Source organism: Rhyacophila brunnea, unplaced genomic scaffold, assembly GCF_057557595.1.
Source record: "Rhyacophila brunnea isolate RB1 unplaced genomic scaffold, BYU_Rbru_1.0 scaffold_7, whole genome shotgun sequence".
NCBI lineage: Eukaryota > Metazoa > Arthropoda > Insecta > Trichoptera > Rhyacophilidae > Rhyacophila > Rhyacophila brunnea.
In genome coordinates this window covers 31257404-32393841 of record NW_028233339.1, presented here as the reverse complement: position 1 = coordinate 32393841, position 1136438 = coordinate 31257404, and the positions used below count along the sequence as shown (strand labels likewise).

Sequence of the window (1136438 nt, the reverse complement as noted above, 5' to 3'; positions counted from 1 at the left end):
AATAAATGACCAAAAATGAGTTATCGTCATTAATAATAATCTAATATTTTTACTACGTTCCACATATTAAATCACACAGGCCTCCTTTATGCAAAAAAAATGTACAAATCTTAAAGACAATTTCAATGATCGGTTAAGGGGGATGCTTATACTATCAGAGGCGAAAAGAGGCACCTAACGGAAAAATACGAAGCTTGCAATTTGAGATTTTTTTTGATAATTTACAATTTCAACTGTAGTAATTAATAAATATGTATCTGAAAACACTAAAAAGATTTTTTATTTTTTTTTTAAATTTAAAGATAAACTGGCAATTGTAATAAAATGTTATAAAATGTGAATTCGTTGAATGATCCCATCTTATTACCTATTACATCTTATTTTATATTTATCATTCAAATTTAGTTTATTAAGTTTTTTCTTATGCACAAATGTTGTTGAATAATTCATAGTATTAATGTGTTTTATATATTTTATTTTAAAGAAAGCATCGATGTTTTCTAAAAAATTAAAATGCGTAAGTTTAACTTCAATTCAAAAAAATAAAACTTTTCAATATTTTTAAATATATCGGCGTCAATTAATTAAAACACTTTAAAATATAAATTATCAATAAATTGCGAACTTCAAATTTTTCACACTGCCGTTAACCTTAGTTTTAGATAGGGGGGCCCGCCAACGATCTTGGCCTGGGGGCCCCGCTCTAGGATGTGGGGGCCATGATCTCATCCGTTAAAAATTATGTAATATTTTAGCAAGTGGAGTATTTTTTACGTAATAAAGTAAGTAGGTACATCAAAACATATTATATTTTATTAAAAAAAATGCCTGGCCACTATCTGTAGAATACAAACTCTATAATTTTCAATGAACAAGCGGTTTTTAAAATCTCTTTAGAATATTATTTACTGGTGGTTTTAAAACAAAGTTTTTGGTTAATTCTATATTGATATATCGATATTGAGTTATTTCAGGCACGCACACAAGGGGGGTTCGGGTCGGGAGTGTCTGGGTATGTAGAATATACCATGAAAATCGCGGTGGTGTCAGGGATTGGTGACGAAAAGCTAAAAGGTAAGTGGAGTAAATGTGGAAATCATATTTTTTTCGATTCCATACCATTTTTCTGTGGTTTATGAACTCACTTTCAAAACGACACTAAGATAACTAGTAATTATCGAGTTCTACCACGTAAACGCCAATTCAATTATTGATAAGCTATAAGGTAAATGTACCGGTAGTTGACCTTTTATCAATAAAATTCCCAAAATAAGAAACATAGACGCGGGATTGCTCTAAATTGTAAAGTTCAGACAAGTGAAGCCATCTGTGGTCGGATTGAGGAACTAACACATCACCATATGTCATAGGAGCGTCATAGCAGCTATTTGAAAACAACACATCACGCCCTAAGCATTTTATTTTTAATTTCTTAATTAAATTGTTAAGGATATCAGTGGATGTAAGCCTATGGCAATTTATTGACTTCATAATATCAAGTTAATGCATTACGGGCAGTCATAATATTGAAGTATCGAGATCATTTGTAATTTTTAAGTTATATTTTCAAGGAAGCAAGTTTGTGGGGGGTCAACTACTCAAACTTTTTTAAATATTTTTTCAGTAGTTGACCAGGGTGGTCAACTACTAGATAAATTAAATAAAATTATATCACTTAGTTTTGAACAATTTTTACATTCATTAGTATGGAACGATGATTATTTATTAATTATAAGTGTCTAGGGTGGTTCTATCCAGTAGATGACCTAAGGGTCAACTATTTTTTTTGTATATTTTCAGCAACGGGTTTATGTTTTTTTTCTTCGAAAAACAAAACTTTCTTGAATTATAGCCCTGAATATATAGCAACTGAATTAAGCAGGCCAACAATAGCCGACAACTTACAGGGCATCACGGAGGATTTACTTTGGTCATTATACTCTTTTGTTATTTTGTATGTATGGTTTGGTCATTTGGCCGCCCCTAGGGAAGCAGGGTCTTAGCCAAAAAAGGAAACAAGACAGTGTACCAGCAGGTAAATGCTGACGATAAAGAATGCATAACCGTCATAGTAACAGGGAGTGTCAGTGGGGCTGTCACACCAACGACAGTCCTCTACAAGTACAAAAGAATTCCTCAAGAAATTTCCGAAAATGTGGACTTTGTCCATGGAGCCCTCAAGCTGTAACAGTACCAGAAGAATCTGAAAGTGTGCCTTCAATGGTTATATCAGAGGAACGCAAGCGGTATTTAGAGAGAGAATTGCAGTTCCTCAGTAAAAACATTAATGAGGAAAATCTTGAATCATTCCGCAAAAACAACGAACCTGATCAAGATGACAAGTCACTGTTAGCACTGTTTCCACTGTGGCGAGAAGTAAAAAATGAGTTGGAAAATATCATTCCACCTGAGCCGGTCAGACTCATCGATGAGGCATTGCAAGAAGAGGAATCCGGTGATATGATGTCTTTGGCCGCCTGGAATATTATGAATTATTATGATGTTTCATCTCCAATCGCTAGGGCACCTGTGGCTGGTCTAACGACTTGTTATGGTGATTCGTCTCCAATCGCCAGTGCACCTGAGGCTGGTATAAGGATTTGTAATGATACTTCGTCTCCAATCGCCAGTCAACCCGTGGCTGGTCCATCAAATGTTCGTAGTCCATTCAAGAGAGATTTTTTTCTTCCCCGGTGAAGGGGAAGAAAAATTCAAGAAGAAAGCAAAAAGAGAAAAAACCCCCACCAGTGTTTCCGGTAAACTGTGCCAGGAGTATTTCCTAAACAAAGAGAGGAAGAAAGAAGAAATGGAACGGTTGAAAAAAGAACGAGCTGCAGAGAGGCAAAGAAAGAAAGAACTGAATGAGCAAGCAAAGGAAGAAAAAAAAATGGGGAAATTGAAAGCAGTCAAGAAGAAAATGCGTTTTTCTTCTGAGTCTTCTAACCCAAGTGTTGACATTTCAGACTCAGCGGAGAGTGAATGGCATGAGTCTAGTGATGAAAGCTTTAAGCCTAAAACTCGATGGCTGCCCGTTATAAAAGTCATTAATGAACATTATAATAATACTTCCCGAGGAAAATCGTCCATATTTCTAAAGTAAAAGCTACTATTTTCATCGATGCAAAAGTGCGGGAGACTATGGAAATGGCCAGAGCGACCCGATGTACTTAGCTATGAATGGAAGGCGGTAGTATCCCACATAAATGACCCGACACAAGTAAGCAAAACTCGTAATTTATAACAGACCCTTTCTTAATTTTTGTCTTGTCATATTAATTAACACATTTGAAACATTATGAGTAGACTTGCTTTGCCATCATTCGGTCTAATGCTAAACGTTAATCGTTATTTTTGTTGAATTTTTTTCTTAAATGGTCAACTACTGGTACGTTTACCTTAATGATTTTCTCCTGATGTTGAAGACTGATGAGCGCTAATAAAAATGATTTCACACTTTTAAAACCCATCTATTTAAATTGCCTAACTTTTTAAAGTTGTTTGTACTTGGTTCGTACAAGTTATGCTACCGATCTGTCATTCTTCTTACGAATAGTTACTAATACGTGAAACACATTGATTATAAATATTATATAGCAAATATTATCAGGTGGCAGTACCACCTGTTAAAAGTTCAAAAGTGTGCTCCCTGTTTCTTTCTCTCTCATACGTTTACGTGTGTTCTGTCTTACTATCTTCGTTCTAGTGTTTCAGACTAATTATTTGTCTGTGAGCTGCTGCATCAGCCTGGGTGAGTCTTTGTAGCTTGCTGATTTTGCAGAGTACGCCATCGCTGGCCTCGTTCATTTGTCAAGCAGCGACACTTCGCTGATGGTTCTTCCTCAACCATAATGTTTCTACTCTGCGATTGATTGTGTATGTTGACTAAGGTTACAGTAGGTTACAGCACCATAGGGTATTATAATTATTATATATCTATCAAACTATTATGGTAGTATCATTCGTTTTCGAAATAAACGATTCCTCTGATTTTTCAAATTTATAATTTGCGTGCGTGTATGTTTAATATGCCTTCTTCCCTGTCTACTCTTCGCATGTTTTCTCTCATGCGTTACAGGTAGGTAATTCAAGACAATTAATATATAAGGTGATTATATAAAATGGTCACAGGGTGAAACCACCACTTGGATTAGTAGTTAGCGATTCGTTGAATAGCTATTTTAAAAGATGAAGAGGAAAAAGATACGATTAAAGCATATTATATTTTTTCCATTAAACACGTAGGTACATGTTGATTGAAAAAAATAACAAATTGAAAATCCCCACTTTGATGGTGTAACGTGCTACGGTGGGCGGCTGTGTAGGTACATGGGTACTTTATTTTGGGGTCAGGCAAATAATTTGTTAGTCACCATTCAAGTAAAATTCTTGCATTTACGAACAGTTAATAAGATATTCATATGACAAATAAATGGGTTGGTAACTTACTCGTAATTTACCGTATTTTGTTTGATTTAAAATGTGCGTTTGCAAATTTAGCGTGAGCTGTCTTGGGCCCCTCTCTCATGTTAAATAATAACAATACGCATGATGCGGATTAGTTTGATATTAATAAAATCGGTTAAGTTTCAATAAATAAAACCATTAGTATGTAAATCGGTATTTTCTAGATGTTTTGAACCAAGGATTGAACGAATAGCAAAAATATTCGTTCAGATGTCAGAGATAGTTAATTTTGAACTATGCTCCGTTTTTAGAGTCTTGGCAATGGAAAGCATCATTACAGTTATTCATTTTATTGGTACTACAACTCCTGGTGGATTTTGGTCTCCTCAAAAAAACCTTTCTCCGTACCGGTTTTTTAACCGAACGGACCAACAGAAGTTATCTTATAGCTACCATCATTTAAATTTTGCAGAAAGGTTGCATACTTCGACCATATTCTCCCCCAGTGACGTCCCTAGACAAAATGCCGCCCTTGGACAGCGCCAAAATGCCGCCCCATTTTTGAATACAGTATTTTTTATCATTCGTGCATGTGTCGTTTCATATGAATATAATATGTCGGTCACCAAGGACGTCGAAGGGAAACGGAAGTAAACTAGACATCGCGAACTCGACAAAAAATTAGAGTCCTGTTAAACCTTTTATGTCAATTAATACACTTTGTTTCCAACCAGTGAGCTGAATTTTTTTTAATGGAAAGATATTTTCGTTATTAATAAGTTTAGTTGCTATTTCTATATTATATACCAAACAATTCTCATCGATTTGCCACCCTTCGAGTAACTGCCGCTCCAAGCGACGCTCAATCTGCCTACCCCCACGGGACGTCACTGTTCTCCCCTATGATAAGTATGATTTACTCCAGCTCATAATGCAAGGAAATTTAGAGGGCAGCGCAGCAGTAGACACTCAGCTAAGAATGTAGCATCAAAATAAGAAGGCTTTGGATCTTGGGGGCATCAGCCGTGTGGTTAAATTTTCTCAGCCCAGTTAGCACTAATGGACCTGGTAATCTACGGGTTATTCACAGGGAACTCAGAAATAATGGGAACTGAAATACCCAACCGGTAAGGTTATGCAGGCAACCGATCTCGAGTACTATAATATACCGATGTAATTGAATTATTATCTGAATTATAAACATTCATTTGAAATTGTATGCAACGATACATTTTATTTTGATAACATTAAATTATTGCATTTTCAGCACCTAGTGTTTATACAATTTATAGAAAACAATAATAATTGCACAATATCTTAGGTATACATAATATCGATTTAAATTTAAAAAGTAGGTGAAGTCATAAAAATGTTTTATAGTTCTAGTTTAGTATAATTGGATCTTACAATACAACTACAATAACAAATAATTATTGTTATCGACATAACATGGTCCACCATTGTCGTTTTGTTTGTAATAGTAATCTTCTGTGGATGGATCCATGTGTAATTTTTGGGGAAGCATTTTTACTGTTTCATCGAAACTTACGACGCCTGCACCGCGATTTCCTAACTATCGACTCGTGTGTCACCAGACGACATGACGTAATTGTGACGTCAGCCAATACACGCTCGAGGCATGCCGCCCAGCGTACAGTGCTCACCATAGATATTATTATGATGAAACACCTATATGTGTATGGTGACAATGAATAACGCCGCTGTCTGACCAGCGTTATTTTCTCGAATGCTATTATGAGGTTGTTCCTACACGCAAACACTTTTCCAAATGCACATCAGTGATTCGTGTTCTCACTCGGGATTTGATATGCTTCATCCGACTAAAAAGCTGTTCACCCGTGAGTGTTTCCAAATAGCGAAGTCGTCATTAGAGCATATTATTTGTAAAATGCAGGAAATTTCTCCTTGTCCAAATATGTTTTGTAAAACTCTTCCAAACCAACCTGATGGAATTTCTCCTTTAACTGTTCATCGCAACATATTTCACAATATTCCATTTGTAAATTTCCCGGTAATAAATTCACGTCTACGGAGAATAGCGTTTCAAATGCAGCAAAAAGCACACGGAGCTTTTTAAAACTTTGAGCCAATATCGAATCTCAATTTGCGTAATTAGCACATCTAGCATCAGCATTGGATATTATTTTCATTTTCTCACTGCTCCACGGGCCACAAGTTGACACCCGGTGGGCCGCATGCGGCCCGCGGGTTGGCCACCCACGATGTAGACCGTACAATGTATCTACGTTAAATTTGATAGCAATGTTTGCAGACGTGGAAAATTGGAACAGATGTTTAGAGACATTTGTATAATCTGTTTACGGACAGCTATATTTGGGTCTGAACTAGGCTTAAAATGCCATCTATTTCAGTGTTTCGAAACCTTGTTTGTGTGGAGAAACCCTCGAAATATTTTGTAAAAAAATCTTATCGATACATCGTCAACCCATTGTATCTTGCTGTAAGTACATATATGAAAATAGATGTTCTTTAATATGTGTTGATTATCTCTTTTTTCAGTAGACTTCGCTACAATCACATTGACTATCCTTCCTACCCGGAATTCTACTCTTCCAATAACAACAAAATCGAACATTTAGCTACATTTGTATTCAATCTTGAAACTCGACTAATACTCAAAAGTAATAAATCATCATTTACAATAATATATACTATAACGACAGGTTTGTTGGGGATCGAAAAACTAACATTTTCATTAATAACGATCACCCAAAAATCTGCCTGTGCTACGAGCTTTCAGAACCAACGGTTGGGACTCGCTTATCTACAATATGGTACCTAGTTCAGGATTCTAAATGGGCCGGAGCGCCGTTCCGGTTCATAACACACTTATTTCTATAACATACCCATAAAATTAGATAAATAAATTAATATTTTCGTAAAATTACCGAGCGCTCCGGTTCGTAAAATTTTCCATTTCAAGCACTGCTAGTTGTTTGGTAGTAGTAGGGATATAAATGATATAATTATAATTTACATAATGTATGCATACATGTAGGTACATATACTAAAATAATGTCGTTAGTATCATAGAATATACGATTTTACACGTCATAGTGTTAAAATGTATGTATTATCACTACTAACGTATGATATCTATCTACTGCCAATTCTGTATAAGGTTTTCACGAAAATACTCTCAAACCGTCTCGAAACAGTTCTAGAGGAGAACCAACCAAGAGAGCAAGCCGGATTCAGAAGAGGCTACAGTACTATGGATCATATACAGGTCGTCAGGGAAATCATAGAGCGCTACCAGGAATACAAATATCTTGGTTTTATAGACTAAGAAAAGGCGTTTGATTCCATCAAAAAATTCTCAATTATAGACGCCCTTAGCAACCAAGGAATTTCCAGACGCTACAAAAACATATTGAACAGTATATACAGTGATGCCACAGCATGCGTGAAACTCCACAAACGGTCGTGTAAATTCCCCATTAACAAAGGTGTCCGGCAAGGTGATACTATTTCACCTAAACTATTCACCGCTACTCTTGAGGACTTATTTAGGAAACTTGATTAGGAGGAAAAAGGTGTTCCAATTAATGGAGAGCACCTCAGTCACCTGCGCTTTGCAGATGATATTGTTATACTCTCACAAGACCCGAAAGACCTCCAAGGTAGAATGCAAGAACTCGCGGATGTCAGTCAAACGGTCGGTCTAAAGATAAATGTCTCAAAGACAAAAGTGATGAGGAACTGTTTTTCGGACCCTGCGATTATCTGTATTTCTGGCACCCAACTCGAGCAAGTCAGCAGCTACGTCTATCTCGGACAGCAGGTGTCCATAGACGGAAGCATGCACGATGAAATTGCTCGAAGAACAAAGCTGGGATGGAGTGCTTTCGGACGTCTGAATAGTATCTTCAAGAGTGACCTACCATTATGTCTTAAGCGTAGGGTGTTCAACCAATGTGTGCTACCCGTGCTCACATATGGCTGCGAGACGTGGACCTCAACACGAGAGATGTCCAAAGGCTAAGAGTCACACAGCGAGGCATGGAGAGGTGCATGTTGGGCATCACGCGAAAGGACCGTAAGAGAAACGAATGGGTTAGGAAGCAGACAAGAGTACGCGATGTAATAGACGTTGCCAAACAGCTGAAATGGAGATGGGCGGGGCACATTGCTCGCCGAAAGGACGGCCGCTGGACAAATGCCGTCATCCAATGGTACCCAAGGGGTACGAAACGGCCACAGGGTCGCCCTAAAAGCCGCTGGATTGACGAACTGGTAAAGTTCGGCGGAAATACGTGGCAGCGAACGACACAGGACCGAGAGAGTTGGAGAAAGCTTGGGGAGGCCTTCATCCAGCAGTGGATTGACCCCGGCTGATGATGACTAACGTATGTTCGTAGGTAATTTAATAAACCGGTAGTGACGAACTGGTAAAGTTCGGCGGAAATACGTGGCAGCGAACGACACAGGACCGAGAGAGTTGGAGAAAGCTTGGGGAGGCCTTCATCCAGCAGTGGATTGACCCCGGCTGATGATGACTAACGTATGTTCGTAGGTAATTTAATAAACCGGAAGCAAAAACAATACTTCGGTACAAATTAGAGGTGGGGAAACTGGCCGATTTTGAACATGGTTACTACCCTCCCAATTGGCATATCTAATGGCAGGTTAGTTCTGCACCGTGGGAGAACAAACAACGGATACCCTCGATTCCTAAGGTAATTATCAGAGACACACAAGCCAATACCACCAAGAATGGTAGAGTTCACATTTACGCCGCGTATAAGTCTGAAAAAATATGTAGCTAAATAAAGATCCCTTCTAAATTTTAAGCTACAGTATGTAAGCATCCCTAAGAGAAAATCAGTCGGATAGAGCCACGGATAATATCTATACAGCCGAAAGTAAAGGAGTCTTAAAAATTTCTTTTGGACTCTCTCCACCATAAGGCCGTACTTCAACTAATGCGGGGCACAAACGAAATATCAATAAGTCTCAAAACTTGTTTCAAAATACTTACTAGTATTTGGAATACTATATAGAGCGTTTGGCGTGCATATGCGACATAAGTCTCATACTCAACTGGAACTAAAACTTAACTCCATATTAGTATTTGAAGTATCGGCTTCAATAGAATCGCTAAAAATCCACCGCAATTTCGCAATGTCCTATGTACGAGGGTGGGTCAATAAGTCCTTAGAAAAGCCGACAGGTGGCGCGACTAGTACTGTAAGCGATTTGTTTTCATGCAGCGGCACTACCGATTCAGTATGCTGCGAAGTTTCAATCAGATTGGTCGGGTTGTTGTGTGTTTCTCGTACATTTAAAAAGCTTGTGGAAAACGGAAAAATGGAGAAAATTGAGTTTAGAGCTGTTATTAAACATTTTAATATAAAAGGGTTAACAGCAAAGGAAATAAAAAATGAGTTGGATTTAGTTCACGGCATATCTGCTCCTTCACTTGCAACTATTTATAACTGGTTAAATGAATTTAAACGTGGTCGTACATCAACAAAGGATGAACCACGCTCAGGACGTCCTGTAGAGGTGACTACACCAGAAATGATCAATAAAATCCACGATATGGTGTTAAGTGACCGAAGATTAAAGTTGAGTGAGATAATTGAGGTTACAGGGATCTCAAAAGGTAGCGTCATTTCTATTTTACATGACAAATTGGGCATGAAAAATATTTCTGCAAGATGGGTGCCGCGTTTGCTCACAGTCGACAATAAACGCAGTAGGGTGGTGGCCTCTAAAGCCCTGTTGTCGCTCATGCAACGCAATCCGGATGAATTCTTTCGTCGCTTTGTGACTGTAGATGAAACATGGATACACCCTTAGACAATAGATACAGATAGACGCTTCACATTGCCTTGGTACGTGAAGCTGCGTGCCGTGTGTTTGGTTGTGTGAGTGAGTGGACATATGCGTATACAAACGTTCGAGACCATAGGCGTGCGGGAGAAACGGAATATTATTAATATTCATTGATGTTCATTGGTGGATATCTTCAATATAATAAATACAGAAACTTCAAAATGTATTATTATTTAATTATCATAATAATATGGTACCTACATTAAAATTAACAAAGTAAATAACTAAGTAGGTACATGAGTATAATCAATATTAAATTGACAAATTATCATATTAATTTACAAGTATCAATAATTCAAAGGTATGAAATCACATCATCTAAAAATATATACCTACAGAGTATATAAATAGACATGCACAATAGCGAATCGAATACAAAATATGGATCAAAGAAAATCACTTTGAAAAATTCAGATTATTAAAACACAAGTTGAAGGACGTGCAAAAAAAACCTATACAAATTATAATATTTGGATTATATAGAACAGGTCTGGGCAAGCGGCCCGCCAAGTTTTTCTGCGGGACCCGCGAGTTTTAATCGTATTTTTGAAAAAAAATACTTTTTTCTACATTTAACGCTTCGTTAAAAATAAAATTTTATAAATACATAAATTGCACCGTCAAGAAGATATCTGCATATCTGCTCCTTCACTTGCAACTATTTATAACTGGTTAAATGAATTTAAACGTGGTCGTACATCAACAAAGGATGAACCACGCTCAGGACGTCCTGTAGAGGTGACTACACCAGAAATGATCAATAAAATCCACGATATGGTGTTAAGTGACCGAAGATTAAAGTTGAGTGAGATAATTGAGGTTACAGGGATCTCAAAAGGTAGCGTCATTTCTATTTTACATGACAAATTGGGCATGAAAAATATTTCTGCAAGATGGGTGCCGCGTTTGCTCACAGTCGACAATAAACGCAATAGGGTGGTGGCCTCTAAAGCCCTGTTGTCGCTCATGCAACGCAATCCGGATGAATTTTTTCGTCGCTTTGTGACTGTAGATGAAACATGGATACACCACTATACTCCCGAGACGAAAGAACAGTCAAAGCAGTGGATTGCGAAGGCAAACCATGTCCAAAGAAGGCGAAAACCGTAAAATCAGCTGGTAAGGTTATGGCTACTGTATTTTGGGATGCACGTGGAATTATTTTCGTTGACTATTTGGAAAAAGGAAAAACAATAACAGGGGATTATTATGCATCTTTATTGGACCAGCTAAAAAACAAAATTGAAGAAAAACGGCCTCATTTAAACAGGAAAAAAATCCTCTTTCATCAGGACAATGCCCGTGTTCACACATGTTTACGATCAATGGCTAAAATTGAAGAATTGAAGTTCGAATTGGTCGACCACCCACCGTATTCGCCAGATTTAGCCCCCAGTGACTTTTTCCTTTTCCCAAACTTAAAAAAATGGCTAAGTGGACAACGTTTTTTTTCAAATGAACAAGTCATCGATCGGACAAATGCTTATTTTGAGGACCTTCCGAAAACTTATTTTTCTGACGGTTTAAAAAAAATTGAGAAACGTCTAACCAAGTGTATTGAGCTCCAAGGAGATTATGTTGAGAAATAAAAAAAAAATACAAAAATAAAAACTGTTTTAATGCTTTTTTCTAAGGAATTATTGACCCACCCTCGTATTATAAAATTTTAAACACATTTTAAATTTATGAGTTGTTTTTATGTAATGTTATAATATTCTTGTTAAGATAAAATGAATAACAATGATTTTTTTATTTTATACTGCAGTCAACTCACCACATTTCCGAGGGAATATGCTGCTACAGAAAATTTATGACCTATTGTTCATACATAAGATGATGTCACTCACATGCATAGACTAATAAATTAAAATATAATTGTATTCAAGTGCTATCTCGCTCGCGCGCATTTAATGTCAATAGTATTAAAAGTCTACCAACTAGCCAGCGACTCGCGTTGTAGGTTTTTTGGAACAAGTTTATTGGGCCACACGTACTGAGTATGGGTAGTTTCATCCGAGTACACAAACTGGTGACAGTATTTCCGACTTACCTCTAGTACAAATGTATTTTTAATAATGTATATTCTCGCTCTAAAATCTTGTTTACATTAGATTTCACTTCACTCAGTTTGAATAATATTATAATATGTATTTCATTTTGATTATAATGTCATCTTTCCCTATTAAGTACCCCGCATACTACTTACTGCGCTTCGTCGCTTTTTAGTGTGGATACACAGTACAATGACTGATTTTGAGGGCTCCCGATAAAAAATAAATTTTTATTTTAACAATTATTATTATTGAGGATGAAAGTAACGCCACATCAGCGGTTTATATCTTATAAACGGATATATTATGTACGAGTACGACATAGATCTTTGTCACTAATAAATATGATTATTGTGTTATCGAAACCGGGGCCAACTCAAAACATGCATGTTTGAGGGGTTATGTGAAGGGCCACTTTGAAACTAACAAGTTTTAGGGATTTTGTTATGCTTTGGGTAATATTAAAAAAAATTATATAGGTACTTACCTATATATTTATAGGTAAGATTTCGGTATGTTAATTTTAATGATTGCGTGCATATGTTAAATAAAGAACGGTGACTGAATTTGAACTGTTTTGAGGCGCCCTTTAAATTATTTTGACGGATCGATTGCATCACATGCGTCAAAGAAAATCGCCATTGGGCGCGAAATCGCGGTAGGTAGTTTTCCAGTCATAATTATTTGTGATGTGTTATCACTACTTCTATGTTGAATAGGTTACTCACCCTAATTAAATAATAACTTACCCTAATAAACGTTAATCCACATAAATAAAATTGCAGGTGCAGCATTCAAATTGATTTAAGTCGAAATCATGTATGGCCAAAATCCCGAAAGCTGATATCTCGAGTCATAAACAAATTTTTTTTTTTCAGAATATCGGTATTCAGGATTTCATCTGGCACCGCATTCAAATAGCTAGACAGGTAGGTATTCAATGTTGGTACATAGATTACCTAGGTACCTATAAACGGCTAAAAATCATACATCTATAATAACAATGCATACCTAGATAGTACCTACGTAAGACGAGGCTGTATAAAATAATTTACCTGTCTACTTTACTTTATTTTCAGCACGCAGTTTCTTACGTAGGCGAAGTCGATGCAAACGCGGTTCGAAGCGATATTAAAGTGATGCGAAGCGGCTACGTTGTCCTGCGTGGCCAGTCACCAGACAGCAGAGTCATTCATCGCACATTCATCATGGACGGATGCAAGGGCTTTTTTTTTTTTTTTTGAAAACTCAATTTTTAATATGAAATTTTACAGAATTATCTACCCCAAAGAAGTCAAACTAATATTATATATTTAGAAAGGCACGTTCATGGAGAATTTCATAATTTATATATGAAGATATTCAACGAGTATTCGCAGCTCGCCGCGTTCATTCGCGCAAAAATATCAAACCAACTGATCGCATCGCTGAAGCCACGCGCCGCTTCGCATCACTCGCCGAGTATTATCTGCATGTAGGCCACTCCATGTTTTTGATATTCCTGTGCCGCGCCGCATCGACTTCGCCCACGTAAGACGCCACCTAAAGGATTTCGACACTTACGTGAGAGCCAACATTGAGATCAGTGACCTACAACCAAACACAGTAGGGACAATAGTTGTTCTTGTACTAATTCAATGGCGCGTACAGTTTTCGACCAAGGGCCATGGGTAAATAAATACCTAAAGCGTAATTTATTAATGTTAGATATTTTTTTAGTAAAAAAATCCAAAAAGATCGAAAACAAATAAAATATTTTTACTACTGCGGAAATTATTGAGTAGTAGTATAAAAATATTACTGAACTAGAAATACAAATTATTTCAATAAAACATGTCATTATTTTTAGGTTTTAAATTAGTAGCAAGAATGGGCACGCACATAGCTCACGATTCAGCGAACCCCCCCCTCACCCCCTGTGTGAGCACCTGAACAAAAAAAGATTTTTAAAATTATTGATCTTTGGTTATTTTTTTAATAATTGTCATCGATGAGAAAGCTTGTTCACATTAATTAATTATATAGTGAAGTAGATACTTCCAGAACGGTAAAGATATAGTTATGAAAAATTACTTGGGGATACCTTTCAATTAGAAAGATTTTCCAGAACCGGATAGGTAAGTCCATATTATTATCTTGTTCACAAAGCAGCGTTGAAAAAATATTCATCACCGAGAGACATTAAATTTTAAAACAAAGGTTTCTATTTGTAAGTCTACATGGATTACCAAAGAGTGATACATTATTTCAATAAAATGAGACTCAAATGATTTTTTTAGTTTTTTTATATCGCACCCCTAGTCAGATACTGCTGTAACGCTGTAAGTCTGAAATGGTCGTTTTATAGTTATGGATATTGTTGGATTCGTTTTTTTTTGGTTTGTTAATAAAATACTGTTATCTCAAACTCAAGAGAAAAAGCATTTAATATAGTAGTATCTATATTACCTTCCGAAAACTGTTAATAAAATAGTGTTGTAACTGGTAACTTAAGTTATGACAGTATTTTACAAGAAGCTATCTAAAAAACTAAAACAATGTTTCAAAAAAAAAAAATACTGTTGTAACTCTGGAAAAATGGTAAATCCGTGGACCATTGGATAAGTTCTTCTTGATTGACACCAGACAGCTTTAAAAACTGCTTAAAACATTCCACATGGTAACTTTTTTGATGTGGCATAAGCATTCGTGTGGATCTATTCTATACTAATCGACCGCTAAAGTGATAAATATTATCAAACTTAGGGTTTAACACTTATTGTAACAATTACAAAAGATGTTTGTAATTGTTGCAATAAATTGATGACACATTGTATTTGCACAGATTTTAATTTGAAAGAATTGTATCTGAAATTTGGTAGGCACATCTATATGATCGGAAACGAAATTAATGAAAATCAAATTTTTTATTTTAAATTTTTATATTTTTCCTCCATACATTTCATATTTCGTAATCCGATTTTCGGTCACATGGAATTTGTATTAACGAGGTTTTACTGTAGTATATACATTTCATATTTCGTAATCCGATTTTCGGTCACATGGAATTTGTATTAACGAGGTTTTACTGTAGTATAGACACTCTTGTCTCAGGACCTTAGGTGAACCAAAAAAAGTCCTAATGGACAAATTATTCAGATAGTTTTCAATGACATCCCAAGGTGATGTTCATTGCATTGTTACACTATTGGCATAAATCCATAAACTATGGAGGATGCCAATTCCACATTATAGATAAGTATAAAAGCCTGCCTGCCGTGTATGTTTGCTTGTTGCGGAAGCCTCAATTTGGACCAAGGAGATTTAAAAGGATAATAAAAAACTGATTTATTTTCTACACATTTTATTTTGCAACTACTATAATTAATTTTTTTTTCCACACTATAAATTAATTATAAACCATTCTTTATAATGTAAGAGGTTTTTAAAAACAATCATTTATAGAAATAAAGAAAACCTACCATCGATAGCTGTAATAAATTAAAAGCATGTGATATTATTGTCTTCATAAAATCATCTATGAAAAAGAAGGAAGATGGAATGAGATTTATACCAATACGTTAATTGTTCATAACAGCTTAAATATGGCATATAGCTGTTGCTGTTAATGATTATCAGTTAAACGCCAACTTCATTTACCAGCTGAGAGCAATTGGTAAACAATGAATTTAAAAAAATATACTTATATATATTTGGTTAATCAAATAAAATTGATAATGTATAGGATTACAAAGCCAACAGTATTTTTTGATCACCCCACTGTGAGCAGGTGTCAGAATGTTTTACATGTAATAAAAAATATATTCGCGCATATTACAGTATGTGTAAACCATGTCCAATGCAATGGTCATATATAATGTCAAATGAAATCTTCAGAGAAGTACCATTTTTAGCAGGAGTGTTATTTGATAGTCAAGTGTTTTTTTCCCCCTATGTTATATAATTTATGTAACTTTGTAAGCAATCAATTAGTACGAAATAAAATATTAAGAAAACAAACCAAGTAAATAAAATTTCAAGAGCAGAAAACATAATATAATTGGGGATGCCCAAAAATATATTTAAATTATACAAGATTTTAAAGATCTCAACAAAAAAAAACTTATCTAACCTGATAAAAGATAAGGAATATTTTAGAATAATAATGTTGTGCAAATAATAGATGAAAATAAAGACTACAAACATGATTATAAATAAATATTCATTTTGCTAATGAAAATACTATTAGTCAGTTTTAGTGCGATGTTGAATTCCAGTGGTGAAGAGAACTTTGGGTTTTTGCTTCTTCTTCTTTTTGCCTGCCTTGCCGTTGGTGTGCGGTTCTTCCAACGCGTTAAAGTTATTGAGCATGGCCATGTCGATGGCTTGACTGAGGCTGACGTTGTAGGAGGGCGGGGCGCCCTCATTGCTGTCGCTGCTCTCGGATTCATTCCGAGTTCTGGTGGGGGATGTACTCGTAACAGGATTTCTTTTGCTGGGTGTCGGTCTCGCGCCCCAATTTCCGCTGCCTGATGCCATCTAAATACAGTGAAACCTCATTAGTAAGAACACTGATAATTCGAAATTCGCCGTAATTCAAAATTTTCTGACAGTACGTATTATTGTGGCCATAACAAGAAAATATACGTGTTAACATGTGTTTAATTATCCTGCAGTTCCAGGATCGCATGCATGAATCAAAAAAGTTTGGAAGCTTCTAAATTTTCATGTGACAGTTGAGAATTTTTCGATCTACTTCTGCGCAGTAGAACGATAGTGGCGAACCTGCAGGTAAAAAAATTAACTACGAACGAATTTTGAAGTTAACCGATTTTCACTACTTGTCCAATAGTACCATAAAATGACAATATCGCATCTCGCTCACTCTTGAAGAATGAGATTGAAGACACTCAGGACTTTTACGTGTAAACAGTTGTCACGATAGTTTAAAATTCACACTATTGCTGCCAGTAAATCTATGCACGTGTACAGGCACTATAAGCACCATAAGTACTTAATTATTATATGTTTGTGAGAATGTATGTTCCCTATCGAAAATTAATATGAAACCTTTCAACGAATTGTTTACCTTAGCAAAAGACAATCCGGAAGATTGTTCTCCAAAAGATGAAGATCCAGGTGTAGAGTTGTTGTCATCGTATCTTTCATCCCAATGCCAGTCGTTGGAAGGCGGCGATGCTTCGGTTTGGGGCTGATAAGCGGGGAAGTGTTCTTCAGAATGGATGTTGAGTTTGAGGGAGGGCAGGTGCCCCATCAGAAGTTGTTCTTGCTGAGAGATGACTCGCTCGCGGCGCTTTTCATCGCGGGCCCGCCGCTGTCGCTCGCGTTTGCGTTCTTCCAAAGCGCCTACATAAAATTACATGCCATGAATTAAACACGAGGAGTTAAAGGTGTAATTTTAATGTGAGAATAAAGCTTCATTACTATGTAAGTTTTCTATTGAAATACTGGAAAAAAAATAGTGCCACCGTCAACAATCTTGTCGGTGCGCTTAATAATACTATTTTTTGATATCATAAGTAATATTCATAGCTAAAGAGAAAGTGTCGATTTGAATATCAATATAGATGGGTTGATATCTATTTCAGTAAAGCCAATGTTTTTTACGTAAGCCATGTGAGCGAAATACATTTACATATGTGGCTAAGAGACTAAGTGCAGCACACATGAGAGGTGCAATGTGGGTGTTCTCTTTATGTGATCATACAACAAACACATAAACTGTTTCACATGTAAATTTATGTGGGTCAGGAGAGACAGCGTATGAGTTACAGAGACAGATAAATCAAGACAAATATATAATGTAATATTCATTGCGGTCGATGAAGGCTTCTTTTAACTCCTTCGACTCTTTCTCAGTCCTTCATACGCAAAATATTCTTTTGGAGAGGAAAGCTTTATTTGGGATCGAAGATCACTCATCTGCAATTGATCAAATGACTAAGATACAATTGGAGTGTATGGTATATCTCACTATGGCACTGTTTTCTGGAAGGGATGTTGAAATTTTGGCAATCATAACATTTTCTGAATATGAAAAAATTTACATTCTTGTGGGGAGGGGTAAATTACAGTTCTGCAATTGATGTCACGTTCAAGAAGACGGTAGTAGTACAATGACCAAACGTGAGTGACATTGAGTATACTTGTACATACTGATGGACTGAAATGTATCCTGGCATCGGATGAGGACAGAAGAGCTCGGCAGAATTGCAAAGTTCTTCAACATAGGGCTTGAACAATATATCCACTTAGAGGAGAAAAGGCAATATGACAGCAAAACACAGTGGCCTCAGTATATAAAAAAAAAAATCTGCTTAAACATCTTTGAATATACAGCCGTGTAAATATCCAATAAAAGTGTGGGTGACAATGATAGAGCATATTCGCGAACAAAAAGTATCATTTTTCTTTGGTAATACTTTTTTCTTCTTTAGACTCATCCGTCGCATCTCTTCCTATATGATATATTATATGTTCTGCATTTTCAAATAAACAACATGACCTTTCAGTAATGTTTAATTGAGTAGTGAAGTAAAAAATATTCAATTAATGGTAATTTACCCCTAAACATTCTCAATGCTTCAGCGGTGACATAGGGTGGTTCAAGCTGTATCTCGACGAGATCATAGGGGCAGTGGATAGGGAGGTGCTGAAGGCAGCGCAGCCGTTTACGGGAATCCATCCCCACAGAGCCTGAAGCCCGCTTTAGCACCAGGCCGCGCAACTCTCGCGGAGCACTGCTGATTGATCCCCACGATGACTCCAAGATGTGAACGTCCAACGCATGGAGGAATGTTGTTTGTCCGTCGGCAGCTGAAAGAGGTATTTTATTAATACAAAATAGTAAAACACAAAATTGTATTTTTTGGGAAATATTATTTACTAATATGTTCATCTCACTTGTATATAAATGAAACATGTAATTATAATTTTGATTAATCAGCAGCATGATATTTTATAGTTTACCTTGATAAAAGTAGAAAAACTTGGAGAGATCATCGTCAAAGTTCTTAGCAGTGGATGTCTTTTCAGTTGTGACATCTGAAGAACTGCAGCCTTCCATATCAAATATAGGCGCATCCGGATTTAGAACGCCCTCTGCTGGTCGGTCTGTTTCATCCGGCTGGTCTTTTAGCGTCAGAAACTCAAAGTCGTCCAAGAATGAAAGGCCTCCGGAGCCGTGGCTGGTGGTCAAATCGACCAGAGGCTCTGTCTTATTGGCATCGTCAGGGGACAATGACGATTGGAAAGGGAGGATCAAACTTTCCCGCTGTTGGAGTAAATTGAGGGCTTGATTGATGAAGCAGTACTCCGGATTGTCAGATTCGACCGCGAGAAGCTTGGAAAGCTCGTCACGTTCCCTTCCGATGATTTGCATTATCTGAAAAGAATATCCAAATTTAAAACATCTGACGCAATATGCTATTAGAAATATGTATTATTAAAAATTGGTCACAGCATAGATTAACCAGGACCTCAATGCAGTTTCAAACGACATCAATCAAACCAAGGAAGCCATGTGAATGCATTCGAAATGACATGATAGATAGGTCTTAAATACATATTATGTTCAGAGTTTTTCTGTCTGCTTGTTCAAGGGGGAGTGTAGTGCTACTTGGAACATCTAGTTACTGACGGAATTGTGGTAAATTTAACTGTAATGATTGTAGTATGAAAATAATTGTTGTTAAGACTGCAAACGAAATTACTTCATTGGGAGATGCCGTCAAGAGCTTCGAAAATAGAGTCGAGTGATGTTTCTCGGAGACAGAGAGCAGCTGCCGCTTTGAAGAGTCGGCAGGGGAGGAAGAGAGGGGGATGAGCGGAGGAGCGGGCTCTACTAGAGTTCCGCCTCGCACTCGCCTCATCAACTTCATTCGGATGACGCCGCCCACGGGAAACCAATCCTGCCATACACCCTGCACACTGCAATTCACATATCACCATTTAGATTATTTAGTTGAATTAGGCAGACACAAATTCTTTATGAAATTAACACATTCGCAGACACAATAAATGTTAGTTATATGACACATATTAAAATTTTCAATTTAGATAGTACAGGAGGACCTCGACTTTCGCACATAATTGGTTCCTGAAAAGGTGTGCGAATGTTGAATGTTCGAAAGTAGAGGGAAGTAAAAAAAATTAAACTGTGTGTATTTTGAAATATATATTTATCAAGTAAATATAAGATGTTTAAGAGACATGTTTAAGTGGGGTTTGCGGGTGTTTCCCTTAAAAAGTTATCAAGAGTTAACTGTTTGCCACTCTTCTTTTTCTTATTTTAAATGGTAAATCTACAATATTGCTTAACTGCTGGCACGAAATGTAAAGTGAACCAATCTTTTAATATTAACGCAGTAAACCCAGGCTTTTTTATTTGATTACTGGAAGCAATTCTTTATCCTTCTTTTTCAATGCTCTGGGATTTTCTGGTTGGTAAATTAACATTTGCATCAATTTTAAATCACCAGCCAAGTTTCCACCAAGAAGCAATGTCAATCGGTTTTTAGAAGGTTTAGCCCAGGGGCAAGTGATTCTTCCTTAGATAAGAATGTACGACTAGACATTTTTTCCAAAATAAACATGTGTCATCTACATTAAATATTTGGCTAGAGGAATATTCTCCATCTTCAATAATTTTGGATAATGAGAAAATAAATTCTTTTGCAGCATATTTATCCGCATCAACCGATTCTCCAGTGAATTTAATATAAACCAACCGTTACTTGCTTGAAAAATCGTGTTAGAATCTTCTTTTTCTAGCCTTCCAATCTTTGTACAAACTAAGAGCCTTCGCTTGAATAATTGAAATATCAGAGGGACATCTTTTTGATGTTGGTCGTCGATCCATGATGACAAAATATTTTTCCATTTCATCCATAACTATGCCGTGTCTTTTGGAAACAACCTTTAAAGATAATGTATTTCCACAATTTTGAACGTATTCCTTAATTTTATTTTTCAAAATTGAACATATCGTAGCAGACCTGTTTGTATCATACGAACGTCCGATTGAAGCAAAAGATTCACCGCAATTAGAACGTCATGTGAAGTTTATAAGTCCTTGATTTCTTTTTGTTCGTATCAACACTGCAGTTTTTCCGTTTCTAACTCATGTTTATAAATTTTTAGGGTGAAATATTTCAAATGAAGAAAATTATCAAAACGCACAACATGATACGCCCGCACGCGCTCCTGCGCAAGACTATATCAGCTATCCTAGCTAGCTCACAAGCAAAGTGACGGGTGCGAGCAGGATGCAAGTGACGCAATAAATGCACTTGCTTGTGAGCGAGCGAGAAGGGGATATCTTAACCCCGCGGCCAGCGCGACGTTTTAAAAAAACGATTTTTTTTGAAATGTGCGAAATAGCGAATTGTGCGAAAGTCGAACGTTCGTAAGTCGAGGTCCGCCTGTATATTGAAATGAGTTAAGTCTTAAGATACGACACTATATCTATTGCAGCGATTTCCAAACTGGGAGGCGCGAAAAGTTTAACACAAATGTAGTCACAGGTTTGCAGTTTGCAAATGCATAGTTTATAAAGAGCCTGGGGCCCGGGCATAACAGACATCACAAATTTAATCTAATAGTTTTAAAAAATTTGCCTGCAGCGCTACTTTGTTTCAAGACTATTAAATATTTTAAATATGTAGGTGTGCATTGCAATTTGATGTGATACTTATATGATGATTGCTATAGGTACTTAAATGATAACCCCCGTGTATAATTTAGGAAACACTACTTTAGAGCACCACACTGCCCTTAACCTCAGCGATAGGTAGGTGGGCTTTTGATTTCGCTTCAGGATGTGGGTCCCATGATAGAATCCATTTGTTAATGAACGATGATGAATTTGGATTGACTACTATTGAAAAGGAAAACAATTATAGAATTATCATGCGATAATTCATTGAAACAAAAACCCTAGTTCAATTTTGATTGAATCGAAGTGAAGAAATAATATAATACTTTGTGAAGAAAGCAATGCAAGTTGTAAGTAAAGTGGGTACTGCTATATCATTCGTAACATCATATTTTTATGCGAAACGGGATTTTCTGCATTAGCTGCAATGAAATCCAAATATCGACCCCGTTTAGTAGAAAAAGAGCACTTTGTGCTAAGAAACAAGCACATCCATCGCATGAAAAACAAATTAATTTAAAAATGAATATAATAAAAGTATCTTCTGAGTAAAATCTTGTTTATTTTTATGATTAATCAAGTTTATCTTCTTTGTTGTATTAAGTAGTACATTTTTGGCTATTTAAAAAGGTGTCTGTATTATTTAATGAAATAAAGGGGGGGAGGCGCCAAGATTAGATTTTTTAAAAGGGAGGCGTAGTAACATGAAGTTTGGAAACCACTGATCTAATGGAAATTTGTGTGCACCGTGACACAAGTAGCAGGGAACATATTGTTTTAATCCAAAATACGACTTCTATAAATGTCGTGTCGTATTCCGTTCCACAGTACAGGACGTCAATGGACGCCCTGTCATGTCCGCGAATGTGTACTTAATTCACACAGCCAAGAATAAACTGAAGGGACTGTAGTTTCCTCATTAAGAAATGAACGGAATGAATTATTTTATTTAGGTGTGGAACAATTATGCTAGCATTCAATGTTATTTCAAATTTCAATGAACGCATCATGCATACCGAATTCCATTTAAAACAAAAATCTTGTAGAAATGAGAGTGAAGATCAATTTTCTCAGTGTAGTATTTGTATCATATAAGGGGTTCATGATGGACCCTAAGAGCAGAATATTACTGTTATAGAATTGATGGATAAGCTTCAAAGACAAACCTTTTGAGGTGCCTCTTGTCAATAGGCTGAAAGCATATGGGACACGGCCTATTGGAGTCCTCAGAGAGAGCGAAATAATGCAACAGGCACGGCCAGCAGTAGGTGTGACCACATGGCGTTATCTTCCCGGCTACCGCCTCTCCCAAACATATTGGGCAACTCAACGGCTCATTCACGCGCACATTCTGAAATTTAATACACAATTCATTATTGTAATGACTAACAAATACTGATATATCCATAAATCAATATTTGTGGTAAACAATGTTTTTACAATATTCCAGGCATAAACGAGCGGTTGTTATACACCAATCGACAATAAAATTACAATAAACAGAAGTAAAATAAAATTGGATAATTTGGCTTTTGCCATTAATTCATCCATTTCAGTGAGGTATTAAATTTGTAAACAGTTTTCTTCACATGCATTTGACAGAATGTCCAATTGCTGTGAGAAACTACATAATAATATATTTTATGATTTTATGTACGTATGTACAACATATTTTTTGTTGAATTTTGATCATTATGTCGAGTTACTGGTTATTGGAAATAGTTAAGTGTCATATTCTTACGTACTATCATTGTCCTTAACCCTTTTACTCCCAGCTGATTTAGCCTAGCATATGTGAAAACTCCTAAGCGTTTTTTGCCAAAAAATCGTCGATTTAGTTTTTTTTAAATAAATAATTCTACACATGTTTTAAAAATTTGAAACTTTATTGTGTATAAAGCAATAATAAGTAATAATATTGATAGTTTACATCAATAAAACAAAAGAAAAAAATAATGTATCAATATTTATTTAGAAATGAACGGATAAAACTATGTTTGAATGTTTTATTTATAATTGATATATCAAATTTTATAATATAATCTATTCTTATCTAGTAACAGAAAAAAAAAAAAAAAATTATTTCTCTATGAAATAGAATTTTTATAAAGTAACAAAAAAAAAATCGTATAGTGTCAAGGTATTCAAGAATATTATTCAATTCACGAAATCGCAAGAGAATATGATACAGTATGGAGGACTAATTGATATGAAAATGAAGTAATTTCAAAAAATAAGTTTCAAAGCACTAAATTGACTAAATCATTTATAATAATATTTATTCATGTATTTTTTCACCATCTACCAAAAGAACAGTGGGCATCCATTGTTTGTTTGGTCAGTTCATAAAAATTACAAAATTCATTTTGTAATGTGATATATGAATCATAAAACGACTAAAAGAAATATCAGAATTTAAAATGTGTCATAAAAATAATGTTTTATTTTTTTGACCCTCTTTGGTCTTGAGTTCCACAGCAAGAGCAATTATGACTTGTGAGTTATTAGGGTATGACATAATTATAAACAAGTGCTACACTAAAATAAATATGAGGCGCCGAGTGCCAAAGGAGCTCAAGCGCCAACTTTACGATTTTTGACATTTGAATGTAGGTATTTTCTATAAATCGATATGTATCATGCCACAAAGTCTTATCGCTCAAATAATTATAGATATTTTACAAAAGAGATTTATTTTCTGTGGCATAATTGTTTTGGTCGTTATGTCGGCACGCCACAGAAGCTTATCCGCCATTATACTATGGAGAGCGCGAGACCAATACAGCTGTCAGATTTGTCTTATTGAATATACATTCTCAACAGTGAAAAAAACTAAAAATGAGGTCAAGAAGGATTAGAAAAATAGTTTCGATGTGTGTTAAACCTGTAAACGAGGAAAATCGCGGTAAGTTTAACAAGTTTTATCCGTTTTACTTTCACATATGTTGTTGTTTAAAATATTTTAGATTACTTTTGAAATATGGTTATTAACGTCATTTTAGTAATTTTGTCCACTAAACTTTTACTTCCATGAAGAAAATAACTTCTATTTCCAATTTTCATCTTGTTTTATATCCAATTACGATTGATATACACTAAAAAAAGTATTTAAAAAATCACCCGAATCCTTGAGTAAAAAATGATGGTGTTAAATTTGAATAATGATTTTCTTATTTTGGTCAGTTTGGAGTAACGATTTGATTTAGTATTATTAATAATATTGGGTATATAGGTTATTACAAAAAAAACAATCCAAAGGCTTTGAAATCATTGCCGTAATGGCAAAAACGTATTTAATATTATAAGGCAAATTTTATGCCAAACAAACTCATGTAACAATCATAACAAATTTGACCATTTTTTCAGTGTTTAATTGGCATATTTTTTTTTTTATATCAACATGTTTTTTTATTGCTATCCAAACCCTTACATTAAAACATTTTTTTAAATAATTGATTTTTTTAAATTAATGCCATTATTTGAGTTTGAAAATGTTAATGCCACAGAAGCTTATGCAACAAAAAAAAGTATCAAGTGCCACCTTTTTTCATTTTTCTATATGCCAAAGAGGCTCAAACACCATTTTTTTTGAAATCCAATAGATATTTTTCATTAAATATTATTGCAAATAAAACTTTGATTTTTTTAAATTTGCTTTGCTTAGAAAATAATTGTCCATTTCAACATTCAAGTTTAAAATTAAAAAAATAAATTCACTGAAAACTTGTCGGCCATTTTGTAGCACTTTTGTTAAATGGTGCTTGAGCTCCTTTGGCGCTCGGCGCCTCATATTAGTCACACCCAACACAGAGTGAATATAGTGCTTTGTCTACACCAGACGAAATATGACGGGAAAAAATTTGGAATAAATCTTAAATTTGGTTCCAAACTTTCGGCCGATGGATCGGCTCAGATAGAGTTTTCGCATAGGTATGGTGGGCCGAAATATCGGCTGAATGGGAGTAAAAGGGTTAAGACTGTCCCCTAATAAAAGATTTATAATATCCTGCCGATGCAATTCTAAGGAATTAGTGTTAAATATACCACATAAGGGGCTGTCCACATATGACATCACACGATTTTGCTATTTTTTAACCCCCCCCCTATCATCACTTTCACCCCCCCCATGTCTATAATAAACCCCTAAATGTTAAACAGAAAAAATTGTTTTTTTTTCTTTTTTTAATATTTATCCTTAACTATTTCGCGCGGAGCATTTAATTACCACATTTAAATAACATGCTAATTATATCTATTGGCCCCCTAATGAAGGCACAACAGCTGTGCCGTCGGATGTCAATGAGTTCCCCGATCCCAATATCGTGTTTTCAGATCCTTTTTATTATTGTTTACATCGTGATGTCACATTTTCTCTCGACCCCCTACACCCATTGTCAAAAAACATCACATTATATCGGACCCCCCCTAGAACGTCATATATGAACAGCTCCAAAGCACCAGGTTCAATAATTTTGGCACGAACCAAGACACAGTGATAGGGGTCCTATATTGAGACATACAAGTCATCTGGTTATTTCTGGAACTACATCCGTTGCAATACTGCCAGCATGCAAAAAGTGCGTGGCGTAATACTGTGATCACATACAGCGCCATGACGTAGATGTCAATATATAGAAGGTGCACAGTAGTTATATTACAAATGGAAATGTGATTTAATGGTAAAAATGATGTTAATTGATTTTTTGTTTCAGAAATGTATTTTTTTTAATAACACCAACTTGATGATTGGTGACGTAACAAATAAGTACATGTGATTATAATATTATCTTGACTTCCTGATAAGACACTTTCATTAAATTAATTAGATAAGAAAAACAAGTGGATTGAATAATGATATTATAATATAATGATTGAATATACTGTTCAACTCACAATCTGCTCAATAAGATCCCAGTTGACAGGAATATCAGGGTCCACCAAATAGGGTGAATAATCACCGCTGTCATTCACCACAAATTGGCAGCTAAAAACAAAAATGAAACAAATCAATGATCAAAATATCATTTTCGTTGTATTGGCATGCCACTACAATTCGGATGCCGTGATATCACCTATATAAGCCTCATGGGGATAAGGAAGGATGATCAAATTCAAAGGGCTTTATCTTCATGTCATGTGGGTCTAATAATGTTGTTTAAACCTTTGGAAAATTTGTCTTCACGGATGGGCCTTTGTGCGTCGATCCTATTTCTGCTTAGTATGGTTGACCGAGTGCAAGTTCAATTTTGCGACTACTTTTAAAGGTTGTTTGACTGTGAAAGATACTTACTTGGACTGCAGAAAGAGTTCCTTGCTATGCTTGTGCGTATTGGTATATACCAGACCGTGAGGTTTTCTATTCGAAGCTCCCGGGTAGCCTCCTTCACGCGGCGCATAGTTGAAATTCAGCAAATGGTTCAAATTTTGCTTTTTGCTGCCAGGCAGAAATACTGATCCAACTTCTGGTTCACCATCTTCTAGCCTGAAGAGAGCAAAACTATTGAGCTCAGTGCGTAATGTATCATTAAGTTTATTCTACGGCATGGCGCAATCACCAAAGCGACCACCTCAAACCTTTACTATTTCTACTGAAAATGTTGAAAAAATTCTTATGCGGTTTTCATGCAAACATTGTTGCAGGAAATTTTAGTTCGTCATAAGTGCCATATTTCTATGTCACACATTTAGGCTTTATCTATATAAAATTTATCGTTTGCAACCTTTGACATCAATGTACCTAGGTAAGTACTCAAATCAATGAATTTGGACTAGGACTAGAGGGAGTCAAGTAAACTTCTATTACAACAATTTGATAACTATTATTTTTAGTGTGTTCAATGGGTATAATAGAATTAATATTCTTTATGCATTGAAAAATTGAAGTAGAAAATCAATAATTGGTTCCTTTGACATATTTTTTTTGAACACTATCTCCCCCAAAAATTGTGATCCCCGATTTGGACTAATCTTACCATTGTTCCTTTAAATTTAAACCTTTTAATTAAGAATGGCTCAGTGATATTTGATGTGTTACGTTACATTTGTAATAAGTATATGAATGTTTTAGTTCCAGTACAAGCAAAACATGTTTCGTATTCCAAATAGGTAGGTAGTCAATGCACATTACAGTATTAATAAGAAAATACGAATCATTCACAACAAATTTAAGGTTTATTTTGGCAATATCTGTATTTTCATTTTTAGTATATTCTTCTTTTCGATCCATGTCCACCCCTTGGTTAGAGCATAATTTGCACACCACACAGTACCATCAAGAATTCCTGTCATTTGCCAGTCATCCTTTGTCTCCCCGGCATCCCATAGCTTCAAAGTACACTTCCAGTTAATTTAGTACTCGTTTTTGATATTTATTAATTATCGACATTACACATATCGCAATCGGGGCTATTCATTTATCGGCCTATTAGTATGAGACGGTGTAAGCCTATGAGATTTGATATGACTATTGTACAACAAAATTCAAATTGGCTTCTTCATCAACAGTAGTGTCCCAATTCTAAACCATCTAAGTTGGAAGTATAGATCGATTGAAAATGAGATAACTTTTGGTAAGTATGCCATTTGTACTAACTGGCACAGCCGTATGGCAAATCGTCTGATGAAAAAGTAAAATAGGTAGTAAAAGCATGTGCGGAATGTCAAAAATAATAATTAAGTTGACTGAATCTGAGATTGTCAATAATATCCATGCTACTCTACAATGCTTGCTTGTCTATGTTATGATCGGCTGTTATAAAACAGGGAACCAATGTGGAGGAGTACCAGCAATGCAGTCGGACAGGAAAAGTGTGCCTACCTAGTAATTCATAAATTTAAGAATCATTACTAAATATCGTTTTTGATAGTCAATTATACCATATTAAGATACGAAACAATAAACCATCTCATTCACTGTTCACACGATCGATGAGGCAAACTGGGAATGTCTGATTTGAATGATTATCAGTTTTATTTATTGAATGTTTAAAAAGTGGGGCAAGGTTATGATAGGTCTTCAAAATGAGCTTGTTTACTTTTGTCACGAAGAAAGACGCTCACCTGGACTCCGGCTTTCCACCCAACACGCCTCCGTGACAGGACCCTCGAGGTTTTGGTCTTTTGTCAAATGATTTTCCCTTTTGGGAAATTGGTTTACGGCTGACATCGGTCTTGGTCGCTCCCGAACCTGGAGACTCGCGTTTCTTGTTAGAGCGAGGCCAGATTTTACTCCCGGATGCATCTGTGTATACAAACAATAGTGCGGTTCTATTATTATCACTCCAATTTGTTTATACACAGCACGTAACATACGCAATAGGGCGGCCATTACCTTGTTGTTTTTTGGAGTCAATATTTTGAGACTTGGTCTGAACCTGAGACGAACGCGTATTTTGTTTCTTTTCCATTATAATCCTTATCTACGAATACGATACCAACAGTGGAGAAAGCCCCTCCGGACGGAGACACCGATTTCACCTTCAGACCCGACATTTTAGCAAGCCATGTTTATAAAAAATGTAAATGGAAAAAATATCAGCTTCCTGATAATGTCGCAAATTATGCAAATATATAAAAGGTAGCTAAACGAAATAAACCGATGGTCTCGGGGAGCAGGAAACTCCCAATCGTCGATAACGACGAGTTTGCAGAAAAACACCCAGAATCGTATCGCCCCAACTATGGCGACAAAAAGATTGTTCGATGGCCGCGAGGCGCGAGGCTGTGTTGCCATATTTTCAAAGTGGAATTATAGTACAGAGCCTCCAAAATTATAGTATTTCGGTAAAAAGTATAGTACGCTTTGAATGACGAATACTTTTCTGTATTTTCGAAAAATTATGCGTAAAGTAATTGACGTCTCGTTTATTTTAGACAAAAGTTTAAACGTAAGGTGATTAATGTATCGTTTTTTTAGACAAAAATTCAGTTGTAAGGTAATTACTAACGTCTCGTTTTTTTAGACAAATATTCAAATGTTGGGTAGGTAATTGACGTCACATTTTTTTAGGAAATAATTCTAATGGAAAGTGATTAACGGGTCGTTTTTTTAGAGAAAAATTCAAAAGTTAGGTATTTTCGTACTCCCGAACAGCTTTAGCGCTATTTTTTTTATCTATTGCCAACTTTTTTCCGGATTTTCAAAATTATAGTATTTTGGGCGTACTATACTTGTTTTATATCGTACATAGCACGCAGACAAAAAATATAGTACAAATACTATAATTATAGTACGGTTGGCAACACTGTCGCGAGGGCAGCGCAGCGCTATTCTTGTGCGCACTTCCGTGTGAATGTTCAATAATGCGATGCTTATTGCTTTTTAAAATATACGTATTCTGCTTTACAAGGCGTTGATAAGGGTAAAAATATAAATACATCATAATATTTCAATAATTAGCTTCTTTTGTGTAGAAGTTGCGATATTGAGTGATTTTATTGAATTTATAATATAATATTTTAGTCTTCATTGATTTATTGGAATAATTTTCAAGTATCTCTTGCAACATTATAATAATGCGCGAAATTTGAAAGTAATCTGTGGGTTTCGTAGCGATTTAATTTTAATAATACAATACCTCCTTTAGTTTGTGTATTATGTATCCTCGGTAAAATAATAAGAAGTTGTAATGATATTTTAAATAATTGAATAATTAGTATTGTGGAAAAGTGACATGTAATAACGTAAACTAGACTATATAAATCTAATTTTTTGTTGAACGTTTTCCTACAATGAGTAATATTAAAAAATAATAAACGATCTTTTTTACATACCTTAATATTTCAAATTAAAAAGTTAGTTAAATTATTATAGTGTATCAAATTATTGTTGGCTAGAATGAATCATTTAATTGATTATGAAAAACCCGCTTATAAGTTTATAAGTTGCCCTGAATATCAACTTATATGCAGTATAAAAAGATTGGCTTTAGTTATATATAGGTAAAAGCAGACATCCTACATTACAAGTTTCTTTTACCGTATGAATTAATTATTGACTATGCATTTTCTCGAGATCTCGCTGACAATTTGTAACGCGGCATCAGTCGCTCGCCTCATCTCTTCTTGTACAGACCTCCGAAGCGAACAAAATACCAACATATTATTAAAATGAAATTCTTTTACGTATTTCCGTTAATATTGAGTTGCGCATTATCGCTTCCCGTCAGATACGATCAAAGGCAAGACGGTGAAGTAAACGTCAGAGCTGACTTGCAGAATTTCGTGATAGTCGCTTTGGTGCCAAAGTTTGATACGGCGAGCACGATCTTATTGGACGCTTTGTCCAAGACCCTCCCGTCGCGGAAGGGATTGAAAAATTTCAACAGACGAAGGCCTGCCACCGAACCTGAAGAAATAATCGAAATCGACCAGGATGAGCCGACCGCAAGAGTGGGTGATGCATTTTTGGAACCGAAATCAAGATACCAAGTGGATATCAGTCACGCTAAGTCAAATTTAGCCAAATTGTATCCTGCAGAAAAAAGATCCGACGTCATATCAGAAACTACATCGCCCGAAGATAAATTTAGTGCGCCTTCTTTATCAGCGGACCTAAAATTGGTCAAAACGACGGAATCCAACGGCGAAAGTTCAGTACCAAATGTTGTACCAGTAAAAAACAACAGATATATTTTAACGGCAGCCGATAGGAACGGGAAAATTATTGAAGTCATAAATGCCAGTGGCAACGAAAGTGTGTCGGAGATTATTGACGAGGTGGACGCGGCTAAAATAGATAATGTTGATAAATCAGCTGTGAAGAGTCAGGGGCCAGTCGACAGCGGCCTGACATTGCTAGGGGCAAGGGAGCAGTGTGCCCCTGATCAATATAGAAACGCAGAAGGAATTTGTACATTGATCAAATAATTAGTAACGACGAATCATTAAATATTTATTTATGACAAAACTGTAAGTTTAGTCCGACTACGTATTTATTGTTTCCTAATCTTATAATATTATTTATATTATGTGTAATCAATTAATAATTTAATGACTGTATAATCTAATAAACTATTTAATTTCGACTGAACGCTAAGAATTTCATTAAATTTATGTAACCCCTTTTCTTTGAATTCAATAACATTTTTATTGACCTTTGGGTGGGTATTGATTACGCCGTGAATCATGACAAGAAATTTATCAGATTATTTAATTGAATACAGACGCAATAATAACTGTACCATGCAATGTAAACAATTTTGCAATATTTAATAATTATTGTTATTGAAAATATAAGAAATTTTCTGTGGTCTTTTGTCATTTTACGAGAAAGTGAAAAACTGATTTTTTATTAGGCGATTTAGGTGTATTTATTGATCAGAAAGTATGTATCCCTGTAAACAGAGAAAAGAAACTGTAACACTTCATTTTATATACTTAAAAGTAGTACCCATGAAATAATATCATTACTTCAATAGTTTGAATTGACCAAACGAAAGAGCTCATAAAACTTAGTAAAACTATAATTTATATAAATTATTAATTATCAATTTTGTACTCGTAATACATTGAGACAAAGGCCATATAATATGAATGTAATAAATTGTATCGACCTATTTTTTGTGAGATTTAAATAAACATCACTCGTGTCAGTGAAGACCTCAAATCAACATTTTATATTCAAAACTGTATGTCGAAAAATGTGTGATAGTACAGGAAAGCTTTGAATATTGAAAATTATCTCTCATTTAAATGCAATAGTAATATTATTGCCTAAATATAACTATTATTCAGTATAGTAATAGGTACGGCAGACAAGTAACAAAGTAGACGAAAAGTATAATCATTATTTATAATAGGTATGTTAAATATAATATAGATATACGTGCCAAGACTGTACAGTTAACCACACAGTGTGAACCCACATCGACTGGATGTAATGTAACGAGTGTCTGTTGTCAGACATTCGTCCAACCCCTGTTGAAATTACAATACATTTGTTCAAAGGATTTTCTGTCAATACCCGTCAAGCGGTGTATCTGTGCTACTATTAATATCACCTATTTATAAATGGGAATGGTTAATTATAATTTGCTTTTTGATACAATATTGCAGAGTAGGTATTGATGTTTTCATTTGTACTAAGTACCTATAAGACTGTACGGATTTAAGTAAGGATCGTGTTTATTCTTATTCAATGAGAAATCAATAATAACTTAGGGATATGTACCCACCAGGTATAAGCAGAAGCTGTAAAGTTAGAATATTATTTAATCGTCATTATACATAAGTTATTGTGATTATATACACCAGCATTCTTTAGATTCAATAGAATATCTAAGGAAGAATTTATTCACGGAGAAACCAACAGTAGGTACCTACATATTGAAATAAATTAAAATGATTGTATCGATATATACTATATAGGTACATATATATCTATATCTATACGTTAATATATATTATTACATTACTTGCTTCACAGTGTAATTTTTACTTGGTAAATATAAATTAATTATTTAGGTGTGTAGGTGTACAAAGGAATTTAGCAGATCACATAAAAAAACTACGACAAAAGTTAGGTTAGGTTAAGTCTTTTGTTTATTGACTGAATAGTTACATGATAAATAAATAAATAACATTAATTTAAATAATTTTAACCATCACAAGGGCGAGAGATACATGGGCAGTGTAGTTTTTTTTGTTTACTATTTAATAGTAGATATAAATTGTCACATTAATGGTGGCGATTTTTCCTCAACATTGGAAGGAGGAAATTCGCTAATCTCATTTGTAATCTGAAACAGAAAGAAATGTTTTAATATTAATATCATGTTTTATTAAAATAACACATTAGTTCACTGTCACTAGGCATCTATTTAATTTGGTTTTGGTCATGAAAAGATTTTTTTAACAATTTATTATATTAATTTTATTATATACCTAACTGGGTGTATATTATTATATGTGTAGGTAGAAAATAACTAATCATCTATAAACTATTCATTGTGGTCACATACATTGTTTGGGCAATAATTGGGAAAAATAAAGGGCTGCTAATTTTACAGATCTTGTACAAAGTTGTATATTTATAGTTTTTTTCTTTTATTTTGTTAACTGTCAATTCATGGTGGAACAGCATTGTATTGTTGTTTAATTTAATAGAACGCAATTTTTTTGTAGTATTTACAGCGCTCGAAATGGAAAATTTTACGAACCGGAGCGCTCGATGATTTTACGAAAATATTAACATAGTTATCTAAATTTATGAATAATTTATGAAAATAAGTGTTAGGTTTTTTTGTTTTATGATCGATCTAGTTCAGACAGTCAAATTATTTTCCTACGAGATTTTATTAATCGGAACGGCGCCCCGGTGCGTTCCGGTCCATTTCGAGCCCTGAGTATTTATTCCACTTTCCTTTAAGTTGAAAATGCCCCTCTGATGCGGACGAAACCGGTCCTAATTTATTGATTAAAAGTGGAATACTACAAAAAATGCGTTTTTATATTTATCTTATAGGTTGGGATGGAAAACTACGTACCCCTTTTTCTTTATAGGCTTTTCCACGCTCGGTTTAGTGTCATTGGAGACTGGAATAGCCGGCACCGAGAGGTTCTGCGTAGATATTCCCGGCTTGCTTCCCAGCTGAGAGAGAAACTCGTTTTCGGTGTAGTCCCCGAGTTCCAGCAGCTCCTCAAGATCGACAGCAGACACGGCCGCCAAGAGTGCTTCAGCAGGCGCGATCGCCAACATTACTCCATCGACGTTTATCCTGTAGTTTTCGGTTCCATTCTGTCTCTGGTCATATACAGTTTCAGATAAATCTTCTTCGGGAGTTTCTTTAATAGACGCTGCGTTTACACAAAGCAGTGTCGTTAAGAAAATAACAGCTGACATTTGAGTCTTCATTTTGGCGCCAATGAGTTTGATATTATAAATCGATGCGGACGGAGTGTAAGCGGCCGATCAGCGTGCCAAATTCAATAACACTGATCTGAGTTCATCAGGCTACCAGAATGAACCATCAGATAACGAGCGAGTAACAGAATTGCACAGTATTAAAACCGGACGAGCAGGGATCGTTAACCTTCGCGAGAGATTTCTTGTTTTCTTTACTTCGTATTTTTGTTGCCAGTTTGAGATGAACGGTACTTCCACCGATGCTATCGGTTTATGGGTCAGTTATCGCAAGAAACGACAGGCTAACTGTTTTGCATAATAAGCATCAGCGTTTTCAAGCTGCACAAAAAGCGGGCGTCCGCGCCAAAAGCCTGTTTCAACTATTAATTTGCAGATCGACCATTAATTATTAAATTATACTACCTATGTAGTAGCTCTGAAGTCTGAATCTGGGGCAAATGAGTTTTTAATTTATTAATTATTCAAGATAATGACCAGGAAATGAAAAGTTGTTCAAACTGATTCAAATATACACACTTACCCAGGGCTTTTTTTTGAAAAAAAAGGTGCCGGAACTCACTTCTTGCCAAACAATTTACCTATTGTAAAAACGTCATATATTTGAATAAAATTATAATTAGTGATTTCCATGGTACCCACATTGTGAAGCGGGCCCCCTACATATCACTAAGGTTAAAGGCAGTGTGATGCTCTATACTCTATAGTATGTAGCGTTTTTCAAATGGTATTCGAGGTAAAATTAAAGGTATTCAGTGTATCAAACCAAAAAATGCAATTACACAAACACATAATATGTTAATGTGCCCGAATGAAATTAGCGCCACAGGCGATTTTTTTTGCGATTACAGCAAATTTGTGATGTGCGTTATTTCAATTATCTGGTCGATCCCCCAGGCTAAAACCCTGTCAACCTTGTGGGGGCCATGGTGATTTCCAAAGTTCAGTCCAATTTTCATCTGACAAATCGTCTCGATTCCTTTTCTTATAGTTAGAGTTTATGGCCGAATGTCTTCTTCCACTGAGTCACCACCGATCAATGTATTTTGAATGACCGAAAAGTGTCAAATGTGGTCCGACGAGTTTGATGACCAAAAGTGCCGGAACTGTTTTGGTCCTTCAACGAAGCTCTTATTAGGGTAATAATTAAATTCATTTGCGAAAATGGTAATAGAATTCAATGCACATATCGAACGCGATAGTTTTTCATGTCTTTTCATATGAGATAATTCAGGAAAATTAACTTGTACTATGTAATCGCGAACAATGTTTCATCTAATTGCTTTTGACACATTAAAATACCGTGAAAAAAGGTGCCGGAACGTCGTTCCACCGCGTTACATTACAAAAAAAGCCCTGTAGGTACTTACCTATTTTGTAGGTATGTACTTATTTTTTTGGATCCTTTATTTTATACAGTGGCGTTACTACCGTTCTGCAATCTCGCGATGTGAGGGTATATTATGGGCATCCTGAAAGCATCGTGCTCCATTATGTTTATTTATACAAATCTATACATAATCACGTACCATTATTATTATTATTATTATTATTATTATAAACATACCATATTTTCGTGAAGTTCGATGGTTTTGACAGAACACCAGACAATATAACCGTAGGGGCGCTGATAGAAAGCGATATAATATTGTTGATGTGAATACAGTCTATGATGTCAACCGTATTAAAAAATCACATTTGCCATGGCTAATTAAAAGTAAACGTTTTAACATGAACATTATTAGATGCCAGAAGTAAACACCTGCTATTGATGATGCCAATTGGGACTTATTGTTCAACAAAATTGACTCGGATGTCAATATAAGTAGTTTTCATTTGTAGTACCTAACTATATTTCTCGCTGTATTATTTATTTTATACTATTATAGCACCAACTGACACCCACGGTGGCTGCGCGGCTTAAGCGTTGGACTATCACGCCGTGGGTCTCAGGTTAGAATACTCGGTCTGGCAAGTACACATATTGTTTTCAATTTGTGTGTGAGTCAGGGTATGGACCTAATAGGTTGAGCAAGTGGCTGACATCCATTTCTCGTAAAAAAACAAAAATCTGTTAATACAAACCTCTACTCTGTGGAGGCCCATATGATCCTATTAGGATCGGACATGGTAAGAAAAAATTATAGCAGTTTGACATATTAGATTCATCGAGATTTTATAAATTTGCGATTCTTGTCTGCCTCCGTATCCATGTTTCTTTTATAGTCTTTTCGCGTTATATTTAGCATGCATCTTTCCATATCACGATGCGCCACTCTTACATTGAGGATCCATATTTCACATTCATAATTGAGCACACATCGGTTGAACACTTAAAACTTTATGCACAATGTGAGGTCAGTTTTGAAGATGGCCTCGGCAAGTGGAAAACCGCTGGAAAATGCAGAGTACCTACTCAAGGGGCATTAAACGACCAGAGGGACGACCTAAACCTCGCTGGATCGACAAACCCATTGTGTTCGGAGGATATACCTACGTAGCAGAGAAAAACGACGGACTGAGAAAATTGGAAGGAGCTGGAGAGGCCTTCATCCAGTAGTGGATCGACCCCGGATAATGATAGCAGTCTGACAGAGAACGCAAATGAGATATTCAATGGCAGGACTATTGAAAAAAATCTCTATCTTTCATTTTGATTTATTCTTCAAACGAAGAAAACTGTCATGTTATATATAGTTCGGTTATCATAGTTATGTATTGAGTTATTATAATTGTTACAATAAGTTAGCAATCTATACTGTCAAAACTGTCTATATGGCTCTAAAAGTTAACAGAGCTAAGAGAGGTGCTGTTAAAACATAGCAGTTTTTAACAGTTCAGATGGTTGACTTATTCTTATACCTAGTAACAATTAACCTCCTCAATACATAAATATGATAAACTACCCTCAATAGCCACCGATAGCAGCCTTGTGTAAAGAATACATGCGCCGAAGACTAATAATTAATTATTGTCCCGTCATAAAATAAGATTTTTTTGGAAAGAAAAACGGCTAGGTAGGTACTCTAATAAAAACTAACATAAATCCTAGTGGGTACCTATATATCGTCGGTGTTTTGTAAAAAGGGCGAATTAACCAAAATTTTATTTTACAGGAGGAGGATTTTTAACTTTTGACATTTATTTGTTTATGACCTGTGGATGATTATAAATATATAACAAGTTTATAATAAAGCTTAGAAAGAATACTGTCATTATAAATAGGCATTATTATATAATATTTTAAAAGGCCTAATATGTCACATTTGCTTTTTATTCGTAATTTTAGTCGATTATCGTTTTTAAGTACTTTCTTGTGGAGATACAAATTCGCCGTTTTTACACAACAAAGCTAGTGGGGTACACATTGTATTTTCATTAAACTTTCGATTTCGCCAAAATGGTTGATTCGCCCTTTTTACAAAACACCGACGATATATTATAGTGTTCTACAAAGTAATATTGTTGTTTCAAACCTCGTCACCATTTCTAACTTCTAACTACACATTTATATTTTTATAAAAATCGACGTTTTTTAAAATGAATATAAAAATATTAAAACTATGAATTAGTCAAATATCTCTATCACAAAAAATAGAAAACTTAATAAACTAAATTTAATAATAAACATGACTATAAAATAATATGTAATAATAACGTGGGACCCTGCACCAAATTCACATTTTATAATATTTTTCTTAAATTGTAGGTTTATCTTTGACTTTAAATAAAAAATATTTATTAATTAGTACTTACAGTTTAAATTGTAAATTATCAAAAAAATGTCTCAAATTGCAAGCTTTTTCCGCTAAGTGCCTCTTACTTGTAGAAAGGCTGAGTAAAGGCTTCACCTTATACTAGAACTAGAACCATCATATTATTTATATATTATAATGTATGCAGTTGTTATGAACTAAAGCGGGGGTCGGGGCATACATTTATACCTGAAAGACAGTGACGTCCCGTGGGGGTAGTCGCTTGGGGAAGGCAGTTACTCGAAGGGCGGCAAATCGAGGAGAATCATTAGGTACATATAGAAATAAATACCTACCTAAGCTTAGTAATTACGGAAATATCTTTCCTTTAAAAAAATCAGCTCACTGATTGGAAACAAAATGTATTAATTAACATGACGTTTAACAGGACTGTATTTTTTTCGAGTTCACGATGTCTAGTTTATTTCTGTTGTCCTTGGACGTCACGGCCTTGATGACCAGCAATGGCATGTCGTCGCTATAGGATTGGTTTGCCGAATATCCATTTTTGTCGAAATCGACCTCTTAATGCAGAATGTTTTTTTGTATCTAATTGGACGAGAACCATCCCTTTCTTTAAATTACTTTGTAATGGTAATGAATACATCATTCATATGCTGTAAAAATAACAATTTAAATATCTCCATGTATTTAACTATAGGATTATGAAATTTGTTTTGCGTCTCCTGAACATTTGGTCTATTCGGGAAACCAATCCTACAGCGACGATGTGTAGATTTGCGAATTATATGTAGGTACAATCTTACCTAATTAATTTATACACATATTTTTGCCAGTCACTCGCGAGTTTTGAAAGGTGTCAGGTGTATATTTAAATGTAAGTATCTGAAACCGTGGACTCGCAATATTGTCTATTGAAGTAGAGATGGCATTTAAATTAGATGTAGTGGTATATATATTTTGTTAGTAATGTATCCATAGAACACATTTCTTAGATATTGGAGCTATGAAAGGATGATAAAAAATGCGGCGGCATTTTGGCGCTGCTGCCTAGGGGCGGCATTTTGTCTTGGGACGTCACTGTTGAAAGAACAGGGGAGTCTGTAGTTCCCCAGATCACCGTTATGATGTCCGTAGCCAAGATATAATGTTAAAGCTATAATATGATATCATGTTGCCGTTGCATTCTTTAATTAATGGATATATTTTGCCTGCAGCACTGTTGTAGTTTCACTCGTAAGTATAATTTTATATTAAACGATCATAATTGAAGCTGTGAGTTTTGATTAAAACTAAGCAAGTATAATAATATTAATAATTAAATAATATTAATTATTAAATAATATGCTGATACTCTGTAAGTAAATTTCCAAACCCTTTTTGAGACATCGATTTTACCGGCTTACTTATCTAACTTGTCATAAGAATATTTTGTAAAAAAATGTCTGTTCAAAACATTCAATCTCACATGTACCAGTGCAAATATCAATATAATACATTGATATAATATTTTAAATAAAAAGCTACATACCGGAAAACTCTATTGAGCTTTCTATTATGCGGGATAACAATGCATTTTTACAGTGAGAAAGAGGTGTAAAGTGGTCCACATCTAAAGAATATCACATCAACTCTTAAAAGCCAAAAATAGACATAATAATTAAAAGATACTAACTAATAAGGGTGTTCCTGTCTTGCAAAAAAATTAATTCAATTAATAACACATCGATTCAACAAATTTTTTTTCAAATCAATATAGTTATACCTAACAACACTGTAATATAATAATAAATTATATTTTATAGTAGGTACAGGTGTTACGTGAAGTTGAGTATCCAAAATATGAGGGACGTAGTTTCTTTTGTGATTCGTCTACCTTAGACGATAGTATACACGAAAAGTCACAGTGCCAACCCAGGGAGTTGTTGTGGATCCCAGTCCTCACTCTGTATTTGAATGACACTGTGTACGCACCTGTGTATAAGTAAATCAGTATACAGTGGGCATGGTAAAAGCAGCTTGCAGTTGTATTGTAGCATTGAAACAAATATTGTACCAAATATTTCCAATACACCCAAAAATCGCTTATGGTGTTATTGTAGAATGATTTACCTACACCTATTGTTTGTTAGTATCATTCTTCTTCGTCTTTTACATCGGGATTTCACGACTGAGGGTAATGACCTGGATAATTTAGCCATCGGGTAGTAGCCTTTTGTGATTTCCTTATAAATATCGTTGAAGGCAATTTCAGTTTGACGTAAGTGCCACTTATTAGTGTACTTATTATATGTTTAGGCTTCATCTCTATACAATAAGGTTTTCTTTAATATGTTCGTTTCCAACACAATTAAACTTTGTTCTGACTTTGACGTTGGTATGTGCTTATTTAATGCAAACCGGGTTCGCTTATCTTGTTTCGTTCACGATCGAATGGTAGGTTGTAAAAAACAGACAGGTATCAAAAAATTATTCATTTATTATCAGACTTACAGATTATTCCATACAATATGTATAAAATGAGAATAACATACATTTTTGATATGAAAAAAATTACAAAGATGGTTTAAGGTTAGGTAAGTAGACGTATAAAATATACTTAATCTCTTACATCTATTATTAATTTTTAATATCATAATCATTGCTTACAAATAAATTAAATTAAATGTGTATAAAAAATCCGGTCAGTTGGAACCAAACTATGGAACCTGAGCATAATACATTATAAGTATTACATTGAAATATCAAACTATTTCAAATTATTACTTATTATATACCTATGTAACCTGTGAAATTATTTGTACCTAACTGAGTTTGAGAATTTTATATTTTGAGTTGATTTTAAATAATGGAATTTATCTTCTTTTTTTGCCTCTGGAACATATCCCCTGTGCAAAAAGGGAATCGAGTGTATCTTTCTTATAATTTCAGGAAAAAGATTTTTTAAATTATGTTCCACTAAAATGTTACTAACAATATATTATTATAACATTTGATAATACTTTTTTTTTTACATATAAAATAGAAGTAAGACACTTTTATTGACTTACCGACATTTTTCAAAAATGGAAACTGCCGTTTTTGTTTCTAGATCCCTCATATGCTCCACATGGTAAGGAAATGTTCTTGATAAAATAGTGTAGAAACCTATTTTTTAAGTGTTGACATTAAAATAATAATTATATCCAGGTAAGTAAGTATAAGTAGAATAGTCGCGAACAAGACATCTGTAGACATTGTATTTTGTGAGATGTGACATAACAGGACGTCCATAGACGTCCTGTACTGTGGAACGGAATACGACGCACATCTTATAGAAGTCGTATTTTGGATTAAGGGCCCACATGCCCAACGAAGGTCAAAATGGAGATTTTATGGTATTTACAAAGCATTAGCCTGAACATTCCTTAAAGTTGTAGACAATCTATTTATATAATTTTGAAGCCTTATTATCCTTTATATTTATTTTAAGCATTTGATGAATGCATAAAGTATTTTTATTACATAAAATAGTGTTCTTTTAAACCTCTCGATCTAGTGTTTTAGAATATAGTCATATTTCCATCCATGTGCAGTGTTAAGATTTTTTAGATTTATTAATTTTTAAACGCATTTATACAACCATTAGTAAAATTTATGTTGACATTCTTATAGTGAAATATTTATCATAAAAAATTATATTTATAATCTCTGTGATTCCAAATTTGACAAGAATTAGGCATTTTATTATTCAAAAAATGGGTAAGATTACCACATTTCAAGATAATTCTAAAGCTACTGATTATAAGCTATGTCTTAGACCATTCAAATGTGATAAACATCCTACGAATAATGATTATTTTATAATAATTATTGACCTAAGAATATGGTAGTATTTTTTTTGAAATACGCCATTTCTATTTGCATTTCCCAGTGATTAAGCTACAACATATGGCCGTAGCCATAAATTGACAAACGATAAATGAAGTAGGGAGTAAGATCATGGTAACGCGCGTCTTAAATTAATAAATCTTAACACCACTGCACATGGATGTACTGATATGACTATATTCTAAAACATTAGATCGAGAGGTTTAAAAGAGTACTATTTTAAGTAATAAAAATACTTTATACAGTCTCCAAATGTTTAAAATAAATATAAAGGATAATAAGGCTTCAAAATTATATAAATAGATTATCTACAACGTTTAAGGATTGTTCATGTTTATGCTTTGAAAATACCACAAATCTCCATTTTGACCTAAGTTGGGCATGTGGGTCATTAAGATATTATATTATTTATCAACATTAGAGGTTTTTACATTTACATTAGTAATGTTTATAAATTTTGTATTCTAGTTTTACACTATATCATCGCACCAAAAGCGAAACGGCACTTGTGATATTTTGACGGTTTTGAGTTATGAATGTAGTTTTCTTCGTAATTTTTTCTCTACATTATAGGCAAAATGACATTTGTGGAGCTAAATCCATGAAATCACAATTTACAGAAGAAAGAAGGGCACTTATCCTTATGCTTTTGGGGCGACGATATGAAGCTCACAGGTTATTTTTACAAAATGGTGATTTTCTTTTTCAAAACTTTTTTTAAAAAAACAACTTTTTTTTGAAGTGTCTTGTTTTAAGATTTCAAATTACTAATTTATTTATAAAAACAGTAATGCTGTTTATTTATACAGACTAAGAAAATACATTTTGTTTATATTTCTGAAGACAGCAGATATTGGAAATTTCCCATTAATTTTAAATATAAAATTTCAAATAAAACATCAGATCCGATTTAAGTAATTGGTGACTCCATATCTAGCACACAAAAATTGGAAGCACTTACGACAGGAAAATTAAAAATCAATAGCAACTTTTTTCTATAAATTTAAGTAAGATAAAATCTACACAAAAATGTTGCAGGAACTTTTCATATTGCCGGATTAATATAATATATTGCAATATTTTTATAAAAAAATAACCACAATTTCTCTTAGATTGCTCAATGATGAATAATAACAGTAAAATATACCAAAAACTATATAATTAACTTTGAGAAGCTTAAATCTACTATTGTATGTATGCAACTATATACCTATGTATAATAAAATATCATAAGACATAATAATATTGAAACTGATGTTATACATTGCAATATGTGTAGTCTATTTGGAATTTTTATTATAATAGTGATATTGTTTATTTCAAGGCATTCATTCATTAACTTCGTATACATATTACATACAATTCTTTCCAAATCCAATAGATACAAAATAATATAAATTAAAGAAAAAAATGAAATGAGAATTTTTATTTAGTCAACTGTAAAAAATGTGAAGCAGTAGCGGAGAATGCCTACGCCTAATGATGGGTAACCAAAAATATACTGCAAACTTGGACTGTCACATGCGCTGTACTAGTAGATATCAATGACAGCGGCGGCTTCTCCAACACCATGCATGTGCACTGCACTCCTTTTTTCTAGACATCACTCAATGTGCAAAAGTGCTATTCATAAGTCATGACTCGTTTATCGCAATTTAATCCATGTAAATTTGTACGAAAAGCATGTACACAATTGAACAGTCATCGAAAACGGGCGCTGTGGTGAGAGCCCTAATATCGATCTTAGTTCGCCATTCATACTGCATTGTGTAATAACAGTTCAACCCGACACGTGAAACCCATAAACAAGTCATAAACACATAAAATTTTATGGCCTTTTGGGAGCCGTTCACAAAATTCGATACAGAAAAAAAAAACAGTATACGCGGAAAAATGTAGTAACTGAAATTTAACAGGATTGATAAAAAATAGATTTTTTTTATTTAAATCTAATATAAATTCATTGAAAATAGGCTCATATTGAATACAAATTGATTATCAACATAAATATAATGGATACGATCCTCAAATCGTTCTATATTTGCAAATATTTGAATATAATTTATAAAAAATTAATATCTTAGTTGCCATGTTCTTTTACCAAGTGAGTGAATTATTTCAAAACAATCGATAGTTATACATTTTTTTTTAAAAAATATTTTCTTGAAATATTATTTAGTTATAATACAATTCAGTATGGTTTCTATCGTTGCGATCTATAGTCGGCTTTTTTAGGTGTTTTGTCACGTTATTTCGATAATTTTGTTCATAAAAATAAATTTTGAATAAAAGATTCAAAATAATACATATAATTATTGTTTAATCAGTGAAGTGTATGTGTTTTAAAATGATGTCGGTAAACGTAGACTTTATCAATAACAATTCCTTCGAAGAAAGAGTTAGAATAAAAAAAGGATGGTCCGATGATATCTGTGGAAAGTGAAAGGTGTTTTTCAACCATTAACAGTTCCAGACTTTAATGAGAAGTGATTGAGGTGTTCGCTAAACAGAAACAACACTGAATTGATATTCTTTTTGAATAAGACAAGAAATTTTTTAGTGCATCCCCAATGAAAGAAATTTTGAAAACCACCGGCCTCCTCTGATCAATGACAACTACATACAAAATCGATAAAATTTCAACGCCTCACTGACAATACACAATAATTGACAGTTGAATTCCTTTTTGAAAATTTAAATTAATTAATTACAAAATATTGAATAGTACACATTTTTGTTTTATAAGTAGTGATTTATAGAAGTCATATTATATAAAACAAATTATTGTTTCCCATACTACATGTTGTGGAATCATCGATTATTTTGTTTTTGCAATGACATAGGTACTGCTTTGATAATTAAGTGATAGATGGTGTCATAGTTTTTCTACAAAAAAATTAAGCCGAAAGCTAAAATTATTAAACATGGATACATGCTTTGCCTACCGATTCTCTGAATACTGGTTGTGGCCGCGATACTTTTGTGACTTTATTTTTCGTTACGCCTGTGCGATTTTTCATAACGAATCCGCCCGGGAGGTCAAGACAAAAGCATGTGTCCATGCTAAAATTAGAAGTTATTCACAACCCGATAATTTGGTGTAATTTACAGAATAAACACATGTTCAATAATTATTAGTGACATCTTTATTACAGTCGCTAGTTATCGTGGCGATTAAAATAGAAATGATTCTTATAATAAATGACACTTGGATATTACATTAAATGTTATTAAAAACTATTTTAAAGGTAAATAAGCATTTAGTAATGAATCTTTGCAATTGCTACAGTTAATTTTAAGTGGAAATTCAAAAATATAAAAAATCCGTGTAAATATTATTGGAATTGAAAAAATCTTAATATCCACAATTATTTTAGATGTACACAATAATTGTGTTCCTACTAAGTTTACTTTGTGTATGTAAATATGACAAATTATTGTTATTGGCTAGGAGACATAAAGAAACACTTTGTGCTTTAGTTTTGGCAATCAATCATGGTGCACACATTACCTCCCACAAATTTGAAGAAATACCTGTTATTGAACACCACTATAGATATTACTTATATTATAAAATATATATGCATATAAAATGTGTAAAATTAATAATATTCAATAGGTATAAATATTTTTCTTATTCTTTTAAGACAAAAATATTTTCTAAAGGCACTTGGCAGCAATAATACTGTGAGATTTTCACACTGATGTAAGTCCTTGATGTGTAGTTGACAAACCACACGTTATCTGTAACATACAAACACTAAAAAATTAAGTAGTACTTAAAGTCTAAATACAAGTATTCTCGGGTACATTGCTCGAGTAGGTCTTCAGGATGCAGACCGAGGGTAACACCAGTGGTGAGGGGTGGAGGTAGGCTGTTAAGATTCGACATAAATAATGCACACTAAACTTTGTCAGTCTTAGTTTTCATTGAAGTTGAATTGAATTTCAAAAACTAACAAACACTATCTACAGACACAATGTAGTCTTAGTCCAATGAAAACAAATACATTTGACTGACAAAGTTTAGTGTGCACTATTTAAGTCGGATCTTAAAAGCCTACCTCCACCCTTCGCCACTGGGTGACACTACAATCAGTAATGACACAACTTGGTGGAATTTGACTCTCTTTCATCCGTCACAACGTGGCTAGAATTGGATCCAGATTGTATGGTTGAGGAGCAGGATGTGACACTAAGGGCCAAATGCATATTCATACTTAAGTGCTCAAGTCACTTAGTGGAAGCAAGTGACATGTTATTATTATGTATTAGAATGTCTTGGTTAAGGCTAACTTAACATTTACATAAAATTATTTGTTAAAAATAAAACATAAATAGTTGTGAGTCAAAGCCATATCAATTAAAGTAAATTTATTATTACAAATGTACCTACCTAGCTGAAATGATTTGTTTTTAATTCGCATAAACAATAAATTTTATCAAATATAACAGTCTAATAGAAGTAATATCTTTTATCAAATATAAGCTAGTTGATATGGTATAAAAATAAAAAAAACTATTGACTTAACTTTAAACCAATAATTATTTAGTAAAATTATAATTAAGGGTAGTTGATTATATAACATTTGTTGTAATAGTCATTCGGTGGGTCAATGGTTTTAGAAGTATATACATAATTAAAAAATAGGTTGTGAACTTGTCTTACACGGTCACTACCATACTACATGATTTTGTCACAGCGCCATCACAGTTACCATGACAAATAATCAGTAACCTGAACACAATACATAATATATTACCGAGATTCTTAGCCCTTATACATAATATTCAGTTACGTATTTTATGTACCTATCTGAGATAATATTAAAATATCTATTTATAGAAAAAACATTTTACTCATTGTTTCATTTTATATTTTCTTATCAATATTAAAATATATTTAATAGATGGAATTTAAAAACAAATATTGCGGATATGTTCTACCAGAAAATAGTTGGATCTGTGCAAACATTTATAACAGTGAGTATCATATGGAAAAAAAAACATAAAACTACATATTTAAGATATTAGTATTTAACAACACAATAAAACAGTTGAAAACTCAAATATAGGCACTTACTTTTAAGGCTACCACCAGCCAACCATAAACAATGTATTTTTACAACAAAATGTTTCAGATCTCATAATAAAACTTAAAATGCAATATTAATAAGTAATATGAGATATGGATAAAAACTCTGGTAAAGTGAATACTAATATATTTAAAACAATGTTCATAGCAGTTAATGTCACTGTAACATCTCTATATATATAAAAATCTCGTGTCACGATGTTTGTGGTCGAACTCCTTCTTTTTGTTTTTTTTTTATTATTTTGCATCAAAAAATACCTATAACCACAAATTTTCACCCTCCTACCCCCACCCTACCATTTTTTAATCGCGATTTTATTATTTTTGTATGAACAAATTTAACCGTCGTTCGTATTTCAAACAGAACGAAATTATTTATGTTGTTGAATGACAGAAGGCGCTACGTCCGAGAAGAATTCTAGAGAAGCGTCGCGTCATTTTGACATTTCATTCGGCATATCACAACGCAGTGCGTGCAAAATTTTGTACGATTTATTTTAATTTATCTATTTTTATGTGCGTGTATTAGAGTGCACAATGCCATCAAGACGCAAGGGGGTCAATTTGGGCCGTCGAACGAATAAATCAACAGACATGCAAAATAGTAGAGCAGAAAGAACAGACGAACAAATCCAACAAGATAACAAAAACGTGCGTGTAAGCATGTCGCAATTGCGTGCATCCCAATCACAAGAGGCACGAGCTGAACGAAATCAACAACGACAATTGGAACGGAGCCAAGCGCGCCGGTTCGTAGTTAACACACGCAGAGCAAATGACCGACAACGCCAACAAGTACATTGAACATTTACATCCGCTTCGTTCCTTCGTCTCGCATTCGAGTACGAGCCAGATATTAAATATTCCATTAGAAAAATAATGTCCCCATTGTCATGCGCTCAAATTCAAACATGAGTCAGCCGGGATGTGTTGCGCATCAGGAAAAGTGCAACTACCAGAAATTGAGATACCACCAGAACCATTGAACGGCTTGCTCATTGGCACGGTTCCAGATTCAAACCTGTTCCTGAAGTCCATTCGCACATTCAATTCATGCTTCCAAAAGACTTCGTTCGGAGCAACAGAAATAGTTCACAATACTGCGGCAAATGGTCAACAATTCCATTCTACGTTCAAAATCAAAGGCCAAGTATACCACAAAGTAGGCTCATTGCTGCCAATGCCAAAGGAACCACATAAATTTTTACAAATCTACTTCATGGGCGGGAGGACATCAATCATGTGGATGCACGTTGCGGCTACAATAGCCTCAATTCGCCTAATGCCAGGCGCATCGTCGGCGAACTGGACGCCCTGTTGAATGAGCACAATGAATTATTGAAATTCTTCAAAGCACACATGCACGAATTGCAAAGTGACAATCACGCTATTGTCATCAATCCTGATAAAACACCAGCTGGAGAGCACGTGCTTAGATTCAATGCGCCTGTTGTTGACGACATTGCTGGAATCATGGTTGGCGACCGCACATCGACGCGAGAAATCGTGATTCGAAGAAGAAATAATAATCTGGAGTTCATCGCTGACACACCATTCATACGACGCTCTCCAATATCCGCTAATTTTCTGGAAGGGACAAGACGGATATTGCATAAACATTAAACAACGAGATTCTGTCACAGGTAATTCATTTATTATGAACATCATTACTCATTTTGAATTGAGAAAATGAATGGTTGATGTTTTTTCGTTTTTATCGGCGGTCATCGTCTACAGCGCTCTATTCCTCTTTCTGTCATATATCCCATCCCCACACACTTATGATACATTCGTTATTTTTTATTTAACAACCAAAATATTCACTAGAAATAATTTATATGGCAGAACAACGTTTGCCGGGTCAGCTTGTTATATAATATTATTCTTAATTTATTGTGACTGTTTGTAATCTGAAAAGTCCTCACATTGTATGAAATTATTAAAAAAATTTGATTACATTTCTTTACAATTGCTTTTTTACCATATTTCATTCATATTGGAGTATAATATGTCCCGAGTATAATATGTCCCTCCACAGAGTGCAGATTGTATTAACAGACTTTTTTTTGCAGAGAATAGTAAGCAGATTCGCCAAACTCGTTGGATCGATGCGCTGAATCAAATACATTTTGAAAAATCAACAAACAGATTTTGACCACAGTATTCCAATGTAGAAGAATATTAATTATCTGAATTAATTAGGTAAAAATATGGGGTCTCTTATACGTGCCAGTCTGGCAAAAAGAATACATAAGGGGAAGATGCGGTAAAGCGGACCACAAGTCGAGGGAAACATGGTGCGCCACACTACACATTCGCCATATACATCCCTCTCACCCACAGAGAGAATATCGCATTGATTCTTATATCAGAGTGTATCTGTAATGAATAACCGTCACGCAACCTGTAGTTGTCGCATGCGCAAAGCAGTGGTAGGAAAAAGAATGTCTGGATAAGTGATAAAACAGGATAACCAAAAATAATATAAAACATAATTTACTTGATGTAAGTCCAGAGAATTGAGGTGCAAAGTTGATGCAATGACATTAGCTAAAAAAAAGAATTTTTTGACTTTGAGCATTCTAGTTGGATAATTTATCAACCTAGCATAAGGTGATAGAAATACAGCTTGTCAAATCGACGGTCTATTTGTAACTGAGAAACTGGATTTTCTAGGTTTCGAACTGCCCTTCGATCTGAAGACGTTGGAATCCTGCTCAGCAATGAGTCGGACAACAGACTGAAATATGTCTAAAGAGTCAGTCTGGCGTCTCCATGCAGCACAATTCAGGTAAGTCTGCATCTTATTCTTCGGCAGATCCTGCGCCGCTTCGCACAGTTTGATGGCAGGCATCCATATACCATTCGTCACTATAAAAATATAATTCACCGTTCTCAAAATGAAATATATATACAAGATAGTTAGTTCACCATTGAAAACAAATTGATATATAAACCTTAGGCTCCGTCCAGGGTAGACGCGTTCAGTGGAGCGTTGAGTGGCGCGCGCAACTCGTATAACAGTATAAACGTATAACCAAAAAAGACTTTGTCTACGAACATTTTCACACAGTTATACATTTGAGTTGCACGCACCGATGAACGTTCTGCCGAACACGTCCACCCTGTACAGGGCCTTGCAGCTAGGGTCGTCATATCATACCTGGGGATCTATTCTGTACACAAGGCGGCTATCAACAGTAGTTTATCATTTTTATTAATTTAGACAGTTAATTGTTAAAATAAGTTAACCGACTAAACCGTCAAAAAGTGCTGTTTTAACAGCCCCTCTTAGTTGTATTGACTTTTAAAGCGAGATAGACAGTTTTGATGGCTAACTTATTGTAACAATTATAATACCTCAATACATAGATATGATAAACTACCATCGATGGCCATTAGATTAATTAAATTATTTTTATTCAATACTACACACAAGACTATGAGCGGAATGCAGAAACATTTGTCATAACTAAAATTTCCTTAGCAGAAAACACTATGCAGAAACACTGTCCTTAGTTAAGATCATTTTTATTGAAAATAATACCATATTTAAAAATTCTCGTTAGGTAAATTAGGTAAATTATTTTATAATTGTTAAACGATGACAAAAATATGACAACTGCATTTTATAAATGCAATAACTATAAATACATATTAATATTTAATTATAATACTCTTATGTTTCCGTTATGTCATTATACGTGATTCCACAGGCACCACAAGATTTTTTTTTTAACATGGTAACACTAGCATCAAGTGTCATTCTTCATCTGGTATTTTGTATTTCTGCGGGCTGGCGTATAAAAATAAAATAATATTCTGCAAGTACATGCCAAACGAATTAACACTATCAATATCCATATTGAATACATTGTTAAATGAATTTGACTGTATGGACTGTGTTATAGACATGCAAATTTATTTTGACAGCAGCTGTCAGTGGTAAATGGTAATACAGAAGGGGGTGTGTTCATAACAAAAGTAGTCTATGGTTAAGGATTCCTTAACTCTATACTCAGGATTGTCTATAGTTAAGTCATGCTTTTCGGCGACTTATCCTTAGGAACGAAATCTTAGATTGTGCATTCCGCTCTATGGTTATAATACAAAGCCATGTTAACAATATCATTTGATTTAAATAACAATGATGGTAGCCTTTTCCTGAGAGAATTTAAAACCGCCTAGATAGCATAGTTTTAGCAATTAGTTAAATGAATCAGATAGACCACCAGCATAATGGATCACTTATCTGGACAGTGAAAGATGGAAGTTTGAATCCTACTCAGCTATGTGACTGAGGTTTTTCAAAATTCTGTATTTTCAAAGGATATTGAAGAATTATTTTTTGAGAAAAAATTTCAATTATTCCATTTCATTCCTACAGAAAATTTTTATATCATATCACTTGACGAAACGAATGTTGTATTTCTCGTTCACAATGAGAGCATCTATAAATAATAGAACACTATAGGTGCTTTTAAATAATAATATACAGTATGAAATCTTTACGGTGATACGGCTTGGAAAACTACAACCCCTCCTCTCGTTTTTCAGTATTTACAATACTTGAAAATCGAAAACCATAGACGAGATATAAAACGAGCACCGCCGCCAGGTCTCACGTTAAAGATTTCGCAGTCTAGTATCATAATTTTGTACCGCGGAGGGAAGCGACAATGACATTTATTTTCGCCAGATGACAAGCTATGTTGCGGGTACTATAACATGACGATCGTTCATCGGACAGCCTTCTAATTGAAGTCAACAGCATTTTTTGAATTAACATAAATTAATTTTGGCTCCTGACTGTGGGGTGGGTATCTCAATAAAAATATTGAAATTGAATAGAGCCAATCTTAACGTGGGGTTTCTGACTCAGTAGTGCGGCATGCGTACTTCTCATACACATCGCCCTCCGTGGTATGCGGATGACACATAAGGCATGTCCAACTCATGGCGCTCGCTATCCGAGCATTTCGTAATGATATATATATATATATATGAGGTTAAGGATTGACACTTGGTTTATCACCATAATATGCATATTATTTGTATAGAAATTCTAGTTATTACTTACTGAAAGACTGCATGTCGTTATTAGAGTGGAGAGTAAGATTAGCAGCACTAGTGACACCCGTAAACAATTCACTTTCCCGACAATGCTCTAAGACCTTTTCAAGATGCGTGCCGCCGCCTATCGAGCAATATCCTCCGGGTAGGACCATTTTCTCCAACACGCTTAATGTTTCTTCGTATAGATTCGCCTGAGGAGAAAATAAGATTTTCATATGAATATAATGCACAGATTTGTGTGAAGTTCGTATGAAGATAATGCAAAGAGATTTTCTCTTAACCCATTGCAGACAGATTTAATTTTTCAGGTTCACTTAAAAAGACACACTGATTACTAAAATTGATATAAATTATGTATTATTCATTCAATTCAAATAAATCTTTTAAATATTTATAGGTATGGAATTTTTCTATTAAGTATTTACATTTTAACCGGATAAGTGCCGCCAGCGTGCTAGCACGCTTTTCTATTGTGAGAACAGAGGGCCAGCCATGCAAAATGCGCGTGCAAAAACGCTCCACTTGAAACGCAATATATCGGCCGAGGTCAATGTTTTGAATAATTCAATCGCATTGCCCACACAGCGACATCTCTTAGGATCATGGTGTAATACTTACATTTGTAGTTTTCTATATTATCATCAACGAAACGTCAATTTTAAACAAACCTTTCTTGGGTTACCGAAACGCGTCGCTAGTAGGGTTGTGCCACGGATCCGATATTTATCAAATCACACGCCGGGATTCCCGTTTACTTATAGTAGATGCAATCGAAATTATGGTTCGCTTCTGCATATGAGAAACGGGGAATACTGTGATTCCTGAATATACACAACTACACAATAGGAGTGACACATCTTGGAATATATGCCAGTTGAATATTCGAAGGTGTATTTGACGTAACTAATTCGGTTTCGCGGCTGAAATATTTTCACTTTATAATTGTAATTGTTTATTTTATAAGATACTAGCTGACCCGGCGAACTCGTACCGCCTCAGAATCAATAATCTTGTGTTAAGGGGGGACATGCTCAGCGTAGGTCATAATGCAGCTTTTATTGTATTTTCAAAGCATGATCCTGGACATTCCTTAAACATTGTAGATAATCTATTTATATAATTTTGACGCCTTATTATCCTTTATATTTATTTTCAGCATTTGATGACTGCGTAAAGTATTTTGATTACATAAAATAGTATTCTTTTGAACCTCTCGCTCTAATGTTTTAGAATATAGTCATATTTCAGTACATCCGTGTGCAGTGGTGTTAAGATTTTTTACATTCATTAATTTTTAAACGCGTTTATAAAATCATTAGTAAAATATATGTCGACATTATTATAATGAAATATATGATAAAAAATTATATTGATACATGCTACGTACAATTCACCGTGAGAGAAACATTTATTTTATAGATTCAGGCCACAAACACTCAAGGATTGGCCTTGTAATTTGTTGATCGTCATGCCGAATGCAAGACGAATTGGAAATTGAATTCGTTTAAACTCGAATGGCATATCGGTTGGGATCATCGAAATTCTCGGAATGAGAACTTCCTAACCTTTGAACATTCCTTTGATTATCGTCGCGTGAATCACATTGCTCTATGAGTTTTCTCACCACCAAACGCGTTCCGTTACATAGTTTTGGTTGGTTCAGATTTCAAAGCATGATGACTATCGAGCCAACCTTCAGTTGTAAATTGTGCGGTGGCAAGCCAGGCAGATCCAATGAGTTTAAAAATTCAGTTGGATAGTTGGTTGCTTCGTCTTCGTTTGTTACACAGTCGATAGATTTGAAAGAATGCAGTGGACCAACGATTTGATTTTGAATTGTGAAGTTTAAGTGATCCACATCTTTGTTCTTTGCCGCAAGAATTGCTCGTTCACTCAACCAATTGTGATTTTTGTGATTAGCTATGATGTTCGGTAACACTTTGTTGATGAGTTCATCCTTAGTTGAGACGAAATTGCAAAAATTCAGCGGAAACAAAATCAGAAACAGGAACACGGCCGTTACTGATAGTCAGCAATTGCTTGGAGAAATCTTCGGCAGATGGATCGTTTAGCAATGCAATTTGCATGTTTGTCGTCAGCTGAAGTTTCTTTACAAAGCGCCACAGAGTCGATGTTTTGAGGCAAGCATTTATTTCATCGTCAGCGGCCGATCTTGGAATGACTGGTAGTGTTTGGCTGAAATCGCCAGATAGTAGAATCATTGCGCCTCCAAAACTTCTTGAGTCATTACGCAGATCTTTCATAGTTCGATTGAGTGCTTTCAATGCGCGTTTGTGCGCCATTGTGCATTTATCCCAGGTGATGATTTTACTTGCTAACAAAACTTTGGCCATTACTGAGAAAATTGGTTTTTCAGTCGTTTGCAGGTATAAGGGCAATTTCAACTTTAAATGAGGCGTTCGGCATCCTTCTAGCAACATGGCCGCTATCCCAGAAGAAGCATTTGCTACAGCATTTTCAGAACTCGCACTAACAGTAGCCAAAATCAATGACATGAGGAATGTCTTCCCAATTCCACCGAGCGTATCGAGGAAAAATAAGCCTCCATTTCCATCATCAATTGCCTTCATTAATGTGTCGTACACTTTCTGTTGGGGGTTCAACAGTGGTACATTCCTTTGAACTGATTGGTTCAATGCATCTCAATCATAATATTCACATTCACGTTCCAATTCTCGATTGAAAGCGTCGTACATTCCACGATGTGGTGTTGGTATTCCTAACTAACAAATTGCTGCACGTGAGGTAACACATGTCTTCGATCAAAAGCAAAGCCTGCTTATGTATCTCCTCATTCACCTCGAGATCGGGATTCCCTGAACTGACACGAATTCGATGTAAAATGTCTTCTAACATGTCATCCTTGTACTTGTTCCACAGTTCAGGTGGATTCGATGGGAAGCATGTCGAAATAATGATAGCAAATAATGTGCGTATCTAATTTGGAGATGCAGAAACAATTGCTTCAGCGATCGTCATATCCCAATGAGTATCGTTTTCCAGCAAATTGAGCTGTTGACATGAAGCACGAAATGTTGGGCACACTACACCATTGACAGTTAGACATTTCGTGATTTCGACTATCATTCTTTCTTTTGTTTGTTTGTTTGTTTCTTGTTTATTGTTTCTGTCATGTATCAGAGAGTGCGTTGTATACGGATTAAAATTTTTTGTGATTTTCTTTTATTTTCGAATGCGCGAGGTTCATTGTTCAAAATGTCAAAATGTATGAGAAAATGATTTTTCTTCTGTTTTAAAAGCTATTCTGCTATTCGGGGAAGAGACAAATCCAACAAAGCAAAGATTATAAAAATCGGTCCAGCCGTTCTTGAGTTATAAATGGTGTAACTAACCCGACTTTGTTTTATATATCGTCACCGTTCAGGCAAAAGTCACCAACCCTGAAAATGGCAGTTTTGAGTTGAGTATGTCACCCGAAGCGTAAAATTATGTTCTTTAAGATGCAAAACTCACCTCGGTGCATTAGTTAGTAAAATTTTGCTTAAATCCGAATTATTTGTTTTTCACTAAATGACTTTCGATAAAATCTTAACAAGCAAAAGTCATTATAGGTGGATAGACATTATTGACTCTATAAAAAAAAAATCCTTCGTTATAAATATACAAGCAAAAGTCACTATACTATGGATGGTGAGTTTTACTGATGCTTCTTTTGGCTAACATTGTTCAGATTATTAACAAGCAAAAGTCACCAATCCATAATTTGAGCTACCTTGCCTCCTTTAAAACCTTCCAGATGTTTTAATTAGCATCAAAAAGTAAAAGTACCTTAAAGAAATTATTAAGAAGACATGGGAAAATAATTTAATGTAGATAAAACCTTAAAAACATTAAAATCTGATTTTTCCTGCATTTTCAAACTTTCAAATTGCGATATCTCAAAACTATGTTTTTAGGGTTGGTGACTTTTGCCTGAACGGTGACGATATATAGATTAGTGTCGGGACTTATTTTATTCGCATAGTGTTTAACTTATTTGACTTTTTGTATTATATCTTTTTATAATAAGTCAAGTTTCTGGGATACTTGAACTTTTTTACATATAAACCTTTTGATCTTCTTCCTAATCAAAATGGAAAGAACACAAAGTACATCAGAAAATGCCGAACAGGTCGAAGATTTGATGTACAGGGTTGGCCTAACTGCTGAATCGGATGATAGTGATTTTGATGAAGAGGAACAAGATGATTTGATTCCCAGTGCATATGAAGCTGCACAAATTGATGAATCTGTACCGGCTGATGAATCTGTTCCAGTTTTCGAATGGGAAACCGATGATTTTGTCCCCAAAATAAATTCATTTGATAGCTCGAGGTCAGGAGCGGACATAGAAAATGTTGATAACAGAGAATCGGAGTTTTTCAAGCTGTTTATAACCAGCACGCTCATGGATTTCGTTGCCATTGAAACCAATAAACAATACCAATACGTCAAAAATCACTTCAATGAGTTGAGTTGGAGATTGAAACAATGGGTAGACGTAACAGTAGGAGAATTGTACCTCTTTTTGGCAATGTCTTTTGATGGCCTGTAATTCGAGAAATAAAATACAAGATCACTGGTCTACAGATATTTTACTATTTTCTCCGATTTACTCAGATACGATGCCCCGCAATAGATTTCAAATCATTCTTCGCATGCTCCAGTTTTGTGACAACACGCAACAAATAAGTGGGGACAAGATTTTCAAAATTAGATTCCTAGTGGACTATTTCAAAAAAAAGTTTGCGGAGTGTACTGAATTGTATTGTGTACACTGGAAAAACCACCGAATATGTAACACACATGCACATGGGTATTTCAGGAAGTGTAGTCTTGACTCTCATGGAACCATATTTGGACAGGGGACATACCCTGTACGTAGACAATTGGTATACTAGCCCAATTTTGTTCCAAAAACTACATGACCGGAAAACGAATGCTTGCGGCACTGTAAGGAGAAACCGTAAGGGATTGCCAAAGCATACGGAGAAATTGAAAAAAGGAGAAATGAAAGCGTACCACACAGACACTATTTCGGCACAAATCTGGAAAGATAAAAGGGAAGTGTCCATGCTGATGACTCTTCATTCTGCCCAGCTCACCGACACAGGCAAACGAACGTATCGGAATGAACCGATAATAAAACCGGAATGTGTCCAAGATTACAATAAAAATATGGGTGCAGTTGACAAATCAGACATGGTTTTGTCAAGTGTACACTCGACACGCAAAACAATGAGGTGGTACAAAAAAATGTTCTTCCATCTAATCGACCTCTCACTGTTGAACAGCCACATACTGTTTTGCCAAAAAACTGAAAAACGTGTACCGTTGGCACAATTTCAATTAGAGGTCATTCGACAATTAATTAATGAATACAAACGTGTTGTGCCTTCCAAATCTTCAAGACATTCAGAATTGCCATCGCGTCTTACAGAGAGGCATTTTATGGCAAAATCACCTCCAAGTGCTAAAAAAGTCAAAACAATGGCAAGATGTGTGGTGTGTTTATCCAGGAAACTTCGAAGAGAATCAAGGTATGAGTGCAAACAGTGCAAAGTGGCTCTCTGCGTTGAACCTTGTTTTGAGACATACCACACGGTAGAAGACTATTAATTTTTTTTTGAATTCGTTATATTTTATATGGTTTTAAGATTAAAGTAGCACATTGTAGAATTACTTCTCATACATTATCACGTTCTCATATTTACTGTGTAAGTGTTGTGACAACCCTGACGTTTTGTGAAACATTAATTTTGATTTATTTGGATAAATGACAGCGTAAATGGACACATCCTGTATTAATTTGGTAAGTCTAATGATATAGTATTAATATAAAGCCAAAAAAAGTATGTTTACTAAGGTTTATTTTTTCAAAGAAAATCGCGGCCCTCCGTATATGGCCATACAAATACCTCTTGGCATAAAACAGGTTAAGTAAACTTTGTGAATAAGTGGAATGAAAAAAACATGTCAAATATAGTTTTTTGGGTTTTTTTAGCCTTTTTTTATACAAAATGTCATAGATATAAAGTCCATGATAGAAGTAAATAATAAAAGGAAGATATACTAAAACTGGAGCTAAATATAATACTCTTCAAGATATTTAGAAGATGGAGGGCCATTTCATGTTTATTACTATCTCAAACACCTCATACCTAGCGAACTGATCATTATTTTGACAAATTTAAATAAAAATAGATTTTATAAATGAAATATTTCTTAAAAAATATATGAGACTGTATATAACTAATATCATAAAATGATAGTTACATCTATTATTAAGTAATTTCAACTTTTAAAAAAATCAAAATATGATTAAAAAATTTTGATTTTCATCGTGTCCTCCATCCTGTAACCGCCGATAGGGTGGGATGGGTTAATTCTACTTCAATAATTATTTTTAGTATTTTTTTAAATTTATCGGTGACCTACCTATACATCTTTTAATATAACTGAATTGATATCAGAATAATTACATGCCGTAATACCACAATAAGGATAACCGTACCTTTTTTAGATTTGTATTGTTATTTTCAGTCTGTAAAACTATAAATCCCGTTATCACATGTAGCCAATACTGAGTAGGAATTTGCTGAAAATAAAATAAATTATTTATATTATTTTGAATAATAAACAACTATAATAAAAAGGTACTCTAAATAAGTAAGTCTTATTGAATGACTAAATAAATTAATAAAAGCCATCACACCGAAGATTTAAGAAAGATTTATAAATCGGGATACAACTTATCATCAGTATTCTGAAAGATGTAACTAACTGTAAATTAATATTTCCAGTTATTGACTTTTATTTTTAACATTCACAAATCATTACTATATTATGTATTTTTCATAACAGTTGAACAAATGATTTCCAATAAATATGTACAATTGAATTATAACTACCACGCTCTCGTGCTAAACTAAGGCAGGATTATTACATATTTATACAATAATCTTAGAGCTTGTGATTTCTCGACTTTTTGCATTTCTCGAATTCAAGAATATTTGACTTTGATATTGGTTTATTAATTTATCGAGAAAATAACAAGTTAATGAATAAGAGGTCTTGCTCTTGAAGAAATTTAAGCTCTTTCGGCCAAAAACAAATTTTACAGGGAAGTTTAAGAAATTTTATTCAAACTTAAAATCAAAGGCTATTTTCAGCTTTTATGCCTTAATTTTTTTATAACAGCTCAATCTTTGTCCTTCTTGCCTAGTAAGATTTCTAAAATCCTTGAAAATGTCATTAATGATTTCCTGGGAAATGAGAAAATTCATTTCTCGAGAATTCTCGATTACAACCTCTAAATACCCTACAAGTTGGTGTTATAGTAAATCACCAGCAATTTAGTGAAAAATTGACTATAGGAGAGTTAATTTACATAATATGTACCTTTGTATCGGCTAGACAGAGGATCTTATAGTGGGTCTTGGGGCTAGAATCATTCTTGGAGCTATCCGGATAAAACTCCCCGACCATTTCAGGATAGAGCTCCACCATTAAAACTCTACCGGGACCTCCCATCTGCGGAGGTACGTGGCCTCTTACGACATTTTCTACTTTGTCATAAATACTACTGACAATAGCGCTTTTGATTCCTGAAAACATATTAGACGAAGTAAGTATAATGTAGAGAATTATGATTTTCAATAAAGCATACTTTTTATTAATCTATCATACTTGAATAATGTCAAGAAATGCTTGTGGAACCGGGAACCTCGCGTAGTTATTCTGAAACTCATCTGGAACCATTGTTGCGGGTCTAGAAGCCCTCAAAATTAGCTGCATTTTGAAGGTGTCACATGATTCATGATAATCAATTAAAAATATTACTTTTATAGGCGGCTCTCGTGGTGCAGTTGGTAAGGCGCTCGCCTTCCACCCGAGAGTTCCTGGGTTCGATTCCCGGTCATGACAAAAACATTTATGTGTTTTTCTCAAAGCCTGGGTGTTTGTGATTGCTCAAAAATTACTAACAACCACCTTGTACGAAAAAGCAAGGACATGGTTATTAATAATTCAAAAAAAAAAAAAAAAATGGTTAATTATTATTTATATAAAATCATTGCGATTTTGCTGTATTGACTGTCAACCATTGAAGTCTTGAAAAATCTAATTCCTCTTGCCTTATATCGGCTCCAGGGGATATTTTTATGAATGTTTTGCATGTCAGTTATTTGCTCAAGCCTTTCGGGTATGGTAAGTTGTGGGCAGAAGTGAAAAAAAGTTACAAGTATTCTGAAAAATAAATTAGAAAAGAATCCGTGTTGAATTGCTTCAGATATAATAAATTTGATTAGATTTTTTTTTCCGGAGTTTTGTGGTTTAATTTGACAAAACTGATCACTTTTGACTTTTTGAACTGGGATTGAACATGGAGCCGAGCCATTCAAACATAGGGGGGTTCTGCTCGGGTTTGAACAAATTTATATTAATTAACAAAACAGTTACATATTGTAAGTCATCACAATATTCACTGAGCTCGAGTCGGCTTCATAAAACTTCACAAAATTGAATAAAATCAATCTGTGAACCAGTTGTTTACCCGTCTGGTCTCTAGGTGGTACAATTTGTGAATTACAAGATATAAGGACCTGGCCTGACAATAAATATAGTTTGCAGTTGTTACAATTGACTTTACAGGTTTGTGATCCATGTATATTGGAAACTTTCAGTGATGGTGACTGAAATGAAACTACAGGAAAAAAGAGATCACCATTGTATTCCCCTAAAAGCTGGCCGAGATCTTCGAACTCAGTGATAATAGCACTTTTATTCATTACAACAATTATTTAAATACCTTATGAAATTGCCAAGTCCAAATGAAAGCCTGTTAGTAATAATAATAATAAATAAGTATTAGTAAAGTATTGTTCCGGTTCCAAGCGGTGTATTAATTTGTATGAATACTTATTAGCCTGCTGTGTTATAATATGCAGAAAATACCCACAATATATTTATCAAGATTCCTCTTTTCAGATGGATATTCATGAATCTTTGCATCTCTTGGAACCGGCATAGAAGTATGTAACATACTTTGAAAAAAAAAACATTTGCTAAAAGTTAAATCACAGTATTAACAGCTTCACAGAGTATATGGATATTTACAATGTGAAGTATGTTAACATACTTTTAAGGATTGGTTATTATCCAAACACACACATATTGTATAGGCACGAGATTTGATCCCATGACCCACAGAGTTGAAACTGAAATTGATGGGAAATACTCCAGAGTAGCCGGATAACATTACGAATGTCGGAGAATATAAATTAATATTAAACTGGGTGATTGTATATATTGATCATCAATAAGCTTTACAAAATACGATAATAATATGTAAATAATGGAAAAAGATGACGTCATATTCGTTAAGAAAGTAGATACCGAAGCAGGATATTTTACTCAAAAAAGGGGGACATGTCTAGTGGAGGACATTTGGGATCCCGACTTGAATTTATCGGTTGAAACATTATTTTCTTTTTCAACATTCAAAACTAATGGTTTTGAACAAACATATTGAATTTATTTCCAGATGGAGCCTTCAATTTCTCTTAAAAAATTGATAAAGCAAGTTTCAGTTTAAAGTGCCATTCATTGTATGTAAAAAAAAATATAAACCCTTTTTAGTTTATCATACTCACATGTTTTGGCTCCATCTCCAGTAGGTTTTCTATAACATCTTTGATTTTGGACTATGTATTAATTTTCTTAATAAACGGTACAGTACACAGTAAGATTATCAAAAATTAAATATTTTAATATCCCTCGTTTTTTTCGATTGGCTGCATAGACGGCCGTAAATAATTTAAACTAAAAAGGTATCAAATTAGCTTAAACATACAAACCTAGGGCAGTAGCTGCATTGTTGAAATCCATGTCCTGACACCAAGCAAGAATAATTTTGAATGACATAGAAAGAGAACAGTAAACATTTTTGAAGAAGGAATTCTCGCGAATGTGCGTTTTTTGTTTACATTTGTTGCAGTTCCATTGGAATTTGTCAACAACTCTTGTTGGAGTCCAAATCATTCCACACCCTGGCAGCTCTTTGGAGCATTTAGCAGTCGGCGGAATAAGATTGAACTCCTTCATCCAATCAAGCAGCTCGCTCTCATGACCAGGCAATAACATGGGTCTGATGACATTGTGAAAGAATCCATGGTTCCTGCAATAAAATAAATGCAAGATTCATTACATACTCTGAATCATAACTATATCAACCAAATTTAAATATGTTGTATGTATGCTTTGTTTCATTGGATTCACAGATTATGTGATGACAGATTTCAACAGGTAGGAACAGTAATTATACGAGAACATACTTTGACAGTTCATCTATCAACGATGATTCCCTGTCAATATCGCACGGCTCGTAAACGTCAAACGAATCATTTTCAATTGTTGTAGAGTCAGCTTCCATAATCGTAGGATCTGTTCTCATTTTTTACAACATAGTTATCAAACAAACATTTTCCGAAAATAACTTAGATAAAAATATTATTATCGCAAAATGTATACAAAATTGCCACCATAGACTAATGTAATATGCCATAATATGCCATAGACCATAAACAAACTATTCAATCTTTAATCTATTATCATAGACAAATTATCTTATGCTGCCACCTTTTAGAAGTGAGTATCAAAAACAATCATAATATGATTTATTATAGGGTGTGAATGCACACCAAAAGACTTTGGAGAATTGCCAGCGCTCCATTAGCACGCAAGTCAGACGATTTACAGTCTTCGGACTTTTTTTTCGCGTGGAGCACCCCAGATCTGTGGACTTTTTAATCCGCAGACAGGCTCGTTGGATTTCAAACATGTTTGATATTTTACTCTCCGAGTTGACAGACTTCGTCCGTTGATCACTATGCAAATTCGATTTGACATTATTACGCAATCATTCGGACCGAAAAAAATCTGTAAGTAATTGTTTTAAATATTTTCATTGATTAATTTGTTAATTTACACTTTAGAAAATGAGAGATTTATTAATTATTTTTTTATTTGTATTTATGAAATTCATAAAAGAAAACGTAAAACTTGTATTGTATTCACTGCTATATTATTTTATGCAAGTTTACATACAAATATCATAAAATATAGGATTATTGGAAGACATTACGATAATCGCAACTTTTGACTTTTGACAGCTCGACTTTTTTATTCGTTCGTTGATCAGTAGCAGAGCAAAGACAAATTGGACGATTTATTGTCCTCGGACTTTTGGCTCGCCAATGGAGCGCTGGCATTAAATTTCTAAAAAAGTATAGGTACCTAGGTATGAATAGGTATGAGAACATGCCATCATTTACATAAGAATAAATACGACACCCTTTTTTTTAGTACTCATTCCACTTTTAATAAATAAGTCTTGACCGGTTTCGGCCGCCTCAGACGGACATTTTCACCTGAATAATCTTTACAAAACAGGTACCTATTAATCAAAACCAATTCAAAATGCGACAGAAATAATCTACCAATGCATTGAATTATCCGTCCAATATTGGTGGACGAAATCGGTTCAGATTTATTTATTAATAGTGGAATAAGTACAAAAAAATTGTGTTTTATTAAATTGTAAATCAATAAATTTACTGAGAATTTCCACGAAACCTACTCTCAAACAGTGGTGGTTTTGTGTACGTAGATGTCTGTGGCACTGGCAAGTTTGGAAGCACTCTAGTAAAAAATTCTTTGTGATAAACCGTCATAAAAATATGTATTACAATAAGACAATACCTACTTATGTTGTCAGGATTTTTAATGCTTTGAGTATTTAAACCAATAATATGTCGATACTTTCTAATGAAGCGATCGCATCGTCTGCTTTATGGAAAAGCGCCACTATTCTCAAAAGTTGTATTCGTGCCCCCATTCGCCCCACCCCTATGAAACGCATGACCTGTATACCCCTACGGGACGACACTGCAAGTCAATGTATCTATCTAGTTTTATCTGTCTCTGATTTCGAAACATTATGGTCAGCGTTTTGTCTATTCACATGATAAGTACCTAGCATAACATAATATCTGTACTTATTATTATGATGACGTAATCAATGCTTTCATTAAATTTAATAGCCCATTAATTTATGTGATATTAAAACAAAAAGTATTTCCACTATACTAATTTTATTTTTCAGTACTAAATTAAATAGTAAGTAGTTACCACTCACATTTGATTCGATAGCGGATAGAGCAACGCTCCGCAACCGGTGTGCCGCGAGACGATGCTAGGTGTGCCGCGGTGCATTGCTAAAAAACACACACAAATAATTTTGTATATTATACAATATTTACGTAATAGCCAGATTTGCGTACATGGCTGATAATATATTTGAGCACCTGCATAAATTTAATAAAACAATTCAAGGTCAAAATGAAAAAATATTAACGTGCTCTGATAAATTAGAAGGACTCAAAAATAAACTCGAACTTTGGCAGAAGGCGTTAAGACAAGGATCTCTACAAATGTACCAAAGGACCTACCAGACCACCATTGAAAACAAGCAATTAATTTTGGATCCGTCTCAAAAACATTTAACTTTGATGCAAAAGAAATTTCATCATTACTTTCATACAATCAATACGACTGGATTCGAAACCCTTTTGCAACCAATGTAGAAAATTCTATATAAGCGCTTTACCTATAAATTCGAGAGGAATTTGTTGAATTGAGAAACGACGGGACGTTAAAACTGAACTTCGCCTTCGATGTTCCATTGGCTATTTTTTGGATTTCGATTAATAAAGAATATCCGTGGATTTCCGACAAGGCTATCGCAGTTCAGCTCCAATTTTCTATGACATATCTAGGTGAACAAAGTTGTTCATCTTATATTATAATTAAAAATAATAAGCAGTCTTTCAGCTCTTTCAAACATCAAGTCAAAATATATAAAACTTTTCGTTCATTGAAAGCTCAGGTATCACATTAATAAATTAGTTATTACTTATATTGATAATACAAAAACATGGAAATATGTACATTTAGTTCTTCCTCGTGTGTTATGTATATTTAATTATTTAACAAATAAAAAACATAAATCAATGTAATTTTGGTGCATGGACCCCACAAGGGGGGGGTCTGACAGGTCTCTGGCTTGGGGGGGGGGGGGGAGCAGGCTCAGGGAGGGGCCGGCGTGGCAGGTCAACCAGATAAGTGCGATAAACACATATTCCAAATTTGCTTAATAGTAAAAAAAGTCTTAATATTTTAACGCTAGTACTATTATTTTAAAACATGCGAATGTAGGATACAATTTATTATTATTGTGTCCAAACTTGACCAATAATTATTCTTAACCCAACAACTAACCATAATTCATGTGGATGTATTAATTAAGAAATACAAAAAATCCCTAAACATACAATCAATATCATTAATTTTACCTCGAACACCATTTGAAAAACGCTATTTTAGAGTATCACACTCTATTTAATCTTAGCTATAGGTAGGGGACCCCGCTAAAGATCCTGGCCTAGGGATGTGGGGTCCATGTTTTGGTGTATAAATTGTTTTACGTGTGGTGTGCCGCGGAAAGCTAGGAAAACCTTTGGTGTACCGTGGGTAATAAACGGTTGCGGAGCACTGCGATAGAGAGCAGTAGCTACAGTCGTATACCTACAGGTATAATGACGTGAAATGACAAAAATGTGATAGCTTTTCCTGAAACTGTGACTATCGGAATACCGGCACAACATTGATCTGTCATGCGCATGTACTTTTATATTGTTAAGTAATAATGTAGATACCTCGCTAACTGGTGTTCCACCACCAGAAGAGTTATTATTATAAATTTAATTTCATCAGAATGAAGTGAGCGTGGCCGCACACGAAGCTCGATTATAATTTTGGTAAAACCGCTAAGCACGCAAAACCAGAGAGTTATTTCCGTGGGCCAAAGCACCGAATTGCGGTTTTCAGTTAATATTATTATAATAAACCTAATTTGTTTTAATGAGATGCGTCGCTACGTTCAATGAAAACTTTGTAGAACCAAATATTCCAAACTGTGGTTAATGGTTTTCTATAAAATGGTCTGTAGGTACCTACTCTAGCCAAAGTTACCGACGTATGAATCTTAATTAGCAGTCTGCAAAGGTGTGGTACTGTAAAATGTTTTAATGAGGTATATTCAGATTGCTGAAATTAGACCAATACCTGTTATCCTGTGAACCCATGTCATGAATCTACAAAACTTGGCCGCGATAAAGTTATTCCTACGCAATACTTTCAAAATTTGACTCAAGTGAAAAAATTTACCGTGTATTTGTTTAAAATTGAGCCATACATCTTCTTCTTTGGTTTTTTTTTTCAATAAGTACATAGGGTAAGAGGTACAATCGTGGGCCACCCTCCAGTGATGGGCCACTCAGCAGTAAAACACAAAAAATAGGTATTTAAAAACCTAAGTTATGGGTATTTGTTCCCATATGTGACTCACAACATCATATACTTCGGTTCTAGCACATTATTTCCTGTATAGGTAGCAGGACTGACCCTATAAGTGACCATTTTGTATACCAAGTCACACGTTTTGCATTTTGTCTGACAATTGCTTAACTTTTTGTTAAGGAAATAACATACTTTGGAAGGTAAGATCTCTTTAACTATATTACTGATTATACTTTTTATTTAATAATCGTTATGCTGGATATTCAAACATATAATTATGTTAAGTCTACGACTATTTTAAATTAAAATGACACATCAAGCTGGGTGGCCATTTACTGCACTAAATATATGTAGCAGTTGTATGATGGGCCGGGCTGGCCCATGACTGAAAAAATGTCTTTTTACTTTTAGTTAACTTTTTAATGCTAAATACAATATGTATAATGCACTATGGTACTTGCCGTTTTTATTTTTATATTATTTTAATTTTAGACAGTCGTTGGCCACGTGGCCGATCACTGAATTTGTACTGGCCGATCACTGTATTTAGAAACATTTAACTTCCCATTTCTTTCAGAATATCAAAATACTGAATAATTTAAGTTTAAATATGATGTTAAACTATAGATGATGCTGTTGCATACTTTTATAACAATGGGGGATCACTATATGTGAAGTTGCAAAAAAAAAAATCGGAGTGCCACCATACACAATACATTTGAAATATTTTCTATCCGAATCTGGTTACTCTGTGAATAGAGTTTCCTATATTATTTATCGAAAGGCATAAGTCACATCTTATCTACCAAGTTAGTGAGCTTTGTCTAGAATTTTATTTGAAATACATCTTATAGCACTATAATCCTAATGCATCTAGGATTCTTCAGCCTATAGATATAACTGTTTTCCCTCCAGTTAAAGCTGCAAAATATCGCAAAATGCTGTTTTCATCTTTAAAGATTTAACGAATGTAGTGGGCAATTAAACAGAAGAAAAGCTTAAAAATATTCAAAATACTAGCTGAGGTAAACAGATAAAACATTTTTATACCATACCTACCGATTGCGGAAAAACTTAATCAAATTAAGTTATTATCTGACAACAGCAAGAGCATAGAAAATATAGCCCAATTAAATGTATCTAACGTGTCAGTGCCGTCAGAGAATGCAACATGGAAATAGATACTGAACGCATGGAAGAAATAAATGAACATATGGTTAATATATCTACAGTTCTAATTCAAACATTATCATGGCCTCAGATACCAAAAATAAACGATAAACATGTTTTACAAAGAGTTCCATTCGCCATCACTTCGCAAAAATATAGGGATATTTAAGATCAAAAAATGGAAAACAAGAAAAGTGCAGAGGAAGATAAAAAGAATAAAGGCAAAAACCACACATTTTAATGAGGCAATTGAAAGTAGAGGCAATCAAAAATAATAAAGTTTAAAAAATGGCGGCCAAAATCGTTGTGCGATTTGTGAAATAATAATAAAACATCTTATTAAATTAGAATGTTCAGTATATAAAGATAGCTTCCATTCAAATTGCGTTCCAAAATCTCAGCAGGTCCATGTCCCAATTGAGATTGATGTTTTATTTAGTGACTCAGGTGATGAAGTATTCAGCAGATAGGTCGATAAATTTCTAAGACCTTAGAATACGCTCTCTGTCACTCAATCCTCTTTTATTACATCAACGGTGAGATAAAAGAGTATGTTTGTTGATAATATCATAAGATTAGACACGTTGATTCATTATTTTATTGAAAAGTAAGCCTTAGTTGTTTAATTTATGCAGAAAAAGACGGGTGGCCCATCACTGTCTGGAAAGTGGCCGATCACTATCTGAGAGTGGCCCATCACTGTACTTTTTGCGATTTTTTTTTCATTTATATTTTTTGTAATAACCATGTTTGGTATTATAAAATATGTACACATATATATCAATATACATGCTTTGTAAACACAAAAAAAAATGCATTTCAATAAAACCGCATTAATAAGCTTGTTCTGACCGATCAAAGCAAGCCATTCGCTTAACTGGCCCATCATTGTACCTCTTACCCTATACTTGTCAGTTGTTTCCAATATAATTATTCTAATAATAATAATAGTTACAGTTTGTCTATGCAAAAATACACTAGAGATAAATAAAATTGTCTTGTAGTCCAGCACATCTATTCTATACACAAGACTGCTATCGGCAGCTATCGAGGGTAGTTTTTCATATGTTTGTATCGAAGTATTATAATTATTACTACAATATGTTAGCCGTCTAAACAGTCAAAGCTGTCTATCTCGCTTTAAAATTTAGCACACTCAAGAAAGGTGCTGTTAAAACATAGCACTTATTGTAACAATTACAACAAACTTATTGTAATTGTTACAATAAGTGCTAATACTTACTTCGATACAAATATATGAAATCCTACCCTCGATAGCTGTCGATAGCGGCCGATAGCAGTCTTGTGTATAGAATGGATGCGCTGGTGGGGAGAGGGATTGAGTACCTATACACTATACATAATTAAGGCACACAGTTTCTTTTGTGATTCGTATACCTAAGACGATAGTATACATGAAAAAAGTCATAATGCTAGCCTCGGAAGTGATCGGGGCTCTCACGCCTCTATATTTTACCTATATATTTTAAAAGATATTATTTTACAAAAAGTTTTACAAATACCTAAATATATAGGAATTATATAATATTAAAAATGCGTATTTTCTTCGGTTTTTAATAATATTTTTACCAATAATATTTATCAATCGATGCGCAAACGGAAACGACGAAAATCATGCATAAATGACAGATCGCATTGTATAAAAAATAACAGGCAGCTGATAACTCTTGAAGAATAAGGATTATAATTAATTTAAATTGCATAGATGGGTCCTTAGGTTTTATGCGTCACACATAAAATTATAGCACTGACCTCATCAGGCGGCGGGGTAAGCCGTGTCGCGAATCTCTGATTTTGATCAATTTACAATCATTGTACAATGCTTGAGGCCACTGTAGCGAGTGGATGCGTCATCTGATCCGAGAAATTTTGGTGCCAATTTGCGTGCGCAATTATGGTAATAATACTCAACAACTATTGCTTAGAATTGCTTATAATTTTTGAACTTTTTTAATAGAATTCTAAAAACTATTTTTTCATTTTTTTCCTGCTCTAAGCTCGGCACGTCGGGCAGTTAAAAAATAATATTTGGGAAATTTTGGCACGTGTACGTAAAAAAGTTCGCTATCCCTGCTCTAGGACCTAGAGCTAGATCCATTCCCACCATTTATTTATTCATAGACTTCAAGGCAGAGTATGATAGCGTAAATAGACGGGCACTGCGAAATGTAATGGAAACATTTAGATTCTCTTGATAGCTTGTAAGAGTAGCTAGACTAACTAGATCATCATTAGATGCATCTTGTACAGAACACAATTGACTAGATATCATGTGTGGCTCGGAAACCTGGTGCGTGACCAGCGTTGAAATGGAAAATTTTACTAACTGGAGCGCTAAATAATTTTCCGAAAATATTGTTATCTACTTTTATGTATCTAATATATAAAAATTAATATTTGTGTGTTTGTTTGTTCGTATTTAATGCGCAGCCATACCGTTCATCCGATTGCGATAAAACTTTGTCAACTTATTGCTTGCACTTGCGCGAAGAGTATAGGCTATACAAATATATAAAAATGAATGTCTGTCTGTCTGTCCCGTATGCGTTCCTATACCATTCATCCGATTGCGATGAAATTTTGGTAAGTGGTTGCATGCACACCCATGAAGGTTTCTGAATTAGAAAAACCATCAGCTTCTTCTTCTTCTTCATTCTATTTTCTTTTATTCGTATGGTTCCTATACCATTCATCCGATTGCAATGAAATTTTGGTAACTGGTTGTATGCACACCCATAAAGATTTCTGAATTAGAAAAAAAATTATTTTCTTCTTCTTCTTCATTCTATCTTCTTTTATTCGTATGGTCCTTATACCATTCATCCGATTGCGATGAAACCTTCGTCAGTTGTTGTGGTAACACCCGCAAAGGTTTTTGAATTAGTACAACCATTTTCTTCTTCTTCTTCTTCTATTCTATATTCTTCTATTCGTATGCGTTCCTATTCCATTCATCCGATTGCAATAAAATTTTCGTCAGTAATTGTGCCAACACCCGCGAAGGTTTCTGAATTAGTACAACCATCTTCTTCTTCTATTCAATCTTCTTCTATTTCTATGCGTTCCTATACCATTCATCCGATTGCAATGAAATTTTGATCAAGTGTTGTGCTCACGCCGCAAAGGTTTCTGAATTGACACAACTATTTTCTTTTTCTTCTATTCTATCTTCTTCTATTTGTATGCGTTCTTATACCATTCATCCGATCGCGATGAAATTTTGACCAGTTGTTGTGAGCACGCCCGCAAAGGGTTCTGAATTAGTACAACCATCTTCTTCTCCTTCTATTCGTATGCGTTCCTATACCATTTATCCGATTGCAATGAAAATTTGATCAAGTGTTGTGTTCACGCCCGCAAAGGTTTCTGAATTGATACAACCATTTCCTTCTTCTTTTTTCTTCTATTATATCTTCTTCTATTCGTATGCGTTCTTATACCATTCATCCAATTGTGATGAAATTTTGACCAGTTGTTGTGCGCAAACCCGCGAAGGTTTCTGAATTAGTACAACCATATTTTTCTTCTTCTATTCGTATGCGTTCCTATACCATTCATCCGATTGCAATGAAACTATGGTGAGTTGTCGTGCGCACGCCTGCAAAGGTTTCTGAATTAGTACAACCATCATCTTCTTCTTCTATTTGAATGCGTACCTACACCATTCATCCGATTGCAATGAAACTTTAGTGAGTTGTCGTGCGCATGCCCACAAAGATTTCTGAATTAGAAAATCATCTTCTTCTTCTATTCGTATGCGTTTCTATACCATTCATCCGATTGCAATGAAATTTTGATCAAGTGTTGTGCCCTTGCCCGCAAAGGTTTCTGAATTAGTACAATCATCTTTTTCTTCTTCTATTTGTATGCGTTCTTATGCCATTCATCCGATTGTGATGACATTTTGATCAGTTGTTGTGCGCACGCCCGCGAAGGTTTTTGAATTAGTACAACCATCTTTTTCTTCTTCTATTTGTATGCGTTCTTATACCATTCATCCGATTGCGATGAAATTTTGACCAGTTGTTGTGCGCACGCCCGCAAAGGTTTCTAAATTAGTATTATATAAAATACAACGTTTATTGTTTGTTTGTTCAATGCAATTTTGATTTTTTTTACTACATATTAATAACGTTAATAACGTTTGCATATTTTGGATTCGATTTTAATTTAGTGGTCTTTTGTTTGACATTTACTCCTATTAGAATTATTTTCATATTGCCATATTATATAACACAGATATTTTAATATCAAAAAAACAATTACCTCTTATTATTTTTTAAATATCTAAGATAAATATACCCACGAAGCGACCCTGTGCGAAGCCGGGTACTTCAGCTAGTATTTTATAAAAATAAGTAGGTATTAATTTTTTTGTTCAGATGGTCAAATTATTACCGTGAACCATTTCGAGCCTTGCGTAGTGTTGAACACGGGGCGTTGGAGATAACTGTCCCACAGTGTATGGTGGTGGGTATCGATGTCAAATCCATGGTATTACTTTAGGGTTTGTCGTATGCTACAAAATCGGTCAGTTTTCGATCGTGATTTTCAGAGCCTTCACTGATATTCTCATTTTAGTATTGCTTTTGTTGACAATGTTCGTTTAAAGCAGGGGTAGTCAACCTGGTAACACCCACTAGTGGGCGTTCCAGCTTTCGTGGTGGGCGGTAGGGGTTTCAAAAAAAATCTGATAAATAAGGCTGATACAACTTGCCAAAAAGAACTGTTATAAATTACATATGATAAAGAAAGTAAACATAAATTCGACAGTGGTGGATATGAAAACCTATGGCAAAATAAAAAAAAATTCCTGTCTTATGTGTGGAAACTATATGTGGAAAATGATAGTTTTCAGTTTATTGATACCTTTCCCTATCTCATATCTTGTGGAATCAGGCTTTAGTGCTGTTAATCATATTATGACCAAAGAAAGAAACCGCCTGAATATTTCCGAAAGAGGAGACCTTCGTTTGTTCCTCACAAAAATTGAGCCAGATATCCAGTATTTAGTTTCACATCAGCCTCAGGGATCTCAATAATAATTTAGTTAATTGAATGTAATTTCATCTTATATTAGACCTGTATTTGGTAAGTGATTATTAGCAGTGCTCGAAATGGAAAATTTCACGAACAGGAACGCTCTATAATTTTCCGAAAAAACGGTATGCTTATTTTTTTCTTTACATACGTACGTACGTTGGATGTATAAATGCAACAATAAACTTTGAACTTCTTACGTGGATGTATATTGAGCAAGTGGGCAAGGATTGTCAGCGCCGCAGGCGAAAGAACCTCGTCTCAACAAAGTATACCGTCAAGAATTGTATTATTCTTTACTCTTACTTTATCTACCACCCACAATCAGCAGGCATGTTACTTCTACCACCACTCGTCACTGCTTATAACTTATATTACTGTCTCATTTGGGATAGTTCAGTTTGTTAATTAATTAAACTTAAAAAACAACATATTCACATACCTACCATAAAGATTCAAATTAAAAATTAGTTTACATATAACAAATTTTACAGATTATAGATTCAAGACGAGCACAGAATATTTGAAAAAATCAAAGAAATAGTATTAAAATAGTGTTTAAAAATAAAGAAATAGATGCAGCAACTATTAGAAAAAATAGTAAGTACCTATACAGAGACGAGTAAATACAAAATTTATACAGTACATATCTGTACACCGATAGAGCTAACTACACCATTTAATTATTTAAGAAGTTATAAAACAAAGAATTATAATTATTATAATTATAATAAATCGTTCACATAAACTCGTTCTCACGCAGGAGGAATATACCAATATCCGAAGAAATTTGGTTGAACACAGTGTGTAAGCGTTCTTAAGATAAATCAATCGGATAAAGCCATGGATGGCATCCACACAGCTTCAAACAAAGGATCCTCAAAGATTTCTTTTGAACCTTCTCCACCATAAGGACCATTAGGCCATACCTACTTCTAAGATAAGCTTCAAGCCATCATCACCAAACTACGTAATTATAGCATTTTAAATTACCAATGGTGTATCATTAATTATCGGCTTTTGAGCTTTGAGAATCGATGTCTCCGCCGAATCTTAGGGGTACATTGGTACGACCGCGTTACAAATACCCGAGTTCGTGAGCACAGGAGCCTTCGGTGATTAAAGTTATCATGAAGAGACGATTTACGTGGCTGGGACACGTATTCCGGATGCCGCCAAAGAGTGCGGCACTTCGTACCCTTGTGGCACAGCCTCAAGGGTTCCATCGCCGTGGCCGCCTCTCCCTCACCCTGCAGCGGTGCTACAAAAGCGACCTATTTGCTGCAGGTCTGACATGGCGGGAGGCGCATGGCGATGGACCGAGGGAAGTGGCGCCAATGCTTGCCCTATGCCCCAATATTAGGACATGACAGGGTAGAAGAAGAAGTATCATTAATTATATAAGATAAAACATGACGGAAGGTGCAACTCCAGTTGCTAAACACGAATCCTATAGAATAATATAAAATTGTCATTAAACAGTAGGTGTAGGTACCTACCTATATTCAACATTATAAGGACTAATATTGTAGTGTATGTATATACCTATACCATAGGCCCCACATCGTGAAGCTGGCCCCCAGGCTAGGATCTTTGGTGGGGCCCCCTTCTTATCGCTAAGAATAAAGGCAGTATGTACGGGGTAACAATAATCTGTATATTTAGTGTTTTATTGTATATTTTAAAACATTCATACGAATTATGGAGATGTCCAGTATTGATAAACAATTAAGAATTGTTTCGTATAACCACATAACTATAAATAATAGTATTGTAAGAAAATTCTTTTTTTTACTATTAAAGCAAATTTGTGATGTGTGTTTATCTCACTTATCTGGTCGATTCGCCTCGCCGGGCTCCTCCTGAGCACGGGCTCCCAGGCTAGAGCCCTCTCAGCCCCTCGTTGTGGAGACCATGACCTATATGTTACAATGATGATGCTTTGGTTACCATTATTGTAATATACGTACACTTACCACCTCAGATTAAAGAACTTACCACCGTATTTATTTAATCTATGACTACCATCTAAAATTATTTGTTGTCCGCACTGAACACGTACCTACCTAATTTGTGAGTGTATTTTAAACTAAACGATTCAATTTGTGATGTTTGTCCTTACCTAGTCTCATTATAGTCATTATTATTGCCACGGTGATGAATAATGATAATACAGAACAATAATTTATTATTATGATAGTAATAAAATTTTATTGGAGGATATTCCTTTTTTTTTAAAAACAAATTTACAACAAAAATTAACTAAAAGTTCTCTACATAGTAGGTATCTATTATTTCTATTATTTTTAAAGTAGCAAGTTACAACGTATGTAATTATAACACAATAGAAACGTCCCTTAAGGGGGGACATGCTCGTCGAAGGTCAAAATTTAGTTTTTATTGTATATTCAAACCATGATCCAGTTATTTTAAACATTTGATAACTGCATGAAGTATTTTTGTTACATAAAATAGTATTCTTTTAAACCTCTCGCTCTAATGTTTTAGAATATAGTCATATTTCGGTACATAACTGTGCAGTGGTGTTAAGATTTTTTACATTTATTAATTTTTAAACGCATTTATAAAACCATTAGCATAATTTATTACGAGATAATTTTTGTAAAATATTCACGATAAAAAATTATATTGATAATCTCTGTGATCCCAAATTTGACAAGAATTAGGCATTGTATTATTCAAAAAATCGGCAAGATTAACACATTTCAAGATAATTCTAAAGATATTTATTATAAGCTATGTCTTTGACCATTCAAGTGTGATAAACATCTTATGAATAATGATTGCTTTATAATAATTATTGACCTAAGAATAAGGTAGTGTTTTTTTGAAATACGCCATTTCTTTTGTCATTCCCTAGTAGTTTAGCTACAACATACGGCCGTAGCCATAAATTGACAAACTATAATTAAAGTAGGGAGTAAAATGATATTAACGCGCGTGTTTGAACATGTACCGTTTAAAAAAAAATAAAAAAAAATTCGGTTAGGTACATGTTCAAACACGCGCGTTAACATAATTTTACTCCCTACTTTAATTATAGTTTGTCATTTTATGGCTACGGCCGTATGTTGTAGCTTAACCACTAGGGAATGACAAAAGAAATGGCGTATTTCAAAAAAACACTACCTTCTTCTTAGGTCAATAATTATTATAAAGCAATCATTATTCATAAGATTTTTATCACACTTGAATGGTCAAAGACATAACTTATAATAAATATCTTTAGAATCATCTTCAAATGTGTTAATCTTACCGATTTTTTGAATAATAAAATGCCTAATTCTTGTCAAATTTGGGATCACAGAGATTATCAAAATATTTTTTTATCGTGAATATTTTACAAAAATTATCTCATAATAAATTATACTAATGGTTTTATAAATGCGTTTAAAAATTAATAAATGTAAAAAATGTTAACACCACTGCACAGTTCTGTACCGAAATATGACTATATTCTAAAACATTAGAGCGAGAGGTTTAAAAGAATACTACTTGTATTTTATGTAACAAAAATACTTCATGCAGTCATCAAATGTTTAAAATAACTATAAAGAATAATAAGGCTTCAAAATTATATAAATAGATTATCTACAGCGTTTAAGGAGTGTCCAGGATCATGGTTTGAAAATACAATAAAAACTCAATTTTGACCTTCGACGAGCATGTCCCCCCTTAAAAATAAACTAATTACGGTAGGCTATTCAATAGTTTCATACCAAAAACATTTTTGTAGGAAAATGGCATAATGGTGCATTTATTTATTATTCACTGTAAAAATAAGGGTTTACGACACGTCATAAATATTTTTTAACACGTCGAGTCAATTGTCGAAATGACATTGAATCAGAAAACCCTGTTTCAACTGTATTGTCGATCTTAAATGCTTATCGGAGTGAATTCTTAATGTTTTAGCAGATTTACACGAAGTACCTACTACTTAATTAAACCTTCATAAAATTTATAAATATCCACTCATATTTATCATTTTCAAAACGAAAAAATTCTGCTTGTGGCCACTGGTCAACAGCATTATATGTTAAATCAGTTTGGATACCAACGACAAAAAATATACTTATATGTAATATATAGAAAGGTAGCGCCTGCTGAGATGTTTAACCAAATTTTAAGAGAACAAAATTAAATAATACAAAATGTTTTAAAAAACAAGCGATTATCACTAATAAGTAGATTTTATCGGAATTGTACGATTTAAATTACCAAACTTTATCATATTAATTTTACCACCGAAAATTTTGCCCGCAAAAATAGACGTGGGTATAAAATTAACACGGCGATTAGATGGCGACGAAAATAAATAAGTTTTATCACTCACAATAAAATATAAGTAATAAATTAGTAGGTAAGTAAAATCGCAATGCATACCAGTCAAAGGTAAAAGCGAGACTGTACTGAGATGTTTCATACTTTAGAAATTATTATACAAATATGTAGGTGCCAACTTTATTTTTTATTGAATTTAAGTTATTTAAGTACAAAAGGTTTTCAAACAATGTCAGCAAAGGCACAATTCTTTTGTAACTTGCAGCTGTAGTTAATTTTTTAATGTAAGTATGCAATTATTTGGAGTGCTTAGACAATGCATTTAGACACGGATGTATCGACACAAAAAAGAAAATTGAAAGAAATTTAGGGATGTCATAAATTTTATTTTTAACCCTTGCACGCCCGGCATGACATAACTTCGTTAATTTTTAATTTTGAGAAAAACTTTAAAAGATACATTCACACATAAATATCTCAATCTAACGAACCGCAACGCAATTTTAAATGAATCCACGAGCCGGAACGGTATATTTTGGAATTCCACGAACCACAACGGCGCTCCGGTGCGTTCCTGTCCATTTCGAGCGCTGATTATTAGGTATTATATGTTTTAACTTGATGTAACTCTGCTTTATAAGTTTTATAAAGTAAAGTTACTTCCCTACTTTAAAATCACCATTATTGTGGAACCGATTGGCGGTTAGAAAATTTTACTACTAACAGAGATCCAAAACTGGGCGATAGGTATAAAAAGGTTGACTACCCCTGGTTTAAATGTTCAAAATGTGCTACGGGATTAGAGCATCAGTCTGATAACATTTTAAATACCAAGAAAAACGATATTACACACTTTTCCCCATAGCTGCCGCTACTGGGCTTACTGTGGCAGATAACGTGATGATAATGTTTTTGACGCATGACACTTTCACTAACATTTTACTTTTACTCTTATCTTTTATCGATTATATTGACAAAGGACGTATCCAATGTAAATTCGGACATTTTAGCACAATAATATTAGAAATATTTTTTTTGGTAAAGCGAAATACTTTTACCTAAAATGCAGTTTTTGAAAATAAGTTATGTTGAGAAATCACAGAACAATCTTAGACTGGGAGGGATTCGAACAAAATCGAAAGAAAATATTGATGCTTGACGGCCCTAGTAATAACTAAAAATTTTATACCACAGATACAAATCGTATTATGAAGCATTGGAATGTATGGTGGTTATTACAAAATGTATTTACAATAAACAAAGTAACGCAAATTAAAAGGTGTAAACTTTCATTTTAAAGTATGTTGAGGCGTGCATTTTATTATAGTCGACCACGTTAATAATTAACATATACTACAAAAGTTACATCGAATTAACAAAGTTCAAAATTGTAAAGCAACGAACGAGGCATAGGTAGGTAGGTACCTACGCTTTCATAATTTGTACAGATATAGCTCTCTGTGGATGTTTATAACACTAGGCTTAGAATTCTTATAGGATATTTTTTTTGAGAGGCCCCACAACCAAATATCAAAATATATATATATCTGTTTCAGACAATTTTGAAACATTAAAGCCCTATTTGTTAGCACCTATTTTTAAATATTTTTGGATAATTACATATTTTCACACAAACACAAAATTTCAATGTTCCTGTACCAATTAAATAGGTAGTGTTTTGAATAAAAATACTTGACTTCAAACGCTGCAGAATATTAAAGCTGTTTTGGAAAATCCATCAGATTTCTCAGATGTTTTAATTTTTTCTACTAAGAAATAGTTTCATTTACATACGCAATAATAACATCTATAGAAGTGGAAAGAAGTTTTTCCATGTAAGTATAAAAAATTCCTAAGATCAAATCGTCAAAGATTCACTTTCGTAAATTTGAAGCATTATTTTATTATTTATTGTAATAAAGCATTTTCTGTTTGTGAATAAATAATACATTAAACTGTTGAAATATATATGATTTATTGTAATAGGTACTTTTGGCACCACTTTTTGTTTTTAGCACATATTTATGAAATTTTAATAACATATTTTCCAATTATATCTACATATTTTAGGTACCTATTATTCATTTTTTAGCACCTAAAAATATTAAGCCTATTTATAACAATGGGACACCTATATATATATAAAGGGGATTTTTTTGTTTTTATACGTGGGGTTAGTGTCCGGGGTGGTTTTGGTCGCGGGATAATAAATTTTCCTGGAACCAGTGTGGATGGTCAAATTTAAGTACCTATTTTATAATGATTATTTTTGCGGTTATTTATTTTATAATCGATTTATGTAATACTACATATTATGTACAGTGTGTAAATAACAAACAATTTAATAATATCCTTTTTCCATCTGCAGCTGTAGATAAATGGGCGACGCCAAAAGCAAATGCGAAAATGCAGAGGTGGAAAAGTAATATTTCATGCACCAGATAAGCACGGTTAATGAACCATGGGGTTTTATTTTTCATAGTTATTTTCAATAACTTACACAACACTTAATATTGTATTATATTATAAACTAAAACAATGATAGTTTTCACCGTTGTTATCTAGGATGAGTAATGACGATTCATCATCCTAGTCGTAATGCGTTATAAGTGCAAATTATTTATTTAAAACTGTACAACAGGACCAATTAAAGAAAGTAGTGAAACATCATAAACTCAGGCTTTTAAGAATCACATATTATATATTATAATGACTTCACTAAGAATAGTATTCGTAACCGCCATTATGAGAAGTCGGTGGCTAACGCATTGGAAAGAATGGGGCGCCATTAATAATTTTATTTCTACTGATACTACTTCACCCTTTCACGCCCCAGCGTTGAGACACAGGGCACGCACAAGTTCGCGCAACTTCCCTCGGTCCAACGCCAGCTCCCTCCATTAATAATTAGTCGAGTTTTAATATTGAATTCAAATGTATGCGATGTCGGTAGGTTATATACGACAGACTAGAATTCCGGTAGCATAATATACTTAACTCGTTTGATAAAAAAATATAGTAATGCCCGATGAAGAGAGTCCAAAACTACTCGTATTTGTGAAAAGTGATGGAAAGTCTAAAAAGTTTTCATAAATATATGTTGAGACCTCATGTGCAAACTGCGTAGAACTCGTAGCATCCTATATAGACTTCAGGCTTACTCTAAGCAGTCTGTCAGGAATGCCTGATATCCAACGAATGCCTTGGTGTGTATCATGATTTATGACTATAGATTATCTGACAAAATTAATGCTTTATTTAATATTGTTTGATATTGTAACCATCATAGTTTTTTCTCATATTAATGACGTAGATATCCATATAGGTACGTATAGTATGATGCTATGTTTCCCCACTCACGTGCCTAGACAAAATACCGCCCCATTTTATATACTTACAGTATTTTTTATCATCCTTTCATGACTACAATATCTAAGAAATGTGTTGTATGGATTACATTACTAACAAAAAATATACCACTAAATATACAAAATTAAATTTAGATATAAAAAGCGAATAAATATGATAATTATGTTAGACATTTACCAAAATCACCAGAAGTCTGAAGTTTTATTTGGTGGTTATTTCTGACACATTTGGTTTATGCCTTTTCGCAATACACATATTTATCATTTTCACACCATTTGTACTATGCTATTATTCTACCTACAACATATAAACAAAATAATTTTAGCTATTTCTATAAGTATAATATACCAAATGATTCTCCTTGATTTGCCGCCTTTCGAGTAACTGCCGCCCCCAAGCGAGGCTCAATCTGCCTACTCCCACAGGACGTCAATGTGTTTCTCAGTCCTCTTGTATGGTGTAGTGTAGAAGCATGAACTATAATAATCGAGACATCATTTACAAGGCTTCAGACTTTTGAGTTTTGAGTGAACCTCTGTGAACGTTTAAAATGTCATAATTTTTTTTAATGAAACAACGTTGTATTACCGACAATGAAAAACAGTTACAGCAGATAGAACCAGAAAAAGTATTTTGCTAAAGTATAATATGTACCGTATTATACAAATTATTATACATGACAGAACTCTTGAAAGATAGATCCAGACAGAAGATAAAGATACACACTGGAATTCAGATGGTTTCACAAGAACACGTATTTTTTCCGGGCAACAGTCTCAAAGATGTAGATCGTTTTAATGATTGTCAACCTTCGAAGAGGAGACGGCACTTGAACAAGAATCATTGATGTTCTGTCATTACATGGTACGTGCATGGACTTTAATGACAAGTATCTTGGCTTTAGGCTTCGACGAATAGGGTTCGAAATAGCGTAGGTAATATGTCAGAACAGAATACGATATGGCTATTTCAGATATGCTTATATTGATGCCTAAAAGTTTTTGAAAAAAGTTCCCAGTTGCTGGTGAGGTAAGATTCAGACCACTGAGGATAGTCATGTAGCTTGTTGTATGGTTTTACTGGAGAAATTTCAACCATGCACTAAGCAAGCCGGACCGGAGGTTGTCGTGTGTCGATGACTTGCCGGTTCCATGATGACTGGTTCTGTATTTTGTTTTTGGTTTTCTTTTTTTTACCCAACATTTTGCCTTGCTATCGCCATATATTATTGTAATTAAATTATATGATTATAATATTGCATTAGCGGGGTGGTCATCTTATAAGCACATAATAAAATACTGCTACTTTGAAAAGGTTTCCAATTTCTTAGTCACCTCTGAAGGTAGTGTGAAACACCTATTTATTTTTACATCTACTGTGTGAATACTCGGTTCCTGAACTAACGTGAACGTAGTCGTAAATTACATGCAAGTGACGGCCATTTTATTAAAAGTGTCTAAATTCAGATTGCTGTTTTACTTACCTACATGTGTATTTTCATCCACCGTTGTATTTTATGTGACGTTTATTAGAGATTTATACGAAATTTGCTCTCGGTGGAATAGTGAAATAGAAAAAAAGGGCAGATAATAATAAAGCGTTGTGAAGGCAGTCAGGGGAGGGGGAGAGGGAGGAGTATCATGGGTGCAACCCCCAGTGCCTGGCTATACTTTTAAAATACTTTTTTAGTAAATCAAACCAAATATTCGGTTATAGGGTATGTTGATAGGGTCGTCAAAAATTGAAGCCTCCCCCTCAAGAATGATCTATGTTACATTTTGGCAGTTCGGAATTAAATATGCAACAATGATCTAAATCACATTGCCTCTGTTTGGGCATATTTATTTTTTTGATCTAGCAACATTATGTCACTTGTTTTTGATCCATTATGTTGGCCTCCCTACAATAATGATATATGTATGCATTTGTCAAATTGGAGGATGACACGAGAGTTATTGTTAACCATGCAGATGCGAAAAGACTTCACAGAGAAAAATTCACCTGGAAAATTGAAAGAGGGATAAAAATGAGTGATTAAGGAATTCAGGAAGAGCCTTTTAATTATAAATAATTTCTTCTCAACAAAATAGTTTTATATGATTACCTATCTCAAAATGCCCAAATGTAAGATAGATCATTATTGAAGGGGAGGCTTCAATTATCGATACGTTCTTTCGATGTCGATAATGATTTTGCGATTTTTTTAGAAATAAACCCTTGCGGACAAGCATTTTGATATCGTTACTTATGAGCATGGCCCCCACATCTTGAAGCGGGCCCCCTACCCATCGGTAGGGTTAAAGGCAGTGGGACTTTTTACAGAATCGTTTTCTAAATGTTGTTACTGGTAAAATTACGGGTATTCGGTGTATTTTAAGCGTGTTTTTTGTGTTATTGAATAAATCCATTTGAATTATGGAGTTGTCGAATATCGACACACAGTAATCAAATGTTGCATCATACAACCAGAAATATCAGACTCTACAAATAAAATAGCGCCGCAGGTGACTATTTTCCCCATTAGGGAAAATTCGTGATGTGTGTTTATCTCACTTATCAGGTCGACCCGCCACGCCAGGCCCCCCCAGAGCCCGGGCCCCCAGGCTAGAGCCCTGTCAGCCAACCCCTTGTGGGGGCCATGCTTATGAGTATTGAAACTGTTTCTTTGATATGATGACCCTACATTTAAGTAATCTTGACGTGCAGTGGCTCACTGACGAACAATGAAATATTGTTAAACTTCAATCACGTTCAAAGGATCCTTAACATGCTTTATCTTTAAATGAAAATGGTGATTTGCCTCTTTTTTATTTTATATAATGCCTGTGTCAATGTTAACACAATTATCACCTATATTTGTACAAAAATTAAATAGTATGAAGCCTATAAATTCGTCTTGAAATCCCACTATAGTATATCCAGGGTAGCCAATATTTTGTTGTTGTTCTAATCGACTTTTTGCATAAAGATAAAATCGCGAAATACCTACCGATTCCGCCTAGTAAATAAGCAAATAACTTATTGATAAACTTTATCATCAGTAGATAGGTATGTGTCATTGTATCGAGTTGCGAGAATTTAATTGATATGGTGATCGCAGTGATATGGGTTTTCAGTATATTTCAGTAAATGGAAAAGTTTTGACGGTCAGATTGAAATCTGTTTTAAAGAGGAAATTGTACATTACATTGCATTCCATTACAATGTTTGATGTCTTTTTTATTCATCACAGTTTTATATTCAACATGCTGAATTTATGTAAAATATAATTATTAATCTCTTAAAATTTCGAATATATTCGTGATCGATAAAAAAATGCTTTGCCAAGGTTACATGTAAGTTGTACCTATGCAGTTCATCGTGAGACACTTATTCGTGCGCCGCAGTACGTGAAACATGAGTTCGTATAACATTTTATCAAATGACGAGTTCTTCGTTGAACATTTCACCGTGGAATACATTTGTATGTATCTTACAAAATGCGGCGATAGTTTGCAAATAGTACTGTTCCAATTAGATTAACCCTAACCTAACCTAACCTAGTAAAGACATCTCGACATGTTGTAGCATACGTACAAATATAATCCACGGTGAAATGTTCAACGAAGAACTCGTCATTTGATTAAATGTTACACGAACTCATGTTTCACGTACTGCGGCGCATGAATAAGTGTCCTGCGGTGAACTGTTTACGTACAAATTTCCGGATACGGTTGGCCAAATATACAAATACTGGTATAATATAAATAGGTTTCTCTCGATCTCCTATGACTTCGTGTCTTCGTATACGCTTAAAAATAATGTTATTGAAATATTATTGAATAAATATTATTTCATTTTAGGGGAGAAAGAAATCCTTCACATTTTTACGTTAACCGAATCTGAAGGAAGCAGGTAAATATTTATTTATTTATTAAACAAAAATATATTGAGTACATAACAAATAAGTAATTTAAGATATACACAGCATGACATTTATAATGAAAATAACACGTAAGTCGAGTTAGTAGGGAGAAAAAAACAAGCTAAAAAATAGTTTTATAACAAAAGATATAATTAAAAAACAGTAATTAAATAAAATCGGGATTGAAAATATACTACTTGAGAGCAGGGAAATTTGCTTTAAGAGAAGAAAACGTCACCCACGAGCTTCAAGAATGAAAGGCGAGCATACCTTTAAGAAAGATAGTAAAATAAATCAAAAGTAAAATATTTATATTTTTTTTTTTATTTTTTTTTTCGACCATGTCCGATCCTGATAGGATCATATGGGCCTCCACAGAGTGGAGGTTTGTATTGACAGATTTTGTTTTTTACGAGAAATGGATGTCAGCCACTTGCTCAACATATTAGGTCCATACCCTGACAGACACAAATTGAAAAATCAATATGTGTACTTGCCAGACCCAGGATTCGAACCTGGACCCACGGCGTTATACGCTTATAGGCTAAATATATTATGAAATAGATTTTTTTTTATTTCCACCCGCCCGTGTCCATAAAATGATGTGCGATATTTGTCATAACACTCATATTAGTGAAGCATCAATTAAATGAGATGTTTTACTTATACGCTCTAAAACAAGCTTATAAGAAACCTCACAAGGACTCCAGATAATGGACCCCAAATTCAAGAATTCAATTCTAGAAAGATTTTTGATTGGCTTGGCTTGTCTCGTGACGAATCCTAGAAGCTTACTTGCCCACAGAGGTGTAGAAGTGATGTGTACGTGAAAAGATTATCGTGAGTCAAACAACATGCCAAGATCTCCAATTAATGCTTCAGTACAGATATATATCATTGGAGATCTTGTCTTTGAAAAGCTAATACAGACACAATTGTTAGTTTTAAATCGAAGTTTATTTTTTATACAATATTTCAATTAAATTATGACTATTTTGCAATATGTGATAATCCAGCGCGCTGTGTTATTTCGCTATTTATCGCATATAAGACGATAGTTTTTAATATTTTGATATGAAAGAGAGGATGCAAACAAATTTTTGTTTTGCTCTCAGAAATGTATGCATCCATACTTATTGGATGTCTCACAGTCCCATGAGGCAACCGTGCAAAAACGTCCCCCATAAAGCTTCGACCATTCGAAGTAATTGCGAAATAAAAATGAATTCCACATATTATCGTAAAATAATTAGGATTTCTGTTAAGTAATTAACGGTAATTCGGTGATTTTGAAAAAATCAAACTTTGTTGTATTTCTGGAATTACTGCTTTCTACTCCAAGGGTTGTCTTCAAATTCATTATTCATATGATATTTCCGACAAGAGTTTTACCAGAACCATCGTGGAAATGATGAAAGATAGTGATACCTACCTCTGTAGTACTTGTAGTTGAGTAAATCTCTTTCTATTGTAGGGTTGCCATGGCACCATCTCTCCAGTGTTTGAGGCAATTCTCCTCTCCCACAACTCACTTACCTAGGTGGTGAGAAGAGTGGCAATTTGGTGTTACATACCTATTACATATTTATATTATATTATACGTAGTCTTGAAAAAAACTAATAAAACAATATAGTTTTGTTACAGACTCGATAGTTTGATAAAATGGAATACCTATGTAGAAACTATCCTGACAAAGATATTTGTGAATATTGCAAAATCTTATGATAAACTGATAAAAAATGCTATATTACCCGTTTATAATTATGTTCACTAAATGACGTTAATATTTTCGATCAACTTCAAACCGATGTTAATAGATTTTTCCCAATTTGTATAGACGAAATAACTGCCATTAAGTATATTCCGTATATTCAAAGACTAGATACAGATTAAATGATGAAGATTCGGCAGAATATAAAAATTACCCTGCAATTAATAACATACCAGCCCGGCATAGAAAATCTTGCAAGTATCATAAAGAAAAATTTCGAACAAGAAATAAAACTAGTTTTTTTGTACAATTTCTTTATGTTAAATAAATATTATTACAAATAAATTGTCGTTGTTATTATACATAGTGTTTGTTTGTTTATATTCAGCTAATGAGTTATATTATAATATATCCTGTAACGACATATTATTATACTGGCACGGGGTAAACTGCGTTCATTTTACTCCTTTTTCGGCACATCATCAGATTATTCAGATTATCAAATCCTATTTGGAATCGGTGTCATACACAATACAGAGTAAATATTTTAGCAGCGCTCGAAATGGAAAATTTTGCTAACCGGAACGCTAAATTATTCTCAGAAATATTAACATAGTTATCTTATTTTATGTAAGTACTTATATTTATTTTATAGCATAATGATTTTCATAATTATTTGATGACGTTACATATTTAGTGGAACCAATTATTGGCATTTGTCATTTCAGCATTTTTGCGTTGGTATTTTTTTTTTAATTGCTTTACTTACGTTAATAATTAATATATATTTCAACCAGGCTGGAAATGAAACTGAGAACTTTATAATATACAATATTTTGATAATGTGTTTTATTAAATATACCTACCTTACATTAAGAAATCATGAACTAAATAGTATAATATCAGCCCAAATTTTACTAAGACCAGTCTCGTGGTGCAGTGCGTAAGGCGCTGGCCTTCCACCCGGGAGTTCTGGGTTCGATTCCCGATGAGGCCACAATATTTATGTGATTTTATCAAAGCCTGGGTGTTTGTGATTGTTCAAAATTACTAACAACCACCTTCTACGAAAAAGCAAGGACATGGTTATTAATAATTCTAAAAAAAGGCATGTCGCTCCTTTCCGGGTGAACTTTAAACCGGGGAAAGCTTTGCTTTACTGTGTGAATATTTTGAGTTGTAACTTGCAACAAAGCTACCGCGACTCCAGTCAGTTGTTGGTGCTATTTTCCTTTATCAAAAGTTGGGTTGAGTTGCTTTCTGCTCTGAAGTTAAGAGCGTACATAAGTGAAACGGCAAATAATTTTCAACACTATGTGGGACGTAATTTCGGCCGCGTTGCCGTTCGGAGAGCGATCGTCGACTTGTGAGCACGTCAATTTGTTTTGTGATGGCGTCGGAGAAATATATTCTTAAATCGTGTAAAGATGACTAAAAAACGTTCCGCATGTACTTAAAAAAGTAAACATGTCAATGAATATATTATTATTATTAGTAATATAACAATAAACATAACATTAAATGGACGCATGTTGGATTTTTATAACAAATTATTATATTTCGTTCGGCTCGCGTTATTTGCACAATCCGCGAATCGCCTAGTCACGATCTTTTTAGACCATGCCTCAGCTGAGGTATAATATATAGCCCTAACAAAAAATATTGTTCCTAACATTTTTTGTCGTCGTCTAGCAAAAATGTTGTACCGTCAAAGCTTTGAACAAAAATGATTTTCAAGACTTAAAAGTCTATTTATATTTAGCCTTGTAGGCACTTTCTAACATTGCATAATATTTGCCGTATTATCTATCATTGACATAATATTTTATTTTACCCTTTAGGTAGACAATTAGATACTCGTACCTAAATTCTATGCATATTATGCCCATGTTTTCTATAAGATATGTGTAAATATATTTTTAATGTCAATCATAATTCATAACAATCGTAAGAGTACCTAATACTGCGGTAGATATTAGATTATCTTAATAAATAATTAGATTAGATAATTATGTAATAGTACAGCGATAAAAATATAACAATGCTATTTCATTTAGTTTATTTTTTTCAACTTTAACTTTTTTTAAACACCGAATTACTGAATTACAAAATCGGTGACAGTAAAGTGACAGTCAATGGATCATACCAACCTTTCAGAATATGATTAAATTTAGTGTGCGTTTGTGTAATGTGGCGTGTGCTTAGGTATTTCAATAGTCGTACTACAATACGTTCGTAAGTCTTAAAATTCAAGGTAAACACTAGTGTTCAAAACCAATATGAAAGTGTTTAACACACTTAAGCTTACTACAGTATACAGTGATTATATCCTGTGGATTGAGAATGTGCTGGCTCTATCAAGGTCATGAAATTTGAAAAATTAAGAATACGGGCTATCTTTGCAAGCATAATATTATCCAACTGTTATAAAATACAGATATAATGGTAAAAACAGAATTAACGCAAAATGTTACAATTTCTCCAAAATAACCAGCCAATTGTATAAATAAGCTTCATTGAAAAGTTTACTGAATATATTTTATTTTATAATTAAAATTGAAGATAATATTAATCCATGCGCTGACAAAATAATAATGTTAAAACGTGGTAGGTATAACTACGTACTTCTGATGCACCAAATATGGTTTTATTTTCACATGACGACATTTTACAATAATACTCTTTTATGTTATTAATATTATATTATTTTTATGTGGCCATTAAAAACGTTAATTTCTAAAATGAAAAAGGATAAGGTAATATAATGACTGCATACCAATAGTTAATTAAAAATAATATATCTATATATTTACATACACATATATATATATATATATATATATATATAATACTCTTTGGCACTACAACATGCCATGAGACCTAATGAGAGTAGTGTAGTGAAACAGTAGTGTAGTAGTGGTGAAGAGTGGATGCTTTGGAGATCCGACATAAATAGTGCACAATAAACTTTGTCAATCATAGTTGTTTGTTTTCATTGAACTAAGAATACAAATTGCAGATGGTGTTGCTTTGTTTTTAAAATTTAATTAAACCCTGCCTAAGCCAAAATAGTGGAGGTAGGCTGTGGAGATCTGATAAAAATAGTGCACACACTTTTTTCACAATTAAACCCTGCCTAAACCATACCATATTAGATAAAAATATTCTTCTATCTATAACATATATAAAATTATGTACGAGTTAATGGCATAATTTTATCATTTTATCTTTTATCTATGGTTTAGTTTAGGCAGTGTTTTATTAAATTTTAAAAACTTACCAATACCACTTTTTACTAGACGAAGTGTAGTAATAATATAAATGAAACAGTCACAACTACCCAGGCTTTGAAAAAAATCACATACATATATTGTGACCTCACCGGGATCGAACCCGGAGCCCCCGGATGGGTTAGAATAAGGTTTTATTCAACATCTTTGGTTTATCAGTTATATGCCAATACAAATCGTTATATCTCCCGTTTAATTGGTAAATTATCGTAGTGATTATTTTTTTTCATTTTTTGGTTTATAAAGTACAGCATCTAAATATCGTATACAAGGTTCTGAGTTTCATTTCCAGTCGGGTTGAAATATATATAGGTACATACTATATTTTTCAATTTAAATATATATTTTCAAATATCAAATACCTACGTAGATATAGTATTAAATTAAAAAAAAAAAAAAAACATAAACGCATAAATGCTGAAATGACAAATGTTAATAATTGGTTCCACTAAATATGTAACTTCATCAAATAATTATGAAAACATTATGATATATTATTATATGTGCTGTTTCATTTAATTATTATAGTTCTGTAGAAATTATTTTTCGCCGCACTGGCATACATATCGGATCAGTATCTATGTAGATTGTTATGAGTCATATTTCCAAATTAATTAAAAGTTTTTAAATTCTCAAAGCCATTTTAGCAAATCAAATATAAAAACCAATATTTAGTTATGGGTATTATTAAGATATATTTCCAAAACATGCGTCTTTGTTCACAGTCATAAAAGGCAGTATTTTTATTGATATTTTTCAGAGGTGTAATTGAAAAACTGTGTTTTTTTAATTAATTGAAATATTTTATATTTATTGTACCTACTATATTAATTATTCTGTATTGTGTATGTATAATATCGATGGCAAATAGGATTTAATTAATGTGCCAAAATAGGAGAAAAATGAATGCAATTTTCCCCGTGCCGCATATAAATCTCGTTACAGGATTATATAGATAACCCATTAGTTAAATATAAACATACAAACACAATGTATTATAATATCAAGGACAATTTGTAATAATATTAATTTAACTTAAATAAATTGTACAAAAAATAATGATACAAAAATATAGAAAGATTTTTTTTTATGGCGGGTTGCAATGTTGTTAATTGCAGGGTAATACGTATTATTCTACTGAATCTTCCTCAGCTAAACTGTTTCAAGTATTTGAATATACGGATAGGATAGCATGTGAGTTTTTTCGTTTAAACAAATTGGGGAAAATCACAACTATTAACATCGGTGTCAAGTTAATCGCAAATGTTAACGTTCATTTTTATATTACATATTGTAAAATTATGTGATTCTTGTTTATATTAATACTTATAAACTGTACAAAATGTTATAGGTACTAACGCGAATGCGCCATTCATAATTTATAAAAAGAATATTTCCCGGTAATGTCATTCAATCTTATCATTTTAGTAAACATGATTATATGAGGAACGTAGAATTTTTATCAGTTTATCATAATATTTCTCAATACTCACATATCTCTCTGTAAAGATATCGATGAAATCGTTTATATGTAGGTACCTAACTAATTTTACCAAACTATCAAGTCTGTAAGAAAACCATATTTTTGTATGATTTTTTTTCAATACCTATACAATATATTTTTATGCATATAAATAATATGTAATAAATATGTGGCACCGAATCGCCACTCTTTCCACTGTCTAGGTAAGTGAGTTGTAGGAGAGGGAGCATTGCCTCAGACGCTGGAGAAATTGTGCCATGTCAACACTTCACAAGAAAAAGATCTATTCGACTGCAATGTCTACAGAGGTTGGTATCACTCTCTTTCATCATTTTCAGTATGGTTCTGGTAAAATTCGTATTGAAAAAAATATCTGACTTTTTGATGTTTAAAATTTGATGACAACCCTTGCAGTGAAAGGCAGTAATTCCAGAAATACAGTTTGATTTTTCAAAATCACCGAATTACCGTTAACGGCCCACGTGCCCCACGTAGGTCAAAATGGAGATTTTTTGGTATTTTTAGAAGATAATCCTGGACATTCCTTAAACGTTGTAGATAATCTATTTATAAAATTTTGAAGCCTTATTATTCTTTATATTTATTTTAAACATTATTTGATGACTGGATAAAGTATTTTTATTACATAAAATAGTATTCTTTCAAACCTCTCGATCTAAAGTTTTAGAATATAGTCATATTTCAGTACATCTATGTGCAGTGGTGTTTAGATTTTTTAGGTTTATTAATTTTTAAACAAATTTTTCAAACCATTAGTAAAATTAATGTTAACATTATTTATAGTGAAATATTTACGATAAAAAGTAATATTTGATAACCTCTAGGATCCCAAATTTCAGAAGAATTAGGTATTTTATTATTCAAAAAAATAGGCACGATTAATACATTTGAAGATAATTCTAAAGATACTGATTATAAGCTATGTCTTTGACCACTGAAATGTGATAAAACATTTTACGAATAATGATTGTTTTATAATTATTATTGACCTAAGAATAAGGTAGTATTTTTTTGAAATACGCCATTTCTATTGGCATTTCCCAGTGGTTAAGCTACAACATACGATCGTAGTCATAAATTGACAAACGATAAATTAAGTAGGGAGTTAGATCATGTTAACACGCGTGTTTGCACATGTACCAAATGTAATAAAAATACTTTATGCAGTCATCAATAATGTTTAAAATAAATATAAAGGATAATTATTAGGCTTCAAAATTATATAAATAGATTATCTACAGCGTTTACGGAATGTCCAGGATTATGCTCTGCAAATACCATAAAACCTCCATTTTGATCTACGTGGGGCACGTGGGCCGTTAACGGTAATTCGGTGATTTTCAAAAATCAAACTTTTTTTGTAATAATAAAAAAAACCTCGTCATAAATTCGACTTTGTAAAAAAATGGTACTTGGCCGATATGAAATCAAGTTCATATGGATTTGTTTTATCTATGAAACAATGAATTACCGAGATTAATACTACGACTAAATGAAAGCTTTCTTTGTTCCAGTGATTACTTACGTATCTGTTGATTTTTTGTTTTTGTACTAGGAGCTTATCTAGTATTTTCGCAATATACAATTCTTGATAAACCTGATAGGTACTGATAAACCGCGGAACAGATACATAAAACCTACTTTGCAAAATGTGTGACACAAATTCCATATTTATTGATCACAGCAAGATAAAGCTGATAAAAATGAATTAATAAATAAAATGGATTGATAAAAAATATAAAAAAATCAGGAAATATCGACAAAGAAAAAAAAACCTAGGTATTGCTGTAATATTTTTTTAAATCAATAAATAATATTCATTTTTAGTGGATAAAAAATACGTAAGTATATCTACATCGCCGTTTCCTAAATGAACTGAGACTGAACAGACAACTAAACTGATCGTCTAAATATACCGCCTTTTCAAATCTGAACGGACCAAAACGGAAACCTCGACTGAACGGACAACAAATTGTTGACGAAAAGCCATAGCACAGATTAAAAATATTATTAGGGCAGGAAAATGGTATTCACAGATATAGATTTATTTAAGAAAAGACATTATGGATATAACAAATCAAAACTGAAGACGCTCACAACATGAGATTTACATTATAACAAATATCACGCTCATAAGAGAAAAGAAGAGAAAATAAAAAAAACATATAAATACAATTATAAATTTTATACAGTAAAATAAAATTTCACTGAAAATGTCTATGTATTTGGGGAGCACATTGACTAGTCTTGCGTCCCTTGCTAATGGTGCCTGATAAGCTTAACATGGGGAAACAGTTCCGATCAAGAATACCACGTAATGATTATTGTAATTTACAGGCGTACGGAAATTCAAATTCCAGGATTGGAAACCATCCCTCGCGATAACAGGCAAAAAATTCTCAACAGCAGAAATGACCTACGAGATAAAAGAGAGTGAAAAGTAAACATGCCTTTTAGAAAAACGGTCGGAAAATAATCATTTGACGAATATTGAAAGGAAAGTAGTCATATGATACCTATGTCTTAAAAATTTAATATACCTAGACATCGAAGAAATTTCTTCTGGATGCGGTAAGCTTGTCGAGAACCTCAAGGACACCAGATAATATATCCATATTCAAGAATACAAGAGGGTTGTAGTGCCTTAAATGATTCAAGAATACTACACACTAACGCGATGTAGAGTGTACGTATGACATTTGGATTCTTGAATGGTTTGGCTTGTCGCATAATGAATCCTACAAGCTTTATTGCATGTAGAGCTGTATACGTTATTTGCGAGTGAAAAGATAATGAAGAGTCAAACATTATCCCAAGATCTTTCACTTCAAATTGACGCTTTAATGAATTTTTTGACATTATATAGGTAATTAAATTTAATCGGGGTTCTTGAACCTTGAACAAGTAATACAGAAACACTTGTCAGTATTAAATTCTAGTTAATTTTTTATCGACCAACTTTCAAGTGACAGAGATTTCGTTGTAATAAGTAACAGTCCAGGTCATTGCGAATTGGCGCATATAATTTTAAACATCTACAAAAAGTAAAAATTCAATAAGTCGGGCATAAATATGACTGAAAAAATACTTTCCATGAGAATATTACGCATATCAACTCACCTCGTCCTGAGACCACGAACGTTTTGATAATAAACATCAATGACTTAAGTTACCGTCACGAGGTTTTACTTGTAGTATGGTGTGAAGCTGGCTTATTCCAATGCCATTAATTAACAATCGAGTTAACCGGCCAAATGTCAGGAACAGGAAAGTGACCAATATAAGATTTCAGAACGACTATTCGGAATGAGGAAATTTTTTGTGTTGAGATTAATTATCTCAAATTTCACATCTCCTGCACTCTCCTTCGTAATAGTTAGGCCGTTTACAGTAGTGTCTGGTTGTAGTGGCCAAATGTGCAGACTTCTGCGCTTTTCAATTGCAGAACATGGTTTGGAACCACATATATTTTTTAAAGTAGAATTTTGTCGGCTAGGTCACTTTGATTCATTTCCGGCAGATAAATTATGTCGACTCATTGGATTCTTCTTTTTTACAGTTGACCATTCACCAACGCTTGTTGAAGGTGATCAATAAAATCATCCGTGCGTTAAATCCTGGTAAGGCACCAGGTCCGTATAGACAATATCCTTGTCAAGTGGACATGTACTCTCACTGCGCCAGAGATTACGAATATTTTTTGTGACTGCATAAAGAGCGGCACGTTCTCCGATTGCTGGAAGTAGGGCTGACTTAAGGTAATTTCTAAAGCTGGCAGTCAAGTCCCATCGGACCAGAAAGCCTATCACCCTTTAACGCTATTGTCGGCCCTCAGCAAGGTATTTGAGAAACTTTTGTGCGCCAGGATTGAGACCCACCTGGCAGAAACGGCACCACTTTTAGACAATCAATTTGGACTCAGAAGAGGCAAGTCAACTGAAGACGCTATAAGAATAGTGCTTGCGATCGCTGAAAATTCCGACCATAAGTACGTCCTGGGAGTATTCTTGGAATTTTCTGGTGAATTTGACAGTGTATTCTGATCTCTTATTATTCAAAACCTACGGCTAAAGAGACTACCACGAAATTTGTTCGCATCAATTCAGAGTTATTTTCACAACAGATTGATTCAATTTCCAGTAGGATCCTGTACAGTAATGAGGTGCATCAGCATGGGATGCCTCCAGGGCTCTGTTCTCGGGCCTTTTATCTGGAACATCCTCTTCAATGATCTGCTTAAAATCGCACTTCCAACCGACTGCAGTATCTTCGCCTATGGAGATGATGCGCTGCTGCTGGTCGAAGCCAAAAGCAGGGCAAATATTGAGACTGCTGCCGGCGAAGCCTTAGCATGTATTTTGACTAGGGGGAAATCAACTAAACTGACATTCGCACCAAATAAAACTGAAGTCATTGTCCTGAAAGACCAGGGATACTAATGAAGCGGACACCCACATTCCTTATGGGATATATCAGCATTAAGGTGATACCTCCACGTTTATACGTGAATGGAGGACCCCTTAATGGTAAAGTACGAGCAAAGATATGGATGCCACATTCATGTTTCCTATATACCGCCAAGCCAAAGTCCTTTTATCGCCGCTGTATGAATACAATGCTCTTTATGAATTAACTATAAATGTTGTTTCTTTTGGTTTCAATTCTTCGAAATCGCTGTAACTTTCATCTACCTGCCAAAAAGATGACTTGGACGACCCTTTAGGTAAAACCCAAGTAAAGACCCAAGCGTTCTGCTGCGGGCAAGAATGATAGAGAGGGGTGGACGTTCAGGGGTAGATTTAAAGGGACAGCGATAAAGCCAAAAAAGGAGACCTGGCCGCGGCACGCGGTAGGTTTCCAGGCTGGCGAGGCAGTTAGCCGGAGTCTCCGAAACACGACGGACTGTGTGTCCCGTTGAACCTTAGATTTTAATTGACAGCCTACGGCGCCCATCTTTAATAAATTTAGGGCTGTTCAAAATTTATAAACCGCGTAAAACTTCATAATTGTGTTAATGTGTATTGATATTGTGTGGTGTATGTTTTTTTTCGTAAAATATAAAACTCTGTGCTACGAACCACGTGTGTTTCATTGGGAAGATCCAACATAATCAACTGTCAATCCTGCATCTTTACCTAACCTAACCCAACCTTACACTGAACGTGCTCTACCGAAACACCGAAACCCAGCTTCAATTGACCACCCTAAACAATTTCGATCACTGAGCTAGTCGAAGGGTGGAAGTTGGTCGTGTGACCTACTCGTACCGACCGACAGCACGCTAACCAGAGCATAATTGACGCCCGGTCGACTGGAGAGTCGAGCGCGGAGATCGGATTGGGTTGTGTGGCCCCGACTTCCCTCCCTACCCGGACTTCCGGGGTGTCAAAGGTATCCAATATCGTCACATATCTTGGTGTTGAACTAGATAATATGTTAAAATTCGATCGTCATGTCAAAACCGCGGTCCACAAGGCCGGGGCGGCCTTCCAAAGAGCCGGTCGTATGACTGGCGACGGATGGGGTCTAAGAATACCGGCACTTAAAATTGCCTATGACGCCATTTTCATGGGGATCGCTGCCTACGCTGCAAGCGTATGGTATAAACGTATCCAAAAAATTATGCAGCGGGAAGAGAGAAACGGAGTAGTGTTATCTCACAATTAGTAGGTTACGTAAAAGCGGTGACATTTCGGAAGAGCTAAGAGCGAAACCACACGGGCGCCGCGTACGCGCTGTGTCGCGAGACCGCTGTATTCCGACTGCGAGTGGGAGTGAGTACGCAACAGCGGTGCGTTCTCACTTCCGCTCGCAGTCGGAATACAGCGGTCTCGCGACACAGCGCCGTGTGGCTTCGCTCTAAGATATTGGTATGAAAATTTACCATCTATTATTGATTGCGGCACATTACGCACCCAGAGCCAGACGTTTTGGAAGACATTGTTGCGGAATAAAAAATATTATTTTAATGCTGTCTATTTTATCTCAATTTATTATAATTATTGTTTTCTCCTTATTATCATCTCGAGTGTATTATTATTGTGAAATAAGTATTAATAACCCCTAGTGTAATGTTTAATTGTTTTCAGTTTTAATTGCTCCTAATTCCTATGTTGGTTAAAATTAAACTTCATTTAAATCTTTTTAATAATTATTAAATTTAATAAGTACTCAAAAAGAATCTAAAACAATAAAAAAATATTGCCGAAATCCTTGCCAAACCCTGGGCAGTATTGAAATACTATCACTTTACTAACAAACATGTGTTATGTTCAAAATGAACATAACCAACATTCATACTCTGGCAACCCCGACGAATATTTATGGTCACGTCATGGAGAGTACGCCATTGCACAGATGTCGCTGTTAGAATTTCCGGCCGCAACGGACGTCGCGAGGTGCGAAAGAAGCAACAGGGCTTTTTGATTCTGGCTGTCATCCAGTATAGTCGTGCTCTGCTTTGGTTTTACCCAACCTTTATAATGGACGTCACTTAAAACAGCACGATTGCAGCCGCAGTGTTTTAGGCCTCTGTGTCGTTCCAAGTTTGGTATTTTAAAACTATTATTATTTGATTCACTTATCTTCCAATGTTTCTTTTAAAACTTAGCTGCTTGCCTTTATTATAGTATTTCCTTAATAACATTTTAATGTAATATTCTTGTTTTTGATATATTATAGTTTCGGTCAAGTACATAAATTACTCTTTCATTTATTATTCCCCCTTTCTTCCACACTGTTAATAATTGAAGATCTTGGCATAAAAACAGCAAATGTCACAAAACACTTTTTTTTCAGGAGAGGGTAAAAACATAATATCTTGGTTGTCAAAAAAAAATTTATTAATCTGACAATGAGAAATTATAGAAAAACCGTATATGCACTATATGAATGTAAAAAAAATATTAAATTTATTTCGGTTAAATAGATATTTAAAAAAGAATGAGTGTGACATTTGCTGTTTTTACACAATTTTTGGACATTTGTTGTTTTTATTGCAAAATTGAAATGATCGAAATGTAAATAGTATGACTAAAACTATAATTTTATTAAATAAAATAAAAAATATATATTTCTGTTAATTTTTAATCATAATACAACTTTTAATAAGGTTTGGACATATTATTTACCAATTAACAAACGACTTCAATGTTTCTAAAAAATCAAGAATTAAATATTTGAAAAAATGTTTTAATCATGTGCGGGTTTATACTGATTAGCTTCATATTATTATTGTTGATTTAATTTAATAAAACACATTTTTTAGTATCTACTTATTCCACTTTTATTAAATAAATCTGGACCGGTTTCGTCCGCCTCTGTTTTTCTGCCAACTGTTTTCAACAGTTGAAAATGTCCCTCTAAGGCGGACGAAACCTATTCAGATTTATTTATTAAAAGTAGAATAAGTACTAAAATAATGTGTTTTTTTAAATTAAATCATTAACACAATGGATTTCCACCATGAATTGATAGTTAACACGAAAAAAGAAAACCGATTAGCCTCGTCTGACACCATCACTATCAGCAAGTTAAACGATACATTTATTGGGTTTTGTAAATATTTAACTACGAGTAATTTAAAAATTTTTTTTTATTTAGCTCCTTTCAATGGAACTAATCCACTATATGTTGTTTTAAATGCAATCGTGACTTGCATTTGATTTTTATTCACTACATTGAATCTATCCCACAGCCTAGAGAGAAACTGAAATGTTCGCAAAGCACTTCTCCCTTACTAGCCTGGTCTAGTTTGTACATTATAACTAGCCTACAAATTTTTACCGAAAAATGCCAAAGTTTTAACCTATATTTCATATTAAAAAAATCTTTTTCTCCGGTCTCTAGATTTTATAATGAAGGGCCCAGAATTTTCCTTATTGCATCCAACTGAACAATAATGAAAGTCACCGTTATTTGGTAAAAACGTTGCATGGTTTTGTTATTTTTTCTCTTTCGAGACGTTTCAGATATCTATGCTAGTAATATCTATGATAAAATATAAAAACAATCATTAGAAAACGTTATAAAAAGCAATGATTAAACGAATCAAGGATTATTTGACAGCTCAGACACTAAATTGTATGGAATGTATACTAACATTACTAACGCCGCCTGGTGATAAAAGTGTAGAACTACTGGACCTTTGCTGTTTTTACACAAAAATGCCTGGACTATTGCGGTTTTTAGAAAAGTGGCATATTTTTGAGAGCAGATTTGAGGGACTTATGATTTTTTTTTTAAATATATCTTTGCACAGTTGTATGTAATCATACACAGGGAATATAGAAATGCAATAAAATGAAAATGGAAAAAAGTGGACATTTGATGTTTTTATGCCAAGATCTTCAATTATAATCTTACACGGTATTAATATCGTGTGGCGCCCAGGTACATCTTTTAACCATAGATTTCACGTGCCTTCAGCCGTGCAATTCCTTTTTGTATTCTAATTTAATTTTCACAGTTGTCAGTTGCGAGGTTACGGAAGTAATTATTGTTCAACTTGAAAAGGATGCACGTAACCCATGGCTCTTGCTTATGTCTCATGCTCTCTTTAACTCCACTTTATATTCCATCCTATCTAGAGAGACCATTTTCTCCTTTTATTTTGTAGTTGTGACGATAAGGATCACAACTACAAAATACTAATATATCACATGTGCGTGAAAAAACTCATTATGTACAAAAACTTATTTTTTTAATATTCCTAATATTTTTACAGAATCTGTATCAATGTATATTCTCTGATTTTTTGTACATTTTATACATATGGAAGAAAAAGTGTTAATTTGAAAATGGATATGTTCAAACCTCATTATCTCAGAACATCAAAATGTCCCATAATGAGTTTTACCTGCAAACCAGCGAATATACCTTTAATGAAACTGGTTTATTTCTTTTTTTTGTTTCACAGATGAGAATATATTTTCCATGACTCATTTATGTAATAATTCAACACCAGAGGCGCATTTGTCTTACTGTTCGTCCTGAAAATATAACGTGGAAAACTCACCACTACTCAGTATTTTCCATCATAGCTCAGGTGCGGTGTTGAAAATCTACCCCTTCTCAGCAATAATATAATATATTCTATTATTTCCAGACCATTTCGTCCCACATGTTTCTCACATTCTTTTACGAAATATAGTTTTATCTTTTCTGTTGAGTATGCAACACTGGCGCATGCTGGAAGGATCATAGAATCGAAGAATAAAACTGTAATAGTATCCAGTCTTAATTTATTAGTCTTATGTTTACTTTAAACCGGTTTATTGCTACTGGCAAAGTCTGATTACATTTTAATTTTCTGTTTACTTTTGACAAATTTTAAAATTAAGTGTGATTGTCAGATTTGTAAAAATAGGTAATACGAGGGACTTAAAACTTACTAGGGACATCGAGCGTCCTATTACGAAACATGCAATTAAATAAAATTGTATTGTTGATTTATATTATTTTAAACTGTTTTAGTTAATCAATACGTATATTATAGTCTTGGCATAGTTGCAATATTGAAGCTTGATTCGATATAAATAAAAATGTTTTCAAATTATTTTAGGATTTTTACCTTTCTGATTTCTTATAAAATGTTGGTTTCAAAAAAAAAATATCGGCATATCACAAAGTATAAACTGTCTACTTCTACTACAAAACAATCAAAGCCCTTATTCAATATTATATGTCATTCACGAAACGGTTTAAAAATATGGTTATAATTTACAGTTCATCTATTTAATTTTACAGATAATTTGCATGTTTTTAGATTAGAAATATGTTGAAGAATAATAGTCAATTTTGCTGGAGTTTTCAATTGAGTGTAATGGAATTGCAAAGGAAAACGACCACTCAGAGCTTTATAAATTAATGTGATTGATATACAGATGGTTTGAAAAGCAAATGTTTTTTAGTTATTCTAGATACATGATTGTTATTTTTTTCATCACTTGAGGAGTTTTAATCGGTGTGCCTGCTTTTGAAATTTATTTGGTGTTAGTAAGCTTTTGTGATTTTGTAATTTTTGTCCGCTAATGTTTATCCGCTAATAAAATGTTGTATATATATATATAGTATAGTTTGTCTCATTTTGTTTACATTTTATACAAAAATACATAATTTTGTAGGTTTCGTATGTGAAATTTAGTGTACACATACACAAATCAATAAGTACCTGTTTTTCTGATGGTTTGAAAATTTACAAGTAATTTATTTTGAGATGTTTAGTATTTTAAGAAAATTTTGTCTATGCGTGAAGACTATACGCGGGGCAATAATTGTGGGTCGACATCGTAGAGCTAGTTCTAGCTATGGACTTTCCGAACTGCGTAGCGTAAGGTGGCCGATACTCCACGGATATAATCAATACGTTAGCCCCTCTTTATATGTCGGCATATCTATATAGATAAAAAAAATTGAATTCAGTGGCGGTTTAAGGCACGTGCAGGCTTGATGTGCTGATAGATTCGGAGGTCACTCGTGAAAAATTTTCCATACCTCCATTTGGTGTTAAAACAATGACGTATTTTTATTATTTGATTGATTTTTACATTCAGGTTTTAAAAAAAAACTCATTTTTATGATTTGAATACTTTCTGATTTCAAACTTAAATGTATTTATTTTATATTATTATAATGAATATACATACGTAAAGCGTTGACGACATGACATAAAATGCAAAGAAAAAAAAAGATTTTCAAAAACAATATTTAAATAAAAATATAAGTACTGTAATATTAGTAAAAAAAATACATGTAAGTAAGTATATTTTATGTCAAAAACTTATAAAATAACATTCGCCTAAGTCCTAAACTCATTCTCACGTAAGTTGAATATATCAATATCTGAAGCTATTTGATAAAACACAGTTATTGCCCTCCCAATTAGGATTACCAGTGGCAGGTTAGTTTTATACTTTGGGAAAATAAACAAAAGTGGTATCGATTTCTAAGACCAAGGACACCACAGGTCAACATTACAAAGGATGGTAGAGTTTTCATTTACACGGTCTATAATAAGTCGGAAAAAATATGTAGCTAAATATAAATTTACAAACCAAGGGCCCGGACCATACAGTCGACCCACTCTCATGCCTGCTTCTACTAATAACTAAGGAATTATAAAGAATTTTTAATATGGCAACGTTTGAAAAGACCCTGAAAGTACGCAAGTCCAACATATTATATAGTGAGTTGTAAGCCATCTTAAAATTTAACATCTGCTGATATTTTTTATTATCATAGACTTTTATTCAATTTCATTGGGATATAATATATTTTGTTTGCAATATGTTTGGCTTTTTAATTCGTCTCTCATTTCTCTTGCGGTCATCACAATGCGACCAAATTGTTTTCTCATAAACATATTTTTACCCCAAAATGTGCGCCAAATCCCCAAGTAAAAAAAATACAACGATTGGGAAGAAAATTACTATGTTATCCAAACTAAGGAGAAACGTTTTTACTTAATATGTAACGGTGTTATGTCAGTGACAAAGAAACATAACTTTTAAATACTATCAAGACCATCCCAGCAATCGTTTTTTATTAACCGTGTAAAAAATGCCACCATTGCTTTCTTTTTATCTTTGTTGGTAAAAAAAACCATTTTTAGACAGAGAATTAATTAAGGAAGCATTTTTCACTGGAGCCAATTTGTTGTTTGAAGGATTTTTTAATAAGCGAGAAATAATTTCGGCAATACAGGATGAAAAAGCTATCCAACGACAGGACTACAAAGAGAATCCAGGTGATTTCAACCGATTCACAAAGTCAGTTAAAAATGTGAAATCTCACCACAATTAGATGAGTCAGAATATCGAATCAGATACAGAGCAATCGACGCTAATTATAATATTAGTATTCAGTAATTGTAGTATAGAATAAGAACTATTAAAGTTACTACCAATGCAAGAGCGAATAATGGGTGATGATATTTTAATATCTTCGCCCCTTGTTTATATTATCAAAGTAAAATGATCATATTATTGTGATTTATTCAGTAGTATATTCATTACAACATTACTGATTTTCAAATGACTTGACTTTTATTATAAGTACCTATATAATATTATTTTTATAGCAATAATCTAAAATGTTCGAAAAACAAAACTATCGTTATACCAATTAAATCATGTAAAACTTACATTTTCGCGAATATCTATGCCAATGGAAACGCTAATTACCTTCAATAGAACATGATTATGTACTCCAAGAAATGGCTTTCATGATTAATAGATTTATTAAATTCCACCACTATGTGACGCCAAGCTACCTGTAATATATATCAAGATAGCTGGCTTTCCCAAGCTTTTAAAAATTTTAATTTGGAAGGAACAAATAAAAAAATATCCACATTTGTATTTTATATAATACTAGCACAAGTACCCGGCTTCGGACACGGTCGCTTCATTGGTTGATATATATTTATCGTAGGTACCTACCTACTTAACAAAACAATATTATTAAAATTCTTCAATATTAAAACATCTGTGTCGAGGCATATAACATGATATCATGAAAATAATTCGAACAGCCAAGTCAAACACATGAAATAAAATCGAATCCAAAATACAATTAGGAAAGGTAATTTGAACAGACTTAGTATTTTTGTATGTAGATGTCAGTTGGGGTCAGGTAGGAAAACATTTTGAATTTTACGTATATAGATCGAGCGGCATAAGCGTCGGCTTATAATGTCGTGGCTCCCAGGTTCGAATCCTGTGTCTGGCGCAAATACACAGTATGTGTTTCGACATTATGGACCTAATAGGTTGAGCATGTGGCTAACCCATTATGGGCCCATTATGATCTTATTAGGATCGGACATGGTTTAAAGAAAAGAAGAAAAAAAGATGGGTTTTACTTTTTGTGGCTAAAATAATCTCTGAGCAGTGCCTGTAAATATTATTTTTATTATCTTGATAGCAGTAACGTAGTCGGTCTGTCTGTCTTTTCGAACTAGTAACGATATGTCTATGATTACCAGTGAACGTACGCAAATAAATAATAATATTAATAATAGCAGTAGTAGAGGTGAGTCATTTTACATGTTTATTCATAAAGCTACTGAAATATTATCAGCAGATTATAATATTGTTCCTATTTCATTTATTATTATTACATACTTATATATAATATATATTATATATATAAAAAAAATCAGGTACTTACCTATTAGACAATCTATCATTCATGATAATAATCAATAAATAAGTCAATAATGAAAAATGGTTCCTAATTATTATTGTATAGTGGTTGTTTCTTTATAAGGTAGGTAGAGTTGCTTCATAACTTTGCTCTCCGGCTCTAGGGTGAGATTTATGTAATATATTCTAAAACTATATTTTTTACTTTATTTATTATTACGTATATTAATACAAGTGAATATTATTTGATTTAATTTTTTGTGAGGTAATCAGGCTGAGGCATTTCAGTTTAGTAAAAAGTGCAAAGTCATAAAAAGGATAGGTACTCTAAGTAGCTATCTATTATTTGGTTTGCTTCTCTCAATTTTCAAATTTACTTCTTATTAACGCTTTGATTCATATAAAATGTAATTAAAGATCGATTGACCAACACATTTCACGCAATAATATTTTATAAAAAACTGAGTAGGTAGGTATCTGTCAAGCAAGTAAGTAGTTCATCAATCAAGCTACATTACAAGCTACACCGAAACATTAATAGTAGATTACCTACTTATATTGTTTGTAATTTCATAATATATTAAAATACTTATTTATGTACCTATACTATACAGTATACACGTTATCGACCGAAGGTACCTACTTGATGGAATTTAAATTTAAATTCTAATTGATTTAAGTTTTGTACTATTCCATTTGAGTCGTTTTTTGCGACCCGGGTTTCGCCTTTCGGCATCTTAAGGCACTTTGTATACTCACCAAAGACAAACACACACTGACAATGAACACTCTTAACTCTAACTTATATAATAAAGTAGGTAAAAACTTCATTAGGTACCTACCTAGCAAGTCAAAAGTCACAATAAAAAAGAAATTATGAACAGTTGAATTGTTATGAGAAGGATACATCAACATTTGCGAACTATTTATTAAATGAAAAACATATGTTTGATATTATCGAAAAAGATGCAAAATTGCGAGATTCACTTGTAGCTAACTTAATCAGTAGACCAGAAGTCAATTTTGTTGATTCAATTTTCTACATTTAGGTTCCATCTATATCGAGTATAGAAGAATGTTTTTTTCAACATCAACAACATCTTTGTACCAACAACATATTATGTTTCGATCTTTCACAGGGGTTGAAATAATGTTGCCAGTATCTTAGGATATTCGACAAACATAAAGAACCATATAATATTATTAACATTTCAATGATTGTTTTAAAAAAAACAGTCTCACCGTACAAAGGAGATTGCGATACTGGAGATATTGGGAATATATTAATATTACTGATACTACAACGGACTACCTACTATTGATGATACCGATGTCAGACGATACGACCAATGTAAGTAACATTATTATGAAGTACGAATAAAGTTAATGTTTTTATTACCGTTCTGAAAGGAAAAATATATTTTAAAATAAAACCATGTTATATAGCAAATATTTTTAATTTTTATTTTATTTATTAAGAAACAAACAGTTAGTATATATTGATTACAACAATTTTAAATATAATAATGAAAAGTTATTGAAACCAGAAAAGTTTCCATGTATACATTATAATATAGTTAAGCCTAACAAGATAGAGAGTAAGAATAACATAAATATAAAGAAATTGGATAAGAAAATTACATGAGAAAAATGAGGAAGGATAATGAATAATTAAATTATACACCAAAAAAGAACATTAAAAATATATTTATATATAAGTATGTATATCTATTTATACAAAATTTTGGCGTTTAAATGAAAAAGATGAATTATTAAAAGGATCAATGGTGGAGAAATACATATTATAATTTAAACAAGAGCGTCGAATAAAAGAGTTTTGTGCATAATTAGAATTGCTACGACTGACATGGTACAATATTTGGTTTCGCGTAAATATTGATTGACAGTGGAAACCCACTCTTTCGAGTAGGTTTGGCAAGTCAACAAAACCATTGATAATTTTAAAAAGAAAATATTGATCAGATATAGAATGTCGACTTTCCAAAGATGGTACCATAAAAGTTGCAGTGGTTGAAATAGAATTAGATAAATCATAACAGTAAGCTTTAAAATTGACATCAGAACATCAGGTGACCTGAATGGTTTAGAGAACCGATGAATAAAACCTAATAAGTTTAATGCTTTATTGATAGTTTCATTGACATGTGCGTTAAAATTCATCTTATTATCCATTATGACACCCAGGTCACGTATTTTTGAGCTGCGTTTCAAGGGTTCGACTCCTAGTTTATATTCTGTGTTGATGGGGTTCACACTTCTGGAGAATGTTATTGACTAGCATTTGTTGACATTTAGATAAAGATGATTCAATTGACAGTCCAGTCAAATTAGACCGAAAAATACGTTATGGTTGCAAAAGGTCGGGTAGAAGATTTTTTTTCTATTTGTATATATGGTAATGAGTGACAAGAAAATGAGTTTTGCCAATTCGGATGACTTCGGCACAACTTTTGGTTTTGGTGTTTTTTTGGTTTTTCGATTATATCTCAAAAACGGTTGGTCGTAGCAAAAATATTGTTATATACAACATTGAAGCTTATTAGTTTTCCTAAAATGTTTATATAACATGTTTTTTTCTATCTTCAACCGTTTATGAGATATTTGCTGTTGAAAACACGCGTTTTAGTAAAAATCAAACTTTAATGAGAAGAAATACTAATCTAAACTTAAGATCTCTTACCGTTTATGAGATACTTGCTGTTGAAAACAGTATATCTTCGCTCTAGGATTATATTGTCCAAAGCGACAATATGTGAAATGTTCAGGAGACGAAAAACAAACTTTATTACCTTATATTTCAATTTTATTTTTACATTTAATAAATAGATTAGGTAGGCAATGGTGGGTTTATTACATTCATGGAATTTAAGCTACAGATAATGGAGTGACTAGTTAGATAAAGTCCATTAATTTCGCTGGGTTTTTTCAGTTAATATGCTATTGATATTAAATATTTTGTTATTGTTATTTGAAATTATCCTTAATCTATCTTTAATTATCTTTTATCTTTAATTGCAACAGCTTGCGATCGATTTGAGATGTATGAAGAAATCCAACGAAATAAATCACCGTGAATCCCCAGGGCCCAGAGTTTTTCAAGAAAAATGCAGTTTATCGAAAGCTTTAGAAAAGTCCGTGTATATAGCGTCCACTTGTGTTTTACTGCGCATAGAATTAAAGATGAAATCAGTGAACTCAAAAAGGTTTGTTTCTACGGAGCGTCTACTGAAAAAACGACGTTGATTTGGTGTGATTAAGTTACGCAGAGCTGCGAAAATATGGTCGGAGATGATCTTTTCTAAGAGTTTCCCAAAAATAGGAAGTTTGGATATAGGCCTGTAATTAGTATTAACACTTTTGTCACCACTATTGAATATTGGAGTAATTAATGGTTTCTTCCATATATTAGGAAAACATCCGCTTTTAACAGAAATGTTAAATAAAATTGATAATGGGGAGGCCAATTCTTCTCCACAAGAAGCAATCAAAATGGGAGAAATAGGATCAGAACCTGCGCCTTTATTTATGTCTATGTGTTTAATGTATGAAATAACTCTGATGACGGAGTGAATATTATTGAACTAATTATCACAAAACAGGTCTTTGTAAGGTTGACGAAATAAATACAGATTGAAAATAGTCATTGAATAAATTACATATAGATTTGCCATCAGAAACAATTTTTTCATCAAGGAGCATTTCACCGGGAATATTGGACTCATTGGATTTTGATTTAACGAATGACCAAAAACATTTTGAGTTTCGCTTAATGGATTTTTCTGCCCGTAAAATGAAGTCTTCATAACATTTTTTAGCAAGGCGTTTTTGCCTTTTTCTTAAAATGGCAAATGTATCATAGTCTATGGGGGGCTACTGTACTTATTCCATTTTTTATGATACTTTAATTTTTCATTTATAACTTTCATTAAGGGCTTAGAAAACCAGGGAGGATAACGATGATTTGGAGTTTTGCATTTTTTTGGTACGTTAGTATCAATTCACTCCCAAAGTTTGGCATGTCGTCGCCATAGGATTTGTTTCCCGAATATCCATTTTTGTCGAAATCGACATTTAAATGCAGTTCAATTTCTTTTATCGAACTCTACCGCAATCATTTATAAAAACAATATATTTTTATCAAGGAACAGAGATATTTTTTTAAAAAACCCGAATACGCCATGTTAAGTTACAATTACTCCGTGGTGTTCTCCCGAATGTCCAACTATTCGTACCTGAATATCCAAGTTAATTTCGGTCGAAATATATCTCTGGCTGAGTGTTTATTTCCCGAATATGACTTTAGCCAATCAAACCGCGCTCACGCCGTGCATCTCGCTCCCACATTCACGCTGTCTAGCTCTAAAAAAATCACGCCCACTCTCATATTTTTCGGCCGTCGGGAGACTACTTTCAAATTTCGTCTTATTGATATTGTTTTTAACGTTACTATTGTTTTAATAGTGAATTCATCAAATTTGAAGAGATCATTCATAGCTGATACATCACCAGTTCGCCCTGAACTTACAGTAGAGTTGTGGAAGTGAGTATTTTAACCTAAATAACTGCATTTTGTTTTGATAAATGACACAAAATCCCAACGGTTATATGAATTCTACAGTATGACCCGGCAACTACTATGACGTAAAAAATAATTATTATTTCAAATTATTATTAATCAAACATTGTTTGTCTTTATTTTACTTTTAATCGAGGTATTTCTATGAAAATAAAGGCGATGCTATTATTTATTTTTGAATGCGCTGATAGTTAATTTAATTTAATATGTATGTTAGTAACTATTTATTTGGTGGATATTATATACGTAGGATATTGGTACCTACCTAATATTAGCAGCCAATGGTAATTAATGTATACATGCTATTATTTTGTGTTGTTATTCCTTACAATAGTATAATAATATAAATATATAGATATAATAATATAATAATATACAGATATATATAAATAGATTTTTTTTTCTGGAAAAAGTATTAATATAAAATTGTTAGCAAGTACGAGTAAGTACCATCATAAAATATTGGAGAAATGACCGTGACGTCGGTTAGTAATTGAAGTAGTAGATACCTTATAATATATTTTCTCAGAAGTGATTTAAAAAAAATATGTAAGTATGTTTAATTATTAGAATTGTACATTCTTAAATCTTGTGAATTATTCGTTCAATAAAAAAATAGTTAATTACTTAAAAACTATTTTATTACTTAATCCGAAAAAACCGAAAAAGCGATTGCCGCATGTTATTATTACATACGAACTTGGGTAATTACGATCATTAAGTATTTAAATAGTAGAGGTAATTATTAACAATTATCGTGTAAATAAATATAACATTTGAGGCACATACTTTTTGACCAGTCAGTAATCTGTGGGCCGTGCAGCAATACGCTACGGTCTTAAATCCCGAACGTCCATGTTTTGTCCCGAATATCCATTATTCTGAGAGAGCGCTAAAAATTTCCCGAAAATCCACAGTGAGTACTTGTAAATAAAACGCATTTTCTGTGCATTTAATGATTTATACCAGTATATTATTCTTGGAATCTATTCATAGATAATGTTGCAATCATACAGTATAGAAAGAATGATTGATACATCTACTGATATTAAAATATACGACAGTGAAATTTGTTTTTCGTCTCCTGTAAAATTGACATTTGGTCTATTCGGGAAACAAATCCTATAGCGACGATGTGGCATCTTCCATATTCATGTTTGGTAACATAATAGTTTTCCAGGATACTGGATCCTCTTTGAGTTCGGTATAATCGCAATTTTTAAATAAATATGTCCCACGAACACCCGCTTGTAACGTTTTCTTTTTGGTTATACTAAAACTAATAATAACGGATTTATGATGTGCATCTTCTGGAGTAAGGGGTGTAATACACGAGGTAACCACGCAGTTACTAATGTCGGAAATTACAAGACCAAGAATACGATTATTAATATTAAATTTAGAGTTAAATTGATGCATGCTGGAGTGGAGGAAGAACAAACATTCAATCGCTTGGTCTAAATGCGGCTTTATATATTCTTCTTTCACTTTGTAAGCATTGACGATAGGTATTTATCTGATTGTTTTGAAGATATTTCGAGATTTATGAAATTTTAAGAAAACTTTGTCCAAGTTCAACACTTTGTCACTGTTAGTATTATCTTTTATAGTACTTGTCAAGAATAATTTTGAGACGCGTCGAACAGGTAATTATTATCCGCGTCAAATTGGTGACCATATTGTGGCAGAGTGAGAGGTCACCCGCCAAAGTTGAATATCATTCTCTTTCTAATTGTATAATAGTTATATGAATATGTATTATTGTTTTAAAGCTATTAAGATTTGTGTGGTATACACGAAATCGTAACATCGACTTTCGCAAAGTTTCGCCCCATATCGGACCCGCAGCTGATGTTTTTCGTAAAAAACACAAGATTGGTTTGCTATGATGTGTGGTAAACGTAGTCAAAGGAAAACTATAATAATATCTTGTCAGAATTCAAAGTGTCGTATCGTACATATTATCAAATTTTATTGTTGCTAAACGATATTTATTTATTGAGTCAAAAACTAGCAAATTTTATCTTCATTATTTTTATAAACAATATTTTTAGTGCTTCTACATTACCTACTGGTGTTACTGGCTTCAATAATACTACATAAATTTTAGAAAACGTTTGTGTGAGACCATCATGGTTTTGGGTGGTTTGAATGGTAACGGCTATGATGATTTAAGATAACGCACTTGATCAACCTGTCATTGCCGATGGGTTGAGAATTAATTCCGACACCTGGAGTGCTCTGGCTCACATCAAGAAGTGATGTTTTTCCAAGTTTTTCCGGCTCTCACATGTCAACTCGCCTTGTCTGCAACGTATCGAATATATCGATGTGACGTCATCGTTATTCACAAAACACACGTTGCCACATGGAGCTCAGCAGATCGGTCGAATGCGACTTTTAGTTTGACAAAAACATCTAGTGTTGCTTTCAACAAATCGCATACTCCTCGGGCTGCGAGTTGACGATGCCAGATTTAATACAAACACCTACAAATTGGTCATTCCTATATCGTCTCGCCGATCGTCGCATCCAAATATCTATACGTTTCGTAGGTATCGTTAGGTAGGTGTGCGCGGCCTTCATATGCAACACCGGATCGACGTTTCTATAAGGTTTGATTTATGGCTGTGTGGCAGAAGAGATGAGTTTATATGTGAGAGCCGGCTTAATTTCGTGTGTGTCTCCATATTCATTGGTGACAGTTTAAAATGTCATGGTTGCGAAAACATTGTGAATTTCAGGTGGTTGGTATTAGGTGTGAGAGTGAAAGTCGGAACTGGCATCTACTTCTAAATATATAATACATACGCCTAGAATACCATGTGGAGCGTAGGTACATAAAGAAGCCAATTTATAAAACCATCAACCACCCATAAATCTCAATTTATTAGAGTGGTGGTTTTAGACATGTCGAGGCCTAAGAGCGGAATGCAGAAACATTTGTCATAACTAAAATTTCCTTAGCAGAAAACACTATGCAGAAACATTGTCCTTAGTTAAGATCATGTTGTCTATGGTTCACCTCGTCTTAAAGATTCGTTCGTTTTTTTCTATTGAAATTAATACCATATTCAAAAATTCTCTTTCCTATAGTTTAGGTAAATTATTTTATAATTGTTAAACGATGATAAAAATATGACAACTGCACTTTATAAATGCAATAACTATAAATACATATTGATATTTAATTATAATACTCTTATGTTTCCGTTATCAGGCATTATACGAGATTCCACGGGCACCGCAAAATATTTTTTTAACATGGTAACACTCGCATCAAGTGTCATTTTATCTGGAATTTTGTATTTCTGCGGGCTGGCGTATAAAAAGTAATATAATATTTTGCAAGTACATGCCAAACAAATTAACACTATCAATATCCATTTTGAGATAAATTTTTAAATGAATTTGAGTGTATGGACTGTTTTATAAACACGCGAATTTATTTTGACAGCATCTGTCAGTGGTAAATGGTAATACGGAAGGGGGCGTGTTCATTACAAAAGTAGTCTATGGTTATGGATTCCTTAACTCTATACTCAGTATAGTCTATAGTTAAGTCATGCTTTTCGGCAACTTATCCTTAAGATCGAAATCTTGGATTCTGCATGGGGCTCTAAGTGTCCAAAGTAGCGATAGGTTTGGAGGCACCTTGAAAAAAATTGTAAAAAATACTCATTTAAAATTTTTTATATTTTCTGGCGGAGCTAGAGCCTCGTCTGTTTTATGGATTAATTATTATACATAATATATGTACGTATATACTTCATATTTCTTTCAGATTCCACGAAACACAAATGTGCTGGCTAGTGTGGCGATTTCTTCATGTGATTTTTTTCACTGAAACTTTTTTAATAGTTGTTGGATATCAAGATACGCAATGTCCAATAGGATTTATGATGGTTACAATATCGGATAAAAGAGATGTATGTGTGAACCAAAAAACCGGACTAGAAACTTTCTTTGACAAGTACAATGATTGTGCTGGAAACATTGTCCCTTTGAATTTTTATGAAAATTCTGAAGTGTTTGCCCGGATGAATAATTCAATTGAAATTTATTGGACTGATTTTACAAGAAATTACAAAAATGGTGCTTTTTTAAATTGGAATATTGGAAGTAAAGATATCGGAAAACCTTTGGATTTGAAAAAATATCCGATTTTCGGTTCAGAAATGTGCGCAGTCGTTAATATCACTTCTGGTGAGCTATATTCTGTTGGATGTTTCGAAAAATTTTCAAGACTCTGTATTGTTGAGACATATTCTAATATGCAACAGCCGGATTTATTTTGCCCGGATAGCTACACCGCCATTGGAGCCCCATTGCCTGCGTGTATGAAAAATAATTTTAGTGAATCAAACTTGAAATTATTTCAACTAGATTGGTTAAAAATAAGCACAATATGTGACCTAGACGTAAAAAATATTCAAAGACAGGGAGATATTTATTTAAATTATCCAAAATTAAAGGGATATAATATTCAGGCTCACGAAAAATACAAATTGGGTGTCCAATGTGAATTAATAGCCACTGGTTCACAGCTTCAGAAAATTGTTAAAGAAAGTAATATTGCACAGGTAAAAAAAAAACTTAATTTATAATCTAATTCTAAAACCAAAATTAATCATGTTGCATGTTTGAAGATAGTTTTTTTGTCTCTATAAATTTCTCTGTAAGTACATATATTTTTTAAATGAAATAACATTAATAGTCAACCATTTCCAATGGATTATTTTATGAGCTATTATAGATTTATATATAGATTTAAAAATATAACATTGTTTTATTGAACATACATAATTTAAAAACACTTATGAAAAATATTAAAATATATAACCATTCAACACCCAGCAGGATTCGCACCCATGTGCACTGACCACTATGCTGTACGTGTCTTATCTAATTCCGATAAAGCAAACTAATGGTTTTTACAATACCTAATGGCATTCGGCGTTTATATTTTAGATCAATTACTTTAATTACTAACCGATGTCACAAATTTTTGTTATAACGTAGGTACTTGTTCTTGCTAACAATTTATTAATTTATTCAGATAATTAAATTATTAGCAAATGCAGGTACGTAATAATATTTTTTAGTGATCCTGACATCGGTTAGAAATTAAAGTAATTCAATACTTTGATTTAAAATACAATAATCAAATCATTCAAAAACTTACTTCAAATCAATTCAGGAATCTATTCTCTCGTTTAAAATCATTAAGAATAATATAATGTTTTATTAAATATTTTTCAGGTTTCAAGAGATATGTGGAATTATTTCTGTGGCATACAATTTTCATTATATGAGCATAATACAAAAGCAGAGAAAATTTTGAACTCAAGTCAATTAAATAACCACTTATATTCAAATAATACTTGCAAACATTTTCCAAAACTTCGCTCTGTCACTATGAAGATATACGTAAAAAAAATACGTAAGTATTTTTATATAAATCTAATACGAATACTAATAATAAATTATTTCCAGCGGTGGGTTTGAGATTTGGAAGCTTGAGGCATCGACTGATGAACTGAACATGATAAAAAAAATAATAACCATAAATTCAAATTACTAATATACTACATAGTAAAAACATCAATGTATCTCTTTCCTAGATCACATTCTGTAAGTAAAGACAGTCTTTATTGAAGATGATAGTGATGACATATAATAATATTATTGTTTATTTTTTTATATTGTATAATATGTATAATACCCACCTTTTTAAGGTTTTGTTATTGACTGGTTTGAAGCTCCTTTTTCAATCTTCTGACAAATTGATTGCGCTATCTACGTCAAAGAAAAGTCGCTGGATATTTCCCATGGAAACAATTATTCTAATTATTATGTTTGCAGTTACTAAGACGCAGAACGGTTCTCATCGGACACATACTATTAAGGAAGGTTAATTACTCAGAGTTCTATTATTATTCAGTGTGTTATTATTTCACTCTTATTATTTATTAAATTTGTGAAAGCCATCTTCAACTACTGCTCTGTTGAATGCTTAGCAATACTAAGAATTGACCTAACTAGAAATGTTGGTGCTTAATAAAAAGGAATGCAGTACATACTGGAGTACTAGCAAAGTAATAGGAAATTGTTCGATGATCGAATAAATCATGGTTTAAGTCGATATGTATAATTAATCTGACTCTGATTTCGATGGAGAATTGATCATATATTGACTCTATCATCTTAAATTCGTTTAAAACGGAAAATACGGAAATACGGAAATAAAAAATGATAAATATATACAACGAACAAATTGCCTAAAATCTCGAACTTTGCTGGTACGTCACGTGTCATGTGAAGATAAACGCATGTAAAAGTGCTGATATAATCTTCACACCTCTGCTGATTGGGGCGCTTACATAGTATGCATGACATTAACATCCTTTGGACAAATAAGATCAAATATCTTGATCTTACCGTAGACACCTCACTCACATTTGCTTCACACATTAGAATTTAAAAAAACGCAACCCGAGGTAGCCAGATTCATGATGGGCAGATCGAGTAAATTTGTAAATTCGTAGCAAATTTCCACCCGCCCCTTACTATGAAATAGGAAATAAAATATGCCTAATTTGGCCTAACTCCAATACTTCTCACAAAAACTACAGACTATATAAAACATGACACACTAGAAATAGACTGAATCTATCTACGACCACGTCTGAAAGGTGGCTTAGTTCATAGAACTTATAATTTTCCATTAGGTACTGGTCATGTAAACGCGACTATTTATATTACATTGAGTAAACTATAGCAATCCAGGCTACGTCTATAGGCGTATATAGTTATAAGTTTATATACGTTTGTTTCGTGACCAATCATCGCCAAAGTGCGGTATCAGTGTTCGACCTACCCTCGAGGCTAAAATAAATAATAAAAGATTTTGGCCAGTCTCCCGCTCGATGCAAGTGCGAGAGGGAGGACCCAAACACACACCGGTATAAAAAATATAATACCAAAATATAGACAACAAAATATACAACAAGTATAAAAGATCAAATACTTCTCGAGGGTATTGTATCGTTCTGCTGGTGATAATCAGATACCTTCATCTGACTGCGCATCTTGTACAGGGCAGTTCGAGTCTGGACTGCCCTAGTCTTCTTCCTGAGGAAAATGTTTTGATAAATATAATGAATACGTTTTATTTATATTTTATATATTATTATGTTTTTATCTTTTAATAAATGTCACTAACTTTATCACCAAACACCCTTAATATAATGGAGATGGTGCGTAATTCTAGGCTCACGATAATTGCTATTTTGCGTAGCTGACGCACTATCCCGCTGTTGGGCATCTTCACAATTTTATAGTTAAATACGCTGTATTGTACGTAATTTTGGAAATATACGCCATTGTCTGTCATTACCTGGACTTATTGTACTCGAAACCGCCCGATTTTGCCTATTTTAACACAATTTAAAAGTATAGTGACGCATTCGGATAGTTTGGCTGATGCATCTTGGAAATATCTCATTTTCTTTCCAACTCAACCCTGATATGTCAAAGAGAATGATGTCTCACAGTGTCAGAGGAATAACCACTGCCGCTCACAATGGATCCATCACCGACCTTTGGCTTGCCGGTATATGACCCGGGGAAAAAATGCACGACTGCTGAAGTCACCCATGATGCTGGTAGCTTAGCCAACCATGTCCACCAACGGAAGTGCCGGGATTCCGAAGCCGAAACCTCTTGATGCCTGTTTCATGTACAGCTACATCATGATTCAATCTTGGTCACAGGTGGAACATCGGGAAGAATCCTGTACTGCATCAAGGAGTGATAATATTACGAGGCGCAAAGGTGCAAAGCTCTTGATACTCCAAGACACGCTAGTTTTTGTGTTTTGAAAAAAAATGGTTAGCATCAGCTTTTTTGTGCTGGTATGTGTCAAAATGTGCGACGAATGAGTGAACGAATACGGTTGACATGTCACTGAAATATTCGTCGACACGTCGTGCCATCCGAAATCTGATGTCGGTGCTCTTGGGACTTGCCCGGGCGTGATGTCCCGCACTTTTTTTGAGTACCTGAAGGTGGGCCTGTAGAGGAGACTATGGAATAGCTCACACACCGATGGCGACTAGCTTTAAACTTGTATTCCGTGTCGAAGTTACAAATCTTATTACGAGTTAAATAATTAGTAAGTACCCTTATTTTGTCGATTACAGAAATTTTAATTGGATATTTAGGTATTTATTACGTTGATTGGTATCAGTATTCACTGTTCAGTTGTATCACCTGTGTATGGGAGGTCTAGACTCTAGCTAGAGGACGCCATACATCGATTCCCACTACATCGTAACAAGGGACCTATCCCTTGTTATGATGTAGTGGGAATCGGCCTACCCAGTGGCGGCTCAACGACTTTCTAGGTGGTGGGGTTAAGCCATTAATTATCAAATATACATACTTACATACTTTCTCATATTATGCATTATGCACCAAGCCACTTATGATAATATTATTTTGATGACGAGACGAGGCGAGTTTAGATGTGAGATCCGGCTTAAGGCAGAGCCGCCCCTGGATAGGCCTCACAACTACAGTTTGTTGGTAGCTTAATCGTTATGAAATTCCGCCTTCTTTAGCAATGTAGTATAGCTACGTGCTAGTATTTATGACAGTTCTTTAGTTGTCTTCTCGTCTTCAGCTTTTGACTTGGCTTTCCACTCCGATATATCAGTACTTACAGAGGTTAGTTTTGATTTTTTTTGAACATCGGATCCAGTACGATTAATTAATGGCCATATGATCAAAATATAAATATTACAAAAAATTTAAAAAAAAATGGAACATACGACAGCACAAGATTATAAATGTGTTCCGGTTCTGGTTCAACGTTCTCAGGATTTAATATCAAGCTTCTCAAATTTCCGGTATTCCGCATCTCAAATAAATTCTATGGTTCGGTGACAATTCCGATTCTGGTGCTTCGGTATGCAAAATGTACCTATACCCTGTCGCAGTCGACGATTATTGTGTTTCATGAGGCCGTCTATTGAAGGTTATTTTTTCCTATTATTTGGTAGCACTATTAAGATTGATATAGTTTTTGTAAATTATTGTTTTTCTGGAACTATGAAATATGTTAGGATTATAATTTTAATGGTAATGATTTGTTGTTTATTTGTCTCCATTGGCATCTATTTTTCCGTACAAATGTCTTTTCTTTATTATGTTACTATTTTATTACTTACTCCATCAAGCATGTATTTTCTACGATATGTTTTAAAATATTTTTAATCCGTATTAAATTTTATGTTTTATTCTTTACATTATTGGTTTATACAACAATGTTATTAATTCATCATAGTATCCCTATATTAATTGCAGTTGAAAACAGTGAAATGCTGACAATAGAAGTGGATGGATATTATGATGTTGCAGCATCTGATATAATGTGTTTCACCGATTCAGTAACATTCTACCCAACAGTAGTGCAAATCTATCCAACTGATGAAACAAACCAATTTGAAATAGACGGGAAATACAATGGTTATTACTGGTGCTATATTAACAATACCCTGGACTATGTGATACCAGTTAAATCAAATAGAACTTTGTACACGCCGAAGCCTTTTTATTATGATGTCAAAAGTTTTCTTTTACAATATCAAGATGACAAAATTGTCAATGAAACCAAACTGAGAGAGTTAGGTATAAAAATTAAAAGAAAATACAACAACAATACAATTCTCGTACACGCTATAATATGGAAATCTTCAATAAAGCCAGCGTTTGATGGTTACACCAAAATATTATGGGAGGCAAATGTATCACACTGTGATGGCTTTGAAGACATCCCTAAAACGTCAATAGGTAAGATTTTTTTCATTCAAGGTAAATACTTACTCTGCTTACTGTTGTTTGATAACAAGAAATCATCGATTGTCGCTGTAGTCGCATGTAAAAGTCTTCTCAGTGTCACAGTGACGTACCTGTCATGGCAGCAACGCGGGATTGAGGCGTGTTTAAATAATCTATCAGCTCTCTTTTTCTTATTCACAATAAGCCAAAATTTTATTATTAATAATTATAGCATCATCCCTGATCGTTTTTAACATATTTTTTTATTATAAACAACTTCAAATTACGAAAATTCACAGATCCGTACACCATGGGAGCGTAAATTGAAATGATAAATTTGAGGGCATGTGTGATTAGTTGCACTGGAGGGGATTGTTAGTTCTTGAATAAGTTATTTTTTGACAGTAGTGGCAGAATACGAAACTTGTAATTTAATGCAAATAATTGATAATTTACATTTCAAATTATTATATCAAAAATAATGTTTATAACAATACTTTAATACTTATCAGACGAATCAAAAACCATAATAAAAATTAAAATTTTCCGCCATCTTGGTATCGAATGAGATTCTTATTGCAAAATAACCATATATGCACTATAAAAGTATCCCTTCACTAAAAGTCAGTTGAATCAAACGGTATGTATAATTATAGAAAAATTAAATTTGGCCGCCAGTTTGAAAAGGGGGACATGCTCGGCGTAGGTCAAAATGGAGCTTTTATTGCATTTTCAAACCATGATCCTGGACATTCCTTAAACGTTGTAGATAATCTATTTATATAATTTTGAAGCCTTATTATCCTTTATATTTATTATAACATTTGATGACTGCATAAACTATTTTTATTACATAAAATAGTATTCTTTTAAACCTCTCGCTCTAATATTTTAGTTAAGATTTTTTACATTTATTAATTTTTAAACGCATTTATAAAACAATTAGTATAATTTATGATGAGATAATTTTAGTAAAATATTCACGATAAAAAATTATATTGATAATCTCTGTGATCCCAAATTTGACAAGAATTAGGCATTTTATTATTCAAAAAATCGGCAAGATTAACACATTTGAAGATGATTCTAAAGATACTTATTATAAGCTATGTCTTTGAACATTCAAGTGTGATAAACATCTTACGAATAATGATTGCTTTGTAATAATTATTGACCCAAGAATAAGGTAGTGGTTTTTTAAAATACGCCATTTTTTTTGTCATTCCCCAGTGGTTAAGCTACAACATACGGCCGTAGCCATATATTGACAGACTATAATTAAAGTAGGGAGTAAAATTATGTTAACGCGCATATTTAAACATGTACCTAAGTTTTTTTTTAAACGGTACATGTTCAAACACGCGCGTCAATATCATTTTACTTAATAACATAATAAACGTAAATATTTTTTTCTAAAATTATCTCGTCATAAATTATACTAATGGTTTTATAAATGCGATTAAAAATTAATAAATGTAAAAAATCTTAACACCACTGCACATTCATGTACTGAAATATGACTATATTTTAAAACATTAGAGCGAGAGGTTTAAAAGAATACTATGTTATGTAATAAAAACACTTTATGCAGTCATCAAATGTTTAAAATAAATATAAAAGATAATAAGGCTTCAAAATTATATAAATAGATTATCTACAACATTTAAGGAATGTCCAGGATCATGATTTGAAAATACAATAAAAATTCAATTTTGACCTACGCTGAGCATGTGGGTCGTTAAAGGTAAATTTTAAAGCAGCTATATGACAAAGTTCAAGTTTTTCTACGAAAGTGGACACTTTGTCAGATATTCCGAGTTATGCTGTCAGATTATAAAGGATCACGTTTTGAGGATGATACGTTATATATAAAATATTGAAAACAGTCGTGTAGATTTTTCAATAGCATATTATTATGTAACTGTGAAGGTGAAGGTGAAGGTATCGGCGAACTTATGTATTAGTTCAACTCTTAGTAGGTACCTCAATTATTGTAAACTTGGATTTTTTTTGTTAATATTTCTTATTTCGAATTGCTGACTTAACTTATATAACTAATATCTACTAATCAACTCTCAATCAATCTAATCAACTAATAAGGTAACTTATATCATATCCTTTCAATACGATTTTGATTTCCAATACCTAGGTACATGGCCGCCACATCCTGAAGCGGCCCCCTAGGCTAGGATCTTTGGCGGGCCTCCCTACCTATCGCTAGGGATAAAGGCAGTCTGATGCTCTATAGTAGCGTTTTTCAAATGTTGTACGCGGTAAAATTAATATAAAAATTGCATCGTTCAACCACATAATTTTAAATAATAACATTATTGAAGGAAAATAGCGCGCAGGCGACTTTTTTTTTAAAACTATTAGAGCAAATTTGTGATGTGTGTTTATCTCACTTATTTGGTCGACTTGCCACGCCGGGCCCCTCCTGAGCCCGGGCCCCAGGCTAGAGCCCTGTCAGCCCCCCCCTCGTGGGGGCCATGCCTAGGTAATATGGTAATAAATGGATACGATATTTTGTTAAAATGTTTTTATTTTCGATATTTACAGGTGGTTGGGTTTTAGATAAAACAGAATTGACAAACTATACCTGTGGGGGTGACTTTAATTTTGGAACGTTTTGGAAAAAAACTGAAATAAGAAAAAAATCTGCCGTATGTATTGAACATAATAATATGTACCTACCTAATAATAGTGAACGATTTTATTTTATATTGTAAACAGGCTTCCAAACATCGTCGGGATATGGGTACTGAGGTGATTGAGAGTCTTGTAGGGTCCAGAAGTGATTAGGCGTAATTAAATATATTGTGTCTTATAGGCCTGGCCCGGTCTTTAGACGATTGGACCGATTGGGTAATTGGGCCTCGAGCTCTGGGAGAGTCTTGCGCCTTAACTCATTTAGTGCTGACAACGCGACTGGCGCGTTTGCAGTACCTGGCCATTGGACATAATTAACATGATATTTAAATGTGATAATTAAATATTAATTAACAGGTGTTGTGATTCCATGTCTTCCAAAAAAAATAAACGAATACTTACAAGATAAAAAGAACTTTTTATATACAACGTTTTTAAATTTTCTGTTGAATTATTATGCTCGATATGTTCAAACTTGTACTTGATATGAAGTAAATAAAAAACAAACAAATATAGAATACTGAAATGTCATTTTAGTTTTTCAGTTTGATTTCCATAGTAACGCACATATATATTAATAATTTAGTTGCTATGACCACCCCCTTAGCAACCAATAAAAGTCTTTTACTTTTTACGGATTTTTCTGAAATAACTTTTCATACAAAACAGAATTAACTGAAAATGAATTCAATTCTTCTTAAACATGGCTAAAAGTTTTAAGTGAATGCATTGGCATCGTGTTCTGATATATTCTAAAAGTTTGAAATATCTACCTAGCCGGGAAGTTAGTTAAAAATCGATTGCAAGATTTGTACTGGACAAACAACCACCGGATAAACAAGACTACGAGCTAATAAAAACGTTGTAAAAATAAATAAAACGAATGAAGTTGGTTTTTAATAAAGTTATTTAGGAAATAAATTAATACTGAAAAAACTTTCTTAAAACACGAACACAATTATCTCATCAAACATCAGATGCAATACAAAAACATCCACCAGCATTATGCTGTTTTTCAATTTTTGTGTTACTGAAAAGGCTAGGAGTTTAAATTTTGAATAATTTTGACTAATTTGCCGACATAGGCAAGAAATAGTAGAAATAATAGTAAGAAGTAATTCTGTCAAATATGTATTATTGTGAAATCATTTTTTAAATTATTATGTCATCGGTAATTTGTTGATGAATATTGAAAAAATAGGGTTTTCAAGTAAACTATTAACACTGATAGTAACCTGTGGTGGGAGACGGGGAGAGCAACCATTATGGAGTGAAAAATAATAATCGTGGCCTCGCACTTAGTAGGACCGGCCCAGCAGGTCCGCTTAGTTTAGCGAAACGAGAAAACCTTTTGTCATTACGGCTAGTGGTGCTGCACTAACTGGTGCTCTGTCTAAAAAAAATGAGACAACAAAATCATTAGTTGTAAAAAAGTTTTTAATACAAAACACATATTTACGTCGTTATGAATTAAAAGTGGTTTGTGTAACTGATCACAATGAGGGGGTTCATGCCCCCAACGATGGGGGGCTGACAAGGCTCTAGCCTAGGAGCCCGGCGTGGCGGGTCAACCAGATAAATGAGATAAACACACATCTTAAATTTACTCTAATGATAGAAAAATTCGCCTGTGGAACTATTATATGTCAGGTTTATTCCCATTGAAAAAATATACCTACGGTTGTGAGACGCAACATTTGATTGTTGTGTGTTGATACTCGACAACTCTATAATTCGATGTATTAATCAATTGCTAAAATTGCAGTGAATTTTATTTGACTTCGAAAACCATTTGTAAAACGTCGTTATAGTGTCAGACTGTCTTTAATCTTAGCGATAGGTCACCAAAGATCTTGGCCTGGGGGCCCACTTTAGGATGTGGGTGCCACGTTGGGTTGGATGTTTTTAAAACATCGATTTAAAACAACTACTTTAAAATTATTAACTTCGAAACATTGTAGGTATTTGTGGAGCTTATATATTGTTTCCGTTATTATTATATATATTTTGGCGAACAACAAATAAAATACTTTCTATTTCACTTAAAAATGGCTAAAACTTTGCAAACATTTAAATGCATTATCATCGTCAATCAGCATTTAAATATTCCAACTATGGAAAAGTATCAAATGACTCGATATTTATAAAACTCGGCGCTTTGTGCCTCGCTTCGGCTTCGGCCCCCTGGCCCCCCCAGATTATTGCGTCTCACGGGGGGGGGGGGGGGCTTCGCAACCTGCCCCCCTCAGATTATAATTACTTACCCTTACTATAATTATTACCCTTGCAGCTTGATACAAAGAGAAAGATTTAAAATAATATTTTTACATTATAGGAGACAGTCGAAAGGATACAGCATGTACAAACAATTCTTCGTGAAATGTTGGAAAATCCTGTGAAACCAACTGCTCTAAAAATAGCTATAAGAGCCGTGAGCGGCATCCTGAATAATAAGAAAAATCTGGTTCCGCAAGATATTATTGGAAATCTAAGCAAGTTAATCAATACTGTCGAGATTCCTGAGAATGAAACTTCCTTGAATATAGTTGAGGAAAATGTTTCTGTGTTAGTTTCTAAAAGGACAGGGTCTTATGCGATTACTGGCATTAAGGTTCAACGCATAAACAGTACTATTATGCATCCACTTACTGAAGGTATGCATATTTTTAATTAATACCAGCTGCCCTGAACAATTATCTAGTGGATAAAACGTAGATTGTATGCAAGTGACAGAAGACCTTCTTTTGTTTTTTTAAAGCTTATATACGCTTTAAAATTTTCGGAATAAGTCGTTCGATATATCGGAAATACACCCAGTAATTTTAATATAGTATTGTTATGAAATATAAGATAATTAACCGTTGCCACTATCGCCAGCCCGATGGGGTTGGTTGCAAGTAAATTTATTGTAGCGAACTGCGTACATAACGCAGTTCGCTACAATATCACAATTCACTGTGAGCTGTAATTTCAGGAAATATAAGCATTGAGATAAAAAAATTACGCTTGGTTCATGTAGAATTTTACAGTAAATTAAGTAGTACGTATGTAACAAAAGTATTAAAATGCGACGCTTGTTCAGTTGACAGTAATGTTCAAATATTATTAGAATCAATAAAAACAATAATCTGATATTGAAAAGGAACTATATAATATGAGAACATTATATAAACTCAAACATAAGTTTCGGTACTTAATAAACCTTACCACATTTTATATGGTGATGGATTCATTTAATAGCTGAAGATGATTTTTTGATAATTAAAATAATATATTTTTGTTTATTTTTTCAGAGGAGTTGACCTCGGAGTTTTATGATTGTACGAATGATATCGTCGTCAATGTTTCGCCAAACCTCTGCAAAAATAGTTCGTCTCCATTGTCGTTTGTATTATATAAAGATGATACTGCATTTGTTAATAAAGATAGTCATCTATTGAGGGTGAATAGTCGAATCCTTGCTATCTCCATGGGTGACAAAAACTGCTTCAAGAAAAATGAATATATCGATATACACTTTAAGCCCTATAAAAATTACCAGGATGATAAAAATAAGGCTTGTGCTTATTGGGATTTTCAGAATCACAAATGGTCTACTAAAGGATGTCAGCTAGTATCGTCGGAAAATCTACAAGAATTAGATATTTGCAGATGTTATCACTTGACGCATTTCGCTCAAATAATCAGGTACGGCAATGTAGACAATGAATCAAAACATTATAACATATTGTCTTATATAACATATATAAACTGTTGCTTTTCTTTATTTGGAATAATTATAATTATTCTGACGGGTGTTATTTCAAAGAGATGGCGATCAGAGTTTTCCAACAAAGTATGGTTGAATCTGTCAGCATCAATAGCATTATTAATATTGTCGTTTTTTACAGTATCAATAGTAGAATTTTCTGGATGCAATCCTATAATATGCATTACCAGTGGAGTTGTACTGCATTATTCGGTTTTGTCATCGTTCTCATGGATGTTTCTGTCAGCGTTCTTGTCATATAGAAAGTTGAAACAAGTGTTCATAAAGGAAATGCCCCATAGGTTGCTAAAAGCATGTGTCGTTGGATGGCTAGTGCCAACTATACCGATCATTATTTTACTACTAATTGATCCTAATTCATATTATGTTTCACGTTTTAAAAAGGCAGATTTCTCAAAAGATTTTTGTTACCCCAGTGGTTTGGGATTTTGGATTACAGTTTTTTCTCCCGTTGCTAGTGTGGTTATTGTTAATATGATTTTGTTTTGTCTCATTCTAAATATTATATTCAGTAAATCATTTCTTGGGAGCCACGGTAGTCGTACTAATTTTTTGAAAAAGATTTCTATTAGTTTTTTAATTTTCTTTCTTTACGGGATATCTTGGTTATTTGGTTTGTTGTCTAATAATATATATAGTGCCTACGTATTTTGTTCTACAGCAACGGCACAGGGCTTTGTTTTATTTATATATTTTATTGTTGTGAATAAAAAATCAAGAGAAATTTGGCGTAATGTTTTCTGGTTAAACAAACAGAAAAAAATTGAAATTAGCAAGCGAGATAATAATGACAAGCTTTCTTATGGAAGCCAAGATAGTGCCAAATTAATAAACTTTAGTAAAAACACATGGTAACAGTAATTATGGAACTCGTTTCGGTCAAAATTTGAAAACATCAAAATGGGAGTAACAAGGTTAACGATTGGTGAAAGTTTTAACTACTTATATTTTATTTCACCAGAATGATGTTTAACCGATTAAATTCTCAGCCTCCCCGTGGCACTCCTGGCAACACTAATAGAGAATTTTCAAAAACTTAGCATTATTTTCCCCCCTTTTGATTAGGTTATTTCTAAATCTTCATTTAAAAATTGAGCTTTGATTACAGTTGTATTTTTTTTAAATAGTTAAATGTTCATGACACCCTCCCCATACGCTGTTTATTACCTGAACGTCCATTACAATATTTAGCTGATGACTGAAACTCGTGACTTCATTTAGATGTAAAATAACTTTAAAATTACATATTATTTCTGGTTCTCCCGAAAATCTTACAGAATTGAATTTAAAAACATCGTAACAATAATAATTAGGTTATTTTACATGTGTGAAAAAGGAAAAATTAGGATAATGGTTTTGACAAAACGTTATTTTTATTAATTCTACTTTAATTGAGTCATTTCATTTACAAACGTAAATGATACAATAACAAAAATAACTTTGTTCCAAAACCATTATAACAGAATTCTATTTTCAATACAATGTCAATTCAACTACTTAATAAGAAAATTGTCTCTGTAATAGTTAAGTAATACATTTAAGCATTTGATTTTTGTGTGATGTAGTCAACTTATATTTTGATATTTATTTTATTTTATTATCATATTTCGGTTTTTTATAACTTCTTAGTTTTCTTACAATTTTAGTTATTACTTATATATTGCTATGTACCATTGTTTTTTTAAATTGTAATATGTTGTTAGATTCTTTTTTACCTTTTCAATACATAATTTATTACCTATGTAAATTGTAATTGTTTTAGATTTTCACGGTTGTTTGTTATCGTAATATATTTTTTTGGTTGTCATCGCCTGTTCTTCTTTATTATTTTTCCTCGATGTTTCGTAGAGGTAATATTTTGAGAATGGCTCTGCAATAAGCTGAAAATATCGAGGAGAGTAGGAGGAAAAATACGCGATGACGTTTGTCATTATGAGTTTGTACTGTCACGCCCCCGATTATCCTCATTGGGGATGTTTCTGAGGGTCTAGAGAAGCCGGAATCGTAATTAAGCTGACGCATAGTGAGTGTTGATTGCAGAAAAAAAATAGTAGTAAATATTAATAAAGCCGGGAATGCTGTAAATCGCGGCCGTTTGAAAAAATCTGCAACGTCGCCATTGTAGACCGCTTTCAGCGGAAGAGGTCGCTGAAAGCGCTGTCGAAAACGGCGCTGACAGCGAAATGGAAAATGGCGGGCAGACGCTATTAGACAACCAAATGTAAACATATAGGTACATTTCGTCCTCAGTAAAAATTATTTTAAATTATATAACATGTAGTAGCCAATGTATTAACGTAAAAATAAATCTCGCCGTTTCTGACTACAATTCCGGTGTTTTATTTGTTCACTCCGAAGTCCTAATGACAGACGAAACACCACCATGGTGAGCGAGGAGATGAATGCCTCTTCTCGCTCACGACTTGGACGGAGATGCCAGTACATAATATTAACGAATTATGCATACTATGCATAATACGTTATTCTCATTCTAATATAATACTGTGAAGTTATATTCTATTGTATTTATATTAAAATCCCTAATATATTTAATAAATAAATAATAATATATATATTTATTTACAAAATATGTGCATACCTATATCGGTGGTTCTCATGGCGCAGTGCGTAGGCGCTGGCTTTCATTCTGGAGCCGCGGGTTCGAATCCCAGTGAGGTCACATTATATTTATGTGATTTTCTCAAAGCCTGGGTGTATATAGGTATATATATATATGTAACATAAATATTTTATATGTATACTTAGATAAACTTTTATTATAATGAGCATCTGGTTATAAAAAGTATATATAGATAATTAAATTAATTAATTACGCGTCGGATTATAATGTTTCGGGTCTCGGGTTTGAATCCTGGGTCTGGCAAATACGAATATTGTTTGTCAATCTGTGTTTGTTGTCAGAGTACGGACCTAATGGGTTAAGCGAATTGGCTAATATCCATTTCTCGTATTCATTTCTTACAACAAAAATCTGTTAATACAAACCTCCACTCTGTGGAGCCCCATATGATCCTATTAGGATCGGACATAGTCAAAAGAAAAAATAGAATGAAGAAATTTAGACTTAATTTTGAATGTAACATTTAATGTATTAATTTATTGTTATAAGATTTTTGTTTGCAACGCAGCGGGAGGCACACACATGCCCACACACATACCATATATTATTATCTGAATTGAACACGCTGAACGCATCGACAAGCATGTTGACAGGTGGCACTGCTACCTCGCTATTTTTCTATAAAGATATAAAGTACATAAGAAAAGCATGGTGGTTTTAAAGAAAATCTGGTGTAATATTCTAGCTTTATTATGAGAAGTTTTAAGTTCTTTGCGGTGTCGAAAAATGATTGATTTACCACCATGGGTATTTTGCAAGCTAGATGCCTATTCAAAAATGTTAGATCTGGTAAGAAAAATACTAAGCTGGCAACGCTGCAGGAACTGTTTCCAGGGGTTCTTCCATACACAAGATGTGTTATTCTCGATTTAAAAATAAATAATTGTATCAGTCAGTTAATACGCAGAATGACTGATGAAATTATATCTTGAATCGTACAAAATACTAAAGATAAATCGATATCTCAGTAAATACACTTTGATTTACGGCAATATTAAAAATACAAAATAATCGCTCATAGCGTGTAGTATATCCACAATCATTGTTATCCGTTGGAAAACAAGATAAGAGTTGAAAAATGATAGAATTTTGTGCCAATAAAACAAAATTTAGTTAACGGGAAGTGATTCACGATTTTGAAGTTTGTAATGTTTTTATACAATATTAAAATAGGCTGACCGCACATATTATTGTAAACGGAACGTTTGCATTTTAAGAGAAAAATTTTTTATGATTAAAGAAGAAATGATATCGTGATAGGTATTTTACGATTATTAATTTGATGATTTTTGTTATAAATACAATTTTGTATTTTCACAATTTAAGGGGAGAGGCATGTCAGCAGAGAACCTAGCGGAAAAATACAAAGCTTGCAATTTCAAATCTCAATCTCAAATTCAATCTCAAATTGCAAGCTTCGTATTTTTCCGCTAGGTTCTCTGGTGGTATGCCTCTCCCCCTTAAACTGGTATCTTAAACATGGTACTTACACAGTTTAAACAAATACTATGTAATGTCGTTCATTATACGTATTTTTTCTCTAACTTTTGTATGTCAAAGATAAAGCTTAAATTTCAATATATTTTTTATTAATTCTAGTGTTTACGGATAATAACATTTTTTTCACGTATAATGTTATAATAATGAATGATATTAATTATAATTTAAATAAATACCATCATTATTTATCAGAGCCTACCAATTAATTGTCCTGGGACTAGGGGTTGAAAACTTAACTACTTAATGTACTGCCGCATATAAATAGCACCGGTAGAACATTTTTGGTAGAAAAAACATCCGCTCGTCGCCTAGACATGGGGCGCGGGTATAATAGCAAAATGTCGCATCAGCGCATGTACAGAAGCCGCTTTTTAACTTATTTTGGCTAGTCGCATGATGTCTCGACATGGTCTCACCATAGGGCGTGGAAGAGAGTTGCAACATTTCCAGCGGTTTTGTTTTATTACCATGTCGAGACGATTTTCAATGTGCGGCCGAGCTTAGAATTACGTGTAAACAAATATTGATTTTTTTCAATCCCGGTATTGAAAAATACTACTCCTGTATCTTATTTTCCTTCTTTCTTCTTCGGCCATGTCTGCCCCTTAGCTGGAGCATATGGACATCACACGGCGCCTCCAAAAATGTCTGTCTCTCCTCAGCCTTCTTGCGTCATTCCAGGTCATACCCGCATCCCGTAGCACACTCTATAGATAATATTTTAGCGGTCTCCCAGGAAAACGGAATTTGGTTGGCTTGAAAAATATGCAAGCCAGGCTGAGGTTCTTTTCTGGCATCCGTAGCACGTGGCTGACCCAGATACAACGTCGCCTCTTCAGTCTCTGCGTCAGAGCTTGATTCGTTCTGTTTATCTCCTCGTTACTCCTAAAGTTATACCACCGACCCAGTATCCGTCGCAAACATGTTATGTTCTCGAAGCTCAGTATACGGTTGCTTTCACCATCGTAAGACGCCACGATTCACTACCGTACAACTGCACCGTCAGAATGCAAGCATTGGATAGGCAAAATAAAGTCCCAGGCATTCATTCCTGTATCCTGGGACTAAATTTACTAATTTTGATGGGTGAGATTATTTGAATGTTAAATTTGTATATATCACCACCATTGATTACATTTCACTCCGCCATGTGCATTGCATCGCCACCTACTTTTGCAGAACATATTTCATTGAAACAGTGGATGACTACATCCAGTAAGTATCCCATTTTAGAGGTACGCGTTCATCTCATTTCCTTTCGATATTTTTAGCAAACTCTATACATAACTAACCTAACCTACATATTTAATCACATAATTTTCAAACTTAAATATTTATGGTTTGTTAAAAATACAAATTAATACAAAATTGGAAAAGGGGTCTCTTTTCAATAATATATAAGTTACCATTATATCTAAAGATATATTTATAAGTAAAACACCCTTTTTACAATATTTAAATATATTTTTATAGTAAAAAAAGTTACCCATTTGTAATGATAATAATATATGCTCATGTCAGAATATGACCATTCAAGGCAAATAAGGGTGATGGAAAAGAGTTAAATGGGTAAAATATTAACCCGAAATGCACGACTGTCCCGTTTTAGTCTCTGGGAAATACGGTATTCCGAATTATAAGTGATTATTATCTTTGTTTGTATTTGTTGTGTCATATAATATTATGTGTTACAGTGAAAGACGAAGGCTCAGTTTTTTCTAGGATGACGCGGACGTACATATTGCAATTTGCCGTTTACAAATGGTGAAAAATGAAAGTACAGTAAGTTGCCATTTTTGATCTGGAGATAAGGTTATTTCAGTATGACATTATTATCATCTAAGGCCGCTCACGAGAATACTCAAAAAAGACGAGACTGAAACCAAAATTGCAGCCAGAATCTAGCTGATGTATTTTAAATGGCGGTAAGACCGAAGTTCGCGACAGAAATCGAAGACACGCGACATGCTAGTCTCTCAGTCTCTCAGTTTCCAGTCACCAATAAAACAGTGGTACCAATATCAGTAGACTCAATGAAAAATCATATTTTCTTACTAAATAGCACTGAACTGAACTGAACAAGCAATAACAAGTCAAGACGTCAAAACTTAAAGATGGGCGAACCGATTTTTAATTTAAAATATGTGGCAGATGTTGAGAAATACTCATGCCTATATAATAGCAGGTAGCCAGAATATTCCCATAAAGATATTACGGAAAAAGCTTTTAATGAAATAGGAAAGACAATGGTTTTGACAGTTTGAGGTTATGAGATTTGGTTGCGCCAAATTGTAGTGGCCGTAATCCTTACTTCCCACCTCCCTCAAATCCCAGTATTATTGTGACAAGACCAGACGATTAGCAATTTCGGGTCATAAGAAGACTGTAACTGCGAACAAAATTTAGTTACTCCAAGACCGCTGTCGCGCGTGAGTCAGCTCAACGATATGATCGGTTGCATGTTGCCACACCGCGTAAAATACAGACTGCTTCAGAAGTAGTTCGAGGATTCCGGCCGGGTCAGCTTGATATAGTGTGACCATCGTTCAAGCGATACTTTTGAATACCTGCCAAGCCGTGATACCGGCTCTTATCATTCATATAACCAATCGTCATCATTCATCAATCTCATTATCATCCATAAACAGTGTACCGTCACATGCCGCGCACCAGGTAACCCAAACAAACAATACCGCGCGAGTGACTGTGCAACCAGATCACGGAGCCACCATCAACATCATAAAAGGTCAGTGTCTGGCATTCTGTAAAATCGCCCCTACCCCTAGATCAGGAAACCACATAATCTTTAAAATTACAGTCCACTTGTGAAAAGCGCCACAAGATGATTATTTAAACCAGTTTGACGGATTGTAGATTCTCCATGAGCGAAGGGCCTTATAGCTAAATAGATTTGTACAGGAACACAAAATATAACTAAATCTTAATATTAATACATATTAAATGAAGTCAGTTACAGCCTAATCCCTTAAGGTGACGCATCAGTGAAACGCCAAATAATTTTCAACTGTAGGCGCGACGAAATTTTGTACTCGCTTCGCATTCATTGAGAGAACGTCGAGCCAGAGACACGTCACTTTGCTGCGTGATGGCGACGGGCCAATTAATTCTAAAATCGTGTAAAGATGACTAAAAAAGTTACCCATTTACTTTAAAAAGAAGACATGTCAATGAACATATTATTATTGTTACTAATAGAACAATAAACAGAACATAAAATGGACGTATGTTGGATTTATATGACAAATAATATTTCGTTTGACAGGCGTCATTTGCACCCGCGACCCGCAATCCGCGCATCGCCTAGCAACGATCATTTTAGACCGTGCCTCAACTAATGCACGGCCTTAAGAGAAGTCAATATAGTGGATATTAATTACTTCATGGTGGAAATAAACTATCCAGACGGAGTCACTGAAGTGACTACATTCGTTAGTATTGACGATTTGTAATATTTTCATTTAACTAACTTTTTAAAACGAAATACAAGATTATCACTGTTTATCTGTATCTGTCCAGTAGGAAGGTTGAAGTACTCAAACTGAAAAAAACGTTGCACACATATAAACAAATAAGACTTAGACTATTTCTTATCTTGGCTCTTTAATCGGACCTAAATCTTAGCCGCTTATTGTATAAATTTCTTAACATACTTACTGATGAATACTAATATTAGGTATATAAATCTTGAGTATACGGTCATCCCATTGAGTCCATGATCTGAAACCAAAATTGGATTATAAAAAGAAGATGTGCAGTATTTTGCAATAGCACTTGGATTCGGACTCATGATCAACGGATGAAGACCTGTTACCTCTTACATATTAATTTTCATAAATTTATATGAGACATCTCTATAACTAAAATGATGATACTATATAAGAAATGAATAGAATAATTCAATGCAGAATAAGAAAACACCGGGTCCAGAGATAAAGGAAATAAAATTTATGATCAAATAATTTAAAGCAGTTAGTTGCCCGATAACGTCGCTCTTCAAGGACTGGAGATGGTTGATGATTTTACTTATATTAACCCTTGCATTACAATTATTACTGTAGGTTGCGAAAAGGAGATGAATCATAGAATCGAAAAGAGAGCAATGGCAGGCTTGAACAAAATATGAACAAATAATGCCATATCAAAATATACAAACATTGCCTGAAAAAATTCTGATCTTCTCATATCTTATTGTAAAAGAAATATGCAAGACTGGTGTCATTAAGATATAGTATTGGAGACGTATGGTAAGATTCCATGGGCGGCAAATATGACGAATATCTTTGTACTGAAAAACCGGATCTCTTAAACATATGTATAAAGAGTTGCATTTGCAGAGAGTGCATTTCTTTGGCTACATAGGCAGAAGGGATACCCATAATTTGGGAAGGCATCGTCGAGGGTTGATGTAGAAGGGAGAGGTTTTCCACACCAATAACAGGACACTACAGGTCTCTCACTACCTATAAATATGTAGGGGAGAGTATGCATGAATTGCTAGAGAGTTATAGCTAGAAAATTTGAAAGAGTCACGATACAAAAACGAAAAAACCGTTTACTAGAGACTGAAGAGTATCTTTTTTATATTCAATAAATGGCAGAATTCTAGAATATCGACTGTTAGTGGGTTTTGGATTTATGTTTGGTGGTAGACTGACCTTTGTGATCATGTGGTTACTATTTGTAAGAAGGCACCATGACTGCTTAATCTGCAAACCAGCTAACTGCATTTGGGCAAATTGTTCAGGAAATAGAAAAAAACTTTTTAGCAGATTTTAATTATCGAGTGGAATATAACAATTCGTAAAATACAATTGGTAACGTTTTTTATTTACAAATAAGCTGCATTATGAATTATTAATAATCAATTTTAGCTTCCCTTTTATATTATAATATAAAGAAAAAATATACGAAGAGTTGAGTTATTCCATTTACGAGATTGTAAATTTAGCAGTTGCAGTTGTCTGTTTTGTATGAAGAACGATAACGCATCTATTTATAGGTTTAGGAGTTTGAAATTTTGTGTGAGCATAGAAAACTGTTTTATAACATAATGCCATCGTAATCTCATTTTGATCAAAATTGGAGTTAGTTGGTTTGCAGATTAAGCAGTCGACTACAAATGTTACCCAGGATGGCCGCGCGGTTTAAGCGTCGGCCTATAACGCCGTGGGTCCCAGGTTCGAATCCTGGGTCTGGTAAGTGCACATATTATTTTTCAATTTGTGTATCAGTCAGAGTATGGACCTAATAGGTTGAGCAAGTGGCTGACATCCATTTCTCGTAAAAACAAAATCTGGTAATACAAACCGCCACCCCGTGGAGGCCCATATGATCTTACTAGGATCGGACATGGTCGAAAAAAAATGTTGAGGTTTGTCATTTCGAATATTGCAGTATTAACATTTTTTTTATAAATCATTAGTTCGAAGCAGGCTTGAGAGTGGGTCGATTGTTCAGCATACATTTTTAGTTATTAAAGTACACTCAGTTGCTGGAGGAATCCAGGAGAAAACTTTTATACTTCTTCATAAAAGACTGTATGGATACTATCAGCGACATTAAACAACTGGCTATTTCTTGGGCATATTTTTATAAAGTAGTTGAAAATTAGTATACGTGGTGTATATGAGAACTTTGAAATTCTTGCTGGTATTAATTATTTATGTATCTCAAATTCTCAAGAAAGCGGAAGTAAAGTGTAGAACTAACCTGTAATCGGTATTGCCAATAGGAAAAACAATAGGTGTGTTCAAGACAATTGGATCGGGCATAGATTTATTTCATTTTCACGGGGTGAATTTAGATTCACGTTGTTTTATAATTTCAAATCGATATAAAAACGGGTCTGGTTATAATACAGTAACCGAATTTAGGACATTTACAGTAACATTGTGTAGTGGGCAAAGATAACCAATTTAAATACTTCTATATAATATGTAATAGCATTTTGCTATCACTTTTTTGCGGTAAACGCGATATGTATGACACATTGTGAAATTACACTTAGTGACAACTAATTAGTAACATGTCGCTGTCTCGATAATGTAGACTGACACATCTAAAATATTTGTTAATAGTAATATATGTGATGATATTGTTAAATATTTGTGAAACATTGTTTAGTTTTATTAATGTGAACTTTTCCACTAATAATATACCTACAGGTATTTTCAATACATGTATTGGACAACGTTATAGTACTCTGTTATAATAACGGGGAGATTCGGAAAAAAAACTAAAAAAGTACGAATAGGTAATATTTTTAATATTTCTTGTAAGTAATTAAAACATTTGTATACTTACCATATCTGTGTGTATGTGTAGCGTTCATCTCTATTCAGACGCAAGGTAGATCTAAAGTTCACTGTAATCTGGCCGTTCATGCTTTGTGAGGTGGGACCTTCTGTTTGTTTACTCTGTCTCTTTATGTTGACTTTATCAAGGTCCTGAAATAATGCTTACGCACTATTATGTTTGGAAGTTTAATCACTTTTGAATTTAATGACTATATTTGGTTAGTTTATTACTTTATTACCACCGAATACATTTTTTTATATTAGAATTCTGTGGCTTCGGGTTAAAAGTGCTAAAGTCAGTTTGGTTGCAACTGAGATAATCGGTTTTTAAATAATTCACAGTTATTGGTGTATCTTCAGTAAGTTTACATTATTTATGTATAATTAAGTTTATGATATTGTGTTATATTAAAATTTAATGTTTTCAATAAGTAATTTTACTTGAGCGTTCAAAATGATTTTCTCAATTTAATATGTCTGTACAAATTAAAATATCTATTTATTTTGCTTACACGTGACAAAATCTATGATACAGAAAAAGAGCACAATTATTTACAATTAGGCATTAAAAACACGACTTAAGAACGTTTACTTTACAATCATATAATTGTTCGGTTTCCTGGTAATGAACAACCGCAAAGCCATTTTTATAGATTTCTGATAACTTTAATAATTACCCGGTAGATGTTCGATAAATAATTTTACACTGTTCGTGGATTTTCATACATTGTTATCAATTTTTAAGGATTATTATCAAATACTATTAATTGAATTATCTTTATATACAAATTGTTTTCCACTATTATTTATTGTGTGTTTAGTAGTATTGTCATGTTATTATACGTTATGTCAAAAATCGTAGCATTTTATTCATCAGCAACTATAGTTTTATGATTTTTATACCAACAAAAAAAAATCGCGGACCTTGAATTCTTTGTTTAGTTTTCGGGGACCGTACATTTTTGTTATTGGTTATTCAATCCGTATTATTTAAACCAGTTACTACGTAATATGTACATAGCTACAAATTTTGTATTAGATAAGGGGTGCATTTTTTGTTACTGCCCAGGGCGCTAAATCATATTGTTTAGTGGGTTTAGCCCCTGATTATGTCTGCGAGCTATATGTCTGGTCAATCTCAATTGAAAGGTTTTTGAATACTTAATTACATCGCTTACTCTCGTTTGTTTTTTAATCCATCATATACCTTTTCTGACTTTCCGCGTGATGTCCAGCATACATCTCTTCACGACACGTCGTACAACTTTTAATTTCTCTATTCGTAGAAAACCAAATTTCACATACATGCGTGAGGACAGGAAGCACACATTGATTAAACACCACGCGCTTGAGAGATAATAAGAAATCGCTCTTGAAAATTACATTCAGGCATCAGAATTCACTCCACGTTAACTTTCTTTTCCGAACAATTTCCACCAAAGAAAAGACCACGATATAACTTCTACATTATTCGAAACCACCACGAGGAAATAGATAAAGGAATTGTTGGCTTATGATTATAGGTATATCAGGTCATTCTTTTATATATTTTAGCATATTGGTGTCAATCTACTCCATTGAGTCCAGGAAACCGACCGTTTTGTCATCCATTTGGCATAATGTAGTTTCATTAAAAGTAGCAAAATAAGAATATCTTTGAATCCTTTTAACGTAGACATGAATGGCTTACCGAATTAGTTATCGAGGTATATATTTTTGGTAATTCCGTCATACCTAATACATTTACGAATAATAAAATTCTACCATGAGCTTTGCAGAGAACCAATTTTCTTCTCGACTGACTGAAGAATATATCCATGTTTTAAATAGATTGCATCTCAAACTCAGTATGTAGGGTTAATTTAGCAAAGAAAAACCAACTATAAAAATCATATTTGACAGTAGATAAACTATGAAGTATGTTTTTTTTTATTACACGTAGTTTTGTAAATCATATGTGTTTCATTGTATTTCTGTATTCTTTAAGATTGAAATGATAAAAGTTGATGCCCTTTCCGTATGTTTACACTCCCTATCATCTCTTACGTCATGTGATCTACTTATTAAAGCAGGAATTTTAATAAGGCCCGACAGTTTGATAAGGTTGCCAAGTCCCTTTTTAGAATAAACATTTAATAATATCTTTTATTTTGTTAACTGTCAATTCATGGTGGAACTGCATTGTATTGTTGTTTTTATTTAATAAAACGCATTTTTTATGTAGTACTTATTCCACTTTTAATCAAGAGATTATGACCGGTTTCGTCCGCCTCAGAGGGACATTTTCAACTCAAAGTTGACGAAACCGGTCCTAATCTCTTGATTAAAAGTGGAATAAGTACTATATAAAAATTGCGTTTTATTAAATAAAACAACAATTTAATAATATGTACCTGCTATATTATTACTTACAGTTCTGTTTTTTAATCTTACTAAATTTTTATTATTGCACGTGTAAATATATTCATATTCTTTGTTGGTATATATTTAATTTCTTAGTCTCATCTAACATTTTCATAGTTTCGAGGAAAACGTTTTGATAAATACATGTGTTTTAAAATTACTGAAAACCTGTCAAGTTGGGAATTTAAAATATCAAAATAAATTGATAGTTGATATTATTATAATTTGAAACTAACTGCTGCAATGTAACATAATATAAATATACTGAGAAAACGCAGTTCACATGATAAATGATATCATTTATTGTCATTATAATTGGTTGGAGTTGAGTTGACGCATTCTATCAGGCTGCGGGAAAAAATGTAGTAACAATTATTGCTTAAACTTAGAATGCAATATGATAAATCCTTGTAGAAAATAATGGTTGTTGTACAATTATTATCATGAATGAAATAAGTAATCGTAAATCTTAATTTACTGCCAAGCTTTAATACGTCATGGAAATAACTAGCAGTACTTGGACTACTATCGGAATTCGCAATTTTGCGTCGTGTCTTGACTATTATAGATGGCCTTGTCTTAAGTCTCAAACTCGTAGATGAAGTTAGCAATGTTTGAATATTACTCTTATTTTCCCAATTATTTTCAAGACAAATGTTTAATAGACAATTTTATACGTCTTGAGCTTTGAAAGCTATATAGACTGGCATTACTAATTCAATTCATGCCAAAAATAGAGTTATCATTTTTTGAAATTATACGATTTATATTTGCGATTTTTTTTAAGGTCTATGTGTAATTATTGTTGTTGAACTTTATGTTACAGACGAAGACCCAGTGCCCGAAATAGAACAAACGAAATGAAAATTAAAAAAAATATAGAGTTGGAAAATGGCTCTTCATAATATCGCCACTACGTGTTTGACAATAATAGGGTTGTCTAGAATTATATTACTTGGAGTGCTGTTTAATTTATACACTACGTGTTACTGTCAAGAAACATTTAATTGCCCAACTAATTTTTCACGATACACTTCACAAACAATCGAATTGTCTTGTAAACAAGAGCAGGGTCCAGGGACATATTTTGATAGAAGAAATACGTGCACTGGAAACATTTTACCACTGGATTTTTATAAATATGACACCATAGCATGGCGAGACGAATTATATTGGACTGATTATGTAAGAGCCTATGAAGATGGACCGTTTATAAGCTGGCATATTCGAGAGCCGCGCACTGGCGAGGAAATGCCCGTTCTGGAGAAAGAACCTATCAATGGGTCTGAAATGTGTGCTGTTGCTAATATAACGACTGGCAATCTTCATGCTGTGGGGTGTAATGAATCGCATCACAGTATCTGTATGATAGAGCCGTTTCAGACAAGTGCATCATCTAAGATGTGTCCTTCACAAGCCATACTTTTTGAATCTCCAATAACATTATGCCTAAAAGATATAACGCCTAAATATAGAATAGATGGAAAGAATTCATCTGAAATCAGCTCTATTTGCACGGATGATTCGGGGTATCTTCTGCAGCAAGGATATATTTATTCGGCTATTTTTAACTCCGAAGATCTTGAAGAGTTATTTCCTGATTATCCAGTTGGTATTAAAAGTGGCGAAAATGGGGTCATTTGGCAGTTTATGCCATATAGTAATTATAGCAAGGTTAGTAAATTCTTCTTCATTCTTTCACCCTATCACAACCCAGCATTGGGACATAGGACAAGCACAAGTTCACGTTAAATTACGTATAGATAATCAACTGATACATTTTGTTATAGCTACGATTTACAAATTTATATATTTTTAAGTCACTCAAATGCCTCGGATTTAAACCCTTATTCTACTTTTTTGACCATATCATATCCGCTTCTCAAATTGAGCATACGTACATCACATGGTGCTTCCAAGAATCCGTGTTGCTCGTCAGTCTTCTTCAGATCATACCAGCATCCCACAACTCTGTCAAATAACATCCACAGAACGTGTTGGTTGTCTGGAAGAATAGGAAAGTCAGATTGAAATTATTTTGAGGCGTTCGCAGCACGTAGCCGAGCCAGGTCGAACGTCGCCTCTTCACTCTAGTCCAGTGGTTCTCACGTAAAATTTAACTGTGGCCGCACAATTGACATTGACAGTTCTATGGAAACGCCTGGTGGCCGCACCAAATTTCACTTTTGTTGTGATTGAAAATATTTAAGCTAAATTTTATTTACTTAAAATATGGATCAATTTATTTATAGACAAGTCCATTTAATAAAAGACATTTTAACATTTTAGTACACATCTATTTATTAAAAAATAATGCAAATGGAAATTCCTCAATACGTACTCCTTTTTTCCAATGCGAGCCGCATGGCTGCTTCTAAGTTTGCATCTGTCAATTGGCTTCGATATTTGTTTTTTATAAAGTACATTACACTCAATGATCTTTCACAGTATAAAGTAGTAGGAAAAATCGACAATATTAATAACGCAATTATTGCCAATTTTTTGAATTGACCAAAAATTTTCAACCGTAGTATTATTAAAATGGTTTTTACGTAGGTACTTGGTCATGACTCATTTCTAATAACGTATATTTAACGTTAGCTCACTTGATTAAATAAAATACTGAACACGATATTAATCTCGTTTGTAGTTCTATGAAATTTTCTAAGAAATGGACTATTTCACACATGATTTCATCACAAGAACACAATATTATGGATCATTTGAGCGTTTAAAGAAATTTAAGATGAGTCATGTGTATTTAACCAATTGTGTAATTTTATTAGTAAATAAATTTTTGAAATATAATTCTGTATAGCGCTGGTGGCCGCAGCAAAATCCTCTAGTGGCCGCACATGAGAACCCCTGCTGTAGTCGCTAGCGTGAGGCTGCTTGTTCCGCTCTATTATCCCATCGATATTAAAGTTATACCATCGCACATCCAGTATATGCTCGAAGCTCAATATATGTTATCAATCGTATTGGTATCTAGTGGTTTCTATTATATTGAAATTTGTACACTGTCAATCTTAGGTAGGTGATTTCCATAACAAAACCATAGTAATTATGATTTATCCATTTTTAGGTTCCAGAATTCAATTGGAAAGACGTACACGAGTTTTCTAGCATAAGTTTCCAAGTGGAAACTTTCAATGTATGGGAAGCAGACCATAAGTTTAAAAAATTCATTTGTGAATATACTCCAGAATTGCCTATTATAACAATGCATCTTTCCATAGAAAATGTACTTGATTTCAGCCAAATAGGTAAGTAAGTGTGTACATTTATTACTCCATATTATAAATTAATGTAGTAAGTATTTATTTGCTGAACCATTAAAAACACGTTTGATTATATTGTAATGGAGCCTTTGATTATTTTATGTAAATACTAACATATTAATTATCTAATAATATGTCGATTTTATAAAAATAAATATCTTAGTTTTTTTTTTATATGACTAACTATCTCAGACGGTCAACAGAGAAACCAAAATTGATGTCAAGTTAACTAATCCCAATGACAGTAGTGTAGTGAAAGAGTAGTGTAATAGTAATATAAGTGAATCAATCACAGACACCCAAGTTTTGAGAAAATCACATACTTAAATATATTGCGACCTCACCGATTATCGAACCCGGAGCCGCCGAATGACAGGCTAACGCCTTAAGCACTGGATTACGAAGGACTACTTATGTTAAAGTGTATAAAATATGTATATACGCGTAGCAGTTGCAGCAAATTAATTTATATTTTAACTAGTGTGTCCGAAGTGTGGGAAATAAATGTTTTAAAAATATATTTTTTTTTTTGCAAAACTAGCTTAATAAATCATTATTTAACTATCCTCAGTGAAGTCTATTTAGAGGAAGCACATTATTAGGGGGCGGACAATTAATGAAGGAATACGAAAACTATAATTTTTATGAGTACGATTATTCTGAAGATGTGAAATAGTTATTTTAATGAATTCGTTTTGATGTACCCGTTGCAGAAATAATAAAATACAGAATTTAAAAAAAATTACATACATAGTAAGAAGTGGCAATTTGAATTTGATGATAAGCAGCAATTTGCTTAGGTATGTCACTGCTTAGTATAATGTTTATATTAATATGAATCATCCAGATAGGGAAATACTACAAGGGCTAGACAAACAGATTAAAATCACAAAATTAGAGCTATTAAGACTATTTGCTGGGTCGTTTATATAGTATTTTCAAAAAAAGATAAATGTTATATGAATACAATTTTAATTTGTCTATGTTTTTATTTTTAGCTGGTTATAAGGAAACATTGATTTTAGAAATTAAAGGAGATCTTGATGCAAAAGAATCAGATATTAGTTGTTTCACCGATTCAGAAACATATCATCCAACACGTGTACCAATAAATATGCTACTACATTTGTCCCAGACAAATACCTCGTCAAAATATATGGTCGACGCGAGAGAAAATGGATATTATTGGTGTTTAAAATTGAACAGTATTTCCCAGAAAATACCAGAATCAAATAAAGTATTATTTATCCCAAATCGTAATTCACCAAATAATAAAGCATATATGTTGGATTTTCACGGGCAAACATTAAGCTCATATTTTCCGTCAGCGAAATATAAGAGAATTTATAAAAATAATTCAATACTGATACATTCAAGTCCTCCGGTTTCGACCTTACACGAAGAGTTCGTCATTTTATATGAACGAAATCTTACACACTGCGACGAATTCACAATTGATAAAGGTAAGTGTATTATGATTAATTATACCCTCATCAGTCTGGATTAATCAAATACTGGATAAAATCCTCTCGAAGCTGATGATCTCGGTGTTATGTATTATATTTAGGGAATGCAATACCGGTATCCCAGTATTTTTCGATACCGAAATACCGGTTTTAAATATGGACAATACCGACATATTCGGTAGGTTACAAAATGAAAACAAAATATATTAGTTAACATAAAAATGTTTAGTATGACTGTATTTTTTGTCGAGTTACGCGATGTCTGGTTTACTTTCGTTGCTCTTCGACACCCTTGGAGACCAGCAATGAATGGCACGTGCTATAAATTATTAATATTTTAAAGATTTTATGCATAATATATATATTTATTAGTAGATACTTCTGTTTTTTTCCATATATTTCAAGAATACCGGTATTAATAGTGGTTTTCAATAGGAAATACCGAAATACCGGAAACAATATTTTCATTCGGTATTGCAATCCCTAATTATATTGACACACTTCCGAAGAATTAAAGTATCTCTAGTCAAGGTTTAGGTCTAAATTTCAAACATTTAATACCTCTTGAGCACCTCCAGCAATCGTCTCTTCTTCAAGCCATATTTTGTCCTTCCTATTTCCATTTAAAGTTTTAATCAAACCTTCTTAGACCACGCACCTTTTATTTATTTCATTATAAAACTATTTCGTATTTTTTCACCTATTAATTCCATGATACGAGTATAAAACATAATTTTAAATTTCTTCTTTTTGAGTTTAGACGAACCATTCTGGATTTGGACCTACCTACGTGTTTTAAAAAACTGCTGATAATTTTTCCTTCGAAAAATGTGTTCGGCCATGTTTTCATAAATTGTTTAAGATAACAAATTAGCAGTAGTTGTTCGTTGCGTAATTACCTGATATTATGACAGGCTGACGTATACTTCAGTGATTTTCCAAAGATATAGTTGGCCTATGGATATATTTGGAAGAAACCCTTTAACCATTTGCAAATTTAAAATCAAATAATACTGGTGAACATTGAATCAAATGCCATATTATGTGTTTATACACAAAAAGAATATTATTTATATATTATAATATTATCTAAGCAGAAGATTTACCCATTTAAATGGTGAAAACATTTAAATGCGATGGTTGTTTATATGCCTACAAGCTTAAGTTTGGTCATTACAAAAATCCGTTTAAGTGGAATATTTGTACGCTTATTAGTATAACACTATAAAATATGACCACACGAAAAGTATTTACTAGTGAAAATAATTTGAATCAGATGCTTGCTCATAGTAATATTAGAATGACAGCCAACTAACGTATAATGTAAAGTGTGATGAAATCTAACAAAGATATTTTTTTCTAAAAATATATATATAATAATATGCATTATACAATTGAGTTCATCTACATTTCTTTCACGTGTCGTAGTTTTAACATCGCTAACTTATATAATCTTTTCAAGACATTCGATTCTTACTTGGTAGCGATTCATGATATTTATAATATGGATTATCACTAGGTATTCACCACATATAGATATTGTGTCTATGAGACGTGTTTCGCTCAGTTGGTAAGCTTTTTCAAATATGGGCACAGAAAATTATATTTAAATTTGTGTATGATTATAATAATAATTATTGTTAATATTGGGCAGTAGCGAAGGGTGGAGGCAGACTGTCAAGATCCGCTATAAACAGTGCACATAAAACTTTGTTAGCCATACGTAATTGTTTTTATTGAACTAAGACTGCAGTTTATAGATGTTGTTGGTTAGTTTTAAAAATCAAATAAACCCTGCCGCAACCAAACCACAATAAGTTTGGTTTATTTTGGGTGATATGACAAAATTGTGTACACTTTCATTCATATTTATTTGTTTTTGTTGGATTAATAATACATATTATACATATTGATGGTTCATTTTTTTAAAATTAATTTAACCATGGCTATAATAGATAAAAATATTAATCTATCTATAAAATATCCAATATTATGTATGTGTAGTGGCCGAATAATAACTATCAAATTCATCTATTGTTTATAAAAATATCAAGTTACTTTGCAGCGATACATTCCCACTGAATGTATTTTCTAGTAAACAACATACAGATCGTCAGCGAAATTAGAGACGGTGTAGTATTACATATAACAATACTTAATTAGTATTACGGCATATTGAGCTGAGTAAACGTTTCCCATAGTATTTGCTTACAACTATAATAACATAATATCATAGCGCATTATAACATTACTATATTAGTTGAATAATCAGTTTTCTCGTAGTGTCATATTTTATAACAAATAATATTTCATTTCACTATTCGATTTAAAACGCTGATGCTTATACTTAGTCTAATGTAATTGTATACCTATTATATTTTATATTGTGTAAATTTTGTGTTGACGTGTTACTTTGGTATTGTATAAATAAGGGAAAACAATTCAACACAATGTCACTCAAATCAAGTCACTCGACTCAGAGTAATTAGCAAGTAACTATCATTGTATAAATACGCTGCTAAATAAATCTCACCATACGACATCGAAGACTTCGTCATTACTATCATCCTCTACCTACGCATCGAACACCACACACGAGTGACCTCAACAGTGGCGACCAACAGCCGACAGTGGTGAACCCGACGTTCCACGCAACCGCAAATTCAACACATTTAAGAAAATGCCGAGAGGATATGACGACACCTACAGCCCCGCCGCAACCAGTAACAGCAAATATATGGAAGAACTGATCGAAACCAGGATGCGGAAACTCACATTGTCATTGCACGAGCAAATGACAAGCATCCGGAACGAGATTGCCAGCATCCATAGCCGTGACTCACGCCCACGAGCAAAGAACTACGACCGTCGATTCAATAACCGCTCACGAAGCCGTACACGTTCATCCAGTCGCAACAGAAAAGATACCCAAGGCAAATGTTGGTACCATCATAGGTTCGGAGCAGCTGCACAGAAGTGCAGACAACCCTGCAGCCATCAAGAGGGAAACGCCCCGGGCAATCACTGATAGCGGCCAGCGAATACAGCCCGATGTCAAGCCGCTTATTTGTCACCGACCGCAACATGAAAACGCAATTTCTAGCAGACACAGGTGCCGATCTCTGTGTGTACCCACGTTCTAAGGTTCCAGGACGTCCAACAAAAACGACATACGAACTGTCAGCGGCAAACGGAACAGTAATCGCTACATACGGAAACCTTCCGCTGACATTAAACTTGGGCCTAAGACGAGACTTTACATGGAGGTTCGTCATTGCCGATGTTAGTAAGCCCATCATTGGAATTGACTTTTTAATCCATTTTGGATTATTAGTCGACGCCAAGAATAGACGTCTGTTGGACCAAACCACTCATCTCACCACTTCCGGAAACCGCAGTACGGGAGAGGTTCTGTCAATCAAAACCGTTTCAGGCAGGTCTGCATATCACGACCTGTTGCAACAGTTTCCAGACCTCACACGTCCTGATGGCACAGTCAAAACGCCGCATCACACAACGAAACACCATATCGAAAAAACACCGGGACCACCAGTAGCTGCTCGCCCAAGACGACTCGCCCCAGATAAATTACAGATTGCGAAGAGGGAGTTTCTGAATATGATGAGACTTGGAATCGCTCGACCATCAAGTAGCAGTTGGGCATCACCGTTACACCTGGTCGCCAAATCGAACGAACAATGGCGTCCATGTGGTGACTACCGAAGTCTGAACGCCAGAACCATACCAGATCGGTATCCGGTACCTCACATCCAAGATTTTGCCCAAGCTCTCCGCGGGAGGAAAATATTTTCCACCATCGACATAGTCCGAGCATACAATCAAATCCCAGTCGCCGAAGAAGACATACCGAAGACTGCCATTACGACACCCTTTGGCCTCTTCGAGTTCCCATATATGTCGTTTGGCCTCCAAAACGCAGCGCAAACTTTTCAAAGATTCATCGACGAAGTACTACAAGGCATGGACTTTTGCTATGCCTACATTGACGACATCTTGATCGCTTCAAGCTCAGAAGAGGAACACCTCCAACACCTGAAAACGCTCTTTACACGTTTGCAGGAGTACGGAGTTGTGGTAAACTCAAGGAAATGTGACTTTGGTAACTCCACGGCCAAGTTCCTCGGATATCTCGTATCTGCGGATGGCATCTGTCCACTACCCGACAAGGTGGAAGCCATTCGGGAGTACAGCCGCCCAGAGAATGCCAAGAGCCTACGCCGATTTTTGGGTATTTTGAACTTCTATAGAAGGTTCATACCCAATGCTGCAGGTACTCAAGCACCTCTGCACACACTTCTCCAGGGTAAGGTAAAAGGCAAGCAGCCTATTCCATGGACTCCCGAGACTATCAAAGCATTTGAAGCATGCAAGAAAAGTTTAGCTGATGCAACACTACTAGCTCATCCGAAAAATGACGCACCTCTAGCTATCATCAGTGACGCCTCAGACACAAGTGTTGGCGCAGCACTCCACCAATTGATCGATGATCAATGGGAACCACTCGCGTTTTTCTCCAAGAAACTCAGCCCAGCCGAGCAGAAGTATGGAGCTTACGACCGTGAACTACTAGCGATCTACATGGCAGTCAAGTATTTCCGACACATGGTAGAAGCCCGATCATTCGTCATATACACGGACCACAAGCCCATCACTTTTGCTTTCAAGCAGAAAGCCGAGAAATGTACTCCACGACAGTTTCGGCATTTAGACTTCATCGGACAATTTTCAACCGACATCCGTCACATCTCTGGCAAGGACAACGTCGTTGCCGACGCTCTTTCCAGAGTAGAAGCGATTACCGAAAATCCACTCGATTATGCAAGCCTGGCAGCTGATCAACAAAAAGATGAAGAGCTAAAGATATTCCTACGCGACGGATCCGCCTTACAACTGAAACAGGTGCAGATTCCGGACGCTAACGTAGCTATCTTTTGCGACGTGTCTACTGCATATGCAAGACCTTTCATCACCAAGCCGTTCCGTGAAGCTGCATTCAATACAATACACCGACTTTCACACCCTGGCATTACCGCAACCACGAAACTCGCAACACAGCGTTTTGTGTGGCCTTCTATCGAAAAGGACTGCAAGCAATGGGCTCGCAGTTGCATTCAATGCCAGAAGAATAAAGTTACACGCCATGTCTCAGCACCATTAGGCACGTTTGTGCCACCGTCAACTAGATTTGAGCACGTCCACATCGACATCGTCATCCTACCACCGTCGGAGGGATATCGATACTGTTTAACATGTGTAGACCGCTTTACTAGATGGCCAGAAGCCTTCCCGTTGAAAGACCAAGAAGCAGAGACAGTAGCACGAGCATTTTACTCCGGATGGATCACGCGATTTGGAACTCCAGTACGAATCACCACGGACCAAGGAAGACAGTTTGAGTCACAGCTGTTCAGACAACTAAATCGTCTGGCAGGTACAACTCACATTCACACCACCGCATACCATCCCGCAGCAAATGGCATGGTCGAGAGATTACATCGACAAATGAAAGCAGCCATCAAATGCCATCAAAACACGCGTTGGACAGAGACACTGCCCACAGTCTTGATGGGAATCAGGGCAGCTTGGCGAGAAGATCTCAAAACTACCTCAGCCGAGCTGGTCTATGGCAAACCTCTACGGTTACCTGGCGAATTCTTAGGTTCAAAGCAACCCAACGACTGTGAACCAGCTAATTTTGTCAGATATCTCCGACAACATTTTTATGAATTGCAACCCGCCAAAACAACGCACCACGGCAAGAAACACTCATTTATGTTCAAAGATTTGGATAAAACCACGCATGTGCTACTCCGAGATGATACTGTCAAAAGACCTTTACAGTCGCCATACACTGGCCCACACGAAGTCATCAGCAGGAATACTCGAACCTACGTCATTCGCGTTCAAGGCAAGGACATCACAGTCACTGTAGACCGCCTTAAACCTGCATACATAATAGCAGAAGAGGACGACAACTCATCAAAAGAGAAACCAGCATTGAACGATCCAGCACCAGAAGACATCAGACAGCATGGCTACGTCACGCGTAAAGGCAGACGTGTACACTTTCTTGATCGTCTAGGCTACTGAAAAACATCCCAAAAGTGCATATTCCATAGTGCTACGGAACATATATCGTTATATCGTTTATACATTAGTAAATCGTTTAGGTTAACACGTAATTAAATTGCACTGTTATATCCATTTTTTTTTCAACAACAAAAACCCACTCAATTATATCATATAGTATCGAAATTAGTAAATTTCTGGAAAGGGGGTATGTAGTGGCCGAATAATAACTATCAAATTCATCTATTGTTTATAAAAATATCAAGTTACTTTGCAGCGATACATTCCCACTGAATGTATTTTCTAGTAAACAACATACAGATCGTCAGCGAAATTAGAGACGGTGTAGTATTACATATAACAATACTTAATTAGTATTACGGCATATTGAGCTGAGTAAACGTTTCCCATAGTATTTGCTTACAACTATAATAACATAATATCATAGCGCATTATAACATTACTATATTAGTTGAATAATCAGTTTTCTCGTAGTGTCATATTTTATAACAAATAATATTTCATTTCACTATTCGATTTAAAACGCTGATGCTTATACTTAGTCTAATGTAATTGTATACCTATTATATTTTATATTGTGTAAATTTTGTGTTGACGTGTTACTTTGGTATTGTATAAATAAGGGAAAACAATTCAACACAATGTCACTCAAATCAAGTCACTCGACTCAGAGTAATTAGCAAGTAACTATCATTGTATAAATACGCTGCTAAATAAATCTCACCATACGACATCGAAGACTTCGTCATTACTATCATCCTCTACCTACGCATCGAACACCACACACGAGTGACCTCAACAGTGGCGACCAACAGCCGACTGCACAATTTTAGATATTTTATAGAATATAGACGAGTATTTTTTTTACTATAATTTATTATGGCTTGGTTTCGCAGGGTTTAATTGAATTTTAAAAACTAACAACACCATCTATAAAATGTAATATTATTTCAATGAAAACAAATACGCATAACTGACAAAGTATAGTGTGCACTATTTATGTTGGATCTTAACATCCTACCTCAACCTATCGCTACTGATATTGGGCAATGGGAGACGAAAGATTGTAATGTGTTGGAGGATAGGAATAGTTAGTATAATTATTCCAGGTCAATATTGAGTGGAGGAGGTGGCATTTTTCAATGGAAAAACTGTAAACTTACTGCTACATTATGTTTGAGGCTTTCACGGTTGTTTTTTTTTATCGTAGTAGATTTTTGGGTTTCCACCGTGGGTCCTTCTTCCTTCTTTACTCGATGTTTCGGGCTCGTTGCAGAGGCCATTATCAAGAGAAGATATTATGTGTTATTTATATATCTTTGTGACCCCTAGAACCTATTCCAATTGTCAGAATGCGTTCCGCATATTATGTATACGAAAAGTCTATGGGATCCTGCACCCTCCTTTACCAATTGTGCGAAATATCCTTTATTCCGACCCAATATCTTGGTTTCAAAGTCAAATTTGTGTCCTGTATCCATCGTCGAAATGTTGACCCGCCAGTATTGTAGGACATTCAAAGAACAGAGATTGCGACAGGATATTTTTAATAATTCAATGTTTGTTTTAGAAATAGCAGCCTCGTCATATTATCATAGGCATGTAGAACCATGTAAAGGAGATTATAATACCGGAAGGTTTTGGGAAAGTAACACATTTGAAACATTTACAACGGACGACTATTATACTGATTTTAGTAGTACTGCGATTGCTGTAAGTACGAATAATGTTAATATTTTGAGTATATTCCCTTTTTTAGCATTTTCGATCCAAATAAGATCATAATTATGGGTCTCCAGAGAGTGGAGGTTTGTGTATATAGATTTTTTTTTGTTTTTGCGAGAAACGAATATTAGCCATTTGCTCAACCTATTAGGTCCATACTCTGACTTCAAACACAAATTGAAAATCAATAATATGTGTATTTTCCAGACCCAGGATTCGAATCTGGAACCCACGACATTATAAACCGACGCGTAAGTCGCTCGGCCACCGTGGGAAACTTTACCATTTGGAATATATATTAAAAAAATATATATTTTGGTTTTTGGTTTTCCAAAGCCGTTAGCTTACATATTATACGAGTTCGACTAGATATTTATTTGCCTTTTGGCTTCCTGTTCCTCTCATATTTCTCTCTCTTTTCATCAAGATCTGCAATTTCTCTGACAGCATTTTGTCAATGTGGTCCGCAAATGCTAATACTTCACACAATTGTATATTATAATATATTGGTTTATTGACATTAATGTTGGTTACTTTTAAATTGGCCTGTTGATCTCCTTGTCTGAGGTCTGCCGCTATTACTATGTTCAACGAAATTGCTTCGGGTGTTGATATATTTCACCTACGTGAGATGAGTATAGGTGGACGTTGTTTTATAAATTCTTAAAATAGGGTCTGCTTAACTCATCCGATGTACTTCCTTGTACCTATCTAATTAATATTTTTGTATGTACATATTTCCACTGTTTAATAACATATTATCTATCTCTTTTTTTATGTTATACTTACTGTTTTATATTTCTTTGTTTCTAAATGTCATGTTGTGAACGTCTTAAACTTAAAATTTGTAATGTCCACAATATGTTAAAAATAAATAAATTTAAAATAAAATTGAAATTGAAATATCGGACCCGGAAATTTCCGTTTTTTATTTTTATTATTTCACATATAGTGGAAGTCACATTTTTAACGCGAACCTAAGGTAAATCAGTTAATCTCACATTCCACAGTGTATATCTGTTTGGTCTTTAATACACTGCCTTGAAGTATATGAATTTGTGGTGGATATCAATGTCAAACAAATGGCATTTCTCTAGACCAGTGGTCTTCAAACTTTGTCGACTCACGGAATCCTTAGAATTATAAGTTTTTTTCGGGGAACCCCATCCCATCCTTAGAAAAATGTATCTTAAAATAATATTCGAAGTAGATCAATATGTTATAGTTACATACTTTATGCAAAGACAATAATTAAAGAAAATTATGTTTTTTTAATTTTTTTTTTAACATAAAATTAATGTAATTCACTCACTAGTAGCATCAACCTGTTCCACAGCTGTCTTCTACCCTTGTATTATATTTGGTTGGGGGTATGGTTGCATTTTTTACACAAATTGTCGAAGTCTAGCTCTTTATTTTGACTCGCGGAACACAATTTGAAGACCACTGCTCTAGACTATGTGTGCTACAAAATTGGTCACTTCTTTATCGTTTGTTTCGGAACCCACACTGATATTCTCCTATATTGTTTTCTGTATACCTATAGAGAAGATTAGTAAATGCTTTGTTATTTTAATATTATACATACCATGTTGCTAATTGAATAATAAATATTTCCGCGTCCAGTAAATGAAATTAAAAATGTATTGATGACTACTTAATATTACTATGGTCTTCAAAAACATTTTAATCGAAAGAAATTCAAAATGTCGGTTATATAAAACTCTGATTAGACCGATTCTAGCGGACAATTATTGAAGTCCAAAATTGATTTTGAATTGGATTGGATCCAGTCCCTAGGGTAAAAATACTTTATATAAAAAAACAGGATTCTAATTAAACTATAAATATAAAACTTAATTAGTTATAATTTACTGAAGAAAAAAAAATCTATATGGTGATTTGAAGTGCGGAAATAATTTTTATATTATGTAAACTTTTATATCATAATTTATTATGTGATTTTTACATTTCAGATTTCAGACGAGGTTCAAAATCTAATAAATAGTTTTAATAACTTTCTTGAATCGCCAGTATTGCCGAATATCTTAGAAACAGCGGTCGCAGATATGAACAGTGTCTTGCTACTCAAAGAAATCGAGCTTCCCCAAACTGTAGCCAGAACATTTGATGAAGTGTTGAATGCTGTCGAAATCCCGCAAGACGAGGCGTACATAAAAATAGTTCAATCAAACATAGCGGTTTTAGTAGCCAAGAGAAAAGGACCAGCTCCCGTCATTGGGATAAAAGTTAAAAGGATTGGCGAAGAAGGCATGAACGACGACACGATGCAGCCACTCACAGAAGGTTGTACATATCATTTCTTAATAGTTGTTACTATGTTACGGGGCAATCATATGCACTTACTGTGAATACAGTATTTGATAAACTAGAAATGCCAATTATTCGGTTGGAATTGTCCCGAAAAAGAAGTCTGCGTCCTGGGAGCTCAGTTAAAACTCCACTAATGGTACGTTTACATCTGACACTTATACCGTTATACTTGTCTTATTTTATGTGTCGGACATAAAATTTCATTTACTGTTTACACCTGCATGGATCTGACATAAAATTCTGGTATACTTCTCGTTGAAATAAAGTCTCGACACTTTATTCAATGGCAACATTGGAATAAATATATGCGGTGTTTACATATGATATTGTATACACTTATTTTGTATACTTCTCAAAAACGTTACCTATGTCAGTTGTCAATATGGGAATGTTAAAAAAGAAAGCAGCGAGTGTTATTATTTTAAGTCTTTTGGCAACAGAAGGAGGAAGAAATGGTCTAGATGGGTGCGGGAATGGATTCAGCGACGAGAAGAACTAGGTGCCTTCCGTTTAATGTGGATTAACTCAATTTGTGAACTTTAGTTTGCAAGATTAGACCTTTTGCCAAAAAACAAGACACACAATTATTCAGAAATGCGTAGAAGAACGATTAACAGTAACATTGCGATATCTAGCACTTGATCGTCATTGCATATTCAATATAATATTATCGTACCTAATACGAGTGCAGGTGTGGGCCAAAATGAATTAGGTAATACCATTTGAAGCGCATTTTTTCTTCACAGAGTGCATCAGAATTAATCGTATGTGCCGAGAACAAGCGATATTTTATTTTCGAACAAAATCCATAGAACACGGCACATCCGATTTATTTCTCATTGTCTATGATTTTTGACAGATCGCTACAGTACATTTATTAACGTAAACGTTGGGCATACATTCATGGTGTACCTATGATTATTGATTGTCCGTTGTTTTAGAAATATACATATGCAATTCACTAGGTACCTGTCAAACTACGAATATTGTGTCAGGTACTTGACATAAAAGTAGACGGTGGTCCAACTTCGGTGATATATCGCTCCAAGTTCGAACTTGTCGAATACGCGGTGTTTACATTTGCGTATATAAGTAGATTGAATAAGTGGTAGGTGAGAGTCGACACACGCAAAATAAGTGGCAGATACAAATATACTTACTGTTTACACTTAAGTGAATATGGTGTCATACATAAATATGACGATATTAGTGTCAAATGTAAACGTACCATGAGACCCAAAATGTCTCGGAGTATTAGAAGCAGCGCTCGAAATGGTAAAATTTACGAACCGGAGCGCTCAACAGTTTTCTGAAGATTTTTACATAGTAGTTATCAAAGTTTATGTGTTTTTTTTCATAAAAATAAGTGTGTTAGATTTTATATTATATGGCCTATCCAGCTCAGACGGTCAAATTATTTATTCCACAAGACGGAGCGATAATTTTACCGATTTCACGAACAGGAACGGCGCTCCGGTGCGTTCCGGTCCATTTCGAGCCCTGATTAGAAGCCACCGACCAATACTACACACAACACTTTGAACACGTGTACAGTATCAGATTTACCTTGGTTATACAGCTCGGAACGAGTTATAAACTGTAGGGAATTATTAATTGGTGAACAAGTCATATTGTGTCTTAATTTTGTAGAAAAATTATATTTAGGAATAAAGGCCGCACATTATAATATGATTTGATATATTATATTATTACAGTTAGCACTTGGTATTTGTATGGCCCATACCTATCAGAAACGTAACGACATTACCTATATTATTGACATCTTTCCCCTCTCACCAGTTAATAATGTCCTATTGAAGCGAACGAAATCGGTCCTGGTTATGTGAAATAAGTAATTGACAAAATATTTGGCTACGTTATGCGTCGATGACATTGAGCTATTTTACAAGCTGCTTGTCGGCGAGTTTAAAAGCGGGCGAGTCAGCTAGTGCGATTGTAATGATGACACACAAAACTTTCTACTCGCTCAGAAACCGACAAACTAGCGAGTTTAAACCGTCATTTGGTATTACATTTGGCACTTTTGACAGGACCTAGTTCATTTTTTTACCGGGAGGTCGTCACTATCGCTCTACTGCGCAGACGCAGATTGGCTCACACGCCAGCGTGTAGCGTGTAAAGTAGCTAGGCTTTCAACTTTTGTTTACAATCTGCTTGTTAGCTTGTTCGATGATGACACTGGGCGAGTTTACAAGCAGATTGTAAATTCGCCGACAAGCAGCTTGTAAAGTAGCTCAATGTCATCGAGCTTTAACAAGAGCTATTTTTTTGAGCATTCTGTACTATTTAATTCTTACTTTTCATCTTTTCGTGTCTTTAATTTGTAGTTGGTGCGTAGTATTCTGAAATATGGGTCTATTATCTGGAGTCCTTATGAAATTTTCTAAAACTTATTATACAGCGCACCCAAAAGAAATTTATTTTAAGACATACATATAAGTATTTTCCTTACGATAATTCTTCAAACGATTATTTTCCCATTGATTTTCTACAAGGTACGCTCGCTTTTAACTGTCTTGACTCTCGTATGTCACTTTTGCTCTTGATATATTTTTTCCTGCTATTACGAGGGATGGTTTCTAATCCTGATTTCCTAAATAATTTGAATTTATATGCACCTGTCAATTATTTTACTTACGTGGTCTTTATGACCTATTCTGTGTCAGAACCGTTTTCTCGTGTCAAGCTTCTCAGGCACCATTATCGAAGTGTGTAAAGTTGTGATTATAATATTATGCTGCACGTCGCGTACTATCACTTGACGTCACAGTAAGCTGCCGCTACGGGAAAAAGGTGTGTAATGTCGCTTTTCTTGATGTTTAAAATGTTATCAGACTGATGCTCCCATCCCGTAGCACATTTTAAACCTTTAAACGTTTAAAAGAACATTTTTAGTTAGCAAAATCTGCCGATATCACCAAACAACTGCAATGCATCGACACCTGCGTGACTCAATGAACGTTTTTTTTATCATTTTATGCGTTCCTACACATTTTCGACTCATGTCAAAATCGCGTGTTTTATGTTTTTAGCGATTGGCACTATGTATTTTCTATAAGAATGTTGTATATTATCTATGGTCTGCAAGTTGGGTTCTGTTCAAAATATTATCTATGGATGTAATATCGCAAGTAATTTTAACGCACACGTAGAAACTGATAAAATTAATTGAAATTAGCATGAATAATGAATAATAATTCAAAATACTAATACAGTAAGTTGTAGTAATAAGTTGGCACTCTCCATCATAAAATTTACAGAGATGGCGATCGTTAAAAATATTCTGCAAAATGACGAAACCATATACTAAATTTGTTGCCGTGACAGCGTGACAGTACGCGAGGTGCATCTCAATATAATCACAACTTAAGACTAGTCAACGCGCTCCCCGAAAACCTAGACATTTTCAGTGATGTGCTGTGTGTTTTGTTTTTGAAATTTTATTTTATTGTATAACAATATTTATGTTTTTTTTTCTCGTGATGGTAATATTTGGTATAGGTATATTCGACAAGAATATATTTTTATTTAACTTGTTTGATTAGAACCAGATTTTTTTCAATTTAAATCTCATGTTGTGAACATCCTGAATTTTGATTGGTTATGTCGACAATGTTTCGTTTTTTGAAATGAATAAATACCATTTTAATCAGTTTATACCTTATGGATCGTAATTGCATTCTAATGGACATGCTTTACGTGAAAATAAGTGTTCCATGATTTTTGAATTTCTCTACACTTACAACCTTAGTCATCAGAAAACCTCCCCATTTCAACACATTGTGCGCTCTACCATGGTTCACTTATTTTTGAAATACTTATATATATTTTTTTGTTAATTTGTATTTTATATGATTGATTTTAGAACGATATAATAATATAACTCTGTATTTCATTACATCTATTTTATTTTCAGAAGACTTATTGGATCCAGATTTATACGACTCCAATAATGATATAATCGTTAAGGTACCTTCAAATATATGCCATGGCGCAAGTAATCAGTTGTCTTTTGGAGTGTATAAAGACGATGCAGCATTCCCAAAGGAAAATAACAACGACTGGCAGGTGAACACTCGAGTGCTAAGCATATCACTTGACAACAAAAATTGTTTTAAAAAAATGGATTATGTCGATATTCACTTCCGTCCTTTCGACAGTCGACAATCGAATAAGAAGAAAGCTTGTGCTTATTGGGACTTTGATAACGGCAATTGGTCGACAAATGTGTGCATTTTGTTACCATCGGAAAAATTAAGACCCACAGACATTTGCAGATGCTATCATCTAACTAACTTTGCCCAAATAATCAGATATGATAATATTGACATCGAAAAAACTCATAATATAGTGTTGTCTAGTATAACATATGTTGGTTGCACCCTTTCATTGATTGGGCTTATCATAATATGCCTCACAGGTTTGATTTCACATACATGGAGAGCAGAATTTTCTAACAAAGTATGGTTAAATCTATCTATATCTATTGCTTTGCTTATTATAACATTTTTGGTTATATCCATGTTAGATTTTGCTAAATTCGACCCATTAGTTTGTATTAGCACCGGCGTTATTTTGCATTATGGATTATTGTCCTCATTCTCGTGGATGTTTTTATCGGCGTTCATGTCTTACAAAAAGATTAAAAGAGTTTTTGCAAGCGAAGCACCTTACAGACTTTTGAAAGTCTGCATAATTGGATGGATTGTCCCCGTTTTACCAATCGCCGTATTATTAGCCACCGATTTGGATACGTATCTATTACATTTTAAACAGGGAAATACACAAATGGAATTTTGTTACCCGACTGGTTTAGGATATTGGTTGACAGTTTTTCTTCCCGTAGCAACCGTTGTTTTTGCAAACACCATACTATTCTTTTTGATTATTTATAACATTTTCAAAAGATCAGACATTACAAGTCACGGAGATAATAAACAAATTTTCCGAAAGGTGTCGATTAGTTTTCTAATGTTTTTCCTTTACGGGCTGACATGGATGTTTGGTCTCTTTTCTAATAATATTTTTATTGCTTATATATTCTGTTTCACAGCCACGGCACAGGGATTTATTTTATTTGTATTTTTTATAATTATTAATAAGAAAACTAGGAAAATATGGTACAGATGTTTAGGGGGTAAAGATGAAACTTTACCTGCGAGTAGTAAACCATTGAAAACGAAAACAAGCGTTGAATACGAAAATCACGAAATTGTTAATTTGAATGAATATCATATATCAGCATTCGATTAGAATGACTTTGCAATAAGTCATTATGTATATATTCACACGATCACTATTAATAATTTTAAAGCGGTGAATAAAAATAAATACGTTTAGATATATTTACATTATTAAATTGACTAAGGAGTTGTTTAAGATTCATTTTTTTTTTTAAATCAATGTTAAAATATTTATTTCGTAAAACTAAATATTCTCACACAATATTATTTTAATATTTTCGTTTCGTCAATGGGATCGGCACAATTAAGCTGAAAGGAAAAATAAAAAAAAAATCTTAATGCACCTTTTCTTTCTTCAGTTGTATTTTATTAAAAAAAAACATAAGTCATTATAACAAAGTGTATCATTGGCTATTTTTAAATGATTCGACTTATAATAATTACTCAGTTATCAAGATGATTATCATTTGAAAGTGTTCGATGTTTTGATTTATTAGATTTCATTTGAGAATTCCTACAAATATGTACTTCTAAAACATAACTGTCTTTTAAATACGGATATTTTTCTGGACTGCATAGCTTGAATACTATTGATAATTTTTGCTTTTTATTGTCAAATAAAGCATTACAAGCTTCTAAAAGTCTCTCTTTTGTGTTTTGCCAAATTTGAGTCATACGTAATAATACATACTGTTGCGGATGTGGAATTGTTAAGTAGGTACATACTTCTAAAAAAATGATTGTTGGTATCAATTTATGTGGTACCAAGTACTGGTCAATTTATGTACTTCTTGGTCTGTCCATATTATTGAATTTGGAGGATTCTCACTGACACTGCATGGATAACACTAACATGACGATCAAGAATGCCTCTTTTCAGTAGAGTAGCTGTTACATTGCATATTATTAATCATAAATACTTAATTATTGACATGTATATCTTACTGCTGGCCGTGATATTAAAATTGAGTGCACAAAATTCAGCGTTACGCAGAATGTTACCAGCCGAGTGGTCGAATGCTCTCTTCCGATCACCGAAGTTAAGCTACATCAGGCGCGGATAGTACTTGGATGGGTGCCGCTTTTTTTTCACACGTAAAAATAACGCACTCGAGTGGATTCGAACCACCGGATTTTTCGGTTAACGGTTAAGATTAAGCATTTTATTATTAAAAAATAGGCAAGATTAATACATTTGAAGATAATTCTAAAGATAATTATTATAAGCTATGTCTTTGACCATTCAAGTGTAATAAACATCCTACGAATAATGATTGCTTTATAATAGTTATTGATCTAAGAATAAGGTAGTGTTTTTTTGAAATACGCCATTTTTTTTGGCATTCCCCAGTGCATAAGCTGCAACATACGCCCGTAGCCATAAAATGATAACGCAAGTGTTTTAACATGTGCCGTTTAAAAAAAAAAGATTTTTTCTTCGGTTAGGTACATTTTTAAACACGCGCGTTAACGTGTTCTTACCCCCTACTTCAGTTTTAGTTTGTCAATTTATGGCTACGGCCGTAGATAAAGGCCGACTATAGTCGCCTTGAATATGGATACATAAAATTATAATCGGGTAGGTACCTTCTATTGACCCTGAGGCTTTCAATGTTTGTAAAAATGTTTACAGAAACCATCAAATTTACTGTTGGGCTTATTATGAACAAACACAATTTTAGTTAGGTAATTTTAACGTAGGCTATGTTATTTGGCAGGATTTAACGCGAAAGAGGTCAAGATATTCAAAATTTGCTAGATTAGAGTGTTAGGTGAAGTATGTGATATACAGATATACCTACAAGAAAATAGCAACAAAAATTAATGTTGCAACCAGGGAACACAAAATTGATGGGAACTGGCTTACCCTACCGGGTGTGGTATAACAGACTTCCAGATCTCGAGTGTGGAGAAATATGGGATAAACTTAAATTGGTACATGTTAAAGAATATACTATTTTCAATAATTACGTCATAATATGCATTAAATCAAATGCAAACATGCAAATAGAATCAATTTATGAGCACTATCGGCTTTGCTTTGTATTCTTTAAATTGGGTCATAACATAATAAAAATAGCCCAGCTTCAAAACCTTGGTCCAGAGGAATAGGCTTTTAGATTTTGATATAATTAATCTGTTCTGCGACCACAACCTATTTTTTTTTTTTTTTAATTTTTTAAATTTTTCAATTTTAAAGAATCTATATCGGTTGCATCAGTTGATATTTTTTTACCATTATTGGTACCAATTAAATAATGATATGGCATATTGTATTTAGTAAGATAGGCACATAATGAGTAGAAGGGTGGATTAGTGCCTGCGACCGGCCCGGAAATTTTTCTAGTCAATCGACCTTAAATTAAATTATAACCACATATAAAATTGACACACTGTGAATATAGGGAACTTCCAGAAGTTTTTTTCCTATCATATTGAAAGCTTTTATCAGAAGGAGATTATAATATTGAGTACTAACAGAATTATCATAATACACATATTAGTGAGGTACTTAAATTAGTTGATTCTTAATTTTTTTAACATCAATATTATATAATATCAGTGACCATAATGTATATATGATTTGGTTACTTTTTATGTTAAGGTTGCATGTATATTATAAATGAAAAGCATATCCACTGACACCATCCCAATAAGGTGATATGAATGAGCCTGAAGATTCCTTTACATTAATAATTAAAATAAGCAAGGGTTGGTAAGGGCAAATGTTGTAATATGACGTATTAGAAATGCAATTTTTGATCATAGAACATCTAATTAGTGGGAAGTGCGTTACCTTCCAAGTGTAGTGTACGAATATTGATTTTGTGTTCGGTGTGAATACAAGATCACATTTTAAGACAATATTGGGAATGGATTAAAAATCTAATCAATTACAATGGTGCTAGTTTATGATAATAATTTGTAAATAGATCGATAACAATAATTTCAATATATTAAGTATTATTAATTTTCTTTTCAATTTTACCATTGTCTATCCTAAACTTGGGAAACGATTATAACAAACTTGACGGTCTAATACAAGACAACGAAGTAGAGTTTCCTTTTATAATTATAATAAAACTGTTGTATTTCTTAAAGCGTGTTGTCGATTTTAAAAATAAAATTGATATGTATCATTGCGATTTCTAATTATTTTCCTTTTGATCAGCGTTTTGAATATTTCAATACCTGAACACAATTTGTTTGTTTCATTATAACTCAAGTTATATTGTCGATATATTGGATACATAAATAAAATTATATTCTATACGAATCAATTTATTTCTTTATCGATTAATATGAGATTAAATTATTTGTGAGTAAATAGGTATTAAATAGTGTGTAAAAGTGCAAATATTAATATAGAAATGATTAATTTGATAGAATAAACATAAAATTAACATCAAATGCGGATCTTTATCTGCTTATGACAGTCAGAAACTCAGATGAGACGTACACTTTTCCATATCCGTTAACTGTTCTGCAGGTATGACAAATCAAAATAATATGTATATGATGACTACTTCATTATTTACAGTGGAAATAAGTTCTCGTTATACTTTTATTATGAAAATAGTATTGAAAGTTTGTATTTTTAAATATTAATAATAAATTATTGAATTGATTTATATAAATATATTATTGCCGATGACTAGGTGATTAGTATTGTGATAATGTTACAATTAATAATTTGAATTATTTATTTGTATTTTTGTAACCATAATATTATATTTTTAGGGATTACGGAAAATATTATTTAATTCATTTTTTTATATTTTTTTTTATAAAGCATATTTAAAATGATGAATAAAAATAAAATATTAAAAACATTAGAAATTTAAGTAAAATTCATGCTATCGCTGTAATTTTGTATTATTCGATAAATTTATACCGTGTAATATATATTTAAATTCGTAAATAGTGTATATTTTATAAATAATAAATATTAACTATAACATACCTACATATTCATCACTTTTACTCGTCGATAATATTTTAAACAATCTATTTTTAGTGAATTAATTATTATCCTCACTTGTTATAATATTATGATAATACAGAGTCTGTATGCAATTCGTCCATAATATTTCTTTCTCTCAATTTGCAAAAAATCACAGAATCGTCCTAAAACTTCAATATATTATAATACCCCACCCCAAGTTGTCATTTTCTCAGTTCAATTTCCTTGTTTTTTATATATATTCTGATCCACAACATGGACCGCTTGTCATAATAAAAGACTATTAATATACTCGTACTTCGGCAGCAGGAAATATTAGCCCCATGGAGAGTCGAGGCTTTCATAATGTGGCTGTGAGTTAAGTCTTTAGGTATCATCATCAAATTTTCTTGAAGTGACAAGATGACAAATGTGCTGACTACAATAATAAATATATCGACGTATTATTGATACCATTTATTTAGCAGGTCTTTATTATTGAAGTTTCTTGATTATTTATATTTTCTTGATAATTAAAATTGTCTACGTTATGAAGTATTTCATTATTGTAAACAAACAGCTTCATTATATTTCCCTGAGAATTATACAGAGAATTATTAAATTATATAGAATATCGAGAAACAATAATAATAATAAAAAATTAAAACAAAATAAGTTACAAAACGTGTAAAATTAAACGATATGAGTACATTTTAATAAAACAATGATTATAAAACTATCGATATTCTAGGTTTCTCCGAGTATATTATAAAATACATCCCCCAGTTTCCTGGATATCTCAAGACCACCTAAAACAGCGACTGTATTACCTCTTTGAATTTCTATGCTTATTCGCTGTCTCAGGTAGGTACTCAGTTTACCGGCAATCATCTGTTTTATCAGTGAAGCGATGACTGATCTCAACTTCCGTCTTCAAAGCAAACGGTGTCTTGTTTTGTGAGAGGGTTTATAGAGGGCGCCACCACTCTTTTAACGATGTTATTATTTACCACGTACTCCCCCACCGAGAGCAGTCTCTATCATTGTAATATATTAAATTTGTTGTATAATTATATAAAAAAAACACTACTATGTGGTTAGGATATCAGGATGTACCTTTTTATAGATACAAAATAAATGTTCATGTAATATCGAATCCTATCAGTTGGACTGCAAGATAACAGATTAAAAATTGATATCCTGTTATTTATCCTGATATTATCCTGTTATTTATCATTCAATTTAATCGATATTTAGTCCACGGGAAGTGGAATTATATTATATCACGAATTTATAATAATATGCAATCACGATTAGGTTGTGCATACGTTTTATTTAAATCGGGGCAGGCGTATTTTAAGATTACGTCGCACTATCGCCAATCCAGTGGCATTTAATACACTAATCCGTTATTAGTATAATATAGCATATTTTATTTTGTAGTACATTATTAGGTACGTATCATTAAAAACACAATAAAATTAAATTTGTAATAATATATATAGGGAAAAAATATTATTTTTATCCTCACATTGAATTATGTTAAAATTAAGTCCTATGAGAATAACCATAGGAAAAATATAATTTAATTAATTTCAAATATATATATTAAGTGTAGGTAGGTATACGAATTGGCAAAAGAATTTAAAAAAAAACATTTTTGCGCGATATTCTCTGAAACGCTTACTGTGTACTTACTGTCTTTATGCATCTTCAAATAACTGTCATATATAAATATTGAAGAAAGCAAATAAATCTTTGATATGCAGCAATATTTTGATGCCGACCACCCAACATAATATTATTATAATACCATGTAGGTATATAACTGTAAATATTTTCTTTATTTTTATGACGGGTTTATGTGAAAGGGTTTGTTCAGACTTTAATTGAAACCACGGATTCAGAATAATTGAATAATGTGTATATTTTTCTATTCATGCTAGATATAAGACGGAAGTAACAGAAAAAGTATGTGGAAGTTTATGTAACAATTGTCCAAATATCACGGGGACTTAATAATTATTAGTGATGCAACACTGTTTTATTTTTGGTTTCAACACAAGTTTACATTAATTATGGACTTTAGGTTTGAATTACAAATTATTATTAAAACTAGGCTGGTAGGTACGCGTAATTTTTGTAAAACAAAGGTACTTTGTTCACTATGCGAATATTTGTAGAACTCTTTGTTCTGTTGTCGTGCACCCCCGTAAAGCATTTCTCGATCATTTTATTTAAATGTTACAAATATTATTACGTGTTTGAATATTTTATTCCTGTAACTATGTAAATAAAAAAATGAGGAATGCTAGATTGGGATGCACAACGAAACAAAGTGAGAAAGAGGAATAGAAATAGTAAAAACAAGTAGCGTTGCTTGACTGGAAAGATATAGGGTAGGTAGTTGGGAAGTATCCCTTGAAAACGCCTAACCTAATTCGCCAACCTTTTTTCCTGCTCCAAAGTTATGTTACTTCAATCATTATCTTATGGTTTACATCTTGTATAAAAGCCAAATATACTTAATATTTAATTTCCCCGAATCCGTAGTTTTAATTAAAGTGAAAATAAACCCTTCCATACCAATAGGTATGCGCTTATATATTATAAATTTAAGGGCTATAAGACTACAAGACGCTTTGAAGACACTATAAGACACTTTCAAGATAAAGTCGCCGGATGCGGATCACATATCCAATATTAATTAGAGGGCACAGAAATCTTATAACAATCACCTCAAAGTAAATGCCTGACCCACTTTAGCCCCATATAAATATGGTCAACCTAATTTATATAAGTGCATGTAGGTATATTGGTAAGCATGGTTTATACACTGTAGAATATGTTACTGTAAATGGCGAAATCTTGGACATTAATTTTACATTGTTTTATTAACCAATCAACGAATTATTATAAATTCACGAGTTCACATCATGACAATTATTAATATTATTAACAAGAAGGAACTAAGTTGTACCCATTTTATAAAATTATATAAAAACGTTCACCAAAATCAGCTCACGTAAGTGGAATACATAAATATCTGAAGCGATTTGGTTGAACACATGTATCACCCTCTGGCATTACCAATGTCAGGTCAGTTCTGCACTGAGAACAAACAACTGTTGTTCCCAATTTCTAAGTTAATTATCAGGGAAATATACTCGGTAAATACTTAAAAAAAATAGCAGAGTTCTTATTTATATCGTGTGTTGGAAACGGTAGAAGCCAAATAAAGACCACTTCTGACAAAATGATAACATAAATAATTAAATTATATTCTACAGCTTAGTTTATTTGGTTGATAGCTAATAGGGCTATCACACCATTATCAAGAATACACAGATAACAATAACGTTAACAATTATTGCTTAATAAATAGCATTTTTGGAGACATGTACTTATTTTAAAACAGGCTTTTAAATATTGTATGATTTGCGTGAAATGGCAAGGCACCATGCTTTTAGATATTTTCACTATCGTATATAACAGTGCTCCGCAACCGGTGTGCCGCAAGACGTATGTGTGCCGCAGAGCATTGCTTCCAAAAAAAAAACACAAATAATTTTGTATATTATACAATACATACTTAATAGCCAAATTTGCGTACATGGCTGGTAATATATTTGAGCACCTGCATGAACTTAATAAAACAATGCAAGGTCAGAATGAAAATATATTGACGTGATCTGATAGATTAGAAAGATTTAAAACAAGGATCTCTACAAATGTACCAAAGGACCTACCAGACCATCAATGAAAACAAGCAATTAATTTTGGTACCGTCTCATAACTTTGCTTCAAAAGAAATTTCATCATTACTCTCATACAATCAATACGACTGGATTCGAAACCCTTTTGCAACCAATACCAAAAGTTCTATAGAACCTCTTATGGTATTTTCTGGATTTCGGTTATTAAAGAATATCCTCTTATTTCTGATAAGGCTACCAAACTAACTAAGTAAGGCTAAAAAGTTGTTCGATCATTGAAACAAGCTATTTATTGATAATACCAATACATGGGAATAATAATGTATATTTGGTTATTCGTCGTGTGTTATGTTTATTTAATTATTTATCAAATAAGTAGGTATGTAATGTAATTTGGTGCCCTGGGGGCCCAAGCTCAGGGGGGATGGCGTGGCAGGTCAAGCAGATAAATGAGATAAACACAAATTACAAATTTGCTCTAATTGCAAAAAAAATCTGTTTGGTTAGGTTGTTTTACTTCGCTACCATTAATATTTTAACACATACGATTGTGGGATACAATTTATTATTATTGTGTCAATACTCGACAAATAATTATTGTTCACCGACAACTAACCGTAGTTCCAGTGGATGAATTAATAAATACAAAAAATCGCTAAACAGAGAATCAATACGATTTATTTTACTTCGAACATCATTTGAAAAACGCTATTTTAAAGTATCACACTGTCTTTAACCATAGCGATATGTAGGGGGGCGCCAAAGATTCTGGCCTGGGGTCCATGTTTTGGTGTATAAATTGTTTTACGTGTGGTGTGCCGCGGAATTTTGGGAAGACCTTTTGTGTGCCGTGTGTGAGAAAAGGTTGCGGAGCACTGGTATATAATATTGTAGTTTGAAAACATTCTCATTAATAATGCTACTATCATTGTTGTTTATTGGTTTATTAATTGCAAGCTACCGTTCATGCATTTTGGCGATGGATTAGCCGCCATGTTGTGTGAATTTGCAAGAGATGTTTCGGAAACTGAGAATCGATTTATTTGTTTTTTACAACGTTCTTAGTTCGTATTCTTATTCGTCCGGTACAAATCTTGCAATCGATTTTTAGCTAACTTCTCGACTAGCTAGACATTTGAAACTTTTAGAATATATCAGAACACGATGCCAATGCATTTTTTTTTAAATACTTTTAGCCATCGTTAAGTAGAATTGAATTCGTTTTCAGTTAATTCTGTTTTGTATGAAAAGTTATTTCGACACCGTTATTGTTTGCTAAGGGTCTGGGGTTCTAGCAACTAAATTATTAATATATTATATACATGCGTTACTATAAAAATCAATATGACATGTCAAAGTGACATTTCAGTATTATTTCTATTAAGTACAATTTTTTTTGATCGTTTAAGCTAGTCAAGTCAAGTTTATATGATTCAACAGAAAATTTAAAAACGTTGTAAGTATATAAAAAGTTCTTTTTATCTTGTAATTATTAAATATTTAATTTATATCTCAAATGTGGTTTTCCTGGACCTTCTATCCTATATCGACGATGGAAATGTCCCACTAGTAAATTTATAGCTTCCGCTTTTATTAAATTCGTTGACTTTGTTTTTAAAAGTTTAATAATTTTAATTAAATATATAACGAGATGAGGTTCATATATTCGTTTGTGTCATACAAATCGAAATTCAAATTTTGGGGCACGGTCTTCGCTATATAATACAATGAGTAATTATTACAAATATTTCCTATATCTTCTGACCCCTCTGCGGTAGGGACACTTTCCCCTCGGGCGAAGACATCTTAAGAGTCCTGAAGAAGCTGAATCGACGAAGACGGTCCAAGGAAATAGCATCAACCCCACATAAATTTCTCAGACCACGGTGATCGCGAAGCCTCCATTATCGGAATTAGAATCGCCAACTTCCCTTAGAGATTAACACCAGATATGAAGAGAATAAAGACCATGCGCCTAGGTGCTTTGTATGAAGAAGTCATACCCCATGTAGTTGTTCGGGACTCGATATCCGGGTGGCGAAGGCGTCTGTCTGCCTGCTGGAGCTTTTGGGACAGGGGTCGAAATGGAACGGAACGCACCGGAGCGCCGTTCCGGCTCGTGAAATTTGTAAAATTATCGCTCCGTCTCGTGAAAAAAATATGTTGACCGTGTGAGCTAGATAGGCCATAGAATAGAAAATCTGACACACTTATTTTTATAAAATACACATACGATTTGATGACTATGTAAATATCTTCAGAAAATTTGTCGAGCGCTCCGGTTCGTAAACTTTTCCATTTCGAGCGCTGTTTTGGGATGATTATCGATTTGTGATTGTGAGTTCATTATTGCCGCTATAGTAGGCATGCAGCATTCCCTCCACCTTTGCGTTGCTGTGTTGGGTTAAGGCTCCCCCGATGACGCCGTTCCCTTAACAGTTACAGGCCAAAATCCTGATAAAATTCTCACTACGCAAACTGAAAGTCTTCGCGGGCGAATTTTAGTATATTTTCCTGAAATAAGAGCGTAGAAGTAAGGAAGGAAATAGGTAGGTACTTACTTGTTAGGAATAAAAAAAAAGAATCTAACATTCCTTGTTAATAATAATAATAATAACAGTGTTATTGTAATTTACAGCCTAAATTTAGAATTTATGTGAACATTTCAAATTTAAAAAATCAAACGAATTTTCCTATAACATGAAGTATCACGTCATAATTTGGCCATTTAATATAAAATGAATATCGCTATGAAAACTATTAGATATACCTGAATAGCCCCATTTGACGGTAACGTAATGTTTTATGTCAACAAAAATAACAAGATTAATATTTTCTGATGATTCAGTTACTTTTTGATGTAATCGTGACATCCGTGATATACCTACTCATTAGTTACTTACAACTGACCCAATAATACGGTCATAAAAGTCTGAATTTATAAAATAACAATAGTGTAACTGTAGATATTTGTGAAATGTTCTTCAATTTTATTATTTATTTAAGCTGTATATATCCTTAAATATAGAAAATTATTCAAACGTCATGGGCGTTGTAGGTATTGTGAGTGAATATTTAAAATCAGACGATTTAGTTTGCTGTTCGTTCGTAGTTATAATATTATTATGAATATTATATTTTTCTTGAATAATTCATAATATGACTACCTTGAAATTAAACTGTGGGTATGTATTAACCTTCTTTAGCATTCATCATTATCTAGATATGTCTAAAACCATATCTATTCAAATTTAGACTCCAAAAATCTTTAGCATTTAATCAAAAAATCTGTATGTTGAGCTTCAGGAATAAAATTGTTACGGCGGACTTTTTGTGGAGGGTTTTCCTAGGAATTTGAAATAATGAAATACGAGAGCGGACTATGCAAACTCTCGTGACATCTACTAAGACTAGTCACACATAGAAAATCGTCTCGACTGTGATATTGGAATAAAACAAAATAGCCGAAAATTGTAACCTTCTTTCTCGCTCACAGACGAGATTATGCCGGGACAGCAACATCACGCGGCTAAGGAAACGAATGAGAAAGAAGTTTCTGTACATGCTTCATTTTGCTATTATACATTCACCCTACCTCGAGAGTTATTTGTTATAATATGCGACAAGCAGATGTTTTTTTTCTATCAAAAATGTCGCACGATGCGATGTGTGGCAGTATATTATTAAATCTTGTGTGTTTTGTGAAAGACAGCAAAATCACATCGAAAAATTCGGCGTGTTGCAGCAAGGTGAGTTTCGATGTGCTACAAGGCTAAGGTGAAGATGCGACTTTGTATCTTTAATACTCTATATATGGCATACTTTCTTCCAAGCTAGTCGGATTTTGGTGGTACCGGTCAATACCATCCTCAGCTGATCTACGCACATATATGGCTGAGCTGTGAATGGGAGTAATACTGGCATGACCTATTATGAATATATTCAACATTTACTTCATGTCGTTCAAGATACTTGTATCAAATCTACCTTCACTTATTATTCACCACATTTGTTTATTTATTTCTTAAATTATTATGGTATTACTGTTTTGATCAATTTACTGTAATATGCAAAAAAAAATACAATGTAAGTAGAATAATAAAAAAAATAATGCAAATCTAAGCAACCAGAAAGGAAATAAAACATACTAAAAAATCCAATAGGTGACGTTGGTATTAACTTAATACTTACTGGAAATGATGTATCTAACATCAATGCTTTTTAATTCAATTCAATTTCAATTCAATTTATTTGTATATCAGGATTAAAGCTCCGGTGACAGAAAGTTGGTAAGGGTAATTATAAGACTTTCATAGACCCTAGGCATATTTATTTCTAGAGGTCTCGGTCTGATTTTTTTTTAGTTATTTTGTAATGCTAATTTTAACGTATTTGAACTTTATTTTACAGACAAAGATCCAGTGCTCGATTCCAATCAAACTCAATAAAATAAAAATACAGATAGTAAAAAGCTCTTCAGAATTATTTCACGATGTATCTGAAAATACGCTTTTCTAGAATTATAATCCTGACAGTGCTATGTAATTTATATGATTCGTGTAATAGTCAAAAAATATATGATTGCCCAAGTAATTTTGAAAAAAAACAATCTTTTACAAGAGCCGATTTCTACTGTGAACAAGTACAGGGTCCAGGAACGTTTTTTGATAAAGATGATTGGTGTGCTGGAAACATGTTACCGCTGGAGTTTTATAAATATATTAAAATGCCATTCACAGACCAATTATATTGGACTGATTACATAAGACCTTATGAAGATGGACCATTTATAAACTGGAACATTAGAGATAAAAACGTTGGAGAGCCTGTGAGTGTTGTGAAAAATGAGCCCTTAAGTGGATCAAAAATGTGTGCCGTTGCAAATTTAACGTCTGGTGTCGTCCATGCTGTGGGATGTCATGAAAAATTCTATGGAATCTGTTATATTGACCTACCATTAGATGAAAGTAAGACTTCTAAGAGTTGCCCTTCTAAATCTTTACTTTTTAAAACTCCAATTATATCGTGTCTAAAAGACATGACAATTGATTACCTAAGGAGAATCTTCCATGATTTTGTAATCGGAAGTGAAAGAAGTAATAGTATGACATCATCTGAAGCCAGCGCTATGTGCAAGAAGGATTCGGGATATCTCCTACAGCAAGGATATATTTACTCGTACAGTTTTTTTGACGATGAAGATGACGGAGAATCATTTCCTGATTATCCAGTTGGAATCAAAGTTGGCAAAGATGGTGGCCATTGGCAGTTTATTCCACATAATAATTATAGCAAGGTAAGTCAACTACTGCAAGTTACATATTATTATTATATATGTATTATTTTATAACCATGATCCATAATAATATATCTTATTATTATTTTTTAAGTCAAAGAGCTTGAAGTATAAACTCAAATAATCAAACCAACCAGTTCTTGATAAATACAATTCAAACTTTGCTACATTATTATATTTTTTGATACCTACCGCCACGTATTTTCTTCCATTTCGAGTGATTAAATCACACACACACACACAAATTTTGTGGTTTAATAAGACTGTCAGTGACGAAATTATCAACGACACAGATCTAATGAATAAGAATATATTTTTTATATAAAATATTTTAATTATAGTCTATCTGCTATAAGACGCCTGTTTGATAAATCGCACATACTATAATATGTACATATCTTTTGACGTAGTACGTAACATTGCATATACGTATATTTGACTATAATATAATATCCATAAATCAGTCAAATTATATTTAAATTTCGAGTTCTTCTTCGAGCTCTAGAAGTTTGGCGTTGCTGGATAATGTTCTTGCGTTATAGGTGGCAATGGTCATCGGTAGGCAGCCGTTACCGTCTTTCCGGGGATTCTTAGCACCCTCTGCCTTCCTTGCTGATTGCTGCCGTGATCAGTGTCAGGTTGGCCTCCGGAGAATAAGGGCCGAGATTTTTGTTCTTGTTCCATGGGGGTATTTGGACATAACACACCACGCTGTCCAAACGGGTTGGTGTGTGGTTTTCTGTCTGGGTTTTCCTTCCCGTAGCCAAGGGGTCTCTCGTTTTAAGGCGCCAGAGTTTCGCCTTTCACCCTTCTCTATTAGCTACAGATGAGTTATACTGTCACAAGACACACCACATTTGCATTGCCCAGGGGACGCCGCGTGGAGGCTAGAGATAGGATTTGTTGGCCATCTGTAGAGTAGCGTCTCAACACTTTATAGAAATGTACCTATTGGCATTAGTGCATTTCATTGAGGCCCTAGCCAACCAGCTCGGTAAGACGACAAGGAGACGATATCGTCAATCTCCACAGCGGACATGTACTCTGTTATAATGGGACTAAGACCGGACGCACAAGCGGTGTCGGATTTTTAATCCACAGACTCTGGAAAGATCGCATGGTTGAATTTGATTTCTCCTCAGATAGAGTAGCAAGTTTAACACTTCAGCTCAGCAAAAGATACCAGATTCTGCTTTTGCAAGTTTATGCGCCTACTCAAAACTCACCTGATGAAGAAGTGGAGGATGTATATGAAGAAATCAGTACGTTGAAAAATAAACAGAAATGTCACTTCACTATCATCATGGGGGACTTTAATGCACGAATCGGATCTCAACACCAGGATGATGTAGCGGTCGGGCACTTCGGACATGGCTCCAGGGATGGCCGAGGAGACATGTTAGTAGAGTTTGCGGAAAACCACAATCTCTACATCATGAACTCATTCTTCAAAAAGAAGCCTTCCCGAAAATGGACATGGCGAAGCCCAGCAAAACGAACCAGCGAAATCGACTACATCCTCACCGACAAGAAGGATATTTTTCTAGACTGCACAGTCATTAACAGATTTAATACTGGCAGCGACCACCGAATGGTAAGGTGTAAAGTACGATTTAACATCAAACGTGAGAGATCCAAACTGATGCAGAAGCCCAGAGTCCGCAGAGGCTTGAGAAGCAGAGTCAAATTCCAACAAGAGCTGGAGAACAGGTTAGCGGCTTTCCAGGCTGAAAATGACCCCATCTCCCTACAAAACACCGAGGCAATAACAAAAATCATTAAAGATTCTTCGGAAGAGACAGTTGCTGCTGTGGTTGAACGAGTAAGCAAACTTTCAAAGGAAACGTTGGATCTTATGAAGCTGCGTAGGAGTACAAAAAGCGAGCAACAAGTAGAAAATGATCTCGAGTACTCCACGCTGTGCAAAACTATACGTAAAAACATACGAGAAGATCTTCGTAAGTTCAATATGAACCTTGTTGAATCAATTGTTGCGTCAGGAAGGAGCTTACATAAGAACAAGCAGCATCTGTCAATAGGGAGACGGCAGATCACGACACTAAAAGCGCAAGATGGAAGTATCGTGCGTAACTGGGATCATCTACTGGACACTGTTGTAGAGTTTTACAGCGATCTATACAAAGATGACACTGACATCAATTCAGATCTTCCGGTGAACGGAGAATATGGAGATCCTCTTCCCGAGGTAACTACCACAGAGGTGGAATATGCTATAATGTGCATGAAGAGTGGGAAAGCCCCGGGAGAAGATGGGCTGACTATCGATGTTCTCAAACGGGCCGGGAGGACGGTGAGCGAAGTGCTCGCACGTCTGTTCACGTCTTGTCTGCACGAAGAGAACATCCCAGAGTCATGGAAAAATGCCTCCATTATTATTCTCCATAAGAAAGGAGACACTGAAGATCTGAAAAACTATCGACCAATTAGTCTACTGCCAATTCTGTATAAGGTTTTCACGAAAATACTCTCAAACCGTCTCGAAACAGTTCTAGACGAGAACCAACCAAGAGAGCAAGCCGGATTCAGAAGAGGCTACAGTACTATGGATCATATACAGGTCGTCAGGGAAATCATAGAGTGCTACCAGGAATACAAACTGCCATTATATCTTGGTTTTATAGACTATGAAAAGACGTTTGATTCCATCAAAAAATTCTCAATTATAGACGCCCTTAGCAACCAAGGAATTTCCAGACGCTACATAAACATATTGAACAGTATATACAGTGATGCCACAGCATGCGTGAAACTCCACAAACGGTCGTGTAAATTCCCCATTAACAAAGGTGTCCGGCAAGGTGATACCATTTCACCTAAACTATTTACCGCTACTCTTGAGGACTTATTTAGGAGACTTGATTGGGAGGAAAAAGGTGTTCCAATTAATGGAGGGCACCTCAGTCACCTGCGCTTTGCAGATGATATTGTTGTACTCTCACAGGACCCGAAAGACTTCCAAGTTAGAATGCAAGAACTCGCGGATGTCAGTCAAACGGTCGGTCTAAAGATAAATGTCTCAAAGACAAAAGTGATGAGTAACTGTTTTTCGGACCCTGCGATTATCTGTATTTCTGGCACCCAACTCGAGCAAGTCAGCAGCTACGTCTATCTCGGACAGCAGGTGTCCATAGACGGAAGCATGCACGATGAAATTGCTCGAAGAACAAAGCTGGGATGGAGTGCTTTCGGACGTCTGAATAGTGTCTTCAAGAGTGACCTACCATTATGTCTTAAGCGTAGGGTGTTCAACCAATGTGTGCTACCCGTGCTCACATACGGCTGCGAGACGTGGACCCTCAACACGAGAGATGTCCAAAGGCTAAGAGTCACACAGCGAGGCACGGAGAGGTGCATGTTGGGCATCACGCGAAAGGACCGCAAGAGAAACGAATGGGTTAGGAAGCAGACAAGAGTACGCGATGTAATAGACGTTGCCAAACAGCTGAAATGGAGATGGGCGGGGCACATTGCTCACCGAAAGGACGGCCGCTGGACAAATGCCGTCATCCAATGGTACCCAAGGGGTACGAAACGGCCACAGGGTCGCCCTAAAAGCCGCTGGGTTGATGAACTGGTAAAGTTCGGCGGAAATACGTGGCAGCGAACGACACAGGACCGAGAGAGTTGGAGAAAGCTTGGGGAGGCCTTCATCCAGCAGTGGATTGACCCCGGCTGATGATGAATGAATATTTAAATTGAAGAATTATTTATTTGAAAAACACCAGCTATGTTCGCTAATCTGCTGTCTCTGGTATGGGAATGTGACGATTTGGCGCCGCGAACTGGCCGCGGGTGATTGGCCACCGCTAATTGGCCGCCGGTACAATTCGACGCCAGCCCAATTGGCCGCCGCGATGATTGGACGCCGCACGGTTGAATTAAATGCGCAAAGGAATAGACGTACGTAACGATTTGGTGGAGTAAGTTGGCAAGTCAGTTTAATATGCTTCTATCTATTCAGTAGTTGTACCTTATACATTTCGCGTTTGACACATTTTTAATCCGGATTGAGAATAATTATTATGCCTTAAGCCTCAATTACATTGAGCTTCTTTACGAGCTGTTTGTTGGCGAATTTTTAATCTGCCTGTAAAGTCGCCTAGTGTAATCATCGAACATGTTAGCTTGTTCGATGATTACACTGGGCGACTTTACAGGCAGATTATAAATTCGCCAACACACAGCTCGTAAAGAAGCTCAATGTAATTGAGGCTTAATGATGTTTATAAAAAGAAAATAATTCTTCCCTCGTTAGAACTTAAAAATGTGCATACGTAATTCATTTATTCGGTGTACATGGGTACTTATTTATATTTACAACAAATATTAAAAATAATGTTTGATATTAGAATGAAAATAACATTATATTTCAGCGTTTTCTCGACTTAATATTAGAACAAAGTTAAAACGTGTATAGTATTATGCAAACATACATATTTTAAGATATTATGAAATTAAAAACAAAAAATATTAAGTAAGTTATCTGCTAAGTATGAATGTTTCAGTAGCTTGATTGCAAACTACTTGCTTACTTGAAAGGACCTACCTACTAAATTTTTATAATATTGATTTAGACTGAGAATTATTATGCCTTACGATGTTTATTAAAATAAAGGATGGTTTTCGTCGTTAGAATTAAATCAATCAATATTTGCGTGATTTTATATTAAATTTACAACAAATATTAGATTCTTTCAGCGTCGTCTGGCTTTAAAACAGTACAACTTAAACGTATGTATTAACACAAATAAAAATTATCTTCAATATAATATTTATTAAATTTATTTAAGAAAACAGAACATTGTGGACATAACAAATCTAAATTCAAGAAGTTCACAACATGAGATTTACATTATAACAAATATTACCCTCACAAGAGAGAAGAAGAGAATATACTCGTAATATATAATAATAATAACCAGAAGTACAGTTTTATAGAGAAAAATAAAACTAAATATTATTATATTATAGTGCAGGATCCCATAGACTTCTCGTATACATAATATGCGGAACGCATTCGGACAATTGGAATAGGTTTTAGGGGTCACCAAGATATATAATGTTGATGTTGCCAGGCGATATTAGTGGTAAATTTTTTTTTTATTGAGGTTTTAATTTTATTTCTTATAACTCACCAAAAATTGTTGTGAGTTATTCAATAAAACCAAGATCGAATCAGGGATTTATTGAAAATGCAATAATTATACTATGCCATCGGCATGGTTGTAAAACGGATCGTCCCATTTGAAAAAATAAAAATAGCGGGTAGTGCAATGTGTTCAAAATTATCGATTCGTAGGATCCTCCTTGGTTTAAATTATTTTATTTAGTAGCATTTTTGTATAAAATCACCCAGATTGGTTTCTTTACTATATCTATGCATATGACATAAGTTTTAGTATTATGGTTAATCCAGAAACAGTGTAGGTTGCATATATAGGTAGGTGAATAAATTAAATAACGATAACCACTAATCACACTAAGTACACATTTTTATTAAAAAAAAAAAAAGCAACAAGTCAAGTTTAGTGTTCAAACTGCTTTAAGTAAAGTATCATGATCACAGTTTTTACAAACACTACTTACACATTTGCACAATGATATACATGTCAAAGCCAATTTCTTAGAACTACATGATAATGTACGGCAATTACAATTACATATGCATGGTTTAACCTTGCGTTAAGCCTTGGAGATAGTCCCTTATTTGTGGTGGATTAATTGCAAAGATTTTTTTGTGAGCCCTCAAAATAAATTACAGCTTTTTAAATTTATTTGCAAAAATGCCTCACATTTGCAAAAATCAACGAAAAAAGTGAGCTGTACATTTACGGTGGATTTGACGACCACACACTATGGTTTAAATTGAAGGGATCAATTTTCACTGACGCCATTGATTTAAAATCAAAATCATTTAGAAGCAGACTCTAGAATGTTCTGTCATATATTTCATGCTGTAAGAATGCAAAATTTGGAGATTATTACAGTCCTGATACAGATGTTTTAATCTTAGGCATTTATTTCTCGAATAAACTTGCAACGATTGGTTGCCGTGGATTATGGTTTGAGGGATCTCAAAAGAAATCCCGTATTTTAAGATGCCATTTGGCAGCTGAATCTCTTGGCGAAAATATTTGTAATATTTTGCCAGCATTTCATTATTTAACCGGCTGCGACACCACTAGTCGAATATGTACAAAAAAACAAGTTGTAACCATCTCGTTAATGAGTTTTGTTCAAGATGCACTTTCAGCTTTATGAAATGGATTGTTGGAGACCACAACAGTTTAAAGACCTGGAAAAAGTTTGCACTTACTTATTTATAAACAAAAAACAACAGCGGATGAACTTCGATATAAATTTATTTCCCAAAATATTGGATTTAGTTTAAATTTGTCAAGAGTGATATTCACATATGATTCATTGTATTTACAATGTTTAAAGGCTTCAGCGCAAGTTTATTTATGGAAAAGCTCACCTGATCCACTATTTAAGCCTATTGATTCCTACAACTTGGCTATGAGTTACGAGAAAATAATTTGTATCCAAGACAATTAATCACGAATGGACCTCTTAACAAATTATTTAGTGAAACCATGCAAATGTAATTCTAACTGCCGTACATTATCATGTAGTTATAAGAAATCGGCTTTGACATGTATATCATTGTGCAAATGTGTAAGTAGTGTTTGTAAAAACTGTGATCATGATACTTTACTTAAAGCAGTTTGAACACTTGACTCGCTGTTTCTTTTTTTTAATAAATGTGTAGTTAGTGTGGTTAGTGGTTATCGTTATTTTATTTATTCACCTACCTCTATATGCCACCTACACTGTTTCTGGATTAATCATAATACTAAAACTAATGTCATATGCATAGATATAGTAAAGAAACCAATCTGGGTGATTCTATACAAACATGCTACTAAATAAAATAATTTAAGCCATGGAGGATCCTATGAATCGATAATTTTGATCATATTGCACTACCCGCTATTTTTATTTTTTCAAATGGGACGAACCGTTCTACGACCATACCGATGGCATGGTACAATTATTGCATTTTCAATCAATTCCTGATTCGGTCTTGGTTTTATTGAAGAATTCAGAACAATTTTTGGTGGGTTATAAGAAAAAAAATTATAACATCAATAGAAAAAATTGACCACTAATATCGCCTGGCAACATCAACATTATATATATCGGTGACCCCTAAAACCCATTCCAATTGTCAGAATGCGTTCCGCATATTATGTATACGAAAAGTCTATGGGATCCTGCACTATTAAGAATAGTAAGTATATTGTACCTACTTGCAATGCATCAGTGTCTTGATTAATATTTATTAACATGTAAATATAATTTATTTAATATGTAAGGTAGGTATGTAGGTATAATTTTATAATAATATCGTCATATTAATTTTTTTATTGGTGATAACAATGTTAAATATCAATTTATGATGGAATGACATTGTTTTAAATTCAATAAAACTCATTAGGTATGTAGTACTTACGTCAAAATATTGAATAATTTCTGTGAGAATATTTTGTCAGATTTTAATGTTTTGTTATTGTTACAATAAGTGTTAATACTTCGATACAAAAAATGAAAAACTACCCTCAATGTTTACGTCACACAGGAGACGTTAACATCCTGTCCGCAGTCGCTGACGAAAGGTCGCCTGCATTAATTGTATGCAGTTGAAATAAAACCATTTTGAGTGAATTTCGTGTCCAAAGCAACTTTTGTTGGCCGAATTTGAAGTTTGATTGTTACCAAACTATAAGAGGTAAGTTTTTTTAAAGTATGCTATTAAAAATCTATATATTTATGCTCGTACTTTGTATATTTACCGAAGTAAATATAATTCCCGTGTTAATATTAAAACAATTTCAATTTTCTTTGGGTCAAAGGGGCTAGTTGTTACAGTGAGGTGGGGGCAGGTTGTTACTGTATGAATTAACTCCACTCACTACCACTTTACTACAAATTGTTTGTTATCTTCTTTATTTGCAATAGGTAGGTACTTATACCATCTATTTTTATCCTTCCAGATTACAATCTTACAATGGTGAGGACAAAAAAAAAACAAAACCGATAGAGGTAAAATTTCCCAGGAAACCGACAACAGAGCGGCTAAAGAAATAATTGAAAACAGCATATCTCTTAGAAAAAAGCTGCCCAAGCATACAAAGTAAACTATATGACCTTAAAATGTTATATTGAACATAAAAAAAACCGTCAGACCACTTCCAAGTTAGTGGGGTTACGCAAAACCTTACTAGATATTTTCTGTCGATCAAGAAAACGAGCTTGCAACATACATAAGAAAATGTAGCCACATATTTCATGGCCCAAGGAACTAAGAAACTGAAAAAGAAAGTGGTGTTATCTTCTTCGGACGGAGAGAATGAAGAATGCTTCTGTTTGGAGAATTATACTTTCTTTAAACCTGGGCAAGAGTGAAACCAATGCACAACATGCAAAAATTGGGCTCACATTTCCTGTATTCGTGGGGATAAAGTTAATTTCATGTGTCAGAATTATGATTTTAGTGACTAAATATAAATGCAAAGAAAATCACAAGCAAAAAACTTACTTTTACATAAATTTTTAATTATTGTTTTAGTTGGTAACAACGTGCTCCTACCCTGTAACAACTTGCCCCCGGCTGGGGCACATTGTTACACTTTTCATTTTTTGTTTTTAGTGCTATTGTAATTTTTGTAAGGTATGTATGGATACAAATAAACAGTATTGTAATAGCTAAATGTATGAAGAATTAGTAATAATTAATATGATGTGTCTTAAGATAAACGGATTTCAGATATTTAACTTTTTCTTTTTTTGTAACAACTAGCCCCGCCTCCCCCTAGGTCCTTTCAAGTAAGCAAGTAGTTTGTCAATCAAGCTACTGAAACATTCATACTTAGCAGATAACTTACTTAATATTTTTTGTTTGTAATTTCATAATATCTTAAAATACGTATGTATGCATAATAAAATACACGTTTAAACTTTATTGTAATATTAAGTCGAGAAAACGCTGAAATATAATGATATTTTCATTGTAGCATCTAAAATTATTTTTAATATTTGCTGTAAATATAAATAAGTACCCATGTATACCCAATAAATGAATTAATTATGCATATCTTTAAGTTCTTACGAGGGAAGAATTATTTTCTTTTTATAAATATCATAAGGCATAATAATTATTCTCAATCCGTATTAAAAATGTGTCAAGCGCGAAATGTATAAGGTACAACTACTGAGTAGATAGAAGCATATTAAACTGACTTACCTACTTACTTCACCAAATCGTTGCGTACGCTATTCCTTTGCGCATCTAATTCAACAGTGCGGCGTCCAATCTCCCGGCGGCCAATTAGCGGTGCGCAATCACCCGCGGCCAGTTCGCGGCGCCAAATCGTCCCATTCCCACACCAAAGCCAGCAGATTAGTGAACATAACCTTCTCTTCTTCACTTAGTTTTGTATATCCGTATTGTTTTTGTATACTTTCTTAATATTTATTAACTAGAATCATGTTTTTTGTTAGTTAGCTCCTCTCTCACATGGCACCGTTATTAGAAAGTATCTGTATGTCCGTATTGCTTTAGTTTTGTCTACTTAATATTATTTATTAACAAGAATCATGTTTTTTGTTAATTCACTGTGAACATGTTCATATTTATTAGAAAGTCTCTGTAAAATCAGTCAAACCAAACTTGAGTGCGTAGCGATCTCAGTCTTGGGTATCTGCTCCCGAGACATTCCCAGTCATAAAAAAATGCTGATGCTTCCCATACAAATGTTAAACCTCTTGATACGCTCGACTAAGACCGAGTGTGATGCGGGATGGGTTGGTTTGGAAGGGGTCTATGTTTGTGTTGTTTATAATTTTTGTTTTGGTGCTATACCTACTTCTCATTGTGCAAAATATAGCAAAAGAATACAGCCATTTTGCACTTAATAGTCTTTATAAGCTCTTTTGGTTCATTCTGTAGATCGGTCCGGGTATAATATTATAGCACATGATCGCCTTTCATCTAGTTCCAAGACTTATGCCTCGAGTGCAAAAGAGATTTTTTTTCAGTCATGGTTCTTACTATCTTAACACTGAATGTGAGGTATGGCAAGGGTACATGTTTTCTTGTAGATGGCACTCAATGTATTACACAATATAGTCCACCCTCTTTACCGGCCTGCTCTCAATGTACAGGCGGAGATTATTTATTTATTAATTTATTTTATACATTAAAATAATCAATATTATAGCGTGTGACTGAACTGAATCTGACGTGGACATTCCAGATGTGTTTTTTACTTATTATGATGTATACGTGGGGCTTGAAAGTGTCCGTACTTTGAGAATATGGTGAGAGTTCGTCGAATTGTGCACAATTTTGAAACCGCAGGTTCCATAATGAATCATCCATCTCCTGTCCGTCACAGTATTATGTATCCATAACTTCCCTCTCTATGATATTTCCCCAATGACAACAAATTGTCTTTTATTTAATTCATCGACGCCCTAAGTTACTAATTATGTACTTATTGTTAAGAATATTCGATTGGTATGATTTCATCTATTGCACTGTAGCTACTCAATATTGTATTATTAATCAACCCAAACTTATCCACACTATCTAGCTATGTTATAACACCTATATAAACCCTAATACATGAACTAATCGTCAAAAATATTACGTACTTACTTTTTTATGCTCATAACATTGTAAATAAAGATTCCAATACCATCCAACTCAGACCATTCTACTTGTACAAACTTAACTCGGTTCTGCTCTCCGAGTTGTTTTGCTGCTGATCGAATTCTCTTGAGTTATTTCCCTTTTATGTATAGCATGTACCTATACTTTGAGATTAATTGACGAATAAACAACACTGAAGATTAAAATCCACGGAGTCTTATTATTACCAACATACACATTCCACAGGACCACGTGAAGGATCGTGGCCCATTGGTAAGGATTTAGTTCCGGAGCACATAACAACCGCAATGTTAAAAATTTGCACAACTTAATTTTACAAATAGACATACCTACTATTTTGGAAAGTTATAGACGTACCTACCAGTGGCGAAGGGTGACTTTTGGAAAGAGGTAGGCTGTGGTGATCTGATAAAAAGAACACCCTTGTCAGGTATACTTACGAGAAATAAGAAGATAATACGATATTACTACTAATGAATAGGTACTCAGTAATGACAACGACACACTAATTTAATGAAACTTCAAAAACTCACTGACGACATAAAATTAAGCGATCAGTTTAAATTACGTATTTTTTTAAAACATTTATACACATCAAAAATCATTGGAATTTTGACATAAAAAGTTCTTTTATTTTTAAAAACAGTCTATATTTATTATTATTCGATTAAACACCAACACCAACAATTTTTTAAATTATCTAAATATTATTTATTTAGTTTCAGGCTATGCAACCTGAGCTTACCTTAATTCATACAATTTGATAGACTGGGCGGGGCTACGTGACGTTAAGTCAATATGAAAAAAATTGAGAATTATTTGAAACATAATCCGACCTTTATTTACGTCAAGACAGATGGTGCTCTGTAGTATATTTTTTAAAATCTTTACAGATTTTTTAATTATCTGTGCAATACATTCCTACATATACGGCATATCTCGTTGGCAAAATAAATTATTTTATAGAATATATAAAAAAGTGATTATATAAATAAGACGAAATGCAATTAAAAATATTTTTCTTAAGAAAGTAGGCTTCAAATAATCGCCTATTATGGAGTCTTCGCCACTGGTTCTACCTAAACGTTTCTTAAATTGAGAAATTTGTTACAACTTACGTGATTTCTCTGAAAAATGAGTGATTTATAGTGAATATTATTTAACCATTTTTCAGGTTCCAGAACTTAATTGGAAAGATATAAATGAATTGTCCAGCATAAGTTTCCAAGAGAAAACTTTCCACATATGGAGGAGTGACCATAAGTTTACAAAATACATTTGTGAATATTCTCCAGAACTGCCAAATATAACAATGCGTCTTTCGGTTGGAACGAAGAAATATTACAATACTAGGTACGTAGGTAGGTATTTATTAAATTACTAGCATGCTTCTGAAATTCGTACTATTACTTATAATCATCATCTTTACTTTATACAATACACAAAGTTTATCCGGAATTTAAAAGCTCCGAAACGGCAGAATCGAGAGCGCTGAAATTTTTAATGAAAATTCCAATCAACAGATGTATTTTTAGTTTTTTGCGTGGTTCAATTTATAACATATTGTCACCGGATATATTTCGCGCTGATACGGATACGCTATAGCCGTGACACTGACAAGGCCAAGAAGGTGGGGTGGAACAGAAACACATGGTAACAGAGGCACAGTATTTATTTTTATGATAATCGTACAATAAAATACAATAAAGAACGCAAGAGTATACACACATGAACAGGCACGGGTCTAGGACAATTTGGCGCCGCGAACTGGCCGTGAGAGATTGGCCCCCGCTATTGGCCGCCGGTACAATTGGACGCTGGGATTGTTGGGTGCCGGGGCGATTGGACGCCGCACGGTTAAATTAAATGCGCAAAGGAATATACGTACCTTCATAACGATTTAGTAGAGAACCAGACAAGTCAGTTTAATATGCTTCTATCTACTTAGTTGTTGTCACTTATACATTTCGCGCTAAACACATTTTTAATACGGATTGAGAATTATTATGCCTTATGATGTTCATAAAAAGAAAAGAATTCTTCCCTTGTTAGAACTTAAAGAATGCATAATTAATTAATTTATTGTGTATACTTGGGTACCTACTTATTTATATTTACAACAAATAATAAAAATAATATTAGATGTTAGAATGAAAATAACATTATAATTCAGCCTTTTCTCGACTTAATATTATAATAATGTTTAAACGTGTATATTATTATGCATACATACGTATTTTAAGATTTACCTATGAAATTACAAAAAAAATAAGTAAGTTGTCTGCTAAGTATAAATGTTTCAGTAGCTAGATTGATAAACTACTTACTTACTTGACAGAGAGAATTATTATGCCTTACGATGTTTACTAAAATAAAGGAAGTTTTTCGTCGTTAAAATTAAATATATTTTACAAATCTATCAATATTTGCGTGAATTTATATACAAATATTTGGTTCTTTCAGGGTATTCTCGGTTTAAAACAGTACAATTTAAACGTGTGTATTAATTAACATAATTAAAAATGAATTGCTTGCAAGGCCATATTATCCTCCTTTGTTATTTATCCAAGAATTAGTCATTGATACCGCTTTAAATAAAAACTCGGCGCTTTGCGCCTTGCGGGGGGCTCTGCCCCTGGGCCCTTCAGATGATGATTAATTAAACCCGACGGCTAAAATTATTAAACATGGAACATACTTTAGTGTGTTGGCTGCCGAATTTATGATTAAAATTTATTAATTCATATATTCTTGATCTATTGATCTTCTTGCATCCGTCAAATTTCAAATCAAATCAAATTTACTTATTTTAAATATAATGAACAAAACAAATTATAAATTCAAAGCGTTCACGACATGACATAAAATAAGTGTTAATATTTTTTTTAAATAAAAATACAGAGAAGTGTAAGTTAATAATACAATAAGAAGTAATAAAATAAGAATTAAAACAAGAAAAGAAATAAGTAGATGGAAGCACAAATAGTGAACTTTCATAGACCCTATCTTAAAAACTTATAGAACAACGTCCACCTAAATTTACCCTCACGTAAGTAGAATATATCAATATCCGAAGCGATTTCATTAAACATGGTTATTTTCCTCCCAATTGGCATTACTAATGGCAGGCTAGTTCTGCACCGTGGGAGAACAAACAACGGATGCCCTAAATTCCTAAGGTTTAATTATCAGAGACACACAAGCCAACACCACCAAGAATGGCAGAGTTCACATTTACGCCGCGTACAAGTCAGAAAAAATATGTAGCTAAATAAAGATCACTTCTAAATTTTAAGCTACAGTATGTAAGCATCTCTAAGAGAAAATCAGTCGGATAGAGCCACGGATAATATCCATACAGCCGAAAGTAAAGGAATCTTAAACATTTCTTTTGGACTCTCTCCACCATAAGGCCGTACTTCAACTGATGCGGGGCCCAAACGATAGACCTACTCTCAAGTCTGCTTCTAACTAAGGAGTTATAGAGAATTTTTAGTACCGTAACATCCGAAAAGACCCGGGAAGTACGAAAGACAAAGGCTCAACATCTTTAGCGCCTTTTTACAAATGGTAACTATATGACCATTAAACGTCAGTTTACTGTCAACAGTTATTCCAAGATCTCTTACAGATGATATTCGCGAGAGAACTCTGCCATGCATCGAATACTGGAAAAACAATACTCGTGAGGCTTTAGTAAACGATAAAACATTGCATTTATAAATATTGAAGTCCAGTTTGTTACGCCTGCCCCAATCTAATATATTATCTATATAAAGTTGGAGTTGACGACAATCGTCCAAGGTGATAACTTCCATGAAGAGTTTCAAGTCGTCAGCAAACAACAAAAACATGGCATTTTTAATTACCAATGCTTTGTCATTTATAAAAATCGTGAACAGCAATGGCCCCAAGTTTGAGCCCTGAGGCACACCAGAAAATGTTTCAAATGTCTATGACTGATAAAGGCTTTACGATACGTATTGTTGACGATTCTTAAAATAACTCCCGAATAACCTGAGAAATCGATCAGATATTCCAATTAGTTGGAGTTTTTCCATTAGAATATCGTGATCGTCTCTGTCAAATGCCTTTGAGAAATCATTGTAAGAATAATCAACCTGGCTGCCTCTATCTAGGACTGACGACACATAATTGAGTCGCTTAGAATCATAACTCACATATTCCAAAAATCAAGTTTTGAGATAATCGCTAAAAACCAACAGAGCGCTATTTTTTGTAATTAGAAGAACAGTATTGAACTCCCTAGAATATTAATGAGTGAGAGAGTCGAATAACTTTTTTTTTTTTTTTAAATATATATACCTAATACTCCTAACGTTGCAGACATACAGCATACTATGAGAAATAGAGCTCCCCGATTGGTTAGGAAGGCGTTGGTGACAAAACTCTATTCTTTGAAATATACGACATATTACACCAACAATGAACTTTGTCAACGATTTTCACATGGTTTAAATTGACTTTTAATACTCAACTATTTTTCGGTATATAGATTAATTCATTTAGAATCACTTGGCATATTTAACTAAAAAACGACAAAATTGCAATATGTGAGTTATGATTCTAAGCGACTCAATTAGTGAATACCATTAGGTTAGTTTTCGTTGATACGGCCTGCTCTAAATCCAAGCTGTTCATTCATTATAAATGACTCAATTTTTGGAGAAAACATACTGTGCATGATCATCTCCAGAGCTTTTGCTGGTGCAGAGAGAACAGCTACCGGCCTGTAGTTTTCCACTGATGACTCTGTACCATGCTTATGAATAGGAGTCACCTTCGACATCTTCCATATTTCCGGAAAGATACCTGTCTCCATTGTAAGATTATATATATATGCAAGTGGGTCTTTGACAAAATCAACACACCCCTTTTAAAAAAATGTAGGGACGATATCCGGTCCCAAAGAGCGCGTATTCTTAAGTTTTTTTTAATAAATCTAAACACGTCACCCTCATAAATTGGGAAGATGTCAACGGATTGGAACCTTGAGGCGACATCCAGATTCGGAATACTACTTGCGTAGACCGACCTGAAATGACCAGCAAATGCTTCTGCCATTCTATGTCCAGTCACTTCTTTGCCCTTCTAAGTCATCGAATTGGCAAATCCACGATCCTTTCTTAATTATTTTATATAATCCCAAAACGATTTAGGATTTTCGCGAATGCAATCCTTTACCGATTCCATATATGTTCGATAGGCCAGCCGAACAGCTTGTCTCACTCTCATACGATAAAGGCCAAGCATTTCATAGTCATGCTAACCATACTTAGCCTTCCAGGCTGTATGATAGTAGTGTTTGACTCTAATGTATCTAATAATCTCCCGAGAAAACCACTTCGGATATCGTCTTCCACCTCGACATAGTAGTTTCATTGCAATCGTATGAATAGTATAGGAACCATACGAATAAAATAAGATAGAATGAAGAAGAAGAAGATGGTTTTTCTAATTCAGAAACCTTTGCGGGTGTGCACACAACAACCCATAAAAGTTTCAACGGAATCGGATGAATGGTATAGGAACCATACGAATCAAAGAAGATAGAATGAAGAAGGAGAAGAAGCGGGATGAATCTGAAATTCAAAACTACGCACTCCAGCTCGCTGGCCTCCGCCTACCCTCCAAATTTTGTCGAAATCCGACTGCTCGTGTGGATTTGTATAAAGAAAAACCAACGCGACGGTACATACAAACATCCAAATATATTTTTGAAATTATAGTATAGATAGATCAGCGCTGTCCAACTTCTTTCAGGCCGCGGGCCATTTTTTCTTTTGCAAACATTTCGGGGCCAAAGAGGATAGGTAAATGAAAAGTCAGTTAATGTCAATTCAAAAGATATTTATTGTACAAAAAAAAAATCTAAAATAACACACATTATTAAATATATAATGAACTATAAATTATAAAAACAATAATATTATTAAGTTATTTAATTTTCTTTGGTAAAAAATATTATTTATCATAAATTAAATACGTTTACAAAACAGAGATTATACTAATTATACTTACTTCTAAGTTATTTAATGGGAGCATTGTGGCCTTAGTTGTTGAGCAACAATTTCTTTTATGTCAATATCAACATTTGTTGTGGCTAGTCTAATTGTATTTTTAATCGTTTCCTTCAAGCTGTTTCTATATTTTAATTTTATGTATTTCATGTCAGAGAAGGCACGCTTGTAGATATATGTACTTCCGAACATAGAAATGATTTGAAGTCTAAAATCTCCCGTTTTTTTGGGTATTTTTCTATATGCAAAAGTTTGAACATATAATGCTCACAGTCACACGTCAAATGAATTTATAATCCGTTCGCGAAAGAAAACAATTGACAATCCTAGTTTTAGTTTGACAGAAGAAAAAGTTTGTTAGATTATATTTTCGAAGTGATTGATTAGACAGGAAAATGCATTTATTTCTTGTTAAAACTTCTATGTACACCAATGTGGCGATTGCAGATTTAAATCGTTTTGTAGAATAATAATTGTGATTTGTGATGTATCGATTATATAGAAAGTATAAGGCGACATTATAATTATTTTATGGTGGATGGACGGCAAAATATGAAGAAGTATGGTGACGGATAGAAAACGCGTTTTTAAAAGTGATATTATCTGTGATTATGTCGAGTTTTATAAGATTGTGCTGGATTGAAATTAAAGTATGTTCGGGGCTCTAAAATTCAAAGTGAAAGTGCTAAAAAAATAACAAAATATCCATTAAAAAAGAAATTGGAGCGTTTTTCAAAATGTCTTGGGATAATAATAAAAGGGGACTAGAAGAGCCAGCTGCCTCGCTAGGTCTTGTACAGCTTTGCATCTTAACGACATGGTAGTGGATTTTAATAATATAATTGTGAAGTTAATCTAAAAAGTACCTATATATACGTTGATGGCGCGGTAGTTTTCACTTTGGAATTAATTGACTTTCGCTCACCTCAAATAGTTTGACATTTCGCTGATTAGTCACTTTAACGATTTGCATGTCGTTACTGCCAATGTAAATTTTGGGTCGTATGTGCAGTCATTTAGCTATTCGGGAATTCTGCCAAATGGTATTTTGGCCTTGAGGATGTCGTTCAACAGCACTATAGGCTGCTGGGGCTAGTAGAATTGATGGTTATCACCTATTGCTACCACGAAATTTTTGATACAATCAATTTGTAGGTGTATACCTCTTTCGTTAAAGCACGTGCATTTAAATATGATAAACTATACATCTCAATCATTCAATTATAATGCCATACCTAAATGTGATTATCATCTATTTCTATCAAATATATTGTAAATTAATCTCTCGCGTGTTCCATTTCGATAAAAAAAGAAGATTAGCCGTGTATAAGACAAATTTAAATATTGTATTATTTCATTGTTTATAACAAAAACAACTGCTTGAAGATAGAAAATAATATTCAAAAATAAAATTTTAACTAAAATTTAGTCTTTGATCACATCATTATCGTAAAAACAATAAACGTTACCGGGTGCGGGACGTTGATATTGAAATAAATGTTGATAAAGCAATTCATATGACCGGCAGAAATACAATCAACTCAGAGAGGACGTCATCCAGCAGTGGATGGATTGACGCTCTTGATGACAATGGCATTATAAATATATAGATATATTATAATATCACCAATTTTGATAAATATAGCAATTTATATAACATAAATGAGTATAATCTGATTGGGGAAGCCTTTATCCAGCAGTGGATTGGTCTAGCTAGGTCGATGATGATAAGGACGATTAAAATAGGTAAATATTATATAATATCACAATTTCGTATAACCAATAGTAGTAGAATCCGGTAATGGAGCCCTTCATCCCGTAGTGGATTGATAAATATGTAAATATTAAAATATTATTATAATATCACCCGTTGAAAAATGATGTATTTTATTGATATATAATTTAAATCATAAATAATACTTACTTACATATACCTATATAGCCTTAAATCTTGATACACAATCTTTACAATGAAAAATAAATAAACACTCCAATATAAATAAAGTTTTATGAATATAAATTAACAGTGTAGAATGTTAGTCTGAATGACATAATATTGGTTATATTTACAACACGTGCTCTTTACTTGGTTGTATTTAACGACTAACTAAATGACACTATGCGCATGTACCCTTAAAACCGAAATGAACATAATCATAATAATAAATTATGTATTACTTGTGTGTAACTTCGTCACACGCCAAAAATACACTCTGATTTGTTTTCCCACACGCGCCAAAATAAGTATAACTTAAATAAAATGAGTTTGCAACACATGGGAAATAATTCAAACTTCAATCAAACTCAATTTATTAATAATGTAAGTAGATATATGTTATTAAAAGTATTTTTTTTCTGTTATATTTTCGTTTTTATTTTATTTTCCATAAAAATTGATAAAAATATCAATCCCGAAAATTTCGGAATTATGTTTACCAATCCCGGGATTCAAGTATCGAAAATAGTTCGGGATCCCGGGATTGGAATCCTAAGTCACAACCAAATATGAAATATTACACCACTACACATTTGCTCCCATCGGAAGTATTTACGGGTAACTAATAATTATTATATTATTAAAACAATGTTCAAATTACTATTTACAGAGCATTTTACACACATGCATCTAATACTGCTGTTAGAACTCGAAGGAGATACAGAAGATACTGAAATTAAGTGTTTTACTGATTCACAAACTTATTACCCAAAAAGTGTACGAATAAGACGTCATATCTCAGAAGAAGAATCAAGTACGCTCAAAGCATACGCTGTCGCTGCGAAAGACGATGGATATTATTGGTGTCTGAAAATTAATAGCGTTTCATATAAAACACTGGCATCAAATACAATATTATTCCGTCGAAATGAATATGCGACGGAAAACGTTAACATTAAAGCGTATTTGTTGCAATTTCCCAAAAACGAAGACAATTATTGGAAAGTCATAGAAACATATTTTCCATCAGCAAAATATAAGAGATTGTATCAAAATAATTCAATTGTAATACATTCACGTCCTCCGGCTTCGATCATTCATGATCAGTATTTCGTTTTATATGAACGACACATTGGAGAGTGTAAGAAGGCGTTTCAAATAAATCGTAAGTACAAAAATGGTAAGTATATTATAATTAGGTACCTATATAAAATTTCCTCTTTATCTCGTCATATGGACTTCCAACAAAGTTTTGCAGCATTTTTTTTAAATTCATCTTTGCCAAAATCGTATAATTTAACATCTAGTTTACACATAATATTAAATAAATATATTTTTACCTCGAAGAAATACTTAATAAGCCTTACAGGTCTCCGCAAAATGAACCTTAAAATGCCTATAGATCAGGCAGCCTGGTCGTTAAAAAAGCACGCCACCCATTATTTTTCAAAAATATTTTTTTAGTTTTTTAACCTAACCATGAAACTGGCAGCCACCTTAACCTCGAATATTTAAAAATCTTGTAATTCTACGTTTTAAATGTTTTTATTTAGAACCCCAGTACGTCAAAAAAATCTTTTTTTTTTAAATCGAGGATCCCCTGAAAACGTACCATGGAATATCACTGCACTACAGTTATCTAAAATGACAATATTAAAAAATGCTTTCATGTGGAGCAAAAGCTATGGATAAAAGACAAACTCTTAACAGTCAGTGCGAGAGTATGAACTCATCAGTAATTTCGATATTATTGAAAAAGCCAAGTGGCAATGTGCGAGTGATACCCTAGCCCTCGAACATCCTGAGAACATAGATCATTGAAGTAAATTAATATTTTAATTTTTGTTTTAGAAAACGCAGTCTCACCTTACTATACTTGCAAAGGAGATTACAATACTGGTATACATTGGGAATACAATAATACATTGAGTACTACAACGGACAACTACTATTCTACTGATTTTACTACATACAATACGACCCGTGTGAGTAAAGAATGTAGACGATATTTTTAATAAGTATTTATTATTCTTCTTTGATGCCAACCTTCTATCAAAGATTGGCGACCAAATTGCAGTAGGTACATCTCCCTATCCTGTGCCAGTCGTATCTGATCACCAACGTCTTAGACATTGAGCCACATAGGGAGGTTGCTTAGCCAATAAAATTTCCTTCCACCTACGCTTGTTCTGTTTTCTACCTTTCTCTGCATTATATGTATGCTGAGTATGATGCTTTTTCGTACTTAATGGTAGTTATAGATTATCTTGCCTTATTAATTTATATTAATTTCACCTCATTAACAGACAAATGACCTTCAATTTAAACATACTTCCTCATAACTTATGCAAAAAAAAAACTAAACGAAGACACAATAGAGCTATGGAACAAAGAACCGCAACATCCACCATAAGATCAATAACGCGGAAATTAAGTCCAAACATAATCTTTGTCATCACTATGATATTATAATGTTTGAGACTTTCACGGTTGTTTTTTTATCGAAATAGATGGGTTTCCTTTCTTGGGTTTCTACCGCGTGTACTTCTTCCTTCTTTCCTCGACGTTTTGGGCTCGTCGCATAGGCCATCATCAAGAGATATAGGTCATCACTCTTCCCAAAAACATAAAAACATCAAACGAACTCATACCTATACTGGCCACAGAGCACTGAGAGCATATATGAACAAATTTAGATTGTCCATGTGACGTCTACACATCTCAAACTGTGTGGCATATCATCAACGACTGCCTAATATGAGAAAATGAGCGACTCTCGAAACTTTGTGTAGACAACATAATAAAAAAATACCTACTCAAAATATTTAATTCTGGCCATAAAGAAAATTAGAGATATACATGGAGGAATATGGTTAACTGCACACTTCATCTGAAAACTGGAATATAGCAAATTATTCAATATCACTATAGATGTGGAATATTGTAAATGATTCGATGTAATTAACCCTTTCAACCACCGTGTTCGAAAAAGCAAGGGCATGGTTATTAAAACTGACGTATTTTAAATGATTCACCTTAATTATTTACAGGCTAACTGTAGTTGTACAGTCGGACATTTTGCTTGTAGACGACCAGAAATACGGTTTTTTACATATTCATACTGATACCCATAATATGTCCTTCTTGTTGTGTTTAATTTGGTCAGTAAAGCTTGAACACGGTGAATACTGTGTCATCGGCATAACAAAAATTACAATGGATCAGAAATTACATGATCCATTTACCATGAATATGTGGATGTCAATGATTTTATTGTCTCTTTAAAAATTAGCTCCAGCTGTGGATTAAATAGTAACGGTGATAGAATAGAACCCTATCGCACACCTATTAAATTGTACACCCCTCCGACACCAAGAATCTCATTTTGACCCGTGCCGTTTGGGTCCAGTACAAATTTTATAAATGCCGTATGTCTTTTATGTCAAATCCATTTTTTTCAAACAATTTCTCATGTTGAATATTTACAAATTCTTTTTTATGAAAAATATTATAACACAACCACAAATATTCTTAATGTTGGTCTAGATCAGTGATGGCAAACCTATGGTACGCGTGCCACTAGTGGCATGCGTTTTATTGTGTAGAGAAAACAATTAGATCGAGAAAGCTAGATTCTAGAGAAATAAATGCTTATTTCTAAATTAACAATTACTCGAATTCCTGAAATCGAAAAAAGTTGAGTAATCACAATATATAGCTGCATCACCTCTTTGGGTTCAGCTGAATGACTAGAATGAACTTTTTTCAACTAACCGACTTCCAATTACCTATTGTATTCAATGAGTAGGATCTACTCGGTCTCTAGGGGCAGAAAATATAAAACACCTGAAAAACAAAAAAAATGTTTGTACACAAATTACAAATTTTATAAAATTTACACAGGAAAACATCCAGAGAAGGGTTCAACTAAAAACAACGTAACAACTTGAAATGTGAAGACCACTTGATAATTTCATGAATAATCTCTTCTTTTATAATAACTTCCGACGTTTTCCAATAATCCAACAATTGATTTTATTCAAACTATAAATCTAAGTTCACATGAAAAACATCCGCAGAAAAGCAACTGAAAAATAACGCGCTTGAAATGCGGCGATTACTTACGTGATATTCTGTAAATAAACTTTGGAATAATTATTTTTATTTTTCAGATATTTTCCGACGTGGTTCAAAATTTTATAAATAGTTTACACGTTATGCTCCAATCACCGGTACTACCTGGTGTCTTAGAAACGGCTGTCGATGGCATGAACCGTGTCCTGCTACTTAAAGATATCCAACTTCCTCAAACTGTGGTCCAAACCTTTGATGATGTAGTGGATGCAGTAGAGATTCCCCAGGAGCAGACGAACATCAAAATAGTTCAACAAAACATTGCTGTGCTGATCTCTAAGCGAAAGGGGCGTGGTGCCATCATTGGGATAAAAGTTAAAAGGATTGGACAAGAAGGCATCAACAACGATACCATTCAACTACTAAGAGAAGGTTATACAAATATTTTAGTTATATTCATTTATGAAATAAAATCACACTGTCTGTACTACGGCACTATCTAAAATGCATAATTTCAATTTATTGTAAGATATAGCATGCACAATGCACGGCTGAAGTCAAAACAATAATTTTATTAGTACACAGATTGACAGAAAGACCACTAATGACCTCACCAGGTACCAGCAAAAGTAGTAAAAAAATAGCTATTGGTGGCTATTCTAATCAGCCTAATGCTACTAACGGTACCTAGCGATAAAGTAATATAAAGCATGTAATTTAAAAACACTGTTAAAAATACATTTTGCCGTATTTTAATTACCTCATTGGCCATTGCGTACACTCTTATCGGTCGTTCCCCTTATCTGAGGTCATTACCTCTTTGAAATACTGCCAGCTTATGCGCGACCATTACTCTCTACCCCTAATGGTCTCCTGCTTCTCACAGGGCAGAGTGTAGGTTTCTCCCTGTAAGCTCATTCACTTGATGATTGACTGGTTCATTGTTGTTTGCTCTGTACAAGAAATAAGAAGCGTTCGGTACCAACACCGCGTTTTAAAGGCATCAATAATTGTATATGAATATTTAGAGGTTTACCCAACTCTACAATCGACGTATTATTGTCTATGTTCATTTGCATAGTATAGAGTAGTATAGACAATAATACTAATCGGAAATGATAATCAAAAACTACTTGCAATTTCGGCCTTGAACTGTACAGTCAAAATACACGCGCAACCAACTCCGTCTAATATCCAATACAAATAAAATCATAATGTAAATCTAAAAGTGGGGCCACACCGGCAACAAGTCGCGCGACAACTCGTTAAATTTTACGATAATTATCATGCTTATCGTAAAATTTAACGAGTTGTTGCGCGACTTGTTTTCGGTGTGGCCCCGCTTTTAAGGCTCGTCCTGACCAGAAACTTTTGTTCGCAACCTCATAAAATTTAACGATAATTATCGTATTTTATTGGACCATAAATTACATTAATCGTTTGTTGCACTAAGTTGAGAAATGTTGGAATTGCCAAATCCGTCCACACTGAGATAGACAAGTGGCGACACGTTAAAAAGAGGTCACTCATCATAAAAATAGTCGCTCAATTTCCAGAGTTTTAATTACTTTTATCGTTTTCGGAATCGTATTTCACTTACATGTTGATGTCGAGCAACTCACTTAATGGTTCATTTATAATAAAATTATTGTTAATAAAATTCACATACCAGTTGATTTTAATACGAAGTGCTACGTAGGTAGGTAGGTACTGGAATTTAGTGATATCGACTATGTGTTTTTTACTCTTTATTCCCCCGTGTAGGTAGCCATTGCCCATCAATGGGAGCATAGCAATTATTTTGAATACTTATTTATTACGTATTTTGCTACATTGTTTACAGAATCAAAATAATAATACTTTACTATAATCATAAATAATACGCGACGCAGTAATAAGTCGCACATGGAAAAGCATGCCTGATATTTTTATATTTATTAAAAAACTAGAAATCTCGTTCTTGACCATTTTTTCCACGTACTTGTGTGAAAGTATTTTTTCTATATTGCATCACGTACATTCAAAGACTAGCTATATGTTGACAAAGGAAGACTCAAAAATAACACGAAACAAAAAACTTGAAAAAATTAGTGTAAACATACGTAATTTTGAAAACGTTTAAGAAAAATCGTAAGTATAATAACCAATAGAAAAAATAATATTGAAAAAAGTAAGACACCCCGCAGGATCGAACCTCGGGTATCGCGTCCGCCGGGCATAGGTAGTGGTCGGAAAAAAATCTACTTATTGGTTAAATACATTTTTTCAGAAGCGTAAGCAAAAAGTAGTAAGCAGAAGCAAATTATGTATCTTCAATACTTAGAATATTACATTCTTAAACCTTGTGAATTATTCGTTGAATAAAAAAAATGTTTATTAAAGATTAAGTACTAAGTACGTACTAAATGTTTTTATATTTCCTTATTTTCTTTCATTTTTGTGTATAATTTTTTATATATTCAATAAACGATATAGTTACCAATTTACCTAATTGTTTTTTTTTTATATTCAGTAGATACGATTTAGAATATTTAGATTATTTATCATGTGTACATCTAAAAACGTGGCTCGCGCCACGAATTTAAAAAAATCGGCTTATTTTGGCGCGATCCTTGGACCTTTATTAAATATGTAGAAAATTGTTTTAAATGAACATGCATTTATTATGCTGTACAATAATTTTTCTTTAATTAAAGGGGTACATTTTTAAATCGAGAGGCCTACTGCATGCTGTACCTACCGAGTTACCCACTTACCTACTTGTGCATATCCAACTATTACCTATGTAGGTGGTAACTTTTTATATATTTTTTAAATTTTATAATTTGATAATTATTGTACTGATAATTATTAGTATGCCCTTTAACCGTATGAGGTAATAGGTACCTAGCTAGATAATGTTATTATCTAGATTATTAATATTATTATCTAGATAGCTAGATTAGTTAGTGGTATATAACTGTAACTTCTTTCTATTGTAACTTTGGGCTTGTTCAGATGGCGCGATTTGACTCGCGCGTAAAAACTCATGCGCATTCCAGCTACAAGTAAATTGAGTCGATGGCTGGAACTAGGAATTACTAGTTTTGAGTAATGGCTGATCACAGTTTTGACTCCTCTAAAAGTGACAAAAACATGGACCCTTCGATGACATCTTGTAATTTTTTTGAGTTGTAATTTTGTGGAACAGAAGAGGAGCGATATACCACTATAATGGCCAGCATAGCTCAAAACTTGAAATTTTTGACTTATCTATGGAACTGAGCCATCGATGTACTCGCCGTGTGTCACTTTTCGTGCGCGGTCGTGGTACAGGTAACTCATTGATTGATTTTTGAAACCGGTATTTCGGTATCGATAAATAATTGAATACCGGTTTTGAAATATGTACCGGTATTGAAACCCCTAATTGCATCATTATTATAACACGCGAGCAATAAAAAAATATAACCATAATTCTCTGATAGTTAAGAATGATTACCTACATGTAGGTGTTTACATGTACCTACCTACATCTGCGTCGAGGTTTGATTTAAAATAATATGCCATAGATGAAGACAATGGATATTGATTATTATCGTATTGGTATGGTATATCTTTTTATTAAGAATTTATAGTAAAGTAAAATAATAATTTGGGTGTCTTTTTTCTCTAAGTTTAATATCGACCAAATTGAAGTAGGTACCTACTTACCTACATCTACCAATATAAAAATAAGTACCTATAATATTTTCCACTGTAATAGGTACCTACATTAAAAAGTGCATGAGTCCCAGCCGCAAATATGGAGCGCCTTTTGATAGGTAGGTATAGCAGGTGTCCCGACTCATGACAAATGCGAATAAATAATAATAATCAGGCGAACGTTCCGTGGTTTACAAGAAAAAATGACCGTTGCCGCAACACGTTGCTTCTGTGTGGACAATTGAGCAACGTCAACAGTAGCAACACCTTCAATTTTATTACCCTATTCCGATACATAATCGTTAAATTTTATGAGGTTGATGACAAAAGTTTCTGGTCTCGACTAGATTTTACGTAACAAACTTCATTATTAATGTGACAGTTTCCTTTAATGCCGTGTATAATTTAAAATGTAGATTGTAGTGATACAATGTAGACCCAATCCGAAAATACTCACTGACTCACTGTGTCTTATTTCAACTGTGTCCCGAAGAATCATATCACGCACACAACGCAACTTTATGCATAATATAATAGATGTTGTATCCTCACAACCAACGACATAAACAACAAAAGATCATACATATTATATAAATATACATTAATGATTGCACAAGGAGTATTTTCGTGGAAATTTAAATTCCTAGATCCTTTCATATTATGGTGGTTGGTCGTGTCATCGCAATTTATGGTAACTGTCTAGATTCTAGAATCAAGAATACATGCAAAAGTGGTACTAATTCGTGCCGTGGCACCAGCGGTACTGGTGAGGGTATTGGAATGTGGCCCTTTCTACCACTCCCACTACCCCTCCCTCCACCCCCACGCACTATCTGGAACATTGAGCTCATTGACCATAAAGTCTAGTTTGTAACCCCAACCTGTTTATTTGTAAGATCTTAAGTTTAAAATGGTATTTCTTCTAATTAAAGTTTGATTTTTACTAATACGCGTGTTTTCGGGTACGTATATACTGTTTGTAACAGCAAATATCTCATAAACAGTCAGAGATAGAAAAAAATGTATTACATCAAAATATATGAAATTTAATAAGCTTTAAAATTGTATCTAAAAACATTTTTGCTACGACCGACCATTTTTGAGATATAAGCGAAAAACTAAAAAAAATCCCAAAATTTTGCGGTTTTTTGCCCGCCAAAAGTTGTGCCGAAGTCATCCAAATTGGCAAACTCGTTTTTTTCTTACTCATTATTATTATATACAAGTAAGAAAGAAAAAATCTTCTACCCCACCTTTTGCAACCAAAAGGTACCGATTGACTGGACTAGTATGCATCTTAATAAAATATCGTATTTTATGAATAGTTTATCATAACGTTTTTTTTATCGTTTTAATATATTTATTTTTATTTTCTATCTTCTATCTATATCTTCATAAAAATGATTGTTTGTTTGTTTGTCCTATATGCGTTCCTAAACCATTCATCCGATTGCGATGAAACTTTGGTGAAGTATTGTGTGCACACCCGCGAAGGTTTCTGAATTATTACAAACCGTCATCTTCTTCTTATTCTATCTTCTTCTATTCGTATGCGTTCCTATACTATTCATCCGATTGCAATGTAACTTTGGTGAGTTGTTTTTTCTGAATTAGTACAAACATCTTTTTCTTTTTATTCACTTCTATTCGTATTCGGCGTTCTTATACCTTTCATTCGATTGCAATGAAACTTTGGTGAGTTGTTGTGCGCACGCCCACAAAGGTTTCTGAATTAGTACAATTATATTCTTCTTCAGTATTCGTATGCGTTCCTATACCATTCATCCGATTGCGATGAAACTTTGATCAGTTGTTGTACGCATACCCGCGAAGGTTTCTGAATTAGTGGGTACAACCATATTTTTCTTCTTCTATTATATCTTCCTATTCATATGCGTTCCTATGCCATTCATATGATTGCAATGAAACTTTGGTGAGTTGTTGTGCGCACGCCTGCGTAGGTTTCTTAATTAATATAACCATCTTATTCTATTCGTATACGTTCCTATACCATTCATCCGATTGTAATGAAACTTTGGTCAATTGTTGTACGTACGCCCGCAAAAGTTTTTAAATTAGTACAACTATCTTCTTCTTCTATTTGTATGCGTTCCTATACAAAATTTGGAAAATCCATGCTTCTCACATGGACAGCTGTATGCGGCCTGCTCACGCGTTGGAAAACCTTCTGATTTATTTGTGTATGCACCAGACGGAAAAAACAAAATATTGTGTATCCATAAGCACTTCAATAAACAGAATTAAAACACAAACACTTTATTTCTTTGAGTGGCATTGCAACGCATGCCGGGTACTCGCTAGTATTTAATATAAGATATATATTTTTATAAAAAATGAAAGTGTGTATATTTTGAAATGTTTTTAAATTTATCGCATCACAATCTTCGGTATTGTGATTAGTGGTGACTACTCTAACAAAGTAAAAGTGCACAGCACTCCCTGCATTTTTTAAGTATCTGATACATCATGACCAACTAGTCATCGGAAACGCGCGCAACCAATGTCGTACGACTATGTTTTTACTTATTCTAAGATAAACCAAACATTATAATACATGTGGATTCGTGGTCGTAATATTTCTATAGTAAATTTTATGTAACTACAAGAATTAGAACACACAAATATAAAATGTACCCTGCGCCACAATATACAAGTAGTAGCACTGTAGCTGAATGATCTAAAAAAATATTCATTAGAAATAAACATGATATTGAATAAAAGTTTATTTACAATTTAAATATTATATACACAATCCTTAGAATTATCGTATATTTGTCTATATTTAGTATAAGTTTAGTAATGCATATTTTTTATTTTGCTTGACTCTGGGTGGAGCGATTTATATCTAGACATAATTGTATTTTTTTTTACTAGAAACAAACAAGATGAATGTATAAATCGAAAACAATCAGGTCTCTTGTTGTTTAAAATAATAAACTACGTAAGTGTTAACATATTTCAATATTCAATGCAGATCTGTTTTAAAATATTTCACTTTCGGCTTAATTTCTAACCTTATGTTAAAGTTAAATTCTAATTTTAATAAAGCACATGAAAAACAAAAAAAAATGTTTTTAAACAAATTACAAATTTTAGCTGGCTCTTCACAATACTAGAATAAAATATTAATAATTGGTAAATTTAGTGTATTTTTAAATAACTTCGATAAATGTACACTTTATAAAAATAGGTTTCTCCGGATTACACTAAAAAGGGGAGAGTTATTTCATTTGAGAGAAAAATGTCGCTTCAGATTTTTTTTAATACTACGAGTATCTTAAAATCGTGTGCGGCATACGATTAGCTAATAATTGTAGAACTGATTCGATTTTTATTATGTCTTTATTTACACAGCGTACTAAATGGCTCAAAATATTTCGAACAATTCCGAAGACATTAGTAGACATTGAAAGATATTTTTTGATTTGGAAAATAATACACTCGCTATTAAAGAGCACAAGGAACTAATAGAGACTTAATTATTTATCTCTGTTCAATAACGAAAAATAACTTATACAGAGACTTCCAGACATTTGAGAAAGTTGTAGAGGTGTTCCCAAAGCAGAAAAAATGCTAGATATATCTTCTTTATAATGTAGTGGACCTGTGCACCCCGAAAGCACTGATTGTGATGTTCATAGCAAAGTTCAATTCGTTCAATGTTCAGTCAAATTATAAATGAATGGAGACTATTTTCCAAAGTAGGTACTTATTAAATTATATTTTAATGGTAAAAATAACCATAAATAACGGAGTATTAAGAAAATCACGCATTCTTAACTATCAATAAATGCTATGTTTTAACAGCCCCTTTCTTGGCTGGTTGACTTATTATAACAATTAGTTCGCATCAATACCTAAATATGATAAACTACCGTCTTTAGCCGCGGATAGCCGCCTTGTGTATAGAATAGACCCACTGATCCAGAATGTGGCAATAATTTCCTACTTCGCGTTTTATAAATTTTATTCCTATATCTTATTTTCAGATGACCTGCGGAATCCAGATTTATACGAGTCCAACGATGATATAATTGTAACGGTACCTTCGAATATATGCCATAATACCAGTGAACATGTATCTTTTGTAGTCCACAAAGACGATGCAGCGTTTCCAAAGAAAACTAACAATACCTGGAAAGTGAACAGTCGAGTACTGAGTATATCACTCAACAATAAAACTTGTTTCGAAAAGTCAGACTTTATCGATATACATTTCCACCCTCTCGATAGTCGACAACCGAACAACAAGAAAGCTTGTGCTTACTGGGACTTGGACAATTGGACAATAAATAAACATTGCATTTTGTTACCACCGGACAAATTAAGACCCACAGATATTTGCAGATGCAACCATCTGACCAACTTTGCTCAATTAATCAGATATGGTGACACCGACATCGAAAAAAAACACCACACAGCTTTGTCTATTATAAGATATGTTAACTGTACCCTGTCATGTTACATTTCACGTAACATGGCTACATTTCAAACGCAGATATTAAAATAAATAATGTTAATTAAATAACAAAATTTGGCACAACCTTGTTAAAAAGTGTGTGTCAACCCTTGTTTCCAAGACAATGACGGTTAAAAATAGGCCAATCGGGTTTCTTCCCGCCTTTTTGAAAGCGTCTTGTTTACAAATAAATTATTTCCGCCCGCAAGATCCTCACTCCGAGATTAGATTCAGTACCGATCGGACGTGCTTGTTTAAACAATTAGATACAGTTTCAACGCCATTTGTAGTTACTTCCTTTCGGACAGGGAGAAGGATTCGCAGTTCATAATTCCAGCCAAGATGAAGTTCCAGCCATCACAATTTAAACATAAAGTTAAGTAATAATTACCATCTTCCAACAAATGCTCTATGTCCATACCAAGTAAACGCTTCTCAAAGTTGTATTAAAAATCTGTATTTGTTTTAGTATGTTTTTAAATTTCAATGGTTTGTGTAATTAAATAACACTTTTCACGATTAGCTGTGTTCTTATTTTTATACTGTTATATTTAATTTGTAATTACACATCTTTCAAGGCGCCCAAAAATTATAATTTAATATTTCAACGAGTTTACAAATGACATTTTATTTGAGGTAGATAAATGATTTATAAGGCATTCTTTACACAGGGTTAAGTTGGCAGAAAGCCGAATCTTATAAGCTGTGAGATTAAATATTTCATGTTTTATTGATTGAATTAGTTGGCACTCTTATGTTTAATAATTGTGCATTACAATTATTAAACTTCTTTTACGATAATACATTTTACACACATTTCCATTTTCTATTATGACAATTGACGCTACCAATGCGTGGTGCGATTTTTTTAGTTTACGATGTAATAAAAAGAACTAAGAATTATTGTGTTTTTGTTGACTTGATCTTGTATAGGGAGAGTTTTTTTTTCATTTCATAAAATGTCACTGTAAATTTTGTTTCGACTTTTAAACTTTGAGATGTGTTACTTGGTACAATACTTTTGAATTAATTATTACCTATTATATTGTATTATATTTTATATTATATTCCATGCTATATTTCATTTATGTTGACAATCTGCTTATTATTGTATATTACCTATTGCATGAATTTTATGTGATTCGTATTTCTTTTACGTTTTTTGACATTCAATGCATACCTACCTACTTATAAAAACTTATTATAAAGTTTGTTTTGCTACATACTTTTCATTAAAACATGAAAAGTATGAAGTAAATTGATTTAAATGTTAGCTGGTTGTTAAATTAATTCAAATTTGTCAAATTCGATAAGAATTAGTTAATTTTCAACTATTTTAGTATTATTATTAAATATGATATAATTACTAAATTTATGGTAATGTTCATAGCTGCCATTAAAATTTTAAAGCTATTTCCGTTAATAAGGAGGTAGCCATTTTCTGAACTAAAATTACTATGATTAGTAATATTATAATTATAAAAGCATACGCCATTTTGGTTATGAATCCAGTTCAGTTTGTGCCTTCTTACAAAACACTACAATTTGCATAGTCAATCTTGTTGTTTTATTCAAGAAATTTCACGGTGAGTACTATAATTAAAAAAAAATCTAAGTATATTATATTTCATAATATTCAATAATATTATAGACTATAGTACTTTCTGTTCATTCTTATTATTACCTAGTCATTCTTTCTCACGCGATAAAAACGCCGAGACTTGAACGTAATAAATTTTTTGTTGACGACTTCGTTAATATTTACGCATTTTTTTGTCTTGTGAAATACGACGCGCCACACAATAAAACGTTGTATTTCAAATTGTTTCAAACCAAAGAAGATTGATCTTTGTTTCAAAACGTATTTTGTTTTGTTGTTTTCAATACCCATGTCGAAATAATGCATTGATTCTAAATCACGCATGTGTATATTTCTTGTAAACAAAATTATATTATGTAAAGATATTCTTGAGATAATTGTAGAAGCATTTATATACCTACTTACATGAATTCCCGCTTGTTTTTTAGTTTTTGTTGTTAGTTGTACCTACTCGATTTGTCTTCCAAGTATTTTTTGTTTGGAAAAAGATATAAATGAAGAAAAACCATTAAATCTTATCTTTGTGTTTTGGGGAAATGATCAAGCAGATATAATTTCATCGTAATCCGGTTAAATAAAGTCATATTTTTTTCAATTTCAAATCAGTCGATATATAAAAAATTCATTATTAATTTTATTAAATTATTTTCAGAAAAGAGAAATTAACTCCGCCATTTGCAAAACCTAAAATTTGTTAAAATGCCATTATTTCAATGGAAAATTACCAATTTACAATGTTGCCAAATTTGTTCCATAGTATATACCTACATAAATTTTTACATAAATTATAAAATACTTTAGAAAGAGAAAAACAGTATTTTTTTGTCTCCTTCTAAATTATCCTATGATAATTAAATTCGAAATTAGAATCTTGCAATTTGTACGTACTTATTCTCTGTATGCTATGTGGTTAGTGAGCTAGTATATAATAAATAGTAAATAATAAACCCGGCCGAATCCGACAAGTACATAGAATGTCTTGTTGCTATCCCAAACACACAAATAAGTGAGTGTTTGAGAAATAATATTTTTTATTTTTGTGGATTGATTTCTTTTCATATCATAAATGTTTGGTTATTTTTTTCGGGATATGGGAATGATTTATAATCTTGTTTCAAGATAATGGAGTATTTATATGTTTTTTTAAAGCAAAGAATGCCTATCTAAACAAATTCAAATTATTTAAAGTTAACTTCTTAATAATTTTTTTTTGTAAATTTATATTGTTTTAGTGTTTTTGAAATTAATGATTTAAAACTCGTTATTTTTTACAAATCACTGAAAAACGCTATGCCAAATACTGTTTTCAGATTTTTTCAACTGTCCGTATTGTGATTGATGAGACAACGAGATCATCGACATCAATAATACAACTACTTCTTTACTTCACTTCACTTTTACATTTCTCTGCACTGATTGGATCTTCGATCTTGAAGAGAAAATCTACATTTCTCAGCACAACTGGATGAAAAATAACTGAAAAAGCTAAGTAAATTGAAATATAGAATTGATTGGAATTGTTTTTATTGAACTTTTAGTAATGCTATAATAATTTTTTTTTTTTTTCTCTTCTTCTCAACATTAAAAGTACTTACTCATTTTTAAAATAAATTAATAAAATTACCAAGCAAAATAATATTTGTTTGTTTAATTATTGATAGTTTTACAATCTATCTCTTTTTATGATTCACATTTGAAATTTTCAAGCGTTGTGATTTTAATTCTATATTGAAATTCATTTAACGTCCATTGGTCATTTAAACAATTTCAACAAATTTTATTAATGTAGTATAAATAAAATTGTAATTTTCAGCTTATATACCTACTTAATAATTGACAACCAGCGAAATATTTTAATTTTTTGTGTACGAACCAATTTTATTCAATATTTTTGAATAGGTTTGTCCAAGCTGTTGTGAAACGAAGAGTTTCACAGCTATATTTTATAATATTGTACATATATTCAGTACAATAAATGATTTGGTTTTACTTTAGAGTGTATACTAAATTAACGAATTCTGGTTTAACAATTAATTTTAAGAAATCCGAATTTTGTAAATCAGAATTAAAATTTTTGGGTTATATTGTAAATGAAAAAGGTTTGCAGTGCGATCCTATTAAATTAGATTGTGTTAAGAATTTTCCAATACCCAAGTCTTCGAAAGATATTAAATCATTTGTTGGTTTATGTAGTTATTATCGAAGATTTATAAATAATTTTTCTACTATTTCTGCACCTTTAACTAAATTAACTGGTATAAAAGGTGGTATTTCTAATTTTAAATGGTCACCAGATGCACAATTAGCATTTGAGTCACTAAAACAGGCACTTATAACAGCACCTGTTCTTGCTTGTCCAAATTTTGAATTGGAGTTTTCTTTACATACTGATGCAAGTAATTACGGACCTGTGTGTTATTGTCACCAAAAGGCAATACACATGGAAGACTTGCAATTAAAATTATCAAAATATCATAATATTAACATTATATAAACGGACCTGTGCGTTATTGTCATCAAAAGACAATACACATGGAAGACATGCAATCAAAATTATCCAAATACCTATCGTATTAATATTATATAAACCCGGACCTGTGCGTTTTTGTCACCACAAGACAATACACATGGAAGACTTGCAATTAAAATTATCCAAATATCTATTAATATTATATAATATATCCTTATCTACTAATAATATATCTATCTATATATTAATATTATTATTTTATAATCTGATTTGTAAACTTTCTGTTTGCAAATATTTTCTATAGATTTAATTGGACCTTTTCCAAAAACAATTATTTAAATAATTTCAATAACGATGCAAAACGTTAAAATTTAAAAAAAAGAAATCTATTCAATAATACTGGTGACATTGTTTACCGTTGAAACGCTATAAATTTCTTTTGCTGAGATATAATACTTAAAAAGATTTCACCTGTAATGTATATTCTGGGAGATATGAATTTAAAACCACTTGGAAAATTCCACATAAAAGATATTAAAAAAAGTATTTAATTGTTAATTTAACTCTAAAGAATTAATGATTGAATACATTAATTAATGATTTAAACTATTTAAATTAAATGAACTTACTATATTTTTTAATAAGAAAGTTATTTATTCATTTCTATTCAACAAAAGGGGTAACTCTATACTTTGTATAGACACTTATTTTTAGATTCATTGTTAATACAAGTAATTTTGTATTACTAACAATTCTTTATGTATGTATTGATGTCAAAGACTAAAAGTCTGTCTATTAAACAAAACTATCATTCTTGTTGTAATAATCGTTGCGCTTTGCAACAATTACCTTATCATTTCTCCGTTATTCAATATATTATAGAAACTTCTTAATATTGTTTAACTCTAATTAAATAAATCTTCTATGTAAATTGTTTAAACTGTTTTAAACTACATATTTTTGTTTTTTTATTCAAGGTTGATAATGTCGATCCTGAAGTACTATGAATGAAGTACAGTCTACTTGTGGAATTCAAGGCAGCAGCTTTCCGGCGCTTCGACTATGGAATTGCAACCTGATACAAATTGTTGTCCTAAAAAATGGTATACTTTGCTTAATGAATGTATAAAAAACACTTATAAAATAATGTATTTCAGTATATTGACAGGTATCGGTTTTAATTGCTTGGTTGTGGTTGTTGAGAGGTTTTCTGCGTGGATTCTGACAGGTACGATTGTCAATTTTTTGTTTTGTATTAACAATACTGTTATAATCCTAATATTGTTTGGATTATTTCTATAACTTACATTATATTCTGAGAGAAAGGTTTAATTTTGCTTATGGGTTAATTTTCTTTATATTTTTTAATACTGCTAAAAGTTTTTTTTTTAGAGTAGAGAGCTTGATGAAGTTATCTAGATTCATGGGTAATTTTTTTTCTCTTTTTTCTCGTTCATGGTGATAATTTCTAGTTATTTAACCTTATTGAACGAGGTTATACAATTTCTCTTCTGTAGCTCGGCATGTCGGATAGACTGGTGTAACTTATGTTGGCCAGCGCCTTCGTGTATTTTCTATGGATTGTTTGTTAACTTTTAAAGTCGCGAAATTTTATTTAGTTGCAACGATTCTATTTTTTACCATTGAGTTGCGAACATAGAGAGGGGATTCTTTACTCAATGGGGCATATATTACGTGATCTCACGGTATGCTATTTTTTCGAGCTCAGAATAGGAAACAAGCCTGGGAATTGGTCACTAAATTAAGTTCTTACTCGAAATGTTTTTATTGTAAAAAGGCATGGTAGAGGCTCGAATGCTTCTTATTTTGTGTCACTAAATTCGTTCTTTGCAAAGAGGTAACAACATGACAAAGTGTTTGTTGCTTCGAATTTCGCTGGTGGAGTTCAAAAACTTAATTACAAATTAACTTCGGACGTTTAATGTAATGTTTTTGATTATTTTTGTGGGTTCAGATGATATTTTCATAGCTTTCTTTTTTTGTTGTTTCCTTGTTAATTATACCTTCTGATTGATTCAACAATTAGGTTAAGATTCATTAGTAATAGGCAGTTGAATCAGGAAGAAGAATATGAAAGACTTTGAGATCTCTCTTTGTTTCGATTGATCTTGGCACGGCTAGTGACCGGTGGAGAAAAATTGATGACGAATGAAAGCAGCGGTTTGCTGATGGTATGAGGAATTAGTGTAATTTTGAAGCACGAGCCGTAATTATTAGTTGTGTCCGAGTCAATTAGAGCAAATGATGACATTAATATTGATTAATTTTTGTATGTATAATAACCTCGGTGAAGGTTTTGTTTTGTTTATCATGCGAATATCATGATAGTTTTATTAGTCGTAGTATGTCTAATCGTTTAGGAAATGTTGTTCGATGCTATTGAGAGTAACTGAACCATTCATTGCGTTAATCCCGGTAAATGACACAAAAGACCACAAACTCATCTAAATATTTTATTGCTATGTTAACTATTAATTATAAATGTACGGACTGCTTGCTAAATGGTAAGTTAGTATATACCGTCGAGTTGAAAACCCTAAGTCGAGTTATTCCTATCACTAAATATATGGGCGTTCTTTTTTTTCATATTTTTGAATATATTTTTTCTCTTTAAATATTTTACAAGTGTAAATGTTTATAAATTACAAGTTAGTACTGGATTGTGTTCTTTTTGTAGCCTGTAATTGCCTTCTGGGACCTGGAGCGAAGGGAATATCAGTTTAGTACTTGCTTAATCTTCTCAGACCCCCATATGTTTGGTACCTTTCTCAGAATTTCTATTGAATTAACCCTGTTGAATTTTATCGTGCTTTTTTTCTCTAACAAATGTATATTCATAATGAATAGTCATATTTTACACGTTGATTCGCAGTTGTTTTTCAAATAAATACTTTATCAATATGAATATAAACATATTGATTTCTCTTAATTGTGCATAATAATTAATTATTGTATAATTTTTCTTCTTATAAATTGTAATTTGATGATATTTAACCTGTAAATTAATATGGTTAAAAGTAAAAATTATTTCTTATTAAATTAAATGAATTATCAATGCAACAAGAATGATTGTAAAACTTAAATGTCTCTTTAAAAATAATTTATAGTATAATTCTATAAATTAAAATTTTCTTTTCGTCCAATATAACTTGGATTGTTTAAAGTTATTGTAATTTTTTGTTCTTATTGTCAATAATAAATATTATAATGGTATAGCATGGAAGCAACTTAATCTCTAAATCTTTTATCTTTATTTCCATTATTTGAATGATATCTAAATGGAAGCAACTTAATCTCTAAATCTTTTAACTTTATTTCCATTATTATGATGATATAGTATGGAAATATCTCTTAATTTTGTTACCATTATTTGAATGATATTTAAATGGAAGCAACTATTGTCTATTGAATTTTATTACCAGTATTTAAATGATGATATTTAAATGGTATTAAATAGTATTTCTATATTTTATTACCAATGTTCAAATAGTATTAAATAACTATTATTTCTTGATTTTATTACCGATATTTAAATGGAATATCGTGGTAATTATAATTATAACTCAAAAAGGTATTGTTTGATAGGATTGTGGCGCTTTTTTTCAATTTTTAGGCGTTCTTTTCATTAGAACTACCGTAAATCGCCACAATTTTGTTATAACAACCAAATATTACTAATGTTAATGGAATTCTAACTATCCAAAAAATGTTATCACTATTTATATAAAATAAATTTCTGTAATTTAAGTAAAAGATTGTGGATTTCTTGTTCAAATTTGTTGGCGTACTTTCCAAAAGTACTACCGTAACTTTCCACAATTCTTTATTATAATGTAATACTATGTTTACTATGATATGTTATCACCTAAAATGACTGATTAACAATAAGTATTTCGCTTTTGTTATAAAAGAAAAATGTTTAAGATTGTTTCTTTTTCAAATTTTTGCATAATTAACTATATTTACAATTTTCTCTAAATTTTACCCTATTTTAAAAAATTTTATGTGTACTTGCATGTACATTTTTATTACCTGATTTATATGTGATTATTAATTATAATTGTATATCTGTTTTCTTCGATTGGTATGGTACATAGAGTATAATATATAATTTTTAAACAACTTATTCGACGACGAGAAGAATAAAAATAATTTCAAGTTCAGTGCAAGTGTAGATAGTTCCTATTGAAGGAAAGAAAGTGAAACCTTAGCTAGTTCTTAACAAGAATGAAAAGCGAAGACCTGAAGGATGACACGATCTTCTCCGATGTACGACACAATCTTCTCCGATGTACAAAATGATCTTCTTTTGAAGGACAACACTACCTTCCTTTGATGGACAAAACTATGCTGAGTCACTACATTTTCTAACAATCTGTTGGATACTGCTTCCACATGAGGTGCCTGCGACTACTGTCGACTGACATTGGACACCCTGGGGAGGAGTTCCAGATTTTTTCATCTATTGCGGAACGAGGGTATTGTCATGTTACATTTCACGTAACATGGCTACATTTCAAACGCAGATATTAAAATAAATAATGTTAATTAAATAACAAAATTTGGCACAACCTTGTTAAAAAGTGTGTGTCAACCCTTGTTTCCAAGACAATGACGGTTAAAAATAGGCCAATCGGGTTTCTTCCCGCCTTTTTGAAAGCGTCTTGTTTACAAATAAATTATTTCCGCCCGCAAGATCCTCACTCCGAGATTAGATTCAGTACCGATCGGACGTGCTTGTTTAAACAATTAGATACAGTTTCAACGCCATTTGTAGTTACTTCCTTTCGGACAGGGAGAAGGATTCGCAGTTCATAATTCCAGCCAAGATGAAGTTCCAGCCATCACAATTTAAACATAAAGTTAAGTAATAATTACCATCTTCCAACAAATGCTCTATGTCCATACCAAGTAAACGCTTCTCAAAGTTGTATTAAAAATCTGTATTTGTTTTAGTATGTTTTTAAATTTCAATGGTTTGTGTAATTAAATAACACTTTTCACGATTAGCTGTGTTCTTATTTTTATACTGTTATATTTAATTTGTAATTACACATCTTTCAAGGCGCCCAAAAATTATAATTTAATATTTCAACGAGTTTACAAATGACATTTTATTTGAGGTAGATAAATGATTTATAAGGCATTCTTTACACAGGGTTAAGTTGGCAGAAAGCCGAATCTTATAAGCTGTGAGATTAAATATTTCATGTTTTATTGATTGAATTAGTTGGCACTCTTATGTTTAATAATTGTGCATTACAATTATTAAACTTCTTTTACGATAATACATTTTACACACATTTCCATTTTCTATTATGACAACCCTTTCATTAATTGGGATTATCATAATATGTCTCACTGGTGTAATTTCACATACATGGAGAGCAGAGTTATCTAATAAAGTGTGGCTGAATTTATCTTTGTCTATAGCTTTGCTGATTATATCATTTTTGATTATACCCATGTTAGATTTTGCTAAATTCAGTTTAGTTTGCATTAGTACTGGCGTTGTTTTGCATTATGGATTGTTGTCCTCATTCTCGTGGATGTTTTTATGTGCATTCATGTCTTATAAAAAGATTAAAAGAGTTTTCGTAAGAGAATCAACATATAAACTATTGAAAGTTTGTATAATTGGATGGATTGTTCCCGTTTTGCCAATCGCCATATTATTAGCCATTGATTTCGATACGTATCTTTTACATTTCAAAAAGGGAAATACACAAATGGATTTTTGTTACCCGACTGGGTTGGGATATTGGCTGACAGTTTTTCTTCCCTTAGTATCCATTGTTATTGCAAACACAATATTATTTTGTTTGATTATTCAAAATATTTTCAGTCGATCACGTCATGTTACATGCTACGGAGATAAAAACTTTTTATTTACAAACGTCTCCGCTAGCTTTCTAATGTTTTTCTTTTACGGACTGACTTGGATTTTTGGTTTCCTTTCTAATAATATATTTTTTGCTTATATATTTTGCTTTACCGCCACGGCACAAGGATTTGTATTATTTGTGTTTTTTATAATTGTCAACAAGAATACTAGAGACATTTGGAAGAGATATTTTGGGACAAAAGGTAAATATTCGTTTAAGCGTAACAGAGTAGCCAAACCGAAAAATAACTCAGATAATGGGAACCAAGATATCCTACATTTAAAGGAATATCATACACCCACAGTTGATTAAAATGATTGGCCCATACTTATTTGCTGTTAGATACTCACATGTGGGACAATAAAATTGAGAGAGACGATATAATATTTTTTCATTAAACATTTATTATTTTTTAGTGATTTAAAATTAAATTTAAGGTAGAAACCTCCTTTTTCTAATATATTGTATGTTTTGTGTTCTGTCTAGATTTAAAATATCTTCTTAATGCCCAAAATAGGTTTTTGATAGTTAATCTCCACAACATTTTATTAATTCTTTGTTATTAGAGACATTATTAGATAGGTATATATTGCTCGTTTTCATATTGTAGAGTAGTGTTCCGCAACCTTTTCGGTATCATGGACCCCTTACAATGTGTTTGAAGTTTTGCGGACCCCCAGTGTTAAACTAAAGGGATGTAAACATATAAAATATTGAACATACTCAATTTTTTTGTTCGTTTGATGTTGTTAATTGTCTTTCAAAATAATCAGTAGTTTTTTTTGTAATGGTTAGATGCTTTGATTCTAAATGATGAATTCATTTTGCAGGCTTTAATGAATGATTCGCCAAAACTTCAACACAAATTACACATTGTGGTCTTTGAATATCATCGATTGTAACACAAGAAAACCCGTATTGATTTTAATTTGAATCATATTTTTGCACTTTATTTTTAGACACATTTATAATATTGCAGTCTCTATTGCAGCACAAGGCTAAAATTACAATAGGTATTCATTTGAGCTCTCTGGAGTGGAATTGGAATTCTTAAAGGACGATTAAATCAAAAATTATTTTCCGTTTACTCATCGTTTTATGAGCTGTGTAATTATTAAAAAAATAGTTGGAAAATATTACTGAATTTTCGAATTTCTGATGGATTTGACAACCAAAAATCACTGTAAAAATTAAAAATCGAAATTTATAAAAGATACATTATAACGCGAATAATTTGTAATTTCCCACCACTAATACAACGATCAATAAAAAATATTATAATGAAAAATGATGTAACAAACTAATAACTTTTCAAATCTCGTGAAATGATATTATATATCGAAAATGTTTAGCTCCAATAACATATTATCTTCTGCCACAAAATGTACGCGCATACTGGAAAACATCTTTTTTTTTAGTTTTACGTATATAAAAAATTCAGTGTTACAGACTGTCGGTCGCACAATGAGTACAGAACAACACGCTTTTTTAAAACGTTTTTTTACTTTCTAGTCCCGTCCGCATTGAAATAAATAATTGATTTGAATGGTAAACATCCACCTTTTAAAAAAGATTCTATGTAAATATATATATATATATTATATTGATTGCAATTTGAAACCAATTTCTTTGTTACATACATATTATTTATTTTAACTAATTTCTCTACATTTATATAATTTGACTAGGTGACTCGCTGACCCCTAGGCCTGTAGTACACAACCCATTTAGAAGAAGGGCCAATGTATCCATTTCCTAATTTTTCACGGGTCGCAGTGGGTAAAAGTAATGATATATTATACTAGACGAGACATACATTTTATTATTTTAAATTGAATAGTTACATAATATTGTTATTTTGGGCCGCGGTTTGTGCATCACTGCCCTCGGGATGAAAGCACGACAAATTAATGTTTTCCATAGTGCAGCGTTTCTTAACCGGTGCACCGCTAGGTTGTTGCAAGTGCACCGCGAAAAAAATGATAAAAGCAGAAAAAATCCGTGAAATAGTGAAAACTGAAAAAGTCCTCTGCGAAATTATGAAAGCCGACGAAAGATCTAATGTGATTTCGATTTTCCGGAAAAAATTGCCAAGGGAACCGCTATAACAGAACAATTAACTTTATTGAAAGAAAAGATTGCATTTTACTTTCCTTCCTTAAATTTTGAAAATTATGACTGGATTTGACCAACTCTATTTGCTATAATTGATACACTGAGTTGTAAAATTTTGTAACAAAAAGAAGAAGAATTGGTCGCGTTGTCAACGGATCGTACTCTAAAAATTAAAGTTTCTGAAATAACTATGGAGATATTTTGGATTTCAATCTGTCCAAGACAAATATCCAGCTCTCTACATGAGGGTACTGAAGATATTGGTAAATTTTCAACATCATATTTATGTGAGCTCAGTTTCTCAACAATAACTAATATACAAACTAAAAAACGAGAAAGACTTACGAATTTAGACGAAGAATTATTGAGGGTAGCTATGTCAAATATTCGACCCAATATTTCTGAAATCTGCAAAATCCGACAAGCTCGGGTATCACATTAATTTTATTGATTTTCACATCAAACATTTTGTTAAGGATAATTTTAGTTACAGTGTTTTCATATACGTATATCCATATCACTTTTATTTAATATTTTTTCTTTGACTGTTATGTAAAAGTTATGTCCGCATATTTTTCTTTGTTTTCTGACCGTTTGATTTTGGTGCACCGCGATTTTTCCTTATAATCAAAAGTGCACCGTGACTTCTAAAAGTTTAAGAACCACTGCCATAGTGAATACTATTTTTATCAAAATTTAGACTTACTATAGCTCTCGCATTTACAATTTTAATACAAAATATTAATAATTTTTAAAATAATATTTCGGAACGTTATTTTAATCATTTTTACACATACATCATGATATAGCGATCCATCACACAGTTAAATAATATTAATAGACACGTCTAAAGAACTTTCTTTTAATATTTTACCGTAAATAACTTTGATCGATTAAAATATATTCTTTGAAGAATTTATATATTTTGATTCACTTTTTGATCGTTGTGTTTGACGTTAATATATACAGCTTCGATCACATACAAGAACCCTTGGACTAGCTATGCGATTACTTATTTCGCTATGCTGGCCACAAACTGTGACTAGGTACTTATATATTCGTCCATTTTTCTCTTTTTGCACGTGATGCCCAACATTACCTTTTTATGCCACGTTGTATAATTATCTATATCTGATTTTCTTTACTCCACGACTACGTTGTTTTCTGGAAAGTTTCTTCATGTATCTAAATGTAGATAAGTACTTATAATTCGCAAAATATAGTCGTGCACATCTATTGGCTAAAAAAAACTTTTATTTATGATTTTTTCTGAGTAGAACTGTAGTAGTAGTACTGCTGAGTAGATAATTACTTTTAAATTATCACATTTAAAATAGATGCTAATTACATCGTTCGGCCGCCTGATCGTTACGCACCAGGTGCGTCTTTAGCGTCCAATGACTTAATTGCGGAATAATTGTAATCCGCCGATCTGCACCTGTTAGAAGGCTCGACTGTTACTCTATGTCTTTGCGTTATGGCCTCGAATCTTCATTGTATTTCATAATATTTTTTTTTCAATTGGTATGACGTGTGGATAGATCCAGCGCAGGACATTAATGGAATTGAGCAAATGGCCAACAACCAGTCATTGCAAAAGATAATTAGATCTATTCACATTGTAAAAATTTGTATACTTTGTATTAACTAAAGAGCGAAAATGGTGCCGTATTTTTGTTTTTAAATTTCAGAATTTAATAACCACAGCTAAGCATAATATAATCATTTTTTATCAATAAATTGGATAATAAAATATTAAAAGTTGGTTTATTATAAATGTAGATTCGAAGAAAAGCTTTTATTTTATGGTAATAATACACAATAGTGTCTTCTAAATAATATTAGTAATATGCTTATAAACTATGCCTAAATCACTAAATATTATGATTATACTGTAAATTTTTGTATAAGTGTTTGATATAAGGGACGGACATCCTCGAATAAGAAAAAGATGAAGTACTTATTTGATTCGGTGATTATTCTTCACACAGAAAATATAGAAAATTCTACACACAAACTATATTCAGATATTTTCAAATGTTAAAACATTACATTTTTCAATGTTGAAGGGATAAATAATAAATGAAATTATTGGTTGTATACAATAATTAAAAGTAATTATTGTAGTAAAGTTTTTTTAGTTTTGTAATTTTATTTATAAATGTATTTGTTAGTGACGGTTTGCAAATTGCTTAATTAGATAGGTACGCATGATTAGGGACGACGGAAGAAAGAGTACTGACACCATACTAAACCAAAAAACATACTAAAAATAGTTATAAAATAAAATTACACACTTGTTCTGTCATTTAATTATATCAATCATCATATTACTTCAAATTTTATTGTACAACCACGGGTTATGAATGATATAATTCTTGAAGCAAAATAGCGCTTTTTTATCTTCAAAAAAACTTGTGATGTGTGTTTATCTTACTTGTCTGGTCGATTTGTGACGCCATCCTCCCTCCTTCACTCGTAAGCCAGGGCCTTCAGGCTAGAGCCCTGTCATCCGCAATGCCAATATCATTGTGGAATCATTACACAGCAGCGTCAAACAATCGTTGCAAACAAAGACTGCATGACACAGATTTCACTGATGATTACAGAAGATAACATAAAATACTGTAATTTGGAATGTTTACTTATACTTACTTAGCTTTGTTTTATATACTTAGGTTTGATTTAATTATAAAGCCAAAATTTTATTTAAATTCTATAAATATTTTTTAAGTTTAGTCTATTATTTTTAGTATATTGCAGTTTCAATGCATTTGAAAAAAAAATACTGTATAATTAATTTCGGTTAGGTGCAATATTGAATACTAATAATATGTTATTTATGAATAGAAATTATAATTTTATGTAACTATAATTGTTAATTATTATTTCATAAATGATTGAGTAAAATAATAAAATTGTGTAAAAAATATTGTGTATGTGATTTTTTAAATACATCTATAACATACTTTAATATTTCCTTAATACTTTGGACGCTAAAGACGCACCTGGCGCGTAATGACCAGGTGGCCGATCGATGTAATTAACGTGCATTTTAAAGGTGGTAATCAAAAAATCATTATCTAGTCAGCAGCGTAGTTGACAATGTTTTCATTTTATTTGCGTTAGAAATTGAAAATACCGTACTACAAAAAAAATAAAAATGAGGTTAGTGCTAATAACGATCTTTTTTTGTAAGTTCTATAAAAAAAAATTAAAGTTAAACATTAAAAAAATCTAATGATATGTTTGTGTGCGAAATCTTATCCCATGTCCACATTGGCAATGAGTTTCTGGCAACCTTAAGAAATTATGATAATTATCGTAAAATTTATTATTATATACGGCATTACGTTCACCATTATTTTTGTTTGATTTACATTATTTTCTTCGCAGTAGCGTATACGTACTTTACATAATATAATCATATTATTAGCAAAGTTGAAATATCAAGGTATTTTTTAATCGTAAAATAACGACATCATAATTAATTTCATTCCACCTATTACCACCGTCGCCGCCTGAGGACTCCTTCACTATTAATAATTATAACATACATTTAGGGAGACAGTTCATGCGCATGTTTTATTTTACCATAAAAATAAGCGAAACAAGTAGGTATATCAAACACGCATTGATTTAAGTATACATTTGAGAAATTATTATTTGGACTTTAAGTGAGTAGGGTAGTCACTGTTACATTTGGACACATTATTCACTATATTACACTTCAATCGTATGTATTAGGTATTTATCAACTCTATTCTAATATTTTATATATAAATTTCTTATCTAAACGCCACTTTATGACTTTCACTTCGATGTATCATTCCAGAAATGTCTTCAAATTGAATGAACCAATTTTACAAGAATTTTGGTAACTCCGGACATGTCATTAAAAAAATGTATTTTCTCTCTGACACCATACTTCTTTACACTCTCCCGTCAACTTGTTACAGATTAATACTGTAATGCTGTTAGTACTTTCTATATAATAATATGTATTCGATATAGTATGCCACGTATTCTCCTAAGCAGTTTAAATAATAAAACGGCGCACGCATTTATATCTACTACTACTAAATATGTATGCCAATTAATATTACCACTCTACCAGGGTTGCATTAATTATTACACAACAATTTTATTATTGATTATATTAAAAAATCAGTATGAAAAAAGACCATACAATACAATGTGATTAATAAACATATTTTAGCGGCAGCAATAGCCTTGAGATATTTTGCATTAACACCAAGAAAATGATCATGCGGGGCCCATTCATCATTCATGATTTCATCCCTCCAGACGATGTATTTGTATATATCTATACTATAACCCGTTGCACCCCAGGGACAGTTTTACGGTTTTTGCGGAAACTATCGTCGCGTATAGGGCAAATGGCAAAGTTAGTTGCAAATAATTGTGTTATTAGAATCGCTAATCGGCAAGGAGCCAACCGAGCCAGCGCGGCGCGGGTGGCGCAGTGCTGCTACATTAGATCGGAATGCTTCAGTCACGGACAATTGTATGTAGCGGCATCAAAAGTGGAAAGTAGTAAAAATCTATATATTTTGGCACCACATGGAAAAGCCACAAATATTGTATATCGTAAAGCCCTGGAATGATGGATTAGATATTTTTTATTATGGATGGATATTTATTTATATAGAAAAGCCTTAAAATAATAAATTGAATATGTACTACTTTTTAAGATGTACTACTTTGCACTCTACGTATTAAATTTAGAATTTTTATTTTCAAATATTAAACCATTCCTCTCCTGGGCAACGCCGGGTGATACTGCTTGTTACAAACAATTCACACTCTCAAGAGACCACATAATGTCCCTAAATTTTGAAAGGAGTATATTAACTTAGTACAAATATGTCAACTCTCATATAATATATTTAATCTTACATTGGAGACGGGTGTCTTTCCGGAGAGTGAAAGATGTCAAAAGTTACTCCAATTTATAAGAGTGGTAAGTACCTACTGAGTCATCAGTGAAGAACTGCGGGCCGACAGCAGTTATCACTGTACTAGCAAGAGTTCTTGACATGATTATGCACAGCCTGATTTCTCCCAAACGTGAGTTATTTACAACAATTTCAGCACGATTTTAGAGCAGGTCGATCAACAGAAGTTTACCTGCCAGTGTCTATTGAGAATGTGTTTGTTTCTATAATACCGCTGATATACAGCGAATTGCAAATAGCTTCAAGCGGCTTGAGTTCTCGATCTTTAATCGATAACAATAATTAGTAATAAGATCAATCTTTCAATGCGTTAAGAAATAATTTACGTGATGAATGTTTCTTCCGTGGTACATTTTACAGTGCAATGTAATGAACAGATAGTCCAAAAACCTACGGGCAGATGACAATAATTTCAAATGAAGATTGTTTATGACAAAGGCTGAAGTATTCATAAACACCAAAGAAAGCCCTAGGGAAAACCTATGTACAAACACTAGTATTAAAATATGGATGACAGAATATTTATAAATACAACATAAACGTTAATATAATTATGTATTTATATCGAATCTTATCAGTTTGAATGTTAGCTAATAGATTAAATATTGATGCGTTGTTATTTATCCTTCTTGTTAATCGATAGCCAGTTTACGGAAGTGATTCGCGAATGTATCTTTATGACAAAGTTGTCCAAACGCCTCATTTCAATAGGGGTAGTCACTTTTTAAGGCAGCGGCGATGGGACTGTATAGTGAGATTACACGACGTGCAAAAAATTAATCAAAGATTTCATCTTCGACGCATGTTTCTTCAAATAGAATTTTGTATTAATTATCCAGTAGTCTTCGAAAATTGTTCCTGTAATATTTTGTCGAAAAATTTGTTTTACGATTAATAAGGGTGCTAAAATGTACAGCTTTAACCTGAAATGAAAATTCATGTACCAAGATTACACTTTTTGTTTACAATATTTGGTTTGTTCGTATTCTATTCAATATATTCCGCATAGGTGTGACCAGGTGCTTTTATTTGTTAATAGTAAGTGGACAAGCGTGGTCATTTATATTGGTCGCTGAATTCTACGGACTCTGCGGCAACAATGTTTCTTTAATGAAGAAACCGTAAAATAAAAACAAAGGCCGTAACTGGAATTCACAAAAAGTGTATATTTTAGATTTTATAATATGTACATACTTGTAGCTAATGTGGTTGGATAATAGTTCAAAGGGAATAGAAAACTGGTAAAAATCATCCCGAAAAAAATGCCTGGCCCACTTAGTCGCAAGAAAAATCTGGTCAGTGAATTCATATGCGTAAGTATGCTTGATAATATAATGTTATATTATTATGTTACTGTAAATGGCAGTAATTTGTTAATATCATACGTAACTCGTTTTGCCAATCAATTAACGAAATATAAATTCAAGACGTTAACAACATGTCATGAAAAAACAAAGAAAATATGTTTCAAATTATATTAAAAACATATGGGTTTTCTTCTTCCTTCGCCCAACTAAAGCCTCGGCCTCGTATTGCCTTCGCCTTATATTGTATTAATTATTTTTTTGTGATCGTGCCTTCTTAACGATATATACATGTTTCCCACACAGTCTACAGAATATTTAGAGTTAGCTCCCAAATATACCCCAAATTCTTTATTTACGGTTTAATATCAACGTGATCAACCAAGGATTGGATTGTATAACTCGTTAAAGATACAAGGTATGAAGAAATACCTAATAACATTTTAATACTAAAATCTTATTAATGTCTGGAGCTGCCGCCATCTTCGATTCAAGAATTTACATGATTTCAAGCAAAACATCCGGTCAGTCATGATTGTAGAGTATACTATTTAGGATTGTGTTTCAGGTAGCCATTTAATATCTTCATTCAAAATCCCACGGACTAAAAAATATTAAGATCAATTCGTACTGTTAAGATTCGTATACTTTGTAAGAGAGCAAAAATGCTGACGTAGTTGTGTTTTTAAATTGCGGAATTTAATAACCATGGCTAAACATATTAAAATAAAGAAACATAGTAAAAGTCGCCATTTGTCATCAACCATTTGGATATATGAAAACCAGGATTATTGGAAATGCAAATTTGAAGAAAAGCTTTTACTGTATTGTAATAATACATGATAGTGTCTCCTAAATATTATTAATAAGCTTATAAACTATGCCTAAAACACTAAACATTAAGATTATACAGTATTTTGATATAAGGGACGGACATCGCCGAAGAAGAGAAAGACGAAGTATTATTGATTAGATGATTATTCCTCACACAGAAAATACAGAACATTTCACACACAAACTAGGTAAGTATATTCTTATTTATATATTATGTTATATGTATATTTTTTTTAAATGTTAAAATATTACATTTTCAATATTGATATTAATACTATTGACCGAAGGTACTTAATGGAATTTGAATTTAAAATCGAAGTAGCATGTATGAATATTATTGAATATTTATTTAACTATGTAATAACTTTTGAAAGACCAATATTATTGATATATCTCATTAGTTAACTCCATTAAATTCCTAATACATTGCCATTGTTCCCAGTATTGAGGATTTTACACCTCTTGAATGTAGTATTTGTATTGATTATAATTAGCAATGATCTATTATTATCATTTGACGATTTATACGCTTGTCGAGTGTATTATTACTGATAAGTTAGGGGTTTTTTACAAACACTTCAACTATTCATAATTTGTTTGTTACATTTTTATTATTATACTTGATTTAATAGGTAGGTGATAATGTTTTTACCTAATTTATTGCATTAATTTATTACTTATATAAGTTAGAAGTAATTGTATTCATTGTCAATGTGTATTTACCTTTTGGCGAGTGCACATAGTGCCTGAAGATGCCAAAAGACGAAACCTGGGTCGCCACCAGTCACCAATGGCAAGGGTTGTGCGGCTGGTCAATGCACTCCCTAGAGATGTAGACATTTTTAGCGATTCATTATGTATTTTAAAATCCTATTTTATTATTTAAATTGTACCTTTCTTGAAATATTGCTGTTTTTTTATTTATTTTTTTTTGTTATGAAATTATTTTATGCTTTTTTTTTCCTTTACTAAGTTGATTTACCTGTTTTGTGTTATGTTAATAATTTTATAATATTTTGTTTAGTTTCCTTAACCTATTATATTAGCAAGAAATATAAATATCCGATCTCCTTCATTTTAATTTAACTCTTAGTGACAAAGTACTATTGGGCGGATAATTCTATGTATTGCAGTGGTTTCCAAATTTCATGTTACTACGCCTCCCTTTAAAAAAAATCTAATCTTGGCGCCTCCCCCCCTACTTTATTTCATTGAATAATATATACACCTTTTTAAATAGTCAACAATGTACTAATACCAAAATGAAGAAGAAAAAATTATAAAAATAAACATGGTTTTACTAGGTACATTTATATTGTTTTCATTTTTAAATTAACTTGTTTTTCATGTGATGAATGTGTTTGGCTAGCACAACCAATTTCAATAGTAGGCAATCCAAATTCATCATCGTTCATTGACAAATGGATTCTATCATGGGCCCCACATCCTGAAGCGGGCCTCAGGCCAGGATCTTTGGCGGGCCCATATACCTATCGTTGAGGCTAATGTAGTGTTTCCTAAATTAAACACGGGAGTTATCATTTAAGTATATGAATCATCATATAGGTATCACATCAAATTGTAACGTAAAACCACACATTTAAAATATTTAATAGCCCTGAAACAAAGCTGCGCCGCAGACGACTTTTTTTACTATTAATAAAATAATGTGAAAAGTGCATTAGCAAACTAACCAAGAACTCAGTAAATAGATTTTTGTTTGTTTCAATATATCTGGTGCAGAAATCATTTAAAAGTGGAGACATAGCGAACATTTTTTTTTGTAATTTTGATTTCCAAAGCTCCAATTTTTTATGAAAGCCTTCACTTTGTCTTTTTAAATCAGCGAATGCATTAGTTGTCTTTACATTGATTTATTCACTCATTTTTTTTTTAAATATCAACCAAATATACAAGATTAATAACAAAATTATCGTTCCTAAACAAATTTGCCTCAAATTTCAACATTATGATTTGACCGTTATTTCATTTTTTCACGAGATAGCCAGCGCGCTTCACAATAGTAGCGAAGTGAGGTTTTGTAAAAATAGTCTCCATATTATATATAGACAGGTTTGCAAACAACTTTTTATAGGACTGTTATTTTGTGTAGTTTATAACTAAAGGCCGTTTTATAAACTATGCATTGGCAAACTGCAACCTGTTGCTACATTAATTGTGGTAAACTTTTCGCGCCTCCCAGTTTAGAAATCGCTGATGTATTGGAAGATTATTTGCAATTTTTATGATTTTGTTTTGGTAAATACCCGTTTTATGAATATAATTCAGTTGAAAATGTTCCTTTGAGGCGGACGAAACCGGCCCAAATTTATTAAATAATAAAAGTGGAATAAGTACTAAAAAAATTTCGTTTTATTAAATTAATCAATGATTTACCTTTACTTTTTATTCTAAATATCATGTTCTGAATGTCTTGAATTAATAATTTGCTATGTGCTCAATCTATCTTTTTTAAATAAATAAATAAAGTACAAAACTTAAATCCATTAGAAATTAAATTTTTGAATGTTAAGGGGTTAAATAATTAATGAAATTATTGTTTGTATACAACTGAAAACATTTATCATAGTTTTTTTAGTTTTGTTATTTTACTAATAAATATATTTTGTCGGTGCAGGTTTGCAAATTATTTAATTAGATATACATGATTAGGGGCGTCGAAAGAATGAGTATCGACACCATACTAAACCAAGAAACATACTAAAAATAGTTATAAAATAAAATTACAAAGTTGTACTGTCATTTAATTATATCAATCATCATCATAATATTATTGTATCGCACAACGACGACAAGTTATGAATGGTATTATTCTTGAAGCAAAATACGGCTATTTTACCTGCATAGAAATTTTGTAATATGTGCTTATCTCATTTAATTGGCCACCCTCCTTCCTTCACCCGTAAGCCAGGGCCTTCAGGCTAGAGCCCTGTCGTCCCCCTTTGTGGGAGGGGGGGGGGGCATGTCATTAGCATTGTGGAATCATTATACAGCAGCGTTAAAAATCGTAAATACGTATGTGTGTGTTTGCCTTTGGTGAGTGTACACGACGCCTGAAGATGCCGAAAGGCGAAACCCGGGTCGCGAGAAACGACTTAAATGGAATAGTAGAGAGCTTGAATCCATTAGAATTTAAATTCAAATTCCATCAAGTACCTTCGGTCGAAAGTATTAATATTAATTAAAATCATTTTTTTAATGAATTAATTAATATCCTCACTTTTTATGATTATAGAGAGTCCGTATGCAATTCGTCCATGATATTTCGCTCTCTCAATTAACAAAAAATCGCAGAATCGTCCTAAAACCGATAATGTCCAAAGTTTTCGTATTTTCTTAGTTCAATTTAACTACTTGTTTTTATATGTATTTGGATCCACAGCGTGGACCACTTGCCATAATAAAAGTCTGTAATAAACGGCAACGGCAGGAAATATTAGCCCCATGGAGAGTTGAGGCTTTCAATATGTGGCTGTGAGCTAAGTCTTTACGTCTCCTCAAAATTTCATGAACTGACACAATGACAAAATGTGCTGACTATAATAATAAATATATCGACTCATTATTGATACTCGTACCTTTTATTTAGCATGTCTTTATTATTTAAGATTCTTGATTATTTATATTTTATTGATGATTAAAATTGTATACGTTATGAAGTATTTTATTATTGCAAACAAACAGTTACAATATAATATATCCCTGAGAATTATACAGAGAAATAATAAATTATATAGAGAAACAATAATAATAATAAAAGTCTAAAAGTAAATAAGTGTCAAAACGTGTAACTAACTAAAACTATTGATATACTAGGTTTCCCCAAGTACCTATATAAAATATCTCCTCCAGTTCCCTGGGTATCTCAAGAGAACCTAAAACAGCGACTGCATTACCTCTTTGAATTTCTATGGTTATTCGCTGTCTTAGTTTAACAGCACTCATCTGTTATATCAGTGAAGCGATGACTGATCTCAACCTCCGTCTTCAAAGCAGACTATGTCTTGTTTTGTGAGAGCGTTTATAGAGGGAGCCACCACTCTTTCAACGATGTTGTTATTTACCACGTACTCACCCACCGAGCTCAGTCTCTATCATTGTAATATATTAAATTTATTGTATAATTATAAGAAAATTCGCCATTATATGGTTAGGATATCAAGCTGTGTTTTTTTATAAATACAAAATAAATGTTCATATACTATCGAATCCTATCAGTTCGACTGCAAGATAACAGATTAAAAATTAATATCCTGTTATTTATCCTAATATTATCCTGTTATTTATTCTTCAATTTAATAGATATTTAGTCGACGGGAAGTGATTCACGAATTTATAATAATATGCAACCACGATTAGGTTGTTCATACGTTTTATTTAAATCGGGGCAGGCGTATTTTAAGATTACGTCGCACTATCGCCAATCCAGTGGAATTTAATACACTAATCCGTTATTAGTATAATATAGCATATTTTATTTTGTAGTTAGTACATTATTAGGTACGTATCATTAAAAACACAATACAATTTGTCATAATATATAAGGTGAGTCGGGGTAAGTGTCACTTTGGGGTAAGTGTAGCTACTAAGATATCTCAGTATCTACTACAAATTTGATGATGCCATTTGTGGAAAGGTGATAGCAAAGTCACCGATTTATAAAAATAATCAGAAATGGTGTCGATACCATGTTTTTTGAGGTGACTACATGGAATATTCTTCACATGACATTTTGAAGTCGACAAGTGAGAGTTTTTCTTGAGAGTTCTGCACATTATGGTTGTAAAATTTGGTGAGTATATGTGTTTTGATACCTTGCTTCACGTGTTGTTATTGTTTTACTTATTGATAAGCATTTTAAAACTTTAATCTAGTAGACACACTTTCCCTACGAAAGTAAACGCGTGGGGTAAGTGTGACTTTGTTTTGTGTCACACTTCCCTCATATATTTTCTATGAATTCGCATAGCCATTATTTTAACTAGTGATGGGACACGACGCATTATTTATTTATTATTTGTTCACAATTGAAAAAAATGTTTATAATTTTATTGTTATAGTTTATGTTAGCTAAGTAGGTAGGTACTCAGAAGAGTGCATGTGTTTTAATTTAATACACAAGTTTTTAAAATAAGTGCTTATCTAATATTGTGATAATAATTAATGTGCATTTTTTCACATGTAAATATAAACGAAAGACAGATAAAGGAGCTTACGACCAAGGAAAATTACAAAAAACAGTTGAATATGTAAAAAAATCAGGATATGTCATATGGATATGTCTAATCACGTTTACAAAAGAAGAGAAGACAGTTTTAGCAGAAGTACAATATTACCCAAAGAGATTGAAACATCCTTTGCAGAAAATTTGCATACGTTAATTGGACAGTATATTAAAGAAAATAATATTAACACACAGTTGAAAAACGGAGTACCCGGACACAATTGGTTTATAGGTTTTAATAAAAGAAATAAGTTATTATTTAAAGATGACGGTTACTTACCTAACCTTAACGGCTAAAATTATTAAACATGGAACATGCTTTGCCCATTGATTCTCTGAATGATGGTTCTTCAAATTCGAAGGAAAATAAAATAAATTGCGAGGCGCGGGTCACACGTTATTCAGCGCCGTTCGCGGCCGACTGAAGCCACTCCAGCCCGCGCCGCGCTACTTTCGTGAATTTATTTTTTTGTTTTCGTTACCGTTGCCTGTGCCATGTTTTCGTAACGAATCCGGCTGGGTGGTCAAGACAAAAGCATGTTTCATGCTAAAACCGCAAGCCGTAAAATATGTTTGAAAAAAAGTTAACGATCCTTTTGTAATCAATTGGTACTATAACTTTTTTTATTAAACAGTACAATCATCAACCTGAATTTAAAGGATTGTCCACAATGAATATACAATGTTGACTGTCAACTTGACATAACAAGTTTTTCCCATGATCCTTTAAAAAGTATACTCGTTAGTGTCATCGGATTTCCGTCAACTACCTACGTTAATTAATAAAAAAATACGTCGTTTTTCTTTCGGGACATCACTAGCGCTTCATACATTAGTATGACACACTTACCCCAAAACAAATGTGTTAGTCCATTTTGTTGAAATTCTATACTGTAGTTTTAACTCAAGACTCAATATCCATTAAATGAAATATTATCTTTCTATGCATATAATACATTATGGTTTTGAAGTACTTTTTGAATAAAGATGAATTTAGTTACACTTACCCCAATATTGAGGTAAGTGTAACAAACTGACTAGTGATCAAAAAATATTAAAATATCGTATTATAGTAAGATATACAGTGGGTTCCTTCTTTACATATTAATTGTAATGCTTTTGTAGATCCTACGGTAAAGTTTTCAACTGTTTAAAACACACCTATTCATCATGAACCACGTTGAAATTCATCTCATTGAATTATATGTCACACTTACCCTGACACACCTTATAGGATAAAAATATATTTAAAAAAATAAGTTGAGCAGGAAAGATTGATAAAAAACTACATAATAATTAAAAAATATTATTTTTATCCTCACATTGAATTATGTTTAAATTAAGTCCTATGAGAATAGCCATAGGAAAAATATAATTTAATTAGTTTCAATTATATAACATATATTAAGTGTAGGTAGGTATACAAATTGGCAAAAGGATAAAAAAAAAGTTATTTTTGCGCGATATTCTGTGAAACGCTTACTGTGTACTGTCTTTATGCCTCTTCAAATAACTCTGTCATATAGAAAGATTGAAGAAGGCAAATAAATCTTTAATATGCAGCAATATTTTGATGACGACCACCCAACATAATATTATTAGAATGCCATCTATATAACTGTAAATATTTTCTTTATTTTTATGAAGGGTTTATGTGAAATGGTTTATTTAGACTTAAATTAAAACCACGGATTCAGGGCAATTGAATAATGTGTATATTTTCCTATTCACGCTAGATATAAGACGGAAGTAACAAAAAAAGTGTGTGGAAGTTTATGTAATAATTGTCCAAATATCACGGAGACTGTAATTATTAGTGATGCAACACTGTTTTATTTTTGGTTTCAACACTCGTTTACATTAATTAAGGAGGTAGGTACGCGTAATTTGTGTAAAACAGCGGTACTTTCTTCACTATGCGAATATTCGTGAAATTCTTTGTTCTGTTGTCGTGCACCCCCGTTGAGCATTAATTTTTTAATTATAAATGTTACAAATATTATTACTGGTTGAATATTTTATTCTTGTAACTATGTAAATAAAAAAAATGAGGGATGCTTGAGATTGGGATGCACAACGAAATAAAGTGAGAAAGTGAAATAGAAATAGTGAAAAAAAGTCCATTGCTTGACTGGAAAGACAATAATAGGGTAGGTAGTTGGGAAGTATGCTTTGAAAATTAAATTCGCCAACCTTTTTTCTGCGCCAAAGTTATGTTACTTTAATCAATATTTATGTTTTATATCTCGTATGAAAAGACAAATATACTTAATATTTAACTTCCCCGAATCCGTAGTTTTAATTAAAGTGAAAATAAACCGTCCGACATAAACCCTTCCATATCAAAAGATATGCGCTTATATAATAGACACTTTGAAGATAAAGGGGCCGCTGAAGAGCTCGACATTCAAATATAATTCAGTATGAAAAGGACCTCGGCGTCGTAACTACGTTAATTTAAATCGATCTTTTCGCAAAAATCACTAATCATCGGAGATTTTATTTCAAGAAACATTATTATTATTACTGATATTGTCTGCCTCGGGGAGCATTATTATTATTTTATGAACACCTGCGAGATGAAGCCGATCAGAAAACAGGGCTGTCAAAATAATATTAAGCATTAATATTTTTAAAATGTTAATTTCATCATAGTTTTTAATCAAACCTGTGCAAGTACGTACTGATAACTTGGGTGGATTTTGTAACAAACATACTATTGATATATATACGGGTATATTAGTATTATAACCCAATTCAAATTGAACATAGGTTGATACTCAAATACTATTATAGTATGTTTATGATTTCGAGAAAATAATACGGTGGTATAATTAATCCATATCAATTATTTGAAAACATTACATTCGCACTTTGCAAAGATAACATCAAAATGTGTATTTACTTATCTAAATGACGAATGACATGCATGAGTGAGCACGGCTGAAAGCTTGGAAATGTGTTTTTTTCTATTTCAAAATCTTTTAATTGTGTATTATTTTATAACAAATTCAATGCCAACTTCATATAACTAATAAAAAATACTGTTTGTTTCTACGAATAAAAAAAGACAGGAAGGAAGATGTGTACAAATCACGGCAATCAGAAAGGCCGGCAAATATGGCCGACAATGCGTGATACACAAACATAAAATACACAAAATTACAAACACATTCGAAGTTTGCCGCACACGTACAGACCACGTGATATTTGTTTACGCAAAATCGTCGCTTTTCAAAATGGCGAATTTGATTGCCAGATTTTACTGCGATGAATCAGTATGTTCCTTTTTGTCTTTTTTTATTCGTAGGTTTGTTTACTATGTACACCGAGAAATTTCCATTTATAAAATCGGAAACGAATTTTAAAGAAGAGTTTTGGAATAAGTATAATGCAACCAAAACTGGAAAAAAATCTATCATGGGTGTTAACTTCCTGAATTAGTTAACCCCAGGTTCATGCCACTACGTGAACCACAGTGGATATTAAGCCATTTCCACACTGGCAACCTCATTAAATTTTACGATACTTACCATAATTGCTTAAGAAATTTTACGATAATCATCATAATTATCGTAAAATCTAACGAGGTTGCCAGCAACTTAACTTGTTGCCAGTGTGGACCCGGCATTAGATGCACAAAACTTAAATAATACATATTATAAATAAAATTTTTAAATTATAATTATTTATGATTTATGTCTTCGACAGCCCTGATGAAATAAATGTGAAATATGAGTCTGATCAGTCATAGAGCAAATTTATTGACACAAACAACTTTCACACAACCTTTTTATATTAACTAGTAGACCAGATATTATGGACCACATGTTAAAAAATCATATTTTCAATTCTCAAGGCCAATTCTGTAGAACGTCCTCTAAAGTCGCCCGATGCGGATCATATATCCAATATTAATTAGAGGCCACAGAAATCTTATAAAAATCACCTCAAAGTAAATGCCTGACCCACTTAAGTCCCAGAGAAATATGGTCAACCTAATTTTTATAAGTACATGTATATGGGTTTATACATTGTAGAATATGTTACTGTAAATGGCGAAATCTTGGACATTCGTTTTACATGATTTATAATTTTTATATTTTTAATTATTATGATTTACATATTATTATTAGTATTAACAATATTTATGAAGAAGGAACTGAGTTGCCCCTATTTTATAAAATAAGAACGTTCACCCATATCAGCTCACGTAAGTGGAATACATAAATATCTAAAGCGATTTGGTTTAACACATGTAGGTATTACCTTCTGGCATTACCAACGTCAGAGCAAACAACTGTTGTTTCCAATTTCTAAGTTAATTATCAGGGAGACATACTCGGTAAATACTTAAAAAATAGCAGAGCTCTCATTTATATCGTGTATAAGGTTGAAAACGGTAAAAGCCAAATAAAGATCACTTCTGACAAAATGATAATATAAATAATTAAATTAAATTCTACAGCTTAGTTTATTTGGTTGATAGCTAATACGGCTATCACACGATTATCAAGAATACACAGATACCAATAACGTTAACAACAAAAATAGTAATAAGTTAATAAATAGTATTTTTGGAGACTGTTTAACATCATTAACACTATGTACTTATTTTAAAACAGGCGTTTAAATATTGTATGATTTGCGTGAAATGACTAGGCAGCACGCTTTTAGATGTTAACATTAGTAGGTAAATATCATTATAGATTTATTCAAACCCATATTAGATAGGACACAATTATCAAAATGGACCCACCTGACAATAAAGTTTTCACTATAAATCTTAAAATTGTAGTTTGAAAAGATTCTCATTAATGCTACTATCATTGTTGTATATTGGTTTATTAATTGCAAGCTACCGTCAGTGACGTCCCGTGGGGGTAGGCAAATTGAGCGTCGCTTGGGGGCGGCAGTTACTCGAAGGGCGGCAAATCGAGGAGAATCATTTGGTATATATTGTAGAAATAGCTACTTAAACTGAGAACCTACTTAATAACGAAAATATCTTTCCTTTAAAAAAAATAGCTCACGGGTTGGAAACAAAATGTATTAATTAACATAAAAAGTTTAACAGGGCTGTATATTTTTTGTCGGGTTCGCGATGTCTAGTTTATTCCCGTGGCTTTTTGATGTTCTTGGTGACCAGAAACGCCACGAGCACGGGTGATATAAAATATATAAAAAAAAAAAATAGGGCGGCATTATAGAACTGCCCAGGGGTGGCATTTTGTCTAGGGACGTTACTGGCTACCGTTGATGCATTTTGGCGATGGATTAGCCGCCATGTTGTATGAATTTGCAAGAGATGTTTAGCAAACTGAGAATCGATTTATTCATTTATTAAATATTTAATTTATATCTCAAATTCGGTTTTCCTGGACCTGCTATCCTATATCGACGATGGATATGTCCCGCTAGTAAATTTATAACTTCCGCTTTTATCTAATTCGTTGACTTTGTTTTTAATAGTTTAATAATTTTAATTAAATATATAACGAGATGAGATTCATATTGTCGTTTGTGTCATACAAAACGAAATTCAAATTTTGGGGCACAGTCTCCGCTATATAATACAATAATACAAACATTTCCTATATCTTCTGACCCCTCCACGGTAGGCACACTATCCCCTCGGGTGAAGACATCTTAAGAGTGCTGAAGAAGTTGAATCGACGAAGACTGTCCAAGGAAATAGCATCAATCCTACATAACTTTCTCAGACCACGGTGATCGCGAAGCCTCCATGGTTTGAATTAGAATCGTCAACTTACCTTAGAGAATTAATACCAAATATGAAGAGAATAAAGGCCAAGCATCTAGGTGCTTCGTATATACCCCAAGCAAAGGCGGGACCGTCTGTCTGCCTGCCGGAGCTTTTGGGATGATTGTCAATTTCCGTAATGCCGTAAAATTAAATATCTAATTAGATTACGTATTATAACTGATACTAAAATAACTCTCCATTAAGCAGTACAAATCCGTGTGATTGTGAGTTCATTATTGCCGCTATAGTTGGCATGAAGCATTCCCTCCACCTTTGCGTTGCTGTGTTGGGTTAAGGCTCCCCGATGACGCCTTTCCCTTAACAGTTACAGGCCAAAATGCTGATACAATTCCCACTATTCAAACTGAAAGTCTTCGCGGGCGAATTTTAGTATATTTTCCTGAAATGAGAGCATAGGAGTAAGGAAGGAAGTAGGTACTTACTTGTTCGGAATATAAAAAAATCTAACATTCCAATTGCTCTTACAGAAATAATTCACACTTCGCTGCAATACGAAGCTACTGTGTTATTTTAATTTACAACCTAAATTTAGTATTTATGTTAACATTTCAAATTTTGAAAATCAAACGAATTTTCCTATAACATGAAGTATCACGTCATAACTTGGCCATTTAATATAAAATAAATTTAGCTAGGGAAACTATTATACCTGAATAGCCCCATTTGACGGTAACGTAATGTTTTATGTCAACAAAAATAACTAGATTAATATTTTCTGATGATTCAATTACTTGTTGATGTAATCGCGATGTCCGTGATATAACTATTCATTATAGGTACTACTGACCCGATAATACGGACATAAAATGTCAAAATATTTTAAATAATAATGGTGTAAGTGTAGATATTTGTGAAATGTTCTTAGATTTTTTGTTTATTTAAGTTTTATAGTATTCTTAAATATAGAAAAGTGCTTCTGCCATCACGTGAAGGTTATAATAAGTTAAATAATTACTATGTTATGTTTTAAAAACATACACGTAGTGGGCGTTGTAGGTATTGTGAGTGACTATTTTAAATTTTATTAGACGGCTTAGTTCGCGGGTCGTTCGTAGTTACATCATTATGTATAAATTATATTTTTCTTGAATAATACATAATATGACTACCATGCGATTAAATTGTGTGTATGTATTAGCCTTTTTTTAGCATTCATCGTTATCCAGGTATGTCTAAAACCATATCTATTCAAATTTAGACTCAAAACTCTTTAGCACATCAAAGAAACTGTATGCTGAGCTTGAGGAATAAATACTTACAGGGGATTTTTTTGTGGTGGTTTTTCTTTAAGACTTTTTAGGAAAAAATGGAATATGAGAGCGGACTATGCAAACCTCTCGTGACAGCAAAAAATCGTCGCGACTGGGATATTGTAATAAAACAAAATAGCCGAAAATGTTGCAACTCTCTTCCGCGCCCACAGGCGAGATTATGCCGGGACCACAACGTCACGCGGCTAGCCGAAACGAGTGCAATAGCAGTTTCTGCACATGCGCCGATGCGACACTTTGATATTAGGTATACATGCGCCACATCTCGAGTGACATTTGTTATATGCGACAAGCAAATTTTTTTCTATCCGAAATGTCGCACGACGCAATTTGTGGCAGTATATTATTAAATCTTGTGTGTTTTGTGAATGACAGCAAAATCACATCGATAAATTTGGCGTGTTGCAGTTGAGGCAAGTTTCTTTGTGCGTCAGGGCTAAGATGAAATGCGACTTTGTATCTGTATATATGCCTCATGATAACCTTCTTCCAAGCTAGCCGGATTTCGGTGATACCGGTCAATACCATCCACAGCTGATCTACGCACATGTATGGCTGAGCTGTGAATGGGAGGGATACTGGCATGACCTATTATGAATATATTCAACATTTACTTTATTTCACCTAAATCCAAACAAATCTTCCTTCACTTATTATTCACCACATTTGTTTATTTATTTCTTAAATTATCATGGCACCTATCACGGTTTTGATAAATTCGCTATAATATGAAAAAAATATAATGTAAGTAGACAATATAACAGTAATACAAAAATAATGTTGGTATATATAAGCAACCAGAGAGGAAATAGAATATACCTAAAAAATCGAATAGTCACCGTTGGTGGTACGAGGTGGGTCAATATTTCCTTAGAAAAAAGCATTAAAACAGTTTTTTTTTTTTTTTTTTTCTCAACATAATCTCCTTGGAGCTCAATACACTTGGTTAGACGTTTCTCATTTTTTTTAAACCGTCAGAAAAATAAGTTTTCGGAAGGTCCTCAAAATAAGCATTTGTCCGATCGATGACTTCTTCATTTGAAAAAAAACGTTGTCCACTTAGCCATTTTTTTAAGTTTGGGAAAAGGAAAAAGTCACTGGGGGCTAAATCTGGCGAATACGGTGGGTGGTCGACCAATTCGAACTTCAATTCTTCAATTTTAGCCATTGATCGTAAACATGTGTGAACACGGGCATTGTCCTGATGAAAGAGGATTTTTTTCCTGTTTAAATGAGGCCGTTTTTCTTCAATTTTGTTTTTTAGCTGGTCCAATAAAGGTGCATAATAATCCCCTGTTATTGTTTTTCCTTTTTCCAAATAGTCAACGAAAATAATTCCACGTGCATCCCAAAATACAGTAGCCATAACCTTACCAGCTGATTTTACGGTTTTCGCCTTCTTTGGACATGGTTCGCCTTTCGCAATCCACTGCTTTGACTGTTCTTTCGTCTCGGGAGTATAGTGGTGTATCCATGTTTCATCTACAGTCACAAAGCGACGAAAAAATTCATCCGGATTGCGTTGCATGAGCGACAACAAGGCTTTAGAGGCCACCACCCTATTGCGTTTATTGTCGACTGTGAGCAAACGCGGCACCCATCTTGCAGAAATTTTTTTCATGCCCAATTTGTCATGTAAAATAGAAATGACGCTACCTTTTGAGATCCCTGTAACCTCAATTATCTCACTCAACTTTAATCTTCGGTCACTTAACACCATATCGTGGATTTTATTGATCATTTCTGGTGTAGTCACCTCTACAGGACGTCCTGAGCGTGGTTCATCCTTTGTTGATGTACGACCACTTTTAAATTCATTTAACCAGTTATAAATAGTTGCAAGTGAAGGAGCAGATGTGCCGTGAACTAAATCCAACTCATTTTTTATTTCCTTTGCTGTTAACCCTTTTATATTAAAATGTTTAATAACAGCTCTAAACTCAATTTTCTCCATTTTTTGTAAACAAGCAAATTTTTTTTTTAAATGTACGAGAAACACACAACAACCCGACCAATCTGATTGAAACTTCGCAGCATACTGAATCGGTAGTGCCGCTGCATGAAAACAAACCGCTTACAGTACTAGTCGCGCCACCTGTCGGCTTTTCTAAGGACTTATTGACCCACCCTCGTAACATAATGCTTACTAGCAATGATGTATCTAACATCAATGCTTTTATATCAGAGCGTTGAAGCGGAGCTGGGAGCAGGAGCACGGAGCACTGGAGCCATGGGATTTTACCCGGAGCAGGAGCGGATCCGAAGTACCGAAAATTTTTAGTGCTCCACTGCTCCGGATGTTTTTTTTATTATGAAGTTTTTAGTCATAAAATTCAATGAAAATAGTATATTTTGACAGTTTGCAACACTGGAATTAATTGAAAAATGGCAATACTACCGAGTGATAAATAACTTAATTTTTTGACGAAAGAGGCAAATAATGAGAGACGATTTGCTGCTGATATTTTGTTTAATAGTATTAATAATGAAAATGACGATTATTTCAAAACTATTTTATATTATATTTTTTTACTTTTTTATTCTTTTAAACATTTGAATTCATATAATATGTCTATCTGTATAATATATCATATAATTCATATAACTTTTTGAGTGGAGCGGACCAACTCAAAAAAGGGTCCGCTCCAACGCTCTATTTTATATATTACATCAGATCGATGGTTGGTAAGGGTCATTTTAAGACTTTCATATGCCCTAGGCATATTTATTTCTAAAGGCCTCGGTCTGACTTTTTTTATTATTTTTTAATGCTAATTTTAAGGTCTTTGAACTTTATTTTACAGACAAAGAACCAGTGCTCGAATTCGATCAAACGCAATAAAATTAAAATATAGATAGTAAAAAGCTCTCCAGAATATTTTCAGGATGTATCTGAAAATAAGCTTGTTTAGAATTATAATCCTGGCGGTGCTATGTAGTTTATATGATTCGTGTAATAGTCAAAAAATATATGATTGCCCAAGTAATTTTGAAAAAAAACAATCTTTTACAAGAGCCGATTTCTACTGTGAACAAGTACAGGGTCCAGGAACGTTTTTTGATAAAGATGATTGGTGTGCTGGAAACATGTTACCACTGGAGTTTTATAACTATATTTCCATGCCATTCACAGACCAATTATATTGGACTGATTACATAAGACCTTATGAAGATGGACCATTTATAAACTGGAACATTAGAGACAAAGACGTTGGAAAGCCAGTGAGTGTTGTGAAAAATGAGCCCTTAAGTGGATCAAAAATGTGTGCTATTGCAAATTTAACGTCTGGTCTCATCCATACTGTGGCTTGTCATGACAAATTTTATAGGATCTGTTATATTGACTTACCGTTCGATGAAAGTAAGACTTCTAAAAGTTGCCCATCTCAATCTTTGCTTTTTAAAACTCCAATTATATCGTGTCTAAAAGATATGAAAATTGACCTAATCACACGCGATTTTGTATTCGAACATGAGAAACATAATATGACATCAACTGAAGTCAGCGCTATGTGCAAGGAGGATTCGGGATATCTCCTACAGCAAGGATATATTTACTCGTACTGCTTTTTCGACGATGAAGATGACGGAGAATCATTTCCTGATTATCCAGTTGGAATCAAAGGTAGCAAAGATGGTGCCCATTGGCAGTTTGTTCCACATGATATTTATAGCAAGGTAAGTCAACTACTGAAAGTCAACATAATTACTTATTCTGTTACAATCTTGAACCATACGCTATATGGTGGAAAATCGGTTAAATAGCTTATAAAGAATTTGATAATCTCATACATCTCTTGACCAATACACTAGTCAATTTTTGACTGGACACGGTAGGTTTTCTGCCAAGCTTTTTGAACTTAGACTTGTTTTCTGACAACATGTCCATGTCGTGGAGAGCTACAGGATGCAAAATACATCCTCTGGGAATATCCGAGAATTTGCTCCGCTTTCGGAAGAGATGCTCAAGCCGGTCCAGCCAGCTGGTGGGACCATCGGGCCGTCCGACCTGGTTACCACAAAGGCCAATTTTGTTGCGTTAAAAAAAATGCGGTATCATATTACGGACGTGAACATCTCTTCACTTAGTTTTGTATGTCCTTATTGTTTTAGTTTTGCTTTTGTATACTTATTCTTTATCAATTAGAATCATGTTTTTTGTTAGTTAACCATGCACACGGGCAATTTTATTAGTGTCTGTCAAATCGGTCAAAGCACACTTGAGTACGTGGCCAAGACTCGGATATCGAATACTGAGACAGAAAAAACAGCTGCTGCTTCACCTCCAAATGTACGTCTTCATGGTACGCTCGATTAAGACCGAGTGTGGTGCGAGCCGGGTTGGTTTGGAGGGGTTTATGTTGTTTATATTTTCTTGTTTTGAATACAGCTCTTTTGCGCTTAATAGCCTCTATAAGGTGTTTTCTTTCATTCTGTAGACCAGTCCGGGTGTAATATACCACGTTATTGCCCTTCATCTAGTGCCCAGACTTATGTCTCGAGTTAACTCGAGTACAAAAAAGATATTTAATTTTTTCAAGTGTGGTTCTTACTATCTCAATACTGATTGTGATAACGCGGTCTGGGTCCATTTTTTCTTGTAGATGGCAACCAATATAATATATTATACTTAGTGCATCCTCTTTACCGGTCTTCTTTCAATTACAGGCGGACATTATCCATATTATTATTTATTCATTTATTTTATATCTTAATTATAACACTCAATCTTATAGCGTGTGTATGAACCGAATCCGGTGTGTGTATTCCAGATGTGTTTCGTGCTTATTCTGATATTGTATATTAAATATGAAACCGCAGGTTTTGTAATGGATCACCTATCTCATGTGCATCACCGTTACGTTAGACATTCAGAGAATATTCAATTTATCGCTCACTATGGCATTCTCAGGAAGTGGGCATTTCACTGACTTCAACTTGGCGAATCATCTGAAAAAACGTGGGTCCGTACCCTTATAAAATTCAGTTGATTCGGGAACTGACGGCCATTGATCATTCCTGGTGTTGGAAATTTACTAATTGGGATCTGGAGCACTTATTTTTAATTTTAATTATTTGAACAGTTATTTTTAATTATCATATAAATTTGTAACATGTGAAAATGAGTGATTTATAGAGAATAATGTTTAACTCTTTTTTAGGTTCCAGAATTTAGTTGGAAAGATATAAATGAATTTTCCAGTATAAGTTTCCAACAGAAAACTTTCAATATATGGGAAAGAGACCATAGTTTCACAAAATTTATTTGTGAATATTCTCCAAAACTGCCGAATATAACAATGCTTCTATTATTTAAATTTAGACCCCATTACAAAAACGCTAACCGTAAGTATTTATTAAATTATACTACCATGCTTCTGAAATTCGTACTATAACTAATGATTATTTATGAATTTACTATAAAACACAAAGTGTATGTTGAATTTAACGGCTCAAAAATGATAGGAACTAGTGCGCTGAAATTTGAATTGAAGATTACAATCAACGCACGTATTTGAAGCCTTTCGTGTTCACGAGATATGAATATTTCAAGTTTCTCATATATTGATAAAATTTGAATTTATCGACTTCATTTTATATTGCTGAAATAATATCAAATATTTCAAGTTGCATTTAGATTTCCCCGATAGTATCAAATAATGATGGAGGACGATATTCTCGAAATTGCAAGAATCTGTGTCATTAAATTTGAAGAACAAAATAACTAGAAAGGCTTCGGCGATTTTCTGGTGTGATATACCAATGAACCAATGAATTACCGTAAACATGGATTAGTACTCTGAATTGCTAACATTATGAGCTCTAGGGCTCTGCCGTAACTCTCAATAGTTGGTGTATTGTCTCATGATAAGTCATTATCATCACCCCTTTTCAGTGATCGCTCATTAAGTCTATTTGTGAAGCTTCGTGAGATGACATGAATAGGACCAATTTAACTCGCGAATGACGAGTCGGCAACGTCGCCAGAATAATAATTGCCAACTGAAAAGGACAAATATGACAAAGTCGATGTCTATGGTACTAAAGACTTACATTGTCTTTCAATTAAACGTTAAATTAAATCAAGTAAACAAAACGTATTGTTATGTTGTTTTTTTTTTCTCTATAGTCAATTGATTTCATATAATCTATTACTATTATAAATTATCCTACGGCTTTTTCCGTTTTGACGAGTGATTTTGTGCCTGAAGTTCTGGTCAAATTGAGGTGCAAGTCGCTTAATATCACATGATGTCACAGTAAGCTGCCGCTATGGGAAACAGTGTGTAATGTCGTTTTTCTTGGTGTTTAAAATGTTATCAGACTGCTGCTCCCATCCCGTAGCTCATATTGAACATTTTTAAAGTAACATTGTCAGTTGGCAAAATCTGCCGAAATCACCAAAACAACAATGAACAATCACGCTGAACCGCACTGCATCGACACCTGCATGACGTTTTGAACGTTTTTATCATTTTCTACGTGTCTTCACATTTTCGAATCATGAAAAAATCACGTATTTTGTTTTTAGTGGTTGATTATAGATTTTGATATTGAATTGGAGACATTTTTATGGGGAAGAGTATATTATTTGGTATTAATCTAATATATAAAAAATAATATTTGTGTGTTTGTGTGTTTGTTTGTTCGTATTTAATGCGCAGCCATACCGTTCATCCGATTGCGATAAAACTTTGTAAACTTATTGCTTGCACTTGCGGGAAGAGTATAGGTTATACTAATATATAAAAATTAATGTCTGTCTGTCTGTATGTCTGTCTGTCTGTGTGTCTGTCGCGTGTGCGTTCCTATACCATTCATCCGATTGCAATGAAATTTTGGTAATTGGTTGCATGCACACCCATGAAGGTTTCTGAATTAGAAAAATCATCATCTTCTTCTTCTTCTTCATTATATTTTCTTTTATTCGTATGGTTCCTATACCATTCATCCGATTGCAATGAAATTTTGGTAAGTGGTTGTATGCACACCCATAAAGGTTTCTGAATTAGAAAAATCATCATCTTCTTCTTCATTCTATCTTCTTTTATTCGTATGGTCCCTATACCATTCATCCGATTGCAATGAAACCTTCGTCAGTTGTTGTGGTAACACCCGCAATGGTTTTTGAATTAGTACAACTATCTTCTTCTTCTATTCGTATGCGTTTCTATTCCATTCATCCGATTGCAATGACATTTTGATCAAGTGTTGTGCCCTTGCCCGCAAAGGTTTCTGAATTAGTACAACCATCATCTTCTTCTTCTATTCGAATGCCTACCTACACCATTCATCCGATTGCGATGAAACTTTTGTCAGTTGTGTGCGCACACCTAGGAAGGTTTCTAAATTATTATTATATAACATACAAAGTTTGTTGTTTGTTTGTTCCATCCAATTTAGATTTTTTTTTACTACATATTAATAACATTAATAACGTTTTAATATTTTGGATTCGATTTTAATTTAGTGTTATTATGTTTGACCTTTACTCCTATTAGAATTATTTTCATATTGCCATATTGTATTACACAGATATTTTAATATTAAAAAAATAATTACCTCTTATTATTTTTCAAATATCTAAGATAAATATAACCACGAAACGATCCTGTGCGAAGCCGGGTACTTCAGCTAGTATATTATATATTTAATAACTTTAAAAAATGAGTGATTTATTTTTATATTTAATTAACCCACAAATAATAATTTGTGGGTTAATTCAAATGTATAAGCAAAATTAAAAACAGATGCCCAACCGGCTATATAAAAATAATTTTAATTGCCTAATATAATTTGTTATTCGGTAACCAAGACGATCACTTTATTTACTTTTTCTGTCAAATAAATTCTAAAAACATTAGATATATAATATAAGTAATCAGCGCTGGCTTGTTTTTCTAACGACGTGGCCTGCCCATCTCTACTTCGAGGCCTTTTAATTACGCGTTGCATTATGTAAAAAAAATGTTTGTATTATTAGCCATTCATTTATTTAATTTGGATCAATGCGCTTTTACGCCTAGCGTGCATTTATCAATACGGTATTGTATCCATTTTCATTTTTAACCCCCTACTACCAGCTTATTAGTTGGCTGATGTCTTGTATCCCGAGTCTGGCAAACAATCACAATGTATGGTTGGCCCTAGATTTTCTAATAGGTTGAGTAATTGCCCAACACCCATTTTTTGTAAAAACAATAATCTTCAAATTCAACATTCACTCTGTGGAAGCCAATAATAATTATTAAGTATACTTATGTTCCAATATGGTAAAAAAACGGGCTTCATTTTTTAAACTTATTTGTTCTCATAATGTATTATTGGTCTGCATAATTTAATATATCGTTGTGCGTATTTAAAAATTAAATATATAAATTTATGCATTTTTGCCATGTTTGTGGAGTGTTTTTTTATATTATAAATAAAATAACACGGTAGTTCAATTCTTCTACATGGGTTTATATCCATAAGACCAAGCAAGATTGACTGATAATATTTATTTTAGTATTGACAAAAAATAGCTATTATAGTTGCCAGTAGAATGACGCTATCAGACCAACAGCTCAGACGTAGTCAGGATATCTCAAGTATCGAGGAAAACTGATTTAAAGAAATTCAATTACATCGACGTGCTCCAATCTGTCTGCAGTCATAATATTTATGCTATTATTGAAGTTCATCAGCTTGATTGCCATTAGTATATATATATATATATATTTTTAATAAATTCTGTCGTCTTGTGATACATTTTCATTCAGTTTTTTTCTAAGCATAAATCTAAGAATTACTTATCTAACAAAATTGAATGTGGAGTGGACAAGCTAAACGTTATTATCTTATTCAGATTGATGACCACGCCATATTTGCTTATATTTATATACTCGTAGTAGTTACTAAGTAATTATAATAAAATACTATTAAAATTATTATTTTTCTTTTTATTAGGCGTTGATCGAGTATTGGAGTTAGAACTCAGAGGAGATACAGAAGATTCTGTTATTACGTGTTTTACTGATTCACAAACATATTACCCAACACGTGTACGAATCAGACTGATCGCAGAAGTAATAACAAGTTCGCTCAAGATATACGATGTCACTGCGAAATATGATGGATATTATTGGTGTCTGAAAATGAATAGCCTTTCATACACAACACTGACATCAAATACAATATTATTTCGTCGAAATGAAGATACGACTGATAACATTAACATTAAAGCGTATTTGCTGCATTTTCCTAAATACGAAGACAATTGGGAAGTCATAAAAACATATTTTCCATCAGCAAAATATAAGAGAGTATATCAAAATAATTCAATCGTAATACATTCACGTCCTCCGGCTTCGCTCATTCACGATCAGTATATCGTTTTATATGAACGAGTCATTGGAGAGTGTGAGAAGGCGTTCCAAAAAAATCTTACAACGAACAATGGTAAGTGTATTATAATTAAGTACTTATGTGACATTTCGTCTTTACGACCTCCACATTATTTCAAACACATTATGACATTTTGTTGTTATTTGCTATTTTGGTCACCATGGCAGTGTTGCCATCTTTTTCTATACTGATTATAGTACAAAGGCATAAATATTACAGTATTTCTAAAAAATATATAGTACAGGAACATTTTTCGTCGTTATTTCTTTGAAATTATAGTAATTTGGAATGTTTGGCGTAAAATTATAGTATTTAAAATTTTTCGCGGTATTAAAATTATAGTATTGTACTATAATTATAGTACGGTTGGCATCACCGTCACCATGCTAGATTATCTCATCTTAAGGGCCCGTAAACGAGCATCAAAAATTGCAGATTGCCGATAAACTTGCCAAAAAAATAGTGCAATTATTGCCCAGTTTTTGATTCTTTTTTTTTTAGATAATGACATGCTCATGGACTTCCCGTCTTAAATCGGGAGCCGAAATAAAGTTTAGTAAACCTAAAAGTGCAGCTTGGCCACTTAGTCAATTAACAAAATAGGAAAGACTTATGACGTATCACTTGGCTATCTAGATAAAAAGAAAGTGTTAGATTTCGAATACTAATAATTATAATATGTACCTAGATGTAAAATTTCAAGCCAATAGCTTTAAGTATAATATTGTTCTATATCTATAGCATTAAAATTGTAAATAATTTTGTAATAGTAATAACTTGTAAGATGATGTAGGATTTTTTAATGAGTATGAAAGAGATGGATGTAAAAGATGTATCACGCAAGGAAGAGAGATAACATGAGATTTTTTGTGCGAAACTGTAGACTCCGAATTATGCGGCCGTTCTCAAACATTTAAAATTTAAAGTCAGTCGAAAAAAATACATATTCGTGGGTGGACGCGGAATTGAGTCCGCGACCTCGCGCGCCAAAAAAAACTTAACAATAAAACGAATTCAGACAATTTAATAATTATAATATAAGCGATGTTAAGATATAATTAACCTCAGAACGTAAAAATATAAGAATAATTTGGACACTGCTTAACATAAGTTACATTATTTGTTAAAATAACATTTGAAAATACAAAGCCACGTGCTCACAAAAAAAAGAAAGACTTTTCATTTATTATTTATTTTTTTGTGAATCTCGGGTTCTAATACATCGTGAGCTAGCCGCAGAACTCGGGATATCTTAATGCGTTTATCGATACCTCGCATTTACTATCAAGGTTTCTTTCAGGACTTTGGCACGCAAACTATTCTACTTGATGCTGGTCAAATGAAAATTGTGCTGGCTGAGAAATATGCCTTATTACAAACTATGCAGCATTTTGTAATATTCATCTTTGTCAAAATCATATAATTTGACCTCTAGATTACAAATAATATTAAATTTATATATTATTTACGGCGGAAAACATGGCCGCTTTGTTTTTCTAGTGATCAAATTCAGGTGGGTACTTTTCATAAATTTCGCCACTGGGTATAGACACGATGGATACTTGGCAAAATTCTAAAATAAATCTAAATCTGACGATGAGAGAAATTATATTTCTGGAGGAAAAACCTCACGGACGTTAAAAAAGGTCCTGATATGGATTTCAGACGGTATACTGAAAATCTCATTTTCACATCACAAAAAGCCCTCGACGGCAGGCCACCTATTATTTCAAAAATATATTTTTTTTGTTTTTTAGCCCCTAACCATAAAACTATCAGCCATCTTAACCTAGAACATTTAAAAATCTTGGAATTCTACGTTTTAAATGTTTTTTCTTTAGAACCCCAGTACGTAAAAAATCTATTTTTAAAACCGAGGATCCCCTGAAAACGTACCATGGAATATTATTGCACTACACTCTACAGTAATCTAAAATGACAATAAAATGCTTTCCTGTGGAACAAAAGCTATGGCTATATAAAGATAAATTCTTAACAGTGAGGGTGAGATAAATTCTTCAGTAATTTCGATAGTATTGATAAAGACAAGTGGCAGTATGCGAGTGATACCCTAGCTAGCCCTAGGAAATCTTGAGAACATAGATCATTGAAGTAAATTAATATTTTAATTTTTGTTTTAGAAGAAACAGTCTCACGATACTATACTTGCAGAGGAGATTATAATACCGGAATATATTGGGAATACAATAGTACATTGAGTACCACAACGGACAACCACTATTCTACTGATTTTACTACATACAATACGACCCGTGTGAGTAAAAAATTTGAACGATATTTTTAATAGGTATTCTTCTTCTTCGATACCATCTTCTATCAAAGATCAGCGACCAAATTGCAGTAGGTACATCTCCCTATCCTGTGCCAGTCGTATCTGATCACCAACATCTTAGACATTGAGCCACATAGGGAGGTTGATTAGCCAAGAAAATTTCTTTCTACCTACGCTTGTTCTGTTTTCTACCTTTCTCTGCATTATATGTATGCTGCTTTTTCGTTCTTAATGGTAGTTATAGATTATCTAGCCTTATTAATTTATCTTAATTCCTCCTCATTAACAGACATATGACCTTCAATTTAAACATACTTCCCCATACGTTACGCAAAAAAACTAAACAACGACACAATAGAGCTATGGAACAAAGATCTGCAACATCCGCCATAAGATCAATAACGCGGAAATTTATTCCAAACATAATATTTGCCATCACCCATGCCAGGAACATAAAAACATCACACGAACTCACACATATACCAACATGCCACAGAGCACTGAGATCCTATGAAGAGTACATGGCACAAACAGGCTCTTCGACAAAATGATAATTGTGCAGGAGAGCAAAAAGTAGAATAAAATCGTTATTGGTTGGAAAATCGGTTTAATATTAAGTAAAAGAATTTATAGAACCTCTCTCTGCATTATGTGTATGCTGACTAGGTATGTTAATATGTTGTCCTTGATCTGTAGTTATAGATTATCTTGCCTTATTAATTAATCATAATACATCCTCAATAGCAGACAAAAGCCCTTCAATTTACACAGACTTCCCCCTAAGTTACGCAAAACTTAAAACAATAGTTTAAAAAAAAAACTAAACCATACCTTAATAGAACTATGTAACAACAGATACGCAACATCCGCCAGATCAATAACGCGAAAATTAAGTCCAAACATAATCTCTGTCATCACTATATTGATATTATAATGTTTGAGACTTTCACGGTTGTTTTTTTATCGAAATAGATGGGTTTCCTTTCTTGGGTTTCTACCGCGTGTACTTCTTTCCTCGACGTTTCGGGCTCGTGGCATAGGCCATTATCAAGAGATATGCCAGAAACATAAAAACATCAAACGAACTCACACCTGTACTAACAGGCCACGGAGCACTGAGAGCATATATGAACAAATTTAGATTGTCCATGTGACGTCTACACATCTCAAACTGTGTGGCATGTCATCAACGACTGCCCAATATGATAAAATGAGCGATAGACTCTTGAAACTTTATGTAGACAACATAATAAAAAAAAAAACTCAAAATATTTAATTCTGGCCATAAAGAAAATTAGAGATATACATGGAGTAATATGGTTAACTGCACACTTCATCTGAAAACTGGAATATAGCAAATTATTCAATATCACTATAGATTTACATTTAATGTGAATGATTCAATGTAATTAACTCTCTCAACCACCGTGTACGAAAAAGCAAGGGCATGGTTATAAAAACTGACGCATTTTAAATGCTTCACCTTATTTACAGGCTAACTGTAGTTGTACAGTCAGACATTTCGACATTTTGTTTGCAGACGACCAGAAATACGGTTTTTTACATATTCATATTGATGCCCATAATATGTCCTTCTTGTTGTGTTTACTTTGGTCAGTAAAGCTTGATCAGCTTGGACACTGTATCATCGGCATAACGAAAATTAAAATGAATCAGAAATTACAAGATCCATTTACCATGAATTTTTATACCTTGTGGATGTCAATAATTTTATTGTATCTTTAAAAATGAACTCCAGCTGTGGATTAAATAGTAACGGTGATAGAATACAACCCTATCGTACACATATTAAATTGTACACTCTCCAACACCAAGAATCCCATTTTGACCCGTGCCGTTTGGGTTCAGTACAAATGTTGTAAAAGCCGTATGTCTTTTATGTCAAATCCATTTTTTAAAACAATTTCTCATGTTTAATATTTACAAATTCTTTTTCATGAAAAATATTATAATAATAATACACAACCACAAATATTCTTTTTGTTGGTCTAGATCAGTGATGGCAAACCTATCGTACGCGTGCCACTAGTGGCATGCGTTTCATTTTGTAGAGAAAACCATTAGATCGTGTAATCAAGATTCCAGAGAATTAAATGCTTATTTCTGAACTAACAATTACTCGAATTTCTGAAATCGAAAAAAGTTGAGTAATCACAATATATAGCTGCATCACCTCTTTGGGTTCAGCTGAATGACTAGAATGACCTTTTTTCAACTAACTATTGTTCCAATTACCTATTGTATTCAATGAGTAGGGTCTACTCGGTCCCTAGGGGCAGAAAATATAAAACATCTGAAAAACAAAAAAAGTGTTTTTATACAAATTACAAATTTTAGAGAATTTACCCAGGAAAACATCCAGAGAAGGTTTCAACTAAAAACAACCTAACAACTTGAAATGTGAAGACCACTTGATAATTTCATGAATAATCTCTTCTTTTAAAATATCTTCGGACGTGGTCCAATAACCCAACAGTTAATTTTATTCAAACTGTAAATCTAAGTTCATATGAAAAACATCCGCAGAAAAGCAACTGGAAAATAATGCGCTTGAAATGCGGCGATTACTTACGTGATATTCTGTAAATAAACTTTGGAATAACTATTTTTATTTTTCAGATATTTTCCGACGTGGTTCAAAATTTTATAAATAGTTTACACGTTATGCTCCAATCACCGGTACTACCTGGTGTCTTAGAAACGGCTGTCGATGGCATGAACCGTGTCCTGCTACTTAAAGATATCCAACTTCCTCAAACTGTGGTCCAAACCTTTGATGATGTAGTGGATGCAGTAGAGATTCCCCAGGAGCAGACGAACATCAAAATAGTTCAACAAAACATTGCTGTGCTGATCTTTAAACGAAAGGGGCGTGGTGCCATCGTTGGGATAAAAGTTAAAAGGATTGGACAAGAAGGCATCAACAAAGATACCATTCAACTACTAAGAGAAGGTTGTAAAAATCTTTTCGTTATTATCATTTATGAAAAAAAATCACACTGTCTGCACTACGGCACTATTGCAAAATTTCAATTTGTTGTAAGATATAGAATGCACCACTAAAGCCAAAATAATAATTTTATTAGATGCACAATTACACAGATTGACAGAAAGACCACCAATGACCTCATCAGGTACCGGTCCATACCATACGTTTACCATAAGTGGTAAAAAAATAGGTGTTGGCGGCTATTTCAATCACCCTAATGCTTCTTACGGTACCTAGCGATAAAATATTATGAAGCTTGTACATAATTCAATAACATTAAATTTAATTAAAAAATAAATTTTGCCGTATAAATCTATTACCTCATTGGCCATTGCGTAGACTCTTATCGGTCGTTTCCCCTATCTGAGGTCATTACCTCCTTGAAATACTCCCAGCTTATGTGCGACAAATACTCTCTACCCCTAATGGTCTCCTGCTTCTCACAGGGCAGAGTGAAGGTTGCTCACAGTAAGCTCATTCACACGATGATTAACTGGTTCATTGTTTGCTCTATACAAGAAATACGAAGCGTTCTGTACCAACACCGTTTTTTGACGGCATCAATTTTAAAAGAATTTAAAATACATTAATAATTGCACAACGAGTATTTTCGTGGAAATGTGAATTCCTTGATCCATTATTATATGATTATTACAGTGGTTGGACGTGTCATCGCAATTTATGGTAACTATCTACATTCTAGATTCTAGAATCTAGAATACAAAGTATGCATCTTAATAAAACATAGTATATTATGAATATTTTATCATTACGTTTTTTTATCGTTTTAATTTATTTATATTTAATATACGACACTTTTTTTTATAAAACATGAAAATGTCTATAAATTGAAATCTTTTTAATTATATCGAATTAATCTTCGGTAATGTGACCAGTGGTGGCTATTCTAACAAAGTACAAGTGCACAGCACTCCCTGCATTTTTTTTTTAATATCATGCAATGTGTGTAATATTTATTTATAAGTTATTATTCATTTTAGGATAAATACTAAGTATCTGATACATCATCATTAACTAGTCATCGGAAACGGGCGCAACCCAATGTCGTACGGCCATGATTTTTTATTATCGTAATATTCGTATATTATAATACATATGGATTCGTGGTCGTAATATTTCTGTAGTGAATTTTATCTAACTACAAGAATAAGAATACAATAATATAAAATGTACGCTGCGCCACAATATACAAGGAGTAGCTGAGTAGCACTTGACTGTAGCTGAATGAACTAAAAAAAACTTTAAATCTCACATAGGTTCATTAGAAATGAACGTTATATTGAATAAAAGTTTATTTACAATTTAAATATTATGCACACAATCCTTAAAATTGTCGTATATTTGTATATACAATTAATATCTTTTATATTGCTCGACTCTGGGTGGAACGATTCATATCTAGACAAAATTGTATTTTTTATTAGAGCTTTGGTTTTTGGGAGTCTTTAGAAATATACAAGATGAATGTATAAATCGAAAACAATCAAGTTTTTGTTGTTTAAATTGATAAACTACGTAAGTATTATCATACAAATTGTAAGATATTTTTTTTATTTTGAAAATAAACACTCGTTATTAAAAACTAATTGAGACTTAATTCGTTATCTCTATTACGTAAAGAAAAATAACTTATACAGAGACTTCCAAATATTTGAGAAAGTTGTAGAGGTATTCCCAAAGCAGAAACAATGCTAGATAGATCTTTTTTATAAGATATTGGACCTGTGCACCCCGAAAGCAATATTCGAAACCACTGGATACCAATCCCCGAATGAAGCACTATGACCGGTTGCGCAACGGAAGCGCAAGCCTACTTCAGCGAAGTATATTAAAAGTCAATCGGTAGTGTCGACTGCAGTATGGAATTGAAGTATACATGCTTTGGCGGTAGAGGCGCTAGCAACTCTCCGTTTGACATATTATTAAACATCAGAAATTCGTACGTAGTATTGAAGAGGCTGTTAATCTATTTTTTTCTAACTTTTACATAACTATTACCGCTGAAAGTATTATTTTGTGTTTAAATTTTCATTTAAATATTTATTGTGATTTTGTATTACAGAAACACACCTGTTTGCTTGTAAAATACAACGGAAATTCCGTGTTGTAATATTGTTATATTGGAGACGTAACTAGCTTGTTTAAAGATTAATTGGCTACGTACTTCAACAATGAATGATTTAATCATGCAACGTTAACGGTAAGTACTGATTAAATATGAAGTCATTACCAAAATGGATAAAAATGTTATTTAATTTCCATGAAATTCACAAGTGTTCCGTCATGACATGTTTACTTTCTATCTTACTCTAACGCATGGACATGAGGTATAAGCATGCTGAATGCTTTCTCACTCGCACTAATATTTCGCGTATCCATTTCGTTCGAAGCTCTATACACACAATATCTCCTGTAAAACTAAAAAAATTACGTGCTTCAGTTAAAGTGGTTCGGTGACGTGTTTTGCAGTGCTTCATTCGGGGATTGGCCTCCTGGCCGTCACTGAGTGTGCTGTTCATAGCAAAGTTCAATCAAAAAATGAATGAATTGCGACTATTTTCGAAAGTGGGTAGGTATTTATTAAATTATCTTTCAATTGTAAAAATAATCATAAATAACGAAGTGTTAATAAATTCGGGCGTTCTAAGCTGTCAATAAGTGCTATGTTTTAACAGCCACTCTCTTGACTGTGTTAACATTTAGACGGTTAACTTATTGTAACAATTAGTTTTCCTAATACATAAATATGTTAAACTGTCGTCGATAGCCGCATTGTGTATAGAATAGACAATAGACCCACTGATCCAGAATGTGGCAATAATTTCCTACTTCAACATTTTATAAATTTTATACCAATGTCTTATTTTCAGATGACCTGCGGGATCCGGATTTATACGAGTCCAATGATGATATAATTGTAACGGTACCTTCGAATATATGCCATAATACCAGTGAATATGTATCTTTTGTAGTCTACAAAGACGATGCAGCGTTTCCAAAGAAAAATAACAATACATGGCAAGTGAACAGTCGAGTACTGAGTTTATCACTCAACAATAAAACTTGTTTCGAAAAGTCAGACTTTATCGATATACATTTCCACCCTCTCGATAGTCGACAACCGAACAACAAGAAAGCTTGTGCTTACTGGGACTTGGACAATTGGACAATAAATAAACATTGCATTTTGTTACCACCGGACAAATTAAGACCCACAGATATTTGCAGATGCAACCATCTGACTAACTTTGCTCAATTAATCAGATATGGTGACACCGACATCGAAAAAAAGCACCACACAGCAATGTCTATTATAACATATGTCAACTGTACCCTTTCATTAATTGGGATTATCATAATATGTCTCACAGGTGTAATTTCATATACATGGAGAGCAGAGTTTTCTAACAAAGTGTGGCTGAATTTATCTTTGTCTATAGCTTTGCTGATTATATCATTTTTGATTATACCCATGTTAGATTTTGCTAAATTCAGTTTAGTTTGCATTAGCACTGGCGTTGTTTTGCATTATGGATTGTTGTCCTCATTCTCGTGGATGTTTTTATGTGCATTCATGTCTTATAAAAAGATTAAAAGAGTTTTCGTAAAAGAATCAACATATAAACTTTTGAAAGTTTGTATAATTGGATGGATTGTTCCCGTTTTACCAATCGCCATATTATTAGCCACTGATTTCGATACGTATCTTTTACATTTCAAAAAGGGAAATACACAAATGGATTTTTGTTACCCGACTGGGTTGGGATATTGGCTGACAGTTTTTCTTCCCTTAGTATCCATTGTTATTGCAAACACAATATTATTTTGTTTGATTATTCAAAATATTTTCAGTCGATCACATGTTACATGCCATGGAGATAAAAACTCTTTATTTACAAACGTCTCCGTTAGCTTTCTAATGTTTTTCCTTTACGGACTGACTTGGATGTTTGGTTTCCTTTCTAATAATATATTTTTTGCTTACATATTTTGCTTTACCGCCACGGCACAAGGATTTGTATTGTTTGTGTTTTTTATAATAGTCAACAAGAATACTAGAGACATATGGAAGAGATATTTTGGGACAAAGGGTAAATATTCGTTTAAACGTAACAGAGTGGCCAAACCTCAAAATAACTTAGATTATGAAAACCAAGATATCCTACATTTGACAGATTATCATACACCAACAGTTGATTAAAATGATTGGCACATAATTATTTGCTGTAGTGATAGATCCTCATACCATATGGCATAGGTAATATGTATGGTAAAAATGGTAAATGGGGTCCCGACAAAACCGCCCAGGTATGGGTCTAGGACGATTTGGCACCGCGAACTGGCCTCCGCCGATTGGCCTCCGGTTATTGGCCGCCGGTACAATCGGACACCGACCCAATTGGCCTCCGGGACGATCGGACGCCGGTACAATCGGGCGCCGTCCCAATTTGACACCGGCCCAACTGGCCGCCGGGAGATTGGACGCCGCACCGCTGAATAAAATGCGCAAAGGAAAAGACCTACGTAACGACTTCGTAGAGAAAGTAGACACGACTCTTTAATAAATTCTTCTATCTACTTAGTGGTTGTACCTAATACATTTTGCGCTTAATATATTTTTATTATGATAGATAATAATTATTATTCATGCTTTATGCTGTTTATAAAAGAAAAGAATTCTTTTCTCGCCAGAACTTGAAGATGTGCATAATTAAGTAATTTGTGTGTATACCTACCTATTCATATTAAAAACATCAAATATTAATAATGAATTAATTAGTTAAAATATTGTCTTTCGGCGTTTTCTCGATTTCATGTTATTATTATTGAACTTTATATGTGTACCTATATCACCCGTAAATAATTATTTTGAAGATTATGAAATTACAAACAATATAAGTAGGTAAACTACTTGAAAGGTATATACATATTACATTAGATATTATGTTGACAAAGCTAATTTGTAACTTTATTGGAAGTTTTAGTCATTTTTATTTAAGTATAGTATATATATGATGTTTATAAAAATAATGAAATTCTTTCCTCGTCTTTTAAAGATGTGCACAATTAAATTTACGTATTTTTATTTATATTTACAAATCTGTAGGTGTCCCTATAAAGGGGATAATTAAGTATATGTTATGCGAAACTCAAAGCGAGGAAAAACACCAAATAAAAACAGTAACCAAAATATATGTATTCGTATATGGTATTTTTTTTTAGTTTATTAAATGTATATGATTTAAAATACAATCATAAAACACTAAAGCTATTGTTATTTATTTCGTCGTGTGTTTTTTTTATTTTTTTGCCTGTTTCTAGTTTATTAGTTAAATTGAGCCAGTTTGAATGAAAATAATATTCTTTCAGACTTTTCTTAAATTAAAACAATACATTTTAAAGTGTGCTTTAGGGTAAATAAAAATATCTTTAAATATTTAAGAAAATAATCTGCTGTAAATATTTCAGTAGGTTGATGGATAAATATGTAAAGTAACCTTATAGTAATTAATAATATTCACTATTTGCTAAGTCATATTTTTATAATAATACTTACATATGAATTTCTATAACGGTATTAACTCACAGTAAAGCCTTGATGAAAAGACAGTACCTATATTAAATATTAAAATAAAATAAAACACAATATTATGCAGTGCTAAGCAAAATTGATAAATAAAACGACAATATATTAATACATTTATTTTCAATGACAACCTATTTTAGACAATACATTTTAATAATATAAAAACAAATTCATATTCATCTCAAAAAACCTCATAACAAAATAACATACGAAAACTACACAAAATATTTATTACTTTCCATAAAAATAAAGGAATAAATGGAGGAACCTAATAATACAATATTAGGTACCTTCCTACCTATCTACCTAAAACTTGTAATGTAAATACACTTTTAATATATTCTACCTAACCGAATATTTTACTACTTTTCTTAATAACCTCTCAAAAATTCAACATACCTATATATTTGAATGTAAGTAAACTAAACGAATAAATTTTAATGGATTGAAGTTTTGTACTTTTCCATTTGAGTCGTTTTTTGCGACCCGAGTTTCGCCTTTCGGCACCTTCGGGCACTATGTGCATTTACCAAAAGGTAAATACACACTGTCGATGAATACAGTTAATAATTCTAACTTATATAATAAAGTAATACAATAAATTAGGTGAAACTTTATCACCTACCATTAAGTTCACAATAAAAATATAACAAACAAATTATGAATAGTTGAGGTGTTTGTAAAAAAAACCCTACCTTCTCACTAATAAATAATACATTCGATATGAGTATTAATCGTCAAAACATAATAATAGATCATTGGTAAATGTAATCAATAAAAATACTTACTACACTCAAGAGGTGTAAAATTGACAATTCTGGGAACATAGCAACGTATTGGGAATTTAACGGAGGTTACTAATGAGATACCTATATCAATGATATCAATCTTGTGAAACAAATATTCGATATTATTCTTACATGCTACTTTTTCCCACTTCACTTCAAATACTTCAACTAATCATAATTTATTTGTTAATTTTTTATTATTATTTATTGCTATATTTTTTATTGTGATCATTGACTTAATAGGTAGGTGATAAAGGTTTTACCTACTTTATTGTATGAATTTGTTATATAAGTTAAAATTGACTGCATTCGTTGTCAGTGTGTGTGTCACACTCTAACTTTCCATGCCCGCGTTCGCTCATAATCTGCCCTTCCATTGCGAATATGGTATTTGTCACTAACTATTGTCACTTGAGTTTATTTTGAAATTTTGGCCCACGTACGTAAAAAGGTTTGCCAACCCTGATCGAAATAATACTATTAAACCTATTTTTTCTCAAAAAAAGGGGTTTTCAAACTGTGTTCACTCGTATAATTCTGTTTAATATAATATTTCTTTTATTAATTATGTTAACTGTAAATTCATGGTGGAAATGAATTCTATTATTGATTTAATTTAATAAAACGCAATTTTTATCGTACTGACTAGACTAGCCTCTGGGTGGACGAAACCGGTTGCAGTTAAAAAACGTTCATGTGATTGGGTGATCGATATATTTAATAATATGTTTACTGTTCAATTCTACTTATTAAGTCATAATTTGTGTTATACTAATTATTTAATTTATAAATACGTACTGCAATATAATCAGTCAATGTCGATTTAGTGATTTATTTTCTTCCAAACTCAATAATTACCCAGTATTATTAAATTTAACCTAACTAAAAAAATACGACATCCAACAGGATTCGCGCCCAGATGCGTGCTCTGGCCACTAAGCTAAACGAGTCCTATCTACTTGTATCGAAGTGAGCTAATGCTTTTATAATTCTCTCTGAAGCACTTTCTAAATTGCGTTACTTATTGGCAATCGGCTTTTGTATTTTAAATCAAAGTAGGTATTGAATTATCGATTTCAGGATCACTCCAATGTTTTATATTATATTTTGCTGATATTTTTGGACGAATTCACTGGACAGCCGGCTCTTAGACTGTTAGCCGATGAGTTAGACATTTTTCGAAATTCTTGTCCTATTAAAAATATTTTTAACGCCATTATAATATTTTGTATAATTCTCATGACAAAGGCCAATCATTTTTTAACCCCTGATCGAGCTAATGAGGTAGTTAGATCAGATTATTTTTAAATATCTGGGGCTTTCCCACGTACCCAGGTATTTCCACAGATAAATTAAAAATAATCCCCTATTAATGTCATTGCCTATTACAAACATCGGCTTCCTAGTGATTAATATAATAGGTATTATATATTTCGACGTAGTTACACAAAACAATACAACTCATAAAATATAAATCCATGCTTGGTGAAATGTTTCACCAGTCAATATAATTTTTTTTCCTAGATTATTTATTTTCTTATTATCTTCCCAAGTCATGTCACCATTCTGTATCCACCATATATATAATGTGTGGATGGTTTTTAGTAGCCTTGGTCAGGTGACAGGTGGTGGTATTGACTTTTGTTGTCAAAGAGGATATATAATTATTAAGTTTACACTGCTACTTATTACTATTTTGTTTTACTCTTTTTGTTATATTATACGTATTCATATTCCAACAGTGAATTTTCCATTTGTGAGATTTTCTTCAGAAATAAATATTTATCTTCTTCTTCTTATTGTGCCATCCCCTAGTGGAGGTCGGACACCATCAAGGCAATATTAGCTTTGTCGTCTGCTACCTGGAATAGTTCAGTGGAGATGCACTCGTACTAATCACGGAGGTTTTTAAGCCACGATATGCGGCGCCGTCCTCTGCTACGCTTACCTTTGATCTTTTCTTGAATGATAAGTTGGGGAATACTGTACTTTTGTCCTCTCATAATGTAGCCGAGGTACTGTAGTTTCCTGGTTTTAATACTACGTAGAACTTCTTGGTCCTTTCCCATTCGATTGAGAATTTCAACATTTGTCACTCTGTCAGTTCAAGAAATTTTGAGGATGCATCTATACAGCCACATCTCGAAAGCTTCAAGTCTCCGTAACATCTCTTGGTTTAGCGTCCATAATAATGTTTATAATAATGTATTAATGTTAGCCATACTATTTATCTTTCAACAAAAATATGTGTACACATTTTAAATTAAAGTTGAAATTTTTAACATATGAACATTTCGACTTTTAAATTAATATCTAGTACACTCTACTCCAGTTATTTTAAAAATAATGTAAAAAAATATACCACACTATGAAAAAATATTCATTTACCTATGCACCGTGCTGAATTTTTTGAGTCAACTTTTCTTGAAATTTATCTAATGTGAGTTAGCGCGTTTTTTATAAAATACGTTTAGTAATAAAAATAGAATAAGCAATTTTAAGCCGAAGATACCTAACACCTATTTCAAACGATAGTCTATTGACAATAATATGCACCTACATACAAATTCGCTTTGTCAACATAATATATAATAATGTAGGTACAGAATACATGTAGGTACTGAATACGGTATAGTTTGTTAATTATTATAGACTTATTTTATTTATTACGTAAACGCCTTGATTAATATAAATTGTACCTAATTATTAAAGATTGATTGACCAACAAATTTCAAACAATAATATAATATATAATGTAATATGTAGGTACCTTTCAAGTAATTTACCTACTTATATTGTTTGTTATTTCATAAACTTCAAAATACTTATTTACGGATGATGAATAAATACAAAGTTCAATTATAATAACATGAAATCGAGAAAACGCCGAAAAATATTATTTTCACTAACCAATTCATTATTAATATATATATTTTTTTAATATGAATAGGTAGGTATACACAATAAATTACTTACTTAATTATGCACATCTTCAAGTTCTGACGAGGAAAGAATTCTTCTCTTTTTATAAACAGCATAAAGCATAAGTAATAATTATTATCAATCATAAGCGAAAAATGTATAAGGTACAATAACTAAGTAGATAGAAGCATATTAAAGTGTCGTGTCTACTTTCTCTACCAAGTCGTTACGTAGGTCTTTTCCTTTGCGCGTTTAATTCAGCCGTGCGGCGTCCAATCTCCTGGCGGCCAGTTGGGCCGGTGTCCAATTGGGTCGGCGCCCGATTGTACCGGCGTCCGATCGTCCCGGAGGCCAATTGGGTCGGTGTCCGATTGTACCGGCGGCCAATAACCGGAGGCCAATCGGCGGAGGCCAGTTCGCGGTGTCAAATCGTCCCATTCTCCCCAGGTATTGCCGCCCCGACATTGCCGCCAAATAATTTAGGTATGAGACAATTTTCATTTTTACATAATATTATATTTTAGTTACACAAATACAAAAAAAAACATACGAATTAACTATTAAGTTATATATAAATTAAGATAATATCTATAATTATATTAGATTATATTAGATTATATTATAATCTTTTTTTAATTATTTAAAATTAAATTTAAATATTGTGTGCTAACCTTCTTAAATATTCTAAATTAGAAATACTATCATACAAAGGCATTAATTAACTCTTGCAGCCTTTCGTTTAATTGGATATATTTACACGTTGACGCATTTGGTCTTTTGAAACCTAATCTGTTATATTTACAGCTGCAACGGATTAAATCTTAAATTACACTGTTTATCGTAAGTATCTAAATTTCTATCGATACGCAATTCGAAAAAATAAAAAAACACTAGTTTAATATATTTTTGTATTTTTGCGGACGGTTTTGTCTAGTCGGATTTATCCGGGCGGTATTGACAAGCACTGGTACGGGCGGATTTGGTCTGGCGGCAATATCTGGGTGGCAATTATCGGGCGGTTTTGTCGGGGTGCCATGTTAGCTACTTTTTCAACCTATTGGTCAATACTATGAACCAGACCCGGGATTCGAATCCGAGACCCTTGACATTAAGTCGATGCGGTAACTGCTCGACTATCGTGATAATAAAAGATTAAAAACGTTTATTTGTCGATATGATGAAAAACAATCGGTGTGTGTACTTATGTACGCGCGTTAGAAGTTATACTTCGTTGGCGTAACAAAACAAAAACAAAACGTGTGATAACCTAGATTCTTCGACTAGCTCTGCGGGTCTATTCTATACTTATCCACCGCTAAAGTGATAAATATTATCATTTTATCATATTTAGATATTGAGGTATTATAATTGTTACAATAAGTTAGCCGTCTAAACGGTCAAAACTCTCTATCTCGCTCTAAAGTTAACACAGCCAAGAGAAGTGCTATTAAAACATGTAAAAATTACAACTATTTTATTGTAATTGTTACAATAAGTGCTAATATTTTGATACAAACCTACCCTAGATAGTTGCCGTAGAGGCCAAAAAGCAGTCTTGTGTATAGAATAGATGCGCTGGTGTGGTTATTTAGAATCAGGTTCACAAAATAAAAAAAACGAACATCATCGAACTATCCAAATTATTTGTTTTTCTTATTGGTAGGAAGTTGAAATGGAGTGCCACTGGTTTAAAATTATCTTGTTGCTTCATTACGTCTTTATTAATATTATTTACTATTACTATTTTAATTATCTTTTTAAATTACACCTTAGAATAAGGGCCGTTTATTGGAGCTCCACTGGTTTAAAATTATTTTATTGCTTCATTCCGTAATTATTAATAATAATTAATATTACTTTTTTAATTATCTCGTAAAATTACACACTCAGAAAAATGGCCGCTTATTGGAGCGCCGCTGGTTTAAAATTATTTTATTGCTTCATTCCGTAATTATACTATACTATATTATTATTAAAAATATTAAGATCAATCCACTTGGTAGATTCATATACTTTATCTTAGAGAACGAAAATGGTGACGTAGCGTTTTTAAATTGAGGAATTTTATAACCATGGCTAAGCAAGCATATTAAATAAATAATATCATATGTGTGCGTAAAAGTCGCCATTTTTTTTTTCAATAAATTGAGTGTATGAAAAGTGAGTTTATTAATGCAGATTTAAAGAAAAGCTTTTACTTTATTGTAATAAAATACGACAGTGCCTTCTAAATATTATTAATAAATGTTTATAACTACTGTACGACAACATTATTTAGGCAACAACAGGAAGTCGCTCTTATCGCGTATAGAATATTTCACAGTGTTGTCATTTTTTGAGAAAACATATCCCGCGAAATTAGGTTTTAAGTTTATATCAATTCTGTTCTCAGTAAGTTTATAAGTACATTAATTTATAAGTCTAATTATTGTTCAATAAATATCAATAGAATTTTTTTTTTCAAATAATTTCACCTCTTAATTATTACTATTATATTAGGTTAATTAATACAGCGTAATTATTGAATTTGGAAGGAAATGTATCATTGAACCCACATTAACTGATAATTTGCTGCAGGTATTTATTAATTAAATAACTAGAACACAAATTATGAGTAAAAAAGTAGAAGTGAAAGATATAACATATTCAATATTATATTGATGACCCAATCACATGTTTTATAATTTACAAATGATGTCTTTATATCGTATTTTTAGTAAAATTGTTGTAGAAACACATACTGTGAAAATAATTTTCTATAAATTAAATTATATCCACCTTACATAAATTTTAAAACAATATGTACCTACTTATCGGTTTAAAAATTAGGAAAAAATAGGACAATTCATTAACTAACTAATGATCATTTATACTTAATTATTATACGTCTAAAAATATTAATAAAATAGATTACGATACACATAACTTTATAATATACAAACATAATTTCCAGTATTTGGGGAAATATTTCTAGTATTACAACACTGAATTTTGACATACCTGACATGACAGAAACCCGTAAAATGGGCTTGTTGAAAGTATTGTATAGGCTCGCCTTTTAAATACGACTCTTTTTCTTCTTCGCAATAAATCAAAAGTTTACTGATAATAATTCGAACATCATTTCGTATTGTGTTAGACATCTTTTGAATATAAAAAGCTTCAAATTACGTAAATTGATAGATGCGTCCAATACGAAGTGTCAAAAATGCAATGAAAAATTTGGGGGCGTTCCTAATTTGAAACCGGAAGTTCGATTAGCTGTACGTAGTTCACAGATTTGCCACGTAGCCAAGATGAAGTTGCCGGACAATAAGGCTACACATAAATCACAAAATATTAAGATTGTACTGTATTTTTGATATAAGGGGCGGACATCGCCAAGAAAAAGACGAAGTATTTGTTTCAGTGAATATTCCTCATAAAAAAAATACAGAAAATTCCACCCACACCTAAATTCAGAATATTAAAAATGTTAAAACATTGGATTTTTGAATGTTTAGAGGGTGAGGGGAAGGATACTTTCTTTCGATGGTGATTTGCGAATTTTTTCAGAAATAAATCCCGCGGAAGAAATCATTAAAAATTTGATACCGATACTTTATAAATGTCGATAGACGAGTATCGACACTTTTTTTCTTTCGATACCAGGTATTAATAATTTTATTTTGAAATGACGCACCTACTATTTACCTATCGCTAAGGTTGAGGGCAGTGTGATGCTCTACAAAAGTGTTTCCTAAGTTGTATTCTGTGGAGCTCCAGGGTTCCGCGAGGTATATTTGAGATGTTTCGTGTATTTTTAACGATTATTTAGATAGTTTTAAATAAATCCACTTAAATTAATGGGTTGTTGGCACTTGGCATCATGGGAAGCACTAATCGCGATCCCTGTTCGTGGTAAGCCAAGTATAATGCGACTCCTCGCCATATTGGATAGATTTCTATGTTTATTAAATTTAAGAAACATACTAAAAATAGTTAAACAATACAATTTGACATGTGAATAATTATCATTTAATATCAATCATCATATCACATCAAATTGTATCGCACAACCACACATTCAGAATGATAATATTATTCTTGAAGCAAAATAGCGCCCTTTTACCATCAGAGAAAAATTGTGATGTGTGATCTCACTTGACTGGTCGACCTACCACGCCCCACCCCCTCACACCTAAGCCTAGGCCATGCAAATATCATTGTGAAATAATTATACGGCAGCGCTAAATTCGTAAATTCGAAAGACTGCATGTCACAGTTTTCACTGATGTACGGGAAGATGATTGCATAAGATAACGTAAAATGCTTGTTGAATTGATTTAGTTCTTTAATGTGCGAATTTGGTATGTTTACTCATACTTCCTTACTTTAATTTTATATACTTAGGTAACATTATTTTTTAGTTGTTTTATGAAATATTGTTTAATTTAATTGTAATGCCAAATTAATATTTAAATTCTACAACTTTTATATTTTGTCAAAATACGTCTCTTATTTTTAGTATATTATTGCAGTTTCAATAGGTATATTTGAATAAAAATACTATATAATGTATTTCTGTTAGGTGTAATATTGAATAATAATATATTACTTATACTTTTTAGCGTTATTTTTATCTAACTATAATTGTTAATTGCTTCATAAATGATTGAGTAAACTAATAAAATTATGTAAAAAATACAGCGTACCTATGATTTTTTAAATACATCCATAAACCAAGGCCTGGACAAAAACGAACTATAAGTGCAAGTGAGAAAGCATTCGGCTCGCTTATATCTCCGCAATATACTTTAGAGGAAGATAAAATTTCTACGGCTGAATTAAAAAAAAATTGTACACGTCACCGGTAGATATTGATTTGGATGACTACAGTTATTTAAAAACTGCGAACACGTGTTGCTGAAATGTATTGGTTTTATGTTAAATATAAAGTTAGTGGTAATTATTTTTAACTAATTTAGTAGAAAATAATGTTATTATATTACGTTAAATTTGGTAACCGTACCGAGAAGCAACATGATGGTATAACGTGTCCATAGTTAAGTTAATAATGATAAAATTGAGGTTCCGCTGTGCGTTATATGCAAGAAACACGGCTTCATTTTACCGAACAATACCCACGCTTTTTATATTATTACTCCATAACATAGTTACCTTAATATGTCCTTAATATACTTTACAATGTTTTCTTGTAATTTGCGTTTTAAATTGAAAATACTGTACTACAAAAAATTATAAAATAAGATTAGTGCTTATAATGATCTTTTTTTGCAAGTTCCATAATAAAAAATAACAATTAAACATTTAAAAAAATCTAATGAAATGGTTGTGTGTGAAATCTTACGTTCACCACTGTTTTTGTTTGTTTTATTTCACAGTAGTGTATAGGTACAGTACTTTACATATACATAATCAGAGCGAAATGCAGAATCCAATATTTCGATCTTAAGGGGAATGCTTATACTATCAGAGGCGACAAAGGCACCTAACGGAAAAATACGAAGCTTGCAATTTGAGATTTTTTTTTGATAATTTACAATTTCAACTGTGGTAATTAATAAATATGTACCTGAAAATATTAAAAAGATTTTTTAAACTTAAAGATAAACTGGCAATTGTAAAAAAATGTAATAAAATGTGAATTCGTTGCAGGGTCAAATCTTATTATTACACTTTATTTTATGGCCATATTTATTATTTAAATTTAGTTTATTAAGTTTTAGATTTTTTGTCGTTTAGATTTTTGACTAATTCATCGTTTTCATATTTTTTATATATATTTTAAAAAACATCGATTTTTCTAAAAATATAAATGTGTATAACTTGAAATCCTTTTTATTTATATCAAATTTTATTTTAGGCATGGTCACAATATTGAAGCTCGAGTTGATATAAATAAAAAGGATTTCAAGTTATACACATTTATAATTTTATAAAAATCGATGTTTTTAAAAATAAATATAAAAAATATTAAGACGATGCATTAGTCAAAAATCTAAACGACAGAAAATCTAAAACTTAATAAACTAAATTTTAATGATAATTATGACTATAAAATATAATGCAATAATAAGATTTGACCCTGCAACGAATTCACATTTTATTACATTTTTTACAATTGTAAGTTTATCTTTAAGTTTAAAAAAAAATAAAAAATCTTTTTAATGTTTTAGGATACATATTTATTAATTCATACAGTTGAAATTGTAAATTATCAAAAAAAAATCTCAAATTGCAAGCTTCGTATATTTCCGCTAGGTTATCTGCTGGCATGCGTCTCCCCCTTAAGGAAAAGTTGCCGAAAAGGATGACTATACCGACTATAGAGTTAAGGAATCCTTAACCATAGACTACTTCTGTTACGGACACGCCCCCTTCTGTATTACCATTTACCACTGACAGCTGCTGTCAAAATAAATTAGCGTGTCTATAAAACAGTCCATACACTCAAATTCATTTAACAATTTATCTCAATATGGATATAGATAGTGTTAAATCGTTTGGAATGTACTTGCAGGATATTATTTTACTTTTTATACGCCAGCCCGCAGAAATACAAGATGCCAGACAAAGTGAAACTTAACGCTAGTGTGACCATGTTAAAAAAATTATCTTGCGGTGCCTGTGGAATTACGTATAATGACTGATAACGGAAACGTAAGAGTATTATAATTAAATATTAATTATGTATTTATAGTTAGTGCAGTTGTCATATTTTGTCATAGTTTAACAATTACAAAATAATTTACCTAAGCTATAGGAAAGAGAATTTTTAAATATGGTATTATTTTCAATAGAAAAAAACGAACGAAGCTTTAAGAGTTTTAAGACGAAGTGAACCATAGACAACATGATCTTTACTAAGGACAATGTTTCTGCATAGTGTTTTCTGCTAAGGAAATTTTAGTTATGACAAACGTTTCTGCATTCCGCTCTCATAATTAGCAACGTTGAAATATCAAGATATTATTTTAATCGTAAAATAACAACATTATATATTTCATTCCACCTATTACCACCGTCACCGCCTGAGGATTTTTTCACTATAATATAATTTTAGGGAAAGAATCCACGCGCACGTTTTATTTTATCACAAAAATATGCGAAACAAGTAAATGTAACAAAAATTTATTTAAGTATACATTTGAGAAATTATTATTTGGGTTTTAAGTTAGTGGGGTAGTCACTGTTACATTAATTTGGTCACATTATTCACTATTACACTTCAATATTTTGTATTAGGTACCACTTTGTTAATTTTTTACCACTTTCACCTCTATGTATCATTTCTAGAAATGTCTTCAAATTGAATGAACCAAATTTTACAATAATTTTGGTTATTCCGGACATACGTCATTCAGTAAAATGTATTTTCTCTCCGACATCATAGTTCTTTACACTTTCCCGTCTTCTGTCACCTGTCACATATTAATAGTAATGTCGTTTAATACTTTCTATATAATGTGTACCTACTCGATATATCATACTTATTCTCGTATTTCAAGCTTATAAAATGCATATTTTCATACTACTACTTATGTATGCATTGATTATTACAAAGACAATTTTATTATTGATACTATTAAAAAATCAGTATGGAAAAAATGACCATCCAATACATCAAATACTTAGCATAAGCATGTAAATTGAAAAGTAATATGTTTAATAAACAAATTATAGCGGCAGCAATAGGTTTGAGATATTATGTTGCATTAACACCAAGAAAATCATCATACGTGGCCCATTCATCATTCATCATTTCATCTCTCCAATTGGTGATGACGATGGATTTGCATGTAGGTATTACAAATAATTCTCACTCTCAAGAGACCGCATAATGTCCCTAAATTTTGAAAAGAGTATATTATTAACTTGGTAGAAATATGTTGACTCTCGTATAAAATATTTAATCTTACAGTGGAGATGGTATATTTTCGGAGAGTGGAAGATGTCAAAAGTTACTGCAATTCGTAAGCGTGATAAGTACCTACAGCTACAGAGTCATCAGTGAAGAACTGTGGGCCGATAGCAGTTATCACTGTACTGGCAGAAGTTCTTGACATGATTATGAACAGCCCGATTTCTCCCAAACTTCAGTTATTTACAACGATTGAACAGCACGATTTTAGAGCAGGTCTATCAACAGAAGCTTAACTGAGTATCTATTGAAGATTTGTGTTGGTTCCTACAATCCCGTTGATACAAACCGAGCTTCAAGCGGCTTCAATAATTCTCGATTTGCTTTGCCTTCGCCATTACAATAAGTAATAATGTCAATCGTTCAATGCGTTAAGAAATAATTTACGTGATGAATGTTTCTTCCGTGGTTCATTTTACAGCGCAATGTAATGAGCAGATAGTCCAAAAACCAACTGGCAGATAAGAATAATTTCAAAAGAAGATTGTTTATGTTATGCCAAAGGCGTCTTTCATTATTTAAAAAAATATATTTTAGGAACAGTAAAAATACATAAATACCAAGAAATTCCCTAGGGCAGCGATGGAAAATACGTGGTACGTGTGCCTAACTTGACTTGCCAAAAAAATAATTCCTTCTATTTTTTTAATATTCAAAACATTGTCATGTTATAACATGACACACCTCTATAAGTCAACAATATTCACGACGCTAGCAATTTTAAACTCGACGGCGGAATGAGGACGGATGCGCGCGTCGATATACTTACAAAAAGGTTCGTCGAAATATTTCCGGCGCCAAGCGGACACTTTTTAACGTGAAGCAGGAGCCCGGATCGCTCTCTCAGTTTCTAGCCTCCGGCCGATCAACATGGCTCTCAGTGTCGGGCCGCCGGCCGATCAACATAGCTCTCAGTCTCTGGTCCCCGGCTGATCAACATCGCTCTCAGTCTCCGGCCTCCGACCGAAGTACCTCTCCGGCGGACCCTGTTGCCCCGCCGAGGAACATTGGCTCTAAACCCTGACGTCCCGAAATGAAGATCACACTTCGATTCTGCTTTGGACGGAAGAATTGTCCAAAGCGGTGGATTTCGTCTATCCAGTCAGCATCTCCGTCGAGGGCTTCGGAACTAAGAGTATTTTAATCTGGTATTTATTTAAATTATTTACGTAACGGTCCACCGAACTAGGCCATTTAATCTGTGATATCATTAACTAAATTATTCTATGCAGGCGCTCGTCAACACTTAATTAATCATACACCTGTTTTATACTTACATTCTCGCCTGCTTGTTATATTTCTTTATTTCAATTATACATTTGTTAAAATTTAATACCCGCGTTTTTATTTAATAACCTTTTTATTGTTTCTATGCAATTCATAGGGTGGCGTCCAAATCTATTCATCATTGTATTTTAATTATTATTACAGCAGTAACGAAATGGGTAACGCATACCGACAGGTAACTTAGGCTTGTGAGGTATGTCAAGGTTCCACAACACTGTTCCGCGTCTCATGCTCTGCCGCATTCCTATCCCATCTATTTCCTCACCTACATCCACGCTCCCTATACCCAGGCGCACCTTCCTTCCTTCATAATTCCCATCCTATCCATATCATAAATCCTACCCACATCCACTTTTTCTATACGTTACAACCTTTATGCCAAAAAAATTAATTCCTTTTATTTTCTAATAATCAAAACGTTTATTGCGGAAAAATATAAAATCAAAGCGAAATTATGTTGATGTATATGTATATTATTAAGGTAACACTGGATAGTTGATGTTACAGTAGGCCACCAGTGTGTCACACACGATTTCTGTGGAAGTACCTTTTTCACAGTCAATCCTGTTGATAATACCGGCATGCGATCAATGACGAGTGTTCGTCGTATTTAAATTATAAGTCATCTTAATTACTTTAAATAAAACAGCGTATTAATTTTAATATCAAAATCAATTTTGATTGCAGAAAATTGAAGTTCCTATTGTTGCCCCATCAAAATGTTACAGGACAAAAGACTAACTAACTACTAGAATTATGATTTTTTTTACCATCTTGCACCATAGGTTATGGTTTTATTAAACATGGAGATAAAAGTCGCACACTGAAAAGCATGCCAGATACTTTTATATCTGTTAAAAAACTAGCAATCTCGTTGTTGACCTTTTTTCTTACACGTACTCATGTGAAAGCAGTGGCGACCGGTGAGTTATTTTACTGGGAGTTCACTTTTTTCACCTTTTGACTGCCGTAAAAAGGCATTTGCCTTCATCAAAACTTCACCAAAAAATCAAAAAAAAAAACTATTGGTTTTTTTAATTTAGTACATTTAAAAGAAATAATAAATAACTCATTATTTATTATTTGTTGTACCTCTAAAAACAGTTTTTCTTGAAAAAAAAATGGATTTTAAACTTTAACACAAACTATTTTGTTTTGACCGAATTATTAGTAGTACCGAAATATCTCGTATCTGGCAGTGACCGGGATTTATTGTTCATTTGTATGAGAAATCCATTCTTCTGTTTTTCATCGACACAAATTTTTCAATTACGCGTTTGTTGAAGTCAGGAATCTCTTGTATCATTCTTTTTTCGATACTGAGCATACATAATGCGTTCAATCTTGATTGCGCGATGGTGTTTCTACTAAAACACTTGATCCGTTTGAGTGTGAAAAAACATCTTTCGCTTTCCACTGATGTCATCGGAATAGTAAAAATTAAATTTAATAGTAAAACCGTTTCCGTAAATGTGTCAATGAGATTTTTTTCGATTAAAATGTTTTATAATGCTGAGGCGCCATCAGCATTATAAAAATTATCCAAGCTGTAAATAACAGACAATTCATTTTTGAGTTTATTTTTATCTCAAAAGTCAGACGTATTACAGAGCTAGTTTGAAGAGATATCATAATTGATAAACATTGTGAATTTAGTTATCAAACTGAAAAAAAAACTTGAAGTTTATTTTTAAATTGTACTTCGCCTAAATTTGAGAAATGTTGTCAACATGTGCAGAAATTTAAATGCGTACTGTGAAAAGAATTTATTTTTATAATAATATTGAATAAAAATTGTCATACAATAATTGTACGTCTGATACGGGCTGTATTGTTTTAAAACCGATGAATCTGCGTTCGGGCCGAGAGCGACTTGAACTGTCGCTCCCGAGCACGTAGAAAAAATATTTACGTATTGCTGTTCCACGCGCCAGACGACGCTCTTTCTCATTGCAAAGAAATCGAAATTAGATTACTGGGCGCTTTGGTCGAGCGATGGCGAATATCGCTCACATCAACATATAATATTATTATTTAAAATAGCCGGTTAAAAACACATATTAGAATTTGTTTTTGTATATGAATTAATGACTACGGTAATAGATCAGAACACTTTTAATTAATCAAATATAAATTAAATACTCATTTAAAAAAAGTCTTTTCGCATAAATTGAGTGGGTGGGTGTGCACCGCTCCAACGCTCTCAAGGGAGAATCGCCACTGTGTGAAAGTACTTGTTTATATATTGAATCATGTACATTCAAAGACTAAAAATAGGTTGACAAACGAAGATTCAGCAGCATGTATTAATTTGTCATCAACGATAATGTATCAGCCTGATATAAAAAGTCTCGCAAATAATATGAAACAAAAAACCTCAAACAAAAAATAGTGTTTTACTCGTAGTTTTTTTTTTTTTTTTTTTAAATAGAAACAATTCCAGTTTAGTATTTATTCAGATTTCACAGCGGAGAATGCTTCAAACGGTACACGACAACAGATTAACAAGATAAGATGATGTAACGCGATGAACTCGTCACCTAAAGAAACCATAAATATACTTTCTTAACTGGCAACACCAAACTCATGCTGGCTGCAAATAATCAACGGCCGGAGCAGACAAGGTGGGGGGGACGGGCGGCGGGGGCGAGAACACGAGTGCGTGGGAGGCAACTTGCTTCTTCTGGTTCGAAACGTTCTACGGGGCGGACGCGCTCGTGCCGCGCAACGCGGTCGTGTTAGGAGCACACGCTTCAACAATGGATGGCATATTTCCATACCCGTGTCGAAGGGTAAAGTGCTAGTGTCATCTTCACCCGGGAATACACCCCTTGGACTTGGAAATGGAAGGACGTTGAGGAGGGCTCGATGCATGTAAATATGTAATTATAAATTGTGTCTAGGTTAGTGCAATTTGCTGGTGACGGAGACGCTCCTGTGAGAACCTCCGTCCCACTTCTTTTATATATAATCTTTTTCAACCCTGTTGGACGGGGGTACCTCAAAGGTTGAAGGAAACGTGCAAGCCTAACTCCAGACTCCTGGTGAGTCTGGGAATCCACGCCAAGGGAGTTGCTTCCCGGCGTGAGTTTAAGCTGTTCCAAATTGAATCCGCCTCATACTTTATTTCTTTTGATAACAAATTAGTCATTTTTTCCTTTTTGTTACATTTGCGCCTCCAACGCGATTTGGACGGTGAAGTTGGTTTCATGTTTCCTGTGCCTTGCGAGAGTTTTTGTCACCAGCATTCAATCATATTATATGTTATATTTGTATGTATTTCTTCCGTAGTGCATTTTGTCTAGTTAGCCGAGCGATTCTGGAATGTTCTATAATTACGGAACATTTGTGGTTGGGTATACCAGAAGTGAGCGACTGCGCGCATTCTTAAAAAAAAATGCGGGCGACTTCTAGTTGAACATTCACAATAGCAAGACGCACATTACTTGCGCTCTGCCATAGTAACTTAGTTAACTTTACTCAGTTTTAGTATTGATAATAGTAACATTAGTGTGGTTTTGAAAATGTTTCTGCATTGTGGAAATTAATTTTTATTTATTTGACACGATCAAATAAGTGACGACACGTGATTTTGTGAACGAGTGTGAAGTTTTTGAGGGAGCATTTCCGCTTTCTACGCGCAAGGATGGTTGGTTAGAATCCAACATCCGAATTACATCCACGTTTATCTGTGCAATCCATGCACACTTATAACTTTTGCGTTAATCATTTAACGCGCTTTTGTATAATTAACATGTTGTGCCTTCCAATATACTGTTATAGAATTTATTGAAAAGCACATGTTCGTGGATATCAATCATCATAATCAAGTCAGGAAACTTGAGACTAATGGTGAAAGACGACGGAGAGGACGTTTTTATTTTCATTCCCTGCCATACACCCAGGAGGCACTCTAGGATTTTTCACGTTGGAGGAACGTGAAGTCGCTTCTGAAGGATGTTGGATAAGACGTAGAAGTCACGTGGCCTTCCAGTTCACGACGATGTTCGACGTTCTCAATCAAAGCTAAGTCTTCCTGCAATTACTTAAATGAATTCTCGTCTATAAAAAGATTAGCTTGAATGAAAACTTACAAGATAGTCAGACTATTGTTTCCATTTGGTCACATAGCATATCTTGTGCGTCCTCAGATTAATGGTAAAATTTATTTTTTGGTTCGATCCAAATAACAATTTCAGTGGAGATCGTAATTTCGTAACAACTTTTTGTTACAAAATTCACGAGCGCTCACCTCTTGCCAGAAAAGGGCAGAAGTCACACCGACTCGCGTAGGATTTTTTCCTTTGCGCCGTGCCGTAATTAATTTCGAGTGTTTTAATATTTGTAGTGCGCGTCATTCCAGAATATTCGGTTAAGAATTGTGTGATGTCATTGTAGTTACGTCATGCTATGTTTAGTCATAGGTAGGATTAGAATAATTTTACAATGAAATTATTTCAGGATAATTATTATTGTATTTCTCTGTAAGTTGTGTGAAGTTTTTTTTCCTTTTCACAAAACTTCACAGTGCCGTACCGTGTTTTGTTATAATGCAAAATCATTCCGGAACATTCCGTTAAGAATATAGTGATCCAATTGTACTTACGTCTTAGTATAATTAAAATAATTTTAAAGTGAGATTATTTTAGGATATTCATTGTCGTATTTCTCTGTAAATTGTGTGCCAGTTTGTTTACTCAGTTTCGATCAGTGTATAGGTCGGTGGTTGTTCGTTGTGGCTTGGTGCATTTACGTTTTAGTATAGCAACAAATAATACTCATATTCCGTAAAAAGATATGTGATAGCTAGTACACAGCTAGCAATTAATTTATGGTGTGGATGTAGACATCCGCATCATTTTCCATTTAGTATATAAGACTTGGCTAGTTTTATGTTACTTTCTCGAAATGGTATGGTCAAACGTTAACGACGTCAAAAATTTTGTGGTTCCACGCGGAGGTTTGTTTGAGCTTCTCAAGGTGCCTTTTGGTACCTAAAACTTGAGCGCGGAGTTACAAAGATTGTCTGACAGTTTGTTCGGCCCGGAATTCGAGGCCAAGGTTTTCTGTTATATTGACGACGTGATAGTGGTATCTGAAGACTTTGATAGCCACATGAAGTTACTAGATCGCGTTTTTGAAAAGTTTAAACAATCAGGCATGACTATAAATTTCTCTAAATCAGAATTTTGCAGAAAAGAACTAAAATACCTAGGTTATGTAGTAAATGAGGAGGGATTACACTGTGATCCAGTGAAACTTGACAGCGTCAGGAACTTTCCCGTTCCCAAGAATTCTCGGGACGTGAAATCGTTTTTAGGACTGTGTTCATATTACAGGAGGTTTATAGACAACTTTGCCAAGGTAGCGAGTCCTTTGACAGGCTTGACAAGTGTGCGCAAGGGAGCTTCCGCGTTCACTTGGTCATATGAGGCTCAGGCGTCGTTTGAGGCACTCAAACTCGCACTGACCTCAGCCCCAGTCTTGGCATGTCCTGATTTCGCTAGTCCGTTCACTTTACATTGTGATGCTTCTAACCTAGGGCTAGGATCGGTCCTCACGCAGGAATTTTCTGATGGCGAGCACCCGATTGCATTTTACTCTCGCACCTTAACAAAGCCTCAACGCAACTACACGACCACTGAACTAGAACTACTAGCTATTTTAGACAGTATATTTCATTTTAGGAGATACCTAGAGGGAAATAAGTTTACGGTAATCACTGATCACGCCAGCTTAAAATGGTTAACGACGCTTGAAAGCCCACAGGGTAGGCTCGCTCGCTGGGCAGCGAGACTTTCACAATATGACTTCTCAATAAAACATCGTCCAGGAAGGCTTAACACCGTCCCTGATGTATTATCAAGAAATCCAGTCGTGATTTCATCTGTTAGTGCTAGCAACACTGCAGACCCACCGGACCTTTGGTTCGAGAACTTAGTCAATAACGTGAAGTCTCACCCAGAAAAATTCCCGAGATTCAAATTTGAGGGAGATAAATTACTCAGGTTCGAGGCAGGAGATCTGCCCCTTGATGACTCTAATTGGAAAGAGTGCGTCAAGGGCGCGGATAGAACAAAACTGATCTCAGAGTTTCATAGTGGAAACGCTTCTGTGCATTTTGGCACATTCAAAACTTTCAAGCGCATTTCCTCACTGTTCTATTGGCCAGGGATTTACAGAGATGTGAAGTTATTCATTAAGGGTTGTGCTATATGCAAAGCATATAAACACACAACTAATGCACCGGCGGGACTTATGTCGAATCCGAAGGAAGTCGACCGCCCGATGCAATCATTGTCGATTGACTTGATAGGGCCTCTACCAAAATCGAAGGAGGGATACATGCATATTCTCTCAGTTGTCGACGTCTTTTCTAAATATGTGTGGTTACACCCACTTAGAAAAGCTACAGCAACACCTATCATAAAATTCATTGAACAGGAGATCTTTCTTAAACATGGAGTACCCAACAGTATTCTAACGGACAATGGTCGTCAATTCATATCTAAAGAATTCAAGGCGTTCATTAAGAAGTATTCTATCCCCAAATTGTTCCTTAATGCGGTGTACTCTCCGCAAAGCAACACAGTTGAGAGATATAACCAGACAGTGGGTACCTCACTGGCAATCCTAGTAGGAAAGGATCAGAGACTCTGGTCGCAATATCTTCAAAGCGTGCAGACTGCGATAAACGCATCTGTAAACTTAGCAACCAAGTACTCCCCCTTTTTCCTCATGCATGGTCGAGAGATAATCTTGGATGGTCGTTTTCATCTTCCAAAAGACTATCTCAAGGCCAAAGACTCAGTTCTCCCCGCGGCAGCAGACTGTGCGCAGTATGCTGATCGCATACAGAACTTGCCGTTCGTCTTTGAAATCGTCCAAGCTCAGCTTTTGGAAAATTTTCAATCGAACGCTAAAAGGTATAATCTCCGAAGGAAAGATGCTGAACTTGTCATAGGCCAGAGGGTCTGGCGTAAGAACTTTAGAATCTCAGATGCGGCAAATTATTTCAGTACCAAGCTCGCGCAACGGTACGTGGAAAATATAGTTTTAACTAAGATCTCTCCGTTGGTTTATGAATTAGGTGATCTGAATGGTAAGCCGTTAGGTCGATTTCATATAAAGGACATCGCCAAATATTAGTTAATAATTGTCTCGTCCAACATCATCGTTAGATGTATTACTTCATATTGTGCCTTGTCATATACATAAGTCTAGTATAATTTGACATAAGTCTTTCAACATAAGACTTTGTCGTTAAGTTAAGTACAGTGAAACCTTGGTCCAACTACATTGACCATTGCGTTCACAGGGAGAATCAAAGTAGTGGTTGTTTGTGTTGGAAGGAATTAGATAGGTGAGCAAATTTTCGCTCAAGTGAGGGTGCGGAATTGTGTGAGATTTCGATGAAAACGGAAATCTCACTAAATGCAGTTTTCATTTTTCATCTTTTGCTCCATGGTCACTATCACATTCCAAGGGAAGTAATGTGTTGAAGGGGTGTATTACTGCTCTCTGTTTGCTGCAGAGGACCAGTCTCATATATACAACTTGTGGTTTCGACTTGCGTCACTTTGTGCCTGCCTACGGTGTGCGCGAACATCACCAAAGTCACAGTGCGCAATTCAATCTCTTTCTTCTTACTTACGTAACTCGGGTCAATTCACCATGGATCGATTTAACATTTATGGTAATTGACAATGCGAGTCCCAAGTCCAATACTTCTCATTCAAGTTGACACTCGTCGCGAAACACAATGTTCAGGATGTGCAATTAATGATTACACATTCCCGTTAACTTGTCGCTGACTTTCTCCACTCGTCTTCTCGAGCCAGTCAAGTGTGCTAAAAGCAGACAGCCAGCAGCACAACTGGTGAGACCTTACATAAACAAGCATCGATTTGATCTTCATTGTTTCAAAAAGACTTGTCTATTCCTCATTTCTAGCGTAACACAGATTTCACATGCAGGAAGCATGAAAATCTAGTAGTGTTACTAGGTACATCACTACTAACCACTAACAAATGCAAACTTGCACGTCGTTTCAGTGCAAGTAGTCCTTAATAATATTTCCAAGCGCACATCAAATGTTGCTAGGATATTATTCCACCTACTGAGAGAATCTTCTTGATGTCTCAAAGTCTGAATTAATTTTACTTACATGTTTATTTACTTAAGTTTTTGTGTGTGTTGTCCCATAGGCATAAACATCCATAAATTAAGTAAAGTGCGTTTTGATCGCACCATTGTAAGTAACATACTAACGGAACCGTTATCGTGTCATAACACATAAGGTCTCCATGTTAGCCGTCTGTGCATTTTCACGGGCACTTCACATGGTAGGTGGATGTGAACCCCTTTTCTACAGTCTATCTTCTTCCCTGATATGTCATATGTGTCTAGTTTGACCACCCCGTTCCTTGCAGAGTTCTGTGGTTGCACTCCCAACTGCCTCGGATCACCTATGATTCCCAGACAACGGACGTCGCTCTGCGTCTAATCCTGGAAAATTGCATTTGTTCAAGTAGCCTTGTAAGCTCCAAGCAATGTATATCCGTGCCCACGAATTCCAAGGGAGGACATTCATGCTCTTCTTCGTCATTTGGCGAAAGGGGTGATGGTCATACCACAGATTCCTCTGTGTTTGACACATGCTAGATGTACACATCTAGCGGTCTTTGTTTACATACTCTATTGTCACTTCAATATAAGTATAGTGAACGAAGTACTCGTACGATCATATTGTACAGCGATAGCATATAACCTATCCTTCGCACTAAGTACACATGTCTGTACCGAATTCGAACAACAGTTTCCTCTGCGTTCGACACAAGCTGGATGGTAACATCAAGCGCCTTCTATGTACTGTGTTGTCATTTCGATAATAAGTATAGTTAAATAAGTGTTCAAACTTTCATGTTTTACATGATAGCACCAAAGCTGTCTCGTCTCTTGGAACATCAGTAAATGAATGACACGAATGGTTGTCTTGCAACTTACAAAGTTATGTACCCCTCCAAGGTACACGGCATTCATTATGTTTCACTGAGAGACACCCGCAATATGGCGTTCTGCATCGTATCGATGAAGGATCTACCTTACCGGGATTTAGTTATTATTAAATAGGGTAACATGTGCCGTCCCCTTAGTATTTAACAATATAATTTAAATTTACTATAATTTAGCATTTAACAATGTAGTTAAAATGCAACTGCGAACGTACCATCATCACCTGGTCATGGTACTTACAAAAATAATGTAGCGGTCTGTGCCACACAAACTATGGTTAAAATCCATATTTATGTCTTAACAAGTACACTCGAATCACAAAATGATCATACTTGCTAGTAATTTATAAGCAAAATGTAAATTCTTTCAATATGGAAAGAGCACAAATATGTCTGTTCAAAGACATCCATACCTGATGGGAATACCATGGAAAAACTGTACTCACTATGTGAAAATTATTGTGCGGTATGCACGATGAAAATGTATAAGATTCTATTTTTTACAAAAAATGAATTCTCGTATTATTGTTAAGAAATACTATAGTTGCGTTTCTACGTAACAAGATAAGCCTAACTAATGTAAGAAATGTTGTTTGTTTTGCATACAAAAGTTTGTTATCAATTTCAGAATTGCGGTATTCAACATAATGTTACATCTGGACGATGATTTCGTGTGCTAGCAGTAACGTAGAGATCCACAGGGGATAGACAGCAAGTAATGAGCACCATTGCGGCCATGAAATACGCTTGAACTCCTGCTGGTCTGAGACGTGCTGCGTCACAGCCTGTGCTGTGAATACCAGATGAAAGTTAAGTTGACCTCTTTGTAATGTTTCCCAACTATTGTAAACGTAGAGCTTGCATGTAAGTCATGCATATGGAATTTACGACACAACTCCGTAGAAAGAGTGTGTCTCTTCCAACAATGTAACCTTGATGTTGCGAACACGCAACGAGATCTGTACCAGAGATGTACACCCGATCTCACGATACAGATGAAATCGCTATGAAGGACACTAAGATGTTGTAAACTTGTACATATAGCTTAATTAAAGCATTTAGTATAAGAGATTGGCAGCTGTGAGAAAAACAACTGCGAGGTCTAGTCTCACTTGCTCTGTTTGTTTGGTCAATTCTCTAATTACACACCGGACTCTGTGTTGTGAGTCGTGTAATTGGGAGAGGGTCAATCCAGCTGGGAAAAGCAGTGTGTCCTGGCGCTGTGATATGACTGTTGATAGGAAGGTACTGGAAAAGTCCGTTCTATCAAATTTTTAGGGTGCGCGACCAAGCAAACTCAAGTGGGGACCTCAAGAACCAACTCTTACTAGCTTAGTAATTCATATTGTCCAATACATATGAACGCTTGTGGTTACTTATTCCGCATAAGCTGGAAGCATTTAGAATTAATAATTTTCGGAAATAACGACTCGGCATAAAGACCGGTCAACAAGATGTGTGACTCAACACGTCACAAAATTTAACATTAGAGGCAATGCAAGTTTGGAGGTGAGCGGTGATGTGGTGCATCGGGCTGATCCCTGGGTAAATTCCTTGCAGCATCAGATCGCTCTAGTGCGTCGCAACCCTGCCGCATCAAGTATGCAAGTTAGTTTTTAAGCAGCGTCAGGGAAGCGACTGCTACGAAGGCACAAGAGGAACTGGCAGAGTTGCTCGGTGGACGTCTACCCTAATGAAGTAGGAGTAGTTAGCAGCCTAGGATATAAGTATGATTAAGGTCGTCCTCGGGAGATCCATGTGTGCTGCGCAGCTCCGCAGTTGCGAAACCAAAGGGTTTGAGCGTCGGCGTATGAACCTCCCGATGACATACAGATGACGGTGGTTATTGTATAAATTAACGTAGTCTCGAAGTCAGAGCCTTCGGCGGGATGGACCCGTCCGCCGGTCAACCCTGAACAAAGTTAGTAGGTTATAGATTCATGATAAATATAAACTTCTGCGCGCCCAAACAGAAATTTATTATTTTAATGGTAGTTCAATAAGCCAACGTGGCAATGAATGGTATTTTCTTGTATAATAAATTCATTTTCAGAGAGAGGTCCGGGCCCGCTTCACGCGGTTCCCCTTCAAGCTGCATCACTTGTGCATATGTCTTTCAGAATACCACACTTATCGTCACCGCTTAATTGCCACGATAAGCATCCGATGGTCTAGTAAACCATCCATTTTCAGATTCAGATAGTAAACAAGATGAGCTTGGAGAAGCTCGCGTCACGACATCGTACGTTGGTCACTCCAGAAGCAATTTAGACGTCAACATGAGGGAGCCCGAAATGGCATACCTCAGACGCGGAAGGAGCGCTGAGAATTAGGTTCTCAAGCGCTGAGAATAAGTTGCATTAGCAATCGGTTTGCTTTGAGCTGTGGGAGGAAGCAGCGGCAAACTCAAAAAGTACCAGTTCAAGAAGGATAGACTCCTTTTAGAATGGGAAACTGAAGCTACATCTAGGTCTGGCATCGGTCAGGATACCATAGAAGTGGAGGTGGTCTGAAGAGCCCCACCACACTAGATAGTCGTAAGCGTGCCTAGACAGCACCGATAAACCTATCATTCCTGCCCTTGCGACATGCTTACATGCAAGGCCCGCGTGGGGAGACAGAGGTCCAACTGTCTGTCAATTAGGAAACAACTTCTCAATGGAGAAGATTGTAAGAAATGTAATCAGCCAAGTAGCCGACGGCCTCATCAAGGATGAGTTCCGTCAAAAACTGTAATTTGATTACCGAACAATAGTCATATTGTTGACAGATACTTTAATTTGTAGAATTTGTACTGTGCAAAACTATATTTCTTAAAAAGGCCTCTATGTGATGCAAGGTAACCCCCCCAGAAGGATGGATGAAGGGAGCAAGGAGCGACCAGGAGACGTTGGCGCGCACTTCACCCGCACACAAGAGGGTCTGCGCTGGATCGCCGTCAGCAGCTCCGCCGTCAGCAGTTTCGTCACCTGCCCCGACCGTCCCACCTGACTGCACCAACTTCTCATCACCAAGAAGCGGAGAACGCCCCTGGCAGGAAATTGACACCCATGACTCAATTTCTTCCTGACCAAGCGGGTGATGTAACGCGATGAACTCGTCACCTAAAGAAACCATAAATATACTTTCTTAACTGGCAACACCAAACTCATGCTGGCTGCAAATAATCAACGGCCGGAGCAGACAAGGTGGGGGGGACGGGCGGCGGGGGCGAGAACACGAGTGCGTGGGAGGCAACTTGCTTCTTCTGGTTCGAAACGTTCTACGGGGCGGACGCGCTCGTGCCGCGCAACGCGGTCGTGTTAGGAGCACACGCTTCAACAATGGATGGCATATTTCCATACCCGTGTCGAAGGGTAAAGTGCTAGTGTCATCTTCACCCGGGAATACACCCCTTGGACTTGGAAATGGAAGGACGTTGAGGAGGGCTCGATGCATGTAAATATGTAATTATAAATTGTGTCTAGGTTAGTGCCATTTGCTGGTGACGGAGACGCTCCTGCGAGAACCTCCGTCCCACTTCTTTTATATATAATCTTTTGTAAACCTTCGCTGAAATAATCTCTCATTAAATGTAACCGCATTTCAGCGATATACTTTGAAACCTCTTTCACTTATCAACCTAGAGTCCCAGTAAACACATGGTCTTTTGCAGCTGTTTCCCTCCCAAAGAAAAGCTAGCTGGCGTCCAACCCTGTTGGACGGGGGCACCTCAAAGGTTGAAGGAAACGTGCAAGCCTAACTCCAGACTCCTGGTGAGTCTGGGAATCCACGCCAAGGGAGTTGCTTCCCGGCGTGGGTTTAGCTGCTCCAAATAGCGGTCGGATCCACTCCTTTTGATAAGAAATTCTCATGTTCTACACCAGAAGGTGGCAAAGTTAGGTGGACGAGAGAGCGAGGTCGGAACGAGCGGCTTCAGAAGTATAAGTCTGATGTAGGTAAAGCTCATGTTACATTCATGTGACAAATCTTTCCTACCTTATGTAAGTATCAGATAGCTATGTAGTCGTTGCATTGTTAAATAACATTAGAAGAACTTTCAGTCTTTTTTGTTACAATGACTCGTTCGACCAAACAACCAGATGAACTTGCCAAAGGATTAGTTCAGTTCAGGTAGGTATCACGTTTGACAACCAGAAACCACACTTGTCACTAGAAACAAATCTCGATATTGTAAGATGCTTAGTTTTAAAATAAAGAACCTGTATGATCAAAAAGGTCAGAGCTAATCAGACTAAGCTGACTGGCTGTAAGACTGTGAGAGATATAAATTATGGAGTTAACATAGAGGTAAATCTTAATCCGTCTGCATAGCGCTTACGGCGTCGTCAATGAACCGCGCCATCTATGGGTCTCTTTTCGAAATCACGCCGCTACAGTGTGTTATTAAATAATATTTTTAAATTTCGTTATTTTTATGAATTTAATGTGCATCATTTTTTTTATATATTCAATACATATGATTTAAATTATATGAATACGTGTATTAATTAAAGCGCTAAGTACCAAAATAATAAAAACTGACATTTTTATAGAAAAATGTTCTACATACCAACGCCAATAACTTCAACTATAGTCTAAGTGCCTCAAGCAAGTCAAAAAAATACAGAAAAATAATTAAACCTGCCGACGTTGTAAGTCCGTTGGCGTGTTTTATTTATAATCGTGTAAGTAGCACTGCAGTGGTCAACAGCATTCAATATAAAATAGCTGACGATGGTGTGTTGACACTTGCGAGTTCTTAATACCTAAAATTATAGAAGCTGCCGTGATTGCTTCACACTGTAAACTACATTTTTCAAAAGGTCTGCTTCATGAAATTTTACTGCAATGACTCGGTATTTTGTAAATACAGGCAATACTACTTTTTGGTACTTAGAGCCTTATTTAATACACGTATTCATATGTGTACATCTAAAAAGGTAAGGAACCCGCCTCTAATTAAAAAAAATCGGCTTATTTTGGCACGCCGATCAAATTCTATTTGCCATCCCTGCCCTAGGGAAAACCTGTAGGTGTACAAACGCTAGTTTTAAAATAAGGAAAACCAAATTATAAATGAAAAATAAACGTTAATATAATATGTATTTATATCGAATCTTATAAGTTTAAATGGTAGATAAGCGATTAAAATAAATATTGATGCGTTGTTTTTATCTTTCTTGTTAATCGATAGCTGATTCACAGGAAGTGATTTATGATTCACGAATGTATGTTTATGACAAGGTTGTTCAAAGGGTAGTCACATTTTAAGGTAGCGATGGGCCTGTAGTGAGATTACATAATGTGCAAAAAAATAATTAAAGATTTTATCTTCGACGCATGTTACTTCAAATAGTATTTTGTATTAATTATTATCCAGTAGTCATCAAAAATTGTTTCTGTAATATTTTATCGAATAAAGATGTTTCACCGTTAATAGGGGTGTTATAATGTACAGCCTTAATCTGAAAACAAAATTCATGTACCATGATTATAGTTTTGTCTATTATTTGGTTTGTTTGTATTCTATTCAATAGATTCCACATAATATGTAGGTGTGACCAGGAGTTTTTATTTGTTATTAATAAGTGGACAAGCATGGTCGTTTCAACAACAACCAATTCGGAGGATGGAGATTTGAAGGCGGAAACTTCAAGTTACTTTACTCATTGATGAGTGAAGTGGACTGGAGTGAGTTGCTCGAGATTTGTGATGTGAATGAGGCGGTACAATGTTTTTAAAATATTGTATATAATATTTTTGATCAATGTTTTTCGAGGAAGTCGCCATATCGTGGTGGAAGGCGATACCCGAGGTGGTTTTCTCGGGAGATTATTGGGGACATTAAGGTCAAGCATAACTATCATACAGCATGGAAGGCTGGGTATGATCAGACTGACTATATCATATTTAGCATCTATCGTTCGAAAGTGAGACAAGCTGTTCGACGGGCCTATCGAACATATATTATGGAAATGGTAGGAGATTGCATTCGCGAAAATCCTAAATTGTTTTGGAATTACGTAAAATCATTGAAAAGAGATGGTGGGTTTACCAATAGGATGAGTTGGAAGGGCGAAGAGGTGACCGGACATGGAGTGGTGGAAGCATTTGCTGGTCATTTCAAGTCTGTCTACGCAAGTATTATTCCAAATCTGGATGTTGCCTCAACGTCAGGAAAACCGTCATGTGGTGCCCAATCCGTCGATATTCTTTCAATTAATGATGGCGATGTAATTAGATTTATTAAAAACTAAAAAATACTTGCTCTTTGGGACCTGATTATGTCCCTACATTTTTTTTAAAGGGTTGTATTGACTTTGTCAAAGGCTCGCTTTCATATATATTTAATCTCGCAATGGAGACAGGTATCTTTCCGGAAACGTTGAAGATGTTGAAGGTTACTCCAATTCATAAGATTGGTACAGAGTTATCAGTGGAGAATTACAGGCCGGTAGATGTTCTCTCTGCAAAAGCAAAATTTCTTGAGATGATCATGCACAACACGATTTCTCCAAAAATTGAGTCATTTATAATAAATGAACAGCATGGATTTAGAGCAGGCCGATCAACGGAAACTAACTTGATGGTATTTACCGATTATGTGTCATCAGCACTAGATAGAGGCCACCAGGTTGACTGTTCTTACAATGACTTCTTGAAAGCATTTGACAAAGTCGATCATGACATCCTGATGGAAAAACTCCAACTTATTGGATTGTCGGATCGATTTTTGAAGCTATTCGGGAGTTATTTTAGAAACCGTAAACAATACGTATCGTACGGCCTTTATCAGTCACAGACCTTTTACACATTTTCTGGTGTCCTCCAGGGCTCAAACTTAGGGCCATTGCTGTTCACGATTTTTATAAATGACATAGCGCTAATAAAAAATGCTATGTTTTTGTTGTTCGCTGATGACTTGAAACTCTTTTTGGAAGTTGTCACCTTGGACGATTGTCGTCAGCTCCAACTTTGATATAGATAATATATTAAATTGGGGCAGGTGTAACAAACTAGAATTCAATATTGATAAATATAATCTTTTACCAGAGCCTCAAAAGTGTTGTTTTTCCAATACTCGATGCATGGCAGAGCTTTGTCACGAATATCATCTGTAAGGGATCTTGGCATTACGTTTGAGACTAAACTGACATTTATTAGCCATATAGTTACCATTTGTAACAAGGCGCTTAAAATGTTGGGCTTCGTCATGCGTACTTCCCGGGTCTTTTCAGATGTTACGGTATTAAAACTTTTATTTAATTATTTAGTTCGAAACAGACTTGAGAGTGGGTCTATTGTTTGGGCACCACATCAGTTGAAGTATGGCCTTATGGTGGAGAGGGTACAGAAGAAATTCTTGAGACTCCTCTACTTGAGGTTGTATGGATACTATCCGTGGCTTTATCCAACTGACTTTCTCTTAGGCATGCTTACATACTGCAGTCTGCAATTTATTTAGCTACGTATTTTTTACGACTTATACGAGGTATAAATGAGAACTCTGCCATTCTGGGCAGTGTTGACCTGTATGTCCCTGATAACTATCTTAGAGATAGAGATAGAGACCATCAGTTGTTTATTCTCCCAAGGTGCAGAACCAACCTGCCACTGGTAATGCCAATTGGGAGGGCGATAACTATGTTCAACAAAATTGCTTCGGGTGTTGATATATTCCACCTACGTGAGAATGAGTTTAGGTGGAGGTTGTTTTATAAATCCTTAAAATAGGGTCTGCTTAACTCATCCGGTGTACTTCCTTGTACTACTAATTAATTTATCTACTGATCTATTTCTTTTTTATGTAATACTGTTTTATATATCTTTGTTTCTAAATGTCATGTTGTGAACGTCTTAAACTTATAATTTGTAATGTCCACAATATGTTAAAAAATAAACAAATTGAAATTGAAATTGAATTTATTTTGATCATTGAATTCTGCGGACGGCAAAAATGGTACTTTAATGAAGAAACCGTCAAATAAAAACAAAGGCCGTTACTGGAATTAACAAAAAGTCTATATTTTAGATTATATAATATGTACCTAGTTGAAGCTAATGTGGCTGGATAATATGGCAAATAATAGATGAAAGGGAATAGAACTGGTAAAAATCATCCCAAAGAAAATGACTGACCCACTTAGTCGCAAGAAAAATCTGGTCAGTGTATTTATATGCGTAAGCGTGCTTGATAATATAATGTTATATTATGATGTTAATGTAAACGGTAGTAATTGGTTAATTTGTTAATATCATCCGTAACTAGTTTTGTCAATCAATTAACGAAATATAAATTCAAGACATTGACAACATGTCATGAAAAAAATAGAATATAATGTATCTAATTATATTAACAAATACATGGTTTTTCTTCTTCCTTCGCCCAACTAGTCTTGGCCTCGTATTGTCTTCGCCTTATACTGTATTAATTTATTTTATGTGATCGTGCAATGTTGATTTCTAAGTTGAAAAAAGGTATATGCCATCTTAACGGTATATACATGTTTCCTACACAGTCTACAGATTATTTAGAGTTAGCTCCCAAATATACCCCAAATTCTTTATTTTAGACCAGGAGCTTAAGGAACGGTAGAATATCCACGTGATCAACCATGGGTTGGATTGTTATAACTCGTTAATGATAAAAGGTATGAAGAAATACCTAATAACATTTTAATACTAAACCAAAAAAGTGCAGTATAAAATTGACATAGAATACTTGTGAAAGGGGGTTATGATTGATTTATCTTATCAATGTCTGGAGCTGCCGCCATCTTCGATTCAAGACTTTACACGATTTCAAGCAAAACATCCGGTCAGACATGATTGTAGAGTACATTAGGATTGTGTTTCAGGTAGCCATTTAATATCTTCATTCAAAATCCCACGGACTGTTATTTCATTAAAAATGCCCCTGAAAAACAGTCTTGAACGCCATGCAGTTCCAACGCATCTCAATTTACTGCATTGATCCAGTCCAGGGGACCCGGGATCTACCCGTCTTGGGTGGTGATTATTTTTGGAACACGTGTATTTATGTAAGACCTACCCGATGCATTGTAGATTATATGGTGCAGTACTGCATTATGACTCATTCACCAGGCTCCGTCTTCTTGCTTGGGTCCAAAAGTCTTTTGTCACTAGTTTTACTTCAAAGGTATCCGATATTTATGGCCCTATCTTATAATTATTGTACACTATTTGAAATCATTGTATTATCGTCTATAATAGTTTTAATTTGGTATTTCTGCGGACATACGACTTGCATGGAAAACATTCACAAAAGTCAAATGCATTTGTCAATAGCACCAAGTACCTACCACATAAATACTTGCAACTGACCATTGAGTGTCATGCTTTGATAAAACAAAAAGTATTTATTTTGCCCACTATTGACTATACTGACTATAGTACAAAAACTGTGGATACAAAATAAATAGTTTAATGTTCACTAGGTAACCCTGAATAGTAAACATATCCCCGTTTGATGGTAACATAGTGTTTTGTGTTACATAATCAAAATAAATATTATAATATTTTATTCAATAACTTTTGCGGTAAATGCGACGTGCAAAACACAATAAAATTATAATGCCTTGTTGACACTAAGGTGCTAATAATTAGTACTCATTATTCGCACTAATACCGTCATGTATAAACAGGCTGAATTAGTAATTTGTATTAGTTAAAAAGCAAATGAGAGTGAATAGAAACCAGTCGTATTTAGAGTATACGTTTTATAACTTTGCACTTTTTTGCACTTTTTACTACATGATACGCCTCTTTGCCTGATTACCTCGCATAAAATCAAATCAAATGATAAGTATTCACTTGTATTAATATAAGTAGTAATAAATAAATAAATAGATAATATAAAAAAAATATTTTTAGAATATATTACATCATTTTCATCATATAACCGGAGAGCTAAGTTATGAAGCATCTACTCTGGCGAGGGTACGTTGGTACGTACCCTCGCCATTACTCCACTCGCAATCGCAACTGTTTAGTGACAAACAAGAATACAAGTTGAGGTCATTGTTTTTTTCTTGTATTTGCTGTGCTACTACTAATACACTTTATTTGTCGAGTCGTGTGAAATTTTCTCAGCGTTCCAAGTAGGTTAGTGGCTGGTGCGAGTACGAATGATTAGTACCTAATAAGCCCGTGTAAACTAGCATTTAGTGATAATTATTACTCATTAGTATATATAACTGACGCGATAATACGGACTGACACTAAATCTGTTGATTCATAGTGGTGTATATGTAGATATCTGTGAAAATTTAATAAATTTTATTATGTTATTTGTTTAACATTCTTAATAATATGGAATCGTGTGATGTGGGTAATTTGAATGAATATATTTGAGAAATTTTACTTGGCACTTCGTTTGTAGTTATATTATGTATACATACCTATTCTTTCTCGTACCGCCTGCGTAGGTGTTGGGCTCCTCTATCATTAATTTGTATCCAGGTATATATAAAACTACATATTTATATATAATGTTATACGTTAGCAAGTCATGCTATCTTGTTCAGTGACGCCCCTAATTAAAGTGCCGCCCCTAGGCAGACTTGCCACCCCCTTTCATTTTTACTCTCAAATTGTATGCAGATTTGTTATATATGTACCTTCATAACTATTTTGGGATCAACTTTCGACTTTCTTAAATAAAAAAATGCAACAAAAAAAAATCTAAAATTAATGACATACTTACACGATTTTGTCAACTACTAGAGTAGAGCATTTCCGCAAAACATATTTTCAAACAGCGGTGATTTAGGTACGTGGAGGTCTGAAGTAGAAGACAAAAACAAGATATTATGCTAGGATTTTTATGCTTATTTGTTCAACTATGATGTCGGTACTTTCTAATGAAGCGACCTCAGTCTGATTTATTAAATACCGCCACTGCTCTCAAAAGTTGTAATATTTGTATTCGTTCCATTATTCGCTACCCCATAAATTCTGCCACCCCTATGCATCGCATGGACAGTTTACCCTTACGGGGACAAAACAGAACATGAAGAAACAGAACACTGACAAAACAGCCAGTGGAAAAATAAAACATTCATTTTTTTTCATATAAGTATATTTATTAACTAGATAAGTGCTTAATAAGTATATAATATAAATATTAAATATATATAATAAATGCATGTTGGCCTTCCGGGGTAAAAAAAACCTCAATTTATCTGCTTGATTTTGATAATCATACACAACTCCACAGAATTATTTAACTCATTATTACGTTATACTCGTACCTAGTCACCTAAGCATTTTGAACAGAATTTGAAGATTGATTAAGACGAGATACCTATACTTAGCTGACCGGAAACAGCGATTTTGAAAATCGGAGTTTATTTTACATGGCATATTGAAAACCCGTCTTATTAAAGATCTATACAACATAATGGAGATACGTCAATTTTATTATTAAATTTTATATTTTTCCTGAAAAAACGTCATAGTTCTGTTTATAGGTGTTCTGTTTTGTCACCGTTGTAGGTACTGTGAAAAGGTTACCGAATTGCATTAAAAACAACCATATACCACCATAACTCGAAATTTAGTGCCCGGTTTGTCTATAGTCAGCCCTGAAAGATACCATAAAAAACTCCATCTCGAACAATATTTCACATTTTTGTTCATAATCCGTATGTCGATAAATACAAAAGTCAATGATTTTCTTTGTGGAATTGATCCAGCTTTATTTTATGCAAGCCAAAATACCTGCTCGCATAAATACATACATTATCAACGCAATATTCGACCAACTTCGGATGATTTGAAAGCCCTCCTTACAAAATCAAGCATTTCGCTAGCTGTAGTAGTGTAGTAACTCTGTTACTGTATATGGAAATAATACAGAGTATATTAGAAGAGTGAATTAGTATTTAAGATTTATATGGGAGTTTTTAATAAAATTGTGAAGTTATGAATCTACCTGTTATTGTCTAATAAAGAGTGTTTTTTTGCTTAGATAGAACTTACGAAAAATTTAACTATCACTGTGATACTACGCTCACTTTTTGACATTTATGATCAGTATAGCTGAAAAATCATCATGAATAGATTTACACTTGATTAATGCTAATATGGGTCTTATTTGGCTTAACAAGTTTGTAAATACGCAAAATTGCCACATATGGAGTGATAATATCAATCTAGAAGAGACCCTATAGACCTTTAGACCTATTACATCCAAAACAATGCACTGTTTGGTGTGGTCTACACGCTGGTGGCATCACGGACCTTATTTCTTCAAAAATGAGGCCGTAGCTCGCGTTACGGTCAATGCAAATCTGGATAATATCGATTCGGCCGAGGTGTAGTTTTAACAGAATGGCACTACAATATTACGTCGTACGGCGATCGCAACCATCGTCTTATTGAAATCAAAATTTGGTGATAAGTTGATTTCGAGATATGGACCTGTCAATTATTGGTCTCCAAGGTCGTGTGATGTAAAACCTCTAAATTATTTCCTGTGGGACTACGTAAAGATACTGATTTGTGCTAATAAACTAGTAATAATTTACGCATTGGAAGCCAATATTATTTCGTGAAAAGGTGGCCCAAAAGTGGATGTCGAAAATACGCTTCGTCAAAAAAACTGCTGCAATGGCCATATGCCCGAAATCATTTTTAAATTTGAAGCGCCTAGTTTCAAAAGCCCCTAAAACAGTTTTCATAAAATTTTGAGTTAGATATATATTTAGAGCTATGTTTTTGTCCACTATATGCTGGACAAAGTTATACTTTCAAAAAAGGTCTAAAACCCTCAATATTTATTATCAACAATTAGGCTTAATTTCAAAACCCCCAAAAACAGTTTTCGTGTGAATTTCAAATCCCCCTAAAATGAATAAGCCGCTGCGGCTGCTCTGATGGTCATGTGATACGGATTTCAATATGTCTGCCTGAACAAAATTAAAGTGACTTCGTGTTGATCGCTCTGTAGGTTAATAGTATTTTTCTATATGTATAATGAATGTTGAACTGATTAATGTATTGAAACGTAAGCCCAATGAGTCAAGGAGGCGTTTAGAAAGAAAATAAATATGGGAAGTCAATATCGAACGCCAAAAACGGCAAGTGAATATTGACTATTTATGCGTGTTATTTGTCCAATAATACAGTGGTGTCTCGTCATACTGTCCCTATTGTTGATTATAAAATTACTTAATTTAAAATAATTACAGTTAACCATTGAAAACGTTAAATATGTACCTATTGATTAAATAGTTTTTTCACATATTTTATTAATTATCAGGACCAGTTTTACCAACTTATTATTTTCTATACAAATATTTAAAAATGCATAATAACAAAATATAAAGTAGGGACAGCCACTAACTAGAATATAAATAATTATATGTACACTATACCTATACCATTCATCCGATTACGATAAAACTTTGGTGAGTTATTGTGTGCACATCTTCTAAGGTTTCTAAATTAGAAAAATCATCTTCTTCTTCTTCTTCATTCTATTTTCATTGTATGATTCCTATACCATTTATCCGATTGCAATGAAACTTTCGTCGGTTATTGTGCACATACCCGCAAAGATTTATGAATTAGTACAACCATCTTCTTCTTCTTCTTCTATTCTATCTTCTTCTATTCGTATGCATTGCTATACCATTCATCCGATTGCGATGAAACTTTTGTCAGTTGCTGTGCTCACACCCGCAAAGGTTTCTGAATGATGGTTGTACTAATTCAGAAACCTTTGCAGGCGTCCGCACAACAAGTCACCAAAGTTTCACTGAAATCGGATGAATGGCATAAGAACGCATTCAAATAGAAGATAGAATAAAAGAAGAAGAAGAAAAAGAAGATAGTTGTACTAATTCAGAAACCTTTGCGGGTGTGCGCACAGCAACTGACGAAAGTTTCATGGCAATCGGATGAATGGTATAGGAACGCACACGCATACAAGAAGATAGAATAGAAAAAGAAGAAGATGGTTGTAATAATTCAGAAACCTTCACGGGTGTGCGCACAACAACTGAAGAAAGTTTCATCGCAATCGGATGAATGGTATAGGAACGCATGCGGGACAAACAAACGTTCATTGTTATATATAAGTATAGACTACTGTTCTATTTCATTATTATTTGAAATATTTTTAATTATATAATATGTAGGTATGTATGCAATAGTAAATTCTATGTCGTTAACATAATTTATATTGTTAATTTTAGTTACCTACTTCGAATAAATATTTTTTTAATTTGTACAAAACATATTTATTTTTTCTCCAAGAAATATAACCACAGGACGCCTTTTGCAATTTCCTCATACGCCCCTCCATGCATTAACCCCTAAGGTCATACATGTTAATTTCAAAAGCCCCTAAAACGGTAGTTGAGTTTCAAAGTCCCCTACAATGAAAATCATTTGATTTTTAATATATTCTCTCAGTAAAATATGCAAAAAGTGAGTAAGGGATACTAAATATTAGACTCTTTATAGTGTATAAATCAAATAATAAAAACATAAAGTTCACGCATTAAATAGATATGCCTTTTTCTCATTTTTCTCAGAACTGTCAAAAGTAGTTTTAGGGGCTTTTGAAAATAGACGCTTCATTTAATGTTAATGCTGATCTTAAAAAAAATGATTAAAAGTTATTTTTTGTTTTATTTTTTACAATATGTATAAAGTTCTATCTGTCTTAAAAAAACACTCATAATTGAATACACACAATTTAATCAATAATGTAATATGTGAATAATTATACATTTCTCAGTGAATTTAATATTTTAGCTTTTTGAACATCATCAACAGACGAAGAACAGCAGTCGCAGTCGATTGAATACAATGAGATAAATAATAGATTCGGTAAATAGTTATTCAATATTCAGAACATTTTCACGATGTCTCTAAAAAATATAAGCTTGGCTAAAATTATACTAATTGTGGCGACGTTGTGTAATTTATATGATTCATGTAATAGTCAAAAAATATATAGATGTCCAACTAATTTTGAAAAAAAGAATTCTTTCAATATCACCAACTTCTATTGTGAACAAGTACAGGGTCCAGAAACATTTTTCGATAAAGACTATGGGTGTGCTGGAAACATTTTACCGCCGGAATTTTATAAACTTCACATGCAATTGAAAGACCAATTATATTGGACTGATTACATAAGAGCTTATGAAGATGGACCATTTATAAACTGGAATGTCAGAGACCCAGGCATTGGAAAACCTGTGAATGATTTAAAGATAGAATCCATAAATGGTTCAAAAATGTGTACCGTTGCTAATATAACGTCAGGTCTTCTCCATGCTGTAAGTTGTACAGAAATATACCACAGAATCTGTATTATTGAGCTTCCAATCGATACAAGTAAGACTTCCATGAGTTGCCCTTCTGAATCTTTGCTGTTTAATTCTCCAGTTACAACTTGTCTAAAAGATATGACAATCAAATTTGATATTGATGGAAAGACAGCATCTGAAGCCAGCTCTATATGCAGGGAGGATTCGGGGTATCTTCTACAGCAAGGATATATTTATTTGAATCGTTTTAACTTTGAAAGAATATTTCCTGATTATCCAATCGGTATCAAAAGTGGAAAATATCAAGGGCATTGGCAGTTTCTTCCACATGATAATTACTACAAGGTTAGTGAAATACTGATAATCATATTATGTTATATTCATGATCCATTGATCCAGAAATTTATGTACTTAAATATAATATTTTTTAAATAATTTAAACCAAACAACCAATACCAACCATTTATTAATTGATAAATGATGTTAAAACGTCGCTATATTATTGCAGTAAAATACTTTTTGACATAATGTACATTATAGCATAAGAAAGGTTGATTCCTTTTTTTAGAATTGATTATCAAAACAACACAATTAACACTGATTTTTCAGTAAAAATCTGCAATATAAATCGAGTAGTGATGCTGTGGCATCAGTTATTTGCATATTAGTTCAAAATAACTCCTTACCTAGAAACAATTCCACTACACGGGAGACACGAGTTGTAGGTAATTTACGTTGTTTTTCTTGGTATTTTTTTGTTATTATGAAAATTAACGTCTCATGATTTTTACAATAAATGGTTTAGCCGTTTAGTCCGTAAGTGGAAGCTTTCCATATGCGTAGTATTAGTTTCTAGTAAACCGACTTCTTTGAAAATAGCCGGCGATTGAAAATATACAACCCTTAATTGTTGTTGTTATTATAGTCGTGAGATATAACAAGTTCTGTGTTAGCTCAGGGAATTGGTTGATCTAAGGATTCACAAAAATAAATTAAATAAAAGTCTTTGTCTTTTGGTAAGCACGTGGCTTTGTATTTTCAATGATTTTTTATTTTTTTTTACAAGCAAGAAACTTATGTTAAACAGTGACATAGATATTTATTATTATCATTTCTATAGCTCCTTAAACTTAGTTCCTTAATTAACTATATCTTAATATCACTTATATTATAATTATTAATGGTCGACACTCGTTTTATTTTTGGCGCGAGAGTTCGCGAACTCATTTCCGCGTACGCTCGTGACTACGTATTTTTTCGACTGCCTAAGGAGGGATATGCTCAGCGTACGTCAAAATGGAGCTTTTATGCTATTTTCAAAGCATGATCCTAGACATTGTTTAAACGTTGTAGATAATCTATTGACATAACATTTTTTAAACGGTACATTTACATGTACCGTTTAAAAAAAATCGGTTAGGTACATGTTCAACATGCGCGTTAACATGATCTTACTCCTTACTTCATTTATCGTTTGTCAATTTATGGCTACGGCTGTATGTTGTAGCTTAGCCACTGGGAAATGCCAATAGAAATGGCGTATTTCAAAAAAATACTACCTTATTCTTAGGTCAATAATAATTATAAAGCAAACATTATTCGTAGAATGTTTATCAAATTTGAATGGTCAAAAACATAGCTTATAATCAGTGTCTTTAAAATTATCTTTAAATGTGTAAGTCTTGCCCATTTTTTGAATAATAAAATGTCTAATTCTTGTCAAATTGGGATCACAGAGATTAACAATATAATTTTTATTGTAAATATTTCACTATAATAATGTCGACATAAAAATTAAAAATTAATAAATATAAAAAATCTTAACACCACTTCACATGGACGTACTGAAATATGACTATATTCTAAAACATTAGAGCGAGAGGTTTAAAAGAATACTATTTTATGTAATAAAAATACTTTATGCAGTCATCGAATGTTTAAAATAAATATAAAGGATAATAAGGCTTCAAAATTATGTAAATAGATTATCCACAACGTTTAAGGAATATCCAGGATCATGCTTTGAAAATAGCATAAAAGCTCCATTTTGACGTACGCTCAGCATGTGGGCCGTTAAATGTTTTAAAACGGCCGCCTGAAAATTGTACAGTTATCACAAAATAAACCTCATGCTAGCTCTCTTCCACTCTTGCATCTTTTACATATTATATCTCTTCTAAACTCAAAAAAAAAATTACATAGATTTACTAGCTATTCCTATTACAAAATTAATTACAATTTTTATGCTATGAATCTAAAAATAATACTTAAAACTATTGGTTTGAGATTTTATATCTAGGTACATATTATTATAATTAGTATTCTAAATTTTCCTTTTTATCCAGATAGCCAAGTGATACGTCATAAGTCTTTCCTATTCTGTTAATTGACTATGTGGCCAAGCTGCACTTTTAGGCCTACAAAACTTTATTCCGGCTCCCCATTGAAGACGGATAGTCCAGGAGTATGTCAGTAGATTATAAGATGGACATTTCAATTATGAAATGGCACACTATTTTGGAAAGTTAAACTGTGAAAAAATCCTGACCTGTCCACTGTACGTGGTTTATATAAAAATAGATCGAGTATTGATTTGCTTATTTTTCAGGTTCCAAAATTAAGTTGGAATGATAAAAATGAATTGTCCAGCATAGGTGTTGATGGGAGAAATTTCAACGTATGGAAGAGAGACCATAGGTTTAAAAAAATCATGTGTGAATATTATCCAGAATTGCCTAATATAACAATGCGTCTTTCTGTTAAAAACGTAACAAGCATTCCTGGTAAGCGTATTCATTTTTTTTATTAACCATACCCTTGTTTTTTCATACAAGGTGGTTGTTAATAATCTGAATAATCACAAACACCCAAGCTTTTAAAAAATCACATAAATATATTATTGTGTCGTCACCGGATCGACCCGGAGCTTCCGGATGGAACTCCAGCGCCGTATTCATTGAATTACCAGCATGGTTTTCTGTAAGTCGTATGCTCAAGTATACTTACTCGAAGTATATAAACAATTAATTAACTCGCGATGAAGTAAATTTTCCATAGTCTGCATACTCCCACGGGACGCTACAAATTTGTAATTACAAACAAATTTAATATGTACGATTGTTTCATTGGTTCATTTCGTAATAATAACATAATGTACTCATATAGTATCAAACTTCTAGAAAGGTAACTCTATTCACTATAGTTTGTATACATGTATAAATACAAATAGTTGTAGTTGCCAGTTCCCAAAATAATGAATAATAAATAATATAAAAATTCCGTCAATAAATTCAAAAAATATATTTTTTTCGCAAGCTCATATTACTTGTGTTGACTTAGAAATCGCTCAAAAAATTTTCAGTTCAAATTTAAATCCGTTAAGGCCCACCCACATTGAGGTGCATGTCGCGGACTATCACGTGAACTCACGGTAGTAAAAATGTTTATGGTTTCGTCATTTTGCAGAATATTTTGAACTGGATAATGTAAATTTGAATAACACTGATGAAGAGTGCCTACTATAATGTATTAGTAATTTGAATCATTATTAATTATTCATGGTAATTTCAATTATTTTAACAGTCTCTACATGTGCGTACGTTAAAATACATGCGGCATGACATTCATAGATAATAGAACATAGCCTGCAGACCGTAGATAATAGACAACATTCTCATAGAAAATACACAGTGCTAGCTGCTAAAAACAAAAAAGAACGTCAGTTTAACGTGACAAACGAAAAGTGTTGGCATGTGGAATATGATAAAAATATTCAATTGTCGTTCATTGAAACATGCAGGTGCCGATGCAGTGAAGTTCAACATGAAGTGCGCTCATTCTTGTTTTAATGATTACGGCAGATTTTTCCAACTGACAATGTTCGTTTAAAGGTTCAAAATGTGCTACGGGATGGGAACATCAGTCTTATAAGATTTTAAACACCAATAACAACGATATTACACATTTTTTTTTATCGTAGCGGGAGCCCGTGACAGCAGGCGACAAGCACCGTGACATGCACCTCAATGTGGGTGGGCCTTTAGAGTCTTTGTGGTCTGGACAAATAAAATGCCATCCATTTAGACTTGCGGTATAGATGTTGAGATAAAAAATATTTATTATCATGTTCAGGAACAGTTGAGTTGTTCAATAATTCAATATTGAATAACTATAATTTCAATCGAAGAAAGAAGTGTACACTTACTGTAATAATCGTTGTGTTGACGATTGAATGAGAAATTCTTCTTGGTCGTACCCTTGTGGCTGAGGATCGAGACCACGTTTAAATTTTGCTATCTTTTGAGCGACCAAGATTTTCCATCTCTTTCGATCTTCCGCTGCTCTCAGGGCAGAATGGAAGGTGCCCCCAGTCAGCTCCTTTACTTCGTCGGTCCAGCGCGCCGACGCTCATCCTTTGCTTTGCCTTCCCTGGAGGCCACCCAAAACCACCAGTCTCACCAGGTTGTCCGGTCCGCGCCGGACAAAATGTCCAAAAAACTGCAGAATGCGTCTCAGACATATTATGGAGAGCCGTTCCTTTATCTGCAATCTCTGATTGATTGACTGGTGTGATTCGGTGCCAACACCACATATAGAAGGCATCAATTGCTTTTCGCTCAACGAGAACAACTGACATGTAAATAGAGAATAATCACCATAACCTATTTATACATAAAACAGGACTTAAAAATTTACCTGTTTAGATGAAAATTTATAAGCATTTTATTCCTAAAATTGAATTATATCCCAGTAGGTAGAAAATGGTTTTATTATTTTCATAGTATCGTCCATAATTTTAATATTATAGCATAATTTGTCATTTTTGAAATACTTGAAACAATAATAAATAAACTTTTTCAAAGAAGGCTTTAATTATTATCTGAAAATATTTTTTTTCTTATAGCGAGCAATAACGACACACTGCTTTTAGAACTTGAAGGAGGCGTTAATAATTCTGAAATTAAGTGTTTTACTGATTCAGAAACGTATTACCCAACACGTGTACCAATAAAGTACTGGGAAGCAGACCTTCTTCAGGAAAATCCGTTGACTACATACTATCTCACTGAAATAGATAATGGCTATTATTGGTGTTTGCAAATTAGCAATATTTCCTCCAAGACAATGGCATCAAACAAAATATTATTTCTTCCAAATCGCCAATTGCCGGATGATCTTAAAGAATACTTAGTGCAATTTTCCAAAGACGAAGATAAATGGAAAGCCATAAAAACATATTTTCCTTCAGTAAAATATAAGAAAGTGTATCAAAATAATTCAATCCTGATACATTCACGTCCTCCAACTGCGATCATTCACGATCGGTACGTCGTTCTATATGAACGAAACCTTCAAGATTACAAGGAATTGGCAAATAATCTTGAAATAAGCAATAGTAGGTATATTATTAATAATTATAATCACCAGTTTTTTTATATCAGATAATATGGATCTCCATATTTATCATCTTAAAAGATTTTTTATGAGAATTGGTTAGTTGTTTGCTCAGCACTGGATTGAAATTTAGACTAACTGAAAAAACACATCATGTAAATTTATCTCCGCTGCAAGATTCAAGTCCACTAACGATGGGTCAATTGATAAGCATTCTACTATTTAGATATAATTTAGTATATCTAGGGTGATGATTTGTAAAAATAATTTAGTAAAACAGTAATTTTCCTGAAGTTCTATATATGTCAGAGTAAATGCGTTTGTCCACTCTTCTGTCCCTTTTAATGTCATTCACGTTACATGCCCACTATTAATTTATGCAATGGATCATTTATTATTACTAAAGTCTTACTAAGAATAATTGTGAAGAATAATAAAAAAGAACATTCGAGACCATTACTATCAGCTCCAGCACCAAGCTTTGCCACTGGCATTCTCACACTTCCGTATTCAAGAGGCACGTTTTATTCTCTACATCAACAGACGGAGAGGAAAGTTCGCTGACATCGAAATCAATGGTCATTTCAACGATTGTCACTACATCATCTCCTGAGGTGAAAATAACCGGTGGAATAAATATAAACAACTGTGGGTAATATCGTACATACACGGACTAATGCGGATTCAAAATGCCTTTTGACTTCCCCGACATGAAGGAAACCGGTTTGAGATCCAAGATTGCAGAGCGCAAACACCCCCACGTTATTATATTTAAAATGGCAGCGGAGACTATCGAATATAAACTTCAAATGGTAGTCTACAAATCGGGGTTCACTGAGGCTGACTGCTTTAAAACGATTAGTACAAAGCGGGACCGAAATGAACATGCAAATGCCACTTTGTTATTTCATACACTAAAAATAATATTTCTATGGAACTCATACACAATAAAATCTTCTTTTTTTAATAAAATAACGTTAAGCAACACCTGAATGTACATCATGGAACTCCGAGAACCCTCAGTTTGAACACCACTACACTACAATAATCTTAATAGATTTAGAGATAACTTTGAAAACTTAAAAACTAAACACAATTATCTGTCTGATATGAATTCTTCAGTAATTTGTATAATATTGAGAAAGTTAAGGGCAGTTTAAAGAGCTCAGTCACAAATATACTGGTCTTCAACAATTTACAACTCAACATGAATTATTAATACTTTGGACGCTGAAGACGCACATGCGCGAAATGACACGCGGCCGATCGATGTAATTAACGTGCATTTTAAAGGTACTAATTAAAAAATCATTACATAGTCAGCAGGGAATGAGTTAATATTATGTCAATATTTGTTTTAGAAGACGCAGTCTCTCCGTATTATGTAGGAGATTACAATACTGGAGTATTTTTTGGAGAATATACTAATACCAAAACTGACTACTATTCTACTGATTTTTCAACAGAAAATACGACTCCTGTAAGATAAAATATAATATACTTATTAATGATATTAACATATGTTATGTATTTATAGAACTTAATTAATGAATAATATTTCTGTGAAAAATAATTCTTTATAGGTAAATTTATTACCTGCACTTAATATTATTATATACAAATAATTTTTATTCACCCATAGTAAATTTAAAAAATACACCCCTAATTATCCCTCAATAGGTAAAAAACCAAATCCATTGTTGTATTATTGTACCCAGGACAATGGCTGCATTTTGCAGGATATGATTGAGAATTCTCGAAAACTTGTGAAAAATCTTGATTCACATTTTTCGACAATGTTTTTTTATTAGTCTCTAAAATTCAGGTATCGTTCAAAATAATATGTTTATTATAAGTTCACTGAGTACCTAGGTATAATTATTAAATATTGTTGATAAGCATCAATGATTGATGGTTTTAATCGAATAAATTTTACAATATTCATATTTTCTAGCTTTCGAGTCTAACTTCTTTGATTTCATTATGGGAGCCATATATATTATAAACATAAGATAATGTATAGGAAATTAAAATTTTTAGATTTTCTCCAGACGACCTTAAAGTAATTACATAAGTATATTATTTCACCTGAAAGACGTAAAAATGTTTCACGTTCTTTTTTACTCTAGAGGATTTTTACGATTTCTCCTGGATCTAAAAAAGAGCTCTCACATTTTTTCGTCAGAAGAAACTCAGGGAACCTATCTCTAATTCTTGAGAATCAAATATTCTGATTTCTCAAATTCTCAAATCCCTAGAAATCATAACTTCTAGCTGCATTACCTTTTTAGATTTCTCTGAATATCCGCTATCACGAGATTCACGAACGAAGTTTTTTCAATATGTACCATTTTCTGAGAGGAGAGCCTCCATGGTTTCCAGGGGTAAAAAATATATACATCAAAATAATCCAACAATTGGTTTTTTTCAAACTATAAATCTAAATTCCCAAGAAAAACATCCGCAGAAAAGAGACTGAAAACTAACGCGATAACTTGAAATGCGACGACTACTTAAATGATATTTCATAAATAAACTTTGGAATAATTATTTTTATTTTTCAGATATTTTTCAACGTGGTTCAAAATTTTATAAATCGCTTACACGACATGCTCAAATCACCGGTACTACCCAGTGTCTTAGAAAAAGCTGTCGATGAGATGAACAGTGTCCTGCTACTTAAAGACATCCAACTTCCTGTGGTCCAAGCCTTTGATAATGTACTGGATGCAGTAGAGATTCCTCAGGACCAGACGTTTATCAAAATAGTAAAACAAAACATTGCTGTGGTGACCTCTAAACGAAAGGGGCGTGGTGCCATCGTTGGGATAAAAGTTAAAAGGATTGGACAAGAAGACATGAACGAAGATACCATTCAACTACTAATAGAAGGTTGTAATAATCATTTCGTTATTTATCGTTATTTCGTTATGTACAAACTGTATTCGATAGATTCAGCGTATACTTAGTGATAATTCATGATTATTAATAAAAATGAGTTTTTCACTTTGTATTCACTACGTATGCCTATTTAAAATTACTTTATGACAGTGGTACACAATATATTTGAAAGAGGGGCCAATTTATCCAATATTTAATTTTTTACGGGCCGCAGTGGGTAAAAGTGTTGAAACATAATGATATATTATACTAGACCACAGGTTCTCAAATTTATTTCGACCATCGCCCACTTTAAGATTTAAAAAAAATCTAGTGTTCCCCATGTTTTTTAACTTTTCTTTTTACAGCAACATTTGTTGCGTATCTTAATTAAAAACAGTTATTGAAAATATAATTTTTAAACATGTATTATTATATGGATAGGATAGTGATAGGGTGTGACCCATATCCTATTTCTGAGATCAAAGAAAGTTTCAATGAGAGAAAATAAAACTCATACTTAATAACATTTAAAGAAGGCTTTGAATTTAAAACTTATCTAATGTGAAGGATGAATCTGATGCATTTCGACGAGTTTGTTATATCAGGCTCGAATTTACTTAAAAACCGCCGTAAGGACCCGATAGGGATGGGATCGCCGCGATCGACCGCAAATTTTTGTATGAAAAAAAATATCGGAAATCAGACAATTTTCTTTAATTAGTTGACTTAACACATTGACTGCTGACCAGATAATTTCTAATTAATTACCACGTTTACATATCATGTTAATTATATCTAATGGGCAACTAATGCAAACGCGCCAGTCGCGTTGTCAGCACTAAAGAGTTATCCTTGGACTACGTACATAAAATATAAAGCTGCATCCATATTATTACATGCGTAAGCGATTTTAATTTAACCGTTTATACGGGACTCCACGCATTCAAGTAGTAAATCGCATCTCAAGTGGTGTCGTGTCTAGATTCCGTCGGATTTTTTTAGATAGAATTTGTCTGCCGTCGCACCTCTAGATTTCCTTAATACCCCCTAATTTTCTTCTACCGCCTTCTAAAGCCATCTACTGCCCCCCTGAAAGCCGCCAGCGCCCACAAGGAGGCGTTATCTCCCACTTTGAGAAAGACTGTAATATATATTTAATTATTTTTAATTTAACTGTTACACTCAGCTACTCGAATCACTATCCACTCTGCATTACGTACCTAAATATTATGTATTTTCACGATAGAACTTAGTATAGATTAGGGTTTTGTCGTCTTCAATGAACAATTTGCCGATAAAGTAGCTACGTGTTATTTTGGGCCGCGGTTTATGAATCACTGCTTTACGACACGTGTTTTGATCACATGGTGAGTTTAAGTAATTACCGGTACTGAAATTTACTTTTGAGTTTTTGTACTTAATAAATTGCATAATTATTTTCAATTTTGTGTAGTGGGCACAAAAAAGAAGCTATGTAATAATGGAAAGAGATAGTTGGTAAAATTCCAAGCGATAGTTGTGTGGAGGGGGTGGAAACTTTCAATGGAAAAATCGCGCGGAATGTGGAGCGGTCTAAAATGTTGTTAATAATTATATTTATGTTATTGCTGTAATTGATTATGTTATTTTTTTAAACTTACACTATTCGTGCCATAAAGCTTGGCACGTTATGGGTTTTCAATTAAAATTCATTGTTTCAACGCCGACGAACTTTTTGGCATTCCACTTAAATATTTATGTATTACATAATATATAAATACAATAAATATTATTCACAAACTTCATAATTTTGTATTTAATTATATTGTATCCTATTTCCAGATGACTTTTTTATTTTTATATTTGTTGGTTTACCGTGCTTCTATCTCGCATTGTCACATTTTATTAAAGCAGTCAATTAAAAGTCAGTCAATGCAAACTTTGCTGGATGATGATTTCAGTATTGGGTAACTGCTCCTGAAACATTAATAGTTATAAAAAACTGTTAATATTTCCCATCCCATGTCCCCCATATCCTGAAGTGGGCCTCCAGGTTAAGATGTTTGGCGGCACTGTCAATTGTCGGCACTCGGCATCATATTATGAAGCACTTATCGCAACCCCCTTTTGTGATAACCAAGTAACACGCAACCCTTCGCCGTATTGGATACCTACCTAGTCATTTTTATTAGTCAGGGAATTTGCTAAAAATAATAATAAAATTAAAACCCAGTCGTGAAATAGCGCCTTTTTACTATTAGAGAAAATTTGTGGTGTGTGTTTATCTCACTTAACTGGTTGACCTACCACACTGGGTCCCGCTTAAGCCTGGGCCCCAGGCTAGAGCCCTGTCAGCTCCCCCCTCTTGTGGGGGTCATGTCCCATCCATACGTAGGTGCTCGTGATACGCTATAGAAGACCGAGTGTGGAGCGGGGCGTATGGATACTTTCTGTACGAAGAGCGACATTTTATTACAATATTTTGATATTAAACCATTCTATTTAAAATGATTTAAATGTTATATTACATTTTGCTTTTAACTAAAATCCACAGAAAAGTAGTACCGATACCAAACTGAGAATGTGTCAATAATATTTTATTTCATACTTCAGCATTTCATAAATTTGTTTAATCTATCTTATTTTCAGATGACCTGCGGGATCCAGATTTATACGAGTCCAATGATGATATAATTGTAACGGTACCTTCGAACATATGCTATGGTGAACAATTATCTTATGTAGTCAACAAAAACGATGCAGCGTTTCCGAAGAAAAATAACAATACCTGGCAAGTGAACAGTCGAGTACTGGGTATATCATTCAACAATAAAACTTGTTTCGAAAAGTCAGACTTTATCGATATACATTTCCACCCTCTCGATAATCGACAACCGAACAACAAGAAAGCTTGTGCTTACTGGGACGTTAAGAATGAAAATTGGACAATAAATAAAAAACATTGCAATTTGTTACCACCGGACAAATTAAGACCCACAGATATTTGCAGATGCAACCAACTGACTAACTTTGCACAATTAATCACATATTATGATATCACTGACACCGTCCAAAATATTGTACTGTCTAGTATAACATATGTTGGCTGCATCCTTTCATTGATTGGGATTATGATAATATGCCTCACTGGCGTGATTTCACATACATGGAGAGCAGAATTTTCTAACAAAGTATGGTTGAATTTATCTATATCTGTAGCTTTGTTCGTTGTAATATTTTTGATTATATCCATCTTAGATTTTGCTGAATTCGACACATTAGTTTGCATTAGCACCGGCGTTCTTTTGCATTATGGATTGTTGTCTTCATTCTCGTGGATGTTTTTGTCGGCGTTCATGTCTTACAAAAAGATTAAAAGAGTTTTTGCAAGTGAAGCACCTTACAGGCTTTTGAAAGTCTGCATAATTGGTTGGATTGCTCCCATTTTTCCAATTTTCATTTTATTAGTGACAGATTCGAATACATACCTTCTACATTTTAGGCAGGGGGATACTCAAACGGATTTTTGTTATCCGACTGGGTTGGGATATTGGTTAACAGTTTTTCTTCCCGTAGCATCTGTTGTTTTTGCAAACACAATGCTGTTCTTTTTGATTATTTATAATATTTTTAAACAATCAGACATTACAAGCCACGGAGATAATAAACAAATTTTCCGAAAGGTGTCAACTAGCTTTCTAATGTTCTTCCTTTACGGGCTGACTTGGATTTTTGGTCTCTTTTCTAATAATATTTTTTTTGCTTATATATTTTGTTTTACAGCAACGGCACAAGGATTTGTATTATTTGTATTTTTTATAATTATTAATAAGAAGACTAGAAATATATGGAAGAGATATCTCGGAATAAAAGATAATTCTATAAATAGTAGTAAAGCAGTCAATACGAAAAATAGCTCAGACTATGAAAATAAAGATATCGTAAAATTGAAAGAATATCATCCATCAGCTTTTAATTAAAATAATTGATAATCTATTTCTTCCACAAGATCATGACTTATTATTATCAAGAATATTACAAATTTATTTTAAATAAAATTAATACATTTAAGAGTGAGGCAACCCAATTGTTTAAATTACAAAAAAAATAATCGCCTCAAAGAAAGCATTCGGCACGCGTATAATCTCCGCAATATCCGTTGGAGTAAGATAGAAGAAATTTAATATGAATAAGCCACATTAGTGAAGCTAGACATGAAACCGGTAAATATTTGTTTGACTGATGTACTTAGAGCAAAACTGGTGGTAATTGTTTGTGAAATATATAGTTTTTTTGTGCGAAATATAGAGATAACGATCAATATTTTTTGTTAATTTTGTAAAATAGATATTTATCTGTACTATGGTTGCCATACTGAGAAGTAAGTTTATGTTATAACATTTCATAGATAAGTAAATAAAAATAAAATTGATGCTCTATTGCACTAAGAAAATGGCTTCGTTATAGCCAGAGATGCTCTCTCTTTTTAGTATTATTACTCTAAGAATCACCTTATTTTTAATCAATTTCACTAAAACTGTTCTATGAAAGGCAATTCTATGAAATGAGCCGAGTTTTTAGATTTCTTCCATCAATTAGTCTGGATACCCTTATGAATTGTGGTAATTTACGTATTTCTGTTTCTCTCCGGCTTATGTATTGTAAATTTAATAATCATGGAAGACCGGTTTATCATATGGGTCATCGATAAGGATTGAGCGTCCAGAAGAGTGCCATATGGTTATACCTTTGAGTTGGACACGCCGCTGCCTGCCCGTCCACTGTGGCCTAGCACAAATAACGTGCCCGGGGTTAATCATCGTCCCTTTTTGAATAACTCCCTAATATCAAACGCTTCTTAGAACTAAAGATTTTAACTATAATAATCAGAGTTTATCTCATATGTTTAATTGTGTATTTCAAATAAATAAACGAGTCTGCGCAGACCAATTCTTGTCTTGTCACCCTAATTAAGTACTGTTTTTTTAATATTATACTATATGCTGACATATTATAATACGATATCAATTCACATATTATGTCCTCTCTCACACAAACCAAAACTAAAACGATGGCACTATAGTACCAGATCCTCAGATTCTTATTATTCCACCCCCCCCCCCGTTGTTAAATATATATCTATTGTTTGCACGATAGCCGAACGGTAATGAGTCGGCTTAAAAAGTCGTGGATCTCGGGCTCAAAAATGTTGGGTCAGGCAAAATCACATGTTGTTTTTCAATCTGTATTTGGGCCCAGATACGGACTTAATATGTTGAGTAAGTGATTACCTACCATTTGTTACAAACCCTTTTTGTGAAGAGGCCATTGTCCACATCGGGTTGGAGAGTCAATTTAAAAAAAAAAGTATATAATATAATACACGCTTTGCAGTACACACTGGGTGTTCGGGGTAACCATTCAATACATTTTAATTTGATATAAATAGATAATTAGGAAAGTTGAAATATTTACAACTAGTAACCTATTTTTGAACTGTTTGTTTAACATAAAATAATAATAAAAAATATATTTGATATCTTTGAATTAGTATGTAACCTACGTATTCTTTAGGAATCTAAGTAAAATATTCATGCTCAAAATTGTTATCTACGATAAAAAAATATAAGATAAGTTAAAGTGTAGTAAGATAAATATATGAATAAATACTATTGATATGTATACCTACTGTAGAATATGATGACTTATAAAAAATATGTGTAATATAGAAATATTTATTAAATTATTAAAGGTACTCAAGTGTGCTTTATTCACAACATTCTAATGTGGATATCCAGGAAATGTCTTCACTCCCTAGATCCACTGAAAGATCCTTTCCCTGCATCAGTTGAGGAGTACCGCGTCTCTTTCTGCACAATCCAACTAGGTACCTGAGTCTAATAGCGCCTGTACACATGCTTGGATTAATTGCACCAACAGTGTATATTTTAAACTATCGCGATAATAACCGTTCACACGTAAAAGTGCTGACTGTCTTGCCAATCTCATTCTTTACGAGTTTGTGAGAAACTTTATTGTCATTTTATGGTACTATTTGACATGTCGTGAAAATTGGTTAACCTAAAAATGAGTCTCTGCACGGTGCAGTTTGTTTTTTCAGAAGTTTAATTCAGAAGCTACTGAAGTTTTTTTGATTTACGCATGCAATCTTGCAACTTAACGTTTATACGTGCATTTTCGTGTTATGGCCGCGATAATACGTACTGGCAGTAGTAAATCTAATTATTATTATTATTAAAATATTATTAATACTATTTTCTATATTCTTTTCCTCTCTTTTTTGAGGGTAATATTTGTTATAATGTAAATTTAATCTCATGTTGTGTACGCCTTGAATTTAGATTTGTTATGTCCGCAATATTTTGTTTTCTTAAATACCTAAATAAATAAATCCGTGCTCGTGTTAGGGGTGTAATCCATGGAGTATAAGTCTCACTACCCTGCTTTTCCCTTCTGGCATATTGATATGGTGCCTCTTGAGTGTCTTCTAAGTATCCCTCTCACCGGATTCGCCCCACTTCCATATTATCTGAGATGTCAGGAGGATCACTGTACAACACATACAGGTCCAAAGGAGTTTCTGTATATCTATTGCAATATCAAAAACCCCCTATATTTTTTGTAAAGCCACTCAGTATTTAGGTATTTTCATATATATTGAGTTTTAGGTTTTAGGAAAGGTTAGTTCTAGGAAAAGCACCCAAACCGGTTTATACTGCAAATGGTTACCCGAGTAACCACGCGTTTCAAAAGTAACCAAGAACTGGCTAATTTTACACGGTTAACCAAAAAAATTCTTAGTAGGTACTTGTAGGAACAAAAAATAGAATTTTGTAAAAAGAAAATACTGATAATTATAACGCCTGTACACGTGCATGGATTTACTGTCGGTAATAGTGCTTATATTAAGCCATCGTGACAATAACTGTTTACACGTAAAAGTGCTGACTGTCTCTCCAATCTCATTCTTCAAGAGTAATTGAGACGCGATGTTGTCATTTTATAGTATCTACTATTTCGACAGGACGTATTGAAAATCGGTTAACTTCAAAATGAGTAGTTAGTTTTTTACCGGCAGGTTCGCCATTATCGATCGACTGCGCAGGCGCAGATTTTACTTGTGCATAAAAAATCAGAACAATTCAAAAGCTTCCAAACTTGTTTGATTCATGCACGCAATCTTGCCAACTGCAGGATAATACATGTTTCCCCATACATTTTCTTACTGTGCACAGTAAATCTATGCACGTGTAAACGGGGTATTTTTATTGTTGAGAGATAGTTCAGCACAGTGGCCGCTATAAAAACCTTTTTGTAATGCAAATGGAATTTGCCAAAGTCTCACCCAATCATGCAAAGTTGTTGGTTCATATCCCATGTGTACGTCTTGTTTACTCAAAAAACTCACCATTCCCAGTCAAAAATTGATTGGTGTAGTGGTCAGGAGTCAAATCGGTTATCTCTAATTGTCATTGAATATTAGGGAAAACAAAATAAATATTATGTGTGCCAGTCAAAAAATTTCAAATATAAATATATATTTTTTCTGTTGACATTTGAAATCATTTACAATTTTATCATGAAGCATTGTTATGTTCGTAAACTCAACAAGTGGATTGCTCAGTTGTCATTCCGATTATATTACATTTGCATTGGCAGCCATTTTTTATGTTAATTGTGATTATTTAATCAAATATAGTTAAAAATTGTTTTACACAAATTTTACATGATTTTTCAACTAAATAACAATGCCGAAGTGTAGTATTATTGGCTATTTATCTATTTACCCATCGTGATGGATTTTATTTTTATACGACCTTCAAATTGGCAAATAAATGTCATAGCAATAGCATGAAGTTCTCTGCAATATAAAGTCACTTGTAGCTAATTTCATATTTGGACCAATAGTACATTTTTTTGTAAATTTCATACACCTAGTTCCATCTTTATAGAAGAAGGTTTTTAAGATCTTTGGTGCCAGCCCTTATTTGATGCAACCCATTTTCAGTGCTTTATTTTCGACCACGTATCCAGCATCATAAGATGATTTATCTGCTTCCTCAAGAATAGTTTTTCACCATCAACGCTTGGAGGTGGCACAAGGTGATAACAATGCGCAGAGCATGGACTAACTATAGTTTAAAACCGTCCTGTTCCGTTGTGAAAAGTCTGTTAAAAAACCTCAACTGGTGGCAGCCAAGATCCACGTCTGATTATAAAACCATAATAAAAAATAGTGTATTTATTTATTGATATGAAATCATATAAATAAAATATAAAATACTTAAACCTGCTTGCTTGATAGATAACAGATAAAAAACGTGATTATCTTCTCATTTTAAAAGGTTCTAGTGAAATACTGCTTGATATTTTGTATCGATATACCTATTATTATTCAAAATGTGGTTTGAGTGTCATGTTCACGCATATCACAAGTAATTTTGCATTAACTGGAGTATAGCGAAATATTTTATTTATATTTGAGGTGAATGCTTATTTTAGTAGAGAAAGATCCCATAAATGGTTCTGAAATGTGTGCAGTAGTCAACGTAATATCAGGCCGCCTTCATGCTGTAGGATGTGACGAAAATTTACTTGTAGTATTTGTATTACTTCAGGGTCAATTACTAAAAGTGAACCGTCTCACATATGCCCTTCTGCGTCTTTGCTATTTGAATCACCAATTATAGCATGATTAAAAGATGTCACGTAAGATAATACAGCTAGTGATTTGAAGACGTCATCAGAAGTCAGTTCTTTATGCAGAGAAGATTCAGGATATCTTCTACAACACGGATATATTTACTCGCATTACCCTGATTTTAAAAATGATGGAACGAACTTTCCCGAGTATCCGATTGGCATCAAAGGTGGCAAAGATGGACCCCACTGGCAACTTATTCCATATGGTAATTATAGTAAGGTAAATAAACAATAAACTTTTTGATACTTATTAAACAACATAATATATCGATGGTGGAAAATTGACTACTCGTAACCCTGTTTCGCGTTAAAGTTGACCGTAACCCTCGTAACCGATTTTTTGGCCAAAATAGGCTATGAATGCCAACTTGCTCAGATTTTCAATACCTACCTATCTGTTAACTCAAGGTTACAAGAAACGTCATAAAACTGATCACAATAACAAAGGTAGTTACCTCGTAACCATAATGTATAGGTGTTAATGTAAAAAGTTTAAGTTACGAGGAATCAACGTTACGGCTTACGAGGTGTCAACATTAAATATCTTAATTGCATTGTAGAATGACGCATTTTAAAAGTTGGTAGCTTGTATGTGACACGTTTAGCAATTTTTTCAAAATTTCAAGATTTGCAGGAATTAAAAAATGTAATACCTGTAGAATGCGACGCATTCTCATTACTATAAATCAAACTGATTGAGATGGGGTTGAGAGGTTCCATTTAGGAATTGTTTCCTCGTATCATAGAATTAAGCTTTTTTTGTCGTATATTGTAACCTCGTAACATATATTTTCGTCAATAACTCATAAAATTGTTAACATTATCTGATAAATAAAAACATTTTTACACTATTTATACAAAGCGTATTTTTGGTTTGGCTTTATTTTCAATACTTTTCGTTTTATTCAGTTTTGATGCTCCCCAGTAGTGAAAATGGTTGTTGCGAATGGTCAACTTTAACGCGAAACTGGGTTACGAGTAGTCAATTTCTCGCCATTGATATACGATGCTGATATACGGCAGAAAAAAACTCCCGGAAACTATTCCAATTATTCTATTATTAATTCATGTATGTAATATAGTTTTATGTGATGATTTGTGTATATTTTTAGGTTTCAGATGGTAATTGGGAGGATCTGAATGAATTATCCAGCGTGAGTTCTCAGAAAAATTTGTTCACGGTCGGAGAATCATATTATAAGTTTAGAAATTTTCTTTGCGAATACTCTCCAAATTTACCGAATGTTAAAATGCATCTTTATGGACAATATGCACTTGGCTACGATAAACAAGGTTAGTGAAATAAAATCATATATTATTTATATATAATTTTACATTTCTCTAATCCCCATATTAATGTAATGTCAAGTTAAAACAAAATATCGTCAATATTACAATATGCATAAACCAAAGTACATCGCGTATCGTTTTGTAGTCATTTTTAAATTTTGATTTCCGATAATTAATTTTAAGCTTTTTAAATTATTTAGAATGGTAAAATATGCAAACGGTACAATACAAATTATAATGCACGCACGGTAAATATTTATTTTGTGTTCAAATGGCAACAGAGTTTCAGTGCTCACTTCATTGGTATTATTTTAGTATATACTCTAAGTATTGTTCTATGCAGATGATCTACTCACAATTATTGTGAAAAGGATCTAATGATTTTTGTGTTTCATTATTTATCCTAGTCAGCCTTTAAAATCTTATTGGCGCACTAGTGAGTTATTTCCAGTGTGTTTAACACTATCGAATATCCTTTACAGTTGACTCTCTAATAAAATAAATGTAGGTAATATTTTCCAATGTGGCGTAGGTACATGAATGCGGAATGCTTCCAGTGGCAACATATATTATCGCTATATGCATAATTTTCCGCAAATTAGTCCTAATCATAGGATTTATTAGATTTTTTATTATAGTATGGATCCTGTATATTTGTGATGTAACTAGAAAAAAGAAAACCACCAAGATTCTGCCATGTACTCGCATTACGGCTGTCACTTGATAACAATCTGCCATGTTGTAGTTCTGTGGTCCGGTTTTTATTAGCAAGTGACGTCAATACACAGTTTTTTTTTATTTAGGTACCCGTTTGGTGGCTAAATATCTAATAAGGATTTGTGAAATTTCAGAATGCGCATACATTTTCTGTATAGTGTAAATTATTGAATTTTTATTTTGAAATCAATGGTATAATTATGAATAAAATAGTAAAAATAGCATTGCAACAATTCACATTATAGCGACTGTACACGTGCATGGATTTACTGGCGGAAATAGTGCTTATTTTAAACTATCATGACAATAACTGTTTACACGTAAAAGTGCTGACTGTGTCTCCAATTCATTCATTAAGAGAGAGCGAGACGCAATGTTCTCATTTAATGGTACATGTCGTACTATTTGACAGCTAGTGAAAATCGGTGAACCTAAAAATTTGTTTTTTTATTGACAGGTTCATCACTATCGTTCTACTGCGCAGGCGCAGATTGAAAAAATCTTACTGTCACGTGAAAATTCCAAACTTGTTTGTTTCAAGTATGCAATCTTCCCAACTACATGATAATATATGTTTACCCACGCATTTTCTTACGGTCAACAGTAAATCAATGCACGTGTAAACGGGGTATTACGCACTATAGGCGCATTTATTTTGTTTTGGATGTTTTTAAATTTACAAAAGGGTTAACAATCAAATCGACCTATGATACTGCGCTCATTTTTTGATATTTATGATCAGTATAATCTGGCAAATCATCATCAAAGCAAATTATCATGAGTGACGCTTGAATAACGCAACCAATATATCCAAATAATATACAGTCATCGATTCACGTAACTTATAGGCGTTGTTTTATCGAAAAATGGCATTCAGCGATGAGGCTCATTTACGGCTTATCGGGTTTCTTAATAATTAATATATTACAATACCTATTAAAACTTTTTACCCGGAGCGGAGTAGACCCCGGAGCGGAGCTAGAGCAAGTATTAGGATTAGTCCAGATTAATTTATTAAAAGTGGAATAAGTACTAAAAAAATGCGTTTTATTAAATTAAATTAATAATAGAATCTTAATGTATGAAATCGAAGCAAATAAAGAACCAACGGTCCACATATGAAATTAGCTTCAAGTGACCTTGCAAGTTCATTTTCAGAAAATTTCACACTACTGCTATGATAATTATTAATTATCTGCAGGGCGTATGAATAGACAATCCGTAACGATGAGTAGAAAACTAGACAATAATACTACACTTCAGCATTATTTTCTAGTTGAAAAATCATGTAAAATTTGTGTAAAACCATTAATAACTGCACTCAAGGACGTAATCAAAACGAACATAAAAAATGGCCGCCGTTCTGTATGTAAGAAAATTGGAATGGCGACTCTTTCATGCGCTTGTAAAATAATTTCAAATGTCATAATATAAATAACGTATTATAAGACTTTCTATTAATTTTTAGTCCAAATTATTTGGTTCAACATCTTTATAGGATATTTTTAATTTTATTCAACTTGTATTTGAATAGTTTTATGTAATTTTGACGCCCACGGTGGCCGCGCGGCATAAGCGTTGGACTACAAAGCCGTGGGTCCCGGGTTCGAATCCTGGGTCTGGCAAGTACAAAAATTGTTTTTCAATTTGTGTGTGTCAGGGTATGGACCTAATAGGTTGAGCAAGTGGCTGACATCCATTTCTCGTGAAAAACAAAATCTGTCAATACAAACCTCCACTCTGTGGAGGCCCATATGATCCTATCAGGATCGGACATGGTCGAAAAAAAAATGTAATTTACCTCAATCTAATTAGATATGGTTAAAAAAATTATCCTTTGCCATTTTCCATTGTGGTGACCGCGGTACAGCACGTACGAGTATTGTTTTAAAAATATATTTTAAAGTATTGTTATGAGCTAACTTTTACATTGGAAGATGATTTAAAATGGTCTTAGACTCATAATAATCCAATATTTCACTGTATTTCTCTTATTTTCAGGTGATTTTTGAATCCAGATATATACGAATCTAATAATGATATAATTGTAAAGGTGCATTCGAATATATGCCATGGTGTTGACGGAAAATTATCTCTTCAAGTTTATAAAGAGTGTGCAGCTTTTCCAAAGAAAACTGGATGATGAACAGTCTAGTGCTAAGTATATCACTCGGCAACAACAATTGTTTTAAAAATATGGGCTATGCCGACATACATTTCCGTCCTTTCGACAGATATCAATCAAACAAGGAGAAAGCATATGCTTATTGGGATTTTGACCAAGGTAATTTGGTCAACGAATGTATGCATTTTATTACCACCGGAAAAATTACGAATCACGGAAATTTGCAGATGCTACCATCTGATGAACTTTACTGAAATAATCAAATGTGATAACATTGAAATCAAAGGATATCGCGTCTCACATTTACGCCTGATAATCCTATTATTCTCAATCATTCAAATCATTATATATACTATAGTGAAAGAAAATATCTATGCAAATAGTCTTTTGGCTGTCATGGTTTTATATAAAGTTTTCTATTTTACGTCATTTAGTGAGGTTACTTAACAAAGATGAAGTAATTATGAACGGTATTTTTCTTGTAATATTTTTTTTCTCTGTGTTGATGAGAAGTAAGAATGTTATTGTTTTTATAAAAGTAGATATTTTTAGATATTTAAAAGATTATGTAATTGGATTGTTTTATTGTCTTTAATTCCGTACATTTTTTATCGGATGGATAATTTCACATATTTTACAGAGAACTGTAACTGGAAAACTTGGTGATTATTTTTTCTACCCTCAGTATCAAATGCCTTTTCAGACATTTGCAATATTTTGCATAACATTTTCAAACAATCAGACATTTCAAGCTGTATAGATAATAAAAAAATGATCAAAAACGGCTCCAGGGATTTTATTCGTCATGGACTGCTTTGATTTTTTAGTTGTGGAATTATGTATACGTTGATTATCCACGCAAATGATTCATACTATTTATTGTAATTATTGTTAATTATATGACTTGGAAGAACATGTGGTACATGTATTTAGAAGCCACATATACCTAGAACTTTGTTGACAAATGGCAAGTTGACTAACTATTCCTAAAGAACCTTACAACTTCAACTTGTAACTGGTTATTTGACTTTTCATACATTTTATATTATATCATTTCATATTATATTTGTCATATTTTTACAGGAAATTAAAAAAATATATTAGTAAGGTACATTCTGCGGCTTGATTATTTTTAAGATATGCTCAAATATGGATGGTCAATTAACATTTTTTTGGTTATATCATTTTGAATTCTTAATAAATAATTTTAGTGATTTTTTTCTATATAAGCGCATCTATTCTATATACAAGAGTGCTTTTGGCCGCTATCTAGGGTAGGAAAGTATCCAAGTGTTAGCACTTATTATAATAATTACAATAAGTTAGTTGTACTTGTTACTATAAGTGCTATGTTTTAACAGTACCTATCTTGACAGTAATAAATTTTAGAGTGAGATAGACAGTTTTGACAGCTCAGACGGCTAACCTATTGTAATTGTTACAATAAGTGTTAATATTTCGATACTTACCTACCCTGGTTAGCTGCCATAAAACCCGAAAGCAGTCTTGTGTGAATGTGAACTTCAAGTAGGCTTTGATACCAAAATTTTGACATCAAAATTGGTAGTGATTTATCACACTCCACCATTGTCGTATTTCAACTTGAACAAACCGATTATATTTGGCTTAGAATGAACTTAAGGAAGCGTTATATATTTACACGACAATATTTTTGTTTCACCATCACAGAGACGTACTTAATTTAGCATTCGTCGTAAAAAAATTAAGTTTTGGTATTCTTTTGGGGAAAGAGTCCCCAATTTTCGAGAGTAGTGAAATTCATACCTCAGAGCACATCGTGGAGTCGTGCAATATCACCATGATATTATGTTGTAGGGAGGCAGATGCATGGTATGGTATGCTACTTTGGTTAATTCACTTCCGGCATTTCACCCGAGTTATACATTCTGTTTTGACAGAAAGCAAAAAGTTTTGAAAAAAATACGAGTGTTAACGTCTATTTATATTTTCTGCGCATTGTGGTGCAAAACGTTTGGACCATGAGAACCTTCCGTGGGGAAATTGGGCGTCATTTCTGCAAAAAAAAAAAAAAACAAAAAAAAAACTGATGAGTGCCGTTCGGGTGAGTATCTGTGAAAGGGGATGAGTATTGAAATTCAAATAAGAAATGCATGTAAGATATCTATCATACACTAGTCAGCGATGCCCAACCTTTAGTCTATCTCGAGCAAATTAAGAATTTAAAAATTTTGGGCGAGCTACACATAGGCGATGACCTTTTTTTCTCTGTAATTTAATATTTTCCGACATTGCTTCTATTCTACGAGTGGCAATATTGTGCATTTGAGACTAGGTACATATAGCTGCGAATCGTTCTTTTCAAAATTAAATGTAGTAAAAACGAAGTGTCGCAGCAGGTTGCTCGATGAAAACATGACCAATCAACTGCGATGCGCGTCGGCTAAATTACCAATCGATATGAAAAAGATATCAAACAATATACAAATCTCACATTAATTATAAGGTAATAAAATATTTTGAATAAGTTCTTTGTTTTATTTTTTTATTGTGTGGTTTAAGGTTCAGTAATATTTTTTTGGCCCACCAAACGATTTGGGTTGGGCACTTATGCACTAGATACTAGAAGGGGGTTGGTGAGGTATTCTACCTGTTTATGCTATACGTTGTAATAAATTAAAGGTGTGTCAAAATATTTACTTATTTTTATAATATTACTATGAAAAATGTCTTGTTTTACTTACCATTACACTAAACATGTTTATAATTATAGTATTTTGTAATTATTATTAAAAATTTTGTGAAAATAAACACGTTACCGTTAAATTTGTTGTATTCTAGGTAAACTCTTTTTTTTGGGGGGTTCCTTAGCAACCAGCAGTAGTCAATTGCTTCAATGGTTTTATACTTTCATAATTTGTTTTTTATTTGGACATACGAAATATTATATCCATTGATTATGAAATAAATAGGCTATATACCCTAAGACCTAAGAGATAACGACGTAGATTATACACTATATTATATCTTTATATGAGATATAAAATAATCTAAACTATTTTTAATAATGAATTTCCTGTCGTATTTGCATATAGGTACTTACATTATTTCGTAAGAAAACCATACATCGTCGGTTTTTTCTTATATTGATTACTTTGATGTATAAGAAATCCTGCACAATGAATTACATTTGCCAAGAATAGTGAAACTTGTTAAACACTACTCAATATGAATAAAAACAGTGTAGGTTCAGGACCCTATTTATAAGTCGTATGTACGCTTTTTTGACGTATCCTTGTATCTATATTTGAAAATTGTTGAATATTTGAATTGAAAGTAATATTATTGAGATATCATTTAGTAGTGTCTTTTATATAGTGTCGAATTAGTGAAAGCGGTGCATACATACAAAATATGATAAAATAATTAAAACTGGTATTTCGTAAAAATAGTTTTTTTGAAAAATTTGTACTAGAAAATTCCAGTTTTATTTATAATTAAAATCAAGTATTTACTACATTATACATATTTATAAACTAAGTTTATTTACTAAATATAGTTAATCGCTTGACACAACCAGTACCTAGTTGTTCAGTGAGGCAGATATTCTTGAATGGCTTTGGATTCCTGGCTTTCCCTATGACTAAAAGCTTCATTTTGTGTGTTGCATTGGAGCACGGCATAAATTGTGATGCGTTCCTTGGGCACTTTCCTCATTGGTACATTACTTTCTTTGCGATGAACGTACGTTTTACGAAGGAGAAGTTTCCTAAATAAACCCCTCTCATCTGCGTTGTACACTTGTACGTCGTGGACTACTGAATTTGACAATCGAATACCGGCGAATAAAATTATAGAGCGTGATTTTGTGCTTTCAACTAGTAAAATAAGCGCGGATTATAGTTAGTAGCTGTCGGATAATCGAGCGGCGTATTACTGAGAGTGTACTATATTCATAATATAAAATCATACAAGTCAAATTTCCTTCTTATCTTGTTTGTTTCATCTTCTCGTATTCTGAGAATGTGTGCATAGTCCGAAACAGCTGCCAACGTAAATATTGTAGACTTAACAAAAACTTTGTTTCCAATACATGAGTCAGCTACAAGAAAAAATATTAAAACATGAAAGGAAATGTGATTCTTGCTAATTCAAATGCAAATATAATCAGAGTGTAAGTGTTTTATCTTATAATTATTTTTAATTTGTTTTCTCACTGTCTTAAAAATGATTTTTATGCTAATGTGACGAGGGTCGCAGGTTTCTTGGTTACTACAAAAAGGGGTCGCGACATGAAAAATGTTGTGAACGAGTGATATAATCAATCAGAACGAGACAATTAACATTATCTAATTGAACTATTATTTACGCGAGGTCTTTTAATGTTGATATTTAAATGAATAATTTCTCATGACAACTAGATACGAGGGTGGGTCAATAATTCCTTAGAAAAAAACATTAAAACAGTTTTTAATTTTGTATTTTTTTTTTATTTCTCAACATAATCTCCTTGGAGCTCAATACACTTGGTTAGACGTTTCTCAATATTTTTTAAACCGTCAGAAAAATAAGTTTTCGGAAGGTCCTCAAAATAAGCATTTGTCCGATCGATGACTTCTTTATTTGAAAAAAAACGTTGTCCACTTAGCCATTTTTTTAAGTTTGGGAAAAGGAAAAAGTCTCTGGGGGCTAAATCTGGCGAATACGGTGGGTGGTCGACCAATTCGAACTTCAATTCTTCAATTTTAGCCATTGATCGTAAACATGTGTGAACACGGGCATTGTCCTGATGAAAGAGGATTTTTTTCCTGTTTAATTGAGGCCGTTTTTCTTCAATTTTGTTTTTTAGATGGTCCAATAAAGATGCATAATAATCCCCTGTTATTTTTTTTCCTTTTTCCAAATAGTCAACGAAAATAATTTCACGTGCATCCCAAAATACAGTAGCCATAACCTTACCAGCTGATTTTACGGTTTTCGCCTTCTTTGGACATGGTTTGCCTTCGCAATCCACTGCTTTGACTGTTCTTTCGTCTCGGGAGTATAGTGGTGTATCCATGTTTCATCTACAGTCACAAAGCGACGAAAAAATGCATCCGGATTGCGTTGCATGAGCGACAACAGGGCTTTAGATGCCACCACCCTATTGCGTTTATTGTCGACTGTGAGCAAACGCGGCACCCATCTTGCAGAAATATTTTTCATGCCCAATTTGTCATGTAAAATAGAAATGACGCTACCTTTTGAGATCCCTGTAACTTCAATTATCTCACTCAACTTTAATCTTCGGTCACTTAACACCATATCGTGGATTTTATTGATCGTTTCTGGTGTAGTCACCTCTACAGGACGTCCTGAGCGTGGTTCATCCTTTGTTGATGTACGACCACGTTTAAATTCATTTAACCAGTTATAAATAGTTGCAAGTGAAGGAGCAGATATGCCGTGAACTAAATCCAACTCATTTTTTATTTCCTTTGCTGTTAACCCTTTTATATTAAAATGTTTAATAACAGCTCTAACCTCAATTTTCTCCATTTTCCATTTTCCACAAGCAATTTTTTTTTTTAAATGTACGAGAAACACACAACAACCCGACCGATCTGATTGAAACTTCGCAGCATACTGAATCGGTAGTACCGCTGCATGAAAACAAACCGCTTACAGTCTAGTCACGCCACCTGTCGGCTTTTCTAAGGACTTATTGACCCACCCTCGTACCAGAATAACTCAGCGGGATTCTAAGCTCATTTGTATGTAAGTGTCACTAATATTATATGGATTATTATATTCTTCTATTTTTAATATTTCTTCTATTGTAATGAGTACAATAAAATTAAAATCTTTTTATTGGATATGTATAAATAGTAGGATGAACCAATAATCGAGTTTTTGCGTATCTTGATATCTTGTACTGTATTATCTTGATATGACAAATCCTCTGTATTATCCGTTGGCCATTAATAGCTGCTCTTGATATCAGGGTGTATCAATATTTTTTACTGTGAAAGTCGGTTGGTTATCATTGAATGTATATACGTAAATAAAGTATATTATTAGCTTTTAGATCGCCAGTTTAACCTTCATTTTTAATGCGCCAATAATCCTGGCTTGGGGGCCCGTTTCATGATGTGGATGCCATGCCCAAGAGGTACATAGAGGCTGCTGGTTCTCTGGAAGCACGGCATTTATCCAGCATTAGATTGATCCAAGCTGTTGATTCTGTTAAAATATGATATTGTTAATATTATAAAAGATGATATTCTTAATATAAAAAATATTAATATTTAATTATAGGTAGGTACACTATTTGGAAGTTGCTAATTGGGTTAAATTATGTATAATTTAATTTTTAGCTTTCCAAAAAATGTAATGTTGCCAATCCATGCCAATAAAACCGAGTGTGGTTAGGACCGTGGTTAGTTTGGATGGGTCTATGTTTGTGTTGTTGTTTGTTAACTAAATAGTGCTGGTATATGTATACACATTGTTTGGATGAATAATAACAAAATTTCGTTAAATGGCTCACCATGCTGATAACGTGGCGGTCATGTGCCACGTCCGGCCTAGAGCAGAAAAGCTAAAAATGCTGAATGAAATTTTATATTACAAAAATAGCTAATTTTTTATTTATAAATTGCATCCGCTTGACACCTTGCGCCTAGTGAAATCATTTAGAATTGCACGTAGTTGTAAGAAACAAGTCGAGTCATAACGGCAAATGGGTGCTACTTTGGTCTATAAAATCAACTTAAGGGGGGACATGCTCGTCGAAGGTCAAAATTGAGTTTTTATTGTATTTTCAAACCATGATCCTGGACACTCCTTAAACGTTGTAGATAATCTATTTATATAATTTTGAAGCCTTGTTATCTTTTATAGTTATTTTAAATATTTGGTGACTGCATAAAGTATTTTTGTTACATAAAATAGTATTCTTTTAAACCTCTCGCTCTAATGTTTTAGAATATAGTCATATTTCAGTACATAACTGTGCAGTGGTGTTAAGATTTTTTACATTTATTAATTTTTAAACGCATTTATAAAACCATTAGTATAATTTATTACGAGATAATTTTTGTAAAATATTCACGATAAAAAATTATATTGATAATCTCTGTGATCCCAAATTTGACAAGAATTAGGCATTTTATTATTCAAAAAATCGGCAAGATTAACACATTTGAAGATGATTCTAAAGATACTTATTATAAGCTATGTCTTTGACCATTTAAGTGTGATAAACATTTTATGAATAATGATTGCTTTATATTAATTATTGACCTAAGAATAAGGTAGTGTTTTTTTGAAATACGCCATTTTTTTTGTCATTCCCTAGTGGTTAAGCTACAACATACAGCCGTAGCTATACATTGACAAACTATAATTAAAGTAGGAAGTAAAATTATGTTAACGCGCGTGTTTGAACATGTACTTAACCGAATTTTTTTTTATTTTTTTTTAAACGGTACATGTTCAAACACGCGCGTCAATATAATTTTACTCCCTACGTCAATTATAGTTTGTCAATTTATGACTACGGCCGTATGTTGTAGCTTAACTACTGGGGAATGACAAAAGAAATGGCGTATTTCAAAAAAACACTACCTTATTCTTAGGGCAATAATTATTATAAAACAATCATTATTCATAAAATGTTTATCACACTTGAATGGTCAAAGACATAGCTTATAATAAGTATCTTTAGAATCATCTTCAAATGTGTTAATCTTGCCGATTTTTTGAATAATAAAATGCCTAATTCTTGTCAAATTTGGGATCACAGAGATTATCAATATAATTTTTTATCGTGAATATTTTACAAAAATTATCTCGTAATAAATTATGCTAATGGTTTTATAAATGCGTTTAAAAATTAATAAATGTAAAAAATCTTAACACCACTGCACAGTTATGTACCGAAATATGACTTTATTCTAAAACATTAGAGCGAGAGGTTTAAAAGAATACTATTTTATGTAACAAAAATACTTTATGCAGTCACCAAATATTTAAAATAACTATAAAGGATAACAAGGCTTCAAAATTATATAAGTAGATTATCTACAACGTTTAAGGAGTGTCCAGGATCATGGTTTGAAAATACAATAAAAACTCAATTTTGACCTTCGACGAGCATGTCCCCCCTTAAGTCTAGTAACGTTTCCCGTCGTTCCAAAAATCTTATGTTCAACACGATCAATGCACCTGAGAGAAAGGTGTTGTGTAGAACATATGGGCCGAATTTGGAAGTAAATATTCTGGAGTTTTGCAACCTCTCCTAAAAATAATTCATCTCCGCATTCGTTAGGCTTGGGAGACTTCAATGGGTTGGTCAACTAGACAGCGTCCATCTGCCGAGGTACATCTTGGATACTAGATCAGATGGTGGTTCGACGGTGTCAATAAGTATGTTAGAAAGGTCGGCGCAGACACCTTAAGGACACTGGCTTATGATAGGAAGAGATGGAGTTAATTTAGTTAAACCACAACATATTACTTTACTATCAATAAAGGTGATCGATCAAACTGTTGATCGTTGATGTTGCATTAAGTACCTAAACTTTTATTTTTGCTCTCCGTCCATACCTAGTGAACAAGTCTCAAGAACATCGCATTGCTTGCCAGTCGCCTTGTTTTTTCTAGGTCATATCAGCACCACGTAACTCCGCCATATTCACCTATGGGTGGTACGAGGGTTGTCCAGGAAAGTAAAGTCCAGTAAAGATGTTTATTATTTTAAAAATCAGGAAAATTTTATTTTTATAAAAAAGCATACGAAATGTAAGTAGGTACATATCCGTACTATTTTTCGACGTAGTCCCCGTAAGGATCAATGCACTTGGTGAGCCGTGGCACTAGGTCCTTGATTCCCTTATAGAACTCCGCCCCCTCCGTCCTCAAAAATGTTCTCATCTCTTCCTCCACCTGCTCGTCGGTCTCGAAGCGTTTTCCGGCAAAATGTTGTTTCAGGTGAAGAAAAAGATGGAAATAACTCGGAGTCAGGTCGGGGTTATGAGCAGGATGACGGAGGTCATCCCATTTGAATGAGTCCAAAAGGTTCAAAAACACCTAAGCGCTTTTCACACGATTTTGATTGTGAGCTTCCGTCAGCATTTTGGGCACCCAATGAGCACACCTTTGCATACCATAATTTTCCCCTCAAAATCATTTATATGGTAGACTTACTGACGTCTGGGATCAAAATTACGAGCTCACGGACTGTCAGAGAGCGATCTTCACGAACTTTTATCATTGATTTTCTTCAATAAAATGTCAATAATTGAGGACCTCCTTCCTCTCCACTCCTTATCATGAACAATCGTTCTACCACTCAGAAACCACTCTAAAACTCAGTACACCACTTCTTGACATCCCGCTGGTTCATTAAATTACCATAATTGGATAAGATTGCATTTCAACAGGGTGGACTCCCTCCTGGTTGTGAAACCGAATGATTGAAAGCACCTCGCAGGCGGCGGGATTTGACATCGTAGCGTCTATCTCAAACGGACGCAAAGGTCATACTGAAGCAGCTACCGAGCCGGCTCACCACTCGTTCTGGAGAGGGAAGTCTATGGTACACGTCATTGCTGCCATCTTTTGAGAAATAACCTCCGCGTCGCCAAAAATGAATTAAGGTCTTTAATTCTTCGACAACCCTCGTATTTAGCAATCTTTCAGGATGCAGAAATTTGATCGGCTTTAATAAAGGCTAGGCAGGTTAGGGCTTTCTTACGGCATCCATAGCGCGCAACTGTTCCAAGTCCAATGTCGCATCTTTCCCTTAGTGATACATATTATGTCAATACACTGCATGATCATTTCTGATAAATTCGTTGTACTGCATACTTAATTTCAGCGCAAGCATCTGCTTTCGTATCGTGTCATGACACCGTAAATTAGTAAAGTGGTACCGTGACATTGCAAGCGTTGCTGGTGGTAGTCTCCAAGAAGCATCACATCGACAGTCGGAAATAGAATATAATAATTTCAGTTGTAATGGTTATGAACCCTACAGTTTCAGTACCTCTCAACGCAGATTAGTTTGCGAACCATTCATAGGTCTCGTCGGAAGAGATACAACTAGATATTATTTCCGGTGAGTAAGCCACGATCGCTTTAAATGTCAGCGCTTCTATATGTGTGGGCACTGATAAATAAAGATTACGCAGTACAGTTTGAATGATAGTAAAATTAGACGATATTGAGTGTAAAGAATTTGCTTTGTAATCAGTTTAAAAGTGGATTCACATGGAGTCCAGTGCACAACTGCATCCACGACTTGCTACTTGACCGTATTTACTTGACCCTAATATTACACTACATGCGAGAGCTCTAAAGTTAGCGGTTGGTTTTGTCCCTATCAAAAAATTGAAGACAATAAAATTGGCGCTGTAATGGGTCAATGATAAAAATACGATTATTTATTATTATATTTCAGAAATGTTGTAACCTAAAATTGGACAATAGAAGAAAAAGTTATCATTTTTCTATGTCACTGATATAAACGCATTATGATGTACTTAAGACAATATCAACTTGCGCATAGTGTTATAGCGTTTATTGATACAGCTTAAAAATTTTCATAATTAAGTTAGAATATTATACCAGATGTATTTTTAAGAATCATCAACATGCTGGATATATTTTTTGAAATGATAGTTTCTAGACACTTTTTCAAATTAAAAAAAATGTAGCATTATTTTCTGCAATCCATGATATTTTTTGTCCTATTTGACATATTTTTGTGAATGACAAACATTCGTAATCCTGGGGCCTTATGTTAGAACTTGCGAGTTGAAGTCGCCCGGTCGACATGACGTCATATGACATCATTGTGACGTACTACCGGAGTGATAATAGCATTCGAGAAAATAACGCTACAAAAATAATGGCGTTATCCATTGTCCCCATACACAAATAGGTGTTTCAACATAATAATATCTATGGTGAGCAGTGTGCGTTGGGCGGCTTCCCTCGAGCGTGTATTGGCTTACGTCACAATTACGTCATGTCGTCGGGTGACTTCATATCACCAGTTATTACATAGGCCTGCTGATCGTGATGGTATAATATTATTAATGCTATGATATGAAGTTATGTTTTTGCTATTATATTAGTAACGTCATAATACGAAGGCATTCCATTTTTTAATATGATTAGGTATTCTGGTTCCAGCTTGATTATATTAATAAATGCAATCTGTAAATGCTTATCAGTTACTACAACAATGACTTGTTTTCTTACCTTACGTTGTTTTCTTTTGATATGGTCTCAGCATTCACGACATACATCTCCACCCACTTAAGATAATATGTCCAATATTTCACGAGCTATTTTTTAAGCTCAGCCACTGAAGTAACCTTCAGTTGTCTGTCTTAGTCAGCTGAAGTCAGCTGAACCTTTTACACATTTCTTCGGATATTGTTTCCACGGGTCGCAACAGTGTGAAGCAAGTCTTTTATAAATCTCCACTCTTATTATTATACTGCTTGCTTCAAAATTTTATTTTACAGTTTGAAAGCGAATATTCTTTCATAACAAATTAGAAAGAATGACTTTTAAGATTATAAATAATATACTAAACGGTTATCTTATCATAACAAATACAGAAAAATTACGAATCAATTGAAAACTACAATTAATAGAAAGACTACCGAATATATTTTTCTGTATAATGTTATACTTATATCATTAAAGACACGTATACTGCATGTATTGGCGAGATAATATTAACAAAAAAAGATGTTATAACTACGGACATATTCTGATGATTCAACGTATTGCCTAATTCCCAATTTCAAACGATGGAGATGCCCACCAAAATACCCTTTTTATGAAATTTTAATTTCTATAATATATAAAGGCCCAATAATAACATATTATTAAGCTTTTCTGAAAAGTCCACAGATTGCTCAGATAAAAAATATACCGTATTCTTAATATTAAAGCTTTACAGGGCGTGTGGGGCCTTTATCGAATTTCCGACAGTCACAGTAACGTAGGTAATAGGTATACATGGATCAAAAAAATATATACTTACCTAAATCAACATAATGTTTTCATATGATTCAGTCACTTTTTTTGATAAACTCGATATATTAAGCATGATGACACATAAAGTGATAACTACTCATTAGTAGGGACGTCATATCGAAAGAAAGTATCGATGTCAAAGTATCGATACTAGAATGCTTCAATTACATTATGATCACAGCACGTGTTGTCACATGCTGGTACGGTGACAAATTTACTATATTGTGGTTTCATCATTCCGCAGAATATTTTCAATGATCACTATCTCTATAAATTAAAATATGGAAAGTGCCAACACTAATTTATTAGTATATTGAATTATTATTCATTATTCATGGTGATTTCAATTAATTCTAATTTCTACCTGTGCGTACGTTAAAATTACTTACGATATTGCATCCATAGATAATATTTTGAACAGAACTCAACCTGCAGACCGTAGATAATAGACGTAAATACCAGACATAGATAATAATTTACTAGCAAATCCATAGAAAGAAAAAAAAATTAAAGAGCCTGCGTTTTGGCGTTAGACGAAAATGTGTAGGCATTCAGAACATAATAAAAAAACGTCCATTAAGTCATGCGATTGCCGATGTAGTACGCTACGCGTGAGGTGACCTCATTATTGTTCTGACAATTTCGGCAGATTTTTCTAACTGGCAATGTTCGTTTAAAGGTTCAAAATGTGCTACGGGGTGGAAGTATCAGTCTGATAACATTTTAAATACCTAACAAAAAAACGACATTACACACTTTTTTTCCTATAGCGGCAGTTTACTGTGATAGCTAACGATCGCAATACCGGTATTTAAAAACCGGTATCCCAGTATTTTTCGATACCGCAATACCGGTTTTAAAGATCAGGTAATACCGATATATATTCGATATTAAAAGTGGAATCAAAACGTATTAATTGAAACGCAATTTTTTTATAGTACTTATTCCACTTTAATTAATATATTAGGACCGGTTTCGTCCCGCCTCAGTGGGACATTTTCAACTGAATACATTTTTTTAAAACAATATTTATCCAACAAAATTCAAAGCGATAGAAATAATATAACAATAGGTACATAATAATTATCCGTCCAATAATACCTTCCCAATAACAGACTAATTTAAAACTAATGAGGTTGGACATTAATATTTCATACTACGTCAGGGGCATTAAACAAATTATTTAAAATATTAACAAACCACAAAATATGAAACAATCTACACTTACAATAACATTAATATCAACAAATAATTATGATTAGTCAAAATTTACAATAAAATTTTTATAAAAAATAGAATAAAACAATATTATCAATTGAAGTGAGATCGAATAAAAAAACACAAATACAACCAAAATATGAGTCAAAATTAAATAAAAATTAAAATAATAAATAATGTACAATATATAAAGTTATGTTATGACAATCCCAAATATTAAATAGGGTATAATAATGGAGAAGACACAAAATATAATTGATCATTTAACAAATTGGAATTGGACAAAAATTTATACCTATCAATTTTTAGGATTTCCTGTTTATCCAATTTTATAGATTTCTCATTCAAATGCAGGATTTTAAAATTTTTACTGATATTAAAAGAGTGATTATTTAAACTTAAATGATTTCCAAAAGCTGAAGATTCATTACCATTTTTGGCACAGGCTAAATGTTCTTTGATCCTAGTATTAAAAGAACGTCCCGTTTGTCCAACATATTTAGCATCACAAGAGTCACAACTTAATAGATAAATTCCACTTTGGTTAAGTTTATCTATCTATCTTTAGTATTCACCAGTATTGAATTCAAATTTTGTGTGTTGTAAAATGTTACATTGAAAAGTTTTTTATCTATTTTTCTTGAAATATTCTCAGACTTCTCCATTATTATACCCTATTTAATATTTGGGATTGTCATAACATAACTTTATATATTGTACATTATTTATTATTTTAATTTTTATTTAATTTTGACTCATATTTTGGTTGTATTTGTGTTTTTTTATTCGATCTCACTTCAATTGATAATATTGTTTTATTTTATTTTTTATAAAATTTTTATTGAAAATTTTGACTAATCATAATTATTTGTTGATATTAATGTTATTGTAAGTGTAGATTGTTTCATATTTTGTGGTTTGTTAATATTTTAAATAATTTGTTTAATGCCCCTGACGAAATATTAATGTCCATCCTCATTAGTTTTAAATTAGTCTGTTATTGGGAAGGTATTATTGGACGGATAATTATTATGTACCTATTGTTATATTATTTCTATCGCTTTGAATTTTGTTTGATTAATTTTGTTTTAAAAAAATGTATTCAGTTGAAAATGTCCTACTGAGGCGGGACGAAACCGGTCCTAATATATTAATTAAAGTGGAATAAGTACATACTATAAAAAATTGCGTTTTATTAAATAAAAACAACAATACAATGCAGTTCCACCATGAATTGACAGTTAACAAAATAAAAGAAAATATTAATTGAAGGTTTAAGATGATTGTATTTTTTGTCGGGTTACGCCATGTCTAGTTTACTTCTGTTGCCCTTTAACGTCTTTGGAGACTATCAATGGCACGTGTTATACAATAATAATGGTCTAAAGAGAATTATATATAATAAGTATTGGTGGAAACTTCTTTTTTTATATATATTTCACGAATACCGGTATTAATATCGGTATTCAATAGGAAATACCAGTATTACTATTTTCATTCTGTATTGCAATCCCTAGTGACAGCAGATAACGTGATGGTAATGTATTTGACGCATTAGTATCGGTGTCAAATGATGAATGTCTGCGAAGGATTTTTTTCCCGAAAGAAAAGTATCGAAGTAACGGTCAAAAAGTATCAAAACATTTTTGACGGCCCTACTCATTAGTGTTATATCTATTACTGGCCCGTGATATGCACTCACATACATCAGTAGGTTGCGGAAGCGTACATATTTATGACAATAATGTGTACTTTGATTATGTGAACTTTTCCTCCTACTTAATATCATATAAATTGAATAGTGCTCGCTAATAAATTAATAGTATGTAAAAAAAACTACAGTTGAATGGCTTAATAGATTTTTTTACGATGTGTTTGAAAATAATCTTGGCTAGGATTATAATAATTTTTGTTTTATCTAATTTATACTCGACGTGTAAAAGTCATGGTATGAAGTGCCCCAGTGGATTTTTCGAATATTCTTCAAATACAAGCGAGTTGTCATGTATACAAGTTCAGGGACCGGGAACATTTTTCGATAAATTCAATGCGTGCGCTGGAAACTTGTTACCATTGTATTTTTATAAAGGCAATTTGTCAGTGAAAAACCAATTATATTGGACCGACAACATAAGATCTTATGAAGATGGACCGTTTATCAACTGGCATATTGTAAGGACTGATAATATGGAAGATGAAGTGCAAAGTATTGGACAACCGGTGGATGTTTTGGAGAAAGATCCCATGAATGGTACTGAAATGTGTGCTGTGGTTAATTTGACATCTGGTGTCCTCCATGCAGTAAGTTGCCGTGAAAAATATCATAGTATTTGCATGACTATGTCATCATTATATAAAAGCGAGCCATCAAAGATTTGCTCTTCTCAGTCGTTGCTATTTAAATCTCCAAGTATAGTGTGTCTGAAAGATATTTTATGGGGATACGAAATGGAAGGAAAGACATCTCCTGAAGCCAGTTCTATCTGCAGAAAGGATTCGGGGTATCTTCTACAACAAGGATATATTTACGCGCATTATCCTGATTTTAGAAACGTTGAAGTCTCATATCCTGAGTATCCAGTTGGCATTAACGGTGATAAAAACGGAGTCCATTGGCAGTATATCCCATACGATAACTATAGCAAGGTTAGTTAATTACTAATAATCAACTGATATATTCTGTTACTGGTGCTGAAATGTATATCATTTAAATCACTCAAGCGCCGGCTAGACGCTCATGCTTTACCACAAGCTTACCTGCACAAACCGGATTGTATCAGGAAGCCCGTGTATATGAACGGGAAAACTGTAGCTCGCACAAACCGAAAAGCGCTGTAAAAGTGTTCCGTATTTTTTGCACAAACTATACCGCGCAAGCAAGTCACTGGCATCTAGCTGGCGCATAAGGGATCGGATTTTAATCGGTATAATCGAAATGTGTATTAATATAATTCTTGATAAATTCATTTCACGCGTTTCGATAATATTGATTATAATCTCGCATAATATAAATATTATATGATATAGCATTCAGATTTCCACAACTATTATTATGTATTACAGCTCTTTTAGACCATTTTTACCATATTAGAAAACAAATGACAGTTTGCCGATTGTTTGAAAAAAATATTAATCGAAATTAGTGCATAAAGTACATTTTATAATTTTAGTAATTACATTAAGATTTATTATTTCTACATTGAATATAAAATAAGAAAAGAGCGTTCCGCTAAATCCACCCTTATAATATTAGTTGATTTACATAATTCGTCTTATTAATAACAATGTAGATGCACTTTCGGTTCTCGGATGTTAAAGACAATCATAATATGAAATTCTCTTTTTTCAAGCAAATTTTGTGAAATGAAATGACATTTTCGCAAATAATTATATTAAGAACGTACCCACCTTACAATGCAATAAGTATTTTAATGGCGTAATAAATGTTCGTCTTTATATACATAATATAATCAAGTTACTACCAATTTTCTGTATGCGGAGAGTTGAAAACATTTGTGCAGACAATGTGTGCAAGGAACGTTGGACGCAATGGAGACAATAGTATGTTTAACTCAATGAGATCTCTTTTGTTTAACTTAAATTAAGAATTGCTATTATGAAGCGTTATCAATAGTGTTTCCTATTTTTTTTTTAATTCCTATCCTTTTCACATTACGTGGTTACTATAATAATTTGTGTCCAGTATACATATTAATAATATTATATATATATTTTTTAGGTTCCAGAATTTAATTGGAACGAGACCATTGCAACGTCCAGTATAAGTGTCAAGCAAAGCACTTTAAATTTACGGAAAAAAGACCATCTATTTAGGAATTTCTTGTGTGAATATTATCCAGTATTGCCTAATATAACAATGCGTCTTACTGTTGAGAGAGAACTTGGTAAGCGTATTTTTTAAATTATTATTTTAATATATTGTCTCACAATCCTATACATTTTATGTATTTAGGCAGGTCGAACGTGTTTAGAATAGTATAGATGAGGGGACCGCACTTTGGTTACCGCGTCGCACTATTTTAAAATGTGATCTTTATAACACGGATATGACAAGCTGTTTAACTGCAACACACGTATTTTATTTTGACTGTCGACGACGCACGAGCTTTTTATCTTTGGAAAAGATGTTGGAAAAGCTTTTACGCCTCTTTAATTGACGTGCGGTAAAAAACCGCCTATTTCTTTAACTTCCTTCTTTATAAACGGTGCATACTTACACTTACAACAGAGCCCACATACGTAACAATAATACTATAATAATATTACAGTCAGTCAGGTAATGTAATATAAATACCTACATGATAAAGTACATAGTATCATTAAGTTACAAATAAAAGAATAAAAAGTAAAATAAAATCGGCATAAAATACTATGAAAAATAACTATCGTACCTCACAATAGCATCAACAGTTCATTGTAATTGTGGTGGTTGAATGCTTGAAGGGAGGTATTGAAGATGTAAATGAAAAGATAATGAGTCCTTCACATTGAAGAAAGAACAGACCATTTGGATTTAAAAAAAAATACTGTGAAAAGGGTCGTAATTTAGGTGGCATGAAACTAGGTTATGCTTAATGATTCGGGACAGTCGAAGATTGAATTAAAATTTTGCTTAAAAGTTTGTTTAAAATGCAGGTTATACCCTCCTTTTACGATTAATTCGTTCCTGGCAAAACCAAATATTTCAGTTATGAAAATTGTACATGAATTTCTCCAAAAATGTAACGCAAATGTCTAGTGTATATTGTAACAAAAATGTAATTCTGTATCATTAATAATGTAACTATTTATTCCTGTCGTTAAAAAAATGTATGTATACTTTTGTAAACCATTGTAAAGCAGAATAGCCTTCCATTCAGAGAAGAGCTCAATTGCTTCCAAATAAAGAAAAAAAGTTTTAAACATAACCAAAAAGTCAACAGTTTGTCGCCTTCAGTTTAACATGGATCAGTGCTCGAAATGGAAAAGTTTACGAACCAGAGCGCTCCACAATTTTCTGAAGATGTTTACATAGTTATCAAATTTTATGCGGAATTTATAAAAATAGGTGTGATAGATTTTCTATCATATGGCATATCTAGCTGAGGAGTTCAAAATTTTTTTTTCCACGAGACGGAGCGACAATTTTACCGATTGCACGAACCGGATCGGCGCTCAGGTGCACTCTCCTCCATTTCAAGCCCTGACATGGACAGACTAGATATCTCTAACAAATTACTGTTCACAATAATTATATTCCCATGGATACCAAGCTTAAAGTTAATAAAACGTACAAATTTATGTTGACATCTTTCAATGTGAGCTTTATAAATAATAACTTACGACATTATTGTAACATAATCTAGCTGTCATTTCAACATTACTGTAGGATTTTTTAATAAAGGGACGCTATCTTTGATAGTCAATTAAGGTTTTGTATCAAAAACTGTTGGCGTTATTTTCTGACAATTAATTGTATTCGTATTAACCATATGTTAATATGGCGCAGTACATTATTCAACAACTGCCCTTATATTTCTAAATATATCGGGGGTAGCCAATTTACCTTTTCTTTCAAGCGATTGACTTTTTTCATTAAAATAGTACTACGACGATGAAGATCACAAACCGCCTTAGTCAAAAATATGATTTTACAGGAGAAGATAAAAACTTGGGTTTATACCGCCGAATATAGTGAATACAACGTAGGAGTCCGAGTATGCGCCTTACTTGTTTCCAAATGCATTCGATTAGAATCGAGTAAGATGTGGTAACTGTATTCTTCAACGACATTTGACAGCTCGCGGTTAACGCTACCATGGACGGCCGTGTTAAAAAATATCACAGTTAACTTCCCGTAATAATTAACTGCGTGAATACGACATATCATATTTATCACCTTTATTAATTTTTATTAATTTTGGAGTTAAATTATATGCCAGAATGCTCTTCTGACCATTTGAAAGATAGTCAACATATAGAGCTGTTAGAGTAAACGTTACATTTTAAAATATGTAACCGCCTCGATTCTTTCTTTATCAGGGCGGAGGCAGATATTATGTTGTACTTTCTCTCAAGTCTCAACCTCATTCCGATACATTAAAAAATACATTGTAATTACGAATCTTTAAATGAAATGACGTCTCGTGGGGGTAGGCAGGTCATGCGTTTCTTAGGGGTGGTATATGCGGCAAACGAAGGAGCGAATATGATCATAACATATTTAGGAAACAGTGACGGTTTTCCATGAAACGGACGATACGGTCGCGCCGTTACAAACTACCGACATCTTAGTTTCAAAACGTAGCATGGGGACTTCCACACTGGTCACGCACTACTATTTGGGAGTATGTTTCGACGAGTCCTACATAGATTATATTGTGTATTTTTTTTTTCAAGATTTTTGTTGCTTTCGCTGCTTAGTTTAAGATATTACATATGCAGGGCAGTTATGCACCTAACAATTGTGCATAAAATTTGAGACCAAAAATGAAAAAGGATTTTATTGCAAGTCGGGCAAAGGATAGCACTTTGCCTAGGGACGCCGCTGTTTAAATGAGTATAAAAATAATATATGTATTTGGTGGGATTCTAACTGTAAATGAAATAGGTACACTTACCTGTTATCAATTGCCACATTACTCCCAGAGATGAACTCCCGACTTGGCCTTCTGTCGTCAATGTAAAGTGCTTAACCTAATGCCAAACGGTTACAATTCAAATTTTATTTATTTTTACGTATAGTGAACGTTGCAAATTAATAATTCAAGACGTTCACAATATGACATTTAGAAACAAAGAAATAGTATTATATAAAAGTTTTTTAAACAGTAGAAAAGTGTAAATACAAATATATATATATGTAAATTAGAAAGTATTGACTTAAAGCATCTGAACATTGTGTATATTTTTTTTCCATATTGAATGACACACACTAGTGACAAACCATATCAATGGGATATTCGCTCTTGCTTACTCATTTAATAAAATGCTTTCATGTAGAGAATCTTAAAACATGTAAATTAAATTCATATTTTATAGGGTTACATGTAAATTGTACGTAAAACATTTCACCGTGGCACACTTCGTTGTATGTGTACATCCACCGATTTTTTTGAGCTCGTCTATCCAGCGGGATAGTCCGTGTGGCGTTCAGTTACCCTTGGGTACCACTGTATGACGGCACTTGTCTAGCGGTTATCTATTCGCCGAGCAACTTGCAAGCGCATTGCCATTTTAATCTACTTAGCGACCTCATCACATCGCATACAATACATATATATATATATACAATTAGATACTTAAATATATTGATATTTTCTTAAAATAATCGAGCGCTCCGGTTTGTACAATTTTCCGTTTCGAGCACTGATTTGATGTCCATTTACTCAATTTAGTCATTGGTGCACTTGTAATCCTGAGCACAGCAATTATAATTTTATGAAGATGCATACATTCAAATGTTATAAATATTTTTTTTTCTTTTCAGGCGGTGAAAAGGAATCACTGGTATTAGCAGTTGAAGGAGATCATGGCGTAAATGAATCTGATATTAAGTGTTTTACTGATTCTCAAACTTATTATCCAACAACTGTATCAATACATATCATACCATATCATTATCGGATGAATACGTCATCAAAATACTTTGTCGATGGGAAAGACAATGGATATTATTGGTGCTTGAGAATGAACAGCATTTCATACAGAACACCCGAATCTAACAAAGTTATATTTCTCCCAGATCGCAAATCGTCAGATGATGCCAAAGCTTTTTTGTTGCAATTTCCCAAAGACAAAAAAATAAAAACCATTCGTGAAGTTATAGAAACAAACTTTCGATTAGCGAAATATAAGAGACTATATCAAAATAATTCAATCTTGATACATTCCCGTCCTTCGACTTCAACCATCCATAATGAGTATATCATATTATATGAACGAAACATTCAATACTTCGAAAAATCACCAAATATTTTTACAATAGATGAAGGTAAATATTCATATTATAATATATAACACAATTTTATTTTTATGACAAAGTATCTTTATATGGATCTCCATACAAGATGTTTGTGATTATTTGTCGTTATTAATTTTTGTTCTGTCAATGGTGTAATACAGTGATCGCCAAACGGTAGCTCGTGGCGGCATTTTCGGTAGCTCACGTAGGATAGTTTATCATATTTATAAATTGCGGTTTAGTGACTTTAAAATAGCTGCTTGGACAATTTGTTTCACCTCCTTTTATTAATTTAGAATTATTGCGCTCAAAATGAAGGCATTGTTTTGTTCTACCTACTTATGTGAATCAAAATTTTCCACTATGAAGGTGGTTAAAAGTAAATATATAGAAACAAACTCATAGATGTACATCTTGATAATTGCATTCAAATGGGAGTGACAAGATACTCACCGAGAATTGAAAAAAATATGGAGGAAAGTGAATGCCATTCTTTTCACTAATTAATAATTATTTTTACTTTTACTCACACTTATTTTAAGTAACGCATTTTATGTTTTATTATAAGTCCGATGTCCTAATTTATTGAAAGTAATATAATAATGTTATGTATGACACGATAAAGGACGATAAAAAAAAATATGAAGAAGGAATATATATAAGTAGCTCACCAGAAAATTTCAATTTCTGAAAGTAGCTCACATCCTTATTGAGTTTGGAGACCACTGGTGTAATACATCTTGGATTCAGGCACACGTGAAAGGAAAACACGAAAAATTATCAATTTGTCATGGATAAATGGGCGAAAATTCTTTGACATACTCAACGGTAGACACTCACTTACTTACTCACTGTCTTACAAGTGAGATCACTTATAATAAAATATTATATAGTAAGCGTGGTGATTCCTCTTCTATCTTCCAGGATAGCAGACTCAGTGCATTTTATCCGCTCTACACAACTGTCACTCGTTCAAGCTAATACACATACATAATATTTAGAAAAAAATTGAGTATCAGACGAGATTCAGCATTTTTAGACTCAATTTCGATTGGGTGGGAAAAAATCGAACGATGGTGTCAAAAATCTCCACCCTTTTTCATAACTTGGCTTTATTTTATTATATTATATCCACTTACACGTGCAGTGTATTGATATATTTTGTTGTGTACTTTTATATTTAAAAAATTAATATGAACATAAGATGTTAATCTACTTTTTATTTTAGCCTCAAAAATGTATTATTGCAATTATGTGTGCCGGACAGATGCATAATACGATGAAAAAAATCACTGTATTTAAATGTTTTTTTTTCTGTATAAATGATAGTTTTAGAGAAAACTGATGAAACACATTTCCTGGAAAATTTTATCTATGGCAGCCAGAGAAATAGAATGCCATGACTAAATAAATCTAGTTTCGGTAATCTCCGGTATATGCCCAAGAGGGTATCGATATGGTCGGATGATGAAAGGAAAACATGTGGTATAATTATTAATATAGCATATTATTATCTCGACGATTTTGGTACATATAATTCAGGATGACTATAATTATGATAAAGCTTGTAAGTACTCATCATCTTGGGGATTACTTTGTCGCTGAGGATCGTGTCCAACTTGAAATACTGTCATCTTTTGAACGACCAAGACTTCCTACCCCTGTCGATCCTCTGCTTCTCTCAGGGTAGAGTAAGGCTGCCACGAGTAAGCTCATTCACTTGGTTACCCCAGCACGCCGACTCTCTTCCTCTGCTTCGCTTTCCTTGATCTCGAACATATTGTCGATAACCATTTCTTTATCAGCTGTAGTTTTTGGATGATTGATTGGTTCGTTTTGTACTCCGTCCAAGATATAAAAAGTATTCAACGCTCACATCGCATTTTGAAGGCATCAATAATTGCCTTCCGCTCCCTTGCACTCAGATTTCATGACTCGACACCGTACAAAAATATCGAGAATGCTAATGTTTCCATAAGTATCATTTTCGTGGAAATTAAAATTCTCCGATCCTTGCATATTATAGTGATAAGACATGAAATTGCATTTTTCACAATCTGTATGCGCCTTGCTAACTCTGTTTCTCCACTTTCAATTTTTCAGTAATAGTGTACCCCAGATACACAAACTCGTCCACTTTTTGAAGGTTTTCGAGTAGACTTGTTGGTAGAAGGTTAGCCCGATCGATAACCATTAACTTGGTTGTATTCGTATTAATAAGGAGGCCGTGTTTGCGACCCTGTTACTTTACCCGGTATAGCAACTCTATGAGCATCATAATGATATCATCAGCAGCTATTAGCGTGGTTCTATTGAGCAGTTGAGTTCATACAAAAGTTTATAGTGAATTTCCAATGAATTTTTCATTCACCTAATATTTGTATGAAACTTAGTATAATGGACTAAATATTGCTATATTATATCATGTTGTCTGTTCATTTTAATTCACCAACAGATTGGTAACTTTGGCTAGCTAATAACAAAGGAAAATTTTATCGATAAAGATTATTATTAATATGCCAAAAGTTCATTTATACAAAGCCATGCCATCTTATCATACTGTCAAATGAGATTATCTCCAGTCCATTTGAGAATATATCAATATACATAATAATTATGTACTACAACGAATTTTATCCTACTTATTCTTATTCTAATACCAATGATATTTCAACAGAAGTCTATTTTACGGATTCAAGTACAACTAGGGAATCCAATCCCGAGCCAAAATTCTGATCCCGGGATTTCGGGATTACAATTTGACAATCTCGGGATTGGCATTTTTTTCCATTGTTAATATAATTTTTTTATATTTACAAATAACATTGATAAAATCGATCAAAAATAAATCTAGTATAATTTATTATATTTAAGACATTTATATTGTATACGTTCAATCTTGGAAATACACAAGTTTAATGGAGTAAATAATATTGTAATATAAATAATAATGTGAATTTGATTTGAAGATTGCTGTTTCTGATAGTAAAGACATAATGAATGGATTAGCGAGATTTAAAATAGTAAAACAAATAATCATGGCATACTTATGGCCTTTCGGCTTCATAAATCTAATTAGTCAGCCAAATATGAAACTGCCGTAAAACGTATGATATCATGGTGGAATATTACTTTGTTAAAAGTGCGAAGCTTTGTTTTTTTCCAATCTTTCTCATTTTTAATAACCTATGTGAAAAAATAAAATGAATCGGCTACCTACACATGGGTATAAATCAAACTTCATTCAAACTCAGTTTATTTCTAATGTAGTTATTTTTTTATTAAAAGTATTTTTTCTGTTATATTTTCGCTTTTAGTTTATTTTCCATAAAAATTGATAAAAAAATCAATCCCGAAATCCCGGGATTATGTTTATCAATCCCGGGATTCATAGGTATCGAAAATAGCTCGGGATCCCGGGATTGGAATCCCTAAGTACAACTGACACTACACCGGAATACTATTCTACGGATTCAAGTAAAACTGACACTACACCGGAATACTATTCTACGGATTCAAGTACAACTGACACTACACCGGAATACTATTCTACGGATTCAAGTAAAACTGACACTACATCGGAATACCATTCTACGGATTCAAGTACAACTGACACTACACCGGAATACCATTCTACGGATTCAAGTACAACTGACACTACACCGGAATACTATTCTACGGATTCAAGTAAAACTGACACTACACCGGAATACTATTCTACGGATTCAAGTAAAACTGAGACTACACCGGAATACTATTCAACGGGTTCAAGTACAACCGACACTATATCGGAATACTATTCAATGTTTTTAGGTACAACTAACACCCCACCAGATTACTATTCTGTTGATTCAAGTACAACCGAATCTACCCCGGAATATTATTTAACGGATTCAACAACATTAGATGATTCCACAGGAAACTTCTCCACCGATTCCACTACATCCGACACTACAACGGAATACTATTCTACTTATTTTACGACAGACAATTTGACCCCCGTAAGTAATCCCTACATGAAATACGAATTTTGTTACGAATGCTATTAATATGTGAATTGCCTTTTTTGTTCTAAATGAATCATTAAAGGTTATATTAACAGATTTTATATAAGGAACCATTGTAAGCCACTTCCAGTACCTATGTCCATTATGTCTAATTTATATTCAATGGTAAATTTATGACGTTAATAATATATATCGCACCCCCAGTAAAATACTGTAGTAATCCAAAAATTGGCATATTGCAGGAGAGCCATTTGAAGTTTCAAATATTCTTTGAAAATACAGGAAAAGTCTGAATGTAAAAATTATTACTCATTTTTATGGAAAAACATGATCTATTTTCAACTGTATTCATCATTTTTCTCTAAAACATGTACAAATTGAGTTATTTTAATATTTCTGAGTTACGACTGTATTTTATTAGGACATTTGAAAATTTCATGGTAAAATTTGAATCAACTCAATACTTTCTATGTAAAATTCCCTACCACCAATAAAATAATTTTAGCTAATTTCTTGGGCACTGTAAAGGAAGGTTTTCAAAATATTAAGTTATGGTACAATCTTTAAAGATTTATTGAAAAAAACAATAAAAATACAATTATTAGTTCAAAACAAAAAAAATTACTTAATTATTTTATTTAATGGGCAAATAAAATTGTCAGGTATAATTTTTAATTTGTAATCATCACTTGGAAGAGAAGCAAAAAAATCATAATAAAATTCATGATGTTTAACAGTGCAGAGAGAAAGCAAATCCTCATTTTTAATTGTCGTTATTTTTGGTCGTTCTTGATATGCTTTGGATAAATTGAGACCATCCATTGGTAACGGTTTACCTATTTGCCGTTGACGAACATTCAATTTCCTACATTCTTCATGATAACTGATTTAAAAAAAATAATGTATGGATAGTCTCTGTCTATTCTTATAACTTTAATCTTCTACCACAAATATTTTTTCTCCATTTTCATCCTTGTTGTAATTTCTACCGATTTCATCTGCTAGTTTTTTCATGTTGTGAAAATTATTGTCGTCATAGGTTTAACTATGTATGGTTGTCCTCTTTTCTTACTTGTTTGTACAATGGTAATCATTTGGCTGGTCACAAATATCAGTCCACTTTAGCCCTAGTCTTCTGCTGCTCAATTGTAGAATGGACACTATTGCCTTCATTTTGGGTATGCCCGGTGATCAAAAACTTAAAGGAGATCGTTTTGATCTGCTGTGAATTCTTGATGGCATATAAATACATTGCAGCAATGTATTTATTTTTATTCTGCCCGGCACAAAATGTCGCTGTAAAAAATAAAATGCTCAATGTGGTGATATTTTTGACATGCAATGTAATCGAGTACACAACTACCAATTTCATTGGATCCTCGTGCAGCTTGATTCTTGTCCCACATGTAGCAGTTTGCAATATTTTCAGTGATATTATAGACTGTAAGATTGTACATTGCCAACTTTCGTTTATAATAGAATGTTGACAGATTTCCGCAAGGAAGCAGTAAAACAGCCTGGCAATCATATACAGCTATATTAATGACACTATTTTGGCCATTAGTTCGGGACTCTGCTATGTCTTTGGTCTTTTCATCCCTTACCTCTTTTTTCCATGTTGATGTGCCTCATACTTTTCTTGAAGTTTTTCTTCTGGTGAAGAATTATTGTATAGGTTGCATTGAACGCACAAATCTTTTTTAGGTTTAAAGAAGCCAATAATAAATTCGTTATTAAATATGAATGCGTATAAGAGTTCTTTTCCAAATGGCATATTGTTGTCAGCTTGTTGTTTTTTGTGTAACAGATACATTTCAGCAATTGTTAATTTACCATCTAAATACAATCTAGGCGTCTGTGCACGCAAATAATGTGATTCGATCACTGGGGAAAATTAATAATGTGAGCTCTTAAATATTTTTTTAAAACATCATCAATCTTTTTGTGATTGCCATAGTGACCTCTTTGTTCTGGAATTGGCGTTCCGAAAAGGAGATCTCGTGTTTTCTACGCAGTGGAGCAGTACCTTTCACTCACCCCAAATGTTTTGATAAAGTATTTTTTGCATACTTGTATTTTACTTCCATTCAATTGAAGTTAATAACAAAAATTGTTGCCTCTGCTGCTTCCAGTTTTTTTGTTTTAATATTTTGGAACAATAATATCCATGCAACTAGTGAGAAAATTATGCTGTATATTAACATTTTCCTATAGTAACAGAGTTACAACAGTATTTTTTTGAGAAATATTGTTTTAGTTTTTTAGGAAGCTTCTTGTAAAATACTGTCGTAACTTAGTTACAACACTATTTTATTATCGATTTAATAGTTTTCGGAAAGTAATGTACTGTATTAAGTGCTTTCTCTCTGACACTATTTGAGTTTGAGATACGACAGTATTTTATTAAAATAGCAAAAAAAAAACGAATCCAACCACATCCATAACTCGAAAACGCCCATTTCAGACTTACAACAGTATCTTACTGGGGGTGCGAATAAAATAATTTATTATCCTAAAAAAGTCGTCAAAATATGTATAAAAATTGGATGAACCCTTTAAGTACTCTCTGATAGGTGGAAGATATGGTCCAATGTCCAAAGGACAGTGGCTTATCTCTTTACATTTACATAGTGATCTGCTACTCCAGATACCATCCCAGTGATATTGGGCAGTTTTTAAGCAACTGACTTCCAATTCCGAGCGACTCCATGGTTCAAATATATCCAGAATCCCAGAAAATACAATAGATTTATAAATAAAAATACAGATTATTAAATGAGATTTTTTTAATTTGCCCAAAAAATTATCTCTAAAATTAGGAGTAATTAAAAACAAGGTCGGTTTTTTTGTCTTTCAGATGTTTTCCAAAGAGGTTCAAAACGTTATAAATGGATTCAATGATATGATTAACTCACCGGTGGTACCCGATGTTTTAAAAATGGCTGTTAAAAATATGAACAGCGTCCTGCTACTTAAGGAAACCCGACTTCCTCAGGATGTAGCCCAGAGTTTTGATAATGTATTAAATGCAGTTGAGATTCCCCAGAACGAGAAGTATCTTAGAGAAGTACAACCAAACATTGCAGTATTAGTTGCGAAAAGAAAAGGACCAGCTCCCATTATTGGCATACGAGTTAAAAGGATTGCAGAAGAAGGCATCAAACAAGATACAATGGAACCACTAACAGAAGGTTTTAATTAAATATATATATATATATTTATTTTATTATTATTTTCTGAAATCAATTTATTGGGCGTAATGAGGCGCTCTTCAAAATATTGAATATTGTTTGAGCATAGAAGAGGGTATTTCAAATGCATTTACAGATGAAAGTCAAAACTACTTTATTAGCCTAATCATGTATACGGTGATTGATAAAACAATCACATGTAGATGTTATGTTAATTATTAAGATGATTTTTATATTAGTGTAGTATCATCTCCGAAAGGGGGGGAGCATTTAGCATCGAAGGTCGAAAGTTTGGAAATATGTGATGGTAAAACACACCTCTAAAGCTCATCTATATCTGTGACTTGAGGATTAAGGTGAAAATATATAGAGATTTATTTATAAAGATCATTATTTAGTGCTTATATGATTTTATCTATCTTATTTTCAGATGACATGCTAGATTCAGATTTATACAGCTCCAATAATGACATAGTAGTTAATGTACCTTCGCATATATGCAATGGTACTAGTGAACAGTTATCTTTTGGACTCTACAAAGACGATGCAGCTTTTCAGAAGAAAACTAACACTGTCTGGCAAGTAAACAGTCGAATACTGAGTATATCACTCGGCAACAAAACTTGTTTCAAAAAGTCCAACTATATCGACATTCACTTCCGTTCTTTTGACTGTCACCAATCTAACAAGAAGAAAGGTTGTGCTTATTGCAACTTTAACACCACAAATTGGTCAACGAATGGATGCGTTTTATTACCACCGGATAAATTAGGATCCATAGACGTTTGCAGATGTTACCATCTGACTCACTTTGCTCAAATAATTCGATATGGTAACACAAGAATTGAAGAAACCCACAATATAGTATTATCTAGTATTACATATGTTAGTTGCACCCTTTCATTAATTGGGCTTATGATAATATGCCTCACTGGCATGATTTCTCATACATGGAGAGCAGAATTTTCTAACAAAGTATGGTTGAATTTGTCCATATCTATTGCTTTGCTTATTGTAACATTTTTGGTTATTTCTATATTAGATTTTTCTAAATTCAACCCATTTGTTTGCATTGGCACCGGCATTATTTTGCATTATGGAGTATTGTCCTCACTCTCGTGGATGTTTTTATCAGCGTTCATGTCTTACAAAAAAATTAAAAAAGTTTTTGCAAGTGAAGCACCGTATAGACTTTTGAAAGTCTGCATAACTGGCTGGATTATCCCCGTTTTACCAATTGCCATATTAATATTTATTGATTCCGATTCATATCTTTTACACTATAAACAGGGAAATTCTCAAATGGATTTTTGTTATCCGTCTGGATTAGGACACTGGTTGACAGTTTTTTTTCCTGTAGCATCTGTTGTTTTTGCAAATACAATACTATTCTTTTTGATTATTTATGACATTTTTAAACAATCAGACATTACAAGCCACGGAGATGACAAACAATTTTTTAGACAGGTTTCTATTAGCTTCTTAATGTTTTTCCTTTATGGTCTGACTTGGATGTTTGGCCTCTTTTCAAATAATATTTATTTTGCTTACATATTCTGTTTTACAGCCACGGCTCAAGGATTTATATTATTTGTATTTTTTATAATTCTCAATAAAAAAACAAGAAAAATATGGTATATCTATTTAGGAGGTAAAGACAAAGTTTTGCCTGCGAGTAGCAAACTATTCAAAGCTAAAGTCTCTTCAGATTTTGAATATCATGAAACTGTTCATTTGAAAGAATATCATCCATCAGCATTTGATTAAAATGATTGGCGCACTACTATTGTTTGATATATATATACCTACCTATATATTTTTTTTATTTCCTATACTAAAAAAAATATTTAATTTTAACCTTAACCAGTGACTGTCCTAGACTTCTTCCGTGTGAAGTATGGAAAAAAATAGAGAGATACACTATGAAAAATAGACTAATTTAATTTTAACATAATTTATTCGGCACCTCATCTCACCACTCCACCGCTACAGTCTAACTCTCTACACTCTACCCACTTACAATAAATAAATGCAAGTGCGTTATTTTCGAAAAAATGTGTCTTAAATGTTATGATCATTTTGAGTTATCGTCATACAACTTTAATTAACAAGTTCAGCTGTACGAGTTACATCAATCATCTAGTAACTTTTGAGTTATAACGGAACAAACTGATAAGATTTTAAAAAAATAGATATAATTTGTGCCAAGATATCACTGAAATAGTCAAAACGCCGATTAATTGGTAAATATTTAAAAATCAGAGACTGATACCTACTATAATTGTATTATTAGTATAGATAGATTGAAAATATCAATATTTTATTTTAAATAATTTTGATGGTTTTTTATGTTTAAATAACTAATATATTTTATAAAGACTTTTATTGAAACATACATTGACATATTGTTTTCTATTTAATTTCCCCTATAACAGTGGTTCTTAACCTTTTCGAAGTCACTGTGCACTTTTGATCATAAGAAAAAATTGCGATGCATCAAAAAGAAATCAAAGAAAAATATGCGGACATATCTTTTATTACAAATAAAACAGATTGTATATTTGATATAGCTACCCTCAATTCTTCGTCTAAATTTGTAAGTTTTTCTCGCTTTTTAGTTTTTTATTAGTTACTATTGAGAAACCGAGCCCACACAAATACGATGTTAAAAACTGTAACAAGATTTTCAGTGGCCGCATGTAGAGAGCTGGATACCTATTCGTCTCGGACAGAAATCTATAATTCCACCATAGTTATTTCAGAAAGTTTAATTTCAAGAATACAATCCGTTGACAAGGTGACCAATTATTCTTCTTCTTTGTACGAAAATACACAACTCGATGCATCAATCGTAGCAAATGGATTTCGTATCCGGTCACAATTTTCTATCTTTTCTTCCAATAAAGTTAAATGTTCTGTTATAGCGGAAATAATTCCTTCGGCAAAGTCGATTAAGCAAAATCGAAATCGCATTAGATCTTCTATCGGCTTTCATAATTTCGCGAAGGACTTTTTCGGTTTTCACTATTTCACGGATTTTTCTGCTTTTATCATTTTTTTCGTGGTGCACTTGCAACAAGCTAGCCACCAGTGCTCTGTGGTACACCGGTTAAGAACCACTGCCCTAGAAGGTTGTATTCGAAGTTTTCCTTTACATACTTTGACTGATTACGATGATCTTTTCAAAGAAAATATATAATTAAATATACACATATTTAATGTGTTAATAAGTACGTTGTCACATTAACCGCGATATACAATTAGGGCCATAAATACGAGTATGTTAGTCAAATTACCATTAAGTATTTGATATTATTAATTTTATGGACATTAATTCACGAATTAATTCAAAAACACTGCACACACATCTTATACGTTATTATTTAAAAATAAAAAAACCAACCCGACCTCAACCTCTAAGTAATTAATAATATTATACACCCATATGACTTTGATCGCTTACCGAGGGTTGACAAAGGCTTACTGTACAAAATAACAAGTAGGAACCTATTTTAAGATTTAGTTCGTATTAGAAACAACAAACACTTAATTATTTTACTTACTTCACCCTGTTACGCCCCAGTGTTGGGGTATAGAGCAAAGACAAGATTGCGCCGCTTCCTTTGGTCCATCGCCACATCTCGCGCCTCCTTGCAGCGCGTCGATTGCTTTTGTAGCACTGCTGCAAGGTAAGGGAGGGTCGGCCACGGTGACAGAACCTATGAGGTTGTGCCACGAGGGTATGGATATCGCACTCTCTGGCGGTAACTGGAACACAATATGTTCCAACAACGTAAAGCGTCTTTCCGTGATTACTTCAATCACCGAGGCCTGCCATGTCCGCAATGCTAGATATATAATGTTTTTATTTTATGTACTATCAATACTATTACAAGACTGCTTTCTTCCTTAGGAATATCTCATTCTCACACGTTATTTAATTGTTGTTTATTTCCAAATTTGTGCTTATTTTAGGGCGTGTCCAGAAGAAATTTCTTCGATGTCTTTATTTTAGGATATATTATATAACTATTTTTCTTTCGATGCCTTATCATAATAAAGGCATGTAAGTGCATGATCGCTTTTCACTTCTGCTCTTGAGACATTTTTTCCTACTATCACGAGAGATGGCTTCCAATCCTAGCATGCCAAATAATTTGAACTTCTACGCACCCGTCAATTACCTACGTGGTAGGTAGCCATGATATATTCTGAGTGAGAACCGTTTTCTCGTGTCAACCATATCAGGCACCATCATCGAGGGGTGCAAAACTAGTAAATGCGCTCCTCAAAGACATAGACATTTTCAGTGATGTGCTGTGTAATTTATTTTATTGTATCATGGCTTATAATACTATTTTTATTCTCTCTTGTGAGGGTAATATTTGCTATACATTAGAACAAGTATGTATTTTTATTTAATTTATTTGATTAGAACCAGGGTTTTCAATTTAAATCTCATGTTGTGAACGTCCTGAATTCTGATTTGTTATGTCCACAATGTTTTTTTTAATAAAATGAACCCATAAATAACCGTAGCATATCATGCAACTAGCATTCATTTAATGTTGTGCCTAATGCCGGGTCCACACTGGCAACATGTCGCCGGCAACCTCGTTAAATTTTACGATAAGTATGATAATTATCGTAAAATTTAACGAGGTTGCCGGCGACATGTTGCCAATGTGGACCCGGCATAATGTGTTCAGGCGTAACATTGGCAACATTGGTACGTCGCGTAGCCTTAAAAATATAAAATATCATATTTTAAAAACACAGTAAAAAAATTGTCATGTTATAATATGTAAACATGTATATGTTTCATCATATATACCTAGGTACTAACTATACTACGCACCCCGCGTGGCGTTTTCATGAGTTGGTCGATATTGCAATGAAAGTCGTTAAATAATAGGTCATCCAACCAAATAGGTTGTCGAATGCTGTTTATTTCTATGTGACTATGTCATAAACTCGTCTTAGTAAAATGACAGTCAACAAGCGCCGAGAAATAAGCAAAGTTTTATATTATTATGATATTTGTTTATTTACTATTTAAGCTATATAATAAAATCCGTTTGTGATATTTCTTTTAAAAGACAATAAATGGTTTCTATTACTACGATGATTATTAATGCTTTGTTTTTATGTTTCTTTATATTGCCCCAGTCCTTTTCGACTCCACATATAATAATTAAAGGTATGCCCTATGAGGGTCCCACACAAACGGTTGAGATCTACTGTTATAAATCAGTCATATGGCAACAAAATTCAACGTCGCTAGTTATAGTAATTAGAGAATTAGACTGTCTATTAGTCATGTAATTCCCCGACGACGCAAAAATACATGACTTCATAATAATTTCTGAAATATTGTTAATTTTAAACTTTTTATGATTTTCGATCGTTGTTTACATGCTGTGCTAAGATATTTATTGTATTTTTTTTAGTGCAGTCATGAAGTCGTATTATAGTAATTTTGGTATTATAATTATAGCACTCGTAGTCCAGTGCTTTTCACCCGGAGACTCAGGGCTCGATTCCCGGTGAGGTTACAATATATTTATGTGATTTTCTCAAAGCCTGGATGTTTGTGACTATTTTATTTATATTACTAACTACACTACTATCAGCGCTCGGAATGGACAGGAACGCACCGGAGCGCCGTTGTGGTTCGTGGAATTCCAAAATATACCGTTCCGGCTCGTGAATTCATTTAAAATTGCGTTGCGGTTCGTTAGATTGAGATAATTATATATGAATGTATCTTTTAAAGTTTTTCTCAAAATTAAAAATTAACGAAGTTATGTTATGCCGGGCGTGCAAGGGTTAAAAATAAAAATTATGACATCCCTAAATTTCTTTCAACCTTCTTATTTTGTGTCGATATGTCCATGCCTAAATGCATTGTCTAAATAACAAGAAACAACCAGCTGCAAGCGTAAATTACTTTATTACCCAAAAAAATGTGCCTTGCTGACACTATTTGAAAACTCTTAAAAAATAAAGTATACATTGTTTAATAATTTCTAAAGGATGAAACATTTCAAATCTCAATACAATCTTGCCTTTGACTTACGCATTGTTAATTTACTTACCTACTAATTTATTATATTATTTTATTCGGAGTGACAAAAATTATTACTTCGCCATTTATATTCGGGTGAATGAATTGTGTTTTCGATGGTTAAATTAATACAAAAAAGTTTGATAATTTGACTCGTGCAATCCGCTATAATATTCCTATTAGTTGCCTTTTAAAATATTTTGTATTATTTAAGATATAAATACGTTTCTAAACAAAATTGTTTATATTATTAGTTTGGTGTTTTTTTGCTACATTCTAGTAAGTTTTGTGTTTTAATTTTAACTGTGTGTTTAACTTGATTTTTTAATAAAAAATTGTTCTCCTAAAACAGGGGAGGGCAAACTTTTTGCATGGAGGGCCAAATTCAAGAATTCAAAATGACCGGCGGGCCGCAAGTAAAATACCATTTTTAGATATACACTATTTATTATCACGAAAACTAAACATTTCAAAAAAAAAAAAAAATGAGAAGAATGAGACTGTTGTTTATTTTTTTAAATTAAGGTGTTAATTTTGTAGTTGATATTCTTAAAACTGCTTTTAAATGGGCATCGGCGATATTTGATCGTATAGAATTTTTATTGAGGCTCATGATCGAAAATATTTGTTCACATATATAAATTGATCCAAAAATAACGAACATTTTTCTTGCATAATCTTTAAGTTGGTCGAATTTGTCTGAATTAAGGGCATTGTAAAATTTGGAGATTTCTTCACGACGATGCAATTCTCTTAAATCAGTGTCACACTGCAGATCAATAATCTCAAGTTATAGCTTTGTCGGTACACTATCAATATCTATTGAAATCGATGTTCAACGTAGAAAATAGTGGTTACATAATGTGAGACGAGACGCAAGGAAGACGTACTGAGATAATACATTTACGAAATAACAAATTTTTCATCTATTGTCAATATTTTTAAAAAATATATAAAAAAAGTTATTCGTAATCAGAAGTACAATTAATGATGGCGGGCCGCAAAAAAAATACCCGGCGGGCCGCAGTTTGCCCTCCCCTGTCCTAAAAGTTGGTCAAAAATGTCATCAGGCGAAACGTGTTAACCGAAACTATTGAAAAATATTTTGTCGCAGGTAACGTAACGCTGGCCACATACCTACACAATTTGATCATTTAAAAAATGATATTGAGTGGTTATTTATAAAAATAATGAATGAAGGTATAATAAAGTAGTAGGTAATTCGTGTAAATCTGCTAAAACCACATTACATTACATTAGGAATTCACTCCAATAACCATTTAAGTGGCAACAGATGGTATTCATCTCAACAATTGACTTTTGTTGAAAAAAGCTTATGACGTGTCGTAAACCCCTATTTTTACGATGTTTACAATTGTTTTGTAATTTACATTATTGTTGAATTGCGACTATAGTACAATAAATATTGTGATATAACTACTACATTCATTCATTTATTTGCCATAGGTCATGATGAGTAGGTATACTTTTTTGTAAGTGAATTTTGTTGCTTCTGGTAAGTTTTGTGTTTTAATTTTAACTTTGTGTTGAACATATTTTTTAATAACAATTTGTTCTCTTAAAAGTTAGTTAAAATTCTCAGCAGGCGATACGAATACCTTTATATCATCGGTGTATTGTAAAAACGGCGAATTAACCAAAATACTATTTTACAGGAGGTGAATTTTTAACCTTTGACATTTATTTATTAATTACCTGTGGATGAATACTGTCCTTATAATAGGCTTTATAATATAATATTTTAAAAAGTCTATTATGTTAAATTCGCTTTTTATTTGTAACACTAAGTGGATAATCACCCTTACAATTATCGTTTTTAATAAGTACTTTCCTGTGGGATACAAATTCACCATTTTTACATAATTATATTATTACATATATACCTATATACTATTGTCGCTGGTATCCAAACTGATTTAAGATAATTCTGGCCACACGCACAATTAATTTGACGCACGATTTGGTCTGCTTAACTCATCCGGTGTACTTCCTTGTACCTATCTAATTCATCTACTGATATATCTCTTTTTTTATGTAATACTGTTATATTTATATATCTTTGTTTCTAAGTGTCATGTTGTGAACGTCTTAAACTTATAATTTGTAATGTCCACAATATGTTAAAAAAATAAATGAATTGAATAAATGAATTGAATAATTTTGTGGATATTTATAAAAATAATGAAGGCTTAATTACGTAGTAAGTACTTCGTGTAAATCTGCTAAAACATTAGGAATTCTTTCCGGTGGACAATACAGTGGCAACATCTGTTCTGTGATTCAATAATTAGGTATTATCATCTCAACAACTTGACTCGTGTTAAAAAAATATTTATGAGAAGTCGTAAACCCCAATTTTTACAATGAATAATGAATGATTTTTTCTACGAAAATGTGTTTTTGGGCCATTGATGGTTTGGGCAGAAAATATTGAATAGCCTTCTGCAGAGTTTATTTATTTGGGACGTTCCTATTGTATTACAATTATTATTACATGCATTGTAGCTTGTGACTTTAAAAATAATAGAAATAATACGTAGGTAGTGTGGAGAGAACTTTTACTTAATTTTTGTTAGTAAATTTGTTTAAAAAAAATATAGGAATATCCTTCAATAAAAATGTACGACTATCATAATATCTGTATTGTATGTAGGTACCTATTATCATTTCCATGGCAATAATAATGTGAGTAGGGAAGGACAAACAACATAGATTGAATCGTTTAGAATAAGTAGGTACTAACAAATTAGGTACCTGTGTGTCCAGTGCGGACATCTAATTATCTTAGATGGTGTTAGTCATAGATTATTAAATAAATACGGTGGTAGATGTATATTACAATAATCGTAACCAAAGCATCACCATTGTAACATAACATGCATACAATACAATATTAGTCCTTATAATGTTGAATATAGTAGGTACTAACTAATGACAATTTTATATTATTCTATAAGAATCGCGCTTAGCAACCTGAGTTTCACCTTCCGACATGTTTTATCTTATATAAATGAAAATGACACACCATTGGTAATTTTATTACAAATAATGCTATGTTTACGTTGTTTGGATGACTTGAAACTTTTATTAGATGTAGGTACGGCCTTATGCCCCTTATAGTGGAGAAGGTTCAAAATAAATCTTTGAGAATCCTTTAAAGCTGTGTGGATAGTGGATACTATCCATGGTTTTATCCGATTGATTTCTCAAGACGTATGCTTACATACTGTATTCTGAAAGTTAAAAAGAGAACTAAGTAGGTATTTAGGCTACGTACTTTTTCCAACTTATATCTACCCAGTACAAATGAGAACTCTGCCATTATTGGTACTTAGTATTGATTTTATTTTATATTATTTTATAACTTTCTTGATAATCTAAGTTGTTTGTTCTGCCAAGGTGCAATAATTGCTAATGCTAATTGGGCAGGAAATAACTATGTTCAACCAAATCGCTTCGGATAATCGTATATTCCACCTGCGTGAGAACGAGTTTATGTGAATGTTATTTTATAAATTCTTGGTATAGGTAGGCACTTACTGTTTTTTCTAATACTATTTCTTTATTTTTTAAACACTATTTTAATACTATTTCTTGATGTTTGATATTCTGTGCTCGTATTTAAATGGAATTTGTAAAATTTTCTATAAGTACGTAAATAATTTTTTAATTTGAATCTATAAGGTACTTATGTGGATATGTTGTTTGTTATGACTAATTAATTACAAACTTATCTATCTCAAATGAGACAGTAATATAAGTTATAATCAGTGACGAGTGGTGGTAGAGGTATCATGCACTGGTTATAGTGGTAGATAAAGTAATAATAAAGAATAATACAATTTTTGACGGTATACTTTGTTAAAACAAGATTATTTCGCCTGCGGCGCTGACAATCCTTACCAACCTGCCCAATATAGACCCACGTAAGAAGTTTAAAGTTTATTGTTGCATTTTTATATCAAAAGTACGTACGTACGTAAAGAAAGGATTAGCATAAGTACTTAGTTTCGGAAAATTATACAGCGTTCCTGTTCGTGAAATTTTCCATTTCGAGCACTGACTACTATCATTGGGCCTGATGGCCTCGTGTAGGTAGATACTGTTACAAGAATAGTAGTATATTATTTGTGATACGGAGTTAACGTAAGGTCGCTACAGTGACCTCCCGTGTGGGGAGGCAGGCCATGCGCTGCATAGGAGTGGCACATTATAAACATTATAAAGTGGCACATTAAAAATATGGCGAACGAATGAAAGAATTATAGAAAAATCTTTTTTAAAAATAGTCGAAGCATTAAAATTCCTGACAACATAACTATTATTGTATTGTTAAACATTTTATTAAGGCAGTTTATCACACAAGCAAAATTTTCCCGAGGGTGCCTCAAAACCTACCAAAGCTGTTTTTCACGTATCTAAAAGCACCATTGTTTGGGAGTAGGTTACGTGGAAATGGTTCAATTTTCAGTATATGTGTATATCAATTTAAGATTGTTGGTGTACTTGTTTTATTAAGGTAAGTATAATTGAAATAAATAATGTCATGGGTAGGTTAATCGGTACCTCACAATATTGCAGAAACTAAGAACACAAGGGGATGGCATTCTCAGTTTGCGGGGGGACATGCTCGTCGTAGGTCAAAATTGAGTTTTTATTGTATTTTCAAACCATGATCCTGGACACTCCTTAAACGTTGTAGATAATCTATTTATATAATTTTGAAGCCTTATTATCCCTTATATTTATTTTAAACATTTGATGACTGCATAAAGTATTTTTGTTACATAAAATAGTATTCTTTTAAACCTCTCGCTCTAATGTTTTAGAATATAGTCATATTTCGGTACATAACTGTGCAGTGGTGTTAAGATTTTTTACGTTTATTATTTTTTAACGCATTTATAAAACGATTAGTATAATTTATTACGAGATAATTTTTGTAAAATATTCACGATAAAAAATTATATTGATAATCTCTGTGATCCCAAATTTGACAAGAATTAGGCATCTATCTATTATCTAATCTAATCTATATATTATCTCGTAATAAATTATACTAATGGTTTTATAAATGCGTTTAAAAATTAATAAACGTAAAAAATCTTAACACTACTGCACAGTTATGTACCGAAATATGACTATATTCTAAAACATTAGAGCGAGAGGTTTAAAAGAATACTATTTTATGTAACAAAAATACTTTATGCAGTCATCAAATGTTTAAAATAAATATAAGGGATAATAAGGCTTCAAAATTGTATAAATAGATTATCTACAACGTTTAAGGAGTGTCCAGGATCATGGTTTGAAAATACAATAAAAACTCAATTTTGACCTACGACGAGCATGTGGGCCGTTAAGGGCGGAACTTTGCCTAGGGGTGTCATCGAGTTGATATGCTGGATATATCAAAGTACCGATATTTTTGACGGCCCTATGTACGAGATCATTGATGAATATGACGGCTTAAGATTTACCAACAGTCAACTTCTAAGATGGCCCGGCCACATAGTGCCTCATGTTCAACAGTCTAGAAAGAAAAGAAAATGGAGTATGGGAAGACCATGTCTTCGGTGTCTTGATGGCCCGTAAAGAAATTTCCGAGTCGTCTACTGGAGAAAGAGAGCCAAGGACCGGGTAGATTGGATGGGTCTTCTTAAGGCGGCCAAGATCCACCTCGGGATAAAGTGCTAAAGAAGAAATAAATCAAATCCAATAAAGAAAAAAAAACAATAAATATAAAATAAATATTTATTACCCGCCCAGTTACCGAAATTCTGTACTGCATTACCTATAACTAAGTATAAACGATTTAGTAATGTTTTCTATAAAACTTTGTGTTAGTCAATTACTGTGTATACTGTATAACAATATTACTTATACGTTATTATACATTACCGAACTTAAAATTAAGATCCAAATTGGATTTTAGGGCCGAGAATTAAGTATGTATATTTATATAATAATGTCGATATTTGAGCAAAATTTATTTGTTTCGGTATTTAAGCAAATCAAAAAATGCTAGCAGATGATAACGTGATAATTTTTACGCATAAGGGAAGTGAATCATTCATATAAATCAGTGATTCACAACTTTTTTTTTATTTTCAAGAATCTTGGAAATATCCTTATCCGAAGTATTCTTTCCAGGGTAAAACATTCTAAATTTTCACATTTTAAATTAGTGATAAAGTAGGATTTAGTGTAGGTGCATCAAGGATGGACATAAATATCTGCGTTCGTATATTCTCTCATATTATGACCCATATATTGATTCCCAAAATAAGTGAATTAAAATGTTTCTTTCCTAGGTATATCACTACTAATATTTATAAATTAATAATAATAATTTCATTGCAGAATAAATTCAGTAGCACATTTTAAAATTATTTTTGAACAAAAATGTATGGTATTTGTTTTGAATATTATTTAATAACTGTTGACTACAATGTTATCATTTCGAAATAATGAAATCTATACGATTCGATGCCAGTCTACCCTTACCGAGTCGCACATCTAAACTCCGACTGCAACACGTCAAATATGTCGGTGTAATTTTGTTCGTATTAAAAAAAAGACGTTTAATTTAATGTACTTCCACAAACGGCTGTTCGAACGCGACATTTTATTTTGAAAAAACAATTCGTGTCGGAAACAACAAATTTCACCCGACATGGGGCGCAGTATAATACCTAAATATCGAACCAACACATGTGAAGAAGTTGCTTTTTCATTCATGTATGACATGACTTGCCATTCGAATATTCCGACTAGCTTCACGTTATTTTTAAAAGTAGGTAGCAAGTTATATCTACTTCTTGCGAAACCCTGGTTGCGAATCACTGTTGGAAATATTATTAACATTATTATTATTTACGAATGTACAGTAAGTATACACAACCAACACAATTAATTATCCTTATACAGTCAACAGTCAACAGTCATTTTTGCGGTAATCGGAATGCATACCATTAAATATAATGTAATAATATGTTATATTATAAGTTATGACGTTATGAGTGTTGTTATGACTTATAAATTAGTTGTATGTTATTTTTAGTGAAGACTTGTCTCGTTATCGCCTAAATTTAATTTTACGATTAAATTAATGACAATGGAAGTGATTTTTGATCGAGTTACAATTGGTGATATAAAAAAAATATACATAATCCAACAACTTGTGGGCCGGAATGCTGTATAAAGGTCGAATTTGGCGTATCTTTGCGAGCTTAGCCTAGATAATTTCAATTCAATTTTCATAATATTTAATACATTATAGACAAATAAATTATGTACTGTAGTTTGTAATCGACTAGTAATTCTTGGGAAAATTACAACATTTTTTATTCCGTATTTGACGTCTTGATAATATAATAATTATGTAAATATTCATATTTTGTAAATTTTATATTTCAGGTGCAATGTGAAATGAAATATAAGAAATCTAGACCTATTTTCATGCCACTTCAAAAACAATTGTATCATGCATTTTTTAATAAGATTGTATTTGACTTTACTAGTTCTCTATAGTTTGAATGATAGTTGCGAAGGTCAAAACGATGCTAAATATTATAAATGCCCTTTTAAATTTGATAAATATAATCGAGATTCACATTCTTGTATAAAAATAAAAGGTCCGTCGACATTTTTTGATAAACACAATGAGTGCGCAGGAAACCGCTGGAAACCTTTGTACACTTCCTTATCACTGGGATATTTTCATGTTGATAAAAATGTATTATATTGGACTGACTATATAAGACTTTATGAAAACGGTCCATTTATTAACTGGTATATCGGAGACACAAATATTGGGCAACCAGTAGAAGTTTTGGAGACAGATCCTATTAATGGGTCTAACATGTGTGCTGTTGTCAACATAACATCAGGCCGCTTCCATGCTGCAGGATGTAACGAGAAATATAGTAGTGTGTGTATTACTTCAGGATCAATCGATAAAAGTGGACCATCTCATATATGTCCTTCTGCATCTCTGTTATTTAAATCACCAATGATAGCATGCTTAAAAGATATTACAAAAAATAATATAGAAAGTGGTTCAAAGACTTCAAAAAAAGTTAACTCTTTATGCACTGAGGAATCGGGATATCTTCTGCAACATGGATATATTTACTCGCAATACCCAGATTTAAAAAATGGCCGAACGAGCTTCATTGAGTATCCAATTGGCATCAAAGGTGGCACAGATGGACCCCGCTGGCAGCTTATCCCGTATGGTAATTACAGCAAGGTAAATTAACATTTTCAAAACCCTCGCTCACTAAATTATAATATGATAAGTCACACATCTAAACTCCTCTCAACTACAACACATTAAATATGTCGAGACGTTTTAATAAATTTTATTAAGGCTTCTTATCGAAAATACACAATTTTGAAATACCTCGGAAAACACACATATTTGAAAAAAAACCTAGATTAAAAAATAGGTCAAGTGAGAAACGAACCGAAAATCTTTTCATTGTTCGGGTGACTACTCTATCCCCTTAGGCCTAAGGGTCGTATGCATGAGATTCCCAAATACTATATAGGCTATATTATAGATACTGTTCATTTGTATGCATGTGAGTGCAAATGTAATCTGTTGGTTAGCGACGTCACGATGTGGCGTCATAATGTGCCATGGCGTCCAAATAATTGAAAACTTACAAAATTTCATTCCCCGACCATTAATTTAAAATTTTGAAATTGTTAAAGTGTCTGAAAGTGTGCGAACGGTACCATATAAATTTATTAATTATACTAGAATAATTATTATGAACTTTAAATAATTTATCAGTTATTTTATCACATTTATTTTATAATAATTCTACTGTACGAAATGATAAAGTATTGTCAGTAAACATTTCCATTTGGTTGCAATACATACATATTATGATTAACTTCACTTCAATCACTTCTATTAAGAGATGTCAAAACAGAATAAGAATAAATGACAGAAATGAAAATGGATTAAGATAATAATATGTAATGATCTCTGTATAATATTATCATTTATACCAATCACCGTATGACACAATTTATATTACCAGTATATTTGAGATTTGTTCCTTGTTTATTACACTTATCTTACAATAATTAACTAGGTAGGTAGGTACCATAATATTTTGAAGAATGCAGAATGCTTCCGATTGCATATTTTAATGTCAGATACAGCAGTAGGTACCTATCTTTGGGGTCGTTTAGCGGAGGAATTTTATCGTAATCTTACGTAAATCCATCTTATCTCTCCATGATAAATACTGCATTTTGTAAGCGAAATACGAGGCATTGTATCAGTTACCTATTATCTAGATTATAGTCTATGGATCAAAATTATACGTATTTTGTAAACAGCATGACTAGGAACTATTTTTAAAGTTCGAAAATGTTTTACAGAGTCTACAAAATGAACGGGGGCCTCAAGCAAAAGTTTGTTGTAATTAATGCATTATTAAAATTACATTTAAAAGTGACATGAAGCAGCCATTTTGATTGACGTGTGACGTCAGATTGCTTACGTCACAAACAGTGCTATACGCTATATGGTGGAACATCGGTTAAATAGCTTATAAAGAATCTCATATATACGGCCCTAAGCCTACTGACCTGACCATTATTCATGCGAATTAAATATCATATACGCGCTTTGAGATTATACATGATACAAATTTTGCCAACTTGGCAATACGCTAGCGGTACATAAACCTGCGTCCATCGCATACCGGACAATGTGCTTGACCAATTAAAAAAACTCCTACAACTACAATACTAATTAAGCTGAAGTGTTATCTCAAATTCTGGTATTATTTGTGAACACATTATTATTTTGAAATTATAATTCAGGTTTATACCTAAAGATAAAGGTTGGAATACCCCGAGCCTTAAATACAAAAGTTAATTTGCATGAGTCATCAGTAAACTGATATGTCAAGTGATAAAGATAGATTTTATAAAAATATTTTCAAAAAATATTTTTATTATATGAAAAACAATAACAACAAACCTGCGAAATGACAGAATTAGGATGAAAAATGTTTAGAATGTAATAATATTTGCCTTTGAAACGAGACAATCGTTAGAACGCTTAATAAGTAGGTAGATCTTTGCCTGAGAAGAAAATAAATAATTTTACGAAATTAAGCTTAGCGGAAAAATACTGTTATTCCACGCCTGTGTGACTTAAAGAGAAAGGTCGTGGCCGACGAACCCTTATTCGCCGGCGAGGCGAGTCTCGATAACTGAGAAACCAAAGTGCACGTACCCACCAATATTTTAATATTAATTCATAACCTTGGTCTATAAACTAAGTGACATCATCCCTAATGATAGAAAATGTACCTGTAACATTCTGATGATTCATTATAAGATAAACTTTAATTATGTATCTGTTACTTCCATAAATGTCTTTATATGGATTGTGTAAAAAAAAATAAGTACCTAATATTCAATATTCTGTAGTTTTAATGAAAGTAAAAATAAACCTCTTGATATGTACCCCTTCATATCATTTTATTATAAAAATTGATTTTGAGGTATAATTATTTTTAGATTCCAAACGGCAACTGGAATGATCTCAATGAATTTTCCAGCGTGAGTATCAACGGACTCGCGTTCACGGTGGGCGAAGCTTTATATAAGTTTACACATTTCCTCTGCGAATACACTCCAGAGTTTCCGAATATAACAATGCGCCTTCATGTGGAAAACGGGTTTAGCTACGGCAAAGGTGCGTGAAAACATTTCTAAATAAATTCTATTAGTGTATATATTTCATCATGTATTTTTCATTAACCACCCTAGCAAAAAACAAGTTGTAACTTTGTCACAGAATAACTCTTACTCACCCACTTTTAGAATGCTAAACATAACATTTTAAACGACGGCTTCCCAATCTGATGCCCGCACCCCTGATGGTCCAAGATAGCATTTTAGGAGGTATGACATCTTCTGGGGTATGAATATATCAATAATAATACCTCGTAGTCCAGTGTGTATGGCGCAGGCCTTTCATCCGGGAGCTCCGGGCTCGATTCCCGCTGAAGTCACAATATATTTTTGCGATGTTCTCAAATCCTGGGTGTTTGGGATTGTTTGACTTATATTACTAACTACGGCACTGTTTCATTACACTACTGTTATTGGGTCACATGGAGTGTTCTAGGGTTAAACAGGATATACATATTGTATAATACCTATATATATGTATTTTTTTGTGTAGACAATGATTCCGTGTCCTCATTCCATTTGTAACGACATAGTTATGTGAATCTGGATTTTTCTTTTGTTAATTATAACAAAATCACAAATTCTTGAATCAAAATCTAGCAAGATTGTTTCACGTTTTGTTATATTATATTCATGAATAAGAAGCGGGAATACAAAGAAGTCATTTCGTTTTAGAATTACAATTGGGATCGATTTTAATGTTTAATCTTTTTCTATTTGCTCAGTTGATATTCGCATTTTATGCACTGAAAACCCTTTTTTTTTAGTAAAATGTGTTTACCCATAGTACTGTAGGTATATAGAATAATATATGGTTAAAAATAATATAATATTTATGATTAGTATTCGATAGCTACTTTTGTGAGAGGATGAGAACATTGATCGAACAATTCTGAGTGGTGCAGGTCATTCGGGAACCATTTTTGAAAATCTCTTCACATGTAGTTATATATGTCTGTTAAAAATAATATAGTCATTACACCTGTGTATTGTTTAATTTGACCAATGAATAATGTATAAATCGTAATCTCTGGTCATTTTTCAATCACAAGCATTCGGATTTGGTATTTTTCCTTTATTATTATAATTATATGTAGTATTGTAATTGAAAAAAAAAATATAAGTATCGATGTCAATATTTATCGTATGGTTCCCTATTTAATTATGATTTTGTACTAAATTTACAGACTAATATACAGATAAAACATGCTGGGACTGTACATTACGAATATAATATATGTTTTAAATATCTACATAATATTATCAAATATTTTTTTTAGCTAACCATAAAAAAGTCCTGATATTAAAACTAGAAGAGAAATATAGTTCAAAGGAATCTGAAATAGCATGCTTTACAGATTCAAAAACATATTACCCAACTACAGTTACCACAAAAATGGTGGAAACCACTCAAGATGGAAATCAATTGTTTGTAGAGGGGACAGACAATGGATATTATTGGTGTCTGAGACTCAACAGTGTTTCCTACAAAGCTCCCGAGTCAAATAAAATTTTATTTTTACCAAATGAAAATCAACTGGACGGTGATAAAGCATATTTGCTGCAATTTTCCAAAGAAGTGGGAAAAGAAAAAATTCAACACGTTATAAAAAAACATTTTCCATCTGCAAGATATAAGAGAATGTATTTAAACAATTCGGTCCTGATACATTCAAGTCCTCCAACATCAACTATTCCAGATGAGTACTCCATCATATACGAACGAAACCTTCAGTACTGCGAATCATTGAACGGTATTCCACAAACAGATATAGGTGAGTGTTTTATGTTTAAGTATTAAATTAATTTAAATTTTTCACTTACGAGTAAAAAAACAAAAAATTGATTTAGCGGCCATAACATAACTTGCTGAACTCCAAAAAAATAACTAAAAATATTCGTAAAACAGTTACTTATTTAAAAATGTGTCATCTGAAACACAACTGTTTCAAGTCACGTACAGCAAATGTCTCAACTCTTCTCTACCTGCCGCAAACTTCCTATGCTTCTTTCGTTTACCTATCTATACAAAGCCTAACCATGTCAGTTTAGGCATCGATTCTAGAGTTATCGGGCGTCTTACAATCTTGAAGCTATGCCTGTCAAGTAGAGTCACCCCACCTTCCTGTGTGAGGTTCTTAGCTAAAACGGTTTTAGTAACGTTATGGTTAAAATGAGTTATATAATATTATTGTATAAGATTATTTAGAATATTCTGAAAGTACGCTAATTAAAACTTCTCAACTCCCTAACCTCATTAAAATATTAAATATATGGTTTTAAATATTTTTGTTATTTTTATATAGGAAAATCTTTTTCGGCAGCAACATGTGATGGAGATTATAATGTTGGAGCATTTTGGAAAAATATTCAGCATATTACTACACCAGAATACTACTCTACTACCACTGATGAGGGTAAATTATATCATTCAATACCTGCAGTAAGTACCTACTTAACTATTGCAATTGTAATGATTATGAAAATATTATCATGTTTTCCATTAGGTACCAAATTAACCATATTTACTGTCCGGGGGGTATCTCGCTTTTAGGAAATATCAAAGATAAACAAGCAGACGTAACATTGCATTAACACATCAATGGAATGTGAGTGTACTGTCTTTTTGCTTATTATGTCTGCATTGAAATTAGTGTTTTCAATTGCCGACAGATCACGCTTTTCAAATCAAATTATCTGATAATTCACATTTTAAAATAAAAAATATTTTGATCTGACATTATTTTAGCATTATTTGTTAAATAGAAAAAATGGAGCTCTTTTAAAGACTATTATTGCTGGTATCAAATTAATAAATATTTAATGATTTGTTCTCTTTACCCCGACCCGATTAAAATAAACAATTCATTGTCAGTTTTTTTTTCAAATTTAGAATTGTCGTTTACGTATCATAATCTCATTCTTTCTAACACATTTTGATATGTTTTATCTCATGCGTTACAGATAAATCGAGACAAATGTATAAGATATTATGAAATTGTAGAAAAATAGATCATTAATGAAGGAAATAGCGAATCCATTATTAAGTTGAATAATTGATTTCTATTTCAGATTCTTCCACAGGTACAGACAATTATAGACAGGATGAATACAACTTTAAAATCACCAGTAGGATTTGAAGCTTTAAGTTCATCTGCTGACGACTTTAATAGTATTCTGAGTCTTAAGCAGGGATACATTCCACAGAATGCAGCAAAAACTTTTGATCATCTATTGGATTCGTATAAGATGCCTGAAAATGATACATTCTTAAAAATAATAAATTCGAACATAGTTGTATTGGTTGCCAATAGGAGAGCGCCACGTCCTGTAATTGGGATACGAGTTAAAGAGATTGGAGAAGGAGGCTTCGATAATGATACCATACAACCAATAACAGAAGGTAGTATGTGTCGATTTATTATGATTTTTCTTATTCGTGACTGTGTTTAATGTACTTTTTGACAAATGACCATATATCGTGGGTTAGTGTCAAAAGACGGTAAGTCGAAATTTTAGGTATTTTGGGATTAATGATCAATAATATGTAAATATCTATGTCTAAGTGAGAAGTTACTTTTTAAAGTACCTGGCCATATTATTGATAAAAATTTGTAACTGCTGATTATTCAATATAATATGGTCAGGGAAAATTTTGTTAGTCGATGATTACCGATATCTTTGGGTTCAATTTTTGAACCTTTAACGAATATCTGCACAGTAAATGTCTTGTAAGACCAATACGGTATTCTTATATAAAAACCGGTAACAAAATATAGCGTTCAGATTCAAAAGATATTAAGTATACCAAAATTTCGTAACTAGGGATCTGTACTCACAAATTAGGGTTTTAATGAAATAACTACTAATTTTCAACGCATTTCTCCATCTCTGGAAGACACACATAATAATTGTGAGTTTCATTATAGTAGATAAATTGAATCATTATACGATGCATGATCTAACTTTTACGGAAATAACTGAAATAAACCACAGCGATATATGACTTTCGATGATTTGATTCCAATATGAATGCGCAGTGAATTATCAATATTTGTAAAATCCTTGACTCTCAAAGGTTGAAAAGAATGACCGTCTATCAATAAATAGTTATTTGATAAGGTGGACTATTATTATCATGAAATAATAGAATATACTGACCAATCAATTAACGAAGTCTAAATTTATTAGGTTTAGATAAAATAAATATTGATTTTGGAGATGACACACTTTAAAATGGCTTTAACATGTTTTTGGGATTTACAAACTTTTGGCAGTAACACTACAATATTTGGATCGAACTTTTCTCTTCAATATCAACTTTCTGAACACAGGTGTATTGGACGATATTGATTAATTGGGTGTAATATTTTCCTCAAAACTAGCCTTTTTAAGTCAGCGACAATGACATATTATGACAGCGACACACGATACTGCTACTATTGAGTGTAGTTAGTGCCGTCTAAAAGTATACTTAGATACTTTTCATTCGATACTGACTTTCTTTCTGTGTCGATACCGATATTTTGCTATTATTTTCGGAAAAAATCATTTGATTCTGATACTTTCTTGTCGAACTATATTTTGATACTCCTCTTCCAATATGATGGCCCTAGGTGCAGTGCCGTGCTCCACTGTGATGTGCTTACCGAATCTACAACAGAGCAGTTGTGTCGCGTGTCGATGTTGTATTATTATCAGAGATCGTTAAACATGAAAATGTGATCTTTAAACTTAACTGTGGAATATGTATCATATTGTCAAATTTTATAATACTCTACAATATTTAATGGACTTAAATGGAATAGTACAGAGCTTGAATCCATTAGAATTTAAATTCAAATTCCATCAAGTACCTTCGGTCGAAAGTATTAATATTTAATATGCTATTGTGTTTGATTTTTTCTCAGGTGACACATTTGACGACTCTAGGGATGCAATAACTGCTACGGTATCTTCGAATCTATGCCACGGCACCAGTGATAAGTTATCTTTTGGAGTCTACAAAGATGATTCAGCATTCCCAAAAGAAAATAACAATGACTGGCAGGTGAACAGTCTAGTGCTAAGCATACTACTTGACAACAAAACTTGTTTCACAAAGATGGACTATGTCGACATACATTTTCGCCCTTTCGACAGTCAACAATCGAACAAAAAGAAAGCTTGTGCTTATTGGGATTTTGACCACGGGAATTGGTCAACAAATATGTGCATCCTATTACTTCCAGACAAATTAAAACCCACAGACACTTGCAGATGCTACCACCTGAGTAACTTTGCACAAATAATTATTTACACTGATACGGAAATTGAAAAATACCATAAAACTGCTTTGTCTAGTATATCATATGTAGGTTGTATTCTTTCATTGATTGGCCTCATTATAATATGCCTCACTGGCGTGATATCACATACATGGCGAGCAGAATTTTCTAACAAAGTATGGCTAAATTTATCAATATCAATAGCATTGCTTATTATAACGTTTTTGGTTGTATCCATAATAGATTTTTCCAAATTTAATCCATCAGTTTGCATTAGCACTGGCGTTATTTTGCATTATGCATTATTATCATCATTCTCGTGGATGTTTTTATCGGCCTTCATGTCTTACAAAAAGATTAAAAGAGTATTTGCAAGTCACGTCCCATATAGGCTTTTGAAAGTCTGCATAATTGGATGGCTTGTCCCTGTTTTACCGATTGCTCTTCTATTATTCATAGACTCGGACACGTACCTCTTACAATTTAAACAGGGGAATACACAAATGGAGTTTTGTTACCCGAGTAATATGGGTTATTGGTGGACAGTTTTTCTTCCCGTAGCAACTGTTGTCATGGCAAACACAATTTTATTTAGTTTGATAATGTATAACATTTTCAAAAAATCTGAGATTACAATTCACAGAGATAATAAATATTTTTTCAAAAAGGTCTCAGTTAGTTTTTTAATGTTTTTTCTTTATGGGGTAACGTGGTTGTTTGGTCTCTTCTCTAACAATATTTTCTTTGCATATGTATTCTGCTTTACAGCGACGGCGCAAGGATTGATACTGTTCGTTTTCTTCATAATTATTAACAAAAACACTAGAAACATATGGTATACATATTTAGGGGGCAAATATAGAAATTTGGTAACGAGCTATGAGGGGACTAATACAAAAAGCAGCTCACTGGAAGGCCAAGATACTATTAATATGACGGATAATTTTACAAGCCATATGTAATTTAATTGTTTTTTAAGCGAGTTTATAATCATTCATTTAAAATTTAAATATTAGTGTAGTGACCTGCACATTCATTCATAATAATTCAGTGTCGATTTATATATTACAAACTAAGTCAAAATATATTTATAGTGTTATTCTAGCGGTTCCCAAACGGTAAGTTGTGATATATTGATTTGGCATGCGATTTTTGCATATACCCAATTGTATACAACGGTTAGTTATCCCTGATCTATATATATATAATGTTCATTATATTGCTCATTAATAAAAGTATTTAACATGCATACATATATGTCATATTATTACCCTATATTTTTGTGTTATACAAATAAAATACAAATTAAATTAAAAATATGTTGTAAAGTTTTAATAGTTATAAAAGAAACCTAATCTCTTACTTTATTTCCACAGATATTTTAGAAAGTTTAATAGTAAACTATAATATGCATACACTTATTAATTGCTGAACATTGAAATATAATAATATGTACACATCACTACCTACTTTACTTTATTTATTTATTTAGAAAACAAAACATTGTGAACATATTCAAAATTCAGTACATTCACAACTAACATGAAATTTACAATATAACAAATATTACTCTCACAAGAGAGAAGAAGAGAGAATAAAAACATAAACAATTTTATAAAGAAAAATAAAGTTTCAAAAACAAAATACACAGCACATCACTGAAAATACCTATGTCAATATATTATGTTTATAAATGTGTAGGTCTTATTAGGTATATGGGACATAGCCAGTTTTGATTGTTAACTACTGATATATTAAAAGCCCAAAAAAGATGTGCGGCAACAGCAAAATATATATCAATCCTATTTTAACTTAAATTTTCACATGCCAAAATTATCAAATACCCATTACACATTATAATTGCTCCGTAAAATTAAGGAAAACAAAAATGCTTCTTTAACAATAAATCTTCCATTCCCCTATAATATAATATGTAGATGTATATGTTACGCCGAATGTGCGAAATTGACTATTACATGAAATGGGCAAAATTTTGCCTAAATCATGAAAAATGCAACCCCGTTGCCTTATTCATGAATTACACAAAATATCTGCCGAGTGCGTGAATTTGGCAGTAATTTTTCTGCCTAGTTCATGCATTGGATAAATTAGATAGTAGCGCTACGGTGGTGTTTTTTGCAACTAAACTAAATGTGTCAAATAATGCTCATGCATTGGTCAAAATTTACGTATATTATCTATGGTCAAAATAGATGGTCGCGCTCCGGTGGTATTTTTTGCAATTAATCAAACTAACCAAATGTGTCAAACGTCATTGATTATAATATAAAAATATACCAATCAATAACTACAATGACGTTCATATCCATTTACTATGTGCAAAAAAATCAAGAACTTAATATGATAACGGATGAATTTTATTAAAAGGTATTTTCGCGATTTGATTCGTGTTTGGGTATCAATCGTGCAATGGTCGATTGTATGTTTGTGATAGTTTGTTGACACTTGTTAGCTAACCTCAAAATGGACATTCAGTTGAATTCTGAATTACAAAACCTAACCTAACCTAACCTAATAATAATAATATTATATTATGTCCAATTATAACTAATAAAAACATCCGTATTAAATTGACTTTTTCTGTTGACAGTTTAAGAATTCCATACCATGGCGAATTCACATACTCGGCAGATAATTTACCTAATTCATGAATAAGGCAACGGGCTTGACTATTACACGAATTAGCCAAAATTTTTCCCATTTCATGTAATAGTCAATTTCGCACATTCGGCGAAACATATACATTATTATACACAGGTATTAGGTATATGTATACAAATTTTTACTAAAATAAAATAATGAGTTTTAAAAAAAGGTTTATTATTCGTCATTTTCATTATTAAAATGAGGCTATTTATCCATCAGCAGTGTTGCCGTATTTCAAATAATTCGAGTGTTGCAAAGTGTTGCATAGGATTTTAGGACGAAAATTTAATAATAATAAAAAAAACATCCGTAGTAGTGGAGCACTACAAATTTTCGGTGCTCCGGATAAAACCCCATTGCTCCACTGCTCCGTATTTCTGCTCCAACGCTCTGCTTCTATCTACTGTGAGATTTATGTGACAATTTTCAGGGCGTATAAAAAGACAATCTGTCAGGATGAGTAGATAAGTAGGCAATAATACAAAACTGAGGCATAATTATTTAGTTGAATAATCCTGTAAAAAATATTTACCTGATTAAATACACGCGAGTAAGTAAACAGCGTAAACACAATGGGTGTCAAAAAGTGGCAGCCATTGTTTGAGTTAGGAAATCTGAGCTGCTGAATCCGTGCATTCGGCGGATGCTTTAAGGCTATACCTCAGTTGAGGCATGGTCTAAAAAGATCGTGGCTAGGCGATGCGTGGATTGCGGGTCGCGGGTGCAAATTTGTCATATAAATCCAACATGTGCCCATTTAATGTTCTGTTTATTGTTCTAATAATTACAATAATAATATATTCATTGACATGTTTTCTTTTTAAAGTAAATGGGTAATGTTTTAGTCATCTTTACACGATTTAAGAATTAATAGCCCGGTCGCCATCACGAAACGAAATAAATTGACGTATTCACACCTTGACGTTCGGTCTCCGAGTGCTAGCGAGTCCAAAAATTCGTCGCGCCTATAGTTGAAAATTATTTTCCGTTTCACTGAAGTATCGCCTTAACATACGAAAAATGTATATTTTTCTATTCAGCTCAAACTGTTTGAGGAAAACTCTTTTTCGAACCAAGATCATATACTATTTTTAGTCTCTCCTGAAAAAAATAAGGGGACACAAAATTATGACGTGACGTAGTTTTCATTTTAAAGGCCTTTAATTATTTAAATATTTCGACATATTACGTAGAACTTTGATTCGCAAATAAAATCTCACGTAAAAAAAAAATATTGCTGGATATCACCAAAATAGCCGTGTTTGTATTATTTGTTTAAAGTTTCACCAAATAAAAATCATATGATTTCTATGCAAATAAAACATGAATGGAATAATAAGTAAAATACAAATAAATCAATGAATATTACAGTTATCTTAACAATATTTTGCCATGAATACATTTTAAAACCAGTTTTCATTAAATAAACATATTATGAAGGCGTAGAATTTATGTATTGCTTGAAAATGTGATTGGACAGGGGTTGCAAACACAAAGAAAATATATAGTTAAAATCAAGCACTACACAGCTAGGTTAGAAATAATGCATTATTTTTATTATTAAAATGATCACTCTGGAGCATTGTCGAGATCAGCAGTGAACAAAGAAAGGTTGATGATGATAATGACAGCGAATAACAAATATTTCATAAATTTTAAGAAAAGAATACTAAATACACTAATCTTTATATCAGCGATATCCAACTAGTAGCAACTTGAAGACAAAAATAGAATAACTCATGTTTTCTCATAAACTTAACTTTCTAATCAAACAACTTTGGTTACGATTAACATAATATAATCGAAATTCTAATTTATTTTCATGTCGGCACAGTGTCTGAAGAGGCAGAAAGGGGGAACCCTTGTAGCAAAAAAACTACTCAAATGTAATAGCAGAAAACTTAAATCAAGTGTAATTTCAATTAAAATTCCGTCAAGTACGGTTGATAGCATTAATTTTCATAACTTAATGGTTTATTAATCCATTTTTTTAATTTTTTTTACATAAAAAAAAGTTAGACACCACTGCTTTATATTATCATATTGCTGATAGATTATTAAATAATTAAAATCATTCTTTATGTAGATACGCCTGTATTTGTGAATTACGTTTTCATGTTGACTGAATAAATACCATTCTCCGTTTACTATTTTCTAGATCCATTTGTGACTTAGTGTATATTAATTAGTACCTACATACTAGTGCGAATTTTTACATAAGACTGTTTTAACTTTATAATAATTAGCTGTCATAGGTCACCACTATTAATTGCTATCATAAAGTAAGAATGTGGCTGTTTTATTCGCATCTGATTGTATATAACTTAAACAAAATTTAAAAATGTTGTTTTACCCTAGCTCTCGAATAATGAAATATTTTTTTTTTCAGGCATAATGTGTAATATATAGTAATAATCATAGTGGAATTAATAGCAATGCCCCATATAGACTTTTGAAAATCTGTATAATTGGATGGATTGTTCCTGCTTTACCGATTGTGATTCTAATAATCTTTAATTCGGATACGGATTTTTTACATTTTAAGCAGGGGAACACACAAATGGGTTTTGTTACCCGAGTGGGCTGGGATATTAGTGGATAGTTTTTCTTCATGTAGCAACAGTTGTATTAGCAAACACAATATTATTTGGTTTAATAATGCGTAGTATTTTCAAAGAATCAAATAATATTAGAAGCCACGGAGATAATAATCATTTTTTTAAAAAGGTTTCCGTAAACTTTCTAATGTTTTTCCTTTATGGGTTGACTTGATTGCTTGGTCTCTTCTCTAACAATTTTTTTTTGCTTACTTATTTTGCTTTACAGCGACGACACAGGGATTCATATTATTTGTATTTTTCATAATTGTTAACACAAAAACTAAAAACATATGGTATACATATTTAGGTGTGAAAGATAGAACTTTACAAACAAGTAGCAAGCTAACTAATACAAAAACCAATTCACTTCAAGACGGCGAAAATGTTCATTTGACAGATAATCCTACACAATAAATGTGCGGAATTGTCATTCTAATTGTTGATGTATTATTTTAAATTTTAAATTTTCTTTTAAATACATTATATATATATTTTGGAATTCTTCGTGAATTTGTTGACATAATATATTAGTAAGGACATTAAAAAAAATGATAATCCTATTATATTAAAAAAAAAAATCTATTCTATTTTAATAATAGTGACATGTTTTAACACAACAATATGACTAATATAATTGAAAATTTGTATGCATCCACGGAGTATTTTAAATTATATCAGGTTTTCTAACGGTATGGTTACTATTAACCTTAATTTTCATTTTTCCACCACCTTAATTCTGCTTACTTAAAAATATATATTTAATGTATTTAAATAATTTAATGTTTGTGGAAGTGATGAGTTAATTAGTCTTTTTGTAATTAAGGTAGAACCTCGATTATCCGTACTGATTGGGAATGAAGATAGTCCGGGTAACGATAAAACCTTCTTTTATTATTTACATTTATTATGAAAATTATACTTTTCTCATAACTCATTTTTAAAAATCATCCATCATAATACCTATATACATTCGAATATTCAAGGTTCTAGTGTATCAAGAAATGTTCATTTCTGTTTATAAAATAATATAGATTTCACTCATCAGTAATTTGTATATTCTCTGTTTACTTTCAATATATATACAGATTAAATAAACTGTTTTTTTTACATCACGTTGGACTTCGTCATCCTTTTTATAATATTTTAGTGTATTGCTCATTTTGAAATTCCAGAATATTTAGCTGTCATAATAATACGAAGGATAATTATTTAGGTACATACAATTAAATACCGTTTTCAATTTTATGAGTTTATGACTTTAGATAAATATGGAATAAACATGGTAAGATATTGCGCATGTAGTATGCTATCCTTTCCTAAAATATTGTCTGTGTACAAATTTACATAGTAAAGTTATCAACCGTGAAACATAGACATATGATTATTAAACTAAAAAATTAAATCAAAATCTATAAATATTATTATCATATGGCAATAGGAACAAAATCGTCGAATGGAATATATTGCATGCATGAATCAAAAAAGTTTGAATCTAAATTTTCAACAGTTAGGATTTGTTCGATACCTGCGCCTGCGCAATATGACGATTGTGGCGAAACTGCCGGAAAAAAACGAACTATATCGTACAGAGACTCATTTTAAGGTTAACCGGTTTTCACGACAGTCAAATTGTAGGTAGGTACCATAAAATGACAGCATCGTGTCTCGCTTACTCTTGAAAAATGAGATTGGCGAGACTGTCAGCACTTTTACGTGTAAACAGTTATTATCGCGACAGTTAAAATACACACTATTGGTGCAAGTAAATCTATGCACGCGCAGAGGCGCCATAAATACATAAGCAAAGTATGTTTTATTAAATAATGTATTATATCAGGGTTTCCACGTGACGTAGTGTGCAGTATATGCCAAAAATTAAACACGGAATGTCTTAACAAATTTATTCTCTATACCTAGCTTATGACTTAATTTTTAATGAGTTTTGAAAACTGATATCGTGATTTATATATATTTATAGCTAGATATAATAAGTTACACCTGCAGTGGCCGCGTGGTGGGCCGTGAGTCTCAGGTTCGAATCCTGGGTCTGGCAAGTACACATATTGTTTTTCAATTTATGTGTGAGTCAGAGTATGGACCTAATAGGTTGAGCAAGTGGCTGACATCCATTTCTCGTAAAAAAACGAAATCTTTTAATACAAACCTCTACTCTGTGTAGGCCCATATGATCCTATTAGGATCAGACATAGTCGGAAAAAAAAATAATAAGTTACTACTAAACAATGAATTCGTAGATTTATATTACTATATTACAGAGATACAAAAGATCTAATAAAGAGATAGGGTAAGAGGTACAATCATGGGCCACCCTCCAGTGATGGGCCACTCAGCAGTAAAACACAAAAAATAGGTATCTAAAAACCTAAGTTATGGGTATTTGTTCTACAACTACGACTAACAACATCATATACTTCGGTTCTAGCACATTATTTCCTGTATAGGTAGCAGGACTGACCCTATAAGTGACCATTTTGTATACCAAGTCACACGTTTTGCATTTTGTCTGACAATTGCTTAACTTTTTGTTAAGGAAATAACATTCTTTGGAAGGTAAGATCTCTTTAACTATATTACTAATTATACTTTTTATTTAATAATTGTTATGCTGGATATTCAAACATATAATTATGTTAAGTCTACAACTATTTTAAATTAAAATGACACATCTAGCTGGGTGGCCATTTACTGCACTAAATATATATAGCAGTTGTATGATGGGCTGGTCTGGCCCATGACTGAAAAAATGGTTTTTTACTTTTAGTTAACTTTTTTATGCTAAATACAATATTTATAATGCACTATGGTACCTGCCGTTTTTATTTTTATGTTATTTTAATTTTAGACAGTCGTTGGCCACGTGGCCGATCACTGAATTTGTACTGGCCGATCACTGTATTTAGAAACATTTAACTTCCCATTTCTTTCAGAATATCAAAATACTGAATAATTTAAGTTTAAATATGATGTTAAAACTATAGATGATGCTGTTGCATACTTTTATAAATATGGGGGATCACTATGTAAAGTTGCAAAAAAAAATCGGAGTGCCACAATACAATACATTGGAAATATTTTATATCCGAATCTGGTTACTCTGTGAATAGAGTTTCCTATATTATTTATCGAAAGGCATAAGTCACATCTTATCTACCAAGTTAGTGAGCTTTGTCTAAAATTTTATTTGAAATACATCTTATAGCACTATAATCCTAATGCATCTAGGATTCTTCAGCCTATAGATATAACTGTTTTCCCTCCAGTTAAAGCTGCAAAATATCGCAAAATGCTGTTTTCATCCTTCTCTTTCATTTAACGAATGTAGTGGGCAATTAAACAAAAGAAAAGCTTAAAAATATGCAAAGTACTAGCTGAGGTAAACAGATAAAACATTTTTATACCATACCTACCGATTGCGGAAAAACTTAATCAAATTAAGTCATTATCTGACAACAGCAAGAGCATAGAAAATATAACCCAATTAAATGTATCTAACGTGTCAGTGCCGTCAGAGAATGCAACATGGAAATAGATATTGAATGCATGGAAGAAATAAATGAACATATGGTTAATATATCTACAGTTCTAATTCAAACATTATCATGGCCTCAGATACCAAAAATAAACGATAAACATGTTTTACAAAGAGTTCCATTCGCCATCACTTCGCAAAAATATAGAGATATTTAAGATCAAAAAATGGAAAACAAGAAAAGTGCAGAGGAAGATAAAAATAATAAAGGCAAAAACCACACATTTTAATGAGGCAATTGAAAGTAGAGGCAATCAAAAATAATAAAGTTTAAAAAACGGCGGCCAAAATCGTTGTGCGATTTGTGAAATAATAATAAAACATCTTATTAAATTAGAATGTTCAGTGTATAAAGATAGCTTCCATTCAAATTGCGTTCCAAAATCTCAGCTGGTCCATGTCCCAATTGAGATTGATGTTTTATTTAGTGACTCAGGTGATGAAGTATTCAACAGATAGGTCGATAATTTTCTAAGACCTTAGAATACACTCTCTGTCACTCTATCCTCTTTTATTACATCAACGGTGAGATAAAGGAGTATGTTTGTTGATTATATCATAAGATTAGACACGTTGATTCATTATTTTATTGAAAAGTAAGCCTTAGTTGTTTAATTTATGCAGAAAAAGACGGGTGGCCCATCACTGTCTGGAAAGTGGCCGATCACTATCTGAGCGTGGCCCATCACTGTACTTTTTGCGATTTTTTTTTCATTTATATTTTTTGTAATAACCATGTTTGGTATTATAAAATATGTACACATATATATCAATATACATGCTTTGTAAACACGGAAAAAAATGCATTTCAATAAAACCGCATTAATAAGCTTGTTCTGACCGATCAAAGCAAGCCATTCGCTTAACTGGCCCATCATTGTACCTCTTACTCTATCGCTACTTTATCACGAGCCGTAAAGGAGGAATTATTATCTCTTTCATACTATCAGACATTTTTGTTGTATCAAACTTCTGTTTCAGTCAAAATTCCTTCTTGGTTATTCTCAAAATAATATTAATGAGTGTATCATGTCACAATGAACAACATATCGAAATATGTTAATAAATTGTCAAACAAACCAAAAATAAGCGCCCCTCTCCTTTATAAATTAAATAAATCAAACGTCATAGTTTTATGTTATGAAATATTTTTTGATTACAAATCAATTCTATCAAAATTTAAAAAATTGTGTAATAATAATATTCAGTAGTCTAGATAAAATTCTACCCCAGTCGAGTTTTTCAGAGCGTTGGAGCGGTGCTCGGAGCAGGAGCATGGAGCAGTGGAGCAATAGGGTTTTATCCGGAGCAGAAGCGGAGTCGGAATACCGAAAATTTGTAGTGCTCCACTGCTCCGGATGTTTTTTTTATTAATATTCAATTTTCGTCATAAAATCCAATGAAAATGTTATATTTGTGTCACGAAAACGAATTAAAGTGGCATGTCAAGTCGTATCCAGTATGCCCACTACGAACGAGTCAAGAAGATATTTTCAGCAAGAGGCAGATAATGAAAGACGATTTGCTTAATAGACTTAATCATGAATAATTACAAGATAAAAAGAACTTTTTATATACTTACTTACAATGTTTTTAAATTTTCTGTTGAATCATATAAACTTGACTTGACTAGCTTAAACGATCAAAAAAAATTGTACTTGATAGAAATACTGAATAATGAAATGTCATTCCATATTGATTTACATAGTAACGCACATATATATTTAATAATAATTTAGTCGCTTGGACCCCCCTAGCAACCAATAATGGTATCGAAATAACTTTTCATACAAAACAGAATTAACTAAAAATAAATTCAATTATACTTAAAGATGGCTATTAAAAAAAAAAGTATTAGTAAAAGTAAAGTATTAAAAAAATGCATTGGCATCGTGTTCTGATATATTCTAAAAGTTTCAATAGTCGGAAAGTTAGTTAAAAATATATTGCAGGATTTTGTACCGGACAAATAAGAATACGACCTAAGAAAGACGTTGTAAAATGACGAATAATAAACCTTATTTAAAACTACTTATTTTTCATTTATCAACATTAAATTTGTATATTATAATACCTATTAAAACTTTTTACTCGGAACGGAGCAGACCCTGGAGCGGAGCTGGAGCATGTATTAGGTACCGGAGCGGAGCAACTCAAAAAAGGGTCCGCTCGAACCCTTTGGATCTTTTGCTTTTTACCGGTAAAAGGAAGAAATTTATAAGAAAGGGGTGTAAAATATTTTTTATCAGAATTCGAAGATGTATGGAGTGTGTAAAATGAAAAAATATTTAGAAGGTCCAAGATAATGGTGGAAACTTTTATTTAAATACATAGGCATGAATCTTTTGAATTTGCTCTTCAAACGTGCTATCTTTGAAGCGAAGGCTGTTCATCATATCTTGTGATAATTGCATACAATATATTATAATAATATGTAAGCAGGCATTGATGAAACATACATATCAATACACATTTGCTGAAGTCAAATTTGGCAATTTATTACATCCGATAAAGATACAATGAATTATGCGAAAGTTAATATTAAAATAAATATCTACAATAATGACTTTTATTTCTTCGATTCGACATCAACCAAAACCATTTCTTTGTAACGTAAGGTAATTTGCATATCACCTAAATAAAAACATATTACGTATTAAAATAATTCATAATTATTATATTATTATGTACACTATGTATTCACTCAAGAAATGGTATTAATTGGCGAGTGAATACAGAAACGCTACATTCTCGATGAGTATGATTTGAGTTGCCCCATCTCCACCTGCCATGTATATGCAGCCGCGGTTTGTGCACGGACGCCTTTCATAACGCTATAAACGTGTCAGAATGAAGAGATTTTAGTGTCACACTTCCTTGGCTCGAAGCGATGATATACGGGACTGATGTAACAATCATGCACCTTAGTGCTTAAAGAAAGAGTTTTAGAAAATAAAAAGAATCTTGACTTGCTCTGCCGTCATTTATCTTTAATGACATGAACTGTTCTCTGTACCCGTGTACTAAAACTCTGCCAAAACAGAGGAGTCAGGAGTTGAGAAGTGATGAATCTAAGGAGGGATCGGAATTATTCCATCCTCCATACGACGCAGCAAATTTTTCATATGGATGAGTAGCGGTTTTTTGAAGTGCTAGAATTTGGTGTGTATTTATACGCTTCATAGAAATTTAACGTTAGGAAAAAAAATCTGCCGCAACGCAATACGAATAAAACAACAATAAGGATGCAGGAACACAATAACCGTATATCCGTATATCGTGGGTCCAAATCCAGCGGTTGTAACTACTTCGCTAATATCCATCCCTAATATAAATATCTAATCCATCATTCCAGGGCTTTTCGATATACAATATTTGTGTCTTTTCCATTTGGTGCAAACATATATAGATTTTTACTTCTCCCTAATCTTGATGCCGCTACATATAATTTTCTGTGAGTGAAGCATTCCGATCTTATGTGGCAGCACTGCGTCGCCCGCGCCGCGCTGGCTCGGTAGGCTCCCTGCCGATTAGCGATTTTAATAACACAATTATTTGCATCTAACTTTGCCATTTGATATCCAATCGAGCTGAAATAAACGCCAATATTTTTTGAATATACACATTCTTGCGACATCTTCAATAAAAAAACTGGGGATTGCAACATTAACTTCCACGTTTCAAGGTCCTTTTCCGCAAAAACCGTAACACTGTCCCCGGGGTGCAACAAGTTAAATCTAAAATTCGAAACTGCAACCACAGACTCCGGCTCGTTGGCCTCCGTCTTCTGTCGAAATTTTGTCGAAATCCGACTGCGCGTGTGGATTTTTATGATGAAAAACCAACGCGACGGTTTATAGCCACATCCAAATATATTCTTCAAATTATAGTATAGATATATAATAATTTTTGACGATATTTGTGCAAAATTTATTTAGATTAGTATTTAAGCAATTCAAAACATGCTAGCAGACGATAACGTGATAATTTTTACGCATAAGGGAAGTGAATCATCCATTTATAGATCAGTGATTCCTAATTTTTTTTTATTTTTCAAGAATCTTGGAAATATCCTTATCCGAAGTATCTTTCCAGGGTAAAACATTGAAAGTTCGGCAGAGATAAATTAGTGACAAGGTAGGATTTAGTGTAGGCATATAATGCACCAAGGATGAACATAAATACCTGCGTTCGCATATTCTCTCATATGAGCCATTTATTGATTCACAAAATAAGTGAAAAAAAATCTTTCTTTCCTAGGAATATCACTACTAATATTTATAAATTAATAATAACAATTCCATTGCATTGTATTATTAATTTAAATAAAACGAAATTTTATATTACCAATTCTGCTTTTATTAAAATAATAACTAAACCGTTTTCGTCCACCTCTGAGGGACATTATCAACAAGTAAAGAATTGACAAAAAACAGACATTTTTATACTAATCAATTTAAAGACAAAAACATTCACAACTAAAACAAATACCTACGTTTTACTAATTTATCAGACACTATTATTACAATCACATTTAGGTAATTAAAATGAATAAATTGAATATTTCATAATAAAGCGTTTATAAGAATCTTAATCTAAAAATTCTAATTGTTAACTTAAAATAAAAATAAATCAAGAACATTAAAATGATTGGTTACAAAATATAAGTGAATAAAAAGATATTACACTTTTCAAAACTTGGCATAAGAATATTCCTACTAGCTTCACGTTATTTTTAAAAGTATGTAGCAATTTATATCCACTTCTTGCGAAACCCTGGTTGCGAATCACCGTCGGAAATATTATTAACATTAATATTTACTAATGTATACATACAGTAAGATTAAAATATACACTACCGACACAATTAAGTCCCCTTTCAGACGGGACACCAGTGTCCAGCCACCGAAAAATCCAGCCACTCTACACTGCAGTGGCTATAGCAGCCACTGAATTGAGTTGCCGGTGCAAAACTTGCTATCTACTAATTTTTCGATTTTGGATTCTACTTGTCTCAGGCTACACGGCAATAAATGAAATAGGCTGCAAACCCATGTATAAACTTTGTAAAATTATGTTTGAAAAATCCAGTCGGTTGCAAAACTATATTTATGATATAGAAATCAAAACTATATTAGTTACTGCTATATTTCTGATGATCTCGGTTGCAAAACGTGACATATTTTGTTCATTTGCAAAACAAAGTTAAATAAGCTAAAATCAGGGACGTGAAAAACCTTCTCAGGTTACATTTTCGCGTAGAGTGGGCCAAGAATCAAGGTGTTGATTTTTATAAGAAGGTTTTAATAAAACAATCATTTTCTACATGTGTATAATCCTAACTGGAAAGATACCTAGTTTTGCAACCGAACATATTTGCAAGAAGACCTGTCATGTCATGTCTGCAGTTAGGGTGCAAAACCTGTAATCTTCAGATTTTCAACCATATCTATTTATTTTATAGCCTGATTACAAAATGCTTTTGTGTACCAACGAAATATTTTTTTTTAATTTTCTAAATAAAAACATAATGATATCTTGCCTAGAAGTGTCAAAAACAGTTTTTATCATTGTGCCAAAAATCTGTTCAGTCACAGGCATCCGGACGCCTCATGTCATACACGCCGGACTTGAACCCATAAAAACATATTAGTGAGCGGCATATTTCAAAAAATAAAATTCAATTTTGCAAGTCTCGTAGGTACCTATAAATAATATAGACACTGTGAAGAGGGTGGTGAGAAATCAACCGCTCGGTTTGTTCGTCGCTATGGGCATTTATTGCAAAAACAAGGTGACAGAAATACAGGTGAAAATTTCAGATTTAAAGGAAGTAATAAGTCAGGTATAACATAATGAATAAAATTCATTTTTGCAAGTCTCAGTTAAATAGTCAGTCCAATAAAATTTATTTATTGGACTTTTTATTATTGGATTAATTTGATTATTTTATTAGAGGTAAACCATATTATATAGAATGCGTTTAGAATACGTTTTTTAATAATTATATATCTAATAGCGTTTGCGTAGGTACCTATAAGTAATTTAAATACATACAAAGACCAATTAACATATACCCAAAGATATTTAAAGTTTTTGTCCGTTTTTTGAAATTACTTGTATTTAGTATATTGAGTATATATAGTAATTAGTATATTGAGAGAAAAATCTTATATTTATTTCTTTACATATTTAAGATCCTTGTGTAAAAGGAAGCTGAAAGTGTAAAGAACTATTCATGACATACCTAGCTATATATTTCATTCAAAAAACACTTTGAAGGTTTATAATTTTTTGTACTTTTTCCACATTTATTTCATATTTTTTATATCTATATTTTATCCAAATGGACATTTTAAATTGAATCTTCTTCTTATTGTGCCATCCCTTAGAGGAGGTCGGCCACCATCAAGGCGATCTTATCTTTGTCGTCTGCTACAGTTCAGTGGAGCTGCACTCGTACCAATCACGGAGGTTCTTAAGCCACGAAATGCGGCGCCGTCCTCTGCTACGCTTTCCATTGATCTATCATTGAATGACAAGTTAGGGGATGCTGTATTTTTGTCCTCTCATAATGTGTGCCTGAGGTACTGTAGTTTCCTGGTTTTGATACTACGTAGAACTTCTCGGTCCTTTCCCATTCGATTGAGAAACATTAAATTATTTTTAATTAAAATTTAATTATATTAAATTGAATAACCCATTAAATTGAATAACAGTAAAAAAAATATAGTTACATATTATTCCATAAAAAACCAAATATAGAGAACGTGGGTTACAATTGTTTGCACTAACTTGTTGGTGACATTTGTACTTATTTATTAAATGAATGATTTATATTATACATTATGAAATAGCGTACCTTTCCACAGAAAAATTTGCAGTGTTTAAAATTCCCTTACCGTAGGTATTAAAAAAAGGTTCTCTAAAAATAGATTCCGCATTTACACATAACTAAATGGGAGCGTTGAGGCGGAAGACACTCGTGATTACGAGTATGGTACACTATTCCTTTGCACGCCACAATGTCAAGCCGCTGGAACACATTTTTATTGGCGCAGCGAGGTTTTAATAACCTATTGTCCATTCATTCAACTTGGTCGCAACTGGCGCGATTATAAGAATAATTAATACAATGGCCGCTTTGATGCGAAGCGATTGCTATTATTTATTTGTAAATTTTAATTTTTCATTTACGCATCATTAATATTAATAGGCATGTTTTATAGCCAAATATGAATTTTATTAAGATAAAATTCATAAATGACAACATTATTTTGTACTGATCAAGATTATGAAAAAAAATATAATTTTAACACTCGGTTATTGTTTGCATTTTTGTTTATTGTTAAATCGTATGTAATATTATTATTCTGTTTTCAATAAAAAGACTTCAATTTACAGATGGTGTTGGTTAGTTTTTAAAATTCTATGAAACCCTGCGAAACCAAGCCACAATAAATTATAGTCAAAATATACTCGTCTATCTAAAAATATCTAAAATTATTCGATTAACGCCACTGGTACTTGAAGAGAAAATTTCTTACGATCGATTTGATGAAATTCATGAATAACAATAGTTTATATTCAAATAGATCAGTTTGGCCCGAGCATCTTCAAAATACCTACTTAAGTAAGTATGTAAAGAAATAAATACTTACAAGATTTTTCTCTCAATATGTTTGCGATACTGTGTCGTTGCCGCATGTAATTATTTTTATTACTGCAACGAGGTTCTAATTACCTATTTTCCATTCATTTAACTCGGTCACTCTGGGGCAATCATAATACTTATTAAAAGCTGCTTTCTTTAAGGGTGATTGCTATTATTTATTTGTAAATTTGAATATATCATGACGCATTAATATTAATAGGCATGTTAATTGGCTAAATATGAATTTCATCAAAATAAAATTCATATATGAAAATATTTTTTTGTACTGATGAAGATTATGAAAAAAAAAATATAATTTTTACACTCGGTTATTGTACATTTTTGTATTTATCAAGCGATGAAAACCAAAACATAGAAATTTTGTCATTGATAAGGAACATTTTTTTAATACTTACGGTTGGTGAATTTTAAACACTGCAAATTTTTCTGTGGTAAAGTTACGCTATTTCATAATGTATAATATGAATCATTTATTTAATAAATAAGCACAAAAATGTCACCAACAAGTTAGTTCAAGTAAACAATTGAAACCCACGTTCTCTATATTTGGTTTTTTACGGAAAAATATGTATCTATATTTTTTTAATGTTATTTATATTAAAATGTCCGTTTGGATAAAATCGGTTGTGCATAAAAAAAATATGAAATAAATGTGGAAATGGTACAAAAAAATACAAACCTTTAAAGTATTTTTTGAATGAAATATGTAGCTAGGTATATCATTAAAAGTTCTTTACACTTTCAGCTTCCTTTTATACGAGCATATTCTTAAATATATAAAGAAATAAATATAATATTTTTCTCTCAATAAACTAATTACTATATAATATATACTCAATATACTAAATACTAGTAATTTCAAAAAGGGGCCAAGGACAAAATCTTTAAATATATTTATAGTGTAGGATCCCATAGACTTTTCGTATACATAATACGCGGAACGCATTCTGACAATTGGAATAGGTTCTAGGGGTCACAAAGATATATAATGTTGATGTTTCCAGGCGATATTAGTGGTAAATTTTTTTTTATTGGGGTTTTAATCTTTTTTCTTATAACCCACCAAAAATTGTTCTGAGTTCTTCAATAAAACCGAGACCGAATCAGGGATTGATTAAAAATGCAATAATTGTACAAAGCCATCGGCATGGTCGTAGAACGGTTCGTCCCATTTGAAAAAATCAAAATAGCGGGTAGTGCAATGTGTTCAAAATTATCGATTCGTAGGATCCTCCTTGGCTTAAATTATTTTTTTTAGTAGCATTTTTGTATAGAATCACTCAGATTGGTTTCTTTACTATATTTATGCATATGACATTAGTTTTAGTATTATGGCTAATCCAGAAACAGTGTAGGTTGCATAAATAGGTAGGTGAATAAATGAAATAATGATAACCACTAACCACACTAAGTATACATTTATTAAAAAAAAAAAAAAAAAAAAACAAGTTAAGTGTTCAAACTGCTTTAAGTATCATGATCACAGTTTTTACAAACACTACTTATACATTTGCACAATGATATACATGTCAAAGCCGATTTCGTCATTAATTTGTCTTGGATACAAACGATTTTCTCATAACTCATAGCCAAGTTGTAGGAAATCAATAGGCTCAAATAGTGGATCAGATGAGCTTTTCCATAAATAAACTTGTGCTGAAGGCCTTAAACAGTATAAATACTTATAATATGTAAGCCTTGGAGATTGTCCCTTAGATGTGGTGGATTAATTGCAAAGATTTTTTGTGAGCCCTCAAAATAAATTACAGCTTGTTAAATTTATTTGCAAAAATGCTCCCACATTTGCAAAAATTGACGAAGAAAGTGAGCTGTACATTTGTGGTGGATTTGACAATGGTTTAAATTGCAGGGAACAATTTTCACTGACGCCATTGATTTTAAATCAAAATCATTTAGAAGCAGGCTAGAATGTACTGTCATATATTTCATGCTTAAAATGAAAAATTTGGAGATTATCACAGGCCCGATACAGTTGTTTTAATCTTAGGCATTAATTTCTGGAATAAACTTGCAACGATTGGTTGCCGTGGATTATGGTTTGAGGGATCTCAAAAGAAATCCCGTGATTTAGGATGTCATCTGGCAGCTGAATCTCTTGGCGAAAATACTTGTAATATTTTACCAGCATTACATTCTTTAACAGGCTGCGACACCACTAGTCGCATAGGTACAAAAAACAAGCTTTAACCACCTCGTCAGGGAGTTTTGTTCAGGATGCACTTTCAGCTTTATTGTTGGAGACCACAGCAGTTTCAAAACCTGGAAAAAGTTTGCAATTACTTATAATATAAACAAAAAACAACAGCGGATAAACTTCGATTTAAATTCATTTCCCAAAATATTGGATTTAGTTTAAATTTGTCAAGAGTGTTTGTGCATATCATGATTCAATATATTTACACTATTTAAAGGCTTCAGCACAAGTTTATTTATGGAAAAGCTCATCTGATCCACTATTTGAGCCTATTGATTTCCTACAACATGGCTATGAGTTACAAGAAAATAATTTGTATCCAAGACAAATGTGTCGCTACATTTCAAAATCAGCCAAGTCCACCTTTAGGTATTTTTCACTTTTTTTGTGAATTGCAGAAGAACTACTGCTTTCTAACATTTCTGCATTATCAAAATGTGGAATATATTGACTTTAAATATTCTATACTCCAAATAATATAAACTTTCACCCTTGTGACTGTGTATTTGAGAAAACAAAAAGCTGTTTTTCTCCTATTCATCTATCATGGACTTGGCTGATTTTGAAATCTAGCGACACAAATGACGAATGAACTTCTACAAAATTATTTAGTAAAACATACATACCATACAAATATAATTTTAACTGCCGTATATTATCATGTAGTTATAAGAAATTGGCTTTGACATGTATATCATTGTGCAAATGTGTAAGTAGTGTTTGTAAAAACTGTGATCTTGATATTGAAAGTAGTTTGAAACTTGATTTGTTGTTTCTTTTTTTTAATAAATGTGTACTTAGTGTGGTTAGTGGTTATCGTTATTTCATTTATTCTCCTACCTAAATATGCAACCTACACTTTTTCTGGATTAACCATAATACTAAAACTAATGTCATATGCATAGATATAGTAAAGGAACCAATGTGGGTTATTCTATACAAAAATAGAATTTTTCAAATAGGACGAACCGTTCTACGACCATGCCGATGGCATGGTACAATTATTGCATTTTCAATCAATCCCTGATTAGGTCTTGGTTTTATTGAAGAACTCAGAACAATTTTTGGTGGGCTATAAGAGAAAAACTTAAAACCTCAATAAAAAAAAAATTACCACTAATATCGCCTGAAAACATCGACATTATATAATTATCTTTGTGACCCCTAGAATCTATTCCAATTGTTAGAATACGTTCCGCATATTATGTATACGAAAAGTCTATGGGATCCTGCACTATTAGGTATATGTTAATTGGTATTTGTATGTATCTATATTATTTATAGGTACCTACGCAAAAGCTTTTAGATATATAATTATTAAAAAACGTATTCTAAACGCATTGTATATATTATGGTTTACTATTGCTGCTTACCTCCAATAAAATAAGCAAAATAATCCAATAAATAAATTTTATTATTATTTAATTGAGACTTGCAAAAATGATTTTTATTCTTTGACATATGCCGCTCACTTATGTGTTTTCTATGGGTTGAGTAAGGGTTGAGTCCAGCGTGTATGACATGAGGCGTCCGGATGCAAAACTTGCTAACTGTGATTGAACAGATTTTTGGCAAAATGATAAAAACTGTTTTTGACACTTCTAGGTAAGATATCATTATGTTTTTATTTAGAAAATAAAAAAAGTATTTGTTGGTAGATAAAAGCATTTTGTAATCAGGCTCTAAAATAAATAGATATTATGGTTGAAAATCTGAAGATTACAGGTTTTGCTCCCTAACTGCAAACATGACAGGTCTTCTTGCAAATATGTTCGGTTGCAAAACTAGGTATCTTTCCAGTTAGGATGCAAATCCTACCATATTCTGCCTTTTTATACAAAATAATATCTTTTTTACTAAATGTCTAATAATGTTATCGTTGTGTTAATATTAACAAGCATTGATAAATGATATAATAAAATTAATATACACATGTAGAAAATGATTGTTTTATTACAAAATATTAATAGCAATAAAACAATAATAATTCAAATTAAAAACACCATAGGTTCATTAAAAATCTTAAAGACACGTAGTTATCATACTAAAAAGAATAAATTTAAAAGTTTATTGAAGAGTTAGTAAGAGAGTTTGATTAAATAATATTTTTAAAAACATAATATTATAGGGGTGGTTCATCTTCATCATCCATAAGTTCTAAATGAGGTGGTTCGTTAGATTCTTTACAACTCATTGCTTCTGTTCTTTGAACACTTTCTTATAAAAATCAAGACTTTGATTCTTAGCCCACTCTACGCGAAAATATAACCTGAGAAGGTTTTTCACGTCCCTGATTTTAGCTTATTTAACTTTGTTTTGCAAATGAAAAAATATGTCACGTTTTGCAACCGAGATCATCAGAAATATAGCAGTACCTAATATAGTTTTGATTTCTATTTCAGAAATATAGTTTTGCATCCGACTGGATTTTTCAAACATAATTTTATAAGGTTTATACATGGGTTTGCAGCCCATTTCATATATTGACGTGTAGCCTAAGACAAGTAGAATCCAAGGGAAGCAAAACCTCAAAATCGAAAAAATTGGGAATAGCAAGTTTTGCACCGGGCTGAATCAGCGGCGGCTCCTCTAATACCATGCAAGTGCTACGCACTGCCTGCAATTTTGAAGACATCGCTCAACTTTTCATTGTTATTCATAATATTATGTGTATCACTCACTTCGCGAAGTAGAACATGTAGCAGTATTATGAACATTACACTGTTCATGAGCGCAAAGCGATTGCGATCCAAATAGATTTTCAGTTTGCACAGGATTACAATGAGGTCATTGTATACTTCTTAAACCGTGGTCCAATGTTCCTGTAGTAGCGTTTTGTGTAGCATTTTTTACACACTTTATGACCGGCGCACGAAATTAGGACTCTAAAAACGAAAACGCCAGTTTCTGTTTTATAACAATGTTGACGAGTTAATTTATAACATTTTTACATTTAAGGTTTAATAAATAGCCAACATTTTACGAAAATACGAACCGCCGCATTCATTTCTAAACCACTCAAATACATTCAATATAATTTAAAAAAAACACAACAGCACATGAGTAGTAGGTCGTAGCTGAATATAAAATAATATCGATAATATAAGAGAAACATACTTTTAATGCCATATAAATACATCAGAAATAAAACTGATTTCGAATGAACGTTGATTTGTAATATAAATATTACCCACGTAATGTTAGTTCATTTTATAATTTCACATAAATTAATAATAATGTGAGATTTAAAAAATAAACATACTGCTATGCACTTTTCACAAAGTGAATTACCCAGACGTTTGGCTGACGCATTGTTCGGTGACATTTATATTTCTTTATTAATATTAAATCACTCTAAGTGTTCAAAAACTTTTTTTAAGAAATAGAATAAATAAACAAAGACATATTTAATTTACCTTCTGAGAAGTTAGACGTTTCAGTCATTTAACACTAAGATAATATTATCTTAGCTTAAGGCCTTCGATGATTAAGGTAATCATGAAGAGACGCTTTACGACCTTTACGTGGCTAGGACACGTGTTTCTGATGCCGCCAAAGAGTGTGACACTTCGTACCCTTATGGCACAGCCTCAAGGGTTCCGTTGCCATGGCCGCCCCACTCTCACCCTGCAGCGGTGCCAGAAAAATGACCTACGTGCTGCAGGTCTTACATGGCGGGAGGCGCAAGAGTTGGCGATGGACCGAGGGAAATGGCGCGAACTTGTGCTTGCCCTATGCTCCAATGCTGGGTTGTGACAGGGTGAAAGAAGAAGATCTTCTCTTTGTAGATACTACCCCAATAATACCGAGTTCTATGTGCACTTTACAAAATATCTGTGGTAGTACAGAGTTCTATCATAATCTAAAAAGATCTGTCGTTCTACAAAGTTCTATGTGCTTTGACATTTCGTATTTGTGAATACATTTAAAGTTGTTAAAATGGTTTTAATTGCAATATGAAGAGTAAAATCTTGTTGTTTTGTATTTTAAATTTATTATTAAGACTTCATGCAGTATATTTAACTAGAAACCTCGAGTATTTACATAAACTACTATAACTTCGAGATACATAACCTCAAAAAAATGTTTCGTGATATTTGATATCAACAGTAAATTGTGAACTCACTAATAGATGAATTATAATATTATGAAACGTAAGTAAGATTTAATTATATTATCGTTATTTTTTTAAATTTCGTTACAAACGATGTTACAGTTACATATTCACAAACCGTTAATTACAATACCTACATACATGAATATTTTTATAATGTGAATGTCGAACGAACATTGTACATTTTATTCGTTGACCTTTTGTTAATAAGGATATCTAAATATTGAGAGAATTGTAAGGCTATTTCATTCATTCATATTCATTGATTTAATGTTTTAGGTTTAAAAGTCTTCCTGGAAGTGATATAAATGTTGGAGATGTGTTAAGTCTTAGTAGATGAGGTGAAAAAATGGTTATGTTGTATTCTAAAATCCCTATTCCTAAGAATTCCCACATTATAGAGATTGAGTATATTAATTATACAATATATTATACAATAATACAATCTGAAAGATATGCCTCTTGCTGGCTTAAAGATTATTCTAAAACTGAGGCGAATAATTACACAACATTCCACAATACTAAATTTATGATATATAAAATTAACTAATAAAAACTACTTTTAACGTAATTTTATTGATAGTTACACCATAGCAGTACCTACCATTATTGATATATTCTATCAAAAAAATAATTGAAAACATTCACAATTAATAAAATACAAGCGTTCAAAACTTCAACAGCCCATAACTTTTTTTGCTGCAGTTGTCCACTTAGAACCCTGTAGTTCTCGGGTCGCGATGTGTAAATGCGGAATCGAGCCACGCCGGTGGCTGGACACCGGTATCCCGTCTGAAAGCCCGCTAATTATCTTTATACAGTCGACAGTCATTTTTGCGGTAATCGGAATGCACCCCACTAAAATTGTATTTAACATTCTGTAATATATTATTATGTATGTTATGACTTATAAATTAGTTGTATGTTTATTTTAGCGAAGACTTGTTGTCTCGTTATCGCCTAAAACTTAATTTTACAATTAAATTAATGACAATGGAAGTGATTATTAATTGAGTTACAATACTTGGTGATACAAATATAAATAATCCAACAACTTGTGGGCCGGAATGCTGTATAAAGGTCGAATTTTGTGTATCTTTGCGAGCTTAGCCTAGATAATTTGTAGACTTTGTAGGAAAAACGTATATATCATTATGGTACCTTCTCTTTTCTCATTTTAGAAATTAGTCAGTGGTCGCAATGCCAGAAGAATTTACTATAATTCTATATTAAATGTCCGTGGTTATAGGATTTTTTCAAATTAATATTTTGTCAACATACGCATTATATCTTCAATTTTCATAAAAATTAATAGAGTATAGACAAATAAATTATTTACTGTAGTTTGTAATCAACTAGTAATTCTTGGAGAAATTACAACATGTTTTATTCCGTATTTGACGTCTTGATATAATATGTAAATATTCATATTTTGTAAATTTTATATTTCAGGTGCAATGTGAAATGAAATATAAAAAATATAGACCTATTTTATGCCAATTCAAAAACAATTGTATCATGCATTTTTTAATAAGATTGTATTTGACTTTACTAGTTCTCTATAGTTTGAATGATAGTTGCGAAGGTCAAAGCGATGCTAAATATTATGATTGCCCTTTTAAATTTCATAAATATAATCAAGATTCACATTCTTGTATAAAAATAAAAGGTCCGTCGACATTTTTTGATAAAAATAATGAGTGCGCTGGAAACCGCTGGAAACCTTTGTACACTCCCTTATCACTGAGATATTTTGATTTTGACAAAAATGCATTATATTGGACTGACTATGTAAGACTTTATGAAAACGGTCCATTTATTAACTGGTATATCGGAGACACAAATATTGGGCAACCAATAGAAGATTTGGAGACAGGTCCTATTAATGGGTCTCACATGTGTGCTGTTGTCAACATAACATCAGGCCGCTTCCATGCTGCAGGATGTAATGAGAAATATAGTAGTGTGTGTATTACTTCAGGATCAATTGATAAAAGAGGACCATCTCATATATGCCCTTCTGAATCTCTGTTATTTAAATCACCAATCATAGCATGCTTAAAAGATATTACAAAAAATAATATAGAAAGTGGTACAAAGACTTCTAAAAAGGCTAACTCTTTATGCAGTAAGGATTCGGGATATCTTCTGCAACATGGATATATTTACTCGCATTACTCAGATTTTAAAAATGGCGGAATAAGCTTCCCTGCATATCCAATTGGCATCAAAGGTGGCAAAGATGGACCCCGCTGGCAGCTTATCCCGTATGGTAATTACGGCAAGGTAAATTAACATTTTCAAAACCCTCGCTCACTAAATTATAATATGATAAGTCACACATCTAAACTCCTCTCAACTACAACACATTAAATATGTCGAGACGTTTTAAGAAAGTTTATTAGGTCTTGAGATGGTTATTCCCTGGATGGTTATAAAGACAAAGCTTGGAATACCCGAGCCTTTAAATATAAAAGTTAATTTGCATGAGTCATAAGTAAACTTATATTATGTCAAGGGACAGAGAAAGATTTTATTAAAATATTTTTATATTAAAAAAATATCAAAAATCCTGCGAAATGACAGAATTAGGATGAAAAATGTTTAGAATGTAATAATATTTATATCTTTGGAACGAGACAATCGATAGAAAGTTTGATAAGTAGGTAGATCTTTGCCTGAGAAAAAATTAATAATTTTACAAAATTAAACATAGCGGGAAAAATACTGTTATTCCACCCCTGTGTGACTTAAAGAGAAAGGTCGTGGTCGACGAACCCTTATTCGCCGGCGAGGCGAGTCTCGATAACTGAGACCCCACCTTTCGTACCAAAGTGCACCTACTCGCCAATATTTTAATAATAATTCGTAACCTTGATCCTTAAACTAAGAGATTAACAAAATTAATAGTGTTTCATCCTTAATGATAAAACAAAGTGCCTGTAACATCTTGATTATTCATTATAAGATAAACTTTAATTATGTATCTGTTACTTCCATAAATGTCTTTATATGGATTGTGTAAGAAAATATACCCAATATTCAATATTCCGTAGTTTCATATAATTTTATTATAAAATATTAATTTGTAGGTATAATTATTTTTAGATTCCAAACGGCAACTGGAGTGATCTCAATGAATTTTCCAGCGTGAGTATCAAGGGACTAGCGTTCACGGTGGGCGAAGCTTTATATGAGTTTTCACATTTCCTTTGCGAATACACTCCAAATTTTCCGAATATATCACTGCGCCTTCATGTGAAAAAGGTGCGTATCAACGGTAAAGGTACGTAAAAACATTTCTAAATAAATTCTATTAATGTATATATTATTTCATCGTGTATTTTTCAACACCCACGGTGGCCGCGCCGCTTAAGCGTTGGACTATAAAGCCGTGGGTCCCAGGTTCGAATCCTGGGTCTGGCAAGTACACATATTGTTTTTCAATTTGTGTGTGTCAGGGTATGGACCTAATAGGTTGAGCAAGTGGCTGACATCCATTTCTCATAAAGCTTTGTCACAGAATAACTCGTACTCACGCACTTTTATAATGCAAACAATTACATTTTAAACGACGGCTTCCCTATCTGATGCCCGCACCCCTAATGGCCCAACGACAGTATTTCTGGAGGTGTGACAACTTTTCCACACACAAGAGTAAGCATATGAATCATCACTGACAGTCCCAAGTAGTCCAGTGTGTAAAGCACAGGCCTTTCATCCGGGAGCTCCGGGTTTGATGCCGTTGATGTCACATATATTTATGTGATTTTCTCAAATCCTTGGTGTTTGTGATTGTTTCACTTCTATTACTAACTTTGGCACTGTTTCACTAAACTACTTCAAATGGAGTGTTGTAGGGTTAACAGAATATACAATATGTATAATACCCATATATTTATGTCAGACGGTGAAATGATCCGAGAAATCGGGGTCTTAAAATCTCGCAAGTTGAAAACAGGGCTTTCAATAAGTTTTGGTGTTCAGCACTAGATATGTTCCAAGACGTATGGACAAGGATACGCATTCCGTGTCCTCGATCAATTTGTAACGACATAGTTATGTGAATCTGGATTTTTCTTTTGTTAATCATTGCCAGAATCAAAAAATTTTGCATCAAAATCTAGCAAGATAGTTTCACGTTTTGTTATAATCTATGAAGCGGGAATATAAAGAAGTCATTTAGTTTTAGAATGAATATTAGGATCGATTTTGATGTTTAATTTCTTTCTATTTGCTCAGTTGATATTCGCATTTCATGCAATGAAAACTTTTTAGTAAAATTTGTTTACTCATAGTACTGTAGGCATGTAAAATAATATATAGTTAAAAATATTATAATAATATCTTATACGCGTTAGATAGATACTTTTATAGAGGGTGAGAACATTGATCAAACAATTCCAAGCGGTGCAGTTCATTTAAATCTTGGGAACCATTTTTAAAAATGTCATCAACGCCCTTTTGGCACTTTCGATATCTGTTAAAATAATATTGTCACTACACCTGTATATTATTATATAATTTAACCAATTAAAAATGTATAAATAAATTGCAATCGCTGATCATTTTTCAATTCCAGGCATTCGGATTTGGTATTTTTCCTATATTTTTTATATGTAAATATTTACCGTATGGTTCCATATTTAATTATTGTTTTGTACTAAAGTTACAGACTAATATACAGATAAAACATCCTGGGACTGTACATTACGAACATAATATCGTTATATATGTTTTAAATATCTACATAATATTATTAAATTTTTTTTTAGCCAACCATAGAAAAGTCCTGATATTAAAACTAGAAGAGAAATATAGTTTAAAGGAGTCTGAAATAGCGAACTTTACAGATTCAAAAACATATTACCCAACTACAGTAACCACAACAACGCAAGGTGGAAATCTTTTTTTTGTAAAGGCGACAGACAATGGATATTATTGGTGTTTGAGACTCAACAGTGTTTCCTACAAAGCTCCCATGTCAAAAAGAATTTTATTTTTACCAAATGAAAATCAACTGGATGGTGTTAAAGCATATTTGCTGCAATTTTCCAAAGAACTCGGAAAAGAAAACATTCACCAAGTTATAAAAAATCATTTTCCATCTGCAATATATAATAGAATGTATTTAAACAATTCGGTCCTGATACATTCAAGTCCTCCAACATCAACTATTCCAGATGAGTACTCCATCATATACGAACGAAACCTTCAGTACTGCGAATCATCGGACGGTATTCCACAAACAGAGATAGGTAAGAGTTTTGTGTTTAAGAATTAAACTAATTTTAATTTTTCACATACGAGTAAAAAAACAAAAAATTGATTTAGCGGCTATTACATAACTCGTTGAACTCCAAAAAATGAACTCAAAATATTCGTAAAACAGCTATTTAAAAATTTGTCATCTGAAACACGACCCTTTCGAGTCACGTACAGCAAATGTCTCAACTCTCCTCTACCTGCCACAAGCTTACTACGCTTCTTTCGTTTACCTATCTATACAAAGCCTAACCATATCAGTTTAGGCATCGATTTTTTGGTCTATTGAAGAGTAGCATCTAGAGTTATCGGACATCTTCCAACCTTGAAACTATGCCTGTCCAGTAGAGTCAGCCTCACCTTCATGTGTGAGGTTCTTAGCTAAAACGGTTTTAGTAACGTTATGGTTAAAGTGAATTATATAATATTCTTGTATAAGATTATATAGAATGTCCTGAAAAGACGCTATTTAAAAATTTTCTCAACACCCCAACCTCATTAAAATATTAAATACATGGTTTTAAATATTTTTGCTATTTTTATATAGGAAAATCTTTTTCGGCAGCAACATGTGATGGAGATTATAATGTTGGAGCATTTTGGAAAAGTATTCAGCATATTACTACACCAGAATACTACTCTACTACCACTGATGAGGGTAAATTATATCATTCAATACCTGCAGTAAGTACCTACTTAACTATTGAAATTGAAATGATTATGAACATATTATCATGTTTTCCATTGGGTACCAAATTAACCATATTTACTGTTCTTGGGTATCTCGCTTTTAGGAAATATCAAAGATAAACAAGCAGACGTAACATTGCATACACACATCAATTGAATGTTTGAATGTGTACTGTCTTTATGCTTATTATGTCTGCTTTGAAATTAGTGTTTTCAATTGCCGACAGATCACGCTTTTCAAATCAAATTATCTGATGATTCACAATTTAAATAAAAAAATATTTTGACCTGATATTATTTTAGCATTTGTTAAATAGTAAAAAATTGAGGTTGAGGTAATAATATTACTTAAACAATTTTATCTTTTAAAGACTATTATTGCTGGTATCACATTAATAAATATTATATGATTTGTTCTCTTTACCCCGACCCGATTAAAATAAACAATTCATTGTCAGTTTTTTTTCAAATTTAGAATTGACGTTTACGTATGTTTATTACGTATCATAATCTCGTTCTCTCTAATACATTTTAATATGTTTTATCTCATGCGTTACAGATAAATCGAGACAAATATATAAGATATTTTGAAATTGTAGAAAAATAGATCATGAATGAAGGAAATTGCGAATCCATTATTAAGTTGAATAATTGATTTCTATTTCAGATTTCTCCACAGGTACAGACAATTATAGACAAGATGACTACAACTTTAAAATCACCAGTAGGATTTGAAGCTTTAAATTCATCTGCTGACGACTTTAATAGTATTCTGAGTCTTAAGGAGGAATACATTCCACAGAATGCAACAAAAACTTTTGATCATATATTGGATTCGTATAAGATGCCTAAAAATGGCACATTCTTTAAAATAATAAAGTCGAACATATGTGTATTGGTTGCCAACAGGAAAGCGTCATCTCCCGTAATTGGGATACGAGTTAAAGAGATTGGAGAAGGAGGCTTCGATTATGATACCATACAACCAATAACAGAAGGTAGTATAAGTCGATTTATCATGATTTTTCTTATGCGTGACTGTATTTAATGTACTTTTTGATAACTGGCCATATATCGTGGGTTAGTGTCAAAAGATGATAAGTCGACATTTCAGGTATTTTGAGGAAGGGAGATCCTTATGCCAAAAGAGAACCTAGCGGAAAAATGCGAAGCTTGAAATTTGAGATTTATTTTTGATAATTTACAATTTCAACTGTATTAATTAATACAAATGGATCTGAAAACATTAAGTCAAAATAAACTTACAATTGTAAAAAAAAATGTGAATTTGTTACATATTTGTGGCAAAGGTTACGTTATTTTTGTGGTTATATTTATTATTAAAATTTAGTTTATTAAGTTTTCAATTTTTTACAGTGTTTGGTTTTTGACTATTCCATAGTTTTAATATTTTTTATATTTATTTTAAGAAACATCGATTTTTATAAAAAATATAAATGTGTATAACTTGAAATCCCTTTTAAATAAGTATATCAAATCGAGCTTAAATATTGGGACCATACCTAAATAAGATTTCATGTCGATGTCGTATTATTATCAGAGATCGTTAAACATGAAAATGTTACCTTAAAACTTAACTTAGGAATATGAATCATATTATTGTCAAATTTTATAATACTCTTCAATATTTAATATGCATTTATGCTTGATTTTTTTTTTCAGGTGACCCGTTTGACATAAATTCACACGACTCGAGGGATGCAATAACTGTTACGGTATCTTCGAATCTATGCCACGGCACTAGTGCTAAGTTATCTTTTGGAGTCTACAAAGATGATTCAGCATTCCCAAAAGAAAATAACAATAACTGGCAGGTGAACAGTATGGTACTAAGCATACTACTTGACAACAAAACTTGTTTCACAAAGACGGACTATGTCGACATACATTTTCGCCCTATCAACAGTCAACAATCGAACAAGAAGAAAGCTTGTGCTTATTGGGATTTTGACCACGGGAATTGGTCAACAAATATGTGCACCCTATTATCTCCAGACAAATTAAAACTCACAGACACTTGCCGATGCCAGCACCTGAGTAACTTTGCTCAAATAATTATTTACGCTGATACGGAAATTGAAAAATACCATAAAACTGCTTTGTCCAGTATATCATATGTAGGTTGTATTCTTTCATTGATTGGCCTCATTATAATATGCCTCACTGGCGTGATTTCACATACATGGCGAGAAGAATTTTCTAACAAAGTATGGCTAAATTTATCAATATCAATAGCATTGCTTATCATAACGTTTTTGGTTGTATCCATGATAGATTTTTCCAAATTTAATCCATCAGTTTGCATTAGCACTGGCATTATTTTGCATTATGCATTATTATCATCATTCTCGTGGATGTTGTTATCGGCCTTCATGTCGTACAAAAAGATTAAAAGAGTATTTGCAAGTCACGTCCCATATAGGCTTTTGAAAGTCTGCATAATTGGATGGCTTGTCCCTGTTTTACCGATTGCTCTTCTATTAATCATATACTCGGATACATACCTCTTACATTTTAAACAAGGGAATACACGAATTGAGTTTTGTTACCCGACTAATATGGGTTATTGGTGGACAGTCTTTTTTCCCGTAGCATCCGTTGTCTTAACAAACACAATTTTATTTATTTTGATATTGTATAACATTTTCAAACAACCTGAGATTGCAATTCACGTAGATAATAAACATTTTTTCAGAAAGGTCTCAGTTAGTTTTTTAATGTTTTTCCTTTATGGGCTCACTTGGATGTTTGGTTTCTTCTCTAACAATATTTTCTTTGCATATGTATTCTGCTTTACAGCAACAGCACAAGGATTTGTATTATTTATATTTTTTATAATTATTAATAAGAATACTAAAAATATATGGAAGAGATATCTCGGGATGAAAGATAATTCTAATACGAAAAATAGCTCAGATTATAAAAATAAAGATATCTTTAAATTGAAAAACTATGATTCATCAGCTTTTGATTAAAATAATTGATAATCTATTTCTTCCATAAAATTATGATTTATTCATACTGTTCGTTTTCTTCGTAATTATTAACAAAAACACTAGAAAAATTTAGAATACATATTTAGAGGGCAAATATAGAAATTTAGTAACGAGCTATAAGGGAACGAACACAAAAAGCAGGTCACTTGAAGGCCAAGATAATATTAATAAGTCGGATAATTTTACAAGCCGTATGTAATTTAATTGTATTTTAATACGAGTTTATAATCATTCATTTATATATTAGTATAGTGATTTGCACAATTATTCATAATTCAGTGTCGATTTATATACTCCCAAACGGTAAGTTGTGATATATTGATTTGGCACATGATTTTTGCATATAATCTAACACATTAAATTTGTAGACAACGGTTCGTTATCCCTGATCTATGTATAGAATGCTCATTATATTCCTCAATAATAAAATTATTTAACATGCATACATATGTCATATCATTATCCTATATTTATGTGTTATACGAATAAAATACAAATTAAATTAAAAATATGTTGTAAAGTTTTATTTGTTATAAAAGACACATAATCTCCTACTTTATTTCCTCAGATATATCATTATAAGGTAAATCTATATATTATATAAAACAAAGTCGGGTTAGTTACACCATTAATTTATAACTCAAGAACGGCTAGACCGATTTTTATGATCTTTAATTTGATGAATTCATCTCCTCCCCGAATGGCAGAATAACTATTAAAACATTGGATAAATCACGGAAAAAAATATTTATGAAGAAAATTCATTTTCTCATACATTTTGTATGGAACGGCTTTTGACTGATATCGATGAATTTGAACGATGAACCTCACGCATTCGAAAAGTAAAAAAATCAAAAAAAAATTAAATCCGTTAACAACGCCATCTCTGATACATGACAGAAACAATAAATAAGAAACAGACAAACAAAAGAAAGAATGATAGTCGAAATGTCTAACTGTCAATGGTGTAGTGTGCCCAACATTTCATGCTTCATGTCAACAGCTCAATTTGCTTGAAAACGATACTCATTGGGATATGACAATCGCTGAAGCAATTGTTTCTGCATCTCCAAGTCAGATACGCATATTATTTGCTATAATTATTTCGACATGCTTCCCATCGAATCTACCTGAACTGTGGAACAAGTACAAGGATGACATGTCAGAAGACATTTTACACCGAATTCGTGTCACTTCAGGGAATCCCGATCTCAAAGTGAATGAGGAGATATATAACCAGGCTTTGCTTTTGATCGAATAAATGTGTTACCTCATGTGCGGCAGTTTGTTAGTCAAGTTAGGAATACCAACGCCACATCGTGGAATAAACGACGTTTTCAATCGTGAATTGGAACGTGAACGTGAATATGATCGAGATGCATTGAATCAATCAGTTCGAACGAATGTACCACTGTTGAACCCCCAACAGAAAGAAGTGTACGATAAGTTAATGAAGGCAATTGATGATGGAAATGTTGGCTTATTTTTCCTCGATGCGCCCGGTGGAACTAGGAAGACATTTCTCATGTTATTGATTTTGGCTACTGTTCATGCGAGATCCAAAATTGTTGTAGCAGTTGCTTTTTCTGGGATTGCGGCCACGTTGCTAGAAGGATGCCGAACGTCTCATTGAACGTTGAAATTGGCCTTAAACCTTCAAATGACTGAAAAACCGATATGCAACATTGCGAAACACTCAGTAATGGCCAAAGTTTTGGTAGCAAGTAAAATCATCACCTGGGATGAATGCACAATGGCGCACAAACGCGCATTGAAAGCACTCAATCGAACTATGAAAGATCTGCGCAACGACTCAAGAAGTTTTGGAGGCGCAATGATTCTACTATCGTGCGATTTCCGCCAAACACTACCAGTCATTCCAAGATCGATCGCTGCCGATGAAATAAATGCTTGCCTCAAATCATCGACTCTGTGGCGCTATGTGAAGAAACTTCATCTGACGACAAATATGCGAGTTGCATTGCTAAACGATCTATCTGCCGAAGATTTTTCCAAGCAATTGCTGACTATCGGTAACGGCCGTGTTCCTGTCGATGAATCGAACGGATTGATTTCGTTTCCGCTGAATTTTTGCAATTTCGTCTTAACTAAGGACGAACTTATCAACAAAATGTTCCTGAACATCATTGTTAACCACAAAAATCACAATTGGTTGAGTGAACGAGCATTCTTGAGGCAAATAATAAAGATGTGGATCACTTAAACTTCATAATTCAAAATCAAATCGTTGGTCCACTGCATTCCTTTAAATCTATCAACTGTGTAACAAACGAAGACAAAGCAACCAACTATCCAACTGAATTTTTAAACTCATTGGATCTGCCTGGCTTGCCACCGCACAATTTACAACTGAAGGTTGGCTCGGTAGTCATCTTGCTTTGAAATCTGAACCAACCAAAACTATGTAACGGAGCACGTTTAGTGTTGAGAAAACTTATGGGCAATGTGATTCACGTGAGGATAATCAAATGAATTTTCAAAGGTGAGGAAGTTCTCATTCCGAGAATTTCGATGATCCCAACCGATATGCCATTCGAGTTTAAACGAATTCAATTTCCAACTCGTCTTGCATTCGGCATGACGATCAACAAATTACAAGGCCAATCCTTGAGTGTTTGTGGCCTGAATCTATAAATTGAATGTTTCTCTCGTGGTCAGTTGTACGTAGTATGTTCATGTGTCGGCAAACCATCTGCTTTGTTCGTTTTCGCACCTGAAAACAAAACGAAAAATGTCGTATATCACAAGGTGCTTCAATGAAGGGAATCGACTCGAGTGCAACCCACCCAGCAAATAGTTTAACAGAAAGTAGTGCAAAAATGCTACGCGAATCATTTCGATTCGCTTCAATAAAGCAAATTGCCTTTCTGCCACGTGAATTACAGTCTTTTTTTTCTTTTGACCATGTCCGATCCGACCGAATAGGATCATATGGGCTTCCACAAAGTGGGATTTGTATTAACAGATGTTATTTTGACGAGAAATGGATATCAGCCACTTGCTCAACCTATTAGGACCATACTCTGACTCATGCACAAATTGAAAAACAATATTATGTGAACTTGCCAGACCCAGGATTCGAACCTGGGATCCTCGACACTATAGACCGGTGCTTAATCCACGCGGTCATCGTGGGTCTACAGTGTGTACAGTTCAATGTAATTAAAATACTTTTCATATTCATTCATTCATTTTGATTTTTGCACATTTATTGAACTTATTCATTTTGAGTATTCATTTTAACTTAATAAAAAACTGAATTTAATTCAGCTAATAAGTTAACACAAGATTATTGATTCTGAGGCGGTATGAAGTTCGCCGGGTCAGCTAGTAATATATATATTAGAAAGATTAATAATAAACTATAATATGCATACACGTATTAATTGCTGAACATTGGAATGTAATATGTACACAGCACTACGTTACTGTATTTATTTATTTATTTATTTATAAGACAAAACATTGTGGACATAATCAAAATTCAGTACGTTCACAACATGAGATTTACATTATAACAAATATTACTCTGACAAGAGAGAAGAAGAAAGAATAAAAACATAAACAATTTTATAAAGTAAAATAAAATTTCAAAAACAAAATACACAGCACATCACTGAAAATGCCTTTGTCAATATATTTTTATAATGTGTAGATCATTAATATTAACGTGAACATCTTATCGAACGTCTTGAATTTTGATTTTTGATGTCCACAATGTGTTGTTTTCTTAAATAAATAAATACCATTATTTAAATACATACATGCGATGGCTGTACGCTAACTTAATTGGCAGGAATGGACATGTGTCATTGTGAATTTCACTAACGTTGGAAATGTCCCGATTTGAAAATCACCCCATTTTAAAGCCTGTTTCCAATACGAAATTGACATTTTTCAGCTATTATTGAAATTTAACTAGATGTGTGTGTATTTACAGAATCCGCTAGAAAATAATTTTCTGTATAGGTAGGTATATGGACATATCCAGTTTTGACTGTTAACTACTGATATATTAAAAGCTAAAAAAGATGTGTGGAAACAGCAAAATATATCTCAATCTCTATTTAAACTTAAATTTTCACATGCGAAAATTATCAAATAGGTACCCATTACACACCATAATTGCTCCGTAAATTAAGGGGGGGCATGCTCAGCGTAGGTCAAAATGGGGCTTTTATTGCATTTTCAAAGCATGATCCTGGACATTTAAACGTTGTAGATAATCTATTTATATAAATTTGAAGCCTTATTATCCTTTATATTTATTTTAAACATTTGATGACTGCATAAAGTTTTTTTATTACATAAAATTGTATTCTTTTAAACCTCTCGCTCTAATGTTTTAGAATATAGTCATATTTCAGTACATGCATGTGCAGTGGTGTTAAGATTTTTTACATTAAATGTAATATTATAAAATATAAAATGAGCCTGTAAATTTTACAGGCCTTCAATTATTTCAATATTTCGACATACGTAGAACTTTGATTCGAAAATAAAATCTTACGCAAAAAAAAATATTGCTGGATATCACCAAAATAGCCGTGTTTGTATTATTTGTTTAAAGTTTCACCAAACATAAATCATATGATTTCTAAACAAATAAAACATGAATAGAATAATAAGTAAAATACAAATAAATTAATGAATATTACAGTTATCTTAACAATATTCTGCCATGAATACATTTTAAAACCAGTTTTCATTAAATACACATAGGAAGGCGTAGAATTTATGTATTGCTTTAATATGCGATTTGGCAGGGGTTGTAAACACAAAGAAAATATACTGTTAAAATCAAGGCCTAAACAAAAATAAACCATAAGTGCGAGTGAGTAAGCATTCAGCACCCTTATATATCCGTACTGTGCGTTAGAGTAAGATAGAATTTCTACGGCTGAATTATATATTTTTTTAAGCGTCGCCGGTAAAATAGAATTTGACTGATTACATTCATTTGAAAACTGCGAGCACATGTTGGTGAAATTTATTATTTTTGTGTTAAATATAAAGTTAGTAAAGTTAGTTAACTATAAATTTACTCTAATAGTAAAAAAAAATTACTACTTTGCTACTTTGTTTCACGACTATTCAAGATTTTAAATATGAGGTTGTGCGTTGTAATTTTATGTGATACCTATATGAGAATTGCTATTATAGGTACATAAATGATAACTCCCGTGTATAATTTAGGAAACACTAATTTAGAGCACCACACTGCCCTTAACCTCAGCGATAGGTAGATGGGCCCGCTTGAGGATGTGGAGCCCATGATAGAATCCATTTGTCAATGAACGATGATGAATTTTAATTGACTACTATTGAAAAGGAAAAAAAATAATAGAATTATCATGCGATAATTCATTGAAAGAAAAACCCGAGTTCAATTTTGATTGAATCGAAGTGAAGAATAATATAATACTTTGTCAAGAAAAGCAATGCAAGTTGTAACTAAAGTACTGCTACCATTTGTAACATCATATATATGCAAAACCGGATTTTCTGCATTAGCTGCAATAAAATCCAAATATCGACCCCGTTTAGTTGAAAAATAACGATTTGTGCTAATAAACAAGCACATCCATCGCATGAAAAAAAATATATAAAAATGATATATACAATAGATATATATAGTAAAATCTTGTTTATTTTTATAACTACGTTTTTTTCATTGTTGTATTAAGTACCTAGAACATTTTTGGCTATTTAAAAAGGTGTATTATTTAATGAAATAAAGGGTGGAGAGGCGCCAAGATTAGATTTTTTTAAAAGGGAGGCGTAGTAACATAAAGTTTGCAAACCACTGGATTAACCTGATATAATCAAAATTCTAATGTATTTTCATATCGGCATAGTGTCTGAAGATGCCGAAAGGCGGAACCCGGGTTGCAAAAAACGACTCAAATGTAATAGCAGAAAACTTAAATCAAGTACGGTTGATAGTATTAATTTTCATAACTTAATAGTTTAATAATCCATTTTTTTTATTTTCTTTACTTAAACAAAAAATGTATACACCACTGCTTTATATCATATTGCTGATAGATAAATTAAAATCATTCTTTATTTAGATACGCCTGTATTTTTTGTGAATTACGTTTTCACGTTGACTGAATAAATACCGTCCACCCCTTAACCATTTTCTGGGTCCGTTTGTGAACTAATAACTAATGTGTATCATTGATGAACTAATGTGTGTGATGCGTATTAATACCTACGTACTAGTGCGAATTTTTATATAAGGCTGTCTGAACTTTATTGAAGTTAGCTGTCATAGGTTGCCACTATTTTTATCATAACGTAAAAATGTGGTTGTTTTATTCGGATCTGTTAAAACATGTTGTTTTACCCTAGCTCTCGGATAATCAAATATTTTATTTCAGACATAATATATTGGCTATTAATTGTAATATATTTAATAACATTGTAATTTATTGCAGGGTTAAATAATATATAACAAGAAAAATGTGAAACCAATAAGTAGGTACCTATTCTATTTTGTGTACGTGAACTCAGTTGATGCTTAAAAAAAAACGCAACTACAAAAATATACTTGGCCTCTCTAGTGTGTTGATATTCTGTTGTGTTTGGTAGGCAGGTAATGTTTCCAGCATTTATTCGGCTATGACCATCAAAATGATGAACAAAAAAAACAGTTTATAAAGTATTGTATCTCAACGGAAAATAATTATCAATGTAAATTATAATAATAATCAGTTATAGATTCTATACCTATCTGTACAAACATGTTTTTTTATTAATTATTATATAATATTAATATAATCAACGTTACAATATATTTATGGTGTTCAATAAAGTGAATGAGCATTATTAAAATATCAATTCTTGCCATTTCACTTAATTAAGTATTTATATTTATTATATAATTTATACCTCACATTTATGCAATGAATTAGTTTTTTGTTTAACTTTTATCAAATAAATTCTGATTCATTTAAAAGATCATTATAAATCATCACCTTTTCTCTTATTCCGCGTGTATTTCAAAACTAGTGTTTTATTAAATTTAATCAAACGACTTTCAAAATATCAAATTGTATTATGTCGAAGAGAACAAAATAATAGTTTTATTATATTTAGAAAAGTACCTACACTTATTTGATTAAATTTTGAACAAAAGTGTATCTATAAAATAATAGATTTCTGCAGCAGCTCATATATTATAATGACACTAAACACTAATGTCGTTTTTGAGTAGTTAGTAGATACGCTATAATAATAAAATTATGGTTCTACGCGCCACTTGCGGACAGCGATGTGCGCACGCGCGTGTCCGAAAACTTACGTATGCAGTTCGCCGTATTCCACTTCACCGTGAAATGTTGTATCAGAAATATATGGCCGTATATTAAAGACCGTCCAACCTCTTTGGGTCGTATTGTACTGACATAAAATGCATGTCTAAATAAAACACGGTTCTTGTCGTTTTACACACTTTACAGGAAGCCAGCAGCAAACAAATTTTGAAAATAGCCAATATATTGGATTATCTCTTAGTTTAGGTTAGGTTAGGTCAGGGGTCGGTAAACCGCGGCTCGCGAGCCACATGCGGCTCTTTGGGTATTGGCGTGCGGCTCTTTGCCAAATTCTTACAATTTTTACAAAAATTTTTGCAAAATTCACAATTTTAATTTTTTATCATGGTTTTGTACACTTATTATATTATTTATAATGAAATTATCGCGAGACTAATTTTTCTTCCATGATGGTTGATGCAAAAAGGTATGATTGTTGTTGTTTTAAATCCGCCCATTGTAAAAGCGACAAATAAAATTTTTCTCCATTTGCTCCACTTTGAAATACAATTTTATTGGTGGATTTAACAAGCAAGGGGTTATGGAGCTCCAAGTTTGTATGTCTTGCCACCAAAATTGAGAATTTGGAGATATAAAAATGCAATATAATTTTACAACACAAGTGGAGCGCTCTAAAAGATCGACATAAGGCAGATACTACGATTTTTAATACGTGAAATAGCTTTCCTCACTCATATTCGAGTCTACATAATATGTATGTGAACAATCATTTTTAAACATGAACAATATAAATAGCATTTATAGAAGCCAAATAACCGATGAGAATTTAGAGTCGCGCCTGAAATTAAAAACTACAAGTTACTTACCAAACAAACAGAAACATTCCAAAGAAATGCAAGGAAGGTAGGTCAGGAATGCGTAAAAATCGCACATCAAACTAAATTCACATCAACAAAAATTCTAATGGATTCAAGCTCTATACTATTCCATTTAAGTCGTTTTTGCGACCCGGGTTTCGCCTTTCGGCATCTTCAGGCGCCGTGTACACTCACCAAAGGTAAACACACACTGACAACGAACACTTTTTACTCTAGCTTATATAATAAATCAATAAAATAAAGTAGGTAAAAACTTCATTACATACTTATCAAGTCAAAGGTCACAAAAAATACAATAAACAAATTATGAATAGTTGAAGTGTCAGTAAAAAACCTAACCCTAAAACTAAAACCCTATCTTAATAATAACAATACACTCGATAGCATATTATAATAAATCGTCAAAACCTAATAATAGATCATTATTCTTTATAAACAATACAAATACTACACTCAAACTCACTTAATAGCAATTTGTTTAGTCGTTATAAGTTCGTTTTGAAGATTTTTTTCACTTAAGGGCACAGTTACAAGTCAATGTAATTACTATATCCGAATGAAATGCGACTTTTTTATATGCAGGTGGATGATTCGAAGATGCAATCCGAATTTGTCGGTTTTCTATAAATGTTAAATTTTACTCATGTTTGTTCTTTTCTATGTTAATATTTAGATCTAGAAAATTAATTTTCTTAAAACCAACTTCTAATGTAAATTTAATATTATCAAGCTATTAGCTTTCCTAGTAGCCCTTTGTTATATCCTATATGATGTTTTACATATGAGACTATATTATGGTCAATGTTATTGATACAAAATTTATATTATGTATGTGAAGATAAGGGAGTGTGATGGATGGGTAGGTATGTACCAATGAGTAGAAGGATTTATTGCGTGATAAAGTAGCCCAATTTATTTATCCCTTAACCAACAAGATACAATCGTAATTACAGTTCGTACAATGTGAATTTTACAATAATAATTATGGAGAATTCTGTTTGCGATAAAAATTACTAACGTTGAAGCGAGATGCGTGTAGTTAGATGGAACGATTTTAAGATAAGAGCTACTGATGTATTGCCACATTCATTTTTATAGTAAAATAAGACAAAGGAAATACAGAATCGGCGTGGTTGACTGACCGCCGTAGGTTCACACCCTGTGGATCATTTCTTAGAAATTTGTCTGTGAAATTTGACTATGACAAAAACGTTATCAATTAAATAATGCATTTCTTGCTACAATGTTGCAGAAATGCATTATTTACTCGTTGATTCTTGCAATTCAATGGGTGAAATTTGACGCGTAGACATTCAATTTTATTTTTACGAACGGCGGGAAATGTAAATGCGTCGATTCACACAATCGAGTTCACTGACCGTAAAAAATATATTGCTGGCAATTATTGGTTTGAGATACATTTAAGATTAGTTTTATAATGTACATATTTTTAGGCTTTTAACTATGACTTAAAATGCTATCTAACACCGTGAACTTTTTTTGAGGAACTTGTTCTGCCCACAGTATTCCCTTTCCAGCGATATGCGGTACGCAGATCGCGATGAAAGTAGGTAGAAGTGGTCGCTTGAAGGTCCTATTACATCTGTCTTGGTGGATGCTGTGGTGGTCTGCATCCAGGGACGTCTGTTCTGATGTCTTTGATGATCCTCTTGGCGATGTGCTTTTTGCATATCGTCCATAACAAATAGCTGGTAACTGCGGCGATGATGATGATGAAAGTTGGCCTGTTGACGTGTCGTTGACCATCGCGCCCCCAGACGCAGCTTTTGAGACAATGATTTCTTCTTTCGTCTGTTGTGCACCCATTTTTGTATGCTGGTTTCTTCTTGAGTGCTGTGGATCGTAATATACTGAATTTATCAAGTTGTGTTTCTCAGTATTTATTAAATTCGAATTGTTTATGCCTGCGTTTTTCCTGTGTAGCATTCGCACACAGACCTACATTTTCGGTCGCTGTATGCACTTCGTAATCGTCGCGTTGCTGTGTTGAAATTGGATATTCAGCACATGTTGTTGTTTTGCAATACGACACTCGTTGCGTTGCTCGGCGCGGATTTGGTGTCATTGCCCTAGTCGGACTGGGAAGTGTACATACCTACCGGCTCGTGTAACACAATTTCTCACGGTGTCAGGATTTTTCTCATGCTTATCCATTGTTTTATTTTCCTTGAGTAAATAAAACGGTTGTTGTGACACCCCCGTATGGTCCCTATTTGGGGATGTCTTTGTGTATCTGAAGAGGCCCGAATCGGTATCGAAGGCAGCAAATAATAAAGCGCTGATTACGAAAATAAATAATAATAACAGAGCCGAGCCGGCAACATTGTCTTTGACCGTTGGAGATATGCAACGTCGCCCAAGAAAAAAAACCGTTGGGAAGGATTTTTCAAGATGGCGCGCAGATCGCGACAAGCAGCAAAATCGCAAACGCGTACATTTCGCCCTCCGTAGAATAAAATTATAAAAAAATGTAACCATATAGTATAATAAACGTAAATAAACCTCGCCGTTTCTGATAACAATTCCGGTGTCATAATTATCCACCTTCATCCCAAATACAGACGATAAAAAAGAAAACAAAACACAAAGTGACAGTTGAGAAAATCTCTTACAAAAATGGAGGGGAGTGATATTGTCTTGAAGAGTGGTCTTGGTTTGAAACGTGAAACTTGCTTCGGTTCGCTTTAGATTTTCCTTGTTTGCGTTTTGTGTAAATACTGCATGAACATGTATGTGGCATTTTAATGAATTGGGACAGATGAATGTAGGTGTGTACATTGCTGGTAGAATCAATGTTGAGACTTGTATTTGATATGGATCCGGGTAAACTTGAGGAGTCAATGAAAATATTTTGCGTTTGCGTTTTCCAACTTGCGATGTCCGCAGAAGTGAGGAAAAGAGCATCTTAGCTGTGAATGAGTTTCACAGGGACAAGAAGGCTGCTCTGTTAGAACATATCTTCTGTATGTGCGTAACCGGATGCAGTGGGGGTAGTTCAAGAAAGAACAAAAATTGAACTACTGAGAGGTTTGCAAAAATGTTTGATTGAATGAGAAGTCTAGGGTTGTGGAAATATCAAAAGTCGCCTAAGCCAATTACTCATCATCAGAAAACTATCTATTGTTTAGAATAGTTTCTTCGAGTAAAATTGCCTAAGGGATGAAATTAGGGTTGGATTCTATGTTTGCCAATGAATTTAAATGCGTGGGTTTGTACTATGTTAATTGCGTATGTACGTGTGTAAAAAAAAACTTTAAGCTTGCCTGGGCGAGTTAGCACCTCGTCTGCGTACACCAACTGGCGGAGGACGATGGCCAAAGCAGACTGCCTTGGGCTCTCCGTCGTCCGGCGACCAGTCGTTCCATCCTGGCGAGCATCACCTGGTTGAAGTTGACAGCTCCTGATGACGACCAGGTTGGGATGTCGGAGTCATCTGCCGAGCTGGGTCTGATGAAGCTGCCGTCAGGACTCTCCGGGGCTCCAAATCTGATGGGGCCGCTGTCGGAACTGTCCTGTGATGTTGATGAGCAGCTGTCATCGAGCCAAGGTGATGAACTTCGTGATGTGACTGGTGAGTCTTGGTGCGCTGTCGTCGTCGATGTTTGGTATCCAGATGCGTCGTCCTCCTCCATGGTGCGGGATGTGGTTGCGGCTGCCCTGGTACTGTACATCGCGACGTTGACCAGTTCACGGAGTGATGTGAAGATCGAACTCGGTGACTGAACGCAAAGACGGCGTTGTGGTTGAACGCGGCGGGCTCTACGCTCCAACGATCAGCAATTCCATCGCAAACACAGTAAAATATTTACTAATAAAAAATGTAACGAAGTCTGTAAAATGAAAATGATTGATTGAATTGAATTTTACTTTTTGGGGTCACCACTATTGTAAAGGGGTGATGAGAATGTATGGATGAAAATTTAGGTATAGGTATATTTAGTATAGGTGTATATTAGGCGAGTTTATATGTATTTTTTTTAAATAATGTTATAAAAAAGTAGGTACCATGTAAGAGTATTATTAAAGACTAATATCTCATTAGTTAACCCCATTAGTTATTTTTCTTAGAATTGACGATTTACACCTCTTGAGTGTAGTATTTGTATTGTTTATAAAGAATATTGGTATATTATTAGGTTTTGACGATTTATTATAATATGCTATCGAGTGTATTGTTATTATTAAGATAGTGTTTTAGTTTTAATTTAAATTAAAATTCCATCAAGTACCTTCAGTCGATAGTATTAATATCAACAAAAAATATTCAAAAATTTAGAAAATAGTTTTCACATAAACTAAATAACACCAAACAAAGGCAACGTAAAACATTTAAAAAATATAAGTTAACTTAGTTCTGATAACTAGTTACATAGAGAAAGGAGAAAATTTACCAAGCAAAATAATCCTTACTTGTGGCCAATGTCACAATTTTATTGTCGCATATGGCCACGTCATTGCGCAAGACGTTATAATTATTTAAAACTGTACTTATGATTTTTTTTTAGGCATTTTAGGCATTTTTTTTTTTAATTTCGATAAAGTTTGATATTTGTATGTCTGATTTGAACTGTTTCGAGACCCCTTTTTAAATTTTCCGATGAATCGATTGCGTCCTCTATATCAAATTATATCGCCGCTGGAGTTCACATATTAATAATTGTTATGTTATAGCAATATTAGCTATTGTTACAAAATACAAGTAGGCATACAAGTTTTTTTTAGTGATTTCTCAATATCATATTATCTGATTATTAAAATTGATAATATTTTATTTTAATTTTGATCAAATTTTACTGTAAGGACTTCAAAATTCAATTTCAAAATCATACTAAGTATAAACAACTATTACAATACCCGTTGTTAAACTACTTACATGCAATTTGTGTATTTCTTTATCAACATTAATATAAATATCATGTTATCAAAATGTTATAAAATAAAATACGTTAAATAAAATATAAACAATAAGTTTAGTATAATAATACAAAAAAGTTATCGAAATGTTAGTAGGTAGCTACTTTTTTCGATACCTACTTCGTCACTTTTGTATCGAATTCACTTCGTTTATAATACTTACGAATATACGTCTAATCTTTTTTTGTATTATGTCGATATTTTAATTCGATACAATATCGATTTTGGTATTTTCTTTCGAAAACAAAAATATTGTTATGTATCTCTATAAGATGACATTCCCAAGAACAAGGTTAAATAAATAATGATTAGCTTGATTTGCCGGACTATTGCGTACTATGTTAATGCTTAGTCATTGTAGGGAGATTATTAATCGTTTGCTGTTAAAAATATGCGTGTTGTTATATTTCAATGATCGGTGCGATATATTTACAAAAAAAAAATAATAGACATTTGCAATAATATTATCGCGGTTATTTTTAACAATATTTATGTAGGTACAATAAAATTGAAACACATTGTGTGGTATGGATAAAACTATTGTTACCGTCAATGTAATGAATAATAGGCATAAATTTGTTGCAAATTTAAATTTTATTCCATATATTTTTTGTATAATACGGATTTTCATTGTAGTAGAATAAATTTCGTCAGCCATTTTGTTTGCAAGACGTGTATTAATTGGCTTTTTAGTCAAGTTTTTATAATTTTACTATTATACGTATTATTCCTCACTAACGTCACCTAGAGCGGAATGCAGAAACATTTGTCATAACTAAAATTTCCTTAGCAGAAAACACTATGCAGAAACACTGTCCTTAAGATCATTTTTATTGAAAATAATACCATATTTAAAAATTCTCGATAGGTAAATTAGGTAAATTATTTTATAATCGTTAAACGATGACAAAAATATGACAACTGCATTTTATAAATGCAATAACTATAAATACATATTAATATTTAATTATAATACTCTTATGTTTCCGTTATAAGTCATTATACGTGATTCCACAGGCACCACAAGTTTTTTTTTTAACATGGTAACACTAGCATCAAGTGTCATTCTTCATCTGGTATTTTGTATTTCTGCGGGCTGGCGTATAAAAATTAAATAATATTCTGCAAGTACATGCCAAACGAATTAACACTATCAATATCCATATTGAGATACATTGTCAAATGAATTTGAGTGTATGGACTGTGTTATAGACATGCGAATTTATTTTGACAGCAGCTGTCAGTGGTAAATGGTAATACAGAAGGGGGCGTGTTCATAACAAAAGTAGTCTATGGTTAAGGATTCCTTAACTCTATACTCAGGATTGTCTATAGTTAAGTCATCCTTTTCGGCGACTTATCCTTAGGAACGGAATCTTAGATTGTGCATTCCGCTCTTAGATAATAAATTTAATAAATCAATTAATTCTTTCACGGTGTGCTCTACGGATTGAAAAATTGTCCCGCCAGATTGCTAATAGATAATAATACAGATCTCATTTAGAAGTCAATACAAAAATGAAGTACGATAGTTGAATACTATAAAGGCCCCCATACATGGAAAGGCTAAACTGAACCGGCAAAACTGCTTCAGTTTGGCCTGAACGGATGCGTGGACATTCACGATGCAATCGTGTCAGTTCAGATTGATCTATCGCAAGGAGTGAACGCGCATATGGCTGATATTGAACTAATGCGTTACACCGCCTTAGTACTGATACAGGGGGGGAACAAAAAGAGAAAAATATCTATGCTCGAAGTTGAGTCCAGGGACTCCACTTGGTCTTTAAGAAATATGAGTTCATTATAATACCATAGTTTATATTTATGAACTTAAATAGCAGGCGCACCCATTGCCATAGACGCTTGAAATTTTTAAAATTCTTTTCTGAACAAACTACGTACGTAAATTGTTTATATTTTTTGTGATTGTACTACGATTAGTTGTCAGTTCAATCGTCAAACCTTTATTCAAAAGCAAATCATAACAATCGTTACGCTTTCCTTTATTTTAGTAGTCTTTTGATTTTATGAACCACAATGGTTCTAATGTTTTAAATAACTCAATGAATTGTAATAAAAAGTTTTTGGACTACGACGCCATTTCGTTTAACACAGACAACGCGGTCGATAGTATTACAGACAAGTCCCACACGGCTGCTGTTCAAGCAGTAACTGAAGGGATTGGCCACACACGATCCACAGACGAAACTGAAGGTAAAACTGATCATGTATGCGGCCCTTTAGGTACGATATATTTTTTAATTAACACATTAACACTGTCTTCATTTATTCAACATTTTGACCCATTTTACTTAGACCAATTCAAGGAAATACGAATAGCTATGTACATTTTTCAAAAGGATAATATTTTTAGTCATTATACATTTACTACAGAAAACATGTTCCCGAATGATTGCGATTTAATTAAAATTTCTATTATTTTTTGTTTTGACATCACTTTAATACCGTGTCAAGATGCTGTTACTATCCGGAATCAAAAATAAATATGGGAAATATAAATTTAGTTTGCTTGTTATTAACAGAGAAGTTCACAAACAATCCATCTTCTATAAAAAAAGATGCATGGTGGACATTGCCTATGGATGATACATGAAATAATACCGTAAGATAACGAACAAAGCTAAACGATGTAATAGAGTTTACTAACACTATTTATTTTTATTTATCAAATAATTATTCATAAATTTTTTAAATGTAACACTCCTTATTGAACGAACATTATTTAAAAATACCTCAGAAACAAAATACTGTCCGGCACTATAATATGGTTGACAGTTTTTTTTCTATGTATGTATTTCTATGTTTCTGAGATATTTACAAATAATGTAGGTACCCATGTCAAATCCGTTAATGTAAATGGGCAGGATATAGCTGGATAAACCTGGTTATCCGGAGATACCCAAAAGATACAAAACTTACAGAAGGTAAACGTCGCTGGATCGATGATATCGATAAGTTCTGTACATGTACGTAGCCACACAACGATTAGAGATGCATCAGCCTGGAGACGCTTTCATAATGCAATGGATTGATCCAGGATGATTTTTTTTCTTCTTTTTAACACTACACAAGTCATGGGGTTCTATGACATTTCTGTAGTAGTACTACCTACGTTCCCACTACCACCCGTCATGTATGTACAGCCGCGGATATGCACGGCCACCTTTCATGACGCCAGTGACGTCCCGTGGGGGTAGGTAGATTGAGCGTCGCTTGGAGGCGGCAGTTGCTGCCTAAAGTTAGTAATAACTAATTAAAAAAATCATCTCACTGGTTGGAAACAAAATATATCTATTAATTAGATAAGTACTATACAATTTTCAATAGGACTTTATATTTTTGTTAGGTTCGCGATATCTAGTTTACTTCCGTCGTCCTTGGACATCACGTTCTTCACAGTCACTCGCGAGATATGGAAGTTGTCAGGTGTATTTTTAAATGTATCTTTCTGAAACCGTAGACTCGCAATATTGTCTATTGAAGCAGAAATGGCATTAAAGTTAGATTTAGTAGTATAGGTACCTATATCTTGTTAGTAATGCATCCATACAACGCAATTATTACATATTGGAGTCATTAAAAGATGATAAAAAAGTACTGTATAAAAAAATGTGGCGGCATTTTTTCTAGAGACGTCACTGCATGACGCTATAAACGAGTCTGAAAGAAGTGATTTTAAGTGCTCATTCCATCCCGAGACGGAGCTTCACGGGACTGATGCTGCGACCATGCACCGTAATGCTTATAGAAGGAAGTTAAAAAAGAAGAAGAAAAAATATGGGGTGATTAGCCAGTACCTTACGCATTGGACTACGAGTGCCGCCGATGAATGATGATGATAATATTATGAGATCTGCCATCTATCATCTTAGTATGTATAATATGAATAATTATATAATATAATATACGCCAATCAGATAATTGTCTAAACAAGTTTGATGTTGTAAAAAATATCAGGCATCGATCTGATCCAGTTGTGTCCAACACTCTTAAAATACAATATAATGAATAATATAGAAACGAAAATGAAAAAAACCGAAGATGTCATTATAAATTTCAGTGGCGACGAGTGACTTTTGCAAATGGGTAGGCTATGGGGAACATAGTGCTTTAGTACCTACATCTTGTCAATCATGTTGACGAAACTTTAGAATATGTATAATAATAATAATATGACATTACTATTGTATATATTACATTTTGCCGTATGACAGTTCCCCGTGAGTATAGTTGATTCAATAAAACCATTAATTTGATATTGATTGGTATTAATACTTGATACTTACCTGCTAACCTATTTTTGAATCATTCATAAGTTTGTATAAATATAATATATTGTATGATATGATTGTATTTCTAATTGACTTACATAACTATTTTCTTCTGTATTTCCTTTGTATTGCGTATTTTGATATGTACGTATTGCGTTAGTGTTGTATTTATTCATGAATTTGATAATAATGCTATACTTACGGCTATCGGTTTCCAATACAACATATTTCTTAATAAACTGTTATAACGGCTAACTATAAATAGTATTTCAATATTTCACGTTAAAGGTGTTAACTCTCAGTTCTGGGATCAGAGGAATTCTCTTAGATGATTTTAATAAAACATACATAATTGAGATGCTGAGGAATAAAGGAGTACAATTTATTGTATGGCGATGAACGAGTCCCATGAGAATAAGCAGTGTCATCAAAATATGGACACTTACAAATTCCCGAACACGTTAAACACTAGTATAATGATAAAATTTCCCGGTAGATAATATATTTACGTACGGATTATTACAGCATTTAAACACCTCCATCTTAATCGCTTAGTTATGAGTATCCTCTTACAACCTTACCCAGAACATAACGTCCTTTCCATTATGTTTATGTTGCCAGAGTATTATGTACACCTTACAAGGTTTAAAATTGATAAACTTTCCTTATTGAATCCATAGGTATGTACGAGTATGTACCCTACGACCACGTAAAGATTAAGATATATCTTAAGTTTAGTCATACACGGGTACTGTCAAGGTCCATTATGGTCAGGCCGTTAAATGAAACTGCAAATGTTGGTCGTAGTGCTAGTTATTGCTCATACTTCATGTGAAATATGGTAAAGTGTTCGTGGGAAATGCTGATTGTTTCATATAGAAATACATGGTAATAATACGTTAATTGATTTGAACCAAATATAATATCGATATTATTCATTTACTGTTAATATGTCATTGTTTACTGCATAGCCGCATTGCATTCGAAGTTAAGCAATAACTAGCACTACCAACGAAATTTAGTACCCGGCCTGTCTATGGTTGGCCTTGGGGTGTTGTGTATCGTGTCCGGAAACTTGTACGTATGCAGTTCACCGTATCACACTTCACTGTGAAATGTTGCATCGGAAATATATGGCCGTATATTAAAGACCGTCCAACCTCTTTGTGTCGTATAGTGCTGACATAGAATTAAACACGATTCTGTCGGTAGACAGGAAGCCAGCAGAAAACATATTTTTAAAATAGCCGATATACTGGAATATTTGTTTGTTTAGGTTAGGTTTTCATTCTTGAATTCATGAATTTTGCCAAAATCAGCTATGAAAATTGAATTAATGTTCATATTGAATCTAATAAAATTGGAGACCGTATAGTATACTGTGATCTCTTTCGGATAAGAAAGCTCACGGCAAATTGTGCCACGGTGAAATGTTTACGTACAATTTACATTTAACCGTTGTGTATATGCACAACCCATACACCCACGATGGCCGCGTGGCTTAAGGGCCGGTCTATAGTGTCGAGGGTCCTAGGTTCGAATCCTGGGTCTGGCAAGTACACAAATTGTTTTTCAATTTGTGTATGAGTCAGAGTACGGACCTAATAGGTTGAGCAAGTGGCTGACATCCATTTCTCGTAAAAATAAAAATCTGTTAATACAAACCTCCACTCTGTGGAGGCCCATATGATCCTATTAGGATCGGACATGGTCAAAAGAAAGAAGAATATGCACAACGCGTCAGTAGCGACAAAATATAACAAAAGATTATGATATTTTTGTTTTCCTCGATATTCTCAAATATGTATTACATCCTTCAGCCATCGATACTAAAACAACTTAATCAATATAAAATAACTACACCATAATAATATTATAAAAATGTGTTGTAATATCAGTGCATAGTTTAACTCTTCTGTTCAAATCCTTCGAGGTCAACCGGTGTGAGTAGATGAACAATCAACAAGATCGTCTCTGGGAGGCAATAAATAGCAGGTCTACACCAGGTTTAGTTTGGTCTCTCTGCTGCTTTGTCCTGCTGCAGTAGTGTCTCTAATAAGAAGAACAGAAACCTCCATCATGAATAAATTGGTTACTTTCCTTTTCGTCATTTGCGTCAGTATTGTTAGAGCGGTAAGTACCTACCATATTTGTTTAATGGTCAGATAACTATTTTTTAAGACAATATAAATTAGACATTTTCTTTGTAGTGGTTTAGATAATCGGTATTATTATTTTTAATGTGACTTTTCAAGACAATGTATGCCAACGTATTGTACACAAAGTTAAAATAATATAAGTACTTAATAATTCTATATTATCGAAATATCCCATTTTTTTGTAAATGGTTGATAGATTATCAATGTTATATTTTTTCACATGATAATAACAAAAATAATTTAAAAAAAAACACATAGTGAGATATTTAAATGATCCAACTAATCAATTAAAATATAACACAATATTTAGTATAATATAGTACATATACGTTCGACATTACTACACAATAATTATCAGAACAGGTTTCGTCCACATCAATGGGAAATTATCAACTGATATGAACTATAAATACCTACAATCTTACTTCAATGTATACTAACAAAATGTATTATAAAGAAAATTATTCATTGAACATATTATTAATATGGACAATAATTAAATGCAAAAATCCAATAACTTCATTGTTCAAAACTAAATCAATTTAGAATTACAAAATTTACCTCGCCTTTCAGAAAACATTAATTTAATTACTATCCATATCATCAATTTATTTGTACGAGTACGTATAGTATTTTGTATCAGTTGATAAAAACTCATTGCATTGAAGCGAAACCGGTCATAATAATTATTAAAGTAAGTACCTATATGTAATAAGTACTAATTATTGTATTTTATTTTAATTAATATAATATTTGCATAAAAAATTGACAATTAATACAATTAAAGAAAAAACACAACATTAAATAGAGATGACGAAGTAGGTACCTACTAACAATTAAAAATATTAATTAAAATTCAATTTCATTTTAAGTCAATTTAATTTAAATGTTGACATCGTAATATATATTTTTAATAGCGATTTTATCAGAAAATATATTGTTTTCCGCAAAAAACAACAAACTGGAAAGGAATGCTTGTGTTTTTTTTAATCCATTGGTATTTCATTCATACAAAAATGAGATTTATTTCAGCAAACCACTTAATACGACCCAGTTTTGGTATTTTAAAAAGAAAAATAATTCTACACAAATGTATAATTGAAGGTATCAATTTCAAATTCGGTAACCCCCACATATATTTTAGTCATATTTTTTAAGAATGGTGTTCTTTTCATACCTATGTATTTTTTATTACTAGTAAACTTGGGTTAAAATCGTACAATGTGTACAAAGTTGGTAACATCCAGCAGCCATATTTTATGTCATACATCATTTTTTTATATAATAACAACATATAGAATAACATCAAATTTGGGATCATCGTATTTTACCATTCGTAGGTATTTATTATTTATTAATAGTAATACGTTTATGTACCTATCAAATTTAATAAACTATTCTAGTTATTATTATACGACAAGAGGATCTTCGAGCGAATATCCTTGTATAGGTTATAGAGATAATAGACTTTGCAACTAGTACCCTAAATTATTTTTACAAAAAAAAGTTGTCTTCTTATGTCACTAGAATTTGATAATTAGAATAACACAAAATGTGGCAAAAGTTGAATTGCTAAGCGGTTGTATTAGGTAGGTACCTATTTTCAATGAGTTTTGGATTAATTATAAATTGGATAACAATAACCACATATTATTATTTAGCTAATTTATTTGATGCAGTCTGGCAAAACGTGACTTATTTTATAAAATCATATCGTAATAGCAATAATATTTATGTTAGTCTTTTACGTGGGTCATTTTGTCATTGAGGAATCCCTCTCTAAATGAGTAATTTTGAATTTTTATCAACGTGTAATATTTATTTATTAAAAAATAAATATTTTGCAATACCCACACAAATTCCAGAGTACAATAATTAACCGCAGTTACGCGGCGTGTGTGACCGGCTGATTGATATCCGTGCAAACAATAGACGACACAATCGAAAGTTTTTTTTTAAATTCTTATTGTAAAAATTATTTTATGTTTGTTCTTTGTTCACAGAATGTGGCTTCCGGAAAGGCAACCACAGTCAAGCTAAACGACGGCAAGGATTTTCCAGTCCTGGGCTTGGGAACATGGCTGGTAAATTACATTATTCTATTACTTTAATTATCTTCATTTTTTAATTAACACTGAATATAATATGATTTAATTTATAATATACGGTTTATTGAACATATATATTTCTAAAAAAAACTCAGAAACATACCTATGCAGTATACACTAACAAACCATGTAGGATTTGAAAAAAGTATTTCACTGTCCGGATGAGTGCATTCATCTATTAAACTGTCGATCAATATCTCATTATTGCGAATAATTACTAATTCCAACAAAAAATTCAACTTAGAGAATATAAAATTCTCAAATCAAAATTGAGAAATAATAATTACAGAAGTATATTTCCAATCATAATATTATGCACACCCTATGCACATTAATTAAGCCATAATAATTGTATGTATGTATAGTATAGGTCCCTAAATACACATCTAGTTTTATAAATTGCCACCTATAGGTCTACCATCGTAAATTGGCAGCCGGTCGAATTTGAAACTAAAACTGTCTATCGAGGATAAATTTGTCACAAATGCCATTTAATTTTACAACATGTTTCTCGAATTATGGATTGCGCTTGCTATTATTTAGCTCTCATGGCGTCAAAATATCAAAATCACATTATATTTAGTGTTGATAAATAAAATATACCTACCTAATAAAAAAAAGAGATCAACAAGTGAAAAAAGCTTTTTCCTTAAATAAGGAATGTACCTAATACATAATTTTATATTTGATATAGTATTTTATAATCGAATGAGTGTTTGTTGCTAATTTAGGTAGGTACGCTATTTTTCTTGTTCGCAAGATTTTTATTGTTTGTACATTTGAAAACATAAAGAGCATTTTAGATTATTAATAAACGAATGTGACCTTTTAATATTTGACATTATTCGATAGCTACTTAGCACCAATTATTTGGTAAGTATTTAAAGTAAGCTATATTTTAATATAATCAACAACGAATTATGTCTCCACGAAGAAATTAATGTAGACATCCGAAAATAACTCCGGGCGATTGGGCGTTATGACAAATTTATTCCAGACTGAGTCAAATGTTTACATTTTGAAACGTCAGTGTGCAGGATTCGGGGTAAGTATATATTTTGTTTTTGAAAATACAGAAGAAATAAGTATAGTGCATAATGGCAAGTAGTTCTAAAACAGCTCGTGGAAATGTCATAGACATCATTCTAAAAGTATGGCAATTCTGCGATGACGAAAAGGACAAAACGAAATGATTATTTATATCGATAATGGAATACAACGGCAAGTCGCCATGACAGTTGTTCAGTGTTACCAAGTTGCATTTATATTACAACGCAAGTAATTTCTTATTTTTGTTAGTTTTGTTCAAAGTTATGATATAAATAAAAATTAATGTCGGATAGCAATATAAATGAATACTTACTTATTATTTGTGTATGTAAACGGATTTATGAAGAAATTTAGTGTATTAATTAAACTGACATTTACAAGTTTGAATTCCATAATATGACCTCGACTGGTTTTATTTTTACTGTAAATGGTCCTAAGAGTGACACAGAATCGGATGATAGTCTATCTGGAATTGAACCATTATAGTAGTTATATAATTTCTACATTGTTTGTGTAATTTATAGTTATCGGGTTTCATTTAAAATTCCATTTATGTTGATACTATTTTACTGTCTTTAGAGTTAATTTAATTTACTTTCGCTTTTTTATTATATTTTTTTCCATGACTAAAATATACACAATACTACTTTATATTTTCCAATTTCTGATTTTTCCAACTATGCATTTCTTCCTCATGGTTATAAAAGAAGTAACACGTTTTTATTTTGATTGTGTTAATTTTTTATTTTAATAATATTTGTACCTATATCTACTACCAATAAAAAATTATAAATTACCATTTTTTGTTAGTTATGGCAACATTCTCAATGTCATACTAGCGCCCTCGCTGAAATGCCAATTTATGATGGTAGATCTATAATATAGACATTATCTAATAAGTTAGTTGTTTATAATTTAATTTTAAATTGCAGACCAAAAAAAAAGCTATAGGTATCAATTGAAATTAAATTTTAAATAAAATAATTATAGTTTGTCAATTTATGGCTACGGCCGTATGTTGTAGCTTAACCACTAGGGAATGACAAAAGAAATGGCGTATTTCAAAAAAACACTACCTTATTCTTAGGTCAATAATTATTATAAAGCAATCATTATTCATAAGATGTTTATCACACTTGAATGGTCAAAGACATAGCTTATAATAAGTATCTTTAGAATCATCTTCAAATGTGTTAATCTTGCCGATTTTTTAAATAATAAAATGCCTAATTCTTGTCAAATTTGGGATCACAGAGATTATCAATATAATTTTTTATCGTAAATATTTAACTATAATAATGTCGACATAAATTATACTGATGGTTTTATAAATGCGTTTAAAAATTAATAAATGTAAAAAATCTTAACACCACTGCACATTTATGTACTGAAATATGACTATATTCTAAAACATTAGAGCGAGAGGTTTAAAAGAATACTATTTTATATAATAAAAATACTTTATGCAGTCATCAAATGTTTAAAATAAATATTAAGGATAATGAGGCTTCAAAATTATATAAATAGATTATCTACAACGTTTAAGGAGTGTCCAGGATCATGGTTTGAAAATACAATAAAAACTCAATTTTGACCTTCGACGAGCATGTCCCCCCTTTTGTTAACATGTATACCTTTGTAATATAAAGACGTTATAAATAAATTTGGCTCACTATCTAACTCCGTCTATAAGTTTCGTTGGTAATATATACCTAATTACCTACCTTGATTTAATTACAAAGGCAACCACTCTACCTTGGCGAAGGTTCGAATACCCCAAAAGCACGTTTATATTAGGTTTGATTCGCATGAACCATAACGCTCTGGGGAGCTAGAGCATTCGCCGGACAGTTAAAATATATAATGTTTGAGTCCCACATGTCCTAACTTTTTTTTCTATGATTTTTTTCTAATACGTATGTTTCCTAAAGTATTTCACAATGACATAGGTATTTTTTAATTTAGAAATAAAATATATAACTAGGTACAAAGATAATAATATCAGTTATAAAGTTGAACTCAAATTAAGTAGGTATCAACGCTTATCGCTATGCGGTTGTTTGTGCAACTCTTACTCTTTTATTAAACTTAACGTAAATCTTGATGTGTGAGAACATCCGATTATAAAGGTGAATGACCAATAGATTATTATTATTAACCAATACTTTTCCTTGGCGTTTTGATTATTTACGGGTCTAAAAAACCAGTTTAGTTTGAATTTACATAGGTAATAAAAAAAATATCGCAACATTATTTTAGTATATTTTTTTCATTCGATCTTGTTATTCGGTTGCGTAACCAAGAGAACCTTTGCTTATCCAGCGGCGGTTTTACTAGTACTTTGAGTGCGCACATGAGTAGGTCCCGCGCTGACAAGGGCCCCCATATTAAAAAATATATAAATACCTACTAAAATAACGGTCGTTCCAAAACATGTTATTTCTCTGAAACAGTAAAAACCGTAATATGTCGACAAGAATTAATACATCAATCTATATCTTCTTTTAGAGACATGTAGTTAGAACTCCGGCATACTGCTAATTTCCATATTTGACAATAGATGACTTAAATGAACACATGATAGAATATGGCTAATGGAACCTTTTCCTACCAGAAAGTCATTTTAGGCCAAAATGTCAGTTAGAACCTTTTCAAAGTAAGGTAACGAAATTGACGAAAATATTTGGATAACATTTAAAATTAGGGAAGAAGGTAGGTATAATATAAATATATTTCGCAAATCTGCATGTGTCTTTACTGGTTACCAAAGTCGAAGGTCAACGGAAATACTGTTAAACCTTTATACATTTTATATCCACGTTCAATAACGAATATATCGATATTGTCTGATTTTCAAAACCGATATTTCAGTAATGAAAAATACTGGGATACCGGTATTGCAATGCCTAACTGTAATGTCTCGTTTCTTTGCCGTTCAGATTTAGATTCCGTGACAGCCCTCGAAATAGAAGATTATACCAATCGGAGCGTTGGCTGATCTTACAAAAACCTTTTCAAACTTATATAATAACTATATTATGCATACCTATTATATAGAATAATGTACCTGCCAAGCTCAGACATTCAAGTGGAATAACTGTCTTTAAACTAGTGATGTGCAAGAATAGGACATACTGTCGGTACAGCAGACAAAAAATGAGGTTAACATCACGTTCTAAATACCTAATCTAAATAATATTATTTTTTACTATGATTCCGACAAGTTTCATATATCTTATTGTTATAAATGCCATTTAATTTTACAACATGTTTCTCGAATTATGGATTGCATAATATTTGTACAGATATCTACTACCAATAATAAATTATAAATTACTATTTTTTTGTTAGTTATGGTAAAATTCTCAATGTCATACTAGCGCCCTCGCTGAAACGCCAATTTATGATGGTAGATCTATAGCAGTGTAAACCATCCATTTTATCGGCTTGGCCTCAGTATTTCGTTTTAGTATATCGATTGTATAACTTATGTCGCTATGATATAAATATTGAGATTTAAATAAAACAGTGTTTTCTGTGGAGAAAACGTAGCGTCACGCCGGCGAGTCTATAGCTTAGCGGTGTGTCACGTTGCGACCCGCCGGCGAGTCCGTAGCATGGAAGTGGTATAATGTCTTCAACGAATGCACACTTTACAAAAGTTTTTTTTAATTGTCAGATCGTATTTGAAATATATAAAAAAATCTTTTTAGTGATTCAGACAAGTATTGTTTAATTTAAAACACCTTTTTTATAAACAAAAACGTATTTAGGTATACACACGTTACACACATTTTTAGGTTATGTATTGTATTATAGTAAAGGCCATAGACAAGATGTAATATTAATTAAAATAACTATTAAATCCAGAATCTGGATTATAATACAATTAGGTACATTAATATAATTATTGTTACCAAGTCTATGGTCAGTATCATAAACTAATGTCAGTATTTTAATAATAATATGACAAAATATGAAGAGTCTGATTAAAAGAAAATGCAATATATTATATAAATGTATCTATTGTTTAAAAATAATAACTATAATAAAATTATAACACCGGTTTTTAGAATTTGGTTAATATAATTACAATAAAGGTGATAATGCTATAAATTCCCGATGCTTTTAGTCGGGTCTGCCGAACGGTTCGGTTCGAACGGATTCGGTTAAATGTTAAATGAACATTGACATTGGAAACACTATTCTAACGCCATTACAATAAAGGTGATATTGCTATAAATTCCCGATGCATGATATCGCATAATGGAAATGGCGCGACATCTACCTATACATGTGCGAATGTCGCTGTGCATGAACCACATTCTATTACATTCGCTTTGCAATTCGGATAATAGATGTCTCTATGAAATCACATTTTTTGATGTGATCCCCCTTAAAATGTATATTGCATTTACGTTATATTCTGTCGCCAGATGCCCCTGGTATCATTAATCCCCATTGTCTTCATAACATTACTTATAATAATAAATATAAGTAACATAAAATAGTGTGTGTGTTTGTTTGTTCCTTCCAATTTTGAATTTTTACTATATATTATTAAGGTACAGTTAGCATTATTTAAGGCTATACCTCTGTTGAGGCATGGTCTAAAAAGATCGTGGCTAGGCGATGCGCGGATTGCGGGTCGCGAGTGCAAATGACGCATGCCGAACGAAATATAATTTGTCATATTATGTATCCAACATGCGTCCATTTAATGTTCTGTTTATTGTTCTATTAGTAACAATAATAATATATTCATTGACATGTTTTCTTTTTCAAGTAAATGGGTAACGTTTTTATTCATCTTTGCACGATTTAAGAATTAATACCCCTGTCGCCATCACGAAACAAATTGACGTATTGACACCTCGACGTACGCTCTCCGAATGCCAGCGAGTCAAAAATTTCATCGCACCTATAGTTGAAAATTATTTGCCGTTTCACTGATGTATCGTTTTAAGATTAATTTTACTGTTGTTGGAATAATAATTATTAGGTTCATTTGGGATATTGTATACCTACTTGAAAAATCGAATGGTCTGGGTACGTTATTATTGCTATGTAAGATAAATTTAATATTATATTATTATATTGATCTCCAAAGCGTCCTCGGTGTGGCTGGATACTTCACAAATAACCAACACTGGCGATTTATTCCAACCAGTGTTGCCATATTTTAAAAGTGGAATTATAGTACAGAGCCTCCAAAATTATAGTATTTGGAGATAAAATATAGTACGCGTTGTCATCTGTTGAAAATGAAAATTTTCCCTATTTTTCATAGTCGGCTCGTTTTTATTAGGAAAAATATTTCGTCGCGGGCCGCAGGTTCCCAAATTTTCATGGTCGGCTTGTTTTTTTTTAGAAAAAATATTTCGTCGCGGGCCGCAGGTACCCGATTTTTTATAGTCGGCTTGTTTTTTTTAGGAAAAAAATTTCGTCGCGGGCCGCAAGTTCCCGATTTTTCGTGGTCGGCTTGTTTTTTTTGGGAAAAATTTCGCCGCGGGCCGCAGATTTCCAAATTTTCGAAGACCACTCGATTGCGAAATGGCAAATGCAGAATTATAGTACTTTTATATAAAATTATAGTACGATTTTCAAAATTATAGTATTTTGGGCATACTATACCTATTTTATATCGTACATAGTACGCGGACCAAAATTATAGTACAAATACTATAATTATAGTACGGTTGGCAACACTGATTCCAACACTATATTGTAATAATCAGTAGACATACTTCCCCGCCTGGCGCTGCTTGACATTAGAGCATTTTTATTTTCCGTAGCTGCAATATAAAAAAAATGTAATTAACTTTTGTTTCTTCAATAAAATGCTACTGAAATGATACTTCATGATTTTAACATTATAATAACTGTAGCCAATACTCTGCAATATGCTCAGAATTCAGGTAATAATAATGTGAAATCCCAATTTCAAGCAATGTAGAGCGCCTCTTAAGCAGTAAACAGTTTCTAATATTAACGAGAGATGGCAGTATTACTCATTTTATAAAGTAAATTGTAAAATTATTATAATATTGAAACCAAATAATTATTGTAGGTATTATACCAAACAATTTAATTCGAACGACGTTGCTATCCGTAATAAAAATGAACTTAATAAATACAAATACTATAATAATGTTAGACACAGTAAGAATAGTAAGACACAACATAATTACAATAATTTATTATTGGTATACAAGTAGGTACCTACATACTATTACGCAGTGGCGCACTCAGGATTTAATATTGGGGGGCCCAAAGAGGAGAAAGTAAATTAGTCCCAAAGGCTCTTTTTCTTCTTCATATAATTATTTTTACATATTTTCACAATACACGGCTGCACATTTGTACAGTTTCTCCTAGTTTTTACTAAATTGGAGGCATAGTGGCAGTAACCGTTGAACGTGTCATCAGCGATAGGCGGATTGGAAGTGACTAACAGCGACCATGCTGGACATGTGCGCCTAGTATGCTAAAACATTACTCAAATAATATCGGCTGTGCTACCCGCTTGGTCTAGAGAGCTACAATATTTATGCTGAATACCACTGAAAAAAATGTTTTTGATTTACACCACCACCGACTATAGTGGGTGTAGTCGTTCTTTTCGCCGAATGTTTATCGTCAATTTATGGTTTATTAATATTCAGGTTTCAAATTTTAATTGAAAATGGTCAAAAAAAAGTATTATTGCATTTAATTTATACACAAACCAAAACCTACAATACAGCCAAATTTCTCGTTTATCGGTATTTTGTCTATTGCACTCGGTATACCTACACCATGGCCCCGCCCCACAAACCCCTTAAACGGGCCCTCAGGCTAGGATATTTGACTGGCCCCCTACCTACCGCCAAGATTAAAGGCAGTGTGAAACACTACATTAACGTTTTTCAAATTGTGTTTTAGTTACAATTAAGGGTACTTATACGGTGAATTATTATCGATTTTTAATACATCTAATTTAATAATGGAGCTGTCAAGTATCGACACATAATAATCAGAAAATATATTGCACAATTATATAATTTAAAATATTCATGGTCATGAAGTATAATAGCGCCGCAGCCGACTTTTTTTTTACTATTAAAGCTAATTTATGATGTGTGTTTATCTCATTTATCTGATCAACCCGACACGCCGGGCCCCCCACAGCCCGGGGCCCCAGGCTAGAGCCCTGTCAGGCCTCCCCAGCCATGACCTACACCACTCCGGAATTCGGATGGACACTGAAAATTTTTAGACAGTTCCATTAGGGATTGGGTTTCTAAAAAAAACCCGATATAAGTGTTTCGAATTTTTTTTGTTAGAAATTAAAATCTAAGAAATTTTTCTAAAATGGGTACTGGGGAATTATAAATCATTTTTTTTGCCGTGCTTTTATTTGTCTAAGCCTAAGGTATAGTTTATTGGCTTTCAATTCCAATGCATAAAATCATTCTGATAATTTGCATGTTTGGGGGGTATTGCTATTACGCCATTGCAGTGTGAATTTTTTCAAGTACCTATTACGTAAACCACCCGTGGCAGTTTAGTGTCATTTCAAAGGGAATAAAATATTTGCATAATATTATGGAGTAGGTAGCTACTCGTAGTAACGAACTTATTTATTAAATCCAACCTGGCCATGATCCTCAAGATCCTGATGATTCTTTTTCATTATGAAAATTAGTGCCCAGTTATCCGCGGAGGGATTTAAATCCCTTATTTATCCTAAGGGCCAAGACAATTCTAGGCATGAAAAGTGCGGAGATTCGTCTTATTGTAATGTATTGATATCTTTCCAGGGGAATGCGCATACATTTTTGGATACCTCATAAATACTTAATTAATACAATGTATTTCCATCAAGAATTGAACCATTAAAAAATAATTAATGCAGTACGGCAAACCTTACTGTCTCGTACAAAAAATAAAAAAGATTAGCGTTACAGAACATTTGGTCAACCTTTTAAAATTTGCTTAAAATAATAAAGCGTCAATTAAATTGAGCTACTTTACGAGCTGTTTGTTGGCGAATTTACAATCTGCCTGTAAAGTCGCCCAGTGTAATCATCGAACAAGCTAACAAGCAGATTGTAAACACTCTACCGAGAAAAGTTGAAACCCGGTCAACTTTACACGCTACACGCCGGCGTGTGGGCTTACTGCGTCTGCGCAGTAGAGCGCAGTAGCAACCTCCCGGTAAAAAAACGAACTACGTTCTGTCAAAATAGTCGCTGGCTTGTGGCATTTCAGCGAATGGAAAGTTTTGTGTGTCATCATCATAATCGCAGTAGCTGAATCGCCCGCTATTAAATTCGCCAACAAACAACTCGTAAAGTAGCTCAATGTAATTGACGCATAACTGTATTATTGACAATATCCCTTTGAATCGGGTGAAACCGATCATGATTATTAATTACACCTTATGTTTATACTAGAACTAGATAATACTAAGTACTTGAACATATTTTGAACAAATGTTTGTTTCAATGTTAAAATTCTCCAAATATTAATTGTTTATAATATGTTGAGTGATCAATTAACCTTTGCAATGTTGGGCTTATGCAGTACCGTGTTAAGTACACTCTTTTAATGTGTTCATTTCATTTTAATATGATATTGTAGAATGGAATTCTAAAAGGTAAATGCTATATCAATCCACTGTATTGTTATTGGTGGATCTCTACCAACATAGTACACACTTTATCATGAATGTGTTTGGTCTTGTTTACAGAATGGTAGCAGTGCTGATGATAGTCAAAAAGCTGTGGAAGCAGCTCTGGCTGCAGGATATCGTCACATTGACACAGCTTCCATCTACGGCACTGAGAAACAAGTCGGCAGTGGACTTAAAGCCAAGATTGATGATGGAACTGTTAAAAGAGAAGACGTCTTTATCACCACTAAGGTAAAAGTTGAATAGTGATGTCAATTAATATTCTCTTCCCATTGGGTATATTATTCATTATTTTATAATATACTACCTGAAGTACCCGGCTTCGCACAGGGTCGCTTCGTGGGTATATTTATCTTAGATATTTAAAAAATAATAAGAGGTAATTGTTTTTAAATATTAAAATATCTGTGTTATACAATATGGCAATATGAAAATAATTCTAATAGGAGTAAATGTCAAACAAAAGACCACTAAATTAAAATCGAATCCAAAATATGCAAACGTTATTAATGTTATTAATATGTAGTAAAAAAAATCAAAACTGCATGGAACGAACAAACAATAAACGTTGTATTTTATATACTTAATATTAAGTTACCTCTATTTTTCAATACAGACAGTGGTACATTCAGTAACGTGGAGACTCAACGCAAAAAAATGACCTATCAAGCTTAAATTTTCCAAATAAATCCATGCATTCGACCAAATTATTGTTTTTATATCATTTTTTTATAAATAAGACACAAATGGTTTGATTGCACTTGTACCTATACATTTATTCAAGTAAGTAAGTAGACTCCTTTTTTACAGATCACAATAAACACAATTTTTCACACTACCAATTCAGTATTTAGCAAATAGGTAGCTTTCGTGACTTTATATTCATTGCATATGTTATACCAACTATTCCGACCATGTCCGATCCTAATAGGATCATATGGGCCTCCACAGAGTCGAGGTTTGTATTAACAGATTTTGTTTTTTACGAGAAATGGATGTCAGCCACTTGCTCAACCTATTAGGTCCATACCCTGACTCACACACAAATTTAATTGAAAAATAATATGTGTAGGTACTTGCCAGACCCAGGATTAGAACTTGGGACCCACGGCGTTATAGTCCAACGCTTAAGCCGCGCGACCACGGTGGGCGATATTGTGACTAATTATATTGTAATAAATACCTACGAATATATTTTTAATATTTTCTTATAATTTAATAACTGTTCTAATGGTTTGAAAAATTCGGAGGCCCCCTTTCAATTTTTCTGACGAATCGGTCGCGTCTTTTGCGTCGAAGAAAATCTCCGCTGAAAATAGAATTTATAGTATTGTACAAGTGAAGATTATTGACGTAAACTAGGACATTAGGATTTTTAGGAATAAAGTATCGATTCAGTTATGTTATTTTTGTATATTAATAAGTTATCTAATTAAATTTCAGCTGTGGAACGATAAACACGCCCAAGACCAAGTAATTCCAGCCCTCAAACAATCCCTCAAGAATCTTGGATTGGACTATGTAGACCTTTACCTCATCCATTGGCCAATTAGCTTTTATGTAAGTATTTTCTAGTATTATCTAACAATAGACCATGCACCAGTAATAGTAGTTACTGTAAGTGAGAACAGCATACCCAGTCCCGCCTTTTTTTAATACCGCGTTTTGGGAGTTAGCATTTTTATAAATCTGTAATACCATAATTGGAACAATAGAGAAAGATACTTACATTTTGTTACCTATCGAAATATATATCTGTTTTTAAAACTAAAGAAATTGATTTATATTGAAATAAAAAAAATTGACAATCTCGTTATCCCGAGTAGATAAAACTGCATCCCAGAATATATCGAATAAGTAATTAAAATGACTTCAATTGTTAAACATCCCTCTATCCGATATAATGGATCAGAAATATATATTTGTTTTTACAACAAAAGAAATAGTTTTACATTGAGATAAAAAAAGTTGCCAATCTCGTCATACCGAGGAGATATAACTGCATTCCAGAATATATCGAATTAGTAATAATGACTTCACTTGTTAAACATCCTTCTTTCTGATATAATGGATCTTGAAAGGAAAAAAATATAAATTATTTAAGTTAAATGGAATATTGTTACTAAATTCGGTGATATTTTAATATGTTCAAGCGCCATGTTTAAAGACAGGCCAGCACTGCGCGGACGATACAAATATCCATTGTCCAAGCGCACACAATAACCTCTCGTGGGTCGCAATTACTCGTAGTCATAGGTACGAGTACCTCGCAAGTGGATTTTTCTGCAGGTTAAGTATCCATCTCTCGAATCGAAGCGAAGGGGTCGAGAATGTCTTCGACTAGCTATGGAATTTTCTAACATCATTACGGCAAATCAAACTAAAATTTCAGGTTGATATTTTTCCTGAATTCGACCCCCTCGCCCTGAACCATTATTATGTATAACAATGAAACAATATAAATAATATTGACTGACTTTTGTAAAATTATTAATATTAATTGTATGTAGGTAATCATCATCAGTCGGGGTCAATCCACTGCTGGATGAAAGCCTCCCCAAGCTTCTTCCAACTCTCTCGGTCTTGTGTCGTTCGCTGCCACGTATTTCCGCCGAACTTTATATGTATGTAGGTAACATGTTCTATTATTATCATTACAGGAAAATGGAACATTCAATAGTCTGGATTATGTAGATACATGGAAGGGCATGGAAGAGGCACAGGTGCAGGGTCTTGCCAAGTCAATCGGTGTCTCTAACTTCAATCAGAAGCAGCTAGAGAGGCTTCTTCAGTCCGCGAAGGTCAAGCCAGCAGTCAACCAAGTCGAAGTAAGCAAAATATTTTTGATGGATGGTTAATGTAAATTCTTGCTCTATCAGCTCTCTCTGAAACACTACGGTGGAGCTTTACTCGTACAAATTACAAAGGTTCAAAAACCATGAAATTTTAAATTGGCCATTGCTACTACGGTCAGCGACTATTAGTATACCTCGTTGGACAACATTTTGGGGAATAGGTACTTTCCTATCATAATGGGGCCAAGGAGCTGTAGTTTTCTGGTTTTGATACTAATAATGTACCATCATAAATTGATAAATTGTCAGGTGTTCGAATTTAGAAATAAGCACATCACAATATAAAAAGTATTGAATGATATGTCAAACGCTGGCATGTGGCGCCCTCACTCAGCGAACAACATATATATTGGTGGATCTATACCCAGAACTTCTCGGTCCGTTTCCATTCATTTGATAACGTCAACATTTGTCACCTGGTCCCTCAAGGAGTTTTAAATATGCAATCGTAATTATTTTTATCGAAATAAGTATGGAAAATCAAAAAGGTCTCGCAATCGTTGTTTTGAGTTTGTTTGAGGTTTCCAGCGTGTTTTATATAATGATAGACTCTTTCACTGTTATTAATATATACAAAAAAATAATTTAAATAATGTTTATAAACTTGGTTTACTGGTATTCTTTCCTGGAAGGTCATACTAATAGGTCAATTATTAGCACAGTGGTTATATAAAACATCGCGCGAGTTTGTGTGTGTTATGTATTTATACAGCTCACGGGAAAATATGGAATGTTTTCTTTTTATAATAGGTACAATAAAATGTTGGTCAAATAGATCAGTTATATTTTTGGTATTTCATCACATTTTTCTACGATGACTGAAGTAATAAAAAAGCTAATATTTTGTAAGTATTACTATAATTTAGATACTGTGCTAGTAGAATAACAATTATTATTAACCAGTTTTAAATTTGCAAATTATTTAATAAGATATATTATATAATTATATGTTTTACAATACGGCATTGAATATTTACAATTTATTTCGGAACGATAGTATATATGTGTAAGTATATAAACATAAACCATCATTAATGCGAAACTCATAAATATAACGAAGACGCTTTCAGCAGCTTATGAAAATAGCACTGTAAGCTTTTAGTGCATAATTTCTCTTACCGTAGCGCAGGACTTACCTTCTACAACTTCGATAGTAATATCTACATTTAAAATAGAGCTTTAAAAGTTCACTTTAACTTTTACATTTCGGTATAGAAAGCTTACATATTCAACTACCGGTTAACTACTTACTAGGCTGGCGATATTAACTTCCTTTTCCCGTTTATCTATAGTAACTTAATACATCGGTATATTATTAATCTCAAAATAATTTTCTATACACTTACTCGTTTTTCTAACGTTTGTAAACTGTATAGTTTATTATTTAGTTTTAGTCGGTAAGTTAAATAAAACCTTCCTTTACAAATAAAATACTAATTGTATAAAGTATATACCAAAGTAGCAACTTATTAAATTAACGTCACGTTACAAATAAAGTAAAATCATTAAATTATGTAGATATATAGAGCGAGTACCTAATTTAATCAAAACAGAATATTCAAATATATCAATAAATTAATAAAAAAAATCGGTATGTAGGTAAGTATAAATTTTGATTAAAAAAATGGTCTCCACGTCAATTAGATATAGATACATCCCATACACAGTATTATGCAGTTTTTATGTCATGTTTTTTTTTTTTTTTTTAAATAGATATGTAATTTTCTAGAAATCTAGATCAAGTAAATTTATATAAAATAAGGTATAGGTATACTTAATTTATTTCAATAAGTTCATAGAAAATCAAATACAGTTTTTTTGCAATTTTCTCCATTATAATAGAAATCGACAATCTGTTTGTGTGTATGTATACAAATATTAATAATTGCCATCTCTAAGATAGATACACGGATCTATATCAATTTTAGACTGCAATTGTTTTATGCGCAACATCTCAAACAAATATATTTATTAATTAATAGTGAAGGAAAACTTCATCCAATATCTTTATATTATTATTATTATATAGATTTTAGTTCTAATCTGAAGAGATAAATTGAATTTATATTAAAAAGAATTTGAAACGTGAAAATAGTCGTATCGTGTTCGCAAAAAACAGTATTGCCCTAATATTATTTAATCTTTTTTTATATCCAGGTTAACCCCAACTTGACCCAGAAGAAACTGATTGCATACTGCAAGGATAAGGGAATCCAGGTGGTAGCTTATTCTCCATTGGGATCCATGCCTGAATCAAGGTCCAAGGACCAAACTACGCCTGCTCCTCATTTGGACGATCCAATTCTTAAAGCTATGGGAGACAAGTATAAGAAGAGCACTGTTCAAATTGTCATCAGATACTTGGTAAGACTATTTTTATACATTTACATCATTAACGTTGGATTTTTTGAAAAGTCTATTATAACAACTGTGGTAATTAATTTTATATAGAGAGGTAAAAAGAGTGTGTTCCTTTATACATTATAAAATTGATTAAAGACCAAGCAAGAGTGTAGAAACCAAAGCCAAAGAAGACACAGTTTAGTTATCTCTGTGGTACCTACGATTTAGAAAACTTGCGAAGGGTAAAGGTACTTGACAATGCAATCGGTACGGTGTACTAAGATGAATTGCATCAGTTTAAAGGGGCGTTCATCCAGCATTGGATTTATCCAGAGTGATACAGATGATAAAAGTTCCATAACTAAATAAAACGGGGAGCATAAATTATATTAAGTACATTCATTAAGATTGTGTACCTACTTTAATTAAATACTAATTTTCAGATGCCCAATGGATATCCATAATATACCATCCTCACACGGGACCAATCGGTAAAATTAAGGGACTGTAATACTGGTATTACAAAACCAGGATTCCAGTATTTATTGATATCGAAATACCAGGGTTAAAAAAAATCTTGTACTTTCGGAATTAGATAAAACAGAAACGAAATGTATTTGAATAATATAAAAAAATAACAATTGGGTACGATGAAATGATTTTATGATGGTTAGATTTCGTTATCTTTAGTGACTAGTAGGCAGCATGTATCAATGATTAGCGATTTGCGAAACAAAATTGCCTAGTGGGTAATTTACCCAAATGCTTTCAGTCGTCGATTTTAGAAGTTGACAAGCGTACTTTTAGGTTTATCTGAATAACCGTTGGAAGAAGTCTGCTACCGGACTTGTTTACACGATGATAAAATCAAAAGACGAACACTCTACTCTTGATAAATTAAATTTTGTGAGGACATAGTTTAGTTGTACCTAATCACAATGAAATTGAAGATATTTGCAAGTCAGCATTAATAAGTGGATCAAATAGACGGTTAATAATATTATGCCATATTTACAGATCGACAGCGGCGTGGTTCCCATTCCAAAATCAGTCACACCTCACCGCATCCAACAAAACATTGACGTCTTCGACTTCAAGCTGACTCCAGAAGAGGTGAAGAAGATTGACGAATTCAACCTTGACAAGCGAGTCGTTGCGGTAGCAGTCTGGAAAGATAGCCCATACTTTCCCTTCGAATGAATCAACGTAACTCTTGTTCAAGCAACGAAAATGTTTTTATTACTGTTTAATAGTAGAGCACCGCATTTTGTAAAATTTGACTGATGTACTTTCTTTAAACGTATTTCGTTGTATGAATGAAATATTCCATCACGAAAATAAAGCATTACGTACCTACCTATTTTGATTTCCGATACTCGTTTCCATACATTATAATATATACGAGATAAGCCATGTTTTAAATAAGTAAAATTCCACATACTTATCATATTACTTTACTTTGGATTACTGTTGGACTATTTTGGATACTTACTGGATGGACCTAGCAGAAAAATTATAAGCTTGCAAGTTTATTTGAAGCAATCAATATGGCTGTGGCGCCTCTGTGTATTGGTCGCAGTGCACAATTTTAATACCACTGAACAATATAATATACCATTATATCCACCCTGGATAGTGGGTAAGTATTTACAGGTTTGATCGCAGAGTTTCAGGTTAGTATACTGCGATGTATGTTTGGGTGCAGGGCATGCGACATTTTAATGTCTCTACAACTTAGCGTACATACCTACTTTGGTTGTTTAAAATCTATTATAATATTATGTACCTATGTTTAAATCATCATGATAACAGTGTCATCGATAATTATATCCAAACATCAATATAATAATTTGCTACCTGTATGCAATGTTTAAGAATGAATGAATACCTATATATTATTTTATTGACAGTGCCATATACCGGATAATTATCAAACTAGTGAGCAGATAAAAATAAATATTATAATACGATCATGTCATTCGATAAAGATTTTATGTTTATACCCTTGAGAAAGATGCTGTTCAATTTACCTACTAATAGGTAAACGAATAATGATTATATACAAAATCAAAGGGTTTACAACATTTAATTAAAGATTTTTTTTTTTAAATATATTTTTTTAAAACTTATAAAAGTTATAAAACACCTAAACTCGTCCACACTATCAGAATCAGAATGGATTTGATTGGACACAGTCATTATAGATCCATCAGTATAAGTTGTCCGCTGAGTGATGGTGCCACAATATATTATGATACCTAAAATTTGACATAATATCATTCAATACTTTTTATACTGAGTTGATCATAGTTCTAAATTCGAACACCGGACTATTTATGATAGTATTGGTATCTATAATAATATATACCTTCTCAATTGGCAGATCAGTTCCGCACGTTCGGAGAACAAACCACCGATGCTTCCGAATTCTAGTTATCCGGGCACACAAGTTAATACTACCAAAAATGGCAGGATTTCCATTTATACCGCGAAAGTCAGAGATAAATTTATTATAACTAGCTAAAATACCGTGGTAAAATACCCACGGTGGCCGCGCGGCTTAAGCGTTGGACTATAACGCCGTGGGTCCCAGGTTCGAATCCTGGGTCTGGCAAGTACACATATTGTTTTTCAATTTGTGTGTGTTAGGGTATGGACCTAATAGGTTGAGCAAGTGGCTGACATCCATTTCTCGTAAAAAACAAAAAAATCTGTCAATACAAACCTCTACTCTGTGGAAGCCCATATGATCCTATTAGGATCGGACATGGTCGAAAGAAAAGAAAAGAAAATATGGATATCATCTAAATTTAAACTACAGTATATACCTAAGCATAGTACTAAAAAAACAGCCACGGATAGTATTTATACAACCTCAAATAAAGTCTCAAAATTTCTTCTGAACACTCCCCAGCATAAGACCGTACTTCAACCGATGCGAGGTCCAGACAATAGTCCCATTCTCAAAACTGTTACGAACTGGTGAAGTGTATAGCTCATTTTATACCGTAATACCCGAAACGATACGGTAGGTAAGTATAGATGTGTTAACAAGAGTTGAGGCGAAGCAATACTCACACAGACGCATTGTTTACAAATAGTCCAGTCAAATTAGACCGAAAAATACGTTATGGTTGCAAAAGGTCGGGTAGAAGATTTTTTTTTCTATTTGTATATATGGTAATAAGTGACAAGAAAATGAGTTTTGCCAATTCGGATGACTTCGGCACAACTTTTGGCGGGCAAAAACCGCAAAATTTTGGGTGTTTCTTTGGTTTTCGGTTATATCTCAAAAACGGTTGGTCGTAGCAAAAATATTGCTATATACAAAATTAAAGCTTATTAGATTTTCTAAAATGTTTATATAATACTATTTTTCTATCTTTGACCGTTTATGAGATACTTGCTGTTAAAAACAGTATATCGTCGCTCTAGGATTATATTGTCCAAAGCGACAATATATGAAATGTTCAGGAGACAAAAAACAAAGTTTATTACCTTATATTTCAATATTATTATTTTATTTTTACATTTAAAAGATAGGTTGGGTAGGTAATGGTGGGTTTATCACATTCATGGAATTTGGGCCACATGTAATGGAGTGACTAGTTAGATAAAGTCTATTGATTTCGCTGGGTTTTTCAGTTAATCTGCTATTGATATTAAATATTTTGTTATTGTTATTTGAAATTATCCTATAAATTACCTTTTATTGGTTAAAGAATATCTTTCTGATTCAAAATATTATGGCAAGTAATATTAAAATTATTAAGAATTTAAATTATTAGGGTACCTACTTATATAATAATAAAAGATTAGTTACCTATTCAAAAAAATATTTGGGGTTTATTAATTAGTTAATTAGTTTGGGTTTACAAACTAGACTTTATTGTAAATGGGCGCAATGTTCCAGATGGTGCGTGGGGGTGAGGGGAGGGTTAGTGGGAGTGGTAGAAAGAGCCACATTCTAATTTCTACTTTCACCAGTATTGAGACTCACAGCACCAACATTAACAATCAGTTTATTGTGGTTGACGTAGGACATCTCCTACATAAAGTAGTTTGGCCCCGAAATTCATGCCTTGATGACATTGCGAAGATGTATTCGGATTATTTGACAAAACATTATAAGTTACAAATTGAAATTGTATTTGATGGATATCCATCCAATGCTGCATCCAGTGGGACAAAGTTTGTAGAAAGATTACGCCGTATAAATTTAAAACCATGCCCTAAAATTATGTTTCAAGGAAACACTGTCAATCAGGTGGACCAGGAACTTTTTTTGAGCAACGGAAGTAATAAAAATCGCTTGATAACACTACTTAAAACACATTTCTCACGGGTTGGCATAAAAGTGAACCAGGCAGAAGAGGATGCCGATGTTTTAATTGTAACTACTGCCATTTCAAAAGCAAATGAATTTAAAAGCGTAGTAATAATAGGTGAAGATATTGACCTTCTTGTACTGATGTCGGCAAGAGGACAATTCTTGGACAACTTATTCTTTTGAAAACCTGGAAAGGGAAGTAAACCAGATGTGTTGTTCTCGACAAAATCGTTTAAATATGACGCACGTACCATTCTTTTCACACACGCGTTCAGTGGGTGTGATAACATCCTCTCTATTTGGACATGGAAAGATTAAATTGTGTGGTATTTTGAAGAAGAATATTCAGTTGAAGGAAGTGGTCACAGTATTCAACAATCCAGAGCCAGCACTGATGAAATAGCTGTAGTAGGAGAACAGGTGCTTATGAGGTTGTATAGTGATGCCTGTAGACCTGAGGAAACACTGGACACTGCGTTATAGGCTATTCATGAAATCGGCAAACAGATTGAATTTAATCTATCAAGACTACCACCAACTCGAGACGCAACGCGACACCATTCGCTGAGATCCTACTACCAAATACAAACTTGGCTTGGCAATGTTAAAAAACCAGAAGATTGAGGGTGGCAGCGAACCAGCAGTGGCCTAATACCCGTGGAGATCATTAAAGTTCCAGCGCCTGAAAAAACACTGAAAGTACTTTCTTGTGCATGCAAGAAGGGGTGCAGTAAAGCATGTACCTGTCGAAAATCAGGGATGAACTCAATTTGCAAGAACTGCAGTGGAGTAAATTGTGAAAATGTAGCAGATCTGGATTGGAGGAAGAGGACGCTGAAGAAGGTGACTTTTATACTCAAGCAGAACTTCCCAGTAATGAACAGGTAATGGATGATATGAAATCAATCTCTATATATATAAAAATCTCGTGTCACGATGTTTGTGGTCGAACTCCTCCGAAATGGCTCGACCGATTTTTATGATTTTTTTATGTATATTTGTTAGGTATGAGAATAGGTCAACAAGTATATTTCATACCGCTAGAAGATTAGGGTATTTCTATCCAGAAAAATTTTCTTTTATTTTTTTGACATTTTTTTTTTTGTATTTTTTTTATTATTTGGCATAAAAAAATACCTATAAGCCCAAATTTTTACCCTCCTACTCCCACCCTCCCATTTTTTAATTGCGATTTTATTATTTTTGTATGAACAAATTTAACCGTCGTTCGTATTTCAAACAGAACGAAATTATTTATGTTGTTGATTAACAGATGGCGCTACGTCTAAGAAGAATTTAAGAGAAGCATCGCGTCATTTTGACATTTCATTCGGCATATCACAACGCAGTGCGTGCAAAATTTTGTACGATTTATTTTAATTTATCTATTTTTATGTGCGTGTATTACAGTGCACAATGCCAGCAAGACGCAAGGGGGGCCATTTGGGCCGTCGAACGAATAAAGCAACAAACATGCAAAATAGTAGACCAGAAAAAACAGACGAACAAATCCAACAAGATAACAAAAACGTGCGTGTAAGCATGTCGCAATTGCGTGCATCCCAATCACAAGAGGAGAAGAGGTTGAAGAAATCAACAACGACAATTGGAACGGAGCCAAGCGCGCCGGTTCGTAGTTAACACACGCAGAGCAAATGGCCAACAACGCCAACAAGTACATAGAACATTTACATCCGCTTCGTTCCTTCGTCTCGCATTCGAGTACGAGCCAGATATTGAATATTCCGCTCATCTGAAAGTGCTGATTGGTGCTATGGACAAAGAATGTCTCCATTGTCATGCGCTCAAATTCAAACATGAGTCAGCCGGGATGTGTTGCGCATCAGGAAAAGTGCAACTAGCAGAAATAGAGATACCACCAGAACCATTGAACGGCTTGCTCATCGGCACGGTCCCAGATTCAAACCTGTTCCTGAAGTCCATTCGCACATTCAATTCATGCTTCCAAATGACTTCGTTCGGAGCAACAGAAATAGTTCACAATACTGCGGCAAATGGTCAACAATTCCATTCTACGTTCAAAATCAAAGGCCAAGTATACCACAAAGTAGGATAATTGCTGCCAATGTCAAACAAACCACATACATTTTTACAAATCTACTTCATGGGCGGTGAGGACATCAATCATGTGGATGCACGTTGCGGCTACAATAGCCTCAATTCGCCTAATGCCAGGCGCATCGTCGGCGAACTGGACGCCCTGTTGAATGAGCACAATGAATTATTGAAATTCTTCAAAGCACACATGCACGAATTGCAAAGTGACAATCACGCTATTGTCATCAATCTTGATGAAACACCAGCTGGAGAGCACGTGCGTCGATTCAATGCGCCTGTTGTTGACGACATTGCTGGAATCATGGTTGGCGACCGCACATCGACGCGAGAAATCGTGATTCGAAGAAGAAACAATAATCTGGAATTCATCGCTGACACACACCGTTCATACGACGCTCTCCAATATCCGCTAATTTTCTGGAAGGGACAAGACGGATATTGCATAAACATTAAACAACGAGATCCTGTCACAGGTAATTCATTCATTATGGACATCATTACTCATTTTGAATTGAGAAAATGAATGGTTGATGTTTTTTTTGTTGTTGGTGGTCATCGTCTACAGCGCTCTATTCCTCTTTCTGTCATATATCCCATCCCCACACACTTACGACACATTCGTTATTTTTTATTTAACAACCAAAATATTCACTAGAAATAATTTATATGGCAGAACAACGTTTGCCGGGTCAGCTAGTATATATATATATATATAATAGCTCTCCATTCTTTTCAAATTAATGGAATATATATATATATATATATAGTTTTGTAGGATAATGATCCTGACGTGGGAGCTGCATTGCAAGACTTTGACGATGTACAACCTGTTATGGGTTGGAATTATTAAAAGATATTATTATTGTATTTAATGTAATCCTTTTATTTCCGCTTTATAACACAAAATCACATAACATATTTTTACTGGTATACTAATGTAAGGTTGAATATTACTAGGTACACACTGTGTGTTTCTTGTGAGAAGTCCGGCTCAAGAGTGTTTTATATACTGGAATACTACAAAAAAGGAACAATAAAGATAATGCAACGAACTTAAGAAATGAACAAGATTTAACATGTAAAAATAATAATGAACTCATTTCAGCCGGTCGAATCCACTGGCTAACTCACTAACAGTTACAGAATTTGAATGGCACATAACATCTCCCTTCAAAAGAATAAACTTATGGTACACAATTTTTACCATGAGTTTGGTTAAAAGAAATTATAATCATATAAGTACATTGGTTTTCGAAATTTAACAATAGATTGTGATGTGTGACAAATAGATTTAGAACAACTGAAGTCATATTACATATTATATATATATATATATTTTTAGATTTAGAAAAACAATAAAATTCTTAATATTAGTACATAATATAATAATGTAAATAATAACATAAACATTTGAATGAGATTATTGTGAAGGATCTAAATTAGCTTGCTTAATTCTATTTGTGTGAACCTTAACTAACTTATTCTGAACCTTAATTGTAACATTTAACGGACTGTTAACCTTGACAATTTCGTAAGGTCCTCGGAAATTGAGAGATAATTTTTGTGATTTATTTATTTTAGAGGCGTTATTGGTTAAATATATTTTATCACCGATTTTAACTGTTCTTGAAGTCTGTTTAAGGTTCTGTCGAGAGATTTTATTTTTCTGACAAGATTCACATTGTTTAATGTAATCTTTGATGTTTTTTTTTCATATTCGTCCATTTGTATTTTAGACGTACGCGATTTAAGGTTCTGTGATATCCGGAATGTTCGTTTATGGGAGACTCATGATATTCTTTAAGTATTTGTGGAATTTCATTGTGATAAGGGTTAATTATCGTACTTATTTCTGAAGCTATTTCCTTGGACATTGATTTATCATTAGAATTGCATTGTGCAATAGATTGTTTTTGACTTGGAAGGGATTCGTCGGTTACATTCAAGTTGACATTGAAATTTTCATTTTGTTTCTCGATGAAGTCATTGTATGAATATGAAGGATTACACGCTGAAGAATTATTTATGAGAACATTACTTTGATTGTCAATTTGAAACAAGGCGTTAGTATTTGAGTTTGTAAAATCAACGAAACGTTCGTGTTTATTCAATGGTTCGAGAGTTATTTTATTTGATAAGATATTGACTGACTTTATACTGCTGTTGACGATTGTAGCATATACTTTATTTCCTGGAAGTACCTTTGCAAGAGTACGTGATAAGTATACGTCTGGAAGTATTTGGATATTTGGTATTACACCTTCGTTAATTTCAGGATTTTGAACAACTAATTCTATAAGGGTTTTAGATCTAGGCTTTAAAGTATAGATAGGATTGATTTTAGTGAATATAGGAATAATTTCATCATATATATGTAATGTATTTGTTTCGTAGTCAATCTTTGCATTATTATTGACGAAAAAGTCATGACCTAGTAATCCGTCGAAAAGAATATTAGTGACATGGTTTGAAATGACGTGGATAGTATGATGAAGTTGCATACATTTTAAAGGAAATGTTAAATTAACTGTTCCGATAGTTTTTACTGGATTCGGAGAGTTATCGATACCTTTGAGCATGACAAGTTCAGTTTCATTAACAAGTTCGTTTCCATCTAGGGAACTTATTTTTACTAATGAAATGTCGGCGCCCGTATCAATCAACAATTTTAGATTTTTTTTCTGTATATGGAAATTCAACATACGCTGTACTTGGTTCTAATGAAAATATTCTGCCTGAATGCTTTGCACGTACCGGGAGGAGACAGGTCTCCTGGAGTGGTGGGAGTTGATAATTTTGAGAATTTTGCGAGTTTTGAGAATTTTGTGAATTTTGCGAATTTTGCGGAAATTGATGGAAAGAAACATTTGGATTTGTTTGATTAGTTTGAAGCTGAGAAGGATTTGAATTATTTTTAAAATAATTATTGTACTGTCGTTTTCTGCACTCTTCGATTAAGTGTCCTGATTTTTTGCAATATCTGCACACTTTATTTACTGAAGTTTTGAACTGATTTATATTTTGATTATTGTAATTGAAATGATGTGACTGATCATGATAATTATTTTTAGAGTTTATGTGCATACCTTTGAAATCGTTTAAAATCTTATCCTCGTCTATAGCCACATTTGCTGCTTCTGTTAATGTTGTTGGTTTAGACAATCGAACTACCATAGACGTTTGAGGATGGATTCCTAGCATGAAGGTATTTAGAGCGCTATCCTCGATTTGTTTTATGCGACCAATTAACTCGTCGTCATCCTTATGTATAAGTCTAATTGCGTTGATGAGGTTATTTCTGCAATTCTCTACACGCTGAATAAATTTGATAATAGGTTCTTTATAATTCTGTTTGCAATTTCTGAGTTCTAATTCTAATTGAGATGTATGTTTATTTTCACCGTAAGTAGTGTTTAGGAAAGATTTGAAATTTTCATAAGATTCAAATTTATAATTTGAAATTGTATATTTGGCGTTACCTACTACGCAGTGAATCATGTATTTTAACAGGATGGGTTTTAATTCATTCGGATATATCTCAAAAGCCGTATCACAGTCATCAAGAAATGGGTAAAGATTTTTCTTTTCTCCATCGAAGGTTGAAATAAATTTAATCAGGGTATCTAAACTTAGTGACGACATAGTATTATTGTAGTGATTGATAATTTTCATATAAATGAAGAAAAATTAATTTACTGTTCTGTTGTGGAGAATAAATACCTACACTTTACACTGTCACTGGCACTTGACACTCGGAGGTTATGTTTTGAAGATTTTGAAGATTTGAAGACTTGGAGACTTGTAGATCTGATGGACGCTTGAAGAATATGAAGCTGTAGCTTGAAGCATTTGAAGCTGGAGCTTGAAGAATTGGAGTTGGAACTTGAAGAATTCGAGATTGGAGTTCGAAGAATTGAAGATTTGAGTTTTTAGAATTGGAGTTGGAGCTTGAAGAATTCGAGATTTGAGTTTGACGCATTCGAGATTGGAGTTTGAAGAATTCAAGTTTTGATTTTGAAGAATTGAAGATTATTCGTCGAATTTAGGAATTTGAAGATATTTGAAGACTCTTGGAGACAGGAGTTTGTTGGACTTCTCTTGTAGATTTGAAGATATAAAAGATTCTTGATTTAATGATTTTGAAGATTTAGGAGAATATACAACTTTATATTATTAATTAGATTTTTAATTTCCGTTCGTTTTTCACAACGATGTACTTAAAAAAAAACAATTAGTTTATACGAACCTAATATTATTATGTGTTTTATTTCTAGGATTCTTGCTATTTTTAAAGAATTTGAATTCACCGTTAATTTATTTCACGTTATTTAGCTTTATCCACACTTCTTGACACCAATTTTATGTTATGGGTTGGAATTATTAAAAGATATTATTATTGTATTTAATGTAATCCTTTTATTTCCGCTTTATAACACAAAATCACATAACATATTTTTACTGGTATACTAATGTAAGGTTGAATATTACTAGGTACACAATGTGTGTTTCTTGTGAGAAGTCCGGCTGAAGAGTGTTTTATATACTGGATAGTGTTGCCATATTTTTATATGCTGATTATAGTACAAAGGCGTAAAAATTATAGTATTTCTAAAAAATATATAGTACAGGAACATTTTTCGTCTTGAATCCTTTAAAATTATAGTATTTTGGTATATTTGGCGTAAAATTATAGTATTTTACATTTTTCGCAAAATTAAAATTATAGTATTGTACTATAATTATAGTATTGTACTATAATTATAGTACGGTTGGCATCACTGATACTGGAATACTACAAAAAAGGAACAATAAAGATGATGCAACGAACTTAAGAAATGAACAAGATTTAACATGTAAAAATAATAATGAACTCATTTCAGCCGGTCGAATCCACTGGCTGACTCACTAACAGTTACAGAATTTGAATGGCACATAACAAACCTTTGCCTACTCCACCTCACCAAAGCAGCAGAAACGGTTAAAAAATTAAGATGTTTGGTGAATATTATTATTCTGTACATATTAACATTTGTTTTGCAATCATTACTAAAATTATGAATATACTTTATTTGTAAGATCTTAAGTTTAGATTAGTATTTCTTCTGATTAATGTTTGATTTTTACTAAAACATGTGCTTTCAACAGCAAATATCTCATAAACGGTTATAGATAGAAAAAAACGTGTTATTTAAATATTTTTATGAAATTTAATAAGCTTTAATTCTGCGAAAAACAATATTTTCCTATGACCAACTGTTTTTGAGATATAAGCGAAAAACCAAAAAAACACCCAAAATTTTGCGATTTTTTGCCCGGCAAAAGTTGTGCCGTAGTCATCCGAATTGGCAAAATTCGTTTTCTTGTCACTCATTACCATATATACAAAAAAAAAATCTTCTACCCAACCTTTTGCAACCATAAAGTACAGATTGACTGGACTAAAAAGGATGTTACAATTTTTTAAATCGACATCAACGTATACAATCTGCACACAATCTTTCGTATCTGTGTTCGCACCAACTCTGGCTGAGAGACCTATACGCAAAAAATCCAACATCTGTAGCGCCTTGTTATAAATTAATATAAATGGTAACCGTAATTTAATAATATCATCTAAGTATTAATTATAACGAAATAACTAGCTACCTATACCTACCAAGATACCTACCTAACAAATATATCGTGGGTGACATCCCGGAGTTGGTCAAAAAATACAGTATACAAAGGGACAAATATATAATAATAATAAGTATTATTATTAAATAATACACAATATCTACCTATCGAATAGTGAAAAATAATTGTTGCTATAAACTGTGGAAACGTTACACATAGATTAATAATTATATATTGTTCGTAATTTAATTATATATTTATGTAAAAGATGCTATTTTATGTATTTGAATACTGTCGTTTAAATTTTATTGTATGAAGCCGAGAAATCACCGAAAGATTATAATTCTCATTAAAACTCATTCATTAAAAAAACTCTAAATTAAAATACACACAGCAAATAATTGAATCGTGCGTAACATATTTGAATTATTAAAAGGAGGAAAAGGTTTTTTTTATTTTTATAAACAGCGACAAGCATAGTAGGACTTATTATATAATATGTACCTTCAGTAATAAAAAAATATGTGAAGCGCATAGTCTATTATAATAACTGGGTAAGTAGATATACTCTTTTTAAAATTCCAATATCTACTTTATATATCAAATCGTAATCTACTCCTATACGCATTTTATTCATCTGTGCGACACCCAATTGTCTCGGTGCCTAGTCCACAGCATTCTCTATACCAGGGTTGGCGAACCTTTTTACGTATGCGTGCCAAAATTTCCCAAATATTATTGCTCGACTGTCGTGCCGAGCAGTTTTTGTTTCTTATTTGTTACAGCCATTTTTGTGGGTAGACATGATTTTTTTCGTTACTGTATTACTTATGTTTGGCTATTTACGCACACATTGACATCAGAATTGCTCCGATTAGATGAGGCATTGTCTCGCTACAGTGGTCTCATATATTGTAAATCGATCAAATCAGAGGTTCGCTGCGCGGCTTCCCCCGCGGCCTGGTGAGGTTAGTTTGATAATATAATACGTGACGCATAATGCCTAAAGACCGACCTATGCAATTATGTATTTACATTAAACGTAACGGTAACGCTTACTCTTGAAGAGTATTTGTCTGCTATTTTTTACAGAATGCGATCTGTCGTTTATTATTATTATAGGTATTTTTTTTCACTTAAAAATAAAATATTCGCGTGCCATAGGTTCGCCACCACTGCCCTAGGCGGTGTCGAATCGTCCTAACTCCCTAATGAATACTAGAAGCTTAATTTACTTGAGAGTGAAATAGCTCAGTTGCAATAATATAATATTATGTAAGAAAAAATATGTTTGCAGATTTTCATAACACGGTCGCCTATGCCCTATCTATATAGGTACAGAGGCTAATTATTGAGAATCTCTTTATGAATGAAATATTTATAAAATTATTTAATAACTCTTTCATTCACAGATAGGGCGGAACAAGATAACACAACGCAATTATTCCGCTCAGTTAAGAAATTATTTATGCAGTAGTCTTATCGTTTTTACAACTGAGATCACCTCGAATTTCTCTTGTGACGCCTTTCTTCAGCCGAACCGCATTTGAATTATTCATGAAGCTTTTTATGGCCGTGTTATTTGTAAACGAAATAAGTTAACGGACTCTGATAAAAGCTTCCTCCATACACAGGTTGGGAACTTTGGCACTTTTAAGGGCTTATGTCAGTGTTTCATAAAATTTTGGAAGCGCCGGACGCATTATTCCTCTCAGTGTATCCGCCTTAGACTATAGATACATCTAGACGCCACCCGTTGCATTGCTAAATGAAGCCGCGTGCCTTGCGTTTGGTTTGTGGGCGAGTGAACGCATTCGTCTACAAATGTTCGAGACCATAGACCATTTCGCTAGTGCTCGGCCAAAGTGCTCGCACTATACGCTCAGAATTAAAATATAATTTTCTATTTTTTTACGTTATATAGTATTTTTAAGCGGTCAACATGCAACCATTAGATAAAGATATCCATAATTTAAGTTATTTTAAAGAAACACTAGGTCACTGATATTAAAATATATAATAATATACAAATAAATTATCACGAACATCTATCAACTTACCTATGAAACGTAATACCATCTTCTTGCTTATCAGTACGGCTACTACAAGACAACACACAGAACCATCTTTTCTACTTAATTAACTAAAAATATTTACCACTGACTTTATGTTTAACACAAAAAATAGCAATTTTAGTAACACGAGCTCTCAGGTTATCGACGCTATGTGAAGCGTTTCGCCCCGATTTGCCGGCGATACTTTTGGAAACTAGCTCACACATATGTAGACCTTTTATCTTCCTCTAACGCGTGTCGCAGAGATTGTAAGGGTGCCGAATACTTTCTCACTCGCACTCATGCATCATTTTTGTTCAGGCCTTGGTATCCGCGATTTGGTCACTCAATACACATGATTCTGCGTGACATCGATTTAAGTACGACGACAGTAAATATGTAAAGGCTGTATAGTTAAACAACTTAAAAATTGGATTCGATATAGAAAGATCTTTCTTTTATAATTCAATAAATAAGCAAATAAAAAAAAAACAATATGTCGAAAGGGATTAATCTATCCATGCTCTCGATGATATCCTCAGCAATCTTCGCTCACCAAAAAAAATATTTATCTACAATTATTCTTCCCAAGGAAAATTCTTAATTAACCGTGTGTCATTTGTGCCGATTTCGTGTGTTGGTATGTCAACTTATTAGATTTAAAAAATTGTTAGATAAACTACGCTTAAGGCGATACCTTTACCTAGCAGAGATACCTAGCGGAAAAATACGAAGTTAAGAAATTAAAAGAAAAGTGACCCGAGTCTACGCTCTCCCGTGCAGAGATTCGTCCTATTGTAATGTATTGTTCTCTCTGCACGGGAATGCGTACACATTTTTTTAATTATTTTATATACTTCCAATTTTAGACATTTTTTTTTGATAATTTACAATTTATAGTGTAATAATTAATAAATATGTATCTGAAAACATTAAAAAGAAAATATTTTTTTTTATTTCAAGTCAAAGGACCGACCCCATCTTATTGTTGCGTATTATTTTATGGTCATATTCATTATTAAAATTTAGTTTATTAAGTTTTCTATGTTTTATCTAAGAGATTTTTGACAAATGCATTGTTTTAATGTTTTTTCCGCTGGGTGCCTTTGGTAGGTAGATGTTTCGCCTTAACCTTGTTTCGCTTTGTAGATAACAGTGTTGCCAACTGTCATTCACAAAAATATGCCAGATAGGATAAGAAAACAAGCTATATTATGGCAAAATAAAATGCTAAATTTTTTTCAACACTGAAGAAGTTTCTAGAAACTGGAATTTCAAAAAAATGTGTCACAATAATTATAAACATCCTTTTTACAAGAACAAAGATCGAAAAATAGTTTAGTATTAATTTTACAACTAATTGAATAGGTCATAAATTTTTAAATTAAAACAGATAAGAAATTTAGTCATAATTTTGATTTAAGTAATATAATTATGTATTATCTGCCTGTGTATTGAACACATTGAATCCATTAAGCTCATCGACAATCATGTTGACAGGTGGCACTGCCACCGGGTACTTTTTCCTGGTAAGATAATATAAGGTAAGTAGGTCCAGCATGTTGTTTTCAAGCAAATCTGAAGTAATATGCCAGTTTTATTATGAGAAGTTTTAAGCTGTTTGCGGTGTCGAAAAACGATAGATTTAACGCCATAAGCCGGACGGAAATTTTGCAAGCTTGATGCCTATTCAAAAATGCTAGATCTGGGAAGAAAAACGCAGTTGGCAACCATGGTATGTAACTATGTAATAATATTATGATTTGTTGGAAAGAGGTTAAGTGATTCGAAAGTGCATACTCTTCAACTTGTAAATGGATTTAACTAAATCGTCAGGTAATTACATTATTGGTTCTAATATTACCCAATTAATATTTTTCCTACAAGTAAAAGTTCAGCGTAATACATTAATATCAATTTAATAACTTTTCTTTGTTTTCTTACACCAAAACGATCGTGCAAACCTTTTTTATAAATTTAAATGTAAATAGAGAAGTGTGAATTATTTAACACATTATTTATCAAATATGTATTATTTATTATTATTTACGGTGAAGAATTCTGGGGTACAAGTTTTGGTGATGGAGAATAATTTTATTATGACTGGGAATAGACATAGTCGAAGAATTGTGGGCAATGGATGTTCATAGATCCGCCCTGTAAATAATATGTACATATTGATTTATGTTGATTGCATTATGAATTTTACCCGGTTTGCGAGATTGGATTGTTAGTCATCTGAGTTACCTCCTGGGATTTGTGGTCATGGGCTCATGGCCAACCCTCCTTCACTTTACAAAGCGCAGTAAGTAAAAGGGAGGATGGATGGGTTGATTAGAACTAGTCGGATTCTATCGCTGTCAATGTCGATCATTAAAGATCCTTATTGCTCGCAGTGGAGTTATAAAAAGTGGACACAGTTTGATGATATAAGTCCACGAAGAACCATTCGTCAAGAGCGATAATTATAATTGAAATACCTTAGCGACTTAACATATTAGTGAGCTTTCACTTTTTACAGCCGCTCTACCCGAAAAGAATGATAGTCAGTCATCTACAAGTTTTACTTCTTGATATTATCTCAGATTTCAGTAATTTTGCATAAAACATGAAGCTATTGCTTCTAATAAATAGCCATTTAATCATTTTTTATCATGACTGTATTTTTACATAGCTACCACGTTAATGCCGTTAAGCAAAAACACAGGAGTGTACAGATGCTGTAGAGCAGGAGTATTCCCAGAAACATTGGATAGATAATTACTATGTAAAAAATATGATTATTAGGTAGCCAATTTTATGGTAAATTTTACGCAACTATAATACTACTTCATTGGTCACCCGCCAAGATACAAATTTAGGAAGGTAGTATCTAGCAATTAATAGTAGGTAGTTGCAAAATAATATGCTTTCAACAGAATCCCTACAACCAATAGTCACCGCATGCCACTGGTACCTACCTGGCAATACTATGTTGGTAACTTTAACAATCTGCATACTACTGTCCCATATCGTTTTCTATTTATTAAAATGGTTACATATCATTCAATCTTGTATGTTTCCATTTTTTACAGGACATAGTTAACAATTTTGAAGTGTATCACTATTTTAACATGTTTGTGTTCCAAAACTTCATTCTTCGATGTTTCTATTAATGATGTAAATGGTTAATAATGATTTATTTCAAAAAAATCGGTGTTTGTACTTATGTACAAGCGTTACAAGTTATACATCTTTGGCGTAACAAAACAAAATATTATTGCAGAATGTACCTACTCTGGGAAAAAAAATATCTCCAAAACCTGTGTTTAAAAAAATTAGCAAACCGCTATTTCGACCATCTTTGCTTACACATATGACTGTACAACTGTTTTCGTAAAAAATAATAATTTATTACAAATCAAAAGTAAACCATAGCCTATTTAATTTTTTAACTGAAACGAAAAGCCACAGCTGAAAATTACAAACCTCCAACATTTAGAACACCTGAACGTTGCCGCGCAAAATAAATTATGTCGCATCAGCGGGCAAAAATTCCGTCCCATGCCAAATTAATGCGTTACATTTGCGCGCGCAACTTTGTCACACGCCAAAAATACACTCTTATCTGTTTTCCCAAACGCGCCGGAAGAAGTATAACTTCAAAAAAAGACGAAGTGGGTCAAATTTACACTGCTTGACAAGCTGCTACTATATTTAACGTAATGGACTTTATTAGTAGGTAGTAAATTAAATACGTTTGAGAATCACTGGTAAATATACTGTTTTCTTATCGAATATGGGAGACATGGGGCAACAGACCCGTGAGAAATTTATTGGATCATCAAAATAATGTGAAGAAGACGAACGATGGATAAAAATAGCAGCAGATGCACTTGATTATGTAATGTACGTATTGTGGGTAGAATACTGAATAAGTTATCCGTATCACACATTGTTGAAGATGGAGTAAATATATGACAGCTACGGAAGGTGGCTTGATGGGACTGAAAACATTAACTGGCCAAATATCAAAAAAAATATCTGTGTGACATGTATGCATAATGTGACAAGACGTCCCGTTTTCACCGGGACAGTCCCATTTTCAGGCGGCGTGTCCCGGTGTCCCCGAACACAGCTTCGGGACGCCAAAATGTCCCGTTTTCGAAAAGAAAAAAAACTTGTGGCGAAGATACAGAAATATTCGATTTGAGAATTTACTTTTTTCTAATTAAATTACACCGCAAAGTGTCTGAATGGAACACTGGGAATGTTTCAACCGAAAGTCGTTGGGTGGAGTTGTACACTTTCACGTTTTTTAAATCAACACCAAATGTACTAAATTTGTTCTTCGGAAAAATATAACATCAGATAAATTTTCATGTAATCATACAATACCTGTGTGTACTCTTCATTAATAAATAAAATAATATCTACTATTAAAAAATATGTAGGAACTTTAGCGTTGTATGCGCCTACTCAAACATACCTACCGTTAATCTTTAAATAAATTAATAAAATATATAACCTAATATGACATGAATAAACATTACTATCTTGTCAATTGTATTGTATGAAAGTGCCTAAATTGGATAAGTACCTAGCTTTTTTAGGTGTCCCGGTTTGGGGGAAAAAATAAATGGTCACGTTATGTATGCAGTACTTTACAAGTACTTACTAAATTACACGTGGTTATTACGTAAACTTACATACACTTAGATAAGTGGCATTAAAAGTGTCCGTGGTCACAATTAATTATTATCATATTCGTATGCTTCGGTGGCTGTTTCCTTCGGACTATAATAATGTAAATTACTCTTTCTTTATCACCGATGACAAATTTTATAGTTAAGTTAGGAAATTAAAATATTACTAGAAATAACAACGGTTTAAATCATATGAAATGAATAATCATAAAATATTCCTTCGACTGAGACGAGAAATGAGAATTTGTCTATTCGTGCTAGTGTTGTTCTGCGTGACCTTGATAATCATCTAGAAATTGGGAGCATTAGATGTATGTTTGTTTGTTTGTTCATCTAATGTGTAGAGTACCTATATACTTTTGAACTAACCTCTTTCTCCCGAATTTTTCACCTTACATCTTGAAAAATCAATGGCGAGAATTGTTTTTAGGTTTCCTTCTATTTTTTTCCGATTTCTGTGTGATTCATTTTTATTCTATATTATTACACAATATGACTGAGATTTAGGGTCCCTTTGCCGGCATGGCACCAATACTTTACATATGTACTCTTGTCTATTAATAACTGGGTAAGTACCTACCTATATTCAAAATTTTGATAAGGTTGACGCCAGTTAACCATTTTCTCGTCAGGATAATAAATGTTGCAAGTAATTAATTATCTACGTAATGAAAAGAAAATGTTTTTGTGAAATTGTTGTGTTTACCGTCTATTGGAAAATTATAAATCTCTTTGTCGATAGTGGAGGTTTTCATCAGGGTTACATGTACATTGTATGTAAAACGTTTCACCGTGGCACAATTCGTCATGAGTGTTCTTATCGGAAAGAGATGACCGTATACTATACGGTCTCCAATTTTTTAGATTCAATATGAACATTAATTAAATAATTTTCATAGCTTTTACAAAATTCATGAATTCAAGAATGAAAACCAAACCTAACCTAACAAATAATTCAGTATAGGTATCGGCTATTTTCAAAATATATTTGCTGCTGGCTTCCTGTTAAGTGTAAACCGACAAGAACCGTGTTTTATTTAGAAATGCATTTTAAGTCATTAAGTACTATAGGTACGACACAAAGAAGTTGGACGGTCTTTGATATACGGCCATATATTTTCGATACATTATTTCACGGTGAAGTGTGATACGGCGAACTGCATACGTACAACGTACGTACGGGTTCGACTACCGGTGAGGTCACAATATATAAATTTATGTGGTTTTCTCAAAGCCTGAGTATTTATTTGATCGTTTCGCTTCTACTACTGCACTACTGTTTCACTACCCTACTGTCATTGGGCCACATGGCTTCATTGTGTTAAAATAATATATATTATGTACTTATATTACTTACATATATATATATTATACATTTTGATAAAAGAAATATGAGAATGTAATTAGGTATATTTAATGATTAACGGCTACGCCTGACCACCAAAAAAATCATAGAACCGCCACTGATTCGATAGTACAATAAATACATAGAACATTATTATTATGTATTATCAGGGCTTTTTTTTTAAAAAAAAAGGTGCCGGAACTCACTTCATGTCAAGCTTTTTACTAAATAAAATTATATTCAAATGTCACTTAAATGAAATTTAAAGGAGCTATGCCACGAAGCGAACAAAAAAAGGTTGATTTTTACGATAATTTTTTATTTTAGTCAAAACAAAGCTACAGAAACAATAAAATACATACATTATATTTGAAATATATTGTACAAATAAGACTAAATAAGACTAACTTTAAAATATAATTGTAAATACATATGTAATGTATTTATTTATGAACTTGAATAAAAGTTTAGAGTGATTTCCAAAGTTTTTTCCAATTCTCGTCTGATACATCATCTCGATTCCTTTTCTTAGTGTTAGAGTCTTCCTTTAAGTAACCACCTATCAACATATTTTGAAGGATCGAAAAGTGTCAAGGGTGGTCCCACGAGTTTGATGAACAAGAGTGCCGAAACTGTTTTAGTGTTTAACGAAGCTCTTGTTGGGGTAATAATAAGATTCATTTGCGAAAACCCCCGTTCACATTCACTTGAAGAAATGGGAATAGAATTCAGAGCATATACCAAACGCAAGAGTTTTTCAGAATATGTCTTTTCGAGAATGTATTCGCGAAATCCACGAATCATTTCTCGTTCATCTAGTTGTAGCCTGATCGAAATGTTTCTAATTTCCATCTCTCCAAATGTCAACCGATTATCAATGTCTTCAGGCCAATATTTTTGGTCAAGTACGCGAGCCCAAAGTGCAAACTCAACATCTTTATTATCTAGCAGCCTTTTTTCAATTGACGTTTTCAACGTGGAATAAAATATTTTCGGATCAATAGGAGGATCATTTTTAGAAACTTTTTCGTGAAGTAAAACTCCACGAAAATGCAGATTGCTTATAGCAGCTGCAGCACATTTATAATAGGGTCCAAAATTCTGTTTTCTTTCTTCAAAAACTTGAACGAGTTCATTTATTTTTCGATTTGCAATGTAAAGGTTCACATTGCGATTTTGTAGGTCCAAACTAAGTTCCGACAATTCTTGGAGAGCGTCGCACATCAATGCTAGATCCAATAAAAATGCTGTTGATGTTATTTTGTTCTTTAAGCCACTGTAAGTACACTTGTCATTTTTATCTCTTGTAGGGTCATTCATCGCTTCTTCAAAATGACGCACAAGGGATTCATAATTATTCCACACAGCCGAAACTGAACGAAAACTAGATGCCACCCATCGGGTACTTAAAACTCTTCCGATTTTCAGTACCTCAACGCCTAGTGATTCTGCACATAAATGCAACTCTCTATTATTTTTCGGCGACGCGTGGTATAAAACATAAAGTTTATCAATAAATGATTTGAATCTATTGATCCCTGAAATTTTTTTTACAACATCACTTACTGATAATTCTAATCTGTGATTAGTACAATGCCAAACTATAATTGAAGGAAATTTTTCTGTCAGCAATTTTTTCACTCCATTTTTAGAACCTAACATCACAGCAGCGCCGTCGCATGCAACCGAAACTAAATATTTTTTTAAATATTCTTCTGTCATCCCATATAAATCAAGAGATTGGAGTAATGATTCAAATATTCCTTTTGCCGTTACGTCTTTAAGTTCAATCAAATCCAAAAACAAATTAATTGGTGAATTCATTCCAACACTTTCGACACAGCATCGAACATACACAATGAGGGTGGTTTTTTGGCTTATGGTGGTAGACTCATCAATTATCAAAGAAATTATATTTTTCGATTGAACAATTTCTTTGAAAACATTTTTTCTCATTTCATCACATATATGATTTACAATGTTAACACATGCGTTAGTGGAATGGAGAATATGACCCATTTCGATCCCATTTAGTTCTTGGAGATTTATTTCACTTTCAAACATATTGAATGATTGATTTTCCTTAGCTACTTTATATGCAGTTCGAAAAATGTTTGCTGTTATTACTTTTTCGCGAGATAACGATTTTAAAAAAGTATTTTCAATCTGCTTTTTTTTGGCTTCAGAAATGATTTTTAACGCTGCTTTGTGTGCAATAGATCCTCTGTGATCGAAAAATTTTTTTCGAAGTGACCCCAATTGTAGCTTCCTCTCTTTCCCAGAATACGTGATTTCATTATTGGCCCATTCTTTGGATATTTTCATTCCCATTGTCGTTTCAGTTCCAAGAGTTCCAACGTTTCTGCAAATTGTGCAGCCAAGTTTCATTTTGTGTACGTTCAACCATTCGTTTTTTGAGCAAAAATCGTTTTTTTGATCTAATGACCAGCAGTCTGGCCAATCGTTTTGAGTTCGACCTTGATCCCCGAGATCAGCTAGAGATGATTCAGGAACATCTACATGTACCGATATTTCCATATCTTCTGTCATCGTTTCTGTTTTGAGCTTTTTATTTGCGGAATCGGCGCCGCTGCCGGTGGTTGAGAAGTAACAGGAAATTTTTTTCATATTTAAACTTGGGGTTGCACTAAATAATATATAAAATAGTTGCACAACACGTAATCGTAACACAAACTGACTAAACAAACGTAAATAACAATATACGCAGATGCTGCCATGCGATAAACGTCAAACTGTCAAAATCATAATACGCAGCATACGTATGAAGCTAGTTACATACGCATGTTTGCTATTTAAACTATACGGTTACTTCACTAACACTAACACGCCAACATTCAAAATGGCTTCCACCTGTACCTTATTTTATCATTTTAACGAATTATTATTGTAATTACTTAAGCGCAAATATTTTTTCGTTTAATTGATTTTGAAATAAAACCGTGAAAAAAGGTGCCGGAACGCCGTTCCACCGCGTTAAATGGAAAAAAAAGCCCTGTAAGTATTATAATACAGTAACTTTATAACTGATTATTTCTGAGAATGATGCCCATCTACAGGGTATATTCTTAAACATTGTTTCTACTATTATTCCTAGCGAATTTAGAATTGATTTTATGTAAGTACCTATGTATTATTTATAAAGTTTCATGAAGTTGAAAATACAAATAAATTGAAATCGGAATGTTGATGTATTATTATTATTATTATTGTGGAAATAGCAGGTAAGTATCTTATATGCGGTATTTGAAAGTACGCCATATTAAATAAACATTAATCTTTCACTAATTATCTGCAAACTAGGAGTTGACAATGGGTAAAATTATATTTTTTACCAATAATTTATTATTTTCATGGTACAGAAAACGAAATTTTGAAGCACGTACAAAATTGCGCGCGCACGCACAAGTTGCGGCGTTGGCCGACAGAGCGCGTTTGCTTTACTCCGCGGCCAGTCAATTGTCGGCTACGTTTGACAGTTGCCGTACTGTCTGACTGGCACATAACCTGCAATCGTAAATAGTGTTATCGGTTGTTATTGTGAATATGTTGATATGAATTTGTGGATTATTTCGCATCAGCTGATCAACCGCCAAGCTTGAATTCGTACAATTTCATCAGGTAAGCTTATATTTATTCAAAGCCCGATAAATTGTTTGATTTTAACCGACTCCACGCCAGAACTATGTCATTAACATTTTTGTAACAGTAAAATTACAAGATGATTACGTTCGAATATTATTGCTGGGATTTATGTCATTTGTTGACATTGGCATATCATCCTTATTTGATACGTTTCATAACTTGAAGTATTATCCTGTATTCATATCATGTCATGATTTCCGTTAACATCTTGTTTACACTTCATATTCTGACCTATAAAATGTGTTCTTTTTATCAATCGCTGTCAGTGATTTCAGAACGAAGTTTTTTTATTGATATTTTTAAGAATGATTTTATTATTAAAATGGAATATCTGACCTTTAGAATAGGTCGAACTTATTTCAAGCTCCATAGAAAAAAAATGTTCAAAAAGACGTGAATGAAGAATTTGCTACCTATAATTTAAAATAAAGTATGTTTGAAGAATGTGCAATTTTGCAATTACTTAATTTTATTAATTGATTGATACATACTAAGTATATCATAAATATTATTCAATACGATTTATTAAATAAATAATATTCATCATAACTTATTTTTAAACATTTAAAAACTGATTTAACCTATGAATGTCTTACTTCCTACCTGTTGACATTGAAAAAAAATAGAATTTTTATAATACATAATTAGTGTCGTTCTTATAATATTGCTGTCAATATTATTATGAGTTTATTTGATAGCTAAGTAATTAAATTTAAAACATAAAGCTGTTCGTAATTTTACATAATATCTTTGGCCTTTACCGTCAGCGAGAAGACAGTTTACATAATTATTTCCACTGCACTTTTTTGGCATAAACTTGAACTGAAATTAATTAGTTATATTGAAGCGTTTTCAAAGACTAGTTTATAATAAAAGTAAAAGTGAGACTAGTTTATACATTTTTGTATTGAGGTAAAAAGGTTAAATTTCCATTTCGCGCCTAAGCTGCGCTACGTTACGGTTCGGAGGCTATATTATCAAAGTATGTAGGTACTTACTTTTTACGAAGAAATGGTTGTTAGCCATTTTTGTTCATTGGCTCTAAAATCTGATGTGGATCTTGGCCGCTTCATGAACAGAGATTTTTGTTTAACCACATGAACTACACATTAGATCTAAATACGTCAACAATTTTAATTCCCCCTCATTCGTTAAAAGCAAGTTAGACGTCACATTTTCTACAACCCTATCCCTTTCGTCACAAACTATATTACTTATAGACGACCACTAATTCACTAGATGGACAGTTGAATATCGTCAATTGGCTAAACTGTATTAGGGACATTAATTATACTTGATAATGTTATAATAAGCAAGTGTTATTTTATTAATATTATTCGTACTAATAGATTATTAAAATTTATGTAGTCGTAAGTACTGTCACGATCTGTGGTAGTGTTTAATTATTTAATAATATATAGTTATTTAATTGCCAGTTTACCTGCGGTGAATATTTTCCATTTGTACAATAAATAGATTTATTTTGCATACAATTATTACCAAAGTTATTCCTGTGGAAACACTTTTTGTCAGCCAATTTTTGGAGTAATATGACCTAGGATTAACCTTTGAATGGAATGAATATTAAATTGATACAGTGTTTAGTCGAATATGTGGCCAAAATAACAACTTCCAGTAATAATTGTAGTTGCAGTAAGTTTCAACTGAAATTGTGCACCTTTTAGTCTTCTTATAGTGAATCTTATGATTTAGCCATCTTTTTTTCACTTAATTTATTGTACTTACATTAATTTGACAAAAGTGGTCAAATGATTCAGTATGGTATTTATTTCTGCAAAAAATATTATATGCGGCAAATTTTTAAGATCTTCTATAATGATGAACCCCTTTTTAACTTCTGAGAGGACAATAATTGACAATTTTCTTTTCGAAACCAGGTTCGATAACATTACTTTGAAACCATTTCCATTTTCCATTTACAACTTCATTCGAGAGACGTTTTTAGCTTTACCGAGTGCGAATAGAAAATTTTGCTTTGAGAGTCGCATTTCACAGCTTTTTATTCGAATTCCACAATTGCAGTATTTTGGCGTAGGTACTATACTTATAATTTTTTATCGTACATGATACGGGAAGATCAAAATTATAAAAAAAATTACAAGAACTTAAAAGAATTAAAAAGAACTTTTTATATCTTACAACGTTTTTAAATTCTGTTGAACCATATAAACTTGACTTGACTAGCTTAAACGATCGAAAAAAATTGTACTTGACATGTCATAGATTTCCATTGTAACGCACGTATATATTAATAATTTAGTTGCTAGGACCCCAGACCCTAGCAACCAATAATGGTGTCGAAATAACTTTTCACACAAAACAGAAATAACTGAATATGAATTCAATTCCACTTAAAGATGGCTGAAAGTATTTTAAAAAAATGCATTGGCATGTGTTATGATATATTCTAAAAGTTTCAAATGTCTAGCTAGTCGGGAAGTTAGTTAAAAATCGATTGCAAGATTTGTACCGGACAAATAAGAATACGAGCTAAGAAAAACGTTGTAAAATACTTATACTAAAGTTGGCAACACTGTCCCATGAACATGCGAAACAAATGATAAATGGACATTTTGATCGATTTATCTAATTACAACAGTTTGCTTTTAGGCATACGGTAAAGTCATTACCAGCAACTGTGCCTGGTTATGTTTGTAGGTCCTTTACGACAGTTTTCAGTAAATTCGTTGATGTTAAGTCACAATAATGTATTAATAAAATCTAATATTATTAATATTATTCCGAGTTATAATATTCCGAGAAGTATGTACCGAGAGCTACCACTTAATGCGGTGACTTGCGTTGATCTTTCATTCGATATCATTGATGTATTGAGACCAAATCAGCTGGGGAATGCCATATCTTTGCCAATCATGTTGCCGAGGTATTTTAGTTTTAAAGTTTTGATTCTGCTCAGAACTGCTCTAGACCTTTCTCATTTATTTGATGACATCAGCTTTGTCATCCTGTCAGTCCAAGGACATTTAAGGATACATTTATACACCCTTATTTCCGCTTCAACCGTTTTAAGCTTCCGACATATTTTATTGTTTAGAGACCATAGAAAAGAGTACAAGTATATATTCTAAACTAAATGTAGGTACCTATGCATTTAAATTAAAAATGTCATAACAGTCTTCTTTCGACATTTCTTTTATAATATAACGTTATTTGTCTAGGTACCTACTGTAGCAGAATACTATCTTTTTTAATTTTATTGCATAGATTTGTTTGCTCTAGGACTGTTTATAATTTATATTATCAGCGGTTAAGATAATGCTCAACTAACAGCTGCTGCATAATGCAAATGTGATAAACATGATAGGTCAATGTTAATATAAAATTATAACATTGTACGAAATCATAAATTTATAACAGGGCTATCCAAAGTTTTTGAGCGGAAGATCACATTAGGATATTGAAAATTCTACCAAGAAAGAGTCGAAAAGATACATAGCATAATTATTTTATTTAGCGGCGATATTTTGATTCGTGTAATTAAAAAAAATATTTTGTTTTCTTGGGCAGGGTTTAATTGAATTTTAAAATCCTACTCCATTTTACGACTTTAGAATACTACTTGATCCCTCACTGCTCCCACCTTGTCATTCATCAACAGCAGCTATCTAGTCTCTCTCTCCGTATTGTCTCCATAGGGAAGTCTCGTTCTTCTCACCGGTCTCTTCCTCCTTGGACATCCATTGAGTGTCTTCCTTGTGTTTCGGGAGTCGTTCGTCCGTTGCAGGTACCTATATCGTTCATATCAGTCGGAGCTGTTTTATGTTCACGGAGAGTCAAGTATCCTTGTATAGAGCATTTGATCCGTTTTTACACCGATCTGTTCACACTTCTCCGTTAACACGCCTCAGAATCTTCCTTTGGAACCCAACTAGTAACGCTTGCAGTCGCCACATATATACTCAAGGATTCACCTCTATATTATACCATTTTTTCTATAATCTAAGATTATACCACTGTGGACATGTTAAGGCTACGATGTCATATCAATTTTTGTTACATGTTTTGGACGAAGTCGATCTATATACAATAGGTATTATTAATAACAAAAATATATCCTATCTTGTATTTTTCAAACCATAAATGAATTTAATGTTACCGACTGAAGTTACTTTATGGAAATTGAATTTAAATTATAATTGATGATTGTTTTGTAGTACCCGTAGTTGCAATAGGGGCCTGATTTAACGACCCAATAAGTTTATACTAGCAAACTGTTTTAGATTGACGCATGCGTACAAAAAATGTCAAAATGGTTCAAGTCAGTTTTTGGTTTCCAATTGAAACAAAATAGTTCCGGAGAGAGTCAAATATTTATTAATAATACGACAGTATCATATCATCGTCGGGGTCAATTCACTGCTGAATATTCAAAGTTCCTCACACATTTTTTGGTCACAAGTTCTTGCTGTAACGTACTTCCGCCGAATTTGATGTAGGTATTCGTTTAGCGATTTAGCGGCTGCAATCGTATGACTTCATTCATTCAGCGGTTATCTCCTGAGCGAAATATTCGGACCATTGACATTTCAATAACTTGGTGATGTCTATCACGTCGCGTACACATTTTTCACATTAAAGCGCGAATCAAATTGAGATGCATGTCGCCTACTGTCGCGGCGACAAATTTAGCCTATGGTTTCGTCATTTTGGAGAATATTTTGAACGATCACCATCTCTGTAAATTCACTGAAGAATAACACTGATGAAGAGTGCCAACTATAATGTATTAGTAATTTGAATTATTATTAATTATTCATGCTATTTTCAATTAATTTTAACAAATTATACGTGTGCGTGCGTTCAAATTACTTGCGACATGCCATCCATAGATAATATTTTGAACAGAACCCAACCTGCAGACCATAGATAATAGACAATATTCTTATAGAAATTACATAGTGCCAACCGCTAAAAACAAAAAACGTGATTTTGACATGACAGTCGAAAAGTGTAGGTAGGTAGGCATGTGGAAGTTGATAAAAACGTTCATTGAGTCATGACTCATGCAGGTGTCGATGCAGTGCAGTTCAACGTCAGGTGACCTCATTGCTGTTCTGGTGATTTCGGCAGATTTTGCCAACTGACAATGTTAGTTTTAAGGTTCAAAATGTGAAATTCTGTTAACATTTTAAACATCAAGAAAAACGACATTACACACTTTTTTCCCGTAGCGGCAGGTTACTGTGACGACACGTGATAGTCAGCGACATGCACCATAATACAATTCGTGCTTAAGGGTTAAATTTTCAGATTCATTGGCCAGCACTTGCTAGAACAGATACTTAATATTATATAATAAATGTTATGATTACTTCAAAAATCTAAACAGTTTTTTCATGCATACATTTAGTTATTTTGTCTCAAAGTTTATTTTAGATTTTGCGCAATCGCACGAGGTTATCAAAGTCATTCAAAGTTATCTCACGGACTAATAAACATTGTAAGATCCCACTGTTTTATAGAAATGTTTTTGTATAAATTTGTATAGCAAATAGAATTAATTATTTAACTGGTAGTATTATTCACGTTTTCAATACAACACAAACATACTTACTCACTTAAGCTGGCGCTATAGATTGACGTTATCTGCCCATATTTTCCAGGGGCGGACCAATGGGTGAGTTCCTACAAGGGTTTCTTCATAAACTTTATGGAGAGCTCTGTATTCATTGCATCCACAAAACAGAATTTTGTGTTCCCTGATCCCATATAACAACGTAACCAGCCCACCTGAGTCTTCGCCCTCAAGTCATTTACTATATTGGGCTTAAATTGTTCGCAGAGCTCAGCATTCGCACGGAGGCGCCACATTTGGTTTTGTTCGACCGGTCCACGTATTCTTTGGAGAATTAATTGTTTGTATGGTTTTAGAATGATTGGGTAGCCTTCATTTGTTTCTCCATTAGACTCCAGATATCACACCCATACAGAGAGATTGGTTCACGGTTATATTGTATACCCGGGACGACAATATCTTGGACCTGAATAAACTCTTCAGTGCGAAGAATGCTGCATTTTCACTCTTCAGTCTAATGGCAAGTCATATGAAAATGCAGAGGCTACGCTGGATCGGCCACGTGCATAGAATGCCGGAGGATATACCGGCGAGGCGAGCTATGTACGCAACTTCTAATGGCAAGAGAAGACCTGGATTGCCAAAACTGAGATGGCTGTACTGTGCCACGGGGGATTTAAAAATGCTCGGTCAATGCAATTAAATAGTGTCGGTGCTGGATCGTCCAGGATGGAGGAAGATTTTGAAGGAGGCCATGACCTACCAAAGGTTGTAGTGCTATAAATGTTGATGATGAGTCTAATGGCAAGGTTCGAGGTTCATCTCGTTGTTTATGGAGATGTTGGTTCCCAAGTACTTAAACACTCGAATGTCGAGTATCCACAAAAAAGTTTCCCGAGTTTCTATCCTTTTTTGACACTCTTAATGACTTGACCTTCTCAGTGTTAACTTTTAAATTTATTCGTTTTGCCGCATCCTCCAGAGGAGTAAAAATGTTCTTTTTTTCCCCCGAGCACCCCCAGATCATCGGCATAGCCTAATACTTTTTGGTGTCAATTTAGGACGGCTCAGCCTTCTTCTTTGAGTGCTTCTCATATAGCTTTTTCTAGGACAAGATTAAAAAAAAACAAGGAGTCGTCCTGCTTCAGTCCAGCTGTCACCTTCAAAGATTCCGATAAATTTCCCTATAGGTATATGTATCCTGCTTCTGAATCCCTCTGTGCACACCTTCACCATATCGAACAGTTTCCTTTGAATTTGGAATTCCTTTAGTGTGTTCTAAAGAGCTTCTCTATTCACGGAGTCATATTATTACAGTTTTAAAGTCTACGAGGAGACAGCGAACATCTTGTTTCTATTCCAACTTCTTTTCCAGTATTTGTTGTAGCGTGAAAATCTGATGCTATGTATTTTAAATTTACACCGATAGTCCCCAAAAATATTTTCTGCATAAGGCTATAACCGTTCTAAAATAATGTTTGAGAACATTTTATATCTAGTTGGCAGAAGAGATATGCCACAGTAGTTTGCGCAATTAAGTTTGTTTCTTGTCCTGAAGAGTGTGCAAAATAGTGACTTCTTCCATCCATCTGGTATCCATTCCTCTTCCCAAATTTGCTGAACCAACTTTAGCAGGGTAGGGTATTGAGGAGAGCCTCACTTCCGCGCTTGAGTAGTTCTGTGGGAATACAGTTGCTGCATGGTGCTTTGTTATTCTTCATATAATTTTAGGCTCCTAGTAATTTTGCCTTGCTAGGCAGTGGAATTGACGATTCAAATCTAGCGACTTTTAGAATTTCTTGGAGTGTATCTGGCACTGAACACCTCTGCATCATCTTTTTAGTATTCTCCATAACTTCATTATTAAGAAATCTCTGTTGCCGTTTTTATCGTCTTATCTATGCGAATTAGGTTCCTCAGCACTCGAGGAAATAAAATATGAACGGGAACAATAATTATAGATGGTAAATGAGGAGTTACCTACGTATGTGTTTATCTAATTTAGAGTAATGTTTTGACATAATTAATTCTTTGTTAAAATCAATTGCACACTTCTCGCTCATAAAAATAATTTCTATATTACGTAGGCAGGAACCTGTGTATGTATACATATTAATGAAACAGTATTATTTTATTGTTATCGACATCAAGATATTTTTTATTCATATCAATAGAGTAGGTAGGTATTTTTATATTTATTTTTTGGGGGATTTTTATTCGGTGTGCCACGAAACCATTCCCCTTCCGCAGTGTGTGTGCCGTCAGGTGAAAAAGAAAAAGACACTCTGGTAGATAATGTTATGATTTAGGTCGTTTAATTATTGCCAATCTTAGTCACTCTTAATATAGGTACATCTTACAAAAAACATGAGTTTCAAATAGTAATATTAAGTATGCTAATCAAATATGATGCATACAGAATCAGTGACCGGAAACCGACAATGGAGTTACGTAGTTGGAACGTAATGTTACTTGCACGAGAATGGTTTTAATTAATCACTAAAATATATATATGACGTATAAAAACATAATATTAAATTCCTTCATAATAATTATGCTCAAGACTTTCATGAGTGTTGTTTTACTGTAGTCTTTATTGTGATGCATTTATCTCACAAAAGCGCGTCTCCACTTCAGCGATCGCGTGCGAATACTTATTGCCGTCAAAAAAGTTTCGATACTTTGGAATCGATACTTTATTTCTATGTGGATACCTCGCCGATACGGATATTTTGCGATTTATTCGGAAAAATTCCTTCGCAAACAAGCATCATTTGATAGGTACTGACTACTGATTACTTGCAAGTATTGATAATTTTTGAACGATATGACGTCCGTACGCATGATTGTTTCTCAATTTATGTCTTCTACTGCGAATCCTACTTAGCTGTGTGGGGATGAACGGTGAACACTACAATTGCGTCACCGTCGTCGACTTTAGATAACATGTCGACTTGATATTTTTATTCAATATTGTGGCACATTGGCAATAACGTTTTTTTTTTTTTTTTTGCTCACTGTTGTTCACCAATCCACAGAGTAATAAAAATAGTTACAATGTTTACTCCTAAAACGGAGCATGTTGTCCTCCACAAACTGAAGGTTATAATATTAACTAGATTGGATGGTTGCTCTGCATCAAACACACATTGGGAAAAAAATCAATAAACCAATAAAATGATTTTTGCCAGATGCATGGATCGAACCCGCACGCACTGTTTCAGAGACGGGCACTCTAGGACTACTCTACTTCAAGGTTACATCTTTTTTTGGTGTAATATATAACATATAACTGATATAACTATTTCTAATTTATGAATTATATTTATAATTTATGAATTTTATTTATAATTTATGAAAATAAATATTTCCACGTATAATGATGATGTGTGTATTATGATAATATTATTTTAAATTATAAAAAAGGGAAAACATAGTGACAGAAAAAATCGATTATAATTTGTAAGTTACAACGATGTTTTGTATGTGAGTACTTACTGCTTATTGTCATCAATCATCATCATTAAATATATGAGGTATTGATATATCATTTTGTCCTCGCGTGCTGTCATTTTTATTTGTAAAATACTAATAATTGAATTTATTTCGACCATACCTAATAATTGATCACTTACAATATTTTTTTACGTTATTTCTAAAAAATATAATTATAAAGTAAAATCACAGTGGTTATTTATAATACAAAACGCCGCTGCAGTGAAATTAATGGGATTTTAATTTTATATTGGTACAAATTATGCAATTATCACTTCCATCCTTTATCAATTTTCGTTGTAATCATTTACCTAATTATTTGAATGGGATTACTGAAGTAATTTTTCAATATTTTTTTAAACATTATGTTGCCCTACTTATGGTTAAAAAATATATAAATAAATGTGTACACAAATTATGTTGATTATTTTTTCTTTAATAATTGTTCATTAGACGAGTTGGTAGGTATGTGTAAATAATACCCATCAAGGTCATGCATTTTTTAATACAATATATTATTATATACGTATTTGTTTGTGCTTGCATTGTAATATATTTTATACTTACGTTTTTTGATTTGAATGATAACTGAGGCTTATTTTTTAGACACTTTGTTTTTTTAGCTTGAATTATCCTCAGAAGATTATGGAACTTCCCATATATTTCTGGTGCTTACACTATCTAGAGTTAGATAGTTGACGATCTGAAAGTAGTGATCGCTGAACGTTTTCGTCTTTTAGAACGGTTTCGATTTTGTCGGTTTATTCGCCCCGCTCGTCTTGTAATGGTTACCGCGTAGATCGATCTTGTAACACCGTCGCTGGGTGAGGTACATTTATGAGAGGTTTCCGGAAGAATCGCTCGAGCCTCGTGGGGCGCCATTAGTGGCGAATATTATTGCACAAAGGCGTGTGCATATATCTATCTATCTGTCTTTATGTATCTATATTTCTACCAACGGAATATTTAAAAGAAAGTCGTTGTTTTAAATGAGATGCAATGACATAGAGAAAATTAAGATAACGTAACATAGTTAGGAAAAAAAATACAAATAATTATAATGAGAAGCATGTACCTGGCTCACTGCTACCAATATTTTATTAAGACGGTACTTCAGTGGAACGCCAAATAATTTGCAACTATAGGTGCGACGAAATTTCGGACTGGCTGCCAATCGGAGAGCGAAAGTCGAGCTGTGAGCACTTCAATTTGTTTTGCGATGGCGTCGGGAAAATTAATTCTTAAATCGTGTAAAGAAGACTTAAAAACGTTACCCATTTACTTGAAAAAGAAAACATGTCAATGAATATATTATTATTATTACAAATAGAACAATAAACATAACACCATATGGACGCATTTTGAATGTTTATGACAAATTATGTTTTGTTCTGCACGCGTCGTTTGCACATTCTTCGCGTCGCGCAGTCACGATCGTTTTAGACAGTGCCCCACCTGAAGTATATCCTTAAGACTCGACTTTCGCTCTCCGATTGGCAGCCAGTCCGAAATTTCGTCGCACCTATAGTTGAAAAATATTTGCCGTTTCACTTATGTACGCTTTTAATGTTCGGCTCTATTTTTGTCAGCGACATACTTAAATCATCGCGATTAGTTAGTTTGTCCTAAATAATTTGTGGACATTTTTTGAATTGGAAAGAATGGACCTGCATATAATTATTATCGATAAGATTCTTGTAAAATATATAAGTATAGATATCAAGGAAAATACGGAACGCACAATATTGCAATTTGTCCAAAATTACGAGTCGATTACAAACTCAATTGAATAATTTTCCTAATATACTTATTTGTTTTTAATTTGTTGAAATTGAAAAAATTGAAAATATATGCATCTGTTGAGAAAATAATAATTTGAAAAAGTGCTATAACCACGGACATCTTACTTACCGAATATGGCATTATTCTTAATTTTAACATAGCGACGTTGACAACAAGCTCTTGTATGGTATTCATATTATATTGTATGTGGTCATTTAATTTAATAGAAGATAATAGAAGAAAAATTATCATATACGTTTTTCCTCCAAAGTCTACAGATTTTGTAGGCTAAATTCACAGATACCCCAAATTCTCCTTTTCGACCATTACACAGCACTCCGGGTCTTAAGAGCTTCTTTTACAATTTTCTCTAATGCAAGATTAAACAGTATTATTATGTTACTATTAATCATATGTCAGAAAGATAAATATTTTATGAAGATATCGATGTTTATTTACCTATCCATGTTTTTGATTTTTTTCTTTGTGTTACAAAAATATAATGTTTTGAAATTTTACTATATGTATTTAACTCTGTGTAGTCACTTCTACAAGTCGATCACGTCTGTGTTTTCCTTATCGAAATAAAATCTTTGGGAAGAATGGGTTTTCTCGGTGGGCTTTTTTCAGTAGAATCGTCACTCCTCTTCGCCTGTTCGTCGTATATACCAATTCGCTTGTCTGGCAGGAAGCCACATAGATAAACAATATCTTTAAGAAGCCCTCCCCCGTTTCCCGTGTATGGAAATTCTTCACTCCGCAAAGTGGTTTATTGGATTTTTTTGGTCCTTGCTAACTAAATAATGTCACCATAACTCACGCTCAACCCTCGATTCCATTCGTATCATCATTTTGATTAATCTATAATTGAATAAGTACTGGAAATTGTATTGTGGCTAGTTTAGCTCTGTCTAACACTAATATAATATGTTAGTAATAAATGCCGTTCACTGGAAATGTATTTTATATTAAACAAAATTAATGTTTTTTTTAATTTCCGTACTGTTCATGTAAACCTACGTAACTTGAACTAGCAACTTCATATAAGACTGCAATCGCAAATGCATTTAACTGTACCTACATAAAACTAAATTAAATAGGTACATGCAAATAACCGTTTTCTCCACTTGTTATTACATTAGAATGTGTAAACAATATAAAGTTAAATTATGATCAAAGTGAAATCAGTTTTATTTTACTGATGCAGTTTTGCACATCGAATTTTTAACAGCTTGATTTTTTTTTTGCTTACGTACCTACTGTTTGTACTAATTTACACTTTAAATATGTATGTCATATGTTAGAGTAGTTAGAGCCATTTTTTGCGCAATTATGAGGTTGGGAATAAGCCGACACTGATAACATCGCACATATAAAAATCATCATCTACGACGATGACGTATTTGTCTACAATTACTGTATTTTTATTTTTTATAAACATATTTTCGTATTTCATTGAGCAATCAAAAACTTTATGTTGAGCATTTTTCTTTATTCTGACAATTTATTATTACTTTATAATGTACGTATTTTAAAAACTTTGTATCCCATTCAAGTTACCTCTGATCCACCAGAGTGGTGGTAATTTTATAGTAGTTATTAGTGTGAATGGTGTTATCCCGTTTTCATGTAAACTGTAAAAGAAAGTGAACATTTTATTCCCATCCCATGTAACAATTTGATATATTATGGTTGAAGGTTTAACATTTTCCCGACTTTTGATATGTGTATATGTTTCAACGGTAGAATATTGTGTAGGTATCTACGTATAATGCCGAGACTGCGTATGAATTTCGTACATATGTGCACAAACATACTATTATTATGTGATGTATTTGTGTGTATATTTTTAAATAAAATGCTTTTCCCCGAGAACAATGGCAGCGGGGAGTATCGCACTTTTTTACTTTTAAATATTCAATTCCGTTGGAGAGTACTAGTTTAAGTTTGGCGCGCAAAAGAAATAAATTCGTGGCTGTCACTGAACTTTTATAACTTATACGAATGGCATCAATATCCGGGCGCGGGAAACTTTTAAACTTCATATGTGTAGGTACTCACACGTTTATAGGTGAATCCCGAATTCAGTTCAAGTCCGCGTATGTACAATCCTTTACTTCTCAATCGTCGAAGTGCAACCGCCGGCAACGGATATCCACGTTATCAATTATACCTGCAATGGAAGTACCTTAATATTAATTGGAAACTCAGTTAGGTACGTCAACATAATTTTGGTCTCAAAGAATTTTGCGATGATAATGTTGTCTTAGTTAATAACTAGTAAAATTGTAAAACCATCGCAAAATCCAGCGACGGGTATATTATTTGATAGTAATGCGAATGCCAGGCATCATAGACCAATAGTTTAAATGCAGTTTTGTTTTTTGAATTAATAATGGTCAGGTCATTAAATGTCAGAAAATACAGAGCCTCCGAAATGTCATCATTAAATGCGCGCTTCGTTTAACTTTATTGCATATTATTATACAAACATAAATATTGAAAATAACATATTCTTTAATATGAGTTTCAGTTTATCATACATTCTTACGGCCGTACCGAGAAAAAAATGTTTTATAATTATTAGAATAAGTAATATGACTTTATTAAAAAAAAAATCGGTGTGTGTACTTATGTACGTGCGTTAGAAGTTATACTTCTTTGGCGTAACAAAATAAAATAATCGCACACCGCGTTAGTCAAAATTCACACCAACCAAAAATATTCAAACAGAAAATATTTTTCACATAAACTAAATATGTAATACCAAACAAAAGTAACGTACCTATCACACTTTAAAATATTAAGCTTAGTTTTAACAGCTAATTACATATAAAAAGGAGTAGGTACAATTCACAACGCGAAAGAATATTTTTCACCAAGCAAAATAATCCATACTCCTTATTCTATGGTCACTGGTCGGCTATGATCACATCATTGCGCGAGACGTCATGCTTCAGATCTGTCAGATAATAAAGTATGATATAAGATAGAATTGACGTTTTAATAGCCTCATATCAATAAAAACTAGAATAAAGGAGGGCCGCTTATTGGAGTGCCGCTGGTTTATTTCTAGACACTTTAACTTATATCACTAAATAAATTATTTAATTATTTCTCGTTGTTTTTATGTTATTTTGGCCAACAATAATAAATTTGTTTCCTAGGCAACGGAACAATTCTTCGTACATAATATAATAATAAATTCGCTGCCTAGGCAACGGAACAATTCTAAATTATACTATTATACTGTATAACCGTCGCGATTTCATTATCATACTGTGACGTAAAGGTGGTGCGTTCGGCTGATAACCGAACAATCGTGGTTCGAATCGAATCGAGTGCGATTTTTTTCGTGTCAAAAAATAAATTATGTGTTACATGTCACACGCCAAAAATACACTGATCTGATTTACCAAACGCGGCTAAAGAAGTATAACTTCAAAAATATGGTTTAGAATCCTGGACAATACGAGCTACGGAAAAGAAAATGCTTGACGTATTCGAGATGTGGCTCTAGCGACAAATAATAAGGATGTCTTGGACGGAATTCTGAACCAACACCAACTGCAAGAGGTGCGTACTAGATTGGTAGATACTTATCTCTGTACCTATACCACCGTTGTATTGTGTGATTCTTCGTACTCGTTGTTCACCATAGTCCAGAAAGCCTCGAAAGCTTTATTGTTTTGACCAGTATGACCGGTACTAGATGCCGAGAGCGAACACCGAGGAGGTAATTCATTAGAAATCCGATAGCATCCACCACAAGGCTTGCAGAATATAGGCAAAGTTGGATAAAGCTGGTCCAGAATTTTGCAGTACTAACAAACTACCCTTTTGACTCCGGACGAATTACGGGGAGGATCACAGGAGAGAAGTGTGAAAAGTGGAATGCATGTCCGATCCTAAGAAGATGATAACATGGTCATACATAGAATGTGGGATGTATTAACAGATTTTTGTTTTTACGAAAACTGAACGTTAGCTACTTACTGAACCTATTAGGTCCATTCAAAAATACACTGAAAAGCGACAAGTGAATTTTTCACACCCGGGACGCAAAACATAATATTGACAATCATTCTACATAATTTAATAACCGTCAATACCGGTTTGTATCAGTTGAGAATGTGTGATTAAGGGGGTACATGCTCGTCGAAGGTCAAAATTGAGTTTTTATTGTATTTTCAAACCATGATTCTGGACACTCCTTAAACGTTGTAGATAATCTATTTATATAATTTTGAAGCCTTACTATCCTTTATAGTTATTTTAAACATTTGATGACTGCATAAAGTATTTTTGTTACATAACATAGTATTCTTTTAAACCTCTCGCTCTAATGTTTTAGAATATAGTCATATTTCGGTACATAACTGTGCAGTGGTGTTAAGATTTTTTACGTTTATTAATTTTGAAACGCATTTATAAAACTATTAGTATAATTTATTACGAGATAATTTTTGTAAAATATTCACGATAAAAAATTATATTGATAATCTCTGTGATCCCAAATTTGACAAGAATTAGGCATTTTATTATTCAAAAAATCGGCAAGATTAACACATTTGAAGATGATTCTAAAGATACTTATTATAAGCTATGTTTTTGACCATTCAAGTGTGATAAACATCTTATGTATAATGATTGCTTTATAATAATTATTGACCTAAGAATAAGGTAGTGTTTTTTTGAAATACGCCATTTCTTTTGGCATTCCCCAGTGGTTAAGCTACAACATACGGCCGTAGCCATAAATTGTCAAACTATAATTAAAATAGGGAATAAAATTATGTTAACGAGCGTGTTTGAACATGTACCTAACCGAATTTTTTTTTATTTTTTTTAAACGGTACATGTTCAAACACGCGCGTCAATATCATTTTACTCCCTATTTCAATTATAGTTTGTCAATTTATGGCTACTGCCGTATGTTGTAGCTTAACCACTGGGGAATGACAAAAGAAATGGCGTATTTCAAAAAAACACTACCTTATTCTTAGGTCAATAATTATTATAAAGCAATCATTATTCATAAGATCTTTATCGCACTTGAATGGTCAAAAACATAGCTTATAATAAGTATCTTTAGAATCATCTTAAAATGTGTTAATCTTGCCGATTTTTTGAATAATAAAATGCCTAATTCTTGTCAAATTTGGGATCACAGAGGTTATCAACATAATTTTTTATCGTGAATATTTTACAAAAATTATCTCGTAATAAATTATACTAATGGTTTTATAAATGCGTTTAAAAATTAATAAATGTAAAAAATCTTAACACCACTGCACAGTTATGTACCGAAATATGACTATATTCTAAAAAAATAGGGCGAGAGGTTTAAAAGAATACTATTTTATGTAACAAAAATACTTTATGCAGTCATCAAATGTTTAAAATAACTATAAAGGATAATAAGGCTTCAAAATTATATAAATAGATTATCTAGAACGTTCAAGGAGTGTCCAGGATCATGGTTTGAAAATACAATAAAAACTCAATTTTGACCTACGACGAGCACGTGGGCCGTTAAAGCAGACGAAAGCGGTATATAAGACGTGTTACGTATGTATTCTGTTTTATTTTAACTAGGAAAATATATATCCATCGAGAATTATTGATAGTTTACACTAGTAAAGTGATCAATGTGTTAACCATTATAATTTATTATTATGTGTATTTGTATCTCTAAAAATGGCATAGATTATTGCAAACGTACTCGATCACTGACCGTCTGTTACTTCAGTACTTACATCGACCATTTTGTTTTGCAGAGAAAAGTTTTTGTAAAAGAACAACGGCTTCAATTCATTATTTAGAGAAGTATCTTTGTGTAGAAAACTGTTCAATCTGAAATTCATAGTGCATGTTTTACGTTCGGAATAAATCAGCTATTTTATGTGTTACTTTATTCTAACACTAGTTGTAAAATAAAATCCAAGCATGTTCCACTGAGTATGAAAACAGCTGATCGAAAAATCTTTCTACTGAAAAAACATGGGACTATGTGTTTTGAAAGTTCAATGAATATTATTATGTTCTTTTCGAACTGGTTTTTTTTTTATTAAATACGTACTTATTCAATATAGTGTGATGATAAAAATAAGTCTATTTTATAACCTTGATATTATTACTTATTGAAAATACGGCATACGCTAGCTTGAATCGCCAAAAATCGCGACCTTTCAAGACATTTCTCTATAAAGTAAACGCCCACTGAATAAAAAATATTATAATTAATATTTTTAATGTTGAACTTCGATTTGGTTATCAAATTTTTATACGTTTTGAAAATGTTACGTCAAACGAAATATATATAAATAATATATATATCTATTATTGGAGCTTGAGACCGAATAAACAAGCTGTGGAGCAGGCGTAGTCAACCTTTTTACACCTACCGCCCGTATCTATGTTAGTAGTAGAAATTTTTAACTGCCCACCGGTTCCACAGTAATGGTGATTTATAAAGTAGGGAAGTAACTTTACTTTATAAAATTTATAAAGCAGAGTTACAGCAAGTTAAAGCATAGTATGATAATAATTACTTAATTTCAGACTTTCGCTAAGTTTGGCAGAATAAATCTTTATAAAACAACTTACCTATAGTACTATAGTTAAATCTATCATTTTATTTATACTTTGCATTAGAAGCATGACGTTTGATGAAATTACATTTAATTAATTAAATTATTAATGAGATCCCTGAAGCTGATGCTGTGAAACTAGATACTGGATATCTGGCGAAATTTAAATTGTCACGGGGAATTTTATGAAAACATAATGAAAATGTTTTTAAAACCCCTACCGCCCACCATGAAAGTTGGAACGCCGACTAGTGGGCGGTAGGGACCATGTTGACTACCTCTGCGTAGAAGTAGCTGTTGCACCTTTAAACAATCGTTATGTATTTTCCTTGAACAACATTTTTTTATTTACTTGATAATCTGATAAATTATTAACATTGATAGAATATAATAATCTGATAAATTATTAACATCTATACTTAATCTGTAAAGCGCGCCTTACCTACATGAGAGGAGATTTCTTCGTTAAACGCCATAATTCTTAATATAATTACTTTAATATTTTTAATGTACAGTTTTTATTTCATTTTCAAAAATTTCCACGCCCCACCTGTATATAACCTTAGAAAACGTTCTTCATGTAATTCAATATTCAATGTAATGAATTGAAATATGGGAATATAAATAACAATTATTGTTAATTTCGTACAATTGAATTATTTTTATACATCTTTTTGCTTTGATTTCTTGTTTATACCTAGCTGTTTTTTGCGCCTCGATTTTACAATATCCATATTAGGTTTAGTTGGCAGTTAGATTTTAATATAAAAAGTTTTTGACATGAAAATGCGGAGGCTATAATCGAATTAAGACCTACTCTGTACCTATATAGCAGAGTTGTTCTGCACATAGTTTGCGGATCAAAGGATTTTTTGTAGTCATTTAATAAGTAATAATAATATAGAGTAAATATAAAGTAATTTTTAGTCTACACTTGAGCTCTGGCAATTTCACGAACTCTGGAATATCAAATAATTAGGTAGGTACATGTAGTATTTCGTTACACCGGCCGACTACCAGCACTAGAGGTGAGTTGGAAATACTGTCACAAGTTTGTGTACTTAAGTTTCGGATGAAACTACCCATACTAAGTATTTGTTGCCCAATAAACTTGTTTCAAGAAACTTGAAACGTATTAGATGTTCGAATTCGAACGCATTCGATAATATCTGCGCCGTGACTCGCTATTCAGCGCTATTGATATTAAATGCGCGCGAGCGAGATATCATGATACACGTATGTCTAGCCGTGATATTATACTCAACTGTCATTGTTCTCCCTTTCTCCTCTGTTGTAAAGTTGGTATGGTGAAGGACAGAAATGGTCACGTGATCGTTTTATAGGATACTTTTGAGTTCGCCTTAGGGTTTTAGTTTTAAGAGTTTTTGGTTTCAGTTGAGTATGAAACTTTATCGAGTCCAGGAGTTCGACGCATGGTATGAGATCTCGCCGTCCGCTAGCTAGTTCGTAGTCTTGCTACGTATGAAATCATCGCCTCGGCGTCGCGACTCGCGTATGTTTAGTATGCGACGGGTTTTAATTTTAGTTTCAGTTGAGTAAGACATTTACATCGAATTGACGTCAGTCGCAAGCCGGAATAACGGAGTTCTGATAACGCTAACTGACTACGCGTTTATCTGGTTTCGTCACGTCAAGTTTCTCGATTTTTTAGTGTTATAATTGTAATTTGTAAACATAAACTGAATTCAAATTATATGCGTGATTGTATACATGGATAACTACTGAAACATGAGTGACTAGCGCCACAGTTCCAGCGGTACCTGTCTCGAAAATGGGACATTTCAAAAAGCCGACGTATTTTTAACGATTCTATTAAAGCTGATATTTCAAATACTAGTAAGTATTTTGGAACAAGTTTAGATACCAAGTATTTTTTTATACTGGTAGTAAGTATAGTTAGTCTTCAAAATCGACCAGTTTTCCCACCTCTAACCAGCACAACACTCGATCACTTTAAATGCTTGTCTCTCTAATCAGTCTGGTTCTGGATCCATGTATTTCACACGAGATTTTAATGAATTACATTGGATTCTCTATTGTTTAGCTTTATTTAAATTTTGACATATGTACCATATTATACGATATTTAATAACTCTCTACTCTTACTAATAGGTTTGTATTAATTACTTTATTATATTATATAATTCACCAACCATTCAATATTTTTATATTCGTAGTACGTTTAATAGAAGCTTCCACCTCCGGATATTCTGTTACATTGCACAATTTCCTTTTCTCACAATAAATTATATTGTGCCAGTCTCACGCCAATGTCCAGTAGGTGCTAGAAGTCTTGAGAAAAATAAGGAAGGTTAAATGCGCCTCAATGTCAGTGTTTCTAAAACTTTGCGCACTTATAATTCTCGCTATATAGTTTGTGCAGATTAAAATAATTAATAAGAATATTGTACACATAAATGTTAATTACAATTATTTATTTGGATTCAATTGCAAATATTTCCAATTTTTCTATAACTATTGATCCAACTTTGATAGTACATCCAACAAACGTAGAATTTCAGATTTTTCTGTACGCGGACTTTGGGAGTATTTGTAAAAATTAGCAGTTCTAAAATATTATGATCGATACACATTTACAAAAGTCAACATAATAAATATATTTATGTACTTTAGGTTGCTATAAAATAGTGTTTCAAATAGATTTTAATAGTTATGTTTATTGATAGGTACCCACTTATTTTTTATATAGATACGAATACAACTGCTATTAATACCGGTATTGTTATATTCATTCGGTATTGCAATCCCTACTACTATACCATTTTAACATCGTACGTAGTACGCGGACCAAAATTATTGTAGGTAGATATACTACATGGTCTTGTGATTGGTGGTAGTCTTTTCCCTCCAGACCATCCACAAATATACATGGACATCGCCAGACGGTAATACAAGAAACCAGATCGACCACATTTTGGTCAAAGCGAAATACCGGCATGAACTGCTAGACGTGCGGACATATAGAGGTGCAGACATCCACAGTGACCACGAACTCTTGGTCGGGAAATCCCGTATAGACCTCAAACGAGTCCCAACACCCAATAGTACGGTCAGACTCGATGTGGAAAAACTGAAAGGTACCCATGTGCGTACAACCTATGAGCTGGAGCTGCGGAAGCGCTTATATGGTGCTCGAACTCTTTCTGGTACGTCTTCCATCGACTCTGATCCCTTGGAAGGAAAATGGATATTATTCCGGGATGCTATAATGAGCTCCGCAACTACTGCCTTAGGAGAGCGGTACACGCACAGGCCGGACTGGATGTCACCTCGTACATGGGAGATGATTGAGAAGAGGAAGCTCCTGAAAGAATTGCGGGACAATGGTACATACGACCCACAGCGCAGCGCGGAATACTAGACAATGGGCCGTGTGGTAAAGCGTTCTGCCCGCCGCGATAAGCGCCGACGCCTGTATGACCTCATTCGGGATGCAGAATCTGCTGCCTGTAAGAATAATCCAAGTGCTCTCTTCCGCATCACTAGAGCAATTTGCGGTAGGAAACGTCCAGTGGTCACTGCATTACGCAACTCTGATGGAGTGACAGTCACTGAACCTGCAAAGGTCCAGAAGCTATGGCGCCAACGTTTCAGTGATGTCCTGAATCGCCCACCTCCATTGCATCCCTTCGATATTCCGTCGGAGATCAACGCCCTCGGAATCACTACTGCATTGGGATTCTGCGAAGATCCTCCGACAACTGCTGAAGTTAAAGAGGCAGTCAAAAGACTGAAGCGCAGGAAAGCTCCTGGAGATGATGGCATCCATGCAGAATTTCTGCTCTGCGAACTGAGCGCTGTATTGCTTTCCTTGTGTGACCTTCTGCACGAGGTGTGGGAAAGGGAGCAGTGCCCCAAAGCCTGGAGGGATGGTACCATTGTTACTCTGCACAAAAAGTGTAACCCACAAGACTGTAATAATTACAGAGGAATCACTCTCCTCAGCGTTCCCGGAAAGGTGTTGGCGCAGAATCTCCTGTACAGGATTATAAGTCCCATGCTGGAGGTTTTGCGTGCGCAGCAGAGTGCATTTGTCCTGGGGAAGTCCTGCTCGGAGCATATTTCAACTCTCCGATGCCTCCTGCAACAGTACCAATAGATGAATATACCTGTCGCCTGCTGCTTCGTGGACTATAAAAAGGCATTTAACAGTCCTCATCGTGCATCTCTGTGGAAATTCTGCTAGGCTATGGTGTCCCATGAAAACTGGTCGCCGTGATAAGTGCTCTCTACACCAATGCAGAGTGTCGCGTGAGAGCAGCCGGGACATCCTCTGACCTCTTTGAAATCACGACAGGAGTCAAGCAAGGATGTGGATTATGATGGATTTCATAATGCGTAAGACGGTTTGCCCCGACAGTGGGATACGTCTACATCATGGTGACACAACCGATATATGCGAAGAAAGACCGTGCGACTTGGAGTATGCAGACGACGCAGTCATGTTTGACTCGACGATCGAAAGGTTGGAGGTGACCGTGAACAGGCTCGCCGCGAACTCGGAACAAGTGGGTCTTCATCTGAATGCGGTTAAGACCAAATCCATTTGCAGTGCTGCATGCATCGACGCCGACACTCCTCTCCGGGTTTCCGGTCTGCCCGCCGAGCTGGTGTCCAGATTCAAATACTTGGGTGCCACGGTTGCCGATGATGGTGGTATTTCTTTGGAATCCGCATGGGTGTGGCGGGTTCTGCGGTCAACCAGCTCGGAGTCGCATGGAGGTCAAGGCTGTATTCTGTGAGGACCAAATGTCGTTTGTTTAACGCGTGCGTACTACCTGTGCTCCTTTATGGCTGTGAGACATGGCATCTTACTAAGCTTCAAGAGTTTCGGCTTTTGAGCTTTGAGAATCGATGTCTCCGCCGAATCTTAGGGGTACATTGGTACGACCGCGTTACAAACACCCGAGTTCGTGAGCAGACACAACAGCCTTCGGTGATTGAAGTTATCACGAAGAGACGATTTACGTGGCTGGGACACGTATTCCGGATGCCGCCAAAAAGTGCGGCACTTCGTACCCTTGTGGCACAGCCTCAGGGGTTTCGTCGCCGTGGCTGGCCCTCCCTCACCCTGCAGCGGTGCTACAAAAGCGACCTACGTGCTGCAGGTCTGACATGGCGGGAGGCGCAGGAGTTGGCGATGGAACGAGGGAAGTGGCGTCAACTTGTGCTTACCCTATGCCCCAATGTTGGGACGTGACAGGGTGAAATAAGAAGAAGAAGAAGAAGAAGATATACTATAATTTCTTATAGTACGGTTGGCAGCATTACTATAAACGAATAGTTTACATATAAATGTGTAATTTATAATTTTACCATCAAAATAGATAGGTACTGTTTATGCCAATGATTCCAGTACCTACATAAATAAGATACACATCGATTTGTTTTAAGCTAATTACTTGTGTTAATAATTGATTGAAAAAATATAAATGTAGCACCTAATTTTTGTTAAAATTTATAGACCGCCCTCGCAATCACTAAACACTTCATTAAACTGAATTTACCTAATGATAATTAAATCCATTAATCTATGTGTGAACGCGAAATAACATAACTGCACGATTTGCGAGAGCCATGAATAGGTACTTTTTATTAATGGTACCTATTACTTGCGAACTGCCTACTTCTATGCAGCTAAGTTATAAACGAGGCGAAAGGCGGCCGAGGTCAGACGACGGCCGAATCTCGCGACCTTTCACTCTTCAAGAAACCAGAGCGCGGAGTACTTCCATCTCATCATCACGGCACAAAGAAACTGCTGTCTAATAATAATATGACCGCATCTGACGATAATCTGACCGTGCCTAATACAGGCGGAAACTGGGAGAATTTAAATTAGCATGCAATAGAAACTACACGATTAATCATATACCTATTTGTATTTATTTTATATATATTAACTTCTCTTGGACAAAAAGATGAGGAAATTTTTGTGTCTCCTAAATAATAATATGATATAAAATTGTGGCATTTTTGATAAATTCAGAATTAAATCAAACTGCCATAACTTATAACTTATAACTAACATATTATTATTTAGTTGTCATTGGTGTGATTTGCAAATAAAATTCTCATCTATGACGATGACGTATTTACTATCTGTGTACTTATTATTTTAAATTTAAAAATTGTGTTCATCCTGATTTAACTTATTCTAATATTGTAATCGTATCTATCGATTCAATAAAAAAAGAAACACAAAGTATCATGGAAACTAGTATCTTTCGGATTTCTTTTTTTTTGTCTTTAATTTTTCAGCGTTGATACTTTTTCTATGTCTACCGATAAAAACAAATAGTTTTTTTTGGGAGATTATTACAATTTAATTAAAAAATACAATTATTATAGTTTTTGTTAAATTATGATTTCACCGCGTACAGTTAATTATTTTTACAGTGGATATAAAAGAATTTATTTTAGTTAAATATTATCTGTGTTAGGTACATACGGCAACGATAATTATATATTTTTTTATTTTTACTAAATATTATTCATCAATAATCCAAACATTAAATATATGAGTCACCACTGAGTTGGTTGTAATATTATGTACATTTTTACAAGGGATGGTTAAGATCTTGCGTTTGACGTCAAAAAAGTATCAATATTCTATAACTGATATTTCGATACTTTGGTATCGATATTTTTCTTTCGATTTGTCGTCTCTAAACTCACATTTAAAAAAAAATCAGATACAGGCGCTCTATCGACTACACCGCCGGAACATCAGAGCGTAAATATACGCAGACATTATTTCAAAACAACAATATCTGTAAAGAGGTAATGGATGAGTAGATCGATTAGAACGCAAATACAATACAATGTTCTCAATTTATCAAAGAGAATTCTGTTTGTTACCATTCTTACTTCATAGAAAAGTGAGAGTGCCGAAATCATAATAGATAACATACCGGAACTAAAATATTCATATCTAACTGACAGCAATACTTTTATTCAATGTATAATATACGCCTGACCATTATTTTTTGGATAAGTGAGTAAGAATTTTCTATTCCATTGGTCTACAATTTAATTGTACGTATCTGGGTTATGAAGAGTACACAAATTACGTGTTGATATGAAACTGAATTAGTCCTATTGTCGAATATTGATTGGCTTGGAAAGCAATACAAATGTAATGAACACACACGCCAGCGACTATTCCGTATGATGTCATTCTGCCGTTTCAAATTTATGTGATATTATAATTGGATTCTATACAAATATACATATCCGTATTTTGTAATTTGCAATAAAAATAATTAGCAAAAATTGTGCATTTTGCACTCGATTTCTTTCGGTATTATCACCCGCAAATCCGCCTCGGCATCTATCAATATGCCGAAATTAATTCTTTACTCTTTTAATTGAAATGAACACTAATATCAAATTATAATATACTTACTTGTATAATAAATAGATACCTCTACCGTTCAGCGGCTCTTGTGGGGCAGTGCGTAAAGTGCTGACATTTCATCGGGAGCTCCGGGTGTGATCCCGGTCAGGACACATTATATTTATGTCATTTTCTTAATGCCTGTATGTTTATGATTGTTTCAATTCTATTACTAAATATACTATTGTTAAACTACACTACTATCATTGGACCTCTAAGCCTGTTGTAGTGTTAAAAAGAAGAAGAACATAAGTTTTTTTTAAATGTTCGGTGATTACGTTTTGATGGTTTATAATTATTATAAAAATATTTATGAAGTATTAAACAGAAGATATATCCGATATCGCAATTGCGGTATGAAATTCTAGGCTACTGAATCCCGAGATACCGCACAATTTCTTGATCTAGAGATGGGAATTCCGGGATTGATTTTTATTTGATTTATTATACAAAGGCTATACCTACACCTAAGTGTAGTTTTAAAAGAGTGGCTAGTTTATACATACAAAATAAATACACTTTGGAAGTATACCATTTTCACGGGATTACAAGATCAGATCCGTTTAATCTACAGTTGTCAATGAAGAGAGTGCTACGAGATGTCAAATTTCTTCTTTTTTTAACAGTTTATCTTCATCGGTATTCGTCAGTACCGTACACTGTTATTACCACGTTTTTCTTAGCTCGTATTCTTGTTTGTCCGGTGGTTGTTTATCCAGTACAAATCTTGCAATCGATGTTTAACTAACTTCCCGACTAGCTAGACAATTAAAACTTTTAGAATATATCAGAACACGATGTCAATGCGTTCTTTTAATACTTTTAGCCATCTTTAAGTAGAATTGAATTCATTTTCAGTTAATTCTGTTTTTTATGAAAAGTTATTTTGGAAGAAATCCGTAATCCAATCCACTATTATTAGTTGCTAAGGGGGTGGTCCTAGCAACTAAATTATTAATATATACGTGAATTACTATGGAAATCAAAATGACATTTCAGTATTCTATATTTGTTTGTTTGATGCAAAGTAGCAAAAAATGAATTGTTGACAATTGCCTTATTTGTCCTAAATTATTAATTCATAGAATTGTCAAGTTTATATGATTCAACAGAATAATCTAAAAACGTGGTAGGTATATAAAAGTTATTTTTATCTTGTAATTATTTTTTATCACAAATTAAGTTTTTTTAGTGTACGAATGTACTATGATTCAATACAAATATTACATAGATTGCAGATGATTATTTTAATAGTCGACCTGATAACGTACTAAGTAGAATACGGTGACCATATTTTCTTTGAAAACATAAGACAATTCTGAAAAAGTTTACAAGAAAAAATAAATTGTACCTACCTACTTATTTATTATTTTTAATCTATTTAAACATCTACAAGCAGATATTTAGATTTGACCGTTTGCCAATACCGATTAAAAATGTGATAGGTATTTGTTCATATACAATCAGAATGATTGACAACCTTAAAACCAATGACATTAATATGGACGAAGCGTCTGGAAAAAAAATGACACTCACTTTTATTGTTGGGTCTGCCGAATGGCATAATCTGTTCTAACGCCATTACAATAAAGGTGATATTGCTATAAATTCCCGATGCGTGATATCGCATAATGGAAATTGCGTGACGTTTACCTATATATGTGCGAATGTCGCTATTACTTGCTAGCCACTGTATTGAGTGCGTTGTCCATTAATAATGTCATTGCTTAAAACACATAAAATGAGATCTCAATGACATGTTAATTATACAAAAGTAAACCATATCCAGACTTAAAATTTAAAACATATGCATTCAGGTAAAAATATGTGGATTTGGTTTGTAAATAAGTGTACCTATCACATACGTTGCTATAATATGCTTTTATCTCCTCTGTAAACGACGAGCGAAGTATTTCGCACTGGCTATTTTTAATATTACGAAAGACCGAAATAAAGGAAAAACTGTGAGTTTTTGAAAACAAAATAAATCTGAAGGACGTATGGTTACTGTATCTATTGGTAATAATTATCTCTATTTATCTAACAAGGCGGAAGTTACGCAATTCACAGCTCTACATAGTTGTAGTAAAAAATGTTAATCGCCGTTAAACGACTTCAATCTATATCAAAAGTTTAGTTATGCAATATCTAAAATAACTCCCATTAAAAAAATCCACGGCATTTTATATCCGGTCATTTAAGGTGATAAATTAATGCACTATGCTGTATCTTTAAAATGTATCACTGTTATCTATCATGAATAACCAACTAATAAAATACTTCCACAAACCAAATTTTTACAGTACCGCCGGGGTCAATTTTTTGTAGAAATACAGTCTGTAATAGATTTTCAAATGGAAATGTATTTATTTCACATATTATGATTTTTTTTTCGACCATGTCCGATTCTAATAGGATCATATGGGCCTCCACAGAGTAGAGGTTTGTATTAACAGATTTTGTTTTTTACGAGAAATGGATGTCAGCCACTTGCTCAACCTATTAGATCCATACCCTGACTCACACACAAATTGAAAAACAATGTGTACTTGCCAGACCCAGGATTCGAACCTGGGACCCACGGCGTGATAGTCCAACGCTTAAGCCAACGCTTAAGCCGCGCGGCCACCGTGGGTGTTTGATCATGATGATGGTATGAAATTTACTAATTCCAAATTCAAGCCGTTCATAACATGACATGAAAATAAAATAAATAAATAAGTAACAGTATTAGAAAAACCACTTTCACTTAAACTCACCTCACGTAAGTGGAATATATCAATGCCCGAAACGATTGGTTGAACACGATTATCGCCCCCCCCCCCCCAATTGACATTGTTAATCGGGACTATGGAGTTGGTAAACGCCACAAAGCGGAAGCGGCCGCATACTGACTGCAAAGCGTTGTCGGTTTGTGTACTGCGGTCAACTGTTTTGTAGGGTTACCTACCCTCAAATTTATTCGACTAGGTATATTAAATGACCTCAAAAATTCATATTAAGTACCTACTATTTGATTATCTACATTATTAAGTCTGATTAGATATACTGTCATTCATCATCATCACCATCAACTACTAAATGTAGTAGGCCTGTCGAAGCTGATTCACTTCCTTTCAGTCGAGTGCGTTGCATTACCACGTATTTCCTCAAAACTTAACTATCCTGTCGATAGGTCTACCCAGGCGCGTATACAGAAAAATAGTTTGGGGGCGGTCCATTATATTATGTTTTTAATTGATCGTTAAGGCGTCAGGAGGGTGTGGGGTTACGAAAATCTATCAGGTGCCACTGACTTCCACATTTACTCTGTATATTACTTATGGGATCTTGTCGCATCAAATGTGAAATACCACACTTTCCCAGGTACATTCTCCATTCCCAAATACTCCGCACTATCTAGCAATAAACGCCTGGTATGCAGGAATAACAAAGGGTGTTCACCTACGAGATATTGCGAGATGTCGCATCCATAAGTCTTCGAATGCCATAATTATTAGGATCGTTTGTGTCCGTTTGTATCGTCCGTGTTGTCTTGTTTTTTAGAAATTTCGCATTGTAATATTAAAGTAAACGTTAGATGTCCCAGATAGTTGTATTAATTTATGAGTGCCATTGGTATTCCAATGACCACTGGCCTTGCGTGTCGTAGAATGGCAAGAGGAGTGGGGCTAACCCCTTCAGAATGAGTTCGACAGTAAAATCATCCGGGTCACGATCCTCAGCCATGCGGTCCTGGCGAATAATAAGAAGACATAATATTCCATTTCCTTGAATAACTTTTGAAGGTGGGTCCGAACCCGAAACCTAATCAACTTCCCTTGTGTGCGCGCCTGGGTCTACCCATAGGACGTTTACTACCTCTTGTTTAACACTGTTATTATTTCTATCTTGTGTTGAATTAAATTTATAGATCACAGTACCTACCTACTACATATCTGACGTTTATGTATAACAAAAATATAATATATAGGTACCTACTTATGTATACTAAACTTATAGTAAGATCTCATATTATATGATAATATGTCCGTCCGTTTGTCCGTCTAGTTATAACTTTAAAACTACAGGACCAATATTGATGAAACTTGCACAATGCACAGCTTATCGAAAACATTGTTAGTAGGTACCTACAAATGTAGTAGAATTTCACATCGATTTTCGACACGTCAAAAGAAACTTTTCGAAAATAACGCACTTGCAACAATATGAGGTGAGGCAGGGGTTGAGAAGCGCGTGCCTAAAAATCGAATAAGGTATGTGTTGAAGTTTTCAATAACGTTAATGTGCCTAGACATAGAACAATTAATACTACGATTTCTTCAATGTGTAGAATCTGTCGAAGAAGCTTGGGCGATCGATCGCAAGTGTAAAATAATATAAAAAAATATCCATATATTTATATCAGAATCATTCCGGTAGTCACTACATCGTACTACCAAAAATATATGCGTGTATAATATTAAGATCAGATTCATCTATTATTTGTGAGATATTTTGTATTCTATTGTTATTATAACTAAACCAAATAATATCTCGGTACTCATTTATGCAATGCCTACTAGGTCATCATTCTATCTGTGAAATCTACTGATATACATTAGACTCATTACAGTGTTTTCAGTGGCGTGGAAATTATTTTACCATACCTATTCAAAAAATTTGTTTCCACCTTTACATTAGCTACATTAATGGTGAAATGGCACACTACATAAGTAATTGAAACTAACAAAAAATAAAGTCGTCATGCATATTTTGTAAACGATTTAATTCTAACTAGTGCAGTCACTGTCGATCTTAGAGAAGGAATACATAGAATATTAAGTTTATAGGCCATCTATGGATTGAAACCGTATGCGGTTTCGAACCGTGTGCCATACTAAGCTTATCTTTTCTGTTCAAACAAAAAATCATAAGTTTAGTATGCCACACGGATCTAAACCGCATACAGTTTCAGTCCATGGATGGCCTCTTAGTTTGCTATTTAGGTACGTACCTTTTTTGGCTTTTTCGATCCGTGTATAATCCCCATCAGTGTTTCCCATTCATACAATATGGTATGGATGTTGACAGAAACTTTCTTCTATGAAAGTAATAGCAAAAAGGATCACTGGGAATACTCTACTATTTTTTATACAAACTCAGGATTAGCTTGCTTATTATTTCTTTATTCTATATTAATATGGCACTTACGTCAAACTGAAATTAATGAACCTGGAAGAATATTCAACGTATTTGGTGGAACCCTACTTATTTTTACTTACGATTATTAACGCGTACCACTTAAAGTCTTTCACATACTATAAACATACCACCACATACCATACATAAGCGGGAAGCTATATAGTTTTGACAGAACATATGACATAGTTAGAGCGTGGCTGAGCGAGAGAAAACGATGCAATAGGTTTCATGTAGTCGGAAATAATAACGGTAAGAATAATTAAATTTACTTTACGTAATTCTGCGCAATTTCATGGTTTAGTTGTATGCGTGCTATAGTTTGGGAAACATTGCAATAAGCATGCCAGACATATTCTCTGCGCAGTCTTTTTGTGGGTAGAGACTAAGATTATCATTGCAGAATAACGGTCTCATTTTGGTGAAGGCAGCTTAAGCTATTTCAATCATGTGTTTACCTCTTTATCACGATTCAGATCATTGGTAATAAAAATAATTAATTGATTCATAAAAATAAATCGATTAATCAGTTTGACCGTGATTGCATCTTATAACTACAGCAATTAGTTTTTTTTTTAATTACAAGTCTGCTAGCTGTTCCGATAACTTGACATCTTTTTTTTTAACAGTCAATGAACTTTTTGATATTTCGATGGGCAATGAAAATTAAACATTCGGAAACTCAAAGCTAAAAAACTAAAACAATTTCTAAATGTTCACAGTTTTACATTTTTTAAGGTTTGTTCATTGCAACCACCTTAAATCAAAACAATTAATCAATGTTAAAACAAACTCTGTATCCACTATTTTATATGATTGCTGTTAGATTCTTGTATACTTGGACTTTAACATCAGATTCCAGTTAGTAATAGAAATACGTTTGACTTATATTATTTTACGACTTAATATTATACTTACTCTTTATTATCGTAACTGCATTATCTTGTATGACGAACATTACCGTATTTTCATATTATACGACTTATTTACATTTGTACTAAAATACTGTATGTAATTGATTTATTTGACACCATACCCTCTTATCTTTACCCACCACTGGAAATAGCAAAATATTATATGGGGCAATTCATTTACTCCTAATAATTTTATTATTACGAGACCGTTTATTGGTCTCGATACGATTGGTCCAAGAATGTATGGTGATGATAATAATATGATCATTGAAATATATACATACTGAGACATCAGCTAGTTTGATAAATTATTGTTAATTTGATGACTCGGAATGAGCCATAGCTATTATGGTTTTATGGGTTATTGCACTATACTATAATTTATCTGTCAAATATATGAATGTAGGAATCTTTCCTAGTTCGTATTCATGGCAACGTGGTATGGAGAGGTGCATGCTGGGCATGACGCGAAAGGACAAAAAATGGAATGAGTGGATAAGTAAGCAGACAAGGGTTTGCGATGTAATAGAGTTCATTAAAAGCCTCAAATGAAGATGGGCTGGACACAGCTCGAAGAAATGACAATAGTTGGACAAATTTAGTCATCCAGTGGTATCCAAGACGTACAAAACGTCCGCAAGGTAAACCTAGAGGCCGCTGGATCGATGAAATGATAAAGTTCTGCGGAAGTACGTGGCAACGCAACGCAACGCACTGGACCGAGAGAAGTGGAAGCAGCTTGAAGATGCCTTCATCCAGCAGTGGATGGATTCAGGCAGGTGATGATGATGATGAATCATGGCAAAGAACGTGGACTCTCAATAGGAGCAGTGTTGCCAACTAGCATCTACAAAAATATGCCAGATACGGTACGAAAATAAGCTAGATGGCAGAAAAAAAATGCTAGATATTTTCAAAATTCAAAAGGTGTCTAGAAACTAGCATTTGAAATCAATATGTCATAATTATTAACAAGAAAATAGATCGAAGAAGAAAATCGTGTTTTACAACTAATAAATAATATGTAAATATCATAAAGTAAGAAATTTAGTCGTTTGTATGTAACATTTATTACCACGTTTTTAGCACGTTTTTATTAGCTCGTATTCTTGTTTGTCCAGTACAAATTTTTCTTGTTTGTCCAAATCTTGCAATCGATTTTTAACTAACGTCCCGACTACATAGACATTTGAAACTTTTAGAATATATCAGAACACGATGCCAATGCATTATTTTAATACTTTTAGCCATCTTTAAGCAGAATTGAATACATTTTCAGTTAATTTTGTTTTGTTTGGAAAGTTATTTAGGAAAAAAATCGCAAAAAGTAAAACACTATTATTGGCTGCTAAGGGAGTCCTAGCAACTAAATTATTAATATATACGTGCGTTACTATGGAAATCAATATGAAATGTCAAAATAATGTCAAGTACAAAAAAAAGTATTTATTAATACATAGAATTGTCAAGTTTATATGATTCAACAAAAAATTTTAAAACATGGTATATAAAAAGTTATTTTTGTTTTATAATTATTTTATTTGTAAGATATAAGGTACCTATAAACAATCATCCTATTCATTTTACAGCAAATCTGGTATAATATTCTAGCTTTAAGTAAGTTTTAAGCTATTTGCGGTGCCGAAAAGCCCTAGATTTAACCCCATACGTCAGATACGAATTTTGGAAGCTAGATGCCTATTTAAAAATGGTAGATCTGGCAAAAAAAACGCTAACGCTGAATAGGATTCTTGTACGCATTCCTGTATTTGTATTGGTAACAAGCTCGTTATTTTTATTCTTCTGTTGCGGTGCTACCGAAAACAAACTGGCAGTTTACGTTTTGGTTTGAGGGTTGTTGCTTTTTGTATCAATCAATGTATTACTCATGGCTGGGTTTCACGGCTAGCTAAATTTCATATTCAAATGTCTGCTTTGATACGTCGATATGTAAGATGCGTGAAATATTAAATTCAGGTCGAATTTAATATTATAATACATTAAATCAATCCTACGAAATCAAGTGTTCAAAGCTTCATTTGATAATATCCGCACATACTCCTATAATCATATATGTAACTAGCCATTTGGGTCTGAAATAATAGTCGAATTTCATAGCAGAATTGTAAAGTTTTCTTCAAATGAATCTGGAATGAAATTTAGCTAACTTAATCAGTAGATCTTATTTCTATATTATACACATATAATACGAAACATACTATAAGAATGTACGAAACTTTACAAAATCATACAACATAGTTATATAATATTATATTAATCGAATTTGAACAGCAAAGCGTCATAAATACTCATCTGCCTTATAAATAATTTATGTGTGTATTTTTTATACAAATCTTCGTACATGGAAGAAATTATTTAAAAACAATTAATTGACAATTACTATTGCATCGGATGAACCCGTTGCTCATCATTATTGAATTATGTGGAATATGTAGCTACTTACTTGTGTTTTATTTTAATTAAAATTTTATTGAATTGATGACATATTACGTAAATCAGTGGGTCTATTCTATACTTATCGAACACTAAATTGATAAATAGTATCAAACTTAGGGTAGGTTTGTATCAAAATATTAGCACTTATTGTAACAATTACAGGAAGCCGGTTTTTATTGTTGCAATAAGTGCGATATTTTAACAGCAGCAAGATAGGTGCTGTTAAAATATAGCACTTATTGCAACAATAAAAACCGGCTTCGTGTAATTGTTACAATAAGTGATAATATTTTGATACAAACCTACCCTAAGTGTGATAATATTTTTCACTTTATCACTTTAGCGGTCGATAAGCATAGAATAGACCCACAGGTCTGGGAAAACTACAAGTATTTATATGGGGCCCGTGAGCTTTAATCGTAATTCTGAAAAAAGTTTACTTTCTTCTATATTACATTTTTAAAAATAAAATTTTAATATACACGAGAAGAAATCTGCAAATTTTACAACACTCATAATTTGTATAAATTCTAAGAACTTAAAGATTCTGCTCGAAAAATGTTGGTTATTTTTGATCTAGCCACATAAATGCGAATGAACATTTTCAATTATGAATATCAATAAAAACTACTTACGATCAAGCATCACCGATGAACATTTATCTACAAGCAGTTTCTCATTTATCGCGGAACATTTAATTAGTTACTATTTAATTACCACATTTAAATAACATGCTAATTATATATACTGCCGATAAAACAGCTGTGCTGTCAGTGCTGTATGAGTTAAGAATCCCAATTACTAAAAAACAGTTTCATTCTTCTTATTAAATTGTTGACTATTAAATGAGTATCATTTATTTTTTATGTTTAAATTCCTTCTTCATGATAATAAATAATGTATGTATGTCTAAAAATAGTATTTTACTTGCGGCTCGCCGTTCATTTAATATTTGAAGCGCCTAGTTTCAAAGGCCCCTAAAACGATTTTAGGTAGTTCTGAGAAAAATGAGAAAAACTATTTTAGGTAGTTTTGAAAAAAAATGAGATAAAATCATATCTATTAAATCTGTGAACTTTATGTATTTATTTTTTAATTCGTTACATTCTAAGGAGTATTTTGGCTTTCCATTTTAGGGGTATTTGAAAAGCACACCCAACCATTTTAGCACGTTTTGAAATTTACCCTAATTTTTGATCACACGTATTGACGGTTTTTGACGATTTTTAAAGTTCAATCTTTGGCCATCATATAGGTAACAAAAATATCCATTTAAATACATATCTAACTCAAAAATGTTCAAAAACCGTTTTATTGGCTTTTGAAACTAGGCGCTTCATTTCTAATGTGGCCTTCATCCAAAAAGTTTTCCCCAGGCCTTATGTAATATTCTAATGTCATTGACTTTTCACAAAAGGTTTTACTATATAATACAAGTATTGTGTGATTGTATATGAAAAACTTGAATTTATATTTTATATTAAGTGTATGCTAAGAAACCCCTTCGGGAGGCGGCAGTGCCGCCAAGACCACATTGTATTTTAGAGCCCATAATGATAATGATGATTACAGGTGGAAAATAGTACCGTTTAATTTAGTAAATATTTTTTGCGGTTGCAATAATAATTCATTGTCGTCACGTTTTGTGATTATAATAGTAAGTATGCAAGTTCAAGTGTATTATAATACAATATGCCTTATTTAATTCAGTTCATTATAATTAACTTCATTGCATGATTTCCCACAAATTGAGTGCACATTTTTAACAACAAAAAACTTTATTACTCATTATTTTAAAACAATCACTGCATTGTTCAGTGATTGTTATGAATTATGACATTGTTTTTTTTTTTGAAAAACAAGTAAATTAATATTGTAATAGGTATATTAAATTTAATACTTACCCATTATTTTATTACTAAATGTATACTTATTTGCTGACATTTTCATTATCACATGAATAATCGTGTCCGGAAACTTGTACGTATGCAGTTTGCCGTATCACACTTCACCGTGAAATGTTGTATCGGAAATATACGGCTGTATATTAAAGACCGTCCAACCTCTTTGGGTCGTATAGTATTGACACCATGGCCCCCACAAAGGGGGGGCTGACAAGGCTCTATCCTGGGTGCCTGGCGAGGCGAGTCGACCAGATATGTGAGAAAAACACACATCACAAATATGCTTGAATAGTAAAAAAAAAAGTCGGCTGTGGCGCTATTTTCCTCCAATAATATATATTTTTTAAATTATGTAGCTGTAAGATACAATTTTCATATTGTGTATCAAACTCGACAACTCCTTTATTCAAATGGATGTATTAAAATATACATAAAATCACTAAATATACACATTAATTTTACCGCGTACACCATTTGGAAAACGCTACTGTAGAGCGTCACACTGCCTTTATCCTTAGCGATAGGTAGGGGGGCCCGCTAAAGATCCTAATCTGGGAGGAGGATTTTAATCCTAATTTAGGATGTGGAGGCCATGAGTGACATACAATTCATGTCTAAATAAAACACGGTTCTTGTCGGTTTACCCTTTACAGGAAGCCGGCAACAAACACATTTTGAAAATAGCCGATATACTAGATTATTTGTTAGGTTAGGTTAGGTTAGATTTTAATTCTTGAATCCATGAATTTTCCCAAAATCACCTACGAAAATTGAATTAATGTTCATATTGAATCTAATAAAATTGGAGACCGTATAGTATACGGTGATCTCTTTAGTATAAGAAGGAAATCAGTAGATATTTTTATTTTAACTTCTTATTGATTATGTGTTAAAAATTTTAATCCTTAAAATGTACACACTTTTTTGTCGTGTACGTTCGAGAGATGCGCCTAGGCTTTTCCCAACCACGCCTTGGTTACCACGATGGCCGCGTTATTGGCTTTAAACATATTATTATCATTGATGGTGCTGCTGGATGCAACGAACGGGCAGACCATCACATGTCATGTTTCCTCGGCGCCACATTCCCAGTTTGTAGATCATTGCAGTATCGGGCTGATGGTAAGAGCCTGCACGTGGCACCCTTGCTCAGTGATCTGCTGATTAATCTTAAAGGTAAATTTCACTGGCGGGTTCTCAATGCCATTTTCATGGCCAATGTAGAGTTATTTTAATTTTTAGCCAATGACTCAATTTAAGAGCGGTGACAGCTAGATTTTGTGACCTTAACATGCCCCGCTAAATTTTATAAATTTCAAATTTCCCGCCATTTGCATATAGTAAACAAAACTTCAAAAATACTGACAGTGGCGTCCGATAAGCGTTGGTCGGCCTCGGTTTACCTGGTCGAGTCTCTGGTGTGTGGGTTGGCGTTTACCACGCTCTGAGATAATTATTGTTTTAAAATGTTAGGCCGCGCAAATTTTTGTATTCTTGGCTGTAATTTCAATATTTGTTTATTTATAATAAAGCATCTAATGTGAAAATCGCACTGTACATTGTTTTAATAATATAATAGCCAAGCGTCGTGGCTTGGTCTTGTACTCTGCTAGAAAAATACGTGCCACATTGCACCTGTACTATATTCCCAGACCAAAGTAAAGGTAAACTTCTCACGGAAAATCTTCGGCTGGAATTTCTAATAACGTCAAACTTTTTGCCCCCGACTATCATACGCCGCGAGTCCAATGGACTTTATCTAGTGATGTTTCGATACTTTGACGATAATAATATCTAAGAATCGATACTTCGGCAACGATACTTACTTTCAATAAATTTAATCAGTTATATTTAAGTAATATTAATCAATGAGCTCGAAACTCCATTTTGTTATTAGGAGGATATTATATTATTACTAGCGACAAATTCAAGTGTTCCGCGCGGATGGATTTTATTTTCATGCTCACAATACGAATGCAGCCGCAAAAATATCGATTGTGACGTGGCTAGACGCAAAAATATTTGGCGTATATTCCTGGCACCGTCTACAATTATTAGCCTATATATATTAGGGTTTTACCTGGAAATAATTCCGTTAAAGGGGAGACATTGTATATTATGTATAATGCTAGTGTCCAGTAATAACACACCAAATATCAAAAATCCCACATGCTACGTAATGGCCGACATCTTGGAAAATGGCGAATAATTTGCAGTTTTTCAGCTATATCTTATTAACGGTTGTAAATATAATACAAGTCGAAGAAAATTAAAAAATTCACATTGCTAAGAATATTTTTTTTCGTATATGCAACGGTTACCGAGCTGTAAGGTAGTACATGCAAAAAACAGATTTTGAATTTGAATTAAAATTTATTTATGGAACGATTATGTTGAGACACTTTTTAATTGAACGTTTAAAATCAGTCCCTGTTCCCCAAGATGGCGGTAGTAGCACTGATTGGTAGTCCTACTACCGGTAAACATTTATTGTAAAAACCAACATTTCATAATACGATAATTTTCATAAAAATAAAAGAATACATACCAAGAAATACAACTCAAACGAAAAGAAAAGGTTTCGGGTATCATATCGAAAGAATCTGCTCTCAAACTCTGTTTATCCGCCAAAATAGTCGTGCTTGTTTCAGTTCTCCCTTAAAAAAAACTGAAGAAAATATCGATACCAAAGTATTGAATAAAAAGTATTGATACTTTTTTGACATCACTAGACGTAGCTTTTGCCTTAATACCTGCAATCGTTGTGTATATAGGTGGCATAAATATTTTTGTAGGAAGATATTTCCAATATCGTTTCATTTTTTGTTTTCTTCCGTTAACTTCTTCCATATTTAGACGCCTTACATCCGATCGGAAGAGAGTATGGCTCCGTGTGTTGTTGATTGATGGTCTCTCCGGTTATTATCTGCTGCAGTATTCTGCTCTCCTGGTGTATGATATTTCATTATGTCAATAATTAATCATTTCAGTTTCCTTTTGTTTCACCTTTGTGATATCGTTTATTATTTTTGTTTCAGTACAGCAGCGTTAATTTTCCGATAAATAGTAACAATAAAAATAAATATGATACATGATAAAACGTCATACGTGTGTAAGGGGAAAATATAAATTTAAAGCAATACAACCTCTCTTTCTACCATGTCTTGGAGTCGCAAAATTAGTTATCTCATGATCGTCGTGAAGAAGGGTTTATAACCCGAAAACTCTAATATCGTATAAAATACTTTTCTTTTATAAACCATTTTAATATAGAGTTCTAACACGCAACTGCCAATTAAATTAAACGTAATATCATTCTTAAATAATCAGATTTCATCTTATTTGTCCAAAGTTAGAATTAGACAAAAATAACTGAAAGTTTACCCGAGTGGTAAGATAGATGCATTTATATATTTCCAAATATACTATACTTACTACAGTATACTATACTCTTGATTTTATTTATCTGAGATTTTATAATTATGCATGTTAATATGTCTGTGGTATTTGTATGAGATTTCAATATTTGTGATTTATAAATCAACAACTGCTTTCTTCAAATTACATTTCTTTCGTGACATGTCTTCATTGTCAAAAGTTATATAAAAAGTAATCCCGAAATGGCATTTCAACATTTTCAATCTTGGGATTTGGGCATTAAGAAAGCGGCCGGGTTTTCGGGATTGTAAACATACATAAAATAATAACATTGCTTATACATAATTCAATTCTTAACATTGGGTACCTAGTGAGTCAGCTGTTTGAATGACTGAACAAGTACATCATTATGATTAGCATGCATTACGGAGTTCCGGTAAACCGGTTTACCGTTTACATAAAAGAAAATTTCATTTAGATTTTATTTTAGTTATCGTTATTTCGGTAAATTAAACAAATGTCACGAAATTATTCGTAGCTACAGCGACAAGTTCGGAGGGTATTTCCTAAGCATATATTTTTTTTAGAAATCTTCTTTTTCTCTTATTACGAAAAAAATTATATAAATACGTACTTATTTACTATGTAGGTATGGAATTGTATATAATATTCTTATCATTAAAATCACCTTGTTAAAATCTGTATTTTAGCCAAAGTGGTAATAATCACCTCTGAATCCTAAATAATTACCGGTGTTAAAATTTATGAATCGGTGTTAACTTAATATGTTTTAACGATTTACCGGTCTTCTCACTTTACGGTTATTTTGCATACGCTAATTATCACCGCATCATTAGAACCAGAATAAACGCGAAACTATTTCAGCATTTGTTTCTTTAATAAATCTAAGTGGATTTAGTCAATTTTCGAATTCAAATATCTACATCTAGATATTCTATTGAATGCTAACGACTTTTATTTTTATTTGCATTTTGTTGATGTCAAAATTAATGACTCCATTTCGCTCTCGGAAGTCGGATGCTATAATTATTTGGGACAAAGTTTTAACTGCCAAAAAACGCCCGGAGTCCTTCATTGTTTCGTTCGCGTTTATTTTGAACTTGTTGATCGTGATAAGCGGCGATGAAATGATGATGGATAGTACATGTTGAGTTTTTACAATAGTTAAATTAAAAATGTGCCACACAACGTGTAATAAATATAAAAGTAAATTTGTATTGAAAGATTTATGAATAGCTTTTTTTTAAGTATCATTTTTCATTTCGTAGATTTTTTCTACTCTACTTCACCCTTGTTGATCTTCATATTTTCCCGTCACCTGATAGTACATGTTGAGTTTTTACAATAGTTAAATCAAAAATGTGCCACACAACGTGTAATAAATATAAAAGTAAATTTGTATTGAAAGATTTATGAATAGCTTTTTTCATTTCGTAGATTTTTTCTACTCTACTTCACCCTTGTTGATCTTCATATTTTCCCGTCACCTTGTTACGACGATAAGACATCCCTAAAAGAAAACCTACCCTAAATATCCAGTGTACTGTGTTGCGACAAGATATTACCACGAAGGTCCCATGGATTGATTTTCGATAATATGCTACGAGGAAGTTTTTGTTTTTGAGTTTGTGCTCAAGTGTCTCTCTTACGTGGATAAAACTGATATAGATAATATTTATCATCATAAAGTAGATAATATACATATTGTTTTAATACATTAAAACCAGCTGTATATATTTATTATAGGTAGGTAGGTACAGTTCATTATGGACCTGGGCTACTTAGTTTTTTAATACATATTACTATTACATATTATTTTTTTGTATTTTCTATATACTGTTTTTATGGTTGTCATGCAATTTATAATTTGCTATGTTCACTATAATAATATGTAAAATAAATAATTAATTTGAATAATTCAATTTATCGGTTTTTTTACGAGAAATTGTTGTTATCCATTCGCTCAAATTGTATATGACCCTTCCTCGGAATCTTCACATATTATATTATATGAAATAAACAAAATGTAAATTAGTTTTACATATGGACCGCATTCGAACATGGGTTTACAATCTTGATCGATTTTTTGATCCCAGAATTGAAGGTGTTGGTATCTCGGGATCGTTTTTGTAAAAATGGAAAACTTATACTTAAAAGTATATATTAATTCCCTAAATTTCACGGAATTGGTAAAATATACAAACACTTATTAAATTTAGACTCAGAGGCAGATCTAGGTAAACCTAGAGGCCGCTGGATCGATGGAAATGCATGCCGACTCAAGAGATAACTGCAATCAGCTTCGGGAGGCCTTCGTCCAGAATTCGATAGATTTATTATGATGACCTGACAGTTAAGCAAGTTTTTTGGGAAACATGTTATTGGTATGGTGTAATACCGGTGTACTAAGATTGTAATATACTAATCTCGGTTTTGAAAATTCGGTCTAAGATTGCAATCCATAATAAAATTTATACCATCTACACGTGCCTTCAGAAGACGACAGTCTGCCAATCGTCGCAGAAACTTCAAATGCATCGCGAATCAGCTATATCACCGAAGGAGTAGCTTGAAATGCATCCAGAGGAGAGGGGCTCCGTCATAAAAAATGTGATGTCAGTATAGTATAAGTAGGTATAGTTTTTATCGAATTTTGATTCCTACGTAGTGATACTGAATATATTCTGAATATGGGCTGAATATACTTTACAACTTTCATATTCCTACTATGAATAATACCTATTATTAGTACTATTAGTATGAGTATACCTACTGATTAAATATTATCTGATAGTTTATGATTTTTTCTTTACAAGTTTTGTTTATCTTTAACCATTAATACTAGCTATCAAAGTAACAATGGCGATAACTTCCGAACTAAGCGGTCTAAACAAATTTATTACACGCGATAACTGTTCTTAACGACTATATCTCATTGGAAACAATACATGAAGCTGATAAAGCGACTAGATTATTTCCTGTAAGGTCAATTTTTTGTGCATTCTATCTTTACCATAGAAACAATATTCGCATTATTATTGCTACAATGTTTTGTTATAGTAATAATGTGAATAAATGTTCTAGTAGATAACTGAAGCACATTTTTACTGTTATAATCACTATTTTTTAAGGTTTAGTTTCGGTTCTTAAAAGCATCATTCAATATACTTATCGGTTTTTTGATTTTCTCGAAAATTTTCTTACACAAAATGCTTATCAAATTGCGTTTAACTATTAGTTAAATTCGTCGTAATTATGTAGAATGCCCGTAGCTTGGTTGGTTACAGGTTCAAGTCCCGCCAATTTTTTCTAGTATGTATATTATTATATTCAATATAAAAGAATGTTATATTCTCAAATCTTGTGAGTTCTTCGTTGAATAAAAGAAAAGTGTTTAATACAGTGTAGTTTGGTAAGCTCTTTATAAGGTGAACAAAGATTTTTGAAAAATTCATAGTTATTATATATTATATTAATTACTATTATAATTAACTAAAAAGTGCTTATTTCTTTGTTTTTATTCCGTGTGGGCGTACTTTTTCTTCACAATTACGCTCGTTTATGGTGTTATTAATTATTATTATTATAGTACGCTTGGAAACACTGCTAGTATGTAAAAAAATGCCTACTTTGTATTATGTACCTACTTACAGTTAGTATTTTCTCATCGCGTAGTCGCAGCCTCAGATCTTTCGTGCGGCATTAATATTCGGCTCAGCGTGCTTTCCCATTTTTCGATACGAGTCTCAAAATGCATTATTGCACCGATTTAATGCATTTGAATGCACGCTCGAGTAGCCGCTCCTCGCGCCGCTGCACATTTCGCTCCAGAGCACGTTTTTCCACTTTTAATAACTTTTATACTCGCTAATGACTGCAGTGGATGTGCCAAATGTTGTTTTTTTTATTTTCACGAATCACTTCATCATATTTTTTCAGCCGTCTGAAAACGGCATTTGTTTCGACTGTGATAATGACATTCGGGCAGTTTTTTGTTTTTGTTTCATAATTGCTGTTCGGGCCGAGTCGTCTTGTTTGTAAAGTGGACACAGTTTTCATCATTATCATTTTATAATAGTCCCGGCGTCTTATATCTATAGACTATTTATGTTGTCTCTTCAAACTTGTTGACATCGTTTTGAAACTTTCTTTTGTTTGACTTTTGACATTTTCTTTTTCAGTTATTCTTACAGGCAGCTTAGTATTTTAAGCACCTGTTTAACCAATAAAAGAGTCTCCCCCTATTTTATTCAGACGCTTATTTTATATTCGACATTATTATAATATATTATTTGTGACAATTTATTAACATCACAGAACAGATAAATAAGATATAAGTGTAAAAGCCTTTGCCGTGTAAATCAAGGTTTTGAAGCAGGGTACTTTATGACGGTCAGATCATAAAACCCAAGGGAAAAAAAGCGCACCGACTGTCCTCAAATATTGAATGCGCGATATATTAACGTGGGATGCATATTATTATGATGCAGACGTAACTATTGGAAATGTTATATTATGTAACACGTTTATCCCATATTTTTCCTCACTCGAAATCCTTAGCTTATTATTTTACACCCAGTAGGGTAAACTAAGGCAAGGTAATTTTATGTTCCCTGATTAAAATAATTTTGCGAAGAATAGTTGATAACAATTTGTTTTGGGTTGAAAATACACACCGAGTAACTTTAACTACATAATATGTGAATTTACTCCAGCAGTGGTATTCGAACCTGTGATCCACGGCTATTACAGATGAAAGCATATTGGCGATTACTCCAGCGGCGGCAAATATAGCTGCCGTGTTTATACCTATGCTTACAATAACTTTTTCTATTACATACCATAAGATAGCGGTTCTCAACCTTTTCATAAATACCTACCACCTAAACCAAAGTTCATTTTTTTTGTAAGTAGATATTTATATTAAAAATCCATATAATTAAACAAAAAAGTACAATTATTAAATCGTTTACTGTACAAATTATAGGTACCTACGCCTATTATTATATACATATCATCGGTTATCTCTTGATTCACGTCATGTACGTAGGTAGACGATCACAATCAATTCACAAGCATTTTTAAGTCTAAGTTGTCGTCCTCGTATATTTTAAATAACCGACTTATAAATTAATTTTAAAATATCGATGTAATTTTCCAAATAATTATGATAAAACTGATTTAAAATAATTAACATTAGAAATTTCGTACATCTCCATAATATGAGAAACCAACCATCTTCTTCTTCTGTCGTATCCATGCGAATGATGTGCCTAGAGTCTAGAAAAGGCCTGAGCATCCTTTTTGGATGAATTAAAGTGAACGGCTGGATACAAGTAAAATACTATTTTTAGACATACATTATTTATTATCATGAAAAAGAAATTTTAACACAAAAAATAAATGATTATAATAGCCGACAATTGAATGATAAGAATGAAACTGTTTTACATTTTCAACATTTTTTAAATTTCAGGTGTCAATTTTGTAGTTGAGATCCTTAAAATTGCTTGTAAGCTTCGTGTTAGCTTGTTCATCAGTCATGCTTGATGCTTGATCGTAAAGAGTTTTTTTTATTTTTATAAATATTCATAATTGAAAATATTTGTTCACATAATATTATGTAGGTTGATCCGAAAGAAGTTGTTTCTCGGCGGTGCAAATCATATATGTATATAAAGATTTTATTTTTAAAAAGGCGTTAAAATGTAGAAACAAGTAAAATTTTTCAGAAATACCATTTAAAGTTCGCGGGCCCCACAGAAATATTGTGCGGGCCGTAGTTTGCGCAGGGCTGGTCTAGACCCTTCCCAGCCATGCATTGGCCACCGTGATGGCCGCGTCATTGGCTTTAAACATACCATCGATGGTGCAGCTGGTTGGGACGAGCCTGCAGACCATCACATGTTCCGCAGTTTCAATGCTCATTGGAGTATCTCCACTTCATCATATTGTCCTGGATCCCAGCCATTACACTTCGTAAGTTCACAAACATTGATAATACCGGGATTCCAACATTATCAATGCCAGAATATCGGGATTAATAAATCGAGTATGATTCCAGGATTGCAATGTCGTTTTGTTAGATACCTATTTATACCGCTTGTCAGGACTAACCAAATGCAAATAATATATCGTTGCTTTTAATTTGAAGACTCACCCACATTCTGGCTGGTAATTACATAACTAGTCTATTTGAGATAGCTCAATGTTTACCTACATACTCAACTTATAAATTAACCAGACGCGTATAAATTGCGAGGTTAGTACCCTCCCGAATCTGCCATATAATAACATTGCCCACCCGGTGGGCGGCCGTTATATTTAATAACATAGTATGTTAACAATCCAAAGCTGGCAGATTTCGGTCTGCTAAATTGTACATACGTCCCTCTTAATTTCACGTCCCACTTCATTTTTGATAACATCAGAAATGAAAAAAAATCCTACAATCTATTGACGAAGACTCCATACTAAGCGATTATTGAAAGCCAATCTTCTTCAGAAAAAATAATAACATTTTTAAATAATAATTTCATTATTTTATATTCTACAAAAACGATATTATTTGCCAACGACATCTCTCTGTCTCTCCGTCTGCAAAATGTACTAGACGAGAACCAACCGAGAGAACAAGCCGGATTTAGAGGAGGATACAGCACTATGGACCATATCCAAGTCGTCAGAGAAATCATAGAGCGGTACCAGGAATACAAACTGCCACTATGCATGGGTTTTATAGACTATGAGAAGGCGTTTGATTCGATAAAGAAATGTTCAATACTCGACGCACTCAGAAAACAAGGAATCCCTGGACGCTATATAAATATTTTCAATAATATATACAGTAGCGCAACAGCATCTGTAAATCTCCATAAACCATCGCGCAGATTTCCTACCAGCAAAGGAGTCCGACAAGGTGATACAATCTCACCTAAACTATTTACAGCTACCCTTGAAGACTTATTCAGGCAACTTGACTGGAATGACAAAGGGATCCCCATAAATGGAGAATACCTGAGTCATCTGCGCTTTGCCGATGACATAGTAATTTTCTCGCAAGACTCAGAAGACCTCCAAAGCAGAATGCAGGAACTCGCTGAAGTAAGCAACAAAGTAGGTTTGAAAATAAATGTAACAAAGACGAAAGTCATGTTCAACTGCTTTGCAGGCCAAAAAGAGATCCTCATCAATGGCACTCAGCTCGAACAGGTGAAAAGCTACATCTATCTGGGACAACAAGTATCTATAGATGGGTGTATATTTGATGAAATTGTTCGCAGAGTAAAGCTAGGCTGGAGTGCTTTTGGCCGCCTGAATAATGTCTTCAAAAGTGACCTTCCACTGTGCCTAAAGCGCAAAGTGTTCAACCAGTGTGTGCTTCCCGTGATGACATATGCGTGTGAAACATGGACCCTAAGTAAAAGAGAGATCCAGAAACTTAGAGTAGCACAACGTGGTATGGAGAGGTGCATGCTGGGCATAACGCGAAAGGACAAAAAGAGGAATGAGTGGATAAGGAAGCAGACAAGGGTTTGCGATGTAATAGAGTTTATTAAAAGCCTTAAATGGAGATGGGCTGGACACATAGCTCGAAGAAGAGACAATCGTTGGACAAATCTAGTCATCCAGTGGTATCCAAGAAGTACAAAACGTCCACAAGGTAGACCTAGAGGCCGCTGGATCGATGAAATGATAAAGTTCTGCGGATGTACGTGGCAACGCAATGCACAGGACCGAGAGAAGTGGAAGCAACTTGAAGAGGCCTTCATCCAGCAGTGGATAGATTCAGGCTGATGATGATGATCTCTCTGTAGGTATGTGTTATAAATTGACTGCCGGCTTGCTTAACTAGATGGACATGTAACTATTGGCATTAGTACATAAGCGGCTATTACACCACGTCACAGAGGCTTCAACTAATTTGGTACATTTTGCGCATACAACACATGCATATGATTACACACGTAATATAAAAGTACACACATATACACAATTTAAAAACCAATGCCATACTATCAGGTGATCTGAGGCTTATTTAAGTCTACCCTTTCAGAGAAGTATTTTTTTAACATTCATGTCAGCGTGCCGTACCCGATATGACTAAACGTCCGACTACCGTGATAGTTCAATTTAATAGCTCGAGATCGAATCACGGTTGTGTATTACTTTTCTTTAATACCTATCTAGTTCAGTGATTGTTGTTTTTTTCCATGTACCGTCTATTGCAGTGGCGAAGGGTGGATCTAGGCTGTTCCAAGATCTAACATAAATAGTGCATACTAAACTTTGTCAGTCAAACGTATTTATTTTCATCTCGACCCCGCGATATTGGTCTATTATATATCGACTGTGTTTAGGAAAAAGGGCGTAACCCACACAGAACAAATTTTACAGGAGAGGCAAAAAACGTTTTTTGAATGATTTTGGTTCAATATTAATAAAAAAAAATAGTCACAGACATTGGGTGCATGATGATTGATGATTTGGTGTAATATCTTTTCGATCTACTAATAATTAAATAAGTAATAACAAAAAAATCATTGAAATTGAGGGTAAATGCTTTTTTCCTTAAATTAAAACTTAATTAAAACTCAATTAAAACCTGAATTTAGATAATAGATCGGCATTTGCGGCTTACTTTCTTTTTACAGAACGTGTATTTAGTTGTATACATTGTTAATATCTAATAAAAGCATTTTTTGAAAAATCGAGGGTTACGCCCTTTTTCCTAAACACAGTCGATATTATTATAAGGGTATTTTTTTGTTCAGCAAAATACTGCTGTCCTATGACTTTTTTTCAGTTCACAGCCTACCTGCCTTCAACAGGCACACATCGCCACTACTATAACCTCAGGTTAAGGCAAATAACTCTTTTTTTATTCGCTATCTTGACACATACGTGTATCTTCCAGTTACGGGTAAGAATTGACACCTTTTAGTCACATTATATTTGTGAGACCTTCCACTATTTTACGATTATTTTTAACACACAAAATTTAATAACTCCTGTAACTTTTCCAAATACACGACAAATAATTACAGTTGTTTTCTAAAAGTAAAGGCAGTGTTACCAAATGGTATACGCGGTAAAATTAAGGTGTATTTTTCGCGTGTTTTTGTATGTATGTCCATTTGAATTATGGGGTTGTCGAGTGTCGGTACACAGTTAAAAATCTAAAAATCACATCGTAAAACCAAACGTTTACAATTATTAATATCATTGAACATTAACCTAAGTAAGAACATTGAGGCGCGCAGGCGATTTTTTTTACTATTAGAGCCAATTTGTGATCTGTGTTCATCTCACTTATCTAGTCGACTCGCCACGCCGGGTCTTTCCTGAGCCCGGGCCCCCGGCTAGAGCCCTGTCAGCACCCCCCTTGTGGGAGCCATGGTAATGAGAGAATGTAACAATAATATAATGGTACATGTACTAATACATGTCATAATAGGACAAAGTTTTATTAAGAAGTATCTATTTACTAACATTTTAAAAATGAAAATTATCGATATATTATCATAACTAAAATATGACACGTAGGTCATCGATTGTAATTATTTTTAATATTTAGCAAATATTGCCTCAATAGTAGCCCACCTCATTCGAACCGAAACAAACAACTGATAAATCATTTATTCACAAGGATACAGATATTAGCTATTTAGTCGACTGATACTGTGTTTTTAATTTTGTTTCGTGAGTGTGTTTTTAATTTTGTTTCGATATCCATTGAATTAACCTACAACCGTATCTACAGTAAACAGTTTCACTTAAAAAGACAGCAACCCCTGACAATATTGGCAAAGATACAAGGTTTAATGCATTAATATTAAATCTTAGAGTACTTTGGGTTAATCGAGCGAGCTTTCAATGGCACAAGCGCTTATATATGTCATTCCGAAAAAATTTACCATTTTTCAATTAATTAAAAAGGCATTGTCATAGACCGAACTTTCCGTTTTTACCCCCATCCCAAAATTAATATAATTTTTAAAAATTTAAATAATATCCAAACTTTACCATACATTTTAGTTTGTATGCTGTATGGCGAGCCGATGATATACTGTTATGGGCAATGGCGGGCCAAGTCTCGAATATATAGATATTACTGCGTATTTCCTAAAACAGTCCCCGTATATATTTTACATTTTACACGGGACATTTATGAGTTTGACTAATGGAAAACATGTGCCCGCCCTGAGACTGCCTACTTTGCGTGTATTTTATTAGAGAATAATCATTTTTATTCTAGAACAGTGATCGGCAATCGATGGCCCACGACCCGGGGGCCCATGCGTGTATATTTTTAGACTTGTATAATTATGATTTTTAAGTATGCTGTAGTTTAGTTTAAATTAAAATTGATGAAATAATACCTTATTAACAATTATTAGACACTTGTTTAAATATTTATTTTAAAACATGAATTTTATAAATACGACTATTTTTGAACATTTTTAATATTAATATTTATGACATTTCAAACCAACTACAGAATGCAAATTGTAGAATTCACTGTCAATATGCAAAAATTTGATAGATACTTACAAAAACAAAATTATTTTATTGGGAAGACGTTACTCGCATTTAGAAGCACATATATTTGCGAATATGCGTTTGTCAGTCAAGTTTTAGAAATAATAAATTTTCTTCTCGACTGACTGCGTGCTTCAATCCGTATTTGTAACTAAAGTATATACCTACCTACAGATAATTTAGCCAAGAAAAAACAGTCACAAAAGTCACAAATAAGGAAACAGGCAGTGGTGCATAAATGATTACGTTACTTATTTTTGTACATATATTTTTAAAGGTTAAAACAATAAAAATCTATAAGTACCTACCGATGTTTTTTTACAGTTCCTACAGTCTCCTAAATACCTGCGGTTATATTATTAACATTTCATGTTGAGTGTGGCTAGAGTTGGGTATTTCCCGAGAAATTCTCAATCTCGAGATTCGGGATTTCCAGAAAATAATTCTAGAGATATTGAGAAGATTAAAAAAAACCCGTAAAATCCTAAAATCAGTGTAATAACAGACAAATTCCAAAAAAATATCATTTTTTTATTTAAGTAAGAAGACAAACAAAATAGTAATAAGGAAAAAAGGTAATTAAAAACATTAAGTACTAAAAAATAGAATTTCAAAAATCACAGACTGTAAAAATGGCTGCGTCTGATAATCGCGTACGCTTTTGAGACACAAAATTCCCAGATGTTGAAAATATGCGCTCATTTTGAGTCGACGTTGGCTTAATTGTGTTAAATGCCCCGATCAGTCTTTGAACGTTTGTATTTTCTGTCCACTTTTTTCATATATAAAAATCGTTTTTTCTATTAACATTTTATAATAAAGAAATCCCGAATCCCAAGAAAAGATTCTCGAGATCCGGAATTTCCCGAAATGTTAATAATTTCAATTCTCGAGAGTCGGGATGGAGAATCTCGAAAATTTCTCGAGAATTCCCGTCGGGAAATTCCCGAAACCCATCTCTAAGTGTGGCCCGTAAGTCTGAAAAAGTTGTCGACCTCTGTTCTAAAACAATAATTTATCTTTCCAGGTATGAACATAGATATTTATCATATCTCGCTTGCCTGTTCAATTTATTGGTTTCATAGCAAAGTAATATATATTTTTATAGTATATACTATAATATAGGCACTCAGTCTTCGTGATAATAATATGGCGTATTCCTTGGTAAAGTAATGTTCTGTGAGTTATATTGTATAAGTAATGACTATAGGGACTGTGATACGGAAGATTTATACCTAGTTAGATTTATTTGATGAGATATTCTGGGCTGACACAAATTACATATAAAAATATTTCGGTATAGCATATGTAATAACTTGATTTGAAAAGAAAAAATATAAGTAGCAATCATCATTATAATAAAAATATGTGGTTTTATTTATTTATTCCTATATAATTTTAAGCTCATATATTATGTCCAGATGATTCATCCAACCAGTTCTAAACAGCATGGACAATACAAATTAGATACCAAATTGAAGAATAAGACGTGAGACTTTATTACTTCAACTTTATTCATTGTCATAAATAATAATAATTACGTCACTGTTGTGTGCAGTAAAGCAGATAGATTTAACACAATGCACTCTCCCTTTCTGGTATGACATGGAATCGCAAAAATTCAGATAGATTTTTTTAAATTGTTGTATGATCGTCCTAAAGATGGGCCTATAGCCTGAAACAGCTGTAAATATAAATATCTAAAATACTTTAGAACGAAGTTTAATTTTAATATGCAGTTATGTATTTCTATCTTGAAACTATATGGAAGAGAAACAATTATGGCCAATTTAACCGATGGCCTCCTAGAAGAGGGACATTGTCAAACAATTTTAAATATTACACAGGTAATTAAAAAAAAACTATTATTTTGCAATTGCGATGTTTTTTTATCTACGGAATTTATATATTTTTTAATAATATATACTTAGTTGGTTTTGAAGATATAGTAACACTGTACATATTATTATTGGCAGTGGCTAATAAAACAATTAAATGTATTAATACGAGGGTGGGTCAATAATTCCTTAGAAAAAAGCATTAAAACAGTTTTTATTTTTGTATTTTTTTTTTATTTCTCAACATAATCTCCTTGGAGCTCAATACACTTGGTTAGACGTTTCTCAATTTTTTTTAAACCGTCAGAAAAATAAGTTTTCGGAAGGTCCTCAAAATAAGCATTTGTCCGATCGATGACTTCTTCATTTGAAAAAAAACGTTGTCCACTTAGCCATTTTTTTAAGTTTGGGAAAAGGAAAAAGTCACTGGGGGCTAAATCTGGCAAATACGGTGGGTGGTCGACCAATTCGAACTTCAATTCTTCAATTTTAGCCATTGATCGTAAACATGTGTGAACACGGGCATTGTCCTGATGAAAGAGGATTTTTTTCCTGTTTAAATTAGGCCGTTTTTCTTCAATTTTGTTTTTTAGCTGGTCCAATAAAGATGCATAATAATCCCCTGTTATTGTTTTTCCTTTTTCCAAATAGTCAACGAAAATAATTCCACGTGCATCCCAAAATAAAGTAGCCATAACCTTACCAGCTGATTTTACGGTTTTCGCCTTCTTTGGACATGGTTCGCCTTTCGCAATCCACTGCTTTGACTGTTCTTTCGTCTCGGGAGTATAGTGGTGTATCCATGTTTCATCTACAGTCACAAAGCGACGAAAAAATTCATCCGGATTGCGTTGCATGAGCGACAACAGGGCTTTAGAGGCCACCACCCTATTGCGTTTATTGTCGACTGTGAGCAAACGCGGCACCCATCTTGCAGAAATTTTTTTCATGCCCAATTTGTCATGTAAAATAGAAATGACGCTACCTTTTGAGATCCCTGTAACCTCAATTATCTCACTCAACTTTAATCTTCGGTCACTTAACACCATATCGTGGATTTTATTGATCATTTCTGGTGTAGTCACCTCTACAGGACGTCCTGAGCGTGGTTCATCCTTTGTTGATGTACGACCACGTTTAAATTCATTTAACCAGTTATAAATAGTTGCAAGTGAAGGAGCAGATATGCCGTGAACTAAATCCAACTCATTTTTTATTTCCTTTGCTGTTAACCCTTTTATATTAAAATGTTTAATAACAGCTCTAAACTCAATTTTCTCCATTTTCCATTTTTCCATTTTCCACAAGCAAATTTTTTTTTTAAATGTACGAGAAACACACAACAACCCGACCAATCTGATTGAAACTTCGCAGCATACTGAATCGGTAGTGCCGCTGCATGAAAACAAACCGCTTACAGTACTAGTCGCGCCACCTGTCGGCTTTTCTAAGGACTTATTGACCCACCCTCGTACATTTGACATAAGTGTATTCGTGTAAATTGTATGATCATGTTCACAACATTTAGTTTTAACATAATCTCTACCAACCAAACTCAGGTGATAGTAACTAGATATCTAATTATAATAGTATATTCCCTTATCTACTTTTTAATTCATCTTGTATATTTAAAAAGGAATTATAGTATTATTACAAAATGTTTTTTTTCGGTATTACTGGATTTAGCTATTAGAGATATCGGCCGTTACAATTTTTAGCAGTCGGGATTTATGCATCCAACTCCAAACGCCAAAATTTAATATGAAATTCACTTTATCAGGAATTGTACTGATAATTCTGTAATATCCAAAATACACTTCCAAATGATCAAATGATGTTACTTACTAGATTTAAAATATCGGATTACATTTTTGAAGTAGATATTTGAATAAGAATGTCGTTTGCGTTCACAAAATATGCTTTAGTAATTTTAATGACGGCAACCCATCTCACATTTTTTTCATCGAATTACATCCTATTCACCCTTTTCCCGAAAGCGCCAGATAAAAGTCACTTTTCAATCAAAGTCGAGAGGGAACTGCGAATCTTTCCCATCGCGAATGGCTCCACGTTCGTGACGAAGGAGGCCGGAGTTTTTGCCGTGAGGGGGTCTGACATGGCCGCGACATCGTGTCGGATCGTCGGGCCGGGTCATGGGGTGGGAAAGGATTACATCTTTTCAGAGAGAATTCCTCTTAATATTACAACCGGAAAAGTTTGAAGCTTTTCTCGTAGAACAGACAACTGCTGAATGGAGTGCCCAGTTTTATACTACAAGGGGATACACTTTTACAATCCCCCATTATCTTATTATAACAGGGTATAGAATATAGAATAAATATTACAATAGTATGTATTTGTATTTGTTTATTTATTGATTTATTTATTCATAAAACGGTAGTATGACGTTACAGTGAATGGCCAATGCACGATAATACATAGAAAATACAATTGTAATAACAGCGCAATTTAAAAGTTAGCATGCAACAATGACTATGATCGGTGGATGAAGACGCTGGCCTTTCATCCGGGAACTCCGGGTTCGATGAGTTCACAATATATCTATGTGATTTTCTCAAAACCTGGGTGTTTAATAATTACTTGTCTTCTATTACTAACTACACTACTGTTTCATTACACCGCTGTCATTGGGCCACATGGCATCTTGTAGTGTTAAATAATATATGTGTAGGTATATACCTACTGGTTGATTTATAAGTTACTATGTATCTGCACCGACATGAAGCACCGAACGCAGCTTCTGACCCACTGATCGCCTGCTGACCCTTCCGCCGTAGGAAATATAAAAACTAGTCGGCACGGTATGCCTCCGCGGAGGCGCAACCACCAGACGGCGTAATGGGTGGGTAGCCTATTCATCCCATTGTTATTTTGGTTCCGTATTCCATATAAGTTTGTCGACCAAATTTCAGTAATCTCCCTATCGTGGGCTAGTCATATCAGACCAGCAGCTAACAGTGAGCCGCTTACGGAGGTTGCGTAGCCAAGAGAATCTTATTCTGCCCACCCCTTTACCCTTACCTGCGCTATGCATTGGAGTCAATCATACTTCTCATTCCAAAAACTATAGCCAAAGAATGCAGCATTTCTGCACTTGATAATAATTATAACTTCCTTTGGCTTACTTTAAAACCTTTTCATATGTAATGTGATCAGCTCCGAAAATCCTCATCGTATTCCAATATAGTCACATCTAGAAACCATCAAGTCTTTGATGATCCATTCCTTACAGTTATAAAATATTCCTCTTTTATAAATAAATTTAACAGGCCATCTTTTTGAGATAGAACGCCATTGCAGAAAAATGAAATGGTTTTGAAATATCTTACGCCCCAGTGATGTCAATCCGTTTGCATTTCCTTTCAGAAGTTTCCCGTCAGTAACAAAAAGCCTGTAACCGCTCGGAAAATTTAATAAATGCGAATATTAAGTTTGGACTTTCGACTTTTTTTACTTTCTCTGTCTACACGAGTGACACGTGACGTGTGTAGAAACCTTATATTGGGTTTAAAAATACTAACATAAAAAATATCTATATCAAGAGAAATATTTACTTATTGACTCAGTAGATATTATTATAATCCCATATTGAATTAAATGTTAAAAAACGTCATTTTATTTTTATAATGATAATGAATTCATCTTATATAAACAATTGTTATTGTGGATAAAAATTGTTTTGTTTTTTTACAACGTTTTTCTTAGGTCGTATTCTTATTTGTCCAGTGGTTGTTTGTCCGGTACAAATCTTGCAATCGATTTTTAACTAACTTCCCGACTAGCTAGACATTTGAAACTTTTAGAATATATCAGAACACGATGCCAATGCATTTTTTTAACACTTTTAGCAATCTGTAAGTAAAACTGAATTCATTTTCAGTTAATTCTGTTTTGTATGAAAAGTTATTTCGACACCATTATTGGTTGTTAGGGGGTCTGGGGTCCTAGCAACAAAATTATTAATATATATACGTGCGTTACTATGGAAATCAATATGACATTTCAAAAAGACATTTTAGTATTATTTCTATCAAGTACTTTTTTTTCGATCGTTTAAGCTAGTCAAGTCAAGTTATATGATTCAACAGAAAATTTAAAAACGTTGTTATATAAAAAGTTCTTTTTATCTTGTAATTATTTCCAATAATTTTGTGCAGTTGGGTATTCATATTCATTTAATTACACATATGAACGATCATTACAACGTTCTCCACTTAAGTCGTTGGTTATTTTATTGTCCACTTAGCTTTTTAACCTGTTTACGTATGCATGGATTTACTGTTGACAGTATGTATTATCGTGGCCATAACAAGAAAATTTATGGGTAAACATGTATTATCCTGCAGTTGCAAGCTTGCATGCATGAAAAAAGTTTGGAAGCTTCTGAATTTTCTTGCGACAGTAGGGATTTTTTCGATCTGCGCCTGCGCAGTAGAACGATAGTGGCGAACCTGCCGGCATTATACTCATTTTGAGCTTAACCGATTTTAACTACCTGTCAAATAGTACCATAAAATGACGCTATTTATAATACTAATTAATTGTAAAAAATAAAATGACCATATTATTATGTATGATAAAAATATATGCAAAACGGTAAATGTAAGTACAAGAAAAGAAACCGAGTGAGTTATATGCGGATGTATAAACCACCTTTTACTTAATCTTACTGACGCAGGTGCAATATGGACGTTTGAACCATTTTATTTGATTACAGCTATTGCCTTCCTAATTGGCATCATCAATGGTAGGTTAGTTAAGCAACCTAGTACCAACCTATAACCTTGGGAGTTATATTACAAGCGATTAGCTGGTGCTCCTCAATTACTAGAAAGTTATCAACAAAAATGTTGAATTATAGAACGTATTATTAGATGTTTCTCCCAATTATATTGATAAAACAGTCAATTGTAACGCGTCGTCAGCCATGGATATAAATGACAGTACCTACTGCTTAAGTTTAAAATCTCATAAAAATAAAATAATAAGGTTCTGATTTTTCCCTGTGTAATAACGGGCTGAACGTGGAGAGTATACGTCTGCTTTAAATACCTAGGGTGCACATCACGGGAGATGACACTTTGCAAAGAGAGAGCAACATTCAACTCGATGCGGAGACTCTGGAACTCGTTTAAAACCAAATGCGATACTTAGCGAGCCATATCATCTTACGAACGCTCAGAGCAACCGTATACTAAGATTCGAGATGTTTTTGGCGAATACTGGGTGTGCGGTGGGTATAACTTTAGTAGTAACAAGGAGATAAGAGAGCGGACTCTGTAGCCTCTCATCACATCACGCTAAGTCAAGGGGAGATGATGGAATTGACTCGGTCCCGTGCTGCGGATGCCCTGAGGGAATTTCAACCTGGCTTGCCTGTTCTTTACGCCAACCGGATTCCTTAATACTATCTACAGACTGGTGGAGCTAATGGATGCTGGCATGACCTGGGTAGACGCAAGAAGACTAGCGAGTGTCAGCGATTCTTAGAGGCGCCGTGTGGTATCCGTATGCTCCAACTAAGGGGTAGATATGGTCAATGGTGAAGATGAAGAACTACCATGTAATTAATTATTTAATCATCACAAACATATTTTCATATTCGGAATTATTTTATATATTATCGTGAATATATTTTATAAGGTTCACTCCGTACTGCTGCACTGTGCGTGATATGTGTGAATGATGACAAATAATATTTTAATATACTGACACATATCTGTCAGTCAGTCTTTTTGAAGGATTTCTAATACACGTGTAATTTTAGTGTACATATTCCATTGCTTTATAACCACCTAATTATTACCGTTTGAAGCATTACTTTTAGCATTGTATATAACATGTTACACTATTTTAGAAAATCATTTCCCTGTGGGCGCATAACCCACACTCCTTTTAAGAAATGAAAGGCTTTAATCATTCTTGCGGATAAAACGGAAAATTCACCTGAAGTCTCTTTCGTTGAATAAGAAAGCAACCCCTAGGGAAATTTGATGTACATTTATTTCTCTTGGTTACAGAACACTGTCAAATATTATTAATAATTAGTGCTATTATACATAGGTACATGATTTTATACAACTACTACTCTACGATGGAATTTTATATACCCCCATTAATTTTATAGGTAGGTACGAAAAGAATGTTAAACTACCTCCCCTTTCCTTATGGATAGCTGTAGGTACCATTGTGCCATTACATGTACCTTTCTTTTGTTTCTGCATTGTGCTTAGTTAGAGCTTTGATTTATCGACCTTTTCCGTTTCTCGAATTGAAATTTTTTTTTCCCGAGAATTCGAGATTGGTTTTTTGAGTTTTCGAGATGCAATAAGTACATTTCCTTAAAGACTTTATCCACAATTTCTTATTTTCATCTCAGTCGGCCTACATTTTTTCCGTAAAATTTGATTAGGTTAGTATTAAAATTTTTTTTTTAATAATTTCTTACCCATTTTTTTCGGTAAATTTAATAAAAAACTCAAGAGTACCCAAATTCAAGAGTAATTATGAATGAAATGGGAATCTCGAGATTTCTGAAAATTGATTTCTCGAGAATCGAGATTTATGTTATCTTATTACTTCTCGAGGATTCTCGAGACTAGAGATCTCGGACACAACCTTTAAACGTGTCTTTATTGATATGTTAGATTTTGGTGACATACCTACGTACATGTACGGTCTCCTTAGCAAACTCAGTGTACTTCTTTGAACTTCTATAGATGTATAATTGTATTTTAACTGCTTTTGTATGTTTATAGGTATTATGTTCTCTTTTTATATTTTCATTATTATCGTTTTTATTACTTTTCTTCTTTATAATAATGTTTCATGTCATGTTGTGAACGCCTTAAATTTATAATTTGTAATGTAAAAAAAATAATTAAAATTTGAAATTGAAACCTACTAGACATATAATGAAGCGTGACTAGTATTTATATATTAGGAGCTGTGGTTGTATACTGTCTCCTACCAATGTTTAATTCGGCACATTTATTGTTCACTTATGATATGTGTTTTATGGTTTGAGATGTGTGCCGTCACGTGGACATGCATTGTTAAGGCCGTTATATTGAAAAAAAAATCGATATTTAATAATTAAAAAAATGCAATATTTTGAAAAACAACAATCATGGTATAGTTTATTTAAGTATTGCAATATCTGTCAAAATTTGCGGCAACAAAACAATAGTTAGTAACAACATTGGTCCAATCTCGCCCCATTCTACGGTACATATTATTTACTGCATTTTGCATTAAAAATTAGCTCATGCTTCTTTCATGGTGTTTTAACACACTGACTCAAAACAGTGTAGGAACTATTGATCGATTTATTATTTACATTATTATATTATATAAAATACTTCTATTCATACTGAAAATATTGGTTAAAATATTGCAAATATTTTAATGCATTGTCATGGTAAATTAGCAATTAAATATTCTAACAGTTGAAAAAGTATCGATCATCAGCATTGTCTTCCTCAGGTTGGACATCTTCTGGTAAAACCTTCCCGACTTATTTGGAAAACAAATATTAATAGCATACATATTCACGAATTCGACAGCCGCATATAATTCCTCATAATACTGCGTTTCATTACGTGTACTTTCTTTTTTCTTCTGCTTCTGCTTTTTCTCGTGATTCGCATTTCTGTCGGTCCCTATTTTTATGCAAATTTGTATTGTGGTACCGCTGGTCCAATGCTGCTCAAACAGTTGTAAATGGAGTGTTTCCGATAAACATTATATGTGACAGATAACAAAAGTTATCTATCACATATAATTTACACTTTTTCTTCGACGGCACTGTTTAAATTATAACCTTTGCCTCCCCCATCGCTTACCTCCAAACATTCCAGTCATTTGCGGTCGTTTTAAAGCTCACTGAGCAGAATCCTCGCAACTTTCTTCATACTGACTTCTCAGTATATTCTTGGATCCCTGACGGTTTATCTAAAATAATATGTGGGAGAAGAAACGTCTTGTTATATGCAGGTATATAATGTAAAAGAATTAAAGATATGCTGAATGATTAAATTAGCTACAAATAATTTCGTATAGCAAATTCATTTGTAACAGGTTTTTAATTTATTGCTATAATTTGCTTTACCTGTATTTGTAATAATTAGTAATGTATATTATAATAAATTATTATTTTTTTATTCAATACTATTTTGTAGTTTAAACATGATTATTTGAAAATATTCAATTCTTTATTATTGAAAATATCATTTTGAAAAACCTCGATAACATACCGACTAGAAAAAAATAAACAAAAAAGGTTGAACCGTGTGGGACTCAAACTCCCATCTTTTTCTGTCTGTGTGAATACTCTTATCCATTGAGTTTTCGATCCGTCTATGATTCATGAGAATTCTACTTACATATTTAGAAGGGATCTTTATTTAGCTACATATTTTTTCCGACATACGCTGCGTAAATGGAAACTCTGCCATTCTTGGTGGTGCTAGCTTGGTGTGTCTCTGATAATTATCTTAGGAATCGAGGACATCCATTGTTTGTTCGCCCAAGGTGCAGAACTAAACTGTCATTAGTGATGCCAATTGGGAGGGCAATAACTATGTTTAATCAAATCGCTTCGGATATTGATATACTCCACGCGAGGGTGAGTTTAGGTGTACGCTGTTATAAGTTAAGATAGGGTCTATCAACCTAGTTCACTCTGTGTGCTTCCATGTACTTTTAATTTTTATTATTTTATTTATTTTATATTATATTAACACTTATTTTATGTCATATCGTGAACGCGTTGAATTTATATTATGTTCATTATATTATGTAAAATAAATTTGAATTTGGATTTGAAAATATGTCTACTGCTTCTTCGCCAGTATATACCTAATCGTATTGTTCTTTATATGGCACATATTATTCTCAAGTAGAGATTCTTTAAAAGTATTATTAATAATCATGTCCTTGCTTTTTCGTACAAGGTGCTTGCTAGTAATTTAGAACAATCACAAACACCCAGACTACGAGAAAATCACATAAATATATTGCGTCCTCACCTTGCATCGAACCCAGAGTTCCCGGATGGAAGGCTAACACCTTACGCACTGCACCACGAGAACCGCCTCTCGAGTAGAGATTGTGACTGCTTAACCTTTTTCAATTATCGAGGCATCCCCCGACCATGTCCGATCCTGATGACCTCCATAGAGTGGCGGTTTGTATTAACAGATTTTGTTTTTACGAGACATGGATGTCAGCCACTTGCTAAACCTATTGGGCCCATACCCTGACTCATTCGCAAATTGAAAAACATTATGTATACTTGCCAGACCCAGAATTCGAACCTCGGACTCACGACGCCATAGGCCGTCGATTAAGCCGCGCGACCATAACGCACGTTTAATTCTCGAGAATTTCCCTAAAGTTCTTTTTGACGGTCGTACAGAAGGTATATTTTTGTTATGGAATTATTATGCGGTACTGTCGGAGGTATTGTGATCGGTTGCCGTATTTATGTATGTATTATTATAATAATTCATTTCATACATTGAATACGGCGTAGAGTGGGAGCAGTGTTGAGGGTCTCATTTATAATGAGAAAGTGTCGGGACGAATGAGGAATAGAAAACAGCCACTGAACTCAATCTAAATGTAAAAAGTCAAGTACTTGGGGCACTTAATGAGAAACGAGAAATTCGATATTATTATTCAAGGAGATTTTTGTGGGAGTAGAAGCGCTATGGGAAGATGTATACCGTCTGATGCAAATTAATTAAAAACTTGGTAGTTAATAATTTTGATTTTAAAACATTTTTACCACCACCGTTGACAGGGTGAAGCGCTCCAACAAGGGTTATAATTTGGTAGAAAGAGAGGTGTAATGGTGACGAAGAATTTATTAAAAGCTTTTGAATATCACGTCAGTGAAATCCAATATGGCGGACCTTGGCGTGGTTACGGCAGTCGAATATATTCGTTTTCCTATTTGCTTGCCATACAATAAGCACTGGTAATGAATTGTAATTCATACAATAATATAAATTATTATTAGTCCAACGCGAATGTATCAAACCATGTCGCCATTTTTGTTACGTTACCAACTTCGGTTTGTACCTATATTAACACTTAAAAGTGGTGCCTTAAACATTGAAGATTCATTTATTGCGTTGTGTTGTGCCAGCTATTAATTTTAGTATTTATAATTTTATACTATTCGGTGAATGCGTGTGCTTTACCATAAATTCTCATACATTTTGCAAGTATCTACAATTAAGCAAGTGTATTATTTCGCAGGGATTTACGGGTTTAACCAATCATAGACACCTGTGCCAAAATAGGCTTATTGTACACATTCACTGCGTTGAATTTATTAACTACCTCTGCACTATTATTTCAGCGAAGCGTTTTCATAGAGAACCCAAGTGCCAGGAATAATATAAACAGTACAATAGAGCTGGATGTACTGTACTTCTATTTAAAAATCGTGATCTCTCCATATCAGTGCCGTTAAATAATGTTAATGAGGTAATTTGTAATCAAATTAATGATATCGTACAGTCACGTCTGAAACAATGCTAGTGAACCCATGACCTACTCAACACGTCTACATTGTCTTTTTAAGTACATATGAGGTAATTATATATTCACGTGTCATCTTTTACCCAAATGTCACAGTATCTTGTTTAAACGCTTTATTTATTCAACGAATTAACATTTCATTACAGTTATTAACCAATACGCCATTCTATGGCCCGTTTCAGACGGGACACCGGTGTCGCGCTCGATATAATATAGAAGGCCTTTGTATTCGAATAAAGGTGCCTTTGTATTATGTTTATTAACGCCCCAAAGCTAATGAGTCAACGCATAATTTCGCGTCATAAATTAAAACATAAAACAGGCTGCGGTAATAAAAACAAGTGTATCGGCGGCTTGAGAATGTAGCGGCTGACGGAAAAGTGTACCGGACACGCGTTGACTCATTAGCTCTAGGGCGTTCATAAACATAATACAAAGACCCCTTTATTCTAATACAAGGGCCTCCTTATTATATACAAGTGCGACATCGGTGTCCCGTCTGAAACGGGCGTAAGTCCACAGCATGATATTCGCGGTCATTCTGGCATTGTATATCTATAAAATTTACAACTTTATAAGAGCACCTACTGTACAACTGATTTTATCTTTCATTTTATATGTAGCCAAAAGGTGCACATAGATAAATATTTTCATAAATTAAGATTAATTTATTTTTTCTAATGGAGAAAGCATCTGCATTTTAGAACACACGCCAAAAACAGTAATACAATATTCGCGGTCATTCTGGCATTCTATATAGATACCTATGCAAAATTGTTAACTTTACAACATAGCCGAACAACTGATCTTATTACCTATTTTATTTTATATGAAGTTAAAACATGGAGATAGGCAAATATAAACAATAATAATTTGATAGTGACGATGTAAGTAGAGTTGGGTATTTCCCGAGGAAATCTCAATCTCGAGATTCGGGAGTTCTCGAGTAATCGGGATATTTCAAAAAAACATTTAAACATATTAAAATCAGTGTAAAAACAGACAAATTCAAAAAAAATATGATTTTTTATTTATGTAAGAAGACAAACAAAATAGAAGTAGGAAAACAAACAGACTGTCAATCGCTGTGCTTGACAATCGCGTACGCTTTTGAGATACAAAATTCCCTGATGTTGCGAGAGAGTCGAGGTTGGCTTAATTGTGTTTAATGCCCCGATCAGTCCTTGAATTTAGTGTTTTCTGTCCACATATAGAAAATCGTTTTATCAATTAATATTTGATAATCCCGAATCCCGAGAAAAGATTCTCGAGATCTGGGATTTCCCGAAATGTTAAAAATTTCAATTCTCAAGATTCGGGATGAAGAATCTTTAAAATTTCTCGAGAATTCCCGTCGGAAAATTCCCGAAACCCAACTCTAGATGTAAGACACATATTTTGAAAAGCCTCAGAAACATACCTCTCTTTTACTCTCTAAAATGACCGAGTGGGACTCGCATCTTAAAATTTTAGGGTGAGTGCTTTATACCAATTTAACTACTGAACTGTATTATTCTTGCTAATAATTCCTACTAGGAATTTCCTAGTGTATATACCCTATATGAGGTGTTTCGAATTTCACCAATAAATGGTTAGAATATTTTTAATACTTTTATAAATAACGTTACCAATTTGATTTCTTGTCGGCGTCTGTCAAAACTCTGTCATGTTTTACGTGTATGGCACTGAAATCATTGCTCAACTATCGTGGAGTCTCTTTGGGAATCATTTGAGCTGTGCCCTCTATAAAACAAGTCAGGGTGTATTATTCGCATCACGCGTAATCAGGCGGCGGCGTGTTGTTAATTACCCGCCTGCCAAGCAGAGGGTTCGCCGAAATATCTGGCAACCCCTATCACCGCGCCATGGCTGGAAACTCGAACAAAAACAAACCCGCCGTGCGTACTAACATCTCTCGTTTCATTGCAATGGGCTTTGTTGTGTGTGATAATTATGTCGTTATCACTACGATTAATTCCAATTAATTGTTATATAAGACATAAGCCTGTTGAGTTACATTGTTTTTATTCAATTAGTAAACTTGTATAACATAATCCTTAGAGGTAAAATGATCCCAGCCAAGTCTGATGATACTAGCAACATATATATAGCCAAAACCTCAATGGTCTCTTTGCTTTCGTTCGACAGTATATTAGTTAATTATAATATGGACTTGTGATATTTTAGTATGGATAATTCTAAATTGCCTGTCCCTATTGAGGGAAAGATAATAATGTTTTTAATAAACAAAAATTGTTATTTTAATACACCAGGAATTATTTTGTACAGCTACGTTTCCAAAGTTAATACTATGTATTACTATTACGTATTACAGTTATAATGTAGGTACACAAAGTCATAGTTCAAAATACAAAGATGTCGATGATATGTAACTAATTGATATGTATCATATTCATATGTGTAGTTAACGGTTAAGCAATTGAGGAATTATTATCCCGACAACTTCGCTTTTGGCGATCGAAAGTGCTGCCATTTTATAAATTGCGATTATTTCAAAAATATTTTTTAATTGGCATACAATGAAAAAATTATAAAAATACCACAATATAAATAATTAATTATTAGAAACTTTAAATAATTTAATGGTTGCGTCATCAGTGGTTCACTTGAATAAATCCTCACTCCGCAAATACATTGTCCCTATAATTTGTACAATACCAATAATTAAACTTCAAGTATTGAAACACTACACTATTTGACGCATTCATACATAAAACTGGTTTCAATTAATTGAATAATATAATCAGATATTTTTAATATGCTGCTTCTTTCGTATTTGCGTAGATAATTGATATCCAATTCGTTACGACACAATAATGTACTTATTATAACTCTGGTTGTTTATATATTAATTATATGATGCTAGGTGCTTTACTCTGTAGTTAATAATTTATTAACGTGGACTTGTAAAAAAATAAAGTGATCCTGTGTGGTTTGAGTAGCGGTCAGACGGACGCCGGAGCTCTAGGCGTCGTCGGTGTCGTCTGCAGCCTTCTGAAAAATGTCGCTATTTTTTCCGGAAAACTTTTATAAAGAGGATTAACTTATAATGAAAGATGCCTTCGCGGTAGAGGAGTTTTAATTAAACCGTTTTTTACCTTGGTTTCTTAAACACATTTTTTTTTCTTATGTGGTACCTACATACTTACTAAATAATTTCTCCCTCAAGTATCTCAGTAGTATAAATGTGTTATTGATATAATATAATATGTATGTGATGAAAAATTATGAATGGATATATTACAATAATATTCGGTGCTTATTCGACACAGTTAAATTTAATTATCAGAATTAGTTCTGTCCGCTTCAATAGGGCACTGTCAACTGATACAAAATACACAATCTTACAATTATTTATACTAACAAATTTTTAATACAAAATTGTTTATTGAAACGATGGACAATACATTGTATTCACTTGACACCAACGGACCCATCCCTGATGATTATAAAACCATGCGAAATAAGTTCTCAATATTGTGTTTTATTTAAATTAATAATTAGTTAAATAGTAGAACGGAATATCCAACCATTAAAAAAAAACAAAACACAATATATAAAAACGTATTGATAGAATATAATTAACAGTCAACAACTTGATATTAGATTTATATACAACTTTTTTTCAATTACAAAGTCCTTGAATTCTGGGACAGGTACATATTATTTTTATAGAAAAATTGAAACGGAATTGAATGATCATAATAATTTATTTTTAACTCTAGGTGTAAAAATATATTTTAATAATTTTAGACGTAGTATTAATAAAATATGTAATTTTTTCTACTTATAATAAATCATTACAATTCTGGGGATATTCTGTCTACTGCATTCCTGCATTTAATGTTAAAAGTTTTCAAATTAGAATTTACTGTCTGACTTGTTGGATCTTTCCAACATTTTGGCATTCTTTGCCCAACTGTTGGGGACTGCAATAATTTCAAAATTCTAATATTTTTCTTCTCCCGGAGACAAAGCGTTTTTCTTTTTAAATTATCAAATTTTCGAAATTAAATTTATTACCTACTGAAATGAGTCTCTGATAGGTACTTTAATTATTTGAACATTTTTTAATATTATTTTTATCAAGTTATAGAATTATTAAAAGTTTAGTTTAGACCAGTTCTCCGCAACCTTTTCTCACCCACGGCACACCAAAGGTTTCCCAGAATTCCACGGTACACCACAAGTAAAAAATATACACGACAATTACGTTAATTTGGGGCTATTTTTTTATTATTTGATAAATCATTAAATATACCTACATATCATATGAGGAAGAACCAAATGTGCACATGTCGCATGTATTTATATTACCAATATAATACATTTATTTACTTGTTTAATCAATATAACATAATTATTATACAATAATAACAATTAATCTGATATCTTCATATCAACGAACGTAAAAGTTTTATATTTGGCTTGATATTTGAAAGGGTAAACGAAGTTCTTGGTTAAGACCCGCACGACTGGTTATCATTTTTAATTAGAACTCGAGTTGAAAACTTTACTCACATATTATTATGTCGTAGAAAATCGGAGCAGAACTGCGAGCCTTGTCGAAAATTCCGAGGATATTCTTTATTAACCAAAATCTACCAAACATTTAATGAAACGTCAGTTGAACAGACAGAAAGTTCAGTTTTAGAGCCTGTCCACATGGCGCGTTTTTACGCGCGAGTGACAAATCGCGCGTTCTCCAGGTACATATGACCCAATTCAGCTGTCCACAAGCACTCGCGCGTGACGACTCTCGCGCAACGATCGCCTGCAAACGCCAGTATTTGGACGATCGCAGCGTTTACAGCCATTACAAAATGAAATACGACCGCTTGGCGTGCCTAGTGCCGATAATAGGTATTGGAAGTAATCGCGAAATACAAAATCTCATAGAAACCGACTATCGCCATCGATTTGTTGTGCTTTTTCTACACTCGCGTTTGATTTTGTATGCCAATTCAAAAATGAATTACGTCACTTAATTGTTTCAAACGCGCAATGTACGCCGCATCTGGACGGAAGACATTTCTTGTTCTCGAGCGTAAATCGCGATGGGAATCGCGCCATGTGTCGCGCCTCTTAGCGTCCTGTTGTTCCTCAATTCAACGAATTCCTCTCGAATTTGTAGGAAAAGCGCTTCTATAGAATTTTTGGCATTGGTTGCAAAAGGATTTCGAATCCATTCATATTGATTGTATGAAAATTATGATTAAATTTCTTTTGTAGCTAAGTTAAAATGTTTTTTAGCCAGATCCAAAATTAATTGATCGTGGTCTGGTAAGTCCTTTTGTAGATTTGTAGAGATCCTTGACTCCTGACAAAAAGTCCAGTGTTGACTTTTTTGCATTGTTAGCTATTCTTTATCTATATTCTACGTGTAGCAATCATACCACTCAGCATTAAATGAGTGACACACTTTAATATGTAGGTTTTCTTGTTATAACAAAACAATATAGCAATAATAATTATCAGCGTTTCCTCAATTGATTGGTAATTACGACAATATCTCTTATAATATATGTAGGTACTGCATTTGTATAAATAAGAAGGACAATCTATGAATCCTCACTCAATTCATCGAGTCCGTCACGAGACGTACTACTATTGCCACAAGTCCTGCATTCGACATAGTATATCCGTTATTCCACTCGAATTAAACTTTTCAGTTCATGAATAGAATTAATCTCTTGATCATCTCGATCTCACCAGTACATCATTGTCCGCGATTATAATCTAAAATTATCATCTTTATTACTGTATTCAGTGTATTCTTGTATCAACGAAGAAACTCTCATCTCAACAACCAAGCAACAACGACCTTCTATCTCCTCCACCTTCATCTACACCCAAATACGTAATAATGGAACATCAATAATTTAAATTGAAAAGATTTTCTTGATAATAACTGTAATAATGTTTAATCTATGAAGTTGACTAATATTCTGCCCTTCTTAGGAAGAATGCAGTAACTGACTCTCACACACTTTCGAGATAAATGACATAATGTGTTTTTTCTCAAACTTTAGTACCTACTGTGAACTAATAAAAAACGGTTATAATTTTTATTAGTAGGAAGTTTAAATACAAACAAATTAAGAATAAACCAGCAGTAACTGCAATGAATATGTGCAATTACTGCCTTTTTGCTAAAAAAAATGTATTATTTTAGAAGATGTCTCTTTTTTCACTAAGGATTTTAACGGTATTTTAGTGATAATACTGATTTTAAAGTGAACAGAATATATAGCTTTCAAAATTATCTAACGGATGGTATTCATAACTCAATTTCACAAATTTTGCGAGTTACTGCCTTCTTCCTAAGAAGGGCAGTATTGTGTGTCTACCATTGTGTCGAATTCTTGCAGTTTTTTACAGATGCAAGCGATGATTGTGTGAAGTTTACTACACGTTGATCTGCAATGTGAAATGATTAACCAAATAAATGCAACTAAATTACTCATTAACCTTGTAATAACTGGTTATGTAATAATATGATAGGCGGCACTCGGAGTCCAGTGCGTAAGGCGCTAGTCTTTCATCCAGGGGCTCCAGGTCCGACACGATGAGGTCACAAAATACTTATGTGATTTTCTCAAAGTCTTGGTGTTTGTTTTTGTTTCACTTATATTACTAACTACCTATACAAAATTTCACCACTCTTCTGTCATTTGGCCTCATGGCCTTTAGTAGTGTTATAATGTTATAATGTATACCTATATGTATGAATATGAATATATTCACTATGTGTATAGTTTGTTCCAATGACCACAGTTTACCTCCAATACTTGCTTGGGTAAACACAAACACACACACAAAGTGAATATTTGCTTTTTAATTATTCAGTAAGTTCTTACATCATACGATTTCAATAATACAATTATTTACTTAAACGTAAATAGATAATTGCCAGCATTTTTATCTCTCATAACGCATTTCCATATCCATATCCCAGTCGCCAAACAATTAAATAATTGGATATTTATTTAAGTTTTGTCATTTTTTTAGATAGCGGGTTTGTTTTAGATAATGGGCATCACAGCTTTTGTCAGAAAATGGTCTTTTTTCTATATTGTGTAAAGTTTATTCATATACCGACTCCTCGGAGCTATTCAGTGAAAGACTTTTTATTAAGTAAATCTTTCTGTTCTTTTAGCTTCAAAGGACTGAAAATTTTGAATTGCAAATGCCGGCGCCATCTCAGTTTCCCGTTTTATTCAAAATGTTGAAAAGTTTTCTTTTTATTTTGCATCATGGAGCCTCGGACATTTTAGGTGTTATATAAAGAATTATACGTTAACTTTTCCTTCCATTGAAGACTGATGTATTGCTACAAATATAACAACATCCAAATGAATCTATAATACAACAGTTTTTAAATATATGAGAGTACTTATACTATTATGCATACTTTAATCATTGATTGATTAGTATATCAATGTAATTGATATATGGACTGCATTTTATTGTAACGTATATCAACAGAAAATATAACTAACCGTCTCAGACGATAATTAAACACTCGAACTGATCGTAATATTATATTATTCGATTATAATAGTCAATCGATATCGAAATTTTGAATCAAGCATTTCAAAATTAACCTCTCAATTAAATAGTTGTTCCACGCATATTGTAGTTGTCCTAATATGACATAAAACTATTAGATACTGAATTAATATTATTTAAATATATACATCCTCAAAATGTAATATAGTGTACAAGTGCATACAACAAATAACCATTCTAAACAGTTCTGTCTATCAATTAATTATGCATACACATTTTAAACTTAGTAGTTGAACAACTATAAATAGTAACCCAATAATGAATCAACTACTAAAATTCAAACACAGATAATATGTATTGATAAAAAAATGTGAACGCGTCCCAAATTCAGAAATAATATCAATGTAAAAATATTATAGGTAGGTACATACTTTTAATAGTATTTTTACATTTAACATAATAATAATCATTTTCATTATGTTCTGGTCTTCATTCGAAGAAGTATATGGTCTCGCGCAGGGATCTCGGAAATAATGGGAACTGAAATACCTAAAGGATTTGGAGTAACAGGCAACCAATCTCAAGTGTGGAAGTATATGGGATAAAATTAAACACGTGTCAAGAATACGCTTGTCCTTCGTTCTGACAACTGCTCTCAGTTTATGCATTGACGCTCATTAAATATTGGTATTTGAAGGTTGCTATACAATGTGTGGTTAATTTTCGTAAGACACTCACACGTTCAAAACCCTGCATCAAATTGTTGTGTATTGGGGTATAGCCTATCGGTATTCTATTTATTAGGTAAATACTCTGTTCTGTTGTCTCGCGCCACATAACAGATTTCTGTGTCCCCTGTCTCGCACTCACCCTGGTCTTTCTACTCCTGCGCTGCTATCATCGACTGAGTTCAATGCTAATTATTGGTGGAATCGATTGATTTTTAATAAAATAATACCAAAAATATATACTTATTACAAAACCTATATAATTTTTTAATAATCCAGACCGGAGTTGTCCGCTTAAAACATTATAAATCATTCGTTATTCAATTATGAGGATTAAGCACTTATTCTAAAATAAACGTTAAAGCGCGACGCACATTGAGGTGCATGTCGCGGACTATCACGTGAATTCACGGCGATAAAAATGTCTGTGGTTTCGTCATTTTGCAGAATATTTTGAACGTGCACCATCCCGTAAATTAACTGAATAATGACACTGATGAAACAATTTCTACGTGTGCGTACGTTAAAAAACATGCGGCATGACATTCATAGATAATAAAACACAACCTGCAGACAACATTCTCATAGAAAATACATAGTGCCAACTGCTAAAAACAAAAAAGAACGTCGGTTTGACAGTTTGACATGACAGACGAAAAGTGTTGGCATTTGGAATATGATAAAAACGTTCAATTGTCGTTCATTGAATCATGCAGGTGCCGATGCAGTGCAGTTCAACGTGAAGTTCGCTCATTCTTGTTTTAATGATTACGACAGATTTTCCCAACTGACAATTGGGCGTTTAAAGGTTCAAAATGTGTTACGGGATGGGAGCATCAGTCTGATAACATTTAAAACACCAAGAACAACGACATTACACACTTTTTTCCCGTAGCGGCAGCCAGTGACAGCAGGCGACAAGCACCGTAACATGCATCTCAATGTGGGTGTCCCTTAAGTCGATTGTTTTATTGTATTCTTAACTCTTTTAAATCTTATGTTTTGTTGTCATCTCAATAATAATATTATGTGGTTTCCAAAACTATCAATAATAAATACGTATTTGGTTGAAAAATATTGTTTAAATAACATTTTTTATAGTTATTTTTGATCTTGCAATACTTTTTACTGTAGACGTAAAATAGTAATCTACCTATTCTTTGTCATTATTTCCCAGCAATCTAACAGAAAGTCGACTCTGTTAGTGGTTTAATAATTAAAGCTTTTCATTAGAGAAACTTGCAGTTGGTTTTATTCTTATTCTGATGTGATCTTTCGAAACCGAGATATCTATCGTCTTAGTAAATTACTGGTTAAGTGAGACGTATCAAATATTATACAAAATGAGTCTTTATTTTACAATATTAGCAAAAAGGTAAGCAACTACTTAGTGTAACAGATTAATTAATTGCTACTATCGTCTTTAAAATACTCCCCTTGTATCTTGTGATCCTAGTGTTGAGTTTTACCGATTATTCAACTGATTCAATACACACTATTTACCTTTATGTAGGTATATAAATGTTTAATGAATTGATTGTATATTAATTTAAAATTATTGACGCCCGGAGACATAATTTGTATCTGGATCGATTCTGTTTGATAAGAAATTAGTTTGTTGGTGTGTTCAACAATTTTATTCCGGCTTTTATTTCTCAGAAATATTCTGTTGCTGTTTGAAAATTTGATGGAGTGATCTTATGATTAGATTTAATATGAAACGAACGTACCTTATTCATAATTTTCCTTCTAGTACCAGATACCTAGGTGCTTAAGTACCTTCATTTATTTTTGTATACCTACTTGAGTATTTCATCTCAATATAAATTCTTTTTTTAAATCATAATTTACATTCTATATTATTATGTAATGACTTTTATCCGTTTGATTTTAAAAAATCTGAAAAAAGTAACATTTAGGTAGGTAATACCTACTAAAACATGCGGCATTAGGTAAATATGTAAAGGCTTATTATTTTCTTTTTGGTCGTACACTCATGGCTGAGGATCGTGACCACTTTTTAATTTTGCCATCCTTTGAGCGACCAAGACTTTCCATCCTTCTCGATCTTCTTTTGTTTTAATGATATAATCTGTAATCCGAATTGATAATGAACATTTTTATAATAAACAAAATCGTATAGCATCATTATAATCACGGTTATCAACTGAGGTAGACCAACTGCCGGATGAAATCTTCTCCTAGCTCCTACTATTCATCTTGGGATAGGTTTTAGCTCTTTTTTTTACGCCAACGTGGTCATGTAATTGTATTGTATATTACCGAACGTTTACCAAACGACATGGCCAGCCTATTTCAGCATTTTAGCCACATCAATCAAATTTAATATTCTGATATAACTAACATTAATAAATTCTTTTCTCACTATTATGAAAATTAACTATGCTAATGCTAGTTAAAACAATGACATATCATAAATATAACGTTTTATGTGTCAATGTAAATTAAGCTCATCTAAGCTAATGGATTAAAAAATATTGATATCAAAGAATTAACACAATGCTTACGGGCCCTTTTAATTAATTTTGTAATTAACGTGTTAATTTGCATTTGAAAAGTAATTAGCAAAAACACATTAATAGTAGTTATTATGTTTATTTTAAGTACCTATGTATTATTTCTAGAAATTATTATTATCACCCCAAGATCGAGATCGACTAATAATAGTATCGTAAGATGAAACCAGTCTTGGTGTGTTATTATAATATAAAGTAGATACCGTAAAACGGGGTGAATAGGAATAACGTGGATAATAGGAATGGTGTGGTGAATACGAACAGTTCCCGGTAAAAAGATTCAGAGTGGTACAATTGCCAAAATGCTATCGTTTGCATTCCAATATTTTCATTCCGTTTGCAATATGTTATTTGACAGATAATTTATTTTCCTGCCTTTTGAAAACTCCGATAGGACTGGAAACTTGACCGTTTGTTATTCATCAGACGTGAAAAAGGTTGTTGCGATTCGCATATTTTGCATGTCTGATAAAAGTTTGTCTAACATGTCTAGGCCAAGAATGAACTCAACGCAATTAAATATACCTATTTTAGTTCCAGCTAATCCACTGATTAAAGAAATAGTAGTTTCTGTTTTCTAAAAAAAATTTTTTTTTTAATCATGTGTTTTATTCAAATTTGCGGTTTTCCCTACCCGTTACTATTGGCCACGTTTTGCTGGTAATTATGAAAATACCATAATTTTTGTAAAATATTGATGGTGAGTGAATAATGAGCATTCCCATTCAGTAAATCATACTGCTGAATTGCAAACACAACTTTTGGCAAGTAAATTTAACTTTTCTGTCACCCAGCATAGGGTTTTAATTGAATATAAAATGTGAAAACGTTCCTATTCACCCCATTTTACCGTACATAAAATATATAGTTACTAAAGAGAACTTACAACATTAGTATATTTTATTTTATTTATTATCATATTGTCTTGGACATAATAAAAGATACAGTAAAAACAATATGACGATTTTGATCTGAGCAGGGTTGAAGCACCCAAAAAATTTTGCATTATTTTCTCAATGAGTGATCGTCACTTTATATTTTTTTAATCCTTAATAACCATGTCCTTGCTGTTTCGTACAAGGTAGCTTTTAGTAATTTTTAAGAAATCACAAACACCCAGGCTTTAAGAAAAACATTTAAATATACTGTGTCCTCACCGGAAATCGAACCTAGAGCTCTCGGACGGAAGACCAGCACCTTACGCACTGCACCACGAAAGCCGCCCGTATATTTATATTGTCTAGATAATAACATAGTTTGTTAGCTAATTAGTAAGTAAACTATCAGGGTTCGCTTATTTTCAGCGAGACCTAATAAAATATTGTAATTTTCATTTGTGACATAATGGAACTTGAATTTTGGTCGAAGCCTACGGCTTGCTTTCCGCTCCAAAAACAAGATACCTAGCGTAAGGGTAAATGCGAAAGAGATTATAGAATTTAGCAATGGATAGAGAGTAAAAACCTTTCATGTTATAGGCACGTAATTCAGTATACCTTGTACGACTTTCCCACATATCCTTACACGAACTTTTTTCGAGTATCGTAATTTAGGTTATAGCTGAACTTCAAATGGTTTATCGCTAAATCCAATACCAGCATATTTTATTACCCCTCTCTTCTGAGTTTGATCCTATTAGTGTAGCCCACTCACTAGGGATTGCAATACCGGCGTTCAATTATTTATCGACACCGAAATACCGGTTTCAAAAATCCAAAATACCGGTATTTTCCGTGGTTAGAAAGCATACACTTTATATTTTTCGAAAATGCATTTAATGTTATTTTTTAATTACATACTACTATATTGTACATATGTAGGTATATCAAATTTAGAGTATAAGTTTTATGCTGCCAAAATGCAAATATATTGACATAAACCATCAAAAGTGAAATAATATTAAAACAAAATCCCTCAAATATACTTTCACAACGAATTAACATATTTCGAAAAAGAAAACATTCCTGGCAAATATTTCCAATTATTTTATAACTACACATTTATCCAACGTTGGTAGTACATCCAACAAACATTGAATTTGAGAGATTTTCCTGTACCCAGACTTATATTATTTGTAAAAATTAGCAGTTCTATAATATTATGATCTACTATGACAATAAATGTAGGTAGTTACTTTATTTAGGTTGCTATGAAATAGTGTTGGAAATAGATTTTAATAGTTATATTTATTGATAGGTATTTACTTATTTTTTCTATATGTTTTGACGAATACCGGTATTCAATAAGAGATACTGAAATACCGGTATTGATATATTCATTCGGTATTGCAATCCCTACCACTCACTATAAATTGTGTAATGAGTAATGATGACATTTAATACAGCAACTATTTTTCTTCTTATTTCAGGTGAGAAAAACATGATTACCAAGACGACACACCACGGTGACAACTCCTTGATAAGGCGTAATTTGCAGATGTTCCGACATAGACTTCGGCAAGTTTAACGTGAAGCGTGGCCGTTTCGAGAACTACAATACTGACAATCCTTTCATAATATATCGCAGCGCCACGACGGTGGCCATGACACTTCAACTTATAATTTTCGCACTCTACATACAGTGGAACCCCGATGTCACGTACCTACCTACTCGGAATTTACATTTTACAGCTATGCATTTGCGTATAGTTTCTGCTGACCCGTTTAATTTTAGTACATTTATTTCCCCGCAATTTACGTTTGAACTATTAAAATTTTAATTAAAATACGTAAGTACCTATTTAAATTAACAATTCATTTTATTTCAACACATTTAATTCAATGCAAGTCAATCGTTGTAATGAATTCCATTCGCATGCGCGCGTTTCTATTCACGGGCACGTCTGAGTTAAGACCGATGTATAAGTTTTGTGTTTTTTTCTTATTTAACCCGTTCAAATAAAGTTAGCAATGAAAAACTTTGTCAGTTGAACAGAGTAGTTCCTGTACGTATATCTCATAATATATAATACTTACTTAGTAATATCTGAAATCTAGCGAAAGTCTGTGTAAAGTAACTGCATGATTCGAGACAAATAGTTTCATTAATGCATAGTTATGACTAAAGTAAGCAATTAATAAACGAAGCCGGCAGTATATTAGTATGTAAGCTTTAGCCACACAAGCTAAATTAGAATTTAATCCACGTTATATAATAACAATCAGACCTGGTTTCCTTTGACATAAATACTATTTTTGATTTATAATAGTCGTTCATGTAGAATTGATTAGAATTTAATTAATATATAGGTACATTATCCACATAATGAATGATAGGTAACTGCAAATTTTCTATTTAAAGATGATTCACCCCTTATTCTTAAGTGAGAGAGTTAACGTAGATAAGACGGCAAAAAATATACAGTAAAGAGAATGTGGCAAAATATGTATCCTTTAGTTCAATGATATTCAACCTTTTTTTTCTTCGGCCAAATACATATATTTGTAAAGTAACGCGGGCCGCATCACTACTGGTGTGACGAAAAAAAATCATGAAACCCCCCTTTTTTACAAAACATTTTTGAGATTTTAAAAATTATGCGTGTTTTTTTAAATTAATCGTGTGCAATAGTAACACTCTTATACCAGATCTGATGTGGACCATAATGACAATCCTCTTCGGGTGTCACTATCTGTGCGTCAAAGTCGAAACGAATCTCAATATATACGAAATTCCTGATAATAAATGTATTTCGGGCCGCTAATAAAAGCTTAAAGGACCGCTGCTTTAGTTTAACAAATGCATATATATTTTTTTTATAAAGTTAATCACGTATTTTTTTTATTGTAATTACTAGCTGAAGTGCCCGGCATCACACGCGGTCGTTTCGTTGATCGACATACATTTATCTTACTTAACAAAACAATAATAGTTACAATTTTCAATATCAAAATAACTGTATGTAGGCATTTTACAATATTTGAAAATGAAAATAATTCTGAGAACAGTAAAAATCACGAACACTAAAACTAAAATCCACTCTAAAATATGCAAACTACCTGTTGTACTATTTAATATTGGGATGAACAATTACACATTAAATTAATAATGTTGTTATTCTCGTACATTGTATTAATAAATAAACATTTAATGGCTACACCTGTATTAAATGACCCACATGTAGGCCGTTTGTATTGTCAGGTTGTAGTAGATGCCAATTATATTATCAAAAATATGCCAAAAGTTCATTGAAACCACAACCACAATGATAGTATTTCCATTGATAAAATGTGATTTTTTAACATAATGTGATTTACAATATTGTTAGCACAATCGCGTAATCACATCCTATTATTATATTTATATTCAATTTGACGATTGTATGCTGATTGTAAACGTAATAATTAAATAAAAATAAATAAATACCTCGTTTAAAAAAAATGATACCATTATATTATTTAGAATACGAGAAATACACAATAATCTCTTTATCTCTACTAGATCTGATTTCGTTCTGCATTCCCTGCAATTAAGGTAAATATATATTATTTGTTTATAATTAATTTTATATCTTTATTTACATTATAGCATACGCCAAGACGACATACCTACATTTTCACCAACCTTATATAATATATACATTCATATTATATTATATTCATTCACTCGTATGGCGACAGGTTATAGGTATTATTTTACTAACTCCACCGTAACCGTGGAATATCACTATCTTTAGTTCCATTTTGGTGGCAATTTGAGTATCACTGGATAATTAAAATATTTATTCTGACGCCGCTCATCAAATCTTTTCGAAGGACCGTCGCGCTGTACAACAATACGCAGTAGGTCAGTGGTTTCCAAACTTTATGTTACTACGCCTCCCTTTTAAAAAAATCTAATTTTGGCGCCATTTGGCGCGACACATTTTTAAATAGTCAACAATGTAATCATACAAAAATGAAAAAAAAAATATGAAAACAAACAAGGTTCTCCTACTACTTATATTTTATATTATTAGGTATATTCATTTTTAAATTAATTTGTTTTTCACGCGACGAATATGCTTGTTTATTAGCACAATCAATGTCAATAGTAGTCAATCCAAATTCATCATCGTTCATTGACAAAAATGGATTCTATCATGGGTCCCACATCCTGAAGCGGCCCCCAGACCAGGATCTTAGGCGGGCCCACCTACTTATCGCTGAGGTTAAGGGCAGTGTGGTGATCTAATCTAGTGTTCCCTAAATTATACACGGGAGTTATCATTTAAGTATATCAATAATAATATAGGTATCACATCAAATTGCAACGCACAACCACAAATTGAAAATATTTAATAGCCTTGCAACAAAGCAGCGCGCAGGTGACTTTTTTACTATTAATAAAATAATGTGATAAGTGCATTAGCAAACTAACCACGAACTCAGTAAATAGATTTTTGTTTGCTTCAATATATCTGGCGTAGAAATCATTTAAAAGTGGAAACATGGCGAACTTATTTTTTTGTAATTTTTATTTCCAAAGCTCCAATTTTTATGAATGCCTTCACTTTGTCTTTTCAAATCAGTAAATGCATTAGTGGTCCTTGCATTGATTAATTCACTCATTTTTTTTTAATTTCAACCAAATAGACAAGTTTAACAATAAAATTATCGTTCCTAAACAAATTTGCCACAAATTTAAACATTATGATTTGACTCTTTTATTTCGTTTTATCACGAGATAGCCAGCGCGCTATTAGTCTCCATATTTTCAGACATGTTTGCAAACAACCTTTTATATGACTGTTTTTTGTGTAGTTTATAACTAGCAGCCGTTTTATAAACAATGCATTTGCAAACTGCAAACTCCAAACCCGTGGCTTTAATCTAAGGTGGCTACATTAATTGTGTTAAACTTTTCGCGCCTCCTTTTGCAACACTCCGCGTCTCTCAGTTAGGAAATCGTTGCAGTAGGTACTGCGTAATAAACGACTATTCTGTTCGACAATAAAACGGATATACATATTCTATTATATACTCATACAAAAACAATTAAAAGGTATAATTTTATCATTATTCATTACTATTCGTTACTATAAACACACACGTGTACGACACACTCAAAAGAAGAATATCGTTATTAAAATTAACAACAAACATTTAAACTATAATAATTAAGATCATATTCATTACCATGTTTGATCCAAATTTATAACCACATGAACCTCCCCAAAGTGGAGGTTCTATTACCAGTTTTTGTTTTTGTTTTTTACGAGAGATGGATGTTAGCTACTTGTTAAACCTATTAGGGCCCATATTCTGACTCCAAACACACACTGAACAATAACGTGTGAATTTGCCAGACCTGGGATTCTAACCCGGAACCCACAACATTATAAGCCGACACGTTGCCGCTCGCTCTTCGTGGTTGTGGTGATATATATTATTATGTTAATACCTAATTAATAATAATTTCCTTCAATGTCCGAATACAGTCATATATTTACACAAAAATATATATTAATACTGCAAAAATAAGCGTAACGTAAAATGTGATCTTATTCTCAAATGATCCAATATAGGTACCTACTTCTAATTATATGAAAAATATTAATATCTATTTATTTTTATTCATGTCTTCAGTGTTTTGAAGGGCAAGTTAAGTATACGGTTAAATTATATCCCACTGTAGGTATAATATTATTCTAGCCCAATGGTAGAAGATGTTTATATATTTTAATACAAAACAGTTAAATAGCATAAATATAAATGTGGTATTGATGTGAAAACTGCTATCAACTATTTTTTTTAATACATCACTACTTATAGTTGTTTAATCCTCGGTATCTCAATTACCAATTCTACTTCCGATATTGCTAGAGATCGACTGCCGTTGTGATCCTCTGCAGACGTGCCGGGCCATATTGACATTAAAATAGTCTCTTAGATAAAAAGTAATAACTTTACATGTATATTTGCTGTACACCTTTATATTTATTTAACTGTTTCCATGCATGAACTCATTTTGTAGTGAATTGCCACAGGTGAGTTGTTACTAAACTCGTGATTCTGCCACAGTTGAATGTATTAAATTAAAACTTGGTATCCCATGAGAATTGGCAAAACTTATTCGGGTAACTTTGTTAGAGAAATTGTCTTGTTCGCTTTTTTGATACAAGAATCTTACAGACTTTTCTTATTTATAGAATAACATCTTCGCCTTTTGAATAAGGGGAACTTTTCTTGTGTATGAAGTCTTGTGTGTTTTTCATACATCTTCTGACGTTCAATGTAAGAGAAAATAAAATACTTTCGAAAATCTCCCTCGAAAGCCCCTCGTACGAAGATAAACTTTATGCATTACTTTTGTGGACACATTAATTTTACACGAGTTGAAGTTAACTAACCGACATCATAAGTCCTGGATACCTTAACATTCGTTTGAACACATGAGACCTTTTTTTCCATGAACGTGTAACACTTAATTGGATTTTTTTTTTAAATTTGATCTATTTCCAGTAATATTTTCGTTACCCGTTGTAGTGTTGGTGGCATTATGTACCATACACGTGTAGGCCTCCGACTTCCTGACTAGCTCAGGCACTTGGAAGTGGAGGTTCATTAATGTGGAGGAACAGGCAGGAACCTCATGGACGTGGAGTAACCAAGAAGTCACGGGGCACAAAGTCAATTAAATACCAGATGAAATCTTCAGAACTCGTATTTTATTGTTATTAGAATATGTTTGGCCTTATGGCATTCCTTCATCAAGGATTATAGTCCAAAGGCATCATTCACATTGGTATCGAAAGTCCCAAAGGTTATAGAATTAAAAGAAACTCGATTTATTGTTATTATCCATACACCACAATTAGTAAAAAAAAAAGAAAAAGTCAAATCAATTAATATTCGAAGTTCACAGTTCGAAGTCTCAATAAACAAGAGTCAACTAATATCCGAAGTCACAAAAATAACCACATTTATTACTGATTAATTAAAAATTAATTCGAATATTATTATTTAATTATTTTAAAATTAACTTGATTATTATTAACTAATTATTTAACATTAACTTAATTATTTCTAATTAGTTATGCAGACGAGATCGTGAGGGTCCCGAGGCAACAAAGCGTCGCCGAAGCGACCCCCGAAAATCCACAAAACAGACTGATCTTGGATTTAATAATCTTGCCCTTTTTATCCGTTAGGGGTGGGTGGTCGTATTTCTTACCAATTCACATCGATCACTGATACCGCCATATGCTACACATTTATATAAGGTTGACGGACGTCAGTCTATCAACCAAACATATAGCGATATCGATGTACATAATATGATTAATATTAATATTACTTTAATTACATTAATTCCTTAATTACTATATACCACTAACGCCCATCCATATGTCCTACTTTATTATTTCTCTAACCCATTGCCTATTACATTTTATTAACCATTATATTACAATTATACATTACCAATTATCTTACATCCAAATCATATTTTATATTTAATTTAATTACCCTTTACCTAAGCATATTATATTTGATCAAAATTTTAATCATATTACCTTATTACCTATATGTACATGGTCTGCGACCGACTTATCTCCTCCACAGCTCACCTTGCGGAGTGGCAACACTCGACAAGGCAAACTGTGGGATTTCTACATATGTTAATTTTGTTCAGCTTTGTCGAGGGTCGTAATCATTCCACCGGTGGCACATTGACTACTAGGGTCAGACCGAGCGGTTGGGAGGCACTAGTCCTTATGGGAGCGCGACACACGCCTAAATTCGAATCCCCCCAGCTGAGTGAAATTTGTATTTAGTTTTTTTTTCCAATTAATAATCTCTTTAAAAAAAATATGTGCATATGAAACCTGGTCTCCCAGAGAATCAGATTGGAAATTCACTGTCAGGTAGACAATGTCTTTATGCTGAAAGACCTTGGCATGACATCCAAGAACGTCTCGACCAACTCTAAAAGATGCGTATTCAATTATTTTGTCATTAGTAAGAAGAAATCCGAGCTGCCCGGTATGAAAAGTGATCAGTGGTGGCGTCGAAATAAGACCAATTATCATGTATGGCTCGGAGACATGGTGCATGACTAAAAGCATGGAATGTTGGGTTCATTTGAACGTGTTGCGTCGTATCCCATGAATGACACACGGTTGCGGTGGAGCCGAAGATACATTTACGAGCTGTACGCTTTGTATGGGGGCCCGCACATTGTGCAGTCCATCAAATTGGTCCGCCTTAAATAGCTGGTCCATGTACACAGAATATAAGAGTCGCGCATGATAAAGAAACTGACATTCGGGATGCCGCAAGATAAACAAAGACCCGATCAACCTCGCACGGGATTGAGCGAGAGTGTCGACTCGGATTTTAAAGACCTTGGGGTCTTTGAAAAGAAAGAAACGGCTTGGATACACCTGGATGGAGGTAGATGCTGGAAGAGCTCAAGATCAACATAGGGTTGTTGCGCCAGGATTAAAATGTGCTGTCGAAAGTAAGAGGTCACAAAGGTATGCGCCTTTGAGATCAAATCAGGATTGCAACAAATGGAAGGAGACTTTGAAACGCCTATAATGTATGTGATCGCCATCCTCAGTAATGTGGAAAAGGATATTAATAGACATATTATTATAATATATTAATAGAACATTCTGCAGACTCCATATTCTTTCCTTCGTGTAAACTCGCGCGAGAAAGGATGACAAACTAATATTTTTTATTAAACGTATATAACATAATTTTGGTAGCATTCCTTACAAAAGCATTCATACAATCATAAGCTCGGACATAAAGTTTATCATAAATAAACTTTTACATGGATCGGTTGTCGGCGTACGGTAAACTAGTAGGGAACTGAGAGAAAATGATTTCATAGTATCTAATGATAACCATGCTGTCTAAAAATTGTCAGGATGCCACCAATTAAGACTTAGTGTTTCATAATTTCATCGTAATATAAAATATAATTTTATCGATAAATTTGACCTCGCTGTGGCGACGCCCACGAAGCTCTGAGCAGGCAGCGTCGCGGCGCCTCCGGTAAGCTTGTATCTAAGACGAATCAATGGAGGCTTTTGGCAAATCTGTAATTAAATCTAAGCGATTTCTATGCTTTTGAATGAAAGCTCTCTCGGTGACAGAATTACGCGATTACGACACAATCTTTAAAGGGCTGGAATCCTAGAGAATATTAATTAGTCTGTAATCTATCCCGTATTATATTTTATATTAAATAAATAATTATAAGTCTTCGAATGAAACACAATGATAATGTTTTACAAAGTTAGCGAAAGCAGTGTAGAATTATAAGAAATTTTAAGTATTTTTTTAAATTTTGAAATTGTAAATTATCAGACGAATGTGTCAAATTGCAAGCTTCGTATTTTTCCGCTAGGTGCCTCTGGTAGGTAGAAGCATCACCCTTAAGCAAAAAAAAAATAGTTTATTTTTAGTTTATCTGACTTTATGTTTGTTTCGTTATGAGTAAAAAATACTAGTAGATCAATATCGATGAAGCTCGCATCATCGACTGCATTATTGACACCAATTTGTATTAAAACTTAAAACGTTCCGAAGTTGGATATTTTTTTCAAAAATAACGTATTACCATCACGAGTAAGTAAAATGGTCAGATTACAACGGCGGAATGATGAGGTTAGGTGTGGGTGAGGTGAAGAAGTAGGGGGTGCTTAGATCCAACTATCAGTCTATTCATTTTATTATGTTTAACTGTCGCCATATTTCGTGCGAACGAAGTCGCGGGCTATCATAGATAGGTATTATAATATTAAATTCCAAAAACTTAATTAATGTAGATTCATTATACTTACTATATTATTTCTTTCAAGGTTATGTGTTTGGAATACCTATAATATATTTTTTAAATATACATATGCAAAAGTTTTTTTTATCAAGAAATAACGGTTAACAACAATTGATTCCGTGATTAGTAATCCTCGGACCTCATTCGGCCCATGTGATGATTTTATACTGCCCAACCAAGATTTTTTTTAAATTATAATATGTGGACGAATAAATGATATTTAATTGTTAATCCGTTTGAATAATTGTGCTGAAAACAATATATATATATGTATATTATGTATGTATATAAATATGACCGCCAAAAAGTTTTTGGTATTAAGTATCCTCTTATTTGATGTTAAAGTTTAGTGTATGCGGTATTAATTAAAGCCAACTTATGATTTTACCTTCCTCAATTTAAAATAGCACTTGCATTCAACCATGGCAGCCAGTCGGCAGTCAAGAATTGCGGTGAATGTTAACTAATTGGATTTAAACTGAGAGCACGAGTTTGGTTAGCGCTGAGTTTAGTAAAAGCGCGAATACAGTCATTAAGCAGGTAGGTTGTGCCTTCGCTTTTTAACTTAAAGCTATACCTCAGCTGAGGCATGGTCTAAAAAGATCGTGACTAGGCGATGCGCGGATTGTGCAAATGACGCGAGCCGAACGAAATATAATTTGTCAAAAAAAAATCAACATGCGTCCTGTTTATTATTATATTCATAATAATAATAGTATATTCGTTGACATGTTTTCTTTTTCAAGTACATGCGGAACGTTTTTTAGTCATCTGTACACGATTTAAGAATATATTCCTCCGACGCCATCACAAAACGGTAATCGGTAACCGGACAAAACAGAACATGACAAAATAGAACAGTGACAAAACAGAACAGCCAGGGGAAAATGTAATATTAATTTGTGTGGAATCTATTTAGATTACATTAGGTTAGCTTAAGTCATTATTTCGTTGTACCTAGTCACCTAATCATTTTAAACATATTATATTGATTAAGATGAGATATCCTAAGCTTGGCGGCAATTAGGATTAGCGATTAGGAATGCAGAAATTAGGTACGTCTCACATACTGTTGAAAATTATTTGCCGTTTCACTTATGTACGCTCTTAATGTTTTATAGGAGGAAATATTTTTACCTGTACCCCTTTTGAATACCTATTTAGTACATATTGTCTACCTCCAACAAATATGCCGTATGCACACCCTTTCGGGAGACATATTCCGTGGCGTAACGAATGATAATAGTCCTTGAAAGTTATGCTGGGACTGTCTTAAAAATAACTTACCAATACCCTTGTTACCTAGATCATGCAAAGTTTATCCTCATCCTAATATTTATCGAAGAGACTTTTTTCTAAATGTATTACGCCACAGGTTCATTGCCCTAACTGAAGATAGGGTAGACTTGAGTACCTATCTCTTCCATTACAACCGACATGGGAATATTCATAGAGGATGTGGTTGGCAGTCTGCGATTCGCTACATAATCATGGATCAGTTCTATTACACCACACTGACAGAACTTGACGGTAAAACTACAGTGTTCGGTACAATCAGTAGTTAAATTGACTTGGCTTTTATAACAAAGAGTCGCGACTCGAAAAATTTAGAGAACCCGTGATATATATTTTTATTATTATTTTTATATATTTATCTAATATATTTATCACACTGATAAAACTTATAGAGATATATGTCGGAAACGTGTGTCACAGATGTTCATAAAATATACCTACTTAATATGGGATAAATCAAACAGTATTTTCTTTCAATTATATTTGAGAGGAAATTAACCTCTCGAAGTTATAACGCGTTTTCTAATGTGCAATTACTATGTTGTGAGAAGAACATTAGTAATAGGTTTAAGGGTTGACTTTGTGGGAAAATTCTCTGTAATTTGTCCGTATATATATTTCAGATTCAGCCATCTTTGTGTCGGATTATAGAATTGCTTGGTAAATAATCCGACGTAACGTGATATATGAAACACTTCCACGAAAGCCTTCTTGGCATTAAGTATCCCTCCCTCACTATTGAGCCTTAACGAGTTTCACAGGATTATGGAGATAGGCTTTAATTATATTGATGAACACGTCTATAGGGAAAGCCCTGACTTAGCTGATTAATTGACTTGATTGATTATTTAACGGCCCCGTAATAAAATTTACGTGCAATAAAACAAAATCGGGTGAGTCACTTGTTTTTCGTTTAACTGATTAGAAAATTAAATCATATATTTTTAATAAAAAAATGCATTCTTCATTGATAAAACATAATTTACGATGTCGTCTAAGAACCAAACTTAATATTTAGATTTAAAATTACAAGATTCTCCCCAATTTTAATGACATTTTAAATAATACCTGAAATGCGTAGTTACTAAGAATTTTTTGTGTGATCAATAATTAATATATCGGTAGCTTCAACAAAGAAATACAAGCAATGAACTAAAATTTTTTAATAGGGTTGTTTCTGAGGTTATTCCACATTATGTATATATTATATAGGCACATTGCTCGCCGAAAGGACGGCCGCTGGACAAATGCCGTCATCCAATGGTACCCAAGGGGTACGAAACGGCCACAGGGTCGCCCTAAAAGCCGCTGGATTGACGAACTGGTAAAGTTCGGCGGAAATACGTGGCAGCGAACGACACAGGACCGAGAGAGTTGGAGAAAGCTTGGGGAGGCCTTCATCCAGCAGTGGATTGACCCCGGCTGATGATGATGATGTATATTTACAATGGTAATTGACGTTATTGTAGTAGATAAACCGTTTTTCTGAAGTTCCTAACAGATAATCACTTAATCTTCAACGTGAGTATTGAAGAAACACGATTTTGAAAGTTACAAATCTCCGGAATTGATAAATTGCTGTAAAATTAGGTCGATTCAAATTGAAGACATTTCTAGATTTTTGTACCATCAGATTATTACTTCATCTTCACGTTGGTATTGGTTTAAGTTATTTTTTTTATTTAATTTTCGTTTATTTATGTACCTCATAATACCTAATATAAAAATAAAGTATTTGGATCTCGTAATTTATAATGAGGGCTCAAGGGCTATTACAGGTTTATTTCTGCAATGTTCAGATACGGAAAATGGGAATTTCGCAGTCGATGGGGAGTGTTTTTGTTGTTTTTAGTACATCAAAAAATCATTTTCGTCATATAGGTCGGATACGGGGTATTGACATTAGACCATCGATATGGTAAAATAAGATATATTTCTTATAGATATGGTACAAGATTGTCATCTTTTTCTTTGTGTATAAATAAGTTTAGTAAAACAGACCCAAGATGGCCGAGCGGGAACGTGTTCACTTAGAATTTTGTGGGTCCTGAGTACGAATCCCGGGTCTGGCAAATTTACATTTTGTTTTTCAATGTGGGTTTGGACCCAGATTATGAACTTGATAAGTTGAGCAAGTGGCTAACATCCATGTCTCATAAAAACAACAATCCGTTAATATAATATCTTTTCTGAAGAGGCCCATATAATCCTCTTAAGATCGTGCATGATGAGGTCGGTGTGTATATTACTGTATTGTTATTTACTTTATTATTTTTTTTCTAAATTGAAACAGTTGAGAAACAATAATATATTAAATTAAAATTATCTATGTAAATACAAAAAGATTATAACAATTTATAAGGTCCATAATGCTTAAGTAAAACAGTGTCAAGTTAATACTTCATTTATAATGGAATCAAGTCGCTTTCATCGTTATATTCTTATCAGTTTTGTAGCAATAATATTATTATTATGTGGTGGCAGTATTGTAGTAAAGATATCGCATTGTCGTAAGTAGGTAGATACCTACAGCTCAGGGTTGTCAGTTTTTGCCACAATATATAATTTTTGTCCATATTGCTTGTATTCTTCTTTATTCGTTATACTTTATTTACAATACCTCTTAATTTCGAGGTAATGAGACTAGGTTCCTAATAATTTGTCAGTATTGCGGGAAATGAATATATCACAATCGATTCTAAAGGGTAGAGTTAGGTACAGTAGAAAAAGAAACCTTTACTAGATTGACATAATACTCGTATTAGGTCAAATAGGAAAAAAGGAATATAAAAATAAATTTAAATAATTTCACCTATTAAGTATTATTATTATGATTGTTAGGTTAATTAATACCGGGTAATTATTGAGTTTGAAAGGAAATAAATCAATAAACCGATATTAACTGATTATATTTCTGCATGTATTTATTAATTAAATAATTAGGAGAACACAGATTATGACTTAATAAATAGAAATGAACAGTATACATATTACATACATATATTGATGACCGAATCAATTTTTTTATGATTTACAAATAATGTCTTTTAATTGGTATTTTTAATATATTTTTTTATAAAAACATATACTGTGAAAATCTTTTTCTATACAGGTATATTATATCTACCTGTCATTATAATTATCGTACTGTTTTGTCATCACTTTTAAATATTAGGTCACATTAAAAACAATAATTTCTCATACTTGTATTAATTGTAAAGGTTTTTGTAATACCCCGATCGAGATTATGCTTCTGCTTAGCTAGTTGGTTACAGTATCTGAAACAATCACAGTTACGACTCGCTAATGAGTATCCGGCTTTACATATATCTTACATATAACTGTAATAAATTCACTTTGCATTTGTATTGATAGATTATAGAAAATGTCGATTAATTGTTGTTTAAAAATGAAGAATTTAACAACAATGTCTACATTTGCCCCCGTTTACACTTTATAAGATTTACTATACTAAGGTGAATGACTTAATTAACTGCAAATCATGTAAGCCACAAATACACCATACCATCATTATTTTGAAAATTTAGATAAACAACCACAAAAATTGCGTATGTATAAGTACGTCGTACCGATGCGTCAAAGAAAGTGGTGATAAATAATAGTGTATTGCCGCCATTTTTCAATGCGCCAACGTAGTATAGGTATATTAATGTTTATACGGCTATATTAAATATTATAATTAAATCATTCTATAAAAGTTGCGGAATCACCATCAAGTAGAAAAGGTAAAAATTAAAATAATTTTAAAATATTTATGAAATCAGTTGTACATTACAAAAAAATATTGTAAAGGTCTTAAACATTACCACTATAAATATTCGGTGTGTATCAATTATTATATTATGAAAGTCAGGTAAATTATCACGGCATGGAAGAGTTAGCAACCCTGTTGGCGCAGCGTCGCGACGCCTTATACTTGTTGCTGCTGAATGAGCGTCGGCATGTCCGCCGACTTTGAAACGTAATTACAATTTTGCTAACTTATCTTCGGAGAGGCGCCTTTCATGTTTTATGTCGCGGAAAACGATGCAAGCATCCAAATGGTTAATTATATTTCACCTAGCTTATCTGTGACTTCTTTACTTATACATATTATATTTTGTGCCAGAATACTAATAACTTAATAAGAGTAGCAAATTTACAAAAAAAATACACTGCTTTAATTATAATATTGATAATATTTACTATTATTATAATATTTAAGCTCGATTCGATATAAATAAAAAGGATATCAAGTAAACACATCTTAATAAACTATTTATTTTATTCAACGAATAATTCACAAGAAGAATGCGACATTCTTTATATTGAACATACATAATTTGAAAACATCTTAGATATACCTATCAGAAAAAGTCTTTTTTCAAAAAATACAACGCCCAACGGGACTTGTACCTGTAGCCACTGGATTTGCGGAAATGTTAATTATCTTAATTTAAAAACTTAAAACCGATCGCCAAAATTAACGCAATTTAAAAGCATTTCATGTAAAAAAGACTACTTAATTTCAACGTATCTAATTAGATAGGATTGGTAAACCACATCCAGTGGTTACAGGTTGAAGTCCTATCGGGCGTCGTATTTTTTGAACAACGATTTTTTCTAGTATGTTATATCTGAAGTGCTTTCAAATTATGTATGCTAAACACATTTTGGTTTTAAAGATAAATAAATGTTTTTCAAAATTAAATAAAGCATAAATTGATGCTATAAATTATTTTAAAATGTCTTCTACGACGTCGTGAGAATATATCAAACTAAACCTTAATAATAATATTTATATGTATTGTATCTAATAATAGGTACAGTGTAAGTTTTAATTACAAAGTTAAATATTTTACGAATTGATTGTTTTATTCATCAATGACAATTTAATCGAAACTTCTTTGCAAATATTAGCATTTATTTACATTTTGCATACTGCTGTTTTGCTACCTACTAACTACATCTTATAAATGGTTTTAGAGTTAATTTTCAGTACATTTTTATTAAATTATATGTTTCGCAATTCTCTCACTGTATGTCTATTCTTCTTTCGACCATATCCGATCCTAATAGCATCATATGGACCTCCACAGAGTGGAGGTTTGTATTAACAGATTTTGTTTTTACGAGAAATGGATGTTGGCCACTTGCTGAACTTATTAGGCCCATACTTTGACTTCAAACACAAATTGACAAACAATGTGTAAATTTGCCAGACCCAGGATTAGAACCTGGGACCCACGACATTAGGGGACAAATGTCTATTACTACACTCTAAAAATATATACAAAACCTTGAAATAACAGCATTCCTAATTACGATTTTCGGGATTCCGGGGTTGCAAACCCTAACATAATTTGCACAAAATAATATAAGTAGATACCATATTAACGTTAAAAATTATATTATTTAGCCTGAAAAATTATTTGCGTAGAACACATACTTATCCTTAATCTTGCATCAATAAATTATTCATGTTATTAATTTATTCCGTTGTGTCACTCTAATGTTGACTCTATAAATATTATTCAACCTTGCATTGTTTAAGATATTACATATAAGTATATTTGATGATACCTGTTATATTTATTATTTGTTAATAATATTATGTTATTGTAAAATACGTTTACTAGTAGAATCTACATAGAAAAATCGTAACTCGACGGCATCAAATGGATGGGTCATGTTTTTGGACAAGTTTTAGACAAATAATGTCACAAAAAGTACAATTTCTTCGCTGGATCTGGGACTCTGCGATTTGACTACCGGCATAGTCAAGCTGGGTGAGAGAAAGAAGTCTTTATACTAGCCCGGAGGTGAACTTAAATATGTGTAATAAAAAAGAATTAAGTAGGTACTTATTTACCTATTTTGTTTTAGGTATAAGTATATATTTTTTTAACATTTTAATGTCATAATAAATATGTTTCATTATAAATATTACAGCTGTTTAAAAAATACTTGAATGTTTCTTTCATTTTATTATTATTTTATTGTTAAAAAGAAAAAAACGTATTCTACGTATGATGTCTTCGTGAAAACTGTATATTTTTTATTTATTGTTATTTTGCTTCAGTAGTAATAATAATGGTTATATTTCAAAATTTTCGTTATTATCTAAAAATAATATAGGTACTCACTGTTGCCACCTTAACAGTCATAATAATAATAATGAGAGACTTGCTTATTTTATCATTTCACATCGCCACATTATTTTTTTTATCACGCCGCAAAACCGCAAGAAGTTGACTAGGAATTATATTATGACATTTAATTATTATAAATACGTCACAAATTTGCATGCATTTTCTTTAAACGTGAACCTGTTTAACTGATTCATAATGTCTACATATAGGACGTTACGTACATGCAGAGCGTGACATTGTTGAACAGTGTGTGGACAAAGTTGCGTTAGTGCACACTAATAATATGAGTGTTATCCGGATTAAACTTCAATATTATATGTACATTTTTTTGGCACAATTAAAATTTATGTTCAAATCTTCTAGTATATTCTGCATAGCTACGTGATGATTTTTTAGTGACTTCTTTACTTTATGCAATATGAGTATTATCACAATCGTGGTTTCATCCAACTGACCTACGAATTATTCCAGGTCTGAATCAGAATTGCCATTGTTGCTGCTGTTAATGAGTCCCTGATAACTATTTAAGATATCGGGATCATTCGTTGTTCTCATAGTACTCCCACGGTGCAGAACTAGCCTGTTTTGGATAATAACTTTCTTTCATAATATTGAGGTTATATATTCATATTTATAACTATTGTCTTACTCTTTTCACCGTAGATGAAATCAAGCGTGGTATCCATTTGTTCTGATCGAAAAGGGGATCAGGGATGAAATCGTTTTTATGTTGAGTTTTAAACGTACTGATCTTATAAATGTTCACTCTTGTAAGTTAGAAGTTGAAAAAAATACACGGTCCATATAATATGTTGCAAAAGTTTCGTGCCCTACCTGTATGTCAAGGTAATTTCAAATACAAGGAAGAGCAAATTACACCTGTGGTTTTGCGATAATATTTAAGTGGGCGCTTGCTTCCTCCGATAGTGGATATGAACTTTCATTACATGTGCAATAAAAGTCATCAAACACAATATAATTAATATATCATCAACTTGGAGCCACTGTGGTATGGATTGGAAAGTTATTAATTAAAATCGCCCAAATGGCGGTCAAAGTCAACCTTTCAATATGTCAATAATATAAGGTTAATGTAATAATGTAAAGACTTTTTCAATTTTATTTGAATATCAAAATGGCTTTAGGAGCTACGTATATGAGCTGTTTAAAAGTGAAGTATAACCTTCGTAAATTATTTAATAGAAAACTCATTATACTATAGTACCTATGTACTTATTCCACATAATTATCACTACAGGTTTCATCTGCTTCAATGAGACATTGTCAACTGAAACAAAAACAAAGTTATTTATTGAATATTTGGACAATAAGTTGAATACGCAATTAAATTTGACAATATTTTCAAAAATATTAGTATAATCATAGTTAGTTACTTAAAATACTTAAAGCTGAACAATATGATTATTAATAATTTAATATAACGTAAGTTATGAGGAATGTATTTAAGCAACATTAATTCGAAGCCAATATCAATTAATAGTAATTAACAAAATAAATCCATCATTTAACAATGTCCCATTGGAACAGACGAAAATGATCCTGATGATTACCCATTCGCTGCGTCCAACGCAACTGGTGCTTTGCCCATCAGGTGGCCATTCGATATAATTAGCATGTTATTAAAATGTGGTAATTAAATATTAATTAAAAGGTCTGCAGCGAATGGGCTAAAATATTACCTATATGGAACAAGTACTTACCACACAGTCGCGTGCGGTCAATAGATGCTGCAGATGAGAAGCATCCCCAGCTATAATCGATGTAATAATAATTTTGAAAATTTTACATAACTGCACTGCTAATATTATTTATATTATGTACGAAAATATTATTTAGGATATCGCTAAGCTACGAGCTGCAATACCACATACCATATTTACTATTTCACTGGCTGATTGCCAAGATTCAGTTAGTTCAAAAACCTCGAGTAAATAATATATATCACATAGTTGTATATATTTAAGTATATTTATCAATAGAATCCCTATAAGCAAAAATCACCCCACACTATTGCTACTACACATTGTGCTAATTTAATATATATACTGTGTTCCTGAAAGTATTAAAAATAAAACAAAACTATAGCTTTTTTCCCCATAAAGTATATATACTCCCATACCATATCAAACTAAACAACAGCTCGTCAGCTGAAATTTTCCAACATTTGCGGACAATCTGTTCTTTTTTAACACTTGATTTTTGTTATTTTATCACGTATAAAGTAAAAAGAGTACCTACACAATAATTAAAAACATGCTAAGTTTACATGATCGATGTAGTACAAACCTACTTGTACATGGCCATGAGGTTCAATCAAATTAGATAGAGAAACACACAGGCTTGTTAAAATTAAATAGACGTATTGTGACCTCACCAGGAATCGAATCCGAAACCCCCGGTCTGACATCCCAGTGCCTTGCGCATTGTACCTACTACGAAGATTGTCATGTACAATGTTTTTCCACCAAGAATTATTGACAGTTTACATTTCTCTAACATAATAATTTATGTTCAAATATGGATTAAAGGCATTTTATGAATAGAGCCCGCATTACTCTCATCTTTAAATTAATAATATTATCTCGCTTCGTGTGTGGAATCTAATTTTACCCCGACGGAGTGGTCCAGGGGCCAATTATAATCCCCTCATATTAAAATGACCCATCCTGTGATTTTCATACACCCCCTCTTCTCTTTGTTCCTCTTTGATAATTTATTTTTATGCATACTAGGCACCGAAATTCAATTTCAGACTGCCGAGTTCCTAGTGCTTCTTCAGATAATAATTATTATTTTTCACGAGATATCTTGAAGGGGTATTTTAATTTTCCTCCTCCTGGGTAGGTAGATTTGTATTTCATGAGTATTAAAATTTTTCATGATGAAATTTACGAAAATATTACGTATTTTTAAATCTTAAACTTAATTATCGTATTGCGTAACATTTAATATTTTAGAAACTTCGTCAATTATTGCAACAACAATTCAGGACTTGGACAGAAGAGAGACGTGAGACGCGAATGTTAAAATATAATTTAGTTTAGTTTTACGTCGAAAGATTTAAATTAATATAAAAAGACTCATCAGCACCTGTAGTCGTCAGATATATTTGAATTTCGGTGAGAATTTAAAAAAGGAATCAAGAATTCTTAAAACACACTGACAGCAGACGTCCCATTTATGTATTTAATTATTATTTGTTTGAAATATATATTTATGATTTGTTGATTAATCATTGAATTTGTGTTTACTTAGTAGAACTCCATTAAAATATATTATTTTAAAACGATTTTTTTTTATTAATTTTATAGTGTTTTGAGTTATTATATTGATAACTGTTTCGGGCAATTAACTCATCTTCAAAACGTTATCTTAGAGTCATTCTGAAGATCTGTTCATCGCCCGTAGCAACTGTCAATATGAATATCGTAGAATTACAAAACACGTTTTTGACCCAATACGTATTTGCATTATTATTTTTTATTTCAGTATCTAATATTCCAGCATAATAATTTTTAACGCATGCATCTTTATGCGCAATTGTTTAATTTAAATAAATAAAATTAATAATACTATAAATACGAATAGGTGAATATGTTATAATAAATAACACAACCGTCTGGAGGTCAGTGAAATCCAAAAATAAATACATCCATATTAATAATAATATATAAATATGTCGTATGCAAAATGCATAAATTATTGCTTTGTTACGCTTTATATGACACAATTTGAGAATGTTTACTTACCTATGTTTTATTATGTTATCATATTTTTTTGTTTGAATTAAACATGTTAATCAAATTTAATAACAGTCTGTCAATAAAAAATGTCACTAAGTACCCAACCATATTTATTAGGTAACTACGTTAAATTGAATGATCTAATAAGTATTTTTTTAATTTTTTCAACTAAGTAATTTGACTGTGTTTTTTTATAATAGTGCTTATTAGTTATTATAGTCACAATTAATGATTACTTTTTATTTATTACATAAGTATGTATTTACCTTTGACGTTATGCTCGTTAACGCCGACAATCATAGACTATTAAGTCTAATACATAATATTGCCATATCATTAACCTTCCCTTTATGGTGCTGATAAATTCCGTCCGTTCTTGTGATGTTACCGTACGAGATTGACAACATTACAATAGGTAAAAAGGAAGCCTACTTATTTTGGCAACATAAATAAGTTTAGGTAATAAGGTTTCATTCATCATCATTATTGCTATTTGTTTTATCTATAAAATGATCATCAAGGCATCAAAATTTAATTATAATCATACATTCTTACAGTCTACAAGTCATAATTCTATCTTGATCTTACCCCTTATTTTCAAATTTCTTTTTCACAATTGAGTGTGTCTCTCTTTGTCGCATAATATGCTTTTAGATCTATCCCTTTTGTTCGTAATGGAATGCGGCGCTCTGTATGCAATGTGCATTTATAATTTATGAAAGGTAAATGAAATCTTACGGATATCTGTCGATTATATGTATTTACTGGATAACACTATTTATTTTGAAAATTATAACATTTTGATTAAAATTCTAATGGATTTAAGATTCAATTTCATCAAGTAGGTACCTTCGGTCGATAGTATTAAAACTACATGTTAATTAGATGTTATAGTGCTAATTCTAGGAATATCCCAAATATAAATATGATGGCGTGCATATTAACTAAAATATTGAAAGTTTAATGGGCTGGGTAACCTAATGTGATATTACAGTAACGGGGTGATTACGACATGAATTTGATCACCCACTATAGCGATTTTAAAGAGTAAGGGTGCGTTGTTTTCGTATTGTCATCGCCACCGTGTTCCCATCGAAGTTTGAAAGCGTGAAAAGCAACTGTTACTATCCAGTATGGCCCGAGGTGTACCGCGTCCGCCTACCGTAGAGTGCTTTGCGGTCTAAATGGATTTCAAATAGTTCCAGAACATGTCGCTTACGTTTGAATTTCGAATAAAACTGAATCGTGCGACAACAGCGCTATTATTACGTGTACATCCTGCTGTGGTGGTTAAATTAGCTCAGATTATATAGGGTTTAGTCTCTGTATTTCATATACCTACTGTTTTTTTCAAGTTGTCCTATAATTATATTAGTATCCAGTGTTTTTTCTTCTCTCTTCAGTCTACCCCCTTTACCTTAGTGATTGTCAATCTTTTTTGGTTGGCGGAACCCTTGTAGCACTTTGTAAAATCTCGGGGAACCCCTACCAGGATGATGCCTGCTAAGATGCAGATAGGTAAATTACAAAAGTGACGTGAAAATCAGTGAGCAGTGATACAGCTAAATAAATTGACGACCATAAGCAGACTCAAATTTCCGCCTCTTAAAACCTGCAGGCTCAATATTTTATTATTTATATTAAATCAGGGAGGGCAAACTGCGGCCCGCCGGGTATTTTTTTGCGGCCCGCCATCATTAATTGTACTTCTGATTAAGAAAAACTTTTTTTATAATTTTTAAAAAAATATTGACAATAGATTAAAATTTGAAGAATTTGTTGTTTCGTAAATGTATTATCTCAGTACGTCTTCCTTGCGTCTCGTCTCACACTATGTAACCACTATTTTCTACGTTGAACATCAATTTCAATAGATATTGATAGTGTACCGACAGAGCTACAACTTGAGATTATTGATCTGCAGTGTGACACTGATTTAAGAGAATTGCATCGTCGTGAAGGAATCTCCAAATTTTACAATGCCCTTAATTCAGACAAATTCGACCAACTTAAAGATTATGCAAGAAAAATGTTCGTTATTTTTGGATCAATTTATATATGTGAACAAACATTTTCGATCATGAACCTCAATAAAAATTCTTTACGATCAAATATCTCCAATGCCCATTTACAAGCAGTTTTGAGAATATCAACTACAAAATTAACACCTGTATTTAAAAAAATGTACAAGAGTTTCATTCTTCTCATTATTTTTTTGAAATGTTTATTTTTCGTGATAATAAATAGTGTATATCTAAAAATGGTATTTTACTTGCGGCCCGCCGCTCATTTTGAATTCTTGAATTTGGCCCTCCATCCAAAAAGCTTGCCCCCCCTGTCTTAAATAGATACATAATATGTACAAAAAAAAATATTAAAGTTCTTATATACACAAAAATTAAACGAAATTTAACGCCGCATGTGAAAAATCTGTAGTCTCCACGGAATCTATCTTCAGAAATTATATCGTTCACATTCCTTCCTTAATTTACCGTCGCCTTATAATGTGCCGCTCCTAAATAAAGCATATATTACCTACCTTTACTGCACTTCTATAATAGTAGTCCGTAAATTATAATTAACTAATACTTCTCGACACTCATTACCGACCACTTAATTCCTCAAAATGTATTCCTTCATCCATTTTTGCCACATAATTTCGTCTCCTAACTATAACTTTCACTAGCGAGGTAGGTGTTAAACTTACTGTACTTCACTGTATACAAATATGTAATGTATAACTTTCATTATCCCTCCCACTACTCACGGATCCCTAGGGTTCCGCGGAACTCCGCTTGGGAATCACTAGTACACCAGGTCCTATCTACTGAATATAAATTGACCAAATGTCCTAATAAGTACATTGATACCTTGCACGTCTGAAGGGCAGGATCGGGTGTTATAGTGAGCAAATATCATAACCTTGTATTATCCCACCGCTGGATGAATACTTCTATTAGCTTATTCCATTCCGTTACGTGGCCGTAGCCATGTAGAATGGCTACATTTAGTCGTGACGTTTGCGAGGTCGTTTCAGCGGGTGGGTAGGTATGAGCCGTGGGGAAATTACTCAAATCATAATATTATGTTTGCATCGCATCTTGCAAACGCTAAGACTAAATATATTATTATCTTTATCATCGTAGAACTTAGTCATGTCGTCGATTCAGCCTACCTTTGAGTATCACTTTTTGACCATATTTGCATTAATAAATAAATTATGATAAAAAATAGATTTTTAAGTCATAAGTCATAACTCCCTCCTTTACAAGTTCTATTACAATAATATGTAGATACTTATACTTATTAAAAAATCAATTTGGTTTCCTCTTTAAATTAATACTTCCTTAAATGCCAGCATCCCCCTTGATTTATATTTATATGGCTTCTGAATTTTTCCACCTCTTTCATCCGCAGAAATAAAACACCAAATTATTTTTTTATTAATTACCTACGTACCCTTAGTGAATTAAAGCTTGCAGGGGAGGTAGGTGTTGAAGGAAAATGTTTAATTATTCAGCAGACGTCCACCTTTAGCAACAATATTATTATCTAGTAATTAGCGAAAGGTGAGTAATAACATTAAAATATAAATTAAAACATATTTTACAAAACAAGTAAAGTTTGTTTAATCAATACCTTGGTTCCAAAGTATAACCAGTCAAAAATGTGCAGTTTTCAGTAAGTATTAGGAAATGCTTAGAATACCGATATCTACCAGTTCCAAAATGTAACAAGTGATAACCTATGATTATTTTTGAATGATAGTGGTTATTATTTTTTAGAAATATACGTTAATCCTGTGAAAACCTCTAAAAACTCTAATTAAAATCTACAAAAATTAGTATTATGTAAGATTAAACCTGCCCAAACTCTTGTTTCCTAATTATCTCAAAACCAGGTTTTTTGAGTTGTTACACTTTGGAACCGAGGAATCGAATTCTAAAATACAATACGCCTATAATATTATGATTCCAGTGTGTATCAACGAATATGTTTCCAGAACAATTAATTTTTAACGAAAAGTCAGAATGTTTATAAATTTTACATACTCTGATTGAATTCAATACCTACATAGTAACAACATAACTTCTTGAAGTTTCCTTTACTATATTTTATCAATAACCCATATTGGCTTAGTTTGTAAAATGGCCCTCTTTGTATAATTAATTACGTTACGCAAGGATCCAATCGGTTGGGCGGATGGCCAAAGTATGCTAATACAGCCGACACCCTTTACATTACTTTTTTTTTACTATGCCCAACCGGTTTCTATATTATCCAGCCAATACAAATTGAGACCCCAAAAATCTTTTGATATGCATTTTCACATGCACTTCTATCAAGGATATTTTGACATATTTGATTTAGATGGATTTATTATTATCCATCGCTCTATTCTTATGAATGAACTGAAAGAGGAAAAAAATAAGAAAGAGACAGCGACACAACTATCTATGACTTTAATTGAAATCATCATTCTTGGTTGTAGTATTTATACATAAGTCTTGGTGGGCCTTGGGCCTTGGTCTCCTCCAATAAGGTTACCAGCACCCAGCACCGCTGCATACCAATTATTTTAGTTGGAAAATTTTTAAATCCCTTGTGCCTTACAGTATTGGCCGTTCAGGTATCAGACTCATCTTCCTGGTCTTGCTGGTGAGTTCTCCGGTATTCTATTGGAGTAACCGACCCAGCGCAATCTTTTCATTTTTTTTTTTATACAAGTGATTGTTTCAATTTATTTCCTTAGAAAAATTGAATTTTATGCATATTTTATTTCGTATCAGCACAAATAGCTAAATTAACATGCATGCAATTGATATTAATTATTTTAGATTCATATAAAATAGACGAACACATCAGTTTTTAACTCGCTTGTAATGGTAATTTTGTAGGTGTTGTGCCAGATTGCCCGCGATATGGATTTTATTGTGAACATAAAATCCACTAGGCAGAGTTCGGCGATTTCAAAAAAGGACTTTTTGTTTATGAATCAACCGTCACGAATCGTATGTATTTCGACTTTCTACGTTTCCTATATACCTTTATGTATTTATTTATTTGGAACTCACACCGGCATTAAGTGGAATTAATTAGCAGTTACGAAAGTTAAAGTTTTCTTCCTATTGGTCAATGCTTTCCAAATGTTTTTGTTTTTGTTTTCTCTCTCCCTAATTTATTGACGAGATCTATTTCAATAATTGCCTTTCATTGAAAATGTTACGAATTTCAAGTAGTCGTGTACGATAGGTCAAATAGATTTACCTTCCGCATATAATCAATGATTGTTGTTGCGAACATGCTTTTAACAAATTCAATCAAAGATCCCCGCCAGTAACTATTTAAAACATTGTTTTATAATAAGTAGGTATCAATTCTATCGTCTTATTCCTCTCATCACGCTGAAAATGAAGAGGCGACATTGGACCTGGCTCGGCCACGTGTTGCGGATGCCAGAAGAGAACTTTAACCTGGCTTGCCTGTTCTTCAAGCCGACCGGATTCCGGCGACCTGGAAGGCCGCTAAATACAATCTACAGAGTGTATACGGCGGAGCTACAGGTACTGGTTTGACCTGGAACGAAGCAAGAAGACTGGCGAGCGACAGGGATTCTTGGAGGCGCCGCATGGTGTCCATATGCTCCAGCTAAGGGGCGGATATGGCCGAAGAAGAAGAATTCTTTCATATAACTGCTTCTCTTGAAAACGATGTGGCAGTAAGGACATCTAGTGATGGGATACGAAACATGAATCTCTGAATAAATATAATAGAATTCAATAAAAAAGGCTCGACCGAGTGTGGTTCGTACTCACATCGTTCACTGCGCGGATGAGTGCTCTTATTCGTTTAGCTGTTACTCGTTCATCCGAATTAATTCTTATAACTACGATAGTCTGGTTGTTTCAAATTATGAAAAAAAAATCAGCCAGCTGTGTAATTAAATCAATGTAATGATATTACTAATATAATCAAAATCTATTAAGTAGGTACTATAAATTGGTTAAAATTAATAAAAAAAAACCTTTTAATTATATAATTAATTCATATTATTTTACTGAAAAAAGTACTTACTTCAGTTGAGTTACTGTTTTGAGAAACAGTTAATTGCGAAATCTTGCGGGAACGAAAATATCTGCTGTATCGCCTAGCAGTTGTTTTTTAATACTGCCCCGTTATATTAATGAAGTGAAATGGTGGGCACATTTTGGAAATATTTAACAGTCATTTTGTTTTTTAATCGCCTTAATTTGTTTTTTATCGTCTTGAGGAACAATTTAGTCTTAATTAAATTGTCCAATTGCTTAAACTTTCGACATAAATAAAATGTGCTGTTTCTCCCCAAGGTTTGACTTTAAAATATATCAGCAAACTAATCGAAAAAATAAACGGATGCTGGATGTTTTGATATTTTTGAAGTTTTAATATAAATATTATGTATTTTAAAAATACCTACATGTTCAAAGTTGTATAGGTACTACAAATTTAGGACTACTTTATATATTGATAGTAATATATTATGGAGTTCGATATGTAGGTACATATATTTCTCACTTCATGAACATAATATAGGCGAGTCCTTAAAGAATATAGCCCAAATATAAAAACATAAAATATTTCTTATTTACTTTGGCGTGTCATGCTCCAGCATCGAAGCATAGGTAAAGCAGTATCGCGCGATTTGTTTAGCGCCACGTCCCGCGCAATATGAGACATGCAGCCCGTAGATCGTGTTTGTAGCATCGCTGGAGGATGAGGTTGCCATGCTATTTAGTAAGGCCGACGTATCGAACGAAAAAATATCACGACAATACATTTCAAGATTTATTTTAATATTTCAAGTTATAAATAAAATGTATATCGTCATGCGGTATGGTACATATTAAATACAATAAAAGTTAGGAAATAATTTTAGTTGGATCACATCCAATTTCACGTTGAGTAGTGACTCAGGATAACGAAACAGCCATTGTCAATAGAAATATTAATATATCTGAAACGCATTCTGCTGTTTTCTACTTCAAAATCGATATTAGGGGAAGGTTGCGATCATTGGACCAGTGCTTTCATTGGACCACGTACGTATATCAGAAATAAAAGTCGTTAGAAACCATCAGTGACCTCATAAAGCAAGCTTTCCATGCCTCTTCCGCGCCTCTCTTGTTTCAGTCTCGTCTTGGACATAGTAAATGAGTTACGTTCCTTGATGTGTTCATCGTGCTTAAAATATAGCAATCAAGTAAAACTAAAACGAATGTAAGTATGATTCCATTAACTATATTTGGTTGTACTTACATCAATTATATTAGGTAATTTATTACTATTTGCAACTATGATAATGGTTGTTACGCTAATACTTTGGTTTTTTTGTGAAACTTGTTTTTGTGACAGCACCCGTAGTTGCTATCATTGGACCATGGGTAACCTCTACCATTGGACCAGTTCAATCATGGGAACGATTTTATAACATTTTTCACATTATATTCTTTTTGCATTCCAGAATGTCATTGGCATTACAGGCATTAAGGAAAATAGAAGTAGGTTTGAACGAGGCAAGTCGAATGTTTGGAGTTCCTAAAGCGACACTGAAATGAAGACTAGATGGAAGCAATCAAAAAGCCAAAGAAGAAAAAGGTCTCTCCCTCGTGCAGAGAAAACTTAGAATTTTTTTGGCATTGAAGGGTAAACACCAAGTTGGAGCAATTACTAGTGGAGAACGTGGCACAACGACCACAGCTGTATGTTGTGCCAATGCTGCTGGCCTATTCGTTCCCCCGCTTATCATATTTAAACGGAAGAGAGCAAAAGATGAATTGAAAGATGGAGCACCATCTGGTTCAATATTGCACATAGATCCCACAAACTACAGCCACTTGAAACGGCACATATTCTGCAGTACACAATAATATTAATTCAACAGAAATAGTTGCTATGTTGGACCCAGTTGTGGTGTCTAGTAAAGATCCAACTAATATATGTTCACCAGAACCAACTCCAGGCACCAATGTTGAGTTTCACATAGGTGATATATCTCCAGGCGCTAAAAAGATTGCACAAAAATTACGAGAAAGAAGTCATAAAACACAACGCACAACAGAATTGACATCGTCACCGCATAAAAGGACTTTGGAGCAAGCAAGTGCCAAGACGCCGAAACAAAAGGCGAAAGTCAAAAAAGACTTCAAATCAAAAATGTAATAAAGATATTGAGAAATGGTTTTGCAAAATCTGCTTCCAGTGTTCCGTAGAAGATATGATACAATGCCTAATGTGTTAAGCCTGGATCCACGAAGTCTGCGCTTGCGTTAGTAAAGGTGTAAAAAAATATATTTGTCCTTTATGCAAAACATAAATAATAATTATCTACATATATTATAATATACGATACCTACTATTATTAAAATGTTCTTTTGTTTCATTTTTATAAAATATTATTATAAAGCACCTTGATTGGACCACGTATGTAAATTATTATTATTTTTTCAAAGTCCAATGATGGAAACCTAGTGGTCCAATCAAGGAGTATGAGGTCCAAAGACGGCAACAAACAAAATTTTGGTTTTCCTGTTAAATCTCGAAAATGGTTAATTTTATTGGACTGATGCTAAGTGTATACATAATAAAGTAAATAATACATTGAAATCAACAATTTATTTTATTTTATCAATAATATTTGATGAGTTACACCATCACAAAGTTAAGTGGTCCAATCATAGCAACCGTACCCTATATATATAGCAATAGGGGCTACACAGCCACGAAAAGCCTCCCTTAGTACTCATGCTTGATTTTTTATATAATTCACGGCGTATTGTGATATTCATTAATCATACTATTTACCTACATATTATTTCGTAAACATTATCAAGTATTCATACCAAACTTTATTTAAATGACTAAATGTTATATATGTTATTATTAGTCAGTTAATGTATCATTAATACCTGTCGTTTCAAAACTAATTAAGTACTTATTGTGCTAAATCCGTATGTATTTACGTTTACGTTTTTAGCATAGTTATAGTTTAGAAGAGGAAATCAAAACATGTTCTCATGCACTCATTAACTTGTGAATGCTGACGGTGAATTAAAAATAGATTTTAAATAAATGAAAGTGATGTTAAATCCATTCATAACATGCATAATAATCACAGATTGAAACATGTTACAATGATTATCATAATGATGTTGTAAATATGCTATAATAGGAATCTCTAAATTACTATATTATTATCGTCAGTTGTAATCGGTTAAACAGGGAAATAATGTAAAAATTACTATTTAATTTAGATTTTTTGTTATTAATATTACCGTAATATCATGCAATTGGCATTAATAATAATAATTGCTGTATAACACTGTTGGCTCGTAAATGCCTGCGTGTGCCCATTTAACTGAGGAAATGATAATGTTACAACCGTTTTGTAGTACCTAAACAATTCTCACGTTTTCTCGTAAATTTCTTTTGAATGAAATATAATCATTCATAATCACTTAATGTTGGTGTATATTGACCTGAGAAACTTTGTATTACTCCGCTCAATAGTTCTCAAAAGTAAAACTATGTAGGTAATAATAAATTCGACAAGTATAATTGTATTGTATGTAGCTATACCTACAACTGGAAATATTTTAGTTTCACGTAATTATTCTAATTCTAATGTTTTAATTACAATCAAAAATGTATTACGCCCCGCTCTAAAACCATGTAGGTACTAGATAGTTATATATTTTTCATCGGCAGTAATGTTATCAGTATTCTTTATTAATTAGCCACCCCAGTTTCCTTCAAATAAAAAAAGGTTGTAGGCGTATCTTTAGTAAATTACAATTACCTTTACCATCATTCCATCATATCACCACGCACATTGACCGCAATGATATAGGCATCTTATCTAGTTGCGACAAATTTTAACTATTGGCTCTTACAATACTCTCTGAAGCGTTTTCTAAATCGAGTTACTATAATAGTCAGTAGCCAATAATTGGCAATCGGCTTTTGTATTTTAAATCAAAGTAGGTAAAAATTACCTTAATTACTAACCCACGTCACAAATCACTCCAAGGTTTTTTGTTTTTTTTTTCTATTGGTTATAGATATATTTTCTCAGAAGTGTTTTCAAATTATGTATGTTCAATAAAAATAATGTTACATTCTTAAATCTTGTGAATTATTCGTTGAATAAAAAAATAATTCATTTATATAGTAATTATTAAAGTTAATAATTATGTAATTTACACTTCGTTTTCGTGTATCTCACAGTTAAAAATCGTGATTCGTTTTAAATGTCCTAGTACAGTGCTTCCCAACCGACGGTTCACAATTTTTTCCTCCCGGTCCAAAAATAGTTGTCGCCAATTTTAAAAAGTAGAAGAATATCCATTGCTAAGCAACAGAGCCATTAAATAATTATTGTTCGCGTTTACGACTACCTACTATTTATGTGAGAAGACTTTCGGCTATGTTAGAAATAAAAACAACACCGAAGTCACGGTTATCAATTATTTTAGCAGCAGATTTAGCACTATTTTTTTTTAAACCAAATATTGCTTTCTCAAAACTTCACAAGTTTTATTATTAACAATATTTGTTTACTAATCGTTTTCTGATTGTTTTTATTACTTAATATTATTTTTGTGGTAAATATTTTTTGTATTCACAATCAGATTTTTATAATGTCTATCAGTGTTATATTATAAGATTTAAAGACTAATAAACAAAATACTATATAAATAATAGTTTTTATTTTGCGTTCAGCGGGGTCCGCATGTAACAAACCGTTGGTTAACACTATCCTATTGCATCTCTCGCTGAACAAATACCGTTAGTCGTACCCATAGAGGTATTAAATAAGTCGTACCCGAGGTGCACTAAATGACTAAACGATCACAGGATCACTCTAAAATACGCTGTATCGACGAACTTATAAATTTCGGTGTATATACATGGCAACGAAGATCTAGAAACCGATATGAGTGCAATGATCTATGGTAGGCCTTCATCCAACAGTGAGTCGTCCTCAGTAATCCTTGTATTCCGTAGCAGCGTAGCTCGATGGTTCTGGTGATAAATAAACTTTTTTGAAATTATTCATTTTGGCTAAGTGCCCAAAAACTGCTGCACTTTCTGGATACATATTTTAAAGATCTAATCATTTAGGTTTATTTTTTCAAAACGGAGATTTTCGTCATCTTTGTCGTCCATTCCACCAACTCTTCTTCTGACGATTATCAGTACCTACTGGTAATATATCTAAATACAGACTTGGGTTTATGTAAGATGTCCAATGCTTAAAATACGGTTCATTTCGTGTTATTTATGTAAAATGTACATTGAAAAAAATATATAGAAAACCTTTTTTCCTGTATCTCTTTCATAATTTCCAGCGAAGCGCATGCAATTTGGTCCAGGCGCAGTTTCGCGATATTGAAAGCTTTCGCGGGGCCCATTTTCAGTTTTAACAAAACGATTCGTCGCCGACTGCGCGCACAATGGCGCCGCTAGCTCGTAAATCTCTCAACACCAAATGTGTGTCCGCTGCAGCGAGGGTCAATCTTTGAAGGCTGTACTAAACAAGAAACTGTGTCATTTTTTATTTCATGAATATAATAATATCCTTATCTTATTTTGATAATGCTGATAGTGATAAGTTTAGCTCTTCGCACAAACCTTTGAAATTATTTCATAACCGGTCCGAGATTTAAGGCCGTTGTTCACTAATTGCAAAATGATCCATAATACGCCGCCGATGCAAATGCATTTTTTTTTCAAATAATCGTTTTTTGTGTCCTACTTATATATAAACCTCCTTCTTTATCGCCACTTTCCTGTAGTAGTGTAGGCAACTATTGATTGAGTGCAAGGATAATTACTTTTATTTTTATATTTTTCCTTAAATCTTTAAGGCTATAATTTCAGCTGGGGTACGGTCTAAAAACTCTAAAACGATCGTGACTACGCGACGCGAAGATTGTGCAAACGACGCGTGCAGAACAAAACATAATTTGTCATAAAAATTCAACATGCGTCCACTTAATGTTATGTTTCTTGTTCTATTAGTAATAGTACTCGTAATAAATAGCCGCCTGATTAGCTCGATATTAAAAAAATATATCAATAATGAATCTCTCACAATATTTACTAGGATACCTCATAGCCTCGTGCAGAGTCCCGTAACGCGATTACCTAACAAAGACGCCTTCACTACAGATATAGCATTAAGCGACAGCATGAAAATACGCCTTTACTACAGCATACGCATGACATGCCCGTTTGATGATTTGTATTTTTTTCACGCGATTGCGGCGAAGTTCACATACTCCGACCTAACCGCGCATGAAAGATTTTCATATTTTTTTTCTGAAATTACCACGATTCGGTTTAGTGAGGCATCGTAGGGGAGGGGAAGGTATGAGCTTAGATGTTTACTCATCAAACACGTATTTTTGCCGGACGTGATATTAGAGCCGGCGTCCACGGTTTCAGAGACAGGGACTGTGTCGCCAATCTATCCTATGAACACTTTCCTAATACAATATTATTGTTCCAGAAACTGTTTTTTAAATGATCATATTTATAATAAAATAGACAGCTATTTAAAATAACAATATTGTGTTTGACTTTTTTTGTCGTCGGTTCTCGCTCTCTGGTTCATTGTATCGCAGCTCCCTACACCCGGCTATACCTACATCGCCTTCTGCAAATGACTGTGGCTATTTTTCACGAGAAATACGACCATTTATACTTGCCCACTCATCATATTCCGAAACATTTTTACATGAAAAGGGGTATATTTTTTTTTTCAAAATATCGCCTATTTTCTCAGAAAATAAAAAGTCGCCAAGAATATAAATTGTCGTTTCGTATTTTTTATCCGCCGTTTTTTTCATACTTACGAGCCTCACGACATAATTTGTAGGTAACAGTAAACCCACTTTTTGTCGGAAAATTTTAATATACTAGAATACTTATTTTCTCTTCATCTTTTCGTGTCATATCTGTTACTAGACGTCAGAGATAATTTTGGTTATATTTCCAGTATCCAGAAAATTATACGTATGCCGTTCGCCGTATCACAGTTCACCGCCGAAGTTCACCAAAGCTGTTGTATCTGAAGTAGGTGTCCGTAAAGCAGATCAAAAAATGACGCGTTGTTCTTGAAGCATTTCACATTGCAGTAAGTTGTACGTATGTTACAAAACTATTTAGATGCGACGGTTGTTTGGAAACCGTAATGTTCCAATTTTATTAGATTCAATAAGAACATTCAATTGATATTGATTGGTATCAAATATCTGTTAATAACTTGAAAAATGACTGAATTGAATGAATTTCTTTGATTACTTTTTCTATGGCACATTTCATCCTCGACATCTCGACGTTCGTATATTTGTCGCTACGATGAATGCGTCTGTACACTTACATTTTAAAGCAGCACCTTTTTAGTGTTGTGGCTGTAAGGGTAGGCGTCTCCACTCCGTAGTCTGTACACTTACATTTTAAAGCAGCACCGTTTTAGTGTTGTGGCTGTAAGGGTAGGCGTCTCCACTCCGTAGTCTGTACACTTACATTTTAAAGCAGCACCTTTTTAGTGTTGTGGCTGTAAGGGTAGGCGTCTCCACTCCGTAATCTGTACACTTACATTTTAAAGCAGCACCTTTTTAGTGTTGTGGCTATAAGGGTAGGCGTCTCCACTCCGTAGTCTGTACACTTACATTTTAAAGCAGCACCGTTTTAGTGTTGTGGCTGTAAGGGTAGGCGTCTCCACTCCGTACAGGAGAACCAAAATTATATAATATCCAACCATGCTCGTTCATATTCATGAGAGTCAGAAGATATTTACCAGTCGTAATTTTGCAGTACCAGAGTATTAAAATATGTACATAATAATATGCTTACAAATGAGTAATACCGTTACCGGAGGGTGCTGTTTCAAAATTTAGTGTACCTTCAAATGTATACCCCATTGATTAAGTCAGATACGACTTGCATTTTCAATTCGGTGTCTTTTAACCTATCGTACTAAACAAGAGGCTATACGCTATTTATTAAAAATGTTGTTGAATGAAAACCACAGTAAACACATGACTGGCTGACACAAATGACAGTTGACATCACTGACTGGAAGAGCTTAAAATGAATCGTTGCTTAACCGACGAACAAAATGTAATAAGTGACGAGTTATTAAATATTCTGCAAGCAGGTGATTGTTAACTCCAGAGTTCATGACTCCTAGTGTACACTAATTATATTTTAACATGTTTGCCTGGTTCACGGTTCGGTTCTTGTCTAATATGCCAATATTGGCTCTCTCTTGACTCTCTGGTTTGAAAACATAGTTTATATAATAAAATTTAAATAAATATAATTATTATGTAAATGTTATTTACTTTAATCCAAATGTGTTAAAAGTGGGCGCTTCGGCGATGAATTTCCGGGAGATCTTAATTATTCAATGTGTTGATCCATCGCCACGATGAAGGTAGTTCATATTAATAATGAAATATAAATATTTTTCCCGAATTTAGTTCGTCCGTAAACAATGCCGAAAAATAGTTATAATGCGAGCCCGATTAAAACGAACAGTAGGTACCTATAATGTATTTATTTTACACTTTATTTTTTAATGGTACACTTCTACGCTTATTTTTACCATTTATAATTTATTACACATGAAACCTTTTCATATATACGTTAAACCGTTATAAATGTTTACATATTTGGCCACAATTTCTCATACGTCAAAAATATTTTAGGACTAGATACTAATTTTAGGGATACGGGTGGAATGAATAAAATATTAGTAATACATCGATTCACTAAAGAATAGTATAAGTGTTTTGCTAAAATTATTAATTATCCCTTTAATCGTGCACGATTTCGACAACAAACGTGAACAATCCCTTTAATTAAAATAATAGATAAACTATCCTCTTTTTAGACTGTTCACTGCCGCGGCATCCAATACAAACTATGCACAGTTTCCTTTCTATCTTTAATCAACCTTTCCTCTTATTTCTTTGTGAGGTATAAATGGACTAAACATGAAAGGTTAGAAGAGAAAAAATACCCATTTATACAAAACACAAACAAGTCGTGCATAGAAATCGCCCTCATTGTGTCTCCTTCGAAGTGTTCAATAACAAAATGGCCAGCCACTTCTCTCTTGAAACCTCCCCCACCATTGTCCCAGTCTTGTTCACTTCTCACAATACAAACAGATAAGTCTGGAAACTCCTCCATAGTAATGGTCCTCTATCACGTGCCGCAAAACTTTATATTCTGCGTTAGTTCTTCAGATAGCGGAAAAATACTTTACATAAAATGCGTGTGGAAATCTAAAAGATTTTTGTTCGCCAAAAAAATAAGATATGCTTTTTAATATCAACTAGACGTTTTTTATCGCATACTGTTTTCAAACTATGTATTATAAAAGTTTATTTTCCCAAGTATATTAGTCGTCTACATAATAATGTACTTTTTGTCAATTTTATTAGCCTCGGCTTTCGCGTGGTTGACGCTACGCTAGTATCTCTGCTCACTACACTATAACTATTTTCCCTTCTTACATTCGCTACATCCGTATACAGAGGACAACGCGCGTTAGGTGACCTTTAAAGTACTGTCAGGACTAACCAAGGATCTTGGTCGTATAGTTTGTGATTTATATTCATTTATTATGTGTTATGCTCAAGCTTTGATTATAACTAAACTAGCTTTAACTTATATTCCAGAGGTTTAGTAGTGTCACCGCATCGAAACCCGATTCGATACAAATAACAAAATCAAGTTTTTATAGAAAATCTATATATTAATTAACGTAAAAAATAGGTTAAAAATATATACTTTTATTTAAATCGCACTCTAAAGAAAGTGTCGAACCATATTTTAATAATAAAAATATTCATAAAACACGGTGCACGTAGTAATAAAAATCGGACTACAAAGAGATGCACATTTTATTTTGTTTATATTAAAAAAAAAATGTTTTTAGGTAGGTAGGTACGTATTGATTATTTTAAATGAAAATTATGAATAAATTGTTTTGAAAGCAGTTTTTGTTAAAAATGCTATTTTCACACTAATAGCATTACGCTTTAGGTAGGTACTTACTTGTTTTGTCTCATTCCGAAAAAAAAACTACTGGTGTAATAGCACCAATGATAAAGAATTTTTTTTCAAAATTGCAATAGCATAGTCCACGTCAGCTTTACATTTTAGTTAGTTGGTCATTGTCAACATGTTTATTAATAAGTGTCTGCCTATATGAAGCATTTTCTTTCATTAAACGTTCTTAATAGTCAATTAGTATTTAAAACGCATTTTTTTCCTACACCGAGTACCCACTACTACATAGCAGTGTTATCGAAGCCACGAGCCACTCTCAACCCTCTTTCACATTCAAATGGGATTTATTTTAATCCCCGGCCACTTTGGTTTTTATTCTGACTTACTGGCCGGCCGAAACGGTTCATTAAATTACTTGCGAGCTTTTTGTTCCTTTGTGCTACGGCGCAGTAGCTACGCGAACTGTGTAATCATCGCTCTACGCCTGGGGTGCCCAATCTGTGTAATGCGGAATAATTTTCAGGGGCCGCTGAGGTAACTCTCAGACCAACATAAACACACCCTCACTTTCTACAGTAAACAAAATATTGTTGTCGGGAGATAGGTTTTAATTACGTGTTCAATTAATAACACCACAATTTCGAGTTGGGAATATTGACAGCTGCTACTATGGTCCACCATTTAGTAAAGCTATTAACAACATTCTGATACTCGTTTCATATTATGTAGCTTACAAGACCCCCAAATCATAATTATCGTCTAATTAACTAATTAAGTAATCCATGTTTTCATTAATATCCCCGAGGTAAGCAGAAATGGAGCTTTTTATTCTACCCATACGAGGGTCACGATCTCTCTATAATTCTACTTCATAAATTTAGGAGATCATAAAAAACAATTATTGGTTTCAAATAATATCCTAATCAACACACAGATTTATTACTTTAATTTTTCAAATTCTCGACCAACATTTTATTTCAAATGACACAATATACTATTAATAATTTTACTGATGTCTGTGAATAATTAGACTTCACTTTCAATTTGCTAAGTCACTATGTGAAACTTTATGTATATTCTTCCTATGAAATTATGTATAATTTATTTTTGTGGCCAATGGTTTAAAAGGACTGAGCTCACTTCTAGATCAGTATCTAAAAACAACACTTTCTCGAGATGTTCCCATATGAACGTGATTTTAATCGATAAATCGTAATTAATTTCATCCTGGGTAAAAAAAAATTGCATTGAGCACACCAGCTACATGTGTAATGAGTATTCCCAGCTGGCACATCTTTTAACCAGTGGGTTTCCCGACTAAACCAATAACTACCATTCATAAAAATATTAATGGGATGAAATGCTGTATGTAGCAATCACATAGAATGTAGAAGAATGTGAAGGTACTACCGAAAGACAGATAGGTCTGAAAGCAATGTATGGTGGCCATATACGGCAATGAAGCACAATTGCATGATAAGTGTTAACATGTCTTTTATAATCTTACACCTTGATTATTCACGTTACAATATAAATAATACACATAAAAACTATCTATATCTAGACAATTATGAAATAATTAAATTTATCAATTTTCAGCTTTTATACTTAATGTTAGATTGTAATTATACCTTAAAAATATATTACAAATTAATCTTAATGCATTTTTCCAAAATGTATCCTACAAGTCACTTATTGTGACGATATCCCCAATGTAAGAATACTTCGCCTTGCTCACTCGCTTAGTGTTTAGGTTTTTTTGGGATAAATTTAATTAAATAATTAATAAATTTGATTAAATAATCCTTTCATTCAATCCAATCCATAAAATACCTAAATAGTTTTAGTAATTTTCTCATAATTTCGATAATTGTAATAGGAACTGAATTATTATTAATATTAAAAATATAGATATACTCTTTTTTAACAGTACATACGCCTTAAGTCCCAATGACAGTAGTGTAGTAATAGTGAAAATGGTGAAAATTATGTATACCAAGCATGTCCAACTTCAAATAAATTGTGATCCAGTAGTTATCAAAACTCGCAGTGATCTACTACACTTTTCCATTCTTCAACTTAAACAATCATTTATTATTATACTTAACTGAGGATACCGAGGCGTTACAAATTAAACAATACTTTTGTCTTTCATAATAAAAAAAAATAATATTCAATTTCACATTCGTCCGTAAACCAGTGACAATTATTGATTTTTTTTCGGGCGTTCAAATGATCGTCAAACCATTCTCCTACCATGCAAATACGGTAAGGAGAACACACGCCTTAGTGTAAAACGCGGGATTTACATCTTCTCTTTCCACCACTCTTGTAGCAGCCAGTGAATGATGTAATACAAACCAAGTGATACGACGAGGTCCTACGGGCTTTCTCATGATTCATCTGAAAACGATTTACACGTAAACTGATTAACACGAAATAAAAATAGAAATGGTTAATGCTTATATTTAAAAATATAAATTAATATTAATAATAAATAAATCGAGCCAGTGAAAAGTAGTAGTGCCACAGCCCACAACCTACAAAGGTTAAGCACCCCTGTTCGCTGGGGCTCCAATCGTTTTCTGTGCCTCTAATATCCTTTATGCAACTGGATCTCTTCCTCTTGAAAAGTCAATGAGTCGTCGGCTTCAATGAACCCGTGGATTTAAAATAACGTTAGCGTTGGATCGCTCTTATACATTCGCCTAGATTTATTCCGGTTTGCAGATGTGCATTTATTTTTTATCTTCATATTTGAAAAGATTCCATAAAATATCTCACAATAAAACAATGTATGTAGGTACCTACTAATAATATGGTGTTCCCTAAATATATGAAAAATTAAGAATTGTACGTATAGTAGGGCCAGAATAATACGTAAACTTTGTAGGATAGATATTTGCATCATTATGGTGGTCTATATTTTTGTTACCATTATAATGAACAATAATTGCTGTAAACCTCTTTATTTTAGAAGGAATTTGATGTAGGTACTTAAGTTTAAAGTAAATATAAGAAATAATTCTCATGAATCATATACGGAAAGCTTAGAAGCGAAAATACTCACTCGGAAAGTGAAAGACTTGAGTTGTAGTCCCATTCAGTCAAACCTGTTTTCTAGATTAATATGACGTATGTTTCTGAGGTTTTTCAAAATTGTGTTAAATCATCTAATATATAGCATTATTAAAAGAGTAATCTAGCATTACCAGTAAAAAAAAATGAGTTGACCGCTAAAAAATGAACTCATTAAAATGATCATATTTCTGAATATTGTAGATGTGGAGTAGGTCTATTTACCGACAAGGCGATGAAATGCTTAAATAATAATAAAACTACCAATTTTATATTATATTCAAATATGGTTGCATATAAATGCTATACTTATATTACTATATATTATAATAAATTAATGCTCCTGTAAAATATTATGAAAGATACACAATTTACTCGTAAAGAAAACGTTTCAAAATCAGATAATATGTAAAATACTTAATTACGTTGTTAATAAGCTAAGTTCTTAGGTCTTAGTTGAACAACGATCATTAATTATGTATACGTTCATAAGCAAAGTCTTCTCAGCTCGATATTAAAATTTCGTTTTAACCCATTATCGGGTAATTCTAAACTCTGAAATTTTCCCGGCAAAAGTTTTCGCAATTTCCAGCGTCTTAGCCTCCTCGGCGCTCGCGGGAAGTTTCACAATCCAACTTTGGATCGAAGCTTCCTCGCCTCAACTCTGGCTATCGGTCTGTTAACGGAGATCGCCTATCTCGGTCCGCAAGTTGGCCGGTTCGGTTGTGTTCTGTTACCTTTTCTCGCAAACCTTATGAAAGTTATTATTAATTAAAATCGTTTCAATACTGTTTTAACGGCCAGGGTGTTATCTTGCCGGCACACCAAAAAGATATCAACTTCGCAAATGTCTTCAGAATCCAAATAAAATACACTCAATAGTCTACAATAAGTATACAAAGAAGAAGAAAAATTAGATGATACTTATCATTATATCATTCAAAATCTGGCAATAAAAGTTAGACTCTTAACCATCGGCCTGACTCACAGACTATTGGACCCGATGAAAGATGAACTATTATATTAATTCGTCATAAACTATTTTATTTTATTCAACGAATAATTCATAAGATTTGAGAATGTAACATTATTTATTAAAAATGCATACTTTGAAATCACCTCAAATACCTACTAGGTGAAAAAATACGACACCCAGCGGGACTCAAACCCACATCTACTGGATTCGCGTCAATGTGCTTTACCAATTGAACCATGAGAGCGAAAACGGCCAAGTGGCGGACAACGCAATTGCCTTTGCATTTTTTTTACCTGATTAGAGATAAATAATTGTTCGTTGATTGTATTAGCAAGCATTCGATTCAAAACGTAACTTTCCCAGGATTGGTTTTGTGGCTAGAGAACATGTTGTAACCTAGACCCCCTGTCAATAACTATAAGTTAATTCCATAATCATGTATAACTATCATATAAAAATGTCATTTGTCAAATCTTAAAAATCTACAAGAAATGAAAATATAATTAATATTAAATTCTACAGGTTTTTTAAAAAAGGATTGTCGATAGCTATTTCGGTTGTAACACCATTATCAAGACTATATCTATACAGATAGATCAAGACTATATATAGTCTTGATAATGGTGTTACAACCGAAATAGCTATCGACAAACCTTTTTTAAAAAACCTGTAGAATTTAATATTAATTATATTTTCATTTCTTGTAAAATGGAATTCTACCAAGTAAATGCTAACTCAATTAACTTAAAAATCTATATAAAAAAATACCTCGTTAGGATCCGACAGTCAATTAAATATCTATCATCAATTAACTACCACCCTCCTTGAAACGAAAGCATGACGAATACCGTTCACCGTAAAGTAGGTACTCTATGTCAAAAGCTACCGGCATGATACTCAGACGTTGAATCCATGTGAACCTCACCATATTATCTTTTTGAAAATATTTTTGAAATCAGATGCTTACCTGAGATGGACGCTGTACAAAAGATTTTTTTCTTAAATCGAGCGAGTAAACATTAAAGATCATAAATTGGTGCAACCATGGGATCTATAATTGTGAATGTACATATCGAATTGAATGTTAATTACCGGGAATTATTAAAAAAAATATATAACCTATTCCTTTCGTATTATAATATTATACTGACTTCAATAAGAGTAATAATATGCCGATGTATTTTTTACCAACACTCACTCTGTAGTCCGCACGATTATATCACACGGGAATAGTTTGAGGAACTTTATAAAATTGAAAATAAACCTTACATTTATGATTGCTTTTGAAAAGTCCCGTTTGATAAGTATATCTTGCTTGTAAATTATTCAAATAATACAAAGAAAACGTCTCCCAAAAATAGCATAGGCGTTTGGTGCCTACTTTAAAAAATATAATATTCACATTTGTATTTTTTCTCTGTTTGCTTTTAAAGCGCGAACGCGGCGAGGGGGTAGACAGAATTTTGTTATTTAAATAATGTGTTATTATTATTTTGCGACAACCTTGAAACTTTTCATGCCGATAGATTCTGATATGAATGACAAGCAAATATTCAAATACATAATTTAGAAAAACTTCATAGGTACATGAAAAAACCCTCGACAAAAATTGAACCGATTGGGATTCGACATATTTCACTGTCCGGATGAGTGTTCTTATCCATTATCAATTTATTGTAGATGCATCTGTCAATCTTACGAATAATTTAAAACTCTACCAAGAAATGGTTACCAAATTGGTAATTTAAATCAAGGTTTTATAAAATCAAAAATATTACTAACATGTTACTTTATAGTTAGCGTCAAGAGTAAGTTATCCAAATTTCTAACTTATGTCGTCCTTGCACCAAAAAATCCTAAATATTAAACCTTGTGTATATTCGATAGATATTTAGTAAACAACAATTTATTAAAAAATATGTCACGATATTGTATTGCTAAAAGCATTTTAACGATCGTCTATTTTTGAGACACAATTATTCAGGATTGGAATGCACAAAATTATTTCAGTACTATTTTTCTCTGCTGCTCCAAGCTGTTTTGCTGGAAAAGTATAGTTTTTAGTTTCTATCATATAAATATACAGATAATACACAAAAAATAAACTTTTATTAATTTAAATATAATATGCTTTGTTCAATTTACACCGCATGTAGTTTGTATTAAATATAAAGTCAATTACAGTATTTGTGGCGATACATAATATTTTGATAATGTTTAAGACGGAAACACACGCTTAAATTATAGGTACATATTTTTTTATAACACATCAAGTAGGTACATGCCTGTAATTAAAATGATGTTATATGCTGAATGGGAGATGAACCCACATCTATCGCATTATGGGATCCGTGCTTTACCGTTTACGCTACTGATGTATTCATTAATCATGACGAAATATACAACTGATGTGTCAATGTGTTAAATTAAAACGATCGACCATGAAAGATCAAAAAGATCATGAATTTAAAATAAATAAACACCGAAGCCATTATATTAATATTATTCAGTTCATTTAATTTAATGGACTCAGTGTGTTTTCGATTACGTAGTAAACTAATATTATATCGTTTATAATAATTTTATTTTGTATTTGACTCGCATAGAATCGAAAGTAGAACTCTCTATAATACAATATAATATAAAGCTATAGCTATCAATGAAAAACATTTTGTAACTATCTTTATAGTTAAGAACGTATCAATTATTATTATTACGATATTAGTATATTTAATGTACCTATTACTACAAGACGACTTTCATCATCGAGTCATAAATAATATCGAATTACTTTTAGCTTTACATTGTTTGAGTGGTAAATATTAAATAGGAATATTTTAATATGTTATTTTTATTAAATATGCAGAAGTTTAATGTACTGAACTAATCAATCCGAAAGAACCATCTTGATCTTCGGTCTCTAGTGAATAATGAAACGATTATTTTCATGGACATTAAAATAAATAAATAATACAATATTTATAATATATACCTATATTTTTTTACTGTAAAATATAAGTAGGTACAGAACGAACACGGAGTCTTCATCTCATAAACATTTTCCCATATACGCCCACAGCTTAATTTTTCTCTCCGGAAATGGACTGTCAGAAACAACCTTTCAAGGATTTTTTTTTATCACAGTGCGAAAAATTTCTTCGCGAATATCTTTTCAGAACAGATGATGCGTACATTTTTTTTGATTTAATAATAAAGTTTGCCATCTCGTAAACTCTTGTTTTTTTGAAATCGATGTGGATTATTGACGAGAGATTTTTTTTTATATAATTTTATTTTTTGTTCATAAAATATTAGATATTTTATGTTTATCTTGTTTTGAAAACATGACGTATCTTATTTGATATATTACTTACGATGTATCAATATATCTTTTTTAAAAGTCTTTTTTCCTAAATTATACCGTGTATTATTATTTTGTTTACAAACAGAGACAATACGTTTTTACGAGACCAATAAACTGAAAATAGAATGATGTTTTCTCTATGTCTCTCTGTAAAATGAACATTTATTTTGATTCTTAAAATAAGAACACGCATTCGTTAATATCGGTGATACGGTCGACATCTGGAATTTATAATTAATAATATATCATGTAGTATGTACTATAAACATTAAACACTAATAATAATAGAGACAGGAAATATTATTTTCTGGAAAAATAAATTGGGGAATACATACTTACATTTAACAAAAAAAAAAAATGTTTTATACCCATTTTATGTATTTGGTACTAAATAAATTAGGCAGAAAGGCCTTTCATTAGTTTTGTTTATAAAGGGGTTTTACCTGAATTTTCAATTAAGTAATGGTTTTTATTTTCAATGTACGCTTTACATAATTTCACACAACCTTACTACCCAAAAACCCCAAATAAAAATTCGATATGTTCACCATTTCGAAGACTAAGCACGACTCTATAATGATACAGAAAATTATATACATCATCATCATCAACCTGGATCTCTCCAAGTTAATTCCACTCCTCTGGGACATGCGTGTTGCGTTATCACGTGGTTCCGTAAAACGATACTATTATCCTCTACATCCACGAGTCTCGAGCCTTAACTTCTGGACGTTCTTACCTCTTGGATACTGCTGTATAACTAGATTTGTCCAGCATTTGTCTCTTCCTCGACCTATGTGGCTAATACGTTTCTATTTGTGGTTTTCATTACACCCTATTAAGTACCGGATATCCCATTCTGTTCTCTTATACAATCAATCTATCCTTGACTTTTTGCGTCATATCCAGCATGCACTTATCCTAAACACGTTGTACTACTCGAAGATTCTTGATCACGATTTTGATTAAGGCATGCACACACTGGTCCTACAACAAAACGCCTGTGTATAGATGTATATTGGATGAAATTATTTGCAGAACAAATCTGGGACTTTGGTCACCTGACTAGTGTCTTCATAGAAAAGTAACCTATTATTATGCCTAAAATGCACTTATAATAAATTATACGTGTACTTACGTTTGTAGGTATGTGGCACAGGGATCTTTAATGTAATACAAATCCAAAAACGTGTAATGTAAAGGTGTATACTGGGCATTGTCTTCAAAAGTAACCTCTTAGTGTACCTAAAATGCAATGTATTATACTTGTACTCACGTATGTATGTGGTACAGGGATTTTTAGTGTAATACAAATACAAAAACTATGAGTAATGCAACGTGGAATGGAAAGGTGCATATTGTACATAACGCGAAAAAATCACAAAAGAAACGAATCGATAATGAGGCGCCGGCAAAGAGTACGCGATGTGGTGGAAGTTGCCAAAATGATGAATGCCAGTTTGGTTCTTCCAGTAATCTTATTATATCATACAGCATCGTCAATAGAAATAGGAATTTCTAAAGCTTAATAATTATACTTTAAATGATGGGATATCGTAATTATAAATGTTTATTATCATAATATAAAAACTTCTTAGAAGGAATGAGGTGATTAATTATACCAAATTTACGCCCTCTAAAATGTAAATGTATATTTTGTTGTTTATTATCTGTGTTGAATGGCTATTTATAATTACCTATTATTATTATTATTATTAAAATAATGTTTATTAAACGTAAAACACGGCGGTCTTTAATAAACTTTTTGTATTATCGTCATAATGCTGTACCCACGATGCTTTCCCCGTATTCTTTTATCTGAAATGTAACAATGAGTCCATCATTAAAGTCGCTCAATGTAAAAGCTCAGAAATTTCCTTTTGTTATATAACCTGTCGTTGTGCGAAGGTGCTGAAAAATATCGCCATATCAACAGGAAAAAGGCGGTTGTGTTTTGTGCTCACGTTTTCTACTTCGCTTCAGGCGACACCGATAAAAATGGCATTGAATTGGTTTGCCTATTAATTCACTAAACAAATAATAACAGTAGTTTAGAATGTTTATGTTGAAGCGATTTATTTGCGGAATTGGGGCGATTGGTTTTTAAATTTTGTTTTAGGTTAAGAGTTGCGAGTTGCCACGTTCGCATCGCGTTGGAGCGGATAGTACGTCGGTTTGGTTTTGCCAGATGTGCATTGCATTGTCTATGTATAGACTGGCCTAGTATCCGCGTCAACGCGGCATGAGCAAGGCAACTTGTAGCGCTGTTTCTTTTAGCCCTTATGTGTACGATGTAAACTAGTATATTATTGTGTTAGGTTTAAAATAAGGTTTTTTGTCAATTTCACGATATTTAAGTAATTTATCATTCTGAGAGCTGTTTCAGGGTATCAATCTCATTTAACTATAAGTAATAATATTAATAAAATAATTTAATTAATGAGACTACCCCATTGTTGTGCGACAGAATGAACATAATATATTATGTAGATTAACATACTGCATCCTTTCTTTCTGATTGAGTATTTTAGTTTTAAACTTTGAAAATGAACCTTAAATAACTCAAATATTATAACATTAACACAAATAATAGTTGTACATAATAATTCTGTATACCAGAGCTAAACTACGGTAAATCCAAAATGACAACTTCACAGGAGAGACGAATTTGTGATTTTTGGAACTTTCAACTTGTGGCATTCGTGAATGGAAAAATATAAAATTTATCTATTTATCAAAACCTTTTTGTTTGTTTACCGCTGTAGTTCGATTATAAGTTTCATCAAAAGAATTGTATGTTTTCTTACTGTTGTTTACCTCTAATAGTTATGGAGTTACAGAGACATTTTTAACTTTTATAATAAGAGTAATATGAGTTACAGCTGTTTACCACGTATGCAGGATAAGTAATGAAGTAACAATATAACAATAACTTCATTTCACGATTTTTGGAGTAACAATAGTTTACCTCTGGTATACAGAATTGTTGTATTACTATTATAATCGAGTTCTATCATGTAATTGCCAATTCAAGTAATTTAAAAATATCTACGTTTCATTTAAAAATAATCGTATTTCTCAGGTTATATTACGTGTTAAAGTGTAGTACATATTTGGCCGATTCCAAATATGTACTACAATTTAACACGTAATATCTCTATCATGCGAGTATCCAGTTCAATCCTGATCAACCGGTGATCACTTATGGAAGCATCCTCATGGACCCTCCAGCCGCTGACCCGTATCGCGATGGACTCAGTAGCCGGGATGATATTGTCATTGTAGGTCGTTTTTGGATGTAGTATATACTTATGCGTCGATACGTTGCTCGAGTGTACGATGGCGATCAGGTTGTACTGGTGCATCAACTCCTCGATTGTGTCCGCGTCGCTGGTGTAATGGTGATCAGAGTGATGATTGTACATTGGCAGTCGCCCAGAACCGTACCGTTCGTACTTGTACCGGTGTATGGAGGACTTTTTGTACTGAGAAAGCTTTTAGACAAAGTAATAAACCGAGAAAATATGTATTAAGGAACGTGTTGTTTCACATTTTAAATGAAAATATTAATAAAATATTTTAAAATGCAATAAAAATGTTTTCAAATGCAGTTTTAAAATTCGCTCGCAGAGGCGTTACAATCGCCATTAAAAACTTTGCCCCTCCCGATCTTTAATGTTTCCTGTTCAAACTATCGAACCTTACGGTAATGCAAACGTGTTTATTATATCCATGTAGGTATTATAAATAAAATATATTATTTTCTAAGCATACATTTAGGTACAACGTCACCTATATAATATTTTTTTAGTGGTATCAAAATATAAATATAAAATTGTTCCATCATTCAGGATTTTAAGAAATTGGGTTTTATTGAGAAACTCGCCGAATTGCATGAGTAAACACCCTTTTCGTAAGGTGTTACTGTACTTCACCTACCTATCCAATATCGTTACTTTTACAGTCTTTTAAAATTGAGAGCCATTTCCGAGGAAAGCGCCCAAGTGAAACCCATTCGTTATGCAGGGATACTGTACATTTTTAGAGCTATAACTCGGACAACGTCAACCATTAACAATGCCCCTGTGAGTGAATTTGAAAATTTTAATGCAATACTTGACCAGTTTCATTTTAAAAAACCATTAGCATTATATGAATCATTAAAAAGATTTTTTATTGTTTAAATTGAAGAATACACTTAACCCTAAATTTGCCTTTTTGTAAGTCTCATTAGTAGGTGCATCGTATATTCGTTAGAAGGTGACCAAATGATTTTTGAAAAAAATAAAATTTTATCTTAAGTATGTACCTATCGTGTTTCTAACTAAAATAAATACTTAACGATTTTTCTACAAAAAATGAATGAATGTAACTTGAAATCCTTTTACTTATATCGATTCGTGCTTTGGTAGTATTACCGCATCAAAGCTCGGTTCGATGCGAAACAATCAGTTTAAGTAGAGGAAGGACAGATTCTTCTGGCATTGCGACCACGACGAAATCACTTTAGAACGGTGTGAGCGTCATTTAAAAGTAACAATACCAACACCTAAATAAGTCGCCTGCACACTGCTATAAGAAACTGACACCATTCTACCATATAATTTTTTTTTTGTAAAATCGATATTTTTTAATAAGAAAAAGAATAAGTACGCAAAACTACTAATGTTTGAAAAACCGTTTTATTACATGTTAAGACGGTACTTCAGTGAAACGGAAAATAATTTTCAACTATAGGTGCGATGAAATTTTGAACTCGCTGGCAATCAGAGAGCGAACGTCGAGCTGTGAACATGTCAATTTGTTTCGTGATGGCGACGGGGGTATTAATTCTTAAATCGTGTAAAGATGACTAAAAAACGTTACCCATATACTTGAAAAAGAAAACATGTCAATGAATATATTATTATTGTTACTAATAGAACAATGAACATAACATTAAATGGACGCATATTGGATTTATATGACAAATTATATTTCGTTCGGCACGCGTCATTTGCACAATTCGCGCATCACCTATCCACGATCTTTTTAGACCATGCCTCAACTCAGGTATAGCTTTAAAGAACTTATCGAACAGCACCAGTATCGTTAAAATATTCACAAAATACGATTTAGGTACCTAATTTAGATTAGTATATACGATTTAGGTACAAATAGGTACCTACCTATTTGAAAATGACAAGAGGCAATGAACCCTCTGGAAACATTGGAAAAAGAAACTCCTCGTTCGAGAGAACCTCTCTCTTCAAGTACTTGGGCTCCAACATTACCTCTAAAAATGAAATGTCCCTAGAGCTCGCTGACCGACTGAAAAGTGGAAATGCAGCGTACTTCGCGCTGAGTCGTCTGTTCAGGTCCAAAATACTGTCCATCAAAACGAAATTCCGGGTGTATAACGTAGTCGTCAAACCGATCGTCATGTATGGATGTGAAACGTGGGGTTTAACGGAAAAAACAAGAAAAGGCGCTCCAAGTGTTTGAAAACAGAATCCTCCGGAGAATACTTGGACCCGTCAATGAGAACCACCGGTGGCGCACCCGCACAAACGCTGAGCTCTTCGACCGATACCAGCCTAGAATCACTAATATTCTGAGGTCAAGAAGGCTCAGATGGGCGGGCCACGTTGTACGATCTGAAAGATCTAAAACTCTCTATAGGATTTACAAAGGCACACCAGCTGGCACTCGACCTCTTGGCCGCCCTGGACGGAGATGGGCGGACAACATTCAAAGGGATGCGGAAAGGCTGGGGATAGTCAACTGGGAAGAGACAGAGATGCCTGAAGAAACGTTGTGCAGTGGCCCCTAGCGCCAGTTTAATAATAATAATAACTTGTATAAATCAGACTTTCAGAAACGAACATTTTATAGTATATTATGTAGTTTCATTCATTCAAACTCTCCTCGACTGCAAATAATTGTTCGGTATGATTTTGGTGTCATTCACAAAACATAATGTAACTTAATATACTACCGCACATAGCGTCGGTATGGCATTTTTTCACTTGTAACAAATTTCACTTGGTATGGACCGCAGGTAGAATAGCAAAATGTTATATAGGCGCATGTGCATTTTCATTCGTTTCGACTTTCGCCTGTGCGCTCAAAAGAGAGTTGCAGCATTGTTTGCGTTTTGATTTATGACCATGTTCCATCGTGTCGATTTTTATGTGCGACCGGGCTCACATTTAAAACAAAAATCGATTCAGGAGTGTCACGGTATTATAAAATGGTTGAGAACCGCTGCTCTAGTCTGAGACCGCAAGATGATTTCTCTTCGAGTCTGGCGCAAAAGAAGTTTACAAATCTATTTTTATGGCATTGGCTGGCTTTTAATGCCTCTCCGATCGCCGCGGGTAAATGGTAGGCGATCACTGCTTATAGGCCCATAAATAACAGCCGACCCGAATCCGGCTTAAGACGTTTCTATCGCCCCATAATTGATTATCCATTCTAATGGTAATGATATTTTTTACGTCCCCCACCCCCCATCCTGCTACCCTAAAAAAGAAAAGACGTCTATGCCGTGCTGTATGCATGATCTATGTAATACGGCTTGACATTGTGTACCTAAGACTAGCGGTTTTCTATAAATCACCCGAAATCTTTTTAAAAGCGTTGGTTAAAAATAGCTAAATTTATTCATACTCGTTCTCACCATTACGATATTTATGTGTTAATAAAACATGCTTTTTCATGCTTTAAAGAAATTTCCTTTCCGCGGATTAAATTATTTTAATATATTCACAAAATATAGCATAAAAAATATAATGTATTTATTTTTTCTCGTCCCATCCCCTATCGGAGGTCAGCCACCATGTCAAGGACATCGTTGTTCTATTGTCAACTACCCAGAATACGTCGGTAGAGATGCATTCATAATATACATACATAAGTACCTTCTCAAGTCACGAAATGCTGCGTCTTCCTTTGCTACGTTTAATGTTGATCTTTCCGTGTATGAATTCGGTAATACCATCATATTGTGGCTTATATACTCTACATCGTTATGTAGTATCAGACATTAATTATTGTAGTGTCCAGAACTTATTATTTTATTCATTTAATGACGTCAACATATTTTGTCACCTTGTCCATCCAAGGAATTTTTAGGAATATGCTATGATCGTTTCGAAGGCCTCAACTCTCCGTGATATTGTCCAATAATGCAAAAATATCTTTTAAATTATTCCTACTTATTATAATAGTGATTGCAAGAAAGAACGTAATGTCCCTCTTTTTCTCGTGCCATCCTCATGTCGGAGGAAGGCCACCGTCAATGCGATCCTTGCTCAAAAGTTCGGTGGAGCTGCAGTCGTATCAGGCTATGATGGTTTCAAGCCACAAAATGCCACGTGAACACTGAATTGGGAATATTGTAGTATTAAATATTTGTAGTTTGCAGAACTTCTCGGTCTTTCTCATTCGTCTAATTTGTCACCCCGCTAGTCTGATTTCAAATTTTGAGAATACGTCTATAAAAGATTATATTATTTTTTAAATTAGAATTTGAGGGAAAGGGTTAAATTTTAAAAAGAGTGGTTTGAATAACACGTTTTAATCTTTTGGGGCTTCGCGAAACTTGATACACATTGTAAGGGGTCCATGATACCGAAAAGGTTGCGGAACACTGCTATGATTGTATAGCAAAGCACATCTCAATGGCCTTAATTTTCCGTGATAGTGTCTGCGTGATGCGAAAAATATCTTCCTACCTCCTACGTACGTTCGTATTAATTAGGCAAATTAATCCCATTTTGATTAACTACCCTACGTATATGACAGTTGTAACATTTGATAAGCATTATTATTAAATAAGAGTAGTGCTTCCCAAACTTACAAAATGCTATAAGTTTAATAGTTTTTACACTATAATTTTAATACACATTTTTACGACGTGCTCCACCATGGTTTTAGCATAAATCATCACCGCTCGGGGGTGCTGAATAGCGTATTACGATGGTAGTGGTCAATGATTCATTGGTAGTGGTGTATATTTCAGTTTTTTTTATGCTAACGTCGAATACAACCCAGAATACGGTTCGCTGTCAATGACAATTTTCAATTATTATTTGCGTTCTTATTAAAGTATTAGCAAGCGTTTTTTTTTCATAAAGAAATAAATATCTTTCATTGTAAATAATTAGTACCCAATGCTGTGTGTTTTATGCACCGGAAGATAAATCGGCGAAATTTATTTAGGTCGTCTAAGTTTCCAATCGACAATTTGACTTTCAAATTCAAATGTGGATTTTTTATCATGTCACTAAAGTTTGCAAATGTTTGTCACTGAGAGCACGTTTCGGACAGATAAAATAAATATCTTTACGAAAAAAGAGTTCCACCGTGTAGCACTTCAGATTTGATTTTGAATTTGAATATTCTCAGTTGAAAAACCCTGATAGGTTAGTTAGACCATGATTAATATTAAAAACTTAATTGCCTAAATTATGAATAAGTAGGTTATCTCTTCTCAACATCGGTTACCCATCGGTTGCCCATCTATTTTTTACCTGTATTTTCGGATACTTTTCTTCAAAATAATTTCATTGTTCTATTATCATAAATTCTTACAATTTTGAATAATATTATTTTATACCTACGTTTGTTTTATTGTTTGAACGGACTAAAATCCCAGCATTTTTAATACACCTATTCAATATTCTCGTTTTTAATGAGAGATTAGCACATTTTTTTTATACAATCGTCAATCATTTATTGCGTAATTGTATAATGAGGCCACGCGAAGAGCGATCCTCTATTATGCATTTGCATTGAAACACTATTGAAAATCGTATACCTACACAGAACGTAGTATTTAAATAACAATGTGCAGTACGTGGTTGCTCTGAATGCTTGTGCGCTAATAAATAATTATGGAGTAGGTATGCTATTAATTACACATGCACCATTCATGTCGTAGAGTGTGCCAATTATATTTATCATCAGTCATCAGCATCACTGATACATCGTTGAAGAGTATTATGTCAGTTTGACACTTTCGTTCTTATTTGTATACCAATATTAATTATTGATTTAATTGACCTAGATGCTGGTAATGCCAATATAATTTAGATGCTGTACCACACCGCGTTACATAAATAAACTGAGGAATACAGCGGCAAACACATTTTGAAAATAGCCGATATACTGGATTATTTGTTAGGTTAACCTAACCTAACCTAACCTAACCTAAACTAACAAATAATCCAGTATATCGGATATTTTCAAAATGTGTTTTCCTCTGTATTTCTCATAACCGAATTGTACCGAATTATTTTTAAACTATAAATACTACTTATAAGTTTATTCATTTTAATATTATAACAAAATATAACTATAATAACGGTGAAACTTTCTATTGCAGTTTTCAATTGAACATTTTCTTATAATTGCCTACGTCAATTCTTTGCCAAGCAACAAATATTAAATATTATTATTTACTCCTTACCACTATCATATAAAATTCTACCACTCTAGGCTGCATCTAATATTCATACTCACCTAACTTTGCGGGAATATGTGCTAATGGTACATTTATATTATAGTTGCTAGAGTTTGTTTTGCAAATTTTCCACTTTTGCTCGTACTAAGCGTAGGCTTAACTGACCCATTGGATTAGATTAGACTGATTAGAGACATGAATGCAACCCAAGTAATTTTTCACAGAACTTACACGAATACGAATCTACACCCACGACTTCAGAGACGGACTCTTTACCAACTACTACATCGTCTAAACTTTATATTAAGTAACATTAATATATATTTCAATTATATATCATTTCATATAGGTACCTATTTTTAAAAAAATATAATATTTTTTTCATTGAGACATCAGGAATTCATTTAATGAACATGTGAATTTCAATTTTAATCTCTCTTTATATGGCAAACACTGAACAGCTGATGTTCAGTTTACCTGTGTCGAAATAAATGAGAATTTCGAATTGTAATATTCATATTGGAGATAATCTCAGTGTGTAAACATCGAAATATAACATGAATGTGTCGTTGTCAGTTTTTTTTTTAAATATTGTACCCCTATGAAATTGTAATAAAAATATAAATACATTGTTCGTTATGGCTTTTTTAACAGTCATACAGAAAATGTAAACTAGCACAAAAAAAATAAACAAGTTGGCATTTCGTACGATTTCTACATTTTCGTTATTTGTTTGGAATCGTTTATCCATCTAAATAATAGAAATCTGGAAGTAGTCAGTGGTATTAAGTTAGATATCCGGGATCCCGCCCGATTTCTTTATCCCGAGATCTCGGGATTGAAAATCCTGGAATCCTGAGATTTCGGGATTAGCTTTAATATGATGTTTGTCAAAAGTAACGTATTTTCACCGCCCAATAAGATATAATTCAAAGGTGGGTAGTTAAGAAATACAAAAAATATATAATAGCAATATTGCGAATTATTTTCATTCATTTCATAACAATTTTTATACATACAATTTCTTAGACGTTTTTACTTTCTATCTGTCACAATAATAAAATATAACTTTTGAAATCATTCATTTTGACACATTATAATTTATTGAGTAGTTCAATTCGTTCATTAAATTTAGATTTTTACATTAGATAAAAAGTAACATACTAAGTACTTACAAGAGATAGAAGATATAATCAGGGCTTCCAACCGTTATTGTTTTTCGTTTCGGGTTTCCTTACGTTTCAAATAAATAATATATACATCGGTTTTCGGTTCAATTCCAGTTCGAAGCCCTGGATACAATATAAATATTTTTTTATTAATTCTTATTTGTAGCACGAAACACCAGAAATGGCCGAATATTCGTTTCACGTTAATCACGAGTGTACAAAATGAAAAATAGTTGAATACATTTGAATGATTTACATATTCCCATTATTTCGTGCTTAGTACACGCATGTTTCAAACTATCAATAATAATTATCCTATTAATTTATGGAGGGTTTTCCAAAAGTCATTTGAATAAACTTACAAAAAAAATGTTGGCTCTATTTTTAATAATATATATGAACAACCGCATATATCTTAGATTGTACATCGCAGACATTGTCATAAATTAAAACATTTTTTTTTTAATCTGCATTGCGCACAAAACTGTTGGTAGTTAAGTAGTAAAGAATTGACAATTATTATGAAAGTAATAAAGGATATTATAAAGCAAACCATTCGTATATAGGTACATATATCAGTGACGAATGGTGGAGGTAGGTAACATCCGAGAGAAATAATGCAAAGTAAAGTTTATCAGTCATACGTATTTGTTTTCATTGAACTAAGACTAAAAATTGCAGATAGTATCGGTTATTTTTTTTAAATTCAATTAAACCATGTAAAACTAAACCATGATAGATAATAGTCAAAAAATCTTCTATAAAATATCTTAAATTATGCCATTAAATCATACATAATTTTGGATATATTATTAGTATAGATAGAATAATATTATATGATTTGGTTCAGACAGGGCTTAATGGATTAAAAAAAACTAAGCAACACAATGTGTAGGTAGGTACCTACTATGTATTGTTAATTTAACGAAATGTGCACTATTTTGTCGGATCATCCATAGCATACCAAAACTATTGTAGGCAGGGTTTAACTACTTGTAAAGACTAACCAACACCATCTTTAAATTGTAGTCTTAGTTCAATAAAAACAAATACATATGACTGATAAAGTTTAGCGTGCACTATGTATGTCGGATACTAACAACCTACCTCCACCTTCGCCACTGATACATATATATATATATATACATATATAGCTTGGTCCCACCATGCAGTACTTGGCCATTCAGCTCATAATTTTCTAGTAGAATATGCATTTATAGTTATATAATATGTACTATGTACCTATGTTTCAAAAAATATGTAACGATTCATTGCCGTCTCTCTATATATTATTATTATTAAACTGGCGCTAGGGGCCGTTCAGGTCCATGGCCGACTGCACAACGTTTCTCCAGGCATCTCTGTCCATCGCTCTCTCTTCCCAGTTGACTATCCCCAGCTTTTCCGCATCCCTTTGAATGTTGTCCGCCCATCTCCGTCGAGGGCGGCCAAGAGGTCGAGTGCCAGCTGGTGTGCCTTTGTAAATCCTATAGAGAGTTCTAGATCTTTCAGATCGTACAACGTGGCCCGCCCATCTGAGCCTTCTTGACCTCAGAATATTAGTAATTCTAGGTTGGTATCGGTCGAAGAGCTCAGCGTTTGTACGGATGCGCCACCGGTGGTTCTCATTGACGGGTCCAAGTATTCTCCGGAGGATTCTGTTTTCAAACACTTGGAGCGCCTTTTCTTGTTTTTCAGTTAAACCCCACGTTTCACATCCATACATGACGATTAATTTGATGACCACGTTATACACCCGGAATTTCGTTTTGATGGACAGCATTTTGGACCTGAACAGACGACTCAGCGCGAAGTACGCTGCATTTCCACTTCTCAGTCGGTCAGCGAGCTCTAGGGACATTTCATTTTTAGAGGTAATGTTGGAGCCCAAGTACTTGAAGAGAGAGGTTCTCTCGAACGAGGAGTTTCTTATTCCAATGTTTCCAGAGGGTTCAATGCCTCTTGTCATTTTCAAATACTTGGTCTTTCCCACATTTACTCGTAGGTTCAACCTTTTCGCTGTGTCCTCCAGAGGAGTGAAAATATCTCTGACTTCTTCTTCAGATTCTCCGAGCACCACCAAATCATCTGCGTAGCCCAATATTTTATGGCAATCTATATAGCAAAATAATATATTATTACCATTTTGTAAAGCGTTTGCCAAACATCGTAGGGAAGTGAACCGTGACGTGAAAATTGCCGTTTCGGTCGATGTAATGGTTCCCGTCCTGGACGTTGGACGGGCTCCAATCATCTTTTCCCAGAACCGTTCGCTTTAATCACTTCTCTGCGATAAACATGCCCCCCACAAATCAAATTTCTAGGATAAGAAACATGTAAAGCTTTAAAGTTTCAACGTGGTCTCCGTTATTTTTATATAATATATTTTATACGCCTGTAGTAGACCAATGAACACTAAAATTTATAATTTTTTTTTTATTAAATTAACAGTCAATTCACGTCGGAAATGATTATATTATTAGTTTTAATAAAACGCAAATTTGTAATAGTTTTTTTTAAATTTTTAAATGAGTAATTGAGTAATACTAATTATTAAAGAAAAACAGTGTTGCCGTGATCTTTCCTATCGTCATCTAAATTCTAAACTAAACATAGGCTGTTACATGTGTGTGTATTTTTATTTACCTAACTAAAATACTATTTTCCATATCTTTTACCTTTCATAGCGAATTATTGGGTCTCACTAAAATGTACACTACATATTTGAAATCGTTTTGCTATGTGGCTAAATACGGAAATGCTATATCATAAACCCGCGATATATTTTGATTAAAACGGCCTACATAAATAAAATAATAAATATAAATTGTATAATTAAATATCAATAATCGTTGGTTTTCAGGAATTAAGAAGAATAACAATTCGGACAAAAGTCTGGACAAAATGGTACCTGGGTATATACTGACAGAGTAGGGTGATATAAAGTTCCGCAGATCGCCGCTAAAACGGCCGCAGCCATGATATAATGGAATATAAATGATCATTTTTGAAGTCATACTTCTTTTGGCGCGTTTGGGAAAACAGATCAAGAGTGTATTTGTGGCGTGTGACGAAGTTGCGCGCGCCGATGGAACACGTTTGGCGTGTGACGGAAGTTGCGCGCGCCGATACAACACATAATTTATTATTATGATTATACTCATTTCGATCTCATTTGTACATATACATGCCCATAGTGTCATTTAATTTGTCGTTCAATACAACCAAGTAAACAGCACGTGTTGTAAACATAACCAATATTGTGTTATAATAAATATATATGTTTATCAACAAATTTCTGGAGACTAACAACTTTCTACACTGTTAATTTATATTCATAAAACTTTATTTATATTGGAGTGTATATTTATTTTTCATTGTAAAGATTGTGTATCAAGATTTGAGATGAGACGTTTATGTAAGTATTGATTGTATTGATTTTTTATTAATTCATCATGGGCACTTCTGAATCGATTATAACCGCTGTATGGCAAAGATGAGTTTTGGTCCAATACAAATACTAAATTACAATGATTATGTGCTACATAAGACACAGATGAATCGCGTACGTTTTCATCAACCTAATCCACTGTAATATTAATAGACTCAGGTAACGGCTTGTTTTGTTTTGTTACGCCAAAGAAGTATAACTTCTAACGCACGTACATAAGTATACACACAGATTTTTTTGTGAAATGGCAGTAAGAGCCAAAGATTTGCGTAATATAGTCCGCAGAATCCAAACCGACATTGAAACACATTTGAATTTGTCAGATACGGTATCCTTAACTCAATAATTAAGAGGTAGGTATGCGTTTTGACGCTATTAACAATGCGGATGGTATTGTTACTTTTTATTTAAATCTAAGACAAACAAATACTTCAATGATGTGAAATAACAAGAATGTTATACCATTGTTGTGATTTGCGTCATATGGGACTTTATTAATGTAGGTACCTACGCAATAATCAACTGTAGTATCACGATTTTTGTTACCTTTTCAAAAATTATAAATAATAAAATTTTACTAGGGTCTAGCCGTATTAAACGTTATTGGCAAATGAATACATTCTCATAAAATTTGCCATAATATTGGGATATTTTAATATCTTTCCCTGCCGGTATAATGATTCCAATACCCCGAAATCTCAATTTGCAAACGTTTTTAGTCCACCGGGATGAATAAAGCTATATTCAAGTGAAAATACGAAAATTCGCTTCCCGACTTTTGGTTCGAGCGATCCCACCGAGGTATTTCGCTTTTCTCCTGGGAAAAGACTGGAAAAGGTGCAAAAGGTTACGACGGAAGGTTGTTCATTTGTATACATGAATCAATAGGAACAACTTATTTTTTTTTAAATATATTTAGATCCACGAAATAATGCATAATTCGTTTATACCTATTGTGACCTCTTCTGTTCGAGTTACCTTACAGTACAACGGTGTTAGAGCCCAGGTGATTTAAACTTAAGTTGTTCGTGTATTCATTGATGACAAAAACTTTCACGCGAACGGCTTATTCAGTTAAAGAGTACATACAATTTAACAGTTAATAAAACACAAATATTCAAAGCATTCAATTCCAGAACCCTATGAAAAAACTGTGGCTAAATTTATTAATTGACTAATTTATTAATTTACATTAAATTATTAGATTTACACATTGTTACGGACTACAAAATACGATGCTCAGCGGGACTCGCACCCGCATCCACTGTATTCGCGTCAATGTGCTTTACCAATTGAGCCATGTGCGTCTTATCTAATTATGAAGAAAATTACTAGTAGTATATATATCTTGAAGCACCCAACAAATTGCGTTAATTTTAATATCGGCTTTTGTGGCTTAAATCAAGATATTAATTACGAGCCGGATGATCTCTTCAAAATTTTAGTAATAACGTACTTGCACTTGCTAGTAATTTACTAAACTATTGTTTTTATTCAACGAATAATTCTTAAGATTTGAGAATGTATCTTTCTTTATTGAGCGTTCATAATTTAAAAACACCTCAGATGTATTATAGTTACCTCCTAGAAAAGTCTCTTCACCTCAATAGAAACAATCTAATAAATTGTGCAAAATAGGCTATAATAGGTATACTTAATTTATTAGAAGACATTTTTGTATTCTATAGCTATCCAAGCATGTAGTTGTAAAGGTTACCTATGATTCTCGTAAATTGTCAACGTGTTTTTCAAATGCGCGTTATTTTCTCACCCTCAAGTGCCTTACATTTTATTCTCTGTAGGTAGAGTTGGGTTTCGGGAATTTACCGACGGGAATTCTCGAGAAATTTTCGTGATTTTCCATCCCGAATCTCGAGAATGGAAATTTTAAACATTTCGGGAAATCCCGGATCTCGAGAATCTTTTCTTGGGATTCGGGATTTCTTTATTATCAAATATTAATTGAAAAAACGATTTTCTATATGGAAAAGGTGAACAGAAAACACAAAATTCAAGGACTGATCGGGGCATTTAACACAATTAAGCCAACGTCGAATCAAAATGAGCGCAATCTTTGCAACATCAGGGAATTTTGTGTCTCAAAAGCGTACGCGATTGTCAGACGCAGCGATTGACAGTTTTTTGAAATTCTATTTTAATATGTAATGTTTTAAATTATTTTTGTTTTCCTACTTCTATTTTGCTTGTCTTTTTACATAAATAAAAAAAAATCATTTGCTGCAAAAATCAAAAGTTTTTTTGAAATTTCCCGATTCCTCGAGAATTCTTTTCTGGAAATCCCGAATCTCGAGAATTTCAAATTTCATCATTTCGGGAAATCCCGAATCTCGAGATTGAGATTTTCTCGGGAAATACCCAACTCTATCTGTAGGTATATTGCGATATTTTTGTTGTGTTTTGATTGTTTTTCTTTTTTAAACTGATTGGTTCGAATTTAATGGCCTTTAAATGTGTCTTTAAATTTATGTTCTACTTGTCTTCGAATGAATTCTATTTTCTCGTTTTGACTTCATTACTTGAAACCCCAGAATCATCCCAACTCATTGTTCGTATATCGTTGCTTAGGTGGGCAGATATCTAATAATATTCGTATGCCGAATTATATTACTAAGTGAGAATTTTAAAAATCATAAATATTTTATATAAAGCTACAACTGGGGGTGGTAAATTCTTGGAATCGATTCGATTGAAGGAATAAAATATCAATATTCTAAAAAAATATGCAAAATAATATGACTAATGAAATAATATGTCTTTATATAAAATCAGATATAATATTTTTATTCTCGAATCATATTTTTTTCATAATCATTTTCATTTATATATATACATATAGTAGTAATAATATTTAATAACACTTGTGGTCCCCAGGAAGATATAAAAAACGATTAATTAAGCCGTTATTTAAAAAAATAATCAAAACTAGCTCAAGAACAAATATGTAGGTATGCACCTCATTTAAATCTTGTAAAGTCAATGTTCTGTTAATGTCAATGATGTATACCTACATAATATTGTACTCTAATGGATTTAAATTTTGTACTATTCCATTTGAGTCACTTTTTGCAGCCCGGATTTCGGCTTTCGGCATCTTCAGTCACTATGTGCACTCACCAAAAGGTAAATACACACTGACAATGAATACAATTAATTCTAACTTATATAACAAATTAATACAATAAAGTAGGTAAAAACTTTATCACCTACCTATTACCTATTGAAGACCCCATAGAATTTAAAAATAAATCCGGTATTTATAGATTACACTGTAACAATTGCCCAAAATCAGGGTCACAAAAAACGACTCAAATGGAATAGTACAAAACTTCGATAGTATTAATATAATATTGTATGTATTAGTTTTTCTATGAATATTATTAATTTTGTTAACGCATTATTAATTATTATAGGTATGTATTAAAACATTTTTTAAGTAAGTATACTTTAATACTACTAAAGAAACTACTATATTCTATTTTTTTTTCTTCGACCATGTCCGATCCTGATAAGATCATATGGGCCTCCACAGAGTGGAAGTTTGTATTGACAGATTTTGTTTTTTTTACGTGAAATGGGTGTCAGCCACTTGCTCAACCTATTAGGTCCATACCCTGAGACACACAAATTGAAAAACAATATGTGTAATTGCCAGACCTAGGATTCGAACCTGGGACCCATTATAGTCCGACGCTTAAGCCGCGCGGCCACCGTGGGTGTTGAAAAATACATCTACATTCTATACCTTATTATTATTAGCAATACTTGTCGTTATATTCGGGTTGGTGTGTTTTTTATCCAGCGAATCGAAGACTCATAATTTAAGGGACCCAATATTGTCACATATGTAAATATTGAATTGGTTTTACTTTACCCAAAAGTTATATAATATGAGAAAAAATGTGGTATATTTTCTTTATAATACTTTATACGCTGTCTTTAATTTCTATCATTCCAAGGAGAGGATGCCTAAAGAAAATATTAGAGCAAACTTTCCCTTCGCATCATTTTACTGCGCAAAAAATCCCTCAAATTTATTCATTAATTCAGACATTAAATTCACAATGTTCCTTCGATCTCTTTGCCATTCCTCATAATCTTGGATGTAATATTTAAAGCGAGGATAAAACCAAAGACAGTAAACAAAAAACGACCTTTTTCGTCCACTCAATAATATTATTATCATTGCATTATGTTGATTAAAATAAAACAGTGTAAAATATAGTATTTATTTATAATCTTCTTAATGTAATAATGGCCAGTATGTACTGCTTTCATCCGCTTAGTTTGTTGGACATATTTCAAAGGATACAAAATATACATTTATAAACTTTATTATTTATAAATTTGTATTTACCACATATATAAATTGTTTTACAACACCTGTTTCCGCTCACACAGTAAGCTTTATCTAGTATGTCGACCGTAATTTACTTTTGAGTTTATGTAATGGTATGATATACTTACCTAATTATTGTCAATACTGTAAAGTTGGAGTAAAAAAACTATATAATGTGGAGAAGAGATAGTTGACAAAATTCCACGTTATAATTGAGTAGAGGGGGTGGACATGTTCAATGATAAAATCTGGAAGAGTGGGTGGCATTAAGCGGTTAATAATATGCTGTTAATTATGTGAACCTACTTTACCCGTGCGATAAAGAACTTTAAAATTAGTTGGTCTGAGAGTTTTGTTCACCAGTAGATTTCGCTTCATCAAAGAGCTTTCTTTACTTATTCCACATCCATAGAATCAGGGATATTATATAAATATATATATATATAAATATATATTTAAAACGATAATTAAAACTTAACACTATTAAAATGATTATCATCTAGTTTACATGTATTTATATCTTCTTTCTTATATTATTCATGTGGCCTCGTCTAACATTTCATCTAGTTCTGGACAAAGCCGGTTTCTTCTAGTTTTGGATGCCCATGGTACGAGGGTGGGTCAATAATTCCTTAGAAAAAAGCATTAAAACAGTTTTTATTTTTGTATTTTTTTTTAATTTCTCAACATAATCTCCTTGGAGCTCAATACACTTGGTTAGACGTTTCTCAATTTTTTTTAAACCGTCAGAAAAATAAGTTTTCGGAAGGTCCTCAAAATAAGCATTTGTCCGATCGATGACTTCTTTATTTGAAAAAAAACGTTGTCCACTTAGCCATTTTTTTAAGTTTGGGAAAAGGAAAAAGTCACTGGGGGCTAAATCTGGCGAATACGGTGGGTGGTCGACCAATTCGAACTTCAATTCTTCAATTTTAGCCATTGATCGTAAACATGTGTGAACACGGGCATTGTCCTGATGAAAGAGGATTTTTTTCCTGTTTAAATGAGGCCGTTTTTCTTCAATTTCGTTTTTTAGCTGGTCCAATAAAAATGCATAATAATCCCCTGTTATTGTTTTTCCTTTTTCCAAATAGTCAACGAAAATAATTCCACGTGCATCCCAAAATACAGTAGCCATAACCTTACCAGCTGATTTTACGGTTTTCGCCTTCTTTGGACATGGTTCGCCTTTCGCAATCCACTGCTTTGACTGTTCTTTCGTCTCGGGAGTATAGTGGTGTATCCACGTTTTATCTACAGTCACAAAGCGACGAAAAAATTCATCCGGATTGCGTTGCATGAGCGACAACAGGGCTTTAGAGGCCACCACCCTATTGCGTTTATTTTCGACTGTGAGCAAACGCGGCACCCATCTTGCAGAAACTTTTTTCATGCTCAATTTGTCATGTAAAATAGAAATGACGCTACCTTTTGAGATCCCTGTAACCTCAATTATCTCACTCAACTTTAATCTTCGGTCACTTAACACCATATCGTGGATTTTATTGATCATTTCTGGTGTAGTCACCTCTACAGGACGTCCTGAGCGTGGTTCATCCTTTGTTGATGTACGACCACGTTTAAATTCATTTAACCAGTTATAAATAGTTGCAAGTGAAGGAGCAGATATGCCGTGAACTAAATCCAACTCATTTTTTATTTCCTTTGCTGTTAACCCTTTTATATTAAAATGTTTAATAACAGCTCTAAACTCAATTTTCTCCATTTTTGTAAACAAGCAATTTTTTTTTTTAAATGTACGAAAATAAAAAACAACAACCCGACCAATCTGATTGAAACTTCGCAGCATACTGAATCGGTAGTGCCGCTGCATGAAAACAAACCGCTTACAGTACTAGTCGCGCCACCTGTCGGCTTTTCTAAGGACTTATTGACCCACCCTCGTATTTAAATCCAAGTCGATTCTATCGCTCCATTTTGTACGAGGTCAACCAGGTCTTCGTTTGCCTTCCGACTTCTCGAATGTTAGTTTCTTTGTCATGCGCGACTCGTCCACCTAAATGGCAATATTTAATTTACTATACGATGTGCGTGCTCCTTTACACTAAGTACAGCTCAGTCTTGTATCTCCGTCTCCACCGTGATTGATGGGTCCGAAGATACCGCGTAGCACCCCCTCCTGCTTAAATGGGCCCAACACTCTTTCCACGTTTTTATTTATGTATTAATTTAGCCTCCGAAAATTGAATACAGCATAAATCGTTTAAGTATTCCTTTTTGAGCGGAAAATGGAAACGTATTACTTGACAAACTCAATATTTTAATGTCTTAATATATTATGGCATTAATATAATAACCCAAATTTATGTTGCTTTTACTCTGATGCTATATAATGATTAATGACCTTAGCGCGGTTTCGACTTGTTAATAATACTTAAGCCATATATAACTTAACTAACTGGAGCGCCTATTCATTTTAATGTCTCGATTTAGAGGGTATCATATCAAAGGCTATAAAATGTCTATAATTTATACACTACAGAGTACAGACTACCCCCAAGGCTTAAAGCATACTCAATTCTTACAGTCTCTTACCTCGTGAATCTGTATGGAATATTAAAGATCGTATTGGAGAACCTATTTGAATATATTGGCGCTTACGTGACGGAATCCATTATAATAGTGAATAATATTTTTATCTAGTTCCAATGGTTATGAAAAAAGTTTCTGTCTCACTAAATTTACAAAAAGAACGTTTTTTCAAACGAAAAGGGTTAATAATTGCAGTCTTGCTATTGAAGGGGAGGAAAGGTATTCTCTTTAACATATTTTTATATTTACAACAGTTATTCTTACCTGTTCTAAGTTAATTAAGTATGTAAGAAATAATTATCACTAAAAAAACACTAGGAAATATATGACAAGTCGAGGCAATCGTAACCGAGAGGTTCAGGGGAGACGAATATAGTGAAGTTTCGTAATCTACTACCAAATGCACACACGTGCCATCGTCATTTTACTGTTGCCATTTCGGGTGTTGTCAGCGTAGAAAATATTTCTACCCGACTTGCCAAAAAATTAAACCGTTTGTCAATTTTCCTTAGTCATCTTTGTCGGAAGCGTTAGTTAGTTAAACCAGCGGACAATTCCCTGGATTCCCAGACCAGGCCTAATCAAACCAAAATATCCACTGGCGTATATCCAACGTAGATTTTGCGCCTTCTCATTTTTTCGATTCTCGCATTCAAGAATTAACATTAAAGATATTTGAGAATAGCTGATTTTTTGGTTTTTAAGATTCTATAAAATCATGTAAAAAGTTTTCTCTCGGAAAATCTATAGGTAAATAAAAATGTGGCTATTCTGAGCTGTGCCAATCGAAAAAATTCGCGACGAGATATGAAAGTTTCTAAACTTTTTTGAGCGCCCAATTTTATTATAATGTGAGTTATAGTACGGTTAAAATCTCTATCAGTGGGTAGGTACCTTGATAATTTAGATAATTTAAGTATGCTGCAAGTCATGAATGACCACCTTGCTGTAGTGGATACCCATCTTTTTGTTCCCGTATTTTATATATACCACTCTGTACCAAGTAAGAAATTTCACGTAGGTATTCAATAATTTTATTAATACACCATACACTCTTATATGTCCATGCCATAATGTACAAATAGTAATATAGTCACAGTATCCCACAAGATAATATATTGTTACTAAATGGCTAGGACATAACACCTTCGCCCGGCATTCAAAGATGTGGCATTTATTGAATAGGCAGATCTCCCTTAAAGGAGGCGAATCGACGCCCATTTTGAATAGATGAGGGGCTTGTGGTCGATGTCGGCCAAGGTAACGTGCTTACACAGGCAATTTGGATATTGTGGTAGTGGCCCATTCTCTGCATATTCATTACTCACGTCTGGTATAATACTAGATTCAATTCGGTCAATAGAAATTTCGATACGTCAGGCCTGTGATCTTTTTGAATGAAGGGTTTGTAACGCCATCTTCAAACCAGAAATTATCTTGTCATTAAATGCCTACTATATTTGTTGATGTATTATAGTGCAATAATATAAAGCGTCTTCTCATCTTCATATAGATTTTCAATTGTGTTTGTACATTTGTTTATTTTATTTCTTAAGTATGTATATCCATGCACCAAAATTACATTAATTTATGTTTTTTTATTTGATAAGTAATTAAATACACATAACACACGAGGAAGAACTAAATGTACATATTTCCATGTATAAGTATTATATAAAGGTGCTGATCGGATTGGTCTAAATCTAAAAGAAACTATTGAAATCCAATTTCAAATATAAGTTTAGTCAATGTTTCAATATAGTAGGTGTCTAGTATTGGTAAATCATTCTACAGTGACACCGTGAACGATTCGCACGTGTATTTGGTATCATTTGCTGCAATGTCCATTGTAATGCTAGCAAACACTACCAATACTAATGAGAATTGCTTTTGTCAAAAAGCAGATTGATAAGATGAAATTGTAAAAGGCAGTCGCCATATACCGAAACTTTGAAGCGAGTTTTGCTTTCTGACTTAATAATGGTCAGGCCATAAAACCCAATAGATACAAAGCATCTAGAATGTCCTCAAATATTACTAATTGACAATTGTGCATGCACGTTTCGTTTACGTGAAAATATTGACTTTATTGCATTCAGACGTAACTATTGAAAATAACATATTAATTCCATATTTATCTTCACTCGAGAATTGAACCTTGTTTCAACCTAAAGGCGGCCACAGACGGACAGTTTTCGTAAGAGGTTGAACATGCCAGTTAATACGTAATGGCGGCCATACAGTTATCTTTGGTAGATAATCTGCTGCGCCCATAGACGGACACTTTTCAACCTGTCAGATGTGTGCCTGTGCCATGTTCAAACTGCCAGCGACCCCCCACTCCCGTGTTTTTGTAAAACTGTTGGAATTTCAACTAGCCGAAAGTTCTCGAGTGACATTAGATGTTGGTAACGTAAAGTAGAATAGGTATACCGCGCGATACAACTATGACTGGTGTTGCTTGTTATAAAATACAAATTCATTTATTATTAAAAATATAATAATATTATGTACGCGGAGAACGCAAATATTACATTTTATTTATTTTTACGAGAGTAAAACAAGGTTATAGTTATTTATGTAAACATATTATTTTATATAATATAATAAAAATGTTAAAATTTTAGAGAGCATCATAAATATTAAGTTATTGTGAAAATATAGACTAATAACTCAGTACTCAAATTTTATTTATTGTATGTAGTGAATATTACAAAATATTAATTTAAGACGTTCACAACATAAATTAATATACCTAATTGTGAATGACAATGTCGCTAAATCTAAATAAAATTTAAGTATATATTTAATAATATCATAGTAATTAATTATTATACTGATGATTGATGTAAATATAATTTTGTGGCATGTTTAAATTTACTGTATATAAAATCAATACCTTTATAAATATTACCGTTTTCTTACTAAATTATTACTGTCCAATAAAGGGAATAATTTATTCAAAAGAAAAGATTATATTTTATATTTACACGAATGTGTATAATATTGTTTCGGTGAATCGATAAAATCCACAATCCACTAGCGAAATCATGATTTATTTTACCAACATCATAGGTGTGTATTTTATGTCAATTTGTTTCTAATAAAAACAATTATAACCATAATAAATTCAAAGTAAAATTATTCGTGCATCAATATCGTTCAAGTATACTCTACCTAAAACTAATTGAAACAATACCCCTGTGTAATATCTCCGCGAACCTAACCTCCATAGTTTTTGACACTTGCTCTGCCACAGACAATAACTGTACGTATATGGGCACGTCTGTTGACAGTTCGACAGATTTAAATGGGGGAGTTAAACTGATCTGTGGTGTGACCACTAACGTACAGTTATTGAACAGTTATTGTCTGTGCCATGTTCAACCTGTTACGAGAACTGTCCGTCTGTGGCCGCCTATACCCAGAATGAAATCCAATTCCCATTTTTTGTGTTTCTTGGCTTTTGCCTCAACGATTGTGTCTCTGTAGAATGATTTACCTATATATTCTAGTATATAGTAATAGGTACAGATCTATTTTTCTGTTTTAAATATTTATAAATCGTAGTGTATTATAAAATTACAGTCATTTCACCCAGGACCGTTAAATCATTTGCGCGATGCCCCTTGGTACGGGCCACGAATAACATGGTTCACTCGTATGTAGGCGCTAAATTATTCCCATTCTGTGAACGCCTTCTTCTTAGGGTTGCCCACCGTCTGGCTTGACCGCGATCATTTCGGAAAAGCACCCCCTGCACAAGATTCCGGATGAACTGCAACCGGAAAGTTCAATGGCATGGAATTTGAGCGGTTAAAGATTTTTCTATTTAAAAAAAATATATACATATAAGATGTTAAAACGCCATGCAGTACGTGGCATAATTAGATGTGAAATAAAAATCTGACGACAGCGAAAATTAAACGGTCTTTAACCCAAGTTCCTACTATTACCTGATTATTCATTTAAATATTATGATAATTCATATTCCAATCCATTCATTGATCGAGTTTTAGACGATCTACATTAAATATAATATGTAAGTATGTACATAATATTAACTATTTTCCTTTCGATAATTCGTCAAAGGAATATTTTCCGACTGACTATCTACAAAACATACTCGCTTTTAACTCTCTTGAATCTCATAGGTCACTTCCGCTCTTGAGACATTTTGCCTGCTATCTTGAGGGATGGTTTCCAATCCTGGCGTCATACAGAATGTTAATTGATGTGTACCTGTCCATTACCTACATGGTCGCGGCCATGACCAATTCTGGGTCAGAAGCGTTTCCTTGTGCTAAGCTTATCAGGCACCATTAGCCCATTAGTGCAAGACTAGGCAATGCACTTCCCAAAGACATAGACATTTTGCTGTGCTGTGCTGTGTAGTTTGTTTTTTTTTTTTAATTTTATTGTACCTATGACATATTTTTAATTTTTATTCTTATTCTCGACAAGTACATATGTATTTTTAATTAACTTGTATGATTAGAACCAGCCAACGTCCTGAATTCTGATTTGTTATGTCCAAAATGTTTTTTTTAAATAGGTATTTAAATAAATAAATATTCTATTCGTGTCATATATTAGAGAATTAGACAATTAAAATATATCTGAATATAATACGATGCTTTCATTCTAAGGGACACACTTTGTCATCATTTACTTTATGTACAATTATAAAACTCTTAGGCTATTTTATAGCTCTTTTCTGTTAAAAACATTTATGGTGTTATTGCCATATAACGGTTTTTATAGCTGACATTTTAATCATATGATTAGCGTTGTTTTATTTTTATTATGTGTTTTAATTAGGGTTCTTTTACGCCTGAACAACCAAAAACAATTCATTCGAGCGTAGACCCTTCGAAGGCTTTTAATAGCCCTTAAGGGTTGGCATAATTATTATAGCTGTATTTTAACATTAAATATTTGCTTTTAAAGAACACACACGTACCTACACATTTAATGTGGTCATTACATTACGCAGGTTTTGGTTAACTATCTCTGTTTTAGGTGAGTACTACATGCTCAAACACCTTTCAGTTGATTTTTTCGGTGTTTTTAAAGTATGTAATTAAATTTCTAATAAAAAAAATACCTACCTACGAATTTTTTAAACTATTTTTTTAACTTGATAAGTATAGTAAGGGGAAAAGGTTTAGGGTGTTATTCGTAAAATGTGCCTATTTCTCGTTTTTTCGTGTGCCACATTTTCATTATCCTTTTTTTTAATTAGTGTATGCCGTGTTAAACTTTCATTAAAATCACCCTTTTTACTATTACATTATTTAGAATCTGGTGAGCATTGGCGGAGCTTTTAGATTTTTACGTTATTCGTACACATATTTAGAAGACATGTTATTGAAATTCATTACTTCATTTTCATACTGGAGATGTCTGACTGAAACCAAGAACGTATAATTTTGACTATAATCGTTTTACCAATATGATTTAAAATTACAATTATTAATAAGTACTATCGACCGAAGGTACTTGATGGAATTTGAATTTTAATTCTAATGGATTTAAGTTTTGTACTATTCCATTTGATTCGATTTTTCGACCCGGGTTTCGCCTTTCGGCATCTTCAGGCACTGTGTACACTCACCAAAAGGTAACACACACTGGCAACGAATAATATTAACTCTAACTTATATAACAAATCAATTCAATAGAGTACGTTACTTTAACTTTATCACCTACTTACCTATTAAGTCAAGGATCCAATAAAAAAATGTAACAAATTCATAATTTGTTTGTTATATTTTTTTATTGTCTATTACCCGTAACAGTTCCGTGGAGCTGCACTTCTACTAATCAGGGAGATTGCGATCGCAATACCAAACCATGCATTAATTTAAACAAAACATATCTACACATTTTTATTTAAGTAATATAAAATTAAATGTTTTTTAAAATTACTTAGGTACCTACCTACCTAATAATTTTGAATTGTTAAAAAAAATTTTCTACTGCATTCGAAAGAAAATATTGAACTACACTTCAATGATTAATTTAACTCTAAAATAATATTTCTTAATAAGATGAATTAATTGAACTTATGCCCATTTTATAAGAGTTTTATTTAGTAAGTAGTTACAAGTTTATTTAATTAAAAAAAATTCTTTTTAACGTTTTATACAGGTACGTATTCATTATTGATGAAAATTATTAGTTAAATTAAATTAAAGAACGGCATTTTTTGTTTATGTCGCTAGATGCATTACTCTCACCCTTAACCAATTAAGATATTGACCCAAGCCGGTTGGTCGGTTGAAAATTGCGTATTTTGATATATTGTACCCATAATTAATTATATTATGTACATACATTTTTTCATTCTTATTATTATGAAGACACTGTAAAATTCCCTCGCGAAATACGTAACATAGCAGAACATCACCCGAGTGGAAAAAAACGCCAAAAAATGTCTGCTCGATGTCTACTCTGTCTTCATTTCAACTGAATTCACAAGCACTCCTGAACATTGAAAATTCTATGGTTTACCGGAATGAGAACGCAAGACAGGCAATGTAAAAAAAAAATTAAAAAAATTAAAAAAACTCTTCGTTTCAACAATATTAGGTACATGGAAACTCGGAGACATATCATCTTTATTTTTATTTATCATTATAATATACTTTTAAAGGTCTTCCAAACATACACTTTTGTTAATTAATAAATTAAACTATTGATCTGACACCATCAGCTATCGATATCTTGTAGTAGTTGTCTGTGTATAACAGTATAATATTAATTCGACCAAATAAATCGTAACTCAGTAACATAATTATTATCTGTTATTTTCATGATTAAATTGCACAATAACTCGCCGAATATCTCCGGTCATCGTGAACTTTCAACCTTAAACACAAATTACACGCGATACAAACTGGATCATCTCGTTCCCTGTCTCGATGCATCTTGTTATTGGTTTATTACAGGCGTACTGTTGCTAATATATAGTAACAACTGGCTTATTATATTCACTTTAATGCATTTTTAAGTTTCGTTTTTTATTACTATCAATCTAGGTCGTGTAATAATATTTCTCTTACGATTCATCTCAGAGATTCAAAGTGACCAGATCAGTGCGAGTCGACAAGTCTGCTCATGGAAATTGGGGACCTATTATTATTTTAAAACATATAATATTATTTAACTAAATTGTTATTTATATTAATATATTTTTTCCCTTTTTTACAGGTAAATTCAAATTAACATTCTACACTGCTATTTGAAAATGCTGAGGTATGTAATGCTTTGTTTTACGAAATTTGTGGAAATTTTTTAATTAATAATCCAATTAACAAAAGTCATCAACCTTATAATTTTCAAAAATATTTTCTCAACAAATCTGTAATGATATGTTTGTCAATCTGATAATCAGTCTGGTTTACTATGTCTATGATATGACGTATTCTTTTAAATAGGTAGTTCTAATTATTATTTTAAATATAACTTATTATATTCAATACCGTATATGCTTCTCAATTGTTGATATTTTTGGTACATGCTCAAAAGAGTGCAACACTACCTTAACGTGCAAGCGCGCTATAAGAGTCGGTATAACAGGACCAATGTGATTCATTTTTCAATCGAAGAGAGTCCACAGAGCAAGTAGCACGTCATTTTAAATCAAATTTACAACAAAATCCCTGGTCATCGAAGATTTTATTTTAAAAACATAATAATTATTATCGGTAGAGCAATTCATTGCAATGATTTATTATTAGGTAACGTCAACGCTGTTCGCCGGCCGGCCGAATGTAAAACAATGTGAACAATAATAAAAGTGTATGGGGTGCTGCACGATAATATTTATTTTTAGGCGTTATAAATTATTTCGTGCATTGGCTTTACTCAAACAACAAAATACAATAATAGTAGGTACCTACCTATTGTTTCACTAGTTCATATTATAAAAGTAAAGTTGCGTTACTAGTTTGTAAAAGTGCCAGACTAAACTTAAACCAATCGGGTACATCACTAGATATATTCTACGTTTTTTTTTTAAATATGCATTAGAATTAAACAATACTTACCTATTTTTATAATAATTATGTAGCTCTTACACATTAAAAATAAATACTAATCATTGATGATGTTTTTTGGATAGCACATAAAATAAAAATGTAGGTAGGTAATATATGTTTCAACATCCTTCGTATGTTTAGTTCTCGTACAATTTCAGGTTAAAAAGTTATTAATCTATTTCTATGTTTCAAAACTATTAAACTAAACTCTAAACTCGTTTAAAAAAAGTTTAAAAACGTCACAATATCCACCATATTGGATGCAATACTTCCCACCAAACAGCTGATTAACATATTGAATGTAGTAACATTTAAGTACAAGATACTATTTTTTGGTCACCCCATACTCGCATAGTTAGAGCGAGTTTGTTTGTTTTAAATTTAATTAAGTGACCATTACTTTTGAAGCACGCATCCGCGGCGACTTTTTTATATTACTAGTAGACCAACTATTTCGGACCACATATAAAAATATCATATTTTCAATTCTCAAGGGCATTTCTGTAGAGCGTCCCCTTAAGGTTCTAGAATGCTATATATCGTCTTTCATCTGTATGAATGTGGCGCATATATCGTTAGATATAGGCGTTTATTTTGTATGTAACAAAAGAATTTTATGATTATCTTAAACTGTGTGAGTAACAGAACAACCTGGTCTGCACAACATAAATATATGTGTATATATATGTAATGCAATATTGTTAACTTTTTGTAGAGAATGATGATTATTTCATATATCAAAAAATACATTAATTAATGTGAATAAAATGTGCAGTCGGATGTCTTCATTTAGTGCGAACATGTTACCGAATTCCACTCTGAGTTAAGCAATATCTAGCACTACCATCGGAAGGCGTAATTTAGTGCCTGACTATAGACGGCCTTATATACCACTATATGCCGGCAATTGTCCAACGGTTACCCATTCACCTAACAATATTACGACTAGCCCGTTACCATTTTAGCGTTTTTAGGCAACAGATTTCAATATTTTTTTGTTTAAAAACTTCTATCCTATCATATTGTTGAACGTTCAACTTAATAATGCAGTATATAGAGTAGGTACCTACTGTGTACATTATTGGGTACATGTTTTGTAATCATAACATTTAGTTGAAAACTCCGACCATGTCCGTATTATTTGTAGTCGGTTATTCTGTCTGAATTTCCTACGATGAGCATTTTCACCTGTTGTCATACATGGATCAGGTAAATCCAATTTCACTTAAGGATTCCTACACTCTACCTGTATAATCTACATTTTACATGTATTATTCAATTAAATAAAAATTAATCTCGATATTATTATTTAAAACAGCAAAAATGATTTTACTAGCGTTGTATAACTTACTTGGTAATATCATTTCAAAATTAATCGTTAAGCGGTGCTTTGTGTGACCACCGGAATCATTCTGTAAAATTACGTCTATTTTCTATTGTATCATATGAAAAAATTTTCGTTTTCTCTCCCATTGTGCTTTCATAATGATAATAACATAAAGCTCGAGGCGTGTTTTCACAAAAGTAAACTTTACTTACGCGTTTTTATGGCTGAAAGTATCATACCATAAAAGCGTAGCTATAAACACGTATACACCGCACTTTCCGAAATATATGATATTATTATAGCTCGGCGGAGGCCTTTTCACTTGAGCGTTCTAGTCACTTGTAAAATCGCATTTATCATGGACGAACGCAAATACATTAATCCGTCGTAAAATGAATCCTAATCGTTCGAAATATACGTATGTATGCACAAAAAGTGTTATATCTATATATATATATATATATATATATTTAGGTTCATCCAATCAAAAGTAGTATAAAAGATTCAGTTAACATTCGCCCAAAAGCATTTTGTTTCGCAAATGTATATAATTCTACTAACTAATTCATAAAAGGGATCTTAAGGCTATACTTCAGCTGAGGCATGGTCTAAAACGATTGTGACTACGCGACGCTCAGATTTTGAAAACGACGCGTGACGAACAAAACATAATTTGTCATAAAAATTCAACATGCGTCCATTTAATGTTTTGTTTATTGTTGTTTAAGTAATAATAATAATATATTCATTGACATGTTTTGTTTTTCGAGTAAATACCTAACGTTTTTTAGTCATCTTTACACGATTTAAGAATTAATTTCTACGATGCCATCACAAAACAAATTGACGTGCTCACAGGTCGACTATTGGTCTCCGATTGACAACGCTTGCGAAATTACGTCCCACCTATTGTTGAAAATTATTTGCCGTTTCACTGAAGTATGCTCTTAAGCTAGAAACTGTTTTTTTTTTCTTTATATGTGCCTACTGTTACGTACCACCTGATACGATAGGTATTAATTAGTAGATGTTTCCTGAAACAATGCAAGTTTTCACTCAAGTCACCATGTGATTCTATAAATGTATAATATTATAATAAATATAAAGTGATCTTTCTAATTTGTATACTTATCTAAATTATGACCCTGCAACAACAAGACGCTCCTGTCTTTGCTAGAGTAAAGATATAAATGTATAAATATTTTTTTCTTTTCCGTTAATAATAACAATTATTGTTTGAGTTTCGAAATGTCAAACTCTTATAGCAAAGAGACATGTCACAAGTCTCCCTCTTCTTGAATTAGTGTCTAAAAGGGGGATGTCATCACTTTTTTCTAGGAGACTTATCTTCACAAAATTTTCCTGCTTTCAATTAATAAAGTAGGTAAGTATCTTATTTTTAAGGTATCGTTTTTATTCCTTATATGTATTTTTTTTCTCCTATCTTCGTGTGTAATCTCTGGAATTTCACTGGTAATTTAGCTATCACTGCTCTATTCTTTTCCTACTCTTTCAACGGTTCAGTATGTTTATATCCTGATGGTACAAGAAACGATCGTGAAAATTTCAAGCAAAAAGAAATTGGTATATGTTTTAACTACACACGTAAATAAGTATAATGTTTCACTATATAAAGCATGTTCGAAATTATGAACATTCAGGATTTATATCATTTATTTCTTCACTTTATGATTGTTGCATTATCCAGGAATAGATAAAAAAATATCTACTCTATTACCTCATACATATACTTAAAATATTCAAGATGCTGAATGATGAGATGAGATAGATGGCACTCTAATTTTGGTCACTGTACTATGCAGTTATTATTGTTTTGTAATTGCATAGTGAATATTTTTTTTTCAATATCGTGTAGTGAGTAGGTTATACAATCTAATATATTATGTACTTACCTATGTTTTATACCTTTTCATAAGAATACGTTTTAGCGACCGGGTACAGTAAACATATAACTGACTGATATAACTCACAAGTTCCGTGAACATTATAACGGTCAAATACTAAAGTTTTGGTAACTTTTTATATACTTAACTAAATTAACACATTGTACATAAATTATAAGTCATTGATGTAGAGCCCACGATGGTCGAGCGGCTTACGCGTCGTCTTATAATGTCGTGGATCCCATGCTCGAATCGTGGGTCTAGTAAATACGCATTTTGTTTTTCAATTTGTGTTTGGAATCCGCGTATGCATCTAATAGGTTGAGTAAGTGACTAACATCCATTTCTCGTAATAACAAATAAACCTCCACACTGTAGAGGTCCATATGATAGGATCGAAAAAAGAAGAAATTATTACATTAAAAATGATGAAATGTTACATTATCGATATTGGATTGAATTTGATGGAATTGAAAATTAGTATTGGAAAGCACTAATAAGTATTATAAGCTTCTTTTTTTCCGACCATGTCCGATCCTAATAGGATCATATGGGCCTCCACAGAGTGGAGGTTTGTATTAGCAGATTTTGTTTTTTTTTTACGAGAAATGGATGTCAGCCACTTGCTCAACCTATTAGGTCCATACCCTGACACAAATTGAAAAATAGTATGTGTACTTGCCAGACCCAGGATTCAAACCTGGGACCCACGGCGTGATAGTTCAACGCTTAAGCCGCACGGCCACCGTGGGCGTATCTTCTTACGCTTCTTACTTATATTAAATGTGAATAATTACTATGTTATTAAATTATATCAAACAATAATAATATACAGATCAATACGTCATGCCGTGCTATAAGTATGCTATTCACAAAAAAAAACAACATGTAAATGCCTACTTACTTAGATAAGAGGAATTTGAATTTACTTCGATTACACGAAAAATATTGAATTTTAAAGATTGTGGTACGACCGTACTTAGTAATAAAGTAATGAATTATCATCGATATAGTTTTTGACTAAGTTAAAGAATTTGTCCGGCATTAAATCGTCCGGGTACTTGTTTCCATACCTATATTATAATAATATATGTAACTTGACTTTTCTATCCGATTACTTGAATCATTCCATGGAATAGAGTATATTTATGGTGTCTATACATTATGCTTTTCCTATCTCTGAAGCAGTTTCGAATGTCATTTTACTAAAATTATTATTTGAACGTCTCTTTCGGCGTTGTTTATTGAAATAGTCGATACGAAATTATGCCATCGACGTCGCGCATCGCACAGCCATAAAAAAAGTATTTTTCCAGACCGACGATTTTTTATATCTTATTATTATAGTTTCGCGACTGTAAAGTTATTTCAATAAAATGTGAGAAACGTTAGTATTTTATATTTCGTTAATTTTATCGTTATAATATATCACTGAGTTAACTCGTCAAACCATGTTTGTCGCTTTAGGCCATGGACGAGTTAACTCGTGTGTTCTTGTAAACGTCATAACTTCTGAATACAATATTTGTGTATATTTTATAAACAATATGTGTCATTTTAATGTAAAAAGATTCACGAGAAACATGTTGATTTGGTAAGTTTTTATTATGTTTTTATTAAGGGATTTATTTTATTCCACCTAGTAAAAATTGGCTGGCAGTGATAAGGTCATCAGTTGTCCGTTTTTTACGAAAATATTTTATGAACCATTTTTATGTTTTTTATTATAATTATAATATTTTATAGCCATTTTAAATTTTTTTATGAAGATTATAAATATCTCCCGTTTTTTTATCAGTGAAGCTGCTTCACACAGAGTATAATTTAATTTTAAAAAAATGATGATTTGAAAATATCACAACTAAAAAATACAGAACTAATGGGGAGTGCATTATTTTCTGGGTGTGATTGTAATAAGGTTAAGATTTATTTTATTCCAAAAATAGCTGGCCTACAAGTGTCCACCTAGTAAAAATTGGCTGGCACGTTAAATAATATACAAGCACCCATGTTCATTAACAAGTACCTATGTCATGGACCCCACATCCTGAAGCGGCCCTCCAGGCTAGGATCTGTGTGACTCTCTACAATAGCGTTTTCCAAATGATGTTCGATGAAAAAGCAAGGTTGTTGAACAGATCCACTTGAATTATGGAGTTGTCGAGTATTTACACATATGATGTAAAATGTAAATATTTTCGAAGTAAAATAGCGCCTGCAAGTGACTTTTTGTGAGTTGAGTTTTTTTTTTTACTGTTAAAACAAATTTGTAATGCATGTTTATCTCGTTTATCTGGTCGACCACCACGCCGGCCCCCCAGGCTAGAGCTCTGTCAGTCCCCTCTTGCAGAGGCTATGACCTACATATAAAATAATATTTTACTAGAAGTATTCTTTTCGTCATTTCGGCTCTTCAATGACTACAGGGTGTCGTTTTAGAAGTTAGTAAAACCAACAATGTGCATTATGTGCTTTGCATTTCGCAGGGGGTTGGTTGGTCATCAGAGAACCACTTCTTCGCCATATTGTCTTGAGTGTGCTCCACGATTGTTTTGAATCTATAAGGTTGTTCATATTCACTTATGACCATATTGATGACTTTCTGTCTATGTATGTATGTCTTCTTCTTGCTCCTCTCTCACATGGGTACTTATGTAAACTTAGTCAAAGCACACTTGAGTGCGTGGCTGTCAAGACTTGGGTAACTACTCCTGATAAATTCCCAGGCATAAACAACTGTTGACTTAGCGGCAGGATATACACTCCATATCGCATGTTTGTGTGTCTTTATAAATATAATATATTCCTAATAAATATAGTCTATTATAAATTGTACTAGTAAAATATGTTTAAAAAAAACTATTTTTCACATTGCGTTAAAAATCAGTACATTGATCATTCATCCCAACACCAAAAAATGATAAGAAACTGCGATTAGTTTGGATTTTGTAGACGTAACATCATTATTTAACCCACCATATAAAGTTATGCATTTTTACTTGCATTTGAATAACGTGCCTCTTCGTTAGTATTGCAACTGCTTTAGTGAATCGCTGAAACGTTCGCACATATATCTGATGCGTTGCAATTCGTAATTACCTAATGACGATACCTATTTTCTATAACTGGTCATAGTTGCATTTGTTAATCCATAAATAAAACTGACGTTGTGATATTATCCAATAATTATTCCAATGCCACAACCGTGTTCTGCCTACTAACGCAGTATCATATTATTATTATGCATTCTACAAACAGCTGCTACATAAATAACTTCTTTATCGATAATGCAATAAATTGATCAAATATCACATAAATAATTCATGATGCCCCATAAACTGACTACTTTAATCGTAGACGACTTTAATTTCACAATGCAATAGACCGGCTGCTGGGGTCAAATCCGTGTACATAATTAAGAAGACGCACTTTATTTTGTGATTCGTCCAGTTAAGACTATAGTATACACGAAAAGCCAATCCGTGAAGTAGTCGTAGCTCCCACTAACCACCTTCTGAACTTGATACGGGCGCGCGCCCCGGATTCGCCTCCACAATATTATAATATCCACGGTTTATTTTGTGATTCATCTCCACTAGTCGATAGTATAGTGAGTAGGGATTCCAATCCCGGGATCCCGAACTATTTTCAATACCTATGAATCCCGGGATTGGTAAACATAATCCTGAAACATTCGGGATTGATTTTTTTATCAATTTTATGGAAAATAAAATAAACACGAAAATATTACACAAAAATACTTTTAATAACGTATAACTACATTAGAAATAAACTGAATTTGAATGAATGCTTTAATCTCGCTAATCCATTCATTAAGTCTTTACTATAAATGTAAACACTAAACACAATATTGATTAGACTTAATTTTATAAATGTAAATCGTTCAGATTTGTAAATAGTTTAACATAAATTAAAAATTCCAGATAATAATGTACGATTCCGGTAACATCCGTGATATGAATTTGAGAATAAATAAATCCAGAAATATTTAGTTAGACGTTTCTACTAGAAAATGCTATTCTGGAGACCCTTGCTTCGGGCATATTATTCATAATAATGTTTTAATTAAGTACTTAAATCTTTATTTTTTTATATTGTATTTATTGTCAACATAATACTTTATTTTTTATTTCAATTGAACTTGTATTTGTATTGGTTATCTTTTCATAAATAAGTAAAACTGTTTTACTCTCACATTATTATTTATATTACAATATTGTTTACTCTATTAAACCTATGTATTTCCAAGATTGAACGTACACAATATCAACAATAAATGTCTTAAATAGTATAAATTTAATTATATGTACTAGATTTATTTTTGACCGATTTCATCAATGTTTTTTGTGTATATCAAAATTTAATATTAACTATCGAAAAAATGCCAATCCCGGGATCGTCAAATTGTAATCCCAAAATCCCGGGATCAAAAATTTGGCTCGTTAATAGTGAGTATACACGAAAGGTTATGGTGACGCATCAGAAGTGGTCGTGGATACAACTTCTCACCTTCGTAACTTCGAATTACAATGACACTGTGGTAGCGGTTTTGTTTCGTATGTATATGAGAGACGCTGTTTAATTTTGAATATAATTTAAAACTGGTCATTGGCTTTAATTGATTAATATGCATCTTATTGCAACTGCTCATCGAATCTTTTTGATTTTGTAACATTTTTTTATTATTTATTTATTTTAATTCAGCAGCTGCCTTGAACACAAAACGTTGGAATCTAAAACGCCTGTTTCCATTCTCGTAAAATGTTGGTAAGTAAATAAAAAGGTCTTGATAAGATTTCTTTCTTATATGTAAAATTTCTGAAAAAAATATTCCAAAGTTTTATTTTTTATGGAACATTTTAGAATACATTGTTTAGAAAACATGCATATAATAAAGAAATCATATATTTTTGTTGACGTGCCAAGATTTTAGGAAAATATAAATCGTTGTTTTTGTTTTCAGATCTTTCAAATGCAGAGCGATGGTCGCGTAACTAAAATCGCCACTTCTTGCTAGACTTAATTCATTGCTATTTATTTCTAAGCATCTCAATCCTAAATGGCTATATACATACATATAAAAATAATATAATATAATATAATATATATTTTTACTGTGTAGTATATATTTTGGAAACTGATTTACCTGTAAAATAAAAAAATATACGTTTGAAAATAACCTTTTCTTTCAATTTCAGTATCTAAATGTTTCAATAAAAAACATTCACTTACCGCAAAATGTTTTTGAACATACTCGTACCTACATACTTTTGAAAAAACTCATCAGAAAATATAGCCAATAGAAAAAATACCCGTCAAAATAATCGTCTTAATAAAGTAACCCGGCAGCATTCCCGGCAGGAATCGAACATGCGTCTCGTGGGTATGGCGCCCTGTGCATTACCACTACGCTACTCCTGCCATGCTTAATTGCGACAAATTTTAACTAATGGCCTTTTTAATACCTGCTCATAAGCGACTTTTTATTGACTTTCAAATCCACTTGTTTCTATTGGCTATATTTTCTCATGAGTGCTTTCAAAATTATGTATGTTCAATAATTAGAATGGTACATTCTTAAATAACTTAACTTAACTTATGGTCACATTGCTTGAAAGAGTCCCAACTTTGCGTGGTGAAAATCATTTGTATAAATTCGTATTGAAATAAGTATTTTTGGTCGGAAATTACGGGTCTATGACGATTTGGCACCGGACAACTGGACGCCACGGAATTCGAAAATAAATAGACGTTAGGTACTTATAGGTACTTTAAAAAAAATATTCAGTATTATTATTTATATTTCAATGATTATTTATGATTTAATAGTTGGTGAGAATGTAAATATGCAGACGTAAACAATGATTTAATCGTGCATATGTTTAAGTTCCAACGAAAAAAGAGTTTTTTATTTTATATAAAGCCTTAGGCATGGTAATTCTCAATCCGCGATAAAGAATACATTATGTTAAGAGTAAAATGAATTCAAACTACTAGGTAGTAGATAGAGAATGATTAAAATACCTCGTCTACACGTGTCTACGACAGTGCGGCGTCCAGTTGTCCGTAGGCCAGTCGTCCCATTCCCGAAATTACGGTAATGAAGTATGTACCTATTATCAATTACTTAACATTCCATCTCATTGATTCGCAATCATGTCAAGTTATCTGCCATCCACCGCAAAGTAGGTATCATAAACCCTTGTTTGACAACACGTTAAGTCAAAGAATAATACGTTTCCTATTTTGTTATTTAAAAACACAATTGAAACAATTAATTATTATCATTAGTGAGCGTGAATATGTTTCTGAAGTTTTCGTTGTATTTTAAAACGTTAGCGAAAATGTGACCTTCTTATGAATTTAATAATACATCTTATAATCCTCAGAGTTCGCTTTTCACTAATTTATTTCCTTACAACCTGTCCATTAATCATGGACCGTCTTACCCTTCCGGTTATACAATAATATCTGTTTGCTTTTTTACTTAGCGGCTATAATACTTTGTATTCCGTTATATTATTCAATGTTTGCTTTGTTGCTTACTCACTCATTTATGTATATCTTTCTAAACCAAAGCTCAACTGCCTGCTGTAAGCTTAACATTATAAATATTATATACACAATGAAAAGTTTGAAAGTTTTGCAATTAAAATTATCAGTCTCCTGCCGAATAAAGAGTGCCTCCGAACGGTTCATATCTCTCTCGACCATCCGTGTGGCTGATACTTATTTAGCAATAAATTTTGTAAAAACATCTCCAAAATACTGCGATATCAAGAATATAACAATTCTGTGATATTTCTTTTCCGTCTACGAGTAATTGTAAGTTGAGATATTTTTTTATGTAGATACCACTAATGTTGGTTAATTAAATATCAGTGACGAGGGGTAGAGAGGTAGGCTATTATGATTCGACATAAATAGTGCATACTAAACTTTGTCAGTCATACTTATTTGTTTTCATTGAACTTATAATACAATTTATGGGCGGTGCTGGTTAGTTTTTAAAATTCTATTAAACCCTTACTAATCAAACTATAATAGTTCAGGTCTACGGGGGATCCGACAAAATAGTGCATACTTTTTCAGTCATACTTTTTTTTGGTTTTGGTTCCGTTCAATTAAGAATGCATAATTACAGATGGCGCAACCGATAATCGATAAAAAATATTCTTCTATCTATAAAATATTTAAAATTATGTATGCTTTAAAGCAGTGCTCCGCAACCGGTGTGCCGTGGCACACTGGTGTGCCGCGAGACGATGCTAGGTGTGTCGCGGATTGCCGTGGAATTTTGGATCCGTCTCAAAAACATTTAACTTTGCTTCAAAAGAAATTTCATCATTACTTTCATACAATCAATACGACTGGATTCGAAACCCTTTTGTAACCAATGCCAAAAATTCTATAGAACCTCTTATGGTATTTTCTGGGTTTCGGTTTATAAAGAATATCCTCGTATTTCTGACAAGGCTACCAAACTAACTAAGTAAGGCTAAAAACTTGTACGATCATTGAAACAAGCTATTTATTGATAATACCAATACATAGTAATAATAATGTACATTTGGTTCTTCGTTGTGTGTTATGTGTATTTAATTATTTATCAAATAAGTGGGTAGTGCCCTGAGAGCCCAACCTCAGGGGGGGCGGTGGCATGGCAGGTCAAGGAGATAGGTGAGATAAACACAAATTACAAATTTGCTCTAATTGGAAAAAAAGCTCTAATTGCAAAAAAAAATGTGGGATACAATTTATTATTATTGTGTCAATACTCGACAAATAATTATTGTTCACCCGACAATTAATCGTAGTTCAAGTGGATGAATTGATAAATACAAAAAATCGCTAAACATAGAATCAATACGATTTATTTTACTTCAAACATCATTTGAAAAACGCTATTTTAAAGTATCACACTGTCTTAGCGATAGGTAGGGGGGGCGCCGAAGATTCTGGCCTGGGGTCCATGTTTTGGTGTATACATTGTTTTACGTGTGGTGGGTAATTTTGGGAAGACCTTTTGTGTGCCGTGGGTGAGAAAAGGTTGCGGAGCGCTGCTTTAAAGGCATAATTTTATATACTTTATAGATATACCTGCGAATATTTTTTGACTATTATCTAATATGTCTTGGTTGAATTGATTTTTAAAAACTAACAAACATTATCTGCACATTGTTGTTATGAAACTAAGTCAATATTCAATGAAAACAAATGCATTATTTGACTGACAAAGTTTGGTATGCACTATTTATGTCGGGTCTTAACAGCCTACCTCCACTCTTCGCCACTGCTAAATATTTTGTCCAGCTTGTTAGTAAATATCACAGAACAGATTAATTAATATAGACCTATCGACTGTCCTCGATATTGAATGAACGTTACATTTATGTGACAAACTTTAATACATATTATTATTACACATATGTAACTATTTAAAATAACATAATATTCTTTAACACTAAGTTTATCCTCCATTTTTCCACACTTGACATCCGTAGCTTCTTATACCACACCCAGAATGGTAAGCCGGTAAAGCTCCCATTGATTTTGTGTTTCCTGGTAAATATTTTCAAGTAAGTAATGACACTGTGGTAATAACACTACCCTGTGATTTACTTGTCTATTATATATTATGTACTTCGATATAACCAACAAAAATACTGTAAATTCTAATTGATTTAAATCTTCTAATATTATATTTGTGTACAAAACTTAAGTAAACAATTAGAATTTACATTCGAATTCCATCAAATACTCTCAGTCGATTGTATTATTAAAAAAATGCATACTATGTACAAATAACTATTATCGACTGAGTCACTGAGGGTAGGTAGTTATTGAAAATAGAATTAAGGCTCTAATTTATGAAGAGTAAGTATATGTTATTATAATTTAATTGGTTTACTGACTGGATTTTCGCTTTTCGGCATCGTCAGGCTTTTTGTATATGTATATCAATTATAATTTTGAAACGACTATATTTGAGAATTGAATTTTCAGTTACCGCGCTCCAAAATGTGTGTTCCGATAAAATAAGAATATTATTTTCACACGAATTAAATAATATAAAAACAAGCTTGCGTGTAATGGGCAAGCTAAATTATATTAACCTATTTACAAATTATTTATTAATAGTGATATATGATAATAATATTCAACTATTTTGTAAAAGTTTTCACTGTACTAATTGTTATAAGTATTAAATTTCACTGCTAAATAACAATTCCCACTTCATACTTTCTCCCATATGGTAAAAATATTTCTTTCACAATTAATAAAGAATCAAAATAAAAACTATTAATATTTAAACTATGTTCGCATTCGAGGACTTGGATAGAAAAAGGGCCTAAGAATTATTGGGGCATTCTGCTGCGACATTTTTTCTATAATTCTCAATTCCTTCTTTACTATATGTTAACTAAAAATTATTTCGATCTGATGATAACAGGCACACTAAGAAATCAATATTTAATACTGATACGCTATATTTGTGTTACGTAATTAAAAACTTTAAACGCGTTTTTTCACAAAACTACAAGGTATATTGACGATTAAGACAGTGCAGTGATGTACTTTCAAGTTTGAATAATATGGTCACTTTCAAGATCGAAATTTAACGTCTTGGATTCAAAAACAGTCCACTCTTATCATTGTAAAATTGTGTCTATTATATTTTGTAACTTTTTTAAGTTAGCTGTATCACAAACGTATACATAATGCGTGTATAAAGCAGTGACGGAGGATATCTGTTGAACGTAGGTAGGCTGTGGTAGATAACTAAAAAGAAGTCATTAGACAGCTATACTATTTACAGTAGGGATTTGAATTTTGTTTTTCTTCAATATTATACTGTACATAAATTAATATATGTTACCTTGTTATATATAATAGTTATTAAACGAGCAAAAGTCACCAGACACTAAAATACATATTTAAAAAGGCCAACTCCCAACCGCCTCAACCGCAATTTGAACTCGAGCTAGAAATTTGTACTACCAAGAGAGTCGGATGATCAGACCACGACACCTCGGTACGAATCCAGCGCGCCGAAATGAATGTATGCATATAAAAGGGCCTGTTAGACTTTATACAAAAAAACCTCAGGTCAAATGATAGTATAATACTGGCTTTGACATTGTGTCATTGTATATTTTTACAATACGTGTGTAATTGTTTGTATATGTTGTGTGTGTGAAATGTACCAAATTACTTCAAGTAATTGCTTGTGTAGATTTCTGCTACGTATTAGTACTGATACTGTTGACCCAGTAGGGTAGATACAAATGTCCGTTTAGCCGGCAGTAAATTTGTAATACATTCCTACATATGATACGACAGATATTATATTATTTTTGCAGAATATAAAATAATCATTTATGTGTGTTAATAGGCAATTAAAAATTATTTTTCTTACCACAATCATTGCTGACATTTTAATTACCTTTCAATCACCACATTTAAATAACACGTTAATTATATCTAATGGCCAAGTACTCCAAACGCGTCAGTCGCGGTGTTAGCACTAAATGAGGAAAATAGGCTTTAATTTGGGATTTGTTTTCTTTTATTGATCTAAGTATTCATTTGTACATTTTTAGAAAATTATTGATACTATCTCTTTTCTTGTGATGCTAATGGTCTTTATATTATAAATTATATGTATACTTACCTACTGAAAATGCTACCAATTAATATAGAATCCAAGTGGCAACAAATTATACATACGTCATGTTTGATTTTGGGTATTTATGTATCTTTAATAGACTAGACTTGATATCTTTCGTGGGAGGAAGTACAGTTTCGCAGCAAGTCTCTAAAACGTTGCTTTTTTAGGAAATTACACCGTTAATCGCCTTATTTGGCCCGAACACGTCCCATCCGTTTTGCGCCTGTGTTAAGTGTGCGTGTCTTGCGTAAGGATTGTGAACCTCATTCAGAAATTCCTTCGTATATAATATAAAACAGGTCTCCCGCAACTTTGTACCATCGGAGATATATCATTATTCATTCTTAAACATATATAATATGTCAATTTTCTTTATTACACACTATATAATTGCATTACCAATGTACCTCAGCTAGAGTATCTAGAACAGGGATTATGAACCTTTTTTTACACGTGTTCCAAAGTATATGTAAATTCTAAAAAAAAAAAAAATAGGCGCGTGTTGGATAAGGAAAAATAAAACTAAAATTAAAAATATATTCATACAATAGTATGTATAGTAATTAAAATTAAAAAAAAAAAACTAGATGAGTAGGTACCATATATTTTTACACAAAACAATTACAATTTACTGAGAGATTTGTTGGTATTTGTCTGGTCCTGACTTATTTTTATTCGCGGTTAATAATTAAGACATTCTGCAATTCAATAATCTGGAAAACGATTTATTGCCATCGGCTTTATATAATAATTAATTGATGAAAATATCTGTTTGTATTGAATTATATTAGTTAATAAATTGAATTGAAAATACATTCTCTAATGATGTTACTTCGCTGTTTCTATTTGAACCTAAATTTAGTTCTCTACTCATCACGCATTAGCGGCCCACATGTGCCACGTAGGTCAAATTGGAGCTTTTATGGCATTTTTAGAGCATAAGCCTGGACATTCCTTAAACGTTGTAGATAATCTATTTATATAATTTTGAAGCCTTAGCTATTATCCTTTATATTTATTTTAAACCTGTAATCTAATGTTTTAGAGAATATAGTCATATTTCAGTACATCCATGTGCAGTGGTGTTAAGATTTTTTAGATTTATTGTTTTTTAAACGCATTTATAAAACCATTAGAAAAATTGTTGTTAACATTATATAGTGAAATATTTACGATAAGAAATTATATTTATAATCTCTGTGATCCCAAATTTGACAAAAATTAGGCATTTTATTATTTCAAAAAATGGGCACGATTAACACATTTGAAGATAATTCTAAAGATACCGATTCTAAGATATGTCTTTGACCATTCAAATGTCATAAAACATCCTACGAATAATGATTGTTTTATAATAAATAATAACCTAAGAATAAGGTAGTATTTTTTTTAAATACGCCACTTCTATTGGCATTTCCCAGTGGTTAAGCTACAACATACAGCCGTAGCCATAAATTGACGAACGATAACTGAAGTAGGGAGTAAGATCATGTTAACGCGTGTGTTTGAACATCTACCTAACCGAAAAACGATTTTTAACACGTTGTATTTAAATATAGGGCCTATATTATATTTACTTTAATTTTTGACGACGGCCTGCAAACTCTGTCCTTTCGCCGACATTTATAGCTACGTTTTGTGTTATAATGTGAATTTGTTTGTACCGGTATAAGTCCAAGACTTTATATTACAAGTGATTTTCGCGATGACTTCGTAGCATCCATTATTCCCCAATTTGCCACAATAATATTGTGCTATTACGTAAAAGTGATCTTATTTACCTACTTTAAATAACCTTTCCCGTCAGAAGACTGTAAACATAAATTAAAATATATATTTAAAATGTAATTAATTTTATAAGACACAGCTTGAGAATTATCGTTCTGTTTAGATATCGGGAATCTAAGTAGATTGTACAACATTCATTATTTCACCCCGTTTTCCAGAGCTTTTCCAACCCGTATTTACATTTCACCCTAACGCAATCTATTCTAGATCGAACACCGCCTCTGCATTAATGAAAACGTAATTCGCTTATGTAATATTTATTTAGCGTCTTTACAAAGTGCGAATTTTGGCACGAGCCTAGAGATGCTTTCAGCCGAGTCTTTTATATAATATTTACATCGATACTTTTAACTTATAGTTAGCTGTTATAAATTATTCGTCTGCTTTCCGTGCTATATCCGTTATCGGACATCGGCAATAATTTAGTTCATCTTTACAATGTCTGCCGCTACTTTAAACAATAATAATGTCAAACTTGTGTTTTAGATCAGTGGTCCCCAACCTTTTTATCGCCGCGGACCGGTCAATGTTTCATAATTTTACCGCGGCACGCTGAGGGGGGGGGGGGGGGGTTATTGTTTGTATTTTAGATTGTTTTGATTTAATAATTTTAATTTAATTAAATTTAAACATCCCTTCAAAATAAAATAGTTACACCAAAAAATGAATATAAAGTGATTTAACATTTTAACTCGCTGGAACGCTAAATCAATGAGAACCATGAGCTTGTTTCTTTGCAACGACACGTTTTCATCTGGGGGTAATAGGATACAATGACACCCAAAGTGTGTTGCTTATGTCCAGTTTATTCCCCTGTTTTATTTTGGTTGCTGTCATTGCAGAAAACCCCGCTTCACACAGATAGGATGTCGGAAATGGCAATAGAAATTTAAGTGCTGTTGTGGCAATCTCAGGGTATTCCGCCATGACTTTAATCCAGAACACCGGCAGAGTTGTTGTCTCGAACGTAGTTTTAAGGCTGCCATCATCTGCAATCTCCAGCAGTTGATCTTCTTCTTGCACAGACATGCTAGATTCGCCTGGTTTGTTGACAAGTGGGTGGCGGATCCATTCCTTACCAGGAAAATCGCACAAACCAGAGGGAAATACACCACAGTAAATAAAATGGAAATAATTTAATGTTCCTTAGGCGGCCCGGTACTATCTAATCCACGGACCGGAGGTTGGGGACCACTATTTTAGATGATTGAGCCAAGATATTTTTCTTCTTCCAGAGCCTTGTCCATCAGAAATCTTGTCTTGAATGATAAGTAAAAGTTGTTACCGTTTGAAGTGGCACTAAAATGCCCTTTTAAATGATCAAATTATTATATATGTTGTCCCTTTTTAATATCGATACCAGTAACTAATATCGGTTTATTATATCGATCGAGTATTCCTCACCTTCGCCCATCTTTTGTAGCGGGCGAGTTACTTCCTGAATCGAAATGCGAGAAACCGTCGATCCTGTAATTAAACCGGTAATTTTCAACACATCTTGGTGTATTCGCTCGACTGTATTTCGCTACATACAGCTCATGCGTGAACACAACAACGTATCTACGTGTACATGCGACATATATCTAGAATCTAGAAATATATACGCAATATATATGATCGGAGGTACGTATATTTTTGTATTTATTTACAGCTCGCTAGATGAAAATGTTAAGCATTGTCGTTCAATTAATTAGTGTTGTCAACGTGGCTTTGATATACTATGTATAAATTTATTTATTTACATACATTATTACAGTATTATGGCATAACTGTTATTAGTCAATATGCATAATAAATACACAGTAATTAAACATAGGTACTATAATGACTGTAACCTCGTAACTTATAGTTACTTTCAACAGACGGCGGGAAATTCTGGAAACTCGTCGTTTTGCACATTCGGGTAATATCGCGCCAATGGACTTTATTTGTACAATGACCTTAAAATTTTAACAAAAAATCTAAAATACACAAGATATGATACTATTAATTACAGAAGGTATTAGAATTATCACTATTGAATAATATCTCATCTAGTCTTCGGATAACAAAATTAGATGGTGTTGCCTTACATGATAAAATAATTATGGTTTCCTTCCCTGAGTTATTCGAAAACAGCGTCCGCTGGATGGGTGCTTGTGTCACCTGATCGAACGCCGTCTTTTGGTACCCCTTTCAACTTTTTGTGGAATCGCGCGCAATTCGATATTTATATAAAAACTAAAAACTTTAATTATTATCCCGCGCTATTAACAGTAGGTATAAGCAGTATAAGGGATGCGACGAGTTTTTTAAATTAAACTATTTGTTTATTTTAATGAATATACAAAAATAAATAATATATGTAGCATTTGTATTGAATGTATGCACATTAATAACATACACATTTATATTATTTTTTTTAAAAATTGATATAGTTAAGTTAAATATATGTTTCTAACCATCGATAGCACCCGAAATGCGATGGTTACGAATTCAAATGCCTCCCACTTGGTATTATGATATTTTATTGTTTTGTAATGTGTGTTTCTGGTGTGTAACGAAAAATTATAATATTTCTTATATATACTAGAAAACATAGCAATATCATAATATCTAATCGGAGGCATTTAAACCCCTAACCATCTTATAACAGGTGCTGTCGATGCTTATATATATATATTATATGTAGATAGTTAATTAAAAATGTGCAATAGACAAAAACAGACTTCGTGAAAAAGATACGAAATATTAACAATAATATGCCTAAGCAATTAATAGGTAACATCAACAATTCATCCAAAAACATTAAATAATATATACAAAATAGATTAACCTTAATCAAATAAGTCAACCGCACAATATGCAGAATCATGAAAATCACATTTATTTAATTATTCAATTTGACATGGGGTATCTCATGGATCATAAACTGAAAATGAAGGACTGTAAATAAACCCACTGACAAGTATAATTAAATTATTGTATTCATAATAGACCCAAAGTAATTCAATTTTTTATTAAGCAAAACGAGACGGTGGTAATCATTGGTAGATTAGAAGGAAGAAAGTCGCGAGGGCATTCGCCTTCGAGATGAAGCTATATCCTCAAACAGCGACTGAATTAACAATGGCAGAAGTAACACTATTATGCGCTGGATTGCGTACCTCAGTACTGATTACTGAAGCAATGTTATTATGAAGGAATAATAATTTTCATTATTTTTATTAATACTGAGTGTAGATTGAGTTAAAATTAACGACTGATTTTGTTAGATTGCACACAGTTATCTCGTATAAGTGACGTATAAAATTTACTGCTGAAAAACGTTGCAATTTTTTCCCTAGAGTCGATTCACTAAATCATTTCGAACGAATGTTTTTCCATCTTTGATTCGTTTCCCGCGCTTTTTATCGAATTTATTTACCGAGTGATAAATGACCGATGTCAGCGGGGATGCTAATTAGATTTTTGATTGGTTTCCAGGCAACATACCACTTGATAAATATATTCAAAGGAAATTTGTAAATTGGCATATTTATCAATGCTAAAAGTAAGACTCGAGTCGTTACCCAATAGCAATCACTGACAATGAATAAGTTGCCGAGAATGTTTCAAGGACTAAATATTTCTCTTTGATTTTATTATTATTATTTTAGAATATGTAGGTACTTAATTTTGTTTTTCAAATACGCATGGATTTTCACTCTCGGAATGAATTTCAGTATTTTTTTTCTCATCAGATAAATCATTGGATTTTTTTAAATCACATCAAATGCTTGGCGAATAGAAGTTTAATCAGTGTAATGGTATCAATTGTCAATTCTCAATGGAAAATCATTATACTAATTGTAAGTAGGCAGCTACTATATTATATTATCTTTTATGTTGTTGGCTATTTATTGTATGTACCTATATATATATATTTTAAATATTTTTCATTTGTAAGCCGTCCTTCAATAGTATTGTGCACATATATGTAAATTATTAAAATTATTCTTTTAATTAACAATGCTTCTGCTGCTATAAAGTATTTCTCAAAATTGTATTAATTTATTTCGTTGGTACCCAAGAGGTACAAAATGCGGTCTTCGTAATCGTGTATCGCACTAGCTTCTCATTCGGGAGTTCCGGACTCGATTCCCGGTAAGGTCACAATACATCCATTTGATTTTTCAAAGCCTGAGAGTTCCTGTAATTACTTAACTCACTACTACTACGCTATTATTTTACTACTACATCAACGTTTGTGTGTTTAAATGAAAAAACAAGCATATTTTTAAAACTAATTTTTCAATGTATTAACTCTTATAATATTGACATTAATATATCCATATAATTATGTACAGCAGGGAATTAACCCCAGTAATTTCAATGGCATGTTTCACAAAACTATTGATAACTATCAAAAAATACTTTTCGACATGATCACAAACGGACATGCAGTATATATTTTTTTTAATATACAAATATATTTCGACTTGTATGGGGAGCTTTTTAAATGACTGAAATGAATGAAATGTTTAGTGCAAAACATAGCAACGGATAAACACAACCAGATTTTAATTGAAAAGGCTTAGAAGGTCTTCATTCAGAAGTGGATTGTCGATGGATGCTTATTATGCCGATGGTATTACAAACGTGCGACTTTCGTTTCATTCGTGGATCGCTGGTTCAAATCTTTCTTGCTGCGTCATCATTATGTTCCATCTGGACGGTATGTCGTCGAGCGTAGATAACTACATGGTGTTACCTATTTTACTACTATTATCGCATACGAAGGTATGTACACAAAGCCAATAATAGGAAGAGTTGAGACTTTTGCGATCTGGCTGTATACACGGATCGTCAAATTTGCAGGGTGACTAATATTGTCGTCAAACGAATAGGGAAGGAGTGAAATGAAATAGAAATTCTGTGTTGCATCAAAACTAAAAAACTACAGCACTTCGACAACATTAAGTACAGTATTGCCAAGCTCTCATTATTATAGGAAAGGTTTATTGTATACGTGGCAGAAGGATACGCCCAAAGTCGTGGCTAACCGGAATCGAAACGATTGCAGGGGTTGCATAAGAAGAAGAAATATTTCCCATGATACAATGGCAATTCAAAATATAAAGTGAATTAATTTTCCCGATTTGTAGTTATTATAAGCTGTGTATTGTGTTTTAAATGAATTATTTTTTTCATGTCAATATTTTTTATTTTGCGTATTGTTCGATATTTAATCAATAATTTTCTCACGCTCCATAATATTTACATTATTATAAGAATATTTTTGTTATTGAAATCTGATATTTTATGAAACAATGGCTTCACCGGTAATGTATCTTTGTTTTTCTCCCATACAAAAACATGCCTGCGTTACGTGTGACAGAATCTCTGGCATATTATTGTTGTTACAGCTTATTACTTTTTCTTTATTGACAATAAACATTGGCAAAGCGTACGCATATCCTTTTAAGACAGGGGTGAAATATAATACATCATGCAGAAAATAATGTTTCCAATGGTTGTATTTAATTTGTTTTTTTTTCGTCTCTGAATCGCTTGTAGATATTTATTACGATATCAATTAGATACAGGAATGTGAAATGTATTAAAACGTAGACCTTTAGAAATTTATTTGTTTTTCCTATGTATTTAATTGAAATATTTTTTTATTATTATTACCCGTTCCACTTCATCTCAATCATATCAAATTGAAGTAATCGAACAGACTTCGTTCGGATTCGAAAGATTGTTTAATTAAACCGTTCTTTCAATTTTTATTTATAGCTTAGAAATAAAAGATAAAATAGAGATTTTTGATGAAATGAAACGAACATTGATAAACATAATATATTAATTGATATAAATCACCACGAATGATTAGAGATATTCAGGGCTTGCGAAATTACCAAGAAAATGCATTATCGGTTATTCGATAAATGAATACTGGTTTACCGATGTACCAGTAATTATTAAGTTAATAAAATCTTATTTTAAAAAACCATTTGAACAACAAAAATTGCCAAGACTATTTTAATTGTATGAAGATTATTACACAAGTAAGTATTTATTCATATAAATATTTTTTGAAATAGGAATTCAAAGGGTCCTTTGAAAAAAAAATCATCACATATGTAAGTATCATAATTTAGACTGTTTAATTTTATTGCAGATCGTTTCTGCCTGCGAAATGCGAACTGTGAAAGGAAATAAATGTTCTCTGAAATATAGCATTTATGTTCTTACTGCCTTTCAAATATCCGTAGATCTAATGAGTAACAATTTCTTGTTCATAGTGTACACTCAATATTCATCGTGAAATATCATGCGACTTTCAATTGCAGTTTTTATATTATTGTAAAATAAGTCAATTTATTTTAATTTACTGAAATTATAACTAAATTTACGGGTAATTCGCTAATGATTACATTTAGCTACCTGCACTTACTGTACATCGGTTTACCGAAAACTGGTAATGCATGCTAGATATCACCTCGCAATAATCTAGCTAGATCTTATCTGAGATTTTTATAACCTGAACGATTTTATCATAATTCAATGAACTTCGTATCAAACAGACTTAGCTCTTCATATTATGTACATAGATTTTCGTAAAAAATCTTTTAACCCCATAATATGCGATGGATAGAAATAAAAGGGGGCAAATGGAGAACATTACAAATATCCATTGATTCGATGTCTATATCAAAACTGATTAGGGGGATTAATATAGACCACTCCCCGCCCTAAAAAGTTTTTTTTTTTATTTACATTTACTTAATTACGAAACTTATTTTTAAATAATAACGAAATGTTGGAACACTACTCAGTTTATTTGTATATAAATAATTTGTATTTTAAATGGATTAAAATATATTTCTTCAGTAGGTAGAAAGTATGTTTTTATGTAAAATATACCAAAAATGTTGAGCAACTCATTTATTTACGACTTGTATAGACTGACTAAATCAAGGCAGCAATCAAATATTATTGAGTATATTGTCTAGACTCTCTTCTTCTCTCTTCTTGGTCGTACACTCATGGCTGAGGATCAAGGCCGCTTTTTAATGTTGCCATCCTTTGAGCGACCAAGACTTTCCATCCTTTTCGATCTTCCGCTTCTCTCAGGGCAGAATGAATGGTGCCCCCCCCCCCCCCAGTCAGCTCTTTCACTTGGTCGCTCCAGCGGGCAGACGCCCCTCCTCTGCTTCGCATTCCCTGGAGGCCACCCAAAACCACCAGTCTCTCATTCACATTATTTTAAATGATATTTATTATTATTATTATTAGCTTCACAATCTTGTGTTCCTGGTCTTCAGCGAAAGTGCTTATATAACAGGTTTTTTTTGTGTGGCAAAAATGGTTGTTAACCATTCGAGTGCATTCTCTGGGTCCAAACACAGTTTTGGAAATACATTTATTGAAACACCTCACTAATATATCTAATATTCATTTAATAGAAATATATTAATTAAAAACAGATGTCTGGATTTAGTACCAGCGACCCCACGGCCGACTCATTTGCGAGTTTCGATTATACTGCTAGTTATTGATTTTCTTCTAATGAAATGCCGGTTACCTGTTCGCAGTAAATGAACATTTTCCATTTAATATTCCATTCAAAGTAATTAATGATACCATTTTACAAATATCCTCATTTTTTTCAAACAGTTTACCTAGCACTATGATCGAAATTCACTGATTCGTACCACTGTTTGAATATAATATGTAGTCGGCCTTGCTTTAGATTCATCCATGGCTTCAAAAGTACACATAGCAGTGTTGAACGGTGGATGTAGACTGTTGAAATCAGACATAATATATTTTTCCGACCATGTCCGATCCTAATAGGATCATATGGGCCTCCACATAGTGAAGGTTTGTATTAACAATTTTTTTTTTTTACGAGAAATGGATGTCAGCCATTTGCTCAACATATTTGGTCCATACTCTGGCTCATACACAAATTGAAAAACAATATGTGTACTTCCCAGACCCAGGATTCGAACCTGGGACCCACGACGCCAAAGGCCATATAGTCCACACTAAACTTTGTCAGTCATTATTGATTAGTTCTGATTTGTTTTCATCGAAATAAGAATACAAAATATTGCAGATGGTATTAGTTAGTTCACAAAATTCGCATTCGCCACTGACGTACACTCTTATTATTATTATTGATAACTTTAAATATTGCTATGTCTACCTATTACCTAGCTTTTGTATTTTTATACAGTATGAGGTATAGTAAATTAAATGACACACATCACGTGATGTCCGGATGGGTATAAATAAATACGAAGGGTCCCTTCAGCGTGCGCGTCCCTGAGCATTGACAGTAAAAAGTGAGAGAGAAAAAATGGAAAGCAAAGATAACAATCGAGCAATGCGTGCGCGAAAAATCTTATTATGACGTAACGTAGTTAATATGTGAACATACGCGGCCCCAAAGTTGCGTATGAAATGAACATTTACAGCCTGCACATATGTTCGGATCGTATGAGAAAAAATCATTTTCTCTGACTCGCGCGCGTAAAAGTCATTTACGGTCTTCGCGCGAAAATGTTTGCTGAGTTATTGACGCCCTATTTATAATATCTTAATAAAATTATTATGGGCCAAAAATTTTCGGCTATGTTTTTTTGCACCTATTTTTTCACTGACTCTGGATTTGAATCGTTTGGTGTGGATCGATCTTAGCCGCCTCCCGAAAGAGGTTTATTAATATATACTTAAGTAAATACTATTTCCATCGTAATAATACATAATACAATGACACAAAATTGATTGCCGTACGTTCGAATCCGTAGATAGTATTTATTTATTTAAGTTATGTTTTGTTAATTCTACGACTGTTATAATAATCGACCGTTCTGAAAATGTGTTTAAAGACAGTAGCAGCTGTCAATGTAACGACCTCAATTAAACTAGACTTAACAAAAAAAACTTCGTTTTAAAATCATTGTAATTTATTTAATTTAAGAATTGAATAACGTACCAACGGTTCGAACCAGTGACAGATTTGAACATTACAAAATTAGCCGAGCTTTGGTAAGGTTACGTTATCCCATGCATAATAATACAGATTATGTTTATATGCTTTATCGGCGCATTATAACGGTCGTGACAATACATATTGAAACTTAGCATGTTCACAGTTTTATATCAAGTGAAAAATGTGCAGTTTTGTTTAAAAGGTTGACCTACAGGGGCCGGTGGATCCTCGAGAAGTTTTGCGGATGTATGTGGCAGTGCAACATTGTACATGACCAATAGGAATAAAACCAGCTTTGAGAGGTCTTCACCAAGCATTAGATTGATCCAGACTTAATAATGTTTTGATAGTTATGATGCTTAATGTTTTGAAAATACATTTATTTAAGGTTGTTATAATTGGTTTGACTTGAGGCTGTACATACATATTTTTGTTATTTTTTGCTATTTTCATGCTGGAATAAATATTTATTGGTTTTAAGTCATAATTTAATAATTTTGTGTAATTACAATCAGGTGCGTGAAAATGTGTGCTGCGGAACCGACGACATACCACTTAGCGATGTATCGCACGTCTCATGAATCTGACACACGATTAGATAGACGTCTCGCGGAATAATATTGTATTTGTAAATAGTCCCAGTATGTGTAATAATTCAAGTTTAGCTATCAAATCTGAAAGTAAATCGGAAAATTAAATAACTTATCAGTTATATTCAAATATTATTAGTTAAGATTAATGATTTTATCCTGTTTTGTTTGCGTTGGGCAATAAAAATTCTTCTAAAAAATGGATAAATAAACATAAGTATACAATTTATAAAAAAAATACTTTATATTCATAAACATTATGTATGAAAACGAGTGTCTCGCAATTTTTGTGCTTCACTCGTATATCCTTTTAATATTTTTTTGTACGTGATGTACATGTTAAAAAATTCAATTCTCCATAAAAATGTGGTTCTTAAGATTCTTTCATTTAATTAAATTATCATTTTTTTTTTTGAATTTACCTACCTTAAAAGGTTAGAACGTAAATATGTTTTTTTAATACTTATATTAAACACTAATTCAGGCCACGATGTCCAATTATAGCAGGTAGTGTAGTGAGACGATCACAATGACACCAACCAAAAGCATATCACACAGATAATATATTGTGAACTCACTAAAGATAGAACCATTTGCCTTACGCAGTGATCACACCACCTTGATTTCAATGCGTTTTGGTATAGCTTTTGCATTGTTTGAGCGTTTCAACTTGTTTTACCGGTCCATCATTATATTCTGGTATTGTCATGTGCGGTAGAAAGACAGGTACATCTGGCAGTTACTGAACATCGCCTGTCACCAGGATAACACTAAAACAAATGTGAATATATACTATATAATATTTAAGTACTTACCTAAACGAATGTCAACATGACCGATTCAAAAAATGTTTAATTAATAAATTTAAATCGATACCTACTTCAGAAGACAAAGAAATCTGAATAATGCATTAGCGCAGGGAAAGACTCGCAGAAACAATATATTATAATTAGGCTTACAGGAAAGTAAAAAAAAATGTTTTAAAAAAATATGGGTTCCAAGTAAGTAAGTATTAGTCTTGAATAACTCCAGGGTGAGGGAGAGAGATCATATTGTGGTCTCATTCTATAGTTTAGTCGTTTATCTTTGTATTCTTGATAATGGTGTTCTAACGGAAATAGGTAGGTATCGACTTAAAAATCTGTATAATTAATATAATTATTCATATTATTATCATTCTGTGAATTGGTAGTTTGCATTAAATTAACCACCAACTATCATTATTTTAATAGTTTAATTTGATTAGGTATATAAATTATGAAAGCTCTCATAAAACTAGTAACTATTATAAAAAAGTAATACTCGTAAGTTACTGGTTTAAACGTCATTATAATTGTTTTGTTTCCGTTAGTACATAAAATATTCCGTCTATAATGGTTTATTAAAAAAAACCCAGGCAACGTTTTATATTTTCAAATATTTAAGTGGTTTACGTGTTTACTTTTACTACTTACTTGAAAAACACAATACCTTTAGCCAAGTAAGTAAAGTACCTGTAAAAAACGCGCGAAATAGTCAGGAATTATTAATAAAACCACTTTTGTCTGCGGTCTCAGGTGAAAGACCGTCCCTTTTCTTGGGTAAGCGCGCAAACTTATTTCTCACACTGGCAGAAACGAGCGTATCTAGATCCGGCCTTTCAGTACTTTTCCAGGGGTCACTGCGGGGGGTCGCCCACGGCCTCAAAGCATCCGAGAAAAATCGCCGGGCCAAAGGTGTGGTCACTTACCCTACAAGGCTTTGAGGAAAGTTTCCCGCACTTTGTCCTGACCACTTTTCGCTGCCTCGGCCTAAAAGTGTTGTGAAACTTGACGTCCCCAAGCGCATGTTGCGATGCCCTCGGAGATAAATACTTTTTTAGTAAATACCCCGGCACATTAATTGAGAAAAGTTTCTGTTAATAACGTTTTTTTCGACTTAAATGGATCAAAAATTTTGACAATATTATTTTGTATTTATTACACACTAGCAAATATTACAATGTGGCACTACCACCTATCTCCCCCCCCTCTCTCTACTGTCTTTGTTCTGGTGTTCCAGACTCAATTTTTTGTCTGTGAGATGCTGAATTAACCTAGCGAAGTCTCCTGACTTTGCCGAGCACGCCATTGCTGAACTGGGTCATTTGTGAAGCGGCGACGCTTAGCCGATCGGATGGTTCTTCCTTGTCTATAATATTTCTATTTTTTGATTGACTGTGCATATTACCTTAGGTTACAATAGGTTACAGCACCGTATCCCTATTATAATTACCAATAAATCTCTTGGATAAAACACTATATTTTCAATACTCTAATCACTTGCTATACTTACTAGGTATTATCGCACTGCAAGCATCTATTCAACTATTATAAGAGTATCATTTGTTTTATTTACGACCCGATTAAATTAAACAATCACTTCGATTTTTCAAATTTAGAATTTGCCTTTATACATGTATGTTTAATACGTGTTCTCCCTCTCTCTGTCTTACACATTTTCATACGTTTTCTCTGATGCGTTACAGTAAAGTTAATCCAAGATAAATATATATATAGTTTAATAATTATGATTGTAATATATTTTATTGTGTGAAATCGAACATGGATTACCGCAAGGTAAACGCCAGATAAATTTAAAATAACGTTCAGTGCATACATATTATTATGTTATCGTTATGTATTATCGATAATTATAGCTACTTTTTGTCATCTCGATATAGCTTCTGCGATAATATGTTAGAGTTAGATCAACCAAATACAACTTTCAACCGTTTTCAAAATAGATTCTGAAACTTTCAGTTATTATTTGGCGGGCGTAGCCCCAATAATATACCATGAACAGAAAGAAGACCAACCAGAAAATATTTAATTACGTTTTATGGGTATTATTAATAATTATCAATACCTAAATAATGAAAAAAAATCCAACGCTTATGTATGACATGATTTGTTTTGTTAATTAACTCCATGTTCATTTTCTTTTTTTTCAGGTGAGAGAAACAAACGACGGTTTAAGGAGTATCGGAAGGGGTGCAAGTCTGTAATTATTTATTATCTTTATAAATTTTTATCATTGATTAAAAAGAAACTTTATTTTAAAACTTTGAAATTATATATATCAGTAGCGAAGGGTGGAGGTAGGCTGTTAAGATCCGCCATAAATAATGAACACTAGTCAGTCATACGTATTTGTTTTCATTGAACTAATACTACAATTTACAGATGGTATTGGTTATTTTTTAAATCAATTAATAACTGCGAAAACTAAAATTTAACTAAAAAAAAAATATCTAAAATTATGTCATTAAATCATACATCATTTTAGATATTTTATTGATTGAATAATGCGTTTTATGGGGTGGTTTAAGCAGGGCTTAATGAATTTAAAAAAATAACCATCAACATATTGTGTAATATGTATTTATAATTCAACGAAAACAAATAAGTATGAATGAAAAAGTGTGCACAATTTTGTCGCATCGCCCAAAATATACCAAAACTATTATGATTTTGTTTAGGCAGGGTTCAATTATTGATTTTTAAAAACTAACCATGACCGTTTGTGAATTGTAGTCTCAGTTCAATAAAAACAAATACGTATGACTAACAAAGTTTAATGTCCACTATTTATGTCGGATCTTAACAGCCTACCTCCACCCTTCGCCACTGATAAGTATAGGAAAAGGTATTACTTATGCAGTTTTAATATACTCTGGAAAAAGAGACGGAAAGCAATACATACAATAAAATAATGTTTTGTTTATAGTTATATAATCCATACAATTTAATAAATACCAGGGCAGGTTTTAATCGAACAACGATTGCAAACAAGAGTTCCTCCAGAATTTTCACGTTACCTTTAAGGGGGGCACATGCTCAGCGTAGGTCAAACTGGAGCTTTTGTTCTATTTTCAAAGCATGATCCTGGACATACCTTAAACGTTGTAGATAATATATGTATATAATTTTGAAGCCTTATTATCCTTTATATTTATTTTTAACATTTGATGACTGCATAAAGTATTTTTATTACATAAAATAGTATTCTTTTAAACCTCTCGCTCTAATGTCTTAGAATATAGAATTAGGCATTTTATTATTCAAATAATTGGCATTTGAAGATAATTCTAAAGATACTCATTATAAGCTATGTCTTTGACCATTCAACCGTGATAAACATCCTACGAATAATGATTGCTTTATTAAATTAATAAATATAAATAATCTTAACACCACTTCACATGGACGTACTGAAATATGACTATATTCTAAAACATTAGAGCGAGAGGTTTAAGAGAATACTATTTTATGTAATAAAAATACTTAATGCAGTCATCAAATGTTTAAAATAAATATAAAGGATCCTTATTATCCTTTATATTTATTTTAAATATTTGATTCAAAATTATATAATTAGATTATCTACAACGTTTAAGGTATGTCCAGGATCATGCTTTGAAAATAGAAAAAAGCTCAATTTTGACCCACGCTGAGCACGTCCGCCCTTAATATATTAATAATGTAAGCGTTTTTAATGTTTGCCTTTATTAGATATTCGCCTAGTTAGTCATTGACAAAGTTTCCTGTCCCGCTCAAAAAGCTTTTTCGTCTATTTCCGTACATCTACTTGATAATTAGTAAGCATCTACTAATGCGCTGATGTTCGGTAATCCGGTAAAACATGGGATCTCAATGAAATGTAGTTAATAAAACCAACTGTTTTATTAATGACTTTATCGATCTGAAACCTTTACTTATAATATAATATATAGACTTCCGATGAACGGCAGATGGGAACTTAAACAAAAACTTGAATTAACACTTGAATTAAAAACTTTACGAGATTTTGGAATTTAAACATTACATTACCGTCGTTCATATTGTGAGGGCGAAAAGGAGTTCTGGTGGGGACCTTATCCGCATTAGTAATATATATATAATAACATAATGTTGGTTTTTAAACAGTAATCCATAAAGTGAAAATGTATATCATTTGACTTACGAGATTGAACCAAATATGTGTCAGCCAAGTACCGGAAATTTTACAAAAATATTTCTACAGTTACTATATGTACACAAAAAAAGTTAGGAATCACATAAAAATGTTTTATTTATGTTATATTATTAAACAATATTTTTTTATGAATTCCCAGCTGTCTCTCGCTTGTTTTTACCTTGTCATGTAGGTAGGTACTATTCACAGATAAATACTATATTAATGGGAACTGAAATTCCTAGCGGGTGTGGAAGAATACGCTTGTAATTTTTGAATACGTTCTGACAACTGCTCTCGGTTTATGCACTGACGCTCATTCAATATCGGTATATTTGAAGGTTGCAATACACTATTGCACGTATACAATGTGTTTCATTTTCGTAGGACACTCACACATTCAAAAAGAAAATATAGTATTTTTAGCGTGAATTATTTTTTACAACGTTTTTATTAGCTCGTATTCTTATTTGTCCGGTGGTTGTTTATCTGGTACAAATCTTGCAATCGATTTTTAACTAACTTCCCGACTAGCTAGACATTTGAAACTTTTAGAATATATCAGACACGATGCCAATGCATTCTTTTAATACTTTTAGCCATCTTTAAGTAGAATTGAATTCATTTTCAGTTAATTCTGTTTAGTATGAAAAGTTATTTCGGAAGAAATCCGTAATCCAATCCACTATTATTGGTTGCAAAGTGGGTGGTCCTAGCAACTAAATTATTAATATATACGTGCGTTGCTATGGAAATCAAATTGACATTTTAGTATTATATATTTGTTTGTTTGTTTTTTATTTACTTCATATCAAGTACAAGTTTGAGCATATTGAGCATAATAATTCAACAGAAAATTTAAAAACGTTGTATATAAAAAGATCTTTTTATCTTGTAATCATTTATTAATCTGTTCTGTGATAGTTAAGTATTGTCGCTATCAACCATTAACCAATACACACATTAGCTCAACTACAACTGTATTTTTGAACACCCCGATTAGGGCATGTTTGGAATTGATCGAGCTTATACGGTTCCCGTAATCTTTTGAAAGGTTTCAAAGAGCCCCGGCCTCTCGCCACTTGCCACACGGCGCGGTGAAATTTTTATGTGCTACATAAGTTGTTGGGGAAATTAGGAAGCCGTGGGAAAAAATCCGAAGGGAATTTAAAACAGATTTATACTAGATGCTCTCATGTAATATTTATTAACCTGAACCTTTTAGTTGATTTGCTCAGTGAAAATGTAATGTAATTAATGGCAGCTCTCAAATTACGGAGGTACGAGAAACTGAAAAAGTGCCCACCCGACCATTGATATCATTGAAAAGCGGTTTGCTTTCAAAAGAGAAAGAAAAAATGAAACATTTTACTCGAATTTTTTTCATTGCCAAGATAATATTTCCTTCCTTATTTTATATTCATATCTCAGCATTTTAATGGCTTAACTTATTTACAACAAAATCGTATTTTCTTTTTAGTGCAGGATCCCATAGACTTATCGTATACATAATATGCGGAACGCATTCTGACAATTGGAATAGGTTTTAGGGGTCACCAAGATATATAATGTCGATGTTGCCAGGCGATATTAGTGGTAATTTTTTTTTTATTGAGGTTTTAATTTTTTTCTTATAACCCACCAAAAATTGTTCTAAGTTCTTCAATAAAACCAAGACGGAATCAGGGATTGAATGAAAATGCAATAATTGTACCATGCCATCGGCATGGTCGTAGAACGGTCCGTCCCGTTTGAAAAAATAAAAATAGCGGGTAGTGAAATGTGTTCAAAATTATCGATTCTTAGGACCCTTCTTGGCTTAAATTATATTATTTAGTAGCATTTTTGTATATAATCACCTAAATTGGTTTCTTTACTATATCTATGCATATGACATTCGTTTTAGTATTATGGTTAATCCAGAAACAGTGTAGGTTGCATATATAGGTAGGTGAATAAATGAAATAACGATAACCACTAACCACACTAAGTACCTACACATTTATTAAAAAAAAGAAACAAGAAGTCAAGTGTTCAAACTGCTTTAGGTATCATGATCACAGTTTTTACAAACAATACTTACACATTTGCACAATGATATTCGTGTCAAAGCCGATTTCTTATAACTACGTGATAATGTACGGCAGTCAGAATTACATTTGCATGGTTTAACCAAATAATTTGGCAGAGGTTCATTCGTCATTTGTCTTGGATACAAATTATTTTCTCATAATTGTTAAAAGTTGTAGGAAATCAATAGGCTCAATAGTGGATCAGATGAGCTTTTCCATAAATAAACTTGTGCTGCAGCCCTTAAACAGTGTAAATGCTTATAATATCTAAGCCTTGGAGATTGTCCCTTAGTGTATGTAGTAGGTATGTGGTGGATAAATTGCAAAGATTTTTTTGTGAGCCCTCAAAATAAATTACAGCTTGTTAAATGTATTTGCAAAAATGCTCCCACATTTGCAAAAATCAACGGAAAAAGTGAGCTGTTCATTGTGGTGGATTTGACGACCCCACACAATGGTTTAAATTGCAGGGATCAATTTTCACTGACGCCATTGATTTAAAATCAAAATCATTTAAAAGCAGACTCTGGAGTCTAGAATGTTCTGTCATATATTTCATGCTGTAAAAATGCAAAATTTGGAGATTATCACAGTCCCGATACAGATGTTTTAATTTTAGGCATTCATTTCTGGAATAAACTTGCAACGATTGGTTGCCATGGATTATGGTTTGAGGGATCTCAGAAGAAATTCCATGTTTTAGAATGCCAATTGGCAGCTGAACCTCTTGGCGAAAATATTTGTAATATTATACCAGCATTACATTGTTTAACCGGCTGCGACACCACTAGTGACTGCATATGTACAAAGAAACAAGCTTTAACCATCTCGTCAACGAGTTTTGTTCAGGATGCACTTTCAGCTTTAGGAAATGGTTTATTGGAGACCACAGCAGTTTCAAGACCTGGAAAAAGTTTGCACATACTTATTATATAAACAAAAACCAATAGCGAATGAGCTTCGGCATAAATTGATTTCCCAAAATATTGAATTTAGTTTAAATTTGTCAAGAGTGATAGGCCCATATGATTCATTGTATTTACACTGTTTAAAGCCTTCAGCATAAGTTTATTTACGGGAAAGCTCATATGTTCCACTATTTGAGCCTCTTGATGTCCTACAACTTGACTATGAGTTACGAGAAAATAATTCGTATCCAAGACAAATGACGAATGAACCTCTGCCAAATTATTTGGTTAAACCATGCAAATGTAATTCTAACTGCCGTACATTATCACGTAGTTATAAGAAATCGGCTTTGACACGAATATCATTGTGCAAATGTGTAAGTATTGTTTGTAAAAACTGTGATCATGATACCTAAAGCAGTTTGAACACTTGACTTCTTGTTTCTTTTTTTTAATAAATGTGTAGGTACTTAGTGTGGTTAGTGGTTATCGTTATTTCATTTATTCACCTACCTATATATGCAACCTACACTGTTTCTGGATTAACCATAATACTAAAACGAATGTCATATGCATAGATATAGTAAAGAAACCAATTTAGGTGATTATATACAAAAATGCTACTAAATAATATAATTTAAGCCAAGAAGGGTCCTAAGAATCGATAATTTTGAACACATTTCACTACCCGCTATTTTTATTTTTTCAAACGGGACGGACCGTTCTACGACCATGCCGATGGCATGGTACAATTATTGCATTTTCAATCAATCCCTGATTCCGTCTTGGTTTTATTGAAGAACTTAGAACAATTTTTGGTGGGTTATAAGAAAAAAAATTAAAACCTCAATAAAAAAAAATTGACCACTAATATCGCCTGGCAACATCGACATTATATATCTTGGTGACCCCTAAAACCTATTCCAATTGTCAGAATGCGTTCCGCATATTATGTATACGATAAGTCTATGGGATCCTGCACTATTTAGCAAGTCAATCTTTTCAAAGTATCTAAATCTAAATACTTCCTAACTTCTACTAGTCTGAAATATACATTACTTAACTCTTTTGAAAATTATAGTTTTATTTACTTAACAAAGATAAAAAGTTTAACAAAAACTTTTGATTTGAAAATATAATGCAGGGAACACAAAAATAAAAGAAGTGAGATATCTGCTTGGTGTGACTGTAAGGCGGTAAAATTTTCGAGTGTGGAGAAATATAGTAAGTAAGAATATTTTATTTTCATTATTTACGTCCGTACATAATACGCATTAAAGTTTGTCGCATATATGAAATGCGCATTCAATTTGGTTATATTTGAAGAAATCGAACGCACTTTATATTTATTGCGTTTTATAGTCTGACCGTCATTAAATCATAAACCAAATTTGGATTCAAAGTTTTGGTTTAGACGAAAGAGTTTCGCATTTCCATCGTTTTAATCTGTTCTTTACTGAAATGTTTACCCTATTTCGATCCATTTATTTACATAAATTGGGAAAGTCACAGTGAGTAATACACATAAAAATATATTTTCAGTCAATTAAGCTACCTACCGACTTAAGTATCATCATTTAATTTTCCAATAGGTAATTACACCAGATGCGTTATTACGTTTCGTCAATAAATGGTGAAGTTTAAAATAAGATAATAACATTATTAAATTTGATTCATAGATGGCGTTATATTTTTTGCTATTTCAATTTTTGAGGTTCATGTGCTTAAGTACTAATATTTTGTATGTTATTAGGATATGACTGTCATAATAACATTAATTTATTATACTATTTATACTTAACTATCTAGCAAGTTAAAAAAGCATGATAGCTATCATTATAATAGAATGAAGGCGAAATTTTTATTTTAAATAGTACTACATACTAAATAGTAATGTCGCTAGATTAAATTATTAATTGGTTACGTATTTTCACAAAAATATTATGTTGCCCTCTCGGTGGCCTAGTTGGTAGAGCGGCATTGGGTCGCAGGATCAATTTCGTTGTTAGCAATAATATTTGTTGATTTTGCAATATTTATTTTTATTCAGTGTAATAACTCAATGTATTGCATGTAGGTATACAAATCGTCCACTTTGTGGAGACCCATGTGCTTTTACTTCTTCTTCATTTATCTTGTAATGCAGAGCGTTGATATTAATCATCTTCCACCATCTTTTATACAATCTATGTAACAATACCTTAGATATATATGGAAACAGCTCAAAATTTCAAGGTTTTGAGTTAAGGGGGGACATGCTCGTCGAAGGTCAAAATTCAGTTTTTATTGTATTTTCAAACCATAATCCTGGACACTCCTTAAACGTTGTAAATAATCTATTTATATAATTTTGAAGCCTTATTATCCTTTATAGTTATTTTAAACATTTGATGACTGCATAAAGTATTTATGTTACATAAAATAGTATTCTTTTAAACCTCTCGCTCTAATGTTTTAGAATATAGTCATATTTCGGTACATAACTGTGCAGTGGTGTTAAGATTTTTTCATTTATTAATTTTTAAACGCATTTATGAAACCATTAGTATAATTTATTACGAGATAATTTTTGTAAAATATTCACGATAAAAAATTATATTGATAATCTCTGTGATCCCAAATTTGACAAGAATTAGGCATTTTATTATTCAAAAAATCGGCAAGATTAACACGTTTGAAGATAATTCTAAAGATACTTATTATAAGCTATGTCTTTGACCATTCAAGTGTGATAAACATCTTATGAATAATGATTGCTTTATAATAATTATTGACCTAAGAATAAGGTAGCGTTTTTTTGAAATACGCCATTTCTTTTGTCATTCCCTAGTGGTTAAGCTACAACATACGGCCGTAGCCATAAATTGACAAACTATAATTAAAGTAGGGAGTAAAATTATGTTAACGCGCGTGTTTGAACATGTACCGTTTAAAAAAAATTAATAATTAATAAAAAATATTTTCAAAATCGACAGCATTATCCTATAAATACATATTATAATTTGATACATATCCGTCAGATTTCATTTAACTATCATAAATTATGAATGCACATTGCAAACAGAACATCGCATTCCATTACTAACAAAAGAGATAGATCTAAAAGTATATGCGACAAAAAGAGACATACTCAATGGTGTGAATGATAAAGAAAAGATGAGGTCAAGATAGTATTATGACTTCTAGGCTGTAATAATGTAATAGAGATTATAATCAATAGTGTTGATTCATTTGTGATCATTTTATAGATAAAACATAGCAAATAATGATGATGAAACCTTATTTGCTTTATTTATGTTTCAAAATTAAGCATTTCAATTTTACATGCTGTAATATTGTCAATATCATACGGTAACCCAAGGTGACATCGCCGGAACTGACGGAATTTATTACTATCGTAAAGGGAAGGTTAACTGTGTTGTCATAATATATTATGCTAATCAAGAGAATTATTTTGTCACTCGATATGGCTCAAGGAAGTCAAAAGATTTGACACGTATATCGTATCGATTTTTAAATTATGTGCCCGTTCAAAAATGACAAGAAAAATGTAACGATGGTTTTGCAGTGGAAATAATTTACTTTTTCAAGTATAAATTGTCAAGAGTATGCCTGACAAATTCTAAAATGGACAGGTAAATATTTAATTTGCACTGACGAACCGTGCGGTTGTTTGACAATCAAAGGTTTGTCGTAACGAGCAAAGATCTCGAAAATTAAACAGATCCCCATAAATGATAAGTAATTTAATAAATTTAATGAACTCGGACCGTTCGTAGACGCAGCTGACTTGCAAAAATTGTGACATCGAATTTTGAAAGCGTTTAATGCCAACGAAATTGAATTCTCCGGTCTTATTGAATATTCAAGACGATGATAAATGAACCTTTGATTTTCTATAGCCGCCTTTAAGGCTTCTCCAATTGAAAATACCAGATAATAAATTCATGGAGATAGGTATTTGGTGTTCGTTTTTAATAACCTTGGATCGGCTAAGATTTTTAATTTGAAATTCGTTTTGGTTAGCTTTCTCAAAAGCCCAATCTCGAATAATGAATACTTAATCAAATTTATCATCTTGACGACTTTATGCATATTTTTTATATAAGTAACAAAACCCACTTACTTTACAATTTTTACATTATGAATAAACTATTTTTATTAGACATCTTAATATTTTATCAGTAGGATTATATCAATTAGGATACTGTTACATTATATTATTACTGCTCGACGAATATCTTATTGGTTTATTACATACATTTATTATGCAAATTTATTCCATCCCTCTCGGGCGCGACATGTCAAAGGCCTCTAATCTAGATCAGTGTTCTATAACATTTTTACACGTGCGAACCGCTAAAAATATGATTAATATTTCGGAGACCTTTAACGCATAAAACTATTATTAATAAAATATATTGTTTATTAGTTTTTTATCACTGACTCTGGTAGCTGTGAAAAGAAAATTAGGCGAAGCATTGAGTCGTCTCACTAATATAGGGAAAATTTTCAGCATCACAAATACCACTAGAAAAAGACTGGTTGAAGTGCTAATATTTTCAATCTTCCTATACGGTGTTGAAACCTGAATGTTCATGGAATCCGATGTGAAGAGAATTGAAGACCTGAGAATGAGAACAGGACAAAAACCATAAAGTCTAAAAACGGTTTTTCGCAAAGAGAGTCCAATCTCTTTGGTTTGTCTGTAATTTCATATTAAAAAAACCACTGTTCAAAACCACTTTAATTATCATGTTACATTCACTTTTTGAATGATAGAATCATACATTTTTTTATAATCAGTTTATAGGCTCTCCTGTAAAATTCACTATTATTTGGTCTTTGTCCAGTTCTCATTCTGAGGTCTTCAATTGATGCGTTCGAGATGTGGCGCTAGCTAAGTGCAAGAGACGCGTTTTCCAATTCTTCGGTCACATGGTAAGAGGAGATCCGATGGTCGCGCGGGCGTGCTCCTTACAGATGAAACTACACTATGAAGAAAGCGACTGAATTAACAATAACTGAAGCAATAAGATCGATTGCTTCAGATGGAAGGAGATTTTTGGTAACAATTGTAAATTCGTTGATCACCGTCTTTAGAAATAAAACAAAGAATATAAAGAGATATTATACCGGATAAACATAACAGACATATTAATATAACAGTCATATTGCGAATACAATGAATTAAACATGAATGTTCTACAGTTAATTGAAATAATCAGAAACCGATCAGTAAATATCGCGTCACCTTGAAATGTTGCATCTAAAAGATATGACCTTATATTAAACACCGTCCAACCTCTTTGAGACGTATAGTACCTACTGACATAAAATTTATGTCTAAATAAAACACGGTTTTTGTCGGTTTACACTTTACAGGAAGCCAGCAGCAAACAATTTTTGAAAATAGCCGATATCGTGGATTATTTGTTAGGTTAGGTTATGTTAGGTTTTCATTCTTGAATTAGTGAATTTTGCCAAAATCAGCTAATTGAATTAATGTTCATATTGAATCTAATAAAATTAGAGACCTCCGATAAAAAGCTCACAGCGAACTGTGCCTCGGTGAAATTTTTTACGTACAATTTACAGGTAAACAGGAAATATATAATTATTATTAATAGTACCTCTGGAAATTCGACAATGTTAGTTTTATGAAATAGTTCGAAATCTGCTTCTGCATTTTTGCTCAAAGTGAAACGGCAAATAATTTTCAACTATAGGTGCGACGAAATTTTGGACTCGCTGGCAATCGGAGAGCGAAAGTCGAGCTGTGAATAAGTCAATTTGTTTCGTGATGGCGACGGGGCTATTAATTCTTAATTCGTGTAAAGATGACTAAAAAACGTTACCCATTTACATGATAAATTATATTTCGTTCGGCTCACGTCATTTGCACAATCCGCGCATCGCCTAGTCACGATCTTTTTAGACCATGCTTCAACTGAGGTGCCTTAATAACCAAGTGTTGTTTCGGAGAGACATAGGCACTGCGTTGATATTCATTCGTCTTCTCTGTTTCCTATTTTTACAAACACAGCCGATAAAGTCGTCTCACATGAATAGGTATGTGGACGATAATTTAATTGCTTTGTAGCTAAAATTGTTTGTATTTTATATCTAGATTCCAAAGTGGCATCAAAAGACACCTCGATTAGTTTTCCTTATTCTCGACTATAAATTGCGTATCGATTCGTCTTCCGTGAAGGGAGTCCCAATGGATGATGTTATGCTCGTAATTTTTGGATTGCATTATGCATTTTAAATTTGCAGATTGGGCGGACCGGCGGTTAGAAAACACTGCTCTGGTGGCGTGGTTTTCCCGTGTGGTTATTGCATAGTACCTACTTATCTTCGCCCCAATTTAATTTACATTTAGGTACCGAGTGGTCGGTTAAAAGTGAATTGGCCAGAATGTTTTTAATTGTACCTTCGCGTGGAACCCACGTCGCTTTCATTCAAATCAACAGTCAAACCCCAAGTTATCGAAGATACTTTGCAGTACTTATGTAATAATAACTATTATTATTTTATTTTTTACAAATAAATTTGGCACGACATTAATCATGTAATATATAATAAAACCAACAGAAATATACAGGTGACCCGTATGTAAATAGAATTAGGTATCTATCAAAATAATTTATTCATATTTTTGCTATCTGTTATTAATAAATTTAAGTGTAATGTTTTTTTCATGTTATTCGTAGTCCAGATAATATATATTATTATATATATGTATATGTCCGGGTACATATTATAATATAATGGATTGTAACCTTTTACAACTACACAAATGTATGTGTATAGTTATTTGTTTGAAAGTTTTCATACCTAATTACAAATATAGCTATCAAATCAAATGTGGCTTGGACCGTCCACATCGTACAACACAATATTCTATGAAACCAAGCTCCGATGAAATAATAATAAAAATCCCCCAAGTATAGCCATATCAAAAACATGATTATTTGTATATAAAACATTTATATCGTATGTATGTACTTGTTATACAACTAATTGTAATTAATTTGCTAATACAACCTTTAAATAATATTTATCTTAGCCTGAACTAGGCATTGGTTATCTCTACATAATGGATGTTACACACTTTGAAACTGAATTGTATATTTCCCACTCATATAACTGTATGACCAGTACAGACACCATTTCCTTTAAGCTGTTTTGAAGGGAGTATGACAATACTCCATTTTCTGAGAGAAATTTTCATAACGCCATTTTTTTATATTTCTACACAACCAGTCAGTAAAGGTCGTATTAAATTGCCGCAAAATCCACCATTTGCCACTTATTATTCAAACATAAAAACAGCAATTCCCACGAGCCATTTATAACGCTCAATATTCCTGATGAAACAACAATTTTTAATCTGCGACGGGGTTGGGTCACGCTCGCCTGACAGCTTCGTTATATTTGCAACCACCCCCTCCTTTTTGCTTGTCGCAATCACCAGCCGATGCCGCGCGATTCGTCAAAACCCCCCATTTGGACCCCCCCCTGGACAGCGGACGCAATGTTGTCCCCCTGGGGGGCCGCTATTTATGATTTCGATAGCCGCGTATTTATTTTCAGCCGGTCAAAATATTTGCCCCCTTCATTTACATCGGGAAGCAACTCACGCCTCTCGTTTTTTTTTGTTTTTTTTTTGTTAAAATTCATTTTGATTTTTCTTCGATTCCGAATCTATTTTCATTCGCTGATTCCACGCACTGTACGTGATAGAAATATAGAATATTATGTATTCAGGGGATTTTTTGTATATTCAATTTTAATATCGAGTTCTTGTTAAATATTCGAAAAAGAAAAGACAAAATAATGCCATTGAAAATACATAAAAAATGATTTTATTCGCGTTCCTACATTAAATTTAATAACAGTGTAGGTGTATGAAAAATCTTTCTCAAAGTTGATCATAATAATTAAATATTATGAAAAAATGCATTTATCTCAGCAAAATGGTGATACTGAAGTAATAATAATAATTTGGAAAATAATGTTTGTTTACAATAATATAATTTCATTTCGTTTGCACAGTTACAGTAACAGTAATAGGTATCTACTGTTAATATGTATTTGAAATACGTGTCGTTTAAATAATCAGTCATATAAATTGACTTAAGACTACTACAAAATTATATTAGTAAAATTAGTTAGCAGATCGCTGTACAGGGGGTGCTATGGGCAGGATTTTACCATGTCTCTCTTACCAACGCCTTATAGGGTATACAGTTTGGACGACGATGAATCGAATTCGTATGGGAGTGACCAAAAATAAAAACAATATGATGAAATGGGGATAATCCAGTGATTGTTCAAACTGCGAATCTGACTCTGAGGGAACCGCGGATATAATGTGATGTTCGGTCTGCTCGTTGCAAAAAAATACGACTAATCCATTAAAATAGAGTTTTCTTTATGTGTAAAATAAGTAATGTTTTTAAAAAATATTAGGTCGGTAGGTACAGTACATACATATACACAGTATTCATTATAATAATAACTTTCTAGTTGCTACTCATGATTCATATTTTATAAAATAAACACGAAAAGTATAACACGAGAACGATCAAAATTCGGCTTATAGGTATTAAATCAATTTTTCACAACGTTACCGATCGTATTTCAAAATAGAATATGCACTAAATATTCATTTTATTTTATGAGTTTATTACTACACGGCTTCTTCTGATTTCCACTTTATCTCAAAAATTTTCCACAACTAAGCAAACGTCGCCCTTTTGATTTATTCAAGTAACGCCGCTTTTCCCGGGGGTCTTAATCCCGGACCATTTCGTAAAAACCCGGGATTTTTCAGATAGCATTAACGACTACAATTTTAAAATTACTTAATCATCATCAGCCAGTATCGATCCACTGCAAGATGAAACCTTCATCAGCTTCTCCCAATCTTTTTGGTATCTAGTTCTTCACTGCCACGTACATCCGCTGAATTTATTAATTCGTCGATTGTGCGAATTTTAAGGTACATCATTCATCAGCTTGGCAACCTCTATCACATCGCGTACTCTTGTCTGTCGCTTTTATCGCATTTATTTATTTTTTTAGTGATCGGTTTTGTGTCAGCAACGATCTATTCAGGCAAATTGTCTGTGAGAACAGAGGAATCCATATAGACGCAAATATTTCAGTCACATGCACTTTGCCGACGACATTGTCGTCTTTAGGACCTCTATGGCATAAAGCCCACCAAGACGGACAAGCGGGCGCAGTCGGCGTGAGAAGCGTATATTCATAACCATAATCACACGCCTCTTGCTGCGCATTACCCTTCACCTATGTAATATGCGGCCCAAGAAGCACAAAATAATTATTATTACAGCGTCTCTCATAACAAAGCAATAAAAATATTACATTATTTCGGGGCTTATAATTAATATTCACGACGACATTATTCTACCAGCGAAACATAGGACATGCAATAAAATTAAATAATGAGTTCTCTGTTATTAAATAATGGCTTCTCGCCCGTCGATCGACGACGCTTCCAGAGCGTGATTTTGCTCGCCGCGTTCAATGAATGGACTATGTTGTATTTTCGTTCATTTATATCGCCGAGAAGCCAAAAAACGATGACTCATGGGGCGGGCGCGCATAATGCGTCGTCAAATCCAGTGTGCGCTGGCGTATTTGATTACGTTGTATTTTCGATGATTCACATAGAATATGCGCTTCTCACGCCAACTGCGCACGCTCGTCCGTCTTGATGGGCTTTATGCCTATGAGTGGATGCCAGAGCTTGGAAACGAAAGCTACAAAGTAGGTTTGAAGATAGATATCTCGAAGACAAAAGTCATTGTAAACTGCACTATTGAACCAAAGAAAAATAATTATTATTTAGTATGTAGAATTAATTATTATAATTATTAGAATTAATTATTAATTAAGTGATAACCTATTGATCACCTTTAATGATATAACTTTCTCATGGAATATCGTATAAATTTATAGATGGTGGATGCACATATGAAAGAAAATAATATATAACATAGAAAGTAATACGGAGCACACAGAATAAGAATAATAAAATATTACAGTTGGGCAAAATATGATATGTAGCAAACTACGTTGTATCGTTAAATTTGAAAAAAAAGTTCGAAATAGAAGAATACAATAAAATAAAAGTTGCATAAATCATGAAAACGAGTTGACAGTATTTTGACAACAAAAAAGATCATTTAATATTGTGCTTAAGTAGGTACCTACTTGATATTATCAAAATTAATTTAACCATCGGTGAGAGAGTATTATTAATTTATTAGTATTTCTATAAAAAATTACGTGTTTATCTTCAAATTATTTCCGTTACTGCCCCTTTAGAGTTTAATTAATATAATTCAATTTAACAAATTACTAATTTCTAATAACCTTTATCCAATAATTGCACGCAACGTGTAAATAAAAGAGTCTGCTAATACTGGTTCGTCATACGGTTATATATTTCAAGTTCACAAATAAAAAGATCCGTACGTATTTCGATATTTCCTCATTATTATTGAATACAAGTGGTCACTCAAGGAAGTAGTCAGAGTATTATAATATATATAGAGTATAGATATATATATATATATATATTCTTAGGATCTATATAGGAAATCAAGAAATATTACTCAAGAGTTGAGGCATTATACTCGTATAATAATAATATGTAGCTGTAAATAGATAACAGTAAAGAAGGATTAAAATATTTACTCTACGTGTTCGGGCAGGTTATTTATTTATCAAATAATTTTACAGGAAATTATTTCATAAGCCTAAAATCTTATTATTTGATGTAGAATAAAATAAAAAAATATGGTACGCCTTCCCGCAGAATTAATGTACATAAGTCTGATTGCATTTTATGTAACCGGGAACATTTGTTGTGGCAACCCAACTCTTCTTTCCGTACGCAGTGTTTTTTTTTTATTAAAGCTTTTTTATGATAATGGATAAATTTAGACACGCGGCCATAAGTTACTGAGATTACGCATTTTTATATGCTCGGTTGTCGTTAACATGAACGCATTGTGTGTTTTCGCTGTGTCCGGGGAACTGAGTTCATAAAACATTTACTAGTGGGTGCTGCGCGGAAAATTCTGTCGTCTCTCACATAAATTTCCCGGTATAACTTTTATTCGCGTTTTGTCGCCCTGCATTAATACTTGTACGTACTAACTAAAATTAATCGATTTTCATATTTAGCAGTAGTGTCAAAAAACGTGGAAAAAACTAATGTTTCATATTTATAAGAGATTTATTTACACATTGTCACTATATCGACTTTTAACGTTTTCTGTACTTCTAGGTCATTTTATTTACTCGCGCAGACTGTCAAATCACCACATCGAAAAAAAACTCATTGTTTTCGCTTTGTAATGCACTAGCTTCTCATCCAGGAGATCCTATTTTGATCCTCGGTGAGGTGACAATACATTTGTGTCAGGGTTTGGAATGGACTGGAGCGCACCGGACTGCCGTTCCAGTTCACAAAATCCTCAAAATTATTTCTCCGTTTCGTAGAAAAACATAATTTGACTCCATATAATAAAAAAATCTAACGCATTTATTTTTATAAAATATACTTACTAGAAAACTTCGTCAGTATTTTCGATAAATTATTGAGCGCTCCGGTTCGTAAAATTTTCCATTTCGAGCTCTGATTTGTGTACCTACTTAATTTTACACTAGTGTTTCACCGCTGTATTTATTTTTTTCTTGTCTTTTCTTTTATAACACTACAACAGGCCAAGATGCCTAATGACAGTAGCGTAGTGAAACAGGACTATATAATTCACATAAATATATTGTGACCTCTCACTATATAATCACTCATATCCGTTGGTACCTACCTACTAATCTTTGAGTAGCATATTACAGTTTTTCTTCGCTGTCCACTCCTCGCTGTAGATGATCTTGCTCCCTTCTTTATAATTATATGCAGTTATCTCTGCATTTCGCCGTCTGCATTGTTTAAGTTATCGAGATGTTAGTAGTGACTTTTACCTGATCGCGCTATCGAGTAAGGGACCCTTCTCCCCGGTTAATCCGCTGACAATGAGCATCTCTAAATTATTTATATTTGTTCTGACTGTGTAAACCATAGATACGCAGTTCACAATAAAAACATATTTTGGATTATGCATATTTATTGCACCGAGTTACCATTATACGTTTGTATTTAAACGGAAATTTCACGAAATTATGATTTGTAGCGGTTATTATTATGTCATAGGTATTGTTTAGGTTTATACAATTATAAGCTTCATTATTGTAATCTGATCCTAAATTCACAGTGATTATAAATTCTCACCGAGCCGTCGTATAAGCTGAACACATGTCTAATATGAATTTGATGTAAAATGTATTATTTAGTTAAATAATTTAACCGTTAATCTCTAAATTGTCGTATGTTTACAACTGTGTACATAATTATTAATCATTAGTGTTAACAAACATTTTTATTTCTATCCCAATCATATTCACGCAAAACAACTGTCTAATACAGTGGTGGCGAACCTATGGCACTTGAACCACCAGTGGCATGCGAGATGATTTTGCATGGCACGCGTTTGAAGAGAAAAAATACCTATGACAATAATAAATGACAGATCACATTGTACACAAAAATAACAGGAAAATACTCTTCAAGAATAATCATTATGTTTAATGTAAATATATAATTGCATATGTCGGGCCTAGGGCTTTATGCGTCACATATAATATTATCACACTAACCTCATCAGGCGGCGGGGGATGCCGGGCCCGAACCTCTAATTTTGATCGATTTACAATGCTTGAGACCACTGTCGCGAGAGAATGCTTCGTCTGATCGGAGCAATTCTGGTGTCAATTTGTGCATCACAATCAAACTAAGTAATACAGTACCAACAATCGATTTCATTGCTACGCACAAAAGCTGTATCAAAGAAGAAACAAAGACTTGGCGAAGCTAGTAGGAGAAATTCTGGTAGACAGTTTCAAAATTGGTGGACCGAAATATATGACCACAATTTTGTAAACAAGAAAAAAATATTCAAAGAATAAAATATATTAGTTCGCTTGAAACACGGTGAAGCATATAATCTCAAGAACTCATTTGTAATTTTATACTTTTTTAATAGCATTCTTAAAAACCTTTTTTTCCCATGCTCGGCACGTCTGACAGTCGAAAAATAAATTTGGAAAATTTTGGCACGCGTAAGTAAAAAGGTTCGCCAACCCTGGTCTAATATATTAAAATATAAAACAGTCATAACAACACTGCTTTCTTAAATAATCTTACTATATATACCTACTTAACTAATTCAAATATAAATAAAATATTCTCATGTTTCTTCGTTTTTTATCCCGCTTTGAGTAAATGTTTTACTGCTTGCAATGACTAATTAAGGAAACGAGAAAACGCTTCTATATTACATACGTAATAAAGTGTGCCATATGAAAATATATAACTTATAAAATGTCTGCGATTATTAATGTGTCTACTCTTGAGACGTGTATTTATATAGGTGCTTTAAAAAGCACTCAATTTAACGTGCAGTGAAGTAGTAATTGAATTATTCATAGAAGCAGTTTACTGTAAACTGCAACGTGCAACATTTTTCGTAGGTACCAATTCAGTTCGTAATGCGCATCTGAAGTTCATGAAAACTTTATTTAAATGCATGTTAATGCATTTCAATTTTTTAATGACATTTATTTATTTATAAAATAATAGTATGACATAATGGTGTTGCCCTATATATAGATATACATTGTCCAAAGTATGCAACATGCAATATACAAAGAAATGCCTACTTAGGTACCTGCTAATAAAAATAAATAATATAAGTACTTAAAACTATATTATTATGGCATAATAGGTACATACGAGGAAACTTAAATTAATAAAAATAAAAATTATAATCTGAATCTGAAACTAAGAAATATAAATGCTGGTATTTTACTATCAAAGATCTTTTGGCAAAATATCAATGAAGAATGTTTTTGAATCTCTTCCAGGTATATTTTTAATAGGCAGCTAGTCCATATTTTTACTATAGATATATCGTAGTTTTATCATTATCTGTCAATTAAAGATATATTTAATCAAACTAGGGAAAAGTGAAATTTTATATATGGTTACATTTCAATATTAAAAACGAACGAAGCGAAAAAAGTATTGTTTAACTTTAACCATAGACTACATACGTTTAAATTTGAGACTAACTATCTATTCTGGATTCTATTTAAACGAAGGGCAACTTGGTTAGCCAAAAAATCTGTGCTTCGTTCTCTTAAAACATAATTTCAATATTTTCTGACTTGTATAATATACTAGTCATAATAATATGTAATTGTAAATAGTATTGACTGTTCAATTATTTATTTTAAAGAACAATCATATGTTTCGAATGTAAACATAATATCAATCAACGTATGCAGTCACTACTCGTATGCCAATAATAAACAATATATTGACATGGCATTGAAAAAATCCAATAAATACGGTAACCTGTTCGTTTATCATTGTAACCTTGTGACTACATTATTTTGTTATGTCATAATGACTATAAATTTCGATGGTTTATATTTATGCAACTCATCTTTCTACCTCAACCTGTTTCCTGAATGCGGGCCGATAATGAAGTGACTTTATGAAATATAACATGTTGTCATGTCTGCTTGTATTGTAATCAATACGTATTTACTGTCAAGCAGAGTCGGAAATGACATGAAGTTATTTGTTTTGTTAAGAGAGTATATAAACATGTAGGTATAGGCAAAAGTGCCTACATACATGTCAATTCATTGGCACTTTGGATTTCTATTTTTACGTTTCCTTCGCGCAATCATTGACAAAGGTAACAACCTTTTTGTAATAGCAACACACCAGAGACCAGACGACCATCATTAAGACACACCTTCATAAGCTTATAAAAAAACTAACTTATACTAAAAATTGCCTCACAATACGAAAATTTACCGAGATCGGGTGAAACAAGCGCCCAAATCCTTCGGCTGACTAACCTAAATCACTCGGCGGAAAGCCGTCGACTACGGTTGGAAAAATTAAATTATTTTAACATTTAAAGTCACGCAATTTCTTTTTGTTATCCAGGATATATGAGAGATATGTATACGTACTGCTATCCCCCTCCGTCTGTAATTAAGTATGATATCTTGTGTATTCCCCTGTGTTTCGTTGTGAGTTATATAAGTATAAATGCATTTGAATGGTGGGATACTGCCCGTTTGTGAAAAACGACGTGTTATGATTTACCTCTCACCTCCTTTACAGTGAGATCCCAACTTCAGATATTCCCGCCATTCCTTATAAGTCATGTAGTTATAGGTGTCGGTTAATAGTATCGATCGATATTTTGACTTGGTTATTATTTTATTGCTGAGAAAGATTTTTGACATATTGCACATACCTCTTTGTTGATACCGTCTAACCACCGTCTGCCAATCGCGAAATCCGACCGTCCGGTCTGAGCACACTAGATGGCCCGGCCCGTCCATCGGAGCCTGCCAAATTTAACGAATGCGGAGACACATTCTTCTTGAAAGATGTTGTAGAGCTCCAGTTTACACCGAATACGACATTCTTGTCGTTCTATTATATATCAATATACCTTACGTAGCACGTAGCACCTTCATCTCGAATATAATATAGAGCGCACGCTCATCGGCCTTAGTGAGAGTCTAAATTTAATGAAATGTAAAAAATCGTATTTGTTAAACTCATTTTGTTGGGAACTATCGTTTACTGTTTGCAATTTCGTGGGTATTCTGCGAAAAAGCACTAAGTCAAAATTTTGCTGTTTTGACTTAATGATGAGGTAATCTTATTAAGAGTACGCTCTACAGTCTACAAAAACACACAGTCATATCTATAAAACTGGCGAAGATAATTTATGTTATAAGTCAAAAAGACATACACATATTCAGAGAAAAGGCGCTAAATGGACTTAGTGCATTTGCTTCTCTCATTCTCAGGCTATATTCACAAAATTCTGCGTTCGAAACTGCACTAAGTCATACTGAAAGCAATATCGCAGAAAGGAATTTGCCTTTTATATATATAAAATAAGTTAAGACCGTCCAAACTTTCAAACTCGATTATCTCAAAAGTAGTATTTTTGACTTAATGCTTATTCGCAGTATACCCACGATTTGTTATCATAACTTTAGTGAATGTTTTCGAGTAGGTTCAAATATTTATATGCGTCTCGACACTGCAGTTGGAATAACTATATCAATACATTGTACAATATAATCAATCATCCGCACCCGCTTCGCATTGTTTCAAGAGCCACATCCTGTAAAATATCGGTCCGTCCTCAACAGATCGACGCTCTTCTTGACAATTATTGTCACTTCACTACAGGCCCTCCCGGCAAGCACTCGACCCCTTCACCCGCCACCCGCATTCCCGACAAATCTTCGCTTGTTTTCCCGCGCACTTCAAATTAATGAGAGCGCCGCGAAAAACATTACTGCCAACTGCTGCTTTTCGCGCTACGCTGAGAGAGCTCGAAATATTGGGACGACTTTCTTAATTATTACACTTTACCTCACCGGTGCTTAATTGGTGTTTTGTCCCCAACACAATTAATAATCAAGGAACATTGAAAAGCTTAAGAATACCCTTTCATCATTAATTTTCAATACAAATATTTTGGTATTTTATTATATGCAACAAGTGTAATCACCACTGAGAGAATGCTGGTAACATATTTTAAACAAAGAATACTCCGTGGTGGAATGGAACGATCAGAACTGTCAACTGGGCAATTGACACCTACATCAGAAAATGAAATTCACGTAAGTTATAGTAAAGTAAGTATGAGAATTTACAAGTGGTATCGCCACCAGCTGGTAATAATTGTATTATAATATAAAACTGCATTCGATTCATATAAAATTACCTATTGGATTTCAGTTACCTCTATATCTACTACCTATTTCAAGTTTTTTCTTAAACACAATATAGTCTATAAATAAGTATGTATTATCAATATTATCATATTCTGCCGCTATTCAACGTCTTTAACAAATTTTCTTTATCGTTTGATATTCTTTCTTTCCACTCTTTCAAAACCATATAAAGAAACCAACAACGTAATAATATTGATTTTGAAGCAAACTAGCGGGTGACGTTTACCTACCCACGAATATTATTGCTTCCCCTGGCAAATATTATCTATCGTCTTTATATTATGTCAAAGCACAGCGGCAATGCACACAAGAAGCTTTTAAGCCTTATTGATGTTAAGGAGGAGAGGCCACTTTGTCTGATGACCAGAACAAAGGAGTTATTTTAGAAATTTACCGACCGAGAGAATAAATACTTTTACCCAGATTACCGAATAGTGGTGGCGCTTTAAGATTTGCTTGCAAAATTCGGTCGTATTTCACTTGTCAAGCTGTAAAAGCCTTTTCCGCATTTTATTGTGTTTTATTTTGGTCAGGAGAATATTATATAAAAGTATATACCCTGAGATAAAATATCTGGATTTAAAAGAAGATGTATTAGACAGACAGACATACAAACCGGAAACCAACTTTTTTATATTATAGAATCGTGTACTTAGTTCTATGTTGAATAATCTTATTATAACGCAACGCGTTAGTTTATTATTATGTTTGATCCGTTTTAGAATGGCATTGTGCTGGAATAAACATACGTTTCCCTCAAGCAATTGCCAATAAGAATTAAGTACAGTAACACGTGGTTTTTAATATCGACATTGCTCAGTACGATGTAATATTTCAGGTATATATATATTTTAATTTTGACGGATTTTGGTGTAATGGTTCTTGGCTGTTTTCTGGTAATGTCATTAATTCAGAAAAACCCAAGCGAATGAACGACAGTCTGTTGTAAATTCATAATTAAACTGCGTGATTGACTGATTTACGGATATAACACACGTCACCGATGTGTAATTATTATAATTAATTTATCTCGCTAATCTTTCCAAATGGTCGGAAACCCAATTTTTAATCGCAAATATTTTACTATAAAACACGTTTTCCATATCCAAATCTATTACCTCTTCTACTTTTTTTGCCACTATCGGACGTCGGCGATGATTTTGGCTATAGGTATACTCCCTGTTTGGCACTGCTCTTAATGGGAAAGGAGTGTCGGATTTGGACATCTTACCATCCAGCATAACTTGGCAGAAAACCATTACTTCATAAGTAGTCGAAAGTAGTAGAAAGTCGACGTTCTATATATATCTGATCAATATTTTCTTTTTAAAATTATCAATGGTTTTGTTGACTCGCCAAACTTACTCGAAAGGATGGGTTTCCATTGTTCATCAAGATTTACGCGAAACCAAACTTTGTACCATGTCAGTAGTAGCGATTCTAATTATGCACAACACTCTTTTAGTCGGCGTTCTTGTTTAAATTATAATATGTATTTCTCCACCGTTGATCCTTTTAATAATTCACCTATTTCATTATAACGCGCCATCTCCAATTTTTTTTATAAATATATATGTACACTTATAATTTATCGTACGTACTATTTCTTATCTGTGAAATCTGATCGTCTGTTACATTCATAGTAACTTGTATCATCATAATTTCATAAATTTAAATTTTTAATGTGGGAGAATAAACTGGGCAATTTCGCATAGACACACGCATCCTATCTAAGTCTTATCATTATAACCTCAAATACTCTCGTCCTTATCATCATCCCTATGGTGATGACCCCGACGTGATCTGAACACACAACCCATATGAGTACTGAGCTCAAACGAACCTCTTCGATTCTTGAGATAGGACGCTTTTCGTCTGCCAGGGTCTCGCTTATCAGATATCTTACTTTGTATGATGCAGAAGTTGATATCTCTCCGGATAGGTACCGCATAATGTAGCCAAAGTATATCAACTTTATAGTTATAGGCGTGTATAGTGATGTAGTGGTCCGACTCACCGAATGATTTTGAGGCCCCCTACGATTTACGTACCTATATAATATTTGCAATTTCTGCTCTAATTTTCTATCTCTTAGCAACGATAAATTTGTCTACTCTCACGTGACGTCACTGATTTTAACATTGTTGGATGATAGTTAAGCATTTTTTTCTGTAAAATCTAACTCAGTATTATTAAAAAATATATATATAATCAGTTTGTGCGAAATACGCATATTCTTATAGATTTTGGTTTAATTTAATATTTTTGTAATTAGTTTGAACTGTTTGAATTTTAAATTTTCTGATGAATCTCTTTCGTCATTTGTGTGAAATAAAATCGAAATTCGTAACTTTGTCTTTCCAGCTGATTCGGAGTATGCGTATTTTCTGTACTAAATATTTCTTATTTTTATTTTTATTTTATTATTTCTATTAGTGTAAAAAATGATGATTATAATTAATAATTACAAGATAAAAAGAACTTTTTACATACAACGTTTTTAAATTTTCTGTTGAATCATATAAACTTGACTTGACTAGCTTAAACGATCAAAAAAAATTGTACTTGATAGAAATACTGAATAATGAAATGTCATTTCATATTGATTTCCATAGTAACGCACGTATATATTATTTAATAATTTAGTTGCTAGGACCCCCTAGCAACCAATAATAACCAATAACTTTTCATACAAAACAGAATTAACTAAAAATGAATTCAATTCTACTTAAAGATGGCTAAAAGTATTAAAAAATGCATTGGCATCGTGTTCTGATATATTCTAAAAGTTTTAAATGTCTAGCTAGTCGGGAAGTTAGTTAAAAATCGATTGCAAGATTTGTACCGGACAATACAACCATCGGACAAATAAGAATACGACCTAAGAAAAGCGTTGAAAACACGAAAAATGAATGTGCATGATAATTGAATGCACTTTCTACACATTTATTTTTTAGTCGATAGATATTTTAGTTATGTCGCCATTGACTTGAATGGCGGGTTTAAAAGAATTATTTTATCTAGAAAAATTCTATCATAAACCAAATTTATGAGAGAATAGATCATAAAAAATGTAAGAATGTTATAAATTTAAAACCGTTTCTCTCTGATATTCATTTTTGGATTTTGCGTCTGAGCCTTTATGTATTCGCCTTTTAAAAATATATGCATACGTAACTCGATAAACCGTTCATATATCAGTCGGTAAAATATTTTTCTTCATCCCGTATGTATAAAATTTATACGTAAAACACTTGACTATTCATATAAAGGTGGGTTTATACTTTTATAGAATAATATATTCGTAATTCGATCACGTGTGGTTATCGGGCGAGGTGTAGTTCCGCCTTATGAAAATGAAAAATGGCGCCGGAAAACACGTCATACGGAACCGGAAAATGTTGTCCCAACTTGCAACACGTGCTGTGTATTTTCAATTAGGAAAAAGAAACATAATATAGAGGGTACATTTTCATCCGGCCATCTGTTGCATAAAGGAACTAGGTACTTTTGTTCTGAGAAAATATGGCAAAAAAACACTTATTTTTAATCGCTATGAATTAGGCACTTATTTTAGGGTAATTTTCTTTATTAAAAAAAAACAGTACCAATTAAGAAAGACAACAGTACCTACTCAGTCCACTAAGGTAAAATGCAGTATATTTTATCTTTGTACGATAGAACAATTAAATTCTTCAGTGCGTAGATCGCTCCTCTGATATTTAAATAATTATATGATAGTATTTGAAATATCATATGTTTGTTAAATATTCTATTTTACAATGTGTTACTAATGATACCTATTACAAGTATTACATTCCACAAATTAAATTTTTCGTTAAAACAATATTCCTCCTGACTATCGATGCGATGTCAAGAGGTTGGATATCTCTTGCTTGAGTTGATTTATATTACATCTTTTGATGGTTCTCCTAAAATAAAATATCATCATCAGCCGAGTTCACGTCTCCCCCACTTCTCGGCCCCTAGTTCTTCGCTGTAACGTACATTCACCAAACTTTACGAGTTCACCTGTACAGCGGGTTTCAGGGCGTCTATGTGTTGTTCACTCGCCGAGCGATATCTCTATACCATTACCATTTCATCTGCTTAGCGACTTCTATGCATTGTACTTTTGTCTGCTTCCTTATTAATTGTTTTTTGTAGTCTTTCTTTCAGCGTTATGCCCAACACGTACCTTCCTATAAGTACGTTATTTATAATTTCTCATACATTAAGAGCACACGTTTCACATGCATACATGAGCACTGATAGCACAAATTGATTGAACACTTTACACTTAAGGCGATGTCTTTACCTACCAGAAGCACTTAGCGGGAAAATACGAAGCTTGCAATTTGAGACATTTTTTGATAATTTACAATGACAACTGTTTTAATAATTAATAAATATGTATCTGAAAACATTAAAAATAAAAATATTTTTTTATTTTAAGTCAAAGAAAAACTTACAATTGTAAAAAAAATGTGAATTTATCAAAGGACCCCATCTTATTATTACATATATTTTATGGTTATATTTATTATTAATATGTAGTTTATTAATTTTGCTGTACCTAAGAGATTTTTGACTAATTCATAGCTTTAAAACTTTTTATATTTATTAAAAAAAAAACATCGATTGTTATAAAAAATATAACTGTGTAACTTGAAATCATTTTTATTTATATGAAATCTTCTTTAGGTATGGTCCCAATATTGAAGCTGGAACCTGCCAAAGTTTATGTGTGTCTACATAATTTAGAAACAGTAACCTACCTGAGTGTTAATTAACTTCTATTAATTACCCAAATGTTATTCTCTGTTTGTAAACGTGATTATTACTCTTTTCACTGATAATACAATTATTTCCTTTCTTTCGCTTTGTTCTATCTATCTCTGTCGCGTAGGAGTTTTTTTACGCAATGTTTTTTCTGCTACCTTTTTCTACGTTTTTTTCTTAGCTCCACTAAAAGTACAAGCCAGCCAGATAGACATTTTTATTTCACTTATTCGCACAAATTAGATTAGCGATAGATAGGGCCCAGCTTATTTCTTGTGTTGGAAAAATACTCCTTAAATAAATTACGAGAGCTCGAGTTATAAAATACGAGCTAAACGGACAAATTCATTTTGTATTTGATTATTTAATACTCTCTATTATTTTTTTTCTTTCGTTTATCGTTCAGTCACGTCTAGCGACTTGACATATAAGTTTTCACTTCATTTAATATCATATTTATTACACCAATAGACTCGCAGATTCGATGACTTACGCCTATCGTTCTGAGCAATTTTGATCAATTTTGAATGATTCAGTTACCAATTGAATCGATCGTTTTGACACTTATTTGATTGGTTTATAACAGCGATGGTAAATACTTGGCACGCGTGCCCAACCTGACACGCTAAAAGTTTTCGACGGCACGCCAAAAAATAAATTCTGGATATGTATTCAATATGGAAAATTTCTTTTCTTACCCTCTTGATTGGATGCAATTAGAAAATTTTGAAATGTAAATTATTGTTTAATCTAATCCTATTTCGACTGAAGAATTTGTAAATATGCGAAAATGTATTAAAGAATTGGAAGGTCATCGGCTTTTTCAAATTGATGAATCGGAATTGAAAAAATACTATTAAAAATACTTAAAAACATGCCTGATACTTTTATATCTGTTAAAAAAACAAGCAATCTCGTTGTTGACCATTTTTTCTTCCACCTACTCATGTGAAAGTATTTTTTCCATATTGAATCATATGTACATTGAATGAATAGAAATAGGTTGACAAAGGAAGATTCAGCAGCATGTGTTAATTTGCTACATATCATCCTGATATAAAAAGTCTCACAAATAACATGAACCAAAAATTAGTGTGTTATTAAATGTTTTTATATTTCCTTATTTTCTTTCATTTTATGTGTATCTTTTTTATATATTCAATAAACAATATAGTTACTAATGTACCTGATTTTTTTATATTTAATAAATATGATTTATATTATATCATGTGTACATCTAAAAAGGAATGGCACGCGCCACGTATTAAAAAAACCGGCTTATTTTGGCACGCCGATCAAATCCTATTTGCCATACCTGGTTTATAATAATATGCAATCTGTTGCTAGTAGTTAAAAATTAAAAGTAAAGCAAACACAAGCTGTCGGTCAGTTTAACTAAATGTGACCATGCGATTTTTCGGGTGTTTTTATTTTAAATATCAATTCAAAATATTTTAGATTGCATTTGGATATGTAGCGTATTGCTGCTTGTATTTATTATTAATAAAATCAGGTACCTAATCGTCATAACGTAAACGTCAAACTGTCACAATCATTTACATCGCTGGTGTGCACGTAAGCTCACGGCTTGATTTACATATTTTCGTACGTTTTCAGTGTTCAAGGATCTAACTATCAGACGATTTTTCACTGAATAGTGCCGGTAAATATAAACAATTCTATTTTACTCACTGTTCCAAGGAACGATTTAAAATTCCATTACACGATCGGGAACGATCGACGCCTACGTTCGATGTGAGTCGTTCTGATTCGTTCTGTAAGTGTTCGTTGAGATCTGCGTGTCTGACATTAATAAAGAAACCTTTGTATACAATGCATTACAACCAAATTATTGCAAGCCTACGTCATAATATGTCATTGCATTTAATGGAACTTTTGAAATTTCAATGGAGGTATTTGAATTAATTTTTAGCTTGTTCTTTTTCTCTGTGGGTAACATCACTGCTTACGCTGCATGCAGTAACCACTACAAAACACAATTGGTGGTAACTATATCCTGCGGACTGCATTTTCCATACTGTTTGTCAAACACATCGAGTAGCGTGCGACGACTGGTTCGACTCGCTGTACAAAAAAGTTCACGAATAAGGCTTCTTATATAAATTTAAATATTTCGAAAACAGATAAATACAGATGAATATTTACTTAAGCTGCAATTATAGATCTTTCAGATCCATGCACGACTGCACAATAGTCCTCATGGAATCTATCTCAAACTCACTATTTCCAGTTTTAATGTGAGAAGAGTGGAGGGAGATAGGTAATGCTATTATCTCACAGTAGATCGACCCCGGCTGATGATGATGATTTAATGTCATAGACCTATAAATATTAGTAGTATAGTATATTTTTTTTTGGTACTGTTCGGTTATACGGAATACAGCGGAAAACGCATTTTGAAAATAGCCGATAAACTGGATTATTTGTTAGGTTAACCTAACCTAACCTAACCTAAACTTACCCAAACAAACAAATAATCCAGTTTATCGGCTATTTTCAAAATGCGTTTTCCGCTGTATTCCGTTTAACCGAACAGTACATTTTTTTTACATTTTATTATCAAGAAGTATTGGATAAGTAACATAAAATTTCCTCTTAGCGATAGATATAACATAGGATTTTTTCTCCGTAAGAATTCAAAATTACTTCAACAAAGAGTCCCAATTTTAATTTCACACCCGATCGGTCGCGATACGAACTAGCCCGTGGGGCAAACTACAGCCACAGAATAAAAGGGACCCTCAATGAATTTCCAAAAGATCTTATCCAATTTTCTTAATGGGCCCTACTGCGGAGAGGTCTCGCAGCTTCGCACGCACTCCGAGCAAATTACTGCTCTAAGATAATCTGTTGTTAATGACCGCTCTGCGGATATCCGCCAAACAAATACACTTTCTTCATATAAAGTTAGAGCAGTATTGTTATTATTTTCCCTCATCTACGCTGGCAGCGGCGTGACAGCTGCTTTTATGTCAATTGGGTCAGAAGACATTGCAATTAGTTTGGTGTATGGTTATAATACATATTAAGGGTGCTAAATCAAAAGGACGTTAGGGGTGTTATAGCGAAAATTAGTTATTTATGGGGTTAGATTATTTAGAATGTCATCTTCAGCGTCACAAAAGTGCGTCAACAATTATTTTCTGGTAAGGTAAAAAAAGAAAATTGCCACTTACGTTTCGGAGCATAATATGTACCTCTACAAATTGGAGATTATATTATCATACTTGTTTATGAGGAATGGTTAGCCATTAGCTTAAATCATTAGAGGACACTTCATGTCACTAAAGAAATACAACGGCAGAGCAAGTCAAGATTCTTTTCTATTTTCTAAACTCTTTCTTTCAGCCCCAAAGTGCATGTTTGCTACATTAGTCCCATGCAGTTATGTTTCGGGACAAAAAAGTGTGGCACTAAAATCTTGTCATTCTGACACGTTTGGAGCGTCATGGAAGGCGGCCGTGAACAAATTGCGACTGCATATACATGGCGGGGGGAAACGGGTTAACTCATATCATGACTCCTTGTACTGGATTACTGGATACATTAAAAAATACAACATGTTTATTTTTGACCAACCTCAAGATCGCTACCACGACCCGTGGTTTCATAGGCGCTTACTCTATCTTCTTGGCCACTGTGGATCCAGAGCAATAATTAATGTTTAGGAATAAAGATACTTTTCAAATTAGTCTCTTCGAAAATTATGCAAATTGTCACCAACACTTTTTACTTATTGTTGTTTTAATTTAATAAAACGCAATTTTTTTTTAAAGTACTTATTCCACTTTTAATCAATAGATTAGAACCGGTTTCGAACGGAGTTGAAAATTTCCCTCTGTGGCGGACGAAACCGGTACTAATCTATTGATTAAAAGTGGAATAAGTACTACAAAAATTGCGTTTTATTAAATTAAAACAACAATACAATGCAGTTCTACCATGAATGACAGTTAATAAAATAAAAGAAAAAAAAACACTTTACCTTTGAAATGGCGATATTCAAAAAGAATCAACCTGGCCGATATTATCATAATGTTCTGAAACATTCCAACTCCAACCAACTACAGCATATCCATCCATTCAGGTATGTCCAAAGACGCTTCCTTTCAGTTTTGGACAGCCAACATCTTTAAATCCAACTCGCCACTACCCCTCCATCCAGCACGAGGCTTGCCTTCTAGTTTCCCGAATGTTAGTTTCTTTATCACGCATTGCTTGTCAATTCTATTAACATGGTCTAGCCATTTAAGGCGGCTCAATTCGAGCTTTATGATGTTACTTCTGTACAAAATTTACAGCTCGCTATAAGTCCGAATATACGATGCAACACACCGCGCTCAAATGAGCTCAGCACTGCATCCATGTTTTTGGTCATTATGAATGAATGATATAAACAAGGAAGTTTGCCGAGTGAGCTAAACATAGTTACTTCATCTAACCGCGCTCTGGAGTTTAATAAAAAAAAATTAGCACCTTTAAGATTGTACGCACTGGCGTTAACAACATCGTACAAATTGCAGCTTACAACCCGTCCCCATTAAATCTTGGAATAAGAAAATAAACATAAAACTTCTGTTGTTAGCTAAACACCCCATTAATGCAATTAGTGGTAAAATAAGTAATAATTATTATAATAAATATTGTATATTATGGTTGTCAGCTTTTTTCTATGTGTATACGGGTTTAGCTTAACATCTTTCCATTAATCTTTCTAGTTATTAAGGTTTTATAACCGAGCCATTAAACAAAACATCAAAAAATGATGTAGGTATGGCAGTTTGATTTTATATCCCACAAGTAAAAGTGGTAACCTTATATTTTTCTACTACTGCGACATCAGCATTTTTTGTTTGTGAATATTAACACCTTTTTAAGATTTCGCTGAAAAAACATTTTTGGTTTGTACAAAGATTCGGAGAATTCTGTGCAATATATTATTACGCGTGTGCATTTTTGGCTTCACCTTTCGCTTGTAAGCAGAAATGTGCTATTATAGGCTATTGGATCGGTTTTTGTCCAGCGTTTTGCATTCAGCTATCCTTCTTGTGACGTCTTCCGGGCGGACGATGGACTCGGTTTGTCATCGTGCATCACGATGTGTGGGATCCTCATGCATTTTAAAATACTCTTCCTTATCTCCCTCATTTGATCACATCTTCAATATATTCAAGTATTGCGTGATCTCTGAAGGTTTCACCTACGATGCATCCATTTATTTAGCATTTCCATTTATAGACTTCGCAATATACAAATAATTTTGACTATCTCGATACCATGTATCACAGTTAGTTGGCGGCAAATTTGATATGCTTTTATTTTGCTGTCCATTCTCATTTATTTGTTTTTCCAACTATTGATCCTAATTTGACTTCTGCTTTATATTTACTTTCCGTTTAATTTCATTATTTAGATTATGATAGTTGAGATAATCACCATCCAATTATCTGAACATATTCAGTATTGGTGATTTTTGACTTTACCTACATTTTGGATCTCCTTGGGTGAAAAAATGTGAAATAGGTCCCAAATTTTCTCAATGCATATAATATATTGGTTGTTTGATTGGTCTGAGTAGTATAATATTTTGAAGATTTTCTCCGCCGCCAAATTTTATAAACGAATCTAAACTTAGGAAGTTGATTATATATATTTCATGATATATTCCACATTGGTGAAGACGGATTATGTTAAATTGGATGATGTTGTATTTTTTAAGGTTGTATGGTCTATTTCTCCCGTTTATATTTATTTCGTTCTATCTATAATCTCATTTCAATAATGTAACTTAATTTCATGCCATTTTCTGAACGTCTTAATTTTTTTACGTGTAATGATCGCTTCATGTAAATAAATAAATTTGTTTTTCTTGTCAACAAACAACGTACAATAAATTATAACACGCGAGTGTAATGTTGTCAACTTCGATAATGACGAAGGTTTAAACACAACACATTTCTGCCAATGTTTTTATTCTACAGGATGATTCCCAACATCCACGATTCCCAAACGTAGCTATTGGTTTCAAAGTCGGTTGCCGCCACATAACAGATTAATGAGATAAAAATGTGAAATCCAGCGTCATAGATCAAGGTTTTGAAGCAGGGTTTGGTTTATTATTTTATACCATAAATTCCACGGGAGACAAATCGCGCCGAATGTCCTCAAATATTGAATCCGCGTTTTGTTTTCGTAATAAACTTAAATGCATATCTATTATTAAGTGTATCCCATATTTTTCGACACTTGAGATACCCTGCACCCCGTTATACCACACCCGGTAGGGTGAACCACATAACCCGCCATTTTGAAATAATCGCGAAAACCCGTCAAGTACCTACATCTAGGATTACAAATAGAATATTTTATTCTTTCAAACATATTGCGTAGTACTAACAAAACCCGTAAAAATGGTAGCTGATGAATATTTGTGACTTTGCAATCAGTTTCTTGTTTAATTATATTTTACTAAAAACGTAGCTATACGCATTATGGTGGAGGCTTGGAGAACCAGAATCAAGAAAAATATTTTTGTTTTAATAATGAAGGTACTTAACCGACTTTGAAACCAATAGCTCAAATATATTCACTTTTTATTCTCAAATTATTAATACCCCCAATGCAGTACGCCTGTTTCATAATAATAACCTCAGGAACACTGCGGCAGGGAGTTTTTGCATGTCCCGTGACTCGTCATAAATTTCGCGGCTGAAGTGAGTATGCGAGGCGCGTCCGATACAAAATCAAACTTCCAAGGCTGATCTTGAACGAGTTAGTGGTGGGTGTACCGTTGGCTAAGTTAATTTGGAGTTTCCGCATACTCTCCCTTGGTGCCACGTTCCTCTGACATATTGTTGGAGGTGGAATTTTGAATATTCATAGCGTAGTGTGGTATAAAATAGAGTAAATTATACGAATTGTTAAGCCTATTAAGTACCCGCGAGCAGTTTATAATTTCTTACCATTTATAATATTACCATAAATTACACATATTATAAACTAAGCTGCACTACTATAATACCATTTAGTAGGTATTTTATTTTACCACATTGATATATCAAATTAATGGATTGAAATATAATAATAATGTGATTTAAAATTAACGTAAAATTTTTATCAATTTGGATAAACAATATATTTATATAAAGAACTAATTTACATTTATTATTAAATACCATTCCAAGATTATAACTCGATCACTGTCACTGATCAACTGTTTTAAGATTTGACCTAAAATTCACATACGCCTAAAAACATGTTATAATATTACATGAGTTATAAATAATAAATTGTAGAAAATGCCCAACAAACAATATTTATAAGTCCTATAAAAATAAAATAGGTACCTACCAACTATGTAGTAGTTCAGTTCTTTCTTATTAATGCTATCGCCAAGGAAGATGACAAATCCTTGAAACAACTTACCATAATATTAAAACCACACTGAAAAGCACTTATCTCATTAAGGGCATGGAAACCGACGTCTTCAATGAGACCGAGATGAACCTGAAACTCACAGCCGACTGAAATGTGGAAATGCAACGTTTTTCGCACTGCAAAGGATATATATTATATATATATTAAAGTCCAAACTGCTTTCCAAGAAAACAACGAGACCATGAAATCGATAGTTACGATGTCAAACCTGGAACCTGTTCATGGCCCCCACAAGGGAGGAGCCGACAGGGCCCTAGCCTGGGGCCCCGGGCTCAGGAGGGGCCCGACGAGGCGAGTCGACCAGATAAGTGAGATAAACACACATTACAAATTTGCTTCACTGGTAAAACAAGTCGCCTGCGGCGCTATTTTTCTTTAATAATATTATTATTTAAAATTGTGTGGTCGTACGACACAATTTTTAATTGTCTATCTATACTCGCCAACTCCGTAATTCAAATGGATGTACCTATTAAAATATACAAACCAACATGAAATATACACATTAATTTTACCGCGTACACCATTTGGAAAACGCTAGGTACTGTAGAACGTCACATTGACTTTATCCTTAGCGATAGGTAGGGGGGACGGCAAAGATCCTAGCCTGGGGACCAGCTTCAGGATGTGGGGGTCATGAACCTGGTAGTTATGCAGTCTGTCATAGACCTGAAAATAGCGTAGCGACTGCTAAGTATTTAGCTAAGTATTTTCTGCTAAGCACCTACCTAAGTATTTTTCGCTGTAGCGTCAATGAAAATATTGACACGTTTTGCGTTCAGTGTGGGATTATTACCGTTGTGGCATTCTCCCTCTAGACCAGACGCGGCATATTTAAATTCTTTGATCTAACACGAATGTTTTAGCAGATTTCATTTAAACCTCCAAACACGTAAATTACGTAATCCGTCTACAGATGATAAAAAAAATATTAACATAATTTCATTATTTATATTCTGTGCATATATGTATGTACATTATCAAAAAAAATCGTTTGAATAAATCTTAATTTTTAAACAAAGTGCAGCCTTGTTATAAATACTGTTAGCATCGTTGTTTCACTTAGATAATAAATTATAAACAGCTTTGTCAATCTTTTCCTCCTCCGCTCAGTACGTAATTATTATTCAAATCATCTCCACAGAATATTAACGAGCATTCTGTTTACAAGACTTAAATGAAAATAACCTTATTGTTAGAAAATTACAATACTTGTGCGTGAAATATTATAATAGATTACCGCATAACCAAAATGTTAAATCCTCGAATGGACATTACGTGATTATGATTAAATTAACGGAAATTAGTATCATTCTAATAACAGTGTCGAAGAGTTTTTTTTTGGAGAAGGTGGCACCCTAAAAAATCCTAAGATACTTACGGTATTTGAAATTGAATTTTGTTTCATCTTCAGTATTTGAATGGAACACATAAAAAGACAACATGCATTTTTGCTTTCCTGAGCCGCGAGGTCGATTCCGCACCTACAGCATCATCGGCAGCCTAAAATTCTAAATTAAACTAAACACAAAAATTGTAACCACAACTGACAGTCCGCACTAGCAGGAAGATAGACACAGTATCGATATCGCAGCGATTTCCAAACTGGGAGGCGCGGAGTGTTGCAAAGGGAGGCGCGAAAAGTTTAACACAATTATTGTAGCCACAGGTTTGCAGGTTGCAATTGCATGGTTTATAAAACGGCCTCTAGTTATAAACTACATAAAAAACAGTCCTATAAAAGGTTGTTTGCAAACCTGTCTGAAAATATGGAGACTAATTTTATAATACCTCACTTCTATAATATTGCGAAGCGCGCTGGCTATCTCGTGAAAAAACGAAATAAAAGGGTCAAATCATAATATTGAAATTTGAGGCAAATTTGTTTAGGAACGATAATTTTGTTGTTAAACTTGTCTATTTGGTTGAAATTTAAAAAAAGAGTGAATAAATCAATGCAAGGACCACTAATGCAATCACTGATTTAAAAAGCAAAGTGAAGGCATTAATAAAATATGGAGAAGCTTTGGAAATCAAAATTACTAAAAAAATAAGTTCGCCATGTTTCCACTTTTAAATGATTTCTGCGCCAGATATATTGAAGCAAACAAAAATCTATTTACTGAGTTCTTGGTTAGTTTGCTAATGTTATTTTCACATTATTTTATTAATATTATTAATATGTGGTTGTGCGTTGCAATTTGATGTGATACCTATATGATGATTGATATAATATATGTACTTAAATGGTAACTCCCGTGTATAATTTAGGAAACACAACATTATTAGAGCACCACTCTGCCCTTAACCTCAGCGATAGGTAGGTGGGCCCGCTTCAGGATGTGGGGACCATGATAGAATCCATTTTTCAATGAACGATGATGAATTTGGATTGACTACTATTGAAATTGAGTGTACTAATAAACAAGCACATTTATAGCATGAAATTTTTTTTTTAAATAAATTATAAGTAGTAAAACCTTGTTTATTTTTACCACGTTTTTTATTAGCTCGTATTCTTGTTTGTCCAGTACACATTTTTTCTTGTGTGTCCAGTCCTAGCAACTAAATTATTAGCAACTAATATATACGTGCGTTACTATGGAAATCAATATGAAATGTCAAAATGACATTTCAGTATTCTATATTTATTTAGCTTAGAAGTGTCAAGTTTATATGATTCAATAGAAATTTTAAAACATGCTTGTAATTTTTTTTTTCATTTTTGTTTTTTTTACATTTTTGACTATTTAAAAAGATGTCTGTATTATTTAATGAAATAAATGGGGGGAGGCGCCAAGATTAGATTTTTTTAAAAGGGAGGCGTAGTAACATAAAGTTTGGAAACCACTGCGGTAGTGTGTTATTCTTTTACATTTTTTCAGACATATAGTTTCGTTTTTATGATCATGCAGTAGGGGCCGGTCGCAATACTCGAAATATATTTTTTTTAATATTGAGAAATGAAATTTTTTACCATTGTTTTATCACCTCCGGTTTTTATGTATTTTCTAAGTTGTTGAATCTGAGGCTCCAATAATTTATTAATTCAGTGGTGATAGATATATTATGTCAATGTACTTAGTTTAAAATTGTCAATAAAGAAATAGTGTCGTCTGGACTGTGTGACTACCATCCATAATTGTCTGTACATAACTTGAATAATAAGCCAATTCTGAAGTTGAGTGAAGAAATCATATATATTATGTCTCTCTTGTCAAAAATCCTATAAATATTGCTGAAAATACATCCCGTAGTCAATTAAACAGTGTTCTTATGCTTGCTTTCAATTATCAGGTTTCTTTTGTTATGTTTCATAATATTAGTAATCTTTCCAAAGTTTGCAGTATTTTAATAGTTATTCAAGATCAGCGTCCTAGTTTAAGTAAACAATTTATTTACATATATATATATATATATATATTTATAACACATTTATATATTAGATATTTTGAAACACATAATAATAACAATAATTTATTAATTTAAAATATATTTGTACCGCGTTGGATTCGAACTCACGACCATCAACAACCAGCGTTGATTGGTTCAAGTCACATTTGGTAAAAATATTTTTCAAATAAAAATCTAATGTGTATCATTATTAGGTGCTCCAAGTTATGTAAGTTTAATAAAGAATGCTGCATTCTTAAATATTCACCAAAAATACTTTAACAAAACAAAATTCAGGTAGGTATGTAGAAATATCGTTATCAATGTAGCGGATTTCATTTAAATTATTGAACGGAAAATCATAGGCAGGTACCTACTACTTAATTAATTAATTATCACTACAACATTCCACCATTTTGTATATACTATATTACAATACCCCCCGAATTGTTCGCTATTCAATATATATTACGTAATGCATTCAAGGCGTTCATTAGCTTAATAACGTGTACCTATGTATCACACATTCCGTCAGTGTTGCCTTCCTTTTTATATTAATTATTGTACAAAAGGTCTGAGAATTTTAGTATTTCTAAAAACAACTATAGTAGTAGGTACGCCCCGATGGATGAGTGGTTTACGCGTCTGCTTATAATGTCGTGGGTCCTAGGTTCGAATCCTGGGTCTGACAACTACACATTGTTTTTCAATTTGTGTTTGTTTGGTATCAGAGTATGGAACTAGTGGCTTGACCAAGGGGCTGACATCAATTTCTCGTAAAAACAAAAATCTGTTAATACAAACCAATTCTGTAGAGGCCCATTATAATCTTCCTAGGATCGGACATGGTAATAAAAGTAGTAGGTATATATCGCAGTTATTTTGAAGTATCAATATTTTTTTAATTGGGTTTTAAACAGGGTTTTGGCAGAGTTGGCGTAAAAATATTATGTAGTATAATTATTTTTTTTATCACGTTATGTGCTGTCACAGTAAGCTGCCTCTACGGGAAGAGGTGTGTAATGTCGCTTTTATTGGTCTTTAAAATGTTATCAGACTGATGCTCCCACCCCGTAGCACATTTTAAACCTTTAAACGGACACTGTCAGATAGCAATTTTTTCGGAAATCGCCAAAACAACATTGAGATCACGCCATGCGTACCGCGTTACATCGGCAACCGCATGACTCAATAAACGTTTTTTTATGATAAACTGCATGCCTGCACATTTTCGACTCACGTCAAAACGCGCGCTATTTCTTTTTATTTTGTTCTCTGTGAATTTTCTATTAAATTATTACTAACGGTATTATATACGGTCTGCCGGTTGGTTTCTGTTAAAAATATGATTGATGGATATATATAGCAAGTATATTTAACGTACACACACGTAGAAACTGTAAAATTAATTGCAATTACCATGAATAATGAATAATAATTCAATGTACTAATAAATTAGATTTGGCACTCTCAATAATTGAATTTATAGAGATAGTGATCATTCAAAATATTCTGCGGAATGACGAAACCATAGACTAAATTTTTCCCCGTACCAACATGTGACAGCACTTGACGTGATCATAATGTAATCGCAGCATTATGAGTACCTATAACTAAGGCCGTAATCTCGAAAGAAGAAGTATCGATGCCAATGTAACGAATTATCGTTCAATAAGTATCGATACTTTTTTGACGACCAGGTTCTAAACCAAGCACATAAAGTATAAACTGAGATAGAGATGGCCAAACTGATGAAATCGCAACTGGCCGAACATACTCGTTATGTCATACTCAGATGCATTGGTACCCAAGGAGCACTCAACATCCACTCTGCCTCCCTAAAACCAGCTTGTACGATTAACTCACCAAGTTCGACCGTTATTAGTGGCATCGAAGAACTGTAGACTAAAAAGAGTGGAAGTATGAGGCCTTTATCCAGTAATGGATCGACCTCGCTTGATGATGATGATGGCTATAATCATAGTGTGATTGGCAACACTAAATTCCGTATCATTTTGTGTATTCAGTCACACGGAGCATATTGAAAGCCATTTTATTTATGAGCACATTTATGTTTCGGCCCGACCCAATAACCGAAATTGATGTCGTCTATTCCGGAGTGAGTGGCTGCCATGAACTGGTCACAAGTGGAAAATTTACTCGGCTCCGGGAAATGCGACCTATGAATGGCCATGCAATTGCTCAAATAAACTCTTCACGTATTAAATTCGACGTCATTTCACGATATAAATCTTGCCCCTTGAAACCTACATTATCAATATTCGTGGTTTATATATTATGACGTTGAAAAAAATCCTGCCAAATATCTTAAATAAAAATATATTTATTTTGTTTAACTAATTAATATTTTAAAATATAGGTAATTCTATCAAGTATATATAATATGTAATACTATTTATATTTATAACATGTTTATTATTCATATAATTGTTATGAATACTTTAACATTGTAACGGACTGAACGTTCTCGTAATGGACATCTTTATAATATTAACCGGTTGATTGAATTACATGGAATTTGTACGAGAACACCTGTATAAAGGAAAATTGGCCTAAAACATCAGACCAATTCGCAAATTGCGGGAAAACATTCAACTCGAATGAATTTTCCCGATCGCGTCTCTTCCAAAATGGTGTTTTCTACGAATTTAAAAAATAATTAGCATTCATTTGAGATTCTACATTATGCGATCTATATTTTCCATGATGTATATTTTCTACGATGATTCTAAAAAATAAGGTTCTATCTTTCCCATTCAATAAATTGTAGAGAAGAATTAATTTTAGATTATAAAATATGATTGTATTGTATTGTAACGTGGCTTTGCGATCTCCGGGTGATAATTTGAATTGAATGTTCAAGCACTAATTTCAATGTGGATATTATATATGTATATAAAGTCACGCACAATAATAATATTTTATGGTAGGTATAACATAATAATAATTATTTTAGATAGGGCATCATAATGACACAAATAATTCTATTAAAAAGTATACAACTTGTTTTTTGGCCCCTAACTTAACCCATATTCTTTACAATTTACCTTTACTTATATGTACGGCACTCCTTTCTATAATAAGTAACCAATAACTCCGCTTTCATTGAAATGTTCCTCAATTTCCAGATAGTTGCCCATTGGCATGGTTTCCCATGCAATATGCCATAAATGCCGATACACGCTGATGTCCGTGATAACGGCAGCTTTCAATAAACGCACACAACGATCACGTATTTAAATGAGCTTCAGCTGGCGAACGTTGTTTTAAAACGTGCAACTGGAAAACGCATCGGTGATTTCTACTAATTGGATATTTTTGTTCAAGCTCTGCATATCAAAGCCTCAGTTGCTCATTAGCGAAATGCGTTCATCAAAACGCACGGATAAGAGCACACATGTATATTTTCAAAGCTTTCAGTTAAATTAAAATCAAAGCGGTTAAGTATTGTATCGTACTGACCCGCTGTTAATGGGATGGCTATAAATAGCAATGTAGTACCAAATATATAGGTATTCTTACCGGACACGTAGTTGAATTTTAATTTATCTTCAATATTTTACAGATAACAATTAAAAAGAAAACATCCACTTTACTTTTCTCGACCAATGGCCACTCTACCACCTCGGCCATCCTCGGTGAGTGCTATAAACAAACTGTATGTTAGATCAATAACAGTTAGATAACTCATAAAAGAGAGACCAAAGCACAAAAAAAAACTTATTTATATAGGTTTATTCACTAAAATGACAACATGCACTTTTATTTGACCAGCCGCAGAATCGATTCCTGCGACCACCTTTTTATAGACAGCTACTCTACCAACTTGGCTTCAGTGACTAATAGTGATAAATAAATAACTAGTCAAACCAAACTAGACGCAAATTCCAAGGTAGACAGACCAAATGGCAAAAAGATATCGCGCTACCTATGGTCTATAATACGATAGTCCAAAATCTATCCCGCGATCGATGATCGCGATGTTGCACGTCATGTTCTGTCTACATTAGTGATAAATCAGTTTAAAACTCCACATACACACTATAATTTGGCTATTGGCTAATGGTATTTCGGAAGCACCTACGTTGAAAATACCAATTCACTTGCTTAGGATTCTCGGAGGAGTCCCTTGATGCGAATAACTCCTGTGTATACTATAATATTATTATTTACAACGGCTTGATAAAACTTCTATCAATATTGTCCTCGGCTTTCGCACATCCGATACCCTTCGGATACATTATTTTGCATGGACGAATTTCCCTTTCAAATGTATTCAACGCTGATTCTACACACTATGCGCATTGTAAACCTCTTTCCTTTAATATGAAGCGAATTGTAAAACTTTCTATGGATTGTATAGACGGGAAGTGTTGCCACTATGAATATAATATGAAATACGTATATATTTTACGGAAGAAGACAGCAAAGGTATTTCATGCTATATAATATGTATTTCTCTGTGGAGTTAGAAAAATATCACAGTTTTGATTAATTTAATAGTATTACTATCAACTTAACTAACTGAGATTATATCGTCACATATTCTTTTCACGTATACATATATACTATGTGGAGATATGAAAGCTGGTCTCAATGTTTTTTTTTTATACTTTTGTGTCATATTTTACTCGACGAAATTAAAAGGAGGATTCTGAGCGCTAATAAGATACTAACTATACAAGGCCCTTAAATCCTTCAGACTCGCAAGAAATTGTGATATTAGCTATAAAATTGATAATAAATATTGAATAAAATAGAGGAGAGAATGTGTGAATAAAAATATAAATTGGAGAAATTGCAAGTTAAAGGTAGAGCATGATTATATTTAAGCGTTAATAGTAAAATCGGATAATTGAATTATTCAGGGCCATGAGATCGCGCTGACAAATGTATGCGATTATCAGAGAACTAGCATCTATATATATATATAAAAAGGAATTTAAATAGACTAAGAAAACTGTGTACAAAAGAGACTTGTAAATGTATGATAAAATTGACTGATAAAAAGGGGCGCCAAGTGTTTCCTAAGTGTGTACCTAAAGAAATACCATATAAATAAAGAAAACACTAGATTTAGAGATAACAATAATTGTTTATTATAGTCTAAAAAACATAGAATTTATTTTGACAAGTATAATAATTATAGAGACTTGAAATTATTAAGGAGACTCGGTGATCTTTTTTATGCGAGACATGCTATTCTACAAAAAACATTATAAATAAAAATAATAGGGTACTCATCTGCTCTGCATCCCTTCAAATTGTAGACACTGAATTTCGGAAATTAATGTTAATAAAAGTTCAATAAAAGTGAAAGAAAAACTGATTTTCATGTGGCCGGCGTCCGTCCGGCCATGTACAAAAAGTAGGTTAAGTTTAAATATCCATCCAGTTGAGAAGTCATGGTAAAAGTGAACGAGATCGATAAAGGTGCAACCCTCCTGTCCGCCAAAGTACAAGTAGGTATCAGCTCCGGCCGCAAGGTGGGGGGTTTGTGTGAAAGAGAATCGATCTTGCTTCCTCTTCTATCGGTGAGAATTTACCTACTCTCAAATTACGTATAGGTACGTATCCACAACGTGACAAAATATTTAGGTACACCTACATAAAATACTGTTCAATCTTTTAAGTTACGTCAAGTTAAGTTCGTTGGCCCAATATACGAGGATGGATGGCAAATATTTCACATTTAGTAATATGTTTTTTTTTGTGATTTAGATACCGATACCGACTTCCCGATCCCGTAAAACAGAAGACTTCCACTGTCTTCGCGATAATCTTTAAGCTATTATCCTTATTATAATAAAACGAAAGGGGAAATGTATACAATATGTTAAGTGGAGAACAACATTTTTTTCCTGAAAATAATTATTAAATATGGAAAAAAATTGTTCTAAGTTTCCCATAAATAAATAATGAATGTTTGACGTAGGTATATAATAATATACCGATTTATTAACAATATTATTTTTCTTTAAATCACATATTTTGTTTCTTTAAGATAAGGTTTTAATCAGAAAAGAGTAAAAAAGTAAAAATATATACCAAAATTTTAATATTATACCGTTATCATTAGGTGCTACGTAGATTTCTGGATAAACAAATCCAGCACATCCCGGGTATTGGCACTCTGAGATTGCAAACCGTAGTCTAGACCTCATGGTATATGTAACTATGTATCTAATTGTTATTATTAATGTGGCTACTTTTGTTTTTGTGATTTTAATCAATCTCTGTAATTATTATATCTGATTTAATTCTGCTTATAATCGTCTCGGGTACTTCACGGGACTTGTTTGTAACCGTGTCCATGCGTTGTATACATAGGCTGACTATCTTACAGATATGCGAATATTGCATAATACAGAATATGTGACATTTATTACACAATTTTATTATAACCCCTCATTCCAAAAAATAAGCTCTTTCGTATTGCCATATACCTTTATCTCAGTGTACGTGAGATAGAGACACCATTAAATGTAAACCAATTATTAGTTTACGCACATATATCAGCATGATCAATGATTTCTCATCAATATTAAGTGAACACAAAATATATTATGTAATATTGCTGAAAAAATTCATTGTTGCTGTTTTGAGGTTTTTCCAAACTATAAGTAAAAACACTTTGTTAACGATTGATAGAAGATAAAATGAAAACTCGCTTACAACATTCTACACATCACGGTGTCTGAATCCTTCAGTATTTTGCTTCAAAATGGTGTTGATTGGATAATTTTGTATACTACCTACCGAATTCTTGAATACGACAATACACAATAAATATTATCAAGATTTCTTCATTCGAGAAATAATTTCATTCAGACTGAAAACATTATTCCCGTTCATGCCATGATTTCTATTGATGTTGTTATCGCCCCGCCCCTTTCGCAAGACAATACAATACACCACATTATTATTAAATTCACAAACAAAATACATACTTGACTGAACCTGTGATTGTATCAAATTTAAATAAGTAAAGATCAGTTCTATACATAGTTTTGCTGTATTTTCACTACATCATAGTAGTTTTTGTAATAATTATACTTTTCAATTCTGAATAATTCTTACATTTATACAGCTATTCAAATTATTCATTATTAATATTTATGTCAATATGTGGACTTATGTATTTGTCAAACGATCTTCTGAGTTATAACTTATAACGAATCAACCGAGTGGCTCCCTTAGGGTTCGGTCAGGTTCAGACCCCCCAGGAACGGAAAAATACAAATCATTTAGGTGAATGGAATATTACTACTTCTTCGTCAGGACCTCGTGACCGATGATCGAGACCCGGATGATTGGGCTGTCGAACAGCCTTCTCAACAAGTTGGCCTCACTCATCTCGGCATTCTACGACATGCAAAGCCTGTAAAGGCTGGACACTATTAGAACTGAGGCATTCGTAAATTGGTGCGACCATAGATAATATACAAGTGCGGGGGCGGTCAGCGGTTGAAGCGATAGGAAACTATAAGTAGTAGGTAGGGTAAATACGAAAGTCAGTGCCAATTGCGATATTTTTTTAACCCCACCGTGAAACCCCTCTCTTAAACCGTTTTTCTGTGTGCGCGCCGGGTGACAGCTAATTACGTCTTGTTTCCTACAAAGCAGTATTAAAAATGTCTTATTATATTATTCAAATTATTTTTTATATAGTTGAACATTTTTATACGCATGCGTCAACTATTTTTTTTTTTTTTTTAAATTAGATTAGTATTATCGAAACGCTACACATATACATTTATTCACAAATTGATTAATTTCATTTAAATACTAACAAAGTTCCCAATTAATCATGCGTATGTATTCATTATCAAATTATAATTATTCAATTTATATTGTTCAGTTTTAATACATCTGCCATTTTGTGCGTTTAAATAATTTACATCGTAATTTTAAAAAAATATGATAAAAACTGCATTGATCGCCAAAAACGATGTTGCCATGTTATTGATTATTATGAAAAACGGTCATACATGTACCCCTTTTAATAATTGGCTTGTTGGTTGTTACATTACGTCGACATTTATATTTTTGGCCCTTAGTACTAAATAACACAATGACTATATTTTCTTTCGTGATGATTGATTGCATTAATACGCTGGCATTTTTATACGTAGATTTTATAGGTTTACTACTCTCAAAATAAAATTCTTTTCCAAAATAATAATATGCTGTATTTATTATGCTATTCGTGGCTGGCACGACAATTCGATTAGCTGCCAATGGGTTAATCAATATATTATTATTTAATCGGTTACTTTGACTCACAGTCTAAATAAATTTGAAGTTGAATTGATCAAAATTTGAACGAGAGAAGACATTATTCAATAGATATCAGATCAGATATTAAAAAAAACTATGAGAGCATTGTAATTTTATAGAAAAAAAATCAGGTTTTCTCCTGATCCAGCAGGATGTACGCCCTTTTGCTATGCCAATCCTGCACCGTGTAAAATTGTTCAAGGGTAGGGAAGGTCGGTGAAACAAATTATAAGTTAAGTTTATTTGCAAATTACATGCCACTTTTAAAGAAAACCTTTTTTTTTTTAATAAAATTCTCAGAATGTGAAGAAGGAATGATATTTTCGAAAATGGTAAACCCATTTTATAAAATAAAATGAAACAAAACACAATGCAGTGTTTCATCTCTGACATCATTATCAGCAGGGATCGATTCACTGGTAGATGAAGGCCTCCTTTAACTCTTTCCAGTCTTATCGATCCATAGCGTTTCGATACCGTGTACTTTTGCTGATTTAGAGATGAAAACTTGAATACATTAAATACTGACTATATTTTTTATAACTAAACACGTGGTATCGGTTCTTTTTATATTAAAGACAGAATGTATTTTCCTAATTACAATGAACAAATTGGAATAATCACCCTAATAAGCAAATTTCGCATTTTTCGCACCCGTGTCGACGTTTTTATTCACATCTTTTTAAAAGTCTGATATTGAAAATGCCTATTATTACCTTTGTGAGCTTTTCGATGTTCTAGTTTATACAAGGTTCTGAAAATTGCTCGAAACGTACCTACTTTATTTCAGCCAAAATGAATAATGAGGCAATTCCTGTAGCAAATGGCTTTTGCGTGTGCTCAGTAATATATCAGAAATAAAATATGTGGAAACACATTAAACATTTATCTCGGCGTATATATATGGAAGTCGTATTATGAAAACATTACGGCTAATACGCAGCATGATAGATTTCCCTTTTCAATTTCCTCTCTCAATATTATTTTCGCTTAGATATAAAATAAACTATTCGTCGATAGTATTGCATATATTCATATATATATATATATTATGTTTATTATCGATATATATGCGCTTCCGTCAAACTATGAATAAATAAGAATTTCTCCGCGTACATTTATACAATATCTTCCTTTCGATTCGACGTGGGCCTTGAATAAATATTATTTTAAAACTACGAATATACATATTTTAAACGTCGATGTTATCTTTACATATAAAATTTTTATATATGCGTGCATAGATATACTAATGTTAGTCTATTTGAATAATATGCAATATGGAATGCAATTAGTTATAAAATGCGAAATGATGTCATTTTCATATTCACTACAGATATCAATTATTATCATATTGTCACATTTTAATGATACGTTATTAATTATTATGCTCGGTGATATTATTATAGCTAAAGACAATATAAAGCTGATATAACATAGTATATAAAGACATGAAAATTCAATAAAGTTGTGATCAAGTCCCTAAATCGCAATGCATGCAGTTCGACTGGCGACAAGACTTGGGTTGTTGCCCCCCACACATTTTTACTTTTTACCTATCTAAACTATTTAAATACTATTGTAGTTTATTTTTCTTATCGTGCCATCCCCTAGTGGAGGTCGGCCACCATCAGGACGATCTTAGCTTATTTCATAATTTCAGTCAGGTTCTATTTATCAGGTTCTAGGTTCCCCATACTTACAATATGCTAGTACCTCTTTAGAGACATAAATTTTACCGGTGCACACCACTTTGGACGATCTATAATGCGTATTTTTATGTAGTGGTGAGTTCTTCTAACCCCCGAGTCACATTCAAGTTTTTTGTAGATATCCTTATCTGTAAACGAAAATTGTGTGTTTAGATTCAGGTGAAAACGATTTATGTTCGCTTTAGTGACATCTGTACGAAATAGAATTATTTTTCATATATTATCCTTTTTCGATTGAGTAGTAAAAATGTATAGCTATGGATGTTTTAAAATCAATATATGTATTACATTAACTACGAGTTTGTACATTAAAAAAATGTTAGCTTCTTTTCTTTATGCAATAATTAGCATAATTGAACAAAATTATCGAAATGGAAAAAATCGTTATTTGAAATATTTTATAAACTAAAACTATATATAGGTGTGTCAAAATAGGTTTGAGATAAAAATTTACACAGTATCACAACACAAACAAATCACAATTTTCTTGAAAATTATTAGAATTCAACACTAATGATACGATGTTTGGTTTAAAGTATTTAACGAATAAAAACAGTGTTTCAGCCGAAAAAAAAATTCTATATTGAGATGATTTCAATGGGACTTATTTACATTGTACTCTGAACGATTCGTCATTTTGTATATGAGAGTAGGTACCTACCTACCAAACAACTGTTGTTGAATAGAGACTCATTCGTAATTAATGTTTGGTATTGTTATTCTGTTGGGCTAAATAATACTACACATAATTTGGCACGCACCTGGACCATTGATCATAAGAATAATTACGTATACCTACGTCCAGATTATTAAAAAACAATATGTATTACCTCACAAAATTCAAAATTTTATGAGTGAAACAAGGCCGATAGCGATGTTCTTACGGCATTACCTGAAAAAATTAAACCCCTATTATTAATTAATTACCTATAACTAATATGTAGAGTTTAAGACTAATGCGGTTTTATTTTTCTGGTGGGAACTTTTGGTGTGAAACTCGGGTGTTTGATCATAAAATAATATGAAATGTCATTATGCATAACGTTAGCTGAATGCAGAACTATTCTAACTCACATTTTAAATATTTTACAAAAGTTTTTTTTTGAAACAGCCTAGGTACTTAAGTTATTTATTACTTATATAAATAAATTTATACATCAACATCAATAGTTCCACTAAATGTAGTTAAATAAATAATAAATAATTGAAGTAGGTTATTTCAAAGAACTCCCATCTAAAGAAAAATCAAATCATAGTCGTTATTTAAATATATTATATTAATATATATTATATACTAATTTTAAGATATTAATAGTAAATAAAAAATATACCTAGATTATTCAATTCAATAATGACGTTAATCCGCTTTTGCTAAAGATAGAAAACAATTAAACTAAGTTAGGTAAGTACGATGGTTGCCTAGTGCACTTTTTAGATCACTTATCTCTCTCTACAAGTACTCTTCAGGCAACTGAAAAACATTATAAAATGTTAAGCACATCTTTCTGATGCTAATATAAAAGACATCTGTTCGTAACGATCTCATTTATAACATACATTTTCCAAATATAAACTGTTTGTATTACGTAGAAAATGTTTCCAAATTACATCAACTGGCGTTGTGTTATTCCATTTTAGCAAAGCGTATCAAAAAGGGATAGCAGAGAGTTCAATGGAAATGTTAGTGAACTGCTATTGGCAATCCTAATTCCCAGTTGTAGCCTAATTTGATACATCTGCGTGGCCATTCTGTATCTCGATCGCTTATATCTGATCGTTTCCGATTTCGTTCACTAGTATTTCTGCGATAAGACGTTTAGTGAACCTTTTCTTCCGCCTTCAATTGAGTTCTCTTTGTTTCTTATTGTAGTTATGTATTTTACATTTTTCTAAAAAATGAGAGTTCGAAATGCCCTTGGTTCTTCTGCGCAATGAAACCATTATTTTGAAGTTGATGATAGATGAACAAGTGCTGCTGTCATTCGCATTGCGCACTGATTTTTATATAATATGATTCAAGAGAGGCCATTACATGCTGCGATAGTTACAGTTTGGTGCGGTTTTTGGGCTGGAGGCGTCATCGGGCCGTACTTCTTCAAAAATGATGAAAGGAGACCATTACGGTAAATGACGTTCGTTATATGCAAATGATAACTAACTTTTTGTAGCCGGAATCGGAAGATTTCGATTTGGAAAACACGTAGTTCCAACAGGACGGGGCCACCTACCATACACATCGTGAAACATTGGCTTTATTGCATGAAAAGTTTGATGGCAGTTTAACTTCAATTTTACTTACGACTTAGCGGTTACGGGAGAGGAAGCGGTTATGCCAACAATTCGCAAACTTTTGACGTGCTTAAGGACAACATCCGTAACGTGATGGCCGAGATAGAGCCCGAAATGAAAAAGTCGCCGAAAATTGGCGAAAGCAGATCGTGAGCTGCAAAATGGCCCGGGGAGGTCAGATAAATGATATTGTGTACTATCATAATTGCAAAGACCAATTTTCATTGAAATATATATATGAAAACATATTCGCAAAAAAAACGACAGATATGGGTGCTGTGTTTTTATTTAAATAAAATAAAACATGTACCGGAATTAGATTTCACCAAGTATTGTTCGTTTTGCCACCCAGGTTTCGCCTTTCGGCATCTTCAGGCACTATCCGCGACCACCGATGATAATTGTACACTGATAACGAATACGGTTAATTGTCACTTATATAACAAATTAATACAAAATAAATAAATTGAATTGAATTGAAATTGAATTATTACCTACTAAGTAAAGAAGAAAAAAGAAAACACTTTTTTTGGAAATTTGAGATGTTTCTAAATCGTTTAAAAAAATATATTCAATTTGAGATTTTACATCAAAAAATCTCGGTGAATCTCCAGAATTATCGAGAAATCGATAAACCAATCTCGAATTCTCGAGTAAAGAAATATTTAGATAAAACACAAGTTCTATGTCGGATCGGGTTTACCCTGTTTTGTCACGAAAATATTTTAGCATATGAAACTATTATCGGTTAATTATTGTTGATAATAAAATCAGGAATAATTTCAATAAAAAAAAAATAGCAATTGTATCGTTACCTATTTAAATATTTTCCTCTATCACGAAATAACTTTGAAGAAGATTAATTACATTACATGGCATTTAATTAATTAGAATCCATTAAAAATAATAAGTAATTAAGTATTTTGCCGAAATAGGGTTTTAAAAATAACTATAATAATATAATTGCATTTCTTGCTAGAAAACATTTTAACTGTAAAGGAAAACATTGTTTGAAAAAACGTGTAAGTATATAAATAACAAATAATGTTGTATGAATAGAGTAGAGGATAAATTACAACGTTCAACAAATTTGTGGATAAAAATAGCCTTTCTCGTATATTTTGTGGGTTTGTAAAATATTTTCTGTTGGTACAATAATTTATCACGATTTATACATTTCTATCAGTTTTGTTTACTGAGTAAGAAAAATCTTTTTTTATATATATAATAATTACTCATGCCTAGCCATTAATAACAGATAAAAGAAAATCAGCGAACACAAAATCCCTTTTGAAACACTCAACAATAGTCTGAAAACTTCTTTCAGTGAAAAAAAACGTTAGATGATTACCACCACAATGGAAAAGTTCGCAAATAGATGTCGCCAGAGGTCTACGGCCGCACACTACAATGATTTAGATAAATTGAGATATGATTTAAAAGGTTTTTCTCGTGAGCTTTCCCGAAAGCTCTAATCCCGGCTGTTGGTCAAGATTCGACCTATGCCCGAAGCCATTTATCATGCCCCTATCATGTAATGCTGGCCTACTTTCAGTGGCACACATAATAACATTTCAAGGAATCCGTCTTGATACTAATAAATTTCTGAGGAGGGCATGACGATAAAATCAATAATCTGCTCAGTTATTCATCATAAATACTCCCCCATACTGTTTATTACTTCTGCGTGGAATAAATTTATCGAAACATCATCAAAATGACTTGCAAGATTTGTGTTATGTACCTCTATATTTAAGTTAATAATATTCTATATGAATGAATCACCAAAATAGAATATTCATAACTATATTACAATTAATATTATTTACATATATATTATGTTGTTGTAAGAGTGGATCATATTATATAGGTACCTTTGGAGCTTGGAAATATGTTGATGGTTTATGCGAGGATTGGGACGAGTGGATTACGGTAAAAGCATAAGAATTCTCATTTACTATCCAGTAATGCGAACTTAAAACTGTCTTTCGAATGGGTTATAAATAGTATAAAACAATATTAATTGTCTTTCAGTCCATTTTCACATTATACAACCATGCCATTATAATCTTATTACATAACAAATTCCATATTTAGGTATTTTATTTACTATTACCTGCCTACTATTTTTTGTTATTTTGTATTAAATACCTTCTAATTTAATCATATTTCACAATCTATTCAATAAACTCAGGGAATATAAAATTAACTATCTTTCCCTACCGAGTGTGGTGTAACAGGCTACGGATCTCGAGTGTAGAAATACGGGATAAACTTGAACACGTAAAAGAATATAATATTTTCAATAGTTACGTCTGTATCATCAAAATAATGCATCAAAGTTAATAATATAACTTTAACGCACATTCCATGTTTGAGGGCAGTCAGCGCGCTTTCTTTTACACTAGGTTTTTTGGCCTGACCTAAAGTACCCTGCTTCAAAAGATTAATCCATGGCGATTATTATTATATTTCTATCTTATTAAACGGTGTTGTGGATGAATTAAAACAAATATAATATGTATACATAATATATAAATATTGGTTTAATATATTATATGTGGTGTGGTGTCGTAGTCTTTATATGAATAAATGCTAGTACTTATGTATTTTCGTTTTTTCAATGCTTTTAAATTATTACAAGAACCCTAAATATTTTCTTACATATTAAAATTGTTACTCCATTCGATGCCGTGTTTGGTAAAAATTACATGTGTACATGTATTATTATGATTCATAATATGAACCCAATACGTTGGACGAATGCTACAAATGATTCCAAGTTCAAAATTTCTGTTAATATATCCTCCACTCTATCGTGGCTCATAGTGTTTCGCCTAGGAACGAAAATTGTATAATTATTTACTTACATACAAAACACAGTATGCTGTAGTATCACCTCCTCTCACCGAAAACGCCACTGCGTTTATACACTCGGGAATTATCTTTTTACGCTATTCTATACTGAACCTTAAACGGTTGAGCGACCCAGGTGGCTGTTGGTCCAGAATAATACTTTCCATCACAAAATTTTATTCAAATGTTTTTTCCCCACAAATCTTTTCATAATAAATTTACCAGTATATTATGTTATACTAATTTAACATGGGTAAAGTGGTGATTTCGCTTATGCGATGATCCGATTGCAAGTAGGTACCTACATCCATTTGTGATGATACGATGATCCCATTGCAAATAGGTATATGCATTTGTGATACATGCATGAATAATATCAGTGTGTATTATTAATTAATTATAAATTGACAGAGTCATACTACTCAATGTTTTTGCGTTCCATTAATCTAATTCATACAATCCTATATATCGTTCAAATGATTTTGATATACGTTAACATTAAGTATTCTGTATAAGTTGTTAAATTTTTCCCATTTCGAATATTTTACGGTTAATAATCGCCTGCCATGTGGTATAAATTTACACATAATACAATTGCTTTAGCTAAACAAGTATTTAACGATACTATACATGCGGCCCTTAGTCTGTAATCACTGCAACTTAAATAATACCGTGCACACAGCCAATCGACAGTTTCAAAGAATGGGTTGAATAGGTTTTAAAAATCTTCTCTTACAAACAATGTTTTGTTATTTATATCATTGTTCATTTTAAACCAACATTTTTTTATCTCTTTTCAGGTGAATATCCAATTTCTCACAAGTCACATGTGTGTCATCATTGAACCAATAATTGAACTGCTGCTGTATAAATACTGTACTACGCTCAACATATTGTGCAAATTACTCGCACTGAGGTTTGGAAATTTAACTATCTAGATTAAATATTTTGCATCTATGTGGTTTATTCGCACGCAATGATGGGAGAGTTTACAGTGTTAGCACGATATAATATTCGGCATATATGTCGTATATCAATGTGAAGGGCTATTGAAACTCTGCAGCTCTCTGAAATACTAAACAACAAAATAACACAACAACACTACACAAAGTATCGGATTCTGGTCATTAAAAAATTAAACAAATAAATGGATGAACATGGTACTCAATACAGATTTATTTTAAAATCTATATGAAACAACAAGACCACCTTATACAAAAAAGCAAAGGTAGTATAATGAAGTAAAAAAGAAAATGTTTATTTTCACTGCGGTTAATTTGAATTAAAGCAAATAATCACCTCGTGTCCGTATAGATATTTATTTCGGACAGATAACGTTATTTTTATTTAAATTTATCAAATGTTATTATTTTAACTCTACCCTTAAATCTGGCTTCGGAATAGGATTGACATAATATCGAACTGTTAGACCACGTAAACCCAAAAACGTAATAGTTTGTATATTCGAGGAAATTTAAACTGCTTCAGAATTCCTAGTAACATATAATAAATAGGTCTTTACAAAACAGTGTAAAGTGGAAAATATAATATATATGTAAATACAGGTTGATTCATGTCTCGGTGAAAAATGTTTTCGCATTTTTTAACGTAAGTACTCTTTTGTACACTAATAAACATTGTGGAAGATAAAATACAAGAAAAGTTTCATCATTCAACGAACAAGAGCGAGTTCACAGGGAAAGCTCTCATTATAAACAATAAATATTTACGGGCAGCACAAAACCTGCGGTGAAACTTTTCTTTGAATGGATTGCTTTTCCTTTGCTTCCTTTCTGAGAAGGATTGGTTCGAAACATCCCCCGCCAGTCTTGTAACTCAACCTATTGTTTGGCTCTCCCTTTGAAATCGGTTCTTTTTGTAACTGTATATTTTACATCTCCACTTGTAAACTTGAGTGAATAAATTCCTATTAACACCGCCTTACCTGAAATATCTTGACTTTTTCAATATATCTATACAAAGGGGTTAACTAATGTATTATTATGGTGGGATTTTTTTAAATTCATCTCTTGCATGGTTTTGTAATACATTTAATAAAACCTCCATAAGTCAGTCCACACAATCGTCAAGAAAAGACCGTAAACGCAATTATCTGATCCGATCCTGTGAAAATAAAAAATAACTACTGTTACCATCGTCATAATATACCGATAACACGTGTAACTCGACGTATTGGTGTAATTGTGATCGATTGATCAAAGCAAAGCCAGTTTGATTTTATTTGAAATTTACGCATTTGTAACGTTTCACGATTGAAAAGCCGTAGAGAAAGGAGAACATACAGTATCCGAACCTGCCCACACCTCGAGTAATAAGAAAATACAAATTATTTAGTTGAATATAATAATACTTCTTCTTCGTCAGAACCTCATGACTTAGGATTGTAGCCCGGATGATTCGGCTTCTCATGGAGGTTATTTAGTTGAATATAATAATACTTCTTCTTCGTCAGAACCTCATGACTTAGGATTGCAGCCCGGATGATGGGCTTCTCATTCTCCACATTCCTTTCGACATTTTACGGCATGCAAGGCACGCGCAATCGATAACTACTGTGGATGCGACATCTAGATGAGTACTTACCCGTAGTTATAGCTGCAGGCGAAGTCGTTATCACTCTATTCAATTCTGGAGTGTCTGGGTATAGGGTATATACTCGGAAGAGAGTCTGGGGTAAATGTAAAAGATAGTGACACCTGCTTGATTTTGTTACCCCCTCCCCATCCCGCTACCTTGAAAAAAATAATAGATTATTATAGATAGTTGTTTGAAGTGAACCCTTTCCCACATACCATTTTTTCTGTATGCGCACCTGTGCACTCCGATAATTACCATATTATCTCTTTAAAATTATACCCGGTTATATGACAAGTTTTAAGATTTTTCCTCTATTTTTAAATTTGTATGGCGGATGTGAGGGTGGGTATTCAGGGAACGGGTAGCGTTACGTCTATATATTGACACATGTGAAATATTACTCCGTAATAATACTCAGTTACTCTCTTTTCCAAACGATGTTTTGAAACTTTACTTTTTCGTGTTGCGCCAGATGCTACCGATTTCCCTTTTGTTTTTCCGTTTTCAATTTAGACATAAATACTATAAAAATTATGCGGAGTTTGGCCCCTAAAATATGCTGATTACATAAAATCTCGCAACGTCGCCGTTTCATATTTACAACTGTACTTAAATATCAATTAAATTTTGAATTAGTTATGAAAACTTATGAAAATCACTTAATGTATACTACCTACTTCGTCTTAGATTTATTTTAATGATTCTCTAGTAACACTCACTTACGAGCTTTAAAAATAATCATTAGACATTAAAAATTCACAATAATTCAAACTTTTTCTACAAGTATTCTTCAATAATGCTTTGATCGATTGAAATGTATTATAATCTTGGTGTAACTTATTGCGATTTCCCAGTAAGTTACATCAAGATTACAATACATTTCAAATAATATAAGACTAAGAAAAAAATATTGTTAATACATCGTTATTTATTTTTATTGCCCGTTACTTCAGTTTTCACTAATATGATACATTTTCTTTATATTCAATTCCGAAATTTCTGAAACGGATAAACGACAAGCAAGTTTTTTTTGATGAACGTTGTATACGATGCTATTTTTGGATCTCTTTAAGTTGAATGTAATGCATTACCACCGTTTTAGCATTTTGTGTCGCGAATGACAATTTAAAAAAATGGGGATGGTCTTATGGCGAGTATGATAATGAAGTTAGAAGTGAAATGACAGTATGACCTATATTAATTTTGACGGAGAACCTTCTGTTAGTGGTACTATTTGATCCTAGATCCTTCAGAAAAAGAAAATATCTACTGAAAACTCCAATTTCACAAATGAAAAATAAATAAATTTCAGCACAAATTATATGCGCGTCTTCAGTTGAAAATAACAATATTTTAATTGCCATTAACGGAGGTAGAATTAAGTCGACTGCCAATGTCAGTGGTAGCGAAACCATGGCACGCGTACCGGGATCGCGGTGAAATTCTGTTTATTTTAATTCAGGGTGGAAATTTATCAATTTTTGGGTATTGTATTAGTCAGAAGAACTTTTTGCACCTACACATAAAAAAATGTTCACGACTCCTGGCCTAGACATAATGTGCCTACTAATCAATGTCTTTCAATTAAGTGTTACACATTTCAATACCCTATAGATGTAGATAATTCCGTTGAACGCCTTGTTATCCATCCTCTGCCACCCCTCAGTAAACAGTCGTGATTGCCAATTACTTGTTTACAGTGTACACCCACGCCTTTGATTGGGCGAGGAAATCGTTGGGCGCTCGTCCCGTGGACTAACGGCACCGTTAACGACGCTCTTCTGGCGATTCCCGGGCGCCGGGACGGGAATCAATTCCCGGGCAATTTGATTATGGCGCTGTGTGTTCATAATTGCGCGGTGTAAATTGCTTTTTTCAATTTGTGGAGCTTTGCGGCTTTATTAGTTACCCATGCCGTCCTCTTTATAAGACCTTAATTCTTACACTTGGATGTGTATATACATACGTATGCCAGCTAATTAAACCAACTATTGTATATAAATACATAAAGTACATATATGAATACAAAAATAATAACTTTTAACGATATGACATCAATTAATGCAATCAATTAAATATTTTAATTTTAAAAGATGCGTGTAAGAATCGAAAATGAAAAAATTAAAATGTTGTTTATCTTTGTGAGCCAAGCAATACAGAAATCATTACTTTATAATTTATAATCATATAAAATATATGAAATCAACAGTCGCCGCGTTGAGCTATATACATTTAATTTTAAAGTTATCTAACTTTTTACAATAATATATTTTCAGTTTTCATTGAATTTTTCATTTGACTAGTAATTTTGGACGAATTGCAACATTTTATGGTATGTACCATGACATACTTACTGTATGATGGTGTAACACATTATTATCAGAACCTCCATTATTTTCTATTCTATAGACAATGGATGAGATTGTGTTTTTCGGAAGACCAAAAACAATGCTTTGATATAAATTATAAATACAAATTTTGAGCACAGGCTTATCAAATTAGTAGGTACTATAGATTTTTTAAATGTTATGACAGCCATTTTTTTATTTCCACCAAAATTGACATTTGTGTTCTGTTTTGTATGGAAAACCACCATGGAAAGATACACAGTTGTATACAAATTGTTTAAATGTATTACAACAATAATAAATCTATTCTAGCTACATTTCGCGCATCACGTGAAATTTATGGTCAAATTAATCGACCTACAGAGCTTCGTAATTTAATAATTGGAAAATTCGAGTCAAATAGTAATGTTAGTGATTTTAAGAATCCAACCCGATAAAAACCTAAACTGCTGAAAATATCGCTGTTGTGAATCATAGTGTGGATGAAAATCCAGAACAATCAATCTGGTACACGTCGATCTCAACAGCTTATACTTTATTATGGCACCACGTGAAATACCCTTCATAATGATTTGCATTTGAAGGTGTATAAAATACAGTTAACACAAGAACTTAAACCGAATGACTATTTATTTTGGTGCGTCGAAATTTTGCTGATTGGAACGACTTGAAATAGGCCCATTATTTCATGAAAAAAATCATCTTCAGCGATGAAGCTCATTTTTGGTTAAATGACTTCGTAAATAACCACAATTGTCGCATATAGAGTAATGATAACCCACATGCTATTCTTGAAACACATTTACATCACAAAAATTACCAGTTTAGTGTCATGATTACTTAGTTTTTTCTGACATGAATTATATGATTTTGATCTGGAGGATATGTGGTTACAATAAGATGGTTCAACATGCCATATAGCTCGTGACATAATCAACTTATTGGGAGAAAAGTTCAGTATATATATCTCTTATTTTATAACCCTATAGGTACTTTTCCTAATAATATAAATATATTAATTGAACGTAACATCCCCATGGGATAAATATTACAGTTCGATCTGAGATTGTTTTAAATAACGTGTGTTCGAAAAGAATGTCGTATTCTTAAATCGTTTGTATTATTTAATTTGTATAACAGCACATTTGCCAATATAATAATATGACATTATACGAGGGTGGGTCAATAATTCCCTAGAAAAAAGCATTAAAACAGTTTTTATTTTTGTATTTTTTTTTTATTTCTCAACATAATCTCATTGGAGCTCAATACACTTGGTTAGACGTTTCTCAATTTTTTTTAAACCGACAGAAAAATAAGTTTTCGGAAGGTCCTCAAAATAAGCATTTGTCCGATCGATGACTTCTTCATTTGAAAAAAAACGTTGTCCACTTAGCCATTTTTTTAAGTTTGGGAAAAGGAAAAAGTCACTGGGGGCTAAATCTGGCGAATACGGTGGGTGGTCGACCAATTCGAACTTCAATTCTTCAATTTTAGCCATTGATCGTAAACATGTGTGAACACGGGCATTGTCCTGATGAAAGAGGATTTTTTTCCTGTTTAAATGAGGCCGTTTTTCTTCAATTTTGTTTTTTAGCTGGTCCAATAAAGATGCATAATAATCCCCTGTTATTGTTTTTCCTTTTTCCAAATAGTCAACGAAAATAATTTCACGTGCATCCCAAAATACAGTAGCCATAACCTTACCAGCTGATTTTACGGTTTTCACCTTCTTTGGACATGGTTTGCCTTCGCAATCCACTGCTTTGACTGTTCTTTCGTCTCGGGAGTATAGTGGTGTATCCATGTTTCATCTACAGTCACAAAGCGACGAAAAAATTCATCCGGATTGCGTTTCATGAGCGACAACAGGGCTTTAGAGGCCACCACCCTATTGCGTTTATTGTCGACTGTGAGCAAACGCGGCACCCATCTTGCAGAAATTTTTTTCATGCCCAATTTGTCATGTAAAATAGAAATGACGCTACCTTTTGAGATCCCTGTAACCTCAATTATCTCACTCAACTTTAATCTTCGGTCACTTAACACCATATCGTGGATTTTATTGATCATTTCTGGTGTAGTCACCTCTACAAGACGTCCTGAGCGTGGTTCATCCTTTGTTGATGTACGACCACGTTTAAATTCATTTAACCTGTTATAAATAGTTGCAAGTGAAGGAGCAGATATGCCGTGAACTAAATCCAACTCATTTTTTATTTCCTTTGCTGTTAACCCTTTTATATTAAAATGTTTAATAACAGCTCTAAACTCAATTTTCTCCATTTTCCATTTTTCCATTTTCCACAAGCAAATTTTTTTTTTAAATGTACGAAAAACACACAACAACCCGACCAATCTGATTGAAACTTCGCAGCATACCGAATCGGTAGTGCCGCTGCATGAAAACAAACCGCTTACAGTACTAGTCGCGCCACCTGTCGGCTTTTCTAAGGACTTATTGACCCACCCTCGTATCATTCAAGCGGACGTTTTAGTGTCGATCTGCGGAACTACAATAAAATTCACCCGCTTTTACGTGTCTATGGGTACACCCAACTCTAACTTGCGTCCTATACATACAGCTCTATGAAATCGCAGCCATCACACATTGGTAATAGAATAGAAATATTTATTGTAATACATCAAAAAAACTAACCAAGCAAATGATTATTACACAATAATTATTCATTATTTATTTGCTATCACAATGTCGCTTTATATTTTTTATTATTATTTAATACTAAGTCTTATAATATAAATATTACTGTCTCTACAGCATTGTCATTTTAAAATGTAATAAAAAATACGAAATTATCGAAGTGTATCGATCCAATTACTTGGATGCTTGTTAAGCTACTTAGATTGCGACTTATAAATTTATTATTTCGTTAGAATGAAACTGAAAAACTTCGCAATATTTTCTGATGAATGAAAGCGATCCATTATGGGATAAAACTCTCTTTATCGTAGTATATTCTTGGGTTTTCACCGTGTCTCCTTCTTCCTTCTTTACTCGACGTTTCGGGCTCGTTGCAGAGGCCATTATCAAGAGATATGTTTTATGATGAAATGTGGTGTAGGTATGTGAATGTAAACGTTGCTCTAAGAATGTCAAAAGGAATCCGATTATCTAAGAGCAAACGTTGCTCAGAGTAATCTGTCAATCATTACGACCGGAGATACTGGCTCGAATATTAGATTTTGCTGATAGTGCCGGAAGCCATGACGTTTTTTAATCGTAATCCATCATCCCTATTAATGTTTTCAGGGTTTCTGTGGATTTCAATGGCCTCCTTTACCAATCGTGCGAAATATCCTTTATTCCGACCCAATATCTTGGTCTCGAAGTCAAATTTGTGCCCTGTATCCATCGAGTGCTCGGCAATTGCCGACATCGTGTAATGTTTAAGACGGTATGCTCTCTCGTGTTCACTCACACGCTTCTGTACCGTTCTAGAAGTCTGGCCTATATACTTTTTTGGGCATCCACGACAGCTTATCTGGTTTACACCTGCCGAGTACAAAGGCTGTGAGTCCTTTACTGGTCTTAGCATATTTCGGACCTTTGTCGATGTTGAGAATATTGTTTCAATATTATGTTTCCGAAGTATCCTGGAAATAGTATCTGTGGTGTTTTTGATGTAAGGTAGATAGGCCCGGCCTTTGAACTGTATCTTTTTCTCCTGACTGATCGGGTTAAGGTTGATTTTGCTTCTGGTGGCTTTTTGGATCATATTGTGAGAATATCCGTTTGCTTGAAGAGCCTTTGATACTTGAGATATCTCGGATTTTAAATACGAAGATTCGCAGATACGCCGAGCTCTTGTCATCAAAGTCGAAATCAGACCCATTTTTTGAGCAGGGTGGTGGTGAGAAGAAGCATGTAAATAACGATTGGTATGAGTTGGTTTCCGATAGACTCTGTGTCCTAGAGAACCATCAAATTTTCTGATAACTTCCACGTCAAGAAATGGTAGAGCTCCGTTTTGTTCAATCTCCATCGTGAATTTAATCATCGAATGTAGATTGTTTAAATGGGCCAAAAACTCATTTAGAGCTTCTATACCATGAGGCCATATTAAGAAGGTATCATCGACATACCGTAACCAGCACGAAGGTTTTAATCTACACGTGTCAAGAGCTGTCTGTTCAAAATTTTCCATGAAAAAATTCGCAACCACGGGAGATAGAGGGGACCCCATAGCGACTCCTTCGGTTTGTTCAAACACTTTGCCCTGAAAGCTAAAGTAGCTTGACGTCAAACAGTGCTTGAAAAGTCCAGTCATTTCTGCGGAGAAAACTTCACCTATTAATTTTAGGGTATCATCTAGGGGGACATTTGTGAATAGTGACTCTACATCAAAGCTTACTAAGAGGTCAGTAGGCTTTATAGTCATATCAGCCAATATAGCCAATTGGCTGATATGACTATAAAGCCTACTGACCTCTTAGTAAGCTTTGATGTAGAGTCACTATTCACAAATGTCCCCCTAGATGATACCCTAAAATTAATAGGTGAAGTTTTCTCCGCAGAAATGACTGGACTTTTCAAGCACTGTTTGACGTCAAGCTACTTTAGCTTTCAGGGCAAAGTGTTTGAACAAACCGAAGGAGTCGCTATGGGGTCCCCTCTATCTCCCGTGGCTGCGAATTTTTCATGGAAAATTTTGAACAGACAGCTCTTGACACGTGTAGATTAAAACCTTCGTGCTGGTTACGGTATGTCGATGATACCTTCTTAATATGGCCTCATGGTATAGAAGCTCTAAATGAGTTTTTGGCCCATTTAAACAATCTACATTCGATGATTAAATTCACGATGGAGATTGAACAAAACGGAGCTCTACCATTTCTTGACGTGGAAGTTATCAGAAAATTTGATGGTTCTCTAGGACACAGAGTCTATCGGAAACCAACTCATACCAATCGTTATTTACATGCTTCTTCTCACCACCACCCTGCTCAAAAAATGGGTCTGATTTCGACTTTGATGACAAGAGCTCGGCGTATCTGCGAATCTTCGTATTTAAAATCCGAGATATCTCAAGTATCAAAGGCTCTTCAAGCAAACGGATATTCTCACAATATGATCCAAAAAGCCACCAGAAGCAAAATCAACCTTAACCCGATCAGTCAGGAGAAAAAGATACAGTTCAAAGGCCGGGCCTATCTACCTTACATCAAAAACACCACAGATACTATTTCCAGGATACTTCGGAAACATAATATTGAAACAATATTCTCAACATCGACAAAGGTCCGAAATATGCTAAGACCAGTAAAGGACTCACAGCCTTTGTACTCGGCAGGTGTAAACCAGATAAGCTGTCGTGGATGCCCAAAAAAGTATATAGGCCAGACTTCTAGAACGGTACAGAAGCGTGTGAGTGAACACGAGAGAGCATACCGTCTTAAACATTACACGATGTCGGCAATTGCCGAGCACTCGATGGATACAGGGCACAAATTTGACTTCGAGACCAAGATATTGGGTCGGAATAAAGGATATTTCGCACGATTGGTAAAGGAGGCCATTGAAATCCACAGAAACCCTGAAAACATTAATAGGGATGATGGATTACGATTAAAAAACGTCATGGCTTCCGGCACTATCAGCAAAATCTAATATTCGAGCCAGTATCTCCGGTCGTAATGATTGACAGATTACTCTGAGCAACGTTTGCTCTTAGATAATCGGATTCCTTTTGACATTCTTAGAGCAACGTTTACATTCACATACCTACACCACATTTCATCATAAAACATATCTCTTGATAATGGCCTCTGCAACGAGCCCGAAACGTCGAGTAAAGAAGGAAGAAGGAGACACGGTGAAAACCCAAGAATATACTACGATAAAAAACAACCGTGAAAGCCTCAAACATTATAAAACTCTCTTTCTTATGTCAAAAAGGTCTCGATAAAATTTCTGAGTATGCTTTTTAAAAAACCGACTTTAATACTTAATATGATATTATAATATTATCATAAGTTGTTAAAATCTTGATAATAAATTATATTTTCACTGTATCACCGATAAATGCATCAATAATGAATATAGTATTAAAATTGTCGTGATTCAATAAGATTCCCGTAGTTTAATTAGAAAATCATACTGCCGCGCATCCAGCAGATACCTACAAGTTCAAGTCCCGTCGGGTGTCATATTTTTTTTCTACAAAATTATTTTTTCCATTGTGTATGTATATTCAATATAGTATTATTTTTATATAAGTAATATAACTGTTTGGGTATTTGGTTATTACATTGATACATAATTAAACATCGAAAGAAATAAAAAACATAGCGATCGTCTTTTTACATAAAGTCGTTCTCCTTTGATCAAATTCAGCGTCCGGCCGAGCTCCGCTTATCGCTCCATCACCATTTTCAATATTGTCTTGATCATATAGATTTACCATCATTTTTCATTATATATAGATATCATTTTTTCGGCTGAAATTTCTTGATTTATAATAGGAAAGAAAATATTTTAGAATCAGTAATTCCCTCCCAGCTTAATATGATATAGCGTCTATACACGTGTATGGATTTACTGTCACCAATAGTGTGTAAATTAAACTATCGCGATTATAACTGTTTACACGTAGTAGTGTTGAGTGTGCACCAATCTCATTTTTCAAGCACAAGCGAGACGCGTTGTAAGTTGTCATTGTATGGTGCTATTTAATAGATTTTGAAAATTGGTAAACGTCAAAATGCGGTGAGCGGTGTCGTTCGTTCTATAGCGCATGCGCATGCATCATGCAAGTTTCAACTATCACGTGAAAATTCAGAAGCCGCTGAACTTTTTTGATCCATGCATGCAATCGATAATACGTGTTTATACGTGCATTTTCTTATATGGCCGCGATAATACGTACCGCCAGCAGTAAATATATACACATGTAAACGGAGTTTTAGACGTGTTCTATACTTTACTCCCTAGTAATAAAGCATTGTTTTGCACGCGAAATTATAAACTATTTATTGTATTGTAAACTGTTAATGTGTTTTCAAACTACGCTTCAAATAAGACATTTCCCCGTGAACTATCATCGGTATGCTCATACTTCTGATATCCTTCAACAATAACACTTGCCTCCTTCACTCCTACGATTCCAATAGTATTTACTTCGGAGACTTTCAAACCTATGTAGTCTACGTTGATACACTCGACAATATCTTTACCGGGGCAATCTTGATTGAACGGAGTTATTCTTCAAAGTCGCTCGTTAAGTTTAGTCAATTATAGTGTATTATGCGCCGTAAGAAGTCAGATAGCTAAGTTGGACACGATGTCTCAGTCTTTTGACGTATAGGTAGATATAGACTTATAGACCTGATATAAATCAGCCAATCACGTAGAGTAGTTATAAATTCACAACACTTTCTTTAAAAGGAGGAACATCTTTGTTTTTTTAATTGCTGTTATTATTTAAACACTATGCATCAAACATATTAACCATTAAACTTAAAATGCCAATGATGCTTGTAATGATATGTTACATAGGATTGACGTTCATTTTTAATACCACGTGTACTGCACTAAATTCTATTGCCCACTGCACAAGAAAAATATCAAAGTGAGACAGCATGATTATTCCAGCTTTGTGCCATTCTAACTCCTGTTTCACACGCAGCGAATATTATTGCGCGATACAAAGTCGCGCGATCATTGGTCGTCGATGTGTATATGGAAATAGTCGCGTGATTTTATTCGCTGCATGTGAAATGAAAATCAATCAAATCGAAGTGTACTCAGAAGATAGAGAATTAACTTTCGAAATATAAAACATTTATTTAGAATCTGAATCACTGGGAAACCCAGTAAGTATTTGTTTCTAAAATACCTACTAACTAAATAAACTTGAATACTTTGAAAGATATTATTACTTATTATGTATTTTTAAAAAGAAAAACTTGAAGTGGTGTGTTATATCAATACCTAATAATTCGTGTTTTTGGAATAATTCGTTTCTGCATATCCATCATATTGTAATTCTTATAGAATAAAATGGAAAATTTCCTTACGTTGTTGGTTTTATTAAATTTGTAAGTATTAAAGCGTTGGTATAGCTTACATTAATTCAATTACTTTAATGAATTAAACACTTCGAACGTACTTCAGGAACACCTAGTCGGAACGCCCCTATCAACAATTTACATAAAATTATCCCGAATTAATTTCTTCAAAATATGTTCTCGAACGTAATGAATCCCGTCAAGAAATAAATTGTCTATTAAAGTTAAGCCTCTTAGCATATGATACCTTCGAAAATGTCTGCAAAATATTCAAATTACTACTTCCATATTATTCCACCATTAAAACGGCGTAACTTTACTACTTCATTACTTTCGGGATATCATTTTGGAACTGTTTAAATGCACATCGAACCGAAACTTTACGATATTATCGAAATTTATGTTGTAATCAATTTCAGTTATATAAAGTAAATTCTTAAAACGTGAACTACATGCATACATTGATGGATTTGTAACAAAATATTATTTCTATAATTCCGATACTATAATGTTATGTGCGCGATTCTTTTAAGTGTGTTTACATAATGCTGTCTAACTATCTTAGAAATAGGGAGCACCAGTTGTTTGTTCTTCCAATGTGCGGAACTACTGTACGAAAACATCTTCTTGGCTACCCTTACAGGCGCTGCTGTTTACTAAATGGGAGGAGCTTATTAGTTTAAAATGAAAGTGCGGTTAAAAATGGGCGGAGCATGTTAGTTCACAGTTTTAACATGTAGCCAAGAAGATGTTTTCGTACAGTAATTTGACATTGGTGATACCAATTGAGAGGACAATAATTGTGTTCTTTGATTGATAGTTTCCACTTTCGTGTGGCTGAGTTTATGTAGACGTTATATACCTACATCCGCGCGCATATATACCTACCTAAATAATAACTTTTTTAATAGAGCATTACCATGTACCTAGTTTTATTATTTTCTATTTTTGTGTTTCTTTCTACGGTGCCTTTTGTATAAATATTGTTAATATTCAAAATTTACTTGCTGTGTTTTTTATGTTGTGCTGTGTATTTACGTTTTTATTTTTTTATTTTGTCACGTTTACTATATGTAGGTACTATGTAAAATAAATTTTAATACTTCGGTACCGGACCTGACCTGGCCACGTGCCATAGATGCCTCGAGAAAGTCTAAATCTAGCTTGCCTCTTTTTAAGTCCAACTAGTTTCCGGCGCTCTTGTTCCATCAACTGACTTCCTATAAGGTCATGCATACCCATGATAATAATCATATCTTCTGGAAATATCGTGAAATCTGCACCAAAAAGAAAGAGTTATTCAAATCAACTGCAAATGTTTCATACCACCTTTTGTGCCTCTACATACACCCGATCAATACCGGGTGCGGTACTGGGAGGAGTTGGCTGGTGATCACTGTTTCATTATCTGAAGGAGACACAACATTAAAGTAAGAATATTTTATAAACCATACTAGAGTTCAGTACTGTCCTATGTATGTGTTCTTAAATGAATAATAATTTACCTGTTCAAATATTTTTTCTGCAATGTTGTTTCGCTTTTAAATTAATCCTCTTTTCAAATATTTACCTGTCTCTAATTTAATATCTACAAAATTAATAAACAATCGTTTGAATAAATTGCCAAGCCGTAGCGTATCCGTGATAAATCCTTATGTTTGTATTGTAATCAGCCTCGTAATCGTGCAACAGTAAAACTCGGCGAACGTAGATCGCGGAATCGAAACCGTGACGGACGGCGGGCCACAAGTCCAAACAAAATCGAAAGTATCGATTAGCTTCACTTTTCACTCGCGCGACTATTTTCGCGGCTTTAATTAAATACCGCGCCAAATATTTGGCGTAACGTCTCCGACGCATTTTGACTTAAAAATGTATAAACAATTGTATTAGTGGTGAAAAAATGCGTAAAAACAATGTAATTGTCCATCCGCAATACGGAAATTTCAGCAACAAATTAAACATTGATATTTTCTCTAGTTGAACGTACTTTCAGTTTCTTTGGGCCGGTAATTGAAATTGGACAATTATTCTACAAACAGCTCATTATGTTTTTATTTAGAATTTATTTCATTGAAAACAATGCAATGCATAATGCAACTGTAGACTATACACATTTTTTGTTATATTCATTATATACGAGAACTAAACCGTTTGTTTAATAATTTAAAAAAATGATTTTGGTAAAATTAAATTTTTAACAAACAACCATAAAAATAATAAAGTATTTTGTTTATTCAAAGAGACACAAGATTTGAGAATGTAACATTCTATAATATATTAAATATACATAATTTGAAAACATCTCATGCATATACACAGTAGAAAAAGTCATGTTGTAGAAAATAATTGGAAAAGCATACTGGCGCGAATCCAGCAGATACAGGTTCAAGTCCCTACACATGATTTTTTCTAGTGTGTAAATGCATGGGATGTTTTCAAAGTATGTATAACCATAAAAAAACTCAATTCTAATATATGCCCGTCGATTGTTATCAGTGTCGAACTGACATGCTAATATACGGTGAACGTAGATGGGATATGGATGATATAAATATCGTACCTACTCAACCATTCGTATCATCATCAGTGATATTCATCAGTGGTGTAGTGGCGTGGAGTGGCACTTCTCTAGTCAGTTTTCGTCAATATTATGTTACACGCGTCACGTGAATAAATAAAATTACTTCACTGTTATTTTAAACAATCCAGAACCAGTAAACTGAGAGTAAAAATGTGTGTAAAGTGATTAGTCAGTTCAATTCCTAAATTATTATAGGAACGTTTGTTTTTTGTTTATCGATAATTGCTGTCTTTATTGTTATGAATTTTTCTGTACATATCCGTTTAAATATTTAAACACGTACCTACTTTAGAAAAAGTAGGAGTTGGGACGGACGGATTACGATGCTTAAAAATTGGGACCTGGCACTATTTTATTTAGTACTACACCAGCATTATATAGATGTAACACATTTTTAAATTAATTAAGTAGTTGATTAATAGGCACAGGCCTGGCCGCCTCCACCATCGCTTTTCTTTTGCTTTAGATCACCTGTTGGACACGCCGAGAGTTTGCGGAGGTCATTTTCTACTAAATCCAGCCACTGGAGTCGTGGTCTCATCGTCCCTCCGGCTTTGTCAGGCAGTGTCGATAATGATAAATCGTTTATTCTCCGTCTCCTATATTCTAATATATATATATCCTGCCCGACAGAGTATTATACGCCCGTAATGTGGGATGAGTTGTCTAGCGGGGTCTATTCGGCTGCCCAACGGAGTCTTTGAATTTTCATAAATGTAATGATATCTTATTTTACGACGAAGTATTTTTTTCAAATTTAATGCGATGCTCTACAGGCCGATAAATTCGCATTTATCCATTAAACGTGACGCGATGCGAACAATAACTTGTGAAATGGCTTCTGGACAAAAAATGTTACAACCGAGATATCCATCATCTAATATTATTATTATACCACATATTGTAAAATGGAATTCTATAATTCTATCTCAATTAATAAAAAAATATATTTGTAAAATTTATTTTATAATATATGCGGATATCGTATACGAGATATACCAAATAAAATAACGTCGGGTCTTACTTATTACACCGGCCACGCACCCGGTTCACCCTTTAAGTTATTATTCCAATATTCTGTTTCGTTTTCTTAATTTTCTGTGTTTAATGCGAATATTGCGATGATTCATTTTCATAAATAATTTCATTATTTGAGCGTCACGAGATCTTATTTCTAACATCTTTCTTTACTATGTTCCGTAGGTGGAAATAAAGATATCTATATAACAGAACGCAAATTTGTCACTGCATCTTTCAGTTTGTTCGGTTAATCTGAACCTCTGAAATAATATGAAAAGGATCAAACCGGTTAAATTGAATTTACTCAAATTATTTAAAATAGATATACCAGTCGTTCTCAACTTTATTTGCTTGTGCGGATTTTTTAAGCATTTTGTAAAATATCAGGGGACCCCTAACTCACTAACCAAATAACACATATAGAGGTGAAAATAGGTAAATTACGAAGTGTACGCGCTGGCAGCAATAGATCTGAAGTAACCAATCTGCCTTTTACTTTTTTATGGCAAACTATGTAAATTCGTTGCGTACACTTAAATATTTTAACGTTTCTAAAGCAGATAGTGTAAGTAAAGGAAATGTTTATAATTGAGATATACACAAACACTTACACGTTTTATTTTGTCTTCTCTACGGAATGTACTCTTATAAGCTGTATTTTTCGCATTCTATCCCTAATTGGCTTCATCTAAGTAATGCACGGGAGGACACTGCTAGAATAACTAGTACCTAAATGATAATTTCTTACATATTTCTGCTAAAAATTATGTTCTAATTAAAATCTCGCGTTATAACCCTATATCTAAACAAATTTAACTTTCCAACTGCCTAATTTTGTATAAATAGATCACGCTAAACGTTTAACCAAAAAGTGATACCTACTATTTTTTGCATACTTTTGCAAAGTCTTGCGAAACCCTAGCATAGATTCACTGACGTAGAGAATTCAATTAATTTCGATGTAAAGTCTACATCAAGCAAAGTATAATTTAAATATTTTACAAGGCGCCTTGTTTTTGTTAGGCTTAGGTTATACTCGTTGATGATCACTTTTGTGATACATTATATTGTTCCGCCAACAATCCCCATGTATGTGACTTTTAATCATGGCCTGAGATTAAATGAGATTTCCTGAAATTCGATGCTGTCTCGGCTCACAGCTGTGTGGAATATTTCATGCATACACGTAAAACTGTATGAGAGTGTGAGGATATTACATTTGCGTAGAGTTTCTCAAAGTATAGACTCATTGGGTCCCTACGCCATGATGTATTTAGTAATACAAAAATAGAATACGGACGTCTCTCTATTTTATATATCAATGAACAACGATTAAGATATATGAAAACCAGTCATCATGGATTAAAAATTTGACGCCAGATTTAGTGTATTACTGTATGACGGTCAGGTCATAAAATCCACGAAATAGAATAAAGAGCGTCGAGTTTCCTCGAATATTACCAATATTTAATGCGCGTTTCGTTTACGTGACAAATTTTAATGCATACAGACGTAACTTTTAAAAATAACATATTCTTTAACACGTGTTTAATTTTATCCCATATTTCTCCACAGTCGAAAATTAAACCTTGTTACATCTTCACCCAGAAGGAAAATGTCTCAGTTAAAAGAATTTAGACAAAAAATCCAACAGTTCACAATTAATTTTTTCCAGTACCGGAAAATTTAATAATACCTTCCTTGCTTAGTATATCGTATACCGCCCGCGATGGCCAAGCGGTAACGTGTCGGCTTATTATTTCATGGATCCCGGGTTCGAATCCCGGATCTGGCAATAAAATCACTTTTTTGCAGTGTCTTCGGACCCATTGTATGGTCCTAATAGGTTGAGCAAGTTAGATGTAATTTTTGTAATGATTTGTTTAGTAAGTACAGAATAATATGTGCTTTACGGAATATTTTGTTTATGTTATAATATGTACTAGTTGCCAGCCTTAAATAACAATGTAAATTACATGAGGACAGCTGCTGATCATATATTTGGCGCGATAATGGTAGTTGTTTTTTTACAAGTTATCATGAATGCGTATCCTAATATTTTTACAACGTTTTTCTTAGCTCGTATTCTTATTTGACCGATGGTTCCTTGTCCGGTACAAATCTTGCAATCGATTTTAACTAACTTCCCGACTAGCTAGACATTTGAAACTTATAGAATATATCAGAACACGACGCCAATGCATTTTTTAATACTTTTAGCCATCTTTAAGTAGAATTGAATTCATTTTCAGTTAATTCTGTTTTGTAGGAAAGAATATTTCGACACCATTATTGGTTGCTAGGGGCCTGCGGTCCTAACAACTAAATTATTAATATATACGCGCGTTACTATGGAAATCAATATGACATGTCAAAATGATATTTCAGTATTATTTCTATCAAGTACAAATTATTTTGATCGTTTAAGCTAGTCAAGTCAAGTTTATATGATTCAACAGAGAATTTAAAAATGCTGTTTATAAAAAGTTCTTTTTATCTTGTAATTATTTAATAATATGAACTACATTCTACGTGACTAACTCTTGATAAAAAGTTTGAGAAATAGTGAACTATAGAATAATGTATGCCTCGCTTCTAGCTTGATAGGTCATAAATTTAAGTTTCCAGCAGTTCCCCTATAAAATCATTTATCTCGCATTACCTTACAAATAACGACCTACTCACTATGTATATGGACTTTCATTGTTATTATGTCTCGCTTCATAGAACTACGTACCCACTAGTGTTTTGCAATCCCGGGATCAAGATCTTGATCTCAAAATACCAAGATTGGCAATGGTCGAATCCCTGGGTACGACGATTGATTTCGTGTGATTTGAGACAATCATAATATTTATATCATTCACCGCGTTGCTAGATAGAAATATGTATGCATAAACTATACTCCACAATATAAAGCTAAAGTATTAATTTGAAAGTACTATTTACTCAATGTAATTTTTGTATGTTTCTGTTTTTAAAAAAATAACAAAATTTCCATAGTCTTTGTCTAATACCGGGATTAAACTTTTTTATACGAATGTGGACCCAGGTTAATCACTAATTCAAATCTGCATCACGAAAATACATAGATATAAAACGTTAGGTACTTATTTATCGTGTAGAAATGAATTTTCTAAGCGTTCTTAGAATGAAAATGCGAAATTAATCAGGAATGTTTTTGAAAGTGTTTTTCTAAATTATATAATGTTCAATAATCAGAATGATATATTCTTAAATCTTGTGAATTATTCGTTTGAATAAAAGAAATAGTTAATTATAAATTATTAGCAAGTGCAAGTAGTTATTTAAAAATATTGGAGAAATTCCACGACGTCGGTTAGTAATCGAAGTAATAAGTAAAATAGTTACCTACTTTGATTTAATAAACAAAAATCGATTGCCAAAGTAGCGAGATTTCGAAGAATGCTGATGAGTAGGTATTTAATGACCAATAGTTAAATATTTGTCGCTATTCGTATGTCATACCGTAGCATAATGGTTGAATGCGACGTTTGGGGCGTTTACCCGTGGAGATGCCGGGTTCGATTCCCGGCCGGTTGGCTTACTTTTTTCAAAAAAGTTTTTCTATTGGTTATAATATAGTCTCTCAAAAGTGTTTTTCTAAATTATATAATGTTCAATAATCAGAATGATATATTCTTAAATCTTGTGAATTATTCGTTTGAATAAAAGAAATAGTTGCTTATATAATTATTTACCTATATGAAGTATTCTAACATGTACCTATATAGAATATAGAATGAAGTTACATATCGAGATTTTTTTTGGGCAAACAATCGCTAATGTTTTGGCATAACCTGTTGGAATATATGCTTCATAACTTTGCACTCCAGCTCTTGGATGAAAATGATGTAATATATTCTAAAATTATTTGTTTCACATTAATCTGTATATGTATTTATTACTACATTTATTAATACAAGTAAATATCATTTGATCTTATTTTATGCGAGGTAATCAGGCAAAGAGGCCCATCAGTATAGCATAGAGTGCAAAAAAGTACAAAGTTATAAAACGTATACTTACTCTAACTTTACTGTAAAATGTTGAATTTACAAAAGAGCTATTTTAGCTTTAAATTGCCCACATAAATTTCGGTTCATTTTTTTTAACATTGAGAAAGACATTTAATAATAAATAACTCATGAAGAAGATGTTAATAATTAGATTGTCAATTATTCCACTAATTATGAAAATAAGGTCACTTATCAATGATCAAACTATGATAATGGATAAGGTCTTTGGTCGTGTTTTGACCAAACTAACCGCTGTGTTTATACCGCATAATATTATTACCATAGCGTTTTGAGCATTTCAAATGAAATATAGATATCGGCTTATTACCATATGGAAGATAATATTACTATAATAATGACCCAATTTTTATTCTTAACAGAAAATGACCAAAAAAACAGTTATCAGGTTATGCTCAAACAACACCGAACTTTTCTCGAAATCAATTGGTAAGTAAGTAGAGTAAGCAGTAGAATTCTGGTTTCTAGACTAATAATTATTATAGCCTGATTTCATATTTCAATATAATTATGAATGAACATACATAATTTAAAAACCTATAATAACTCTTTTTGAAACAAATATGACGCCCAGCAGGACTCGAAACCACGTCCATTGAATTAGCGACAGTGTGATCAACCAATTCAGCCATATGCGTCCTATCTAATGACGACGGAATTTACTAGTAATTTTTAAATTTTTGAAGCTTTTCACAAATTGCGTTAATTCAAAAATATACTCATATCCATTTATTTACCAATTATACACACTTTGATAATAACCTGAGTTATTTAATATGATTTGTTTTGATTTTTAAATCCGAAAACATTATTCATTGTTTATTGCATATCATAAAACATGCGTAGGAAAGTGAATAATATATTATATTATATCTTGCAATAACTCTTCACCATATTTTATTAAATTTTATAAAATTGCCACTGCGGCAAAATACGTAGCATTATACTATAATATTTTCATGCTAACTGTAATATGTACAATAATATATTTTGGTACATAACGGTTAGTAAAAAGTAGCTGCTGTGAGTTCAATAAACGGACAAAGTCATAATATTCTTCGTGTAATAATCGTGCCTGACCAATTTACACTTATATTTAAGACCACTCCATGTCATTATGTATGGAAATTTTATTGTAGTAATTCGGAGAATGCATACCTACTATATTAAAAAACATATAATTTGACTGCATTTACGATTACTACTTTTTAACGTCAGAAGAATTAAGTAGGTAGTACCTATATCATATTTGTTGTTAATTAAAAATCACTACCTTGATAAAATTGTATGAAATCGAAGCGAGAAAAAAAACAACGCAAAAAATATGAGCGATTATTCATGCGCTTCTATTGTAAAAATGCATTTATTATACAATGCACAAAATGTCTATTGTAATTTTCATATGAATATTAAGCAATTATTCGTGTCATGAGAGTATTCCACTCTTCTGAATAATACATACACATAGATACATCAATATAACGGTTTTATATAACAGCTTTTTTTATGAGATTCTTATATTCATGATGCTATTGTGAATATATTAAAATATACTTACTTAATAGTTTTGCGGTGTAGTGTATGAATTCAATACTTTTTTTTCTACTTTTAAGTTCCACCAAAAGACATGGTATTCAAATATACAGTAAACATTTTTAGGTAATTGACAGTCAAATAATTTTTTTTTTGTCAGTCACACAAAACTCCTTTATTCGGAGTTATTGTTTAAATTATGATATTTTTTTTTCTCCAAGTTGGTCCATTCAATAATTAACTTGTTTCAGTTAAACGCGCCATCTCCAAAATTTTTTGGAGATTTCAAAAGTAGGTATATGTTTCTCATTCCTTATTATTCTATTTTTCTGTTGTATCGTAGATTACTCAAATGTATAAATTTCAATAATTTTTAACACACAATATGCATAATATATTATACAAATGTTACCTTTTCGTCTATATTATTCAATATTCTTTTTTATTGTTCTTATGTATTACTATATTACATATTACTATATTATAATTATTGATATGCATATGGAAACTTTGCTGGTTGCAAAATCTTGTCTATAATCTATGTGTATACATATTTACAATCAATGTATCTGCTTTTTTCCCTAATAAATAAAATAAAATATATATATAAATATATCATACGTACTAATATGGATGAAAAAATGCATTTTTATGCTTGGGAATTAGAAATACCGACATAACATCATTTTTATTAAACATAGATCTTAAAATACCATGATATATCCATAATGGCAGTTAATAATATACTTGTTATCGCTCTTTTCTGATCAGCTTCTTACCTGCTGACTTTCTCAATGCTGTATTTAAATTTACATAAGTAATGGAGTTTACATTAAATACCTATACATTGATCCTGAAGTCGATCGATTTTTGTAGGATAGCACAAAATTCACCTCATTCACGACAATAGTATAATTAATAACATTTCTAATAAATAAACGTTTCACGAAAGCCCAACTGTACATTTTCACCATCTTCTTTTTGTATCAAGCTTATAACTCGGCGTGGACATGGTCTACCTCACGTAGATTCTTCCACTCTAACCGGTCCTTTGAACTCATTCTCCAGTCGATCACTCCTACCGCTCGCAAGTCTCTTTGTACGCCATTAAACCACCAAAGTAAACCGTTAAACGTGCGCCGCGCCGCTCTTTCGCTTGTTTATCCATATGTGTAACGTGGGTTTCGATTAATCTGACATCAGGCTCATCAAAGAGCTTAGCAATATATCCAGATGGCATCCTCGCAGATTCGGCCAAAGATCTTTCGCAAGCTTTACTATAGACTATAACTTTCCGTAAACAGTAAACACTGACAGTTGATATCTCTGATCCGTAACATAATACTGGTCTCAACGGTGTTTTATATAGGCTAACTTTTGTGTTTCCTGATAGACTGAAAGATAACACCTGTTAACGTTTACGATCCTCCTTTATATTTCCTTCGCCTTCGCCTTCACCTCCACCTCCACTATCACATATTGTTATTGATTTTTATAATGATGTAGTATTTTCCCAGGTATTTATTAAATGTCACCAGAACACAGTAAAAGTCATTTTCTCTGTCAAATTTTAAAAAACTACATCGTTAACTGAATTAAAAATTTTCTTTACGTCTCGGCTGAATAAATACGTCATTAATATATCAGCAATTTTGCATTTTAATCAACCAACGGACGGAAACAATTCGGTTTGAATTTTACACAATTTTCCATAGTGATAATATTATTCCCTCTTTGTTTTGCTAATTCAACGTTTCTAATGCATTCATTAACAGTTCATTTCCAATTACCACGTTGAATTAATTATATGCCCAGATGACTGATGGCAAATTGAATTATTTAAACACACGTTTTAACCCATTAGCTCTCTTGTAATATAATTGTCATTTTCACTCACTTCAACAAAATTATTGTCACATTTTGAGTTAACCCCTTTTATTCTGTTATTATTATAGAATTATCTGAACAATTCAATGGATATCGTCACATGTTTATATGCATTATTAAAATAGCATAGAAGAAAGTCTTTCAACAGCAGTCAAAAAGGGTATTATTGTGCGTGATCTATCCGCATTGCCATGGTTTATAGATGACAGTATTATTATATACTCTTTAATCGGCCTGGATAAATACTAAATTCAATTAAATTGGCTTGCCGTGTAGCAAAGGGTATAAACAAATTATCTAACTCAATAGGTACTGTCATTTCTGCTTCATGTTAGCCAGAGATATGCCTAAACTCTTCTCAACCACACTTTGGCCAGCGTCATGGCCGCGTCATTGGCTTTAGACATATCGTTGATGGTGTCGTATTTTGCCAAAATTTAAAGAATCATTGGATATCACCAGACTCCAGTTCGTATCCGATTCATCGTCGTCCAAACTGCAAAGCGCCTCCAGTTACTTAGCTTCTACTGATAGTACACATATGAAACGAGTTACATAAATTTGAACATAAGTCTTACTGATTAGGTCATTTGAGTCGCGAGTAAAAAGAATTTTCATAGAACGCAATCCCAAAGAATGCTCAGACTCGTTCCTGCATATCACACCGTTTGTGAAGTACCCAATGACTCCCTTATCTTCAGAGCTGTCACGAAAGACATTGGCTCGATGGAAACGTAGTTTTTACCCATGACATTTGAATCAGTCATGACGCATGCGTATAAACTGGTTTCACGGGCAGCCTATGGCTCCCATGTTTGAAGTCAGTCGTACATATCGTACAGTCGTATTGGCATGCCTGAACCCTGACTTTATTTTTTTAAAGTCACTTACCACAAATAAATCAAAACTATTCTCACATAATGTTATGCGATAACAAAACATTCTGAAGTTAGTTAAATTAATCAGTTTCATTATAACCTCTCGTCGATATACTATTTTACAAAAGTAACTTCTTCCATACATACTAATCCTTCGACATCCGTCACGTAATTTAGCCAAATTTAATCAAACCTACAAGTTTACACTTTCCAAATATTATCCACAGGATGCAGATGTTTTCAAAGTGTGCGGCTTTGGCGCTCTGGAAAGCAAAATTATAAATTGGTATGTAATTGACTATGTAAGCGACAACACAATTTCAACGCAACATCACTGCTATTCCTTTATCACATATATTACGCAAGTAGTCTATAAGTAAGTATCGGATATGACCACCTCTGTCTGCTAAACGGCCAAACACTGATCGACACTTGTCATGACGATACTATTATCAACTACCTTTTAGGGCACCTGATAAAATACAGCAAAAGCGCCCTAGCAAAAGAGAACGAGCCTAACAGAAACGTCAACTAACATAATTTTACCTTACGACCCTTTTACGTTTTTCTAGGACCTGGGATGATTCCAAAATGAAAATTTCCATACCATTAATATGGATATCGTAGATTGCGGAGGATTGAATGATACATATTTTTGTAGAAATTTGAAGATTAGACAGTAATTTTCACATCCAAAGTACCTACATATTATGTGAACACATTCATTCTGCGTTTTACCAGTAGGCCAAACTGGCAGAGTTTGGCAACGTATCGACAGTAATCAGTTGGTGTTATAAATCACCTATAAACAATTCCATGCTCTGTTCTCAAAACCGACCTCAAAAAATGTTTGAACCCATTCTCATATTTATATTTATTGATTTATTTTCATCATCGTTCACCTACGTACCGCCTGATTTGGCTACATTATAGTGACTCTTTTGATACTGATCAGTAGATATAATTTTATTACCTAGATATACCTATGATTGCTCTCTACTAAATAACATACACAAACATTACAGACAATACTGACGGTACCTACCTATACGGTATGTACACATTGTATATTAGAGTGTGGTTAAGGCAAACAACAAAATGCCAGTTAATTTTTGTTTATATTTGACAATATAATCCTACGGTAGCGGATTAAAAACATGTATTTCCCGCAAACATATGAGTCTTTAAAGGGTTAATAAATGCTTATCACGTGTTGCCAGAATGTCGATGTTCACAATTGACCTGTCACATTTTATAGCTTTTTCATTTTCGGTTCAACACTTTTAACAAACATGCCACGGTATTGATATGGGCTGGCATTCCCATCAACAGAGCTGTATATTTCTTGCTCACTTCCCTGGTAATTATAACTTCTATTTTTTTGACAGGTCACCGAGAAAATGGAATGGAAATGTTTTTTTTCCAACCGATACGCTGATATATTGCGATTTGTCGTGCTTATTAATCAAAAGTGATACATTACGTCACGTCCGGACTGAACTCATTTTCATTGGAATACAAATGATTTTTATTTCCATGAATTTAACTGTAGCCATCTCCATCAAATCGCAAATTGTCGATGTAGGATTGGTTTGTCGAATAGACCAAATGTCAAATGTTCAGAAGACGAAAAAAGAATTTCATTATCCTATATTTAAATACACGGAGGTATTTAAATTGTTCTTTTTACAACATATGAATGCTGTTTTCATTACAAAGCAATTTAAAGAAAGGGATGGTTCTGGTCCATTTAGATACAAAAAATCATTCTGCATTGAAAGGTCGGTTTCGACAAAAACGGATATTCGACATACCAATCTTATAGCGACGAAATGTCAACGTACATTTTATATAGTATTATGAAAATATTATACTTATAGTATTATGCATTAGCGTAGTTCATCTTAGTCGTAATGTAATAAATATTGGGAAAATGAAGAGCAACTAAAATTTATTACCTTGAGCATATTTTGATTTTTGATTTCAATTAAGATTGTCAACTTAAATAGCTCAGTAGCTTTAGAAATGACTTGTGATAGTTATTAAAGGTCTGTAAATAACAGTTACAAATGTATACATTAATAGTAAAGTTGTTCGTATACATACAATTTATGTTCGTGAACATTTATTCAAATAATAGATGGCAGAATCACTTTGTTCTCGAATGACACGCTCTTCGTCTAGTATTAGTTTTCAAATATATTATGACAGATAATTAAAACTATTGAATGTGGTTCATAATCATGTGCACCGATATATTATGTTACATTTATTTTACACCCCGAGCTGCCGCCCAGCGATCAGCAATAGGATTCATTAATTGTTATATTAACATTTTTTTGTAGTTTTGTATTCCTGTGTAAGTTGATTATTGACTAGAAAAAAAATAGGGCCGTTTCAGTACACCAATCCGCCCATACTATGGAGTGTGCAAAAAATACAGTTTGGTTCTTATAACAGTATTGTTATTTATTTACCACTGTCGTGTCTTGTTAATAATACTGCCTTATTAATAATACATCCCTGTTCTATTTCCTCCCTTGAGGATGTGAAACAAAAGTTTGTTTCCAGATTTAATAGTAAGTCTAATAATCCTTGTTGCAAACTCAAAGAAACAAGTTTTAGTATAGGTACATCGACCCCGTAGGATATCGTGTTGTTTGGTAAATCATTTCGTGCAAGGCATCAAAGTTTCAAAAATATATGTTAATCCGGTAAACAAAGGAACCTTACTTGCATTTAAATTAAAATAATATAGCATAACAATTTTCGTATCGGCATCTGCAATCGATACTAATTGGTGAGATGTCAATCACAAATAAATATATTTCAAAGATGATATCTTTACACAATATAAATCTAATCAATATTCTAATTGAATTGTTATTGTTTTAGCCAACAAATACCATTTTTGACATAGACGTACGTCTTTGAATTTGGTAAGGTAGGACGGCAGCCGCTCGATAAAAGTGTCCTCAAAAAATGGTACTTACGTTACAATTGTTTATAACGTTTGGGGAAAAAAATACGTCACTGTATAGAGAAATAATTCCCCTGACAATTAATATCAGTTTTAGACTGGTCTGATGGGTTCGAAAAACGGGCCTCGATAACTGCATTCCGACGGCCGTTTTATGCCTGCTTGCGCTGACAAACGTAATTCTGTGTCTATAAACACTCCGGCTCACTTTCATTTATTTACTTACTTACCTACTTATATTTATATATATATATATTTTAAATAATATATAATATCGTAGTACCTATATGAATAGACAATTTATTTAATTTTGCAATAATTTGTCTAATCCGTGATTGTAGAGTTAAGCCACGTGTATGCAGCTAGTTTTATTTTTCAAGTAAACTGAATGATTTCATATGTGGTTTTATACAGAGACCGACGGACAAGAAATTTGAAAATTGTAAACAGTAATCCCCAATATTATACATTTGTATTATAAATCGTGTAGGTACTTATATAATAATGTAGAATGTAGAAAGAAGTTTTAAAGTATTGAATGTGGTCATATGGAATAACACTGGACACATTCCCGTGTTGTGAATATTTCATTTTTAACATCCTACGAGCCGTTCATTATTCGACAATAGAATTCAATAATTATCATTTCAACAATTTCTTTGAAAAACAATTAGTGTGAAATGTATAAATTAATTTATTGTGAGCCTATTTACTACAAAGGTTCTCATGCCACCCTGATCCCTAGATATCATTTATTGCCTTTTTATCTCTTAACACGTTGTTAATAATGAAGCTTTGTTATAAGATTGTCTATGACTGCCGCAAAAGCTAGATAAGTTTCCACTTGAATTATTGTTTTATATTTTTTCTTTTTGTTTTCATCTTCCAGGTCGTACAGGATATCACTTATCTACAGCCATTATGTACGCCTGACAGTGTGATCTCCAAGTTTTATGTGTAATTTATCATCATTACTTGCATTTTCTTCTTTCTTCTTCATTCCCTTTTCCTACGAGTTGTAAGAGTGCTAAAGCCGATGTAATGTATCACGATAAATTGAATGCTTTGTCTCTATTTTATATGTATTTTTTCTTTCATATTTGTAACGCGCTTTGTGAAGATTAGCTTTTGATCCTTTCCATGAATACGGATATTATATATTGTATCTTCAAAGTATCGTAAATCTTCTCTGGATAAAATTGTTTCATTGTATTCGCTGATAATGCAACAATAAATTCTTAAGATGATATTTTCTTTTATCTCAATTCTATTTCGGGAACTTAACGGCGTTTCCGCGAAGAAATTACTTCCTAAAAAATGTATTTGAAGGGATTTTCATATAAAAGCAATGATATAATTAAGCAGATAAATTTGAATATAATTCCATGAAGTCAGATATTTTAAATTCATATAATATATAAGTAGGTACATCATAATGCAAAATATTAATTCAATTTGAAAATCATCTGTGTCAGATGTAGGTAGGTATATAAAGCCTTATAGCGTCAAAAGGCGAACTCCAGGATGTTAAAATCGATTTCTATGTAATGGTGCAAAACTGCCATCAATTAATTAAAACTCTTTAAATATTCACTTAGGTAAATATTGATTGAAAATATAAACTGATAATTATTCCCAGGTGCGGGATTCGCTAGCCTCTATTGTTGATCACCATGTTTTTATCCACAACCTGGTATAATTCTTAGCCTCTGTCCTAAGATTTGATATTTTTTACGAATAATAAATACATTAGCTATTTGGTTAATTCATTAGGTTCGTTACACGTATTGATAATGTATAATATTAAAAAAATATTTATATATTATACAATATATTATATAAATATGGAAAAGCGTGTGAATTTTACAGACGTAAAAGAAAAGAAGAAAAGCTGGCATTGATCAATATTGATGTAATTTGCACAGCTTACATTATTGTATACCAACTTAGTAGACTTTCATCTTGATTCTTGGTATCTCGCGAAACAACGCACTTGCAACAACGTTTAAAATTTAAAAGGGTGCGTGTAGAAATCGTATCATTAATAATTATGTTTCTTTATTTCGTATTCTGTCTATTTTTTCTTTGCGAAGTACGACGAAATTGTTGGCGATCGCTTATTTTAAAATATAATACTTAGTATTTCTTGAAAATAATAAAATTTATCAGAAAAGCATTATCAAAATTCTTAGAACACGAACTTACATAGCTTGTAATAATATATATGGTTATATTTTCTAAGCCGTGTATAGTATATTATTTATTATATGCATATCATTAAAACACCGAATATACATTTCATATAATATTTGCTATTTTGATGTATGTTAAAAAGGGAGAACATTATGTATTCTCTTCTAAAATCTTTTGTTTGTCAGCAACAGTCGTAGGTGGTGTTTTTAATGATGTAAACAAAAATGCCAGGTACCCTTAGGAGACGATATTAGAATTTCAAACGTCGGGTGAAAGAAACGCCAAAAGAATTATTTCGTCTCAGGAAACAAGATTGCAAGAAAAGGCACGTACCTATATAAAAAGACGACCCAATTTACAAAGGTGTACTTTACACGGGTATAAAATATTTTATGAACCTGTATTTTCGAATGTTATCCAATATAAGGTGCACAATGTGCGTCATCCATCCACTGTCAACGTGGCGTCACATTCAGTGCTCGAGTTGAAACGGGATAAGACGGATTACCCTTCACCACAGTTTTATAAATTTACAACCGCCCCACTTTATCTAAACGATGTAACTATTATAATATGTGTATAGATAAACTGACATAATATATGAATTATGTAACTGGAATTTGTTTTTTTATATTACCAGAAAACTTCATATAAATATACAGTAAAAACAAAACAATAATGCGGTTCCTCGATTGTGTATGTACGTATACGTATTCATACAGTAAAAACAAAACAATAATGCGGTTCCTCGATTGTGTATGTACGTATACGTACGAATACGCGGTCATCGGCTGCCAGGTATTTATTACGGCTCCACATACGCACGCACACTATCGACCGACCGCATTATTGTTTCGTTTTTACTGTACCTACTTACATACCTAATATATTTCTTATCTAACTTCTATGAAATTGTTTTATGGAGACGCAAACATTCTGCAATATACTAGATCTGAATTTGTATGGCATATACCTAGTTGGAATATACTAGATTTGAATCTAACAAAGTAAGACGTGAATCTTATCTAATCTTATATCAATATTTATCAATGCGATGTAATGTTTTACAAGTGTCGGTGGAATTTATATTTCATCGGTTTATATTTTTGATTTGTGCTGTGTTTTGAGAATGATATCACTTTAAAAAATGTATATATATATATATATAATAAAGGACAGTGCCGTGAATTGATAGTTTGACTACGTGACTGATTTATGGATGTTAGATGCAATCTCATATACGTCAAAAGACAGGGATAGCATGTCGGATTTAGCAATCCATCTGACTTATTCATAATTAACGATAGAGTGATAGTGACATTTTTCTTCCACTAGATCGAGTCCACATTAAAACAGATTTTTTTTGCCAGCCACGGGATTGAAGCCATGACTCAAAAACAGTCGGTCTTCCTAATAAGCAACTACGGATCCAAATGGAGATTTTTATACCGGGGTCCGGGCTAAATTTCCGGACTTTCTGAAGCTTGGGTTTCTCTGTAATATTTTTGACTACTGTACTTGGTGACTCGTATCCTATTGTAGTATTTAAAAAAAGTGTAGGTACATGGGATACTCTCGATAATAAAATGATAGGTAATTCGCGGTCGTTGCGCCACGGAATAAGCATGTGTAGTCTTGTTTTTTTTTATCTTTTAATTGTAAAATACCGTAAATGAACCATTTAAAAAAATCTTCATGAGATACAAAAACCTTGTTACTGCGGGGTTTTGCTTTCGCAAAAATATTATGTGTTTCTTCTGCGATAAAGTTCATACGCGACGTTGATTTAATTTAACCCGATAAATAAAAAAAAACTATTCGATTCTCATTTTTGAATGCTTCGTATCACGTTTCACGGAATGCGGCAAAACTGTATTTTAAAAAATAACTTGTCCACGGTTTTCACTGACGGTATGGTATATGACTCATTCTGATCGCAAATTCCCAAGCCACGGGAAATACATCGGAGGGATGGTCGATATTGTCGTTTTTCAACAATTCCGGTTCCCTTACAACATATTTACTAGATCGAGCACTGACCATCCATAAATAATGTACAGCGCAGTACAAACAAGTGGCGAGCTTCAGCCGCACTTCGCTGTCGTCATTTCAACAACAATGCGTTTCGCGAACGCTGAATTATTCATTGCCGCCGACGCCGGCGTCGCGACGGCGTGACGTCAGCGTTGACATCTCCGGGACAGTGCCGCTGAATAATATTTTGACGTGTACGTGACACGCATTTTGACCACTGTTATTTCGGAAAGGTATTTCACTATTGTGCTTATTTTCGGGGACGAAATTCATCAGCCTTTTGCCTGCTCTGATTAATGACATATTTTTCCCATACTTATATAATAATATTGCATTGGTTTAAACATCGATCGAAGTATCGGAACTAGCAAAACGGTGACTCATATCTGCTTCTCGTTCATATGTTTAAATAATGTTGTTTAAAATACAAGCCTACCAGTGGTAAAAACTCTATACTAAGCGGTTATTTAATTTTGACTTATAAAATAATTTAAAATAAGGCTGTGTAAAACGTTGTATAAAACCTTATGGACAGACTTTAAAGGTAAATAATATGCTATTGTACATACATGTAATTACTTTGTAAATTATATATTATGCTTACTGTTCTAAGAAAAAAAAATATAATTTATACTCTTGAGGTATCCAGGGGACTGGTGTAGATATAATAATATTATATACTTGGGAAAACGTAGGATATAAATAGTTTTATAAGTTTTAGTTAATTGCTTTATTATATTATATGTACTTTTCTCACTTATTTTGTTTTGTTCGTATTATTATTATTGTTTACATATTTATCAATTCTCACTGTTAGTCTCCGTGTAATATAATTTGTAACTGTTGGTTTGCAATGAAATATATTATAATGTGTATTTATACGAATAAATCAGGCTGCAACATTTAAATTAAATACGTTACTATACACGGCTAAGAACTTTTTATATGCCATATCTTTGGGATATAATCCGAATTCGGGAATAAAATTCTAATGATATTTTATAAAAGCAGATATATGTTTAAATCCTGTTTCACGGATAAACATGTTGGTTTGTGACTACTAATTCGAACTGATTTTTTATTAATTGTATAACTATATCACTCGTACAGTAAAAACAAAACAATGATTCGGTTGGTCGATGGTGTGCGTGCGGATGTTTACCCCTACTAGTGCTACTTATTACCTGGCAGCCGATGTACTCGTAGTGCTGACGACGGTATACGTATTCGTACGCATACAATCCACAAACCGAATCATTGTTTTGTTTTTACTGTACTTTTTGAAGTGTCCGCACCTCAGTTATTGATGCAATCACTTTGCAATGGTATGTACATTGATTGATAGTTATTCAATGTTATCGCAGTATGTACTTAATATTTTTTTTTGTAATAAGCTTATAAAGCTATTCGCTTGTACAATTTAACGGGTGTCGATTGTCCAGGTATAATCCAAAATAAATATGGTTTTCATGTGCAATTCGTTCAGTAAACAATCCTAGAAACTTGTATTAAACTTTATACCCTTTATATTATTATTTAGATAAATTATGTACTTGTTTTATCCAATACAAATGCACTCCACTGATTCTTACCGTAAACCGGCTTAGCGATTCGCGCTCCACAATTTCATCAGGGTTGAATGCAAACACGTTCACTTCACCCCTGACTTGTTATAAAGGTAAACCCGCTTTACAGTATCGATAAATGAAACACTAACATTGTGCCTTTCAATTAACTAATAATATTATGCTTCAGAACTGATAGTCTTTGGGTTTCGTGCCTGGAATTTTATCGACGTGTTCGCTTGAAATATGAAATTTATAATCAATTGCTCCTACTATAAAAACTTTACTTACAGTACGGTTATAATTTTAATAAAGTATAAATATACACAAATTAATATTAACTTTCAGAAAATTAAAATAACCAACATTTTAATAAAAGTATTTGAATATTACGCAATATTTAAAAACGTAACATTCTTGATTGAACATACATAACTTGGAAATATCTCAATAACACATATTAAGGCGTCTGTAGATTTTTTTCTGAATTGATTTTTTCAAGGATTTTTATTGCTGTTTCAAAGTATGTAATAACATTTTAAGGTAGTAGAGTTACTCCTGTTTGTTTACTTTACCTTCCAGGTAAAATTTCAAGGAACTTTTAACACTCCTACTAAGTTTTAAATATTGTTTCGTACGTTTGTTTTAGATTAAGCCCGAAAAATGCTGTGACTGGTGGCCGTATTTGAAAAGGCTTAATAAGTTATAAATTATAAGTAGTATAAATAAGCGTACATTGTTTTATATTCAAGGTATTTAAATTACGTGTATAAGTTTCATTTAATCAAGTTTTATTCGAGACCCAAAGAAACGAGCGAACGGGCGGCTTAAAAGAAACGTTTGCTCACTGAATCAATTGATAATCCGAAAATAAGTTATATAAAAATGTTAGATGTTAAATGTCAGTTTTTGACAGGCCATAGTGGATTCGCTGCCAAGCTCTATGAGTTTGGACTTGTTACCCAGCCAACATGTCCATGTGGCGGAGAAATACAGGATGCAAACCACGTCATCTAGGAATGTCCAAGAATGTGCTCCGAGAAGGAAGAGATGCTAAAATCGATCCAACCAGCTGTTGAGCCCATCGGGCCGTCCTACCTGATCGCCACAAAGGCCAATTATATTGCATTTAAAACAATTGCGGGGCTTTATTGCGGATATTATACGTGATTATTACGTGAAAATCTTTTCACATAGTTAGCTTTGTTTTTTGTATCTTATATATCATTAAATTAATTTATGTCTGTTAAGTCTCTGTGCGTTTCTGTCCCATGGCACTTTTTATTAAATTACTTCTTTCAGTAAAATTAGTCAAAGCTCACTTGAGAGCTTGGCGTGTGTGCTCCTCAGACATTCCCAGGCGTAAACAACTCCTGATGCTTCACACCAAACGAAGAGCCTCGTTATACGCTCGATTAAGACCGATTGTGGTGCGGGGGCAGTTGGTTTGGAGAGTCCATGTTTGTGTTGTCCTTTTCAAAAATCGTTGTTCCACCTTCCAAAACACTTTTTAAAGATAATTAAACCACATTTTAATGATAAAATTGTTCATAAAATACGATGTAGGTAATAAAAATCAGACTTATTTATATACTTACTTACAGTTTATTTTTTAGTTAATTTGGTACTGTTCGGTTTTTTTTTTTTTTAGAATTATTAATAACCATGTCCTTGCTTTTTCGTACAAGGTGGTTGTTAGTAATTTTGAACAATCACAAACACCCAGGCTTTGAGAAAAACACATAAATGTTTTTGTCATGACTGGGAATCGAACCCAGGAACTCTCGGGTGGAAGGCGAGCGCCTTACCAACTGCACCACGAGAGCCGCCTGTGGTACTGTTCGGTTATACGGAATACAGCGGAAAACGCATTTTGAAAATAGCCGATAAACTGGATTATTTGTTAGTTTGGGTTAGTTTAGGTTAGGTTGGGTTGGGTTGGGTTAGGTTAGGTTTGGTTAGGTTAACCTAACAAATAATCCAGTTTATCGGCTATTTTCAAAATTCGTTTTCCGCTGTATTCCGTATAACCGAACAGTACCGTTAATTTTTTTTTTCGGGTTTTAGATGCATAGGTATTGATTAAGTACTTAAAATGTAAGCTATGAATAAAATGTATTAAATTGCAGTTTTTGTTAAAAACGTTACTCTCACATTAAATATTTTTTTTCTGAATTCATTGATATAATGTAATTTAATTCACCATTTCAGCCGATTGCATAAAGTACCAACATTCGAAATCTTTTCAGCATAAATTGATTGGTAAATAGTTTTGTAATTGTGTATTTAGAAATTAGAATCCAAAAAGATCTCAAGCTTCACAAATTATTATGATGAATATAGTATTTACTGTACGTAAGTAAGTACCGCTATTACCAAAGTTATAAAATTTAATTATAAATATACGAGTAATAACACACAACTTCGCAGTCGATAGAATCTATCTGATTTAAATGACACACGGCAGTCGGAAAATTGTTTTCCACGTTTATAACGTCCACTTGGCTTCCACGGATATCCCTCGAGAACCTTTTAAAAATCGTTTCGCGTACTTGTCTTCCGGCGCGTAAAACTTAACCTCTCGTAGAGACCGCTTTGCATAAAGATCCAGGCTAATACACAATCGCTTCAATCTACGAGACGTATGAATTATATTAGTGAGAATGACATTATACTAAATGTTATAATAATATTTTGGTTAGATTACCTGCGTTATTCGATTTTTAAATTTAAATAAATATTATATGCATTTCTCCCACCTATCGGCTTGCTTATATTTCATCGACGTAGGTTTGATACTCATTAATTTATTATATTATATACTATGTATCAATATATGTAGTGCTACTTATTAAGTATTTTAGAATGCAATAATGTGGTAACCTGTTCGCAGTAAATGAAGATTTATGATCGTAGATTTCGTTCAAATCAATTAACGTATTACCATGTAGTTCAATATGAAGCAATTGTCATGTTATAGGCGGCTCTCGTGGTGCGGTACGTAAGGCACTGGCCTTCCACCGGAGAGTTCTGGGTTGGATTCCCGGTGAGGACAGAATATTTATGTGGTTTTCTAAAAGCCTCGGTTTTTGTGATTGTTCAAAATTACTAACAACCACCTTGTACGAAAAAGCAAGGACATGGTTATTAATAATTCTAAAAAAAAAATATTATGTTATAGATAGGTACAGTTTACCATATTGCATTCGAAGTATGCGCAATAACAACCACTACGATCGAAATGTACAGTTTGGTGTCACGGCTTGACTAGACTATATAATGGGTCTAATGCAGCGATACTCAACCTGCGGCCCGCGGGCCACATGCGGCTCTTTAAGCTTTTATGTGCGGCCCGAAACAAATTTATTATCAGGAACATGATTTTTAATTTTCAAACAAACGCTTGGATACACATTACTATTTTTAAAATTTTTAAAATCTCAAAAATGTTTTGTAAAAAAGGGGGGTTTCATCGTCACACCATTAGTGATGCGGCCCGCGTTACTTTACAAATATATGTATTTGGCCCGAAGAAAAAAAAGGTTGAGTATCATTGGTCTAATGTGAAGGATATTTACAATAATAAGCAACTTATACTCCCGATTTCTTAAATGGTTATCAGTAACAAACAGATCAACACTAGAGCCTCTCCATTTACACCTCGCATCTGTAGTAAAACAGTACGTACCCAAATAAAGATGTTTCTAACTTTTAAACTACGGTATGAAAGTATGCCCAAATATCGGTTTGATTAAGCCCGGAATAGTATGCATTCAAGTAAAAGTAATCTCAATTTTCTTTACCATGAAACCGTGTTTCAACTGATGGGCCCTAAAAATCTACCATTTCATGATATGATTGGTCAACGTTGTTAGCCAAAGATATTAAAAAACGATCCAAGTTTCCCAGATACATAGATAATTACTTAATTTATACGAGTGACTGATATAATATTTTACCGGAATCACCGTATAGAGTTAATACTAACTTCGTATCCCTTCACGTCAGCTGTTAAAGCACATTATACGTGACAAGAAGTGAAACGGAAAAATGCATTTCTATCCGCCAGATACTAGCATGCACATTGCACAATATGCAGCGCACAGTATGCGATGGCTGCCTCTTACCTTCAACACTTACAAATCTGCATTCTATTTTCAAAGTTATTCCACCGATCTTTAAATGAAAATTTTCCAGATTCCCACTATTTTACCTTCTTTTTTAACCAAAGTATAACGTTATTTTTCATACAAATGTTTTGTACATTTTTTTAAAGTAGTGCTTTCGTTTCTTGTTAGTAATTTGTATGGTACACAACGGTACTATAATAATATAATGAAATGTATTTTTGTAACTTCTCACATAATCAAATGTCTTCAACAGATGCAGTGATTAAAATAAATACATATTAATTTCTTAAACTTCGTAGATATAAAAATACATCTTCAATAAATCTTTAAAAAAATATATAGACCAAATAGGACTCGAAGATCACATCTTTCGCTGTCCGGATGAGTGCTCTTATCCTTTGAACTATCTGTCCATCTTTAACTCATGCGAATGTAATCTAATATCTGATACTACTTACTCGATTTAATGATTTCACCTCACATTAATGTTTCATGCTGAGACATATGAGTGATTTTTCCATTCCTGCCGAAGACACCTAACATGTAAAAATTTACAACTATAACGATTATTGAACATTTCCAAAATAGCAACCCGGCTCTGCTCGCCCATTAAATCGTGAAATAAAGCGATAAAAAATAAATCTATTAACGCAATAACACATTATTACACATTACAAAACAATTTATCATTCATAAATAATATCATTTTCTTCACTGTTTTTACATAATAGAAAGACTTTGTATTAAAATAGCATAGAAGTAATTATGTTGGTCATTTTATTTCCACACTTTATAAGAATAACAGTAGAGAATGTCCAAAAGACTAAGTTGTTCATATTATAAAATATTAATGGAAATAAATACGAAAATTAAAGCTTACTTATGTGTGTTTCTAATAATATAATGTATGGTAAAATTAATTATTATGATAATAATTATAGTATAATATATTTTTTGAGTTTTCTGTCTGTGTGTCTTCATCTTTAGAGTAGGCCGGTATTCAAATATTTATAAATTTAACGATTCTACGGTCGACGGACGTCAATATGTTAAGAGGTTCCTGTTCGGAAAATGGGTTCAGACTTACACGGAGAAATATTTGACAGGTATCCAATTTTATTTGTCGCACAACCTAAACTAGCAATTCTCGAGTTTGTATATAAAAATCATAACCGTGCAAATACGTAGATGCAAGCGTACAACAGAAATTAAATTAAATTTGCATATTTATATTTTTGAATTTTACGACGAGACATGACAAGTGGCTGCATTTTTACTAAACATTTTATGTTCACTGTCACGTTGCTAACGATGCTCTGTTTATGCGGTATTTTTAATCTGGTTTATTGTCAGTTCATTAACTGGATGCCTCGGGTATAAATCAAGGCTCGGCTAAATAATTTAACGTATTCAGGTTGCTTTCGTCTACGTGTAATTGTATTTGCACATTTGAAAACAGTGTATATAGGTACAAAACTTATTTGCCACATAGTACCTACGCCCAGTTTTCCTATTTTAATCACTCTAATGATATCTGAAGGATTGTTCCAACATAAGACATAAGTAATAAACAACTTATATTTCGGTCATATTAATAATATAACTCCATATTCTTAAACATGCATGTTTGTTGTTTGATTATTATTCTTCTTGATATAATGTCAACTATAGTCTTACCACTGTATGCAGGCGTAAACCGGATGTAAAAAACAATGTTCCTAATGAAATAAGTATTTAAATAATAACATTTTTACTATCGTTTATTAGTGATAGATATTATTGATTGAATTGAAGGAACTACAGAAAATATTAGGTTTGATGTACTCTAGATTGTAGATTAACGTTTTAATTAAGGATATACATCATGGAAAGGAGATGTTAAATAATAGTAATTACAGTAAATAATTAATTACATATTCTAAATAAAGTAAAATCATTAAATATACTACATAAATTATAATTTCATTTAAAGAAAATAGCACATAATAATTATCAATAACTCTCAAATATTAATTATCATATTCTATAGGTACGTTCACTTAAGTTTTACTCCTGATTATAACAATTAACTTAGATATACAAGGAAATATATGACTACAACTCTATTATTCATGACAGTTGGCACATACTATTATTACATCTAGTCAAAAATGGTTAGGTATCAATACATATATCGTTTTTTTTATACTCTTCTTCCGGGTAAACTATATCTAACATTGTTTCTTCCATTCTTCTAGTGCTGCGGTTTTAAATGCGTCTTCGGTCAGTATTTCTAATTCAGCCGTTTTACAGTACTTCTCTTGACGGGCGACCAAATATATTCAAGCATACTTACCATACGGGGAAAAATTTATACCATGACAAGACTTCACCTACAAAAATTACATCAATTATTGTCATTCAAAAGCGGATACCGCATGTGGTGACATGGGAGGGGGTAGCTAGTTCATAATTTTGCTATTATGATGGTGAGCCTATAGTAAATGCTATTAATTGAAATAAAACCAAATTTACATTGTCCAGACAATTTAATATCTATATGTAATGGCCAGCTCAATAATATATTATGTGTAAATAACTGTGATAAGTTGACAATGTTCTTCTGACGATACGAAAACGGTTATATCAAGTTGGTCCTTATTGCAATTTAGGTATATATATTTTTGAAGACATGCTAGACAGTGCTATTAAGGGCATCTAGCGATGGTATAAGGAATCCTGAAATTTCATACAAACTGTCTAAAGTATTGTAAATAGTCACTACGTACCTACTTAAAACATTTACTTAAGAAATAATAAGCACCCAATTATGTGTATGTTATTTTATTGTCATTGTTTATGTTGAATTACCAATAAGTATTTTAATACAAAACGTTTATATGAATCCAGGCATAGATCAAACTATTTCATTTATAATATTCTTACGTTATTAATCTGACAAAGTAATCCTAACCTATCTCGACTCTGTAGTTTTATAGAGAAAACATTCCTACTAGCGAATTATTCCAACAACTATTTCAAGTCAACAACCTTTTAGAGGATAGAAAATAAACCCTTCCTGTCTGGATTCTGGAATCGCGGTAGCATTCCCGTCGTTCCCGGTACTTTTCTGTTAAAAGCATCGTTTGTTTCTGAGGTGTCGATTTATGAAATCCGGGACATCGGTAAAAGGTTTCCCACCCCCTCAATCCCCCACCCCTTTCATCCTTTTTACAATCCATCTTTATGAGGCGTTTCCTTGCCAACACGACACATTTCGGAATCGAGTCGGCTCGTTGTTTTTACGGATCCTGATCGAAAAACATAATATTACTATTGAGGGAGTTTATTTACGTGTAAGAAGACTCAGTATTGATCCGTAAATTTGACCTAATCACACAGAATCGTCTTCGATTATAGTGAATCCTTTCACTAAAATAACTTGAACAAACATATTACATAGTATCTAGAATCTAGACTTACAACAAATATTTGATGATAAAATATAGGTACCTATATTGCATTTGCATTGGTTAATAAATAATCAAATTCATTATTTCATGAATTTTCCAATATATTCAATATTCATATTATCTCTTATATTAATCTAGTCATATTTTGTGAAAATAAACTATACCTGTAAATAATTATTTTAAAGTGGCTGTTTTGCAGTTAGTTCCCTGTAATAAAAAGTAACACTTGTATATTATTCTGTGCTACGGTCGCCATCTTGGAAAATGCCGCACGATTTTTAGTTATTCGCTCATATCTAATTAACGGATAAAATATCGAAAAATGTGTCAAATAAAACTTGAAGTAGATTAATGAGAATACTTTTTTATTGTCCAATAAACCAATGAAAACCATAAAACATTCATTAACTTCGGTAAAAATAAAAAATAGGTACTATGAAATATCACTAAAAGTACAACTGAACAATTTACATTGAATCCTTAATAGAGTTAACTAACTTCCAAGTCGGCGGCCGTAGAACACCAAGTGTTAATAATTGTCGATATATTATTACGGTTACTTGTAAATTGTACGTATTACATTTCACCGTAGCACAGTTCGCCGTGAGCTGTCTTATCGGAAAGAGATGACCGTATACTATACGGTCATGTCTATAGCACCATAGAAAATACGCGTTGTTCTATATTTCTAATATAATTACATACCTATTTTCTACTGTCTGAATTTAAGAATGAAAACCTAACCTAACCTATCGGCTATTTTCAAAATTTGTTTGCTGCTGGCTTCCTGTAAACCGACAAGAACCGTGTTTTATTTAGACATGAGCTTTATCTCAGTACTGTACGACCCAAAGACGTTGGACGGTCTTTAATATACGACCATATATTTCCGAAACAACATTTCACGGTGACTGATTTCATGTATAACAAGTAAAATTATTCCCATCACATCATATATTATAGAAAATATGCAGCTTTTCTTCAATTGGTGGTGGCTCTAAGTTGTCTTGGGTCATTAAACCAATGTAAACCGATGTCTGTATTTAGATTTTACTTGCAATTTCATGTCACTTAATCTTCTCGTTGTGCGATCCCATTCGATAAACTAATCGCAAGGCCATTTATTGTGTGTCCTAAATAACTAACCGCTCACGGCTACTACATAAAAGAGGGACAAAATGGTAATTTGTTTGTAGGAGTAATATGCGAACCGCCCCTTAAAGGGTTGGACAAACAATTCACTGTTTAACGCTTTTTGCCACCGCTTGGTGTTAGATTGTTTTTACATGTCTAGACCGGGGGCGATTAAAGTGGACAATGATGAAATCCTAAAAACACACATCGCTCTTTCAATAGAACCTGTTTGCAAGTTACTTTTCACACAAAATTACTCAACATAAAATTTACTAGATGGGTACTCCTAAATTCCCTTGTAATTGATATCAGTGATAAAACGAGGTATAAAATACAATGTATAAAATTGAGCCTATAGACATGACGATTTAAATATATGTATTTCGGCAAAATTGGACTTAAGACATTCTGGCCCTAGAGTACTGAATGTAATTGCTTTGTAGATATAATAAGTTATAAGCATTTCATTCCTAAACTTAGTAACGTTTATGTCCCATCGCCATGTATATTTTGAATAGTGTTCATGGTATTTAATTTGAATGGTTGCTTGTCCTCTTTCAAACACTAAACATAAATATTTTATCTTGGAATGGAACTCTTTCGACGCGATTAAATATGTGGTTGTACGTTGCAATTTGACGTGATGATTGATATACTCCCGTTTATAATTTAGGAAACACTACATTGGTGCACCACATTGCCCTTAACCTCTGCGATAGGTAGGTGGGTATGCCAAAGATCCTGGCCTGGGGGCCCGCTTCAGGATGTGGGGCCCGTGAAGAATCCATTTGCCAATGAACGATGATGAATTTGGATTGACTACTATTGAAATTGATTGCGCTAATAAACAACCACATTAATCGCATGAAATTTTTTTTTAAAATGAATGTAATATTAGTAGTAAAAACTTGTTTATTACCACGTTTTTCTTAGCTCGTATTCTTGTTCGTCCGGTGGTTGTTTATCCAGTACAAATCTTGCAATCGATTCTTAACTAACTTCCCGACTAGCTAGACATTTGAAACTTTTAGAATATATTATCAGAACACGATGCCAATGCATTCTTTTAATACTTTTAGCCATCTTTAAGTAGAATTGAATTCATTTTCAATTAAGTCTGTTTTGTATAAAAAGTTATTTCGGAAGAAATCCGTAATCCAATCCACTATTATTGATTGCTAAGGGGTGGTCCTAGCAAGTAAATTATTAATATATACGTGCGTTACTTTTTACCTGTGATCCAGTTTCTTGTACCCATTTAAACAATTGAAACTTTTCAATGTAATCAAATTCATTGTTTTTGTAATTCTGCATCTATTAAGATGTTCAATACGTCCGTTAAAATACTCTAGCGTTAAATTAAAATGAAATTTTTTGATGAATAATATACTCTACTTCTCTATTTTATAGTTTGAGATGTTCATTTTAATTTACTTTTTTTCTAATACTAACACAATATAAAATTTGATTTGACCTGGAATTTATTTTGTATCCCTATAGTCCGTATTCTTTATGTTTGCGTGCAGTTTTCCCCCCGCTTCAGCATCTTAACACTGCATTCCCTCTCGTTACCTCCCATTGAAAATTTGCTACAGTCGAACGCTATGACACAATGCTTTCCGTACGCGAGCGACGTGTCGTGAACGCCAGCTTAAAGAATACGGACTCTAATTATTATAATATTTATCATTGTTCTACTCTACCTATTCTGTCTTTATTGTGTTTGTTATTACTATTTTATGTGTGCCATTGTCGTCGATAACTGAAACTATATAAATTGTTATTCCAATATGCATGCGCTTTTTACAAACAATCAAAATTGAGAGTACGACCATATTGAGACTAAACATTTAAAACAATTATGTAAAATTTACAATCGCACATTTCACTTTCAAGTCGATTTACTCAACTAGGTCACTCACGGGTGCGCTTGTGTTATTTGTTTAATCCTTACCACTTTAATTACTCTTATATTATGTGATACCTCCACGTTTCTACGTGTATGGAGGACCCCTTTAGGGTAAAGTACAAGCAAAGCTATGGATGCCACATTCATGTTCCTTATAGTCCGCTAAGCCAAATGTCCGTCTATCGCCGCTCGATCGAATAAAATGCTCTCTATTTATTAACTAAAAATGTTCAAATTACCAGATGGGCGAGATAAAGGTTGGTCTCGCGAGATTAGTATGATCGAGACTCGAAGGAAATAATTTTAGTTTTTAAATCGTATTTATATTAAGATACCTAATGTTGTTTCTTTTGGACTCGATTCCCCCGAAATCGCTGTAACTCTCGACTACCTAGCTAAAAGGTGACCTAGACGACCCTTAAGGTAGAAACCCAGGTAAAGGCCAAAGCATTCTACCGCGGGCGAGAATGACAGAGAGGGATGAGCGTTCAGGGGTAGATCGAGAGGGGCAGCGATAAAGCCAAAAAAGGGGCACATAACCGCTGGTGCGATCTACCAGGTCAGTAAACCAAGGTCGGAGGTAGACACCACGTCTCGCCGTGTGAATTATAATTTGTTGCTGTTTACCTATTTTTTTTTAAAACGATTTCTGTATCGACAGGAATCGATCCGGTTAGTCAACAAGTGTTTACTACATACTAACTTCCCATAGCAGTTAAGTGACGTGCATCGCGATTTGCTGGCGACACAAGGCGCCCAGAGTTGTCTAGATAATTTAAAAATCGAGAAATTAACTTAGATAACCCTTCTATAAATAATAGTGTAGCCGTGCGATCACTGCGAATAAAAATGTGACGTTAAAAAACAAACGTGGCCATCTCCAGTCACTGACTTTTTTGAGATTTTTGGTTGGTATGACTGCTTGTGTTGTTTTATATAATAATATTCACTTCAGACATGTCTATCTCCTTATTTTCTGCTTAAAAAATCAAAATAAAAGTTGTGATTTTTTTCAAACTTAGTCATCTCCATTGACTTTTTATATCAAACGTGGTCACATTCGTCTTAGCCAATCACGACGTAGCACTTTTTCAGAATGGCCAATCATGTCGTGGCATTTTATCAATATGGCTCCCATCAGCAAAAAGTTTTCTCTGTATATAAGATGTGCTCTTCAAGTTTTTAAGCGAAATAATTGTCAAAGAATGGAAAATAATCCAAATAAAGTTTGAAATAGTGTCTCCAGAGAATGCACGAAAGTTTACCAGATCAAATTATACCATTAAACGTTCAAAGAAGACTGAAAAACGGTAAGTAAATTTTGATTTTCAAACGTTTTACGACAGTTAGCATCTTAGAACCTCAGGGCTGTGCCTTGGCTGTTCATATTTTAAGTTCAGTTTTAAAGCTGCATAATATCGTGTAAACTGGTTCAGTCATCTATATTTTTTTTATATATTTTTATTCAAAAATATTGCTATGTTTGCTTAGTTACCTATTTAACAGTGGCGAAGGGTGACTTTTTGAAAGAGGTAGGCTGTGGGAGTAACCATGCTTGTCAGATATATTTGCGGGAAATAAGAAGATAATCCAATATTACTACTGATGAATAGGTACGCTAAAACGAAGTAATTTCAAAAGCTTAATTGGTTTGTTATAATCACTTCATAAAAATAAGCAATTAGTTTTAATTACTTATGTATTTTCCTAAACATTTATAAACGTAACATACGCTCAAAATATATTACCTATCATCTATGAAAATGTCCGTTGTTATATATGTATTATGTTCCATAACAATTTATAATTTAACCCGTAAAACTAGATATTTTAAAATACTTCTATATTTAAAACACAGACTTAGGTAGGTACAATATCAGATATCTAAATTGTCTAATGAGTGAACTAATAAATAAATAAACATCACGAGATAAATTATTTTATATTTTTAACAACAATCGACACACATTTATGTGATTGAATCCCATATAAATTATTTTTTAAATTATCTTCTTATTAATTATTTTGAATAAATGCGCTCTCGCGACGGAAGCGCTAACGAAACAGCTTGTACATTTGTATGCGGGACGCCAGACATTTTGAAATAATGAGAAAAAAACTTCATATTGAAAAACCCGTCGATTCAGGCGAAAATAATCCTATACAATATGCGAAGGGTAACGCGGTGTGTTCTATTTGTTTAACTTTCGAGAGATGCCATAGATGGTGGTTATTGAAATATGGGAAAAGATCGTAAAATTATGACAATTATACGACAGATGTCTTTGGGAATATGGAATATATTATTATTTGTGATTATATAAATACGTCAACATGAAAATAAAAATTATTTTTCTTACGAAGGTAGGCTTTAAATAATCGCCTAGTATGGAGTCTTCGCCACTGCTATTTAATTCTAATATCATAAAACTCAAAATAAATTCATAAACCCAATTATAATTTTCAAATTATTAAGTGTTAGTTGTAAATATGAAATTAGTTATACATTTATATTGTTGTTTTTTTCGGGTGCCGGACGAAATCCCGAAGGCCGAAATCCCGAAAAATAAAAAAATATAAACAGTAATAATTTTCAACCAGCGGCACCCCAATAGGCGGCGCTTTTCCTCGATTGTATAATTTAACAAGATAATTAAAATAGTTATATAAAAACTATTATTAATTATAAAATGAAGCAAGAAAATAATTTTCAACCAGCGGCACCCCAATAGGCGGCGCTTTTCCTCGATTGTATAATTTAACAAGATAATTAAAATAGTTATATAAAAACTATTATTAATTATAAAATGAAGCAAGAAAAAAATTTTCAACCAGCGGCACCCCAATAGGCGGCGCGTTTTCTAGAGTGTGTAATTTAACAAGATAATTAGAATAGTTATATAAAAACTATTATTAATTATGGAATGATGCAACAAAATAATTTTCAACCAGCGGCACCCCAAAAGGCGGCGCTTTTTCTCGATTGTATATTTTAACTAGATAATTAAAATAGTAGTATTTAAAACTATTATTAATTATGAAATGAAGCAAGAAAATAATTTTCAACCAGCGGTACCCCAATAGGCGGCGCTTTTCCTTGAGTAAGTAATTTAACAAGATAATTAAAATAGTTATATAAAAACTGTTATTAATTATGAAATGAAGCAACAAAATAATTTTCAACCAGCTGCACCCCAATAGGCGGCGCTTTTCCTCGATTGTATAATTAAACAAGATAATTAAAATAGTTATATAAGAACAATTATTAATTATGGAATGAAGTAAGAAAATAATTATCTTGTTTAATTACACACTCTAGAAAAAGAGCCGCCTTTTGGGGTACCGCTGGTTGAAAATTATTTTTTTGCATTATTTCATAATTAATAATAGTTTTTATATAACTATTTTGATTATCTTGTTAAATTATACAATCGAGAAAAAGCGTCCCCTTTTGGGGTGCCGCTGGTTGAAAATTATTTTGTTGCTTGATTCCATAATCATGATAGTTTTTTTATAACTATTTTAATTATCTTGTTAAATTACACATTCAAGAAAAAGCGCCGCCTATTGGGGTACCGCTGGTTGAAAATTATTTTTTTGCTTCATTCCATAATTAATAATAGTTTTTCATACTACTATTTTAATTATCAAGATAAATTATACAATCGAGAAAAAGCGCCGCCTTTTGGGATGCCGCTGGTTGAAAATTATTTTGTTGCTTGATTCCATAATTATGAATAGTTTTTATTATAACTATTTTAATTATCTTGTTAAATTACACATTCAAGAAAAAGCGCCGCCTATTGGGGTACCGCTGGTTGAAAAATATTTTTTTGCTTCATTCCATAATTAATAATAGTTTTTAATACTACTATTTTAATTATCTAGATAAATTATACAATCGAGAAAAAGCGCCGCCTTTTGGGGTGCCGCTGGTTGAAAATTATTTTGTTGATTCATTTCATAATTAATAACAGTTTTTATATAACTATTTTAATTATCTTGTTAAATTACACACCCAAGAAAAAGCGCCGCCTATTGGGGAACCGCTGGTTGAAAATTAATACTGTTTATATTTTTTTATTTTTCGGGATTTTGGCCTTCGGGATTCCGGCCATTCGGGATTTTGGCTTTCGGGATGTCGGCATTCGGGATTTCAGCATTCGGGATTTCGTCCGGCACCATTTTAACACAACCCTGTTTATTAGAATACAAAACAAACCATTCGAATACAAAACAAAACTGTCCATCTCCAATAGTATTTATTTCAAACCTGGTCAAATCCAGATGATACAAAACAAACATAGCCATCTCCAACATAAAATCGTAAATATCTTGTTTGTTAAAGATTCGCGATTATTGAGCATTGTTTAAATCGTATCTTTTAAATAAAATATAATCATAAATTAGGAAATTATTAACTTACGGGCTCAAATTAACCACAAAAACAAAAAAGTTGATTTACTCAGTTTCACTTGTGATGGAGATGGCTACGTTTGTTTTTTAGCGTCACAAATATAAATGAACCTACTCGTGAAAATTTAATTAATTTTCAGCAAACTTTTGACCGACCGTTAATCTCGAATGTGCCTGTAACTTTATAAACTGTGTAAAACTTAATAATTGTGTACCTGTGTGTTGTGTTGTGTATGTAACTTTTTGTGAACCATAATTAATAATAAAAACCGTTGACCTTTGCGTCGATTAATTGGTGCGTTCATCACTTTTATCATCCCGGCATCCTATATTTACCCAACTGTCAAGACTACCTTACACTGAACGTGCTCTACCAACGCCAAACCCAGCTTCGATTGACCGCCCTGAACAATTTACCATCACTGAGCTAGTCGAAGGGTGGAAGCTGGTCGTGTGACTCACACGCATCGAACGACGGCGCACTACCAAGGGCGTCATGAACGTCAGGTCGGCCGGGGAGTTGAGTGCGGAGGTCGGATCGGGCTGTGCGGCCCCGACTCCCCTCCCTACCCGGACTTCCGGGGTGTCATTTGTATATTTGCGGGATTGTAATGTATCGTTATTTCTCTAATGGGTATGTGTGACTTAAAAATAAATTATGCCTGTGAAAGTATTCTTCTTCTTATTGTGCCATCCCGGCCGCCGAGGTCGGCCACAATCAAGGCGATCTTGGATTTGTCGTCTGCTACCCGGTACTAATAATATACAGGTAGTGATAACAAAATGTATCCGATTAATTGAATTTTGACAGATGTTTGTCAACCCTAATTATTCAAAAATATGGTAACAATTATAAATAGGTCTTCTCGGCCATTTTTCTGATAAAACACGCTCAAAATATATACACCATTTAAACATGAATTCTCCACCACTCCGTATTAAGGGCTTGCGCAGACAGAGAGCGGTCGGAGTTCTGCGTTCAACCGACCGTTGACCGCTAACGTTCAGGGACAGCAGACAGTTGGCGGTCAACAATAAGCGTTCCATTTGTATACAAACGTCGTTGTGACACAGGCGCTGCATAATGCGAGACCGCTATATTCCGACTGCGAGTGGAAGTGAAAAAGCACCGCTGTTGCGTACTCACTCCCCCGTGTGGTTTCGCTCTATGTTGTGTGACTGCTCAAATTCCTATGACGGGACTGGATGGGAGGTACGGCGTTCTTTGTAATTCCGGGCATAGAACTCTAGAACTCTAGCGTTCCAATTGACCGGCGCGGTCTGACCGCCGGCTGTGTACCCATACAGTATGAAGTCCATACAGTACAAAGAACGCCGAACTCCGAACGCGGAACGCAGACCGCCTGACCGCGCTCTGTCTGCGCAAGCCCTAAATCTTTAGGGCAGCCAGCCTCCTTAAAGTCAGTTTAATATATGTACTTACAATATTTACAGCTAATTGGAGATAATTAATCTTGATACTATATAAGAGTGTTGCTTTTTACATATTTATTATTTGATTTTTTCTACTTTGAAAATTTCAGTCAAACCCGAAAAAATGTGTTTAGCTTTGCCTCATATTTAATCAAATAATTTATTATGAATGGTTCAAAAATACATCTGCTTTTGTTAATTCATTTACGCCATAATATATTAAATGCCTCAATGATTTCGTTGTGATGGAAAACTAATAACAAATGGATAGTCAATTTATATTTTTTGTGCGCGCAATTTTGTAGCGTTCAAAGATAATCAGATTTATCGGCTACAAAACATTCAAAATTAAATGTGTTTTCATTGGTACGGTAGCATGGGAAAAAACAAGACTCGTCCATTTCCGATTCAATATTTGATATTTGTATATTTTTATCGAGGCTCAATTTTGGGCTTCCTCCCAAGGCCGTCTATAGACAGACCGCTGCACTGAATTACGAGCTCCGATGGTATTGCATGTAATCTAATTCACTTAGAATGAAATGGGTTAACTGTTCGCGTAAATGAAGATTTTCGAATGCATATTTAATCCATGTTAGGTACCATTAGGTGCATTAGGTACCATTTTTTTTCAATATCATGTAATCATCATTTTCTACAAATATTTTACCAATTAGGTACATTCAAATGATAATAAATGACTTACGAGCACTGCGATTGAAAAACCTGACTATAGAGGGCCTTGGTTTGTGCTCTCTCCAAGGGCACTCCAGTAACTTTGCAGGTTAAACTATTCATTAAATTATCGGGAATCGGAGATGGAAATGGAAGGAAGGACACCTTGTGTTCATTTACAAACATGCTGCTTTCACTTAGTTGGCGGTATTCAAAACCGTACCCTCCAAGTAACAATCTCAATCTGCTGCTTATATTATTTATTATTGCTATAACTGTAAATTTTGCATTTTGCATCCATTGCATTAATGGAAATAAAACACGTTATACAGTACTTATTCAACATGAAATAATACCATCCATTCTGTTTTATCTTCATTAAAATGCTGCTTCTCTGCCATTAGGCAGCCCTGAGAAGTCAATATGGATAATAAATACTTATAGGAAAATTTCAAGAATTTATAAATACGAAGAAGTAAAAAAAATCAATGTGACATTTTTCCTATTTTTGTGATTATTTCGGTTTTTATTTTTGTTATTTCATTTATTTGATGCCACCGTGCTCTCCCAGCAGGCAATAATAAATTTGTTTTGCATAGTAATTAATATCTGCCAAATACACTCTGAATTTCATTTCGTTTTTTCGATTACACAAACTACTTTCTGGGTAGGTACTTACTTATCTACATTATTTTTTTAAATGTACATTTATGGGCATTCGTATTTTTACAGAAATTCTGATAGTAGAAATATGTGTTCATTTGTATGATCTACCTACGCAATTTTTAATAGATGACAAATTATTACTTTTTTTCCAATCATCTAGTTCAAATTTTGTTCAATATTAAATTTTTTAAACGTATAAATTATTTTATTCGCTATGTACGCAACTACGTTTTTTTATATTGTTCATTTCACTGACTTGCTTTTTAATAAGTGATATTTGCACCATTTTTTGTAATTTAAGAACAATAGAATTAATTCTTGTAACTTACTTATTTATGTTGAATTTATAATAATAAACACTTGAACTGTATCTTTCACTTTTAATTTAAAGCAGAAAAAAACTTATAAAAATATTGGATAATATTGTTTTTCTCTAACTGCCTAATACAATCTATCTTTGGATTATTTTCGGATAGTCATTGAAGCGGAAAAGTATTTTCACTTTTATGTTCATTTTATTTTTTTCTACATTTAATTTGTGTATCTTAATTTCAGAGATATATTATTTACTATGACAAATGTTAATATTTATATTTATTTCTGTTTCTGTTGTATCACCGGATTAGATTTCAGTTAGCTATGTGCTCTGCCCATTACCAGTATTACACCGCGTACCCTAGTCTGTTTCTTATCTGTCTAACTACACGTTACGCGCAGCATGCACCTTTCCATACGACGTTGTGCTAATCTAAGTTTCTAGACCTCTCTTTTATCGAGGCTCCATGTTTCACAAAATGCATCTGTGATTACAGGAACCATTTTCTGTACAATGAGAGTTCATTTTCGAAGACTGAATTAGAAGAAGAATGAACATTATATGAATAAATAATACATTCGTTAAATTACATAATTAATTATTATCTTTGCAACGAATCGATACTATTTTTGTAAAAGGTAACGCAGTCATACAGATCGGCTAACTTAAGCAGCAATACCTATTATTAATTATTGCTATTTCTCCAGTAAATTGCAATTAAAATTACTTTTGATAATATGTACCATATAATCATATGTACTTGTTAGTTTTTCCACTATCAAACTGAATTTCACGTTAATTTTCTGTCAATAGCTTTGAATGTTTATATCGAATTGTGTGAAAATATTTAGTATCAAAACGTTATTAGCGTCTTCAATATAATTTTTGACAGACCAGCCGAATGTAGTAAAATAGTCGATTTTTAGAATTCGATATCTTCAGATGGTTTTATTTCTTTAAAAGGATGTGTAGTTTATTTATATAACTCATGGATATGAATAAATAAGTGTAAATGAACGTGTGAAATAATCAACTGAAAAACTTAAATACTATTCAAAATTATTTGGCGTAATAATATGAGTAATAATAAAAGTCGTTCCATAAAATGATTTAATATTTTTTCCGCAACAAATTGATAATGTTCTCCATTGATTACGTGCAGAGCATTCTACAATACAGTATAAAATTCAATATTCTCAGAAATTTTCTTGCCCGGAAGGTAAATGCTGTCACAGAAACCAGCTAACAAAAGCAACAAACGCCCTCGTAATAATAGCTGTACGTGAAATCGAAACTCTGCTTTTTATCCATTTGCTTGGGAAAGATTTTTTGTCTTTTTTCTTCTATTATTCAATGAAACAATATTATCCTAAATAAAGATAAAGCCAATTGCAGTATATCTCCCGCCGTATTCGCGAACCGTCTACTATTCTCTTCTGTCTTATTTTAATCTGATAAGTTTTTTTTATTGTAGCTACCTAACTATATAAGTTATCAGATCGAACGGTAAGCTTGTAACTATAGTTTATTCGTATTTGAACCGAGCTTTTGGCCCCATTTTCTCGGGTCTTATTGACTTTTCGAATAATCTGGCAGGATTAGGTTACAATATAGGCTTTATTTTATTTACGGCGAAATTACTTTTTATATTTTCTTCGTGGTTTTGTACTATTATCGCCATTTGCTTTCTATTTCCTGACTGAGGATCAATGTTGCTATTTGTCAGAAGACTTTGGTATGGATATTCTTATTTTTCTTCTATATTTGGCGGGACTTCGTGGTTAGATGATTTGACGGTCGGACAGCCTTCTCAGCTCAGTCTTTGCTACTAACACTCTTCGCGACATTCAGCGGAACGCAAGGCCTGTGTCATGTTGAAATCCCATGCTATACTTAATTTGGTCCATCCACCCCTCTTCCTCTCCGACCTTCAACCTGATAAAATATCTAGGCACTGGGTTTCTGTACCTGACTCGGCAAGGTCATCAAGTCTCAAGTAACTTGTATCTAGTATTAAAATATAAGATTTAAAAATATCATCCCGCTGTTTTCCGGGTCGAAAAAAATTTAGGCCTCACTCAATACTATCTTAAAATAATGTAATAGGTAAGTACCCATTGTATGTGTAACGTGTCGGTTTATATTTCGTTATATTGTCGTTATTCATTCTGAGGTCTCTGTAAACAGGTGTCCTGCCCACATACACGTGTTTGCGTCAGCAATCACACCCTCGGAACATTTCTTTGTGACGTAGTCTATGACCACCTTTTACCATTCAGTCGTACGAGTCTTTGTTAGTTTATTATTAGACGTATGTCTCTATAAATCGTTTTATCCCACGCTGTTTACAAGTAATGACCATTTTGTTTATGCAACATCCGCTTTCCAAAGAATGGACTCAGCAGTGAGCTATTTAACGGGAAGGTAAACGATTTTAATAAATAAAAATAAAAATCATGCACACTAATATTATACATACTGTAAATGGTAGCGCCAACTAACATGCAACACGTTATTCTACCATCCGGAAAATGGCAAGATTAACTGAATATTATTTTCAGTTATTTTTAATATAGTTTTTATGAAAACTTATGAATCTTTAGAAAATTAATACACACTCTCCATTGAAGTACTTAATATAATTTGAGTTTAAATTCGTGTTGTCTTAAGTGGTGTACCTACAATAAATTCCATTTTAGTCATTTTATGCGACCCATCTTTAGCCTTTTGGAATCTTCAGGCACTATGTCCACTCTACATAATATAATAAAATTAATTAAGTATACTTATTAATTATTGCATCAATTAATACTTAATATAATAATATAACGCGAAAATATTATCCTAAGTAAAGACACAAAATACTACATCCGATGTTATTAATTTAAAGTGCTTAGGAATACAGTAGTACATTAGATACCTACTTAATGAGACATTTTACTAAAATATATCAAAAATATAGAAAAATCTTTGGGTTATTTTTTGATGCGCATTCTTTATGACAATATGAATTTATTGTTACATCTATTAACATAAAATAAAACTAACGATCTGAGACGTCAATTAAGTACTCGTCACTCGAACTTATCATATAACATTGTAGTAGATAATAGTCGATATCAAACCTTTCAAGCAGTTCTGAATTGAATAATCATTCCTAACATACTGTGTTTATCCGCAATAGACATTAAACTACCGAAAAAATAAATCTATACCATCATGTAATAAAGATAGATATGAATCAATAAACAACCATTCAAACAGTTCTGTGTTTTTTAATGAAAAATGTATTTATATAAAATTAATCTTAGTAGTTGGACATCATACCAAATTAAAATACCATAAAACTACAAATCGATCACCCAGTATTAAACAGTAACAACTCAAAAAACGTAGTTTTGAGATAATCATGTTTTAATATTTTGAATATTATTCTATACACAAGATTTGACAAGTTTTAAAAGGATACATGTCAGAATTTATCTATTCTAAATTGAAACATATGGTCAATCGCCAGTTTTATATGGAAACAATTCGAAATGGATCTGTTCAAAACTGGTTTTGTTTGATAGTTTGTAAAATTTAATATGCAGTTTTTGACTCTCAGGGTATCTAAATTATTTTTTTCGAATTGTTTACGTACAAAACCGACAAGAGCTCATTTTTACGAGTAGTTTGATACCAATATCGCGAAATGTCGAATTGTTGACTTGTTACCGTTCAATACTGGGTCATCGAAATGCTGATCCCGCTGGAAAGTTATTAACAACTACAAATTAGGGATATTTATATTGTATTTAACAAACTATCTTTCTTATGTAAAATATATCTTTATAAGTCAATATAAACGTTAGATATGTATATTCTATTCGTCCTCAAAACTGCCTTACTTTTATTATATAATCTGTACATTGCAGTTATTTTTTTATAATGGAACTTTTCATTATTACGGATTTTTTGTCAAATCAAATTAAGTACGCGATAATTAATAATACTTACTAATAATTTTCAAATGAATCTTTATTTCTCTATCGGTAATAGATTTATCCCTTTCGTACACTTTAAAAAATCCAGAGCCTGCTGCAAAATATAAAAATATTCTCCAATACGCTTACGTAAATGTACCGCATTCCAGAAATATCTCATGCCTTCACGTAACCGTATAGTTCCAATTTGGCCAAATGTATGCATACGTCCTATTTACGTACGCAAATTCTTTCATCACCCTTGGCAGCCTTTCAATCAATCAGGATTTCCGATTTTACACACGTGAAAAGATTATTCCTTGTTATACCTCCTAGCAACTTCTTGCAATGTTTTTCGGTCTGAGAAAATCCAAAGTGTTGCCATATTCTCTGGTTATTTGATCAATAAAATGATGTATCTTTCGATAATAAGTTTTACAAATCCCCACGCTAACCTCGTTAAAGATAGCAACAACTTTTCATACAGAAACATACCCCATTAATATACGAAGTCAAAGAGATCCTCCGTTTTCTTTGTTGACCATTCCACCACAACCTACGCGATTTTTGTACAAAGTATCATACTTATGTACGCATTTTATTCAACACGATTCTTATAAAAAAAAATCTTATAGAATACAAATTTTCTAGCATGTCTTATAATATTAAATTTTATCCATGTCTCCAAATATAGAGATAAGCGCTTGTGGTTGTGATTGATGGGTCACGCAATCGAAATGTCTTGGCGAAATATTTTTAGCATGTTGTTTCTTTTTTTAACCCATCCGCATACATAACGTCGATATTATATGGATTTACTTTCATAAATCATCTTCACCCACAAACCGGCAGATCTGTCTACGTTAGATACTGAGGAGTGATTTTGAACTCGGTACCTACATCGGTGGTTTATATCTACTAAACTATTGAACATAATGCAATTATGACATAACATTCAAATACGTAATACATTATAAAATATCCTTTACTGACGAGTTAATCAATGTGTTGTTGGATATGGACCGTGCGATTGGATAGCAACTAACACCGTTTCAAAAAAATATTTATTCCGTGCTTTTGTGATTAATCTTTGAAGCCCCGGACGTGATTTAAAATCACCAATCTGGCGAAAATTCACATGAATCTTCAATCTTCATTTGATCCGTAACGAGGCTGTGCTCAATAAGTTGGACAAACATATAATAATAAACTTAAAAGTTAGTTAATATAGTTTTATCTCAGTGGAGATTCATATGCTCTTCATAGGAACGGAGCTTATTAATTTATTAATTAGGTACCTACTGAATTCTAAAATTCCAAAAGCATTTTACCTGGCTAATACGAGGTGATCGATAAATGGTTTAACTTTTAAAGACTTTGTTACTTGTAACGTCACATAATACATCGATATATATATTATATTAAATATACTTCAAAGAAGATGGATTAAAAGTATTTATATAATAATTTTAACCATGTTATAATAAATGAATTGACCCTCATTTCTTGATACTAATGAATATAGGGATTGCAATACCAGTATCCCAGTATTCTTCGATACCGAAATACCGGTTTTAAAAACCAGGCAATAATATTGAGAGTGGAAACAAAATGTATTAATTAACATTAAGAGCTTAACAGGACTGACTATATTTTTTGTCGAGTTACGCGATGTATGATTTAATTCCGTGACCCTTCATCGTCCTTGGTGACCAGCAATGACACAATGTTATAAAATGTTAATATTTTAAAGAGATTTTTACGTATTGGTAGATACTTCTGTTTTTTCAATTATTTTACGAAGCAATCCCTAAATAGACAGACTCATCTACTGAATACGTTCGCGCATTCGGATTCAATGTGCGATTAACAACGTACTTGCCTATTAAGCGGGTGTCATATCGATTACGAATTACCGTTCAAATGCATTTTATTTTGCTATACATAGGTATACATACATAGCAGTGGCGTATGGGGTAACTTTTTAATCAAAGCACGCAGCGAAGGGGAAAACACAAACAACATATTATTTAGTTTTTGAAATTTAATTTCCACTCTTTTTAAACTCGTTTTTAATAATGATTTTTTTTATACAATTTATGGATTTTATTAATAAATGATGGTGAAGTGGTTTCGTTAAAGTTAATACTTATAATAAAGAAAGTTATTTAATTTATTAAATTAAAGTTAAAATAATAAGGTACTTCATAATTACGATAAATTATATTTCTATTTCGTGTACACTACGTACGTATAAAATATTTATTATATTTGTAATCGTCCCTCTATCAATAATTACAAACTATTAAATTTAATACATTTTATTGAATTACGTTACTTATTTTATTCGATCATATTATATTTGCTGCATTTAGTTATACTACTCAAGTGATTAAATCAAATTCACTTGTGTAATAAAATGACATATTATTATCTTACCCATCTTAAAACATTATTCAGACATTTGACAATGTAACATTCTTTTAGTAAACATACATAGTTATACACCGCAAAACATATATAACCACTACAACACATATTTTTAGGGGCGTCCTATTTTTTTTTTTTTTTTTAGTGGTTATATATTTCGCTGAGGTGTTTTCAAATTATGTATAGTCTTCAGTTTCTTGATAATGTGTCGCTATAGGTACTATAAGAAATTTATAGCCGTTAAAAATATTTCCTTACCTCTTTCGTTCTCGTGTCGATCTCCAAAATATATATCTCAAACAAGAAATATATATTTCGGCATGGTAAGTACCGCTTTACAATTCTTTAAGATTTTTTTTAACTAAACCAAAGTTTAAAATAATATACTCTATCGTGGGAATATATAAATTATTAAAAAATATAAATCGATTATTTGAATATAATCTTATCTGTCAACTTAATGTGCAAAAGTCTAAATAACGTAATCCATATGTCTAGCTACTTTATCCACGATATCTATTCCTGTGTATAAGCAGGAAAATTTTTATCCAATTATACAAACATTTTCAGCTGCCTATACACACATAAAAATATCTCATAAGATTCATATGGCAACACTTGTCGTCAGCAAGCGTGTATCAGATCAACGAAGCGTGAACGACGTCGCTTTGACGAACACTGTCGGCCTTTGCGTCGCGGCGCCTCTGAGTATCACCGCACAGCACCGCACACTTATTTCAATCTCGACTTTCCATCCGGTTCCGGTTTACCTGTTTTGCCGAAACTTTGAATCCCACTCTGAGTAAGGATAAAGTATCTTTGTATTTATTGACAAGCTAAAATCGTCCACGTATTTTGCTCGTGAATAACATCGGGGATTCTATTTCTAGAGGGACATTTTATTTAGAGACGTCGCCTTTACTTATAAAATGTTTCTTTCATTTTTCTGCACCACTACAACCAGAATTGTATTTTGATCAGCCCAGGCAGACTGTCGTGTTAGATTCTCCACTACCCGCTAGCTCACAATAATAACTGGAATCTAAGTTAATTAGCTTTAAAATGTGTGAGTAGGACTTACTATAAGAATGTCGTATAATATTTCATGTCTTATAAAAAATATGTTTACCTCATTTTCTTGCAAATATGGTAATCATCAAATTAATAAATACTACGTATAAATAGGTATACTCGTCCGTACGTTATATTTAATAATAAACGGAAATAATGAAGAGGTACGTAAAAAAATATTAGGAACTTATTTTATTTTGCGTTGAACCATCTCTGTAATTATGCATTAAATTGCTTCACTTATTATAATACAAAATACAACTCAAAAATAGGTCTAACCTAGATTTTTTTTATACATCTTGGCAGAGAGCCATAGTTATAGTGAACATGATTTATTCCATACTATATTTATATAGGTATATTAAATATAGTGGAATTCTGTTTTCCAGAATAGTATATTGATAGATAATGTAATAAAATAAAATACCGTTATAATCTTACTTCCATTTCTGTCATTGTAGTTCGTTCATTAGTGCCTAAGCTATATTATGATATTGCATCAAAGATTCTCTCTCTAAATCAGTTTTCACTTTCATTTAAATTACAGCATCCAATACAGCTACAAAAGAAGTTATTTTGACTTCCCGGCCAGCTGTTTATTTCTCGTTAAATCTACCGCGGACTCATTTCTAATTTACCACTGCAATTTACTCGTAATTCACGAATACTTTCACGACAAATCTACGGTGGCTATCCGAGTTCAGTGTTACCAAGTAAAATATAAACTCATATTAGAAATATTCATGACCATTTCATTGACATCAGTCAATATAATCATAATGGAACATACTTAAAGCCTATCTCCTAATTAGAAATCTGTGAATGAATAACTTATATTTACATACCTACTTCCAAGATTCTTTCTAATGAGTGGGCCTGTGCGCGCACACGTTTATATTGTCCGCATAAATGTTTCCAACCTTCGCACATAGATATTTTGGTTAAAAATAGTACCTATCCGACATCAGATTTTTGGTCTGCCTAAATGCCCTAAATCAGCGATACTCAACCTGCGGCCCTTTAAGCTTTTATGTGCGGCCCGAAACACATTTATTATCAGGAATTTCGTATATCTTGAGATTCGTTTCGTGCACAACAGCACACGATTAATTTTAAAAAAACGCATAATTTTTTAAATCTCAAAAATGTTTTGTAAAAAAGGGGGGGGGGGTTTCATGATTTTTTTCGTCACACCAGTAGTGATGCGGCCCGCGTTACTTTACAAATATACGTATTTGGCCCGAAGAAAAAAAAGATTGAGTATCATTGCCCTAAATCAGGAGGGGGCAAACTTTTTGGATGGAGGGCCAAATTCAAGAATTCAAAATGAGTGGCGGGCCGCAAGTAAAATACCATTTTTAGATATACACTATTTATTATCACGAAAAATAAACATTACAAAAAAATTAATTAGAAGAACGAAACTGTTTTTTTTTAACATTTTTTAAATTCAGGTGTTAATTTTGTAGTTGATATTCTCAAAACGGCTTGTAAATGGGCATCGGAGATATTTGATCGTAAAGAATTTTTATTGAGGTTCATGATCGAAAATGGTTGTTCACATATATAGGTTGATCAAAAATAACGAACATTTTTCTTGCATAATCTTTAAGTTGGTCGAATTTGTCTGAATTAAGGGCCTTGTAAAATTTGGAGATTTCTTCACGACGATGCAATTCTCTTAAATCAGTGTCACACTGCAGATCAATAATCTTAAGTTGTAGCTCTGTCGGTACACCATGCCCTCAACATCTTGACGCGGGCCCCGAAGCCAGGGTCTTGGGCGGGCCCCCTACCTATCGCTATGGTTAAAGGCAGTCTGACGCTCTCCAGTATTGTTTTTCAAATGGTGTTCGAGGTCAAATAAAATTCAGTGTAATTTAGCGATTTTTTAACACAGTATTTCTCAACACGTCCCAACAACTATATGTTTTAAAATGGTAATAAGTTCGAAGTAAGCTAGCGCCGCAGGCGACTTTTTTTTGCTATTAGAGCAAAATTAAGATGTGTGTTTATCTCATTTATCTGGTCGACCCGTCACGCTGGGCCCCCCCTGAGCCCGGGCCCCTAGGCTAGAGCCCTGTCAGCTCCCCCCTTGTGGGGGCCATGCGGTACACTATCAATATCTATTGAAAATGGATTGCGTACTATTGCTAAACTTGTCTCAATTTTTTGGAAGTCACCAAATCTTTGTGAAAAATCGTCATTCAGAGCTTTAATAATTTTACCATATTATTCAAATTTATATTCTGGTATATTCAGCAACTTCAAAGTTGGAAAGTGGTCCACGTTGTTATTCGATATTTATCGAAGGATTAACTTGAGTTTTAATTGAAATCCAATCAAACTTTTTACCATATCATGGGCATATATTTTTTTTCCTTGCAACGCGGAGTTAAAAGTATTTAAATATGTCACGATGTTCAACGTCGAAAATATTGGTTACATAGTGTGAGACGAGACGCAAGGAAGACGTACCTACTGAGATAACACATTTACGAAACAACAAATTCTTCAAATTTTAATTTATTGTCAATATTTCTTAAAAAATTATAAAAAAGTTATTCGTAATCAGAAGTACAATTAATGATGGCGGGCCGCAAAAAAATACCCGGCGGGCCACATGCGGCCCGCGGGCCGCAGTTTGCCCCCCCCTGCCCTAAATGGACTAAACAATGATGCACATTTTATTATTTTACGTTTAAGACACAATGGGAAGCCATTTTTGAAAGTACTATTGCGAATAATTTCGTCATTCACAGCACCCGTCTATGATGATAGAATTGATGATGATATCTTTTGGTTCGGCAAAGCAGTTTATCATTATTTTTGTCTTATGACTATTTATCTTTAAACTTACTTTGCTGTTTTCACTTGTAAGCTATTTGGACCGTTTTTAAATGTTGACAATAATGCCTTTTTTATTTTATTCGTATATATTAAGTATCATCATTTTACTATCTAGGTATCGAGCCAATATCTATTTAGCATGGTTAGTTGGCAACATCGTTTACGTGACGTGACGTGGGCATGGACCCGTGTTTACGGTTGGTATTTGCATAACGAGCGTCGCGATTGTTCCTAGACAACAGACCGCCGTATTATTCAAATGAGCCGACCGCGGGAAACGACTCGTGGTCAATTTATGGCGGCAGGCGTTCTGATCGCGAGGAGCGGCACAGGGAACGAGACTCTCAATATTGACTGAAAGATAGACTTCTACGACGCGCGGCACTACATCTGTCGGAGTCTAGAGTTTAGTGTAGACATTCCCAAGCCTATAAAACTTCAGATGCCTCACATCCCCTTTTTGCGTCTAGCGCCGATTAAGACCGGGTGTTGTATTGGATAGATTGGATGATGGGTTCCATTCCATTGTAGGTGCGACAAGTGTCAGCAACTGATATGCTAGTAACGTGACGCTGAGTATCTGGACATGGGGAATGTACCCGGGAAAGTGAGGTAAGATGCTTAAGTAAGCGGTATTTAGTCACGTCAACTAGATTTTGACTTTACGAACTCCGTAGTGAATCACAAACAAAGATGTTGAATCTACTTCCAGGTAGCGCCTTCAGTGGTTTCTCTATAAAAATCACTGTCACGAGTTCCAGTTTGACGTTAGTGGGGTTTTAGTGTTAATAAAAACATAAAAACCATTTTCTCATTTCAGAAGCTTGTATTGAAAATTAGTGATCCCAGAAGATCGATTTTGTCTCATTTTCATATGTTTGGACTCCATGTTTATAGAATAAGGTTTTCTTTATACTTATTTGGTCGCATCCGTCCACCATTTGCTAGAGTATACGCTTTATATCTTTGGACTTTTTACTACACCGATACGCCTCTGTGCTTGATTATCTCACATGCAACTAGATGAATTAATGATATTCACGTGTATTAATATAATAATTATGTAGTAATAATAAAATAAATAGATGATAAGTATATGTAAAAAAAATATTTTAGAATATATTACATCATTATCATCTTAGAGCCGGAGTGCAAAGTTATAAAGTAACAACTCCACGCTGCGTGTCCCTTACAAACACTAAGGACTATATTGCCAGTGGTTATATCTGCGCGCATCGTAAACTCGTATAACTTTTTTACTCTAATACTTAATAATAAATGAATCTATTATAACGCATCTTTTCTGGGGTATAACGTCATCTGCCACGACTCTCAAAATGGATATCGATTTGAATAATGTCTATTAAAGTGTGGTTAAATCCGTTGTTTATATGAATTATTATAATTGGTTGTGGCATCTCAGTGTTGGCATGTAGGAACAGCGACTTTACGGTGAGGCTATTCCTTAACAATTCCGGTATATCTGTATTGTCACTCTGGAGACATATACCTACATAGGTGCTGTCACCAGATGAAAACACCAGTTTACTCGTACCGACCAACAGTAATATCAGTAAAGTTACGTGTTTCTGAAGTGAGTCCTCCGAGAACTTGGACACGAGACGGCTTTCTTTTTTTACCGTATAAATCCGTCCTTGTTCAGACAATAACTTATAATAATTGAAAATAGTTATTGCTGTATAATTAGCGTTGTTAAATGTGTTAACTATAATAATTAATAACTCAATAAACGTGGGCTACGAAGTGGAGTAACTTTATAATCTATCCGTATTATCATTTCTACAATCTTTCTGGTGATCTTGTAATATCACATATTCGAAGAGAGGCTGACGTATCAGTATATCTCTTCTGAAGTAAAAAGGGTAAAACAATATTAAATTTGATAGAGAATTTCAAAATTATAACTATGTATCTGGTGACAGCAAGTCGATATAAGACTATTTTGTCAAAGGTAATGTTTACAAATATAGTATAAATATTTCGTTCGGTATTTTCAAATATTTTTATACCATGCACCGTAAATATTTCATAACGAAAAACAAGTCTTATTTTCGATTTTCCATTAATGAGTTGTGTGTGATTTAAGTGGATACAGTGGTATAATTTTTGGGTTATAAATCACCTTTCTGCTGCGTTGAACGCACCTCTTGCGTGAGGACGCCCATTATTCATTTCACACGCTTTCCCCCTTCGATTCCCGCCAATTTCGAATCCAGAATTGCTGAACCCGAATTCGAAAACCGAACATTTCCGTTCACACTTGATTCATCACATCCGACATCTCTGTTTCGGAAAGGGAAGCAAAAAAACGTCGGTATGATATAAAACATGAAAGGGTACTTTTATTTTATATTACCTATATTATTTATTATTGGTAGAATTTTATTTTCAAAGTTTATTATCTTGGTATCTGCCAAAAACAAACGCTGATCTCACTTGTTTTGGCAAAGGGTTTTTTGGGACAAGTCAGACAGCTTAACTTGAACTCAGCTTAAATTTAGAGTACTTTCCTATTAATAAAAATCGATGGAAAAGGGTAAATTTATCAATAAAATTTAATACGACCGTTCTATGAAATATTTATTAGTAAAAATGCAAATATTCACAGTATATGAATACATTAGTTTGTCCTTGCTTATATTGTATTAGACGCTTATAACGAACCCGGCTAAAGTGGACTTTCAGTTATAACGAACGAATTTGATAAGGCAGGATCAAAGTTCCATAAGTAGTGTGTATTTTTCTTCGTTTATAGCGAATCCGGTTAAAATGAACTTTCGGATATAACGAATAAAAAATACGTTTTTTTATGTCAACCTATGTGTAGAAATTTTGGATGATGACAAAAGTGTTAATCATTTTTTTTAAAGATCAAAGATGACGAAAATGACAAAATTGAGTGACATGAATGCAAAACAGCTCCAGTTCCCACTACATCGGAATCAAGGTGCAGTATTAAGTGGAGTCGTTCGTTATTTACTTCAGTCAAGGAATACTCCGTAGACAGTTTTTCAATAAAATAAACATATTGATATTCAGAAAATTAATACTATCTACCAAAGGTAGGTACTATGGAAATTTAATTTAAATTCTAGTTGATTTGAATTGTGTACTATATTTCATTTGAGTCATTTGTTTGGACCCGGGTTTCGCCTTTCAACATTCGCACTCACCAATGGCAAACACAGTGACAACGAATACAATTTTTGTCTTTATACCAATTTAATACAATAAAAGAAGGTAAAAAAACTTAATACCTAAGTAAAGGAGCAGGTATAAAAACATTTTTTTAATATTGCATGTATTTGTAAAATAAAAACCCCGTAGTACACTATTAATACATTCAGTAGATAACCACAATTATTGTTGATATCACACATTTTTTTATTGAGCGTTTTATTATATTATCTTAATACATTGGAGACAGCGTGAATTTATGAGGATCACTTAAGAGCGTACATAAGTGAAACGGCAAATAATTTTCAACAGTACATGGAACGAAATTTTGCGGTCGTCGCCAGTCGGAGAGCGATAGTCGATCTGTTCGCACGTCAATTTGTTTTGTGATGGCGTCAGAGGAATATATTTCTAAATCGTGTGACTAAAAGATGACTAAAAAACGTTCCGCATGTACTTGAAAATGAAAGCATGTCCATGAATATACTATTATTATTACGAATATAATAATAAACATAACATTAAAAGGACGCATGTTGAATTTTTATGACAAATTATATTTCGTTCGGCTCGCGTTATTTGCACAATCCGCTCATCGCCTAGTCACGATCTTTTTAGACCATGCCTCAGTTGAAGTATAGCCTTAAAAAGGCACACTGATTACTAAAATTGCTATAACTCATTGATTATTCATTCAATTCGAATAATTCATTAAAATATTTATAAGTATTGAATTCTTCTATTATTTATTTATATTTTAAGTTAATTTTGTGTAGGTATCAGTGGAATCAAGAAAACGTGTCAAATATAGGTTTTTGTGTTTTTAACCTTTTTTATACAAAATGACACAAGCTAAATAGTCTACAGTAGAAGTAAATGATAAAATAAATATATACTAAAACTCTTCAAGATGGGGGGCCATTATATATTTATTACTCACTCAAATACCTCATACCTACAAAACTGATTATTTTGACAAATTTAAATAAAAACGGATTTTATAAATCAAATAATTCTTAAAAATATATCGGACTATATTTATAAAATACGGACTAACACAATATATTATTAAGTAATTTCAACTTTTAAATAAATCAAAATATGATTAATATTATGTGATTTTCACCATGTCATGCATCCTCTGACAGCGGCTCCAAATTGACACCGATTGTATGCAATGGGTTAATAGAGTATATTGTGCTACGTGGAATATTGTTCAAATTAAAAATAATAAAGCAATTTGGTAAAATTTTAATATTTAAAAGGGTGACTTTTGGCCATTTTAAAAATTGCGAGAAGCCCTTTAATAAAGCATCTTCATTTAATACTGTCTGTAAAGCTTTTTATGGAAAACATTCAAACATCGTTATCTCCACACCCATTAAAATGTTTATATGAAGTTTATTACCTATTCAAAATATGCCATACCACACCATTTCCTAAATGATTTACTCTTTCTCCTGTATAAAAAATATTTCACAAATAATGCTTAGATATGTTATAGAACTTTTAGAAGGTTATTTTTCTTTATTGTCTCATGAACTTTTATTGTTAATACGCATATATATATGTATAAATTATTTAGATATTAAACGTCGTTATGTTTAACGTTTTCTACTGGAACGTTTGTGTATATTGTACGTACATTCAAAATATCATAGGGTGCTGTTGGATATACGAAACACATAGTCGTATAATATACGAAGAGCTCATATTATTAATATCACATTTCATACCGCAATAATGAATATTTAATTGGATTTTAAAGCTGCCTTCAAACGATGTAAAATATATTACTTTCTGTGAATGAAATTAATGAACGCTCGACAGTGGATTAATTTTGATAAAATATACAAGCGTAAATAAATATTTCGCCCGTGGGATTCTGAAGCCTCATGACAAAATCGTAATTACGTTTGTTTTAAAATAACATTTCATATTATTTGTAAATACAAGGATCACAAAATATTTCAATTTAATCTTAAAGCTCTTTGCCTATTCTGAAATGTATTGATTGTAAGACCTGAACAAAACTGGCATGTGAGTGTGACATAGAAAATTTTCAGAAGCGCTTATTGACAAATATATGATTTAGAGTGATATGGAATAAACTGAAACGTAACCATAATATAATTCACATCGGTTTTTAGCCTGTATTATGTTATAAATTAAGTAGTCTGTTTATGCTGAAAATTTCAAACAATTGACAAGTTTTGTTTTGTTATATTTTATATCAAAACAACCTTGCCTAATTGTAAATATTATATGAAATCTATTGTCGGTACTCGTAAGTCGATAGATATTTTGGCTGCACTATGAAATATAGTTTTAGAATGATGTTTATAATAACGATGATGCGAGACAGCGGTACACCATTGAACGAAATAATGGTACATTTCAATGATGTTCATAATACTGTTATTATAGGGTATACCTTATGTTACCTTATGTAAATATGAGCTAATTCCACTATAAAAATTCAGTAAAAATATGAAATATTATTTTTGTTCTTTGGAACATTATAACAGTGGAGCCCAATATAGCTGTGTAGTAGTAGTAGTAAAACAGTAGTGAAGCAATCACAGAAACTTTAAAAAAATACTACCGATTGAAAGTTAATTGATTTGAGATTTAAGATGATTGATTTAAGTTTTGTTCTATTCCACTTGAGTACAAAACTTAAATCAATTATTTTTTTATTACAGAAACACTCAGTCTTCGGGAAAATCACATTTATTTATTGCGATACGAACTCGGACCCTCAGAATGAGAAGCCAGTGGCGTTACGCATTTATTAGACTACAAGGGCCGCGAATGGTGTATTATAAATTGCTACAGAGAAAATAATTTATACAACCGCATAGTATATAATATTATATCAAAGCTTATCAAGAATACATGAAAAACTATACTGAATTTTTAAACGATGTCAATATACCATTATATTCTTCGGTCAATCGTTTTCTATAGATACCTACCCATATAATATATTCCTACTATTTTAAAAAAAATGCTTGCTGTGATTATCAAACCAAATAATAATTTTAATTATAAGTTCATGTTTGAACTAAGTAACGTAAACTATACCGACTTGGTGGTCAAACAGATACTTACATTGATTTTTACCATACGTAATAAAATTATTCTATATTTCATGTCCATATATATGCTAGACGACTATATATCAATCTCTGTATAAATATATTTTTTATTTTATAAAATATATTGTAACCTACTTGATATTATGGTTTTCATGACCTATAGGGCATTACTATGATCTGTTAAGAGAATACTCAATATCGTAGAATGTAGTTACTTGAAAGTAGGTACTAGCAACTAGACGGAACCTTATACAAACTTATAGTAGGTATCCCATTACATACTTAAATGAACAATTTCTCCGACACCATCAGTAAACTTGTGTTGATGTATGTCAAAACAGAATTATCAAATTTCGTCCTCATTTGATATTCCAAACTAATGGGTTAGTACAAGAACACACAACACTGGTGTCAAAAATGTTTCCTTTTGCATTTTTGATCACATTCGGATCATTTGACATTAAAGAATCATGTTTTTAATATAAAGCGTCGGCCATTTTCAATCGCATTACATTATTTGGGAACAATTTAAATTTACCTACCTAATAACATGCATATCAAGTGGTGTGTTAACGTTTTGAAACGATTGAACAATAAGCAATCTAACAGGGTTTAAAAATGTGGAATTCTCTATTATATCTAGTTAGCCGGGAATTCACTCGATCATGAAATCTCGACATTTAAAATGCTCAAATCACGGGATTTAATCATTGGATTTTTTCTCAGTAAATAAACATAACTTCACAATACGCAGTGACTGACCAGTGAGCTTTAATAAAAATTGTCTAAACTGGGTAACTACCTGAAAAATATACAATAATTAAATCACGTAATTTTATAATGATAATTATCCACTTAAATGGATATTGTTAATGAAAGAAGGTATTTGCGTTTATATTATTGGTTGGTCTTAATATATTTTTCTCTCTTTAAAATTACGTACATACTTACATAATATTATATCATTATGACAAAGGATATTATTTTTAAATTTCCGTATCAAATCACACGAAATCATTCATTATGTATTTATGCCAAAAACGTATACACTACTAATTCATTATACATAGAAGTTTCATTAAAATAATGCATCGCTGGCTTATACTTTGATATTAACGTGGATTCAAAAATCAATATGATTTTTTCTAATCTCGGGACTTTAATCCCTATTTTATAGTACCTTAGAACATATGTTAAGTGTGATCATATTTAATATTATGTGTCTTAAGAATGTAAATTATTTAACACATACCACATAAAATCACTTTGAAAGAAAAGTTTTTTTATATTAAAAATAAAATTTCTAATAATACATACTCATATTAAATTGATTATTTTTCAAAATTGACAATTATATAACGACACCCTTTGCATTGTATAGGCGTAGGTAAAAATATTGTTTTATCAGTGTATCAGTAATAATTATTGTTATAAAGAAATAGTATCCCAGAGAAATAAAATTCTCATATAATCTATTATTATTTCCACAGTCATAAAAATACGTTTTCACGTTTTACGTCTTCATACATAAGCCACAGAATAACTTCTTTAAATATCACCGCTACTAGCAAACTTTCTTGGTAGAGAATTTTTTGCCGTCTTCACCACACTTCAATATTCATATATGAAAGAAATTCTTGCCCTTGCCATTCGCTAAGGCGAGCTATCTGATAACGATTCAGAATTTTCCATTAAGTTTTCCAATTCAAGCAGGATTTTGAATATGGTGTACGGGGAAAACCCGATTAGCTGATACGCGAGTCGGGAAATAAGCCTGTTAGCTCGCGGAAAGCAACGCGGCCTGGAATGACGTCGTTGGATTTAACTTAAACCACTCTTGTAGAGGCTGCAAGGTGCACATTTTTACTAATGTCTCAAATAGGAATTATGCATTACTTCCTAATGCCGAAACATACTAAAGTTTATTAATTTAATTTATATTGGAGAACTGCCGTAATGTACTCATTTATGTATTTAATATTATATAAACGACTCAATTACTGAACTTTAGAAATCATGACGTTTTATACCATCACCATCACCAGCTGGAGTCGATCCGCTGCTAGATAGAGGCCCTCAGCTTCCTCCACTCTTCTCGGCCCCTAGTTCTTTGCTGCCACGTACATCCACCGAATTTTGCGAGTATGTCTATCCAGCGGGTTGTAGTGCGTCCTTGTGGTCATTTCATTTAGTACCCCTTGTCTACCACTACGTCCAGCTCACTTAATCTGCTTAACGACCTCTACCATATCACGTACTCCTGTATACGTCCTTAACCCTTAACATTAGTTTCTTTTGCGGTAGGTATTTCCGTATTATGCCCTACACGCACCTTTACATGCCACGCTGCGCTACTCGCAATTTTATAATTTCTCTTTCATTAAGAATCTATATTTCACACGCACACGTGAGCACTGGTAGCACACATTGGTTGAACACCTTACGTTTAAGACACAATATGTGGTTCAAATATTTTTTTTCTTTTTAACACAGTAACAGGCCATGAACCCCACTGACCGTAGTATATTAGTAGGAAAAAATAATCACATAAACACCCAGGTTTTGGTAAAATCTTATAACATATATTGTGACCTCGCCGGAGACGAACCCGGAGGCCCCGGATGAGACGTCAGTGACTTACGCACTATTGTCTACCTCGGCGTATTACCAACATAGTTGAGAAATTTTGATGGTATGGATTAATATAATAAAAAATAATTACTATCGAATCCGGAATAGCACTATTATTTTAACTACTTACATAGTTTTTAAAATACTCGATAATTTGTGTAATTATTTTCCCATTATAAGTCTTAATTCTACACGGCCTGTACTACTACAACGGTACCTGAATATTGCTATTGTATTCTGTATTGTATTCTGTGAATATACATAAATTGAATTATGTACATGTACAAGTATTGTACATGTTTTCAATAAATATTTTTAAGTATAAATAGCTGTAAAAATATCTTTTTGTTAGATCAATCCTGATCTTTATTGAATTATGTAGAATTAGTACTATATTATATTGTATCTAATTTAATTAATATAACACGACTAATGTAATGAAAGTCGCTTGCCTATTACGTTTTTTAATTACATTTAGCATTAGGTACATGGCAAATAGTACGGATTTAATAACATATTAATTCCGAGAACATTTTGTTATAAAAATTATTCACTTGGAATAAATGAAAATCAATTTCAATGGTATTACTCTGTACTTGGAAATAATTTCGTAAATGTGTGGGAAGCCACTGTGCTTCGAGATGTCGCTCGTCTTATTAGCACGGCGGAGACCGCTAACTGGAGATCTCATTCTGTTAAGAGATGCTTTAGGAAAATCGGTTTTGAGCTACGTTCCTCGTATTCGTACTGTGCATCTCGTCGCACAGCTCAGGTAGTTCTCATGTTGTCTATTATTACACGACTTTTGTGAATTGGACTTAAATAATATCATTATAAATACTGTAGTATTCAAATATAATATATAACATATATATTACTTACCATTTAGACATTCTTTTATAAAAAGATACACTGTTTATTAATTTAATATTACTTATTAGAAATTCATTAGAATAGTAAACATTGATTGCTGTATTTCGTATTTTCTATTTTTTATGCTACTAATAATTCACAACATTTGATTGCAACATGTTTTATTAAACATCTTTGATGCCATTACCTTCCAGAAAAAAACTTTTTGAAAAAATTCGACGCCTAGTGAAACTTGAACCCGCATCCACCGCATTCGCGCCAATATGCGTTATATCTAATTACGACTAAATTAACCAGTAGTTTTTACATCATGACGCGCTTCACAAATTGTGTTAGTTTTTGGCACTCAGCTTTTATTTTTAAAATCATAGTATCAATTACATTAATTACTAACCGGTGTCGGGATCTCTCCAATTTTCTAGTTGTAACGTACTTGCACTTGCTGATACTATTTTTTGTATTCACCGAATTTATTTCTTTATTCACAAGAATTGAGAATGTAACATTATTTATTGAATATATAGGTATAATTTTAAAACACCTTAGATATACCTACTAACTATTTTTTTACGCCTGGTAATGTCTCGGAAGCAGATACTCAATACTGAGGTCGCAACGCTCTCAAGTGTGCTTTGTCTGAGTTTACTGAGTTGACTTAAATTAATAAAAAGTGCCATGGGAGAGAAAGGCACGGAGAACTAACTAAACTAATCTAAAACTAAGAAAATGAATTTAATTATAAACATAATACAAAAACAAAGCTAGACAATACGAACATACACAAACTATGTTCACGTACCCAATAAGACGCCGCAAATTTTTAAAAGCTATAAGGCTTTAAGGCGGCCTGGTTAGACGGCCCGATGGGCCCCTTCTGGTTGGACCGACTTGAGCATCTCTTCCCTCTCGGACATACCTGTGGTTTTCATCCTGTAGTTCTCCGCCAATAGTTATTCGTTGAAGACATGAACTATTAAATACAATATTCTCAGAACTTCTCTGTTCAAAAATTTGTCAATTAAATTTGTCCGAGTTCACAAAATAGATCAATTAAATCGTAGTTAATTATTTCAGGCTGTATAAAAAAGAGTATTAATAGTTGTATCTGATTCAATTTATAATGCATTAAAATAATCCACACGAAAACAAAGGTAACATTAATTATTAGAAATTAATAAAAGCTGTTAGTAAAAGAAATAGCTGTAAAAAGTATTTTTTATCAGTATAGTATGTTCTATTGAGGTGGACGAAATCAGTCGTGATCATTATGTAATGTGGAATAAGTAAATAGTAGGAATTTCTTACTCTCAACTGGTTCACTTATTAATTTTAAATGTATATTTTGTTTCTTTTAACAATCATTTTCTCAAGTTGGTTAAAATAATGTAATCTAAAATCGATATTTTCGATAGATGAAAATATTCATGACAATCCTACTACGGGGAGGGGAGTCTGTTTAAATTTTTACCGTCTTCATAATTATTATATATCTCACACGCTATACAAGTCTGCCTCGGACGCATATTAGTTATCAAATAAGCTATTAGGAATACGTACAGTCATTAAATAGATATCAATTCTAATTATGAGATTCGTCTAATAGACGCAGAATAGACAGCGTTGATTAACACATGAGTTTGTGTATGCTGTTAATTAATAGCGTTATATTATGCGATGGAATATTTATTATAATATTATGGCCGATTTTGTAAGTACGTGGCAGTGACAGTGAAAGGAAAAGAATGGATTTTTCCAGGGCAAGCTTTCAACATCGGTCATTGATGATGATAGCATGCAGCAATAATTCATTCACTTAGACTTTTTTTGGTAAAAGTTTGGTAAAGTAAACATTATTTATTAAACAAAATATGAGTAATAATAAACGAATACTTGTGAAGCTCAAACGTATAAAATCAAGTATATAATTACAACACAGAGCTTTGCGTTAAGTACATTAGATATAGGTACTTCACATATCTCCAATAGTAGCTCAATTTGGAAAGCGCTTCTGTAAGTATTAAAAGCCATTATTAAAAAATTTGTCGCAATTAAGTATGACTTCTTTAGCATAGTAGTCTATGTGCGTGGGCGCGATACCCGAGAGATGCGGGTTCGATTCCTTAGGGTATCTTACTTTTTTCAAAAAGATTTTTTCTATTGGTTATAATATATTTTTTCAGAAGTGTTTTCAAAATTATGTATGTTATATAAATTAAAGTTTTTCCTATCAATATTTTTTTAAATCATTGGCAGTATACGGTTATTTTTTAATATTTAATCCCTCAAATATATGCGTTTTTGGCATACAATTATTGTATAATTCACTATTTAAGATTTTACGCAGAACCATAAAAATTATATAGTAGAATGCTTACAATAATTATATAGTACTGTCGGCAATATTGACTGTAATCTAATGTGGTTATTGGCCGCCCCCAGAAAAATTTTAATTCCCCTCTGTCTGTCGCTAACTCCTTCAACTGCCTTAGTTTCAAGGACGATCTAGACAGTCCAATTACCTCAGTCTCTGTCTCCTGTCCCTTCTTTTCCTTTACCGGTGTATTCCGGTTTCTTGGGTAGTCTGTGGTGTTCCATCCGTCAATCGTGGCCTGCCCAACGGAATCGCTCACGTGTAAAAAATCACGTTACACGAGTAATTCATTTTAGTGTTGTTATTTTATTTTTTTAGTTTATGTAAAGATCTGAAATGCCGTCGTTATCTTTAGTTGAATAACAGTCAAACCATATTACTTAATATAATCAAAAATAATTGTTTTACAGTGTAAAATCATTACAATGGTAAAAAATATTCCCACAGTGAAGCAGTGCCATTGTGCCCGCCTATAATGCTCTGGGTACAGGTTCGAACCCTGCATCTGGCAGTTTGTTCAATCCCCGATTGGTTATTCGAACCATTTCGCTCAAAAAAGTCTGCTAATGTAACCTAATTAGTTTCTATAAAATGTGTTGTATTAAAATGACCGGTTTTGTCCTTTCATATGGTAATTGTTAACTAATTAAACGCATTACCATAGCTAATCGAATGGAACCGGTCCTAAACATAATTTAATTACTTATGTGGATTGAGGACTTAGGTACTTGATATTTTTATTTAATTTAATATAACAGCTTTCCACTACTCATTGATATGTATAGCCATTATAGGTCCTAAAAAATATTTGCTATTATTGTTCTTTACCAGATCGAAGCACAAGTGTGTAAAAATGTATTGAAAAAAGTAGTTGCGTGTCAGACAAAGAAAATAAAAACCAAAATACTTTACCAAAAAAAGATTAACTACTTACCATATATTTTCTAAATTTACACACTCAATAGGGGAAAATATTTGTATAATTTAGTGAGATATTTGTAGTGTTTATTGTGTTAATTCATTTATTTACGGTTTTAGACTTATTGAAGACACGGTTTATAAGAGAATCTTTGAACTTTCCCTGCGTGTCACTTAAAAATATTCCACGTGTCATTGATTCGCCATCCCTCTTCCATAGAGTGTCAGTAAATGTAGCATAATAATATAATACGTAAAGATTAATGATTGCTTGCATTTCAATTCATAATCCAACGTATAACTGAAATGTAGCTATTGAATTACATAATATTGAAATAAATAATTAGATTTTCTTAGCACTTTATTGTATTGGTAAATTCTGATGATATTAAAGTTCCTGGCATATTCACTATTGTGATTAATTTCATACATTTCCCGTCAGTTGAGTTCAATTTATATTCTCTTTAGAGACACTTATAACATTAGCTAGGTACGTTCCGTATAGATTCAGTTTAGTTTATCGCAAACTATAGTCTTGTTAATGCCTCTATTCGAGATTAATTAGTATCTCAGAAGTGACTTTGTCGTAGCGTAGCGCCGAAGGCCTGACACAGACACGCTTCAAGCTTCAACATTGTATTTAAATTAACACTGAATTTCACTTTATTATATCACTATGAATACCTACTGTATACATTTTAAAAGCTATTCACGGAGTTGTAAACTGCGAGGCATTCATGCTTGATTCGATATAAACGAACCAACTGGCGTATTTTCTCGTCATTATAATAATATTAATACGACGGTATACAAATGGTAACATGTTACAACTTAATATAGAGTTCAACATCAAATAATTTAACTCATAATACGTTTGTATTTCTTTTATCTATATAGTGGTCAATGGTGTGTAAAACTCCCACCTCCGCACTCGTTACTATATGGTGGTCATGGTGTGTAAAACTCCCACCTCCGCTCCCGTTATGTATATGCAGCCACGTCATACGCGGCCGGCTAACATAACCCTTACGTGTGCCAGATCAAAGTATTTAAGCCCTCATTTTGTCCCGAGCAGAGCCGTACGGGACTGGTGATGCAACCTTGCACCGAAGTGCGAATGCATGATGTTAATTTATATGGCAACTATCAGAGTGACTTTAATTTGAAGAGTCGCAAAGGGAGTAGAGAGTGTCCCGCCCCCCGTACGCTCTGGCGAATTTAGTAAAGGCCGCAAAATTGGCCTCGGTTGCCACCATGTCCGCGTGTCCTATTGGGCCCGAATGGGGTCGGACCCTGGCAAACAACTCCGCTCGTTCGGGCCCATAAGTGGACAGTCCCACAGGACGTGCTACGTCCTGCTGGTCGTGTCCACATGAGCAACCCGACCCATGTCCTGCCAAATCAAACCCCTACAATTTGGCCGCAAAGTTTCCATGGCCAGTCATGAATTTACTAGTCCAGTGGGTCGGCACCAGTCTCCTCGTCATGTGTCTCACCGAGACATCTGGAAAGTATAGAAAAGTCTGGCGGCCCTTAGAGGAGGCCACCCATCTCGCCTGCCATGCCGCATATGCGGTCTTGTAGACCAGCTCAGATACAGTCTTTCTGTAGCTTACGCCCTCCACTCTCGATGGCGGTGTCAGAGGGACACCGGCGAGAGTTGTGTTGATCCTCCTCATAAGGAGAGTGATCGATCCTCTAATTTGAATGATCAAGTCGAGGGGAAAGACCCCCGCAAGGACCGCCAGGGCATCCGAAGATGTGGTCCTATAGACCGTACGACTTAAAACGACTTAAATGGAATAGTACAGTGATGTAATCTATTAGAACATAAGTATCTGTTTTTATTTTTCAATATAATAAATTTATTTATTATTATAACTTAAGTCGATTTGATCGAAATATTTTTCTATCCTCATACTTTAATATAGTTTACAGACCACGAATAGGTATTATATATTATCTATAGTGAGATTTTACCATTCAAATTAATATATGTATCAAAGCTTAGAAATTTGCTGATTGAGTGATAATACATTCTGAAATTATCATTATAATTTATAATAACCAAATCATCCAGGTTACTAATTCGTTCATAACAATTAATAGTAACCGTAGATACTCGTATCTTATATTATAACGATATTCTAATTTTTAATTAGTTACACTCTGAAGTTACAATAAGTTATAATATGTTGTAATAATTATGTAAAATGGTTGACAATTGACATCTTTATGGTCACTTAGAGATAAATAGGAAAGGTTCCGCTAGAAGTCAGCCGTAAAAAGTTGCATCGTTATAATCGGTTGAATGCACAAATACCACAAATCAATAATAATCTCGTTACATAAGTTTTGTTTACCCAATTACTACGGTCGTCCTGTTAAATAGTGCATAGGAATCCATCTTCCATTTCCTATGTATGCAATAAAATTCTTTTTGGTGCCTTCTTCAATGGGGCCAGTAAATAAAAATCTGCATCCGAGAAGGACAGTGGTAAATTACCAATTTCGCTCGGGGGTTTGTTCTGTTCTTTGTTCGGTGAAAATGTGTATTTTTCCTATCTTTACTTTATAGATAATTTATGAATGTAATTCTTTTACGCCTTTTTAATTATTTAATATTTGTAACTACATATTGTAATATTTTCAAATGTATATTGGTCAACAATCACATCCGTCCTCTGCTAAAATATGTTAAAACTTGCAGTTATTTTTGGGATGTGAATAAATATTCAATATAACAACATTGTATTATAGGTGTCGAAATTGATAGAGTTTTGAATGCTTTTTTTATAAATAAGAAGATTAATACGTATTGCTTCATTTTAATCAGACACGTTTTTTTCAATGCAGCGATAATAATTAATAGAAACGAATCGCATTAAGCGGAGGTTATGAATCTTCATAGAGTGTAAGTAATAATATTAATATACTTTTACAAAGATTAGGTGCTAGCTGTTTACCTGATCTATCTGGAAAGAGAGATACTTATATATCGCACAACCAGAGTTGAGGCGGCCGAATACTCACACAAACGCATTCAAAAAAAGAATACAGTATTCTTCAGAAATTCACCAACACACACAATCTTTCGTATCTGTGTCGCACCAACTCTGGCTGAGAGACCTATACCTACATGAAATATATAATATAAACTATCAAATACTTAAAAAAAAAAAGTATTTAATATTGACTTTAAAGAGAATCATGTAGAAAAAATCAGTTATATACTTAATCGACCATGTCGCCAGAGTTACTTAACTGATAACTGCCGTATGCTTGGGGTAATCAAATGGAATTTGGCCTCTTTGTGTAGAAACGGGTGGAGTGAGCATTGGAGAAAACTGAGATGTAGGTACCCCATGTTTTCGTGCTTTTAATCAATAGTATTAAAATCAGTATCGTGCTATAGGTACCATATCAAATTCGGTAGGCTCCAACATGTATCACCAAAGAAACGTCTGATAACTAAAATAATGACATATTATGTTGTTTCATTGGTTGTCTCAACTACAACCACCGTTTGCAGTTTTTCATCGCAGAACCGCTAGAAATACTCGTCCGTTGATAGCTGAAAACAAACGACATTGACAATACCGACATTTTTTTTCTTTCACTACAGAAGCATTATAAGGTCATATAACTAATAACAGTTAATATATTGTACTAATATGAAAATGCATATAAGCAATTATTTACTTTATACCTCTAAGAGATAAATTAATATAATTATTGCCGTAGTTCGCACAAACTTTAAGCTGTAGTGCAAACTGTCCATGTTCAAATAATAGGTAGGTCTCTTGGAAACTATCCAAGCTGCATCAGACGCCGGTTTATCACTTAACCTCTCAAAACAGATTCCTACTAAATTCCCATAATAGAAGAGCGGCTGAGGTTATTACCGTCATAATAATGTTATACGCAGTGCCGTGCGCATTTATACACCACAATTTTATAATATTCACTAATATATTACATAACTATCGGATAGAATAGGTACTCAATTAAACGATGTTTCAACACGTATCAACGACGAGTACATAACGTCACATTGGAATTATATCACATAATGTCCGTCGGTTCTGATATACTTATGGCGTTTTGAAATTTCATAAATTTCGTAATAAAGATTTTTCTGAAAATGAAAATTTTTACAGCATTCAATTGCAGTCCAAAACATATAATTAGTATAGTATGTTTGGTTATGTCATATTTTTTTTCTTCATATTTCTCCTGAACTAATGCCCCCATACTCATAGATTGTCATAGATAGTAATCTGGTAGACTTGTATCCACTGCAAACGTCAGTTTTGTAAAGGAAAGAGCATATTATCAAGTCAGTCCGAACTTCAGCTGAATCTACGAAAAAATATTTCTGAGCTTTCAAAAAGTTTTCCGTATTTTCCGGAGAAGGTTTGTTTTCATCAATGCTTGACCATAGTAGTTTAAATTAGAATATAAATTAAACACGTTGTATTGCACGTCAACTGACGTCTAGGGCTCTTAGGATACTCTCAGCATAACCTTGAAAGACATCTAAAGTTAGATACTCCACAGTATACGTCCGCATAACGGGTGTGGAGACATACGGATAGAACGTGGGACAGTAAGGTACATTGTTATGCTGCCATATAATTTTAATGGTTATGCGAAATATTTTTTCATAATTCGGTAAAACTCATACTTCAAAAATATCTTGAAAAAAATTTATATACCGGGCGGGACTCACACCCATTCCATTGGATTCTGGATGTCGTCCTTTACAAATTTAGCCACTTGCACCGCACCTAATTACAATGAAATTATCGAATATCTATGCGGCTGAAACGTTTATCAAATCTATTAATTGCAAGTTGGTACATTAAGACTAAAATTTGGACAGATTCTATTGCAGGAATCAATGAATACCACAAAACACCGGTCGCGAATATTAATAAGTAAATAAATAATATAGTAGGTAGGTACTATACGCGATTATCTCGGAATATTGAGTTAATCAACGTGTAAGTCATGGCCTCAATAATTACAAATATTCGTTTAATTTTGTTTCTAAATTCTCCTAATTTATGAAATTGATGCCGTATGTGCTAATACATTTTTACCAAAACTTTATTTACAGATAACAACATTAAAGAAGGTTGCGATATAACTTTACCGATGTGTGTAAAATTACGTTACGCCACTGCTGATATCCTAGTGCGTCGTATGTTCAATGTTTACACATTTCGTTAGCGCTATCTCTGCGAAGGTACTCGTTACCATTGAACCCCTTACACTCAAAGTGAGACGTGGGAGGCCCACTTTAAGAAAATGCTTTTCCGCGCAGATAGAAGCCTCCCATGCGAAATTCTGCTCTCATTACGCGATACGAGAACGTTATACGTAATGCATTTTAAGCACTGGCGGCATTTGACTACCGTTCAGTATTCGGAATGGAATTATGCCTCACCGTCTAATTTACATTTCGAAAATTCTAATATAATTTTCAACTGTCAAGTAAATATAATAATATGCTCATTGCTCACCTAACAATTTTAACACGATTGCAGTTGATTGAAGACGAAATTAAGTGCTTATATAATGTATCTAGGTAACTGTATCTAATGACAGGATTAGGAAACATACAATTTGCTGAAAATATTACTAAAAATTTTAATTAATCAATATGTATCTAAACATGGTACGGAAAACTCCAATTCTTTAATAATAAAAATGTTTCTTTATGTCACAGAGTGCTACGGTAATTCTACATACTTGCCAGTACCTAACGACAAAATATGAATCATTCAATTTAATATAGTTTTCTGAATATTTAATTAATCAAGATTTTTTTTTTACGATTTACCTACTTATAATTTGAAAAAACTCTTTATAAAATTCGAGTCCGTTAAACAGCCTCCTTCCTCTTACTAATACGCCGTATTTGTTGTTGTTTATCAATAAAATGTTTCTTTTCGATATTTGTTAAAAGATTTTTAAACAATTCATAGTTTATATGTCATATAATTTATATTTAATCTAAAACAGAATTTTTGTAAAAAAATGTGTACAGCTTGTTTTTTTTTAAATTTATATCGAATAGAGCTGTTGTATGGTCATAATACCAAATACGTATTATACTCTCCCTTAAGAAATAAATGGATGTTATGTAGTCAGCAGAAAGTATTGTTGGTGTTTGTTTGCTACTCGTATTTATTAAGTAAAAGATGCCAACGAGAAGTCAGCGCGAGTTGTTTGTACTGACTTACATTATGGAAAATGCATTTTTCAAGAAAAGCTACAGAAGCGACAGCATTTTCTTGGAAACATGGATGGTAAACTTCTCTATAGTAGCACCTTATAACGATTAAACTTTACTGCCAATATGAATTGTGCACGTTTGGTAAACAGGAAATGTATCGATTAGTGTTTTAAAATTACTTAAGAATAGTTAAGAATATTATAATATAAGATATCAAATGCGCTACCGACTGACCGTTATATAATGTAATATATTATATATATATATATATATATGAACAAGTGGTTTACCCAGGGAACACCAGTTCTGTGGGTTTACTTAATAACGGGCGGATACAGTAAGCAAATGAAAAAATAACAATAGGAAATATAAGAAAAACACAATTATCTGGTTATTGAAGTGTATGTAGCTTTGGAGCAACTCGTTTTGAAAAAGCAATAGAACAAAGCAGCTTTACCCCATCATTATTAACGATTCACCTACCGGACTTTCAGTATATAGGTTTATAAGTTTCCTAACTAATTTAAATGATTCACAATATTATGCAATACTTTGCGTTGTGTTTTAAATAGTACAGTGTATGTTCACCAAATAATATTTGTCATTATCGTTAACACCAATGAATGGCGTACTCGTCGTTCGACTTTTAAAAATAATATTATAGAATAATGTCATTGAACATTTTAAATAAGGAATACATACTGCATCTCTACTAAGTATCTAAATAAAGGGCTTTAATCATTTTTTTCTTGAATAAACTAATCTACCTATATTATTTTCTACCTACGTAATTCTGAAAAAAAACCCTTACTTTTTGTATCGAAATTATAATAGATATTAACTCCCTTTTTCGAATGAAATAACTACCTAGTAAATTCGAATGCTCTGTTTATTTCGACCCTACATCTGCGCTTTCGTTTCGAAGCCGTGAGGTGCGAGTTCATATTCAAATTGTCTTATTCCCATACTGTTTTTGCAAGTTAATCCCTCCAAACCAAAACCCGCCCCGCCCCGCACCACACTCGGTCGTAATCGAGCGTATCACGGGACCCTACAGTGGCGATGTTAAGCATCTATTTCAATTTTGCCTGGGAATGCCCTGGAAGAAAATATCCAAGACTGGAGTTGCTACGCTCAAGGTGAGCTCTGACTGAGTTTAAATAATTTACTCTAATGCAGGGTGCCAGGAAGAGAAAACCACATGGAAATTACGAAAAAGAAAATGAATTTAAGGTATATATAACAAAGAAAATGGAGCTAATCATACGGGCAGCATAGATTATGTGAAGAGATCTTCACGCCCGCAGTAAGACGCCGCAATTTTTTTAAATGCAAAATAATTGGTCTTAGTAGCAACCAAGTCGGACGGCCCGATGGGCCCAACAGCTGGTTGGACCGACCTGAGGATGTGGTTGGCATCCTGTATTTCCCCTGTTTTTGCAGTGTGGATTTGGATCCAGCATATGGATACTATAGGTTGAGCGAGCGAGTAACAAACAAGCTTGTAAAAACATTTTTGGAAAGCGGCCGATAATAATTATAAACTTACTAAATATTGCCTACTTCAACTGTTTTAACATTTTTTTATGTAAGTAGGTATACCTATGTTTACTTTATTTGAAGTGTATCGGTAATTACAGCTTATTTATTTTTTAATTATTAAATAAGTTTAACTAAGCCAAAGTTGGGTTACTATTCGTGTTACTAAAATTGTGTGTGTCGTGCAGCAAGACGTTGCACATTTGCTTTTTTTATAAAGTTATATCTTAAAGCGCAAGAATCTCGTTAAAAATATTCTAAGCTCTCGACTTCTTCGCTTAGGAAAACCTTCTCTTTCCATTGTTCTGCTAGTAAGCACCGAACAATACTTGCCAACTGAAAGCTTACGGTCCATTTACAACCAAGTGCCTGTGATTAGGGAATCCAATCCCGGGATCCCGAGCTATTTTCGATACCTATGAATCCCGGGATTGATAAACATAATCCCGGGATTTCGGGATTGATTTTTTTATCAATTTTTATGGAAAATATAACAGAAAAAATACTTTTAATACAAAATAACTACATTAGAAATAAACTGAGTTTGAATGAAGTTTGATGTGTAGGTTGCCGATTCATTTTATTTTTTCACATAGATTATTAAAAATGAGAAAGATTGGTCTTTTCGCTTCGGCTTCGCACTTTTAACAAAGTAATTCCACCATGATATCATACGTTTTACGGCAGTTTCATATTTGGCTGACTAATTAGATTTATGAAGCGGAAAGGCCATAAGTACGCCATGATTATTTGCTTTACTATTTTAAATCTCGCTGATCTATTCATTATGTCTTTACTATCAGAAATAGCAATCTCATATTAAATTCACATTATTATTTATATTACAATATTATTTACTCCATTAAAATTGTGTATTTCCAAGATTTAACGTATACAATATTAACAATAAATGTCTTAAATAGTATAAATTATACTAGATTTATTTTTGACCGATTTTATCAATGTTATTTGTAAATATAAAAATTTTATATTAACAATGGAAAAAAATCCCAATCCCGGGACCAGTCCCGGGATCCCGGGATTGTCAAATTGTAATCCCGAAATCCCGGGATCAGAATTTTGGCTCGGGATTGGATTCCCTACCTGTGATCTTTTGTAGGTGAACAAAAAGCTTTGTTTGAAGTATTAGGAATGTATTTAGTTTCATTTTCAACGAATCTCGTTCATATAAAGATTTTGTGTCATATCTGTCTGTTTCCTCAATGTGTTTATATTTTTTTCCATTTCCATTATCTCTTATTACTGACGATAAAATACATTAAAATAGTTATACGTATAATTTCACTGTCAACATAATTCTTTGTATGACTATATCAAAATAAAATCTTAATAATTATAAAATATTTTATTTATCATAATATCAGCATTTCGCCACATAAATATTTTCATACACTCTAGAAAAAAAATGCATTGCTTTACCGTTTTTTTTTCGATCTTACTTCAGAAATTTTCTTTTCAATGGCACAGATTCCCTTTGTGAGTGGCCGGCTTCTTTGGAGCTTATTGAAAAATAATTTCACAAAGGAAAATCTCCGCAAGCCTGGTTACAAAATCTGGATTAGGTACACTCGACCCTTTGGTAAACAAGCTACGGTTGAAATCTTAAAAATATGAAACGCTGTGATTCGTTGTTTATTTTTTCACGACAGAAAAAAATCAGGTAAATTTTGTAAAACCGAAGTAATTTTCTTTTCGCTTCGTTCATAAACGTTTTTTGCTCCCGAAAAAAATACTGTTGCACGCATGGACAAATGCACAAGCTTATTAAAACATTATTAGTACTTATTCATTTTTTATACTATTATAACATTCTGAAACAATTATACATACGATTTCATAACATTAATTGAACATTATTCATAAAAAAAAAACATATTATTTAGAATAGAAACCAGCGGATGTGGGTCCGAATACCATTTTGTCCTTCAAGGGTTGTTCTACTATAAATATATTTCTAAGACTAGATATGCTATATTACAAAAATCAAAATAGTGATTTTTGGTTGAACACTCATTTATTTTGCACAAACACACGTTTGGGTATAAACACTCATTTTACCAGACATAATTTTAAAGGATAAATTCTGAGTACTTACCTCTTTTAGATTTTTTAATAATAAAATAATTTCTATCATCTCAGAAGAATACATTGGGGAAAAATATAAAAAAAAATGTTTTTACTGAATGGGACTTGAATCCACAACCATCGCAATCTGGTCGCTATACTTTTACTAGTTAACCTATAAATAACAACCCATCATGATTATTGATTCATAGATTAATTTGTAAACCATTGGCGCATTATCCAATCTCTGTAATGCCGTAATACTCTCTTTTTCTAAATAAACAAATAAATAAAATATCGTCCGGATTGCGATATTTGTTGGTTCAAGTCTCATTGGGTGGGTACACATATTTTTCATGATGGCAATGTACCTGGAAGATAATATTATATACAAAAATATACATATAAACGAATATAGTATCTTGACGAACATCTCATATATAATAATATGTAGTAAACTCTTGTTCTCATACTGAAAACACACTTCCTTTCAAATTTTATGATTATTACTCAGCGAATGAATGTGTATAATAGAGCTTAGCTCCCACGTTATTATGTATATAACGGATATTGCTATGATCTGTTTTTGTTCAAAATATTCCTAATGGAACGTGGAACAATGCCAAATAACCATAATATTCCAAGTAATTGGTGTATTTAGATACTGTGAATATATAATAATAATATGAAAATTTCATCATAGTTAAGCTCTATGTTTATAAAACAAATATTATTGTCTATGATAATTTATGATACTCTGAATTTTTCCCAATTGTTATAAAAAATATTATTTCCAAGAACTACGAAAATATAATATGTTTCATATCCCTTGTTGATATAATGATTATTATTGTATCGTCCTTATATTATGAGCTTGCCAGTTATTCATCACTCATCACTCATCAGTATGCCTTCGTGGGGTCTATAGACATGTTAATAATAAATATAGTAATCAAGAAGTGGCCATACATGTACTGATCTAGTGCCAACGCCTAAGGCCGTCAAATCGAATGAAAGAGTCTCGATACATAGTTTCGGTATCGTATCAAATCAAAGTATCGAGACACGAGTGTAATGTTTTGAAATTAGCATCGGTTAATTGTCATCCTAAGTTATGGTACATATTTATTTCGTTATACATTACAATAGTTCGTGATCTGATCACACTGAGGGGTTTGATGTTTTTGACAGATCGACTCAAAACAACTGACCTGTCAACATATTCTTCGTAATATTGTATTTATGGACATATTATATTATATATTATGATATTTATTAATTAAAAAAACACAACAATGTGTAGTAGAAAAAAAAAATTGAAAGAAAAAATGGACAGTGTTATACAATAAAATTAAATTTAAAAAAAAAATACACATTACATCACTGAAAATGTCAATGTCTTTGGGGAGCGCATTGACTAGTCTTGCACACCTGGCTAATGGTGCCTGAAAATCTTGACACGAGTAAACAGTTCTGAACCAGAATAAGTCATAGCTGCGACCACGTAGGTAATTTACGGGTGCATAGAAATTCAAATTCTTCAGGACGCCAGGATTGGAAACCATCCTTCGTGATAGCATGTAAAAATGTCTCAAGAGCAGAAGTTACCTACGAGAGTCAAGAGAGTGAAACGCGGGCATGCCTTGTAGAACGGCAGTCGGAAAATAATCGTTTGACGAACTTATCGGACGGAAAATAGTTATATGTCTTAAAATAAAGAAGGTTTTTTTCTAGACGCGCTCTTAAATAATCATAAAGGAAACTTCATAAGAATAATATTCCCATATTCAAGAATATTATGAACTACGATATATATCTACGAACTTATTTGTGCAAACAATGAACAAACAATATTAAAAGAAAACAATTTGTATTTCACATTTGTATATGAAGTCAAGATATCAAAAAAACTACGCTCAAAATAATCGCTAAAGTATTACAAAATATTCTTATACATCGTAATCATCAAGCAGCATTTAAATATTCCAACCTGGGGAAAGGTATTTAAGTATTGGTCAAAAGGTATCTATACATTTTTGACAGCCGTAGCTACGCCTACTATTAGACGTTTTATAATTATCAGAGTATTGCTAATGAATATGTAATTAGGACCTCCAATGTTTCACAAAACCGTTGAATTCATAATATTACCTCGAACATCATATTGAACTACCAGCAACCTAATGTTTTAAATATGACATGCGGTATCGACTCCATCAACCGAATAGTATTGCTATATTAAATATTAATAATGGTCACAAAATAATATTTCACATGTTCTATATTTAAATAAGCAGTTAATAATGGTAATTGGTATTAAAATTCCAATTATTTTATTATAACAATTATATACATAGATTATTTGAGCTTTTGTTTTTCAATGTCTTCCGGGCAAAGCGGAAATTTGATGAAAAATTCACGAATTATTGAAAATTTCAATAACAATTTCGCGGAAAAAATAGTCTCGAAAAACAATAATCATGTTTCATCATCAGAATTTTCTGTTACAATAATCCACCTCCTCTATCACCTATAACAACATTCAATGATGTACTATCACAATTATAGATTTTTATGGATAGCTTGTTTTTTTTTAATCAATTAAATTTATCAAGCCTCTCATACAACACTGGTGTAATCGTGTTTAGATAAGCTGCATAGAGAAGGCAATTAATAGTCAAAAAACCCCTGATTGTTTGATATTGCATATTATAGTATTCATACCATTAGTGCTATTATTTAATATGTTAATGATGTAATAACTGTCTACACCTAGCTTAGCAAATATTATTCCATTCCGACATTAACAGAATGTTGTTTATCTTTTCGCAGATATCTACATTGAAATCTTACGTACACCCCCTGGACGTTCCATTTCCAGGCTGAGGCACCAACAAGTGTCGAGATTTGCACTCTCATGTGCGAGATAAAGGACCCAACTCCGTACTTCATCCCCAACACATAGTAAGTACACACATAACTACGTTCCCAGAAGGCTCGCAAAAGCAAAAAGGTTTCATACTTTTAGCATCATTTCAATTTATTTCACGAAGTTTACCATATCTGCCGCGTAATGAAAATCTGTACAGTTCGTTTTGTATATCAACAGAATGTTCACATCGAGATATACCCGTATAAATTATGTTATCTCTGCTTTTGTGTTTAAATACTCATTCGTTGAGGGAATAACCCTTATTTTTGTGAAAAATATATTTTTAAAACGTAATAAATTTGCTTTGTACTCTTGTAAAATTATTTGAAACTGATTATGTCATGTTTTTCTAAATTTTTAATTTAAAATCAGACATAATATTATTACGCTTAAAAAACCTAGTACCTAACTGTTGTAATTGATTACGCCTAACAACATAGGTGCTCATGAAGTTACCCAGGCTTAAGTGTTTACTGTCTATGGGTTCTATGCCCAACAGTGTGTAGTCGCGCTTGTTGTGTCGCTTTCCTTCGACATTTTCTTTTACAATTTTTCGATTTTAATAATTAAAAAGAAAATCTTTTTCAACTTTTCGCTGCGGAGGCGCACCTCCTCCCGCGACCATTTCGGGGATCCCTTATATATATATTATGGTGGTATTCATGATACAGAAATCTAATAATTAATTCCAAATTTAAACTTTCATTTTTTCGTATTGCTAATAATTGTAAATTAATGAAATTTTGATGAATATTTTTTTAGGTAGGTGGGTACAAAAAATGTGAAATTGTTTACTAGTATCTAAGGTTTCTTTTTATTAGCACTGTATACCACGTAAAATACTACGCTTTATTGAGATTATGGAGAACCAATATTCCATGAATTATCTGTTTTTTTCACTTCTTGGGTTTGACAGCGACTTAACTTTATATCGCCTCCATTCAGCAGGCCTTCCCTCAAAATCTGATAAAGAATTATACAATTCAGTACAGAGGTATTCACTCTGCTTTTTCCGGTTTATTGGTACACTATTAGTTTATTACTTAATATCTTTTACATATACGTGGTTTAATTTTGTTTTTTGAATTTTATTAATTATCCCAAACATATCAGTTTTAAACATTCACTCATATAATTTATTATGTACGTAAAGTTAAGACAGCTTTTAAACTTTTGGCTGCATAAATCCTTCAGCGAAACGCGTGAAGTTTCATAACTCCCGTGACATTATTATTATGTGTTAGTTTCATACTGGATATCTGAAATACGAAATTCACCTCGAGGGTTGAGGAAATATTAAACGTGACATCTTAAGATCTCATTTTAGACTTTATTCGACGTTTTAACTTTTCTCATATCGCGCTTTTCTCCTCATTCGTCGCTGACAAGTTTAGTTGCATACGGTGCAGTCGTAAGTTTTCACATAAACTGTATGAATTTATAACGGATATTTTTACATCAAAGGAATGCAAGCTTTTCAGAAAGTATACTGCCAATGCGCCATTAAATTATTGAGCTTTCACTACTGGGTACTATTTTTCAAATAGTGACAAAACCGACGTGATAATATTTGATAACGACTGACGTCAGTATTTTAAAAGCTCTCCTTGTATACTTTAAAAGTGAAGTAATTTATTTTAATTATTTAAAAACAATGTTTTACATTAGCTAAGTTACTTTCATTAAAACTTTTGTTATATTTGACGGAATGTGTGTTCAGCAGTAATATAAATACATTCATAGTACATAGAATTATGTCATTAACATACCCAAGAAAGTTCAAACATTCAAATATTTGTTTACGCTGCGTAAATTGTTACAAAGTTACCGAAGTAAAAGTTTAAAACATTGTTTTTGATCGTTTGTATTAAAGTTCAATTCAAGTATGTATATCTTTCTTTCATTGTTATGTATTAAGCTTTTCTTTAACAAAAGTCTCGGTGAGTATTTATCTGTAAAAGCATATTTCGTGTTAGTGTTTACTTGGTTAATTACATTGCCTATTTAAATATATGCTTACATTTATTTTAAAATACAAAAATGCTGACTATATATTTTTTAATTTAAATAATAGTAATTATACGTTGGTACCCATAACAAATTTACAATAGGTACGTAAATAATCAGGTGACATGAGAATGTGGCTGAAATTATTGATTTGGCATCATTATTTTGACGGTTACCTATAAATTGTACGTATTCAGTTCGCCGTATCACAGTTCACACTGAGGTGTTATATCGGAAATAGATGGCCATATATCATTGAGATCAAAAAAATACGGTTTGTTCGTCAAGTATCATCGATAAGTAAGTTGTACGTATATTACAAAACTATTTAGATGCGACGCTTGTTTTTAGACAGTGTTATGCTCCAATTTTATTAGATTATATGAGAACGTTTATTTGATATTGGTTATTATTAAATATCTGATACACTGTCATTATTATCAGATATGTGTAAGACTTGATGCTTACAAGCACCTACTTGCTAACCTAGTTTTGAATCATTCAGAATTATATAGAAGTGTAGATATACGATATGATTGTATTTGTAATTTACCTCTTCATTAATGACATTTCAACCCTTGGCGGGTCTTCCTTCCATCCTGGACAATCTCCAGTTGCTCTGTTCGAGCAATATTAAATCTCCTGTGGCGCAGTCCAGTCATCTCAATTTCGGCCGTCCAGATCTTCTCTTGCCCTTGGGGGTTGCGTACATAGCCCGCCTCGCTGGTATATCATCCGGCATTCTATGTAGGTACGTGACCATATATAAACAATTTAATCCATAGTTCATCGCCGCCAATGATAAGGTTTTCTAATTTACTTATCTACCTATATTCTTTCGTCTTACCCTTTTATTTCGGTAGTTTTTATTACGTATGAAACGTGTTTTTTTAAAACATTAATTTGACCTAAATGCTATTCGGCCACCTGTTTCCGATACTACATCTCGCGGTGAATTGTGATACGGCAAACTGCAAAGTACAATTTTCCAATGTACCTATTTTAGCGACGTGCACACGGTGAAATTTACACAGTACAACATTTCCACAGTGACTCGAATATTTTTAGTTGTCATATTATTACGTCTCGCTAGTTGTTAACTTGAACAAACTAAATTAATACCTATACTTCTTGGTGATTTAATATATTTTTTTATCCTTAGTGAAACATAAACTTAATGACCCATGCAGAAAAAAACGCTTAAATTACACATAATAAAGTACCAACATTTCCGATACGCTTGATAAAAGTTCTGAAAATTATACCTATGTAAAAAGTCCTTTTTATTGTTCCGGTTATGCTCAATATATTTCATCTAATTGTGGTCTTAAAATCCGTTCGTTTCCTTTCTGCAAATTTAATGAACTTCAAAAGTCATATAAGTCATAATAAATTTACGTCCATGTTTTTTATTTTGTTTTCCCTATAAAGTACGTTTGGAAAAGTTTTCAATTCGCTTAGATCTCTTTTTTGACCAAGCATTTTCATTAAAAATATAAACTTGATAATATATATTATTTTAAAGTAATCTTATCATCAGTATAGAATGTATTGTAGGGGGTATCGCGGTTGCAAGTATTTGTTTTGTATGTGCAATTATTTTGTTGGGCATTACGCCAGAACGCCGATTTTGGCAGACTTATAACCATACGTTTGCTTTAATTTAGTAATTTAAGTATTATGTTGTCTGTTATATTTTACTTTGGGAATCACCAACCAAAGACCAAGCTGGCCAAATTCCGAGAAGGCCGGCCTGAAATAACGAATTATCAACAAACCAAACATTTTGGCTTAAAAAAAACTTCTAGTAGGTACCTAATTATAGTATTATGTTGTATGTTAGATATTGCTTCGGGAATCACCAACCAATGACCAAGCTGGCCAAATTCCGAGAAGGCCTTCCTGAAATAAAGAGCAATCAATAAACCAAACTTTTTGGTTTAAAAAAAAACTTCTACCATGAATTATTTTAACATGCGGATTGCCAATGCAAACATAATTTCCATCGAGCAAGCATAATTTCCGTCAAGGTATTGCAAACGAAATTGTCAATTTGGAATAGTTTGAGTTTTGGATATCAGTAAAGCTTAAAATATCCTGGTTCCATGTTCAAGTATATTCCAATATGGGTTTAAGTTCAATAAAAAACAAATATCTCACCCGCCCCACTGTTTGGTATTCTGTTTAGAGCGGCATGAAAAATCTTTATACACTAAGGGCGGTATTTAACGTTAAAGGTTTAAAATCACTGGAATATATAATAATTCCAGCCTCAAATTAGAATGTACTTATTTATTCAGTGTTAAGACCTTCCTTCAATAGCGTATTTAATTGTGAAATGATTGCGTATTCCAAATTGTTCCTCTGTAATTATCTGATTTACATTTACAAACATTCCGGCGTCTGATACAACACCCTCATTATATCGCAAGAGCAAACATGTGAAATAAGCGTGGGAAGGTTTTCAGATACGTTACAAAATCAACGGTCCACAATGACGATGCTCTAATTGGATCGCAAATATTTTTGGAACACTTCCAAACCAGCCTCTCGAGTAGAGTGACGCAGATCGCAACACTTGCCCTCATTCGCTTGGCATTATATCATTATCAAGTGTCAGTATTATATTATTTTATTATTCAAGAGAATGTAATTTATATATTTTTTTTTGTTTTCTTCTATTGATATTTGGTTTATAACAAATGGCACTTGTCCGCTCGGGGCGCAAACCGATTTTGAAGACCCATTGTAATAATAAGTCAAAATTACATTAGGGCAGTTGATTTTTCCCGTTGTTTTAAAAGACAGACACCCACGATATAATCACGTAAGAAGCATTATTTAATATTTTTATTTCCATCTAAAATTAATAACATATTTCATAAAAACATTTCGTCGGCATTGTTCTTTTTAGAATCATCTATCTCCCTGATCTATATGTTATTAATTATATATTATATTATTATATATTATATACGAGTGTATATAGGTATATTTATGTACGTTATATTATCACTAAAAGAGAATTTTACTTATATCTTTCGTTTCGTACTTTTTACGGACTCACTATTACATTATTCTCATTTTATCATGACCTAACTTTGTTTATTCTTTATTTTTACTTAGATTAATGTCATCTAATATCTCGGCGCTATTTTTACTTAATGCATTATATTTGTTATCGTTTTCTTCAATTTTTCTCATATCGCTCTCTGTATTATTAGAGGGATCGGCCATTTTCTTTAGAGAGACTATGCTTTTTTATTAGTAACTGTTCCTGCTTACTTATATGACACTCTTTCAGCCTCAACATTATCATTTGCTACTAAATTGACTTTATTTTCAACTGTATCATATAAAAAAAATTTGACTTCCTGTAAAATTGTTCTTGAATTAAAATAAATTATTCGTTATTTTAAACAAAATATAATACTTACTTAATAAAATTTAATAGGTACTTAAATTGACATTTATGTGGCAGAACTCCATTATAATCGTTTTAAAACAAATTTGTTGACAAATCTATGATATTCGACTTATTTATTTTGACAGCTGTTTCCGACTATAACCCATCTTAAGAATAACAATGAAATAATTAATCTTCAATAACTTCAGTGAACCTTAGTAGCTTCCAAGTTATGCAGAAAAAATAGTATATTTTGTCAATCTATCTTACTTTTTTCGCACAATAATGGTGTAGTTTCTTTTAATATATTTTTTTTTTATTATTTATTTCACTAAAAATATTTAATTCAACAGACTTTAAATATAATATGTATCTGATAAACACAGTCTTAGGATAACATATTAATATATTGAAATATTTCTGAGGACTACATTGCCTGAGGCGGACGTGTCTTGTATCTGAGGGATAATCTATCACTGTTAGTCAGATTTTGTAAATACAATAAAAAAAAAAATAAAAAAAGATTGACGGCAATATTACTGGCATAGTATTATAATTATGTATTGTATTATATAATAACATTTATATGCTTTTGAAAGAATGCAAGTAGCCAACAGTCGAAATAAATTTTAATAATTGTTATACACTTATATAAAATATTATGTGCCCCTATAATTATAATCGTGGATCTTCTTTATAAAATATGGATGGTCTATAATCTCTACATCTCTCTCGCACGTGTATTGTTTGTAGAAGCGATGGTGTCTTCACATCATATTCTCAGACGAACATATTAAATAAGATTAGTTATAATAGTTATATATACAGCGATCATAAGTATAGCAGTCACCGCTAATATTGTATTAAAGATTCTGCCTAAAAAATTACGTGGAATCTCTACGCCGACGAACTACTGACGGTTAGTGCCACCGCAGCGAAGGCTTCGGCCACTCAATTAGCCGATGCTTCTCCAATCCAAAACCACCTCACAGCGGACTGTAGGAAAGATAATATCACAAATCTGACTAAATGTTTCAACTGTAGTAGGCCTCACCCGGTCATTCAAAGGAAGTGCAAATGCCACCGGTGACACATTCATTTAGCCTTCCACAACATGGACCTTAGCAAGGATTACCAGGTCAGTCTCCGCCCATACAGATCGATCCAAAACATAAAAACCGCCAGACAAACCGAAAGTTTCATAATCACCTGAAACGACCGAAAAGAATCATCCTATATGACAACGAATCTATTATAAATAATTGTCATTCAAGCCAGCGGCTTAATTCACAACACAGAAGCACTAACTCAATAAACACCAGTCACACAAGTAGGTACACTGATGATCGAGACTTCCAACAAACGAGACCAATACAGGTGGAATAGATTAAAAGGTTACAGGTAGGGAATCCAATCCCGAGCCAAGATTCTGATCCCGGGATTTCGGGATTATAATTTGACAATCCCGGGATCCTGGGACTGGTCCCGAGATTGGCATTTTTTCCATTGTTAATATAAAATGTTAATATTTACAAATAACATTGATAAAACCGGTCAAAAATAAATCCAGTATAATTTATACTATTTAAGACATTTATTGTTAATATTGTATACGTTCAATCTTGGAAATACATAAGTGTAATGGAGTATATAATATTGTAATATAAATAATAATGTGAATTTAATATGAGATTGCTGTTAACGTATGAGATCATGGTGGAATTACTTTGTTAATAGTGCGAAGCATTGTTTTTTTCCAATCTTTCTCATTTTTATTAATTTATGTGAAAAAATAAAATGAATCGGCAACTTACACATGGGTATAAATCAAACTTCATTCAAACTCAGTTTATTTCTAATGTAGTTATTTGTTATTAAAAGTATTTTTTCTGTTATACTTTCGTTATTATTTTATTTTCCATAAAAATTGATACAAAAGTCAATCCCGAAAGTTTCGGGATTATGTTTAAAAATCCCGGGATTCATAGGTATCGAAAATAGCTCAGGATCCCGGGATTGGAATCCTTACTTACACGACATCCTAAGCGTGTCATATCACACACTGAATTGCACCCAACGTAACAACAGCAATGCAGACTAGGGCTGTCATATCGAAGGAAAAGGTATGAATACTCGGTATCGGTATCATATTGAAAGAAAGTTTTGATATCGAAATATCGATACATTTTTAGCGGTCCTAATTCGGACACTCAATCTTTTGTTCTCTCGCGCATGACACCATGTCAGCCGCACTGACAAATGTAACGATTCTGTACTTGTATCGCGACGTTTCAATAAACGCCGTTCTTTACTCTACCACTCAACTAACTGTATGTGTGATCGAAACATCGCGACTCCTCTCCGTTTCAAGGAGTTATAGCAGCATCTACCTGCATACTACATACCACGAAGACATAATAATATTATGTACCTACATAAATTTGTAAGCAAATAAAAATAATTATAATAAAAAAAATATATAATTTACTATAAAGCAACATAGTGTAGAGGTTTATTCAACCCTACAACTGACACATTATTGTCTATGCTCATTTATATAGCATATACAATAATACGACCGGGAAGTCGGGAAATGACACGCAATAAATCAGTTGCATTCCGGCCCTTCAACGGTATGGTCAAATTATGCGCGCAACTCTGCATAACGCTCTACCTTAAAATCAAATTACAATGTAAACATATCAACTCAACATTAAAACTAATGTGACAGTCCTGTATAAGTGCCGTGTATATCCAAACTTATTATCTACAATACAAAACCAAGAAATACCCACACCGTGTATTATACAACTGTATCCCGAATATACCATGTCACGCATTACATACCAAGCAACCTTCTAAACAAGATAACTTTTACATCGGGCCTACATCTGCATCCTTAGAACTAAATCGAAATGACTTACCACTAAATTTAGTTAATAATTGATACAAATTCAAGTCTGCTGTATGTCCAAGAGCATTATTACTAGTATTGATTGTATGTAAGAGTAATAAATCATAAACCAACTAATACAAAACCAACATCTCTGGACATGGTAAATAATGGATATTTTAGTATCCACTTAATTTTAATAAAGCAACGTTTACAGGAATTAATTGCAATCATCGGCCCACTAGCAATAAATCTGAATCGGTTCAATTATGTGCTAATGATCAAATTTATTATTTGGTCGCGTCTCAGCTCTACTAGACGTTATTGGATTACAATAAATTTTCATTTGAAACTTTACAACAGCTGTCCTGCACTTTTCGTTAGAACCGTTTTCTATATACTATTCTTATCTCTCGTACTTTAAGACTATACAAGAATCACGCTTCAAACAGCACATTCATTCATACATATATCAGACGATAAAAAAATGATGATTTTAAAATTATATATTACAACTTATTACCATACCTATCGCATGTCTTGTTTTTATTAAAACCCCGATAATTTCAAAGAATAATCCATTGCTAGAAAAACATTTCTCAAATAACTAATATGTAATAATATGTAAATAGTTTACTAATAATATTGGTTTATTTCTTTGAAATTCGTGTAATTTAGACGACGACTACGTATTACTATAATATATAAAACGAGGTAGATTAAATTGAATTGTTTTTTAACACATAATCATATAATATTCTTGGAATTTTGGATATAATTAGTTTTCATATCTCTATAAATTATGTATTTAAGTGTGTTTGTATAATTAACTGTATTATTTAATCAGTTGAAAAGTATTATTGTGTGAGATAAGCGTGCGAAACCAGTACTGATCATCGTATATTATGTAAATTAAATACCTACTTGGTATATAATATCATTATCATCCGGACTCGATTTACTGCTCGATGAAAGTCTTTCCCTATCTCCTCCCGCTGTTCCACGTCACCGGGTATGTAATTATCGATTATCCACTCGCCTTGCGGCATATTGACTTGACAACTTTCATTGCAGCACGTAGGTACTCTTGTTTTCCGCATTATCCAATGGGCTATTTTGTGACCGTTCCGCGTTATGCTCAACATGCGCATTTCCATGCCACATTCCGTTAATTGTAACTCTTAATTTTCTCTTACATTAAGTAATCTGTTTCATATGTATACATGAGCTCTAGTAATCAACATGGATTGAACATTTTAAATATTTATTATAATGGATCATTTCAGAACAGTGATAAACAACCCGCAGGCCCGTGATGATTTTCTGCGTAATCTGAATACGATTTTATTGTTATGTAAAATAATCAGTTAGATACGATAATTATACTAAAAGTGTATGTGTATAAATTTGGCCCTCGTGTAAATAAAATGTTGCTAATCACTGCTTTAGAAGAATATCACCATCTTCAGCCAGTTTTAATCTACTGTTGGACGAATGCCTTTTCAGTCTCCCTCCATTTTTCTCGGTTCCTTATTTTTCGCTACTATACAATTCCGCCGAACCTTAATATTTGTAAATTCAACACACCTTAGGGCAGCCTTTCATTCATCCCTACATCCTTATATCCTTCCATCCTTTCTACTACCTAGATATCCAGCCTATTTCCATTGAATAGTTTTTGCATACGTAATTACGTTGTAAACGCTAGTTTGCTTCTTTACCCATTCAATCCTTTTTCTGCCTTTACGCATAATACCCAACATACATCTTTCCATACCACGTTGTTCAATAATTATTGATTTTTTAATTTAGGGGAATATATTGTACAATATTTTAATTAATCTTAAGTCAATCGTCATCGTGCGGGTCGTCAACGGGTCCAGGCTGTTACTTCAGAAGTCAGCAAAGACAACACTATTGTCCTCAGTTCGTAGCATCTCGTTCAAATCGCATTTTTATTTAAAACGAAAAACATCAAAATTGTACCTCTTGGGCAAGTTTGTGTGAATTTGAAACGTTCGATTATTTCTAAAATATGAAGAATTTTTCTTGACTGATAAAGCGTAGTTGCCTAATTTAACTGTTTAAACTTTTACTATTAATAAACTCAGTTTTTGTGGAAATGAATCGAATTGGTATATAATACGTTTAGCTTTCAATAAAAATTAATAGGTTTTATCGCAACCAACCATTTTGATATTTCTGCTTAAACATAGGTGCGAGATCAGTACACAATCGTATTATGCACGTTACGAATTGTCGCTCCAAAGTGCTGCAATTTCCGCTGATTTTCAACAACAAACCCTACGCTCTTAATAGAAAATGTAGCCCTTGATAATAAACCGGGTGTTTGAAGTTGGCCTTTGGGGTTTTTTACTGTCTGGTCAAATTAATATTAAACACATAGTCATTGAGAGTAGCGATGTAAATTACAAAAAGGGTCTTGGGGGAAATAAAACTACCCCTTAATTTTGGATAGACAATATTTTTATTGCCAATCCTTCATTAATGTTAAATAAGCAGAGTTATTGGTATATATTATATTTTCTAAAAAAATAATATAATATCTATGTGAATAATTCATGCATTGGAATAATATACCTACTTGTGACTCTATCTATATAGATATACCATAATTATAGAAATAAATTAAAAAACCTAAGATTGCGTTTGTAATTTTCACACAATTTTTTATTTAAATTTAAAAACCTTGTATATTTATTTTTGATTGATTATTTTTTTAGTTTTATCTTATATTTATTATTTAGCAATGTTCAATGAAATTATATGTATAGTTTAATTTTTAATTAGGATTCAAACCAGAATTTTCCGTACATGAATTAATTTTTAATCAAAGAAAGGTTAATCGATTTAACGACACATTCAATACATTTTTGGGTTGTTTTTTAGACCTACAAGTAAGTGTCTTCATTGAATGGCATCATTATTCAAAACCTTGACATTTTGGTGTGTTCCCTATATAACTGGGTATATATATTATTTAGCTCTAATTTTGCAACCATACCCCAAATTCACAAGCGTATTCAAAAAACTATTACCCATTCACGATATTGATGAAAATTATTAAATACAATTTTTCATTTTCCGATCTTTTTGTATTTTCGAAATTGAATAATTGTTGTTAATTTATTTTCAGGTATTACGAAAGTGTTACTTTCCTCCGAAATTCTTTCAAAAAATAAAATTTGTCAAGATTTTTTTTCTAAGTATTGTCCTTTGAAAACATTCCTCCAGAATGATAAGTCGAGAGCTTTTTTAGATTGCTCGAAAAACGATATACCTCAATTACGAACTCTAATTATATTGATGTTACAAAAAAATACTTTATTGTATATCGGAACATTTTATCTCACAAGAACTTTTAATAATACCAATTAGATTAGTAATTCTAGTTTATGTCCAATTAAATTATCAACGATTTTTTTTAATCCTGTAGAATGCAACAACCACAGAGTACTTGAACATAGAATTCATGGAATTAAAATTAGCTATCTGCGGCCAATTTTCCGTGAGCATACTAAAAAATGACGGAAACAACGGTTTATTCTATTACCTATTATATTACCTAATATTATTCGTCGATGACAATCGTATAATATTAATTAAAATTGAAACTTACATCGATTTCAAACCATATCGGTAGAAGAATACTTTCAAATAGATTCACGATTTTATTGTAATTGCAATATCGTATTAGTTATTTTCCATTGAAAAATAATTGAATATAGACAAATATTTTCATTTATTTTTTATATTTATATGTGAAATCTAGTATACGTAACATCGATCTAATTTAATGTGTGATAATATCACCTAACATGACTCGCCAACACCGACCGTATCAAAAGACCGAGTACCTACATATAAAATTTTCCAAACACAGAACAAACCACAGTCACAGGTAACGTTATTTGCATTATGCATAATATGGTCATCTGTAGGTGTTTTCCCTGTCCGGGATATACGGGGATAATTTGCATACATTATACTTCATGTATATAGTCCGGGCTTATGAGCTATATTTGTGTACACGTGTTTGAATTACCGCCAGGTTTATTTCAATACAAGTATTACTAAGTAGGCTGCGGACAGAAAATGTCCATTCAAATGACCGTACCTTAAATCTCTGTTTAAATATTGTACTTTTATGTGTCCTTCGGCCTGTATCTACTACTCTCCATACTTATTCGTTTAAGTATGTGTATATAAATTATATTACCAGATTACTATAGGTATATAGCAAATATAGGTAGGTATATTGTACACACTGATTTCTCCGACTCATTATCATTAGTTTATATTTCCGGTTCCCAACTAGATTTTTATCAGGAGCACATTTTTAGCACAGATTTGAAACTTTGAAAATCTGTTGAAATAACAATTTGACGAATATCTAACTATTTTTGTTTATTTTTTGACGGAGCAAATACTTGTTTATTTTATTAAGAAGCAAGAAAAATTACAACGCAGGCCATATTTTCAATATTTAGGGCGGAAATAGTATGAAATATTGGAATGATTTTTTCCCATAACATAGCAATTTGAGGATGAAATTTTGGTTTATTCCACTTTTGCATTGTTTCAAACACTTGTAACTAGTCATCGCTAATAAAACTTACCTGATATAATATTATTAAAAATCAATACACAAATATTCTTATTGCATTAATCTTTAATACGCAATTATAAATTGTATACGTAGAGCAAAAATATTCGTTCATCAATATTTCGTTACGATCACTTTCAAATTGATTCGAGGCCACCCCATTGTCTGCAGGTAGATTATTAGAAACCCCATGTTTGGATTTTGTGGAATGTATATTCTAGTGAACTCAACTATTTAGTGTATAACTATAACATATTAATTATGTTCTACAGTGTAGCACAGGAAAAACACTTTTCAACAGTGAGTGATATGTGAGCCTATTGACTTAATCTTGCTTGCTTCCTTCTTTATAAATGACGTTACAGCCCAAGTCAACGTTGGTCACCTCAATTCCCCTCGTTTTCCGGCAGGCGTCAGCCAGTCCTCCATGGCAAGCAGCTTCAACAAGTCCAATGCATTGATGTAGGTCTTAGGTGTTTCCACCTTTCGCTTCCTATCTAGGTTTTCAGTGAGAAGTTTAAGTTAATTTATAAGCGCCCATGGTACAGAAAATGATTAGCAGAGCATAACAGACGAAGTCTCAGATTTCATTCAAACTACAGAAATATTATAAAACATATAAGACGAGGACCTATATAATATATACATAGGTGTTTGATTATGAAATATACATTTATGTATTTACTGTACAAGTAAGTGTAGTAAAAACTTAAATGAATATTTTTCTGTTCGTATGCGACGTAACAAAAACTTAAATGCAACTCCGCTATCGGAATGCACACACAATTGCATCCGACGACATTCCCGGCTCGAGGGACCGCAGTTTTTCGACTAGCAGACAGACAGACAGACAGACAGACTTCGTCTCGTGCCTCGTCTGCTAGTGGGCGGGTGTCGCTTTAATTAAACGGTAGAGTTCCGCGGGAGCCGTCTCAACCTCTCAGTCCGCCCACTGAGAGACGTGCTCTTCAGTCCAGTAAGTGATATACGCCGCCTCTCCGCCTAACAACACCGGTGCCGCATCTGTTGCCGCCGCAAGAAACTCGTGTCTTTATAGCGGTGTTTTAGTTTGCCGTTAGCAATTAACGTCTACCACTCTACTAATTCGTTGGATTATTATAGCCCTTTCAATTTTCGATTAGTAGGTGAATACTAAAAAAAATCTTTTAGGACTCAGTCCAGTGATTCCCTACCGGAGTTTTACAAAAATTTGCAAAAACTTGTAAATAAATTACTTGACATATTTGTGTTAATAAGTATAGTAAAATAAGGTTTTACGTGGCTTTTTATTAAAAAAATATTTATTGAGCAATTAACAACAATCGTCGCCGCCTACTATGCACTGCTCCTGCTCGGACGATAAACTATTTGTTGTATTATAGTTAAAATTATAGGTTTCCCGTTTGTTTTGGACTAAAAAATGGGGCGCGAAATTAAGGGAGGATTGTGAATACTTCTACCCTTGAGGGTAGATTTCGTGAATGTATATCATAATTCTTAAAATCAACGTTTTACCTACTGTTCAATGTAGTCACATATAAATAATATAATGTAAGAAGTATTGAATTTGTATTAAATATTATTGGGCAGCATTTTGATCAGGCACTTAAGGGTAAACGGTTTTACTACCAACTACTTTACACGCCCGTTTTGTTTAATTTACTCCTATGGACTTTAATATATTGTGTCAACCATGTAAACGTTCCCCGAAATGATTAAAGAGTTTCGCCAAACAATGCGGTTGGGAATCACTGGTCAAATCTATAGCTCGCGACATTTTGGTGGGGTGCTGTAACAAGTCTTATTAAAATAAGATATAGATATGGACTAAATCCTTCCCTAATTTATATATTATAATTAATTAACCTGTCGATTACTTGGTATTTTTTCAAAATTTATTAAGTTTATTGGTTCATTATTTCACTTTATTTATCATTTGAATACTCTAAAAATGAGTTTGTTGCCAAAACTAATGTCAATGTCAGTTACTCAATTAAAATTGTTGAATTAATAAAATCTTCATTTTCAACGTGAGAGAGAAATCTCGGGACATAGATGTCTGGAGAGTGGTCTTATAGTCGGCCATGGATTTGAATGGTTTTTAATACTAGTTTAAGTATGTATCTACATACGTAAGTTTATTTTAAACCAATACATGGTGTAGTCCTTTTTAAGTACGGTGATATGAAAACCAGTTTTTGTTTAATTTTTGTAACTAAAATCGACACTTATTAACTAGACTAAGACTATTATTCGGACTGTACGTATTATTTCTAGCCAGTATTATACATACACAGTTACACCTCTGTGACATAACATGCGACCATTTCAATTCGTTTCCATGTCTTCTCGAACGATTGGAGCCGACTTCGATCCGAACGGTGCAAAATTGCCCCGTTCCTGAGTAGTACCTACATGCAGAAAATCACTTTTCTTAGAATCAGTTCGTTTATTTTTACTCTCGACTTTCTTAGTTCTCCGATTCCTACGTTTGGGAAAATGCTTTTCCGTGACGTGCTAAGCTCAGACTTTTCCAGCTTATTTTGTGAAAAGTCATTGTTATTTTTCTTACTTTTAATTATCTTGAAGTGTATTAATTATCCAACAGTATCTGTAGCGGTTTTGTACCATTAATTTTATTTAACTATTTAAATAATGTAAGTAAATTACCTATAGACACATACCTATTTAGATACAAAAAAGTTATCGACCTAATATGTCAACAATAATATATGATATTCAACTTCATTCGTGTATTAAGTATTTTTAAATTAGGAATATTATTTTCCTATTTAATAAATATCACACTAAGTACATTAATTTAGAATGTACTATTTCGTGAACTTATATCTACATCACTTGGAATATCTTATAAATTTAATATACATTTGCCCGGAATCCGGTGGTCCAGAATCCCAATTCTGTTCGCCATCAGTATTTTTTGTAACATATAGGTATATTCATAAAGTCCGAATGGTTCATTCATAAATAGCATCGGGCTTAGTGGTAAACAACTTTGAAACTTGTATTCTATTTTATTACGATACATATACCCATCAGTATTTCTACAACTAACATACACATATTATGATATTTGACCACCCATAGGATTTCTAAATCAAATAAATATATATTTATATGAAAAGTCGTTAATAGTATCTACCATACAGTTATATAATGCAATACATCAATAGTTTAAGTTAGTATATATTATATTCTAAGACCAACCTGTAATGGGTGCGATTACACGGTGCTGCATGTAGTATATACTATATAGGACGAAAGTGGTTGTCGTGGCTTAGATATCTACGTAAAGGGTGGGATCCATATCATGTTCTACTGATGTTGTCTCTATTATCAATAATTAATTATTGTTTGCGTTCGCTACTAATCTAATGAATGGTTTCATCGGTTCGGTCCCAGTATAATAACTGGTTTTAATGAAAACCGAACAATAAATATCGACACTAAGTTCTCACAGTCTAAGTAGTCACTTCGTGAACGTGAGTATCATTGTCGCTTTCTCTCCGCGGATTGTTTTATATAAAATTTTATGGACAGAAAATAGGTTATACATTATTTAAAATCACCTACAGCATTTTATTATTTATAGATGCTCTCATCATGAACCTGCTTTCGGCAAGTGCCATGACATAAAAATAGACTTTAGAGTCTTACTTTTTACTTCGTAAGCATTATCGGTATATATATAATATATAATAATCTTTTATGTTTGATATGGTGATATCGTTATATCCGATTGCGTGGTATAAAAATGGCTGGATAATAAATATACAGCAAAGAAAAGAGGGAATGGCCTTTCCGGTGGCATTTTTAACAAGTCTGAATACCTTTTTTTATAAGTTTCTCAGCGTTATAATTACGCCCACTTTCGTCGGTGCAAGCTAAAAGTAAGTAGGTACCAACCTAACTGGAAATGTAAATACCTGGAAAATGTTTCCACGTTAAAAGGCCGCAAGAGGTATTTAAAAATCGGGTTTTATAACCGCGTGTTAAACGGGACGATTAAGGACGTTTAGCGAGGAGCCACGATAAAACTTAACCGGGGGTCGGATTTTTGAAACTCGCGTCTCAAAATGAGTTAGAGTGAATTATATCACAATATTGCAGTTGTCTAATGCTGTAATAGTGTAATGCATCTACGGTAACTGTAGAAAACTACACGTTTTTGTGATCTAAATTAAAATACGATTATCTCATATTTTTTCAGGGGTAATATAGAAAAATATGTTACCTACTTATAAAACTTCATATAAATAAAATCAAAAATGCTGCAAGAGAACAGATTGCTTGTATTATATAATTTTATTTTTGTTGGTATCGCGTACCTGTATATGATGCAGGTCAAGAGGAAGGGCTCCAGCCAGGACTGGGAGCGTGTCCGTAGAAATTTAGCGGTAGGTCAATCTAATTCTACAAAGAAACATTGCAAACCGGCTAACTTAATTTGGGCAAAATGTTCAGGAAGGAGAAAAAACATAATAATTTAACTATCGAGCGGAATTTAACAATTCCAAAAATACATTTGTTAATTATTTTTTTTACAAAATAAATAACCTGCACTATCAACTAATACACTATGTTGGCTTCCCTTTTATATATATAAAGAAAATTTATATAAAGATCGGAGTTTAATTTACGATATTGGAAATTTGGCACCTGCAGTTGGCTGTTTTGTTTAAATAACGATAACGCATTTATTTATAGGTTTAGGAATTTGAAATTTTGTGTGAACAAAATGCCGTCAAAAGTGCAGTTGTCTGGTTTGAAGATTAAGCAGTCGATTGATGTTCCCGTAGAAAACGGCCCAAGCTTATTTAGATTCTTTTGAAAAATAGCGATTTTATACCTAACGCCTTCTTCCTTTCGCGCGCAGGATTATTCTCTGTCATTCTCTATTTCTTGGCAGTAATCGTCCATTCGATTCTCCCGGTTACTCTTAACAGCGAATCAGCAGTTTGAAACATCCAACCGACGAGCAAAAAAAAACATGGCGATAACATATAAAACCCCGGCATGAAATATTAAAGGAATCTTTAAAACATCGTAGACATGTTCAAGAATCTGCCCCCGAGGTCTATGCTGTACTAAAAATGTCGTGATTGTTTTATGCGAAATTTTAATGCGACGTGCCTTAACTTTTTTAATATGGGCTTGCCTGGAATCATTATACTTTTCATCACATCGACTTTATTTTTTTTTATATAATAGCTAGTCTTACACAATTACTTTATCAAGCATTTTAACGTGTTTTTAAATCATTTATGGTTAATTGGATACCGAAAGTGTTGTTTTAATCACTGTGTTTTATACAGTGGTGAGTGAATATACTAGTAGTATCTACAACAATTAACTTTAAAAACTATTCGTGGTAAAGGGCACTTAACATTTCTTTACTAAAATATTAATTATAATAAAATTATGTTACAGGAGTTTTCGATTCGTAATTTATTGTAGAAGTTGACAACCTTACATATTATATTATTTTTAGGTAGACGACTAATGCAATTATCAAAAGGGCAACAATATTACACAAGTTGTATGCTTATTTTATATTAAAATGCATCTTTGTATTGATTTAATTTACTACGATTAGATTTTTATGCTTCTGTTGTTGTTGCATTTATTTATATTTTTTTATAAATTTAGTTTTCATATTATCATTTTATATTGTTATAAAAAACGACAGTGTCTTAAGGGTGGCAAAATAAAACACTATTTTTTTGATGAATTGAATGCACTAAGTTATGTCCAAAATACATAATTTTTGGGGGAAAAAATATAAAATTTATTCAATCACTTATTTGTATGAATTATATAAAATTAACATATACATAGGTAGCTTGGTATATTATAAAAATAAAAACCGTTATCCTATGTGTCCTCTAGTAGGTATATAAATATCTTGTCCAATCCACTGGATAATTCGAGGGTAGACAAAACAATGACCGTATCATCTCTTTAAATTTGTATGTTTATTCGTTGTGTCACCACTCAATTCCGATGCACTGGCATTAACAGCAGTGATCTCTGCCATACTCCTCAAAGTGAAAACCTCCCGTGGTCTAAATGTATTGAAACCCGGGTGACAGACGATATAATTTGGTAATATTTAAATGTATTGATTTTTTTTAAATTGTATCACAACGAACTATATATATTTTCTGAAAAGTGTACGTAACATAAATATGTACATACACGTAATGTGTTAAGTATATCAATATGTGCCGCGGTTTCATTGAAGGTTTTTTTTATTTTTAAACGAAAGAATTTAAAGGTTGAAATTTCTGTTTTTAACCTTTCTTTATGAAGTTCTTTAATCAAATGCGTGAGCTTATTCTAAGATGTTTTTCCTTTATACGCTGGCTCTGCAAAACGTTCTTAGTTATCAGCCGATTAACGAGAGATAAGCGTAGTTTTTTTTACTAAATTTTCAATTTCGGTTATAATAGGTGATGCTAATTATAATTCTAATTATCCTGGTTGTATTTTACGGTGAGAGTAACGTATTTAGCAAAAACAGCAATTTGAAATTGAAAGAACATTAATATGTTCTTATTTTTTAGGTAAAAAATAAACTGAAGATATTAATTAACTATTTTTTTCATTTAAATTTTTAGCAAGTTCAAGTAAGTTACAACAAAAAAATCTTGTGATCCGTGTTGTCGGTTAGTAATTAAGGTAATTAATACCTACTTTAATTTAAAATACAAAAGCCGATTGCTAATTTTAATCAAATTAATTCAATTTTGAAAATGCTTGTTGTACCTATAGCAAAATTTTGTAATTTGTAATTGTTAGATTACATATTACAAAATAAAAGAGAAAGATGTTATGTTTAATATATAATAACCATAACAGGGTGCGGGTTCGCGCGCTGCCTTCTTTTGGTGAAACTCACATCTCTACGAAGTGAGCTCTCGAATTCAATAGTAATTCGGAAGGTAATATGTGTTAATATGAATAGAATCGCCAAATATGTAATGAAGCTATTTTGCTTTATGATAGAAATCTTGCTAAAGAACACATGTGATGGAAATAAAATGTCCGTTACTTTACAATCTCCCTGTATTTTAACATACAAATTAGTCAACAACAAAATACAGTGATAGAAATCATAATTAGTAAATAATAAATAAATGTAATTCAATGACCAACATAAACGTTCTGTCCGTACATAAAAGGAAGTTATACAAAATAAAGAATATTAATATTTACGACGCAATGTGCGGGATTGCACATGGCGAAGGCTCGATCTCTTGAGCCAGCCTAGTCCATCACGTCCACTCGATCCGAAGGATAACTTTAAAGAGAGCGATTATTCGCTCCATCGGTAGGGAAGCTGCTTCAGACGTTTCCCGAACATAATAATTTGAAAGCTTGGCCCTTATTGGCCGTAGAATGAAATATTTTTTTTGGAAATCCACTTTTTATTAGTAGGTACATAAGTAATATTTTATGAATATTTTTATAATTAAAACGTTTAAAAGTTATGTAGGTTTTAACAAAACGATCATATTTTTAATATCGTATTATATAAGTACCTACAGTTATCATCATAATTAACATCAAAGCATATTCACGGCTTAACTATACCATAAATTTATTTAAAACAACTTTTTAATTTATCTTATCTTATTAATATCCTTATTATCACCCCAGATAGTAATTGTATAATATTATGTAGTTTCATCAGTAAAGTTGCCATCTAGATTGCGATGAAAGTGGGTTCTGTGTGCAACGGTTGTTTCTTAGGTTGTATCTGCTGAATGTTCTATATTCAATAAAGCACATTCTTAAATCTTGTGTATTATAAAAAATCAATATGATGAGTTGGTAAATTTTTTTTATACATTTTCAATCGTTCACAACTGACCAATCGCGATTTCCAAAAGAGCTTTAGCTAGGTACGTATTTCATAATTGGTGCTTGACCGTCCATACCCCGCCTGCCGCGCTCTTGAAGTGAGCGTGAGCTGGAATTGACCCGTGCCAGAGCTTTTCCGGAAAATGGCTTGCAATATATACGTGAAGTCCGTTTCATTACTACATACCCACCCACGTTTTTAATTGAATTCTTTCACACAATGTAAACTATCATGTGGTGGCGGACGTAGCACGCCGTACAAAGGGCCGCTTGCTTTCTTTAGTTGTAAAATGGGACATGTGCGAAACATTCTACGGGATACTATTTTCTTAATGGTCGGTTAGAGAACACATAATAGCTTTTGATACATTTGACCATTTTACGTTTACTAAGCTTTGCAAAGCTTTCCAAAGCTCATGTAGTCGTTGCACGATGTGCTTTATGAATTTTTGAATGTTTCAACTGAAGTCCATTATTAGCAAAAAGCTTTTCTCCCACATGTTATTTTATAAATAATTATCATAAAATAACAATATTCTCTTTTCATAAAAAACTTTCAATGTATTTATTATTAAACATTTATTTTATTCAACGAGTAATTCACAATATTTAAGAATGTAATATTCTTTTATTGAACATACATAAGTTTAATACACCTCAGTTAACTACGATAAAATCATTTTAAAAAAAATATTTTATTAAATTATTACCAAGTAAAAGTACAATCCTGACACCGGTAAGTTATTATTGTAATTAATACTTTGACTTAAAATACAAAAACCAATTGCCAATAATTAACGTAATTTGGAATGCGCTTCAAAATAATTTAAAAGCTAGTGCTAATTTCGTCACAATTTAGATAGGACGCACATAACTTACTTAGTAGAGCACATGGGCGCGAATCAAATGTCCGCGGGTTCGAATCCGTTGGACGTTGTATTTTTTCTAGTGATTATATATTTCTCTGAGATGTTATTAGTATCTATGTACTCAATGATTTTTTTCTCAAATTGAAATTTCAAATTGAATTAGCGAGATACCCACGATCCACTAATTAAAAGCCTAGAATAACTAAACTTTCCTACCCGGATGACCAATGACACCATTATCAAATAGAACTTTCAAAAGTCGCTTCTGACTAGATAATGATTTTTTAATTACCACCTTTAAAATGCACGTTAATTACATCGATCGGCCGCCTGGTCATTACGCGCCAGGTGCGTCTTCAGCGTCCAAACTATTTTACAATTTTTCGAAAATAATTGATAATCAAAATAAAAATAAAGTAAAAATCAATGCGCACTTTTAACAAACTTCCACGCGTTGAAACAGGTGGCTTGTATGCGACCATATCAATCCAAAACGCATAGTTGCCTAACTATGGGTACCACCTACAATATTAGGTATGGTAATACCACTAAATATAAAAAAAATACTCATTCTTTCGTCGATAGCTTAGTCTCATCAAATACATATTAAGATATTGATCTTACAATCGAAATAGTTATCGACCTAAAATTTTGTGGAATGTAATATAATTAATATTATATTCATAATTTGGAAATCATAGAAACATTTTTTTCTTCGACCATGTCCGATCCTAATAGAATCATATGGGCCTCCACAGAGTAGAGGTTTTGTTTTTTACAAGAAATTGATGTCAGCCACTTGCTCAACCTATTAGGTCCATACCCTGACTCACACACAAATTGAAAAACAATATCTGTACTTGCCAGACCCAGGATTCGAACCTGAGACCCACGGCGTGATAGTCCAACGTTTAAGCCGCGCGGCCACCGAAACATACATATTAGAAAAATTATTTTAAGAAAATATGGTACCGGGTGGAATTCGAACCCGCAACTATCGAAATCCGGGTCATGTGATTTACTAATATATCATACCGCACCTGTAATCCTATAGTAATAAAGCGTTTCTCAAATTGCATTAATATTAATTAGCAATGGATTTTTGTGGTTTGAATCGAAGTATCAATATGTGAATAAAAAAATAGTTTATTAATGTTATACTATTGCGAACTGCATTATACTAGATGGATTTTAACTCGGCTAATAATGAGGACCTATTACTAGGTTTCGCTTTTAGAACAAAATCAGATCACGACTTAATTATTATTAGATACATGTACGTGTCTTATATAGCCAAACTTGTAGATTTTGCAGTGTTGATATAATTAATTAAATTAAATAATCTATTAAACATTTAATATTGTTGTAAGTGCAAATTTGCCATTCGATCATCGTTGTTGGTACCCCCCCATTCGTTTACAGAAAGCCACTTCTTGTATCTTTCATTTAATATGGTTTTTTTCATTTTGTAAATTTTATTAGAGATATTTTTATCGGTACATATTTTGGTCGGCTTAAAATTGCTAAAAAATACACTTATAATTAAACGCTTGCAGATGTATAATTCTGTTTCTGAATATGAACCCAATGTCTAAACCTACAGTGTCACGTTTTCTATGTGTATTCTAATTCTAAATAAATATTAAAAATCCAGTTAACCATTTATACAGTTAACTATTGTTATTTTAACTATCTGTATTTTCTCAGTACCGCACATAATAACACATTTCCTCAAGAAGCATTGTACATTTTCAGTCTCAGGATGTTTGCCGTCCACTTGACGCGACCCCTTCGATCGTCATGAAAAATAAAACTATATAATATAAAGCATAGGTTTAGTATAGAAACGAGTTTCCAAAACTTTTTCGCGTCACGCCACACTATTCAAATGATACATTTTTTGCGGCACACTGAAGAATAGGTACCTAATTATAACGATAATGTCAATTGATAATGTTGATCTGGACGAAACTATTGTATTGTAATAATTCCGGAATTAGTACAAACAAACTTTGAACTATACATTGTTTATATTGCTTATTATTTAAAATAATAGTTAAGTACCTACATACCGAATACTTTTTGAATTATTGCTTAAATGCACCTACAGTGCGTACATTAAGGGGGGACATGCTCGTCGAAGGTCAAAATTGAGTTTTTATTGTATATTCAAACCATGATCCCGGACACTCCTTAAACGTTGTAGATGATCTATTTATATAATTTTGAAGCCTTATTATCCTTTATAGTTATTTTAAACATTTGATGACTGCATGAAGTATTTTTGTTACATAAAATAGTATTCTTTTAAACCTCTCGCTCTAATGTTTTAGAATATAGTCATATTTCGGTACATAACTGTGCAGTGGTGTTAAGATTTTTTACATTTATTAATTTTTAAACGCATTTATAAAACTATTAGCATAATTTATTACGAGATAATTTTTGTAAAATATTCACGATAAAAAATTATATTGATAATCTCTGTGATCCCAAATTTGACAAGAATTAGGCATTTTATTATTCAAAAAATCGGCAAGATTAACACATTTCAAGACAATTCTAAAGATATTTATTATAAGCTATGTTTTTGACCATTCAAGTGTGATAAACATCTTATGAATAATGATTGCTTTATAATAATTATTGACCTAAGAATAAGGTAGTGTTTTTTTGAAATACGCCATTTCTTTTGTCATTCCCCAGTGGTTAAGCTACAACATACGGCCGTAGCCATAAATTGACAAACTATAATTGAAGTAGGGAGTAAAATGATATTGACGCGCGTGTTTGAACATGTACTGTTTAAAAAAAAATAAAAAAAAATTCGGTTAGGTGCATGTTCAAACACGCGCGTTAACATAATTTTACTCCCTACTTTAATTATAGTTTGTCATTTCATGGCTACGGCCGTATGTTGTAGCTTAACCACTAGGGAATGACAAAAGAAATGGCGTATTTCAAAAAAACACTACATTATTCTTAGGTCAATAATTATTATAAAGCAATCATTATTCATAAGATTTTTATCACACTTGAATGGTCAAAGACATAGCTTATAATAAGTATCTTTAGATTCATCTTCAAATGTGTTAATCTTGCCGATTTTTTGAATAATAAAATGCCTAATTCTTGTCAAATTTGGGATCACAGAGATTATCAAAATAATTTTTTATCGTGAATAATTTACAAAAATTATCTCGTAATAAATTATACTAATGGTTTTATAAATGCGTTTAAAAATTAATAAATGTAAAAAATCTTAACACCACTGCACAGTTCTGTACCGAAATATGACTATATTCTAAAACATTAGAGCGAGAGGTTTAAAAGAATACTATTTTATGTAACAAAAATACTTCATGCAGTCATCAAATGTTTAAAATAACTATAAAGGATAATAAGGCTTCAAAATTATATAAATAGATCATCTACAACGTTTAAGGAGTGTCCAGGATCATGGTTTGAAAATACAATAAAAACTCAATTTTGACCTTCGACGAGCATGTCCCCCCTTAAGTGAAAATAAAATGAGATGCAATTCTTTGAACCAATCGTACCGATAACAGGAAATTTATATTACGACAATCCGAGAAGATTTTTTATTGCACCATCAATATAAATAACTACAAAATACAATTTACTGAACGATAGTATTTTATTTGCACTTAGTTTTTTAACAACCTCATTTATATTACTTAACTCTTGAACACAACTTCTTTAAGTATGTATTTTTTCAATATAGGTGACCAACTTTAAAACGAATAGACTTGTCTTAGTCTCATCTCTCCAGTAATATCTGCATTCCGCCGTAGGTATAGCTAAATATATTGATAAACCCGTGGCATCTTTCACTTTTCCTGTAGGTGACGTCATTTCAAATTTATTATTTTTCTCTTTGCCTATGTGACCAAAGAACTTCACAACTCTTTAAGACATTTTTTAAATAGTAAGTCGTTGTAAATAGTCTCTGTTGACCAAAATATTCGCCCTCTGCTGCCCATGAAACCATTTTGCCTGCAGTAATTTTTACCTACAGACAACAAAAATTTAGAAATTTTAATCTTAATTAATTTAAATAATAAAAATCTTAATCGCAACAATATCTTGCGGTACACTTCCCAGTCGGTCGCGGCACACCGGTTGGGAAGCTATGGCATAGAAAAGCTGTAGCGAAATGCTTTATCGCCGGCTGCCGGTCACAGCTGCGAGCCGAAACTATTTTCCTTATAGAGCAGTCATGCGGAAGCACTTCGACCCGGAGCTCTTGGGTCGTTTGATCAACGTTTATCGCTCGACATACATATTGTATTCGTTCACTTTTCCGCGATTGAAATGGATATCTACTTTTCTCCTGTGACTTGAATTACGACACTTATCCTTATTAGGTTACATCTCTTCCCAAATCTACGTATCGGAATTTTATATATACGTCAAGTCCGCCGCCGAGTACGACGCAAAAGGAGAAAAGATTTTATATTGATTCAATTAAAAAACAATATACATTACATAATTTAAAATCTCGTATGTCTCTTCTGCTTTTGAAACACTATTGCCTGTTATCGCGAGAGATGCCTTCCAATCCTGGTGTCCTAATAAATTTGAATCTACATGCGCCTGTCAATTACCTACGTGGTCCCAACCATGATTTGTTCTGGATCGGAACCGTTTGATCGTGTCAAGCCTATCAGGCACCATTAGCGAGGGGTATAATACCAGTAAATGCGCTCCCCAAAAACGTAGATATTTTCGGTGACGTGCTATGTGTTTCGTATTCGAAATTTTATTTTTCTGTATAAGTATGTTTTTATTTATTATTATTATTATAAATCTCATGTTGTGTACGTCTTGAATTTAGATTTGTTTTGTCCACAATGTTTTGTTTTCTTAAATAAATAAATAAATATATTGGAAAATTCATTGAAAAAATCTTAGACCTAATGGGATCCGAATCCAAATAAACTATCAAATCAAGTATGTCATCATCATCATCATCATCAGCCTGAATCTATCCACTGCTGGATGAAGGCCTCTTCAAGTTGCTTCCACTTCTCTCGGTCCTGTGCATTGCGTTGCCACGTACTTCCGCAGAACTTTATCATTTCATCGATCCAGCGGCCTCTAGGTCTACCTTGTGGACGTTTTGTACTTCTTGGATACCACTGGATGACTAGATTTGTCCAACGATTGTCTCTTCTTCGAGCTATGTGTCCAGCCCATCTCCATTTAAGGCTTTTAATAAACTCTATTACATCGCAAACCCTTGTCTGCTTCCTTATCCACTCATTCCTCTTTTTGTCCTTTCGCGTTATGCCCAGCATGCACCTCTCCATACCACGTTGTGCTACTCTAAGTTTCTGGATCTCTCTTTTACTTAGGGTCCATGTTTCACACGCATATGTCATCACGGGAAGCACACACTGGTTGAACACTTTGCGCTTTAGGCACAGTGGAAGGTCACTTTTGAAGACATTATTCAGGCGGCCAAAAGCACTCCAGCCTAGCTTTACTCTGCGAACAATTTCATCAAATATACATCCATCTATAGATACTTGTTGTCCCAGATAGATGTAGCTTTTCACCTGTTCGAGCTGAGTGCCATTGATGAGGATCTCTTTTTGGCCTGCAAAGCAGTTGAACATGACTTTCGTCTTTGTTACATTTATTTTCAAACCTACTTTGTTGCTTACTTCAGCGAGTTCCTGCATTCTGCTTTGGAGGTCTTCTGAGTCTTGCGAGAAAATTACTATGTCATCGGCAAAGCGCAGATGACTCAGGTATTCTCCATTTATGGGGATCCCTTTGTCATTCCAGTCAAGTTGCCTGAATAAGTCTTCAAGGGTAGCTGTAAATAGTTTAGGTGAGATTGTATCACCTTGTCGGACTCCTTTGCTGATAGGAAATCTGCGCGATGGTTTATGGAGATTTACAGATGCTGTTGCGCTACTGTATATATTATTGAAAATATTTATATAGCGTCCAGGGATTCCTTGTTTTCTGAGTGCGTCGAGTATTGAACATTTCTTTATCGAATCAAACGCCTTCTCATAGTCTATAAAACCCATGCATAGTGGCAGTTTGTATTCCTGGTACCGCTCTATGATTTCTCTGACGACTTGGATATGGTCCATAGTGCTGTATCCTCCTCTAAATCCGGCTTGTTCTCTCGGTTGGTTCTCGTCTAGTACATTTTGCAGACGGTTTGAGAGAATTTTTGTGAACGTCTTGTAGAGAATAGGGAGTAGACTTATTGGACGATAATTTGCTAGGTCTTCTCTGTCACCTTTTTTGTGAAGAATGACAATGCTGGCATTTTTCCATACCTCTGGGACATCCTCTTTGCATATGCAGGCTGTGAACAATTGTGCAAGTACTTCATTTGCATCCTTTCCTGCTTTTTTGAGGATATCTATCGTTAAACCGTCTTCCCCGGGGGCTTTCCCACTTTTCATGTAATTTAAAGCATGGGTTACTTCCCAGGATGTAATTTCGGGAGTATGGTCTTCCGAATTTCCATTTCTCTGAAGATCTAAGTCTATAGTCGTATTGTCAGTGTCATCACTGTAGAGATCGCTGTAGAACTCTTCAACTCGGCTTAACAAGTGTTCCCAATTTCTGACGATAGAACCATCTTTTGCTTTTAGTGCTGTGATTTGACGTTTTCCTATCGACAAGCATTGCTTGTTTTTGTTTAAACTTCTGCCTGCTTTCACAATTGCTTGTATGAGGTTTACATTGAATTTACGAAGGTCTTCTCTAATCTTCCTTCGGAGGGTTTTGCAAAGTGATGAAAACTCCATATCGTTTTGCGCCTGTCTATCGCTCTTGGTTTTCCTTCTCTGCTCCATAAGATTCAATGTTGCCTTCGAAAGCTTGGTGGAAGGTGTAACTTCTGAGCTTTTTACGCCTGTTTTTTCTGCACATTGTAGAATAATATTCGTTATATCCTCCGCGTTGGATAGGGAAACGGTTTCGTTCTCATCTAAGAAAGCCGATAGTGCATTTTTGAGTTCATTTTGGAATTCAGTATTGTTCTGCAGGTATACGCGAGCATTTGACTTCTTCTGCAGTTTGGATCTTTCTGATTTGACGTTCAATCTTATCTTACATCTCACCATCCGGTGATCACTGCCGGTGTTAAACTGATTGATCACCTTACAGTTTAAAAATGTATATTTTCTGTCAGTGAGGATGTAATCGATTTCGCTGGTCCTTCCTGTCGGGCTTCTCCACGTCCATTTACGTGTAGGTTTATGTTGAAAAAAGGAATTCATGATGTGAAGATTGTTGGTTTCAGCAAACTCCACAAGCATGTCCCCTCTACCATCCCTTGAGCCATGTCCGAAATGTCCGACCGCTACGTCATCTCTTTGGTATGATCCAATACGTGCATTGAAATCTCCCATTATGATGTTGAAGTGGCATTTACTTTTATTTTTCAAGGATGTTATTTCCTCGTAAAACTCTTCCACTTTTTCATCAGGATAGCTCTGTGTCGGAGCATATACTTGCAAAATCTGAATGCGGTACCTAGCATTGATTTTAAGTATCACGCTTGCGACCCTGTCAGAAATGCAGTTGAACTCGACTATGCGGTCCCTCCAGGCTTTGTTGACAACAAATCCAACACCGCTCGTGCGTCCTTCATCGGTTCCTTTGGAGTACAGCACATGTCCGCTTTGTAAAGTAATAATACTCTCACCTTTACGCCTTACTTCGCTGAGTCCGACAACATCCCAGTGGATATTCCGGAGCTCTTCTTGAAACTCTACAAGTTTGGCATCGCTGGACAATGTTCTTGCGTTATATGTAGCAATGGTCATCTGTTGGCAGCCTTTTCCGGGTCTCCGGGGATTTTTAGCACCCTCTGCCTTCCTTCGCTGATCGCTGCCGTGATCAGTATCAGGTTGGCCTCCGGAGAATGAGGGCCGGGTTCTAGAAGTTTTTGTTTTCATATGAAGGTTTTGGACATAACACACCACGCTGTCCAGACGGGTTGGTGTGTGGTTTTTCTGTCTGGGTGATCCTTCCCGTAGCCAAAGGTCTCTCGTTTTAAGGCGCCAGAGTTTCGCCTTGCACCCTTCTCTATTAGCTACAGATATTATGTTGCGTTATACAGCACATTATCTGCATTGCCCGGGGGACGCCACGCGGAGGCTAGAGATAGGATTTGCTGACTTTCTTGGACAGTGGCGTCTCAACATTTTTTAGAGGTATACCTATTGGCATCGGTATACATCATTGAGGCCATAGTCAGCCTTTGCCCACCTTAGTAATGCTCTCGCCTGAAATGTGATATGTAGATATGGTACCAATTCGCTCAAGACTTTTTCTAGCATTAAAAAAAATGTATGTGAGACTACTCAAATTATGTAATTACTAATAATAAATAGTGCACCTGCAGTTGAGCAGTTACAGAACATCCGTCCCTCTAATACTTCAAATCTCACGTCTGGTAACAACTTCATTTGTTGTTTTTTTTCACTGTGCATTTGAAATAATTTTATTTCCCCTAATTACTATTTAATAACCAATGTATGTAGTCACCACGCCAGTATTCTTCTTATGTCGTGTCAGTGCGAAGGATACGCCTAGTCTCTTCCTAACCATGACGTTGGCGTAGCAGAGGACGACGCCGCATTTCGTTGATTAATGACTGCCATGATTGGTATGAGCGCAGCTCCATCGAAATTTTCCGGGTAGCAGATAATAAAGCAATCATCGTTCTGATGGTGGCTGACCTCCGTTATGGGATGGCACGATAAAAAGAAATAAATAGCGTCGTGAGAAGACAAAAGGGCAAAATATGCCTACATACGAATGACACACCTACTAAAATAGAGTCTGCTTAGCTCTTTCTGTACTCCCTTGTATTTAATTTATATACGTATATATTATTGTGTGTTTACACTTTTCCACTGTTTAATAACTTTTAAATAATACTGTTTAAATGATATTTATTTGTTTCTAAATGTCATGTTGTGAACGTCTTGAATTAGTAATTTGTAATGTTCACTGTATTTATTTAAAAAAAAAATGAATTTGTATCACGATTTAATTTCGTCTTTCAAATGTTTCTTAGGTCCCTGCGTCATAAATTGATTTCACTTAAAAGTATTTCCAAACAATTGTCTGTACATAATTATTATAAATTCGATATATAAGAATTATTTTCCTTGTTTTTTTTACTCGTCTTTTTATTATAATATGCAGTCATCTCTACAATAAACATGATCAGAGCTAATGATACAGTAGGCTTCGCAATGACACCTACTTATATAAAGACATAACTCAAATTGACATGGTAACGTACTTCGTCGTACTCCATTAGCCAATAAAACAAACACTTTAGTAAATAAGTCTACTGAATATTCACTGTATCAGAACAACAATAACAGAAGCTTCGTAGAAATAATATAATTGATTACCCTGCCAGATAACAGGCATTAAGTAAGCTCTGGGAATCCTGTGGGAAGTCCGCAATTCAAAGAGAAATGTTCTACAGTTATGGAGTTCACGATACTTCGGCGAGGCATAGTTGAATGGCCCTGTTGTTCTACACTCTTGTCGTCATCCTTTCCTCAAGAGCCTTTTGTTTTGTGAACTGGATCTCAGGTTGAATTGTTTTGGTCAGTGAAAGACAAACCGAGGGATACGAACAACTCGAAAAATTCTCTTCGTTTTACATTCGATCCTATTAGTATTTAAACTAAATTAAATATACCAGCTACTTATACAATTAAACAAAATATATGCCAACAGTAATATAATAAGAATGTATTGGTATATTTACTATGATATTTTTTGTAAATGTTCCCAGCGGTTAAATTGGTTTTAATTTTTTTTAATCGATTTAATTCCTTCATCCTGGGATTGGATGCCATATGTTTTTTTTCGAATTTTTGTGATCTAATGAAGTATAGCAAAATACCTACATGACTTTAAAAAATAGTATAAAAATATACGCAATTATTCTTATTTGGTTCGGTTATTTTTAAATCTTGCTTTGTTGTTCATTAAATTAAATTTTGTTGTAAAAACCTTTGATATTAGTTTTACATTTACTTTATTTGTAATCTCACAGAATTTTTCTCTTTCATCACAATAATTATATATTAAGGGACAATATTTTAAAGATTAAGCTAACTACGACACTTAGTATCTTTTAAATCACACAACATTATAACATTCTTATATAGGTAGGGCCGTCATATCGAAAGAAAGATATTGGTATCTTTTATCAGTCCGCGAATTATATTTTTACAAAAAAAAATGCAAAATATCGGTATCACGAAAAATGTAGTAATAAATATATTTCATTCGCTAACATTCATGTGTGTTGTTGAGAATTACCCCGTTAAATAAAAAAAAATCAAATAGATACATATTATTAAAAACGAAGAAGAAAGCTTTACGAAATATAATTTATTTCAATGTCGGACAATAAAAAAATATTATGTATGTATGTGCTTACTCGATCGGAATGCAAATCATCTGTAAATACGGCGGTCAAGCACAATATATTATATTGTACCAAAGATGAAATATTTTTTAGGCAAAGTGGCCTCATATCAGATAATGCCATATACCTCTAAATTAAAATTTTAAATATAAAATAACCATATGGACACAATTATTGTGTAGGAGACTACTGCTTCCAAGTAGCAGTTAATGCCATATAACACTAAAAAAATTCTATAGAACTGCGTTCATAAGTCATTTTTGGGTTTTTTGCTCTGTGTGCGATATGTAATATAAAATTTGGGCAAACTTTTACCTATCCACGTTAATTTATCCTAGGATCTAGATTAAAAATACTGATTCTGTGGTTCGAAATTCTGTTTGATATTGAAAACCATTATAAAATATAATATTCCTTTTGAAATACCAATGCGTCGTCACGAATTCTTCTTTCGACCATGTCCGATCCAAATAGGATCATATGGGCCTCCACAGAGTAGAGATTTGTATTGAGAGATTTTGTTTTTTTTTTAAATGGATGTCAGCCACTTGCTCAACCTATTAGGTCCATACCCTGACACACACAAATTGAAAAACAATATGTGTACTTGTCAGACCCAGGATTCGAACCTGGGACCCACAGCTTTATAGTCCAACGCTTAAGCCGCGCGGCCACCGTGGGTGTTTGTCACGAATTCAGTCTGGTTTAAACTAATAAAACGCCCGTTTAAAATTGATGCACAACTACACAAAAAAAATCATTACAATATTTCTATGCTCCGCTTAGCATACGGTGAATTGATAGGAAAATACATAACGTGGATATATAACTAAATATTTTAAATTTAAATTGTATTCTAGTAAGACTTTTTTGAAATAAAGTTGAAATAATTTAGATGTTAATTTAGCTATATTGCAGACACTGTTTTTCATCGCTGAATTCAATGATGATCCTGAGAGCTTTTGTTTAGCGGACAAGAAGGAAGCTGCGTAGGCTAGTGCGGGACTTACGACACATAAGTGCCAGCGGGTAGAGTACTCTATAAATATACATTCGTTTATATTCCCTCTTCAATTTATTTAAATTGTTTTTTTAGTGACCTAGTCATTCTTTAATATTTTCAATTATTTATTGTTATGTCACCTATAGAATATATCAAATTAATCACTAAGATGAATGGCAGATGTACTTAATTTTCATATATAATATGTATAGGATGGCGAATACATTAGGTCGCGTCCTTTTGTATGGCATTTGAGATCATTCCGTTTTTAACATTTCAGTCCCGTACTTGTTCATAAATAAACTTTGCGCCTAAATTATTTCCACCAAAAATAGCGCAAGGTTGATAGTAATTATGTCAGAAAATAACCCATAGTCGGAGTGGGAGAAAATAATTTAATTCGAGTGATGTATGTATGTGCCGTAACAGTAATTTAATTCCGTCTACCTAATTACTGCGCACTAGAAAAAATCAAATTTGCGCATGTTCAAAAATTTATACAAGTTCCGCACGTTAGTAATGTATACGTGTTCAACGGATGTCTACGGATGATTTTAAAAGAAATTACGGTATCGTTCAATAATGTTATTGATTCGTATCTATACGGAACTCTTTGTATTAGGTATGTGAAATGTTGAATCATTAATAATTATTGCTCTCAGACATATTTTTATATGTACCTATGTATAATAATAAATTATTTGTGACTTATATAAAAAATCAACTTGTAGAACTTGATCCATTTGAAAAATGAACCCTAGATCTTCTGAATGTTATACCAATAAAATACTATTTGTCATTTCTACAGATCGTTAAAATATTGAAGACAATTTTATTAATAAATACGGTTTCTTTGTGATCGATTTAAAGAGCATTTCGCTGTTTATTTAAATTATGAAATATTTCCTTAAAATATATTGTCGTTTGAAAAGCAAGACATCCATTCAGAAACCGTCTTAACAATGGCCATACTATAACCGCTGACAGCTGCCAAGTATCACCTCCCACCCCGCTCTACTCGGCTAACATTCCCATTGTGTGATTCTCTTCTATGGAATGGCACGCCACTCTACTAGTCCGAGTTGTTGTATTGCAAACCACCAGACCTTAATGCAAGGGGGGGCAAACTTTTTGGATGGAGGGCCAAATTCAAGAATTCAAAATGAGCGGGCGGGCCGCAAGTAAAATACCATTTTTAGATATACACTATTTATTATCACGAAAAATAAACATTACAAAAAAATAATGAGAAGAAACTGATGTACATTTTTTAACATTTTTTTAAATTCAGGTGTTAATTTTGTAGTTGATATTCTCAAAGCTGCTTCTAAATGGGCATCGGAGATATTTGATCGTAAAGAATTTTTATTGAGGTTCATGATCGAAAATGTTTGTTCACATATATAGGTTGATCCAAAAATAACGAACATTTTTCTTTCATAATCTTTAAGTTGGTCGAAATTGTCTGAATTAAGGGCATTGTAAAATTTGGAGATTTCTTCACGACAATGCAATTCTCTTAAATCAGTGTCACACTGCAGATCAATAATCTCAAGTTGTAGCTCTGTCGGCACACTATCAATATCTATTGAAATCGATGTTCAACGTAGAAAATAGTGGTTACATAGTGTGAGACGAGACGCAAGGAAGACGTACTGAGATAATACATTTACGAAACAAGAAATTCTTCAAATTTTAATCTATTGTCAATATTTTTTAAAAAATATATAAAGAAAAGTTATTCGTAATCATAAGTACAATTAATGATGGCGGGCCGCAAAAAAATACCCGGCGGGCCACATGCGGCCCGCGGGCCGCAGTTTTCCCCCCCCTGCTGTAATGTATTATATACAATCTAGAGAACAAAATCCGATGCTAAATGTTCAGACACTTAACACTTCGATATCTAGTGTTGGTATTGCTAAATAAACATCCAAAGTCCGCCAGGAAATAATCTTGAATGCCTGAATATCAGTTCAAGGAAAATTTACCACAGACAATATAGATAATAATATGTTTATTACAGAATGTTATATACAGTTTTGTATTGAATTATTCAGGAACGGATAAAAAATAAAACCAATGTTCTAACTCATTTAATTGGCTGAACTCGAATTGTTCAAAATTATAATGCGAGGTAATTACAACAATCCAAATTATTATTAACTAATATTTATAGTGAAATAAAATGATTTATTCACAATTAATATTTTGTAATAGTGTGGTGGTTAGTGATAATTAACTTATGTAATACCTTACTGGCTTATAAATACATAGGTTTTTTTTTTGTTAAACATTGTGAATCGATACGCGCTTGCGAGATGAATGAAATTTCAAAAACTCACTTGCCAAGTGGCGATGCATTTAAAGTTTTTTTTAATAAATATAATGATTGCACTTAACAATAATTAAATTATACTTAAATAACCACTTTCAAAATAATTCTAGTCATTTATATATTTCGTTTTGTTCGTATAGAGTATAGACCATAAATGTGATAAGTAGTGTTTATTTTAAATTCCGCGTATTTACCTATTTACCTTTTGACAATGTGTGCAATGATCGTTTAATGCCTTGGTAACGGTAATTGCTTTGATAGTTATCCAGTAGATGGCATGATCAATTTGTCATATAACTCATACTTATTTTCAAATATTGCTTTATGCATTGGTTATGGTTGACGCTGTTATCATTGTGTTATTATGTTAGATGAAAAAAATAATTCTAATCAGCACTAATACGGTTTGCTCCTACTTGCGTATTATATTAAAACTCATAGGTGAATTAAAAAAAAATGATGGGGTAAACTAAAACTTTATATACCCAATCGTTAAATATGGTAGCTTTGCCGGTGGTGTCTTCTAAACATATGCTATTTACGAAACAATTTTGAATTGTCGTTATGAGCGGTTCATATTAGTTTACCTTCATATATATATATTATTAATATTATAGTCGAATCATTAATAATGTTAATTCCTCAATCATTCATTCAATATTTTACAATCAATGCGGAACCTTAAGAATCTTACTCGCCTGCCAATCGGCGCCCTTTTGTTCTAAAGAGTCAAGCACGAAGCTTCCCCATAAAAGCTCACGCATTCCGAGATGTGATTTGGTTAGCAGTCCAATGTAAAAGGAAACAGGGGTAAACGTGAACTAAGGGGAATTGAATCCACATGCTTTCTTGAAAAATGAGCTTTTTAGATAACATGACCTTTCACTTTGCTGGATAATGTACCCGGTTTCCGTTAGGTGTGTGGGTATCTTTTTTACGGTATTTCGATATTGTATTTTACTTTATTAACGAAAATACGTGCATGTATGTATGGTTCTAAATCAGAAAATACCTAGTCCTTTTTTAGATCACCAGAAAGATTGCAAAATATATTATATACCTACTCATCTCCCGATTTCCGTGTTTTTTTTCTGCGCGGTTTTGGTGACATATTTTTATTTAAGTGCTCATTTTTTAAATTATAATATGACATATATTATGATATTATGTAGTTTATTCGAAGGTAAAAATCGGTGATTCGGAGAAACTGGCATTACTGACTGAAGAACTTCTATTTAAACATTAAACGAGCAAATCCTAATCATAGTACATACCTATTTATGACACCAAGATTAGTCAATTTCATTTTTTTAAAAAGAGACTCCCAGTGGTATGCACATCTGAATAGTGACTCGAAATAATAATATATCAAGAATACAATTAATTATTGTTTATACTATGCGACTGATAAAAAAAAACTACAATGCGATTATCCCGTTCTATCAGAGTAAATAATAATGTGATTTAGTATAGGACTTTAGTAGGTATAGTAGTTTTTGTTTTTAGCTTTACATATACACAAAAGTCATATTATTATATGTATATCACTATCAAAAACTATTTGTAAATTTTAAAAAGTTAATACAATTTATATTTTCCACTCCACACCAATGCATATAAGTTAATAAAATGTATCTCGTACGCTATACACCATTATTACGACTGTAAATGCTATGTGCATTCGTTTTATAAATCTTGTATAAAATTTATATCATAATTCATAACATAACTTGAGTATCCGGCGAGACAAACAAAGGTTACATAATATTATTGTATTATTACATATTTGAAAACATATTCGTACAAATTACACATTTTTTATACTTATCTCGTGATTTTGTATGAGTTTGCCATGTCGTTTTTACGCAGTTTTTCTCGGAAAGTATCTACCTCATTAGTCGAGGGATGTGTATGTTCCTATGTATTTAATTTAGAAACCTGACAGATGCAACAGCTACAACTCGGAATTAGTATTTTAGTCATACCGGGCCAAACGTACAAGTTTCCAACAAGAAACAATATTACTTGCAATATAACTATACTTATCAATATGTATCCTATAACTTCGCGTGCTAATGAACGCATGTGGCATTAGGAGTTTATCTAATTCTATGATACTGTGGTACAGTGGGTTTAATGTTTTGCCTATAATTTACATGCTAGATTATTATTATAATATGAACATTAAAATCTACGATTTAATGTATCGGGTACCTTGTACACTCGTTAACGAACTTTCCTGCAGTGACCAATGTGCTATCTATAATATACATACATTGATATCGAAGGGTTTATGTCGGAGGGTTTGTTTCACTATAATTAAAATCACAGATCCGGGTAAATTAAATATTAAGGCTATACCTCAGTTGAGGCATGGTATAAAACGATCTAGGCTAGGCGATGCGCAGAGTGTGCAAATGACGCGTGCCGAACGAAATATAATTTTTCATATAAATCCAACATGCGTCCATTTAATGTTCTGTTTATTGTTCTATTAGTAACAATAATAATATATTCATTGACATGTTTTCTTTTTCAAATAAATGGGTAACGTTTTTTAGTCATCTTTACTTTTACTTTCTTAAGAATTAATACCCCCGTCGCCATCACGAAACAAATTGACGTGTTCACAGCTCGACGCTCGTTCTCCGATCGCCAGCGAGTCCAAAATTTCGTCGCACCTATAGTTGAAAATTATTTGCCGTTTCAAGAAGTCTCTACCGTCTTAGTATATTTAGATTTTTACGAGAAATACAAGACATATATTGATCTAAGTAATAACTATTAACAATATTTCAATTATTTAGCGCGAAAGGTGGCTAATTAGATTCAAAACCGCCCGAGCGACGGTCAAGGGCTCTTTACCGACTATCTACTCTCTCTCTATCCCTCCAACCCCGCCGAGTCAAAACAACGGTATTTTTTTTCAATATTTCACTTTCTCACTTTGTTTCGTTTATTTAAAAGTTACAACTATACTAACAACACACGAGTTATGTAGATATAATATTTTTTTTCCTTATTACAGGATTATTGATGGGGGATTTGGGCATTTATTTGGATAACGGTATCAACATACAGTATATATTCTTCTTCTGACGTGCCTGTACGATAGATGCGCTTAAACTCTTCCCAACCACGACTTAGCCACCGTTATGGCCACGTCATTGGCTGTAAATATATCGATGATGCAGCTGGCTTCGACGAGTGGATATACTATCAGTGATGCTTTGCAGTTTTATCAGCGCTACATTTACAGTTTGAAAGATCATCGGAATATTCACACTTCTTCGTATTGCGTTTGGTTCTAGTTACCCCAGTTCGTATCAGATTAATCGTTCTCCAATAGTGGCATCTCTTGCTCCACCGCAGGTGGTTGGATGACCTAAGTAAGTTTTTCCAGGCTGATCGTGCCGATGTCTTTCATCACACATTTAGGCGGTGCTCGGTGGCTGTTTCTTTACGGTATTATATCATATTTAGCTTGAAAGAAGGGAATACGTATGTTCAAATTATTTTTGTACAGATAATGATTGCAGCATATACTTATAGCCAAAATCCAAATTCATACAAACATTGAATTCTCACTTAGTAATTATAATCCTAATTACGAGTAAAATAGTCAATGCATGTGATGAAAAAGCGTCGAAAATTCTCGTATTTAAATTATTTTCACAGTAGTGAAGATAAACGTTGAACTATCGCTTAGTATCGAATCGTTGCTCACAGAATCGGACTGCCGTATTATAAATTTACTTTCAAATCAATTCTATGAACCTAATAATATTCATGTACATAAATTTTACAATCTACACCATAAATCACCGAAGAAATGAAAAACCCGTCATCCATTCATTAAATTTAATATATCACGTTATTTTTATCGAAATTTGTTGTCTGACAACATTTATTCTATTTTCCCCTGTTGTATTCGTTCAAACATCGCATAATGTCTTGTGATACTAAACACGGTTATTTACTGCTCTTTGTTTTCATTTTTTGATACTTACCTAATAAATCTCGCAGATGACAGACGCAAAAAAATTCTTTGTTTTTTTTTGTCTCGCAATTTATAGCTATTTACCTTCACCTTTTTCCGCTGTGCACTTTCTTCATCTTTGCACTTAAGCATTTACTGAGTGAACAATAATGTCTAGTCTAGTAGACAAAATCCTCTTTTTCTACTTATTTGTCTTTCCTTTATATCTTTTTTTGTTGTTTTTTGTGTCTCCATTCTAATGCATTTTATAAAAGTGCTTAGGTAGCAAAACTATTTCCAGTTCATTAGATGCGTAGCTCGTTTATAGCGTGAGATAAAAAGATAAAATGTACACAGATTTTACACAATATATTATTCGACATAGTTTTTTAAATTCCGATATTGCGGACTCCTTAAGAGTGGTCCAGAAAATTCTGAAAACAAATTTGGCTATTGCAGGTATGGGTAAGTAAGTATTTTATATTAGATAATAATATATACTATCTATTGAATTAAATCATATATTTGAATTAATACGAAACATTTCACTCTACATTCTTAATCCCAGAGTATTATATTATTCTTTGCCATATAGACATAATGTTAAAGCAAGCCTTGTCCTAAGGTGAGCGGACATCCTATTTTCCACTCAGTTTCTCAAATTTTAGAATCAAAATAAACACACCTACACCTATGCAAAGTGCTATTCTTAAGGCCATACATTAGTTGAGGCACGGTCTAAAAAGATCGTTGCTAGGCGATGCGCGGATTGCGGGTGGCGGGTGAAAATGACGCCTGTCAAACGTAATATTATTTGTCATATAAATCCAACATACGTCCATTTTATGTTCTGTTTATTGTTCTATTAGTAACAATAATAATATATTCATTGACATGTTTTCTTTTTAAAGTAAATGGGTAACGTTTTTAGTCATCTTTACACGATTTTAGAATTAATTGACCCGTCGCCATCACGCAGCAAAGTGACGTGGTTCTGGGTCAACATTCTCTCACTGAATGGCAGCGAGTCCAAAATTTCGTCGCGCGTACAGTTGAAAATTATTTGGCGTTTCACTGATGCGTCACCTTAAGTAGACTGTAAAGGCGGACCCTTATTATTTTTAGTCTCAAATGTTATGTGTTTTACCTATTTCCACTACATCATTGTTAACGGATACACAGTAATTTATTCTTGCATAGGTCGTTAGCAACCTTGGTTAAAAACGTTTCGATGTCACGGAATCTACTTTGCCGCCCCCAAAGCAATGCATAACCTATTAAAGAAATTTTTAAACTACCTAGTTGCAAAGCTGGGATAGGTGCTGTTCAAAAACAGTTTTATGTCGTTAGAAAAAGTACAGGAGGACACAAACTGATGCGCAAATGGCGACTGTCACCGATCGTGCATAATTTCATTGTATTAGGTAAGATTGTCTGGAATATATTTTAAAACGCCTCGTGGCACCCGTGGGCATGGCCCCACAATGAAGGGGGCTGACAGGGCTCTAGCCTGGGGGCTCGGGCTTAGGAGGGGCTCGGCTTGGCAGGTCAACCAGTTAAGAGAGATATACACACACCACAAATTTGCTCTAATAGTTAAAAAAAATCGCGCTATTAAACGGATAAAATTTTATTTTATAATTACTTTTAGTGTTTCCTGACTAATAAAAATGACTATTTGTCCAACATGGCGAAGGTTCACATGTTATTTAGCTATCACAAAAGAGAGTCGCGATCAGAGCTTCAAAATATGACGCTGAGTGCCGAAAATTCAAGCGGATTTATTAAAAAATACCAAAAATATACATTATACCCTTTATTTTATACGGAACCCTGGAGTTCCGCGGGTATGTCATTTGTAAAACACTACTGTAGAACATCATACTGCCCTTAACCTTAACGATAGGTTGGGGGGCCCGCCAAACATCGTGGCCTGGCCACAGATATATTCTATAATATATTGTCATACCAAAAACTAAACCACTAAAAATGGTCTGCTATTCACATCGAGTCCTGTAATACAAATATACAAAAAAACTCCCTTTTGTATTATTACTAGTCGCATATTTTTGTCCTGTGCCAATATTCTAATAGATTCTAAAGCAATGTGACATGAAAAGATATAACTCATATCATTGCATTTACTAAAGTAGTCACTCTAGTATTTTATACTATCAATCGATCTCTAGTACTGACTAGCGAGTAGTGCGGTTTTATAGATACTGTTCACTGTTTACTACTCTAACCGGAGCTCGGGAAAATTCTCAACGCTTTCCTGGAGACATAAATGTTGACATTTTAAAATTGTACTTTAAAGTTATCGGAAATTTCTATCAATGAGCGAAGACGTAAATAACGTCATAAATTTTAAGTTTACTTCAACAAAAGTGTAAAGAAAACTAAAATGTAATATGTTTTACAATTTACACTTTATACTTTACCCATTTAATCTAGCAAAGCTCAGCGGTAACAATAAACAAATAATCTAGGTACTACATAAGTAGGTATATTATATTTTTTGTCTTTGCATTATGCATTGTTGTTTTTATTTAATAAAACGCAATTTTTTGTAGTACTTATTCCACTTTTAATCAATAGATTAGGACCGGTTTCGTCCGCCTCAAAGGGACATTTTCAACTGTTTCAAAAGTTGAAAATGTCCCTCTGAGGCGGACGAAACCGGTCCTAATCTATTGATTAAAAGTGGAATAAGTACTACAAAAAAAATGCGTTTTATCAAATAAAAACAACAATACAATGCAGTTCCACCGTGAATTGACAGTTAACAAAATAAAAGAAATTTGCATTATGCAATAACTCTCTAATATGTATAATAAATATATTTTCCTCGTCAGTCAGCAATATAATTTATAGATTCAAAGGTACCTACCTACCTACGTATTTTTCTATTTCGTTACCTAATCTATATTTCAGATAGATCAATACAGTATTGTTCAGTTGGTGCAATTTTAATTAATTATTTCATGCTTGTGTTGTTGGTTTTATTATATTTATATTGTTTATTGAAACATAAATACTTTCTAAAAATAGATCTTCAGTTTTTTAATGTCCTGTCACTTCAATAAATTCTTTTCACGATATATTAATTTAGTTTCTTTGTAAATTTAGTAAGCCATTAATTACCATTTGTATATGAATCTAAGACAAGCGAATATACCTGCATACTTCTTGAAGATGTCAAATAGCGAAACCTGGTTTGTTAAAAACGAATCAAATGGAATAATAGTACAGAGATTAAATCACTTAAATCCTTAATATATTGTGTGATCTGATGAACGAATAATTCAGAATAGTTTTTTTTATGAGTTAATATTATTATTTGTTTATTTTATTTTCTGTAGTCACTTTTTACAATCATTTGTAAATATCAGTCTAATCCTAAGAAGTCTATCCTGATTCTTATTAAGTTTTTATTTTATATTAAGACTTTCGACTAAGAATAAACAGCATAAATTTTACTAAATTTACGACGGGTCTGACGGTTAGCACATTTTGTTTCACGATTCACATTATTCACAATCATTAACTACGCCATCTTGGTAACTGTAAAAACCATTCATAACCAGCGATCGTCATTCAGTTGATGTCGTCTTCCATCAGTCGCGAAGGATCCCGACCGGGAAATCATTTCCTCGGATTCGTAATGCCCCCATTTCCGCTACATCCAATTGTTTCCGAATCTCAAATCGTGGACGACTAGCCGTCCTAGTGAGTTCGTCAACCGAAGGCTTAGGAACGTAAAAACACTAATAAAATTACTCTAATAATATTGATAGTATTAATTATTGTCCTCGCGCCAGTGTTTGACAGGGCGTCCGTGTATATATTCTAATTCTTATTTTTATCGCATCTATCTGTGTATGATGCAATGGGTTCTCGTAACAATCTGTATAGTTATTTAATTATTTTAACATATTATAACTACAAGTATCTAGTTTCTATCTTATAGAATATTTTGTCAGCCCAAAATGAAATTTATTTAATAAATAAAAAGAAATATGAACATATATAATTTAGAAAAACACTTTCTGAGAGAGTATATTATAACCAATAGAAAAAATCTTTTTTGAAAAAAGTAAGCCACCCCGGCCGAGAATCGAACCCTGCATCTCCACGTGTAAACGCCCCAAACGTCGCATTTATCCAATATGCTACGGCGTGACATACTAATTGCGACAAATTTTAACTATTGGTCACTTTTAATACCTACTCATCAGCGCTCTTCGAAGCTTAAGCATTTTTTGGGCACATTTTTTTACTAAAAGATCACAAATCAATCATTCTTCTAAATACTTTAAAACTTCCAATAAAAATTTACCTCATTGGTCATTAGATATAATTAACATGATATTTAAATGTGGTATTTAAAAACTAATTGACATGTCGGCAGTGATTGTGTTAAGGACCAAAATTATAAGAAAAAAATGATGAGGTTTTTCTTCCTTTTTTATATATTATTTACTTAAGAGACATTGAAATTACACAGTTTATTTACTAATATACATTTAATAATGTTAATGACTGTACGTTATTAGCTTTTATATGTACCTAATAAATTATATTATATAAGTCTTGCATTACCTATTACTAACACCGGCTCGATAAGTTTATTTTTCCGTCATTTATTTATACATCAATTAAAACAGTAAATGTATTGCTTATTGTGAAAATGTTCTTTGCAACTGGGCTACATACAGTCATTCGGCTGAGGACATTAGCACTCGAGCTTTACGATGGGCAGTCACAGGATTGAGGAAATAAACCGACGTGCATGAGGGAATTCGAATCAGTCCAGAGTTTGCTGGAGCCATGTTTATGACGTGCGAGACCTTCGTCGATGCCTGAATAATAAGCCGAGCTGGCTTGGACGTCTGCTTACTCTGCTTACCTACTGACGAAATATTTGCGGGCATAATAGGGGTAGTGCTATTTATTACTGAGGGTGTTTATATAATATATATTTATGCATTGAAAAATCAATACATATTATGTACAGCTTAAGGCTATACAACATAACCCCATATTATTATGTGAGTACAGTTAAATAAAATTAATATAGGTAACTTCATATTATAAAACCAATAATAAAACTAATGAATTTCGATTATTGATTACGAAAAAAATGTACATATAAATTAAAAAAAGATATCAATAAAGTTAAAAAATGGATTTATTATAAAATCACACAGATCACATTTAATTGTACCTACTTACATCCAATAGTTAAATCGACAATTATTTTATCTCACCATATGTTTAAATGCATGTCCATAAAATCATATATTTTATAAAGATACATCAATACTTTATTTATAACTACTTATAAATCCACATTTATTATTCTTCTTTTTTTTACCATATCCGGGTCTGAGAGCAAATATGGACAATAAAAGGCAAGGTGTTGTTTGCAGGTTCTAAGTCCCAGGTCATGCGATCATTTTTTTGCTCCACCGTATACACTCTACGGATGGTATTTAGCGGCCTTCTAGGATGACGGAAAAACAAGCAAGCCAGGTTGAAATTTTCTTGAGGCGTTCGTAGCACGCGACCGAGATCCAAAGTTGCTTTTCCGCTCTCAGCGTGATAAGAGGCTGCATGGTACGCAATATAATCGACATTTAAATTGTCATTATAATGTAATTTGTGATTTTACTGCATTTATTTATTACTCTATTCGCATTGCAGCACTTTATACGACGAGGTCTACACAGGCTTCGCAAATTTGAAAGCGACTTTCACCTTAGCTGGTTAAGGAAATAAAATTAGAAATGGTTAATTTTTGCTCTTCTAAATCCTATTATATTTCAACTAAATGTATTAAGCTTAAGCGTTGGCCTATAGCGCCGTAGGTACACATATTGTTTTTCAATGTGTGTATGAGTCAGGGTATGGACCTAATAGGTTGAGCAAGTGGCTGACATCAATTTCTTGTAAAAACAAAATGTGTTAATACAAACCTCTACTCTGTAGTGGCCCATATATGATCTTATTAGGATCGGACATGGTCGAAAAAAAAATGTATTTAGGTGCTTTTTATATTTTCGTGAGTCAATTCTACCTACTGTGCGGTCGACGGGTAAGATATGCGTGCATTAATCGATCGACACATGTCGATATCTGTACTTGAAATATCATAAATCCTTATACGTCATATCTTCCGACAACAATAAATCGGCGATAACATGAAGTCGCTGTAGTCGCATGTAGAAGACTTCTAGTGACATACCTGTCATGGCGGCAACGCGTGCTAGAGGCGTATTTAAATAATGTATCGGCTCTTCTTTTAGATGCGACTCCTTTTCTTCTTTGCAATAAACCAAAAGTTTACTAATATTAACACTCCTGAGTCCTGATCGTTTTGGACAATTTTTTATAATAAAAAGCTTCAAATTACGTAAATTGACAGATCTGTACACCATGGGAGCGTAAAATTAAATGATAAATTTGAGGACGTTCTTCATTTGAAAATGCGAATAGTTGCACTGGAGGGGATTGTTGGTTCACAGTTACATGGTAATACTAAATTTGTGCGGCCGAACTTTCATTTTAATAAATTATAACGTTACTCGTTGTAAAGTAAGTATGTATGTGCTCGTACGGTGAATTCAGAACCTAACTGAAACATTTCGAATTTCTGTACTTTCACTAATAGTAACACCGTCGGCGATAAATCTTTTCTTTTTTTAAACACACCCTCCGACTCGACGAGGCTGAGTTATAAATACGCGCGTACGTGTTGACTCGCGAGAACTGACCGCCGCCTTGTCCTCTCGGTCAGCCGTTTGTCGGAAAAATAAATTGAAAATAAATAACAGGACGTGCACGGCCGGCGCCGGCGGCTGGGAAATAATTTCGTTTCCTTTGTGCTGCGGACAGGGACGTCGTTTGTGGCGTGCCGCGGCGAGGAATTGATTTTGGTCGGAGACAGCACCTAATCTGTGGGCTACAGTACGCTATGAAAGATATTTTAACAGTATTTTAAAAGGTAACCATACCAATATGTTACACAATAAGATGATGTTGCTACTTACCTATGTTACGTGTGTGTGTGCCAACCATTGACTCCCAACCATCAACGCATCTACCAATTTGTAGTGTATAGTAAAAACACATACAACATTACCTCACATAGTCAAGTTTTGTTTATGCTGGTTTCACTATAGTCCGTTTTTTTTTATTCGTTTACTTCATAATTTTTAATTGAGTTTCTAAAATAGGTCGCGAAAATGAATATAAGACGAATCATCAAATCAAAATCTTATTAATAAAAAAAAATCAATACGGTGAATTATTTATCAAAAATAATAACTATAACCCGAGGCTCTTGAACGATAAACATGGAACGTCCTATCATCTATTTGGATTACGGACACAAATCAAAAATAATTCGTAAAATGAGTATATCACTTGATATTCACCGCATAGTGGTGAATTATAATAGGTACATAAATACCAAATAATTGTTACAATACGTGATAAGATCAAAAATCTTATGAAAATTCAACACTAACCAAAGTACTTCAATATTTAGTATTTATTATAATACTTAAGCTTAAAGTACTTTTCGGAACATGGTAGGAAACTGAACCACAATCTCGAATCGAGGGGTAGGAAATTGACAACCGGTACTTTATTTACAAACAAACACATTTATTTTGGTTTATTAATTAAGTACACATTTATCAATTACACATTTGATAAAGCACAATTATATGATTATTATTGACTCTACATAATATGAAGGAAGATTGGAAATTGGAAAGGCCAGGAAACTGGAGAAGATTGGACAGGGAGAGGGAGAGGAAAACCCCCGTCCTGGAATTTAACGCACAGAAAGACAAACAACATAATTGCACATGATATTTTTTCCGGTAAAATAAGAGTAGAGAATTCCCAATAAGAATCAAGCCAGAATTTAAATACATCTCTATATATATAAAAAATCTCGTGTCACGATGTTTGTGGTCGAACTCCTCCGAAATGGCTCGACCGATTTTTATGAATTTTTTTATGTATATTTGTTAGGTATGAGAATAGGTCAACAAGTATATTTCATACCGCTAGGTGATTAGGGATCTCTATCCAGAAAATTTTTTCTTTTATTTTTTTGAAAATTTCTTTTTGTATTTTTTTTTATTATTTTGCATTTTTTTTATTATTTTGCATCAAAAAATACCTATATCCTCAAATTTTCACCCTCCTACCCCCACCCTCCCATTTTTTAATTGCGATTTTATTATTTTTGTATGAACAAATTTAACCGTCGTTCGTATTTCAAACATAACGAAATTATTTATGTTGTTGAATGACAGATGGCGCTACGTCCGAAAAGAATTCAAGAGAAGCGTCGCGTCATTTTGACATTTCATTCGGAATATCACAACGCAGTGCGTGCAAAATTTTGTACGATTTATTTTAATTTATCTACTTTTATGTGCGTGTATTACAGTGCATAATGCTGTCAAGACGCAAGGGGGGCCATTTGGGCCGTCGAACTAATAAAGCAACAAACATGCAAAATAGTAGAGCAGAAAGAACAGACGAACAAATCCAACAAGATAACAAAAACGTACGTGTAAGCATGTCGCAATTGCGTGCATCCCAATCACAAGAGGCACGAGCTGAACGAAATCAACAACGACAATTGGAACGGAGCCAAGCGCGCCGGTTCGTAGTTAACACACGCAGAGCAAATGACCGACAACGCCAACAAGTACATCGAACATTTACATCCGCTTCGTTCCTTCGTCTCGCATTCGATTACGAGCCAGATATTGAATATTCCGCTCATCCGAAAGTGCTGATTGGTGCTATGGACAAAGAATGTCCCCATTGTCATGCGCTCAAATTCAAACATGAGTCAGCCGGGATGTGTTGCGCATCAGGAAAAGTGCAACTACCAGAAATTGAGATACCACCAGAACAATTGAACGGCTTGCTCATCGGCATGGTTCCAGATTCAAACCTGTTCCTGAAGTCCATTCGCACATTCAATTCATGCTTCCAAAAGACTTCGTTTGGAGCAACAGAAATAGTTCACAATACTGCGGCAAATGGTCAACAATTCCATTCTACGTTCAAAATCAAAGGCCAAGTATACCACAAATTAGGCTCATTGCTGCCAATGCCAAACGAACCACATAAATTTTTACAAATCTACTTCATGGGCGGTGAGGACATCAATCATGTGGATGCACGTTGCGGCTACAATAGCCTCAATTTGCCTAATGCCAGGCGCATCGTCGGCGAACTAGACGCCCTGTTGAATGAGCACAATGAATTATTGAAATTCTTCAAAGCACACATGCACGAATTGCAAAGTGACAATCAGGCTTTTGTCATCAATCCAGATTGAAAACCCGCTGGAGAGCACGTGCGTCGATTCAATGCGCCTGTTGTTGACGACATTGCTGGAATCATGGTTGGCGACCGCACATCGACGCGAGAAATCGTGATTCGAAGAAGAAACAATAATCTGGAGTTCATCGCTGACACACACCGTTCATACGACGCTCTCCAATATCCGCTAATTTTCTGGAAGGGACAAGACGGATTTTGCATAAACATTAAACAACGAGATCCTGTCACAGGTAATTCATTCATAATGAACATCATTACTCATTTTGAATTGAGAAAATGAATGGTTGATGTTTTTTTTGTTTTTATCGGCGGTCATCGTCTACAGCGCACTATTCCTTTTTCTGTCATATATCCCATCCCCACACACTTACGATACATTCGTTATTTTTTATTTAACAACCAAAATATTCACTAGAAATAATTTATATGGCAGAACAACGTTTGCCGGGTCAGCTAGTTTACATATAAGTTTCAAATTCCGTAGATGGAGCTCTATGACGTACCTAAACATCAATTCAATTCAAAATTCAATTCAATACATACTTATACGATTTTTATAGTCTATGATATGTAATTATATTACTTATATGTAAATTATTTATTTGTTGCGTAATACCTAGTTTTAGCGTTATTAACTTAATTATAGCGTAAAAGATCTTGGTATAAGTAATACATAATATCTACAACTCTACAAGCAAAGTAGGCTTCTTGGATTCATCATGCGATAAGCTAAACCTGCTAAACTATTCAATAAACCAAATATCATACGTACCTACACTCTACGTCTCCTTAGTGAGTAGTAGTAGTAGTAGGTATTATTATATATGGATCTTTTACCTGGAGTCCTTATGAAATTTCCTACAAGCTTATTTTAAAGCGCGTCCAAAAGAAATTTCTTCGATGTCTTTATTTTAAGAAATATGTATCTACTATCTATTTTCTTTTCGATAATTAATTGTCAAACGATTAATTTCCGACTGCCATTCTACAAGGCATGCTTTCTTTTCACTCTCTTGAATCTCGTATGTCACTTCCGCTCTCGAGACATTTTTGCCTGCTCTTACAAGGGATGGTTTCCAATCCTGACATCAAAAGAATTTGAATTTATATGGTCCCGCCAATTACCAACGTGGTTACCTCTTCTGAGTCAGAACCGTTTCCTCGTGTCAAGCTTATCAGGCACCAATAGCGAGGTGCAAGACTGGTCAATGCATCCTCCAAAGTCATATCCATTTTCAGTGATGTGATGTGTAATTTGTTTTTGAAATTTAACTTTATTATATAACATTTATGTTTTTTTTCTCTTATGAGTGTAATATTCGCTAAATACCTTCCTATTAGATAATAGTATTTTACAACGTTTTTATTAGGTCGTATTCTTATTTCTCCGGTGGTTGTTTGTCCAGTACAAATCTTGCAATCGATTTTTAACTAACTTCCCGACTAGCTAGAAATTTGAAACTTTTAGAATATATCAGAACACGATGCCAATGCATTCTTTTAATACTTGTAGCCATCTTTAAGTAGAATTGAATTCATTTTCAGTTAATTCTGTTTAGTACGAGTATGAAAAGTTATTTCGGAAAAAATCCGTTAAAAGTAAAACACTATTGGTTGCAAGGGGTATTATACGATATACCTACGCGGTTATGGAATTAATTCTTTTCTTATTGAAAGGCGTTCGAGATAATACATTCTCTCATCCAGAAAAAAACAAGCTTGAGAAAAATACATGTTGAACCTCTTTTTAGGTATCACAACCAACGTCTGAAATCGAAGACTATGTTACTTATTTTCGCCACAAGTCGGCAATTTGAAATAAAATCAATCCAGCTCTACTTTGGTCAATCGCTCATAATAATACATCGATGATCGATTCACACGTGTAATCGATCCATTAGTACGATAGTAACATTATTTACAATCAATCAATATTGCATTTTGTATTGTAAGTAATAAAATCATTGTAATAGTAGGTATGTATGTACATTAATAAAGCATTTCATTCGTCTTGCCTTTTAGTTGAAAAAAATAAAGAACGGAAGAGAGTTCTTTAACACTTAATTCCTCGAAGAGTCCGGTTTCCAAACAGTGTGGGATGTCAGCGGTATCAATTAGGAGGAGAATATGGGCTATTGCTGTATATTATAATATTATGTAGTTTCATTTTCGTATCCCTTACTGTTGAGAATCTTGATTCCTATCAAATATTTAGCGATCTTTGTATTCTGCCATCCGCAAAGTATTGAGACACACCTAGCGTACAATAAGCGTGATTATTGCAAATTTTAGCTCATGTCTTTGATCTATTATGCTGATTTGTCACGCTAATATTGAGGTTTTGTATACGAAGATCTATAATGGTACACGTCATCCATGATACCAACCCTAGACATTTCCACGTCGCACTGGTTACTAAGGAAACTCCGTTTGTGAGTGAGTTACTCCGTTAGTTTACGCTGCTATATTTGCTGCTACGTAAACCGTAGACCCCATTAGACGTAGACGAACAACTTTTAGGAGCTAGGGAGTTATCAATATACGTACATTGACGTTTTTGTTTCGCTCTAGATTATTGTACCAAAATTCATATTGAAATACGTTTTAAGCTACTTATTAAGCTTAATATGGGACTAAAAAGCACCTTCTCCGAATTTGGGCTTCGCCGCGTATGTCCTTTGTAGTGATATATCCAGGATTAGTGTGTACAATATATGTATTATAATATATATATATGAATAACTATGTATTTTTGCTTCGTGCGAAAATATATTATTTACTGTTTATCATTTACCGCAGCTATGAATAGATTTATATGTGTACTTAAACACCAAAACAGAAATAGGTTTCTACGTGTTCCGAACGACATCTAGTCTTATCATCTTAGTCTGGCTAAATTAATATATTCTATCGAGTTTTTTCTATTTTTTGTTTTATGATTATTATGTAAATCTTTCTTCTGAAACAAATAATAATAAAAATAAATTTATTAAATAAAGCCTCTGAAAGAAAACTGAATACACGTTGTGGGCATATAGCCAGTAACATCGGTGAATATAGGTATATACATAAATAACATAGATTTTTCAAAAAAACTTGTACTTTCAAAAAAATGTAAAATACAAAAATATTCCCTTAAGCCATATTAGAAGGGGTGAATGGGGCGGGGCACCTATCCTGGGTCTAAATTTTCAACTCTGTCGCAAATGTCGCTACAAATGGAACCAATATTGTTAATATCTCCCGGTTTCGGCATTGAAAACACAATGAAATTTAATGAACAAAGCGACAATACGAAACTGTTACACTAGTCTTGGTTTGTGTGACATAGTGTTCTGTTTCTTATGTCATTGACAAACTACCGCCAAATGAATATATATATATTCACCTCTGTTAAAAAATGCATAACTTGTTAGCAATGCATGCATATAAAAGATCTTATTGTGTTACAAATATCGATGAACACTAAGTAATTACTTAGTTAATTATTGCGCTTTGATTCGTTAACCATTCCGTGAGGGTAGAAGAAGTAGATCATTTTAGTGTACTTACTTAAATGTGATTCGAAATCACATCTTTCACTTTCTGTGTCTTGTTCTAAATCTTGCGAATTATTACTAATTAATACCCTATCTGAGGTAAGTCAAATTTTACCAAATAAAAATTGAATTTGAGAAATTTATTTTTAACCTTCAGTGTATTTATTTTTAATTATTATTATGAAACAATTACTTTTTCAATCATTTAAATTAAAGATATTAATACTCTCAGTTTGCAGTGGAACATTTTTGTTTCAGAATCAATACTTGGTTTCACAGTTAGATGATTATTAAATTTAAAAGAATAACACATGAAAACTTTTTTCCAATACGTCGTTTTTTTCGTAGATGAAACAAATCGTATCGTACTGGACCGAGAGAAAAAGCACGACTTGCTCTTTTTCTTTCATTTTACCTGTAATTAAATTATACAAATTGACCGGCAAAATATGTCCCACGATAACACGCTTTCTATGCTTAGATGCAGTGCCGCCAAGTCTCGATCATAAAGATATGCCAATGTAAAAAAAGCCATTTGGCAGGAAAAAAATGATTTTCACAAAATTTTATAATATATATAATATATATTATTTATGTATATTGAAACTAGCGTAATGATGAACATTTTTTTTTCGGGAACGTATATTAAACAATGTATTGTTGAATATTTTACCGTGTTTTAATGAGTGTTCGTTTAGTGGTGTGGAAAACTGCATATCTCGCAAGCGAATGTTTATTCAAAAATGCTAGATCCTGTAAGAAAAATGCCAAATTAGAAATTCTAGTTAGATGCTAACTATAAACTCATTCGCTGCTGACTAGATAATGATTTTTTAATTACCGCCTTTAAAATGCACGTTAATTACATCGATCGGCCGCCTGCCCATCACGCGTCAGGTGCGTCTTCAGCGTCCAAAGTATTAATAGGTTGAAAGTAGAGAGATTCGAATCCTGATAAGATACCTACATGTCGTACAATTTAACATTATACATACCTGATTCACCACATCCAACCCAATCTTTCTCTCATATATGTTGACCAATCCTAACTGACTTCGTAGTCAGTGTTCACGATTTGCTTCAGTGCACTATCACTGTGTATATATATATATATATATATAGGTATATAACAGTTTTGTAAAGAGGGATATTCGTTTTTTCTGTAGACACCCTTGACTTTGAGATCGGCAGCAGCAAGAGTTATATATGATTTGTTTGCGTCAGATATCATCGGATTTACTTATTTACGTTCCTCCTTATTTTGTGTAAAATTTTAATTATAAAAATGACAGTACCTATTGTAACTGTAACCGTATTCTCTATGTGTGTAAAACATCACTGTTTTTGTTATAGGAATATATTTTTTTAATTCTAGATATTGTACATTGCGCTACGGCGTAGATCCTATACCAAAATGCTGTTGCTTGCTTATGTAAGTAAATGTATATTAAACCACTTTTGCCCGGCAGGGATGTGTGTTTTTGTTTCTTTCAATTTACACGTGTTTTTATATTCAGGGCATGGGTGTTTGTGGTATTTTATTTTCTCCTCTCACTTCCGACCTCCTGGATAACGCCAAACCACAATTGTAATATCGCTGAGATACATCTACGTTTTGGTGTAGGTTGCTACAAGTGCTACGCCAAAGCGGACTTATAATACGATACTATGTCACAACAGAAATGTAGACAATTTTGAAAAATATGTAGGTACGAACTTTGATATTCTATATGTATATTGGTGATGGACACGTGGCCCCCATGAGGGCTAACAGGGCTTTAGTCTGGGGGCCCGAACTCAGGAGGGGCCCGGCGTGGCATTTCGACCAAATAAGTGAGATAAACGCATATCATAATTTTGCTCGAATAGTAAAAAAAAGTCGCTTCTTTTATTCCAATAATGTTAATATTTAAAAAACAAAAAATGTGGTTGTGCGATGCAATTTTTAATTGTGTGCCGATACTCGAGAACTCCATAATTCAGATGGATGATTTTAAAAAAATCACTAAAAATACACCTTAATTTTACCGCGTACACCATTTGGACAACATTACTGCAGAGCGTCATACTGCTTTTACCCATAGCGATAGGTAAGGGGGCCGCTTCAGGATGTGGGGGCCATGGATGGACAACTAAGGTATGACTCTGATTTGTCGCCACGTTGTGATGGGAATGGGAAATTCGCCGCTGCTAATCAGATGAGGCAAACTGGACGTCAGGACAATTGGACGACGGCACAATGGGAGGTTGGCCATCTGGGTGCTGTTTGTGAAATTTGTCAACGATTCATAGCGATATTGAAATGTGAAAGCAAACTATGGAATATGAGTGCCTATTTGAAATAACTAGAAACTATAGTAACATATATCAACATAAAATAGAACTAACGACCTCAGACGATTATACTCATCACTCGAATTTATATTACTTTGTATTAGATATAATGAGTAGTCGATATCAAACCTTTCAATCAAGCAGTTCATACATAATCTCTCAATTGAACAATCGTTCCTCGCATAGTGGGTTTGTCCGCAATATACATTAAACTATCAAAATAATAAGGCCATACTATCATGTAATAATAACACTGATATCCATAAATAAACAACCATTAAAAAGGTTATGTGTTGATTAATCAAATATGTATCTATATAAAATTAAACTTAGTAGTTGGACATCATACCAAATTAAAATACCAAATAACTACAAATAGTGATCCTGACGGAAAGTGATAAATAACTAAACATCGGTTGACCACAAGCAGATAAATTTATAGTTTGACTTGCAGATCTACTTGCCAATTCAAGTCGTCACGTACTTACGTGTATTTCTTGTCAAGTTGACCGGCTATCAATTTATTGTCGTGGTGTATAATCGGGGTGGCCGAATCGTCATAGCCTCTGTGATGATTTTTCTATAGCAGTACTGTTATTAATATTATTTGATATTATATTTGCTGAATGTTAACAAATATTTTAATGATGTTATCTGTCAAGAAATAGTCTGCTATGTTAAATGATCATACATTTAAACATTGTTGTACACTTAATTTTAATTACTTACTGGCAGAGGAAACTTTTATATTTTCTTGGCACGTCTCCTTGAATGATTATTCCTTAACTTCTTCGCAGGGTTTAAATTAGAGATGATTTCTTTTTCAATACAAAGTAATGGTTCGTAAGTACAGCTGTTACCAACGTAATTAATATGAAGCAATATCTTTCGCCAAAAGATGAACAGCATATTTTTTTCATGCTGAAATTTAACTCCCAGCGGAATTGAAATGTTATATTCTTAAGTACTTTTATCATCTGCTTATTAAATGATTCAAATAAATTCTTAAAATTGCGAAATTTCTTTTTCGTATTTAATCCTTCGCATTATTAAAATCGCATTATTTCAACGACCCCGCGCCGCGTTTTTTTTAAGGCGAGATTTTGCCGAGAATTTTTCCTACTACATTATTCAGGCTCCGTATACATAACTCATACATAACCTTTCATCTAGGTCAGCGTTTCTCAATTAAATTTCGTCACGGGACCCTTACCGTATTGTACAGCATAACTGAATCCTTTAAATATATTTTCTTAACATCACAGAAAAAACAAATGCGCCGCAGGCGAAATAAAATCTTGATTCAAAATCAAATACAAATAAATGTTACATTATTCCAGTAAGAAGGCAATTTTATCATTTTTTATGTCCTATCATTGTCAAAATTGAATGTTAATTTTAATATCGTTAATTAAAAATTATAGGTATATAACGTAAAATAGGCTGGACACAGCTCGAAGAAGGGACAACAAAACGTCCGCAAGGTAGACCTAGAGGCCACTGTGTCGATGAAATGATTAACTTCTACTGAAGTACGTGGTAACGCAACGCACGGGACCGAGAGAAGTAGAATCAGCTTGGGGAAGCCTTCATCCAGCAGTGGATAGATTCAGGATGATGATGATGATGATGACAATGAACATAATTTTAATACGAAATGGCTTATTGCAATGCATATATCGATAAAATAACGGTATATGTTTATGTTCATGTTACTGCGTTACAACTACTACATTATTTACTGACACTCAGAGTTCTGGGATTTGCGCTTCGTGTCCTAGCATTTATTAGGTGTGGTTAGTACCCAATAGTGTATTTAGTGTGCAAGTTCTAGATTACAATAATTACAAAGATAGTTTTAATACACAAGTTATGCGTTAAAAGCAACGTGACTAAAATATTATTATATTTTTAATTTGTAATGTGTACATTTTGTATTCTTTTCACGGAAACCTAATTTCACCTCGCGGACCCATTTGAGAAACGTTAACCTATTATAATGACGATACCATATCTGGGAGCATTATTTCGTGAAGCATTCTCTAAATCAGTCAGCTTGTATGTACAGTTTCTTTGAAAGCTGCTCACCAGGCAGCTTCCATCCATACGAAATCTTTTGACGACTCACACCAGCTCGCGTTTACATCGCTTTATAAGTGGAAACATCGTACACTTTTAGCAGTAAAATAATTGAGCCGTGAACTTTTTCAATGTAACACCCGGTGCTCGTTCTCCTTTTTGTAACGATGGTACTTAAGGCGATATCTGTGAGATTTATCGCGCGGAATCTGTTACACTTTTTTGATATATCATACCGGAGGAAGTTATGTAATACATTGCCTAACATTTCGTTTTGTTTTACGCTGCATATTTTCTGTTCAAATTTTAAAAAAGTTCACATCAGCAAAATATGCGTCAATCTGTGTTTTCGTTACTGTATTGTATATATAATATAGACCTATATTAATAAGTAACAGTATCTTCATAATTTTAATAAAAATTAGTTTGCAACCTACCCATTTTTAAATACTCGTACCTCAGAAACATAAATAATTTACATTATAAGAAATACTAGAAAATACTCTTAGACCCTGAGGGATTCCATCTTACACTTTTCACTGCCTGGGTGTATACTGTTATCTATTAAGCCAGCCATAAACGTAAATGCATACTTGAGCGGTATTCTTGTCCAGGTCGTCGAAGTACGTCACTGGTTCATACTTCAGTTATACCTGCGCAAGTATACAGAACATTATTATGTTGATTGTACAGTCAAAACACTTGTTATTGTCATACACACGCTCGTGTAATAAAATGCATAAATATCCATTTTAGTCTATAGCCAGCTTTAAGCTACCAATCCGATCCAATAATAACCACGTCAGATGTGTATTAAATTCCCCAAAGACTTTGGTACCTTTTGTTATTAAAATTAAGATAGTAATGTCACGTTATAGCTCTCGCATGTCAGGTTTTTTTAAATTATGTATTTTCAATACATAAGTCTTACATTGTTAAATCTCTAATGTATTCAGTATTAAATTCAAAAATATATTAAACATTCATTCACTTTTGGTCTGTTGTTCGATGCAACCATATCGCCTCACTGTTTTACACATTTACCACTTTTCACATCACAGTTCCACAAAATTAAATAGAATAACAACTAATCAGTTAATGATGAAACCGTAGCTAGCCATTTAATTTATATATTTTCTTAAAAAACTTTATATTACGTGAATCGTTACTATTTTTAGAACAGTGAAATGATCATATAAACCGAATTAGCAATTAGGCACCTACTCGCCTTTCAACAATGATATAGTAAAACAACGTCATATAGGTATTAGTAGGTAGGTACTTGTAACGTGTTTAACGCTATTGTCAAACATAACTCCCTCATTGGTGAAGATATGTTTAATATTATACATGTTTTTACACTTGAAATCCAAAGTTGTCACATACTTTTATACATCTAGTGTAATTTATTGTATAATGAATGCGTAGCTTTTATATGAATACATTAATCTTTTATTACATCTGAATCGACGCAAAAGTATCAATACTTTTTTTAATTACTGAAAATCCGCGAATTCCTTCTCACAATATGATTCTTTGCGAAAAGCAGAGAAATAAGACAGTTAATTAAACTTTTCCAATCTTATATATAATAATAATCATTCGAACTTATCCGGGGGGCAGATTCCATTTTGGACCTGTTCCCGAACAGAGATTGAAATTTAAAACCTTACGGTCATTAGCGTTGAACAATATCACCCACCCCTCCCACTTACCTCCCCCCCAATCTCGCCCCTTTGTATCGTTTCAATTTCATTAGTCAAACAATAAAAGTGTGCCCGGTTCTGCGGAAAAATTCTTTGTTTCACCCAGGTATGTGCAGTGGCGTGCGGCACAAGGGAAAATACAAGGGGTGTACGGTGTACTATTCTCAAAAATGGTTTTGTCCAAACTAATCTCAGAACTGAAATGCGTTACTTTTCTAAAATGTCCTCTTTACAATACTTAATTCAGTTATTAGTTTAATTCTCATTTGCGATCTTTCAGTCAGAAAATAACCGCATTATATTTTAAGCAATTTGTAAGTACCTAGGTGTTTAATTCACCGGCAAGAATATCAGTGCATGAGTATCCGTTCAGCATCTCCCGACCTCGGCAGGTCATATAATTATCTCACCGATAAAATGAAAAAAAATATATTGATTAAAAAAAAAAAATGATATCCATTACTTCTTCACAGCCCGCTCACCCGCCGATTGCCGAACGCTCGACTATTTCCGAAAACACACGAGCACCAGGAGGACATATTGATCTTTTATATTCAGTCAATAAAATAACCCTTGTTTTGTTATTAATAAAATAATTAAATTAACTATTTAAATCTTAATTTTCTTTCGAATTTATTAGTACGTGTATTATAAATTCTACGGCTTAATAATAACACAACATTGAATCAAAAATTGCATTACCTTTATAAATACGCCTTGAAAATTTTGTATTATAACCAGAACAGATTTAAATAAAAACGATGGTTTACCTTAAAAGCACGAGATTAATCTTACTTCTAAATCATGAAGTTTTGCCTAGTCAAATTATAAAATAGGTTCAACAAAAGCACACCCTTTCAGAAAATGTTGGTAGATAATAATGGTTCCATACTGCGGGATACTATAACTTATTATTCTCTATTGTGTTCTCGTATCGCGCTATCATTTTCTTTCCCTTAGCCTTATATCGCCAGTTAGACATGTTGAAAGTCCAGTGGGTCTCGTCTATACTTATCGACCGCTTAAGTGATAAATATTATCAAACCTAGGGTAGGTTGGTATCAAATTATTAGCACTTATTGTAACATATATACAATAAAATGTTTGTAATTTAGCACTTATTGCAACAATTACAAACACATTATTTAATCGTTACAATAAGTGCTAATAATTTGTTACAAACCTACCCTAAGTTTGATAATATTTATCACTTTATCACTTTAGCGGTGGATGAGTATAGAATAGACCCACTATGGTTATTATCCACTTTGTCCAGCCGTTCGGCGTTGTCGACATTAGGATCATCGACGACGATGCATAAAAATCATTTATTTGAAAGCAAAACGACACTACTTTTACTGAAAATTTAAACATTTTTTATTTGTTTTCTAGACGTGGCACTTCACTGGTAAAGAATATCGTTTTTCAAAAATAGGATTGTATTTTTTTTCCAGGGCCGAGGGTAGCAATTGATACAGGAGCGCGTCCAAACGACCGTTATGAATTAGTGAAAAATGAGAAAATTGAAATTGAAATTTGCTCGGGAAATAACGACGTAGATATTTATTATGTTTGACAACTTCATATTGCTCGCTGTTTCGGAAGTCAATTATTACAAAGGTGGATAATTTTCGTACACAATCGCTTCATGCCTTATATTGCTTGGAGTATTGTTTTTATTTTCGATACTTGTGTACACTCTACGATTTACGGAATAACCTACAATCGAATTAAAGTAGAATACAATATGACATTCCTAATTTTTTCACATTACAATATATATTTGCCTTGATTTATCTATCTATTTGTCTGTAACGCTTGCTAGAAAACGTATGTAAATATGTAGGGGAGAGCGAGACATGGAGAAAACCTATTAAAGGAGTGAGGTGATATAAAACATACACGGAAACGCAAATTCTAAATTTGAAAAATAAACCGTCACGCAAATAATAAATTAAGGAATCATTTATTTGTAAAACAAATGATAGGGTACATAATAGTTTGACAGATGCTCACATTGAAGTACTAGCATATCGCCACATCCATGCTATTTTTTTCTAGTAATGTAATAATAAGGAACGGTTTCTTGAATTCCAATGGTTTAATCAACGTGTTTTATTGATCTCATCTTATACAGCCTAAATTAACTAACTCCCTTTATATTAATGTATTCTGTGAAGATTGGTAAAGTTAATTGAATCAACCTTGAACCGGGACTTTCGTTAGAATTTTGTATATTCTTATTAATAAAATACTATTTATTATGATGCATAGCTCTAATAATATCACTTTTAAATGTCTCATTGCAAATTATATATACCTACTTATATGCAGATTGGTCAAACGTCAGCTCTCTAGCGTGTTTTTCAAATAAATTAAATACGTAAGTACCTGTTGCAATTTTCAAGACATTCAATGGTAACAAATATCTATATATCTAAACGGTGCCCTCTGCAGACAGACAGCCAATGGTTAAAACATAAAATTGAGACCTGTGTACATGTAGAAACAATAAATTGTCAAAGGTAATCCAATTGTACCCTCCCGGTACATTGTCAACCTTTCTGATTGTACAGGATGTTTATAAAGGAACGATCCTGTCTTGAAATTGCTTTTTTGCTTAGTTTAAATATAAGAAAAACTCAATATCACGGGTCAAAGGATATTTCAATTGATTTCATTTTAGCTTGACTTTGTACAATAATAGAGTAAGACTTTTTATCTTCTTATATAGGTATGTAAATTTAGAAATTTTTTGATATGATTGAAGCAAAATACGGCCAATGTAAAAAATATATAAGTACTTATACCAATTTATATAGGTATACCAATTTCCTACATATCACTTTGAAAATACCGTACTGTTAATACACTAATAATTGTAACACATCACATTGTGTAGATACCTACATAGGTAGTAAAAATTTATTTTCATCTATAATTGCTGGAATCACCCAAGAAATTGGGACCCATGTAACGTACAAATCAATCGGTAGTGACTGCAGACTTTTTAAAATCAGAAATCATACCAAAGTTGATTAATGTTCTTCTAGGACCTAGGTGGAGTTTCTATACATATTACTGAAGGCAATATAACATTTAGGTTCAATTTTTATACATTGTTTTCTATCGACATCTTTCGTTTGAACCATTCTTGAGACCGCCGTGTGCGTTCTACATGAATTATATAAATTAGTTTCTAATATAAACTTTATAACATCTGACGTAATCTTCCGATAAAATTATTTTATTATTATCAACCTTATAATTACTTCACATATAATATAATTAAGTATATATATACGTCTGTGATAAACTGAAATAGCTTTTTCGCCCATTCCTCTTGTACACAGAGACTTAAATATCAATTACTAGTCTCTACAATATATTCTAATCAGCTAAGTGATTAGTTGTCATAAACATGTTGTCCCCACACAATGTTCTACCAAAAAACTTACTTAGCAAGTAACCATACCGATCGATCGAATAAACAAAGATTTCTCTCAATTTTGAAAAATTTACATAATATTTAAGAAAAGGGCTCAGGTGCCGTGTGAAGGTCGAAAATAAAAAATGTAGGATAAGTAAGAAATGTGTATACTTTTTTCATTATGATTCTATGTGTTTTCTCATCGTAGAAATTAACATGTAATTACGTATATATATATATATATATATATATATATATATATATATATATATATATATATATATATATATATATATATATGTAATATGCATACCTATAGCATATGAATACCTTAACCGCTACTTTCCATGATCTTTGGAAGTAGGTACATAAGACGAATGTATAGAAAATTTTACTATTAGTAGAGATTTGTACCTAGCGAACTATTAAAAATTGAACAGATTTATTATTCTTTTTGAAGATAATAATGTTCTGAAAACTGCTGTCATGTGTCTATGCGAATGCATTGAAAGAAGATATAAATAATCCAATTTTATTATTCGCGGTTTCATTTAACGCAGGTTTGCAATGCTTAGAGCATTTTAGCCTTTATAGCCGTTACTGTCACTTTCATGGCCTTTTCATCCCAGTAACGTATTCCCCGGGGTGGCCGTGCATCCCGGCGATAAAATCTCATCCGAGTTATTTACTCGATTCATGCTTACCGTGATAGAATTTTGTACCGCGTGTAGTCCTAGTAGGTATATATCTACAAAATATTTCAGATCACCATTGTCGATATGACACGCTATATATATATGCCATCTAAACGCTTGCAATTACACGACGGCCGTATAGTTTTCATATGGCACACGTATAGTTGAATAGTGCTAGTTAAGACCTGCACAAGTTTCTGTTACACACGTTCAGTTATACATAGTATAGAAGAAATTATACATTTTCATGTTGCTTGTACAGTCAGAAAACGTGCAAAACATTATCATACACATGTATACTAAACTTGTGCAAAAATACAGCTCAAGTATGCAGTTAATATACTTGTAGGCGGCTTTATTCATGAGACCTTATCTTAGACAAAAAGAAAAAAAACAATTTACTCTTTTAAATTTACATTATTAATAAGTACATCGACTGAAATATGTCCATGATATAACCATGAATATAAGCTATCTATAACTAAACTTGTTAAAGAGTACAGAGTTGCGAAGAACTAGTTTCGCACAATTTCAATTTAACTCTTTAATAATTAATATAAAATTAAATTTTATTATTATTATAGCATGTCTCTGCTTAAGCTAACAATCGATAATGGTCGGTGAAAACTTCTTGCCGCGGGCGAAATTATCCGCATCTAGTTTTAACTTCCATTAGAAACTTCTGAAATTCATTTATTACCAGTTACGATGTAGCCCTAGGAGTGCCAATGTAAAAAAATATTTAAACACTTTGTAAAACATTTAAAATAGTAGGTGATAAAATCCACTAAAAAATATTAATTTTACTATTCACTGACACTGATATACACATATATTTATTTAAGAATACAAAACATTGTGGACAAAACAAATCTAAATTCAAGACGTACACAACATGAGATTTAGAAGTCAAATATTACCCACACAAGAGAGAAGAGAATGTAGAAAAAAATATATAATAATAATAACAAAAAATAAAATCAAAACATACGTAAGTACAATTTAATACAGAAAAATAAAATTTTTGAAAACAAAAAACATACAATTTTATACAGAAAATAAAGTTTCAAAAAGAAAATGCAAAGTACGAGTACATCAGTGAAAATGTCTATGTCTTTAGGGAGCGCACTTACTAATCTTGCACCCCTCGCTGATGTCAGGACGCATGTGAAATTTCGGATGGTGGTTCGACAGGGATCTCAGACATAATGGAAATTGAAATACCTAACGGGTGTGGAGTGGAGTAACAGGCAACCGTTCTCGAGTGTGGGAGAATATGGGATAAACTTAATCACGTGTCAAAAATCCGCTTGTCCTTCGTTCTGACAACTGCTCTCGGTTTATGCACTGGATAAGGATAAAGGATGCAACACACACTATTGCACGTCTATAATGTGTGGTTCATTTTCGTAGGACACACATTCAAAACCCTGTGTCAGAATGTAATATATTAGGGTATAGCCGATCGGAATTATATTTATTAATGTGTTCTTGTGTGGCTCAACCTAGGGCAGACACAATTATTTGCAGCTGTATCAGCTCACAAATACCTTCTTGTAACCAGTTTTTTCAACTACAACAGGCCATGATATCGAGTTAAATCGCTTGGGGGCGGCAGTTACTCGAAGGGCGGCAAATCGAGGAGAATCATTTGGAATATATAGAAATAGCTATCTAAACTTAGTAATAACGAAAATATCTTTCCATTAAAAAAATGAGCTCACTGGTTTTATCGAGTTCGCGATATCTAGTTTACTTCCGTTGCCCTCCGACGTCTTTGGTGACCAGAAACGACACGAGCAGATTTGCGAATAATTAGTCTGATATTTTGTTAGTAAAGTATCCATCACACAACACATTTCTTAGAAATTGGACTCATGAAAGGATAATAAAAATACTGTATAAAAAAATGAGGCGGCATTTTGGCGCTGGCTAGGGGCGGCATTTTATCTAGGGACGTCACCGCGCACCAGACGGCGTGTATTATACAAAACCAGCTGCCGAAAAATTTCACAATTTTTTATTGATTGTGTGTTTAGGTCATAATAAGTTACGCGAATTAATAATCACGATTTAGTTATTTAAAAATTTACGTGCAGTGGCAATTGTATCATATGGCTTGTAGAGTCAATTGTAGGTATATATATATATATATATATATTATGTATACCGTGATGACTTTTTGGCCCCTGCATATTCAAATCGTTCACAGCATGACATAAAAAAACAATGAAAATAAGTGTGACCAATATTGAAATAAAAACCACGGTAATAAATTGGGTTAAAAAAAATACATGGAAGTACACCGAGTTAACTATGCAGACCCTATTTACAACGTCCTAAACTCACGCTCACTTTAGTAGAGTATAACAATATCCGAATTGCCTTCCCAATAAGCATTACGAATGGCAGGTTAGTTTTGCATCTATGTTATGTCAATGTTTACTTTGAAATATCATAAATAATTATTTTAATAATGTTGGAAATATTATGTATATCATAAGGAAGTATAATATATACTATCAAATCGTTTTTGCTTGCAGTCTCAGTAATGGTGGAAGCAGAAGTATGTGTCGACGAATAAACCAAATTATAGAAGCCTCGTGGGTCCCACGTTCGAATCCTGGGTCTGGCGAATACACATGTTTTTCAATTTGTGTTTGAGTCAGGGTATGGATCTAATAGGTTGAGCAAGTGGCTGACATCCATGTATCGTAAAAACAAAATCTTTTAATACAAACCTCCACTCTGTAGAGGCCCATATTATGATATATAGGCCCATATTAGGATCAGACATGAAAAATTGTTGTGATTTAATAAACCTGACCAGCTGTCACAGTTTCACTATCAATATGGCAGGGTTGTAAATTTTTTTCGCTGTAAATGTTTTCCAATAAAGCCTGTAGAAAATAATATCAATTTTATAGATACACGCCCGCGGTATAAAATGTTCCACCACACGAAACCCGTTCTAAGTTTGCACATTCCATTATTAACTGGAAATATTTGGGTAAGCATAACTTATTAGGGAAGTATTATTAGTCGTAGACCTTCAGACTTGTTCCAAAGCTTTGATATTCTCGAGCGATAAGGCTGTCAATTTGATGTCGCGTAGGCATTTCTAATATGAAATTCTTGGTAACAACGAGAATCCGTTGTCGCTGGGAATTTTGCACCCTTCGCGTATGAACATTACGTCGAACATCGTTATCGGTTATTCTATTTTTAAATTTTAACTGTGATCACGTCTGCACATAAAACTTATTCTTAGACCTAGCCTTTGATGAAAATATTCTCTACATAGACAAACTTTTCCTTAGTTATTAACATATATTGTGAAATAAGTATTGTGTATTAAAAACCGTCTAACCTCCTTGGGTCGTATAGTACTGACATAGAATTCATGTCTAAATAAAACGCAATTCTTGTCGGTTCACACTTTACAGGAAGCCAGCAGCATACAATTTTTGAAAATACCCGATATACTGGATCATTTGTTAGGTTAGGTTAGATTTTCATTCTTTAATTCATGAATTTTGCCAAAATCAGCTATGAAAATTGAATTAACGTTCATATTGAATCTAATGAAATTGGAGACCGTATAGTATACGGTCATCTCTTTCCGATAAAAAAGCTCACGGTGAACTGTGCCACGGTGAAATGTTTTACGTCCAAGTTACAAGTAACCGCATGTTGAAAGTAATGTAGGTAGGCTGTGGTAGGTTTGAAAGAGAGTCCTAGGACAGCCATATCTACAAGACTTGAATTAAAATTTTGTTTATCATCAGTTTTTTCCAAACAAAAAATATTAAATTTTAGTTTTTTTATAATATACAAGCAGAAGTACCCGGCTCCGCACAGGGTCGGATGGTTATACTAATTCAGAAACCTTCGCGGGTGTTGGCACAACAACTGACGAAAGTTTCATTGCAATCGGATGAATGGTATAGGAACCATACGAATAAAAAAAGAAATAATGAAGAAGAAGAAGAAGAAAATGGTTTTTCTAATTTAGAAATCTTCGCGGGTGTGCACACAACAACTCACCAAAGTTTCATCGCAATCGGATGAATGGTATAGGAACGCATACGGGACAGACAGACCGACAGACATTCATTTTTATATATAAGATATACCCTATAATCTTCGCGCAAGTGCAAGCAATAAGTTGACAAAGTTTTATCGCAATCGGATGACTGGTATGGCAGCGCATAAAATACGAATAAACAAACAAACAAATACTGATTTTTATATATTAGATATTACACGAAAAAGACAACCGGCACTAAGAAAGTTGATGAGGAATGATTACAAACAACTGATTAATTTAACTGAAAGTTATTTCGCATTGAACATTCAATTTTTGAACTTCAAACTGAAGTCTGTATATATACAGGAACCATCTAAATACAATAACATTTAAATTAAATTATATACATATTTAAAATATAATAAAAATTATTATTTTTTATATATTTTTATATTACATAGACAGGCACAGTTTCCTTCCAGTAACAACGATAGATAATGTTAAAATAAAATATTTTAAAGTTTGCGAATATTGTCAAAAATAATCAATAATGTGTATCCAAATACATATTATGAACTGTGTAGCTAAGTCTCTTTTGGCACCTCGGATGGTTCATATAGTTACGAGGTGCGAGGTGCCAAATGGATAAATGGTTTCATGCAGGCCGTATAATGGTAAGAATAAAAATAATGTAATAATATGGAATTTGATATTACACGACCGGAAATTGAATCCGAAATCTTTTTCACGCTACACTGGCGTTTTATAGACAAAGCCACAGAGGGTTACTCATATGACAGGTAGTAAGGTATTATTCTTTGCTTCCTTCTCACTTACCCCACTCTCTCACGCTCCAGCCTTGAACCATAGACTAAACACGGGACTACAGGAGTTCGTGATCATCCGTATCATTTTATGTCAACCTTTCAACACGTAGATCGCTGTTGTAACACATCTACAAAGTATATGAGAGTTGATACATATTTTATCACCTGTACTGTCGATTAACGCGCTCTGCTCCCGATAGGTGGATCCCGTTCAGGAATATCACTAACAATATAATAATAATATAATGCCAGGTTTTCTTTAATTGAAGACCTGAGAATGAATACTGGACAAAGACCAAATAATATTGAATTTTACAGAAGAGCCTATAAACTGATTTTAAAAATATGTGTGATTCTATCATTCAAAAAGTGAATGTAACATGATAGTTAAAGTGGTTCTGAAAAAAAATATAAACATTATTAGATTAAAATAGTAAATAAAAAAGTATTAAGAATTAATAAAATAACGTTAACCTATACTCATCATCACACCGATGGAATATATCAATATCCGAAGCAATTGGGTTGAACACGGTTATTGCCCGCCCAATTGGCATTATAAATGGCAGGTTAGTTCAGCACATTGACAGAACAATCCCGGTTTCTAAGATAGCTATCAGGGACACATATGTCAATACTACCAAGAATGGCAGAGTTCGTAAATACACCGCGCATATGTCGGAAAAAATGCGTAGCGCTAGCATAATATGCCTCTTTCATAATAACTATCGTTTTGTTTCTATGGATAGTTCATTGTTGTCATCTACACCCTGACAACATAAGAGTGAATGAAAACCAAAAACAAAATGCATGTTTTATACCACTGTAATTATGTAGTATATAATATTTGAAAGATAAAATATATATCTTTCCACTTTATACACTGTTCAAAAATACACATTTTTTGCAGAATATTTTTATGCAGTAACGTAACGCCGTGAATACCTTTATACTCCGCAATTAACCCACCGTAGATATATCTGAAGCACCTGATCCTTGAGTTTTCAGGGGCTTATATTTAAAAGGGTCTGGTCCCAAACAATTTGGCATTATTCGTTTTCCCACCGCTACAAGAGCCTCGCAAAATTTATAATATATTGTAGGCATTACACACACCTCCGGTGAAAGGGGGAGCGGATCATTTTCAATTTTCCCATACAAACACCGAGTTAGTAGAATTGTTTTGTCGCTATCAATTCAAATGCTTGCCATTATAAGACCCTTGTATTTAGTCTACCGTGAACTTGATTACAGTCATTTTAATTAATACGAACTTTTATAACACGGTTTAACGTTGGATAAGTTTCTCTAACGGATTAACTGGATGCATTTAAATTAATTCGGACCGAGTTCTTTTTGTAAAAAATAGATTATCATTATTATCTGCACTACAACCCTTTTGGGTCTTGGCAGCCTGCGTGAATATTAATTTACCCCTCCCCTTCGTTTTTCTGCCGCAAGCTCCGTTCATCGCCTTAGTCTCGGAGATACTGAGTCTCTTTCTATTCAGTCCAACCGCCGCGGCTTAGGTTACCCACTCTCTTGTCGTCGAGTGTCTTCCACCAATCAAGTTTCAGACGACAAGGGGATAGTCACACAATACACGTGTAGATCGACTTTCGATAGCGATAAATCCCTCGCGGACACGCATACTTGCGAGTATCGACAATTTTCGACCGATACTTTGGTATCAATACTTTTCTTTCGATACAATACCGATACCAGGTATCTCTACTTTTTCTTTCGATATAACGTATACAATATAGGCCTCATATGGGTTTTGATATAATATATTACTTATTTAAACAATAATCATTCGCCTGATCAAGTTAGTGACCCGGCAACAGGGTCTGCGTTGAAATCCCGCCAGCTGAGATAAATTTACAATACAATCATTTTAGTATTAATCACTGCATACATATTTATATTATTTTCCTTTTTCAGTCATCTAAAAATCCAATAACTATTAAATGTCATTCAAATAAGTGTGTATAGGTATATATAGCGAAAACGGGAACATAGTTAAAAAATCAATGAATTCCGTTTTATATTAAAATTTATAATATATCTATATCAATTCGTTGATGTAATTAATAATTAAATGTTTGATTGCATATCTTGGAATAGCTTCAAAAACAAATATGTTAGAAGATTTTTTTGTGTCTTGTAATATTAAAATACAACCTATATTATTAGTACAATTAGTCCTACCTATACTCCTTTTTGATACGCACCTATCTTCTTATATACTTAATATTATACATGTTATGTGAGTGTGTTGTTTCTTTTTTAAATAAATGTTTTTAAAACCTTTTTTAGAAAACTCCTGAGTAATAAATAAACTTGTGGCTATATACAATAACTAAGTTTATATGATCAACAAAATTCAAGGTAAAAATATAAATAAAGAGAACTGCCTAAAGCAAAATGTTCAAACACACAACAATGAATATTTACATTTTTGTTAACTCTCGAATAATATGTTATTATACTGAATATTTCATCTTAAAAAAATAGATTAATAAAATAATCTTTATCGTTATTCCATTTCATATTCAGAGTTTTCTTACTCTAAAAACATTAAATATGTTTTTTATGTATATTAATATGAATGTGAATATCCATGTTATTTTTTCAATTATCATCCATAATGTTGTTTTAATCAAAACAGTTACTAAATAAAATCTTTGTGGACTCTTTTTATTTTTTTATAAGTATTATATTTAGAAAATTTTAAATACTTTTTTTATTATCGCACTAATCTTTCATAATATATATCGTGTCTTCGTTGTTTTTTCTGATATTTTTTTTAACAAAACTGGATCGAAAAATATCGTTACGTTTCATTAATAAATCTCTATTACTATACAGATGTTAGTTACCTAAATAATATATAGTGGGATTTATTTTTTAAATGTGCTATAAATCATAAATAAATCAAAAATACTTCCACTCTCGAACAAAGGGATAAGTAAAGCTGTACAGCGTTCGTTGTACATGTCCAATAAATTTTCCACGAAATCTGAAACGCGCTCGGCTTTTTGAGTTTACAAGAAAGAGCCGGAAATTGATGTTGATCAGTGGCTAGAGGCATTTTAATATTATTTTCGTGTCTTTTGTTTTTTTATTTCTAGCGACCACTTTTACATTACTTTTATAAAGGTTTCTTTTTGAAAAACGTCGTGTCGTTCGTTACACCACCCCCTAGAATTTCTACAAGCACTGTTGTTATGTTCTAAAAAAATGCGATTTTTTCCCTTCCATCTAAAAAAGCTGTACAAAATATGTACAATACAATAACCAATATCCAATATACTGCAGTCTAATATACAAAAAAAAGATAACTTGCATAGCCAAGAGCTTTTTTGTATATTTATATACACTAATCATTTAGGTATTTATTTATATAAATATTTTATCCCAATCATTAAACTTTTTTGATAGTACAATTAGTGTTAATGCGCCATTATTATGTTAGTTAAATTATTCACCAATTCATAACAGTCATAACATTCATATCTATACTATTTCAAAAATACTTTTAGGTTTTTAAACAGTTTTTACGGTCTGACATGTAGGTAATTAGTAAAGTTACTCATATAAATGCTAATTGAATGCTAAAAATAATTATTGTAGAATACCATTTATCTTATCCTTTTTCGTGACTTGAGTCGACCAGATAAGTGAGATAAACACTCATCACAAATATGCTTTTCCGACCATGTCCGATCCTAATAGGATCATTTGGGCCTCCACAGAGTAGAGGTTTGTATTATCATATTTTGTTTTTTACGAGAAATGGATGACAGCCACTTGCTCAACCTATTAGGTCCATACCCTGACTCACACACAAATTGAAAAACAATATGTGTACTTGCCAGATCCAGGATTCGAACCTGGGACCCACGGCGTGTTAGTCCAACGCTTAAGCCGCATGGCCACCGTCGATGTCAATATGCTTTAGGTACTAGTAAAAAAAGTCGCCTGCGGCTCTATTTTCCTTCAATAATATTATTGTTTATGTGGTTGTACGATACGATTTTTAATTGTGTCTCTACTACTCCATAATTCAAATGGATGTATTAATATTATTAGTGATAGGTAGGGGGGGCCGCGAAAATTCCTATCCTGGGGGCCCGCTTCAGGATGTAGGAGCCATGCCCAAATGATTTGGCCGTCTGACTGTATTCTCCACGGATTTTCTCCATCGCGTTTGGCATTCACGCAGGACTCTCTTTAATATGTAATATGTTGCACTCTTGATTTGCTGTGTCCATCTAAAGAAGGCTCTTCTCCCCCTCCGACTTTCGACCCGACCCAACATCACGAGAAGAGTCTGTCTTGAATCTGGATGTCGTTGAAAATGGAATCGTTAGTACGTTTGGCTGTCCACGAGATTCTCAGCATTTGCCTCCGGCACTACATTTCAAAATGGTTTAGCCTCTGAACGAACTCTTACTTTTACCGTTCAAGTAATATTATATAGAAATCGGGAATACAAGCGTTCTTACTAGAATACTATTTATATGGTGTTTAAAAAACAAAGTGACCTACACTTTTTAGGCTGTTTTAATCATCGTCGGATGATACAATATGTTTTCTTCAAGACAGCGAAATCACGGGTGAATTGTCTTTATGAACGTCTCTAACGAATAATTTGTAATTTTTACTTAGTTTAAATAAATAAATGTTAATTTAAAGGGTTGAGAGCGGAACATATTGTCTTATAATCCGTTGAATAAATAAGATATCCATCATTATAGCCGCTCTAGAAATCAAAATTATTATAAAAAAAAAATCAATTGTCATTCAAAAACCGTCCGAGAAACATAATCTCGACGATTTGCTTCGGTCGTTTCAATTTCTTTGATTGCAATAATTTCTTTCGGCGGGTCCCCGCTTCGAGGGAGATAGAACGTCGATTATTATTCCTGGCGGGATCCTGCCGCCGCCCCCGCCATCCCCATCCCGCGGCCGCCCATTAAAAAGTTGCCACATTTGCATATCTCGCCCACTACCGGTCGCTTATCCATAATAATAATTGACACCGGGCTGATATTCTCAAGAGCCTCGGAGACCTCAGTTTTCGGCGGGGTGGGGGTTATCGTCAGCCGAGATTCCAGGCGCTCTTTAACCCTCGTCAGGGTTGGCAGCCTGAGGTATTTTTAAGCAGTCTTATCGAATGGCGCAATTGAAATTGTATAATCAATTCTAGCCAGTTGTGGTTTAAATATTCCTGAACTGCCTGCAAAAACACAGACATAAATGAAAATGTCTAACATAATAATTATTATACATTTTTATATATTCCACTTATAGATACATTACGGGTAATAATTTTAAGTACATATATTATATATAGGTATAGAGCTTTCATAGTTTTAAAAAAGTCGACTCTAGCTCCGGGTGCGGTCACAATCACTAACCACAGTCACCCATACTATAGGTAACCACACGTCGCAAGCTGTATTTTTCATATTATATGTCCCATACAATGCGTAAATATACAACAGAGGCATGATGCCTGATTGTACCCTGCCAACTACTTCCGTGAATCACCTTACATTCCCCAAGTACATACACCCGTTCCTAGATACTCCGCGATTTGATTCTAGTAATGCACACATGAGTTGCACCTATGACCACTAGTTTGATGCTTACATACCGTGGCAAGTGATTAACGTATGCACGTTGTATGTAACCATGGGTCGCGGGCTGGAATCATGCGGATACTAATCTAGACCTTCATAATTTTCATTATTATAGTTTCAAGCAGTGGTATTCAAAGTTTACGCAGCAGTGTCATATCTATTTAAAAAAATAATTCCAGACAACTTTACTTCAACGTTGCATCCAATTTTTGTATCAGTTTGTGGCCTGAAACGTTTTCTCTCACGATATTTATTTAATATCTCAGCTTAGCAGACGGTTTTAAAAAATCTTTCAATTAGATAATTTATTATACTGCATTTATAGATTCAGGACCTAAGAGAAATGAGGGTAGCTTTAGTAACGTCATGTGTTGCAGATCATGCGTTATACATAAAATTTGAGACTAAAAATATTCTTAGGGTCTATATATCTGTTTTAGGGTGGCTTTTTTTCTGCCTTCGGGATTCCGGCCATTCGGGATTTTGGTATTCGGGATTTCGGCCTTCGGGATTTAGGCTTTCGGGATTTCGGCCATTCGGGATTTCGGCCATTAGAGTAATATATAGCTTAACCATCGAAGTTTACAGTTTCGTGTCAAGGCTTGACTATTAGTGGACCTTGATGCTAAATCTATTAATAAATAATAGTGTTGTGCTCGAATTATTAGCTATCGACTAAAAAAATATTAGAGTTTAATGAATTGGGAGACTTACAACTTACTGTTATAAGTTTATTAATACTTTTTTTTTTATATTTTGGTCGAACACACCTTCAGCTTATAGGAATAGAGAGTCGTAAACGTGTAAAAATCATGTACTCAATATGATATTTTTCCAATTTTAAAAAAGAAACACTAACGCATTACTATTTTTATTTCCTTAATCAGCGTACTTGTAAGTTGTTTTCTAATTAACTACGACAAAGCCCGCATGACCTCCTCGTATCACTTAATTCGTATTGCATCACTTACGTCCTGCCGCGGGAGCGAGAGAAAGATATTGTGTGAATCTCCGCGCTTTAAACTGAGCAACTATTTCCCCTTACAATCGCGCAGTACTCTCTTTGCACTTTTAACAATAGTTTCACGAGTAGGTACTCAAAAGAAGAATAAAACTTATAATTTAGTATTATGGGAAAATGAGTATTCCTTTGTGATAGTAGACGACAAGATGTGTAGTTCTTTAATTGGTAACACCTATGATTCGTTCGTTTAAGCTGAACAATGACAACTGGAGAGTTACTATAAGATCACAGCCTACTAAAAGTTGGACATGCCTGATTTATACAAATGTACACGAATACACGTTATGCATTGTATCATATTATGTACATACTTTGGTAGGTACTTCATCGCGTCATGCATCGGCGGAGAATTGAATAACTAATAGGTCACGCCGCTCCCTTCGGTTCAGTACGATGTATTTTACCAAACAACTAACTAAAAATGAATTTTATCTACTGCATATTAATCGATATGATATAATAATAATATAATAAATAAAAAGCCTTTTTATTTCTTACAAACAAAAGTAAATGACAGTTAAATGATTATATCTAATGCATATATATATATTGTATAATACATATATATATTAAGATTTTTTATTTTTGTATATAACATTATTAGATAATGTTTATAAATTGAACAATGGTATGTAATTAGTTTGTTTGGTTTGTAAGAACCCCTCTTCGGGTGAAGGCCTCCTCCAAAGTGTTAATCTATGGCCTCTCTGCTTTCTTTCTCCATACCCGTTTGATTTCGTAGCTAAGTATTCATCTTGTCTGGGTTGGCCTATTTTTGCATTTAGATCGCCCATTATTATAAAAGTTTTATGTGTTTGGCTAATAGCTTTGTTTACATTTGTATAAAAAGTATCAATTTCTTCTTATTTCGCTATTTCTGTGGGTGCATATACTTGTATGAGAGATAATTCGTTTCCTTGTATTTTAAAATTCAATAGTGCTACTCTATCTGTTTTACCTATGAAGTTTTCTATGTTGTTCTCTTGAGTTTTTATGTATTAAGAATCAGGCGCCATACTTTCCAGGTGTAAGTCCTATGTGATATAGAATATGATTGTCATATTCCTCTATCTTTGTTCCTTGACGTCGATCGAATCGATAAGATACTATAATGATAATGATGGAAAAATTAGTTAAACCAACCCTGTTGAGAGGTTTAGTATTCCTCTCGGACACGCCGCACGTGTCATAGTGATTTGGCGCGCGGTTTTGCAGTTATTTCAGATATTTTATCGCCGGAATAATCTGCCCGGGCGAAAATGCATTTGCGGTCTTGTGGGCGAATTTTCTTTGAACTACGTGTCGCTGTTCGGTCTTTCGATTTAATTTAATTTTAAAAATAACTTTCGCTGGGGTGTGAGCACGTGACACAACTTCGCAAACCGTGTTTGTTTCGGTTGTCGATAATTATTATCGGTAATGAATAATAGACTTTGTAATATTACCTTTACCAGTTTGCTATATTGTAAACTTTTTCAATTAAAATCTTCTTAAAGTTAGTTATATATTTTAATAATTAATGTGTTGTCTATGCTTAATAAAGTTTAATTAGGTATTGATTTTCTATACATACAATTATTTACGCGTGATAATAAGAAAAAACTTTTACAGTGTTATCCAATATTGTTATGACTACAAACCGCTCATCAATATCGTCGGTGTTTTGTTAAAAGAGCGAATTAACCAAAATGTTATTTTACAGGAGGATTTTTAACTTTTGACATTTATTTATTAATTACCCGTGGATGATTATAAATGCCTAACAAGTTTATAATAGAGCTTAGAAATAATACTGTCTTTGTAATATGCTTTATACTATAATATTTTAAAGGACTAATATGTCACATACGTTTTTTATCCGTAACACTGGATATTCGCCCTTATGATTATCGTTTTAATGTACTTATCTATTTCGCCTTAAAATAGTTGATTCGCCCTTTTTACAATACACCGACGATATAATTACTCGGTTTTAGTTAATATAATCAAATATTTATGTGGGATTGGTTATAGGTGACTGATCAGTGGAACATGTGGAGGCACTTATGATTTTAGATTTATTTGAGTTGATTAAAATAAAGATGTAATTTTGACTCGTGTGCGTGACTGTGTAATGCGTGTGACTTATATCGAGACCTGCAATGGACTGAATTTAGCGGGACACTACATGTCTATTGTTTTTCATAGTCTAAAGTACAAAATACAAAACTTGGAAAACTTCATGAACTATTAAAAAAAACCGGGCGTGGCTTCTAAATACCGGCTTAAGTAACTTTTTAGCAGATATTTTTTTATATATACGAGGGTGGGTCAATAATTCCTTAGAAAAAAGCATTAAAACACTTTTTATTTTTGTATTTTTTTTTTATTTCTCAACATATTCTCCTTGGAGCTCAATACACTTGGTTAGACGTTTCTCAATTTTTTTTAAACCGTCAGAAAAATAAGTTTTCGGAAGGTCCTCAAAATAAGCATTTGTCCGATCGATGACTTCTTCATTTGAAAAAAAACGTTGTCCACTTAGCCATTTTTTTAAGTTTGGGAAAAGGAAAAAGTCACTGGGGGCTAAATCTGGCGAATACGGTGGGTGGTCGACCAATTCGAACTTCAATTCTTCAATTTTAGCCATTGATCGTAAACATGTGTGAACACGGGCATTGTCCTGATGAAAGAGGATTTTTTTCCTGTTTAAATGAGGCCGTTTTTCTTCAATTTTGTTTTTTAGCTGGTCCAATAAAGATGCATAATAATTCCCTGTTATTGTTTTTCCTTTTTCCAAATAGTCAACGAAAATAATTTCACGTGCATCCCAAAATACAGTAGCCATAACCTTACCAGCTGATTTTACGGTTTTCGCCTTCTTTGGACATGGTTTGCCTTCGCAATCCACTGCTTTGACTGTTCTTTCGTCTCGGGAGTATAGTGGTGTATCCATGTTTCATCTACAGTCACAAAGCGACGAAAAAATTCATCCGGATTGCGTTGCATGAGCGACAACAGGGCTTTAGAGGCCACCACCCTATTGCGTTTATTGTTGACTGTGAGCAAACGCGGCACCCATCTTGCAGAAATATTTTTCATGCCCAATTTGTCATGTAAAATAGAAATGACGCTACCTTTTGAGATCCCTGTAACCTCAATTATCTCACTCAACTTTAATCTTCGGTCAGTTAACACCATATCGTGGATTTTATTGATCATTTCTGGTGTAGTCACCTCTACAGGACGTCCTGAGCGTGGTTCATCCTTTGTTGATGTACGACCACGTTTAAATTCATTTAACCAGTTATAAATAGTTGCAAGTGAAGGAGCAGATATGCCGTGAACTAAATCCAACTCATTTTTTATTTCCTTTGTTGTTAACCCTTTTATATTAAAATGTTTAATAACAGTTCTAAACTCAATTTTCTCCATTTTCCATTTTTCCATTTTCCACAAGCTTTACATACATTACATTTTTTTAAATGTACGAGAAACACACAACAACTCGACCGATCTGATTGAAACTTCGCAGCATACTGAATCGGTAGTGCCGCTTCATGAAAACAAACCGCTTACAGTACAATTCGCGCCACCTGTCGGCTTTTCTAAGGACTTATTGACCCACCCTCGTACCTACGACTGAAACCTACCTGACAATGTATTGATGTTCCGCCACGGGATAGTTACCGCCTTTAAATCCGATCAAGGAATTAATGAATACAAATTTTGAATAATAGAGTGTCAGGATTACTTTCGGTTTTGAATAAAAATACTAGCAACACAATTATTGCTTAGATTTTTTTTAAATAACTCAGTAATCTAAAATAGTTTTGTAGTTTACTGTGGACCCTATTTTTTACCTAGGATATCATGTTTTAAAGGTTCTAAATTTGATGTTAACATCAATAGTGCGGATGTAAATTCTATATTTAATATGTACCAATGTATTTTAATACGTACGATACTATACACAATAATATTTTCACAAACGTTATACTATGAAAGGTTAGCCATATTTGACCCACTGGTCATACATATTAAAAAAACAAACGTGCATCTTTGCGAGCCGCCGGATCAAACTCGCGATCCACAGCCTCGCAGACGGCGTATCTACCAACTAGACTATCATGTGTACAACTATATCCTGTATGTGTTCGCATTCCCAGAATGGGTTGCTTCTTTGAATACAATTTCAATGAAATAATCCCACCATTATATACCAACATTGACATAGGACGACAACGTAGGTTTCTCGCCCAACTTTGTACAGTGGTATCGTCGAGCTTTGAGCTTTCATGCAGAATTATAGTTTTTTACTTTGTCATCACTTGTTTAAGCTCGTCAAAGCTTCCCATTGAAGTATTAAATTCGACCCCACTTTGACCTTTCATACGGTGTATCCTTTATTTAAAGTAGAAGCTAGGAAAGTTTGACCTATCGTGGTAAACTATTACCCCCCGGGTTGGCTTTGACAGACTTCTATCTCCCGATTAAATTGTGTTTTCATTGTGATAATTTGCCCTTTATTTGTGGAATCAAAGGGGATCAAATGCAATTAGATACTTTTTGTTGTTGATGGAATTTTCGGGTCTAATTTCGGCGTTGAATTAATTTCTGGTTTACCTTCGTTAACTTGACATATATTATTGAATGTGTCTTTTAATTACTTACCTACCTCCTTTATTACAGAGCGTTCTTTATAATATTTTATCAACAGACTACGTAAGCAAACGAAAATAGTCATTAGGACAATATTATCATGTCTTCTTTGTTAGTAATTTATGTTAAAAATGTATTTTATTGCTCGGCGTGCTTGTTTCTATCAATTGTTCTATCTAAAATAAACTATTACATTTTTGACGTTTCATCGTCCGAGCGTGACAGTCCAAATCTAGCCTTCTTTGTCTTGCCAGCTATTTTTTTTCATTACCCCCAATCCCCTACCAGTTGTGTTGTACAATGCTTCAACGCGTCCCATTTCACAAAATCAAACCGGTGGACCCGTGGTTTTTGCACGTGGTTTCAGTGAAGATTATTTTTGGAACCCTTTCACTTATACGGTGTACATTTCCCAGTTAGGTACCTAAGAAGTTACACATGTATATTGAGCTTGGGTGCATGTACGGATTCTTTTAAAGTTTTTTTAAAGTTAACAATTTTATCGAAAATAGATGGCCGTATAGCATTAAGATGAAATTCATGTCTAAATAAAACAATTTAAAAAAAAAACTTGATAAAAACTACCGGAATACAAGAAAGACGAAAGAAAATTGGTACGTAAATAAATTATTAAAAAAAATCATATTGTATATATTTGTTAGAGATTATGTTAGGTGCTCGTAAATATCAAGTTGTACATATTTTACCGATGTACCGATAATAAATAGATATTTGATACCAATTAATATCAAATTAATGTTCTTATTGAATCTAGTAAAATTTTAAATCTAGCAAACACTACTGTTTGCAATGTTCAACTAAAACCGTTTCATTTTTTGATCTTAATACTATACGGCCATAGGTTTCCGGTAAGACAGCTCACGGTGAACCACAATACGGTGAAATGTAATACGTACAATTTACATGTGACCGTCGGTGTGCACTATACATTGTGTACATTTGCCATTGGCGAAGGGTGACTTTTTGAAAGAGGTAGGCTGTGGTAGTAACCATGCTTGTCAGATATATTTGCTGGAAATAAGAAGATAACCCAATATTACTACTGATGAATAGGTACGCTAAAACGAAGAAATTTCAAAAGCTTAATTGGTTTGTTATAGTTAGTTCATAAAAATGAGCAATTAGTTTGAATTACTTATATATTTTCCAAAACATTTATAAATGTAACATACGCTTAAATTATATTACTTATCATCTATGAAAATATCCGTGGTTGTATATATATTATGTTCCAAAACAATTTATAATTTAACCCGTAAAACTAGACATTTTAAAATACTTCTATATTTAAAACACAGACTTAGGTAGGTACAATATCAGATATCTAAATTGTCTAATGAGTGAACTAATAAATAAATAAAAATCACGAGATAAATTATTTAATATTTTTAACAACAATCAATACATATTTATGTGATTGAATCCCATATAAATTATTTTTAAATTATCTTCTTATTAATTATTTTGAATAAATGTGCTCTCGCGACGTAAGCGCAAACGAAACAGCTTGTACATTTGTATGCGGGACGCCAGACATTTTGAAATAATGAGAAAAAACTTCATATTGAAAAACCCGTCGGTTCACGTGAAAATAATCCTATACAATAAATATGTGAAGCGAAACGCGGCGTGTTCTATTTTTTAAACTTTCGAGAGATGCCATAGATGGTGCTTATTGAAATATGGGAAAATATCGTAAAATTATGACAATTATACGACAGATGTCTTTGGGCATATTGAATATATTATTATCTGTGATTATATAAATACGTCAACATGAAAATAAAAATTATTTTTCTTAAGAAGGTAGGCTTTAAATAATCGCCTAGTATGGAGTCTTCGCCACTGAGTCATTTGCTGTCTTCATATAAATTGTCCACGATTCTACTGTACGTGTTAATAATTTAGTATTTATGTACACATATTTTGACTTTGTGTTGTGAGAAATGTGTATGATTAATTTGTAATATTAATTATTAATCGAATACGTATTGTATTTCACATTTTTAGACGTAGAGTTGGCAGCAAATAATTAGCCACATAAAATCAAAAACCGATTTATAAATATTTTTATTATTTTGGCAATTTTGCTATGTATGCACATATGCACGCGCCTTCACACATTCTTTTTTCATTCGTTTCTTCGCTTCCTGGGTGTGACGTTCACCCATTCAAATTTATTATACAACATAAATCAAGTAGGTATACGGATAATGTGATAATAGCATCTTTCAAATTGTCTTATTCGTCAAGTATACAATAAAAACCATAAAGATTCACTTAGTAGATACAAGGCTTTCCCTTGGCATGTTTTTATACAGTACTATAAATATGTATGTTCTGCTGTCCTACTTCACACAATTTTCCGCTTGACTTCGTATGTCAGCACACTTCAAATAAAATATATTATATCGAAACTGTTTTTCATAATTTTCCAATTCCTACATAAATAAAATATGTATCACAATATTCCAACGTATATTTGCTTATAATAATAATAATTATTATTATGTGGTTTAATTTAAATCTAAACCCTTCAGCAAAAAGGGGCATTTTTCTTATTCTTATTTTAGTTAGTTAGAAAAATTTTATTCTATTTAATTAACCCTAGTAACTGAAGTAGGGACTAACATACGAAACGAGGTCATAAAAATCACACATTTAGTACCCCAAACGATAAAGTTTTCCTAGTCCGTAAAACGGCTATATATCTTGCTTCTTGGGCTATATAGAGAAAATTGCCAGCAATCTAGTTCTTACAATGAATTCCATTTTCAAAGATAATAGCTCTTTTAATTTGTTTTCATTTAACACCTTATGCATTAATTGTACTTTCTTGAGTTAATTACAGAATTTTAATTACAAATTTAAATATAATTAATTTACCACCATAAAATACGAAAACCAGCCACGAAGATCACGCATTTTTTTATTACCCTCAGAGGATACAGTTTTCTATTTCTTATTTCGCAAAACGGTATACATTTCTTCCTTAGAACTTTCGAGAGAGAAGTGCCCACAATCTAGTTCCCTCGATAAATTTTCCGGGCCGAAATGATAGCGTCTTTTAATCTGTACAGGCGTGATTCGCGAAGAGACTATTCTTGCGGTTAGTGGGGCGAAGGAGGGACGGTGTTTAGGGACTTACCCGATTATTTCTATGGTCTTTTCATTTTCTTTCTTCGCCGCAGTCCGGGGATCCCCGCCATCAACGCCCGCGCGCTTTTGCCGTCTTTTGACTTTTTAAGCGAATTGAAAGTGAAGCGAGTCTTAAGTCAAAAAGCCACATAGATCAAGTACGTTAGAAAATTCATTAAATTGTTATATTTGTTTCGTTCTAACGGCGGCTCATTAAATACACAAAAACATTTTTAGTAATCTTCACTTCATTCGCTAAATAAATGTTGAATGAAAACTGTGAAATTATCACTTGATTTTTTTTTCTTTAAAAAGATTCCAATGAATTCAGTTTCATTAACTATCGCTTTATATTTTATTGCACATTTGTATTTTGTGTATTATTCATGATTAACTAGTATTCACTCTGTTAGAGGCAACGCATCTGTCTCAATAATCGAAAAATATTTTTGTAATTCGACAATAAATAGTTTGAAAGACAATAATAATTTTATAGTCATTTACGAATTGCATTTTTACCGCAATCATTTACTTAGGTACTGCGTTCATTTTATGAAATAAACAAGAACAGCACTGTTATTATTTCAAACGATATTTTGATGGATTTGACCATTTAATTTTAAGAAAATCAATTTGCGAGCCCTTGCCATCGCGAAGCCTTCAGAGTACCGGGAAATCTGCCCCCGGTCATATCCGTTATCGGACATCGCCAATGATGTGCGCTGTCTCTTCTCTGTCTATCACTGCTCTGAACAGATATGGTATGCTAATCTCAAATTAGTCTCAGGGCTTTCACTTATCGGAAATCTTAAGTAATAAGATGTAGAAGTCGATACCCCTCGAGATATCACATGATGTGGCCAAAGTATACGAGCTTTAAGGTTTTTACTTATATATGTGATTATGTCCATAGATCAGGTACAAAATAATGGTACGTGTTCATGAGTCACATAATATATTGAAAAGTTGTCAGAAAAATATCGCTAAGTAATGATTTTGTCACTCCGAAAAATTACCTGGGAATTTTATTTTCAAGGTCCATTTTATTGACATAATACACCCATTGAAAGCGTTCAATAGAACTAACTCTCTTTACCGTTGTATTATTCTTAGGGCGACTTAATTGTAAATTATTTAACTTGTCAATGTTAAATTTCCCGCTGTATACACAGATGCCAGTCAACTGCTAATTAGGTTTATTTTACTGATTCAAATAATAATAAAATGTGCGAGAGAGAGAAACAAACTCCGCCAAGTGATAATGTAAACTTCGTATAAAATACAGCTTATGATTTTGCGTGCCTAAAATCCTGAGTAAGAAATTTTCTTGTTTTTGTTGTTCTCAAGTTTAGTTGGCTGTACCGCGGCTGTATTTACGTATATATTTAGCTTTATAGGGAAACTTTGGCCTAATCACAATAATGTCAAAATTATGGTAATTTTAATTATTTTAATTTTACCCACCGTCGTAATAAACATGGCACGCTACTGTGTCGCTAAATAAACTTCAGTGATTTAGTTTTCTCGAGACCGTTGGTTTTTTTTAAAGTATATTTCTTAGAATAGTGATAACTATAAAACTGCTTTATTATACTACAGGAAGGTATTCATTTACATTTACCTTTATAGAGGACATATATATATGTGGTACCTTGCGTAAAATATATAAGTACATATTACTTATTTAATAATAATATATAATACTAGCTAACCCGGCAAACGTTGTTCTGCCATATAAATTATTTCTATTGAATATTTTGGCTGTTAAATAAAAAATAACGAATGTATCGTAAGTGTGTGGGGATGGGATCTATGACAGAAAGATGAATAGAGCGCTGTAGACGATGACCGCCGATAAAAACAAAAAAACATCAACCATTCATTTTCTCAATTCAAAATGAGTAATGATGTTCATAATGAATGAATTACCTGTGACAGGATCTCGTTGTTTAACGTTTATGCAATATCCGTCTTGTCCCTTCCAGAAAATTAGCGGATATTGGAGAGCGTCGTATGAACGGTGTGTGTCAGCGATAAACTGATTATTGTTTCTTCCTCGAATCACGATTTCTCGCGTCGATGTGCGGTTGCCAACCATGATTCCAGCAATGTCGTCAACAACAGGCACATTGAATCGACGCACGTGCTCTCCAACTGGTGTTTTATCAGTATTGGTGACAATAGCGTGATTGTCACTTTGCAATTCATGCATGTGTGCTTTGAAGAATTTCAATAATTCATTGTGCTCATTCAACAGGGCGTCCAGTTCGCCTACGATGCGCCTGGCATTAGGCGAATTGAGGCTATTGTAGCCGCAACGTGCATCCACATGATTTATGTCCTCACCGCCCATGAAGTAGATTTGTAAAAAATTATGTGGTTCGTTTGGCATTGGCAGCAATGAGCCTACTTTGTGGTATACTTGGCCTTTGATTTTGAACGTAGAATGGAATTGTTGACCATTTGCCGCAGTATTGTGAACTATTTCTGTTGCACCGAACGAAGTGATTTGGAAGCATGAATTGAATGTGCGAATGGACTTCAGGAACAGGTTTGAATCTGGAACCGTGCCGATGAGCAAGCCGTTCAATGGTTCTGGTGGTATCTCAATTTCTGGTAGTTGCACTTTTCCTGATGCGCAACAAATCCCGGCTGACTCATGTTTGAATTTGAGCGCATGACAATGGGGACATTCTTTGTCCTTGGCACCAATCAGCACTTTCGGATGAGCGGATTATTCAATATCTGGCTCGTACTCGAATGCGAGACGAAGGAACGAAGCGGATGTAAATGTTCGATGTACTTGTTGGCGTTGTCGGTCATTTGCTCTGCGTGTGTTAACTACGAACCGGCGCGCTTGGCTCCGTTCCAATTGTCGTTGTTGATTTCGTTCAGCTCGTACCTCTTGTGATTGAGATGCACGCAATTGCGACATGCTTACACGCACATTGTTGTTATCTTGTTGGATTTGTTCGTCTGTTCTTTCTGCTCTACTATTTCGCATGTTTGTTTCTTTATTCGTTCGACTGCCCAAATGGCCCCCCTTGCGTCTTGCTGGCATTGTGACTTTGATACACGCACATAAAAATAGATAAATTAAAATAAATCGTACAAAATTTTGCACGCACTGCGTTGTGATATGCCGAATAAAATGTCAAAATGACGTGACGCTTCTCTTGAATTCTTCTCGGACGTAGCGCCATTTGTCATTCAACAACATAAATAATTTCGTTCTGTTTGAAATACGAACGACGGTTAAATTTGTTCATACAAAAATAATAAAATCGCGATTAAAAATGGGAGGGTGGGGGTAGGAAAATGAAAATTTGGGGTTGTAGATATTTTTTAGGGCAAATAATAAAAAAAATACAAAAAAAAATGTCAAAAAAATAAAAGAAAATTTTTCTGGATAGAGATACCCTAATCACCTAGCGGTATGAAATATACTTGTTGACCTATTCTCATACCTAAAAAATATACATAAAATAATTCATAAAAATTGGTCGAGCCATTTCGGAGGAGTTCGACCACAAACATCGTGACACGAGATTTTTATATATATAGAGATTATGTTGCTGTAAAATATAAGTGATACCAACAAATTGAATTTGATTTTTTCCGTTGTGTTCTTTATTTGAATATATTATATTTTTTTGATTATTAATATCATGGCAAACTAGTTTAATGATAATATTTAAAACGCAAAACTTATTCTGGCAACCCTGTGGATATTGATGTTTTTCAAGACCATTTCTCATATTTTATCCAATGTTCTTAGCAGGTGTGGAGGTTTTCTACTACATAAATTTACTATAATTCGTTTTATTATAACTTCATTCATTCATACAGTGTCAGTGATTTATCTTATATTACTAAATACAATACTCTTTCCACTACACTACTGTTATCGGACCTTACGGCCTGTTGTATTGTTAAAAAAATGTATTTGTATATACCTATATATATTTTATTTAAGTAAGTATATGAGATTAGAAACAAAAGAGAGAACATGAAAAATTAAGATCGATGTGGCTGTATTTTTTACATATTTCATAATCACTTTATTATTTACACCGTGTTAAACTGTATTATTGACATTATAAAAACTGAGCTATTCGACAATCGTTTATCCCTAATTTAGCTGTACTGGTTTTGAGTTATCTAGATTACCAATTTGGTGGCCGCTATGTAATAAAAAAAATACGCTCCCATAATTTGAATTTCCATGCGCCTGTCAATTACCTACGTGGTCGAAGTCATGATTTATTCTGGATTGGAACCGTTTCCTCGTGTCAAGCCTATCAGGCACCATTAGCGAGGGGTGCAAGACTAGTAAATGCGCTCCCTAAAGACATAGACATTTTCAATGATGTACTTTGTATTTTATTTTTGAAACTGTATTTTTCTGTATAATATTGTATATTTTTCGTTCTCAAAAATTATATTTTTCTGTATTAAATTGTACTTAAGAATGTTTTGATTATTTTTTTTGTTATTATTATTGTTATTATATATATATTTCTTTTTCTATATTCTCTTCTCTCTTGTGAGGATAATGTAAATCTTATGTTGTGTACGTCTTGAATTTAGATTTGTTATGTCCACAATGTTTTGTATTCTTAAATAAATAAATAATCGGAATAATATTTTAACGTAGTTAATCATTACAAGACACGCTGTAGCGCATGCCCTTCGGTATATGTGATGAATTGGGAACATACTAATGGCAGTATTTACATAGGTCGTAATGAAATATACGAGTACCATCAATACATAATTTATTAAACCTCTCGGTAGAAGCCATTCGGGAAATTGAATTATAATTCTTATTTATCGGATTTTTCGGATATTTCATCGAAATCGGTTTTAGTTAACTTGGTTTTGATTTTCAGCGTCTCCATTCTGTATTTATGTGTATCAATCTACGGTGCATAAAAAGTAAATAATTCGTGATCACTCATTTACTATAATTTAATTTCGTTTTCCACGGGTTGCTACACATTTTGTATATAATTTAATTGCATACCATATAATATCAATATACTCGTTTATATATTATGAAAGAATGAAGACGCCGAAACGCGTATCCTTGGGGTCGCTGAAACCGATTCGTATGTAATAGTACAAACCGTTGTGTCCATAAATACTTACTGTCAATACTATTGGTTAGATATTACAGTTTGTATCATAGAACAGATGAATAAGGTAGAAATTCTAAATCTATTCGCTGTAGACCAAATCTTTGAAGCCTTTTATGGTTTACGGTCAGACCACGAATGTCCTCAAATGTTACCAATATTAAATGCGAGATTGTTTAAATTCTTTTTTTTTTTTTTTACATATAGTGAACATACCAAATTATTAATTTAAGACATTTCGAAACAAAGAAATAGTATTAAAACAGTATCATATTATAAAAAAGAAATACATCATTATTAAGTTATTAAACAGTAGAAAAGTGTGAATACAAAAAAATATAAATTAGATACAAAGAAGTACACCGAATGAGCTAAACAGACCCTATTTTAAGAATTTATTAAACAACGTCCACCGATACTTATCCTCACGTAGGTGGTATATATCAACATCCGAAGCGATTTGGTTGCAAAGAGTTATTGCCCTTCCAATTGGCATCACCAATCGCATGCTAGTTCTGCTCCTTGTGAAAACAAACAACTGATGCTGATGTGATACATTTCACTATTGAAATTAACAAAGTTCTTACAGACACGTCCAGAAGATAAGTCGCTTACTTTATTTTAATGTTCCCTAGTTTGAATTAACGTCTTAAATTCAACCCCGCAGTTTCTTATAAATCGGCAGGTACTTTGGTGTGCGGCCACGACGGTTGACAAACACATTGGTGAACAAGAAACATGAATCATTGCAAGGATATTAATTAATTCGCAGTTCCATAGTTTGAAAGCATTTCATAAATTAGCGCCTAAGTTATTATTAATTGCATCGACTGGTTGGAGGCAGTGTGGGAAAGTGTAGCCAAGTGCGCGTTTGGCATTTCCACCCCTCACAGCGCGGCAGCGCAGGTAAAGCTCGACATTCACCACACCTGAGTACCTGGGCCAAGTGCCGCCAGTGTTCAAGCCTTAATTTATGCCTGGCCATAACGAATTTCAGCAATAAGTTGCACGACGCACCCCTCTGTACGTACTACCCCACTATACTCATTCAACGACACCCCTTAAATATTAAGATTTATAATACTTAACGGTCTGAATAATTCTTCTTCATTATTCTTTCCCGGGGCGTACCGGAAACGCATAATAATGACAAATTAAATTCATTTTTGTCACCTTTTTCCTGAAGTAAATTGCTATGAAATGAAAATTTATGACCACACTTCACTCAGCAAGTTGTGACCAATAACAATAACATAATGACAATGCCTCTACCACGCTTATAATAGATAAACATCTATATTTTATGTTATAACCAAAAAAAATGACTAGAAGTAGAAGTAGTCGTATGCGTTATTTCAGTTGACATTTTAATTTTTTAAACAAGCGAGTGAAGTATGGTTAAGTTGTTAAACTCCATTAATGTTAAGATCGCTCAGTTGCCATTCTGATTTTCGCACATATGTAATGGCGGCCATTTTTGTCGTTTGTGATTACCTACTTACTCAAATGCAGTTATAAACAATTTTACACGATTTCTCGACTAAATAATAAGTACTACTCATCGTGACGGATTGTCTTTTTATACGCCCTGCAAATTGGCTAATAAATCTCATATCAATAGTGTGAAGTTATCTGCAAATGAACTTGCAATGCGGTCACTTATAACTAACTTAATTACTTGACCAGTGGTTCTTTTTTGATTCAATTTACATTTAGACTCCATCTCTATAGAAGGTGTTTCCAACATCTTTAGTTATAAGCTACATCTCTATACCCATACATACTTAGATTTAATATGTATACAAAGCTATATCAGATTTTATGTGTCACTGTTTTAGTGACGCCTTAAAGTTGATTCTTCTTCTTATTATGCCATCCCCTAGCGGAGGTCGGCCACCATGAAGGCGATCTTGTATTTGTCGTCTGCTACCCGGAACAGTTCGGTGGAGCTGCACTCGTACCAATCACGGAGGTTCTTAAGCCACGAAATGCGGCGCCGTCCTCTGCTACGCTTCCCATTGATTTTTCCTTGAATGACAAGTTGGGGAATGCTGTATTTTTGTCCTCTCATAATGTGGCCGAGGTATTGTAGTTTCCTGGTTTTGACACTACGTAGAACTTCTCGGTCCTTCCCCATTCGATTGAGAACTTCAACATTTGTCACCCGGTCAGTCCAAGAAATTTGAGGATGCGTCTATACAGCCACATCTCGAAAGCTTCAAGTCTCCGTGACATCTCTTGGTTTAGCGTCCATACTTCCATACCATAGAAAAGAATTGAGAGCACATAACAACGTACCATACGCAGTCTCAGACCTAGGTTAAGATCTCGATTGCTAAGGAGGCGTCTCATTTTGAGAAAGGCGCTCCTTGCGATCTCAATGCTAGTTTTTATTTCCTGAGACTGGTCCCATTTCTCATTGACCCATGTACCTAAATATTTATAATGGGTCACACGTTCGATTGGTTCGCTGTTAATGACAAAATTTGTGTTAGTGTCTGGTGTCGCTGTTTTTGATACTAGTAATAGTTTTGTTTTCTTGAGGTTCATTTTTAAACCATAAGTATTACTGACCTCATTAACCTTTTTTACCAGTTGATGTAAACTCTTTAAACTATCAGCAATTAGCACAGTATCATCGGCATATCGTATATTGTTAATATGTTTGCCATTAACCATAATATCCACCGATTCACCTTGTAAGGCTTCCTTGAAAATAGCTTCCGAGTACATATTAAATAGCAAAGGTGACAATATACAACCCTGTCTTACACCGCGACGAATTTTTACCTCTCCACTGATTTCGTTTTCAATCTTTATATTCGCAGTTTGATTCCAATATAAGTTAGCTATCAGTTGAATGTCTCTTGCATCGATGCCTTTCTCCTGTAAGAGTTCGAGAAGTTTAGGATGTCTAACAGTATCGAATGCTTTCTCGTAATCGATGAAACACATATAAACATCAACATTAACATCTAGGCATCTTTGCACTAGAACATTCAAGCTGAAGAGTGCTTCGCGAGTGCTCAAACCACTTCTGAAGCCAAATTGTGTGTCATCCATGTCTTCTTCGCATTGTCGAAAAATCCTATTATGGATGATTTTTAATAAGACTTTTAACATGTGGCTCATCAAACTTATTGTTCAAAGTTGAATAGTTGAATAGAAATCAAAGTTGATAAGGTTCTTAAAAAGCTTTTTTTTTAATTTCATTGCTAAGTTGATATTACAATTACAAATCGTATTCATGTAGTTATATGACAAAATAAAAATTAAATTTTACTAAGCTAATACCGGGAATGGGAATGTAGAAATTGCTGTTGCTTGACTCTGCGTGCTTGGAAGAATAAAGGGTTCTTCGTTCACTGCTGACTAGTCGTTTACTACATCTCGGTCAGTGCTAAAGACACGCCTGGCATGTAGCAATTAGCATGATAATTAAATGTGGTAATTAACTGGTCAGCAGTGAAAGTATATGTATCTAATGGCCGGGCCAGGCGTATTCTTAGCACGAAATCTGTTAACCTAATTCGCTACCATTTTTTTCGCGCTAAAGTACGCATTCCTAGTTTTAATAACAACATGTAATACAATCGTTTTGTTACTTCAATCAATATATAGATATGTCTTGTATCTCGTGTGAAAATCAAAATTTACTTACTTATATTTAATTTCCTGGAATCAGTGGTTTTAACTAAAGTAAAAACAAACCCTGTATATTATGTACAAGTATGCAAACTATATAATATTATCATTTCAACTGAAACAACAAAAGACTTTCTATCGTTAAGTTATATTCGATGAAAATATATGCGTACGTTTATTAATTATTTTCTCATTTACATACCGGTAAGTAGGTAAATTTCCTTTATTCTATCGCATTATTGATGTTCCAAAAAGTTTAAACGAAGTATGAAGGTAATGAAAATAATTTTATGACTTAAGGGCATACTTCATTGGCAATATAACCTAATGAACATCAAACTTAACAAAGGTCCGTTTGACCGAGCCATTAAATCTATTATGTAAGTCTTTGGCGTGACTTTATTACTTTACTTGCCGTAATTTACCTCCACAGCTTTTGTGGGACTTCAGAATTTTTCAGTATTGTGTTTCGCTCAACGCTGGAAATTTATTTTCTTCCGTACCAAATAAAATACGGACTGTTTCTTTTCAAGCTACCCACGTAATCTTTGGAATCGTTTTATCGGGGAGATTTAGTGGGTTAAAAAAACATTAATTTATAGCGCACGAAAAATAATCTCTTTAAGGACATGCTCGTCGAAGGTCAAAATTGAGTTTTTATTGTATTTTCAAACCATGATCCTGGACACTCCTTAAACGTTGTAGATAATCTATTTATATAATTTTGAAGCCTTATTATCCTTTATAGTTATTTTACACATTTGATGACTGCATGAAAATGATATTGACGCGCGTGTTTGAACATGTACCGTTTAAAAAAAAATAAAAAAAAATTCGGTTAGGTACATGTTCAAACACGCGCGTTAACATAATTTTACTCCCTACTTTAATTATAGTTTGTCATTTTATGGCTACGGCCGTATGTTGTAGCTTAACCACTAGGGAATGACAAAAGAAATGGCGTATTTCAAAAAAACACTACCTTATTCTTAGGTCAATAATTATTATAAAGCAATCATTATTCATAAGATGTTTATCACACTTGAATAGTCAAAGACATAGCTTATAATAAGTATCTTTAGAATCATCTTCAAATGTGTTAATCTTGCCGATTTTTTGAATAATAAAATGCCTAATTCTTGTCAAATTTGGGATCACAGAGATTATCAATATAATTTTTTATCGTGAATATTTTACAAAAATTATCTCGTAATAAATTATGCTAATGGTTTTATAAATGCGTTTAAAAATTAATAAATGTAAAAAATCTTAACACCACTACACAGTTATGTACCGAAATATGACTATATTCTAAAACATTAGAGCGAAAGGTTTAAAAGAATACTATTTTATGTAACAAAAATACTTTATGCAGTCATCAAATGTTTAAAATAACTATACAGGATAATAAGGCTTCAAAATTATATAAATAGATTATCTACAACGTTTAAGGAGTGTCCAGGATCATGGTTTGAAAATACAATAAAAACTCAATTTTGACCTTCGACGAGCATGTCCCCCCTTAAGATGTTTAAAAAAAACTGTAAGTCTGAAAGAAACTCAACAAAAAAGGATTGACTTCTAGACATCAAAAGCTTATCGAAAAGCTTGTAGATGTCTTGATTAGTGAATCCAATCCCGAGCCAATATCTTATCCCGGGATTTCGGGATTACGATTTGACGATCCCGGGATCGGCATTTTTTTCAATAGTTAATATACAATTTCTATATATGTATACAAATAACGTTGATAAAATCGGTCAAAAATAAATTTTGTATAATTTATACTATTTAAGACATTTATTGTTAATATTGTGTACGTTCAATCTTGGAAATACATAGGTTTAATGGAATAAATAATATTATAATAAGTATGAATAATAATGTGAAAGTAAAACAGTTTTATTTATTTATGAAAAGATGACAAATACAAGTTCAATTAAAATTACAAAAATGACAAATGCATTAAAATACATGGTGGAATCACTTTGTTAAAGTGCGAAGCATTGTTTTTTCCAATCTTTCTCATTTTTATTAATTTATGTGAAAAAATAAAATGAATTGGCAACACAAACACATGAGTAATAAATCAAACTTCATTCAAACTCAGTTTATTTCTAATGTTTTTGTATGTTATTAAAAGTATTTTTTCTGTTATATTTTCGTTTTTATTTTATTTTCCATAAAAATTGATAAAAAAAACTCAATCCCGAAAGTTTCGGGATTATGTTTACCAATCCCGGGATTCATAGGTATCGAAAATAGTTCGGGATCCCGGGATTGGAATCCCTAGTCATGATTATAGCGACGTTACCAGATACAATCCTCGCAGATTGCACCAAAGGTCTTTTGCATGACTCATACATGAAGTTTTTTTTAAAACCCACTAAGATGTATTTGAACACAATAATTCTTTCATATTAGGATTTATTTGTAAATAATTCCCTTGAATGAGAGGCTTTTCATCTGTATAGTGCAAGTTCCTAGTATAATTATTTACCATAGACTCGTAGATGCTGTACTACGGCCGTCATATTGGATAATGGTGGACATTTTTAGTCGTAAGTATCTCATTAACGGTTAAAAATAACGAAAAAAATCTTCCACTAATTAAAAAACATCATAATAAGCATATATTTAATAAGAATATTTTTTATTGTATCTGCCACGGTTAGGAAAAACAGATCTTTAATTTCAATATTTAAATAGTTTTTTGAATTTACTTGATAACTAGCTTAACTTATTATTAGGATTTGATAAGACATATTTTCGCCAATTTAATAAGTCTCCTTCGTTTGGTGCCGACCAAATCGAAGGACACCTCTCTATTCTGGGTGGGTCGTATCAGATCACCAACTACTTGGACATTCCCTAACCACAAGGTATCGTAGCCAAGAAAATATTCTTCTGCCTTTTGACTCTGCTAAATCATACTTTTCATTGCGGAAAATACGACCGAAGTATGCATCCCTTCTACGCGTTTTATTTGTTTGTCTTAAACCCTTTTCATCAATTATGTGATCAGTCCAGGAAATCCTCATTATACGCCTATTCAATTAGTGCACAAGAATCACAATAAATGGCAGGGAGAGCCGTTTTTTGTGTATCACTTTTCGACTCATAAATAAACTTTATTGATTAATACTAAATCCTATATTGTTTTGTTTTAATTAATATTTTCTTGCCTTGGCTATGTGGGTTTTTACCTTATCACGAAAAGGTTCTTCAGGTGCACACTCTCGCAATATTACGAGTATGTACTATATTTTGTTTAATTCGTTGCGGATATCAAATGCTCCATCTGCAGCGGGAATACCATGGAACTCAGAAATAATGGCAACTGAAATACCTAACGGGTGTGGAGAAACAGGCAACCGATCTCGAGTGTGAAAGAATATTGCATAAACTTAAATACGTGTTATGAATACTCTTGTATTTCGTTCTTACAATTGATATCGTTTTATGCACACACTATTGCACGTCTGTAATGTGTAGTTCATTTTTGTATGACACTCACACGTTCAAAACCATGCGTCAAAATGTTGTATATTGGGTATCGGAATTATATTTATTAATTTGTTCTGTGGGGAATATTTATTCAGTATTAACTCTTTCTATAACGCGTATAACGCAACACTATCTATTATATTCGTTTTAATCCACGTTCAAAAACAATTCCTTTGCCAAGCATAGCCACTTACTTTGTCTGTGGTATTCCCTTAAATGTAACTATAGTACCCTCGTCGGATATTGTGAGAATTTCTCGAGCGTTATGCCGCAAGCACTGTGGTTGAACCGCACCGGCTAAGCGTTGTGCTATCTGAAACTACTCGTCGATATCGAATTATTACCAGTAAAGTAATATCCCATAACATACACGCTGCTATTGCATTAGATGCATTTGATCGAGCAATTATCGCACATAACTATATTCAATTCTATCGATTACACAGGTAATACCTATTATATTATATTTCGTATGTAGTACATTAATGACTTATAAATAGCACTAGTTATTACTAATTCAAAATAGCCGAATTATGGCGAACGTCTAATGACTGAAACAAAACTAAATACTGGTTCGTTTACTGGTGAAATTTTCAGAAGTTATTTCAGTCATTCAAAAAATATATCAAAAGTTTGCATCGAAATATTGAAGAAATAAAAGTGGCAATCGGATGTTTTTTCATACCTACACTATCGTAATAATATTTAACTATTACTTACGATTTACTTAAAAAGTTAGATCTACTTTATACATCAATTATTATTGCACATTTCGGGACTATTTCCGCTACATACAATTTAAATATTATGCCGCAAAACATCTGTTCAATAATTGTGTCAGATTCGTTAGTCGGGCGATGCCTCGCAAAGCGGAATGGCATTATTTCCATGCCACTTATTTTCTGACAGTCGGTTTGTAATTATTTTAATTACGAAATTACTAAAACATAACTTAAATACTCCTTGTTTACACTCGAAAAAGAACAAACCTAATGAATATTCCCGCCAGTATTGCCATCTTTTTCTATGCTGATTATAGGACAACGGTGGAAAAGTAGAGTATTCGTGAAAAAACTATAGTGCAGGAACATTCTTCGTCTTCAATACTGCAAAATTATAGCATTTTGACATAATTGGCGTCAAATTATAGTATTTTAGCCCAGCATAACAATAAAAATAGAAACACCCCATAAATTTCACTGATTTCATACCGTAGATGAAAAATCAAGTGTTAAAAAATCCTACAATTTCATGTATTTTTCCAAGCGTACGTTTACATCGCCGGACCACTTCGTGACTAATGTAGCAACGTTAACTATTCATTCATAGTATAAGATATCTTAGACTAATATTTTTACACTAGCTGATTTTAAATAGATACTCGATTAATTTTGCCACTGTTTTAATTCACTACGTTCCGCTTACTTATATGTAAACTCAGTCAAGAATATTAACACCCCAGCCCGACATTATGCATGAATTTCGTCGAGTCAAGACTTTAAACTCAGCAATACTGCTTATGATGTAGAAACTTTGTGCGGAAAATTATACTGAAATCGCAAAACCTTCAACTGAATGAATACAACTGCGCTCCTTCGCCGAATACCTACTTGTACACCTCCATGTCTTTTATATTTTTGGATACCACAGTGTGTAAATAATGTCTATATAGGTAGAAACGTCCTAACTCTATGAAAATTTGTCCCTTCCTATAGTCGGAATGATGCAGGAATTAGAATTTGCCGACGACAACGCGTTGACTTAGACCAGGACATACGCTTGCATAAAAATGGCATCATTATTTTATTTTTTGTTATCATTAATTCAAGATTCGTCATTAATAAGAAAGCTAATTGATTAGTTGTTCCTCGCTATTGGTACATGATAAACTTGAGATGCCGATACAGTTTTGATCCAGAAGAGGGCATGTATTTGAAAGGTTCATACAAATTCATTCTAAACATCATGATATGAAACCACCTCACGTGAGTGCACATAAAATGCGAGTAACCTACGTGTTTCTGGAAATTGAACTAAGCATGCGTTATTAAACTAAAAGTTTGAAGAATCAACTTTGTAATGTTATAATAATGTATCGGTATGTTAAAATAATGACATTGTAGAAACTTCTAAACGTAATCTAGATTTTGTAGAAAAATTCGTATCGAATATTAAAATGAGTACTACCTACTTTAGTTAACTATATAGCTGAGACTTTGCAATAATTACCCTTATTGTAATGTAGATAACGTCCATTTTTCAAAACTAAACATTAGCACGATAGTACGACAATGCCATAAAGACATTAATGCAAATTTACAATAACGACCCTTATTCTAATGCAGGTAGAATTCATTTTTCAATCTATATTTATTATTTATTTATCCTGTACAAAAGAATGTGTGTAATTTCTATCCATATTTATATGCACCATTAATTTGTACTATAATTTTTTATTACTCGTAAATTTTACGTAGGCTGTATTTACCCCAATATATTTATTAGTTTTAATGCAAAATAACCTTGAGTATACGTTGTTTTTCTTTTCAAAAATACAATATTGTTTTACACTTTTTTGCAATATTTATTATAGTCTACATCTAGCACTGTGATCAGGGCATGATTTTCAATTGCGCAAAAACGGCTATAGCCCCAGGGCTAACGAATTGTTGGGGACCGAAAATAAATTTTAAAAAAATCATGAACAAAATCGAGACTTTTAGATGATGGGAGCCCAATTCCAATTGCATAGTATGCAAACGTACCTACTACAAAAGTACATTTACAAACGTTTAGATCGCTTTAAGAACTTTTTGCTATATGCAATATTGTAGACCTTAAATGAATTGCCAATAATAAAGGTAATTTACCACATTGGGATGAAATAAAATTAATTTACACTAAATCAATGAAAAAATCAATTAATTTCACGTCCTGCAATGTCAATAAAATTTAAAATATTAAAAATAATGTGCATAATTATAGATTATTTATAAAGTACGTTTCAATATGTTGTTTTTTGGCCCCCGATATTGAACAAAGCTCTTCAAAACGTAAATCCGCACATAAAAACAATGCAAACTGGGTTGCATTCTGGGTGAGGCTGAAACAAGGTTAAATTCGGAGTATGGTGAAATGTGAGATAAACTTAAAGGTGTGTTATTTGTAATAAATTCATCAATATCATAATATTATTATGCATTAAAGTTTGTCATGTAGGTAAACGAAATACGCATTTACTATTGGTAATATTTGGGAGTGTTTATACTTTCCGGAGGCTTTGTATTTTTTATGTTTTATGACCTAGCCATTAAGTCATAAAAGGAATATCGCTTCAATTGTGTGGTATATGGCTACCGCTCTTTTATTTATTAATCTGTTCTATGGTCGCGACCCTTTTATTCTTCACGCGCTGCGTCCATTAGTAAGTCAATGCGGCGAAGCCTGTATTTTCAGAGGGCAAACTTTCCACATCTCCCCGACGTCTTGTTTCGTATTTCTTCGCACAAGTATTTAAACACGCCTACTTAACATTATTATTATTTGCCCTCGCGCCGGTTGTTTTGCGACTCCCAGCGTTAAATAAGCTTACTCGTTGTATTTTCGACTCTACAAATTGTTAAACAGGAAACTTAACGATAGCAATATACATATTATATATAAGAAACCATCCTTGTTATTTTGGTACCTTATCCGTTAAAGGACGTTGGCGATGATATTGGCCATCATTTCCCTATATCTAGCTGCTCCGATCTGGGATGGAGTGCTGGGTTTAAACCAATGTCTGAGATTCTTGAGTCAGGAAGTTCCTACTGAAGATGATCTTCCCTTGAATCATAAGATGCAGAAGATGATAATGCCGCATGGTATGGCTAAAGTATGCTAACTCCATGCCCGATCCAAAGCCTCCACAAAGTGGAGCTTGTATTAACATTTTTTACGAGAAATTGATATTGGCTACTTACTTAACCTAATAATTCATATTCTGGGTTAAAACACACATTGAAAAACAACATGTGAATTTGCAAGAGCCAGGATTTGAACCGCTCAGTCATCGTGGGCTTAACAGTATAATAATATTTGACTTACTTACTTCATCCTGTTACATTCCAGTTTTGGAACACAGGGCAAGCACAAGGTCGCGTCGCATTTAAAGTACCGCGATAATGCGGTAAGACATGGTATCCGATGATGATTGTTTGAATCCCGCGTCTACCAAAAATCCTGACATTTTCTCAATGTCTATTTGTTTTAGAGCAAAAGGTAAATGATTTTTGTTAATCTTATCTTAAGACGGTACTTCAGTGAAACGGTAAATAGTTTTCAACTATAGGTGCGATGAAATTTCGGACTGGCTGGCAGTCGGAGAGTGAAATTCGAGCTGTGAACACGTCAATTTGTTTTGTGATGGCGACGGGGGAATTAATTCTTAAATCGTGTAAAGATTACTAAAAAACGTTACCCATTTACTTGAAAAAGAAAACATCTCAATGAATATATTATCATTATTATTGTTATTAGTAATAGAACAATTAACGTAACATTACATGGATGCATGTTGACTTTTTATGACAAATTATGTTTTGTACAGCACGCGTCATTTGCACAATCTTAGCGTCGCGTAGTCACGATCGTTGTAGACCGTGCCCCAGCTGAAGTATAGCCTTAACAACCACAACCATATGAGCGAAAATGGCAATGTACCTTACCTGAAATTTTATACAAAATTATTTTGTTTATTGAATTATTTATTAATGGTTGTAATTAGACCAAACAGTTCGTTTAATTTACACTGAAATTACATAGACACATTCTTAAGTATTTAATTCCTGTAAAGGTGGTTTGAATTAACATTTTTAATTTAAACACATCTTACCACTTTTATGTGCAGAAAATTATGTATTAAGCCCGTTTTGTAACCTTTTTGGTACAACTTAAATAATTTAATGCATTTTACAATGATAAACTTGCGCCTAAAAATGTCAATAAAACAGCCAAAACAAAGACTGCCTCTTAAACAATTATATGAAGCGAAAAGACTTATACACACTTACTCAGTGATTACTGTAATATAAAATATCTAGAATAGATAGAATATGCGGCAATTTGTCATACTATATTCATATTCATGCTAAAAAAATCAGAAAAAACTGAATATTTTTTAGATAATTTAAATATATTTTTGTGTAGAAACTTCAGAATCGTTTTATATGTCCAAAGTGAAACGTTAAATATTATCATAATATAGATTTTTGCTTTGAATTTGTGTCCCATTCGTTGTTTTTTTTTTTGTAATATGTATGTTTCTGTTGTACTACTAAAAACTACGTAAATTTACGAAGATCATTACCACAATTCGGCTATAACTACAATCGTCATTTTCCTGTCTGTCGCAGTTTCTTTGGACTACCTTAGTCTCGAGGACACTGTCTCTCTCTTTACACACAATCTAACGATCTCAGTGTAGTTATCCTGTTTTTCTTTTTCATTTAATTTTGTTGGGGGATTCTGTAGTCGGTATCACTCTGGAGACATGGCCTGCCCCACGGAATCGTCGCACATTTATATGTGAACTATATTGTAAACGAAGTTTAGTAGGTATTAAAGCAGCGTCATTCGCATTTTCCGTAATTTGTTTTAATTTCGCGTACTAACATCTCTCTTTAGTCTCATTCCCGTTAATGAGACATACTTTAGCCGGTGCAATGCTTTTGCATTCGTTCCCTTTGTATTTTGTGTGCGGTTTCACGTGTGCGTCATGCATTTTTCATTGCGGCTGTTAAAAAAAGAATTAATAATACTCGTTAGTCGTTACCATGACTACCGACATACTATTTATCAAACAAACACTTTTTATGCCACAACACCGGATATAACTTAAATTTCAAAAATAGTTAACGTACTCGTATGGCGGCGGAAACCTTCACCACAATAACGTAACAATTTCATTTTTGATTCCATTTTGTCCTGGATTGGATGTTCTCATCATCGGCTATCATTTGGTAGCAGTTTTGGTCGTATGTTTGGTAGTATCACATAGCAAAAATTATAATCTACCTAAATCATAATAAAATCTACAAATTTATTTATTAGTCAATAGCAAATGTTACGATTTGTCACGCCTTTACAGAATTTAAAGATAAAAACGGCATCCTTTACTACAGCAACTATTCAGAGATAATACACTTATAATTAAAAACTTTGGAAACTCGTTAACTTAATTTTTAAAAGGGTTATCAAATATTGTATTATTTGCGTGAATTTTCGGCTTTACTCTGGTAACTGGAATGGGTTAGAACAATCCGATATATTGCAATATATTGTTAAACTACGGTTACTTTTTAAAATAGGGTAGGAAACAAGAAACACAAAATCAATATTGAACCGGTCACTGTCTAGTAGGTAATTACTATGTCACTAGTGTCATTTGTTGCAAATGATAAATAATGGACCAAAAATTACGACTAAAAGCAAGACTCCGCCCATACGTTTGTGTATTTAGAATTTCGCACGAGTCAATGTTGTTGTCACTGATAATGAAATATTTAGACATTATGGGGTAGCTCAGAATACCTTTACATGGGTTTACATGGGTAATTAGGGGGACGCCAAATTTAAAGATATTTAATATATTTTTTTAAATGATATAAGTATCTCTGTACTTATATATTTACATTTCACAGGATTTTGTCAGAATTCAGAACAATACATCGTCCACTACATGATTTATGAAGATTTTCTTGTTATATCTAACCGTGCAAGAGATAGTTATCTCTGGTACCCAATATTTGATTGGAAATTCTTTTCAATATAGTATAGTAATTTGAAAAAATCTCAAACCAGCAGTTTAAAACATCTTATTGTTTCTGCTGATTCAGTTGACACGATATAGTTACAATTTTTAAGTTTTGCACATTCGTATTTTTTGTTTTTATAAGCAATTCATTTAATATTTCTGGGACATAAAAATGAATAAAACTTACCTCTTTCATTTTAAACAAACGTATGTAGCACCCCTTGTGAGGAGCGGGGCGGGTTATGATCATATATCGTTTTTCCGAGACGCTAAATCGTTACGGGCTGGCCCTGACCAAACTAACTAATATTTACAGCATTAAGTAAATCTTAAAACTATATTAACTGCTTATTCTGTCAAATTTATTATTTATTTTAATGTTAAATTATAAAATTACTCGTACTTTTAGGGTTAAAATATAGTGGTTGGTATCTCTTTCGTATGTCAAAACCGCTAGCTCGCATCGTTCTTGCATAACATTCTCGATTTATGTTCGCCTCCCCTTCTTTCTAATTAGCAGAATGGCTGCTCATTGCATATTGTTGAGTAGTGATATACCATATTACGTATATTTTATCATATTTTTGCAAAGTTGCTGAAATACATTAACACAGTTAAATCTGGACGGTAATAAGGTTAGTTGTATTATAATATGTATTTTTTATCGAATGATAATACTTCCGACAATACATTGATTTTATTGGGTTAGTTACTAGTTTTCTCGTGTTCTAATTATTAATTTATTTGGTAGAATATTGAGATTGTGGATAATTTGTGACAGATCGGAATGATGTAAACGTATGGTATCGGATAGAAAACACGATTTTAAAATTATGATTTATGCCGAAATTCCTGTGAAATTCAGTCGATTCAATTTGAAGAAATTTTGGGAGTGTATAAAATCGAAATGAATGCGTTAAAATATCAACGAAGTGGTGTTTAGATAAGAAATTTGTGTGTAAGCATATTATTATTATGGACAATAATTATATTGTTTCTAACTAACGATTACTTACTGTATTTGATACTGATTTGACTGCTTATCTATCTACAGTAATTATCACGATATCTTCATCCACAATTGTCCATAGTTACGTGTGTACTATAACGATAATGTTTTCGTTCCGGAACAAGTCGACCATGGTTTGCATTTGAAATAGCCATTATATTCATAACAAATTAAGTTTCACTGACGAGGGGTGGAGGTAGGCTGTTAAGATTCGACATGCTTTGTGCACACTAAACTTTATCAGTCATACTTATTTGTTTTCATTGAACTAAGAATACAATTTGCAGATGATTCTGGTCAGTTTTAAAATTTAACTAAACCCTGCCTAAGCCAAATCATAATAATGTATGTATGCTATGGGCGATCCGACAAAAATAATTCACACTTTGTCAGACATTTATTTCCGTTGAATTAAGAATAAGTTCATACTATAGATCAGTGCTCCGCAACCGGTGTGCCGTGAGACGATGCTAGGTGTGCCGCGGCGCATTGTGTCAAAAATGCAAATAATTTTGTATAGTATACAATACTTACTTAATGGCCAAATTTGCGTGCATGGCTGGTAATATATTTGAGCACCCGAATAAAATAATAAAAAAAATGCAAGATCAGAATGAAAATATATTGATATGCTTCACTACCATAGGGATATTAAATAAATTCACTACCATCGAAAACAAGCAATGAATTTTGGGTCCGGCCCAAAAACTTATAACTTTGCTGCAAAAGAAATTTCATCATTACTTTCATACAATCAATACGACTGGATTCTAAACCCTTTTGCAACCAATGACGCAAATTCTATAGAAGCACTATAATTATATTCGTGAAGAATTTTGTTCGAATTGAGGAACGACGTGACGCTAAAAATTAATTTCGCCGATGTTCCATTGGGTATTTTCTGGATTTCGGTTAATAAAGAATATCCTCGGATTTCCGACAAGGCTATCGCAGTTCAGCTCCCATTTTATACGACATATACCTATGTGAGCAACTTTTTTCAACTTAAGCTATAATTAAAAATGATAAACAGTCATAATATACGGGTGATAATAACTTCGGGTTTCTCTTTCGTCAGAGCTCTAGTCTGGGGGGCGTGGCAGATCAACCAGATAAGTGAGATAAACACAAATTACAAATTTTCTCTAATGGTTAAAAAAAAGTCGCCTGCGGCGCTATTTTACTACACTGATACTAATATTTTTAAATATGCGATTGGGGAGTGTTTGTATTACTAAATAAAAAAAATAGCTAAACATATAATAAATAGCATTCATTTTACCTCAAACACCATTTGAAAAACACTACCCACTTTCGAGTATCACACTGTCTTTAACCTTAGCGATAGGTAGGGGCCCGCTTCAACATCTGGGGTGCATATTTTGATGTATAAATTGTTTTACCTGTGGTGTGCCGCGGAATTCTGGGAATACCTTTGGTGTGCCATGGGTGAGAAAAGGTTGCGGAGCACTGCTATAGATGGTGTCTTTTTAAATTCATTAAGCCTTGCCCAAACCAAACCATAATCTATAAAAAATAATAATCTATCTACAATTTATCTAAAATTGTTTATGGTTTAATGGCATAATTTTAAATATTTTATTGATAAACGACTATTATCTACCATGGCTTTGATTAGGCAGGGTTTAACTGAATTTTAAAAACTAACAAACACTAACTACACATTGTAGTTTCAGTTCAATGAAACCAAACACGTTTGACTGACAAAGCTTAGTGTGCATTATTTATGTCAGATCTTAACAGGCTACCTCCACCCTTCGCCACTGTCAAGTTTTAGGATTTATCTTGATAATACTTAGTATACCGCAGCAGCATAGGAAGGACAAGCACAAGGTCGCGCGACTTCCTTAGGTTCATCGTTAGACCACCCTCCACGTAACCTTGCAATTTGGAATAGATTTTTTTTTAATTATTTGATGAAATCAGCCAATCAGGCGCCTGGAATTTACTAATGCACTAATACGCATTATTTATTACACGAAAATCTTGTCACTGTGTACAGTTGCAAAGTTACATGGAGGATACTATACGTCACGCGCCTCCCACTATGTGACATGTGATTTTGTAGCACCTCTACGGGGGTGAAGGAGAGTCGACCATGGCAACAGAATCCTCGAGTTTTCCAGAACACGTGCCCGAGCCACGTGAAGCACTTCTTCGTGATTACGTCAATCACCAAGTTCTGACGTGTCCGCTCACAAATTCAAGTGTATGTAACGCGATCCTACCTAAGTGACCCTAAGATTTGGCGGACACATCGATTTTAAATCTTACCAATATCTATCTGTACATTCATTTTAATGAATAGAATCGATTGATTGGGTGAAACTTAAATTGTTTTGAAAGGCTTACAACTTTTGATAGCTGGTGATAACAGTGTGGAGTTTAGTACAAATTAATCTGAAATTCAAAACACAAAACGTGTTATTATTATTCTGGACGTTGCTTACTTTTAGAATCAACATGTCGTAGTTTTTTTTTAACTTAATTTAATGCAATGTTTTCTATTGTCATGCATCTTTAGTCTCTTCCAATATTCTTAATACCTGACAATGAAGTGATATTTAATATCAACTATTTATACTCAGTTTAAAATCATAGGTTATGAGCTTTCGGAGTGGATGGAAACGATTTTATATGAGGAATGATTGTAAATAATCGGTTATTTGTTGGTTTTTTACACTGAATCAAACACACGTTTGTAGCTTTTTTCAGACACGGGATCGATTCCACACACATGACTTCATGGATATGCTCTGCCACTTATGTTACCGTGTGACAATACTCAACTTTCGCAAAAAAATATATTTACGACCACGTTTATCAGTGATGGGGGGAGAAAATAAAATTATGATCTTTCATCTGATTGCATTTAACGTGTTAGTCATTAATTGGGTAGGTAGGTCAATAAAATTGGAAATCTTTAACACAATTATAAATAATATTTTCGAGCTCATTTTTTGAGACAATACTCTCAGTACACGCCAACGTTCGCAAAAAAAATATTTAAGACCATGTTTATCAGTGATAGGAGGAGAAAACAAATCTATGTCTGCTTGCATTTAACGTGTTAGTCATTAGGCAGGTAGGTCAAAAAATAGTAAATCTTCAGCACAATACAAACTATTTTTTTAGAATTCATTTGATTAATAAGTTTCACGATTTGAAACTCAGCATGATATTTAATGAATGTTCAAAATTAGTATTCAATTCATTTCTTTCGTCAGATCCTTTGACATTCGACGCTCGCTTCCCGCAGCATTCACTGCGAAAGGAGTGGTTTCCTCTTTGCCCGAAATGCACTCAGAGTTTTAAATGTTATTTTTCCCTCCGAGATTAGTTTATCCAACTTTGAATTGGAGCTCGCTCGCAAAGGGGACAATTATCTCGCGGCTGGTTTCAAACCAAAACTCAAAGAGTTTTCTGAGACGATAGATGGAGCTCTTGTTTGTGGTTTTCAATGGTAATTGGCATGGAATCTACTAGTAGCTTACTATCTTACATTTATTCGGATCTGTGAGAGCGTTGACACTTCGGAATAAGTCTTCAAATGACTTCCGGGTGACTTTTCATCAATTTTAAGTTTTTTCTTACAATATATGTATTTAGGATCCATAGATTACTACCACATTGTGGAGGACAAAATTTACACAGTGCCACGTAAATTATCCTAATTAATGAACCAAAAAAATTGTGTACAATCCTATCGCTCCAGTCATTTTAAAAAAATCGTGTTAATTTGATAGCGCTTTTGTCGTCATTTCGATTTATTCACAACCGCAAGAATATTCGCTTAGCACAGATGTTAAACAAAATTGACATATTCAAAGATATAAAATTTTCTCGCAACCCCATACATTTCCGGAACTTTGAATCCTTCTGTCAAAAATCATTCCGTAAGTTCTCAGAATGTTTTAAATTATGTTTTACATTTCTATACTATTTTATAAAAAGGTCTAAATGTCTGTATATGACGTGTTTTATTTTACTTGGAGACGTAACGTAAACCTTATTATTATGCTGAATTATGATAGATGAACATTCTTCTTGATTGTATTAAAAGCCATTACTTAGAATTTGTCGCAATTAATACTTTGGACGCGGAAGACGCACACGGTGCGTAATGACCAGGCGGCCGATCGATGTAATTAACGTGCATTTTAAAGGGGGCAATTAAAATCTCATTATCTATTCAGCAGCGAAAGCGTTAAGTATGGCGCCTTTAGCATAGTGGTCTATGTGCATGGGTGCGAAACCCGAGAGGTGCGGGATCGATTTCTGCGGGGTGGGGTAGATTTTTCTATTAGTTATAATATTTTTTCTAAGTGTTTTCAAAATTATGTATGTTCAATAATTAGAATGTTACATTTTTAAATCTTGTGAATTATTCATTGAATAAAAAAATAGTTATTTAATAATTCTTCAAATAGTATTGTCGCAGCTGCCGAAACTATAATGCGACTTATATCATATGGCGGCCTCTATTCTACCATCACCACGAGAGGTGCCCTGGTTTGTAGAGTCTTCTTTGACGAGGAATGAGCTTAAGTTAATACTGAGGCTAAGAACAGCGCACACAATGGGCAAAAGATTTGATGTCCTCATGGGAAGAAGCGAATCGCAACTCTACGATGAATGTCATGTTTTAGATGACATTGTACATATAGCACTACAATGCCCTCAATATGAACTTTACAGAGTACAGTTGCGAATTGCGGATATCTATGAGAATGTCGACGAATTGAAAGGTGTCCTGGCGGTGGGTAAGACGGAAGAGCTAGGCAAAATTGTAAAGTTATTTAACAGAATAGGAGTGAGGACCTGATTGACGGATCACCTTATAGAAGAGAAGGGGCGATATGACAGCGAGTCGCAGTCAAAGCCTCGGTAAAATCACAACAAAAAAAAATATATTATTGTCGGTGACGAAGACTCCATACTATGTGATTATTTAAACCTACTAAGCCTACCTACTAAGCCTACCTCCTTGAGAAAAATAATACATTTAAAATGTTAGAAATACTAATTGATCCATCTGTTTCTATGTATATTTTAACTTATTTTAATTTAGAATTTACCCACATATAAATAGACTGTATATGAGTTTATAGAATATTCTACTAAAATACGCAATCAAAAGTTTTTTGTATGTAGTTTTGTATGTATTTGACCTTGAAATATTTGTTTTGTCTGGTTCTCTTTATGAAACGATTCATGCTTGTAATGACTACGACTATAATATTATATATGACAATGTTATTATATGCGCACTATATCTTTTTTATTATATGTATTATAAAAAATGTAATATTTTATGTTCAGTAAATATGGTTGTCCTAGCACTTTTTTCAGTGGCCTATCACAGCCTACCTTATTTCAACAAGCATCCTTCACTCCTGGTCCATATTACATGTCATCACCTTTTAATATAAGCAGCCATTAAAAAAACGACACTATTTTGTCTTTTTTCACAATCTTAGATTTTTACTTTTCAATTGAAAACAAAATTGTCTGGTTTATTTTAGTATTTATGTACTAATATTGGCTTTTTCTAAGTTTTAATAGTATAGAAAATTAATGCTTCTCAGTATCATTTAATCGTTCAATAAATATAAATTAATCATTAATAATTGAACTTTCATCCATAATAATTTTATTATTATGCCATGGATGAAAATTATTTTACAAATTTAAATTTTTTTTTTTGAGTTTGTTTCAGGTAAGTAATTCATCAATTAATTTTTATACACAAGCTGATTGGGCAAGGTAAGGTAAGTTATATATTGAACATACATAATTTTGAAAAACACTTCTGAGAAAATATATTATAACCAATAGAAAAAATATTTTTGAAAAAAGTAAGACACCCGGCAGGAATCGAACCTGCATCTCTTAGGTTTACGCCTCGTGCGCATTGTCCACTATGCTACTAGGTGACATACTAATTACGACAAATTTTAACTATTGACCCTTATACCTAATACCTGTTCATCAGCGCTCTTCCAAATCAAGCTACTATTGGCAATCGGTTTTGGTTTATTTAATCAATGTAGGTACTTACTACTTTAATTACTAACCGATTTCACGGATCTCTCCAATAGTTTATGTTGTAACTTACTCGAACTTGCTAATAATTTTTATTAACTATTTATTTTTTATAACGAATAATTCACCAATATGAATTATTCGTTGAATAAAAGAAATAGTTAATAATTATAAGTTATATATGCTTAAAAAAAATAAACTATACACAAAGAATTCCACTGGTGAATTATAGCACTGTCTTACCATTTTTCGCCATATGTTTGCACATAATAATATTACATTTACGAGATAGGTACATACTGCATTTTTCATATTTTCCTCATATTGTTTGGTGTTTTTACTACCGTAGTTTTATACTCTTGGTAAAATATTTGAAATTCCTAAATGTTTTCGACGATAAAATTATATTATAATTTTCCGTAGGTACAAATTTATATAAAATATTTAATAAAATATATATCATTCGGTTTACATACATCAATCAAAAAGAAATGTCTAAAAATACTTGATCCCCCATATGTGTGCACAGCCGTAATGAAACTACATTTTATTTGTTTGATGAACATAATATATTCAATGTTTAATTAAAAATCATTTGCTTAAATCATTCCATACAAATAAAACAGTTAGGTGTGTTAATAAGTTTGTTTCATTATTTCTTGTATTTTCGACGCGGTGGGTCACCTTTGTGGCGATCTTTAAAACAATATCTATAATTATATTGAAATATAATATATGCTTACATTATTTATTTTTCAAAAGTTAATGTTATATATTATTAAATTTATTATATATTAAAACGAAAGAAAAATGTTCATGCTCAAATTAGGCCAGTGCTTCAGTAAACCCATCTATGATTCACAGGTATTTTATTGTTTCATTTAAAATTAATTTATACTTTTCATTTCATGTGTAAAATATTCAATATGTATATGAATTAAGCATTATTTTTTTACAAAACTCTCATTATCCTGGAACTTCATATTCGAAAGAAAATACTAAAGCTACATAATTGATATTTTAATTAAATGTACAGCTAATTATTACAGCTACCTACTAACATACGTTATATTATTATGTTCCCACCTTTAGTTCTTTTTAGAATCACATAAAAAAACTTCGTGTTAATATAATATTATTATCTATCTGGTGAGCGAATACCAAATTGTAGAGGTTTCGTAAAGGCCTAATTATACTGACAGATCCTCACGCCAATCGCCTGTCCTGATCGTCTCCTTTCTCATCTTTGGATCTTTCGCTCGAGTCGTGGTCAATTTTTTTTTCGCTCACGACTTGATCGACGATTCATGACAGTTGAGTCGATGATTACTGTATGATCTCGGTTATTGTTGATCCAACTATCATTATTCACGAAAAATAGGAATTATTCTATTTTGGTCACGACACTATAGAACGATCCAAAGTGACATAACGTTTGGGAACGAACGGAGCAGAAGATCGGTGTGAGTCGTTAGATCTGATTGGCTCTACTAGTCTACCAGTGTAATTTGAGCTTAACGTATTATCACAGACTGATTGGTTTACTGCTACGCTTTTAATATATGTTTTATTCATGTAGGCAATTGTTTAAATATATTTACTATGAATGAATAAATTTATTGAACGATGTGTACATGTAAATTTACATTATAACACTATTAAATAGTATTACTATTCAGTATTTTCTCAAGAGACGAAACAAAAGTGCAATGAAGTTATTAAATAAAAATAATATTACACACTTTGTAAAGTTTTTTGTTCTTTTTGTAATAAATTATTATGTATGACACGTTTTTAATTAAAACATGATTAAAATTTATATAAATTGCGATTGTACTCATTTTCGTTAAATATTTATGGCAAAATGACTTTAATATATATTTTTTATGATATGGTTATTGCAATGTTATTTCTAATATTTACAGACAACATTACTTCACATCATAATTATATGGATGGCACCTTAACATTGTTTAACATAAAATATTATAAGTAAATTATATTATCATAAAATGGAATTCCTCTAAATAATTGCTGACTCCACAATTACTCGGTTTTTTTGTGAAAACATTACACTGTATTCATCAATCGTGGAAGATCCAATCTAGAATAGGAATACCACCGATACACTAAGATTTAAAATTGTATCCGGGATTTAAATCCCTAGTAATTATGTCACTTGTTAGCATCTTTGTAATCCAAATCGAAACTACAATAAATATATGCACAGCAATGGTACACCACCCGTTTATTTAAAATTACATATATGATTTAATAGTAGAAAGCTTATTATAATCATAGAATATTTGGAAATATGCAGTTAATTCATTTAATTTTATTCGTTATTTCATTCGTTATTATATCGCATGTATTTAAATATTCAGGCGCCATTCAAAATTATTCAATTATACTTAAGTGATTGAAAATCGTAATTAGCGAATATTATAGCATAATATATTGCTCAGATTGTACAATAACTCTCGAAATAGTATGTATATTCTTTATATTTATATTCAAACTTAAATGCAGATGTTTTGTTGCGAATTAAGATTAATTATTTTAATAATTATATCACTCCAGCCATGACTATGCACCTACTACCCTGAACATAGAGTTACATTTCACTAAGAACCACAAGGATTTATAAAAATTTTACATAATATATTAAATATCCCAGCTAAGTGCAGTAATAATATGTTTTTGTTCTCGAAATGATATTATCACTTTTCTGCACATACTGTTGTGATAGTTTTACAAACGGTTCGCAAGTCGACTTAAGTTTTGACGACTTGTTCGGGCGTACCGTCTGAACATCATCACTACAGTATTGTGATTAACACAATCGTCATTACCAGTCGTATTGATTAAACATGGGCGTCTTTATTTGCACCAAATATTATTTTAAATTGCATTTTAAATATATTATTTTAATGTCTCGCCTAACAGTGTTCACAATGCACATTCTGGCAAATATTAATTTTGTAGCAGACCTCATAGTTATTGGCAACATCCACTGTACGGGCGACTACGTGATAACTGTTTAAAATTTAGCAGACATGTTTGTTTACTAATTCCAACTGTAGGCTTAATTGTTCAATGCATAATTTATCGTCTCACTTCAAAATGTATAATAATGTATTAATGTCATTGATCGGAAAATTAATGCAAATTAGCTGTTTGTCTATGGAATATTTGTTTTCTTAGATTTTCCATGTAAACATTGCAAATAATCACGTTATTAAAAATAAGTTTCTTCATGTATTATTTTTTCAAACTTACATCTCAACGTTAAAAACAGATCGGTACCTATCACAAATCATACCAGTATTGTATAGTGTCACCAGATAAATATAATAGGGGGCGACCACTGTACAATTTCAGCTTTACCCAGTTTAAACAGTAATATTTTCTGACATATTATTTCAAAACACCTGCAAATGGTGTTTTTAACGTTGCTTTCCGAAGGGTATGTATCTTCCGCAAGACGTGCTTTCTCTCTTCTGAGTAATGACCCGTACTCTCAAATCCATTGTTATAGTTTTTGTAAGGTCTTTCTCAACCTTTACCTTTCTACATCGAATGACATTATTAACACAAAACCTTGAAATTTTGAGTTGCTTCTCTATAGAACTAGGGTATATAATTTTTGACTTTGTCTCTCGTTTTAAAATAAATCTCATTGATTTAAAATATATATATATAAATAACCTCTTCCACTTCTTTCAGTCCCTCGTTATTGGCTTCCTCATACATCTGCCGAACTTTGTATACTCTTATCTGCCTCCTTATCCATTGGTTTCTTTTGTGGTCTTTCCACCATTCCACGTCAATCCGTGTTTTAAACGCACTGGTAGAACACATCCCATGAACACTTTACGCCAGATTCATACTAGACTGACGTGTTGTGTCGTGATGCATCAGAAGCACATCGAAAGCCTATATTTTGAAAAATACTGGCGTCAGAATAGTGTGCACGCCTTCATACAAAATATAGGCTTCCGATGTGCTTCTGATGCATCACGACACGACACGTCAGTCTAGTGTGGCTACGTCATTGCGCTTTAGGCACAACGGGAGGCGACTTATGAAGTACTATTCAGGCGCCTAAATGTGCTCCAAAATATCAAATCCAAAACGGCGGAAGCAACAAATTGCCAATTTATATATTATGAACAATAATATATTTTATTGGTTTTTCTTTTCTTCTTTTTCTACTAACTGAAGTAAGAAAAAAAAAGTTGTAATTTCCTCACGTAACTCATCTTGCCGACGTATTTTTGACCTGGTGGAGATTTCATTGTATACAGTATAGTGCCATAAATAACTAATTTTCGCCTAAATAACCCTTACGCCTCTTTGGCTTGTCAGCCTCAATATATATATATGGTGAATATGTTCAATATTTTATCATGAATGAATAATACGCATGTTGTGTTTTGAGACGAGATAAAAAGGTAAACACTTTTTTTCGAGCACCTAAATCATTCCGTAGCAGCATTTTATGGCGCTAGGCGGCCCGTGGGGTGCGTCACACGTCATAACTTCAGTGTTGCGAATGCTCACGAGACTTTCCCCGCCCACCTGTTTACTTGCCGCTTTCCGACACTTCCGCCCAGAAAGAAATAAACAGCGGCCCAGAAGCGAATCTAGGTTATTGCTAATAAATATGGCCCGTGTATCTCGTGTTGCGCCGGATAAGCATTCTGGCTTGATATAAACGAAAATGATCATGTAATGCGCGCCCCTTTGTAAGTTAAGGCGCCTATTTTTCGCCCGGAATACAAAACTAAAAAAATGGTTTTGGGCTCGGCTTCAAAGAGAAAATGTTTTTTGAGACCATTTTGCTTCGTGTTCCTCTAAACTAAATAGTCGACTTCGGAAATGTAAGGTTTTTTTATATTCTCATCAAAATTTTTCTCCATTGAAATAACGTAAAACTTTTCAACTAGCGTAGGCACTTTTATAGTGGCAATATTTTTTTTCCTCCTCTTTGTGTGCATAATTGACATTACTATGAACGATATATATAATATCGTATAGTTAAGTTAATATTTTTTTTGATTCACAAAATAATCTGTTTATGCCGTATGGGTACACTAACTGCCTCGCCACGTTCGCTGAACAAAAATAATGGGGTTACAACTTGTGATACAGTGGAGTAAATAACATTTGTGGCTAGTTTATTAATGCGGTGAGAAAGGGTAATTAATATTCTGATTACCTATTACTCGTTCTCTGTTTGCATTTTATGTCGTGGGTCGTAGAACACCCCAAGTGTGGTAAAGGTGCAAATATTAGAAAAAATGAAACTCCAAAAATGTTAATAAAATCTCTAAATAATGCTATTAAAACAGCTCTTATTTGTCAATCTCTGATTTATTATGGTCGAAGATTCCTTGAAAATTTAGGAAGTCAAAATTATCAATTACTTAATCTTGATATGTTTATAGCTCAGCCAAACATCAAAGCGTCTTCGTGTATGTATGACAATGTAACCTGCAAATATAATAGCATGTGCTTACTAAATATAAGTAAAATATTTTCTTACTTTGTTTTGATAATCACTAATCTTATATAAATGTATTAACAGTGTATAAACGTGCAGCTAAAAAAATATCTCTCGTTTCTGCAGCCTCTGGACAAAGATTTTCTATCTTGATACACTCAAAAACAAAATGTATAAAACGCTTATATGTTATTCTTATCGGTACATTTTGTGTGGCTTTTGAACCCTCTCATTAATTATTTCGCACACTGACGTCCGCGAGTGGGTAATATCATTTATTTAAAAATATATACATTAAATCCAAAAAAACTTCCCCGTTGCTTTTTACAATCGGTAAATGGAATAAAACCAGGGTGGGCAACCCTATCGTCATCATATGTAAACAGATTCAAATTTAGAGACGATGACTGCTGTATATGTGATAGCAACACCTCTCAAACAGTATGGCATGTCGTTAACAACTCTGCTTATAGAAATGGAGCGATGAGCTCTACTAGCTCTGCAGATAACATAAACACCAATGTTATTACCTACATCAACAACAAAAACAACAAAATATCACAATAATACAAAATATCTTTAATCTATTAAACATATTTTGCTAGATGCACCTGTGGGTTTTTGTAAAAAATGTAATTGACCGATATATTTTTTATTTGATATATTAGCTGTAACCATTGCAATGTACCTACCTACCTAAGTATGAAACATATTTCTCATCCCATTTTTCCTATACAATCCCCGACTCACGTCATCTCAAAAATGTCTAGAATCCTCTTACTCACGTATAGTATGATATACAATAATAATATGTCACACTCTATTCCTTTCCCTTAGAGAATTACCTACTCATTCATAGAATAAACACAAGTGCGTTTCTCCATTACGCGAGCCTCTTCTCTTTCTTCTTTTTGCAAACCTTTTCATAGAACAAGATCTCTGCTCTTGTCTAGCAAGTACCTATACCTACTTTCGCTCGTAAACGTGTTGGTCGTATACTAGTTTATTGATGTCCATATTACACCGGTCGTTGCGATTTCAATTCGCCGATTGGCAGTCACAAAAAATATGGAGAGTACTCTTGATATAATCGAAAGGAATGAAAGTATGTTCGCTGATGCACGCTCACGGTGGGCGGATCATGTTGTAAGGATGCTAAAATGCCGCCTTCAAACATTTTAGTGATTTAGCAAACCCGGACGGAAGAAGAAAATTTGAAAGACCCACAGTGTAGTAGTTTGACTCCGCTAATAGAGATATCACTAGGTCTAATATCGTATACCTTCTTAAAGCCTGACATTTGTACCACAGTTACTGTGTAGATAAATTATAGATAAATTAAATGCATCTACTGTAGATGCATTTAATTTATCTATCAATGATTATACCTTAACATTATTTATGACTTTTTAATAGACTACTGAGGGTATTAACAGTGGGTATCTAATATACTAGGTACGGTTATTCAGAACACTTTAAATATCCTACTACATTATTTTTTATACTTGCTTCTTTACTAAGACTTAGTGATAATTGGTTAATGTTATTTTATTGTACATTATAATTTGTTATATAAACGAGAATTATGCTGTATTTTGTGTCAGTGTGTATTTGCTATTAGTGAGTGTGCATGATGCATGAATCCTGGTCGTAAAAACGACTGAAATATAAAAGTACAAAACTTAATCAATTAGAATTTAAATTCAAATTTCATTAAGTAGTCAGTCGATATTATTATTTTTTGATAACTATCTATAGCGTATAAGTTATTATTCCTAAAATTTATCTGAATCACAAACATTAGGTACTTACTCATTAAAAACATAGAATGATAGTTTAAAAGCAAAATTAATTTAAGATTCAAATGATTGAAATATACCTTGTGTGCATTATTCTGTCATTATTCGTTGGGTTTTATTAATTTACATTGTCCGGTGTAATATTGCTTCCATGCAACCATTAAAATTCTTTATGGAATAACTGGCTTATTTTGATGACCGGTTGTTACCTCTTGTTCATTCTCAATAAACCACTGTATTATGTTATATTACCCGTCAAAAATGACGGGGGGTTATGTTTCATTTTCGTTTAGTGTCCCCCCAGGCACGGTCCGATTTTTACGATTTTTCCCAACAACCTTTTTTGCACTACTATTTTCAATCCAAACAGATTCTTTTTTACATACAAGATTCGCTGTAATAAATGACAAAGTAAAAAAGAGCGTATTTTTTATATATTTTTTTCATGTAACATTTTTCTACGAGGAAAACTGTTTCTCTATCTACGTATCTGGAACTACATCTATTTACAGCATATATGTATTTATAAACTGACTAAATTAACTTTGTCTCGTTATTATTTATTTAGTTATAACCTAACTTATTTATTGGCCTCTGAGAACTTTGGATCACTTAAAATTTAACTCTATTAATTACATAATAAATATATTTGTATATGTTTTCTTATCGTCATTGTCAATTGTGTGTAGAGATGACTTAACGAAAATGAAAGTATTGATATGTAGTACTCGATAACGGTATCGTATCGAAAAAAGAGTATTGATATTATTATCGTATCGAATGTCCATAATAGCCCCTGTACACATGCATGGATTGACTTGCAGCTATAGTGTGTATTTTAAAATATCGCGATAGTAACTGTTTACACGTAAAGGTGCTGACTGTCTCGCCAATCTCATCCTTCAAGAGTACCTAAGCGAGACGCGGTGTTTTCATTATATGCTACTATTTGACAGGTCGTGAAAATCGGTTAATCACAAAATGGGTCTGCGCAGGCGCAGATATCGAAGAAATCAACTGTCGCGTGAAAATTCTGAAGCTTCCGAACGTTTTTGATTCGTGCATGCAATCTTGCAACTTACATTATAATACATGACACGTGCATTTTCTTGTTATGGCCGCGATAATACGTACTGTCGGCAGTAAATCCATGCACGTGTAAACGGGGTATATGACCTATCTAAAAAAAATCAAGACAAAAGGTTATCGAATTACTTTTGGTCCATGAAGAGGTTTCAAAAATCGACCATTATTGATGTTGTATCGGGACAAAAGTGTCGATACTTGTATCATATCTATTAAAATTATCAATATCTGACAAATATTTGGTTTGACATATTTCACTTCTATTGATTCCGAATTAGCATAAACACGAAACTGCGGCATTGATTCCGTACCGCTTTTACAATGGCACAGGTACAGCATGACATATAAATAAATAAAAATTAAAAAAGCCTTTTATTTCTTACAAACAAAAAAGTAGATAACAGTGAATTGACTAAATCTAATGTATATATTATAACCTATGATTATATCTATTCTGTATATATATCGATCTATGATTGTATTTTCTTCCTTTTCTTTCTTTTTATATGTAGTTTATATAATATTAGTTATTATTTTTATATTTTTGTATAATACATATTATATATATTATGATTTTTATTTTCTATATAATATTATTATACAATGTTTATATATTAAACAGCATGACATACACTTATTAATATGTACTTGATTCAAATATTTAATAAATAAGGAAATAGTTATATTTAATCCAGCCGTTAAACCACAAACTGTAGGTAAACACGTGTATGTCGATTAATTTACTAGCCACCTATTCCATGTGTGTTGTACATCAATAATGGGGGCATTTATCTTACAGGTAGTAAAATAATACACAATCAGCCAAATGCTCAAAATACACGTGTTTATAACACACCTTCATAGTTTCACCCCTACGAATTATTTATTTACCAATATTCACTCGATATTTGCTTTATATATTATTACTAGCTGACCAGGCAAACGTTGTTCTGCCATATAAATTATTTCTAGTGAATATTTTGGTTGTTAAATAAAAAATAACGAATGTATCGTAAGTGTGTGGGGATGGGATCTATGACAGAAAGAGGAATAGAGCGCTGTAGACGATGACCGCCGATAAAAACATCAACCATTCATTTTCTCAATTCAAAATGAGTAATGATGTTCATAATGAATGAATTACCTGTGACAGGATCTCGTTGTTTAATGTTTATGCAATATCCGTCTTGTCCCTTCCAGAAAATTAGCGGATATTGGAGAGCGTCATATGAACGGTGTGTGTCAGCGATGAACTCCAGATTATTGTTTCTTCTTCGAATCACGATTTTTCGCGTCGATGTGCGGTCGCCAACCATGATTCCAGCAATGTCGTCAACAACAGGCACATTGAATCGACGCACGTGCTCTCCAGCTGGTGTTTTATCAGTATTGATGACAATGGCGTGATTGTCACTTTGCAATTCGTGCATGTGTGCTTTGAAGAATTTCAATAATTCATTGTACTCATTCAACAGGGCGTCCAGTTCGCCGACGATGCGCCTGGCATTAGGCGAATTGAGGCTATTGTAGCCACAACGTGCATCCACATGATTGATGTCCTTACCGCCCATGAAGTAGATTTGTAAAAATTTATGTGGTTCGTTTGGCATTGGCAGCAATGAGCCTACTTTGTGGTATACTTGGCCTTTGATTTTGAACGTAGAATGGAATTGTTGACCATTTGCCGCAGTATTGTGAACTATTTCTGTTGCTCCGAACGAAGTCATTTGGAAGCATGAATTGAATGTGCGAATGGACTTTAGGAACAGGTTTGAATCTGGAACCATGCCGATGAGCAAGCCGTTCAATGGTTCTGGTGGTATCTCAATTTCTGGTAGTTGCACTTTTCCTAATGCGCAACACATCCCGGCTGACTCATGTTTGAATTTGAGCGCATGACAATGGGGACATTCTTTGTCCATAGCACCAATCAGCACTTTCGGATGAGCGGAATATTCAATATCTGGCTCGTACTCGAATGCGAGACGAAGGAACGAAGCGGATGTTAATGTTCGATGTACTTGTTGGCGTTGTCGGTCATTTGCTCTGCGTATTTTAACTATGAACCGGCGCGCTTGGCTCCGTTCCAATTGTCGTTGTTGATTTCGTTCAGCTCGTGCCTCTTGTGATTAAGATGCACGCAATTGTGACATGCTTACACGCACATTTTTGTTATCTTGTTGGATTTGTTCGTCTGTTCTTTCTGCTCTACTATTTTGCATATTTGTTGTTTTATTCGTTCGACGGCCCAAATGGCCCCCCTTGCGTCTTGCTGGCATTGTGACTTTGATACACTCACATAAAAATAGATAAATTAAAATAAATTGTACAAAATTTTGCACGCACTGCGTTGTGATATGCCGAATGAAATGTCAAAATGACGCGACGCTTCTCTTGAATTCTTCTCGGACGTAGCGCCATCTTTCATTAAACAACATAAATAATTTCGTTCTGTTTGAAATACGAACGACGGTTAAATTTGTTCATACAAAAATAATAAAATCGCGATTAAAAAATGGGAGGGTGGGGGTAGGAGAATAAAAATTTGGGGTTATAAGTATTTTTTATGCCAAATAATAAAAAAAAATACAAAAAAAAAATGTCAAAAAAATAAAAGAATTTTTTTCTGGATAGAGATACCCTAATCACCTAGCGGTATGAAATATACTTGTTGACCTATTCTCATACCTAACAAATATACATAAAAAAATTCATAAAAATCGGTCGAGCCATTTCGGAGGAGTTCGACCACAAACATCGTGACACGAGATTTTTATATATATAGAGATAATCGCTTCGCCTATAATACCTGTAAAGTAATACGCTTATCTTTTATACAGGTAATTGCATTGTTTAATGAATCCTCTTATCATGGCTTTACAGCCTGTATGTATTGTTCGGACTAAATAATCGCAATCATTGTTATCTTCGTGTTTTGATAACAATGCACGGGAATCTATATTCAGTAAATTAGAGGTATCTCGTGCCTGATTAGTGATTTGATTACTAATGCAATATACTATCGCGATAATCCATTGTGCTTTATATAATAGCATACATATATCAGCTTATTATGTTAGTAATATGACTGACAAGCTTTCATAATGATCACTCCGTAACTCAGTGTGCTTTTATGTGCAAAATCATCTTAATTTAATACCCACAAAAAATACATGTGAATTTATTTGCAATTGCTAAAAACAAAGACGTGCGTGTTGTTACTGCAAAATATGATTTTTATAGCATGCCTTTGATCAACTATCCTAATTGTATTTTGCAAGCCCGAAAAATGAGGACACTTACATGCAGCATACACGAAGCCCTCAGATATCATAAGAAATAAACAGATCTTAGTAATTTTCGGGAAAGAAAACGAAGAATGTTTAGAATGCATACTTGGAAAGGGTGGACGATATTAGTATCTCTAACATAGTGATTCGCGGAAGACCTGCTGACCAATGTTCACACCTTTTATACCAATAAATTATTCATCATGTTCGATCCTACAAAGGATCTTATGGGCCTGTAGATTGTTTTAACCGGTTTTTTGTTTTAAACGAGAAATTATTTTTACCATTTTTCTCAACTTATTATGCCTATGCTCTGGGTCCAAACACATATTGAATAAATTTTGCAGAACCGGGATTCTAAATGACATTATAAATGGACACATTACCGCTCGGTCATCACAGCTTTTATACACATTATAACTTATTAATAATGATACGTATAAAATCAAATAATAAGACTTGTAAACTAATAACAGCACACAATATTATAAGAATATGTATTTTTTATCAATAATATTAAAGTTAATTTTTGTGTTAGGTACTTGATAACGTCGCACTAAAATGATCTAAAAATCTGAATTATGTTATATTTTAACTACTAAATTAATGTATAATAAATACTTTTTTACAAAAAAATCATTTTTGAAAACGTGATTTAAATTTTATTTACGTCCATTTAATTAACTACCTTTTTTCTAGTTTCTTTGACATTTTATGGGTCAGTCATGTAGATGAGTGTGGTGTAGCAGCTCCTACGAGTACTAGTTTAAGATAACATATGTTTAATTACGCCGGATTAACTCAGTACCAATTATTATGAGGTGAACTTTCGACAATAATATGTTTTACCTAAATTCAATGACGCCATAATTTAAAATTTTAATTACTCAGGCCAGCTATAAATTATTTCTTTAAATTAAATTTGAAAATAGGTACCTACCATTTCTTTTCGGAATTTTAAATACTTCAGATAGCTACGTAGCGTAAATTTATTAGCAAGTATTAGTAAAAATGACGGTAGCTTTATGGATAGATGCATCGTCTTAAAAGGGAAAGATGTGAGTTGGAATCACACTCAGTGCAAAGAAAACTACGTATGATTTTATAATAACGATGTTTCTGAAGTATTTTGATCGACAACTGCGTTGCGAAATGTAACGGGAAAGTATTGCAATCAAAATTTTCAGTATACTTGACATATAATGAAAAGCTCTTATTATGGTCGCTAGGTGTTTGTAACATTGCTATCGGATATTATACATACGTATATATGCGCAAAACGTTACCTTATAAAATATAAGTTCGTATTTACGTAGAGAAAGTTTTCTCTTTACTATCAAGCCTTATCATTAATTTTCTATCATACGATTTCCACTTCGCTGAACAAGTTGTGACCTTGCAATAATTTATGCAAAAATTATACGAAAGATTTTATCCTTAAATGGTAAAACAATATGGTCGAGATTCTGGAACTTTCTTCATCAGTCAGTTTGATAAATTGCTTTTAATTTCTTGCTGACATTCTCTAATTAACCGGACTCGTTATTTTATATTTTCCGAAGACCAAGCATTCTCCCTCTGAATATTAATTGCCTTACTGTTTTTAATTAATATTCCAATCGTTTTGAAATAGATTACTTTTCTCTACACGAAAATGTTTTCTTACCGCGAAAAACACGCCTGTTGATTGTCCTACGACCTTCTACAGACCCCAGGCACACACGCAATTCCGATAGATTTATGTTTTATTTACTTATATTTATTATTAAATTTGAACATTAAATTATAAAAATTATGTGTTTTCAGTGGGTTTCTTTTATATATATATATATATATATATATATATACTTTTCATAGTAATGCCTATCCTTAATTACGTCAACTAGATGTCAGATTTGTTTAATTTATTTATCATAGAATGGTGTCAGACAGATAAATCATCCTCGTCACAATCTTTAGTCTTGGAGATCCAATGAAGAAGAAGATTTTAAATATAAAGTGCTAAAACAGTAATTTTTATTTTATCGACGTTTGAAGATCTGTAGCCTTGCGTGTAATACATCCACGTGATTCATATCGTCGGTGATTTTTCTCCATTAGTAAATCGATCCGGATTGATGATATAAAATTTCAATTATAGATTTAACTAACTATATTTATGAAGCAGTAGTACAACTAAGACTATCGCTTGTAGTGAACACAAAAATAAATGGGTTACCTTCTGTGTGAGGTTATAACAAGATTCAAGTCTTGAGTGTGGATAAATATTGGATAAACTTAAATAAATGTTAATGACTGTGGTGCTTTCGATAATTACATAATATGTACTTTAACATGCATTAATAATAATAAAAACAACGCAATTTGTTAATATGGGACGATTATATTATGGTATTGCAAAAATGGAGAAAACACAGCCCAAAAACTAATAACAACAAATCCGGGGGGGAAAAGAAAAATTGATGACTCAAGTTGAGGTGGCTTGACAACGTTAAAAGAGACGCCACTGCACTGGGTTTTAAAATTGTAGAACTAAGTGTAAATAAAAGTAACGTAAAAGGCAGGCGTGTGGAGATTTCATGGAATTAGTCAAAATCTACACAAGATTATAGAGCGAATTTATCAATGAACCGATATAATGTGAACATCGTAAATTAAATTACGACAGTCTATACGCATCCCTTCTTTCAACGATTAATTAACGTACCCACTAAGACTCCAACAAAAACGGACAAAGAAATACTTTCCAAGGAATCTGAAATGTCACTATCACGAGATAACTCTCGCCGAGAAAAAAGTTGTATTAATAGGAGAAAAAATATCCCTGCCGGCCGTGTTTTTCGGAGAAGTGGTATTTATAAATCGTTATGTTTTCTACATTCTCCGAGTGTTTTTATCCGTGGAAGAGCGTCGTAATTCTACATTTCCTCGCGTGATAAATTGCTTTCCGTTCCTCGCTGACATTTTCCGATTAACCGAATACCTTAATTTATATTTTCTCCGACAGTGGTACTCACGTTTTCGTCCGGGATAAGCACCTGTGGTTAATTTCAATTCTTTTCTTGAGCCACCCATTTACTAACCCCTCCCCCCCTCATTATAATAAAATGCTTTCCGCGGTGAACATTTGTTTCAGGGACTCTGCGGACGGCCAACTAACGATTATTGCTTACGCGAAATAAGCGCTTTGGCGCAATTAATACGAAACGTTCGAATTGATTGGGAAAATATTGAAGTGGAAAAGCCATGTTTCATTAGGGAAACATCAATCTTTTTTATACATAAGCAGCTAAGTATATAAAACGCTGGTATTGTTGAAATCAAAAATTTTAATTGATAATATATTCTCTATAGACTAGAGCTTTATATATTATTTATTTAAGAAAACAAAACATTGTGAATATAACAAATCTAAATTAAAGATGTATACAACATGAGATTTACATTATAACAAATATTACCCTCACAAGACAGAAGAAGAGAATATAGAAAATAATAATAACAATAAAAACAAAAAAATATACTTAAGTACAATTTAATACAGAAAAATAAAAATTTTGAAAACAAAAAACATGCATTTTTATACAGAAAAACAAAGTTTCAAAAACAAAATGCAAAGTGCATCATTGAAAATGTCTATGTCTTTAGGTAGCGCATTTACTGATCTTGCACCCCTCGCTAATGGTGCCTGATATGATGGTGGCTTGACACGAGGAAACGGTTCCGATCCAGAATACACCATGGCTCCGACCACGTAGGTAATTGACAGGCGCGTGTAAATTCAAATTCATTAAGACACCAAGATTGGAAACCATCCCTCGCGATAACAAGCAAAAGTGTTAGTATGTATCAGTAGAAAGATAGAAACCGCTAATTTACTGAGGGATTAAGAGTACAAATGTAACAGTTATGTTGATTTTATATAAATTTTAAATTCTAGTTTAAAAAAATAATATAAATATTTTTCACGTTCTTATATTCATGCTATATAAGTGATAAGTGAGTTTAACGTGTAGTTTTTACATATATATTAATTTTAAAACTCTTTTTATATAATAATATCAGCTTGGGGTACCTAATGTTGATTCAAAAGTTGTAAACTTGCTGTCTATAAATATGTTTGAGATAATAAAACTTTCTTTATCAATGAACAATACACGATATTTAAGAATGTAGCATTTGGTATCGAATATTATATAATTTACAGTATCCCAGAAAACAATAGATTTACCGAGCGGGACTCGAACCGGCATTCATAATAATATTCCGGCGAATGCGTTTTACCAATTAATGACTTATCACATCTAAATTTACTGATAGTGTCACCTCCTTCGTGGCTTATCCCTACGTATATAATAACAATATTTGGTAAATGGATGTAATATGTTTTTCTTCCTTTCTGTTATAAATATAGGTGCCAATTATATATTTTTAAACGGTACCTCTGGACGAGTCCGGCTCCAATCAACTCAAACTGATTTGGCGTTTTGCCATGTGCTAATTTGGCACCTAAAATCAAACCAATAACTAACGCAACCAACCATAGTCCATAACCTTAGAATGTAGAAGTAAATTATGTTTGGTTTTTTTGTAATGTTTCCAAACCACTTTGCGTCTAGTGCGCCGGTTTAATTAACAAGTAGGTACATATGAAAAAACATGCTGTTTAATATTAATCAAAATAAATATTGCTGGTTCTCTCTGATTTTTCAAATTTCTCAATCGAAACGTAGCATCGGAGAGATATAAACGCCTTCTATTTCCGTATTACGTTTTCGGAAAAAAATCAAATCAAAAAGTAATGCATATTATTTGGTTGCTACATATTTTTTGTGAAGGCGAATTCGCAACAGAGGCGTGCGGCTTGTGGGACTATATCCGCACTTATTCAATATCTAGTAGTTGTTGCCTCAGGGTTGTTTTCACCCTCAATCCAATCAGCAAAATAGTCACACGTGGGACTGCGCCGCTCTAGAACCTTATTGTCAACAAACGAGCGTCAGCCACTGGAGTGGGTCGACAACCTTTATATGACAATAAATAAAACAGTCACAAATATATCGAACTTTACATAATATTATGTAGGTACATGTTATATCCACAGAACAAATATCACGCCAAATCAGTACATAATAAAATATTTATATTATGTATCCATATTTTATAGTGGGATATCGCATTGACGTATGCAAAAGTGTGCAAAAAATAAAATGACATCAAAATTTTAGTCTGCCATAATCATAATACTCGTAATATATAAATTTTATTCTTTCATTATAAACAGATAAATATTGCTGAAAGTGACGGAAAATATGATCTCTACTTGTAGTCAGTGCTGCAAATGTTAAATTTAAAATTGCACTAATTTGTCGTTTTTTCTACCCTACGCGTCTGTACCCCAACGTTAAATGTCTTATAAATGCATATAGTATGTACTTCAACCTGAAGTCATTTCAATTACATTTCATTAAGGTCGATTCTTACAGATATTTGTCAGGTGTCTAAAACCTTTTCTGAGAAAAATAGCTACCTTTCTGTTCAGATATAATACAGTATTTTGTATCCTGTACCTGTATCATTGGGACTTGATAAAATGTAAAAGAGTTTTTATTATTTTCTTTGATAGACTAGTTTTAAATGATTTTATAGAATAATCAGTAGTCAAAAAACTCTTAGCTTACATAAATGTATAAAAATTGAATAAAAGAAAACAGTTTTGTGCGTTGATCAGAACTATCATAACTGTGTAACTTATAATACGCCAAATTAATGCTGAGTCGAGATATCGAGAGTATTTTTTAATATTGTATTTATCTCTAAATACTATCTTTATAACCACTGATCTTGGTTTGAAAGCTCCTTAGTTAGAGCAAACACCTGGTAAAGATGAGTAATCATAATATCACTGGATTAAAGATATTTACGATAGTTTTTAAACATTCTTTTTGTTAATTCTACGATATTATTAACATTTTTATTTTACCTCGTAAACGCGAGTTGAGTTAATAATTATCTGCGTATTTTTTAAAATATTTGTTTTCAACGTATCCGTAATATTTCTGTTTATAATTTTCTTTTTTAATATTATATGACAGGGTAATCTTTTTCTTCGTTTCTGCAGCTTTATAAATATTATACTTATATTTTTCCATTCCTGTTGCAGAAAAGGCGTACTTCAAAAATAATCCAGCATCTGCAGCGCAGAAATTACTCTGCGTTATGCAATTGCAGAATGTTCTCATATTTATATAAGTACCTACCTAGTAAATATTGCATCCGGCGTTCTTGAACCAAGGCACTCCAGTATGTCTGTGGTTAGTTTGCAGAATGTTTGCCTCTCCTTATTCCCTCTATTGAGACTGACGTTTCATCTTCGTGTACATATTATAGAAAGAGAATGTCTACCTTCTTTGCCAGTCTCCAAATTATATTATCTCTTATTCACGTGGTGCGCAAAGCAATATAAAAATGAGATTTCGTATCGTTTCCTTCCAATGTTATCGGGCAAATCCAATCAGTGTAGAAATGCTGAGATTGTATTAATATTTTAGGCGGAGATGCTACGAAGCAAGGGAACTGAATCGATAGTCTTTAAGGGAGTGCCTACTGTAGAATCTAATCATAATTAGTTTTGTACGGGCATTATCGTTTGATTAATTTCCGTAATAGGTTTATGATGGAAGATTTAACCGGTGCTCATTCAAGTGTTGCTACTCGATATAATAAATCATAAGGATGTTGTTTAGGGCAATTTCCTAATAAGAAAAATAAATATTTCTTTTATTGAATTAAATATTTTAAGTAATTGAAAATTAATACCATCAGCTGATTATACTCTAATTTATTTCAGGTGTGTACTTTTTCATTTGCTTGCGACCCAGGTGTCGTCGTCAACACTCACCAATGGCATAAAAATGATATAGTTACTTAACGTTTATATACAACATTAATACTTTAATATATCGTGAAAACATTAGTACTAAGTAAAGACAAAGCTCAGGTTGCTAAAAACGATTAAAATAGAAAACTTAGAAGTTGTTTGTAGGCGAAGTACAGGCCTACAAACTTATCTGAAGAATGGGATGGAAGAGCCACTGTCGAAAACTACCCAATCAAGACTCGTAACTGTACAAAATCTGACATTCGAATGAAATTTTCAAAATGGCATCCTGTGGTAGTTCGTAGTTCCATTTTTGGCCATTCTACAGGTAAGTTTGTAGGTCTGTAATGGATCGTGAAATATTTCCATATTTTAAAATTAGAATATTTGGTACTGTTCGGTTATACCGGAGGCAGCGGAAAACGCATTTTGAAAATAGCCGATAAACTGGATTATTTGTTAGTTTGGGTTAGTTTAGGTTCGGTTAGGTTGGGTTAGGTTAGGTTAGGTTAGGTTAGGTTAGGTTAGGTTAGGTTAGGTTTGGTTAGGTTAACCTAACAAATAATTCAGTTTATCGGCTATTTTCAAAATGCGTTTTCCGCTGCCTCCGGTATAACCGAACAGTACCGAATATTTTTCTCTATTGAAAAATGGGATCCTACCTAATAATAATTAGACACTACTACAATAAGAAACAATATTATTATATTAATATGTGGCATTGGGGTAAAGCCACATAAGTTGATCTACTTTCTGTAGAAGTTATAATTATGAACGTGTAGAATTCGTTTCCTATTAAATTTGTTTAATTAATAATAATGTATTCAATTTATAAGATTTAAAGTACCTACATCAAAAGAAAAACCATTTGTTTCTATCGTCCGTATTTGATATTTCTTTTAATATACAAGTTTATTTTTTCATATCTAAGTGTTTATGCAAGTCATTGGTAATTTTTAAGCTGCCTTAACTATGTGTGATGTACCCCACAATAAGAAGAGCTATTCTCGCTCGCTTTTTAAAGCTGATGGATTGTCCGTTCTAGAAACAATGTAGTAATAGCCAAGCTGTCCAACTGAGGGTTGGACTGACATGAGAACTTCCTCCCTTTCAACCGACATAATAAATCCCAAATGATATTGTATATTATCGGCATCTTCAATCACCACCATAAACTACTTAACATAATATATTATGTAATATGCAATATTTTGCTTGTCATATTCAGATATAATGGCTTATAAAGTGAATACGTATTATTTGATACGTTGTTTTTTGCGTATCATTTCGCATTGCAAAAAAATTTCGTTTCAGAATTCGCATTTTAAATTCTTTATTGACTCTCGCTTCGTGAAAGCAAACAATGTTCGTAGCTATTTTATTTATTTTATCTCAGTATGAGAATTTGATTTGGAAGTTTCTCCACTCGAATGTTATTAATTGATAAAGTTCTATCGGTCGTATTGCGAACTTCATCGAGATGCAATAATCGCGAGTTTCGATCATTTCGTGAAACATCTTCTCCATGCAAATATTCCATAATATCTATCCAAGTTGTCTTAATGGCGCCTGTTACTTGTATGTATTTGTATGACGAAACTTCTTCCGAGTTGATAATGTATAAGTAAATAGGGACAAGTAAGTTTTCTCTCAAAATGCAAGGAAACAATTTTGGAAACATTAATGCGGATCTGTTTTCAAATTTGGCCAAAACAGCTCTTACACCACGTATATATTGTAAAAAATAATTATGGAGAAAATGCCATATAAATTGAGCCGCGTACTTTTTTGATATTTGAAAAAATAAAGATTTTTTTTTGCCATTTTAATTTCAGTGCGATTGGCCGAGTTTGAATGATTTTTTTCATGCAAAATATTAAATACCACACAAAGAAAAATATTATTTTATTGTAATTTAACATATTTTACAATAAAAAATAAGTTGCAATGAATAAAATTACGGGGTAGTTTTCTGGTTTGTGTACTACGCAAAAAGTCTTGGTACTGGGCCATTTGTTTTAGGACTTTTTTTTTGTCACCCTGTCAGTCGAGTAAATTTTAAGAATACGTCTGTAAGGCTACATCTTAGTTTAGAGTCCATATTATCTACATGTTTACTGTTATAGTGTATTATAAATATAATATAATAATCATTCGGTAGCAAATTAGTGAATATATTTATTGATCCTTTACTGCGATTTGTCTTTGGCGTCATTCCATTCCCTAAAAAAACTATTGTTTTATCACTGATCTAATAGGATTAGGGCAATCTTGATCCTCATACAGTAATTCATAATAATTTCAATACATTACGTATTTGATTTTACTATCTAATATATTTCAAACCGTGAGCTTTGTGAATAAATAATAAACGTTTTCAATTTAATTCACTAGTAAATCGTTTTATCTTGTGATTTTTCGTTTCGTTCATTGTCGCTGTTTCTATTTTAAGCGATAGAGTACCTGCCGAGTTTTATACATATTGGCTTCATAAATATTTAAAGAAGCTGGCATTGAGGTCGGAAACTCATATAATATTTATAATATATTTCTCAAGGAATTACCGATTTGAGTTACCTTTGTAAAAAGCTTTCAGGATATGCGTATATTCTGCTTTAATATTCGATATTTTTAAATCGAAAACTACCTTACTATTGTAGCAGGGATGCGGACTTCATAGCGGTGTTCGGTGGAACTACAAACCCTACTCACTCTTTTACGTATATTACTATGCCCCTGTCCCTCATTCTTTACACTTCATACAGCGGTATGAAATCATAATGGCGTGTTGATCATAGAATAAATCCATATTGAATGTTCAAAAAAGAGCAAAACTTTCAAGAAGTTGCCTAAATAGGCAAGAGATTCTGGGTATTTGTATTTAGTGAGATGTTTTATGAACACGTTTGAAATTGTGTTATTTTATTGGGTGATAATATATTGAAACAAAATCAGGAACATATTTAAGGTTTCAATAAAAAAACTAGCTTAACAGCTCGCAGCCCAAAAATGAGTTAAGCTCGTTAAGCTGCACTTACTAAACTTAAGTAACTATTAAAATGAATATTATACCCCGATGGCCAAGCGGCGGAATCACATTATTTTTCAATGTGTATAATATCATCTACTTCTCGTAAAAACAAAAATCTGTTAATACAACCTTCACTCTGTGGATTATGCTCTACTTAGGATCGAACATGGTAATCTACTTTATTATTATTTTACTACTGTCTACGACGTACGAAATCGATGAAATTTTAAAAGCTCGTTGTTAATAAAAAAGCGTAATAAATAAATTTACCAAGCTATAAAATATTAATTTGTACCTTTCCGCGGCATAAAATTGTGGGTAATTTTCTAATATAAATCGGAACAGCGTAAGCGTTTTTAAATAAAGCGTCTGTAAATATACAGTAAAATAATATTGTAGAAAGGACCTGCCAACACTGTTTTCATATATTGTGATTAAAAGATCTAATTTATGCATTTCTTTACTACTAAGGTAAGTGATATTTCTCGTGAATTATATATTTCGAATATCCATTTTCCTTTGAGTGTGTGTGCGATATATTAGATGGTAGTCCTTTTTCCTGGAATCAATGATATCAATAATTTAGATGTTTCAAACCACTGCGTGTTATTAATTTCAAATGTAAAATAAAATGGTATTGTGGGTATACATGGTTCTGTTTTTTATTTTAATTTGTTCAAAGTTACTAAACTTAGGTTTATGTTTAGTGGCTGGAATGAAAGATCTGGATGATTGCAAAAAAAAGTCTATGCGAGTGCGCAAAGCATCGCCAGTACCTACCTTTGCATACACTAAAACATATTATTTATTAAAATAAAACACAATATTTATTTTAATATTACTCAGGATCAGTTTCGTCCGCTTCAAAGGGACTCTGTCAAATGGCAAATAAAATCCAATAATACAGATAGTTATCGTAGTCAATTTTAAAATGTAAATTATTTATTGAATATATGCATAATAATTAAATTCTGAGATGTTCTCTGTTTAAAAATAAATCAATTAAATTTACCTAGCTCATCAGAAAACGCAGCATACTTACGCTACATACAGTGAATATTAATATTTCAATAATGTAAAAGTTACTACAAATACATTAAATTATGATTAGGAATAAAATAATTCCGTTAGAGAAAGAAGTTAAGTTAAGAGAACCTTTTTAAGAGAAATATAAATTAAACTGATTAAAATCGTACGTACTTTATTTATTCGTCTTATGTATCCACCTACACTTACATATATTATTTAAAGTAACTTTCCATCGTTTTACTCTTTAAAAAATCTTTGGAAATAGCTTTATTTTTAATATGTATATGCCTTTCTAAGGCCATATGCGACCTACTTGATGGTATCGATGAGGTCCCTATTGAATATATATTTTTATGTGTTTTTCTTTGTTAACTTTAAGTAGGCACTTACCTTAAAATATTTCACTGTCGTTAGCTCTTTGATACACGCGAAGCCTGAAGGCTGTATTCGCAACTTGGGAAACTTTTTAACGCGGCGTTTGTTTGTTTGAAACTTTACCAATTTGACAAAATTACGAGGTTAATTTTGAAAACCCGGCCCGTAAATATTGCGTGACAGCGATTTGATCGCTAGACCTTGTTGAATACCTTAATTCCGGCCAAAAGGGAATATTATAATACAGTTAATTACTTTATAATTCTGTGACTTTTTGTTTGAATATTGGCAAATTTATTCATTATCGCTTTATTTCTATAGAATTTAGTCTTATAGTATTTCATTCTATAGTAAAATGAATTATAATAAGTTTTTGGTTATAACGTTTGTTTTTAAAGTTCTATACAATTATTCATTTATTATAAATTAATTACTTCAGTTAGTATTATATGGAATTATAGATAATCTCAGGAAGTATGAAGAAATTATTGTACTTCGTTACTTATCTGTAAGTACTTGCGATTGTCGATTACAGACCTTTTTTGTCGTCCTGATGTAACGAATTATGGAATTAAATTTCAATTTATTTTAACACATTGTAAACATTACAATTTATGTGTATAAAAAAAGAAAGGGAGATATGTCTAAAATTACCAGTTTTCAGGAGAGATAAAAGAATATTGTGGTTTGGAGGATTTTGTACGTTAATTTCAATGTTTCTATCTACGTGAAGCGTCAATTCGATTTGACGTCATTTGATTACTTCGGAGGGGAGAGGGATATTTTTCCCTCTCCCCTCCAATCACTTTCGTCGCATATCATCATGTTATATTAAACATCCGTTCTCCTCTCTATACGTGTAGCATGTATATGGACGACCCTATAGGTCAGCGGCGGCGAACCTTTTTGCGCTTAGGTGCCAAAAATCTGCTAAAAACTGCAATATTAGATGGCGTGCCCTGGAATTTTTCCGAAATTATGAATAGCATTTTTTCCTACGATCAGGCGCTTTTCCTCTTTCACAAAAAAAAACAATTCAGACTCTCTAGACTTTTATTAGTCTCTCTTTCTCTAAACCTAACCAAAAAGTTTCCGCATATGCCTTTTCCAAAGCGTCAGATTTTTTACACAAAAATAAGTATCCTCGAACTCCCACTTTTTCCAGCATACATAGCACTTAACTCTAAAATCAATACAATAAATGAGCGAGCTGTCAAATGTCGTTGAGTAGCATAGCTAACACGTCTTATTTGAATATTCTAACCGGATGCATTTGGAATCAAGTAAGACGTAGTCCCGTGTGTTAACCATTATTGTAGATAACCATGTTTTTTGAATTACTCCGAGTGATATCTGTGTTATTTTGGAGAAATAAAAATAACGGAAACGCATTACCGTGATAGCTACATATTAAGAATAATCCTGCAGGTGTTACTCATTGTGTAAAATGCCGGTACGTTTTGTATCATCCCGGTTGAGATTATACAATTATTCTTTCGCGTGCCATCTGATTTTCAATGCATGCCATAGGTTCGCCGCCGATGCCAAAAATGTTTTCGAAGGTAACAGATTGCCGAATGAATTAATTAGGCTCTATTTTAAGAATATAAATTAACTAGGTAGGTATATTTAAATTCACCTTCGCGTATATGGTGCAATTTTAATGGACACAGCTATTGATATACTCACCTTATTGGTACCACTAGATTATTGCTGTACCTTGGGTGAATAGACAACAACTGATTGCCGATTTTTTCATCAGTTATCAGGGAAACAAATCAACACTAGGGATTTATAATTCGTTATAACTATCAACACGGTATGTTGATCATTTTGTATCATAAAATTATTTTATTATGAAATTAATATATTGATATGTATACTTAAATAACTCTTCTCTTTTAATGTATGGTAAATTTGTACCGAAATATCTATCTGTATTTGACTGGATCATGCGATATATATGTACTAGCTACTATAAATGTTATTCGAAAACAGCGCAGTTCTAGGAGTGGAATCTGCTTCAGTATCTGGCAAACACCACAGTTGGAAGCCAAACACTATTATACTACTCTGCTGTAAGATAAATTCATGATAAACGAGTGATTTTTCAAATTAATAATTATTATAAGGCGATCGCAAATCCTAATTTCAATGTAGACATGTAAAATCACGTTCCACGGTAAACCAAACCCCACATAATAAAAAATATTTATACAGCAAGTAAATTTCAAACTTTTTTTTCAATACTGTGAGATTTATCAATATCTGAAATATTTCAAATCTCGTTATATTATAACTAAGTTAATAAAGATAATTTATACGAATTATAGACGGATCTTTATCTCAATGTCCAGTTCGATTTCCATTCGGTCCATTTTTTATATATAATAATTATGTTTCCGATATTTTTGAGCATGTTTTACTCTATATTATAATGTTAGGTGAGCATTAGATTCTATATTATATAGTGCGCCTGTTGATAAAATAGCAACGTATTTTAGTATGAGTAATTTAGTATGAGACATTCTGCCACTCTACTGCCTTATAACGCATATGAGTGATATCACTCTATCTATATTAACATAGTATATTAAATTAACTCGCAGTGTTTTATCATATTTTTTCTTCTTTACTTGCTTTTTTCTAAAACTAATATTGACTATAATTTGTTTAATATCCGTCGAATTCATTGCGGCTCTGAAAAGTGACACGCAATCACTTACATACGTATTTTAACAGGTCTTCAACGTTTTCCTGTATGATGAACTATGTCAGTACACATTTTTAATATTTCACGGTTGAAGAATTTGACTTTTAATTAGCAATGAATAAAATTCTAACGCTTTTTATAACCCACTGTTTCCATAACTGTATATTTTACTATTTATGAAAATTATATTAAAGAAAATTTTAATTACAGGAAATAAAATACCCCTATACCTACTTGATCATGTGTAAATTGATTCGATTGAAATATTTTGTGCGTCACCCAAATTTATTTTTATTTTTGCGCCATTTTTACCCATTGCTTAATACATTAAAGAGCGCCCAGCGCGTAACGATTAGGTGGCCATTCGATATAATTAGCATGCTATTTAAATGTAGCAATTAAAAAGTAATTATATAGTCAGCAGTCAATGTGTTATTAAGTGATACGTCACGACTCTGATCTAGTCAAGGGTATATTGTAGCATAGACAATTTTAAAATATCCATTTATTTTATAACTAAAATATATGTTTTCATTATCCATTCCCTTTCACGATCGAGCTATTTGGAACATAACTACACCAATGCAACACCACCCCCAAGCGCTAACTACCTCCTAAGCAGCTTTGCACTTGGCTAACAATAAACACTCAACGCATGAGTGGCCGATCGCCGATCGCCCTCTCGTGCGCTCTGAGCAAATAACAACAGCCCTCCGCAACTGTATTCAGCTCTGGAGTGCGGTGCGATCCAATTAGTTTGTTTACAATTAATGCTTTCCATAATCTTCCAATACCTCATAGAAAGCAATTTATTCATAGTTATCTAACACTTATAATATTAGTGCTGACTATAATTTATATATTATGCTTTGCTGTTCAGTGAATAACTAGTGCATTCGGCATAACTTTGTGAACGGATAACTCCATAACAACTTGTATTTACAATTTATAGTCACTAACCTTGCTCGTATTACGATTTCAACGTAAATTTTAATTTGTTGTTTTATTGATATTCTTTCGTTTGTATTAATATCTCATTAAATGTTGATTTTTACAATAAATCATCTATACGTAAACAATTCCCCTAAATGGGGAACTTTACATTATAGTATTATTACCGACTGTTTTAAAATTTCCAGCCAATTAAAAAAAAAAAAAAAGTGCACGAAATGCATTATAAATTATAGTATCTTGACACAACCATCACTTCAACAAATTAAAAACTTTGTCATAATAAAAAAAAATCTTTTCAAAAATGAGCATTGGTCTATTTTAACGTTTGTTAATAAATTATTAGGAATATTTTCTCATGTATCCAGCTGTTAAAGAGATATATCTGAAAAATTAAAAATCGTCCACCACTTTCCAACATGGCAACCGTAACATGGCACGTTTTGTGTAGTATAACTGGCCACTACCACAATGAAATTATGATTAGCCTTTCGTTTACGAAAACTATTTCTATGTTTTAAACCATAAAATATGATTGGACTAATCGTCGTGTCAAAGTTAGATTATTGCATTTTTCCTCTCTTAAAATGATATTGTTATGTATAGATGTTTGATGCCTCTCTAATGGTTTTGACGATGCATGAAAAATAAAACATTATAATTATTAAAACCTAGTTTCTGGATGATGCGTGAGAGAAATTGATGAACTTATTGTCCTTACTGAATACAAACGTAGATTCAATAAAGCATTTAAACCGTAATTCTTGTAAAGTGTACTTATATTTATGATGTATAATGTACCATGTACCTATATGTTTAGATATTCTTAACAATTATTAATTTAATAATACCCATATATATAATGTATTGGTTGTATATAGGTAGCATAGATACTCAGGTACCTAAGGTTTACAGTTTACACATGATAGACAACATCTGCCTACCGTTTCCTACTATTCAGTCTAGCAAATAAACAATGGACGCAAACAGTAAAATTTAGCAAGCACTCCAGAGTTTCGTTTCCAAACCTACTTACTTTATCGAGATTTACTTCCTACGGATGTATTTGTTTATCGGAAAATTAAAAATCTACCAAAGCCGGAACCGAAATGAAACTTTAGTTTCTGTGTTCGTTTTAAATCATTCCATACCTTCCTAAAAAGAAAAACAAATAATTTTCAATAAGAAGTTTTCAGATATTTATTTTACTCAAAAGCAAGCGAAAAATTCAAATCTCTGATATCGAAGTTTATCTTTGGAATTGCGTTGAAATGAAATGTTTGCTTTCGAACCATTTAATATTGACCATCCAGTAGATTCATCAGAATTAATTGAGCATTGTTATTCAACTTGTGTTTTTATCATTTTATCTCGACTTTTTCAATTAGAATTTTTTCATTCAAATCGTTATCTTAAGATACATTATATTCATCACCATGTCACGTTCTAGTATTAGATCATAGGGAGAGTACAAAGTCACTCCGTTTGTCTTTGACAAACATCGATATAATCTAATGTAAAAACGGCTATACAGTTTAACGCTCCATTGCAATTGCTTGACGGCTGCGTGTTAACACGCGTTCGGCTTGCAGCGCATATAGCGATTTTGAAGTACCCTGGCACTTTATTTGAAAATAATGATTATTCACCTGTCACTCATTAATCAGCGACTTTCCTTTGGTTTTCGCTATTCTTTGCAACGAATTTTCACCAATCGGGAGCGGAGCATCTTATTAATCCATCGGGCATTTCGCCACCCCTTCATATATTATCTATACACGCTTTCATTAATTGCAAAATTTATTAGTTATGATACCTAATGCGGATTGATTTTTATTGGCGGTTTGACGAAATTTTTACTTAGACGAGAATTTATTTTCATGTTACCTATTACATATTTTTAGTACTCAAATCGTTTGATTGTGACAATCAGTTTTAAGCATAATAATATGGAATTTACCGTGTATTTTTTCCGTTAGTCTAATAATATATAAATAGCATATTATATTGAAGTATGTGTTAATCGGTACACCGACTTTTATCGCTGCCATTTTTACCGATTCTCAAGAGTAGTGTGGTAGAAGACGGACTACAAACGTGTGTGTATCAATCAATACATACATACATGTTAAACGGCACACATACGCACACACAAGGTCGGAAAAATCAAAAGTCGTCAACCATAATATAAGTCGGGAAAAATCCCCAATATCCAGATTGTATAATACTTGTGATAGGTATATATAATTTTGAACACATCTGAAACATAATATCATCATCAGCCGGGGTCAATCCACTGCTGGATGAAGGCCTCCCCAAGCCTTCTCCTTCTCTCTCGGTCCTGTGTCTTTCGCTGCCACGTATTTCCGCCGAACTTTACCAGTTCGTCAATCCAGCGGCTTTTAGGGTGATCCTGTGGCCGTTTCGTACCCCTTGGGTACCACTGGATGACGGCATTTGTCCAGCGGCCGTCCTTTCGGCGAGCAATGTGCCCCGCCCATCTCCATTTCAGCTGTTTGGCAACGTCTATTACATCGCGTACTCTTGTCTGCTTCCTAACCCATTCGTTCCCTTTACGGTCCTTTCGCGTGATGCCCAACATGCACCTCTCCATGCCTCGCTGTGTGACTCTTAGCCTTTGGACATCTCTCGTGTTGAGGGTCCACGTCTCGCAGCCATACGTGAGCACGGGTAGCACACATTGGTTGAACACCCTACGCTTAAGACATAATGGTAGGTCATTCTTGAAGATAATATTCAGACGTCCGAAAGCACTCCATCCCAGCTTTGTTCTTCGAGCAATTTCATCGTGCATGCTGCCGTCTATGGACACCTGCTGTCCGAGATAGACGTAGCTGCTGACTTGCTCGAGTTGGGTGCCAGAATTACAGATAATCGCAGGGTCCGAAAAACAGTTCCTCATCACTTTTGTCTTTGAGACATTTATCTTTAGACCGACCGTTTGACTGACATCCGCGAGTTCTTGCATTCTACCTTGGAGGTCTTTCGGGTCTTGTGAGAGTATATAACAATATCATCTGCAAAGCGCAGGTGACTGAGGTGCTCCCCATTAATTGGAACACCTTTTTCTTCCCAATCAAGTTTCCTAAATAAGTCCTCAAGAGTAGCGGTGAATAGTTTAGGTGAAATGGTATCACCTTGCCGGACACCTTTGTTAATGGGGAATTTACACGACCGTTTGTGGAGTTTCACGCATGCTGTGGCATCACTGTATAATATACTGTTCAATATGTTTATATAGCGTCTGGAAATTCCTTGGTTGCTAAGGGCGTCTATAATTGAGAATTTTTTGATGGATTCAAACGCCTTTTCATAGTCTATAAAACCAAGATATAATGGCAGTTTGTATTCCTGGTAGCGCTCTATGATTTCCCTGACGACCTGTATATGATCCATAGTACTGTAGCCTCTTCTGAATCCGGCTTGCTCTCTTGGTTGGTTCTCATCTAGAACTGTTTGGAGACGGTTTGAGAGTATTTTCGTGACAACCTTATACAGAATTGGCAGTAGACTAATTGGTCGATAGTTTTTCAGATCGTCAGTGTCTCCTTTCTTATGGAGAATAATAATGCAGGCATTTTTCCATGACTCTGGGATGTTCTCTTCGTGCAGACAAGACGTGAACAGACGTGCGACAGACGTAGGAGAAACATAATATAAATTAGAAAAAATATTTGTTTAAATACTTAAACTAGACTGAATAACACCGCGGATGTATATGTTTTGGCGTGATTAATATTGTTCAGATTGCTTAATTTTAATTGATAAAGCATATTGGTTGGAAACCGATGGTTCGTTTTCCCATCGGTAGAAATAGAGCATACTTCAGTAAAACTGCAAATAATTTTCAACAGTAGGTGTGACGAAATTTCTCACTAGTCGCGAATCGGAGACAGACAGTCGAGGTGTCCGCACGTCGATTTGTTTTGTCATGGCGTCGGATGATAATATTCTTAAATCCTGTAAAGATGACTAAAAAACTTTACGTAGGTACTTAAAAAAGAAAACAAGTCAATGAATATACTATTATTATTATTAGTAATACAACAATAAACATAACATTAAATGGACGCATGTTGGATTTTTATGACAAATTATATTTCGTTCGACACGCGTCATTTGCACAATCCGCGCATTGCCTAGCCACGATCTTTTTAGACCATGCCTCAACTGAAGTATATATAGCCTTAATATTTTGTATGTTTCTGATGTGTTCCCGATTACGTTGATAATATGTTCAATAACGAACGCTACATTCTTTAATCTTAATATGTATTATGCATTAACTAAAAATGTTTATTTTATTACTAACGGTATGTTGAGATTTATATAATTTTTTTATGTGAACACTTAAGCACAAAATAAATCTTCATTAATTTTATCCCATTTTCTATTAGAAAATATTACAAAGTAGAGACATTTCATTCCCTAATAGTTTATCCTTTAATTAAATTATTGATTTATCATATTATAGGCATTTAGCTAATTTAACATAGGCTTAATATTTTGTGACATATCGTAAAACAATCAGGGATATCCATTAGTCGTCCTATTGATATTAGGGCAATAAGACTTTTTTGTCAGCCCAAACTGAACGAGGATTCTGAACAATTTTCGCTTGTAAAAGCGTCTCTATACGCAAAAAAACCTTATTGGTTTTAATTGATAAAATCTCACTTTATAACCGGTCATTAAAAATGTTTGAAATTCTTTTTTACATTGTAGATTGTAAATTATTGTAAATATAAGAGAGTCCCTTGTAGTTCTGTTGGACTTTGTTGCATTTGGTTACAATGGCTACAAATGGTTTAAGTATCGACTTGAAAAGTAAATTTGCGATTGAATCCTCATTCACAGCTCTGTAGCGCACCTGCAAATAAATCGAGTTACAGGATACGTTTGGAAGTCGGAACTATGAACTGCGTTTCGCTTCACGTCATCGTTTATGTAGGAACGTGTCGGGGGACATACGCCTGACAGCCTGTATAAGGTTGCACTTCGTAAACGAGTTAAATTGGTTCAGTGTCCCTTACACCCCTTCAAGGATGTAAACTATTTTCAACTTCCCCGTAACTTTCAACGCAGTGTATGTTAAATTTGCTAGCTGGATGTTCCTCATCAATTTTATGTATTCTTATACCCTATATACACAGAATTGACAACCTAACAAAATATTTATTATAATATTATTATCATCGCTTTTTTATCATAAATCTTTTAAACAATTATTATTGTCGACATACCGAAGTTAGGTTTGATTTAAATAAATAGAATCTCCAGTTATACACATTTTATTTTTTTATATAAATCTTTTTTTATATATAAAAAAATAATTAAAACTGCGAATTTGTCCAAAAAATGTCTCGAATTGCAAGTTTCATATTTTTCCGCTAGATACCTCTGGTAGGTGGAGAATAGGTAGGTAGAGATTCTAGACCCATATACACAAATCGAATAATAAGTATCGATTAAGCTAGGCTAAAAGGATATGTCTGTACGATTTTTTTCGATATTAGTATAATACTTACATAATGGTAGTTTCAGATACTGCACCATTCAAATATGTATACAAAAGATTTACATATTTTGTATAAAATTTAATCTCACCGGTTAATAAATAATTGAGTCGGTACCTCTCCACAGAGTGGAGATTTGTATTAACAGGTTTTGTTTTTACGAGAAATGGATGTCAGCCACTTGCTCAACCTATTAGGTCGATACTCTGACTCATACACAAATTGAAAAACAATATGTCGTCACTGTTCTGGCAGAAGACACTAATTCGAAAAAATTACATATTGAGTTAGTACCAAAATGTTCCTTATTTCAAACTTTACCGCCTTGAAACCTTCTTAATAAATAAACAGTCTTAATTTTAAAGTCATCCTTTTTACGATTACTTAATAATCTCACATGATAGACCATTATTTCAAACTTTTTAACAACTTCAAAGTCAAACTACTCAAAACTAGTATTCTCCTGCCAGAACAGAGACGATGTGTACTTGCCAGACCCCGGACTCGAACCCGGAACCCACGACGCCTAAGCCGCGTGGTCATCGTGGGTGGTTATTAAATTAGTTAATACTTATGTCATTAGACTGTTTATTTTCAATTTTTAGCGTTTCTATAGTCTCAACAGAGTTATTCTGTGACGAAATTACGTATACTTTGGTAGGACATGAATGGAAAATACATCGACGAAACTAATAAAATTATTATTTTGTTTTGCTCTACTTTTTTAAATTGTCCCCTCCGCGTTTTTCAATTAACAAACCTCGGTGTGTCCTGAAAATTTACATTGAAATGGATTATCATATAAATTTAATAAGTTTTCTGTTTGATGTAATAGTATTCTAGATATTATATTATGCCTGTCATCGCTGACTAAATTCCAGGTAGCTTTGATGGAGTATTTTTAAAAAATATGACCTGTGTGCATAATGAAAAGTTATTATTCAAGTATATAAATCACCAAAGTAAAATAAATACTTCCTATATTATTTTCATATACCTATTATTACTCTTCTTATTGTATTACACTTAAATATAATTTCTCCGTATTCTGTATTTTTCCCCTAAAATTTTCATCGAAATGTTTTTTACATTCGATAACTGTCTACGTAGAATTTCTCTCTCGATTACAATGTGTCCTCGATATAAGACGTGGGAGTATTCCAGATAAATCGGGATTGCATCACCGAAAGTCTTGACTGACACTTGGTGGAATACCAAAGTATATTTTTCGTTTAATATGAAAATCGAAATCTTGTAACCTATGTCAGTCTATGGAAATATGGAAACCATACATTAAAAAATGAGAAAATTATCGCCATACATTAATATTTTCTTCTTTTTATATTTTAAATTCAATATAATATATATTAGGTATTATTACAAGCTTTATTAAATAAGTTTTTTTAATAATTTGCCATGCTTTAATTCTCCTTATTTGTGACATCATAAACATCTGTCAGAAGTCATTTCTAAATATTAATAAAATTCACATGAAATAACTCTAGCCACTCTAGCCTCCGTTTACTAATTTTATTCGGCACTCTGCCATTTACCTTCATATGGCGGCTAGAGTATTAATTGGTAAGCTATTTTCTCAATACATATGCATGGTATCAGAAGAAGAAGAAGAAGAAGAATTAAATATAATACACACACGATTTCATAAATGTAGGCAGATACATATTATAGACTGATTCGTACTCAAAGAGATTGGACTCCTCCCCTTCGTACTATAAATTAATTGTTAAATTTAATTTCTCTACCGCACTTTACCTCATATTGTTGCAAATGCGTTATTTTCGATCAGTTTCTTTTGTGATAAATATCGATATTTTAAATAAAAGTCTACTGAAATTCTACTAAATTGGTACTATAGATCTACCATCATAAATTGGCGTTTCAGCGAGGGCGCTAGTATGACATTGAGAATTTTACCATAACTAACAAAAAAATAGTAATTTATAATTTATTATTGGTATTAGATTTCTGTACAAATATTATGCAATCCATAATTCGAGAAACATGTTGTAAAATTAAATGGCATTTATAACAAATTTATCCTCGATAAACAATTTTAGTTTCAAATTCGACCGGCTGCCAACTTACGATGGTAGATCTTTACCGACAATATTGTAGTAAATAAACTGCAAGTTTCATTAATATTTGTCCAGTAGTTTTTGAAATAATTGTATACGAATAAACGGACAGATATTTCAATTGTATTATTGGTATAGATTATTATATTGTTCAGAAAATACTGAAACAATTAACAAAGAAACAACCCTAATCTATGTGATTATATACTTAGAATAAGTTAATCATTGTTTAACCTTTGAAAATGTCTGAAATGTTACCTGTTTTATTTATTTATTATGTTTGAAGGCTTTATTGTTACTTGGTACTTGAATATTCAATATCTCTCAAAAACATTATTCGTTAGTGTCACATTGGTGGCCTTTGTTCGACGAATGTTTCCGAAAACTATATATCTTAGGTATACCTCAGATTCACACAGATTCTCAACCCATGGACCGCGACACCCAGGTGGATCGGAAGGTGTTTTCTAATGGATTTCCAACTGAAGCGTATCAAATCTGAAAATAATGTTTGCTTAATTTTTAACCAGTTAGTTAAATATTTATATAACAGAGAATTATGTTGAACTATGACCTTCTTCGAAGGGTATTTCACTTGTGCGTAATTTATTTTTATAAAATCGACATTTGTTTAACTTTGTCGACTGATTAGTAAAGCGAAATCAAATTATTTGCTAATTCAAAAGTACAAGCAAATCCACCGCGAAAAGATGTTTTTTTAGTAAACAACCAGAGATCGGTAACTAAATTGAATAAAAATGTTTTTACTGATGGAAGTCGAATGAAATTAAAACAGTGACATGAAAGAAAATGTGTAAATAAATTTTTATTTAATTAAATTTGTAATGTTTTTTTTTCAATGTATTAAAATTCAGTTTTATGCAAATATGGCGGGGGTAGCACGTTTTATGGCTATAATAAAAGAAAGGGTCTTGAAACGCGTCTTGAAAAAGGTTGGGGAACTGTGCTTTAGTACCTTTCGTGAACCCTTGAATCCAAACTATTCCTGTTCAATATATCAGCCGTGATTGATGGATGTGTAGCGACAGGCTACAAGGCGAATGAGACACGACATTCAATTTTCATTGATCGATCACTACTGCCTGGATGGGGTGGGTAACTGGCATGAGCTTATACCTTCTATACCTATCTCAAGAAATGGGGATTCCGATACCGGTTAACCGGTTTATGGGAAAATTTCTTGAAAATTCATTAATTTTCATTGGTTTTGTGTCATATTATTTCCCATCTAAAATTTCTAAAAAATAAACCTCATAATACGTGTTATTAGCATTGCGGATAGTATATTCTCCATCTCCAAACGGCGAAAACTATCGAATTATTTATATGATGGTACGAGCAAGTCACGTCACTCCGTCCGAAAACGTATATAAAACATCAACCGAATCAATACCTATTCAAAAATATATATATTTCACCTCATTATAGGTATAAAAAAATATTCGATTAGCACCTCAAAATATTAATTGTCTCGTTTTAGGGTAAAACTACTAACATATATTTATGTCGTTAGAAATATGTTTTCCTATGATAATTCTTTTTTTCTTTTGACCGATCATAATGCAAATATGATATGGAGCTCCACAGAGTGGAGGTTGGTATTAACAGATTTTTGTTTTTACGAGAAATGGGTGTTAGCCACTTATTCAACCTACTGCTGACCAGATAGTTACTAATTAATTACCACATTTAAATATTATGTTAATTATATCTAATGGCCAACTAATGCAAACGCGCCAGTCGCGTTGTCAGCACTAAATGAGTTAAGTCCATACTTCGACTCCAAACAAACAATATGTGTATTTGCTCGACCCAGGATTGGTACCTGGGACCCACGACATTATAAAACGACGCATAAGCCACTCTGTCGTGTAAATGAAAATCCAAATTTTAAACTACCTTCTCTTGTATTATGTAAATTTATTGGACTGTTTTGACATAATCTCGAAATAGACAGTGTCTAAAAAGTTACTAAAACCAAAAACAACTGTCTTTTTACTTAGCAGGGTAGTATATAATTACCGATTATCATACAATTTTCTAAGTATATACTCCCTAACTTGGGATAGTAGTGAAAAACACGGAAGCAATCAGAAGTATGGATGCGGTAGGAAAAAATAGTGTTACGACATCGCTGAAAAACAGTAATAAAAATGCCATGCGTCTCTCGTGGATTGATATGAGCGCAGTTAGCCAGAAATTATTATCGTGGACGTTCGCTATTTATCTACTTTTTTTGAAAATAAATCAAATGTTATGTACCTGGAAGGTGATTTTTCGTTGATCCTAAATGTATATTTTTATATGGTACAAATTCCCTTAAGTATATACCTATGTCATATTGGTATATTTTCGCTGACTACTAAAAATACAGAAAATATTCTCAACGCGTGTATGTAAGGTAATATTATATATTTACCAGGAAAGTCTCTTGCTTATTATAATTTTCTATACTTTGTAATAATTAAAATGAAAATATTTTCTTATAACCGATATGACTCTTAATAAGTTGAGAATATACAAAATTTTTAACGACCCCGTAAGCAAAAGCGGGTAATATAATAAATGTTTCAATATATATATATATAATATACCTATTTACGCTTTTGAAGAGTTAATTATTTATTACTTTTTCCCTGCCATATCACTAGGGAATCCAATCCCGATCCAAAATTTTGATCCCGGGATTTCGGGATTAAAATCTAACGATCTCGGAATTAGAATTTTTTTCGATAGTTAATATTATTGATAACATCGGTCAAAAATTTCTAGTATAATTTGTACTATTTAAAACATTTATTGTTAATAATGGTGTACGCTCAATCTTTGAAATATATAGGTTTAATTATTAAGTAAATAATTGTGTATAAATTTTCATTTTGTGAAATAACGAGTGTAGTGTTGAAATGGATCTTAGAACTGATTGAAATAAAAAGACACTAGGACTAGATTATATAGTATCTGAAAGGAACGTTTTTTTTATTCGTCATATTTTCAAATGTCAGATTGTTATTCTTTTATAACGAGATATAATATATAGCAATAAATAACGTTTTTATTGACGATAAATGCAATAATAAGCGCTTGCACCGTAAATAAGCTCTATTTTTTTATTTAACATTTGTCGTCCTCTAAATTCGTTTAAATAAACGGATTTATTATTTTTCTGATGTTGTTACGATTACGTATGGCAGCAAAAACTGATTATTTATTGTCTGTGAGGATCCAGCGATTCCCCTGCGACATGTGCAAGTACTTACACGTCAATAACATAATGATTTTGTTAATCCCGGGATTCATAGGTATCGAAAATTGTCCAGGAGCCCGTGATTGGATTCCCTACATATCACCATTATATAGGGTCTACTCATTTCATACAGCAACGTATTGCTGATTTTTTTTTACTTTAATGTACTCTTTAATATTACCCAAACAAATTCAGTTATTGTGTACTTCTATTTAATATGGAAAGATGATGGAGAGATTTGCTTACCAGCTGGATATATTCTTAACTATTCCATATTTTCAATAGCTTTACTGTTTCTGCAAACGCAGGGTGACAAAGTCTAAATTGGGAAAAACCGTGTCTGTTTACTATTTCAAGAAATGTGTGTCGTCTTATTTACATTTTTTTTAACAAACTGCATTACTCCATAGTTTTACATATTTATATAGTGCCCATATACTCACATACATACATATTTAATATTTTTTTCATTTGTCAACTGAAATCCATTCATATCTCTAAAGGTACCTCTCTCTAAAGGTAAAGCTACTTCACTACTAGTCAAATTTACAAGACAGTGTGATTCCACTTCTGGATATTAACAGTATATCTTATGTTTTTTACCGTTGAGTACTAACTTTACTATATTCAATTTCATTCCTCAATTTATTTTCTAATGAATTATTTTAACTTTTCCCCCTGGCGAGGTCACTTTTTAAAACATATTTACTGGTTGGTCCCATATCGTATAGTGTGATTTGTTATTATTTATTGTTAAGATTAACTACTACAATATAAAAATGTAACAAAATACAACTGCAATGATATTTACCCCAGAATACTTAATAAATACAATTATATTTTGTTTTTTTTTTCTTTTGACCACGTCCGATCCTAATAGGACCATTTTCCCTCCACAGAGTATATTAACAGATTTGTGTTTTTACGAGAAATGGATATTAGCAGACAGAGCTCCATGATCTGACTCCAAACACGATGTCTACGATGGTTGAGGGGCCTACGTGTCGTCTTAAACAGCCGTGAGTCCCAGGTTCGAATCCTGGGTCTGGAAAATATTTATAATATTTCTTAGCACATCATTTTCTGTTTAATGTGTGTTTGTCAAACTTTTTCCTCTATTATATGTCTCTATTAATTTTTGTTTATCTCTTTTTTGTTCCAGGTAAGTTATTTCTTCTCAATCCACACAATAAAACGATTCGCAGCTAGTAAGTATCCCCACAATAGATTATATTACAATAATATTATAAACTATTTCCTCTTTGTCTTCTTTTGGCAAATATATGGGTAGGGATTGTGCTATTTTTAGATTTTACATATTAGCATATTAAATACAACTCCATGTCACGTTTCAATGTTGGATATCGCCGTCAATCAATTTCCAAAAATAAAATACCGCTATTTAATAAATAGTGTGATATAATAATATGTCTAACATATGTCACTCACTTACTGATTGACATATATGTATCATATATTGGTAACAATGCTTTCATATATTAAGAATAGACTGGTTATTAGGGCTTGCGAGCCGCTTGGCTTATTATTCCTCCAACTCGGGATTAAAAATGCTTCATCACCTACCGAAATTTCGAAAATTGCTTTCGTATTTATTTTCATCTTTAGCGTTTTTTTTTTCTAAACAGTTTAAAAATGCCAAAGAAATCTTACAACATATAAATATATATTATTTTCAACACAACAGGCCATGGAGCCCAATAACAGTAGTCTAGTGAAACTGTAGTGTATTTTGTAATAGAAGAATGAATGTGAAACATCACACCCAGGCTTTGAGAAAATCACATAAATATATTGTGACCTCACTGACAATCGAACTTGGGGCCCCCGGTTGAAAGACCAGCGCCTTACGCACTAGACTACGAGCGTCGTTTATAAAATCATGCAAATCACCAAGTAAAATTAGTAATGTTTAAGAAATGTCTAATGTTTATAACAAAGCTTTGCATTCAATTATAAATCTGTGAAAAACTTTTTGAGCCGATATTTCTTACTTATCTATAATTTTAGATATCCTGTTTTATGCCTAATAAAGCAGTTAGTACTATGTAATTACTCAGTATAGATTTAATAACAAATGACCACTTTCTTATTAAATCGATACAAAAATATGTATCAATGTTTATTCAACTTCTTTTACACCAATTTTCTTGTTATATATGTGATAATACTAGTATTACATTCCCTTTTTCATATTTCACGAGTCGGATATTTTAATAACATTTTTTTTTATTCAACGAATAATTCACAAAATTGAAGAATGTACCATTATTGATTGAACATACATCATTTTATTGAAACTGCATCAGTTACATAAATGTGATTTAATTTCATCGTAATTATGTAGGGCGAAGGTGGGTAAATTGGTAAAGCACATTAGCCTGAATTATATGGATACAGGTTTGAGTCCTACTCAGCGCCATATTTTTTTTCAATTTTTAGGTATTATGTAGTTTTCTCATTTCTTATAATAATATAGACGAATTATCAAAGGTTGTCTTAAAAAAGACTCGTTTATACTTGTGCTAATGCTACAACCAAGAAGAGGAACATGGTCTAAGAAATTTTTTTAGAGAATAAATTGTCTTAGTTAACTATTTCGCGTGAAATATTTAATATATCGCTATTTTTATTAGCTAATTAATGTTCATAACATTACGTATCTATATTACAAACACGAAAAAAAAATATTTTGGTCAAAATTTTATGTTGGTATCTAATAAAATAGCGATCCAAATCCCGGGATTGAAAATTCTATCCGGAATCGCAATTCCTGAGTTATAATAATATGCAAACGTCTCAAGGCCATATTATATCTAAGTCGTACAATATTCAATTCACAGTATCATATCACTTTAATATTGGCAGCTGTACATATAGTGGACAAGGTAAGAAGTAGGCTGGATCCGACATAAATAATGCATACTGAACTTTGTCATTCAAATGTATTTGTTTTCATTGAACTAAGATTATAATGTGTAGGTATATAGTGTTTGTTAGTTTTAAAGCTCAATCCAACCCTTCCTAATCCAAGCTATAGTAGATAATAGTAAAAAAAATAATCGTTTATCTGTAAAATATCTAAAATTATGCCATTAAACCATACATAGTTTTAGATATTTTATGGATAGAATATTATTTTTAATCATTGTGGTTTGGGTAGGCAGGGCATAATGAATTTAAGAAAAATAGCCAACACCATCTATAATATTTATTTATAAAAACAAATAAATATGACTGAAAAAGTGTGCTTAGTTTAGGCAGGGTTTAAACGAATTTTAAAAACTAACCAGCACCATCTGCAAATTGTATTCTTAGTTCAATGTAAAAAAATACGTGTGACTGATAGTTTAGTAAATGTCGTTTGTTTAACGCGTGCGTGCTAACTGTACTCCTGTATGGCTGTGAGACATGGTATCTTACTAAGCTTCAAGAGTCTCGGCTTTTGAGGTTTGAGAATCGATGTCTCCGCCGAATCTTAGGAGTACATTCGTACGACCGCGTTACAAACACCCGAGTTCGTGAGCAGACAACACAGCCTTCGGTGATTGAAGTTATCACAAAGAGACGATTTACGTGGCTGGGACACGTATTCCGGATGCCGCCGAAGAGTTCGGCACTTCGTAACCTTGTGGCACAGCCTCAAGGGTTCCGTTGCCGTGGCCAGCCCTCCCTCACCCTGCAGCGGTGCTACAAAAGTGACCTACGTGCTGCAGGTCTGACATGGCGGGAGGCGCAAGAGTTGGCGATAATCCGAGGGAAGTGGCGTTTAGTGTGCACCATTTATGTCGAATCTTAACAACCTATCTCCACCCCTCGCCACTGATTTAATATGTACTTCATTTCGTTTAATATTGTCTGCTATAAATAGAGTAAACAGGTAATCAAAATCAACTCTATTTTATCAAGCTCACGTCCAAGCACAGTGAAAACTTCATCTTATGAAATACGTCCGGTCATTCCTTAAAAGTTTTTCCTATCATATCACATTCTGAGAAAACTTACGTTATAAAAGTGCTCCCGTAGTTGCATCGCATCTTTTATGATGAAGCATCTTTAAATTTTCTGAAGGCGGACCGGACCGGTAAGGGTGGAATGAAACGTATTTAATCATCCCTCGAATCTCGCACTCGACTGCGTTTTTGCGTATTTATTTACTTACTCGGGAATCCGTTTCCATCGTTTTTCCCTCTGGTAACTTTTTTGCCGTTCGCGATATACAAATAATAAATTTCACGAGTTGCAGAATCGGAAAGTTTCTGTTCTAGGAACGGTCCGCCGACTTTCTTGTTTGGGTATCTCTTTTTTTTTGTTCAATTGAATTTTTCGCAAATTTAATTTCGTTTGTTCTCTCCATTATAAATCAACAGTTTAATTTGTGTGCGCTTAGCCATCGCAATTGGATGAGTTTTTTTCATTATGTTTTTTTACTTCAAAAATTCATCTCATTTCAGCATTTTTACAATTTTCTCGTGTCTAATCTTCAGTGAATAATTCTTTTCTTCTCATATTTTACTCCTTTTATAGTGTTTTTTTTTTCATTTAATTTTATAACAATATTGTGCACAAAAGCATTACTTAAAAAATTAATGGTTCTTGAATTAGATACGTAAACTTTATAGTCCATTGTTAACGTGGGTATACTCTCTGCTATTGTCTTGAATATAGCCTTATTCATGAAAATTTATGGTGGCAAAAATAGTATGTCCGACTTGCGTTTGGGTCACATAACATTACCATCGGATTTTCCACGATTGACGAAATATTTAGATTTTAGCCCTGTCGCACAAAGATCATAAATGAAAACAAACGCAATATTGCAACTCTCTTCCGCACGCGAAACCATGAAGAGACGTCACACGGCTAACCGAAACGATTGAAAAAGCAGCTTCTACACAAGCGTCGATGCTTTATTTTTCATAGTCTACCTGCGCCCCACCGAGTGAAGTTTGTTTACATGCAACACGGAGATGTTTTTTTCTACCAAAAATTTCGCACCGACGCCGACGCTATGTGCGGTAGTACATTTATTTTAGTCACGGCATGTGTTTTGTGAATGACAACAAAATCAAATCGAGAAATTCGTCTTTCTCAACGTACCTAATTAAATTTGTGATAAAATAACTAACGTATTAATACAAAAAGAAAATAAATAAGGTAGACTCCAAATGATGCATTCATTCATATTATGAATATTCATAGACCGTAGCAATTACGCAATTTGTGTTAAAATTAATTACGGCTACATAAATAATTATTAGGCATCTGCACCTATTTCCATAAATGTCATATAATAGTGTTGTGAAGTAAATGTTTGCAGTAATAATGAGATATTAAGCGTTTCAATTATGATCAATAGACCAGTGGTTAAACTCAACGTTAAATTTAGCATAATTACAGCCATTCCATCTAATATCAATATAATCGGATCGCTTTGAACGCTTTGAATACTAATGCGAATGGTCAACTAATTGCAGTGCTGCTAACGTTTTGCTAATTCTGGTAATGTGTGGCCATTGCATATGATTTATTGAATATATTATCAGTTTATCCCTTCTAACGAGCTAGTTATGTTTGTACAAAACGCCCTTATTAATTTATCATTACATTAATATTGTAATACGTTTGTTGTGTTTGTCTACTGATCTCATAATAATAATTAGGACGAGAAATTATTTGTAAGTTACTTATCTTATTACAACGTCTTGACGAACAAAGAAGATAAACCTATTAACAACTTTGCATACACGCTTCTGAGCGTCTTAAATTAGTACAATGATAAATATTTTAAGTAGCTACCTACGCACCTAATCACTTAAATATGTTTCAACATCAATAGGCTGTGTGATGTTATATTATGTTAAATGGCTTAGATATGAATATTTAAAAAGTATCCATACGTTTTGACTAATACTTTTATTATTATACTATACGATACAAATATACATTATCCATACTTGCAAGGCTATTGTAACATATCACTTAACACCCAAAAAGAGCTACATGTGATAAATATATCACATGTATCGCTTTATGTATTCGGGCAATTGATTAGCTATTTTTTATGAGCCCTCCTCACAAAAAATATCGATAATTGCAAATATCGATGTAAAATGATACATTACATCGAGGGATTTATTTCTAAAAATATCGAAAAATCTGTAGGTTTTCTTATCGAATGAAAATATTTGTACTTTTTTGACGGCTCAACCCAATCGACTAAAATATGATATAATTTGTCATGTCTGGCTTTAATTTACAAGAATATTTTTTCAATGCCACGTACAACAGTAATTTGTACAATAATTTTATGTATTTAGATAAATATGTCATAAATATCGGTTGCCATAATATTTTTAATTCGTTTTCCTTTTTTTACGGGGGGCACCGTTTGAGTGATTAAATTGAACATTTTTATTTTTGGAACTCTTCCCAAGTCGTAAATTTTTAACTGGATGTCTTTATGGTTTGCCGATAAAAAAAACATTCTAAAATCACATCAAAGCGGGTGGTTTTGTATCCCGTTTCATGTTTGCCATCTATCTATTGTCAAATGCAAAATGCCACCACATTCGCTCACTGGTGACATGTCACGAATGTGTAGAGCCGATTTTCCAACGTAAAACCTGTCGGCAATGATTTTCCTATAAAGGAATATTTATATAAAGGACGCACATATAACATATAAATGTTATATGTGCGTCGGTGACACCGTTATTCCGCTGGGCAATATTCTTATTATAATACTGAAAGCTATACATATTCGAAAGTGTAGATTAACAATAAATTTATATATTTTTATCTATTTATTTGTATCAAGTAAATAATAACATAATATAGTAATTTCTCTTATTTATTTCCTTTAAATTGGTCAATTAAAAACGGGTGTAAAATCATTTATTTACACACCCGTCCATATTTTTTTTAAATTCTTAACGGATGATATACCTACGACTAATTTTATACTCCTACTATCTTAGAGAATTACCATCAACTATCAATGGTGAAATGAAGCTTTTCGATTACAGATACATTTATATACCAACATGCAGAGACTATGACCGTATATTGGAAAGATCCAGAGAAACTCCAATATTAGATTTAATAAGCGCAGATGGCTAAAAATTGTAATTTGCAAACTGCCTTATCGAAATCAATCATTACTTCTAAAATTCTTCATCGCGCAAAAAAAAACATAAAAATTTATAAAAATAATTAAAAAAAAACAGCAATAATTCAATAATTAATATTATAATGATTTATTATTGGTATAATACCAATCTAGTAGTTTGTTTAATAATTTGAATTAAATATAAAGCCTAGTCCAGATCAAGATATACGAGTATCTATCAATCAACAAATGAGCATTCTATAAAAACTGTTTACAAATATTCAAAATATTTTTATACTAATGTTCACTTTTTAGAATTTCGTAACTACTGGAAAACGTGCGACACGCGGAGTCTCACGTAATGATTTATATGATGTACGTTAACTGTTTTCACTTGGTTTGAACGTGTGTTTGTTTAAAATAAATTATAACTTATGGATAATATGCGTTGGGCAGGATGTTTAAAGACATTTCTATATTTTGACGTACCTACATATCTATCACTGTCTAGACAAGATTTCAATTCATTATAGTGACACGGAAATTACAGCGTTACTTTAAATCTACCCACCTGAGAAACTGAAGCGGCTGAAACACATTTTTTTAAAGGGTAGTAAGTATTATGGTATATTATATCTTTATTTTTAGTGCACACTGAAAAGTTCGATACATTTTTCCTTACAATTATGTATTTTTTACGAGTTGGAAGCTACGCAACGAGCATTAAACGTCTTTTTTATATCTTTTTTGATACATTGTCATTTTATGAGCTTGTTTGACGTGGATCATCTCCCTCGCAATGTTTGTACCTAACAGTAAAAATTTACCATACAATAATAAATATTTTTTGTGAACATATACATCCTTTTCTAATATGCACGAAATAATTTTTGAGTGTGCCTACTGAAACTCCTTTAACTGCTTTGACAGACAACATATTTTGATGAAGATTGAAAGATATATTAAGAAAGTGTGACATGAATTAATTTGAGAGTAGATAATGTTATTTATTTGTCGTTTTTAGTTAGCACCGTCTGATAAAGCATCGGTAGAGTTGTTTTGGTGACATTTAATTAAACTTTCCAAACAGTAAACACCTTGATTGACAAGCCCGCCAACGATTTATTGTTACGAGTTACAGAACATAAATAATAACATAAACTGAGAACCATCCATACCTACTCATTTACCCTTATTAAAAATTGGGGTAAAAACTTATAAAAAAATTATATTGTACCGATTGTCCGAAAGATCAAGAAGAGATTAAGAGAGACGTTTCCCTGTGACTAGAATACGGTCATATTTTACGAAAAACGTTTGATGTCTATTGAAATAATACGATTTTTTTTCTGTGACAATTAACCCGGAAATAATCACATTTTAACAAGTAAAGGTGATATGATATGAAAAAAACAAAAATCAAAATGTGTAACCCTTAATTAATCAATAAAATATATATAAAAGCTTATCAAATTAGTACCATAGATTTTTAAAACGTCAAATCAGCAATTTTTTTCCAAATCCCACCAAAATTACATTTTTATTAGTTACATTTTAAAGCGTATAAAATACAGTTAACACTTTTAACTTAAACTGAATGACCATTAGGTGCGTCGAAATTTTTCTGAGCTTTAGAGCAACTTGAAACAGACCCATTATTTCATGAAAAAATCATCTTCAGCGAAGAAGCGTAAATACGCTTCGTAAATAGGCACCATTGTCACATTCGGGGTAATAAAAACCCACTTGTTATTCCTGAAAAACCTTAACATCCACAAAAATTAACAATTTGGAGTGGTTTATGGTCCGGAGGTGTAATTTGTCCGTATTTTTTTTAAACGAAATTGGCAATGCAGTTACAATGAATGGAGAACGCTACAGAAACATGATTACAGATTTTTTATTGCATAAATTAGAAGATTTTGATCTGGACGATATGTGATTCCAACAAGATACAGCTCGTGACACAAACAACTTATTGAGAGTTAAATTAACATATATAATATATATTTCTTATTTGGTAACCCTATTTTAAATACATTTATCTGTTGGTCATTTACTAGAACACGTCTTTTATTCACCATAAATGCAATGTATTTTTGTAATTGTAATTTCCTGCATCAATTTTGTTCATATTGACTTATATAATATTATTATTTATATTTATCTAGGGAGCAGCATATTAGCTTCGCGCCATCATATAATTTTGTGTGTATCTGGACTACCGCAATATATTAGGTCCAAGTTGTGAGTCGTGTGAATTTGCCGGAAGCGTCATTCAAACCCGCAATTCAGTTTCCAGAAGCAGACATTTCCACACTAAATATTATTAGCCTCAATTTTCTCATCATCTCCTGGTCACAACGCCAGCTCACCAGCACAAAGCAAAAGTCTACCGTACCCCGCCCTTAAGCTTTAATTACCGGTATGATGACATGTCATTATGACGTGGTGTGACACGCTGTGAATTCCGCCTGCCGCGAAGCCTGCTCCGCGTTGCCCATTGTTCGCGTCACTCACTAACGCCTACCACCATACAAGCCTACATCACATAACTCTTTCGTATTTAGACACCCATGTTAGAGAACAATACTTTATTTTTATAATTACTTATTGTATTTGCCGAGGACATCAAAGGGTGCAAATATGTGGTCGGTAAAATTACGTATAAGTCAAAAATTAACGTGATCATGAGTGGAAATTAACGTGAGAGTGTATTTTTTTATCTTATCTATATATCTATATAATGAAATTTAACGTCCGATATTTTACTTGATTGCCAATTTTCTTACATGCATATTTTTTTTTAATTATTTCACCGTTTTTTAACAGCGAAAAAGTAAATTCTTCTACAATCTTTCTTCTGGTGAAAACAATATTCACAATAATTACCATTTTTAAATGCTACTTTCTAACTATTTTATATTTTTGTGAAAATCTAGCATCTGCTTCTTAATCTGTTTTCTTCAAATTTAAATTTATTTATGTTACGTATACTTATTACATAATTCTACAATTTATGAATTCAAGACGATCATAACATAACAAAGAAGAAAAAACAAATAAATATGTATTAATAATGTTTAAACATAAAAACTAAATTACAAGAGTAAACAGAAACGTAATAAAAAAAATACAAACTCATCCTCGCACAAGTGGAATATATAAATAGCAGACGAGGATTTGGTTTAACATTGTTACTGCTCTCACAATGTATTGGCATTCCAAGTGGCATGTCAGTTTTGCATATTGGGAGACCAAATGACTGATCCTCCCGGTCTCTAAGACATTCAGGAGGACACAGCCAATAGTACCAAAAATTCTCATTTACACCAAGTTGGAAAAAATACGTAGCCAATTATTTTTTTCTAGCATAACAATCCGTAAGCCATAGCTTCCATAGCATTTTACCACATCTACCATATTTTAACTAAGACAGTTGGCAAGATTGTACATATTTTTATAATTATTATATTTACAGTATCTTGTCGTCATCCTCTGCTGCGCTTATCGATATATCGTTCATATTTCCTTGGAATTACAATTTGGATTATACTGTACTTTTTTCCTCTCGTTATGTAGTCGAGGTACTGTAATTTTCTAGTTTTGATACCTAATACACAGAACTTTGCGGTCTTTTCCTATTCGATTGAAAACATCAACATTTGTCACCCTGTCAGTTCAAGGAATTTTGAGGGTGCGCCTATACAGCCACATCTCGAAAGTTTCAACCCTCCGTGACATCTCCTGGTTCAGCGTCCATACATCCATACTATAGAAAAAGTTTGAGAGAACATAAAAAACGAACCATATACGGTATCAGTTCATTATAGTATTTAAATTTACAATATTTAGACAAATAAATGGCATACTTTATCACCGAATCGTCAAAATAGCTCCCAAAGAACACAGCTGTAAATATTAGTTTATAGTCGCCATGTTTCAAGATACCAACTATTTATAACGACACTATTTATTTGTCTATAGCTACCAATTTAAAAATACAAAAAACTTTACGTAATTGGCATCAAGTATTGTAATAGTAAATGATCATTAGACCCCATCTATATATTTCAAGCCCTTTATTAAATAATTCGTCTTTTAGTTAAACCAAAGAAGTCTACGGGAATGTATTTTTTCTTAATAATAAATTTCTTAATAATGACCCTTCCGGTGAAAAATATGTAATCTTTTATCGGTTAAATTTCAAAGGAATTGCTAGTGACAGCCAACTAAATTGCTTCTTTTACGCGACCTGTTATTATTAAAAGGGTAGGAAACTGTGATTTGTATTTATTTAAAAAAAATACAAAATTAAAATTAATGAGTACGACATTAAAAAAAATACATAGCTCCACTTTTAATTGAAAAGTCTAATGAAACAAAATATCGGAAAATTAAAGCCGCCTCGCCAATGAAAGGAGGCCGTTCTGTTTGAACGTGAAGCAACGTAAATATGCTAAGTGTAAAATTTAATACGTTAAATGGACCACTTAAGTCTAAACATTGCCAAGGCGAAAGGGGTTGAAAAATATTACGAGGCTTTTATAGGGAATGGTAATTTTACCTCAATAATATGCTTTATGACCCTTTTAGAAACATAAAAGGAGATTATAGGAACAGGAAAGCTGCGCGAACTTTTATCACGGAGTCATTATTAACATTTTTTATAATTTTCACTACAGGGCAACAACTCCTCTCTCTCACATTCCGGATTATAGTATTAATAATTAATTTAATGTTGTAATAAGTGCTTGGCTTAATATCGTCAATTGTATTTTAATATGTACGTTACAGTGAACCGTACGCGACTGATAGTCTACGCCAAACGTTTATTATTTTAAGTTTAATTCGATATGTAAAAAATTATTATTGAAACACGAGAATTTTGCAAAACATGCAATTTGCCACGAACAGTGCACGTTGATGTTTACATCTAACAGTAATGAATCCACTTCGTCATAAGTTATCAATATGCAAACTTGACTAATTGTTAATTAACCATTTCTTTTATTCAACGAATAATTCACAAGATTTAAAAATGTACCATTCCTATTATTGAACATACGTAATTTTGAAAAACACTTCTGAGAAAATATATTATAACCAATAGGAAAAATCTTTTTGAAAAAAGTAAGACACCCGGCAGGAATCGAACCTGCATCTCCTATGCTTACGCCCCAATCCATGCATTATCCACTATGCTACGAGGTGAGATACTAATGACGACAAACTTTAACTATTGGCCTTTTTAATACTTCTTACTTCTTACTAAGTACTAATAATTCTTACTTTTTTCGAAAAGATTTTTTCTATTGGTTATAATATATTTTCTCAGAAGTGTTTTTCAAAATTATGTATGTTCATTAACTGATTATATCGCAATTTAAGAAATAAAAAAGCTTCCGAAGTTTCTATGCAAGAATAAAAATAATTAACGAAACTATTTGTTTTATTTAAATTAATTATACATAGATGGTGTAAAAGTGCAGCGCCCGGAGTGCAATTAATACGGGTTCAAATCTCATTCATTTCAAAAAATGTAAGATAGCGTTGCTTGTCGTCTATATACATGTTGCTAAAACGATATGTATATTTAAACACAAATTAAACCATATAAGTTAAGCCAGGTACGCTGGAACAAATTGCCGCGCATTACTATTTGCTTCTTCGGCCATTTCCGTGCCTTAGCTGGTGCATATGGACACCACACAGCGCCTCCAAGAATCCTTGTCGCTCGTCAGTCTTCTTGCGTCATTCCAGGTCAAGCCAGCATCCCGTAGCACCACCGTATATACTATGTAGATAGCATTCAGCGGCCTTCCAGAATACTGGAATCTGGTTGGCTTGAAAAACAGGCAAGCGAATTTAAAGTTCTCTTCGGGCATCCTCGTCAAGTAGCGGAGCCAGGTCCAACGTCGCCTCTTCACTATCAGGGTGATCTCTCTTATCTCCTCGTTACTCCTAGTCATACCGCACACCCAGTATTCAAATGTCTGTTCTCGAAGCTCAGTATACGGTTGCTCTGAGCCTTCGTAGAGTGCCATGATTCGCTACCGTGAAGCAGCACCGTCAAATAGGGAATTATATTCGACCATTTACTTACTTCACGTAAATTATAACACAATCGTATTAGTATATCGTAATTCTTTTAAGTTTTCAAAAAAGTTGACATCCGGTAATCTTCTCTATTAATATTTACAAATTTTTAATATATAACTAACTTTACATGCATTAAGGGGGGACATGCTCGTCGAAGGTCAAAATTGAGTTTTTATTGTATTTTCAAACCATGACTATGGACACTCCTTAAACGTTGTAGATAATCTATTTATATAATTTTTAAGCCTTATTATCCTTTATAGTTATTTTGAACATTTGATGACTGCATAAAGTATTTTTGTTACATAAAATAGTATTCTTTTAAACCTCTCGCTCTAATGTTTTAGAATATAGTCATATTTCGGTACATAACTGTGCAGCGGTGTTAAAATTTTTTACATTTATTAATTTTTAAACGCATTTATAAAACTATTAGTATAATTTATTACGAGATAATTTTTGTAAAATATTTACGATAAAAAATTATATTGATAATCTCTGTGATCCCAAATTTGACAAGAATTAGGCATTTTATTATTCAAAAAATCGGCAAGATTAACACATTTGAAGATAATTTTAAAGATACTTATTATAAGCTATGTCTTTGACCATTCAAGTGTGATAAACGTCTTATGAATAATGATTGCTTTATAATAATTATTGACCTAAGAATAAGGTAGTGTTTTTTTGAAATACACCATTTCTTTTGTCATTCCCCAGTGGTTAAGCTACAACATACGGCCGTAGCCATAAATTGACAAACTATAATTGAAGTAGGGAGTAAAATGATATTGACGCGCGTGTTTGAACATGTACCGTTTAAAAAAAAATTAAAAAAAATTCAGTTAGGTACATGTGCAAACACGCGCGTTAACATAATTTTACTCTTTACTTTAATTATAGTTTGTCAATTTATGGCTACGGCCGTATGTTGTAGCTTAACCACTAGGGAATGACAAAAGAAATGGCATATTTCAAAAAAACACTACCTTATTCTTAGGTCAATAATTATTATAAAGCAATCATTATTCATAAGATGTTTATCACACTTGAATGATCAAAAACATAGCTTATAATAAATATCTTTAAAATCATCTTCAAATGTGTTAATCTTGCCGATTTTTTGAATAATAAAATGCCTAATTCTTGTCAAATTTGGGATCACAGAGATTATCAATATAATTTTTTATCGTGAATATTTTACAAAAATTATCTGGTAATAAATTATACTAATGGTTTCATAAATGCGTTTAAAAATTAATAAATGTAAAAAATCTTAACACCGCTGCACAGATATGTACCGAAATATGACTATATTCTAAAACATTAGAGCGAGAGGTTTAAAAGAATACTATTTTATGTAACAAAAATACTTTATGCAGTCATCAAATGTTCAAAATAACTATAAAGGATAATAAGGCTTTAAAATTATGTAAATAGATTATCTACAACGTTTAAGGAGTGTCCAGAATCATGGTTTGAAAATACAATAAAAACTCAATTTTGACCTTCGACGAGCATGTCCCCCCTTAAGGATGTATATCTTTTGTTTAAAAACTTATTTTTTTAGAACGTTTGGATAATGGGATAATAAGACACTAACACAAATTTCTAACAAGTATCATCCTTATTGCATTGTGAGTTGAATTCATTTTTCTGCCCTATCATATTGATCTATGCTTCGAAATAATGAAAAATTTATGAGCGGTATTGTTTATGAATGCACTTTTATTTTTCTATTGTAAGTCAATCCTTGTGACGTATTGAATTATTTGACGGGTACTGAAATCTCGCTTGGTTTAGTAAAACCAGGCGTTTTTGTAATTGAATACTTTGGTGGAACATGAATAATAAAATCAGATAATTATTTCTAAAATCGCCCGCCGAGTCTGGGGCGACAAACAAAAGCTCGGCGTTAATTAAGTAATTTTCCCGCGCTCGGATAAACCGATTAACCCCCACACCCTCCTCCCACCACCCGCTCCGACTGGTTATTCCGGAAGACTGATCAAAGGACCTCCGTTGCCGCCCATCTATTTTGTCTGTATCGTATACCCCGAAGCGCATTCAGAGATGTGGTCACTTTATTATGCATAGTTGTAAAAGTTTAATTAGTTCAATTTTATTTCCTGTGCCCACACTACCGTTAGAAATGACCGCTCTTTCGACTGAATTATTCAGAAATCTCCTGTCCTGTTCTCAATGTCTTCACAAAACAATATGATATACTAAAAAGTAATAATTACAACATTTCACTCGGCAGTCGTTCGCTCAATCATTTATTCTCCAGGATCCCAAGATTTAAAAACAGATATTAATTATTATAATGTGAATTTTACCTAACCGCAGGATTTGCACTGTAACTGTTTTATAGCACCATTTTCTATTTTGTTTTATTGGTATATATGCACGTGTTACTTTTTAATGCATTCAGATTTTATTTGGTGGTAATTTTGGATACCCCAATTATTAGTGTTTTTACTATGCAAAAAAAATCACGTGTCGTAATAAATCTTGTTATACGTGGTGAAATCATTTACCCTGATTACTGACATCTCTGAGTACATTAATAATTAGACGCCAACTTGATACCAAGTGAAATATAGTTTCTAAGGTTGAAGATTATTGAGCATTAAGCTAAAAAGTTGCAGGACACTCCATTAGACTTTAAATTTTTGCAAGGGGAAATTTAATTATGTTACTGTTGTAGTCGTATGCAAACAACTTATTTTATTACATATTTAATATTTCATTAATAATGTAATAATGTTTATTTCTTGCTTGGTGCGTTATTCCCGGGCAAGATTTGCTTTTGACTGGTGTCCGCCAACCCATGTGCTCCCATAATGTGTTCTAGTCCCCATCCCGACACATGATGCTCCATTCATTTTCAATGATGTCGCACCATGTCATCCTTGTACCAGTTCTTACACAAATCTTCTGTAGGGTAGCCACAGCTGTTGCGTAGATTCCTCTCGATTGAGATCGTGTAGCTCTGACATATATTAAAACTATGAAGATGATTTTATATCAAACAGACTTTACCGACTACGATGATGTCTAGGGGGGGGTATTTTGAAAAAATATTAATTGTCTTTTTATAAACTGTACAAAATCAATATGTAAATATAAAAAATCACCGGAAATCATTGAAATTATCTGTAGTGTTTTTTTTAAATATCAGTTATTATAATTAACCATATTACTTAACCTCATTTGACGGCAGAATAGTATCATACTTAATTATTTAACAGTATTATTTTAGATACTCGTGAAACGGCAACTGTGAATAGCAAATTAACAATACGGTCACATGTTAGAATAGTACATATTATATCATCAAAGGGAAAGGTTTCCCTAATTAACCATTAATTTAGGAACATTGGGTTTATTTGTATTGTGATGTATGAATAAGAGAAACTTATGCTATTGAAAATTCGGTTCTATTCTATCAACAAATCACAGTTAAATCTTGTAGAATAATTTCTTAAGAACAGAGGTCGAAAATCAAAAGCGTTGAAAACGACTTTCTATAGAAGACGGAACATAAACAAATGAAAATTTTACTGAAGCAAATGACTACTAGAACTTATGTTTATATGAATTGCAGATCATTTTGCATTGCATTGTCTGTAATCAAAACTGCTAGTACTGGATAGATATTTCAACATAATTTTAGACTCTCCTGGTTAATTTCATAAATTATTAAATCTACCGATATTTCCATGAGAGGATAAACCTTTACTAAATTGTTTTTATGAACGAATGTTATTATTTAAATAATTACATTTACCATTTCGAACATAGATCATAGTTGACTTGTGCCGAAATCTAATCATTTATAGTATTAAAATATAACCATAGACTTAACTAGTTAAATACATATATATACTGAACACACAATATTCACGTATATCACTCCTACGAGACATTGCATAGATAATTATTATACATACGTTAAAAAAGATGCCAAAGATGGAGACATATTTAAATGAGCCAACATACATTTTTTTCTGTGGCTACCAAATTAACCATACACAAAACGTTACATAATAAACCAAAAAATCTAAACGCTCACTATTTCCCTAAAATATATTTTAATCTTATCTCTTTCTATGAAATGAGTATTCATATATATTGGAATCACAGGTGCTCAATTAAATAAGTTATACCGCATTCCAGGTGTTGAAAATGATAATGCGGTTTATAATGTAGGATTCCGCATGGAAATTCTTGTGCAATAATGCGTTGGGAAGGATAAGTTTGTTATGTGGGTATGTGGGAACCACCAGGTACACATAACACTTACACAATACATATGTATGTATTATGATTTGGCGTGGAGAGGAATTTAATTTGGGAGTGTATTAATAGTGAGGAACTTTTTCAATACAACAATATATGTAAGGGCCAACTATAAAAGAATTATTGTTTTGAATTAGTTTACCAGAAAAAAAATATATGTATACACCTTTTGAACTCATAGACAGAGTTTATTATGTATCTGCATATAGTGGAGGTATCTTTGTGATTTTTCCCCAACCAGCTGGATTAGAAACCGTTAAAACCATTTGATTTGTATCATAAATTTCATCCACGTACCAATTTAAGAAGTATTATTAATTGTTTTCGCTGTTAATGCGACATGACATGATATTAGAATTAGCAAACAATTTTAAATGTTTAGCTATAGGTTTATTACTTTATTACTTCCACAATATACAAAACCTGTCTTGGATTTATAGCGCCTGTACACGTGCATGGATTTATTGGCACCAATAGTGTGTAAATTAAACTATCACGATGTGTTTACACGCAAAAGTGCTGACTGTCTCGGCAATCTCGTTTTTCAAGCGTAAGCGAGACGCGCTGTTGTCACATTTAATAGGTTGTAAAAATTGGTATACGTCAAAAAACTCTGCGTTGTTGTAGTAGTTCGTATTTTTCCCCGCAGGTTCGCCACTATCGTTTTACTGTGCATGCGCAGATATCGGATAAGTTTCAACTATCGCGAGAAAATTCAGAATCCGCTAAAAATTTTAGATCTATAAGTACATGCTATCTTGAAACTTACGCGATGAGACATGTTTACATGTGCATTTTCTTGGTATAGCTACGATAATGCGTACTGTCAGCAGTAAATACATGCACGTGTAAACGGACTATTATATATTGTGGAATTAAGTATAAATAAAACTATAACTAAGCGTTTAAAAATAGTCTGTTATTTCTAATAATCTGAGACGTCCCTATCACTGAACGGAGTAACCAACCCACGACCAACATAATATAATAGTAAACATCGAGTACCTGATAAAATAAACAACATTTAATAAGACGTAAGTAAAAATGAAAGATATTACATATGCCTCTTGCTCTTGTACACGCACGATAGTATTAATTAAAAAATAAATAATACAGCAGTATTGTTTTTTTTTATTAAAGTATTTGTAGCTTAGAGATGATAATAAATTTTCCCTGATATTTCTATGTATGTTCATAAACATAATAAATGTATAGGTAGTACACACAGTGATATACAGTAGAAAATTTACACATTTATTCACAATACTCTTAGGTTAGTTCTATTTTAAGCCGTGCTATACCGGGTGTAGGGCTTGAAATTCCGGGATCCCGCTTAATTTGTTGATACCGACAACCCGGGATTGCGTAATTAGTTTGTTTTTTTTTTTTTTTTTATCGTGAGAGGAAGGTTTAAAAGGAATATATTGGTAAAGGTCTACGGAATCTTATGAGACATAGGACATGAAACGGGGCATACAACGTCCACTCAATCATCCAAGAAGCTCGTTTTCAACACACAGGAAGAAGAGTGGAGGTTCAGATGACTTAGTTACTGAGGCGGTTGTTCTGTAGGCGAAGTCAGTGGAGGGATCTTACTCCATAGCGAGCGGAGAAGAGACGTTTCTTAGATGCTGCTAATAATCACATTGGGTTATAGTGCCGTTGATATAACGATTTTAATTGCAAATTACATTATCAACTAACAGTGTAATGTGATTTTAAGAAGTCAGTTGTTCTATCACGGCTCTACACCCCCTATAAGAGATTTAGCGTCATCAACTCGTTCCTTTTTCTCACAAATCTTCTCCAGTTTCCAGGTATTGCCATTCTGTTCTGTAGTGTTATATCGTTTACCATTCTTCGAATATAGCAGGCTTTTGGCAGTCTTTACAACTTACAAAATCTAATAATAGTTGCTATAAAACATACAATACATACTACATTTTTAAAAACCATATGAAAATAGCTTCAGATTTCACTTGATTTGTCCAATCCCGAGAATGCTATCGGGATTGAAACTTCGTCCGGGATGCAATACCTCCCCGAGTGCCATCATCTTGTATCCGTTGATTTTTTATCTTTGAGATAGGGTTTGTTTTACAAAATATATATTTAATCGGTACGAATTTAAACAGACGTTAAATAAAAATTCCCGAGAGTTTTATTTTTCAAAAAGTCAAAAGCAGGCACCCAAGCCGATCTTTTAGACTCGTTAGGCCCGATTCAATTTCAGAGAAACGTTTAAATTGTTTTTGAAGGCTTCGTTAATTTGAGGATCTTACAAAAGATTTTGTTTTATTTTATATATATATATTTTTTTTTACAAACGAGAACAAAATTATTATTTGTTAAAACGGAAAATGTACCGCGGCCTCGCCTCGGGGATTCGACATTCAGTATTGATTATGAATTCCATTTAGAATGTTGGTATCTTCTCGAATTTCAGATTGACTGGGTCACTTATAATAAATTAATATTCTTGCTCGAGGAGAAAATCTGCAATAATTGAATTTACTGTATTTCACATTTCGTGAAAACGATATTTTGAATGAAAAGTAATTTGAACATCACGAACAAATTTTTTTATGATTATGACCTTAGTATTTATTTCGGTGATATTTTTCAGATACATATTATCATTTATTCAGCTCTATCATACAGTTGGACAAGAAGCAGCATAACTTTATACCATACCACTACTTTTATTACCTACCATAACTTCTTTTATATTGCCTAGAAAACTTATTTCATAAAATATAGCTGTGTAGGGCATGAATTATCTTAATAAAAAATTATAACAATAAAATTAAATGAATTTGTTGTACCTATAGTAACTAAAACCACAGTTGACTTGGGGAACAAATCCATAATTGAAGTCATCAGTTAAAATCTATGGGCATTTGAAATTATTTCTGAAAAATATATGTCCAATAAAACAATCTTTTTTGAAGAAAATACAACACCAATCAGGATTCGAACCTGCGTCTCTCGGTATTCGCGCCGACGTCATTGACCATTGTGCTATAGGAATCTTATCTAATTGCGACGAATTTTAACTAATGGTTCTTACAACACGCGCTTTCTAAATTACGTTACTATTGGCAATCGGCTTTTGTATTTTAAATCAAGGTAGGTATTAAATTACCTTAATTACTAACCGACGTTATGGATCACTCCAATATTTTTTGTTTTAACTTACTTAATAATCGGTTCCGTGCGGCTCCGTTCGGGACGAAATGTGAGCAATTAAATATTCATTATGTCGCAATAAAGCGCTGTGGAAGGCGGCCGTGCATAATCCACGGCTGTAAAGATACGGCGGGTGATGGAGGATGTATTACTCAACTGGTCAATGCACGTGGGTGCGAATCCCGAGAGACACGGGTTCGAATCCTGCTAAGTGTCGTATTTTTTTTTCAAAAAAGATTTTTTCTATTGGTTATATATTTCTCAGAAGTGTTTTCAAAATTACGTTTATTCAATAAAAAGAATGTTACATTCTTAAATCATGTGAATTATTCATTTGAATAAAAAAATAGTTAATTAAAACCTATGAGCTTGAAAACCTCGACTCGTCTTCAAAGAGAATATCGATAACATTCCGCAGGTGCAATCAAAGCTTGTCATTATTTTCGATCTAATTTTTCCATTAGTCATCATCACTAGAAGCGATCATAGCACTAGGTGGAATAGTCAAAAGTGTTCTTTGGGCTGCAAAAGTTCATGGCTCGTACCACAAGATCTTTTATTAATATATAATATACTTCTTCTATCTTAGTTCTTGGCGGAAATTTATTGTATTAATTAAAATAAAACACAATATTATGTTGTACTAATTCTACTTAGTTTAATATTAATCAGTACCGGAACCTAAGGAACGTCAACTAGTAAAGAATATACAATAATACAAATATTTATACGAACATTTTTGTAAAGGCAAAATTTTTTTCGAAGACATGTAATGTAAAAAGTTCAAAAATAAATCAAGTAAGTATACCTATTTACCCAGCTTAAATATTAATATTTTAATAATGATTCTTTAGTTACTAAGAATTCATATATTCCATCAAGATTTGGAAGGCAATTAATGGTCGTTAACAACAAAAAAATATAAATCAAACATTAATTCAATGATCGTGATTCTTATTACCCTAAGTGTAATCAGTACTATATATTCTGACCTCGCCGGGAATCGAATCCGGAGCTTCCGAATAAATGGCCAGCGCATTACGCACTGGACTACGAGGGCCCATAAATAATATACTTGATGGATATTGTGCGGAAGAATCCCAAGGGCCAGCGGAGAGCACCTGAACGCGGAAAATTGTAGAGACTAAACCAGGGGTCGGGAGTTTTTTGTTATATAATGTGTTTTTATTTGCCTTTATTTATTATTTGTTTTAATATTTTAAGCAATTATTTCCTACAAAATAAAATCATAACAGAGCCATAAAAAGGTTAGTTAACTTAAAAAAATGTTCGATATGTATTGTATTACGTCAAATTAAAAAAAAAAACAATAATTTATTATAATTAAATATAATTTACACCTTGAAGTGCTGCACCTAATTGAAGTTTTGTAATGTGACATTAGGTTACAACTCACCTAATGTTAGCATTCAAACACGAAAATCTTTTCTTTACGTGGGTCAGTGATTTAGGTTGGTAGCATACTGATGGAAAAAATAGATTTTGTGGCACTTTTCGTTAATTAAATATTTCATTCGCAAAGAAACGTCAAAATTATAAATGATACAGAGTAATCGAATTTTGTCGTGACTACAATAATTTTACGTAATAATTTAATATTACGGGCGTACCGTTTATAAGTATATATTATTATAATAACTAAATTAACTCAGTGACAAGTATAGAATGCTTAATACTATATTGAAACTAGTGTGACTTAGTAGTCACGCACATAACACCTAAAATCACACCGAATTGCCAACCAAACGTTTATTTCCCCGCACCTGCCATCCATTCAAAGTCGCGATCGCAAAAAGAAGCCCGTTTATAATCCCCGCAAATCAAATTCCTATGTCTGGCATACAGTAACAGCACACCGGCACTGATCCGATCCTGTTATGCCCGACCCGTATGGAGGGCCTCGCGGCATGTTGGCTAATCCTCTTATCCTGGGGTATTCGTGGAATAACCGTCGACGCCATCGTCTGATTTCCGCCACTGTTTTACAGTGTAATACACTTTACCACGGAAGCTTTTAACACGATCGTTTTAGTTAGATATACATATTTAGTTTATCGAATGCGAGGTTTTACACATCATTATATTGTTATCTTATTAAATGCTCGCCACGCAGCGAAACGTTTATAAGTCGATGTATAAATTAAAATTGATATTTATTTATTTTAAATATGGGAAACATAACAAACTACAATTATTTTAAAGCGTTCGCAATATGACATACTTAACAAAGAAAGCAGATGTTAACAATATATAAACAGAACACATTAGTTTAAGAAGAGTAATAAAAGTACATGGAAGTACCTACATCGAACCTTATTTTAAGTATTTATAAAACAACGACCACCTAGCTCACTCAAGTGGAATATATCAATATCCGAAGTGATACGGTTGAACACATTTATTGCCCTCTCAATTGGTATTACAAATGACAGGTTAGCTTTGCATCTTGGGAAAACAAACAACCGATACAAATTACTACGAACGGCAGAATTCTCATCTGATCTGCGTATAAGCTGGAAAAAAATACATGGCTAAATACAGAGACTTCTAGCGATTAGACTACAGTATGTAATCATACCTAAGAGAACATATGTATATATTTTTTTAAAGCACCTCAACCTTTTTTCAATTCATTTTTTCTTATACTAGTAATTATAATAATAAAAATTAAGGGAGTATGTTACAAATATTTAAGCGGATGACCCGATCCTGTACCCGTACTAAACTCCCATGATTCTCGAAGCATCGACATATTAATTATTACATATTACGGCCCCATCCGTGTCCCCACTATTCATTCCCATTCCATGATGATATTTATAAATCAATATTTTTCGTGTAATCTTCAATTCCAAGGATTTATTGTCTTTTTAATTGTCGTCCATTAATATGTTCAGACTCCCCCAGAATCGGTTGGCAAAATAGAGGATTAATTTTCAATTATCATGACTATATGTATTAATTTTTAAAAATACTAATATATTGCAACTTTCGAATTGCTCTATACTGTGCTGTATATATAATAATTAGGATTTGATTTATTTCTAAATTATCTGAGGCATATTACACGTAGGTAATAATAAATATGTTCAATAATATATTTTTCATCTGTTTTTTACTATACAGTTACGAAGCTGTTGTACAAGTAAATATAGGTATTATTATTCCACGAAAGTTAACTCACATATCACCAAACATCGTATCATGTTTGTCTTTAACAACCTCTCTTCGACGCTGTAGGATGTGCGTCGGTCAAATAATAATAACGTCACAATATCAGCAACGCGGGACGTCGCGACGCCTCACGCTCCGCCGGAAACGATAACTGGGATCGTCGTCTGTGGAGCGTCGCCGGCGTCGACGTCGACGTTGCACATCCTATTGAGAACGCATCATGCGGAAGGCCTTTGAACGCGCATCCGTTTACTGCATTTTGCAATTTGAATAAGACGCTCCTGTCGACAAAAGTTTTGACACAAGACCTCTTTGGCATATTGACGAGCATTGCAGGAAATATATACCTTGGATAAAATTGTTGAGAACAAAATGCAACTTATTTTTCATCTTGTCAACATTTTTGTAGAAAACTTCTTCCCATCAAAATGGAGCCTTTGTATGTGAAAGTGTAGTCATAAAATTATTACTATGGTTATTAATCACATACTTACTCAGTAATGTATTTACCAATTTTCCAAGGCTGCAGTTAAAGATTAAAACGCCTTGCATTATCGTTACAATATATTATACAACGAACCATATTCAGATGAAAATTCAAAATGGCAATAGCAGGCCTTTTTATTTTATTTATAAAGATGACAATACGGAAAATATTAATTGCCATATTTCCCAGTTCAACTATTTATTATACTGTCGTCTTGGAATTCATAAATGTTGTATTAAAAAAAGTTTGTATTAATCTCTCTTTCTATTCTCAAAACTATTTGATTTCAATATAATTAAAAATTACCCTACAAAAAGTGGTTAACAAGTTGGTGTATTCATGTAAATAGTATGCAGTACTTATTTATTTTTATCGATGGAAGCGTTCTACGAATAAATCACCCATTCATAATATAATATCATGAGTGTAGCAAGTGAGTGTGTTGAATAGACCTTGCTTTAACAAATAATAAATCGAGTTTACCAATATCACGTAAGTTGTATTACCTTAAAAGAAGATATTACAACTGATGATCCTGATTTCTTATACACAAATCAATATAAGCTAGAATACACAGTTCTCATTTACATAACTCATTGGTCGGTAAACTTATGTAACTAACCAAGGATCTATTTTAACTTGTAAACTATATCATGTATACATCACCAAGTAAAATTACAATTGGATAAAGTAACGGATCATATCGTCACTGTTCTGGCAAAAGACACTAATACGAAAAAATTACATATTGAGTTAGTTATACCAAAATGTTCCTTATTTCAAACTTTACCGTCTGGAAACCTTCTTAATAAATAAACAGTCTTTATTTTAAAGTCATCCTTTTTACGATTACTTAATAAACTCACATGATAGACCATTTCAAACATTTTAACAACTTCAAAGTCAAATTACTCAAAACTAGTATTCTCCAGTTAGTGTGTTCTGCAATAACAGAGACGATATTATACGTACAGCGTATATTACATATATCTAAAAAACTTCCACCAACGTCCACCATATCGTCGCATTTCCACCGATGTGAAGCTCAAACAATATATCTACTCTCAAGCGTGCTTTCTACTAATGATTTATAAAAAAAATACCTACTTTAATATTCATATAGTCGCGGAGAATCCGAAAATTTAATATATATATTTGCCGAAATATATCCAAGGAATCGTTGATATATTTAACAGAAATCTGTTGTGCATAACAAAGAATTTATAATTGATAATAAATACAACATACTAATATTATTAGGCGGCTCTCGTGGTGTAGTGGGTAAGGCGCTGGCCTTCCACCCGAGAGTTCTGGGTTCGATTCCCGGTCATGACAAAAAAACATTTATGTATTTTTCTCAAAGCCTGGGTGTCTGTGATTGTTCAAAATTACTAACAACCACCTTGTACGAAAAAGCAAGGACATGGTTATTGATAATTCTAAAAAAAAACTTAATATTATTACTATTGAGTCTTGCATGTAAACGACATTTCTATAAATACATTAAATTTCTGATGAATATTTAATTTGCGAAATAACTAACTTTTAAAATTAATGCCAAATATTAAAAGCACTGTGTCCCTTTGGTCGTACAGTTATCTTCATAGCGCTTACAATGTACCTATAGCATTTAGTAATTTCAAAATATTGTCGAAAATAAATCTCACGTGAAAATCACCCCATATTGATTTTATAATCACGTCGTTATTTTGTGTTTGTTTTTGGTTTCAATCTAAAAATAATACGTCCATTACCGGCGACCAATCAGGGGGATTACATCCGCTGCAATACCATAATATATCGAATAGCAAATTTAACTTTTTTTCACAATAAACAAAAGATTACTTTTGACTTGTTTGCGTGTGGCAGAGTGAATTGCTGATTTTTAACGCACAAAAGCGTCACACAAAATGAACGTCTCTCAAACTTTGAGTCGAGAACGTTGAAATAATCATGGCGTAATCAGCCGCACAACGATCGAAATAGTATCGCGAAATAATATTATAGTATCAAAGCCACAGACAGCGATAATCATTTTTTGTCAAATAAGAATTAAGGTATTGTGATATAGTACACCTATTTTACCAACATCGTATATTTTGTATCAGTTGACAATTAAAGCAAACAAAACCGGTCGTGACTATTAGTAAATTATGTTTTATTTTATTTAGTATTCACAACATGTGTATAAGACATATCTGTCCAATTAGATCTGTATTTTACAATTTTGACTAATTTATGATATTTTTTATTGACACTTATGATAAAATCAGCCGCACAACAATCGAAAGTCTCGTAAAGGAAAATTTATAAATGTATCTCCAAAAAGTTAATAAAAACTCATAAAAGTTAATAACAACGTGTCAGAGCACGTCAAAAAGTTTAAGTCTATCGCGCGTATGCACAGCACACTCTTTTTTGTAATTGTTTTTTTCGTGCGAGTATCAAGATTACGGATTTTAATTTAAAAAATATATCAAATCTGTTTGGCATGTGTCAACAGTAAGAAGTAGATTTTGCTGTATATAAAAAAATATTCCCTGCTTTGTTTATCCCATTTTTTGGATTTCATTTTTAATTAAAGTGGCTTGACTGCGAAGCTCGTCACGTGGCCGTGGGGAGGTGTTGACTTAGGATGTCCACACAAATTCGTACGCGTCATAATTACATTAGCCACGTGACTCTGAATCTATGATGTCTGGTGGAATAGGCACGAGAAATGACCAGTGGTGTGGACTTAATCGCAGTTGATATAAACATGTTTTAATTACTACGATAGTAAAGTGCTCTTATATTACTGAAATACAAACTTCAAGTTTCAAGAAAACTTTTTGCATATCAAAACTCTAACACATAACACAATATTTTCGTAATTAAGATTTTTCTTTTCGTTACGAATCGTTCATTGGTTTTTTGGAAAGCTTTGTCAAACGAAATAATATTCTAAATTGCGTCGACATATTGAATAAATAGAATATTAAATTGTCTTCATTTTTTTGCTATATCGTATTACTATTTACATATATATCAATTATTATGTTTTAAAAATAATTAAATATTAAATGACTGAGACATAATCACATATCATCGCACTATTTTCATTATTATTATTTTTATTGTTAAACGGCTAGGGCCTTCATATAGTAAGAAAAACTATAGATACCTGGTATCAGTATAATTGGTATCTAAATAAAGTATCGATACTTTTTTGATACCCCTAGTTGGGGCACGTTTTCCCAAGAACCAAAACGTCCGTCTGTGCTCTTTTTGTTCGTTTAATCGGAAATTATATGGTATATTAAAAAAAATACTTAAAAAAACTCTGAGCACTCGGACGTAATCATTACAACCACAAGGAGTTACGAAAACGGTAAAAAGGCTACATTTAGCTTATATTGCGTACACCTAAAATGATTAAGTACGTATCATTTCGCTACTAGTAAGCGAACTGTAATTTATTATACTTTATTGTATGAATTCATACGGATTTCCAAGTTTTATCTGATCATTATAAACGTCTTTTACCACATAAACGCCAGTTTCATAGGTAAATGTTTTAAAAAAATATTTACGTTACAGCTGTAGTTATAGTATAGCGCATTGAACGTGGAACCAGTAGAACTCTAAAAACCCCCCTGATTATTAGTTTATTATTTATATTGATTTTTCAAATAACATTATTGTTTTCGTTGTTTCATCGTTTATTCATTCAATTACTCGTGATAGAACTAGTTATTCCAAATATATGAATTAATACATTTTACATTGCGACATACTATATTACAACACACAATCTAATAACTATAGTTGAATACTCAAAAATATGGTGGTCATACAGGTTCACCACCTGCTGAGAATGGCTTGAAAATATTGTATTGACACTTTTCTTTTAGTTTTGAAATTAAAATAAAATATTCATAATGTATCTCTGTGTATTACTTAAAAACTTTTTTCGATTTTATAGAACCGAAAAAATGTGTTCTAATACCACTGCTTCATATACCTTGCATATGTGCTACAAAAGTGATCAATGCACTGTAGAGCTAACAATTGAGTCATAGATATTATAACTGTACTTATCCTACGCTAAAATAGAATTTAGTCATAATATGCATACTCCTTGGTTTATTAACCTAATATGTTAAGTTACGCAGATCCATCTGCTCAGTCTGTTTCTACTGTCTGGCACAATCTGAAACATTGTCTATCTCCTATCGCAAAGTATTTGTCATGTAAGTATATTTAAGAGTAAATTCAAAGCCAAAAAATATACAAACATGATCTTCTATCTCTACCTATCAAAATTATAATTTTAAAAAAAATATGTAGTATTCCCGAAAATATACGTAGAGTAGGTACGTCTGTAGTGCGATTATTACAAATATTTTGGTTTGGGTCCGCGTTATTATAAATATTTTCGACAACCTTTTCGTGGACATAGTTTTGAAATCCAACGTCCGCATAAAATAAAATGTAGTTATCGTTAATCGCCAAAAAACGTATTATACGTTAAAAAAACATTTGTGTGTGTTTAACTCATATATAATTAGAAATCAGGGTTAAACCATTTAATATTATATTTACTAATTCAAGGGGAAACACGTCTATTATACGCCCACTAATCCAAGAAATCCACGTTATATTGTTTTACGTCATAATAATAGCCGTTGCTGATTGATCGGCATGTCTTCGGCATGGACGCCATTGTGCCCCCGTCTCCCCATTAGGGGCGCTAGCGGTGAGCCCGGGGGGTTGAAATGGTATTCGCAAATCTCGCTATGATTACACGCTAATCCGTTCGACCCTTACGCCTGGATTACATGTTGTGATCGGTCTGCGGAAAAAATATAATATATATATTTACGTCCAATCATTCCACATCAGTTTTGAAATTTTTTCGGCGTCGAAATGTTACATAAAATGTACCCTCTCTCTCGGGAATTACGTGAAATCGGCATTGGAAATATATAATGTATAAACAGCGTAGAGTTTTGTACAAATGGCATACGTGTCACGTGTTTTGGTGTATAATTAAGGTTTTGACAGCACAAAGGAAACAAGTAGAATTATAATTATGTTCGGTAAAGTGCCATCAATGTTAAAACTTCGCATTTTAATTGAATTCAAATACTCAGCTAATGGAATCAGATAGAATTAAACTTTTTATTTTGTATTGTGAACGCAATATATGTATAGTAATTAAAATTGAGGGATCTAGAAATTTGTAGTATCACAGCGTGGTAAAGACGTGCATGCTGAATATAGCGCGAAAATAGAATGATTAGATTAAAAGCTTTCGCTAGAAACTCCAAATGGTATTGGGCCAGATAAATTTATTTATGCAGTGATACCCATATACGTGCGGAATACAAGTTATACGACCGAGAGGAGTGGGATCAGTTTGGAGAGGTCTTCATGATGATGATACAGTATTTAATTCCCATAATTTAATTATAATCATGACCAGTTTTGTCCACATATTTGTACTTAGACAGTCAGTGTCAGCGTTTATTTACACATATAACAAGCGAACAATTGTGAAATTAATTAATATATTTTTAACAGTATTGTAATATTATAGAAAACAAATACCATCGCAACGTATAGTAGTATCATTGAACTACATACAAATATGCGTAGATGCGATTTCGGAATGAATTATGCAGAGCTTATTTGATTGTTATTAGAATGTTATTGCTATTGTGGTTTATAATATAATTGATGTTGATAAATATGTTTTTTTAAGTCTGTTCATTCTATAAATACAAAATATTGACTACACTGTCAATAAACCTTAATAATAGTTAGAAAGTTATCAAATGTCCAGTGTAAGTCCGGCCGTATTATTAATTGCAACCGAGTGGACAGGCAATGTCGTAGAGAGTGTAGAACAAGTTGCTACGCCGTAGACTCTCCACTGCCAATCTGTTTGCAGTGTGCCTAAGTAGTTGGAAAGTTAACCGACCGTGCCGTAGATGATTTTCCGTCCGTGATTGCCGCCTCACGTTATGGTTATGTTATGAGGGATGCCCACTGATATGTCATTCTTAAGCAAGGCTTGCGTAACCCTTACTTCTCCTTGATTAATGCACGGCCGGCTCTTATGTCTGAATGTTCACTGAATTTATATTTCGCCTCAACTGTAGCGACATTGTTTTTGACAAAATGTTTCCAGCGCTTTCACAATATTTATTTTCTTTTTTTAATTTTGCTCGCAATAAATAAGTTGTTTTTTATAACTAAATTGATTCAGAAAACTTTTATGACTGGACAATAATTATTGTCTGCAGACAGTATATATTACAGTTCACATATTGACGGAAAGAATGGGGCATTATAATATGTGAACTACGTACTACGGTTTTTGACATAGTCTCCTACTATGTTTTGGAAATTAAAAGTGGGGTTTTTATAAGTGAAGTAAAGTGGCCTTTCTTTGATATTTCATTTAAATCTTTCATTTTTTACATTATACCTATGTATGTATTTTTAGTGGTAATAGTGATAATAAAATAACATTATATTCGATTCGTCTCTTTTGTTACAATGTTTTTAATATTCTTCACAATTTGTATTTTAATGTTGGACGTCGTTTTCTAATTCATATCGATTTTTTTGTATATTTTAGGCAGAAATAATATGTTGAAAGGGAATCGGTTTATATAGGATATCTACATCTACGTCTACAGCTGAGTGCTTCAATATTTTTTTGGTTGCATACATTATATTATTATGTTAGCTATTTCTAAAAGAAAGTATATTTCTTGTTCGTTTAATATATAGGTCCGCGATGGCCGCGCGGTTACACGTCAGGTTTATAATGCTTTCGGTCCCGAGTTCAAATCTTTGGCAAATTATCATGTTGTTTTTGGACCTGATTGGTTGAGCAAGTGACTAAAATGCATTTCTCGTAAAAACGAATCATCTATTAATTCAATCACCACCCTGTGTAGACCTATATTATAATCTTAGTATCGAGCGTGGAAAATAATATTCATTGATGTACTGATAATTTTACATATAGTGGTGATAAATTGGTGATTGATTATCGACCAAGTATTAAATAAAATTGTCTAAAACCATCTTTTATATAATTATTTAGCCGATAATCAACATTCTTCAATTTAATTAACCATCTAAATAATAGGTACAGATTGATATATTAGTGTATATAGGTACATATTATATGTATGATAATTTTATTTTAAGATCGAAGGTGTGTCTATATAAATATTTGAATCTCAGGTTTGTTGTCACCATTTCTTTATGGATGCCGTATTATTTCTATGATGAATAAATAAAAAGAGCTTACTGATATAGCTCATTTAATTACCAGTAAACTCGAATTATTCAAAAAAATATATATATTTAAAACATTTCAATCGGAATCATTAAACGTTATTGATGACGGAGTATATTATAATAACACTTGTACACATATTATTCTGCTATATTATGGCGATTATTAATTTTAAGTGAGTAATTTTAATAGACTTGTGAATCCATCCGTACGTGTATTTATCCGCGTGTAAAATTGTCGATATTTAGGGTATATTTTATGGAAAGCTTCATATTAATCATTAATTATAACACTATATTATACAGTTTTAATTTACAGAATTCTAATAAATGTCTGAATCGATACAATCTGATACAAAAATATAATTTTATACTTACAAGTAATTGTATTAATATTCTTCTGACGAAACATGGGATATTATGTAAAGGAAAGAAGAGAAAATATAATAATTTTTATCTTTATACATGCACCGCTTTTCCACATATATTTTTACAATAAACATAATTATATATCATGAGCTTGAATGTCGGAACGGAGGAGGTATTGAACATTTCATTATACCAACTATTAAAAAATAGAATGAATCCGCGGTAATGAATGTGAATCGATTTGAGTATTTTATTATATTATATTACATGAAATGAACTGTCATTTAATGATGCAACTAGACGTTTTATTCTGGATGCTCGAGTACCTGAAACTTTGTGCGTTGATCCCTTTCAATCCATATTATAATATTTTTGTCTTTAGATTTGTACATATTCCAGGTTTTCTTATTTAGAAATACGTGCTAGGTATCTCAAGTTTTATCTTTTTTTTCGTTTCTTAATAGATTTCTATCCATGTATGCATGGCTTTTTTATTTTGCGAAGGCGTTTTCGAAACATAATGTAGAATATACTTTATACAAATCTTTATAGCATCTACTAAGATAAATGAAATCAGCTCTAGTATTTCAGTAAATTGTGCTATTACATTATTTACCTTCTACCCTCTTTTCGACATAGTATACTTTAACCATCTATGAAATTCTTAAGTATAGTTAAGTTCCAACAAAGGCTATGTTATGAAAATAGTATAAGAATGTTTTACAGGGATTTATTGTGTCCATTAATTACAAAAAAATGTATATTTGCACTAATTTTTATTGATTGTTATAGAATAGTTATCAGTGTTACCACACTTATCACAGTGAATTATTTTATTAGTCGCTCTAATCGACTAGCTTCTACGTAACATATACATAAGTACTACATAAATTTGAAGTATTACTGGCATATTTAAACTATATACCTATGTACAAGTAGAGGTTTCTATAATTAAATACGTATTTTGAAAACATGTCATGCATATACTCACTAGCAAAATTCCATTTTAGACAAAAATACGTGCGTTATAAAAACTATATAATGGAGTAATCCATGACATCGGTTAGTAATTAAGGAATTATTTGACACCTACCTTAATTTAATATAAAAAACCGATAGCCAACATTGTAAAGCAATAAGCATTTCATGTAAAAACTACTATTTAAAATTGTCGTAATTAAGTAGGATACCCGTAGCTTAATTAAAAAAGTACACTGGTGCGAATCCGGCGGTTACAGATTCATGTTCCGTCGGGTGTCGTATTTTTCTAAAACGGATTTTTTCTAATGGGTATATTATGTTGTTGTGATGTTGTCAAATCATGTATGTTGAATATATAGAATGTTACATTCTCAAATCTTATGTGTTATTCGTTGAATAAAAAAATAGTTTGTATAATCAATTATATTAGCAGAAAAAGATAAAAACAAGTCTGTCCTGGGATGAAGATTAACTGGTTAACTCACAGCCATACAGCCTTAAGAACCACAAACACTACTCGAAATTACTGACTCGTTTATTAGTTTTATGACAGGCAAACAAATCATGTTCCAAGCGCGATAATTAGGTGATTCATAAGATCTAACTTCACAACGACTGAAAAAGGCGGACTACTCAAACAGAGGTCAAATCACAAATATCCTAAACTCCTACCGCTTTGCGATGACCCCGAAGTGAGGCGGACAGAAGAAAGAAGGAAACCACCCACTGATTTACCCCTGACGAAATTCAATAACGGGAGGTCGAGATTTCCATCACACGCGAGCATATCGATGAAAAGGATAAGGCACGGTCCGGGCGCCATGTATGACAAAAATACCACAAGCAAAAAACACATTCTAGATATCCATGGTATACTGCCTAAAGCAAAAATCTTTACGAACCGTGTGGGTACTATATTTTCAACTTTTTGTTATCTGCATATTTGTATTAAATTTCGAAAACTTTTCGATAAAACGCTTATTAATAGCACATAGCAATTGTAAATTGAGGTGTAAGGAAGGGTTACAAATGTGGCATTGCATATAGAAATGCAGAGACTGCGCTGTATCGGCCATGTGCATAGAAACATGTAGGAGTAGCCAGGAAAGCGGGCCACGTGCGGGCATCCCTTGAAGGTACGAAAAGATCTGACTGCGCGACGGAAGATTTAAGAATGCTCGCCCAAAGAAACTGTAAAGCGTCAGTGCTGTATCATTCGGTCATCCGTAAATTGTACTTATTACATTTCGCCGTAGCACAGTTCACCGTAAGCTGTCTTACTGGAAGGAGATGGCCGTATAGGATTGAAATAAAAAAATATCGCATTATTCACGGAGCGTTGCGGACAAATAATTTAAAAAACTAATTTTGACTTAATACTTATGAGCACCTTTATATAAATACATTCAAGACGATTATATTTTTAATTCACTTACCTACCTATTTTCTTCTATATTTTTCCTGTATTCCGATAGTTTTTTTTTATGTATGGGTAATGTTTTGTTTAGACATGAATTTGATCTTAATATTATGCGTACGAAAAGTTTTTGTGAAGGTAAATACGTAATACCCGCCAAGGGTTGTAGTGCCATGAATGATAACTCATATGTAATATTTATTTGACATCGTTGAAGTACTCTTGAAAACGCTGGTGCACCTTGTAACCACAAAGAATATTTAATAATATTTCACCCTTTTCTTTTGCTCTGTGAATAATTTGCGGCTCGGTGAGACAGCTATCCTACCATCATCAGTTAGCTGTCGGCTCACATTGTCGTTGTTTGTTTGTTTTAAAGTCAAGTCGGGCAAACTAAATCCGCCTATCTCACACTTTCACTCGGCACTTAGACGGTGTTGGGCGGTTGGTGGGTTAGGATCTATTCTCCCTCTCCCTCCTTCGCAACTCCCGAACCGGTGTGCGTTTTCCTTCTTATAACTCGCCCGGAATAATTAATTTTAAATTGGATGACTTTGAACGATTATTTAATTTAATTTGTTCCATTATATTTGCTTTGGTGTTTTTCGCTACCATTGAACATAGCATTTAAACTTTATCGTAAAAGATTTATTTAATTATCTTAGATCTTACAACAATAAATCTCTCATTTAGAGTACTTGTACTTATACCGTGTAATCGGTCGCAATTAATTTATTATGTAATGAACTGTTTCTTTTATTCAACGAAAAAATAGTATATTAAATTATTTGCAAGTTAAAGTACGTTATAAAAACTAAATAGCGGAGGGATCCATGGGGCCTACCTTGATGTAATTAAGGCCATGCATTAGTTGAGGCACGGTCTAAAAAGATCGTTGCTAGGCGATGTGCGGATTGCGGGTCGCGGGTGAAAATGACGCCTGTCAAACGAAATATTATTTCTCATATAAATCCAACATACGTCCATTTTATGTTCTGTTTATTATTATATTAGTGACAATAATAATATATTCATTGACATGTTTTCTTTTTAAAGTAAATGGGTAAAGTTTTTAGTCATCTTTACATGATTTTAGAATTAATTGGCCCGTCGCCATCACGCAGCAAAGTGACGTGTGTCTGACTTCACGTTCTCTCAAAGAATGCGAAGCAAGTACAACATTTCGTCGCGCGTACAGTTGAAAGTTATTTGGCGTTTCACTGATGCGTCACCTTAACAAAAACTGATAGCCAACATTTTAACGCAATTTGATAAGCATTTCATATAAGAACTACTAGTTAAAGTCGTCTTAATTAAATAGGATGCCCATAACTTAATTGGGAAAGAACACTGGCGCGAATCCAGCAGTTATAGGTTCATGCCCCGTCGGGTTTTTCCAGTGGGTGGGGTATAAGATGTTTACAAATTATCTATGTTAAATTTATTATTTTACAATATAAGTATACTACATTAACAATAAAATCGCGGTCATCAACGTGCACTTACTTATCATCACTTCCACAAGGTCTTTATTAATTTCGATATTTGGATCAAAAGTCATCTGTTACGTTTGTATTTTAAGTAAAGTCCCGTTTACATGGTTCACTTTTGACAATCATCGCAGAGGAATCATCCGCAGTGACCCGCGTAAACGCACATTCGTCAACGAATCATCGAAAGTGATGATCTGGAATCAAAAGTGAATGAAGTTGAACTTGTTCTACTTTGGATCATTTTGATAATTTTTGATCACTGCGGATGATTCCGCGCATGCGCACTGTGCCCCTGAGTACTTTCATAATATTTACATAGGTACGTAAACTGTCATTTTGAATAATTGAAAACAAGCCGGTTAAATAGATGTTCCTGCAGTCCACATCATATTTGATATTACATACTGATTGTAATAAACAAAGTGTTGTTTTGTGGTTCTTGGTTGCTGTTTCTGTGATTGATGAGTTCGCTATTTCAATTGACGCCATTTTGGAATGAATCGAATATTTCACTTTCAGTGACACGTGTAAACAAAAAGTGAATACCTGAATCGAATTCCCTGCGGAGGATCATCCGCAATGACTTGTGTAAATGAGCCTTAAGAATCGTGCATCAACACACACTTCGATCCCTCCAAACCAATCCGTCTCGTACTCCACTCGGTTTTAATCGAGCATACTAAGAGGCACTAGGTTTGGATGTTAAGGATCAGCTGTTTATTACGCCTGAGAATGTCGCGGAGCAAATTGATATCCAAAATTGAGATCGACATGCATACAAGTGTGCGTTGACTGATATTACAGAGACTTTCGAATATAAGTGCCCTTGGTCTCCATTGGTTAGGAGTACGCGGAACTAAGAAAAGAATGATTCTAGTAAATATTAAGTATATATTCAAAAGCAATACGGAGATACAAAAACCAAGTGAAAAGATCTTCACGGTCGCAATAAGACGCCGCAATTTTTTTAAACCCAACAAATTTGAACTTTTTGTGACGATCAAGTTAGACGGCCTGAGTTCAACAACTGATTTTGACAACAACAACAACTTGAGCATTTCTTGCCCCTCGGAGCACATTCTTGGATATTCCCAAAGCATGTAGTTTGCATTCTGCAGTTTTCCGCCACATGGGTGTAGCATTTTCTCTTTCTCTCACTTATGCGACAGGCTGTGAGAGATGCAATACAAAGTAAGTGTTATGGAAAGATCATGTGGGCTTCCTCGTGGCTAATTTGAAACGATTTCCTTGTAAGCTGGTTAAGGAAATAATAGGTATGGTTACTGCTTTCCTTTGAAAATCTCAATAAAATCTTATTTTATTATATAGTCTAAGGTTTTTATATTTTTACAACCCATTTCGTATTAGCTTAAAGGTTTTGGTGCGATGTACCAAAATCCCATCAACCGTTCGATCGCAAACGACTCGTTGGACATGCCTGGTTAAACATGGACCTTAAAGAGTTATATTGTATGCCAACTGAAAATATTTGAAAAGTGGTTGCATCAAAGAATTCGGCGTACGAGTATCTAATGGATAGACATCTTCACCAATAGAGTAGTTCTGGGTAAAACTGATACAATTTATAATTATGATGTAGTAAAACATCGCTAGGTATGACGAGCGCATTGTGATAAGACCAAAAAATAATCAACTAATATTTTTACTAATTGAAGAGCCCAATATGTTGGGCGTATGGCTAAGAACAACTATTCCTCTTCTCTTTTAATCTTTTATACATAGTGTACGACATTTGACACATAAAAATGTAAATAAATATTTTATATTCCCCATTTCAAACTAGCTTAACTTTTGTAGATAACGTTCTGGTAAAAGCATAATACTTATTATTCCATAGAAATTATTAGGTACACTGTCTCGACCAAGTTATGAACGGTAAACTCATGGTGTCAGCGGTGTAGATGGCTAAATGGGGGAGGGCGAGACATGAAGATGATTAGTGGCTGCCCTGGCCAATCTGTCGAGCCTCACATTCGTCTTAAATGCTCCCCACAGGGTGAAATATACCCCGATGTTATCGCGGAGATAACATTTACATAAATCATACCGCCATTAACGGACATATTTGAATTTACGCAAAGGATTTCGGCTTTGTGTGATATTACATAATGTATTTACTGAGGTTTTCAATCTCGCTCGATTTCTTGGTACTTTTCGGTAATTGAAAATGCTTTACTCCTAGGAATTCCACATTTGTGTTTTTTTGCGTTAAAAATGTTGTTCACGAACCCTACCGTAATATAATCAAAAAAAAAGATCATGAGTCATTAATTTAAAATATACAAACCATTAACAGTAAAAAAACATAATTCATTTATCAAATCATTGTAAATAGAGTGTCAATAACAAAGTGAAATTGTCTTGTAAGGATTTTTTATTATTAACATAAATTCATTACAGTGACTCAAAATATTATGAATGAAAATAAACAAAACCTTGTTACATTCCTTTTATCCCGGGATTGAAAAAATACTAATCCCGTCCGATAATACTAGTCCGTAGCAGACTTGAAGATCTTTTAACATCGTGATACGTGACTACGTTTGAATAAAATTCCTTATGTCGAAAGAGTGCTAATAGTTTATCTAATAAATATTTTTATATCGTTACATTTTATCTTATATTCATTTTCAAAATTCGTATATTAATTACACCGATCTACAAGCATTTAATAGCTCCATATATTTGCTGTTATCAATTTTTCAATTGTTAATTGAACTGGCGTTTGCTTACGTGTTTACTTGTATTATATGCCATGTAACTTTATCCTAATTCATTCATTGCATACATTTTTAGTCCAAACATCTGTCTACATAAATATCTGAAATATCGTAAGAAAATTTAGTCTTAAGACCAGGTAATTTAACCAATTAATAAACATAATTGTGGGAAACCTCAGAAAACAAACATATTAGAAAACTTACATATAAGGGTAAGTCTCACTTTCATCTTTCACTGGCTAGATGTGTGCTTCCGATCTTGAACTATCGAATCGCCTATGACTCGTGCGAATCACATCTAATATAATATATGCCATCCTACTTGTACCAAACCATGAAAAATCAGTAATGCTGCATAATGTTTGAAAAAAATATGTTATATTAAAACTTACAAACTTTGTATATCAATTAATTATAAATCAGTGGAAAACTTTTTGAACTGATTTTTCCTACTTGTCCATATTTTTAGAAAGTAACTTGTTTTGTGCTTAATAAAGCTGTATAGTATACGGCTCACTTCACGTAGGTCTCAATATAGACTTCAAGAGTTGTATAAAAGCTTTGAGTTGTATTTTATTTATTCATTTATCATAATAAAACTTTAAAATTTCTCTTTGAAATTATTTGAATATTTCATAGTCAATCAACTTTTTACTTTGACTAGTTACTTTTATAAAACATAACCGATCGTTTCGTTTCTGCGATATCCAGCAGTACAGCATAAGTTTGAAAGAAACTTTTAAAAGATATTTCTTATTTTATTTCCGGTTTTATTTCAAGGCGTTTAGAAAAAAAACTTTCTTGAAACTTGAGCTTTTTCACGTTACTTTTATGAAAAATCTAAACAGTAAGTTCCTTCCGCTGTCTTTGAATAAATTTGTAAAGTTTTAAGTGGAAATCCCGTATTGTTTTACTCACTAACATCTTGTTCTTAGCAAATAAACATTACATCGTCCGTATTTTATTGATGCTAAACATAAATGTCCAATTCTAAGAAGACCATATGGACCTCAGAGTGGAGGTACCTATACATAACAGAAATTTTGTTTATACGATAAATTGATGTTTGCCACTAAAAAAATATGTGTATTTTCCAGACCCGAGATTCGAATCTGCGACCCACTACATTGTAATCCGACGCGTAAGCCGCACAGCCATCGTGGGCATTTTAATTTAAATGCAATATATCTAATTAGATAGTTCGGTGCTTATAATTAACTAAAAGAATTCATCGAATCTTAGGGAAACACTTAACACGCAAGATCGTGTCTCTCTAATTGGAGGACGTCAAAATTAAAATGTATCCCAATCATATTATAAGTTCATACTAGGCTGGCTTTGAGTTCCATATTACGAATATTGACATATCGGTCAGTCTACTATCATCGAAAATTAATCAAAATCCCATTAACTATGTAGTGTTGCAAGGCATCCTTAGCAAGCGGGCTACGCAGGGGATTCTCGATTTTTTTTTCTAATTTAGCCTATCGTTGGAAAAATTATAATTATTTACTAATTATTTTATTTATTACACGAAAAAAGTAGCAGTTTACTTAATTTTCTATTTTTAGTTATCAGCAGCAATTTACCAAAAATAAATAATAATCCTTAAGTAGGTACATCCATATTGTTATATAGTTATATCTACAAAATTGAAATTATATTCATTTCCTTTCTTTCCACTACTTTGTTATTTAATATTATATTATATAATATTATATTTCAGTCTAAAATACATATAACTAAAACGTGAAATCGCAATCTGTTATCCGATGGTTTAGTCACTGTAGTGACCTAGTCATAGAAGATGACAACCAAATTACGAAATGACCTCCAAGACACTCATGGACCCGGAATATAAATTGCTCAAATTCCGCTTCTGGTTTACTCAGGCGGCTACAACATTTTGCAAAAACGTTATGTTATCCAGCGGGCGGGCGTGTGTGCGTAAAATATAGGCATAATTTAATATATCTTGGTCATTCCTCAACGTCGCATCACTCGCCCGGCTAAGCCTTAATCTCCCGAGGAGGCCCTTCGGACGGGGGATTTCGGTTCGCCGCTAGACCGTTAGTGGTCGGCTACAATTATTTATCTCAGTGCACCCCTGCATTGTATTGTGGCGCGGATTATCTTGTACGCGCCATTATATTAAATAACTTGGCTCGAATTGGACTAATCTTTAGTTAATCGATGTAGTTTAGGAAACTATGCAGATAAATCGTGGCGATTTGATAATGGTACAAATTCACTTGGACTCTAATGATACCTACCACTATAATAGCACTCAATTAAAATCTTTGCTTTATTATAAATATATCGTCTCTGTTCTGGCAGAACACACTAACTGGAGAATATTAGTTTTGAGTAATTTGACTTTGAAGTTGTTAAACTGTTTAAAATGGTCTATCATATGAGTTTATTAAGTAATCGTAAAAAGGAATAAAGACTGTTTATTTATTAAAAAGGTTTCCAGAGGGTAAAGTTTGAAATAATGAACATTTTGGTATAACTAACTCAATATGTCATTTTTTCGAATTAGTGTCTTCTGCCAGAACAGTGACGATATGCAATTAGGTAATAAGATGTTTCAAATAATAATATATACCTACATACTATAACCTGTTTAAAGACGTTACGTTCAACTAATTAAAATGACATTAAGTAGGTATATACAATTTTTTAGCCAAAGATAACTATCACGATCGATTATCTTTAAAATTAATGTATAGATATGGTTATTTTCTAATTAATAGTTTAACTCTGCTATTATTTTTATGCAATAACTACGTGACAATGGCGAAGGGTGGAGGTAGGCTGTTAAGATACGACATAAATGTTCATACTAAACTTTGTCAGTCATAAGTATTTGTTTTCATTTAACTAATGCGTCAATGGCATTGGGCTACTTTACGAGCTGCTTGTTGGCGAATTTACAATCTGCCTGTAAAGTCGCCCAGTGTCATCATCGACAAGCTAACTAGCAGATTGTAAACAATCTACCGAGAAAAGTTGAAAGCCGGTCAACTTTACACGCTACACGCCGGCGTGTGGGCATACTGCGTCTGCGCAGTAGAGCCCTCCCGGTAAAAAACGAACTACGTTCTCTCAAAATAGTCGCTAGCTTGCTGGCTTCTAAGCGAATGGAAAGTTTTGTGTGTCATCATCACAATCACAGTAGCTGAATCGCCCGCTTTTTAATTCGCCAACAAACAGCTCGTAAAATAGCTCAATGTAATTGACGCTTAAGACTACAATGCATAGAATACTATAGATAGTGTTTTTTAGTTTTTAAAATTAAATTAAACCGTGCCTAATCCAAGACATAGTTGATAATAATCAAAAAATAATCGTTTATCTACAAAATATCTAAAATTATTAAAAAAAAACTAACCGATACCTTCTGTGTTATAATCTTAATTTCAAAATCGAATATAATGAATATATATATGAATAATCATAGAAATCAAATAACTATGACTGAAAAAGAGTGCGCTATTTTTGTCGTATCGCCCATAGCATACATAAATTATTAGACAGGCCGTAATCCACTTTTAAAAGCTAACCAGCACCTTCTAAAAATTGTATTTTTAGTTCAATGAGAACAAATAACTCTGACTGATAAAGTTTAGTGTAACAATTTATTTACTTAACAGCTTACCTAAACAAGTCTCTAAGTTTATGAATTTTAATTTAACTAGGAATGGCAATAAGGCGACTTTGTTAATAATAATAAAAACGCTTACGGTAAGGCCATCGAGTCCGAAGTCATGGTATAAATGAAGTGCTGCACTCGTTGCAACGTAGCATTCATTGCCTTTCCTACTCGAATATATAGTATGACAACATCTTTTTGGCTACGTGTTAAAACTATGAACTAACATGCTCCGCCCATTTTTACCCGGAATCCATTATAAACTAAGAAGCTCCTCCCATTTAGTAGACAGCAGCGCCTAGAAGCGTAGCCAAGAAGATGTTGTCGCACTATACCTCCGCGCGGTTGAATCTAAAAACCTGAACAACTGCACTCAAGATCGATCACTAGCGATAATTGCGGTCAGAACCAACGAAGAGGTGAAAAATGGTCCTACAAAAGGGGCATTAGGCCTATGACCAATAACCCTACTTAAAATATATGCCTACTTATTAATTACTATTCACTCCTGCGTATTTTTAGCAAACTATTATGTCGTAGACAGCGTAGACCCATGTTTGTTCAATACGTATTCCTTTTTTGTCCTTACGTATAATGCTCAGCATACACCTACCCAAACAACGCTGTGGTATTTTGCATGCATAAAGTACCTACAGACTCGTTAATCATTTTTCCTATGGCCACAATAATAAGTCACTTAGACATTAATCAAGTGGAAATATTTTCAAAAATAGAAAATGTATCTTAACAGACTCCTCTATATCGTGATAAGAAAAAAACATTAAACCATTGATTTTTTTTCAAATTTATTATGCTATTTTATAATTTACAATGTTAACATGCTTAAAAAATATTGAAATATGTGTATAATATATCAAATATTTAAGAAAATACATTCTTCGCTGTCTAAACTTTTTCCAGCATCATTTTTTACATGAAATTATAAAAACATTCTCATTAAGTCGACCCAGCATGTTATATATATTATACTTTATCATGTAAACTTTTGGAAGCTGAAGTTTCACACGCAAAGTTTCGTCTAATTTATCCCATCGCACTGCAACCCCACGCCCCACAGCGATACGCCAGAGGAACTTTAAAAGCCCGCCGAAACTTTTATATCCGTTTTAAAGGATGGCAATATCAATTCAACAAGTGATATTTGAAAACATCCCGCTTTGCCGGTTCCCGGATCGATCCGTCTCGGGATTTTAGCTGCCGGTAAAACCGGAAATGCACGCGAGACGGCTCATCTTGTAACGGAAACGCGGGGCGAGGTTAATTACTCCCCGGTCGGGTAATAGCGCGCCAAAAGCTGCAATTCCCATATATTATCTTAAGAGGATTATATTTGAAGATAACTAAACGTTTTACTTTTATTTTAAAAAGAGATGATTTATTTTTATAATGCATTTTCTATTTATTATGAAATAATTGCTTATCACGTGACAATAAAAATATTTTATCATCTGAAGGAATATCTTCTAAATGATCGAAATATACCGATGAAAACCAATATTGTTTCTTTTTTTTCTGTTAGAATATAGATAGAAGAATATAATAATTATAGAAATAGATATAATATTTTATTTATAAATTAAATGGATTAAGTACCGCAAAGTAAATACTGATTTTTTTCAAATGCCTATTGTCCAACTGTCTCCAAACCCATGAAATTGAAAACAGTTATATACATATAATATTATTATACTCGTAACATAAACTGCTGTCAAAGTCAGTTGAACCAATGAATATCCATTAAAAATGAATTTTCAAGATATTATTAGTACTTTTCACACCTATTGACTGAGTACATACTTAGAAAGTAAATACAATTAAATATCGTTTATTCGTAATTTTGAAACCATTAAAATAAACTTATTGTTTAAAAAATAACACAATTAACGAAAAAAAATATGTATCTCTTAAATCACTGCTATAGATATTATATAATCGACATTTATATTTTATACAAAACGTGTTTTACTTTTTACTTGATTTATTTAGAAATGCACATAATTATATTATGATACGAGTAATATAATTAAGTAGCTTTTTTGGAAGCAAATTATAAATAGGTAGACACCTAGGTATTTAATAATTTATATTTTCCATTGGCTCATCAATCCGTTTTTGACGATTAACCGCTCGGCCATCGTGTGCGTATATACCTAAAACTTACATAAAATATTTTTAAAAAATCAAACAAATACACCGTTATACTCGGGTACATTTGAATCCAACTCTACTACACTGCATATTAATTAGGTACATCTTTGCTCTGACGTATAGTTTCTCGCATTCAACGCGTTAGTTAGAATATGTATTCTGTGCTATCTTCCACGCTTATTCGCCGAAAGAGCAGACGATATCACTGGAAGAGAAAAGTTTTCCGAAAGTCACTTTGGGAGTTACCCTCTGTTTTCATCGCTACTCACAAAACAGATTCTGTAGAATGTGTTGCCAGTAGCCCGCAGAACGATCCGACCGCATTGAAACTTTTAATAATGCACGATTTGCATTATTTGCTAAAAACTTCCTGTTTTGCAAAAGTTCCCCTCTGCGTGCATGTTTGCCCCCTTTATCATTTTTTAGCGGATTTCCTTTTAGTCAAATACACTTTCCGAAGTAGCATCAATAATATTTTCACGTTCTTAAAATTCTTTAAGGCTTTTGAATGAGAATTTTCGTTTCCACAATATTTTATCATATATTTCTTTCAATCTGTTTTCCGTAAATCTTAGCTTTATTAATGCTTGTATAGATGCAGGTAGGTGCGTACATAATCACGTTGGACCATTTTATTCATGCTAATGTTAATAAACATACACATGATTTTATAGTTTCTTTATAACCGTGTTTAAAAATTTATACGAATTACGCCGTGTTATTAGTATGTGATTGGACCACAGATTGATTGAACCAGTAAAAAGTAATAACCAAGTAGCCTGCGTGACGTGACTTCCTAACCAAGTCTTGTACGGCAGTATTGTTCTTTTTTTCTGACGCATCCGCAGTTGTCCGCATATTTTATTATATCAAGAATATGTGATGTACGTAATTGTATAATACTTACATGTAATAAAAGTGATTTAAAAAGTGAACGATTTCTTACGATTTCTTTGAACTATTCTGCTGACGTAATAATGGTATACGTCAATGATAATAAGGTGTCAGCCCTCGTAGCGTGCATAAGGTACCTGCTTCTCATCCGGGGGCTCTGGGTTCGATTTCCGGTGAGGTTACAATAATTGTATGTGATTTTCTCATAGCCTGTAATTGTTTCACTTCTACTGCTGTAATAATGTTTCACTGTACTGCTGCACTACTAAGAACGATATAATAAAAAATATTTACATACATAATTATTATATATATAAACGGGGGTGTAGACACTGTTAATATAATCTTTATTTTTAATAATATACCAGTGTCATATATCGAATTAAAGTTCATTATCTATTTTGAATAAGTATAGAAGTCTGTTTTATCAAATAATCCCCAAAAAACATCCACATGGTTTCACCAGAGTTGAACTAAGAAGAAGAGATAGGTGCCTAAATTTGACTTCGCATTTTCACCATATAGGTATGACAGATAAATTATACTAGTATGTAATGATTAATTGCAGTATATTGCTGAGCATATCATGTTGTATTATAATTTCTATAGTTTATCAAATATAAAAATTACTATTGTAACTGTTACACTTACCTCAAAATATATCAGTTAGAGGCAAGCATAGACGATGACACAGAGGCAGGTGTAAACGGCATGTACGCTTCCCAATAAATGATCGCCGTGGGAAAATTATGTTTTCGTTTAGTTTCGAAAAATATTGCATGAACTAATTAATGCAAATGTTTGAATTATTTTTTGAAATATGTTTAAATTCCCTTCGAAAATTTGTAGCTTTCTATTTATTAAAATAATTCAAACAACAAAGCAAAAATATTTCAGAAGTTTGTTTTATTTTCTTAAATACATGGTGGCTGATACGTGGCTAAGTACGTCATGCATTTTAAGGTCGATGTTTACCCCTTCTGTGTGGTGAAGTGTAACCGACATATCCATTTAAATCATACAATTAATAACTACATACATAAAAGAGTTTGATTATTTTTTTTAATTATAAATAAATTATAATAAACGATATATTTATAATCATTATAAAATACATAAAATTACTTCAACTAATAATCCTAAACTTAAAATCAACTATTGGGGAAAAAAACTCTTACACTTCCCCGGTTTACTCTATATAAGTATATAATATGCTACAACTAGATAACTTGATTTTCACTGTTTTTGAGATAGCTAAAGAATATGATTATACATTTCCTTCTCTACAAAATGATAAAACTAGGTAAGTCAGAAGTTAATGGGAACTGTATTAGTTTTGTGTTTGAAAATATTAGATAACTTTAAAACCATAAATGCAATAAATAAATAAAAGAATATAATATCTACAATATTTTTTCATACAATTGAACATTATTTAATTGTTTCCAATTAAATTAGACAAGCACAATTTTCTATTTGTATTTAAAATAATAATTGTAGCATAGATTTATATTAATCCAATAATGTTTAAATTTCATTTTCCCAACAATGACCAAATCAGAGTTATCTAGTTGTAGTATTGAGGTGACGATATATATTAGTAAAGTTTATATTATGCGATTACATCTATTTTTACTATATCTGGCTAAATAATGAAATCTTTTTAAAATGCGTACTTTTCATATGTTGAGGTTTCATACAAGTATAAGTAAATATTGTGTGAAGACTGCGTGCTTTTACCATGTTCTGTATACCTTTCAGGTATAATGTAACCCCCCAAAGAATACAAGCTTTGGCCATGCCGCTAACATCATGTATGATTACGTCTCATCTCTCCCCGTTGTCTCATAATATTAGACATATAATAATGTCCATTGGGATGTGTGTTCAGCAACGGCATTTGGCTTGGATTACGACCATTAGCGGGCAAATCACGTTCGTGTTACTTCTAACACACGCCCTTCATATTTGCGATGAAATCCCTTCGAAACTTATTATTTTACCATACATGGTCTGCTTCCATTCTCTAACCAAAGTTACTTACGCATATCTATTATTTAAATCTGTCAGTAAGAATTGTATACGATTTCAAGCCTTAGCCTTCGATCGGCTAGATACGTGGAGAGATGTAACCCGGATTCGAACTATTACGCCAAAAGTGTACTAAATTTATATTTGGCTAGTTATTAATACAAATATACAAAATAAGGACAGATTAACTACCCACACAATCATTTATTTTAGCATTTAAGTAACAAGTATCTAACTATAGTGATACCTCCACGTTTCTACGGGCATGGAGGACCCCTTAATAGTAAATCACGAGCGAAGATATGGATGCCACATTCATGTTTCTCATATCCCGCCAAAATCCTTCCATCGCCGTTTTATGCATAAAATGCTCTTTAGTAATCAACTATAAATGTTGCTTCTTTTGGGCTCAATTCTTAGAAATCTCTGTAACTTTCAGTCTGCCTGCCAAAAAGGTAGCTTGGACGACCCTTACGGTAAAACCCAGGCAAAAGCCAAACATTCGCCGCATGCAAGAATGATAGAGAGGGGTGGTCGTTCAGGGGTAGATTGAAAGAGACAGCGATAAAGCTCAAAAGAAGGAGAGCTAGCCGCAACACTGCAGGTAGAAAGTTAGTTAGCGTAAGACTCCCAAACGCGACAGGCTGTGTGCCCTGTGGAAGCTTAATTTTTAATTGACAGCCTAGGCGCCCGTTTTTAATAAATTTAGGGCTGTTAAAAATTTATAAAGTGTGAGATTGTTAATGTGTAGTAATATTGTGTCGTGTATGTAATGTGTGTTGTGTAATTTTTTTCGTGAACCTAACTAATTAGGTAATAAAACTTTCGGCAACGATTGGTGCTACGAACAACGTGCGTTCATCATTTTTCCATCCCGTCAATCCTGCATTTACCCCCAACTGTCAAGACCTACCGTGCACTGAACGTGCTCTACCGGACTAAAAACCAGCTACTATTGACCGCCTTGAACTATTCTGAGCTAGTCGAAGGGTGGAAGCTGGTCGTGTGTCTCCCGCGTTCTGCCGACGGCACGCTACGAGGGCCTCATTGACGCCCGGTTGACCGGCGAGTCGAGCTCTGAGGTCGGATCGGCCGTGCGGCCCCGACTCCCCTCCCTACCCGGACTTCCGGGGTGTCAAGCTTGGCGAGCCCAACGTGGACCTGTGACAGTACTTGTCATGTTGGCAAGCATCTGTCAGAAATAGGGCAGTGAAGAACTGAAGGAGCTTCACCGAACCGATATCCTGAAATGAAGAGTCAGTGCTAAATTCAGTGTTATAAATTTAGTGTGCTTAAAGTATTAGACAGTTGACGTGGACAGTGACATTTTGACATTTGTGACAGTGGGAGGACGGTTGTTGTGGTTGACGACTGTAATTTTGACGCTTGTGGTGTTGTGATCGTCCGCCATCTTGAAAATGCTGAGTCTGTTGACACCCGCCATCTTGGATCGGTTGTGAGTGTTGTTATTTGTCGCTTTTGACAGCTGTCATCTGTCAGTTGGACATATTTTTTTTTTTTTCTCTTCAAGTTATATTTTTCTCTTATTTTGTAATACGAACAATTGTCGATGCATACAAATGCAGTGAAAACATTTAATCATGATGGATTTTTAAATTAAACTTTTAATATTTTCATAAAAGTTTTAATTTTTTTTCAAATTTATTTTTTTAATTTTCGTCTTTCATGAACCGTACGTGCTCGAGAATACGATAATAACGATAAAATAGTGAACTCCAACTTTTACTATTTTCGATTTTTCATATTAAATTATAAGTGCTATTTTCTAATGAATAATCAGAATACAAACTTAACAGTGGCTATTCAACTCAGCGAGTGAAAAGTAAAAAGCTGATGATAACCCGTTCAAAATCGGGAGGAATCGAAATACCGCAGTGGCGATTAATCGATTTAAATCGCATCAACATGCCTATCGACTCTCCTGTAACGGAAGCAAGCGACATGTCCGTGAGTGAGCTCCAGTGTGGACAGGTGTTCACGCCACCTAGCTCGGAGATAATAGAAAAATCGAGGCCCGTGGCCGCCCCGCCCAGGGAGCCGTCACCACGACGATGTGGGCCGAAGCCAGAATTAGAAGTTACATTCGACGGCGGTGCGCGATTACTCGTGAAGACGTTCTTAGAAGCGTGTGAGGCTCATTTCAAAGTAGCTAAGAGCCCGGAAATGATGTGGACTTCCATCGCCTTAAAACAACTACGCGGGGAAGCTAGAAATTGGGCGAATACCGTGACGCCTACCATAAGTTGGCGCATCTTTACGCATAAGATGCACAATTATTTTGAATCACCGATCAGGCGCCATGAGCAGGAAACAGAGCTCAAACGGAAGCGACAAGGGCCGAAGGAGGATGCCTTCGAGTTCCTTTGGGGGAAGAAAGAGTTGTCAGACATACTCCTTCCGACAACTCCGAGCGCCACATTGGCGCTGTTATTTTATAGGCTATTGTCAGAGAGGGATCAGGCGCGCGTAGACCAGCGGCCCTGGAAGACCCTCGAACAATTGGCCGAAGTAGCTGCCAAACTGGAACCCAGACCAGAGCCGCTACCGGACTATGACGAAGATGCAACACCACCCCGTGGCAACAACGCCACAAAGAAGCAGGCACCGCAATTGAACTGCAGATGTAGGTGCACCAGCGGATGCGCTGAACGGTCGACTCAACCGCGCGAAAACTGGAGGACAGGTCAACAGAAAAACGGCGCGGCTGGAAAACGGCGACCGGAGGGGCCAGACGGAACGGGCGGTGGCGCGAGCCATGCCCGCGACGAACGGACTAGTGGTGATGCGGCGGCCAGCGATAAAAGAGGATGGAGGAATTACCGTGGTGGTCCGTCATCGAAAGTACTGACGTGCTACGAGTGTCGGGGTACGGGGCACTATGCCTCTGACTGCCCAGACAGAGTTCCGGCGGCCGCCCAAGAATGAGGAAAGCTGGCGGATCCTTCGCACCCGCGTAGGCTCAGGCGGAGTGCAGGGATGACCGCCCTGTACGTACAAAGCGGCGACGTGAGTAAAAACAATTCTGCTTATCAAAGTGAACGTGCCGCCGCTGCACGTAGTGGGAATAAAATGTCGGGCTTAAAAAACCCCAATGTATGGACTGAAAGCCGGCGACCCGGAAGCTCGGGTGAACGCACGGCGGCAACCCGGCGAGGCGCCCGTTGCATTAATAAGACTTTAATTAATAATATAGAGAATAAGAATAAAATTATGTATAAAGATACTCTGCCGGGGTTAGGACGATTCCGTGTGGGCGAAGCGCCTCGATTTAAACGTGCCGATTATGCGGCTTATTATTACAGTGCACCGCCCTTGAAAGGGGCGGGGCGAGGCGACGTCTACGCGGGGGGCGTCACCACCGGTGAAGCGGGCGGTGGCTCAGAGGAGCGAAATTTTCATAGCGAAATCAATTACGTCGATAAATTTCGCATTGAACTGGACGTTGATTGTCGCCGTTGCCACCGTGCGCTTAACCCGCTGAACGGTACTAATGCCATGTTAAAAATCCACTATGCTGGTGAAGATTTAGTTTTAGGAATACCAACTCACCTTAATTACCAGAACCCGCTAGAATCGCCGTGCATTTGTAATTTGCGATCCATACAGATAAATATCTATGACGCGAGGGCTAGCGCTGGAGCCTTAAGCTCGCGTTACCCTCGTGCCGATAATTTACGCATTCTGATACATCCACCCCAAGTTAATTTTAACGGAACCACCAGCGCAGAGGGTGTCGACGGATTGTTTCTAGTTGTAGCTATTCGAATAAGCATAGTTTACTGCCTGTTATTGAGAGGAGTGGTTTAGTTAAGGGGCTATTAGGATATCAAGGTGACCTAAGGATAGAATTGTATATAGCGAAGGCCGTCACTAGGAATAGTCACAATAGTTGTAAATTTTTCTCCTATTTCCGTGACTTTCCGCCACCGGACTATGAAATGACGATGGCCGAGAGGCGTAGATTTGTGCTCAAAAACCCACAGTACGCTCCGAATTTTGAACCATCTCTAGGCTCCGTTAGAAGAACTGATACCGAGGGTGATGGCGTAACGCCGGATAAGGGGGTGAGCGTCCGTAAATTGACGCAAGCGGCCGAGCCCGATAACAGCGTCGCGTGTGGTGTTAGTGTTAGATTTAGTGATGAAATATCTAAGTTAAGTGATAGCGTAATCAGTGATGAAATAAGATCTCCATTAAATAATGTTTATGATCCGTGTCCTATGACTGGTGTTGAACGTGGGAGTAAACCAATGGCTGTGTCGTGTACGGCGGACAGAGAGACAGGCGGTAAAGGGAAATTAGTACCGGCGTACGGCGCTTGGCGCAGCGAAGTGGTACAACGTAACGCACCTGTACTGTTGCGCATACCGTTACGATTGGACGGCGTAGACAAAGATCTTGAAGCCGTCGTAGACACGGGCGCGACTCATACCCTCATACGGAGTGACCTGATATGTCCGCAGCTCACGCCGCGGGGCGCTCGCATGACGCTGACGACGGCGGGCGGGAGCCCGATACACGCGATGGGAGAGGTGACCCTGAAGGGCTACTTGAGGGATGACCGATTCACGATGCAGGCCATGGCCTTGAAGAGCCTCCACGTAGATTTGCTGCTTGGATTGGATTGGCTAGACGCCCAGGAGGGGGTCATTGACATGAAACGGAGATGTCTACACTACGGGCAGCTTCAGCGCAGGACGATTTATTGCGCTCCGTCACGTGCACCGACACCCTGCGGGCCGATTACGGTGGCCGAGCTCGCGGACGACATACCGGTTAAAGCACGGGAAGCACTGGCAAAGGTGTTAAATGATTATGCCGATCGATTTGCGGAGACCGGACCGCCATGTCGTACTACCGAGTTCCGTATCCACCTCAAGGATGAAACGCCATTTAGAGTGAGGCCTTATAGACAATCGGAGGAGAAGAGGAGGCTCATTCAAGAGGAAATTGAGCTGATGTTGGCGGATAACGTCATCGAGCCGAGTAATTCTCCCTATTCCAGCCCGATTGTGATCGTTCCGAAGAAAGATGGCAAGGCAAGATTCTGTGTGGATTACCGACGGCTTAATGCCGCCACCCGCGAAGAGGCGACAACGATACCTTTGATATTGGAAACGTTGAAGGATTTGGGGACCGCGAAGATATTTTCCTCTCTGGATCTTCGTCATGGCTATTGGCAGTTACCCCTCCACCCTTCGACGAAACCACTGACGGCTTTTACCACGGCTGACGGGAGCTGTTACCAGTTTCGCGTCTTGCCGTTTGGCGCCCGCGGCGCAGTGGGGTCCTTTCAGCGCCTGATGAGTCAGGAGGTGCTGGTCGGACTTATCAATAAGATATGTCTGGTATATCTCGACGACATAATCGTGTACAGCCAGACGTGGGAGGAACACGCCAACCACTTGCGAATGGTGATGGAACGCCTGCAACGACATGAGTTGCGTGTAGCCGCTGCCAAGTGTCATATTGGGAGACGGGAAGTCAACTATCTTGGACACCGTGTTACAGCAACAGGCAACGAACCACAAGGTCATCACTTGGCCGAAATTGAAGCGGCAGCAGCACCAAAAACGCGCCGAGAAGTAAGGGCTTTTCTGGGGCTATGCGGGTGGTTACGGGAGTATATACCACGCTTTGCGGAAATCGCAGCGCCCATTACTCGGCTGTTGAGGATTACAGTTAAATTCCGTTGGACAGAGGCGGCCGATGAGGCTTTCCGGCAGGTAAAGCGCGCGTTTGCACAACCCCTGCGACTCGCCAGGCCCGATTTTGCTCGGCCGTATTGCCTACAAACTGATGCGAGCGGACACGGTATCGCCGCAGTCCTGTTCCAACCTAGAAGCGATGGTGGGCAGGATGTTATTTCGTACGCCAGCAAGAGGTTGAATGATGCCGAGACGCGATACCATTCCAATGAGTTAGAAACGCTGGCCGCCGTTTGGGGAATTAACCGGTACCGAGGGTACCTGGAAGATCGGAAATTCACCTTGATTACCGATAACCAAGCGCTAACATGGTTAAATACAGCCAAAAACCAACGCGGAAAACTCGCGCGATGGGCGATGATGCTATCTGAATTTCATTTCACCACCGAGCATTGTCCGGGCTCCGAAAATTATCTAGCCGACCATCTGTCTAGATACCCGCAGGAACCAGCTGGACAAGTAATAAGCCCCGGAGAGGAAGGCGAAAGAATGGGTGTGCCGACGCGCCCGAATGAACGCTTGGCTATGTTGACAGAAGTGCGACACGTCGCCGACATCGTCTTGGAAAGACAGAAGGCCGATCGTACGACTGCCGATGTAATAGCGCATTTGCAAAGGAGCCGCGGGGTGGATCCGAAGTACCCTAGCTTAGTGCTAAGAGACGGTATGCTACTGAGGTTATGTGCCCATCATGAGCCGACGATCGTCGTACCGTCGAGTGTCCGAAAAGAGGTGATGCATGCGTTTCATGACGAGAGGGATCACCCTGGAGCGGAAGAAACGGAATTGACGATAAGGCGAAAATTTTATTGGAAGGCACAGAGGGCAGATGTGGAAGGGTACGTGAGAAGTTGCGTCATCTGCGCCACGCGGAAGCGCGGCGCATTACAGACAGCTGCGCCGCAGACTTCGCACGTCGAAGCCAAGAGGGCGTGGGAGGTCATTGCGCTAGATCTTATGGGGCCCTACCCCACAACGAGACACCGGAACAGGTTTGTTCTTGTCGTGACCGACTTATTCTCGCGCTGGCTCGAGGCATTTGCGGTGAGGACGGCCAAGGTGGCGACGATTATACCACTACTTGAGGAACGCGTCTTACAACAACATGGGTACCCCCGCGCGATCCTAACAGATAACGGACCGCAGTTTCTCCACCCGCGGTGGGCACAATCGTTAGAAGAATGGGGAGCGGATCACTGGACCACGGCCGTCTACAACCCGCGTGCGAACCCTACAGAGAGGCGTAATCAAGAAATAAAGAAGTGCTTGAGGATGAGAATACAAGGTCGCGATCAGAACCGGTGGGACACGTACTTACCTGAGATTTTATTCAATCTACGGTGCCGGCGTAACGCCGCCACCGGATTAACGCCCGCCGAAGTAGCGTTAGGGAGAGAAATGACGCGACCAGGTGATTGGAGACACCCTATACCGGTAGACCCGAGTTTGACGGACACATTCGACCGAGATGAAATCGACGCCGAAGTTCAGCGCCGACAACGGGCGTATTTCGACGGGCGTCGTGACGCCGGTACTGGTAGACCACCGACGTACGAAATCGGTGAAAAGATCTATGTGAAACGACACCCGATGCCGCGTTCGAGGGAATGCGCGGGCTTACTACCGAGGTGGTCGGGACCACATACTATACTTATGCGTGCGGGAGCGAAAGGATATTGGGTAGAACGGCGCAATAAACCTGTCAAGGTGCACGTCGATGAGATAAGGAAAATAGTGCCCAGGGGGCCTGATGTAGAATGGGAGAGGGTAGAGGCGCAGGTGCCGACGGAGCCTACGCCGCCGCTTCGTGACAATGATGTTAGTGCCGAGGGTTCAGCAAACGAGCCCGCTGATAGTGCGGATAGGGCGGTACCCAGCGCATCTGACCAATAGGAGTCCTCGCCCTCGAACTGTAAAAGTAATTCGTTAAAAAAAAAAAAAAATGTGTAACTTAGTGACGTAATTACCCGTAATGGCCAACTGCTAGTTAGGGTTAGAAGTAGAATACTAGGATTACTTACGAATAATATGTGTGACATCGCTGTAGAATAGGCAAGCGGGATGCCTTTAATTTCAAACGATAGGTATCTTGGTGGGATACCTATTCCCATGCTGGCGCGCAGAGCTTGAGCCCCTATGCGTGGCCGGTGGGGTGTGCTATTGCATATTGTTTTCTTTTAAATTTAAAAAAAAAAAAAAAAAAAAAAAAAGAGATGTCTAAATATACCTGATTAGGTAAGTTATAGCGGTAGAATATAGTTACTAGGAGCTGTGGGTGCGTATATTCTAGGTAGAAATAAGTGGCCGACACCGGCAACATTGTAGATATAAATGTTGATTATATAACCCAGGAGAAACCGGAAGGTGAGAGGAATGATGTGACACGGGTCAGCGATTGACGTAGCTATCTTGGAAAATGTAGGAGGGTGAAGTAGCGAAGTAGTGTAGTGTTGAAGTAGGCGATGAGGATAGGCCTTCAGCGGAGCTAAAACGGGCGATGCTCCACCATCTACTCTTTCGAAGAAGAGTGGATACGGGTGGTGTGGAATCTACCCTTATAGTTAGAAATTCAAGGTATTTATATAAAGGTGCAAGGGGGGGCCTTCACCGAGAAGGATATAAATCGAGGAGGTTTCAGACCACGGAAATCGGTGGGGATAGCCACCGTAGACGTACGCGACCTAAAACGGTGCGTAGAAATAAACAGGTAGAAATTAAAATAGCACGGACTGCCGCCATACGAGTCGAAAACGTCGTTGACGCAATCGCTCGCAACCTAGCGATGTGGGTACTTCAGTTACCCGCCTTCTTCTTGCGGTTCGAAACGTAGGTAGGAAGCTTGCATCAGGGTCACCTCATGGCGGAGGGACGAGTTTTTAAGGTTTTATACTTTGTTTATTGATTGTAATTGTGGTTTTCATCCTAGTTATGTCTTGAATTTCTGTTGTGATTTAAAAATATGTTGTTACTAGCGTAGTGAGGCAGGAATGATAGAGTTCTACCCAGAAGTCGATTGCTGTTAAATTGTCTTCTTTTTCTTTTATTGTAATGTGTAATAGATGTTGCTTTGTGATTATGCCTGTCAAAACATAATTTCTCGCAAATGTAGCGTCACCGAGTAAGAATACCGGTGTGCGTAATTGGTAGCGAACTGAAGGTGATGAGCCTGTAACGATGTCGTTCATGCCAGATTCCACCTTGTAAGATTGTGCTTTGTTTTTGTAACCGCTACTTAGGTGACAGGATAAACTGAGGCTGGTTATCACTGTCCACCGCGGGGGCGCTGCAGCGAGGTATACTCTGCTGGTGGTTGAACGATGGGGGGCGATGTTCACGCTCTGAGCATGTGGGCGAGGGATCGACCACGCAAAGGTCTGTCTGAACCACTCGCCTCAGCTAGGGGCGTCCGTCGACCCTCCCTCGGGATATGAACGGTGGGGGATAGTCTCGTTGGTAAACCCAAAGTAACTGTAAACGGTTGGGTGTTGCGACCAAATGGCGAGGACCCAGAATAACCGTGTGTGAGTGCTGCTTAGTGCTTGTTTATAACCATGAAAGTTGTAAGCTTAAAATAGAAGTCGCGAATGTAGCTGCGTCATGGAGACTCGTGACGTGTGCGAAAGGTAGCGAAAGGCATTGTTTAAAAAAAAAAAATATTTTTGTAATGGAAAAGGGTCGTTATTAATAAGATTAATTAATAAGCTCTTCAAGCAGGATACGGAGGCGGACAATGACGTCCGGTCTTGTAATGTAAATTCCTTATAGATACGAATTATATTTCATGTCTGAAAAAAAAACTATGTGAACTTAGGTTGCTCATGGCGACGCCCCGATGCCTTTCTTGAATTGTAATGAATTACTTGCGAGAATATAATTTTAAACTGACCCTAAGAAGGGCCCGTTATATGTAAACTTATTGAGTTTGGTCATGTCACCGTCAATAAAGTAAATGGGGCAAGGAGCACACCGCTGTGTTGCGGTAATACGAGCGAGGATGGAGGGACGATGGCGGGAAACAGAATGGGCACTTCGCTCGAATCTGAATGGGGCCGCTTGATACCTCCACGTTTATACGGGCATGGAGGACCCCTTAATAGTAAATCACGAGCGAAGATATGGATGCCACATTCATGTTTCTCATATCCCGCCAAAATCCTTCCATCGCCGTTTTATGCATAAAATGCTCTTTAGTAATCAACTATAAATGTTGCTTCTTTTGGGCTCAATTCTTAGAAATCTCTGTAACTTTCAGTCTGCCTGCCAAAAAGGTAGCTTGGACGACCCTTACGGTAAAACCCAGGCAAAAGCCAAACATTCGCCGCATGCAAGAATGATAGAGAGGGGTGGTCGTTCAGGGGTAGATTGAAAGAGACAGCGATAAAGCTCAAAAGAAGGAGAGCTAGCCGCAACACTGCAGGTAGAAAGTTAGTTAGCGTAAGACTCCCAAACGCGACAGGCTGTGTGCCCTGTGGAAGCTTAATTTTTAATTGACAGCCTAGGCGCCCGTTTTTAATAAATTTAGGGCTGTTAAAAATTTATAAAGTGTGAGATTGTTAATGTGTAGTAATATTGTGTCGTGTATGTAATGTGTGTTGTGTAATTTTTTTCGTGAACCTAACTAATTAGGTAATAAAACTTTCGGCAACGATTGGTGCTACGAACAACGTGCGTTCATCATTTTTCCATCCCGTCAATCCTGCATTTACCCCCAACTGTCAAGACCTACCGTGCACTGAACGTGCTCTACCGGACTAAAAACCAGCTACTATTGACCGCCTTGAACTATTCTGAGCTAGTCGAAGGGTGGAAGCTGGTCGTGTGTCTCCCGCGTTCTGCCGACGGCACGCTACGAGGGCCTCATTGACGCCCGGTTGACCGGCGAGTCGAGCTCTGAGGTCGGATCGGCCGTGCGGCCCCGACTCCCCTCCCTACCCGGACTTCCGGGGTGTCAATAGTATGTTCTAAACAAATATATGACATTACTTTATATTTCAAAAAGTGAACATGAATAAATTCTGTAACACAGTAAAGTTGTGTTACAGCTATTTCAACCAAAAAATCATCTGTTTTAAATTGTTCGATAGTTTGCGCGGCTAAGGTGGTTATCTTTTTTTAGATGTCTCGCTCGTGAGTCCCTCGGACAGCGCCCTTCTTTTCACATTTCTGTCATCAATTTAACCATCGGGTGCAGGATTGCGCTGAGGCTGCGCTTGAGAGATTCAGAATGTATGCCGTCTTTCCCACGATATTTTTGCACATACTCCGCGTATAATGAACCATTATTCAGTTTAGACAAAATATTAATAATCACAACACAATCTCAAATAACAGTATCTAAGTATTATAGGGTTGTCAAATATATGATATATATTTTTAATATAACTCTCAATTAGTTGATTGTGTCTCGAGCTATATGGCATGTTGCACCATCATGTTCGGACCACATAATATCGTCCATATCAAAATCATCTAATTCGTGCCGGAAAAATCAGTAATCACATTTTTGTAACGTTCTCCATTGACAGTTACTGCATTCCCATTTTCGTTTTCAAAAAAATACGGTCCAATTACACTCCAGATCATGAACCACACCAAACTGTTAATTTGTATGTATGGTAAGGTGTCTCAAGAATAACATGTGAGTTTTCATTATCTACTCCAAATGCGACAATTGTGCATATTTACGATGCCATTTAACCAAAAATGAACTTCATCGCTGAAGATGATTTTTTCATGAAATAATGAGACTACTTTAAAGATCAGCAAATTCGGTTTAAGTTTTTGGTGTTACTGTATTTTTTATGTCTTCAAATGCAAATTTTCACAATTCAAGTGTTTGAGAACGACGTGTAATTGATTGTTCTAGATTTTCATCTTCACTTTATTTCACAACATCGATATCTTCAGCAGTACGTTTATGCTTTTGACGGGTTGGATTCTTAAGATCATAAACATTACCATTTGACTTAAATTTTCCAATTTAATTAAGGATAGTAAGCTCGGTGAATCTATTATTTACACCATAAAGATCACTTAATGCCCGAAACGTAGTTCGAATAGCTTCATTGTTGTAATAAATTTTACAATTTGTATACGCTGTACAACTGTGTATCTTTCCGTGATGATTTCCCAAACAATATTGAGCACCAATGTCAATTTTGGTGGGAATCAATTGGGAAATGGCTGCTATGACGTTTTAAAAATCGATGGTACTAATTGTTTAACCATTTACTATCGAAGAAATGTTCAATTCTGGAAGGCTCTATTAATTTGCTTATTTCTAGCGAAGAAATAGCCGCAATAAAAACAGTACTAACCACTTTCATAATATAAATTTAAACTATTTTATATCCATGTTATTAACACAAAGCTTTCTTTGCGCGTGTACGAAAAAATCATTTTCATGTTTATTGCCGTCTCTTCATTTGTCAAAAAGTTTCCTTTGCTTTCTGAAAGTGCCATTTGGGTTTCGTGCTTTGTAACAACTTTAATTTCCCAGCATTATGAGCGCGTAGAAAGCATTTGTGGTTGCGCTACTCCTGTGGGGCCCCAACCTTTTTAGTCTGGCGAACACTGATTGTTTTTCAAAAACTTTGAGGTTCAGAGCATCTCGGGATTTTATTTCTGTGATACCTAATAGACAATGTAGAAAATTGCCATATTTATATTGCCCAACAATTAATACATTCAAAATTTCTCAGTCTTTCTTGATTTTTTATGATTAGTGTTTTTATAGTGAAACCATTTAATATTGAATATGCTCAGATGGAATTTCTTTTAGTGCGCATAAATTAAAACAGAATGTGGTTATTGTTAAATTGTCATTATCCACTGTATCTACTTAGGTACATCAAGGCAATTGTACCACTTTCCTCGTTCGATGCCTGTCCGACTATTTCTTGTTACGTATCAAAATTATGAAACCTCACGTTATTATTAATATTTTTTTAAGACTAGTAGAATCTTAGCATCTAATAATTACATTATATTCCAAACACTATAATATTTCGAATAGTGAACAGGTATCATAAATTTTACTATTTAATAGACGCAACTCCTGTATATTATAAGGGTCCTTATAAACCTTGTAATATGTGTGCATGTCTTTACAGCACTGTTGTCATATTCTGCTAAAATGTCCACTTGTGTACGATTAGACGCTACAACATACAATTTACGTCGTATATTTCATAAGTTGCAAAATATTTTTTACCCACATTGCAACAAGCGCGCATATTGCAAAGTTTCGTTCATGTCTGACATATTCTGCTAACATGTCCAGTTTAGTATTGCGATTTTTCTATCTATAATTATTAATTGTAATTCAATCGACTTCTTTGGGTATTACAATCCAGCGTGGTTCTTGGCCTTCTCCAGAATCCACCTCCAATAATCCCTGTCCTGAGCAGCTTCCATCAAATTTTAATTTTTCAATAACATCCATCCATCTTGTTTATAGTTGGCAAATACCATCCGCTATCTTTAAGGATTGTTTTTCGTACTCCAATTTTATTCGGTTAACATACTTACTACTTAATTTCATTGACAACTCTATTTTTTTATTTTTAAAGTAAGTCATTGTCAAACATTTTATTTATTATTCTTTTCAACATTTAATGTTTATATGTAATTGGAGCATGTTTAGACTTGTTGAAAATGCTCTGAGATGGATTGTAATAACTATTTCTCGATATCATGATTTAGTAAATACTTATGGTTTAATTTTTGTTGATGTGAGTTCCTGTCTGCACCTTGCCGCCATACGACTTAATGAATTAAGATGTTTATTTTTAATAAGTTATATTTACTATCAATAAATCGAACTGATCGTACCAAACGTTGTCGATCTCTAGCGCTATGGTTTCTATTAATTAAGTCATCCTCGCCTGGCGACCCGTAAACAAAGGTTTAAACTTCCACACCGAGGCATATTAGGGTTTAATTTATGTAGTTCAATGTAGCTACAGACATGAAATGGTGCAGCGGTTGTATGGGAAATTCGACTTTGAGGTTATGTGTATCGATATCTTCTGAGAATGTTACCAATAACGATGTTTCCTTCCTTTTGTGTGACATTAAGGATTCATAGACAAAATGTGAACCTTGATAGATCTGCGGTATTATCAAAACGAACTTCTAGAACAGCAAATTTCAAATATGGAGTTGCTTTCGAATATCGCGGACTTTAATGGTTTCCATGTGTATAAGAAATGTTATTGTATTGAATTTAGTAACGTTAAACACTATATAAAACGTGTAATCATTGACTCGATACGATTACAATATTATAGGTGAAATGTAGATATAATATCATAATTATTACGCGATCTTCATGGATGTGGATGTGGATGTTGTGTATGTATGTGTTTAGCCATCTATGAAATCTTATTGTGTTGATTGAATTACATACTAAATAAAGTTTTCATTAACTGTCCATCATCGTAAAAATTATAAAAAATATATTTCGACAACCTCTACGTATAAGTCGGAACTTCAAATGGTAACTTTTCAGTAGTAGGTACGATTTCAATAAATTTTAACGACACCACAACATTTATATAAATGCTAGAATTGTAAATTTTTGTTGTGCCTATAAAATATTGTTTTGGAATATGATCTTTTTGATATTATCGGTTTATTATCTTTAAAATTATTTAATAAAGACAATCAAGTAAAACATCCATAGACACAGTTACTACTAGGGAATCCAATCCCGAGCCAAAATTTGGATCCCGGGATTGGCATTTTTTTCCATAGTTGATATAAAAATTTTATATACCTATACAAATAACATTGATAAAATCGGTCAAAAATAAATCTAGTAATAAGACATTTATTGTTAATATTGTGTAGGTACGTTCGATCTTGGAAATACGTAGGTTTAATGGAGGAAATAATATCGTAATATAAATAATAATAAAAAATAGTAAAACAGTTTTATTTCTTTATGAAATATAACAAATAAAATACAATTTTAAATAAAAAGAAGACAGCTTAGGTGTAAATGGCTGAAACGTCTATCTTAATGTTTCTTGATTTATTTATTCTATTTCTCAAATTCACTTTACGGATGTTACCTGCATCGTACATATTATGTAGAATGTTTAAGTTATGTTAAACTATTTTCATTTATAGAAATTCGTAAAATCAATATTGTGTTTAGTGTTTACATATTATATTATAATATGAGATTGCTGTTTCTGATAGTATAGACTTAATGAATGGGTTAGCGAGATTTAAAATAGTAAAGTAAATGGTATATGGCCTTTCCGCTTCATAAATCTAATTAGTCAGCCAAATATGAAATTGCCGTAAAACGTATGTGATCATAGTAGAATTACTTTGTTAAAAAGTGCGAACCATCGCTTTTTTTCAATGTTTCTTATTTTTATTAATTTATTTGAAAAAATAAAATTAGTTGGCAACTTACACATGGGTAATAAATCAAACTTCATTCAAACTCAGTTTATTTCTAATGTAGTTATTTGTTATTAAAAGTATGTTTTCTGTTATATTTTCGTTTTTATTTTATTTCCCATGAAAATTGATAAAAAAATCAATCCCGAAAGTTTCGGGATGTTGTTTACCAATCCCGGGATTCATAAGTATGGAAAATAGTTCGGGATCCCGGGATTGGAATCCCTAGTTAAGACCTTTTACGTAGGAGGTGTCGATTTTCTCATGGAGCCAATACTACCATTTTGTAAAACTGCTGAAACATAGGTAGGTACGTATTCTAGGTTTATTTCTAGACATAGGCGGATCGATAGCACAAACTTTAAGAGTACTCACCTGGATAGTGTAAGATGTGAAGTTTGAGTTCCGCTTGGTCTATCTTCTATTCTCGGCTATTTTTCTAGGTGGGTATGTTTTCTGAGGTTTGTGAAAATTGTGTATTTTCGTACCTATACATATTATGTATAATATTATGGATATCAATATAACCACACTTATCGCCACCGTGTTATTTTATACAAAACCCTCATAATGCTCCTTCTAGTAATGGTACAAACTTTTAAATGTAAAATCGTATCTTTTGTTTGTTTATTTCATATTACTACTTAATATGTCAAGTGTTCAATTTTAAATCACTATATATTTACGGACAGGAAAACTGGATGTACACATGTCAAAAGGAATAAGCATGAGGACGTCTCTTTTAAAAATCATCCCTAATCAAGATCAAAGAACCATGGGGCGAGATATAAGGATAGCACACGAGTCTGTTGATCATCTTTTTTACACCTTGTAAAAAGCTTTCGGCAAGCAAAAGGATGCTTGCACTTGCCGTATCTTTCATTTACTTACTTGTACCTCGACCTCGCATGGCTTAAGGTCCGCTTGGAAGTTTGGGGACGTTTTAAGGAACTTTTTTGACGGGCACCTGCGGACGGGACCCATACAAATTTAATGCATCATGTAACTTATCTTGAAAAACTTTACATATAGTCTTAAATTGAAGAACAATGGAGAAAGTCACATACCAGCTAAATACATTCTTAACCTTTCCATGTTTTAAATAGCTTTACCGTTTCTGCAAACAAGTGTCACGAAATCCAAATTATTAACAACCACGTCTCTTTATATTAAAACCGCTTATAAAATTATAATGACATATTTTAATTTTCAATAAATGTTTATTATCTTATACAGTGTTTTCTTTTTAACAAACTGTATTACTAAATTGTCTAACACACTTAGAAGAATGTACTTGGCACCCAAATACTCACATACATACAATCATTTGTAATATTTCTTCTTTTGTCAAGGCGTAGGCCATTCGCCCGGGGACTCCGGTTTCGATCCCGGTGATGTCGAAATACAATATGTACATAATCTAACATCTGAATTCTTCAAGTCTCTGAGTTTTGACACTGTAATTGGGCTTTACGGCCTGTTGTGATGCTTAATAAAGAAACAATTTGTTTGTAAATCTCTATACGTAATACCTCATCGTTAGTCAAATTTACGTGACAGCCCGATTCCACTTTCAGAAATTAAGTGTCTATCTGATCTTTGTTTTACCGTTGAGGTCATTTTTGCAATATTTTTTATACTTAGATAGATTAATATCATGTTGTTATCCGACATATCCTATCCCATATTTTACCACCCTTACAGTAGTTACAAACATTATACCCAAGCATGTTGTTATGTTTGCTTACTAAAAATAACCAAGGTTATTAAGAATACCTACGTTTATTTCCTTAGTAAAAGTTCTAGCATTGAAAGTGTATTTTTCCAGTCGAAAAGCTCATAAAACATTCATTTACTATTCACAGAAATACACCGAAGCACCCGCCGCTTTTAAGTTTCGCATAATAAACAAGCTTTTTCTCGAATCGTCCAACCCTCTACTCTATCGATTTGTTTTGTAGGCAAAGTAGCAATTAGGTAGCAGATATAACTGAACACAAGAGTGTCAGTGTGGTAAGTGAATAACGCAGTCATCGTAATAATATATTAATTTCGTTAACTTTTTCGTAAGCATTTGTATTCGACGAACAATATCGGTACGTGAATCATTAATGTATAACGACGAATGCATTTTAAATGATATACTCGTAATTTCGTTTTTTTAACGTGACTGAAATGTTACGATTTTCACTTACCTATAACAGCTATAACACACACACACTTTCAGGCCATTTTACATATTATATTTCAAAGGAAAGATGTACATTGGACAAAAATCGGATATCTTTAATTTGAATCTTACTTTCTCTGATATGAATGCCGTGCCGCAGGGTACGTTGGTTTGTTTTCATACAATGTTACTCATACTATAATGGTTTCAGTGGTAAATAAATATAGTTTATTTTTTATTCTTTATACGTATCAATTAAACATGCCATGATGTGTAATATTCTTGTATTATTAAACAATAATAGAATGTAACATTCTCAAATCTTGTCCATCGTTCTTTGAAAATAAAAATAGTTTATTAAATTATTAGCAAGAGCAAGTACGTAATAACAAAAAATTGGAATGACCCTAACACCGGTTAGTAATTAAGGTTATTATAAAACTTTGATTTAAAATACAAAATCCGATTGCCAATATGCAACTCAATTTATAAAGCGTTTTAAAGAGTATTGTAAATACCACTAGTCGACTCCGTCGCAATTAGACAAGACACGTATAGTTTTGTTAGAGAACCGGGCAGATGGGCGTGAATCCCGGGGGATGCAGGTTCGAATCTTGCTACGTGTCGTATTTTTTTCAAAAATATTTTTATATAATATATATTATGATGTAGGTATTTAAGTAATAATATCAGAAAATGCCGTGAATGAAATTTTAACTAGGTACTATATTATAGAGATAGTATTACGAACATGTTGTTCAATACTTGGTGTCAATTCTAGAGTGTTTTCATTTGGAATGGTTGAATTGTTAACTATTAAAAAATATAATTTTGGCAGTAGTTAATCTCAAATGGCGGTATGCTGTTGATCTTTTGATTTCTTACATATTCATTCATACTTTTATTTGTAACTTACGTGATTTTTTATCTAAATAAAGATACACTTATCTTAGTGTCATAGCGCTAATGTTTAAGCATTTTATCTCAATTTTTCATGGGAAATGAGTCTACGAGCAAAAGTAATGCGGACTTAATTATTGTAATTTAATTATTATTACGACGCTTGGATTCTGTCGGTGCTGCTATACGGTAGTCATGGCACCTTAAGAAGATTCATTTAAGTTTCGACCATAGATTTTTGCGGTGGTATAACTTTAGGAGTTACAAGAGAATAAAAGAGCCGACCAAGCAGCCTTTCATCGCGCTAATAGTGAAGAGGCGACATTGGACGTGGCTCGGCCATGTGCTACGGCCGCCAAATACCATCCATAGTAGGGAATCCAATCCCAAGCCAAAATTTTGATCCCGGGATTTCGGGATTACGATTTAACAATCCCGGGGTCTAGGATTGGCATTTTTTCCATCGTTAATATATTTTTTTATATACAAATAACATTGATAAAATCGGTGAAAAATAAATCTAGTAAGCATAATTTATACCTACTATTTAAGACATTTATTGTTAATATTATGTACGTTCAATCTTGGAAATACATAGGTTTAATGGAGTAAATAATATTGTAATATAAATAATAATGTGTCGAAAATCAAAACGATTTTCATTTATAAAATTTCGTAAAATCAATATTGAGTTTAGTGTATAGGTACATATATTATAAGAGATTGCTGTTTCTGATAGTAAAGTCTTAATGAATGGGTTAGCGAGCTTTAAAATGATAAATCAAATCATGGTGTATGGCCTTTCCGCTTCATAAATCTAATTAATCTGCCAAATATAAAACTACCGTAAAACGTATGAGATCATAGTGGAATTACTTTGTTAAAAGTGTGAAGCATTGTTTTTTTCCAATATTTTATTAATTAATGTGAAAAAATAAAATAAATTGGCGACTTAAAAATGGGTAATAAATCAAACTTCATTCAAACTCAGTTTATTTCTAATGTAGTTATTTGTTATTAAAAGTATTTTTTCTGTTATAGTTTCATTTTTATTTTATTTTCTATAAAAAATGATAAAAATATCAATCCCGAAAGTTTCGGGATTATGTTTACCAATCCCGGGATTCACAGGTATCGAAAATAGTTCGGGATCCCGGGATTGGAATCCGTAATCCAGCGTGTATACAGCGAAGCTACGAGATGCTGGCATTACTTGGGAAAATGCAAGAAGAATGGCACATGCAACGAATATAAATCAATAATGATCGAAAAAGAATAATATGGTGATAGATAGGACATGAAACTCTATAGTTGTTGTGTAACATTTTGCTATTACGAAACCCCTAATTAACAAGAACTGTTACATCTTGTATTTTTTTCATTAGTAATATTATGCAAAATAATATATATAATTAAGAATGTAACATATTTACAGGTATTTAAGGTAGTTAGCATTTGTAGAGTGCCGCTATAATAATATAAGTATATAATTTCAATAGTGTCCCATAACGTGAAATATATTACGAAGCTCTCATGTAGAATACCACATTATTACATAAGTTTTTTTTCGTAAATTACCGTATTATAGAAGGATGGACATTATGTCGTAATAAAGAAATTTATCTCCCTCGGACACTTCTGATTTTCGATAAAAGCATCTCATTATTCTTACGACGCCATCATTGATACAATTTATCATCGACCCTCCCCCTTTTATCCATTTCCCTCATTTTTATCACGTTAGGAATTTATTTCGTGTACGTGTGTATTTTTTATTAAGTTATCTCTCACGCCGTAGATAAAATTATTGCCTCTACATTGCGAATAGTTTGTGATAATGTTTTGTTTATGGTCATTGTTTTATTTTTTGATATTGGATTTTGCTTATGGTCTATTCCAATTATAGAAATTTCGCAACGACAAAGCTATAAGAAAGAACAGTATTTTCGGTGACGTCACAGTTTTTCTTCCAGAAGAAACAAAATTAATTATAATCATACAGAATAAAATAACCGTGTCCTCATTCGAATCCAATGAGTAGTAAATTGATTAAAAACATTTACACGGCAACTATGGTGTGGTGGGTTTTTTCTGTAAATGTATAATATAATATAATCCACATTAATCTCGTCAATGTATATTTGAGTTGATATTGTGAACAATGCTTAAAAGTTTTACAAAATAAATCCTACAAAATTTGTAAATAATAAGATTTGATAAAACTTCAAACCTAAGTGGCCTGATAACGGCTCGAAGATGAGATAATCCCTGGACAAATCAATTTGGCAGAAGTACTTAGCAACGCAACGCACACGACAGAAAAGTTTAGAATCAATCTATTCATTAAGGCATTAAGCAATAGATTTATGTAGTCCGATAATGTGATAATAATGAATCATTTACAAGGTTTTTTTATAAAAATATAAATTTGGTTAAGAAAACGATAGGTAGGCACATATTTTTATGATTAATTTCGTAAAAAATTGATTCTCTAATTTAATAAAGCAAAACAAATTATTTGTAATGTACATATCAATACTACAGAAAATTTATCTATAGTAACTATGATTTTATATTCAAAGTTACCTGATAATATATGAAAGGATTAGAATTAGGAATATTAGGATAGATTGTGTAATTAGTTTTTCCAATGGTCATTTGAGGATGAATTTTCTCGTTCTCTACTCTCTTTCGTTTTTTACTCTTATTTCCCAAAATTCGACATCACTAAGACTGGAATTTAAAAAAAATACAATACTTAAGACTCATGTAATTAGACAGAATTAATCTGAAAATAATTTTAAGTAACTCAGAAATTTACTTAATATCTTTTGACAAAATCCTTAACTATTGATTTTGATATTACCATTTCGCACCCTTGGGAAACCCTACCTACGCCATATTATGTGTAAACTTAGTCAAATTTTCAAATATTTATCGAAGAAACACAGAGTAGAAGAATCTGATAACAAGCTTAAACAAAACAAATTATAAACAAACGCAACCCTGTACCTCACAGTGAACTAAAGTTACCTTAGCAGCTGTGATAAGATCACAGCATCACCAATATTATTTAGCAATAGCCTTTATACTTCGATAAGATATAGAATGTAATAATGGCCTTTACACCTAATTCAAAAGTTTCTTATATTTGATTTCAATGGGGACTAGATACTTACTGATTAAATGTAAATTACCATTTCCACGACAATACAGGGCATATGGAACGCTAGAGCAGAGCTTCACAACTGGTTAGAAAGTGTGCCATAATATTTTTGGAGTTAAGGCTTACTTTTTATTTGAATTATGATTGAATCCTCGAAGTTCCGTTCAAATATATTCAGGTGTTTTATCTTCTAGTTGACGACTGTAAATTAAAGATTTCCTTCGATTGGGGAAATGCAAAAAATACTTATTTTCTATTATATTATCTTTGTAACTATTTTTTCCCATCGGTGCTCATTAGCAAACTTTTTAAAATTCATTAACTAGTAGTTAATATTATGTAGCTCTTTTAAGCATCAATCGTGACATTAAAAAGGTGTGTTCTCTTACTACGGAAAGCACCTATGTATATTATGTTCGATTCAAAATCACTTTTTTAATATTTTAAATAAACTGATAATATGAACTAGTTATCCACTTACATTATCACTATTATCATACCTGTAGATATATACAATATTTACATTACCTTAACAAAAATTATTATTAGAAAAATGAGTCGCGTATGATTTTTTTTAGTTATAATATATTAATTATTAAAGAGTTTGAAAAACGTTATAAGTGTTCTTGAGTGTGCTAGTTAGAAAATTTTATAATTTCAATTGTGTTCCATGCAATGTTCCATGATGCAAAATACTTGGTAACCATCGCTCTGGAGTATAGCGTAGAAGTGGTATTGTAATACGTTCCATTCCTACAAATTTATGCATTTTGACAGCAAGTGAATTTGAAAAATGCCCGCGAACGTCTTACCCGCCGTTCCTGATCTCACCTAGGTGCAGTGAGAGATTAATAGTTACCTGGAAATAATCTACGTTATATGGAAATCAAAATAACTGCAGAATTTCTAGCTTTTAAAATAAAAAACAATCATTGAAAAACTCTAGTAAGTTCAATCCAAGTTCTATTAGTCTTTCAATATAATCAAACTAGTGATGTCTCTATAATGTTGATAGCAGGGTTCCGAACCTATGACACGTTGACCAGTTTTGTGTGATACGCGGGCTAATTTCAAATTATGCGTTTAAAACGTAAATAGATTTTCAAAATCAAATTTCCGCCCGAAACATTTTTGCTTTTCAAGGAAATAGTCAACCCTTTCCTGTTTGTAATTTTAACATTAATGACCCATGTAATCCCCAATTATTGTTATTCAATTGATTTGGGCTAAAAGGTTTTGAAATAGAGCTTAACTTCAACATAGTTTCATCTGAATGAACTGAATTTACACATTGAAATCATTTTTTGATATTGTTAAATAATAACAGGTCATTGAATGAAAAAAATGAGAACGTTATTTTGAGGATATTTGCGTCAAGATTTGTTTGTAAACAAATATTTTCTTTGACGATCATATAGTATCTATTATTGAATCTAATCGTTTCAGTATTAATTTGATGTTTAAGATTAAAATTCTTATAATATTATATTTACTTGATATGCGACATTTTTTGTTAGGGCTTAAGGTGACGCATCAGTGAAACGCCAAATAATGTTCAACTGTACGCGCGACGAAAATTTGTACTTGCTTCGCATTCATTGAGAAAACGTGGAGTCGGACGCACGTCACTTTGCTGCGTGATGGCGACGGGCCAATTAATTCTAAAATCGTGTAAAGATGACTAAAAACTTTACCCATTTACTTTAAAAAGCAAACATGTCAATGAATATATTATTATTGATACTAATAGAATAATAAACAGAACATAAAATGGACATATGTTGGATTTATATGAGAAATAATATTTCGTTTGACAGGCGTCATTTTCACCCGCGACCCGCAATCCGCACATCGCCTAGCAACGATCTTTTTAGACCGTGCCTCAACTAATGCATGGCCTTAAGGATCTGTGAAAAGGTTTGTCTTCGCCGGTATACACCATCCTCATAAAATTAGGTAGGCTAGGTATATACTACACTACCTACCTATTTAAATAATAGTATATAGTGTAGATTGAAGAGCTTTTCCTGATAAGGTGTTTCATGAGGTAGTCTGTTTTTAATAACGACAGAAAATATCGAAAGGAGTGTTTCTAGGGTTACCACTCGAACCTCAGATAACAACAAATATTAAAATTGAAGCGCAATATGTCTGACGTGTCAAAAACAGTCCATGTCATGCATCGTTAGCAACCTGACATCCAGAAGTAAACATATGATCCGATGGCTCTAATTTTTAAATTAATGGTTGTTTGCAATTAGATACTTTATGTTTTTTTCTCAGATCAGTCAGTCATTTGTGTTTGGATTAGTAGCGAAGAGTCGTTAGTTATCGTTTGATTAAAATCTACCTGGACTCGTAGTATGCACTTACCTGTGCCATGAAGTTACACGATTGCGTATCCGGAACCATGTCACTTCTCTCCATAACATTACATCTGATATCGCTTGGCATCTCCCAATTATTACCACTATAATCAATTTTTATTGTATGTCACCTACCGAAACTAATGTAAACGTAATTGGAACACGCGAATTTTCTCAACACTATACTTACATGACAATTACCATGAAGAGTGGGAATTGATTTATCATTTCAGTCGTAAGTAATGAAATCCCATTACGAGGAAATACTATCACTATTAAATACCGTGAAATCACTGAGTCTGCAATCGTAACTAATATTTATATGAAAATCCAGTATCTGCACAAAAATAATAAGTATTAAAAAAAATATATCATACCCAGGTTATCCAATTTTCAAGTTAATCCGAATATGTTAGCTACTTGGCGTCACGATATTCGTAAGTATATTATTATAATACATTCATCACAGTCTATATAAGTATTGTTATTCTTTTCGATTGTTGTATTCATTTACTTACATCAACTTCTAACAGATAGCCTTAGCGACCGGTTTTGAGACGATGCATAGATCCAATGGGTTCAGTGGATGGCTTACGAATTATCACCGTGAATATTTTGGACTGTTAAGATGCAGTCCATTTTATAGTCTATAGAATTTGCGCATAAGTTGAAGCTGAAAAGGTGGTTTAGTTTTCGTATTATTCTACCAAAATGTTAATAATAACATTGTACGTATTTGTTTCCCCATAATATATTAAGTTATTCTGCGACCTCTCACTTTCTCTTATCAGCTAGTAAAACTTATTTAGGTCTACATTATATGTGTAGGACGTTTGTTTGACCCAATTAGACTTAAGAACTTAGAAGTTTACATCAGTTAAGAGAGAACTGTATATTATTTTGCCCTCGATTTACTTTACTAAATTTTTAGAAAAAACTTCCCTGAAAATGCTGAGGGCAGCACCTACCGGACTTTACATATAATTAACTAGATACCGGGTAGGTTAACAACCTTTTCCGGTCGAGACAGATTATATGAACCCCAAATATGTTGGTGGGTTGACCTTTTTACGAGCGTTGGATATCAGCCATTAGCCCAATCCCTATTTAGAGTGTGCGGAGATGAAGGTCATCATATTATCATATTTATATAATAACGCCTTTATTTGCTATATTTATTTATACGGCATGGCGACTACAGTCAAAGATTTAGAGTTTGTGTAGCAGTATATGCTTTATCGATTACACACTGGGATTGACTTTGTTGGATAGGAAAGTATATTTGTATTTTAGAGAAAAGGTTTACGGAAGGTCCTGCATTGTTCTTATATCAAAAAAATGGAATTTATAATTTTGGTTTTGCATTGTGGACGAATCTAGTAGATATGTCCACTTTACGATGGCTTGCGACCGAAAGAGAACGAATTATGTTCAATAACAGAAACATACTAGTTTGTATCTATGTTTTTCATTTGTAATCTGCCACTATGAGGACGAAGGGTCACATAAAAGTGGGAGGGAACCTACACCTATGACGTCTTAGATACAAAAAATATTTTTTAATATACCTATTATTTTAATCATATTGTCATGTAGTATCCAACCAGTCCTTCACGCCAAGCATCTTAACCCCCCCCCCTCCCATTCAATCAAGTCCAACGATTACCATACTATAATTATTGTGAATATTATATACGAAAAAGAAATATTGTTAATGTTGTGGCTTATAATAATAATAGCCTGGTTTCCTTTGTTATAAATAAGTAATTAATTAACTATCGCATGTAAAAAACCACTGTCTTTTTTGTATATAAAATAATGACTCATTCTCTAGAGATACATTACTCATCCAATTATCCCTGCGGAATGATATTCTCCTTTGGAATTATCAGATATAGGTTTATTTAATATACCCCACGTTTTCTATTTTCTTTTTCGTTTCCGGAGAGAAGTAAGTAGACTAATAGATATGAAATTCTTCTATAGCAATCTAATCTAACAGAACTTGCAGCGCTTAGTATTGATGTTAATATTTCAAATTTTTATATAATTATTTATTAGCCATATTATTTTATACTATTTTTTTTTTTAATCAATTTATATTGTTGTATTTTTTTAAGTACCTTAGTAAATTTATGTTATTATAGAATTTTAAATATGTAATGTTAAGTACCTACTATGTACTTCATTTAATCGAAAACTTAATATATAGGTGTTCAAATGATTTTTACCACGTTTTTATTAGCTCGTATTCTTGTTTGTCCGGTACAGATTTTTTCTTGTGTGTCCAGTATAATTTTTTTCTTGTTTGTCCAAAATTTGTATTGGACGATTGAAGATTTTTCACTAACTTACCGACTAGCTAGACATTTGAAACTTTTAGAATATTTCAGAACACGACGACAATGCATTCTTTTAATACTTTTAGCCATTTTTAAGCAGAATTGAATTCATTTTAAGTTAATTCTGTTTTGTATGGAAAGTTATTATTGTTGGTTGCTAAGGGGGTCCTAGCAACTAAATTATTAATATATACGTACGTTACTATGGAAATCAACATGAAATGTCAAAATGACATTTCAGTATTCTATATTTATTCAGTATTTCTATCATGTACAATAAAAAGTTTTTATTAATACATAGTATTTTAAGTTAATATGATTCAATTTTAAAACGTGGTATATAAAAAGTTCTTTTTATCTTGTAATTATTTATACTCAAATTGTCCATTTGAAATCGTAACGAAATAATATATAATTCCAGAGCAAAACTAATATTTTTCGTCAGAATAGTTTGGACGCTTAAGGGGGGACATGCTCGTCGAAGGTCAAAATTGAGTTTTTATTGTATTTTCAAACCATGATCCTGGACACTCCTTAAACGTTGTAGATAATCTATTTATATAATTTTGAAGCCTTATTATCCTTTATAGTTATTTTAAACATTTGATGACTGCATGAAGTATTTTTGTTACATAAAATAGTATTCTTTTAAACCTCTCGCTCTAATGTTTTAGAATATAGTCATATTTCGGTACAGAACTGTGCAGTGGTGTTAAGATTTTTTACATTTATTAATTTTTAAACGCATTTATAAAACCATTAGTATAATTTATTACGAGATAATTTTTGTAAAATATTCACGATAAAAAATTAATTTGATAATCCCTGTGATCCCAAATTTGACAAGAATTAGGCATTTTATTATTCAAAAAATCGGCAAGATTAACACATTTGAAGATGATTTTAAAGATATTTATTATAAGCTATGTCTTTGACCATTCAAGTGTGATAAAAATCTTATGAATAATTATTGCTTTATAATAATTATTGACCTAAGAAGAAGGTAGTGTTTTTTTGAAATACGCCATTTCTTTTGTCATTCCCTAGTGGTTAAGCTACAACATACGGCCGTAGCCATAAAATGACAAACTATAATTAAAGTAGGGAGTAAAATTATGTTAACGCGCGTGTTTGAACATGTACCTAACCGAATTTTTTTTTATTTTTTTTTAAACGGTACATGTTCAAACACGCGCGTCAATATCATTTTACTCCCTACTTCAATTATAGTTTGTCATTTTATGGCTACGGCCGTATGCTGTAGCTTAACCACTAGGGAATGACAAAAGAAATGGCGTATTTCAAAAAAACACTACCTTATTCTTAGGTCAATAATTATTATAAAGCAATCATTATTCATAAGATGTTTATCACACTTGAATAGTCAAAGACATAGCTTATAATGAATATCTTTAGAATCATCTTGAAATGTGTTAATCTTGCCGATTTTTTGAATAATAAAATGCCTAATTCTTGTCAAATTTGGGATCACAGAGATTATCAATATAATTTTTTATCGTGAATATTTTACAAAAATTATCTCGTAATAAATTATGCTAATGGTTTTATAAATGCGTTTAAAAATTAATAAATGTAAAAAATTTTAACACCACTGCACAGTTATGTACCGAAATATGACTATATTCTAAAACATTAGAGCGAGAGGTTTAAAAGAATACTATTTTATGTAACAAAAATACTTCATGCAGTCATCAAATGTTTAAAATAACTATAAAGGATAATAAGGCTTCAAAATTATATAAATAGATCATCTACAACGTTTAAGGAGTGTCCAGGATCATGGTTTGAATATACAATAAAAACTCAATTTTGACCTTCGACGAGCATGTCCCCCCTTAATTTCTCCCTGTAAACTCATCGCTTGGCTATATAAAACTAATCAGTATTGCAATAACTTGGATTTATACCTACAATGAAAGACCCAGAATACTGTATACCAAATTTTGAAATTACCAAATTGGCATATATAATTTTTAACAATTTGCAATAGCTCTCTAATTATATTCTTCACAGTTGTACCTAATATTTGACCTTATTTAATTTTATGTATTATGCTTTCTGTGTCCGCCTGTTGTTGGTACCATCACATATAATGTTATTCTATAAGTATTATAATTACACTTATTCTCTGTGATAGATCATATTGGCTGACCTAAATAAAATTAAAAAAATGACCATATGCGACATAATAATATATTATAGTCGTGCATATAACTACATGATCACTCACAAATAAACCGGGATAATCTGCGATTCCCTATACTTATCCATCATAAAGCAACTCAATTACACCCCTTTGTGGTGTCAATTTCTCGGCTATTTTTTTCTAGGGAGATGTTCAGACATTGTATGTGTGGCACTTTTCCACGTGTAATCTAGATGCATATTGTATAATGAAGTGTTACTTCTATATTTCAATTTCAACCCTTTATCAAATTTGTTTACTCAGTGTACGTAATAGTATTGTAACATCCCTTTTCTCCGGTTACGCTCGACAACGACGGCAAGAGAGCCATCAGGCAAGTAGGGGTTGGTGTATTTATCGAAGTCACAAACTTCTACATGAATACGTTATTATGTTGAAAATCATTCAATTTTACTGTTATCATTACTATAAAAAATATTACTAATATTATACACAGAAGGTACCTATAGACCACAACCCCGCGCAACCGAAAAAAATGGCGGGTGTATCTTTAGAATGATAACATTTGACAAAGCATATTATAAAGCGGATACTATTTGGATCATGATAAATATGTTGTTAAAACCTTCTCCTGTAGAGATAGAGCATAAACGTTTGAAAATGGAGCAAAAAAGATCATCTGATTTCCATACAGACTCCGAATGAGATAGTGTTTTATATGTTTTACATACATACATTTAAAGTAAAGTGTACTAATTTTTAATTTTTTTTTAAATTTAAATAGTGTGTATACGTATTCTACGACAAATAATTTTAATCTGTAAGTTGTTAGTATAAATAATAGCGCGATCTCTGTTTCTGATACAATAGCTCACGGTGAACTGTGATATGGCGAACTGCATACGTACAATTTATATGTAACCATATTTACTACGATATTGTTATGAATGGCGTCAGATATTCTTGAGATTCTGTCACAATTTCGTCTTATTTATACAGGCCAATCATTTTTTCTCGGCCGTCCCTTCATCGTATCACGACACGGTGATGGTTGAAGTGGTAGGATGATAAATCGCTTTCAAATTAAAAGTCCCCCCATCGCACTTGGCTTCTGCCGTTTATCGCTTTCGGTTCATTTATTTCCCAAAGGCGCCATGATTTTTCAACACGTGTCGTGTGACGCGCACTTACCCGCGACACGTTTTTTTTTCTTATGGCAACAAGCCGGAGGACGAAAATTTCCGCAAATCTCTAGAATGTAAACAACTCGCTTTTTTTAACTTGTTTTTCTTCCTTTCTTTCGCATTCCGTGCGTTTTTTTTTTGTGTTGCGTGTTTATCTGCAACAATTCCATTAGCCGAATTTAAATACTGCGTAAGCCCTCCGTATTCTAGGATAATGCATTCCGCCACAATGGTGCGAATGCGATAACCGCGTGAATACAGAATATTCTAATGAATACGTACACAAAAAGGACTTATCACAAAGAATATAAATGAAAATTTAAAAAAAAAACTTTTTCTACCAATGCATAATTATTCGAAAAATCATACAAGTCCACTATCTCTGCCTTAAGGCTAAGTACGCTACAATATGTACTCGAAATCGAACATTCTACCAACCGGAGCGATCAATAATTTTACTAAAATATTAAAATGTGTTCGATATTAAGTAAGTATATATACCAACCATGCGTTTCGTATTAATCTTTAAAAATAAAATGATAATGAATTTATTTTTTCTTAGTAAAGTTCTAAAGTAATTATGTAATACATTTTCCACGAAACGGAGCAGAAGTCTCATAGTAGTCAGTAGTCTCAAAGATTTGACGAATCGTAGTTTCGTTTCGATACACATCGAGCACTGCTTACGCACATAAAATTTTTGTCAACAGAATAAAACATGTCATATTATCTTATATTTTAAAATGCTTTTGGAACACTTACAAATATGGGCAATTTTATTTATATTACTACTTACAGGAATTAATTAACGAGTTGAATTCTGTTACTGACATTAACTCGAATTAGATCACTAATTTACAACATTTATGCATCGTGGGCTTCTCACAGGAATTGTTTTTTTATTCACCACTAAATCCATGAGAACCTAATTGAGAATCTCGTAACTTCATCATACACATTTTTTTCTTGAATCGATTATTGAAAAAAAATCTTATAACGTAGGCACCTACGCAATGACAAGTACGTTTCTTATTTTTTATTTTATTCTTCACATCAGGTGAAACAATTATACTAACAACCACTTAAAGTTGCATGTCGTTCATGAAAAAAATCAATATGATATTGGATGTTTTCACTGTATATATACAAAGCTCCACGGTAAGGATTAAACCCGCAATGTTGTTTTTACTATCTTGGTTTTTGATTTTTTAATTATTTTATCAACCCTACCTTAACCATATTGTAAAAATATACGAAATAATATAAGTATTATATTCTGTCAACATATTAAAATCGTATATTTTTTTATCTGGAATGTCACATTTTGACGCAGCACATTTTATATTTATGTCAACACAAAAATAACGTATCATAAAATATCGAAATATACGAAAAATTGTTGACCTTTTTGTGAAAGGTCAAATATATGAAACGTGATAATTATCCTTTATTTTTATTTTTATGTATACGCGTAAATAATACAAACGTTTTCTCACAATAGTAGATGTTTATATCTTTTGTTTGTTTTGGCAAATGTTAGATAACAGGAAATTTGGGGGAATATGATCCCCGAATCCCGTTGAGTTTCTTTTGGTGAAACTATCATCAAAGCCTCTTCCTGGCTTATTGTCGCACGGCAAACAAAAGCCTTCTCCCCTGGTATTATTTACTGAGTCAGGCTTATTAATCCTGCGGCTTGCGGTCCGTTACCGCTACCATCCTTTAAATGCGTTCAATGCTACGTTCAGCTACATTTTATTATGTTATTAAAAATTGTATAGGTTCGCAGATTGATTATGTAATTACTTATTTACTTCAACCATTCACACAACTAGCTTCGTATCATAGGACAAGCTCAAGTGGCGTCACTTCGCAACCAATATAATTACTTAGAGTAATTAATATATGTAAGTTGCCACATGTTTTCAATATCTATATCGATATTATTGTCCATAAAATCGATGAAATTATCAGTACATACATGCGCCGACGATGGCCGAGTGGTTTGCGCGTCTGCTTATAATGTTGTGGGTCATTAGTTCGAATCCTGGTTCTGGCAAAATACACTTATTGTTTTTTTCAAATTGTGTTTGGTGTCAGAGTATGGACTTAATAGGTTGAGCAAGTGGCTAACATCAATTTCTCGTAAGAACAAAAATCTGTTACAAACCCCTACTCTGTGGAGGCCCATATGATCATATTGGGATTGGACATTCAAAACAAAACGAAAAACATGGGGATGATACTTGTAGGTATCAGTTAAGTGTAGTAACCAGATCATTGATAAATGGGTTAACCATGAATTCAGGCGGATTAACCGAATACGCAACCTCTGCAATAAATGAATTAATGTGGTCTTCTAAAATTGTGGTTCGCTGCTTGGATTCTGAGTTCTGAAAAAATAATTCAACTTCCCGAGCAAGGACTCAAACGATTGGAAAAATGGCTAAAATCTCATAATCTCTACGCTGTACAATGGTATTATCTAGCTTACGATTTATCTAGATACTTGCTTCTGACAGAGTACCTACTTCGACTAAAATCGCGCATGCGCTTATACATGACGGCTGTTGATAGGGTCATTCAAATCATTGTACTAAAACTGCTTCATAGAATTTCTGGCATTTACATATGTATACAACGTTGGTTTTCGTGAAATTGAAGGTTCTTCGGCCCAAGACCTCAAACAATTCAAATAAATGAAAACTAAAAACGGTCTTATAATAACATGTATTTTTTATAAATAAAAAATATCTTTTTTTTACGAATAGTCCAGTTTTTAGGGTGGTTATACGATACGTATTAACCACTGGACAACTAGTTAAAAAACATATTTAACACACTAATTGTATATACCTAAATTAACATATTATAATGAATTGAAAGGACTTTTAATGAGCTATATTTACTTTATATTACGACTACGTGATATAAACAATACTTAGAAAGACGTACCACACAATATTTTGATGTTTTAAATATAGTGTAATTTTGCTTGAAATCTATTCATGTGACAGCACTCAAAATATCTAACTTCCGTACAATCATTTAGCTATAAATCTGTTGTAACCATTTGTATATCGTGAAATTTATTTTTAATACATAGAATATGTACTGTATAGTTTATCATTATAAAAAAGTGGCTACTCAAAACTAGATGGGAATGGCAGCACAAAAATAATAGCGATTGGTTTCTTAGTGAAACCACTGGGCAACAAGGGGTTAAGAGTTTGAACGAACGTAATTATGAATTTGGACAAAGAAACGTTCGGACAGTGTTACCATATCCGGACAATCCGTACTATATTCGTACTTAATTAAATCTACCTATAGTTCAAACCGCAGGTTTAATACACCTGTGTCGAGTTTATTTTCATAAGTGAAGGGAAAGCGGCGTGTAATGTGAGTGATATTACGACTATAATAAATACTGTCATATCAAATATCCCACGACTCCCAGCTAAAACGTAATGCGGATCAACTGTCACGGCGTAATGGAGAGCCTCGCACGACAATCACAATGACTTCTGTCGCGCAAGTCGACTTTATATTATCGCCATACGTTTTTCGTCGTTAAATGTATAAATTATTCGATCCCGGCGAATACTTTGCGAGTAACAATTTCGCGTTTATTTGACACGTTACTTAATTTAAAGCGAACCTCGTGACATGACATTTTCATTATAACTAAATTAGCATGTGTCGTGCGTGCTTTCGTATATCGCTACAAACTAAATATAAGTTTTCGAAAAACGAATAGAAAAATAATTTTAATAAATTTGGACAGAAGAGACAATTATTTCGTATGGAGAGTATACTGAAGAATCCACCAGTATTATATTGCTATTATAATCATTTTGGAATATATTTAAAACAGGACTCGGTAAACCGGAGTAAATTACCCCACGTGGGGTAAAAATTAAAGACGTTTCGCATTATACAGACTCAATATTGAAGCAAACTCATCCGTGAGAACAATTTCTCAAGTAGCACCAAATAGGAAGAGGATACGCCAGTATCTTCAATTACACACAGAAATATTTGTTTGAAACATGAACAAAGTGCTGAAATCGGTTGTACCCCGAAGACAGTATCGTAATTCCTCTGACATAAAAAATCCGCAGTGTTCTTGTTCTATCAAAATTTGAATCAACATACCTAATGTCTCCAAAACCTGAAATGATAATTATTTAATGAAATTTTTTAGTTCCGTAATTAGATTATTATTCATATCGTATGTATACTATTTGTTTTTCGTTTGATGACATTTATTTATTTATTTAGAAAAAGAGTATTACGGCATTACAGCGATTGGCCAATGCGCCATAATACATAATAAATACAAAATTATAAAAATATCTGAATTACAAATAACAACTAATATAACAAGAAAGTAGAAAAGACAGCATGTGTTTATGTAAATATTAAAGAAACATGATAATATATACAATTATAAATTTAACCTATTTAACACGTTCACAAACATTATATGGTTAATAAAAAATAAATCAACCTTTATGGTGCCATCAAATAAGTTAATCGCACGATACACAGCATCATGAAACATAACATCTGTCCTGCGACGAGGTTTCTTGAAGACCGTAGAGACGAGTGATATTGGTGGGAACATGAAAATTAATATTTGCCAGTATAGGTCAATACGGGTTCTAAATGAACGACATCCATGCCATAGAAAACAATTCATATTATCAGGTCTCTTTTGCTGGGTGGGTCTCATTTTAAGGAATGGTTATTAGCTCAATAATAATAATAATATAATAGTATGTATATTGTATGAGAATGAGTTAACTAACAATATATTTAAAATAGTAACTAATAAACTTAATAGGATTTTTTTACAATCTGACGTTTTGGTCACTTTTTATGGTTAGTGTTACATTTTAGTTTATTTTTTAAATTCTTGATTATAGACAGCATTTGAAAAAAAAAGTTCGTGGGAATTTTTCTTACAGTTGAAGAAATTTCATTCCACGAATTGTTCAGGACTAGGTAGACAATTTTTTTCAGTAAGGTGAGTCACATGATAAAAAATGATTCTTTGAATATTTTATCATTTTTTTTTTGTTCCTTTTTGCTTTGATTGTTTTTCTCTGCGAGCGGTTATCTGGCGTAAGAGAACCGCCATTTTTTCTCCTCGCATATATTTTTTCACAACATTAAACAATTTTCTTTCGGTGTAAGCAAATATACGTGATGAATTATACCAGATATCAATAGAAAAGTTTATAATGGAATTTACGTTTCATTGTTGAATTATTTTTTTAGCTTTATTGAAGGAACCGAAAAGACGAATTTTATGGCTTGAACATAAATTGTATTCTCTTAAAACGCTTTCAATTCTGTGGCGCATTTGAATTTTTGAATATGCTAATATCAGTCATATAAATACGTTTTTCGTTTGTTATTTTTCAACTTGTACATTGTGATTTTTTCACTGTAACATTTATAGGGTTATCAAATTAGTACCTACTATTGATTTTTAAAACGTCATAGCAACCATTTTTTCTGATTCTCATCATGAAAATCATCATGAAAAGATTCACAGTTGTCCACAGTGTACAAATTCTTAAAATATATTATAACAATAATGAGTCTATTCGCCCTAAGTTTCGTGCATTACGTAAAATTTATGGTCGAAATATTCGACCTACTGAGTTAACCATTCGTAATTTAATTGCGTAATTCAAGTTTAATGGTAATATTTATGATGTTATGAATTCAACCCGTCGAAAACGTCAAAAGTAAACGTGCTGCTGAAAATATATGTATGTTGTGAATCAAAGTGTGGATGAAAATCCAGAACAATCAATTACACGTCATTCTCAAGAACTTGGGCTTTCTTATTACACTAAATGGAATATTCTCCATAAAAAAAATCCATTTGGCTTCGTAAATAAGCACAATTGTCGCATTTGGAGTAATGAAAATCCACATGCTATTCTTGAGACACCTTTACATACACAAAAATCACAGTTTTGTGTGGTTTATGGTCTGGAGGATGATTAAGTATTGATTTTTATGGTATGAATTAGATGATTCTGATATGGACGATATGTGGTTCCAGCAAAATGGTGCAATATGCCAGACAGCTTGTGACTTATTGTGAGTTCAATTAAAAACATATATCTCTGAATTGATAATGAATTGATATCTAAATTATAAATCATTTTAGTATGTACGTATTACAGTGTAGGTATATTAATTTTAAAAGAAAGTATTGCATAGTCTTTTATATTTTGTTTAATAGAATCTCCTTTTAAATTTCCATTAATTGTTTATAAGTATACAAATTTCCTAAAAAATTACCTATGCGTTTTTAAAGTAGGTACCTACTAACTAACGCTGCTACTAGATTATGTATATCTAATGTGATTGGGGTTTTATTGAGGGTTTAACGTGTCGGAGGTTCATTCATTTACATTACCGATAGTAAAAATGTTTTGATATTAATTTACGAATATGATTAACGTAAATTAATATTTATATATAAGGCGGCCGCAGTGGAGTGGTGGCATAACGTCCACCATGGGTGGCGAGTTTGAATGTTGTTTTTCCAATGGATATTCTTTTTTATTATTTATTATTTAATAACCTCCACTCCCTGGAGGCAATGCTGTGAAACTTTTATAATATTTTATATCGCCACTTCTGGCACTGCAGACCTTGACCTTTTTGGTTTTGGCGATTTGGGTACTTTTCAAAAAGAGTGAGTGAAATGGGATGAAGCAATGCAAGTGACAAAGGGGTGAAACAATCGAATCTATTTTTGTTTTCGTACATCAACGCGTTATAATAACATTCTATAAAATTGTTGACTTGCCCAAACAGTGTACTGTTTGAATACCACTGCATTAAAATATTAAACAATCTGGAAAAATGATTTTTAAAAAACTTTTGGGCTTCATCTCTATAGAAGAAGGTTTTTTTCAACATCTTTGAATAAAATAGTTTTTTAAATACACAAAAGCTTTCTATTTATTCATTTTCTTAGAAATGTAGTCATACAATTTTTACTGGAGGTACCACCTACTTACTAATATTTTGTTTCAAAAAAATGTTATGCAAATATGTTGTTTTGTTCTTTTGTACGCTTTCAGAATACGCCCTTTTATTGTCCCCGTGAGTAATACTTTCATTGTTTCTATTTTTCGCAGGATAAAGGAACGAAGTGCGTGGCGGGTTCAGGCGAGGGTGGCGTCGGCCGGTGGTGCCGCATGCGGCTAAGAATGCGCGGCGCTGCCGTGCGGCGGACGGCAGCCTGCGCAGTGCTGGCTCTCGTCGCCTGCGCACTGCTCTACAAGCTGGGATTCTTCTGCGCAACGCCGGATGGCCCTCCAGTGATGGTCACGCACGAGGTAATCAATCACTTATTTTCAGAAAACTCGTAAGACAGTGTTTTTCAAACTTTTTCATTTCTCGGCGTCCTTGGTGTGTAGAGATTTTTTCACGACATCCTAAAAAATATGTTTTCAGCAACGAATTGTCAGAAAAATCTTTTTGAATCACATTAGAGACCTTTTTCATTAGCTTTTCCGATCTACCAATCGAAAACTTTCCATCAAGAACAGACACTCGAAGTATTTTCTCCGTATCAATCGATTTGCAATATTTTAGAGGTAGGTATCTATTACTTTTTCGGTTTTCAAAATTCCAACAAAAATAATGTATGATTGTCAATTTCTTTGTCAAGTTTTTGTTTTGAAAGATAAATTGTAAATATAAAGGATGTAGAGTAAACAGCTACCATATTATACGAATATAATAACATTGTGATTACGGACATACCATCGCATTGAATTAATATTATCTGAAAATATCGAACAACCTCAGACGCCCTTGAGAATTCTTTGGGATACCACAGTTTGCCGTTAGGGACGCATTAAATCCCTCTGCCCTAAGGTCTAATAATAGTTCACTAGTCATATCATCATTTTGAATTTGTTTTTTAAAAATACAATATAATTTTCGTCAAATTATCGCGCCATCTTCAAGTTAGAAGATTTAGCCATAATAGATCGGCGGATTTGAGTTCAAATCCCGCCGGGTTGATATATTTCACATTGATTTATGACGTGTGATCACTTCCGGCGTTAAGAATGATGCAATTTATAAATTTATTTAATAAAAAACTTATATATAGTAAAGATAACATGATCAATGTATCAACGACTTCGTCTTGACTCTTGTTCGTACTGTCCACTCGGAGGAAGCCACTGTTAATGATCAGTCGATTAAAAAACCTGTTCTCTTTTCTCTCTCATTATTATAACTTTTTAGTGCTCTATATGTTACGTACCTATGCGAGTATATTCTGATACCTTTACAAAAGTTTGCCGTTGACACAATCTCATATTTAAGTTGAGACAGACAAAGAAAAATCCTTATTTACGGTTTACATTTTAATATGTCGCCATATCCATTCTATATATTATTATGTGATTATGATCGTATTTAATCGTGATTCAATGAGCAATGGTTACTTTTAGTTTTATATATTATACTTTCTAAATTCTCACTTGTTGATGCATTCATATGGACCATATGGTTAAAGCTTTTGAAACACGTGTGTATTAAAAACACATAAATGACATTAATTGTTATTGTAATGTTAATTTTTTTATTGAAATCGGCCGCCCAACCGCGTGAATCGCTAGACGTTCGTGTAAAATTCAACAATGACAAAGCAGATATCGATTATTGACACTCGAATTTAGTATACCATGCATTCGAAGTATCAAAGACTAGTTATAATAATTCATAGTAATTACTTACCTACTTTGAATGTTTTATCTTTTACGTACATAAAAATGTCACGATGTAACCTGAGAGAGTAAGAGAACTTTAGTATAAATTAAGGTGTCATGGTTTCATAATATTGACGAGATTTCCGTGCACGATTGCCATACCTTAACGACGGTGATGCTAATAAATATGAAAACGAAAAGCAATAAAAAAATCACTTCTATCATGGTTACTTGCCACACTGTAATTTTGTATATCCGAATTTTTATTTCTGGCTCTTCTATGCTGGACTACAATATATTATAAAGAGGAGATAATATGCACGATGATTGTTGTTTATCCAGTGGTTGTTTATCCAGTACAAATCTTGCAATCGATTTTTAACTAACTTCCCGACTAGCTAGACATTTGAAACTTTTAGAATATATCAGAACACGATGCCAATGCATTCTTTTAATACTTTTAGCCATTTTTTACGGAGAATTGAATTCATTTTCAGTTAATTCTGTTTTGTATGAAAAGTTATTTCGGAAGAAATCCATAATCCAATCCACTATTACTGGTTGCTAAGTGGATGGTCATAGCAACTAAATTATTAATATTTATACGTGCGTTACTATGGAAATCAAAATGACATTTCAGTATTCTATATTTGTTTGTTATTTACTTATCAAGTACAAGTTTGAGCATATTGAGCATAATAATTCTACAGAAAATTTAAAAACGTTGTATATAAAAAGTTATTTTTATCTTGTAATTATTAGTGCTAAGCCTACGATTTCTTACAATAATAAATTGTATAGTTGCTAATGTTTTTGTAATAAATAATAATAATTAATATTGGTGCAAAGTTATCATTGAAATAATAATTTAATATTTTGTAAAATAACAATAACTAGCAAATAGGTATATCAAACAAAGTTGGAATAATTGGAACGGTAAGATATCAAAGAGAATTGCGTGGAAATTCTTTTTGTTGGTTCTGTTACTATTCTTGGAATTGTTTGAAAAAATATTCCTCTAGCTAAAGACTTTATTATTTGGTAGACATTTCAATTATGATTCAAAAATGGAACAACTTTTATTTGGTTCTTTTTTTTCAGTAGCAAACAAACGACTGAGAACTCACATGAAAACCTGTAAAAATGAGTCTGAAATGAGAGGTTGTATTCATAGCATCATTATTATACTTACATCATACTAAAGATGAAAAATTCTCACATGTGAAACTGCTTCATATGGTCTTTCGATATAGATACAGGAAATTAAATCTTTATAATATACGACCAACTCGGGGTTTGTAAACCCGTGTTATATAAGTAATATATATTTTTTTAATTAATCAATGTAAAATTCCGATGAAAAATTCAAAGATGTACCTACATTTGTATCAAAGATGTTTTATAATAAATTAAAATGAGAATCGGTATCAGACTTTGAGTCAATTGCTGAAGTCACGTTCGGATTTCAATTACTTAATAATTCGATATAAATTCAAATTTCTATTAGAGAACAACGAAGTCATATACAAAATAAACCCTTCTTATTTGAATTTCATGACTTTCTTATCAATACCCTTTTGTATATGAATACCGTTGTTATTTTAATAGCAACATATGTAATTTTAATGTTTAGTCTGACTAGTATTCGTTGTCTTATATATCAAAGTGGGAACATAATTAATATTTGATGCATATACCTACATACCAATACATCAAAAAATAAATATATATTTATAAAATATATTATATTATAGGTATTGATAATGTGTACTTGTACAGAATGTTTTGAAATCAATTTACACAACTTGGTCACCCATACTCGTAGATCGTTTGTGTTCTTAGCCCTTCTACTCTTGAAAATGAATAACATATTTTTTAGAATTTTCTCTTTTACCTAATAGTATTTGAACATGTACTCAGGTGCTTTCTTAAACTTCTCTAACTAGATTTATGACGTTTTAAATTGTCCTGTACGGCTCTATCCTACTCAAGTTCCCTTTTTTAAAAGCGTCACGACCTGGCCCAAGACAAACATTCCTGTGTAAGATGTTCAACACACTCCTGGCACGCGCTCAACCCATGTCAGTTTCACGGCGATGCGTCTGAGCTGTCTCGACGCATATTTTCCGTTTTTCATACGCCCGATCCAAAGACACGAGTTATTCGGTTAAAATGTCATTATTCACGTGAACGAAAAGCCTTGACAATATCTTTCGTGTGAAAGCGATAATGGGTTTTGTCGGAAATGAATTTAGTACATTAATTTTTCAAAGTAATATACTTAATGTTACCCTATGTAGGAGATAAATTCGATGTTATGGGAAAATTTTGACACCCCTTTAATGAAATTAATTCTTACGTGATATTTAATAAATTTAATCACAAGCTTAGTAAACAAACCACCTACCATACCCTCATTTCGCAATACGAGTAAAACTATTAACGTTGCAATATCTCAAAAAGTAAATCGATGAATACCAATTTTTTTATATTTCTATTTGGAAACCGTTCATGAAGAATATATTAGTGAATATTTAAGTCGATGGCATTTATAATAAAAAAATTAAGAACATTGAATGGAGATCCATGTTTGGAGTACCGGACCGCACCCAAATTCTAATAGAATGCTTTGTCACCACATTAGCAGCTACATATCTAATTTTTGATAAGTTTCGAAACAGTTACAAACAAACAGCTTAAAACTTCTCATCATAAAGCTAGAATATTAATCAGATTTACTTGAATGTTAATAATTACGACTTATTTTTTTGAAATACTAGTTTATAGTATTTTTTTAACGTAGAGAATATCTTGCTTATTTTCTTCTTGCCGTATCTGACATATTTTTGTAAATGATAGTTGACAGCACTGAACTAAAGTATACAAGGGTAGTCCCAGAAGTACCCGACCTAACAAAGAAAACACAAAAAATTTGGGGAAAATATTTGTATTTCTCTACGTAGTCTCCTTTTAGGTCGATACACTTTTCCCAGCGATGTTTAATAGCTTCGATACCCTGTTTATAGTGAGAATCGTCGAGCTCCTCAAAATAGCCATCAACCGTAGACTCCACCTCTTCATTGTTGGCAAATCTTTTACCACCGAGCCATTTTTTCAAGTTTGGAAACAAAAAATAATCCGAGGGGGTTAAATCTGGCGAATAGGGTGCGTGAGGAAGCAATTCGAACTTTAACTCATTGATGTTGGCCATCGCGATAACGGATATGTGAACTGATGAATTGTCCTGATGAAACGAAACTTTGTTTTTCGCCAATTGCGGTTGTTTTTTCTTGATTTCATCACTCAAGCGCTGCAATAAGTTTGCGTAATACACGCCGTTGATTGATTTTCCTTTCTGAAGATAATCAATGAAAATTACCTCACGCACATCCCAAAAAACTGACGCCATGACCTTGCTTGCAGATGGAACTGTCTTCGCCTTCTTTGGAGCCGATTCTCCCTTTTCAGTCGATTGTTTTGACTGTTCTTTCGTCTCAGGTGTAAAGTGATGGACCCATGTTTCATCCATGTTTATGAATATACGCAAAAACTCTGCTTTTTTGCTGTGAAACTTCGCCAAACACTCAATTGAAACATCCTCACGATACTGTTTTTGTTCCGTTGTGAGTAATCGCGGCACCCACATTGCGCACAGCTTTCTCATGTCCAAATTTTCAGTCAATGTGTGATGTACAGCACTTTTTGAAATGCCTACCATGTCTACTAGCTCGCGCAATTTTAGTCGACGTTCATCCAATACCATTTTGTGGATCTTCGTCACCATTTCTGCCGTGGTAACCTCATTTGGTCGATCACTGCGATGTTCGTCTTGGCAGCTCGTCCGAACTCAGCCACCCAATATGTTACTGTTGTAAACAAAGGAACAGATACCCCCAGAGTAGAATCTAGCGCCGCTTTGATATTGGTTGGACTGAAGCCTTTCAAATGAAAGTATTGTATCACATAACTATGACCAATTTTTTCCATGTTTACAAATGCACTGAAAGCGTTCACTGTTGATGGCTTACAAATAATTACTGAACAACGTAGCATTGACAAACTTCAAACTTAGGCTTTATAAGGTTAATACTTTCTATCATGGTCATTATTTTCAAACAAAAACTGCTATCTATACATCAGGTCGGGTACTTCTGGGACTACCGGTAGTTTATCAGTCGTATCTAAACAATGTTATTGTGTACTGTAAATTTGTTTAGTTATTTGTATATGTTTGGCAATAAATAAATTACTCTCATTTTTCTCCTATCATCGCATTCAAAACTTGCTTTAGTTTGTATAAATAAACTAACTTTGTAGTTATATATTGTTTTTTGTTTTACCAGATTACTAAACAACCTATGTTCGCGTTGTTTCAAAATAAGACTTCCGATCGTTATTAAATTTGAAGAGATAACAAGGTGCCTAACTCTCATCTGGAATGCTTTTGTTTTGTTGTTTGCGAGATACTTATCTAAATGTGATAAAATGTCGAAAAAAAAACAACAAAAAACAATGAACCATTTCGGCCCCCGTGTCCATTGAAACTTTTCCCATTTTCATGGGATGGTACTACGACTAGTGAAAAGTTTTGTGAATTTTTAATAGATGATTGAAAGTATTTTAAGTCATTCAAAAACTGTACTATTGTATATGTCAGGGTTGGCGAACTTTTTTACGTACGCGTTCCAAAATTTCCCTAATATTATTTTTCGACTGACTGACGTGCCGAGCAGTTTTTCATGGAGAAAAAAATAGTTTTTAAAAATTCTTTTAAAAAATGATGATGTTCTAGATATCACTCACTGAACATAGCATACATATAGCTTTATTACTTCTTTTAATTACGCCATACATTTCAGTCTACCAATTTTCAAACTGTCTGCCACAATTACTTATTATCTTATTAGTTATAGCTGTGTTTGTGGGTAGAAATATTATTGTTTGTTATTGTATTACTTATTTTGGTTCTTTACGCACAAATTATCAGCAGAATTGCTCCGATCAGAAGAGGCATTCTCACTCTACAGTGGTCTCAACAATAATTGTAAATCGATCTAAATCAGAGGTTCGCGGCGCGGCTTCTCCCGCCGCCTGATAAGGTTAGTGTGGTAATAATATATGTGACGCATAAAACCTAAGGACCGAGCTATGCAATTATATATTAATATTAAACGTAATGCTTATTCTTGAAGAGTATTTACCTGCTATTTTTTATTCAATGTTATCTGTCATTTATTATTATTATAGGTATGTTTTTTCTCTTCAAAATAAAACATTCGTGTGGCATAGATTCGCCATCACTGGTATATGCTATTCGATAGTTATATTGAGCTATGGCCTATGACCCATCAGTAAGTTTCTATTCATGTTAGCTGCCGATATAATATAATAGCGCCTGTACATGTGCATGGATTTATTTACAGCAATAGTGAGTATTTTAAAGTATCGTGACAATAACTGTTTACACGTAATTGTGCTGAATGTCTCTCGAATCTCATTCTTCAAGAGTAAGCGAGATGCGATGTTGTCATTTTATGGTACTATTTGACAGGTCGTAAAAATCGGTTTACCTCAAAATGAGTCTCTACGCGGTGTAGTTCGTTTTTTTGCCGGCAGGTTCGCCACTATCGTTCTACCCGCAGGCGCAGATCAAAAAAATCCCAACTGTCGCATGAAAATTCATAAGCTTTCGAACTTTTTTGATTAATGCATGCAATCTTGCAACTTGCAACACAATAAGTGTTTACACGTGCATATTCTGGTTATGGCCGCGATAATACTCACTGTCAGCAGTAAATCCATGCACATGTAAAAGGGTAAGTATAAGTATGGTCGTGTCTTCGTGCATGCTATAAATTATATTCTTCCGCTCTATTATAAAGAGAAGCCGCCTTTTAGGTCTTCTATTCTTGAGATTGGTCTTGTCCATCAAATTGTCCCTATTTCGTACGCATTGTACAGAGCTTCACACATTTTTTCGAAAACAAATAGGAAGCATTTGAAACAAATATTAATGTTAAATTAAAACCCGACTCTTATCTGAAGAAGTCAGTTAATCGTATACAATTTCCTTTTGACGATTTCAAAATGAATTTGTGAAATAAATTGAATAAGTACCTTAATTTACTTTTATAACCAATTTACTATCTTCTCCGGATTTTAAAATGACTTCGATACCCCAAACACTCTTCGATATAGCTACAGTACCTACAACGTACAACAAAGGACGCTCGTTTCCGATAATTCGGCGATGGGCGCCGCTTTCAACGCCATTTGCGATATCATTGAAAACTTTCTTTTCCATCATCGGCTCTCTAAGTGCGCCGGAAGTTTTTTTACAGGGATAAACTTTGACACGAGGCTCGGTTGGAGTTGGGCCAATCTACTTAGTGGCCCCTCATTTCGAGAATTTTGCACACAGAAATCCTAATTCACTTTCCTACGCATTGTACTCTTGTACTGCAGTGTCACGGTATTTTATATATTACCAAAAGAAAAATACTAATTTATTATACTGTATAATATAATTTTATATTAATTGAGATATTTATATACTTACTATTATTTTTAATTGTATTTTTGTGCTGGTAATAAGTATAGTATAAAATAGTTATAAATATAAAACACCCAAATTTTATTAATTGACGTAATTGTGACGTCAGCCAATACACGCTCGAGCGGGCGGCATGTATTGGCCGACGTCACAATTACGTCATGTCGTCTGGTGCCACACGAGACGATAGTTAGGAAATCGCGGTGCAGAGGCTAAATTCACATTCGAATGTTTGGATCTCGAGCTTTCAGCTAAAAACGATTAAAATTATTATAACTGACAAAACCTGTGTTAATCTGTTAAAAATGACTAATAAAGTTAATAAAAAATGTGTCGTTTAATTTTTAACATATTGGGAGGCCGCATTGAGTTAGCCGTTACCCAATAAGGTCACATTCAAAAAACCTAAATTGGAGGCACTTCAAAATAAACATTTTTTTTTTTTTTTTTTCGACCATGTCCGATCCTAATAGGATCATATGGGCCTCCACAGAGTAAAGGTTTTGTATTAACAGATTTTTTTTACGAGAAATGGATGTCAGCCACTTGCTCAACCTATTAGGTCCATACCCTGACTCACACACATATTGAAAAACAATATGTGTACTTGCCAGACCCAGGATTCGAACCTGGGACCCACGGCATGATAGTCCAACGCTTATGCCGCGCGGCCACCGTGGGTGTCATTAAACATTAGTTTGTAAAAATCTAACTTCTATGTAAGTATACTAACTAATTTTGATTGGGTTTAAGACAAATAAATACACAAATTTGTTCTATATCATATGTTTCATTATGCCTATGTCATGTTTAATTTTAAATTTGTATAAACTTTTATTGAATAACGTTGATTTTTACTCTGGGTGTCTGTCTGATTTCTGTCAATTGTGACTTTAAGTAAGCTTAATTCCATGCCTCAGGCCTCTCTCTATTAACAGAATACAAAAAATTGAATTCAATATTTCTTTTATAATTTGCATTTGCGTTTAATGCGTTCAGGCGTTGCGATTATGCTTTATGTGTGAAAATGTAGTTTCGCAGCAATAAATGTTTGAAAAGCAAGAATATGTTATATTGTGGAAGACGTGTGTAATCTATTTCATTTACCATATTTCATTTTGAGAATTTATGACTTATTTGTGGCTGTCAGTCTGGGAGGAGTATTTCGTTGAATCTTCTTTTACAATTTGGTATTTTAAATGGTTACATATACATTGTACGTATTATATTTAGCCATACTATATACATACCGTGAGTGTCTTACCCTTGTCTTACCGGAAAGAGATTCCCGGATAGCATTAAATTAAGATAAAATATAATAATTACAAGATAAAATAACTTTTTATATACCACGTTTTTAAATTTTCTGTTGAATCATATAAACTTGACAATTCTATGTATTAATAAATACTTTTTTTGTACTTGATAGAAATACTGAATAAATATAGAATACTGAAATGTCATTTTGACATTTCATATTGATTTCCATAGTAACGCACATATATATTAATAATGTAGTTGCTAGGACCCCCTTAGCAACCAATAATAGTGTTTACTTTTAACGAATTTTTTCCATAAGATACAAAACTGAAAATGAATTCAATTTTACTTAAAGATGGCCAAAAGTATTAAAAGAATGCATTGTCGTCGTGTTCTGATATATTCTAAAAGTTTCAAATGTCTAGCTAGTCGGGAAGTTAGTTAAAAATCTTCAATCGTCCAATACAAATCTTGGACAAACAAGAAAAAATTTGTACTGGACACACAAAAAAAAATCTGTACCGGACAAACAAGAATACGAGCTAATAAAAACGTGGTAAAATACGCGTTTTTCGTGGAGCATTGCAGACATTACTGTTGAATTTTTTTTTAAATTCAAGATTCAATAATCAAAAACAATAATTTTATATTTATTCGTATCAAATATTAAATTAAATCAGATATCGTCATTATATTTGATATTATTATGTACCACTAGATTCGAGAACCTATCAGAATTTTATATAAATTATTCTGTATGATTGTATTTCTAATTTACTCACTTATCTATTTTCTTCTCTCTTTCCCTTGTGTTCCAGTGATTTTTATTACGTATTTTTAAATGGTTTATTTAAGCAAATGATTTTAATATTATACAGCCATGTATTTCCGATAAAACATCTCACGATGAACTGTGTTAATTAATACATATTTACGGACACGATTTTAAATAAACTTAAAATAATAAAATAGTATTAACAGTTTTGTCTAAAGACAATTTTAACATAATATCAATATGTAAATTTAAATGTTAACTACGAATTCGTGCTTATTTTTAACTATACAATTTGACATTTTGTTTGTAATGCTGTCGATGGTAAAGTCGTAATAAAGTTGCAACTTTCGAATACAATAAACCCGAGTTTCAGACACCCTAGGGGTATTTCAATAAAAGTGATAAAAATAATTATTGTCTAACTCCGCATAAATTAATACCAACGCACTGTCGAAAGCACCGCTTTCAAAGTTTGTTAGTCGCATTTTATTAATGCCATAACTAATTGGACCCTATAAAGCTTAGCTGTTTCCGTGTTCCGAATTCCGCTTAGGACTCGTTGACGGTCGGTGCTGTCACTGACAACTGTTGGGTTTATTTTAAACGTCACCATCTCGTTTTTCGCTATTACTGTATTCATTTTATACAGTTCTAAATTTAAAATTTATTTAAGTAAGTACTCAAATGAAGTGAAGTATAAATGGTTTTTTGACAAATTTATTGTAATAATTATTCTTTAACTTTTATAAATATACTATGTTATATTTCAGATGATATTTAGTGAAATATTTAATAATGATTTCGAAACAATGTTTTTAATTCTAATATATTGAATTTATTCAATTTTGACCGCTACTTCTTGCTATAAAGACGTCTTAAGAACGATCTATACATAACTAATGCTAAAAAAATATTAATGACAATTTTTGGACGCATAATATCATATAATTACAGGGTGTATTCTTTAAGATCCACCTGGTATTACCTTTGCATGCAACAATGGCGTAGTATAATTTATTAAAATTGAATTTTATTTTATTTAATTATATTTATTGTTATGCCATCATAATGTAGTTATATGTAGAGTACTAAATTAGGACACTAGAAAATATTACCAGGTGGCAGTACCACTTGTCAACATTCACATAAATCTTCTCCCAGTTTCCCTCTCTTTCATACATTTTCATGTAAGTTCTGCCTTGGTACTGTCTTTGTAGAGTCTCCTGACTTTGACGGGCACTCCATCGCTGAACTCGTTCATTTGTCAATCGGTGATGTCAAATTATCATGAGAGTTTAATTTGTTTTCTCTCAAACAATTTTTCGAATTTAGAATTTGCATTTAAACATGTGTGTTAAACCCGCCTTACTCTCCCTTACAAATTTTTACATATTTTTTTCTCTCATGAGTTCTCAGATAATGTAAGACAAATATAATATAATATAATATTATATAATATAATATAATATAATATAATATAATATAATATAATATAATATAATATAATATAATATAATATAATATAATATAATATAATATAATATAATATAATATAATATAATATAATATAATATAATATAATATAATATAACATAATATAATATAACATAATATAATATAATATAATATAATATAATATAATATAATATAATATAATATAATATAATATAATATAATATAATATAATATAATATAATATAATATAATATAATATAATATAATATAATATAATATAATATAATATAATATAATATAATATAATATAATATAATATAATATAATATAATATAATATAATATAATATAATATAATATAATATAATATAATATAATATAATATAATATAATATAATATAATATAATATAATATAATATAATATAATATAATATAATATAATATAATATAATATAATATAATATAATATAATATAATATAATATAATATAATATAATATAATATAATATAATATAATATAATATAATATAATATAATATAATATAATATAATATAATATAATATAATATAATATAATATAATATAATATAATATAATATAATATAATATAATATAATATAATATAATATAATATAATATAATATAATATAATATAATATAATATAATATAATATAATATAATATAATATAATATAATATAATATAATATAATATAATATAATATAATATAATATAATATAATATAATATAATATAATATAATATAATATAATATAATATAATATAATATAATATAATATAATATAATATAATATAATATAATATAATATAATATAATATAATATAATATAATATAATATAATATAATATAATATAATATAATATAATATAATATAATATAATATAATATAATATAATATAATATAATATAATATAATATAATATAATATAATATAATATAATATAATATAATATAATATAATATAATATAATATAATATAATATAATATAATATAATATAATATAATATAATATAATATAATATAATATAATATAATATAATATAATATAATATAATATAATATAATATAATATAATATAATATAATATAATATAATATAATATAATATAATATAATATAATATAATATAATATAATATAATATAATATAATATAATATAATATAATATAATATAATATAATATAATATAATATAATATAATATAATATAATATAATATAATATAATATAATATAATATAATATAATATAATATAATATAATATAATATAATATAATATAATATAATATAATATAATATAATATAATATAATATAATATAATATAATATAATATAATATAATATAATATAATATAATATAATATAATATAATATAATATAATATAATATAATATAATATAATATAATATAATATAATATAATATAATATAATATAATATAATATAATATAATATAATATAATATAATATAATATAATATAATATAATATAATATAATATAATATAATATAATATAATATAAGGTAATAATTAAATATTCAAAATAAATACTCCCGCTTATTTGGACATGGTATTTTGCGACCGAAAAGACTTGTGTAGAATATAATGTTGTATTACGTACGAGTATATTACCGGAATACGTAGTAAGTAATCGGAAGATTTCATCTTGATTATATCTTATTTCAAATATTATTATTTTTGCTTTAATATATCTACTATTTCATTTGAGATATCCAAGACATTTAATACTTCCCACTTAATGCCTACCTCTCTTTCTATTCTACTTTTCCAAATTTGAAAAACAACCCTCTTAAAACATATTATACTTCTACATTAAAAATATGAACAATGTAAACACTAATGTTGAATTACTCATATATCGTCTTACCGTGTATGTATTCATATTGAATATTATAAATAATGAAATTAACAGCTCCTTCAAGTACCTACTTCATTTATAAGTGATGCTTAGAGATATACAGAAGTGTGAGAAGTGTTTATAAAACATATAAGTAATGTAATACTAGTGGAATTTCGTACACCCTCGGCATCCCAACCCCCTAATATCGTCTGAAGACGCGATGTTTAGATAACAGGACCGCCCTCTTTTAAGAATTTATTGTCACCGCATTATGACATGTGTAGATACTACATCTCTGTGTATACGGGAAATAAGCGAAATAGTTTTTTAGCGGTTGAACGTTACAGATTTCCGCTTTTTTTTAAACTATTTAGGAAGATTATTTTTAACGATACTTCTACACAAAACTTTTCGCCGAATCAAATTTTAGTGTGTCACAAAATTATTGTTTCAACTACGGCGTCGTGTCGTGTCCAATAGCGGCTAAATCACGATGAACCCAGAATGCCGCTAAAATGAAACAGAAAATATTATTAATATCTACCATAATTTATTATTAAACAAAGTCACTGTGTTCAATGTGAAATGTTCTATTTCAATCTACTTCGAATATTACTGTCCACAAATATGCGTTGCATCTCAAATAATTGGCAAATATTTTTTTTAAATACATACACATTACCGTACCTTAAATGCTGAAAGACGAATGTGTCAACAGGTCTCAGTGATATTCTGATATCTGTCAATTGAATAAAAATGTTCTCGGCCATAACGTATACGTACAACATACGATTTCCGAACCTTGTACAAATTCTGTACCTATGCTTTTGTGACATGGTGTTTTTGTTTTATGCAAGCTTCACATATTTAATATGCGCATGTATAATGTATTTGGCAAGAGTTTCTTCTTAGAAAATGCCAGCCATTTTTTCCATGTAATGTTCTCAAAGAGAAAAGCATATTCTCATTGTAGCATTGTCATAGGGAAACTGCGCAATTTCTTAGAAGTAGTTCCATTTTAAAAGCTTCTTCATTAGGGGCTCTTAAGCTCTGTGTTAACTTTGTTATTCGAGTTAATAATAGGTGAAATGGATCATTACACGACGAACAAAGGGACACTTGCCGAGAAAATCTGATATCTGCCCTGAAAGCTTTTCAATGTAGCCACCTCCTTGAGGTGATACGGCAAACTTTAAATTGCATGATATCTTTAAGGTCTTTGTTTTTACGGGCATCGGAATTAATGTGCTTATTAAGCTTGGCGTGCCTTTAAAAAATGAATTTAAAACTTTTTTAAGATGCCATTTTAAGTCGGTAAAGCGTAAATATTTGAACTTGGGGTTCACCTTTAAAACCGTATCTCCATACTCATATTGCCAAGAACGCCAGTATCTACGAGATTTCACTGAAATATTTTTAACAACGCAAACCGGTAGTGTAGTGAATAATTAGTTTTCATATTAGGATTAACTTTTACCATACATTTGTCCATCAACTCTTCCAATATTTGCCTATTCAAAATGTATCATAACATAACTTTCTGTTATTCAGTTATGATAAATAAATATTCCTCGTATTTACTGTTTGACGTATTTAAAAAATTACCAGGTAATTAACAATTCTTAGGTATGGCCTACCAATCACCCTCATGCTATTAACGCAATTTTTTTATTATTTTATTGAAAGAATGACACGAGGATTTTTTTTTTATTATTATTAAGCTTCGAAGTTTCAGCTGAAATTTATTTAGCTTTAGATACATTAATACACTGTTTTTTATATTTATATAAGATTAGTAATTATAAAAATAAAAACATAAAATCCATAATGACGTGTAGGTAGAGTTGGGTTTCGGGAATTTCACGTCGGAAATTCTCGAGAAATTTTTGAGATTTTCCATCTCGAATCTCGAGAATCGAAATTTTTAACATTTCGGGAAATCTTTTTCGGAAAAATTTTGATTATCAAATATTAATTGAAAAAACGATTTTTTTATATGAAAAAAGTGGACAGGAAACACAAAACGTTCAAAGACTGATCGGGGCATTTAACACAATTAAGCCAACGTCGATTCAAAATGAGCGCAATTTTTGCAACATCAGGGAATTTTGTGTCTCAAAAGCGTACGTGATTGTCAGACGCAGCGATTGACAGTCTGTGTTTTATGAAATTCTATTTTAATAAGTAATGTTTTGAATTATTTTTGTTTTCCTACTTCTATTTTGTTTGTCTTCTTACATAAATAAAAAAACTCATATTTTTTTGGAATTTGTCTATTTTCACCCTGATTTTAGGATTTTTACAGGTTTTTTTTTTAATTTCCCGATATCTCGCGAATTCTTTTCTGGAAATCCCGAATCTCGAGATTGAGATTTTCTCGGGAAATATCCAACTCTAGTGTACGTACATAACATGTTAGCTTCAGCTATTTGGTATTTTGATTTATACCTGTAGGTTACATCCTCAAAAAAAATTGTATACACAAAAACGCTTTGATGTTTGGCTGAGCTATAATATATCAAGATTAAGTTTATTTTAAATGTAATGTTACTAGTGTCTCTCAACCTCCCAATCTACAGAAAACACAGTGATCTAATGTAACATTTGAACTGGGTTTTAGACGGCAGTAAATGATTATGCCACGATACTTACATACAGTGGATGAATTTACTTAATCTAGATTTTCCCAATTATAAAAACAGGTTGAATATATTTTCATCTATATGTACAGATACACATTGTGTACGTTTAGTACTATTATTTTATGTTGCTTATTAACCCCTATCTTTTCAAGTGATATTATATGACTGCATAGTGCATATCCATTTACAACATTCGAATTTATTTATACGACTAAGTACATTGAAATAAAATTGTCTGAAAGATGGATGGTAATCAAAAGTGCTAGAGCAAATGGTGGTTATCTTTGATGTGTATTCGTTAAAACTGATTCAATGGTCGAGATTGTGTAGAACACATAACAGTGTGAATAATTGTCTATTTCCATAGTGAGGACATGAAATATTTAAACCTAAAAAAGCAAGTGATGCTGAAAAAGGGTTGTTATAACTAATTTAATATTAAATTATAAGTATATTTCTACGCATAGTAAACTTTACAATGTTATCGCACGCATTTGTACGCACGCATTGCATAAATTTATTGTAGAGATTGTTGTATTAGTTGTACTATATAGATCCACGAATCATTCCCACTTTTGCCATTGTAATACAAATATTGATATAAATGCCTGTGAATACCGAACTATCATTGTTTAGACCATTTTTTTTAAATAGATGCACAATCACAATAAAAAATCAAAACTGGCCGCCAAAGTACAGAATATAATGTTTTCTATACCTACTAATTCAACCACAATTATTACAATTTGAAAAATCTATCAAAAATGTTGTATAGTACCTGTGACATTTAGTCATTTGCGAGATCGTTTTAGTGTAACCGAGCGTGGGAGAAATAATTGAAAGGTAGATAAAAGGAAGTCAGACAAAAATATGATTCAAGTAATTTCCCCACCGCTGAAAATAACTCGCAAACGCCACGACTAAATATAGCAACTTTATACAATAATATAATAATAGTACAAAATACTAGTTCTAACCGAAACCCTTTGACCTGACCGTACGAATAAGCAAAGGTTGCTTTTAGATGTGTAAATCAGTACATCGATAAGAAATCTAATGGAAATCAGATGGGTTTTATGACACTTTCAGGTTCTATACTACCCCGTATTACAGGGTAACAAAATCCAATTGGGGTCTTCTGGGCCGCTAAGTTGTGATCGAATGAGCCCTTCAATTTGGGGCTCACGTAGCGCCTATTATCCTCTCGGCGCACACCTCCTATTATGGAAAGCTACACTGCCATTATGATGCTTAAATATTATAGCATTTAATGTATCACTGTCTCGAATCTTGATACCCTGGGCGGGATCTTTTGTTTTTTGCGCAATTGTTCTTTTGAGAAATTTAAAACAGTGTTCTATTTTCGAATTTTCGTTATAATTCGCCATCTCCCGTACATTTTACGTATTACAATGAAATATTACAATAAATACTAAATGTCAATCTAAATTTTCATGGCTTTTCTCGGGGAGAAAATGCTAAGTGTTAAAATATGGAGGACGCTGAGGTAAAAGTACCTCCACAAGAGTTATTTCGTGATAAAGCTAAAACTAATGTTTCTTAAGTTCTAAGTTAATTAGTGAAAAAAATATATGACGAAACCATCCAAATTCTTATTATTTTCAGTAATGTTTGTAATAAGTAGGGGTCGTCTATGTATGACACCAAACCCAATGGGGTGTAATGTGATGATTTTACTAATGGTTTAAGGGGGAGGTAGTATAAAATACGACGCTTAATTTTTCTGAGAATAAAATATTTTATAATTATGTACAGAAATTGATAATTTTCATCGATTTCGTTTTTAACGAAATTAAAAATAAAAAAACACGGGCTTAAATCTTAAATATGTCGTGGCGATGGGGGGAGGGGATCTTAAAATACTTAAAATTCGGAGACATCTATGAACGTCCGCTTACGCCCTTTCGTATTGGCGATCTCAATATCGTAAATATAATATACTATCAAATGCTAAAACAAAATGTATTACATAAATAACGTAATTATCTTTCCTACCTTTTATGAAAATGCCGCCAACATTTAGTAAACATTATCTCCAAAAATTATATCTTGTCCAAGTATTGATTTAACTTGCGTGTCCATTTGTTACAACTCCTTCGAAAAGGTTCGAAACAAACTTGTTAATTCGAAATTCGAGTTTTGAGTTTACTATTTTGACAGTTGTTCCGGGCTATAAATCAATTATTAAAACGATTATTTTAAGCTCGCACTGAAGACTTATCGGTCTGATAATGATTTTACAGCCTGAAACGGCGGTCAGCATCCTAATCATGAATATCAAGAATTTATAACAAATAGTATTCGCTTCAGCTGTATCATAATATATGTTTACGTACAAATGTACCTACATGATTTTTTAAATATATATTTTGTACAATTAAAAACTCAGAAGTTGTTTTTGTCAATTCTACAGTTTTTGACTTGGCGGTATGTTTCAATTAAAACTCCCAGAACGATAGAATATTTGAAACTTTCAGGTTATTTGTTATTGTAATTGATTGTGCTTCCACTGCTAGTCCAGTCAATCTGTACTGTATGGTTGCAAAAGGTCGGGTAGAAGTTTTTTTTCTATTTGTATATATGGTAATGAGTGACAAGAAAACGAATTTTGCCAATTCGGATGACTTCGGCACAACTTTTGGCGGGCAAAAAACCGCAAAATTTTGGGTGTTTTTTTGGTTTTTCGCTTTTATCTCAAAAACGGTTGGTCGTATCAAAAATATTGTTATATATAAAATTAAAGCTTATTAGATTTCCTAAAATGTTTATATAATACGTTTTTTCCTATCTCTGACCGTTTATGAGATACTTGCTGTTGAAAACAGTATATCGTCGCTCTAGGATTATATTGTCCAATGCGACAATATGTGAAATGTTCAGGAAACGAAAAACAAAGTTCATTACCTTATATTTCAATATTACTATTTTATTTTTACATTTAATAAATAGGTTGGGTAGGTAATGGTGGGTTTATTACATTCATGGAATTTGGGCCACAGGTAATGGAGTGACAAGTTAGATAAAGTCCATTAATTTCGCTGGGTTTTTTCAGTTAACATGCTATTGATATTAAATATTTTGTTATTGTTATTTGAAATTATCCTATAATTAACTTTCATTGGTTTAAGAATATCTTTCTGATTCAAAATATGGTCAGTAATATTAAAATTATTAGGGTACCTACTTATATAATAATACAAGATTCGTAGTACTTGTAACTTGTTACTATCTTACCTTGTACCGATTAAAAAAAATGGGGTTTATTAATTAGTTAATTAGTTTGGGTTTACAAACTAGACTTTATTGTCAATGGGCGCAATGTTCCAGATGGTGCGTGGGGGTGGGGGGAGGGTTAGTGGGAGTAGTAGAAAGGGCCATATTCTAATTTCTACTTTCACCAGCATTGAGACTCAGAAGATGTAATGTTTCGGAAAATCCAATATTCGATCTGGTATCTCTGGTTGTCATAAATGACATAGGATCCATTTTTACTTACTTATAGCGGTGTTCGCATACGTACACCTTACAGTACATTTGATCAACACAGTATCTCTTGAGAATGGCCTCTTTCACGATCCCAACAACGTCGAGGAAATAATCCGGAAGAACACGCGGTGGAAGTTCAAAAATCTATTATTATATATCTGAGGTGTTTTCAAAATATGTATGTCTAATATAATGAAATTCATGCGAAGTATTCGTTAAATAAAATAAATAGTTTATAAAGTTAACAAAACCTTGTTTAACATACATTATAATTTAGAACGTGCAAATTGATATAGACGATTGATTGACTGTCGGCACAACAATGATGACAAAGTTTCTTATTATTATTAATTCAAAATATTTTTAACCTTGATGCAAGTTTAATCTGATCGCTAATAACGTATTAATCCCTTGCGATACATAATAATATGTACATTTTCCCGGTTTTTTTTCGTATCGAAAAAACTGGGCAATCCCTATCTACTCAGCGCGGCGCCGAAAGGATTAAATAGATATGTTAACTGTTTTACGATGTTTCTATTGTGAGCCCTAGTCGCCGTGTTTTACGAGACCTTTTAAGTCTCCTGTGCTTCAGTGTTTCACCTTCGTACCAAGTCCCTTTTATCTTAATAAATTCTTGTACCTTTTAGTAGATGTGTTTTTTATGCCTTGATTTATTTCTTTTTGTTAAGATGTATTTTCAGGGTTACCCGCTGCCCATTTCATAATTCCATTATATCTTTCAAGCGTTTTTCGTTTTAACCAATAAATTAGTTTCATAAAATACTATAAATTTACTTCATGTGTATTTTTTTTATTGTAAAAGATTTTTTACTAGAATAATAATATGTCCATTTGTATCATTTTAATGTATTGATCAATAAATTCCAAAACGCGACATAACCCTACGAAAAAAAATATGTTAAGTCTCGATTTATTACAAAAAGCGCCAAGTCCGTGTTTCATATTATTTAAAGCTTGGTTGATTTCGAGCGTGTTTTCGTCAACCATAGTCAAAATAAGGGAACGTTCAATATTGAAAAGGGCGTCTCCCATGCCGTAGCATCTAGTAAACTCATGACAGTGCCACGGAAATATGTGCCTTATGCAGAGTAAATTAAAAATTTAATTACAAATAGCGCTACGTCCAATTTTATTTTACCTATATTTATTACATTTAAGAGTTTATCGGCTGAAACAAATTGCCATTTGGTTCTAATTTCGACATAGAATACAACGGAGAAAATAATCTCACGTTAAAACAAATAATTGAAGCTTGAAACATAAAAACGTTGTTTCCCGAAAATATTGAATTGTGGCCTCAATTTTCATATTTTTGCATTTATATCCAGTGATAATAACAGGTAATGTTCCTTCAAAACTGGACACTGTGGAATTAAATTTAATTAACACTGTCACTAAATTCGCACATATAACAAAATAATCAGTGGCCATAGATACGAGGGTAGTCCCATAAGTACCCGACCTAACAAAGAAAACACAAAAAATTTGGGAAAAAATATTTTTATTTCTCTACTTAGTCTCCTTTTAGGTCGATACACTTTTCCCAGCGATATTCAATAGCTTCGATACCCTGTTTATAGTGAAAATCGTCGAGCTCTTCAAAATAGCCATCAACCGCAGACTCTACCTCTTCATTGTTGGAAAATCTTTTACCACCGAGCCATTTTTTCAAGTTTGGAAACAAAATAATCCGAGGGGGCTAAATCTGGCGAATAGGGTGCGTGAGGAAGCAATTCGAACGTTAACTCATTGATTTTGGCCATCGCGATAACGGATGTGTGAACTGATGAATTGTCCTGATGAAACGAAACTTTGTTTTTCGCCAATTGCGGTTGTTTTTTCTTGATTTCATCACTCAAGCGCTGCAATAAGTTTGCGTAATACACGCCGTTGATTGATTTTCCTTTCTGAAGATAATCAATGAAAATTACCTCACGCACATCCCAAAAAACTGACGCCATGACCTTGCTTGCAGATGGAACTGTCTTCGCCTTCTTTGGAGCCGATTCTCCCTTTTCAGTCGATTGTTTTGACTGTTCTTTCGTCTCAGGTGTGAAGTGATGGGCCCATGTTTCATCCATGTTTATGAATATACGCAAAAACTCTGCTTTTTTGCTGTGAAACTTCGCCAAACACTCAATTGAAACATCCTCACGATACTGTTTTTGTTCCGTTGTGAGTAATCGCGGCACCCACATTGCGCACAGCTTTCTCATGTACAAATTTTCAGTCAATGTGTGATGTACAGCACTTTTTGAAATGCCTACCATGTCTACTAGCTCGCGCAATTTCAGTCGACGTTCATCCAATACCATTTTGTGGATTTTCGTCACCATTTCTGCCGTGGTAACCTCATTTGGTCGATCACTGCGATGTTCGTCTTGGCAGCTCGTCCGAGCTCATTTAAACTTAGCCACCCAATATGTTACTGTTGTAAACAAAGGAACAGATACCCCCAGAGTATAATCTAGCGCCGCTTTGATATTGGTTGGACTGAAGCCTTTCAAATGAAAGTATTGTATCACATAACTGTGACCAATTTTTTTAATGTTTACAATTTCACTGAGAGCGTTCACTGTTGATTGCTGACAAATAATTACTGAACAACGTAGCGTCGTCAAACTTCAAACTTATGCTTTATAAGGTTGGTATTTTCTATATGATCATTATTTTCAAACAACAACTGCTATCTATACGTCATGTCGGGTACTTCTGGGACTACCGGTATAATAATATATTAAAGTGGGGCCACACCGAAAACAAGTCGCGCGACAGCTCGTTAAATTTTACGATAAGCATGATAATTATCGTAAAATTTCTTAAGCAATTATGATAATTATCGTAAAATTTAACGAGTTGTCGCGCGACTTGTTGCCGGTGTGGCCCCACTTTTATATATATCAAAATACATTCATTCACACTGTAGAGATTCGTATAATTATTATGATCCGCATTAGTATCTATTAGTATAGTAGTCATAAATATGTACATATTTATTGTTTCATATGCAATTATAATTTATACGCAATATAAATGAAAAATCATATGCCCCCTAATCTGTTAACTAATGTATCATTTTTTTACAATTGAATAAATACGGTATCGTGTAGTATTTTCTAGCTACTTACAATTTAAACCGCTATCTGTATCAGTGCAAATACCATAAACTATTAATTTAAATTGTTTGTATCGATGAGTACTATCGTACGTACATACTATACGCTAAGTGATTTAAAATATTATTCGAGCTACAATATGTTCAATTTAATTTGCTATGATAGCATGTACATATTATTATAATAATGTTTTTGATTGTGTTTTTCAATGACTGAAACTGCTAGTAACAAATTATGCAAATAGCATACACAAAGTAAAGTAGTTGACACGAAAAAGTGCAAAATTTTTGTGAAAATTGAAAAGAACGTCTAGAACCGCCTTTCAAGAAAATAGGTCATAATTATGGACATAATTTTCAAGAGAGCATTGAAGAATATTATTCATCGTTTCGCAACTAATGATGAAGCCATATAACTAAAATTAACGGAAATACGATAATTATTTCATTTGAAAAATTTTGCTGTTCTATCTGGTCTATATATTATTGATTTTCAAGCAATCGATCTACTAGCTTGTTATGATTTTTTTTTCGTCAGATGTGTAATTTCTCTGTTGGATAAATGCTCATTCAAAGTTCTAGATCTGGTAATAAAAACATTAAGGTAACATTGCAAACTTATTATTTAAGGCTATACCTCAACTAAGGCATGGTCTAAATCTAAAAAGATCGTAACTATAAGACGCGCGATTATGCTAATGACGCGTGCCGAACGGAACATAATTTGACATAAAAATGCAACATGCGTCCATTTAGTTAGTGTTATTATTATTGTTATATTAGTAATAACAATAATATATATTCATTGACATGTTTGCTTTTTCGAGTACACGCATAACGTTTTTTAGTCATCTTTACACAATTTAAGAATATATTCTTACGACGCCATCACCAAAAAAAATCGACGTGCTTCCCACCTCGAATGCCGCTCGGCGATTGACGTTGATGCGAAATTTCGTCCCACCTATTGTTGAAAATTATTTTCCGTTTCACTTATGTATGCTCTTAAGTGGCGGAGAACACTGTGAGAAGCCGTGCGATGCGCGCACCGCGCAGGGGTCTAGGTGAAACTTACTTTGCGCACAACGTATTTCTTTTTACGCCTCTCGCAGTGTTCGTTGGCCCTAATAACAAATTTATTCAACATTTTCCAAAAATATGGTATAGGTACGTCGTATGACCATCATTATTTTATGTGTGCTACTCTCTTTTGTACTGTACTGGAAGTTCCTAGTTTTTTTCGAAATAAATAAATGATTTAATTTCAAACGGAGAATTTCCTTGAAATTTTATTTCCATATCTTCAAAAAATATTTTTGCCTTTAAAATTTGTTATAAATATTATCTGTATTATTGTATATTTAGTATCAGTTGACAATGTACTACATATTATTATGACGTTGTTGTATTTTAATAGATATTAATCATAACATTTTACTGAAAAAATATTATATTATGTTCGCAAACAAGCATTTTAGAAGATATATCTTTGTTTATTCGTATACATAATAATATATCTATGTCGCCTTCGATTTTCTTAGAAAATACAACATTTGTGTCTAACCTAACCCATGGCTGTGTTATGTTTAACCTGGATAGGTAAATACTAAGAACGGACGAATAAATGGGGAGGTCATCACCGAGCCGTGAATATCAGCTAAAATGACATACACTCATTCTCGATTCTGCGCGTAAGATTTCCAGGATAGGCAATAGACAATCATAATCAAATAATATGTCCAACTGTCGGTAATGGATTTAGTTGTTTGGTTAGTTATACAAATAGACAACAGAGATGTGAAATGTGAAACGCGTCGTCGTATGCCAAATAAATCAATATGTCGACAGAGACCGGCATGACGCTTCAATAATACTGATTCAACAATGATTAATCATATGAGACTGTCATCGATCAACCAATTATAATATACATTGAATATTATCAAATAGTGCAGACGTGTCCAACGCGGCGATCGCGATCGACCAGTGGATGGCACTATAGGCCCATCGGGATTATGTTGTGAAAATGTAAAATGCGCGTACATTGAGATTATCGAGTAAAAGCACAATTCGTATTTTTATTTCCTTTACTGACTTATCTGAAATTCGTTTTCAAATAAACAATGAGGAAGGCCGCGTGACCTCGTCGTATCAGTTGATTCGTATTGCGTCACTCATGATCTGTTGGAGGAGTGAGAGAAAAATAAAGAAGAGATGTGTATTTTTACGCTTTTAACAGAACCGTGGTTTCCCTCCCCTTGTACACCCACGATAGCCGCGTGGCTTAAGCGCCGGTCTATAGTGTCGAGGGTCCCAGGTTCGAATCCTGGGTCTGGCAAGTACACATATTGTTTATCAATGTGTGTATGAGTCAGAGTATGGACCTAACGGGTTGAGCAAGTGGCTGACATCCATTTCTCGTAAAAATAAAATCTGTTAATACAAACCTCCACTCTGTGGGGGCCCATATGATCCTTTTAGGATCGGACATGGTCGAAAGAAGGTTTCCCTCACTGTCGCGCAATAGGCTCTTTGCCCAGTGAAAGAGTAGTTTGACAATTAGTGCCCAAAAAAAACCAAACTTTCACGACGAATGGGAATTTGATTTATTTTTTTATTGTGAAAAACAAGTGTTGTTTAATTTTGCTCAGCCAAATTAGGAAACTTGGTCGAATTGATGAATGGCAATATGATAGTGGTAGGTCACTGCAAGTTTTCACACTGGCTAAACTTTAGCACAGCCTAATAAAGTTGGACATGCCTGAAATAATGTACCTACTCTGCATTGATTGTTCCATCTATAAAATGCTGTAGGTAATATATTTATATATCACATAAATAGGTTGTTTCCATGTTTTTCGATCCCCGACTGAATTTTCAATAATTCTGCGATTATGATATTATTTGTGAAATTTTACATAGAAAAAATATTTTAGTATCCCGTAGCGACATAATAATTTGCATTTATATTGATAAAAAGTCTAATTACTACTTTCGGTCCTAATCAAAGCGTATGTAACCTCCAAGTATCGGAGGTCATATCAACAGATTATTTTACGTAGAATGGATATAAGAAATACCTACCACGAAATAGTTTGTCAACGGACAATTCATCTTACGACTCTAGTGCAAGTTGGATACTAAAATTTACTACGTTTTCAATCGATCTATGCTCCGGACTTGGTTATAATATAAGAATATGATAATATAATTATTATTACTTACTTATAATATAATATTTTATGGGCATTTTCATGTATCGGTTACGAATTAACCATATCCGATTATTAAATTTTTCATTCCATGTAAACAGCATTATTAATATACCTATATTAATATATTATTAATTTTTTGAAAAATTCAACTACCTACTGGATGTAGGATCTAGGTTTGAAATTAAATTAGAACAATGTACCTAAGTACTTAGTAGGAAAAAAATCGTTACTAGGGATGTAGTTTTACTTTCAATTCTATTTTATGGAGTGCATAATTCTTGGAAAACTAACCAGGTTCGCCTGCCGGTCTGCCATGACGATGTCGTAAAAATTCCCCAAGTGCCCCCCGTTTCAAAATCAATGGGCCCGTAAAAATCGACGGTAGGGTGTTTTTCTTCCCTACATACATACACACACACGCTGTCCATTGAATTATCTATCAAACGGCTCGCTTAAATAACGGTTTGTTATAACTTTGTAGATTCTTTCTTAAATCATTGTGTTAAGCTTCTGATCGATGGAATGAAGGTTCTAAAGCCTGCTGGATAGATATAACTCTCAACTTCAAATACTTAAGATAAAGCAAAGCCGCACATAGAAACCCGTATCGACTACAACACGTCGAATTTGTCTGTGATTTTGTTGCCACTCACAAAATACATGTAACTTAATTTACTGGCGCACATAGCGTCGTTACAACAGGCGCAATAACCAAATATAGCATCGGCACACGTACACGGATGCTTTTTAATTCGTTTCGGCTAGCCCCGCGATGTCACTGTCTCAGCATGTCTAGAAAGTGCTCGCGGAAGTTGCAACATTGTACCCGGTTTATATGTATGACTGTATCCCAGTCGAGACGATTTTCTGTGTACGATCGGGCTTACTGACATTTGCTATACCTCGGTACGTCATCGACTCAAACCTGCGGAGGTCTTTGTTTTTCTTATAATTAAACCAATAGTTTTATGATCGGCTATCTTACTTATTTCACAATTGTCATAATCCATTTGATTTCTAATATCGCAAATTATTCATCTTTAATCGTAATCTCTATAAATCTCAATACCTTTAAATCTAATACAATATAATAAAAACATCTTGTTGAGTACATGCCATACATTGACTGTCAATAATTATTGTCAGTGTCACAGAAACATAGACAACAAAACACTTGTATTATGTTTAGCTTGCTCTGAAGACATTGAAATCATCCACCGGTTCGAGCGACCCGGCACTAACTCGCGGTGGCACATCACTATCAGCCAGTGTGCTATTTCGGCTCAACCTTTTCTTTATGATTTTCAGAGATTCGTTGTTGGATCGGACCGGAAAACGTACCCCTATAACCGGCAGATGCCGCTGATCTTCATAGGCGGAGTACCGAGGTCTGGTACCACGCTAATGCGAGCCATGCTAGACGCCCACCCCGAAGTCAGGTAAATATTGTTATAATCATTTTTCCATTATCATAATGTTTGGTTATTACTTTCAGGATATTTTCTAGGCATGCAGGACTTCTTAGAAAAGTAGAGTAGTAGCTAAATTTATATTCGTAAATCTGAATGTCTTATTATTTTAATATTGAATTGAATTTCGATAAGCTATCAATTTTCCACATACGAGATTTGAACATGCGACCCACGATTTCAAAACTTCTGAAACTACTTCCATTAATAATTGCTGTATGATGTTTTACAGTAGAAAGAAAAACTCAAATATTTTATTGCCTTCTGGATTCATTACTCCATTTGCATATGAACTAAACTAGTAGGTATATAAAACTTTCGACAAATTGTGCCCACAAGTCAGTGTCTGCCAAACTTTGTGCCGCGGCACAGTAGTGAACCGCGAGAGGTTCTGAGTGTGCCACGAAAAAAGAACTTGTTAATCGATGCACATTGAAGTAATTTCTCGTACGCTGTAATGTCGTTTGGATCGTCGTATATTTGCGAATTAGATTTCTCAATGCTCATGGAAACTAAAAAAAACGGGAATGTTACGTGTTTGTTTATCTAATCTAGACCTGGGTTTTGAAATAATTCTATCTCAAAAACAATTCCATCCTTGTCACTAGGTTATTCGAATGCCATTTTAAGTAAGTAGTTGTGCGAACCTTTATTCAGTGCTGTCATTTCTAAAAACAATTAAAGCTTTACTATATTAATTGAAATCATTCATCGGAAAATGTACGATGAAAGTACGCGGATGAATTAATGCTCGTAACTAATTTTTTTAATGACCAACATTAACAATTGCATTATATACTTACTATTAGTATTTCAATACATTTTCGATATCAATTTAGTACAACCATAAGTATCTACATAAGTCTTTATGGCTGTGCGCATATGGCCCTCGGAAATTATTTGCAATAATACAAGATGAAAATCAATTTGGTATCAGAATTCGTTCAATTACTTACGCCATTATAGACCCGTGAAAACTAATATTGGGGTAAAACATCCGGGATTCCCTCAAAACCGAACGGCCGCTGCCGGTCTCACGCGACCAATAAAATCACAACCGAACAATTCCCGCGACTAAAGCATTTACTTATTTACCTTAGTCTATCTCAGGGGCGTGCGGATTGTAAGTAATTTTTTAGAGTTCACCATAAAGAATTAAAAATAATTTAATTGCAGAATACCACAACAATGTGCCCACGTAAACATTTTTTTTAATTTATACCATTTGGTATATCAACGCCGTTATGTTATCTCTTGTAATAATGGGCTTGACAATAATGGATTTCGCTATAGGGTAAATCGTAAGACGAATCTTAAGAAATTACCTAAAACCAAATTCTTTTGTCAGTGTTTTTCTCGTCGGTATTGCAAACGCCTGCATTGATGGATTTCCTTTAAACTCATGAAACTTCAAACAAAATCTTAAATAATCTTTAATCTATATTACTGTACTTCATCACCCAATGTATAGGTAAGTCGTTTTACAGTGGCATCATGGGTACGGCAAAAACGGCTTGCAGTTGTAGTCGTATTGTTTGCTAGCATTGAAACAGGCATTGTCGCAAGCAATTCAATACACGCGCGAATCGCCGCCTATGGTGCCATTGTAGAATGATTTACCTATAGTAGTATACGGAAATGTATTTAACCAAAGAAATTAATTTAACTAACTTTATTTATTGTAAACCAAATAATAAAGTTAAATATTATTTTATTTATACAGTGATGATTAGTTTAACTACTATGGTAGAATGCCTTGAAATCTTTCAGGGCCTACGGTATCCCCTTACCTCTAATCGGCCACTATTGGAGTGAAGGTAACATAGTTTCTCTTCAATATCTTATATATTATATTATAGTAACCTCATTGACTCAGCTTACTATTCGTCTTCATTTAAAACATTTTATCGCTGGATCTTGCTAACCTTAATTTTATCCACACGTAAATATTCGTGTTTTGATACAAAAACACCGTTTGTTTATATTTTTTCTAGTTTTTAGTATTTGCAGGAAATAAAGAACGCAATAGTACACATTTAGTTTATTGAAAGAAACTTTTCAAACAATCGATGTTTAAAAGCAATAATTATTGTTAGTAATACCTACTATCGACCGAGGGTATTTATTTGATGGAATTTGAATTTAAATTCTAATTGATTTAAGTTTTGTACTATTTCACATGAGAGATTTTTTGCCACTGACAGCGTGTATTTGCCATTGGTGAGTACGCATAGTACCTAAAGATGCCCTAAGGCGAAACCCGGGTCGCAAAAAATACTCAAATAGAACAGTGCAAAACTTAAATCAATTAGAATAATAAATTTATCTTAAAAAACTATCTAATTACGAAAATTTCTGTGTATATTGTTCTAGCATAATGTTACTGAGGTGTGATTTTTATGTAACTATTAATACAAAGTGTTTCTACACGAGATTTTTCTCGATTAGCAGTCGATTAAAAATACCTCGGCCTATTATTTCTTCTGCCCGCCACTGCCTATCGAAGTCGAGTCTTCCGGCAACTGACAGCAGAATCGGCCTTATCAGATGTTTAGACACGCTCTAAATCTAATTGCTTTATCCCCCATCCGTCCGACCTGCTGGGACCCTGGCACCCGCACACTTTGCCAAACCGCACCCGTCCATCTTGTGCACTTCCAACAATGCCCGACCGTCTAATTGAGAATAGACATTAGTCTAATGCTAACCCGATTAACAAGGCTCAAAGGAATTCTCTGCATGTCCAACGCGGCGCTGTACTGGAAATTCATTAAACAATACTACAGTGCAGGTAACGGTGTCATTCAAATTCACATACCTACATAATCAGGCCCGTAGTTACGCTTCACGTGGTCTTGAGCTAATACATATTGGAGGCCTCAAATATGAATTAATTTACTCTTATGTGATCACACATTTCGGTTTACACTTCCATTCACAAAGTTCATTTACCTTCGTTTGAGCTTTGATTAGTGTATTAAAATCATTGAGTAATGATTAAAATTGAGTTTTGACCTCCCTGTCGTACCAAGAAGACGCGTTTTTCACTAAATATTTTTCCCAACACACGCGCTGTGTAATCTAACATAAATATATTATACTAATCTTTATATTATAATTTTCTACTTTGTTTTTTCCATATCGTATTTTATGATGTCACTAGTTGAAAATGTCCCTCTGAGGCGGAGGAAACCGGTCCAGTTAGTATTAATAAAAGTGGATTGATTAGTACCTACTTACTATAAAATTTCGTTTTACTTAAATTATTGTCAATAGATAAGTTCACCAAAACAGCATCCTGAGGCAACCCCCCCATCAAAAAATTAGCTCCTCCTACGATTCTTCTCCGTATTAATTTATTTTGACAGCTGTTTCTTGCTATAAACATAAACCCATCTTCAGAACGATTTTAAGGTTGATCTGCTTCTGCGCGGGAATATGAAAACCTTATTTTACAAATTTTATGGATAATTTTCATTCAAAATAATCAATGCGTATTTTAGACACGAATTGATTTACTTTTAAAAGATTTTTTTAATCTTAAAATAAACTTACAAATTAAATAATTACAAGATAAAAAGAACTTTTTGTATACACGTTTTTAAATTTTCTGTTGAATCATATAAACTTGACAATTCTATGTATTAATAAAAACTCGTCAGAAGAATGAAGACAGAATGTCATTTTGACAATTCATATTGATTTCCATAGTAAGGCACGTATATATTAATAATTTAGTTGCTAGGACCCCCTTAGCAACCAACAATAATGACTTTCCATACAAAACAGAATTAACTGAAAATTAATTCAATTCTGCTTAAAAATGGCTGAAAGTATTAAAAGAATGCATTGTCGTCGTGTTCTGATATATTCTAAAAGTTTCAAATGTCTAGCTAGTCGGGAAGTTAGGTAGTTAAAAATCTTCAATCGTCTAATACAAATCTTGAACAAACAAGAAAAAATATGTACTGGACACACAAGAAAAAATTAGTACTGGACAAAAAAGAATACGAGCTAATAAAAACGTGGTAAAATAGCTACATACCTATTATATAAATGCGCGTTATTTGGAAATGTTTTAAATTGTAGGTTTTGCTAAAAATGTTACTCTAACTAATTTTCAATAACTTAACCCGTACGTTTGCACCTCGTAGCAGAAAGAGGGGATATTCTACTGTATTAAACCTTTAAACCTATCGTCTTTCTTTCACACAAGGTAGTGTCGTATTTTTTTAACTTTATTTATTTTTATTGTTATTTTTTTATAATAATATATTTGGGTGTTAAAACAGTTTCAATATGAAACTATTTAATACGTTCACGCCCACATTAATTAGGGCATCTCCAAACATCTTGTAATGTATCTATTTTAATTTCTGATAGAAACAATTATTTACTTCCGTTTTTGGACACTCCATATTCACTAACACTGAAGTGGCTGCTTCCAATGTCCCAAATCTTTAGATGATGCCTACCAATATGTAGCCCCTAGACTATAGCACATATATTCATAATATGGTAAATCCTGGCATACCTCTGTGCCATTATCGAGGACACTTGGATATAATTGGCAAATATTAGGATTAACCAACTTTGTCCAATATATACAACCGAGTATTTTCCGGCGGAATTAACTTATGTAGGTATGTCAGGTTTCTGCAATCATTTAATGATTACGCGAGTTATGCAAAACATATTTGTCGTTTATGACAAAAAAAACTATGCCATTTTATAAATCATAATATAGCTTTCTCCTTACTGAGGATTTCTTTGAAATTTGTCTAACTCTGCTTAACGTAAACGATATTATTTTTTATGTACCCTTTATCTTACGTAGTGTTACTCAATATTTAAGAGGGGGGAGGAATTATGGTCATATTTTGAAGAATGGTTCGTTTTCCATAATTATGTAATTTGACGATGAAAATTGTATGTTTCTTTTTATAAAAAGCCAATAAAAAATAAACTGGATAAACTTATTAACAAATTTTATAAATGGTTTCTATATAATAATATATATAAGTACATTTAATTTTTGTCGTTTATCTATATTTTCCAGTAGGCAAATGGCTCCCGGACACTCTGCTTGGAATACTTTTATAAGCAGTCGACTTGTATAAATAATATTTATGTTCTTGTACGAGTATAACAGAAAATCACTATTATATTTCGCTATTGTATGAAAAGGAAATTCTTTCGTCGTGGTGTGTCACGCGTTAGTATTTAATTTGTAAGACATCGTACGTGGTCGGAATTGTGAATAGCTACAATAGTGCCACCGGCCAACGGGTCTCTCCAAGTCCCATCCGTTGCCACCTTTCTGATGTTTAATATTTCTATACGATATTCCGTTAACAAAGTTATCGGGTGACTTATTTGTGGCAAAGTTTTTCGCTGTATATTTTTCTCTTCTCGTCCGCAGATATTTACAGGGGCGTCCATGGCCCCCACAAGGGGGGGGGGGGCTAACAGGGCTCAAGCCAGGGTCCCGGGCACAGCAGGGGCCCGGCGTGGCGAGTCAACCAAATACATCAGATAAACACACATCACAAATTTGTTTTAACAGTTAAAGAAAAGTCACCTGGGCCGCTATTTTACTTCAATATGTTAGTATTTTAAAATCTGTGGTTGTGCGATGCAGTTTTTAATTGTGTGTCGATCGACGTCTTGACAATTTCATAATTCAAATAGATGTATTAAAAATCCACCTTCATTTTACTGAGTACACCATTTGGAAAACACTATAGTGGAGTGTCACACTGACACTGACACCTGAGTTTATCCTTAGCGATAGAGAGGGGGGGCCGCCAAAGATCCTAGCCTTGAGGCCTGCTTCTGTATGTGGGGGCCATGGTGGCGTCCCTAGGCAAAGTACTGCCTATAAACATACTCAAAATGTTATTACTTCTTGTATCATTACACTCTAGTGCACGCCAACCAAGGTCTTGGAAAGTTGCTCCTGGGACACTTTCGCCACAAATTTGAAGAGCACCTAAAGTTTGTTACGCCACAGTATACGCCTGCATAACGGGTGTGGAGACGTGGCGGGTGGTGGAGGGAAAAGCAAGCGTATAGGTAAATCATTCTACAGTCGCACAATGGGCGATTCGCATGTCGCCAATACTACTTCGAATCGCTTTTGCCGTCCCACGGTGCCACTGTAGAATGATTTACCTATATTAGTCATATTGTTATAATTTGTTTTATTATGAACACAGCCTGAAATATTAAAATTATATAGATTTTGATAAATTGTGATTTCAAGAAGAGTTAAAATAACGTTTTAAGTTTGGGTTTTTTTTACCCCCAATGCGTAAATTCGGCTCTACGTCTATACATATAGGAAAAACAAACATTGATACATATTATCAGGGCTTTTTGTCATGTAACGCGGTGGAACGGCGTTCCGACACCTTTTTTCACGGTATTTTTAATGTTTCAAAAGCAATTAGACAAAACAATGTTCGCGCTTACATAGCACAAGTTAATTTTCCTGAATCATCTCATATGAAAATATATCCTGAAAAACTATCGCGTTTGATATATGCATTGAATTATATTACCATTTCTTCAAGTGAATGTGAACGCGAATTTTTGAAAATGAATCTAATAATTACCCCAATAAGAGCTTCGTTGAAGACCAAAACAGTTTCGGCCATAGACTATGTTTCGGCACTTTTGTTCATCAAACTCGTCGGACCACCTTTGACACTTTTCGATCCTTTAAAATAGGTTGAACGGTGGTTACTCAGTGGAAGACATTCGGCCATAGACTCTAACACTAAGAAAAAGAATCGAGACGATTTGCCAGACGAGAATTGGACTGAACCTTGGAAATTACAATGGCCCAAAGGGGGCTGACAGGGCTCTAGCATGTGGGATCGACTAGATAAGTGAGATAAACGCACATCACAAATTTGCTCTAATCGTAAAAAAATAATTAATAATTATTTTTATTAATTCGGCGCTAATTTCCTTCAGGCGTATTACAATTTTAAAATATGTGGTTGTGTAATTGCATTTTTTGGTTAATGTTGTTTATACACTGAATACCCTTAATTTACCTCGAACACCATTTGAAAAACGCTTCTATAGAGCGTCACACTGCCTTTAACCTTAGTGCTAGGTAGGGGGCCCGCCAAAGATCCTGGACTGGGGGCCCGGTTCAGGATGTGGGGGCCATGTAAATCACTATATACTTTTATTTAAATATATTATGATGTTTTTACAACTTAGTTGTTTATTTGTATCAGTTTGTTTGTTTATTTTTTTATTCGCTTCGTGGCATAGGAAAAGTTGCTTTAAATGATTATGGTTTGAATATAATTTTCTTTAGTAGGTAAGAAGTTTGGCAAGAAGTGAGTTCCGGCACCTTTATTTTTTTTTAAAGCCCTGCATATTATTATATTAAACATACGTAACTTGAAAACACTAACAGAAAAAATGACATTTGAAAAAAATACGACGCCATGATATCGTGCCAATATGCTTTAACCAATTAAACTATAACAGGTATCCTATTTAATTACGATAGTTTTAACTAGTAGTTCCCACATTTGTCAAATATATATATTAATCAAAATGTTAATTTTCAAATGTGATTTTTTTTCTAGTATATATTAGTATATCTGAAGTGTTTTCAAGTTATGTATGTTCAATATATGGAATGTTACATTCTCAAATCTTGTGAATTATTCGTTAAATAAAATAAATTGTTTATTGAATATTATTATACATGCATAAGTATGTTTAGTGTTTTCAAACTTATTTTTTAAAGATTATGCAGGTATTACCTCCATATAAGAAAAAAATATATGCCTGCAATAACCTGCAGGTAATCTAATAATGTGATCATTATCATTGTATAACACCATTATTATACGTGGGTTTTCATAAATATATAATATATCCTTGCCATTATATAAAATTATGTAGACATTAACGATTACATCGCTAAAGTCTGGCAATTTTTATCCCGATAATATTAAAGCTTACGCAACACGAGCACTAACTACGATTATCTCTACTGGCGCAATAATTAAGACTGCCGCGGGCCTGGAAGCCAGGCATCATTCGAAGATTCAATTTGAGATAACGGCCACCATGTTAGCTGTTTTGTGTCGCCATTTTTTCATTCCATATTTGGCGGGAAAGTCTATTTCTGGCTATGACAGCGCGCCTTGCGGCTTTGGAGTTAATTAAATATCGGCGCTACGTAGTTTAGCAGCGAACCAAAAAGCTGTTTGCAATTAGGGGTTTTAGTATGAGAGATAATATCAGAACCGCTGATAAAGTTTAATACAGAATGGAAGTTTGATGAAAATATTTCATGGAAGTATTTTTTAATTTACGTCAAAATATAAGTAGGTACTTAACGTTATTTCTTCTCTTATGTGACGTTTTCTAAACTAAAAATGGTTATCGTTGCTTTAACCTCAATCATGTTCATTACTTCTAAAAGTGATTTAACTTGATGCAGACTTGTCAGCCAAGAAATACTTGACCAGTGACATCCCGTGTTCCTTGACACTTCGTATAAAATTTGTCATTTTCAAATTCGGGTTTTCATTCAATCGCGCAAAGAATAGTGTTACAGGTTACAGGACTTTTAAACTCCACTATTTTCAGTGGGTACCGCAACGCCACGCCTCCCCCCCTTCCCTCCCCTTATATAATACACTGTGAAAAAGTAATGATGTTATTACTATACATTATGAAGCAGAAGGTAAAATGCATATTTTATACGAAAATTAACTGCCTTCATATGGCATGTAAAACCTCGTTTCTTAAATATTATTGTATTAATGTATATTCAATACCTACACGATATACCTAACTACTTACCTATGCATTTCTATTTTGCAATGAGTTTAACTTAATCCTTTTATACATCTATATCTTTCTATCCATTTCGAAAAAATGTTATTATTGAATTGATTAAGATCCTTGATACCCCGAACTCTCTTACATTTATTTTGGAGAACATTCTCGACCCACTCTGTAATTATACTAATGGCCCCCACATCCTGAAGCAGGCCCCCAGGCGAAGATTCTTGGGCGCCCTACCTATCGCCAAGGTTAAGGGCAGTGTGGTGTTCTGCGGTAGTATTGGCTAAATTGTATTCAGCGGAACCCCGGGGTTCTACAAAGCAAAATTAAGGCATTCCGTGTGTTGTTAGTGATTTTTTGTATTTTTAAATAAATCCACTCTAATTATTCAGTCATCGGCACTCGGCATCATAGGTATATTACAGTAGAAGCACTGTTAGCGACCCCTTTTTGTGGTAAACAAGTAACATGCGACCCTTCGCCATATTTGATAAATATCCATTTTAATTAGTCATAAAACACATCAAAAATAATTATAAAATAAAATTGTACATAATTATTATTATTATGAATTATTAATTATATTAATCATACCTATCACATCAAATTTCATCACAATCATCACACAGCCAAATAATTTAAGATTTGTTTAAGTATAATGTAGGTGATTTTTTTTTTATTGGAGCAAATTTGTGGTGTTTATCTCAATTAATTGGTCAACCAACCACGCCCCCCCCCTCTAAATCCGGGCCCGCAGACTAGATCACTGTCACCCCTCTCCCTTGTGGGGGCCATGATTGTACTACAATATTAAAATAGTTTTTTGTGGTTTAGTTTGACTGATATTAATTACTTACCTATCTTTTCTTTTTCATTTTTCCAGGTGTGGTCAAGAAACTCGAGTCATACCAAGGATATTGCAAATGCGGTCTCATTGGCTCAAATCACAAAAAGAATCTGTGAGATTAGAGGAAGCTGGAATCTCAAAATCGGTAAAATATATACTCATACATATTTTTTATTTTATTGAACCACACATTACTAAATTAAAAAATATATATATAAATGCCTTAAATACAATAATATAGTTATTTATTTAATTAAAGAAAGAAAAATAATTATGTGGGTATACAGATATAATGAATACACCAATGAGAACAGGAATGGAAAAAATAGTAATTTTTATCAAAGCATGTTTTTTTCATTTTTACTTTTTTGTTATCTACCACAAAGGATTTTGACTATGTACCACAGCAATGGAGAACTTTTTTATACTTACGTTACGTTCAAAAAAACTAAAAATTATATTTATAATAATGGGCGGCGTGCCATCGGCTAATTTTGGGGAAAACATATAAATTAAGAATAGCAATATGTACATATCTATTAGTAGGAACAGTAGTGTAATTAGTAATAGATGAGAAACAATCACAAACACACAGGGGAATCGAATTTGGGGCCCCCGGATGAAACGCCAGCTTCTTACGCACTGGACAACAATGCTCCCCCTCCCCCCTCCTAAAAGTGATACTAAAATACATACTGGTAAAAATAAATAATAATAAATGTGATAGTTATTGATAAACGACTAAAAGAGTTGTACACTCAAAGACAGTTGTATTCATAATAATTATTACTTTAACGACTCTCAGCAGCTGTGTCAATAAATTCAAACTCGATAAAGATTATAACCATGGGTCTTTTTTTGCTTCACTTTCATATGTTTAGGCTACATTTATATAACGTCTTTGTACTTCACCATTATGGTAGGATAATATATTAGTCATCTATATTCATCAAATCTCGGGAGCTATCCATACCCACTGACTGTAACTTGTGAGTACACCTTATTACTAACCATGCAATAAGTTAATTTCCTCAATTCTGATTCCAGGTGTTGAACAGTGCCATCGCAGCTTTTTGTCTAGAGGTGATTGCGAAGCACGGGGATCCAGCACCAAGATTGTGCAACAAAGATCCCCTCACGCTGAAGATGGGCTCATACGTCCTGGAATTATTCCCAAATGCCAAATTTATTTTCATGGTCAGAGATGGGCGGGCCACTGTTCATTCAATCATATCAAGACAGGTAATATATTATTGTTTTTTTAAATCTTTTGATTGGCTAGAAATAGTACTCTTGATAACATAAAGCATTTCAATTTGATAGAATTCTTTTTATATTTTGTTATCATATTGTGACACATGGATATATTTATCAACCACATTCACTTCTTAAACACTAAGTTAGAAAATTGATATAATTATGTTGTAATGTTTTACATCAGCATGTCTAACAGTGATAAACTACTATTTACATTTACACATACTTACTAGGTATTGTCGAATTTTAACCATTCATTAAATTTTACTTAGTTGCATGCCAAAAGCATTGAATGGTTCACTTAAGGTGACGCATCAGTGAAACGCCAAATAATTTCCAACTGTAGGCGCGACGAAATTTTGGACTCGCTGCCATTCACTGAGAGAATCTCGAGCCGGAAGCACGTCACTTTGCTGCGTGATGGCGACGGGTCAATTAATTCTAAAATCGTGTAAAGATGACTAAAAACGTTACCCATTTACTTTAAAAAGAAAACATGTCAATGAATATATTATTATTGTTACTAATAGAACAATAAACAGAACATAAAATGAACGTATGTTGGATTTATGTGAAAAATAATATTTCGTTTGACAGGTGTCATTTGCACCCGCGACCCGCAGTCCGCGCATCGCCTAGCAACAATCTTTTTAGACCGTGCCTCAACTAATGCATGGCCTTAACAAACTTAGTGTCTATGTTTTACAAAAATAGTATCTAAATTATTATTCAAACATAAATATTATAGTAGTTCAATCATTGAATATAAAATTTTACATATTTCAAGCCGAAAGATTCACAGCACAATGTTAATTTTGCTATATTTAAAATATTGTTACGTAGAACAATTTTTTTTATGTGTGTAATCCAAAACTTATTATAGTTATGTGCACAAAATCGGTAAGGCTAATATATATGTTATCTATGGTCGCTATCGCCGACAGTGTTTAGATTGTGCCTGTTATATTGTCTTGTCCCGCTCGGCGTCTCTCCGACACTCAGTAGTTTCCTAATGTTATGCGGTACATGTACAACAACACATTAATGAATCTTATTTTTATATTTTGCAGGTAACAATAACAGGATTCGATTTAAGAAGCTACCGACAGTGCCTAACGAAGTGGAATCACGCCATAGAAGTTATGCATGGCCAATGTAAAGAGGTCGGTCTGGACAAGTGTCTGATAGTAAGTGTTTTTATTTATTTTTCATAGTATCTGTAGATAAAACCTTTTATTTCTTAACATAATGGAGATGTTACCATGTCAGTTAAGATTGATTAATCTGTTGTTTACTTGGTATATACACAATTTTCTGATGGTCGAAAGAATATCAATTCAAACAGTCATCTCTAAGTTTACTCTTGCCTTCGGTTGCGTTCATTATTAATATGTAATATAGATAATATTTTCATAATAGCAAAGAATCATTGCACATATTCTAATCAGAATTGTATTAAATATATTTACTAAAGAACCATTACCTCTTTTCTAGGTAAACTATGAACAGCTTGTGTTACACCCACGCGACCAAATGGGGAGGATACTACGGTTTCTGGACGTTCCATGGAATGAATCTGTCTTGCATCACGAAGAATTCATCAACAAACCCAATGGAGTTCTTCTATCCAAGTAATTATTATATTTCATTTCAAAATTTCAGTAGATATTTTGCTTTTGCCACAGCAAGGTGACATTTATTTCGAAAAAATCCCACAGAAGATTTAGGCCTTCCTCCCACGGCGCAACTGAAATCTGACGGAACTGGTTAGAGATAAAACTCATAAACTGTCCAATGTGATGCTTCGCACACGGCGCTACTGAAACGACTGAAACCCACTTGAAATAATAATCACATAACCTCAAACTGTCAAACCGGACCGTAAGCTGTATTGTACAAAAACCAACAACACGCACGCTGCTGCGTTTACTCAAATACAATTAGGTTATTTCAATTTTGCTTATCTTGTACTTTTGACGTCTTGGGGTGTTATGGTTTTTATAACATGACGCTTGTTACGCAGTGCTACCAATTTTGGTAAGAAAATATGATTTTCCACCGAATCTACTGAAATTGGTACCACCGTTTTACGGTGACTGAAAACTTTGGAGACCGCGTGACTAACATGTCGCGTCTCTTCGCGACCGTTTTGAAACTGAGAGATTCCAGTCTCGCCGTCAGCGAGCCGCCATTGAAATACATTAGCTAGATACTGATGTGAATTTAGTTTCAGTTTCGTCGGATTTCAATTGCTCCGTGGGAGGTGGGCCTTAGTGGTTTGGCGGGCGCGGCGGCCAAACCACTACGACTGAGCACTTGAGTCAATTTACCTACTATGTATTTTTTAACTATATTTTAGTACAAAAGTTATATTTAGTATTAGAAGAGTTTGAAAATTTAATTCATCCATGTACACTAAAAAAACCAATAAACTATGGCAACTTTACTGAGAACGGTGATGTCACAATGTGAATTTTGTGGGAGTATGACGAGTATTTTAGTTCTCCAAACTGCCAGCTGTCAAGTTAAAGTTGTTGTAGTCTACTAAGTAGCACTTTTTTAAAAGTTAACATAATGGAAGACCTCAGAAACCTTATCCCATATCCAAATCTTCTTCTTCTTCTTTGGCCATATCCGCCCCTTAATTGGAGCATATGGACATCACACGGCGCCTCCAAGAATCCCTGTTGCTCACCAATCTTCTTGCTTTGCTCCAGGTCAAACCAGCATCCCGTAGCTCCGTAGTATACACTCTACTATAAACTACGAACTTTTGTCATTATAATATGTAATACATTCCGTCTATTAATTTGATAATGTTAAATTCGGCTCAAGACGGCTCGTAAAGAGATTGTAAAATGAGACAGAAATTGTTTTATATGGCTGTTTACGGATACATCTTTGGATTATCCCCGCATGTTCTTCCTACCCAACTTGACGTTTCGGGCTCATTGTAGAGGCCATTCTCACGAGATTGAAGTGTACTTTTAGATGCATCAATGTGAACACTCATTGGATACAGGCCACAAATTTGACTTTAAAATCAAAATATTAGGTCAGAATAAAGGATATTTTTCGCACATTGCAAAGAAGGCTATCATAATTCACACGATCCCTGACAATATTAATATAGATTATGGACTATGTTTAAAAGCGCCATTGGTATTGACACTTTCAGCAAAATCCAATATCCCATCTAGTATCTCTGGCCATCGCAACTGACACAGTACACTATCACCCCCCACCCCTTCTTTTGCTCCCCTAAAAAGACCCCTTGTCGACACTGAGCAGCACTCAAAAATATATAATGATGACCACGAAAGTTGTAAACATTATATAATAGATTTTAGTGTTTACAATCTTTATTATTTGTAGTGTGTTAATATTATTTAAAAATCTAATTTTTTCCAGGGTGGAGCGATCCTCAGACCAAGTCATAAAACCTGTAAATTTAGAAGCCCTCACTCGTTGGGTCGGAGTTATGCCATCGGATGTCGTAAATGATATGGCTGATATCGCTCCCATGCTGAGCGTACTGGGATACGATCCATATGCAAACCCCCCCACGTACGGCCACCCCGACGCCCAAGTCAAAGACAATACGATAAAGGTGAAACAGGAAGAAAAACTCTGGAGGGAAAAAGCCCACGAACTCTTTCAGAGGGATCCCCGTACATTCCCACCTCAGGAAGATATAAATGACGAATCAGAAACTCCTAACCCTGCGTGATAAATGTTAAATTGATAAGTTTTCCACGCTATTTGTGATACGGTGTGTTCGTACAGAAAAACTGTGACTTGAGTGAATTGTACTAAATAATTGGAAACGATTGACTAACTTGAAGTGTTTATGAAATGCTTATGTTAACGATGTTTGACATCACAAAATGAAAATGTTTAAAACATTATAATTGTGCTTGGACTATGATATTTGCTCTTATGATTCGTAAGTATTGTAAAGACATACTGAATGTTGTTTGTGCTCCCAAATACTTAAATTTAAGTTAACCAATATTTTTGTATTGGTATAAAAATTTGTTTTTACTGCTTATAATTTTTTTTAAAATTGTATAGCTACATAAAATAAATATCAGGTTAATTTTAACAATGGTACTAAGTAATGGAAATTTTAACACGATAAATGCAAATAAACCCAACAGTGAATATTAATACATTTTTTTTAGATATGTAAAGTAGCTTGACCTACTCATACAGGAAAATACTATAATATTAATGATTTAATTAATAAAATAATTCTGTTGAAACCAAAAACTTTGGACTATATAGAAGGAGTCTTATGCCGGGTCTACACTGGCAACAAGTTGCTGGCAACCTCGTTAGATTTTACGATAATTATCGTAAAATTTCTTAAGCAATTATGATAGTTATCCTAAAATTTAATGAGGTTGCCAGTGTCGACACGGCATTATACACTATTTTTTCATTAAGTATTATTACATTTGAAAGTTTTTAAGGAATGAATAAAGCATCGTTAATTAGTAAACTGCACATAAGTTATTTTTTTTGATTACCTAACTCTAGCAATGGTTGTCATTTTCTGTTATTTATTGTCTTTACGCAGTTTACTTACTTTGTGTGCAGTTATAAACAATTTTACAGGATTTTTCAACTCAATAATACTTCTGAAGTGTTATATTATTGACTGCTTATTTACTCATGTAAGGGCTTTTTACACGGGCTTCGTACTAATCATCAGTGTGAGTAGTGATTATTAGTGATTCGCACTAAGCCCGTGTAAACAAACCATTAATTGGCAAATAAATGTCATATTAGAAGTAGTTTGAGGTAGTTTTCAATGAATCCGCATTATTAAGTCACATGTAGCTAACCTAATTAGTAGACCAGGGGTTCTTTTTTTTACTTCACTTATATATATTTAGGCTCCATCTATATAGAAGAAGTTTTTTGTTCAATTGGTTAAAACATTGAAAGCACAAGACTAAAATGAGCCTATACAGTACACGTATATGCGCATTTTTGCACATTTTATATACTCAACTGATGTTATAATGTAATATGAAACTATTTATTCCTTTTTTTCTGCTAGCTAAGTATTAAGTTTATTTTATTTTTATCTTGTATTGACTTCAGGTGACCTTATCCAACCTGTTTGTAAACAACATTATTCATTAATTGGTATCATTTATCCATTGGTATAACAACTTGGTTTAAGAATTGGTACAGTAAAGTTATGGGTTTTTTGATTTTGTGTGGTTTTTATAAACTTTTTAAATGCAATATTTGTTTTGTACACATGAACTAACGCACATCATAAATTATTTTATAATATTATTATTTGATGAAGTGTGTTTATTAAAAATAAATATAATATATATAATTATATACCTATATATATTATGCTCAACCTAACAATATAATTAAATGACACATAAACTGTCTGTGAATTCATAATAATCCTCCTGTCTATAAGATAAAACATATATTTCGCAAACAAATTATTTACAAATTCTCTAAGGTTTATAGTAATTTATTTATTTTAAGAGCGAAATGTACAACTTACAAAAACATGTGCATATTACGCTTGTTGAATTGGTAGTATGGTTTTCATTGAAGTATAGGAGGACCTTGCGGCACATGTCTATTACTCTATTTTTAACAATCAGTGGCGTCTTGTCGTACAGGCAAAATTTCATAAGAGGGCATCTGAACCTGTCATGAAATACCAACAAATTTAAATAATATATCTATAGTATTTTGAATCAATATTTTTGTTTATTTTCTATCATGAGAAGAAAGTATAATAATATAAATCGTTGTTGCTCATAATGCATACTTATTTTCAAATGGTTGCCGAATTCACAGACACTAGATAGTTTAAAAAATAAATTGCTCACTCCCTGATAATACAATATTTATTACGTTTAAATTTAATGACATACGCATTTATTACTATATTTTACTGGTGATTGAAAATTAAAATCACTGATACTCACTCAATTGATTTTTAAGCGTTTTTGCGAGTTTATTTTTATCTCATGAATTTTTTGGTTTTTTTTTTTATTAATTTAGTACTTAAAAGACTCATTTTGAGGACCAATGTGAATAAATATTTATTTTTAAATAGATCTGACACCATTTCTGAAATCTTTTATTATGATGCCATAACAAAAAAAATCTACATTAAATATTATTATCATACTGTTTGTACATATTTTTAGATATTTCCACTGTTAGCCAATCGCAATTCTGTTAATAAAATAAATTGTATATTTAATATTATTACTCTGCGTATTTTGTAAGCATCAAAATATTTGTGCTGTGAAATATATGCTATGTATATGTAAAGTATGTTTTATCATTTTCTAAAATGGCCAGTTCATGCCTCATGAGTCATTTTATAAAAAATATAAATGAATAATGTATATTTAAAAAAAAAAAGAGTTACATTGATAAGTTATTGTTTAATAATTATGTTTTCTGGCAATTTACGTTTGTTTCTATGGAAGATGTGTTCTGAAAAATAAACAATTATTTGGTAAAAAAAATCATTCTGTTTGAATTTTCATATTGCACACATATTAATTAAACTCGATTGAAGGTTTATCATAAGTCATCAATTGTCAGGCGGAGGAAGGATTCTTCAAGCTGATTTTATTCCTGTTGGTCCTGCACATTGCATTGCTACCTAGATCAGTAGAACTTTACTCAACTAGCTTGTTGGTCCAGCAACCTCCATGTCTATCTTTCTTGTACCTACCTCTTGAGTCTTGGGTGTTACTCGATGAATAGATTTGGTCAAGGATTGTCTAACTCTAATAAGTGATGGAAATAATATCTTACAGAACATGCTCTAAAAGGAGAGTGGATGGACAAATGGATCACTTGTTATAGACATTGATTTTGTTCTATGAAAGTATAATATACCCATGTCTACATACTATACAATATTTATTATTTCCCGGTCCAAACTTTCTACCTCACTAAAATGATATCTAATAATTTAGCAGTATGGTTTTATCCACCCCATTCTTATTAATGGTAGCTTGTGAATCTTAAAACTGAACTATGTAGAAAGCCCATCCAAGGATGTACAAAAAAAATCTAAAATCTTGTTATTAGGAACTTCATACTGGAATCTATAATAATTTAATGAAACATTCCAATAAAAATCTTTCTCATGCTTTACGAAATGATCCCCATTATTTCACGGAACCATTACAAAATATATCATTCACAAATAATTTAATTAATAACTATTTCTTAACAGCCAACATGCGCCACGTAGGTCAAAATGGAGATTTTATAGTATATTCAGAGCATAAACCTGGACATTCCTTAAACGTTGTAGATAATCTATTTATATAATTTTGAAGCCTTATTATCCTTTATAATGTTAAACATTTGATAACTGCATATAATGTTTTTGTTACTTAAAATAGTATTCTTTTAAACCTCTCGATTTAATGTTTTAGAATATAGTCATATTTCAGTACATCCATGTGCAGCGGTGTTAAGATTTTTTTAGATTATTAATTTTTAAACGCATTTATAAAACCATTAGTAAAATTGTTAACATTATAATAGTGAAATATTTACGATAAAAAATTATATTTATAATCTCTGTCATCCCAAATTTTACAAGAATAAGGCATTTTATTATTCAAAAAATGGGCACGATTAACACATTTGAAGATAATTCTAAAGATACTGATTATAAGCTATGTCTTTGACCATTCAAATGTGATAAAACATCCTACGAATAATGATTGTTTTATAATAATTATTGACCTAAGAATAAGGTAGTATTTTTTTGAAATATGCCATTTCTATAGGCATTACATTCCAGCCTTGGAAATGAATGAAATGGCGTAATAGTGACTTGGTTTCCATGTCTAGTACAAAGGGACAAGGTCTCACTAAAACAATTGATTGCGTTCCCACAATTAATTTGCATTATATTAGATAAGTGAAGTAGTAATAGCACATAATATTCATTTTTATTATGAAGTAGTTAATATTTTATCAACATTATATTATCTATAGATCTACCATCATAAATTGGCATTTCAGCGAGGGCGCTAGTATGACATTGAGAATGTTGCCATAACTAACAAAAAAATGGTTATTTAAAATAAAAAATTAACACAATCAAAATAAAAACGCGTTACTTTTTTTATAACCACGAGAAAGAAATGCATAGTTGGAAAAATTAGAAATTGGAAAATATAAAGTAGTATTGTGTATATTTTAGTCATGGAAAAAAATATAATAAAAAAAGCGAAGTCGTCTTAGATGCTTCAATTTTAATTCGGCTAATTGTCCTACTTGATACACCTGAAATATAGAATAATAATATATATCGTAATTCAATACATGTCGATAATTCTGTCGAGGTAATATTATGGAATTCGAACTTGTAAATGTCAGTTTAATTAATATACTAAATTTCTTTATAAATTCGTTTACATACACAAATAATAAGTAAGTATTAATTTATATTTCTATCCGACATTAATATATTTTTATATCATAACTTTGAACAAAACTATAAAAAACAAGAAATTACTTGCGTTGTAATATAAATGCAACTTGGTAACACTGAAAATAAATCTTTAACTGTCATGGCGGCTGCCCGTTGAATTGCATTGTTGATAGGAACAATCAATTCTTTTTGCCCTTTTTCGTCATCGTAGAATTGCCATACTTTTAGAATGATGTCTCTGGCATTTCCACGAACTGTTTTAGAACTAATTTCCATTATGCACAATACTTATTTCTTCTGTATTTTCAATAACACAATATAATCCCGAATTCTGCAGGCTGACGTTTCACAATGTAAACATTTGACTCAGTCTGGAATAAATTTGTCATAACGCCCAATCAGTAAACGAGTTATTTTCGGATTGCGCTTCGTCTGGATTCATTTCTTCGTGGAGACATTATAATTCGTTGTTGATTATATTAAAATATAGCTTACTTTAAATACTTACCAAAATAATTTGTTGCAAGTAGTTATCGAATAATGTCAAATATTAAAAGATCACATTCGTTTATTAATAATCTAAAATGCTCTTTTTATGTTTTCAAATGTACAAACAATAAAAATCTTGCGAGCAAGAAAATCAGTGCACCTAAATTAGCAACAAACACTCGTTTGATTATAAAATACTATGTCTACCAAATATATAATTATGTATTAGGTACATTTCTTATTTAAAAGGAAAAAGCTTTTTTTACTTGTTGATCTCTTTTTTTTAGGTATATTTTATTTATCAACACCAAAAATAATGTGTTTTTGATATTTTGACGCCATGAGAGCTAGATAAACGCAAGCGCAATCCATAATTCGAGAAACATGTTGTAAAATTAAATGGCGTTTGTGATAAATTTATCCTCGATAGACAATTTTAGTTTCACATTCGACCGGCTGACGACTTACGATGGTAGATCTATAGTACCTATTTTTTGGGTGGGTATCATATAAAACCTCAATGACATTGAGCTGCTTGTTGGCGAATTTACAATCTGCTTGTAAACTCGCCCAGTGTCATCATCGAACAAGCTAACAAGCAGATTGTAAACAATCTACCGAGAAAAGTTGAAAGCCGGTCAGCTTTACACGCTACACGCTGGCGTGTGGGCCTACTGCGTCTGCGCAGTAGAGCGATAGTAGCGACCTCCCGGTAAAAAAAACGAACTACTCAATACGTCCTGTCAAAATAGTACCAAAAATGACGGTGGTTTTAACTCGGTAGCTTGTTGGCTTCTGAGCGTGTGGAAAGTTTTGTGTGTCATCATCACAATTGCACTAGCTGACTCGCCCGCTTTTAAATCCGCCAACAAACAGCTTGTAAAGTAGCTCAATATCATTGATGCGTCAATTACATTGAGCTACTTTACGAGCTGTTTGTTGGCGAATTTAAAAGCGGGCGATTCAGCTACTGCAATTGTGATGATGATACACAAAACTTTCCATTCGCTGAGAAGCCAACAAGCTAGCGACTATTTTGACAGAATGTAGTTCGTTTTTTACCGGGGAGGTCACTACTACGCTCTACTGCGCAGACGCAGTAGGCCGGCACGCCGGCGTGTAGCGTGTGAAGTTGACCGGCTTTCAACTTTTCTCGGTAGATTGTTTACAATCTGCTTGTTAGCTTTTCGATGATGACACTGGGCGACTTTACGGGCAAATTGTAAATTCGCCAACAAGCAGCTCGTAAAGTAGCTCAATGTCATTGACGCATGAGGCTTAATCATGTGCAATGCAGCAATACTTGCACTGATTCTAAATCTTTTTTCAAAAGATTTATAGTATGAAGATTCCATCAGTGAGTTGTGAAAATTCCAATTCACATACATCAACAAAAAATATTTCAACTAGCTTAATCTTAATAATTAAGCAAAATTTTGAATCTGCTCATTCATCATCTTTTCTTTAGTGACAGGACACCACCAAGAATCCCTTGTAAAGCTTCACTGGCCATGCCACCAGGTATGTCTTAGCTCTACTGTAGAAACCCTGTGAATGGTATTTAGTGGTTTTTCAGGTAACCAGAATTCAGTTGGCTTGAAGGAAAAGCAGTAAGTATAATATTATTATGTTTAGACTATCTTAAGACATCCGTAGCGTGGTCCAGCCAGGTCCAACATCATATATCGCATCACAAGACTATAGTGCACTCTCTTGGTTCCTTGTTTCCCACAATCATGTTACACAGGCAGAGTGGCGCACTCAGGATTTAATATTGGGGGGGGCCCAAGGAGGAGGAAAGTAAATTAGTCTCTTTAGGCTCTTTTCTTCATCTTTTACATATTTTCACAATACACGGCTGCATCTTTGTTCAGTTTCTCCTAGTTTTTACTAAATTGGGGTAAAAGTGTCTATCATATGTGTCATCAGCGACTGGCGGATTGGAAGTAACTAACAGCGACCATGCTGGACATGTGCGCCTAGTATGCTTAAACATTACTCAAATAATATCGGCTGTGCTACCTGCTTGGTCTGTCTAGAGCAGCGATACTCAACCTGCGGCCCTTTAAGCTTTTATGTGCGGCCCGAAACACATTTATTATCAGGAATTTCGTATATCTTGAGATTCGCTTAGACTTTGACGCACAGATAGTGACACCCGAATAGGATTGTCATTATGGTCCACATCAGATCTGGTATAAGAGTGTTGCTATTGCACACGATTAATTTAAAAAACACGCATAATTTTTAAAATCTCAAAAATGTTTTGTAAAAAAGGGGGGTTTCATGATTTTTTTCGTCACACCAGTAGTAAGTGTGCTACCCGCTTGGTCCAGAGAGCTACAATATTTATGCCGAATTCCACTGAAAAAAAAATGTTATTTTGCTCTACACCACCATCGACTGTAGTGTCTTTTACTTGTCTAAGCCTAAGGTATAGTTTATTGGCTTTCAATGTTTAAAATCATTCTGATAATTTTTATTTTTGGGGGGGCCAGGACTCCTTGCCCCCCCTCACACCAAGGGTGCGCCACTGCACAGGCATACCTAATATTCGGACCAAGCGTCTGTTCCCTTGGCATTTATTGTCACTATGTAAATATTATGCTCCTAGAGTTAATTATTTTGGTTTACTTTTTTACCTTCCATACTATTATTTCGTAAAATGATTTTTTGAGGCCTTTGATTCTGATCATGAAAGTAACTTCGGTCATTGCCGTTAGACATCCAGCTTGTTAACCTACATTACGTTTTCTTGTATGAAAATTAGTATGCCCAACAGTGTTGCCATCTTTTTCTATACTGATTATAGTACAAAGGCGTAAAAGTTATAGTATTTCTGAAAAATATATAGTACAGGAACATTTTTCGTTTTAAATCATTTAAAATTATAGTATTTTGGTATATTTGGCGTAAAATTATAGTATTTTACATTTTTCGGGGAATTAAAATTATAGTATTGTACTATAATTATAGTACGGTTGGCATCACTGATGCCCAATGACCATAATATCACATAATAATATAAGATATAGGTCTTTTTACTGGTCCTCCGCCACCGCTCGCTGTGATGTCATGTCAGTGAGCGCCAGTGTTGCCATCTTTTCATAGTGGAATTATACTACAGAGCCTCCAAAATTATAGTATTTGGGGAAAAAATATAGTACGTGTTGTCATCTGTCGAAAATGTATAGGTTTTTTGTATCTCAGAAAAAATAACTGAGAATTTGAAAAACTCCGAGACCCCTTTTTATTTAGGTATTTCTTCCGACCAAAAATGCTTACCGACGAATTCAAGAAATTTCATTTTAAACCAAAGTCAAGAGATTTTTTAGTTTTTCGAGCAATTTTTTTTCAAAGTTCACAAATCTTCTGATATTGCGAAATTATAGTACTTGGCACCAATTTGTCGAACGGAAATATCGAAATTTAAGTACTTTTTACATATTTTTCCAGATATTCAAAATTATAGTATTTTGGTCGTACTATACCTGTTTTATATCGTACATAGTACGCGGACCAAAATTATAGTACAAATACTATATTTTTAGTACGGTTGGCAGCACTAGTGAGCGCAGTGTTGCCAACCAAACTATAATTATAGTACATTTTGGTTCACGTACTATTAAAAATGTATAGTAGGTAAAAAATACCACAATTTTGAAAACTGGAATTAATTGAATTCGCCGTTTGTGCGAATATTCCCATTGATTATTTTATTGCGTTTAAAAGTTGTCTATATTGTCGATGTTTAACGTTCCGAAAAATGTTCGTAGGTACTTCAATCACAGCAAATCGTAATAACGTGAAGCTAGGGACGTCGTAAGTATAATCTATATAGGTAATATAAATAATATAAGATTGTGCGATATTAGCCTATGGACGTCTTGTGTTTAAAAAACTAACGTAACAGTTAATGACGGCGGCCAGTTTTTTAGCATTTTTCGGTCGTAAGAGGTGTTTTAATAAAGCAGGGCATCGGAATTTCTCGAATTCTCCGTTATGATTATGTGACAAACAAAAAACTTACATTTTCAACACGTCCTATAATTTTTAATGTCTTGGACCGCGTACTATAATTCGATGTCAAAAAGATAGCTGAATTCCAAAATGGCGTCTGACCAGTGTTGCCAACCGTACTATAATTATAGTACAATACTATAATTTTGATTCGGCGAAAAATGTAAAATACTATAATTTTACGCCAAATATGCCGAAATACTATACTTTTAAGGGATTCAAGACGAAAAATGTTCCTGTACTATATTTTTTTCAGAAATACTATAATTTTTACGCCTTTGTACTAATAATCACCACAGAAAAATATGGCAACACTGCGTCTGACAGATAAAGACGACGGAGAACCAGAACAATGTATAATATGAAAAACACGATATTACAACAAATTGTAATTTGGAATTACATTATAAATGTCATTTACTAGTTTCTAGATTACAATGCGGGCATCAGGGTTTCCACCAAAAAAGTATATTAGTCTATACTCTATGGCCACCCAACCATAGTATAATTATATGCACCCAACAATCAAACAACACTGCACTCAAAACGTGAAAACGAAAACAGTTCCACCACAGACTATGCATGACAAAATAAATTAGAATCATGGACAAATATACAGAATGATTAAATTAAAAAAAAACTATTGTACAGTAAACAAAATAATATAGCTTTTTAAATTAAAATCAATGATAAATTTTACAAAAAATTGATGCCTGTCAATCCTAAAATTATTTTTCAAACCATAATGGTAGAGCGTATAATTTTTAAGATGGGGTTTCAACCTCGACTCCTCTTGACCATGCAAACCAGAGGTTTACGAGAACTTCTATTTTTGGTACGTAGACCATCAAGTTTGCGGCCTAAAATATGGTCATATAAAATATGAGTATGTAGGTACTGTTATATCCCGGGACCTGTGGCTAGCTCGGGATGTTGGTGGGACCCGGGATTCACAAAAATTAAAAACTAAATTGGTATTTTTTCTCGATTTTTATTTGTGTCACTCTCCGAGTCGTGAGGGCCGATTGTCACCACCTTGGCTCGCGGCCATAGACTAACCAGCAGTGTTGCCATCCTCCCCTCACATACTCCTTATTATTAATTAAATACGATAATTCTTACGTGCTAAGTACAAGTTGAATATTTTGACAGTTAATCAAGGAATAATGGACGTACGTACGCCCATTGTTGACTAGGAGGTCAGGTGACATGGTTATACCCAATAATAAATTTTATCTATCGGGAGAGGCCCAATGATCATGGGTATGACAGTACCCACCTACCTGGTTGGGGAACATCAGTTCCTTTACAGTAGTTTTAATTACTGGTACTTTGACATCCAAGGTTGTGTGGAGCCCGCATACCCTTTGTACGGAAACCACCATTGGTAAGTCCTTCATTACTTTTACGAAAAAAGTTTCAAACGCGACAATCCGCCGCAGAGAAAGCGGACCCAACCCCCAGTTTTCTCTCAACCCTGTTTCTGATCAGGACACAAGATAGGACCCTACGCCTTGTCTTCAACCTAAAACGTTTGAATGCGTTCCTACAACCAAAACCATTCAAACTATTTCACCATTACAAAGTTCCAGCCTTCTTATAAAAAGAAGACTAGCTAGTAAAAATGCGTACCCCCATGTACCCATAGCTTCTCAACACCGTCGATTTCTTCGACTAGCCTACCAAGGAGAGCTCCTACAATTTACGTGTCTCCCGTTCGGGCTGTTAGCCGCTCCGATTATGTTTGCGTCCCTGGCCAATTTGGTCGCCGAACGCCTACAAAAGAATGGCTTGAGAATAGTCACTTACCTAGACGTCTTCTTAATAGCCAACCAATCCCGAGAAACACTCTCGGTTCAGGTGGAATACATGATAACCTTCCTACAGTCATTAGGGTGGATAATAAACATGAAAAAATCCTGTCTGATACAAGCCAACAACGAGAGTTCTTGGGTATCACGTGGGACACACACAACAATCGGAGATTCCTAACGCCGGAGAAGTGTGTAGCACTCCATCACCATCTGCTAACACAGTTACAAAAAGGCAGTTCGTCCCTCAGACAGGCTCGATCCCTTCTGGGGCGACTCAACTTTGTATCCTATCTATGTCACTCTACGAGGAAGGTTGCATTGCCGACGGCTACAACACTCCAGTCATCAATCGTCGAGGTCCCATCCGCGTCAATTGGCGACAATCCCACCACAGGCCTAGCAGGACATCATGTGGTCGCTCCAGGCAGTAGGATCCTCAGAGCTGATATACAGACCGATATTCAATCACTTCCCAACGACGCAGCCAGCACAGGCTGGGGAGCCCAACTAGACGAACACCACCTAACAGGTGTGAAACAGGACCAGTTAACATAGCATTCCAAGGAAATGTTCGCAGTTCTCTCTGCAATTCGATCCCGGGTACAAGCAATCAAAGGATCAAATCTGCGTCTGCAGACAGACAACAAAACAGTGGTGGCATACATCAACAACGAGGGCGGCACAAAGTCTGTTCGCCTCCTAAACATATACCGAGAGATTAGTGACATCCCGTGGGGGTAGGCAGATTGAGCGTCGCTTGGGGGCGGCAGATACTCGAAGGGCGGCAAATCGAGGAGAATCATTTGGTATTATATAGAAATAGCTACCTAAACTTAGTTATATTATAACCAAAGCGTTGAAGATGTGGAGATGTTTTTTTTTATTATTATTACCCAGTAGGTGCTCGCGGCAATTTTAGTATGATGTCACCACTCTTTTGGCACATAGACACATGGATATTATGATAAATGTACAACACCAAAAACCCATAATCTTCTTCTTCCACGGCGCTACATCCCGGGGTGGGATTTGGCCTCCTCCACAACTGCTCTCCACTCACTCCGGTCTCCTGCCACACTTCTCTAGTTACCGGGTCTTCCTATATGAAGCCAGTCCACTTCTACGGCGTCAGCCCATCTCCTTCTTGGACGGCCTCTGGGTCTCTTCCGTTGGAGTAGCCACTTCGTCATGATCCTTGGCGCTCTAACTTCAGGCATTCTCTCCACATGTCCCGCCCATCGTAGTCTTTGGGACTTACAGTATCTTATGATTGTTTGCTGTAAAAACCCATAATAAATCAGTCATAATACTATAATGTCATTTAATCAGATTAAAGAGTTCCTTTCATAACAGTGATATTATGTAGGCATACTGCGCAAAAGCAAATTATGTGGCACCGAAAAAGCGACGATTGACGACGAAGTTATTGAAACAAAATAATATATTATAGATGTCAACGTCGGTAACGAAACAAGGAAAATTATGGTAGAGATTTATAGGTAGGTACATACTTCCGTATTTTTTAATTTACCCAAATATTTTTGCCAGTCACTCGCGAGATTTAAAGGTTGCCGGATGTACCTATTGCAAAATATATATTCATAATGATTAGTAATCCTTATTGACATTTGACATTATCAATTAGTATTCGTGCATGTAATAGATATTTACCCTAAGTGCCAGCTAATTGTAATAAAAATGTACACTAGTAGGAACCTACCTAGATTATATCATATTTTATATCTACATCATCATCATCATCAGGGGCGCGACAAACCGGTGTTAGTCCTGGTCTCCTCCAACAGCTCCCTCCACCTGTCCCTATCCAGTGTGGCCACTTTCCAATTTGGTACCCCCAGAATACGGCAGTCACTGGCAGCTCCATTTAACCAGCGAATCTTTGGCCTCCCTCTTCTTCTACGTCCTATTGGATTGCTGGACATCACTCTCTTTGGCGGTTCATTGTCATTCATATGGTGCACATCACCTAGCCATCGCAGTCTCCCAATCTTAATCTTAATTGATTGAACTGCGCTGCAATCTTCGTACAGCCCGTAGAGCTCAGCATTATATCTTCTCCTCAAATTGGTGCCATCCCTGATCAGTCCATATACACGGCGGAGAATTTTTCTTTCAAAGATGTTCAGGGCTCGTTCATTTCGCAGAGTTAATGTCCAGGTTTCCGATGCGTAGGTGAGCACTGGCTTTACAAGTGTCTTGTAAAGAGTGCTTTTAGTTCGGCGAGATAGTAAGCGGGACTTAAAATGTCTTAACAGACCAAAATAGCATTTATTCGCAGACATGATTCTCGTGTTGATTTCTTCTGTAATATCATTATGTCGAGTTACAAGAGATCCAAGATATATGAAACTGTCGACCGTATCAAACTTGTATGCACCAATATCTAACTTTGGTGCGACTTCTCGTGGTGTGACATAGACAGGCATGTATTTAGTTTTTGCCTCATTTATTTGTAAACTCATTCTTTTGGCAGATGCTTCTAGTGCTGTGAATGCATTTTTCAGCGCCAATTCTGAGATGGCAATGATGTCGATATCATCGGCATACGCCAGCAGCTGCACAGACTTAGTAAATATCGTGCCGCTGCCACGGGCATCAATCTTTGCATCCCGTATCGCCTTTTCTAGCGCAGTATTGAAAAGAAGGCATGCCAGAGCGTCATCTTGCCTGAGGCCATTCAGTGATATAAATGGCTCAAATATTTCTGCTTGAAGCTTCACCCGGCATTTTACTGGTGTCATTGTCATCTCTACAAGTTTAATTATTTTCGTCGGAATTTCAAATTCTCGCATTGCTTCGTATAACCGGTATCGATTAATGCTATCATAAGCTGCCTTAAAATCGTTGAACAGGTAATACGTGTTAATATTGAATTCAGTGGTATTTTCTAGAATCTGCCTTAGAGTAAATATTTAAGTAACACATGATCTCCCTCGTCGAAAGCTTCCTTGGTAGCGCCCGAGTATTCCTTCTACAATGGGTTCCAGCCGCTGGAATATCAGAATCGACAACAGTTTATATACATAGTTAAGGAGTGTCACCCCTCTGTAGTTACTACATTCTAGTTGGTCTCCTTTCTTGTGCAGGGGACAAATCAGCCCATCCTTCCACTCCTCTGGCATCTTTTCTGAAGTCCATACTTGGTGGATTAGGCTGTGAAAATATTTGAGCAGGCTTTCTCCCCCACATTTTATTAATTCACTCTGTAGGTTATCTATTCCAGGCGATTTGTTTGTTTTTAACCTTGACATGGCACCTTTTACCTCATTTAATGTCGGTGGTTCTTCGTTATCATCCATGCCACTTTGTACTGATTCCTGGTCATGAGTATTAATGTTAGTGTTGCCGGCATCATTATGGGGGGTTATTTAAATGTTGATCAAAGAAACCCACCCACCGGGCAAGAATACGGTGCTTTTCTGTGAGTATCATGCCATTGTCATCCTTGCACATTGTGATACGAGGCTTGAAACCCTTCCTAACATTATTTATCTTTCTATAGAACAGCCGACTTTCTTGTGCTTTATAGTGTTCTTGGAGTAGGATCATTTCCTTTTTTAAATAATCACGTTTCTTTTTCTTGTGTAATGTCTTTTCGTCACGCCGACGCTTTTTATACTCATCGTCTCTGATGCCCGTGTTTTCTTCTGTAGCATCATTAATTAAGCCTCATTCTTTCTCGTAGTGACTTCGTGGCAATCTTCGTCAAACCATTCTGATCGTTCACCTGTTTTTCGGCGTCCTAAGGTATCATTAGCTGAGGATACTATGGCAGTCTTGCACTCTTCCCAGTGTTGATTCACCTCTTCGTGGTCTCCAGCCTCAACATTGTCGCTCAGGTGAGTGTTCAAGCTCTCCTGGTACCGAGCCAGTTCCTGCGGAATCTTCAGTTTCTCTGTGTCAAAGGGTTTTGCTCTTGCTCCCATTTCCTTTTTGGTATTTGAGATCTTTGCTATAACTGTTCCACACACTAACACTAGGAAATGATCTGAGTCTACATTAGCCCCTCTGTATGTCCGGACGCTCATTAGATCCGATCTGTGCCTGTTGTCTATCAAAACATGGTCTATTTGGTTTATTGTGCACCCATCCGGGGATTTCCAAGTTCCCTTATTAATATATATCCTTACGGGGAAACATTGTGCTACCAATAACCATATTTAGTGACGCTGCACAGTTAATTAGTCAGGTACCATTGTCATTACTTTCATTGTGAAGACTATGTTTTCCGACAATGGCAGTGTAGATCTCCTCCCGTCCTATTTTGGCATTTAGATCACCGAGTATTATTTTCACATCGTGATTTGGGCAACTGTTGTACGTGCTTTCTAATGCATCGTAGAAGTCCTCTTTTTTCTCATCCAACTTATCCTCTGTAGGGGCATGTACACTTATAAATGAGTAATTGAAGAAACTTCCTTTAATTCGCAGTAGCATGATCCTTGGGTTGACTGGTTCGAACCCAATCTAAATAGACTTGCAATATTGTATATTGAAGCAGAGATGACATTTAAATTAGATTTGGATGAATACCTAGTTACTGACAGCAACAAAAAAAGCCAGGAAAGTTTGTTTATTATTGTAACGGTTGAGTGTGGAGACTATTTATTAATAGTGTATTTATGATTAAAAGTTATTAATACTAAATAAATAATAAGGCAAATTATTTTGTTTACATGTTGTAGGGTTCAATAATAGCATAGAAAAAATGGTGTGAAAATAATACATCTGCGTAAGTATTACTAAATGGTACAAACCAAATGTGTCAGACATATCAACCAAATGGCATCTCAGACTCTGGTGATTTGGGTAAGTGTCTAACTAATATTATATTTATTCGCTTATTTATTTATTAATATCTAAATGTAATTTTGTATGTTTCAGTCTTAGCGGTAGGTATATATTTTGTTAGTAATATATCCATACCATGGCCCCCACAAAGGGCGGCTAACAGGGCTCTAGCTTGGGGCCCGGGCTCGATAAGTGAGATAAACACATATCACAAATTGGCTCTAATAGGAAAGAAGTCACCTGCGGCGTGATTTTCCTTCAATAGTGTTATTATTTAAAATTATGTGTTTTTACAATACAATTTTTAATTGTAACGATACTCAAAAACTTCATAATTCAAATGGATTTATTAAATTATACAAAAAAAACACTAAACATACACATTAATTTTACCGCGTAGACCACATTTGGAAAACGTTACTGTAGAGCGTCACACTGCCTTTATCTTTAGCGATAGGTAGGGGGCCCGCCAAAGATCCCAGTCTGGGGGCCCGCTTCAGGATGCGGGAGCCATGCTTCATACAACACATTTCTTAGATATTGGAGTATTTAAAGGATGATAAAAAATATGGCGGCATTTTGACGCTGCCTAGGGGCGGTATTTTGTCTAGGGACGTCACTGCGAGAGATCCTAGTATTTACCAGTCAAGCCAATATCACGCTTACCGCAAAATACAACTGCATGGCAGATCATCTCTCCCGCAGGAAACTCGTTCCCGAATGGCACCTAATCAACACCGCAACCGTCCCCTTGTTTCAAAGATGGGGAGTTCCCGATTTGGATTTATTCGCATCCGAAACAGCACTGTAATTGCAACGTACGTCTCACGAGACGTTACAGACAGTGGCGCTCTGTTTCACGACGCCTTCAGCCAAGTATGGGACTTCCGACTGGCGTGGATATTTCCCCCACCAAACTTACTTCCACGAGTCCTAGCACACCTGTACTCAGCAAGAGGGAGGTACCTACTAGTGGCACCGAGCTAGAAACAATGCTTTTGGGGAGCGGACTTATGATGATGGGCGATAGTACCACCTTACACAATATCTCACCTACAGACGACAATAGTAGATACGGTGACTAACCGTCCACTTCCAAGGACCCGGGATCTGTCCCTTCAACTATAGACAATTTCGGGTGGGCTGAAATAACAGCAGATTACTGAGGTGGCCAGATACCTAAGCTACTTACACAACAAGGAGGGTTTGTCGTACAACACCATCCTGGTACATAAGTCGGCCATAGCCACATTTTGCAAACCAATGATCATTGGAGATATCAGCAGCAACGTGGTAGTACGGCACATGTTAAAGGCAATTTCCGTACATAAAACCAAACCCGTAAAACCACCGGCTTGGGATCCAAGACGAGTGGTAGATCATCTTAGGAAAACAACACCGGTGAAATACAGCATATACGAAACGTCTCGCAGGACAGCTACTCTGCTGCTTCTCGCATCGGGACGAAGAGTTCATGACCTCACACTACTTAGTATAATAGTAGACAATGGATTAGTCAGCAGTGGTTCCCAAAGTTTACTGGGCTCCGACCCATCTAACAAAAATTTCCAATCTTGGGACCCACCTCTTAGCTGTCTTAGAGAAAAGAGGGCATAAATATTGGTAATGCTCAGATTCCCTAGTGGCGAGTCGTGGAACTATTTAATGCTGTCTTATTTGTTATATTCGAAATAAAAAAATATTTTTCATAAGTGTTACCAATAGCTGAATGAAATATCAAATTTATCACTATTTTTTTTAATTCGTGTATACAGTGGCGAGGGCCCACTCAATATTCGCTCGCGACCCACTGGTGGGTCGCGACCCATAGCTTGGGAAACCATGGATTAGTGCATAAAGGTGACCACATAATTTTATGGTCAGTGCTTGGCGCAAAGAGAGATACCGCCGAGCATCGTCAATCGGAATGGAAGTTAAGCACTTTCACATGTCAGAACATCGACCCAGTATTCTTGCTACGGAAACTGTATGCGTGTCAAACCCAAGGAGAGAGGAAGGTGGGGATATTTCAGAATTATTTATATCTTCAAGAGGACCACCAAAACCAGCCACGAGGGCAGTTATAGGGAATTGGATAATGTCAGTCCTGTTAGAAGCAGGGGTACAAGAACCACCAGGCAGTGTCCGATCAGCGGTGGCTTCCTTAAACTGCCCGATAAAAATACCCGATAGATGACATCTTAGAGAGGGGTAACTGGCGTAGTGAGTCGACATTTCACGACTACTACCAGAGAACGATGGACACACCACCATCAGAAGTGGAAAAGAACCCATTAACTTCTCTATTCAACCCTATACATTGAACGGCACGTTGGACTATACCTCGTCAATGAATCATGGTCACATACAGGAATTTGGCATACCCAACACCAGGTGATAACAAACAGATATCTCAAGGACTTCAAAGTCAAATTCGAATAACATAAATTAATGAATAATATTATTCATGTTGACTTTGAAGTCCAGGTAACTTCAACCTGGTTCTTTGAGCCATATCATAATGAAATAAAAGAGCCTCCCAAGTCTATCTACCTATAAAAAATTGTTTGGGACCAGCGTTGCCATCTTTTCAAAATGGAATTATAGTACAGAGCCTCCAAAATTATAGTATTTGGGGAAAAATATAATACGCGTTGTCATCTGTTGAAAATGTATAGGTTTTTTGTTTCTCAGGAAAAAAAAATAACGGAGAATATTAAGAAACTCCGAGACCCCTTTTTATTTAGGTACCTCTTCCGATCAAAAATGCTTACCGAAGAATTCAAGAAATTTCATTTTAAACCAAAGTTAAGGGATGTTTTTACGTTTTTCGAACATTTTTTCCAAGTCCTCCAATTCTTATATAGTGAAATTATGATACTTTGTACCAATTTATCGAACGGAAATATCGAAATTTTAGTACTTTTTACATATTTTTTCCGATAATCAAAATTATAGTATTTTGGGCGTACTATACCTGTTTTATATCGTACATAGTACACGGACCAAAATTATAGTACAAATACTATAATTATAGTACGGTTGGCAACACTGTTTGGGATGCGGTTTTGGGTATTGCCAGAAAATGAAATGACCAACGACAAGAAATGTGGTAAATTAGTAAAATAACTCCTCACGCGATAATGGAATAGCAAACTCTATCTCAAGGACTTCAGGACTAAGAAAAATACCTTATGGGTTTAAACAATATTTTGACAAAACATTAGTATTCATGAGGTAGGTACCTACCTACTTTCAGATTCACAAAATATTATATTTTAAAAAGTGACACTAATTAAAAGTCATTTCGATTAATCGAAAAATATATAGTGTTATTTGATTGTAGAATTACATCAAATAAATTTACAAATAAAAAAAGAAGGAATGAGCATAATTTACAAATAACAGCAATCAGAAAGGCCGGCAAATATGGCCGACATTGCGTGATACACAAACATAAAATACACAAAATTCCAAACGCATGCGAAGTTTACCGCACACGTACAGACCACATGATATGTGTTTACGCAAATTAGTCGCTTTCCAACATGGCAACAAATTAGCAGGTATGTTCCTTCATGTCTTTTTTGAAGTTATACTTCTTAGCGCGTTTGGGAAAAAAGAAAAAGAGTATTTTTGGCGTGTGACGACGTTGCGCGCGCCGATGTTAGACGTTTGGCGTGTGACGAAAGGTGCGCGCGCTGATGCAACACAATTTATTATTATAATTATATTCATTTTAGTCTCAGGAGTACATGAGCACGCGCATAGTGTCATTAAGTTAGTCGTTCAATACAACCAAGTAAACAGCACGTGTTGTAAACATAACCCATACCTATTGTGTCATAATAAAAATATAGGTATATGTTTATAAACAAATTTCTGGAGACTAACATTCTACACTGTTTATTTATATTCATAAAACTTAATTATATTGAAGTGTATATTTATTTTTCATTGTAAAGATTGTGTATCAAGATTTGAGGCTATATTTATGTAAGTAGGTAGGTATTATTTATGAGTAAAATAATATATCAATAAATCAAAAAAAATTGTGAATGTTGAGTTGGTGAATAATTCAAAAAATATATTAAAATTTGATTTTTTCATTAATTCATCATGGGCACTTTTGAATCGATTATAACCGCTGTATGGCAAAGATGAGATTTGGACTTTGGTCCAATACAATAATAAATAAATTACAGTAAATTATCATGTGCTATATTATGAGACACAGGTGAATGGCGTACGTTTTCATCAACCTAATCCACTGTAATATTAATAGAATCAGGTAACGGCAAAGAGATCGGACTCCAGTCTTCAATCTCTTTGGGTAACGGCTTATTTTGGTTTAATACACCAAAGAAGTAGGTATAACTTCTAACGCGCGTAGATAAGTACACACATCGATTTTTTTTATTCGTAGTGTCAAATAATATAGGATCGATAGAAGTAAGCATATTTTATTAATCTATTAACAATTTGTTAAAGATGATCTTTATAATATCCCAACCTATTGTTTTTTTAATGATAATAATTACAACTAACAAAAAAATCGAGGTGTTACCTACCTAGGTACATGTTTTCGGTTTGAATGATACAGAATGATACGTACCGTGGGTACATAGCTAGGTAGTTCAAGTAAATACCTACTGAGTAACGGACGAATTTTGGCGGCCCGAAGATTAAAATATCAAAATATCAATAAATAATATTGTTTAAAACCAAACGAATTTACGTAGGTAGTAGGTACATATTGGTAGGTATTTTAAAAAATGTACCAACCTAATAATTTGTTACATTTTGTAACCGTATTATAATAAAAAGAACATCGATAATCGATTCTTTGTTTTTTTTATTGATGTGAAGTATTATAATTTTTTTTAAATATTTATAGCAAATGATCGTATTTTACCACCTACCTACCTATCTATAATAAAATTGTTTATGCTTTAAATTAGCAGGTTGGCCAAACTGTACTCTCGAACTGGCAATTCGAATGCCGCCGCGCCTGCGCGTAGAGAAAATTTAATAGACCAAAACTACGCTGTTTTCGTTGGGTGGTAGAATTTTTACTTTTGTTATCGGATTTCGTAATTTGTGATGAAATAATGAAAAAGTGACTTTGTAAATATATCCTTAATAATTATGCTATACGATGCTACTATTTAAAATACGTGATGGGTGTGCAATGTGTGACAATATTGTGATTACAAAATGGTGAGTATTCTGTTTATCGCTCAACAAATATGGCCGCTGTCGTTTGTCTGCGGTAGTCGGAATTATGTAAGGAAAAGGTTGCGTTTTCGGGGAGCGCCGACCTCCGTCCCCACTGGAGTTTGAAATTATCGGTGAATGTGCTTATAAAATTGTGATTCCGATGGATGTTTGTGTGAAATTTTTATGTTGGTGTAATATGTTAGCATTTTGACAAAGTAACAAATCAAAGCCGCTAATTTCTCCAAATTGATACACAATATAAATAGTTGATGGAGTACGCCGACGATATTGTCTTTCATTGTTGTGCGAACGCTCTTAATAATGATTTTTAACGTTCTTTGTTTCTCGTTTGTGTTATTGCTTTTAATTTTATATTTATATTCGGCTTTGCAAATTGTTCCCGGGAAATATAAATTTGTGATATTTTTAATAGTCTTTGTTATTTGTATTAAATCAGTCGAAATGATGTGCACCAAAAATTTCGCTTGTATTAATATTATATTTAATCAGTGCCGGCATTTATTGTTTTTTTTTGTTTGGCGCGAAAAAATCCTAACCTAAAATATTTTATGGTAAACAATAAACAATTAACAATTAAATGGGAAATAATTATGACAGCTGAAAATTATCAATAATATTTAAATATGTTCGTATTAAATGACTGCATCATATTTAATTGTAGAAGTACAATTTTATCACTAAAGAAGTGAAACATTTTTTATAGGAAAACTTTTGTTCAATTGAAATCACACAATAAATCCAACCATTCATGACATTCCATTTCAGTTCGTTATTAGTTATTTTACTACTTTACGCTATCTGAAGAGTCCATTATCAATAAATATGGTAGTTAATACACGATGATGAGTAATTGAATTGATTTTGACTGGCAGTGTCAAATCATGACATGTACACATTGTGTATCTTCAATAATAATGAAATGAATCTATTCTTAATTTCAAACCTCATTAATCAATTGTTAGGGGAAATTTGCTGTACACCGCCTTATTTTACATACTGACAATTTAAAAAAGAGACAACCAAATACAATATTTTTTTCAATAAAGCTTTAATAAAGGTGTGGTTAAGTACAAAAATATACATTTATGCAATTAACAGTTCCAATGAAAAATCGACACATTACGGTTATACCGGTCACGGTCGGGTGAAAACGGGAAGCAGCGGGATGTAGTCCTCAACTAAACAAAAAGCCTACAATAGGCGTGCTAGTAATCGGCAACCTTTTCTTACGTGTATTCTGTGACTTTTACTAGTAGGGATTCTTATTATATTATTTGTTAGATTATTATCCACTTAGAGCAGTGATACCCAATCACGGATTCGCGAGCGGTGACTTTCGCAAACATTTTTGTGACCACTGTTAAAATTGAAGTAGATTTATGATTTTTTGTCAGATATCGCGTTCCATAATATCAACAAGGTGCAGGAAGGAAAATTAAAAGGGAAAAAAGTATTGATAAGTAGGTATGTATCGAAAGGGCGGACGATAGAATTGGCCATGGATGCACTATTTTTCAAAATGTTTAATAACACAATGAATAAGTAATGATTAAAAATTATAACACATGCTATAAACACACAATAAAATAGCTAATGGTACGTTTAGATCTGACACATATACCGTTATACTTATTTTATGTGTCTGACATAAAATTTCACTTACTGTTTACACCTGCATGGATCTGACATAAAATTCTCGTATACTTCTCGTTGAAATAAAGTCTCAACACTTTATTCAATGCAACATTTGGAATAAATATATGCGGTGTTTACATATGGCATTGTAACTTATTCGGACACTGATTTCGTATACTTCTTAAAAACGTTATATCAGTTGTCAATATGGGAATGTCAAAAAAAAAGAAAATAGCAGCGAGTCTTTTGGCAACAAAAATGAGGAAAAAACGGCTAAATGGATGCGGGAATGGATTCAGCGACGAGAAGAACTAGGTGCTTTCCGTTTAGGGCTTGCGCAGACAGAGCGCGGTCAGGCGGTCTGCGTTCGGAGTTCGGCGTTCTTTGTACTGTATGGACTTCATACTGTATGGGTACACAGCCGGCGGTTAGACCGCGCCGGTCAATTGGAACGCTAGAGTTCTAGAGTTCTATGCCCGGAATTACAAAGAACGCCGTACCTCCCGTCCAGTCCCGTCATAGGAATTTGAGCAGTCACACAACATAGAGCGAAACCACACGGGGGAGTGAGTACGCAACAGCGGTGCTTTCTCACTTCCACTCGCAGTCGGAATATAGCGGTCTCGCATTATGCAGCGCGTGTGTCACAACGACGTTTGTATACAAATGGAACGCTTATTGTTGACCGCCACCTGTCTGCTGTCCCTGAACGTTAGCGGTCAACGGTCGGTTGAACGCAGAACTCCGACCGCTCTCTTTCTGCGCAAGCCCTTAATGTCAAGAGCTTAAAATCGAAGATCCACCTCAATTTGTGAACTTAAGTTTGCAAGATTGGACCTTTTGCCAAAAAACAAGACACAAAATTTAGAATTGCCATAAGTGTAGAAGAACGATTAACAGTAACATTGCGATATCTAGCAACTGGTAAGAAGTGAATCGTCATTGCATATTCAATATATTATCGTAATACGAGTGCAGTTGTGGGCCAAAATGAATTAATACCATTTGAAGCGCATTTTTTTCTTCACAGACTGCATCAGAATTAATCGTATGTGCCGAGAACAAGCGATATTTTATTTTCGCACAAAATCTATAGAACACGGCACATCCAATTTATTTCTCACTGTCTATGATTTTTGACAGATCGCTACAGTACATTTATTTACGTAAGCGTTGGGCATACATTCGCGATGTATGATAATAATTATTTGTCCGTTGTTTTAGAAAATGGTCAATTCTATCATCCGCCCTTTCGATACATAGTACCTACTTATCAATACTTTTTTTCCTTTTAATTTACCTTCCTGCACCTTGCTGATGAAATATTATGTAACGCGATATCTAACAAAAAATCATAAATCTACTTCAATTTGAACAGGTCTTTAGAATCAATGGGGGAATATACTTACTAGAAAGAATAAAAAAAATTAAATACCACAAAAGTTTTTGATTTCTGCAAAGGAAAAATTCCTTATATTTTCCATTTTTTCTTGCGGGAGTCAAAACACTGAAATATTCTTTACAAAGTTTTGTGTGATTTAGGTTAGGTAGAAGAAAAAATCCTGATGCTGATGCTTGTGTCATCATCATCGAGCTTCTACTGCACTTAAATAGTGCTAGATTTATTTCTACTTTTGTAGCCGTCAAATAAACAGGACTTAAATCATTAAATCACTATAGATGTGGATGCGGCAATACATGTTTTGAGAAAATTATATGAATGATTTGAATCGATTTTATTTCGCTGGCGAAATGGACAATATTGTGTACTTTTTTGTATGAGACAATAAAATATCTTCTCAAAAACATACAAATAGCCATAAAAGTATGGTGCAGACGGGTGTTTTGTGGATAATAACTAAATTTCAGTCAAAACTTGACAGAATATCCATGCATTAACCCTGCAATATGATATAATATGTTAAGTGCATATCAGCATTCATTCGACCATGTCCGATCCTAATAGGATCATATCGTCTCTGTTCTGGCAGAACACACTAACTGGAGAATACTGGTTTTGAGTAATTTGACTTTGAAGTTGTTAAAATGTTTGAAATAATGGTCTATCATGTGAGATTATTAAGTAATCGTTAAAAGGATGACTTTAAAATAAAGACTGTTTATTTATTAAGAAGGTTTCCAGACGGTAAAGTTTGAAATAAGGAACATTTTGGTACTAACTCAATATTTCATTTTTTCGAATTAGTGTCTTCTGCCAGAACAGTGACGATATGGGCCTCCACAGAGTGAAGGTTTGTATTAACAGATTTTGTTTTTTACGAGAAACCCATTAGATCCATACTTTGGCTCATACACAAATTGAAAAACAATAAGTGTACTTGCCAGCATATCAGCACCGTGAATTTTTTTTTAACCACAGATAGCAGTGGCGTGGAGTGGGTGGAGGCAGGCTGTGGAGATTTGACATTAACTCATTCACTGTGGACCAGTTAATTACTATTTAAAAAACATGCTAATAGTATCTAATGCCGACACGGCAGCCGTGTTGTCAGCGCTGTATGAGTTAATAGAGCATTCTCAATGACATTATTAATGGACAACGCATTCAATACAGTAGCTAGCAAGTAAATTCACGCATAGCGACATTCGCACATGTATAGGTAGACGTCACGCAATATCCATTATGCGGTATCACGCATCGGGAATTTTTAGCAATATCACCTTTATTGTAATGGCGTTTGAACAGTATTTCTAGTGTCAATGTTCATTTGACCGAATCCATTCAAACCGAACCATTCGGCAGACCCGACAAAAAGCATCGGGAATTTATAGCAATATCACCTTTATTTTAATGGCGTTAGAACAGATTATGCCATTCGGCAGACCCGACAAAAGAGTTAGTGTCATTTTTTTTCCAGTTGCTTCGTCTATAATGTCATTGAGCATACTCCACTTTATCAGTCATACTTATTTGTTTTCATTGAACTAAGAATGCAAATTGCATGTGTATACTATGTATAATAATTATTCTGGATACATTTTTTAATAGATTTTAATTTTTGTTTTTTTTAGATGAGTAAAATAACATGAATGAGAAAAATGAATCTATCAAGTTCGGCTCCACAATTTGGGAAGAGAGGGAAGGGGCCCCCGACCTGCCAACAGATGGCAGAGCTTCGGTGGGCCCCATCATAGTACATCAGGTGAGATTTTATCAATTTCAACATTGCATAACATTTGTGTCATCGACATTCAAGTGACTCACCGGTAAATACCAATAGACAACCTCAATTTATTTATGTTCAAGGAAAATGTCGGAGACAGTTCGCAGGTGGAGAACTACAAGGTTCTAAGTGTTTGTCCTTGGAGGAACAAAAGTAACAATGAGGCAGCTAAGAATACTACTTCTTTGTTGGGTTTGTTTTTTCAAGGACGAACACTTAGAACTTTGTAGTATTAAGCTCACGAGTTGATAAGTTTGCTTACAATTTTCTTTTGTTTGATTAAATTGACTGGATTTGAACATTTGAACTGTAGAGAGACAAATCAGATTCCAAATTTGGTCCCTTCAGGTTATGTCATCATCAGCCGGGGTCAATCCACTGCTGGATGAAGGCCTCCCCAAGCTTTCTCCAACTCTCTCGGTCCTGTGTCGTTCGCTGCCACGTATTTCCGCCGAACTTTACCATTTCGTCAATCCAGCGGCTTTTAGGGCGACCCTGTGGCCGTTTCGTACCCCTTGGGTACTATTGGATGACGGCATTTGTCCAGCGGCCGTCCTTTCGGCGAGCAATGTGCCCCACCCATCTCCATTTCAGCTGTTTGGCAACGTGTATTACATCGCGTACTCTTGTCTGCTTCCTAACCCATTCGTTTCTCTTACGGTCCTTTCGAGTGATGCCATACATGCACCTCTCCATGCCTCGCTGTGTGACTCTTGGACATCTCTCGTGTTGAGGGTTCACGTCTCGCAGCCATACGTGAGCACGGGTAGCACACATTGGTTGAACACCCTACGCTTAAGACATAATTGTAGGTCACTCTTGAAGATACTATTCAGACGTCCGAAAGCACTCCATCCCAGCTTTGTTCTTCGAGCAATTTCATCGTGCATGCTTCCGTCTACGGACACCTGCTGTCCGAGATAGACGTAGCTGCTGACTTGCTCGAGTTGGGTGCCAGAAATATAGATAATCGCAGGGTCCGAAAAACAGTTCATCATCACTTTTGTCTTTGAGACATTTATCTTTAGACCGACCGTTTGACTGACATCCGCGAGTTCTTGCATTCTACCTTGGAGGTCTTTCGGGTCTTGTGAGAGTATATAACAATATCATCTGCAAAGCGCAGGTGACTGAGGTGCTCTCCATTAATTGGAACACCTTTTTCCTCCCAATCAAGTTTCCTAAATAAGTCCTCAAGAGTAGCGGTGAATAGTTTAGGTGAAATGGTATCACCTTGCCGGACACCTTTGTTAATGGGGAATTTACATGACCGTTTGTGGAGTTTCACGCATGCTGTGGCATCACTGTATATACTGTTCAATATGTTTATGCAGCGTCTGGAAATTCCTTGGTTGCTAAGGGCGTCTATAATTGAGAATTTTTTGATGGAATCAAACGCCTTTTCATAATCTATAAAACCAAGATATAATGGCAGTTTGTATTCCTGGTAGCGCTCTATGTTTTCCCTGACAACTTGTATATGATCCATAGTACTGTAGCGTCTTCTGAATCCGGCTTGCTCTCTTGGTTGGTTCTCGTCTAAAACTGTTTCGAGACGGTTTGAGAGTATTTTCATGAAAACCTTATACAGAATTGGCAGTAGACTAATTGGTCGATAGTTTTTCAGATCTTCAGTGTCTCCTTTCTTATAGAGAATAATAATGGAGGCATTTTTCCATGACTCTGGGATGTTCTCTTCGTGCAGACAAGACGTGAACAGACGTGCGAGCACTTCGCTCACCGTCCTCCCGGCCCGTTTGAGAACATCGATAGTCAGCCCATCTTCTCCCGGGGCTTTCCCACTCTTCATGCACATTATAGCATATTCCACCTCTGTGGTAGTAACCTCGGGAAGAGGATCTCCATATTCTCCGTTCACCGGAAGATCTGAATTAATGTCAGTGTCATCTTTGTATAGAGCGCTGTAAAACTCTACAACAGTGTCCAGTAGATGATCCCAGTTACGCACGATACTTCCATCTTGCGCTTAAAAGGGTCAAAAATTCAGGGAAACCAAAACTTTAGTAACCAAATTTTATTCCCCATCGCTTCTCTTTTTTTGATCATGTGGTAATAGATAAAATACTGATTTAACCTTACTACGCCCTGTCGTGCGCAAGGGGCGAAACGTATCTGTTTTCACCCCCCCCACTATCTCTCAATGTTCAAGTTGAGGATTATTGTTTGTCGATTTAAGTGTGGTTGGTAGCCCAAAACTGCTGTCAACGTCAATATCTGAAAAAAATGTAAAATTAACAATAACTTTAAAAGTATGTAGACGGAGCACATCATTATGGATCTCCACAATGTGAAGGTAGGTATATCATGACATCTTGTCGTGGAGCACACATTGGACAAACACCCTTTAAGTTTCATTCAGCACACATGATTTAATGTCGTGAACCACTGACCAGGAATGTATCACACTAATCTCTGTTTGATGGTGGGCGGAGGCATCTCTAAACTAACAAACTAAGATTATAATATCTGCACTCATATATTCTTTCGCATTCAATTTCTATTCGCCCAATTAGTTTGGTAATTATTATCTTTCCATTGGGAGCTCTATAATCATCAAGCTTATCTTTCAAATACATACAAATGATAATTAATAATAATTAATACATAAACTGTACAGTAATTGAAATCATTTCTGCCAGGCTTATATTATAGTAAGGTATTTTTGAGCCATTGAACTTATAACTAACATAAATATGTATTGTTTTGCTCATCAGGCTCCGCTAAAAGATGATACCTTCGCAGAGCAAGCGATGGATATATCGGACAGCTTCACGCCCACATTCAAGATGGTGCAGCCGGCCGCTTCGGTTTCGCCGCAGAGACTGCCTCCCTACCAGATGAGAACTGGTGGCCCCCCTCCCCTTGCCCCCGCTTCCCTACCCCCCAGTCCTGTTAGACTCCAGCTGCCGGCTAATGCCTCTGGTTTTTCTCCCACCTCCCCTCTCTCCCACAACCTGACTTCTCCGACGGGCGGTGTCAACTGCTCAGCGAGGAAGCGGCTGAAGCTAGGTGATGGCACCGAAAAGGCTGTCAGCGAAGATGTCTCGGGACTCCGTAAGAGAATTCTCGAACACAAGATGGCACGCATGCGGGTCATCAGGGAGAGGTAAGTTATGCCGATGAGTTCTGATATATTGCAATAATTCATAAAATATAAGATGGTTATAGATGTTTATTTACAAATTTTTGGCAATCTAACTGCGAAACGTCAAGTCCCCCCTCCACCTTAATTCCAATTGCAAATTTTATCAATTACTGGCTTCACACGAGGTTGCTTCATTGATTGATATACAGACATTTATCTTACTTAACAGAATAATAATTATGTTCTTCAATATTAAAATACACTCCATTACTTAAAATCAACTCTAAATACGAAATTCTTGAACTCAAAAATAAATCGAATTTATTAATTAAAACATTTATACTTACATAAAAATACATAGTTTTCGAATTAAATTAAATCTAGCATAGAGAAATATATTCATTCAGTCTCGTTACTTGACAATGAACATGCCCGTTTGCTGCTGTTTTTATCCGGCGAAAAATCATTCTCATCGCTGGAAATATTTAATGACGCTGAAGCACGCGGCACGTCTCTCGTATCGAACCCGAAGTGACTGATTACTAAAACTCGCCATATGTACGTATGTATATCTGGGCGGCATCCGGTGACAACATATGTATGCACTAGTGGCGTGTGCGGTCCATCGCAATGCAATTTTTTGATACATATGTACATATATACGTATATTTATTCTTTTTAGTTTTTTTTAAACCGTGTTAAGAGTGGGCCGAACAGCACAAGGTCATTCATAGTTCATTCAGAGAGTAATCTCAGCGTTGAAAGGACGTCATTTTAATTCAGTCTAACCTCAAAAACCTCTAACCATCGGGAATTTATTTTAAGAAACGCAATAATTATTAATTACAATTCTCGGTCGAATGAATAATCATTATTATTATTATTACCTTCAAACATAACATGTATGCGACGTAACACCTGATGCCGGCCGACGGAATACAGGGCTGTCAAAATAATATCAATCTAATTGTACGTTTTAAAGAGTTACAAATTTTAAGTTAAAAATAGCTTACGGTACAGATGGAATAATTACATACTTCCAAGCGTCAAACGGCATACAACATTCATCTAAAATAATTATGAAAAGACTAGCTGATTATGTTATGTTATTTTTGTATTGTTCTTATTTTTTCGCTTATCAAAATATTTCACATATTATCTGATGATGTGTATTTTGGATATATCGTAATATGTATCTTGTCTCATTAAAATTGCTATTAAGTTGATATAACATAGGAAAATCTGTAAATCATTAAAATGTTAATTTCGTTATAGTTTTTAATTAAACCGGTGCAATTACATATTAGATTTAAACACTGTTGTACTGTGTGACTTTTATAATATCAGATAGCCTTACGCGAGATGGGCAAGATAAAAAATAAAACTGTAGGATGTCGGCAGAAGAGTAAACAAAACCCAGCTCATTGGATAACCGAATGGTAAGCAACTGTATATATTATATTTTTCCTCCAAATTGCACACAATTAAAAACAATTTATCATAAAAACAAGTAAGATGTCTTCGACAGCCCTGGGTGATTCGATACTGTCGGCAGTTTTTTTTGTCTTGTTCTCAACGATCCGCTAGCTTTGATCTGTGGGTGACCACGTTAATAATCATTTTTTATAAGTATAAATTATTTCTTGCATTGGCTTTACTTACCAACAAAATACAATAATTATTGTACCTACCAACTAAAAGTAAAGTTGCGTTACTTGTTTGTAAAAGTGTCAGACTAAATTTAAACCAATCGGGTAAGTAATAAAAAGTCACTTTCTTTTTGTAATAAACTATATTCCACGTTTTTTTTAAATATGCATTAGAATTAAACAATATGTACCTATTTTTTTAAATAATTATGTAATAGGTCTTACACATTCAAAATAAATACTATTCATTAATAACGTTTTTTTGGATAGCACATGAAATAAAAATGTAGGTAGATATGTATTTCAACATCCTTCGTATGTTTAGTTCTCGGACAATTTCAGGTTAAAACGTTATTAATATATTATTAAGTTTATATCGTGGCTATCCATCATATTGGTTGCAATTACTTGCCACCAAACAGCTGATTAACAAATTGAATTTAGTAACATTTACATATATTAGAAGATATCATTTTTTGGTCACCCCACTCTTTATTCACTTGGACAGTGTTAATGATTTAAATTTAATTAAGATAACATTATTTACTTTGGACCAAAGCATTGTCGGCGATCTTTGAATATTACCAGTAGAGCAACAATTCCGGACCACATGTAAAAAAATCATATTTTCAATTCTCAAGGGCAATTCTGTAGAGCGTCCCCTTAAAGCAAAAAAAAACTGTAAATAAAGGATAATAAAAAGTAATCGGTACTTTTTTAAAACCGTGTTATTTCGAAACTGTTCAAAGAGGATCGGGTGTATCTGTATCCAGACATACAACATATCAAAATGAAAATTCACAGCTAATTCGAGCATAAGAAATCACACAAACATATTTTGAGTTTTATATAATATACTAGCTGACCCAGCAAACGTTGTTCTGCCATATAAATTATTTCTAGTCAGGGCTCCAAATGAACCGGAACGCACCGGAGCGCCGTTCCTATTCGTTAAATCGGTAAAATTTTCACTCCGTCTCGTGGAATAGATAATTTGACCGTCTGAGCTGGATAGGCCATATAATAGAAAATCTAACACTTATTTTTATGAAAAAAACACATAAACTTTGATAACTTTACTATGTAAAAATCTTCAGAAAACTGTCGAGCGCTCCGGTTCGTAAATTTTTCCATTTCGAGCGCTGTTTCTAGTGAATATTTTGGTTGTTAAATAAAAAATAACGAATGTATCGTAAGTGTGTGGGGATGGGATCTATGACAGAAAGAGGAATAGAGCGCTGTAGACGATGACCGCCGATAAAAACAAAAAAACATCAACCATTCATTTTCTCAATTCAAAATGAGTAATGATGTTCATAATGAATGAATTACCTGTGACAGGATCTCGTTGTTTAATGTTTATGCAATATCCGTCTTGTCCCTTCCAGAAAATTAGCGGATATTAGAGAGCGTCGTATGAACGGTGTGTGTCAGCGATGAACTCCAGATTATTGTTTCTTCTTCGAATCACGATTTCTCGCGTCGATGTGCGGTCGCCAACCATGATTCCAGCAATGTCGTCAACAACAGTCGCATTGAATCGACGTACGTGCTCTCCCGCTGGTGTTTTATCAGGATTGATGACAATAGCGTGATTGTCACTTTGCAATTCGTGCATGTGTGCTTTGAAGAACTTCAATAATTCATTGTGCTCATTCAACAGGGCGTCCAGTTTGCCGACGATGCGCCTGGCATTAGGCAAATTAAGGCTATTGTAGCCGCAACGTGCATCCACATGATTGATGTCCTCACCGCCGCGCCCATTAAGTAGATTTGTAAAAATGTATGTGGTTCGTTTGGCATTGGCAGCAATGAGCCTACTTTGTGGTATACTTGGCCTTTGATTTTGAATGTAGAATATAATTGTTGACCATTTGCCACAGTATTGTGAACTATTTCTGTTGCTCCGGACGAAGTCATTTGCAAGCATGAATTGAATGTGCGAATGGACTTCAGGAACATGTTTGAATCTGGAACCGTGCCGATGAGCAAGCCGTTCAATGGTTCTGGTGGTATCTCAATTTCTGGTAGTTGCACTTTTCCTGATGCGCAACACATCCCGGCTGACTCATGTTTGAATTTGAGCGCATGACAATGGGGACATTCTTTGTCCATAGCACCAATCAGCACTTTCGGATGAGCGGAATATTCAATATCTGGCTCGTACTCGAATGCGAGACGAAGGAACGAAGCGGATGTAAATGTTCGATGTACTTGTTGGCGTTGTCGGTCATTTGCTCTGCGTGTGTTAACTACAAACCGGCGCGCTTGGCTCCGTTCCAATTGTCGTTGTTAATTTCGTTGAGCTCGTGCCTCTTGTGATTGAGATGCACGCAATTGCGACATGCTTACACGCACGTTTTTGTTATCTTGTTGGATTTGTTCGTCTGTTCTTTCTGCTCTACTATTTCGCATGTTTGTTGCTTTATTCGTTCGACGGCCCAAATGACCCCCTTGCGTCTTGCTGGCATTGTGCACTGTAATACACGCACATAAAAATAGATAAATTAAAATAAATCGTACAAAATTTTGCACGCACTGCGTTGGGATATGCCGAATGAAATGTCAAAATGACGCGACGCGTCTCTTGAATTCTTCTCGGACGTAGCGCCATCTGTCATAGAACAACATTAATAATTTCATTCTGAAATACGAACGATGGTTAAATTTGTTCATACAAAAATAATAAAATCGCGATTAAAAATGGGAGGGTTAGAGTAGGAGGGTGAAAATTTGGGGTTATAGGTATTTTTTTATGCCAAATAATAAAAAAAATACAAAAAAAAATTGTCAAAAAAAATAAAAGAAAATTTTTCTGGATAGAGATACCCTAATCACCTAGCAGTATGAAATATACTTGTTGACCTATTCTCATACCTAACAAATATACATAAAAAAAATCATAAAAATCGGTCGAGCCATTTAGGAGGAGTTCGACCACAAACATCGTGACACGAGATTTTTATATATATAGAGATATAGAGACTATACTTACATAGTTCTACGTATACAACATTTTCGTGAAGATTGAATCAGACCATACATTGTCCTTGATTGGACTTCGGGTCAACAAAGTGATCATTGGTAATAATTTTTTGGGTTGTCACTTCGTGAGTTCTTCCTTTTTTCATTGATGTTTCAGGCGTATTTTTAAAGACAATTTTGGAATATTTTAAAGAACATAATCTATAACCTGCGCCGTCTTCTAAATAAAATGATTTGATTGTGATCAGGAAGGAAAATTGATTTACTTCCAGGCACGCAGAAAACACGGCGGAGCTGTTCTATCTTCAATCAGAAGGCAACATGGTAGATTATCAGGCGTGGCGAAAGCGGCCGCCCACCGCTCAACTTCTGACTTTCTTGAGGTCACACCGGCTGGAGGCGGGCGATGATGGGGAAGAACTCTCCCGGAGCCTCGGACACCTTCCGACCGTGCCACCAGAATCCACAGCTGGACCCAACGCTGCGCCTCGAGGAGCAGAGATTAAAATCCCCGGAGTAGGCATCACCCCTGTGGCTGTTTCCACTACGCTACCCGCTGCTGTCGCCCAGCTCACCCAGCAAGGTAACCGTCTTTTCCTGCCTCTCGCCCCCTTATCTTGATTCACATGCATATTTGTTATAAAGCATAAATGAAAGCGTTAAAGTAAGCCATACATAAGTATAAGTAGTACAGCGGGGCGCGGGCTGGTTGTAGGTTCCGTTCCCGGTCGGCCGGCCGGCGGAAGACACGGAATGGTCTTCGCTCCGCATCGCCAACACTCCGCGGCCGCACCCAGACTCCCAGGTACACCACACCTCCCACACCTTCACGTGCACGCTCCTCCTCACTCACTCTCTCGCCCTCTCACCTCACGCTCATACCAATAAGTGACACCTGCATTTGTGACGATGCATCTATGCATCTATTTCTTGATATTGAATATAAACTTGGTATTGAACTTTCTCGGATATTTTCTAATAAATTCATATCCGTCGGTTGAACGGTATCGTATTAGGTATGGTCAACAGGTTTTTTGGTTGCAAAACTATTTTTGATTGATTATGACAATATCTGTAATTTTATAACATTGCATTTATAAGTGAGATAGTAAATTTTGTCAAGTAAAGATGATAACTGGTAGACTTTTTTTAGTGATGAAATTTGATTTATCCATTGCTAACACATCTTATTTGTATCAAAATTTTATGTTTTAAAACCACAGAACTTCAATGATGATTTTTTATGTAAAATGTCTATCGTCAACAAGACAAACTAGTTGGGCCACTCCTGCTATATATCATTTATGATGGTATCTTTAGATACTTTCTTTTCTTGACCTGTAGCTTTATTCTAGCACTCGTGCTTACTGTTAACACGAATTTGGCACTGCGTATATATAATATGAATTACCGTAGTAACAAACAATGGGCATATACCTTTAAAGTAAGTTTGCTGCTGCTAAGTTTTATGTTAACTGTAAACACAACTGCCCGAATAGGGCCACTAATATTTTTAATACCACTAGATGCTCGTCGCAAATTTGGGAGCAATCCTTTGACCAATTCAATGTCACATCTTTACGCTTCATTTAAAACCCGTTCATGTATACTATAGGTACTCAGCAATTATAAATTAAATGTATTATTTTCTAATTTTCCTCATGCATGTTTCCCGAACCGCTTCTTACTTAATGTGGCATCAGTGTCGTAGGATCGCCGGACGCTCAGCGATCGGGGGCTTAGCTTTTATTTTCATTTGCGGATCGGAGCGACGTCGCTCGCACGGTCTCTGAATGCCATCGCTTTCGGTGGGCTTTGGATGTCGCCTCAAAATTACGATTTGCATTACATGCCCTCTTCCTTTTGCAGGTGGCACCCCTCTTGTTGTGGAAAACCAGTCCGGCGCGACAAGAAGTAATCTCAGTCACCCACCGGCCATGGCTTCCAACGTCGCCTTGTCCAGCTCTCAAGAACAAATTGTTGAAAAAGCGAAGCAGGTTACGGAACAATGATGCTATTAAAATAAATATACAGCCACTCGCTCTCTCTGCTGTCTGACATTTTCTCATTTAAATTATTTGCATGTTGTTGCAGGAAGCGTATGTTATGCAACGAATATGCGAGCTGCAGAAGGAGGGGTTGTGGACGGAGAGGAGGCTGCCGAAAGTGGTTGAACCTCCCCGCCCCAAGGCCCACTGGGACTACCTTCTGGAAGAGATGGTCTGGTTGGCTGCAGATTTCGCCCAAGAGAGAAAGTGGAAGAAAGCCGCTGCCAAAAAGGTTTGTTTAAGCTTATGGGTTGATTATAATGATTTTTTTTTTTAATATTGTGAATGCGTGTTTAATTTTTCTTTTTTTTACAGTGTGCACGTATGGTACAAAAACATTTCCAAGAAAAAGCGTTGGCTGCGCAGAAAGCAGAGAAAGCTCAGGAGTATCAACTTAAACGGATAGCTGCATTCGTAGCTAAAGAAATACGGATATTTTGGTCGAATGTTGAAAAGGTAATTACATGCATATCTATCTATAATTATAATAATATTTATCGAGACTAGTGTAACCTATCCTAACTTCAAAAATTATTCAGTACAAGTATTTTATTGTTGGGAATTGTATTGGAATCATTTGGTTTGATAGGATTGAATTTTCGTTTTTAATCGCATGCAAGTGTATAGTTTTAGAAACTGGCTATGTGATTTATGATTTTTAGATGGTAATTTGAGTATTGTAGTGATTCGTTTGTAATGTTTATCTATAGAATGCAACAAATAAATTGTTCATTTTTTACAGTTGGTAGAATTTAAACAACAAACTCGCATGGAAGAGCAGAGAAAGCAGGCTCTCGACCATCATCTCAGCTTCATTGTGGATCAGACTGAAAAATATTCACAGCAACTCGCCGAGGGCATGCGCAACCAATCGCTTTCAAATTCCACACACAATTCCAGAAGAAACTCTGCCAGTATCTCCAGAACCGATGGTAGTTTTCCTAAAATAATATCTACTCAGTTTTCTATAATCTTTATACTGTCTGAAATTTAAATACAGTGAAACCCTGATTCTACGGTTTTCAAGGGACCGACCCTAAAAAATAAACGATAAATGCAGGATATATAAAACTCGTTTTTCCCCTGGATTTTTTTTGACGTCTTGAATTATTTTCAGTTTCTCGGCTAGAGTTCTAGTTTTCTCCATGGGAGGCATTTTAGTTACGACTTATAAAAATTGGTGATACGAGATGCGAGGCAAGCCTGAGCACCGACCGACCTGTGCAGACAAAGCAGCGAAAGCGAAATGAAAAATATTCAACAAAAACGGTCAATCGGGATAATATTTGTGACGGGACCATAATATTTAGATGATAGATCGATGAAAACAATAAATCGGGGAACGGTTAATACGTGATTGTTTAACCCTTTTACTCCTATTCAGCCGATATTTCGGCCCACCATACCTATGCGAAAACTCCATCTGGGCCGATCCATCGGCCGAAAGTTTGGAACCAAATTTACGATTTATTCAAAATTTTTTCCTTTCATATTTCGTCTGGTGTAGACAAAGCATTATATTCGCTCTGTGTTGGGTGACTAATATTTATTGTTATGTCCCACTTGTTTATAATTGTGTCATACCCTAATAACTCACATGTCATAATTGCTCTTGCTGTCAGTACTTGAGACCAAGTTCTGATATTTCTTTTAGTTGTTTTATGATTCATATATCACATTAAAAAATCAATTTTGTAATTTTTATGAACTGACAGAACAAACAATGGATGTCCACTGTTCTTTTGGTAGGATGGTGAAAAAATACATGAATAAATATTATTATAATTGATTTAGTGCTTTGAAACTCATTTTTTTGAAATTACTTCATTCCCATATCCGTTAGTCCTCGATACTGTATCGAATTCTCTTGCGATTTCGTGAATTGAATAATATTCTTGAATACTTGACACTATACAATTTTTTTGATTACTTTATAAAGATTCTATTTCATAGAGAAATAATAATATGCTTATTTTTTTTCTGTTACTAGATAAGAATAGATTATACTATAAAATTTGATATAATATCAATTATAAATAAAAGAATGTTGTCACACTTGTTTTGTAGTTCAAACATAGTTTTATCCATTCATTTCTAAATTAATATTGATAAATTATTTTTTCTTTTGTTTTATTGATGTAAACTATCAATATTATTACTTATTATTGCTTTATACACCATTGAGAACACACAAAAAAAGTTTCAAATTTTTAAAACGTGTAGAATTATTTATTTAAAAAAAACTAAATCGAAGATTTTTTGGCAAAAAACGCTTGGGAGTTTTCACATATGCTAGGCTAAATCAGCTAGGAGTAAAAGGGTTAACATTGTTCTCATGGGTGTTTGGCGGGACTTTCAAAAATGAATAATCCGTGCGGGAAAACAATTTATGCGAGAACTGTTGATCGGGGTTCTACTGTATGGAAATTAGCAGAGTAAAAGAATGTTTTGAGTTTTATTAGGTACATGAATTGCGTGGTGTAGATACTTAATCAGTGTCTGTGTCAATTGATGAGGATTAACAATTTCTCCACCAGGTTCTGATTTCTTGGATTTTTTCGATTCTCAAGATTAGAGAAATCAATTTTTTCAAATTTACCAATTACAAACTTTCCCTTCAGAATGAAATAGAACATTTTATCAAAAATTCCCAGGCAGTCATATTTTCAATTCAATTTCCATAGCTTCTCTTTTTTAGTTTTTGCTTGTTATCAATACTTTCTTGAGAAACAAGAACAAGAAAATTTTTTATTATACTATTTTGAAGCAGTATTCCTGGGGTTGTTTTTATTGCTGTGTTTATTTTAATTCATATTGGGTGATGAGATTGACCCTGACTTGAATGCGTAACAACTTTTTTGGGAATATTAATGTGTACTCTCTTTCAGTGGATTTCTGCCCGAGCGGGGCGGTGTCCACGGACGACGAGGAGACGATATCAGAAGTAGAGAGAGAGGAACCCGGAATGAATCCTCATCCCGAGATCGAAGCGCTCAAAAGAGAGTCTCAGATGGAATTTGATGAGTTTCTGAACGAACTGCCCAAAGACTATCTTGCGAATCGGGATAAAATTAAGGTATGTTATCACACGACAATATGAATACGGTTTGGATTATTGGAAAGAAGGTTTGTTCAGGTGGCTAATACGGTGTCTTTTTGTTTTTCAGTTGTCGGATGAAGAATCTGAAGTGCAGGATGACGATGCAGATTTTGAGGCTGACGAGGATTCGCGTGACATCTGCGACACCATCAGCGAAGAGGAGAAGATGGATGATGACGATGACCACAAAAAAGAAATTGACACCCTCAACGCCGAAAATGAAATGAGCATCGAAGAGCTGCGGAAAAAATACAGCGGGACCCCCAAAGATGTCAGACCTGAATCTCCATCGGAATCGGAGCGAGAAGAGGACAGCGACGAGGATTCCACCGAAGATGAGGGGAGTGACGACGGGCGGTCTTCTGACAGCACGGAAGAGGATGAGCCATGTGAGGGACTCGATGCTCTGGTCCACAAAGACTTGGAGAACCCCGCAGAAGACGATCATCGGATGGAGGACGCTGCGGCCATCGCGGAATCCCTTCAGCCCAAGGGCAACACCCTGTCATCCACGCGGGTGGCGACGGAGGTGCCGCCTCTGCTGAGGCACTCTCTCCGTGAGTACCAACACATCGGCCTGGACTGGCTGGTCACCATGGAGCAGCGCCGCCTTAACGGCATCCTGGCCGATGAGATGGGGCTAGGCAAAACTATCCAGACTATCGCCCTGCTGGCACACCTGGCCTGTGAGAAACGCGACTGGGGGCCTCACCTCATCGTTGTACCCACATCTGTTATGCTCAACTGGGAGATGGAGTGCAAGAAGTGGTGTCCCGGATTCAAGATTCTCACTTACTACGGGACACAGAAGGAAAGGAAGCTGAAGAGGACGGGTTGGACCAAGCCTGATGCGTTTCACATCTGCGTCACCTCCTACAAGTTGGTCATCCAGGACCACCAGAGCTTCCGCCGGAAAAAGTGGAAGTACCTCATATTGGATGAAGCCCAGAACATTAAAAACTTCAAATCTCAACGATGGCAGTTGCTGCTAAACTTTCAAACCCAGCAGTGAGTATCAATGCATTGTCGTCCCCGAATGTCCATTCAATGTATGTTTCCCACAGTATATACCTCTCTTTTTCTTTCCTCAGGCGACTCCTGTTGACTGGGACTCCTCTCCAGAACAACCTGATGGAGCTGTGGTCGCTGATGCACTTCTTGATGCCTGATATTTTTGCCTCTCATAGGGAGTTCAAGGAGTGGTTTAGTAATCCCGTGACCGGCATGATTGAAGGAAATTCAGAATACAACGAAAATATTATCAGGCGCCTGCATAAGGTCAGTTTCGCCCCTTCCCAAATTGTTCCATTTCCCTTTGTGTGCAATTCGTTGAGACTCATTTATGCTGTGATTTCAGGTCCTACGGCCTTTTCTTTTGAGACGCTTAAAATCGGAAGTGGAGAAACAGATGCCAAAGAAATATGAACACATAATTATGTGCAGACTCTCTAAAAGACAGCGATTTCTGTATGATGACTTCATGTCGAGGGCTAAGTGAGTTTATTTTTACCTATTCATTAAATTTGCAACTCATGGAAATAGTAGGCCCTCGTTGTCCAGTGTATCAGGCGCTTGTCTTTCATCCGGGGGTTTCGGGATTGATTACTGGCGAAGTCACAATATATTTATGTGATTTTCTCAACGTTCACCTGTCATTAGCTGCCCATACACGTACAGTTTGAGTAGCAGGTTGAACATGGCACAGACAATAACTCTACGTTAGTGGGCACACCACAGATTAGTTCAACTACCCCATTTAAATCTATCGAACTGTCAACAGACGTACCCTTAACGTACAGTTATTGTCTGTGGCAGAGCAAGGGTCAAAAACCATGGAGGTTAGGTTCGCGGAGATAATATACAGGGGTAGTGTTTAAATTAGTTTTAAGAAGGGTATACTTGAACGATATTGATACACGAATAATTTTACTTTGAATTTATTATGATTATAATTGTTTTTATTAGAAACAAATTGACATAAAATACACACAAATGACGTTGGTATAATAAATCATGATTTCACTAGTGGATTGTGTATTTTATCGATTCACCGAAACAATATTATGCACATTCGTGTGAATATAAAATATGATCTATAATCTTTTCTTTTGAATAAATTATTCCCTTTAATGGACATATGAGTCAGTATTTATATATTTGGTCATATTTTTAGAATACGGTAATATTTATATATTGATTTTTATACAATAAATTTAAACATGCCACAAAATTATATTTACATCAATCATCAGTATAATAATTAATTACTATGATATTATTAAAATATATACGTAAATTTTATTTAGATTTACCGACATTGTCATTCACAATTAGGTAGGTATATTAATTTATGTTGTGAACGTATTAAATTAATAATTTGTAATATTCACTACATACAATAAATAAAATTTGAATACTGAGTTATTAGTCTATATTTTCAGAATAACTTTTATATTATATTATATAAAATAATATGTTTACATAAATAATTATAACTTCGTAAAAACCTTTTACAAAACTTTATTATTACATTATTAATAATAAATGAATTTGTATTTTATAACAAGCAACACCAGCTGCAGTTGTATTGCGCGGTATATTCTACTTAACGTTACCAAGATCTAGTGTCACCCGAGAACTTTTGGCGAGTCGAAATTCCAACAGTTTTACATAAACACGGGAGTGGGGGGCCGCCGGCAGTTTGAACCTGGCAGACATCTGACAGGTCGAAAACCGTCCGTCTATGGGCGCAGCAGATTATCTACCAAAGATAACTGTATGGCCGCCATTACGTATTAACTGGCATGTTCAACCTGTTACTCAAACTGTACGTGTATGGGGACCTATTGGGCCTCACGGCCTGTTCTAGTATGTATTAAAAAGAATGTGTAATATAATAATTATATAATTTTTTTTGAATAATAAATTAAAAAGAAATCATGGTCTGCATAGAATTATCAATTCAATAGCCTCAAATATAATAATTAGGAAACACATACTTCCCAGTTTTTTCTGATAATGAAAGTAGCCTTTCCTTTAACTGTTCTTTTTCTTCCAAGGACGAGAGAGACCTTATCTTCAGGAAATTTACTGAGCGTCATCAATGTGCTCATGCAGCTTCGAAAAGTGTGCAACCACCCCAACCTGTTTGAAGTCAGGCCGACCATATCACCTTTCCAGATGGAGGGCATCGACTATCGGATACCTTCCATCGTGTACAACCTCAGCACCTATGACCCTCTCAAGGTGAAAGTGAAACATGTTGTCAATATGATTCCATTAAATGATTTTAAAGCTTAAATTCACTTATAAGTATAAGTATATTGTTCTCTGAAAAGAGCTCTTGTATAGTTCTCATCTTTAAAATTGCACTGTTATTTAGTTTACCTTTTCCAGTCGGAAATATCTTACACAATTTTTTAAATATTTTTCATTGTCTACACCTGCTTGAACAACGCATGAACCAACATGCGTAATTATTGATTTTCTACATGTAAGAGCATAAAAATATAGTTACAGAGATTCAGTTGCTACTTTTTGAATTTAATTGTCTACATTAGAACCTCAATTATCCGGGATAATTGGGGATGCAAGTAATTAAATAATTTTCCAAAAATATTTTTCATTCATTTTTTGCTTACGCTTCTGATAATGAAGTCTGAATAATCAAGGTTTCTGTGCAAACCCCTTTTTTTCAATGTTGGTACAATTACCATACAAAAAAGTATTCCTGAATAAGTACATTGATATTTATTAGTAAATTTACCAATTGGTTAATTTTTTTTTCCACTTGTTTCCAGAGTGTAAATTTGTCAGCAATGAACTTGAACCTTCTGCACACGGAGAGATCGGTGAGCGCATTCGAGTCGCATCGAGTGAGATCACTTCAGACTCCACGGAGACTCATCGAAGAAATCGACACTTCGCCTCCGCTGCCCCCCCCCTGCCCCAAGGCAGCTGTGCGCATCCACGTGAGCGTGCGCGCTATGCCCCTCTCTGCCCGCCTACCCCTGCCCGCTGTAGGAGTAGGAACTAGCCCCCGGATCTCTTCCGCCGACTCCTTAGGAAGGGTCGTCCACACCCGAAGCGATCTGAAGCCTAACGAAGGGGGACAGGTGTCCGCTAAGAATTCCCTGTCTCAGCCCCTCACACCTCTCATCCTTAAACAGCTGGCCAATGCTAGAGCTCCTGCTGCGCATTCTCCTCTCGTAAAACCCACACCTGAAACGGAACCCCAAGTTCGCAGTGAATTTTATCAGGTCAGTCGATTGTCCATCTTTGCGGTATTTTCAACTTGTGATTTGATATAAATATGTACAATGTAATCTCGGAAATTCGAAATCCAAGGGACATCAAAAATCTCAAATTATATTTAGAAAACACGTGTCTACTTACTATCCAGTCTTTTCTGAAAACAGTAAAAATTTTCTTTCACTGTTGTCATCAATGTGCTGCTGGTGCAGTTAGCAAAGATATCGGTTTTTGTAAATGGAAGGAAGACACCTCCATTCGAATATAATCTATTTAGTTCGGCACTTAACTTTCATCAATGTGTCGCGTCTATGATTATAAAGGTTATAATAATTATTGTTAAATAATAATGATATTCTTCTGCAGCCATCCATTGAAGAATTATTAAAGGCCAGAAGAAAAGCTTTGCTCGCAATGTTACACGATGTGAATGAGAGACGGTGCGATGCTTGCCCTCTCTACGGCGAGGACTTGCGAGAGGCGTGTGCTGTACCCGCTTTCAAATTCTGTGACACCATCCAAAGGGACGTCGCCACTGTTGAAGGATACGCCGACATGTTCAGTGACATATTTAAGAGGTGAGGAAAAATCTGGGACCAAAACAATAAGTGCAAATGGTCGCAACAACCTGTATTCACCGGTATTTCTGGTTTTTAGGTTTGTCGTTTATATATGTGGTGCGATGGGTCCCGCGATACGGGGCAATATAAGCCATGGAACACCCTGGAGGCTGGAGGAAGAGAAACATATTGAATGTGAAATTAGGAATGCAGCTAAACCCATCATGAGTTTATTGCATCCAATCAAAACGCACTTGACCACGCATTTCCCTGACCCTCGACTTATTCAGTACGATTGCGGTAAGTGAAGAACCTATGATTGATTAACTGTTTGATAAGAATTAATCCATCTACTATTCTTGTTTTAAAAACACTAATATGGAATTTATGAAAATTGAATCTGATGTTTTTTAACTGTGAATAATTGTTTTCTTTTGCAGGTAAACTTCAAACCCTAGACAATTTATTGAGAAAACTTCGAACTGAGCAACACAGAGTGTTGATATTTACCCAAATGACCAAGATGCTGGATGTACTTGAGGCATTCTTGAATTTCCACGGTCACATCTACCTGCGGCTTGATGGCACGACGCGCGTTGAGCAGCGCCAGATGCTTATGGAGCGCTTTAACAGCGATCCGCGCATATTCGCCTTTATCCTGTCCACGAGGTCTGGCGGTGTGGGCGTCAACCTTACAGGAGCTGACACAGTGGTGTTTTACGACTCTGACTGGAACCCCACCATGGACGCTCAGGCCCAAGACCGCTGCCACCGCATCGGGCAGACGCGGGACGTACACATCTACCGCCTTGTCTCAGAGAAGACCATCGAGGAGAACATTCTCAAGAAGGCCAATCAGAAGCGCATGCTGGGGGACGTCGCTATCGAAGGCGGGAACTTCACCACCGCATATTTCAAGAGCGTAAGTTTTCGATAGTCTCATCATCTTTCATTTCTCACAGTTCATTTCCGAGTCTTAACACATTTTGCGCAGGCTCCCGTACAAAGGCACAGGTACACGCAGCGGGCGAAAACCAGCGGAAATTGAAATAAAATCGAATTTTACAAAAATTGCTCTATCTTCCAAACTATCAGCTATTTTTTAATGAAATTTCGAATTCACACTCATTATATATTGCTCCCCAGTGCTGTGTTTCTTTTTAGAACAAATTGTTTAAAATAACGTAAGTACATGGTGCTAATCACATATTTAAGGTAGGTTTCGTAAAAAATATTCCATTTACTATAAATAAATTCCCGCAAAAAAATTATTATTCTAATATTTGCATAAAGTATGATACTTATGAAAACACTCACCCCCGTGCAGGGGGACGTCACAAAATGTACACATATAACTAGTCAAACTTTTCTTTTTGTGCACCGAACACACCGACACTGTCTTTGTGGGTATTTTTTTTTACCACCGGTAACAATTTTTATCATTCGATGCTTCTTCATATCGAGTGATAACCTACCAGGATGATCACTTTTAACCACTCTTCTCGGTAATCGTGATGTAGATGACCCTGCTTCTTCCAAAATTGCGTAGGTTTCGACGATATGGTCGGCTGTCCAAAATTTGCTTATACTACGCAAAAACTGTTTGTAGTCTTTTTTTTCTTAGTTAGTCTTTTGGTCGGATTTAATACCTTATAAAATGGACAATTTAACAAACACATGACAACTATCTTTTTCCATTTTTTTGTTCTTCGCATGATCGAGTAGTAAGAGAGATACTGATCCTCACGGTCAACCCCTTTCATATATTTATTATATTCTATAACACACAGCGGTTTCCAAATGTGTAGTCGCTATCACTGTCGCTGCCTAATTCAGGTAAATCTTCGCCAGAATAGGCAGACAATTTATCGTCGAATATTTCGTCATCGCTTTCATAATTGTCTGAAGCCATTTTTGAAAGATTAAATAAAATATCGATTACTTAAATATATTTCACTTGTAAAAACATACCCGTTCTATAGCGTATTTGAAAATTAAATTCTGATATTCAATATAGATCGTAGTAGATTACAGACATCTAAATAACATTGGTTTCCACTCATGTAATAATTTATTGCTCCGCTCGCATACCAGCGTTATCTTGCCGCACAATATTACAACAAGTGCGAAGAATGCATTCCGTCGATCACGAATTGTCGTCTTTTCACTCGCTCACAAAGGATATTATTATAGTTGAGAAAGAGACATATGTATTTATCACACATCATAAAAATATTCATATAATCGCATTCACAGTACAGCGAACAAACCATGTTTAAAAAATACATCGATATTTCACAAAATGTTGTCTTCCTGCTCACCCATCAAAAAATAAACAAGTGTGAAAAGAAGACAGATATAGTTTTAGCCATCTTATCGTCTACAGAAATATAGTTCGCCGATTTATCGACTCTAGACAAATTTCTTTATCACGCACAAGCTCTCATATGGGCTGCGCAAGAGTATGTGTGTAAGTAAATGAAACGACGGTATATTATTTTTTTTTGTAGATGTGTGTGTAGTTTGAAACATTTTCAAGCCGTTGGCATAAAATATTCGTATGCAATAATCGGGTAGAAATACCTTTCCCGCACTTCAAGTGGAGCCGGCGTAAAGGGTATTTCTACCCGTCCCGCCGACAAGCACCGGTGCGGCGCGCGGGTAGAAATACCCTTCCCGCTCATAATGTGTTAAGACTGAAGAGATGCGGGTTCGAATCCTACTCAGTCTTTTCAAGGATTTTTCCAATGGTTTCTAAGGCTATTCCAAATTATTTATTATCAATGAAAAATGGGCACATTTTAAAATGTTGTGTAGTTTAAAAAATATTAATTTTTCATTAAACCTTGATTATTTACGTGATCAGAAATGGATTGTTAGGTCTAATTTAGCTGGCGGTTTTGTTTCGTTTTAGTCGACAATACAAGACTTATTCGATGTGGGCAAAGAGGAGGATGCGGGCCGGCGAATGGAGGTGGCATCCAGAGAAATGGCAGAAGCAGAGGACGGCGGGGCCCCTGGTGGGGGTGGTGTGCTAGCGTTGGAGAGTGCGCTAGCACAGTGTGAGGATGAGGCGGACGTGGTGGCGGCACGGTCAGCTCGTGCGGAGGTGGCTGCTGAGCTGGCGGAGTTCGATGAGTCCATCCCCATTGAGGAGCAATCCCCTCCTGAACAGCTAGAGCAGCCGCTCAGCAAGGCCGAGCTGGAACTGCAGGCTCTCATGCAACAGGTGCGCTCTCACACACTCACTTTTTTACAGAAATTAAGCAACATTCTCAACACTTTTATGTGTACATTCATTATACCCAGACACTCATGCGACTGCATTTTAAGTATAACGACGATGACCTGTCCTGCAGGTATAACTTTGAGCTATTGCAACTTGTCGCATCCACAAGTGGTTGTTGAATGCACATGGCCTAACATTTATAATTTATTATTAGTATTGTATCGCTAGTGTCCATTGGTGTCTTGTCTTGTAGACATGCTGCATGTGAGTATCAAAGCAAACATTGGATGCCTCAGATGGTTGCACCAATTCACGAGTGCCACAGGTTTTCCACTGACGCAGGTCTTGCATGTCATCAAATGCCGAGGTGAGGCTATTCGATAACTGAGTCATCCGGCTCACTATCTTCACTCATGTCATCCTGACGAAGATGAAGCAATATTCCATTCACCTAAATTATTTTACTTTGTTCCTGGGTTTGGCGCCTACTACCAATGAATTTCATTTTACTCTATTAATAAATTGGTATTTAGATCATAATATTCAGGTACGCTCCCCGAAATTCATAAAAATTTTGCACTTCGCAAATGAATTTGTCGTCAGAAACAGTAGTCATAGTGCAAATTCAATCAAAATCAAGCAGTGTCTTGTACAGTATAACCTCGATAATTCGAAATCCAAGGGACTATGAAAATTTGATTTCGAATTAGCAAAAATCACTATAAATCGAATTTTCTGGTGAAAAAAAAATTTTGTCAATTTCATAATTTATTAAAATACATATTAAAAACGTAATTCCGTCAGTTATCCAAAAAAGTATACTTAATAATCTTTTTTCTCTCTGAAAACCATTTAATGGCTATGTGCCAAGATTACTTGTAAAACATGTTTTTCACATTAATAAAATAATGGATTCTGAATTTACAGTAAAACCTCGTTAATATGAATTCCACAGACCGAAAATTGAAAAAATATTCGAATTACGAAATATGAAATGTATGGGGGAAAAATATTTTTTTTGATTTTCATTAATTTTGTTTACGATCATAGATGTGCCTATGAAATATCCGATTCCGTGTGTGTTAGTGGGTCATGAAATGTCAGTATTATTTATATTATCTTAAAATAAGTAATTTATGATGTTTTAAGAAGAATCTGTTGCAATTTTCAATGACTGGCTCATGAAATAGTGTACTTAATTACGATTTATTGAATATTTTTATTTCGCATTTTTTCGCGAAAATTTCTATTTACAGCGAATTTCGAATTATCAGTGTTCTTATTAACGAGGTTTTACTGTTTAAAGTTTTGTGCAGTTCAATGTAATTGAATTCGTTTATCGAATTATCGAGGATCTACTGTATGTACAAGTAACTCAAGTGTGAATAGCGTGATTGTATGCTGTGTTCGGTCAGCCGTCACGTCAAATTACCTTCAATTATAAATAACACCAATTTGTATACATAAACAAAATTATGATGACAGTATACATAGTTGCTAAATCTGTTGATTAGTGATGTCACACGTCAGTATTATGACAAATTTTTTTATAATGTTGATTCTCTTATAATAATTTAAAAAAAGTAAATTGTCAAGAAGTGTGCACGTGTCCGAACTGCACTGTATAAATTGAATACTTAAGTTTATAAACTTTAAATAATTTATTCACTAGAGTGCGAAAATTATAAGTTTAAGTGTCATGGCCATGGTCATAAACACTAAAAAAAAAGATAAAAACATAATAAGTAGATACAGTAAAGAAATTTAAGACTACAATCTCTGTGAGATACAGTTTGTTATCGAAAAGATTCATTGAAAGTAGGTAATTAATAAAACCCGCAATTATTTTGTATGAGCACATTGTTCAACATGACAATATAATTACATAGGTGCACAATAAAACACTAATTAAAATACTAAAATAAATCACTTAAAGTAGTCCACAATTTTTCCTTGTCTCTTTTTACGATCTATTTCACTTTCGCTTATCAAATATCTAGCAAATTGGTCGTAACTATTTAATATGTTGCAGCATATTTGATGTCCCCGACATGTGCCTTTTTATAATGTCAAGAGCTTTAAATAATTCAACTTTCGACGGTAAAGGAGGCGTTTCATCGACATCGTTTTCATCTTCCGAAATTGCGTCATCGACTACGTCTTCATGCTCTATCGCAACTTCCGCGGTCCCCGCGTCATTCACAGCAGATGTCACCAAGCCGTCGTCGCACGAAACAAAATCACAGAAATCAGCCGGGTTTAACAACGCATTTTCTGGTATCGATTCCTCAACTTCCGGAATTGGATCGAGCGGGTGGCACGATATTCCGGATTTCTTGAAACAATTTGAAATTGTTTTTTTAACTACATCAGCCATTGTCACAAATATAAAATAATAAAGTCTGTCTTGAGTTAATAACACTAAAAAGACAGTCACAAAAACCCCAGTCCGAATCATTATCGATAAATAAATGTCATAAATAAGCAAAATACGAGAATAACACAGTCACAAAAACGTCAATCCGAAACACTATCGATAAACACAGGTATACAATATAAAAAATGTCTCTAGCCACACATAAAAACAACGAGACTAACTACTAATTGAAATACACGGGTATTATGAATACACGCGTTTATTTGTTTTCTATTATATCGATAATTTTGTATGATAATTTGTACTGCACGAATTCGGTGTGCGGCCGTGGGTTGATAACAAATGAAACTAACTCACCTGTGCGTTCCTGTTACTACGCGACGCCAAAGCGTCATCGCTATAAGGCCCCGTCCAGCGTAGGCGCGTTCTTCGGAGCATTGAGCGGCGCGCGCAACTTAAACATATAACCGTGTGTGAAAATGTTGTAGACTGTCTTGATTTGGTTATACATTTGAGTTGCGCGCGCCGCTCAAAGCTCCGACAAACGTGCCGACGCTGGACGGGGCCTAAATGTACTAATCACTGATTCGCCCACAGCTGGCGGGAATATGTATGAATTTCAAAATATTTTGAGTAAACAAAAATAAATTTCGATTTATATGAATAATAATTGCTCTTGCGGACCAAAATTCATTTCGAATTACGAAATAATGAATATTTCGATTTATAACGAACTTTTTGGATGATAAAACAATTTTAGGGGGTAAAAATTGGGAAAATATTCGTTTTAGAGCGAATTTCGATTTAACGGCGTTTGAATTCCCGAGGTTCTACTTTATGTATAAGTTTACATTAACCAAAAATTTAAGTATTATTAAATGCACATTCAATTTTGATATGAGTGCACAGTCTACATATTATAATTATGTATTGTGAATCTGACTAAATAAAAGTGATTATGTATTATGGTGCCCTTGTCATTTTGCTCTGCCTTTCTTGACTTTTTGATTGACATGTGTGCATTGGTTTTTTTCTGTGCTGTTCTCATTTTTAAATGAAACTAAATGTATCTTGAGCAAAAAGTGATAATGTTGCATCTTTTGCAGTTATCTCCGGTGGAGCGTTATGCTATGCGGACGGTGGAAGCCGGTGAGGCGGCAGCCATCGCAGAGCAGCAGGCTGCAGCTGAAATGGAAAGGCAGAAGAGAGAGTGGGAAGCAGCCAGGCGCCTATTGCAGAGGCCACCCAGCCCTCCTCCGCCTGACCCCGCCCTCGATGCCTGTCTCACTTTCTCAAGGAGGGACGCGGCTAATCAGGTCTCAGATCGTCCACCTAACAGACGCTCATCAACCGTTAGAAATCCTCCCGCAGCCCGTAGGACGCCTGGGGTTAGGCCCCTTCGCCTCCGGAGTGGGCGGAGAACGGTGCGGTCTGATCGCAGGGCCACTCGTGAGCCGTCCGACGCTGAAAACAGGGATCTCGCGCCTGAAACGCGGCCGCCTGCTGCTCCACCGTCTGATAGAGACTCTGATCCTAATTTTTCTGACCCAACCGCCCCAGTAGATTTTTTAAATTCTGACGTTCCGAACGTCCCCGGGGAAAGTCCGCGGACCAGATCCCGGGGTACGGTTCAGATCAATCTCTGGACTCTGGATGTGAGTCCTGTTCCCCCTGACCCCGGCGCCCTCGGCAAGAGTGGCTTCCGAAACCGCAAGCGCAGCCTTGCCTCCCGCCCAGAGTCTGTCGTCCTCCGCCGGCGGACGTATTCCAGGAGCAATCGCGATGGCCTAGATCGGATCATTCTTGATCCCCGCGAATCCGCCGATGCGGACGACCGTCCCGTTCCCGGCCTCGACAACGGGTCCGAGGGAGCTGATGATAAAGAGAATCCTCCCGTGGAGGACGTTTATGAAAATAATGAATCTGTAGATTTAAAAAACGAGGCGAACGTGGTCGAGTCTCCCGTGAAACTTCCAGGGAGAGATTTCTTGCCTAAAAAGAAAAGAAAAGTAGGGTCAGCTCTCCGTGGCGTGCGTAATGTTTCAAAGAATGGGCCGCTCGACTCGTGGGTCACGAGAAGGGCGAGGTCTGTTCCTGAAGACGGGCTGTCGTCGATGATTATATTCAAGCAGCCCGTCATCAGCATCACAGCGCTGCCCTTTCCCAACTTGGAGCCCGCTCTTAGAACGCGGCGGGCATCTTGCAATCCCGAGAAGGAGACCCTGGCGAGGAAGACTTCCAAAGTCTCCCGGGCGGTCGGCAGGCCCGGCAAGGCCGGTGAACTCATGAATGAGATATGAAAGCGAACAATTTATTTTTAAGCTCGGTGTAAATATGCTTTAACTGAATCTAGGATCTTTTTTTAAATCTAAATTAAATATATCTTTTTTATGTTGAAACTGTCAGTTCTTAACCCGATCGCCGCGGATGGGACATATGTTGTTTTTTACATAAGCTCTGATACTGGGCGGATGTCGCAACTGTTGATATCGAAAATTGAAATGTCGGTAAAGTAGGAAATACTTCACGCATAGTATTAATTTTTGTATTGAAAAATGCTCTGATTCGTGTTCGTACCGCCATATCGATAACTTTGTCAAAAATATGTTGTTTTAATTTCATAAACATCGATCTTTCGAACCCCCTCGATCTATCGAGATTCGCCGGTACGATTGCATCAGTTCAAATCTACGCGGTATTTTTCGCGGCTGCGCAGTAGGTATACAAAATATATTTCATTCGAGTTGAGTGTGCGCCGAGTATTTACCGTGTAAAGTTGAATTCACCGCGATTTTTACATCATGTGCGGGAATACGAAAAAGACAACCAAAAAACGAAAAGAAATTTGTTGTAATATTTCTAAAAATGTACTTGAACTTGTGTTCTGGATTATGTCATTTATTACTCATGTGTCTCCCTAATTGTTTCAAAGTCATAAATCGAGCTCATTATTGCAAGTCGTAAATATTTAGTAAAGATGCGTCCACACGGAATGAAAAAATATATATTATTATATTTTAGAGGATTGCAAGTTTTACCAATAAATTACGAATTACTATGAAGGAATATATAAAACGTATAAATTTTTGCTAAAAAAACACACGGGTAGGTATAAAATATAATATAAAATATAAATCATGGAATATTGACTTTTCAACTATATTACATATTATCTTCGCGTACAATTTAATGCTTATAAATTTTTTAAACCTTACCCAAAAAAAAGTTTTTATAGCACTTGGAAAAATTTACGCAATTCAAAAAATAAATATTGTTTTTTTTACAAAACATAAAATGACAATCACTAACATAATACAATGCTCAATAAAACTGAAAAGTAATCTACAAAATCCAAGTTTCACTAAAAAAAAAAACAAAAAAAATATTATAATATTTTCAACCAGTGTGGACTCACCTTTACGCTTAAATTAGAATGGCCCATAAAACATGTAAAATGCTGACACAATCTATGCCACGAAATAAAACTGGTGACTACCATCCAATTTTAATGGATTTGTCATCAATAAAACTTACACTAATTAACAATAATTCATAAGTCACACATAAAAGCTATTATTTTCAATAATTTTTATGGCATTTTTAAGTGTTTTTAACACGAGTAAAATAAAATTAGTCAGTGATTAATTGCCTTCATCGGCGCACTTGTTTTGAAGTCGAGTGCTTTGTCATAGAAAATGGCTACAGAGTTTATCCGAACAAAGCAATACGGTAGTTTTGTTAAAGTAAACACAGTGAAATTCAACACTCCATTATGTGTTTTAGTGTGGCACTTGGATCCTTATGTATCTAGGCATGATAACAGTTGTAGCCACAATTTTTAACTGCCGTATTTATTATAATACAGCGAAGAATAACATTTCGAAAAACCTACCGCGGACAGCACATCTTTTGTATGGAAACTTAACGCGCCGATCGGGTTAAACTATAAAATATTAATAGAGAGGAGATATGTTTTAGTTATCTCAGAAGAAAGAATGTATAATAAATTATCATCATGCATTGGGCGACGCATCGGCCCCCAGTATTCCCATCCGGTTGTCGTGGATCCGTTAGAGAGCGCGTCAAATCGTTTTCGGTTCGCGGCGAGCCTCTGCATTTTTATCGTTCGGTTAGGATGATTGGAGAATATATGTGTACATAATTATAAAATGGAAATAAAGTGACTTTTCCTTGCTACAGTTGTTTCTATATACCTGACGTTTGTTGTTTTGGTGTCACACTCGCTCTCCTATGCTTGTTTATATCGTTTCCGACCGGTCGCCTGACGCGCGTTCGGCTTGGCACCGGCGATGTTAAGTTTCCTACTCAAAAACAGAGACATGTTTCACCAAAACGGCAATGCCAATCCGAACGTCCGGGATATAAGCAAGCACTGCGAAGCAAAGATGATCACTGAACTTTCCCCGTCCCCACTCTTTCCACTATACACACATTATATTAATACAAGCAATTTACATGTCTACAGACATAATATGTAGTATAACATATATATATACACCATCACTCTGCATTAAATACAAAATCTCAATATTTACGTGAACACATTTGACGGGATTGGATTGTTTTCTCCTTTATGGATTATGATTATGATGACTATACTCTGACAAAATGCTGTGATGACATATAACCCAATTTTCCAAAAAGACAACATGGAGCTGAGCGGTTCTACATGTACAGAGTAGAATAAAAATAAAATACAACTTGTTTCTTTTGATGAAATAATACTCTTCTCGGTGAAATATTATATCACAGTTTGTGTACTTCACAATTGAACTGTGAAATTATGTCAGCTGCATGCAGATACATACGTGCATCCCTATGTGAATACACGTTCGTAAACTGAGTATCTTTGATACTTATATCGGATACATGAATACCGCTCCTGTGTGAGTCTTATTGTAATGCAGATTGATTTTATATGGATTTATGTAAACAATAATGAAATTTTTATGAGTAGGTCATTTGATAGCTAGATGTGTATTAGCAGAATTAAAATAAGAGTGTTGTTACTTTTCTAATGCAGTGTCCATTATATGTCATATAATGTCAATGGTAATAATGTAATAAGGCCATATTCCATTGGCAGACGCACAGACCCAACCCGATCCAACAATCGACGCCAACCGTCGTCGCTAGCTAGGCTAGCTATTTGCAATTACACGCAACGATTCAATCTCGTTGGTCCTTGATTTGATTGGTTAAAATAATACTAGTGTTGCTATTATTAAAAATATAGGTTGAGTGAAAACTAGATATTTCTTAGATTGGTGGCTACACTGAACGCATTCCCGCGCAATTTTACGTCAACAAAACTGAGCTGTCAGCTGTCAAACCTAGCGAGCATTAGATCTGTTAAAATTTATGCGGCCGTTTGACATTTATAGAAAGTTTGTATACTTATTGTTAATTTACATCATGAATAACTGGGCGAGCTTGAATCTCCAAACCAATTGAGTACCTAATTCGAATATCGAAATCGAATAATCCAAAGACTAATTTATTGTAGCGAGTATGGCTATATTTCAACTGGCTCAGGCGGTCAGGACTCGCCGTAAACGAAAACACTGGGTCAAAGGTTGGCTAACTGAAGAACAGCGTGATCGCCATCGAATATGGCGGGTTTTTTTACGTTCCACACTATATCTTTGGCGTGTATTTATTCGACGAGGACTGTGTCCTCGGTGATACTCCATATATATTTTTTAAGTTTTCGCCATCTTGTAGTTGTTTAGTTGAAATCGACCAGTAGAATGAAATGAACGACCGTTTGCAATTTGCATGACTCAGGCGCATATTCGGCTATTTTCGTACGCTTTCGGCAATCTTCGCTTGATAATGAAAGGATCGCACGACGGATAATAAAAAATTTTCCACTTTCGACCCGATCGCTCACGATCCTTGAAAACCATAGAGAATAGAGTTTGACAGTCGTGGCAGACGATCGGGCCAGACGCAATCTGCCAATGGAATATGGGCTTTACAATGGTGTGACGTTTAGTAGGAAAGTGATTTCACTACTAGCAAGTATACCTCTACATACGTGTACATACCTACCACCATTCAATTATAATTTATAATGATATGTCAGTTTGCTGATAACAATTTGGAAAATGTATATTATATGCTTAAGCACCGGCCTATAGCGTCGTGGGTCCAAGGTTCGAATCCCGGATCTGGCAAATACACATATTGTTTGTCAATTTGTGTATGGGTCTGAGTATGGACCTAATAGGTTGAGCAAGTGGCTGACATCCATTTCTTGTAAAAATCTGTTAATACAAACCTGGAGGCCCATATGATCTTATTTGGATCGGACATGGTCGGATTGATTGATTGATTGATATTCTCAGTAGAAATGAAGTTAACAAGAACATACATAACATATCAATATATCTACTATATAAGCATAGAAATCAACAGCAACATCGTAGTCACCTTTGTGGAGATCAAGAAGGAAAATATAGTTGAATCATAGGGACATATTATATCTACATATGCAATTAATTACACAGTACAGAAGACTTATCAAGCTGATCTGAATATGCAAAGGTGTTTAAGGAAATTTTCAGATTGAGCCTACATTATGAAAGGACGCTGAATTAATAAAGGTTACTTAAGCTAGGTTTTCCTAAGAAAGCAGTGCCGTTATGTAGCAGTGGTTGACATCACTAAAATGTTCTCTATGTAAACCAGATGGTGTTGGTTTCCTAGACCGTTGGTTGTGAATGTAACGTCAAATAGCGGTGCCGCCATTTGCATAACGGCCGTCATAGCAGAACAAACAGTTGGAACGTTCTTTGCCATGTAGCGGTGACAATTTTAAAATAAAAAATCAGCGTAAACACTGCAAACGTAATAATAAAGCGAAAATGATGAAATATTGACTGATTTTGTAAGAAATAATGAAGCTTTATATTATAATTTGAATAGAAAAGCCATCTCTTATGTGATTCAGTACATAATCAAACAATACTAGTGTTAAGCGAGAGTACGAGGGGAGTTCCATAAGTTCGCGAAATGGGACAGAAAAAAAGAATACATATATGATTTTTATTTTTCAATATAATTACTCGGACATGAATCCACTTAGATCTATCGATCAATTTTTCTAAATCTTTATAAATACGGCTAACTGTAGGGACTCATCATCATCAAAATGTTTTTCATGTAAGTCTTTCTTCAAATTTGAAAACAGGTAATAATCACTAGGTGCCAGATCAGGACTGTAAGGTGAATGACGGAATTCCTGGAACCGCATTTTTTCATAGCAGCCATTGCCATTTGAGCCTTATGAACAAGTGCGTTGTAATGAATTAAGAACACGCCTTTTGCGTTTTACCCCTCCTTTTTACTTTAATAGATTCTTTTAAGCGACTTAGAATAATAGCGTTGTACTGTCCCATGATGTTGGTGCCTTTTTATTTATAATCTATTATTAGGATTCCTTGTGAATCCCAAAACACTGTTGCCATCACCTTTCCAGCCGATGGTATGACCTTAAACTTCTTGGGGGCTGAACCATCCTTTTTATGCCACTGCATGGACTCCTTTTTTAACTCTGAGTCATAACGATGAACCCACGTTTCATCTCCTGTAACAATTTTTTTGATTAGTCTTGATTGACGCCTAACAGCTTTAAAAACTGCTTAGAACATTCCACACGGTAACTTTTTTGATGTGGCAAAAGCAACCGCGGCACCCATCTTGCGCTTACCATTGACATCCTAAGATTTTCGTGTATAGTTCTGGAAATTGTTGTTTTGGATTGATTGAACCTTTCTGCGACTTCGATTAGTTTTAACTGACCATTTTCCAAAAGGGCATCTTCGATTTTAATACATTTCATACATAGTGACGTCATTTGGCCTTTCACAACGGTCATCGTCTTCTAATGACTCAATCTTGTTTAAATAAATGTGACCATTTGTAAATCATGGTTTTACCACAACAAAGAGTGCCATAAACCAATTTCTTTTCATTTTGGATGGTTTCCACATTTCCCCTGTTTTGTGGGAATATAATTACTGCACGGAGCTCAATATTTGACATTTATTTAAATTATCATCGACTTTCATTTTCTCTTTTGAATATTGGAAGCGATTTAATAAAACAATCAACTTGAAATTGCAAAAGGATTACCCAACAATAAAAAATTAATTTTAACCCCAATACTTGCTACTTTCATCACCATTCCGCGGACTTATGGAACTCCCCTCGTATTACCTGACTTTTTCCTCGTTGCAGTACAGACGGCGACACAGTAAAATTTGAAATACACCCTATTAGGGAATCCAATCCCGAGCCAAATTTTTGATCCCAGGATTTCGGGATTACAATTTGACGATCCCAGGATTGTCATTTTTTCGATGGTTAATATTAAATTTATATATATATACAAATAGGATTGATAAAATCGGTCAAAAATGTTTAGTATAATTTATACTATTTGAAACATATTTTATTGTTAATATTGTGTACGTTAAATCTTGGAAATACGTAGGTTTAATGAAGTAAATAATATTGTAATATAAATTAATAATGGGAAAGTCAAACAGTTGTATTTATGTTTCTCAATGATAACGGGACGTAAAAATTTTTGTTTTTGCTAATCGATTTTCAAATGCAAATAACACGTTAATTACAAAATTAATTAAAAGGGCCCGTAGTCATTGTGTTGAAAAGATAACGAATACAAATACGAGTTCAATTAAAATAAAAAATAGCATCGTGTTGACAATAAATACAATAATAAAATCCACAAACATTCCGAGATTCTAACAATTGCTTGGATGTGTTTGTATTAAAATTAAAGCATATATTCATATAATTCTGAGTAGAAACAAGTGCGTGCCTGCACGTCTGTGGCACTGGCAGTTAGACGCCTTTCGCATGCCAGCACATCGGTGGCGTCTAATTGGTTAAATAAACGGATTTATTATTTTTCTCATGTTGTTACGATTGGGTATGACAGCAAAAAATGGTTACCTATTTATTTTCCATGAGCATCTGGCGATTCCCCCTGTGACATGTGCAGGTATATACACGTCGCTAACATAATAATTTTGTACCATTTGATAAAAAATCAATCCTGAAATTTCGGGATTATGTTTACTAATCCCATTATCGAAAATTGTTCAGGATCCCGGGATTGGATTCCCTACACCCTATGTAACACAATTTATAAATATCTCGCTCTCCAAACGACAGTTTTTGTCTTCCGTGACTCCTCATCTTCCAAATGCTGTCTAGATTGTCCATTCGTCACCACAATATGCTTACTGACCGTTGTCCGTCTTTTTTTAAGTTTTGGTTACCGTTCTTATGGCCGTTTTCTTACGTCCGCCGCATCACGTCATGTTACGGCCGCTACATAACGGCATCGCTTTCTTAGGAAACCCTAGCTTAAGGCTAATGAATAAATTAGCTGTAAGTCGTTTCTTATTGTAAACATAATTTAAGACTTATTTGCAAGGGTCACACAGATACATAATTTACAAATAATATTACAATAATTGGGAATGTATTTTTTTAAACTTACAATTTGAGATGCTGAGCATAATAATAAGCGGAATAATAAGTAAAAATTGCTAGAGATCAGTTTTCACATCACCTATTTGTGAGCGAAACAGGATTCAAATACGTAACTGCTTTATATTATGCTGTAACTCTATGGCAGTGGTGAAGGGTAGAAGTAGGTTGTTAGGATCCAGCATAAATAGTGCACACTAAACAACACACAAATCGCAGATAATGCTGGTTAGTTTTTAAAATAAAAATATTCTTCTATCTATAAAATACCTAAAATTATGTATGATTTAGTGGCGTTATTTTAGATATTTTATAGATGGACGAATATTTTTTGACTATTAAATAGTATGGCTTGGTTTACAAAGGGTTTGATTGATTTTAAAAACTAACCCAACACTGCAATTTGTAGTCAATAACAATAAAATACAAATAAGTATGACTGACAAGTTTAGTGTGCACTATTTATGTCAGATCTTAACAGCCTACCCCACCCTTCGCCACTGCTCCAAAACATAATTGAATCTCAGTGTGTATTGTGTAACAAGTTGTCCTTGTCAGAATTTGGAACTGTGCATTCCGCAAGTCATCTGAAGTGACTGTAGACAGGTAACATACAATACGTAGATTGCAAACTTCCATTTCAATGAACTTTCCCTTCCATTTCAGGTGTGGCTATCACAAGATGCTACTGAAAGAATGCCAGTAAGTATGTACTTCCAATTTTTAGTTTTATACTTGACAATAAATCGCGGTAATTATTTCACATACTCCCGACCTTTTTTAAATTACGTTGGGATTATCAAAAGTCTGATCACGTACAATGTTTCCTGTCAATATTTGAAATGTCTAACATTGTGCACTCTGAATAGCTAATCTACATTATCATAAGCAATATGACAGAAAATGACATTGTTTAATCTGCTCTTGTGAATATCACCTATTTAAACTACCACCGAAAGAATACATAACGAATTGGCAAAAATTCTCTGTGGAACTCTCAATTATAATATTTAAATGGCATGCAGTATCTATTGGCAATATTAAATATGAAAGTGCAGATGGTAGGCAACAGCTCAGACATGTCAGGGCACATTGCATGCAAAACCAAATTTGTTAAAGAAAACTTCTATCTCTCATATTTCGCATTGGAGATTCTTGATGTTGAATCTGGATCATAATATAGATAGAACGTGTGATGACTGTCAATCATGTAAAATCGAAAACAACAGTAGGCTGCATTTTTTTTTATTTACAAACAAATACTTGTTGGTGGAGAGAATGTAAATTTTTCACAGTTGTAATACATAATTGTTCTGGAATCGCTGTCATATTATGTTGTACCTATACAAAAAGGTCATATAATTCCCTCTAAGTATAGTCCAACGATTTGATGATACAATTAATTTGTAACTGAATTGATACAACATGTAATAATAACACGAACAAACAGGATTCCCCAAATTAAAATAGAGCAAACTCATTTAGGATAATAATTATAGCTTAATGAACTTTTTGAATAAATTTTAATTGTATAATTAAAATTAACCATTCGGATTATTTTTCCACTGATCACAATAAAGAGTGACACTCGAATTTATCTGAAGTGTGATATGATAAAGAATTTCAATTGGTTTGTGTAATCACATGAATTTGTTATATTTCCTCTTCTCTTATTAATTTTATCACAATATTATGTTGTGATGAGAAGGAAATGGCACGTGAAAGATAGAATCACTATATTATATTTCTACAAAATATTCCAGTCAATTGTACCATTCTTTGATCCCGGGGTAGGTAGATTATGTCACATTGACTGGGCAAACCTTTTCAGATGTGGTGTCCGCCGACGCCTCCGCAAGGCGAGGACGACGTCTACGTGGATGCGTCACTGGGATACCTCTACGACTGGCGGATAATGCTCGAATCTCAATTGCCGCCCGTCTACGTGAAGCGCGAAAACAAAAGGCCGCGTCCGGAGGCGGGACACAGCCCAGACGGAAGGAGACCGCTCAAGACGCACCGCAAAGAGGAAGCCGCTTATGCGCCTCGCACTCTCTTCGAGAGACCTTCCCCCGCTCTTGCCAAGATGCGCCGGGATATCAAACTGCAGAAATACCGCGGCGCGGCCAGACCCCCGGCACCCCTTCCCGGATCCAAGCCGCCGCCCCGTCCGCACCCCGAGCCAGACGCCCTCCCCGACTGGAGCGTCACAGAGGACATGGCGCTGCTGCGTGCCGTGAGGTCGCAGGGTCTGCCGCTCGATCTGGCCGCCGCCTCCGCCGCGCACACGCCCAACTGGGACCTCGTGGCCGATACTGTCAACAACTTCTCCAGCGCGTACCGCTCCCCCAAGCAGTGCCGCAACCGATACGAAGCCGCTGTTCTGCCCCGAGAGGAGGGAAAACCATCTGCCGACTCAGCTCAGAAGAAGCAGAAGAAGACCAAGGGCGTCTGCAAAGCCACCCCGAGAGGGGGACGCCCAGCCGGGACTTCCCGCCTCTACGAGCAGGACAACAACGTGTCATTCACGCGCGCCGTTCTCTCCCGGCACGACGCCATGAAAGGCGTTCTCAACAAGAAGACGGCCGCTCCCAAACGAAGGTATGATGATCCCACCATGAAGAACCCTAAGCACGCAGCTGTTCTCGGCGAGTATGGGGTCGAATATGATTCTCCGCCTACTCCCATGGAGATCGCAGCCCGCAGGGCTGAAAGGATTGCCAAGGAGAAGCAGAAGAGCGCCCCTCCTGTCGCCACCCCTTCCGCTGATACCCCCACCACTGCCCGCCTGCAGACCACTGCGAAGGTGGCTGCCTCCCCTCCCCCTGCTGGCGCTTCCCCCACGATTGCTGTTCTGCCGAATGCTGCCCCTCTGCGTACTCCACAGCGCACCTCTCAGCCCGACCCCGCCCAGAGGCAGCAGAGAATAGTGGTTGCTCCTCAGCAGGGAGCTTCTGTGGTCGCTAAAGGTAAGAGCTATTTATATGTTTTTAGATTAAGTTAAAAAAACAATTCTGTGATCCATAATATATTACGTTACAACTGATTATTCAATTTTTTCATAGAGGACACTTTGTCATATGACATAGTAAAAGTCACTTCATTTGCAATCGGACTATGCTCCGAATTTGACTTTTTTTTTTTTTTTATAAATTTCATCTTTTGTATCTCAAAGTGACTTTCAACTTTTTTGTCGGAACCCTTCTCAGTTGACACATTGACAGATGGGTAAATTACAAAGGAGATTTAAGGAAAATGTCTGATACTCGAATTACCACCCATTACTATCTGTAGCCTTAAATTTAATTTAATTACCTTTTTTGTTTCTGCAATGGATACACATAATCAATATTGTGATTCTCTAATGAAGCGGCGGCCGCAGGAACAGTGACAGCAAGCGGCAAGTCGTTGAACTCCGCTCAGCTGCAGTATCTGCGGCAGCAGGCGCTTGCTCGCCAGAAGAAGATGTTCCAGCAACCGGCGGCTGGTGTCCAGCAAGGAACCCTCGTGCAACAGATGAATGTCACTCAGCAGGTGTCGACTACCAAAACCATTCCCGTATCGGTGGCCGCCATTCAAGTCTCTTCACCTCAACAGAGACCGCAAATTGCCCAGGTTATTTTCAACAATTTTTTTAAAGTGTCAAAGAGAGACAGCTTATTGCTAGCAGTGCATAGCTTTGACAGACAGAGAGAAAGAGTGTTTGTGTGTGTGCTATGTTGCGCTATGTTGCGCTGCACTGTGTTACAGACAGACATACATCGAGACAAATATAATAAAAGCCCATTGCTGTCAATATAAAATTGTATTATAGTAATACGATCGACTGAAGGTACTTGATGGATTTTGAATTTAAATTCTAATGGATTTAAGTTTTGTACTCTATTTAAGGAATAAAATAGATAAATGAAGGAATTAAATGGAATAGTACAAAACTTAAATCCATTAGAATTGTATGATAGATTCATTTTTTTTTATACAAAACATAAATAAGGCTCACATTTGACAGTCTGTTTTTAATTTATATTTGTATTTATGGTATTCTTATATTGGTGAATCATAAGGTGGTGCTAAGTAATTTTTTGATAGATTCAAAATCATTTGATAAAACTGAAATTATCATTTACCTTGCTGGTATAATATGACATATGTGTTGCTTTGATGGTTTCATCAATTTTCATACACATTACATAATATTATAAACAATTTATTTGCATTATTTTGTGGTATGTTGTTTTGCATATTGGTAATAATAATAAAAGACATCTTATGTTTATCGAGGAGGCTGACAGAATATGTTTATTAATAAGTCATCTTCACTGCCATATAATCGCGCTTAGATTGTATTAAAGACCTCATTATTATTGTGGTTTTGTTTCTGTGGATAATTTTCAATGCCACCACACAAGTGAACGGATCTAATTAATATTATTTCAGGCGTTGGGAACAGTGAGCAAGCAGACGATAGCGCGAGTTACCGACATGGACATTAGCACGCTGTTCAAGCGCCAACAGGCTGCTCTCACCCATCAGAAGCAACTCCAGGCAACTATATTTTCTGTATAACACATTTTTTAACATTCATTTACTATAATATTTATCATTACTTACATAAATCTCATTCCTTATTATTTATTGTAGTGTTACTATATTAAAAGACAAGCCAGGCGGGGTAACAAAGAAGCTATTTACCAGGAAGGAATGCTAGGTTTGGTGAAAATATTAACAAATCATTGCAGCTAATAAAAAATCTTTTCATAGATGAAATCGACACCTGTTTTGGGGTCAACATTTAGGGCAAGGATAAAGAAATCCTCTCTGAGTGGTGGATATTGTTTATTGAAAATTTAACATTTAAAAAAAGCTGGACTTCTTATAATGACATATTATGACTCTGCAAACTACATACAAGCCTGCATACTCAAAATGCTAAAGCTAACTAGGAAACGCTAAATTATTGCTGGTGTTTTTGACAATAATTGACAGTTGTTTTATATTTTTACTCAATTTTGTACTATGATCAGATTTCATTTGAATAATAAATTAAGTGTATGCAATTGAACTTCTAAAAAATAGAATCATTTAAAATACTACATATTATAATATAAAGTAGTCTACTTTTAATTATATCTATAAAATCTTATTAACATCAAATTTTTTCCCCATACATACACATGTGATGAATTAATTGTGATAAGAGCAATTAATTATCAGATAATTATTACAGTAAACAGAAAAGTGGAACAGATTATAATTTGATAACATATTGTAATAATTATAAACATTGGTAAGTTAATAATATTGATTCTTATGTACCTAGTGACAATTTCATGTTCAATTTTGCAAATATTAAGTCTTATTGCAGTGAAGTTATTAGAGGCATTATTTGAAGTGATCATTGTATAGACAACAAGATATACTTATCTATTGTTTCATTGAATCTTTTATGTCTATATCAGTGATCGTTAAACAGTCGCTCGCGGCGGCATTTTTGGTAGCTCGTGTAGGACATTTTATCATATTTATAAATTTGCCTCTCAAATTTTATTATTAGACTCCGAAATGAAATATTTCTTGAACTAAGTTTCAATGAAATGCTTAATAAGTTTGTTGCCTCAACTGTAGATTCTATATGGCATTTCGTCCCAACAGAAAAGTATCAAATTTTAGTTGGAATTGCACTCCAAATTAAGGCATTGTTCGGTTCTACCTATTTATGTGAATCAACATTTTTCACTATCAAGGTGGTTAAAAGTAAATATAGAAACAGACTCACAGAGAATTGCATTTGGATGGAAGTGACAAGGTACCTACTCACCGAGAATTGAAAAAAATGTGGAGGAAAGTGAATGCCATTCTTTTCACTCAATATTTTTACTTTTACTCACTTATTTCAAGATATTTTTCAATTATTATTTTGTTTATAAATAAGTAATTAAAGTATGCATTTTATGTTTTATTGGATGTCCGATGTCCTAATTTATTTTAAGTAATATAATAATATTATGTATGGTGCGATAAAGGACGATGATAAAAAATTATAAAGAAGGAATATGTATAAACGGACAATCTCAATTTCTGTACGCTCACATTCTTATGGAGTTTGGAGACCACATGTATGATGTTTTGCGGATTGTTTTGTTGTGTAGGCAATTGATGCCATTTAAAATTATAATGGGTGATTTTAAAGTGTGATTAAAAATTTGGTGTCACGTAATATGTAATCAGATTTGCTTTTTATAGTCATTTCATTACAATATATGTATATGAATGTATGGGGAGGCCCCATCCAGCAGTGGATCGAACCCGGCTGATGATATGAGCTGCCTGGAGTCATAACTCACATTCTTAAAAAATCAAGTTTTAAGAAAAGCCACGTATATATAAATTTCATTCCGTCTCCTATCCTGAGTTGTGTAATCCACCATGACTGTAAGATAAATGGATTTCTGATTGGTTTTATTTATTTATTTTTTTAACATAGATTTATACATTTAGAGAGGCATGGGCAATAACGTCATTTTTGATTAGCGCATGGTGAAACAGATATAATGTAAAGTATTACCTCTCGAAGAAATAATAAAAAAAATATTGTTTGCCTTCTTACTCCAATGCATAAACATGGCATTTGTGTTAAAAATAATGCAATAGACATACTTGCCTAACTAGGGGTTTTAATAACACTGCAATACAAATGTGTAATTTCGACCCTTTTTATGATTTATTGTTTGAAAATAGGGTGACAGTGGACCGTATGAGATTTTCACCCCAACGCATATATATGGGCGTCCACAGAGATGGTTGTTAGCCATTCACCCCTCTCATTAGGTAGAGATAAAAAATAACATCGCAAGTTATTAATCCAAAAATAAGATGATGTGGTGTTATCACTCTAAAAATAAATGAATAAAAAAGTTAGACCTCCAATAGAAAAATAATTAACCAAATTTTCTCATACTTTTGTGTGGTCACCCGACTGACCCTTTTTTTCAAACAAATTGTTACGCTTCTGCACGGAACGGAACTTTAAAAAATCTTTCCAATATGCTCGGTGGTTACCAAGTGGTTATGTGCCCATGTCAAATTTGAGAATCACCAACTAAAAAATGAAAACATTGCAAAATGTGAACTATGGCTAGGCAATTCATGTACAATTTAGTATGAATGACAGTCAGACAGAAAATGACAGAATGCAGTGTGATGTGCTAAATTTCGGAATTATTTTGAGATTCCTTGAAATTAATGTTGTTATTTTTCCAGTAATTGTAAAATAATTTATTGTCTATGCCTCTCTCTCAGCATAGAGGTAAACAATATCACTGGTAATTGCAGGCCGTCCAAGGAGCGAGCGGTGAACGCGTAGGGGTGACAGTGGGAGGTTCTACAATGGGCGCGGGTGGAGTGGGGGCCAGCGGGGTAAAGAGTGCCGCAGGCAGTGTAGGTGTTTTGTCGGGTGTAGCCGCCGCCGTCTCCGGTAAAGCTCCTATGAAGATGGCCACACCCCAACAACTCAGACAGCTTCATTTACAGCAGTTCACCATGGCGCAGCGACAGGGGCAAGGGCAGAAACTCACTCAGGTCAGTTCACATATCGGTGTTGTTTTCTAGTAACCAGTAGATTGAGTACATACTTCGTTTCCATTGCTGAACATTTTTATTGACTCACCATTCATTTTTCAAAAATGGATACTGCCGTTTTTGTTCCTAGCTAGACTAACAAAAATGATGATTTTGCAGGTTGGTGGAAGCACTCAGGTGATCGTTCAGGCGCAGGGCGGTCACAAAGCCCTTCCGGCCGGAGTGACAGTTCAGCATTTACAACAAGTCATGCGCCAGATCCCGCAGGCTGGTGCTAGAGTTGTTCCCCGTCAGACAATACAGGTAAAATATCTCCACTCGCTTCTCTCGAGCTTGACCCTGGATATTGTTGTCTTTATCTTTGTAAGTAATTTTCTGCATCGTCTTCGATCAGGTGGTCGGAGGCAACGTGAGTCAAGTAAGAACAGCTCACGGAGTGAGTACGGGTACGACAGGCCACGCGCAAGTGATTCTGTCGCAAGTGTCAGCCGCTCTTCAAAGACAACCTTCAGCTGGACAGGCTCGACCGCAGCAAACGACCGCAGCGGCTGCACCCGCCCAGCACACCTCCACCACTACACACTCACAACAAATACCTCCCGCCGATACACAGGTCTTATTATAATCTATAAGTTAACATATTGAATTATATCGTCGGTGTTTTGTAAAAGGGGCGAATTAACCAAAATGCTACTTTACAGGAGGAGGATTTTTAACTTTTGACATGTATTTGTTTTTTACCTGTAGATGATTATAAATATCTAACAAGTTTATAATAAAGCTTAGAAAGAATACTGTCATTATAATAGGTATTATTATATAATATTTTAAAAGGCCTAATATGTCACATTTGCTTTTTATTTCGTAATTTTAATTAATTTAGCTTTAGTCGATTATCGTTTTTAAGTACTTTCCTGTGGAGATAAAAATTCGCCGTTTTTACACAACAAAGCTAGTGGGGTACATTTTGTATTTTCATTAAAATCTCGATTTCGCCAAAATGGTTGATTCGCCCTTTTTACAAAACACCTACGATATGTTGTTTCCATTGACTTTTGGCAGTTATTCATCCCTTCCAATACATATCGATTATATTAAATTCCACAATTTAGTTTTTAGTCAATAGCTACATCAAGTTGTTACACCATTATCAAGACTTGTGCTAACTGAAATTGCCGTTAATTAAAATACAATAAAACCTAGTTAATACGAATTCCACGGGATGGAAAATCGAAAAAAAAATTCGAATTACGAAATATGAAATGTAAATTTTGAGATTTTTTTTTTTTGATTTTCATTTATTTCGTTTATGATCATAGATGTGCCTACCAAATTTAGAATACAATTCTTTCAAATTAAAATCTGTGCAAATACCATGTGTCATTCATCCATTAATTGAAGTTAGAATTATAAAAAATATACGAAATATTTTTTATTTTTCCAATTTGTCAACACAATTGTGAAAATCCAATAAACAATGAACAATTAAATACCTACAGCCCTGAAACATAAGTTATTGTTGTGTTAATGGGTCATAAAATGGCAGGATTATTTTTATTACTTTCATAAAATAAACAATTTACGATGTTTTAAAAAGTCTTTCACAATTTTCAATGACTGGCTCATGAAATAGTGTACTTGATTTCGATTTATTGAATATTTTTATATGCCAGGACTCTGAAATCATTTCGAATTAAAGGTATGGTTTTATATGAAAATAATGTTCAAGGGACTTTTTTTTCGCGAAAATTTCGATTTACAGCGAATTTCGAATTATCGGTGTTCTTATTAATGAGGTTTTACTGTGCAAAGTTTTGTGCAGTTCAATGTAATTGATATTCCATTGAGGTGTTTTGCAAAAATATGGTGACAAAAGTGTGCTGTATTTTACTAAGATTTGTAAATTATTTGCACACCCGCAGTAGCAAGTGGCTAAACATCTCTAAATTTGTGGGTCGCAAATTCAAATCCCGAGTCCGACAAATTCAAATGTCATATTTCTGTATGTGTTTAGGACCCAAAACAAGAACTCAATGGGTTGAGTGAATGACTAACGAGCATTTCTCATAAAAAGTAACATAACGTCCATTCTGCTGAGGCCATACCTATAGTGCGACTTTCATACCGAGCATTCGTCGAACTTCGCCATAGTTAGGTTCTGGTACTAAAACCCTCCTCCCACATTTACTTTCACCACTACTATATTCTCCATGCTCGTAATTCAGTATGTATTTGATGTCGTGTGGAGTTTCATTAACATTAAAATGCTTAATCCTTTGCAGAAGTAAATGAAGAGAATTATTTTGAATGTAGAAATATTGTGAATAGGAGAAACAGAAAAGAAAGCTTTTAATTCCACTCAATAGTGCCAGAGATAGAGTATCTGCTGTGACAAGTCAACATGCAAAAAGATTATCGAATGCTTAATCTGCAAACCCATTGGGCCACAACTCCATTTGGGCTAATTCTTCAGGAATGACAAAAAACATAATAATTTAACTATCGAGCGGAATTTAACAATTCCAAAAATACACTAGGAAAATTAATTTTTTTACAAATAGGCTGCACTGTGTTTTAATACACTATTTTAGCTTCCGTTTTATATAGAAAATTTATGTAAAGAGCGGAGTTGTTCCATTTACGATATTGGGAGTTTGGCACCTGCAGTTTTGTTTGAAGAACGATAATGTGTTTATATATAGGTTTAGGAGTTTGAAATTTTGTGTGAGCATAGAAAACATCCTTTATAACAAAATGCCATCAAAATCTCATTTTTGGTCAAAAGTGCAGTTGGCTATGATGTAATAGTATCAGCGTGCAAAAACCATACATACCAGTGCATACATAACATTATACAATGTGGAAGACTTGATATAGATGTTGGTATGAGCTAGAATGGTTTTGGCTATAACAACTTTTTATTGAGAATTATAAATTACAATCAAGTGTCCACTATGATTACATAATTTATTATTTTTGTTTTCAGCCAAAGTAACAAGATGCGCTGTGTAAAAAATATCCGGAAATTACCGCAGCATTCCCATAGCAGTGTTCTCTGATAGTAATAGAAAACAACCGGCTGTCTGCTGGTTTATGAATATGAGTGCGATATGAAAAAAACTCTGCTTCTAATGTGTTCACTATTAGTATATACTTACATATAATTTTTTTTTCGACCACAAGCTAACTTTATCCGGTTTCGTATCTTTAAGATAATTTTTTTTTTCGTGTGAATGTTACTTTGAACATTCAAGATGTCAGATTTCATAATCTGACCGAAAACTTTATTCTTGCGTAAGATTAAAATTCACTTTTTATACTTTACTTTAATTGTATTGTATTGATTTCATCTTTCACCGTACATCAGTGAATATTAAAAACAGGATTCTATATAAATATTTAAATAATGGCAATTGCAAAACTGTCAGAATTTTTCAGATTGGCCACTCATCGCGCAGTCGGTCAACCTTTGATATGAGTATTATAAATTTAATTTTAGTTTACGTGTACGACAATTGTGTACTGGACATAGTTTGGCGAGCCGGTAGCAGTTTATTATTATTACTATTATTCGCCAGGTCATTTATTTATTTATTATACAACAAAATTAAGCCTCAGGATTAGGCGACACATTCCAAAGGTATATAGATTTGTATCAAATCCAAATACATACATAAAATCTTGTAAGCTCTCTATCTGATAATAAAAATATTTTGCAGTTCTGCCCATGTATACATTGTAAAATTTTGCATTTTATGATCCCATTGCGAATGAAATCGAATGTTAAATTCCTATAAAGTGTAGCAGTAAACCGGAGCAGTATTTAAAAGCATATTATATATTATAATAATTAAAAAAGGAAAGGGAAAATTGTGCAAAATTTGCATTATTTATCTTAAATTTTGATGTTAAAGTACACCTAGACTGAGGACATAGTTATGCATTTGTAGACCGAGCAGCATTTTTGCGAGAGATGAGTACATTATTATCTTTTCACAACCTCCTCTACTGTCTCTGAATTATTTTTGGATATTCAAAACAAACTGTATTTTTGTATGTGGTATAACTTGATATACAATAATCAAAATTGTACTAAAAGTATAACTAGAAATGGTTTGAAATTAAATAAATTTTTAAGCATACACGAAAAAATAAATATGATATCAAAGTCGTCAGTAAATAAAAAGGTATGTATGTACATAATATTATGTATGTATAAAGGGGAATAGGGAAGTTTAAAGTTCAGTAAAATAGAACTTAAGTTGTTATAATTACATAGCTACTTACTAAATATTTAAAAATAACATTCATTAAATTATTACTTGTAATCACTTTATGTATGATATCCTTAAAAAGCCTACAAATTTTGCATTTTTTTGCATTTCTAGCAACACCATTCAAATTAATAATCTAATAATTATATTCGAACAATAAATTGACTTGCTATAATTCATAAATGTATAAATCAAACATTTTGAATAAAAGCATTCCGTATGGCAGTGGTGGTGAACCTATGACACGCGTACCACCTGTGGCATGCGAGATGATTTTGCATGGGAGTTTGGAGAGAAAAAATACCTATAATAATAACGTTTAACGTGGATATATAATTGCATAGGCTGGTCCCGTAGGCTTGATGCATCATATAATATTATCGCACTAAGCTCTCAGGCGACGGGTGATGCCGCGCCGCGAACCTCTAATTTTGATCGATTTACAATGCTAGAGACCACTGTAGCGAGAGAATGCCTCATCTGATCGGAGCAATTCTGGTGTCAATTTGTGCATGAAAAACCAAACTAATTAATATATTAACAAACAATTTCATTGCTACCCACAAAAAATGGCTGCACCAAATAAGAAACAAAATCTTGGTGAAGCTAGTAGTAGTAATTCTGGCGGACAGTTTCAAAATTGGTGGACCGAAATGTATGGCGTAATTGAAAAAAGTGATAAAGCTATAATGTGTGCTATCTTCATCAAATTTTGGCAAGCGTATGTAAAAAGATTCGCCAACCTCGCCCTATGGGAATAAAATCTCTTCAAGCACATGTTCCAAAATATCCCAACAGATGTTTGTACTCGAATGCCAATAAAAAAAAGTCATCAAGTTTTGGTTTAAATTTTTTTCAACGTTTGTTTTGCGTTGAACGATTTTATCCGGATACAATCAATTTTCACAAATTATATTCGGCATGACAGATACCTACTGTCTTTTTTTACAGCAGCCATATTGGATATATTGGATCAACGATTTGATCGATGGATGTCAATGGATGACTAAATACATATTTGAAAGATACCAATTTAAGTTCAATAGTGCATAATCATTAAATCAAGTAATTAAAATTAATTTGTAAATAACCTAATGCCTCAAATACATTACCATCATGTTATATGCTGTCACAGTAAGTTGCCGCGCCGCTATGGGAAAAAAAGTATGTAATGTCGTTTTTCTTGGTATTTAAAATGTTAGCAAGTTTACACTTTTGTGTATTGAAATTTATTTGCCAGGGCTGCAATGTGATACAAAAAACATCAGTGTTGGAAACATATTACAATGAACCATTGTCTAGAATACCTAAATGAACAAAATCATTTTTATATACATTATGTAAATATTTTTATACTACTGTATGGCATTATGTGCGCTGTATACAGTATTATGTATTTATATAACAAAACACGGTGCGTGTACTTATGTACGCGCGTTAGAAGTTATACTTCTTTGGCGTAACAAAACTTGTGACATCCTAGATTCTTCGATTAGCTCTTGTGGCCCCTTTTCTTGAGTGTGTAATTTAACTCAAGAAAAGGGGCCACTTATTGGAGTGCCGTTGGTTTATTTCTATACACTTTAACTTATATTACTAAATTATATTAATATTTCCCGTTGTTTTAATTTTTAAAGAAACAACTGTCACTCTGACGTTTAATCGTTTGTTTACATAAGGAATTGGAAATGGCCGACAATAATAAATTCGTTGCCTAGGCAAGAACGGAACAATTCTACTATCAAACTTGCGTTTGTATACAGCTGATTGATTCGCAACTAACTCCATACTTGTCGTGCACTTTCATTGTCTCAATTTCACTCTATCTAACGCTCTAAAAGAAGTATAACTTCAAAAACTCACAACAGGCTCCATATCTAAATCTTTCAATAAATTCTCTGGCCATAAAATAGTAATGTTTCTTTTGTTTTTAGTTTTTTTGACAATGTCACTTGATTTACAAATGCATAATGAAAACTTGTCTTGTCGAGTGTATATATATTTTTATTTTTGTCATTACTTCGGATAAAAATAACGTTAGCTTTGTTTATGCCGAATTATTAACTTTTGAGTGGAATAATTAACGTACAGTCACATTATTATAAATTTATATCTTTTTATTATTACAAATGATTTATTAATGCTGGGAATTCAAGCAAAATAAATATTTGTATTGGGTAGTTTACGGGTAAATGGTTTATGGTTGTGACAGTACATAAAATATATACCCCTAAAAATAAAACTTTGTAATATAAATATTTTCTACCGGAAAATTATTTTAGATAATTTTCCTGTTTTTTTTTGTTTAATTGAGATTTCATATTAAAACTTCATATGAATGGGTGCTTTATTACATTGTGAAAAATATTTTGGATAAGTGAGGACTACAATAATTTTTATGATAAAATGATAAAATGATATGTATCTAAATTTAATCTGGTAATATTGTTTTAAAATATGTTTATCTACATATTGATATTGAGTTGATTAAAAAATCTTATTTAGAATTAAATTTTGTAAATTAGTTATTATAAGAGTCGTCAGGAGAATTTGTACATATTACTGTTAGTTATTGTGAATAAAGCATTTAAATTTGGTAAGATATTTGTTTTATTTTATTGAACGTGAATGAATTCTATGCTAGGCTTGTTTCAGGAAAATCCTCACATACAATAAATCAATATGAACACAATAACGTCACTGTTCTGGCAGAAGACACTAATTTGAAAAAATTACATATTGAGTTAGTTATACCAAAATGTTCCTTATTTCAAACTTTACCGTCTGGAAAAACATACTATTTTTTATAAAATATACATTTGCTTAAAAACAGTTTTGTGCAAAACGCACAAAATGAAAAATTATGAAATGTTGCCTGGAAATAACAACTAATTGAGTTAGTGTTTTCTGCCAGAACCATTTTTACTTTTCACCTTATACTGGCAAGCGACTTAGTGTCTATAGTCTCTAAAACAATATGATCTGAGAGATTGACAGAGCCTGATTAGCAATTATAAATATTGCTTTTAACCCACAGTCCTTTTATTTATTCATTTATTGTTTTATAATCAAAATCGACAACAAGCCACTGATCTATAAAATTCATTAAAAATATTATTTACATGTAGTCCAGGTGCGTTACCTAACAACCCGTATACATAATCAGAGAGACACACTTTCTTCTGTGATTTGTCTACTTGAGATGATAGTATACACGAAAAGTAATGGTACCAGGTCGGGAAGTGGTCGTGACTCCCAATCCTCACCTCTGTAACTTGGTACTTAATGAGAATCCCGCGCGTACATCGAGATTCGTCGGAATCATATAAAGTTTATTTTGCAATTCGTCTACCTGAGACGATAGTATACACGAAAAGATATAGCACCATGCCAAGGAGTCAACGTGGCTCTCACTCCTCACAACCTCGATGGGCACCGCGAGCGCGCCTCTGATTCACCTGCACAATATGATATACCTACACGGTCTATTTTGTAATTCGTCTACCTAAGACGATAGCAAGTAATAAAAGTCACGGTAGCAGCACCGGAAGTAGTCGTGAATAATTCAACTCTTCACTACTTATCTTGGAACTACAATAATTACACTGTGTGAGCATCTTAGTTTCGTCTGTATATGAGAGATGCAGTTTGACTTTGTATATTATTTAACGCTGGCCATTGTCTTCAAGAATAGGCATGGTACCAGGTAGTTTATTGATTATTTTGGTGTTAGCATCATTCTTCTTCTTCATAGTAGGAACCTCATGGCCGAATGGCCTCGTATGGGCTCCACCCCTCTTTTTAACCAACTTCGTGTTCGAATCAACTACAAATTCAATATGTGCTTCTACTAACAAAGCTCACGTGACTCTTCTAACATAAAAGACGCACTTGTTTCATTTGTGATATATCTAACCGAGGCAATACGAAACCAGGAAAGTCATGTTTCCAGTCGTAGAAGTGGTCATGCCTTTCACGAATCACCACCTAATTTGACTACACAGGCACATGGTTAATTTTCTATTAAGCCACTGCTGAAACACTTTTTCGTAATTATGAGAGATGCAATTTATTTTATGATTCGTCTGCAAGAGAGCCATATTGCAGTAACTCAATTGATATTTTCTGGGACAACAAGTGTCTGTAGATGGATGTATATTTGATGAAATTGTTCGCAAAGTTAAGCTGGGCTGAAGTACTTTTGACTGTTTGAATAATGTCTTCAAAAATGACCCGTGTCTTAAGCGCAAAATGTTAAACCCGTGTGTGCTTCCCGTAATCACAAATGCGTGTGAAACATGGAAGCTAAGTAAAAAAGAGACCCAGAAACTTATAGTAGCACAGCGTGGTATAGTGAGGTGCATGCTGGGCATAACGCGAAATGACAAAAAGCGGAATGTATGTATAAGGAAACAGACAAGGGTTTGCGATGTATTAGTGTTCTCTGAAAACCACAAATGGAAATGGGCTGGATACATAGCTCGAAAAAGGGACAACTGATGGACAAATGTAGTCATCCAGTAATACCCAAGAGGTACAAAACGTCCGCAAAATAGACCTATAGGCCTCTGAATCGATTAAATGGTTAAGTACTGCGGAATTACGTGGCAAGGCAATGCACAGGACCGAGAGAAATGGAATCAGCTTGGAGAGGGCTTCATCCCCTGTATGTATTGATTCAAACTGATGATGATGACTCTAACGATGCTACTTTTCTAACAATGATAGTTATTCTGTTATTCTATAATATTATTAATATGTCTTCTACTTGTCATTATTTACACATGTACCTACTTATAATCTCTACGCTCTATAAGAATATACTATGCAGTATGTATCTATCTCATTTTTTTTTATAAAACTACCTGGATAATTTTTTCGCACTAAAATTTTTCCCTAAAACTATGACAATGGCTTTAGAATATTCTGCATTTTTCTCCTGGCAGAAAACACTAAATAACACTTAGTGTAATCAGTACCGCTGAAAAGGACAAAATGTGTTCTGGCAAAAAACACTAATTCGTTTTTTTATAAACAAATAAGGAAATAAACATAAATTTTATTAAATAAACAGTCTTTATTTTAACGTCATCCTTTTAACGATTACTTAATAAACTCGCATGATAGACCATTTCAAACATTTTAACAACTTCAAAGTCAAATTACTCAAACTAGTATTCTCCAGCTAGTGTGTTCTGCCAGAACAGAGACGAATTTATTATCTACAATGAAAATTGTGCAAAGCAAAGTACCTACACCAAAAACCAATAAAATTATACTGATTTAAAAAAAAAACTACCTATGTAGGTATCTAGTTTTTTAGATGTTCGTTCATTCATTATTATGATATGTAGATTCTGGGTGGATATAATCAATACTATGTTATCACATTAAAAGTTGCTCTATAATAAATAGTATTATGATCACTTGAAAAAGAAATCATCAAACAATGGAGTACTCTGGACACAATACAATATAAAAATTGTAACTAGCGAACAAAATCTCATACATTCAAGAAAGTGCCAAAATAGAATACAACTAAGTGCTGAAATCATCACTAAAGTTGAACAATTTAATCTTGTACTCGTGCAGATAGCGATTTCATTGTTAGTGATATTCTCTCCAACATGAAATGAAGCCTATTGCATAGTTTTCTCTCGGTTGCTGTAGCTCTAACATGTCATATCTTCTGTGAAAAGTATCAAAACTTCACGCTTGTGTGGTATGTTTATAGTCTTCATGATAATTGTGGGAGCTTGCCAATCCACAATTCTGGATATTGGAATGAAAAACAAAAATGTTCGATGGGACTGCACAGTATTTTGCTGATCGCTTCCAAAAGAGGCTACCATTATTTCGATAGACTTACGGCAGTCAATACAGAATACAGTTTGTACACCAGATTAGATCCGGCCGAGCTTTTTTCGACAAAGTCAATCAAACTGTCCTAGATTTCAAAACACAGGGCATTTGTGGAATTCTTGTCATTTTTTGTAACTTCACTCGCCACCGCCTTTGGAACATACATGATGGCTTTACTAAAAAATTCATACATCTGGTTATAAAAACACGATGCAGTTACAGTTACCCGCGACAGTGCAGAGTTTCACAGATAAAAATAGGTATTTATGGATAGTATATACATTTTATAATTATTTTATTTTAAATTCATATTTTGTATGGCAAAGTTGCATGTGTATAAACATGCTAATGTGGCACGTGCGATTTGTAATGCTTAGTTACTATAGTACGCCACGTTGGTAGGAGCGGTAGGTTAAGTATTAAAATGGACATGTTAGCGAAAGGTGGAAGACTAATGCAATTTGTAATGTGGGTAGAGTTCATTTTTCATCTACATAATATTTACTGTATAGATTATAGATTTTATATTTATTTTTATATATTTGAATAGATTAGTGCGAACCCCCGCTCTGCTAGGTCGGATAGCAAAATTCAAAGAATGGGGATGCATCATTATGTTGAGCCAAAAATAATATGTAATACAATATTATGTGGACAGCCGTACACTCGTTAGCAGAAATGTAAAGCAATACTGAAAAGACATAAATATGAATGTGGATTTGCAACTGTAGGTAGGTTCATTTTTCATCCACATTCATTACGTAATTAACCCGTTTTCGAACGAATTAAATTTATATGAGGAGAGCAGGGTTATAAACAAAAGCCATTTTGTTTTCACATGCTGCATCCATTAGTATGTCCATGCCACAAAATTAACAACCAATTGATCAAAATGAATGTGATCATAATAATTTATTTATTGTGTTCAGTGTTGCCGCCTGTCATTTACAAAAATATGTCAGATGGGGTAAGAAAAAATGATAGATTCTCTCAAAATTAGCGAAATGTATAGATTTAAAAAAATATAAATCGTAATTATACTTATTCACGAGAACAATGATTGAAGATTTTTTTATTTCAAAACTGATAAATAAGTCAAATAAATAAAAATTAATCCGCATCCAAAATTTGGTCATGAAATATTGTATAAAATGTATTTTATCGGTAAAATAGTCATAGTATAACTTGCATGTTTATTTTCAAGCAAATCTAGTGTAATATTCTAACATTTTTATGAGAAATTTTAAGCTGACGAAAAACGCCATAATTGCTAGATTGCCTATTCAAAAATGCCAAGTCTGGCAAAAAAAACGCTAAGTTGGGAACGCTGATTGTGTTTGCTTGTACATGTATGTAATATAAAAAAATATATTTATTATAATTATGTGGACACATAATAAATACATTTTAAATGTTTGGTGTTCACTGTATATTTTATGTACCAAATGAAGGAAAAAATCTAATGCTGAGACCTACATTTTGTATGACAATTCCGGACAAATTAATGATTGGTATACTGCGCTGGTTAAGTTATGTGTGATTTATTATTCTTGATGACATAAAAAAAGTATGCTGGCTATTATTTGTTAAAAATTATTCTTGCTATTATTAACAACAATATAACCGAGCTCATCTCTCAGATTAGTCATGACTTCTTTTTCAAATACTTCCTTTGTCACTAGTCCTTCAGTTGTAAGGGGTGGCTCAGTGAAGTCAGATATCCCGAAAATATCCATCGCTGTCTTATAGTGGTCAGTTGTGATTGCATTTTTTCTGTACATGTCAAAACTCTTAAAAATTTGAAATACTTGTCTGCAAAAAAGCGAAACATACATATTAATGATTATTTTTGCAAGAATAAACCCTTTGGTTGCTATGATGTTCCTCATATTCTCAGTGAAAAATGCTACCACTTATTAATTATTTTTGATAAAAAAAATTATGGTACTATTAATAATAAACCTTTTTATTGATTGTATGGTATCGGGGTTATTATTTTAAACACATTGCAAGCTGGGTGACTAATAACAACAACACCACTAGCAATAAAAAAAATACAACCAGTATCCTATGTATAACGAGGATCCAAAGTTTTTATCTGTTTATAAAACTCTCACAATAACTTTCCACTGGATGAACGAAAAATGCATTTTCTATTCGACACCATACTTTTTCATATCTTTCCGTTCATCTGTCACAAATTAATTGTAATGTCGTTTAATACTTTCAATATACAGTATACTCTCAGCAGTGGCGGCCAGTGATCTTCAGAATAGCATTTTCTGGTAGTGCGCAATGGTTTACCTTCTATTCCCAGCATAGGGCAAGCACAAGTTCACGCCACTTCCCTCGGTTCAACGCCAACTCTTGCACCTCCCGCCGTGTCAGACCTGCAGCACGTAGGTTGCTTTTTTAGCACCGCTGCAGGGTGAGGGAGGGCCGGCCATGGCAACGGAACCCTTGAGGCTGTGCCATAAGGATACGCAGTGTCACACTCTTTGGCGGCATCAGGAACACTTGTCCTAGCCACGTAAAGGTCGTAAAGCGTCTCTCCATGATTACCTTAATCACCGAAGGCTGCCATGTCAATAAGCTAAGATAATATCTTAGTGTAAAATGACTGACACGTTGAACTTCTCAGAAGGTAAATTAAATACGTCTTTGTTTATTTATTATATTTCTTAAAAAGAGTTTTTAAACAGTTCAAATGATTTAATATTAATAAAGAAAAATAAATGTCACGGTTTACGACTTTACGCTCTGAGCAAACAATGCTTCAGCCAAATAAATAACCGCTGATGTGTTTTTTTGTTTATTGAATGTATTTGAGTGGTTTAGAAATAAATCCGGTAGTTTGTATTTTCGTAAAAGTTTGGCGATTCATTAAATCTTAACCTTTCCCTTACCATGGTAAAAAAATTACGCCCGTTCCCATGCCGTCCACTCAGTGTCCCGCTAGAAATTTGGCATTTTAAGGCATTTTAAAAGCTAATTGATTGCTTCAAAAGGTAAAGTATGTTTTTAAATACTATTTAGTCATCGTTTAACATGTTATTCTGTGTATATCACATGCAATTATCTTATAATCGTGTATAATAATCGGACATCGATAAATGTACGTCATAACCAAACCACGGTGTGTCTCGATCTGTTTTAAATGGAACAACGAACACACGCTGTCATTTCACGGAGAGTGGGGATGGCTAATTCATCCGAAGCGGACGAGGGTGTTGTAAGGTAGAATAACACGTGTGCAGGCGTTCGTTATTACGTTCGCCACATAAAATAATAGATACCTAGCATATTATGAAATAATATTGGCTTCGATATATTTTAATGAACACATTAAGTTTTATTGCTTACATTTTGTCCAATATATAGTGGACAAAAACATATATCTAAATATATATCAAACTCAAAATTTTATGAAAACCTTTTTAGGGCTTCTGAAACTAGGCGCTTCACTTGAAGAGTTAAAAAATACCAACAACATGACGTGTAATAATAATATGTACTTTATATTTAACGAAAAGAGAAGTATGAATGAAAAAGTGTGCACAAAATTGTAGGATTGCCCAAAGCGTACCGAAACTATTATGGTTTTATTTCGGCCTGGGTTTATCTGATTTTTAAAAACTATATAACACCATATTATGTAAATTATTGTAGTATTAGTTCAATAAAAACAAATAGGTACGTATGACTCACAATGCACTATTTATGTCGGATCTTAACAGTCTACCTCCACACTTCACCACTGAGAAATAATATAATAGTATATTATTATGTATATACCTACATCAGATTGAGTATGATAATATTTATTTATATAATAATATTATTTGGTAAGTACTTATGAAATTAGAATGATTCAGTAATCTTAATATGAATTTCTTGTACCTACATACAATCCACCGATATTATGGACATATGAGTACCTTGGTATCAAAGTGGGACATAAGCCACACTCCACTAAATTCATGTTTTTGTTGATTCTGGTAGTGTTAGTGATGCTCTTTCCAACAATGCCTTCGACAGTATCAAAAACGGTCGTTTTCATGGAGATTTTTGTGTTTAAAGTTCGTGTATAATATCAAAAACGGACACTTGACTTATATGCGCGCGCAGGTAAGGGCCAGCCAATCACTGAGCAGGAATCTTCTCAGACTGTCATGGCTGCCGGGATTTCGGCACTCTGATAACATTATTCTAAAATAGAGGTTCTCTGTCAGTTTTTTTCAAAATAAGTGCATTTATAATAGTTTTCAAGAAAAAGTATAATATTTAATGAACTGAAATGGACTCAAGGAATGCTAGAAAACGTGTAGCTAAGCCCAATGAGTGGAAAAGGGCCAAAGAAAAGACTTTAAAGTAAGTACTATCAGAATACTACTACAAAACTTTTTCGATCACAATGCATCTTTTTTAAATGCGATTTATTGTTAAAATATGATGTGCTCAAGCATAATTTTATGTTTTTATAAGAATAATAATATTTAAATATTAACCTTTGCGCATTTTCACTCGTTATTTACGAGTATTTTTCATTGTTAACGCATTTACACATACGCTATTACCTCCATGTCATTACTATGGTCACGGAAAGGGTGGTTCAAGAACAAAATGTTTTTTCAAACCGTGGTTTCTAAGTTGAATAAAACACTAAAATATATTATTTTTTCAAGATATTCTGCAAAAGGCGTGCCTTCCTTTCCTAAATGCGGCCATCGTCGTGGTCTTCAATGCAGATTATTGACAATGGAAGACATAAGGAAGTTTCACGAATCGTTTTATTCTGCACCAGCTAAAGACAAGCAGGATTCTTTTATTTTGAAATACTGTAGGACTCTCGTACCAAAAAGACGCCGTCAAAAAGTTTTTATAAAACAAAAAATGGCTACATTTCATTACAGCATTATAAACACTGCTGGGAATTGTCTTCCCGTATGCAGGGCCACGTTTTTATCAACATTAAATATAACAAAACATAGAGTTATCGGAGTCTTCCAACGGTTTAAAAAAAATAACATGTTAGTACCCATTGAAACAAGGGGTGGATCAAGAAAGGATAAACTTTTTGAAAACAAGATGAATTCTGTCATCGATTTCACCAAATGTCTCAAGGGAATCGAGTCACATTATAAACGAGACCGAAGTACAAGAATTTACTTAGATTCAGATCTAAGCATTACCAAAATATGGTCAATGTATAATAATAGCGTCACTGATGACTTCAAAGTAAAAATGTCATACTTTCGGATGTTGTTTAATACCCGGTTTAATATGAGTTTTGCAACTCCAAGCACTGATGAATGTAGCACATGTTTGGAATTAAAAGAAAAAGTGAAATTAGAAAAGGATGAAAATGAGAAAAAAGATTTGATATTTAAACTTACTCTACACAAAAAAAAAGCAAACTGTTTTTTCGAATATTTGAAGAAGAAAAACGATGATTGTTTTCTTATGTCCTTCGATTGCCAGAAAAACCTTGTGTTGCCAAAAGTTAGTGACCAGTCCGCCTATTACTCGAGACAATTTTACTGCTTCAATTTAGCAGTCGTATCAGGAACGTCAAAAAATAATTTGTCACCACAAAATGTGTCAATTTATACATGGAATGAAAACCAAGGGAGGAAATCTTCAAATGAAGTAGCATCAATCATTTTCAATGAACTACAATCAAAAGTATTGAACGGATACACAAATGTTCGGTTGGTAGCAGATGGGTGTGCTGGCCAAAATAAAAATTTAACAATAGTAACGATGTGTGCCAAATGGCTTCATAACAATGCTCCTCCATCAATCACTAAGCTAGAGATAATTTTTCCAGTCACTGGACATTCTTTCCTTCCAGCAGATCGGGTATTTGGTCTTATCGAAAGAGACTTAAAGAAAAAGAAAACAATAATACATATTGAAGAATATCATGATGTATTTAAAGCACACGGAACATTGAAAATAATTGGTACAGATTGGAGTCCTCATAATTGGAAAGACGAAGCTAAAATAAACATAAAATCTACAGCACAATTACATTTCAAAATATCTCAATGCAAGAGAATTTTATTCCGCAAAACGAAAAAGAATAATATTGTGGTAAGAGGTGAAATACCTTACAATTGTGACATCGCGAGAGAGAAGCAAATTCTAAAAAAGAATAAAACATACGATGCAGTAAATCCAGCACCGATTCCTATAGGCGTTAAACTGAATGAAAACAAGATAAACGATGTAAATTCTCTACTTTCGAAACATTTTGGACTCGAATGGAAGAATATAGAAACCCTGCATTGGTATAAGAACATAATTGAAACAAATAATAATTTGCCAATCGATGGCCAACAATATACTGAAGATATTCATGCATGTGAATGCTTTGAAGAAGTGAATAATTTAGAAGCTATTGATACACTTGATGGAGATGACGTGGAACTTGCGGGAGTCGAATTATTATCTCCAGAAAATGAATGATTATTAATTTTAAGGCTTTTCATTTATTGTTAAATCCTGTCAATAAAAGAAATTTCAACTATCTTGAAATTTTATTTAAAAAAAATTAAACTTTCTGCGAATTGTTATCTCCAGAAAATGAATAATTATTAATTTTAAGGCATTCCATTTATTGTTAAATCTTCTCAATGAAAGAAATCTGAACTACCTTGAAATTTTATTTAAAAAAATTAAGCTTTCTGCGAATTGTTATCTCCAGAAAATGAATGATTATTAGTTTTAAGGCTTTCCATTTATTGTTAAATCTTTTCAATAAAAGAAATCTGAACTACCTTGAAATTTTATTTAAAAAAATTAAGCTTTCTGCGAATTGTTATCTCCAGAAAATGAATGATTATTAGTTTTAAGGCTTTCCATTTATTGTTAAATCTTTTCAATAAAAGAAATCTGAACTACCTTGAAATTTTATTTTAAAAAAATTTAAATTTTCTGCGAATTGTTACCTATCTCCAGAAAATAAATGATTATTAATTTTAAGGCTTTTCATTTATTGTTAAATTCTGTCAATAAAAGAAATCTGAACTACCTTGCAATTTTATTTAAAAAAATTAAACTTTCTGTCAAAAGCGGACACGTACGGCCGTTTGCGTATCAAACACGGACAAACGCAAAAGTATGTGTCAAAAACGGACGTAAGCAATTTTGAACGATTATATTTGATATTTACAAAATGAATATCTTAGATTTAACTTAATAAATGTGATTCTATACCTCTAAGCATTACTCAAGTATTTTTTTTATATATATTATGTTTCAATATTTATATGAAATGAAAAATCGCCTCTCCTGCAAATTATTGCAGATGGCTCATGTCCCACTTTGATACCAAGGTACTCATATTATTATATATAGTTAATAATAATATATAATATTATAACACAATATCATGTAAACACAACAGGTTCACTATGATTATTTATTTACATATTAGGTATGTAAGTAGGTACCTACTTTATAATTTTATTATTGGTACTTGTAAAATTAAAAAATAAAAATGCTGCAAACACTATAAAATATTTTTTGCAACTGTGTGTCTACTTCATAAACAAAAGAAACTCCACGTGTACTACCTAGTTGCACTTAAATTGCATTTGCTGACTCATTATTATTTTCGGATGAAAGCTATTATTAGTGATTTACGACGACAATACAATTTATTACGGTTCAACCATGGACCAACAAAATAATGTCTCATTTATAATCTTTTATAATTATAAAAAACTAATATAGGTAGGTATTAGTAATATCGTCAAAAAAAGGATATTTTAGAATATCGTATTAACCGCACCGCACCGCAATTTACAAAGCTACAGTTAACTATAGATACAAATATATTATTATTGATGCTAGTCATTAGAACATACCTACATTTTCTGTAGCTGTCTGATTTCAATGCAGGGTATTTATTTAAACGGGTTTAATATTTGGGTTTGAATACAACATTTGAATGGGTAGGTACATCAATATTATGAAATTTATCGCATTGTATTATTTTCCTAAAATTCTAAAACAGAATGAAATAATATTACCCTTGCCAATATTTAACATATTGCATTGCCTAATAATGTGATAATAGTATAAACATGTAGAACATGTGAATACGCCACGCCACATGCTGTGCTGTTTTTATTTAGCCCGCTCGAGAATTTTTTTCAATTGCCTATGTCCCACAAACTGATGTAATCTTTACAAACCTTGTAGCAAGGGTCTGTATTCTAAATCCGGGAAAAAAGGTTTTATGACTTGACTAGACAATGGTCAATAGCATTGGATCCTTTTCGTTAATTGTTTATGAATAAACGCCACATGGAGCGAAGTTAACACGGTAAAATGAACACTAATAACATTGCGTTAAGCGTTGCTTTGGCGTTTATCGTCAGATGTATTTGAACAATGTATACTTCAAGGTTCGATATATTATGGGAGGCTATAACTGATTGCATTATTCACAGAATTATGTTGAACAAAGACATACATTTCTATCTCTGACTAACAAATGACATTTTAAAATAGTGTCTCATGTTTACATTACTATTATGCGCGTTTCTCTAACGTATATCTTTCTAGATAGCCCTATCACTGTCTTATCAAAATATTGATTAGACTTTCGAAAAATGATTAATTTTACATATAAAACATTCAATTCAACCACCTATATATTTTTCTTTTTATGCCTAAATATTTTATCTACAAATAGCTAAAAGTAGACGTTTATATACATAATAATAAGTGGGGTATCTATGATTTAAGGTCATTTCTAAACTGCGAGACCATCGTGGCAACGGGAGTGTTAAATGTGAAATTGTTAAAAATTAACTCGCCAACATTGTTATAAACAGAAACTGGCGTTTTTGTTTCTAGAGTCCTAATTTCGTGCAGACAAAATGTCATTACAGGAACATTCGACCACGGTTTAAGTAGTATATAATGACCTCAATGTAATCCTGTGCAAACTAAAAATCTGTTTGGATCGTAATCGCTTTGCGCACGGAATATTGTTCATAATACTGCTACATGTTCTACTTCGCGAAGTGAGTGATACACGTATGAATAACAATGAAAAGTTGAGCGATGTCTTCAAAGATGCAGGCGGTGCGTAGCACTTGCATGGTATTAGAGGAGCCGCCGCTGACTCTCAATAATCCGCCGCTCAATTATCCGACAACTACTATAATTCGCCGTTATTTTTACTAGTTGAAAGCACAAAATCAAGCTCTATAGTTCGCCGGTAATCAAGCACAAGTCGAAGCGTATTATTAGATTTATTTCATTATTATATTAAAATCAGCGCTCAAAATGGAAAATTTTACGAACCGGAACGCTTGATAATTTTACTAAAATATTAACATAGTTTAGTTATTTAATTTTATATGTACCTCCTTTGTAAAAACAAGCATGTTAAATTTTTGTTAAATGGCCTATCTAGCTCAGACGGTCAACGAAACGGAGTGATAGCTTGGAGAATTTTATGAACCGGAATGTTCGCTCCAGTACGCACCGTTCCATTTCGAGCCCTGATTAAAATCCACCACTATGTGGTTAGGACACTAATTCGAATCTATTGTCTGACTCCGCTAGTATTATATTCAGTGGCGGCTCGACGACTTTCTACGTGGTGGGGTTTAGTCATTAATTATCAAATATAATTACAAGTATGTACCTACCTACCTACCTACATTCTCATATTATTATAGGTACATTCAGTGGCGGCTCGACGATGCTATAGGTGGTGGGGTTTAGCAATTAATTAATAAATATACATACCTACTTACATTAGATATACATTATGTACCAAATAATAATATAATTTTATTGATGAGGTAATGGGTAATTTTTCAGAATAAATAATATGATTATCTGAGTCGTTACTTAATCACATCTGAAAACCGTGCTTTAAAATATTAACTTAATTAATGATAATTATTATTATAGACTTACCATTACCAGTTTTGAACAACAAGCGTTTTTACTCACCCAGGGGTCTTTTGATTCGCTCCCCAGTATGCGTATACTAACACTAATACATTCACATTCTTGTATAACGAGATTTGTATCGCGGCGATGGGATGGGACTGAGTGACCCCACCCCAGTCAGTGAAAAATAGACGCCATAGCTTTCTTAATTTATACATAGGTATGAGTCACCGTGAAATGGGATTTTTTAAATTTAATTGATGATTTTAATACCGCATAATCATCATTATGTTATTACATAATTTACAATCATCGCTTTACTTATTTGTATAATAAAAATAAATATCTCTATAAAATTACGAATTGTACCTATGTTTTGAACAATAACATACAACAAGCGTTTTTACTCACCTATGGGGTCATTATATTCGGTCCCTAGTATGCGTATAATAACGCTGATGCATTCACATACTTTGTAGAAAGAGATTTGTACCGCAGCAACGGGATGGGACTGAGTGATCAGCGAAAAATAGACACCATAGCTTTCTTAATTTGTACATAGGTGTCACCGTGAAATAGGGCGTATTTAATTTAATAAGTTATTTTAATACCGCATAATCATTATTATGTTATTACATAATTTACAATTATTGCTTTATTTATTTGTATAATAATAATAAATATCTCTCTAAAATTGCGACAGGTTTAAATAGATGAAATAAATTAAATAATTCAATCATTTAATTAAGTAGGTATATTATGACAATGATAAAAATATCGTTTTTGACGTTTTTTACGCACTCTCCACATGATAACAATGTGGGGATGGTCCCTATGAACCCTTAAGGTAGAGCCGCTCCTGATTATATTAATGGAGTACCGAGCTACTTTGACTATTATATAAATTAAAAATAACTTTATTATTGAGACTGAGAGTGACTTGTTTTTCCCTCCACCACCGACCACGTCTCCACAACTGCTATGGAGACTGATGTGCATTTCAAAAATGGAGAGAAGCCTTTTTGCTTTTTTATACTCATTTAGAGGTGATAGGTTATTTTCTCCTAATATGACTGACATGGCCCTCACATCGTGAAGCAGGCCCCCATGCCAGGATATTTGGCGGGCCCCCCTACCAATTGCTAAGTTTAAGAGCAGTGTGATGTTCTACAGTAGTGTTCCCTAAACGGTATTCCGTGGAACTCCAAGAATTTGCAAGGCAGGAAAGGCATTCTATATATTCTTAGCGATGCTTTGTATTTTTAAATAAATCCACTCGAATTATTGAGTTGTTGCCACTCAGCATCATATTATGGATCACAACCTCCTTTTGTGGTACCTAACGTATTAGATAAATAGCCATTTTTATTAGTCATGGAACCCACTAAAAATAATTATAAAATAAAATTTTACATGTGAATATCAGTTGATTATAATATCATCATATCACATCAAATTGCATTGCACAACCACATATTTTCAGATGTTTATATATGTGAAGTAAAATAGTCCCACAGACTTCTTTTTCACTATTAGAGCAAATTTGTGATATGTGTTTCTCCCTTATCTAATCACCACACCAGGCCCCCTAAGCCCAGGCCCCCAACGCTAGGTCCCTCCTCCCAACGGTCAGCTCCCACCTTGTGGGGTCCATGATGACTGGACTATAGATTACATGCATAATATTATAATAAAACGTTATTGTTAATCTTCAAAATAATTTCAAGTCCAAGAAGCAATGTCTTCACAACTAGTATCAGATTAAATGTATGATTCGATTTTTCTTACCTTTTGTTAAACAGGAGTGGCGGTCTTAGGTGTCCAGATCGGAACATCATGCACTGATCAAGTAAATCGAGGAGAAATGGGATCACATTTTTCGGACGATGAACCAGCAGATGCATCATGAAGAAATCAAAAAGCTCTTTGATTTTATGATCCTCTAAGTATTTTTCTGCATCTTTATAAGTTGTATATTTTCTTTTCACATTTAATAAGAGTGGATTTATATCCATGTTGGAATTGATTGGAATCATAGACTAATATATGATTGGAATGTAAGGAAGAGAAAAACAAAAGAAGGTAACAATTCGTTTAAAACATGGAATACTGTTCCTAAATTGATTTTTGTTATTCAGTATTGCCAGCTGAATCAATTAGTGATCCCAAAATAACACCCTATCAATGATTTAAGAATAAGTAAAAAAACCTTGTCTGTGTCTATGCTCTGAAATTCATGAACTAAATTAACAATATTGACTTTAAAACACTAATTTTTCAAGGGAACTGTAATATGTATCAATTAATGCTCATTTTATAACAGTTTTTTTGTAGAATTCACCTCAAAAACACATTATGTTTCTTTTTAAATCATATTTTAAGTATCTATATTCATTATTAACCTAAGATATTTTGAAAAACGCACCAACGGCTCATTTTTATTGTTATTTTTACATCTTCACTTCGATATGTGCGCTACCGAACTATCTACCGATTGAATTGACCAAATTTGAGAAATATCTGATGATTTTCCAGAAACGTGACGTTTATATCCGATATTTTCTCATATACCGTATACGATTCGCCATATTTCTTTTAACGCACAACAGAATGACGTCTTCGTCGCTTAAGACCTTCTAATCCTATATTGACAAACGGAATCGATTATTTTTATAATCAAATATCGTAATGTAGGCATTGGCGCACTTTTTTCCGGTGAGAAAACCATAATCTCGGTACAATTCACTACGTAAATTATATTCTGACTGGCGCGTCCGCCACTGCTATAGTTTCATGGATAACGTGATATTCCAAATTTGATTTTTTAAAATACTTCTTTGTGGCTGTTCACGCACTCTTTTGTTATTAAATGATTACCTTGGCTACTAATTTCCATAGATCACAATATAGTCATATTAAACTAACAAAGTTGCCATTGCAAACAAATGAAAGAAATTAATACAAATTGTTATAGTTATCAAAATGTGTGATATTGTATAATATCTACCTATTTTTATCGTCCCTATCATCATCAATTTTGACCTATCCACTGCTGGATGAAGGCCTCCTCAGCCTTATTCTACTCCTTACTTACACATGAATTGCTATATTTATCAAAATCAGTGATATTATATTATTATCTACCTATCTATATATAATGCCATTATTATCACGAGCCTAATTATCATTATTATCAAATCCACTGCTGGATGAAGGCCTCTCTACGTTGATTGTATTCTTGACAGTATTTAATTTCTATATTTATTAAAAATGCTAATGGTATTTATCTACATATTCATATCGTCATCATAATCATCATCATCATCAACCAGGATCAATCCACTGCTGGATGAAGGGTTCCGCAACCTGATTCTACTACTATCGGTTTAATGAATTTCTGATATTATACCTATTTCTATCATTCTTATCATCATCGACCTGAACCAATCCACTGCTGGATAATGGCCTCGCTAGCCCGGTTCTACTCCTTTCTGTCATATTTATTGCTGTATTTATCCAAATCGGTGATATTATATTTATCTACATATTCATATCGTCATCATCATCAACCAGGATCAATCCACTGCTTAATAAACACCTCCCTAGCCTGATTCTACTCCTTTCTGTCATATGAATTTCTGTATTTATCAAAATCGGTGATATTACATTTATCTACATATTGATATCGTCATCATCATCAACCAGGATCAATCCACTGCTGGATGAAGGGTTCCGCAACCTGATTCTACTACTATATTATACCTTAATATATTAGTATTTTGTAGTTGTGATCCTTATCGTCACAACTACAAAATAAAAGAGAAAGTCGACAGGTAGGATGGAATATAGAGTGTAAAGTTAAAGAGAGCATGAGACATAAGCAAACAAGGAAGGGCCATGGGTTACCTGCATCCTTTTCAAGCTGAACAATAATTACTTTCGTAACCTCGCAACTGACAACTGTAAAATTAAATTAGAATACAAAAAGGAATTGCACGGCTGAAGGCACGTGCAATCTATGGTTAAAAGATGTACCTGGGCACCACACGATATTGAAACCGTGAACGATAATAATTTTATAACAGTGAGGAAGAAAGGGGGAATAATAAATGAAAGAGCAATTTATGTACTTGACCGAAACTATATTATAGCAAAAACAAGAATATTACATTAAAAGGTTATTAAGGAAATACTATAATAAAGGCAAGCAGCTAAGTTTTAAAAGAAACATTGGAAGATAAGTGAATCAAATAATACTAGTTTTAAAATACCAAACTTGGAACGACACAGAGGCCTCAAGCACTGCGGCTGCAATCGTGCTGCTTTAAGTGACGTCCATTATAAATGTTGGGTAAAACCAAAGCAGAGCACGACTATACTGGATGACAGACAGAATCAAAAAGCCCTGTTGCTTCTTTCACACCTCGCGACGTCCGTTGCGGCCGGAAATTCTGTCAGCGACATCTGTGCAATGGCGTACGCTCCATGACGTGACCATAAATATTCGTCGGGGTTGCCAGAGTATGAATGTTAGTTATGTTCATTTTGAACATAACAACCTATTTCTATCGTCTTTATCATCATTGACTTGAACCCATCCACTGCTGGATAAAGGCCTCCCTAGCCTGATTCTACTCCTTTTTGTCATATGAATTTCTGTATTTATCAAAATCGGTGATATAATATTTATCTACTTATTCATATCGTCATCATCATCATCATCAACCAGGATCAATCCACTGCTTAATAAAGACCTCCCTAGCCTGATTCTACTCCTTTCTGTCATATGAATTTCTGTATTTATCAAAATCGGTGATATTACATTTATCTACATATTGATATTGTCATCATCATCAACCAGGATCAATCCACTGCTGGATGAAGGGTTCCGCAACCTGATTCTACTACTATATTATACCTATTTCTTTCGTCCTCATCATCATTGACCTGAACCCATCCACTGCTAGATAAAGGCCTCCCTTGCCTGATTCTACTCCTTTCTGTCATTTGAATTGCTCTATTTATCAAAATCAGTGATATTATATTATATCTATTTATATTTCCATTATCATCATGACCCTGAATCAATCCACCGGTGGATAAAAGCCTCCCATGCCTGATTCTACTCCTTTCTGTCATATAAATTGCTATATTTATCAAAATTGCTGATATTATATTTACCCATTCATAATATCGTCATTATCATCATCAACCAAGATCAATCCACTGCTGGATGAAGGTTATTCCAACCTAATTCCACTCTTCTTGGTCATATAAACTGTTATAATTTTTTTAAATTTGTGATTTTATATACCTACCCATTTATATCGTCATTATCGTCATCAACCTGTATCAATCCACTGCTGGATGAAGGCCTCTTTAAGCTGATTCCACATCTTTAGGTCTTATAAATTCCTATTCTTATCAGAATCGTTCTATTCCTCTCAGATATAATATGTATTGCTTCATTATTTATCAACATTTGTCTCGATATGAATGTCCCGCACCGGGAAACTATATTGTTTAAGGTTAATTTTTAATTCAAATTTAGATTTTTTAAATATTATTCTATGGCTGCAAGCATTTATTTTTTATAGACAACGACACAAAATAATGTTTAAATTTATTTTTTACACTGCTAACCTTCTTCTATTATCTCAATGGGACCCGAAGGAGATTAATATCACGTTATATTAGATCGCTATTTATGATAATCACATAATATATTGCTTTATATTCGAATGATTGAGATGTATAATTATTTATCATATTTAACTGCACATACCTACACATATATTGTATTAAAATTAAAATGTCAGTGGTAGCAATCGGCGATTGCCAGCTGTTCTGCTAGGCATAGCAGCCTAAGGTGGTGTAAGACGATATTGTGTAAGCCAGACTCCTGAATAGACTACGCATATGAGCCCAAATTTATATTGGCAGTGACGATTTGCAAATCGTAAAAATGACAAATCAGCAAAATGTCAAACTGTCTGACGTGAATAAAAACCCATCCCGAAGGGAAAACTATGGCGCCATCTATGCATACTTCACAATTATATTAAAATCCAACAAAGCCAAGCCGTCTGCAAGACCTAGCGAGACAGACTGGCGACCGCCAGCTGGCTCAGCTAGTAATAGATTATTAACAATAAATTGGGCAACCATTTTTGGATTCATACAATAATATATTCTTTATTTTCATTAGCCCTATAAAGCAAAGTTGTATTGAAAAAAAAAATATCGCAGATTGTGCATTTTAGAAAATACTCTTATTGTACAGATGTACTCTCTGTTCCAGCCTTTGATGACCTTTGTAGTGACTGTAGTGTATTAGCCATAGTAGGGTGACTGAGGCGGCGATGCCACATCGACGTGGCGTTCGTTAAGTGTGTGTGAACCATTCTGCCAACCATCGTGTGAATTACTGATTTCACCAACACCTAGACAAGGGGCATTAAACACTAAAACAGGCCGTAGGGGTGTATCTTCCATTTATATACCGGATATTCAGCATTTTTAAACCGGTTTTAGGTTTTACAATTTGACAGCTGATAAAATAAGGTCAGTATTCTTGGCAGTCATGGCATCGAAATAATGATGGTATGGTAATTTTCATGTTTGCAATAAATTAACGATTGTAAGCATGAATATGTAAAGAAGTTACTTCTATATTATATTTGCGCATTCTTACGAAAGTCGAAATGGTGAGCATTATTTTATTTTTTGACATTACATTTTAAAATTATTGTTTCAGATTCATTAATATTTGTTTCACTTAGTTGATCATTGGGTTTCTGGCCGTGCAGATAACAGGAAGCAATGAAAATTTATAATCAAATCTTCAGTCTTCACGTAGGAATTAATGATTTCATCAATCTGACAGGAAATGCTGACAAATACTTACCATGAACGGTTGTCGGAGAACATAATGATCATCATTATTAGATATCTCCCTTTAAAGTTTAAACATATGTTGTTGTATATTATAATGTCGCATAACACTGCACTAAATCAGACTTGGAAATATTGTCTTTTATTTATTTATGCCACAAT

The 1136438-nt window shown here is 33.3% G+C and overlaps 12 protein-coding genes and 1 long non-coding RNA gene across 19 annotated transcripts; 10 read left to right on the top strand and 3 right to left on the bottom strand.

Annotated features, from left to right (window-relative positions):
• Positions 1–15664: 15664 nt before the first annotated feature.
• Positions 15665–29689, bottom strand: LOC147064728 (E3 ubiquitin-protein ligase RNF10). The gene is made up of 10 exons (XM_085958311.1): positions 29324–29689; positions 29053–29233; positions 27284–27475; positions 26887–26977; positions 23160–23344; positions 20051–20267; positions 19308–19722; positions 18903–19154; positions 17407–17684; positions 15665–16856 (listed from the first exon to the last, which is right to left on the bottom strand). The coding sequence occupies exons 1-10, from the start codon at positions 29397–29399 to the stop codon at positions 16563–16565; spliced, it is 2181 nt and encodes a 726-aa protein (XP_085814437.1). The 5' UTR covers positions 29400–29689; the 3' UTR covers positions 15665–16562.
• A 1359-nt stretch (positions 29690–31048) lies between these two features.
• On the top strand, positions 31049–32023 carry LOC147064727 (uncharacterized). The gene has a single exon (XM_085957753.1). It carries the CDS (start codon positions 31102–31104, stop codon positions 31858–31860), a length of 759 nt encoding a protein of 252 aa, XP_085813879.1. The 5' UTR covers positions 31049–31101; the 3' UTR covers positions 31861–32023.
• A 1491-nt stretch (positions 32024–33514) lies between these two features.
• On the bottom strand, positions 33515–34928 carry LOC147064726 (uncharacterized). Its single transcript, XM_085958282.1, has 2 exons — positions 34479–34928; positions 33515–33731 (listed from the first exon to the last, which is right to left on the bottom strand). The coding sequence occupies exons 1-2, from the start codon at positions 34844–34846 to the stop codon at positions 33671–33673; spliced, it is 429 nt and encodes a 142-aa protein (XP_085814408.1). The 5' UTR covers positions 34847–34928; the 3' UTR covers positions 33515–33670.
• A 12852-nt stretch (positions 34929–47780) lies between these two features.
• LOC147064725 (uncharacterized) lies at positions 47781–63197 on the bottom strand. The gene is made up of 6 exons (XM_085958012.1): positions 62968–63197; positions 62491–62810; positions 60035–60240; positions 59148–59231; positions 52617–52803; positions 47781–50407 (listed from the first exon to the last, which is right to left on the bottom strand). The coding sequence occupies exons 1-6, from the start codon at positions 63084–63086 to the stop codon at positions 50169–50171; spliced, it is 1155 nt and encodes a 384-aa protein (XP_085814138.1). The 5' UTR covers positions 63087–63197; the 3' UTR covers positions 47781–50168.
• A 75859-nt stretch (positions 63198–139056) lies between these two features.
• LOC147064724 (uncharacterized) lies at positions 139057–158981 on the top strand. The gene is made up of 6 exons (XM_085957498.1): positions 139057–139904; positions 141316–141496; positions 142510–142974; positions 150659–150801; positions 152790–153120; positions 157085–158981. Exons 1-6 carry the CDS (start codon positions 139122–139124, stop codon positions 158419–158421), a joined length of 3240 nt encoding a protein of 1079 aa, XP_085813624.1. The 5' UTR covers positions 139057–139121; the 3' UTR covers positions 158422–158981.
• Positions 158982–299318: 140337 nt separating this feature from the next.
• LOC147064723 (adhesion G protein-coupled receptor G2-like) lies at positions 299319–303551 on the top strand. The gene is made up of 3 exons (XM_085957690.1): positions 299319–299604; positions 302221–302362; positions 302663–303551. The coding sequence occupies exons 1-3, from the start codon at positions 299319–299321 to the stop codon at positions 303549–303551; spliced, it is 1317 nt and encodes a 438-aa protein (XP_085813816.1).
• Positions 303552–327359: 23808 nt separating this feature from the next.
• On the top strand, positions 327360–342749 carry LOC147064722 (uncharacterized). Of its 2 annotated transcripts, XM_085957574.1 has the most exons (6): positions 327360–328309; positions 329403–329568; positions 333153–333656; positions 337440–337627; positions 340491–340824; positions 341255–342749. In XM_085957574.1, the coding sequence occupies exons 1-6, from the start codon at positions 327533–327535 to the stop codon at positions 342589–342591; spliced, it is 3306 nt and encodes a 1101-aa protein (XP_085813700.1). In that variant the 5' UTR covers positions 327360–327532; the 3' UTR covers positions 342592–342749. The 2 variants fall into 2 exon arrangements, with proteins under 2 accessions (XP_085813700.1, XP_085813701.1); XM_085957575.1 differs by lacking the exons at positions 340491–340824; positions 341255–342749 and adding an exon at positions 339591–339730.
• Positions 342750–353820: 11071 nt separating this feature from the next.
• LOC147064721 (uncharacterized) lies at positions 353821–364371 on the top strand. The gene is made up of 7 exons (XM_085958006.1): positions 353821–353897; positions 354332–355166; positions 357467–357644; positions 358924–359418; positions 359950–360086; positions 360716–361046; positions 362554–364371. The coding sequence occupies exons 2-7, from the start codon at positions 354399–354401 to the stop codon at positions 363870–363872; spliced, it is 3228 nt and encodes a 1075-aa protein (XP_085814132.1). The 5' UTR covers positions 353821–353897; positions 354332–354398; the 3' UTR covers positions 363873–364371.
• An 18822-nt stretch (positions 364372–383193) lies between these two features.
• On the top strand, positions 383194–394682 carry LOC147064720 (adhesion G protein-coupled receptor G2-like). Its single transcript, XM_085957622.1, has 5 exons — positions 383194–383222; positions 387861–388017; positions 388840–389017; positions 392354–392365; positions 393370–394682. Exons 1-5 carry the CDS (start codon positions 383194–383196, stop codon positions 394680–394682), a joined length of 1689 nt encoding a protein of 562 aa, XP_085813748.1.
• A 19445-nt stretch (positions 394683–414127) lies between these two features.
• On the top strand, positions 414128–432664 carry LOC147064719 (aldo-keto reductase AKR2E4-like). The gene is made up of 7 exons (XM_085958011.1): positions 414128–414245; positions 416275–416355; positions 426164–426337; positions 427550–427666; positions 428767–428934; positions 431119–431325; positions 432322–432664. The coding sequence occupies exons 1-7, from the start codon at positions 414192–414194 to the stop codon at positions 432502–432504; spliced, it is 984 nt and encodes a 327-aa protein (XP_085814137.1). The 5' UTR covers positions 414128–414191; the 3' UTR covers positions 432505–432664.
• A 22220-nt stretch (positions 432665–454884) lies between these two features.
• Positions 454885–1043446, top strand: Tpst (tyrosylprotein sulfotransferase). 2 transcript variants are annotated; one of them, XM_085958010.1, is made up of 9 exons: positions 454885–455052; positions 770952–771083; positions 1000813–1001013; positions 1028137–1028267; positions 1038010–1038118; positions 1039021–1039215; positions 1040301–1040417; positions 1040725–1040861; positions 1042642–1043446. In XM_085958010.1, the coding sequence occupies exons 3-9, from the start codon at positions 1000873–1000875 to the stop codon at positions 1042958–1042960; spliced, it is 1149 nt and encodes a 382-aa protein (XP_085814136.1). In that variant the 5' UTR covers positions 454885–455052; positions 770952–771083; positions 1000813–1000872; the 3' UTR covers positions 1042961–1043446. The 2 variants fall into 2 exon arrangements, with proteins under 2 accessions (XP_085814136.1, XP_085814134.1); XM_085958008.1 differs by lacking the exons at positions 454885–455052; positions 770952–771083 and adding an exon at positions 879856–880043.
• A 20416-nt stretch (positions 1043447–1063862) lies between these two features.
• Positions 1063863–1113468, top strand: dom (domino helicase). 5 transcript variants are annotated; one of them, XM_085958002.1, is made up of 28 exons: positions 1063863–1064049; positions 1068739–1068869; positions 1071626–1072017; positions 1076903–1077213; positions 1077346–1077435; positions 1078500–1078627; positions 1078725–1078910; positions 1078994–1079134; positions 1079421–1079610; positions 1081567–1081754; positions 1081846–1082786; positions 1082870–1083056; positions 1083136–1083272; positions 1084838–1085024; positions 1085579–1086037; positions 1086396–1086607; positions 1086687–1086889; positions 1087030–1087511; positions 1089504–1089818; positions 1093302–1093511; positions 1102411–1102446; positions 1103576–1104713; positions 1105115–1105359; positions 1106182–1106289; positions 1109077–1109322; positions 1109482–1109625; positions 1109717–1109935; positions 1112309–1113468. In XM_085958002.1, exons 2-28 carry the CDS (start codon positions 1068753–1068755, stop codon positions 1112315–1112317), a joined length of 7221 nt encoding a protein of 2406 aa, XP_085814128.1. In that variant the 5' UTR covers positions 1063863–1064049; positions 1068739–1068752; the 3' UTR covers positions 1112318–1113468. The 5 variants fall into 5 exon arrangements, with proteins under 5 accessions (XP_085814128.1, XP_085814127.1, XP_085814129.1 ...); XM_085958001.1 differs by having other exon boundaries at positions 1106182–1106304; XM_085958003.1 differs by lacking the exon at positions 1077346–1077435 and having other exon boundaries at positions 1106182–1106304.
• Positions 1113469–1123650: 10182 nt separating this feature from the next.
• Positions 1123651–1125990, top strand: LOC147064716 (uncharacterized). The gene is made up of 2 exons (XR_015071920.1): positions 1123651–1123829; positions 1124144–1125990. It is a non-coding gene; the product is annotated as an uncharacterized LOC147064716 (long non-coding RNA).
• The last annotated feature ends 10448 nt before the right edge of the window (positions 1125991–1136438 follow it).

Bases quoted from the DNA above. Each gene is read 5' to 3' on its own strand.
- LOC147064728 (XM_085958311.1), bottom strand. From the start codon at position 29,399: ATGGAAAAGAAACAAAATACGCGTTCGTCTCAGGTTCAGACCAAGTCT. The intron at 29,234-29,323 runs GTAATGGCCGCC...TTGTATACACAG, and splicing joins TGACTCCAAAAAACAACAAG to ATGCATCCGGGAGTAAAATC. The intron at 27,476-29,052 runs GTGAGCGTCTTT...TGCTCTCTTCAG, and splicing joins GGTGGAAAGCCGGAGTCCAG to GCTAGAAGATGGTGAACCAG.
- LOC147064727 (XM_085957753.1), top strand. From the start codon at position 31,102: ATGAAATTCTTTTACGTATTTCCGTTAATATTGAGTTGCGCATTATCG.
- LOC147064726 (XM_085958282.1), bottom strand. From the start codon at position 34,846: ATGAAGACTCAAATGTCAGCTGTTATTTTCTTAACGACACTGCTTTGT. The intron at 33,732-34,478 runs GTACGTAGTTTT...TTTCTGTTTCAG, and splicing joins AAGCCTATAAAGAAAAAGGG to ATTACAAATGAGATTAGCGA.
- LOC147064725 (XM_085958012.1), bottom strand. From the start codon at position 63,086: ATGAGAACAGATCCTACGATTATGGAAGCTGACTCTACAACAATTGAA. The intron at 62,811-62,967 runs GTATGTTCTCGT...ATTTTATTGCAG, and splicing joins TTGATAGATGAACTGTCAAA to GAACCATGGATTCTTTCACA. The intron at 59,232-60,034 runs GTACATATTATG...TTTTATTTTCAG, and splicing joins TCTGTCTAGCCGATACAAAG to CAAATTCCTACTCAGTATTG.
- LOC147064724 (XM_085957498.1), top strand. From the start codon at position 139,122: ATGGCTCTTCATAATATCGCCACTACGTGTTTGACAATAATAGGGTTG. The intron at 141,497-142,509 runs GTAAGTAAGTGT...TTTTATTTTTAG, and splicing joins ACTTGATTTCAGCCAAATAG to CTGGTTATAAGGAAACATTG. The intron at 142,975-150,658 runs GTAAGTGTATTA...TGTTTGTTTTAG, and splicing joins CGAATTCACAATTGATAAAG to AAATAGCAGCCTCGTCATAT.
- LOC147064723 (XM_085957690.1), top strand. From the start codon at position 299,319: ATGCTCAAATCACCGGTACTACCCAGTGTCTTAGAAAAAGCTGTCGAT. The intron at 299,605-302,220 runs GTAATAATCATT...TCTTATTTTCAG, and splicing joins TCAACTACTAATAGAAGGTT to ATGACCTGCGGGATCCAGAT. The intron at 302,363-302,662 runs GCAAGTGAACAG...TGTACTGTCTAG, and splicing joins AAGAAAAATAACAATACCTG to TATAACATATGTTGGCTGCA.
- LOC147064722 (XM_085957574.1), top strand. From the start codon at position 327,533: ATGTGTTTGAAAATAATCTTGGCTAGGATTATAATAATTTTTGTTTTA. The intron at 328,310-329,402 runs GTTAGTTAATTA...TATATTTTTTAG, and splicing joins CATACGATAACTATAGCAAG to GTTCCAGAATTTAATTGGAA. The intron at 337,628-340,490 runs GTAAGTAATCCC...TTTGTCTTTCAG, and splicing joins CGACAGACAATTTGACCCCC to ATGTTTTCCAAAGAGGTTCA.
- LOC147064721 (XM_085958006.1), top strand. From the start codon at position 354,399: ATGCATTTTTTAATAAGATTGTATTTGACTTTACTAGTTCTCTATAGT. The intron at 357,645-358,923 runs GTGCGTGAAAAC...TATTTTTTTTAG, and splicing joins CGGGTTTAGCTACGGCAAAG to CTAACCATAAAAAAGTCCTG. The intron at 360,087-360,715 runs GTAAGTACCTAC...TTTCTATTTCAG, and splicing joins TATATCATTCAATACCTGCA to ATTCTTCCACAGGTACAGAC.
- LOC147064720 (XM_085957622.1), top strand. From the start codon at position 383,194: ATGATAAAAACTGTTTTTGACACTTCTAG. The intron at 383,223-387,860 runs GTAAGATATCAT...CTCTTTATGCAG, and splicing joins ACTGTTTTTGACACTTCTAG to TAAGGATTCGGGATATCTTC. The intron at 388,018-388,839 runs GTAAATTAACAT...AATTATTTTTAG, and splicing joins CGTATGGTAATTACGGCAAG to ATTCCAAACGGCAACTGGAG.
- LOC147064719 (XM_085958011.1), top strand. From the start codon at position 414,192: ATGAATAAATTGGTTACTTTCCTTTTCGTCATTTGCGTCAGTATTGTT. The intron at 428,935-431,118 runs GTAAGCAAAATA...TTTTATATCCAG, and splicing joins CAGCAGTCAACCAAGTCGAA to GTTAACCCCAACTTGACCCA. The intron at 431,326-432,321 runs GTAAGACTATTT...CCATATTTACAG, and splicing joins AAATTGTCATCAGATACTTG to ATCGACAGCGGCGTGGTTCC.
- Tpst (XM_085958008.1), top strand. From the start codon at position 879,990: ATGTTCATGCTCAAATTAGGCCAGTGCTTCAGTAAACCCATCTATGAT. The intron at 1,028,268-1,038,009 runs GTAAATATTGTT...TCATTTTTCCAG, and splicing joins GACGCCCACCCCGAAGTCAG to GTGTGGTCAAGAAACTCGAG. The intron at 1,040,418-1,040,724 runs GTAAGTGTTTTT...CCTCTTTTCTAG, and splicing joins GTCTGGACAAGTGTCTGATA to GTAAACTATGAACAGCTTGT.
- dom (XM_085958001.1), top strand. From the start codon at position 1,068,753: ATGAATGAGAAAAATGAATCTATCAAGTTCGGCTCCACAATTTGGGAA. The intron at 1,089,819-1,093,301 runs GTGCGCTCTCAC...CATCTTTTGCAG, and splicing joins TGCAGGCTCTCATGCAACAG to TTATCTCCGGTGGAGCGTTA. The intron at 1,102,447-1,103,575 runs GTAAGTATGTAC...AAACCTTTTCAG, and splicing joins ATGCTACTGAAAGAATGCCA to ATGTGGTGTCCGCCGACGCC.